The sequence below is a fragment of the Vidua macroura genome, chromosome 6 (genome assembly GCF_024509145.1).
Source record: "Vidua macroura isolate BioBank_ID:100142 chromosome 6, ASM2450914v1, whole genome shotgun sequence".
NCBI lineage: Eukaryota > Metazoa > Chordata > Aves > Passeriformes > Viduidae > Vidua > Vidua macroura.
Genome location: NC_071576.1, coordinates 35,834,987 through 36,942,717, shown reverse-complemented (window position 1 = coordinate 36,942,717; position 1,107,731 = coordinate 35,834,987). Strand labels below are relative to the sequence as shown.

General features: G+C 39.5%; 32 protein-coding genes, 1 long non-coding RNA gene and 1 pseudogene across 76 annotated transcripts; 11 read left to right on the top strand and 23 right to left on the bottom strand.

The window, feature by feature from the left end:
* Positions 1-7,196: 7,196 nt before the first annotated feature.
* Positions 7,197-34,268, bottom strand: EHD4 (EH domain containing 4). The gene is made up of 6 exons (XM_053980551.1): positions 34,033-34,268; positions 26,179-26,355; positions 21,686-21,783; positions 17,134-17,546; positions 14,169-14,333; positions 7,197-11,780 (listed from the first exon to the last, which is right to left on the bottom strand). Exons 1-6 carry the CDS (start codon positions 34,266-34,268, stop codon positions 11,244-11,246), a joined length of 1,626 nt encoding a protein of 541 aa, XP_053836526.1. The 3' UTR covers positions 7,197-11,243.
* Positions 34,269-37,478: 3,210 nt separating this feature from the next.
* LOC128808995 (cytosolic phospholipase A2 epsilon-like) lies at positions 37,479-77,079 on the bottom strand. Its single transcript, XM_053980687.1, has 22 exons — positions 77,026-77,079; positions 71,088-71,189; positions 70,676-70,759; positions 66,239-66,314; positions 55,589-55,725; positions 54,672-54,800; positions 53,971-54,011; positions 53,367-53,409; positions 52,843-52,906; positions 51,719-51,888; positions 51,505-51,594; positions 50,721-50,758; positions 49,555-49,690; positions 47,969-48,105; positions 47,429-47,654; positions 45,641-45,755; positions 45,090-45,227; positions 44,087-44,194; positions 42,887-43,075; positions 41,937-42,103; positions 41,097-41,283; positions 37,479-38,269 (listed from the first exon to the last, which is right to left on the bottom strand). The coding sequence occupies exons 1-22, from the start codon at positions 77,077-77,079 to the stop codon at positions 37,959-37,961; spliced, it is 2,742 nt and encodes a 913-aa protein (XP_053836662.1). The 3' UTR covers positions 37,479-37,958.
* LOC128808378 (uncharacterized) lies at positions 58,806-66,237 on the top strand. Its single transcript, XR_008437451.1, has 3 exons — positions 58,806-59,082; positions 65,281-65,330; positions 65,434-66,237. It is a non-coding gene; the product is annotated as an uncharacterized LOC128808378 (long non-coding RNA).
* Positions 77,080-81,916: 4,837 nt separating the features above from the next.
* On the bottom strand, positions 81,917-134,696 carry LOC128808994 (uncharacterized). The gene is given in 43 exon segments (XM_053980686.1): positions 81,917-82,469; positions 83,042-83,228; positions 83,699-83,865; positions 84,327-84,518; positions 85,055-85,162; positions 86,434-86,571; positions 86,885-86,999; positions 87,694-87,916; positions 88,324-88,460; positions 89,102-89,237; positions 89,888-89,925; positions 90,665-90,745; positions 90,886-91,055; positions 91,250-91,319; positions 91,934-91,976; positions 92,658-92,698; positions 94,173-94,304; positions 94,691-94,827; positions 95,786-95,858; positions 98,500-98,583; positions 99,233-99,368; positions 99,592-99,645; positions 103,021-103,231; positions 104,341-104,527; positions 105,839-106,005; positions 106,731-106,922; positions 108,100-108,207; positions 109,150-109,287; positions 110,354-110,468; positions 110,868-111,090; positions 112,057-112,193; positions 113,066-113,213; positions 115,061-115,098; positions 116,048-116,134; positions 116,251-116,417; positions 116,820-116,877; positions 117,697-117,739; positions 119,068-119,108; positions 120,201-120,332; positions 120,798-120,934; positions 124,158-124,230; positions 132,798-132,887; positions 134,097-134,696. Coding segments are annotated over 43 exon segments (5,763 nt in total). The 3' UTR covers positions 81,917-82,260.
* LOC128808375 (cytosolic phospholipase A2 epsilon-like) lies at positions 92,624-99,282 on the bottom strand. Its single transcript, XM_053979379.1, has 6 exons — positions 99,233-99,282; positions 98,500-98,583; positions 95,786-95,858; positions 94,691-94,827; positions 94,173-94,304; positions 92,624-92,698 (listed from the first exon to the last, which is right to left on the bottom strand). Exons 1-6 carry the CDS (start codon positions 99,257-99,259, stop codon positions 92,654-92,656), a joined length of 498 nt encoding a protein of 165 aa, XP_053835354.1. The 5' UTR covers positions 99,260-99,282; the 3' UTR covers positions 92,624-92,653.
* Positions 134,697-141,674: 6,978 nt separating the features above from the next.
* LOC128808374 (cytosolic phospholipase A2 epsilon-like) lies at positions 141,675-175,575 on the bottom strand (annotated as a pseudogene).
* Positions 175,576-178,105: 2,530 nt separating this feature from the next.
* LOC128808376 (cytosolic phospholipase A2 epsilon-like) lies at positions 178,106-204,394 on the bottom strand. The gene is made up of 20 exons (XM_053979380.1): positions 204,322-204,394; positions 202,318-202,390; positions 194,766-194,902; positions 194,349-194,480; positions 193,950-193,990; positions 193,063-193,105; positions 192,414-192,477; positions 190,888-191,048; positions 190,580-190,672; positions 189,911-189,948; positions 189,087-189,243; positions 188,482-188,618; positions 187,801-188,023; positions 186,536-186,650; positions 185,709-185,846; positions 184,755-184,862; positions 183,469-183,660; positions 182,837-183,003; positions 181,236-181,419; positions 178,106-180,412 (listed from the first exon to the last, which is right to left on the bottom strand). Exons 1-20 carry the CDS (start codon positions 204,346-204,348, stop codon positions 180,177-180,179), a joined length of 2,466 nt encoding a protein of 821 aa, XP_053835355.1. The 5' UTR covers positions 204,349-204,394; the 3' UTR covers positions 178,106-180,176.
* Positions 204,395-207,048: 2,654 nt separating this feature from the next.
* Positions 207,049-240,394, bottom strand: LOC128808614 (cytosolic phospholipase A2 epsilon-like). The gene is made up of 21 exons (XM_053979934.1): positions 240,340-240,394; positions 239,865-239,900; positions 233,825-233,897; positions 230,019-230,155; positions 229,185-229,316; positions 228,362-228,402; positions 222,055-222,097; positions 221,536-221,599; positions 220,066-220,208; positions 219,819-219,908; positions 219,043-219,080; positions 217,309-217,444; positions 215,311-215,447; positions 213,927-214,149; positions 212,894-213,008; positions 211,956-212,093; positions 211,576-211,683; positions 210,576-210,767; positions 209,949-210,118; positions 208,748-208,934; positions 207,049-207,839 (listed from the first exon to the last, which is right to left on the bottom strand). Exons 1-21 carry the CDS (start codon positions 240,364-240,366, stop codon positions 207,631-207,633), a joined length of 2,439 nt encoding a protein of 812 aa, XP_053835909.1. The 5' UTR covers positions 240,367-240,394; the 3' UTR covers positions 207,049-207,630.
* A 6,093-nt stretch (positions 240,395-246,487) lies between these two features.
* Positions 246,488-266,935, bottom strand: LOC128808613 (cytosolic phospholipase A2 epsilon-like). Its single transcript, XM_053979932.1, has 21 exons — positions 266,909-266,935; positions 266,534-266,617; positions 264,547-264,619; positions 263,610-263,746; positions 262,699-262,830; positions 259,717-259,757; positions 259,224-259,266; positions 258,832-258,895; positions 257,397-257,563; positions 257,161-257,253; positions 256,763-256,800; positions 255,515-255,650; positions 253,974-254,110; positions 252,853-253,075; positions 252,099-252,213; positions 250,976-251,113; positions 250,413-250,520; positions 249,795-249,986; positions 249,091-249,257; positions 248,057-248,237; positions 246,488-247,000 (listed from the first exon to the last, which is right to left on the bottom strand). Exons 1-21 carry the CDS (start codon positions 266,933-266,935, stop codon positions 246,762-246,764), a joined length of 2,535 nt encoding a protein of 844 aa, XP_053835907.1. The 3' UTR covers positions 246,488-246,761.
* An 11,338-nt stretch (positions 266,936-278,273) lies between these two features.
* PLA2G4F (phospholipase A2 group IVF) lies at positions 278,274-302,270 on the bottom strand. Its single transcript, XM_053980199.1, is given in 20 exon segments — positions 278,274-279,191; positions 279,841-280,027; positions 281,089-281,255; positions 281,589-281,783; positions 282,689-282,796; positions 283,265-283,402; positions 284,584-284,698; positions 285,237-285,459; positions 286,549-286,685; positions 287,444-287,579; positions 288,505-288,542; positions 288,908-289,021; positions 290,689-290,858; positions 291,148-291,214; positions 292,426-292,468; positions 293,055-293,095; positions 294,514-294,642; positions 295,893-296,029; positions 297,360-297,432; positions 301,781-302,270. Coding segments are annotated over 20 exon segments (2,559 nt in total). The 5' UTR covers positions 301,892-302,270; the 3' UTR covers positions 278,274-278,961.
* A 2,492-nt stretch (positions 302,271-304,762) lies between these two features.
* Positions 304,763-328,997, bottom strand: VPS39 (VPS39 subunit of HOPS complex). The gene is made up of 25 exons (XM_053980814.1): positions 328,899-328,997; positions 327,068-327,133; positions 325,753-325,817; positions 324,945-324,987; positions 323,889-323,983; positions 322,563-322,661; positions 321,767-321,859; positions 320,160-320,343; positions 319,522-319,642; positions 319,053-319,173; positions 318,152-318,281; positions 316,830-316,972; positions 315,829-315,972; positions 315,116-315,257; positions 314,771-314,857; positions 313,161-313,234; positions 312,488-312,586; positions 312,114-312,231; positions 311,511-311,639; positions 310,940-311,042; positions 309,949-309,994; positions 309,448-309,597; positions 309,157-309,291; positions 308,507-308,598; positions 304,763-307,202 (listed from the first exon to the last, which is right to left on the bottom strand). The coding sequence occupies exons 1-25, from the start codon at positions 328,969-328,971 to the stop codon at positions 307,127-307,129; spliced, it is 2,628 nt and encodes an 875-aa protein (XP_053836789.1). The 5' UTR covers positions 328,972-328,997; the 3' UTR covers positions 304,763-307,126.
* A 2,780-nt stretch (positions 328,998-331,777) lies between these two features.
* Positions 331,778-356,347, bottom strand: TMEM87A (transmembrane protein 87A). 2 transcript variants are annotated; one of them, XM_053980450.1, is made up of 20 exons: positions 356,168-356,347; positions 354,624-354,681; positions 350,761-350,858; positions 349,835-349,948; positions 348,158-348,211; positions 348,002-348,058; positions 346,271-346,418; positions 345,501-345,562; positions 343,283-343,466; positions 342,393-342,492; positions 341,564-341,657; positions 341,227-341,298; positions 339,468-339,576; positions 338,311-338,369; positions 337,994-338,097; positions 337,572-337,645; positions 336,360-336,421; positions 335,339-335,394; positions 334,109-334,139; positions 331,778-333,769 (listed from the first exon to the last, which is right to left on the bottom strand). In XM_053980450.1, the coding sequence occupies exons 1-20, from the start codon at positions 356,297-356,299 to the stop codon at positions 333,728-333,730; spliced, it is 1,710 nt and encodes a 569-aa protein (XP_053836425.1). In that variant the 5' UTR covers positions 356,300-356,347; the 3' UTR covers positions 331,778-333,727. The 2 variants fall into 2 exon arrangements, with proteins under 2 accessions (XP_053836425.1, XP_053836426.1); XM_053980451.1 differs by lacking the exon at positions 341,227-341,298 and adding an exon at positions 340,605-340,673.
* A 144-nt stretch (positions 356,348-356,491) lies between these two features.
* On the top strand, positions 356,492-380,565 carry GANC (glucosidase alpha, neutral C). Of its 3 annotated transcripts, none has more exons than XM_053980418.1 (24): positions 356,492-356,572; positions 357,667-357,729; positions 358,920-359,028; positions 359,552-359,679; positions 360,199-360,381; positions 361,201-361,246; positions 362,586-362,652; positions 364,061-364,157; positions 364,693-364,873; positions 365,727-365,880; positions 366,267-366,502; positions 367,473-367,599; positions 368,530-368,609; positions 369,469-369,612; positions 369,857-369,953; positions 370,334-370,435; positions 370,936-371,179; positions 372,884-372,948; positions 373,483-373,559; positions 374,771-374,845; positions 375,253-375,366; positions 375,905-376,017; positions 377,510-377,613; positions 380,249-380,565. In XM_053980418.1, exons 1-24 carry the CDS (start codon positions 356,544-356,546, stop codon positions 380,281-380,283), a joined length of 2,670 nt encoding a protein of 889 aa, XP_053836393.1. In that variant the 5' UTR covers positions 356,492-356,543; the 3' UTR covers positions 380,284-380,565. The 3 variants fall into 3 exon arrangements, 2 of the variants coding, with proteins under 2 accessions (XP_053836393.1, XP_053836392.1); XM_053980417.1 differs by having other exon boundaries at positions 378,502-380,565; XR_008437550.1 differs by lacking the exons at positions 370,936-371,179; positions 374,771-374,845; positions 375,253-375,366; ... (1 more) ...; positions 377,510-377,613; positions 380,249-380,565.
* Positions 380,566-383,226: 2,661 nt separating this feature from the next.
* On the top strand, positions 383,227-410,744 carry CAPN3 (calpain 3). Of its 3 annotated transcripts, none has more exons than XM_053981005.1 (24): positions 383,227-383,517; positions 389,284-389,353; positions 389,841-389,959; positions 390,570-390,703; positions 391,107-391,275; positions 391,842-391,982; positions 394,348-394,431; positions 394,763-394,848; positions 395,516-395,593; positions 396,042-396,202; positions 397,078-397,247; positions 397,871-397,882; positions 399,034-399,242; positions 399,756-399,792; positions 400,802-400,816; positions 402,024-402,125; positions 403,465-403,542; positions 404,223-404,280; positions 404,876-404,940; positions 405,967-406,035; positions 406,594-406,672; positions 408,183-408,299; positions 408,762-408,820; positions 409,442-410,744. In XM_053981005.1, the coding sequence occupies exons 1-24, from the start codon at positions 383,227-383,229 to the stop codon at positions 409,466-409,468; spliced, it is 2,430 nt and encodes an 809-aa protein (XP_053836980.1). In that variant the 3' UTR covers positions 409,469-410,744. The 3 variants fall into 3 exon arrangements, with proteins under 3 accessions (XP_053836980.1, XP_053836979.1, XP_053836981.1); XM_053981004.1 differs by having other exon boundaries at positions 399,756-399,801; XM_053981006.1 differs by lacking the exons at positions 391,842-391,982; positions 400,802-400,816; positions 402,024-402,125 and having other exon boundaries at positions 394,348-394,435; positions 394,767-394,848.
* Positions 410,745-411,480: 736 nt separating this feature from the next.
* On the bottom strand, positions 411,481-452,252 carry ZNF106 (zinc finger protein 106). The gene is made up of 22 exons (XM_053981003.1): positions 452,116-452,252; positions 444,126-444,211; positions 442,752-442,813; positions 439,028-439,225; positions 434,821-436,896; positions 433,336-433,957; positions 432,394-432,463; positions 430,569-430,723; positions 430,408-430,468; positions 429,734-430,075; positions 425,553-426,324; positions 425,125-425,180; positions 424,506-424,651; positions 424,074-424,208; positions 423,036-423,152; positions 422,407-422,598; positions 420,899-420,961; positions 419,231-419,350; positions 418,692-418,763; positions 417,464-417,535; positions 416,674-416,820; positions 411,481-415,681 (listed from the first exon to the last, which is right to left on the bottom strand). Exons 2-22 carry the CDS (start codon positions 444,177-444,179, stop codon positions 415,625-415,627), a joined length of 5,589 nt encoding a protein of 1,862 aa, XP_053836978.1. The 5' UTR covers positions 444,180-444,211; positions 452,116-452,252; the 3' UTR covers positions 411,481-415,624.
* Positions 452,253-453,403: 1,151 nt separating this feature from the next.
* SNAP23 (synaptosome associated protein 23) lies at positions 453,404-473,338 on the top strand. Of its 4 annotated transcripts, XM_053981015.1 has the most exons (9): positions 453,457-453,481; positions 455,087-455,245; positions 461,319-461,424; positions 461,962-462,003; positions 463,287-463,335; positions 463,796-463,913; positions 467,266-467,418; positions 467,965-468,109; positions 470,601-473,338. In XM_053981015.1, exons 3-9 carry the CDS (start codon positions 461,368-461,370, stop codon positions 470,664-470,666), a joined length of 630 nt encoding a protein of 209 aa, XP_053836990.1. In that variant the 5' UTR covers positions 453,457-453,481; positions 455,087-455,245; positions 461,319-461,367; the 3' UTR covers positions 470,667-473,338. The 4 variants fall into 4 exon arrangements, with proteins under 4 accessions (XP_053836987.1, XP_053836990.1, XP_053836989.1 ...); XM_053981012.1 differs by lacking the exon at positions 455,087-455,245 and having other exon boundaries at positions 453,404-453,481; XM_053981014.1 differs by lacking the exon at positions 455,087-455,245 and having other exon boundaries at positions 453,466-453,485.
* Positions 473,339-475,924: 2,586 nt separating this feature from the next.
* On the bottom strand, positions 475,925-481,562 carry LRRC57 (leucine rich repeat containing 57). Of its 4 annotated transcripts, none has more exons than XM_053981007.1 (6): positions 481,482-481,562; positions 480,611-480,782; positions 479,342-479,477; positions 478,056-478,324; positions 477,419-477,604; positions 475,925-476,862 (listed from the first exon to the last, which is right to left on the bottom strand). In XM_053981007.1, exons 2-6 carry the CDS (start codon positions 480,692-480,694, stop codon positions 476,821-476,823), a joined length of 717 nt encoding a protein of 238 aa, XP_053836982.1. In that variant the 5' UTR covers positions 480,695-480,782; positions 481,482-481,562; the 3' UTR covers positions 475,925-476,820. The 4 variants fall into 4 exon arrangements, with proteins under 4 accessions (XP_053836982.1, XP_053836985.1, XP_053836983.1 ...); XM_053981010.1 differs by lacking the exon at positions 481,482-481,562 and adding an exon at positions 481,186-481,354; XM_053981008.1 differs by lacking the exon at positions 481,482-481,562 and adding an exon at positions 480,917-481,033.
* A 55-nt stretch (positions 481,563-481,617) lies between these two features.
* On the top strand, positions 481,618-486,243 carry HAUS2 (HAUS augmin like complex subunit 2). Its single transcript, XM_053981016.1, has 6 exons — positions 481,618-481,905; positions 482,079-482,171; positions 483,819-483,888; positions 484,679-484,811; positions 485,454-485,562; positions 485,700-486,243. The coding sequence occupies exons 1-6, from the start codon at positions 481,618-481,620 to the stop codon at positions 485,847-485,849; spliced, it is 843 nt and encodes a 280-aa protein (XP_053836991.1). The 3' UTR covers positions 485,850-486,243.
* A 2,603-nt stretch (positions 486,244-488,846) lies between these two features.
* STARD9 (StAR related lipid transfer domain containing 9) lies at positions 488,847-586,220 on the top strand. Its single transcript, XM_053980684.1, is given in 37 exon segments — positions 488,847-488,893; positions 489,390-489,451; positions 499,707-499,759; positions 499,851-499,996; positions 501,647-501,716; positions 503,011-503,127; positions 528,924-529,040; positions 531,000-531,032; positions 531,120-531,181; positions 531,636-531,748; positions 536,916-536,985; positions 539,175-539,247; positions 540,117-540,184; positions 541,167-541,264; positions 541,481-541,681; positions 542,082-542,179; positions 543,944-544,021; positions 544,765-544,839; positions 545,345-545,524; positions 549,334-549,385; positions 550,276-550,413; positions 551,227-551,309; positions 552,297-552,400; positions 554,540-554,587; positions 561,622-561,812; positions 564,179-564,659; positions 565,531-576,666; positions 577,416-577,613; positions 578,769-578,952; positions 579,471-579,617; positions 580,239-580,344; positions 580,958-581,100; positions 581,340-581,404; positions 581,493-581,698; positions 582,098-582,177; positions 582,572-582,730; positions 583,786-586,220. Coding segments are annotated over 37 exon segments (15,384 nt in total). The 3' UTR covers positions 583,888-586,220.
* A 1,399-nt stretch (positions 586,221-587,619) lies between these two features.
* On the bottom strand, positions 587,620-619,294 carry CDAN1 (codanin 1). The gene is made up of 28 exons (XM_053979732.1): positions 619,103-619,294; positions 615,818-616,518; positions 614,077-614,283; positions 611,584-611,777; positions 611,053-611,172; positions 610,097-610,175; positions 609,585-609,705; positions 608,475-608,584; positions 607,701-607,790; positions 606,573-606,648; positions 604,380-604,588; positions 603,632-603,746; positions 602,681-602,824; positions 601,914-602,080; positions 601,271-601,352; positions 600,496-600,585; positions 599,391-599,445; positions 598,259-598,392; positions 597,458-597,561; positions 595,864-596,013; positions 595,398-595,461; positions 594,828-594,906; positions 593,682-593,839; positions 592,515-592,622; positions 592,082-592,145; positions 590,947-591,149; positions 590,139-590,246; positions 587,620-589,371 (listed from the first exon to the last, which is right to left on the bottom strand). Exons 1-28 carry the CDS (start codon positions 619,196-619,198, stop codon positions 589,246-589,248), a joined length of 3,954 nt encoding a protein of 1,317 aa, XP_053835707.1. The 5' UTR covers positions 619,199-619,294; the 3' UTR covers positions 587,620-589,245.
* An 8-nt stretch (positions 619,295-619,302) lies between these two features.
* LOC128808531 (uncharacterized) lies at positions 619,303-625,263 on the top strand. Its single transcript, XM_053979734.1, has 2 exons — positions 619,303-619,988; positions 620,780-625,263. Exons 1-2 carry the CDS (start codon positions 619,535-619,537, stop codon positions 621,433-621,435), a joined length of 1,110 nt encoding a protein of 369 aa, XP_053835709.1. The 5' UTR covers positions 619,303-619,534; the 3' UTR covers positions 621,436-625,263.
* A 2,777-nt stretch (positions 625,264-628,040) lies between these two features.
* Positions 628,041-710,278, bottom strand: TTBK2 (tau tubulin kinase 2). 3 transcript variants are annotated; one of them, XM_053979729.1, is made up of 16 exons: positions 710,166-710,278; positions 687,849-688,008; positions 684,621-684,768; positions 679,066-679,139; positions 677,900-678,040; positions 676,480-676,584; positions 662,085-662,150; positions 661,427-661,519; positions 660,345-660,470; positions 657,333-657,490; positions 656,113-656,329; positions 654,501-654,712; positions 652,760-653,360; positions 645,507-645,755; positions 633,700-634,967; positions 628,041-632,717 (listed from the first exon to the last, which is right to left on the bottom strand). In XM_053979729.1, the coding sequence occupies exons 2-16, from the start codon at positions 687,915-687,917 to the stop codon at positions 632,249-632,251; spliced, it is 3,996 nt and encodes a 1,331-aa protein (XP_053835704.1). In that variant the 5' UTR covers positions 687,918-688,008; positions 710,166-710,278; the 3' UTR covers positions 628,041-632,248. The 3 variants fall into 3 exon arrangements, with proteins under 3 accessions (XP_053835704.1, XP_053835705.1, XP_053835706.1); XM_053979730.1 differs by lacking the exon at positions 710,166-710,278 and adding an exon at positions 709,341-709,423; XM_053979731.1 differs by lacking the exon at positions 645,507-645,755.
* Positions 710,279-711,070: 792 nt separating this feature from the next.
* On the top strand, positions 711,071-730,244 carry LOC128809238 (photoreceptor outer segment membrane glycoprotein 2). 2 transcript variants are annotated; one of them, XM_053981061.1, is made up of 4 exons: positions 711,071-711,146; positions 722,773-723,438; positions 727,201-727,447; positions 728,889-730,244. In XM_053981061.1, exons 2-4 carry the CDS (start codon positions 722,858-722,860, stop codon positions 729,153-729,155), a joined length of 1,095 nt encoding a protein of 364 aa, XP_053837036.1. In that variant the 5' UTR covers positions 711,071-711,146; positions 722,773-722,857; the 3' UTR covers positions 729,156-730,244. The 2 variants fall into 2 exon arrangements, with proteins under 2 accessions (XP_053837036.1, XP_053837037.1); XM_053981062.1 differs by lacking the exon at positions 711,071-711,146 and adding an exon at positions 711,386-711,407.
* A 3,552-nt stretch (positions 730,245-733,796) lies between these two features.
* Positions 733,797-791,912, bottom strand: UBR1 (ubiquitin protein ligase E3 component n-recognin 1). 5 transcript variants are annotated; one of them, XM_053979857.1, is made up of 47 exons: positions 791,755-791,912; positions 782,364-782,620; positions 780,222-780,300; positions 778,789-778,899; positions 777,337-777,467; positions 776,210-776,351; positions 775,622-775,684; positions 775,212-775,335; positions 773,614-773,721; positions 773,071-773,159; positions 772,150-772,248; positions 771,328-771,485; positions 770,582-770,681; positions 770,210-770,338; positions 769,818-769,998; positions 768,871-768,932; positions 768,543-768,653; positions 767,486-767,551; positions 767,275-767,376; positions 766,607-766,670; positions 766,082-766,206; positions 765,085-765,137; positions 763,973-764,075; positions 763,388-763,436; positions 761,709-761,863; positions 760,702-760,801; positions 758,900-759,009; positions 758,159-758,248; positions 756,385-756,566; positions 756,063-756,268; positions 753,709-753,802; positions 751,280-751,432; positions 750,756-750,853; positions 750,085-750,178; positions 748,536-748,684; positions 746,170-746,225; positions 745,762-745,858; positions 744,484-744,551; positions 743,498-743,648; positions 742,578-742,665; positions 741,765-741,898; positions 740,468-740,576; positions 738,351-738,407; positions 737,790-737,867; positions 737,061-737,231; positions 736,809-736,910; positions 733,797-736,398 (listed from the first exon to the last, which is right to left on the bottom strand). In XM_053979857.1, exons 1-47 carry the CDS (start codon positions 791,833-791,835, stop codon positions 736,257-736,259), a joined length of 5,271 nt encoding a protein of 1,756 aa, XP_053835832.1. In that variant the 5' UTR covers positions 791,836-791,912; the 3' UTR covers positions 733,797-736,256. The 5 variants fall into 5 exon arrangements, 4 of the variants coding, with proteins under 4 accessions (XP_053835832.1, XP_053835831.1, XP_053835833.1 ...); XM_053979856.1 differs by having other exon boundaries at positions 756,385-756,572; positions 776,210-776,348; XM_053979858.1 differs by having other exon boundaries at positions 776,210-776,348.
* A 3,002-nt stretch (positions 791,913-794,914) lies between these two features.
* Positions 794,915-813,642, top strand: TMEM62 (transmembrane protein 62). 2 transcript variants are annotated; one of them, XM_053980193.1, is made up of 14 exons: positions 794,915-795,010; positions 798,817-798,928; positions 799,817-799,954; positions 801,013-801,058; positions 802,295-802,436; positions 802,635-802,759; positions 802,893-803,015; positions 803,854-804,009; positions 805,500-805,659; positions 807,249-807,362; positions 808,311-808,395; positions 809,913-810,017; positions 810,771-810,889; positions 811,780-813,642. In XM_053980193.1, exons 3-14 carry the CDS (start codon positions 799,915-799,917, stop codon positions 812,104-812,106), a joined length of 1,542 nt encoding a protein of 513 aa, XP_053836168.1. In that variant the 5' UTR covers positions 794,915-795,010; positions 798,817-798,928; positions 799,817-799,914; the 3' UTR covers positions 812,107-813,642. The 2 variants fall into 2 exon arrangements, with proteins under 2 accessions (XP_053836168.1, XP_053836169.1); XM_053980194.1 differs by lacking the exons at positions 794,915-795,010; positions 798,817-798,928; positions 803,854-804,009 and having other exon boundaries at positions 799,830-799,954.
* Positions 813,643-813,770: 128 nt separating this feature from the next.
* PTGR2 (prostaglandin reductase 2) lies at positions 813,771-828,242 on the bottom strand. 6 transcript variants are annotated; one of them, XR_008437526.1, is made up of 10 exons: positions 828,117-828,226; positions 826,800-826,918; positions 825,564-825,755; positions 824,458-824,628; positions 822,954-823,163; positions 822,413-822,534; positions 821,146-821,233; positions 821,025-821,050; positions 820,379-820,418; positions 819,079-819,127 (listed from the first exon to the last, which is right to left on the bottom strand). XR_008437526.1 is itself a non-coding variant. In XM_053980198.1 (9 exons), exons 1-9 carry the CDS (start codon positions 828,151-828,153, stop codon positions 813,897-813,899), a joined length of 1,068 nt encoding a protein of 355 aa, XP_053836173.1. In that variant the 5' UTR covers positions 828,154-828,226; the 3' UTR covers positions 813,771-813,896. The 6 variants fall into 6 exon arrangements, 4 of the variants coding, with proteins under 4 accessions (XP_053836173.1, XP_053836172.1, XP_053836171.1 ...); XM_053980198.1 differs by lacking the exons at positions 819,079-819,127; positions 821,025-821,050 and adding an exon at positions 813,771-813,985; XM_053980197.1 differs by lacking the exon at positions 821,025-821,050 and having other exon boundaries at positions 818,906-819,127; positions 828,117-828,242.
* A 21,167-nt stretch (positions 828,243-849,409) lies between these two features.
* Positions 849,410-903,851, top strand: MIDEAS (mitotic deacetylase associated SANT domain protein). Its single transcript, XM_053979291.1, has 13 exons — positions 849,410-849,473; positions 878,937-880,626; positions 884,667-884,990; positions 885,963-886,308; positions 886,721-886,787; positions 891,606-891,748; positions 892,618-892,721; positions 894,087-894,162; positions 895,327-895,415; positions 896,538-896,687; positions 896,891-897,070; positions 897,450-897,649; positions 898,723-903,851. Exons 2-13 carry the CDS (start codon positions 879,172-879,174, stop codon positions 898,928-898,930), a joined length of 3,342 nt encoding a protein of 1,113 aa, XP_053835266.1. The 5' UTR covers positions 849,410-849,473; positions 878,937-879,171; the 3' UTR covers positions 898,931-903,851.
* A 1,805-nt stretch (positions 903,852-905,656) lies between these two features.
* Positions 905,657-921,127, bottom strand: DNAL1 (dynein axonemal light chain 1). 4 transcript variants are annotated; one of them, XM_053979294.1, is made up of 9 exons: positions 921,056-921,127; positions 918,526-918,564; positions 915,515-915,624; positions 914,804-914,859; positions 913,221-913,276; positions 911,850-911,976; positions 911,298-911,441; positions 909,806-909,902; positions 905,657-908,255 (listed from the first exon to the last, which is right to left on the bottom strand). In XM_053979294.1, the coding sequence occupies exons 1-8, from the start codon at positions 921,056-921,058 to the stop codon at positions 909,823-909,825; spliced, it is 615 nt and encodes a 204-aa protein (XP_053835269.1). In that variant the 5' UTR covers positions 921,059-921,127; the 3' UTR covers positions 905,657-908,255; positions 909,806-909,822. The 4 variants fall into 4 exon arrangements, with proteins under 4 accessions (XP_053835269.1, XP_053835268.1, XP_053835270.1 ...); XM_053979293.1 differs by lacking the exon at positions 905,657-908,255 and having other exon boundaries at positions 909,779-909,902; XM_053979295.1 differs by lacking the exon at positions 905,657-908,255 and having other exon boundaries at positions 909,779-909,902; positions 911,298-911,438.
* Positions 921,128-922,030: 903 nt separating this feature from the next.
* On the bottom strand, positions 922,031-929,230 carry LOC128808334 (peroxisomal succinyl-coenzyme A thioesterase-like). Its single transcript, XM_053979292.1, has 3 exons — positions 928,693-929,230; positions 925,573-925,775; positions 922,031-924,744 (listed from the first exon to the last, which is right to left on the bottom strand). The coding sequence occupies exons 1-3, from the start codon at positions 929,228-929,230 to the stop codon at positions 924,169-924,171; spliced, it is 1,317 nt and encodes a 438-aa protein (XP_053835267.1). The 3' UTR covers positions 922,031-924,168.
* A 192-nt stretch (positions 929,231-929,422) lies between these two features.
* LOC128808662 (acyl-coenzyme A thioesterase 1-like) lies at positions 929,423-935,856 on the bottom strand. Of its 3 annotated transcripts, XM_053980033.1 has the most exons (4): positions 933,849-934,792; positions 933,639-933,763; positions 932,953-933,155; positions 929,423-931,223 (listed from the first exon to the last, which is right to left on the bottom strand). In XM_053980033.1, exons 2-4 carry the CDS (start codon positions 933,652-933,654, stop codon positions 930,618-930,620), a joined length of 825 nt encoding a protein of 274 aa, XP_053836008.1. In that variant the 5' UTR covers positions 933,655-933,763; positions 933,849-934,792; the 3' UTR covers positions 929,423-930,617. The 3 variants fall into 3 exon arrangements, with proteins under 3 accessions (XP_053836008.1, XP_053836006.1, XP_053836007.1); XM_053980031.1 differs by lacking the exons at positions 933,639-933,763; positions 933,849-934,792 and adding an exon at positions 934,819-935,856; XM_053980032.1 differs by having other exon boundaries at positions 933,639-934,792.
* Positions 935,857-937,455: 1,599 nt separating this feature from the next.
* On the bottom strand, positions 937,456-942,124 carry LOC128808664 (acyl-coenzyme A thioesterase 5-like). The gene is made up of 3 exons (XM_053980034.1): positions 941,515-942,124; positions 938,784-938,986; positions 937,456-938,138 (listed from the first exon to the last, which is right to left on the bottom strand). The coding sequence occupies exons 1-3, from the start codon at positions 942,122-942,124 to the stop codon at positions 937,557-937,559; spliced, it is 1,395 nt and encodes a 464-aa protein (XP_053836009.1). The 3' UTR covers positions 937,456-937,556.
* A 4,461-nt stretch (positions 942,125-946,585) lies between these two features.
* Positions 946,586-948,483, bottom strand: RIOX1 (ribosomal oxygenase 1). Its single transcript, XM_053980030.1, has one exon. The coding sequence runs from the start codon at positions 948,353-948,355 to the stop codon at positions 946,628-946,630; it is 1,728 nt and encodes a 575-aa protein (XP_053836005.1). The 5' UTR covers positions 948,356-948,483; the 3' UTR covers positions 946,586-946,627.
* A 7,049-nt stretch (positions 948,484-955,532) lies between these two features.
* Positions 955,533-1,046,169, top strand: NUMB (NUMB endocytic adaptor protein). Of its 15 annotated transcripts, none has more exons than XM_053981353.1 (11): positions 955,533-955,609; positions 1,011,408-1,011,551; positions 1,023,339-1,023,413; positions 1,028,589-1,028,666; positions 1,034,049-1,034,123; positions 1,036,002-1,036,142; positions 1,037,597-1,037,798; positions 1,039,969-1,040,271; positions 1,042,054-1,042,203; positions 1,043,039-1,043,182; positions 1,044,215-1,046,169. In XM_053981353.1, exons 2-11 carry the CDS (start codon positions 1,011,426-1,011,428, stop codon positions 1,044,934-1,044,936), a joined length of 2,016 nt encoding a protein of 671 aa, XP_053837328.1. In that variant the 5' UTR covers positions 955,533-955,609; positions 1,011,408-1,011,425; the 3' UTR covers positions 1,044,937-1,046,169. The 15 variants fall into 15 exon arrangements, with proteins under 15 accessions (XP_053837328.1, XP_053837334.1, XP_053837327.1 ...); XM_053981359.1 differs by lacking the exon at positions 955,533-955,609 and adding an exon at positions 956,288-956,341 and having other exon boundaries at positions 1,039,972-1,040,271; XM_053981352.1 differs by lacking the exon at positions 955,533-955,609 and adding an exon at positions 956,288-956,341.
* PAPLN (papilin, proteoglycan like sulfated glycoprotein) lies at positions 1,045,434-1,107,404 on the bottom strand. Its single transcript, XM_053981350.1, has 28 exons — positions 1,107,356-1,107,404; positions 1,084,728-1,084,790; positions 1,076,314-1,076,429; positions 1,074,897-1,074,957; positions 1,074,528-1,074,630; positions 1,073,524-1,073,654; positions 1,073,079-1,073,202; positions 1,072,275-1,072,355; positions 1,071,142-1,071,314; positions 1,070,464-1,070,587; positions 1,069,207-1,069,333; positions 1,068,469-1,068,534; positions 1,066,112-1,066,319; positions 1,064,193-1,064,369; positions 1,062,765-1,062,921; positions 1,062,036-1,062,122; positions 1,061,127-1,061,415; positions 1,060,883-1,061,000; positions 1,060,066-1,060,195; positions 1,058,223-1,058,862; positions 1,057,319-1,057,456; positions 1,055,813-1,055,937; positions 1,054,902-1,055,040; positions 1,053,355-1,053,492; positions 1,052,539-1,052,666; positions 1,051,856-1,051,964; positions 1,050,392-1,050,567; positions 1,045,434-1,049,870 (listed from the first exon to the last, which is right to left on the bottom strand). Exons 2-28 carry the CDS (start codon positions 1,084,782-1,084,784, stop codon positions 1,049,695-1,049,697), a joined length of 4,098 nt encoding a protein of 1,365 aa, XP_053837325.1. The 5' UTR covers positions 1,084,785-1,084,790; positions 1,107,356-1,107,404; the 3' UTR covers positions 1,045,434-1,049,694.
* Between the last annotated feature and the right edge of the window lie 327 nt (positions 1,107,405-1,107,731).

Here is a 1,107,731-nt window from a genome sequence, read left to right as displayed (position 1 = left end):
ATTAAGAGGTGTGGAAAGCGCAGAAGCAATGATTTGTTACTGCATTTTTGTTATTTCTTTTTGGGGCAGATATTTCTTAACCCTCAGAGCCGGACTTCCTCAGAACAGGGACAGCATTGGAGCCTGGTGGTTCAGCAACCACACAGGGAAGGGTCATGACTGTAGATGAAAGCCTAATGAAAGGAAGAATTTAGCAAAATCTGAAATAGAATTATGGAGAACATTCTCTCAACATTTTCTTATCTTGTGGGCTAGTTCAGCACTGCCTACTTTCTCAATTTGAAGAGCAGATATTCAAAGAATTGCCTTTCCCTGCTGGAGAGGTGATATTAACTCACTCCCATGTAATAACCCATATCATAATGACATTTCTGAGTTTGCCAAATGCTTCTCAGAACATCTGCAGGCTTCTTTTTTTTTTAAGGATTCCTATCCAAACACTGCAGTCACCCTGAATAATGACAGAACTGGTTTCATTTAGGTACAAAGGAAGATTATTTGTTGAGCTACTGTCTCACGTAACAGCTCATCTGTTTCATCAAGTTACAAATGCTCCCTGCATGGGTAGATAGTTACCTAAAGACAAATCTATAATAGATTACCTGCATTTGCAGGATACACAAACAGTGCTAGGAACTAAAACTAGTCATAGTGGTACATTACAAGAAAAGAAAATATCAAAGAACATGAAAAAATGGAGTTACCCAGTTTTGGAGGAAGTCCTTTCTGACATTCAGCAGCTGTTTTTTTCTGAAGAATGACTTCCACTGGATCCACTCCTACATTCACCTCATTGCTTTAATGCAGAGTGACCTTTGCTTTCAGGAACGGAGACCGAGTATTTATGATCTACCTATGAACCTCTCATCTGATCTGAAAGAAATTAACCCATCAGGACACAAGGGGTAAAGGTTGTCACTGGCCTTGTCCAATCCTTACGCTCAAAAATAATATATGAAAGTCACCAAAATTGCTATAAACCAGTTGAAAAGTCATACATAGCTCTGAGGCTCTGGTAAAGAGCATCTTGCGCAATTAAATTGGAGGTTCTGCCCTTCTAAAGAAATTCTTACCTGGAAAATTGAACTTGACAATGGACTCAGGAAGTAAAAGCACAGCAGAGAGTACAAAGATCAGAGCGATAGCCAAGTGGTTAAACTGGGACACAGCAAATTAGAAGGTGAAACTGTGAAGTGTTAGGAATTTGCTCAGCACTGCTTTGAGGACACTTTTGTGCACAGATACCTCTTGCTGGCAGGGCAACTGGAGTCAAGCTGGCAGTGCCAGCTGATTCCAAAGTTTACTATTCATGGGCTTATTAATAACAAAAGGGAAAATAATTCTGGTGACTTATATAGATAGCAGTGAGTCCTTTCTGGCCTTTACAAGGTCACACACGCACAGGTCCCATTTACCTGGCATCATTGCCAGGAATCAGAAAGTTGCTGCTGGGAATCAGTACTAGAAAATGGGCAGGCATCTGAAATCAGAGGCTGTAAGGAAAGATATCAAGCTCAGAGATGAGATAAGGGAATAGCAGTGTTTTCCCTTTTAGCAAGTGTAGTTTAGCTAGCCTCCAAAAGGCACAGGAAGAAACATAAGAAGAAATTAGGAATCCACCCAAACCCAGGATAGATAAAACTTTATCAGTAGATTCTTCTTCTTTATCAGTAGTATTCATATGCACACTAGAGAAATATAATATATAATGTGCACATAAAACATAAAACTGCTAAAAATAAAAAAGTTGAATATTTATATTACAGGTATTTCTCAAAATATTCCTTCTAAATGCCTGGACTTGTGTCCTGGACTAGCCAACTAATACTGTAAGCTGATGGTTTAAATCTGGCACAGGTTGGCTAGGTTGTGTGTATTGAGAAAATGTCCTTGCTCCTGTCAAATAGAAGGCAGAGGACCAGTGGGTGAATTGGTCCTGGATGCAGGTATTTATCCCTATTGCAAGTTAATTATTATCTATATAGTTAAATGTGCAAATTACTGTCTTTGCTTTTTATGATAATACAAGGCAATCAAAGATATGGTATAAAATTTCACTAAGTCCTGAATATCTATCTAAAGTTCAAAGTTAAATGGTGGACACTTATGTGACAGTGATAAATAAAGCCATTTCCTCAGTTATTTTCATCCTAACAAAGTAAGAGGAAGGGCACAACAATATTTGCGTGCAGTTTCCTGGAGGGATCAGGGAAAAATCACCCATCTAGGCTAATTATGGGCCTCTCTTGCTGCCTTTGCAGAGAAGGAAAGCCTTTCCACTGACCTCAGGAAGAAGGGCCCAAAGAGTACCCTTCCCTTGCCTTGTTTCCAGCCTGAAGTGGTTTTCCATGATGGCAGATGTGTTTCTTTGTTTTTTTACAGGAAGGATCCTGATGCCAGATATCCCTCTACAAAATAACCACCAGTAAGATGTGTTAGGATTTCTTACCACCCCTTCTTATCTGCGCACATCTTGTTCTGCTTAAGAGGAAAATGGGAACTATGGAGATCAAACAGATCTCATGCACAAGCAGCCTGTCCCCAGAACTCCACCGTTCCCAGCCCATCCCCTGCTGCTTCTCCCCTCCTGGCAACACCACGTAAATCAAAGAAGGACACGACACTTATTTATACTTGAATTCTTTTTCCTATATGTCATCATTGTCCTCCTCTCATAACATGCATGTGAATTCTCATCTCCTCTCTAAGATGGGAAGAAATGTTTAATTCCCTTGCCATAAGAAATATAGAAGTGGCAGTCACAGGGACACAGATGCTGAGCTTGCTGTTACCACTCCAACCCCTGATCTCAAGCGAGGCCTGATCACCACGAGCTTCCCCAGGGCAGCGCAGGCTGTGCTCTCCAGGCAGCAGCACTGGCTTCCCCTCCTCATTGCCCTTGCCCTCGGGGAATGAGGAGTCTGCCAGAGAGGAACACACATACACAGTTGGGTGCAGACGCCTTCCTGCGCTAAAGCATCCCCACCAAGGCCATTTGTAGCTGACAAAAGTCCTGTAACTTAATGAGCCCCTCATTGTACCAAGCTCCTACAGCCGTGCTCTGTGCTGCTACTGAGCAAAGCCAGCTCCGATTTCAAAGCCGTGTGACCGCACGCATGCCTGCTCTTGCGGGGAGCCCAGTCTATTCACAGGGCTCAGGTGAAAGGTTTGGCACAACCCATCACCCTCTGTTATGTAAGCTGAACATACACACCTTTCTGAAGGTACAAGAAAATCCTGTCTGAGCCCTGCTAAGTTGAGGGTTTCCCAAATATCAAAGAAAATAAGCCTGCTAAATGTAAACACGTGCATGACAGCTCAGTCCTTTATCTCCCACTGTGTTTCCAGCCATGTTACTTCCACAAGTGAGTCCCAGGACATTGGACTCCATGGGGTAGAAACGCAGCCCCCTCCCAGGGCTACAGTCTTGTAGCTCACAGTGTGCCAAGCAAGCAGAGAAATTATCCTGCTGCCTGGGGCCAGCAATCTGGGTCCCACAGGTGGTCCTTTCCCTCTGCCACACTCCCCAGCACTAGCAAACAGCTGATGTTCAGTTTCATCAACGTAGTGTGGACACAGGTGAGCTCAACCATGATCCCAGAATATTTCTTAACCGCCCACTACACATAATCTCAGACCTCATTGAGGCACAGAGGAACTGTACGTTGGATATCGAGAACACTGGAGAGGAGCAGACAGTAAGTTATTGCAAGAAGCTGTTCACTCATTCGGGAATGGAATACTAGAGCTGAAGAAAAGTTGGGAGGAGTTAGTCAAAAGCAGCTGAGGAGAGGCATGGCAACATCCAGTTCAGTCTGCAGAGATTCCCTGCTTTCACAGGCCTCTCAGCTGAACTTCTGTCCCAAAATAGCCATGTATTTCTCTCAGCTTCTTTCCCTGAAGGACTTCAGCACACCACCCCCAGACACCCCCCATGCCCTGCCCCCTACATACCTGCTGTGGCAGCACTGCTGTCACCAGCCACCCTAGGGTGCCACCCACCTGCAGGCAGGGGGGTCCACAGTGGATGAAGCTTCTCTTAAAGCTGGGCTCTGCCTGGGAGGATCTAACCAAGCATCCCAAGATGCTGGGTTGTTATAAACCTCAGCCTCCTCGTGCTCTAGTCTAAACTAGAAGTTGCTTTTCTCTTTGAATAGTTGGCTAGCAGTGACATGACATCAACAGGGAGCAGAACTCAAGCAGAACAGTCGAATTACATCATCCAAAGGAACTGGAGCCCCTCACTGCATTTGAAAAAGAGGACAGCTTAAAGCAAAATCAGATGGATTTATTTTTCCTGGCATGAAAAAGTTCAGTCATCTTTTTGAAACAGAAAATATATGTTTGCTTGTTTAGTCATGAGTTAAAGACATTTTCTCCTTGGAGCTGTTTATATTATCCTGAAATTTCCCTTCTGTTTCAGAACCTCAAATGGTTAACATAAGAGCTTCAAAGGCTTTTTGAGATGAACACATGGGACAAAGGACTTTCAGTCTCTTTCCACTTCATACAAACATAGATAAAAGGCTTCAAGTGACAGAATAGCCTTAATATTTTGAACATGAAACTGAAACTGGGCCTTAGAAATCACCATGTTGGCACTGCCAGATCTAACTAGCCATTTTTATCATTTGATCAGGTATTTCCATTTTTTCATTGCTACTAATGGAGACTGTTGCATGAGAATGAAACTTCTTATTCATAGCTCTATTTTCTGGATTTATTAAAGTACTTAGCTCCATTTGTTGATGAAAGAAAACTGTGGGATTCACATATAGAAGTGGTTCCCAGCACCCTTAGTGACAGAGCACTGCACCTACCCCCAGGGACAGTGCACACCGCGGTGTGCTCTCAGGTTTTGGTCCCTCACTGCCCTGACCAGCAGATTACTGACTACAAACCAGCCCAACCATCCCAGTTTCCTTGTGAAGGTGTCCAGTCATGTGGAATGGTTGAAGGTCATTGGCAAAAACACTGTAAAAAGGTTTAACAAAAGTGTATAAACAGTTAACATTAAAGGTGTGAATTTCAGCAGATGACAGCTAAGCCACGGTAATACAGCATGAATAAAAATGGCAATTACTCTCCATTGTAGGCAAAAATTGCCAAACCCTGAGCTTACTGGTTATACTTACATTCTTTATTTTTTACTTTCAGACTAGACACAAAATAATGCATTTTGAGAGAAAAAACACACAGAATTATCAGAAAAGAGAATCACTAAGTATGAACAGCATGTTTCAGCAGTTCCTTGTTTAAAAATTTGAAAAATGGTGAATATAGAAATCTTACAGTATATCTGAAATACAGCACCTGGTGAGAGATACATACCATTCACGAGCTATTTTCACTACAATGAAATCTTCAGAGCTCCAGACTGAGGTGGAATATGGGTTTCTGAGCTATAAGATTTTGGAAAGATCATGGACAAGCTCCATCTCAGAGAAAAGAAGAGGTGGGAAAGCAAGTTAGATGTGGCATTAGTGAGCTTCCAGTATTCACTGGACCAGAAATTGAATCCATAGTCTATCAGCAGGTACAAATCTGTGCGAGCATGAAGTCCTCCAATGGGAAAAGGGAGAGGAATCTGCCTCAAAACCATGGTTTCCATCCATATTTTCCCCTCAGGTCAGAAAAGCTGCATAGATTCAGGACTTCTGAACATACTGGTGAAAAAAACACCTCATCTTCCTGATTGTGTTTTGATCACAACAGGTGTTTATTTGGTATGGATATTTATTTCCAGCTCATTGCTGTGATCCCTGAGCAACTGAAGGCACTTTTAGCAGATGCATTTGTTCACCTGTCTGAGCAGGGCAGGGCAGCCAACCTTTTCTCCTGTGTTTTCCTAGCCAAGTCAGGCAGGCAAGCCCAGGGGCCAAGCTTTCAAAAGGTCCTCTGCATTCACAGTTAGTACTTGCAGCATGGCAAGATCAGGGAAACCCCGAGCAGTGTCTGCTCCAAAGGTCCTACAAATGCACCAGACATGGGAGCAAATAAGGTTTGGAGAAACTAAGTGGCACCCCAGTACTCTTATGTTTCAAGGTTAGTACTGCCACAGGAGTTAAAACAGAAATGTTTCACAGTTTAAGAGTGCAAAATATTAGAAGCAACAATTACCACAAAACTTACAAACTGGTAGCATGGACACTTGTCTACTTTTCTTATTATCCAAATACGAATTGTGGATTAGAGAGAACAACTGCTGAAGTGTGCTGTAAGTTTTTCAAAGTCTGCAATGTCTTCTATGCAGAGCATGTAAAACAACATTCAATTAAAAATAAAACCCCAAAGAGCAACCCTCCCACCTTCAAACACCACTAAAACCTCCTCTTCTTCAGATTATTTTTTATTTTTATAAGGAGCAGTTCCAGCAAGTCACCGCAGTTCAAGCTCTATGGAGCCTCCAGGAAGCCACGCTGTTTGCATGTGAAACACTTGCTTTTGTGTGACATATGGCACCAACACCGCTACATAGGAACTCCACAGCAGAGGAAACCTGACCACAGCAGGAGCAATGGCTAAACTGTAGCATCCCGATGGCACAGGAAAATGCCCTTTGGAAATGCCTCAAGATGTGGGTGAGAAAGAAGGGGCTGGAGGATTAATTTCAGCACAATGTTACAATGAATGTTTCATTGATGCCATTGGTTATTCTCAAGTAGTAGGCAGCATGGTTTGGAAGATGGCTTTGGATTTTTTGGGACAAACATAACAAAGTGCTAAGCTACTATTCAATCGACTCTTACTTTTCAAGGTTAGTGCCCCCACTGAAGTTAAAAGTACCACCTCTCAGATCAAGTTTCAAACTTTCAATCCACACAGGAAGTTTTAGATTTATGTTCCACACTTGGACTTTAAAGAACTTCCACATTTAGACATTAGGAAGTTCCAAAATTACATTCTGCTATAACATGCTAATTAGAGAGAGGTTCTAGAGGTTTGTGTGAGTTTTTAAAATTCTTTACAGATAAATTTAATTCTGGAACCACGCCTTGGCACAAGCAGTAATTTCAGCAACAAGTTCAAGGGCACAGAAAATAAAGGGCCAGAACCTATTATGGATACATAATCTGAGGTGGGAAAATCAGCAGCTTGCCAAATAGCTACTCTGCCTATGAGCCTTAAGTAGCAGGATTACAAAATATGAGTCACTGGAAGATTATCTTCTAGAAAGAAGCATACAAACCAGAATCTCAGGTAATTCAATATTAGTTTATTAAATCAGCAATTTTTATCACCGCTTTCTAAAAATTATTATAAAGCATATTAAAATATATTACAGTATCTGCAAAGAATTTACTGTGTAATAAAAGTGCAACAATAATGAACTTACAACTTTGTTTGCCTAGTTGGACAAACTGAAGCACACTGCACAGATCAATCCTTTCCTCAAAAGTCAGAGTGCCTTTTAAGTGAAAACAGTGTTTAACAAAAATATTAGAAAAGGTGAGCATGTGAAATAGAAAATTAAGTTCATGATCATTCCTCAGTGCTAAAGTTACACATATCCATCAAACCATACACTTCAAACTCTGCTTGAGATCCAACAATTTAAAGAGCCACTAAAATGAGTGCACATTGTGAAGGGAAGGAAGTGACGGAAAGAAAAAGAGGGTGCATTTCAAGTGCTGGCAATAAACAATATTGAAAGCCAGGGACCACATACCTGCTGCTTTGAGACCAGGTCCCACAAAAATCCACACCACACCCAATTAACAAATGGGACCTCACCCTGACTTAAAAATCTTTGTAAACTCTCAAATTCCAAGCTGTCACAGCTTTTAAGCTGCTCAGTGTCCTGTACTGTGGTTATGAACCGTAGCCCCACATTTTCTGTTCCAATCTACAACAAAAACTGATAGTTTCTGAAGGAATAGAACTAGGGTTGCAAATTAAAACTGTACTGTGGAATAGTTGGAGAAAAGGTAAAAGCAGCAGTTTCTACTTTAGTTTAAGAAAGTAGGCTACATCAGTGGGCACAGATTTCACAGACAGCTTTGGATGTTCTTGCAGAAAATGTTATCAAAATCCTAGGCATAAAATATCCAATCAACTCAACATCTTCACCTTTCTTAAGCAAACATTAGTAACACACTGAACACCAAAGATTACCTCATACTGCTGTTACGAATAACTACATAGAGCATACTATCCTGAGAGAAGGCAATCCTGCTCACTTCTCATGCCTCTAACACAGATTCACTAACTCCACAGAACATTATCCAAACACTTGTGTGTGGCTGGTTTAACTGTACAGGCTTGCAGACAGTCAGCAAGGCAAATGGAGGAGGCCAATGGACCTGTGAGGCCGTAGTGAGAAAAGAACCCCTCCCCTGAGCAACAGCAACCTACTCCATCACTTTAGTTGTGCAAGAAACTGCTGTTTAAAGTTCCCATGAAATGTATTTTATTCCTATCATCTAAGTGTGATGCTAGTTCACTGTACCACATACCTAGAAATAGATTTATGTAGCTGTGGATGCCAACCATGAAACACTTCTATTTCTCCAGACAGCCAGAGAAAATCCACCTCTACTCCTATACATGCTTCATGCATTCATCTTCCAAATTCTACAGGAACACAAAGCAAAATACTACATCTCCATCTAGGCAAAATGGTTTAACTTCTCAAAAGGATGTATTTCAATTTGTCTGCCTTAAGACCAAGCTAGCACATTGTCACAGAGACTGAGGAAAAGGCTGTATTCTCCCTTTTACTACCAGCAAAACTAGAAAAACAGAATAAAACCACTGAAACTACCCTGCTCTTCTCACTGAAGGAGGATATTTCTAATGGCATGGGATCACATGGCTCCAGTATGTCTGGAGCATCACCCCTGGAAGCTACATGTGGTGGGAACTCAAGCAGGAGTCCACTGCTGCAGCCCTGTGCTGCTGGCAAAGCGAGGTAAGGCAGAGTCAGAAAACCAGCAGCTTCTCACATCCTCCCAGCTTTGCCTACACTCCAGTAGTCACAATACACAAGCTTGCATTCTTTCTCCTGGCTTAATGGCTTTCCTGATTAAGCTAGTCACTAGTACTAAGCTGGTGAGTAGTGTATAAAGTGGTACTGACTGCAGACACTACCCACAAACAAACACACGTTACAACTTCTGCAGCCTTTTTCTTCTTCTTAACACCTGCAATGTCTGTAGACTACTTTTTTGTTCAATCAAAAATAAGTTATGTAGAAAATAGTTACTCTGCAGATGTACAGTCACACAGACTCAGCATCAAGTTTCACAGCTCTACTAAAGTGCACAGAGATGCACTAAGGTTAATTTGGCTCCTAATTTAGGTCTAACAGAAATAAAGCTGGTATGCTTGAATGATAGGAAAAATACCTAAAAAAAAAAAAAAATCAAAAAAAAAAAAATCAAGTCCTCAGAACAATTCAACTATGCCAGGACATCCTTGATACAGGCCCAGAAACCTGGCAAGGTAAAGGTGGTGTTCTGCCATTACTTAAAATAGCATCATTGTTTTCCCATGGAAGAGCCCTGACAAAGTTCATGAAAGTTGCACCTCAGAATAGAACAGATGCAGAAAGATGAGAGGTCCAGAAAGATGTGAAACCTGACAACCTACAAATACATGATTTGAAAAAAGAAGCTGAGGCTTTTCTTAGATCATCCACAAAACTGAACATGGAAGTGTGACTAAAACCTTAACTAGGAGACAATATCCAAAGTATTCCCCGCCCCACCCCTACTGCAAGGACTTTAAAGCACTTTTTGGCTTGCTCTGTCTCAGAAGGCATTACTGCTGCCACTTACTGAGACTTAACAAGAAAGTGCTCAAAACTACAGTACTTTGGATATGTAGGGTCTTTCTTATTACAAATGGAATACAAGTCAATTCCTGCTCATACACATAGACCAGAACTGACTGCCGAATTTGATTTTATGAAAGAACTGTCCCTCCTTGAAAGACTCAAGGTCACAGGGCCGAAGACTTGCCTTCTTTTAAGGTACTGATAAAAATCAGTTGTGAGGAGACATTATGTTCAACTTTGATTGTGTGTTGTTGGAAAAGAAATGTTTATTAAGCATCCATTCCTTTCATGGATTGTTTTCAATAAAGGAGTAATATTTGGAGGAATGAGTCTATCATTTCTTACAGTCAATCTAACGGTTCCTGTTAGCCTCCCCATCCTTCAAATCTGCCACCATGAGAATTGAATCGCTCTCTTGTGGTTGTCAGCTCTGTGTTGGCAAGAATTAAAAACTTCTCTTAAATATATTATATATTAAAAAATACAAAGACATAACTGTATAATTAGCTGTAAATAGAAATTAAATACCAATGAAAATATCCTGAGACAATCTGATGTGCTTTAAGGAGGCTGAATTTGAGCAATACACCTTTTCTGAGCAGAGGCTTAATTTCAATGCAAACATGTTTTTTTCAGCTTAAGAAACCATTCTGCTGTCATTTTGAACCATTCAGAAATTCATTGTCTGCAGAGAAGCTAAGCTTAAACTGCAAAAAAAAACTATAAATCCAAGGAAGAAAGGAGATCTCAGTTCTTCTAATGATAATACTAAATATATAGTGCTGTGTAAAACTGAAGAAGCTATTCTTCAGATAAGACACAATGACAGACTGAAAAAAAATTTAGTATTTTGCAGTTCTAGATAGAATCTGAAGTTTTAAAACAAGTTTGCTCATATTCTGAGACTTACAAGACTCTCCTCATCATTCTTCTATCTTTTTCTAACTCCAATTAAACAATAAAAAGAAAGAAAAGGATTTCATTTTATATCAGCCTTTTCTTAGACTATAGAGATGCTTACATTCACTCAGTGGCTTAAGTATATTTTTAGCATCTAAATATTCCTTGCATATGCAGGTGAATTTAACATTTTGAGCTTCAGCGTGCTATTTAGCATAGTTTGGAGACAGGGTTGATAAGTATTTAGGTTTGGCGAAGGTCAGCAACTTTTATGCATGGTCTTTTCTGCTTTATGGTTGTAAAGGCAGCGAGAGATGGACACAGGACTACAAGAACATTTTCACCTTATGACAGAGCTATTATAAGGCACTTGTGATAAGCATGACTGAGTGAAGGTCAGCAGGGACAGTGACATGAATGTTTCCCTGCTGCCATGCTTATAACTTCAGTAGCTTGTGTGAAATGTGCTGTGAGGTTTAAGGATCTAAGCTTAACTTCAAATTTTGGTATTTTCAACACATTTCCTGTGGGAATTTCAAAATCCTCACTCTTCTCCTTGTATTGTTCATTCTGCTGTCTGGAAAATTTTCCTGTGCGATGGTGGCACCAGGTGGGAAGGTAGCGTGCCAGGCAGTTCATATCCATCCAGTTTAATCTTGATGAGATGTTTTGCTAATGCAAACTCTTCATCATCCAACATCCCATCACCATCACAGTCTGCAAGTTTCCAGATCTTCCCCAAGACGCTATTGGGTAGTTTAGAAGTCACCATCTCCTTCTTTGCACTAATCCCAGATATTTTGCCATTGATTGGTGACAGAGTATAGAAAATCTCATCATAAGCAGGTTTATCTTTGGCAACAACCCACTCCTCTTCATCAGCTCCTTCCTTAGCACCTTCCCCATATCCATGGCCAAAAGGTCCTGCCATGGTGCCATCAAATGCTCCACCGTGTACCATCTCTGTGGGCATGTTGCTCTCTTCCTGTCTGATTAGGTTCATCAGGGAGGCAATTTTGTTGGCCAGCATGTTATCCACAGTTTCAATTAGTTTTGGTTTCAAAGAATGAAATTTAGTGAAATCACAATTCTCCAACTGCTCCTGTGAATGACACAGAGATAGTAGTCAAAAACTATTCAAATACATTGAAAAGTTTAAAGAATGGGCTTAAACTTAAAATAATCAAGTAATAATTCAATTAAAATAAGTATCTTTTGAAGCTGTTTCTATAGCTGAAACTCCTCTTGACAGAGAAACAAAACACATGTACCATACAACCAATATATTTGATCAAACACACTAAGACAATTTTGCGACAGTGTATGAGTTTATTTATTAAATTACATGTACAATACAGATTTCAAAGTGCAGTGGATAAAACCACAGCAGTTGATGAATGTTACCCAGCAACCTTCCATTTGATAATTTCTTTCCAAACATCTAAGAAAGTGTGCAAGTAAGTCCTCAGTCCTGCTAGCACTTAGGCAAGTGTTTAGAGTTAAAAATAAAATCAAATGTTTGCAGGACTAATCTGATTTTATAGATTAGACTTCTTGGTTGTGGTTAGGTCAGGAAAAGGTGTCCTTTACCAATAAAGAAAAGCTGAGTTGAGATAACAGCAGCAGTGTTTTATAGCAGTGCTGCCAGAACTCATGAAGTCAGATGCTCCCTGCAGAATTTGTGGCGTTTTCATCCAACACAAGCCCAAGCATGTTTTACACCACAGTATCAGAAAATTAAAAATGCTTTAGGCAATTATTAATTTTTTTCTACAAGCAAAATGCTTGCCAGGAAGAGAAAGTTACAGTGGAAAAGGTTAAAAAAACCCAAACATCACCACCACTTCCCACCTTCCGTAAAATGATGTTAAATTGCTTTAACAAATCCCATCTATCACCTCAAGGAGCTGCTCCTATACATATCAAAATGAACCCAAGAAACCTGGAGCACGGGGTAAAAACAGTCAACCAAAAACTCTATTCAGGTGACATTTACACACAACCACCTGATTTATAGCACCTGATCAGAATAAATGTATGTAGTGCAACAAATCTCAAGAAGCAAAGGTCAACTTGCTATCGGTTTTGGCACAATTTTGTTTTCACACAGTTTTGCTCCTCATTACAGAAGTGACTGATCTCCTGTACATATTTGCTGCCATCTGCTGCTGAGGCTTAACTGACATGTACTGTAAGTTTGAAAGAGCTTCATTCAAATTTTGTTTCAGTATTCAGATCTCTCATTCTCTCACTCTGCATCACGAGCAAAAGCAGCAAGGGAAGAAAGAGTCAACTTTTGCCACAAAATCCCCTTCCAAAGCCCAACTCATGAAACCCTTCCAATAATCCTGCCTGTGAAAACTTAGCTAAAATACATCTTGTGCTTCATCTGTGATTTGCTATCTCATGCCAATAGTTGATTCCCAGGTGAAATACTTTAGTTTATAAAAGAAACTTGTGCCTTCTTATAGATAATCAGCCAATCATCACTCCTGATGATAGCTGTGCAAGTGTACCACATGTACTGTCAGAATGATACATCTGGAAAACATCCTCCATCACACTCATGACTAATCCACAGTCGGAACAAACTGCAGGCTCCTGATCTCTTGTTCTTCAGTTTTCAAGCTGAATTACCCTTTAATTCAAAGGCCATTTAAGAAGCCTATGATCTGAGATACAAAAATTGCCAATTGATGCTTGAAATCACTATTAACACAACATTACCTGTTTTTCCCTGGGATATCTTCTAACTCATCTCAAATCAGAGAACAGAAATAAATAGGCAAGAAAGTGACAGAAAATTGGTTGAAAGACTGCAGAAAGCCCAAAAGAGGAAGAGACAAAAGGTATTTAAAAATAAATTGTGAGCATAAACCAAGAACAACTCTCTCTCTCCTTCATAGAATACAATCTTAACAGGACAGGAAAGACTATTTTCAGAAGCAAGAGATTTTAAGCTGGACTTTTCGAGTAACACATTGCCTTTATTGCTCACTGGGAAACAGTACCAGTAAGAACAGGAACAGAGTAGAGTAAAAATGAACTGATGACTAAAGATATCCTCACCTACACAAATATTTGATACCATCACAAAAATGATAAATATAACCACATTTAGGATTCAAAAGAAGCCCCTTAACCTGTGAGTGTCCACTGCCATTTTATATGCACAAAGCCTTTAGTACTTCCTGCAGGAGAGACCAAGTACTGACAAAAAGGACAGAAAGTCAGATTATTTATTCCTTATTTTCACAGTCTTTGTGTAGTTCTGTATCAGTGAATGCACACTAAAGTTACCATTCTTTTTTGGTCTGTACCACTTCCAAGTCACTCTAATATAATATCAGTCAAATTACTTATTTCAACTCTTCTACTGCCAAACACCCTAAGCTGTAACGCTGACATACTCTGTTCTAACTTTTCCAATTTGGCAATCCTGCTACAAAGTTAAGAGATATTTCAGTGGAATGGTAATCTATCATCTTACCTGCATTTTCTTGACTTCAGGGAAGTCCCCTGCTGAAATATGGTACTCCCTCTGCAGCTGGATGTAGATCTCAGGCAACTTGTTGATCAGTTCTTTCTTCTTATTCTCCTTCCCAAATACAGAGGGCATCTCTTTTTTCAGATAGCTGATGATATAAGCATGAACCTAAAAAGAAGCAAAACTGAAATCAAAACTACTGTTTACTGACACTTCGCAGTAGCGTTCCTCACCTAGGTCATAAAAAGAAACAGAAATATGTTTCCCTAAGGAAAGATATTATCAACTACTGTTTCTGGAATTTTGTGTTTACATGAACAGTTAGCTATCCGTTAGTTATTATTAGCTTTTGCTGCTTTCAGCATTCCTTTGAGAGGCAGAGAGAAAGGAAACACATTTCAAAGAAATACAGATGCACACTTGCTCTTTTAAGGAGAAGCCCGGTACAGCATTCTATGAGTACCAACAGCAAGAGAAAAGGCAAGGCTCCAAACCCCACGTCCTGACACTATACACAGAGCTCCAGCCATACTGGTCCATCTGTATGATTTGTAGCTCGTTTGCCACACCAGCCACTGTGGGCATCAATGGGATAATTCCTCCAGAAATCCAAGTATGCTAAGTGGTAGGGCTATCTATTTGAAGTGATATTGCATTCCTACCTATTTTCTCAGAGAAAAGTGAGTACCTATTACCCATATTTATGCAGCCACCTATGCAGATGACAGAGCAGCCAGTTCCAAGAGGAGCAGCATGCCATGGCTGCCTTGTGAAGCTCTAGGGAGAGAAGTAGCGCCTTTCCAGCTTATAAGGAAAGACATTAATTTAGGGTGTCTTTAAACACATTGATTCTTGCATTGCCATCAAAATATCCATCCTGCCCACCTTCTTTATGCCTTTATTCTGAACCATTCATCGCTTCCCCCTTGCCACTCTCCCACTACTTTTTCCCACCAAAAGGATCTGCTTGGCCACAGAACAAGTGATCAGGCCCAGAACAGAAACAGTGGCTGCACTTCCTAACTGAGGTGAGCTCACCTATCCAGGACATTGATACTCATTTTGCACACAAGAGGGAAGGCACCAGGGCAGAGCCTTCTTTTAGAAGTAATGCTGCCCTAAGCTCTGACCTGGCCAGGACCATGACAGCCAAATGACCTCCACAACAGGATGTCTTTACAGAACTCAGGTCCTAGTTCATTTGAAAAGAACGTAGCTGTCCACAAACCAGAAGTTAGTTATAATTTTCACACCCACAGAAAAAAAGAGTTAAAAATTAGGTATGTCTAGCAAACTGTTGAGCAATAAACAGGTGAAATTTTGAAGACTGGGGAAAGATAAACTACCACTAAAAAGCATCAGTGAAACAAGTGATTGCCTTGGTGTTGTGTAAGTATAATACTTAATACCTACCAAACCATGACAGAATGTGTATTATAGCATTCTACACAGACCTTACACAATCTGCACATTGCAATTGCCCATTCATTTCCTTACTTGCTAAGGAAGAAACAGAAAAAAAATATTTGCTTTTAAAAGAAAAATGATGTAGCCAATTTTTATGTGCACATCTTAAGTTCACTAATTTCACACAACAACACTTCCTTATATCTAAAAAAAGTGTATGCATTTTAATGGCAAATAAATTTACATTTTTGTAGAGGAGAAAAAAACTCCAGCATAAAGAAGCATAAACCCATGAAATTTCCTAAGAGAATAGATATAAGTATTTCTTCAGAATTACTTAATGGATTCAGTAAGGGTATTTTTAAGAGCGTTTCTAAGTAATTGTGAGTAATTTTATGGATCTTATGTCTAAAATAATGTTTCTATCAAACCCAGAAAAGTATGTTTATAATTCATAAGCACTAACAGTTTCACATGTGTATTCTAAGTGGTTTAAGGTCTGCCAGTATGCACATGTGTTTCTTGTAGATAAGAACAGTCCTCATCTTCAAAACGGGATAGTGAGTCACAGGACTTAGGGAAAAAAAAAAGAAAAAAGCTTAATGCCCAAATCTGACAGCATGTTAAGAGTTTGCTTTTGTTTCTATTTACTGTAAATGCTTTAGAAAACATTAAGAAGAGGGTTGCACAGAAATGGGGTAAAAGAAACCCCACACTCAATGCTGTAAAAAGTGGTTTTTGACTGTCAATACTTCAAGAGCAGTTTGGAAGGCAGAAAAATGACACTGGATTACATTGCTGCTTTCCTGCAGATAAACAGTTTATTCCCCTTCTGGGACTGTCTAACATATCCCTAACACCACTCTGTACTGTGTTTACCTTTATCAATTTTTATTTTACATTTCACAGAAATATCTAAAAATTACTCAACTGACACTCCTTCAGTGCCAAAATGATTGTAACAAATGAAAACAAAATGCTGCCAACATTTACAAAACAGATTGGATCTGAGGTTGCTCTGGGATCAGAGCAACTTTTAACACAACATCATTGTGATTTTAAATGGAATTTTCGAAGAAGCAAATTCTACAGGGTGCTCTAAAATTCAGGCCACAAAACCCCTCAAACCAACAGCCCCCCTCATTCCCTCCTCCAATCCCCAAAAATAACCCCACAAAAAATTCCTGAAAGTCTATCTTCATGTTCAGAAATTTAAATAAGCCAACACAGGAAGTGATACACATCCCCAAATAACTATTCATATACTGATGGATTTGCAAGTCCTCTTCATTTTTGATTAGTAGTTTACATTAAAATGAGTTTGAAGGAAAAAGCATTTGGTTTGATAACTGCACAGGAAATTAGAGCTCCTGTCTTCTACCAATAGCTTTCTCCTCAAGTGACTATTTTTTCCCTGAAAAAGTGACAATTCAATCAAAGATTAAAAACTGCGCTAAAAATACACATTTTATAGCAAGAGAAAAATTGGCAAGGTTGAGAAAGGACACACTGACAGCAGCAGAGACTGCTCATTCAATTTTGTTTTCTTTTCTTCTCTTACCTTTGCAAGTCTTGCCCTTTTAATGAGATCATTGAGTTTCCTCACAGCAGCTTTCTGCGGGAGACTCTGGATATCCTTGAAAAGATCCTGTGCCTCGGCTTCAAAGAGTTTTCGATTGTCTGTGTTTCGGAGAGGATGGGCCCAGAAGGAGCCAATGTAGACCCGCAGGACCTCTGGCGTGTCGATCACCTTTCCCAGGGACCACATGAGTGCACCATAGACCCTCATCAGCTGCTGTGTGTCCACTTGGTCAGCCTTATTAAGCACCACTCGGATCTTGTCATCCTGGCCCCGGAATGACTTAATGGCCTCTGAAAACTCATCAGATATATCCAGCTTATGGGCGTCAAAAAGGAGGATGATGCGGTCAACCCTCTCAGCAAACCACTGGAGGACTTGGCAGAAGTCATAGCCTGGAGGAAGAACACACTGTTAGAGTCTTACCATTCAGAAAAGCGAATCTTGGAGAACATAGGGCTGGGGATAGAGAACAAGAGGATAACAGCCTTTACCTGGGGGCAAAAAGGAGATTTATTACTCCAGAGGACAGTATCTGTGGACAGTGAGGTCAGGACAACTGTATCCTGCATTTCCTTGAGCCAGTCTCACTATTATCACCTTTTGTTTTTATCACTGCCCTTTTTTCTGTCTAACACCCACATTTGCCTCTTTCCAGGAGTCTGGCTCCAGCACAGCATCCAAGCTAAACAAGACTGTGGGGCGCTGATCACAATATCTCTTCATCACTGCCAATATTGGTCACTTTGGTAGCACTGCTTATCTGAACTAACAATGGAAAGTGGTTCAAATGCAGCATTTAAAACCATTTTCAAACTCATCTCTCCTTACCTTGTAACGCTTGCTGTTATTTTTACCACAGCAGACTAAAAAGTACAATTTACAAGTAACATGATTACATTGCTGATGGCTCTGAGGACATGACAGGTTACAGAACATGAGCAGTGACCTTCCTGACCACCTGAAACAAGCTTTATCATGTTCTAAAGGAAAGTCTATTCATAGCACCTGTCTAAATGCTTTTACAGGTTCAGCTGGTACCTAATCCACACAACAAACAGTATTCAGGAATTCCTTATTCAGAAGTGACACATCTAATCCCCAGAGTCACCACTGGTGATGCGGCTTTGGGTTTGGCATGGATGTGACTCATCTAGTATGAGTAAGGAACAGCTAAGTATGTACTGGGAACTTTTTGCTTTTTTTTAAAAAAAACAATATCCGTTTTCCCCTGAACTCTTTCCCCATACTCTTTGAAACACTTGCCTTCACACCATTCAATCATGAACGAAGCACCCTCTCCCTTCCTAAAAGGGGTTCCTCCCTACATCCTGCCAGACACACACTTTTCCTTCCAAATCTTGCAGCCCACACAGATATTTCTGTCTGCAAGGGCGTGAACATCACCAGTGATGTCGCAGAAGCAGCACAGGGACGGGCATTGTCTGCCCAGGGGACAATGCTGGCAGACATCTGCACATTCTCCTCCAGCCGCTTACACTGCCCCTGAACTGGCAGGCAGGAAGCTTCCTCCTGCTGCCAACAGGAGTGGGAAAGGTGTGTCTTGAGACATCTTCGAATGTTGCCCTCTGTTGACCCTTCAAGAAATCAGCTCCTTTATCTGTGGCCTGGATGCTTTCCAGAGTTAAAAATGGAGCATGCTGGGAAATAGTGCACTATAATTGTCTTCTAATTTTACATAGGCCCTTTACTGTTTTCCTGCATGTTAAAATGAAAGCTAATATTTGAGTCCTCTCTTGGTCTCAGAAGGCTTCAATTTACTCCTAGTAATATCTGTCAAATTTTAATATTATACAGATGTTACATTCATTCGTAGATATAGTTAAGCAGTAGCTAGTGAGATGGGAAAAAAACATTAACAGCAAAGAGACGAGGTCTTACACTGAGGCCCTGTAATGTTATTCTTCCATCAAACATTTTAAATAAGAAAAGCTGCAGCCTACCAATGCTAGACACAAGCTAAACTTCCAGAAAGCAGAAGCCTCTCTGACAGAGGCACATTCAGGGATAGCAGAAAACACCTTGTACAATCCTGCTTACATTTACACACAATAATTTAGAAAGCCATCAAAGCAACTCAAACTTCAAAACATTCTAAATTAGACTTATAGCATAAATATGTTCAAGTCAGACCAACTCCTTGAGGAAGCAGGTCAGACAAACCTTGCTATGTGCAGCATCACAGAACAAGTCAAGTTTGTGCTTGACTACATGCAAACTGCATAAGCAGCCCAAAAGCCATTTACAGGAAATGTATCTGACTATGCAGTATTTCAGCCAAGGTTGAGTGTAGTAATTTCTGTTCATGATAGTGTGGAATATGTGCATGCAATAAATACAAAGGCACTTTTAGATAACTTTTTTTATGGTGATGTCTAAGTGTATGAAACCTTTATTTAACCTGCCCTCAAAGCCTGGAGACTGAGAGAACAGTGCTCTATAGCCAACTCCCAAAACCTCGTATTTGGTACAACCACACTTTAAGCATGATTAAACCGAACAGCATACAGGAGAACCACACTTAGATAAAAGAACTATGACAAGGGACACATTCAGGACAATCTTTATCACACGTAAAAAAAATAATGAAATGCAATCTAATCAAGTTAAAGCCTGTGAAACAGGTAAGAGTTTGAGGTAATTACTGTACTACGTCAAATTAGGTGGAAGCCTATCATATCAAAGGGCAGGCCAGCTAGGCTATAACAATTGATAAGGCACATACCATCAAGACATGGAGTTTCTGAACAATAAGGGAACAAAAGCCATGTTTTGTTAAATCACAGGAGCAATTCTAGATGGTAGTGAAGAATCACGGTTCTTCAGGCAACACAGGACTACCAGTGAAACATAACCTGGAGTGAAACACAACTCTGTCCTGCACTTGGAAGTCTGAGACTTCCACAGCGTTACCTAATGGTCTTAAATTTGGTTACAACAATTGCTCACTTTTTCAGCAGCATATTAATATAATACTCTAGTTTTCTGCTTATTTCATGTTCCCTTCCATACTATTACAAATAGTGTATTTGAATCAACAGATACTTGAATGCTGCCAAACAGAATTTTCTCTTGATTTAACAAGCAAAGAAGGGGTAAGATGCAGTTTAACTTGAGCATTTAAGATGCTGGTTTTAACTTGAGGAGAAAAAAGAGAGCCGGAATCCACAATGGAAAAGCAGACCACTGCTGATTTTATCAGACTGTGTAAACTGGGATCTAAATATTTTGTGGACATTTTATGAGAAGATTTTTTTCAGGACTAAAAATCATTAGTTATACACTCAATTTTTTTTTTCTGTCTAAAGTAAGCGTGCCAACATGCAGTATTTGTTTTATTTCTGGTTTCACAACATTCAAGTCTTTGCTTGCAGAGATGTAGAGCTCTCATGCTGTTCATCTCTACTATTTCACTAACACATCACATAAAGAAAAGTCCAGCACTCTCCCCATGATGAATGCTTTGCATGACTATGAGTAATAAAGAGGACAAAACATCACTGAACAAAAAAGTCCAGAAGCATCTGGTAGATCAGTTTACTAAGTAAGCTTAATTTAGATTATAGTCCTAAGAAGTTAGTCCCTTATTCTGTCAGTTTATTATGAAGACAAGACTATTGTTGCATAGCTGACATATATTGTGCTTGTACCAGGATTTCCTCGAAAAATCCCAGGTGTGATGAGTTAAATAATTGTTTATTTCCTCTGACAGACACATGAAACACAAGTTTCCATCTCTTAAGCAAAGGCCTGAAAACAGAGGGCAGCATAAGCCACACCCTGCATCACTACCATTTACCATTCCACAGAAAAGGGACAGGCACTCAAATGCAGCTGAAGAATGCAAGGAAGAAAGTTGTTTACATTATTCTGTTCTGTTTAAATACTTTCTCAAGACAGGCTAATGTTTAAAACAGCTTGATAAACAGTGCTCAGGTCTCTGCAGAATTTTCATATTATTAAAAATATTCTCATTTGCTCTTTCTCCTTCTACCATTTGACTGTATTATATTATGGCATGACTGAGCAACCTTAAGAAGCAGCTCTAGCAGTGCCCATAAAAACCCTCCTTATTTATAGCCCCACCCCTGAATTTTTTCAGACATGATCAACCTACAGCTATTTCTGTAAACATTTCTTCATTCATGAACTTCAGTAGTATATATAAGAGTCATTATTACTTCGTGGAAAGCAATTAAAATGATCAAAATAAGACTTTTTCTTGGGAGTGACAAAGCACTAATTAGTTAACAGACCATGCAACTGTAGGCATTTGCAGCCATAGCAGCAGCATAACAGAAATACCAACCCCCACCAGTTTTCAAGAGAAAAAATGCCAAAGCCAATATCCAGCCTTGAAATATGGGTTGTACAGGGCTTGCAGTACAAACGTATGGGACAGACTGCCATACAGTACCACTAAAACAAGCTCCCCAGAGATTAGGATGCTGATTTGTCCAGTAGAGCAGAAACTAATTAGTGAGCTTGGTGCCTATAAAGCTCTGCAACTCACCTCTGCTGATGCGCTGCTTCTCTCCAGAGAGAATGCCAGGGCTGTCAATGATACTGATGCTCTTCAGGACCTCGTTGGGTAGCTGAGAACACATGAACCTGCAGGAAAGGAGGGAAAAAAATATTAACAATAGCTCTAGCTCACATACAGATTGTTTCTTGAGAGCTCCCCATTATATATCTGATTTTAGAAAGACTCAAGTGAGACTGAAAACAGTTTCTGAATCCTGGCAAACTTCTATGTTTCGCAGCCATACATGTTTAAGAAAAATTATGAAGAGAGCTTCTCAAAAAAAAAAAACCCAGGGAAACCTTGTAAAACTATATGTCTAAGTGCTGATAAGACTTCAAATTTTGCAAGAGCTGACAACTTGGGCTGTAAATGCAACATCAAAAAGACTCCATCAAACCCATTTTGCTAGGACCATAATTAGTATACACAAAAGAAAATTCTTCATGTTCTCCAGCTTATGCCCAGAGTCAAAGACTGAAAAGGGGAGCAAGCAGAAAGACATACTGACAATATGTTTATGGTCCAGTCCCTGCCACATCTCCCTCTTTCCAGATTTAGCAGTGTTCGAGTGATCCCTACTCCCTAACCCACCGCTCTCCTCAGCTGGGGCATCAGTGAAAAACACCAGTGTTCCTCCCAGCCAAAACTATCACACTGCCAGAAGCAGGAGTTCAAATTACACACAGTATGCTCTAAACAATAACCTCCTGCCTCTGCAACAGGAGGCAAATTCAATGGTGGTATTACAGAAAAATAAATAATTGACGAGGACTCCGAGAGCTGTGCAGAACACTTGGTGTGTTACTTGCAAGCTAAATGATGCTTCTGTGATAGTTAATGACTGAAGAACTTCACTGCCCTTCATCATAACCTGCCTTAAAGAGATTTGCATAAGAGTTTAATCTTCTTATCAGGGAGCAGCTGAAGATACTAACAAGCATACAGAGCAACCCACCCTCCTCCTGTGAGGCTGCCCCACACAGGGTTAAGCTGCAGCCTCAGGCTCCAAGATGGGGCTGCCCTGCATCAACCTATGGCTTCACAAAGCACACTGCCTCAAAAAACAGGGCACCACAGACAGGAAATTGTAGCTGTGCTGAGGTCAAGCAAGACCTTTAAGGCCTTGGATGATCTGAGTTAGGAAGAGTTCAACCAGTCAAGTATCAGATACAAAATGTAAACTATATCAAAGTCTAGATGGTATTTCATACAATGCAAATTCTTCAAAGGAAATTGAAAAGAAAAGAAGTCCTAACACCTCACTTCACCTTGTTCTGCAAGAGACCTTGTAGCAATGAACCTTTAACAAAAGCACAGTGTGCCTTCTTGGATAAAACAGAACTGGCAGCATCACCTGTACCTCTCCCTGAAACCCAAAAGGGCATAAGGAAACAGCAGCCATCCGAGCCTGATAAAACCTGAAGGTATGTAAACATAATGTAAAATGTATTGTTTGATTTAGTGGGACACCAGGTATAAAAAATACCTCATATCTGAAGCAAACTCTTGCATTAGAAAGTTTTCTACTAGCTTAATAAATATTTTTGAAAGAGCAGAGAGGTACTATTTGGGAAAATTACATTATTTGAACTTGCCAAAACCTAAAGGCAGTGCTATGTCAAAGCAAACACATAACATGGAAGCATAATGGATGTGCATAAGTGACAAAGAAAACACATTTAATCATGTGAACCATTACAAAAATACATACATCACTAGTATGTACAGCATGAAGTAGCTTTCATATACATTTGAAGACTGGATTTTCATGTATATTTTTTCTTATCACTCTCATCCAACCTTAGAAAGCCCAGTATCACTTGGTATCATCAAGATGTTTCTAGACCTATCTTATGGGAAGAAAGGCACTGTTATACCAGCTGAACAATACAGCAGTGTCTTGACTCAGGCACCACCGAACTGGGACAGCTGGAAAAGACCATGCAATAAAATAGAGAATTACAGACCTCAGAAATGCAGACACTGCCATCTTTGCAGCAGTCATTAGCGGCAATGGGAGGAGAAAAGTAAACACATGTGTAAACACATAGGAAATAGAAGCATGAACTCAGAATTAACTGCTTGTTAGCTTTTACAGTATGTCCATAAGATGAAAGATGGGTTAAAAGTCTTGCCTCATACTAATATTTTAGACAACTTAAAACTGTAATGATAATGGTACTTGAATATCTCTTTTCAACACTGAGACTTATTTCTTCATGCAGGTCACTTAAGTGCTGCATCATAAAAAACAGAACTACATACTATCCACCTGAATGGGAGATTTAAAAAAGAAGTGTTACAAAAACAGTTGTACGAAGGAGATGACTGTAATTTCTTATGACACATCAAAATAGACCAGGACCATGCATTTCTTCTCAGCAGCACTAATTTATTTACATGCTTTTCTGGTATAATGCAGTATTCTTCCTTCACCTGCTTCTAAGGGCACACTAGGTACTGTCCCCCTTCGGTTTCCTCCCCAACTTTTCTTACAAGTATACAGGATAAGTAAGAGATTAATAGAAGAACATGTCCCACAAGCAGTGAGATACATGGGGCAATTAGAAGGGGTCATGGAAAAAGACAAAAGCAAGGTAACATCAATAAATGAATGCAGCTAATTACCAAGTACAAGCCTTGATTGCGATACCGTGTTCTTGTTTGCTTCATTTTTTCCATTACCTCAGTCACTGTTTCCTGTTATTTGGATTGTTAAACTTGCATGAAAAGGATACTCAGCTTTATAGTCTAAGTATTCAGAGCCTTAAGTTCCTCCATAAAACAAAACACTAGGATTGGGAAACCATTTAAAAAGTCAAATTGGGGGGGGCGGAGGGTGGGACAGGGTGGGGGGAAGTAGAGAGAAGTCTATTAAGGCAGGTGTGAAAAATGTAATAACAGATAAAAAGAACTGTCAGCATGGCAAATGAGAGAAGGCAAAGTAAAATATGTACTATGATTACAGGTAACCTGGTAGGGACTCAAAGACACTGAGGCCTAAGACAATTTCATCTAAGTGAAGTCATAAAGGGAAAGGAGTTTGTAAGTTTTGAAAAATGCTAGGGAAAGATAAGCACCCAGATCTCTTCTGAATAACTAATGAGTAAGTGTGACTGTTGGGGAAGATAAGGGTGCTCACAACACTTCAATACAACAATATCACAGTCACCAAAAGAATTGGAATAATTTAGTCAGTTACTTTGTAAGTACATCTTTTTAACTAGCCAATAATTTTACTTGCACAACAGTCAGAACCTGACACAACTAGTTAGATGATTTAGGCAAAAAATTACATCACCAGTCATCCAAAAAAAACACATACCATTATTAAATGTTCTTTGCAAATATTTAAATGTTATGCAAAATACTAGTTATATAATTTTTATTATAAGTATATTAATTTTTTGTAGAGAGAGCACAATGGTGAGGAAAGAAAGAAACAGAATAGTGATCTGGAAGACAGAATTTAGCCAATCACCTCAAAATTGTTATTTAAAATGGGACTTGACTACAGTTTCCCACAGCACATATTCTTATCTCTGCAAAGCGATAGCCAAGCCAACTGTAAGCAGCTACAAACTTTCTTCTTTGAATAAGCACAGCAATAGATAAAATTGTACATGATGAACTTTTAACACGCATGCCAATATTTATCAGCCAAACAGGAAAGTTTATTGTTAAAAAGAACCAATTTAGATTAATTGGCTTGCAAAGTGAGGCCTCTATGTCAAGCTACCATCAAACACAGGAAGAAAACAAGGTGATTGCTCAGACAATAAGAACAGTTATTAGTAACTAACTTTCAACTGGAAATATTCAGCATGCTATTTCAGTTTAGTATCCAAATGTTCACAGCCCCTGAACAACTCTTCCCTTTTTACAAATACACAGCAGAAGCTAACATCATCTCTCTGGTCTATGGAACTACCTGAACACCCAGGTAGTTAATATTAAACATTTAACAGCTTGAGTTTTTATTTTATCCATGGGGCACATTAGAATCTTTTCCTTCGTGTATGTCTTTTTACATATCCCAGCAATTCACGATTTTAAATAGCTATACCAAGATATCCAGTGAAATCAGTGGAAAGGAACAAGACAGCACCAAAGGGAAATATTTTTTTTCTTTTTTTTTTAATGGTAGTTTTAAAAAATAGTACTAACCTATTAGTTTTATTGAGAAGAATTTTTGCATAAACTTATCACGAGTTCCACCTGGTGTCATGCCTCACAAACAAGTCACACAGTGGATCATTTCTACAGTTTTCTGTGAACTGGTTTTAACAACAATTTTCTATTCAGATAACTGAATATCTCTAGCGGAATGCCACCCTACCCAGTACTGCCTTTTTCCATTTAATTCACCTGAACTGCCACCACTCCTGCTTGTATTTCAATATTTATTCCAAGCTGTTCAAAACAGAACATGCCACAATTTAAATGTAATCATCAGAAGACAGAACGCAAGATAATCTCACCTGTTCAGGAACGCATTTCCAAAGCGGCCGAGTTTCCGGAATGGCTTCTTAGGATCAACAACTAGGGCATTTCCAGGAACATTTCCTTCTGTTTCTCCATACATTACAGCAATAAAGGAATCTGTGGTAGGCTCTGGACCAATCCTCATGCCTGGAAAGTCTTGCTCAAGCAGGTATCTGGAGGTGGAGAATATAAATGTATTTATACAAAATAGCTATATTTATACTTAAATATTCCAAAAGAATGAATGATTGGGATCCATGACAAAAGCAAATACCTACAATTTGCTTGAAAATTCCCAAGGATATGCATATTCTATAAGAATAATATTACATTTTTCCTGCATTTCATTGTTTCTGTTAACTGGGGAAGGAGGAAGAGAACTGAATTAGTTTTTCACAACATCTAGGTAAAAGGATAAGTAAATCCCTTTACAAAGACAGTGTGGAAAGCACGCCCTCAACTGCAGCACCATTTAAGTGGATGCTTCTACCAAAGACCTGAGTGCTGTAGGTTACACTACAATACATGGCTGCTTTTCTGAGTGTTTCCAAGCCTATACCAGTGCTGCTGGCACAAAAAGGCAGTGGTTTGAAGCTGCATGTGAGCAGATTCAGTTGGCTGACAGATCCAACCCTTTAATCAACTCGGTATGATCTCACTAACTTTAACTCATCCTATCAGAGGCAAAGAGAACCATTATGAGACAATAAAACTTTATCTCTTTGGGAGTGAGGAAATTTTTTTTTCTTTTGACCTGCACATCAAAAATTAATTGTTAACTAAGTCAGATCTGCAGAAATTTAGGCCTAACACTAAAGTACTTCCAAAAGGCACCAAGTCAGGCAGTGCTCTACCACCAGAAACCATCTTGCACCTCCCTCTGAGTAGTCCACTGCCAGAAGACACAGCACATACTCCAAGGGCCTTGACTTTCCAAACAACAGGTCTGAAATTAATTAAGTGGATATTTAAATATTAAAACTTAATGGAATCAGGGCATTTATTTACATAAAAAGACTGTCTGCATCCCTTCATGGATGGCAGGTGCGAAGTAAAAGCAGCCCCAAGTCCTTTGAGCAAACCTCCCTCTAGCACACATTCTATGACAACTGCCATGTTTCTCAGAGACACAGACAACACTGCTTAACTTTAAAGCAAGAGTGTTATTGTCCTCAGTCACAACAGCACCATCTTGGCGCTCAAGACTAAAACAAAATGTTTTCAATGTCACCCTGCCCTTCTTAAAAAAAAACCCCAAAAAACCACCACAATTTTAATCAACTACAGTTTAACTATTTACACAATCAAAACTGGATTTAAATGAGAATTCTTCTTCAGGCACAGGTGGTGGTCCTGCATGCAACAACAGCACTAGTTATGCTTTAGTGCATCTATATTAATGCTGCTCTTTTAATACAGGTTTATTCTGAATTTAATCCAACAGTGCAATGCCTATTCTGCTATAGCTTCCTAAGTCAATACTGATTTGAGAGGACTTGCTGGCTGCTTTTGCTGCAAAAAACATTTTACGTAGTATCTATACTTGCTGAACAATCTCTGTCTTCAAATAAAGTACCCAAGCATTCACAAACTTTATAGATCAGTGGACAGAAGCTGAATTTAAGGAACTAAATATATGTTACATATTTCAAAGACTGTTTTCCACTAGCCTTAGTGAACTGGCTCCAATTAGCTCAACCTATGATCAGGGAGCATGCAAGAGTTATTTACATGAGATTTCCTGTAGCTTTCTGCTTCCAAAAAAAGAAATTTAAAAAATGCCAATACTAAAACTTGTGAGGAAGAAGGAACATAAGAGCAATCATGCCAAACATGCCAATCTGCTTTATCTCCAGAATAAACCGTACCTAATGTACAGTAACAGTGAAATAAAACGGACCCATCTCCAAAAGCAAATGAAACACTCAAACCTCTCTGGCCACACAGGTTTTTAAAATACAGCAGATCCCCCACTGTACAAATTAAATCATGGCATTTTCTAAATGAAGTGAAGACAAAACTCCTTTAATTGCTCACCAGTTGAAGCCCTCATGGAAATCGAGGATTTTCAAGTGATGTGGCAAACAGAGGAACACCTGAAACATGAATGTGTGTTCCCAGCTCTTCACAGAACATCACTGCACACCAGAGTTCTCTAAAACAGGATGCCAAAGCTAACTCACAAGAGCTGCTAAAATTTTCCAGATTGGACTTGTCCATGGCTTTGATTTTGAAAGATCAATTATACTTTTGTCTTCTAAAATAAAGTTTTTAACTTGCCATGATAAAATGTTCTATTTCAAACACTGCTTTTCCTCATTGTCCTTCTTTGAAAAGACAAAGGGTCTCTAAGAGACGTCTAAATAAGCTTTTCTCTTGATACAAATTGTCATTCCCAGGCTTCTGCTGACAGAGGCAGCAACTCATAAGGTGACAGACAACATATACAAGAAGATGCTCCAAGAGCAGGAGTAAAGAACATACATATATTGAATCAAATGCACAGGAATGAAGTCCCACACCCCAGGTCAAGGAAAACTACATGGTGGGATCTAAATGCAGCAAGACACTTCCAGGATAACAGGATAATTGCCATCTATTGTAAGCTCATAAATTACGGCATGGTTACAGAAATTCAGTGGTGACAGTCTTTTAGATGCCTAAAAAAGTAATTTCATGGCCTGTTCATGAATTTGTAGCATGTTTAAAGAGTTACAAGTATAGAGTACCTTTCATGATTTCCAACATCTTTTTGCTGCTCTGCACTTGATAGTGCAAATTCCAATTAGCAGTTTACTGAAATGACTAAACCAGAATAAAGTGCTGCTAAACTGCAATGATACTCCCAAGTTAATGTCATAAAGGCAGCTTTAAAAAACAGGCTTTTATAGCAATAGCAATCCAGGAAGGCAAGACCTCCTTCCAAATACCAAGCCCCACCCAACAGTCACAATGCTCTGCCTGGTACAACTATTAATGGACACAGAAATCACTTTGCAGCACAGGTATTTTCCATTAAAACTGGCTCACAATTGCACATCAAGAATTAGTACAGACTAAAATAAACCTCTTCTTGAGCACTGGCTGTGCTCAAGTGTGATGGGTTTGGCTTGGACAACAACTATTATGTGGCTGTGTTTTAGATATGTGCTGAAAAGTGTTGACAATACAGGAATGTCTTCATTACTGCTGAGCAGCACTTACACTCAAGGCCTTAAGAATGAAGGCTTTTTCTGCTTCTCACCCCACCCTGTGAACAAAGAGTTAAGAGGGGACACAGCTGGGATAGCTGATGTCTTGTACCATATGGCATCGTGCTTAGCATATAAAGACAGGGGAAGAAGGAGACACTTGGAATGATAGCATTTTCTCTTCCCAAGTCTCTGTTATGTATGTTAGAGCCCTGCTTTCCTGGGAATACCTGAACATGTGCCTGCCCATAGAAAGTAGTGAATGAATTCCTTGCATTGCCTTGCTTTTACTGTACCTACTAAACTGTCTTTATCTCAAGCCATGAGTTTTCTCAGTTTTACCATTCTGATTCTCTTCCCCATCCCACTGTGCAGGGTGTGAGTGGCTGTGTGGCACTTGGTTGCAAGCTGGAGCTGTGGGGTGGGCTAAGCCACAACATGCTGTATCACACTTCTCCGTGTGAAAGAACAGTCTTATTTACCCACACAAAAGGTAAGAGTAGTCTCCTGTAAATTGAAAAGCTGCCAATGTTTCTGTACCAAATGCTTCATTAGCACAGGAAAATACCTGGATTTTCAGCATCTGCAACTACATGCTCTTCTCAGGAATTTTCAGCAGAGAAGAAGTTCAAAAAGGTTCACAGGAAGAATCCTTAAAATAGCCAATGCCCCAAAGACAGTCTAGATCAAACAACAGACATCCTGTTGATTCTTCTCTCTTTGTTTTTACCTGGGCTATAACCTTTCAGCTTTGCCAATAAACATTCATCTAGGTTCCTCTGCAAGATGTATAGCCAGACTATGGGGAACTAGTTTACAAAGTTCCCAGAGATAGAAAAGATTAAATCACAGATCATCTGAAGTCCAAATGCATTAGCTAGGCCACACCAATGCACAAAAGCAAGTGAGCTGGACAGAGCAGCGCTGAACACGGATACCCTGTGATGCATTGGCAGATAAACGCATGGCTCTTTTAGAGGGCTGCTCACCTCCATACTACATACTGCACCAAGTAGTCCACTTTTCTTTTTTAACACGGCAAAACTAGCAGATATTTGCTTTTGTGTAAAAATTCTACTCTAAAGGATCCGAAGCTTTCATGTAGAGCCAGTGAAGTTACAGCCTTCACCCAAAGAAATTAAGAGGGACCTTCCTTCCACTTCACCCCCAAAGAAATAGATGCAGCTGCACAAATGATCACACACTACTTGCAGACTCCAGACATTATGCATACAAAAGGGTGCTTTCACAAAAATCAGCTCTGGCTGAGTTAAATAGCAGGAAGTTTACAATTTTTAACCTCTGAGTAATACCTGTGGGCAAAGTAAAAGCACAGGCTGGCAGTCTGAGGAATTTGCTTCTGGTTTGTCTCATGTTGATAAGTTCTTAAAAAAAAAAATCAGTCTCCTACACTTCTAAAACAGAATGAAAGAAACTACCTATTTGCATTGACTATCTCTTTTTCATACAATACAATTCTCCTCTCCTGTCCCCCCTTTCCCCACTTTTTATTTCTAAAACAGGCATGAGAAATTGAGACAATTACAGAAACTGCAAGGCCAAACAGCTTGCATGTAAGATAACAACTGGTTCTCCCCATACTCCCACTTCATTAAACACAACTAACTGGACAAGCATTAACATCTGGACGTATTTGTTTGAATTGTCAGCATTGTCAAATACACGAATAAAACTATCACCACACTACACCTTAGACAGCAAAACTGACTGGTTTCACTGCATTGTTCCAAGTGCCAAAGCGGATAAACAGCACTGAGTGAGAAAACATAAGAGCTGTTAGAAACCTGGAAGTGTTTGTTTCCATATCTTAATCCCCAGGGACATTCAGTCACTGGTACATCAGTGTTTTCCATAAAGACTTAGTGGAAGGAACTGGGTGGATATGGATGTGTCAGAGGTATGAAAATGTGAAGTTCTCACGATAACGTCTCAAAGTAAATCCCAAATGAATATTTGACAGCTAAACAGAATTGTTATGTTCACACCTAAACCCAACAGTAAACACTTAGGTAGACCTAATATGCCCTCCTGACTATGAAGTCAATAAATGTGAACAAAAAGCAGTTATAATTTTTTATGCAGTTTTTAATTATTTAAAATTTAAAATAATGTTTGCTTATTAAAAGGTTTGGAGGAATAAATCCCCTATAGTGCTACTTCATCCTAGAACAAATAAAGGATTATAACAATCTTGAGAGGGTAAGACATTTTTCCATGGGAGATTCAGCCTAACAGAGGCTGAATTTATTTCTGGCTGACCTGGACACTATAATATTTTCCCATGTCTTCTTGTAAGTCTTGCACACAGCATACAAGAACTTCTCTTTTTCTGCCCTTCTTTTTCTCCTCTAAATCGGATTTTGAGTAACAGTCACTGTGACACTATGGTCCAAGTTACTGCCCATATGCAGCAGAGCATTTTTTCCTGCTGATTCAGCCAATTATTATCTATGCTATAGAAAACACTGAGGTAATGAATGTTGGTCATAGTGAGAGCCTTTAGAAGCAATAAGAGATATTCTGCTACAGATTTGGGCTCTGCAGTCAATGCCTGTCTTCCCCAGTACCTTGTACAAGATTAAACTGCTCTGCAAGCTACCTAAAATGGGCACAGCAGAAAGGGGTAAGAGAATAAAAAGAAGGGCATGTCACAGTAGAAGCCACCTCTTGCATCAAGTCAGGTATTTTAGTAAAACACATGAGAAACCATCTTTGAAAACTTCATCTCTGTCAAAATTGTCTAGGCATCTTCACCTGGCACTGACAAATGCTAAAAAAAGCTCACAAGAGCTGTAATAAAGCATAGGTCTTTTCTCATTGAGACTGTACATTAGTATCAATCAACCCTTTTGCTCAGCATTTTATTGTTACAGTGATAACAAGCTACAAAGTAACAGTAACAAAAATACACACAAGGCACTGCAAAGAATACTAATGTTTCTAAGCACAATACTGACTTGTACTTCAGTCAAATATGGGCAGCTATAAAGGACAGAAAAGCTGAACGTCCACAAACCAAGAACCTGTGCTCTCAACCAAGGCAAACTCTTACAGGAGGGCAGACACAGAGTTTTCCATGAATTGCAAGTAACAGAACAATGCTGCTGACAGGCAGCAAGTTCTGGTATGCACACATTTGTGATCATTCTGCCTCCCTCTGTATTACCTGTGCTCTCCCCACCCCTCTTCCATAAGCCAAGTAACAACACTTATCTGGAAATATATACAGACTAACAAAGCAACTGTAATTTTAAAGAAGAAAACTAATGGATATGCCTAGAGAAACGTTGGAAAAATCCAGCTCAACAACCCTTCCCCCTCACACCTTGTGACTGTCTGTGGAGATCCTGAAACTAAGTTTCTTTTCTTTTAATTACAGCCCTTTTTCTATTTTTAAAATATTCCTCTGAGCAGCATCTCTTTCTGTGCTTGCGGGAGTTATGTAATAATCAGTAAAGAAACTATGTTCGACTTCAAGCTTTCAATTAGCTAGTTGTAAAAACTGAAAAGACACATGATTAGTTCTGTAAACATCTGAAAAGCTCTCAGGTGATTAAAGGTAAACATCGATCTTCAGCGGAGAGGGGAGGTAGGTATTTTGCCCTGCAAAAAGAAAACAGTGTTATGGAAGGCTGCCTGTAATCTTTGGAACTTAAAGATAACTATTTGTAAATTTTACAGAAGGACTATAATGAACTTCAGATACAAGCAGGTCAAAACGTGACCACTCAGTGTCTCTTGCAGAGTTGGGCAAAACATTAGACAGATTTGTAAGGGGCATGTGAGAGGAACAAACATATGCAAAATAGTTACAGATTCATAGCATTGTGCTTATCCGAGATACGCTCCAGCTTCCTAAAAATGAGTTACTAAGTAACCTAGAAATAAGGAATATAGGAAAGACAGAAAGTACTACAACATGAACAACACTGTTAAACTGCCTTAGTAGTGATACTGCTTCTTCAACGTAATTGATCAAAATAAACAGACATGGAAGGGAAGACTTTCCAGATACCACGTGGTTTTTGCCCGAAACTCTTGTCACCTTACTCCTCTATGATCACATCTGATTTGTGCATTAAGCTACTTTTGGGAAAGAAAGGGGAGGAGATAAAGTTAAGCGATCCCCATGGCCAGTGTAGTCATACCGTTTTAACACGAAGCCCCTGGTTTTCCTTTGAAATAACTTAGGGATTGAAAGAACTACGAAGAAGGAGACAACGGGGTTACACTTTCTCAGCAGAACATGAAATAGAGAAAATATTCTTGACTAGGAAGCAAGCGGCGAGGTACAGAGCGTGTAACAGGGTCGGGAGCGGCACCACCCTCGACACAGCACGGAGGCTCTCGGTAAGCCCCGCTCGCTGGGGAGCCGCCGGGCGCGGGCAGGCGCCAGCCCCGCCGCCTGTCACCGCCCGGCCTCGGCTCGCACCGCGGGGCAGCGCTGCACCGCACGGGCGGGCTCGCCGCGGGGTGCTCCGCCAGAGCGTGGGAGGGATTTACCGCAGGCAGCACCACCCCGGGCAGGGGGTGAGCCAGCATGACCGAGCGGCCGGCGCGGGCGAGGCGGGGGCGCCGGCCGGCGTTTCCCGGGCGGGCCCGCGGGAGCGGGAGCCGCGCACGCCGGGGGTCACCTACCGGATGAAGGTGGTCTTGCCGGTGCTGTACTGCCCCACCAGCAGCACCATGGGCTTGTTCTCGAAGTCGGCCTCCTCCAGGGCGGGCGAGTGGAACTCATGGAAGCGGTAGTGCTCCTCCAGCGGCAGCAGCTTGCGGAGGTAGAGGTCCCGCAGCCCGCCGGTCACCGTCTGCACCACGTCGGTGCCGCCGCCGCGCTCCCGCCCGCCGCCCTGCTTCCCCAGCCAGCTGAACATCCCGCCGCTGCCGTTCCGCCGCGCTGCCACCGCCACTGCTCCTGCCGCCGCCGCCGCGCCTCCCGCGCACGCAGCCGCCGCCGCGGTCCCGCCCGGCCGCGGCGAGAGGCGGTGCCACGGCGCTGCCGCGCTCCACTCAGCGGCGCGGCCGGGCGGGGCCCGTCTCCCTGCAGTACGCGCCCTTGGAGCTGGGTGGGTTCGGGGTTTTTCTGAAGGGAAAGTTCGTCTGGTTTTTTTTCGAATCCGATTATTTTTCTTTTCTTTTTTTTTTTTTTTTTTTTTTTTTGTTTTGGCCACGAGTCCCCCTCTGGAGGTTAATTGTGCCTGCTGCTCTTCTATGCTAAAATTCAGCCCCTTGCGATGAAATCCGGAAACGCTTTGACAGCTCCGATCTGAACGTAGAATCGCCCAAATGCTTTTCGTGTTTTTCTGATGATGGTTGCTGTCTTTGGATGTAATAGAAATGTGTGACTAAGCGCCGTGGTGTTTAACTACGACATCAGGCAACTGCTTGCTGATACACAGTGAAAAATCTTAGTATAACATGGAAATCTTTCTGTGAGACGTGTGTAGAAGATACAGCTATTAGTTCTAACCTTAGGTCCTGCATTGTGTTAAGCCACCTTGCGCATTGATTTTACAGAAGATTTTAGTGGAGCGTAACACCAGATTCACTACAACCTTGGAAATCAATAAAGTCCTGGAAATCAATAAAACAACTATTTTTTTGACCTCTGACATTAAAGTTTATGCTCAGTAACTAAAAAAAAACAAAAAACAAAAAACAAAAAAACCTTGGGATCTCAGTTAAAAGAAAAGGAGAGGAAATTTTTGCTGAAACTGTGTTTAAACACTGTATTACAAACGTGCCTTTTGTGTGACACGCTTATGGCTCCTTCAGAGCATCCATATAATTTAAATTCCCTTTTGCTGGTCCAGTACATCTACCGTTTCACATTTTTATCTATGTACCTTTCTTCATCCTTATTTCCATATTGAATTTTGCTTTTTCTCTATATGCTCTGGGTCTTTTCTAAATACATCAGCAGGTTTAGATGTGCTCTTTTCATCTCCTTCCTCTCTATGCTGTTCCTCAAAGAACAGATGTTAGACTTTAGCAATGCCCAGTTCTGGGCATTTAACCACTTTGCCTTTTCTTGGTTCCTTGCTTTGCATTTTATTTAGGGCTGTACATATATTTTGCAACTCTCTTGTTGCAATTTCCATGCTGAGTCCAAAGATTTTATACCATTTCACATAGGGTCTTGCTGACTGGTTTCCTCAGTTTTTAAAATCTCCTTTTCATAGTTTGGTTTTGTATTCCTTTAACTGCCATTAATTTTCTCTATGGCTTAATTCATATGTAATTAAGTTATCCTTGTAGTTACTTACACCTTCTCTATTTTACTTCAGTAATTTCTTTTAAATTAGTCTTGTATCACCATATCTTTAGAGGTCTGACTGCTCCTAATTATTAATTATCTGAAAAAATATCTGAGCTGTGGAAAACCTAAGTACTGCAATGTGGCGTGAGATTCCTTTCCCGCTCGTCTGTGGTGCTAAATCCAGTATTTAGTGACTGGAGAAGCTTACATAGCTCACACACCTCACAGGGCAGCTATGATACTGCCTCAGACTGTCCTCTGAGTCTCTAGGAATTCATGACTCAGTGCAGGACTGAGGCAGATGCAGAGCCATTGTATTTTTTCAGCCCCTAAAAATTTTCCAGTGAATGCCTCAATCAGGTTTTTGAATGCATAAAATTTTATCAACAAGACAACTTAATTACATGTGTGCAGAACTACCTCACTTTGTTTAAACCTGCTGTTTGCTAGTTTTATCTGATCCTCCCTAGGTCGTGTGGTAGAAGAGACATGCACAGACTTTATGCACCTCTCTTCTCTGCCTTTCACTCCTCCTGTTCTTTTTCTAGGTTGCAGATTCCTCAGCTATTTGTACCTTGTGTGGAAGCAGTTCCACCTCCTTGATCGGGCTTGACATTTTCCTCTGTATTCTTGTTGAACGTAGAAAACTGAGATACTGAGTAATTATTCCACGCAAGATTTCTGAAATGGGGTAAAGTGCTCATTGTTCTCTATGACCCTTTCATGTCTGCTGGAAAGCAGCAGGAAGGGCAGGGAAGTGTTTGCATTCACACACCTCATTCTGCTTGTCTTCAGACTTCCTGCCTAGATGCTTCCTGCTGTCGGTGAAATAATTTTTGCCCTTCAGACAATAAAGCTCTAACTGTATATGGGAACCTGGGAGTGCTTCCAAATTCCCAGGTCTGGCCGTGCCCTCTGGCTACATCCCATCCCATACTATGGGATCCAGCACTCACCAGCATGACTGCTGTCTTTGCTCTCTCATTTCCATGGGAGATAAACTCTGGGCATACAGTCCAGGAGCTGTATGGGCTCCTGTAGCATGCAGGTAAGTGTTCACTCACCTAAGTGGCAAACAGAGGGGTTACATTGCTGTGCACCACCTAGGAGGAGACCCTCGACCTTGAGAGCAAAGGGATTTGTAAGACTTCCATTTCTGGCCACAATAACAGGATTTCTTGACAAAGAATACTACAGCAGAATTCAGGAGTGGGGAAGCCTGTAGGAAACATGGGCTTGTGGATATTAGATGTCTAATAAATAAAATCATAGCATTGAATTAAAAAAAATAGAAGAAGAATGAATGTACACTTTTTACAGATTCCATCTGTCAAAAACCCAGACTGTTTGCTGGAAAAGAAACATATTAGTCTCACAACCAAAGCATCAGAAAGTTGAAAGTTGATGCTCTGTTAACTTCATTTGCTATACTCTAAAGCAAGTTTAAAAAATCACATTTGCATGAGTGATATTAGGTACACAATTTCAGTTTTGGTTTGTCTGTGTTTCTTGTGTTTTCAATGTAATAGTCTCAAACATTTTAATATTATCAATATTAAAGAACATATTATCAATAGCATTTAAATCCAGCTTGCTAAAACAAATAACATGAGTTGGTTCTTGTATAGATGGGTCTTAGTTGTAATCCTAAACTCAAGGGGTCCCAGAATCTTGAACTAGCTTACATCTAGGTCTGGAGCAGGTACACATTCTTCTTCAGTAATTTTTTCAGCAGCTATGAAATGTCTGCATGTTTTCTTTGTCTTGCTAGTAGAGGAAGAAGCACCTAAAATAAGTGGCTGAAACATGTATTTGATAGGAAAACTATTTGCTGTAACTCCTACTCAGAAGTAGTGGTTTATTATATAAATTTAATATTTATTTACATTCACATAAAGATTTCTTAGTTCACAAATGGCTTCCTTGATTTTTTTTTAGAGACAATGGGTTTTGTTCTCTGCTGCATTTCCGCACCGGCAATCCTCGGTTTCTATAGCACAGGTAGAACACAAACAGTCAGTGTAAACTTCCTCACACTTCCTCGTCCACGCAGTTTGGCCCTGGCCTGGAAGGTCACTTCTGCAAGTACGGTGGAGCAGAGCCTCACCTAGCCACGCTCCTGAGGTTGTCAACGAGGGAAGCAAATGAGTTCATTAAGGAAGAGCTGTTTTTTTGAATTTATTCCCTCCACTGACAGACAGGCTTAACATTTTTGATGACAAATGAAGTGCTATTCTTAGCGTTCATTGGCTTTTCTTCACTTCCTAATAAAATTCCATTTCTTCTTCACCAACAGGCCGATCCTTTATTTCGTATTCCCTGGTGCTGGGCAGTCAGCCAAGTGCTGGGTTCCCTCTCTGGCAGGCACGCGCATGCCACGGCCATCGGGTGGTTTTTGCAGCGCTTGCTCTTTCTTATGCTGCTTTTTCCGCTCCACAGCTGTACGCAAGGCCTGAAGAATCAAATCTTTGTTGTTCTGGACGTTGTAGTAACTTAGATTCACCAGTTTGTCGAAATTTTCTTCTGAATAGCTCAGATTGTTTATGTAATATGGGCCACAGGCATTGTCAACATCAACCTCACCCTCTGCCATCTCTGAGGGACTACGCTTCACACCTAACAGACAAGCAATGGCTTGGTTAATTTGCAAAAAACAATTAGGGTCTGGGTGTTTCTCAGGCATGCACAAATAGTGGATCACAAACCTAAACTAAATCAGTTTTTTGCTCGACTCTGCACCGATGGGACACGGCATAGGAGCAGGCTGAGCTTCTGTCTGTCTGCTAATAGATAGAATAAATAGGTTCTTGGAAGGAAAGAGGTCAGTTAATTTTGTTGGATTCTGAAGATTACTGGATTCCAGTACGTGCCTATGACTGCTAAAGGACAGCTGAAGATCCCACCCATAGGCAGAGACCTGAGTAGGTGGAGACCCACTGCTGTGTGGTATCCTGTAATCTCATGCCATGGATTCACCCCAGCCAGCAGCTAAGCAACACAGCTGCTTGCTCAGTACACCCTGACCACTGGGGTGGGGAGAGAATCAGAAGAGGAAAGGGCGAAAATGTGGGTGGAGATAAAGGCGGTTTCATGGGACAGAAAAGGAAGAGCAACATAATTCTCATTCCAGATCCCAAACAAGCACTATACCAACTGCTAGGAAGAAAATTAACTCTTTCCCAGATCAAACCAGGCTCACATATGTTTTTATGCTTCCTCATCATTTCCACAGACCCTTTGGTTTTCTGACAGCTGGCATGAGGGAAAGAGAGCATTAGCAACCCAGAAATGGTAGGTAATACTGTCAGAGTATCAGAAACATGAGTTTCTGTCAGCATCCAGTGAGACCATCACATTGCCAAGAGGGCATTACTGTAGGAAACAAGCACCCTCCACAGTCACAGATACCTGCACCACCTGAGCCATGGCAGGAGGGTAGACACTGGGAAAAGTCAGCATCTCCCTGACAGGACCTCATGCATTTGGGGAATCTTCTCTACCAACATGTATCTAACATCGATCAAAAGGTTCTGATTTTCCTTGAGGGGCCTCTTGGAGTCCAACAGATGTACTCCTCTCAGCTTTGCAGAGTTACAGTGAACTGGTGCCACTCAACTGAAGCAGTCTAAGTCTCACACAGAGAATTCCCTTTCTACTTGATTATGGAATAGCCTAACAGTGCAGAAGTTAACCAGTCTGAATATGTCAGTTTTACTTGTTTGCTGCCCAGACTCTAAATTCCCCTTCTGAACAAGCTGATGGATGAGCTGCCTGTGGAAAAACTGCCTCTTCATGTGATTGTACTAAAACTTTGCATTTAGATCTGGGCTAGGGCATGGTACTGAAGCCCTATAAATGACGCTGATTTCTGCCTGTCACTAACAATAGGCAGACATCCTTTTCCAGCCTCACAGGACCTTCTGCAGCATCCATCCTGCTGCTATGGAGGTCAGGTCTCAGCTGCAATGTGTCAGTCCTGCCAAAAAATCTGCTTGCACAGAGCCCTTTCATGCCAGCTCAGCTGACTCTTTGCTCGAGGGGGCATGAGGAGGACCCCTTCTTTCTCTTCCTGTTTAGTCTCATCTTGCAGCTACCAGCTGAACTGGTTGGGCAACACAAGCTTGCCTCAAGTGTATGCAATATGTAGATATTGTGCAGGTCTTCAAATTAATTTTCTTCATAACTAGCAACACCCCTTTTTAGACTCACTGATGATATGTGATGATATGTGTTGACATCATCAGATGTACACCTGATAGTAGATAACTGACTTAGGCTAGGCATCCCTTATTTCTGGAAATTATTGAGGGGAAGAAAGCAAGCAAACCCCCTCAACAGAGCAATACAAAAGAGCAGTTCAGTATAGAAGAGCAGTACAGAAGCTAAATCTCAGCTCTCCTTCTACTTCTTTCTTCTTTTTCCCTTTCTTTAATTCTGTCTACAAAAGGCAACTGCAGAAAGCAATCTTTGGGCTATGTCATCAGTGGTGAGAGCAGGAGTAGAATGGTGTGTGTACAAGCATAAATATCCTTAGTCTATTTGAATCCTGTTCAAAACCCCAGTTGTACACCTCAAATGTGCAATGAACTCAATTGACAAAACAAAAGTACCATATTATTTTTTACAACTTACTTAATATAAAAGGGTAAGGATTGATACAGTTGGGACAATAGTTTCTGCATTTGTTTTGGTTTTAAATTGAATGTACCACGTACTAACCTAGAACTTCTGGCTTTCAAGTATACTGTGGGGCTCAGATTGTGAATTCACAATCTGAGTTAGGAATTTTAGCATCTGGAGAAGGAGTAACTGAAGCTTTGGTAGCAAGAGAATATTATGGCATGTGGGACCATGGTACCAGGACTTAGAATTCATCTGTTTAGAAGTGACTGGCAATGTTGCTATTGAAACTCTTTCAATTTCAAAGGGAACAGACACTGTTGGAATGGCTCAGTGTTGTACTTTCATCACTTCACTATGCTTCACTGTTACATTTTCATCACTTTGCTAGTTCATAGTTTTGTTTTTCAAGGTTATCTGCCTAACTGTAAGCCCAGAAATTATTTTAAACAATGAAATCTTTAGACTCCTTGGAGCATTCTCTAACAGGAGAGGATGACAAGTATGAGAGGAAATTACCCCTGCTTATTTCTGCTACTGCAGATAAACAATATATTGTTTTCCTCAATTAACTACAATCTGCTCATGAAAAGCCAAAAAAAAAAAAATCTGAAGAGGAAAATATGTGCCAAAGGCTAATCTCACATGTTTCTCTACTGTCCAGGAAAAATCACATATTTTAAGTTTCTTGATATGGTTCAGATCTAAGCAAAGAGAGTTCGAGTTTGTTATTACAGTGTGATCTGGAAAACAGATATTATCTAGTAAAAAAGAGGAAGAAAGTGGCCACTGGCTGCAATGTCATAGGTAACTGTTAACTTACCAGGTGCTTTGTATTCCCTGAAGGTGTCATTTACTAGAGGGAAAAATATCACAATAGGTGTTTCTGGGCTCTCTTTATCACCAACTATGTAGCATTCCTTCAGATGTGGAGTTTCCTGATCATCTGGCACCTTTGTAGGGAAAGGAATTCCCTGTTTCGCAAAGTATTTAGAGGCATCTTTCAGGGGCTTGTTGCCACAATAGGAAAACAAAACAAAACAAAACATCAGAACATATGGGAAGAACTTTGAATTTGACCAAAATCTAATTTCACTGGGAATATTTGTGGGGCAAGGGATAGGTTCTGACAGATTATGGTACATATCCAATTTAGGTGTTGGTTGTTTATGTGTTTCACATTTGGCTATGAAAAAATTGCCTCTAAACAACCTTTTATTCCTAAAGAATTTGACATTCCTAAATGCAAACTGTTGTTGCATTTATTTGCATTCTACATCAAATCCTTCTATTGTTGCAGTTATATTGTCCTGAAGGTACATGTTCCCTTGTATAGGAATATATTTTCTATTTTCATTGAGAAATATTAGAAAATGTTTAAAGGCAATTAGCTTCATTCATTCTACTTCTGACTGCCTTCAAATCAGCTAAAACCACTTACATGTAAAAAGGGGCAGGTACGGTTTACTAAATTATTACCTGCTGATAACATTTGTACTGTTCCGTAAAGATACGTGACCCCCAGTTAACAGTAAACTGTTAACTTATCAACACTTCCCAGCTATTGGGGAAAACCAAAAGTTTCTATGAGTAGAGGATCAGCCATTCTGGGAACTCAGTGATGAAACAGAGAAGTCAGTGAAGAGCAATGTGCAAGACTCACCCCTGTCTGTGAGCCTGAGCTGTAGTTGAAATGCAAAATGACATCCACTTTCCTTTCTGGCCTCATAAGGGGTGGGTAACTGGTAGCAAAGGCAAACGCAGTATCAATCAGGATGAGGTAGTCTGTTGCTGTTGTCAGGTGGTTGGGCTGGGAGTCCAGCTCACAGTCTAGGAAATAAGCATGTTTTTTCAGAGAAGGCCCAATGCAAGGGAAGGGCTGAGGAAAGTCTATTGTTGACAAAAAAGGCCTTCTACTTTTCTTGGGTCCTAGACCTGCCTACATAGCTGATGACTGCAGTTCAGTAATTTCTCAGTTCCTCATATGGCTTCCTCTTTTCACTCTTTACTCTGCAATTTCTTTGGCTTTCCTCTGACTAAAAAGGATTAACTTGGGGCCCAAGAGAATAGACTTAATTCATCTTGTGTGTGACTCTGATCAGGTTGGTGTGGGGTTTTTTCCTTCTTTTTTTTTTCTTTTCTGTTAATATGAAACAAATTAAAGTGGCACCTTGCTCTCTCAACACAGTAAAAAGACTAAATATGTTGGGTGCCTTGCTCACTATGAGAAGCAGCACAAAGCTACAATTTTACATGGAATATCTAGTGCCAGACTGAACAAAAAAATCCCTACCTGAATGATGGGGAATACTGTTACAAAGATTATATCTCACTTAGAAGGAAAAATGTAACAGGAAACAAAGCTTCCTGCCACATCCCTTGAGCATGGGTGTCTTGGGATTCTTCTCACCTATCAGTTGTGAGACTTTATGAATTTTTTAAAATAACTTATTTTGAAGCCTCTCCTGCTACCTAATTTTAGTTTTCAGTGACAAGCAGCTTCAAATACTGTCAGAACAAAACAAAAAAGCAGCTTGATAACTTTTTAAGGATTGTTTCTTTTTCACGAGGATGGTTTAAACTATAACTCAAAGCAGGGTGTTGTTACCATACCTTTCCACTTGGAAAACTTGCTCTCTAGATAGTTGTTGTTTATCTGGAGGCCTTTCAGGAAGTTATGGATTTCTGAGGCTGCTGGACGTAACATTGCAACATCTCGGAATATTTCTGAAAAGCTGTCAGGAGGACAAACCACTCGAGTATCCAGCTCATTTGGTCTTGTAGGGAATATGGCTTCATCATCTGCTGAAGAAAGAGTAACAGATTATATATGTGGTTCCACTGTTGAAGTCAATCTATGCAGTCATCGTTTGGTTTAATATGTTTGGAAAACTTGGACTTCTTTATCTTTTTACTTACAGGATTTTCACAAATCTCATTGTTTTTTTTAGCTAAGCTTTGAAAAATCCCTTTCTTCTTCTCACTTCACAGTGATAAATGCTTTATTTGTACTGCAAAAGACTCCACCTCACCTACTAGAAATTTCTTTGCTTTGCTATGATTTTATCCATTAAATATCTTGCACTTAACTTTGTCTTCCTTTGCTACTCCATTTTCTCTCTGCCACATTTTCTCTCTCAGACACATAAAAGGCCAAACAATAACAATCTCTCAGCCACACAAACATGATTAATGTTCCTCACTATCAAACACAGAATCCTTGATTTAGCAACCAGAAATTACTCCCTTACAAGTACTAGAAGATAAAATAAGTAAGCCTTTTTGAAATACTTCTCTTCCTTGTCATCTTTTCTTTGTAATGCGTTTGTCTTGTGTATTTGTCCTTGAAATCTGACCCTGCAGATATTTCTTAATTTTGTATCATGTTTTGCAAATCTCATCCTTATGCTAGTTTGGAATTACTTCCATTTTGTAGAATTCAGAGATGCAAGGATGTTGTTTGCTCTCATTTCTCTGATGGCCAACTTCTGAGAGAGGAGCTGGAAGGTTGTGGAATGCTATGTGAGCATCTTCCGTCCATAGGGATATTTTCCTCTAGTTGTACCCTCGTGCTGAGAAAACATCTCATAAGAGGGCCATCGTCTCTTTTATTTTTCTGTGATGGATCCTGTGGGTACTTTTCACTACATCTGAAATAATTGCTATATGTAATACATGGCATGACTTTCCTTCTGGTTTGCATGTGGATAATAGAAATTCCTGAAGAGAATGTTCTAAAAGGGCTTTGAAAAATTCAGTAAGACAGTAGCAGCACAGAGAGGAAAAAAAAGATAAAACAAAAGAATAACCCACCTATGTCACTAATTTTGTCTCGTGTCCATTTGTGCCAGAAGTCTTCTGAATTAACAGATATATACCAAGCATCCATGAGATTCAAGGAAAATACACTGCTCCAGATCCCTGTGGCATAGGATGTATTTGACAGAAAATAAATAGGGTGCAAAGAAATTTGATATAAACCTTTCAAATAACTGTGTCACTGGACACTTCAGGGAACAGGGGCAGAAATGTCCCTGCATCATTCTAGAGAAGGTAGGAAGAAAGTGCCAAGGTGTAGAAAGGGGGTGGTGACCTGAGAGCATTTCTGATCACAGAAGGGAAGACCTTTGTCCTTACCGGAAACTGCAGCCAGGGACAGAGAGATTCTAAGTTGCTTCCTTATGCCTCACCATTATCTGTAGTGAAATCTCCACACAAGCAAAAAGTTTCAGCTTCTCAAAAAAAACCCTGAAACTTCCTTTTTCCTTTATGCAGTTGGTGGAAGTAGAAAGAAAATGAGGCAAGAGATTGCTTTCGCAAAGGGAAGAAAGATTTCCTTACTGCTTTCACTTTTTTATGCAAGAGGGAAAAAAAGATAAATATTAAGACTATTTGCACTCTGAAATGAAAATTTTATCTTAAGAATTAATCAGGGCTAGATGTGGCAGGAACTTTGTAGATAGGTGTGTTTTAGAGACTCAGGCTGCAGAAGAAACTGATGATTTAACTTAGCAGCAATGATGCACAACTTTTGTTGCTGACAAATACATACAAGTATTGTGAAGGTCTCATGTCAGTAAGCATAACTACAGATTAAATCAATAAATCTGTTAAGATTAATAAGATCACAGAGAAAATGAAAAATCATGCAGATTGTGACCTGTTATCAGTTCTGGTATTTTACCATATCTGCTATTTATATCTGTTATTTATCTGCTCCTGGCAGATAAAAACACACTAACTGTTTAATTTCAGAAGAGAGGTTTGTGCAGCAGCAGATTACATTATACTACTTTTTCCCAGAACAACAAATCACCTTCCAAAAAGCAGATTCTGGATTCTGGGACTTTCTTCATCAGGCGACCCATGAAGAACTCGCTGCCAAAATCTTCTGCAGGAATGAAGGCACCATATTTTGGGAATCCTACCTCATAAGGGGTGAATTCCACCCATTCTAAAAGAAAAGGCATAAGAGAGACTAATTACAGAGACTTAATTATTTGAATAAAACATGATATTGGCCAGGTTAAGGCAGACTGGTTTCTAATTAATGCCCTTTGCAAGCAGGCATTTATTCACTGTACATTTCACAGTGGTGAACATGCAGAATAAATTGTCCTCTTACATCTATATGTCTCTAGAAACTTTTTTACAGTTTCTACAGAAGTGCATAATGTCTTCTATTGTCCTGTTTTTGATCCTGGATACTGAATTATACTAAGGTCTTCAAAATATTAACTATTACATTTCTCCTCTGAGGTGGATTAGCCTGTCAGAGTATTTGTGCATTGAACTGATATCCTTATTGAATCCTAAATTGACCCCAATTGGGATTAAATGTTGAATGCAATTCTGGAGTATTGTTACCTCTAAAATCCTGGTCGCTGATTTTATCCTTCACATTGAGAGAGAGGTAGATGGGCAGGGGGTTTTGACCCTGATTTAGTCCCTGCTGCTGGTCTGTGAGCTTATGGCAGTCTTCCTGTTTTGAAGAATGACAGTAGCTGTGGACAATTGGATGACACAAAGAGCCTCCCACTTCATCTAAACCTGGGTTCTGACAATGAAGTGCATATATGACTCCAACTAGGATGCTCCCCAGCTGCTTTGTTCAGAAAGGTGCTGTCAAGCCTATCCCTGCCCCTCCCCTGCCCCAACGCTTCAGCACACAAATAATCCTAAATTCATATGTTGAAAGAATATGGTAAGAAGAAAATGCTGTTACCCACACTTTTTATTTCAGAAGAATGTCTGGGAATGTTTGAAAAGCACTCTTGACAGGAAATATTTCATTATGAAAGAGTAAACCCCTCTCTGACACCTTTTCCTCAGACCAGTGACAGAGACAAGGCTCATGCAGTTAGTGTTCAGCAAGCCTTAGCCCTTCTGCTGCCGAGCTCAGGCAGGGTGGAAAGGGCGGGATGGTTTGGGAGCAGAACCAAGATTTCTGAGTGTGCTTCTACAAGCAGAGCTGCAGGTGCTCCCCCTCAGTAGAGCAGCCCGTGGAAGGATGGCTGTGCCACCAATGCCACCAGGCTTCCCTTGGGCTATTGTTGGTCAGGGGACAGGGCTGTGGGGACACTCACAGCTCCCTGCTGAACACAATCCCAGGGAGTCTCTACCACTGTGCTATGACCAGGCAGTAGAAATGTGGATGTGTGTGGAGTTAATCATATTACAGGGGGAATGTTTTCTCATTCTAAAGTATAAATGGCCTAGTGGGAAAGAAATATTCATGAAGATTAAAATAGAGCCTGAACATGGCTCTTGACAGAAATGTTTGCAGGGTGATGTTTTATTAACAGCTCAGAGATACTGTCTTTGGGCTTATGATTTTCCTTTGCCTTGCCTTATTGTGCAGCTCTTTTAAAAGAACAGCAGGATTTTCATTCAGATATTTACACGTGAATTCACAAAATCACAGAATGATTGGGGCTGGAATGGCCCTTAAAAGTTACTTAGTTCCAATCCTACTGCCGTAGGCAGGGACACCTTCCACAAGACCAGGTTTGTACCCATCCAATCTGGTCTTAAAGATCTCCAGGGACAGGGGGTCCACAACCTCTCTGGGAACCTGTTCCAGTGCCTCACTACCCTCATAGTGAAGAATTCTTCCTAATACCTAATCTAAACCTACCCTCCTTGATCTTAAGGCCATTTCTCCCTTGTTCTACCACTACATGCCCTTGTGAATAGTCCCTCTCCAACCTTCTTGTAAGTCCCTTTTAGATTCTGTGAGGAATAAATTAAAATATGTTCATAGTGTAAGTTTCCTGTTATTTCTTTTCATTCCCATTCTTTCTGTACCAGAGGAGGTACCTTCTGTGAGGTTAAGATCCATATAATACAGCTAACAAACATAATGAATGCCAAGGCACATGCTTTAAGCATCTATATGAAAAACAAAGCAAAAAGCCTATTTTGCATAAGGGTGATCAAACACTGGCATGTCTTGCCCAGAGAATTTGTGGAGTCTTCAACTGTGGAGATATTCAAAGCCCATAGTTCAGGGTAGCTGGCCCTTCCTAATCCTGCTTGGACAAGATGAACTCCAGAGGTCCCTTCCAATCTCAAGTAGTTTTCGATTTACTGTCTTTCCTCACTGCTGTATTCACTAGATATTCAAATCTGAAGAGAAAGGTGCTGTTATTGTACCTTATCATGTAACATGGTTTCAATGATGAGTCCCCATAGATCTGTGAAACACAGCTGATGTCCTTCCTGTTTCCTCTGGTGCAACTCTTCCAAATAGTATTTCAGACGATCAGGGGCAAAACAAGTAACAAACTTATTTTTAAGTACATGCTTTCGGGCATCGTTGAGGGTTTCCTTGAGATCCTTTTGGGACCAGTCAGGATCTTCATACAAGTTTGACATGGTCCTAAAAAAACAAACAAACAAACAAACAAACAAACAAAAACCCACAAGGAAAAGTGTGAGCTCTGAAGCACAGTTTTGGGAAGTTATGGAGGCTTGTGTATTATGTCTTCATTTATATGAAAAAACATCATGTGTTTGATTCTATCCACATATTTAATTAATTGCAAATGTGGTAAAATACCCACTGAAAGAAACAACAACAAAAAAGCCACAGCAGAAAAAGAAAGCCTTTTCTTGATAGTCAAGCTCATATAGCTCAATATCACTCCTTGATGTCAATTATGAAAAATTCCTATGTTCTTATCTTGGTCTTACCATGTTGTTCCAGATAGACCAGTGATATAGGAGACACAGTCCAAGACATTCATTTCCTGCACACTGAGGAGGTGAGCATACAGGGCTGTCAGAGCTCTGGTTCCACCTCCCGTTGTCATGATTGCCACCACAGGTACCTGTTCAATCCCAAAATACACATGTTTATTGACAGATCTGAGAAGGGACAGAGACATCCCTGAGTAGAAGGAGAAATTTACAACACTGCTAAAGTAGTGAAAACATGCCACCAGTCCAATGTGAAGAAAAACCTGAATTAATAATGAGGCATGTAAGGAGTAAGAAATACTTCATATTTTCTTCTGTCAAGCAGCTCTGCAATAGAACATGAAATCCATTATCACATTATTAGTGCTCTGTTTGAAAACCATTACACAGAGCAGCAAAAAATTAAAGTGGTACCTTCTTTCATCTGAATTAGATTATTATCAGACCAGAATAAATCAGTGGTGTCTCACTGTTTCCATGTGAACAATAATAATTTCTCTTTTCCTGAAGTTTGCTGAAATTACTGAACAGTTATTCCACAGGCCATACTAGAAATGTCATGACTGATGGATTTAAGAGCACAGGCAGTTCAGAACCCCTGAAACCAGAAGCTGGTGACACCATTCCTTTTTAAAGCTTTTAGAGGGACAGAGAAACCATGCTCACTCCACCTACCACATATGTATATACAGTACTAGATATGCAAGTGAGCTTGCTTCTGTGATCATACAGAAATCCAAGGACTGGCAGTCTTAGAAACAGAATTAATTCATAAACATGAATTGGCTTCGTTAACAGTAAAGATTGCTCCTGTGCATTGGAGTGAATTAATGTCACGTACAAATCAGAAGAATATAGAGAGATTGTATGTTCTGCAGGGAAGTATGGGCTCTACCTCTGAGGGGACTGGAATGACCCATGGCTTAGTGCTGGCATTGAAAGGCAAAGTCTTGTGTCTGAAAGGTCCAGCTGTGCAAGAAAAGCTGAACTCAGTTTAGGTCAAAACAAGAAAAATTTATCATGTCTGCATTTGAGTTTAGGCTTCACACTCCAGTCATTGGTGCATAATTAAAAAAGAAGAGAAACCTGATTTTCCCCTGCCTTAAAATTTCTGTTATCAATCCTGTTTGCTGAGCAAGAACATGCTGAGCAGATGAAATCAGACTGGCAGCGTGCTATGTTCACACAACAGGAACCTAAATGGTGGCACAAAGGATACACAAAATAAAATCCAGTTTTAACCGTGAGGGAATGAAGTGCTGAATCCACAGTTCAGATCTGGTCAAAAAGAAACTTTGGCCTTGGTTCTGAGGGCACCAAGCCCTTCTCTACATTGTGGGCCAGACTGCTACTGAACACAAGGCTAGATTGCCTAGTTTCAGGGCTACAGGCCTTTTATTCATGTTTATGATGAGTACTCATTTCTTCCCTAGAACAGAGAAAATAAGTCAGCCACTGAGAAAAGAACTCAGCTGTAGCCTGTACATGAAAATACAGGGTTTCCAAACAAATGTGCCCATCAATACTATGTTTTGACACTTATCTGTGCAGAAAGCAGAGAATAATTATGTCTCAGATACCTCATCATCCTGCAAATCCTCCTCCAGGTGGAGAACGTCCTTCAAAGCAGCTGCAACCACCTTCTTCCTCTTGCGAATGAAATCCTGTTCCTGGGCACACAGATCAAACCCCAGGCGTACGTCTAGGTCTTCCTGGCTGGAGCAAGGATCAGGTATTATACATCACATTTGTAGCCTAAGGCAGCATTTAAATTGCTTTACTTCATAAATAGACATGCCTTCACTACCAGGTCTATATAAAGCAAAGGAGGAAGATATTAAATTTTCTGGTTTTTTCTTAGAGAAAAACAGTCCATCTGCCTTTGAAATGAAAAGATTTTATTTTTTTTTCTCCCTGACAAAGATGCCTGGAATTAAATATAGCTACAAATAATAGCCGTTCCTTTTCAGACATAAATCCAGAAGCCTGCAGAGGGCAGTGTTTCAAAGGTGGATTTTAAAAGTGCGAACTTCCACTGATATCTGTGAAACGTTCTACTGAAGTTGTATATTTACATGATCAGATGTTCTTTTGGTACTTATAAGCACTACATTTGTGGTTTGAAAGCTGCTATGAAAATCTTGCATAGGCTTCTAAGGAAGAAGTTTTTAAATGACAGCTGTAAACTGCATTTATATTTCATAGCATATTTACTGAAAATAAACAGCATGATGGAAAAAGCATCTGCTTTTCTGGAAGTTCTCTTCTGTTACAATATGGAACATAATGTAACATATCCATCTTATAAATTTTACTAAGGCCTGAACAATATTCCAAAACACACAGTGTGTTTCCTTGGTTTAGAAATAAGCAATCACTTCACTGAATTTATTTGCACTTATGTCTTTGAGTAGACATCAAAACAATAAATACAAGTACATTTATTATTTCAAATTTGTTTCACATCTTAGAGTACATGTATGTATACCATATACCTATATGTATACCATACACAGTATGAATAGAAAATTGGTGTGTTCTTTATAAGACCTTTTCTTAACTCCCAGTCCCATTATAAAAACTCCATTGCTGCAAATCTTTGCATTCTGTATTGAGTATATTTTATTTTATAGTCTGAAATGAGGATGGACCAGCATTCAGGACAAAGGCAGTAACAAAGGGATTGGAACTTGATTTACAACTATCTAAATCGAAAGAACCAAGGGGAAAACCACAGGTGTCTTACCATTTTTTCACCTTCAGAAGCAAATCAAATTTTCTGTGCTGAAAATTGAAAAGGTAAAATGATGACTATTGATATTTTGTTTAAAATAGTCCCTTTCCCCCACTCAGACTGAGACATAGATCTTTTGGGTCATCATTACACCTACAAAACTCTGAATCTCAACTAACTGAGATCTCTTCTCAATATTTCAATAGTAACCAGAGATGTGCACTGATTTAATAGTAGACTTTAGCACACTGTCATCTGTAGGCCACATGTTATCTCTCTCATAAAACTCAGTGTAGCTTGCCTGGTACTAGTTAGCTACACAAATAAATACCAGAAGAGCTGCTACAGCTCACCTCCCTGGAAGGATCCCCCACTGAAGATGGGTATTGAAACCAGAGCTTCTCACATAACAATGTCAGATACAAGGGGAAGCCCGAGAGGCTGAGCACCCCACGCTTGTAGCTCGGGTTTGCTTCCTGGGGCAGTGTGCCTGGCTGCAGCCTTACCACTCTGTCCTAGTGGCACCCAGTCACCTCCAGCTTGGTTAAGTACATGGACAGTATAAGGACCATGAGCAACAGCTTAGATATTTTTCTTCTTCCTCCTTTTCCCATGGATTTCCCATTTTATTTTGCTCCAAATAATTCACTTCACTATGCATTGCCCTAGGTGGGAGGGAGGTTAGAAAACAACTGTCTCTGTAAAAAGAGAAGTGGCCCTTGGCTTCTGCTTCATGCAAATCAGAAAGAATTTGAAAAAGCTTGCAAAGGTTTCCCCACGGCCAGCAGACACTCACCTCACCAACTACTTCCCGCTCAGAGGGGAGTGACTTCAGAGGGATTGTCAAGGGGACACTTCTCCTTGGTCCACATGACATGCAAGCACACTGAAAAGGAATATGGAGTGCTTTTTGGTTAGAATAGAAATGTTCTCCTCTTGCTCCCTCCTCATACATAAATATCAGGTCACAGAACTGTCTGTGTTGTCTACCATGTTCTGGGGTAACGTACAAAGGTGGGAAGCCTCCTCTTCTTTCTGAGTGCAACATCCAGGGAGGGTTGCTTGTATCTGGCATAGTGGAAGAAAGTGGGATCTGGGAGAGGGGAGTGGGAGTCACAGCCCACTGAAACTGTCTGAGTTTCTTCAAAGGATCCTCTCACTGTAAATGTTAGCTCATTCTCTAAAACAATGAGATAAAATACATACACAAAATTACGTATAATTGTAAAAAAAAGAGAGAGGGGAAAAAAAGAAGCAAAAGGTAGCTTTGAACAAATTCCTTCTCCTCTTCCTTTGTATTCAGAAAACTATCTTCTAAAAGTGATCCAAACCCCAAACATTTCAGGTGATTGTATCATTATAATGTGCTGAGCAAGAAGTCAGATGGGAACGTGACACGGATGGAACTGAATTTTAGATGGCTGCTTTTCTGTTGCAGTTTCATCATGACACAGTGAATACAAACAGGTACTTTGCATGGTAAATCATCCTCACCCCAGGCCAAATAATGAGCTGAAGAAGTTCTCAGTCCCCTAAAATAAAATCTGACTATTATGAGCAGCAGATGACCCTATTTATATGAATAGTTCAGCTAATCCTGCCAGTGTGCATTATGCATGCTCTGAGATTGCCTACCAGATCCAGCCCCTCAGGGGATGTGGGCAGAGGAGCTTCTAGATTCTGAATCTTGACCAGGGTCAGGCAGGAGCCAGCTGCTGAGTGGCTAACCCCTGCAAAAAATGAGGTGTTTCTGTGCACATGCATAAGTTGAAGTGACAGAGATCCTGAGCAAGGTTAATGCTATAATATAATACCTGAGGAATTAAGCTTCTTCAGGGTTTAGCAGTACTGCAGCAGAGGTTTGCAGAATCTCATCTTGGGTTTTAGATACCTTCTGTATAATCATCTGATTCTAGTTGTTTCTAGTCTGGCACAAGTCTCCCCATGAAGTCAGAACCCTGAGCCTATACCTGCTGCAGGACTGGTGGCATTCCCTACTGCAAATTTAGTACAAATTTTGTACAAATCGCCTTAAATGATCAATTAAAGCCTTAGTATTTTGCTGATGCAATGTCCAGGGCTTGTTAGAGACAGTAATATCACCAATATTTATTTTAAGAAGTAATAATCTTACCTGAGAAACGCTTCTTTTGCCTCCTGCTGTCCAAGTGAACTTCCAAACAGGCTTCTTCACGACACTACGGTAGGTGTGATGAGGACAGAGAATTAGGTAACTCATCCAGCCATCTCACCACCAGTGCTGGTAGATGTTGAAAGGATCATTGTAGGAAAGGTTATTGTTTGAATGGGGGGTGCAGCTGTGTTGGACACTTTTGCCAAACACAGTGAATGTGAGAATTACGTTATTTATACATGGGAAGATGGTGTTATGCTAAACACTCTGAAAATTGTCATTTTCAATGGAAGCAGACAAAATAAGGGAAAATTATAATAGTCTGAAGGCTTGCTAAGACCATCCTATTCTCTTTAAAGATAAAGCTCCTAAGAGAAAGTATCACTAAAGAATGAAGACTTGCAATGTTTCCCTCACTGACATTATAGTCAGCTGTAGTAAGGAATGATGTGGGAAAGAACACAAAAAAAAAAAAAAAAAAAAAAAAAAAAAAAAAAAAAAAAAAAAGCAAAACATTATTTTACCACTATTGCCCCATTTGTGATGATGGTTTCAGGAGAACCCTGTCTGGAAAATAAGAACAAATAATATATATTTATAAACAATACATTCTGGATACTGTCCTGAATAGGACACATTATTCTCTCTAAATTTTTTATTACTATTATGTTCTTTGCTCCCTCTCATTATTTCTGTAAGTATACTCCCTTGACACTAGATGCCACATAATGACCCAGCAGAAATTATTAAATTGCTGTAGGGCACCTGGAAAGTCCTTGCAACAGCCTTAGTAGCACAAGCACGACACAAGCTGGTTAGCAACATTCTCCTCAGCCATGACTTTCCCAGAGAACACTGTCCAGTAAAACTGCAGACTTACTGCAGTGGGGTTTGCCAGCCAACTGTGAACTATGTAAGTCAAAAATCTTAAGAGAAAGCCACAGAATTAAAAATTCTCAACTCTTTTCCACATCGTGGCATTTTCCATTTCATATAATGATTTTTTAATGCACATGTTAAGTCTGGAAAAACTTGTCTCTGGCTGTTAAGGTGGTACTGGATCTAGAAAAGGTTTCCCTGCACTAATGCATAACTCCAAGCTACCAATAGTAATGGGGTTTTACTCACATGGTCTCCAACACAAACTCAACTTCCAGCTCCTCCTTCCCCTGAAAATAAAAAATATAGACGCTGTCTCAAGTAGCACATGCAGAGGTTTTCAAAGTGACCTTAATTTTTGCAAGCACCGTGTCCTTTACATTTAATAAGTAAAAATATTCTGTTTTGTACTTGCTATTATCAGCATTAAAGGACAGAGGCAGCTTTTTCTTCCCCAAGGAATTCAATTGTACTTGAAGAACAAAGGGTGTTCAGTGCTTATAAATCTCCCTAACAAACCTATTTCACACTTTCTTCTCTGCCAGCTTCCATGTGCTGAACATGATATGCTAAGGCTTAGTGTTTAGGAAAATATTGTGGAAACAGGCCATTTCCCTGTGCTTGCATTGTTTTGGTTTTTATAGTCTTTGTGAGGATTACATAAAATGTTATTTTCTATCAGATTATTGAAAGTGCAAAGCTTCCCTAAAATTGCATCTACTCTGGGGCTTGCAAATTTGGCTGTGACCTGTGCCAAAGGAAACCAACAGGAATTTGAGAAGGCCATCTACTTTGTCACTAATGTGCAGTTTTCAGGATGCTAATAAATTTTGCTAAATCTTTACCACCAAGCTGCTCCTGGAGGTAAAACCAGAAGAGAGAGTACATCTCTTTAACAGAGGGGAGAGAATAGACATCAAGCTGTACTAAATGTCTCACCAAGTTCTTACCTCTGGGGTTAGTGGGAATGCTGTAAGAACTCTTTCCCCAAGGGGGATTTTAGCTACATCAAAAAGCACAATTGCACGGTCATCATCATGAATGATGTCATCATCAGAAACAGTAATTTCCAGAACATTCTAGGAAAAGAAATGAAAAATATCTAATTCACTAGCATGTATGACATAAAAGAAATATGACATTCTGCAGCTCTTCCAGGCTTAGCGTCTGCTTTACAGAGAGGAAATAGAAAATAATTGATGAAAAAGTGTGAGAAGGAAGAGCAAGAAAGCAAGTATAAAGAACCAGGTCTTAGTCTTATCAATTAAAGCTGAACTGACATCTCTTTTGGGTCAGCTGTTATGCTTTTAAGTAGATCTCATAAAAAATGCAATCTTCTAGGGAGGAATATGGATTACCAAAAGTCCTATATTGCTTCATATCAGCAGGGGCAATAGAGATTAGTTCATATCAATGATCACCCTTCTAGATGCTTGGACATTCTGCTTTCAGCCACCTGTTCACAGGTATTTGAGTCTAGTTCAATTATCAGCAGCAAACTGAGTAAAGATTTTAATCATACTAGAATTTGGCATCATCTCCTGCCATTACTTCATGTCTTTTCAGAAAAAGATGTGGTTTTCTGTTGCAGTGTAATTATATATTTTCATTTCAGTTTCTCTGAATTGTCACTGTCAGGGGTCCCATCAGCCTTCCCCGAGGAGGTCAGACTCTCATTACCCATATGTAAATAACAACAACTATCTGTTAGGAGTAAATTGGATTCCAGCAAAGCCAGAATTGCTTTGCTTCAGCTTGTGTGGGGAATTTTAAGTAAACTCAGAAATCCACTAGAAGATATTTCTACTTTAGGGGTTTTGGGCTAAACTGAGAGACAGTGCGCAGAGAGAGTTTTTGGGTTGTTTACCTTGACTTTTCTCTGTATCCGGAAGTAGAAAGTTTCATTCCACACAGGATTTCTGCAGTTTTTGATGGTTTTGGTGTGGAATATTTCATCTGAAGCTGTTGGTAACCAGAGCCTCACATAGCAATCGGATTGGCTTACTGTAGAAACATAAGCACAAACTATCAGGCAGAGGAGGCACGATACAAGCAGTGGAGACACTGAAGTGTTCTATAGCTTAAACATGGGTGAGAGATGGCCAGTTCTTTCTGATAAACATTGGCCAAACCAGTAAGATAGAAATCAGACAGCTGCATAAAATTAATTTGTTCATCTCAACACTATTTTTTATAAGCAGCATATTCAAACAATTATGCATAATCTTATGCATTCAAAGAAAAAATACAATCCTAGGTAGCAAATAGAACAGTGTGAATATTCAGAAGTCTTGTATTGTTCCATATTAAGAAAATTTGGCAGGCGAAACTGTGACAGAGGCAGCAGAGCATTAACTTCAGACCCTGAGAGGGATTGCACATAAATTGTCTCTGTAGCAACCAAACTTTGTGAGAAATATTAAAAGAATCAGGTTTAAGTCTGATTCAGATAGTAGATGTCTGACATATCTGGTTATTAACTCTTTATGACAGAAAATTAATTACTCCAGTGACCTTGATCCTGGTCTCCCTAGGCGGGGTAGGAAGGGAGAGGCCTTCCAGCAGTTCAATTGCTGCTTCAAGAGCTCAGTAGGAACTGGAGCCATTTCCTGGTGTTTGCTGATGCTTGAAAGACCAGGAATCTAATTCCTACTTCACATCCCTTCCCAGGAAAAGTGAAGTGGCAGAAAGGATTTGCATCTTGTGGATGGAGGGAGTGGAGTGACACTGCACTTGCTCTAAGTTACCATCTCCCATAAATCCTGAAGTGAACACCAAAGAGATTCCCAGACCTTGGACAGGAACTTTTCCAGTGGCAGCTAGAAGGGTTGATCCATCCTGTTCTGTAAACACAGGCTTTTGCCAGAAAAGAGGAGGAGTCTGGTGCCGTGGCAGTGAACAGAGAGAACCACCTCACGGGCAGGGAGAAGAGCACCTACTATCTGTAAGCATGGTGCAGGTCTTGAGTCAGCTCCTCAAGGTTAGAAGTGAGTTCATCCCCATGTTTTTCTTCAGGATACATTGCTTTGGGATATTTTGCCTAAAAATAAGGTGTTGCCTGAAATCCAGAGACCCTGTGCCTGCGACATCCTCAGGGGAGGATGCCTGTCAATTAGGGAGATCCCCATGTAACACTTCACGCTGAATTTTGAAGGAATTTCTTGACACTGCCAGGAATTTTCTCTCTAGAAGGTAGTAGATTGCCTGTCTTTGAAATTATTTCCACTGACAATGTTTCAGAGTCTCAGATTTTAACATAATGGAGGTGACAGGATAATATGTTGACTTTGGCAATTACTAGTACAATATGTAATTTACTAGGAGTGGGATGGCTGTGCTTGCTGATCTTTCTGATAATTGAAAGTCCTGCCCTCACTGTGTTGCCTGACAGCCTGCTGAGCTGTGATGTACTCACCCTGATAGATGGTATCACTGCCTCTGATCTAGAGCCTGTACAATAGCCAAGAACTAAATGTGGCTTCAGGGCATCTGGACCATCCCTCCTCTCATTAATGCACACACAACTGCCAATCTCAAGTGTATCAAAAACATGAATCCAGCATCTCCAAAACTGCCAAAGTGGATGAGGGGGATGCAATTCAGAAATTAACATTTCTGAACTGATTTAAGACATAATTTCTCTCCCTTTTAGTTTCTAGCTATCACAGAGTGCATGAAGGTCACATTTCTGTATTTTTGCTGTACTTGCAAAGGCACATTCTTTTCCTTTCTCTTTCTTCAAGAAAACCAAAATGGTCTTGAAAACCAAAATGCTTTGCCCTTATTTTAAATTTCATTTTTTCATCACACACTGTATAAAATAAGATTTGTGATAGAACTGAGAAAGCTGGCAGTACGAAAGCTCTGAGACAACCATGAATGGACAGCTGCAGGACTTATGAATAACTTTTGTTACTGTTTTATCTGGAATTTACTGATTTTCTGGAGTGTTTTCTTTGGCAAAATATCTTCTACTTTCTAAAATTACTGTTCAGTATGTGTATTGATTTCATAAATATTTATGTAAAATCAGCTATTGAAAATTCCTTGTCAAACTGATGAAGTACAGGATAGATACATGGAAAGTGAGGTGGATTAAAAACTGGTTTAACCAGCAGGATCAGGTGACTGTGGTTGGCAGCACAAAGTACAGTTGGAGGCCAGTCTCTGCTGGTGTACCCCAGAGGCTGATAGTGGAGCCAGGGCTGTTTAACATCTGTATTAACAATGTGAGTGATGAGACAGAGGTCAGCTTCAGCAAGTCTGCAGGTGGAGCAAAACCTGGGGGAGTAGTTGACACCCCAGAAAGCTGCGCTGCCATTCAGAAGGACCTGTGCAGGTGGAAGGACCAGACCAACATGAGCCTCATGAAGTTCACTGAGGGAAATGCAAAGTCCTTTACAGGAGGAGGCAAAACCCCAGCACCAGGATGGGCTGAGGGCTGACCAGCTGCACAGCAGCTCTGCAGAGAGACATCTGCGCATGTTAGTGGACAGCAGGTTGAACATAAGCCAGTGAGTTGTCCTTGTGGCAAGTGAGGCCAACAGCCTCCCGAGCTGCATCAGGAGTGTTGCCAGCAGTTGGAAAGGTGGTCCTTCTTCTCTGTTCAGCACTGACAAGGCCACATCTCTGGGATCCCTGTCGCATCCCGGACTCTGGGTTTAGGTCGGGGTTCTAGTGCATCTTAGCAAATTCTGTGTACCCCCATGTATTCCCCGGGTTTCCCCCCCCGCCCCGCAGTACCCGGTTCCCGAGTTGCCTTACCACGCAGGCCTGCCTCCCATCCCCCCTGTGTCTTCCTGTGGGTCCTTTCCTGCTGTTATCCCTCCCCCGTGGCCGGGGCCGCCCCGGACCCCCGGTGCCGCCCCTGCCGCCTCCCCATTGGCTCCTGCCTTCCACACCACACCCCCATAGCCCCGGGAGTGCCCCGGGCCCCGGCACCGCCCCTGCCGTGTCCCTATTGGCTCCCCGGGCCACGCCACGCCCCAGGACCGCCCCAGTGCCGTCCCCTACTGCGTCCCTATTGGCTTCCCCAGAGCACATGACACCGCCGCTCCACCCCCTATAAAATCCCCCCACAGCCGAGGCCGGGCGGCCATATTGTCCAACACTGGGGTTGAGGCCCCATCAATAAGATGCTCTCAGCTCCTGCCGCGGGGAATTTGGTCCTTCCTTCACCCCCTTTATTGAGGATCCTCGCGCGCAGCGGTAGAAGTAGCCGACCCACCTTCCCGGGGTGTGCGGCGCCTGGGACCAACGGCGGGACCAGGACCGGAGGAGCCGCAGTGCCCCACTGGGCACGGTGGCTGCTCCGGACCTGGGAGAGACACCAGAATGCCGCAGTTCCCCAGTACAAGAGTGGTAAGGATGTGCTGAAGTGATCTGAACAAAGAAGTCCAGAAAGGGAATGGGGGAATGGATCATTTGCTCTGTGGGGAGAAGCTGAGAGAGCTGAGACTCTTCAGCCTGAAGCAGAGAAAGCTTACAGAGTCTTATCAGTTTCTGTAAATACCTGATCAGGGGAGAGGAAAATAAATTAAGTCTGAGTCAGACCCTCCTCCATGGTGCCCAGTGAAAGGTAAAAGGACACAAACCAATATACAGGGAATCCCACTGAAACATAAGTAAGAATTTAATTTTTATCTTGACATTGTAAACACCACCACACACTGTCACAAATTGCCCAGAAAGGTTGTGAAGTCTCTACTCTTGGAGATGTTCAAAACCCAAATGAATATGGCTCTGAACAACCTACTGAAGCCAATCCTGTTTATGGCAGCGGTCTGGACTACACAATCTCCAGAAGTGCCTTCACACCTCAGCCACTTTGTGTGATTCTGCTGTAACAAGGCTAGTGGGTCACAGACAAATAAATTACATAATAGTGTTAGTAACTCCTGTATGTAAAATTTGGCTTTGAAGATGGGGTGAGATGATACCACTAGGACAAAATACATTCTCTTCCTGTGAAGAAAGGGGACTACGCCACACCTGGTTTTGCCACAATTCATCTACAGTCCCTACCAATGTGAAGAGGTTATTGTTTTCCATAGGATTCCTGTGATTTTCTATGTTTTCCTTTAATCTGACAGACAGTATTCCCATGCTGTGGTTCTAACTGAGCTTATGTAGAAGTGACAGTTCACTTGAACTGAGGCTAAACTGTAAGGCAAACAGTGAGATAAATAAAAAATAACAGGATAGTTGAATGTCTGCTGAATACTATGATGATCATGATAACATTCTTTTATGGGAGCTCTTGAAATGACTAATCACCTTACATTGCTCTCTCTTATCCCTGAAAAAAGTGTGCAGGAGAGCTACTGAAAATGTTCCAGTTTATTCATTGCTACCTGAGAACTAATACAAAAAAAATCTATTTACATTTTCTTCATGCTCCAGTTATAATGCAGTTGCTGGGCTTCATTAGCATTTCATGCCATGCCAGGCCCTTACTTCAGTGCAGGTGTTGCAACTTCCCTGATGACATAATGTCACCTTATGTGAATGCTGAGACGTCTGATCTCACAGTCTCTTTGAAAGTCAGCACTGTGACCCTGGTGTCCATTTCCAATTTGTAGCTTCTGATTCAATTTTTATGATGATGAGACTGCTTAAGACAGTCTTAGAGCTAAAGATCAGTTAAAAACACAAGACCAGAAGAAATAGTTCGGAACTGCAGCTACGTGTGCTACTCTGTGAGAGTACAGTCCTGTTAGGTGCACCTGAGATGAACCATCACGTGCTAAAATCACTCATCTCCATCACAGGTAAGGAGAAAATTACAGCACTGAAAAGCAAAGCATATAAGAAAAACTAGTCTCATAGGAACAATGAATGTAAACTACAAAATCCCATCTGTCCTGTTACTGCATTTCGTAACACCAAAACAAAGAATCGTTTTCTTCTAGTGAAATATTCTTCACCTGCACAGACAGGTTCTCCTTGAATCCTAGTTTACTACAGTTCACCCAAGAGGAGGAGGAGAGCTGCTCCCATTTCTCAATTGCTGGACATGATCTTTGGGAACATTCTCTCTCAGCAGCTTAGTACAATACAAACAGTATTAAGGATTTACCTCCTACTGCTATCTGAGAGGGGATTTGGACACAGCTAAGAGCTCTGCCACTATCCTGGTGCAACACTCATTTGTAAGCACAATATTGCTCTCTGTGGCTTACTTGTGGAAATAACAAAAGCTCATTGGTGAACTGTGCTTAATCAGTGATGTCTTTGACCAGGGATGAACAGAGTCCCCATGTGAATGAGCCCTTTACCCAGTCCAGCCATTTAAGTCAAGTGGCAAAGTAGGATTTTCTCCCTGGAGCAGATTCAGTGGGTGCAGTACCTGCTGCAGTCCCAGCTCAAAGTTTCATACCCTGGGTCACCTCTCCCTCCTGTGCCACTGTGCTCCCACTGGCACCCTGCTTTCCTGGGACAGAGCCATTAGTACCACCTGCACTAGCTGTAATCTCTCTAAATTTTTTTGCACTTATTTTCTGTAGCAAAAATAACCCTTAATATCTCTGGAGAATGACTCTGATTTGCAAAGGTTCCAAGTGTACTGTTGCAGAACTGACTCATTTCTTCTGAAGGGATAATATAAAAGCTTCCACAAAATAATTTCATAAGGACATAATTTCTTAGAGGACAAAGTCTCTGAGCTCCTCTTTTATAAATACGCGAGGTCTTTCTTCATTCAAAAGGTGAAAAACCAAAGGATGATCTGAAAACAGAAGGAAGAATTGAGGGAGAGGAGTGATTGTTCTGACATCCCAGCTAAGACTAAGAGGTTTGTTTCCACAGCTAAGAAAGTTTCCACATGTGTCTGTTTTCTACAGTAGAAAATATACCAGAGTGCAGTCACATTTCAGCCCAAGGCTAACTTTCCTACCTCATCTCCGACAGCCTCTTGATCTGGCAAGACTTCTCTCAGTAAAGTTACTGTGTCCCAGAAAAAAAGCACCTGTCAACCTGAAGCTCACTCCAGGTAATTTCTTACTGGGGCACAGAGCTCAAATTCACCTTTGCAGTCCAGGAAGAGCATCGCAAACACTCAGCACCAGTGAGGCTAAATGTGTTAAGCCAGACCTGACACCACCACTCTTCACCTCATCTGTGTTAATGAGCCAGAATGTGCACTCCAGCAGCAAAGGTCATCTCCTGGAACGTGGAATCAGCTGGTACCCATGTAGGCTGCCACAGTTTCAGAGAGCAGTACTGTCACAGAGACCTCTTTACTCAGGTCTTCAGGATTAGGTGAGATCCAGTGGAGTCCAGCAGAGTTTTGCTCTTTCACATGGCACTAAGTAGGGGTGGAGAGATGATGTAACTGCAAGTCTGTTCACCTGTGCTAAGGATCTGGAAGAGGTCTGCTTCCACTTCTGTTGCCTCACGGCAAATCCCCTCGCTTGGTGCCTGGGCTTCAGGCATACCAGATGAAGCAGATCCCCTCACTCATCCTCTGTCTGTGGAGCAGGGGCAGGATGTCAGCTTCAGCCACAGGGTTTAGGGGCTGCCATAAAATGAGTAAGCTCTAATGATGGTGAAAATGGGCCAGGCTGGGAGCTTGGTGCAGCTTTGTGTGGCCACCCAATAACTCATTTGTTTAAGGAGAGCTGCTGGAAGGTGTTGGAGAGCCTGTGCCGCCATGGTCCTCCTCTCCCATCACCCAGCTCCTTTTTCCATTCTTTTGGGAAACACTGGAAGGGGTGTCATTAGCAAGAAAAGAAGATAATACACCATTCCCCTGCCATCTCATCCTGACCACATATTCCTCCCACTCATGGGGAGTTCTGTAGAAGAAGCAACACCATTAACAGTTAGGAAACATGAGCTTTTTTAAAAGCCCTAGCACTGACTTCCAGCTGAGAAAGAGCAAATGGACACACCAATGACCTAAAAAGTCATTATTTTACCAAAGGCTGTATGCACTCTTGGACTGAGGAGGGGAATACCACTGCAAAACAGGCACCAGCCTGCAAGAGACTCAAACCTTAATGGAATTTGTTCTTTTCTAGTCCCCCCACCAGCTTCACAACCAAGCTGCATAGAGCGCTGGAGCCTGGTGATGACACTCAGTGCCTGCAGGGCAGCAGGATGAGTGCAAGTGATCTTATCTGGGTGCCTTTCTCTCTGTTGCCCACGGTGAGATCAGGGAGTGCCAGATATGTTTGAGTCCGACCCATGATTACTAATTGGCATAAAGGTTATTTAGGAGTACAGTGGAAAATAATTAGCGCAGGTTTGTCAAGAGCATTTGCATGGTAAGATAAGACAAGCCAGAAACCAATTATATGTAGCATGAAGCAGATGTTGGAGAGGAACATCACTCAAGTATAGAAGAGACCACAAAAAGGGTGGGATGAGAGCATTGATATGAAAGGGGCCAATTGGCCCATTCAGGAGGAGAGAACTGTTTTCCTTTCGCTTTAATTTTTTATTTGTGTGCCAAACTCTATCAGCATGTGTTGTCTACAGGCAAAGGTGTAACATCAGATTTCAGGATAAACTTGGATTTCATCCCAGGCTTTTGAAACACACATCCCATGGATCTTGAGGTGCATATTTTAAAAAAACAGCCAAAATTAAGTTGGGTGCATGTGACACTGAGGAATATCAGTGGAAATATACAGAAGTGGTGTTCCCTGAAGCCAGGATTTGGCAAGTAAGCCAAAGAAAAATGTAGAAACTCTATGACCAAACGACCTGATATGACTGCACTTGCAACAAACAGAGAAAAATCATGGAATGGAGCACTGCACATGCTGAAAAAGATGCAAAGACAGCATGCAGGTAGAAAGAGCAAGTCAGAAGTGGCTGCTCTTGATTGAAAAGATGGCTTGCTCCTGGATTTGATACAAGGAAACTGAAAATCTAGGGAAATCTGAAAAATGTTATTACAAAAATTGTCAGTCTTCTACAGATATCTCACAGTCAGATGGCATTTGTATTGTCAGGGTCTGCTGGCAAAACCCCAAGAGTGTGAAAGTCCTTTTTTCCCTAGCCTGGCAGCTGAAGAAAAGGTCTGGAATTCGTGAAGCCAAGTTTTCAGGGTTGTTTATTTCTTCTTATCTGTAATAGTTTCTCTCTGACCTGCCAAGGTCCGGCTAGTACAGAAGCCATGGCAGTCCACCCTGAGCTCCAGGCATCTCCCACATTATATACTCAAAATTATGTGTACCATGTTTACAGTTCCCATACCAATACCTAAAATCTATGCTGGACAGTGTGTCCCTATCCTAAACCAATAGAAAAGTGTCACTATCACACTGAGACATGGAGGACAAGAAGACTGAAGAAAAGGCTAGGGCACACCCAGATTCCTCTGTCTTGTACTCCTGAATTACATTCTAAAAAACCCCAAAATTCTACTTTTCCATCCTGTGTCAATTCCCCTATTACACTACTCAAACCCTTTTGGCTTGTAATTCCTCATATAAGGTTGGCAGCCTCTCCCATGGGCTAAAATCAAAGCCACAGGTATTTTTGACTTCTTGCCGAGGTCTCTGAGCCCCCTGCCAGCGTCTCAAGGCATCCAGGGCAGCCAAAGGGATGCTCTGGACTCTGACACTGTATCAGATGCTTTGATGAGTTTTCCAGGGGAAAGATCATATTGCTGAGAAAAGGCTAGGTAAATATCATTTTATTATTCTCATTAGCACACAGTAGCATGTCTAGTTATTTTAGTTTTCTGATACTTCAAATGCATTCAAATGTTAAAATAAAAATGCTAAGCTAAAAGAACATCAATATCAGTGCAAAATCAAGCACTTGAAAGCTACAATATATCTTTTTTGAATTGTTCTTAAGTTTTTAAATTCCAGAGTATCGCACTATTTTTCCTGTGAGACTTCAACTTCTTTGAAAGCAGAGATAGGTTGTTACTTAGTCAACAAAGAGCTATCTGATATTTGTTTATCTTCCTTGTTCAACAGCATCCTGGTCTACAGTGCTTCATTCTATGACATTCTTAAGAAACAGGCTCAAACAGGCTCACAGAGTAGCTGGGGAATTACTGACAGAAAGAAAAGAAAATTTTCTTCTACAGCTGGTCCCCAAGCCTTATTTACTGGCAATTAACAAAAGAATCTGAAAATACTTCCCACTGTCTCTAGGCCTTACCTAACATCTTAAATTAAAGTCTCTCTACAGTAGTAGGAGATCCAAAATGAGCACATCAGCTAAATAGATAAGAGAGAAACAAAATGTGTTGAAGAAGATACTCTATATTTTGTAGACAGGGCAACAGAGTCACAGAATGTTTTGATGTATAAATTTACCTAAGCTTCTTATGCAACAAGTCTGAACAGAGCTAAAAACTGAGCCCACATGTGTTGAGCTTTACTTCAGCAGTGTACATTTGATGCTAAGAGGAATTTTCAAAATGTCTACAACTCATTAAGTGAGACTTCTCAGAAATCTCCCTGTCCTCAGGATGGAGGACAAGGTCACAACTGTAACACTGTTTTCTGAGAATGCAGCATCATTTTACTTTGTGCAATCCTTTTGCATAAGCAGCTGAATCATGGTTCTTATCTGTCTCAATTTTCATTCTAGAACAAAGGTGATACTAAGAGAAATTAAATCAACAGTTCAGAGGAATGAAGGTGAGGTCTTGCACATGCATGCAGTGTTTCATAGCTCTCAAAAGGAATAAAAATTAATTTGACCTTTTCTTCTATGCTATAATATTTCTTCTATTTTCTGCAGCCTAATATTACAGACAATGTGAACAGAACACTTCTCTCCACTTGATTGGAATTTTGACAAGGGTGACATGCATGCTCTTGAAACACCAAAGTGAGTGAAATATGAAGAGATGGTGAGAAATTTTATCTGTAGGATTTTATGGCTTCAGCAACCTTCATCATGATCTCCCAGAAAGGAAAGAAAATGCAAAACAAGAGAAGGAAGAACAGTATGGTAAAGGGATATGCAAAACTGTATTATTAGTGGTGTGCCAAGTTCATGAGACACATGTAGGAATAGCAGGAGAAAATTCTCAAAGAAAAATCTCTGTGAATGTGAACCACAAGAAAAGGCTGTCCAAATAGCACACATTTGCAGAACTCTTTGCATGACAGCTGTAATGTACCATGTACCACAGTCCCCAAAAGATTTCTGTCCAACATCTTTCACTGGGGGGCAAGAGTCAGCTGATGTCATGATGCTCAGGATAACCAAAGAATTAAGAGGGACTGGTGTGTAAGTATTTCAGCTCTATATTCTATGCATTTGTCATGAACACGTTATATCTGTGTTAAAAACGGTGTTAAGGTATTTTCAAGCCCCTGAAACAGCCAACTTGTTAGATAAATAATATGGTAAAAAACCCAATAACCAAATAAACCTCTGAGATTGCAAATAGATAATCTGTGGCATAAATTGCCTTCAGCTGTGATTTCTTAGCTAGTATGACTTTAGTGTTTTGCATTTGTGCAATATCTAGCAGAAGAAGGAGCTAATACAGTAATTTGAGAATGATGTAACATCAATAAAGAAATCTGGTACTTACAAAAATCTGCCTGATGAGCATTTTTCAACTTTATGATTCTTACAGTAAGCAAGGAGTAAGGTGTCATTTCTTCCTGCTGAAAAAAATAACAAAGGAGATGCATCTTAAAGTTTTGAATAAATGTATTGACTGTAATACAACCAAACACTGAAAAGAACCAAGGTTCTGCTAAAGTTGCCTCTTCCAGGTGGCATCACATCAAAAATATAATAGGCAGCAAATTCACTTTCTTCACAAACTTCATTGACTCCTAAAGCCTGTAGCTAGCTAAGCACAAAGAGAAGGTATGGAAAGAGAGGATGAATAGGAAAGTTAAGATGGTGTAAATAAGCTGAAAAAGTTCATTTAGCTAGTAATATTAAATTGTACACACAACCATCAGCAGCTAATATGAAAACAGTGAATTCAGAAATCGGAGATGCTTCAAATTTGGCTTGCTATTGACCAGCAGCCTGTCTTGTGCTGTAGATAGAATCAAGGCCTATAAAAATTCTTCTTTTAATGCAGTGCTTGGATAATTGGAGAGAAGGGGGGTATTTTTATGTTTTCTTGCTTGTTTTTAAAATAATCATTTTCATGAGAGAGGGATGACTAAGGATGAGTGTTAGCACCTTAGGGAATGTCTCAGGACTACACAACACATTGCTTTGGACAAACACTCCGAGTTTGCTTTGTGAGAACAGAGGTTTTCCTTACCAATATGGTTATCTGATGGATAGACATGGAATAGTTTTGACTACAATCCTTAATTTCAAAGAAGGCTATCTCCAATTCCTTGTTGAAGGTGCCAGGCCTGACCATCTGGATCTGTAAAAGTTGTGACAATCACATATGCCTGATTGTTCTCTGAAGATGTAAGATCCTTCTCATCATGTCCCCTAACAGTAGTTAGAGCAAGCAGGATATCAGCAAAAAGAAGGAGAAAACAGACAATGCTTACTATGGCTGCAGCACAGGTGGTTACATTGATTTTCTGACTGTGGGAACAGTTGGGGAATATTTATCAAAACAGCTCAAGTTTATAGAAAGGAAAGAGAGTTGAACCATGATTGTACTAAAGAGACTGAATGCAAAGGGTAAATCAGCACTGGGGATGGCTCCCTCTCTCACTGTTTAGGAACAGAAGCAGAAGAAGGAATTTCAGATTGTATTGAGTAGTCAGCTCTGCAGTTGATGTATGATTATAGTAGTAACAGATCTTGTTAAATAGGAGTAACATAAAATGACTGCAGGATGAGGCTTTGCAGGGGAAAGAAAATGCAAACAGCCCTGAGGTCTGACTGCTGCGTGAAGAGCTTTAATCTGCATACAAATATGTTATCAGCAGATCCTGAATTGGGCATCTCCAACAAAAGGGGAGGCATAAATAGCATATCTATATATAATATGCATTTTAAGAAGTCACCTTGAGTTAGGCTATGAAATAATGAAGAATTTTTTAAGGACTTCTGAGCAAAGTATTAATGAAAACAAAATATTATAGCATTAAAATGAGGCAGATTTAGGAGCAAGGAAGTGCAGTTCTAGTAGCAAGGATCTGTGGAAGTTGTAAAATGGCCAAACTTATTATGATGCCACTTATGTATTTGCAAAAAGATTCAGACAAATAATACTGAAGGCACACTATATAGTGGGTCAAGAAATAGGTGTCAACTTCAGTGACCAGTAGGTAGGTGGTCACTGATATTCAGAGAGAGCTCAAGGAGAAGTTCAGATAATGGCAGAAGACAAATAGATCAGTAATTCTTAGTAAAGTCACAACATGAAGCATCATCAACAAGAAGGGGTGGCCAAAGAAAGAAGCTGTTATGAAAGTTAATGACCAAAATTTGGAAAAGACAATCTGAAGTGAAATAGAGCAGAGCTGGTTGAAGATGATGAAATAATTAGATGTTATCTATTTTCTGAGAGACTTCAATTAAAATAACAGGGAGTAACTCTTGAGTGAAATAAGAGTAAGAACATACAAACATGCTGCTACTGTGACAGAAGTCAAGGACTGATAAAAAGGTCAAAGTATAAGAAATCAGCGAGACAAGACAGTACATCAGATGAAGTGTGTAGAGCATTGGATCATGGGGAATACATCATGATAAAATTTAGCTTAATCTCTCAAATAATTTCTATCTCTATAAGAATGAAAGACATGAAGGTCATCAAAGGAAATTGCACAAAAAATGCAGTAATTTTCAGGCTATGAAGTTGTCACAAAAAATGGCAAAATTGATGTTTTTATAAAACACTGGGTAATTGAAAGGCATGTTAAATAGAAGCCAGTGCCTATTATAACCATCAGGCTTGGCCATGAGCTCAAGCTTATAACCAGGAATTGTATCAGAATGCCTTCAGTGAGCTGACTGGTTAAAATGCTAACACTTTTTGCTGCGAGCAGCACATCCAAAACAACAAATGGGCTAAGTGCCAAAAAAATGCATTATCTTCATCAATATGAATATATAATAATTTGGCTTATGGGTGGGTGTATTCCAAAACTGAAAAATAAATTAATCATTGTTGCTCAAAGTCATATGTAAGGCACAGGATATTTCACGTGGCTATGTTCTAAACAGGGGAGGTAAGATCTCAGCATTATGAGAACACAGGCTGAGCCAGCTCCACACAGTTGTGAATTGTCATTACATTTTCCTGAAAATTTAGCAGAGGAGCATATTTGACTTTGCACTATAGGTAGGGAACAGCTAAATTCCATGCACAGCCCCAGGCATGTTTTCCTAAACCAAATCCAGTAATTATTCAGTTCATCACACAGCTATGCAAAGTCCTCTCAAATTGAAACAAGTGCTTAGGCAAATGTTTGAGCATTTGCATTAGGTTTATACCTGTTCACTTCTCTTAGAAGTCAAGGTCTGCTACAAGAATGTTATCCTTTCTAATAGCTCTCTACTAATGATTATCCTTCCTGCAGAGGATGGCAAGCTATGACTTACAAAAATTGAGGCAATTAACAAAAGCTACCCAGGAAACTCAATACCTGTAAGAGGCAGAAATTGGCCAGTTTAGACAAGTCTGTGCCCTTAGTGCCAGTTTTCTGCCAGGATTTATTACAGAGGAGAGAGACATTCAAAACCAGGAGGTAAATAAAGAGTGTCTGAGAATGCCTTTCTTGTTAAATGCCTGTGCACAGCAAACAGAACTTTCATAAGTTCATTTGGCAGGAAGAAATTACGGCATGAATAATGAATTGAAGCTGTGGAAAGGGTCCCATATCCGCCTATAATACACTGGAGATTATGGCCACAGGATCATTTTTTTGTATTACTTCATGTATTTTCTGAAACATGTGCTAGATTCTAACAGTCTTTATGTAAATGTAACTACGTTAGTGGTAAAGAGGGGTTGGTTGCTTTTAGCCATGGATATTCTAAACCAAAATAGAACTTCAGTATGAATACAGTAAATCATTACAAAACTGCTAAGGAGATTGGGTCATCATTTTCCCCAACAGCTGCTTTTCCTGCTTTAGTACATTCTGTTGCTGAGCTTTAGCATACACATGCACAGAACAAATTAGGAACACCTAAATGCTATGTCAGTTTTGGTTATGCTACTTTGCCCTTTAGAGCAAGTTTCACTCCCCACTGGTAGTTTGTACCTTTTGTACACTAATATCCATCTGTAGGAGCTGCCAGCATGCTGTTAACAAGAGATCAGTTTGATCAATCAGTTTGATAAGGTTGTGACATACACAGGCAAAACAATGTTTGTAGTTTTCTGTTCATTTGGTAGTTTGGTTACACAAAAAAAAAAAAAACAAAAACCAAAAAACAACAACAAAACAACCAAGCATATATAAGCTATAGATGCTTGAATCACACATCATTTAAAATGTCATCAAAGTAAGTTTTTGTTTGGAGCCCCCATGTTTTACTTTGAGACAGCTTGGCACAATGCCAGCAGCAAAAATCATCACTGATAGAGCTGCTATATGTTTGATGCAACTCTGTCTCTGCCAGAGGCCCTGCAAACATGCCCAGAGTTGTTCTTTTGTTGTGAGGAAGTGCACAGGGATCAAAGTGGATATTTGTTCTGAAAACTGGCAGTAATGACCAAACCCCAAAGGTTCACCCACAACCATGCTCTGACTCTCTGACTCTGCCACCATTCTCCATTTGTTCTAGTCAATAGATAGCATTAGAAGAAAGCCAAAGTCAGTCTCATTTTAACAGCAAATCAAGAACATTTTCACTAAGAGATTTCTCTAAGGAATAAAACCATGGAAATAACACATTCTATGTTATTAATATTATGCAGATATTGCATCTAAAGAAAATTTTCTTTCATTAAATATTTGTATTTCTACATAACCACGTGAATCTTTAACAACCAAACTGTGGGGGGGGGGGGTGGAATATCCTACCCTTCTCCTAAAAGTATTGGTTTAGTCCCCCATATTTTTAGTTTGTAGAAATATGGTACCTTAGCATCATCACTTGGGGCCACATAGTGCATCATCCATTTTCTTTCTTCATTTTCCAAGGGTCTTGATTTTCTGCTTGAATGCTGTTGAGGGAAGAAGAACAGGGGATGAAAAGAGAGTAAAGATCAGGTTTTTTTACTTATTTCAAATCCCCACTGTAGCATTCCAATGTGGAACAGGCAATTTGCACCTCCTTATTGTGGCAAATAAAATGAACATACCAGTTCTGTGCTATATGGAAAGATTCTGACTCCAGGTCCTGGTAACTGCAAGTACCCAAGAAAGAAGAATCTTGTTTTCTTGGAAATTTACGTCCTATAGATAACAGGGGACTTAACCTGTTGTAGTTCAGGGGCAAATCTGAATCAAAAGTCTGAAACTCCTGCCAGGGTTGTTCTGTTTTCCACTTACCTGACATAAGGCAGAGGTTGATGCCATCGAGATCGCTGCTACATTAAAAGCAGCTGCTGTGAATGGCACCTTAGTACTGGGCTCCACAGGTGCCAGTGCCTCCTGAAAACAAATTTACAATCTTGACGAAGTCTCAGAAGTTGCTGAACAGGTGTTTTATTGCAATGAGTCAGAGCTCCACCCCTCCAGCTTTCTGAAACAGGGAAATTTCCCACCCACATTATTTGTCCAAAGAGCAGCTGCTGTAAGGTGTGAGCCTTCATATCTGCAGGTCTTGTGGCTGAGCAGAAGGTGCTGAGGGACCAAAATCATTCCCACCTGGGGCTCAAGGAAATGCAGTAGCAGCTGTAACCTGACTGATGATATGATAGAGATGACCTCTGTGAGATAGCCTTACAGTGATATTCTAAGTGAGGATAGCAATAGCCTAATAAACACATCAACATATTTTCTCCATGCAAACACCTGAATTCAATACATGATTACATTCATAATAAAAAATAAATTTAAAAACAGCTATGGAGATGGTTGTTAGAATGAAGATATTTACATAGGAAGATAATAAGAATTCTTTTGAAGGAACATTTTTCCCTGAAAAGTGCTGTTACATCATGATTTCTGTGTACATGCTCGTTTTTCTTGTAGTGTTCTATCTCAAAAGAAATAAAAGAAGTTATGATAAGCAACATTTCTCTGCTCCCTAAACCACATTTTATCATTTTTCCTTTTTAAATGTCTTTCTTATTTCTGGGCTTCACATTTAATACATGCAACTTAACAAATTTAAATGAGATTCAAACGTTTCACCTTGAAAAATCATTAAATGTTTCCACAAGCTACATTATCAATTTCTGATGCAAAAAAGCTCCAGATTTCTTAGCAATTGTATTGAAATTGTCATTTGGCTGGACACTATTAGCAGATTATTGGAATTTAATGGACTGATCCAACAATTTTTTGTTGGAATTTTTTTAATCTAATGAGGATCTGCATGTGTTCAGCACACCTCTAGGAAGCTCAGTGATTACATTTTCCAAGACATTATGCAAGCATTATTAGGCCCACGTACATTTGCATTGAAAGTCCTCCTGAATGATTAAAATTAATGCTTATGAAAGAACTCAAGATTAATAGGATGACAAAGCATCCTGCTTCCTCTTAGAGATTGGCATACGTGTGAAATCACTGCCACTCTGACTGTGGGTATGAGTTTGTACTAGGACCTTGACTAACAGAAACTAGAGACAAACCCAATGACTTCTAGAAGTCTCATTACATACTTTCCTTATGTGAACACAGGAATCAATATGAAAAGTTGTTCTTACAAGAAGAACAAGTTAAGACAATCTGATCATCTTACATGGAGTATTCCATCCTTTCAAAAGTTTGATTTCTTAGGTTTAATTTAATATTTACATTATCTTTTTTTGTTGTTGCTTCTTGAAATAAGCACGTTTATTTTATCATTAAATGAAAGTGCTAAGTTTGCTTTCAACTTCCTTTCTCACCTTCAATGTATTGAAACTTTCTGGAACTGCTTAACTGAAGCCAGAATTAGATAATCTACCACAGTAGGTTAAGGAGAGTCACAAGTCTCTCCCAGTCCTTGGCTGATGCTATACTTAAGGTGAGCACCTGCATTTCTGTAAAAAAAAATTGAATTTTTTTTTCTGTGAGAATGGTGACAAAAAACAATTTAGATAAAAGTAACTATGCACAAAAGCACACACATTTTCTCTTTCTTCTGCTAAAATCTACCCGTGTCCCTGGTTGAAGTTCCTAGAAGAGTTTCAATACCTCAACCAAGGAATGAGAACATTTGTTACAACTTCTTTGTAATTGTGCCACACAAAGGCTGTCAGATCGAGGTAATGTTTCTGAAATGTATGGAAGCTAATGGGTGTGAGATTTTTGCATGAGATCCTGTTTTCATTTACATTGTCATATTGCACCTTTGCTTTTAAGACAAAAGGAAATGAGGTGGGGGAAGAAGCCTTCAGCATCTCTTAGGAAGCTGACTGAGCTGCTTGTTGCCTGACAACTAACTTTTATTTCCTGAGTTAAGCCTTCCCTATATGAAATATCTGTTCTTTAAGCTCAAGTCAGAGGTAGCCAAGGGTACCTTTGACTCAAAGCTGGCACTGGTATTAAATTTCCTAAATTAGTTCAAAGTTCAAATCTGCTTTTTACTATGAAGTGCTATTCCTTTTGAGGCAAACTCATCCTTTTCACAAGATGTGCACTTAGGATACACTTGACCATTAAGTCATCTTAAAGTTAAACTCATAGTAGAAGCTGGTTGTGTTTTCTTTGTATTGAGTGTATGAAAAAAAGAGTGGCAACTGCAAATAATGACTAAACACCTCCACATTGGATTCTTCTGGAGAAGCTAAATGTCCAGACCACACTTGACACCTAACTCTGAATGTCTGAAGATAGCTGAGATGAATCTCACCCTGGGTAATCAGCATGTCTTCTTTAGTCACTTGTTTCCAAAGTTACTGATGGTGAGGGATCATGACATTGAGGAACCTGGTTTTGTTGTTAGCACCTGATTCACCCCGTTGCAATGAGAAGGCGCAAAATACCCCTGGGCAAAGGCTCTATTAGCATAGAAATTAAAAATCCTCTCTGGTATCCATTCAAATAACAAAGAAGAAGTTTTGTGATTACTAAGGTGGCAGAGAATGCAAAATTCAATGTGGCTAATGCCAATACAAACTTCCAGCCATATTCAGGTTAAGGATCACCAAAGGCCCCCCGTGGTGGTGAAGCAGACAGCCTGACTTGGGACTGCTGTCCATAAAGCACAGGCTGTGCAGTGGTAGCTTATGGTCCCTTATTGCATTAAGGGAGCAATATCAAGTTGGGTTTTCTGTGAAACCTCAGGCTGCAATCTGCTGAAGTTCAGCAGCAGCTTTATGAGCATATGAAACAAGTTTGAGACAAATGGGAAATCTAAGAGGGAAAGACTGACAGGAGAGGGCTGCAACAACTCTCTGAAGAAATGCACTCCTGACTTGTAGGGCAGAACCCCAGTGGTCAAATTATACATTTAGTGCAGCTCAAGGAACAGAGAAACTTTGCTGGACCATACCAAGATACTACACTTAAGGCAGTTTTGTGGTCTGTCTGCCAGCTGATGAGTTAGTGATGAGATGCAGTTCACCCAAAGTTGCTCTGCCTTGAAACTATTTTCATTTAAGGTTTTCTTCTGCAATGATTTTTTTTCCCCTGATTAGTCTGATGGTGTCTAAGACACAATAAACACATTCTAAAACTACAACTACAACTGAGTTAGGAATTCAATATTAATGCTTAAAAACATGGCTTGGATCAGATTTAATTATTAAAAGATTTATTAAAGTGACTGCTAAGGACAAATAAAATATCAGACAGATTTTGTGTTTTCTTTCCACTTTTGTCAATCATTCTACATGATTGTTCTCTTCAGACTTTCCCATCCTTTACAGCTTCTCTGCAGCCTACCAACTCTTCATTATGTCTCATCCCTATACCATGGGCTTTTGATATCAGATCCTTCAGCACATGCTCGTCTCAGATTTTTCAGACCACCTTTCTGAACATAGGAGAAAGGGAGCTTCACTGAAATCCCTTCTGGTTTATTCCTGATAACTATCTTTACTAGAAACAGCCATTTTCTATTCAGGGATATAGGTAAATGCAGCTGATGTACATCAGTGCGATGCTTCAGGCATTGAAAGTATTATTACATTGTGGCCCAGCTGAATAAAAGTAAAAATGTTAAAGTCCAAGTCAGAAATCAAGAGATCCTAACAGTCCTCACAAGTGCAATGCTGAATATCGTGCACAAGAATCAGGCTTTAATATGGCAGTTACTGTGAAACTGTGCCTGATCCACATAGCAGCTTCTGGTGACCCATATGGTCTCTATGTGAACAAGATAAATATATATATGTCATAATGAGAAAGGTATACATAAACATATTTATCTGTAATTCAAATATAGATTAATAGAATCTTTTAGGTTGGAAAAGACCTCTAAGACCATTGAGACCAACTGTTAATCTAACATTGCTGAGTCTACCACTAAACCATGAAGGCATTAGGATAGAAAAAGTGAAATGGCTTGAGAAAATTTGAACCATAAGGTAAAAATCAGCAGAAAAAGGAGTGTTTCTATCCACTAGAAATATTAACTTGTTTTTAGAAGGTCTCTGTATGTTCCTTCCCATGACAAATAGGGAGTATAGAATTTGGGTATTCTCAGCTCAGTCAGAGAGAAAGAGAGGGTTTTCTAACCAGGCGAGAGCCTGGGAAGCAGCTGGGAAAGAATGTAAATAATTCTCTAATCTATCTTATTGTTCACATTGTTTATAGATATGTTCTGCCACCATGCGTCATTCACTGCACACCAATGGTGTGAGATGTTTTTACTCTAAGACCAATGAAATTAGTCTTCTCAATGTTCTCTATATATAGAGCGGTGCATTTGAAATAAATCGGAGTTCATTCTCTTTGCCTTCTAACCTGGAGTTCTCTATTCCCGTCCTGCTCAATGGCGACATCAGATATGTTACATATATGCTAATTTTACTCAGACTCAGAAAAAATCTGTATTCAGAAAATGTTTAGAAACTCTCCAAGAAGTACCTAATGTCCTGGACAAATACTGATAGTACCTCATATTTGCAGGGTTATTTGGTCTGTTTATTCTTTCACAGAATATAATCTGACTTCTGATTTGACTCATAGAAGACCTGTGCATATGCATAAATGCAACCTCTTTATTATAGAGCTTATATGTCAATTTCTTAAATTAGTCTTTCTTTGTAAGGCACACCCTGCCTCGTGCATTCTAGATCTTGCCAGCATCACTGCAGTATCCCATCAAACACTAAAAGATGTTGGGACTTCTAAAGCAACTTATCCAGAAATAACTGGCCTCTAAATATTTTCAGCTGTAGTAGGTTAATCATATCTTGTTGTTTTAATAAAACCAGCAAGTGCTGGAGAGCTATGCCTTTGGGTTTACTATCCTTGTCTAACATATGTGACATCATAGGCTAACATCAGCTTTAAATTTCCAGTGTTCATTGCAGTTAGCTCCAAGGGATGAAGTACATTACAAAAAACTAGTTGATGCATAAATCTGTTGGTTAATAGAGTGCATTTCCTGAGTATAGAGAGAAAAATGCCATTTCCCATGAGAACTGTTTGAGAGTCCCAGGCAAGATCAAGGGAACCCCAATGCAGGTGACAGGTTCAACCCTGATTCTGGCAGTTCCTCCAAGCCTTCTCCATTGTTAAGCAGGGTCTCTTTTACCTCCTCAGTGTAAAAGTGGCCACAGCACCTTTCTGAGTGCATTGCCTTTCCAGCCAAGAGATGTATAGCCAGCATGTTTCAGCACACATCACGAGACTGCTTTTCTCAACACAGCAATGCCCCAGGATTTGGTATAATGAAATTCCTGATTTTTCTGTCATTTTCTATGTTACAAAAGATAATAGAATTACAGAATTATGAAACCACAGCTCACATCTGATTCAGATGTCTCCTTTGTGAGAGCCCTGGTGAAAAAACACAAGCTATGGGAAGAGGACATCCTTAAGAAGGCATACCCAGATGAGGAGAGGCTGCCAGCCACTTTAGGCATTTCCCGCCCCATTTGCTGGCTGAAGAGGAAAAGGAAGCACAGGGTTAGGTGATGTACTCACTCCAGCTCATCTTGCAGTGCTGAAATTCCTTGTGCCTCTTCCTTGTATGAGAAAGGCCTGGCTGTTGCAGAAGCTCTCACATCCAGTATCTCCCTGTGTGCTGTTCATTCATTGAGCAATCTGAACTGGTGTGCATGGCAGCCAATCTTGCCCCATATACAGCATGTTGTCACTGGGAAGATGGAATGATAGCCTTTCCAGGGCACCTGGTAGGTCATGTAAGCAGTGCTTAACAAACCCAGGCTCTGTTGGGAGTCAAAGCTGCCCTTTGTTCCATCTGAGCTATCACCATGCCTTATGCCAGCTGCCCGTGGGATGGGGTCTCAGTGATGCTACAATACATGACTCCACATGGGTATTAGCAAAACAGTGCCATTTCTCGGGGACTCCACATGGCTTCAGAATTGTCTATGGAGCCAAGCATGGGAGAATTTGGGACTGGTAAGCAAAAGAGTCTCACCATCATTCCACATGCTCCAGCTGAATAAAATACAAACCTGTGCAGGAATCTAGTGTGGCCACTTACTCACAAAAGGGCTGATCACAAAGATTAAACTATGTCGACAGCTCTGTATGGAACAACTTTAAAGAAACCATTGCAAAACATCTTAAGGAAGTGTTTCAGAAATGCGTAAGGAAAGAAACATTCTCCAGGAGATCGAGATAGGCAACTTTGTAAGTACATCCTATTACATGTGAAATTAAATCACCATTGCAACATTATACTGTGCTAAAACTCACAGACATCAAAGTCAAGTATGACTCCTAGGTCAGGTCAAGAAAGCAGATTAAAGAAGAACAAATTCTTAGTGGCAAATATTGCTGAATATCCCTTGTAATAAGTGTAAGGGAGCCACACGTTACTAAAGCATGTGGAAACCTGTCTAAATAGCTCTTGCATAAACTCTCACGTGTTTGATATTTTGACTCTATGTGATGTAACAACTAAAACCTACTCAGTTAGATCACATTGCACAGATATGACATGAAAGGAAAATGAATTATTTGCTGTATTTCCACAAGTCCAAGAAAATAATAAGCTCATATGTGCAAATAAAAAGGAAATGTTTATGAAGAGAAAGCAAAATGCTATCAAAGGTTTGGATTTATTACTTCATATAAAAAGCAAAATAATTACTAATTATGCAGCTAAATCAGGAATGATAATAAAATACGTGTATTCTGTGTTCAAAAAGAAGACAGTTTACATGTTTCATCAATGAATAATGAAAATGATCACATAGTCATACAACACATAATAAGACAGAACAGATATCTTTCTTACCAATTAGTTTCTAAACATAGTCTAGGACTCTTGACTATCTATGCTTCAGCTATTTTAATTCTTGGTACTGCAGAACTACCAAAAGAATGTGAATATTGTGCCAATTCTAAAAAGTAGCAAGGGGGATGTAGTAATGTGCCAGTAGTTTGTTTATGCTGGCTGTCATTGCCATAATGAACACGATATCTAACTAATTGAAAATCAATTATCATATATTACTGCTCTGGGTTCTCTTGCTATTCCTCAAAATGTGGGATAGTAGTCATGCATGCCAAATGCTCCATCATCTCTGAAGTAGTTGATAGAAATACCTGTGTTAGATGGAGAGTTGGTTTCAAGTTGCATACATTCTGTACATTTATGCTTCATACATTTTGTACAGCATTTGTTAATGTATGCATGTTTATATTATATATAACTTTCAGCATACAAAGCAATTATACACTGAAAACTGCACTCCACCACACAAGGGAGTGTTTTGCCAAAAAAAGATTGTTGATGTGTAATTAGTTGGCCTTAGGACAGTCATTAACTAGTACAATTTACTGTCTGGACAGCAGATGGTTCCACCCAATCAAATTCCATATATATGCATGTGTGCGTGTGTGTGTGTGTGTGTGTGTGTGTATAAAAACACCAGGGGAGATTTGGAGTAAAAATTTATGTCTGAAACACTTTGCATGAAGACAGAAGTAAGAGACCTACCTCCCTTGCATGCGAACTGAATGCCTAGCCATATGGTTCAGTAAAGAGTTTAAAAAACATGTAGTTGTGAAATAAAAGAACAGGGGAAAAGGATAGGAAAGCTGGTGGAAGTTGATATTAATAAAGAGATATAGCTGTCCTTTTCCTTTTCCTTTTCCTTTTCCTTTTCCTTTTCCTTTTCCTTTTCCTTTTTTCTTATTAACTTTGCAAAAGTATTACTTATATTTGGACTATGCACAGAAATTCTTCTTTAATTTCCTTATTTTAGGTCTGTTATAGAGGTGATGCCACTGTGAGACCAAAACACTGTCCTATGCTGTCTTATGGATCTTGCAAGGCAGGTTACTGAAGCTGACTTTAAGTGACCAGAGTGCACCAAGGCTGCAAAGGATGTCAAAGCAATTACAGGATGTCCTCCCAGAAAAGTGCATGGCATAGCAAAATGGCAATGCCAGGTAACAGCATGGAAAAGAGATCTTTCTGGGGTTAGCATTAGCCAGAGGTTCCCTATAAGGTGATGAGCAGTTTTGGTAAACCCTGAGCTGTCTCTGGTAGCCAGTCAGTAAGAAATAGTGTTTTTTAATAGGAAGAAACAGATTTTATTCTATCCTGAAATATCACTTTTTTTTTTTTTAGTCTATTGTGCAAAGATCTTTTAATGCAAAGACTGAAAAGAAAGTATGTATTAGGAAGGTAAAGAATATTTTTTCTAACTGATTTCAGAAGTAGTCATCAGTGATAAATATCACTGAAAAGTTTTCTTTTGAGGAATTTTTAAGAGTTTAGCAGTCTCAAACTCTATTGAACATTTTCATGAGTGCTTTGGAAGTAAACAAGGCACCCTGACTGGCCAGATTTGCAGAAGAACAAAGATTGAGGGAGTAATATTAAGGACAGGGCAATCATAAAGAATGATCTGACCTGCTTGATAGACTGGCCTGGTTAACCATGGTAAAATTTAATGCACTGGAGTGTGAGCTATGATTAAAGAACTGCCGAATGTATATTTCAATTTACTCCCCCATACAAAGGGAAGACTGGAGTGTGGAACAAACTAACTGATCAGCTTATGGAAGACAAACAACTGGTGAGAAGCCTTTAAAGGCAAATGAGGACAACTGGATTCTATATATAGAAACTGGGGACTCATCTATATGTAAGAATATAAGAATTACAAAGCAATGTTAATGTCTCAGTGTGTAGCAGTAGTGGGAAGGTACTGGAGTTTGCATTTGATAAAGGGACAATGAAGAATTGGAGGAAGTGCAAGAGCAGAGAAACAGCTGGATACATCAAATAAAGGGGAGTTTATAATCAGAATTTGAAGGGTTGCATCTACCAGTTTGATGAAAAGAAGGCTGTGATGTAAACTATTTTATAAAATTGATCCTAAAAAAGAAACAGTGGTTATGCAATGGCTTTTAAGGTACTAGGAAAAGATGTAATGTGCTAATGTCTGGGCTCTGGCCAAAATAAATGAGGCTGGAAACAAGATGCATACCCGTTGTTGGAAGATGATCACTGACCAAAACATAGCTCCACAAAATGTGATGACTTCACCATTCCTGATACTTATAATAGAAGAGGGATCATTTTTCTTCAAGATAGACTTTGGTCAGCCACAGATCATCAAGACTGACATTTCAGTAACTGCATGGCAGGTAACAGTCTGACATCTATCAAGTCTAACAAGATGATCTGATGGTACTTCTGGCTTTTATAAGCCATGGAAAAGAAATCAGATTAATAATCTAGTACGATATAAAGCTCATTTGTTATTTTACTTGTTCTTCTACAGCCTAATAGCAATTCACGAGAGTTACACAATAGAATAGCTCTGTACCGTGTTATAAAATGGACTTATAAAAGAAGTGCAAGCAAATTTCCATTTAGCAAGCAAAAGTGGGAAAGCCCAGAAAACTGTCCCTCAACATTCTGCTAAAGGCTTATTATGTACTTGCAAACAAGGATTGCAAAGGTAAAGCATGCAATCAAGCTAGGTATCCCTCCAGGTTTTGGTTTAACATCCCTCTGCCAGACTGATGATGCTGCTTAAAGCTTCAGAGTAACACGACTTAGCCAAGCACACTGTGAATATCTTTATCTACTTGTTTGGAAAGCAGAGATAAAATCCTCCACATTAGCCTTGAAATGCAGCTGGCAGCCAGAGGCCACCCCAGCAGCAACCCACCCTGCTACCAACACTTTGCCAGTGGTGTAAACCCAATACAGGAAGACACACGATACTCCAGAGACAAGTATAAACTGGGAGAGGAGTGGCTGGAGAGCAGCCCTGCAGAACAGGGACCTGGGGGTGCTGGTCAGCAACAGGCTCAGGATGGGCCAGCAGTATGCATGGGCATCCTGGGATGCATCAAGCACAGCATTTCATATTCTAGTCTGTATCTTCTGCATTCCAAAGAATTTTAAATCTTACCACAGGTGGTTTCAGTAGGCGACAAATTGTAGATAGTCTACTGTTATGTACACTGAGAAACGCAACTGCACCTAAGTTTAACCTTTCAATGTAACCTTCTAAAAGCACTACAACAAAAAAACCCCAAAACCCTAAAATCCACAAACCCACAAAAAACCATCCAACCAACCAAAAAACCAACCCAAAACCTGACAAACCAACAAGACATTTACTCTGCAGACTGCAATGAGGTCTCCCCTCAGCTTCCTCTTCTCTAGGCTGAACAGACCAAGTGACCTCAGTCACTCCTCACGCAGCTTCCCCTCAAGGCTTTTCATGGTTTCAATGCCCTTGTTTGGACACTCTCTTACAGCTTAATATCTTTCTTGTCACATTGTAGCGTCCAAAACCACACAGAGGACTATAAGTGAGGCTGCCTCAGTGCAGAGCAGAGTGGGACAATCCCCTCCCTTGCTTGGCTGGTGATGCTGGGTCCGATGTACCCCAGGACAAGCTTGGCCCTCCTGGCTACCAGGGCACTGCTGACTCACATTCAACTTGCCACAGACCCCCAGGTCCCTTTGTCCCTTTCCACCGTGCTATTCTCCCTACTGCATGTGCTTTTCTCTAAGCATGCAGCGTGCCATGATCCCAATCACAAACCTGTCTCAAAGGTTGCTGCTTATCTGAGCATCACCTTGCAAATTCAAAACATAAGCCAAGTTAATAAAATATGCTTTTAATATGGTCTGCCTTGAAGATGTCAGGCTTAAACATTTAAAGCTCTTTCTCAGGGCAACAAGCACCATATTTATTATCATTTTAGCACCTTCTTCTTTGTGGCTGCCCATCCTCTGTACCATACAAAGATGGTTGTAACTGAATTGCAATGATTTCTGCAGTGAAATTCTTCGGAGAAAAAGTTTTTCTTCAGTCTTTTTTGTTCACCTGAGATTACCATTTAGTGGGATTGAACAGGAATGCTTTGAAGCCTGCTGGCTAATTGTAAGAGACCTTCAGACTCTCAGCAGGTCAAGGGACTTAAAAGCACCCTCTCTTGTCTGACATTATTTCTTCATCTGCCTTTTCCGTGCCACTGCTGTGCGCAAGGCCTGTTTAATGAGGTCTTCATTATTGAGGATGTTGTATTCACTCAGCTGAACCAGGCAGTCATACGCCTTCTCAGTGTACTGAAGGGAATATGTTGAATATGGGGAACAGCAGCCGTAGAGATCAACTTTGCCATCTTCCATCTCTGCTTCTGAGCGCTTCTGACCTACAAGGAAGGGATGAGAAATCACTGCTGAGAGAAATCACTCTGGTCATAAACAAGCAAACTCTTAAGAGAGGAAGGAAAAGAGGTGTCTCTCCACAGAGAGAGTTCACAGTGTAAATTACTTGCTTGGCTTTAATTAAAAAAAAAAAAAAACCCCAAATAATTGTTATTAAATTGGCAGCTCAGTCCCTGGCTCAAGTGCATACCAGTGGCTTCACAGGATGAGGGGAGAAAAAAGGGTGATTATTCTTACATGGGTCTGCATTCTAGTTCTTAGCTGTACCTGAAGGTACCTACAGTGTGTATCTATGGATGAACACATTAGCAGATTCATCAAAGTTACCTGGAAGCTAATTACCTGCAAGATAACTAGCTTTGGGATTGAAACATCACAGCCCTGGCACCAAATCTCACAGTTAAAAAAATATCATGGTTAAAAAATTAAACAACAGAAATATTTGATATACTAGAAAGAGTCAACAGTGAAGTTCAAGAGTTGAAGTATTAAATAAATTCCTTTTAATAGGCTGTCCATGATGTAAACCTTCTTTTTAACCTATTTGAATACTTGCCTGGTGCTTTGTATTTTTGAAAGGTATCATTAACTAGTGGGAAAAATAGCAGTACTGGTGCTCCTGGAGTCTCAGCACCATCAAAGAGGTAACACTCCTTCAGCTTTTTCCTGTCTTCTTCACTCAAGTCCACCCTGGGAAAAACGATTCCCTGCTCAGAGCAGTACTTGCAGGTCTGGTCCAAAGCCTGGATCAAGGAACAGAGCAGTACTAAGACTTCAAATAGGATTTTAAGACTCAGGATTTCTTGGAGTCCAGTAATAAAGTAGACACTTTCTAAGTTGCTTGTGCAAACTCTCTTAACCCCTAATCAAAAGCACTGTGACACTGGACAGAAGTTTTTTTGTGTTTTTTTTTTTGTTTTTTTTTTTTTTTGTTTTTTTTTTTTTTTTTGTTTTTTTTTTTTTGTTTTTTTTTTTTTTTGTTTGTTTGTTTTGTTTTGTTTTGTTTTCCTGAGTCTTAGCACAATACAGTCTATCGTACAAGAAAAACAAATGAGACTACGTGCAGCCTATAAAAGATGTATTGCACCTCATCATTAAAAATGCTAAAGGTTAAGATTTTTAGTAGGACCAATATAAAAAGCACCTAAGTGTTAAAAGATTACAGGTATACACATATTGAAGAAGACACAAAGACTGTTTCAATTACTCTCACCTGTATCTGAGATCCTGCACTGTAATTTAAATGCAGGATGACATCCACCTTTCTCTCTGGTTTTAAAAGTGGCATGATGCTTGTATTGATAAAAAATCCAGTATCTACCAGAGACAGGAATTCATCTGATTGTGTCAACTGGTTAGGAAATGTGTCTAACACAGTATCTGAAAGAAAAAAAAAAAAAATCTTTCTGTAAGTGCAATACTATAACACTTGCTGGCCTGTTTTTCCACCCTTACACCATGTCCACAGAGCCTTGACTGGTTACAGTCCTTGGGGAAGGGAGATTTGCCATATCCTTTCTCTTCTCCCTCTCAGCTGCAGTCACATGCAGTTTTGGACCTGCAGTAAGAACATCCATGGAGGGGGTTTACCGTGCCTCCCCACTGGGTGTGTCTTGGAAGGGAGGAAGGACCTGGTGGCCCAGCCTCTGGAGGTGAGGGCCACCAGCAAACCACTGACAGCACTCAGCACCATGCCATGCTACGTCCTGCAGCATGATCAATCATAGACTGATCTAATAGAGATTCTGCCCAAACTTGGCCTCCAACCGCAGTAATATCAAATATAAACAGTTTTGTTCCACTTGTTTATTGTCTCCCCAGGCCCACAGGTCTCCTGTTACCTTTCCACCTGCAGAAGTGCGTGTTCTCCAGGTAGTCGTTGTGCACCTGGAGGCCCTTGAGGAAGTTGTGCTCCTGGGCGATGCAGACGCGGTCGGTGAGGGCGGCGCGCAGGGCGCTGCCGAGGGGCCCGGGCGGCGTGAACAGCCGCGTCCGCAGCTCCTGCGGCCTCACGGGCAGCGCGGGCTCCTCCTCTGCCCGGGGAAAAGCTGTTAAATTCCACCTGCCCAGAGCAGGGTCAGCCCTCAAGAAGTCAAGCTAATTAATAAACTCTGATGCTTTCTCTTTTTTAAAAGACCAACAAGCATAAGTGACCAAACAAAATAGAAAACGAGAAGCTCCTCTCACTAGACAAATACCATTTCCTGACACAGTCTGGGCTTGGATTAAAAACCTCCAAGATACAGTGTCAAACAGCAAGAAAAGTCTACTCCAGACACACACATTTGTTGAACAGATTGAATGCAGGCTTTGGAAAAAGACATGTGTTGAGCTTCTTTGTATTACTGTAGCTCCCACTTGAAGCAGTCAAAATAATTTTGCTTTATTAATAATTTACAGATCAATCTTATTATTTCTGAACATTTTAATCATCTACCAGCATCAGTGTTGACCCCTGATAGATCACAGGACCAGAGATTTTTAAATTATTTATTTGTACTTTGCAGTATGAGACATATAACTCCATTTAACAATAAATACACAGTGAAAAAGAACGATGGCTGTTTACCTATATTGTCAATATGGTCCCGGGTCCACCTATGCCAGAAATCTTCTGATGAATGGGACAAATTCCAGATATATAACACATTGAATGAAAATAAACTACTCCACATGCCTGTAAAAGAAAAGAGCTTTCTAACTCAAACATTCACATATCATGAATCTCAAACTGTTATGATGAGATGAAACTTGTTCAGTTTGTTTTTGCTATTTTGTGTTAAAACATGACAAGTCATTTTTATTTGGCTACTGGTTTTTAGACCTTATTTTTGGTATCCATATTTTGTCTTATAGGTATTTAGGGATGGAAATCTTTTTGAGTTATTATGGAATTTGTATTTTTAGGGGAAAAACCCTCAAGTATCATGAAGCTTGTATAAAAAGAAAAGATTAAATTTTGCAATCCAAGAGATTTTATGTGGAATTACATTGATAAGAGCATAACTACAACATAATCTTACAGTCTCTGCTTTAGTAGGATTCCCATTTGAGAATAAGCCTGTTAACACACCAAGGATTCAGTTTTGACCATGAATTTTTGAGCTTGAAAAGCAATTTCTTTGGTTATCCATTAGGGCGCAAGTTCTCATTGTTTTTTCATTCAGGGAGTGCAAATATGTGAGAATCCAGCACAGACTAAGGCTAAAATTGTACAGTGTCTCCTTCCTGCTCAGTGAAGTGGCCAGTCAAAGAGAAGTTTGCTTGTGAAATCAGTCACAAGCTGACAGCTTGTCTATTTGTCAGGAGAACACATAGCCATATTCTCCTGCAGCCAACAGCAAAAAGGTTTAAAGGATGGCTGTGTTGTTTTCCTCGCAGCCTTGCCCAGGCAGTGTGGAAACCAGAGCCAGTGACATGTGGCCTGCTCCTCTGGAGCAGGAGGGCCTGTCATGCTCAAATGCATGTTCAAATGCTCCCTGATGCAGTGGAAAATCAGCATGAAGGCTCATGTAAAATGTTTATAGGGAGCATACAAAATACTGACTACCTGTGAGACAGGCAATAGGTTCATAAGTTCACCCTTCTGGGGTAGCATGGCCTGAAATCCCTGATTCCCAGGGACTTCAATTTTATTGTTGTACTGAAGCCATACTATATTTTAATTCAAAACTAGGTTTAAAAGTGTAAATAACTATTTGATGGTCCCTTTGAATTTTCTTCTTTACTGTAAACTGAATCCATTATAGTAAATATTAATTCAGCAAAGAGATTTTTATCCTCTCTGGTGAAACTGCCATGTTAGTCCTGCATCAATATTTTATTAGAGTGTATTTATATAGCTCACATTAAAAAAAAACCCAAAGAACCAAAATAAAAAAAAAAACCAAACCTAAATCCCCAAAACAAAACAAGCAGTAAAATAATTTGTTGTTTTTAATATCTTACCTTCCAAGAAGCAGATCCTGGATTCAGGAACCTTCTTCATCAATCGTCCCATGAAGAACTCACTGCCAAAATCCTCACTGCGAACAAAAACTCCATATTTTTGCAATCCCACCTCATATGGGGTGAACTCCACCCATTCTGTAAAAAAGAACCCAGAGAACAATGTTATTATAGCCCTCAAAATAATTTTTGAGTCTAATATTTTGGACCAATAACAATGAGTTATAAGCACGCTACAACTGAAAGCTCATGAACATGGAAAGGTTTTGGAATATTTTTGAGTCTGTTGCATAGACAGTCAAACTTTTACCTGACCACAAGGATATTATATGAATACACATCAGCTGAGATTCTGGTCTTCAAATAAGAGGGGGTTTTTAGGCTGTCTAAAAAGACTGTTCCATGATTTACCACCTTAAAGACAAATGACTCTCAGAAGTCTCACAATTACCTTTGAAATCCAAAGTGCTGTAGTTGTTCTTGACATTGACTGCAGTGTAGATAGGAAGTGGGTTCTGACCATGATCAATGGCCCGTTGCTGATCAGAGAGTCTGTGGTTGTCTTTCTGTGATTCCAGAAATACAGTTACTGAGACAAAAATTAGCATGGCAATATTCTCTGCATCTAAGCTTGCAGGGCAGAAAAATTCCTGCCTCTAATGTATGATGTGTGCTCGGCATATCTTCTGAAATGTTCCATATTTTTCAAAATTCCCATAAGTGTTCTGTTACTGAAATACCTGCAGCCATCCATCCAATCTGATGCCAGATTATTTGATGATGCATTAAGATGAAAATGGAAAGAAATAACAAAGAGCAGAAAGTAATACTTTTGATATAAAACATACTATTGCATTGTGCTGAAGCTTTATGCAAGACCTCGCACCTTTCAAAAGTCTGCAGGTCCTTTTGTTAACACCTCTCATGGGCATGCCTACTGTCTGCAGTTTTGTTATTTCTAAACAAGTAACTTGCAGAATATGAAAAACAATTCTTAAACGGTAATACTGTTTCAAAATGTTAGTCTTGGAGTTTTCTCAGAAAAACATATTCAAAATTTCATAAGCAAGAATGCTGATTTCCACCATGGATGAGTATCTACAAGGCTGGCACCAAATGTTTTGGAAAAGGCTGTGCATTTGCTTGCACAGTCTCGTAACAAACTGCTTTTCTCAGAGCCAACAGAAAAATATCTTCTCCAGAAATAAATGTTCAGAAAATGGTAAGCCACAGTAAATGCTGCTTTATGATATACTGTACCCCATCATGCAAAAAAGATTCCAGGACAAGCCCCCAGAGATCTATAAAAGATGTTTTGCGGCCCTCTCTTTTCCGCTGGCCCAGCTGCTTTTTGTAATACTTCAAATATTCCAAGGAAAATGAATTTATTTTGCATTTTGTCATATGTTTTCGAGCCTCACTGATTTGCTTGTCGAGATCCTTTCGTGACCAGTCAGCATCTCTGTACAAGTTTGACATGGTCCTAGGAAGAGGAAATACATATTGAAGAGGGATAAAAAGCACACCAAAGCTTGAGGTAGGCAATAGCTACATTTAAGGTTTCTGGTTTAAGTTCTAGATTAGTGTTTCCTTTCTTCAATTCCCTATGAAACTGTCATGTTCCCTTTGAAGTCAGTCATTACCCCTGTCAAAACAGCTTGAACAATTTTCCATAAACCATTCTTAGAAAAACACTTGTTTTCCTGTAGTCGCAAATGATGTGATTTTCCCCCATGAAAAGACTTTATTCTGTCAATTTTGGAAGAAGATTGAGAAGTAGGACTGCTGAGAAGTTATTATAGGTAAACTAGTGTACATCAGCCCCAGCCTCCTTCAGCACTTTGGTATCATAAGGGAGTCTCCAGCCAAGGGCTGCCCAGTCCCACTCACCATGTAGTACCAGACAAGCCAGTCAGGTAGGTGGCACAGTCCAAGACATTGAGCTTCTTGAGCCCCCTCAGGCTGCCATACAGTGCAGTCAAGGATCTCATCCCTCCTCCCGTGGTCATGATGGCCACCACCGGGGTCTGTGCAACACAGGGACAGAAAGGGCCAGCGTCACACGGCAGCTGCACCTGACCACAGAGTGATACATAAAGCCTGGCACCACCACGTGTGCCCAGCCACAGACTACTTTCTAAATGATTTCTACTCAAATATAACCTACTATTTATTTTATAAAGGAGAACAGGAATAGAAGCAATGACCAGTTTTGCTTAGATATCTGACACTTGTCACCAATGTGTTCAACAGAGATGTTTGGTATGAAACAAATAGAAATGCATTAATTCGAACCAAAAGAGACAGTAAGAGAGAAAAAGATCAGCTGAAAAAGCAGGAATTAAAAAGAAAACTCACAGTCTGAAGAGAGGAGGGACTATCGACAAGGATAACAATAGTAGAGTAAAAAGTGTGGAAGAAGCCATTCCTATATATGGAATATCTGGTCTGGCTTCCAAGAAAGGTGTAGCAAGAAAAGTGTTAAACTCAGAATAGCAACTGCAAAGGACACAAACAGCAGGGTGAATTTAGAGGCATAGGGTAGTATTGGAGGTATATATAAGTTTTAAGAAAACATTTTAACTATGAAGAAAAAGAGGTTGTATTATACCACTAAGCTCTCACTGCTAGATACTGGTGAGATATTTTAAATGTTTTTCCTACAGACCTCATGGTCCAGCAGATCCTGTTCCAGCTGCAGAACCTTCTTCAGAGCAGGAATAACGTAATTCTTCCTTTTGCAGAGAAAGTCTTGCTCCTGTATGCAGAGGTCAAATCCTAAACGCACATCAAGGTGGTCTGGGCTGAAGCAGAGATCAGGAAAAAAGAATATTCCATTTTATTGTTGGTAGAGAAACTCAGAGTTTCCAATGCAATAAAATGAACCTGATCCACAAAATACTACATTTACAGGAGGTCCCTTTCCTACACTCCCAAGCAAGTATACAATGCTGCATGAAAGAAGGATAGAAAAAAGTACTGATAAATTTCTAAGCAGCTATCAAAATAAAACCTAAGGAAAGACATCCCTGCAGCTAATTTCTGAGATACCTGCTATCTGGATTCTCATATTTTAGTGAACTGAGAGCTATAGGAAAAACTGCTCATCCGTTCTTGAATTAGGGAGAAATTTTTCCTACTTCATTATCAACAATGCCATGTGATTGGCTGTGCTTTAGCCCAGTGTTAAAGAAAAGGTAAAAGACTGTGCTGAGCATAACACTGGGTAGCATAATCGATGTAATATTATTTTTTCTATTCATGTCTCAGTATGGGTTATCAACATGTATTACACTACACTGCATGCAATTGCTTCCAGCTCATGTGAATGCCACATCACCTGGTGACACCACCTACAGTCCTGCTGTGAGTGCCTCCTCCCCAGTAAAGAGCCTAGGGTAAGGTGAGTTCAGCTTAGTAAAAGTTAACCTACAAGAGCGGCCAAGTCTCTTACCAGTCTTCTGCCTTTGCATATAAATCGAATCTTTTATCCTGGAAAGCAAGAATGTGAACAATGTGAGTGCTGACAACCTGCTTCTTCCCTGCAGCCTAAGGAGGAATTTTATCTTGTGCCATCCTAGCAATGTGGGTACAAATCAGGAGCTCTGAATAAGGAGCTTGAATAATCCAGCAGCCTATGCAAATTGACTGTAGTATTTTACTGAAAGGGAAGCTGTTCAATAATTTTTGATGTTGTCTAGTAAATGTAACATCTGAGGATAACTGCTGTTTACAGAGTCATGATAATGTACACCCTACCCATCTCTACTAACAATACCTCTTAGGCAGCCAGCTGGACTATGATTCTATACAGCAGTATTTGTTCCCCCTTTCTGTGGCTTATACCCCACAACAGTCATGATCCTTTCATTCTACATGGATTTTTAAAACCATGAATCTAAAAGTGCTTTTTAAAGCACTGTCAGCATCAGCAGGAGTCTGACACTACCTCAGTCAGTTCAGGTGCCCCGCTGGTGTGTGAGAAGGGGAAGAGCAGAGCTTCAACATTAATGTGAAGTAAGATCAGGATGGAGTAGAAAGATGCCCCACATCTATTCAAACAGAACAAGGCACAACCTGGCCTAATTGCTGGAACACCTGCCACTGTTAGGCTGTGCCATTTTTGTCTGCAGGCTTTCATTGTCAGAAAGTACCATGGTAATCATCAGGGGGATGCAGACTTCCACATCCAGGTTTCTCAGCCTCTCCCACTAAAAAAGCAGGCACTCACCTCTGCTAAGATCATGTTTTTTCCACTTGGAATGGAATGAAGTTCCACATTTGGAAAGCCTGTATCACAAACATGTGAATTCTGAAAAAATACAAAAAACCTGAGGTTTATATTGTAAGGAATGTTACTCTCTGCCCACAATGCAAATTAATGTTACTATTTATGGTGTCTAATATTTTACATGCCATTATTATGTTTTTTAAAGCTGAGTTGTAACATACTGAGGAGGGATGCAGTTTCTTCCCTGGTAGTGTAACATCCAGCATTGGCTGCTTGTATCTGGCATAGTGGAATTTGGCAGGAGAAGAAGAGCTGAAGACCAGATTAGATCCCAGCACAATGTCCTGGGTGCCTTCATAAGAGCCTTGCACTTTAAAGGAGAATTCTTTTTCTAAGAAAATGACACAAAAGCAGACACAGATTAGTTTTCTCATCAAAACTAGTAACAAAAATTCTTACAGAGTCTATCACAAGGCTGTTCTCATGTTTTGGATTTATTGGGGTTTTTTAATTCTTACATTAAGCCAATTGTGCTCATAATATTAGCACATCAGTTAAAAATAGCTGATGGAGAAATAACCTTACTTGATTTCTTCTCTTTTTTCTTCTTTTTCTTCTCAACCACCTGAACTTCTAAGCAGCAGATTTTGCGAGACTGTAAGATGTGAACAGTAAAATACATCATGGCAGGTAATTTTCCAATATGACATTCTGGTTCCTAATCTAAACGGGACACAACCAGGGCAAGGCAGGAGTGCAGTGTGGATGAACAGAGCTTGCAGAAGGGAGACAGTACTTTCAGGATCCCAGAGATGCGAGGATTGTTTTAAACACAATTCATGAGCAAGCAAAGATAATTTTCTCAAAGCAGAGAAAATTTCAGGGATGGGAAGTCCCTGTGTAAAAAGCACAGTCATGAATATGGAAATTTATATGTGCATGGGACAGGACAAACTCTCTCTCTTCAGCAATATGGGAATTTGGGAGGAGTGATGTCTAAGGAAGAATTCACTGCTGCACTGATGTCTCCGACCTAAACCACTTCCATGTGTTTCCTTTGCAACAGTGAAGGAGTGTTGGGCTGGGGCTCCCCATGCTGTTCCAGCCACACTGTCTCCAGAGGTGCCACCCACAAGGATGTGTCATGATGAAGTGGGAAATGGCAATGTGCTGGCTGTCTCAGTCAAGGAGTATGTGGTCCCATGACCGTGAATCAAGTGAAACAAGTGTGGCAACAGGACAAGAAAGATGATGAAATACAACACGTACCACTAGCACTCCATTAGTAATGATGGTTTCAGGAGGGCCTGAACTAGGAAACAGAAAGATAAATGCGTTTACAGTAACAGTATAGCTCGTGAGCCCCACCCTTCTCCTGATTTTCCTCTTGCATATTTTTACCTGCATATTGGATTAGAAAGAAAAGTCCCAGGAGACTTGTTGTACAAGTTTCCTCACTCTACTATGTCAAGGCACAATTGTCATCCTACTGGCTCATCCAGTCCTGGAGCTCAGCAAAATAAATGCCAAAGGTGCTCTGAGGCCAAACCATGTAGCGATTTTATGCTGAGTCTCAAGCTGAGGCCAAGGATGGTTTTGTGGAATCCACTTTTGGAAAAAAAAAAAATCATGCTTTGTTGGATGATGGAGCAATAAAGGCACTGGATCAGAAATCCAGTGCAATATTCCATGTTGTGTTTTGAAGGGAGGTGGACCCTGTTGCTGATCTCAAACACAAGTGTATTACAAGCCAGCAATATTCTGGTCTTAAATAATGTTCACTACATTAGACAATTAAAAGGTTTTAGGGTGTTCTCCCTGTTTGCCTGAAGTTCATGGGAGGTCATCCTGGCATTCACCCATTTGTCGACACAGCTCATAGTAGAGATTCCTTGGGAATGATGCACTCTGAACAATCAGACTAGATTATTACATGCCTCTGAATTGCTGTTTCTTTTTATTCCAGGTAATGTTGCATTTCATGTTTACTCACATATTATCCAAGGCAAATCCCACCTCCAACTCCTCTTGTCTCTGGAAAATTAAGAAAGGAAAATTATTTCGGTACTAGTTTACTGGCAGTTCTCATTCTCACAATCTGGGTATGCATGCACTGTTTGTGACCAGCAGAGCATTTAAAATAGAGGCACACATCACCTCACATCTGTGTGTCTTGAGCCTCAAGATTCTCTACTGATAGGAAGCTTGTGGATGGCTGTCATAGCAGTTTTTAACACAGAAATTGATTGGCTTGACTGCTTCTGCTGGGGCCTATGGGACAGACCTAGGAAGAGATGTTGTCTCATTCTGAGTCTGCCAGCAGAAGGAAAGGGGATCTGCTGAAGGGGAGAGCCTAAGCCTTCTGGTGTCAGGAAGAGAAATGGTGACATGCAAAGCAGTTGTGGATGAGGAAAATGTCTTTGTCTGGCAACAAGTTGAGGGCTTTGGGACAGAGGTAAATCTGACATTAAGGCCTGGTCTGTAAAGTGGTGAAAAAGAGTATAAACCTCAGGGGAAAGAAAGCACAGGCAAGAGAAAAACAAAAGTGGAGACAGAGGGATGATGACCAGCAAAGTGAGACCATACTGTAGGCTACTTAGTTGCTCAAATTACCCACTGAATTAAAGACACCATGAAGTTAATACTATAGGACAAAAAAGTTTACAAAGGCTTGAAGACTATGAGCTCTGACTGGTGTGGCTGTGCACACCAGTCACAAACACAAAAAAAACCAGCTTGGATATGGCACTTGTAACCACTCAAAGTGACCATCTGGGTACAACTAGCCAAAGTTTTAATTTCACCAGAGCTTAGTGAAGTCCACACACTGCTCCTTTGGCATTTTACAAGGAACAAAATTGTCAAATAAGGCATTTAAAGACAAAGAAGTGCAGTGTAGCACTTGGGTGTGTGTAGATAAGGTAATTCCTCAACGGAGTGGCATGTGACAGATGCACCAGAAACTGGAAGGGAACTGGAAAAGGAGAATGATAGACAGAACATACTGGGAGATGGGATATGCAACTTTCAGTCTCCTTGGACATCCAAGATAGGATTATTTTTTGCTGCCAAGCTGGGTGGCATGACTTAGACTTTATTTAAACACCCATGCCACATTCCATAATTAGCAACTAGTCTGGTTTGACATTTAGTTCTGATCACAGAGCTTTTACTTCCTAATTATTAAGCTAAGTCATAGGTTATGACAAAAGCATCAGCTACTGGCATGGACACCCTCCTTGATCCTCGATTGGGACAGGCTCAGCAAAGTGACAATTTTGCCAATACACCTGCAATTGGTGAACCTCTGTGGCCAACACCAGACCCTTCCGTGTGCCTACAGATCCAGGTGTAGGCACGTCAGAATGAAAACCAACTTATTTTTATGTGGCTAGGCAGCTGACACAAAACAAAGAAGAAAGGCAAAATTTTACAAATAATAATTTAGGCAGAAAAGCTAACAAACACATTCTTGGCAAGCTATTTAATTTCTTATTTCAGACCTCACCTGTGAATCACACTTGAAGTGCATGAAGACTTCCTCTCCCAGGGAGAGTTTGGCTATGTCAAAGTACACTGTGAAGAGGTGGTCATCCTGAGTAACCACGTCCTTATCGTAGAGTGCCAGCTCCAGCACATTCTGGGAAAGGAAGAAAAGGACTTTAGGTTTTATTTGAAATAAGAGATCCTGGGAACAACTGTTTTAGTTAGCTGTTGTGAACAGTGGGAGGACAAAAAGAAAAAGAACAGGAAGGGAAGGAGGTGGACAGGAAATCAAGTCCATGTCAGTACCTATGAGGTGGAATGAGAGGAAATCATAGACATTTCAAATGTCGTATTCTACCTATGTCTGAGAGAGACAATTGTCTTTCACAGCATGGAAACCATCATGAAGATATGAGTTATTCTCACATCTTTCTGCATCTTTCCTTGCCTCTTGAGAAAATTGCTTATGTCCCTTTGCAAAAGTATAAAAAGTCTTAGTAGCTCCCTTGGTCAGTTACCAGAAAAGTCCCAGTTCAGTACCTTGACCTGACTCTGGATCCTGAAGTAGAAGGTTTCATTCCAGACTGGATCTTTGCAATTCTTGATGGCTTTAGTCTGAAATTTGTCATTTGAAGCAGTTGGCAGCCACAGGCTCACATAGCAATCAGTTTGGCTCACTGTATTAAAAACACAAACACATTTAAAATGAGGATTTGCTCTAGAGGAAAGAATTAATTGAAGAATATGAAGTTCTGTTTTCAAAGAGAGACACTATGATACAAAATAGTGTATTTGTTCAACATAAACAATACAATTTAGGTAGGAGGAATGGAGAAAAAGGAAGGGTGACATGACTCTTCTCTAAATAAATGTGATTAAAAATATAAAAATACATTAAAGGCAAAGGGTTTTCTCCTTCTTCTATGTCATCAAGCAATAAGTTTAGCCAAGGATAAAAAAAATCCAGGACAAATGCAGCAAGCATTAAGGAAACAAAGTGATATCTTCTCATTTATCCAAACAGAACATAAAGAAAAAGCTTTCTGATTTCTGCATAAGTAAACATACAATCTTCTATTATATTTTGGTTCCAGGCCAGCAGAAGCCAGAGGAGTTACAAAATGTAACAACACCTGATGGGCTTTTATCTGGGAATGCTGGCACACAGAGAATTAGGGTATGGTAGTTTGGATTACTTAGCATTGAGAAAACTTTGAATACAAGCTAAAGTTGAGACAAGTCTTCTCATCTTTCAGTATTTACTCAATTAATGCAACCATTTTGTGTTCTTTGTCACATAAATATACTCCAGAGGAAAACATGGGAGATCTTTCCACATTTTTTTGCTTTCAACAGTTGCAGAGCTTTTACTGCTCCTTTTGGGGACACAGAGAAATGTGTGTGATAGGCACAGCTGTGACCTTATGGAGTTACCTCAGCTCAGAACAAGGGCTGATGCAAAGAAGAGCAACACACTCTATGTTCACTGCTGGAACCAGCACACCAACAACAGAACTGTCTCCATTCATGGAAGAAATCTAGAAAGCACCTTTTCTTGGAGCAGGACTAGCTATTAGCCCACGGAGGTGAGAGGGACCTCCATGAGCTCCTCTGTAGAGCACGACAGATACTTACAGACATCTGCCTGGTGGATATTTCTTGCTCTTATGACTCTTACAGTCAGTAAGTAACACAGGGAGGATTCTATCTGCAGGGAAAAAAACAAACATGCAAAAGACAGGAATGAATGGTAAAGTTAGATAGCATATTTAGAAGACAGAAGTGATCAAGAGAGATAAACTCCCAGCTCAGGAAAAATTTAGTTGAATTTTCTATTTGATTATGAAATTGCCAATACATTTGTTTTCCTGCTAACATCTAAATTGAGTACTAGACTGAAATACTTCTTTTCTTCTGTAGAATGATATGAGGATTATCTTATTAGAGCATTTATTTGTTTCTTAGCTAAAAGCACAAAGTGCGAAGATTCAGTCCCAGCCTGGGACAATATTTATTTTTTAAATTTCCAAGGTAGAAAATTAAGACATGCTTTAGACCTTTTTCAAGTGGTAGAACTATTACCTTCTATCCAGTCATTACATATATTCAGTCTCCTGGGCTATGAGATATGATTTTCTCATATTCCTGCTCTTTTAAATGTACAGTACTCTGCAGAGTTAAGTGCTGACCTCTGATCCCCAAACTGATTTTACGATCTGAGAAAGAGATTGCTGCTTTGCGCTTCCACCATGCTACTTACTATGCATGAGTTTTTAATTTACAGGGATATAGCTGCCCTCTTGAGCTAAGGTCACCTCTGACTTCTTCTTGGGAGAAATTTCTCTCTAGTTTTGAAGTATGTAAACTCTTCACATCTCAAGCTTCTTTGCACTATTTTGCCTAAGAAATGTAAACAGTGTTTCACACCTGATAAGAAAGTCCTGTTTTTTCTTGCGGCTTCCCTCTTTCATATTAGACCATGTTTCTGACCTCATGCATGACTTCTTAGCCTCTCACATTGCTCCTTTGATCTCATATTGATGATATGAGTTCATATCTCCTCTCCCTTTCCCATAAAATAAACAATTCCACATAACTTATTATTTCTACTGTCATGGAGAGGGGAGAAAAGATACAACATACTGGAATATAAATCTGCAAGAAAATTTTGCTCCAAAAGACCTGAAAGGTGCTTAGCACAACTACGGGGCCATGGACAGGTTAAAGACTTTACCTATACTGTAAAATGACTATAAAAGACCATTGCCAGCCCTGAAGTGGCATTAGCAAGACACTGACCTCATTAGACCCACTGAGAAAGAAGCGTGACACAGGCAGTGCAGGAAAGGAGAGCAAGACTATTAGTTGGACTGTCTGAGCAGAACAATTTGTTATGTGCTCTGTTAAAAAGGGGGAAGTGCATCAGTGTTCATGGGCTTAATGGAATACACCATGTGAAGTCTCTCTAAATGTTTAACCTGAATGTATCAATGCAGGCAGCCAGGGCTAATGAATACAATGATGTTGAGATTGGGGGCAGTTAGCAAGTAGTCTAATGAAGAAACAGGTAAAATCAGCCTTCAAGTAACCAAAGTATCCTGCTCTGGGAAAAGACACCAAGAATATTTGTGCTGTGCAGCTGCACACCAGGTCACTGGTGTGCAAATCAAGGGTGTCAAACCACTTCTAAGGGTCCCAAGAGTAGCTGTGGATCATACTACCAAGTTCAGCTGAATTCATGTCTAAAACCTAACTCCTAGAGGCACAGAAATGAGGCAGGTACAGAAAGTGCTCAGTAATTACAGAACCAATAACTGATGCTGCCAGTGACTGGCTTCGGAGAGGGCAATTCCAGGAAGGGCTCAACTCAGTTTCATGGATCAGATCCCTTGGACCCACCTTCATGGCTCCATGGTAATCCCAATGTGTCAAGAAGGCAGTGCAGATTGAATAAAATACTCAGGCATGTGGATGTGCCCTGTCATGCCCAAGGAACCTTGGCTTAGACATCACAGAGCTATAAATAACAAATGACCAAAATCCTGTCAGCTTTGTGAGTTTTGCCTAAAAAATTTGAGGTGTTTGGTGTGTTCTTCTGAAACTGCTGCAACCCCTGAAGTGTAGAGAGTTGTATTGCGGGGTATATTTTCTCATCTTTGGGTTTTCCATTCAGCTAATGAAGAAAAGGTTAGCTATTCCTTAAACTCTGAGCACAACACCTGCCCCTCAGCAACTTTACTCATCACAAAACAGAACAAGGGAGAGTTCTTAATTATTACTAAATGGCCTCAAACTAGAGAGAGCAAAGGTAGAAATCTTTTCTAGCACATCTATACATCTAGTCCTCTCATTTCCTGAAGGAGAGATTTCATGTCTGAAGGCTCCTGGAAATCTATTAGTTTTTACTAGAGGCCAGAAGAGGGGTTAATTCAGTAAAGCAGGTGTTGAAAATCCACTTTAAGATTCTGCCATACTATTATGAGAATAAATGGCATGATTTCCCAGCTCTTGCTATCTACACTGTCAGGAAACTTGTCCTTGTGCTTTAGCAAGATGTATAGAAAAAGCCTATCGAAACCCATCCTTTTAAAGATATTAGTCTTGTTTAAACAGACATTGATCCCCCTGTGCCAAGGACAGGAAGCCACACTAGGAATTTAACATGAAGCAAGACAGAGTGGAATGATCAAAGCAGTAAGTGGGACAGTGTCTCATGGAGGGAACTGAACAGGTTACAGTAGCTAATTACATTGTTTGGCAGATGCTGAACCCTATCTGTTTTCACCCAGCCTCCACCCAGCAGGGAAGTCCCCTTTACAGTTTCCTTTTGAAATTCTCCTTTGTGGTACCTTTGTAAGAGAAGTCCACTGTTTCCCATCAGGATTCAGCTGCATAGTTCTGTCTCCTTGTTGAGAGGTTTGAGTGATCGGCTCCTGGAACAAGAAGGGCCAACGTTATCCCTGAAAAAAACATCATTTCTCTTAAAGGCAATCCACTTTGGGAACTGAGAACTTCAGAGCCACAGGGACAGGGAGCCCATGGTCAGTGCTGGCTGTAGAGCCTTGGCAGGAACTGGGGTTTCCTGCGGTGCCCGGTGCCACTGCTTGGGCTGTGCTTGCCCCACTAAGCCCGAGCAGAGGCGTAGCAGCCAGGTAAGGTCCGCCCTTCATGACACACGGGAGGGGAAGCAGCTCCTGGCCCTGGCTGTTAAAGGAACAGCAAACCTGTCTCACATAAACACACCCTTTTATTAATCTTTCATCTTGAAGTACACCTCTATGTTACTTAATACTTCGTCTAAAGTTGCATGTGTGATGTCTCTCAAATTAATAAAACCCTGAATATTCAAAATGCTCCCTTTGTAAACAAGCTCTTATTCTGCAAGTAGTTTTCTTTTTCTTTCTGTGGTTTACTATAACTTTAAAAGTTTCAATATTGATGTCTTGAAGCCTTGACTTTCTTCATCCTGCATAGAGTCATTATAGTCAATGGCAGGTCAGGAAAGTAGTATCATCTTTGCACTACATGCAGCACAACCACTTCAGATCCCAGATGCCTTGCTTTGCTCTGCACCCTTCTTACCTGAGACAAAATGCCATCCTGGTCCATTGTGGTCGCGTTCACACACACGTCCAGTGTTATCTGTGGCAATGCAATCTCACATCTCCCAGCTTCCACAGACACCAATGGTTCAAATGTCCCAGGTGCAGGTGAGCAACTATTTTATAAACTGACTCAGAGCCCCACCTCTGACTGGTTTCTTAAAACCAGTTACTCCCCTCCCATTTTCTTATGGTAGGAAGCTGAATCCTGTGGTCAAATAAGTCGGAAAAAATACCTTTGCCCATATAGCAGGTGGAAGTATTGTGTTTGAGTCACTTTGCTCTATACTGGCCAATGGCAGGTTTAAAACTAAACATAAGAGAAGGATGACATCTTACCTGAGCACTGAGCTTTCAACTAGCAAGACGTCAAAGCCCACAGAAATATATACTCTGCAATACGATACAGCAAGAGTGCATAAATTGAATTTAGGTTATCTGTGACAGTAAGCAGATACAAAAAAACAGTTAATGAGAAAAAAAAAAGAGAACACTATTGCTCTCAGACTAACCTGGTTATTGCAAAAAATAGTTTAAGGCTTTCTGAACCACATGACCCTACAATCCCAGGTCTAGGCATGCAGAGCAACACACTCATACGGTGGTTTATAGCTACTCAGCCAAGGTCCAGCAGGGCTGGTTCCCTCCTCAAGTCATTGTATTCCTTCCCTTTCCTTTCCTATGGCTTGTTATTATTATTTTTGTGTTTAGATGTAGAGTCCTGAAGCAATGACTTTCCTTAGCTTAGCTCCACACCCATGAATACTTTTGCACCGATTTTCTAGCTCAGACTGACTCTGGCTGCAAACTAGCTGCATTTAAGTGCCTGTGTCTGATCCCATGAAACCTGCCAGCCAGATGCAAAACTCAGCCCTCACCTCACGCTGCCCTCCCCAAAGTCCTTGGCACAACTGTGACACCACTGCTGGGGCAGGACACCTGCCCCTGTCCACACACCTGTGCCATTGAAGCTGGCATGGCTCACAGCTCACTGGAAGAGGATTAGAAAAGGCAGCCAAAGACTGTTGCATCATCAACAGATCACAACAGATCAAACTTTCTGGGGAAAGGGATTCTTTTGGCTTCCCTGCTTCCCCAGTACATCATCTCTGAGCAAAAAGATGCTCATTCCCTGAGCATTCTTGAGCTTACTGGTCAAACATTGCCACCAGCCAGCACAGGTCCCCTTTACACATTCCCATGCAAAATAATATCAACAGTCATCACAGCCCACTTGGTAGAATACATTTTTGCCATAGGGTACAGTATTTTGTGATGCCATGAAAGATTGTTGTGTATACACACGTGGCATGTTTCTTCTGGGTGCCAGCTCAATGCTGTAGCTTGATGAAATGCATTTTTCATTAGGTCACAGAAAATTGACAGCATTAGCATGTCAGTCATGTTTACAGACAGTACTTTACTATAACATCTCCTTGGAGGGCAAAACTATTAACCAGGCTGTTTACCAGGACTGGACCTCTGATGCTTTCAGTCCCACAGTGTCAGTGGCCAAAAAACTCTCATTTTCATGGACACCATTTACAATCCACATCAAAGACAGTATGAGGGAGGTACCATGGTTCACTCCATACTCCTGCAATCTGTCTCTAAAGGAGACATTTCTTTATCCATGATGCTCACAGCAAGTATTTGGTATGCTCTTTGCAGAGATAAAAAGTTTTGTTTTCCAGGAACAAGGAATGTTCACACTGTGAACCTGAAGCATATTAATGACATGCCTGAATATGTGGAGGAAGGCAGAATTTTCATTTTGCAAACAAGCCTTTATTATCTTGTACTGCATACACAAAATTTTTGCATGTAAATAACATTTCTTCAGAATTGGAGGTGGCAAGAGTTTATGACTAAAACTTGTGTTTACTTTTTTCACAACAGGGTTTTCAGGTAAAAATGAAGGCAATTCCCATTATTATATGCAGAGCACATAGCATTATATTTCTGACTATGACTAGTAAAACTACCATATAACATAACAAAAAAAAAAAAAAAAAGTGCATAGTTGTGTTTCAAATGTTAATATTTATACCATCATCTTTAGGCTGGCAATATTAGGCTACAGTTGCACAAAAATGTAAATTTTGTGTGGACATAATAAATGACAAAAATGTTGGAAAAGTCATTGTGAACCAATTTGTAAAGATAATTTGTCATCTCTCCTTGCTAAAATGAAAATCCTCAGAGTGTCATTTTGTAACAAGCCAAACATGTTATGTGGCTGTGAATGAACCCTGTTATTTTCAGGTTGGATTCCCTGGGCTGACGAGGTAGGCAGTCTATTAAAAAAAAGTTATGTTTCAAAACAAAGATGTTTTGTAAAATATTAATATGAAATGTTTCAACTTACCCAAGCATTTTCCCTGGTTTATTTTAGTCCCACATTATAATATGTAGTTGATAGACTTTTTTTCTGACTGAATAGACTCTTTTTTCAAAATTTTCCCAGCTGTCTTTAGGACACAAAACTTATTAATAAAGTGTGTTTTCAGTTTGACTTGCTCCTGTGATACAAAAGTTGTTACAGATCTATAATTTTTACAGCTCACCCTCAGCACAGTTTAGAACAGTTTAAAAAAAGGCACTTTCAATACAAGGCAAAAGAAAGGAAGTTTAAAAATGCAAGCCCACAACAAATGGAATTGGTGTTTTTGTGCTAGATCCCATGCATGGTCTTCGGATTGTTTTAAGATGGTCTCAGTTGTTTCAGACTTCTGACTCACTTCTACTCAGTTTGTACAGGCAGAACTAAACAAATAAGAACAAATAAGAGGTTTTTTTAATAGGCATATGACCTAAACTGTTACATTGAGTAACACAGCAAAGTTTTCATTGTCTACTGGAAGTAAAATATTTTCAAATACTTTCTCTTTTTAATTTAAGAATGGTATTTTATTATGAGAAGTAACTCAACAGGAAAAACAAGATCCAAGGTGTTTTATTTTGAAAGCTTCAAATGGAAGTGTTAAGGTTTTATATATTGTCTCAGTACAAACCAATTAAAACTGACATAAATCAACAGGGAATTTTGATGTGCCCAAATTACACCCTTTGCTTAAAAAAAAAAAATTATGTGAAAAGTCTTACGCCACTTCCTCCTAAGTTGCTCATTCCCATCACATATGATTCATTCACATCCCAAGAGAGCCCAGGATGTGGATGCAAATCATGGGGCTGGTTGTGTGCACACACTTGTCCCTCTTTGCATTTCCAGCCTCTGTGGCTGCTCTTTGGGACACTTGAAATACAGAGTTGACCCAGGGATCCAATACCAGCTTCCAGTTGTGTCCCAGATTCTCTTTTTTATCCAAGGCTGGTTGCACCTTGTGTTCCACAGAGCAGAATTGTGGGAACAGAAGTTTATACTCCCTTCTTACAGCCTGTAGGTGTGTTGGCTGTGTTGTATAACTGTAGCACTGTGGCGACAAAAAATTATTTTCCTTTATGTCATATATTATAATAAGTTAGGCTTAAAATCACACTATTAAAAAAAAATCTAACAAGTATTTTAGGCAAAGAGTGTTCTACAGATGACCTTAATTTATGGAACAAAATGCAAATAAAAATTTCCCACACAACGTCTTTGCTTATATAGACCACTTCTTGGGAATGGAAAAATCCCAGCAAACCACTGCACCAGCTGGGGTGGTTTCTGTAGTGCAGAACAGCCAGTGTTTGAAAAAGCTATGTCCCTTCCGGGTCCTAGAGCATGAAAAACTCCTCTGAGAAGATAAGGGCAGTTGGACAGGCAATCAGCACATTTTCTGCCTTCTCCTTTGCATCGCTGTCTGCAAGGCCTGCATAATCATCTGAGAGTTGTTGAGGATGTTGTACTCGCTGAGATTCAGCAGCTTGCGGTAGTTCTCATCGGTGTATCTGACCGAGAACATGCAGTAGGGGGAACAGGAGCTGGTCAAATCAAGCTGGCCCTCCTCCATCTCTGAGCAACAGCGCTTGACACCTGGAGAGAAAGAGTTGCTGTTGCTGTGACATGATGCTTATCTTAATCAGTGTCAAACTGTCCATAAAGTGTCAAAGAGCAGGACTTTTTTCCTGAAGAAAATTCATAGGGTTTAAATGCAAACAATGCAGATCACATATTGCCACCCTAGTCAAGAGAACATCACAATGTTCTGAAGTGAGGAGGGCATAAGGGAGAAGTGAGGGATGGCACCACAGTGTTCATCTACAGCTTACACAGAAACATCTGTCTCATTAAAGCCATGGATCAGGCAAGGATGTCAGCCTGAAAGGGCACTCCAAAAGCCCCTGTCCATGCACTGCAGCTGGGATTTCTATGAACCTCAGTCGAGGAAGATTAATTGCTAGAAAGATAATAGAATTTAAGTGAGAAAGGAGCAATAGAAACATGTGGAAAACGAGTTCCTGCAATGCTGAATAAAGTCCAGGGCATCTGCCACCAGGATCCATCTCTGCCTTTCTGATTTTTGTGTCACAAAAATTCCACAACAGTAGTATTTTGGGCTTAACCTCCCTGCTACCAAGGAGCAGAGCAAATGCACCCTAGTAAACTGCAGTAAAGAAGAGAAGTACAAAACATATGACCTGGCAGAAAAGGAGTGGAAGGCCCTGAACACAGCACAGTCAGTAAAATGATCCCTGGACTGATCTTAACATTACTGGAGTTGAGCATGAAAGCCAGGTTCTTTCTCCCCCACCACTCATATGTGACACTATGGTTCCTCAAGTGTAGAATTAAAACCTGAACAATAGACAATATATGCAGTGGGAAATAATCTGAGACAGCTATACCTTTCACAGGAAAAAAGCTTTTGCAATTAGGTAGGACTACTTCAAGTAAGAAATGGGAGAGAGGTGAAGGTAGACACCATCCAGAAGACACAGGCTGTGTTGGTTCTCTTAAGGCCACAACGAAGACATGAGTGAATATAATAGCTTTGGCAGGGATAGGGAAAATAAGTTTAATTACCTAAAGTGCTCCCCCATGAACCCAGTGAGCAAAGACAGCCAGCAGCAAAGAAGTCTCTGTCTGAGTCAGGGAAGCAGTGGTGTCTTTTGTTTAATGCTTTGCCACTACTTGCAACTTACCAGGTGCTTTGTACTCTTGGAAGGTATCATTCACGAGGGGAAGAAAAATCACAATCGGACATCCCGGCAAATCTGAATCTTGGAAGATGTAGCACTCCTTCAGATTTTTCTTATCTTCATCAGTCAAAGAAATTGTTGGGAATGGGATTTTCTGCTCTGAGTAGTATTTACATGCCTTATCTAGAGACTGGAGGATCAGAAAAATGGTTAGCACTGGAAATCAACTTCGTTTTCCAAAGGCCCCAAATTGTCATCTACTATTAAGGTTTAGTGACTCAGATCCATAAGGCGAGTCCTGTCTTATCAAGGGTTACTCTATATATAATTACCACACATAGTGACCACATTACTAATCACAAGCTGTAAACACAATTTCAGAATTAAAGAATTCACCCAGCACACTGCTTTCCTTTAAAAAAAATGAAGCAATTTGCAGAAGTTTAGGGTAAAGCATTAGTTTTAGCAAATGAAAGAGCCTGTGTTAATACATTGTATTGAATTAACTAGAGAAGGAAATCCCAGCAAGAAAATATTTAAGGTATCATATGTGCTTGGAAGCCAGGAGATAAGAAAGTTAAGTTTGAATGTGCAATTATATCGCTGCCTGTGCAGTCATTATGGCACAGTGTTAATGGAGATTAATATTTTACTGAGAAAATCTGAAGTATTAGGCTATGCTATATCTTTTCCCTGAAATGTTTAATAAAATATCATGTACTAATATGCACTGTATTGCTTACTTTGCAGCATCTAATAGCAAACACTATCAAGCAGAAAAAGGTTTCTACTAAAGTACTTAAAATTGTAGCAGTCTTTTTTTGTAAGTTTTATCCAGGCAATGAATGAGGCTGAAATAAAACTTAATTGCATCCAACATATAGATTAGCAGTAGCACAGCTGTTCTCACTCTCAAAATGAAATTCTACTTAGGAAGGCCAAAGTGTTTAACACTGAGTTTTCAACTAACCTCAGTTTCTGACATAAAAAGATCCAAACTTCTTTTTTGCCAGCTCTTATAGACAGCTAATTAGCTTTATCTCCACAAAATGGGTTTTCTGCAGGAAGATGCTCATCACTCATATTTTACTCATAGCGTCTTATTTGTCAGCCCAGAGATGATCTGCTGCTAATATTCAATTAACTCTTTTTAAATTCTAACTTAAGTCAGAAGAAATAACTTCCTCATCTTTATGAATATTCCTGTACACAGTCTGGAAGCCTGCTTGATTCAGCATAAACCAGAAGAGGCTCCTCCCATTATTCTGGAAAAGACCATGCTGATGCCCCCTTGAATAATTCAACATGTTCATAAACCATCAAGAAAGAGTCCAGGAATGGCAGGAAGAAACAGGAACAGTATTAATCACTACAGTGAAAAACATGGGGGAATGCAGATGTTATAAAGTGAACAGCTGATAAAACCAGCAGTTCTGGACACTACAGGCTGAGCATTTACAAGTAAAAGAGACACTACACATGGTAACAAGAACATCCTCACCGATGAATGTGATCCAGTAGTATAACTTAGATAGATGATGACATCCACTTCCCTCTGTGGCCTTAAAAGTGGTGCACTGCTGGTATTGATGAAAAATCCAGCATCTATCATGCCCAACTGATCAGGATTTTGCATCAGCTGGTTGGGACGTGAGTCTAACACAGTGTCTAAAAAGAAAATATTTTTTGAATAAGAATAGGTCTGTGGGTATTTTGACTAGAAAAAGAAGTGTAAGGTGCAACTGACCATTCCAGAGGCCTGGCCTTTAATTGTCACACTACTAAATCATCAAACAGGCATGAGAAGGACTGCAAAACACCTAAGTTCCTATTCTGAAACGCCTGTGTTGAGTTTCCAGGCAATATACTGCATTGTCATGGCACACCGATTAGTGCCAATAAGCTATGTCTAATAATTAACCTCAATCTGCCTTGCTTCATTTCAGTCATTGTTTCATCTTCTATCTGTCACTGTTTTGGAGAACAATGTATTTTCAATCCTTTATATGAAAGCCCCATTCCTTTCCAGTTTTCTCTTATAGGCAAAATTTTCTTGGATATTTCAGTTGCATCTGACATTAGAGGTATGATCTTGCCAAATTAAGCTTTCTCCCATGTTCACTCTGCTCTCTGCCACTTTAAATTTGGTTCTGTCAGCTTTAAGTCTACCCTCTCAGTCTGGACTGCAGAGGTCTCAGCTGAAGGAAACGAATACAAATACTAAGTCTTCAATACCTGGCAACACTGAGGTCTTAGTGTCTTCTCTGTATTCAGAAAATAAATGTTCTCTTGGTAGGATTTTTATCCCCTGCCAAATCTGACAGGCTTCTTTCCTAAATTCCCCACCCCAAAACTCCCTGAAAGGATGCCAGTTAAATATTAGTCGCCATCACCTTTCCACCGACAGAAGTGCTCGTTCTCCATGTAGTTGTTATGCAGCTGGTAGCCCTTCAGGAAATTGTGGTGCTGGGCAACGGAGAAGCGGTCGGTCAGTGCTCCCCGAAGGGCGCTGGACAGGGGGCCAGGGGGGGTGTACATGCGAGTCCTCAGCTCGTGGGGTCTTGTGGGCAACACCGGGTCTTCATCTAGAGGAGGGGAGAAAAACGGGTGAACTGCTTGGTGCCTTATGTTCCTTTCTGGCTGCCCTGGTGCAAAGGAGTTCTCAGGAGCTCTTCTGGGATGATTCACTTAACACACAAAAACTCTTCTGAGGGAACGGAATGGCTACTGGACAAAGCTCTGCTGATGGTCTTAAGCTTTGGCCTGAAGACAGTTCATCAGAAGTAATCTTTAGTCATGGAAAAAGGACACCTTAAGGGAATTAAGCAATTCAGAAAATGTTCTGTCAGAACTTAAATATCCTTATAGGAAGGTAACATGAAACAGAAGCAAGCATGGAGAAAATGGGGCTGATGAATATGCTGCTGCTCAGTCAGATGGGCAGCAACAGCAACCACAGTGTCCATTGCAACAGTGACAGCTGCTACCCAATAATCACTCATGGTTACATGAGCACATGCTTAATCAGCAGAGTGAGAGCACCCCAGGAAAACCTGGGGCATACATTCATATTCAGAAACTATGGGTAGTTTAGGGGGTGGGTAGATGGCATATGGGTGAAAAGCAGAAATATGGCACAAGGTGTGGTTTCTAGAAATGACAGTGTGCTTTGCCAGCTGACAGTGAAGCAGGAGAGACTTGGTGGTTTCCACAATTGCACATTGTATTTCTGTATTTTTCAGGACGTCTGTAATAATAGTTACTATCATATCAAGTGATTTAGCAATAAAATCACAGTTTCTGTATTGCTTCAGAAAATACCCTCTGGGCCTCATTTATCTTTGTGTCAGTATGAATACAATGCAGTAATTACTGTACTGAGTAATAAAATAAAAACCCAGGAAACATTGATCAGCCAGTTGATAGGTTTATTCTCCTCATAGGCAGCAAAAAGTACCATATTCTCTGCTGTTGGTTCTTGGTTCTGTATGGCTAAGTGAGAGCTATAATGCTGGAACGCTTCCTGAGAAATGTCTGACCTCTCTAAAACTTCCTCTGAAGGAACCAGTAGGGCTTTAGTAAATGTTGTAATTACAGCAGCTTTTCCCTGATTACACACTTCCTCTTACTCTATTCAGTGTGAGAAGTCACTATCTCTTAGTAAGATCCTATAATGCCAGCTTCAGCAAAGTTGACAAGATGATGCCAAAAGTCACATAGAAAAATAAATGACCATAAATGAAAGGCTCAGTAATTTCTCACCGACTTCATCTATTCTGTCTTGTGTCCATCTCTTCCAGAAGTCCTCTGAACTGTGGGACAGTCCCCATATTTGTAAAAGGTTCACAGAAAATATACTGCTCCACATACCTGTAAAAAGAATTAGAGAACAGAAGGATATATTTTAACAAGAAAATGCCCTTTTCCTTCTATGTTGACCTCCTGGCTTAATTTTTTAATGTACTTAATGCAAATATTTCTAAACTTCCATGCTGTTAAATTCCTCTTAACTCTCTATGTCATTGATTCAGGTCATGCTACTACCAACTTTGTGCCTAACCTACTACCTGGCTCTGCCACATGGTAAAGAGAGCAAAGAATGTGAAACAAGTAAAGGAGAAAAAAAAAACCACACTTGCTCAAGAGTCAAAATAAAGAATTCAGGTAACATATACACCACAAACACATCTTTTCCATCCACATCTTCCTTTCTCCAGCTTGTCTTTTTCTGCACTTACTCTGATCAGTAACTCTTTCAAACACCTTGAATTGTTTCACAAGGGGATGAACTGGTTTTTCAGATGCTTGTTTTTAAGACAAGATCTCACATCACAGCTTGTAAAGGCTCACACATGCAGTGGGCTCCAGCTCCACTGTGCACTCTTTTTTCCATCCAGGATTACCCCTCTCTGCCTCATCACAGGGGCGCTAGTGGCTTTGTTGACAAAACAGAGTGCCACTATATCACCAGTCATTGTAAATTTAAATCTATCACAATTGGACTTAGGTTGGAGTGCATTCAGAGAGGAATCAGAAGAATAACCAAAAAAAAGTGGGAGCTCTTACTTACAATGAAAGAATTAAGGATCTTCATCTATTCCATCTCTAAGATACAGACAACTCATCTACCAAGACAGTGACAAGAAACTGAAAATATATGCACGGTTTTTTACTGTATACTTTTGGATAAACTACCACTCCCATTTCCCAGCAGGCAGTGTTCAGTATGTTAGGACAGAACTATCTACCCACTGGTTAAGAGCATTACACCCCTCCAAAGTGCCTCTGTGCCAGGACAATACTATACATCACCTTGAAGGTAGCAGATGCGGGATTCAGGGAGCTTTTTTAACATGCGGCCCATGAAGAACTCGCTTCCGAAATGCTCCGTGCGAACAAACGCGCCGTACTTCAGCAGTCCCACCTCGTAGGGAGTGAACTCCACCCACTCTGCAATACAGCCACAATGGGACACTTAGAGGGCTCCCAGATAGGTGTAGGGAGAGAGGAAACTTGGGCATACATTAGTCTGAGTTATGTTTAATATGTTGCCTTTGCAAAGCCTCACTCTTAAACGCAGATCTCCAGGGAGGCTTCTGAGCTTGGGCATGGTGGTGATGAGGAGGCAGGAGCAGTTGTGCTGGTCATGGTGGTGCTGCTGGTGGCACAAGTGGCACACTGGGGGCATGGCAAGGCTCCAGGCCCTGCACACCCCGTGTGCACACACCAGTCCAGGGTTTTCCAGCATCTATGTAGTTTTGCTCTGCCCTTCCATATGCCATGTCCAGGTGACCAGTACTTCACCAACACAGTTAATTTATCTTCCCTAAATAATTGTTTATGTACAAAGATGGGTACTCAGCTCCTCAGAAATTATTTTTTCTGTAAGAGACCAATTATACTCTCTCTGTGTGGTACTAATGGAAACAGAACTTGTCCTTGACCTTCTTGGATATCCTCTCCAAGTGAAGTGCACTTGTCTGATATAACTGCAGCACAAGTGAAAACTGGGACAGAAATGTCATGGACTGTAATTTTGTTTTCATTTCAAAAATGGTTCATTTTCTTGCCTCAACAATAAAAAATTTTATTTGAATTTTTCTCTTCCCCTTCTCCTCCTTCTAATCCTCCATAGGAAAGAAACACAAACAAGCAAAACAATGAGAAAAGCAACAGATTCAGATGGGAGCCTTCCCAAACTCTACCATAACTATGCGGCCATTCTTTATACTGAAACAATAACTGGCCATTGAGGAAAAAGTAATTATTGGATAATTCCAATATTTCTCAAAATGGCCTTTCTGGCAGAATTTCTACTACGTATGTTGAGACAGGGAAATGCTGCTCCCCCAAAACCTTGTATTAAAATTGTAAGGTATGGAGGCAATGGTTATTTCTCCAAAAAGCAACTAACACATCAGGATTGTTTTCTCCAAGTGCTACCAAGAAAAGAAGAGTGATGACAGGAATTCAGCTGCCAATTTTAGCCTCAGAAGGTCCGAAAAGACATCCTTACCTTTGAAATCATTGGTGCTGTAACTGTCCCGGACACAGACTGACACATAGATGGGCAATGGATTCTGGCCATCACACAGTGCTTCTTGCTGATCTGAAAGCTTGTGGGGGTCTTTCTAGTTTTGAAGAAAAAGTGTTACATGAGAGGAGATGGAAAGGACACATGGTGAATTCATTGGCCCTGGCATGGGAGGAGCCAGGCAGCTCCACCCCCAGCACGCAGGACACGCCCTGGCAGCTCCACCACACGGAGCACTGCACGTACCCCCACCAACCATCACAGACCAGGCTCCCAGGCTCCAGCCTGGCTTTGTGCATGGATTCACAAAAAGATAAGGAGGGAGACAACTATTTCTGCACACATCTATGATTGGGTGAACCAAAACCACTACAATCTGCTCTTTTGTTACCACAGAGAATTCCCCTCTGCTTCAAGGTACATTTTCTGAAATGATGGACTAGTTTCCCTCTAGGAAAAACACATGGTTCTTTAAGATATGGAATAGACATCATACCCCATCATTTAGTAAGTACTCAATCATGAGACCCCAAAGATCTATAAATGATGTCCTGTATCCCTCTTCTTTCCGCTGGCAAAGCTGTTTGTTGTAGTACTTCATGCGATCCATAGAGAAACAGCCCATCTTGCATTTTGTTGCTTGTTTTTGGGCTTCACCAATATGTGAGTCCAGGTCCTTCTGTGACCAGTAGGCATCTCTGTATAAGTTGGCCATGGTCCTGGAGAAAGACAATACAGACAGCAAAAGTTAAAAGGAGCAAAAAAACCCTGGAAATTTTGTGTTTTCAGAACAGAGATTTGCATTTAGGGATTCCCTTCTGCTCACACATACTCTGGTTTAGCTGTTCCATCCAGCAGAACAAACACTTCCAAGTTTCTATGACTATTTTTAAAAATGGCCCTGAAGAATGAGGTGGGGTTTTTATGTTCTTAACCTTTTTTTTTTTTTTTAAGCAGAACTGGCAGAAGCTTAAGGGATAAAACTGCCAGGGGTGAACATAGATATATTTGTGAATCACAAATTAGGCAGAAAATGATATATTATGAGATAATAAATTTTCTTTGTTTTTCAGAACCTTAAATTCATCATATTAGCTGCTGCCTCTTGCCTTGATTCACTTATTGTTAATCTTATGATATCACTATGCTTTATTTTAACATCAACCTCTATTTTACCAACCTCCTCTGCATGGGACAATCAGACGTTAGGCAGCTGTAGGTCCTGTGAGCAGGGAATAACACTGCCCAGGGAAAGACAAAGCTGGCAGGTTGCAGGGGTCAGTGTGCACTGTCCAGCAGTTTTTTCCAGCTAGAAATCACAGCCAGTATCAGAAGCTAATGGGACCACAATAGCTGGGATTCAGTGGAGAAAGGAAGAGGGATGATGCTATGGGCATCCACAGTTACATCCACAGTAATTACTTACCTAGAAAGCATCTTGATGAGTGAAATTGTCATATGCACATTTAACTGCTGCACATGTGGAGTTGATAAGCACAGTAAAGAACTGCTTATAGAAAAAGTGTGCACCAAATCAAGCTAGTATTTAATGGCCTGTTACTGAGAAACTTGTTGATATGATGTTTGAAGAAAATCTCCTGATCTTGTTTGCTTTTAGAAGCTACTCTCTGCAGCAGTGTGACCCTCAGAAGGCCTGGTCAGGCCTCCTGCTCTAGCTGGCTTACCACGTGGTGCCGGACAGCCCGCTGATGTATGTTATACAGTCCAGGAGATTTAACTTCTTGAGTCCCATGAGGCTGCCATACAACCCTGTCATTGACTTCAGTCCTCCGCCTGTCGTGATGATAGCCACGACTGGGACCTGTTGGGCAGAGGGAGGATGGGACATTCACGCTGACAGCATTCAAATTGCATCCCATACTGCAATGGGGTTTGGTCACCACAGCCAGCCCAGGTCCTGATCTCAGAGCCCAGGTCCCTTTTCAGAAGGAAAGACTCCAAAACCCAGCAACAACTGCTACTGCCACTTATTTCCCTTTGGATAGACATGGGCTCAGAGATTAACCCAAACTTGGATTCTTGCCCATCTCTAGGGCAAATACAGGTACTGATGAACAAGAAGAAACCTTCTGTGGAAGCAGCAATGTATTTTCTATGCATCTCTCACTCCACCTTCTTATATTCTCCACTCCATTCTTCTTATTTCATTACTTCTGTATGAAAACCTGCATGCCAATCCCATGAAGAAATATACTCATTTCATAGCTACCTGTAAACTAGCCTCAGCTGCTATTCTTCAGTATCTTGAGATTATTTTAAAATAAATTACATCTATTTTAAGGAATTTCAAAACCTCAAGAAACAGAAGATATAAAAAGCACTCAAAGATGTTTGTCCTAAACTCTCACAAAGCCGTGAAACTTGAATAAGGGAAAAAAATCTTTGCTGTATAATGTATTCAGTATTTCTGAACCAAAGCAGTGACAGCTCAGCCTGGCAGGAATGAACACCCCTCAACTATGAAAAACTCCAAATTGATAGTAATGAAGGATGGTGACTGCAACTAGTGTTTTCAATAACAAACCTTGGCAGCAGAAGCAAATGTAGTTAAGACACATGGACCAGCTGGTACCTGCACAACAGATAGGTGTGGCCTGTTTTGCTGACCACTCATTTACAGGAGTACATAAAAGCACTAGAGATTCAAGTTCTATCCCCTCAGCACACACGTACTTCTTGATCCTGCAGATCATGTGGTAGGTGAAAAACATTTTTGAGAGCACTTGCTACATATCTCTTCCTTTTCCCCAGGAAAGTCATCTCTTCAGAACATAGGTTAAAGCCAAAGCGCATGTCCAGGTCTTGGTGGCATGAACAATTACTAAGATAAAAACAGACACATATATTAACACACCCATATCAATCTTAGGATGTTGATCAAAGATAATCTACAGCATCCTTCCCTTCAAACAGGATGATGCAACATGACAGGAGAAAGAGAGAATAATTTTACTGTTTTTAAAAGTATGAAACTCATGTCAATTAGTAAGACTAACTAGTGGCTTTATTTCTAATTATTGCTAATTGGGAGAAATAATGTACAGTATTTACAAATAAAAATATTTAAATAAATATTCTACAACTAAAAGATTGACAAGTTTAGAAAATCCATGGAAGTGGTCAAAAGTGAAAGTATTGATTTCCATTTCACAGTTAGTTTCCCATTCAAAATCTGAAATAACACCCAATTTTCACAGGCTGGCATATTCAATGTGAATGAAAATTCTCCTTTTGAGCAACTGGAGTGGGAAAGCATCCCCCTCTAGCGGTGGTTACCGCTGTGGGGGGTGGTCGTGGAACCCAGCTTGCTGGAGAGACCTCGGTGACATCCAGCCCCTGGACGGGCAGAGAAGGGTCCCTGGGCAGGATTCCACCCCTGCTGCTGTGTTGTGTCTACACGTGCACAGGCTGTTTCAGGGCTCAACGCTGAAAGTTCTGTTCCACATCAACCTTCACTCAAAAATTGTAAGGCACATCTTCTCCCAGAGGAAGATTTCACTGGAGGCTATTTTAAAATTGAATAAGTCATTGCTTAAGGCCCCACAATTGTAATTTATTTCCCTGGACATTTTTGCTCTTCTGCTCACTAATCTGCCTCCTGGTTCTTCCTGTCCTGCTCCTACAAGACATCAATAGGCAAGAGATGGTCATGGGCAGATCAGAGCTACATTGCTAAATGCCAGGGGTGTGCTTTTTCTTCCAGTGACAGAACCTCTCTCTTCTACTGGGTCCATAAGTTCTAAGAAACTAGTAAATAAATTTAATTATGAGCTTTCTCCACCACCAAATTTGGATAAAATAAAATTTGGATAAACTATTATAACCTTATTTGTAAATGAATTCACACAATGGGAATTGAGTTAGGAGCAGCTGCAAAAGCCAGTTTCTACTGTAAATCAAGATCTGAACAAACTGTTTCTAAAGTTCTCTGAAAGTAAAATAAATAAGCAGGAAATGTTTTTCCTGTTGTGGAATAACAGTGATTTTCCTGTTATCATTGACCACTTGCTGTTTGAAATGAATGACAGAAAACTCCGTTTGAATTCAAAATTATTCTTTTCCTTTTATTTCTTAGCCAGACATACACAAAAAAATGCCAGTTTGCCCAGTTCTGTGTATTCCATATAGCTATGGATAACCTGAAGTCTCTCCATGTTTACTGATGAGTATTAAGGAGCATGTCTACAGATGTCAAACCACAAGTTAATTTGTTTACCTTAGTTTCTACTCAATATATAGTATAACTGGACTTAACAGAATACAAGGTTCATCCCCACTGAATATTGACAGTAAAGCAAAAAATAATTCTTAATTCCTGATTAAACTAAATATTTACATCTGACTACTCTTTTTTTTGTCATTGTCAGCTAGCTTTGTTCTTTTTGTGAATTTCAGAGACTGACATTGACCAAAGAAAATATTCTGTGGTCAGAAGGAAAGGGATAATGCTGAAATAAACACATGTTTATTTTATTGTTTTATCAACTGATTAAAGCCAAATCTTCCTAAGGCTAATTATGTGTTAAATATTATGCATGTATTTTATGTTTTATTATAAGCACATTCTAGTTTTCAGACTGAGAATGCTTGCTTGTGTCATTTCCATGTGGCTAAAACAATATCAAAATCAGTGAACCAAGTATAAAGGAATAGAAGAAAATCTCTTACCAAGCTTTTGCTGTCACATTCAAGTCAAATCTTTTCTCCTGGAAAACAAGAATGTGTAATTTTTAAATTTTCCATTTTCCCTTTCTCTCTTGGGGTCACAGCTTAATTTATAACCCAGCAAAGTCTGGCAATCACAAACTTAAATGTCTGAGATCTTGGCATATATTTCCAAAAGCATTCACTTATCATTAGTGGAACATCCCTACCTAAATCCTTCCAGGCTGCAGAAACCATTAAGCATCCTGGTATAAGAGGTTTATGAGACTCACACAGTAGGTCCCATTTCCTGTATGACTCATAAGCTTCCTGCAGCATCCTGAATTACCATTTTTTGTGTGTTTTCCATTCTTTAAGCTCTAGTACACAGCACATCTTTGACATCCTGGCCACAGTCTCACAGTGAAGAGACTGCAAAGTCTGCATTTACTTCTGCCCACACTTTATCCTCTCTTAAAAATCATTATTTCAATCTTCATATTAAGTTACAAAATGTGCTTTGTTCTGAGAGGATATCTTAATGGTTCTTTTGAATCAATATTCTCATTATATTATTTAAAATACATACCCTATGACTAATATTTTCAGCCTATTTTAATATATTGTCCTCTTAAATATATGGTTGACTAAGGACAGGTTTATTGATGTTTTCCTATTTTGTGTCTGAGGAGCAACTTTCAATTTGGCCCCAAAGCAAAGCAGGAGTCAAAACAAAGCAGGAGTCAGGGGGAGATGTTCTGAAGGAAGGATGATATTTTATTACATCCTTGTAGGTCTCTGTCTCCACTACTGGCACATAATGGAGATTAATACAGGGACAACCTGCTTCTGTGAAGAAAACATTTGGGGAAACAAAGCTCCTGTTTCCTCAAAGTGTCATAGAAAATCAGAACATTTCTGACACTCTTAGCGGCCATCTGGGACAACCTTATAAGGAATGGTTTCTATTTGAGCAACCCTTTATTACCAACACCTGGAATGGATGCTTACCTCTGCAATGGTCGTCTTCCTTCCCATGGGCAGCGAGTTCAGCATCACGACTGGGGAGCCCGTCTCTGTGCTGTATCTACAGGACCACTGGGAAAACAACATGCTTTAGGACACAACCAGGAACAGGTTTACCCTCTCTCCTTCCTCCCACTTTCTTGAGAGCCACTCAAAATCCCTCCATCACTGAGGCCACTCCAACATACAGGGTGGTAGCGCCTCTTCTTTGGCAGCATGACATCCAGCGTTGGCTCCGCGTACTTGATGTAGTGGAACTCGGTGGGACACGCTGGGCTGACGGCTCCGTTGGGGCCCAGCACGATATCCTGCGTCCCCTCAAAGGAGCCCTTCACAGTGAGGGAAAGTTCTTTCTCTAAAGCAGCAAAACAAAGATCATGACAAATGTTAATATGACTAACCAGAAAAATATACTAGCTTGATTAAAAGCAGGGTTCAGGTGGCATATCTTTGCCCAGGGCAAAGTGCTGGCACTAGAGGGAAAAGAGCAAAGTGGATGCTTTTCTGATAGAAAGGGGACTCTGAATATTCCTGCTGTGATATAGAACTGGGATTTCAACTACATTGTGCATTTAATAGGTCTTATTAAGATATATCTAGATGAGGTCATTGGAGTCTATAATAACCTAATGTGTTTACCTGACATTAACTTCACTGAATACTGTAAGCACTATTTATTTCACTAACACATTATATGGAAGGGGCATCTTCTCATAAGTAAGCATACAATTACTGGTAAACAAAGCAGTAACCTTACTTGATTTTTGCTTCGTCTTCTCTGCCACTTCAACTTCCAAGCAGCAAAGTTCACGACACTGTCAAAGACAGATTGCAGGATTTTGTGAGAAAGATCATCACATCCCATCCCCATTATAGGGAGCTGTGGACCCCTCAGCTTGGAGTCACCTGGAGTTCTGAATTCCCTGGCGTCTCTGGGCTTTTTCCCATTAGCTTCTGACTAAAGAAAAGGAAAAGCTTTGGAGGGAGTTGTAGGGATCACATGTGTGACAATAACTTAAGATTATGCACAGTGAGAGGAATATACAAAGGAAGAAAATCAGGACCATTTTCATGATAGTAGCATAAATACAAAGGATCAAACTAGGAAATAAATAAAGATATGTCACTGAGAGATCAAGAGTCAGTAGTAGAGGAAGGGTTTTCTGAAGAAGCATTGCTTTTAGCATTTTGGGGGTTGTTTTTTTTTTTATGCTGCTCACTCTTCTTCAACATAATGTGTTTTTGACAAGTCAATATTTCATACAGACCTCAACCACAGAGCATGGCTCATCTCCAGGGGAAGGAAGGGGCTGGGTAGATTATAATGTGACTTCTCAGCCTTTTTGTATCGTTGTGTTCTGATAAACAGCAGTACATTTTTTTAAGTACTAATACCAGAGAAAAAATTCTCTGTGTGTGTGTGTGAGTGTAGTGTGGTGTGGTGAACTATAGGAAAAATCGGAAATAGGATAAATGGGATACAGGTAAATAAAATATCCCCTTCTGAATGTATCTAAATAGGAAAGAGGAAAGAAAGAGAAAGAACTGGCCTACTGGCTTCTTTAACCCCCATCCTCCCTTTCCCTTTACATTAAGGAATCACTTATAGAAAATATCTTGGGAAAGACACATACCACCAGCACTCCATTGCTAGCAATCGTTTCATGAGGACCAGGTCTGGGAAAAAATAAAAACATGGATTTTTAAAATTTAAACAAATCCTGCTGATCTTTACCCAGGATGTTACACTTTCTTCCCACTTAAAAAAAAAAACAGTCTGAGGGGACCCCAGCAAGCATGTAACAAGCTCCTTTCCTTGCTTGCATGGATTGAGCTCTGCTCTGAGGAGACTCATCTCTGTACCAAAGCAGAGCAATGTCTAACATGGTTATTTTTTTACAGTGCAATCTCATGATCATCTAAAATGGAATCACCTGTTACACAGTCAAATTCTTCTCACTGTAACATGTGAAATAAATGTATTTCAGCTGATACACCAGCATGTCCTTGTTGGGAAAACAGTTATATGTATTTGCTGGCATGCAAATATTCTGAGTTGCAAGGGATCCATGAGGATCACCAAGTCCAACTCCTGGCCCTGCACAGGAGAACCCCAAGAATCACACCATGTGCCGAGAGCATTGTCCAAATGCTTCCTGAACTCTGGAGAGCCTGTTTCAAAGTGGCACAGGGCAGCCAGTACCAATTACATAGGAGAAAAACCCAAAAGCTTTCCAGATCATTCAGGTGAAGTCAGGAGATGGTGTGGAGTGACTTGACTTCTAGCCTTGGCTCTCCAATAGCATGAGAGCTGTCCTTAGACTAGTCACTTTTTCTGCCATGTCTTAGTTACCTTGTGGCAACACAGAGACAAAAATGATGATTCATGGATGGTAGGCTGATGATGCTGGAGAATGAGCTTTACACCCTTACAAGAGTTCCCATCCCATTGTGATTGTTTTAGGCAGAAAGAAAACTAGGATTCAAAGAATACTGCAAAGGAAAACTGAAGGAATTGGAGATACACTGAAAACCTAACTACTATGTTTCAACACTAAAAATGTGTCCAATACATAACCTGAAATAGGCAAGGAAAAAATGATAGGCAGGAATGCTTGCACACTCAGAAAGCCTTCTGGAATGTCCCCAGGTAGACAAATCATAGAACAGTTTGGGTTGGAAGGAATCTTAAAGGTCATCTAGTTGCAATCCCCTGCCATGGGTAGGGACAACTTCCTTTACACCAGGTTGCTCAAAGCTCCATCCAGCATGACCGTTCCAGGGATGGGGCATCCACACAGTTCTCTGGGTAACTGGTAGTGCTCTCGTTGAGAGCAGCTAAGCTACAGAACAAGCTAATCTGTCAGGTGTTGGGGACTGCAGCAATAATGTAGGAGAAGGCTGGAACTTTTTTACAGAAATACCCAAAGCATGACTTCTAATACTGGTTTTTTGTTTATCATTAACGGTTTTTGCGTTTTTAAAATAATCTCTGTATCACTTACGCGACCTCCAATTTGAATTCAACCTCTAATTCCTCCTGGGCCTGAAAGCAAGAAGAAGATATTAAATGAAGTAGCTACGTAATGCTTTGCCCCTAGTCTAAACCCAAGTTCCTGATAGGCAATATTGAAGTTATTGGTCGCAATGAGTAGCCTGTGATAAATACTTCAGACTGGGTGGTCTGAATCAACATTTCAGCCAGATGATAAATGATTCCTTCCTCATCTCCTTCTGACTTCATAATATCACCAAAACAACCTATACTTCTTAGAGTGAAGCTGCTGCAGAAAAACAATTTGCAACTTCCTTTATTTTCTGAATTCCACCCTTTTCTTCCAACTATTCCTGGCACTGTCCTGCCATGACTTACTGTACTGGCTATTATCTTGGAAATTAAACATACTTTACACCCATTACTTTACCATAATAGACAGAGAACAGTACAAGTGAGTGATTCAGAATTTGTGTTATGCAACCCCAAGTAAGGCAGTGTTGATGTGTACAGGCTGATTGTGAACAATCTAGTTTGGATACCAGAATCTGTCCCTGGTAGCAAGAAGTTGTATGTGAGATATTTTGCTGATCTCATCCTTAGATCTCAAATGGAATCAAGATTATTTTTCCCATTTTATAGATGGGAAACAGAAACAGAGTGAATCGTCATCCATTCATAGTGGGATACACACAGGGGTGGCTTGATCTTTGCTTTTTGGGCTGAAAGTAGACAGAAGCAAAGGGGCAGGGGTTTATGAATTATGGAAATTACTCAGGTTATGAATTACATGGAGAAAAAAATATGCAGATTATGCACCCTGCAACAGCTGTATGGCCTTGGGGTTGCTCAGAGGTAGCTCGCAATTAGATCCCTCTCCTACCTACTGCACTGTTTTAGACCTATGGTCTTTAATAATTTATAAAATATTGCAAAGAAGAGTTCAGACTCTCAAATTCAGATTTTTTTAAACCACATTTTTGTGGTTATAATTTGAATGGGTATTCAATATAAATTGAATGAGTACAATTAATGTACTCATTATTGGGATAAGTAGTCCATGCCAGGTTCAGAAAGACTTTGAAACTGTTCTGTAACTCTCCACTGGTTTCTTAGTTGCTTTAATTGTTTAGTTGCTCTTACATTTGCGCTAGGCTTGAAGTACAGGATCACTGTTCTTTCAAGTGGAAGTTTAGCAGTATCAAAGAGAGCACAGAGGAGATGGTCATCTGGAGTAGCAAAATCTTCATCATACACCGTGAGCTCCAGCACATTCTGGGAAAAGAGGGAGAAGAATTTGTTATAGTTTATCAGGCTGAACATCATTAGCTCCAGGCAACAAGTATTGCTGAGAATGAGCTTGAGAAGAAAAGTTGAGAAATTAAACATCATCCCCCTTTAGAAAAACATACTTGAACTGCATATTAATTCTTGCCGAGTTCATTTTAATTGCTGTGACAAAATACATTGGCTATAGGTATACAACAGCTTGGGTAACTCCCAGATTCTGTATCCATCTTGTAAGAGTCTCTCGTTTCCCTAAAACTTTAAAACTGAGCTCGCTTTCTGGCCCTCCTCTGGCACCATTGAACAGACACAGGAACTCTGTCATCTCTGCTGTTAAATGCTTTGAGCAGTCCTTTATCGTGTGCCACCTCTCAAACAATTCCTGGACACAATTCAGGAGATACATACACAAAATCTTTAGGCTGCTTCAAGCAGACAGCTTTGGCTCCTTACCTTGACCTGACTCTGGATTCTGAAGTAGAAGGTTTCGTTCCACACCGGATTGTCAGAGTTTCTCACAGTTTTAGTGCGTGACCGTTCACACGTCGCAGTCGGCAGCCACAAGGACACATAGCAATCAGCCTGGCTTACTGGGCAGGGGAGAGGCAAAACAATTGCTAACTGGCAAAGGCAGCAGAGCTGCAGGACACTGGAGAGGTTACTGCAGCAACTTGTACCAAAAACAAGACTAAGTTATTTAAAGATAGAAAAGTCTGATGCAGTGTAACTTTTCAAGATTCCCTTCTGAGAGGGAAAAAGCACTGACCACAAGATGACCTAGAAGAGGAGGTGGCTTCTGTTCTTCCTTGCATAATTTACAGACAACAGTGATCTTGTCTATTAAAAAAAAGGTTGAGAATTTTTTCTTCCAGTCAGCCACTTCAGTTTCTCAGCCAACAAGCTTTCCTGTGCTCATGTGTGCATACACACACATACACACACACACACACACACACACACACACACACACACACACACACACATCCTGAGCTGTTGTCTGATAAGAGGGGTTGGGACCCTCCTCCACTTTTTGAGAACAACTGCAAAAGGTCTTCATCTCTGCCTTGCCTGCAGTGATGTTCTTTGAGAGGGTTTGTGAAAGGAGCTGCAGAACTACACCTGCTGTATGAGGTGGCAGCGGCTTCCTCCAGAAGGAGCTCACTGAATTAGACATTGGAATTTAACTAATTGCCACCTACAGGAAGAGAGGGACACAGTCTCTCTCCCAAAAGGCACCAGGAGAAAGTTAGTGAAAGACTTTACACCTCCTTCCTCACAGGTACCTAATTTAAGGTATATCTCAAACAGCTACAGACAAAAATGCCATTTACTGTGTCTCTTCTTGGAGGTTACACAAGGTACTTCGGCACCTTTAAAACCTCTCTGATGCAGTTCTCAACAATAAAATGATCAGCTATTATGTAATGCAAAAGGTAACTAGCTTTGAGAATGGATGTCCTGTGATGAGAGACTTTTCAGAGAGACAAGTGATGGCAGCAGTAAATGGAGAAGATCCTGCAGCAGCAGGTAAGGACTCTGCAGAGCAGAGCAGGGCAGGGCAGAGCAGGGAGCAGGAGCTTGTACACTGACCTGTGGGGAAAAGTAAAATCTTGCCTGTCTGCAACAGGACCTTTTTCTCTACTTCTTTTCTTTCCTTCAGCATCAGATTCTGCCTCATGTCACCCTACAGCTACTGACTGTCTCAAACTGGTTGGAGGCTGCATTTTATGCTGTTGAAAGGGTTCAAGACGCCTTGCTGCTTTTCTGTCCAAGTGAGAGGGAAAAAAACCTGGAACTGATTGCAAAATTATGTATGCGTTGTGATACGTCAATAGGCACCTTAACTATTGGTTTTGAACTTTTTAACTTTATAATGCAGAAACAACAACAAAGTTTAATTCTGTCAACTTTTTTTTCCTAAAAAAAGCTGGGAGAATTCAACATATTCCTACTGAGTAAAAAAAAATTCCTCTGATGGAAAACTTTGCTTGGAAAATATTGAGGAGGCCCTAGCCTTCTGCTGTCCTGCTCTATTTCACATTTCATATCTTAGTTTGGCTTTAAAAATTAGATTCTGACAGCAATTTCACTGTATTTGTCTAGAGTTATATCATCTTCTTTAATTCTACCTTCCCACCACTTTTGTTTCTTAGCCTCCTTGTGAAAAATGACTCCTTATTCACCTTTTTTGCCTCTTTTTGTAGCAAGAGCTTCCATGTCCTCCTCGATAATTTCACTTTCACTCTTAAGGACTGTAGCCTATTCAGTCCCTCTGGATGTTGTTTCAAGTTATTCTGTTTCCTCAAGTGTTTTTATTAATTTATTTTTAATCTGGGAAATTTCATCATGTTTTGATGAATTTTGAAACTGCAAAAATATGTATTTCAATATATTTGGATAATCTAGAAGTAGTGGTACTGATTTTAAAATGCATTAGAAGTGATTTTTTGTAACTACTACATGACTTTGGTTTTATCATTTGAGATCAATGACTGATGGCTGTTTGGCTGGCAAGTATTTTATTCTGCTGATGTGATTCATCATTCCTGTATATCTTAACTGTACTTTGAAATACAAAGCATATCAAGCAATCCTTAATTATACGAGTAGATGCAGCCAAACTAGTCAGCTGTGTATTTAATGCAAAATGTTGCCTCAGTTCTGCTTGCACAATCTCTTTCTACAACCTCATTATTTGCCTTGTTGCCTGACACGCAGAAGATCTGAGATGAGTCCCTGATGAGACCTCTTTGTGTTCTTGCTTCACCACACATGTGCCACAGCCATGGACCAGGAGGGAGGTGCAGAGTGTGCAGCCCAGTGATGTGACCTAGGATACAGCTGTTGTCTCCCTCACTCAGAGCTGTGACACAGGGAAGTCCTCTGATACATCTTCCAGAAAAACATGTGACAACCACAAGGTAAGACAGGAATGGTACTGCATGATACGTCCAGATCTTTGTGTCTCAGATCTTTCCTGACTCTTCATGTGCAAGACATTATACAGCCAATCACTGCTGCTCACAGCAAAACAGGAGAATCAAGAGAATCGTGAGGGTTACATAATTTCCCTTCACTCTCAAACTAATTTCAGCATCCTTTCACAGGTAGTCACATAGCTCCATTTACTCAAACAAAACAAATGGTTAACTTGTCTATTTTGTGTGGAACACCTCTCCACAGTGCGCATGTGGATAGTCCATGTTCTTTTACGAAACGGTGGTGTTTTCCTTTCCAATTTACTCCCTTCCCACCACTTTCCTGCCACGTGACTCACACTCTTGATCAACTGCGAGACTGCTGCAGGAGCCTTAGAAAGGACCAAGCATCCCGCCCTCAGTTAGTATGTTTTTTTAACTGTCCTCAGGGTAATTAATGATGGCATTAGCCTGGTCATAATGATTGTAAAAAGCTTTTTCCTGTTCAATTCCTCTTTGTCAAAACCAAGACTGAGGATGTTGAAAAGGTTTGTTCCTCCCAGCCACATTTCCCAAGGTGCTACAGCCCATCAGCAGAATTACCCCTTGTTTTTGAAAACATGGAATGGAGTCTTTCATCTACCTCTGTCAGAAACTCTCCTTTCTTTGACAGAAAGTACTTATTCCCAAAAACACATTCAAATCTTGGAACCAGTCAGAAAGCACAGGGAGAACAATGAAACAGCAGCAAGCAGCAAGGACTGACCTGGTTTACAACAATTAATTTACATAAACACTGGGTTATTTCAGAAACACTAAGAAAAGGTTGTTACAACATTATAAAAGATATAATTTACCTGTTTCCTGAGTTACCATTAAGAATGGAGATACTTACAGGCATCCACTCTCTGGAGATTTCTCATCCGGATGATCCTTACGGTCAACAGGTAGCAAGGAGAGGATTCTATCTAGAGAGGAACAGTAAAAAGGGGGTCTGAATAAGCCTTTGGTGGGAAAAAATTTCAAATGCGCAAACTAACTGGGTGCCACAAAGCACGAAAACAGTTAGTAAACCTTGGGTCAATTATCTCACTATTTTGCAGAATGAAGCTTCTGCTGTTAAAAATGTCTTAACATTTTATATATTTCACTCTTTGTGCTTTGTTACTCTGAGGTTCCAGATTGCTCATCAGAGCAGAAAAGACTCTGAATTCCAAAAAGGAATAAATCCCCAACAATTTACACAGCCTGTGGGATGCTTGGAAAACCTTTCACTCTGAAATTGCTGAGTCTACAACATAACTACAGTAAGTCTCTGGAACAGATTAAATGCACTGGTGGGCTCCATGATGATGTTGTCAAAATGCCATCAGAGTCAGAGTTAGAGTCAGTCCCCCTAGTAACCACCCATACGGTCCTGTAGGATTGGAAAAAAAATGCTGTGGAGAATATCTGTTGTTGTGGACTCCCATGAGATAAACCCAAAGTATCACTTTTTCAGAGGTGTTTTTCTGCTTCAAAAACATAGATTTATTGCAATTTACAATTGTACAAGAAAAAGAGTAATAGTAATGTAAGCTTTTGTAAATCACAACTATGAGATAAGCCAATGGCTGCAAATTGTTTCCAGAGGATTTAGGATCCAAAGATTTAGGTATGGGTTGCCTTTGGAGAAAAATAAAACATACTACCTTCCTCCAAAAAAAAATTGAAGACTGAAAGTGCTAAACTTCCTTTGTTACCTTTAAATATCTTGGCCTTAATCTTCTATAAAACAAGTCTCTCCAAGTTTTGTGGCAGGGACCTCTTCCTATTTATTATTAGAAGATAAATGTGAATTCCTACTTCTAAGGAACACGATTTCCTGCTGGCTCATTGTATAAACCTGTCTCTGGCTCAGAGCTAACTGCAAAAGGTTATTTTGACCAAGCCAATAAATAAATCAGCATTTCCTGTGGCTGTGACACATGGTTATTTCCTCACACTCCTAGAAACATTTCCACCTGTATAAGTGGTTACAGCAGAGCCCCACAAATAATTCTTTTTGACAATTGCTATTTTTATCAACAGGTTTCCTCTCATTTAGGAGCATTCTTCTATTTCTATAGCACTTCAGAGACTTCCTATAGCCATTATAAACAACCAGACAAAATAGATGTTAAGACAGAAGCTGGAAGAACCTCACTTAAACCATTTTTTTTTTCTCAAGAGAACAGAGCAAAAGGGTCTTATTTACAGATAGAAAGATAATTATGCCTCTTTCATGACAACAAATTACTTTTCCAATATGTGATTAGATTCCTCTATTCTCTCCTCTAACATATCATGTTATATTAAAATCTTTTTACAGAGTTCTTAAAAACCATTGCTGTTTCCACCCCTCTTATATGCATCTCAAGAAATTGATGTCTTTTTTCTTTTTTAGTGTTTCTTGAAATTCAACCTACAAAATCTATTTACCTTCTATTTCAATTGTTCTCAAAAGAGAAAAATCCTTACAGAAGCCGCAAAATTTGCGGACAACTGGTGGAAGGATATGTCCTCATAGCTACCCCGTGCAGAAACACTGGTTCAGATTTTAGAAACAGTATAGCCATGTTAATATAGTTCTACACCCTGTTAATTTACCCTTCCTCTCAGCTGGGTAATTAGCGAAGTGGATCACCACACTCACATATTAGGAATGAGTTTAGGCACCTCAGCATATGCCCTAGAAGGCAGAAACTCATTGTTCCTCAGGTTCTGCATAAACAAGGGGGAAATTGTAGCAGGCATTTATCTCCAAAGATTGTGCAAGGTGCTGCCAGCTCCTGGATCAGCTCCAGCAACACTTCCTCTGACAAGTGGCATTGCTTGAGTGAGAACTAATGAATTCATTGTTTGCAAAGAAATTTGTGATTCTTAGATAGGAGAATTTTTTTTTTCTTTAAGGAATATTAGATGGTTTCTACCATCTGATCATTTTCCTCCAGCTTCCCATGCAATGGCTTTCTAACAACTTAGCCATATTTTCCCTATCTAGCATGGGGAAGTCAATTCTTAGACACACAGGATTCACAAAAGGATTTACTGAAATTTTACTGAAAAAAACAAAAAAAAAACAAAAAAAAAAAAAAAAAAAAAAATCAGTGGCTTAACAGAAGCTACAGAAATCAGGACCTGTTCTTGTACTAGGGGAGAGGCAGATGCCACCAGCCAGTTACCCAAGGAAAAGGCAGGAGCCAGGCATCAGTCATCCTGGCAGCCCTGGCACCTGCCAGTGGTGTAGCAAAGACAATAGAGAGGGTACAACTGACCCGGTGATCAGGCCTTGCCAGTTCTGCTCCCAGGAGGATTTGCTATTTTAATTAATTCCGGTAACATCTTAAACAAAAGAAATGTATTTAAATAGCAGCTGTGACAACTGTAACATTATGTACCAGGGTCTAGTTATAGAGACAATGAAAATAGCAGTCATGCATGTATAAAACAAAAGACAGAGATTCTGTTATTCTGTTTACTTAACACCTATTATGATATCTTTACCAAAAAAAAAAAAAAGCTACTGCTTGGTAATGAGGTTCCATATACAGAGAGGTTTCCACCACAGCAGATTATCAACTTGTTCAGCTTGTCTTCAATTTGGTGTTTCCCAACTTGTGCTCATGTGTGTAGCACAGCTGCATGCAGTACAGCACTCTGAGGTGCCAGTGCATGAGTAGGGTGTACAGTGCTAGTTTCTCTGAAGTCCAGTGATTTACTGCGATTCTCAAATAGCAGCTCCATCTAATGTAAAACAGACCTCATAGTCTCTTCTTCCGATTTTATTGCTCTTCCCATGAAAAAGAGCAACATGGTATGATACTTGGGACCAAGTTACTGCGTTTGTATAAGTAAGGGATTCCTCTGTCATGTGAATGATGCCCACTTTCTCCCAGCTGAGGAGTAAGAATTTGAAAACAGAAATTTCTCTGTCATGAGCACTCTGGTGATGCAGGCTGTCTGCATTCCTGGAACATTTGTGCCTCTGCAGCCCTCTTTAAAGTCATGCTTATATTCAGATGTAGGTATGTGTGGCATGCATCCATCTCAAGAAGCACTGCTGTAAATTACTCCACTAGTTTAGCTGTGTAATACATCCTGTCACAAGTGGCTGTGGAGCTCTAAAATGGCAGGACTCCTTAATGAGGCAAGAGTCCATGAGACCAGAGTCCATGAGACTTCTTTACCTTTTTTTTTTTTTTAAACTTGCTTTTCTCTCAGTAGCTTGCTTTCTTCAGCCTTTAGGCTTCTTTATCAAACAGAGTCTGTCAGCATGGACGACTGCTAGCTACATCTTTCCAGCTTGTGATATCAATAGTATGAACATTCATCCCTTCCCTTGTTGTAGCCTACCCCAGTCACAGAATTCCACAACAACACAGTCAAATGTGTGCTGGGTGAATGCTTTTAAGTTTTTTTTTAGTGTTGGGAGCTTGGTTTAGCATAGATGTTCCATTAGATAGCAGAATACTGTAGTTGCCTTCCCAGAACAAAGATCAGTCACCCAACAACACTGATCCAGAGAAGAGAATTTACTTTTGAACCTTCAGGAGCAGTCAACACATTCTCAGACTTGATTGTTGCTCTTTTTAGATTGGTATTTATTCCAAAGCAGTTATAAACTAACAGAAGAATAACGCAGAGATCCTGAAATTCAGAGTCAGTTTGTGTGTGAAAACTGTATCATCATCAATAAGCAGGCAGCCTCCAACCAGCTGCTGATTTTCTACACGAAATGTGGAATGTGCTCCACCTGGTCTCATGAGTAGATGGTCTTTATCATGCTAGGTGAAAAATTGTGATGAGGAGGCAAAGGAAACTATGTGCAACAGTGTGCTGGTACTATTACCTATTCCAGTGCAACTGCACTGCAATCTATTCCACAAACCATCCTGCAAAGATCAGACAAGATTTAAAAATACCTCTAGCACAATCAATTTATTTTTGTTGAAAAAGTAAATTGGTTGAAAATGGTTGAAAAAGCCATTTCTACACACAAACCTGAAAAAAACAGGTGTCATCTATGGACCCCACGAAAAAAAACTTCCTCTCTATCCACACATTTTTCCTACAATCACCCAGTAATAATTCCTCTATGTGTTCTACTAGCTCAGCAGCCTTTCCTGGCAAATATCAATTCCTTGCCTTGTCTAAGGTATTCCTGCATTCCTGGCCCGGAGAAGCATTCTGCTGAGATGAAATCACTCCCAGGATATTGCAGGGCACTCCTTTCTTCATCTCCAAGTGCTAATTTAACTAGATGGTAGCCAGGGACCAAATCATTCCTTGCTGATGGTGCATCTAGAGCTGGTGGTGCGTGAAAGTCTATCTTGAGCTGTCTGAGAGTCAGGTCTCCTTAAAGAGTGTATGTGAGTTTTTTACAGTTGCAGTCAGGATGCTTCAGGCTGTAAACATCACTCACCAATTCCTGCCCCAGCTTGCTACAGCCATGGGATGCTGTGGGATGTGCCGGGATCCCCCGTGGCAGGCTCCCAGACCTGCTGCTCTTGGCCACCTCTCTGAAGTTCTTCCTCATTCTTGACAACATCAGGCTCCACGATGGAAAAGGTGCTCTAATTGCTTCCTTCCTTCACCTCCTCCAGGCTGGGGAGGACACCTCAGCTGAGGGCTATGGGGCTGTGCGTGGGCATGCTGGTGATGCTGATGATCACTGCTGCCACAGCAGTGCTTTTCACCAGCTGTGTGTTTCGTGGGTTTTATGAGTAACATTTCTTCTTCTGATCAGACCACATTTTCATCAGGAGTAGTAGAAGTCTTGATTGGATACCAATGAATTTAAAATGCCAACACCCAGATGGAAAAGCCCCTCTCAGGCATACAGCCACAGTAACCCTGGTTCCAGCAGGAAAATTTTTTCCACATCCACAGGAGCATGACAGGTCATAAGAATTGCATCCTTCAGATGATTGCTTCCTCATACATATATCCATCATGGTATTCAGAAAACTTTGGAGGAATGAGACTATGTACATTATACTATGCTTGAAAGACATTTCCAAAAACCAAAATTTCAAATACTGATCAACACAAGATGGATACTCTCACTGCACAGTGATCCCATAAATACAGAGATGCATAATTATATTTAATAAATAAAAGCATTATTTATTATTTCTGTTCCTTGTTACATAAATCTGCAGAGATTTTTTATTTGCTTGATAACCCAGGCTAGTTGCACAGCCCTTTCAGTACTGTTAACATTACCTTCATCTTTTAGTGTTTGCAGATGTTTAACAATCAGACTCCTTCAGATTTGAAAAATAGGTCTATTTGAAAACTTCAACTGTTCAACTGCACGTTCAAAATTATTTCCATATGTAAAACCGTATCCAGAGCAGTAGAATAGTCCATCAGTAAAAAAAAAAGCCAGCGCCCTTCTATAGTGCTCTGCCCTCCCTAAGTAGAACATATATGACAGAAAGAAACTAGGCTGAGCATGAACCATCAGAGGGTTGAGACTCTTTACACCTAATTCCAGATAACTGTAAAATTAGTGTTTACATCTAACAGTTGTTGAACATTTCTGGATTCTCATCCTAAGGTAGACATTACCACAGGACATGCATCACACTCTGAAAATCTCTTGTTCTGACTACCAGTTCTCACGGGCATTTATAGGGCATTCTCAGGTACAGATATTTTGTATTTTTGATGTCAAATATGGATTAGACAAACCATATTTCAAAGTTTTGAGCTGATGGGAAGTGGCTCCATTTGATTCTGTGAGGTTCATTTTTGAAGGTGGAGGTGTGCTGGAACGTGTAATTTCAGCAGTCTGTATTTTAGGCAAGCCCATACCAACACTTAGGGTGGCAGAGGAGGCACCTGGGCTCAGACCAGCTTCTGCAGCTGAGCAGAGCTGCTGCTGGAGCCATGCTGCTGCAAGCACTGTGGGGCTGGGGGTGGCTCAGGAGTAGACTCCTGCCTTTCCAGTTGATGCTGAGCCTGGGGCTGGAGCTGCTCCTGACAGCAGGTTCTGGCCCCTGTGGAAGTCGAGGAGCCCATGCCAAGGAGCCTGGTCCCAGCCCTCCTGCCTGCCTCAGCTCCTGTTCACATTTCCAAGCCCAACCTGCACCAGAAGCAGATGTCACAACTTGCTCCTCATCTTGCTCTGCAGTGTGGCAGCTCCCCACTCTTCCCATGATGTCAAGAGCTGCTTCCAACTTCCAAAACCCAGCAGGAACCAGAGCTCCTGCTTTGCACAAGGGTGAGAGCTTAACCCGTCCCTCTTCTGTTTAAGGGCTGCAGCTGTCCCAGCTGCACAACCCTGAAAGAACAAGGAGCCCATGTCTGGCAGGAAAATGAGGTATGACTTGACCTGAGTTATGATGCATCTTAGCCTTATTAAAACATGGCTCATGGTGAATTTAGAACTGTGCATCCAATTGTTCCCCTCCCCTTCCCTCACATGCACTATTATATGACATCTGCTGCAATCTTCAAATATTTTGGTATAAACACTGATGTCTGAACTACCAGAGCTGGCTCTCCCTGTTACTTTAGCATGGGTCTAAGTACCAGCCAAGGCCCAAATTGATTTCTTAATGCAGATAAAAATCAGCACGTTGGTGTAAAGAGACATGCAGTTGCTAGCAAATGCTGTAGTAGGTTTCTCACAGGCAATCCCTCTGAGCAGGCAGAGACCCTCATATTTAAGTTTTCTGGTAGTTTCAGTGATGGAAAATTAATATTTGAGAAAAAATTAGGAGGAGAGAAAAATATATATGCATCCTTTACATGAAAGAATGATTGTTGGTGTAGCCAAATAATGATCATGCAAGTGCATAGGATGGAGTGAGGAATTCTGAACACAGACAAAAACAGTGCCTCTGTAACCACATGCAAAAACAACTCAGTCCATCACCAAAGCATTGGCATGAATTTTGTAATTTTATAATGTAAAAAGTAATCCCTCAGTGTGAGACAGGACCAATATAGTGGTCTAGAAGAAGGTTATGGATATATCAGATGATTCTTTTGGCCTGCTACTGTCACATCTGTCCCCTTGAAATTTCATGACCCTTAATGTCTTTGATCTAAGTCTATATCCTGAGCACTCAATGGAAAAACAAACACATCACTGTGTGGGATTAAGAAATGGAGACAAGAAGATACTTGTCATATGTATAATTATTGTAAGTAATTATAACCCAGGAGCTCAAATCTTTTTTCTTTCTCTCATTGTGCTTTTAAGTTCCTAACCCCTTGTAAGGAACAGGTATTATACCAAAAATTGATCAATAATTTTTTCCACCTGTTTTTACTATCTACAGAAATCTTCATCCTAGACATGCTCCAGAATATTAGTATCTCCCCAGGCTGGAGATAGCAGACATTGTAACCTAAATATTTGCAAGATGAAATGCCACAAAGACCCTAGACTTGCTATATAATATATTCTGTGAAAATACAGTATAATCTTTTAACATCACTATTTTTTTAAGTAGTAATAATCCTAATACTGGGAAAACACGATAGCTAAATTTTGAAGAGTGTATGTGAAAAACCAAAAAATACTGTGAATATGAATAAGAATTTGTTTAAATTTGTGAGCACCCAAATTGCAGCAGAATCACGCAGCTTATCACAAAGCTCACCTGTCTGCCCATTCACTGTATGATTTCAACTTTCAGACAAAGCTCCTTTTCAGCTTCATTTTGCCTGAGTAGAACTTGTCTGCATGGACCATAGTGCAAATTTTCGCAGAATTATCTGCCTCAGAAGCAGGCACTTCATGAAACAAAATTGTTACGTGAATCACTCGAACTTCTCCATTGGCAGATGGGAAATAATGCCCAGACTCACTGCAGACTCAGTAGCAGAATGAGAACTCCCATCAAAACCAGTAATTTCTAGCTGAAAAAAAAATCTTTGACTGACACTCATGCCCAAGAAATAGCCCTAGCACATTCAAGCATCACTCCTTTTACAGAATCCCTCTACCGGTTCTTTCCTGATGGAGCACAGAAGTTGTGAAAGATCAGAGTTCAATAATCCAGGACTCCCTCATAAATTACAAGGATGGAAATTATGTTACGGAAGCCATTGCAGCAGAGCATGTCTCACTGTTACTTTTGGCCCTTTCAGTTACAAAAAGTATTGTGGAACAGAAAGCTCACCAGTAGATTTCTTGTACAAGTAAGTGAGACATTAAAATACTAAATATTCAGTCTGTTCCAAAGAAAATGTAACAGAGGAATAAAACAAGCAATTATGGAAACTGAGCCACTTGGTCTACTTGAAGGTGTCTGCTCATTGCAGGAATTTGGAACAAGATGACCTTTAAAGGTGCCTTTCAACCCAAACCATTCTATGTTCTGTGAAAATTATAAACATAAGAGGAATAAAATTATTTAAGCAATAAATTTAGGGGCATTTCCCTGGTAACACTCAAGCTGTTGCCATCATTCTTTATCTACCTAAGCCTTCTCCCTTTTTGAGAAAAACAAAATCCTTAGCACTCTTTGGTTCTACATTCTCTTGTTCTTAATACCTTGAAATCACCTTGGTCTGGCCCAGTACTGTCGTCTTTCCTTTTTTGCCATTCAGCATCTCCCAAGGAACCGAGGCCTGAGTTTCCACCCTGAAGAAAAGAAGAAAGAAACAATAAATGATAATGTTAAAACAACAGCAGCAGTATTATCAGGATAGATAATTAATTTCTACTTGCAACAATTTATGATGAAACCTTGATTAGAAGGGCTGTTGGTTACACCCAGCTGTGTTATTGCACTCAGATTAATGAACAAACCACATGTTTTGGTGCACACTGGCACAAAAATCCATGTCAGGGGTACCATTTCAATGAAAAAATGAAAGAAGACCATCACAGCTGTAAGATACCTAGAAGGTGTCTCTACCCAGTAAAAAATGTTTGCTTTTTGTTTTGAGTGTGATCTTTTGGCAATCTGCTCTTACCAATATTAAACCTCAGTTTAAAATATCCCAGAATATCTTCTGTGATTTTGAACACAGAATGTGAAACACTGCAGTTGCAAAATTTTAAATCTATTGTTTCAATCTTTTTCAGGAAAGAGAAGTTCCAAAATACTTCTACAATGTAGGGTGCCCCCCTTTGAAGCACTTCATAGAGCACCATTAAAGGACAGTTTCTAAAAAAAAAAATGTTGAAAATATTCCGCTTCTATTTCCAAAGTTCTTCCTGAAGTGATGTACCTTCATCCAGTCAGAGAGCACACAGAACAATGCATAAGGTACTACAGTTAAAATTAAATGCAAATCTTGAAACAAAGCAGAGAATGCAAAGCAAAATGAAAAAAAAATCAGAACCAAAAAGGGAACGTGCAAGTGAAATTCAATTCTCTATTCCTGGTCTCTAGTTATCCCATTTTCAACAACAAAAAAATGGGTTTGACACATTATTATACATGATAAAATCTTGCTATTTATACAGAAATATGAGTTTCTTAATAAAAGTAGTATTTAATCGCAGAAGAAAAAAGGCTGACAATTCAGTCCCCTGAAGAAAGTTTCTCCCCCTGTTCATTTTTTCCCCTTTCTTATCTTTTTCTGTCCCTATACTACTCTGACTTCTCTCATTTTGTCTATGAAAATGAGATCTTTGGCTCCAGTTGATTCAGAAGCAGTTTTTCCACTGACAGCCTTGAAGAGAAAATTTTACCTTAAACTCCTTCAGGCAGAGGAACTGCTGTATAGTCCCATCAGACAGCAAATCTGCACACTAGCTTGAATACAAACACTCACAATGCAGGATTTTGTTTTCTGTCAAATGCAGAGAACATTAAGTGAAACTTTAAAGCTGTTTTCTTACCTCTAGTGCACTTGATGGTATCATGGTCCCCCCTTTATTAATGTAATAGAGTGTTTCTGGCACCTCCACGGGCTGCAGTTCTTGAGACATATTTGCAGGATATACTCCTGGCTCCTCCGTGAGCAGGAATCCTTTAGACATATTTTCAGGATATACTCCTGGCTCCTCCATGGTCAAGAATCCCTTAGACATGTTTTCAGGATATAGTCCTTGCTCCTCCAGGGGCTGGAAGCCTTTAGACATGTTTTCAGGATATACTCCTGGCTCCTCCATGGTCAAGAATCCTTTAGACATGTTTTCAGGATATACTCCTGGCTCCTCCATGGTCAAGAATCCCTTAGACCTGTTTTCAGGATATAGTCCTTGCTCCTCCAGGGACCGGAAGCCTTTAGACATGTTTTCAGGATCTACTCCTGGCACCTCCACAGGCAGCAATTCGAGAGATATATTTTCAGGCTCTACTCCTGGCACCTCCATGGGCAGCGGTTCTAGAGACATATTTTCAGGATTTACTCCTGGCACCTCTGTGGGCAGTGGTTCTAGAGACACGTTTTCAGTATCTGCTTCTGGTACCTCCACCGGCAGCACTTCCCAAGACATGTTTGCAGGATGTACTCCTGTGGGAGTCAATGACTTGTTATTTTATAAAATTACCTGAGGCCCCACCCATCTCATCTCTCTAAGTAAAGGGCTCCCCTCCCACTGCGAAGGCAGTGGAGCACCAAGGATAGACTGCTCCAGGGAAGGACCTTACAGCACAAGCATCCCAGCCAAAAGGAATGTGGTACCTTCCTCTGGCTGGGAGCCTCTCCCAGCCTGCACCTGCTCCACGGGTCCTGCACTGCTGCCGCCCTTTTGTGTGTGAGCGGAGTCCCGGCATGGAGGGTGCTGCCACCGAGGCCTGCTCCTTTAAACCCACTTCTTCCCTGAGCAGGGACGCCTTCCGTGTGGGGGAAACTGGACCCTGAAAAAGGCCTGTGCATCTAAATAGCTGGCAGTGAGATCCCTGCATGCTGGCACAGCCCTGTGCACTTTGGTCCACGTCTCCCCACAGGTGGGGGTACCTGAGCGCAGTGCCTGCAGAGGGGCAGAACCCTGTGCCACAGGGTAACCCCTGGAGGCTCCCCCCGCCTGGCAGATCGCTGCATGGGCATGCAGCTCCCAGCTCCTGGGCTGCTCCCACTCCTTCTTCCAGAGGCCATGGTGTGGGTGCAGGGCCGGGGCTTCATTTAGCCGAGGTGAGCTGTAAGGTGAGGAGGTGATTGACAGGCTGGGAGCAGCAGCACCAGGGTGTGACAGGACAGCAGTGGAGAAGGACACTTGCAGAGGGTAGGAGAGGTCTTGAAGTCAATGCCTATGGCTCCAGGCATTACCCAGGACACCTGCTGCACCCAGCAGTACCTTAAATATAGCAAAAAAGGCACAAGGAAACATGTAATAGCTGTGCAAAGCAGGTAAGAGTCATGCTTTTATACATTTTCCAGAGAAAGGCAGTTGAACTTCTAATGACAACTGTGGGAAACTCATGTCAAGATGAATGGAATACAGTATCCAGTGGTTAAGTTTTATCACTTTTATTTTAGAGATTTGTTCAACTGAAGAACATGAACAAAAGAGCAGATGAACATCTCCAGGCTTACCCAATGGAAATTACCATCTCCAAACACAGAAAAACAAATAAATAACAAACTAGAAGCTCCAGTAACAGTAGGCTGTGTCATAGCATCTGCATTCCCAGCATGAAAAGTAGCTCTGCCCACACTGGAAGTACAAGAGCATCTTTTGGCCTCAGGTCACAGACACTCTGAGCTGCATCCTGGAGAACTCCTTTTGCAGCTTAATTTAGAGAACAACAGTCATTCGGGGGGTTTTTTTGATGTTTGTTGATTTGTTTGTTTGTTTGTTTTGGGGTTTTTGTTGTTCTTGTTTTGGTAATGTTTTGTTTGGTAGTTGTTGCTGTTGTTGTTTTCTTTAAATCTGGTCAGAAACGAAGACCTGGTTGACCTTGGAAAACCTGCCATGGGATACTAAAAATACCAGGATACTTCTCATTAGAGCATAACAACTTTCCCAAGGCTGGTTAGTTCAGAGAACCATTAGCATAACTGATGATAAGTGATAGAAATCCCTCTAAAGTTGGTGAACCTTAAGAAAGCTGAGATTCTCTGTCCTCAAGGAAGCCTGTGGAGAAGAAAGATGGATTCTATGTACAGACTTCCATGTCTGCAGAGTGAATTCCCCATTACAGGCACACTTGGCTATCTATAATGATCTGGACAGCCTTCAGCTAAATCAAGGTACTCTGCTCTCATCTGAGTCACTCCACAGGGAGCAACGTAAAGAAAGAAAACTGCAAGGTTCTCATTAACAACTGAACTAGTGCCATCTCATTTAAAATCTGAATGTACAAAGCTGGATGGTTTTCAACTTGGAGAATGAAAAGCAGAGGCTTCAAGTGGAAATATATCATGCATATTTCAATAATTTAATTACATTGCATATTTCAGTAATTTAAGGATAGATGAAGGAAAATAACCCACCCGTTTCAAAGATCTAAATGTAGTTGCCCTGGCAGCAAATTGCACACTACTCCTTTAGCGTAGTGATATCACAGTTTTATCTGTTTATCACACAATGTGCCAAACCCAGCACAACCTTTTACTTCCTCTACTGCTTAGGTTTCTTATTCATCCTGCAATGCAGTTTGCAGAAGCATCATTCACTTGGCAAAGGTACCTGTATTACATCCGACTGCAGAGACAAGCTGTGGAGAAATGGAACTACATAACAAAATTTTCAACAAGTTCAAATGTAGCTTTGCAATTCCTTTTAATCACAGTCTTGGACTGGACCAAAACCACAGACAGCCAGTGTCCTCCTAAATGCCTTGCAACAATATCTTCTTGCCTGTCCTCAAACAGGCCAGGCAAAATGAGCCTGAGATTATTCTAAGATAGAAGCACAGGACTGGTTGTGTCCGCCTCACCACTCTCAGATATACAAATACTTCTATACAAAAAAATAGCACTGGAGAGCAGAGTCAGATAGGAGTTCTGGCTCAGCTACATGCTCTTCCTGCAGGAGAAGAGTGGTGTCTTAGGCCATCACTTGTGCAGTTGGTGAAGGAAGGAGATTTGGAGCAGGAAAGAAAACTCACAGGAGACAGTGGCATTACTGCTGTTTGCTATCTTACCCCTGCAACAGGTAAAAATTAATCTTCTGGGAAATAAATTTTTAACTAAAAAGTTTAAATATACTAGAATGCATTGTTGTTAAGATCATAACTGAGAAAGTATGGCAGTTTGTATCCATTGTATAGATGCATCAGCATTTGTATGCATCTAGCATATAACTAGAACAAACCTCTGATAGTGAGAGGTATTCCTTTCCCAGTAGAGAGGCTACCATCATTAATGACTTTGTACATCATTGCACTTACAGTTAAATACCTGTATACATCTTTCATGTTACAGTTACTGATGCACTGAATAAAGTCCAAAACTTACCATACCAGTCTTTGAGCTGCCTAATTGAAGTGTAAATTTATACTTTGTTTTATCTCTCTCAGATTTTATGCATGTTACAAATGCACAGTCCTCAGTGGTTACCTGTAAAGTGAGTAAGTCCTTTGTGCTTGGAGTTCTCTTACTTTGGGATGTTTTTCTGTACTTGGAGAAAGTTTCCCAGGACTTCAGTTTTATGAGAGCAGTTCCAAAGTTTTTTGAATCACTGTTAATTCTCCATATTTCTGCAGACTACATGCGAGTTTATCATATCCCCATGAGCTGAAAACCAGCACAAGTGCAATATGACCAGCACAGTTCTTCCTCCCCGTGCCCAAACCCAGCAGTGGGTAACAGGCCATCAACTCCTGCACCAGCAGAGATCATGGACTAGAGACTATGAGTGACTAGAAAAGGTGTTTGTTAAACATTTGTGAAGGATTTTCTGAATTATTTTCTGTATATGGGACCAAAGAATTTAATCTTCAACAAATTCTAGGCTATCATATAATCTGTTAAATGTCAAAACCAATTTATAGTCTCATATTTACAAAGTAGATATTAAGTTAAAAGAAATGCAGCTCAAGGAGGAATTTGGAGCATGAGCTGCTTTTAAGACTGGCTGTCATCCAGCTGAATAGCAGAAATTGCAGAATTGAAGAAACAACTTGCTCAAGATTTAAAAGTACATATTAATATATGTAGAAACTTGCAGATCCTTATTTGATAGTTGTCAGTCTCTAAGGATGCTCCATTTCCTCAGCAGAAGAAGGGAAATAGGAAGGGGGCAAACTAATAAACAGATTATTAGCTGGGAGAGAGAAGACTGCAAAAAGCAGTAGTTGGCAGGAAAAGTTAGACTGCTAGGGGCCAAGGAACCATCTTTTCCCAGTGTTTAAGGGCAGAAAAAAATAAGAGAGAGCTGGGGGCTAGGAAGTACTCGAAGGGTGTGTATCAGGTAAGCCCAGATGGTCAGAACCTCACCAGTAAGATTTAGTGCCATGAAATTTTCTAGATTAGAGATTTTTAGTTGCTTTTCTTTTTAAAGGGCCAGCCTATTGAGACTGCTTTGAAAAAAATTAGAAGAGTGATATACTTTGAGCTCTATTTTAAATGTCTGTGTCCACCAACTTCTAGTTCCTGATTTCCTCTTTCTTTTCCCTGCCATATTTTCTTTACGATTGACTTCTTGGATTGCAAAGTATGTGTTTTCTTTCTTTGTCCATCTCAATACTTCATAGCTAAAATGCCATTTTGCACTTTTTGTCGGTTATTATAATTTGTTTTTTCTTCTGTCCTTTCTCCCTCCTCACATTTTAAGCCATCATAATCTTACTTAATCATTCTTAATCTATCCCCTTTGTCTCATATCTCCTCTGTACTGTAATTGTTTCTCCAGAAGCTTCAGGTTTGAATGATGAGGTTTGGTCATATTTGGAACAAGCATGAATACTACAAGCATTACAGCAGCTGAGATCAGGCTGTAACATCTGGATGAGATGTCCAGCTGCATGGAGAAAAGGAGAGAAATGATAGTGGGTTGGAGAGAGTGCAAAGAAGACCTCAGGATGTGGCATTCACATTCTCTGGACAGAGAGACATAATTCTGTCTCTCAGGAGAAGCACAGAAAGAAGAAGAGAAAACAATCTTTATCTCTACTCCTTTGTTTTCCCCGTGTGGAATTTGGTATGGAGATTGTTTACCTGAAGTGATTGCTTGATTGGATTCTGGTGAAGGTTGTTTGGGTTCAATGACCAATTGGATCCAGCTGTGTCTCGGACTCTCAGCAGAGAAGTCACAAGTTTTTAGTTGATAGGTAAGTAAGAAGTATGTATGTAGAATAGGATAGTATCTCTTTAAATAGAATATTAATGTATTATAGTATCATTTTAATAAAGAAAATCCTTTAGCCTTCTGATCTGGAGCCAGACATCATCATTTCTTCCCATTGGGGGTGCCCTGATTTCCAATACTCAGGACCCAAGGAGGAAAAAACATGAGACGTGACAAGATGTCACATCACAGAATTTTGATATCATGAGCTGGAGGTGTGGGAGGAATGCTGGAGAAGTACTTTATGAAGACTACAGGAGTGCTGGGCTTCAGCAGGAACCCTACAAGGAAGAGATTTTCAGGAGGAATTCAAAGCTACAAAGCTTCAGTGGCATGAATGATGCAGCCATTTTAACTGTTGACCAGCATAGCATGACCAGGGCATGAGGAAATAAGGCCCTGATGGCCTCCTCTACAGTGTTATCACTCTAGTAAGACAGTGGGATATTGCACATACACAGCAGAGCTTTACATGGGAGCAGGTTTTAGCACAGGGTTTCTAAGATGGAAGTCCTGTTCTACCACCCACATTCTCCTATATCTGCTGTGGCAAACACATTTCCCTTCACTCATGTGGTGCAACCTGTAGTCTCACAAATTACTAGTTCACTTCACTCAGAATGTTTGCAATAACCTCTTGTTTGATCACTCCTTGCACTAGAGATCAGCACAAAATCCTGTTGCAAACCATCCCATTAGCTCCTATTTCTTCAGTGGCACTCACCAAGTAGGACTGCCCAAGTTTTCCCTTGCCTTGTGAGAAGTTAAAGAATCCCATTGCTGCTTTCCTTAGGTTCCTGTGGTCTGAGTCACCTCACTGAGCTGCCCAGTTCTTCATGCACCTTTGTGATAATCAGAAGGGTTGGGGCACAGCTGCAATTGCATGCTAATCCCTTCACTTACTATAGATAATGAATAGGTAAGAATGAAAAGACAGACACAGAACAGATTCAAAACATATTAATTACAACTAAGGAGGTCAGCGTGTTAGTGTTTGTAGCTCCTATTACCACATGTACTAAGAGCTGTATCTATTAAAACATTTAGGAAAAATCAAGTAAACTCCTGCTAGTATTAACACCATGATACAGCATAGGCCTAGATTTTTGCAGTGCTTCTCTCCCCTCTAGTTAGTTTTCTTCCTCAAAGGGATAATTCCATGAAGTCACTCCTCTTTCCTGTAAAAAGGGACACTCCCAACCTACAAAACCAAAAAGTGCTTTTACATGCCCACATCTGCAACTGTTCCCTACATTCCTGTAATGCTTCAGTACAGCCCAGAGTCAGAGCATAGGAAACCTACCCTATTAATTGCTGAATCAGAACAAAACAATGCCAGCAGACAAAGCCACACAAAACCTCCCTGCTGGCCTGCAAGGACAGATGACAAGGATCTTCTGCAGGTGTTCTGCTGGGAGGAGAACAAACCCACCCTGGCAGGTGCAGCAGAGAACACCTCAGTGGCACACTGAGAGTAAATGGGGCTTCCCACTGTTAAACCAGCAAACAAGAGAACATCAAGGGAAGCAAAGGGGCATAGTTAAAGGCAGGAATGGGAAGAGAGAAGCAGGGTTCTTGAAATTTGGTGTCATCAAAGACTGGGATGATGGGGGTAGGAAGTCCATTTGCAGCTCTTGAAGTTGCCTGAAACCTCAGCTGTAAGATGGGCAGTTGGGAGAAGTAGCAAACACATGTGTCACACCAAATGGGTTTGTCATAATGATAACCAGGGAAGCCTGGGAGGGAAGTAGAGCTGGGACAGAGGAGAGGCAATGCCAAGAGGGACCAGATGACTCAGCAACAGAGATCACAAAGAGGGGAGCCCTTGATGAGCACCAACAAGTAAACAGCCATTTCAGCACACCAGAGGTTTGAACCCAGGCTGCAAATTGGATGAAGGTGTGAGGGCCTGGAAAAGCAGCTGGGGTAAGGACACAGCACCCCTGAGGGCGCTGAGGTCATCAGAGGTGAGCATGGGTGACTAAAGACAGCAAAAGATAAGAGAAAGACAAGGCATAAAGGAAAGATTGAAGGAAGAGAGATAGATCATGATAACAAGGAAGAGAATTTTTCAGCCTTTTAGAAGTTCATATTTCATTTTGAATTAAAAATTAATTTTCTATTTTTCCTATGATACATTATTCATAGCTCTGTGTTTGCCAATACATGCTACTTCAGCACAGACAAGCTGCTGCATTTTATTTAAATTTTAAGTAATTGAGGGCAACCGATACTGACTGAAGCATTATATCTTTTTATTCTATATTAGTATCTTTGTTGTAATGAAACAGGTTTACATTGTATTTGTCTTATTAAAATTCTTCCTAAAGCAAATAATTGTTTTGGTCTTCATCTCAAAAATAAGCAGTTTCAACAAATTACTTTGTGCTAGTTATAGTAGTTACATATATCCTAACTTGCTTTTAGACAGGCAGGGACTGACAATGTTATATGATTACCCATTAATTACCCATGGATATCAGTGTAAAGCACTTAGCTTGCCTTCTGACCACAAAACCTGTCTCTCAGTTTGTGATGTTTTAATTCTCACAGCATCCCATCTTATAATAACAAGAAACACTATGAAAACTGCTGAAATTAACAGGACACGGATGCTGAGCTGGATCATCTAAATACCATGAAAGTTCAGTGGAAAGTAGAACTGTGAATTGCATAGTTATAACTGCACTGGAAGAGCTGATCCTGACTCACAAAATGGCATGAAAGAGTAGCTTCCAAGAGATTTTCAAAAGCTAAATACTGCTGCTGTAATAAACTTTTAAATTCAAAAGTATAGAAAATGTGTATTTTTCATGTGAAGTCCCAGATTATCTATTATGTTTAGCTTGGCATGTTATTTCTAACAAAAATTCCTTGCTGACATTATAGGAAAATACAGTTTTCATGTTCTTTGAAATTGTCTACATTTATCACGTATATTTCTGTTGCACAAGATTTGGAATAAATTAAGTATCCGTAGCTCATTTGTCTTCATTTCTCATACAATTTCCATTAGTGTAACAAATTTTGAAAGAATTTGTACTGCTGTCCCAGATTCATGCATTTCAAAAACTTTTCAATAAATCCAATGTTTTCTGACCTTCAATTTACTGCATATACACATATATGCATGAAAAAAAGTTCAGCAGCAGTGAAATCCAACATAAATAAAGCACAAGTCTAATCATTATTTTGTTTGATTGGTTGATCTAGGATCACCATGTGGTAGAGAGGAACCACAGCCTGAGACAAGTCTTTACTTTCCAAAGTCTACTATGCTCATTTGAAGACAGCTCTTGATTCTTCTCCAGAGAAGAATTAAAAAAAAAAAAAATTGTGCAGATATCTTTCTGAATCACAGGCGAGTGCTTATTTTTTGTGCTGTCGTTTCTGCTCTATGGCTGAATTCAAAGCCTGAAGGATCAGATGTTGGTTGTTCTGAATGTTGTAGCTGGTCAGCTCTATCAGCTTGTCAAACTCCTCCCCTGTGTAGGTAAAGCTGTTTAAGCAGTAGGGGGAAAAAATGGTGGAAACATCCACGTTGCCCTGAGCCATCTCAGCAGGGCTGCGCTCCACACCTGACAAATAAAGAAACATCATCAGTGGGCTAGAGAGATGGTTCCACCTCCCACTTTCCAGTGGGGCACAACGTTACTCTTCGCTCCCTTGGAATTTGTGTTTCTCTCCCATGGGAGGCACAGCAGGGGAGGGAGGAGACCATGCTACACCATGTCTCCCATTCCACAGCCAAAGAGCTGCCAGGTGGTGGGAGGGCCATCCCATGGCTTACCAGGCTCTTTGTATTTTCTGAAGGAGTCATTCACCAGCGGGAAAAACACCACCGTTGGTGCCTCTGGGGTCTCTGTATCTTCAAAGATGTAGCACTCCTTTAGATTTTTCTTCTCTTCTTCACTCATTTGGATTTTGGGAAATGGGATTCCCTGCTTTTGAAAGTATTTGGAGGCTTCTTCCAAAGGCTGAATTCAGACAGAAAAGAGGAAAATGTTCAAAATTCTGCCACAATCTATCACTTTTCCTAATGCATCCATTGAAAGACCTTCACAAATATTTGGGAACAGGGTTCGCTGTTAATATTTCTTCTGTCCTTATCTCTTACATGAGATATTAAGTACTATTAACAGAACAATTCAACACTCAGCCTCCAACTTGCACTCCTGATTGGTGTTCTACCTTCTCCTTCTCCTCATTAGCCTTTATCTCTACAAGATAGGAAAAAAGTCCATGACTATGGGAAGGGTGGCCTAGCAGCTTAGGATACAGAAAGATGCCTCTTTTGGAGAAGTTCCTGAAACAAGTAGAATGGGCAAGAATCTGAAATAGTACAGTTTTAAAATGCAAAATTACAATTTTTTTTTTGACTTGGCATAAGGTTTTTAAAAGCCTCTGTCTTAGATGCCTTAGGATGGTTCTGAAAAGGGATTTAAGCAAACAGTGATCTGGGAGCAAATATCATCTTAACTGAAATGTTAATTTTGCAGGTGTGTTAGCAATTTTTGAAAGTAGGATTTTGCTTCCTGAGTCTGGTTGACATGTATGAAAATTTTAGTCCTCAAGAATTTCTGTCTTATCCATATTTAGTAACAAGAATTATAGACCAGGTTATCAGATGGTATTTGAAAGAGCATATGTTGTCAAAGGACAATTCTTTTCCACAATTTCAAACAACAACAAAAAAAAATCCAGTTACTGTTCTAAAGATAACTGGACAAATTATTTCTAATTATACTGCATGTGGGTAACTTTATATGAACATCACAACACAACTGTATTGAGTCCATCAGTGGTTGTAACTAGTACCACATAAACACTCCATGTGAGTGAAATCTAGATAGCCAAATGGAGATCACAGGAGCACACAGGTCTAGGGGATAGCATTCAGCTATTAGAGGGTTAATTCAAATAAAATATGTAGAAATCTGGTATTACTCCTGTTTTTAGGGGATTTCCCAGCATCACTTCAAGACCTAAGCATCTGCACAGGGAGCTGTAGACCGAGGATCGTTTTCTCCCAGAATTAGTTTATTCACCATAAATTATTCTGAATCTTTAGGAGTTAAGGAGGGCTAGAAGGCAGCAGTTGTTTATCAAAGAAAAGAGAGCATTTTCCACACCAAAGTCTGTGATCCAGAAGAATAGTTTAAGTGCAGGACAATATCCACTTTCCTCTCTGGCCTCATGAGTGGTGGGTAGCTAATGTCGATGTATCCTGCTGTGTCTGCCAGGCACATGAACTCTGCTGTTTCTGTCAGCTGGTTGGGGAAATGCTCTAGTACAGTATCTAAAAGGAAATATTTGTTATGATTAGTGATTCACTGAAGAAACAGTACATCTGTTGTTTGACTAATAAGGAAAAATTGGGAAAATGCCTCTTGGCTATCCATTACATTTACTTTTTCCAAAAGACCCTGAAACACTACAGATGTTCAGCCTTCACACGTAAAAGAAAAGTTTGTTCAAGGTAAGAAGAGAGTTCTTTGACTTCTCATGTTGCTATTCTTCCACCCCAGATGAACAGTAATTTTCTTTCCCTGGAGTCAAGAAAATTCCTGAAGCTGATTTGACTGTATGAAATTTAAATAGTTATCTAGAATATTCATTTCCAAATGTTCATCATCTGCCTTCACTGATGAAAGCACCAACTATCTAAGAAGGTAAACAATTATATTGAAGGATGTTACCTTTCCATATACAGAAGTTTTTGTTCTGAAGGTATTCATTGTGCAGCTGGAATCCCTTCAGGAAGTTGTAGAACTTTGAAACCATCACCCGCTCTGTCAGGATCCGCCGAATGATGCCCATGATGCCACATTCAGGGGTGACCAAGTAAGTCTCCAACTCATGTCTCCTGTCTGATGGAGAAGGTTCTTCTGAAAGATAGAGGAGATGAACAAATTGTTCCTTTGATACAGTTATTTTCAATACTTAAAATAATAGAAGGCATCTCATATTAGCTAGGGAAAAGAAGATCCTAATAAGACATTGCAACATACAAATAAATCAATGTCAAAATAGGAATAAGAAGAAAGTCAGTCTTCAGTAAAGCCTATTCCATGAGAAACAGAATGGCAACAAACTTGCTAAAACTGGAAAAAGTGATACATTCTTTGATAGAACTCACAGATCAATTCCCTGGGTGGAGATTAGGGTAGGTTCACAATCTGGACCTGTTCCTTTCAAAATTAATAAAAATCAGCTTTGTAAGGAAAAAAAAATGCTGTCAGGAGACTGAGACAACCACAAAAGAACAGAGAAATAGGGTGGTGCTAAATAGTACCTCATGAGATTGGGAAAAGAGGCAATCACTTTCTATCACATGCATTTATTGATTTATTTAGCTTAAGGCTTTGCAACACTTCCATGGAGAAAGTGATAGAAACCCATAAACCAAACTCACTAACTGCCTTTAAACACAGAAAGGAAAACCAAGGCCTCTTAAAAAAAAAAAAAAAAAGTTTATATCAAGATCAAAGAACATTGAAATGGAGTTGCATGCAATTGAAGTCTTCAACAACAATCTATGAAAAGCACCAGCTGCTGAGGCAGACAGAAAACACAGCACAGAGGTGTTTGTTACAACGTGGAGGTTCACCAAAGGGCCCCCAGCAAAGACAATCTGTTTAAAACCTCCAGTAGTTTTATATTTGCATAAATTCAGTATAAGAGAGATTAATGAAAATAATATTGCTATTAATAAATTCAGAGAGGAAACCTAGTTAGATATAGCTGACAACATGAAGCCTCTGGATTTATGAGGCACCAGGTAAAACAGAAACATAACTAACCAGTATCAACAGTGCTGTGTTGGGTACACCTCAGTGAGCGCCTCTGTGTAGGATTCGACGAATGCCAGGCATCCAAGAGGTTGTATGAAAAGACATTGCTCCATAGGCCTGTGCAATGGTAGAGAACAGGGAAACTTCTTCAGAAACATTCTAATAGAAAATACCCCTTAAAAAAAAAATCTCTCAACTTTGCAAGGAGTATTGGAAAGTCTCGAGGTTTCCAAATTATCACCAAAACTATATGAAGTTCTTTTCAGCAATTAGCATTCTTTCATCAAGGAGGAGCCTAAATAGTTTAAAACATTGTGTGAGGCCTTCAGCCACTCTAATTCCTTGCCACATACAAACCAACATTATCCATCCTATAAGCAACTGTCATAAGTGAGCAAAACCATGCCCGTTCCTATAAAATACACGTCTGGTCTACAAAATATGTCATATACAAGTGGATACTCAGTTAAATGTTTGGAAGCTACTTCTGTTCAGTCAAGAATCAAATGGTTAGAGTACAGTCTGGGATAGTCTGCAGAAAAGTCCTCTAAATAAAAGACATCTTTGTCCCTCTAAAATTTCTCTCTGCACAAAGTCTTTTGAGGGAGACCCTTCCCCTTCTATTTGTTATTCTCATTCCCATAGTGCTTCTCCCACTTTTGCCATCCCACATAAAAGAACATCTGAAAGTGTCTTCACAGTGCAGAAATCTCCACAAGTTTCTTGGATTTTAAAAAGTATTTCTTCCTCCACAGCTCTGTCACAGGCCCCAAGAGGAACTCTAGCAGAGAAGGCAGGGCTGTGCTTTGCCTTGAAAATCTCTACCAGTGAAAGCTTTGCAAAAGCCATACATTGTACAGGATGCAATAATTTGAGTTGCACAATAAAATAATTATTCATCCCATACATTATTAGCAGAAATACAATTCCCTTTAAAACATGACTTGTTTCTAGAGTGGGACAGAAATCCAAGAGCCTTCTGTTTTAGAAGAAGTCCTTGTAAAAATAGACTCACTTAGGAAATATTACAAATGCATAATCAAGAAACCAGATTGGGCCTCTCGATCTACACTTAACTGTCAAGCAGAGTTCATTTGCACATAATTACTGGCCAGTTTCTGTCAAGACAGCCTCATCTCAGCAGCTTGAGGAGCTTCTGTCCAACCCTGCTACAAGAAAACAGCTCCTCTGGTTTCTCCTGTCTTGGTGTCTTCCCACTCTGTAACTCTTCAGGTTCCCTTACCCTTGGAGTTACACACTGTTCATGCATTTAATGACTTTCAAACATTGTTGTCTCCTCAGAACTTGTTTATAATTACATGGCAAAGTTGCCCTAACCTCTTGCACTGAATTTTCTTTGTACCTGTATTGGCTGAAGTAAGAACTGTGAAGAGGGATGGTATCTTTTATTAGGCCAACAGAGTAGAAGAGAGTGAACAAGCCCTTATGCACCCCAGCCTTTCTTCTGGAAACATGAGGGTCTTGTATCCCTGTAAGCTCATCCAGTTTTTCCAGCTCTAGCCACTGCTCTTAGAAAAGGTCTTTCCACTCCCTGCAAATGACACCTTGCTTTTGTCTTTAAATTATCACACTGTAACTAATAGCACATTTTAATAGTTACCCAAGAGGGCATTGCATGTGGTATCACTAGATGGCAACATTGCTTTAACTCTCTACCTTGTCCTTTATAAAGACACACACGTGGCTGTGGGATCACCAGGCTCAGGTGCTAAGGCTGAGAACAGAGCTCAGCCCAGGCTGGATGTGTTGGGTGTGCTTGCTACCTGGCCACCTCGGGTATGAGTACACTACCCCACTGCTATTGAGGAACTGCAATGGAGACATAACATGCTCAGAAGAAGGCTCTGTAGTCCCACCTAGCTCTGTGACCTACCTCCTACCTCTAACAGTCAGCAGAGTGCTTAATAGAAGAGTAAAAGAAAAAGGGAAGAATTAAGGGATTTCTCCAGCGTACTCTCCAGCATCTCAAGCTCCTGGATTTAGGATTTCTAGTACTGGAGGCTGCATCTGAACTTCAGAGCCACCAGTGGGATTTCCTATGCATTAATTTCTCCTGCCTTTTTCAGATCTATTCATACTCTTGGATCCTGTGTTTTCTTCTGAGTCTTTTCCCTCAAACAACCCTTTTCTTAACTCATGACATCACAGAAAGCTCTTAGCATAGCTAATAAAGCTGTAAGATTTAGTGCTTGTGTGACTGAGCACAATATTTTCTTTCTTATGCCCAACTATTGTCTCATGTTTAGAATAATATGATTATAGACTCCTCTGCATAATACAGACATTCACAGCTTCTCTGAATACCAAATAAGGAATACCATGTGGTGTTGCTGGTTGTATGGATTTTCACTTTATAAGTTAACCATTTTTTACCTGTGTTCTTGGTGTCCTGTTGTGTCTTGTGCTTATTTACTTGTAAAATATCTGTTTAAGAGTAGATGGACTTGTCTGCAGACAGCTTTACCCCAGAGAACCAATGTACAAAGGGGCATAGTAGAGAGTTCCAGTATTAAGCAAAAATCAAACAAGAATTGCATAAAACCTACAAAACTGTTTTTTCATATATTACTGGGTGCTACCCAATTTACTGAATTAAGAATGATAAATTTCAATGATTTATCATGGTAGCAAAATTACAGAGGATTTAGAATACTATTAAACTTGCAAAAGTATCAGTAGCAGTTGACAAAAGTACTCTAAATTGCTGTATTTTATAATAAACTCATTAACAACATTGCTTTGGCATCTAAGATCATGCCATTCACAGACAAATTTGACTAAGATTTCGGTTTCAAAATACAAATGTTTTTCATGTGGAACTCTGCTGTTGGTTGGTTCAAAATGAACCTAGCCTCTTCAAGCAGCTCTGAAACTTCAGGCATGAGCATCACTATTCAAGACAAGAGCAACAGTGAATAGTTGAAATTTTCTCACAGTACTTTTAGCCCATCTCCATTGTCTAAGGAATTCAGGCAGAGGTGAGAACAACATGGTGTACAATTGGTTTCAGTCCTGCATGATGCAGGGCACTGGTTGTAATATGCAGAGTTTGCATTATATTAAAAATAAAGTACCTATTTATGCAATTCAAATTTTTGCAATAGACCACATCACCTTTCATGAAGCAGATTCGGGACTCAGGAAGCTTCTTCATCAGGCGACCCATGAAGAATTCGCTGCCAAAATCCTCAGCACGAATGAAGGCACCATATTTTAAGAACCCAACTTCATAAGGGGTGAACTCCACCCATTCTGTAGAAACATAAAACAAACTTTTAAATCTTAATCTTATCCCTGCTTCCCTGATGGAAGGGCAATGAAAAGGCAAAAAGGCAGCTGTTGGATAAACCCTATCTGCGGGGTGACCACAGACTGGCCTTCCTCAGAGTAAAGAGTTCAGCTGGTGTCAGCCACTCACTCAGTAATGTTTCGCAGTGCTGTTTATTCAGAACTTTCCAATTACCTTCTCCAGAGAGAACATAAGGGAAGTTTATACCAAGAGGGGTCAGCCTGAGCTACCCCACATGTGGAGGCTTGTCCTTAAACCTTGGCTGTCCTTAAACTCCTTGCCAAGATTTCTCTTGCCCTGCAGAAGATAAGTTCCTCCCATAGCCTAGGCATAATGTCTGGAAATGAAAAAAAAAGTTAAGGAAGAAAAGAAACTGTTTATAAATGCTATGGGTCAGCTGTAGAAGAGGTTGAAGTACTGATAATGCAGATAGTTCAAACACCAAATAAACCCATTTTTGCCATCACCTTTGAACTCTGAAAGGCTGTAATCTTCTTTGATGTTGAGGATCATGTAGATAGGTAGGGGATTTTGACCCTGACTCAATGCCTCTTGTTCATCTGAGAGTTTGTGGTTATTTTTCTGTGAATTGATGAAAGACAAAGAGCAAAATCAAGGGACCTTCTTGGTATAGTTTATGGGCTTCCAAGAGTACAGCAAAATACATAGCTGTTTCCCTCTTAATTTTGCTATTCTCTTGATTCATTTTGTGTCCAGACATTTTTATTACCAAGGAATGATCTAAACATTTACACATCCACATAGGCTTATTTAATTACTGGTGGAGTTGTAGGATGCTTTTTTAAAAAATGGTCATGTACTCTTTTTAGTAAATACATCCACTTCACATGGAAATTTGTTCTCACAGGGAGGAACAGAGGAAAATAAACCAAGAGCAAGACTCTTTAGTTAGGTACTCAGATAGTCATGCTTGTAGAAGGAGACATGGGTTTTCTTTTCTACAGAAGCCCCTTGGGCTGCTAATTATGGGTTAAGAGATACATGAGGACAAAGCTCTCAACAAGTTTGCAGACAACACTAAGCTGGGTGGGAGCTGTTGATCTGCTGGAGGGCAGGAAGGCTCTGCAGGGGGATCTGGACAGGCTAGATCAATGGGCCAAGGCAAATCATATGAGGTGCAACAAGGCCAAGTGCCAGGTCCTGCACTTGGGTCATAACAACCCCATACAGCACTACAGGCTGGGGGAAGGGGCTGTGGAAAGCTGCCCAGCAGAAAAGAACCTGGGGGTGCTGGCTGACAGCAGCTGAACATGAACAGAAGGCCAATGGAATCCTGGCCTGTGTCAGCAGTAGTAGTAGGACCAGGGCAGTGATTGTGCCCCTGTACTCAGCACTGGTGAGGCCACACCTCATGTGCTTTGTGCAGTTTTGGGGCCCTCACTATAAGAAAGACACTGAGGTGCTGGAGCATGTCCATAGAACAACATGGAGCAAAGGCAATGCAGCTGGGAAAGGGTCGTGAGAAAAAGTCTTACAAGGAACAGCTGAAGGAGCTGGTACTGTGTAGCCTGGAGAAAATGAGGCTCAGGGGAGACCTTGTCACTCTTTACAACTTCCTGAAAGGAAGTAATAGATAAGTGGGGATTGATCTCTTCTTCCGAGTAACAAATGATAAGATAGGAGGAAATGAACTTAAGTTGTGCCTGAAGAGGTTTAAATTGAATATTAGGAAAAATTTCTTCACTGAAAGGCTAGTCAGCATTAGAACAGGTTCCCCAAGGAAGTGGTGGAATCACCATCTATGAAAGTGTTTGAAACTTATGTAGATGTGGAACCTGGGGAATTGGGTTAGCAGTGAACGTGATAATGATAGGTTAATGGTTGGACACAGAGGCCTTTCCAACCTTAACAATTCTAAAACCCCTTTGTTAATCAGCAGAAATCATGTGCTGGATAACACTGGCATGCTCTCAGGCATCTGTCCCTGGAGCTTCATTTTCCACACAATAGGATTCAGTAGCTGTTAGAGAAAACATTGGAAAAACACTACCCCATCATCTAATGCTTTTTCCAGCAGAAGCCCCCAAAAATCAACACTAGAGATCTGGTATCCCTCTTGCTTCCGCAGTTTTAGCTCCTTTGCATAGTATTGCAAGCTCTCCAGGGAAAAGCAGCTTAGCTTGCACTTGGTCATATGTCTGCGGACTTCACCAATCGGTGTTGATAGATCCTTGTGTGACCAGTCAGCACTCTGATACAAATGTGACAAAGTCCTGGGGAAAAGAAAGGGAGTGCATTGTCATATGCATAGAAACTTTCACTTTTTAGACTTATATTTAAGGCCCACATCAAATGAACTAGCTGAGTTTCTTTAAAAGCATCTTTTGAGCTTAGTATATTATTGAAAAGATTTTTTGATTTAGAGGAGTTCCCCAATTCACTAGTGAAACTTGAAGACTTGAAAAAAGCCCCTCCTTGCTACTAAGGTTGATGCACAAGGCTGTGATTTGCACCCCAGTGACTCAGTAGGAAAGATCCTAGAGCTGAAAGAAAGCAGCACCTAGGCCATTCACTGGCCTGGGCAATGTGCTTCGAATGCAGCAATAAAAAAATCTCAAGAATGAAACTCATGCTTTTCTTTACAAAAATGAAGAGAATAAATATCTCACAGCAGACTAGAGAGGTGATGAGTGATGTCTTTGTTCAGGATCTCCTTACCACGTTGAACCAGATGACCCAGTGATGTATGAAATAGCATCCAAGAGACCCAGCTTTTGAAGACCCAACAGGTTGCCTAACAGAGATGTCAGTGCCCGCGTGCCACCTCCTGTTGTCATCACTGCTACAACTGGTACCTGTTTAATCATCAACACAGGAGTGGTAAGCAACACTTTGTTTACCAGCATAAGTGATCATAGCTGAGTCAAATGTAGCATGTCAGTACCACAAAAAATTCCAACATTTCACTATTTCCCCAAGCAGGGATGAAAAAAAAAAAGAAAACTCTGCATTTTGCACAGAAAAAAAGTCAAACCAAAACAAAACTAACTGATTTTGAGGATTTGATCAAAATCTATCAATTTTGATTGTAAATTTTTACACGCTGGCTTATCAAAAACCATAGTTTCAAGGCATTTCAATGTTAGACTGCATTTTCCTTAGCAAAACATCTTTTCTTAAGAGGTCTGTTTTGATAAAAAGCAGAGTTCATCCTCTCTGTAAGTCAGGCATAATAGCTAGATTACATTTCCTACAAAGTACCTGGAGTATATAATTGCAGTGAGGAAGCCTAATTGTATGGAAATCTAAATTGTGTTACAGGAAGACAAATTTCTCTAAGAAACCCACTGAGAGAGGAGGAGCCCATTGACATTTTCCACACACATTTCCAGGCAATTGCATCAACGAAATACTCAACAGTTTCCTGATTCAAATCAAACGTTTCAGGTAAAAGCAAAGTATTCTGATTTGCATTTATTTAACTATAAGGAAATATTCATCTGCTGGAAAATCTGAAAATAATAGTTGGAAGTACTTCTCCTAAAAATTCTTATACTTAAGAAATTGCTGGTTTTTTTTGATTGAAACTATTGTGCCAATGAGAAACAGTAGTAATATGATCAATTTGTGAGTGGGGGCATAATTTATAATGTCTAAAACCATGCTGTCATATATTAGCTAATATGCCTTTGGTCTGCCTGTCCTGGAAAAAGGAGAAAACACAGGTGAAAAAAAAATAACCAGCTCTCAAGTTGGTTCTTCATTTCTCAAGTTCCTGATCACAGACCGTGCTCCTTCCCTAAAGCACTAACCATCCCCACGCTAGTGAGGACATTAACAAATACAAACACTACTCAGACAAGCAGATTAGAGAAAAAATGTTGAATGGCTTTGTTCTATTTGAGGAACTACAGCTGAGATGATGAGCACCAGAGGAGAGAGTCTAAAATAAGACATCTTCTCATCAGCCAGTATCATGCATCACCTTAACTGTTAGATTTTCTCCCTCCAAAAATCTGATAAAATAGGAGGTCTTGGTGACTGAATGATCAGCTAAAACAGTCATACTATCCAGATCAATAATGCACAAATGAAAAATAAATAGAGAAAAAATTCTGATTTATGGCATTATGTTTTCTGGGAAAATGTGTATCAAGAAGGTTTGATGCTATCCTGGCTCTTCATCTAAAATAGAAAATGTAGAAAATCATTCCTTAGTGCTTTACATGGTGTAGTGAATGTATCAGGGCTAGTTAAGGAACAATATGCAAAAGGCTAGGAGCATAACCTATTCCTGTTACAGTCCCTGTGATACTCCCCATACCTCATGATCTTGTAGGTCTTGTTCTAAATGTAGTGCTTTTTTCAGAGCAGAAGCCACAAACTTCTTCCTTTTCTGTAGGAAATTTTTCTCCTCTGTACATGGATCAAACTCCAAGCGAACATCTAAGTTTCTGGACCTCAAACAAAGTCCAGGGTTAAACAGGGTGTGCAAAATCACTTAAAATTAATATCTGGATACTTGCTTACAAGTTGCAACTTTTTTATGAGGCTTAGAAAAGCTGCTACTGTGGCCCCACAAAAGCACATCACAGATGGCATAGATAAGGCTGATGAACTGCAAAGCAGCAAAATCTTACAGAAAGAAATATTCTTTATTACTACACTGATTTTCAGGAAGTGTCGGACATAAATACTGCAATCCATATATGGATACTAAAAACAGTGGAATATTTAGGATTTCTTGCCTCAGGACTGCCAGATTTTATAAATACAAATACTCTGTATTTTTCACAAAGAAGGAAATGAAAGCAAACACATATTTTTCTCAATATATAGCTCTACAGATGTTGCAACCAGAAAACATTATTCATCCCATCTAAATTGAACTTCCATATAGCAGCATAACAGGAAAATTCACCTGGCACAGTTAACCACCTTCTGGACATAGGTAATGAACATAGGTGAATAGGTAAAAATAATCATTTACTCAACACTTTCTCCCTTTGTTACAGAAATAGGTAAGAAAGCAAAAAAAAGCATATTTTTTTCACAACCACAAAACCCAAAGACAGAATTTCTTACCAGTCATTTGACTTCACATGTAAATTGACTGTCTCATCCTAGGAAAAAAAACCCAGCACAATATAAACACTGGAGATCATTCTACATTCTTTCTTTACCATCAGCTCTTAAGCCCTTCTCTTTTTCTAAAAGCCACATCGAGCCACAAAGCCATAATAATCAGAAAATCCATCTAAATCTTAAAACTTCTCCAAGTCAACATTATTTTCCTTATATTGTTTTATAGTAAAGATAAGGAGAGCAGTATACAGTAAAAATCAGCTCTGCCAATGTGCTCCATCCTTCCTCATCATTTGCATTTGCTCTGATCTGCATTAGTCTCTGAGGTGGTCACAGAAATCCATTTGTCATGTGTTTGTGATTTTTTTTTTTTTTTTGGTGAACCTTCTGTTAGGTTATATGAAAATGTACAGATCCATGATGTCAGGAATCGTTAGGAAGCTAAGGGCACTAAGAGTTACATATCTAAACCCCTACTTCACACTGATCTAATTAACTCATGCCCATTGATCTTTGGTCTAAAGCTTAACATTTATTGTAAGAAGTTGGTATCAATCACCTTTGCTACTGCCACTTTCTCACTGAATGGAAGTGAATCCAGAGGAATAGTGAGGGATGCATGGCAGTCTTTTTTGTCTTCACCTGAAGTACACTGAAAAATAAATTATAATGTAGAGAAATATTTCATGTATACACCATGTAAAAGCACTGTCTTCCATTTACTTTTTTCAAATGGGGTCCCTGTCCAACAGTTTTCAAGCTGGCATCTAATAGTTCTATGTCTTAGGGGTTACAATGCTGTTTCAGAGCTGAAGTTCATGAAAGATAGCTCTTTATTAAAAATACAAACTCTTTCCATTTGCCTCAGTCAAGTGTAGAAGACCATGAGTTTATTGTGCTTAATCAAGCTAATGGTCACATACCGAGCAGAAATGAGTTTTTTTCTCTGCTAGAGCCATGCACAGCTCTGACAGGCTGTACTTGATGTAATGGAAGTTCAGGGGTTTCAGAGGTTGCCAGAAAGAGCCCAGCGACAGGGTCTGGCTCTTCTCATATGATCCCTTCACTGAAAACAAGAAGTCTTTTTCTGAAATAAAAAAAAAAAAAATCCAAACATTAAAAATATACAGAGAGTTAATGACTATGATTCCAGAAATGGAACATTAAATGGTCTTTCAGAAGCTTATATATAAATCCTTCAACAATGCTTACAAGCTTCCAAACTCTATTTATCCAGCAAGGGAACAGTACAAGAAATAGGAGGAGAAGAAAAGCAAAGAAGCAAATCAAAAACAAACCACAAAAGCTTATAAAGCTGCTGTAGATGTTTTAAAAACTCAGATATACAGGCAAATTGGACAAAACCTAAGTTGAGATAGAAACATGTCTTTTCTTCTACTTCACAGCATTTGTAAGATTCATTCCTTTAATTCAAAGTCCAGTTTTTATAGTTAGTTAGCACAAACTGTTGGATCTGTGAACCTACGTATACACTCCTAACCATCCAGTTCCTGTGCTCTAATTGTAAGAACAAAGCAGGAAAATGACCAGATAAGAAAATGACAAAACAAAACAAACAACACACAGACAAAAAACCAAACAAACAAAACCAAAACAAACTAAACAAACTAAAACAGAACTATTTTTTAAAAAAACAACAAACCAAAAACAAAAAAAAAACAACAACAACAACAACAAAAAAAAAAAAAAACCCCAAAGCAAGCAATCAACCAAGAAAAGTCAGTTAACCATAAAATAAGGGGGTTTTGCTTCTAGTTTGAAGTCTAACCTGAAGGTTCTTTTTTTGTCCATCTGTTGTCCACTAGGACTTCCAAGCAGGAAATTTCACGAGACTGTAGCAGGGATGAAAAATGAGAGGTTAAAGTATATAAAACATGCCATATCTGAGTCACTTCATTGCTATCTGTCTTTGGTCAGCTGAGTCCCTGGGGTCTGGAAAACAGTCCACCCTGTGTTTGTTAGGCTGGTAGGAGAAAATGTGACAGGTTTTGTCACTCTGAAAATGTGACAGGTTTCAACTGAAAGAAAACTTGCTGTGGTGGTTTTGGACAGGACTGGAAAGAGAAGGGAAATAACGGGGGAAATAGGAGTATGCTGAGACCTCCTGAGAATAAACTGATGGGTTGGCCAAATCACAGGGATGTCCTTGCTGCCCTGCTTTGGTGAAGCTGGACAGTCAAGTGCTACCTCCTCTAAGTAATGAGTTACAGGCAGCTGAGAAAGCAAGTTCCATATCATCCTGTGGAAGTGGGGAGAACAGGATGGCTATAAGAGAGTCACAGAAGAAGTTTCCCAAAGAAATGACAGAGCAGCAGTAAGTCAGTGAAAGACTACTTCAGGCTTTGTCAATAGGCTTGATAGCAGCCTGTGGTGGTGAACAGGTCTCTGGGTATCCCAAATGGCTGTGCACATTCTTTCCTAACACATGCCCCTGCAGGGAGCAGCACAACAGGATAGCTACCTGTGTTTAACCCCCATCTCCCCCCCTTCAGCCTTGCTGCAGTGAGGTGTTGGGGCACCTGCCAGATTCACCATTCCTATCACTATGATGAAAACAAAGACAGAGAACAATAGTTTAAAATTACCACTAATACACCATTAGTCACAAGCTTTTCAGGAGGGACTGGACTGAAAGAGAAAAAAAATGCAATCAGAAGAATACATCCTAAATACATCCTTAAATGAACATCAAGGAATAATACCTTTCTTGAAGTTTGTCTTGTCCAGCATGGTCTCAAACATGTCTCTGATTTTTAATTTAGGGACACATCTGAAAGGAGTTTTTCCCTTTTTTAAAAAAATCATAATGGTAAACAATAATTTTAATAAGTATGATGACTGCAATTCTTATTATCCTCCCTCATTCAGCAAGTAATAGGATAAATTAATAATTAGAATGATTCTTGGTGGATAAGGAATATAGAGTTTTAGCCAATATGCAACTAACTTATCAACACCAGCCATTGCTGTCATGCTGAGTATTTTAAACTATATTATACTAAATGCTAGCATATGTTTGACTGCTTGCAAAGGGGCACTTCTGTGGTTCCCCGTGGATGTTACTCACATGCTCTCCAATGTAAACTCAACCTCTAGCATCTCCTGCGTCTGTAAAAAAATAATTTATTATAAGCATCTGAATTAATTTTCTTTCTCATTAGCTATGTCTGTCAATTATTATTCTGGCTCCTGAAAGAGTTCTTCAATCAAATCAAATTTCCCTCCTGCTCCAGGGTATAGTGCAAGGAGCGAAAGCATTTGAGTTAGAGTGATTTTGAAAATGTTCTCCCTCCTTTGTTAACCATCAGTCCTCAGACCAAACTGTCCTTTTCTGTTTGGTGGTGAGGCAGAGTAGAAGGGCTGGCAGTCCTGCAACAGTAACTGTTGGCTTAAAACTGTCCAAAGGCTTGGCTTATTATTGTGTAATGTTATCTGAAGAGGGATGCTGCTGTATAGAAGAGGGCATTCTCAATTCTTCTGATCAAAAGGACTCCTATAACATGGACAACACATTGACGAGTGCCCAGACAAGTTAAGGCAGACTGCCTGCTGAAATCACTGTGGAGCTGAATACCCATATGTACCCTATAAGGAAAGTCAGTGAAATAGCAAATCTATAGAAATATCTAAATTGAATACCCACATCCCATGTTGAAGTCATCATGTAAGTGTTCAGGCACACTGAAACAATGAAATAGTTTGAGCAACTGGCCATCAGCTGGTTTTAGTACCTTAGTATGGATCTTCTGATTATTTTTGGGTATATTCAAAAGAATTATAGGGCAAGGAATCAGTTTTTAAGGGAGTACTGCAGCATCTGTGCCAGATTATGCCCAAACTCACAAGTGCTTGTGCCAGGAAAAAAAATTCTAACAAAGAAACTTTGTGCAATGGTAATAAAATTTTGTATTTCCAACAAAACCTATTTGAACAACAGAGTCAAGAAAGAGGGAAAAAAGGCAACTCTGGTGTCAGAAAAAAAACACCTGCTAAGTGGTTTGATGAGTTAGCAAAAGTCTGCAGGATCATGTCCTTGTCTACTTTGCTGATTAAGGTTTGGAAGGTTCTTCACAGGGTATATGAAGTGCATACCAAGAGGAAACAAACTCTCCTACCTACAATTGCTTTAAAAGAATTTACTTAGGAGATAATATCAAAAAATATATTTTCTTCCTATGACCAAGGCAGTTTTATCTCTCACCTTTGGATTTAGTTGAAATGTCAAGTGAACAGTTTCTCCAAGCTGGATTTTAGCAACATCAAAGAGAACAGTGAAGAGGAGGTCATCTTTAGTGACTGCATTTTCGTCATAGACTTTCATCTCAAGAATATTCTGTGAACAGAGGTACAGAATTAGGATCCTATGTTGAGACCTTACAGAGACACAAAATTATGTGCTCAGCATGTTAAGGAAAACAGAGAAAGCATAGGGAGAAGTGAGAGAGCATGCACAACCTTTGCATCCACACAGAGATGAAGATATCCTGAACCTAACACAGAGTCAGGTTTGTTGTTTAGTTTTCCTGCAGAGTAATTTAAATGACAAAAGCTAGTAGAATCACTGAATATTGAAAACCATGTTTCACCTACAGTTTGGTATGAGGTTACCACTTTTTCCTGAATTGTAGGAAAATAACTAGTTGTCAGGACTTTGTTGCTATTGGCAGAATAAAAATCCTTGGATATAAGCAGCAATTAACATACATTAAGTATGTACCATATAATTACTTCATGGTTGCATCATTTTTTCCTGTAAATTATTAAACAGATCACATGCAGATAATTACCATGGAATCTACAGAAAGAGATATGCTTTTGTTAAAATGCACAAATACCAGTGTATAAATCTCCTCCTCTCCCTCCTCTGTCACCTGCCTGTTTGGATGGACAGGAGAGGGTAACAACCCTTCCTATGCCTGATTGGTAGCTAGATGTGGGCTGCCTCAAAGATGCCTCCCAGAGTGCTGAGCGAGTGAACCTTAACTGCTGTTTTCTCAGTGGGGCAATAATTCAGGCCTCCCTCAATATATTCAGCAGCTCATTTTCATGCAAATTACAGGGAGTGCTTATCTCAGATTCTTACTTATGCATCAGATTTAACTGCAACTTGCTAAGAGGCTTGACGTTTATTAAAGACACGCAGGCTAATGGTCTCACACACAAACACATGGATAAAAGAGAGTGAGAATGTGAACTTGGTTGTCTTAGAAGTTCATAATGTATCTCAGAAAGATCCATACCTAAATGTGATAAGTGATTGACTAGACAAATACACTGAAAGGAAGCCACTCCAGAATTCAAGTATTCAATTTTGACATCTATCATCCTGCAAGAAACCACCAAGGGAAAGATGGCAAATAACCTTGAGTTTGCAATTTACTGTCAGAAGACAGAAATGCTGTTGACCTTCAAGGCCACCCATTTAAAAGTATTGTACTGTGGTCAGCCCTGTCCCTGACACTTCCTAATAGAAACATACTGTCAAGAGGCAGAGACCAGCAGCCACAGCACCTTGGTTTATAGGCCAGCCATAAATAGCCTGTAAAAGTTTATGGAAGGTGATGGAGGTGATGTGCTTAAAAGCAATAGTTTGCAGTTAATAGAAGGCAGGCTTGCACTGAGGAGCAGATCAGTTTTCCTAGCTGTGATACTGCAATAAAATATACTTATCTGGCTTAAATTACTGATTTATTTTCTGAGTGACCAACTGATTTGCAGTCCCAGCTACTCCCAGCTGGCCAGGAGAGGCATGCACAGGGTGCTGGCTGGCCAAGGGAGATCTCTGGCTGTGCTCCTGGGATGCTGTATGGGAAGCAGCCAGGGGTGTCTGGGAAGTTCACTGTTTCTCTCTCTCCTGACAGAGAGTATGAGGCAGCATCACTGGGAGCCAGGTAATGAGCAGAGACAGCCCTTGGCAGGGCTGTGTGCCACTAGCTCTGGGAAGGGTCACCCTCCTGGAGCTCTGGGAATTGTGCCTACAGCACAAGCCTGGGAAGCCCTTTCTAGCCAACTGTTGGTCAGACACTCATCAAAATAGATGCCCGTCAGTAAAGACTGCTGTTCCTGGGAAAAACCAGCACAAATATGCCCAGTCACTTTTCTTCCACAGTGACAGTGCATTATATGGTTTTGCTGAGCTCTGGCCACCATAATTTGGGAAGATGAATACCTCAACAAAACACAAAACAGGAAAGAAGAAAATAACCAGATCAGCAAACTCTGGTCCTGCTCAGAGGGTAATAAGTGCAGGAATTGCAGCATGTACAGAGAAACCTGCAAGAGCCTTAACTGCTGAGCTTTGGTTGTCCCAGATCCCCAGGATACATTTTTTCAGCCTACACTCAAGCCGCAGCCACCACCACCGTGCTGCGGTTGCCACACACTGAAAATTACTCTAGCTAATGTCACATGTCTTGTTTCCTGCTGCAAATTTACAGAAAGTAAACATGAGGTCTTCCCAAACACTACTCCTGAAGAACTAGTTCAAGCAGCTTCCATGGCCAAGGTATTTTTTTAGCTGTTCTGTGTGGTATTGTAGTTTTGAATAACCTTTCAGGAAGAGCAGGTGCTTGTGTGCAGATCAGTGGGTGTTTGTTCCCATGCTGCAATGTTTTCCCTTGCCTTTTACCTCTCTGATAGACCTGCAGGGCTTTCATGAAATTGTGCCTCACTGGCATTTTGAAAGAAGTTGAAATTTTTTTAGGTTTGCAGGGAAAGCACCAGCTGTAGGCTACAGACGGGCAGGCATCTGAAAGCTGAAAGCTACCAAACTGGGCCAGTACCACCTGACTGTGGAAGAAAGCCTGAGAACATGTATCATGGGCAACTTCTGCAGTCAAAGGCAAGAGGGTTTGCTGGAGACCCTGTGGTGTAGGAACACACTGAGCTATTTCAAATGCTCTTTTAGAGGAGTTTATCGATACTTGAGAGAGCCAGGGGACTGGCCTCCTGATTTCCCTCCTTAGAGAGTCCTAATCTGGCACCAGTACTAGGAAATAAACAGTGCATGCTGTAAAGCAGAGATTGATTGCCCATGGTGTGAAGTAAGCTTGGTTTACTTAGCCTACCACTGATCTTTGTGAACTCCTAGACCCTGATGTTGATGCTGTCTTTTGGAGGGAGAAGATAGTGGGACTTGCAAATCTTCTTAAGCTTTAACATATATCATGGTAAAAGTTCATCAAGTTCTCTTTTGCAAATTTCAGCTGTTGCTTTGTGACTTTTTTTATTTCTAGTCATTACAAAGGAATAGTAAACAAGTACAAGCCTGTGATACTTTCACTACCTAATTCATACATATCTTTTACACTATTCAATTTACTCTGAAATTTTTACATTTATTCATGAAAAGCAGTGATTAAAAAAGGAAAAGAAAAAGTGAAAAGTGATAGAACACTATAGGAATGGTTATGAAATATCTTGGTTAATTTTAACATATCAGAAAATTAAATTTAATTTTGCTGCTACATTCTACTCCAAATCTCCTTACCTGTATCCTTGTAGTCCTTCAGACATATTTATTTCTGGTTTTATTTTGCCCTACATATTGATCACACCATGATATCTCTACCCCAAAATAAAAACAAATGCACTCTGCATTTTACCTTTACTTGGCTCTGGATCCTGAAGCAAAATGTTTCATTCCACACTGGATCTTTGCAGTTCTTAATAGTTTTGGTCCGGACAGTCTCCGGGGAAGCAGTGGGCAAGGACAGGCTTATGTAGCAATCAGTTTGGCTAACTGTATTTGAAAATATATGTTGTACAAATATCTTAAAGCATAGCCTTATAGCACTGAATGTATACAGCAAATTGCAAAAAGGACATGTTTCAATAACTTTTCTGACTTTTTATTCAAAACTACTTTTATTCAAAACTACTAAAGCTTTTTATTCAAAACTCTTCGCTACTCTGTTACCTCCTGCAAGTCAGAGCTCAGGTCATGAGTGGAGATTCAAAGAAACCGCTGCAATAAAGACAACTGGTAAGAAAAGAGTACACAGAGCTAGTTTGACCTAACAAACCCGTTATTGGTACATGCCCTGTTGGTTGCAAATCAAGAGAATTCTGTGATGGAGAAGGAAAATGCCTACACATTCTAAGAGAACCTTTTCTCAGCAGTCAAATACTTTTTCAACCACCTTCCCCATCTGGTCTGCTGCCCCCACATATCTGTAATCCAGTCCATGTAATGAGCTGACTATTTCACCCAATATGTGATCACATACCTTCACCATGAAAAACAATATGCAAAAACAGCAGTGCACTTTTATCTTACTGTGATTTAAACCCTGAGCCCTGATAGAGAAGAAAATTCTAATTTCTGAGAAAGAAGGTTGAATTTCTGTCACAGAAGGTTGCACAGTGAGCAACAAGTACGGAATTAAATCTTAGTACACGGCAGTTGCTTTGGTTTTGTTTTGTCTCCAGACCTGTCTGGGTGGGCACAGCTATCACAGAATCATAGAATGCCCTGGGTTGGAAGGGATCTTAAAGACCATCTAGTTCCAACCCCCCTGCTGTGGACAGGGGCACCTCTCACTAGACTAGGCTGCTCTGTGAGCTGGGCACTGCCACATGGCATGGGTGAATTGTCTCCTGTGGGTTGCCAGAGTTCTCAGGTGAGAGGTGAGTTGGGTACTTTGTGTGTAAATCTGATATATGTGGAGTATTTGGTGGTGGTTAGGAATCTCTCTGACACTGCTATGGAGATAATTGATTTTTAGCAGGGAGCAATGCAGGGCATTTGCTCCTAAGAGCATCAATGAGTTGATGCCTCGTGAACCTGTGGTAGCGAACTGAGACCCTGACAATGTAGTGAAGAATGCTGGGGCTCAGCCTCTCTACACTGTCATCCACCCTTTCCAGCCCTCCCATTTTGAGCAAATCTGTTGTCCTTTCTAAGGAATTGACATTTCTTTTGTCTGCTGGGCAACTACAGCTGTCTCCAATGTCTCCAGCCCTAAAAACTTGTTGTGTATTTACAGTATAGCTCAGATTTGGGTATAAAAACAGGCAGTTTGGTACTGTGGGATACATGCTGAGAGGTATGGGTAACCTGCTAGAAAAGGTCTCATGACATTGGTTATTGGCTTGGTTCCAGTCCCAGCTCTGTCACAAACTGCTAAGTCACTCAGGGCAATTGGTTTAATTTAAACTTGCTTCTCCGTCTGCCTTTCCCCACCAATAACTCAGTGATAACTATCCTTTCCACTTTTGTAATCTGCTTGGATGTGACCCAGGAAGAGAGTCTGATCAGTAATTATATTATTCTTTCTCTACCACTCTTTTGGTTCTCCTTCTCCATTGTCTTTAAACTTGTGGGGTAAGCCTTGCTGCAATGAATAGGTATTGCTTAAAGCAATTTGTGCAATCAGGGTATGTATGATTTATCTTTCAAGTCTTCTGATACTGTCTGAACATGAAACATCTTCCAGTTTTTCAGCATGCACTTGATTGTTTTCCCCTTACTGCCCATAGTAGGTAAGAGATTACTTTAACATTGCAATAATGTTTAAAAATATTCCAATACTGCATACAATAAGAGACATCTGCATTTGCAATTTTAAAATGCAGAATATAGGCAATATACCCGTTGATAACAATTTATTGGTAATAAAACTATTTGTTTAGCTGTCTCCCACACACTATTTTCAAAAACTCTTTCATTGATTTTTAACATTTGAAAAAGATCTTTGAGAAAGAGCTTTGCATAGTTAGTGGTACCAGAGGAGAAGGCTGTTTCTTCAGCAACTGCAAGTTATGCACTAACGATGTGTGTGTGTTTTAGAGAATTTGTTCATTTATGGTCTGGGATATCTCTTTGTTGTACACACAAGCTATGACTCCTGGTTTAGAAGAAAGGCATTCGTTATTTTCAGAGTATCAAAGTGCTAAACTTGTGACTTACACTCTTGTATCTGGATAGAGTTGTGGAAGGTTCAGTTCTTCATCCTCTCTGACCTATACTAACCTGAGAGGTTAGTCCAGTCTTTAGCAAGGCTGCTCACCCTTAATAAGAGCAAAAACAGTGTCCCACAATCTGATGATCCCCATTTAGCACCAACTAGGTTAGCAACCACTGAGGTCTCCGTCTCAACGTAGCCCAAGACAAGAATGTAGATAGAGACAAAGGTATTTGACTCTGAAAACAAGCAATTAAAGGCAGGACACTGCACAAAGAATAACAAATTATACCCCAAACTAAAATGTTGCAGAATGCATCTGACAACTTACATAAACAACACAAATTTAAGTACATTTTGGAACAGATCCCAAATATACAATGTTAAACATAAGTGTAGGTGATGAAATTTAGCACTGAGATCCTTTTGCATACACTTTTAGCCCTGGAGAGGAACATGTGGATGCTCACTCAGTGTCTTCCATGTTGTATTCTCTTTCACTCTTTCCCTCTCTCCACCGTAAAATGCTTTAACTCTTACTAGCTATTAAACATACCCAAATTGAAGAGGCTTGACTTAGGCAGCCTGGCATATGAGAAAGAGCTGAAAGACTTGAGTTTGCTAATCAAACAATAACAAAACTTTTGTTAAATAATCAGTTCTGTAATGTCCAAATGATTAACACAAAGAGGATAATGATCTGTTTCTCTTTTGAACAGAGGCAAAAATTAGAAGACTGCTCCAGCTCCTAGAGGATTAGCAGTGGCAAGAGAGATTTTATAAATTTTTTAGGTAACTCACTTCAGACTGTTCTAGTACTTAGACATGTATGAAACAGTGACAGACAAGCTAAATTTCATCCTGCTTCAAGAGATGAGGACCAGCCCAGGTGAACCTATAAGGTGTCACATGGAAATGCTGCCATGTAATTTCCGTGTTTATGCTGGCAGGCAGAAAACAGGATAATCATGTCATGTCAGTTATAGTCCATGGAAAACAGCAAAGCCATTTCCCTGCCAGGGTTGACTATCAGGGAAAGAAGTGATAGGACATCTTTATATGGTACACTAGCCCAAGGGATCAATTACCAGATAGCTGGGTGCTGTCTCCAAAACAACTCCAAACCTTCTTTGACACATGAAATAAGACTCTAAGTTCCTTGGAAGAGTTGCCACCTTTTCATTCTAAAAAGGTTCAGTGTCTGAGGAACAAGGCCTAAATCCATACATAGAGTCTCCAGGTACTATCACAATACAATTGTCAAAATGAAACAACACAAAAAGCAACACAATGTAATGCAGAGAAGCCTATGCACAGCTTAACTACAAATCATGCATTTCCATAGGCTTACCCTTTTTTAGACTTTTTAAAAGCATTGCCACTCTTTCACTGTTTCCACCCTCAGATAATCAGCCAGTAAGACTCAAAATGTTGTATATTTTTGGAAAAGGTGTCAATCAAACAGTCAGATTTTCTTTAGACCATCTTGGGGTGATAATGTGGTACAATCTCAGCTCTATCGCTAGCTAAGATTTTTAAGAAGGTTCTTTCATTCCCTTTTAAAAATAAGCAAGCCAAAACTAAGTCTTGGTCAGACATCAACACTGTTGATGCAGATACAGAGGGTAGTTAGTGCATCTAAAGAAACCACTATGAGAAGAAAATATCATAGAAACAGATTTGGAAACAGGCTGCAAGCAGTACACACAAATGCTTTGGATTTCAAAGAAAACAGGAGTGGGAACAAAATCAATACCAGAAAGAGTTGAATGACCAAATCAACACTCACAAATTTTCTTTCTTCAGAAAGTGATCACAAGAATGTTGTTCACCCAATAAGGAAATAGAAAAAATTTGTTTAAAAAGTTTAGCTAAAACATTTTCCTTAAGCATCATTATTTTGACTCAGAAATGCCCCTGACAAGGCATTCTTGGTCAAGATTGGTCCTAAATAAGTAAGAAAAGATGAGCACCTTTGTCAGGAAAATATTCAGAACTATTGTCAATTTAACTGCAGAATACGCTGCAAACAATAGCACCACAATTTGGGAATGAATCTTACTTTTAACCTTCACTGGCTACTTACTGCAGCACTACTTTATTGTCTCCTGCTGAGAGTACAGTCATAGAAAGTGCCCAAGAGAGGAGCCATAGTCCCATGGGGACATTTTCATATATCTTCTCAGCAGTGCAAACTATCACAGCCATGTCAGATCTAGCCTCTCTACTTTGCACTGCCCTCACACATAATACCAAATCACATCTGGGTTCTTGGTCCTTTTCTACAGTGTCCTCTGTTCAGCAAAAAGGTTGTCCAAAACTCCAGAGGGCATCACTGATGGAGGACCTCTAGCTCTGAGAATCCTGCCTGTGGGAAAGGCTTTCCCTGGCACTATTCCAGGTGTTCAAAGCCTCCACAGCGACCAAGACATACCGCAGGCCTTATTGTGCTTTTATCATACCAATCACCTCAGCAGCGTTCATCCACATCCATTGGTAAGGATACTAAGAGAGACAGATGCATAAAACAAAATGTGTCCCTGCTCAGAGGGCAGAGAAAGAACAAATCCCTAATGACAGATATCAGTCACACTGCATAATTCATAACTGGATGAACTGCAGATGCTGCTGTTTTTGTTGAAACCAGAACAACCAAGACAGGTACTGAGGTGGAAAAATCTATTGGGATTCAATGAACAAAATGTATTTAAATATATATTTTTATAACAAAATATCAAACATGAGAAGTTGTACCTTTGCCCCGAGTCCTGGTTCTGGCCAGAACAGGGTTAATTTTTGCAGTAGCCAAGAGAGGCCATGGCCAGGACCCAGAGGTTATTGCTAGGAGAAGGGAGAAGGGAGTCTCTTCATTAATATTGTTACTGTTACGGCTTCCTTTCTTATCTCATTGCTGTTCCCAGTAAATTGTTCTTATCTCAACCCATAATCTTTACAATTTTTGATTCTAAGTCTCCTCTCCAGCCTACCCAGTGGGAGAAGCAAGTGGCATTTTGTTGAGAGAGTCTTAGTGGGAGCACTAAATTGGGAAGTACCATTTCTAAACCACGACAGCCCATCAAACAAATACCTCAAAAAATCCTGAAGCAATTCCTGTAATGAGTAAATCTTTGTTATCAATCTTCTGTTATTTATGAATTATCAATATATATAATAATTGAATAATAGAACTATCAATATCTGTTATTTATTAATTCTTTGAATGTCTAAATAGCAAATAATAGTACCGTCAACACAGGTTGATTGATATTCAATTTGTGGTTAATGTTTACTGTCAAGCAAAGTATATTTTGATCCTAAACTCAATATACAATTGTGCAACAGTAAGCAGGATATAGAGTAAAATACGGCCCTTATAAAGGATGATCAAAAATTTCAAGGTACAAAAATTTCAAAGAAGATATGGGAGACTATAAGCATGTGAAAAGGCAATGCTCAGCTCATTTTCTTAAATGGTGAGAAGGTGTTACTCAGCTCAGCCCAAGGAAATGTGTAAACAGAAATCCTATTCAGAAATCAAAGAACACACTTCTTCATAATGATCTGTTTTCTGAGTGCAAACTAGAAAGGTACTTCCTGAGCAGAGTCTGCCACTGTCTTTTAACTCTGAAAGCCAAATGGCAGAGGAAGAATGAAGGATCTTGAATCACCACATGGACCTGTGTCCTCTCAAAGCACCATGTGGTTCTACATTGCTGCCATCACCACCTACTCATTCCAGCCTCTCTTCTCCACCCAAGCTTCTCCCTTGTTCATTTCCATTGCCTCCACCCTTTTCAAACCTGTTTTAAAACAGGTTTTGACATTTTAAAATATTATAAAATAATTTGAAAGCTGTTTCAACCACTTGTTAACTAGAAGCCCCCATTAAAGGTGATAATGAAGCCTACTAGGAACACATAGTACCATCACTACAGTCCTTAAAGTTCATACCTGCAATGCCATCTGCACTGGTACAGTATTAGAGAACAGTAGCTGATTTCACCTTTCCTTTTGAGACAGAGATGACCATACCATTTACCTAAGGTTCTTTACTTTCAACAGTCTCTCAGTGAGTAAATCAGTTCAACTTCCTAATGCCTCTATGAGGCTCCTGATGTCCTTGCTGAAGCCCTGGCTTTGGAAATGAGGAGCTATGGTTTCGAGAAACTCTTCTGCTTTAAGACTACACCAAGAATCTAAAGGAAGCCATGAAGAAGCATCACACACAACACCTTTGACCACAAGAACAGCTTTCTGTTCTTGCACACAGAAACACGCAGACGCCAGCATGGCTGCAAGAAGATGTGTGTACACCTACGTACAACCCACTGATACCTAGCAGAAGAGAAGCAATTATTTCCACAGCTGTAAGGAGATGTGCAGAGCAAATAAGGATCTCCTTGATTATAACTAGCATTGTCCTTTTTAGTGGCAGCTTATGCTGCTATCAAGGCACAGAGGAGGCTTTTTGTCTCCACACTATTTTCCATTAATACAGTCCAGTAAAATTGTATATAATACAATATACACTACACTTCATCATGGCCACAAAAGACTTGAAAAAAGGAATTAATCTTCTAGATTAGAGAATACAAAACAGGTAACCTGTGGGAAACTAGGCTTATGCATGTATTTGGTAACAATGAACTGAGGAAGAACATGAGCAGTCTTGGTTTGCATGAGTGGTTGAAACCAAAAAGAAGACTGAATAGAAAGGAACAGAGTTGTTAAGAAATACAGCTATGAAACTGATTCATGTAATATTCACTGACATTATCCATTCATTTGTTACTCCTATTATTAACTGTGGTTATGACTTTATTACAAACATCAGTCAAGACCAGGCCTCCATTTCAACAGGTACCTCAGTAGTTATGCAATTAGCTCTTGAACTTGATCTAATCAGCTTACAATTACAGTAAAAAAAGCCCTGCTCCAGGATATGACATCACAGGGAGGATCTTCTTGTGATTACTGGCTGGTTTTATACCTGTTTCAGTTTCTTAACCAGTTAGGAAATCCCTGTTTACAGGATTTGTTGCAACTTGGCAGTTGTCCACATAATGACTTCTCTGTCCTTGCGCAGATTCTTCTTGCCAAGCATTTGTCTTGGGCTCTTTTAGTCTTCCTCTCCATTAATGCAAAATCAGCTTGTCTGAGGATGCAGTGACATCAGGAACCTAAATGAGGTGCCCCAAAAAGACACTAATCCTCTTTTTAAAAGGACTACATCCCAGGATTGTTCTTAACCATTGCAAACATCAATGACCACGGGATGCAATTTCACCCTAAAGTTGAGTGTGCCATTAGTAGTGGCCAGACCAGGCAGCTGCCTGATGGCACTGCCCACGTTGCCTGAGTGCCCTCTTTGCACAAAGACTGCTGCTACCCTCTCGCACTGGTGCTACAGTCAGAGGTAAAGTAAAAGGAGATATACACAGCATGTTGTGAGCATATCTTCAATCAGTCCTTTCCACACCAGTTTCCTTTGGAGATCATGGCATTGAAAGGGGTTTTGTTATTTTGATGTGTTACACAGGGTTTAGGTGATACAAGGGAAAACATTAGTACTACTACCTTCCAACTTTTAAAGTCAATAGGCAGTGTAGCATTGTGAGCTTGCTATGAAATTACATAGCAACATGCTCAGATTTAATACTATAGCTAAAGAGAAGCCTAAAGAGAAGCCTAAAGCTTTATCTACTGAGAATGCTGATTGAGATTATATTTTCATACTAAAGAAAACAAACATAAAAAGTAGCGGTAGACTATTCCAGGAAAAACATTTTGTAGCCTTAGACTTTTCTAAGTACCAATTAGGATGCGTCACCAATTCTAAAGGCATTTTTTGTCTTCTGAATAGAGTATTTCTGTTAAAATACAGATATGTAGAAAATGTTACATTTATATTTTACTTGTAGCCCATGAAGCAAACAGGTTTCTCTTCCATAGATGCCAATTTGCTGTGTAGAAGATATTTTATCTCCTGGAAGATCAGTGAACCCAGCTACTGAGAAAAGGGCCACATGAAACCTGATTTGCCAGCTGTGCCAGCCCATGGCCTGCTGTGACTGCAGTGGCAGCCTCTGGGATCAGTGAGTGCTGGGTGTGCTCCAGTGGGACTGTACACAACAAGGCAGGTCTAGGCAGCCACGCTGAAAACAAGATCTGCTCTGGGGAATCTGCACAACACCCATCCAGCTCTTGTTATAAGCAGCATATGGGGTGAAATGCAGTGGTACTTGGCTAGCAGACAAGTCTCTCCAGAAAGTAACTATGCCATGGTTAAATGGTGGAAATGCAGAGCCTGGCATAAAGTTGGCTTCTGTGAAATAACTGTGGGACGTGAACAGAAAAACTATGCCCTCTTCCAGTGATCTTGTCTGGTGGACAAGCTTTTGGAAAACAAGAACTTGGAGAGCCCAGGCACCTCAGCTTGTGACTTTTGCTCCTGATGCTTTCAGTGACTCCCCATTTTGCTGGTGCCACAGGCAGGCCCTGTTGGACAGTTGCAAAGAAATTGCATCCTCCAGGCAGATTTTGCAGAAATGCTGGGTGTATTTGTGACAGCCACAAAGCTGTCTCTGTTTTAAAGTCAGAGGCAGAGGTAGTCATATAATTATTAGCATTCTGCAATTCTTGAGATAAATACAAGGGGGCAGTTGTCTTGGGGTAAGAGCTGACATATCTAATATGCAAAAAAGGCCTTTTCACACCAGCCTGAAAAGGACAAGGTTTTCTCATGTAGGCGTTTCTCATGCCCATGCAAAACAAAGAGAAAAAAGAAATGTCTGTAACTATTTAGTTAGCAATATAACCATATAGACCTCCCCAAAGAATAACATCCTGAAACTGGGAATGGTGTTTTCCTGTGAAACTGAAAATGAGTATCTGGGTTCCTGTCCAGAGCAAAGTGAGATGTCAAGTATCAAAATAAGATCCCTTAATGGCCTCCAGAAGCAAATAATTTGAGGTATGACAATTAAATGCAAACACTACTGTTGACTCAGAAGCCAGATCTCTCAGCCACAGACCTCAAGAACCACAGACTTCTTGGAAAAGTGGGGCAGGGAAAAGCATGGTTCAGAGTTTATCATACCCCAAAGCATTTATTATAAGCCAGTTCTGGGGACATGTTCTCAATTCAAATGAGACTCTGGACTGGTCTGGTATCACTATTCTTTTAAATTTTCACTAGGAAAATTTAGCCAAACTCAAACATGCCTAGAAGTTGCAACAGCTATGTCTTCATGATATGTACTACTTAGATTATAGTTACCTGATAACCTTCATAATTAGCGAGCAATTCCTTCTGGTTCATAAGTAAGCCTTATTCCTAACAGACTTTGATGCATATTAGCAGCCTAATCCTTGTTATTACACTTACACCATGTACAAACACAACCTTTTGTCTGATACACAGGGAAAAGGTCAATAGCATGATTATAGGTGATTGCCACAGCTAACCCATAATAAAAAATTAAGTCCTATGTTATATGTCCGTGTGCAAGTTGCTGCGGGTAGCAGGCCCTCTGCACAAAGAGGGCCCATTGGGTGTGCAGTGCCACAGCTGAAGGAAAGCAAAGTGTACTCATGCTTGACAGGCAGTCTTCCAAAATCAGATTCTGATTCCAGCAGAGCACCAATGGCTCTTTGCAGCTGGAATTATTTCTGTGCCATCTTTCAACTCTTGGTCCTCATCTCTGTCTCTCTTAACAACTTTAAATTGTACAGAAATAGTAATTAAAACAAATAAATGTGAGCCACATAAGGAAGTGTACTACACTCTCACACTGGTTTTCTCATTCAATGTAATGCTTTTTAACAGTCTCATTTCTTGTTCTGTGTGTATCACACCATGTGGCATGGCTCCACTAACAAAATTATTTGTTCTGAGACAGCATACATGCACAGGAGAGATAAAAACTCACTGACTCTCTGCTGTAACTTGGTCCTGATTCTCAGAGAGAAAATAAAACGTGGTGCTCTCTTGCACACAATAAAGGCAACTGGAATGGGGAATGGATAAAGCAGCTCCTCTACGACCCTGTCACCTAGCACTGCTTCTTCTGACTCTTTCTAGCAAAGACCTTCTTCCACATCTGGCTTTGGAAGCAAATCTCCAGTGTTACAGCTTCAAACCTGAAGTCAGGTAATCAATCATCTGCTCAAAATGAAGATAAAGGATAAAGACTAATAAAAGGTAAGCAGCTAAGATAAATAGCTATGGATTTCTGGAAGTTCTATTGTACATAAGAATGTAAATATCATAATTTCCAACCATTATAAAATTCTGAGAAAGAAAGAAACATCCCTGATTTTAAAGCCAGAGGCGCATGTTTGGTTATCAGCTCTGCAGGTGGTTCTCTTGATGCTATTGCCTGTCAAGGCAGCTTAAAAATTCCCTTGGGGTGGTAACATGCCAGAAAACTGTTCAGCTGAGATAGAAATGACAGAGAGGGAATTGAAACATCCTTTCACTTTTTTCTAAAGATTTGCTGTTTTCAAGAAAAGGCAATATCCCTGTGCTGGACACAATGGCAGAAATGCAGGAATTTAATAGCAATCTCCATGGAGGCAAATATACTTGCTGTGTTCACTTGGTCTTATTAGATACTCAAAGGTTTATTTTCACTTCCTTTCCATTTTCTTCCTGACTTGTTCTTTCTGAGTCAGATATTTGAGATATTGAGCTTTGTTTCTCCTACCTGAGTAACAGCTGAGATTTTTCTCTCTTCACTTCCACTTTCACCCATTCCAAGTCGCTGGGAACATTTCAATGGTACTTGTTTATATTGAAAAGTCTACTTCGAATACATTTCAGTGCAATTTTGACAGAAAAAGAAGTTGTTTGACAGTAGGATTTATAATGCTCCTTCTACCTTTTATTTTCTTTTAAGCAAAAAGAAATTAAAAAACTGCAACTGAAAATTAACACCTGAATTTGTTCATCAGTCTGGCTCTGAACCTTGTTAGCAGTTAAGGTACTTTACAGTACACCACAGTAGATATTTGCTATTTCCGCTAATAATAGTAACATGCTATAAACCAAAAGGTACTGTTTATATAAAACTGTGTTCAAAGCATAGTTCAAATTCAAATATGCATCAATATTTGAAACCATGGTGTCACTTCATACACAGATACCAGTTACAGTGCCAGTAGCAAGCACATGTTCTCTGCTTTCAGAACTGAACTACTAAAAAGTGCAAAGAAAAACTGTGATACTCACACATATCTGCTTTTCTCAGATTTTTCATTCTTATGATTTTCACAAAGAATGAACAGCAGGGGCATTCATCACTCTGCAGAAAAATGAAAAAGTTTATTACTTGCATTAATGTTAAATTGTTTATGCTTCATAAAACATGCTTTCCCACAAATTCCTGTCGCAATTTTCAAAGCCATGCAGCAAGACTGAAAGATGAACTGCTTGCATTCCTTTGGAAGTTAAAATCACATCTATGTAGAGTTTAAAAAATGGAAAAAAATGAGGGAATATTCTGCTGTGTATATATGTCATTGACAGAAGAAATAATTTTTTGTCTGTTTGGTGAGTGAGGCATCATCAGCACAATGCAGCACAACATGAAAAAAAGCAGATGCCAGAAAACAGCTTTGGAAAAGATGTTAACGAAACTTCCCTACTCAAACCAGATACTAGATATTTGCAGAAGGATCATTAGCTGAGAAGTCAAATGCAGAAGGAAAGGCAAATAACAGACCTGACTCAAAACAGTTATTAATTCTTGCAGATTTTAGTACCTGAAACTTTAGCTATTGCTTCACTGAAAGCATTTCCTAGTTCCTCTCCCATTCTCTGCTTGCAAAATGACTCCACCACATTCCTTAGGGGAGTTATGTCACTCCTCTCCTTTTCTAGTTAGGAATTGATCCAGGTGACAAGTCACAAATTCTCCTATCACTCTTAAATTATGATAAGCTGATCTTGGTCTGATTTTTATGTCTAACTCCAAAAGAGAAGGCATGTTTTAATGTCATCTGTCTGGGTTTAGGTTCTGGGTGGAAAAAGTCTCCCCTTACCCCCCCTATCTCTAAGAAGCCTCTACTTTTTACTCTTGATGCTCTTTCAGTATTTAAGGAAAAGGGGAAGAGCAGAGAGGACAGTCTCTTTCCTTGCTTTCTATGCATACTTTCCACACAAAGACCATTGCCAGGTTCTGTTCAAAAAGATGAATTTGTAGATGGTTAGTATTACTTTGACCAGATTGGTTAGACATTCACATGTGTTATTTCTTAAGCCATGGGGATGCCCCATTTGAGGTCTGCAAGCATCAATGCACATTTATCTCAATACATATCCATGTATATGGAGAGAAGCTCTATCATCTCCATTATACAATCAGGGAAGCAGGGCACAGAATAATCAAATAACCTGTTCATAGCAAACTGAAGATTAATTACAGAACTGAGAAGGAGACAGAGTATGTTCATTCCCTGGAACCCAACAGACAGTTTTAGGGCTTTCCCTGCCACTTATGTTCCATCAAACAAACAAACAAACAAAAAAGACACACCCCCCCCCCAACTTCTGAGAGAGATCAAGATTTTTTTTTTTTTGCATTAGTCATGGACAAATATAAAACTAAGAACATCACTATTAATTACTGTTTTCAGGCAGCGACCCCCCTGTGTGCATCATTACCAGGTGGCTGCTAGCACAGCTATCTGGACACCATATATGTTTATAGTCCCAGCTGGCAGATGCTGCACTGTGAAAGAGCACAGCTTACATAATGCTTGAGTCAAACCACAGATTCATCCCAAATTCAAAGAAAGCTCCTGTGAGGCACTTCAGAATGGTTCCCAGCCTCCATGTGGATCACCCACTGTGGCTGAACTTCACTACCAAGAGTGCCTTCCACAAGGCAACTAACACCAGCAAAGGTATAAGTCATCCTTACATAAATAAGTAAATACATACAAGAAAGTAGGAAAAAAAGTCATCTCCGCACCAGAATTCCAGCCACAAACCCATCCCAGGCCATCTTCAGCTCCTAGAGTTTTCACATCCTTACCTCACGAGCACTCCAGTATGAGCCCATCCTGCTGCCAGCTGCATACAAGAGAGAGATGGATTGTCACTTCACTGTCAGAGGCAACAACTGTGATTCACAAACTACCTCTTCAAAATTTAAGGAGACACCTGCTGAGGAGCAAGTGGTTATCCAAGCCCCACCTTCCTCATTGCATGAAAGGGAAAGTATGAGAAGAAAAGGGGAGGGAGTTTGCTGGGTTTATTTGATAGCTAAATACCAGAGGTGTGTGTTTGGGGAAGGCTGTACACACCAAGGTGCCAAGAGTTACCAGCAATTCAAGATAAGGGGGTGATAACACACATGGATATCTATGTTCTAGAAGCCTCAGCAATTAACAAACCAGAGAAGATAATAGTAGCTACATGTAGGCACACAGCACCTCAATCAGCAAACAAAAGTATTTTAAATTAAATAACTTTAGAAGGCCTTTTCTTAAACCAAATTGCATTTATTTTCATTTTCTTGGAGATAGAGGGGCTGAAGTTGCTTACTGGTAGATGTTTCCTCAATTTAATTTGTATATTTGTTAGTGGGATATAAATTTCCTGCTTTCAGAAGACTTCCACAAACATAAAACTTCAAGGCACACATTGATTCATCTTAAATGTTAACATCTTAATATTTTAAACACAACGCAGTGTCATCCAATTATGATGCAAAAATGACACCAAAGTCTTCAAATTTCTGTCAGAAGATTGTGCAGCAGCAGATCAATAGCCATTGTATGGGTCCAGCTACTAACACGCCCAGACGTCCAATATGAAACCACCTCTTCAGAACTGCAGGAGGTGATACAATATGCTCAGAGCAGCCACAACCTGTCTTCCCCTTCCAACCTCAGGTCAAGAAAATATACAGTAGAGTCATTTCTGGCCTTACAACTTTTCTCTGAATGAAAACTATTTAAGTAAGCCAGCATTTTAGGATTAGGAATCTACCCTCAATAACCTTTCAATTAAAGAGATATGAAAGCTTCTAAAGAAATGTGACCAACAGGTTGAAGGATTCTGCCCCTCTGCTCTGTAGGTGAGACCCCACCTACAGTGCTGTGCCAGCTCTGGAGCCCCAACGCTGGAAAGATATGGACCTGTTGAAGTAAGTCCAGAGGAAGGACATGATGATGATGAGAGGCCAGGAGCACCTGTTAATAGCCAGACTATGGAAAAATATGTTTTCCCCTTAGGTAAACCCTTCCCCTGCCATACTCCCCCCCAAAAAAATCCACAAAAACACACACACACACAAAACAATACAAAAACCAAAAAAGCACACACAAAAAAAAAAAAAAAAAAAAAAAAAAGCCACAACCAAAAAAAAAAAATCCAAAACCCTCAATAAAACACAGCCAAGCAACACTGAGAAGCTGTGGTTGTTTGATCTTGGCTGGACAGCAGGTGCCCACCAAAGTCACTTTATCATGCACACCCCATCTATTTCAGCTGGACAGGGGAGGGAAAACTTAATGAAAGACAAGTGGATTGAGATAAGGGCAGGGAGAGATCACTCACCAATTATTATCAAGTCAAAACAGACTCAGCTTGGGGAAATCAGCCTAATTTATTACAAATCAAATCAGAGTAGGATAATGAGAAATAAAACTTAAATCATAAGACATCTTTTCCCTACCCCTCCCTTCCTGGGCTTTATTTTACTCCTGATTTTTGGTACCTCCTCCACCCCAGCAGCTTCCCTTTCTCCAGTGTGGGGTCTCTTCCACAGAAAACAGTCCTCCATGAACTTGTCCAGCCTGAGACTTTCCCAGAGGCAGCAGTTCATCAGAAACTGCTCCAGTGTGGGTCCTTTCCATTGGGGTGCAGTTCCACAGAAACACACCCCTCCAGCGTGGGTCCCTGCCAGCAAACCTGTTGCAGTGTGGACTCCTTTTCCATGGGCCCACAGGTCCTGCCGGGACCTGCTCCGCCACAGGCTTCCCACGGTGTGACATCCTCCTTCAGGCATCCACTTGCTCCATGTGGGGTCCTCCAGGGATTGCAGGTGAATATCTGCTCCACCATGGGCCAACAAGGGCTGAGAAGGACAGCCTGCCTCACCATGGTCATTGGACAGCCAGTTAAATACTTATTTAACAATTGTTTAGCACAGGCATCAGGGGAATCTCAACTCCAAAGTTAGAGCACCTCTTCTCTCTCCATATCTGCAGGCCTGCTTCTCACATGTTCTCACTCCTCTCTCCCACTGATATTGATGTTGCACAGCGTTTTCTCCCGTTTTTAAATGCATTATCCCGGAGGCAGCACAGCTGCCACCAACGGGCTCGGCCCTGGCCAGAGGTGGGTGAGTCTTGGAGCCAGCTGGCATTGACTCTGCTGGAGACGGGGCAGCTTCTGGCAGCTTCTCACATAGGCCGCCCTTGTAGGCCTCTGCTACCAAAAGCTGCCATGCAGAGCTAACACAGCAGTGTTCAGCTGAGGTAGGGAATGACTGCTGGTGGTGAAACACCAGCCAGCAATTAAACTCCAAATAAGACACCCCCTCTTCCCACTCCCATCTGGCAAGGGAGGGACAAAAGGAGAGATTTATGGGTTGAGATAACAATTTACTGAAAGCAAAACACAGTGGGATAAGAAACACACAGTAACAGCAGAAATATTAATAACAAAACTTTACAAAAAAGAGGTGTTTTACCCAACAAAAAATGTGTTCACTAGCTCAGCTTAGTACAAGGAAGGAAAAGGATGGGCCAATCTCTAGGCCTCTGTCACCTCTCTTACCCAAGGGTTCTCTCTGAAAGAATTTCCTCCGCAGGAAGTGCTGCAGGGCATGGAGCTGGACAGAGCCTGTCCCAGACATTGGCTGTCGAGTGCCTCTGCTTGAAGAAAATCTAATAGTAGTGCCAGAACTGGCACCTCGGACAAAAATAATTGAACATATGCCAGCAAAAAAAAAGTAATTGAAAAATATTGAAAAAATTGAAAAAAGTAATTGAACACCATGCCAGTGGCTGAGAAGCTACCTTTTCTGGTTTCCTTCAGATCATCTGAGATTTTAGGGTGCATCACAGATTCTGAGATGGGACATACAAAAGGTAAAGCAGGCTGTTCAAGACATCTACAGAGAACTATTTCCATTGTCTCAGAAATATGGTTTTTCCAACCAGTATGAGGCTGGTAAAACCAGGAAGGAGCAGGTGCTCACCATCACTGAAAAAGTTCACAGGCAAAATCAAACAGAGTATCTAATCCTGACAAAAATATTTCCAACAAGGAACAACATTTGAGAATTGAAACTGCACCAGAGTTCTTCGGAGCCTGCAGAATTTACAAAGCTGCTGAAATGCCCAGAACTTTGCAGTCATGGGAAGACTTTGACAAATATAATGATATCCTCCCTGGCAGGCATTAAGGAGTCAGTCATTATACCCATTTTGACAGGTCAGGTACCTTAAGTTTGAGTCCATGAGTGGCTGCTCAAATAAAACAATGAGTAGGATTTTAGAATATAAGGCAGAAATTATCTATGTACTTTGTTGGAAAATTTGTGGAAAGAAGATACTCTTGTATAACTCTTGCCTAGTTGTTTAGGCTCTGAGGGACTCCTGTAAGGCTCATCTTGGCTGACCCTTGACAAACTCCTAGATGCCAATATCTGCCCTTCTTTCACAATGCTTCTTTATGTAAAACCAGTAAAAACCAACTTCTTAACCAGCTCCAGATCTAGAAAAAAATACCTCTCTCTCTCTCTCCAGTTACCTCTAAGGAAGAATTCACCAGAAACACTTCTCTCTGCTGGACCTTTCTTAGCCTTAAGTGTGTTTGAGTATGGAATACACTGTGATGCAGTGAACAGAAAATTGGCATCTTATTGCATGTCTCCAGTGTTCAATTACCATACATCCTGCAATCCCCTTCACATGCTCTCTGATTTCATAATAGTTCAGTATACTGTACTGAACAAGTTCCAAATGATGCTAAAGCAAAATTTCATTTCAGGGAGATAACTGCAGAACATATATGTGATCTGGGACAGGACACAGTTGGCTGTGAGAGGAAACAGCAGTAGTCCTTCAAAACAAGTTTTTAAAGTTTGATTTAATTGATAAGAATAGATGATCAAAGACCTAAATGGCCACTGATCCATATCTCTGTTGTCCAACACAAATTTGAAAAATTAAACATCCTTCATAAAATATTTATTTCATGACAATTCATGACCAAAAAGAAGCACCTGGGAAAAAACCTCTTTAAAGGCAGAAAGCCATTTCATTCAGGTTATTAAAACAAAGTAAAATGTTTTAAATTGATGCTGACCACCTTTGGTGTCTGAAGAGGGCTTTATGGTTTTGTTATCTATAGTCCAATGAAATGCCAAAATATTTTGTGTATGAAAAAATATTAACAACTATCCACCAAGAGATTGCAAACAAGGAGAGCTAATGCTATTTCACTATCACACACAGCTGAATCTTCATCTTTTGAACATCACAGTGAGATGGTATTAACAACAGAAAATGCTGAGTTTAATACCACAATTCTGGATAAGATTGAGAAGGTTACTTAGAAAGCTATGGCCCCTGTCAAGAATGGTGAAGTATTTCTCACATGTATGCTGTCTTGGTAAATGCTTAGTAAGGAACAGGGAAATGCTGTTCAAGCAGAGGGCTGTGCCTGTGAGGGCTGGCTCAGGGCTTGTTTCTTCCGTGCCACAGCCATGCGCAAGGCCTGAAGAATCATGTTCTCGTTGTTCATTATGTTGTAATTAGCCAGCTTCAGAAGCTTGTTGAAATCTTCTGCTTTCAGCGAGACCTCCCTGGTTGAGTATGGAGAGGAGAAACTGGAGATATCAACTTTGCCCTGTTCCATTTCAGCAGCGCTACGTAACATGCCTGTCAAGGGAAAAAAAAGGAATGTGTTTGTATAGTCCCACAGAAATACCATACTTTCATCGGTCAATAATAATTTGGAGAGATCATAAATGCAATTACTATGAAGATAAGTGCAGTGCTGTGATCTCTCAGAGATCTACGTCTGAGCAAAGCCCATTGGAATAAAACAAGTGTCATTTCCACTGCAATCAGCACCATCTACTGGCCAGCTCATGGCACATCATCTTGTGCGGTCACCACTGCTCAAGGCTGACCAGGCAGGTTCTTTGGTACAACACAAAAGGAATAAAGGTATTTGGGACAGAAGGAAGTAGAATATCAGTTGGCTTGGAAATCATCTTAAAAGCAAAGTCTCCATCTCAAATACTAATCCAGAAGGACACTTTATGTACGATTACTTTGATATTCCAGCATATTCAACAAGCATATTAAATGGCCTAAATAGAAGGCACAGTGGCCCTTCACAGAACCATTCTACACTGTGATTCTCACCTAGATCTGAGTGTCATAAAACCACACATAATTTGAAAAATATACTTTGTTCTATTCACTAAACTCTTGGAAATTACAAGAGGAGATCAGTTTCCATTCCTCTAATTGAGGAACACATTTCTTCTATTCCCTGAATTGCACCAAGACACAAATAAAAATATGCACAAGACTTCACCAGATTTTGCAAACAGTTTGAATCATCCCATTTTGCAATCTATTCACTAGTTTGAACAAGCAAACAAAGGGAGGCTTTATTGGGTTGAGGGAAAAACACCCAGGGAGTGGGAATGTTTCTTGAGTCAATAAAGTTACCTGGATACTGTTAACTTACCAGGTGCTACATATGTCTGAAAAGTGTCATTCACTAATGGAAAATAAAGCAGCAGAGGAGCTCCTGGGGTGTCTGCACCATCAAACATGTAGCACTCTTTCAGGTTCTTCTCATCATCCATCAGTCCAATGCAGGGAAATGGAATTTCCTGCTCTGCAAAGTATTTGCAAGCCTGCTCCAGGGGCTGGTCAACAGCAGCAGCACAAGGAATAGAAAAGATAGCAAAGGTCAGACTGCTGCCAAAGCCCAGCAGTTCATGCAAAGTCGCACAAAACAGACTGAGAGTCAGACAGCAGAAATAATGCGGACACCTGCAGCCCCAAGGACTGCTTTCCAGTTGCCTGAGGAACCATTTGGAAATAGTCTTCCAGGAAAACACCTAATTTCAAGATGGCAAAGAGAGTATAAACCTGTACTAAGGCACATCTCTAAAATGAGAATATGATGTAGAAACAGAACAGATAAATTCAAATCATATTATAGACCATTAATTAAAGGAGAACTGAGTGAGAAAAATGTGGCTCTAAGCAGAACTAAATTTGCAGTCTAACACAGTAGGATTCCCAGTCCCATTATATGTTTATATAGCAGGATAACTTGTGAGTTGAACTCAGTAAACTTTAGCAGGGTTTTAAGACCAATCTACCCATATCTATAACTTTGAATTTTAGAAATAACATAAGATTTTCAAATAACATGCTCTAGACCTTAAAATACAGCACTAAAAACTTTCATCAGAAAGCCCATTTGTGGTGACCAACTTTGTTAAAATATCTAACAAAAAAGTACCACCTCATTTTGAATTAAGTATGTCCAAAAGATTTCAGACTACAACAAAGATATATAGTTTAAGATATTATCATTTCCACTGCAGTACAAAGACAAGTATTTTTCATGTGTAATTGCATCATTGAAATGTCTTCCACTTGAAAAACTGACAGAGCCTTAACCACTGAACTTTCTGGTTTTTGGTGTGTCCCTCAGGGACAGGTTTAAATTTACAAGTCTGTTTTATATTTTGAAGTTTAAAACTGTCTATTTATTGGTAAATACTGCTTTCAAAATGTATATAACCATCTTAACCAAATTAGATACCTGCAAGAACAGTAAATGCATTTGATACCTCACTTCAAGTCCACTATTTAGGGAGAAAAAATACATTTATTAAAAGATATTAAAAAAGAGATGAAGAAACCCATTACTCACTAGGCTGTTCTTCCTAGAAAATCAACATTAAAATAAAAAAGAAAAAAAATCATACATTTATAAGCAAAATGCAGATTGAGTCACAAAAGTTTTCCAACTATATTTGTGCTGTTAAATATTATATATAAGACTATAATAGACATTGCAGCTAGACTTTCTTAACTTCACTTTGCCTGTCTGTATTTCACCGGTGAAGAACTTAGGGATATTTCAAAAGTAATTTGAGAAAAATACACATATTTTCCTTTCTAGAAATTTCCATTCTTCTTCTAAGGTTTGAAAACAACATGTTACTAAATTCCATTAAGTTCCATGCTTCACAGACACCTGTTTGAAAGTAGTGGAAAGCAAAGCAAAAGCTGTTGTGAAAGAAAATCAGTTTTGAGACTTCTCACCAATGTCTGTGATCCACCTGTGTAATTTAAGTGTATGATGACATCCACTTTCCGCTCTGGTCTCATAAGGGGTGGGTAACTGGTTTCAAAGAAGAAAGCTGCATCCACCAGCTCCAGGTGTTCCGAGTTGCCTCTCAGGTCATTGGGAGAGCTGTCTAGCAAGGTGTCTAAAGAGTGGAAGATTCAGAGCTATTAGCAAACTGCAAAAAGACATCTGTCAAGTTAGAAAGTAAAAGGAAGGCGAGCTTCCCTCCCATCCAGGATTTTCCCTTTGCTTTAGGGTAGGTAGCGTGCAGCAATCCTAAAGCCTCTTCAGCATGTCCACTCACATTTTGTTGTGTTCCTAAACCCATGAACTGCACCTAAACCTACACAGATGTTGCATTATATGCAGAGCCCCACCCTAGCAATTTTTATTCCTGTGAGGACTTTGAGTACCCAAAGACTAAATAATTGAACTTTGTGTTACTGAAAGGTGTGAGAAGTTCCTTCATTCTCCCTCCTCTCAGTGAGCACTAATAGGTAACCACAAAACCCACTCATTTCTCTTCAGGACCTGCAAACATCGTTTGCTAATTCCCAGCCCCTGTGCCTGCCCCAAGGAGATATGTAGGCAGAAGAGCCATCCACACCTTTCCATTTTTTGAAATGCTCATGCTGGATGTACTCGTTGTGCATCTGGAAGCCCCTTAGGAAGTTGTGGTACTTGGAGACAGCAGGGCGATCCGTCAGGATGTCCCGGAGCGTCGTGGAGAGGCCGCTCGTAGGAGTGAAAACGCACGTAGCCATCTCATACGGCTTCTCAGGCAGGTCTGGTTGTTCCTCTGGAGATACACAGCATAAATGGCATATTAAGCAGAGGCAAGACACAAAGAGGAGCAAAGGTCAACGGGTCTTCTGTAATCATGTGTTCACAGCTCAGCATTGCATTGTTTTCCTTATGATCTGCTGTGAGTTCCAGTTAATTTCGTGACAAAAGTATAAACTTGTGCTTTCTAAACTCTGGTTGGTTACACGTGATGAAAAGAACATTTTTCTCATAAAACAGTATGATTTTGGTACACACTGAAGTAATTCACTTTTCCAAGCAAACAACAAACGTAGAAAATAATTTTATTAATACATTTTAAGGAATTACTGCTTTTAGATTCCATGTAGGTTAAATATTACATTTAAAGCTTATTTTGAAAAGCATAGAAAAATTTCAGCATTTTACTTTCAAACTAAATATTTTTACTTTTAAAAAGCTAGATTGTTCTATTTGGTTCAGTTGTGGACACCTGAATTCAACAAAACTTGCAAATTATTTATATAAACTCTAACATAAGACTTTGGGGTTTTTTAATGAAAATACAGTCCACAGAAAAGTGGCCCACGTCTGTTTACTGGCTTTGCTTGAATTTTGCCATGAAGGTGCTCATGAGTATTTCCAAGGAATGGTCTTTCAGTATGGAGCTACTTCTCTAAGCTGGTGTAGGAGCTCCAACACATTGACCTTGTTTGACATCTACTAAGTCTTTCAATTTAGTCAGATTTTGAGGGAGGGATGTGCTGTGCAAGGCAAGGACATATTGAAACAAACAATCAAGCTTCTTTCTGGCTAACAAATAGATGACATGAGGCTTTGACACAAGTATTTCTTTTCCAGCTTTTTAAAGACAACAGTTCAGGGACCACCATATGTGTCCATCCCTATCTCCTTTATATCAAGGCCTGTCTGATGGTGCCTTTCCTTCTTGTCATAGTCTCACTATTTAAGCAAAGCACTGACTATTCAATAAAATCAAATAACTTCATTTTTCTGGTATGTCCCATACCCAAAGACTGAGAGAAATAAGACAACAGAAAAGCTCAAAAATGGGAAATGTGAGTGCAGTTACCCTATAAGAGGGGTCTGGAGGAAGGTATTTTCGGTTACCTATTTCAGTCACTTTGTCTTGGGTCCACCTGTGCCAGAAGTCTTCTGAATTGTCAGCTGCATGCCAGGCATCCAAGAGATTTTTGGAGAAAATACTGCTCCACATTCCTAGAAAGTGGGAGAGATAATAAGCAATGCAGATGTAAACACAAGTTCTTTTAAAACTGCCTTCTGCTCCTTTCCCAGCTCTTCTCTAACTTGTTCAAATTTCTATCCAATTTTTGCATAAGCTCAGACATGTATTTTAGTGGTAGACTCCAAAGGCAAACCTATCTAGGCAAATTTATTTCAGAAAAAAAATGTCAAGTCTTTTCCCTCTCATCATGTTTTACCTGGAACTTTTTTTTTTTTTAATTTTGTAGTCAGTTTTCATGTTTCTATTTTCATTTCCTTTTTCCTCTGTTAAAGAAATATTTTCAGCCAGCTCCTTCTCTGATTCTCCTCTTTCTCACTCCACTGATTTCTTTTCAACATTTTCTTTGGCTTCCAAAGAGTATCATAGATTTCCAACTTGAAAAGTTTTTGCAAGCTACAGGAAATGATGATGCCTCAAAAGCACTCACAAAGTTACATGAAAACTTATTTGCCATTTCAGTTTATTTTTATCTTAGACCAAATGATAAAACCACCTTTGCTGGAAAGGGCAATTGAATGAGTCTCAGGAAACATAGAATCATAGAATATCCTGAGTTTGAAGAGATATGCAAGGATCATCAAGCTCAACTCCTGGTCCTGCCCAGGCCAACCCCAAGAATCACACCCTGTGCCTGAGAACATTGTCCAAACTCTTTTTGAGCTCAGGCAGGCTTGGTGCTGTGACAACTTCCCTGGGGAGCCTGTCAGCGACTCACTCTGTGCCTCTGCTGCCTCATGCTAACAGGTTTCTGGGCATGAATTCCTGAATCCTTAATGTTTCTATTAAAGTCTTGTCACTCCTCCAGGTTGGTGAGTTACCTTGCATAAAGCAGATTCGTGACTCAGGGAGTTTCTTCATCAGGCGACCCATGAAGAACTCACTGCCAAAATCCTCTGCACGAATGAAGGTGCCATATTTCAGGAAGCCCACCTCGTACGGCGTGAACTCCACCCATTCTGCCAACACATGCACCAAGGTTAGCTCCACTATAGAAAATAGCCCAGTTGTCAGGTTTGGAATAAGCCTCTCAGACATTGGCTCTCACAAGAAAACTGGCTTAGCATTTGTCCTGAGCAAACCCTGCCAACAGCCACTGCTGAACCAGCTATCACACTGTCCCCAGGTTTGTGAAAGAACTATGTCAGGGCTGGAGAAAATTCAAATTCTTCTTTTTATTTAGTGAGTACAAAGTTTTCTCATGGAAGGTAGACTAGAACTCACATTGACTTCTATTGCCTTTAGCCAGCTATGAGAAACAGAGTAACAGAATAGTTTGGATGGGAAGGGACTTTAAAGATCATATAGTTCCCATCATGGACCAGAACATATACGCAGCAAACTTAAAGCTCTAGTGAATCACTTTCATGAAGAATTCATATCATTTCTGAGACTATGTCATAGAATTATGTTGTGTTATTAGTCTGAAGTTAATACCTGAAAATACACAATCACATACCAAGAGATCTTACGAAATACTGAATTCTTGATGTGTATCATGTGCCTGCTCAGTTACTTTTTATATTTCTGAACACTGCTTCTCTGGGCTCGGAGTGAGTATTTAAAACAATTCATCATTGTTTACTGTATCCCCACATTGTATCTCCCTGGGTGAAAATATAGCTCTTTTTCACAACTGAAACATTACCTCTGAAATCTTTGGTGGCAACTTTGTCCTTGACATTAAGGGCAAGGTAGATGGGCAGTGGGTTCTGACCTTGGTTCACCGCCTGACGTTGATCAGAAAGTCTGTGGTGGCTTTTCTGGATTTGAAAAAAAGAAAAAACAAAGAGTTAGCTTACATCAGTTTATAAAGACTAAGACATCATTTTCCTGAATTTGCTCCTAAATTTACTTCCATGTGCTTGAATAACAGAGGACAAGAAAGCGGGAACAATTTCTGTTAAGCTAAGTGGCCATGTTCAGCTTTCAGTATACAATGACAGCAGTGAATCACTTCACATTCTGTTCTAGCTTTGTATGGTTAAATGTAAGTTAGAATATGCAGCATCTGTGGGTAATTCAGCTGTTATCATATCATCTGTTAATGATAAGAGTTCTTCAAGGCAGCATGTTAATGACCCTTCTAATCAAGATTTCTTTTTTTAAATACTATATCGAAAGTTAAAATCCGCAGAGGAAAAGTTCTTGAGCTATACAATACTAACAACTTATACATGAAATGGAGGTTTTGAGTATACTTCAGCCAAATTAAATTCTAACAAATTTTGCTATGTAGAACTGAGGAAACACTGTGTGAAATATGATATGAAATTAGAGTATTTAATTTTATCTGTTTCATCTAGACAAAAATAAGCCATGTTTACAGAATTTGGAAATAAAATAGCTTTTTTTTCCAGCTATCATCTGTCTGGAGAAAGTTCAGAAAGCTTTTCCTTGTGTTATTACAATAAAATTAGAAACTGAACATCCTGAGAGATCAAATTCAAAGTAGCTGAAGGGCACCCACTGCAGCTAATATATCTCATCAGCTCTGGATCTATATACTTCCTTATCACTAAGTCACAAACTGCTGGACATAATGGGTACATCTGCAGTACATTCAAGTTAAGAGTGCAGCTTGTGCAAATATTGCAGCAGAGGAGAGATAAAAGCATAGGGCCATAAAAAACACCTAAGAACCTTAACAATTTCTTGTACAGCTGTAGTATTAATCAGCATTCTGCTTACTTTAGAGCTAGTCTGAGTATTTCTGGCACATTCAATCACACTTCAGGCTCCAATGTAGACATACTACTGTCTCTAATTTATTAATGTAAATAAGTGGTGTTCTGCCTATGCACCAAGTACAGTGTTACTGACCAGGTGTCTCTTCCTAGGGCTCTAGTTTCTTGCAATGGTTGTAAATATTAAGTCAAGAACTTTATGAGAAGAAAGATGTATAGACATTACCCCATCATTTAACATGGCTTCAATCATGAGCCCCCACAGATCAATAAAAGATGTTTTATGTCCTGCTTGGGTCCTTTGGCTCAGCTCTCTGTAATAATTCCTCAGACTTTTCAAGCAAAAAGCCCCCATCTTGCACTTGGCTGCTTGCTTCCGTGCTTCAATAATTACTTCCCCAAGATCCTTACGTGACCAATCAGCATCTTCATATAGCTTTGTCATTGTCCTGCAGACAGGAAACATGATGGAATGCAAGAAGAAATTAACAAGATGCTTTTGAAACTCAGAGAATACACCCTGTAGAATTTTGGATGCATATCATTTTATCTTTTAGTTACTCTTTGAGTTTACTTTGAGCAGAAATGAAAGTCTAAAGGCAACCAGGCAAAAATCATTTAATCTGAGGTGCAACACAACAGCTGTCAATGCTGTTTCTGTCAAACAGTTAATAACAACAAAAGAACATTTTCCATAGGATTAAGGATGTTTACACTTCCAATAAAGTCTCCTCTTTTGGTTAGGGATAGGTCATGATGCACAATAATTCTTTCATAGATGACTCATAGCACAAAGATGGAAGCAATAACTCCATTAATCACCTTTACCCTTTCTGAATCCGAGACAGAACATAGGCTTTTCTTAATATAGCAAGATCCAAACAAGAGTATCAAAATGACTCCTCACCATGTTGTGCCTGATGAACCACTGATGTATGAAACACAATCCAGAACACGCAACTTTTGGAGACCCAAAATGCTGCCATACATGGCAGTGAGTGCTCTTATGCCACACCCTGCTGTGGTCACAGCCACTATAGGCACCTGTTTGACACAAAAAAAAGAGCAGAAAGCATAGATAAAAGAGTGGCATTAAAGCAAAAATAACGTCAAAAGATTACAGAAATGCAAAAGCAGCATCCAGACACTAGTAAGATAAAACACATAAATTAAGAGATAAAGAAACATTTCTCTATACTGTATATCCCAGTGGAACAGACTAGGTCCTGGCACTTCAGAGAGGATTTTCAAGAAACACAGACCAAACTATTGGTTTGAAATGCCTTCAAATAATTCACTTGTAAGCTTAGTGGAAACACAGATTTTGCTCATCTAAACAGACAGTTGAACTCTCCAGCTGAGATCACACTGGTGGCAAAGTGCACTGGAGGATGAGCTGATGTTAATGATCCTCACTCCTTATCCTGATGGAGGTAAAAAAATCATCCCTCATCTCCAGGCTTGAGGGAAAGGAGAGAGAAAAATCCCCCAAAAGTGCCCTTAACTAGGTACCTCATGCTCCTGCAGATCTTCCTCCAGATGAAGAACATCCTTTAGTGCAGCAGCGACTACCTTCTTTCGATTTTGCAGGAAATTCTGTTCATCTGTGCAGAGGTCAAACCCCAGGCGGGCATCAAGGTTTCTTGGTCTGAAACACAGACCCTGAGTCCTGAGACCAGGGCACAGGTATTGTTATATTATTAGTCACTGTGGACAACTCTAGCTGTGCTTGTGTGTGTTAACAGAGAGTTTGTGGACAGTATCATGTAATAAATGGGAGAAAACAACACCACGGACAGGCCTCTGCTAATTGCTGTAGCTGAAAATGCGAATGCAAATAGGAAGGCAGAGCAAATCATGACACACTGCCATTATGGAATCTACTACAGACTTCTGGTTTTATTTGCTCATATAATTAATTTTTCAGTAGTGCTACCATGCATCCTGTAACTAGATAACCACTGTCAACAGGCGCTGCAGCTGTGAGATTAGAGAAACAGCTACCATGCCTTGAAGCTATTTTGTTTGTATAATTCAGAAATGTGATTTCTTTGTGGAGCTGCTTTCTTCATCTCTGTTCATAATAGTGCACACAAATCAAGACCTGTTGCTGAGATGCACTAGCAGCTTGGAAATTTGGAGGACAGGGGACCTATGATTTAATTTGCCATCAATTAAAAAAGAGAACCTTACAAATAAAAGCCTACAACCCATAATGAACTCACATATCTGCTCCCATCTGAGCCTGCATCGACCCCTGCTGATTTCAAATGAGCTTTGTGTAGGAACAGATGCCTCCCAGTTACAGAATCAGGTCTTGCTGGAGACTCACTTACCATTCATTTGCCTTTGTGTACAAGTCAATTGTCCTATCCTGAAAATCACAATACAAACAGTGTAAGCATGCTCAGGTTGTTATTCCTGCACCTCCCTCCCCAATTCCATCTACGGCCTGAGTTTCACTATCTTTGAATTCAGCAATGTGGCTGGATAATCTGGGCAGCAATGGTCTGGACTGTGAGAGACCTTCACAAGTTCCAGCTTAGTCTGGGTTGAATAAAAGTAAGACATTCACCCAAACTAGGTGGGCTTAGGGCCCCTCAGCTTCTCATAGTTTAACATTCATTGTTTGGGAAGGTTGTTGAAAGATGGGCATCTGAACCATATGGATGATCTCTACTTTATCTTCTACTTCAGGTATTCACTTTGCAAATATAAGTCCTAATTGACATACTGTTAGGGTGCACACTATGTTGATGAACATACATATTAGATATGTCCTGAGGAAGCTAGTTTAAAGTCAGAACAGGGTTTCACAGGGCATGCCTGGATCCACTGTAAAACAAAAGAAAAAGTAACTATTGCATAGTTGCAGAGCAACTCTCATTCACATCTTACACCACAGCATGCTTCGTATTTGACAGGAACTGAATCACTGAACTCGAAGACTCCACTGCATAGAATGCCTGTTGGGCTATTTTCTGTTAAGAAAGACTTGTTCTCACCTCTCCTATTGCTATTTTCTCTTGTATAGGAAGCGAGTTCAGAGGTATAGTCACAGATTCGTTCATATTCCTTTCATTTTGACTTGATATAGACTGGAAAAAGAGGTAAGATAAAAAATAAACAAGTTACCAATTCTAAAAAAAAAAAAATAAAAGAGAGAAAAAAGGTAAAAGCAGTCTCCTCTGTCTCACATACATGCACTAACCAATCTCCCCTGTCTCACATACACGCACACACAGATCTGCACACACACTCGGGTCTTAGAGGTCCCCAGTGAAAGAGGTACGTGTTAGTGGTGCTCACATACCCTGCTGAGCCGTCTGCGCCGCGGCAGAGCCACAGTGAGCGATGACTGGTTGTACTTGATGTAGTGGAACCTGGCCGGGGACGTCGGGCACAGGCAGGAGCTCAGTGTGTGCATCTGGGTTCCTTCATATGACCCGTCCACAGTTAGTGCAAACTTCCTCTCTGAAGCAAAGGTGTTCAAACTTAAGCTCTTCAAAAAATGTGGATAATTTGTTTACACAGTAATGTAATATATGTTTTCCTAAAGTAACAACATCAATTTGATATCCAAATTATAGCAATAATAAATAGACTGACTTATCTGAGGGTTTCCGTTTTAGAGATGGTGTACAGAACGTGTCATATAGTGACTGTTGCTATAGCACCACTCCACTTAGATATATACATGATAGCAGAGACTGCGGCTCTGTTCATTAGCTACTGATTCACAGCCAATAATGGTTTGGGGGGACACTCTCTTCTGAAAGTCTGAAATGTGCAAAATACCTTATTATTACACCAGAATAATGTTTGAGGTGTTACATACTGTCTTATTGCTGAGATACTTCGAAAATTTTGGACTTTTGGGAGAAACACTTTTTGGTATCAGACCACAGTTCTCTTTGGTATCAGTTAAATCTCAGTCCCTCTATCATGTTTCTCTTTCCTTCAACCTGTAATATTTCTTTTGAAATATTTCTAGCACTTAAAAAATAATGTCTGGTGGTTTTTTCCTTTCATGCAAAAAGCATCTGATATGTCTGTTGAAGTAATAAAAAATGGCCTTTATGTAGAAAGATATCAACCCACAAGGTTCAAGGTGAAATATATTCTGTAAAGCTACACACTCCAAAGTATAGTCAGCCTTCAAAAGAATTATCTCACTTAAACATTCTCAGTCACATCTGGCAAACTTTTTCTCTGAGCTCGACTGGATCATCCAGTTGCTTAAGCAGTGTGCTGGATTGGGGTCATCATGAGATGTCAGAAGAAGGTACTTTAAAAATTGCGTAGGAGGCACACAGTTCCACAAGTATGGGCTTGACATGGCAGTGATATGCTGCTTTAAGTGTGCAGCAAATGTCTTTGTTAATATACTGTGTCTTGTGTTTCACCCAATGGCATGTCTTATATGGTTGTACCTAAAGAAATTCTATGAACTTAGGTGGTAAAAGAGGCCCAATTCTCATTCCGCCCATTACTTTGTCCCAGAATCCAGAGACAACAGGAGTTAGCTTCAAGTTTAGGACCCAAAAAACCTCAATTCTTTGCATAACTGCTTTGGAAAGTTGTAAATATCTGGCAAGACATCACTACAGAGGAAAATATTTTGTGGGGAAATCAGACCATGTGCTCATGTCACCAAATTCAGGAATAATCTGTATATTTTTGATCAACTACAACCACCTCCACAGGCCACTGGCATCAGTGAGATTTTGTCTTGCATCCTAAATAATTTTAAAACCAGCATGCTCAATTGTAAAACACTGAGTACTTCTGCCATTAAGTGGCAAACTGATTTGCTCCCTACGTCAGTGAAAGGCTCACCCATAGTGTCGTTCCTCAGTCTCCCGTCGTTCACCTGCACGTCCAAACAGGAAACCTCACGAGACTGTAAGAGACAACCAGGGCAAAAGACAAGGGCATTCACTGTCAACAGAGCATGACCCCATCCAGTCCACTGGACACATGCCCACAGGGCCTTGGGGTATATGCCTCAGGGGAGAGGTGGTGCCAGCCTCTAACCCCACGACCAGGTCTAGGAAGATGGGATTGGACTTCCCCATGGGAAATAACAGAATGCATAGTGATGAGGAAAGAGAAGGGATCTGCTCGCTCTGCCTGAAGGAGTGGCCCGGCAAGGGCCTGGGGGAGGATCAGCCACAGGAGAAGGCTCTCCAAACAGGGTGCCCAGCTCTCCCCAGGAGAGGGAGGGATGTCATACCCCTGAGCCCAGCTCACTTAAGGCAGAGGTGAGCGCTGGCAGCAGGTCGGTGTCTTCACCACTTTAACCTCTCCCAGCGCTAGTCACTAGCTGGGACCATGTGAGAAATCCATTGCCAACACCAGCTTTAGGCTGTGTATGTTGGTCTTGGCCAATGCCTCCATGCCACCACAATGGCCTGGTACCTTTAACACCAGCTTTGCAACAAGCATTCCTATACAGAAGGGAAAAGGATTATGAAATAAAAATTACCACTAGAACTCCATTAGTAATAATGTTTTCTGGAGGATCTGGACTGAAAGACAAAATGGAAAACAATCAATTCAAAACCAGCACATTCTTACTTTTCTCTTTTTCTGACTCTTCTTTAAGCATTATTTCATTATCTTTTAAAGATAAAGTGCATCTTTGGACAGGCAGCATAGATAAACAGAATCAGAAATTCCACATGCATATTCAATCCAGTTTGCCTCTCACAGGTTAGAGTCTGAATTTTGCAACATTTGTGGACATCCAAACAGTGAGGAATTCCTCACTGTATTAGAGAGGATCATTTCTGACACACTGAAGACAATTTACACAGGGATAGCATAATCACACTGTTGGCCAAAATTGCTCAGTTCAAACCTGTAGAATCAAAGCTAAAAAGCTGCTGAATTCATCCAACATGCCATAAAAAAAGAGGGGGGGAAATTGCCATTTGCCTTAAAAATCAGCAGCACTAGGACTGATCTACATGCTTATTTTCTCCATTAACTCTACAGTCAGCAAAGAAACACAGAAAAAAACCTTATTATGACAGAGCAAACATCTGAGATCCCACAGTAAAGAACAAGAGGGGAAACTTAAAACTTCCTCCTATGTAGAATCTGCCTTTCAGCTTGATGAACAGCTGCCATCAGGGATATCTCTGTGCTCCCACTAGCACCTGTGATTGCTTCTATGTGCGTCTGGATGCCCAATGTAGATGCATGCATACCATGCACCATCATGCATTTTTTCTACATTAAACACTTTACCAAAGTTACCTTCTGTTTTATTCAGATGTTGGCAGTGTTAGGGGACTGCAAGTGTGAACTGATTTGCAGCAGTACCCTTGTGTTTCCATCTTATCCCTCCAGCTATTTCATCTTACACACCTGCTCTCCATTGTGAATTCAACCTCCAGTTCCTCTTTTCCCTGCAAAAGAAAATTAAGGCAGTCACCACAGCTTGGTCTCCTATGGAGAGAGATACCCTACAGGAATCTATGCCCTTCAGGGATCTCTATAAACCAGTGTCCACCTTTTGTTGCTTCACATGCCACAGACCTAATTTTCTTCATGTTATATCCGTTATACTTCTAGTATCATCTGCTCCTAGCATCTTCTCTACTAATTTAGCAGACTACTAGTGTAGGCCTTGCAGGACAAGTGGAATCCATACTGCAGGGCCTCTTGGTGGCTGCTTCCCCCTGCTCCCTCTTGGCATGCTCTCCACACAAGCATATTCTCACCTGACCACACCCTCTTTCCTTTGTCCTTGAATTTTATCCATACCTGTGGATTCAGCTGGAAACTTAGCTGAATGTTTTCTCCAAGCTGGATTTTGGAGACATCAAAGAAAACAGTGAGGAGATGGTCATCTTCAGTTACTTTGTCCTCATCACAAACTTTAAGCTCCAGAATGTTCTGGGGAAAAAGAAAATATGAAAGGTTTAACAAATGTAACATGCTACAGATATTTCACTTTAGCAGAAGAACCTTGGGAAAGAATGAAAAAATGGAAATATTGCAGTTACTCTCTGTGTACTCTATTGACTATGCAGGCAGATACAGTCTTATCCAACCATCAAAATCTAAATAAGTACAGTAAAAGAGTCACAAAGGATCTCGGAAGGACCTGCAGAGATGAAGGACTATATAGTATGCTTGATATCTGGTAAGAATAGCTGTTGGAGGTATCTGCAGTCTTACCTTAACCTGGCTCTGAATCGTGAAGTGGAAGGTCTCGTTCCATGTCGGGTTCTTGCTGTTCTGGACAGTCTTGGTGCGGAAATGCTGCACTGAAGCTGTTGGCAGGCTCAGGCTCACGTAGCAATCAGACTGACTTACTGTTGAAGACAGGGAAAGCAGGAAAGCAATGGTCCAATGCAACAATCTAGTCCCCTGTAAGGTGGGCATTTTTAAGCTCTGTACATAAAGCAATACACAGAATTCTGGCCTGGCACTAGCTAAGGTACCATCAAGCTGCTGCTAGAAAACCATCTTGCTTTACTGTTGTAAAAGCCTGTCAGTGTGTTCTTCTTGAGAACTACTTTTTTACAAGTCCTGGGAAAAAAAAAAACAAAAACATTCAAAATACTCAGTTGTGTTGCTGAAGAGCCATCCATACACATAGCAGCACATACACACAGTGGCCTCACAGGGCTGCCCACCATCAACATTAGCAGCTGTGACAGGGGCTGCACATGGACAGAGCCCAGCTCCTACACGCTGGACTTCCACAGGTAAGCATGAACATGCTTTTATATGTCTAGAGTAGGTCTAGCTGTAAGTTCTGTCTTGTCTACGTTCTGAGCATCCTTTCTTTCCTCTTTCTTTCTTTTCCTCAGAGGCTCTGGCTGTGGAGGAGGCAAGAGCTAGTTGCATTCAAGGTTCCCATGAAGCCAAATTTCTGTCACAGAAGGCACATCTTCTACCAAGGCACCTGATTTCAGTCTGCTTTCTTCCCTTATGAAAGTTACAAAAGGAAATACTCAGCAACAGAGTTTTTCAAGAAAATATAAAGAAAAAAATCCAAGAAAATAAGATTAATCACCAGTGGAGATTAAATTATTGAATTTAATCTTCTGTGAAGAAGATTATAAGAAAAGCATTGAAATGCTGAACAGTTTGATGGATGACACTTGCTTTGAGAAGCAGCTGTACTGGGGCAGAGTTTTCAGCAATAAAGCTGTATAAAAACAGGTATTGCTTAATGTCACTATTTTCACCTGCGTCTCTGTGCCTCAGCCAGAGTGGCAAAGGTATTTGCAACACTTCATGTACAGGTGGAAGCTTGTCTGTTCTTCCCAGCATGGCACTGTCTGGTCATTCCCAGCATGTTCTTCCCAGCTGACATTGCTTCTTTGTACAAAATTGCATTGCTCTGCTGTTTCCATTCGAGGCATGTACAGGTTGTAAAATTCACCTATTTGTTTTAATGTTTCCAGATGTAGGGAAGGCAGCTTTAGTGTTTTTTTTCCTTTCTCAGCTGAAGTGGCCAGTTGTAAAATGTGACTTCCCACCTGAACTCCATGTAGGAGCTTTTAGCAGGAAGGAGTGGTTAGCAGCAGTTTGCAGGGCTTGCATCATCAACATGCACTTTCATTCTGAGGTCAGAATAATCTACTGGCAAATATATTTGTCATCATTATTAGGAAATAAAAAAGCAAGTATGAATCATTAGATTAATGATCTTGTGGACCCACGCTCAAAGTCAGGGATGGTCACCCTACAGAACATGATCTCTTAGTTAGGAACGACAACCTATACAAGTGCCAAAGATAGCATGGGGAGCATTGCCATAAATGCCAATCCCATTAGTAGAATTGTATTTCCTCTTTTTGTGATGCCATGTACTCAAGCATTCCTGCCATCACACAGCAGACACACCTTCATCTGAACAGCATCTGAATAGGCCTAAGTCTTTTCACACTTAGTTTTACTGGCAGACTTGATTTTGTGAAACACAAAATAATTGACTTGACCTGTTATTGACTCCCCACGTGCAACTCAAGAATTAACAAAATCGGCCTTTTTTTGCCCTTGATTTCTCTGAGGCTTAAGTAATCTTTTCTGTGTAACTCTGAATGAAAGATTTCTTTGACTGAAGAGTGACTGATGTAATAGTTTTCATATATATTAAGATTTATGATTTCTAAAAAAACACATTAAAACACATAGAAATCAGCTGAGCTTCTAACAATTCTAATAGCTCCCAAAATTCTGTGTGCATAAGGAAATGTCCCTACAAAAATATTTTTTCGTTTTTGGGAAGCCCAGACTGATATTAGCACAGATTGCTATTGGCTCTTGTCACCACTAGGAGAAGGATCAGAAGGATCCAAATGGGTAAGTCTATGGGTGAACCAGTTTATTTCATTGACATGTTCCAATTAGTAACACATGCTCTGACTTGATCTGTTGCAAAGAACGCAGTAGTATTTTGAAACTCCATCGATTATTTTTTGTCTGGAAGTGGTCACTGTCTGCTACTGCACTGTATCATCCACCTTTGAGAAATAACTACCTGTCAGACAGCAGAGCCCTGACTTCTCATTTAGATCTCTGACTTTCTCTGGGAGACTTCTGACAGCCACTAGACAAGTGTGCTTCTCTTTTCCAATCTGCAAAATGTGTTTGGTGATGCCCTTTGCACTTCAGAATTGTCCTCTGTAACCTAATTACCTCTTGTTTGTAAATTATTTTCCAGATGTTAAGAGGGAGGCATTTACAACACCCAGGAACCTTTTTTACACATCTTGGATACCTCAGGCTGGTGTTCTGCCTGACCACCTCCAGGTATAAGCAGGTGCGTGAGAAATGGCACTCCACAGCCTATCCTGTGCCCTGCCTGGTGGGTCTCACTGCAATGTCCCTCTGCCTTTGCATGCACACACACAAGGCTGGCACTGCCAGCCACGTGTGAGCAAACCCCCACCACACTATGTCAGCCTAACCAGTGCCCAACTACAGCAATTAGGCTGTCACAGGATACACACAGCACAGCATCACACCAGTCACCTCTTGGGTCCCTCCCCTCCACCATGACATGTTAACAGCTCTCAAACATGCTTGGGATGGCAGCCATGGTATTCCTGTGGGGCAATATCCGGCCAAAGGCAGGTGTGGCAGCAGGTATTTATGAAAGCACAGTCTCCTCGTCCAGTTATTACACTAAGTGTCTAATTATCTTCCAGGATAATAGCAGGCAGGACTGGATCTTAATTGTGCTTTACAATTAGGAAGCATTACAGCAACATGACCCATGCTAAAAAACACCATAGCTGCAGCCACATGCTGCATCCCGAACAGCAGGGCACCCACACATCTGGCTCGAGCTGAAATCTCACCTGCTTCATAGAGAGCTCAAATTTAAGCAGGGCTCAACCAAACGTCTTCATTTTAATTCCATCTCATTTTTTTGATGTTAACAGCTGCAAGCTTCAGCCCACCTGTGATCTGGGCAGAAGCCTCAAACATCTTTCTCCTCATGGACTGCCTTTAGTTCCTCACTGTTTCTGGGAGGTAGATTTTTTTCATGATACTTATGGTATAGTTTTTTCTGATTGTGCTGAAAGGACCTGAACTAAGAATGTGGTCTCAATCTGGCTGAGGGACAAGTCAGCATCGCTGTCTTCTAGAGGGCAAAATACTAGATAATTTATGTCATTGAAACTTTTAGTACTATCTTTTAAATAAGAACGTGGGCTACTTCTGTGGCCTTCCAGAAGGCAATTTACAGGTGGACTATCAGAATTCATTCTGTCCAAGGAGATCAGTTCCTGTCCCCAGGGAGCATTCAGTATTCATCTTCTAATAGGTAAACTTCAAGAAAAAGCTTTCACACTTTCTCCTACCCTCCCCTTAACTCTGGGTGGAGCACCCTACAAGTATCCCTAAAACTGTATTTATGTAATCTCATTTACATCCCTCCTTTGTTGAGATGTTGCTAAACAACCTTCCTTGTTTGTCTTTATCAGTCCACATCCTCTGATTTTATAATCATATTTCATGCAGCACCTAGAACAATAGGCTGCTGGTGTGTAGTTGCAACTGCTTAAATGGTGAAGTAATAAATAACAATGAAATAATAACAACAGTGCAAGAACAGAACACCAGAGGAAGTCTGCATGTTCCTGCAATAAGTATTGTGGTGGAACACAGTTCCTCAAACAATAATGCATTTTACTGACTATATTTTTTTCCTGGATCTCAAGGGACTTTCACATGAATTGATATGTGATATCACATGATTTATATGTGGCAGAATTGCTACTGCAATTCTGTAAAAAAAGTTTTCTTGAAAATATAAAACATACTTAATCATTTTATAAAATATAGTACCCAAATTTGTCTTATATAAAAAAATCTAAAACTTGAAGTTTCCAAATTTAAAAAAACATAGTTTAAAAAAATCTGTAAAAGCTTGAAAATTGTAATTTTCTTACTAAGAAAATTATGAAGAATATTTTTAACTCTATAGTGGTCAAGGTCCATTTAGCCAAGGGCCCACATTCAATGTTCACTGAGGGGGCTTGGGCATTTCCAGGAAGCAGAGAATGATGGCTTAAAATTGCTGAACTTAGTATCCCCGTGAAGGAGCCTACTTTCACATTGTTTAACCTTTAACACTCTGCTTCCTTGCTTTTCTATTTGTTTTCCACTTAATGATTTCTCTGCAGCATCTTGGTTTTTAGTCCCTTTGTCCACTTTTTTGTGAAAGACTTTTGGTCTTATCAAGGATGGATATCATGCCTCACATTTATAAATGGGTGTCTAAAGAGAGTATAAGAGGGAAAACATCATTTAATGCTCTCGCAGCCCTCACAATTTAAGATACAGAGACTTCCTGAGCCTACTTTAACTGGATTTTTTTTTTTTTCTATGAACTTTTCCAGATTCTGCCTGCAACCTGCATAAACTTTGGCATTCGTGATCTCCTGCCATGGGGAACTCCCAAGCTGTAAAAGTCATGTCCTTCTGTTTGTCCCAGGGCTATGGTGGTTGCCCAAGGTGAGCAGTTGATCTTGAAATTTGCAAAATCTCAGGAGACAAAGCTGTGTATTTAAGGGTGGGTTGGATTGATGCACATCCAAGCCTTACCACATGAGGGAATCAGGATGCTTGTGGAGGACACACCCAAATCTGGGAACTGGCAAGCTATCACGGGTCCAGGAATATCAAGAGGCCCAATGGGCCTGATAAGCTTGTGGGTGTGCTCAGTGAGAAAGGGGAATGTGAAGAACACAAACAAGGCACTAAATTCACATGTGTTATTAATGATATCAGATATGCATTAATACACAAGTGGAAATTTGTGTTATAAATTACACACTGAGGAATCAGTGGGAAGGAGTGCACTAAAAAGATTCAGGGTTTAAAAAGCAGAACAAAACTTTAAATTGTCTTATTTAAAAATACTCCCTTATGCACTGAACTCCTATTAAAGGTCTTTTACTATCTATTCCATAAGAGATGTTCGTGAGGTTTTGAGATTCTCTTGTTATGGATCAATTTTCCCTTCTCTATTACCTGGAAAACAGAGCAGATAGACCAATAATAGAGTTAACCTGCAGCACCAGGTTGGGAGATGTTTTAAGCACTAGATGAGTATTAAACAAAGTGATCTGAAAACTCTACAGAAACCTAGTGCAACGTTAGGCACAATTAGCAAGAGATAGAAGAAGCCAATTTAAAATGTCAAAAATCAGTAAGGTGAATCAAAAATAGGTGACACTTACAATCTTGTTCTATCTATAAAATTTTGCAAGAAAGAGCAAGTAACAAAAACAGGGCTGAGAAAAGGAAGAATGAGAAAAAAAATCAGTGTTAGGAAAATGGTCCAATACAGAAGTCTGCTGGTGATGGAGGACATGTGCCTCTGAGTTTGTAAGCCTATGTCAAGCTAATCTCTAGAAAGCTGTAAAGATGACTGAATCAACTCTACAATACTCCCCTGGTTTTACACAAACCAGCAAAATTTTCTTTGCATTTTTTTTTATCTCAAGACTCCCATTTTGCTGCTTCTCAGTGGAAGTCCTATAAAGTTATGGACATTCAATTCGCACTAGCTTTACATTGTCAGAAAAGCTAAGCAGAAGCTAAATTAATTCATTTAAACTTTTGAACTATAGGTTTAATTATATGATAAAGAGCCTGTCATTAAACTCTGTGACTTCTGTGAGTCTGACTGCATAGAAAAATATGTCCTCAAACAGTTTAAAAGCAAATCTTTCTGATAAATACAGCTGAAAATTTTCACACAGTAAAATCAAATGTTACTGGAAATAAGCAGTTGTCAGTCAAAAGTAGATTCAACATTTAAATATATGAGCAAGGCAGTTCACCCTGACTGGTATGATTTTCTTTTCCTACACAATGAACATCCACAGCAAATAAAGCATTCACCTTTTGCAAGTGCCTGTCCTGGGCTTTTTGTGCAAATTTTTTTCCCCTTCAAAATCACCTCTGTCACACAAACTGCTCCTTTAGAAAGCTCTATGGGGTGGTGAGACATTGCTTGGACTGGGAAGCAGAAAAGGCTGAGCATTTCACTCCCTGTCTCATGCCCTAGTATTGAATAGGACAGCATCAAAACATAATAAACCCCATCCAGAAAAAAAAAACATCCTAAAGATTAAAATGAAAAGCATTGATCTAGATGAGAAAAACGATGAGAGGAATTTTGATAAACTCATTGTTATGCAGATGTTTTGATAGAACCTAATTATCTAGGGAGATATCTAAGGGTTGCAATTTTTCCACACCTCTTTTTTCAGCTCAGTGTGAATGTTTGTACATTCAAATGGGTTTTAGCTGTAGGAAGGGATTTCTCTCCAGACTATAACTGAGTTTCAAATATGCTTTCCATGCTGTACAAGTAGTCTAGTGAGAAGGTTCGTATGGATTCTTCTTCCCCATACTTTCATCAACAACAAAGCATCTTACTGCTCTTCACTAAAAATCAGAGTGAAAAACTCTTCTTCACATACCTTTGGTCTCCAGACTCTTGCAGAACTTGAAGCAACTAATGTTAGAAAGGTACAAAAATATCTTGTCCTGTATCTTTTTAAGTGAACAACTTCAGCTTGGCCCTGCTCATATAGAAACTTTCTGCATTCAGACCTTTCTATGTGTATAAATGAACAGAAGCAAGACAATCAGCCCTCTTCTCAGATAGGAGGAGGTGGTTTTCATTTGAGACATTTTTTTCTAATGTTTTGCAGTTCAGATATTTATGGACCATTAATAAATATTTGCATATCTGTGATTCCTGGACAGTTTGTAAAAGGATTTAAGAATAGAAAAAGCTATCTGTGAGCCATACCTATTGCTGAATGAAATTTGATAATCTGTAAGAGATGGCAAGTGTGCAGTCCTGAGCTCACATCAAATATTCTTTACGAGGCCCAGGGTTACACAGGGTGGACATTACTGTAAGAAGGAACCATGGAAAGAAAGTTCTTATTGCAATGTTTCCTGTGAATAAAAGAACATTCATTTGCAGATTCAGATCTGAAATATTTTATGCAATCTGTGCAAACATGTTCTGCATTACAACTGGTGGCTACACTTCAGTGTTATATGGACAAAGATAAAGGAAAAACAATGTCTTCTAACTGTGTTACCTCATCTTCAGCATGCCAGGATCACACATCTTCTATCTCTCTCCTTTTAAATATAGTCTGTAGTGTTTGTGACACTTGATGAGAGTAGTTTTACAAGCATGAGGATGCTCCAGAGGTATAGCAAAGATACTCACGCAAGTCTGCTTTCCTGGCATTTTTCATCTGTATGATTTTTACGGTGAGCAAGTTGCATGGAGACGGTTCTGTCTGTTGAACAGCACACAAAATGCATGGGATGAGAATGCAAAAAGGAAGAACAGAAGTATAGTCAGAGATAGAATTGAATTAGTGTTTCAGTTCCAAACAACAAAAACATTTCTGAACTGAGGTTCCTTATTGCGCATTGACTTCTTCCCAAAAGGTTTGTAGCCAGGTGTGACCACAGAGCAGACCTCTGACAGACCTCTGACTCTGAGCAGTCCTCCGTTTTCCATTCTGAGGACACTTGTGGTAAACCTTCAGGTATCTGACTCTTACAACCCAATCTCATAGAAAGGTGTGATAAAGAACCTTGCTGTGTTATTAATACAGCTGACACACATCTTGGTCTGAGAAAATTCACAGGATGTCATATATATCCATTATATTTCACAACAAATAGCAAACAATCTAGCAGGGCAGGAATTAGTAATGATATCAGGGTGTAATGATGCTGCTCATCAGCTGCTTTATAGCTATATAATTACATTCTTATGTCTGATATAGAGCAGTGCTGGCTTTTAAAAAAACGAGGACCTGGAAAGGGCCTTCCAGAGACCTATCCCGAACTTCTCAGGAGGAGTGAGTGAAAGGCACAACTCTGTAGTTAATTACCTCTCTTTGAATAATTCAGCTCACTCAATCTTCCTTTAAGCAAAGCTCTGAGGAATGTATCAAAGGAAATATTTGCAGCTTCCTAGTACTTAAAGGGGGCTTATAAACAAGAGGGAGAGTGACTTTTTACACAGCTACTTATAGGATGACAAGGAATGGTTTTAAACTAAAAAAACAAGATATTTAAATCAGATATTAGAAAGAAATTCTCAAAGGGTGCTGAGGCACTGGAACACGCTGCCCAGAGGAGTTGTGGGTGCCCATCCCTGGAAGTGGTTCAAGGCCAGGTTGGATGGGGCCTTGAGCAACCTGGGATAGTGGGTGATATCCCTGCCTCTAGGGATGGGGTTGGAGCTGGATGATTTTTAAGATTCCTTCCAACCCAAGCCTTTTTATGATTTTGGGAAACCATCTAAACCTAAAAGTGGTTACCAAAAGTCATTTAACAAACTTGTGAGGAAACAGCTTTGATTTAGTCATCCTCTCACCTTAAGCAAGGATCAGAAAAATGTGATAATTAATATGTAGGGGCTGAAATTGAGGTACTTTTTTCTCTAGATAATTGTCCTTCTTAAAGGAATAAATGGAGGAAAAATTGCACACTTTATGCTTTAAATTACAAAAAAAAAAAAAAAAAAAAAAAAAACTAAACCAATCCAACAAACAAAAAAAAAAAATCCAAAAACCCCAACCAAATAGCAACAAAACCCCATAAAAAATCCCACCAACAATAGAAACTCCAACCCCAAAAAACTTCCAACAAAACCACACCAAAAACCAAGAGAAAAGAGCATAACTGAGTAGTGATGCAACAAACACATGTAAGAGACATTTCATGCACACTACCTACAGAGCAGGGAGTATCACTGCAACAAATACATAGATCAGTATATAACAATACATTACCATTCATTCCCTTATGCCCCAAAACTTCCACCATTTTTATGAGTGCTATCTTTAACATCTCACATAATATTAGTTTTCTTACTTTCCCTATGCATTCATTGACATTAGTGATAACTCCTTATTTTTCCTCAGTGTGTTGTTTTGCCTATCCCATTTGGGTGGAAGCAAAAAGGTATCTTCTCTTATTAACTAGGAATTTTCAAAATAGTAAATTATTACATCAATAAAGTTTTTACATTCTGGAAGGCCAAAACACGAAGTAGTCACAAAACTCAGTCAGAAAGAAACCCTGTTTTGCTCAGGACAATTCTCAGAGCTGAAGATACAAGAGGTGAACCATCCCCAACTACAGCAGGTCCCCTCTGCCCCCAGAGCAGCGCGCTCAGCTCATTGCAGAGCCTCCTCTTGCCTTTTCTCACCTGGCTCTTGCTGTAGAACAGCCCCATCACGGTCCTTTCCCCGTCTGAGCCAGGTGTGAAACGTGCGAGTGGATGTGTCCGGAGGAGTCTCAGGCAGGCAGCTCCGTGTGCTTTAAGCGGCCAGGAGCCGGCAGGCAGGTGTGTGAGCGCCTGACTCAGAGAAGCCTCACCCCGCCGCCACCACCTGAGCAATCCCAGCTCCTCCTCCTCTTCCTCCTCCTCTCTGCCCGGGAGCTGAGCGCAGGCTGCACACCTGCACCGAAGCACCTGGCTCCGGCACTGCAGAAGGATGGTCTCTGCACTTAGACGGAGATGAAGACTGAAAAGTGATTTGCCCTTCACGGTTATAGGCACTGAACAAATGTTTTACACTTTTAAGCATCCTCATCACTTTTTGAGGAGGCCACAATGCTCTTGCCCACAGGTGAGCGGTCAGCCTGCAGTCCCTTGTGGGGAAGTGACTGGCAGCAGCCAGTCTGTCCAGGACTTCTTTGGCCAAGGGCATCCAAACAGACCAATGTGCATACAAAAGCCTTTTTGTAGCTTTTATTGCTTTTAGGGAGTCTGTGTTCTTTGCTTAAAGATATGTCTGAAAAAGCTTTCATCATATCCATCTCACCTTCCATTTTGCTCTGTTCAGGCAGTAAATTGTCTTTCAGCCAAGCAGATATTGCAGTGACAAATATTGCATGAAACAATTCCCAAATCACCTGTGGGACCTGTGAGAGTTTCCCTTGTAAAGAAAAAGCTTTAAAAGCTCACTTACTTTCTCAAAAATTTTGTTACTTTGTGCATCTGAATTAAGATGCTTCAGTGAGCGACCTCTAAGAAGATATATTTGGGAGGATTAAATAAATGTTGAAATCAATGTTAATTACTCCTCACATTCTCACATACCCTTTATGTCGCCACATTTGTAAGACTTCATTGCACAGGACACTACACAGCATGTGAGCTGGTCCCTGCCTCATTGAGGGAGTAAACAAAATTAGTACACAAGAAGTAAAAAAATGGGAGTTTGGGTTTTGATTTTGTCTTTTTAAAATCATCCTTGCTATTATAAAAATTAACAGATCAATCAATTTCAAAAAAATCTCATTTCACTTTGCAATGAATTGAGAATCCATTGATAAAGGTAACTCCAATTACATGATATAATTTAATTTCCTAAAATATTTGGCACTTTAAGACATTCTGACCTAAGAACTAGATCCAACAAAGGTCAGCCAGACAAATTTTGAACACATTAAGGATGGGTAACTAACAGATCACAGAAGCAGCAGTAAAAGGGAGGTAACCCATAAAGAAAATATTCCTAGAGAGATGGCAGTTACAAGCCTGCATGTTTTTATCAGTCATCTTGAATATCTTGACATTAAAAATTATATATATATAATTTATATATTTTAATATAAAATATATATTATATATATATTATATATATATATATAACAATCACTATTGGTACTCTGTTTCAAAAAGACAATATTGAAACACTGGGGAAACTGAAGAGCTTCAGAGTAATAGGAACTCTCAGAGAGGGAAAGGCAGGTTTTGTGTCAACCAGCAGGACACAAAGAAAAGCACTGTTAATCAGTCTCAGGCTGCATATTGCACCTACCTGGCTTTTTTCCATCCTATTGTTGAGCAAGATTCCCCTGTAAAACAGACTGAAACATCCTCCATCCTACTTTGTTTCATTTCCAGCAAAAATGTCTAGGAAACCATGACAGTAAACACAAAGATACCTCTAGAAAGGACCCAGAAGCATCCCAAAAACTAGCTATTCTAGTGTATGGAAGCAGAACCACAACTACAGCTGCCTCACACATGGAGGGACAATAATCTAGATTTAAACATACAATATTGTACCTGAAAGCAGGGTTACACCATGCTCTTTCAAGTTTCAGGTATATGAACCAAATGAACATGCTCATAAGTGAAAAAAATTTGCCCTCTCCTTCTCCTCTTCCACCCAAAGTGCTCTTAGATGCCCCATCAGCTGGTTTTTTTTTTAGAAATAAATCAAATAATCCTTTTCTACCATCCATTACCTAGAACTTCATACCATTAAAAAAAAAAAAAATGTAATTTCTGGTGATAGTCAAGACTATCCTGATCTCAATACTAACTTTGCCCTGGTGACTGTCTGAATTTCCTCGCAACAGTGGAAGTCTTTTATTAACAAAAGGAAGATAGTCAAAAACATTTTCTGAGCTCCTGTGACTAATCTCTACATGAATCACAGCTCCACAGTACAAGGCTGATGTTGGGAAAGACTGAGCTTGTGATCTGCCTATTAGAGAGTTGTGAGAGGAGTCTTTGGCAACTACTGTCCCCCAGAAGACCTCTAGGATTTTTTATAATGAGAAACCAGTATCTCAGAACAATCCCTGCAAAGACCATTTTCCTCTAAGTGTTGAACAGGTGTGAAAGGTATGTCTGGAAAAGATTCCAAAAGGGTCTCTCGCATTGCCTATTCTGCACAAAGAGCTAGTAGCCACTTCCCATCTTATGAAACACGGGCAGAAATCACAAGGTCATCCTTCAGGAACAGTAAAGGCAGGTAAAGATGAGTGAGACAGGACACTCAGCAGAAACTCCAAGAGAAAAGTAAAGGAAAGTTGGGTGATACGTCTACTGTTTAGGCTGAATATAAGTGGTTCTGGGAGCAGCAGCTCAGAGAGCACATGTTTGATCTGAAACAAAGATAATCTAATTCAGGGATAATTTTTTATTGATGGTGAAAACTGTATAAATTTTAACAACACTGATACTAACTTCAGAAACTTATTTTCAAAGACTTGTGAAGACAGTTAAATAAAAATCTCATAGTGGACAGACAATCAAATCAGAGATGACAACCTTCAATAATTAAATAAGTAAGACCAGCACAATGAATTAGTTATTTACCAAAGAAATTCCAGTTCAAGGGATTGTTGTTCTGCCACACAGAAAACACACCATTTAAATACTATTTTGATACAAATTTTAATGTGCCACATAATTCATTATTATCTTCCACAACATTATAATAATTTATATTGAATATATAACAATTAGTAAAGTAACTTGGTAACAAAACTAAAAACAAATGTACTGCTTTGAAGTTTGTTTTGGATTAAACCACTGGTAAATTCCAATCTGTTTGTCTGAAGAGCCACGTAAATAGAGTGGAGTCCAGAATGTCCTTAGGATGATGTGATTTCCACTGCAAGTATCACGGATAAGAATCAAACATCTTGACCTCACCAAACCATAGACAACCCAAGAAACACCACATGAAAGACTGAAGATAGTGTGTGGTGGCTAATAATTCCGCTGCTTCCTCCGTGCCACTGCCAAGCGCAAGGCCTGAATAATCAACTTCTCATTGTTCAGGACGTTGTAATCTGTCAGTTTCACCAGTTTGTCAAAATTCTCTTCACTGAAACAGACTTCTCGTGTTGTAAATGGGGAGAGGATGCTGGAGACATCAACTTTGCCTTCAGCCATCTCTTCAGGACTCCTTTCCACACCTAAGGGGACAAACCACAGGGAGATGTACCAATAAGGTTTTATTGCAATATGTGGCTCCTATCTGTGTTTACATAATTATAGGCAGAAAAGGGAGACTTGGAAGGAAAGATATAATTTGCCAGAGGCAAGTAAAAATACTGTGCTCGTAGCACTGTATTCTTCAGCATCTGGATCAAGCCTCTGTCCAAATATGATTTTACACCATTTGATATTTACATCACTCAAACAGCTTGAAGTTAGAAGAACATTAGCAGCAGCAATGCTAGACCACTGCTGGGAAAACACAGTCTTTTTTACCCAACTAGAAAAGCACAAGCAAAAAGGAAACCAGATACTCTTATACTAGACAAAATAATAGCCACCTCACTGAAAGTTCAGAAGAAATAATTGCACTCAGACAGAGGACATAATTAAATTAAAACCAAAGATCTCTCTCCACTCAAGGCTCAGTCTGGGAGATTGCTTTTAAATATGTGAAAAAATCTTGAATGAATGGGCTTCACACAAAAACCAGCAGAAGGTTTTTTCTCATCTTTGTTTGCAAGCAGCAGTGCATGACAAGTCCATGTCTGTAGAGCAAAACATCTTGTGTTGAGAACCTACCCTTCAAGGTGTAGAAGTATCAGAATTTTTGCTTTCACACTAACTAGTAGTGTGAAATAAACACTAACTAGTTGTTCTTGTGAAATAACTGCCTGTGCTTTAAGAATCTCAAGTGCTTTAAGAAAGTCTCTGGAGTTCATATAGTTCAGATGTACTGACACAGAGGAGTCTTTTTTTCAGTGATGAGACCCATGCTGGCATTGGAAAGGTCAGAGACGACAGTGACAAACACATTAGATATGAAATGGAAAGAATTCACTAGGAAAACAACTTTTTATTAAAATTGCTATCACAGATGACTCACCAGGAGCTTTATATTTCTTGAAGGTGTCATTTACTAGGGGAAAGAAAAGCACTGTTGGAGCTTGTGGACTGTCAGCCTCTTCAAACACATAGCACTCCTTCAAGTTTTCCCTGTCTTCCTCACTTATCTCAATTTTGGGAAATGGAATTTCTTGCTCTGAGAAGTACTTCGCAATCTGATCCAGAGGCTGGATGAAAGAAAAAAAAATATATATATAAAATTATTATAAACAATCAAAACTGGTACAGAGACCTGGATATTTTAAACTGTAGCAGCTAACAGGAATATTCTAAGGTTTGAATATCCCTCTGGCAAAATATTAAATTTCAGATGGAAACAATCATAACCACACCAGACATTGCAGCTTATCTTATTTTCCACATTGCTTTAGGCAAAACAAGAAAACAGTCACTTTCTCTGAACTTGAAAATGAATCCAAAACCCAGAGGTCTGATTTTATGGTTCCATTGAAAGAAGTTGAGAAGGGGAAGGCAAAGAAACTACAAGAATGGAGAAGAAACACATCAGTCCAGATTACTCTGCATCATTGTCTTGACTTCTTTATTATTTACCACTTTCCCCATCTTTCTGTCCTCTGCATAATTGGTGTTCCTTGATAATGACTCCCTATTAATAAATACACTTACCAACATATCTTGTGACCTCATAAAAAAACTTTAACAGCTATATTTACTATAAACCTTTGTTTATTTTTGTATTATTATTATATATGCAACACTATTATATTATTTCAAATTATGAATCAATCTGGCATTAGCCACTACATTTCCATAGGAGTGGTATGAGATATAAAGGCCAAGACAGGTTTTCTCATTTAGTCTGTTAAAGTGTTTTCAGGACTTTCCATTGCCTTTGTAATTTGTTCAGTACAAGGATAACCAAAATCAGTAGCAGAGTTTCAGACCACTCCATCAGTTTATAATATAATCCACCCGTTTTTAAAAACTACTGGATCCACTGCAGTGAAGACCTTGATGATTTTGAAATGCCTATATCCATTATCATCTTCTAATATCCTTCTTAGTTACAGAGAAATAAATTGCCTAATGATCTAAATAATAAATTAGATAATAATCTAATTCACATTCCAGTACTGAAAAGTTAGGTGTTTTACCTGACAATTGGTAGAGACCAAAAGACCATGAAGGAAAAAGATCTCAGATACCATGGCTTTTCTTACCAGTGTTTGGGACCCTCCGCTGTAATTCAAATGGAGGATGACATCGACCTCCCTCTTTGATCTCAAAAGTGGTGGGTAGCTGGTATTAATGAAAAAGCCAGTATCAACGAGGGAGAGCTCATTGTCTGCTGTTTCCATCAGTTTATTTGGAAAGGAGTCTATCACTGTGTCTGAAACATAATTATTTATCGTTACTACAAATAAAACACAAGAACTGATTTCTCCTCTGAAGGAAGGTGAGGAATAAAGAATCAAGAATTTTGCCCTCACTCTAGCTGTATTTATTTACAGGAGTAAGTGACATACTACTGCTTTTTCCTTCCCCCTTCCTGGGCACCACAGGCTGCTTTAGCCCTAGAGGGGAGATCTCTCCTGCTACCTTAGGCTGGGCTCACTTTATCCACAGGAACATAATCCCCAGACAACCAGATAAAATTTCACTCTTCAACACCCCCCACCAAAACTGAAATACTGTTTAAATCTGGCTTTCATGTTTTCCATTTGTAAAAGAAGAAGTGGCATTTCAGAAGTCAGTCTCAGCTCCTCCTCTTTGTTGGAAATCCTAAGCGAATTCGAAAACCTAAACCTTCTTAGAATATTACTGAAAAGCATGCTGGTTTACTGTGCCTTTCCAGGTAGAAAATCCTTCACTCTCCAGGTATTTGTTATGCAGCTGGAAGCCTCTGATAAAATTGGGATACTGTGCAATGGTTGGACGTCCTGTTAAGACATCTCGCAGAGTGGAGGAGAAGACACTTGAGGGAGTGAATAGACACGTGTCTACTTCATAGGGATTCACAGACAGAAAGGGCTCTTCTGCTGCAAGATGGAAAGAAGAAATTTTAAGTTTAGGATAATTTTCTGAAATGACCAATATTTTAAAAAATTGAGTGACTAATAACAACAGGTATCATCATCATCCCCCACTCCAAAGTTAATCAAACATAGTTATAAGCCCTTAAGGTCTATGCCACCAAATAAAATTCATCATTAGACAGTGAATTAAATGACCAGCTGACAGGCAGTAAGGCTGACAGGCAGTAAGGACCACCTTCCACTCTAAGCTTCCTCAAATGATGTCCACCTCTACTCTAGCATGTGGTGGAGGGGAGAGAGCAGTCCCAAAATATATGGGAGACCTGTCAATAGGACACCTTCAGAATGCATGTCGGTGTCACCCAGTGTCAAGTAAGTTAGGAGACCAGTCACTACAGGTTCCCTGTGCAATTAACAGCAAGAGCAAGCTTTCCCCATGGGTAGTTCAGTGGCGAAATCAGCCCTCTGCAAGATCTGTTTTCTCTACCCATGTTATTACTGGCCAAGGAGGACCATATCCTAATTTAGCAATTGTAAGATGTGTTTTTGATACGATATTATTTTTATATTTCTGATGGAGGCTGGTTTTGTGTCTGTATGACCTTCAGGAAAAAGTGCAGCTTTTACAAAGCTTTTTCAAAGAAGCGCAATTTAGTTTTAAATCAGGCAGAAAAAAATTCTTAGTTGACATCTTTGCTTCTCTTTCCTCATCTTTTACTCTCTGACTTTGACAGCATTTCTTTATGTATTAGACATCTTCACAGAACATAAGCAATACATACCAGGGGTGCAAAAAAATTTAAAATCTCACCTATATCTTTTACTCTGTCTCTGGTCCATCTGCACCAGAAATCTTCTGAATCAGCAGCCAAATTCCAGACATACATTGCATCTATGGAAAATATACTGCTCCACATGCCTATAACGTGAAAGAGGAATAGAAGCTGATTGATGGAGTGGCCTCGGAAGAATCTTAATTGATACATACCTTCAGTTCTTCCCATTGGATACTTCCTTTCCGTCTGTACAGATGCCTTTGTGGGCATACTTTGTGAGTACATCCTTGCTAATGTAAAGTCACACCTGCTCAACCTGTCTGCCGGTGTCTTCCCAGTGGTACCCACCACAGACCATGTTCTCACCCATATCAGCTGTCTCTCCAGTAGACCATCTTTCCCCAAGGCAAGTCACCTTGCATATAGCAGATCCGAGTCTCTGAGAGCTTCTTCACCATCCTTCCCATAAAGAATTGACTTCCAAAGTGTTCTGCGCGAATAGATGCTCCGTATTTCAGCAGACCAACTTCATAAGGAGTGAACTCCAGCCACTCTATGGCAACAGCAGCCAGACCGTGAAAAAGCAACATGTTAGACAATGTGTTAGATGATACTAAACAGAGGAGTTCCAGGAAGCAAACGCAATGAGAAAGACACTGGCTAGTTCAGAGCATGCCATTCACCAGCCATGGCTGTATCTGTATTGCCAGCAGTACTGATGCCATGATGTCCTTCCACACTGTGGCAGGGCAGCTCTAGGCTGTGATACAGCAACCTCCAGCAAAAAAGCCCTGGTCTGAATGAAACCACAGGCATTCCCTTAATAGAGGTAATCTTACCCCAAACTATGTGTTGCTCATGCATAACTTGTTTCCTTTAGGGTTCTAGTGACAGAGAGCTTAGCATTCACTTGGTGCCATGTACTTAGCTGTACATGTTAAACAAATACTGTGACAATTAATAGTAGAGGAAATAGTGATTTTCCTGACATTGGACCCAAAAATCCAAAGTTTTTTCTTTAATTGTTCAAAATAAGACCACATGGAACCATCTAGAATTTGTTTCATTCATTTTTGTGACAGGATAAACTGTGTGACTTTGACATCTTCTGTGGTATAACTATGTTTCCACTTTTAGGAAAATAAAGAATTCAAATTCTAAACATGAAACACATTTGGATTTTTTTTTAAGTTTTGGTCACTATTATCTGAAAATTTAATTACTTATTTGGGGTTTTATTTGCAATTGGCATGAAAAGACTATAGTATTAATAAATCTGTTTATATCCATATCATCTTAGTTTAGAACATTTAAATTATACATTTATTAAGAAATCTAAACCATAACCATTACCTCTGAATGCCTGGGCACTATAGTTGGACTTGAGGTTGATGGCCACATAGATGGGCAGTGGATTCTGGCCATTATCCACTGCCTGACGCTGGTCTGAGAGTCTATGCTCGTCTTTCTGGTTTTGATTAAAAAGGGTTAATGGAATGAGGTGAAAAACAACTTGCACTTCAAATAATATAACATGAATTATCAGCCCTAGCCAGCCTTATTCAAGTTCTCCTTTCCATTCCCAGGTAACTGGATTGTTCTGAAATATCTGCCATGGGATATTCCAAATTTGTCAAGTATCCCATAAGAAGCAGCTACACCCTATATGAGTTCTCAGATTTTGCGATATGCAGAGAAGTTGATTGTAGATTCAGCCAGGAAAAAAAAAAATACAGTTCCAGGGAAAATCACGCAGCTAAGTGAAAGGTAAAATTCTTTCCTTGGCTGGGTCTTAGCAAAGAATTGATCATATTTTAAGGTATTTTACAAATATATGCATATTCAAGAATATATTCTATTGCACATGACATTTTAAGACTTCATTGTACAAACTTAAACCAGAAGGAAACTGTTTAAGATACACTATTTTTAAATTAATAAAATTTCTTAAAACTTGGTATCATATTTAGAAAATGGTCTTTCTCACTATGTGAACCATATGCAGTCTATACCTGGGTCACTTTATGAATGCATATCTTCATTTATGCTAGAGAAGCAAATTATTTCAAATTTTCAAGTGCCTCTTCTAGTCAGACTATTTTATGTCCAAAATTATTTACTTACAATTCAAAATATTTTTTTCAGGGTACTTCTTTTTTTAAGGAGAAAGAACACCTTTAACTGTTATGACATGGCTCCTTCACTTCAAGGTCAGCCTCTCTTTACATCTAGAGCAGTGTTTTAATAATGGATCTAAATATATAATATATAATCAACTGCTAAACTAATTATTTGCATCAGTATTAGTGAATGGCATCCAGGATTTATTTTCTTCTCCAATGCAGCTATATAAGCTCAGCAGTTATGTGGAAAAAAGGAGCAATACCTTATCGTGTAGCATGGATTCAATGACAAGACCCCAAAGGTCTATGAAAGAAGTGTTATGTCCTTCTTTAGTCCTCTCCATCAGGTCATTGTAATAGTACTTCAGACAATCCAAAGAAAAACAGCAGATCTTGGATTTGGTTACTTGCTTGCGAGCTTCCTTGATTGCATCCTCTAGATATTTTTGTGACCAATTAGCATCTTCATATAAGTTGGCCATGGTCCTGAAGAAATGTTAGTAGAAAATAATGAAAGAGGTGTAATGCTGTGGTTTGCTTTCAGAAAACCGATGTGCAACATGTTTCTTAATTCTTATGGGGTTCACACTTAAAATACTATAATTTCAGGAGCAAACAAAACCTCCAAGCTTTCCTGGTTTGGATGTATTAATAGGGGTTCAAAAATTATCTTGAAATTCAAGGGAGAAAAGAAACCAAGACCCAAGGCTATTAAATTCAAAGGTTCCACAAGTATTCATCAAATCTGTTTCCTGGAGGGTGGGGAGTATTCCAGGGAGCAGTCACTACTACTCTGCTCTAGTTCTGCATCTGTTCCCATATATCTGCCAATGGCTTGTGCCAGCAAGAAAACTGGGCAGTTTTGGGCATGTCCTCATATGACCATTCTTACTTGTCCCCTTAAAATCATAACACAGACAGGTACATTCAGATCTCCACATACATACAGAGACGTTAAAAGAAAGTTTAGACTTACATTGAAGTTTGGACTTACATAAAGTGACACACAACTCAGTGAAAAAAAATTCTCCACTTCCAAACAGGTGTAGAGGAGTGGGGGTACCTAGAACCTACTTGATTAAATACTTCAGTTATTTTAAGTATGACATCATCTGCTCTATGCCCACTGGGAGAAGAGAGCACATCACAACAAGCCACCATATCTGCAGTCTCTCCAAGGTCAGTAACTTGATATCATTTGTTGGCCTTTTGTGACAATATTAATTCCTCTAGCACCTAATACATCTTTTACCAGAGGGAGATGCACTGTAAATCCAAAATGGAAGTGAGAATAACCAGCAAATGGCAGGCATAAATTCTTCTTCCCATCTTCAATTTCCAGTCTAAAGACAAATTCATTGTATTTAGTCTAAGGTATAACTGATAAAATATGAAAAGGGAATAGAGCATTTAGATGAAGATATGAGGCATAAACTGAGTCAGTGTGGTGACAAAAGCAGTTGATGAGTGTGGTGGTTGATCTCTTACTCAGTATGTTTTGTTTCTTTGCTCCAGGTGGACAGAGAGTAGCTTGTGGGGAGAATGGAAATTCTTTTGCTTTGCTAAGTGCCATATAAGCTAATAGTATTGTACAGAGTCAACAGTATTGAGCAGAGAACACAAAAAGCTTGTTTGGGTCATTCTCACCATGTGGTACCCGATAAACCCCCGATGTAGGAAATGCAGTCTAAGAGGTTGAGTTTCTGGAGGCCCAGCAGGCTGCCGTACATCGCTGTGAGTGATCTCGTTCCTCCCCCGGTTGTCGTAATGGCCACCACTGGCACCTGGTCAACACATCAAGGTAGAAGGAGCAAAAGCTGTGCATAAATTAGACACAAACAGCCCTTACTGTGGAAATCAGATAACAGGTCGAAGGCATTGATACAAGCAGGGATGCTACTTGGCATGAAAAGGATGTGATTGCTGCTGAAGGCTTTTTCGCCACCGCCTGACTGCTGTGAGAAGGAAGGCTCTCAGATGGGGTGGGAAGGTGTTTACTTAACATACAACTGGAAATGAACCTCATCACCCTGGAATTTTTTTTTCAAAGTGTATTATTAGAAGCTGTCAGAGAAAATACAGGATTTTCCACACTGGAGCAAGTTAGGGATCCATGATTCTGCCTCTAACAATGACCAGTGTCACACAGGAATGCACAGCACCCTGCAATCAGCCAGACCACACAATAACCAAAGCCTTCCTGGCCCCAGGCCATTAATTACTTTATGTCCTGAAGCACAGTCATTGATAGGGTTTCCCCCTCCATGATCCAAGTGTAATTGAAGAGACAGACTATTCTTCTCCTTATCTTTTCCTGATCTAGTACACCCTTTGCTTTCGTTAGCATCCAGAGTGTGGATGCTTACACACCCCATGGAAAATATCTATTTATACCTTTCAAGTATTAGCTTCTAATTTCTTAAAGGAATCTGTGTTCCAAAGTCAATGAATAGAACATGAAGGAAATAATTCTCCTGCTCTATGAAAAAAACAAAAGCTCAGAAAAATGAGACAACAGATGTTCTTCAACCTGTAAACTCTTTAAGATCTTAAATCTAGGAAATTTTATAAAATAATAATGAGAAAAATCTCATAATCTTAACTAAAGTCAGAATAAACTCCAAAAATTATATTCTGGGGTTTATATTTTCTAACCTATGTTTTTAAAAGTTAAAACTCTAATGATTTTTTTTCAGTTCAAATATAAGTCAGTTAATAAGGTAGAGGGGATATTTTCCCATATTTCTGAAATTAAATCCATGAATAGGAGAGCCACAGTAATTAGATCTTTCAGAAAACAGTTTTCTATGTGTGAGGAAATTCTCAGACAGCTTGTAAAAAAAAATGGTTAAAAATGTTTTTTTCAACTTTGTTGAAAACTTTGTTTCCTGTATTATTCTCTGTTCTGAAATCCAAACTAATATTTTTGAATCATATTTTCCACAGCACTCTATTTTTAACTGTCAGCTAAAGAGTGTTCTTGCTGTTGGTATATTTGTACTTTTCTGAGTGTCAGCAACCCAGTTATGCATCAGCGGTTGCAAAGCTTATGACTCAATTACAGAGGCAGGAACAGGGTCAAGAGTGATACAGCTAAACTTACAATCAGATATTTCTTCTACAACTCAGTGATGCTGTAAGATCCACTCTTCTTTACCAGATTGATGGTTTTATTCTACTCCTTATTTTTCCCAACAATACAGCTATTATGCTGCAGAAACCACTCCAAGAATTTTTATTCAGACATCCGTGTGTAAACTTTTGTTTCTCCCTCTCAAAACCCTTTACACACATGCCATGGCTACCACCTTATCTCTGTGTTAAGGCCCTCTGTTTTGCAGGCAGCATCCCCCAGCTGTTCCATGTCTGCCCACTATAAATTTTCCTCCTGAGACCCATGAACAATACCCAGAATAAACAGGAATGTACTGTTTGAGGAGCAGTTGAAAAGTTTTTGGATCCATAAAGACATTATCCTGCCTCCTCCACTCCGCTACATAACAGACCACACCTTGTCTTGCTCATGCCTGGCCCTAGATGACCAAACCTGGCCCACATCAACAGGACTAATTAAGCTGGGATTTTATTTGTTGTTGTAATTTGTTCCCCCGAGAGCAGTTGCTATCAGGGACTGTATTGGCTTGCCTCATGCTCTTTCAGATCCTCTTCCAAATTAAGAATCTTTTTCAGAGCAGCAGCAACATATTTCTTCCTTTTCCGCAGGAAGTTCTGCTCCTCCATGCACAGGCTAAACCCCAAGCGCACATCCAGGTCTCCTGAGCTGGAACAGACAATGGGATAAATGGATGCACGCATCATTTATAGCTGATTTCAAGATCTGTAGGGCACGTAATTAAAAAAAAAAAAAATCTGTAAAGCAAGTTATTTCCAAGTCTGCGTATTGATAAACAAAAGAAGAAAAACAAACCAACCAAAAAAAAAAAATTCTACTGCCAGCAAGAAATAGCAGTGTGGATGAAGAGAAGTTTCCAAGGTACTTTAGATCTCTTGTGAACATGGACAAAAAGACAAGACACCCAAGTCAGGGAAAGATCACCAAAAGGACTAATTTTAAAAGTATTTTTTTCTATACCCATTCCTGTTTATCTATGACATCCTGGAAAATTCAAGTGATGACATTATCACCTGTTCTCAGGTTTTGACAATCCACTAACAGCATTTAAAGTGAGGGTTCTAATGAGTTATGTGATGAAGATTGAACTGCAGAGCAAGCATCACCCCCTGCTCAACCTCGGGAATTCCAGCCTTTCACCTGTGTCCTGAACATATTCCTAGATAAGTACTCACAAGCTTCATCCTGCAATATACAAGAATAGCCATCACTTTTTTTTTTCACATGTGCGGACACATGGAATTTTGTCCCTTGAGTAATGTGAAGCACAAGCAAAAGAAAATTCAGGAAAAAAGGTGTAAACCCAATCAAATTGCAGCTAATGTTATGTGCCTACAGTAACATAAATACACTTATTACTGAGAATAACACTAAATATTGACCAAACCTTCTGGGTCACATCACCCTCTGGTGGCTGCAAACTCTGTCCTGAAAATAATTTTTACCAATATTTCACAATATTAATGTTTCAAGGATTAATGCTACTAACCTCTTTTCTCCAACAAATTTGATTTATCACACAGTGTAATTTTGAAAACAGAATAAGGTCAAATTATTTACCTTACAAAAACAAACAACTCCTTTAGCAGTAGATTAACATTTTTCTTGCTTTCTGTCTATATTTGTGTCTGTTAAATTTAGAGGTCAATATATTTTGTTATGGGAGTTTTCTCGTGCTGTGAAAATCCACCCTGCTTTCCTTCTGTAAATCATCTCATAGTGGGGGTGCTGTGAACCACAGGCAGTTTTCAGCTCTACCATAAAATGTCACTGTCTTCAAATTTACCTATCACTGGTGCAATTCTGTCCCTGCAAGTGGGTTGGCAGAGGTGCAGCTCGTCAGGTCTCAGCTCCCATTCTGCTCAGTGAAGCAGAAGGGGCAGAAGGCAGGCTAAAGTTAAAGGCTTGGCAAAGTTAAAGACTGATAGAGGTTATACCAGTGCTTGTGCAGATCTGACAATTCGCATAAATGGGGAATAAAATAATATGTGAATAGTGCAGTTCTATTCATGTGTGAGAACAACAGGCATAAAGCCAACTAATTTACTTTGAATGAAGGCTCACAGACTCCTGCTGAACTGCACAGTGCTGTAAGTGCAGCAGACTTGCACTTACCTCAGGCACCACGTGAGCACAGCACACAGCACTCACGCAGTACGTGCTCATCTCTGCTCCTATCACAGAAAAAGCCTACATAACCAGTTTACAGTAGTCCTGGGTGACAGGACAAAAAGAGGCTATCTTACCATTTTCTCGCTGTCAAGCACAAGTGAAATGAATTATCCTGGAAAATGAGAAAGGTAAAGGTAATTACTACCAAATTTTAAAACATTTCTCTCCTTCAAGTTCAGGCGACACTCAGACTAAGGGAGCTGGTCCTCAAATAATAAATCATTTGGCTAAGAACATTATTTTTATACAAATAACCAAAGCCTCCCTGCCCTGGAATCAAATTTTCTCTTCTCTAATAAGCCCATGTGTTTGGGACAGGTAGTGTGCCACAAGCTTGCATGCTGACTCCACTTCCTAGTTTGCACATTTAGGAGGGACAACAAGAATAAGAAAAGTTACCTTATTAATTTTTTTTTTAATACACACAAAAGCACCCCCAATATCAATATTTAGATAAACTAAAATCTGAATTAAGCCCATAATCTGGATTGGTCTTTTTTCAGTTCTTAGCCAGTATCACCCCAATATATTAAAAAAAAAAAAAAAAAAAAAAAAAAAAAAAAAAAAGTGGTTTTGCATGGATGTGCATTTTACAGTAATTTCTTGTTCCTTGAAACCATTTAATTCTAACTGTAGGATGCAGGTTTGCAATTACTGTTGTATTATTAAAATAATGGTTAACCTATTCTTCCTTAAAGTTGAATATGGCAACCTTAATTTTTTTTAACATTTCTAATGAATAGCTGCACAATTTTATACAGTGATTTTGTTTACATGGTAAGTTTATTTCTAGCAGGACAATATTAAGTACATTTTAAAATACATATTTCAAAAGGTTCACAGCACTCACCTCTTCTAGTATTACTTCTTTCTGCAAAGGGAGTGAATTCAGGGGGAAAGAAAGGACCCCAGATTTCTCTGTTCCATTTCCACCAGCCAGCTGAAAAAATGTAAAAAAGCAATTGGGTATGAATACATGAAAGGTTTATCATCTCTAGAACTTCTCCACTCAGAAGGCTAGTTCAATATACTGGTTCTATTAATTTCTCATTCTAATTTCATTTGAGTTAATAAAAATAGACAGAAGGAGAACTTACCTCTTCTGGTAATATGACATCCAGCCTTGTCTGGTCATTTATGATGCAGTGAAATATGATTATATGAAGGCTGGGGCCAGAGTCCAGCAAAATCTTCTGACTTCCTTCATGTGATCCTTTCACTGTAAATGTAAGCTCTGGGTCTAAACAGAGAGGCAAGGAACAAGCAGAATTTTAGCTATTGCAAGCAATCACACATAACTAATTAAAAAACCCAACCTTCACTTTTTGTTGAATTTTTCTTACACTACAATCATTAAGTAGACTTCAGGTGGCAAAAATAGGGTGAAAACTGATCTAAATATCTTGGTGAATCTATATAAATAATCAATGTACAGAATTCACAGATTTTTAAAATACTATAGCTTGCTATTTGTCAGATGCTTTCTATTAATAAATTAAACCAAGATTTGGATTTAGAGGAGTGTCAGCTTAAAGGCATTTTGGATTATTCATGTTGCATAAAAGTCATTTATTTGATGTCAGTCTGTTCTGGTTCACAGTATACATTTTGTAATATTAAGACTAACAAATAATTCTATAAACCCAAAATTCAATCAGACTACTTTGCATGTGCCCCCACACCACCAAAACTGAAACAACCTGCAGGTTGTGTTTCTTGTACAGAAAAGCCTTTATGTTTACAGAGAGATCATATGCTGTTCTCCTGCAAGATCACAGCCAAGAGACATGTAATTTTAGGTCAACCTTTCCTCCCCACGTTACATCTCAGTCTGAAACTTCCTGTAATGCAATTCAGTCATTGCTACCATTTTCTTCATAGAAGTCAATTTTCCATTCACAACTGAACTCAGAACAGTCATGAGTCTTTGAGATTTGCCCCAGGAGCAGCATTACACAAGCTACTCTTCATTTAAATAAACGTAAAAACTAGTGAAGAATCCTGCTGTATTTGTTAGAGCTATATTTTATAGACAAAGCACTGTTTTGGTGATTCGATGGTAGCAGAGGGCTCCCCTGCAATTTGAGAAGACCCCTTTGATACAACTTTGCATTTAAACTTAGGTTTATTATTTTTATTAAGGAACCTAAAAAAAGTCTCCTTCAGAACCCTAAATATGCACAAACTTTGTACATACTCAAACCCAAATCAAACACATGGGATAAGATTTCTACATATTAGTTATAACATAATTTTAAAAGATTCCACTTAGAAAAAATTGTTTTGAACAAACAATAAACAAAGAGAATGAACCTCATTTTTCCAAGTTTCTCAGTCTAGTATATGTGGCTCTATTTTTGCATCGGTTTAAGGTTTGCCTCATAACTAAGCTCTTGACAAACTTGAATTTTGACAGATATAATCTTTTTGCAAGGTGGGGCATGGCAAAACTAAGTATTATATGACACAGAGCAATGTGCACAACAGATTATTAATTTTTTTCAACATCTGTTACAATGACTGAATCACAACACAAGAACAATAGGCTAATGAAGCAATAACCTCACTTGTGGATTGCTGCTTCAGCTTCCCTGTATCCACTCTAACCTCCAAACAGGAAACCTCACGTGCCTGCAGCAAGAGAGGATGAATGATGATTGAGAGAAGTGTAAACGTCATTGCAAGTGATTCATTCTGTTCCCAACCAACCCCTCTGGTTGATCAATGAGCAAGACAATCATTATCTATTACTATGACTTCAGATAACACGAGGGCAATAGTGATATGGTATTTCTTTCCAAAACTGAAATGCAGAGGAACAACTCATGAGCTGCTTGAACTTGGAGAGACAATTAAGCAAAGAAGATGAGCCCTATTCAAAATAATGACTGTATTAACATATGGGACTATTTTTATGAGCATTGTAACACTTTCTTAATTAACTCCTGATAGTTCTGAGCCTGTCATTTATAGAAGAAAGTAGGTGGCAGTACTGGGTTTGGGACACAGCTCAAAGTTTCCAGAGTTAGAAACATGAACACTTGTTATTCAGACACAAGAAAAATCATAGTAAATATGTACTTTACCACTAGTACTCCATTTGTAATAATGCCATCAGGAAAGTCCAGACTGGGAAAAAAAAAAAAAAAAAACAAAAAGGAAGATAATGTCATGGGTGGGAAAACTCAAATACTTAAGTCTATGGTTAACACATTAGTTCTCTACATGACCTTTGACATTTCTGATTTTAACATTCTCACTCAAAAATAATTTAAAGCTTAGGATTAGATGATGAGGTGAGTTGCAGTTTTTTCCATCCACTCATGATAAAATATGAAGCTGGATTTATACTCCTGTGGTCTTACACATTTGCTTCAGTAAACCATGCAATAATACTGGTATGAGACATATTGATTTTGAGGACAGCTGCAGCTGTTAAATCTATCTTGATTCTTTTGAGCATTACAGAGTTTTACCCAGGTTTTTGTACTTCAAAAACTAATACAACTGCCTAGCTTTCCACATCTATAAAAAAATTACCCTAATGGCAGGAAAAATTGTACTTACCTCTATGAAGTGACTGCAAATCACACATGAGATTGTAATAGGTCACTGTATGTATAGATGTGTTTCTACATCTAGGGGCAGGGTGAATTCATATACTGCAGCCAACAATTTCTACATTCTAAAATATTTTTCCATCAGAAAAATCAGGCAGTGTCTCATTAAGGATATCTCATATTTTACCATATCATTAAATTACAGATTTAAATTCATATAATGTCTCAAGAACTGAGATTACTCCAAAGTGAATACATATATGTATGTAACTTGTCAAGGACTGAGCACTGACTCCCCAACCTGCTGCAGAGAATATGAGCTGTTTATTCAGACTTTGCAAGCCATGGATTACACATTTTGAGGTCTCATCTAGTTCTGTACTTGATGCATATATTTTATCTCAGCTGAAACTAAACAATTCAATTCCTTAAAAATTAGATGAATGACATTGTTTTTATCAACTTAGAATTAAAATTTACCACAACAATTAGATTTCAGTATAAACACACATGATAGCATTTACTCAGAATTGCAAAGCTCATAAACAGTTTGAAGTTTTATTTCCAAGTCAGTATTTCCTTTAAGAGAAAAATATGAATGGGCTAAATACAGTGCAGAAAGAACATTAAGAACATTCTGGAAAAACTTTCCGTTATAAGAAAACATCAACAACAAAACTCAAGCAAACACCTCTGGTCAAAACCCCCCAGTTATAAACTTTAAAATTCTGTAATTTCTTTTGTATTTCTAAAGAGTTCAAAGAACATTGGTAAGAAATTGGTAAAAATGTACTCAGTGTTTCTATTTGCATACAGGTAAATGTGTGCAAGCACCACTGCAGTTTTGCTTTAGACACAAATTTTTGTACTTAACTACTATTTTGTAGTCAGATAGTTGTAACATTACATGACATGTGGTGTCATCGTCCTCAAATAACTCATTAAAACATCAAGTAAAGCAAGAAACAGCATGATAGATATTCAAAGACTTCAGCCAGCATTCCCTGGTGAAATGAAAGTGCAAAGACAGGTAAAGATATCCGTTCATGGAGGTAAACATCCAGTAAAGTGTAGTATTATTTGAGTAGCTGGTATCAGCAAAGTGTAAAGTTAGGTTCAAAGTTTGGAGGCCCAAGGCAAACCCTGATCTTCAAACAGGGTGGGACAACCTGCATTATTGTACAGAACAGAGCAGAGCTTGGAAGACCCCTAGGAAGAACCAGGACACCTCAGTCATGAAGGACCAATGGCTGAGATGTCTCTATTGGGCTGTCACCTCTGCTGCCACCACTGTAAGGACGCCCAGATGCTGTCACTTGTTAGTTACTCCCCACACTGCTCTTTTAACTTTTATATCCCAAATTTCAAGGCTTCTACTAGCCACAGCATAAGACAGACACTTTATTTTTTCTGTTTTTTTTTTTTTTTTTTTTTAACCTGATGCCCACACCTTTGTTTTAAGAAGAGCAAGGGCACTCATCTGTCTCTGAATCTTAGGAAATCAGCTGTGGCTAGAAACATAGCTGAGGTGGGTACAGAAGAGCTCAGGTTGGCAGGGATCTTTGAATATTTTGCCTACCTTAAGAGCACTGAATAAATTCCATTAGTTGGGATTAGCTGGTAATTTCTCTGAAAACCAACCTGCTATTAGACAGCTCTCATCACACAGAGTTATGCTCCTGTTCTCTTCTCCATCACAGTTTGTGATTTGTGGGCTTTTTTTATTGCAGACCTCAGATTCATTAGGAGAATTGGGAGTATATTATGGCCTGTAGCAGGGAAAGACAAAAAACAGAGGCTCTGGGCATCCTTCTTCACGAAAAGTCTGTTGCAGGAATGCCTAAGGCCATAGTGGACTCTATAAATCCAGGGATCATTTCCCAACACCTGGTATACATCAAGCTTCTGACTTCTCATTTTTGGATTATGACTGACTTATAATGGAATGGGTAATTTTGAACAGGAACTTGCAGTCACACAGATTCTTATATTGCAGTCCTCATTTAGAACAGGCTACTATGCTCCATTGAAAAATCCAGAGAATCTGGATTTTTGATACCTATCTAAAAAACTTGAACCCTTTCAAGTCAGATCCAGCTTTTCCTTCCTTTAGTAGCTTCTATAATAATGCAGGCTACTTTTCTGAGCTGACAGCCTAGGAGAAGCATGGGGAATGGTACTGTTTCAGTAAGAAAGCTGTATTCACCTCAAAGGTTCTTTCTTAACATAAAACTTTTGCCTTCAGTGCTCCTCCACACATAAATACAAACAGTACATTTGGTCCCCAACTAATGGAGACTCGGCCTGAGGGTATCTCAGCAGTGCCCAAGCCAAATGGCTTGCATGATCTGCTGGTTCCCCCTTCACATGAGAAGGAATTCTCAAAATAACACAGCAGAACTACAGAAAGGAAAAAAAAAGACTTTTATTTTCTAAAAATTCTGCTTTTGCCATATTTCAATAATATTTAACTTTTATACAGCTTTTTGTACACCTATTTACATTTATTTGTGTTAATTTGGCTTTGTTTTAAACATAGTCTTTCACATTTGAAAAAAAAAAAGGGAGAGGGAATGGAGATGAAAGGTTGTGTAAGAGTGGTCCTTCATTCTTCAAAGAGTTGTTAGAGATGCACTTCCTCAGCTTGAGACATCTGAAAGATAAAAGATGCCGAAATGATCAGCAGATACAGCGAATACCCTGGGGCTTTTAGACCTTTCCTTGTAAACTCAAATCACCTTGCAGTTCACCAGAAGCCTCTTTGTGGCCCCTCAGTGTCAGGCGTGGCCTTCAGTAGAAGTCGGAGGGGAGGGGGATGTTGAGCGAGCGCAGCCACCTGCTCCAGCGGGACCCCGTCCCTGTAGCAACGCGGATGGGCTCGTTCTGATGCTGCACCCTGCCAGTGGAGACACGGGAGAAAGCCCAGGTTACCACTGATAATCACCAGAGAACAGCACAAAAAGCACTACAGCACATGAACCAGCAACCTGTGTACAACAGTCTTACCTTTTCTGTCACTGCTGCCCAAGGGCGGCAGCTCTCACGCCAGCTGGGCTCGTGTAATGGGCCCAGAAAACATTGGGCAGGCATTTGCAATCCCTTGGCTTGGTTGCTGGTGAAAAGGCACTTGGAGGAAGGAGTATGCCTTCCTCTCTGTGTTGTTAGGATCAAACATCTGGCCCTCAGTGCCTGCCACTCTGCAGCAGAGAGGTGAGCATTTGCTGGTACTGCAGCAGTGGCGTAAGGGTGAGGCAAAACTAGAGAGGGTGTTCATCTTCCTGTTGTGGAAACCCACTAACAAAATGAAGCTTTTCTTCCATTTTAAATAAAATATAACAGGAGTGGATGCAGGAACAAATTATCATACAGCCCTCTAATGTAACATGAGGTAATTTTTATAATGTTCTTTTTTGGTAAAAGTAACACAAAACACAACCTTTGCAGTGAGGTTATAGGCAAACAAAAATAGGAGCAGCACAGCCACTATCATAGGTGCAACCCAGGAAACATTCTTGGCCTGGGGTTACACTTCATGTGTGGTATTATTCATCTGAAATGCTGTAAAGAAAGAGCAAGCTAATGTAATAAACCTTGCAATTAGAAAAATCTAGAATGAATGAAGATGGGGAAGAAATTAAAAACTGTGGATAAAGAGCATCAGGAAAAATTGATGGTGGGAATAGTTATTAATTTCAAAAAGAAATTGCCATATTACCTCCCCCAAAAGTACATTCTCATTGTTCCCATCGCAATACAGGATTTCTAGAAACTATCCCACATGCTTAGCTGTACTCCATGTTATCAGAGGGCTCTTTCCCACTGAAAATTATCTCTAATCTCTGTCAACACTTCTCCCATCCAGCACTGACAAAAAAATCTTGGCAAAACCTGTTGAGCTTGTTCAACACAGAAGAGGTTGGTTTGAGTCCATAGCTTTCTGGTGACCCATCTCAACTACTTCATTTCAGTTGTTCAGACCTTTCCAGCGCTCTCTAGTTTATCTATGCAATCCATTGTCTCCAATTTTAGTGGACAAATCCCTTCATTAATTACTCCTGACATCACGCATTCCAAAGTGAAGGGAAAAAAACACCCTCTCAGTAGCCTACCAGGACCACTTATTTAATCAATCCAGATGTGCTTAGACCTTTATAACAGACTCAGCTGATGGGCAGAACAGCATTGACCACCACACAAATGCAAGAAATGTGAATAAGGATAGTAGGGGAAAGGTCTATCTGCCTTCTGGCATGAAGCCCATTTTCTCAGTCCTACTGTGAGCTCACAGGGACATCCCCTCACTTATAATGCAGCACCTTCTTGCCTTTGCATGTGGAGCTCTTCACGCCACAACTCTTACATTGGTCACTCAGGAATCACACAATGAATGAAAAATAGTAGATCAGATGCCTTCTTGCTGAAGCAACTGAGCCATGACTATCATGCTTTTTAAAACCTCTCCCTTGAGACTACAGAGGATCATTTTTAGTGGTACACTTCCAACCATCATCTTCCAATCGGTAGAATTCCTACTCAGGCATCACTTGTAAAAATTGTCCCATTTCTGACTTTATTGAATACAACTCCAGGAAAAGGCAATCAGCTGCAAGGTCAGACAGAAGAGTTTGCCACAGAGCAAACACATACTCCAAGACAAGTCCCAGCCTCTGCTTCCATACATAAACCCACTTGAGCACAACATCCAAGCCAGACAACCTACTTGGACCTCCCCCATTAAAGACAGGATTATCAAGAGTGTGATTCTCTGTACCAACTCTATAACCCATCCTGTAATTTGCAAAAGAAGGAGGATCCTAGACAGGATATTTGCGATGCCTACTGGAGCTTCCCTATTGCCATTACTGATGTTGTGACACTCCTGTGATGTGACAGGCACTGTTTGTCTTGATATTGCTGGGCCTTTTGCCAGTTCTGGTGCACAGTAAACAACAAACAATCCACCCTCGTGCATCTCCATGAGTTGTAAAGAGAGATTTTGAGACTCTTTTCAGCTCTGATAGCACTTTTGTGTGTGAACACTATGATCTTTCCTTCGCCGTTCTCAACACTGAGCTACTGTCCTTTCACCAGCACGTTATTATTTCCCCTGCTGTCAGGAATTCAAAGTATCCACCCAAGTATTATCCTGCTAGGCCTCCTGAAGTGTCCCAAATGGCTTGAGGAGATTCCAGCAGTACCATCTAAGAGCAGTACCTTCTCTAAGTACATCCTCTAAATAGTGAAACTCTACCAATGTCTTTCAAGCCTACCAAGTGAAGCTACTGCTGCCCCTCCAGCTTTCCTGGTTCCTCAGTCCTCAGACTCCCACAGTGGTCTTTGGACCTTACTTTATGCAGAATATTTGGTTGCTTTCTCTACCCCAGCTCCCCATGTGTAGCCAGGTGAATTGAACAGATCAGCTTATGCAAGTACATGTTATAATGTTGTGGATTTGAAAAACCAGATTCCCCAACAAGGGGGTAATTAGGGCATTTAGGCTTGGCACTCCTAAGGGTCAAAACTTCTTGAATATTGTCATTGTCCTCATACTTCCTTGTATATCTCATTGACTCAATGAGAAAAAAGAAAACAGGAAGAAGTTGCTGCCCAAGAGGCAGAATTCAAACAGGGAAAAAAAAAAAATCACATTTCAGATATTTTAAATCTAAAAGTATGTATTCAAAAATTCCATTTTACTGTACTTGAATGAAAACATCTAGCTGCTGCTTTTAGAGACTGCAGGTTTAAGAAGCATGATCACATATGAACCAGATTTTCAAACTATTTTTATACTGAATATAACACTTTATTAATAATTTTGGATTCTACTCACGTGTTCTGCAATGTGAACTCCACCTCCAGCTCCTCACGTGCCTGAAGAGAGGAGATTAAAAAAAAAGAAAGACTGATTACTTGTTTTTCTCAACAGCTTTCATCATACCAGTTACATACAATTTTTTAAATATGCACTTAGAACAGAATTTAGGAAAATTCCCAGAATATAAGAAAACTGTAGTTTTGACTGAAGATACTGAATTTTTAGATATTGAAAAAGCAGTTGCTAAAATTAATTTTTTGAATAAATGCTTTATAAGCACACAAAGGGTGATAAATTACTGGAATGGTCTGCCCGGGGAGGTGGTGGAGTCACCATCCCTGGATGTGTTTAAAAAAAGACTGGATATGGCACTTGGTGCCACGGTTTTGTTGAGGTGTCAGGGAAAAGGTTGGACTCAATGATCTTGAAAGTCTCTTCCAACCTTGTGATTCTGTGATCTTCATGCTTAAGAACTGCTGTTCTGCTGAAACAGCCATTTGTTCAGATTTTAATTCCCAACACAAAAAGAATTAGCCTCTTTAATACCATTACAGTTAAAAGGAGCTGAAAATTCAGAATGAATTTCAAGAGCCAACAAACATCCCAGAAATATTGAGATTGAAGACTGGATAACTAGTTGTTGCAGGTTCCAGCCTATATTTTCAGCACAGATATTTTTTCTAAACAAAAGCTAGCAAGAAGCACTCATTGAAGTCTTTCTTAGAATTGCAGCAAAATATAGTTTAAATAGATGTTTCCTAAAATGAAACACTGTAAAAGGATCTGTTGAGATGGAAGGAGAGAATTTACTTTTGTTCTCACCAATTCCATTGCTCACCTGTGGATTCAGCTGAAACTTCACGCGGACAGTACGTCCCACAGTGAGTTTATCTATGTCAAAGAGAACTGTGCAGAGTTCATCATCCCTGGTGACCGTGTCTTCATCACAGACCTTCAGCTCCAGCACGTTCTGCACAAAGAGGTTAAGAACATAATGGAGTTACTACTACATCTAAGAGCTCCATAAGGCAGGAAAATCTCTAGACTATGTTTTCTTTCCTTGCTCTTCCAGTTTTATGGGAAGGAGAAAAAAGAAGAAAGGGAAAGAGAAAAAGGAGAGAGACTTGGGTTTATTAGATGTCAGATTACTGATAACTCTTCATACAAAAAAGAAGCAAGCTTGTTTCATTTCCTCAGGCAGACAAGACAAACAGGTCATGCAGAACATTCCTGAGTTGTGATAAATAATTGCATTAAATGTTTCTACAGTTATTTTATGGTCTTTGTTTCTAAGTATTTAAAACAGTCACAGGTACACAAAGATGGCTTATAGGATTTTCACAATAACTAGAGCTGAGTGATTTTGCTATTTGTGTGACCTTTTTCTTGGGTTTTGCTTGTTTATGTCAAGATTGGAGATAGAATAGTAAGGCTGTATTCTGAACAGCACTTCCTTCTTATTGCAGTATAGTAAATGTTTAAGTTACAAATAAGGGGAATAGAACAACACAAAGGAGAATGTAAGCAACAGGGTTTTGTTTTTTTTTCCTGAGGAATCTTTAACATCTTCTGTGTTTGGAACTAGCTATGCATGTATTGGTTTACTGCAGTTCTGTATAATCTAATGACTAACTGCAGACACCAAATGGTGAAAAGAACTGATGTCAGTTACCTTGACACGGCGGTCAATCTTGTAGCAGAAAGCTTCATTCCAAACAGGGTTTTTGCTGTTCCTGATGGTCCTGGTCCGAACCTTCTCCGCTGAGGCAGTAGGCAGCCACAGTGTCACATAGCAATCTGAAAGGGTGACTGTACAAGGAGAAGATGAGCACAGTTAAAATGTATCCAGAGAAAAAATTCCTGCACAGTGCCTAATAAGACAAAGATAGCACAGTTGGGGCTTTCTTGCTAAAATATACAGGATTAGGTGTAAATAATACGATGAAGCACTAACAGGAGAACAGATATCCTCACATATTTGCAATGCCATTTCCACCTTTTCACTCTTAGTCAGACATGCTGCTTTTTTTTTTTTAAATGTTACTTTATGCTTGAAATTGCACTATCCTCCATAGACAGTACATGTTGCATTTAGTTTTATCTTCATGATTATCCAAATGGCTGGCACAGGCAACACACCTCACAACTTTCAATCTGGGCAATAGAGAGACTTGGTTTCTATAATTTCTTCCCCAGATTTTGTACCTTAGCTTAATGAAAGCCTTTATTAACATGCTAGTTTAACTGAAGGACAGATTTTTTTGATGAAAGGTGCTCTCCCATCAAAACTGAAAATTTTGATTTCTTTATCACAAATCAGAATGTGCCTATTACTTATTCATTCATATATTTGACAAAGTTTTTAGAAGTCATGTGCTTCTCAGCGTTCTATCAAGAAACAAAATCCATTTCATCACCGTAATTAAATTACTCTGTGTTCAATTCCTTCCTACTACTCTGCCTGCAGACTGGAAAGATGCTGCTACCACAAGTGTCTGGGGAGGGAAGCCATAAGTCCAATGAAGAAATCAGCTTCTTCTATATTCTGAGTCCTCAAACTGGACTGGAGGGAGAACTCCAGGGAGTGAGACTCAACAGAAGCATGATACAGGTGCAGATGGCCTTTCTCTCACACCTGTAATGCAATCTCCCTATTTCACATCAGTAATGCTCAACCAGTCACCTGGTTCTTACAGAAGCCTTGTGAGTCAGAGGAGGCCAAATAATTCAGCTCATAGTCAATCCCTGCATCATGCGCAAAACGTGTAACAGTGTTATTACATTCTATTAAGAGCAATTACTTCATGTATTTCCTCTTTATCTTTCCATAACAATCACAGATTTAGGTTTTCCTACGAGCCAAGCCATGCCTTTATTGTGTTGTTAACCATGCTATCACAATCAGCAAAACCTGGATTGTGACTGTGGGAAGGAAAGCATTTCCAGAAAGAGACCTAAGCCACACCTGATCAGAAGGCTGCGACTGATCAGATGTTCAGCAGAGGCACAAATGTGAGCAGATGAAAATGCAAATGGTTAATGATGATTAAATGCTACAGTTTCCATTTTCAAAGAGGATGAGACACTCTGATTACTTCACAGTAGCAATATAAGGATTATGCAAATAAGTACACTGAGAAAACTTGAATTTCTTGGAACCGTTCAAGACCATCCCCCACCCCGGACAGAGCTTTGATCAACCTGATCTAGTGGAATGTGTCCCTGCTCATGGCAGGGGGGTGGTTTAAGGTCCCTTCCAAACCAAACCATTCTATGATGCTATGCTTTGCCCAAGATCCCATAATGCAGTCAATGTCAGGGTCCAAAACATAGTCTAGATTTTCAGACCTCTACTCAAATCTATTAAAATTATCTTGTTCTGAAACATCAGTAGGGAGGAATACTTTTAAAGTATTTTTATTTTTCACTAGTAAAGTAAACAGGAACATGGCAGTCAATGAACAAGAAGAAATGTTCACTTCAACAAATGAAGCACAAACACTCCAATCATGAGAAAATATACGTAAGAGAAATAAACAGTCATAGGGATCGCCAAGATTTAACCAGTAAAATTGGAAAGCTAAAGTGAAGGAAATAAATGCTAACTCAGAATTGCAACAAGCATCATAGTTTTACTATTAGACACAGGTAGAAAATGGACATTTTCCCAAGTTGAAAATACTCAGGTTTCAAGGAAAACTAGCTGAAATGTTTGCCTTATTGATGTGTCAGAAAAAGTAAACACTGCCTGAAATAGCCTTCCCACTGCAGACAAAGAAATGGACAAGTTTTTTTTCCCAATAATATAGTTTCTTCAGACAATAAATTTTCTGTTAAGAAATACTCTTGTTGAAAAGCTTACAAATCTCTCTGCCAGATACACTTTAAACAAATGCTTGGGATGCCCAAGTTTTGAATTTAGGGCATCTCAAGGGGATCAAGATATGATATTCATCTGCTTCTTGAGACCAGAACACCAAGTAAGAAAGCCATACGGTATGGCAGACATACCAACAGGTTTAGCCAAAAAAGAACCTGATGATTCACTGTGATAAGGAGTGACTGTGAGCAAGTTGCTCTGAGAAGGACAGCCACAAGGAAATGAAACACAAGCAGGCAGTACAGATGTACAGGAATACAGAAATGCACACTCAGTTGTTCATGTGGGCTTGTAGATGCAATTGCAGTGGTGGCCTAGTCAGATCACATATTTGGTTGGTGCAAAACACCATTTAGGCACTTTAAAATTTGGATTTTGATAAATAAAAAGTTGTGCATACAACTATAAGCTCATGGAATGTGTGCTTCTATACATAAAAATAGAACTTTAAGAAACCCCTAACTTTACACCTTATAAAGTGTTCTCACTTTGTCTAATGAACCAAAGGAAAAAGAGAAATAAGCAGTAATACATGTAATGTAATACAGTAGTATTACATTGTGGAAGATGCTTAAGTAACCCAGAACACTACATATAAGTGCAGCAGAGATTTCTTCCCTGATCGTGATCAGTCATTCAAAAATACTGCTGTTAAGCACAACTTCCATGTGATCTAACCACATCCCTCCTGCCAGAAACCACCAAATCCAACCTCTGGTAAGTTTTCCCTCTACTCTTTACCCATCACACAAGTTAAAATCTATATCAAAATACAGATTACTTAACAAAATTACAAATTACTTAACTAAAATTTATGCTCGGCACATTGCTATGTTCAGCAAGATTTAGGGAAACAGAGTGTGGACTTTTTCTCTTTGTTTTATATCTTTCAGATTTATTCACGTGGTCTTTAGACTTGAACTTTCTTATTTTCTTTGTCTTTATTTCACCTTTTTCTTTTGAATTCTCTATTCTAGATATCCTTTTTTCAGTTCCCTTCACTATTCCTCACTTAAACTCCTGTCTAGTGCTCATAGTATTACTATGTTAATTTTTTTCCGACTTTTAAATGGTTCCATTCTGTAGGTTAAATAAATTCCAAGACACACTGGATTTTATCATCACTTCCTGGATATGTACAAATTCTGCAGAAGTAATAGAATGTTTTTGCTTGTAAATATTTTCTTTTCATAGGCTTTCCTGCTACTGCTGATTTTACATCTGCATTGCCAGTTCTCTCCTTTCTTCCATCCAGGAATTCTGTAGGAAATACTCAGGTTTCTTACTTAAAAACACAAGGATTTTCATTGTTTCCAGAGCAGATCTCAGATCTACAGTTAAGTCTGATGTCAGAAGGGTAGGAAATATATCTCACACAATAAGATATGCAAAAAGAAAAAACCATAAAATGCATCACTTTGCTTGAGTCAGCCCCTTTAAAACAAGAAAGCAGTGCTTCAGTATTATGATAAAAATGATCCTTTCAAACTTACAGCAATACATGTTTTTATTCCTACACAGTTTGAGAACAATAACATTGTCCAAATATTTTCTTTAAAACGTTATAAGAACCATCCAACAATAGTAGAAGTACTCACGCAAATCTGCCTTCCGGGCATTCCTCACTCTTAGTATTTTTACAGTGAGCAAGTTGAAGGGAGATACTGGTGCCTGCACAAAAATTCAGAAAAGAAAAAAAGGGAAAAAAAGATGACATTATTATTCTAGCCTGTAGTCACAGACTACTGTAACCCTGAAATTATAAGGATGTAGATAGAACAAGGTTTTCAAGGTTGAGACAATGCAATTCATCAAACCAAGCGGAGCAGTGAAAGATCTGTACAGACTTTTGGCACAGAACTCTCTTCAGGCCTGAAATAGAAGTAATATATTTCAAAATCACTTAATGATAGGTGCCAAGAGTTTGATTTGATAAAGATCATGTCTTCCTATCATTGCTTCCTTATTATCACAATAAAGACCCCTAGAGCACACTCGTGGGTGTCCTCACCTCTCACACACCACTGCCTGCAGTGGAACAGATTGTCTCTGGGACACCAAATACTGTCACAGAAGCTGTGAAAGTAGAACTGTCTACCATGCACCAGCACAAGCCCCCACACCAGCACAAACTTCTGCACATAGCCAAAAATAGAAATGCAGCTGACAATGATGAGATACTTCTCTTGAAGACCCTGGTAAACCTCTCATCTTCAGCTCTGACCCCCAGCAGAAAGCTACAAAAATCATCCCAGAGTTGATCTTGGGAATTAACTCACGACCCCACTAGATATCAGAAACCTTGAGCTCAGAGATATTAAGTCTATAATAACTCATAACCTTCATGGCTCATACTAATGAATCTTCATATTCCTCAGGCTATAAATTAACCCTTTCCCCATTTCACCTTTGAGATTGCTGCTTAACTTCTTACTCTCTCTCACATAATAATATCTCCTCTTTCATATATACCATCTTTCATTTTAAAACCAATTTATGTACAGATACCATTGCTCTCAACACTTGCTCAAATTGGTATTTAGCTTTCCACTTACTGATTCTGTTTTAGAACAGAAACAGGTTTTAACGTGCCCAAAAATTTATCTAGTCTTTCTATCTGTAGCAGTTGGTGAGAACAAGACACTAATACAGCCTGGGGAACAAGATGCTGGAAAGCAGTGCCACAGGAAAGGTATGTGGGGGTCCTGCTCTGTGGCAAGCTGGATGTGAGTCAGCAGTGCCCTGGCAGCCAGGAAGGCCAAAGGGGGCATCAGGCACAGCATGGCCAGCCAGGCAAGGGAGGGGATTGTCCCGCTCTGCTCTGCACTGGGGTGCGCTCACATCAAGTGCTGGGGGCACTTTTAGTTTTATGCACATATTGTGGCATATTTAGCCACAATACAAGAAAGACATGAAACTATTAGAGAGTGTCCAAAGGAGAGCAACAAAGATGGTGAAGGAACTTGAGGAGAAGCCATATGAGTGGCTGAGATCACTTGGTCTGTTCAGCCTGGTGGAGACCAAGGGGAGAGCTCATCGCAGTCTGCGACACCCTCACGAGGGGAAAAGGAGGGGCAGGCCCTGATCTCTTCTCTGTGGTAACCAGTGACAGAACCCATGGGAATGGAATGAAGTTGGGTCAGGGGAGGTTTAGGTTGCATTTTAGGAAAAGGTTCTTCCTCCAGAGGGTTATTGGGCACTGGAACAGGCTCCCCAGGGAAGTGGTCACAGCACCAGCCTGACAGAGTTCAAGAAGAGTCTGGACAATGCTCTCAGGCACACGGTGTGATTCCTGGGGATGGTGCAGGTCCAGGACTCAATGGAATTTGTGGATCCCTTCGTACTCAGAATATCCTGTGATTCTACTTCTACCCACAAGCCCTCTCTCTCTTATTTTCATAGATATATTATAACCTCACAAAGTTAATACAGTGTCCTAACACAAACACATGGGCTTTTTATTGCTTAATGCAGGCATCAGAAGAGCCTGTATTAATCATAAAGCAGCAAAAGCAAAAATTATACACTGAAGTTAACTAATAAAATGTACCTTGCTATTATTTCCTTCATACGGGCTATAAATTTTGCCAAATTATGTCTTTTCAGCAGTATCACAGGACTTACCCTGAAGTGCTTCACAATGCTTTGCCAAGCAACTGGGACCGTAACCTGACACTGGACAATAAGCCAGTATAATGAAGGAGGTCCTAATCCTCACCAATGAAAACCTCAGCACCTCTGAAAAGTCAGCAGAGAACACGAACTGTCTCCAAGAAATAACCTGAGTAATCCCTAGATTATCATCTTGCACTTCCCTTTGAGCTGACAGGGGGCCTGATGATGCAGAGCTGAGGGGCAGTGAGACAGCAGCAGGAGGGTCAGAGCAGTCACCAACCTGAGCACATTTGTTCTACCTTATCTGACCTGTCCAGTCTCTATGTCTAGGCAGGTTTACGGAGCACAGTTTGCAAACCCTGGCACTGTCAGGTGTGGGACATCTCAGCTGTCGCAAAGACTGTATCACACCTCTATCTGCTCCATTGGTCCAAACACGTCCACAAAGGATAACTTGGATAGACTTGAAATTAAAAAGTTCTTTGGGGGAAAAAACGAACAAACAAACAAACAAAAAGGATTACTGTCTGCAGTCAGAAGCAACCAAAAGATATCAGGCCCAGACTATACAGCTGAAGTGCTACAACTACTTTTCTATATGAATAAAATACTAATGGGTAAAAGAGAGAAGCCCTCCTAGACACAGGGACCAGCAGCCAGGGCTTGTCTATCCCTGACATCTACTGGCATGATGTTTACATTTATGTTTGGTCCCTTCTTTGGGGACTAAACATAAATGTTTTCCCCTACTTTGGTTTCCCATCCAATAAATTGTAACATGTGGAGCATGTCTCTTATCCAGAAAGAAGGAGGCTTGCATTCCTTGATTACAGAAAATGGACTTGGGCAGAAGTTCCCCATTCCGTAGAAATTCTATTAATTTCTGGGCTTAACACCATTTTAAAGGATGACCCTTGGCTCAGCTCATGGAAGACCAGCACCAAGACCTTTACTTGGTGAATCTCAAGTGGATAGTGATATCTCCCTGCAGCCAAGTGCCACGTGGAGATAGGAACTATGAAAGTTGTTCCCAGCTGCCCATGTTACCTGGATGTACCATTTATGCAATTCTCTGCTCAGCTCTTACAATTCCATTTTGGTGTGTCTTACTCTCCAAACTTATGGAAATGATCCTCAGTGCTTCACTTTGGGTTGTGGAGTGCATTCCCGTACTAGAGTCCTGGAAGTCCAGCCTTATAACTCCTAACTTTTAGGTGCCTGAATGCATTACCAAGTCTAGCTGTCAGCCACTTACTCAAAGTCACACAGAAAAACTTGTCCTAAACTGGATAATCTCCTAGCAATTGGCAAAGACTTCCACATCCTTGCCTTTTATGTGATGATGACCATATCACAGGCTGGGTAAGTTCCTAGGCCAGTTATTACACACACTGCAACTTTCGGCTTCTATATTTATTTCATCTGAAACATGAATCTTACCTCATAAACCGGAAACACAAGCCAGGCATTTTAATGATCGCTTTTGAAATTACTTAAATATATGAGGTTGCAAATGCAAGACTTGGTCACACTGTCCTACGTCAGATAAAAATTCAATTAAGTCCTGTGGCACACTTGTGCAATCCTCACATATCTAGTCTGAGGGAAGTCAATAGGAGTGTTCACATACATGAGTGCTCATCCATATGAATGAATTATATAACTGGTCTCTAAAATTGCTCCATTTTAGTAAAGTTCCAAGCTTAAAAGTCTTTCACAGAATTTTTTTCTTAAGGAGAAAAGAGTGAAACTCGTACAATATTCCCAAGTTATGTCAAGAGAAAAGGCAGTTATCAAAGCCCATATGTATTTGGGGGAAAGCACTCTTCCCTTAACTTTCTCATCAAAGAGGAATAGAAATCTCATCACTACTTTAAAAACTCTGAAAAGCAACAAAGAAATCACTCACCCTATCAGAAAGAGTAGCAGGGCCTTAAAACACAGCTCACTGCCTTGCTTCTGACCTGGGTCAGGTATGTGGCACCTTTTAACTTCAAAGAAGTTTGAAGGCAGGCAGGATTTCACCTCAGGCAAAGTCAAATGCATAAGAAACACTTTTCCTTGTACTGCTATTTTGTATTTATTTCACTCATTTTAAAATACCCCATAGCTGGGTCTTACCAAGTCAGTAGAAGTTACCAAGTTTGTTTCAGAATAAAAACAAATGGAGCAGCATTGAGTCAATGGCTGCTTCTTTCCAAGAGCTATGCAAAACGTCTGTGGCTTCAGAGACTGCAATTTTCATGTGGGTTTTTTTTTTTCCTCTTCCTGTTTGCAGCTCCACAGCTGGACATGAGTTAGAATGGATCCAAATCTGAGAAACCAGGTCAAGTATTCCCACAGTTCAACATGCTTTTTTTTTTCCTCAAGACCACACCAGTCCTTATCAGTAATTTATGTGATCTGAAAAGTGTTACTCTTTTGACTGTCAGCATGAGGGCACTAACAAATTTTTCTCACCAGCTGTTTTACATTTTGAATTTATATAGCTGCTCAAATTGAAATCCCACACATCCTATCAGTTGCCCTGAAACTCACTCTGGCAATGAAAACTCATTTCCTCAACTGAACCACTGAGTAACAAAAAGCAACTCAGGCAACTAGGCTTATGTAGTTATCATAAATACCAACTTTCATGGGGAAAAAAAGGAATAAAGTTCAAATCCTTCCTGAATTTTACCTCAATGAACCTTGGAGATTCAAGGCAGAAAGAAGGGGCTCTGGGTCCTGCTGTAAATTGTAGGTACTGTATTCAGGTCAGTTCTGTCACCCTAAATACCTTGAAGATAAAAGTAACGATCTAAAGCCATGCAATTGTACATTGCACCTACAAACAATGTAAAAAGCACTACGGATTAAAATCCCAGACTGATCTTCTAAACACAGGCTAGAACTCAAAATAAGAATGTTTATGATTCTAGCATACCTCTTAGGGCTGCAAGGCTATATACAGAGACCTAAACATCATTTTAGAAGCCAGTTTTTGAAGGTATTCTGCAAAGTCTTTACCACAGCATTTCACTGAACAGAGAAAATAAGTGACTCTCAGGCACAAAAGGCATCAGATACTATCATTAACAGCAAACCTCCACAAGGCAAACAGAATTTACCACCATTTAAAAGACTGTCTATATCACTCTGATTTCCTTATGTGGATGCAAAGGTGGGACCCCCCACATCACTGAATGAGGGGCAAAAGCCCATCTTGCAGAGAGATCCCCAGAGAGTTGCAACTGATACTGGCAGCCCCAAACCCACTGCAAGTGCCAGAGGACAGCCTCATCCTGCTGCCAGTGCTGTTGCCCCCATTCACTGGCTCATAGAAGCTGATCTGATATGTTTCCTTTATGCTAATACCTCTTAACATAAATGTCTGCTAATTGCCCAGCCATTCTTAATTTGTCTGTGCAAAGAATTCATCCCCAATTCAGCCTTTACAAAACACCTTTTGCTTTTTTTTTTGCCTTCACAGAAGTTTGGGATCCTACTCCTACTAGGCTGATAAGATCAAGCTTGTCATGACGCTGAACATGCCACATTTATTCCACCGTTTTACCTGTAAATGCTGTTCTGCACAGAGAATTGCAATCTCGAGGACAGATCATTACACTGCAAAGAAAGGCTACGAGGAATACCAGAGCACTGGGAACAACTGGAAGACCTACATAAAAGTTTTTCTTATAAAGGAATAAATTATAAGAAAATGGGAATATTTCATCCAGAGAAATCAAAACACAAAAGAAGGGACTAATTTAGAAATTGATATAGTTGAAGTACAAACCAGCCCAGATAAAGTGCAATACATAAGCATCAGACACCAACAGTGGCCAGACTATTTAAAGCTTATGGAAAGCCACGGCAATATTCCATCTACATAGCTGAAGTCACAGCTCAGCTTTTCAACACTCAGTAAACTTTGCAACACAGTTTTCCCCCGAGCCATTGAATTCCTAGAATTTTTTCTGATGATCTACATTCAGCACTGGACAGCATTTAATGAAGGGCCAGCTAATTGCTACCTACCGTTCTCACCGCTGGTGCTGAGGTGCTCGTAAAAGTCTAGGAAAAACAACACAAGGCAAAGTTAAGAAAACTAAACTACATGTTAAATGCTTACTTTAGGCTGACATGTCAAAACTTCTCACATTCAAGGACACCTTTAGAGCTATGCCTTTTAACTACATCATTAGGTGCTTTACTGACCACCATCACAACTCTCTTCCAGCTTCTTATTTCCTTTTTTTTTTGTTTACAGGGAAGCACAAAAAGCAATGTTGCTAGCCCTAAAATCTGGCTTGAAAACACAAGTGTGCCATGAGGTCCTGCAAAAGCCTAGACTAGGAAACCCATCCTTGCAACAAGACCTGAGGAACAGCAAACTCGATTTCCCTTTATTGCCCATACAACACAAACCACTCGTTCTCCTCGGTGATCAACTTCACTGGAACACCAGACAATTTTACCCACTTTACACTTGCTATCACCTTGTTTTGCTTACCTCACTTGTACTTAAATTTGATCCCATTGCAGCCCCAGGTGCATATAAGTCCAGTGTTAAAAGTTACTGAGTCGTATGGCTGGCAGGAACTCCTCATGCAGGTTAGGGGTGGAGGAATAGGGATTTTATGACGAGGCTCACCTGCCCCACCCCCTGATTATTCCCAGTCATTAGGCAGTCCCCTCCCTGCTTCTTGCAGCCTATTAGAGCACCTCAACTGAGTCAGCAGAATAAAGAGCAATTCCTTTTCTACCCACTGTGATGTTCGGGGAGGATGCTGAAGCTCCTTTCTGCCCAGGTATTGCTCTCTTGAAATACTACTGGTAATGAAAAGTTTTGCATTTATGCAACAGCTCTAACCCCCAAGCAAAGTGCTTCTGATTAATTAAATCACAGCTCTGGGAGTCTCTCTACACTGCCACCATCATGCTGCAAGGTAGTAGAGACGTCAGCAGCTTCTTTCCAAACCATAAACTCAAATACCTGTAGCAGTCTTCCCATAGCAGCACAGTTCAGGCAGGTAAGTCCTGCAGTTCAGCAAGGTGACTCAATTGCGATGCCACAACTGAACAACTGCAGCACCCATGCTCCCCCAAAGCTACTTTGAGCACCTCTGTGCTACATTTAACAACCTCAACACATGCTAAGTATTCTTTACCTGGATATTTATTGTATATATAGAAAAAAAAGTTAATCCATGTTCAAAAATTTTGCAGTTTGATGTTAAATCAAACAAGAGGGAAGGAAGGAGCTATTAGCAGCAGGTGAAACTTGGGAGTGGAAGGGTGAGGCAGGAGAGAGAGTTGTGCTCTCCTGCGTGGGCCCGGAGAGCACAGCAGTTCACCCTTCCTTGGAGCTTACTTCAAAGGGATCTGTGTGTGCTGGCTCTCACAGTGAGCCCAGCAGACACACTGTGAGAAACTCCAGGGCACAAAACCCTCCCTGACTGCTCTACACCCCGGTGTACAGTGACTCACTGCCTTGTAAAGTGTATCAGAGTAGCCCTAAACTAGCATGCATGTGCAGGCTGGTAGATTTTGGAGCATGCAAGAGCAGACTCTGGCCTCTCTGACTGATGATAGGAGGCAGCAAGTACTCAGTCTTGCATCATGAAATTGAAGTGATTATTTTAAATCAATTTTACTTGTATTGGTGTTTAATTAACTTGATGCAGGCAAAGAAAGCAACCTTGTAAACTGCAGTGGATGCCACCTAAGTGCACTCCCCTGTGCCATCTAGGCTGGTATCAAAATAGTTCTGCACAGAGGAAGAAAGGAGGTGCTGTCCAAGGAACATCACTGGAGTAAAATCCTCTTTTCAGATACAAGTTGCTTCCTTCTATGTCGATGTCTGTGTCATAAACACATGTGATACCTCTTCAGAAGATCTTATTCAAAATAAGAATAAGAGGTACTCTGGTGGTTTCCATCTGGAGTATTTAATGGCTAGCTGCTTGCTCCATAGGCACACTTTACACTGTCTTCTCAGAATCAAAGGAAAATGGCTCAAATGTGAATCTACAGCATCTGAAATGCTCCTTAAAGGAATGACCAAAAAGTACTTCCAATGAACATGTGCATCTCTACTCCAAAGACAAAATATCTCCTGTAACTTCTGTCTTTATATCTGTGTTAAATCCTTAGGAAAAAATTCAGATGGAGCAGTCAAAACTGAGAATCACTTACTTGCCCTCTCAGACAACAAGTTCTTTCCAGCTTCTGAAAGAATATTCCCTGGAAATATTCCAGTATTAAAATTTAAAGAATCCATTTTCATTAAAACATCTGCAAAACTCCTTCTATCAAAGGAAAGAGGGTAGACTATCCAGCTCACCTTGCCCAAGTTGTACCAGCAGGTATATATACCTATACACATTTATTTCATCCCAGCTGTTTCACAGCCAATACAAGACTCCCTGACACTACATTCTCTTACCCACATTATTTTTAAGATCCATACATGAGACAGCACTTCACAATTTATTAAATTATTCCAGAGTTAGTGCATCTTACCCACTAAATGGTTCCCTGATGTTCAGACTGTTTTCTTCATCTCAAAACAATGTCATCATTGTCATTCCCAAAACATGTTCCTAAATAATTCTCCCTCTCCTGCTCATGACCACCATCAGGTTTTTGGCTGGCATTTTCTTCCTTAACCATTACCTGTCCACATCACACAAGAAGGCTTTTATCTTTTAAAGACCTGGCATCTTTATGGCAGGCAAGAATAATGATCTCAACATTTTCTCATTCACACAGTGAATACCTGGTAGAACTAAGTACTGAATGCTCACACACCTGTGACCGTAAGTCCTTGTCAGCACTGAGAAAACTTGATGGCTTATTTCCTGGTGTCTACTACACCACCTGCTTAAAATAAAAAATCATGAATTTGCAATTTGTCCCACTGGACTTTTCGAAGTAGAAATGTGTACCTAGGATTATAATTTCAAAAAGATTACAATTTCCAAGGTCAAATAACATGTCGGGTTTTTTTCATTTTTCATTAGTTCTTCCACAATTCAAGGACAATTTCAAAGACAACCATAAAGCATGCATTAAGCAAATCCATGTCTGAATTTACCCAGTCTAAAGAGCCATATATTGCCTCTTTTTAGCAATCACATTTCCACATTAATAATTTTAAATTGCCAGAGATCATCATATACGTATTACTTACACTCTTACTTGGATTTTTGAAGATTAGAGAGACTGTCTAACTGATGACAGAACACTCCACAGTCTCTTTAAAGCTCTGAGCAGTAACAAGGAGAGTAAAAAGGAAGATGTAATTTTCCTCTGCTATCATGCACTTTCAAGTGCACATTTACATGCACATGATTTTGCACCTATGTATTAAGACAAGCAGGAGAAAAGATATCATTCTGATCTAAACTGGCCAGCTGCAAACACTAGTTTCCCCAACATGACATTCAGATAATTGTATATCTGACTGCAATAGGTTGCAGGGAGGAATAACAGCTGCTTTCAATACTCCACAATTACCTTATGTACCACTTTGTCACCTTCTGATAGTCGAGGACTACAGAAATATATGACTAATGGGGGACTCCATTTTACTGCAATAGAAGAGTATCCTTGTACCATCCTTGGGATGACAATGGGAGCAGTCATCATTTACACACCCTGAACATAACAAGAAGGGTAAACATTCAAATCACATGCTAGAGGTGTTAAAAAATGATAGCCAGATGTCACATTGGAAAATAATTAATCAGTATTAAAAAATTAAGCAATTTAACAAACATACTGTCAGATCTGTAGCCGAGGATTTTCCCTGGGTATTGTCTTTCACTTTATTTTCCTTCTTTTTGTATGTTTCCACAAGCTACAAAATCTACAAAGACCTCATCCTGCCAGTCAAAGAAGAGCAGGCAGCTCAAGTCCAACTCTAGTTACACAAAGGACTTGAACTCAATAACCTCCACAGACAAGGTGTACCAGGGATGACAAGTGTCACTTTCCTATCCCAAGGTGTCAGATTTCAGACTCTGAAAAACTTAACTTTGACTTGGTAATTTTTGGCCTGACACTAATTTTAAGGAACTCTTTGGTATAAAAAAACCAAACAGAAACACCCAAAACCAAACAAAAATATTCCCCCATGTAGATATATATATAGAACATTCACATTAATATGATTAATATGTTAGCATTGTATTTTCGTGTTTCTATGTACCACGCATTCAAAACTCTACAATATTCTTTCAGTCATTGGTGAGAGAGATCACACTAGGTGGAGGGGTGGGGGATTACATTTTTGCTTGAGACACTATTCTGATTATGACATATACGAAGGAGGGCTTGTGCTTTCAAAAGACTATTACGAAACTGCATTAAAACAACTCCACATGCCCTTGATATCTTTTGCAGAGATAAAATCTCGCTCCTCCTACTCACTCACATGAAGTAATTGGGCTGCTTTACCATTCAAAAATCATCACTAAAGTGTTCACCCAGCTGTTAATATATGCAACCCTGCCTTCAGATTTGTTGCAACAGAATTTCAAATGCAATCCTCATCTCAAAAACCAGTAGCTCAAAACCTTTATCTCTGTCCCTCCCTGTGCTCTGCAGATGTGAGCATCCAACAGCACCTCTCTTTACCTTTGCAAGAGCACTCAGAGGTTGCCTGACCTTTCCAGGTTCATTCAACACTTCAGGCACTCTTCAAGTAGCTATTTCACTGCCCTAACCCCAACAGACCACAGGTGTGAGGAATACCAGCACCAGCTTGTGTCGGCTAATTACCCAATAATTAGGCAAAACACATAGCCCAGGACCTTTACAGGGAAATCTAGAGCCAATTTCAATCTGAACCAATTCTCAGAATATCAGGAAGTCACCTCATAATACCAGCTAATTAAGGGGGTAACTTCATCTGCAGTCAGCCTAAGAAATGTTTGAGCCCTAATAGAGACTGTAAAGATTCACAGCTAATTGTTTCCAGGATCATGACATTACATTCAGCAGAGCTTGTGTGACAGGTCACAAACAGGTGTTTACAAAAAAAAAAAAAAAAAATTGCTGCTGACCTACCTGGGTCTTAAATAGAACAATTGCATCAATGCTGAATCATTTTGAAAAATCCAGCTGATATGTCACTGAGCCTAAGCCTCAGCACCATCCTTAAAAAATACTGCCAGTAATAATGAATGTGTCTCCTTTGTTATTTTTTGATTAATAGCTGGCAAGCCATTCAAATAAATATCTTTTCTCCTGTCCTTTCATGCTGCCTTTCACTGTCACATCAGAGGCAAGATTTTGAAGTATCGCTGCAATGTGAACATCCTCAATGGTCTTCAATAGAAGACCTTTCCTTCCCCAAACAAGAAACAAAATTAGTCAGTTTTGGAGAAAATTCACAAGCCATCAAGGCAAGACCATTAAGCTTGGCTCTCCCAGCTAAAACATCAGTCTTATGCAGTGTTAGATGCTTGGAACCAGATCCCACCACAAACACCAGCATCTGAATGACTTGAGTCAAAACACTGAGCTGGTAAACTAGACCATTTAGGCAACCTAAGATTTTTCAGTGGCTTGCTAAATAGGCCCAGACTTCTGAAAACTGACTATCTTTCCTCAGTTCATTCTAAGCCATCCTATTTTTCCAGATCAGCTGCCAAAAGCACACATCATCACCACACCTTGGGTGAGTAAAGCTGAAGGTCCAGAGCCAAGTGTTGCAACCACAAAAAACCAGTGGGTGGAATACACCAGGCACACACACACTGAACTGCTTATATTCATTCTTCCTGGAGCTCTAGTAATGAAACTTGAAAATCTTTAAAATACTGAAGAGATACTTTGCAAAAGAAAATAATCACATTTTAAAACCTCCATTCCATTATTCTTTAAAAATAAATTCATGAGCATAACTGAGCTGTCAAAATGACATCTCCTTTTCTTCTATACTCACAGAAAACTATTGCAGTCTTACAAGTGACACATAACATCAAATTATGCTAACCAAGGGCAAGGAAAGAAGGTGAAAAGCTGGCTTTCTGCATAAGAGGGCTAGTGAAACAGAAAGATCAGTATCTAAGGAAAAGGAAAGTTGTTGGACTTGACCACTTTAGATTTATGAAAAAGAGACACAAAGGTTACTGCCAACAGTTTCCTCTTATGAAGGGAGACTTACTGGTTTGATTCATATTGCAGCAAAGCGTTGCAGAGACTGCTGGTGTTATCTGCTGTTAAATGAACTGATGCACAGAAAAGGACTGTCTTAGAGGTAACAACATATAATGTTATCTCCTGAGTTATCATTCCAGTCACCTGCACCCTTGAAAGCAGAGTTTCCTTCCATTTTTCATTTTCCACAGTTGAAGTGACAGCTTTTCTTTCATCTTTCCTCAAAGGTTATTCACAAAGCTCATTGTTCACTCAATATTTGATTTCTCGGTATCAAAAGCAAGAGTAACTTTTTTCCCAGAACAACTCACTAGCTGAGCTGAGTCCATAGAAGTTAATAAAACCCCCAAACTTCAATGATTTCAACTACAAAATTCTTATTTTTAATAAGATTATGCATGGCTACTTAATATTTGAACAGTAGCTATTACTCTGCATGTATATTTTTGCATACAACAATCAGAAAATAAGATCTAAGAAAGACCAGTTAACTACACTTTTTTAAGAAATCATTTTTCTAAGACAAGTACAAGAATCTCATGAACACTATTCTGTCTGTTATTTGGATGGCAGTGGGAATAAAACTGTAGCAGCAGCTACACGCCGGCCATCTCATTGTTGGAGAAGTCAAAGCAAAGGAGTTGGTATCACAAATTCTGTTGCCATCACAAAGAGCTGTGAGCTTGCAGCTGGTGAATATTTATTAGTCCAGTACCAAAACATTTGTGTATCTCCTTCTGATTTTTTTTTTCTCCTAAATACACTTTAAGAGTGTTTACTTGAATTAGGTGGTGAATAGTTTTTAAGTTGCTTCTTTCGTTGCACTGCAGTTCGCAAAGCCTGGAGAATTAGGTGTTTGTTATTCAGGATGTTGTAGCTGCACAGGTTAAGCAGCTTGTTGAAATTCTCTTCAGTGTACGTAAGCAGGCCGGTGCCATAGGGAGCAGCACAGCTGGACACGTCCACTCTTCCCTGCTCCATCTCTGCAGGACTGCGCTCCACATCTGAAACCAGAACCAAGCACAGCAAAGGTATTGAGGTGGAAAACTGCTACCAGGCAGTGCAAACTACACAGTAACAGACAATAAAATCCACGAGTTTGCTGCTTGGCTACAGTCCAGACTTGACCAGCAGAAAAGCTTTTCTATGCAAAATGTTTACCTCTCTAAACTAAGGTTTTGCATCAGAATATTTAATTTTTTTGAGATTTCGAATTTTGTATGCTCAGCTTTTCAGCTGAGTTCTGAGATGACAGCTCTTTATCTACCAGCTAGTAGTAAATTACACCAGAGGGCTCCTGGATTGGGAATCCTCCCTCTCAGGTGGCTGAGATTTTAAGCACATGCAGCAGAACAAGTAAGATAATGAATGGCACATGGTCTTTTTCAATAAGCTGGTTCATGGATTTTTCTTCATTTTTTGAGTAAAGTTTACTGGATCATAGAAAATTAGCAATAAAAAAAATTGGAGTTGATGCATGTAAAATATTTGTAAACTGAAACTGAATTTTCTGAGTAGTTTTTTTTTTTTTTCTAGTAAAACAAACATTCCTTCTATTGCTGAACTGAAGGAAACAATCTGGCAAAAATTACAGCTATAAAAGCAGTTTGTTACCTTGGCAAAGCCTTTGCCTCACTACATGTTTTCAGCCTTTTAAATTCTCTTTTTTTTTTGATGTAAAAAAAGTAATAAGTGAATTCTAGCTTTCTTAACCAAGTAAACATTATATCTCTTCATGAGACTCTTAGGTGACAGCATAAGCTACTAGTGGATATAACTTACTAGCTGTGTCCTCTTCTTTATTATCAAAGTTACATGACCTATTTCAAGTGCCAGAGGGGGCTCCCCTCAAGGTACAGCTTCTCATCCTTTTATTTTTAAACTTCTTCATTCCAATCCCTGATTAGCTGGCCAATACTATATGCATCACACCTGGACTGAGAATATAATAACTTAGCCAACTCAGAAGCTTGCCAGTGTCTTGTTTTGGAAGAGGAACAAGTTTAATGGATCCAGTTGGTTGAGACAATCTCAAAAAATGATTACTGCTGTCAACTTACTCGGTGCCTTGTATTTTTGGAAGGTATCACACACCAATGGAAAATAGGCCAAGACTGGTGCCTCTAAACTGTCCTCAAACACATAGCACTCCTTCAGGTGTTCCCGGTCTTCCTGGCTCAGCTCTGTGCTGGGGAATGGGATCCCATGCTCCAAACAGTACTCTGAGAACAGGTCCAGTGGCTGGCTCAACAGAGAGGAGAGATGCAACACAAAGAGAGTTTGAAGTAAGACCACCAAACCCCCGTAAAATTTTGCTGCAATATACAATTTGGGATTGATTCATATGTTTATAAATAATGCTAACTATGCACTGCAACAAACATACCATCCTAATTTTAATATATCCTGGGTAACCAAGAAATTCAGTTGATTTGCTAACACTATATTTTTAAAGCAGGCTTACTGTTTACTGAAATTTATGTTACATTTAGGTCAATTTTTGTGATTTAGTGAGCACAGTAGAGGATTCGGATAAGGAAACTTTGATTACATGTGGCTTCTTAGATCACAGGTTCTTAAATATTTGCATTCAGTGCATCTAACTGTATGTCTTCATGTCGTCTTACAAATAAATTACATTCATTTCAATCATATAAGCCCCTCAAGGTTTCTTCAAATGTAGGAAAAAAAAACCCTGACTAAAACTCATGCCGACACCAAGAGTCAAACATAAAAACAAAACTTTTCATTCAAAAAATATCCAAATTATGTATTGTGTATTAATTACATCGTAAAAGTTATTTAACTATTGAGGAACTTGTTACCAGGATGACAGACACACAGAATAGATCATCTTCTGTATGTTGTGTTCATATGCCTGTTCCAGAAGGACACTGAAAACAGCCCTGATAAAGGCAGTGACATGGTCACAGCTGTGAATAGTACCATTTATATGATCACTTAATTTAATAAAAAATAGACCATTTTGTGGAAGGAAAGGAAAAAAAAAAAAAAAAAAAAGAGAGAGAATGCTGTGGTGGCAATTCAGCTGCCGGAGTCATACAGGTAAAGAATCACTGCTTCAAAACATCACCAGAGTCTGTGATCCTCCACTGTAATTTAAGTGGATAATGACATCCACTTTTCTCTCTGGCCTCAGAATGGGTGGGCAGCTGGTGTTGATGAAGAAAGCTGTATCTATCAGCTTGAGGTAGTCACTCATATCATTCAGCTGGCTGGGAGAAGAATCCAGCACTGTGTCTGAAAGGCCAAAACTTTTATTATTATTATTATTTACTGCAGGGTCAAGTGTCTTTTTTTTCCAAATTAGCATAACAGAGAAGAAAGAAAATACACTTGACATATATTCAACTTTGACACAAAGCCCACAGTTAAGTATTTGTCTCTGACACAATTTTAGTATTTAGAGCTCAACTCTGAGATCAGCAAGAGGGAGGAGTTGTGAGACTCAGCTTCATCCAAAGTGATATATTACTATTCTTTCTCAATATGTGTAAATTTGTGGCTATTTAACTTCCTTGGAAGCTTCAAGTCACTGTTGGATGGCTTTTCCTAGGAAGATGAGAATTCAAGCAAACCTGCTGTGCTTCCTCCAAGACAGGAATAAGATCAGGAGTAAATAATCTAGAGCTTGGCAAAACCCACTCCACAAACACGTTAATCAAATAAGATTAATCAAAATTTGCTTTTATGATAAAATTTATCAAATATTTGTCCTCAGCAAATATCAGCCCTCAAATCTCCTTCAAAGATACTACTAAAACAATTTCCAATTACCTTTCCACATGCAAAAGCTCTCATTCTCCAAATACTTGTTATGTAGCTGCAAGCCCTTGAGGAAATTATGGTAAGTTGAAACCACTGGTCGCCCAGTCATCATTTCTCGAAGAGTTTTGGAAAGGTAGCCTTTGGGAATGGATAACCAGGTTGTCTGTTCATGAGGCTTCTTGGGCAGAGCAGGATGATTCTCTGCAGGAAGAACAAGAGGTCAGGGTGTTTCTCTGGTGATAATAACAACCAAACCACCCTGGCTCCCAGCCCCATCTGGGACTGAGTGCACACCTGGACATGCAGAGTGTTCTGGGCAGTGAGTTTCAGTGTCACACCATCATCTTGTTCTTCCCTGTCTGGCCTCTCCCTCCCCAAAGGGCTCTGGTAACCCTCTCGTGACTAACAAAGCTCCCCAGGGATGTTACACATGAGCAGCATAATGTTTTTTCCTGTTTTACAGCACAATTGTTGGTCTCCTGCTTTTCCTTCATTCTCAAGGGCTTGGTGTCCCAGAAGCCAGAAATAGGACACAGAAACAAGCCCCTTACCAAATGTCAGGTTTCACATTCCAGAGAGGTGTGAAGAAAATGTGGATGCAAGAGAAAAGTCATCTGAAGAACTAACCAATGTCATGCTCAGTGTCTCGAGTCCATCTGTGCCAGAAGTGTTCTGAATGACCCGAGAGGTAGACAGCATCCATAAAACTCTGGGAAAATATATTGCTCCATGTGCCTTGAAGTTAAAAAAAAAAAAAGAAGTGCCATACTTAATATTAGTTTGAATATTTAGAGCACAGCTATGGCAACACACCTGAATCCACCCTCTGTTCTAGTTATGAAATATTATGAATTTTCCTGTAAATATCAAATGCCACGCCATTCCACACAATGTCTGGCTTACAACCAGGCCATTTTCAAAACTTGGCTGTCTATAAAAGTCAGGCTGTGAGTTTAAATACTTCAGATGATCAGTTTGTGTGTGTGTATGCATGTGTTCTGTTTAGGTCATTCAGCAAGACATTCAGCAAATTAGTCACATTTGTCTCAGAAATTGGTTTCTTCTTTTGTCTGGTTCATTTGAGATTGAAATTGCATCAGATATATTCTCTGGTGTACTCATACTGCAACTTGCAGACCACTTCTGTGTAGCCAGCTCTTAAGGTGATGTTTCTTGAGATAGTAAATTACCTTCCAAGAAGCAGATATGGGATTCTGGGATCTTCTTCATCCGACGACCCATGAAGAACTCACTACCAAAATCCTCTGAACGAACAAAGGCCCCATACTTCAGGAGACCCACCTCGTAAGGTGTGAACTCCACCCACTCTGTAAATAAGGCATCAAACTGGATTTATTGCAGCCACCTGAACACATGTAAAAATCAGCTTAGAGAATCAGAAGCTGGAAGAACAAGGCCTATACCTTCACCATGGTGGTGACAGACAGTTCAAACCACCATGTTTTGAAACAAACAGGTGCCCTTCAACATACATGAATGCAAAAGCTAAATTCATCTCCTCTGCCAAAATCCATTCAGCTTGAGATTCAGGTCCATTTCTGCACTAAGAAGCAAGACCTGGGGCTGAAAGTCCACTGATTGCTAAGGCCCTGTACACAATGTGGCATTTTGAGTTCCTCTGAGTCAGCAATGACGACGGCTACCATTCATTCTAAAGACTCTCATAATCACTGCCTTGAGGATAAAAAACTCTGACCATACCCCCTCTCCACATGGAAACCTTGGCTGGGTGCACTGGGACTGCAACTGGGCCTAGGAGCAGATGACCAGGTTCAGTTGCAGGACCTCCTGCTTCATTTGTGCTGGAAACACCATGGGAATAGTGATCAAGATCACTGATCAGAGCACAGAGCCCTGCCTCTCCTCAGAGCCTTCTCTGGCTGCTGGGAGCTGAGTACTGCTCTCACCCCTTTCTACTTTCTCCTTTTCTTCCCTTCCTTGCCCTCCTCCCCACTCCTCACAGCTCTCTTGGAGTAGTGCTGCCTCAGCAGAAGACCCAGCTGCTGAAAAGGGCTGTGGGGGGTAGGTGGGGATGAGAGGGGTGACTCTCAAGGCTGCCAGCAAAAGGCATCTCCATCCCCCCACTGAGCAATGTCTACAGCACAGGTATCTCCCTTTCATAGTTTTAGGATGCACGTTTTTCATCCAAATCAGAAACCAGGTATGAATACAGGGGAAAAGAAATTATGTAAAAGATTTATTGGCTTGGACTTACAGGAAAATGTTTTGGCATTCAATCAGCCTTAAAAGGAAACTCTTCAGAGTTATAAGAGGGTGTATGATAATCTATACCTTTAAAATCCAAAGTGCTAAAGTCATCCTTGACATTGAGGGATAGGTATATGGGGAGTGGATTCTGCCCCTGATTGACTGCTAGTTGTTGATCCGAGAGTTTGTGAGTACTTTCCTGTTTACAAAGAGCAAAAGTCATTGTAAAAAGATGAACATGATGCATGAACTTACTACAGTATCTAAGCATGACCTATCAATGAAGTATCTGCTAAACCTCCGCAGGTTTTGTTCTGTGTACTTTAGCTGTTTGGCCAGACAAGTGTGTTCATGTGTTATCTGCCATGAGCTTTCACCAAGGCATTGTGCTTATGGGAGTTTTGGCAAGGGGGACAGGGCAAAAATGTCAGAGAAACATGACTGTACAGTCACTGGGATATGACTTGCTTTAAGGAAAGAAAGATATTTAGTCAACCTGGACCCATTTCCTTCAATACAGCTTATGGGCATACATTGCTATGCCTGAACTTAGCTCTGTCAGAGCCTTCTCTCCTCTGTGTGCTTCTAGAATGATCACCTGACCCAAAACCCAAACTTAAAGATGGAAAAGCAGTTTCTTTAACTTCTTGAATTTTTGCATGCTCAGACATCTCTTCTAGATGCTCACACTTCAGGATTACTTTGTTACTTTTATTCTAAACAGCCAAATAAGTCCTTCAGGTGTTTTCAGAGCCTTTTCTCTAACTGAATCCACAACTTTAGACATGGGAAGTTGGAAATCCTGTGAATTAAGAGGGAGAGAAAGAATATAAAATACCTGATGATGTAGCATACAATCAATAAAGAGTCCCCATAAGTCTGTAAAGGACACCTTGTGCCCCTCTTGCTTTCTCTCACAAAGCTCATTTTCATAGTATTTCATATGATCCAAAGAGAAACAGTGCAGCTTGCTCTTGGTCACGTGTTTCCTGATATCACCAACTGGCCCTCTGAGATCCTTTTGTGACCAATTTGCATCTTCATATAACTTTGACATGGTCCTGGATAAAAGAAAGGTACTGTGGTTAATCACAGGGCACATGACAATTCACTAGCCTATATCACATGTAAGTGTTTTGTTTGAGGCTACCCGAGGTTCTTGCTCTCCAAATTTTACTTGGAAGAGCATGAGGCAGAATTTAGACCATGTAATGATATTTTTTCCTGCACAAATACATTTTAAATCATCCTAGCATGTTTGTATTTCAGAATCAAAAGAATAATAAAGCAACAGTGATAACTTAACCCAAGCTTTTGCTAGAATTACCCTTTGATTGTCCAAGCCACCTCTTCTATCTGAGGCCAGTTCCCTCATGTGGGTCAAATCCTGTGTGAAAGGCATAAGGGCAGGCTTGAGCTGCCAGAACCCAGGGCTCAAGCAGATTCCAGTCATCCCCTCTCATCCCCAACCCACTTGTTCTAATTCTGTCTCACGTACTTTTAGAGCAGCCCTTCAGAGGCAAAATGTTTTAAATCCCTCAACCCCTCCTAGTTTGTGCAAAGCAGTCACCATTGAGTGCATGAATGACACTCTGCTTCTCAGTGCTGTTCTTTAAAAGTCGAGTTTTTGGAGATGTGTAAGAGTTGAGCCAGAAAAATATTACAAAAGGACTTTTGAAGTGTTGCCTGCAACAAGATAACAAGATAAAGGCAAACCATCCCAGCTCGTGCTCTTTTCTTTTGGTTTCTGTAAACACTTCAGTGCAGTTACTGAAATACTGTCATTCTCATTAGATCTGTTTCTTGTAGGAGGACAGCACTGAGTGGTCCCATGAAACAAGTCCAAAAGGAAGCCAAGGGCCCACATCCAGCTGAGTAAATTCATCAGTAAGGCAAAATTGTTCACCAGGGTATCACTTTGCTAAGACAAACATGAAGTACAAGCCCAGCTCTCCTTACCATGTTGTGGCAGATAAACCACTGATGTATGACACACAGTCCAAAACACCCAGCTCCTGGAGAGCCAGAAGGCTGCCAAACATTGCTGTCATGGACCGCACTCCCCCTGCTGCAGTCACCACTGCCACCACTGGCACCTGCTCAACACACAGAGAGAGGCACAAAGTCACTCATCACCAGAAGAAATACAGGAACGATGGTCATGCAGAAAAAAAGTAACAGCAACACCTGGTTCAGGTAGGTTTTGATTAATTCACCCTCTTCAGGGCAGTGCCTAGATGTGTGTTTGAGCTGTGTAAACTTTGGTGGAATTTAGTGTATACTGAAAGCATTTTCCAGATCAGTCATGCTTTGGAAAGTCAGGAGCTGTAAATACAGTTCTTGTGTGGGGAAATACATTTTCAGATTTTCTCAACCTATTTAATTTTTTCTCAGCTCTTCCCCTCAAAACACCTTTTAAAGCTCTGAGTATAACTAATGTCAGAAGAGCAGCACAAAACCTGCCTGCATAATTTTTTCTTCCTCTAAATGTATATAAAACATTTGCTATTCTCCAGGGAGATAGTGCCCAGCTTTATTGATTTATTTTAACACCCTTTTTCCAACCCAGGTTACCTCTACCTTCTCTGATATCAGTGCTATATGTAATTTGGTTTTACTTTCTTCAGGAATACATCAATCCTGTTAGCCTTCCCCCCTTTTCTGTTGTATCAGTAAAAACTGATACAACAGATATTCAGCTTTAGGACCATATGTTGCCATTACCTTTAATCTTGTCTTCACTATATTTCACCATCTACTTGTGGGTTTGGGGTTTTTTTTTTAATTAATTTGGCTCAACCTCCCTTTTATTCTCAATTAATAATAACAAGTCCTATTCTACCCGTTCCTTAAGTTCATGAGCACTTTGACTTGGTTGAGAAATGCTGTCCTGCACACATCATAAAGGGTTGGGTGTGCTGGGAGCTGAACAGAGCAGTGGAGGAAATACCCCACAGGGACATTGTCCCAGACTCTTGCCCCAAGCACCACAGCCCCATAACAGATCATTGTCTTCCAGCAACAGAGCAGCAACCTCTGAGTTCAGGGATCCCCAGGAGAGGAGCAAGCAAGAGGTAACACCAAAAAACACACAAGACAGATGCTACTCTACCAGTGTGCTATGGGAGAGTTGCAGCCTTCCCTGTGAACCTTGTGGCAGCAGAGAAGGGGTGCCAAAGAGGAGAAATGGTCTCAGTTTAAGCAATCAAATTTCACCAGGCTTGGTTGTACACACCAGCATGTCAGCAAATACAGGCTTTGGCTGCCCCTGAGGGAGGACAGAGGTTGGCAGAATAAAGGAGCCATAACCAGCCTCCTGACAGTGCCTCCTTCATCCTCTGTGCCAAAAACTTGCATATGGTCTCAGGTGCAAGTGACAATCTGGCCTATACTATTTATATAGCGGAAGATCTGTATGGGTAGTCATGCAAGTACACCACATCCACTTCTCTCAAAGTGGGTCATACTGATTCAAGTTCCCAAGATGCTGTCCCACATACCTCATCCTCCTGCAGGTCTTCATCTAGATGAAGAACATTTTTCAGAGCAGCAGCAACCACCTTCTTCCTTTTACGGATGAAATCCTGCTCCTCCGTGCACAGACCAAACCCCAATCGCAAATCTAAATCCTTGCAACTAGAACATAGGAACAGCACAAGGGATTACCTGTAGCCATTTCAGCTGGAGACATTCAGCAAAACCAACAACAATAAACCAGTTTAAAGAAATTATACTTCCATGTACATGAAAGTTCCCCTGTGTAAATGAAAGCAGTTATATGCATATCCTATATCTTATATTTGTGCCTTCCTGTGGAGATTTTAGACCAGAATTATGTCCTGAACAATTTCACACAATCACAAGGAAGTTAAATGAATAAAATCAAGTTGTTTCACATTGAACTCTAGTACTTGGACACCTCTTCACATTCTCCTGCTATGCATGTGCTTGGCCTCCCAAGCACAAAGGGGGCCTAAGTAGTTATTTAAACTTAACACACTTTAGTTAAAAGAGCCCTAATACCAAGTTAGCTTTATCTCTACAAAGAATTTGTGCTCTATTTGAGTCAGAAGATTTCTCTTAAATTTATCCCTTCTGTACATTATCATAAATAACATGTATATGATTCATTCTATAACCTATATTTTCACAGGTTTCCAGTTTCAGAGGTTTTTTTCAGGGAAAAAAAAAACACAAAAACATTTCTGTCTCTTCTCTAATTATTCAATAAAACCCTCTGATTTATCATTCACCTGCAACTAAGGCTTGCAATGGAGCTAACTTATCAACAGGGGGTAATGTTACCCTTCAGAAAATCTCAGCAAGCCAGTCAATAAATAAATTACTGTCCATGTGTTTCATTGAAAAATTACCTATAGAGGTCTTGTAAATGCATAAAGGTGTTAGACACATTAGAAATATGGTACACATAAATATGCATATATTATAGATAAAGGTTACAAGGCAGAAGGATGTTTAGGTATCAAAATTACAAAGCATCAACATTAGGAAAAACATTGTGATGGTTTATACCCCATAACTAGCTACCACCTATCCTATTCTGAATTCTTACCAAGCAATTTAAAAGCTTTAAAGCATTTTATTAGCCATTCCCCATATTTTAGTCAGCTTTATTTCCTGTTTTGAAATTAGCTACTTTAAGATGTAGCTTCCTTTCATCTAACAATGAAATTATGAAAGGAGAGGAGATGGCTTAAGTAATCATTCAAAAGCAACAAAAGATTTACCTATTTTCCTCATTCACAGACACCTCATAAGATTCCCCCTGAAAATCAATAATGAAATCAATCAACAAATTTTAAATAGAATTAAAATTTTGTAAAAGCAGGTTTTACAGTATTAGCAATTTTTCAGATGTATAGTCTATTGACAAAATTTTTGGTCTCCTCTCAGGCATTCAGCACACAATACTCATCCTGCTTTTTAACTACTTTTAAAGCAGCCAGAAATTCTAAATATCCTATTTTCCCCCCCAAATCATACTTATATTTCTAAGTGTATGCAGAGCTAAGCATACAAATAACTCACTGATGCATTTTTAGTAACAAAATTATTACATGACCAGATATCACATATATACAGTTTACCTTGTTGAAAGAATTCCAAATATCCAAGGGATACTCACTCTCATCACTGTCACTTTCTTTCCCAAGTCCAGAGAATGGAGAGGCACAGCCAGGGGACTACTTACATCCATTTCCCTCCTACCCGAGCCAGGCTGATTTAAAGAGGGGGGAAAAATGTTATAAGGAGAATATTATTTATAGACCCTAAACACAGAAATACCAGATAAGGGTTAACTCATGGTTCTTCTCCCAAAATTTAGGTTAGGTGTTATCACCATCCAGAAGCAAAACCTACACAACAGAGAAAATGCTCCTTTGGCAGAGTCATGAGCAGTCTGGGTTGACTGTGCTTGATGTAGTGGAACCTGGTGGTTTCACTTCTCCCTGGTCTGGAGTGAGGACCTATGGAAATATCCTGGGTTTCTTCATAGGATCCTTTCATTGTGAAGGTGAAATCTCTCCCTAAGAACAAGAAGCAAACCACAGGGAGATGTTAACTGTGCCTAGACCTGAAATTAGCAAATAAAAGTGCCCCAAGTGACATTTCGGTCTTAGTGCTGCAGGCTTAACTAAGGTTAATTTGGACCACAACGTTTTCCTTCCCCTGTGACCAGTGTGCAGCTCGTGGCCCTTTGAGTTCCTCTGGACTGCAGGGGCTCAGAACTGACCAGCTCTCAAGTTTGCAATACTCAGAGAGCTGATCTCAAAAGCTGACAGCAGAGTCAGGGCTGACATCCCTGGTTCCTCGAGGCCCAACCCTTCATCCACTGAGAAAAGCAAGGGCATCTGTTCTGAGTATTTCACCAACCTTGAGGGGAATTTTTAGCAGGCACCTTTGTACATAATTCTTTGTGTGAAAGCATGTGTGAATTGATTTGAATGCCCCACAGCAGGTGTAGTATGAATGTTACCATCCTACATTCACAATTATTTATTGTTCTGCTTATTGTAAATACCATTGAATTGCTTTGTAAATGCTAAATTATGGGATGATTAAGTGCTGCTGAATCCTTTAGACAAACAATCAAGTCTGAGGCTAAGTTTGGCAAGAGGGCCCACTATGAAACTCACAACTCAGTGTAAGGATCTTTACTCCTGGCACCCTTTCCTTTTCCCTCTCTATCCTTTTGCATACCCGGTCTCTGCACAAATAATTCTAGATTTATTCTAATCTGATTTTTCTTTGCATGTTTCATGCATGTAGTAATAGAGAGAACCTTGCCATCAAACTTTGTCAAACTTTTATAAATTTATATTAAACCTACACTTGCTGATACCTTTGCCAGTGATTAAGTGACCTAAACCATTTGTGACAGCCTGCCAAGTGACAGAGAGTGTGTGTTACACTTGTGGATGCCTCTAGCAGCATTCACATCTCCTGAGCTTTCACTGAAGTCTTTCTCCTCCTGAGAATTGTATCTGCCTTCTTTTACTTTCTGTTTTCACCAGAAAACAGAGGTAAAGGTATTTCAGTTCCATCACACTGCAGTTGTGTTCCATCACACATCAACAGCTGTTTCCAAATCCCCCAGCCAGCTCCACAGTTTCTCTTAAGCTACACAGTCATGTCTTCTGAGGAATCTCACTATTAGCAAGTGGGTAATTCAGGAAATACTCAAGCAACCCTGATGCACACAGAGATTAAAACAAACCAAATATTTATCTAGATTCAGCTGTGTTTCCCATTGCACAAAAAAGCAGCGACAAACAATTTAAATCAGCAACCTCACTTTTGTAAGGATTCTTCATTTTTGTTTCGTTCACATGCACTTCTAAACAGGAAACTTCACGAGACTGGAAGAGAGAAGCAATAAAACCACTGGTCACAGAAACAGTTCAGGATTCTCACTGAGGTTCTAGGGGTCCTGTAGAAACAAAGTGCTTGGCCATGATGGTCTATGGATGTGAAGAATTTGTAGAAACTGTGTATCTTGTATATATCTTGCAAGCAGTACTGTGGTTAAGGAAGCCAAAATAACTGGGGATCTGTCATTACACTTAAATACCATTCAGTCCCCAACAGCTAACACAAGAAATTTTCCTTCCTATCTTCCAACCACATCCTTCAGTTCTGCCCCACCATAAGATTAGCATACCAAAAAAAAAAAAAAAACAAAATTACCACTAGTACACCATTAGTAATGATCTTCTCAGATACACCTGGTCTGAAAAGCAAAACAAAAAAGGTTTCTTTAAAAATGTGTATTTAAGCAATAAACTTTCAAAAGCACATAGTTCTCTGAGCTCAGTTTTTCTAGCTGGCATCAGCATTTCTATCCTTCCTGTCTATCTTGCAGCCTCTGCCAGATCACATCTCATACCTTCCTATAAGGATGCTCCTTCCTTCTTATCTCTGCTGATGAGTATAATCTCTCCTTAGGCTGAATCACAAAATAAACATCCATTCTCAACTATAAATATTAAGTGAGACTCACTCAAATTCAATACAGAAAAGCAACAACGGGGAAGATGATGAGATGAGGTGTCTGAACACAGGTTCTTGGAGCCACTTCCCCAATGCTGCATTACCACTCTCTCTAAAATGCAGTTTTCTGATGACAAACTCTACAGCATTTAGGTTTTACTTACATGTTTTCCAGTAGAAATTTACTTACATGTTATCCAGTAGAAATTCCACTTCTAGTTCTTCCTGATTCTGAAAATAGGATTTTTTTAAAAATGTATGAATGAAGAAATATTTTCCTTTGATACAACTCTGATAATTTATTTATAACTCTCTCTCTATTCCCACACCCTCTACATCATAATATGAATGGATTTCCGTGACCACACTGACATCATCTCTCCACTGCTCTACTGTTTACAAACCAGCTGTACCATCAAGAGAAAGAAAATATTAAGTATCATTGAATAGGGAGCAAGGGTCCTATTATTAATTCATTAGTAGGATAAGACATGGTCAATCAATGCTGAGGAAGGGAAGAATAGAAGGTGAATGATGTAGGAAAACAATTAAGAATGAATGGACTTAGTACAGTGAATAGATAGGGAGTATGCCTTGGTTAAAACAAAAGAATTTGCAGAGTAAAGTCATTAAACATTAAAAAAGGGTGGGAGAAGGGACCAACTTAGAAAATAAAAACTGTCAAGGTGAAGGGAAGAAGAGAGAAGACTGAAGCTGTGAAGGGGAATCAGGGAAAGAGCTGAGGAGAGACAAATCAAGAGGAAAAGAGACAGGAAAAGTGTAAGAACGAAGCAGCAACAGAGTAACACACCAACAGTATAAAAGAGACTGAATAACTTTATTACTTCAGCCACTTGCTGCTCTATGGGATACAGCCAATCCAGGAAATACCACACTAAAAAAAAGTATATCAAAGAGATCTTCTGGATCACCCACAGGGAGGAAAATGCTAGCTAACGGTGATATAAATCTCTTTCTGACAAGTGACAGTAGCATTTTTTAATTCATACTCACAATAGCTAACATTTACTGACAAATATCCCTTCTGTCCAGTTGCACATTATATTTTAACATTGTGAATTGACTGTGAAAAACATGCCAAATCTGACAATGCAGCTGCCATGGGAAAATCATCTTTACTGTAAAAGTGAAGAACAATTTTGTATTAACTAGTTCACATCAGTAAATGAGACATCTCTGATGGTTTCTCTGATAGCTGCATCTGTGGCATGTAATGCAGAAGCAAGTAGCTATGCTTGCTAATTTCTCTCAAAGTCTCTATTTCATGAGAATTACAGTGGTTGTAATGTTGTAATAGAAAGTTGGGGCACAGATTTTAGGAAGTAGTCACCTTCCACAGAATATCAAATATTTAATTGTGCCCAGGCTGTACAATCCAAACTAACTGATGGTCTGTTACAACTTTGTCCAAAGAACATCAGAAACAAGGTTAAGAAGAACCTGGCTCATAGCATCTGCCTAATTGTGCTAGCCTTATGTTCCCGTCCTTCTTATGCTGTTTTACACTTGCAAAAGTTATATTTCTATGAAGTCCCACTCACACATTTGTGGGTGAAAAGTCCAGAGCATAGCAATGGAAATACTTGTTAGGCCACAGAGAGCAAGAGGCATAGCAAAGCAACCCTGCTGCTCTGACATTACCCATCTGACCTCCTCAGCCCTCCTTCTGAGATACCTTGGTAGATGAAAGAAATCATTATGGGCAGAGGTGGCACTACAGCCTCTTATTAAGATTGCCCAGCCTGTTGCATTACTAAGTCACTTTGAAGAAAATAAAATAACCCTAAGTCTTCTAAAAACCCAAAGATAGACCATAATCTGTGATGCCTCATGGGTGCCTGATTCATCACAAACTGAAGAAGGGCAGCTTGACCAGGATGTCCCTGAGACAGCTCACCTGGTCTGACCCCCACCACTTCCACCTTGCTAATGGGCAAAGACAGCTTTGCACATGCCTCAGAGCAAATTCAGGGCTTGAATCACACCTGGCATTATCTCAGTGACATGAGGGCTTTTCTGAGGAAGGCTGTAGCCAGCTGGAACAGGTTTAGTAAGCAGTCCTCAGTAAGGACTGGTCTACTAAAAGAGTAGTTAATAAACACTCTCCAAAGCAATAGTAATACAAAAAACAGGAAAGAGTGCTTTCCAAAGAGCCTGACTGACACAGTGGCTTAGAAATAAATGGAGCACACCAGTTCCTGGGAACCATAAACTGAAGCCCTTGGCAGAAGTATAAAAGAGCCTTGAAGTTGTTACTACACCCTCCAAACAGAGAAGGTGTTACATTGCGCAGAAGGTAATCTGAGTATATATTCCACTCTCTTTGAAGAAAACTCTTGATAACCAGGGCGACAAGTGTGATTTCTCCACCTCTCCTCTCAGCAACTTCATCCACTCAGTGTTTCATAAGATACTCTTTATCTCCCCTTTAATACAACCAAACACAATATTTTTTGAGACTCATGCAGCAAATACAACTCTTAGGTCATACACTCACTTAGAAGGAAAAATAAAATACTGATTATATTCTCATTCATCAAGAGATGAATTCTTCTGTGCTGGCTCAGCCCCTCTAAAATAAATTTGTAGTAAAGGAGCATATGCAGACTTGCTGAGATCTTTTTTCTTAAAGCTGTTTTGTAGACGAGGAAAAAAACCCCAAAGATATTATTACAAGAATTAAATGCTCCATTTAGCAAGCACATTATCTGAAAGAAATGGCCAAAATCCCTGGTGAAGCTGAGAGGACATAGTCCTAGTGAGCTACTGGCCAAAGGGTAAGGGCAACTGCCTGGAAAGGGGGACAGGTTTGTTCCCCCCCAGCTCTACCAATCTCCCACAACAGAAATGAGACCTCCTAACCATCAGCTTCTTCATTTTTTGATTCTTTTTCTCACAGACTTTTCAAAATGCAGTTTTGAAATATTAAAAAAAATTAATAAAAAATAGGAATACAAAAAGTATTTTGCATCTTATTCCAGTCACAACAGGAGATGTTTGCGACCCCTCTTCTAAACACAAGCATTCAACTTTTTCTAGTAACATCCTTTTTAACAATGTCTTTGTGTGTGAGAACCAATTTAATGTTCAATAGAGGTAGCAACTTGAGACAACATTCTAATCAAGAGTATTATTTTCTCTAGCCACTCACTTCTGGATTCAACTCAAAACTCAGGCGAACTTTTTCTCCAGGTTGGATTTTAGCCACATCAAAGCGAACAGTCATAAGATGGTCATCTGGTGTAAAAGTGTCCTCATCACAGACTCTCAGCTCCAAGATGTTCTGAGGAAAGAGGCAGAGAAGGATGTAAATGACATATTCTGGGACTACTGAGCCCAAAAGGAAGGTCCAACAAGAGCTAGCATTCAGCCCTCACATCCATGTGGAGAGACTCCTGTGACAGCACAGAGCTCAGCTCACAGCCCATGTGGCTCAGACAGCAGAGTCAGGGATTAATCCTAGAGGAGGTAAATCATCAGATTTGACAACCAAAAAGAGCTCCAAAAGAAGAGGAAACATAAGTGACATATATGATGGTAACATGCACCAGACAGAGCAGAGGTTACACACATTATTCCTCAGATCGTTTGTGGATTCAAAATCGCTGCCCTGACAAATCTTGGCATCTTGTCAGAAAGTAATAATAAAGGGGAAACTCTGAACCCTTTGAAATAAAAGTTAAAGCACAGTACCAAACACTCAACAGGATTTGATCCCTTGGCAGTTCCTCAGGGCTCAGGTTACCATGAGAAGATGCAGTACTAGTAAACTATGAGAAACTGATCCAGTTTGGACTTCGTATCGCTTTCACTCTGACTGCTCCCCTATTTCTGCTATCACTATAAACACTTTAACAGTTTTTCTACAACAGTTCTGGGACACAAAGAAGCATCAAACGTTATTCCAGATATTCCACAACCTTCTGTGCTTAAACTACTTCTTTCAGTCAGGTTAACTGGGTCCAAGATCCATTTGAGTCTCAAGCCTTTCAAAAACAGTCTACCCACAGCAGGTGAAGATGCCCCCTTCAGAAAGCACCTGCTCACTGTCACAGATCCCACCTTTACTTCACTCTGTATCATGAAGTGGAAAGTTTCATTCCAGACAGGGCTTCTGCAGTTGTGTACAGTTCTTGTCTGGGCTTCCTGACATGAAGCTGTTGGCAGCCACAGCTTGACATAGCAATCAGTTTGGCTCCCTGTGTTAACAACAAGTTGCACAATTAGTACAACAGTACTTTGTTATTATTTGATTTGCTCAGTCAGGGAAAGAAAAGATTAACCTCTGAGAAGTCCTAGATATTTCATTAGACTCCAAGGAAAATATTCTGGGTTTAGAGTTATTTAACTTTTCTATTTAGATTTAAATCAGTTTCAAAAAAGTCAGTTTTAAACCACTAATTCTATATGATAACAAGAGCAAAAGTATTTTATTTCAACAGTGCTGATCTAAGTACTCTGGCTCTTGTGATATTATAACTCCTATTTTCAAATATTTGCCCTTTTCCAAAAATTCTCATATACATTTATTGAAATTGCACTTCTTAAAATTAAATGGAAATTTTAGTTTGGGGGATTTTCATCTATTTGTAATGGACAGGTCATCCACACCAACAGAACAGTGAAGACACAAACACAGCAACATCCAAGCAACTACTGATTTTTCCTGTATCTTTCACAAAGGTGTTCCTTTCAAAAGGGAATTGGGCAACCTGGAAAAAGGGACACTGAAGAGTTAGGAGAAAGGGAAATATCACAGAACAGCTGATAAAGGGAAGGACAACTTCTTCAACACAGCATTTCTAGTCTATTTCCTTTCTGGTTTTAAGTGTTTCCTAAACTATTTTGAATTTAAATGAAAATAAAAATAAATACAACTTCTTCACCCAACCCCCCCTGAAATATTATTGTAACCTAAGCAACAGGTGTAAAAGAGCATTAAAATCAGGTGACAGTAGTTTTCTTGCGAAGCTATAAATGTGCCACCAGTGATACTTACACAGATCTGCTTTGCGGAGATTTCTCATGCCTATAATTTTTACAGAAAGCCAGCACAACTGAGACACTTCTGGCTGCAGAACAATGAGAAAAATACCTTAATTATTAGCAGTTAACTCAGATATAAATAACTCATCCTTTAACACCACAAAGGCCATTCTGTCATTATAATGCAGAGAATTTAATTTTAACTATTTGAGATATTTTCTGAGAATAAATGCTTTCTTGTGATTTGACATTGAGTAAAGATAACCTGTCATTCATAGCTAGGGTCTACATTAATCAAGATGAAACCTCATTAATGCAACAAGCAGAACTGTGTTTTTAAAGCAACAAGCACGAGGGGGTTTTTAAAGAACCAGAACTGAACAAAGCAGGAATCACTAAAGCTCTAAACAATGTATGAAAATGGAAAACTGAGAACACAAAGTGAAATTGGCAGTCTATTAGATTATATAATTAAACACAAATAAACAACAAAAAGCTATAATTATATGCAACTGCACTTACACAAAAAAAAAAAAAAAGAAAGAAAAGAGAAAGGCACAAAAGCACAAGCAGGCAATTCAGAATGTCTTGGCTTAATCACAACAAACCTAGACTGACCTGATTGATCTACCAAGGAGAAGCCCTGAGGCATAGCAATATTGACAACCTGTAGTGTAGGGTTCTACAGGGGAATATCTTGAAGGCTCCACAACTTTCTCTGTTTTTTCTGTTCTCCCTCCACTCCCTGTCACAGCTACACACAACCCTACACTTGGTCACTGGAAAAACAAGACAGTGTTGAAGAACGTCAAGAGCAAAATACTACATGCAGAAGCAACAGCTCCATTTATTAAATTAAAAGCAGCACTAAAATCTCCAAAGAATCATGATTTCTGAGAAACTGCCTGCTTAGGACCTCCTTGTGTACATCTTCTTTTGATACACCCTGTCCTGACAAGCAGACTAAACATCTAGAAAGCAATAAGCCACCAAGCCAAATGTTATTTACAGCCTACTGGAACAATTCTCAACTCAACATTTTTCTCTCAGAAAGTGTCATTTGAACAAAACCAGAAGGTCTGAAAGAAGCCCATCAACCTCAGCATAATTTTTGGCAGTAGTTTTTCTGGGGATGAAGGATGAAAGAAGTACATGATCCAAATTGCTGAAAGCTCAACATTTCATCCCAAATACAGAGGATTAATTTTTCATCCTCAGCTTTAGCACTGTCCATATCCATGAGTTTGAAGAAAATTTATTCACGAGATGGCTTAATTACTAAGCAACTACACTGACACAAACCAAATTATTATTCCATAGTGCTAGCAGTTAGTGAATTCACTGCTCTCCCAGATTTAAGAAAGAGTTAGCTTCATACTTTTGTACTGAATACAGCTAGGGAACAGATTGAGAAAACTCAGGGGTAGAAAAATGTATCGTACTATTTTCATTTTTCAAGTTATTAAATATATTTTCAACTAACCATTAGTCAAAAAACAGAATAATTTGTAATATATCCAGTATGTACCATATCCAGTACTTTCCAAAACTAATTAATCTTCATAAAAATCAGTGTTCAGAAAAGTGTCAGACATCAGAGTAAGCCATTTTATTTGCTGATCTGCCTCAATGAAGTAAAGGAAAAACAATTTAAGGACTAAGTCTTGGGTGTTAGGAGGTATGACTATCATCATATAATCATACCACAGTAAACCAAGACTAAAATCCAGCTCTCCCAGTTCCTTGCCTAGCATTTAAACCACAAGTTCATCATCTTCCCAACCCCTAAGTCACAGTGAATGCTTTGCACTCTAGACAGCACACTCACAGAAGAAGCAAATATTCCCTTAACTACCTGTTAATAAATGTCACCTCTTACAAAAACAGTTAAGCCTGGGGAGAGACTGGAAAGGCTGACAGAAGAACTGCATGTATCACAGCCATCCTTTATGCCCTGCAGCTCTCTCCTTGCAATCCAGAAGCTGCCTTCCATACAGTACCTCATTTTCAGCACTGCATGGTCTGTCATGATTCCTCCTCCTGATTCCAATCTTCCTGTGTGGATTTGCACGGATGAACCGATCCTGGAGACAAAGAGCCAAGAGAGGGGCCAGTGATGAAACCCAGCAGTCAGTAATTTTCAGTTTCTACTAAGATTCACTACGGAAGGAGACCCTAGCATTTCTCCCATTTCTCCTCTTCATGTTGGGATATATCCATCTCACCAGGACCATCTACCTGCTGCTTTTACTAATATATCTGCCTACTATAGACACATTTGACATTTAAGGATCAAAATTCCCCAAGCATTTGCTTTTGATGAATCTCAACCAAGACAGCCAGATTCTTCTGCCCCACCGCTGATTTTCTCTTACCAAAGGTGAATAGGCTGACGATCCCATCAGTATCTTTGTTTCATAAAAGGCACTACTATAAGGCTCCAGTCTGTGTGTCTCCCAGCTGGTAGGTGCTCCTGGACCACAGCTGTGGCCAGGAAGAAGGGTTGTATAGATTGACTCATGGCTCCACCTCCCACTGATTTCAAAAGCACAAATGATGCATTTGGTCTGTCCACACGAAGACTCGCCCTTTTTTTTTTTTTTTTTTCTTTTTTTTCCTTTTTTTTTTTTGAACACCACAGTGATTTAGGGAAAAAAGGAGATAGGTCAAGCCTTTTATCACAGGGTAATGCCGGAGTCATTGTCTACCACCATAAGGTCTGAATAACTGCACACAGAGGATCTCCTGGGGCAGTTCCAGCCTCCACCAGCTTCTCCAGTCAGATGCACAAGAGCAAGGATTTTCACCAAGTTCACTACAAATTACAGTCATGAAGTGGAGGCTGGATCTCACAGGCACTGGCAAATAATTAAAGAAAACACCCTGCAGCTTTTCTTCTCTTCTTTTATTTGGTTGCATAGAGGATGTTAAGGGGTCAGCAGAACCAGCAGGAGCTTTTGATATTGAAACGTTTTTTAGCTAAAGTGCTACTTTCAATTAAATGATGTTAGAATCCCGTAAGCTCGAACAAAAATAACTACACACCATTTTTTTTTTTGAAAGTCTTTAAAAATCCCTGTTAAAATTGTCAAGTCTGATCTCTTTTTAATTTTATAGTAATTTCCCATTATTTTTCTGTAACAGCACTCAACATGTAAAACCAAACGGACCTATTATTATTATGGAAATACAAAAATAGCACAGAAGCCAGCTATTGCACTAAACATTATTAAAATCACTAAAAATAGATGTTATTCAACATCTTTTGATGCAGTTGAAATAAACTTTTTAAAGCCCTTTATTTTTTAGAATTCTCAAACTTCTAAGTCAGAATGAAAACCCTTTTTAAAAGCTGCAGGACTTCTTAGGAAAAAATAAAAATCTGATTTTTCAACCATTTCTAATGAAAGTATTTGAGTATTTAAACTGTCTTATAAAGAGCTACCTTAGATGAGACCTATCTTAGATAAAGTTTCAAATTATTATTATAGTTAGTCTTGCCTTTCAATAGATTCCAGCATTCAATGCATGAATGTTTCTGCTTTAGGCTGTACTGACCATTAGCAAAAAAAGCCAGATGACTTCCCACCTAAAGTTTTTTGTTGGGTTGTTTTCTTTTATTGTGGAACAGGTATTACAATAGAGAATTATTTCACTTTTTTATATAATAACACTTTTGAAGTAATGCTCCAAATTGAAACAAGGGATTCAGCTCACAGGGTCACAAGAGGCTGAACCCAACAGCCATTCCATGACTGAACTTAGGCTCTGAAGTATTTTTGTGTCTCAGTTTGATGACCGTGGATTCTCCTCACTCTTGAGGGACAAAAGTTAACCATCCACTTAGATAACATTCCATGCTCCCCAATTAACTTCCACCCTTTCCAGAAGGTCCACATTTGGGCCTTTTGTGGATTTTGTAAATCAAATTAAGCCATATTAACTACTGAAGCTGCTATGTCATTACACTGCCCTTGCTTACTCTACACATAATAAAAGAACCCAACTAAACAACTCTCCCACCCAGAAGCAGATCTAGCCAGTAATAATAGAAAATTACTTGATAACTTGACACTGTGCATCACAAACCATGGTACAGGTGAGTCACAGTCAGGAAGCCACAGGCCAGAAGACAAGGTGGTATTTCACCAATACCATCACAACAACAGCAGCCCACAGAAGTGGTGATATGAGATCTGGAGTCACACAGGCCCTTGGACTGGGCCACATAACTTGTAACAGGGTGCAGAGGAGCAGAGAGCTTGCAGCAGAACCAGCACAGGCTTTGCAGCCTCTTGAGAGGCAGCTGCAAGAGCTGGAGATGTCCATTTGCCACCAAGATCCCAGACCAGTTTTGACACAGGCTCAGAATCATTTTTCTCTCACAGAAAATAGAGACTGATAATAATTTCTCTGAATTCTCTCAGGGTTTCTACAGATATTTGACATCAAATATCTAATATTTAATACAAAGCAAAGGGGAAAATAGCCTTCAGAGTCTGGCTCACAAGCCTCCCAAGACCAGTAGCATGTGTGAGAAAGGTCTCATGGTAAAGAGACCGAGACCTCTTGATCTGAGCTCTGATACACCAATGCAGACACAGGGTCCAACCTCATTTCTAAAAATACTCGTGCTTTGTTCTTCATAACCTGCTAAAGCAAAGCTGTTGGGCACCACCTCTAGATATCAGACTTCATTTACATGACCCAAATAAGCCATCCCAAAACTTAATAATAATCCTTTTTGACCTAGAGTCTGACAAAATCAGAAGTGACAACAAATGAAATTGTTAAGAAATTAAATCTTCGTACACTTTTCATTATAAAGCATTTGGATAAAATTAAGAACAGGGGCATTAAATTACATTTCCTGCTTTGATAATACAGAAAATTCCACAGGAAACATCTTTCTTGTAAGACGATAACAAACTGACGTTCTATTGTCTGCTGCACAGGAGTTGCACAATTGTACATATCCTGTTAAAGTTTTGTTCTAATACATTATTCAGTATGACTATAAAAAAACATTCACCTTCACTTTGCAAATTTAGGCCTTATTTACAAAGCAATTGCATCAATTTTCTCAGGTTATTCCGTAAGCACATCAACACAATCTGAGGTCAGTTGACACAAGTGACAAGAGCAGCAAACAAACAACCTGCTTTGTGTTACTGCTCAGGAGACAACTCCCAGGCACTGAATTACTCAAAGGCACCTTCCCCTCAAATGATGCTACTGGGGTGACCCCAATCACCACCGAAGGAATAACTAGTCACAGCACCCAGAATACACTTTCATCTTCAGCTCAGACCAGAAGATATCACCTCTTTATCACTCACTCATAGGAGACAAAGTGGTCCCATATTAGAGGCTCTAAAGCTGGATCTACACCACCAGTCAAGCATGTGATTGTGTGCATGGGTTAACAGCCTCCAGGCAATGCAATTTATCATGCTACTAAAGCAAAAGAAGAAAAGACCTCAAGACATTTCCAGTGCTTTTTCTTTAGTGGCACTCACTGTTACTACTCTTTTTTAATTACAGCTGTGGGCTTTTCCTGCAAAGATATGGGAACATAGAGGTGAGTAAGAGTGTAAGTTTGTAATTGCAGCTGAGTCACCGTCCCTAGTTAATGAAAAGAAACAGACTAGAAGATTCTCTAGTAGCACCCAAGGGGTGAACTGCTCTTTGGAAGGGGCCAGCTCTCTCCAGTGACTATGGTTATCATCCTACACCACTCTGGCATATTTGAGATATTTACCTACAGTTAGAAGCATTATTCCTTCACCTAGTTTTTTTTTGTTTTGTTTTTGAAAGCACTTGTTCACAGTGCAGCAAAGTAAAGCAGCTAGTATGTCTATGGAGTGGATAAAAATGCCCATTAAGAATGTTCTAACCATTCACATACTTTATCTGGACTCATATATGCATGATTGGCAGTGTGCCCTGGTGGCCAAAGAATTCCAAAGGCTTCTTGGCTTGTATGAGAAACAGTGTGGCCAGCAGGACCAGGGCAGTTATTGTCTCCTTGTACTGGCGCTGCCAAACCTTGAGGTTTGGGCCCCTCACTAGAAAAAAGACATTAGGTTTCTGGAGCAGGTCCAGAGAAGGGCAACAGAGGTAGTGAAGGGTCTGGAGCACAAGTCAGATGAAGAGCAGCTGAGGGAGCTGGGGTTGTTTAGCCTGGAGAAAAGGAGGCTCAGGGAAGTCCTTGTCACCCTCTGCAACTGCCTAAGAGGAGGTTGTAGCAAGGTGGGCATTGGACTCTTCACCCAAGTAACACACAACAGAACAAGAGGAAATGCCTTCAAGTTGCTCCAGGGCAGGTTTAGATTAGATATTAGGAAAAATCTTCACTGAAAGGGTCGTCAAGCACTGGAACAGGCTGCCAGGGAAGTGGTTGAGTCACCATCCCTGGAGGTATTTAAGACGTGTAGATGTGACTCTTAAGGAACACGGTTTAGTGGTGGATTTGGACACATTATGCTAACAGTTGGACTACATGATCTTAAATGTTTTTTCCAGCCCAAATTGTTCTATGATTCTACAGGGTCTTCAGACAGCTTGCAAGAGAGACTGAATCTCACAGCAGCACTCAGGTAGGGCTGATGCTTCAACTTCAATATGGCTGGTCATGGTCTCAAGCAGAGGGAATTAGGACTTGGAACATTTCAACCTTCTGCTTTAGGTCAGAATTGAGAAAATCAGAATCTTTCACTCAGGAAGATTCATGTTTTACAGTACTGATTTCAGTGTTTGGTATATTTCTTCCATTCAAAAGCCATGCAAAAAGCCTGGAGTACCTGGCCTGTTAGTCTGAGTATTGTACTTATAAGAAGAAGCTTGTCAAAATAACCCTTACAGTGCACTATATTCATTTCCTTAGACAAAGAGCAGCTGTCAGTGAGAAGGATCACTCCTTCAGAACTGTGCTCTGCTCCTACAAAAGGGAGAAGGAAACATTCCTGTTAGCAAACTTTCAGATGTCCAAGTGGTTGCATAACTGGCGTCAGGCTTGACAGCACCTCTGCTTGTGACTGTTACAGTGCAGTGCAGTGTTACAGGCAGTGCTTTATAAAATTAATGCTTAGTGGGAAGATATTTTAAAAGCAATAACCTCACAAGTTTTGCTCAAGGAGTCATCAAAAGAACAAGATTCTCATGCTTATCTCCTTCAGGAGTAGTGGGTGATAGTTGATGAAATATATAGCATCAGTAAGGCAGAGTTGTCTTTTGGTGTTATCACTTGGTCAGGGAGCAAGTCCAGTTGCCAGCCAGGAAAGCAGACACTCACTAGCAGAGTATTCAGAAGGTTGGTTTGTCCTTACCTTCTTTGTGCAAGGAAATTGAGAGATCTCAGCCCTCCAGATACAGGGAGCCATGAACATCTGCCTCCATTACTATCCCTTTACCTCACCCTAGAATAATTCCTTAGAGTAAAAAAGAGGCTTTGACCAATTTAAATTCTACCACAGTGGAATAGGTGCCACAAAAGTGGGACTTAATGAAAAAAAATCAGATATTCAGATAAATTTCAGTTGTTCTAAAATTCCACCTTACAAAAAAACAAAAGCCACAAAGAATTTCCAAAATAACAGAGTTTTTCCCATGATTCTACTAAACAATAAGTGTTTAAAATATTCATAAGTTCCTATGGGATCATCACAGATAATGACATTTTACCTTTCTGATGTAATTTATAGTGATGCATTAAACTAATGAACTCATCCAATTACAAAAGTGTGCTTTCCTTCTTTGCTAAAGGATCACCACACTTTAGCCCCAGATCAACCAGAGCTGACTTAATGAAGTCACAGTGTAACATCTCATTAATTTTACTTTTCTCGTAAATAATTCTTGGGAGGTGCAAACCTCTACCTCTTTGATGCCCAAATACCTCAGCTTTACAGAAGTGAAGGAAACGACAGACTATGTTTGTCAGAGGAGAAGCATCTGGATCAGATGTTCTGGACAAGCAGGCATGTCAGACCTCCAAACAGAAAGCGACGTTGCCAGGGTGGGGTGGAGGTGAAGATCAGGTGCAGGTACCCAGAACTCTCCATGACAGAGTGGCACTGCCCCCTGAGGGCTGATTGCAGGAAGAGAAGGAGCAGGCAGAAACAAGGATTTCCATGGGCCTCAGAGATCCTACTGAATTTCCTAAATAATTAATGAAGCAATTTCATAGGGCCAAAAAAAAATTGATAATCAATGGATCTACCACAAGTATTTCAGAATGGTGCAAAGACCATGGTGGTCTCCTCAGATCTGTGTCACTATCAGTGAGAGGGGCACTAATAAAAATCTCAATTGTCTATGCAGCTGTTTTTACAGACTTCTAAGGATATTTCTTTGATAAGTAAGTCAAATTCTGCTGGGATTAGCTACAGGTTAAAAAATATTATAGTAGGATACACATGCATAGGGAATAAAGTCTCCTAAATCTTGATGCCTTATTAAAAAAAAAAAGCCATAAAAAAAAGAAAGGAAGAAAAATTACAGTTCCTTTGAAATTTATTTATTAAAAATATTTAATAAATATTTTTATTATTTTTTAAAAATAATCATAACTGCTTTCCTAAAGAAAAAAGAGTTCGCAAAATAAGGCTTTTCGGAATACTGACACAATTATACCTCTACAACAGTTAATTTCAATTAGCAGCCAATACCTGATTCTCTGACAGGTAAGAGAAGTAGGGGATTTTGCCCCCAGTGCCTGACCAAATTACAAATACTCCATGAGACTCAAATAGAAATCAGCAAAAAGAGAGAAAAGTCAACATAGCTGCAAATTGAATGGAGCTGACTTCCATGTCCTGATGCATACTGTGAACTCTACAACAACCTCCACATGTAACCCCAAGTATCATAAAATCATAGAATGGCTTGGTTCAACCAGAATACATGTTTTTCTGACTTTTCTCACCCTCATTTCTTCCTAACATATTGCTTTACCACTGTTGACACATTATAAAGTAACTTCTGGTGTAATACTATCCTTAAAACATCATATACATCATTATGCAGATTCCAGTAATGGTTCCACAGTAAAGCCCAAGGTGAAATTTGCATATAAAACTTGCTTAAACTTGCCATGTTTCACAACAGACTAATGAATGCAGCTGTCCAGATGCCATTTTCCAGCACACCTCATTACAAAACAGGGGCTAACTTCTGCAAGCAAAGCATTCACAAAGCACTTGAAAAATACAGTCCCATCCACTCTGATCCCTATCAAGCTTCTCAGTTCCAGCTCTGCTTTTCAACTGCCATAATTTTCTAAAAGGAAAAAGGCAAACACACACAAAGAAATCCCAACAAAAGTGCAAAAACAAAACCCAAACAAAGAACACAAACACACCCTTAAGAAAAAAAAAAAAAAAAACAACAAAGTGAGTTGGGAAATAATCTTAACAGCAGGGAACGTCCATTGCTCTGCCACATTGGTGGCTGGCACTGTGGTGGAATGCTAAAGGAAAAAATATTCCCACATCCTACATTTAAATCATGGATGTGCCTGCAGTGAGTCTTCTAATTCTGACTAGGGCAAGACACTGCTATGGTTGTGCAGTGGTCACACTACACTTTAGATTTAGACCTGCATAGCTGCTTTCCCATAAGAACCTTCAGCAGAAGAGATGGAAAAGAATGCATTGCAAAGGTACAGAGCCTGGTTAACTTCACAGAAGTACCACAAAACCTTTAATTTCTACTTGTTACAAAGCAGAAGGAAATGCTTGTGATGGTCAAATTGGGCAAGGACAGTAACCATAATTAGACTTTTATAAAGATATTTTTCCCACATTGGAGTTATGTAATGATTTGTTTGCTTTATAGCTGACGGTCTCATGTAAAATTTAATTACCTTTATGATACTGTGGGATTTTTTTTAAGAGAAAATAATTTGAATTTTTGTCCATAATTTTCTGAGCAGCATTTTTTTACCACACCTAGCTAATCAAGCTTTACAGCTCTTTGTGTTTACCCCTAAGGTAAACTCAGCCTGATATTTACATCAACACCCTTGGGTAGAAAGCACATAAGACATGAATCATAGTCTCTGTGGAATTCTCAACAGATGTTCTGGTTTGTGTGACATTATACAACTTTTAGCTGACCTGTGCTGGTCAGCAATGCAATAACTAGTTCAGAAAACAAACAAAAAACAACCACAACCTAAAAATCCACCACCTGCATGTGCTGTTAAGCTTCACTGAAACCATGGATAAAAAAGTGCAATAGTCAAAAACATTGGCATGATTACAAACCCACAAAATTACAGAAGATGGGGTACATGAAGAATAATTAATAATTCATGGTTTATCTATATAATTTATATAATGTATATATTTATATAGTAATGATAATAATTTACAAAGCCTATAGTTTGTAACAGAACATGTTCCCACAGGTCTTCCTTATTACTAACCCCAATTCTAACTGATGTATTTTGCCCTGAAATTGAAAAGTTCATCTGTCAGATACATTTGGAGGAAATAAGCTTGTACCAAATACCATTTTACAGCAAGCCTGCTAAATACAGCAGTCTATTCTAGCTCAAGGTCTTGTCTTACGATATTTTATGATTATGAATGCAGCACGTGATGCCTTGTTGAGAAGTGTCATTGCAGTGTCATGTAAGAGGGCGCTACGCCCTTTAAAGGACTTGAAAAAGCACCCAGGTGTGTGTGTCAGTGCACAGACTGTACTTCACTCCTGCAGTAGGATTTTTTCTAGGGAGAAAACAATAGAGGCTCCCATTGCTTATATGGAGCCTAGGGAGATAGCAGCATTTCCCCTCCTACCAGTCACTGAGCCCTGATCACAAAGATGTGAAACAAGAGAACACTTCTTAAAAACACTGGCATACCTTTGTATAAATCATTTGTTCTATCAATTCATCAGCTTCTACTTTACATGTCCACCAATGTTAGCCTAACCATTCTCAATATTTTTATAGATTTCACAAAACTCTAAAACATTCTTTTTATGTTCAGCCTCAGTTTATTCCTTAATATATTTGTTCTCACACCACCAGTGTCCTTCTAGCTTTATCTCCCTTCTCTAAGTTGCTTTCGTGTAGAACAAACAGGTCCGTTCTCAATTGTTGATGTGACAAATAAATTAACCTACAGTCATCCAGTGTGCTCTCAAGTGGCAGGTTTTCCCTTTTCCATACATACTCCTTCATCCACGCCTCTGCTGTGAGTTAATTTTCCTCAAATATGGGTGACATGCCAACATAAAACTGCTCTACATAAAACCCTATCAGAAGAGTATTTCCCTTTTTCCACTGGAAATGTTTCAACCTCCAACACCTCTAGATCTCATTACCTTTTTCAAATCCAAGTCATATCAATATCACATTCTGATTAAACACTGCTTCCTGTATTTGTTTTTCTTCCTTTTAAGGTGTTTAAAGTGCCTCAACCGGCAACTGAACTAATCACAAACATGTGATTAAAAGTCTAGCCTGGTGTGATATTTGCCACATCAAAAGCAACAGAGTTAGCAATACTTCTGTCCCAGATTAAGATTTTTAGGTATGGCTCCAGATAAATTTGTCATCTACTGGAGTTGATAGACTCCAAAGATTTCACACTGAACTATAAAAAAGTAAAGTTCAATATAATAGCATTGTTTGCCTATGAACAAATTTCGAGATATTGGAGAAGTGGAAAAATTAATTCAACCATTCTATTCCAAAGTACAGCACCCTTAAGAAAACACCACAACCTTTTGTTCTGTGCTCCTGCATTTTCCCAGGCAGTGCTTTTTCTAGGACACTGAGACGTTTACTAAGACTTCTACTCTACAGAACTGGCTTAAACACACTCAGCAGCAGGCCACCAGTGCTTTGCCCTCTCTGCTACGCCATCACGAGATTCTGCTCCCTCCTTTGCCCCGGATATCCTGTTTATCTGCTGCTGCCCTGAGCAGCCTAACAAAGAAGCAGACCTTTTACCTTCACAGCATTATGGTTCTTGCTTTAAGTTAATTCCTCTTAGAATCACTGCAGATACAATAAGACGAGTTAGGGAAGTGACTGGAGATGCTGTCAGAAAATCTACTGCCACACAGAAGTTTGTCTTTGACACTGCAAGAGCAGACAAAAAAGCAGGATTCAAAAATACACAGCAGGAATTATTATAAAAATCTTGCAAAGTTTTTCTTTAAAAAAAATAAAAACTAATTGTTTCTTTATACAACAGCATCAACAAGTGAACTTACAAAATCCTATGTGCTAAGCACTTAGCTGAAAAGAAGATTCAGCTAGAGATTATCAGCTACATAGAACATGATCATCATCTGCAGAGGAAAAGAAACCCATATTATTGTGAATGCAAAATGATCCTTGTTTGTGGCAATCTAGCAACAAAAGGAAGACTACTTTATCCGCAATATCTGTTGATGTGAGTAGATGGTCATGTAGAAGGAGGCAGTGTGCTCTTTTTCCAGGGCAATCATAGATGATCAGATCAGAGGCTGAAGTACCTAGTTAATTCACTTAGTCCAAATTAAAACCAAGAAGTTTTTAGAAACTCTTTTTTAAATTATTCTGCTGTAGGGACAATTAAAGCAAGGTGATTGTGATTGTCAGTTGAATTCACCAGCATAACTTCCAATTCTTACTAAGATAGCAAAAAACACAGTTCTGGACCTTGAAAACTTTGTCACTTTCATTCTCTCAGTTGAAATGGGTTTTCCGCTTTTTAAAGATTCTTTAGGAAGTAACTGATATTATCTTGCTCACCCTCCCCTTGATTAGGTGGTTTGTAGTAAACAGTAAATACAAGTTTTTCTTTCTTGGCTCAGCCCCTGATTTTTCACCTGCAAGCTATCAACCTAGCTGTCTCTGACCAGTGTGCTTAAGAAAACTGTGAAGAGTATGTGAGCAAAACTAATATTTATTAAAAGAGAAACACATTAAAAATGTATTAAGAATCATACCCATCTATAAGCCCTTAGATAATTTCATAAGGCAAACCTCCTCTCCTCAGTTTTAAATACAGAATCGGTACATTCAGCTCAATGTAAAAGCTATAAAAGTAACAGGGCTCGTTTGCCACTGTTCTGCATTACATATTTTCCAACTGCATAATTCAGTACTTTTCTCTGGACTGTATGCAAAGTGAGGTGAATCCCATCCCACAGCACAGCAGCATCTTACATTATTTTATTAATTCACATTCATAAGGTGTGCCTGCCTTGACTATTGATGTTTCTAAAATAAATAGACGCAAAAATTCCTTCAACAAAGGTGTGGGTGAATTACAAGCTGAAGAGTAAGGAAAAAATATCTAATTCAAACCCTTCCTTCCTCTTACACAGAAAGAGAAAGCTGAGACTTATTGTCGCCCTGATTATCAAGAGTTTTCTAAAGCCTTCTGAGTTTACATTCTTGTAGAGAACTTTCCCACACAACTTTCTGTAAACAACCTATTGTTTTGCATTCTTTCATAGAGGTGGAGAAATTTGATGTACAGGTAGTTTGCCCAGTGTCGTTGGAGAGGTGGCACGTTCACCCTCCAATCCACTGGCACCTTTTGAGAACTATAAAAGATTGGAGTCAGAGAAAATAAATTAGTTTCTTCATCGTGACCAAAGCTGTGGTGCGTCGTTTTTCCTTGTGTCATCTGGTGACGACTTATGGCATTTTCATCATAGTTTCATCATCTCATGATGATCAAGCTATAGGAAGTAGTAACAAAATCCCACAATGAGTTTTTATTGTTAAATATAAAAACCATTTATTTCCCTGTTAACCAAGCAAATTCTTTACCAAAATAAGATACTCCATATAGAATTTCTGGGAGACTAAAAGCCATTAAAATCCTTGAGAAGGGTAGGAAGGAAATTGAAACCATGAATGGCAAAATGGGAAGCAGGTAATGACTGTTTAGTCTTGAAAGCACATGGGCATCAGCCAGTAACAAGGGGAAAGCAAAAGGAGCCATTTCCTCTCTCAGTGAGTCATTTTTAATTGTGGAGTTCTTCTTAAGATGATGTAAATTGTAAAAGTTCCTGAGGGGAGGTTCTAAAGCAAGTACAGAAAGAATCTGTTTCCTCAAACACCAACACACCTTTGACAAAAAGAGGTGCATCACTCAGTAGAGTATGGAAGATCATTCTCCAGATGCTTGAATTGTTTGGACAGACTTCTCAAATCATCTGGAATCAGCCACTGTGATTTGAGATACTGAGCTAGGTAATTCCTTACTCTTCCCCACACAAGGAAGCAACATCCATGTTACTGTACATCCCTTGAGTTTTCATCAGAGCACATAACCTGGAATGAGTTTTCAGTGCCAGGTGTACTACTCCCTCCCCAGGAAGGGAGTTTCCAGCTGTTCACTATCAGTTCTGTCTTGAACCTCGTGGCTTTTGTACACTGCAGCCTCTCTGTATCCTCAGCCTTGGAAACTGCTCATGTATTTGACTTATTGATGACTTTCTTCAACTTCCTCCTTTGCAGAGCCAAGTTTAGGGTTTTGAGGAGAGTGTCCTTGTTGTTCAGAACATTGTAGCGATTCACTTCCACTAACCTGCTGAAATCATGTGGCTCAAAGGTGAAGTTTAGTGTACGGTAAGGGGAATCTTTTGACTCAATAATAAAGTCACCAAAGGATTTCTCCTCTTCTGACTCACGTTCAACTCCTGCCGCAAGAAAGAAAGAAAAAAAAAAAAAATCACAAAAACCCCTCTGCTGTGGTAGAATCATTTTAGTTGAATTCTGCTAGGAGGATATCAGAGATAATTCTGTAGAAACTTAACTTTTGTCCCAAAGCTCCTCCTCAGAGATATCAGCTCATTCCAAAATATTTGAAAACTGAAGGGGCAAAGTATTCCCTTTCTATTTCCACTTGGCTCCAAAATACAGTACTAAAATACATTTTCATTGTGATAAATTGTTAAGTTCATCTTTGATTATTATGCTCAAAATAAGAATATAAAGCTCAATTCTCCCTGGAAGTGCTGTTCAGCACTAAAATGAAAGACAAACCTCAAGTTCAATTGGCCCTAGGAGTACCTTGCCCCTTAAATTTAAATACCAGTCTTAAAAGATGAACAAAGTTGTTTACTGCAAACGTTTTTGTGGGGGGAGGGGTGCTGTGAGCCTCTTCTCTCATCCTGCCCTTCAAAAAATTAGTAGAAACTTAGATTCTGCCTTAAATGTAAATAACAATTTAAGAGTACAGAGTAATATTACAAAGAATGAAAAGAGGAACAATGACCTGACTGAATTTTCCCCATCAGCACACCCAAAGAATTGTTAGAAGAGTGCTTTAAGACGCAGCTTCCTTACCCGGAGCTTTGTATTTCTGGAAGGTGTCATTCACCAGTGGGAAATGGAGTACAATTGGAGCCTTTGGATTATTATCATCCACGAACATGTAACACTCTTTTGGCTTCTTTTCATCTTCTTCACTAAATTTGATTTTTGGAAAAGGAATTTCATGCTCCTCACAGTATTTCTGAGTCAGCTCTAAAACCTGTTATCAGAGGAAAAAGATAATTGCAATAGAACACCACCAACACATCTAAAATCATCTAACTATAATCCTCAAAGGGAAAGAGGCTTTCATTAAAAAAAAAAAAAAAAAGAAAAGAAAAGAAGTGACAGAAACTCAGCTTCAAATCCGCAGAAACAATTTCTCTAGCTGGTAATATAGAAGAACGAAGAGCAGAACTGCAACAAATATCAACAGATTGCAGCTGAAACTTTTTATGCTTTCCTAGTCTAAATCTATTCACCTTGACTTTTCTGCACTTAATAATGAACACTTGTATGTACAGAAAATAATTTGTTTGCATGAAGAAAATCACCAATAGGCACTCTTTCTTTAGAAGCACATATCTAAGTAACAGTGATCTTATGGGCCAAACAAATAGTCTTATTTTATTTAATCTGTTTAGGCTTCTGAAAACTTTTGAATCTTCTTACAATTGTCAACTTTCTATTTTCTCATGACCTTCACAGCAAAAAGCATAGCAAAATAATGTCTGAAATGTCTTTTCATAGAAAGACAAGCCAAGAGAGGTGAGGCTGTTCAGCCTGGAGAAGAGAAGGCACTGGGGAGACATTACAACACCTTCCAGTACTAAAGGAGGCTCACAGGAGGTGGAGAGTGACTTTTCACAAAGGCATGTAATGATAGGACAAGGGGGAAAAAGCCCTAATTTGAAGGAGGGTAGGTTTAGATTAGATATTAGGAAGAAATCCTTCACTGTGAAGGTGGTGAGACACTGGCACAGGTTGCCCAGAGAAGCTGTGGACTCCGCATCCCTGGAAGTGTTCAAGGTCAGGGTGCATAGGACTTTAAGCAAGCTTGTCTAGTGGAAGGTGTCCCTGCCCATGGCAGGAGGGTTGAAATGAGATGATCCTTAGTGTGCCTTCCAACCCAAACCATTCTATGATTCCATGAAAGACATAGGGATTTGTTTTCATTCATTGGTCCATTAGTTTTTGTATTCAGCTTCAACTGATCTGCTGACACTGAGTATGATTCTGTGCTTTTATGTTCATGTAATAATGCTCAGCTATATGTCTCACCTCAAATGGAGCTTCCCAGGAAAAATTGAATGACAAGATAACATCCACATCCCTCTCTGGCTGAAGTACCAAAGGAAAGGGGGAGTTGATGGAAAAGCCACCATCCACTAAATACAAGCTCTCTGCCATGGGAGTCAGCTGGTTGGGAAATGCATCCAGGTGAGTATCTGTAAGACACTCCAAGAAACACAAGTAACTATATTGATTCATTACACATGTATTGGCAGAAGAAATCAACAAAGCTCATGCTAGTGTAATAAGAAGAAAAAAGACATTCCATCATGCACTTTCATCTGAGACAGACCTATAAAGTCTGATGAGGCAGCTTGCCTTATATGACAGAACAAATACAGTGGATCAAAATTTTTGCTATGGTGTAAGAAGGGATATATTCCCTGTCTTCAGCACAACAAAGTCAAGCTCACTTATTTTCCGTGACATTGGGATATTATATAGTGTGTTAATATTTTGTGATAGTCAGATACACATTACTCTTTTACCTCTCCAAGTCACAAATTTCTTGATGTTAACATAATCTTTATGAAGATACAATCCCTTCATGAAGTTGAAGGTTTCTCCACATGTGACCCGGGACTTGAAGAAATCCTGAAAAATTTGTAACATCAGGCCCCCAGGTATAACCAAGCGAGTCTTCAGCTGTGCTGGGTCTCGGAAATGGAATCTTCAGCAGTCATCTGCAGAAGTCACAGAAGTCTTCTCATCTGCAGAACACACACAAAATGCCAGCTCCAACATTTCAATCAGCGCTTTCTCTAAAATATTTAACCAGTTTTCCTAAGTCTGAATTTGTCCTCTAATAAGGGTATTGTAATAAAATTTAAATGAGATGCATATTCCAAAAGTAGGTGATTTACAAGCCCCGTTTAACGGGAAAAGCATTGCTCGTAAAGTATTGCCCATATTAATTTCAAACCCACACAAAGAAACCCTTGCTAACAAGTGACAATCACTTCTGTCACATAAAATAGCAGTCAACCACACACAGTAGCATTTATAACTACACAAAACAAAAAGGGTGGGGTGTGCTGGGAGAACCAGGGCTGGAAAGGCAGAGGAAAAAAAAATCTCTTCTTCCACTATTTACTATAAGGCCATAACTATGCACATGAACAAGTCCCAGCCTCTAAAACAGTTTTCACTGTTAGGAACAAATGGACATCAGTGAATAAACATACAACCAGCTTATCCAACACTACAAAAAGCAGACCATGGGGGAAACTAAAAGCCTTTTTTTCCATCTCCTGCATAGCAATCCAGCTTCTATTCTTCCTCTTCTCAGGATTATGATTCCTGCACTTTAATATGGGTTTAAGATAGCTCCTAGAACTAGCCCAGATTTACAGTCAAAGTCAGATACAAATTCTTTTTAAAAGAAGAGGAAGTGTACTAAAGAAACAATTTCTCTTCACTATAGGAGCGATCAAAGGGAATAACACACAATAAAAGAGATCTGTCCCAATCCACCCTTCGTGCTAATCGTGAAAACTACACACAACACAATTTTGCATCATATTATTTGTGATCACTACAAAATCAGCAGTCTTTTGAAAAATCCAACTATTTTTATGTATGTTCTTACCTACAACTTTGATAACATCTTTGAAAGAATCTAGAAAGTTCAGTCCTATACCAACCACCTTCAGGCAGATATCGTCCAAGCTTGCAGCAAAGGCACTGCCCCACATTCCTGCAGGAGAAATGCAGAAGAATTTAACACTCAAAAGGTTTTTCACGGAACCAAAAGGCCTATAATTCACCTGACATTTTTCATGGGAGAGGGCTGCCACTTGATCCCTACTGTTCTAACAGTGTGAGTTAAAACCTTGGTGTTAATCATGTGACAAATTATGATGTTACAATATAATGCAGAAAATTTTCCAAGAGACAAGCGTGGAAAAGACAGTAAGAGAACAGGAAGACTGACAGTAGACATTTTTGACAGGCAGCTATAATAGAGTCATCTTGCAGACTCAGGACATCAGACTGTAACACTATGAACCAGCTATGAACCTAAAGCTCTGGAGAAAAATTGACATGTTTCACTTCTTCAAGTCCTTTGGAAGGGAAGAAAGGCTTCCGTTCATAAGTCCCTAGAGCAGTAAAGTTCCTTTCCATCTCCTTATATGATAATTTGATCATTACCATAAGATCATACCTTGTAGAAAACAAATCCTCTGCTCTGGATGTTTCTGGACAAGCCGTCCCATGAAGAACTCGCTGTCAAAATTCTCTGTTCTAACAAAAGCTCCATATTTGCGAAATCCAACTTCATAGGGAGTGAACTCACACCATTCTAAGAACAACACAACAGGATATTTACTCATCTCAGAGTACACATGAGTGAAAATATTTATCTGATATCTGCCCACACAGAGGAGACAGGAGGGACTCTCCCCTCACTTTTCACAATCACTACGGATTTCTCTGCCCCTCTTCTCTAGCTTCTATGTACATATGATTAACAAAAACTCTTGTGAAGGCTTTCATTCCATCTTGCTCCATATTGACTTTGTTACTACGGAAATAACCTGCCTATTTTACTTTTAATTTAAACCATTTTGATGGCTCCCTTTTCCATCCAAAATGGAAGCCACATTATTTTTCTCAGCTTTTCGCTGCACTACGAACCACCTCCCAGGAACTACTACAGTACTGGCTTGAAAACCTGATCGACACACTGCGTCAGACTTCATTGTTTGCTTATCAAAGCGCCCCCTCATGCTTGAAAGATTTCCACAAAGAGTTGAAAAAGAAGGGTCATCCAGTCCAACTCCTGCACAGGTGAACCTGCCAAAACACAGCAGGCATCTGCAAGCATTATCCAAATCCTTCTTGAGCTCTGGCAGGTTGGATCAAATTGAATTCACTGTCATACGCACACACTCCTCAGAATAAAACAAACAAGTCCCCTCATGGTACACAGATGGATACAAGCTTTTGTGTTTGTGTTCCTGTCTCACTCATCCATCTCCACTTGTTGCATCATATTTAAAGTTTCAATGAAGGATTACTCTTCATATTTTTACTGTAAGAACTCAGGCCACTAAAACATACAATTTTGATGATGCATATAAAAGGTGGCCAATCCATCATTTTACATGAATCCTACACAAATTTTTTATCTGAGACTAAAAAAGAAAGTGGTTTCCTTATCACCAAGGCCTCTAATTCTTTTATTCAGATAGAGACACATGTGTTACAGGAATCTTCTCAGCTCCTGAAAATTTCAGGCAGTTTCTAGCAAAACTTGTGCAGTGGCCAACAGTTCTGAATCTCATTTCTCCACTTGAGCTATGATGAAGACCTTTGCTATCAATATGATAGCATATTTTTGTCAATCAGTTTCCTATTGCCTCTTACCAACTGCTGCTTGAGCCATATTTCCTGTTATCAGCTGCTCACTCCCCGAGCAACTGGAGAGATGAAATAAATTTATGGACTTTAGCAAACAAAAATGATTTTCCATGTTCATACCTGCAAAGTCACCACTGCTCATATTGGGTCTCACATTGACAGCTGCATAGATAGGATAAGGGTTCTGGGCCCATTTCACTGCGTCTTGCTGATCAGACAGCTTTGATGGATCTTCCTGGTGACAAGCAAGGAAGGAGGAGCCCACTTAAGTCAAGTAAATTCTGTACCCACAGGTTGATAGTTGGTAGCTGTTGCTTTGCATTTCTGATTAACATTACTAATTCAAAGTCCCTTTTCCTCTCCACTGTCCAGGTATATGGCTAGATTTGTCCAAAATATTTCTGCAGCTGCGTATTTAGAATGTCTAAGGTTAATAATAAACTAACTATCCTTCTGCTTTTCAATCTCAATTACATAGAAAATACTGCAAAATAACTCCATTCTGCAGAATCAACATCATTGTCAGGCTTAACCCACCCAGTACAAAAGCTATTCTTTTCCTAACAGTCATTCCAAACAAACACAGCATTTTTCAGTAACACTGATCCATATGAATTAAAAAATCTTTACTAAAGAAGATACTCTGTTTATTCCACAGCACTGCCTATACAAAGGTGGAGAGCAATTGGTTTCTTAACTCTAAACACATGGGTCAGTAGAGTTCCCACTAGAAAGACAAACAGCAGTACACATCCAAACATGAATTCTTTTACCTCTTGTTGTAGGAAATATTCTACAATAAGGCCCCACAGATCTGTAAAGGAAGCCTTCCGTCCAGTGATCTCCATTGCATTCAGCTCCTGGAAATAGTATTTTAGTCGTTCTGGGGAAAATGCCCCTGCTTTGCTGCTGGACACAGTGTCCTGAGCTCTTCTGATTGCATCTTTAAGGTCTTTCTGTGACCAGTCAGGGTCTCGATACAGTGTTGATAAACACCTGAAAATGCTTTTATTAATGTCATCAGTAATAAAGACCTTTGTGTAAACAATATTTTTAGCTAGTTATAATTAGTGTTGCAGCACTTGAGAAGTCTAGCTAAAAGAATGAAGAATCCATAAATAAAAGATCTCTGAACTCTAAATTGTGCTGAAAACCCTGACACCTATAGGACATCTTTGCTCTGATGGCTAATCTGTCTTCCAAAGATGTTCCAAGCATCCTATGCTAGCACCCATCAACCAGCCCATAAACATACATTAACTCCAGAACAAAACAACCATGATATGCTGGCTGATGGCAAGGGTGCAGTGTGCAGCAATAGAGGCCTTGGCCTTTACCAGAAGACCGGTCTGATCAAAGGAGAAGCTAGTCTGGACCATTGACGATCTGTACAAACAGATGCCTACATTTGTTTGGAAGTGTCTCTGAATCAAAAGGGGCAGGAGAAGTAGGAGCAGAGGAGTTAACTTTCAACACACACAAGTAAATCCTTGGAAGGAAGGATTACGCTGTCAGGTTGCACAACTCCTCTATGAAATAATTTTACAAAAACAAGGGATGACTTCATCACAAACTCCAAGAACTGAGCTACTGAAACATTTTAGCCATGTCTAATATTTCAGCACATTGCTCCAGTCCACCAAAGGGCAAGACAGTGCTATGCCTCTCTTCAGCCTCTATGCCATTTTGGAAGGTGATGACGTAGTGGCCTGCATGGACATGTTTCCAGTTACTTGCACCACCTCAGTTATCTTCTTGGCAAGAGTAGGGGAATGAGGAAGGTCTTTAAATCAGTGCTCTGAGTTACTACGCAACAGTTTTATTCATATAAAACATTCTAATATTCAACTGTCAGACTTGCACAAGAAGCAGATTCATCATTTTAGCCAGTAGCTGCATGGGTTGGACATGATACTGGATCTCTTAGATTGTTCAGGATCCCCAACAGAACTCACATGTGAAAACTGGTAAAATACTTGATTTGCTGTCTGCCTACAGATGGCACAAATGTAATTTTGGCCTTATTTTGCATGAACACTATCATTGCACCTCTAAGTTTCTGAATAAAAGCTGCATGTAGCTTACCAAGTGGAGCCAGAAATGCCACAGAGGTATATTGCAACATCCAGAAGGCCCAGCTGCTGCAGCCCAGCAAGGCTGCCATAGAACGACGTCAGTGCTCTCATCCCACCTCCAGAGCCCAGCACTGCCACAACTGGAACCTGCAGACAGCAAACTCAGGAATCACAACCACAGGCTTTTGATGGCCAAAAAATTACAGAACTAACCCCATTTCAGTCTCATTTGAACATCAAATAGAATATAAAACATAGCGATATAAACTCTAATAGAGACATAAAATAGAGATATAAACCTTTATTTCTATCTACATTACAAATAATTTTGGGTTTGATTTCAAGCTGAACTTCTTTTTCTATTTTGTAATTGAAATACATTGCTTACTATAAAGCACAGCACGGTCGTCTTAGGGACAGTCACTTACTGAAATTGTTATGTATATTATCATACATTTACTTTCATACAATACATGTGTAAGAGACAATTAATCTTGTAACAGCAGCCAAATACCACTGAGCAAGGTATCGGGATATGTAGATGTAAGTTTTCTCAAATAAGCAATTAAGAATCTATTCCTGTGGTGTGAGTTTCATTTTAAACATTCTGAAACACAATTTCTCATCACAATTCCAAGCCCAAAGCCCAAGATATGAGTTCCAGTAGAGTACATACATTCTGAAATTTCAACATATGTGTTCCAAAACACACACACACCCCTCAAAATTTAAGAAATATAAAAACATTTAGACTTCAGAACTGAAATGTATCAGAGATCTGTCTCACACCATAGTGAATGCAAACCATGTCTCTTGTTGGTTACAAGCAAGGATTCCTACATTGTCTAATTATCAACCAAGCCTAAAGGATTTTACCAATCTCACCACAGGACTGTGTTCAATACCTCATCTTTTGGAGGGGATTCTTTTAAGTCAAGAGTCTTCCTCAATGCCTCAGAAACTACTTTCTTCCTTTTGTCCAAAAATTCTCTCTCTTCTTTACAGAGCTCAAAACCCAGACGTATATCAAGATCCCAAGTGCTGAAATAGAAGTTAAGAAAAAAAACCCTTGAAATTCTGGGGGATTTGTAATCGGTATGGAAATGTAATTTTTGTGAACACACAATCTAGGTGCAGATCTGAACTGGATCAGGTGAAATTTTAGTCTGTACATCAGCTATTTTGTACAACAGCTTTTGGAATTAAAAATTAAATTCTCCATATTGTATTTCTTCTTTAATGTTTAAATTCAATGGTTCTGTCAAACAGTACTCAGATTAAGCTTCAGGAATTTCACAAAGGAAGAAAATGTTCTTTGTAGGTGAAGATTGTAAGAGGAGGAATTGACATCACTGTATCAACATGAACACGAAATGAGAGGAAGAGGGATTTTAAAACAGAAGATTCTGAACTTAAGAGGAAGGAGGAGGCAACTGAATACCAATGACCTTGTTATAAGGTTGTAAAACAGGAGCAGGATCTTCAGTTGATGACTGGACACCAAATGACTCTATCAACTTACAAGCCAACTTCTTGGTTTTCTGGTTTTTTCCCTTTTTACTCCTTTCTTGCAATCTCCATGTATTTTATAGTTCAAGCTCTTCACACACATATGTCCTTCCCTATCTCTCAGTACATCACTGCACATACTCTGGGATACCTGTGCCTGACAAAGCTACATAGTATGTATATCAACAGCTATTATACACTTAAGTATTAGGAACACAAAATTTTTACATATGTCAACAGGATTGACACCAGTCCAATAGACAATATCTGCAAAGTAAAGAGTCACAGGCTTCAGAAAATTATCAAAAAAAAAAATAATCAAATATGTTTTTCTTTAATCTATTCCAAGAGATCAGTGGAGTGACCAGAGCTCCCCAGAACACCGAGGAGAGTCACTCAGTTCCTTTACTATGAGGGTAAAGGCCCTTCCTGATTTTCAAGTGGGGTTCCCACTCACCTCTCTTCAGTTTTCAAACTCATATCCAAACTTTTTCCCTGTGAAAAGAGAGAACACATTTTGAAGTTGACAGCAATTACACAGGTGGAACTTCAAAATAGAAGTTATGAATTATTTCTTCTACAAGTGTCTTGCTTTTTCCCTCCTTTGATACTTTTCTTTTATACCCTAAAAAGACTTTTCTCTTCAGAAAGTGATGAACTTTATACTTCATTTTGCAAGACTCAACCATGAAAATACATTAGGAAGAATTGCACTGAGTAATCTCATTGCTTCATTCTAGAGATCCAAGAAAACAGCACTCCTGAGAATCACATGTTGCCTAACTTTCCAAACACCTAGAGGCAATGGAGGAAAAGTTTATCTCATGCACATTAAAGCAAGAGCAAAATATTGGTATTACCTCTCCCAAAGAAATGATTTTATCAACTTTTTCTCCAATAGGAAGGGAATTAACTGGCACGGTCCCCAGTCCCAGAACTGTAGTATGCTTTTCAATATCAGGGTTCACACCATCCTAATTTTAAAAAAAAAAATCTTATTTGAGATTCATAGAAAAAAAGTTTAAAAAAAATATGACTTTCATACGTTGAAACAGCAAACAATTCTTAATATCACTATAGCTAAATATTTACCAAATGTCCAAGGCTTTTCAAGGGCATTCTGCTTTCTGCTTGGCAGGTCTTTGCAGGGGTATTTCTTTCACTCAGATAGTTTCTTTGTTGTTGTTTGGTTTAGTTTTAGGGGTATTTTGTTTATTGTTATTATTTTTTTTAATATACCTGTCTACCACAATTAAAAAATCTTCAAGTACAAAATTTTCCCCACAAATAGTTTTGTTCTGGCATGTGTCAGAAAACTCACTAACAAACTTGCATTCCATCTTCCAAGCAAGATTTGGAAAAGATAACAAAAAAGGCAGCAGCATTACACATACATCAAAAATACCACAAAATAAGAAATAAGGCAGTATGTAATTTTAAAAAACTTTAAAAGCAGAGCAAATTAAAGCCTGCCAGGAAATATTTGGGTTTTCTGCCATGTAGCAAATGGCAAGATCTCTTAATACATAGCTGTGTGCAGATTCCTAAATGCAAAGAGGCAGATTAAAAACCCCTCAGATCAGAGGGTCACACAAGCCTACAGAGCCTCCAGGTGGGCTGGAGCCCACACACCAACCACAGGGCTCAGCCCCCAGGAGGAGACCACACCTCAGAGAAAACTAGGCTGTCACCCTGCTCACACCAAGAACTGAAGTCAGGCCAGGAACCACCCACAGAGTTCACAGGCATCTTCTGACCAATAACTGCTGTCCTGAGACCAATGTCCCTCTAAGCTCACTGTCCTCTTCCTAACAGGTGCAAATAACATGCATTTAGGCACAGGGCAAGCAACACTACAACATTCCTGGCACTCTCCCATATCTGATAAGAGAGAAGAGGTCAGACTGAAGACTTTTGTGGTCTATGCCACTTGTTTAAAGAGTATGTTCTGCTAGCTACCAGAGTTGTTTAGCAGAGGTTTACCACCTGGGACAATCTCCATAGTTGACCTCTGCAGTGGTTTTGCTTGCCTGGCTCGGAGTTCTTTTGACCACTCAAGCCCAGGTCTCTCTCTTCAGCTCATGTTTGCTGTCTAATAAACCCCAGGCAAAGCTGTTCTTCCATATCCTTCCTTGTGTCCTCTTCTCCACAGCTGCCTCTACAGTAGTAAAGATCACCATTTGCAATCATGCTACCCAATTGCTTGTTGGGATAAAAAAAATCATAGAATAAAGAGTTTCCTTGCTCTCATTTCTGGAGAATGAATATTCAGTCAACACATGGGTACCTGGAAAAACTGCAAAGTAAAAGACACACAAAAGCTAAATAAACCTCTGCAATTGATCTACAAGTTTCTAATAGAAAAAAGTTCCTATAGAGTATCTCAAAAGATGAAAGTAAAGATGTCTACATGTCGCAAGCATGGGCAGAGTAACATTTTCTTAATCCCCGAGTTTGAACAGATGTTAAATCTTTGGGGAGCGTAGACTCTTAAGGTAATTTCACCTCCTTACACAATGTCAAAGATCCAATGCACAATCTGACATTAAAAAAAGAAAAAAAGAAGAAAGTCAGCATGTAAAAAACTATAGAGAAAAACTTGTCTCTCTGTAAGCTTTGTGGAATCAGCATGGATGCCTACCTGCAGGACAGATATGGTTTGCTGCAACTCCACTTGCAGTTCTGGACACATTTCTTTATCCACGTGAAAGACAAATGAGGTTCCATAATCCTTCTCATTGTCTGGTGTCCAAGGAATAGACAACTGCTTTTGATATGCACCTGGGACAGACACCTTGACCTCACAGCATCCTGTGCATTAGAAAAAGAAGTTTAGACCACAGGGGCCATTTGTTGAAAATCAAGTACGTATTAAGTGTAGCTGAGGCCATGAAAACACAAGCAAAAACTCTATTGTGTGGTACCCATTAGAAAATACCCAATCTTATTAAATATTGAAAATAAAAGCAAAATTTACTTTAAAAGTCAATTTTGTAGTCAGTAAAGTCTCTGTCTGTATAGACAGAGAATCAAGTCTCCCCTCTCTCTCAAGGAACACGTTGAAGAGTAGTCCTGACTTAAACTCTCTGGGCAGCCCTACCTTGCTGTTTCTCTTTTGCATTTTCCTCTTTGTTGACAGTGCCTTGCAGACACAAGCAAGGACGAACCTGTGAAAAAAGAAACCAGCTCTGGTGACACAATTTTTAGTTCACTTATTTGTTGAAGTTTAATTCATCTACTAAATTAGCTGTGGGTTTACAGCTGCAAACTGTCAAAAAAAAATTAGGCATTGTTTTGTTATTTTAAATAAAGACCAAATTTTGTTTCAGTAGGACAGAATTATTAGCTTTTGTTTCAAAATAAAAACCATCCTTTCTATTCCAAGAGCTGGGTTGTTGTTTTTTTTTGTTTTGTTTTTTTTTTTTTTACAACCAGTACTTCACAGTTATAAGTTATGAACACCTGGGGTTTTTCTGGGTTTTTTACCTTTTTTTAAATGCATGTACGAGTACCTATTCAGAACCTGTTCAGATCCAAGCAAGCACTTCATCAATTTCTGTCCCAGCTTGTCTATGTCCTCATGAAATTTAGTCTCTCACACCATTCAGCCATCAGCTTACCCTCTAAGACAGTAGATGAGGGATTGATTTTGACACAATTGCCCTAAGAAACTAGCCCACTGCTTGAATTAAGACTGACTTGTGAAGGGAAATTGGAACACAAAAGTTTCCTTCCTATGAAATAGTTTTCAGAACTGTGCTGTTAAATGCCACCAATTTTTCAAGGGGGAAAAAGTTAAAACTCTACATTTCAACCATAACCCTCCTCTCCTTACAAAAAAACATTACTCCAGTCCCTTTTTTGTCAAGGGAGCAAAGAGGCAGTAACACTTATTTTTAATGTATAGCACACTGATTTTCTTAGCTTGATTAACCCAAAAAAAAACAGGGAGTGATCCCCTACTTAATAATGGCATTGACAAATGCTTAGAAATAATATGTTTTAACAAGAAGAGGGACTCTTCCTGGACAGCATCTAGTCTAGAAAACACAGTACAATCTTCAAGACTCACTTGCCTGCTAAAGACATTTTTTACATATTTTATGGCAACCTTACAGGGAAAAAACAAAAAAACAAACAAACACCTCAAAACAAAAAACTGCAGCTTTCTGTAAGTCAGCATCAAGTTTAAAAATTGAGGAAGCTTTTTAAATTAACAAATTGAAAAAGAGAGAGGCAGATCTTGGAGAGAATAGGAGCTATTTGGAAGTAAGACTGTAATACTCAAATCCTTCTCCTCTTTCTATTAAAAGCCTCTCTTCAGGAGTAAGTCACAACACACGTGATTCTGTTGTGATTCATGATTCCACGTACTCACCACAAGGACTCCGTTGGTCAATACTTCTGGAGGGGCATCTGAGCTGTGAAAGCAAGAGGTTTACTGCAAATGACAACTGGTTTTAATTTTGCTTCATCCTACTTTACAAACTAATTGGCTGAATAAGCAGTGGGATGAAAAGATCCTCAGTGTGGGAGATCCAGGGAAACAGCAGGTATATTTCCCTTCACAAAATAATGGGGGCTTGGAAAAAATGGAAAAAAAAAATTGTCTGCAAATATAAGCACACACTATAGGATCTCCCCATCTCATTTATTTTGATAACCTAGAGAAAAGCTGAACTTAGGTAGACAACTAGATACATAAAGTATATATTTGTGTATTTTGCAAGGTTAACTGAAAAATTTCCACTCCCAAATAACTAAGCCAGAAATGTCCACTTACATCCCATGAAGTCCAGCAAAATTTTATTTCTTTTTTACCCCAAAAATTTTGGTGACTGGAGTATAAAGAATAATTTTAGTCAGGTATTAGTGAATCAACTCAATCACCACAGAGAACTATAAAGTATTATCCTTTTTATGAGCACGACTATCTCCACACAAAAAAAGCAACTGACAACATATATGCAGAACACAAGTGCAATCAGCTCTTCAGGTAAGACTCACCATTTCTCCAAGAAGAACTCTACATCCAGCTCTTCATTAGCCTTTGAAAATAAAAATTGGATATTGGTGACCCTTGATCCTGACTTAAGAGACATTTCCCAAGAGATTAAGCTTTTCTCCTGTTACATAGTGACAGTAACTTCCTGTTAAAATAACTTGAGTTTGTTCCTTTTATAAAAGCTCCAGTTAAATTTTGAAATGGTTAAATGTAGCCTTTAGCCTTCAAATACTCCTCTTCTGCTGGACATGTCCTACATGACCAGACACATCTACATTTGAAGACACAAGTGCACAGAGAGTCATCTCTCAGACCCATTACTCTGCTGATGAGAGAAAAAAAACACCTCCTCTGGCTCAAGAACCACTGCAACATCATCTCTGCAAACAGCTTCTACATGAGGCTTTGGGCTTCTTCCCATTTCTTATTTCAGCAGCTTGCATTCTTAGCTTCTTGCTGTCTTTGTCCTCTACAGACTTTGTTCCAGCCAAAGTCTTTTCTCCTCCCATAGCATACAGGAAATATTTGATACCAGACCTAACACAGTTTTTTAAAGTAACAAACTAGAAGCTGTTTTGGGTCATTTTCTTTGCTGAAGTTGAAATTTCCAGTCTCTTAATTACAGATCAAGATGGCTTAAGCATTCAGCAAATGGCTAGAGCTAGTGGGAGCAGTGGTATTACAAAGCCTCTTTCCATGATCACAAATGATTTGGAGTGCCTGTGGCACTGCCCAACACCTCCCTGTGAACTGCACACCAGTTAGTCTGCTTCTGACCACACCAACAGCACTGAAGCCCAATTTCTCAAGAAAACACATCATTAGCGCACTTTTAATCCAGACCTATTGTAGCAATGTGTTTGTGGCATTACAAAATAGATCAGCCTGGTGATGTGGCTTTTACCCACATAAAACAGGCTGTCTTCTAAGTCCATGAACAGGCGAACAGGGCTTGAGAGCAGCTGATCACCAATATCATCTGCATGAAGCAGAGGTTAAATGTACTGAACATAATCCATGGAAAATAAGTATCTCTTAGGCTTTTGACTTATTAGATATAGAGGTAGCCTTTGCAGCAATAAACTTGGTTTTTTGCAAATAGATGATGATAAACTAAATAAGACAGTCCCTACAACGATTACTGACTACAAATGCCTTTCATTTTAAAATCAGTTTATGTTCCTCTAAGTCTCATGAGAAATTAATTCTGTTTAAAGATGTTTTAACATTCCTGAAAGACAGCAGTAATCCCAAATTTTATTTTGCTGGAGCATCCCAAAGAATGTGGAAAGCACACAAATAAAGTTACTAGAGAACTTGCAAACATCTCAGTTGACAGTAAAGCCATATGTGCTGTCACCACCAGTTGATTCATTTTTCCCTTCTGGCTTCTCCCACACAGACAATCAGCCAGCAGGCACTGCCAGGCATGTGAGGGATGAGCTGCAGCCAGGGTCTCACCTCGGGCTCCAGCCTGAAGGTGTGCAGCAGGGGCTCCCCCGGCCTCACGCCCCCCACGTCAAAGACCACAGAGGTGAGCTCATCACTGACAAGGACATCCTTGTCATAGAGGGTCAGCTCCAGAATGTTCTAAAAGCAGAAAGAAACAAACAGCCTAAGATGAAGGGGCAGAAACACTGACAAACCTGGGTAGCTGCATACAATGGACACTTTGTGCATTAATCAATACCCTTCCCCAGTCCTAAGGAAAAATCAGTATTTTCAACAGTTAACAGCATAGCTAAGCAAAAAATTCTCCTAGTTGACACAATTTAGCTAAAGCATTTTCTCATCTTCCCACCTAGAGGAAGGCCCCAGCTGAACTCATGTGGCAGACTCTCCACCAGCTCCAGGCACAGATTTGCCCAAGGAAGCAATAGCAATTTCCACTCTTTCATGATGATTTAGTTCAGGATGTTATAGAGACCAATCACTTCCTGTTCAGCACTGTCTCAGAGATGGTAAATTCAAGAGAAACTGAAATAGATACAGTGAGGACATATGACACCCAAATAATAGTCTTGCAGCAGCTACTTCCCAAGGAGACAAGACTGAACTTAGAATTTTGCTGGCAGTCTCCAGCAGTAACCAGGCTGAGGTCTCAGGAGCCTGGAGGGAAAGAAAAAGATCCCACACTCTAAAGTTTAGCTTTCAATTTTCTTACCAGTCAAGTCAATTACCGTTCCACATTTGTCACCAACCATTGTGGAAAGGTACTCCAATGAGGGGGATGGCTTCTTGTTAATAGACACCTTATTCCAAAGCCTGGGATGTTATTCAAAGCAATTGTGCCCCACTAAAACTGATCTTTTAAAGTACAGTTTCCTTCCCCCTACCATTAGTGTCTGCTTTCAGACTGAATGCTGACAATCTGAAGACTTTGTTAAATACTGTATTAGGTCCCACACAGAGAGTAGATGAAGTCTCTACCCAACAGTTTGAATTTGGTTTTCTCAATCGTCAGAATGATGGCAAAACTTGACTGAATGAACTATGTGGCAGTGAGTAGAAATTTAGTTCCTGTGAAAGAAGCAGCAAACATCAAATAGAAACTTGCTTATCAAGGAATTTCCTTGAATTCCACCAGGTAGTGCCATAACTTCCCTTTCCTGAGATGTACCACAAGGATGTTTATGGAAAGTTCTATCTGCAACTTTCTTGACAGAGCAGTTAACCACAGCAGTTTTGGTACAGCTTTTTGTACCACTGAAGACAACTGACACCTTACAAGCAACACAAGTTTTGAGGGTAATAAAGAACCCTTGGTTTGGAATGAAGTCTCAAAAGCAAGCCAGTACAAAAATACAAGTAATCTAACCTGCTCCACACAGTGTCCTTACCTTGACAGCACTATGGATTCGATACCAGAAAGTTTCATTCCATTCTGGGTTCTCAGAGTTGTCAACAACCTGAGTTCGGGAGACACTGGGAGATGCAGTGGGCAGCTTGAGTTCCACATAGCAGTCTGCCTTGGATACTGCAGCAGAGAGTGAGAGACAGGCACCAGAAAAGCTTTATTCAAACATACTCTTTCCCATGAGCTTCTCATTTTCTAGATCTCACTGCATCATAGAAAAGTGCAAATTTAAGGCTGGACTTCTAAAGCAAAAGCCTTTAATGAAGTAAATGTCTTTAAACAGAAGAAAATAGAATTTTAGGTGCCTATATTTCTTTTTTCTGGTTCATCAAAATCATAAAGCTCTTAATAAAAAAGGCTAGTATTTAAAATGAGGAAGATCAACTTTAAAAAAAAAAGATTACTGCTGATACCAGGCCTATTGCTTCTTCTCCTACCCCTGGGCACCATTTATAGAGCCTAAGCCTTCTAAAGTCCAAGGAGACAATATCCACTACTGCTGTACCCTTGTTTAGTCAGGCCAGGAGCTGGGTTGTTTGTTTCCATTCCCTGAAAACAAATTATTGTCTCAGAGCCCTTCTTTCTTCCATTTAGGGCCCCTTCAACAATGCAGGTACGGAGACCATTCTTCACTCCAGCTGAAGAGATAGGCCACAGAAAAGAACTCTTCACAACATGATTCTAGCTCTCAGCCTCTCAGGAGGCTTTCCTGTTCCCTGAACAGCTATTTGACATTCCAAGTAGTTCAATGCTGGATGCCAGATATAAACTTAAGGCAGACTATCTTACTTGATTCAATCTGAAGTAATTTAATATAAATGAGTTTTAAAGATCCAAATGCCCCAAACAGTCCTGAGACCTTTACACAGGTGTGTAAATGGGAGGGAATATACGCCATGCTCTAAAAACCAGGAACAGAGAAAAAGCAGTTTATCTTGGAAGCAGTAAACCACCTACTTCCTTTAAAGTCTGCAATGACAAACTAATAGCAGGTACATGATATAAAGAACTACTACAACTGAGAAAATAAACATTTGAAAGCTAGAATTAAAGATTTCTGCTTCCAGTTTCAGGAAGACTGTTCAGTTGGAGCAAGGGTGAAACTTGCCATACCCAGAAGGCTGAATCCAGAGAAAGGAATACAGAATGGGCCACAGTAGAACAGATAAAGGAGCAGGGAAGCAAAACATTACTAGGACTGACTTGATCTTGTTCTGCGAAGTAAGAGCAGCTGAAGCTGCTTAATCTGCAGACTGGCCTCACATAAGGCTTTTGAAATATAGATAATATACTTTATACTATATGTATAATGCTTTACATTAAAAGCTTTTGTTGAGACATAAAGGCAATGCAATGTGTAGATAAGAGGCTCCCTTAACAATGCTCTCTGTGCTGGAGGTATGCACCAAGGAACCAACATGTTTTCATATTGCCTTGAGTAAATACTTACACACGTCCGTACCCTTGATGTTTCTGGCTCGGAGGACTTTTACTGTTAGGCTGTAGTAAGGATGCTTTTCCCACTGAAAAAAGAGAAACAAGCTCAGCATTTAGCTCAGTTGCAATGCCTGTCCTGTAACCACACTAGTATTAGACCAGAGAAATGGATCCGAAATAGCCAGCCCAAAATCAGCTATTAATGAATCCGTTTGGGAACACACACAGCACTTTCAGTGTCCTGGAGGACCACTAAAAGAGCCTAGAAGGAAATTCAATTGCCTTTTGGCAATGCAAGAGCAATGTCTTAGTCTAACTCCTCATGGACTTCAGAAAGTCCCTTATTTAGGGATTCCTCTAATTATAGATCAGTTTTTAATTGCTTTGTTAGTACATTCTTGCTGAGTCTGGTGCTAAAGCTGCTCAAACACATTCACGACAGCTAGTTCAAGAGTAGTGGCCACGGGCACATGAATGCTTGAGTAAAAGCAGACATGGCAAGAATCTTAAGACGGGGGTCTGAAGTCATAAAAGGCACACGCTGTTTACAACGAGAAAAAAAACCCAAAATACTTGCCAAAACACTCCATGGCAGCTTGAGTTAGAAAAGACAAAACTTAAATTCATTTTCATTCTGGACTGTTAACTGGTATCAGCATTCTAAACATGCATGTCACTTAATCAGCACAGATAAAAACGTAATCCTTACTCTTGAAAGCTTCTGGGAGACTATTTTTGGAAAGTAATATTAGTATCTAAATGCCAAGATGTGAAGTGGGAAAAAAATAGTCAGACTAGATCCTAGAATATCATGAAGGAGAAGTGAGGGGAGGGCGGGGCACAAGAGAGAACAGCTTGAGGTGATTCAGTACAGAGACTGCACAGAAGTAATTGTGTAAGGCTCAGGAACAGAATGGGATATTGCCTCATTTTCATCAGTTATGACACAATCCTGGCCAGCTAAGAACTTTTCCTATTCTTAAGCCGTATTTTCAAAATGCTTTTCACAAATGGTCATTACTTCACCTTAACAATTTTCAACATGGTTGCTTGAGACCATAGTTTAATTTTAGATATGCTAAGTATTCACTTAAAATTAAATTCAACAAGATCTTCACTTGCAACAAAATACTGCAGATTGACAAATAAGGACTGGAAGAGGTTGCCCAGAGAAGCTGTGAATGCCCATTCCTGTCCTGGAAGCGTCCAAGGCCAGGCAGGAGCTTTGAGAAACCTTGTCTAGTGGAAAGTGCCCCTGCCCATGACGGGGGGTTGGAACAAGATGACCTTTAAGGTCCCTTCCAACTCAAATCCTTCTTCAATCCTATGATTCTTGAAATATTACATAAAAATGTAGGGCCTACATATTGCTGAGTGGGATCTCACAGAAACCAGTGAATCCTGAACTGTTAAACTCTTCTTGAATGTTCCTTATCTGATAAATGGAATTACGCTATGTTTGTTAAGCAGTCACATTCTTTGTGAGTCTTCCTTATGTTTCATCTTTGGGGGATACTTGCCAGCTTTTCCAAAACAGGGTTTGAACAACACAATAAAACCAAGGCATACACAATATACTGAATATTTTTGTATTAAGCAAGCACCATCCATCCTGATCAACAAGCAAAGAGCAAAAACTAAGATTTCTCACATGCAGGTACTAAATTAAATTTGTGCAAATAAACTTCAGTTATACTGTTACTAATCTTAAAGACACGTATTTGCAGAAATTATATGTTTAAGCTATTCATTTCTTTATTTGTTTCTGTGAACAAGACATGCCTTCACAGCAAATTTCACCATGACTTCCACCCTTCAGATGCTAGTTTCTTTCATCTTTAAACCTTTCCTAATCACCTTCCTTTTATTCAGTCTCTGACACTAGTTTCTCAGGCAAAGGCTGACCACCTTTCTACTTCATCAAGTTGGGGAATAGATTACAGATAGAAATTCAAGATTGTGTATGTTATTCTCACCAACTTCCTAAAGTTCCTGCAACTCTTTTGTTTGTTGAGACATGAAGCTACATAATCACACCCCCATGGCTGTGAAAGCAATCTTCATTCACATAGCATGGCTGTTGCCTGGAAATCAGACACTATCAGGGCAAGCACAGAGCACCATGAAGATAGCCTATCCTTCTTTTACTGCATACCATCTGTCAAAAATGTACTTACATGCTCAAAAGAAAGTCCTTTCCAAAGGTCTCTAACACCTTCAATTTGCAGCCAGTCATTACACAGCTGAAGATACATTTTCCACATCCAGATCATAACTTAAGGGCATACAACTCAACTGAAATGTCACTGTGCTCTCCAGCCTCTGTGATCAGTTATGCCAGAAGCTCCTCACATGCCTTTTTTACTTATCTTTTAGCAAAGGCACAGCAAGGTCATAGCATGCTGCCAGGTGATCTTGCAGAGTAATGAAGCATGGGAGTATCAGATATGCCCTATCTGAATGATCAGGGAAAAGGCAGGCAATAAATCCACATGGCAAATGGGCAACAAATACTGATGACAGTTCTGCCTGCAGCACTCTGCATGGCAGCATACCAAAGCACGTGACTGACAAAAGCAGCTAACTGCTGCTTTGCATTTTAATGATTTTTCAGAATCACTGCTTTTCCAGGGCTCAGGAGTGCAAAGCAAGTGAAGCAAAAAAAGAAAAGCCCCCTTTAAATCCTAAATCCTAAAATGAGGGTACAAGGCTGAATTTTCACATACTTAACTTTGCAAACAACTGTCTGTATCTTTCATCTAAACTGAAGATGCTGATGCAGCTGGAAGCGACTGTAGAACAAGTCATCCCAGCTATAGCCCCCAATAATCTTTACTTTCATATAGTCCAGGATACCTGTCTTTATAGAGTAGGAAGTAAGTGCTGGGATCCATCCCCACAGGTCTCAGTGCATGCAAAGGACTCACCAGAAGCCTGCCAGACTCATTACAGAAGTGCTGTCATAGAAGTTGTGTTTCCATTTGCTAAGGCATATTTTGTGTTCACAGCTATTGGGAAAATTAGGTAGCTCAAAGAAATGTTCAGTTTACCAATGGAGCAGTTTCTCCCCATCTTGCTCCTGCTCCCAAAGAAACACTGCTGCACATCATTCCCTTCCTTGTAGCCTAGGTGTCACAAGTTTGCTTTTAAACCCCAAAGTAAATCCCTGCCTTTCCTGGGCACCCCTTGCACTGTCCCTCTGCCCTCAGGAGACTCACAGACACAGCCCTAAGAACCACGGTGTTCTGGCAGGCAGGATTTATAGTTAGCCAGGACATGAGCAGTGCCAGCAGCTCAGTAACACAAGAGCAGTGGGTGAACACCGGGTTCACTCTCAGTTCATTGCTGTTTGCCTTTAGAAGTGAATTTAAGGCTAAACTCTGGAAAATTAAAGCAGTCTGATCATCTTAAATTTACCTACAAAGCCAAAAGGGTGATCTGCTGCCCCACACCTTGCTCAATTGCTATCAATTAGTCAATACTAAAATCTCTCCCTACAGCCAATAAAATTTTGTTCAGTAATGTTTTGATTTTTTGGTGGTTTTTTTATTATTTTTTTATTTATTTAAATAGTGAGCACCTGAGGGAAAATATATTCAGTGATTTATAAGTTAATGAAGGCTAACGTGGGCCTCTTCTAACATGATCTACTAAGTACTAAATAATAATATTAAAAAGTCAACAAGTTTATTTCTGTCACACAGCAACCAGAAGTGAAGAAAGCTGTACAAGCAGCAAATTATCTTGTGACAATTTATGGTCACCTCAATTTTAAGTTGTATATTGAGGGGCTGGCATGATAGGATACAACAAGGGTGATCAGCTTATAGATCAAATCTCCACTCAAAATCTCCTTCATAATCATTTAGCTTAATTCAAAATTGAAGTTATTAGCCTGACCATCTTATACAATGAAATTATTTCACTCCAGTTAAAGGACAAACACCTCAAAACCACTTTATCTGTCGTGGTTGCACTGCATTATGAACAGCAGCTAAAGCCATCATTAGTCTTTGTCTACTTGAGATCATTAATCCCTGTAGGATAAGATAGAAAGCAGAACAGAAGGCAACTGTAGTCAAGGTTACTTTGCAAGAAAACACATAAGCATGGTTTCATCTCCACTGATGAGAAGTGCAGTATTCTGGACTCTCCCCCCCAAAAAAGTTCTTGACATCAGCTCAATTCTGCTCCCCAAAACCTAAGGAAACACAGATCTGCTCTGGATTTCCTCAGGCAGACCCTAAATTTAATAAAAGCCTGAAATCTCCATTAACACGAGCATTAAGAGAAAAGTGTGGATAACAATAAACTTTTTAATTCCTGAGGAAGTGTAGGACAGGTTTTCCACACATGCAGCAACACGTGGAAGTCACTCCTGAGCACATCAGCTAAGGAATGCCATCTCCGAGCCAGCACCAGGATTTCTCTTACCCGCCAGTGATAGAACCCAGTGTCTCTCCTCTCCTTCCTTTGGAAAAGCACTGCTGCCAGAAAAGGCAGCACTCTGGGTGGAAATGGGCCCCGCAGCACCTCCTGGAACATGGGGAAAATGTCCTGCTGCCTCGGCAGAAAATCTGACAGGGAAACCCAGAGAGCAAGGCAAGCTCCTGGACGCCTGGCTGCGAAGAAGTGCTGTTTGCCACGGGCTCATCTGAAGTTTTGCGCAGGACTGGGCTGTGCTCCAGCTGGGAGAAGCAGAGGTGTGGCCCACACTTGCCAAACAAGCCGGCTCAAAACCTTGCTGGCAGGTTTTTCCAATATTGCTTCAAGATAAGGGCAGCAAAGCAGCACCAAACAGGGAAGCCCTGGGCAGGAGCAGCCACAACTTTGTGATCCAGCTGCGACATCTAAATCCCCAATCCAGATTTTCTTTGAGAGTTCCAGCAACCTGATGTACAACTATGGCCTTTTCAAATCCTTTTCAGAGCTTCAGCACAACCTACCAGCATTTTTAAATAGAAAAAATTTCTCATCTTACAAGCCGGGAATAAAGCAAAATTTGTCACTGACTGTAGCTGTTCAGAGCAGTTTCAGGGAGGCCGGAGCAGAGACACCACAGTTTGGTCTGCCATAATATACCTCAGAGAATATCAATTCCCCACCACATCTCCCCTCTCCGAGCAGCCTGCAAAAGTCTCCCCTTTTTCCTCATTTCCATGTAGTACAGTCTTAATTCTTCCACCAAAGGTTCTCAAAAAACTTTACAAGAGACAGGAGAGATTTTTTTTTTTAAGAGTATCACACCTTAAAAAATAATTAAGTAGTGAAGGAAACAGCTTACTAAAAGCAATTAGCTTATTAGCAGCTGGCAACAGTTGTCTTGCTGGAGCATTTTATCAAAGAGCTGAAATTTATAAACTGGAACTGCAGACCAAGTACCAAACTTTAGTGTTACAACAATTAAAGTGGTAGAAAATGTATGAAAGCCAGTAATGCAGCATGTCATTAGCTCCATGCAAACATGAGAATGTGACACATTCTCAGCAAGGTCCCATTCATTAATCATTTCCTGTCATTAGTGTCAGTCACCAGGCTAGAATTTAAGAAAATTAATAAAAGCATAAGCCCTGACATTTCAAACACAAACAAGTCAGCACCAGGTGGTGAATCCACAGAAGGAAGAGTCAACACACAGGCAAAAAGCAAACATAATGCCATTGTGAAACAGCCAGCAGCTGCCCTAACTCCTCCTGTCCTACTAAATGGCACAGCAGACACTGGGCTGAAAAAGCTATTTCTTTGCTTTTCTACTCACCAGTGCACTGACAGTGAAGGACTGAAGCACCACTCCTAGGATGAAAGGCTGAGAGAGCTGAGGCTGTTCAGACTGGATAAGAGAAGGCTCCAGGGATACCTCATAGCAGCCTTCCAGTATTTAAAGTGGGCTTTTGAAGAGGGAGAGTGACTTTTTACACTACCAGATAGTGATAGGACAAGGGGGAATGGTTTTAAAGAGGGCAGACTTAAATTAGATATTAGGAAAAAATTCTTTACTTCAAGGATGATGAGGCATTGGAACAGGATACCTAGAGCAGTTGTGAATGCCTCATCCCTAGAAGTGTTCAATGCCAGGCTGGGGGCCTGGGAGGTTGAATCTAGGATATCTTTAGGCTTCCTCTCAACCCAAACCATTCTATGCTTATCATACTAGGTTTTATTCATCTTCAAAACAATTGTAGAACCGTAAGTGTCCTTTTTTCCCCTTACATTTAATCTAACACACTTTGACTATAAATTACAGGAAAATTAAGGTGACTTCACAGTACAGTAGCATGGAGAAATCACACTTATTCTAGTTTATTACAGGCAGTGGATAAACCCTCTACTTTGTCTTGAGTGCCCAGTTGCACATACATTCAGCTTACCTGCCTTCTGATGCTCTACTCTTCCAATGAAATCTCACTCAGCACAGGGATCTCATGTTTACAGAATTTTTCTCAAATCTCTCAAGAAAAATGGAAAGCTCTTTAGAATATATGCGTAAGAATTGTTTCATAGTCAACAACAGATCACCCATTAGCAGTGTCTGTGTGCAGTTTTAGCCATCCACAGACACTGTTGTCAGCAAACTTAATATCCAAAGAGAAACTACTTGATTTTGTTATTTCCCATCAAACTAAGAAAACAAGCAAGCACAATGGCATCAAAAGATGAGGCAAAGAAGGCCTCCCACCTCGTAATTTTACTTCTGCCTGGATTAACATGCCCACAGGGGTAGAGGTAGATGTATACCTGCATTGCAGTCTTGGGGTTTTTTGTCAGAAAGCATTAAATTGCATAATCACAAACTATATTATATATTATTTTAAATGTGTGTACATATCACAAGGGACCCCTTTTTGTCCCATTAGCAACACTAAGAGATGAGATGAAGTATATAATTAGAAGAGATGAAAATTTGAAAGGATGCAAGCAAGGATAGGATTTGTGTTTGTTGTTTTAGTTTTCTCCAGAAACACCAATATACTTGGTTGTTCAATTTATTCATCAATGACTTGGATGAAGGAGCAGATGCCTCCTCAGCAAGTTCAATGATGACGCAAAGCTGGGAGGAGTGGCTGATACCCCAGAGGGCTGTGCAGCCCTTGAGAAGGACCTCAACACGCTGGAGAGGTGGGCAGGGAAGAACTGTCTGAAATCCAGCCGTGGGTCCTCCCAACCTGACCCATCCTGTGCTTCTGTGAACATGGAGACAGGAGACTTCCTCTGTGCTGGTGCTTCCCATGGCTATAGAATGAGAAAACTGAGGCTCTATATTCTACTTCCAACACCAGACTACTCTATGACCTACAGCCCAAGCAAGTGCAAACCTGTGAATCTAAACATTTCCTGATTTGGTCACCCAGCGCTCCACATCCCTCCCCAGCACAAAATAGCCTATCACCACTAAAAAAAAAAAAAAATTGTCAGTAATTCTAATGTTCTCTAGTAAGTACATATTTAATGGTATAATGGTGTAAGACTTGCAAAAACATTATTTCAAAGAGGTAATACAAAAGTGGTTTTAGTAGGATTTTGAGAACATACATAAACATGTATAAACTTGTAGATTTCAAAACCTACATTGAGAATGGCCACATTGGATTTACACATACTAAAGCAAGGGGAATACTGAGATACTGCATTGGGTCTGACTTCCAGGAGAAAGTGAGGTCTAATATACAAATAAAAAATAAAATCTACATCAGCCCAGAGAAGTTTAACTGCACAATGACTGAAACACACACTGGTTCACAATATTTATTACAACCTATTGCTTTAGACAAACCTGCTGTATGGTTAAGTAAACCCAAAGCACATTGTATGAACCAGCAAAAAAAAAGAGTACAGCACAAACCACATAAAAGGTATGCAGTGGAGATGAACAGAGGCATAACTTTAGTTGTAAGTAAGAGCACAATGAAGATCCTGGTAACAGATAATAAAGTCAAATAAAAATTATACTACCAGCACTAAACGTAAGATAAGTAAAAATCAGAGTAGCATTGTTATATCTGTATACAAAGAATGCAGGGTCTTTTCAAATACCCTCTCTTCATTCGCTATGACCTGTAAACACAACTCTCCCAAACCATCTTCCCTCCGTACCTGAACTAGTATATAAAGATCTATACAGAATGTGCAAATCTAGTGTAAGTATTTTTAGGCTCTCTTCTTCAAACAGAAGAAATACAAGTTTAAGAACATTAACACCACAGATTCCCTCTATCCAGCCTCTGCAGAAAGTATTCAGTAGCAATACTGCCCAAGACATCCAAGCAAAACACTGGACTAAGAAATCCAGAAGAATGCACGAACAATAAATACAAACACATATGAACAAGGGAGAAACAGTTATCAAGGGAAACTATTAACATTGGCAAATGAAAGTGAATTAGGACTCTTTTCAGCCTACAGCAGATCTGTTCCTAAAAAACACTCACATGATTTAAGTAAACCTATGATGTTAACTGAGGTTCAACTACACTTTAGGCAGACAAGATTTATTCATCAGCTTGTTCTTTAAGATGTGATTATCTGGTAGTTACATGTCATGGTCCACACCACTTAATAATGACATATTTGTAAGTATTGCTAGACCAGGATGCTGGGAGTCAAACAGCCACTCTGTAGGGTTATTTGCTACTGCTTGCCTTTTCATTACCACTCCACAGATTCTTTCTGCAACAAACATTTTGTCCCTCATACCAATCTGCTACTGATTAATGTTTCTGAAAAAATAAGTTAGACAAAAATATTACAGTCCAGAGTATGGTACCATTTAGTTCTTGTGTTAACAATTCTGGACCAACAGTAATTTAAGAACAGTACCAGCCTGAACAGAATGCAGTTCTAGAGCATTTAAAATACACAGATGTTGAAACAGTCTGGCTTTTACTTCAGTGTTAAAGTGAACCAGAGACTAAAGAATTTATATACAAATGTCTCAAGCATAGTCCAGAAGCTCAAGCAGTAACTAGAGTTCACTCCTTCCAGAAATTGCTTTACAGGGTGTTCTTTGCTTTTTCCTTCGAGTGCAGATGTGAACTTCTTCAAACAGTCTCTGAGCTTCCACTCACACTAAGAGTGAACACAGTCAGTGCAAACAACACACAAGTTAATTCAATTTATAGCTCTCAAACTAAAACAAAAAGGAAAAAAAGGCTTCTTAGTGGTATCTATCATTTGTCTGAATATCTCCTGTGAAACAACTTACCAGAAGGTCAGGCAAAACCACTGAATATAAATAGAGAGTCCTTTGGCCAGCACTTAAACCATTTCTGTTGCTGAGATAAAAGTTACACTTCCTAAGTCTAGAAACAGACACAGCAGCCTCCTCTATGACAAACACCTGGTGATCTCCATGCAATGCTGATATGGCTGCAAAGACTTTCAGGGAATTTTCTTTTTTTTAATAAATACTTACATACAAGGCCAAATCACAACATTGCCACCCTAGGAAAGTACATTTTATTGTAAAACTTGATTTGTGGTGAACGTCCAAAAGTTGTCTAACGGTTCATTTGCAAGGCTGGAGTGTGTTACAAAACTCGCTACAAAAATCAGTTTCTATTCTTCATCTGAGGACTGAGAGGTTCAGTGTAGTTGTCAGCATTGTAACAACATGGTTAAAGTCATTTTCTAGTAAATCAATATTGCTGGGTAGGTACAGTCAAATGATTTCTACCCAGTGTAAGAGAACCTAGCAACAAGCCTCAAAAATCTCAGACACATCAACTTCTTTAGTCATCAGTACTGAATTTCGTATGAGTGCTGGGAATATTGACCGTGACAAGGTCAGGTGTCCAGCGTGTTGACTTCTTTGGAGCAGAAATAATGCACAACTATTGCATTAGGGTATCGAGCAAATGCACTGTAAAGAGAACAAAACACAAACATCAGCTGCCGAGACAAACAGTTCTCAATATTCGAACAAGAGCATCCAAGGTGGGCAGAATCAGAGAGAGACACATGATAGTGACACTTTTTTAAACTATAGCCTGAACATATTAAAGAGAAAACAGAAAATATAATTCTATGGATATTCTAAGAGGTTTGCTTAGAGGTTTTTAAAATCTATTTTCATTTCATTTTAAAATCTATTTTAAAATCTATTTTCATTTCTGCAGGCACACTCTACTTAGAAGTCACAAGTTAAAGACTGGGGGACATGCTTGCCCTTCAAAATCTTGCTAAACTTAACAGCACTAGAAAAATTCTATACAACCAAAACAATATTGCATATGCAAATTCCAATTCTGATGCTACATGCTGCATGTTAAGAGCAAAAAATTTAAGATGCGTAGCAATATTTAGACTGATGTTTATCAAAATGTTTTGGGTAAAGAACCTTTCCCTATCACTGTCAATGCTACGGATATCTCAGAAGGGCTCCCATCAAGGAGAAAATAATGACTGAGTCATGTAGCATTTCCCTCCAGTTGAAAGAAAAAAAAAAAAAAAAAGTGCAAATAAAATTTGCATTCTATATTAACCCAAATTTAGCTACTAGGAATGAGAGAAGAAAAATTCACAGATTCATAGAATATTCTGAGTTGGAAGGGACCCACAAGGATAAGAGTCCAACTCTTAAGTAAATGGCCAGTACAGTGATTGAACTCACAACCCTGGTATTATCAGCACCATGCCCTAAGCAACTGAGCTCCTCTCAGGGTCACTGGCATCCAAATCATCAAGCAAATTAGTTCTACTTTTAAACATCCTATTGCATGTAAGCTACAAAACATAATCAGTCAGGGAGCCATAAAGCCATCAGATATAGAAAACTACACATGCATCTCAGCTTAAAATCCTTTATATCATCCTCCTCAATTCTAGTTAAGAAGTAGGTTCTTAGAAAGGCAGTGTTCTTACAAAGTTTTCAAAATTCAGTTTCATGCCTTCTAGAGTTATGAAGTAAGAACTCTTGGGAGTTTCTGAAAGGGTTTTATACTCCTTTGTTAAAAGGAGGATTAAACTCTTGCAGCAAATTCACTGACCAAAGCTTTAAAGTATTCCTAACCATCCAGCTAATTAATGTGAACTGTATTTCAAACACCCTTCAAACAGCTCCCTCATACTGCTGTTCTCTCTGGCTATACATACATTCAGTTTTCCAGCATTTTTAGTTTAAGTGTACCAGATTAATATTTGATTCAGTTTACCCAGCTCTCTCACCTGTTACCTATCTTCTTTTTACAAACAGTGCACACCTTCTCCTCTGTAATTATGCACTTTACTTGCTGATGCAAGATCCGCTCCTCCTGGACCTAAAGATGGAGAAAAAACCCAAGTTTCTCAAAAAGCAATGCCATACCTAGGTCTGATGAAACTGCAAACCATCACAACGTTTAACTGTCAGTGGCTGTACCTACATTATCAAGCTGTGCAGCACAGAAGAAGCTGCTCTGTGGAGCAGAGCAGGTGGTACTGAACATCCAAAACCCACACTGTATGAATCACAGGGTTTTGCTTTCACCTTGGTCCACAGCCTAAGGCATTCAACCACTAAAGGCGTGTTAAGGTGAACAATTGAACTGCTTCCCCTGGTTCACTTCATTTGAAAGAAATCCAGTCCAAGCTGTTTGAGATGATTCTGCAGTGCACACCACAGCACAGTGAGCAAAGATAAACAACTCATCCAAACTAAAATGAATGTACACACCATCTCCTGCAAAAAGGATGTTCAAGCTACATGGTTCCCATTTAATTTCAGGTGCATTGCAGCACCATCTAGAGGACACCCATCCCTATAAGAAACACTAAATTGCAATATTGAATGTATTGTAAAACATTATTTCAATAAGTAACAGGTGGTGGATGCTTACCCTCAGAAACTCTGCATGGAGAAGGTTCTTGAGCACTTGATTAAATCTTTTCTTCTGAGCATTTTCTTCAAGTACTTTCTCTAAGAAGATGCGAATCTCACTAATCTGTGTATTTGCTGGGAGTAGGTTTATTGCCTGGAACAAAGTTAGAAAAAGTTAAAAAGGAATAGAGACTAAAATAGAATAGAAATTGACACACTTAGATTGACACATTCAATTCACTTGCCTACTCCAGTCCTTCTGGAGTCTCCTGCCAACAGCACAGACTGAGTACTTACAGGTCTGACTTACCTTAGTGGTATCCAGTTTGCTGTGGTGCAGTTCCAAAACCTGCAGAGCAGCCTGCAGATTGGCTTGAGGCTCCAGCACCTCCATCTTGATGGGTCCCAGGCAATGAACACTGGGTGGGGAGAGATACATCCGCAGCAGGGACAGATACACCTGTAGCACACACAAGGGAAGTTCTAAAACTGCTGCATGTACCCACAGCTGACAGTGCTGATAAAACCCAGCAATGGTACTAAGTTATACCCATGCCCTCCAAAATTCTGCACTGCTCATTTAAACAGCTCTTAATGTAGACTCAAATCCCATTGGTTTACATTGGATACAGTAACATTCTCAACAAAAGACACCCACAATCACCTAGGAATTCCTAAATTCCAATAGATTATACATAGGTTCCCGTATACTAGACAAACCCTGAGAAAGTCTATACAGAGCAAGAATTTTCAAGTCTTGAACAAGGTATGAATAGTGTTCTACTTCCTTACTGAACCAAAAGCTACTTACATCTTTATTGCCATCTTTGTTTCTGTCATAATGTTTATGGCAGTAGCTAGAAGAATCAACAGAGAAGAATTAAGACAAATACAGAAACAGTTACAGGACACAAAGAATCAGTTTACAGAAATTAACATTTAATTACTACTGAAGTCATCCAAGTTAAGTGACTGTACATCTAATTCAGATCAATTCATCAAACTGCACAGCAGGATTACACCATTTATTCTGCATCACAATGCCAAGAGAAGCAAAGTTTTGTGCAAGTCTCCAACTTCCAATCAACTTAAAAAGTCTTAACACAGAAGCCAAATTGAATTTAGCTGTGTAAGAAAAAGGGGGGAAAAAGATATCCCCAGTCATATCAACACATCACAGTGTAAAAACCTATGTGTATGTATATCTAATTAGTGTATCTGAATCACTAAAATAAGCTGTTCATTAGTGTACACTGCATAGCAGGGATGAATCCCTTCTAAGAAGCATTTGCTGAAAATAGCTTTTAAAGCAACTATGTTGAATAGGTCCCAGTGTTCAGATACACCTGCCAGTGCTGCGTAATTCTATTTTTACCTGAGTACTTCTGATTCACTCAGGAGGTTCCCTGGCACAAATCATATAGAAAGATGCTGTATCTTCACTAACGAGGATTCTTTTTAATGTGGGCTAGTGAAAATCTCTCCAAACAGAAAGAAAGCAAAACAAGACCCAAGATCACAGACTAAGGAGAGGTCATTGATGATGGTCATACTGCTCTGAAGCACAACAACAGAAGAGCATGAAAAGGCAAACCTCAAGGGGACAGCAGCAGTGTCTGTAATAAACAGACACCCAGAAGAGCTTCAAGGTCAATAAAATGTGAAAACACAGAAGATCCTGAAGACTTACAATGTTCATGCTCCACATATAGCAACATTTCACTACACATCCTATCCACACAGCAGTCAGCAAAATAAGTCTTGCAAAAATGCGAAAAAATATAAAATAAAGAAATCCTTACTTTTCAGCCATGTTGGTGTCCTTCAAAATATGAACATAAATAAAGAGAGCTTGCTCATGTTTCCCCATTCGACCCAAGAGCAGAGCACGTTCTTCTAGGAGACCTAGAGATAGCATGAAGGATTAAAACAACAGCCACACAGAGAATGACAAAATTAATGACCAGACTAATAGAAGGAAGTATTAATCTGTGCTCAGGCTACACTACAAGTTACACTGACACTGTAAGTCTACATTTCACACTAGTCTCAGAAACCTTTTATGAATTCTTAAGTCACCTTAAGAAACAATAACCTTCAGCTCTGTTGAGCAATTCAGGCTCATCACAAAGTTAGGCTAAATAGCTGGGAGATGCCACAAGGTCTTAGGTCAACAGTTACAGGAATACTGCAGAAACTGGTAAACCCAATTGTGCCAGCAAAAACAGAGTTAGTATACACACCAGTGGCCTACAACTACAGATAAAGCCATCTTCTCTATTTCCAGCTACCATGATTCTATGATAAGTGAGGAAGTTTTGCTGTACAATGCAATAAGCTAGGGTTTAGTTAACCTATAGAAACAGAACTCACCATCAAAGGGGAAGTCACTAATAAGTCGACTAGGCTCATACCAGCTAGACTTCTCCAGAAAAAGAAGCAGCTTTTTCCGGTAATCCCCCAGGTCTCCTCCTTCCTCCCCAGCAGGCACTGGAGCTCTATCTATATGAAAGAAAACATCATTAGCTTAATTATTACAACTGTCTCACTACACTAGTCTGTACTAGAAGATAAACAAATCATTATGAAGAGGAACTAAATGGTGATAGAACTGTTTCATGGGTTGGGGCTGTCATGTGCCTGCCAAACTAACTTCAGCTCCTAAAAACACATCACATGGCTGGTTAAAGCAATGCTCAAGTTATTCAAAACCCTTCCCTACCCTTAACATGCAGGAGTCAGGGAGCAGTAGCTGCCATTTGACTTAATTATGAACAAAGTGTTGCTTGGTCCCTTGAAAGATTTCTTGAGAGGCAATAAACTAGACTGTCCTACAAACCCACAAGTTTCCAGTTCCCTCCATCACTTAGGTATCTTATGCGGGATCTTAACAGGGAAGGATTACAACATGGAATACGAAGGCTCCCCTGTGCTCTCCCATACCCCAGTCCTCCTATCAGAAATGGCTAGACATACCTGCAGGGAAAGAACTGAGATATTCTTTCATTAAGCCCTGCACTTTCTCACAGTACAGCTGGATCAGACAGTTGTGGAAGTCTGCACCAGTTTCTTCCCAGACATGAATGATGTGTTCCTGTAAATACATGTTAAGGGTCAGCTGTAGACAATTCCACTGGGAAGTAATTCTTTATAAGGAGCAGTTCCATGCTTGCCTTTACCAAGCTTGACTTCAGGATTTAGTGTATTTTAATTACGTTTTCTTTGCACAACTTACAGCACTGCTAACATTCTGTGAGACAGATCAGGCTCCAACTCCTGGAGAACTAAGATCTTACAGGTAACATTTTGTACTTGAAGGTAAAATGCACTAGTAAAGATTGAGTTCTTACCAGGTAAGGAATAGTCAAGCTTTTAAAATTTTCTATCAAGAAACTGAGCACTTTGTCTCGTGGCAAAGCTTCCACTTCAGGGAGGTCTTCTGTAAATATCTGTTAAATAAAATTTTATTCGGATTGGTGATTTTCCTTTTTTAAGTGCCACAGCATATTTTTCTCTGAGGCACTAAAGCCCAGCATATAATCGTGTGTCCAAAGAGTAAGCACATGAAGTATAATAAAAAAAAATCTGAGCAGCTTATTCAGGCACTGGGAAGTTATTTCACCTCTGAAAAGACTAATAAACATCCCCACTTCTGCCCTTGTGAACATTCTTCTCTTACAAAGCTCAACACATCCCAAATACAGGGAGTCAACTTTATAGGCAAATCAACACTTGACATTTAAATACTCAATTAGGCTCTTGTGCAAAAGTGTGGCATCAATAACATGAAATGTTCTATCAAAGGTTCCTAGCTATTTATTATAAAGTCTTCCAAGAATGGAAAAGCATAAGAAAAAGTGTAAGATTGACCTGCTTTATCTACTGTTAACATGAGTACTGAACCCAGAAAATACAAATTATATATTTAATTTGGTTTAGCATTAATGAGCTTCTTACAATGAGTTATCCCAATTCCATATACTGCACTAAGAATGTCAACAACATTCTTTCAACCACACTAACCTTCAGTCCATCTTCAGGAAAATCTCTCAGCACCCAGACAGAGTAGGAAAATACCAAGTGCAAGTTCTCTGTGCCTGGAATACAAAAAGCAGCAGTGCTCAATGTTAAAATCCTAAATATTTATCTATTCACAACACAAGCAGATGCTTTCAGAGCCAGCAAACCTTAATTTACTTGAGGAATCCAGTTGTTGCTCAAGTCAAGAAAATCACTCATTCCAAAGCTACAATTTCATTGCTTCACAAACATGATTTTAAACAGAAACAAAAATTAACTCAAATACTAAGTGTCACCAAATGCAAAGAATTCAGCCCAAAACCAAGACTGCCTTAATCACATTCCAAAAGTCTTCCCTTTCAACTTGCTTTAATTAGGGTAGAGAGGCAGTGACTTTTTCACTTGTGTAACTTCCTTCAGTCGATTTCCAACCTGTCAGTCCAATGACTTCTACAGCAAATGGTCAAAGGGTTTATAACAAGTAGTAAAGCATCTCAGTACTGAAGTAACTGGCATAGAAACTACAGGACAGGTAACAGCTTCTCAGCTTTTAGCAAAATGTAGGACTTGCCCCTTTAAAAGAATACTATAGTTTGGACACTTTGGTTCACAATACTAATAAAACATGTTAGGAAAACATGACTTTCCCCTCACCCTCCTGCTCAGAATCATTGAGGCATTCACTGCCCTAACAACATAACACAACTATACAGGAAACAGAAACTTAAAGCAACCCTATAAAAAGGCAGTAATTGTTTGCTTTTCTGCATCCCAAAATATTTAAAACAAGCAGCATCTTCATATTAGCAGAACTTAAAAAATAAATACTAAAAGGAAACCACCACACTGCACCACAAAACAGAACAATTGGCTCCCTCAGCATATAACAAAACATTCATCTGCATGGGGACTCCCACAGGCCACAAGCAGGGAATTTCTACACTTCCTCAGCAACAAATCCTTAATTTAAACATGAGCTATAATAGGAAAAGGTTCTGCATAATACTATTTTAAAAGATGAAAGAATAATGCAACATAGAAAACTATCTCCCACCCCAGTAAATATATAATTCTCCTGCACACTATAAAGAATATTGTTGATGGCAAATCACACAATTAATATTTGCTTTGATGCAATAAACCAGTGCTTACCCTATTGACACAAGGCAAGTATTAAGTATTACCCATCAGTAATACATACCTGATGACTTAAAACACCAGACTACAAGCCTGGAGGAATTTGTAATTACTTGAGAACTACCTAAGAATATTGCATTAAATGCCCAGAAATTGATAGAAAAGAATAGACTAAAGTAGACTTTCTACTTCACTCTTCATCACTGGAAGAAAATTCAAATTACTATGACCCATTTTCTCCCAGTGGATATTTTAATCAGAAATAAGCAATGTTTTCCAATAAGATATTTAAATTTCAATGAAACTTGAATGCCTTGAGCTAATACTTGAAGGTTGCATTATGCAAGAAACCAAACAAGATAACAAGGATACCCTTTCAGCTTGATAGCCTCCAGAAAGCTGCCAAACAGCAGAATAACCACTAAGCCAAACAAGAATAAAAACCTCACAGAAATACTGCTCTTCTTCATACTCACCCAAATGCTGCAAATATTGCACTGTCCTCTCATGGCCCTTCAAAGGCGAGTTGGCTTTCTTTGACTGATCCACCAGTACCTGTAACGCTTTCAAAAGAAAAGAATTCCTTTGTAAATGCTAGTTCCAACGTGAACCCCAAGAAAGTGCATTTTCCCTGCTATGCTACTGAAGACAAAACAAAGTTTTGTTTTGAAAATACAGACCAAATTGTAACAGGAACAAAGATTTAATCACAAGACAGCAATTAAACAACCTCTTCAGAATACTGCCTGCCCACTGAAGTCAAAACACAATACAAAGAACAAATGCTTCTACTCCTTCTCCTCTCCCAACCTCATCATTACCTTTCTCATGGAGACCTTTTTTCTCATACAGTATTATCAGCTCACTATACTTGTGTGCCTTCTTTAGTACATGCTCACTCTCCTCAATATGGCAGTGATTGTTCTCCAGACGTAGCAGCGGTGCCACCAGTGCTACATTTGTCTGCAAGCAAAAAGGGAGCACTTAAACTTCACTGGAAGTGCACCTTCTAAGTGTACAGTACAAAACACAAGCTGGACGTGGGGGCAGGGGAAGAAGGAAGCCTCACAGCATAAGAAAGATAAGAAATGACAGTTTAATATCTTACAGTAAGGTCCATGTTAATTTTCATAATTTTGAGGACAAGAAGAAAACAACACATCAAAGCTACTCCTCTTCAACAACAGAGGTCAGGCTTTGAAAAACATCAAAACACCCAAGACCATACTTTCCTGTGTTTAATAATATATGGCAATAAAAGCATTCATTAGACCTTCAAAATACACAGCCACAGACACTTTCTTTTGACAGAGGCAGCGACCAGGAACAGACACATCTGCCTCATTCCCTGAAACTGCTTCCTGACCAGTGAGGAAACAGGTAACACTCAGATTTTACACATTATTTTTAGATCAAAGACAGACAGTTGTGTGAGCATTTCTGAAGTAGCTCCTTATCCTCCTTCTTAAATGTTTCAGTCTGAAATTCCAACAGAGCTTGCATGGCAAAGCCTTTAGGTCAGACAGAAACTCACGTGCAGGTAACACTTTAATAGGGTGGTATCAATGATTTGTAGCAGCTTCTTTTTGGATTTGATGGTGGGTGTTCCTTCCATGAGGGGTGAGGTACTGGACTGATGATCAGAATCATTTAGCTTCTTCACTAGCTGACTCCTTTTCTGCAGGACATCAAATGAAATTTTAGCAGGAAAAGGTCATGGATTTCTACATCTCACTTCAGCATATATAACCCACCAACTACAAAGACTAAGTTAAACCAATTTAATTACATGTTTTAATCAACCGTTTCCCAAAAAATTTTATTGTCACTAACTACTCAACACAAATTTTACAACCATATTCAGGTGTAAATATTTGTTTTGCACATTTATAGTTTTGCAAAATGTCCAGAGTCTTGAGAAAATTGTCAGAAGGAAATTCTGTTAACCTGAACAGACATTTTAGAGAAGTCAGGAAACATTTGGAAAACAATTTAGATTTCACACTACTAGGCATAAAACCAGTCCTCCTTCAGGCACAAGCTTCCTTTTACTCTACTAAGAATGGCAACCAAACAATTCAGGTTTCAGTTACAACAAAATAAAGAGGGCAGGAACTTACAAGGCCCATTAATTCCCATTCCACCTTTTACTGCATGCCTTCAACCTACCTCCTGGACAGAGTGCCCTTAATAATAATCATTGAACAAAAAAAAAAAAAAAAAAAAAAAAGAAGTGCTCAAGTTCTCTTCAGAAGGATTCTAGAAATAAAATACTGGATTTGTAGTCAGATCCACTTCATGAGGAAATTTTGTCCAATCACACGTGATGTTTTCCACGTATCTGTGGGGTATCTCATGTGTTCCACTTCCCCTGCTCACTCAGGAGCTGCTGCCTTATTTTCCAGCCATGAAGACAGCCCATTGAGGCTAGCAGGACAGAGCTGCACTAGGTGTACTGCTTCCAGCACATCAAAGTTAACAAAGCATGCTAGAACTGAATAAGCCTGCTCTAAAATCAGGTAGAGAAGCACTCACTTGAGTTAGGTAGTCTATCAGAGCTAAATGTGCCTTCTCCAGCTCTGCCCCAGAGAGCCCTGGCAGGGGGTTGGGATACTGTAGCTGTTTCCTGTAATCTGTGGGCAGGAGGTCAGGATACAGACCCATCACATGAGTGGGATCTATGCAAAAAATAACTGGTATTAGTAACCATTCATATTTTTGCAAACTTAGAGCAAGCTTATCTTTCTAACAGAGCAGTCTGCAGTCTACTTGTACATCCACAAAGTTCTAGAGCCTAAATAAAATTTGCTCATTACAGAAAAGAAGCCAAAACAACACCAAAGAAGCAAGAGCAAAACGTGTTTTAGAGTCCAAGCACAGGAACTTCCAAGCTGTGCACTTGGCACACTTGGAGAACAAGCCATAATTACAACCTTACTGCTCTTTTTGCAGATTCCTAGCATTAACCTCTCTGACAGTAAGACAGGATTTCTAGGAACAAGCAATTTTTAAGAGAAGATTTACTGCACTTTTGAAACAAGAACTAAATAGTACCATCTGTAACTAACACACACCCATTTTCACAGAGTTTAAACAAATTCAAAATTACTATCCACTAATTCAAGCTCAAAATACCTTGAGCTCTCAGCCCTTGTCTTTCACTGTAGTTTTCCAAAGTAAATATTAAGTGTCATGAAAATAAGCTATAGGCTTAAATGCACATGAGAATTCTGTCACCAGTAAAAAGAATCTCAGTCTTAAGCACTATTCTACAGTACAGTTCAGTCTTCAAGCATTCTTCCAATAGCCCTAGCATGACCTAGTATCAGAGACTACTGTTACTTCCAGAAGCACAGGAAAGCTTATTGTTTTCAGTATCTTGGCTAAACCAAGGGTTAAGAGTCCTCATCTGAGTCCAATGATTTTGCAAATCTACAGACGTTCCTTATTTTTCATTCCAAGCTACAAGTAGGCTTTTAGCAGCTGCTGAAACATTCAGCTTCAAAGGGTCTGTGCACACGCTGTGCATGCTTTAAATATCCTAGAATACAAGATATTCTGTAAAAAGGACAAACTCCAGATTTAACTTCATTTACTAAGTGTAGTTTATTAAGTATTTAGTTGTACTTAATTGTGTAGTTAATTAAGTAATTAAGTAATTAATCACCAGCTCCACCAAAAAATAACTAAATAGCTGCCCAGGCTATTTGCTGTTCACAGGGGACTGATCTGCACAAGGTAGCACTGTTTTGAACTAAAGCAAAACAGAAAACAAACAAAAAACCCCATAAAATAGCCAGTGAGCTTGACTTCACTCCTCCTAACTTAAGTGATTCAATGCCAACCCAAGCATTTACCTGTACCAAGCTTGGCAAAAACTTGCATGGACTCATCAAAACGCTTCTGGCAGAAAAGGTTGAAGGCAAAGAGGTTCTTTATGTGGTGAATTTGCTGTCGCTTCTCACTATCTGAATCATCTTTCATTTCCTGCATACAAATTAACAAACATTAAAAACTCTCGTGCCTCCTATAGGAGAGAGAAACACCCTAGAGAATTAACAGGAGCATTATCCTGTTGAGAAAGTAGGAAGAAAAAAGATAATATCTCAAAGTGAACACTGCTGGTGCCTGTCTATGCTTTTTGTGTCACTGAGATAACCTGCAAGGTCATAAAGCTACCTCTGGTTACCTCTATACCTGCTCCATCACAGCAGATGTCTCTTCACTCAATTGCCTTTTCAATTTTTTTTTTTTCAAGTCATCAATTCAAAATGCAATTAAGGGGAGTTTCCAGAAACCAAAAAATCCTAACATGGTAAGAGCAGTATAATTAAATACACTGCATCAGCATCTCTAACAAATTACTGTTTCAGGAGTAATACTTCCCAAAAAAAGGTCGCATGACAAAACTCAGAACTCCAAAATACACTGCTTACAAGCTGCCTGAAGACTCTGAAGCCCAAATGATTTCAAATTCTAAAAGAAGGTAACCAGTTAAACAGCTAAGAGAGCTAATCTTTCATATACAAGATTATTTCTCAAAATCTACACCACAATAGATCAATATGGAATAAAGGCAGCACAAAACTAAAACTTCAGTTAAAAAAGTCTAGAGTTTACCAGTTTGTGCAAAGTGGACAGCTGGGAGGTTATACTGACTGGTTAGTGGACTCACTACAGTTAAGCAGATGGCAAACATGCCTTTGTACACTTTTGCACAATTGCATCCACTGCAAACTCAAGTTTTTGAGTACTTACTGCCAACTGCAAAGCCAACTCAAACTGTTTGTCCTGCAGAAGCTGCTGGATCTGTGTGGCTATGGACACCGGAATGAGCCTCCAAACAAAGTGATTACTTGCCACATAGATAATGTTTGTGCTGTAAACAAGACAAAAAATGTCAATTATTATGTTTCAGTGCTCAGAAAGCAGCAATACCCCATCTTAAAGGAATCCAAATCCAATAATACAAACATGGATCAATCCAAGAGCAACTGGAGCATTATTGCAAAGCAGAAAGAAGACTATCTCCAGTGTCATGAATTCTTAGAGACCCTCAACTCTATCCTTTCCTCCTCAAGGTAGGGCCTCCACCAATCTCCATAAAAACCCAACAGACTGCTTCAGTGCTACATCTTAAGGTGAGAATTAGAAAAGCTGCTCTTCTCCCAGTTTTCCAGCATGCTACATGCAGCCTGACAACAGTGACAGTGAGTTACATCAATACCCTCCAGAGGTGATGAAGCGTGGCCTCTGCAGCTCGATGCTCTGCACCAGCAGCCGGGGTTCAAAAGTGCGGATCTCCACGTACCTCGGCAGAACAGCAATGATGTAGGGAGGCTGGTGCTCTGTTCATGAAACAAGCGAAACATTTAAGTTGATTGTTCTCAAGCATTCCTTAAAACAAGCTGTGACTTAAGGCTTCTCTTCAATTGTTCATCCCCCTGAAATGTGCCCCTTTTACATATTCAAGACAAAACTCAGCGCCTGACACTGACAGCAATTTGCTAACAGACTTCTACCAAGCCTTTTGCTCATCCTTCACCATAAGGAAATTCTGAGGCACCCAGACCTAGAGTGCTTTAACACACTACCTTCCAATTCAGACCTTGTCCCTGTATAAAAAATATGGAATACACCTATTTTATGAGGACAGAGGCCCACAGACCACAAGCAAAGAAGGCTAAGAAGCAAATACAAACACGCAAAACCTTCTCCAGAGTAGCACTTAGAATACTGTAGAAACTGTCACACTCCAAATCCAGCTGGTTTCAAAATGCTGTGAACATAATGATTTTATCACATACACAAGAGTAAAGAAGTAAATTTAAACAAAACAAAAAAAACCAAACTGCTAGTTCTCACCCATGGCTATAGGAATATCTGTCCAGTTCAAGGCACATTTCTGAGTACAGACCCCTTCTTCATTAAGCACAACTGTTAGATCATCTTGGCCAACTGCAACTTTTCCATCTGCTACAGGAGCTACCAATGGTTCCAGCTGCTTCCCTGTGGGAAACAGTTCTTTGATGGATCCTTTTCCATCCACCTAGGATAATAAAGAACATTTTTTAAAAAGTGTTTTGCACAATAATCTTTTCTTCCAAGCTACGTAAGACTAAAGCAAAAACCCCTAGAGGGATTTTGCAGCCCAGGCTAATCACTAACAGGACAAGTGCAAATTTAAAGAGTTTCTGCATATCATAATTCATCCTGCTTATACATCAGTCTGAAATAAAAAATTATTACTTTTATGTCTGAGATGATCATAGTAGCTGAGCACATCATTCACACCAGTTTATCAAATGTATTATAGCACAGCAGCATAATCAGCTAAAGCGTCCAAACCCTTCATTTAGGCCAAAACTTTTAACATTGTTTTATTCTGGCATGAGTGAGTACTGCCACATAAAAAAACCAACTAACTAAAAGCCTAAAAACCTGCCTAGCCATCTTCCCCTGCCCTAACCACCATTATTTTGGCCATATGCTATAGTGGGAACTGAACTCACACAAAAAATTCATGAGCTGCTGTAACAACCAAAACAGAGAATCCTTCTTCAATTTCAGCCACACATTTCTGCTGCTTCCCTTGCATTACAACTCAAGCATTTGATAAATCAACAGCTAGGCACCAGAAAACACTACCATAAAAACATGAGTACTTTCCTGCCTATTTAGTCAAGGACAGGTCAGTCAAGCACCAAAGCCAACCCACAGTAAACACTTGGGACAGTTGGTCTCCACCCTGGTTGCTTGAGCAGCTGCACAGCTACTCCTATCACTAGAATAGCAGGAATCAACAGCTAGGAGAGCATTGCAGAAAGGCACCCCTTATTTTGTGAGCAGCATCAGTTTCAATTGATTGTAAAAATTATGTGTGGTTTTCCTTTTGACTACATGTGTGGTGCACCCCATCTTCATCTTCTTTTCCTATTATATCTGCAGAAGCCAATTGTAAAGGCAGAAAAAAGAATAAACTATAGCTGCAAATGAAGTCTACGTGGAAACTGTAATATTAAATTACCAGTAAGTTCAGAGGCTTTCAAACAATTACAGTTCGGCTAGAGAATGAAAAATGAAAGAATGGGTAAGCTTCACTGTATGTCAGATGAGTTATTCTTGGTCTCTTTGTCCTTTTAGAGCTAATCTCATTTCTTAATGCATTAAATAAAATGCAAACTGAGCTTAACACAGACTGGTGCCAAAACAAAATGTATCTTCTCCAATTCCTTTTTTCTGCAAGAGCTGCAAACACTGGTCTAAACAGTGACAAACAGAAGATCACTTCCTGACAAATATCCATTTAAAAGGACAGGCTTAAACTGCCCTTTCCAAAGCCACAAATAGCAGAAGTACCAGATGCTGTACTTCATAAATCTGTTAGCTAAATTCCTGAGCACAGGAGCAGCCTCCATAGTCTCTGCTGTCACCCAAATCTTTTAAAACACTATTACACAGCCCCATCTCACCCGGATCAAGTAATAGTCCCTCTTGAAGCCTACACAGATGGAGTTTTCACACCAGGCCATGGACTTGGGTACATCAGGTACACTGAAGTCTCCCTGAGGAAAACAGGTTAAACTGGTTGTTATGAATGAAAAGCAAAAGTCAAATCTGGCAACAGAGTATAACAGGTTGCTCCCTTGTCAACACCATATTCCCCACCACCTGTGCCCAGCATCTACTGCTCAAGGAACGGCAGTATTCAGCAAAAAGGCTAGACTCATGTACAGTAATGAGGTGTGCCCTGAGCTAGCTGAGAATTTTCTAGTAGAAAATTTTCTAGTAGAGCATTGTAGCTGAAAAAGCCTCTACCCATCTCAATTAGGTTTTTTTCTCATTCCAGTACTCACAACTGCAGCTCTCTACACTTGTCAGAAACTATCTTCTCAATTAGTGACATGCTTGAAAAACTTAAGAGTAGAAGTGCACCCACTTCCATAATGTTTTTGCAAGGTATGCATGCTCATGCATTTCACTGACTTAAAAGTCAAGTACTTAAAAGTGTACTACAACCAGAACATTAAAATACAGGACAAAGCCCTTACTTTAACTTATGAAACTGTACTAAATGCCATTAACTGTGATTTCAAACATGTACTTTCACTTCTCTCTGCTGTTCCATTGTTAAATCTCTGCAGAACCAACCATCAATGTTGTGAAAGTCAGCAGTGCCCCTAAGTAACAGGGACTGCATGGCAAGCAGTGAAGAGTAATGACCCTTCCCTGATGAGACACCCTGGCTACAGAAAGAACACAACTCACCTGGAGTTCATGGAACTCTCTGTCCTTCCAGAAATAAAGCTGGAGCTTCTTACGCACTGCCACACACATCCTCAGCACCTCTTCCCCTGTATCTGATTGCTGTGAAAACAGACAGACCTAACTCAAAGGCACTCACAGAGAACCAAGTAGCGTAAGACAAGGCCAAAAGAAGCCTCTGCTAGAAGCAAAGCAGCCCACTGAAGAGCAGTGTTCATCCATCTTTGTTCATCCATGCCAGAAGAGCACTCCCTAAAAAAGGAAGCATAGGAGGGAGAGGAAGGAGGCGGGGGAGGTAGCAGGATACTTAAAAACTAACTTTGACAGGGATTGTGACATCAAGGAAATCCAAAAAAACTAAGAGAGCACAAAAGGCATACACACACAAAAATAGAAGATAAGTAGAGAGCTATCAGTCCAATCCTGAAACTGGGATAAACAGCTGGAACTCTATGCAGTATAGGAGAGGTGAGGAAATGGAACAACACAAAGAATGTGTTATACTAACAGATAAAACTATTAATAATCTAATACTCTAACCTGTTGGAAAATTTTCTTGACAAGAAATACTAGGAAAGCTAAGTGCCTGGACACACAAGCAACAAGCCACTTTGCCATGACCAGATGTAAAGGTGCCTTGAAAGACATTAGTTTTCATGTCTAGAAAACACCAAGTACTTCCTTGAAAATATTTAACACTAAGCTCCCATGGGGCAAAAAGAAAAAATTATGAAGAGCACTAAACCATCTCTTCTGATTATGAAAAAGGTGTCTGAACAATATGGGCAGGCTGATAGAAATTACTCACTTAATGAACCAGAGCATCTGAACAGAGGACTGCTACACCTTACAGAACCATTTTAGGGCTTGAATCTACCGCTACTACTCTAGGACTCCTTGGGCCAATAAAGAGAAACAAAAATGTAAAAAAAAACAGTGATAGAACTGCTTGCAGAAGGAAACCACAATGAGCTAGTACACTGGCAATGCAAGGAAAGGAAATGGCTTTTATATTAAGGGGACCTTTCAAAAAAAGAATAGTCAAAGTTAGTATAGAACAAAAATGCTTTGAAGTCTTGTATCAAAAGTTCTCTATCAAAAGCTGCAATCATAACAGGAACAGGAAAATACCTTGTAAAGCAGAGGAAGAAAAATAATTTTAAAATGTTGCCTTAAACAAATGCAGTAGGTATTAATTTTAAAAAGTACTAGTACCCAATAAATTTTTATCTAATACAAAATAACAAACCTACTCCATACAGCAATATGAAAAAGGAATCCTTACTACAAACAGTAAGGACATTTGTGCAGCTGTATTCCTTCCCTTACCTGGAGATCACAAGTGAAGAGAGATGCACCTTTTGCCTTTGAAATTGTGGTGATTTGTTGAAATGTCAACAGGTCATGGACGTAAATGTTATTTTCTGTTTTAAACAAAATTCCAATTATTATTTAATATTTAATACATGTAGAGTCACTGCTAATTCAAACAAGTTACTGTATTTTATGTTTATATAAAAAAGAATTTGTGAAACTAAGAGCTGCAAGAAAGGAAAAGAAGCATTTTCCCAAAAGTTGAAAAATGCTAAGGCACATACAAGTACAATAAATGCAGAAAAGAAGACTAACACCAGCACTGGTAAAACTACAGGAAGGTACTGCTAACCAAGCAGGGGAAGGCAGAGTGGAAGGGACAGCAAGCAGGCCAGAACACAGCAAGCTCAAGATGGAAGACTGCATGAACAAAGATAAGTGGCTCCTGAAATTAGTGGAAAATGAACAGCTGAAAATGTAGGGTCCTGTTTTTGTATGCACGAGGATGCAAGCAGCAGAAATAATACTGGAGCTGGAAGGGTTGGGACTTGGAGATCATAAAGAAACAAGTAGTAAGCAAAAAAAGACATTAGAAGATCCTAACTTAAAGAAAGCCAGAGCCAAGCAAACTTAAATCTTCCACAAGACACTAAAAGATCACATCTGCCTAAAGTGAATTTGGTGCAAGACATCAATGGTAAGTTTGCTACATCAAGCAGATTGAGTCAGAAGTTTTAGTGCCTATCACACAGTGCACACACATACACATGCATGCACATATGGGTACGTACAGGGGGCAACACAAACTATATTTTCCACAGCCACTTCAGAGCATGCATGTACTTCATTCCTAATCACAAATCAGCATTAATGCTTTGTTCTCCCAGCTGGCAAAGCTGCTTCTCAATCTATGCTGCTCAATGCTTCCTCTGCAAAATGCAAAGCTAAGCTCTACACAATGACTTCTCAACAACCAGACTACTATGTTGGCGTGCGGGAACGGTGCCACATTCAGACAAATAACTGCATCTAGAAGAACTCATTAAATATAAAACACTTTTCTTCACTTACCTAATAGACTGACCAAAATTTTAAATTGAGAAACAACATGGATCTGAAAAGGAGAATGCTGTTAGTGACTCCATTAATAAACTAAAACTCTCAATAAGGTTTGATTATAGACAGTCTAAGAAAATCCCAAAATAATGAGAACAGCAAGGCAGTTTTCCATGCACAACCTTCCTTCCGCTATTTCAACTCTTTTCAGTTACTGTGAAAAAGGTCTTCAGTGTAACTTTTCACAAGCTGGCACATAGCATTTGCAACCTAAGCTGGTATAAAAAGCTTTGGTATGTTACTAGTGCAAAAATACTTCTAAAGCATACACAGAGTGTTGATTCCTGAAAGAGAATGCAAAATCTTTAAGGTGTTTTCCCTGGAATCAATATAATCATTGAGCACAAATTCTCAAAAAAAAAAAATGGTAGCAAGACTGGCAGCTACTTTATTTCTACATTTCCAGTATGTGGAATTACATTCATATTCCTATAGGATATCATGTGAGAGTCAAATAACACATTACAGTCTGTTGATGCATTACCATCATTTTTACAGATATTCTCAGTCAGAACAACTATTGTTAACAAAAGCCAAAAATAAACCTGCAAGTTCCAATTCTTTGGTTTCTGCTTTAGCAATCAAACCAAGTTTATTCTGTTATGGGAAGAGTGGTGAAAAACATCTTGCTGTTACACCTCTAAGAAAATCTTTAGCTTTGGGAAATGTTTTTGTTAAGCACAGCAGAGATTGCAGATGAACATTTGATATTTCATTTATTGGCCGAAAACTGTCCCCACATCAAGAAGATGGTATTTCCTACCTGTTGAATCTTCTTTGAGAAGTTCTTGTTGGATTTCTCTAGCGTCACTTCAAACCTGTTGCAACCTATCAGAAAGATAGACAAGGATATGTAAACTGAAGTTGCTCGTGACTGTGTGTACCTTACACTAAGTAAATTACAAATAATTATGAAAGCGAACTTGGCCACTTAACATTGGAAGAATGACACTTAAACGTATCTGTGCTAACTTTTACATCACAGCTAAATGCATCAGAGCATCTTCTACACAGTCAGGTGAAAATGTAAATTACACTTCTTGTACCCAGCTGAGGCCCTCAACAGTAGTTACATTTCTGCCTTGCCCAAGTTTTACATTACAAGCATTATATTTAAGTAATTTGAAACCCAGAGATACGAAGATACCCATAAAGATTTTATCCACAGTACTCAAATATCAGTAACTTAAATTGCTAGGGTGCACATCACTGCAAAATAGACAAGGAATAAACACTACACCACAAGGGTTTAAAAGGAGTTTTAGGGAGAAAGACTTACAGACACTTTCTGATGACATAACCTCTCCTGGCATTGATGCAAAAAAGGGGGAGAAATTTACCATGTGAGATAAGACACTAGCAACTCAAGACTAGCATGTTCCAATTGGACAGACAACCTACAAGTTTCAGAAAAATCAAGCTGAATTCAATCTAGAATCCAAGCAGCTACAAATTCATATCTTTCCAAGAGCTGATGAACTTGGAAACTTACATTTGGTGCTTACTTTCCTGTGCCATGCTACAAAATACTACTGCGTTCAAAAACATCAGTTTCTACATAATAGCAGGTAACGTGAAATACAAACATCTTTAGAGAAAATCGATTTTAACTAAACCAAAAATAGAATAGTTCTATTTGTGGCATTCCTAGAACAGACTATGAGCACTTAGGACTGTTAAAGAGGCAGGGAAAGAGTAAATACCTGACAAAACTAGTTAGTATTTAGCCCTCTTCCCCACCCATGATGCTCATGGACTCACTGAATGTATTTGCTGACTCACTAATCCAGTCTGTCATTAAAAGATAACACACATCAAAACTCTGGCTACTTGCACATGGCACTGCTTTTACACGTATTTGTACACTGGATTCACTAAAATTACAGTCACTTACTGTAAATTTAAACAAAGAGAAACCTGAAATAAAACCTACTTTACATACATGAAATTCTATATATTAAAAAAATCAGCAATTAATCACACCTGTGTTAAAGTGTGCAGGAAATGTCCAGCTCTAAAAGTGCAGGAAACAAAAATAACTATCAACTTTTTTTGTGCCATTCTTAAAATCAACTTACCTACATCTTTCTTGATCCTGTAAAGCAGAAGATGCCCTTGTTTCGTACCAACAAGGAGCCATTCCTCTACAAAGACAGGAGAAAAAGAGTCTAATTAGTTCAACAAATACTGCCCTTCACAGCTGTGCTGGTTTTTCCTGGGGTAGAGTTAATTTTCTTCAAAGTGCCTATTATGGGGCTATGTTACATTTATCAGAACACTTGGAAACTTGCTTCAAACACCAAAAAGGACTTTCTGTAGTGACTACACAGGTCTCCTATCACCTCTCCAGTGGGAGTGCACAGAAGTAGCTTTAACTCTCAGGAGAGGATAGCCAAAGAGCAGGCAGTAAAACAGAATAAACAGCCTGGCCATCACATTCCACTAGCTCATACAGAAATAAAGAAGCAAACCATTGCATCTTGTGTGCCATCAAAAGAGGCAATAAACTATTCTTCAGACATTATTATCTCTCAGAGAGGAACTGTGCTACATAAAGGGAAGTACTGTCAGAAAGAAAAACAACGAGTTTACATGGGTTTGATTGTTAGTTTTGTAAGTCAGATTTTTAAAATGTCTCTCTGAAATAGTCAGCTATGTTTGGAAGGAGAGTGGCAGCTTTGCTTACGTAACATTTGGATTGGTTGGACAACCAGGAATCATTCAAGATTTATAAAAGACGGCCTTTATATACAAATTCTATGGCACAGTTTCAGACTCGTCCTCTTTACAGCATTTACACCACACAAAATGCATAAAATATTTAGAGGCTCATGAAATATGACTGAATTTCTTCCTCATTGAATATCATACAGGAAAGCAGCAGACATGAATATCTCCTTCTACATCTAGTACTTCCTCATCACAAAAGGAATTTGCATTTTAATAAAATCTTATTTCCTGCAAGACCTTTCTTCTACTACTTGGTAGAAACATTGTAGAGACAGAGTTACACATCTTCTTTATAAAACCATAGTGCTGTAAGTCTGTATATTTAGGCTTTTTTTTCCCTAGTTTAGTAAAATAAACGCTTTCAAAGAGAGAAAAAGATAAAACCTGCAATGCAGGAATAAACTACCTTTACATCCTCTCCAGCACATCACTCTACCATAAACAATCCATGTATAACAGGAGTATTATCATTCAGGATATAGTTCTTAAAACAATTCATCTGGGTCACAATTCCATAGGGTGTGGAGCTTTTAGAATTGCTGATTTTGCATGATGGTAGTACATCCGATGGCACCTGGTCACAGCTTTGAAAAGCCTTATCAAGCTTAATCATTAGGACAGCTGGTGCAGTCACCTGACCAAAATCTTGAATCTCAAGTATGTCCAAAAATATAACCCACAATTATATATCATTAACACGTGCAAACGTATTCGAAATCTAAGACTTCAACACACCACCAGGCCTCCAAATTAACTTTAAGTCACAACATCGGGAATGCTTTTTTAGCAAGAAAGTAGGCGGTCCAGGGTTGCAGGCACGGGACTCCCGGCAGCCTCCCCCGCAGCCGGGCTGCGGCCGGGCGGGCAGGGCAGGGCAGGGCAGGGCAGGGCAGGGCAGCGCGGCCCGCGACCGCCGGCGCTCCCGGGAGCGGAGCTCGGCACCGCCGGGACCCGGGGAGAGGCTCCCGCGCCCCGGCACGCCCGGCTCGGCCCCGGGGGGCGGCAGGGCTGCGGCCACTCAGGGTGCCGCCGGCCGGGCCGGGGGGCGCTGCCACCCCCGGCCCGCCGCAGGGCAGGGCAGGGCAGGGCAGGGCAGGGCAGGGCGCGGCAGCCGCACGAACGCTGCCCGGGCCGGAGGGGCGGAGCGGCTCGGGCTGCGGCGCGGCCCCTCCGGCTCACCCCAGGCCGCCAGGCAGTCGATCTGCAGCGGCAGCTTCTCCAGGATCGGCACATGCTCGAAGGCGTCGTGCATGGCGGCGGCTCCTCCGGCTCCGGCTGCCGCCGGGGCCAGGCACAGGCGGCACCGGCGGGCTCGGCCCCGACGGAAGCGCCCCCGCGCCCACGGTCCCGCCCCTTCCGGCAGCGCCCGCGCCCGCCCGGCGCCGCTTCCGCACCGCGCCAAGCTCCGCCCGCACCCAGCTCCGCCCCGCCTGCCCCGGCACCGCCCCGCATGTCCTGACACCGCCCCGCCTGTCCCGGCACCGCCCCGCCTGTCCCGGCACCGCCCCGCATGTCCTGACACCGCCCCGCCTGCCCCCGCACCGCCCCCATTGTCCCGACACCGCCCCGCCTGTCCCGGCACCGCCCCGCCTGCCCCGGCACCGCCCCCATTGTCCCGGCACCGCCCCCATTGTCCCGACACCGCCCCGCCCGCCACGCTCAGCCCGCCCCGATTGTTCTTCCGGCGCCCCGCGGACTCCTCAAGGGTGCTGGCACTGTCCGGGGGCGTTCCACCAGGAACGGCGCCCTGTCCCAGCCCCAAAAACGGGGCTCCGCGCCGGCATCAAACAGCCCGTCCCGGGGACTCGGCGCGAACGGGAAACGCGGTTCGGCGCGCCACCGAGGGGACTCTGACATAGCCCTTGTGCATCTTCATACAGCCCGAAAAGGGGACAGGCTGTAGGAAACACTCGTCTTCCCAAAACGTCGCTACAGGAAGTGTCCGGTTGCCATTGGCTACCATAAACCAGAGAAAGTAGCAAAGTCACCCGGGATGCAACGGCAAAAATTGACCTGCATAACCTGCGGCAACCAGAGGAGAACAGCGAAGCAAGTATCTTGCAAGTACATGTCTAATTTTTGAGGTCATAAGTTTTGCTTTAATGAATTTATCCAGTGAAGTTGGCCAGTGAATTTCAGTCTTCAGGAGGAAATCTTTCTTGTTATTTTGCCCCTTCCAGAATCGGCCATGGTTGCATTTATGTTTGTCATGGAGAGATGCAATGTTCACAATCACTGACCTAGAAAGTAAACTAACTAAACCAAACTCAAAAAGCACATCTTTACCAACAGAGACCACTTTTAGAAAACAGGGACTGAGGATGCTCTGTGCTGGCAGATCAAAGCACAGGAATGGGAGAACAAGCATGGCATTCTTGCATCAAACTTCTCTCCTGCTCAGGAATGAACATTTTGTGCTAAAGCACAAAACTGTGCTAAGTCAGATCCCTCCTCACAGATAGCAAAACTGCAAATTTCCAAAGGTGTTATGGCTCAGGCATATAGCTGTCTTTTTAACCAAGGAAAAGGGTTTTTAACAAAAGGAAAAGGGACATGTCACCAATTAGTGAAACAAAATGTTTCAGTAACACTGGGTAATAATGACTTCACATGTTTGTAGTCCAGAGAGCAAAAGATTTGTGAAGCGTTACCCTCTTCAGACTTCACGATGTAGCATACAACATAAAATGCCATATAAAGTGAACATGAGGATAAATAAAGCCCACAAACTCACACCCCTACATCTGCAGAATGAGATAAACATAACCTTCCCTAGGTCTTATGATCCTGACTCAGTCTGTGCCTATCAAGCCTCTTGCATTTCTTTACCAGGGCATGTGATCTCTTACTCAGTCCCTCCTTCAGAGTTCCTAGCAGGGACATCTTGTCACCCTAACAAAAAGCTGGTCATCATCTTCTTCACCATTTTTCCAGATTTGTGCATGGTATGCAGATATATCCTACAATTCCAACAACTATTTCTCACAAATAAACAAACAAATCCATACAGAACTAATCAGGAAAAAGAACCCTAAAATACTCCTGTCAGACATTTTCTTATTACAAATAACTTCTTGAAGAACTCTTGCAGATCTCAGACCTAAGATCTTTTCTCCCTCCACCTCACCTAAAAAAGCCTTTAGAACAGTTTGCATGGTTTGTTTTTGAAAGAAGGGGTACAAATTTGAATTATCTTTGAATGACTACATAATTAAAGGTAACAACCTGCAGGATTTCTGGTGTCAAGTATTCTAGCAAGGTAGCTCACTGAAGCTTTCCCAAGTTTTTCCAAGTCAGGGAGCCAACATGTCTTTAAGAGCAAGATCAGGTTTCCGAAGAGGCAAAGATCCCCAAGGACAGCCAACATACCTGACCAAACATGATACTGAGGGAGAGGCCACGTGGCTGCAGCCTGCAAACACACCCTTTGCTCCTCAGCCACATCTCATCCACTGCCATTTCTCCTGCAGTGACAGTGCCATAGCCCACACACTGCTGTGGGAGCTGGGCTCTCACACAGCTGCTCACAAAGACTGCAGTCAAGTCCCAGCACAGGCCTGCTGTAGGCTAAGAAGCAGATGCTACTTTCCAACAACACAGACACTCTGCTAAACAAGTGAAAAACCAAAAATTGCTAACTAAGGGGTCAACAAGTTCTCTGTGGAATTCAGGACAACTTTAAATACTGCTGGAAGTGAGTAAAAGAATGGAAGGGTAGAATAGAAGGCTGCAAGGACTGCCTAAGACCCCTGTAGTCAGAGGCTGAAAGCATCATATTGGTAGTGATTATCTTAGCATTTAAATTAATAATTATTATTAATTCCCTATTAATACAATTAGGGAAACTGGTTGGTTTACTTTTTTTCAGAAATTCATGATTTGCCCTAGCTCCATTAGCTTTTCAAATGAACAGACTTAATTTGCAATCTTAAAAAGAACTGTTGGGAATTACTGCATTATATATACCATGGACTAAAGAGTTAAAATCAGGCAGCTTTGTGAAGGTGGTAACACTTCATATGAGAGAAGAGCGAGTAAGAAACTGGAAAGACACAATGTGAGCCTTTCTACTCTTTGCCTAGCCTTTATTAAATAGTACATACAAACTTTTGTGCTTCCCGTAGAGAACATTTTTATCTATTTGTTTCAAAAAACCCAAACAACCCAAACCAATAGGATTTCTTTAAAAATGAAAACAAAACAAAAAAAAAAAATTAAATAGCAAGCTTTGGGTAGCTTTATTTCACAAAAATTTCCTCTCTTCAAAAGGACATGGAGGTAATATTTTTTTAATCTTTATCAGTTAAGCATAGCAAATTAGAAGTGTTTTTTACTTAAAGATTCTATCTGTGGCCTGAAGAGATGGCAGAAGAGCTCTAGCAACTCTTGCAGAACGAGTGAGGTGCTGTACCAACACCCTTTTTTCTCTGCCCATTTGCCCTTCCCACAACACAGCTAGCAGAAGATGCTATGTCCTTGTGCCTCAGCTACTGTACTGTAAAGTGCCATGGTTTTCAGCTTGAATTGCTGATAAAGAGGAGCTACAGCTAAGCTACCAGACCTTACAGTGGAATGAATGAAGTACAGGAACATGTTCACTTCTGCTGACATAGCTATGAGAAGAAGCAAAAAAGCTGATGCTCTACATCGTTCCAGCAGCAGCCACATCTGCTTCCTAGATATCCAGCTGCTGCTTGCCTCCTAATCATCAGTTTTAAATGTTTTGAACCCAAATTAGAGCTTTCGTCATACAGTCCACAACAGGTTTCCATAAGGAAGTTATTGCAACTTCAGCTGCTACAGCCAAGCAAAAACCGGAACATTGTCCAAAAGCTCTTCTTCATTGCAAAAGGAGAAATAAAATGCAATTATATACAACAGAAACCTGCAACTTTGACTGAAACACAGTGATCTCAGAGTATCTCTTGGCCACAGGGACCAGCTGGGACAGGAAAGCCCAACATCAAATCACTTACATAGGAAGCAATTCTAAACAGACACTGGGAACAGAACTATCCCAGTGCTGTGGACTCCCCATAAATCCTCTTTCAAGTAAGGCAGGCAGTGCTCACCCCCTAGAAAGCAATGCCATCTTCTTGTAGAGGAGTGCCAGCTTCTTGGTGGGAGATGTTACACATAAAGGGAGAAGAGTACTGCTGAAACATCCAGATAATATCTGCTTAACGTGTAGTCAAGCACTTGTGGAGCACTTGTGGAGTGGTTCTGGTGATGTTTACTTTTGTTGTTTTATTTGTTGGGGTATTTTTTAAAATTTTTATCATGCAACACATGAAAGGTAGGGGCAAATCATTTTTCCAGGCATCCACCACATTGCCGGCAATGAGATGTGCCACAACAGCGAGTGTTAGCTCTAGGCAGCTGTTACCTACGGGTCAATGGCATTTAAAATAGAAAATCTTTCATACACAGTGTTATGAATAAAATTGCACTTGATTTTGTTAAAAACTCGTATCACTGTAACTTTTCCAAATATTTCCTTTCTGGCATCTTCATTTTCTTCATCAACAGGAGCTTCTCTCTGAAACTCTTTCATGCATGTTGAACACATGACATTCAACAGCAGCTGTTATCTACCAGAAAATGGGTCTGTTGTTTCTTCAGTGCTTATTTATATCTGTCCCCACCCTCCCCCCAAAAAGGTACAGGCAGTTCACCTCTAAGTGTCAATTGTAACATCAAAATATAAACTCCTCAAGCAGACATTAGGAATTTTAGTTTCACAGATTAAATATTTGAAAAGTTACAGAAGGTGCTGGAATAGTACACATGTCAATTGCTTAAAAATCCAAACTTGCAGCAACTTTAAATTCAATTTTCCAAAAGGTTTATAATGTTCTTGTGAACTTCTTCCACATCAAGACACCCTCCATGACATTAAAGCATCAAACTTTCAAGGCTGAGATCAAGAGACAAATCAGCAGGATGCACTTGCTCCACCAAGCAACTTTAAGAGGTGTCTCCACTTCCAAGAACAAAAAGCTACTCCTTCATTCCATTTTGGACCTTTCAAAGTGGGTAATCATTCTTTCCTAGAAAATAAAATACCCAATCTTGTAACTTTCACCAGTAGATTTACATTATTCAGAACATGCACATTCACAACAAACAACACTCATGCATTTTAAGTCAGAAGTCCAACTTACATAGCAGATACACCACTTATATTAGAACACATTTGTACTTTAAGAAGTTGTGTTGTGGTTGTTCCCACTATCTTTCCCCTCTTGTAGTATTTTACTGTTGTGCTGACATGAGCAGAGTCCAGTTCTGATAAGTCAAGACCCTATCAACTGACTCATGACTCCCCTGGCATGTCACTCCCCTGGCATGTCAGAAGACTAATTTGAACTGAAGATTTCTTTACTGACCTCATCTGAATCCAGAAGAGCTGGAAGAGCACTGCAGTGGAGGGAAAAAGAAGTTAAAATAATTAGAGCACATACTAAGAGCATACTGACAACCATTTTCAACCTTATGTTTTTAGGACACAGAAAAGAAACACTGAAGACAGACCTTTCAATTTAACAGAAATTAGAGAAAGACACACAAAAAAAAGGAAGAGCCCAAGGAGCATCCTCAATGACAATCACAGTTTTAAAATTCTTTTTTATTATGCTTCTCATTACCAAGTGAACAATTTTTATGTTGCCATGAAAGAAGCTGCTTCGCTCATACAGGAACACTGCTGAACTGCACTGAAGACATTTATAATATGGGACTACATTGTAAAAACATGTCCCAGAAGTCAAACAAGTTCCACTGGTACTTCAGCCTTTCCAGCTACAACAGATCTCCCATTTATTGGGATCTTGGTTCTTCACAACCCTGATAACACTCTCAGAAACAGAAAAACTGCAGCAGATTACCTCCAAGTGCCCTCCCCTAGTTTATACCAGTCTAGTCCTTTTTTCTTCCTAAGGAATCCTATCAGTCTTCAAAAAATAAGTACTAGAACTGGGAAAACCAAACTCAATTGAGAAAATACACTTTTCTTCCTCTTAAAAATTCACCTTATTTCTTTTCTTTACCTAAGTTCAAGCAAAGTTTTGTACTTCAGTCAAGATCCTGTGCCAAAATTACCTGTTCAAATTTGTGAACACACTTACCTATGAACTTTGGTTTTGTTATGAAAAATGTAGACATAGGCACTGACACTTCTAGCATGTAAAAGTTATTAAAAGCAGAAGAAATATAGACAGTGTACATAGCTGACTATATTACCACAAGCACAAAAATGACATCACGTGTTCCAGATAAAGATGAAAACTGGGTTACATTATTCCGTGGTTTACATTCAGCAAGATACTCAAAGGTCTTCTCAGAGCACTAGAAAGGGGTTTGTTTGTTCTTTGTTTTCTGCATTTATGTATATTGTTTTAACTTTAGCAAAATGCAGACCAGTCTATGGTTTTATATTCCAAGAGACAGTTCCTTAAGTCAGCCTGTGTGCAACCCCAGCACACTGCATACGAAGGATCAGAGGCCAGTGCCAGGCTGAACCCAACCTCTGCCCATGGAAGTGCAGACAAATGATAAGGCATTCTAATATATTGCTGTGGGAGGGAACCTGCCTTTACTGTGACTATAGAAATACTCACACATCTGTCACGGATGAAGGAACGTTCTCCTCTACCCACTTCAGGTCATCCTCTTGCTACAAGTACAGAAATTAAACAGAAAATAAAAGTCAGTTTTCCCACAATGTTGCCATATGCAAGCCTTTTTCTTCTCAACCTACTTGACAAAAAAAAAGTATTTATAATGTCAGTTAAAAAATTAAAAACACACAAAAAAAAAACTCATTCAGTTTGATTTCTGGATTAGTGAAAACACATTTCAAGGGAAAAAAATAGGAAATAAAAACCCACCCACTTGCTGTGAATTCTGTAACAGTCCTCACCACCACCCCCTTGCAAAATAGAAAAGTTTGATTTTCATGTTATCTATCCTCAGGTAAGTAGTATACAGCTGCAACCAATCCTTGAGAAAAACAATGCTAATGACAAAAATATTATTGCTATTATAATGAATTCCTACAGGTACTTTCCACTTTTAAATTTATGCACGAATTCTATGAAAAGATTCCAAGACATTTTTCAGGACTCCTAGATGAATGTGAAACCATCTTGCTTATAAGCCACACAGAAAAAAAAGCATGTTCTCCTGAAGTATTTAGGTAGGTACATAAAAATATACACATCACCCCATTCATGTAATGAATCCCAAATCTCAAAACCAGAGGGCAATTTATTTAAAATATGGCTCAGCCTCCCTCTCAGACTGACAAACTTGTTAAAATAATTATCAGAATATCATGATCATTATCAGAATATTGTATTATACAGTTCTATCTACACTGAATTGCAGAGACATTTCTGAGAACAGACTGAATTCTTAACTTCCCATTGTATTTACAGGAAATCTCATGAGAAATCCACATTTACTTTCTTTTCAGCAGTACTGTGTTAACTTATGATACTTTGGCTCACTCACACTCCAAGGCAAACCAGAAAGCTCCCATTTATTGCCTCAAAAGCTGGCATATTTGTGTGCTCCTAATGGCAGTAAACAAAGAAAAGATGCATCTTATATTCTTCGAAGTACAGAGGTGATACTCACAACTTTGTTTGCTTTTACATTCCCATTTGGTTCTTGCTTTGTACTTCTCATTTTCATTCCCTCTGAAGCCAAAAGAAGAAAAAAGATTGGGGTAACTGAATTGTAATTGTTCACAGACTGTACGGGAAAGTGTTGAGTGTTCATTCAGGATATTTAATCCGAGTCAAAGAAACAGAGTTTGACAAGCTAATGATTTAGACTGCTTCCCCTTTGAAAGGTTTGCAGTATTTTTTCCTGACAGGTGGAATATGCAGTTTTTCCTAAATTTTACAATTTTACCTAGGAAATACAAATTTCTAGTCCTTTTTTTTAAGCCAGACATCAGAAGCATAGAACTCAGACACAGTTCCCAGAGAGGCTGTGCAATCTCCATCTGAGAAGATACTCAAAAGCCGTCTGGACATGGTCCAGGGCAATGTGTTCTGGGTGACCCTGCTTGAGAAGGGGGCTTGGACAGAATGACCTCCAGAGGCACCTTCCAACCTCAACCATTCTGAGACACAGGCAACTCCTGAAGTTTATTTTACCTACTGACTGCTCACCAGCCACTTGGTTGCTTAAAAGCTGAGAAGCAACGTGGCCTGGTAGGCAGCCAGACAGTGCTGGTTTGCCAAATGCACCTAATGGATTACACACTTCTCAGCTCCTAAACAAGCCAAACAGCACTGATATATCCCAGCATAGATGATTTGTGGACAGACAGCAGTAGGTATGTAGCCCTACCTTCTACACAGCTTATAAAGAGAGGTGTTACAATAGCCAATTTCATGAATAAACATATTCACTCCTACATTTACACTGGACATCCCTATGCTAAGCCCTAATGTAGAAAATAAAGACAATTTCAGAGTTCAGAGAACAGATAATAAATGAAAATTTAAAATGGGATTTTAAAAGAGAACTGCATACTATACCACTGCCTAGCAACAATATCCAATTGACCCTTGTCATCACTACTGGATTAAAACCTAAGACATGACATATTTAATCAAACAAAGTCCACTGGACATGGCAAAGCAACCACAGCAGTAGCAGTGTTTTCAGTGACAACAGAAAACCCCGGAATTAAACAGGCGATGTAAATACTGAACATAAAGACAGTGTTTCCTCTAGAACTCCTCATATCCATGGTAATTTCTGCCAGAGAGCAAGAATCCTTTCTCCATAGAACTGTCTTCAACACTGAAATTGAGTGGAAAATTTTTCTCTTACCAAAGCTTTCCTTTAACATTGGCTCTTTCTGCTCATCATCATCCTCCTCTTCCGACAGTGGTGAGAAAGCAAACCTATAGAAGTGAAAGAATGAAAGCTACCTTGGTATTCTATCTCTTGTCTCCCAAGAGATCCATTACCCTAACACATACATGGCTTGATTATGCTGTGAATCTCACTGATTATGTTTAGTATCAGTCTTAAAAACAATGTTTAAGTTACTTCTTTTTAAATAAGCTGAGCACAAGGCACAGACTGGATTTTATGTATGTAACTTCTCTAGGTTTACCTTCCCCTACAAACACTGCTTAGTATTCTTATTGATTGGTGTACAGCAACTAAAAATCACCCACCAGTACTCTTTGAATAAACAAGCATTCCTACAACCCAGCATTTTTAGAAAGAGGTAAGAAAAGCTGAACCTTTGGTTGTTAGCAGATGGTCTCCACAGAATCATGATGACAAAAAGGATCATTGAAAACAATAAACGCCAGATGGCATCATCCACCCATAGCTCTTGCCAGTCCTGTCAAGAAAACGAGCACAAATGAAAGATGTTGTGAAGCAAGAAACTTCATGTCCTCATCTCTTTCCAAGGCTGAACTACAGGCATCTGTCAAAGAGGCTCATTACCCATAACTCTGATAATTTTAGCCTGTGGTGCTTTGTGGCAATCTCACTGCCAAATATAAAATTATCAAGAGGCAGCAATTGTAGAAAACATTTAATATAAACTCACCGACTGACAGTCCACCAGCCTGAACTTCATGGTTGTCCAGATGATGAATACAATCGATGCTGCAATATTCAAACAAACAAGCTGCTTATTACTAAAAAATATGCCAATTCAAATACCCAACTAACAGGCCCGTGTTTCCCAAACAAAGATCAAAGACCTGAATACTGAAGTCCTGAAATTCAATTTAACTGTTTTGGAAAACAAGAGATGGATCTATTGCACTGACCTTAGACAGAAATTTAGGCATAGACCAGTATGTTTTACTCATGTTTCTTTACAGACACAAGGCATAAATCAAATATAGAGTATTTAGCCAACTTCTAATTATTATTCATTATTCTTGTATCACTTTTATCTAGCATTCAAACCATGGTTTCATTATCACTTGACAAGTGAAGCTGACCCTGAAGTAACTGAACAATCTGATCTGCTTGAATGCCTTAAGCATTCAGACCCCGACCAACAACAGTTCCAACACTCAAAGCATGCTCTTACCACAGTTTTAGAAGAGACTGCCCTCCACTAAAGTATTTTAAGATGACTAAGAACCAGGTACTGAAAGGAATTTCATCAGAAGCAATTTTCAAAAGGAATATACTTTTTTGTTTAAGTAAAAAAACAGTCTTTAGAGGTTTTCTGTTCATTGTATTGATAGCAGAGAACCTGGAAGCACCAACAAATTTATTCTTTAAATTCAGTTCATCACATATAAATGGAAAAAGAAATTCAATCTGTATTATTGAATAGAGAATAGAGAGGGCATTATGTTACAAACCTAAGAATCACTCTGATCTTCAGACATCTTAAAAACCCCACAGCATACAGTGATACCGTGATTTTGGCAAGAAGTATCTCTGTGAAGTTAACAGCATAAGATAATAATAAACTTTGGCCTCTGGCAGCTTGAAGTGGGACAAAAGTGCTCTGTCAGAGGAGTTGCATGGAACTATTGATCTTGTTAACATCAGGACTAATAATCCACTGTCTGAAATATCGACATAACAGTTGGCAAAGACCCACTTTTAGAAATGGGTCAAGTGTTAGAAATACCAAGAATTTTGATTGTACTTACAGAAAGGTTACCAAACTTAAAATTTGCAAATCAAATCCTGTATGGAAATGAAAAGTGGTTTTAACTGGAAAAATTTTCTGCTTACCTGCTACTGCTAAGATGAGTGTGTTGGTGAAGTGCCGATACAAAGAGAGTTTCACAACATTCCTTCGAAGTTTTAGCAGCTTCATTGTTTGAGTTAAGCTGATGAATATGTATGAAAAGTCAAGGAAAAGTCTCTGAACAGACAAGCTAGTCACAAACTTAGGAGGACACAGACCTTATTATGATCAACAGCTCTCTCAATCACACACTTAACCCTCAAAAAAATTAGACCATTCTCAGTAGAAGACTCATCCTATGACAAAGGTACCAGAGAGCAAAATCTGTCCTTTTCACATTATTTAGTAATCTATACCTACAACTCTTGTCACGCAAAGATAGTATCCAAAACTCTGTTTTGGACTATGGCCCATTCCCTCAAGAAAGAGTTGGCTGTGTTTTTGATAAATGAAAAGTAAAATCTGACTAGAAATTAGTTAAAATCTATTTAATGCATATGGGTGCCTTCGCATTTTCTTTTGTTTTATTTCCAAGGTGACAAAACAAGTGGTTAGGAGAGACATCATGATACGGGAGAACTGTGATTGTCACAGCTGGGCAGCCAGGTATTCACATTTTAAACAGTTTTTGTGATTGACTTTAGCTAAGAATTCTTTACAGGGATTTTGCTATACACAAGTTCAGCATTTGAAGTCACACAAGATTATGGTTGCTTAAAATGAATATGTCAAGACACCAAAAAATAAACACTGCCTCATTCTGTCACTTACTTCAAGACTAGTTCAAGTTTTACAGAGACTTTTAGGTTTGATGTTGCTAAGCAACCTTCTCCCCAAAACATAAATTGATTCATTCTTTCAAAGGCTACTACTCTGGTGCCATGACATGCTACACTAGAACAAAATACTTTCATACTCAACAATGAGAGACTGATAACAGACAGACTATATTTTGGAGCAGCTTTACACAGGCACATCCAGTTCAGCAAAAACTAGGTAAGCAGTAGGCAGCAGAGGTTTAACTGAACACTCAATTACAGAGCTTCTAGAACCTTTACCAGAAGTACAAAAAAATACACACTTAGATCTTATTTTTAAAAAAAGTTCAGCCAAGAAAAGACTCAAAAAAAAACCAAATTCAAAAGAAAACACAACCCATCAAGTAAAACAGTGAAGGATATCCACCAGCACAGGGCAGTATCTAGGAAAGCCAGGGGAATAAAAGCCAAGGAGGCAAGATCATTCTGGGCCTGGAGACAAAGAGAGAGCCAATAAGAACAAACCGAAAAGAAAAAGTAGAGAAGTAAGAAGGGTCAGGCTGTTTTATGAGAAACCACCAATACACCACCACAACACTTCCAAGTTTTGCTACAGAAACAGAGGGCTTGAACCAAGAGTTTAGTCCAATGTACAGAGAGGAACTGACAATACCACACTGTCAGTTCTCCACCAGCAAGGAAAGAAGCAGTTTTCCAGATTAAGTCAATCTAGCATTGTTAAAAGGAATCTCTGCTGAGGCAACTGCTGTGATTAATTGCTCTGGCCACTTCCATTACAGAAAATTAGCAACCAGCCTGTTAGAGATGTAGTAATTAAATCTTTTACACTATCCATGGATCAACTGAAAGCTCCACTGGCAACTATGAGTTTGACTAAAAAGGCAAAACTTGCCTTTGCGTGTACATCATAAACTTATCAAAGTCCTAACAGAAACAAGCAAAACACCTTTTATTCCTTTAAAGTACAAGACAGAAACAATGAGCTATGAACAACTCTTTAGAACAGCAGCTTTTAAAAGGATATCCACAAAATAATACAGGCATCAATCATGGACAGGGCCAAGTTTGCTATCAGAGCCACAGTGTCATAGAAAAACTGGAAAAGTACCAAATATACGACAGGTTAAACACTTTATCCCTGAAACAGAATAACAGAAATCTACATCCCAAGATGCACTTAACAAATCCAGTAGCATCACCACTCACACACACACTTTGCCAGGCACAGCCTCCAAAACTGGAGCAGTGGAAATTTGGTTTGGTTGTTGTTGGGGAGGGGGAGGGAAAGTAGTTGTTCACACAAGTACATACAGCCAACACTGTCTGTGGCATATGGGAAAATTCAAGCAGTTATAACTGACCCCTGTGACTCTAAGAACACCTTCCATGCCAGAAAATAACAGATAAAGGGCTCCAGCCATAACTACTTTGTGAAGAGTCACTCCAAGGCGAGGTCTGTAGGAAACAAAGTGAAATTCAGATTAAGTGGAAACCAAAAAGTAAAGTAATGTCAACTTGAATCTACACATAAGATATGAAGCATATGAATAAAAGGTCCTTGTAACAAGCCCCATCTAGATCCAGAAATATTATTATGGTGCCTGAAACTTATTATTCATTATGTCTTAGGTATGATGCGACTAAGGGAGAGACTGGCAACTGTCCTGTTTCTTAATTAACCTGTTTAGCTTTTTATGACCATTTCACTAAGTCTCATCCCACTTCTTCACCAGTCCCCCCAGCAAACCCACACTTGCCAAAAATTCCAGCTGCCACCTAGCATGTGTATTTTTACCATTGAATACAGCTGTGGACAGACAAATGAGCCACAATCTTACTGAAGCAGATCCCCTCCCCTATCAGTGATTCTTGACCTACCTCAATTATATAAGCTTCCCCTCACGCAGAAGGCAGGCCCATAAATTTCCCATTCCAGTTGGTGGAGCATCTCAACAATCACTCAGAAACCCACCCAACAGTAGCACATGGAAGTAGATGAAAGAAGCGTAATCACAGTATGGAACTGTCTCTGTTTACTATAGAAGAAGTCTAGATCTTCGGAGCACTTAAATAAAGCACTTACCTTTAAACAAGCAAAGTACAGGGAGATGAATACTGCCCTAAATTCTTAAAAACCAATAGTGAAAACCCTTTAAAGAGAACACAAAAAACCCGTAACAGATTACTCACTTGACTATCCCATATCCCAGGCTGACTATGATGACCAGAGTTCGAGCCAACGAGCGCTTCACAGCAGAAAGAAGTTCTGCCAGTATTACTGCTCCTTGAACTATCAAGAGCAGAGAGGAGGAAGCTAGGTCATTAAAATGTAATTTCTGTTTTATTAACTACTGCATGCAATTATAGTATGAGTGCAGACATAAAAGTAGGCTATTGAAGTGCATAATCTTTTTATTATCTACATCAGGAATCAGCTTTCAGAAAAGATAGGTCACAGCATTAAAAAAAAAGCTACAGAAAAATTTTACATCCAGCCTGGATACTCTTCCAAACAAGTCAACTAAAAAAACTTTCTGCACCATGGGTATGGCCAATTAGCAAAGTCATAATGACATTTTACTTGCAGAGTTTCATTTGTATGCATCCAGCCTGAAAACTCAAAACCAGAATAAAAGAGTTGTAGGTAAGGGGAATCTCTTAAAATGGATTATGAGACTATGGGTTGAATACTAAGAGTTATCTACAATGCTGTCATGTTGAACAAGGAGTTTCAAAGTATCTTTCCAAGGCCATTACCAATTGTGAGAAATTATTACAAGCTACACTGAGCAAGTCCTATTTTGAACTTAAAACCAGCACTGCAGCACAGAATGTAGCATTCTATATACCTAAGACACTACTCTCAGGAGTCAGAGAAAGCAACAGCATTTTAGCTTTAGAAAAACACAGAGCACGATGTTTACAACATGTAAAAGTACAGGAACTCTTGTTCCCTGCTCTTTGTTTTGAAACAATCTTCAAGTAATCATATAGTTAACATGTATCTGTCACCCCAATTTAGCATAAGCAATTAGTGCTATGCCCCTTCAATTTTCCTACACAACACAGTTGCCACCTACCGGATTCACCCGTGTAGCGGATGTTCTGGAACTCGGCATAGAAAACTGCTTTCTCAAGCATTCCCAGGAAGATAACAGCCCCAATCCAGAACTGGATCCTCAGGAGATCCCGCCAGTAACAGGCTGACCACGCAAGCCACAGAACCCCGAAGAACACGTACACAATACACATCACCATGAAAAACTATTGCACAAAAAGAACAAAGACATAGAAACTTCAGACCCAGAAAAATAATTTCCTTGTTTCCATTCCACAGCTGTAAGACAACTCTATTTTCTCCCCTAGTATAGCAACTTTGGAAGTTTTTAAATAGACAAGCATTTTTTCATTTGTCTTCTCTGGACTCCTTAACAGTGAGAGTCTAATTTCTCAGTACCAACAAAGGAAATGACAGCAATTGAATTCCTGCACAATTTCTCCCTTGAACAGTCTGCCAATTTATTCACAGGCAATTTTTTCTAAGGATACATGCTACTAGATCCCAAAAAGGTATCTCAATCACACGCTTAACCCTCAAAAAAATAGACCATTCTCAGTAGAAGACTCATCCTATGACAAAGGTACCAGAGAGCAAAATCTGTCCTTTTCACATTATTCTTTTGCTTGAAAAAGAATTTAAGCAAACCATCAAGTACTAGAAACTCTATTTGTTCTCATGCATTGTTCTATTAATAACTTCATCATACATTTACAGTACTCTGCAAATAAACTCACAGACCAGCTTTAGACACCATTCCACAGAACAGAGATAAGCAACTAATACTTGTATGCCCTGTGTTCAAATAATTTGACAACTTTTCTCAAAAGTTAATTTCCAGCAAACTCAGCTTTTGACCAAGTTTTAAGTCAGCAAAAAACCTGCAGCTGACAAAGAAATCCAGATATTCATTTAAATATTAATATTTTGTGATTTTTGTTTGGTTCATTGTTACTTGTCTAAGAGGAATTTCTCATGGTATGTCTCATACAGCAAATAAACTTGACAATGTTACCCAATGCTGAATTTTCTAATCATACCAAAAAGCAAGGCAAAATTTTCAAAACGACACTAAGATTAAGAAGAGGAATTAGGAGAGAGTAAGACATTAAGTGAACAGAAGGAAGTAGTTAGCCAAAGCATAGGACAGTGCTTAATAATCAAGCAGTGTTCTCTTTCAGAAGGAAGATTTTTTTTAAAAACCAAGCAAACAATTTCTTAGCTGCACAATCCATCAAAACTTTCACAAACTGAAAACACCTTCTTTAGGAGAGTAGCTTGCTGATCCTTACACATTTTCACACCTGACCAAACCACGCAGTTCAAATCCTAAGAACCTAGGTGAGATAGCTCACATGCAGATGCTCCACTGAGAAAATATTTAGAGATACAGATTCTTTTCTGGTCCTGTCACGTGGGATATTTGCACTGATGAATTACATTTCAATAGAGCTGCTGGAGGCTTTTTGGCTCTCCAGGAAGTAAAATGTGTGTTTCAGAAATGCTGCCATGCTCCACTATTGACAGGCTGCTCTTGCCAAGAGAATCAAGCTAGAGACCTTACTTGTTATTGATCTCCACCTAAAGTCTGTCTTCACTACATAAACATTTTAAGTTCCTTTATTGTTTAGCCTTCTCAACAGAAGAAACTAGAAGCCAAGTCAATAACTCCTTTGAATAAAAAGGGGATTAGCTCTTTGTAGCTTAATTATACTTTCATTGCTAGGCAGTATTAAAGACCTCCTCATGGGATGTAAGACAGCTGGTGGAGGAAGCAAAAGAACAAAGAAAGCGGTGACAAATGAAAGGGTAGCTGCAAACAAAAGCACAGAATAGCAGATTTTCTAAGACATGAGGTAAGGAGAATAAACAACCCCAGTAAAACTTGTCAATTTAGAGATAATAATACTGATAACTTCAGGAACTACAAATTAACAACCATTAATTCAAACAATCCAGAAAAGGACAACATTGGCAGCACATGCAAGGAACTGAAATCTGTGTCTGTTTTCCCTACTCTGTACTCAGTACAACCCCCCCCCCCAAAAAAAAACCCCAAAAAAAAAAAAATCCACCAACCAAACAAAAATAGCCCATCAAACCAAAAAACACCCTTGGCTAAGTAACTTTTGCTCCTGAGACACTGGCTTTTTGTTTCCTGAAGTATGACAGCAGAGTATTTAATTGACATTCAAATCAACTGACAATTTTATTGATCAAAGAAAAGCTGGTTTACTTACAATCATCAGAGGGTAGTCTGCAAGTGAAAGATACTCATACGGCCCCTTCAGTTCTACTGTCACTGTCAAAAGACAATCCAATTACAAAATAGAACAAGAAGCAAAATGAGGAAGCCAGGACTTAACTGACTTTCAGTTAAGTGTAAAGAAATTTCACATCTTCTCATGGCCTTTAAATCTAACTTGCACTTTAATAAAGAAAGCTAAGACTTACTTATAACATACTCAGCCAAAAGAATGCTGTTTAAAATTACACACTCCATTACCAAGTAACCCATGGAAGTACTTAAAAGTAATTTTTCCTGGAGATTCACGTACCACAGGAAAAATTCAAAAAGACATGTAAGTTCACTTTTTAAGGGTATTTTTAAACTTCTCTGAAGTTTGAATAAGTTATCAATGCACTGTTAAATATAATATCAATGTGATAATTATGATCTTTGTACTCTAAGTTTTGACTTATTAGTATAGATGACAGTATTGGTCTGCACATTTCTGAAACAAAACACCAAGCCTCAAAATTGAAATGCTTGGGATTGACACTTCTTGATTTCTATCAGTAAACTGACAGAACAGTCTTAGGATCTTCAAGACAGAAGCAATCACCTCTTTTCTTAAATGAGCTGTAGTAATATTCTACCTACATGAAGTGAAAGACAGTGTCTTATGAAATTGAACCATATAGTATAAGAGTAGTTTAGAATACTTATAGTGGGAATACATAAAAATGGTGCTGTATTTTCAGTTTACTGCATAAAGAGTTATCTTACTTGTGAAGAGCTTGTTCTGATATGAGGAAGGTGTTGTTCTCTCAGTTCTTTTAAGTCTGTCACCAGAATCCTTTTCAGTTGCAAGTGCAATTTGCACAATAAATATATATGGCCCATCTCGCCAAGTTTTCATAACAGCATTCATTGCCTGAAAATAAAACATCTCCACATAAACAGTGCACAGTCAAGACGACAAGGAAAAGACAGAAGTAAACTAGCAATATATGGGTGGTAGCTTCATGTAAATATAAATTTCATCTCTTCCAAGACCTAAAACTTGTTAATAAATATCTGATATGTAAAATTTAAAGGTACTTAATAGACATAACTCTTAAAATTTAGTTGTTTGATTTGAGAAGAATCCTCAAAGACCTGGGAGGTGATCAGGATTTTTTTTGCCAATTTAACACTGGCTTATTGCAGAAGTACTCAAAGGTACTGCAAAAGCTACAAATAATTCAAGAAAGCATCACACTTTTTTCACTACAGAAGCTTTAGGACCACCACAGAGATTCCTGCTGAAGTCAATTGCTTGGGAACTGCAGAGCTACAGAACTCATCCCCCTGGTGAAAGCTGACTTTTACAGCATAATATAGAAGTAACTGAGCAGTAAAAGATTTCCATAGTAGCCATTTCCTATGGACACTACTACTACAGTCCCTGCAACATCTCTCATACCTGCAACGCCCAAATCCTGCCAGTGAAATAAGAGAGGAACCTTGTCCAGATAAATATTTGCATCATACAACAAATCAGAGATATCTTTGAGTTCCGCACACAAAACTGTTAATTCCACAACTGAAGAAGCTCTAGACCTCTCAGAAACTGAAGTATTTACTAAGAGCTTTAAAGTTAAAACTTAGACCATCTACATGTATGCCACTGCCATACTGCAGAACTACAACAGATTTTTCTTTATAATGGCCTCTCCAAGAGAAATTCAGTATTAAGAGCATGCATTTCTTTTAAGAAACTTCTTGACTACAAGACACAAAGCAAATAGAATGTTATATAAATTTTTTAAAAAAGAGTTTATGCTAATATTAACTAAACATAAAACTTAGAAACACAGTAAACTTGAAAGAAAATGGATAAATTTTATATAGACAAATTTTGCCGTTAAAATACCATCTTTTCTTGCTGCATTGATTCTTTACTTCACAATTGCATACATCTACTTATGTTTTAGCTTTATAATAAATGGCCCCTTATGTACAAAAGGAGTAAAACACATTTTCTTTCTCTGCATCCAGGAATTTGAACTTCAATTTGAAGTTATTTTGAAAGTTGTTCCTAGTTAAGGAACATAATATATAATAAAAATACTAAAGGACTGGAAAGTCAAAAGTAATCAGTCAACTTTTTAAGTACAACATCTCAAAAAACTGACTGAAGACAAAACCAAACGTATTCTGTAAGAATTAGTCATCATTTAAAGAAGATAATTTCAATTACTATTTTAAATTACAATAGAAAAATTAATTCATTTTTTAATTTATACCACTGGTTTGAATGGTATCAGTTCTATATTTCACTTACAGAAGAAGCACTTACTGTTTTCTGTTTCTCCAGTACTACATAGTTTCAAGCTAAAAAATTCCAGGTGTCAAAAAGCCACAGAATATGCTACCATCAAGTTCTTACATAAAGAAATATAAATGTTAAAAAAGCAAACCAAACCAAAGTAAGACTGCTGAATTACAAGCCATGCTTAAATTCAGTATACATACAGTTTTATCTGTCACCATCGTGTGATTTCCTGCAATCTCCTTCTTATCTTTTAAGCCCTTAGGGGGACAAAAAAACACAGAAAAATCAGTAAGTAAATATGCCAAAACTACCTTTTCCATGGCTGCACTCACTCATTAGAAGGAAAGGAAAATTACCTCTTGTTTCTCTGGTGAGAGAGGCTCTGGACGAGCAAATTCTTTATAGAAAATCTGCAAGATATAAGAAAGGTAAAGAACTGGTAGACACTTTATAGGCACTTCACACATTAACATGACATTACCAGAACAGCTTCCAATAAACTTAATTATTCTTTGAACAGCTGTATTGGAGAGCTTTAATTTTTCTAAATTAAACAATTGTCCATTTATGCAAGAAGTCTTGAATACTTAATGTTTTGTAATTTTAGACTTACTTTTCCTCCCCTCAAATAAGAGGTATCTATTTTTAGAAACCAGACATGATAGTAGTGAAGTTTATTTTGGTTTTGAAATATTAATCAGCTGGGTAGTCCCATTACAAGATAGACTCACCACAAACAGATATAGGGTTTTGAGATTTCTGCCTTAATCTATGCAAAAGTAAGTCCCTAGATGAGCGAGTGCCTATTAGAGATCAAAATTTTTCCAACTCTCCTGAACTACAGTGACTCGAAATCTAGTGAAGCTGCTATACCACAAGGATAAAGCTGAACCATTTAGAGAAGAAATTGCTGTGAAACTTCAGAAATTAGTATCTGACAAGAATATATTGTTAAGAATTCCAAAGACTTTCCAGAGGCATTGAATGAAAACTTACGTAAAGACTTTTAAAACCTTTAAGACTTTCACAAGTATGTTTAATTAGGATGCCCAAGTCCACATTACACAGGTAAACCCACAAGATCTCTTCTACAAAACCAAGTAAAAGCAAAACTGACACTTATCATATTATTAAACATAAAAAGCATGCATCACAGGTTTTTTTTTCTTTTTGAAAACCTTTCAAGCCATCTTCACACATCAAAGGATTTAGAGATATGCAAGCAGATTATTAAAAGTCATATTTAGGCATTAGTCTTTTTTCTTAATTAAAAAACCCAAACAAAAATACCAAAAAAAGCAACCCACAACACTAGGTTCAATAGTTATGAGACACTTCCCAGTATTTTCTATCCATAATCTTTTGTCTACATGAGGAATGGCTGAACACACGCAACACTCCATAATTTGCCTTCAATTCTTAAGTATACCATTAAATAAAGACAGCAAATTATATTGGTATTCTCATCAGCCTGCTGATATACAGCTGGTGTAGAGCTGATGTCTGCACATTACTTCCCTATGCTAATTCTGCATTGTCTTCTTGCTTTTACTTGATTTTTTTCAAACATATTCTAGCACTCCTATTCCATGAGTGCTTAAGTAATTAATTTTTCAACAATCATTTTCATTATTCTAAATAAACATTATTTGAGTAATAAATGCCAGTCCTTTATTGATTCAAGTTTAGGGGGATTTTTACTCTGCTGCCCCTTCTAATCAACTAGCAGTAGCCTCCTGTAAATTAAACAAATTCAGAATACAAAACCACAAACTAAAAGCAGCATTGAACTGTACATCACTTTTACAGTGATTTGTTTGGGATTTTTTCACTACCGTGAGCAAAATGTTGAACAGCAAGCCAGAAGTGAAGGAAAAGTAAGAAATCATCATCACAGTTGATAATAAACAGATAAAAAGAAGTACCTCCCAACCTAGAGTGGTACTTCCATCGGATGCCCATAGATCTCACAGGAATTACCACTTTCTCCATATGTTGTGTAAGACAGCAAACTCTGAGGTTTCTACTCATACCTGAGGCCTGAAGAGCTCAGAGCAGTTTCGAAAGAGGGAAGCAGTGGCATAGTATCCAGACCAACCCGGATGCTCTTCAGCTGTAGTCCCAAAATAGTTATCTGCTTGTTCATCCTGCCAAACAGAGTAGAACTTGGGTTAGCATCAAGTATTTAAAATGGTTTATCTCAGTAGACAGTTGCAAGACCTGGAAAGCTCCATAGTTTCACTCTGCACACACTCTTGAATCAAATTTAGTAGAATAAAGGCATCAAAACCACACATGACTATAAAAATGATGGTATACAGGCTTTGAGTAAGAATTAAAAAGTAGAGATGAAGCAGAAAATATAAACTTCAGTCTACACAAAAAAACTCTGCATCATTATTTTAAAGAGTGAAGACTCAGTCCTGTATTAGATAAGTAGCTACAACTGTCATAATTAATAATTTAAGTAAACATGGAAAAATATTAACTACAGAAAGCACAACTATGTTCTACCACATTTGATAGAAACATTATACATTTTGTACAAATTGATAATGCTTGCAATGTGCATCTATAACAAAGAGAATTTAGACTTAACATGTAAATATTCTATCAACATGTACATTTTTCTATTCACTGTCATTAAGCATTCCTGCCAATATTTTCAAATACCATAAACTCACTCATTTTAGAGTCAATGTATTCACTTAAATTCCTGGGTTTAAAACAATTTTGATAAACACTTCCACCTGACCCAAAACCCAAAAAAAGCCAGCAGTTGCAGCAAGCTGTGGATCATTTCAATTCTATTCCAGAAATTTGTTACCTTCCAATGGAAGAATGTATCTTTCAGGCCCAAATCACAACATGGATGCAAAGGAGACATCTCTAATCTCCTCCTTCCAAGATCTGCTTACCTCTAAAAATCATAACCTATGTTTTTCCACAGAATTCTTACCCCAAAGTTGAAGACTTCATTGTAGCAATCAGAGTATCTTAAGTACCAAGTAACATTGAAATTCTGGGAGGGTTCACAAGCTTTTTCATCTCCTTCAACTAAGAAAACAAATAAACAACAACAAAAAAAAAAATCAAACATAAGATATGTAAGACACCATATGCCTTCCAGGTTTCCAGGTTTTTCCTCCCATTCTCCGCAAAACCAACATAATTAAATTTTAAACATGAAACTGAAATCAAAACAATAGAAAAATATTTTCCTCAAGTAATTCATTGCTGTTCAGTGAAAGAAAGAAGCATGTGAAGAGAATTCCATTATAACATTATACAATTCTATTCAAGAGCTGAAGATCATTTGGAAACTTTTTGTTCTGAAGACAATCAAGGATGTTTCAGCAACTGCAAATACCAAATGAGGAGAACAGCAGTGACTCCAATACACAAAAAGGGCCTCCCTTTCAGAGATAGGGGCACATGAAACAGGCAGAGAAAGCTAGGAACAGGATAATACTAAGCCACTTCCACATATTATTTAAATATATCAATGCCACCACCAAGGAAATGAAGGTAAGATTGTGCCTGTCAACATCCAGTCTCCCAAAAGACAAACAAGGTATGTATGCACACAGTCAACTTTAGCAGCTGTTTCTCTAAGCTTGTACCTCACATCTTGGAGTCCCTTTTGCAGGACACTTTGGCCATTGGGAAAACATGCCTTTCACATGTCCAAAACACCTTCTTGTGACGTGAGGACAACCTACAAGCAGCATGGTGTTAGGTGGGCTTTGTGCACCATTAGCCCATGCTGACAAAGCTGCAATGCTCCCTAAAACAGCAATAAGACAACTTTCCTCTTTGATTTACTTCAGTAACAACAGGCATGAAAAGTGAAACACGAGACTTTCTCCCTAGTCTAGAAAGGTTGTGTGGGTTTTTGTGTTTCAAAACTCATTCTTAAACAAAAGTCTGAGGAAGAGAATTTGACATTAAGAAGGCAAGATCAACCCTTAACTAAAACGAGCAGTGACTATTCAGAGTCTTACAAGAGCCATTTAGATTATTACATTTGTGTTTCCCCAGTCAGCAAATGGCAAAACTCTTGAGTTAACAGAATACTTGCAGTGGCTAAGAAGTTCCTACAACTTTACAGACAACATTCATATCAGAGGATGCATCCACAACTTTCTTACATGTTCACTTCTAAGGAATGTTTCCATACTGACCACTGCAGGTAGAAAAAGCAATTAGAAGGAAAACCCTGCCACAGGGGTATTAGTTGACTAATCCCACTTTACACCTCGTGAGTACCAAAATACATAGAGCTAAGAACTCAACAACTGAGTTTCTAACACCAAAAAATTAAGCAAAATCACTGAAAAAAAAGGTGTTTCCTTATGACACCTCCTGGTAAGCATGAAAACAAGGCATACATGTTCCACTGCCCTAGATGTTGTAGAGAGCACAACAAAGAAACTAAATGGCAGCACAAGGACTGCAGTGATGTGGGCAGATGGCAAATTCTTTGATGACACAGGCTCTTCTGATAAAACTGATCAAAGGAGTAGTATCTCAAAAAAAGTGCTAGCAAAAAATAAGATTCAAAATACCTTTTAAATACCTTTTTCTCTGTGAAAAATAAATAGGTAACTACATATTCAGTGGTAGCACCCATAAAGGTAAAACAGGTCCCAAGAACAATCTGCCGTATATCTGCAAACATCAAAATTACAGAAACTTTGAAACAAAAGTATTTCAAAAGTCATAAAAAGTATCCCTGGCATTTACTGAATTCAGCAGTATGGAAATCTAAGTTCCTCAGCCTTCAAGCAAAAGCCAGTAATATTCAACTTGAATGCAGTCTTTGTACTCAATTACAGAGAGCAGGACTTCTATCACGATCCTATACAAGAAACTAAATGCCTTCTAGAACAGCACTTCAAAAAAGTAGATAAAAATAAATTCATTATTGACAACACTACATGCCAGCAGCAATCTTCCCAGCCAGAAGCAGAAAGCATCAGACACCAATGTGCCATACAGATTAAAAAAAAAAAAAAAAAACAAACAAAAAAAAAAAAATCAAGAAGAGGGGGGAAAAAAGGAGATAAGGAGATGCAGGTGCTCAGGAAAACCATGAACAACCCATGAGTAATCGTGTTTGGCAAGAATGGTCATTTTGTCCCCACAAAAATCACACAGAAGATATAAGAGGCAGCAGACAGGAAACAAAAAGAGAGCAGTTTCCACACAGGCATGGGCAGAAATGAAAAATCACAAAGTTGAAACTTCCCAGCATCAGATGCAGTTTAAGCTTTGTCTAGGCTGAGAAAATGAGTAAGTTCCTAGCCTTTTTTCCTTCCTCTTTCAGTGATTCATTTTCCAAATTCATGTAAATCTTTTAATCACACCGGTATGTAAATTAGGTGTCTTCACTAAAGAATTTTAAGGCTTAATGCCTGTTTAAAGGTTGACAGTACAGTGTAATTCAATTCCACATCATGAGGCAGGGGATTGAATTCTTACTGACAGATCTGCCCAACAACAATTAAATTTTTTCCCAGGCCTTAGTTCTTTCTCTCAGTTATTTCAGCACAAGTAGATTTACCACACACTTCACTTCAGAGACCTGTATCTTAGATGCCATGTCACTACAAGTACACTATTTCTATTAGACAAGAAAGCCTAAAACCTACCAAAACACCAAAATGCCCTTTCAACCCCCCTCCTCTTCCCAAGCAGCAGACTTCTAATTTTGATCCTGCAGCTGCACACTTGCAATTGTCTCACTGCAAGATGCGAACCTGAGTGTCTCAGCTACATTTGTCAAATGGGAAAGCCCTAACACTGAAGTGATGGACCTTCTCTAATAACCATTTAAATTGTACCTTCCTGTTTCAGACTCATGTGGGATCAAGAGAGGCATTTCAACAAACTCTCCTTGAAACTGTGTCTCAAGAAGGGTATGTATTGGAAATTAAACCTGAAAAACCACAAGGTAAGTACAGACACCTGACAGAGACTAAAAAGCTTTCCCTCATGGTAAAAACTAGTGCAAACAACCACTTAAAGTGTTCAAATTGCACGGCAAAGATTTCACTCCTTTCTAAATAACCTAGTCACTTCTATAACATGTTATTGCCATCTAGATGCTGTCCTCATGTTCACATGTAAGAGGGTATTTCACAGAAACTTTCCTTGGAACAGTAACCTACATAACCCATGGACCTGGACAGGTCAGCAAAAAGCAATACACAGAAGAAATGGGAAGGCTGCCAACATGTTTGCTTGACAGAACAACCTCAATGATCCCACTCACACACTGAGATCAGGAGAAAACACCTCTCAGGAGAGCTCTGCTGGAGAGCTCTGCTGCAGAATGTTGCAGGGTGCAACATTTCCTTACAACACACAGAAGCACTCAGCAAAAAAGGAACAAGGCTTCAAAAAACATTGCCTTCTGTATTCCCATCAGTACACAAACAGCCCCTATCCAGCTGGCACCAGATCTCCCAGACAGGGGAATTTAACAAATCTTATATAGGAAAAGCACACCTCACAGCAGTGCAGCACACCCACTACCTGAAACAAAGTGGTGCTCCCATTGCCCATCTTGCCCTCTCCACATACAGCATGAATAGAGCCATTCACTTCTGCTACAATCTAAGCAGATCACAACTGGGAAGCTCCACAGCTGTGAACAGACTCAACCATATCAGAGCTGTGGTTTTTGTGCAGTGTCAGATTAGCTGTCACTGCAGCCAGTGAAGTTAAACACTTCACAGTGTTTTGAGTTCCAAATGTTAAAAATAGGTGGGGCATCAAAAAGCAGAGAGAGCAGGTTAATCCCTTGTAATCACTTACATCTCAGGAAAATGGTGGTGTTGCTGAAGAGAATCTTCCCAAAGCTAAACTTCTTCCCCTGCAAAGGCACAAAAAAGGAAGAGGTATTAGTGGGTTTGATGCTTTATCAGCCCAAAAATCACAAGACAAACAAGTTAGAAATGATAAAAAGCAGCTACCACTAATTGACAGTCCTCCAGGTACACTTATGGTGGAGTGCACATGTGATGTAGGGCTTCAACACTTTTCTAAGTTTAGCAAATTAGCATAATTAACAAGAATTCCCAATAAGAAGTACAGTTAATGAAGTAAATCCCCTCTTGGTTCAACCCCCTACTGAAGCCTCCCCCTTGCTTCTAGCCCCACGTTGTTTATGTCTAAATACATGGGAGAGTGAAATGTCCTCAGTTCACTGAAGAAGCCAGATTATAGTAGGATTCCAGGAATGTGTTTGTCTAACCTAACAGGGTAGTAGAAGTACTGAAGTTAGCTAATAAATTATATAAGTATACAGTAATAGTCTACAGAGCTATTAATAGATGAAAAAGACATAAAATGCAAAAATCTTTTGGCATCAGGCTTAACGTCACTGAGCTTAAGTAAACATAATCTTCCATTCTGAGTTTTAAGTCAATACAGTAATGAAAGCAAATGTCAAATCTGGAGGCAGTCTTACTGGACTTTCCAGTCATGCTTCACCACCCTCCAACATACTCTTAAAGATGGTTTAAGAGGCTTGGGGTTTTTTGATCTGCAAGCGGAATCAACTTCACGTTGACATCTGTTGAAATGATTGCCATTTTCTTGATGATGAGATGGTCTGGACCATCCAACACACAAAAAAAAATTCTGTTCTAAGAACCAACAGGAGAGTTCACTATGATCCTTCAGTTTCGTTCCTGAGGCTCAAAAGCCTCATATGAAGTGCATATTATTCTCACTGCCTGATAAAGTCCGACCGAATTTGAGGCAGAACAGCTTTCGTCCACGCAAATTCAAGCAAGCAGAGTTTATCAGAAATGCCACAATCCCTTCACCTGCCCTAAGGCCCACACCTCTCTCGCTCCAGCGCTGCAGCGGCCCAGCTTTCCCGAGGCCAGGCCACGGCGCTGCCCGACGGTGCGGGCCGCCAGCCCGGCCGCACGGGGCGCGGGGCGGCCTCCCCCGCACAGGACCCACCGAGGCCGGGCACCAGCCGGGGAAGACCCTCCCTCCTTCCCTCCCTTCCCACGGGCCTCACAGGGGCGGCTCTCCCTCCGCCGCCCATCGGACTACTTCCCGCACAAGCCTTCTCTCCCCTGCCGCCACCGCCGACCCGCCAGAGAGGGCTCAATCCCGGCAGCAAGGCAAGAGGCAGCCACGGCCCCGAGCCCCCGCACCAGCTCTGGGTCAGGCTCCACAGAGGCGCGGCCCGGGCAGGGACGCCCCCGACCGCAGCCGTCCCGCCCGAGGAGGACGCGCGGAGCAGCCACGGCCTCCCGCCCGCACACGTTCGCTCCGACCGTCGCCACACCGGCCGGCCCGGCGGCTCCGGGCCCGGGCCCGGCCCCGCTCCCCGCACTCACCAGGAGCACCGGCAGCCGCCATTTGGAGCGCTGCCCGGCGCCCACCGTGCCCGCCAGCAGCAGCACCGCCAGCAGCCGCAGCAGGACGGCCCCGGGTCGCCGCCGTCCCCCGGAACGCGGCGCCGCCACCATCCCGCCGTACGGAGGCCGCCGCCGCGCTGTGGCCGCGCCTCTTCCGCTCCCCGCGAAGGGACGCGGCCGTCGTGGGCCGGCCGAGAGCGGCGCTAGGCGGAGCCGCTCCCGGCTCGGCCCGGGCTGTCACCGCCCCCGAGTGTCACTCGCCGGCCCGGTCGCGCTTGGGTCCGCGGCGTTTCCCGGCTGGCGCGGCGGGTCGCCACCTCTTGTCTCCGCGGGGGTCGCTCGGGGCAGCTCCGCCATGGAGGCGGGGACGCCGGCGGGAGTCAGGTAACGCAGTCTGGGAGGCGCTCCTCGGCCGGCCCTCTCCTCGCTCCCGCTGCTGCCGAGGAGGCTCCTCCGGTTTCCGTGAGGAGCGGCAGGGTGCGGACGCGGCCCCGTGCAGCGGGTCGGGGCTGGGGGGCGGGCGTGCGGGGCCGTGCCGTGCTGTCCTCGCCGCTTCCCTCGCCGCCCTGCCTGGGCACAGCCTTCCCGCGGCGGAGCGGATCCACAGCGCCGGGGGTAGTGCGGGCTGCACCGGGTTCAGTGCGCCAACAGAGGCACACGAACTTGGAGCAAAACCCGAAAGGACATACGTGTCTTCAAGCAATAATGGGAAGGGCTGTGTGATCTAAAATATACGGTCACTGTGAGAGCTCAAATAATTATCCAGGACTTGTAATTGTGACTGAGCCTCTGTGGGTGCTGTCTGCATTTCCTATGTATGTAATTAATAAGTATTCTATAAGCATCAGTGCTTTATCTGCTAGCACTAATACCTTATTCCCTTCCATCTATATCTGAACCCAGCACGATCTGGGAAGTATTTTGATGATAGACACTACTGGCAGCCCATTTTCTTTCAGGCAAATAAAAAAATTACTGTTATCTAATGAATCTAAAAGTTACATCAAGCCTAATGATAACACAGAGCTTTCAGCAGGACCATCGGAAGCCTCCCTCCTTTGTCGGTCCCACTGAAGATTGAAGAAAAGGGTGCAGGATTTCTTCGTTTCTGCCAGTCCTCCCCATTTCTCCATTCTTATTACTGGAAAATAATAATTAACTGTAATGACTGCAGAGGGAGGTCTGGCTTCAAAATGCAAACCCGTAAGAATTCAAATATATTTCTGTTACTCATAGATTCAATAATTTCTCAAAATTTCAGGGTTTAAAAGGAAATGGTTCAGCATGAAACTAAATGTATGAGAAACTCTTCCCATATCTAAACACAGTAGTTCAAGGTCCATCGCATTTTATGTCGGACCAGAGTTTTCTGCACTGTCTTTAATTCTGACTGCTCTTAAAAAGGACCCCCATCATCTGATCATTTAGCAGGTGTGTGATGGACACATCTAAACACTTCCTTTTTCTGCTCTTTCTAGTGTCCAAGATGAGGCTGTGGACAAAAGCAACTTTAAGAAATGCAACCAGATTGCTTTTTACAGGTATGGAGAATTGTAGTGTAGTTACACATTGACTTTTAATCACAGCAAGTCTGCTATTTCAGGATTTATCTTTCAAAGGTGAGCATTCCACTTACCTATCAGCAAGCAATAATCAGTGGACTTTAAAACGTGTAGTTGTACACCCAGAATGTCTTCCGTTAAAGTTCAAAAGGATCAGTCCTCTCATCTGACAAAGCCCCAGTAATATTTTAATTTAAGTGCATTCAGATGCAGGTTGTTCTCTTGACATGGATGTTTCTTGACTATCTGCAGTTCAAAGCAGCAGAACGCTCAAGAGAAATCATTAGTCTCTGACAATAGTGTGTGTGATTACAGTCCTGTTGAGCAAGTACCTTGGCCAGAATTCAGAGTCAAATCTAAATTCTAGCTCACTAGTCCCTTAAAGCTAACCTTATGCTAAGTAAAATTTCTCATCCCATTTCTAACTGTGCTGTCGACCTTTTTCTTTCCTCCATTGTGTTCTTTCCTGTGCTGACTGAAAGAAATGATTGCCTATTGGTACACAAATTAGTCACTGACATATTTGGTTTATTAATGAAGAAGTTTGTCTTTAAGGTAGCCTCCAATACACTTATCTTCAAATAGTTCATAAAACCTGGGCTTGGCATGGAGAATTCTACAAACAGTTGAAAGAGCCTTTATTTCAGGATTTCTGACCTAAAAACATTATCAGGGCCAAAAGCTGTTGTCAAAATTCTGTAGTCATCAAACTTCTTAAGAAACAATTTGCTTGGCGCATATTTGGAAGTTACAAATTACAAACACACACTGTTTCATCACCCCAAGATGTAGAAGGTGTTCCTTGGGGAGTTAGAGGGATATATGACAGAAAATGAAAAACAGACTATTCAACTGAAATTTCAGGGATAAATGAAAGAACAAGAATGTAATTGTACAGCTAAGAACTGGACACTTGAGACTATTATTGTTAAAAAAAAAATACAGAATTCAGGCGAACCCCTGAACCCCTCTAACATCTCATTCATAAGCATTTAGGTATGCTCAGAACTATATTCCTTCTTTTTCCTCTTGACTTAAAGTGCTAATAATTGTATTTGAAAAAGTTCAATAAAAATTATTAAGTAAACCTTTTAAACAATATTATGTCCCTCTGTATGATATAAGCTACAAGAGCTGTGGAGACCAAAAATAATTTTCTGTCTTGACAGGCGTCAGAAGCTTCTACATCCTGGAAAATCCTTGTATCGAGTGTTGTTGGATTCAGTCACATTAAGTGATGAGAATGTCAAATTCCTAATCATTCATGAGGAGAATAAGGTGAGATACCACATAGCATAAGAGGGTGCTTACAGAAAGAGCAGTGAATATTGTCAACACGACTAATAATATTTGCAGGTTTTGAGATTCTTCAGTGATAGATATTTGAGAGATAATGCAAACTATCAGGCTAAATATGTCCTTACTAATCAGCATTTAACTTTAAAAAAAATGGCTTTATGAAAAAAAAGAGTTATGAATAGAACATTTTTTTCTGAAAAATATTTTAAATTCAGAGTTTTCTCCACTATTTCAAAATAATAAGTTATTTTTCTGTAATGCTAGATATCAGATGCTTGAAGATAAAGAGGTCACTTTTAAAAGGCATTGCTTCTTCAAGGGGTGAAGTAGAGTTAGCTGGTGTAAATTTATATGGGGTGATGATTTTTACTCTCAACAATGCTAAAGAACAATAAATAAGAAAGCAGACATGTTTCATTTTTTTCCAGACAGTAAGTGTTTAGTGATGCTGTGTTAAAAATAAGTATTTTTTATCCTTACGAGTTTCTGGGTTTGCTCACAGGTTCTTCTGCAAGTAGAAATTTTTGAAATAGAAGGCAATATTTTCAGGCTTAAAATCGATGAGGCGTCTCCTCTCAGAGCAAGATACAAAGTTCCTGATGTTCTTATAAAGGAACCTACCACCCAGAGGTAAGTGATGGGTGATTTAAGTGATGATGATTTAGCACCTCAATATCTTTTACATCTTCCTCCGTTATATTACAGTACAGTTGTCCCTCTACAATATAAAGTTGTTACAGGAAGAGAAAACAAAAATGCATATGGTTTATATACTTTCAAAAAATTATATGAAATTCTTAGGAGAATGTATTATCATAGACATAAGAAACCTGAGCCTGTTTGACCAAATCAGAAAATAGCCTACTTGTTACAATGCAAAGCTTTTACCTAAGGCATTGCCTATTAATGTGAAAGGAATGCCAGCTCTGGATAGTTTTCAGGGGAGCTCTGTAGCCACTTTTTGCACTATGCAGTGAACCCTGAGCACAGCATGTGTTTCTGGCCTTCTTTGGCTCAACATTAGCCTTGAGGTTTTGTAATGTATGCAGATAATTCTTAGCCCATCTTTTGTAGCAATTGTTATTGAGTTACAGTGGATTTCATGTGCTGCTGATTGATATAAAGCTGTTGTTGCTTTTCATTTGCCAGACTGTTCATATCCCACAAGGAGGCAGGTGTTTTGGTACTGTCAAGTGTTAATGAGGACTACAAACTTCGAGTCACAGAAAACCCCTTCCAAGTTGAGCTGCAGTCCAAGGGTGAGACTGTTATGAGTGTGAATTCCAATGGTTTGTTGTATTTTGAGCACCTACAACCACCTCCCAGTGACAGGTACAGCATTTGTCTATCACATCATTGTATATACTGGTTGTACTGTAGCTGAAAATAAACTATGGAATTGCAATTTCTGAAAGCTCTTATGCACTGAAACATGACTTCTTTTTTACTTCATAAGTACAGTAAATACAAGGGGAAGTTTTAACAAACAAATTCTTGATCAATTAGCTGCAGACTGCTTTAATCCCTTGCAGTAGCCATGTGCAAAATGCTAACCTCATTTAATGGCCAATTCTGCAAAACACTAAAGCATCCTGGTGCCCCTTGTCTTTCTTGGGAATGAGTGATGGTAGTATGATGAGGTTATTAGTTTCATATTTTTTCTCACTAAATTTACTCTTTAAGTAAAGTGTTATTCACTAGAAGTCAAGTTTTGTTGAAATTACAATGTGCCATCTAGTTGCAAGATGTCATAGGTTAATCACACTACAAAGTGCTGGAAGGATGAGAAACCTCAGTGCAGGACATGTCATGATTAGAAAACGGGCATAGCAAGCACCTCTCTTGGAGCATCATTTTAAACACTGAAATTAACAGAGAGCCCTTAGTGGAATGATAAAAAAGTGAGGATCTTCTGGGCAGGTAAAATGCTGATGCAGATAGAAATAAACATGAAAAGCCAAGAAGACAACCTAACTCAAGTATTGAGTGAAGGTTATTTTAAGGTATTGAATATCAAAATTATTTCCAAGTTTGCACCAAAAGTCTTACATAATGTTTAAAGCAATGCATGGTGCTATTGTAGGTTTCTGTTTGAAATCCTTGCTTATGTTAACAATAAAGTGATTATTTCTATGTATTTGTTTCCATTAGAGAACATACAGCACAAAATGAGGAGGCAGCAAGTGATTCATCTAAGGTAACCCATGCTTACTGCAATTCAAGCAGGAATATTTTGAAAAGAAAATTAAATTACATGTTCATTTTGCTCTTTAGTATGTTTACAAATACAGTCTAACCACTTTCAAAAAGGACCTGGTATAACGTTGTGAGATATTTTACAATTTCACAGTTCAAGGAAGGTTTATGTGTTTTACCATGTCTGTAGAAGGCATCAGTCAGGTAGATTTAGCACAAAAACTTTTTTTTTTTCTATTGCTTTTTTATTACTAGTTTATTTTTCTTTGGTTCTCTTATTTGATCTGGATTAGATGTGTAAAAGGGAGCTTTGTGGTGATATTTGTCATTTTCAAATTCCCTGTTCATTGCAAAAACAAGACCCTTTTTGTAACAGTCAAAAATATGACTTTACATACATTCAGGCTTAATACAGAAATAAAATTCTCTCTTAAAATAGACCAGGTCCTGGCAGTGCATAGAGGCACATAGCAGTTTTCCCAGGAGGCTGAGCTGTGTCTGGCATGTAATTTTAGCCCCCTGCAGAGCAGCTGGCTGCTTACTCTGCTATCCTGTTATAAATGGCAGGAGCTACACTGCCTTCAGCATATTTATGTTTGAGCTCTGATTTCTGCCAGGGAAAGCACACAGCTGCAAGAGGCCACGTCCACTTATTGTGGGATGAATGTAGAAAAGAAAACTAGGGAGAGCACTGCAAGAAGTGTAAATTCTATGACTATGAATTACAGGACACAAGGAGGTTAAAAGTATCAGTTACACACACTCCAGAGTGTCTGAAGAGCTTTTTCTGTTGTCTGACCTCTACTATTTGGGGGACTGAGTTGGTTTCTGTTTGTATGTTTTTTTTCTGTTTGGTTCTACCCACGCATTTCATAAATTTAGTCAAGAAGAAACACATTTTTTACAGTGAGAACAATCACTCACTGGAACATTCCTAGGGATGTGGCACAGTCCCATCATGGGAGGTTTTCAAGATTTGTTTGATGGGCTGCTAGATAATCTCATCAAGGCTCCCTTTACCATTAAAGGTTGGACCAGGTGGTCTTTTGAGGTCCCTTTCAAACTGGGCTATTCTATCATTCTGTGATTATATCCAAGATCTCAGATATTACTTTTATGCTGTAGCAGACTGCTTGTGTACAACATATGCACATCAGTTCTTCAGTGTAAATTCCTGGAGCTGAATCTGATTTGTGTTTTTGATTTATTTATATTAGCCATATGTGGCCAAAAAAAAATCAGTATAAATCTCATGTGAATAAACATATTTTTCTTAAATCTTAAAATTAGATGATGTGCGCAGTTTCATTTGCTAGGCTTAGCTATTTCTATTTGTACAGGAAAAACAAGAAGACCTAGGTCTCTGGCAAGAGAAATTTGGCAGTTTCTTGGACATCAAAGCTCATGGTAAGTCTCAGTCTAGTTCTGAAAACAGCTTTACTGTTTTGTATATACCCATGTTCATTCATATTTCTGTCTGCTTTCTGTTTAGCTGCTTCATGTTTATCAATGTCCCACATGCTCCTCCTTTTCAGTTGCCTTAACTTTGTTTTAAATCAGTAATCAGCGATGGGGAACAATTTGACAAAAACTCTGCAAATGTTCATTTGATCTCTATTTAAGAGGGAACACATTAAATGTGACCCATTTCATCAACTCACTGTATGCCATTTCTGACACAGCATTAAGACTATCTGCATTGTCTGACTTTACATATATATATTGTATATAATACATTATTTCCTTTTTCTTTTCTTTTTTTCTTAGTATTAGTACATAGCATTGACTTCACCTGTAGTTTATTCTCATGACATATCAAAAATCATGTTATCTAAGCATTAATAATTGTCACAAAGACACTTTTTTGAAGGGTGGACTAAGAAAGGGAATACTGAGCGATGTTAAGTGATAAAGACAAAGGTTATACACACATGAGAGCAGCAGCTCAAATACAATTTAAATTATAAATTACCAAAATATATGATGATCTGCTGTCCATCCCATTGTATTCTATATTAATTAAGTTGGTTAGCTTTGTCCATTTCCATTATCATGCAGACTTTTATAGCAACCAGCACTACCCAGCAGCTGCAGTAGGAAGAGGGAAGTCTGAAAGCAATTTCTTTTGGTGGCAGAAACTTCCTCAGTTCACAGTCAAGACACAGAGGGCAGGAAGCTGCTGCCCTTGTTCATGCTATTTCTCATGTCTTAGGCCAGCATTTTGTTTTTGCATTTTCTCTACCGGAAGAATAAAGTATGGTCAGATTCTGATCCTGAAGGCGCTGCTTGTCAGTGTGCAGGATCTCTGGCTGCCTGCCAAAAGATGCTCTGGATTCAGTAGTGTGACAGGATGATATCACTGGTAGGGACTCTTGTGCATGCTACTCCCCTGGCTGAGGCTGAAGAGAAGACAGGTGGGAAACAGACAATTCAGATCCTGAAGTCCACTGTGCTACAAAGTTTGGCTTTTAGATACTGGGATAAAAACAGGAGATAATTTTAAGTGGTTTCACTACTGAATAAAGAAGTGACCCATGATTACATGGATTTGGGGTTTTTTTTCTGTTAAAGTGATTCATTTCATCTTGCTAAGAAGTTCAAAATCAAAATAAATACAATAAAATCTGTTTCAAACATTACCTCTATAGAACAGAAATAATAATGGAAGTGAAGTTGAAAGGAAGCATGAAAGACTTAATTATTGAAACATTAAAACCTATTTTCTTTTGATTTATCTAGTTAGGTTGCTCTGCTTTATTCCTTTCAGATAAGCCTAAGAACTCTGCATTCTCATAATTTAATATTATTTCCACAGGTCCTACTTCTGTAGGCATGGACTTCTCTTTACATGGATATGACCATGTTTATGGAATACCACAACGCACAGAAACACTTCTTCTCAAAAACACCAGGTAAAGGTGTCAAGGCATCAGATTGCTAGTGAATGCAGTGTCTTTTTTGTTTTGTTTTGTAAGAAAGAGCTGTAACATTGTATTAATAATTTACTGCAGACAAGAGCTTGAGATACGTGTATCATGTAGTGTATATTTTAGTTTACTATTTTAGTTAGTTGAATTGTAGCCCCTACCCATGTGGAGTAAGGCATTCTGCTTTCCCGAGTGTGCAATTTCATGAATGGCCCTTTCTGTTCTCTCCCAATTTTCCATGCAGTTTTTTTTCTGACTTTCAGGATTGGTCATGTTTCAGCAGAACTCATAAAAGAGCAATTCTGTGGGAGAATTCAGAAATAATATTTTAGGATTTAAACCAAACACACAGTAGTCTCACTGGCAGCAAAAATTTTGTTTGCTTCAGATAGTGAGGACCAAAGCAAAGAAGCAGTAATCTAGGCAGGCCATCTTCAGGTTTAGTGAAACAGCAACAGAGTTAAAACTAGCCTAGTGCAAGATGCTTGCGTGTAACAAACACATCTGTTTGTTTTCCTAGAGATGGTGATGCCTACCGGCTTTATAATTTGGATATTTTCGGCCACAAGATACATGACAAAATAGGTATTTATGGTTCAGTACCCCTTCTCTTAGCACACAAGCCTAACAGAACTTCAGGGATCTTCTGGCTGAACTCTTCAGAAACACTGGTGGATATTAGTACAAAGGCAGTAGCTGAGGTGAGAGTTATTCACTTTCCTCAGAATTAAATTACAAAAGAAAACACTTCAGGACAGGGCCAACAGGAATATAACACTATTGGAGATTTATCTTTTGCTCATTAATGAAGAATTATCAGTCCCTTCCTCCCGTCCTCCCTATTGCTAAATTTGTTGTATTAAACTAAAAGAGCAAAGAGATTACTCCTTTCAAGAGCCAAGTTACAGATCTTGTATCTTAACAGGTCTACAGGAGGAGACAAAGACAAAATACATAGAAAAAATTTACACAGATGGATGTAGAAGGCAGAAAAATGGTGGACAAAAATCTTGATATTCACTTGGATTTGATAAATTTTTATGAGTGTTTAAATTCTTGGAATTGCCACAGATTTCTGCTTAGCAGGCTCATTCTTCTGTGGAATGTAATTGACCTTGAAGAAACATAAAATGTTCAGGAAAGGAACTCAGTCTTGAAACACGAACATATGAATTCTGTTAAAATTGAAACAATGACAAGCAAATCTTGCTTTTCCAGCACTGCATTATGTGGTAAATTTTGGGTTTTTTTTTTACTTATGATATAGATCCTACTCAAAGATCCTACCAAAAATTCATGGTCCTTAGTTACGGAAATGCTTTAATATTTTGCCGCTCGTTACCCATTTTTTCTCATTAACTATTACTCTACTTTGTGTAAGTGGTATGCAAGGTAAAGGATTTGTGAAGGATATATAAGAAACATTCAGTGTGTATTCCTAATACCTGCCAGGTATGTGTTAATTAATTTTGTGTGTTTCTCTATTTGCTCCTTCATTGAATAAAAGTTTGATAGAGAGAGAGAGATTCAGGTTTACCTTGTTTTCCTTCTAAGCACACTCCATCCAGATCTGCTGCAGAGACTGCTAAGCAGAGAGCAGTGCCTCTGACTGATGTACGCTGGATGTCAGAAAGTGGAATCATTGATGTTTTCCTGCTGATGGGACCCACTGCATTTGATATCTTCAAGCAGTTTGCACAACTGACAGGTACTAACTCACATAAATTGGAGTCAGAATGGCACACTTACCCAGGAGATTGTCTGAGGAACATGCTGTACCCAAGAGTGGGTCAATATTTACCTAGCCCATTGTGTGCAGGAGGCCAGTTGTTCCCAAACTGCAGTGTGTAGATCAAAGGCTCATGCTTTGTGAAGACAGGCCTCTGTCCTTGTTTTCCCTAGCGTTCACAGCTGGTCAAACTTGACTCTAATTGAAAAGCCAGCATAATCACTGCTATCTGAAACTGCACCCCTTGAGGAAGAGGCGAAACACAGTGGGCTAGAACTGCCAGTCACTATCAAGACATGCCAACTTATAATGTGAAAAGACTGAATTTATTGACAGTTTTATCTTTATTCATATACTCTTTCTAGGCACTCAAGCCTTGCCCCCACTTTTTTCTCTGGGCTACCATCAGTGCAGGTGGAATTATGAGGATGAACAAGATGTCAAGGAAGTGGATGCTGGCTTTGATGCACATGACATTCCTTATGATGTCATATGGCTGGATATAGAGCACACAGATGGCAAGAGGTATTTTACTTGGGACAAAAAGAAATTCCAGAACCCCAGAAAGATGCAAGAACATCTCAGGAAGAAAAAACGCAAGGTAAATAATATTGCGGGAAGAAAGAAAAGATTTCTCTGTAGTGTGAATTTACCCATCTAGCTTTAAGCATGGTACTTCAGATACTGGAAACAGGTGAACTACAACAGAATAAATTACACTGTGCTGCCATCTGGTGATGCTTCCAGCATGCAAGCTATCTTGTTTAATTCAGTTCCTCATGCCATTTAATTATTTAGTAGTTTGTTCTGTATCCTGACAATCCGGCTCAATTTGACCCATGTGAAACTCCATCTTAAAGAAGCAGCTCAGTGCTGTCATTGATGAACACAGCAGAAAACTTTTCTTCTTAACATGAGCTTTCACCATTGATAGTTTCTGTGGTTGCTTCAGCTTTTCTTTGTGTTTCTGTATTTCTGTTTTTACAGCTAAAATATTTTCCTTGGAATTATTGAGTTGTAGAATTGCTTAATGCTTGATCTTTGTCAAAAGTAAATGAACAGGGGATTGTTAAAATAGCATTCAAGTTCTATAATTTCTCAGTTGGAGCTATAGTACTTTCTCAGTTCTGCAGCAAAGCAGCAGAATGTAACTGCAAAACACAATACTTGTTGCTGTTGTATGCTACATAAACTAAAATGCATTTAAATGTCTTAAGGCATATGATTTTAAGCAGGCACATGAACACAGAAGTCAGATATTTTCCCATTCACAGATTACAGCAGTGAATTAAACATATTTTTAGGGGTTGGGGTACTTGCTTTTATCTCAGTCAATGGTTTTTGTAATTTATTTCAGAAGGGTGAGTTCATGCACTCCTTGTAAATTCAGGTCCTGTACATGTCTAACACAGTACATAAAAAACCTGACATCTGCTTTTTAAAACTAGGGACACAGCTCTCTTCTTTACCTGAGAGTAAGTCATTCTCTGCCTTTTATCAAAAGTGAACTCTTACTGTTTTATTAAGCACAGCTGACGTTAATTATGTGTTTTATTTTCTTACCCTGGCAGCTTGTGGTCATTGTAGATCCTCATATTAAGGTTGATCCCTCATATACCCTGTATGCGCAGGCAAAAGAAAAGGGTTATTTTGTGAAAGACAGAAATGGGCAAGATTTTGAGGGCATCTGTTGGCCAGGTAAAAACCACTTTGTGTCTTTATATTTTAAGCTGTTTATTTAAAAAAAATTGCAGAATAGTTTAATTGGGATGCATGGAAGCAGAATTGAATCCTTATAGTCCCTGTATTTGTTTTAAATATTAATAATTATAATAAGACTAATAAATTAAGATTATTTATAAAAATGGGGGGGGTGGTATAATCATGTCCTGATTGCCTCAGATGTATAGATTACCTCTATCTATTGGATCTGCAGATAGTCCCAGTGCCTAGAACTAAGAGTTGGATTTATTGATGAGAGCAGCCATTCCTCTTCCTAGCTTGTCTTGGACACAGAAATGCAGCCTGGTCCATTGCAGTGAGCACAGCTTATGTAGTCTGCATGAAATTTAGTGGGCCCTGATCCAGAAGACTTTGATTCAAGACTAATACAGTGATTTGATGTATTTTGTTTCATGAGAAGATCTCATTGCAGGGAGGCAAAGGAGGTTGTCTCCCTTCTTTACAGACAGGAAGCCCACAGTCCTGGCAAAGGAATGATTATGGGAAAAATTGAGGCCATATTACAACTTCTAGCAGCATGGTAGGATGTAGTTATTCAGCTTCTCAGTGACACTTTTCTGTTTGAGCTCAGAATACCAGTGATGTTGTCTTTCCCTGACTACTTGTTCACATGTGAATGTATTTCAAACTGCTAGCAGACATCCTTAAATGGTGCTGAGCTTCGGACCTCCTGAATCTAAGTATGTTGACCTTCACAACATGGCAATGGGTGTACTGAATTCCAAGTCAGCCTGGAATTTGCTCTTGAGCTTTAATTTCAGGAAAAAAAAAACAACTACATTATTGCTGCCTATGGAAACCATTGTAGTTTTCAGCCACTGTATATAGGTGCAAAGACAATGTTCTTAAAATCAGATAAATAATTGGGATCTCCCACATCCACAGGTTCCTCTTGTTACCTGGATTTTACCAATCCTGAAGTGCGAAAATGGTATGCAGATCAATTTGCCTTCAAAACATACAAGGTTTGTATTTATTTGCTCTGATCTACATATCCCAGAAAGCTTGAAAAGGGAGAAGAGAGAAGATACTGTCTAAGCAGTATTGTTGGCCATTGTAGCTCTGTTATTGTGTAGAGGAAAATACCTTGATAAGCTGAAGTACCACAGAAAGATTTTGTTCATGGACTTAATCTACACTGAGACAGTTGGAACCCATATGCCACCAGTGAACACAGCAGTAAAAGGGACAAACTGCAGGCATTTTAAGAACCCATAATCTAAAACAGCTGCTGCTATTCCAGCCTTTACTACCATGATAGCACACAAGGAGTGATATGGGAGTGCACTCTCCCAGCTTAGTCACTTCATCCTGACCTTCCTGCTTAGTGCTGAAAGTGTCTGGGTAACCATTGCTGTATACCTCCCGTTCCCCTCACCCTGCTTCAGAGTTCTGGTTTGCAGTAGAGTTGTTGAAATCACTTCCCTAGTAGACTTACATAGTAGATATTTCCCATGCTGCTTCTCCTCTCCAGCTTTCACCTCCGTCCTTCTCTGATTTTTCCTTATGGCTGTTTTATACTTCTCTTTCCCCTGCCTCTTTTCCCTCACCAGAAAGCAGGAATAGCAAGTGCCTACTGAGTTTTCTAAGAATTGCAAAGATCAAGTGGGCTTGCAGGCTGCTACCCTGACTAGAAGGGCCTCTAAGAGGGATGAGATGAATGACTGGGGGCTTTCAAGTGACCTGAGAAGTGTAATTACCAAGTCTTGCTTTTGTGCTGCTGTGTCTACTCATACCCCAGACTAGTCTGACACCCACTTGAGATAAACACTCTAAGTCACAGGATTGACTCTGTCAAGACCTAATTGAAGCCCTGTTTCACAGGCATCCACTAATATCCTCTTTGTATGGAATGATATGAATGAGCCTTCAGTCTTCAAGGGGGCAGAACTGACAATGCAGAAAGATGCTGTGCACTACAACAACTGGGAGCATCGGGAAGTACACAACCTCTATGGATTCTACCAGGTAGAGCAGAAAATGTGATATCATCTGTGCCTTAGTACCATAATAATGTAAATTACGTTGGCTATGACTATTGAATCTTTTTGTTAATGTATATTCTAATAAGAACATGTTATTTATTAATAGGTATTATTTCTGGGTACAGAATTGTCTTCGTTTTTCTGCCTTAGAAGGGCTAAAAAGACAGTGTAGAAAGTACCCTAATTAAAGTGTTTGTCTTCCTGACTTTTCTATTCATGATTTTCAGCAAATGGCAACTGCAGAAGGGCTCATCAGGCGATCTTCAGGAAAAGAGAGACCATTTGTCCTCACACGATCTTTCTTTGCTGGATCACAGAAGTATGGTTAGTAAGGATTAGCTGGATGCCTTCCTTGCTGCTTTGTTCTATTAAGTTTGATGGATAGTAGTCTAGAGAGGACAGAAACTGTTGTAGAAATACTGATGTGGTTAGCTCATAAGAATGCAAGTGATTAAAAAAATCAGGAGAGGCTGGCAAGGTGTGTATGAGTCAAAGGTAGAACAGCAACCTGTGTCCTGTGACAGACCAATACCTGTTTTTATTGCCTATTTCAGGATCACACATGTATAAAGAAAAAGAAAGGTGCAATATACAGGAATTCCAAAGTAGTTTGTGATTATTCTTGCCTTCTTTCCTTAACTGCAAGCATAAACTGAGATATACATTCAATCTTCCTGCGTAATCCTGAAACCGGGTATTTCCAGGGGCAGTGTGGACTGGAGACAACACAGCAGAGTGGAGTTACTTGAAAATATCCATTCCAATGCTTCTTACCATCAACATGGCAGGGATTTCATTCTGTGGAGGTAATGTGTTTCTCACTGTGCATAAATGGTGCCACCAAGCTTGTATTCCCAAGGTAGACTTCAACAGAGACGGATGGTGGAAAGCTCAACAGCCCTCTGCATTTCCAGGTGGTTTCACAGATTAGTCTGGTTTCAGAAGCCAGAAACCTGGCTCTCATTATCATGTCTCCACTAACTTTTGTGCAGTGTTTGTGTTCCATCTGGAGCAGCAGTCCTCAGGTAATTTTCTGTTCACAGTCCTGTGTTCTGTGACAGTCCTCTGTCCCTGGGAAAGTCACTCACTTAGCCTTCAAAACCTCTCTTGAGATTTTTTCAAAGCATAACTTTTTGCACTCGTTTTTTACTCTTATTTGGACAAGTAGCTGCCCAACAGCTGAACAGAACAATGAACAAACTGTGAAATGCATTTATACACTTGGAATGTTTGTTAGAGGAGAGCTTCGCATTTTTCAGAGCAATCTCCAAAACTGTGTATTTTTATTTGTCTGCGCAATGTCTAGCTGATGTGGGAGGGTTTATTGGAGATCCAGAACCAGAGTTACTTGTTCGCTGGTATCAGGCGGGAGCCTACCAGCCCTTCTTCAGAGGTCACTCTAACACGGAGAGCAAACGGCGCGAACCGTGGCTCTTTGGGGAGAAGAACACCCAGATCATCAGGAGAGCCATTAGAGAGCGCTACGTCCTCCTGCCCTACTTATACACTCTGTTCTATCGGGCACACACGGCGGCTGAACCGGTCATGAGGTAAGAGCATGAGCCAGGATGCCTAGAGGGTACCTGCAGGAGCTTACTTGGAGAAGGGAGGTTAAATTACCACCTCTTAATTTTATAGTTACTTATTTGAATATTGAAAGGGAGAAAAACAGACAGAAGTTCTAATACTGAATTCTCTTTTCATGCATTCTGCAAGCTTTGTTAGGGCTCTCGGAGGAAAATTATGTTCTGAGTTTTTTCCCAAACAACACTTGGAACACACTAATTCAATAAACACATTCCAGTCTTTGAACCTTTTAGAGTAGTCTGGGCTTCAAACTTTTCATCATGATAAAGACCATCACATAGTAGTCCAACCAGTACATAAAACAGTGCTTAATGGACTGTGAACTTGTTGAACTCAAAATGTAAATGCCTATTTGCCTCTCCTGAAAATATTTGTTACTGCTTAACTGTTATTGTTATAAAATCTTATTTCATATTAATAGTTTTATCATTTCTTTCTGAAGTATTGCTTATAATGTTTCTTTTAGTAGAGAATTTAATAATCTAGAACATAAATGAAATTATAAAATAAATTATTTGTTCTGTTGCTCTCTAACCTCTTAAAAATGTACCTCTGTGGAACTGAATGCAGCATTTCTTTCGGGAAGAGATTAATGCAATTAATCTCCCTGGTATAGATTATAATCTGTGTGTTTGCAGTTGCCCTAGAACTGTTCTTTTGCTCACATTTACCTTTATATTTTGTTATGCAGATACATCTCATAAGTTTTAAAAACATAGGTCTTTTTGACAAGGGTTGAGTGGTTTGAGTTTTGAAGATAATTTGCATTACAGACATAATAGTGTATCTGTCTGCACATATGTAGGTGTAAATGCACCTGTTTTATGCACTGACATAGACAGTGGGTTTCTGTATTTCTTGAAATGAAGCTTCTGTTGGCATGTGAAGTGCCCACAGTATTAAATCACACTTCCATTGTGTTAAGTTTGCTGCAGTAAGTACAGAATTAGAGAGGAATTGTATTTTTCTCACTGAGACAAGCAGAATGGAAAGTCTCATTTCTAGCACATGAGCAGCAGGACTGCAGTGAACAAGTGGATGCTTGTGAATGAGCAGGTGAGCCAGGCTTTTGTGTAAAGAAACCCAGACCCTGTTTCTTAACAAGTTATTGTTGTCCTAATCTCTCAAACTTTAAATATAAAACTCCTGTTCCATAACCAGATGGTTATTACACTACCCTTTTTTGAGAAAGACTGAAAATGAGCTTCTGGTGCAGGTTTTTCAGGTGTGGCCAGGGCGAGACTTTCTATAAAAGCAGCAGGGAGTTGTTGAGAACAGGAAGGACTGTGCTGCAGGGACTAGCTCATCAGGGGCCAGCACTGCTGGTAGACTGGGACACAAAGGCTCATTCATCTCTCCTTTGATAGAAGGAAGGTAGATGTAGTGCGAGGTTGTAAGGAAGAAGGTAAGAGGGAAGAAATCAATGCCACAGATGTAAAGATAGTATGCTGAAGTGTATTAACCATGCTGTACTGGGGACTCTCAGCAGGGGCAAAAGGGCACTTTGAGTCACTACACAAAAGAGAACCTTGCCCTGTCTTCAGTTCTTGATAACTGTGCCTTGTAAAGAGAGGAAGAATATGGAGCCTGAAAGTGCCAGAAAGACTTGAACAGGTTGATTGGAGAAGAAAAATGTAACTGAATTCCACTATCTTTCTTTTCTACAGGTCTCTCTGGATAGAGTTTCCAGGGAAAATGGAAACTTTTGATGTGGAAAATGAGTACATGCTGGGTAAGCAGGTGTCTTATTCCCTGCAATTTGAGTTAAATATTTTTGAGGTGTTGCATGACAAAAAGAAAACATAAAAACACTACCCAAAACTTAAAAAAAAATATAATTGAATATAGAACTTGAGCCCTCTTTAAGGGACCTACTTTTAACAGCGCTTTGAAAACAGAGGACATAGGAGATGCAGAAAGTTCAGTTGTATCTCACTAGTCACTTTGAAAAAACATGATTGGTTTTTACCTGAAACATCAAGTTCAGTGGAGCAGCTAAGATCACAGTCTGCTTCAAAAATGGCAGTAGTAAACAACTACCACCCAATCATGATTGGTTTCTACTGTGGTATGGCTGGCTGAAGTCAGTCAGCCATCAGCCCACTACACAAGCCTTTTTCTTCAGTAGGAAGTGAACCTAAGCATATGACATGCCCCAGCAAGCTCCCGAAATGGCTGTGGGAGGTTGACAACCCCAGAGCACACAGGTCCTGCTCTGGGGAGATGCAGCCTTGAGGACCATAGCTGTGTTTATGTTTTTCTCCAGGAAATGCTTTGTTGGTGCATCCAGTCACAGAGAAAGAGGCCAAGACAGTGACAGTTCTGTTTCCAGGGTCAGAGGAGGTAAGGATGTATATGAATTGCTCAACTGTTCAGCTCAAAGAAGTATTTTATGCAGAAACCTTCCAGCTCCCCACCTAATAACAGCTGAGCACTACTGCTGTGGCAAGTCTTGGCTGGCCATGCTGTGCCACTCTGAGCCCTTCCTTCCATCTTGATGCCTTGCTTGCTTGGCTCACAGTTAATTTGCTTTCTTGCTTTTCCACGAGCTGCTACACAAATTTCACGTCACCTACACTTTAAATCTCCCTTCAAAGCTTGCTCATCAATCACCATGAAACAGCTTCCCTACATTGTCAATTTCCTTTTCACATGTATTTTTCTTTGGGTTTAAACTTCTCATTTTTTGTAGAGAAAAAGGGAACTTTGAAGAAAGGTCAAAAGGAAATCAGAGGGAAACTGTGGGGAGGGAAATTCTAACAAGACAAGCCTCAGTAGCCCAGGACATGTATAGCAAACACTGACTCATACAGAGAGCAGTTCCTCTCTGAACAAAAGGTATTTATCCACAGGATGGCACAGTGGTTCACACCGACAAAGAACATTTGGCTACAACAGCAGTGAAGTGGAGGAAGGGAAATTATTCGGGGAAAATAGTTGCTAAGGGAAAGCCTGAGACTCCAGAGAGTAAGCAGCAGAAGGGAGAGTATGAGACCATGCAGAGCCTTGTGACTCCACTAATGCACCTGAGAACATTTAGAATTCTTCTCAGTTTAAGGAGAAGAATGGACTAGGCTCTCCAGACAAGTTAAGGAAAATACTTTTGTCAAGATCTCTGTGGCAATTGAGTGCTTGTTACACTTAAACTACTTAAACCTGCTGCCAAGTGCGGTGCACAGGAGATTCAGATGCAGCTCTCTTTTGTCACCTGTTAATAGCAAATTTGTTGTTAATTTTCACTTCAATATAAATATGCTTTTTCAAGAACTATATTAAAAAAAAAAAAAAGTCTTTCATTATTTTGCACTTCCAGATGCTTTATGACATACAAGACATTATGCAAACTGTAGAAAAGGTCAGATTATTTTTGTGCATCAGAAATTACAATTTATTCTTTCCTTCCAGAAGGTCATTTAATTTAAAAAGTAAATGCTTTTTCTTGCCTATCAAATAGGTTGTTAGGAATACTGTTAAGTTAAGGAGGGTAACTGCATCTACAGAGGGAACAGATTTTGGCATATGTGTCATGCTCATTCTTATTTCATTTTTTCTAGATTTGGTATGATTTCAGAAAATTTAAGCGAATGGAAGATGCAGGCACAGTGAAGATCCCAGTTACACTGGAGAATGTATGTTTTTGTTTTAAAATGCTACTTTCATGGAGCAGAAAAAAACCCCAAGCTTTTGTTTTGTCAATATTCAGAATCAGAAAAGTGACAGTTCAATCTCCTTGTCAAAGTGTAATCTAAAATAGCTTTTGTATAAAAGTCCCATCTCCTTTGTTGTTAGATTAAACACTCCTGTGCCCTGGTGGTAAAGTGAGGGTTACAAGGGTTAGTTTTCCAAGCAAAATTATTTTGCTTATATACGTATAGAAGGTTACTACTATTCCCATTGTTAGTTGAATTATTTCCTTTATATATTTGTGGTAAAAGTTCATTTATAAGTTGAGCAAACTTCTGTTATCTCTGATCCTCGTTAAAATTACATTGTCGGAGTGCGGGAACCTTTCTGCCCTAGCTTTGTGTTTTTGCAGATTCCTGTGTTCCAGCGGGGGGGCACTGTGATACCTCTGAAGACCACAGCTGGAAAATCCACTGAATGGATGATAGATATTTCTTATGAACTCCACGTGGCCTTAGACACAGAGGTACTCTGGGATAGTGTTCCCTTTTTACAAAGATGTCTTCTACTCCATCTGACCTTTGCAGGCCCTTGCTGCCTGTTTGATCAGCACAATGGCATCTACATTTGAGTGCCCAATAGCTCTTCTCCACTTGTGCTGTTTGAGGGGACTCAAACCTCTCCTCCACTGTCCCCTCTAAGCATGACTGTCTGAGCACAGCAGAGGCAGAACATTTTTCTGACCTTTTTCAGCCCTTGTCTAGTCCCTTGGAGGAAGGAGCAGAGAATGAGCAGGTCACAAACTTCCTTTTGGACACAGAGAGGGAATTTCCTACAACTGTCTTTGCTAATAAAGAGATGACACATGGCACCTGCATCAATTCACAAAAATCAGGATGTCCAGCACTCTCAGAGCTGGATTGCCTGAGCCTTCCAGGGATACAAGCTGCTAAAGAAAAATAAACACACACCTTCGATATGAAGTATAACGTATAGTGGGACAGTTTCATTATTCAACACTAGAAGCTGCTGTTAATTTGTGCTCTATCTGGTGTGTTTCACAGGCCTGTGCCATAGGCGAGCTCTACGTAGATGATGGGCATTCATTTCAATATCTCCACAAGAAGCAGTTCCTGTATCGGAAATTCACTTTCCACAAGAACATTCTCTCTTCCAGGTAACAGCAATTATGGACAAAAGCCACCAACACACTGTCACTGGAAGTGCCTGTTCCAGTTCATGAGGCCTTCTTACAAATGTAGCAGTATTAGTCTCATATGCTTAGTGAAGTCCGAGAGTGTGCACAATCTGTCATAAAACTGCAGAAGTAAACAGTGTTCTACATAAGTCTGAAGGCAGTAACACATGAAATGCTGAGTTGTCTCATATTGTTTCAGTATAGTCAAACTCAAGATTCTGCAGATTGACACAAATATGAAGTCAGTCATTAGAAAGAGTACAGCGTATCTGAGAGATGAAAAAGATAAATCGGGAGATTTGCAAGTAGGCAACACCTGGAGTGTTTATATTTTCTAAGATTTGCTCTCTAACATAATCTTTGCTGAGAGGGTGGTCAGTCACTGGAACAAGTTCCCCAGGGAAGTGGTCAAGGCATCAAGCCTTTCCTAGTTCAAAGCACATCTGGACGATGATCTGAGCCACATGGTTTAGGTTTAGGTAGTCCTGCAAGGAGCAGGGAGTTGGGCTTGATTCTTACGTGCCCCTTCCAACCTGAGATATTCGGTGCTTCTGTCTGGGAAGCAAAACCACACCATTGCAGTCTCCCAAAGTAATCGACAAATTCACCATATATATTAGCATGAAGAAAATCACTTGAAGGAAGGAACAAGGGAATAGCACCTGTAAAGGCTCAGTGACAAAACCTAAAAGCCAAAGAGATGCCAAATATGTCACTAGAACACTTCTACTATTGAGGTATATTGCACAGAGGGCTGTGTAGTGCATAAATGGTGATTCTACAGGCATTTTTTGTCCTTGAAGCTTCAAAAATATGCAGGAGTTGGTCCTAAAGCTACAAAATTTAACACAGAGCAAAACTAGTTTAACTTGTATAATGTGGTTAAAAGTATACTTCAAATGTCTTTATCTGGAATATAAAACCTGAAAAGCTTAAAAATTCAGGATGGGAAAAAAAAATGTTGCTAAATTGCTAGCAAATCTAGAAGTTGGAAACAAAGTAATTTTGAGATTAATAACATTCTGTTCATTAAAAAAGTTACATTTTGATTTGAGGTTTTTAGAGCTTTTTAATAAAAATTGAATTAGTTACAAAATGAAACATGATTTTGTCTCAGATTGGAATATTTTACATGAAAAAAATGTTAATATTAGCTATACATTTATATTTAGGAGTTTTAACTACTGTTTTGTGAAAATCCAGAACTTTTCTGGTTCTCAAAGTCATGCTTTTTGCCATAAAAAACTCAATTCTCAAACTGTTTTTATTCTGGCTGTGAAATCCAATATGCAGTGAAAAAATCAGCTGACAGTGGGAAAAAGTTTTGCTTGTTTTTAAGAGAAAGATAAATAGAGAGAAGGAAACTAGTATAGGGAGCTTTCAGGATGAGACTGAAGTAATAATTTGTGTGATACTGAACTTATACTGATGGAAAGAAATTTATGTATATGAAATAATTTTCTTTTTTCAGCTGCATAGATGAAAGCGGGCAATACCACACTACGTGTGTAGTTGAACGGGTGATAATTCTGGGATTTGGAAAGCAACCCACTTTTGTGACAGCCAGTGCCAAGGGTAATGAATTTGCTTCCATTTTACTACAATTTTTTCAAATTCTGTTGCTCTGCTGCCATTCACCAGAGGTGTCAAACTGACAGGTCTGCAAAGGAAGTGTGTTACAGCATAGGAAGCCTCTTTGTTTAGTTTTCTTTGCTACTTTTTTATATCAAGGACAGAATTTAGTGAAAGGAACCAGCAGGTATTCACCACTAATACTACATGCAGAACTGAAGAACACTGACCTTGAAAGATGATAAATACATCAGTAAATGTGGTTTGGAATGAACACATTCAGACAACGTTGTCCTGCACAGAACATGAGCAGAGATGGCGCTTCAAATGAAGGCCCATTTGCTCAGGTCTGTCAACATGCCTAATCTAAAACAGGAAACTTGCAGGCAAATCCAGATTTACTCTTCTGTTTCCATGCTCATCCAAAAGCTGTAGAGTTCCTGACCATATAGACATCTCTAGAAGTTGCGAGGTATCCCACAGGGATAGGCAGTAGCATCTACAGAAAGGTCTTACAATTTCTGGTTGCTTTCCAAGCATGTCCCTTCACTTTGAGAGTCATGGGGAAATGGACTTTCTGCCTCCACCTGTCAAGGGTGCTTGGAGGAACACCTCTGCAGAAACCAGGGTGATTTTTTTCAGAAAAATTCTTGAGTAGTTCCATAGTTCGATGTACCATAGTTTGAAAGATCAGAAAAAAAGAAATAGTTACTTTCTTATTGCACTGCATTCTTATATGTGTGCTGGGAAGATTTGACTTCTATTTGTTTTTTAATCAATCCTTTCCAACAGTGGTAGGGACAGTCAGAACTGAAAACTGTAGAGAGTCACGTGTAGCTGTGTTTCAGAAGAATTCTTAAATTAAATAGAAAACTCTCTTGTCCTGTTCAGATGGTAAAAAAAAAGAAGTGGTTTTCACATACGATACGAAGACCTCTGCACTGACACTGGAAAACTTAGCCCTGAGTGTTGATGCTGACTGGGAGATCTGTATCAGCTGAAAGAAGACTCAACTTCTTTGGAGAAACTGTCCATTGAGAGGCTGAGGAGAAATAAACTGGGAGGACTTCAGATATTCACTTGAATCCAATTAAATCAACAAATTCCACCAACACACCCAAACTAACATTTCTTACAATTTTTCTTTTAAAGCGCTAATTTGGACTTGGATCAATTTTCTGTTCAGCAAAAGTAATAGCACTGGGATTGTATCTTTGGGGAAAATAAGCTAAATACTATTTGCATTAGGCTAGCTTCAGTTAGGCATTAAGCTTCAGTTCTGCCTTCACTTGCAATAAAAAATGACTTGATGGGGTGGGATTGTGGCTTGTTGGCACAGGCCTTAATGTAAGTATTTTAAAATCACACTATTCAGAGGCTGGAGCACATGAGGAGATCTGGGCCAGTTCAACAAGCAGCATCAGCAGATATGACAGATACAGAAGTTATCACCAGAGTTCTGCCTGCCAGCTGCCTTCTGAAAACAAACACAGAAGGAGCCACCCAGTGTGATCACAGACACTTCTGCTTCCCAGTCCTTATGGCAATACAAAATTAGCTGGTCTGCACAGGAAAGTAAACAGCAGGCTGGCCAAACAGCTCAGGCACTGGAGGTGAGGGTTGGGTAGCTTGTGCCAGTCAGTTGGGCAATAGTAGAAGACAGTAATGTGGCAGTGCAGAAGGCAGCTTTGAAACAGCCAGCTTTGAAACTTGGATTTCAAAAAGGCACAGGTCCTCCACTGGCATAGGATAGCAACTATACTCACACAAAAACATTTTCCATGTTACTGCTCCCCTCCATCTGCAGGTACTACTTTAAAAAAGTTTTCTGTTAGGAAAGAATTGGAATTGATGGTTGAACGTCATTGATTAAAGCCAGCCCAGTGAAGGAGCTGTGCTTTCCCACATCTTCCAAGTCCTGCCAAGTTTTGGCTTCCTTTAGAAAAGTTTTAGTCATGTCACTTTTTAGTATCTGGCTGAGATTTGAGCTAGGCATTTATGAAGCAGAATTTAATTTTAATGGGATTAATTCTGCATTCAGGCATCCCACTTTGTGTTACAGCTCAGCCTAATGTTCCCATGCCTACTTTTCCCACTATGTCTGCAAACGGAACTGGTGTGTTTTGATGCTTGCTTTGCTTGCAAAACAGAGATATCCTAAGTCCCACATCCATTACATCCTGCCTATTCCCTCCCTTTTCCATCTTAGGTATCTCTTTTCACAGGCTGCCATTGCTCCACAGGGTTTGTTTACCCTTTCCATTTGCCAAACTTGTCAGCTATAGTATTTAGAAACCAGTTCTGCTTTGAGTCAAACCTGAGCATGCCATCAGTTGGGTTTCTGGTTTTTCTGGATTTCTAGTTCATTTCATTCCTTTTAGTAAGATAAGGAAGTATTTTCTAAAAACATCAGTAAATTAACTCGTAGGAAACAGAGAAAGATGGTCACCATTTTTTGCCAGCTAAAGGTAGCATGACATTACTAATCCCCCTGTCATTCCCACCTGCTGCTGTTTGTCCTCTGCAGGGCAGATTTCTGAGAACAGCAAGCATGAGAGCAAACTGTGAGTGCTCTTGACTACTCAAGTGTAGTTTGTTCCCCAACAGACCCTTAGTTTCCTTCTTTTTTATTCTGCAGAGCTATTTGTCAGCACCTTCCAGGAGACAGTGTGAGCCTCCACTCCAGGAACAGGCAGCATAAATACCGTTGTGCTTAATGCAAATGTGTTAATCCAGGTAGAACAGCAGCAAACAGAACTTTTGCATCTGTGAAAAGAGACACAGACCCTATTTTTCTATCAACTTCTAAGCTTTGATTGATGATTTCTTACTATCCTTAAGCATAGCAGTGCTTCTGACAAGATACAGTTATTGTCTTGGGTAACTTAATAAAATATTTTAACTACTATTTCTCAAATTGGAAAGTGAAATAAAGTAATAATGAAGCAAGTTTCATGCCTTTTTCCTTCTGACCTTCTTTCTGCTGTTAAGAATCACTAATGAGTATTCTTCCAAGGGTACCTGGTTAATGTGAATGACTTGCCTTTATTCTCTGGCCCTCAGTAAGATATCTCCACCATAGTAAGTACTCATGGGTCAGATTTTCAGTGGTACAAAGTTCCTAACATCCATGGATCTCAGTAGCAATTAGTTGCTGAAAATCTTAGCAGTTTGGTCTTTTGATCTGATAAATTTCAAAGAATATTATTTACATTGTTGTTTGTAGTAACTCACATATTTTTTCACATATTTATGCCATAAATGAAGAAATAAATTTTTGGTATATCTTTAAAAAAAAAAAAATTTTTTTGTTCAATTAGTGAAAACAGCTGGAGAGAAAACTCTATACAAATTTAACAGCAATATTAACATTTTAGATTAATTCACTACAGATTAGTTCATTGTTACTGTTGAACAGGTCAGCTCTTTGGGTACTTCTGCTTGCAGTAAGTTCCATCACATACAGGATTTAGTTCCTGAGAATTTGTTTTGTAATTTGTATTAAACAACACATCCATTCTCCTCTATAGAAAATTGTATTTATTTAAAGACACCATTTGTCTTTTACTACAGGCTCCTGTAAAAAATACCAAAACCCAACTTAACAAACCCATGTCTCCAGTAAGAAATAAGAAAAGGAGAAATTGTGTTTTAAACAGGTGTAACTCCTGAACATGCCTGAAGAGCAACATTAGTGTAGAAGTGAGAAGTGCATGTCCACCTGCCATTCCATATGCAGGCACTGGCTGATGTGTTAGCTCTGGCACTTGCTGACCATCCCAATTGAAAAAAAAACAAACCCACTGCTAATCATTCACATGATTCTCCCCAGCAGCCCACAAAGAGTTTCTCAAATGTCATACCCCTACAATTCTTCCAGAAAGAGAGCTCTGTATGTAAGAGATGCACTGGGCAGGAAGGGAGAATAGGAAAGAAAAAACATATGCACAGGCTGCAAAATGAGCACTTTGCTGAGCTGTGCAGTGAAAGGCTTTTGCGTCTCACTGTTCGTGTATCCTGCAGAGTGACGTGGCTCTGCCAAGCTGTCCTGCAATGTAGTGTCAAGTATGAGACCTACAATCCTAGCATCTAAATGTAAGGAGGAAGTCATCAATTCTGCATCTGAAGAACCCACCCTAAAGCAATTGCATTTCTATTTTCACAAATGCTTGAATCTGTCTTTTTCAATTGCCCTGTTGGTGCAAGAAGACTTACATTCATGATAAAAAGAAAAGGATTTAGGCCACCTAAATAGCCTAAAAGACTGATGATTAATATTTCTAGAGGTTATTCAAGCCGGCCAACTATATATTACCTTCTTTAAAAGTTTCTCCAGGGGTGTTTTCTATAATAAGCTGTAGAGTTTGTCCACTGTAGTGTTGATTTTAAATGTGTAAACTGAGCAAATGGCTGAGGAAAAAAAAAAATCAGTGCTTTGGAAAGTGCCATAGCCCTAGGCCAGAAGGTCAGCAATGTGTATGTGAGCCAGAAATGAGTATCATTAGGCAAAAATAAAACTGATGTCAACCTGTGATTGAAGACTTCCCAATAAAGAAAAAATCAAGGTATTATGGTGCTTTTCTTGATGTATAAATATTGTCACCTTTTAAAGAACTGGGTTACAGAGAAAAGTAATATGTGTTTAGATTTTTGCTCACAGAGGCTGTGAATTTGTCCCTTATCCCACTGTTGTGTGAAAAAAATATATGTGCAGAGTCAGATGTTTCCTTTAACTTTGGTATATCCTAACACACAGAGAATAGCCCAGTTTCCACACTAGGCTCTATAAACTTTTCAACCCCTACACAAAAAGTTGTTTTTTTCATGGCAGGTAGCTGTTACAAGGTCAATATTAGTGTTGCCAAGCTGCTCTCCAGAGGAGCCAAACCTAGCTGGCAGGTGACCTGACCTCAGTAGCATCAAATAGCTCCTTTTTCACCATTAGAAGTGTCTTCTGATCATCTTCTCTAGTAATAAAAAAAATGTCTATATCTTTTCTGCCACAAAGGGTAGAAACAAGTCAAGTACAACAGTTCTTTCAGTAGTGTCAGGACCATTGCCTGGCAGTACTTTGTACATAAAGTTCCCAAGCCAGCAGGAGAGTTTAGCTTCCAGTTTCACAGTTCCCTCTACTTAAGGAAAAGATGAACTGCTTGCACCAGGAGTCAGCCCACACACAGAGCCCGTCCCAGGAGCATGCCTGGCCTCTGCACAAGCTACACAGAAGACTGACACCATGTCACTAATGGCCCCTTCTCATTTTCCCTCTCTCTTTGCCTGTAGTTATTTTTAGATTTCACAGTTAAAGCTTGTCCCTTCTGGACGCTTACACGCACAGGACAGCACACACACATGCTGTAGATACAACTCAGATACAGGAGCAAGCCAACTGATCATCTTGTCCCACATCAAGCAACAAATTTCAATTTCTGATGGCAAAATACTGTCCTTTAAGAGGATGCAAAACCACATGGAATTTTCTGGCTTACAAATTTGACTAGAAGGCTTTCAACGGACAGAAAAAACAGTTTGCACGGCAACTTCCTCTATTCTGAAATTTCCTTCTAGCTTGCAAAATCCTGCTGTCTTTCAGCATTTGCTATCAGCCTGATTCCCATGCCGACCGCCATAAATGCAGCGGTGGCTCAGCAAACGGCTGCTGGGTCAGTCCCTAGCACCGCTGTTGGCACTACGGAGGGGGCAGGAGGGGGCACAGGGGGCATTTATTCTGCCATTATAAGTCGCAATCAGCCCATTATTCACGTAAAGGAGAAGACCTATGAAGAGCTTCACAAGAAGTGCCTGGAGAAAAACATTCTCTATGAAGATCCTGATTTCCCACCAAATGAGTCGTCCCTTTTCTACAGCCAGAAAAGCCCCGTCAAGTTCGAATGGAAAAGACCACGTGTAAGTAATGTTTGCTGATTGTCTTTTTCTGTAAATTGATGTGTAGACCCTGAGCTTACTTTTCTGCAGAAATTGTGTGTTGGAGAGGCAGGTGGAATAAACTAGAAATATATTTCCTTAGAGCTTTCCTGGGAGATAATTAGCTAGGGCTGTGAAAGCTTAGGCAATGTGTATAAAATGACTAAAATATAATAAAATAGAATGAAACAACAATAATAAAAGAGATGGAATTAAATATTTAGAAAGAGATACAGGGAACTGAATTTTCTTCTTGCATGGTTCACCTGGGATTTTCTTGTCTGAAAGTACCAAAGAAAATCTCTCCTTCTGCAACAAGTTACTGGATTTGCTGAGGCTTAATTTTTTTAACACTACCTTGTTTTACTTAAACCTTTATTTTGGTATTCTGCCATTTTTCTCATGTGTGAAAGAAAATAAAAGGACGGGTTATGGTCTGAAACATGCTCTTAGTTCCCTGCGTTGCTTATGCAACTTAACATGAATGTGGGTATTCTAATCACTATGAAGACCCACTCTTGGCTACTAATCCCATTCATTTTCCTATTTTGTGGGTATTCCCCAGTCAGCCCTCCTCTTCTTTTTCATCGTTTTTTTCCCCGTCTCTCTCACTGGCAGAGGACTAACACCTCAGTTCCCAGTTGATTCTCCCTCCTACTTCAGGAGGAGTTTCACTTTTTCCCTGTCATCTCTACTGGGCAGCTGCTCCCCTGCAGCAAGGCAGCCTTTAGGACAGTGCCTTGGCCCCTGCTATCCCCTGTCTGACAGTGGGGGTTGGTCTGAGGAGCCTCCACAGCTCCTTCTCTTTGGCAGTTTTTGGCCACCTCTTTTATATTTGCCATACTTCCCCTCAAATCTGTGCTTCAGGGGCAAAGTCAGTGATAGATAAAACTGACCACAGGAGTATAACTGAACAGCAAAAGACCACGAGCTCTTGTGGGTGGTCTTACAGACATGGAAGAAGGCCACGTGCTTCTGTCACAACAACTTGAGCAAGGTGGAGGGATCAAAATGAGTCCCCCATCTGCTGTGCCCTGTGCACTTGTGCCCTGTCACTCCATCATCACCATGGCTGCATCAGCCTCTAGAAAAGTGTGTGAATGGCTTAAATGCAGCCCCAAGTGAGTCATGTAAAGGGATGGGATTTCCCCTCTTTCTGCAGAGGGAAGAAGTACAGCAGTACAGTGGATGAGTGCCAGTATCCTGCAGCAGACAGACTGCTAGTGTCATATTAGAAAGCATCAAAACAAAAGAAATGCACAATGTAACCTCAGACTTGTCTTATATAACTGTGCAGGCACAGATCAAGCCTCTTCTATTGAAAGGTTCAGACCAGGGTCTTAATTCCAAAGACATTTCTTTAAGTCACTCATGAATACCTAATTTTGGACTTATTATTCATGTAGTAGCCACAGGCTGGGGACCATGTAAGACTTAAAATACAATGTAAACTTAAAACCCAAAGCTATCTGGGTTTTTTTGACACAAGCCAAGACTTTATAAAGTCAAATGAATATGAAGAAGTAATACTGGGCTAAAGAGTATTTTGCTAAGAGGTTAAAGCAATCATTGGAGCACCACATATACTCAATTGCACAGGCCATGTTTTGTAACAGTCTGTAAAAATATGGACAACCTCTGTTCTTGTTAAATTGCAATGGTTTTTCCCCCGCCTCAAAGAAACAAAATACTTTAGCTTATAAAGTATACTCTTATAAAGTGGTAATTTTAATCACTTTCAAATTCAGGTCAATAGTTGAAGAAAACTTGATAATGTAGTCTAAAAGAAAAAAAAAATATCTCACAGTTCAGAATTCCTGAGAGAATATCCTAATGTGACCAGTCTAGATCCTTTCCCTGTGGCATTTTATGTGCCACATACCTCCAGACACAGCAAATAAACAAGTGATCAATGTGCTCTATGATCCCACTTAAAACAGAGGGCTGGGAAATACACAACCTATTCCTGACTCTCTAGCTTCCTGAGTTACCTTAGTCATGTCACCTCATCAATTTGTATCAAAGCCCCTCTACCCAGAGGTCAGGTTCTCCCCTGCCACCTCCCAAAATGCGTGTCCTCTGCTGCTGCGAGGGCAGCAAATGCATGAGGACTGGCCTTGTCCCTTACCCACAGAAGGACAGGTGCTGTGCAGGGCAGCTGGCAGCCCGGGCATGGGGGCAGCAAAAAGGTATTTGTAATTCTACCCAGCTAGTGACTGCCCTGCCATGACATGAATGCACAGAGAAGATCTCCTAATACTCAATTCAGACAAAAGCAAAGAGAGAGCCCTGAATGTTCCCCTGAGTAAAGTTCGCAGGATCCATTTCTCCTGTATTTCTGTTCAGAATATGCAGGACCATGGTTTAGATACATAGACGGAAAATTAAATCCCCCTTAGTTAATGCAAAATATTAAATTATTCACTAACCTACCGCAGGTAAGAGAAGCCCAAAGAGCTGTTTACACCTACAACAGGTTATATCCAGCTCATTGACTGGTTGTGCCTCTGACAACTATGCTGCTGGTGGGAATTTCTCACAGCTGAGAGCAAGGATGAGGCCACTGATCTTTGAGAGCTGAGAAAAAGTCTGTGTTATAACATAACACAGAATATTGAGAGGTCCTGCTGCAGTCCTGTTTGGATCTAATGACACCAGGGAAGGCTGGGATAGGAAAGCTCTACTGTGACATTGTGCTTTCAAATGCAATCATTCTCCTTGCTCACAGCCAAGTCACAACATAACCACCACATTCAGTGACTTCCCCATGGTGATCCTCTCCATAGCTAGAAAATCACTAGGAGGAGCTTTCTTTTAATAATGAATACAAACAAAACCAAGTCAACAAACTACTGGATTTTGCTTGAAATGATTTTGCTTGGAATTCAAATTAATCAGTCAGATCATCTACTGCACACATGTGAAGCCGTTTGAATTTAGTAATCACAAAATGTGTGCCTGTACAGGTTGTACCACAAAGCAAAGATGGAAGTTAGTGCCACCAAGATAGAACTTTCAGATGAAGATAATCTAACTCAGAGGCTCTAAAACCAGCTTGGTGTCTGACATTGAGCTGTGCCTTGAAGTGTGCAGCACAGCCATTTAAAAGCATGGTCTAGACCACAAGAGACCAAGAGACAATGAGGCTACAAATTGTCTTAGACAGGCGGAAAAAGATCCTTCCTCTGTTTGATAGGATCAGTTTAGGGAATTTACTTAGAATGCCATAGTTTATTAACAGCAGTTTTTAAAGGAATGAATGCCTTTTGCTGCAGCAGTATAAACTGACTGGCAGATTTCTTCCTGATACAGAAGAAAAGCTATGAAAATATAACAAAGGTCAAATGCCATTTTTAGTTGCATGCTGCCTTTGCATTTTCCAGTGCTCCCTTCCAACTGACTCGTAAGTAATCTCTTCCCAGAATGCAACATGCACCACTACTGGGTTTTTCCTGGGATTCTTTGTTTTCCTTGCTGTAACTGACTCTTTGTAATGAAATTACAGTCTGAACTGGATCAACCCAGTGCAACACAAAGCTCCTTTGGATAGTACCAAGGCAGTCTTGAGGCACTCAGATCAGAGGAGGCTCTTTTCATCTAAAAGATGAATCATTGCCTCAAGGAAGTGCAGCCTCTTGGGATTCTCTGTGATAACTTGACCAAGGAGATGAAGAACAATCCCTTGCTCAGCCAGGAAGACTGGAAGGACAAACCTGCCACCTGCATCTTGGACACCAAGTCGTCTCACTCTGCTGACTGAGTACTTCAGCCTTGGAAGACCTTGATACCTTTCTCTGCAACTTCAGCTGTACTCAGCAAACTAGTGCAGCTGGAGATGAACTAAGAAAATACAAATTAAAATCATATCCACAGTGTGCTATACACACCTGGGCCCCATAAAGAAATGCAAGAAAAGCATTTCTGTCATAGCTAAATCAGACCATATGACAATTGCAATTCTCTCCTTTGCATTCCTTTACCAAGCATCCTACAAAACAAATGACCCCAAGATGCAATAAATGGTTCTGAGTAACACATTGCTGTACATTTAATATTTGGAAACAACTAGGTTGCACCTGACTACTTTCAACTAAAATACAGCATGCTGGATTTCAAAACTAGTTACAATAAGAGCAAGATTGAGCCAAAATACAATAATAGACTTAGGAAAAACACAAAGCAAAAACCTGGCATCTCAGACTAGTTTTCAGCAGAGCACCACAGCAATGTGAGGAAGAATATTTTCAAAAAGACAAGTGACTGGAGAAAAGCATGAAGGCATCTCAAACATCTGCTTTGACAGAACTGGACCCCAACAGCTGACCAAGGCCCAAAATAACAGGACAATCCCACCATTCCTTCCCTCGAGGAAAGTAAAGTGCCTGCAGGGCTTGGTGGTAGGGAGGGTGGGGAAGTTGGAAGTTGGTCTCTCTGTCTGGCTATATGCTTATCCAAACACTTACATCAAAGCAACTCTTCTGATAAATGTGAAGGAGAAAAAAAGCAGATTTTAGCCAAGTGAAACTACCAGACCTGAAACATGATTCTGGGAAAATCCAGGGCCACCCTGATGATATTAATAAAAAGCTTTAGACTATAGAGGTAGCATCAGCTGCCCTTGTGTGCTGCCACACAAGTAATTGTCAATTGTTTGTTCTGTCTCCTTCCCACTCTAGTCCCAACATCTTTCAACATACTGGGCTCTTGGACTATACTTTTTGTTTTCTTCCCAATTTGCAGCTGCTCAGGAGAGTGCTCCTCAGGTTGCAATAGCTTTCTTTCCTTACCCTCATAAGAGATGAGTCCAGAAGTTGTGTGTTCTTATACTTCTCCATACCAAGTATTTGAGTATGACAGATGGGATAAAGCAGGGACATTTTTCACTATGTAGGACAGGTTATAGTCACTACTTTTCTTGGTTTTCCTGTACACTACAGCCTTTGTCCATTATAGAAATAGGCTATGTAAGCCTGCAATTGTCCCACCTCACTTGCTGCATTTTGCTTTCCCTCCCTGCAGAAATGTCTTAATTATTTATGCCTGTACAGCATCTTGTACACATTCTGTTCTATTATAAATACAGACAAACCCAATATATTGTGCAATGGGCAGGATGAAAGGAGACCTTCCTGACCTCAGAGACAGATTATATCTGTATACATTTTTGAATGCAGCATTGTCAATATTGCAACATGAGAAAAAAAAAATCTCTTAACCAGCAACTGATTATTTCTGGTAATTAAACATCTGATCATTTAATTTTAAGAAGGAGTAATGCCAGCGTTCATTCCCAGTGAAATGCATTCTTCAACCCTTTTAATGCCCCAACATGCCAGTTACTGCAAATTGGACATAAGATCATTTTAAAATAATTTAGTCTGGTCCCCTGATGGTTTTTTCATCTACTTCCTCTCCTGTCTCCTCCAATGTTCTTTTCATTACTGTACAGAGAAAAATATTTTCCCCAATTCCTCTCCTTTCAGTGTGTTTTCACATTACAGTACAGAGGGAGCACTCCAGGCTCAATATTAGACCCTGTAGATGCATGGGGAAAACTCTGACGGAAGTCTGGAACATCCAGATTCCAAAACATTTTCATAGTGAAACTCTGCAGATGAAAACTGTGAGAGAGGTTTTGATACCACAAGCTATTCTATAGGAAAATGTTCTAAAACTGACTTTACTTCTGTGCTAAACAGGCATCATCATGCACACTTTTCCTGCTCATCATCTGTTTCTGTTTTGCAGGAAATCTGTGAGAATCCACGGTTTATTATTGGTGGAGCCAATAGAACAGATATCTGCCAAGGAGAATTAGGTATGAAATTCTTACTTTAACTCTGCGCTTACTTCAACTCTGGTGCATGGAGCCTGCACCATGCTTTAGCTCTCACTTAGTTTTCTTTTGTTTCCAAGGTGATATCTGAAATCCTCTGTCTCAGTGATTCCTTTGCTCTGTAGCAAATTGTTGACATCTGCTTAGTAGAAATCTAGGCAAGAACTTTTAGTGAAAGAGTTACATGACAAAGGGAATTCTTAATGCAGGTAACAGTGCTCATCAGATTTTAGGCTTTTTCTAAAGTAGAGGGAATGTCATCTGTTTAGCCTGTGTGTGTACCCGGCCATGAACGATGCCCATGAGCATTTCTAGAGCACAAATAGATAAAGTGCTAAAGTACTGCAGAACACATGGAGAATCATGCTCTACTGAGAATAAACATGACACTTTCCAGTATCTAAGGTTTTCCCTTGGATTCTAGTTGCTCTCTCCCTTCATTTTGTCTGCTGCATCTGCTCATTTACAGGTAACTGCTGGTTTCTGGCTGCCATTGCTTGCCTGACACTGAATAAAAAACTACTCTGTAGAGTCATACCTCATGACCAGTCCTTTATACAAAACTATGCTGGCATCTTTCACTTCCAGGTGAGTCGCTCCGTCTAGTGGTGAGCATATGCATTTACCCAAGGCTCAGCTCTTGGCATGCATTTCCCTCTTTCCCTACCCTTTGGAAGCATGAGTGACAGCAAGGAGGAAAAGGAATTAAATTGCCTCACCCCAAACTCTTCCATCAGGGCAGTCACAGAAGGGCCAGCCAATAAAAGCAATTAGGGAGCATTAACCCAGCAAGGAAGCATTTGCAGATTGCAGTGTGCTGGCTGTAAGGAGTAACAACAGGTGCCTGGTCCTGCCTCACTGCTCAGATGCAGCACTACAGCCAGCACAGACACGCGGGCATTTGGCAAGAGCAGCTGCTTTTAGGCTCACAAAGAGCTGGTCTGTCAAAACAAGTTCTCAAAGAACTTCTTATTCGGAAAAGACTGATGGCTTTCCACATTTCCTTTGGTTCTCTTAAGGAACTTTTTTCCCAGGGGAATTCAGTACTGCTGCCTCCCTCACAGTAGCCATCAGTTTTGGCCACATTACGAAGTAGTATATTTCAACATTTCTCCTCTCTCAGCCTGACTTTTCAGCCAGGCTTCCTCTCCATGCACCAAGTCAATCCGGTTGTTGTTTTCTGTTTGCCTTTGAGCAGTTCTGGCGCTATGGAAACTGGGTGGATGTCGTCATCGATGACTGCTTACCCACCTACAACAACCAGCTGGTCTTTACCAAGTCCTCCCAGCGCAACGAGTTCTGGAGCGCCCTCCTCGAAAAAGCCTATGCAAAGTAAAGCGAACCGCGGTGCTGTGCCTGGCTCCTCAGCAAGGCTCTGCCTGGGGCGGTGCTTACACCACTGCATACAGCATTTAGAAGCACACAGAGAACATACCTGAATAGACCAATGCCTTTCCCCATGCCTTGGAGTTGGGATGGGTTAAAGTGCATTTCCTAGGAAGTTTTGCTATTAATTCAGAAATCTACATTTGATTTTCAGCTTATCTTTCTTTTTTTTCTATGTGTGAAGGTGGCATGTTTTAGAACTTTTAGCTGGTGAGTCACCAGACAGATGGGTTGTGGGTTTTTAGTATGTGTTTACATAGCTGTAGTAATACACACACAAGATGGATATAAATATATAGATAGGTATCTATACCTGTGTAAAAGAAACTTTTTCATTTTTCTTTTCAAGACTCCATGGGTCATATGAAGCTTTGAAGGGAGGCAACACCACTGAAGCCATGGAGGACTTCACTGGAGGAGTCACAGAGTTCTACGAGATAAAGGATGCCCCTAAAGATATCTATAAAATCATGAAACATGCCATTGACAGAGGATCCCTTATGGCCAGTTCCATTGATGTGAGTCCATATGAACTTAGCAGATAAGAAATGATGGAGGAGAGGGACCTCTTCATTCATTACCAAATATATATCACCTTTGGAACTGCTTGGCTTAGGCCGCATAGAAAACATCCATTTCTAGGAGATGGAGTAATCCCCCCTAGAGACCAGCAAACAGTGAGTACCAAAAGGGAAATAAACAGAAGTAGAACATGGACGTGGAAAGAATAGGCGCAATCGCAAAAGCAGTACCCCTTCCCCCTCAAGACCCTAACCCAGTGAAATAGGTTAGCATGAGGATGCTGCAACTCTGTTAAATCTTCATGTCAAACTTATTAAGTGTGCAAATTAATATTTTATTGTCCACATGGCTTCAGACTGTCTTCACTTATTGTGGTAAATTTAAAAGTTAAAAAAATTAATACTTTATGGAGTACCATATTTCAGTAAAGGCGGGAGAACAAACAGTGCTATTGACCACTGTAGATAAGTATGGACATAATGAGGGAAAAAGATAAGTAATCTGGGCTATTTTTTACCACTCATCTTCCTCCATGACACTTTTCTCCCATTCTCTGTGCCAGGATGACCTAGGCTTTTCATATGGATCAGCTCCTCGGAGCAACATTGGGGAACTGATTGCTCGCATGGTGAAGAATCAAGAAAACGCACAGATGACTCAGTCCACTGTAGACTACCAGGGGATGGAGGAGAGGCCAGCCTGGGTATGTCTCCTAAGCAGTTAATTCAGAATGCTTTTATTTACAAACAGTTGGAGAAAAATACCACCTATACTTTTAAATCCTTATTTGGTTTCACAGAATAACACTAATGAAATGTTCTTATGGATGCTTTTTCACATGCATGTGCGTGTGTTAAAAGACTTCAGTGCTTTCCAACACAGTGACTGATACTAGAGGGCTTCACTGATACTGAGGTATTAAAGAGCTGTTGGCTTGTGACACAGGCTTATAATTTGCTGAACAAGAAATTTATTAGTGGATTTTATCAAGTCTCTTGCTTGAATAGGATGGAGAGAAGAAAAAAAATAAAATGCTAGAATAGAACAAGATCATTTAGTGTGCATGCAATGACAAAGAAAGAAAAAGCAAGCTCTGCATAGTTCTTGCTCCAGGCAAAAAAGCTCTTAGTGAACTTATTTTGAGACAGAGTGCTCTACCCATTAATAGAGGAGAGTGTGCTCTAGGGACATTCTTTTTTTTATTATTGCAAACAAAGTCCTCATTAAAAATTCCTAACAAGGAAAAAGAAAAACATGCAGTTTTACATGTGTGATGAAATACAAAGTAACTCCGCTATATCCACATAAGTATCTAGCAAGCTAGAGGGATGTTAAAACCCTCTAAGAAAAAATCCCATACTGGACAACTTAGAAGCTTTCAAATCTGTAGAGGGACACGTTGCTGCCTTCTCTGTGTCAGGCAGCTGTCATACCTTGCCCTTTAAGGAGCTGCATTTCCATGACAATGAAATTACATCTCTTGTTTTACAGGGGTGTAGGGAAGGGTGGGAGAAAAACAAAACAAAACAAAACAGAAGAATCCTCCACAATTACATCACTCAAAACTTTTGATTGTGCAAACTTTCTTCTGCATTTGCAGCTGAAATAGCAGATTTTTTTCTCTGCTGACATCCATTAAAAGACTGAAATGGTGTCATTCTTTGGGAAAGACCAGTATGACTATTTTGTTTTGCAAGCATGGCTGCCCAAACCACCCATGTCTAGGGGGAGAATTTCCTTTTCAGTGACTGTCTTCTAAAAGAAGATTGCAAAACTCTTTCTATACTTGTTGCTCCAGCAGCTGTTGTGCTGCTGGTTATTGCATATTCCTGAACCATCACCAGGAAAAAAATCAGGACTCTTGATGGAAAGAGGCAGATGAAACACTTCCAAAACCTGGACTTTAAGTAATTGTCCAGGTCACCAGAAGTTAATGTTCTTAAACAGAAAGAAGAGAAAGGGGTTCTGACAAGTAATGATGGCAACAACATGAGAAGAAGTGAAGAAAAAAGGAAATAGGTATGAGGTTATAGTATGAAAACAGAATCAAGGGAAAAGAAACCAAATAGATGCTGAAGTGAAATAATGGAAAACAATTGCAACATCCAGGAAATATTTGGATGAGATCCTCCCTGTGCAAGCTGAGAACATTTCTGTGTGACCTTACTAATTCTTCCCCAGGATCCAGTCCCGCCTTTTTTGTGCCATTAGATGTGTCAAGAAGGGGTGGCAGAGCTACTGACAGGACCTTGCAGGCATCTCTCTGCAACAGACACAAAGAAGGAGGGGAAGTTTTGCTCGTGGTCCATGTGCATGTGGCAGGGTCTGTTCCTCTCACTGATACTGGACTCTCTCTCATACAAGTACAGCAGGCTGTGTGCATCTGGCATCTTGCTCCCAATTCCACATCTCACAGATAAACAAGTAAAAATACATCAGACACACTAAAAGCAGATGACTAAGACAGCAAATGTATTTACACCTGAGCAACAGTTAAGCCTTTCCTGAAAGTTAGATGCAGTAAGATACTGTAAGTTAGCAGCAACAGTGTATTATAGGGTGTTTAAATGTCACTGTGATAAGATAGCAGCCACGTGGAAAGATGAAAGTATTCCAGGTGTTGATTTGCTCTGATTTTTAACCAGTTTATGTGTAGTAACCTATACAAGCTATACAAGAACATACCATCCTAGAAAAGGCTGAACAGTCCTTCTAATACAAAAAGCGAATTATTTGATTAAGCATGCTATATCCTGCCATGTTGCAAGTGCAAAAAGCAATAGCCTACAAAAAAAAGGGAAAAAGATACCAGAAAATGTCCTTTCCAATTGATATTATCAACTTTTTCCATTTTTATTTCATACTTCGCTCCTTTCTAACCATCAGTGTGAATTCTATGGGCACTTAGCTTGACCACTTTGACAAACACAAAAAGGACAACAAGGCAAAAAATCCTGTCAGCTGAACGGTGTCACCCTCCCTGTAAAAGCCCTGGGTGGCAGCACCTGCCCTGGAGCAGGCAGCTGAGCACTGTGTGAGTCCCACGGGTGTTTCTCTCTGTCTAACAGACCATAGTGCCGAGGCAGTACGAGACACGGATGTCCTGCGGGCTCGTCAAGGGCCACGCCTACTCCGTGACGGCGGTGGAAGAGGTACGTGCACTGCTCCCCTCCAGCTGCACGCAGCTGCAGCCGCCGCTGGCCTGGCCCCACGCATGGCAGCAAAGCCATGAGAGGCATGAAAAGCGAAACAAATTATGAGCTGAGGAAACAAAATTATATTCAAATAAGTTAAAATCTTGTGGACAAAGAAACCTATCCAAGTTTTGGCTCTCTGGGGAATGCCTTCACACAGCCACCCCAAGAAGATCAGGCTGGGATGTGGCCCAGAAAAGCACCATCACTGAAGGGTGTAGTGACAGGCGGAACATTTCCTTTTGAACCTACTCTCAGTCTATTCTTGTTGCATTCTTTTTTCAATTAGACAGTATTTAAAGGGGAAAAAATACGTCTGGTAAGGCTGAGAAACCCCTGGGGCCAGGTGGAATGGAATGGAGCCTGGAGTGACAAGTGAGTAAAACAGAGCTTCACATGATTTGAAAAAGAAGTTGCAGTTTTATTTGCCTTTATGCAGCTTTTGCATAATCCTAATATTCAGTCATGAGTTATCTGAATTGTCTTTGTTGTAATTTTGAAGTTGATTGAGTGCTTAGCTGAAGCTGTAAAAAAGAAAAGAATACCTAATAAGATGTTGAGAAGCTTTAATTAATGGAAATTAAGACAGAGCCCAGTCTAATGATGCATTAAATCTGACTGTACTGTCCATTTTCAAAACAAGATGTGACAGTAGAAAAAGCTTTTAAGTTATGAAAGAGCTGAATGAAGCAAGATGCCAGTGTTTTCCTCAAAGGAATTTCAATAGGTATGCCAGCAATGATAATCTGCAAACACCTTTTTCTTCAAGCTAAGTAAAATTAACACAGTTCAGTAGATGTTTGAGAGCTGCTAAGAGGAAATCAAAGAGGAAGGCAGAGAGAAGTAGGGCAATCGCTCCTTTTATTTGGGCATGTGGAGAAAAGGATTGCATTGACAACAAATAGTTGCAAGACTTACAAAGGAAAAATTATGTGGAAGTAGCAAGACGATGCTTGATTTTTCACTCTATGAGGCTAAAGTGTAGAAACTTTAATGAAACCTGTTTTGCAAATCCTAAGCTAACTTGTTTACTCCTTTGAAGGTCAGAAGAGTGGGACTCTGTTAATGAAGCAGAGAAAATCCGCCTGCAGCACAAGGTCGTGGAGGATGGGGAGTTCTGGTGAGAGCATCAGTTTCTCTAGGAAATAGGAAATCATAGCAAAAATGAATGCCATTGAACTACTACAAATCTGCTAAAACCATTGCAGAGATCTCTGCTCCCCTTGATATTCACAATAAGCCCTGCTCTATGATCCTCTCATTCTCTTGCCAGAAATTATTCAATGCCATCAGCAGAGTCTTTCTAATTATGCTGCACTTCCACAAGCTCTCCATCACCCTTGCTACTTACCATCCTCTCAGCTCAGTTTCCCTGGGTTTGGAGCTGTACCTGTGGTAACTCACCAACCAGCAGACCAAAAGCATTTGGAAATTGTGGCATTCCCACTGCAAACTTGTCCCAGTACTGACAGTGCTGTTGGTCACCATCCTCAACCTCCCCAGAGTCTTTCAGACAACTGCCAACCATGTAAAAGCATTTGGGTTCAATTTCCCCTCAATTCCTCCAGGATATCATTTCAAGATTTCATGAGGCACTTCACAAAGCTTGAGATCTGTAACCTCACACCTGATACTCTGGAAGTGGATAAATTCCAGACCTGGACCGTGTCAGTCAATGAAGGACGCTGGGTGAGAGGCTGCTCAGCTGGAGGTTGCCGCAATTATCCAGGTGAGCAAAGGGTCTTGAGAGATATGGCCTCTTTGATGGGGACTGTTGTTGTTGAGGCAGGACGGGAACAAAAGAACTCCAGTTCAGAAGGCAAGAAGAAAAACTCTACTTCATTTCAAATGCACTGCTCTATTTATAGAGAACATCACACAGACTAATTTCATTGGTCTTAAAGTAAAAGCATCTCACACCATTGGTGCACAGTGAATGACGCACGGTGGCAGAACATATCTATAAACAATTGTGAACAAGAGAGATAGTGAATTATTTACATTCTTTTCCAACTCTCTCTCAGGCCCAGCCTGGCAGAAATGTCTCTTTTTCTCTCTGACTGAACTGAGAATGCCCATAGGCGACTAGGTTAGATCCCAAAGGCTAAGTTGTACCACAGCCTGGTTAGTGCTCAGCCATAGGAAAAGCCTTGCTTCCTCAGTGGACAAGGCATGCAATTGGTAGCTGGAAATCTTCTGTCACTATATTGTAACAGAACATCGTAAGCCCAAAAGGCAGCCCTGGCAAAGATAAATCATTGTTCAAGTACGTCAACTACTTCAGGTACCCCAACTAAAAGGGATACATTTCACCCTAACAGTTAGATTTCACTTGGGAAATGCAGTTTTGTGGATTAGCGATAGGTTTAGGGACTTTGGAATTTTATCAGATGATAGTTCTCCGTATATCCTCTTTTGCTATGCAGTTGTTAGAATTAAGTAACAGCTGTAATATGTAAAAAACCCCATGTATGTCTTAGCCCAATTTTAACCTTTCCCTCAGGAGCCATAGGCAGGGAACTTAAAAGCTCTCTTTGATCATAAGCATCATTAGAAGACTGAAGCTTTACATGTTTTCTTTGGGTTGCTGGTGGGATTTTGCAGATACATTTTGGACCAATCCCCAGTATCGCCTGAAGCTCCTGGAGGAAGATGATGATCCTGAGGATGAAGAGGTTATCTGCAGCTTCCTTGTCGCACTGATGCAGAAAAACAGGAGGAAAGAGCGCAAGCTGGGAGCCAACCTGTACACCATTGGCTTTGCCATCTATGAGGTAACAGCTCTAGATTTTGCTCTTTGCACTGTGGTCACAAATCCTGACAGTGTGCATTTACCAAGAGAGTCACTGAATCATTCAAGCTGATTACATCAATTGCAATTTTTGCTTTGCAAGGAAGTCAGAAAATCTGAAGAGAGGAAGGAAATTCAAGTCTTTCTAACTGCTCATACCATAGTAATGTCAGGGTTTACCCATCTATTAAGTAAGACACCTTTTAGGCTTTTATACTAACCTAATGCCAGATTTTAGCATATTCTTTCCCGTATTTTCTTCAATCTTCCCTTTTGTCCTTTCTGAAACTAAGCATTTCATTGGCAGAAGAGTGTGAAAAAGAAAACAGACTTCCAAGACTAGCAATTAACCTCTGTCCCTGCTATTGACTTGATGAAAAAGTCAATTTACTCAGTCCCTTGCACAAACATATTTGGTTCAGATTTTAGCTGATTTCATGTAGAAGCCAAGAAACTTAGAAAGGAAGAGGGAAAGTGCTTATCTGACTAAGGGCATTTTAATTACTGCGTCCCCAGAACTCTAGTTGAATACCCTTCTGTATGACCTATAAACATGTGGTCTCCCCTTGCAGCTCTGACTGTTTCTTCTCTCTGTTTCTCCCTAAGGTGCCCAAAGAGGTATGCGCAGAACGGAGCCAGATTGACATCTTGGTGTATACCCACAGCTAGTGTTACTGTAGTGCCTGTCAGTAAGTCAGCAGGAGACTGTCCAGTCAAGTTTGTTTTCAGGGATGTAACAGCAGTAGAACTGCTAACCCTTTTGCTTTGAGTGTTCATTAGTAACATTTTGTGAGTAATTTTTAGTTCCTTCTCACTCGCACCCCATTTTCACTTGGACCTTTTCATCAGTGCTTCTTTTCTCTTCTGTGGTGACCTGGCCATCACTTGCACAGTTGGTCAGAGATCCAGGAAGCAGTGCCTCTGAGGGCTTAGCCTTTGCACTCCATGCAGAACCACTCTAAGCTGCTTGCTTTCCTCCTAAAAGTAACACAAATGGCCTACATTCTGCAGTCACAGATTTTTCTCTGTAGTCTTAGAATTTGTTTAGAAAATTAATGGTATTTGCAGACATTGAAGAAAGCTTATTAAAAATACAGAGATTACATTTTCTCTGAGCCTCACAGTAGCTGAATCATTGGCATCACAAATTTTGCTAACAAGCTCACCTGAAGGCTGTTACTTGGAAAGCATGAGGATGAGTTGTCTTTGCCAACTATCTTACAGATGGTTATTTCTGCAAAAAAACAGTCTGCAAGTATGTTTAGCCCACAATCCTTGGCTTAGTTTTCATATTTGAACTAATGCAATGTTTGATTCTCACATTTGTTTAGCAGATACAGAACTCAGGTCTTGTCTAGACAAGGACATGTGTGCGCTGAAAGCACCTTCACTTTACCACTCTGCATGTAGGAGTTTGATCACACCATTCCCTGCCATGCACCCTCCACGGAAAGTGGCTGAGCTTTGATTATACACAACTCGGCATCTAGCAAAAGAGTCAGATACAAATGCCTACACAGCAGAAGTCAGCCACACAATCTGCAGGTGGGCCCTGGAGCAGCCCTCAGAAACCAACTAGACTCAGTCAGAGGCAACTTAAAGGTGACAGACCCTGTACCTGCCACCAGCTACCACCACTCCTCAGCCCCCTGCTTGCCAAGCTGCTGCTTCCTGTGTTTTCTGTCCCAGTCATGCACTGCCCACATGGCAACTCACCTGGGCAATGGGCAAGACCTCCTTGAAGACAAATGGACTCATTTGTTCTGCAGATGCATGGTACTAAGCACCACTTGCAGAAGGATTTTTTCCTCTACAATGCCTCCAAAGCTAGAAGTAAGACCTACATAAACATGCGAGAAATCTCTGAGCGCTTCCGGCTACCTCCCAGCGAGTACGTCATCATCCCATCGACATATGACCCCCACCAGGAGGGAGAATTCATCCTCAGGGTCTTCTCAGAGAAAAGAAGTCTTTCAGAGTAAGTTGCAGAGCTATTTATCTGGCCATATAGGTGGAGTGACCTCACTAGTCTGCTAAAGTTGTGTTACCAGTTTGCTACACCCTGCTTTTTATTTTCTTAACCTCATTTGAAACTCCAAGCTGCAAACTCATTTCCACAAGCTTACTTTATAGATTAACAAGAACCTGCTTTGAATTGTCTTTGGAGAAGCTTACTGCTTGAAGGATATCTTTTGCAAACAAACCATTAGGCATTTACTAAGGCCAAAGAACTTCTGTTTTACTTCCAGTTCACTGTTATAAAGGCTCTTTACAAGAGTAAGCCAGGTGGCAGCTGTCCTGGAAATGCTACTTGGGATGTTCAGCTCAAACTAGGAAAAAGCTACTCCTAGAGCCTGCAGCTGTAAGGCTGGAATACAGCCCACACCACTGGCTGCTTGGAACGTTTGAGTGGCTGCTTAAAAACCACCTAAAGAAACAAAGCAACTTTGGGAGCAGTCACTGATTTATTTGTTTTCTGCTTTCTACTTAGGGAGGTTGAAAACATGATTGAGGCAGAACATCCATTGGTAAGTACTGTCCTGGTCCTCTTTTGTGTATAGGGGTAGAGAGAAGAGGAACATGATACCTAGGGAAACCTACAGCAGGAAATCATTTGCAGCTACATGACAGCACCTTCATCACAAATTCTCATCTTTTTTCTCATTAAGATACTTCTGGTGACACTCGCTTTATACATACTGCTTTCTGAACCTGATTCAGACCAAAATGCTTTTGCAGATTTGAAATCTGGTCCTGGCATAAAAATGCTGGATGCTAAGCATTGTCTTTGCCTTCATCAATGGAGATTATCCATTTACCAAGGGTGGCCTAGCTCTGTTCCCTGAGATACTTTCTTTGTGAAATTGGCATCTCATCTAATAAAGAAAAAACTACCTTATTTTGAAGTACCTGCTTTCTGAAAAGGGATCCTAATAGCACTCTGATTCAAAATAGCATCCATGACAAATTCTAACTCTTCCCCCTGGAGTTTTACACATCTTTGTGGGAATATACTAGAGCTAACAATACAATAAGTCTTGAAAAAAAATCAGAGGAAGTGCTGTTGCACAGAATTGAGCTCCATCAAACCTTACTACAAAAGTTCCCCTTTTATTTGCTGTCATAGTGAAAAATAACTGTCCAGATATGAGGGAATTGAATTGTCACTTCAGATATCATTGGTCTATGGGCATAGAAGTTCAATCTCCACTGCACCAGGAGGCTGGGAAAAAGAAAAGAAATACTCAGAGCTAAAGAAATTTTATTCACGCAGAGAAAGGCCCAGATGAGATGAGACACAGTTTTGCTATGGTTTCTGCAATGTGTTTCCTTCAGTATGCCATTTCTTGGTGGGTGCATGTTCCCTAATTTTTAGTGATTTGAAAGCCATAAAAATATAGGAAATGGGAAAATTTGTATGAGTATAGGAACTGAAAAAATAAACATGAGAAAGGGAAAAATTAAAAAAAAAGAAAAAGTTTGCCATCAGCTCTGCATACTCTGATCAACACTTTTTAATTTTGTCTCTTCACACAGAAGAAAAAGGGCAAGGTAGGTACCTCTGCAATGTGCTAAGTGCCAGCAAGACAAAGAGCATGTGCAATGCATGAGCAGGGACAGAGTTCCTTGGTATTATAATTTTCTTTATGTCTGGAAACTGACCTAGTTAATGAAGGGCACTGGCTACGAGGCCATTTGCATGCACCAAAGATTTTGTCTTCCTACATTAGATTCTGATGAAATAGCATTATCATCATAGCTTCATTAGCATCAACCTCTCACTCAAAGGGGTGGTGAAAGGGTAACAAACTACTCAGCTTTATCAGCTCAATCCTCTGGGTTGCTCAAACTGTTCTTCCTCCCTGCCCCTCCACAGGCAACCTGACACCCCTTGCTAGTGAAAAGCACGCCTTTTCCAAACATGTGCCCTCACACTTGCTTTCCCTCGGCTGGTGCAGCAGCCACTCCCTTTTGCTGAATTTTCTGCTCACCAAAGTCCAGGATTCTATTTTTGATTTGACAAAACACGTTTTGGACCTTGAAAATGTAATCAGATATTTTAGTCCCAAGACAGGCTGATTGTAATTAATACTCTAGAGTAATACAGTCACATCATGTAGCAGTTTTTTCCTTGTTTTAAATGCACCAAACCAGAACAATTGCACGTCTGCATACAGCTGAGTGCTTCAAGAATCAGTGCAGAGAAGGAACATATGCTTCACATAACTAACAAGCCCCTACACAAATAACTCCTTTTCTGTGTACAATTCACATTTCTTTTGTTTTCAGTGCTACTATCCTTGAGGGACAAGCTCATCAGTTTAAGTGATGAAAATCTGGGAGGCTTATTTTGCTTAAAAACAGGGGAAGAATCCCCCCCCCCCCCAAAAAAAAAAAAAAAAAAAAAAAACTAAAACCAAAACAAAACCATACAAAGAAACCCCAAACAAAAACAACAAACCAAACAAGTTCAATTAATGTCTTTCTGACAAGGAAAGCTAGAACCCAGAAATTGCACTATTTTGCAAAAAGAATTGGCAGCTTTTTTAGCATGAGGAAACCAGTAACTGCAGAAAAATTTCCAGCTTTTTATTTAATCCTTTCTTTTCTTTCATTCCAAGAAATGGTTTCTCTCATCATACTTCCAAGAGCAGGAGTTGTTGCTGCATGTACTTTCCACAGAATGCTTGTAACCAAATATTTTCCTTTCCACTATTTCTCCTGTAATTTCCACTTCTCTTTTGCTCTCTTCTTCTAGCCTATCATCTTCGTTTCTGACAGAGCAAACAGTAATAAGGAGCTGACAGCAGATGAAAATGCTGGCAAAGACGGTGAAAAACCCCAAGCAGATGAGAAAAAGGTTTCTGCAGCAAGAGGCAGAGGGGGAAATAGGGCTTGGTCTGGCTAGCATGAAAGAGTGGCTGAGGAGAGCACAGGAATGGGGCAAAGAGGTGTCCTGAGATACTAAACAGCTTCTCATCAAATCTTAACATGACTCGCATCTGGTTTATGTAAATGTAATGAGCATGAGCACAGAGAGACTGTCCCTAATTTAACAACTCTGCAGGAGGAGTTAGGTGCTTGAAAACATATCCTGGTTGTTCTCTCATACAAGAATCCCAGTTGTGAGAGATTCCTTCCCCACATTCAGCTCAGCCCCGCTTGGCCCCCTGAGGCAGTACCACTTTACAGAGGGCACATGCACAAATGGCACCCAAGGGGCTGCAGAAGCTCCTGGCAATGGCCACAGCCTCTCTTGTTACAAATACACACCTCTATCCTAGACCTTTTTGGCCAGAGGATAAAGGACAAATAAACCCAGGAGCTCCAGCACCCCCTCTCTTCTCCCTCAATATCAGAGAGGAGGAAAACAGAGGAGCAAATTCAGAGTTTCTTCCTGCAGGTGGGTGAGACACAACACATCTAACAGCCAGATCCCACATCCAGGCTTGTGGCATCTGGGGGCATGGCTGGAGCAACTGCTCAGGGAGGGTGCTGTTCTGCTGCATGACTGCTAGAGCATGCAGGTGGTGAAGTGAGCACCAATCTAAACTTTCCTCTGTATTTAGACAAAGGAAAACAAGAAATAAGCCAAGAAATTCACTTTTTAACCTATAACTTTAATTTTCCTTTTCAGTATCAGCTTCAGAATTCAGGGTTGCACTTTCCATGTGTTTGAGAAAGCTTCACGTTCCTCATTTTCCTCTGTCTCATATGCTATTTGTCTTCAGCAGGGGCCCCCAATATCATAGAGTTCTCACATGGTCATTAATTGCCTACAGGGCAGTTGTGAGGCAGATACTGTGTCCCTGCTCGTGGCAGGGGGCCTTGAACAAGGTAATCTTTAAGGTCCCTTTCAGCCAAAATCATTCTTTGATTCTATGATAAGCCTCTTCTGCTCCAAACTTCTCATTTGCAATATTTTGGGACAAAAAATTAGAAGATAACTAACAGTGGAAGTAATTATTTAGGCTCCTTCAAATAGAAAAAAGAACAATGGGATTAAGTTAAACACTTGGCAGTTTTAAGGAAGAGAATTAACAAAAACATAGGGAAAGGTGTGGGAGGACAACCCATTCCTCCAAAGGCCTCCAGATTCACTAAGATGATCCCTCACACAAGGGTGAGTGAGTCATCCAGGCCCTTTCTCTTTTCCACTGGGATCAGGATGTATCTCTTTTTTGCTTGTCTCTTTTCAGCGTTCTTCAACAAAAGCTCATGAGGAGAGTGAAGAGCAAAAACAGTTCAGGAATATTTTCCGACAGATTGCAGGGGATGTGAGTATACAACTGATCCCCGTCTCTGCCCTCAAAGCAGCCTGGCCACAACAGCTCCTAAATCAACTACTCCATGGATTCAAAACATTGAATATTAAATTTTCCTTTGATTTTTCTCCCACTGAATTCTCTTGGTGATTTTGAGATAAGTAAAATCAAATAAAAACTCCATTAAGTATACAGCTATCCTCATATGTATGTATAAGCTATTTTCACTGTATCTGAGGGAGTCTTACTTAAATTCAGCCTTTTTCTCCTGTCTCGCCTACAAGATGCTGCTTTGCACAGCAAGTATAAATAAGTTAGAAATGCAGTGCCCTCTGCTTAACAATGGAAGGTAAAGAAAAAAAACAGATCAAAGAACTGCATAAATCAAGTGGCTGCATATGGGATACAGGAATTTTCTGATTTTGCTATTTGACTTACACACTGGCTTGAAATTGTAGTCATTCTACCAGCTGTAGTTTAATGAGCATTGTATGGTAACTTCAGGTCTACCTTGTACTGCAGCCTCAGGAGAGAGTTGAACTAATGTTCACACGAAGTAGAATGCCCTTTGGTTTGAAACATGTATATGTCTTATTGAAAAGTGACCAAAGACTTTTAACATATTCATCCATAAAAATTGTTTTTCATAAAGAATGCTGTAACCAATGATATTCTCACCACATTTCCATCAGGACATGGAGATCAATGCTGAGGAACTTAGGAATGTTCTCAATAATGTCGTAAAAAAACGTGAGTTTGAGCATGTTTTTTACTAACCCTGGGCAAAGAAATCTGTGACAGAGCATAACTCCCCACCCCGAGTTTCTAAAAATTATTGATGTTTTCAAATGCAAAAATTTCCTAGTTACATTTCTATGGACAATGCATCTGAGACTTTCACAAGCTGAACTTTTCACAGAGATGATCTCTACAGGTTGTTAGTACTGATAATCTAGAAATGAGCAGATGCATTCATTGGAATTACTACTGGGACCATAATGCAATTCTCACAGTCTGCAAATGCCCTTCAAAAATTTTCTAGTGGAGAGGCAAACTTTTCTCCCTGTTTAGCAAACTTTAACCTACAGATCCTGGACTTGCTTAGTAACCTAGAAGTTAGTTCAGGGCTTTTCAGAGTTTTTTACTGTATATAACAAGTCAAGAAAAGTAATGTCTAATTCACAGGTAATAACATTACTGAGAGTCTTTTCAGATTTCTCTACTACTCATTTCTTACTGGACGAAGGAAGTAGGTTTGGCTTTTACTTTGATTACAGTTACACCTGAGAGGAAAATCACTTGCTGATTTACATGATTTGAATTCACCTCGGATCATTTGTTTCAGATAAGGACCTAAGATCAGAAGGGTTTGAATTGGAATCCTGCCGCAGCATGATTGCTTTAATGGATGTATCCTTTCCTGGTGAAAAGGGAGTGTTTGAAACCACTCGAGTTCACTATTCCTCACCACCACACACACGCACACCTTAGTAAGCCAGGGAAACAAAACAGCAAATTGTAGTCTGTAGTCAGATAAAAACAGCACTCCTGGTGTGGCACATCTTAATTCCAGTCATCTCAACGTTAGCATAATTGGCAGAGAAAAATATCCCCAAAAAGAAAGCTACAGAATAAATCAGTCAGTATGACACTCTTCTTCAGGTATCAGAGACTGGCCACATTATATACTAAAGCATGATTTTTTCATTATTATATTTAAAACAAACTGAACATAACTATAGTTCTTGCCAATAAACTTACTATATTTATCTCTTTAAGTTTATAATGTATCACATATTCTACTGTATGCTCAGCTTGGAATGCAGGCAGAACTTGTCTGGAACAAGTGCAATAAAACACACTATAAGATGCCACATGGTTACCTATACCACAATCACCCTAGGCATTCCAGTTTGAGAGAACACAATTTTGAGAGAATGTAAGTGCATTCAAATATAACCAGAACAAAAGTGTAACTACAACCCACAGCCATAATGGTTGGAGCCTAACCATTGAAAAGAGCTTTAGTCAACATTTTGCTTATTTAATTCATTTTAAGCAAGGCAGAAAGAGCTTCACTCCAGAGTAAAGCTCAGTTAAAAAAGCACTGGGTGAGCTTCACATTTGGAGGTTCAGAAGAACCCACTAAAACATCCAACTCATGCATTTTTAGAATTATATTAATAGTTCTAGAGGCAAAGCTGTGTCCTGTACCAGAAGTTATCTTCTACACAAATAGTACTTCACACTCCTGAAGCATGCTATGCACAATAATCAAAGTGTTTACAAACATTTTACTGCACAGCTGAGTCAACACTTTATGCTGAGGAGATCTCCAACCCAGTTTTACATTCATCCCTTCACCAGTAGTTGCAGACTTAATTAATTTTATCCTAACAGTATTGTGGGCTTTTTACCTGAATGTTTGCATCACAGACAGATGGCTCAGGGAAGATAAACTTTGATGAATTTCGACATCTCTGGGACAAGATTAAAAGCTGGCAGGTATTGCTGGTATCTTCATAGCTCTTCACAGCTTCTGCAGTGCAAGTGTTCTACAGGAAAACTAGAACTCATGACATATGCTCCATCAAAAAGAAAGGCTAAAAAATAATAGTGAATTAGCTTCAAAAATGAAGTCTCTCCTCATCCTACCTCACAGCCTAAGCAAATAGCCTGAATATCTCATGTACAGCCTTCCCCATGAGAGTAGCACAGAGGCATACAAATTAAAGGAGGAGAATGATGGGAACTAGAATCAGGCCTCAATAATAACTTAATTAGGGCAATCAAGAGGGAGGATTACCAGCATAAACTCAACTCAAACAAGGAGAGTCTCAAGGGGAGAGCTTTTTTGCTTCCCAGAAATTGGATCTAAATTATTTTACTTGGCAACTGAGAGGAACTCTGTGTTAACAACCCAGAGTGCCCAGCAGTGGCAATATAAGGCATGTGGCAAAGCCTTCAAGTGCCTGAGGTACGCACCCCATGTCCACTCAGTGAGTGCATTCAAGAGCAGTACAAGTTTTTATTACTGTTGTCTGTGTTTTTTTCATTTTCCAGAAAATTTTCAAGCGTTATGACACGGATCATTCAGGAACCATTAACAGCTACGAGATGCGCAACGCAGTCAATGATGCAGGTACTGTCTGTCCCCTGTGCAGCGTCCACAGCTGAAGAAATTGGTTTGTTTTGGTGCATCACAGGGTGACATCACTGAACACAGTGCTGCCTTTTAAGGATAGATCCTAGAGAAATTATAAAATATTTTTTCCCCTGGCAGAGCTTCTCAAATATCCAAACGGCAAGTTTTGTATGTCTTGCCAGCCAAATAGATCTCCAGCTCCTCTTTAGTGCAGCAAGTGATGCTTTGCTGTCTTAAGGATGTCCTGCTATGTCTCAGGGTCCTGCTATACAGGGAGACCAGGGAGTGCTGAAGACATTTAAGCTCTAGATTTTATACATTTGTGTAAGTAACAAACAAAGAACAGTGGAAAACCTTCAACCTAAGTGTACAGGCACTGAAACTGGGATGGAGCAGGTCTAGGTCCAAGTGTGCATCGCAGGTAATTGGGTGGACATTTCTTGAGTCATGTTAATGTTTCTTCAGTACTGAGCCACTGTGGGTTCAGTCTCTTCTAGCTGCACAATGAGAAGAAAGTATTTTTGCAAAACTTGCAGTTAATGAAAATCATTCTAATAAGAGAGACTTTGGACTTCTCCTGCTTGTCTCAGACACACCAGTATGCTTCTTCCCCTGGGGAGCAGGCCTCCCCCCACAAATGTCTTTACCAGATCTCTAAGGGAGCAAGACAACCTTTTTGATCAGAAAATCTGTAGTATCACTATAAACCTAGATGGGATGATTTCAGTCACACTTTGTTTTCAGTAGTATTTTGGCACACCAAGGAACAGAAACAAATGTCTACCTTGTACTTTACAAAACCTCAGTGATGCTGGAATCCTTTGCTAAAGACAAAACTACACCTGGATTTGGACTCCTGCTGTGGTAATTTTTATTTTCTGGGTTTCTGTTCTCACTGGGGAAGTTGTCACTGTAAAAAGAGAAAATATTTAAATACCTCCTGCCCGGACTTTAGAACTGAGAACATTTCAGAGCCTTACATCACATAAGCTGTGCATGACCTTGCATTTAGCCAACAAACAGCGGTCCCAAACCGTGACAGTCCCCTTCAAGGCACAGCACAGGCTGCAGCATTCAGTGCCAAGGTTTGGTCCCACCACACCAGAGTTGCCTCCTTGTCTATTTTCTGACCACTATTTAGTTGTGTTTATAGCAACTTCCTGCCACACATCTGTCCCTCAGTTTTAGCTGATTTGCTCTCAGCAGGCCCAGTTGAGCCACCAGGCCTTCTGGGGCTGCAGCTCTCCTCTTCACTCTTACAGCCTGAGGTAACTCACGTGCTAAGGGCCCTCTCAAATCATAACTTCAAAGCATTGCTCCTGGTTTAGGAAGGCAGCTGGACACAGTGAAGCTCCTTATAGCTTTACTTCATTTTGTTTAGCCGTTGCAGCAGGACGCTCCAGCCTGAGGCTCAGCTGGGCCAGGGGAGCGCCTGTGGCCCAACCCCTCACGGAGCAGCGCTTTCCCCGCCCGAGGCCCAGCTGTGCCCGATTTTGCTTCCCTGCAGGGTTTCGGCTGAACAACCAGCTCTACGACATCATCACCATGCGCTACGCCGACAAGAACATGAACATCGATTTTGACAGCTTCATCTGCTGCTTCGTGCGCCTGGACGCCATGTTCCGTGAGTGGCTGCCCCGGTCCTATGGCCCGACCCCCCTCCTGCCCCCAAACACAGCTGTGGATCCATGGAACGGACTGGGTTGAAAAGGACCTCAAGGATGACCTGGTTCCAACCCCCCTGCTGTGGGCAGGGACACCTTGCCCTGGACCAGATTGCTCAGAGCCCCATCACACTCACAGCAAAGTTTGTTCACAGCACTACTGCCCCTATATAGGGTGTTAATTATTAAAGATGTGTGCTTAGGGAATCTAAGATGACAAGCTGTCTCATACAAACACAGAAGAAACCACTGTTTCTCCTTGAATTAACTAAGGAAAAATGCAGCAGAAAGTGACTCCACGAGTGAAGACCTGTGCATGTTGGCATTTCACAAGGGGAGCACCATTTGATTTCCTGTCTGGAATCATCTTTACTCACACAGTAATCTAATCTACTCCCTGTATTTTTGTTTCATTACTTTAGGGGCATTCCATGCCTTTGACAAAGATGGAGACGGCATCATTAAGCTCAATGTCCTGGAGGTAAACTGCTTTATGAGAGTATGTCTAACACAACGTCACAATACTAAATTTTAATTGTATTAATCATTGTACATGTTTGCAAGGGAGAACTCTATGAATAGAGTTCATCTGAAGTTGTCACCCAATTGGTAAGAAACCCCAAAACCTCCTAAAATTTTGCTACCAATTTTACACAGAAAACATCCATGATCTGCCAGCAACAGCTGCTCTGTAAGACTCCAGTTGGTGCTTAAGGGCACGGCTGCAGCCTCTTCGTATCATCTTTAAAGTCCATAAAAAAACTTTTGAGATTATTTTTTTTTATTAGGCAATTTAGATCAAACACAGTGATATGGTATTAAATGATAATGAGGCTTAGCATAGTTCTTTACCTTTTAAAAATCTTGTTAAGAAGAATTCGGAAGTTTCAACTTCATGTCCTCTCTTAGGGAGACCATTAAAAACACCCTTCACTTTTTGCAAGGGAAGGTGAAATAGGAGCAAGAGACTCAAGAAAATTCCCCACTACCACTCTGCGCTAAGTGACAGCAAGCAGCTGCCTTCCAGCTAGGGATGGTAGCGTCTTCATACAATTTGTGGGAGGACACCAACAACTCATTCATCCTTTAACTCTTCTTTCAGTGGCTGCAGCTCACGCTGTACGCGTAACACCGGAGCCAGCGGCCACCTCCATAAAGAACACACTGAAGATTCCAAGGAGCTAGCACCATTCATCCCAAGCGCAAACAGGAGCAATTCCTAATTATGTCACTCACTCCCCAAGATGAACAGCACATGGGAAGAAGCACTTGGAAAAAGAGACAACCATACTCTAGTGGACAGCACAGTACACATATTCCGTAACTACTTTTATAGCATCCTGACATTTTTCCTTTGGGCAACAAGGATTAATTTATTGATGACTGAATTAAGCTTTCTCCGCTTTGTGAAGACATGGAGAATACAAAATTGTTCTGCTTGTGCTGACAATTGGAAAGGTCTTCCCTCAAGTCAGGTGAAACTGGGACTGTATCAATCTGTGAAAGTCAGAGGTGTTTACTGCCACCTTGTAATTGGTCATTAACTCTTTGTACTGCTCTTGGTATTATCCTTTCATCTCTTTGTAATGTTTACTAAATATTTCACATGAGATTATATTAATTACATTAATATTATGCAACCCAATGACTCAGTTACAGATTTGGCTGTGCAGGTTGCATCTCTGCTACGTAGAAATGGGAGAGTAGGGCATGACAGACTGCAATACCAGAGTACAGCTTGATCTAATGCCTCAGCAGAAGAACCAGAACAGAGCAATTGGCTCTCATTTTTAGTACCCGTCCTAATTACAAATGTGGACATTTTAAGTGTTTTTCATTGTAACTGCATTCCTCATAATATTGAGAAACTTACTTGCCATTTGAGGCAGACAACCTCTTATACATACAAATTTATATATCTACACACATACATTTCCCCCACCCCAGGTCCTATTTCCTAACACTAGCATGCATTTCTTTATTGCAAGGGGTGACCTATAGCAGAATCTATGTCAGCATGGCCACTTTGGGAATATTATTCCAATGGGCAAGTACAATTAGTTTAATGGAAGCAAAAATAAAATCAACTGGATTTTGGCCTAGACTTTTTGGTCTTATTCTGAAAGAACAGATGAAGATGAACACTCTTCCATCATTCTCCTGAATATACAGCAGCTTTTGGAGTTTATGGCAAGTGTGAAATTAGCTTAATATCTCAAATATTTGCCACTTTACTCTTTGAATACATTAAAAAAAAAAAAAAAAAAACAAACATTTGAGAGGTTCCCTTGCTACCAGCTTAAAGGACGACAGGTTTTCACAAGTACAATATAAAAAATGGAAAGGCAAACAAAACATGCAAGGAAGACCAGATTTTGTCAGGAGAACCATTTTCTAGTGGCAAAAAGTAGCAAAGCAATCCACTAATGTAAAGTAAAATTTCAAAAATTAATTGTAGCATCCACTGAAAGTTATTCCAGTGAGTAGTACATTTAACTGAAAGGTCACTATAAAACAGAGAACCTTTTGACTATAAAGGTCTTAGTGTTGTCTTGCACTGTAACTTACTCTGAAAGAGGATGAAAATCCTATAATTTATCTTAAGAGACGTTATTCTCCTTCTTAATTCAACTGTTTTTTTAACCCAAATAAATTTTAGGATGACTGGAACACTTGGAGCCCTGGCTTCCAGCCATGCCTTACCTCCACAAAGCTATTATTTTCCATACAAGTATGGCAGAGATGCTCTTAGTTGGGATGTTCAGAGACAAAACAAAATCTATCAGTCAAAAGATCAAAATCAGGATTTTTAATTGGCAGCTCAAAACTGTCCTTACAATTCTGGTGAGATAACTACCAACAAGTTCTAGAGAACTTCCCTTGCAACGGGCCATGAAGCAAGACAGGCAGCACATCAGCTTGGAGGCATCACTTGGGTGGACAGTGTCATTTCTTTGCCAAATGACTAGGTCTGAGGTTTCCTGCACGCCTGTAACATTCCTGCCAGTGCTGGAGCTTCAAAGTGGCCTGCCTGATTTTATCCAGCACTCACAGAACAGGAAAAAATCCAGAATAAAGTCAAGTTTTACCAAATCCTGCAAAAATCATTCTATTTAAAACAAAGGAGAAACAGACAAACCATAACAATATAAAGAACTTTATTTTTTTAAATTTCTTCTTTTGCCATGTAAAGTCTCATTATTACACTCACAGCTTTGTACCAAAGTGAGAGAAGAAAACAATGATCAGTCTGTGCACATGTTCTACACAGCTTAAACTACTAAATATTCAATCAAGTTGTTTTATTCCACTTCCATTCTTTCAAAAGACTGTTTAACATTACAGCAAAATGAAATCTGAGAAGCTGGCAGGCACATGTAACAGAATATATACCTACACAGTTTGCTTCTTGAGGATTAATTCTTTTACAAACAGTAGCTGAAACCATTTCCTTATCCTTCCTCACATATTCTGCAACTCTGGACATCTTAGACTGCTTGAATTATAGTACCATACAAACCTGAAAACCAAGATTCACCTGTACCTGTGTTTTAATTCAGCTTAAGGGAAAAGTATTTTTCCAACAAAACTTTTCACCTGCCATTTATTGCAGGTTTGCAGTTATCATTTACCTTGATCCAGCTGATTGTACTGTTTGAAAATGTGCATTAAGAACTGCACTACTTCAAACACTCCACACAGCCAAGTTCCTGCTATTTTGCAGAAGCCAACTTATGTGCTGGTAATATGTTTAAAGTCTGTAATTCACATGTAAGTGACACAATGTAAGCAGAAGCCTGGATATTTAATGCATCTTTGTACCAAGAGATGCAGTTTTCCCTCCATCCCCTTCCACATATAGAAGCAGCAGCGGCATTAGGCCAGAGTGTTTTGCACTGCCAGATAGCTGTTATTTTTCTCTGAAATTTGAAGGAGAAAGGAGAAACTAATCTAGACCAATCTCAAAAGGCCCCTAAAGGGCTGCCATAGGTAATTAGCCATAGAGCAAGTCCAGAACTTCTTTTTAAACACTTGACTAATAAAAAAATCCACAGCTAACCACAAAATAAATCCTCACTCTACTCACTCTTCCACCCACAACTTTTTACTTGCATAAAAAAACAAACCAAAACCAAAAATAAATAGTCTTGAAACTGGCTTCAGATGTGCAGTACTGCTTTTCATGCAGATATTACTGTGTTAAATGTCATAAACAGCCCACCTTTCCTAAGTTACTATATTCTTCAACTAGAAGTATATCAGGAGTCAAAACCCTAAGTTGCAAGACGGGAGAGGATCGTTAATGAATACCAAGTCATTAATGAATACCAACAAACAAGCATTAGTTTGGCATCTCTCTTCTGCAATTGCCTCCAGAAGAAGTAGAACTGGCCATTGCCAGTTGTGAAATCAGCACCAAATTTCAGCTGAACAAAGAGGAAACCTCTCCACAGAACTCCAGAGAAGCTGGGGGATTTCCACAGCTGCATAGCTTTATAGCAATTCCTTTAAAGATATTCTCATGACAAAACAGTACAGCATTTTCCTCTGAATCCCTGAGGATTAAAAATAATTGTTTCTGATTTATGAAGCAAATTTTTCACTCACGCAGCTCTACTATTTTCCCACCTCTTACCCATTTTAGGATTCTTACAATGTATCTGAAATGACCAACAAAGTAGTAAAAGACACCACTGCTAAGGCTGGACTTCAGAAGCCCAGACTTCTCAGGAGGATTGTTTTCAAGACAGTTAAGGAAATATCATGGACCACACGAAAAGAAAGACTGCTTCCACCAACTAGAAAATATAAACCCAACAAGCAAATGGGAATGCAAATAAAGTGTAATAACTCTGTTTGTTGCAACATCTAGTGAAAAAGATCTCTATATGTTCCTGAAAACAGCTGAAAGAATGTAAAGATCACAAGGGAGAAGTAACAAAATCTAGTCTCGCACACATTTTTCAGAATGCCACTATTGCCCCACAGGCTTGTCCTCTGGACACACCTCCACACCTTCACTTGCAGCACAGTCCATGAAGGACAGCTTAGGACACCCAGTCTGTTTATGCCACACTTACATGCTCCCTCATTGTGGTTCAAAAACCTCCCAGAAGAACTCCTGAACATCAACACCTTTGGAAATGCTTTAAGTGTTATGCAGTCTTCTACTTCTAGGTCATGAAAAAACCCAAACAAATGCTCTCAGACTTCAGAGCATTACACTGTCCCTCATAAAACATCTACACCACTTCCCCACACTTGATTCTCTATTGAATTGCTTCATCCACAGCCCACAGAAAGAAAGATTAAAAAGCCCAACACCAAAACCACAAACACACATCCCCAAAAACCAAAACAACAAGACCCTCAGAACAACCTGAGGTCTGAGCCACATATTGGGGCATTTTGCTATCCACAAACAGCTTAATATAAAGTAAACAAACAAAATCAATCACCACAAAAGCACTAGAATATCATAAATTCTCATGTCTTTGAAGTAAGATGCTACTGCATCTCATTCATATTTTACTCCTGTCTCATAAAAAATATTCATCAATGTCAGAGCAATTCTGCTTGTCTGCTAAGATAATACAAAACCAGTGTTCTTCAGAGAAGGCCCTGAAGTTCCTTGATTTGAGGCAGTGGAACATCCATGGGATCTCCTGAATAATTCACTTTCTTTGCCTAAAAAGGCTTCTTTACATTCAAAGAATGAAGCTATAAAACTTACTTGGTCTATGGTTGACAAGTCTGAAAGTGTTTGTGAAAAAGACACCCACTAAAAGTCCACTCAGGTTTTTTTGAAAAGCACTGGATTTGTGTATAAGCAGCTCAGTTTGCTGTCTTCACCTTCACTTACAGCTTAGGAAAATCTCTGCTTATTTTATCCTGAGCAGCAAGTTAGGCAAAAGTGAACACAAAGCTCCTTGCTAGATTAGTCTCATTGTCAAGAGGGTTCTTTGCTAAATTAGTGTCATTAAGGGAGAGAGGATGTCAAGTGCCAGAAGGGCATTTGCATTTCACTGAACTTCACAAGGTGAAGCCATCCCGCTCAACGGGACACTTGCAGGGGAGCCCTGACAAGTTGAAACAGTCTTCCCTTCTGCACTGGCCTCTCCGTGGTACTTTCTGTGCATTAGGAGAAATAAGACTTTTACACGTGATATGCATTTCATATCCTCAGCTTCTGCTTGAGAACTTTAGACTTTAAAATCCTGCTCCATTCTTTCCAGTTGAGTTTTTGTGAACTTCATATAGCCCAAGCCAATTAAGCCAGTTCACAACAGAAACAAAACACTACCAAAGTGGATGCACTCAGACACACAGTGCCTTTGCATTTCTCTTGGTTTGCTATGCCATGAGGGTATGGGACTGCAAAGCTCAGTCACTAAGATTACATAAAATCAGCAATCCAATTACGGTGTTTTATCAAGCCAGCAGTGGTGGCTACACTGCTCTTTAACGAAAAGAAAAACAAATACCACTTACTTCTTTCCCATACATTAAGACCTATAATGAAAAAGACTAAGATTGCAAAGCCTGTGAGCACAGCCACTGTTCTGGCTGTTTTGCTGCTACTGGCATCTCTTTCAAGAAATAACCACTTTCCTCAAAATAAACAAAATACCTCAAGAGGTATTGTATCTATTACTGTGCCAGTAATAGCAATTTTTACACAAGGAATAAAAAATAAGTTACAATTAACATTAAAAAAATTAGTTTATTCCGGTCTCCATAAAATAACTTTTCTTTTTATGAAGAAAGTAAAAACGTACACTGGATATTCAGGTCACATTGTTAGAATTTGTGATATTCTGGTTTGCAGAATTTTATTAAAATCAGCTATAAAACTGGCTACAACAAAACCAGACATGTCTTAGACACATAACAGGATTCAAGCTGAGTTTGCAAACAGCAGCACCTATTGTAATCTAAGTTTTCAACACCCCTTTGGACTTCCCAAAGACTATGCTTCTTAAAAAAAAATAAAACCACCTGAAAAAAGACAAACAACAAAGAAACAAGGCAGACAAGAGGAAGGAATATTCTTGTCCACCAATGAATTAAAAACTTGCAGGAACTTGGGTTAAGTCTTAATTACCAGCCTTATTTCTGCAGACTGCAACACAACCTGCAGTCTCTGTAGCAATGCATTTCAGCCCCACTCAGTCTTTGCATTCCAAGTGGGAAAAGAAAGAGGAAAGACTGGAGTAAGAAACTGATGTTATTTGGAATAATCCTGACATACAAAATTACTTCCCAATGTGGGAGGTGAAAAGCTTCATGAGTCAATCCTGCTGTCATCCTCAGCATGTCTTTCAATGTGTCCAACAGCATCCTAGAAAAGAACCAGAGAAGTCAATTAAAAAAAAAAATCATGATCATCACAAAAAAACTCCACAAAAAACTGCAAAATATTCGAGAAGCATCAGTGAAAGTGACATTCTAGATAACATACATTTGTTTGGCTTAAAGCTTCTAAAAAGCTAAGTATTACCATTGTCAAGCTATTAAATCACATATATAAAGTGTTCCACATACCATAGCATTAAAGGCAAATAAAAACCACTTTCCTTTTTGATTACAAGAGCAAATTAAATAAAAACATCATATCCAAAGCCAGCACTTAAAGAGAAATAAAGGATTCTGCTTTTCGTTAATTCTTGAGAAAGCTTTCATCCTTCCCATATGTTGGAAGGCTTTCAAAGGAAGGCAGTTTATATCGCCAAGGACTAAAATGTAGATTTTACCAATCAGTCTGTAGGTAACTGCCCTCCTTACACCCACCCCCCAGTCTTTTCTACATCACTTCATCCAATTTTTATGCCTTCTGCATTGTTCCCCCTTCTGTGCTGACTTTTACCTATAAGTTTATGCACTACTTATTTAAAGATTGGTTTTGCTAACAATTTCATGTGAAAAATAAACAACAATGAAAGAGATAGGAATGGATAAAAATGAAAAGGATAAAAACCTGTTTTCAAGGCAGATGTTTGTTCATCTTATAAAGACATTTCTCCTTCAAAAACTTCCTAATATCTTGAGTAGAATTTCTTTCATATTTTAAGAATTCTACCATTTCTATGTAATATTTTAGGGTCAAACTGTTTTAAATTGACCATATGTCAAATTACCATAGTTGCACTGTTCATCTGCCACAGGCTGAACTGAACCCTGTTAGCCTTGGATGACTGCAACCACATGCAGTTAAGCCTGCCAAAGCTAGAAAAATTTAACCCTTTTTAAGAGAAACAGGATCAAGTCCCACCATTGTGGTGATAGAAAGTACTTTATTTTACCAAATACAACAATGTTATTTCAACCACATACCTGCTTGGAACCTTTCCTGGAAGTAAAGAAAGCATCACAGTTCTTCCAACGACATTTCAGGGTCTGAAAATTTGGATTTGTGTGGTCAGTTAGCAGGTGTTGTTTCAGATGGTCCACAACTCCAAAGATCAGTGAACATCCATGCCACTGGGAGAAAAAACAACACACCAGAATAAGCCAGGGAAATACATTTTTTGCTAATGCTTTTCTTCCTGCAATTTCACAATGTTCTTCCAAGACTGTAGGCATGCCTGCCAGCTCCTGTAAGTTTTTTATCTTATTGCATTTCCATTTTCAGTGGTCTCTATTCCTCTAATTACAGCTTTACAGAAATTTTCCTGCCTTTAGCCAAGCCTAGACCATCACCAGAAATGGCAGGAGGAAGAGAGGAATTAACCCTTTAAGAGGTTTAAGCTTACCTGTGACAAAGTCATTTGGAATTTAATTAAACTTATTTAGCACAGTAAATCAGCTTTTCTATGTCACTCAGACAAAGTTTTTGGTATTAAACAGTTACACATCTAAAAACTGCCAGAAAGAACAGTAATTTACACTAAAAACTTGCCCCAAAGCACATACACACACACATATATATACACATACACAGAGAGCAAAGTCAATAAAAAATGAAACTAGTGACATATATCTAAGTGATATATACTTTAAAAGTACATACACATTTAAAAAACAAAAAAAGAATAATTAAAAGTATAAGGCCAAGCTACCCAAGACTAAGTGACTAGAGGCTAGAAAATTCAATAACAAAGGCTAAAAACAATTTGCTTGTTACCCAGCATCGATAATTTTGCATCAGATTAAGCCTCACAGCTCTGACACTGCCATCATAGCATCCAGTGTAGATCTGTAAAATAAACATTTATGGATAAACTAGCTGGAAATAAAAGAAAAAAAAAAAGTAAAATTTTGAAGGAGACTTCAGTGTTGGTAAAAAACAATGAAATACCAGCATGCAAGGCTTCTATATTTAAAAAATAGGTATAACCAAATCCTTTCAATATTTGCATTCATAGTTCACAAAAACCTACACATGAATAAGAAATGCTTCCATAACCTCTATTGTTGATAATGTCGTGTGTGTAACAGTTCAGAAAAGTTTAAATTATGGTGCTATCCACTAAAGTTCAAAAATATGTTAGGTGTAAATGTCAAGTTGAATGTATTTCCAAGACTTACCCAGTTATCAAAAAAGGATGGAGATGAAGTGTGTGAAAGAACATCAGAATTTCAGAAAGACTGATGCAAATCCTTTCACTCTTCACTAAACTTCTCTTCTGAACCCTTCTTTGATTTGAGAATGCCCACAACAGACCACTGCTGGGGCACAGTTCAAGCCTCAGGCTAGACTCATATGAGATGTGATGCTTGGGCAGAATGTATTCCAATTAGGCAGAAATCTGTTCCTTTGGATTTAACTTTTCTGCTATTACAGATCACTAGTATACTTTTCATTTTATAGTCTCAAAGAAACTTTGCAAACAAATTCCTAGACATGCAGACAAATAAGTGCTTCTAAAGTCTATTTTAAGAAATATTTATCCAGAAGTGCTTCTGAAATTTATCTTGCAGGGCAGATGCATGAAGAAACCTGTACATCTGAATCAATTGCACACCTTTGTTTATGTTCTGTCAAAGGTTGCTAGAGGTTTGGCTGTGGGTGAAGTTTTTCTCCAGCATCTGAGAGATTCCCCTGAGTAAAAGTCAAACAGGATTGACATTTGAAAAAGCAGAAGTATTTTACTATTTCTAGTGTCTTCACTGTAATCATAACTGCACAAAGAACTATTGTTAAGACTGCATTAAGCTGTACAGTGATTTTTCCCCAGACAATAGTATTACATAAATATAAAGCTGTTATAGCCACTTGATTCTTTGACTGAGAACAACTTGGAAATGCAAACAGCAGGCTGATTTCTTTATCTGAAGAAATTAAACTGCCTTGTATGCGCCTGTGGCAATTACAACTTTCTCTTTAAGAACAGTGAAAAGAAGGGAGATACCATGCTCTTATGGATGGTCATACACATGATCATATCTGTGTGGCCTCCATAGACTTGCAAGCGGTCGTGTGACTTGAAAGAAACAGAAACAGACATTTAATAGCATGACATTTTTTAAGAGCCATTTTTCACAGACATGTAAATGATAATACTTCCAAGAGCAGTTTCCTTGGTAGCAACTAAACTGCTATGGTGGATTCCAAACTTTATAGCCACCTTGAAAGCTCACTTCTGCTTACATTGCTTCTGGGAGTCTTTTTGTCCAACTAAGCACTTGTTCTTTCAGCAGACAAAGCTAACATTTTCCCACTTTTCTGAGCTGTCATTGTCTTGGAATAACCCAGGTTCTAAAAAATGTTTTAAGTTATATTCTTTAAAACCCATGTATTTTGACTGGTGAGACAACTATATATACTGAGTGACAGGAAAAAGAGAGATGGGCTAGAGACCAGAAAATACAAAGATGACTTCTATCTGACTTCAAATCATTAATTAACCCATATTAGATAAATGTCATTAGTAACCACCTATTTTCTTACCTGCAGTTCATAAACACGAACAAATTTATCCAGACATGCTGTCACCATGACTTTGCCAAGAATGTTCACAACCGTTACTGCATGGTTATGGCCCTTGTAGATCCGTACCAGCTCTCCAGTCTGCATCAAGAAAAAGCAAAGGTAAAAAGGTGTTTGGTTTGGTTTTTCTTAACTAGAAGTACAAAATGGTTTTTACCTAACCGCTATGTATAGGGTAGCTAGTTTCAATGCTCACTACTCAAAAATGGAAACACCCTTTATTAGAATTCTATTCCCTGTGAAGGCACTTATAGATTATGATCAAATACTACTTATCCTTTTGTTTGCCCATCCTAACTCAGAGCCATTCCAGTACAATAGAAATGCATGGGTCTGTGTAAAGTTCTCTTTCTCCTCTTCTGCTTCTGAACATGAGCCACCAGTGTGCCCAGGTGGCCAAAAAGCCAATGGTATCCTGGCCTGTACCAGGAATAACGTGGCCAGCAGGACCAGGGAAGTGATTCTTCCCCTGTACTCAGCACTGGTGAGGCCACATCTCGAGTGCAGTGTGCAGTTTTGGACCCCTCAGTTCAGGAAGGACATTGAGGTGCTGGAGTGAGTCTAAAGAAGGGAAAGAAGCTGGTGAAGGGTCTGGAGCACAAGTGTAATGAGAAGCAGCTGAAGGAGCTGGGGCTGTTTAACCTGGAGAGGAAGAGGCTCAGGGGGACTTTATCACTCCCTACAAGTCCCTGAAAGGACCGTGTGCCAGAGAGGGGTCAGCTCCTTTTCCCATGCAACCAGCAACAGGACAAGAGGAAATGGCCTCAAGCTGCACCAGGGAGGTTGGACACTAGGAAAAAACTCTTCATGAAAAGGGTGATTAAATTTTTGAACAGGCTGCCCTGGGAGGTGTTGGAGTCATTGTCCCTGGAAGCATTTAGGGAAAGACTGGATGCTGACAATGCCACGATATAGCTCATATGGTGGTGTTTGGTCACAGGCTGTTTTCTATGATCTCAGAGGTCTTTTCCAACCTGATTGATTCTGTTTCCATCATTAGTTATGTATTCCCACCTATCCCAAAACTAGTACCATACTATTAGTATTAGCAGTATTTATGTAACCACAAGGATCAGTTCAGGTAAATAAACAGAAATACATTCTTTTTATGTCAACTAAAATGTCCCTCTGATAAGTTTCTTAATCTAATTTATTGCATAGCTACATGAATCCTTCTGCTAGGACTACGGGAAGATAGTGTAAAAGAGGGAGAGAATGGTAAGCTAGAGACAAAGCATTCATGATGCTTTTGAACCATCTAGCTTGGAACACAATGTTCCTCAAGTTCTTCTAGTAATAAACTTTTTCCCTACCAGAACATCTTATACTGCTTTTCTTTGAACCCTTTCCATATTATCTGCATGTTTGTAGTTATATTTGCAAAAGCAAGATGGCCAGACAAAAAGGCATTGCATATCATGTGACAAGAGTCAGCAGGTTTATGTAGCCTCTTTATGCCTCCAGAGTTACCTGTAGTGCACAGTCACATTCACAAAATCATGAGACTTCCTTTTCTGGAAGCAATCTGCCCCACCAGTCAGTCAAATATTGTGGAAATACTGACGTTATAGCATAGGAATTCGATGCCTTAGTAGCAAAAGTCATTGCATTATTCTATATGAGACTTACGTGAATGTTGTGGGCATGGACAGACTGATCACTGGAGCCACTGAATACCAGATCATTCACAACCTTACAAAAAAAAAAAGTTTTATATTTTGTAACAGATATGGAAATGGGCAAGCAAAATATTAAGATACTGTTCAGTTTAAAATTATACTGTAATATTTCCTAAACTTGAGAGCCTTAAAATCAATCAGGAGTATGAAGAAAAAAGCAGGCACTGAGCTCTTCACATAAGAGCTAGAAGATGTACTACACTGATTTTTGACATTTCACAACTGACATAGAAGCTGTTAACTTGCAGCCCAACAGGCTAACTCATCCTACCTATGGATTATTCTCACAGACAGCACAGCAGAAAATCTGGGACCAAGCAAACTGAATGCAGAATGCTGCTCTGCACGTGCACAGTAAAGCCCAATGTTTCCTGGAAATTTTGGATGTGCTGCATACTTATATGCTGCTCATGTAAGAAAAATAATGCTCCTAAACCCTAACAAGTGACAAGACAAGAGGAAACAGCCTCAAGTTGCACCAGGGGAAGTTTAGAATGGGTATTAGGAAAAGTTTCTTCACTGTAAGGATGATCAGGCATTGGAACAGGCTGCCCAAGGAAGTGATGGAATCACTATTCCTGAAGTGTTCAAAACACAGACACAGATGTGGCAGCTGGGGACATGAGATATGGCAGGCAAACAGAGATAATTTCCTGTGGTAGTCTGTTATTTTACAGTTTGTTCTTCTGTAGTACGTTTTAATATTCCTTGTTATAAGTTTGTAGTGGTTCGTTCTCTGTACCCCATTTGGTTTCCCTAATGGGGCAGTCCTAAGTTGTTTACCAGAGTTATCCCCCCCAAAAATGTATGTCAATCCACATGTCAATCCATCTGTATACCTCCCTTGTTCCCTTGTCTTACCCCTGTCTATCAAAGATAGCACACTCCTTTGGTTCTGGAGTGTTCCCTGTCTTTCATCCCTTCCTCAAAGCAGAATTGGGTTGTAGGGTTTGCTCCCTCCCCGTGTTGGCTTCTACTGGGGAGCCCTTACCCTGCACCCCTCCCCTAATGCCTTCCTATTGCTCGAAGGTTGTGTCCTCCCCGTGTTCCCCCTATCCTCTAAAAGTAGCCCCTTCAGGTTCAGATTTGTCACTTGCTCTGCCCCCATTCGAGATTAAATATTTGGAGGCTCAGACAAGTGTCCTTCCCTTATTCCTCTGCCTCGGTTTCCTCGTGCCCTGTGCCTCTGCTGCACTATCCACGCCGCAGCAATCACCGCCACCCGCGACAGTCTTGGCAGAGACTCAGGGGCAGCTGCTCGCACATCTGCCCTGCGGCCACAAGCAGGACAGCGAGCCGGCGAGCCTCCATCCTGTGGCCACTGAGAGTCAGATGCAATTTCCCTACCAAATTGCTCAGTTTTTATAATTTAAAGCAGAGAAATCCTCCATTTCCTATCACAATCTGCTCATCATTTTAAGCATTCTTTGTCCAAAATGTATTTTCAGAGACACCTACCTTCATGCAGAGAATAGTCTTGCTGTGACCTTCCAGGGTTCTGAGAAGCAGCCCGTTCCGCGCGTCTCGTACGCTGATGGTGCAGTCATAGGAGCCCACTACCAACAACTTGCGTGCTCCTTCCTGAGCTGTGGCTAAACAGCTCACTGCTCTAGGGCCATGGCATTCAAAGGTATCAACCTGTTTATTATTCTGGTGGGGGAAGAAAGAAATGGAAAGAATTAAAATTTTGGTATGAAACTGACTAGACCATTGAGTCCTTTTTGTGTTGTGCTTGTTACGGCATCTGATTTCAGTTTAGTAACACACAAAATAGCAGTGGTAAAAATTGCATCTTAAAAATTAAGTTTCCAAATCAAAGAAAAAACTTCTTATGTTATGTAGACGAGGAGGAACCTTAAGGAAAAATGTAACAATAATGTTACAAAAATGTAAACAAAGAGACAGGCAGATAGGACAGCTTCATGCATGGACAAAATAAACCGAAAGGGGCCAACAGTGACCATTTATACCAAAATGTGTTCATTTACAAATACATTTACTACTGTAGATAAAGAATGGAAAGAAACACAGAGGAAAGAAACAGCATCACAACAGGCTTTCAGGTGCTGGTATTTAAACAAACTAACCTTTATGCTGAAAGTAACCACTGTGCCATTTGCAAGACCTGCATAAAGGATCCGCCATCTACTGTGTAAACAGAGCACTCGATCTTCCAACTTAAACTGTTCCATGCACTCTTTGGTCTAGCAATGGAAAGAAGTACTTAAAGATTTTCATTAACTGAAAACAATTCAAGAAAAAAAACTGAAATGAATGATGATTTTCACTTTTTAAACCAACAAAACTGGAGAAAAACATCTGACAGTCTGGTGTCATAACAGCAGTTGATCCTCATTTTAATCAGGACCATCTCTAAGGCTTGACTGTAGTTCAGCAACCAGTTATAACCCTAAACACTTTTTTCTAGTCACAACCTTTAATTGATTCTGTGTATAGAAATTTAGACTACTGACTAGATATAGATATAGATAGATAGATATAGATAGATATAGATATACATATAAATATATATATATATATATATATATATACACACACATATGAAAACTGTTATGTGGTGGAGGATTCCCCAGTAAGTTCCCCACAGGGAAAGAGTTTAAAACCTTCCTGAAGCAGATACTTGCTTTCTAATCCTTCAAGAAACAGGTTGGGCAAGTCTTTTTATCATTTAGTCTCAAATATCCAGCTTCAGGAAGCCTCGGTCTGCTCTTTCACATACCCTCAGCATAACAGATAGCTGTTCACTCTATGTCTGCTCTAAAGACAGAGCAGAGAGCAGTGCCTTCCATAAGCAATGAAGTTAAAAATAGAGGAAGAAAAGTGAGATTCATGGCCAAATAGCTATCCTGCACTTTGGTGTTCCCAACATTTGGGATTATGCCATGCTGTACTGGCAAAAACTCAGTACTGACAAGCTAGTCAAAAGATTAGGGTAGTAAATCAGTTAATGGTTTGATGTTTTGTTTGTGAGGTTTTGTTTCTCCTGCTCTACTCTAAAGAGGTATGAACTGGTGTTCGTGTCCAGATCATATGGGTTTAAAAGGCTTTTAAAATTTATATTTATAAAGAAAGGCTTGCATAAAATCAACACAGAGTTTGAGTACCTTGATATTGTAACAGTTGATAGTGTGGTCACTTGAGCCAGTGTAGAGTGCAGCATTCTTCCCATTTGTCTGAGTGACCAGAAGGCAGTTCACTTTTGAAGTATGTCCTTCAAAGATGGCCACACACTTCCTGCTCTAAGAAGGAAAGCATTGAGTCTGTCAGCATAAATACCTCTTGGAATATGCACCTAACAGAACAGGGCAGGACTGCTAAAAATAAAAACAATCAGGATACAGGTGGTAATCTATCTCCCCTTGTCTCTCTCATAGAGAGAAGGGGTTGGATTGGTGGAGAAGAGAGGTTTGAAGAATAGTATAAAATAAATTAGGGGCTTTAAAAAGCAGCTGCTTCCTTTACTACACAGTAAGGCATTACAAAAGAAAACCTTGTGATTGCAATTAATGTAACATCACTCCCACAACCTTACTTACAACAAGATTGTAGGCACAAACTGTTTTGTCTGCTGAGCAGGTATACAACAAATTCCCAAAAATCTGAATAGCATTCACTGCAGCCAAGTGTCCCTCAAAGGTTCCCTCAGTAGGTTCTTCATCCTCACCTGGCTCCGAAGACACTTCTGTAGCACAGAGACATATGGGAACACAGTCAAGAAAACACACTGCTGTGTTGTACTGCCAACCAGCAGAACTATTACATGGGTTCAGCACCTTTAAGTCAAATTTCATTGTGGATTCCAGCAGGACTGTGAATGTGACAGAGGGCAATATAAAGTGCTAAAAAGACCTTCATATGACTAAGTTCAGAACTATCTTTCAAATTAAAAAGAGATTGTATTATTGTCTAGAGCTCTACAGAGACTGTGGAACAATAGTGTTCATGTGGGAGGGGAAGGAGGAGGTGGAGGAGTCAAGACACAAAGCATTCAGTGTAAGATGATGTGAGTGTATGTCACTTCCCACTTTAGTTTTGAGTGCAAGCTTTTATCTTCAGGGCAAAATTGTCTTATGGAAGCAGGCTGATCAAGACTTAACTCAAAGTCCTGCAAGATACTACATACAAAGCATCAAAAGGAAAGCTTAAAAGATATACCTGAGGAGTTCTTTGATCCTCTTAGGAATGATATGGAAGTCTGTGTCTCAGCCACACTGTAAGACAAAAATAAACAGTAGCAAAATTGGACTTTGCATGTTCATTTTCAGACAAAATACCTGGGTAAGTAATACTCCAAAACACAAGCCTCTGCACTTAGTAGAAAATATGCTGTGACAGTTAAGCTCAAAACCAAACTGGGCAGCCCTGTTCTTGTATTAAGTGAAATTAGTAGGTAACAAGACACATTCACTTGTTGACCAAAAAAGCCAAGTCAGTTTTTATTTTCCCTTTTATTTCACTCCTGAAGTCACTAATGTAAGACTTTGTGAATAGGAAAAAAAAAAAAAAAGAAAAAAAGAAAGACCTCTTATGAATATTGTGTAATATTAATAGTTTTACTTTTCAGAGGTCTACAATAATCTCACCTTTTTTTCCCATCATTCCTACAATTTGTGTCAATCTCACTGGTGGAGCTCACTTCATCATACCCAGAACAAGATGCCTCTAGGACTGCTCGATCCACAGAGTTACACAAATCCCTCTTTGATGGACTGTCTGGTTTCTCATCTCCTGAGGCTGATGAACCAACATCAACCACCTCACACTGAGGTGCTGAAACTTCCACTAGTTCCAGAGAAGCATCACTGTCATTCTCATCTCTGTTTCTTTCTGCTTGAGCAGTAACTCCACCCTCCTCTCTTGGAGGAGTAACTTTTTCTCCTTTAGGAACCTTTCCACCCTTGACCTTCCGGACAGGCTTGAAGTCAATCATATCCTGCTCTGTATCGCTGTTGTCTGGCACATGGGCTGCCCTCAGAGTTTTCTTCTTCCTTAACCTTCTCCTCCTTCTATTCCCTTTCTCTGCTGGGACTGCAGCCATTGTCAAGTGTTGCTCAGACGGTTCTGCTGACAATTTGGGAGTTTTATCCACTGGCATTTCTAGAAGGACCGAATGCTTTGAAAGAGAAGTGCTACATTGATCCAGTAAAAATCTTTCAGCAGCTGTATCATTTGCTTCTTTCTTGCTGAAAACAGACACTGAATGAGGAGAAGAGTTCTCAGGAAGTCTAGACTGTCCCTTGTCTGCAGCAGGCTCATGGACATCTTGATCAGTGTGTTGGAAACAAGCCGCCAGCCCTGCCAGGGATATGGTTGCAGTGATAACTGGATACACTGAAGTTTTCTGGTTGGTCTCTTCTAAAGAAAACAGCCTTGTGTTACATTCAATCTGTACACCAGTAACTATTTATGCAAAGTGTCCCCCCCTGTATTTTCTGTTTACATTTAATTGTGCATGTGAAGTACATATTCCTACCTGTTGAAAACTATGTGCATGTGTAGATCTGCTATTCAGTCAGCAATTCAGCCTTTAAAAAAACATAACTGGGGAATAAAATGTTTATCCATGTACATAGAAATAAAGGAATGGGGAACATCATTCAAGCTGATGGCTGGCTATATCCTTTTAAAGTTCTGACAATCTTTGGTGAATCCTACATTGTTGACTTAAGATGCCACCACCCCTCTCTGTGTGCTCCCATACCTGCTGTCATGATTTCTGTAGAAATTATATTAATCAATGTATGCCAAGTACGACTCATCTGTTCAGTGACAGTTTGAAAATCTTGTGCTTAACCCATCTGAACTATTACACCTAATATATACAGTTTTTTCTACCAAGTTACTTGGACCTAATTCAAGGCAGACAGTTATGCACAACCCACTCTGCAGCACTGTACCTTTATCCTGGGAATAGCAGCACTGTAAGCCATGAGGGTAGGCTTTATTTAGTTACTTTCGTTTACTTAGCTCATCTGTGGTGGACTATGTAATGGGGTCAACACAATCTCCCTATTATTTAATTGTGACTGAATTAATATGAACAAAATGATCCAACCTCTCAGCTGAGACAGACTAAGGGCAGAATCTCACAGCTGTTTCCCACACCCTAAAATGCCCCAGTTATACTTGCAATAACTACAATCCAGAACAGGATGTTTCAAGTTCACTGCATTTCTGGGGTGGGATCATGCAATGCAAATGGGAAGTTGGCAGTATCTGAAATACTTCCCTCTTCCAGCCTCTCAGAACTCAGCAAATTAAACCTACACTAATGCTTGGCCAAAAGCACATTACACATCACAGGACAAATCTGATGCTTTGGAATTACGCATTCAACTAGAAACAGCTAAAATGAGAACATCTCTGACCCACAACTTCCTCAGATGGGGAATTCCAAGATGAAACTAGAACTTGCTGACAGCATAGGATATGTTGCATTTAAAGTAAATCAATGGAGAGAAGTTTTTCCTTGGACATGTAACTGCCATGCACAACTGCAAAACCTGATAGAAAAACCTCTGTACAGAAAAGAATGAATAATTAGATGAAGTTTGAATGAGTTACTGTGTTGAATTATACTGGGAAGAAGGCATACAAAACCTTAAATTCTGAATACATCTCTAATATCATCTGCCACTCATTTCCCACTGGAAAGGGGAAGGAAGTAACTTGGTCACTTTATAACAGGAAAATAATATCAGCCAGCCACTTAAACTGAAATTTCTAAATCCAAAAGTTATTAATTCTCAGCACTTGGAGTGCTGAGGGTTTTAGAAAAAGAAGTAGGAAACCACCATGGCAATGAAAGCAAACAGAATCACTCAGTACCACAGGTGGGACACACTGCTGGCATTTAGGGAAAAACAAACTCAATCAGCTCCCTCAAAGCAAGGCTGAGCTAACCTCAATAGGAAGCTGACAAGCTAAACATTCAACCCCAAAAAGTAAACAGTCTGCCCCAGAGTCAATTCCTCTTCCTCAAGTTACAGAATTTACCTGAAGGCAAATGCTTATTTCCTCCCAAATTACTAAATTTATCTGAAGGCAAACTGATTTTAAATGTAGCACATATAGAAGTACATCAATACCAAAACTATGGTAACTTGACAAATGAACATAAAAAGAATATTCTTGCTTTTAATACACCAAAATTCAGTTTGTAGGAAATGGAAAAATATTGTGATTAAGAGCTTTCTGAAGTAATTAGTTAAGTAACAAATGTAGCTATACACTGAAGGTTCATCTTCATAAGAAAAAAATAAAAAACCTCTTAATCTTCTCTGTTGTGAGGTTTCAAGATTCTGCAAGCAAGACACTTCATGCCACTGCAGCTAGTGGTCACTAAATCTTTCCTTAGAGTTGGAAAACTGAAAATAAAAATAACACTGATACAAATAAAAATAAAAATTTCACTGATGTTTAAGCATAACTGTATAGCATATGCCAACAAAAACAGGAAAGCAAAGGTAGTGGCTTCCTAAAAGTTGAGTCTTAAGAATGCAAACAAACAAAAAAAGCAGATTCTTCCCCTGCCTCAAGTTTACTTTAGTGAATACTCCCAGAGCATCATATTCCTTGTCAAATCCTCCAAAAAGAGATGAAGCAAAACTCAGAATACTACATTAATGTATTTTAACAGAATGGAATACAGGAAATGCAATCGTGACTAAAAAAACCCACCACTTATATGCAATGTTACAGCTGAAGCAAACTAAAAAAAAATTTAAAAACCAAATTATTTTAATTAAAGAGGTGTAAACTTCAATTCAGCCAACATTCATCTTGTGCTTGAGAAAAAAAAAAATGCTTAGAAAGGTAAGCATGACTTATTCCATAGTATTTTGTACTTCAGTTGGAGGGGAAAAAAATTATGTTGGCTATCTTTAATAAAGATCAATTTTACAAATGTTTTTCTCAAATTACCTAAGTTAAAGGTCTAGGTGACATTGTTATGGCAGATAACTGTCATTAGAGTCACCCTGCTTGACTTCACAGGCTCTTAAGTATGGGATGAGCTTCTAATCTTCAGTTTTTACCTTCAGTCACAGTAGCAAACTGCAGAGGAAACTACCGATAGCATCTAAGCCTTTGACCACAGTACACAAGTTTTATGGGGTTTAAATTGTCTAAATAAAGAGTTGGCTATTTCAGCTGTAGTCATCTCACTTTGCTGAGGCAAGAGCTCTCCCATTAGATGTTCAATTAATTCAGCAGTTTCTCCTCCAGATAAAAGTAAACCCCTATCTTCATTGCTAGCCCTCCCATGCCCCTTATATGAGTGAACAGTGCCTAACAGCCCATTAGTAGAAGATGGATTGTTACTTCTAATATTACAAATTATACTCTTTGTGCTTATCTAGCAGAGCTCAAGAAGAACACAAAAAAAATCTTGATGTAGGTGTTCATAATTTTTTAAAAAATGTTTTCAGGCACATCTTTTTCCTTTGTAGGCAGACTTTTTGCTACCAGTGCTCATTAAATGATGCAGAGTAGAAGACAAAAATTATAGAGGAGATTCTCAGGTTAGTTGGGTTGTGCCAGTTTTGGGTTTGTTTAGTTAACTAAATTATTCTAAGAGGATGTAACCTTCAAATTCATGTTTGTTCTATTTTCAAAGTAAACCTAGAAAGTCCTTCACAAGTTAATGAGAGTTCACCCCTGCCTGACAGACTGCAGGCTGAGGCACAATTTACATTCTTTTTGGGAAAAAAATAATTTCCTTATTTTCTTTAAGCTAATTATCTTAAAGCGAAACTACAATTACCATCATTCTGTTCCACCTCTTCTGTTTGTGGAGGACATGGAGAGCTCTGGAGTACAGAATTCACATTTAGTTCTGGGCCTTTTGGAGACATAGGTTCTCGCTTAACTTGTACTGAAGAGTCAGGAGTATGGGAAGGTGTACTGCCAGAAGACTGGAATGGTGATGGCACGGTTACAGGAACAGAAGCTCCTCGAGGAGGTACAGAGGAAGACAAAGTGTCCAACAGGGGCAGGAGGGAGCCTGAAGGAATTGAGTCAGCTGCCATCGGAGATTTGCTGTTTCGTCTCTCAGTTAGGGCACTACAGGAAAGTTGATCTGAGAGTTCAGAAGGTTCATATGCCTCTAATGGCAAAAGAAGAGATACATTAAAGAAACAAACAAATAAATAAATAACAGAACAAAAATATTTATATTTTACAATAAAATTTAGTGGTGCCAGGAGCTCATTTCTTGTGGACACAGTCAAGTAAGAGAAAACTTTGGAAAAAAGACACTAGAGGGAACTATCAAAACTGACAGTTCACACTTGATGATAAAGGCCTCATTTTGAAAATCTACAATTTTATTGTAACTTAAATGAGCAGATTCAAGTTAAACACAGTTTTTAAAAGATTCTGAGTTCAAAGAATATGAGAATAAACATTCCACTGTTGTAGCGCTATGGTATCCTGTACCTTGTAGCCCCTGCAAGATCTGGATTCTCTGACTTCTCAGTGTACTCATTTCCATAGTTATCTGCAAAACAGTTGTGGCTTATATCAGTCCCACTGATTTAACAGGCAGCTCTTCATGCTGCTAACTTCTGGTTCAGACAGTTTTCAAAGCCCACTGTTACCTGTTGCTTTAACACAAGGAACCGTTGAACCTCAACATAGGCAGCCTGCAGGGCAGCCCTCGCCTGCAAGAGGCTGCTGTCCACATTCTGCAGGGACTTGCTTAACTCTTCCTCCCTCAGAGAAATAGCCAACAACTGGTCTACCTGAGAACGTTCTGAAAAAGAAACAAAATGCAGAGTCTAATTGCACTGAACATTAAGATTACCTTACTTTAAGGTACATTAAATACATTAAGATACCTTACTTATGATATCACAACAAATAGTACCACCTCAGAATGGAAAAAATCCCATAAATTAGGTCAAGCATTCAAGCATTGATAATTATACAAGCTAAAAAGGAGTATTTATGGACAGGACTAGCCACATCTACATGGATGAAGGGCAAAGTCAAGTATTCTTCTTTAAGGAATCTCAGCCTTGACTCTAGCAATTAATTCTATCATGGCTTTGCCAGCACTGATTTAGTTAAATAAATGAAGTAATTCTCTTTCACAAAGATCTTTTCTTGAAGTACATGTATACAAGAAGTACAAATATACACCTGCCATTAATGTAATCAAAAAGGCAAAGGCAAATTTAAGCTAAACAAGGTTTAAATTATCCAGTGAATGCAAAAGCCAAGGAAAAGTTGTTTTGGAGAAAAGGAACCCAATGATTAAAAAAAGTTTACTACTCAAGATGATTTGGGGCCATGAGACTGACATTTGCCATCTCTTGGGAAAGAGTCTCTGGCCACTGTACTCAGTAAAAGATCCTCCTATACCTCCTATAGACTTCTGGCGTTACAGAGATTGTCCAAACAAATTTCCATTTGGGCACTGCTTAATTGCGTTCTGGTTATAGTCTCCTTTAGCAAATTTAATACAATAACAATCATGTTAAAACAAAGTAATGGGGAAGAGATTTTACTAAGTAGAATGTGTTATTAGTCTCTATGACAGACACTAGTCATTGAAGAAAGAGGCTGACAAAATCCCCTACCTTTTCAAGTAGTGAAATATTCATTGCCACAGAAGAGTCATATTATTGCCCTACATTACAAACAACTCTTAATATAAATAAATAATGAAAAAAAGATAAATGGTACATTTGAAAGCCATCTTCAGAGCCCAAAGCTCCTAGCAATGGTTTAGTTAACAAAGAAAATATTCTGCCTGATGGTTTAGTTAACAAAGAAAATATTCTGCCTGAAACACAATGGTTGGATGATGCATTTTGAGACATGGTGATGAGGATGTTTTAGGCATGTTTGAGAAAGATCTGTCTAATGCCAGAACAAGAGTTTTCTTTCGTCAGGAGCATGAAGGAAAAAGGCATTCCACACTCATTTCCACTAAGGACATTAAAAAAGTAGAAAGTATTGCCAGAGATGTCAAAAACAGAACAGAAACCAAATTAAGCAGAGTACAATTTTTCTGGTGAGACCACCCAGAATTAGAAAGGGAAAGCTGCATGGCAAATTAGAAGGAAGTTAACTGGGGACTTCTCCCTTAAGAACTTCCATCCAAAGAGGATGGAACAAACCTCACTACCCTGTAGAGGGGGAAAACAAAGGTCCCATCTGTACAATCAGGAATATGAACTGCAGGCAGAAAGGATGCACATACCCTTCTCTCAGAAATAACTTATGACAAATTAAAATAAAGGTCTTCAGAGAAGAATGTATTGCAGATTTATGAGCAGTCCACATTACAAACTTCAGTAAAAGCCCAAGAAGCAGCATAGTAACACGAAGGAACTACTACTTCAGCCAAGTCAAAATTCTACTGGGTGTTTATAGCCTCTACACTACATGCACACATGTATGATGTGCATCACTCACCTTTTTTACTTTTGATTTTTCTTCTTTTATTCTTTCTTTCTAGACTAGGGATTTCAGGAGAAGATCCCTCCTGCAAGTAAAATCATCCATTAAAAAGTAACAAGAATAATTTTGCCTCAAGAAGCCGAACATCCATCATCTTTTCAATCATTATTGTAGGCACAGAGAAGAATCCATAATTTGCTTGCACATTCTTGTACAACTCATCATTCGCTCTGCTCTTAAAAGAGGGAGGACAGCAGTGCCATGTTTTCATCTCAACTAAGAAATATTAAATAAGCCAACAGCCACCTTCTTCCTCAGATGTTTAAGATTGCACTTGAATCAGAGTTTCTGCTCTACAGTTTTAGTTGAAAGTGTAAAGGATTAAACAATGAGGAATTAGAATTATTGCTTTCTGCAAAACTATTTTGTGAAATTGATCAACAAGATTTTTTGAACCTTTGGATAAGTCTAAAACCAGACTATGAAACAAATTCAGATTTAAGAATATCATTTTAGGCATGTAATTTTTAAAAAATATTTTTATTTCCTTGCTTAACCATAAACTCAGAAACATCTAAGGAAAACAAATTTCTACTACAGGCTAGCTTCCATTTAAATTGTGTTGTGAAACACCAAGATTCTTGCCACAAAACCTAGTACTTCCACAGAAATATTTTAACAGCTCTTGTTCATCAACATAGTATGCCAGGTACCAAATCAAATAAAGAGTATTTGTCATTCCTACTAATTAAAAAAAAAACTAGCAAAAGTCCTGCATTATGAAAGCAGAAATTTAAAGTAAATTAAGTGAAACAAAAAATTAACTTGATGCTATAAATGTACAAGACTATCAGATGGGGAAAGTCCTCCCTGCACAGATCATTCCAAAGCTGAATCACCACTGACAGGGAAAGAACCTTTTCAGCACATCAAAGTTGGACAGAATTGCACACTTACTCCAGTTGCTCTTCGCTTCTTGCCAATTCCTTGGCTGTCATTCTGTTCAGTACCAGATGTGCAGCTACTGTCTGTAGCTGCATCTATGTTATTAGACACTGCAAAAAGTGAAGCACTATTTGAAGATGGACTATTTTCTTCTGAGATCTCTAATACATTTTCTTTTTCAAGAAGAGGTGTTCTCTTCTCTGGGCTCTCCTGGTCTTGTTCTGTGCAGCCTGCAATCTCAGAGGTGGCTTGTAGGCTGTGACTTCTTCTGCTAGCCTCAGTTCTTTCAGACATAAAAGGTGACAAAGCAAGAGGTGGTCTCCCCTCTTTCTGATCAGCCTCAATGTCAGTGCTTGCCTCATATCCAGATGTTATATGATGTGGGTGGCTGGCTGCAATTACTTGTCTTTGCCCACTTTCTTTAATTTTGGCTTGTTCGCTGAGAAAGCTATAAGCAGAAGGATTTCTGTCTGCTATGACACTGCTTTCAGAAAAGCTACGTTTTCTGGCTGAGCCAGACACTAAGGAAATCCCCTCCCACTGGAATCCTTCTAGAGCAGTCGGATCAGATTCTTCACTGAGTTCTAGACCCTCTTGCTCATTTTGAACAAGAGGCACCATTTCTATGCCAAACCTTTAACAAGATAAAAAGAAAAATAAATAAACAAGTTACAAGCCTGCTACACATAGAGAAAAGCCTCCCCCTTCCCCAAATGTACATTACTACTTTAAGCAGTAGGTTTAATCCCATTACATTGGTATTCTGTGCTTTCTATCTCACCTGGCAATGGAACATCTCCTGTGTATCACATAACCAGACTTAGTGGCTAAGAACTGGCAGCATGATTTTCAAGTCAGAAATCATGTTATTATAAATTATTCCCAAGCAAGGTTGGAATAATAAAATGTGACATTTTTTCCAGACACTTCAAATTCTTCAGGTTTAAAGCAAGTTTTAAAAATGCAGTATTGTATAATTGCTTCCTTAAATACAAAAGCAAACTGTGTATCAGAATAAAATATTAACAAATGAAGAGTGAGCATTTACACTGCTTGCAGCACTGCAAGCATTTCTTGTAGTCCTTAAAAAATGAGGAAATAGGCAACTGTCATAGCATTGTTCCCATCCTGATTGCATTTTTACATTCTTCCATTACTAGAACTTCAAAAGAAACTACATTGTTACCATCCACATTCAATATTAAATCAACATTATGAACTGATCAGAATATTTTCTGAGCAGATTAATTTTACTTATCTATGGACAGACATTCGTTCATAGTATCAATCAATAAAATCTCTGCATTATTTTCAAAAAAATTGCATAATTTTCAAAAACTCTGCAAAATATCATGGCATAGCAAGCTTAATTAATTAATTAATATTAATTATTATTATTATTATAGGATTTTGGAGTTCATTTCAGATATGGGAAAAAACAACCCTCCTCCCTTCAGCATGCCCTGAGAGGCATGGTTAGATCGGAAAGGTACCAACCTTGGTAAACCTTTGCCAAGTTCCTGTTTCTTCTTGGTTACCTGCTGGATGACCTGATCCCAGTTAACATTTCGCCGGGAAGCACTAAGAATCTGCCTGAGGGTAGGTTTAAGCCCCGACTCCTTCTCCGTCTCACTTCTCCGAAGGCAATTCACATTCCGAATGCGACGTGCGTTATTGAGATTGGGCTCTGGGAGATGTGTCCCGACTTTGCTCTTCAGACTGATATGCCGTGTCAAGTCTCTTTGCAGAGAAGCAGGCAGGCCAAGTTTGCTTAAATCTGGAAGAAGGAGGCCTACTGACTGGCTTCCTCCTTTTTGAAGCTCATTATCGGAAGGATTTTCAAAACCTTCCATTTCAAATTGATCACGTGATTTGACACACTCTTCATTCCCTTCTCTGTCCTGGGAGGTTTTCAAGCCCACATGCAAACGGTCCTGACTGCTTGATGAAGAAACTCTGGATTCTATCTGAAATGTATAATCTTTTAGCTCAGCAGAAGCAATACTTGAAGCAGATGGCTTTTTATTATCTTCCTTTTCAGAAGTGGTATTTTTACCTTCAGGAATATCACAGGGTAAAGAAGAATCCAACTTTTCAACTTTTGCTTCTAACTTCTCACTTCCCATTAAATCATCACCACTCATATCTAATGAATCTAGTCTGGACTCCTTTGGCACTGCTTTCCCAGTTTCTTCCCTATTCTGGTCACTTGTATCTTTGCAAGAGCTTAAAGGAGCATTTTGCAAGGAATAGTTGGACTGAATACCTTTGGGATTTTGTTCTGCTTCAGTTAAGTTATTAATAGGCTCTCCAAGATTGCTACCCAGCACATCTTTGTTGTCTTGTAAGTTACCAACACAAGCACTGTGCAGCTTTGATGAATAAGAGGAGAAACTGTTTGTTTCCAAGTTCACTGCATTCAAATGATTCTGCTCTTCACCACTAGTTGAGGATAACAGAAGCCTGACATTTTTTAAGAGACTGTTTGTGTCTTGCTTTATCAAGGATAACTTCATATCTGTGATATTCAGAAGAGGGGATTTCAGTGACGGCATCCTATTACTTCTGCCATCATCTTTGTCAGGCTTTTCACCACTGGAAGAGTCTTTCATAACCTTGCAAGAATCCAGGTGATCTGAGGTTCCATTAGAAGGGGAAGACGCTTCATGGTTTTTAAGTTTTGAAAGGCTAACATTGGCTTCACAAGTTTTTCCTTTCATTGGTGAATCAGTAAGAGGTGTAAATACAGAACCCATTTTATCAGAAGTTTTCGAAACATTATCTTCAGACCATGGTTGCTGCTCTGCAGTTTTCTGGGATGGGTAGGGAGTCCAGCGATATGTTTTATCTCTGGAAGGACTAACACTTTTTCCACTGGCTCTTGAATTTTTGCTTTCTGGTTGTTTCAATGTACTAAAATCCAATGCCCCCTCAGCAGCAAGCTCATCACTAGTAAAATCCAGACGGTCACCCCTGTTTTTTCTATTTCTATATGGCAGAACATTGCCTTTCTCTGGCCGCTGCCATGCACACCGTTCCTGACTGTATATACTTGGCTCTGATGAATATGAATCTCCTGAGCTTCCGAAATTCCAGCCATTTGCACCATGAGTACTTGGTTTCCAGTTTCCTCCATAACTCTTGGAATTCCAGCTAGAAAAATGACCCGTTTCTTCTGAGTGCCAAGTAGAATTTCTTTCCCTGGCACCATGATGCCAATTTGATGCTCCTCCTCTCCGCCCACTTAGATGCCAAACATTTCCAGAATAGCCACAGTTATGTCGATTTGAATGGTTTCCCGAAACATTCTGGTGCCACCCAGAGCGCCCCCTTGCACCACCTGAATGTCTGTTTATATTAAGGTTCCTCTGAGAGTGTGAAAATTTGCTTTGTCTAGGACTAACATAATCATCCTTTTCCCATTTCCAGTCCCTTTGTGATGCATTATGATGATGCCACGACGACTGATCATAAGCTTCTCTTTCTTTGTAAGCAGCTCTTTCTTCTCGCCTTCTCTGTGATCTCCTATCATCACATTCTAATTCTTGGTTTGCACAACTTGGTTCAGTTTGCCTACAAAAGAATTGAGAAAAGCCTAAATTCTGATGCTATTCTACTAAAATCCAACAGTCCACAAGCTTCATGAATTTTATTTGCACTGGGAAGAAAATATTTTTTAAAATTATTTATTATAAGAAGAAACAGATACTTTTTTCGCAGCTTTGCTTTTTAAGCTTCAGTAATATTTGACTTTCAAAACTGAACCTTTACTTAAACGTGATAATTTCAAAATTTCTCTCACAAGAATAAATTATTTAATTCAATAGACTGATTCTCAAATACTTTTCTCTAACTTGAAAGATAATATTCCTTTATATTTACTATTGGACTAATAATAAACTAATAAAATTAAAGCTACTTTATGTTATAGAATCTTTGTAATTTGATCTATCTTAATAGACAGAAAACTCAATAGTGAGATAATTATTTTTTCTGCTGGTGTAACTAGAGTGAACTGATAGAAAACAGAGGAAACTTAGGCTGAAAACCCCATTATTATCCTTACTGGAGGGAACAATTGACATGACTGCTCCATTTATAAAGGTTAAGTTAAAACACAGATGTAAAACATGCACAGAAGATGCACCTCAGATACGAAAGTAATTTGTCTTCTTTTAATCAAGAAACTGGAACAGTCCACAGCATGCAGTCCTGAGTCTGTACCAGCCTCCCAGCAGCACTGCTGACTGCCCTTTGGATAGCACTTGTGCTTGGCAACTTATCACAAACACGTGGCAAACTATCACATGTACATTTAAAGATAAATGCTCCTTTAACAGCTACAGCTATTCCAGGGTCAGCAGTCTAAACATTCTAAATACTTATCCTACCAAATGAGGAGTTTTCATTAAAAGTATTTTCCGGGAACTGGTCACAAAAATACATCCATTATAGATCCCTGAACAAGAAAGACAGTAAACTTTCACACTACTACTCAAAAACAATTGATTTGAGTAAACTGAACATTTATATTGTATCACCCTTTATGCTTTTGATACATTCCAGTTCTGCTAAAAGTTTCACTAATAACTACTCTCTACTGGAAAACAGTCTACTGTGCAAAATAATCTGAGCTCTAAGACAAGAATTCAAAAAAAATATCTAAATGATACAGTAATTTCTAAGAGCTGACTCAACTAGATTATGATCTAATGGAAATAATTTTGCTGAATTAGTAACTTAATCCTTGTACCTTCTGGTTTTCCCCCTCTCCAAACCAGAACCCAGCAGACAGAGATTTTCTACAGTTCTAGTTGCCTCAGAACAACACTGCACTGACAGTATTACTCCTTTTCCATAAAACAGAAAGTGACATTATTGCTACCTACATTAACCAGTATGAAAATATTACCATTGCACAGTGCAGGGACACACTAGTATGACAGAATGATGCCAAAACCTAACTCTCCAAATATTTCAACATCTGGAATCACTGATTCAAATTTCTAGCCACAGAACGCAAGAGCTTCTTTTAAAAATTATATGCCACTTTAGTACCATCACCATGCCATAAATCGATTCAAATAATATATTCCCAACTGGAACATCACACAAGTAAGGCATATGTGCAGACTTTCATGTAAAATAAAAAATACTTATTACTTTCTGCAGCCTTCTATTTCACAGCGAGCCACTGGAACTACGTTTAGCTAATGGTAAGCAGCAAGATACAACAGGTAAGAAATTTCATTCAAGGACTAGGGGATTTCAGTGTGACATTTACAGAATAATCCAATTCATTTTATAAAAAAACATGCTCAGCAGCAGTTTCTTAAATGCCAGGTTCCTACAGACAACCTCCACCATAAACAATATTAGCACTACTGTCCATTTATTAAGCCTTCAGTTAAAAAGGTATCAAATATTAAAATAAAAACATTAGGGTTCTCAAAACACACGACTGTTTTTACCCATAATGGAGAATTATTGTATTTCCGTACTAGTAGTAGAGGAACAGGACAAGACATTCAGCAGAGTCACGTTTACAGGTTGAAACTATGATATCCACACAGGTCTCTTAGATTGCTCTCACAACTACACTAGCTACAGGCAGTTTACATTTTGTGAGCACCTAAACCTTAGGAGTACATCCTCATTGTATTAAAAGCAATTCTATGATCCAAGTGGAGAAAGGAAAACTCACCGGTTCCGTTCCTTCTTTTGCTTGATTAGTTGAATGAGTTCTTTGTCAAGGTCTTCTTCTTCTGCCTTTTCTTTCTCTTCCTCTCTTCTGTCATGGGCATTAACGTTGTCTTTGTGCAGCTGACTGGAGATGTGCTTGGCATATGCTGACAAACCCACCAGCGTCACCCTGCACACCCGGCATTCATGGCTGCTATCCCTAGGAAGAGAGGCAGAGGGTGGACTTTCAACTCTGCCAACTGGCATGGCAGGTAGCTCTGGTCTTACTTTGTTTCCTCTGAATGTGTCTGAGTTCAAGGCAACTAGGCTTTGCTCAGTATATTTATTTGAATTCTCTGGATTTTTCTTCCAAGGTTTTGTTTTTTGATGGTCAGTTTTTACAAGATTTTTTTCCAACAATCAAGAGGTAAAAGACTTGGTAATAAAGCTACATTAAGTGGGAGGAGGAATTCTTCTTGAATTGTTGTACTCAAAATCTATTCAGAGGAAACATAGTGAGCGAGGAGGCAGAATGAAAGGCTTCCAGAGCTAGCAGGAGCTCTGGAGTCCATCCATGCTGCCAGCTGCACTGGGGAAGCCTGGTGACAGCTTCTACATTTAATCCTCGCCTTGAGCCTTCCCCCCAGTGAAATTTAGAAAAGGGAGGAGGCAGTACATGGATACAGCCAATCCTGATACAACATAACCTAAACTGGGACAGCTGAGACTGCTGCCTGGAATCCAAAGACTCCACAGCACAGTGAGTGATGGGAGGGTGTCTTCAGTTCACTGTACTTTATTTGGTTCAAGTGTGCATGAGGTCTGCTTTCTACTTTAGAGGACTTATCTCAAAAAATATAGAAATAATTTCAGCTAGAGAAAGTTAACAGCTGTACCAGACAAATGGCTTTACTCATATTACTGAATTAAGGCTACAAGACTTTATTTTTTTTTCTTTTTAATAAATTCAGATTTCTAAAACCACAACATTTGTTCTTCTGACAAAGCCTTCCAACAATTCAGTGTTAAAGAAGTACATTATTAACTTCCTAAACAAGGAAAATATGTTCACCGGATTAAAAAAAAAAAGCAGAAAAAAATTAATTAGAGTATAGTCCACTGCAAATAACTCAGCAGGACCAAGACAGGATTCACTGACTGCCTCCACAGTGCTTCTTTCAATTCTGCCAGTTAATTCATAAAAGTAGACTGTATATCCCCATGGAGCACTTGACACAAAGGTCTTAGAACAGAAGCATTACAATACAACACACAGTTCATGACTAGTGTCAAGAAAATGGGATCCATAAAGGAAAAAGACAAAAATTCATCCTTGTCTTTTTAGTGAACAGTTAAAAAAAATGAGAGAAAGATCAAAAGATGTTCATCCACTCAAGGTATTAAGGCAACATTCTCATCAGAGTGGTTATTCAAGTGTCAGCAGCTATGTTTTATTTATCCTGGATATCAGCGGTTTTTCCTGCTAACATAGTTGAGATATTTAATCAATGCAGTCATTCAGACACACCTAGAGACGGCTTTATTTTAAACAGCTTAAGTATTAAAAATCAGAATTTTTATGTTTAATTATTCTGTATGTTGCAGCCTAATTGATTTCAGATTAAATATTAAGATAAATTTCATTTATGGTTTCAGTAGCTTCCAAATTTAGCCTGTATTTTCGAGAACTAAGTGTACTTAATTTCATACACTTCACACTTGCTAATAAATATTCAAAGCCCATATCCTATATATTGTACTTAGGGCTCTATTATTAATGCAATAAAGGTAACCAAAACAGCATATTTTACAAATGTTGTTGGAAGAATCCTCTTCACACTCATAAACAGCACAGCTGTGCATAGCTAATAACTTATTTTTAACTTGGGTCATCACACAAGGCAAACTGTAAATAGAAAGTTGGCTTTTCACTGAAAAAGATGTTCTTTTTACATAATGTTCCACTTCACTCCTAAGGACTCTCAATGAGAAGCACACCCCAGTGGGTCTAATGTGGTAGTAATTAGGTTTTAAAGAACAATCTACATCCTTTATAAGACCCATGTTTCAATTATTTCATAAAACTTTTACCATCCTCATTTATAGACTGACTAACTAAATGCAAAGTTTTATTTATTTTGGACAAATCCAGTGAGGTAACAGCTCGACTGAGGATAAAGAACTTGTTTCTATCACTTCTCACTTGCTTGAGTAATTTGAGTTACTAATTACAAAGCTGTGGTTCTTGTACCAACTGACAGTCTGAAAAGACAAGACTTCTTTGACCTGCTGTTAATCTATACGAGCCTAAAGTAAAAGACAACACTTTTTTTTCTTTATGAACAACTAAGCAGTATTTTGATATTCCACACACTTTAATGGTATTATCATCTGTTATACAATTCAGCCACACTCATGAGGCTGTTGCTTGTGCTTCACATTTTCTTCTTGAAGTACATGGTTGTAAAAGACTCCTAAGAAACTTCTAATTAAATTTAAATGGGAGGAAGAAGGGGCACAAGAGAGAGAACAAGGCTGCTGCTGCACAGTGAAAAATTAAGTTCATTATTTTGAGAACAAGCATCTTCCGTGCATTCTTCTGAAAGAGTAATACAGATAGTTACATTAGTTATAAAAAAGTGTAATGATGATGAAAGAATTTTAACTTAACATCAGACCTATGGAAATGGAAAATTAAAAATTGTCCAATCATTTGCAAGCCACTGCAGATACAATATATAACTTCTAGAAATTAGTGTTACAGAGCCATAACTAAATTAAAAAAAAAAAAAACTCCAGAAATAAGATGTCAAAATAAGTGAAATTTCAGAATCATTGTCAGAAGAAGACAGTCCAGAACAGAAGTGCTCCACAAGTTAGCTGACCAGAAGCCAAAAGTCATTTTCTAGTGCAGAGAGCATTCTGGTTTTTTTCCCTAGGTATAAGATAGATGCCCCACACCCCAAAGAGCGGAAAGAGGATGACATTTAGTCCTTTAAAAGGTGTTTAAAACAGATTTGTCATTTGTTAAAGTTTCTGCTGCAAGATGATTAAAAAATAATTTGTAGATCAAATATTCAAGTATTTGACAGTATCTGATCTCTGTGGCTACCTCAAAATGAATACACCAGAAATCACTTTAAAGTGTACTCTGGCTGCAACCTAATTCCCTATTATTAGGATCATATTTGAATATCCCTTAACTCCTCCCTTCTACTTTCCAAATGTTTCAAATAAAACAAGGAAACCTTAAAGGAAACACCATCCAGCATGGTTAGGTCTCCTAATCAAGCAATTGGACCATAGTGGTCAATGACAATCACTCAAGCAGATACCATTCTCACAGTGCTTTAAAAGAGCAACAAATGTTTTTATATCTCTGAAAACTTACAAAAACCCCAAAAAATTTAAAAAGAAAAATACCACTGTTCCTAATTCTGACAAAGGCAGAAAACTAGTGCTTGCAAAACAAAAACCCACAAACATGAAACTGCCAAGAATGAAGTAACTTTATTTCACTGCAGTCAAAGCAATGCAGGTGAGCTTTCTTCCACATTGTTTGCCTCCTGAGTTTCTGACATCACGAAAACATGTTCATTGCCAGCTGTACAATAAGGCATGCTACTAAAGTGAAGCATAAAAATAAACTGTGCAATTCAGCTTGCATGGGAAATAGGTCAGGAGTCCTTCCAGAAAGTGACATACAAAATGGCACAGGAAGGAATGATGCAAGATTGTTCTCATACCTTCCCTTCAGGTTTTCCAGTTCTCTGTGGTGAAGCATGCTTCTCATGTGTTCTTCCATCTCCTTCAACATGTGGAAAAAAAATAATAGGTCAAAACAAAACAAAACTGTGTATCATGTCTAAAAAGCTCATTTTTGTGAATTCTCCTGCCTTGCACAAGGGTGTACTCTACTCCTGCAGGGCTGTAGCAGTTACCATTCCTGTTTCTGTGACAATGAAAGCACAAGCAGGCACACCTGCAGGAAGTTATACTACCTTTCCCAAGAATAACACACGTGAGTCATTAAAACTCAACACAATGGAAGCAGAATTTCAGGAGAAAGTCATAAAACAGTCTATGTAGCAAAGTTTATTAGACTGATTTTTGACAAATCACTGTTGAAAATAATTTTAATTAATAGTCTCATTAATACCACTCTTCAGAATCACAGTACTTAAAACAGTTTCCCTGTGTAATCTGAGCAGTTTCTCTGCATTTGTATTATAAAACAGCTGTAAATGCATCATCATATACTATTTTACTTGGCTAGACACTTCAGAAACTGAGATGTACATATCAGTTTGTTGTTTACAACAGCCCTGATTCACGAACTGCAGTATTGTTATAATTATTTACTATTGAAAAGGAGCTGCCAGAAGAGAGAGAACATTCATCACTCAGCAAAAGGAAGCAGTCCAGATGATTTAACTTTCCTTTGATGTTTGACCTAAAGTGTTCAGAAATCTTCAAAGACCAGATACTAATCACTATGCTCTTTAGCCCTTGAAATCCTATCTGCAAAGGGAAAGGAACATCTTCCACCTTGAAGAGCTGTGTGAATTAAAATGCTGGCACATTTGCCATATCTCCACATGCCCTGTGGCTAAACAACACATGAAGGTCCATTATGAAACTCTCCGTTTCAATGCAGACTTTGCATAAATACACAGCACACCAAACTGACACATTAATGACGGACACCAAACTGACACATTAATGAAAACACATGCTGTGTTACACAATTCCATTTTGTTCTTCTATATGGAAACACAGACCTTCCAAAAGGAATCTATAAAATTGTGTATTACAGTACTCTTCCCATATCACAATTTACAGCCAAATTAAGTGACTGCTTTTCACTTTAGTATCTTTATAAAATAATATAAAAAACCTCAAAGACTTCACTATTTTTAACATTCAGAATCAAGCATGCTGCACAGCTCACTTCAAGAAAGATACTCCAAAGCACATACAAATATATTCTTTGATTCGAGATAGGGCAATATATTCCTGGTAAAGGGAAATTGTACTTTGTACAATTTTAAAATGAAAGCATTTCTCATTCATAGTTCATACTAATATCTACTGATACACGTCAAACATTAACTATTTACCTTTTTTGAGTTGTACACAATGTGACATAGTGCACATTTTCGTTGCTGAACCATGCTTATTACTCTGGAAATATCTCATCCCATACCTGCAAACAAAAACAATTTAAAAATAACTAACATTCAGTATTACTTGTTTCATTAATCTATTTTACTAAATAAAGTAAGCAAAGTTACTGTTCATGAAAACTAGCTGAGCTTAAGAGAAAACATGCTTCTCATGCATAGTCGATACTCTTCAAAAAAAGACAAAGTAGTTTTGAACAGCCATCCAAAACATCTAGAATAAAAAGTAGCTTTCCCTTTCTTTCATTTTGTTCCTTGTCATCCAAGACATGGTACTCATTCAACAGAGATCTGTAGGAATCCTCTCAGCTACTCAAATCAGATTAACAAAACACTTTTCAACTAGGATGATGACAGGGAGATAAGGAATTGGGAAAACCAAGCAAGACAAACTCAGATCTTTATTTTAGTACACAGGGCTGCTCAAGGAAGATATTTAAGGCCCTAGGAAAATGAAACAGAGGCCATTTATGATATCAAAGACCACTAGTCTTCAAGTTCCGTGGATCTATTTACTCACCATAAAATAAAAACTGAATTGATTTAAATTCAGTATTTTTCTCATTAGCCTTGGCAAGAACTACACATATCCATGTACTTAAATACTCAATTTAGACAGCATTTTAACACTAATCTACTGAAGACTTGCATATATGCAAGCAAAACAAACAAAAGCAGCAGCAGGTGAAATAAAATGTCATATGTATTTTATCCTAATGTTTAACTCATAAGGAGTGCAATGAAATTAGAGCCTAGGTTATAATGCAAAACCAGATATGTCTGTTTAACTAACAGGGTACAATCTTTACACTTTTCTTTCTCTTAAAACACACTAAAATGCATAATGATTGAGCATTATTGTTATTTTTTATTGATTTGGCAGAGGCAGTTCCTCACTCTAAATTGGAAACAAATGTATTTTTCTAATATTCATCATTTTTGTATCCGCACAGAAAAATACAAATCCTTTCAAGTTTTGCTATCTTACATTAGGCAACTTCAGAGCTAACTTAGCTAATAGCATCAAACTTAACCTGCAAGAACCTTCTTCAAGAACTCTTCTCCACTACTGATGCTACAATGTTAACTCAAGTTATTCAACATCAACCTTCTTTATCATCAGCATCAAAATCTCCAAATCTGGTACTGACTAGAAGCTGTGAGCAAAGGGCAGGAATAGGATTTTTACCAAACCCACATTACCTAGAGTTAAAACAGCTCTGATATTCAGTTGTTCTGTCCAACTGTAAAAAAAATCAGGAAGTAAAACCACAACCCTTTAAGTCCAAAACGTAGTTCTTTGACAAGTAACTCTTTCCCTAAAGATCTGCATGTCCATTTACACATAAGGTACCAGCATCTGTCATGGCTAAAGGGAATGAAACTGAGAGCTGCAATAGCACTTTCACATTAGACAACAGAGAAAGAGTTTTCTCCCTAAAAAAAATCCACATCATCATACTAAAACAAACACATTTAAAACACAACAGGAGATTCAGTCATGTCATGTTCCCTAATCACCATTCTTGATCTCCCTGAGATACCTGATAGTGTTTAAATATGCAGTTTTTAGCTTCATCACATGGGCACCTGATACATATGAACCATCAGTAGCAGCTGTTTATTTTGACACATAAGCCCCAACAAAGGTATAAGATTATCCAAAACTTTGCCAGCCTGCATATAAATTTATATGGTATCAGTAATGTCCATGCAAAAGCACCTACCTTCATGGAAGGTCAGCATATAGAAACACTATCTTTTGGAACAAGTTCATTTGAAAGCATTTATAAAGATCATAACTTGTTTTTAAACATATTTAAACTGAGACAGCAGTTAAGGAAAGTTTAAGCTAATACGAGTAGAGACAGAAAATAAGATATTGCAGACTCCTGATTCTCTAGTGAGTTATTAGGTGAGTATAGTAGCACATCATCAATATTCTGTTTATACACAGATCTGTGCAGCTGCAACAGATCTAAAGGGATTATTAATGATCATACACAAGTGACAAGTGTTTAGATGCCTATCCAACATAGTACAGCTGGTTTAATGCAATTAATATGGAAGTACTCATGGAAAGCGAGGCTGCTAATCCTTGCACCAATTTCAGACACTTCCTTTTGCATTAAAATTTTCTGTACACCCCCAACATTCTTCACTGGCACTACTTTGTAGTTCAGCGGAGTAATATCCTACATGTGCTCAAAATCTCATTCAAGATTACCCAAGTATTTAGAGAATTCGTTCTGCACTGGGCTGAAAGCAGCATGGGACTTAAATCAGGAAAAGCAGGCCAGTTAGCACGGAACATTAAAACGCTTCCACCAGCAGAGCTACCATTACACCTGTTTTGGCTAATTAAAACATATAGTAACTATACACGATTACAGGAAGAGTTTTCGGCAAACTGCCCAATCAGCTGGGCATTACTTATGACAGAGTACTAAAAATACTAATAGAATTCAAATGCTATTGGATGTCACTATGAAAAGGGAAACTTTCAACTCTACAGAGAGAAGCCCTCAGTGACTTGGACTCAGAAATGAAGAGATTCAGTAGATGTTACAGGGACTGGGAGAACATAGACACACATTCTATTTCCAGATCACCTCTTGACTTACTGGCTTACACAGATATAAACCACTTCCCATCACCCTTAGCTTTCTCCCAAATGCTACTAAAACTATAAACACTGTGGATCACTTTAATTAAGTACTTCAATGTTACTGTAAAATAACTTCTACAAAGTATTTTGAATAACATGATAAATCAAAAGTATTTCCTCAGTCACTATGCAAAATCAGCAAGAATCAGACATCTTTTGAGCCATGTAGTCACTGCTATTCATCTCATCATATACTGGTCTCCTTAATCTCAAAACTTCCATTCTTCATGAAGAAACTTCAGAAACAGAGCTCTCTCTAGATAAATGCAGGCACATTTGAATTCTTAAAAAAACTCTACATACTTTAAACTTGAACAACCTTCAAGCTTTTATCAGCTTTAACACCTTGTGCTTTTGAAATCATCAACTTGCTGTATAACACAGAAAATTACTTTTTATGGGACTTGAGTAGGAAGATGAGCTAGTCTAAAAAATTAGCAAACTGAAAGCAAAGATAAGGTTTTGCCAAAAAGACCCCACCATCATATAAAAAGAAGAACACATGTTAAGAGCAGAATGTAAAGCCTTTGAAACAAATATTACAACAACTTTCTATTTTGAGAGAATGTAACTGTTCAATGGGTCATTTTTCATTTGTTTGTTTTAAAGGGAAGGGATGCGTTTTACAACTAGGGGATATAAACACAACTTGCCCATAGTCTGCACCTGTACAGAGTTTAGAAACACCACAGAGCTTTAATTAAATTAAGAAAGACTGCTACAGAGATTTTGGAGAATCCTTCTCACAAATAAAAATAATCTACAAAGAAAATTAGGCATTAGACTACTTCCTGCTACAACAGCCATTTGTCCACAGTTATTCAACCTTAACAGATAACATACATTAAAAATGTACATCAAGATTAAATCTGCTACAGATTAGTGGCTGAACACTCTGACTATATAAAGCCACAAGTGCCATGGAGTGGGGTGCGCAGCCTGGCATTCCAGCTGCCTAGAAATCCTCAGAAGGCTTCAAAGAGATCAGCAGCACTGGCCGGTCTAAAGGCCTGCCTAAATGCTGCATGTCCCTACAGAGAGCAGTGGAAACTCAACACTTGAGAACAGGAGGCTACAAATTCACCGTGCAGAATGTTCTGCAGCAACATGCTCAGCTCCTTGCAGAGATGTCATTCCTAGTGCCTCAGTGACTTCTCTCCTGCAGCAACCAATTGCACACACATCAGCTGAACTGTAAAATAGTAATAGTAATAATACAGAGCCCTGTGCTCTAATTTCATCACCTCCAGCAGAATTTACATGGAATAAAGCACCATCGTTCATAGATTATCTTCCCTTCCACGATTCATTGCCCCTCAAGCATATGAATTTACCATGCGTCCCCGCTAGACCATAACTTCTACCAATTACCTTAACCCTCCTTCTGGGCACATGTGTGAGGCACTAACTTTCCTTCTGAGATGCTGATCTGTGCAACCTAACCCAGGCAACAAACAAAAACTTAAGGACTTACTAAAGTTAAGTCATGACTAACAGCATGATGCTCCCCTAGCATACTGTCAGGCACTGTACAAACTACTTTGTAGTTGGTTTCTTATTTTCACAGGGCAAAGGAGAAAACTATATTACACTCCAGAAGTTAAAATACTTGTACCAGAAGTAAAGCTTTTAAAGTAAATTTCTCCGTGCTTTCCAAGATTTAATTGTATCCATGTGACAATCTAAGGGTAGTCTAGACCCCTGAGCACTGAAGCAGCACCACTACACAGTAAATGTTATAATTGGGCAGACAAGTGCTCAACTGTTTTGACATCAAACCAGGAAAGAAGTCACAGATCAAAGTTCTTTAAGCTCCTGTTAAAAGCAATAAAATTTACTTCACTACCTGGCTTAGAAAACATCTAGCAGAAACTGAGTGCTATCTCATAAGTATGGCTAGGATTTTTACAACATACAGGGAAAGTCCGCAGGAGATAAGGGCACCACAGAGAAATATCTTAAACAGACTAACACAGGCACAGAACACGTGGCAGGAACACAGAGTTTTCACTGATTTCTGTTTTTATTTCATGTAAGTTTCAGAACAGGCACAGACCAGAAGAACATATACACTTTAAGCCATAACCAAATTATACATAAGCAATGCTAATAGTTTTCTAATATACAAAGTAAGTTTTCCTTGCTGTAAATCAAGTTGATCATTTCTCTCTAGTGAAACTAAATGCCTTCTTTCTATCTTTCTCATGAGAGCTTTTCACACACCAGAAGATTCAGGAATATATTCTGTCCAAGCTGGAATGAAGAACTGTAGAGCATTATTGCTGTATGCTATCACTTAGAACACCTAAAATCCACATACCTGGAAAGCTTCTGTTTTCTCCCATACTCCCTATTTGTTTAAGGTATATGCAAGTTTTGTTTTCTTCAGATGTTCTCCTCAAACATCACATTTCCTGAACTTATTAAAATAGCTATTCCCCTTTCCAAACTGCCCAAAGCACTTTAAAAGGATTGTTCAAAACCAGATGTAGTACTTCAGCTAACACCCCTATAAGCACCCTTAGGAGAAGGGAGTTGTCTGTGTATCCCTACTACTACTACAGCCTCAAACACAATTCATAATGACTGAGACAAAGTCTTACTAAGAAGCAACATAGTGATCCACAAGATGTGGGAAAAACAACCCAATTAAATTTTAGGTTTAAATATTAAAGTCTAATAATTTAAATATTACTGTGACTTACAAAATAATTCACATCAGCTTATTCTGGTAACCTTGACGCACTTTATAAAGGGTCTTCACTTTACAGAACCTTGTAAGAATGACAGAAATACCCAACACTTAATTTTACACTTATTTCTGTAACTTTAAGTTGTATCATTCTTTTCCCCTTCCTAGGCTATTTAAGCCCATCATATCCTTCCCAGGTATTCACATGATGTCTCTTTCACTCATAATAAGTTAAGAACAAGGATCAAAAGCCACATCAAAACAGACTACTCTATATATCCTATCTACTGCAGTTCCACAGAAACAGGTACCTAGCCTTGTCAAAATAACTCAGACTCCCCAAGAAAGATCTGGATAGACACAAGACAGCAAGCAGGGAGAGCATTCAGTAAGTAATTGGGCGTCTTCTATTTATAGTGTCATTAGAGAGTATGAAGAATCACTGGAGGGTGATTTGAAGCACTCAAACCAAGGTACTCAAGTCACTCTTCAGTATAAACAGCTTTCATGCCAAGAAAATTCAAGTTAAGGATCTCAAATATTAAGATAGTAGTCATTAATGACCAGGTAATAGAAATACAGGGCTCTGCCTACATTATTAAATCTCTGTAATGTAGTTTGTCCCAGGGCTGAACACCAGCAGCTCTACCAGAATAGGATCAAAATGTAAAATAGTCTGGGACTTGATGAAAGAAACTAAAAACCCTTACATTATAAGTATAAAACACAACTTTATAAAAACAAAGAAGTTACTTGTAAGGCATAGTATCCTCTTGCTTTGCTAGGATCAGCTTGAGTCAGATAACACCTCAAATCTTATGACACCATCTGGTGGCAGAGTTCATAGAGGAGGATTACCAGATGTTAAAAAAAAACTTTAACATTTTAAATCTGATTCTGAACAAATTTAAATTTTATTCTGGATATCTTACTAACTTTTTTCTTTACAAGACAAGGTAGAAAGAAAATTGATAGAAAAATATTTCATTTTACCTGGATACTACAAGTTGTATCTCTGTACACAATTTAGGTACGCATTTAGAGGATAGTGACTGCTGTTAATCTGCACTGGATTCACAGTCCTGCAGGAATTAAGATGTCTTTAGCTGACATCTCTTCACATATGTGACATTTTTGAACATAGGGAATAGAAGCTACCTGAAGTTTGCTCACAGTGACCAAATGGACTTAGGTAACATGCAAACATAATTTGGGTAAAACCGATGTCTTGTTCCAAACTGAAAATGCCAGAGTATAGCACCTATTTAGCTAACTTTACATACAAAAATCAGTCATTAGTGGAACACACAAAGTAGTGCAAGTGCAGCTGCCTTTTACTGCCAGTTCAGCTGAAGTCAAGCAAGGACTTTAAAAAAAAACCAAAACACAACTCAGTTCTTTTTAACAGGAGCTACTTCAGGATAGGAATCTATTTTCCAAGGTAAAAAGTTAAAGAGACACATTGCATTGGCCCTTAGAGCCTGCAGTAGTAATCCCAAATACTACAATGCTAATGGGAATAAGCTTCTAAATGTCAGCAAAGCTATTAATCAAATTTTTGGAAGGTTTAAGTGTTTGGGGATTTTTTTAGGCCAGGATCTGTCAGTTCAGCAAAACAGCCAATATGTTAAATGCAGTAATTCAATTTTAACTGAAAGAAGTAGCAAATAACTGAAGAACAGCAATAAGCAACAGAGATATTGAACATGCAAGCCTGGAAACTCATGTTGAAAACAAAGTCCATAAATTCTCAATTCTCTTCTCTCTCAGGACACACCACCTCAGAACCTATCTGTTCTTTAAAGCTGTACTTCATCAGGTGTAGAAGGGAAGGTGAAAAGGAAAGGTTTTTATTTGCATGAGAAGATTATTGCCAAACCTCCATCAACAAAGTATACTGAAGCATGAACTTTATAACCATCAATGAAGTATACTGAAGCATGAACTTTAATCATTTATGCCATTTATATCCAATGTTTCATAAACTTTTACAAATTGACATTCATATGCACCCCTGAGTAGTTCTTAATATAAGTTTGGATTTAAACTACCCTGTGTGCAATGATGAATGATTACTTTCAAACACCTCATATTTAATCATACTATTATGACTTGTTTCACGCTGTCAGTCCCACTCCTTTTAAGTTACCAGATATTTATCACTAAACTCATACATGCTTTCGCTACAACACATTTTTAGATATTTGCTTATGAGGAAGGCAGCTGAGCAACTCTGTAGTCAGTCACACTTCATCCCCAGAAACACTTCTGGCAAGTATAAAGAGGCAGCAGGGCAGCTACACACCTGGGACAGAGTCCTTCGCCCTAACGAAGCTGTTCTACAGCAGGGCATCAAAGCATTAGGGAATGCTCACAAGGCAAAGCGAAGCGCATGCCCGCCCCAAGGCGAGATGCCCGCTGCCGCAGCCCCTCCCGGCCGGGCTCGCCCTGCTGCCCTCCACAGGTCGCCCACTCCGCCAGAGCCGGAGCAACCCACATCGCCCCCGGCCGCCACCGCTGCCACAGCTCTCCCCAAGCCCTCTGCTCCGTACAGCCCCCGTACTCACGGATCGCACCCCTCTCCAGGGCAGCAGCCCGGCAGCCCATTCCTCTGTGGGACCGAGGAGGCCCGGCCACCACCGCCCTGGGACCGGCTGCCCGCACGGCGCCCGCACCGGGCCCAGCCCGCAAGACCGCGCGCGGTTTGGCGGGGGCACAGCGCAGCCCACCAATAGGCCGGCGGGAAGGCGGCCGCGCGGCACGCTGGGGGGCACGCCTGCGTGCCCGCGGAGCCTGCCGGGAAATGCAGTCCTGGCGCCCGTGGACAGCCGACAGGCGAACCAACTTAATGGCGAGGGCACCAGCACCGGCCAGCTGGGGGCATTTACCAACAGATAATGATAATAGAGGTTATTGTTGTGTGTAAATACAGCGCTTTAAACACGCATAGCGCTACGTGTTACCGCTCTACAAATCAGACGCTGCAGACGGCGGGTACCTCAGCAGCGAGACGCTGTGGACATCACGCTGGCCAGGGCGGCTGCGCCTGGGAAATCTGCTCCAGGGGCGATTTTTAGGGCAGGAGAAGGGCGCGGGCTGTGCACTGTGCAGTAAGCCTTACTCCACTGGGACCTTTCACGAGGCCAAAGTCCACAGGGACTTGGAGCATCCCCAGATGCTGAGAGAGACGAGGAAAACCAAGACCCACCTCTGAGATCCCAGCAGCAGTTTCACTGGAAGAGAGGACTTTAGGAGGCACGTTAGCTGATGCAGGCCCTAATGCTGTGAAAGCTACCGGCTGTGCTTACAGCCCTACAGCAGATGCGGGATCTGACAGCAGCCTCAGAGAAGAACTTACCCACGCCTGAGAAGGAATATACCTCAGGAAAGGCTGCGCGGTTCAGCTGCAAAGGATGATTGCGGTGATTACGAACAGCAGCTTTCCCTTTCTGCCCTCCTTCTCTCCACTGGTGACAGAAGGGGGCTGACACTCATCGTCCTAGTAGTAACTGGAGAAAAACCCCACCGATACAAATAGGGCCACTTCTGTACTGCACTGTTTGCTGCCGCAGCTCCGGTCGGCAGGGCCGGACCGCGGGCCACCACACGGGCAGCGCACACCCGGCACTGACACCCCGCACGCCCCACACTTCAAGGGGGAGGGAAGTAGGCGCAGCAGCCCCCGCGTGGCGGCACACTGGGTGTGCACAGGCCGGCGTTCCCGCCCTCTGCCGTGCGAGGGCGCCGGGGGCGGCTCCTCCTTCCCGCCGCCACACTGGGAGTCGTGGATGAGCGGGGCGGGGCGGCGCCGCTTCCGGGGCCGGCGGTGACGCGCGGGGGCCGGCGCTCGGCAGCGGGGACGGGCGGGACATGGGAGCTTAAAGGGGTGGCCCGGCCCGGCGTGAGGGAGCGGCGGCGGCTGTGGCGGTGCCGGTAGGTGTGTGACGGGTGGGTTTTGGCAGCTTGCAGTGCCCCGGGTAAGGCGGCAGGCTGTCAGTTCCGGTCCGTGTCCTCCTCCGTGCCGCGTCGCGCCCTGCGCGGGGCGGGCTGTGGCTGCCCGGGGCCTCTGTGGGGCGAGGCGGGCCTGGCCCTGTGCGGTTGCCGTCCTGTATCGGCTGTGCGGGGGAAGGGGTTGGCCGGGAATCCGGGCCCAGGTCCTCCGAGCCCCCGCCTCAGCCGTGTGCTGCGCCCGCCCCCCGTGTGCGGGGAGGCCTCGTGGGCTCGCCCCTACAGGCGGTGGCAATGCCGTGTCCAGGTGGTTTTTGTTTGCTTGGTGGGAGCCCGTGAATTGCGCTGTTAATAGCGTCCAGGAGAAAACGCACCTCTTGTTGCTTCTTATTTAGTTTATGTATTGTGTCTGCTGCCTTTACAGACTAATCTGTAAAATGCTGTAATGTTAATGTAGTAAACAATAAGAATCGAAATGTTTCTTGTGCTTCTTTCACTTGTACGTCTCGATGCCCTTGGTCCTTCTGGGAAGATACTAATGAGTCAGCTTTATTTTTCGCTTTTTTTCCCTTTTTTCTCTTTCTGTTTCACTTAATGTGAAGTCAGCACATGACTTGACACTCTATGTAAACGACCTAAAGGAACTTTGGAAATTTATTATGCAACTTCTCTAACTATTTGCCTAACTTTTTTTTTTTGTTCCCTTAGAAAGGGTACTAGATGCTCAGTGTTTAGAACTAAGGGTGTTGTTTTATTTCCCCTTCATAAACAAACATGATTCTGTGCTGTAGAGGGAACAGCTATGTAGGAAGGTGTTTAGGGACAAAGGAAAAGCCACTTGTGTTATCAATTGCTTGCTTGATTGATCTAATTGAGCACTTAATTGCTTACTGGCCGTCTAGTAGCTAGTCTATATGCCTGCCCTCCTCTGCTCTGCAGTTTTTGAAGTAGGTTATTATATAGTAGTTTGTGTCTTTAGGAGAAATGGAATCTCTTACTGTCATTAAGTGAATACTGTGAATTTGTATTGACCAGTTTCTGATTTGGAGGAGGTTTCATGAGGCTTTTTCAGGGGCAAAAATGAGTTGTTGAGGTGAGTGTAGAACTGAACACACTGCACAGAGGAGGTGGCATTGGTAGTGCCTATTCTTTGTGCTATCACCTCTGTGCAGTGTGTTCAGGAAGCTGATAAGGGAAAGCAGGAAGCATGCAGAGTACTGTCTTGGTCGTGGGCCCTGGCCTCTTCCTCCAGGGCCACAGATGCTTTATTCATTTATCTTGTAGACATAATCATCTGGAGGCATACATTCTGGTGCTGATACCTTGTGCCATCCTGCATTAGCTGGACTGAATTTCAGTCAACTAGCAAGTAGGATAGCTGTTTGTGTTAAGGAAGGGTTTTAAAAAAAACAAGTTTTCTGTATTAGTGATATGAAGAATTTGGGAGAATAAAAAACCTCCATCACTAAACACAAAGCTGTCTAATATACTGTCTAATTTTGATCTTTGTAAGCATGCACAGGAAATTAATACTTAACATTCACATATCTAAGAATATTGTTTCATTATCTTTTCCATCTTTTGGGGAAGGCAACAGCTCCCTTTACAAGAGAAGGAACCGAGAGCATCCACAATCACCTGAGGCTGCACCAATTTACTGACAGCTAAAAATACAGCTCATGAGATATTGACTTCCAGTCAGTTGCTGCAACAGCTGGGTTGTATCACCAGCTAGTTCCTATCTTTGTGGTAAGAAGGCATAGAATGTATTTCTCAATCATACTTGTAGATGCACTGGATAGGCTATTTCCTTCTTCCCCCCAGTTTACAAGTCATCAGTGAAGGAGGAAGAGAAGTTTGTGATATTGATTAGAAGCATAACTTCACAGGAAAAGGGATATGTGCAAACAGAGGACCTTCAGATGGTGAATAAAGAAGTAATTTATGGTCTGTAGCAAATGTAATGGATATAGCCATTTCTGAATTGCATTCAAAATTCTGAAAGGCATTCAGTCTGTCAGAGGTACAAAACTACTGCTTGTCATCCAGAGATGCAGAACAAAAATCTTATTCAGGGTGGGTTTGTGAAAGTGCCAGCAATCAAAACAATACGATCTGGTGCAAGTAGACCTGTCTGACTTTAGGAAACTTGTCACTTTTGTTAGCCTCTCCCTGTCCAGATGTGGATAGTGTAACTGGAGTTGAACAAGAACTTTATCAGGCCTTGTGACACCCTGCAGTTAATTTAAATTTATAAAGATCAGTAAGGGTTTTGAGTACTTTGAACAGCACAGCCTTAATATGCTGTGACTGTCATAAAGCAAGGAATTAGGTTTTCTTTTTTCCTAGAGAAAATAAGCATTAGAATTGCTTCTCAGCTAAGTGCTGAAGAAAAGCATATTTAGGTCATGTAACTTGCCTACTATAGCCTTCATTACCATGGAAGTGCCTTATATATATATATATATAAATGTGCCTTTATATATATAAGTCCCAGAAGATTACTGGCATTGAAAAAAACCTTGAAAATGCTGTGCAAAGTCACTGTTGTAATGACTTTTTAAACTTGTTTGCATTGGAAGCTGAGTGTGTTGGTATAAATAGCTGGATTACAGTTGGCAAGTAATTCTGAATGAAAATGAAAACACTTGCAAGAAAAAACCCTTAGGGGTGCAGTGGAGTATTTTAGGCCAATGAGAGAGACAACAAAAAAAAAAAAAAAGAGTTCATGTTAATTTTTTACAGTGTGCTCTGGGAAGGTAGGTGGCAGAGATGATTATGTTGTTGCTGGCTGCATACAGCAATGCTTTAATCTTGAGGGTCTTTCCATTCAAATGTTTTTTTACCTCCCCACCAGAGTTTTTAATGTGCCTATTGTCAGGAAACCAGCCAGTGAACTGCTGTTGCATGAAGTGATACTTCCATAGCTTTCTGATCACAAGCTGGTATTTAAACTTGGGGACATGGTCAGTCAGGTCACCATGGGTGTTCCTAAAGCTGAATTTGCTCTTCTCACACTATGAAAGTTCTGCCTTGGCAGATGTTAGCTTCCAGTTCAGTAGCTGGGGTTGGGACAGAACTCAGTGCTTGGGACTGATCCACCACAAGTGTGGCAGTGTGAGCAATGCTTTTCCCAAGCCAAAATTTGCACTGTAGGCTCACAGGATCACCTTCCTGCTAATAGAGACCTAGCCATAGCTCCCATCAGTCTGTCACCTTCCAGCTTTTTCAAGTTAGACAAAGAACCCACTAAAATGCTTCCGCTGCTCTGTGAGTGTTGATTAACAAAATCGAGATCTCTAAGCCAGTGATGCTTTGAATGAATCATGATAAAATCACCCCAAAAATGCTCGTTATGTTCCTCATTATTTTGCAATAACCTTTGCTTTGTCTTTTCAGTCCTTTCCAACCTAACAACATCACATAGGAGAGTTAATAGAAAGGTTTTCAGGGTTTTTGGAGCCATGACTAAATGGATAGTAAGTGGAAACAAGGCTGTGCAGACATAAGTTTGTTTCCTCTAGTCCAGGAGACAGAAGTAATTTAAGCTTAATCCATCCTCAACTGGTTTGGGTAGCAGTGTCATAGTTATGATATGTATTATGGTGATGAACTTACAGGATGGCTTAGCCCAACAGGAGTAGTCTTGTGAAGAGATCTAAAGCTTTAGGTTGGAATTGGAATTTCAAAGAACTCTTTCTATTTTGCACAATCTCCCAAATAAAGCATGGCAGTAAAAATCAGTAAAAATTTGCTGGCTGTGTGTTTATTTCCTTGCTGCTTTGGTTTCTCAATGAATCTTTTTATAAGGTCATAGTTAAGGTAATGAATGTGTTGTAATCTGTTTCCTAGTAGAAAAGTTTAATGAGCCCGGTTACCTCAAGAAAATACATTTTTGTAGCAAGCTTAGTTTTGCATACTCTGCAGGTATCAGGCCTTCCTATGAAAGGGGCAGAAGGGGAGTTGAACTGAAATGTGTTTAACTGAGCAAATACTGCAGAAAACTGATAAAAGAAAGTAAACAAAGCTGACATCACATCCTTCCTTAAAGGAGTACTGCTTTGTCTTAAGGTACCTTAGATTCTTGTTTAAAGCTTGCCCATCTGGAAAGAAAATTAAAAATAGCAGAATATTGTTATAATTATGAAATACCTTTGTAGGCTGCTGTATTTTTCTTTTTTTTTTTTACTTTGGTTATTTTGTGGCTAGGATTTTTTAAATGGTAGGAGAGGGAAAGTGAAGAAAATAGACATTGAGCATCAATGTTAAAATAAATGCTTGCCTTAGCAAATATTATTGTAACAAATATTATCATAGCCATATCAAGCTTTTTCTCTCTGTATATTTTGTCTTTATTGAGTAATCTTAGTGCCTTATAAGTAATTTGTCATATGCCATTAACATTGAAGCGAGATACCTCAAAGAATCTAGTTTCTAGGATCTTCATGATTCTTAGGCAGAAAGACGGGTAAACGAGTATCCTTTCGGTATGCATGTATACTGTGTTCTGTTGGAACAGCTGAGTTGCTTCAATACAAATGGCCTCATCTGGACTGTTAAAATTTCTTTTGAGGTATCTTGCATGAAAGGCACCTGCTATCTTCAGCTATTCCACTTAGGCCTGCAACTATTGTGTGTGTATTTACATCTTCAGAAACAGCCTATTTTGGAAATGTTTTGTTTGTTTTAAATTAGTGTTGTGTACTTTATTTAATGTTTTTAAACTGCTTTCTGGTGGGAAATTTTTAGTCCCTACAGAATGTGTTTTTCTCTTCTGCCTTAAGACACTAATTGCCACTGCAGAGCTACTGTATAGGTTGTGTCTGTGCTTACAAAAGCAATGCTGCAAACTAAGGGGAATAGAACTATGGGTTTTTTGAGTCTAATGCATTTGGCTTGGATATTCAACTTTAAACAGATGTTATAATCACTGATTTGAAGAGCATGCTTTCTTATGCCTGCCTTAATAAGGAAATCTTGATATGTCTTGTTTTACATACTCTAATGGCAATGTCTGAAAAGTGAAGGTGCATAAGCTTGCCAGAAAGTCTAGAGAAAGAAAGAAAAAAGTGCTCTGTCACTTTTCAGTGACATAAGACCTCAAGAAATTATCAGAAAAATTCAGCAAATAGCTGAACCCTTTATCTATGATAAAAGGTTGTCAGAACACTTCTCTTAACCAGGTGTTCTGAATGGTTTTGCTCACACAGGTAATTTATCCCTGCAATTATATGAGCCATCACTTTAAATTATGATTTCATCTCACAAGAGGCAAAGCACTACAGGTGTCCAAATATAAGCATCAGAAGATAAGCAAGTGCATAACTCAGCTTTGAAGAATCCTGGAAGTAACCTTTTTTCCCCACTGTCTTGGAAGGCTTTTTCCTCCACATCTTGAAGCTGTATTTCTTTATTGTTAGGTCAAGTTATAAACAGTTTCAAGACCAAATACTATTAATTTAGGGCAAAAGTGAGTGGAATGCTGTGCATTTCTATCGAACTTCTTGCTGGCTGGCACTGGAGCTTCTCAGGAAGATGTGAGCAAGCTAGGGGAACGCAAAGCCTGTCTGTCAGCTGTTGGAACTGGTTTGCTGATGACACAAAGCTGGGAGGAGTGGCTGATACCCCAGAGGGCTGTGCAGCCCTTGAGAAGGACCTCAACAGGCTAGAGAGGTGGGCAGGGAAGAACTGTCTGAAATCCAGCCAGGGCAAATTCAGGGTCCTGCACCTGGGAAGAATAACCCCAGGCACCAGCACAGGCTGGGGGCTGACCTGCTGGAGAGCAGCTCTGCCAGGAGGGATCTGGGGGTTCTGGTGGGCAACAACTGAGCCAGCAGTGCCCTTGTGGCCAAGAGGGGCAGTGGGAACCTGGAGTTCACCAGGAAGAGCATTGCCAGCAGGGCCAGGGAGGTGATCCTGCCCCTCTGCTCAGCCCTGGTGAGGGCATATCTGGAGTGCTGTGTCCAGTTCTGGGCTCCTCAGTACAAGAGAGACATGGAGCTCCTGGAGTGGGGCCAGCAAAGGGCTACAAAGATAATTAAAAGACTGGAGCATCTCTCTTACGAGGAAAGGCTGAGGAGGCTGGGCCTGCTCAGCCTTGAGAAGAGACAACTGAGAGGGGACCTCATCAGTGTCTACCAATGTCTCAAAAGAGGGTGTCAGAGGATGGAGCCAGGCTCTGTGCAGTGATGTCGAGCAACAGGACAAGAGGCAAAGGGCAGAAACTGATGCACAGGAACTTCCACCTGAAAAAGCTTCTTTACTGTGCAAGTGACTGAGCACCAGAACAGGTTGCCCAGAGATGTTGCTTAATCTAATTCAGTGAAAATAGGTACTTTCCTCCCTGTCCCAGGTTTACTGGTCCTTAGGTGTGCAAATCAGCTTGAAGGGCATTCCCAAATTCAAAGCTGGGACTGTCTCAGATAAACCTTATGAAAGGAGCTTGAGTCTGTGAATGAAAAGATAATTCACTGATTATACACTGAAATTGGACTACTGAAAACAGTTATTTAGAGGCCTTGTGTGATATCATTTTTTTGAATGATATCAAAAACTAACTTGCATTGACATCTGCTTTAGAGAAATCTCCTAGAGCCATAGTCTTGGGCCATGCTAGGTGCTGAAGAAGAAACCTGCTGAAATAGTCTTTAAATCTCGAACTTCAGCTGTAAGGGATTTAGGTGTCTTGATTTCAGTTCACCATCAGAGTTATGCACACTTCCTGTGAAGAGCTGTGGGGTAACAGCTGGACAAATCTGCATAAATTTACCCTCCTAGGAGCAATTACTTATGTTATATATTCTAAAACACTGATCTTGTAAAGGAAAATGAGTCAAGTCAAGCAGGATGTTTGGAATTATATCTGTGAGTAACATGAACTTAATTGCAAGCTACTCATGTGAAAGATCAAGGATTAGATGAAAATTAAGGGGAAAAAATTTGGAAGGAAAAATATCCTTATTTCTCAGCTTATGTGCTATTTTATTATATTTTTGTATAGCCTATGAGTTCTGTTTTCCCATTGCTGGGAGTGCTGGCTTTATTACCATTCCTCCAACAAAAATGCAGACTCTTAGCCCTGAAAAACCTGTCTCTGATAGGAATACATTTATTGATGGGATTGCTAATTCATCTTGTATTTTAGGCAAAATATATATCTTCTGGTTTTAGCAAAAGGTACATCATGGTGTTTTGGGACTTCAGTTACGACCCTGTGCTTATTATGGGAAAGGTAGATTAGAAAATGTTTGCTACAGTTGCTGACATACCAGTTAAAACCTTTGTGGATCCTTTTGCATTTGAGGAATTCAGCATACAATAACAACCATTTCTAGAGTGTTACTTGGGGTCATTTGAGGTGGTGTTTTGTCTGTGAAAATGTTTCCCCTTTTTCTGGCTATTGAAATTCTGCAATGGAAAGAACACTTAAACTTTATACTAATAACTTAAATGTCTTAATTTATTTCTATTTATTTATTACTGGGCAAACTAATGTGTTTTTCCAGCATGGAGAAGTTTATTATTTTAAGACCTTATTTCCTGGTTTTACCTAACTAACCATAGAATTTTTTCAAAAATGTTTAGGAAGCCAAATCTTGGGAAGAAAACTGCTTCATATACTGATTGTTCCTATAAGTCTTTTAGCACCTCAGTTAGGTCATATCAGATGAATAATTATTTTAGTGTCTTCTAGTCCTAATGAGATGTTTTACTATGCAGAATGAAATGTATAGGCTCTTATTCTTTGAATTGTCTTCTACTTTCAACTCAAAATACTGATGAAAGGGTAATTCTGATGCTTACTTGGTATCTGTTATTACAGGGGGAAGGTTCTCTTTAACGTGATTACTTACAAGTAGTATTTCCTCATCATGGATGAGCTATCACCTGAAGAAATTCAGCTGAGGGCCAACCAGGTCACTGATGAGGTAAATATTATAGGAAGACATCTGGGATTACAGTATTTGTCTGACAAGATTAGAATACTTTTTAAAAACAAAGACAGGATAATGATTCTGCAAGGTTATAGCTGAAGTTTTAAATTTTCACTTTAGTTGGTGAATACTGGAGTGAAGACTACTCCTAAAAAATAAGAATTAATTTTAAAGTCACTTAACTGAGTACTGATCACTCAGTCCTGATTACTGGTATGATAGAATTTGGTTACCTACAGCATTGTTAATCATATTGATACTTCTTGTCTTTCTTATTTGACTAAAACTCATTTGAATATGTTATCTTTGATAAGACTTTCCAATGGGATAAGAAAAATAAAAGCAAGGACTAAAAACCAAGAAAAACTAATGTGCTGCCACTATGAGCATGTTGTGGCATGTATTAAATATAACGAGGTGATGAACCTTTTGTATAGTATTGCCTTACTACAATGAACTGGCAGAGAAGACTTTCAGACACTGATGTATATATAAGTAATTAATGCACTCATTTTAAAATTCTCTTTCTAGTCTTTGGAAAGCACAAGGAGGATTCTTGGCTTGGCCATTGAGGTAAGAAAAAGTTTTTGAATTCTTTGGGTTTATTAAGTATAAAAAGTAGCATTAAGTATAAAAAGTATAAAGACTGTAATTTTAAACAGTTTTTTGTCTTTCACAAGACACACACACTTCATCATTAGAAGTTGCTGCTTTAATTCTGTAGTAGCATTAGAATGACATAACCTTCATGATTTTCACATTCTGTCAGATTACAGAAGAATCAATATCCTTTTTGCCTGTTTTAAGCAAAAGGATCTGATCTCCAAATGCTACAGATTAGTTGTAAAAAGTCTTCTGATGGTCAGTTGTGTCTTTGGCTGCTGCAAAATTTGCATTCATGACATCTTTCATCTGTATTTCAGCTCACTTGTCCATGAACATTGTGGAAATGTTTTGCTGCTGAGGACAGTAGGGCTCAGCTGGATGGGGTAGTAGAGTATGACTGCTCTTGGTTCAAACAAGTAATTCTGCATACATCTTCTTACAATCTGTTCATCAGTTTTAACTGATAAGAAAACTCTTAACACCCTTTTCCATGATTTGAATCAAATCTGTATTTTGGGTTTATCAAAGTGAAGCTGTGTGAGGAATCTACTCCTCTGCACAGTTCTGGCTTGCTGAAGATGCTGCTGTTATCAGTGAGGAATTTGAATCACTGTGGCCTGATGAATGCTTCACACACAAGTGTTAAGTACATGTCATGAGCCAACATAATTTCTCTTGGTGTCATAGTTTGCTGATTGATTCTATGCTGCCAGTTTACAGTAAAGCATGGATGCAACTTGCGTGCTAGATTCAAGACTGAGCCAGCAAAGAGCTCTGCTGTAGTATATTCCTCACTGCTAAATTCTTAGAAATTATTTTGCAGGCTTTGTTTTGCTTGCTTTCATTCTGGCTCCTAGGACCAAAGGCCTTGTAAAGCCCTTTTGAAGGATGTAGGGATGAATGAACCAAATGCTAGTTCTCAAAATGAAGCACAGCTAGGTTTACTTTCTAGCTAGACATTGTCACAGTTCAATCTGAGTATTACAAAAGTTTTATCATCTTGTTATAATGTAAGAAAAACCTAACAAAAATGCCGTAAAAACTACCCTAATTGAGATAGTGTAACAGGTAAGGTGCTTATCAGCCTAACTTGGCTTGTAATTTGAGACTTCTAATAGCTTTACTACAGAAGTTATTTCAAGTATAGTGTTTTATTATCAACTTGGTTGGATTATCAAAGTTACTGTGCAGACCTTCTGATTTTGCACTGCAGTCTCATTTTATATCTGCGGCTAAATTTCTTTCTGCAGTCCCAGGATGTTGGCATCAAAACTATTACTATGCTGGATGAGCAAGGAGGTAAGTTCTTCCCTAACACTAAAAAACAGTATTAGAATGTAATGAGTGTAAGAAAAGAACAATCATAGAAGAGTTGTTGCTGAAATTAAAGGCTTATTTGAAAGAGTAGTATTTAAAAGAGGTTTTAAAGTAGTTGAGAGGTAATAATAGTTACAATGTAATACAGCTCTGCTACAGAAGCTGGCTTTTTTCCACTACGGCATGAATGTAACTAGCTGCATTTATTCAAAAAGTAGTAACAGAAATGCTGCAGTACAGATGGGGAAGATATTTGCAAAATAGTAACTAAAATCTCTCATTGAATGTCTTTCTTAAAAAAAAAAAATCCTAGAAGGCAGGAAAGAAAAAAGTCAATCTTCATATAAAGATAGAACTGAAACTTGTTCCTGCTATAAAGAAATGTTAACTTTCCCCACCTCCCCCAATCCATATTTAGTCAGGTTACTTGTTTCTCTTCTAGAACAACTAAATCGTATAGAAGAAGGTATGGACCAGATAAATAAGGATATGAGAGAAGCTGAGAAGACACTGACAGAGCTCAACAAATGTTGTGGGCTCTGTGTCTGTCCTTGTAACAGGTCAGTTATATTGGTACTTGGGTCTGGAGTCTAGAATATTCCCAATATCTACTGTATGAGGAAATATTAACTAATAAAAGAGCTAATTAAAAAACGCTGAATCTCTACCAAGGTTGATTGCTTTGGTTTGCAGACCTGCATCCTTTTAAAATTGTATGAGAGTAACTGAAGCTTACTTGTATCTAACCATACATTGTGCCCCTTTTACTGTAAATGTAGCATCCTGCACAGTTGTGTCCTAATCTCTTTAAGGCTTCTATTTAGTATCGGACTATCAATGTCCATGCAGATGAGACCAAACTGGACTACAAATAGCTATATGTGTCTGTGTGTTAGAAATTTGATTCCAAAAATCATTTCTTCACAACAATACTTTTGTACTATTTAAAAGCAAGACAACTTATTCATGCTTTAGGGAAGGTGAGAATAGGAGAACAGAGCAGACACTGGTGTTAAAGCTTTAATCTTTTCACTAGTAACTACATAAATTCTTGCAGACCTGCTTCACAGTACCTTTATAACATCAGTGTTAAGGCTGCCATATCTAAGACAGTTGAGTAATCTAATCTTTAGTATGGCACTTGATTTGTACTTTTAAACAAGTAAACAGCCTGAACAATGTCAGAATTATTTTTGATTGTGTCCTAGCTTTAGCTTTAAGCAGTAAATTACCAAATTGTTTGTGTTAATTGCATGTGATCATAGCTCTTCCAAATGAAGGAAGCATAAATTGAGCATGGTGACTGAAGTGAATAGTGTGTGCATTTGTTGGTTTTTGCTCTTTAGCATGAGCAAAATCATTCAATGGAGAAGTAGCAGAAGTTTAGGTGAAAATTCCTTGGAGTAGCTGAGTCTACTTAACCAACAGAATAGTACTTTAAGAGTCATTTAGGATAGATATGAATGTGACTTCTAAGGCTGAAAGTCTTAGTGCTTTAGTCCCTGAAAATGCAGATGTCCTGACTTCTGGATAGGTGTGCTTACTGTTCTATATTAGTTGGCTCAAGCTGGTAGACTTTGAGCATTTTGACACACTCAGTCTTTGTTTTCTGTAGTTGATAGTCTTATTTCATTGAAGCTAAGCAGCTTATTGACACTGAGCAACCTCAGAATCTGTGAACTCTTGTGGCACTCCAAGTACACAGATAATAAGGACAGAAACAGTTGTGTACCAAACTGGACAGTAATATACAGAAAAAAATGGGCAAGTAGAGGGCAGCAAAGAAAGAGTGAGTGTCTTTCATATATCTACTGGTACACCAACCCTTTTTTCAATGTCAGATTTATTTGTCAGCCAGTTACCTCCACAGCTTTTCATATTTTTCATAAAAGCATAAAGCTAAATAAGCTAAATCAGAACACTTGCTGAGTTATTGGGGGTTTTGTAAAATTTCTCCTAGGTTTAATTTATTTATAAAAGCTTTGTGAAAGCAAAAAATATTGGCAGTTCTGTTATACAATCTATGTACTATTAACAATTTACCTTTTTGTTGATCTTTACTACTTTCTTTTCCATTCTCTCCTAACACTGGTGCTTGCTTTCTAAAAATGAAGACTAGGATAAGAAGCTGTATTGACTTAAACTGGTGAAAGTGGATTTTAGGACAAGGTCAGTGTTAGTAGTGCAGATGCATATTTAACCAGCTGTCTGAAGTGATGTTTGTTGCATTTGTGCTTGCATGTGCATGATGTCTGTCTGCATGTGGTTCTCCTTGTGATTGTGATGTTTTGTAATACTGACATGAATAGAAAACGTCCATTACTACAGAGTATTATTAGCTGTGGAAATGGTGAGCAGCTGCTTGAGCCATTGCTGGTTTGACAGGTTGTGTAAATTGCCTTAGTTTTGCAGAAATGAAACTTGAGAAATGTGAATGTATAGTAATTTGAAAAACAGCTCTTAAAAGCAGCTGGTGAGAACTTTTCTTCTTAACTGTGTATATTTTGAACAATAATTCTTTCTGGCTGTCTACTTGACAGGTGCAACTAGTCTTCAGGCCACTTCTTTTTTGTTAATAAAGTCCTCACAGTTGCCTCTGGCACCTAAGACTTTGATCCTCCAGAAGCAAATCATACAAAGATCTCTTCTGGTTATGGCTTTAGTATAAATGAGATTAAAATATAATGCTCAATCTAGTTGCAGTAAATGTAGAGATCTTTAGGCCTGTGTGTGTACAAGGAGCTAGAATTGACTAGTTTAGGTTTCTTCAGGGTATTTTGGGTGCAATATTTCCATTATTAATGGATAAATTATTCTATTTTTCCCCTCAATATATTCATTCTAGATTATGTCTCATAGGTCAGATCCTACAAGAAGTAATATCCCATCTTGAATACATAAACACCAATAGAATGAAGGGGAATATTTGTTCATTACAGCTAATTTCACAACTCTTCAAACATGTAACATCCAGGTTACTGAAAGGCACCATATTTCTAGAAATTGACTGCCTGTCATTGCAAAGTTAGATGTATTGAGACACTACAGATTTCCCTTCAGAGGTGTCTAAAGAAGCAGAAAAATGGCAGTGTCTGGATTATCTAGTTTAAACCTGAAAATGCCACAAAGCAATGTGAATGTGAGAATATTCTCAAAATAAGTTTGTCATGATTCATGAGAACAGACCTCAATTTAGATAAGTTTATTTTGTTAGGTTTTCTTTCCCTCATGCTTTTGTAGTTCTGTGATTCTTGAGATTGCTTTGTGTCAGTATGCTTTCTTTATTTTTTTTTTCTCCTATGAATTACATGGAAAAAGTATAATGGTAAGTGGTTTATTGATTTAATGGAGTTAATACAATTAAGTTGCAGAATGAAAGAGCTACTTAAACATGATTACTGTTTGTTCATAATCAAAGTTAACATGAGAAACATTAACTTCTGTTGCCAAGTATTTTTTTTTAATATTTGATTAAAAAAATAGTAGCAATTAACGGTTTTCTTGTTTGTTTGAGGGAGTTTTTGCATTCATCCTCATTTCTTCCTGGAAGGTAACTAATCTTGTCTCTAGAATAATTCCTGTTATAAGTGCAAGTCTATTTTATGACAGGGTAAGCTTTCCTGTGACTGTCATAAGCTTCTGTCCTCTGATAAAGTATTGCTTTAAGCAAATTACTGTTCTTTTGTTAAAGCTTAAGACTAAAGTAATTACTATCCTTAGAGTAACTCAGTTGTGTTTGTACTATCAAGATACAAGAACTTGTATTATATAGACAAAGTTTTAGCTGTACAAAATGTAATCTCTTTAGGGCACAAGACAAATGGTTCTGAAAATTCTGGATTAATACTGAATTTCAGTCAGGAAGCCATATTTCTGATGTAGTGGTTCAGATTTTTTATTTTTATGGTGTAGGGCAAAGAACTTTGAGGCCAGCAAAGCATACAGAGCAACCTGGGGAGATGGAACAGAGAACTCAGCAGATCATGTGATATCCATGCAACCAAGAAGTATAAATCAGCAGCAGCCTCAGACTTCTGGAAGACCAAGTGGTGGATATATTACAAGGTTTACTAGTTCATATTCCTCAATCTCAAATGCACAAATCCTGTTACTAGTTATCCGCTTATTTCAGATGCATTTTAGGTCAAGTTGCTAAATAGAAAATTTTACTTTTGTTTGGAGGAATTGTTGTGTCTTAGAGAGAATAGAAACACCTTCAGTATTGTAGTGCTCATCCTACACTTTTTTTTTAGTGTAGCGGTGGTATGGTCAGTCTGTTTCTGGATGTGAGAATTATAAGGCTTAGTATTCAGTTACTGAGGGGACTTAAAAATATCAAGGTCTATTACTGTCATAAAGTATATTCGAGAGAAGCTCACATCTTAAACTTCAGGTAACTATTTTAATTTTTAAGGCTATTTTTGTAGCAGTGGCTAGCTTAGCACTCTTTTTTTGGTGAATGCTTGCTTGAAATACAGGGAGTTTTAAAAAGGGGAAAAACATACCTTAGTTTGAATGCATAGTGCAACAGTCAAGTTCTACTATAGTAAATCTATGCTAGATAAAAGCAAGTTCTTGATTCTTGAAACATGGTCTTAATTATTTGAACAGGATAACCAATGATGCCAGAGAAGATGAAATGGATGAAAATCTTGCTCAAGTTGGAAACATTCTTGGGAATTTGAAAAACATGGCTTTGGATATGGGCAATGAGATTGATGCCCAGAATAAGCAAATAGACCGGATAAATATAAAGGTAAATGTCAAAGGTGTTCTCTGCTCTCAATTCAAAGGTTGTAACTCAGAGGTTATTAGGAATGTGCTCACTGTATTTGCAGCAAATATGTAGTAAGGTTATGCCATCCTCTAGGTTGCAGTGATTGAACGAGAGATACACCTTGATACATATAGGGTATATAGCTTAAAATTCAAATGCTTGAGTGCCAGGAAACCTAAATATACAACACAGATTACTACTTACTCTGAAAATTAATAAACTTCATGGGATCAAAAGTACAAACATTCACTGGAGTTATACCTGGGGGATTGTGGATTGCAGGAAATTTTTTTCTTGTGGTAGGGAATAGGTATTTTTAACAATAGCAAAGGTTTTCTGGAATTCCTAGAAAGTCACTATAATGAATGTAAAGTAAAACACAAGTTAGTCATTGCCCTAATTCTTGTGGACAAATTAATATTGGACCTGGGGAGACTTTGGAATAATGGAGTTTGTAGGTGCACGGGAAATGGTCTGCACATTAAGTTAGTTATTGTAACTTCCTTTTTTATATAGAATTTTATTACTTAAGTGTTATTTTCTCCAAACAGATTAACCAAATATAAATATGTTTTGGAGAGGTTTCTTTCAAAGGGCAGCTTAATGAGAATGCTAAGTCTATTTTAGAAATGTCCATATTCTGAAATGAGTAGAAGTTATTTTAAGGCATCCTGGTTGAGGAAAGGAAAAAAAAAAAACCTTTAATGAATAGCATATATTAAAGATTTCAAAAGTAGAAGTGAATATTGATTACTGTGTAATTATAGTATTAAGACAAAATGGGATTTTAAAAATTTCACTGCAATGTTGCAGTAGGGTTAAAAGCAAGAGGAACAGAATTCCTCTGGTTTGACAAAAATGCTGGTTGCACCTGTGTCAGCAGCTCAATTTTGTCTAGTAATTTAGTATTGATAAGGCAAATCAACATGATTATATGGAGGATAACTTAACTGTTCCCTGAAACTGCACATCTGATTACCATGTTAAAAAAGTCAGACAGTTTGAAGTACACTAGAAAATTTCTTGGAGTTTAAAATGAGGTGTGAAATTCTTATAACTTATAAAACAGACTGAAAACTGCCTGGTCAAATAAACTGCAAGTGGGAATTACTGTTTTTAGTTATAGTGTTTCCAGTAAATTCAAGCATCTCTTTTGGCCTGATGCTTTTTTGGTATAGCAATTTGAATAAATCTCGCTGATCAAGTCTTGCTAATTATTAAAATACAGTGTATACAAGTTAGAATTGCTTTGCAGACCAGAATAATAATGAAAGTTCAATTCTTGGCTTTGAGACTGGCAACTTGTCTCAGGATATTTAAATTAATCCTTCTATGCTGATAACTTCTTAAATGTAGTGAACAGTATGGAAACCAAACCAAATGTTGTCTGTAAATCTCCAAACAATATCATGTAAAGAAACAAAGAGCAGTACGAAGCTTAACTTCAGAATATAATTGATTCTTCTATTTTTTTAAGAATTCTGACTCACCTGGGAAACAGACTTGACTGGGTGACTTTTGGTATTATTATGCAAGACTCCTAGTCTGAAGAAACCCATAATGAAACTTACATTACTGGATTTTTCTTAGAAGAAGATCTAGTAACAAGATTAGTGTTTCCAAAGTGTTGCTAACAGATTAGAGTCTCCCTTTTCTATAGTAGGCTTTTGTCCCTCCCCTCCCCTTGACCTGAAAGGCAGGAAGGAGGGAATGGGAGGTTAGGACTTGAACTGCAAGTGTGCTTTGCCCAGCCCATTTCAAGACATGGGTGTGAAATGGCTAATACTTGGCACAGGTTGAGGTGAGGGCAGAGGCTGGTTTTGTGCATATGACACTTCCTGCACATTGCCCACAGCACACTGCATAACTGGGGAATTACTTACTAACTCCTTATCATACCTTTCAGTAAAACTATATTTTGACATTTGTTCAACGTAGATACTGTGACCTGACTTTTGATGCTTTAAACAATAATAAAATCTAAAGCTTGTTTTTAAATACCATATTGTTAAAGCACTAGTACATTGGAGGGGATGCGAATGAAAACTATGGATTTGCGTTAAGCAAAATAAATCTTACTTCATGCCCATAGGCCTAGTTTTGACTATTACTTCTAGTTCAGAGCAATCTTGTTGCTCTGTAGAGGTTCGTAAGATGTCTAAACACTGTGAGAGAATTTTTATTCCCTTGTTTTGTTAACATGCTTTCTGACCAGCTAAGGCAAGCTGCTGTGTTTTGAAAGTCAGATAAAGAGTAAAAAAATTTTTTCTTGTTTTTTTTTTGCCAATATTGACAGCATATGCTGTCTAGGGGGAAAAAATTACTTCCAGCATACAGCATCCATGCATCCATGCTCCCCTTCTCTCTACCACAATGATGATACCTTGTGATTCAGATGTTCATGTCAGTTTGAATTTTTAAATTGTTTTGCATCCAGTCTGCAAATAACCTGTGAATTTCTCTCTTTCAGGCCGATACAAACAGGGAACGCATTGAGCAAGCAAACATCAGAGCCAAGAAACTAATTGAAAATTAAAGCCTGCTGTCATTTTTCAATGACAGCCTCTCCAGCTGCAAGCCACCATATTCATGGATCTGTGAAACTTCTATTCTGAAATAAGAGGGGCTGGGACAAATGAAGCAGTACCCCTTCTGTAGGGATTAGTTTTCTTTCATTGCTTCATGTAAACATGGCCTTGACTCCAAGAAAGCAGCCAACTTCCTTCTACTCATCTGCCTTCACTTCCTTTAAACTGCTCAGGGCTAAAAGTGTTAGGGCTTTGAGAATCTTCTTGCATGTTTGATTCCTCTTCCCACGTTTTTTTTGTTTTGGTTTTTTTTTCTTTCCCCTGCACTGGAGATTCAGTCCTTAATTTAAGTTGAACAAGCAGGGTAAGCTGAATTCACAGTTGTGGAAAGTTGGAGAGGGCACTTTGCACTGTTTGAAATACCTCATAAGTTGAGTGTCTTCACTAAAATAGGGACTAGGTGAACGTTGTCTGATTTGTATCTCTAGCATCTAACCATAGTTTTACAATCCAATCCACATGATTGGTTTGGAGTTGAATTTGTGGATCACAGAATTGAAGAGGCCCATTACTTACAGCTTGTGGGTTGAGGGCTTTAAAACACTTCCTAACCACATGAACTTTAAGGTAATGGTAGCCAGAGGGATATACATGTTTCCATTTCTTTATTGTAAATTGACATCAGTTTGGAGGCCATGACTAATCATGCTGCATTGTTCTGATAGTATTTGTTGTGTGTATATACACATCTGATCTAAGCCCCGTGCACCCAAGAAGATAAAACTGTCTCCCTAAGGTATTTATTTGATGGAAAATTTTACACCCCTCATCTAAAAGCTAACTTTAAAGTGTTTGAATGAGGCATCTGAACTGGAAGAAACAGAGTAGAAAAGCATGCAGTTTGCTTGCATCCCATATCTTATTCTTTTTTGGCCAGTTTTCACTGGAGTTCAGATTATACCTTTCTCCAGTGCAAAATAATGGTTGAGATCTGGTGCAGAGTTTGCTCTCAACAGTGACTTTGGGGGTGCTTCTAAAACCTACCAAAACCAGAGAAGCTTATTGTGAAACTTCTTTGTCACAAGTCTGGAGGAAGCAGTAGCTATTTATGAACTGTATGCTAGTGCAAAATAAACTAGTTCTAAATAGATTCCTGACTGGTTTATTATTGCAGACTTTGGGACTGGCAATTGGAAATATTATATATCCAAGTTGCTTGCAAATAAAATGTTCTTACTCTGTTGCAGAATAGAGGAGTTTCTTACCAGGTGAAGTAAACCACTCTCCTGTGAAGAAAACCAGTTTGGTTTTACTGTAATATAAAAAGATTTTCTTGAAATCTTGATAATAATTAAATTCTAAGTGACTTAGATTATTTTAACTCCACCCAGCAATATATTATGCCTGTTTTAAAGTTGAAAATGATGCTTTGGACTGACCTGTGATACTCAGTGTTGGATGGCAAAAATCTTCAAACCAAATTGATTGGACGAATAATTAAAAGTAATAGCATTATGGGGTGCTTTTTTGAAGGACAGTCCACAAATGCCCTGTAGCCACTAATATTGAATCCCAGAGTCGGAGATGACACTAATCTGACAAAATGCGGGACGGTGTTTAAGTGTTCTATTTTCTTTTTAGTAGAAACACAGTCAGTGTTACCAGTATATTTTAAGTTGGCTCCCAGGATAGCTTGATAGTTAAAGAAAAAAGAACCAAAACCAACAACCACACGCACAAAACCCCACAACAACCCACCAAACAAAAGAACCCCAAACAACTGACCAAAGAATGTGGCAGCTGCATGTAAAAATAGGCCAGTGGCAGTTTGCCTTATGTGAATAAGGTAAAGTCATTTTTAGGGGATTAGATACTTGAGTAGTGTGGATTGGCTTCTCTCTAGCTTCCGGTAATTGTTGGCATGCTAATGAATTTCAAAAGCTCACTAGCTGCCCAACCCATTTATCTATCAGTAGATGAAGATAATGTGCTTAAAAATGCCAGTAGCAAAGAAGTACTTTTAAGAACATTGCATAGTAAACTTTGAACAGCCACCTGCACAGGGACTTTGTATGCCCTTTTTCCCTTCTTAAAAACTTCAGATTAACTTAAGGAATATTTGCTGCTAGTTGTGAAAGCAAAAGTATATGTTATTTAATTATGATTGTCTCCTGAACAGAAGATTGAAGTGGTTACCTTATTCTGCTTACACTGCAAGCCTGCTCTGTAGCATTTGGACATTCCAAACATTGGAATGTTCTTCTCCCTTGCTGTTGCAAGTTCTTGTCCTTGACTTGCCTAATCTCTAACAATAAATGAGCATGCTGGCTGATAAAATGCTGTGATTGGTATATCAAAACTGTAATATTGCAGTGAATACCACACAAAATAATTTCTGAGACTCTTGAGTATTATCTGAGTATCAATACTATTTTCTGATGCAGCAAGAGCCAAATCTGTGAAGGAGTTGGTGCCTTTATGTTAGTCGAAAACAGTTTGCTTCTTGGATGTCTTACTGTTGTCTATAGAACAAATGCTTAATTTCCATATCTATGGTATGAAATTGACACTTGTACATCTTTGTATGTCTAAATGCTATTAAGAATGAAGGTTTACAGTTTCTGCTTTTGATTGTTAAACTATATATTGTGCACAAAAAATACATACTTTTATAACTGAATGTGTTTTAAAACTATTTTATCTAGAAATGTCTTTGTTTAGTTTCCTGTCCTTGAAAAACTTGGCAGAACTAGTTGCTACTATGCAATTAGGAAGTTCCTCATCTATTTTTATTTCACAGAAATCCCAGTGTTAAAAAAAGAATAGGTGTGGTTGGGAGAGGAATATTGTGATCTTTAACACTCTGGTTTTGATCCCTGCATAATGCAGACTATGAACTGTGTCCACCTCTTCTTTGGAAGACCATGACATAAATGGCAGGATGATAAAGGAACAAAGTAAAATAACTTAAAACTTTCTAGTTAATATTGGTAGCAGATGCCTAGCAAATAATTAGTCCAGCAGATTAAATGATTTAACCTACTGCAAATGCAATTTTACTTGTGAGGCAATTAAAATTTTATTTTCTCTCCTGCCACAGCCTCAGATTCCCAAAACACTCTTAAGGGGGAAGGAGGTATGGGAGGAAATAGAGACTTTTGTTGACTTGCAACAGTTCTGAGCTGCAAGAGAGACTAGCATACCTGGGAATTGCTTGAAAGAAGTACTTCTAATATCCTATCTAGTACCTACTAGTAACTAGGAACAGCCTGCTTACATCACTATTATGAGGAGGCAGCACATGTCCTATGGGTATCACATTGGTTTTTTTCCTGCAATTTCAATTCTTCTGTTTCTCTTTTTTTTTTTTTTTTTCCTTTCTTTCCCAATTTTAGGTATTTCAAAGGGAATAATTTTGGCAAGTTTTGGTCTATTTCCCTACACCTAATTTCATCTCAGTACAATTGTTTGTAGTCACTCCATTTCAAATTTTCTGGATTTTTCAATTTCAGTTTTGATTGACCGTATCTCCTTTCTGGAATGTTTGTTCAACTCTGTCCTCTGATTTCATTCCCTTTCCACACTTTAAAGACAATAATTGGTAAATTCAAGCTAGTCTATTCCTTGATAAAAGGCAGCTTTTTAGCAGAGCAGTAACTGTACTATGAACTGCAGCATGCACTGCTTGTACAGCTACTTGCAGAACTTGCCTCTCTGAAGGCTGTATGGTGAAACAACTCACTGTTCACACCATACAATGACCTGCAGTTGCTAATTCACCTTTGCTGCGCTTGAAGCAATGCAGTGTCTAAATGCTGGTGGAACAGATGGACAAAATGTGTGTCTTACTGCAATGGAAAATTAGAGAGCAGGGGATGTAGGTCTGAAAAAAAATACACAAATTCTTTATATTGTTAACTAGGGTAATGTTCTACCTCAGTAATTTCAAAATGAAAAAGCTGCAAGTGTAATTGTGCATGAAAAAAAAATTGGTTTATAGCTTCATTTGTTGCAGGGTGGGGGTGATGAGAAGGGAAAACAGGAAGTCCTAATATAAAACTACTAATAGGCTAGAGTCCTGAAATGCCTAGAACAGCATTCTACTATGTGAGTATCTATTCTGCTGTGAGTTAAAACAGGCAAGGCATCAGCCAGCTATTTTTTCCTTGCAACAGAAATAAATCTTCCTCTGTTCTGGAACAAGATTAGTTAATTAGGACTAACTCAGTGCTTTCTCCATTTTGCTCTAAAAAAGCTTTGATAGCTGTCATAACTCCAAGGTAGCAAAGGAGACTAACAATGAGCAATTGAAATGTTTCCAAATGTACTAGTGATCACAAAAAAAGAAATGTTGATTTACTGAAATTCTTCCCACAATTGTAAGATTTTTTTTATAACAATGCTAACTCCATAATTTTCAACAGTTCTATCACATCTTCTTACACATTGTTGTTGAATAGAAAAGAACCCTGATAAATACATGTTAAATGAGAGAAGGAGCATCTCTGAGCACAGATATTTTCAGTTAAAAATTGTAAAACTAAAATGTCACTGCAGCACAGTATTTCCAGATGTGTACATATTGACGATATTCACCTTCTTTGGTGAATGCAAAAAGGGAATCTGCTAATTTGTTCTGTTGATGTCTCATGCACAGCAAAGCTCTAGGAAAAAAAAGCTAGATTTAGGTATCAAGTAGAAGGAGCTAAAATTTAGAACAAGTGTGGAGGCTTTATTCACTACTCAATCTGCGTGTACTAATCTGTGGAATCTATTAGTATGAAGTTAAATAGATTTCTAAATATACAGGGCCTTGCATCATGGTAAGACATAAGTGTTCTTAAAGCACGTCCCTGGTTATGCCTTGCAAAACAAGGTAGTCCCATAAACATGGTCAGCTATCAGATACTTCTGTCAAGAAGCTTCTAGGTTTTTTAATTAAATAATAGCTGGAATGGGGAGTCTCAAGTACAACTGGTTCCCTGTTAAATAATGAATTGCATCCATCCTTTGAAAAAGGAGCTGATGTCCCCTAAAACACTCTTCTTCTAGGTATTACTATGTAAGAATTGAAATAAAATGGCAACAGGGTCAGGGAAATAAATACCTCTCTGAGCATCTCTTAAAAGAACCACTTACTGCTAATCATAATTATGGGTGTAATGTTGAAGAGTAGCTGTTACCAACTGACAGACTCAGGTAGCTAAGTGAGGGCTTTCAGTGACATCTTAGTACTACTAAATAAAATGACAACAGTTACACCAAATAAATTTGAACTGATTTTTTGAAAATAATTTACTAAAATATACAAGTACATTTTCCTTTTCAGTATAAGTTACATAATTGCATACATTTTTAGTTCTTTCTAGGTGCTTTTGGTAATAAGGCAGCAGCAGTGGGCTGACGACTAAAACCTTCAGCATTGCTCTGTACACAGGGAGTCAGTGCAAGAATATATTTTCTAGCAATATACATTTTTCCTGAATACACTGAAGATGAACCTAATTTTTATTTGATACAGCTCAAGCAAAAGTGGACTGTAGTGCAATTCTTGCTTATTGGAAAAGAAAACCTGTAAAGTAAAATATAAACTAAGGATGCTCAAACCACAATTTCTTTACTGGAAGCTGTTAATAAAACATTTAATTTAACCACAACTATTTGTGCTTCATTAAGGAAAAAAACAACTTAGACAGGTTATAAACTAAAACCTTATTTGTAAAAGTTCTCTGCAGAACAGTGCTTACTGCAAGACCTACAGTGCTTTGGTGGTAGAACTTCCATGTGCTATCATGGAAAAATGTTTCCAGAAGAAATAATCCTCTTACAAATCAACAGCCAGCTTCCTGACAAAAGGGAACTGGCAACTTTGAAATGCTTGTTCCCTTTCTCTGTGAAAGAACAAGCCCTGACAAAGGAGAACATGTTCTGTGTTAAAAGCTATTGTGGCACAAAAATCAAAACTGGCCCCTGGGCAGGTTCATCAGTTCAATACCTATATTCTCTAGTTCAAGTTTATTCAATGTGGTCTTAACAGGCTGTTTCAGACTACTAGAAGATGAGTACTCTGATCATTTCCTTCATCAGTCTTGGTTCAAGTCAGTGAAGCAGATGCTTCTAGTCTAAGTCTTCTTACTAGTAATATAAGGGTCAGAACAGTGATCATGCAAACTTCTTCTTTGTAGCTGTAAATCGTTCCATGTACTACAAAGAAAACAAAAAAAAATCTATTATTTTTTCAGAAATTAATAGAGGATTCATTACTACTAAAAGCAGCTGAGCTTCTGCTCTCAGACTCAAAAACATTCTGTATCTAAAGCACATTTTTATATGCCAGGCATAGCTATTAGAGCTTTAATTTCAAACAAAGATACCCCTAAAACCTTTCTGGCCTTTGCTGCAATTCAGATTAATAGTCAGATCTCCAGTGTTAAGGATGAACTAATATTAAATACTTAACGAATGCTGTATCATTCAAAGCATCCCTTATTTTTGTTGCATCAAAGTGAAAACACGCTTGTCATAATTAGCTACCCTTCAAAAGATGCTGATGAAAGATGCTGAATCCTACAAGGAAGTTATCTTTGAAGAACTCCTGGAGATATTTTCAGAGGTTAGTTATGAATCCAGTAGCAATAACACCACCAACAGACTATTTGATGCTTTTATTCACCAGCATAAATGCTTAGTATTCTGACTAAGGACTTCACCAGGAGTTTCTTAAATAAAGACAAGAAACAAAACACAAAACAAAACAAACCTTATCATAACCTTCCAGTTCTCTGAGTTTCTTGATTTCAAAGAGGTTGCCTTCTACTGCAAGCAGTGAGATCTGGGAATCACTGAGGATACTCTGAGGCAGCATGCTGAGTTCTAGACAATTTTCTTCTAGACGCAAGACTTTGAGGCGTGGACAGTGGGAGATCTGCACTGAGATCTGGGAAATCTGTGGAAATGAAAAGAGAAATAGGATTAAAATGGTAGTGATCAATGATTATTAAGTGATCTGTTTCCAACTTACACAGAACACCTACCATATTGTAAATATAAACTACATTAATAGGAAGTACTTAAAAGCAATGCATAAGTAACAAATTATCAAAAATCAAACTAACTTTTTTTTATTTCACGATGACAAGCAACCTACACATCTCTTTATCACGTTCCTACTCAAGAACTGTTCAAACAATTTTCTGCATGACTAAATTCAGGATTTTTTTGTTCACCAAATCAGGAAGTTGGATGTATTGGTACAGAAAATCTAGTTATGATTCCTCATTTGCATTGTGTCCAGGAGATGTCTTTTAACTATAATGTTTTGATGGTCTCATCTTATGTTCCTAAGGCTGTATACTAAGTCCTAAATCTACATTCCCACAACATGTCAGTTACCAGACCTGATTCTGATTCAAATTGAGTTCGATAGCCTGCAGCTCTCCCACAGTGTCAGGGACATTTTGGATCTGGTTTTTTGAAAGATCTACCACATCCAAATGGCGAAGACCAGAGAGTTGTGTAGGCACAGTCCGAAGCTGGTTTCCAGAAAGGCTCAGGGTTTTGAGAGCTGAAAGTTGTCCAAATGCAGCCGGTAGCTGCCTCAAGTGATTGCCATTCAAGTGTAGTGTTTCCAGTTTTTTCAGTTTACACAACTCCTCAGGTAAAGCAGCTAGAGAAAAATGACAGAAAAACGTATGAGCTAAAAAGCAGTAAACATTCATATTCATTTAATTAAAATAAGCTTCTGCAGAGAGAACAGTGCTATATTAAGTAATTTCTCACTACTGAATTCCTCCCCAATTTCCAGTGAAGACACAGATCCCTGCACAGAAACTTAAGCCCACAGACAACACGTGCTTTTTAACCATCATCCATAAATGTATTAAAATAATCTGCAGACAAGGCAGACCTTCAAATCACAGTCTGAAATCATTGTTCAGAAGATTTTGACCTGTCAGTAGTCCTTACTAACCTTCTGCCAGCATGTTCTATGACACTTGAAATACCACAAAATTCACAGCTTCACCCTTGCCCTTTAAAGGTATTACTCAACTTATAGAAGTAAGTTAGGAGATAATTCATGCTGTGTCATACCAGCACAAAAACATCACCAGGTAAGATCTGCTGGCATCCATTTGTCCCTCTTTACACCTACATATGTGTATAACCTCTAACACTCCTGAGCTGCACTATAGAGTCAATCAGGTTTGCAAATTATCTTTGTTTTTTCAAAAAGGCAGATAATACATAATGCACAAAACCCCTAGTTTCTTCATTGTGGTTTTTCCAAAATGATGGATGCTTGTTTAACAGAAACAGTAACAACAGCTGAATGGCCAGCAACACTATCTACATGTCATCTTCATTACCTGTTCTCTAGGCAAGTACTAAACCATCTGGCACTGTTAAACACTCATGTCAGGTTAAGTGACAGCACAAAACCTCTATAGGTTTAAGTACTTATGTGTCATTGTAAAATTGATAATACACTAAGTGGCAACAACTAGTTTTGTAGAACTTATGATTTAGAGGTTTTTATCCTGTACATGAATTCCAAAGATTTCAGTTTAGGTGACTAAACTCCCCATTTACATCTTGTGAGAGTTAAATAATTAAATTTAGTTTTTGATAGAGAAAATTAGTTATTATTTTAAAAATCAGTGGAGATATTAATTAGCAGGCATACTCAGTTTGTTGTTGTTTAGAGCAAGGCTCTTCAAAAAGGAAAATTTTCCAATGAGAGGTGGCAAGAGCTCTATTTTGTTGTTCGACAAATCTATTGTCCTTAAGTTGCTTGTTAGCTTCTGGAGATCTTCAGGAAACTATTGGGGGGAAAAAGATACAGCATTTAAAAAGTTGATACAAATTTGAATGTTCCAAGTTGTACAGTTAACATTTTAATTGTCTCACTGTTACATACTGTCATATGTATCACAATGCCCAATCACCACAGTGTGATTAGCAAATTTATTTAACACATATTTTTAAAAATATTTTTTTCATCTGGGGAGGGGAAAAGGGTTATAAAGAAAACAGAAAGAAGTAGTAGTTTTTCATCCAAATAAATAAAATTTAAAATATTACATTTTCATCCTCTTACCTGCTCCTCTTAGACATGCCTGTCATTTTAAATACTCTATAGCCAGTTAATAACTCTGTATTTTAGCAGAGTATGATGTGAAAATTTTTCTCCTGCTTTCCTTTTTAAATAATTATGTATACCATTTTCATTATTCTTATTTACATGCTGTACCACTTTGGTACTGAGTCTTGGCACTCAGGTGAATAAAATGAAAATCTGACAACCACCATCAAGGAGTCCTGGTGAATAAGCCAGTGGTTTTGATCCTCCTTTGGCTTGACAGAGAAAAAGTGAAGAGAGGAGGTGGGACAGTGGAAGAAGGTATGTTAGAAAAGGCTTGGAAAGTTACTGTAATAAGGAGTTATTTTTGGCTCCAGGACATTCTGGGTTTTTTTTCTGCAGTTGAGTCTAAGTTAAGATAATTTCCAATATAATAAACTTTCAGGATGCTTGCTGCCAGCCCAATGAACAGCCTGTACAGACTAATCATATGGTTACAACTAAATACAGCATAAGTGTCACCTAAATGTGACAAATTGTGGAGGATCTTTCTAAGTTACAATATAGTTATAAAATTTGTATTTTCCCCCTCAAGTTTAAAGCCATTTCCTAAAAGCACAACATCATAACTGGTATTTCTTGAACATATTTGCACTGTAAAGCATAGGCTCATACAAGTGCCCTGACAGATAAATCTTCAATCAGAAGACAAGGCAAGCAAAAATGGGAAAAAAAAAACAACTTGAAATATTTTTCATGACCGCTTATAAGAAATACATGTATGCAAGTGCATTACAACAACAACTGGGAATTTCTCTCCAAAAGTATCAGTCATACACACAAACAGCCATGTTTCCCCTCCCAGTACATTACCTCAGTAAGTCCCTTTCCTGTTAGCTGAAACACACCAGTTTTCTGTGCTGTCTCCAGGTGGGCTTTTAGTGCACTATTTCCCATCGTAACAGTTCTCTGTCAAGCACACGGAGTTCAAGTGATGGTGTCAGCCAGTTTTTACTCTGTGCTAGAGAACTGCAATCCAAAGTCTCTGCGATAAAGCAAATTAAAAAGTCATTTTATGTGCACTGTCCCCAACACTACAAGCACTCTGACACAATGAACCATTTCACTGCTGTGTTTTCATCTCCCTCATAACTAAAACCTAGAAGTCTAAAGGTTTACCTAGGTTTACCTAAATTAAGACGTCTTCCTTACTGAAACTATGCAACAAGCACAGTTAAAACTAAGTGAGAAAACTGCACATTTCTGTATTTTCCCTCTTTCGAGGCCCCGCAGCGTAAGGAGATTCTCCACAGAGACCAGCTGTGATTTCTGTGGCATCTACCAGCGCTGGCCTGCCGACACTGTTTTATTTGGGTTTTTTGAGACCTTTACTCTATTTAGAGAACGGACTCCTCTGCCGTGCCTATTAGCGAACAAACGACACCCACCTCCGTAACCCCAGCGGGGTTTAATCCCAGGGCGCACGGGTCACAGGCCCGGGATTAATGCCGGGTTCGCAGCCGGGCGGTGGGGAATGAAGCCTGGGGGACAGCACGTAAGCAGCCGCGACAGGAGATGCTCTCCCCGCCGCCGCGGGCCCCCTGGCAAGGGGCGAGGCCAGCCCTGACCCGCAGCAGGCCGCGGTCCCCCCGCCCCAACCCCGCCCTGCTGCTCCGGCCCCGACCCCCACAGCGCCGGGGGCCGCCGGGCCCGGCCCGGCCCGGCCCGGCCCGGCACAACCAACCTGTCCCGGCGCCGCCGGCAGACGCTCCGCGGCGGAGCCCCTCCCGTCCCCCGCGCTCCGCCCTTGCAGAACCGCCGCTCCCGCAGCGCCCGCCCGGAACCGGACGCGTGTCAGCGCCGTTCCTGCCACGCCCGCCATGGCGGCCCCCAGGCGCTCCCTGTCCCTGCGGAACACCGGGATCCCGCCCGTGGCGGCGGCCAGGACCAGCCCCATGCCCGGGCTCCGCGGGGCGGGCAAGGCCGAGCTCGACTCCGATTCCGAGCTGGATGGCGATGCCGAGGTGGATCTGGAGTGCAGCTCGTGCCTCAGCGGGGAGAGCGATGAGGAGCAGGGCGGCGGCGCGCCCTGGCCCTGGCAGCCCGGGGAGCGCTCGGCGGTGGCCGCGCTGCTGGAGCGGTGCGTGGCGGCGGGCGCCGTGAGCCAGGTACCGCCCGGGACTGCGGGACAGCGCCGCGGAGTAGCGTTGTTCTCGTGAATTGGGCCGAACTGCGGAGCGCGGGAGAGCAACAACTTTAAACTACTACAAGCCATTATGGAGCATTTGCCCGGTACGTTCATGCTGCTGATTGCATTTTTCCTGTTGTCTTACTTTCGAAGGAGACCTTGGATTTAACTTGCAGAAGAGCGCCATGCTTTGCAAAATTCTCAGAGATGGAAGAAATGGTAAACATGGAAGCCGAAATCAATGAGGTACAGCCTTTACTATTGTCAGTGTACACTCAACACTTCAATACCTGGAGGTAATACAGGGCCCCGATGAAATAGCAGAGTGCCACGTGCCGTGTTGTTTCATGTTTTGAGGAGTTTGTTGACAGTTCAGCTGTTTTAACAGTCGGCATTTTTTCCCCAGTGGACTGGGTTGTCATAAAGAAAACAAAACTGTGAAACAAAATTTTAAGGTGTAAATAGAAGGATTCAGTAGGCTGCACCTTTGACTAAAGTGTTACCTGAAATTTTTTTCAAGAAACTGAACAATAAAGAAGAATTTGTAGTTGACTTCAGTACACAAAAACGTGTTTCTATAGGCAATTTTGTTGGTTAGCCGGCAGTAACCTCAGACATTTTGTACTGCTTTAATCAGCTGTTGCCTTGTATTCTGTAATGTTGGTTTAGACACTACACAGACTATGAAACTGCTTTGTAAGAGATGTAAGTAGGAGAGACATGGGTTTGAAAAGTAGACTATTCAGTGATTAAGGAATTGGCAGGAGAAGAGCACCAGACATAGCAGAAGGATGGGATGCCATCCACAGGGACTGAGCAAGCTTGAGAAGTAGGCTCACAAGAACCTCATGAGGCTCAACAAAACTAAGTGTGGGGTCCTGCACATGGGTCAGGGCAATCCCAGACATGAGTACAGGCTGGGAGATGAACTCATTGGGAGCAGCACTGTGGAGAAGTACTTGGGGTTTCTTGTGGATGAAAAGCTGGACCTGACCCAGCAATATGCAGTCACAGCCCAGAAAGCCAACCACATCCTGGGCTGCATCAAAAGCAGTGTGGCCAACAGGGCCAGGGAGAGGATTCTTCTCTTCTGCCCTTGTGAGACCCCACCTGGAGTGCTGTGTCCAGGTCTGGGATCCTCAGGACAGGAAAGAAGTGAACCTGTTGGAGCAGTTCAGAGGAGAGCCATGAAGATGATCCAAGGACTGGAACACCCCTCCTACAAAAACAGACTCAGAGAGCAGGGATTGTTCAGCAGCCGTCTGGTACTTAAAGGGGGCTTAAGAAAAGAGGGAGAGTGATTTTTTCCACAAGCAGAAAATGCTAGGACAAGGGGGAATGGGTTTAAACTAAAATAAAAGAGATTAGATTAGATTCAATTTTAGGAAAAATTCTTTACTACGAGGGTGGTGGGACACTGGGACAGGTTGCCTAGAGAAGCTGTGAATGCCCCATCCCTGAAAGTGTTCAGAGCCAGGTTAGAGGGCTCTGAGCAACTTGGTCTAGTGGGTGATAACCCTGCCCATTGGCAGGGGCTTGGAACTAGATGATTTTTAGGGCCCTTTCAACCCAAACCATTCTATCATAAGTTCTGTGGTTTAGGAATGAATTGCAGGATCTGTCTTTTCCAGCACAAATCTCCAAATTATTTAGATTGGTCTTTTTAAGCAGTCTTTGGTCTTATTGACCAAAAAAGCCCCACCTAGTAGTAGAAGTTCTCCAGAGAGCAGGGCAATATGTTCTTGTGCTAAATGCTCGCCCTCTTTCACACACATGCTCTCCCTGTGCTGTCACTTTCTCCGTTTTTACTTCCTCCTCTACCCCAGGAGAGTCAGCAGTGTCTGGATAAGCATGTTAAAAATGCATTTTCATTTGATGTTATTGCTGTTGTAGATAAAACTGAAAACTGAAATGATGCAGTTGGAGAATGAGACAGCAGACATTACTCACCATTTTTACTTAGGTAAGTGCAGTTGTACCATAGAAACACCAAGAGTCTTAAATTAGCAGCAGATTAATGTTTCATCTGAGTACATGACACTTCTAGAAGTTATTGCAGCAGTTATCCCTGAATAACTTGTTAGAGGTGGTAGGTGTTTTATTAACACCTAAAGCATGTTTCCATATTATTTAAGCTTGCACTCTCTGCTGTCTCATAGAAGGTCCATGTGTAACTCATTCTCCAAAACTGTGTAGGAGGTGTGGTCAGCTCCCCAGGGTCAGTGCATCATCAGTTCTGAGATCATCAGTAACCATTGACCTGCATGTGCTACTCTGCTTCTTTGCCAGAAACTCAGTGTATTTCTGTTGCATCTCTATTCCCCGAGACTTACTACATTTTTAATTTAACAACTGGGGAGTATGTGCATAGATTTCTTTATTTTTGCACACTCTGTATGATTTTGTGTGTGCTTAAAAATATTCTAGCTTGCTACTGTTGTGCTAGACCAGTGAAATCTGCTGTGATACTTCAGTGCTATGGTATAGTTGATTTCATCTCACAGAGATGAAATTTACTTAAAACTATAGATAATGTAAACCAATCATATCTATCTCTAAAAAGTAGGTGTTGTGACTTGGAGTGCATGCTGATACTAAATCATGTATGCTCCAACAAAAGCCATTCTGATTAATGTCGCTTCAAAATAAACTGTCCACTGCAATAGGTCAGTATTTTCCTCTCTGTCTTCAGGAGGAATTTTGCTCTTGTTTTAGCAGGACAATAGGTTCAACTTTGCAATTTTATTTTATAGGGAAAAAGTGCGAGATTTTGCAAGATATGAACAGACACCTGGAAACCATACTGAAAGAGAAGAGGGATCTCAGAAAGAGGATGATCAAACACAGATGTCAAGAGAGCCTGCCTATTGAGGCTACCTATCACAAGTAGGTGCACAGAAAATAATTTTTCGTGTTTGCAGGAGACCAAATTAATTAGAACTAACAGACAGTAAAAATCTTATGTTTTCAATAATTTTCCACTGATAAAAATAGACATTAAAAATGGTAGCAAAACCTCAGCTAAAAACTGGTAGTTTACCCATTGATAAATTCATAGAAAGGTAGTGATACATATTATATGAATATTTACTTCGGTTATTGGTCTCGTCTTTAGAAGTCTACAGAACAAGTTGTGATGTATTGTTTTAAACAAATGTGGTACATGCTAGATTTGTTATGCTTCTCCCAAGCAGGAGTTGTTACTTTAGCACTGGGTGTCTTCATTCCACTGTTGCTTGCTTGGAACGAAACGTGACTGATTCCCAGACATGCATAGTGCATGTTTTAAAAGTATAGTCCTTCTTCTTACAGTCTAAAAATCTAGCCCAGATACTGAAGGAGTTCACTTCTCTAATTCCTGCCCTAAGAGTCATACAAGAAGTGTAATTGCAGAAAAATTAATTAGATGTTTAGGAACTTGCATAAAGCTGTAAAAGGGGACTAAGAAAAGCAGGGCAATGAAAAAGAACTTATAAGTATTAAATTCTTGTTGTTTAGCACAACTTTTGAGCTCATTTTTGGTTACAGGTGTGTAGTACAGTTGTTGACTGAGGCTGTAACTTTCATTGAGAAGCTTGAAAGCCATTTGCAGTCTGTGAGAAGCATCCCTCAGATACCACATATGATGAACAATATGGTGAGTTGTAAAAGAATTGAGCCAGCTGTCTTCTCCAGCATGAAAAATGCAGTGCTGTTTGGTTGTTTAGGTTATTTCTATATCCTGACAGACTGACAGGATGTATAGAGACTAAATCCAACCTTTTTCTGTTTCAGGATACTACTTTGTCAAAAACAGAGGTGCTCATGATAGAATTGGAGGAGCTGACAGAGCAAATACTGAAATGGGAAGAACTGCAAAAGGAAGTGTATTCTAACAATGTATGCAATACCGCTGACTTGGATTTTGGCTTATCCTTAACCTAACAAATCCTTTTCCTCAATTAGAATGACTACTCAAAGAACTACATTCCTAGGGTCTTCTGTGAAAACTGCAATATTGGTCTCTTTTAATCCAACAGAGACTTCGTAGGTAGTTATAGTCCTGTTATTAAGTAACAGTTCTCCAACTATTTACTAAAAAAAAAGGGCAATGAAGGGAAGCTCATAGGAAGACCAGGTACTGAGAAACCTGTTAAAGAGTTCCTGTCTGAAATAGTTAAATAGGAGTCCCTTGGAGCCTGTATCCTCAATGGAAAATTGTATCAATTTTTCTTTTGCATTTGCTATAGTATCTTTATTCATTTTTGTAAGCATCTTGATAAAACACTGTATTTTGTATGTTGCCATAAAACTTTAATAAAAGCACTAGATTTCAAAAGCTCAGTTTCTTGCTTTTGATTTTATTATAAAATCCAGTAATTAAAATTACAGAGCAAAGTCTTTGGTCCAAGCTTATGCTTCTATAAGAGTTCCAGTCAAGAAATTTAATTAGTTTTAAATTACATTTTATTATGACTGATGTGGTCTTGTGGGAAAGCAGGAAATGGACTTGCTAATATATGGCAGGTCTACTGATTTGCAAACCATGCTTCAATGGTAGTGATAAATATATTCTTCAGATCCTCTTTTTTTCTGTTGCTGGCCTGATTTTCAGTGTCCCACTTAGAATAAAACTCTTGTTACATGAGTAAGATTGACAGTTTATCAAAACCATTGATTGTCCCAGTTTGTAACCCTCATGAAGAGATGGGCTGGTAGAATGTCACTGGCAGGACATCTATAATCCAGGATAGTTGGTTGTCTTTGAAGGTTGCCCAGTTTTGTATTCAGGATGCTGAGCAGACTGAAGTGGTGCAGATGTATGCCTTTCTACCATTGTATCATTTGTTATGTGAACATCCAGCTGTTGATTTCTGTTGCTGAAAGAGCATTTTTCTTTCTCAAAGTAACCACTGGGTGGCTCAGTACCACAAAGTTCACAAGTTTATCTGATTATTGCATATAAACTTAAAGCTCTATTATAACTTACTTGTATTTGGTCTATTTTATATTTGTACTTCTGTGAGAATCTCATTTTAATCTTTGTAACCATTCTGCAGAGTGTGAATGCAAGACATCCAATTTAACAATTCTCTAGCATACTGTGTAAGCTATAGCTGATGTTCCTCTGCTGCTGCTGAGAAAAGTTAAGATCATAGAAACATTTTTAATTAGGTTATGCAGAATGTCACTAGGTATAATCTAAGAATATAAACTGGTGTTCGAGTCCCACAAGCATTAATGGGGTCTTTGTGTAAACACTTACTATACATCATTACAGGATTTGAGTCCTAAGTCATATGTCACTGCTCTTTCAGATGTGGAAATGAAGGTCTTCCACACAACTGCAGAGAACCTGACATTTTTAGTGAAAATGCTTTGCACATTCTGTGACATGGGAGAAAACAGAATAATAGGTGATCACAGGTTGGACTCGATGAGCTGAGTATTTTCTAACCTAATTGATTCTGAGATTTTTGTGCATCAACGTCCTCTGCATCTATTCTAGGCTTAGCCTATCACTCTCTATCTCTTATAGTGATGATTTAGATCAGGCACATTAAAGCTATTGTAATTTAATCATTTTAGAGCACAATGAAAACATTCTAGTCAGTTTGTTCATTGTAACTCTGAAATACATGGTTTTGCCATATCCCAAAGAGTTGAGCATATTTTCTTTTACTGTATCTACTTTTGAAGACTTGACTGTGGAGTTGGTAGAGTTTAGCTAATTGCCATTTGCCAGTGATGTGTCAATTCTTCAGTGTGATTCAAAGGGATAAATCTATAGAAGCATACAATGATTCACAGTTTGTAGGTATTCATTTTAGCATCTCTGTGGTGAATGGAGTATTGGGTCCCAAGGATGGATCTCATTCTTCACTTTGGAAAACTTCTGAAATGTGGTACCTTCTTCATTTAGATAGAACATTTCTGGAGTTTAAGGCAAACTGTCTCATGAAAAGAACTATACTTAAAAGTACAAAAAGCAGTTAAAAATAAATTTAAACAGAAGTTCTTTAAATATAAAAACAACATAGGACTCTAAAACTCTCATATATGATATTCAGATATAGCTCAGTTTATCATATTTTGAAATGCGAAACCAGAAGTCTATTTAAAATTTTGCATTGGCAAATTGAATTGTGAAAATCAAACAGGACTTGCCTGTTGAGCCTGGCATCTTCTTTATGCCAATGCTACTTGCTCTTGCATCTTCCTGTAACATCAGTAGCTGACAGAGACAGTATTCTAAAAGAAATTTTTAACAAACTTTCTGTGATTTTTGTGTTACTCTAAGTACAAAACTTCAATCAATACAACAACTAGGTATTGATTTCAATTAAAGTTCTTTGGAAGTTTCAAAATTTTCTTTTAGATCCTAAGTACGACCCGCATGAAGATTGGATTTTCCAAAGGACTCTAAAACACTTGAGACCTTTCCTTTTGCACTAATAACGAAGGGATAGTTGCCTTCCCCAAATTCTTGTCAAATTAATGTGGAAGGCTTACAGTGCTCGTCCCTAGTGATGCTTTAAGGACATCACCCTTAATCGGGCTGGCATTGAACTCTTGGGTAAAGCCCGCGCTGGTTTGCTGCTGCAAAAGACAATTTGAGGAGGAGCGCGGAATCACCGTCTCTTTCTCCGGGGGTGCCGCTCTCCCGGGCAGACCCGTCTCTGGCGGAAAAGCGCGGTTTGGATGCTGGAGAGGCTGCGCACGGCTGCCCTGGGCAGGCTTTCCCCGAAACGCCTGCTCTCTGCCCGGGGAAGTTTCCGTGCATTCCCTCCGGGGGCTGCCTGGGCCGGGCTCTCTCCTGCCCTGCCCTCCCCTGCGGGGCGGGACGGGACGGGCGGCTCCGCTCCTCCCGCTCCTCCCCGTCCCGGCCGGGATGCGGGGCCGGGGCGCGGGCGGCCGCAGCTGCTGGGCGTGAGCCGAGCCATGGCCAACGTCAAGGTCGCCGTGCGGGTCCGGCCTCTGAGCAAAAGGTGCGGGGGGACGCGGAGGGGCACGGGAGGTTCTGGGGGCCGCGGCAGCGGAGGGTGATCGGGAGCTGCGGGTCCTGTCCGCCGGGGAGGGATCGCCGCCCTGGAGCGGCTTAGCCGCGGCTGAGGGTGTGACGGCAGGAGGGGCGGCAGCCTCTCGCCGCCTCGCTAAATAGCTCGGAAAGTTTGCTTAGAAAAGTCACCCAGTGGAGCTGTTAGGCTGACTTCCCTCTTCCTGAGCTCCCCGAAACAGGACAATTGTCATACAGTGTCCAGGAGTCTTCCCTTCCCCTTCTGTTGTTGCTGTTTTTTCCAGCGGGAGGCAGAGCCGGATATTCCCATTGTCGTTCAGCTCCGCTCCCTCCCCGGCTTGCTTGGCTCCAATGGAAATCCCAAAAGCTACGTGTTACAGCTGGAAGACAACTCCCACAAACAAGAAGATGCCGTAGCACAATGCTCTGGTGTTATTTGTATATAATACGTGCTTAAAATTTTGCAGGCTTTGGAAATTCGGAGTGGAAAAGAAAGAGAAAAAGCAAGCAGCCCCAATGTCAGTGGCTGGTAATTTACTCCTCCTGTTAAAGAAATGCTATAGCACTCCAAACAGGAATGGTTTGAAAAGTGGTACAAGCTCTGAGGGCCAGTCTTTGATTTGATGCTGCCTTTTTTTTTGGCACGAGTCCCTCACGTTGTCTTCTGAGTGCACGGAGTTTTGTGATAAATAACTCTTTCATGCAGTAGAGAAAATGATTCTTGAAGAGTTGCTCAGCCAGAAAACTAGCCTAGTCCTTTAGCCAGCAGTACACTAGCATATTTTGGAGTCTTTTGTTCTTATTTGGCTATGGATTTTTATTTTATTTTCAAAAAAAGACACCAGAGAGTTTTGAATAAAATTAAAAATCCCACTCAAAATGAGTATTAATAGAAAAGGGAAATGTGCAAACTAATTTACAGATTTTCAACACCTGTAGAAACAGGAGCCTTCAAGTCAAAGCTATCTGATTTTAAAAATACTCTGTCCATAATTTTGTTTCAAATCATACTTGGGTTATGTAGCTCTGATTTGTTGTACAGTGGTCAATGGAACAGATTTTAACAGATACTAGCCTATTTTAAGAAGAGCTGCAGCATTGAAGTAAGCTAAGTTTAACCTTTTATTGCTTGGTGTTGCTTTAGTCATGGATATATTACTTGATTTTTACCATTATCTTCCTTTTCACTAGATCCTGCTTGGTGAGGAATATTGCACCACATCTGTCTTAAGGTTTTTCTGGGGTGGGTTGCTTTAAATAGTGAATATGGCATTATAGCAATAAACAGCACCTGTAACTGTCAGATAAGGTGTGGTAAACAGGAAAGCCTTTGGTGTAGTCAGTGTGAGCCAGTTGTTTGGTGAATGTAGTTTGGAGAGGAGGGTATGATCAGAGAGGTGGGCAGCTTCCTGCACATGGGAGGAATTAATCTGAGGCTGAAACAGAAATGTTTGTATGAAGGTGAGAGTGGAAACTCAGGGGCTAATGGAGAGAGAAACTGTAAAGTAATTCCATCTACTCAACTCATGATGGTGTAACAGATGGGATGGGAAGGGAGGCAGAGACCAGTCTCATGGTGTTTGACCCCAAAAGCAATAGGCCAGTGGTTCCTTCTACTGTGCTGCCTCAGCTGAAGTCAGCAAAAGCATTTTAAGATGGATTTTTATATTTTATAAATGGGAAGAGGATGTGGTTGTATATTCTCTGTGAAGGCTCTGACGTAAGAACTTGCTTTCTAGCCTTGAACAAAATTGTTCAAATGTAATGACTTAGCGGCAAATACCAAATATATGAAGGCTTCAAGTAACCTTGATAGACATGGGAAAAAATTCTCAGTGGGCTTAAAGGCCTGTTCTCTTCCAGCTTCTTACTGTTTCCATACTATCCTCACACAAACCCCTTGCCATCTCTATATACACACTCTGCAATTGCCTTAACAGGGTACTCATATTGCCACAGCTTCTATGATCTTTTAGGTGTTTTAAAAAGGGACACTTCCTGCAGCAAAACAATTCAGTTCAACTGGATTAAAGTATTGTAATTTGTACACTCTCAGTTCTAGCCAAAAATACTAAACCTGGCTTTTAAGAGTACCAGAAATTGGAAAGCTGCAGGCAAACTCATGGGTCAGTTGGTTGTTTCTAGACTACCATGCAAACTTCCTCATTGCTGCCCTTCATTTAATTTACAATGGAGATGAACATTGGTTTTGCATCTGAAAAATAACTGAAAATTCAGATGTTAAAAAAATGTTAATGCAGGAGCTGTCAAACTTTTTGTTATTTAGCACAAGGCAAAGAGCAGTCTTTTTGTTCTGCACCTGTATGGCACCCATCACAGTGCATTCTTTGACCAACAACTCCTATGGCCAAATAATCCATCATAGATACAAAGCAAGCATAGTTACACAAAATGCGGTTTTTCCATTGCCTGAAGTTTAAACAGCCTGTAGCCAGTGTTCTTCATAATGCTATCAGTCATTCTGTAATAGATTAAATGATTTTTTTATCACCAAAATATAGTATTGGGTGTAAATTCAGTCAAATATTTTCCCCGGAGTAGCATTTTAAACTCTTTATTACACATTTACTATTCTACATACTAAAAAAAATTTGTTTCTTTATGGTTACATGGATACTTGCTCTGTGTAAATATGTTTCCCCATTAGAATGAAATATGGAAGCCTGAATGGGTACATTAAATTGTCTATAGCCATAGGTAATAATCAGGTATTAAACAGGAGCTGGGAACTGATGAAATCCTTTTATGGTTTATTTCCGGACATCTTAATGCTTGGTCTATTGGATGTCAGACTTTTGTAAGGAAAGTGTAATGTTATTTTTGGCTGTCAGTCAGAAGCTGTTGATGGAAACACTTTGAATGCTAGCATGTAACTATGTGAAAGAGGAATGCTCTTCCTCTTTCTTTTTTGATTCTTCTGTGGAGGATGCCAACACTGCACTCTGCACTCTGGTGCTATGATAGGAAACCTTACCCTCCAGACTTAGAAATTGTGTGACTGGCTGAGAAAGTATTCAAGTATTTCAGCACTGTGTCCAGGGCTCTCTTTGTGCTTGGGTAGCTCACTTAATGCTGTGTTGGGTGTTTGTATGTTACAGAAACCCCTGCAGTGTTGGACATGTCCTTTTACTTTTTTTAATGCAGGCCAGCAGAAACAAATGCTAGTTTTTATGTTCTACTAGGTTCAAACATGTTTGTCCCTTTGCTGTGATAACCCATCACAATTCTAGTACCTACTTGGGGCTGCTGATTGCTCTTATTGAGAATCTCAGCCCTGTGTTATATAGGAAGAGAGAGAGGGCTGTTTGTGCATGGAACCCCTCTGGGAGGGGAGTGACCAACATGGTCAGGGCAGTATGGTCTTGGGACCAGGATGGAGCAGAGCTGCCTTGTGCCTTTCCCTCCCTGATCCACTACATCTTGTGGCCTCCATCCAGCTGGTTTCAGCTCATTTGTATGTAACCAGGGTTCAGTCCTTTATCACAGTGTATTTGAGAACTGCTGCATAGGTCAGAGATAGGAAAGAAGAACTTTAAAAAAAAACAGTGTTCTATACCACAAGGAAGAGCCTCATTCATTCCTATAGGATTCTTTTCTTAGCATGCACCCATGACTAGAAGACATTGCATTTCTTCATGAATTGTGGATTGAGACCTGGGTAAAATCATTCACAGCAAATTTGTTTGGTTCATTTGTGAAGTTATAGTGTTGTTAGTTAAAAACTTGACACTGGGACATCCAAGTTGCCTTCTGAGGCTTTTTGAAACTTTAAAGTACTTTGCTTCAGGGATAGTACCCTGAAGTTTGGGAGTTACTTGTGCAGGACCGAGCAAAACATAACATATATTCTGCTGTTGAAAATATCATCTCCGCTTTTCACCTGCTTCTCTGGCCCAGGAAAGGAGAGAGTTCTTATTTGAGAGTCTTTCCTGGTGTCTTTACTGACTCACAAATGAACTTTTCCATCCTCTATGACCCTCACAGGCATGTCACCTGAAAGAGTTGCTAAACAGATTAATCAATCCAAAAGCTGTCCTTTGCCTTTTTTTCTGCTTTGCATTGTTTCTGAGCTGTAACCTGAAGCCTCCTGGCCAGTTATGTATTCCCCAGTCCCCTCAGGAGTTCTTGACCTTGTCCTCCACACTCTGGCAAATGAAAGCATCAAAGAAATGTTTGGGCAGTCCCAGGTGGCAAAGCTGAACCACACTTCCAGCAGTGCAGGTGTTTACTATCACAGTCTGAGCTGCTACAGTTGTTTCCCTCATTACTGCTGCTCTGCATGACATATTCCTCTAATTGCCTTCCTGGAATGCAGCAGTTGATGAGGCTTGAAGGTAGGATGGGAAGGAGGAGTTAAGTTTGAGGCCCTAAGAGCTCAGGTGAGCAAGCCCATACCTGGGAGGGAATTTTAGGGAAGGTTTCTCACTCAGAATTTCCAGAAAATGGCTTGGGGTGGGAGGCTGACCTAAGCAGTATGCTGACCATAGCTTCACTGAATAGTAGAGAAAGGAGCTCAATTGATGGGTGCATCGTGATGTATTTTAAATTCATTTCTATTTAAAAGGAAAGCTATGTGGAAAAATGAAATTACTTCCAGATCATTTTAGAAATGATACAAAGTAAATCATTATTAGTTTTTACTTTGTCAATTAGTCTGCTGTGCCCTATCTCCTTTGTTCTGTATAATCACATTGCAGTAAACAAATGAAAGATTATTTTGCAAGGATGAGTTATTGCTGTTTTATAGACTGTGCTATCAGCTGTTCTACATGTTCATGTGTAACCACAAGAACTTAGATACAGCAATGTGGTTTACTGCTGACAAGAGTGATAACTTCTTGTAAATTTTGTAGAAAACATTCCTTGAATCCTATGCATAATAGATGTTAAATGCTTTATCAAAATAAAATTAAAGCAACAGCAGATTGGAGCTTGTTGTTCTCCTTCTTGTATATTTTAATATATATAGTCCTTGTGACTTTGATGCTGTTGTCCTCTCACACATAGAGAAATAGCAGATTTTATCTACTTTTATGGCCTGTGGTAATTAAGTGTTGTTCCTCTGTCCCCTTCTGTAAAACATGGGTCTTGGGATTGGTATGTGGGAGAGAGATGTCTCAGGCCTCCAAGTCTTTTGCTGCTTGAAAATCTCTATGAACTGCATTGTTTATGCATTGCTCATGATTTCAAGCTTCTTTTCCACAGAAGGGCTGGGATTTTTAAAAGAAAAGTTGAGATTTTAATTTTGGTTTTATAAAGAAAGTCCCTCTCCAAACAAATGTATCTTAACATTTGTATATCCTGTTAAGGTTATACTGACATATTTTCCTCCCTCTGTTAAATTAGTTATTTTCTTAGTCTATTATTTAAATTTTCATGTAAGCTATCATTGAGGTGGCTGCCCTTTTCTCTTAGCATCTGTACTTGGCATTAGCAGGTGGTTTCCATAAGCCACATCTGTTACTTTATAAAGGGTATGGCATCAGCAGCTTTCCCCAGATCTATTTTTCTTGAAGTTGCATGAACCAGGTTTCAGAGTTTGATAAAGGGCAGACTTTCTAGCTTCCTAAAAGAGCAGAACTCTGCATGACCCTGAGATGAGACCAGCTGGTCAGAGCATGGTACTGATAACACTGGGGTTATAGGCTTGAACCCTATATGGGCCATTCACATAATAGTGGTTTCAAGGAATGAAAACTGACTTCTGTATCCTCATTCTGGTTTGCATAGAAAACATGGCATTTGTGCAAGATTCCTTTGATGCAAAAGTTTGAATTACACTATGTCATTGCTCAGTAAACAGCTGTGAAATCAAGGGTGGATGAAAACTGCACTGACTGGACTGTAGCTTTGTTTTAAATCCTCTTTATTTCATGCTTTTCTAAGTGTTGATTGATGAAAAACAAGTGTTGACAGATGAAAAAGACCTTTTCCTCTCCTCTTCCCTCCTCCTGTCCATGTCTTTACATGAAAAGAAAACATCACTATTCCACAATTCAAAGCACTCCTGTATCAGCAGGAGTATTTCTGACTTGGATTTATCAAGGAAAATGCCTCATGTTTATATCTGCACCAAATGTTCATATTTTTATTGCTATATAGTATTTGCACAAGAGAATGAGGGAAACCACACAAGAATAACAGTAATCACTAGGACTGGTGATTTTTGACTTTCAGATTTGTTAGGCATTATGAGAGCCAATGAAAGCTCCATGCAGCTGGGGGGAGCCTCGAAAAATTACTTGAGCAGCCTGTCTCATATAGCAGCGTGCTGTCTTGCTGAACTCTGTGTACTTGGCTTCAGTAGAGAGTTTAGAATTATTTATAAACATCTGTTCTGAATTTGGTAAGAGGATTGCTGACCAGCTGTGCACTCCCATTTGCAAGACACAGTGAAACAGTTTTGACTTTAAAGAGAAATATCCAAAATGGTATTGGGTAATGAGAATAATGAGAAACACTGAAAATGAGTCTTAGATAAATGTACTTGATTGTTGATACTTTATTTTTACATATAAAAAAATCCTACATTGGCCAAAGTGAGGATGTTCATACTATTAGCACCTTGACTTCGATGGGTTACAGCAGCGGGTATAAGGATAAATATTAGGCTCATCAGTAGAGCGCAGAAGCTGTAATGGCTGAAAGCTTTGACATTCTCTACCATTTCTGATTAGCAGCATGGACTCTTAGTGCTCTTCTCATTGCAGCCTGGGTCTCTTGACAGGTATATCCTCAACCCATTTTCCTGTGATAGTGTTCTCTGAAGACTAGCAAAGATGAGAATAAGCCCTGCATAGTTTCTTTGTTGGCCAAGGTTAGTCAGTCACTCAAGAAGAGCAAAGATGGCAGCTTCTCCAAATCCTTCTGCCAAGGCTGCCAATAAACAAGAGTCAGAGGCACTGTATGACATAGTGTTAATGGAAAGAAAAGATAAATCTGACTAACTGAAGTTTCCCCCATAAAATCTTTAGACTTCATGTCCAAGGGAATAGTTGGGCTAGACTTTCTTCAAGATTATACATAAACTGCAGGCATGGTGCTTGCATAGGTTTGCCATTAGATGGCCCAAAGTGTCCCCAGGTACAAGTAATAAATGTCTGCCTTACTTGTAGGCTGTCATAGGTGTGGGTCACGTCCTGGGAAGTGACAGTCCAAGAGACAGCAGGAGTAAGTGCTGGTATACATCCTGCCACAGAAGGCTACTTTTTATTCTGGAAGAGCCTCTGCAAGAGGGGAGGGATTGATATTCTTGACACACTACTTTTGAGGGACTATGTTTGAGATTGAGGGACAGATTGAGATTGGGTTTGGAGTTAGAGTGGTGGGAACTGGCAGGAAAGCATTAAGCATTATTGCAATGATTACATTGCAGGGTTGTTTTTGAAGCTTCTTTAAAAAGCCATTTAAGACTTTTCTTGTACTTGATTTGTATGTATTGGCTTTGGTATGTTTGATTACTTTGGTGAGTACTTTGCTGGCCTGTATTTGTAGAAGCTGTTTTGTTGCATGATGTGTCTGCTGCTAATGACTACAGTATTTTTGCTTTATCACATGTACATGTTCTTAAAACAAACAGGCAACTTTAAAAGTCAGCTTCCTTTGTTCCAAGTGCCTGTTATTTGAGAGGGTGGAGAAGTGTGGCAAATTTTAGAATGTATAAAAAAAACAACTTCCCCCTTTCTTTCCACCCACTGCTTCCTCCAGCTCTGCATACCTCCTTGCACTTCTGTGCTCTGTGTCTGAACTCATCTCACTGAGATTCAGCAAGCTGTGGAAGTGTCCCTCTCCGGGGTCTTGATCCTCCCATGATTCTTTCCCACCCACTCATTCTTACAGTGTCTTTGTCCCTGGGGAGTGTTGCATTAGCTTTACATCCTGTCTGCAAAAATGATTTTTCATAGCAACAGCAAATTATATGAGATATAGCCCTTTGGGCTGCCCATATTTTCTGGACTGTTGTAGCAGCTTTGTTTCTGACAGGTCTCCCTTGTAGCTCCCCATTACAGCCCTGTCACTCCAGTCACTCCAGTGACTTTAAGTCACTGTTCTATTGCTGGGTCTGCATTTCTCTAAAGCTTTCTGTGACTGAGAAGATGCAGGTCTTTCCTGGTACAAGCACCATCAAGTGGTGTTTCTACAGCTTTATCTTTCTACAGGTGATTTGTTTTCATGGAAAATAATTTAGGAGAGGCATTTCCCAAACAGCATGCATTTTTCTAGAAGTGGGGGAGAGGAGAGGATGGGGAAAATAAGTGTTGGGACCACAGTGACTTCTGAGCAGCAGAAGTCAAGCATGTTACTAAGAGAGGTGTAGTTTGAATTTGATTTTATTAGTACAAAAAATACAGTTTTCATACCTGTGGAGCAGAGCATCTATTCCTAAGGATGATGGGTTGCTTTATCATTCAAATGCAAGCTGTTGCACTTGTGTGTAAGACTGTAGTGACGAACACAGGTTTTGCTGAGAGAGCTTTTTTAGTGTTTGCAATTTGGAGTTAAGGTCAAAATATCTAGAACAGCTGTGAGTCTGTTTTTCCTCCTGGGCTTTAGATAGGACACTATGTTTTCTTTCCCCAGGTTCTTTGTTTTGTACCTAAATGAAGCATGATATAAATATGTGTTTACAGGGAGTTCAAATGCATAGTCTGTAGAGCTGGCAGCTACAGGTTGCTTGCTTTGTGCTCCCTGGTCTCTGGCTGTAAGCTGCAGCAGAAGGGAAGGGTCTCTGTTCCCACCACCACGTGTTCCTGCCTTGTGTCTTGCTTTGGCTCAGCAGCTGTGTGACTGCTGGGCTTAGTGCTCTAGAAGGGCTTGAGAGTCCTGTGACACTTTGATTATTTATTTTGGTGTGGGGGAATGTTTTCCTGATCACAGCTGATCTAAGTCATTGCATGGGTGAGTGATTGCTAGAAAGTAGAAACACATGTGGGAGGCTGGAGCAGCAAAGAGAAATCGCATCTTTCAGCAACAGTCTGGAGTTAAGATAAAAGTCTGGGTGCTGTGAATATGCACCCAGTTGGGGTGAGTTCTGTCCCTGTTTTCTGGTGGCTTTCTTGTTCTGTGAGACTCAAACAAAGGTACTTGATTGCTGCATTAAACTTTAGGGGTGCATAGTGTGAGATCTTTGATGCCCTCTGGTAAAAGGTGGCAATTTCATTTTGTGTTGTTTGTATTTTCCTGGGTTTATGTTTATTTTAATATAAGTAGATATGTAAATATGAGTATTAAGTTTTTTATATCCAGATTTTTTTTTGTATCTCAAAGATTTTATATTTGGAATTTCTTCTTTATCTTTAATCTTTAGTAATGACTATAGCCTGTGAGAGATCAGTCTGTAAGAAATCACAAAGTCACTTTTTCATGGGGTTATGTGTAACACGTGTGGACTGAGGGCAGTGAGTTTCATGTAATTATTATAGCTTGGGTTGAGACCACTGTTTGTTGCTGAGGTTGCCTTACTTCTGCAACTAGAATACCCTGGCATTTAAAAGGATTTAAAGCTTTTCCAGATTTCACCCATTTGAGCACAAATGCTCTATTCATGAATGCCTGTTTCAGACTAGGTTGCTTAAAATTATTTTTAAGCTTCACCCAGAGCTGTTCAGCTGCTGCAGGAGATAAGGTTATGGGGAAATTATGTTCTGAAACATATAAAAGCTACTTAGGGGGACCTTTTATTTGAATTTCCCAAATTATTTTAAAATTTGAAATCCGATGTGATTCCCATCTCAATCTACCCATTTCTGCCCAAGTTCTAAATCATTAAAACTCTTTAACATGCTCAATGAAGACTTGTAATAGCATAGCAGGTAAACATTTTAAGGGATCTGCTTTCTCTCAGCTTGAATTCTCTAGTGTTGAAAATCACGTTTGCATCATCCCCTTAAGTAAAAAAACCCACCTCATTGTTTGAGCATTGCTTTAATAAGTTGAGCTCAGTGTTGTGCAAGTCACAATTGAAGCCCAGGAATGGGACCTGAGAACAAGGTCTTCTCTCTGGTTTATTCTCAGTAATCTGTTTGCTGACCTCAGCACGTGTCCAGGCAGAAGCACTGGTTTACTTGGGGAGTGTACACATAAACTTGGGTTAGACACTGGAAGAACTGACAAGAAGAGCAGGATTACGTATCTTTGGAGCAGAGACATCAGCCTATGACTAGCTACAATGCAGCAGGAGAAGGGACACAAGACATGCAGAGCAGTTGAAGACTGCCCTGGCCAGGATGGACATGATGCCAATGAGAACACATAGCAGATACCTGCAGGGGCTGATGTGTGTGCACAGGAGGAGAAGCATAGGAACACAGTGAACTATTCAGGCTGGTAAGAATGGAGCATTAAGGACTAAAAACTAAGGATGCTCCTGGTATTGGGAAGCAGGATAAGGCCAATATCATACTTGGGCAGTGAAGGAAAGAGTATGTGTAACCAAAGCAAGCTCTCTCCTAAAAAAATCCCCCTGGTTTTCTCTGTCTGCTGCTACTCTTAAAATATTGTGAAATTCTGTCAAAATGTCCCATTGCCTCTTAAATCAGACCTGCTGTACAGGGTAATTGTCAGCTTTGTCTCTTAGCTGACCTGGCAGAGATTTGTACATGGATATCGAAGTCCCCTAAGTAACTTACATTGGAAAGCATTTGCTTGTCAAAACATCTATGAAGTTTCACGTGTCCAGGTTAAATGCATCAGTTGCACATTCCTAGCTTAGGTACTCACAGCCTGTATCCTTAGACACTGTTCTTTGTTCCTTTGTTCTTTAGGGAGCCTTATGAGACCTCTGTTCTGTGCTCAGCTGTACGTAGTGCAGCATTTGGTACCCAACTGTACATAATATGCTTCCCCTTCTCTTGGGATCTGACTTGGAGCTCTGGTGACTGATGTATTGAACAGCTGAACATTCACAGCTTAACCAAAATCTCTGGGAGCTGTCCTTGTATTTTCTGTGTGAAGAGTCATGTGTAAATATGTACTACAGGAAGTACCAAGTTCAGTCTGTCTCAAGGAGGGTACCTCAGAAATCAGTGATGTGAAGCAAGATCCTTACTTTAAGGTAAAGGATTATTTCTGTCTGCAAAATGGGAACAGCTATGTTCAGAAATGTGCTTAAGACCTCTTTATGCTTGGTAAGCTCAAATGTCACAGTGATGGTCTTCATGGAAGCCTTAAGTGTCCTAAGGCGTTGTTTTGAATCTTGTTTTGCAACAGAAAGCATGGGGTAAAAACTGGGAAGTGGAGAGACCCAAAGGCAGGGGATGATGTGCTTTTGGCCACCTGGAAGTCAGAGCCCTCAGTGAAGGCAGATTGTAATTGGTGGGGGGACTAAATACTTCTGCACACATAGAAAGGAATCTGTTAAAGGTCTAGGGCCAGGAATGAGCAGTTGTCAGCTGGGTTTGAATTTTTTAACTCTTGTTTCATCTGATCTCATTTTTAACTGACCTCATGATACTGATCCAGCTGATTATCAGGAGATAAATATACATCTAACCCCAAATGACAGCGTGTCTTCACCTTAATTTAATAAAATTTGACAAAACTGCACTAAGGACAAAATTGTTTTTATTTCTAAACCAATTTCTTACAGCTTTACAAAGATATTAGGCTGCATCAAAACTTTATCAGAAAGTTGCATCTTAAAAGATTTGTCAGTATCAGACCACAAAGCAAAATATAGAGGAAATATAAAGCATCTTTGTCTTGCTCTTAGCTTCTCAGTACCAAAGGTGGAGAAATAGGACACTGACCTCTTCTTCCTCTGTTCTATCCTACAATGTATTAAAAAATCCATTATAATTATTGAGAGGGATAAATAAGAACATTGTTATGTTCAGGTAGCTATCCTGCTGTCAGCCCAGAAATAAAATTAATTTGGTTTGAGTTGGTTTTTTGTTTGTTTTTGCTTTGCTTTTATTTTGGGATTTTTGCTTGTTTGTTTGTTGGGATTTTTTTTTAATTATTTTTTGGGGTGGGTTTTTTTCGTGGGTTTTTTGTGGTTTTGTTGTTTTTTTCCCTTTTTTTTTTTTTTTTTTTTTCTTTTTCCACATACTATTCTCATTCTTTTCTAACAGACTCATTTTGGATGTGGAAGTTGTCTGTAGTAGTCAGTCATAGCTGATTCCAATGACAGATTTAGACAGTAAATATGAATGCATGGTCCTTTGCACTTGAGAAACAATCTTGTCCGTTTGCATTTCACAACAGTTTTTTTGATTTTATTGTTTGTTTGGCACTTTTTTCCCCCTAAAGGGTACTTTTTGAGGACTACAACAAACACTTTGGATTAAGTGGGAAAAATCTGACAACTCTTGTGGCTCACAAGTCTGTGACATGGATCCCTACCCCACAAAGCACAGCCAGTCTACCAATACTCCACTCTATTTCTTGTAAAAGCAACACCTCTTAAACAGAAATAAATTACCAACAATGTATTTAGGAAAAACACTTCAAAGATCTTTAATCACCACAGTCATGGGATTTTTTTTAGCCCCTTGCTTTTGACATACTTAAATGCAGATCTGCAAATGCTATTTTATGACACAGAGTCTTATCTGTGTATATTTGATATCTGAAGTTTTTGTTCTATAGCTCTGATTTGCAGCTTGCTAAAGTAAACATAAATTTCTGAAGTTTAGAAATTTGACATGCACCTTTCTGTTTCTTTATATTTTAAATTAATTTTTAAAATGTGTTCTGTTTCCAGAGAGAGAGCAGAAGGAGGAAGAGTGATCGTAGAAGTTGATGACAAAGTGGCAAAAGTCAGAAATATAAAGGTATGCTTTTTGTTGTCTCCTCTTTCCCATATAAGAAACCTGATATTCTGATGATTTTCTCTGTTTGATTGGCTATTGGATCATTCTAATAGAAATATTAAGGGAGAGGTTTAAACTGGCACAGCCCTAGAATTATTGCAGTGAAAGTGTGGGAAAGGATTGTTTTCATTTGGGGTTAGTTTATGTATTTTGGCAGGGGGAGGGGTGGAAATTGAGAAGGGACATAACAGGTAGTTGTCTTGTCTTGTCTGTATGTTATATTTATCAAAGCTTCTGCAATCCTGTTGCATGCCATCCTTCAAAGCTGCTGGTAAATTGTTTAGGATTTTTGCATATCTTGCTGTTACTAACATCTGGATAATTTCTTTCCCTGTATCTCTCCTCCTTTCATATTTCCCCTCAGAGTGCAACTGATTTGTATGGAATAGAGTAAATTGTGGAAAGCTACAATTCAGGCCTTGGTAGAAGACCAAGAGCTATAAGAATAAACTGAGTGTAGCCATCATCTTCCTTGAGAGCTCTGGAGCCTGCATGTTTTTTTCTGCTTAAGTTAGTGTGAATGTTGAGGCTATAACAAAGGTACCAATTAGATCAAAATTACATGTATATGGTGTTAATTTTGTATCATGTTTTGACTTATTACTCTCCTCCTTTGAGTGTTTATAAGCTTATCTGTTTTATAATCAATCACTTGGGCAAGATTATATGGAAAGATTTATACAATTCCTTGAATTTCAATAATTGCTGACTGTTGTGGTGGAAAGGCTTCACTGTCATTGTTAGTAGCCCATAAAGGTTAAGTTTGGATTGTGCAGTCCCAGTGACAGAAGCATTAGCTTGCAACTGTGACAAAGCAAAGGGGAAACTGGGGAAGAAACCTGCATATTTAACTATGCAGTGGGAAAATAGTTTTCTTATCACCTGGGGCCTCATTTCTGTCATGTGGTTCTCTGTGAAACAGAAGAACTTCAGAGAAATATCAAAAGGTTTATAAAGCTTTCCTGCCAATACATAGAATTTATGAAGATTAGCTGAATTATGTCTATTGTATGTGTCTTGGGGAACCTTAGCTGTAGTAAATGAACCCTTCAGTAAAAATGCTCTAGCAGGTTTGTCATGGGTGTCTCCACCTCACTCTAAGCACCAAAGAAAATTGAATAAAGAGGTTTAACTCTTTGCCATTCCTTTTCCATAAGACGGATCCTAGATAAACTTCCCATTAACTTGGAAAATGCTTTTTTTGGGTCAGCTTCAGAGTGACTTGGTCTTTCTGTCTTTTTCCTTTTATTGACAGGTTGACAGTAGATTTGATAGCAGCTGGGACTCAAGAGAAAAAACTGTGGCCTTCAGCTTTGATTACTGCTACTGGTCAGTTGATCCTGAAGATCCAAAGTATGCATCTCAGGAAGTGGTGAGTGATGCTTCATGTCCATATTCCCATCCCATTTTGTCCTTCATAACCACATCTTCAGGAAGATATTGAGATGTAGAATACATAAGATGTCCTTTTCTATTCTGCCCCTATCTTTTTCTTATTTTGTTTGTAATACCACAGCACTCAGTCCTTCTGTCTGAAACAGGCACAGTAGGAATGCAATACCCTTGTTTGTCAACCAATGCACACTTTCCTTTGATATGTTACATTTGGCAGTGATCCTTAATGGTGATGATCTGAGGACTTTAGCTTAGAAACAAGAAATTTTTCAGGAGTAGGTGTCATGATCTAGACGGAGAAAGCTCTGAAAGAACATAGGAGTGTTGAGGTGATTCTTTTAAGAGGCTCAACATTGAAGTAATCACATTTTTAATGGTTGAAAATTTTACTTACACCTTATTGTTCAGAGATATTTTCTTTGGTAAAGCATCAGAAGTCTTTTGTAACTAGTGGAGACTCCTTCTGTCTTCAGAACCAGAATTTATGTCCTAGGCTCCTGCCTTCCTTAGCAGACACCTGTCTTTCCAAACCAAGACAAATTTGTTGATTAAAAAAGAAGATTGAAGGATTTGGTATTAAAATATTATGTTATTGCAACTCTATTAATAAACAAGGAATTATTGATTCTACAAATAAATACAGTGCACAGCAAAGCTATCGAAATATTTCATTATATAAGTGTATGTGTTTTGGCATTGAAATCAGGTTTTACTGCTGTTCTGTCTTCCAAATTATACAAATTTAATTTCTCTCTCTTGTCAGTACAACTGTTCCTAAATTTTGATCTGTATAATTATGTTGTTTTTCACAGAAATTATCATTTAAGACTGAGTTAGTCCTGTAAAATTTGTATTTCTGGTAGTGATGAGCACAGGACTGTTTTTACTTTTGGGAGTCAATATTTGAAAAACTGTCACATTTGGAAATTACCATAACTGTAGGTGAAATTCTTGACTGTGCTTTTTTTCCTTCCTGGTACAGTAGTTTGGAAGATGCGTTGTGAGCTTAGGAAGTGTCATTAGGGTTTAAAAAAGAAAATGGTCTTTCTGAAGTACTTGGCACTAGATAAACTTCTATTTTAGGGATTACAAAAACCAAATCTTTAAATGTTGATTTGTTTGGGTTCCCCCCAGTCCCACTTATATCTTCTTGTTAGTTCTGATTTTGTGTTTGTTGTGAGTTTGTCACATAATACAAGTAGAAGCTTGCTTCTTAAAACTGTTGACAATATAGTTGGCTTTCTAGCTGGAATGGTTTAGCAGATGAAATGCTGATAAATCCTGCCTGCCAAGTTAGTTTTAGGTCTATTCTGTGAGAGAAATTATCAGAACTGCCAAATGGAAAATACAAATATTGACTTCAAATGTAAATTTTTGTTTTTGTTGTTCTTAAATACAAGTGTGACTGAAGAAGAATGTAAAATGTAATATAAAAAGTGATTTTCCTTGCTGGGGTTGAGTAGTTGTTTCAGATGCTGTGGAGACCTCTGTATTATCTTGTAATACAGTTTTATCTGACAAAAACTGTGAGGGGGAAACATGAACTCCTGGGCCATAGAAAATTGAGAAATGGGCAGTAGTTCCTTTACTTGTGCCTGATGCTGACTGAAAGGACATCCAGGTCTGCTCTGTGGAACTGCTGGGTTACTGAGCCTTGGACAGATGTCTTGCATGAGATAAGGAAAGTCAGAAGATGGACTGGTGTTTTGAAAGGCCTGGAGCCATGAGGGAATTTCTTGGGCTTTTCTCCTGTCTTTGTGATTGTAGAACCAGTAAAATGTACTTGAAGTGTCCTTGAGAAGAGGCTTCTGGAATACTGCAATCTTGCCATGCTTTTGGGCATTTTTCTGCCCTCTTACACTGCATGAACGAATTTATTGTACTGATGCCACGTTTGGAATCATTGCTTCAGTGCTGAGCTGACAACAGCGATGTTATCAGCAGCCAAAGGAGGTTCAGTACCACTGTCATCCTGTAAAAGCTTTCTTTCATGAGCTGACCTTGGATTACTTTTTCCTTGAAGATGTCCTGCCAACTGTTATCATATGTGATTGGTGTCTTGGTTGAGGATGAAAAGTAGACAAAAGTATCTGTCTTGAGATTAGTTTTTGTAGAATGCTGTCTTTTAGGAAACTACTTCCCCACCCCCCACCCCCCCCCCAGTAGATGGATGTATAAAAATCAAGTCCTAACAATTTCTTCAGTTAAGGATGCTGTGACAGTGTAACAATAGTGGGAGGGCTGCAAATCCTAGTGTTTTAAGCAGGATTTTAAAGATACAACTCTCCTTCTCTGAATACTTCTTACAGTTTCTTCCAAATGTTAACATTGTATACTTCAGGTTCCTGTCTCTTGCATTTCAAAGATGTGTACACACAGTAAGTTTTATGCCCTATATACTTTGATCAAAGGCATTTGTAAGAGGCTTAAGCCACACATGTTTAAGTACTTTCAAATGTTTGGAAGATGAGTTTGGATTTCTTGTTCTGTTAATAAAGACCATTCTTTTTCTGCCTGTACCTGTACTTGATTTGCATTTTCGAAAAGGGAACTACATGTTTCCCATCTTGTATGTTTTTCCCAATACATTTGTGTTAGTATTAAAAAAAAAAAAAAAAAAAAAAAAAGTAGGGAAAGTATTTTTATTTTAATTTGGGAAAAGCAGACCTTGCACTACAATAAACTGAGGAGGAATTGGACCAATATGGTAAAATCTGTAATGGTCATGTGACAGATTATATGCCTTTACTTTCATTTTTTAATAGCAGTGAAACCAGAAGTGCTTTTCCCTGAAAAAAGCTGGACAAAAAAGTCAAAAACATAAATTATTTTTAAGTGTTATTATATCCATTTTTTTTAAAGGCTGAATTTAAAAAGTAATTCTTGTATCATGATATATATATATATATATATATGAGCTTCCTTGACTAGCATTACAGAAATAATGTAAGCCACTTTCTGTCTCTAAAAAGATGAAAGTTTGCTAAATTAAAAACAAAGCTGATTTTGACTACTGGAAGAACAACCCATCACTGCTGGTGTCTGGGAAACAGGCTTCTTAACAGATGGAACCTGTTGGATAGTGTTTGGTTTTGGAAGATGGCTTCAGGAACCCATGGATAGTCTACTCTTATTTATGGTTATTCTCTCATTTGAAACATTTGAGGAACTAGATATGAGCCAGAGTTCTGGTTTCTTTATTTCTCTCCTGTGGTGAAGTTATATAGTTTTTCTAATGATCATCCTGTAACTTATAATCTCCATTTAGTAGTTCAGTATAAGTGGCCTGAAATCTTAGACTTCCTTTAGAAGTTGCATAAATTCTTCACAAAATAGAAGATTTTTGAATAGGTCAACTATACAAGCATTATTTCATTTTCCAAATAAGCTGAATTTTACAATGTGACCTGTGTTTTTTAGGTAGCCACACTTGGGAGATCCTTGGGCCTGTTGCCTTTGTTTTCTCATTGGGAATTTGAATACTTTGTGTTGATACTGAGCTGAGGTTTTCATCCTCTTTCACAGATGAGCAAATCTGCCTTCTTATTTGAAAGACAATTTTTTTTCCTAAGTGGATTTTTTGATGTATAAACAGAGTAGAGAAATCAAGAAACACCATAAGGGCAGTCTTATTGGCTAAATCAACCAGACCTATCAGCCACCAAAGGAAGAGGGAAAGGAAACAGATCTGCTAAATCCTTCTAAACAGGGAGAGATGAACCAGGCACCAGGGTTTCAGCCCAGAGAGAAAGGAAGGAAGATTAAGAAATTATGTGGGACCAGAATCCATATTTATTTGTTACCAGAATAGGTAACAAACAAATATGGATTAAGGAAATGGATGGAATATTTGATGTGCTAAGTATGAAGTGAGAAACAAAAGGAAATTATAAAATATTATAGGCATTTAAGAGAAAAAGGTCGCGCATGGTTTTCTGATCTTAACTCTGCAATTTGTTACGTGCATTTTCAATGTCTGTAAAAGAGTGAATGGTTTTCCAAAACATTGCTGTCCAGATACAGTTATAGTCCTAAAAAACAGCCCACAGAAATACCAAATTCAAAAGAGAAAACAAAACAAACAACAACAACAAAAAATCAAGAAAACAAACAAAATCACAAAAACAACAAAACACCCAAACCCACAAAAGTGTGTTATACTTGAGGTGATGCTCCTTTTCCTGCAATTTTTGAGACAAAGTGCAGATTTCCTCTGTCACAGGTTGATGCAGAATTGGTTGAGTCTCAGAGAGGGAAAATGCTGATTGTCTGCACCTGTGCTTTACCACTTCCAAACTATGAAGTAGTTTTGTTGTGTCTCCCCATATCCTTGTACTAAGGTTTTTTTGGGAAGTGATTTTGATTTGGTACAAAATCTTCTTTAGTAAAGGGGGGAATTTTGTGTGATTATTACTTCCTTCCCACTCCCTTCCTCCCCAAATATCTTCAGGAACCTGTGTGTAGTTCAGGATTGTTTTCCAAAGACCATCTTGGAAATCCATCACTCTTTGGCCATTATATAATTATGGGGCTAGCCTTTCCTAGAGATTCATGACATATTTTCATTTTGCAGCGAAAATGCTGTGTGATGATGTTATTTTAATGTTTTTTGGGGTTATAATTTTTATTCTTACAGGTAGACTCAGGCTTGCTGATTCTTTTTGCTGGTTGAATGTGATAGTTATTAAAGAAGTGCTGTAAGACATTTACAGTTGTCTCAGAAACAAACCTCTAAGTTTAAACTTACTCAAATTTTTGTCTGGCATTCAATCTTTTGAGCTTCCCTTGCAAAACCTAAAATAGCTCTTAGTGAGTGTTTCTCCAAATCTGTTTTAGCTCCACTAAACAGAGGAGAATGTTAAAAAATGTTGCAACAATTACATAAGAGCTCATTTAAATCCTACTGATGAAAACATATATTTCAGCTTGAGGAGAAAAAAAAAAGTTTCAGCAAGCACAGTTAGGCAAAATCATAAGGGTATTTTGCAGAAGAGTAAGAAACACAGGAACACATGCAAGCATTAAGTATTCTTGTAGCTTCAGTCCTCAGCTCCCCTGCAGCCACGCTTCCCATCCGGGTATTGTGCTCACTCAGTACCCGGGGTGGGCAGCCTGACCCACAGGATGTGCCAGCAGGTATTTACACACAGAGCTGCCACAGACAGCTGATGTGGGCAATCTGTTCCTTTTGATAACAGCAGTATGTTCCATGACTAATAGGCTTTGAACAGCAGATATAATGAAATCCAGAAAAGGTTACGTTCCCAACCAGCACTGATTTCAGTGGGATCCAAAACTCCGAATGGGTTTTCTTGAAATGCTTTCTGTAGCTTAGTTTTTCATACCTTAGTGTAATAGTTTAATGGAGATTATAGTGTTAATAAGGGAAATAATAATTTAGACTTTAGAATTTTTTCCTCAGGCTTCCTTAAGAATTAAATGAATTATATTCATATCAGTCAAAGAACTTTACACTTCTGGGCTTGACCTGATAAGTGTGTTATTTTGGTTTGACACAAAATATTGGGGTTATGCTGGTGTGAATATTCCTTCAGTGTCTCTCTGAATATTATCATTCTCAGTAATACTGTGACTCTCAATGGCCGTTCTAACATATATGCATAAAAGCCCTTGACCAAAAAGGCTGTGGCCAAACAATATGTCTAAGAAACATAAGAGTGCACAGAGCACTTTCATGTTAAATGAAAGTGATTACATACTCTTGCATATTTTTCCCTGAAAGAATACATTGTCTTTTTTGAAGAGAACTATCTGCCTATCAAAGAAAAAAAAAGTATTCTTTTCAAGATTTTGTTATGGATTTCCCTGTATGTAGGGGTTGCTTTGTGATGTGTCACATGTGAGGAAGTATTACCTTAATAAATCAGGATGGTGTTACAGTAAGAAAGCAGTAAGAGGATAAAAACAAATCTTATTGCAAATCTAGTAACTGCTTGTAATTTCTTGGCCTTCTTACCCTACACCTTCGTATTCTTCAGCACTGGTTTACTAATGTAAGTGAAAGAATAACTATGATCCGGTTTTTGGTGCACTTCCACTGTGCATTTGAGCCACTGAGGATTTTACAAGATTGTTCAAAAGCAAGACATGTTCAGTTAAAGGTTGTTTATTTCTAAACTTTATATAGCCAAGTAACACAGGCTCTCTTTGCCTGTCTGTCCATTCCACATGCGTAGCCAGGAAGAGATCCTTTCTCTTCAAACACATGATCTAATTATGTCTGTCTTTGTTTATAAATACATTCATTGGAAAAAATATTCTTTGCTCTGAAGGCAGAAATGGGGATTACTGATGGCTCATGTGATAGAACAGCCCTGTGAAGAGTTTTATTTCATTTCTTATTTGTTTAAAAAGTATCCTAAGTTCTTTCCATCATGTCTGGCTTTGCAGCATAGCTGGGTTTTATACTATTTCCAGCTACAAAAAGTAGTTGGGGAAAGGGGCTGACAGGCTTTTTTTTAGTTGCTTGGCGGAGCATAACTGAAAAGTGAATAAAGAAACAGATGTTTAGGATGCAAAGTTTCCAATATAGCACTAGGGTTTTTGGTTTTTTTCCCCCAAGGGATTTGTTTACTTGTTTTACATGTTTAACTGCAAAAGCTTAGAAAAGTTACACAACAGCATTGTTTGGAAGGAAAATATTGCAACATACTTTCCAACTCTTCATCAAAATAAGTCACTGTATTCCTTTCTTTTTTTTTTCTAAAATGCAAGCAAAGTCATGTGCTGAAAAACTTTACCTGGAAGACCATTCCTCTCTAAGCTGAGTTTGTGACACTTCCGTGCCTCTGTGCATTCCCTGCAAGTTTTAAATTGTCTTTGTCAATTATCAGGACAAAATCAAAATCTGTCATCTGTCACATGAGCTTAATTATAAAAAATATAATACAATGAACTTCTAATTTAAATATCTTGAAAAATTATTCAGGTTTTTTTCTCTCTGTCCTCTCCCCCTCCTTGTAAAAGAAGGGAGAAAGAGACGGCAGCAGCAGCTGTGGGTGTAAATGGCATTTTCGCACGAAATATTTGAAAAGCAGTAAGCATTCCATCCGCAAGATTTTTTTTTCCTTCAATCCAGAGTGAAACAGAAGTGAAAAGGAGAGTGTGCTATAAGAAAAAGGCTTTTTGTGCAATAATTGGGTCAGTATATAGCAGATTATGATGGAGGCAGGGAAGCCACCATGAGTGCATGTTATAGATCTTCTGCCAGCAGCACAGCTGCTGTGTTCAGTTTGTGATCAAATAAGGTCATTCTTTCTGACTATACCAAGACTTCTTTGCTGAAAACTTCTCTGGGCATTATTGTGAATAATTGCAAACTTCAAAGCAGGCTTTGTTGAAAGACAAAAAGAATCAAGTTGATTTTCAATTTATTGAGGCATTGAATTAATTGCTAGAAATAGTTATATAGCTGTACATACTCATAGGCCACTGTAGCCTGATGCAGATACATTTCAAATATGAAGCTGAAACAGGAGTACACAGGAAAGGATTAAGCTGAGGGAAATCAGTAAACTGTTTAACAAACAATGAAATTAGACATTTTCTGACTGTTCCATCTGCTAATGCTCATGCTCACTGATTGTTTCCCTGCTAGGCACTGACCATTGCTTACTAGATACACAGAGCACATTCTTTACATTAGGCACTCAGTATAACTCACTAAATAATAATGAAAGGATCTGTAAGTACCTTCAGCAACTTAAAAGTAAAAAATAGTCAAGTTTTTTGGGTTGTGAGGTGTTGTACATGTTTGCAGTGAGCCTGCACATTCGCCGTCTGAATTACTTTTACAAATCTTGTGATTCTTGCGTGTATTACAAGTAAAACCAAGAACTTGTATAATGATCTGCAAACTTTCTGAAGTCACCTGCAAAATACACTTATTTGGATAGATGATTTTTTTCTTTTTAAATTAACTGTGGTTAAGATGTGAGATACAGATGTTTTTAAGAAAAAAAATCTTCTATATAGTTAAGCTGTATGTGGATGTTGATTGTTCTTTCTTACTTGCAGATGGACATTCACAGTTTAAATTCCTCTATGTAATCACACCATAGTTTTTCCTCCATGTTCATAAAATAGTGGCTTTTCCCCCCTTCTTTTAATCTAAGGACTATTCTAAACTCTTTCTGTTTTGCAAGCAGGTTCCCTTGTTCATCTGTAAGAATTTTCACAGCGTGACACTCACAGAAGGGAAGGTCATATTCGTGGTACTTCCAAAGTTGCAGATTGATCCAAGATTAGTCTTTAACTTGGGGTGTTTTTTCTCCAATCTTATCAGTGCTATATGAATAACTTTGGTTAAACTTGTCTTTTGGGAGCTGAAATTACTGGAAAATTAGGCAGAACTTCAGCTAAGTCTCTAAGATCATGTAGGTCTGTAAGTTCTGAAATCACTGGATAGAAGGATGTTGATAGACTTTCCTGGGAGACTGGTCCTCCAGCTTTGGAGATTTTATTCTCTGGGTGGCGAGATTTTATTTTCTTTTAGTGGGCAGCTTCCTTCTGAAAGGTTTTGTTGGGCAGGACTGTGCTAGCATTGAATAGTGAGATATGTTTATTGCAACAGCTGTGATCGAGTTCCACACAGCTTATTTGTTTATCTCTGAAAATGAGCCATGTTTCTGACATGTTGGAGGCATGAGATTGGACTTGCATGCATAAGTAGCTGAAGTCTGATAAACAATATGCATGTGTCCAGTTTCGCTGTTTATTGAAGTGTCTGGTATGATCAGCAGTTGTTCCTTTATATTATAGCAAAAAGCAGCCCTTCCCTTTTTTGTAAATTTGTGCTCACTTCATTTATCTTCAATAGTAGCTGGCTTTTAGATTTTTCTGTTAACTAAGATGCTATGCCTCAGGGAGATGTGTGTGTGTGGCCTTGAACACAAACTGAATGAATTTTGGTTGTATCTGAGCACCTGCATGTTGACGCCCTATTCAGCTTCATTTTTAATCAACAAAAAAGCCTGCCCTTGAGAACTTGTACGTGAAAAGCAAAATTAACATCTCCATTCAGTTGTGGCTTTTCTGACAAAGTAGTTTCTGATGGCAGTTCCTTTATATTGTGTAAGAGAGACTGAAGATGAATAAAATTAATTCAGCCTAGCAACATTTACATGTAGTCTCAGCACATCAAAATCAAAGTTCTGAGTGTCAGTTTAGGTTTCCTTACCCTCAGATGCACACACCAGCATGGGGAAGTTCTCACTCTCTATAACTTCAGTGTTACAATGTTAGGACATTCTCATCTGAAGGAGGGGAGCTGATGTTCTGTATTTTAGATTCACAAATGTATTTTGAGGAATGTCTTACCAAACTACATCACTGCCACATGAATTAGTTGATTGATAAGTTTTGGAGTGGACCATTTGAATCAGTCTTTGCTGGATGGGTCTCATTCCTGAGATGCTGAATGGCAACAGATACTTTCCTCAATTGATTGGGATTTTCTTATGTGTGCCTGTAAGGATTGATTGCTTTCAAAATTACTCCTAATAATGTTAAAATAGATCTCATCTTCTCTTCTACTGTTATTGCAAGTGTTTTCCATTTTCAGCCATCCCTTTCCTGCACACACATATGTGCTTAAGTGTGTGTACATGGATTGTGTCATCAATAGTGCTTTTATGGTATTGTTGGTGGGTTTTCTTATGAAGAGCCAAGTCTCTCTAAAGAGTACTCACCTCATCCCACCCTATGTGACAGACCTACAAATAAAACACCAGGTCTGAAAAATTAATCTAACAAAGTGTGAGGATCCAGACCAGAATTAATTAAAGTTGTCTAATTTTTTATATTTATGGATTTTTATTTTATTAGGATTTCATAGAAAAAGGTGGGTAAGGAAAGCCTTCTCTAGTTAGCATTGGAAAACTGGAAAGAGAAAATGGTAGGGAATTTTTTATTCAATGCAAAGTAGGCATACTTTCAGGGAAGTTTATATTTGTCAGTTTCACATGTAATTTTGGAGAACTGTCCACATCTCTGCATTTTGTTTCATTTGGAATATGACTAAGTGGGAGAGCCCAAATTACTGGTGCAAGACTGCTTTACGCTTTTTGGTAGCTCAAATTTTATTAATCCATAAATGTTCTGCAAGTTTTGTCTAGATTTTGATTTTAGTAAAAGATCTCTCATATAACATTTAAACTGGGCTTCAGTATTGCATCATCCATGAAAAAGCCAATTGCTTTGCAGAGAAACAGAACAAAGGGAGACATGTTTTATCTTGTGTTGGATTTTGCTGACTGTGTCTTTATGATAGCAGAAAGTGAATTCGAGCAACTGCTTGTAGATTTAGAAATAAAGAAACTTTTTACTGTTGTTGTTGAAAGGTTCATGGGTAATATGTGTTGTAATGCTCAGTGTGAAAAAATGAGATTTCCTGATGGATTTTAGAAGTCAAAAACCTCTAAGCAATGATTCATAGTCTTTTGAAGTGCATCCTATTGGGACAGTCTATGACCAGGACAGTAAAGACCACAATAATCACTTTGCCACACAACCGATGGTAACCTGAGTCCTTGAAAGAATGATCAAAAAGCTTGCTTGCATCATGTCCCTGAGAGCTGTGGTGTCTCCCTGTCTCCCTTTTGGGGCAGGAGAGGTGCATCTATGAGAGCTCCATCTGCAGAATAGGAAAGGGCTCCTTTAGCTGTGGGCATTGTGGTGCACATGCTGGGGCTTGCTTCACTTGGGCTTTGGAGCTGTACCTGCCTGTCACGCACCATCTGCAGGACCTCCCTGTGCAGGGCAACGCTGTTGGTGAAGGTGGATGACTGAGGTTACCCTACATCATGCATGCCATGCATGAAGTCATCATGCTGCTTTAGTAAGTGCTCTAAAGCCATTTTTTTCCTCAGTCTCTCTTATTTTGATGCTCTTATTTGCATCCTGTTTCTTAATGACTGGAAGTAATGGCCAGTGTAGTTCATGACTGACAAATATTTATTTCTTATTGAGGCATGTTGTAATCTGTTTCCTAACAGAACACAAGTTCTGCTTTGAAATGTATGACTCTCTGGAGTTAGTCTCCTTTTCATTACTTAAGCAAGGTCTGAAACCTACTTACTTTTGTCTTTTTTATGATTTTTCTTCTTTTTTTTTAAATTATTTTTTATTAGAAGGAAGAGCATTTCTCATAGCTGTTTTGAAGCAGGAGAAAAGATTGAATTGTGTTAAAGATTTAGAGAGAGAGTTGATAGGAATTTATCATTGAAGCAATGGTGGTTTTTTGAATTCAAATTCCAATCAAGTGAAAGGGTTTGGTGGAGCCAGTTATAATTTTAAAGCCAAAATTAATCTCATTTCTCTAATGATTGTGAAATGCTCTAGTCCACAACTTGAGGCTGTTATTTGTTCTTTTTCGATTGTTTGGGGTTTTTTTGACAGCTAACCCTGCTATATCTCTTTGTTATTTTTAATGTGTCTTATAGCTCTAAACAGCTCTAAACCAAGAAATTGAAACTGAATTTCCAATTCATATTCAGAAAATTAGCAACTGTTTTGATTTTTATGAGTGGAAAATAAGATAATTTAAAACCTGGGCTCAGGTAGCTTTTATATTTTTAACTTAAATTCAGCAGAAACTCAAAAGAATTGTCAATGTCTTGAAGATACATTTAGTCTGAAAACATAAAGATTTTGGGGGATTGCAGAAACTTGCTTTCAGCTATTCATGTTTTCCTTTACATCATTTCTGCGTGTCTGACTGTGCTCAGTACACCACAATGCTTTTATTGTCTCGCTTCCTACTGTGTGTCATTTGCATAAATTTGTTGCTTATTACAATATATGGAATGTAATCTTTTTCTGTTCCATTTATTATGAATGCAAGAGGCTTTCTGCAACTGAATTTCATTGGCATGTTGAGTTGAAAGAGGAAGCAAAAGAGACTCAAAGTTCATCCTGATTAGAAGGTCATCTTTTGCCCCTCATTTTATCAGCTAAGGGTTGATTTTATTTCTTTTTCCTTATAGCAAACTGAAGCTGTATCTGTACAGGCCCCACTTGAGGCCAGGGAATATTCCATGAGCACTGCTTGGTCATCCATAGTGCTAAACTATTAGAGTGGGTGCTGGTGCTGTTTGACCTGGGTAGCTGGTACTTCTTGCAATGATTTGTAGGCACAGCCCAGGAACTGGCAGAGACCAGGATCATTCCTGTCTGGCAGTTTTCATGTGGCCACTCTGCCTTGGAGGCTGAGAGTTCTTGATAGTCTGAACATGGGCTGTTCTGTGCCATATGGGCTGGGCATATTTTTAAATTGCTGCTGATGGGAGCTGACTGAAGAGTTGTGGGTTGATACAGTTGGGAAAGAATCTCAGAGTCTGACTTTCTTGCAGTCAGACTCTGGTTAACAGATTAATTTCTAAAAATGAGGAAAAGGACTTGGGGAAAGAAATTATTTGATAACAGAAATAGAGGAAACAATCTTACACATAGAATAATATTATAAAACTATTAAAAATCTTTAACTTTTAAAAATTCTTTTCAAGTCAGGCTTTGATTTTTTCAAAGTTATTGAAGGACTAATAAAAAAATAAATGTTAGAAGTGAAATGTTTTAAATTGTACAGTGTGCTGTGCTACTTTGACCAGTTTGAGCAGCTTTGATCAAAGCAGGCAGCCATTTTTAAAGAATTTGCAGATCCTGTGGCCTTCTTTTGCTGTGAGAGCAGAGTATAGAGATCTTGAATGTAAGAAACACCCAATGCTTCTGCTGAAGTCATTACACTGAAAAGAGAGAGTCTGCACCAAAATCCCAGGGAGATGGATGGTCATCTTAAACAGCACAACTGTTTGGAAATCACTAACTAACTTTAACATGGGGTCATTATATTCAATAGTCTTCTGAAGCAGTAACAATATTCTCTAGTATCTGAATTTCTAGCTGAATGTGACTGTTCTCTATCTAAAAGAGAAAGTAGTGTAAGTAGAAATATAGATTAATAGGTTGGCATATTTGAGAACATCCTGAGGCTTTATGTGAATCTGTTTTTTTCTGAATCAGTTTATTGTAATAAGACACTTGTATTAAAAAAGAGCTGAGACATGTATTTAAAATTTATCGATTTAGCAAATGTTCAAAACACTAAATGTATGTTGGGATAGAACCGACAACTAAGTTGCAACCATAAGTGACAAAATTTATACCTTATTATAGGCTATTGTACCAATAAGCTGAAAAGAATATGTAGAAGCAACCTCCAGCTAGTTAAATCCTGCAAATGCATTAATGTCCTGCATTTCATTCCTTTGTAAATATGTTTTCTGAATATCTAGCTATCTGCCTCTGCTCATTGCTTGTTCATTTCTTGCCCATTTTAATATGCTGCATAGCATAAACTCTTAATTTGTAAAGGAATAATATTCAATGCATCTTCAAGAGCTTTCAATGATGATGAAATTTCTTCATTCTCTCTCACTTTTCTGTATCACAACTTTTCATGTGTTTTATTAGTTAGGGGAAAAAATTCTGGTTTTCTTATACAATCAGATATGTTCCTCTGAATATTTTAAAAGTTTGGGTTATTTTTTTTTTTTTTACCCAGAAAACATAATATCTGAGAGGATAACTCCAGTGTTTTCTTCACAGGCAGTGCCTTGCCATGATACTATGAATTTTTTTTCTTTTTGACAGTTTGCCAAAGGGTCTTTGTTCATCTTGGTAATACCAATGATCTGGTTATTACTAGGCTTGTAATGACACACAAGTATGTGACCTTAATTGGGACATGGAGATTCCCTGGTTCTGATGCCTGGGGGGGGTTTACTGATTTTTTAGAAGATCTGCATCTTTTAAATTTTGAAAATACATGGTGTTATCTTTTGCTCTGTGGGAGTATTGGGATAGTTGGTTTCTTCTGTATTTTACATATACTTTTTAGAAGTTTTACAGGTGGTGTGAACCATCTTGCTTTTTGCCTTATGATAGTTAAACAAAGTATAGTATGAACTATTGAACCATCTTCATAGAATGCCTTGCCCAGTTTTGAGGCTGGTGTGGTATGAAGTGAGCAGGGAAGAGAATGACAGTATAAAGCACTGGTTCTGTCCAGCCTGAGTAATTTCTGTCACTAGGAGAGTTGAAATAAAAGAAACTGATACTCTGCACTTTTTTAAATGTAACATTTCTAGTTAGGTGAGCCGTGGCTCTTCAAGGGAGCTTTGGCTGTTAATACGCAGTCCTCGTAAATTGGAAGTGAATAGAGCTCCAATGACCTTGCAAAAGAGCAAGAAATAACAATTTACTGAACCACTAGCCTGTCAAACTTCATTCTTAATATATTGTTGAGAATAGGATGCCAAAACCTCTCTCTATGAACCCATTAGTCACCTTAAATTACCTCCCATTGTTTGGATTCTCCTGGAAACTGCTAAAACTCATACAAATTTAGAAACCACTTTCTTTCCATAGTATTTTATACAGCTCCATATAATTTTTTATTTCTTTTTAAAGTTGTGGGACATACCATGGAAAACATTCTCTTTTTTTTTGCACTATAAGAAACCAAATATAAGTATTTAATATTGCAAGACTATTTGAAGAGCTGAATCACAGTCAAGAAACTTGCTTCTGGGAATTTGACTGGTGATTCTTGATCTTCTCAATATACATTGATGTCATATCTGAATTCATAAAAGTGTGTAGATTTTTCCTTCACATACTTTTTGTGGACATCAGCTGCACTTTTAGTTCAGACCTGTCAGGTAGGTGTTTCAAGAGACAGGCATAAAATTAGTCCCACTGCTGTAAAGGAGTTTACTCAGTGGAAATGTCACTGTTCCCTGCTTATTGCGGAATGGGTGGAGAAGAGGAGCTTTAAAAGTCCAAGCTATTCTACAGAATTACTAGGGTTGGAAAAGACCTCTTAAGATGATTAAGTCCAACTTTTAATGTAGCACCACCTTGTTCATCACTAGGCCATGTCCCCAGTTGCCACATCCACAAATCTTTTGAACACTTCCAGGGATGGTGACTCCACAGCTTCCCTGGGCAACCTTTTCAGTGAAGGAAATTTTCCTGATATCCAATCCAAACTTTCCCTGACACATCTTGAGGCTGTTCTTCTCATCCTGTCAGTTGTTACCTAGGAGAAGAGGTTCACCCACACCTCACCACAACCTCCTTTCATGTAGTTGTTCAGATCGACAAGATTTCCCGAGCCTCCTTTTTTCCAGGCTAAACAGCTTCAGCTTCCTCACCCACTGATCATAAGACACATACTCCAGACCTTTCACCAGCTCCACTGCCCTTCTCTGGACCCACTCCAGCACCTCAATGTCCATATTGTAGCGAGGGGCCCAAAACTGGGCGCAGGGTTTGAGGCGTGGCCTCACCAGTGCAAAGTACAGGGGAACAATCTGCCCTGGTCCTGCTGGCCACAGTATTGCTGACACACGCCAGGATGCCTTTGGTCTTCTTGGGCCCATACTGGCTTGTGTTCAGCCAGTGTCAGTCAGCACCCTCAGGTCCTTTTCTGCTGGGCAGCTTTCCAGCCACTCTTCCCAAGCTTGTAGTGCTTGGGTGGGTTGTATAGGATCTGGCACTTTGTTGAACCTCCTACAACTGACCTGGTCCATCGATGCAGCCTGTCCAGATCCCTCTGCAGAGCCTTCCTGCCCTCCAGCAGATCAACACTCCCACCCAAATTAGCCTCATCTGTGAACTGTCTGAAGGTGCACTCAGTCCCCTCGTGCAGGTCGTTGAAGATATCAAGCAGGGCTGGCCCCAGCACTGAGCCCTGGAAAACGCCACTGGTGACCGGCTGCCAGCTGTATGTGACTCCATTGACCGCCGCTCTCTGGGCCTGGCCATCCTGCCACTTTTCTACCCAATTTATGCTGCACCCATAAGCCCTGCAAATATTCTAAAAACTGCCACAGAAATAAAAATCTCTCTGATGTTTAAAACAGATAAATCCTCCTAGTTTCAGGCAACAGACTTAGGACTATTTTTTTCTTCGTGTGAAATAAACTAGGGGCAGCTGCAGTGAGTTATAATAAGCGTCCTTTAAACTTTCTCATCTCCCCAGTTATGGAGGCGTAATTTCTTTTAAACAAGAAACTGTTGCAGTAAAGTGCCAATGCTTCTGGTTTGTGCAGTAACAGCATAAACATATTTTTAATAGATGACGAGCATTGCTTTATTAACAAAATATACTGCTACAACTTGTTTAATATCTCAATTTATAAACAGAATATATGTATATAATGTAGTGTAGAATCAGCTTACAGGTTGGTTCCAACAGTCTCATCATTGCGATTGTAAAAAACTGAAATCTGAGGTACAGTTAAGAACAAGCACCAGTGAGTTCCATGAACACTTGCAAGGTTCCCCCAAGATAAAATAATGCCAAATGCAGAAAATTTAGTTCTAGAAGCCTGATGGGAAGTATATTGGGTTTGAATACCATTGAAATGCAGCCATTACTGATAGTTTTACAAACAGAATATACCTTGTAGAATTTCTGCTGGCATTTAAAAACAATTATTGATAAAAATAACTATTTTCAATGTCTTGTCATCTCTTTTGTTTAATTTTTACTTTCTTTTGGTCTCTTGTATGAAGGTGAAAAAATGAGCTGATTGCTAGGAAAGTATATTTTATAGGCTTAAGAATTTTTTGCCAGTGTTGTAATTTTAAGAGCTGGTGATCTAATAGCAAAAATATCAAATTGAGCTAGATGACATATGAAAAGAGAATACCTATTTCCAGCCAAAGGGAAAAAAAGCAAAAATCTGTCTTGATAGTGTCATTGTGCTGTTGTCTGAGTATTTCAAACACTTACTAGCCCCTACTGAATTACTGAAAAATTTAAATTACTACTTTTTCCTTCTACCTCCTGGGAATAAAGTCAAGGAAGAATTGTTTTTCCATCTCCATCCTCAGTCTTCTCACAAAATTAAGGACCAGTTATTTTCAGAGACACAGATGAGAATGGGTATTTATCTCTGCTATCTTGTACAAAAAAAATGGTAATTTTATGTTGTTTTTCTTTACTTTCCTTTCACATGGAATCACAGACATCTGCTAATGACCTGGGATCTTAGCCAAGAGCTAGAGGCAGTGGGAGAAAATGCAGGATATTTATAACTTCATTATAATCCATCATTTCTTCCTTGCTCTCTTCATTGCAAGAGAGATATCATTCAGTATAGAAAAACCCACTTAACTCTTTCAGTACTTATTTTGCTCATTTTAAGAGTATCAGTAAAATTAACTGCTCTGCCTTTTTTTAATTCCTATCTCTTTTCAGTAGTCATTCAGGCACAGATAACAATGGTATCACAGCATTTAAAGTGACAACTTACATTATATTTCTGGCATGAAGTAATATCTGGGGCAGGGGAATGAGATGTCTAAAACATCTGGCCATGGAGTAAAACAGTGTGACTGTAGAGAATATTGTGTTGCTTCTTCCAGCTGTGACATTAGCCTTTGTTAGACCTTTTGAAAAGCTGAAGATTTTAGCTTCCCCTATGGTTCCATTATTGAATGGTCTGGCCCAGAATTCATTCAGGAAAAATTTTCCTTCCTGGGGTATTTCTGGCACTGGTCTAAGTGACAATGTTACTGTTCTGTTGTTGAAGATGCACAGCGCAGAAATTAAATCTGTACCTCTAACATCCAACCCAGCACTCAAACCTGTAGTTCCAGGTTCCTGGGACAGACAAATGAAACCACTTCGTTTCTCATCTGCTCATTAAGTGGTTTGTAGACAGTGTTGCAAGTTGTGTGTAGCTAGGCATTCACTTCCAGTCTTCTTCCTTTCCCTAAGGATGCTTAGTGAAGTTTTTAATCTAGTTTTAAAGACCCCAAAACCACAAAATGCTGTGTGTGAATCTTAAAGTATTCATTAGTAAAGCCAAAAATTGTCAGATGTTTTTCAGTGTAGAAAGCTTTATTATGACAGATATAGTTGGACTGGGCTAAATCAATATTGATGTAGTGTCAAATGCTGTAGAGTTTGGATTATGTAGCTATTACATAAAAATTGCTCTTCTATAAATCAATGATAACACAATAGGAAACCCTGTCGGAAAGGAAAAGAGATGAGAGGTATGTGCTTTTGTACAGGCAGATGAAAATACACAAGCCGGTGTTTTCAGCAGAATACCAGAGATTTTATAAAAAAGAAAAGAATAAAAGAAGTAGAGAGTAGAGTTGTGTCCTTGGTGATGAAGCAGTTTAGAACTTTTAAAAGTTCAAGTTCTATCAGAACATTTCTAAATTAGACTGATGTGGTAAGCACAGACCTTTTCCTTTTTTCAAAATGCAAGATTTTTTAAAATTAGTAAATAAGGTGTATTTTCATGAATATATAATCCAGCAATAAAATGCCAGGAATGTAAAGCGACTACTCAGCTTAATTAGAATCCAATATTTTCCCTCCTGTTCTCCACAGGAGAACAATAGATTTGTCACATATTATCTGTGACTTTCTCTAGTATTTTTATTGTATGGTTTCTCCTAAATACCTTAATCAAGCTTGAACTTTCATGCTGTTAAATTTAGTGTGTGTCCATACATTACCACACAGAGCAGACAGTTTTTCCACTGGAAAAAAATTACACCTGATAAGAAGAACAAAGAAATCATTGTTGTCTCTCACAGGGAGAGTTAAAGCACAAAGAGATTTAAAGACACACTGGAAGTCTGTTGGCAGAGCCAAGAACAGAACTGTCTCTTAAGTTCTGCTGCAAATGCCTGTGCCAGGGGCCAAGCTGCTTGAGCTGGAGAGAAGCCGTCTCTTTCACAGCCCTGTTTCCGGTTGGACTGGGAAAAAGAAACTGAAAAGGCAGGATAGAGAGAAGGAAAAGAAATAATCCTGGTTGTGAAGCTGTGGCCTCTTGTTAAGAGAGAAAAAACGTTCCCAAACTAACCAACCGATGCCTTCCCCCCTTCCGCTTTATCCATTCAAACCAAGGAGTAATGTTGCTGAAGTAATCCAAATGTCACAGTGGAGGGTTCTGTGCATCTGATCAGCATAATGTGCTTCCCTTTGCTTGTGCTTTCTCTGGCCATGTACAGAAAGCCCTTCGGCTGACATTTGTGTAATATTTGTTAAGACAAAACACGTGCAGAAAAAGCCTTGTGTTATTGCAACAACCTCCTAGATTTGTTTTTACATATTTCTTCCTTGCATTCTCTTTCTGCTTTCTTATTTAAATTAATCTTGAGGGGTTTGTAAAGATTGTGGGATGAAGGCTTTCATTATTTTGGCAAGAATTGCTTATTCTATTTAATGTAATATTTTTTTAACCTTAAATCTGAGTCTTGGAAGCTACATTCGAGATGTAGCAACAATTGAATTAAACGAGATTTAGGTGTAACCCAAACAGCAACAGCTTGAGGTGGGCAAGGCTCTGGAAGGAAAACACACCAACTATGAGATGCAGCATATCTGTAATTCATAGTGGAGACTGTGGCAAACAGATACTGCAGGACTGAGCCTCTTAGACTTCATGCAGTTACTCAAACTGCCCTGACCTATTGGCTGAGTGTGATTTTGTTGGTATAGTAAATAACAGCACCTCTTTAACACTTAATTCATTCTGTAGCTGTGTCTGCTGCAGTTGCATTGATGCTCTGAAGCTTTCTATGTACTGATGAGGAAGTTTTCCCATATCTCGCTTGCATGGCAAATCTTTAATGGAAATCTGGCTGTCGAGTTTTTCAACCTTTATAAAGTCACTTGGTTCTGTGGTCAAAAGCAGCTTTTGGCTGTGTGTCTTGCTTCAGTTGAGTCTTTTCCACTTTTATAAAACTGAGGTATTTTAAAGGCTATTTTAAAATTGTGCTGTGCAAGAAGATAATTGTCTTTTGATTTTGGTCCTAGTTATTAGCTGTGGGAATTTATTTTAGTATTCTAACTTTTAGCCTAATGTTTTTCAGTTAAACTCCTTTTGGTGAATTGTCAATGATGATGCTTGTGAACTATGCCTGTAATACATAGCAATTTTATTTTGCCTTTACCAAATAAACTCTCTTGAAGTTTCTGAGATTTCCAAGTTTGATATAATGTCCTAATGTTACTATTACACATTGACCATTTCTGGCAAATAAGAAAATAGATGCTGTCCAAATAAGACTTGATAAACTATTCTATTAACTTGCTGCTCGTAAAAGTTGTAGCTTCCTCCTTCTGCTTTCCCCTCCCTTTTCCTCTGCTTCAGTCAAAGCTGGTCCTTGCTTGTTCGTTGTTCTCAAAGCAAAATGCAAGTCTTATTTTCCAGAAATTACTTAGGGGAAAAAAGCCTTGAGTGCCAGAAAATGCTTATTTATCAATACTGATCCCTTATACTTGCAAACTTAGCATTACATGTCGTACCTGGAAGTTTACTGGATTTTTTTTTCATGTGACTCTGAGACTTGGCTTTAGTGACTTGGAAAAACATTCAATTTCCCAAATTATTAAATCCCAAAGCATAACAGTCAATTTACTGTCATTTTAATTTTTTTTTTCTTTTTTTTTTTTTCTTCTTCTTGCAATCCAGGTTCTGATTGGATTAGGAAAGGAACGTTTTATGGTCAGGAAATTTATTCTGCCAAAACTTCATTTCTGATAGAATGACCCTATTATCTTCAAAATTAAAGCATCTACTAGTCTAAGAGGGATGCTATCAGAGAATGAAGAGAGCCCCCTCCACTTACAATGTAAAATATGTATTTGTTGTGATCAGCTGTGCTAGATGTGTATCTATTCAATGCATACTAATTCAAAGTCAAAGGTACTGATATTAACTGAGCCTCATTTTACAAAGTCAGTAGCATTAGTTTGAATCTCATGCATTAGAGAACAGTTTAATTATCTCCAACCTTTTGGAGGAACAAAAGAAAAACTGCCAGTCAATACACTTGTGTCTGTCTTGGTGTGTGTCACAGAGAGGTTGTAGATTCAAGGGATTATCCACAGGCCATTGGTTTGGTAATAACTAAGGAGTCAAAGAATATAAAAGAAAAAAAGTCTTTATAATATACACAGGCAGTTGGGAGAAATAGAATATGCTTAAACTTTTTTTCAAAGATAAATAAGCCTTTTTAAAAAGAAGAATTTGAAAACAAAAGTCTTCACACTTTTAATATCAGAGCAAAAATTTCAATTTTTAAACTAAAGTCCCAAATCATTACTGTTAATAAATGAAATCTGAAAATTCTTTCATTTTTGGTGAGTAACTGGATATGCTCCATGCCATATTTTACTTCTTAGCAATAGAACAAAATATATTAGAAAAAAAAAATCAGAAAAATATATTAGAAAAAATATATCAGAAAAAAATATAGTCATCTGTCTGCTAATGCATACTTATACACAGACATGCAGGTCTAATGTGATAAAATGTGATATAATCTCAGGCTAATAAATAAGGTATTTTTCAGCGTCTTGAAAATTCATTATTTAAGAAAGATGTAAAAAGCCCACTATAAATTCTGGCTTTTAAGCTAGCAAAGGAGAGCAGAGAGAAGATTTCTGATTCTGCTGTTAAAAAAGGAAAGAATCAGAACAGACTATTGCTCTTATAAATCTCCTAGTAGTGAAAAAGGTTGTTATGCTTATTACTCACAAATCTAATTGCAAAACATGTTTCCAATTTCTAAAGAGGAAGAGTTTTACTACTTTAGTATTGTGAAACTCAATTTATAAAGGTTCATGCAAAGGGGAAAAGAAACGTCTTCTGGCACATGGTCATCACTGTTCCCTAGGACAGGTGCTATCCTTCTTTGAAATCTCCTAGATTCCTCCAATTTTTTTATATTTTTGGTAAGACAAGGTGCATTTCCAATTGATATTCCTCATATAACATTTTAAAAATGGACTTTGTGGAAAGGTTCAAATTCTCAAGCATTCTTGAAGAAGTAACCCAAAACCATATCTCAGTTTGTTCTACCAAATTTTATTTTGTTTTGAATTGACTAATAAATCCTGATGTTCTTGTCAGGGATGAACTTAATACTAACTGCAGGATTTTTGGTGTGGATTTAGTTTGTGGTCCATGCTGACTTAAGTTTATGCTTCATAATTTTTCCAAAAGAGTTTCAGAGGTTGTTTGCAGAGTGGCACATTCATTTAACCTCTAATACATTTCTATTTCAAAAGAAATAAACAGTCTTTCTAGTCTTCAGTTTTAAATAGTATTAACTCAATGGTGATAATTCAACAGTTGTCTTAATGCCTTTTCATAACTTTTTCAGAAAGGTATGGTTTTTTTCCCACTGTTAGGATTGTTGACAAGTGATACACTGTAGAATATTTCACAGATCACCATGGGATATGGACCACATACAGCTGGACAAGTGCAGGGAACAGACATGGCAAAGCCAGTTAGGGCTTTGTTGAAAGGCTCATTCTTGTGTGGAACAAAGTGAACAGTGCCAGTCACGCAGAGCAGCCATGCAGGGAAGACAGAGTTGTCTCAGCCAAATGGTGTGTTCTCTGCAGGAAACCATATCCAACTCGTGTTCCTTGAAAATCCTCATCTTCCTGAAGTTTCATTTCAAATGTGAGACTTGGAAGGCTCCCAGAAGAATCTTCTTTTCCCTGCCATCCCCACCTCATGATCAGCAAAATCTGTGATTCAATCTATTGTATCATGAAATATGTTAGTACATATGCCCAGAATGATTAATTAGAGGATTTTTTGTATAATCTACAGCTGTTATTGCTGATGGGTATTTGGACTAATGCCTCTGATATTAGAAAAGGCTTTGATTTCAATTACTCTCTGTCCTTTTATACAAGTAATAAATTCATTGCTGTGCTTCACTTCTCCATTTTTTTCTGCAGTACACCAAAACAAAGAGGCTTTTCTGACTAAATTGAGGTTTTATTCAATTAAATTAATTGTAATTTATCCTCACAGAAGGAGAGTAATTTACTAGAAAGAATGAAAATAAAACAGTACAAATCAGCCTTTAATAGAAGTTCAGCAAATAATTTTTTTGAAATTCTGATGCGTCACCATCCTAGGGTTATGTCGCTGTTTTCAGAGTATCCAGTTTTGCTTGTATTATATGTCTTCTCTCAAGGCCTAATTAAGAAGGGTCTGTCTTGAAACATATTTGAATTAAAGCATCTGAGTAACCATGTGTGTTTAATACAGAGCAAATGTAACAGCTTTAACCAAGACTGTGGAGTTAGGGGCTTTTCTTTCAGAGCATCCAAGGTACTCTTGGAGAGAGGGCATGCCCCATAATTTGCACAGTTGGCTTAAATTGCTATGGATGCTCTAGAATCGCAAAGGGGGTGTTATGAACACTAGTGAGAACATCCCACAATCTTCTACTAACTGATAGCATTATTCCTACTTTATCTATAGGAAAATTAACCATGAAAATGTTAAATGAGTTGCACAGTGTCATACAAAAGTTTCAACAACAGAGCAAGTAAAGTGCTGTTGTTCTAAAATACCAACTTCAATGTCCAGATGACATTGATTAGTGTTGCTATCCTGAATGCTTGCCACCTGTGAAGATTTCATTTTATAATACTTAGCTCAGTTGCTAACTCTCAAAGAGCCATTGTGAACCTTCAGAAAGCAGGACAGCACTTAATGAGGAAACTATCCAAGAATCAAGATACTTCTCTAGGCTGCATTTATCCCTGTTGTGAGAGGTTCTACCATGTGAAGTGTGGGTTTCTAAATTGATATGGAGTCCAGCTGCTCAATAGCCATGCAAAATTCCTGAATTATACCATGTTGATACTCTGAAATGGGCACAGTATTGCCTTGCTCCCCTTACTTCCAGATAATTCATCCTGTAACTTCTTAGTCCTTTATACTACTTGACTCTGGTCCTCTGTCAATCTTCAGAACTAGTTCTTGCCATCTTGACCTTAGATCAAATTCCTTCCTCCTGCCCCTTATATTCACATTTCCAGCTACTGATTTCATTGAGGTGCTCACACAGGAGGAACTTTCTCCTTTGAACTTAAGTGTCCTGGCTTAGAGATGTCCTGCAAGTTTTACATGCTAACCAGGTAGGGAAGAGAGCCTAGCGGTGTTCCTACTGAGGGAAAGTTCAGTGTTCACTGGAGAATTCACATGAGAATAACTTTCCCTGGACCCTGAGCCCTTTTAATCTTTTTGCAGGGCTTCTACTTGCCTCATAGCCCAATTTGCTGCTCACAGACAAATGTGTGTGTGCTCGGAAGCACCTACTGCCCTGAATCCCTTGACCATCAGCTTGGACTCTACTCCTAATTAATATTCCTTGCCTCAATACTCCTCACCTTAAACAATCCTTGGTGAGTTTTACACAGTCCTGCAGACTCCACTCAAATATCCCAAATTCTCCTGCTTCTTTTTTTTCCTCCAGATTGTTGGTTGTGAAGTCCAGGTTGGTCCTCCCCAAAGCTCTGCTTCATTCTCTTAATGGCCTCCAGTAGTGACTGGAGAGTTTGTCTCTATATATTTTTTTTTATCCCTTGTCTCTTACATTTGTATCCCTGTGTTTTGTTCATGGCTTTCTCTGTATGTTTTGAATGGAGAAATTTCTTGAGCTGATAATCCTAGTGAAGTGGATGCTCTGAGATGCCACATACCTTTACAAATACAAACAGGGGTAGTCAAATTTTGCCAAATAGGAATGTTATTGATTCTTCAGCTGGAAATTAGCATCTTGTCCTAGTTTGAGTTGAATTATGATCTGAAAACTAAAGTCTCAGGAAAGGATTTGCAATCTGCTTTCTAGGTAGTTTAGGTAAAGAGGTGATATCTATGGGGGTTTTTTCTATTGATTTTTGGATCAGTTTTAGTACATTTATCTGTCCATTAGAGAAGCAAATAGAAAAGTGGATGAGATTTCACAGCACTGAAACACTGAATTCCTATATATTTACTAACCAGCTTTCTATGTGAACAGCAAAACCATTAATGTTTGTAACATCTCTTCTACAAGGCCATAATGTGCAGAGGGGTTGGCAGCCTGCCTGCTGGAACCTTTTGATCCACAATGCACTTCCTGGCAAACCTTACTGGGGAAAAAAAAAAAAAAAAAAAAAAAAAAAAAAAAAAAAAAAAAAAAAAGAGAGAGAGAGAGAGAGCAAGGTAAAAGGAAAGTAGGAGGGCTAATTGGTCAGATCTTCCTGTATGGGTAGATTGCCAGTGTTGGCCCAACTTTAGCAGCAGTCCTACTTTAGTAAGACCAGTGCAAGCTCTGGAAGTCCTGAGAGGCTGACAAGGATTTGGTGGTAACAGATCTTGGCTCTGTAATACAATGAGCAGAAAAAGACACATCACTGTGTGTTTGGTGGGAAGAGAAGATAAAACATGTAGCCTCTGGTGGTGTCACTTACTGACCGGATGAGTCAGATAGAAATATTGCTTGAGTGAAATCTGCATGCAGGTTAGACTTTGCTTTGCTTCTGATCTGTAATTTTGATGCTGAGTTTATGTAATTGCATCAAAGAGCCTCGATCATGCCTTTCAGTTGCATTTATGATGGGATCTGTAAACACTCAGGGTAGGAGAGATCCTCAAGAATTCACATAGTCTGAATATAAAATAAGACATAGCAGACAGGGAAGCACTTAAACACTGCTGCTCCTTGTCAGCATTATGCTTGGCATACCGGTATCTTAAGGAAGATCTAACAAGTGGATGCTGAGCACTCAACATTGAGTCTGATAAAATAGAAATGTTCCCATGGAGTTATTAAAGGAGCAAGGTCTGCAAGTAATGAAGAGTGTTTGCAGGGAGACGTATTGTTCATGCACTGTTTTATTTCTCTTGGTCTTTTCAGGTGTTCCAGGACCTTGGCACTTCTGTGTTGTCTGGTGCATTTAGAGGATACAACATCTGCCTCTTGGCATATGGACAGACAGGTTCAGGAAAAACTTACACAATGATGGGTACACCTGTGAGTTACACCATTCATTTTAAACTTAGGGTTGAGGGCAGGATGTCTAGCAGAAACATTGCTTTATTTTTAAATGGTGGTTGTGGTGCTTTGTTGAGCAGAATGCTTATACATGTTTTATTTGGTTTTAAATGTATAATATGTGAGCCTTTACATTTAGGTAATAAATAGAGTATCAGGTAAAAATATTAGAAAGTGTGGTCTAGTTTAAATATTTATTATTAGATAAACTTCTTATTACATATCAATCTTATCACAGAATTAGAGGACAAAAAAAAAAAAAAAAAAAAAAAGAATCCTGGAGTAGTTCTGGATTTTCAGAACTGTAGCCCAAGATAATACAGAGTATTCATTCCTGTATGATATTTTGGCAATCTGGCCTATGCTGAGATTAAGTTACTTTCACAAATAAAACTGGATACAATTCACAGTAATGGTTTTGTAACAGGCTTGATTATTACTTGGAATATTGGCCTGTGGAAAGTAATACTTCACTTCCGGTTTTGACATGCATTTGAATGGAATTTACAGAAGCTGTTACATTCTGAGATTGTCTACCAGGCATCACCTAATCATTTAATCTTGCTACTCAGATTGATGGATTCAGTTGATGATTTCCTGTGTTTTGCTGCAAGAGAACGCAATTTGATTTTTATCCATGAATATTCTTAGCTGTTGATGAAACATACTGCTGAAAAGAAAAAAAAAAAAATTAATAGCTTGCATAAGGAGACGGGTGTTTTCTACATCCATGGGATTCAATTTTTAAGGTGAAATAAGGACAAAATGTGTTTAAACCCCAAAGATAAGAGGCCTGTTCTAGCATAGCTTGTTCTTTTGATGACAGTTTGGATTTTTAAATTTTTATTTTCTCAATAGACATCAACAATAGGATTTAGTTACATTATTACCAGATTCTCTATTGATTCTATGTGAAATCAAGTTTAATGGCATAAAAGCCTGAAGAATTGTTGAAATTTGGGTTAATAGGTGGCAAACTAGGATACTTGTATTACCCTATTTTGAAAATATCTTAGAAATTCAGAATGGCCACAACTTGAAATTTTCATTATTTTCAAGGAAATTTCTGGATGTTGTGTTTCTAAGGCATTTCTTGTTTAAAAAAAAAATTTCTTTCTCCAGTGCAATACTGCTTTGGGCTGATCTTTAAGAACATGTATTCACTGTGAAACAGTGTTCCAGTGTTTGGTATAAACAGAACTTTTTTCCATGGTGGTCCACTTGGTGAACCTGGATTTTCTTCTTTTAACACAGTTTCAAGTGTGCCTTCTGAAAAAAGCCTTTCTTGCCATTCAGCAAGCAGAATCCACCTAAGCCCTGGTGTCTTTCCCCGGGTGTATTGGCACTGCTAAAGTGCGAGCAATCGTATCATAAGGAGAGTTCATCACACAAAATCATGCTGTTACTTCAGTGCTGTGTAGGCTGTTTGGGCAAAATTTAAATCACCTAGTCTGAGTATTGTTAGCAGCCCCATATCCTGTTCTCTCTGAGACACAAAATTTATAAATATAGAATATAAAGCTGTTCCAAGGCTCCTCAGTGATGCCATAGCATGAAGAAATAAAACTAGAATAAGAAAAACCAAAAAATATTCATGAGCAATCAAGCTAGTTTCACTGTTGGCCTGGCTTCATCTAGTCTGCAACACCTCTGACATAGACATGTCCAATATCATTACATCAAACAGCTTTTGGATTTAACCCAAGCCTCTAAACTTCTCATCAATGCTGTGTATATTGCTCTAAAATTACTTTTGGTATAAATAGAGATGCTGTTCTGCAGTACACTGCATGGCTGTTTATGTTGTAATCCACCATACAGTCATTACTGCACTATGATTCTGTACTTTTCTTAAAACTTGGCTTTTGTTTAAAAATAGATTCTGCATGAGTGGTAGAAAACATATTATTTAATTTTTTTTCTGTTTATTATTTGAAGGCATCCATTGGGCTGACACCTCGTATATGTGAGGTATTTTTTTTTCTTCACTTGAATTTGTTTAAGCAGTTAGATTTTCTTAATGTATTTTAAATTTACATAAACTTCTCGTTTGTGAAGGGCCTCTTTTCTAGGAAGGATGATTATTCAGACCAGATGGCATCATGCAGGGTAAAGGTCAGGTAAGTTGTTACTATTTTGGACAACAACATGAAAGCTTTAACAACACACTCCTGTGACTGAACAAAGTAAAGACTAGTTTGTTTTGTTTCTGTTTTCTTAGAAGATAGTAGTTTTGGAACAAGGGGGAAAAGACAGAGGAATGATGAGAAAGTATTGGGTTTAGTTTTCCATCTAAGTATAGTTCTTTGGATGCTGTCTGCTCACTTTTGTATAAACAGCTGAAATAGGAATGCAGTGAAAATTTACTTGCTTTGTTTAACTCCTAAATTGAGCCATAATCCTATATTCCTGTCTTATTCATCTTTCCCTTGGACCTTATAAAGCATTGTGTTTGGAAATCTGGGGATTTGAGCCCACTAGTGCAAAAAGAGTCAGTTACATAGTCTAAATATACAGTTACTCCTCTTATTTTGTTTTTAGTTGAGTGAATTTAACTTTTTTTTTTCTTTTCAGTTTTCTTGAAATCTATAATGAGCGTGTCCGAGACTTGTTAAAACAATCAGACCGGAAGAAACCTTACACACTTCGAGTTCGAGAGCACCCTGAAACAGGACCATATGTCCAAGGTGAGAGTGGGCTTCTCAATTAGCAGCAGAACTGCAGGTGGACGCATGCCAGGCGTGTATGCATCTTTGCATGTGTTCCTGCAATGATCAGAATTGCTTCTGCCCTTCCAGGGTTACTTTTCTCAAATGTTTTTCTTGTGTGATCACCTGTAGTACACTGAAAGCTTTGAAAGCTTTGCTTTTGTTATCCTACTGGCTGGATATCCTGCACTGTCTGCCTTTCTAGCCATATTATTTTTCTTCTTTTCATTTTAAAGAAATATTAACTTAATCAAGATTAACCAACATTAGCTCTAAATGGGTTCTCCAGACCAGCCTAAGCTCCCTTCATACCTGTTTCATACCTTGGCAGCAGGATATACATTAAAAAACAAAAAAAGTAGATAAATTTAACTGTCTGATGTTGCAGGACAGGAAGTGAGAAACAATGAAAATCTCACCCAAGTGAAAACCTAATAAGCTTGATTTTCAGTTGTCAGCTTTTTCAGTTGTCTTTCTTACTTTAGTTCTTACCTTCTCTCTCACTGTTTTTTCTACTTCCATTTTATTTTCAGTTTTCATTGGTGCTTTCACCTCAAGGTCTCATAAAGTTTTAAATTGCAGTTTGGCTTTTGGCATTTCATGAATTGATTCACTCCTGGTGTAAAGTTTGCCAGCTACGTTGCTGTGTGTCTGATCAATAGCTCACAAAAATCACATCTCAAAAATCAGTGCACCAGTGTAAAATCATACAAAGTAGATTTACAGTGGAGATCAGAAGGAAGAGTATTTTCCAAATTGGGGGTTTGTTTAGAAAGTAAATGCATACATTTCCTTCTCTTCTTGCCTTATATCCAGTGGACAGAATTCCAGAGTAGCCTCTGGTATCACTGCCTCTGCAACTGCTTGGTAGTGAGCAGTAATACCTAGGAAGTATGCACTTAGTACACAAAATGAGTATCACACTGAATGTTATGGATCCTGTCACATCAGAGCAAATACTGATTTGTCCTGGCTTCTAAATAGAGTCCTTGTCTCTGTTACGTTTTTCTTGCTCTCCCTGGTTGATTTTTCTCCCTGTTTTTCTTTATTACGGCATTACACATCATGTAATTATCCTTCCTCCAGAGATTAATGGAAGATGTGACAACAGATTGACTTGACTGTGTGATTGAATGGAGCCTGATTGAATGGATTCCTTGCACACCTGCTGTATTGGTCATAGCACATCTAGCAACCCATGGTTGTCACCAATTCCTCTTAAAATTTGAAATCAGCACTTGCGAAGTGTTGAACTTTCAGGGTCCTGTACACAAAGGACTATCAGACATTCTGGTTGTTTTAGCTGTGCTTTCCCAGCACATCAGCATTCTGTTTTAAGGAGACTTGGAAAATAATAGATTAATTGATGATCTCATTAGTATGGCAAACATAATTCTTTGAAAAGTAGATTTCATTTGGCTTTTATTGAGGGCTTTCCAAGGTTCTCTTTCTACCTGCTTGTTATTGGAGAACTTCATTGTTGATGGAGTTCAAAGACTAATTATTTTCTTTTAGCAGCTGCTAATTCACCACACAAGAAAGGGTCTTTAAACTGCTTCCTTCCTTGGCAATTTCCATCTATTTTCTTAGGCCTTATATCTCCAGTGATTCCTTGGCTGCATAAAATGGACTTTCAATTATCTAAAAGAAAATAAAGTTATAACTTCTGCCAATGGGCTGGCTTGCCTTTTGTCACTGTTTTGTCTTCATCTGGAACCTTCCAGACCAATTCTGTCACTTCTTTTTCAATTCTATTGTGATTTTTTTGTTGTTGTTTTTGTGGGGTTCGTTGGGGGGGTTGGTTGGTTGGTTGTTTCTATTGTGCTTTTTTTATTTACCAATTTTGAATAAGGATTTTATTCTTGGACACAACTGAAACTTTTGACTGGAACAATTTTATGCTAGAGTTCTGAAATATGCCAATAAAGTTCCCAGTTGATTAGATTTTGTAAACTAAGAGAAGAGATAATGGCAAAAAATTAGCCTAAGCAATATTTGCTGCTTTTGACTACAGTTGTAAATTTATTTTAGATTATTCATTCCCTCTGTATATTATGACAGCCTTAAAAAATAATTATGTTAATGCCTATAAGATAAAATTTATTTTCAATGGTAACTGTGATTCATGTTTTTTTTAAAAAGAATGATCACGTGCATGAGAAATGAAATAATTTCTCTGCTGAAGACACCATGGGGTGCAATTGGATGCTTTTGTGAGACCATGTGAACTGAAGTAATTTCAGGCTGATGAGTCAGTGGCTTAGGGCAACAGATGAAAGTTGTTTTATTTTAGACATACGTATACAAATATATATTAATACATTTGTCTATGCAGTTTATGCAATTGAGAGCTGTGACAGTTTGCTTTACTTGAGACAGCCCTAGTGTCTGTTGAGGAGAGGGACTAATAAGGTGTGATGGAACTGCATTCATTAGCTCACATCAAAAATAAGCAGCAGTGATTTAAATGCAAGTTTCAAGTATAGGCAGCTTGATTTAATAAGACCAAATTCAAGAAAGCCTCTTGTGAAGAGATTCACAACACTGGTACAAAAAACCTTTCTCAACTGCACTAATGTATTGCTGCAATCAAAAATTGCTGAGCTCTGTAATGAGGGTTTTCTATGTGCTGAAGTAGTCTTTGGAAATTTTATATGTAGTCTCTCTGTCCAGGATCAGAGTGCAAGAATAATATTTACAATAGCTAGACAGCTAAGATCAAAATTATCAGCAAGTTTACCAGGAGAGCATGGTTTGAGCTTTACTTCCAGGCAATTTACTGCATGGGAGAAATTAAATTGGTGAACATCAGCAAAGCTCAGAAATTTTCCATTGTTTTCCATAGATCAAGCAAGTTAAGGACTAGCATCTGTATTTGCATTGTATTTCTTGCAAGCAATCAGCAATTTTAAGGTTTACTGACTCTTATGAGGAGCTTCTCAGTGTACATTAGTTTTAGTTGTGTGTTTGGTGTCAATGACATCCAGAGTATGGTTAGCTGTGGATGAAGAATAGAGAGAGGGGGAAATCAGAAAACTTAATCCCTTTAAGGACACTTAGATGCCCTGGGCAATGCATTTTCCATTTGCAAGTCCAGTCAGAAAGTCCCAGCTCTGAACACTAAGTATTTCAAGTGTTTTCCAACCCACTGTTTTTTCACGTAAAGGCTGAGAGATTGTAGCCTTTAAAATGCTGAAAGTGTTTCAGTGCTTTGGATTGGAATAGTTTCAAACTTCTCCCTCACAGATGGTTGCACTGTTAAGGAATCGACCTCTCTTAAATCAGGAAATGATGCAATCTACTTTATTACTCTGAGACAGATTTCTGGGGGAGATCCTTTCTTACTCCAAGGCAGATTTCTAGACAAGCAAGTGGTTTTGATCTTTCTATGGGACTTGAAAATAACCTTTCTTTTTCTGGCAACCAACAGAACACTTCAATATTTCTTTTCAAGCAACATTTAAAATATTTGATTAACCTTATTAAAAAGCTAATTGTTTTAAACTCTCTGCTAGATTCACAATTCCAGTGCTTAGGGAAATGTAGGCAGGTAAGAATTTTTTCCATGCCTCCTTTTTATAATGGTATTTTTATTCAGTTAAATAAGACCCTGAAAAGGGGTCTGGGAAAACAATGTATGATAGTTTCCATATTCTGAGCTTTGAAGATCCCAGTGCGGCTGGAAAAATAATGGGCCTCTTTCTCAAATGGAAAATGTGATGACTTCTGGAATTAATGTGTTGTAAAGAGACACTAGAGAGCAGAAGAAATACTTTTGTTTGAAAATCATCCTATACTTTTTATGTGTGCAAATGTTCCTGCACCCACACTGCAGTTAGGGTTGTTTTTTTTTTTTCAAGTGTGGGTGATCCAAAAATCTTTTTTTTTCTTTATATGTATCAGTTATTAAAGGAATAAAGTTAAATGCCTTCTTTGCCTTAGATTTTACTTTCATTTAGAGTTAAGCAAGCTGTTATCATGAAAGGATAGACTCTAACAATATCAAAAGTACCTATTTCAGTCTGGTTGAATTTCATATTAATCTCGACTTACATTCTAACAGTAGAAAAATTATTTGATCCAAATAAATCAATATTTTTTTCAGTACTTTCCCTTCACCCACACTTTTGTGGTCTGTAGTAAAACAAACCTAAATCAGTGGAGGGGGAGGAAGTTGCCCTGGATTCCAGCTGTGAGATAACACGTTCTGCACAGGCATGTTTTGCTAGCTGTGGTATGACAAAGACTGGCTTCACAACTCAGGTGTCTTTTAAGGAGTCACTGCGGTACAAATGCTAAATAATCCTTGATGGTGAGGCATATTAAACTAGATTTGTGGGAAATACAAGCCCGTTGAGGATGATTTTGCGCGTGTGCTGGAATTCGCGTTGTGCCAGGAGCTGGCAGTGCCTCAGCACAGCAGCACACCGCCCTCCACTGGGCCCCTCCTGGGCATGGCCACCCCTCCAGCACAGCAGGCTCTGAATGTGGGATTCCTTTCTTTTCTTTAGGGGGTTCCCCCTCCTTAAAAACAGAATCAGATTTTAAGAACAGACAAGTAAAAACCAACCAAAAACAAACTGAAAGGAGAAGACAAGAAAAGGCCAGATGATTCATATCATCATTCAGAGGATCCTTCAAAAAGCCCTGTGAGGTGAAAAGTGCATGAAGATTCCCAAGTGCAGGCTAAAGTCTATTTAACTAAGTGGTGAATATTCAGAAGGGTTGGTTCCTAGTTCAGTTGCATGAGCAGAAACATCACCCAGAGGCAATGGCCAAAATCTTTTTATAGGATCTGTACCCAAATATAAGTGGTGGCATAGCTGAAAATTTATTATGGACTTATACTGTTTTTTAAATACCATTGTTGTGCAGATGGAAAAGTTCTGATCTTTGAAGGTATGAGGCATTTTTTCATACTAATGTCACTGCATCAGAAGGATGAACTAGAATTTTTTACATAATTTTTTAAAAAATTTAATAGTTGTGTTTTTTAATAAAAATTACTCTAGTTGAGAGACTACTTGTATAATAGACTGTCATCTCAGCAGAACATTTTTATTCTCCTGATGAGTAAATTGTTGGATAAGCTGAATCAAACTTCCTGAGAAAGCTAAGTAGTTAACTCTTCTTGAATCTTTGGCAGGTTTGACTCAGCATTTAGTTACAGACTACAAGCAAGTTGTAAAACTTCTAGAAGAAGGAATAGCTAAAAGGTATTTTACATGACAAACCAACTCCATCTATATTTAACTCTTCTTTCACTGTGTGTTGATTTCACTGATGTTTATTTTACTGACTGGGTTGGCAGTGCTTTGTGATGACAGGATGTCATATCTGGTGATCCTGCATATGAGACACACATGAGACATTACCTATCACCATATTGTCCAGAGCAAGAGCTACAAGCACTCGTGAAGTTCTTTCCTCAACACTGATCCTGTGCTGACTTACCTACAAAATTCCACCATCTGTCAGTGATAAAAAATGCAAGCCAAGAAAACATTTTGCTGTAAACATACATCTGTTTTTCCCCTTCACTTGCTCATGATACTTTAAACTGGATAGCTTTCAACTCACTTTGTGATATAATTCAGTGATTTTAAACCGCTGAAAATATAATATAGACTTATTTATTTTCTAGAAGTACTGTGTTTACAATTATTTGGTTTTATTTCTATAAGTTCCTAGTCCAAATTGTGTTTGCTGTCAGTGAACTGTGGGGTTTGGAACACTGGTGAAGCCAATGATTTTGGCTCTTGTTAGTTGAGATACTTCTTGACAAGAAACCTTGAATATCTTTACGGGTGCCATTGCAGTAATGGAAAATGATTTGAAAGAATCGTCCAAATCCTAATCACAGTTCCAAAATTGATATTAAGTCTTATCATAAGAGTAGTCAAGGTTTTAAAATAACTGTGATAATGTTATTTTAAAACTAAGCTACATTATAACAAAAAACCCCATAGAATATACATCAGGATTAAGTTTTGCTGTTTCTGCTTGTAGCAATTAATAGATGCAGCTTTATGGTAAAAAAAGGCTATTTCAGTACAACAAAATTCCAGGTGATTACATGGTTTACATGGGTTGTGAGTAATTGAGATGTGAACTTTCTCTATAACTACCTTGTGTGTTGTTGGAGGTGAGGAGTGCTAAATCTTCCTCCTCCAAGTCTTGGAGCACTATCTTTTTCTCTTTTACCTTATAACCTTTGGTGCTGTGCCTTTACACTCTCTGCCCACTGTGGGGCTGTTTTCTGTCTTCTGCCCTTTACCTAATTTTTTGTCTTCCTCCTCCAGCATCTGGAGACTAGTTCATGTTCTCCTGCTACCTCAGCTTTGGCTCGCTTATAATCACGATGTGCTCAGCTGCCTGTAGCTTTTGGCAGTGGCCACTCACAGGAGTGGAGGAGGCGCAGGAAGCAGAGAACAACTGGGAGGAGAGTCCTGGCTTTGCCCTCGTGCCCTGGGCACTCAGCAACGTACACACAGCTGCAGTTCTCTGCAGTGCTCTCTGCAGTGCTCTGACAGCTGGGCTGGTAACAAAAGCATGGTGCCACAGTCCTTTTCTGCACTACTAAAATTACCTACCGTTGTTGAGGACAGGCTGGCAAAACTGATGATAAAGGCTGCACATATAGCTGATACTCAAGGCAAGCTCAAAGGAGAAAAACCTGTGTCCTTGCTTTTGCCCTGGACAAAATGCTACTGTCTTTGGGTTTTTCTAATTAAAACAACAATAAAGAAAGTAGAATTTCCAAAAGTTTGCATTACAGAGGCAGTGAGAGAGTTCTACTGCTCCTTCTGTGAGCAGTTCCTGCTTGCCAGAGTGCGCTGGGTCAGAGCTCGAGAGCCGTCTGTCCGTGTCAGAGAGTCAGGCAAGTGCCACACAGGGAATTACAGTACTCATTTAGCACTCACATGGGTGGACTGCTCAGTCTCACTGGCCTCCTCTGGCAGTGTAAAAGAGTTGTACCAGGGTAAAGGAACCCCAGAAGTTGTGTATGAAGGTTTTTGAACCCTCTGGAAATGCCAAGGGATAAAAATGGAGACAAATGGAGATATGCTGGGCTTGTGCACTCTGTATTGAGGATGAGCTGTTTGATGCTGTTGCTGGCTGTACTTCTCTGCTCTGTTCTCTGCTTATGTTACACCTTATACCTGTGCTGTAAGGCTGCTTTAAAATATCTCCTCAGAGTGCTGCTGGTGGAAAAAAAAACACCTCTAATTCATCCTCAGTTTCTCCCTTTTCATGTTCTCTGCCAAATGCTCAGGAATCAGATCCAAGAATGCAGCCTGCCATATTCTCCAAGTTTCACTTATCTGCTGTGTTTGTTGATTTTGATTTCCCTGAATACAGGGAAGTAACCCTTTGTAATTTAATGGTTTGTTCTTCTTTCTAGAATCACAGCAGCTACACATATTCACAATGCCAGCAGCAGATCCCATGCTATCTTCACCATACACTACACTCAGGTTAGCTAAAAATAATCCAACTTCCTCTTCACTTTCAAAAGCGTTGTTCACTGTACTGTGCATTGTTTACTTGTCACTGTTTTGTGTTGTTTGTAGTAATGGTGGAAGGAAATAATTTCCTTTGGATCACACTGCAGATGTGTTGAGTGTTTATTGAAGCATTCTGTTCCTTTGTGCAAGCTTATAGTCAGAAGTGATGCCAAAACCTCACTTTTAAAATAAATGTTTTCAGTTTCAGTAAGCCCTTTGAAATGCAATAACCCCTCAGATGCTGTGAAAATTACATGTGAATATGTTTGAGGTTATGTTTTATCACACTTGTTTAAGATTCTTAATTGAAGTACAGCATTAGTTTATACCAAAATTTTGTATCTATCCAGTTTTTAAGATGTACTCATCTGTTTGGCATCCAGTACTCTCCCTGAGACAATGCAGCCTTTCTCTGGAGGAATTACATCCTTCCCTGGCAGGGAAGTCGTCCAGTGATCCAATAGACCTTTTCTATCTCACACTTCTAACATCCTGTAATCACAGAACATTTGGGGATATTTTTCCTTAGTTTCACAAAAGACCTTTGGAATACATTAGTGGAAAATAACTCTGCAAGGTCTACAAGAAAGCCTTTCACAGTCTCTAGTCAGTAAAGGTTTTTTTGAGAGGAAATTGGCATAAGAGGGTAGTTTCTCTGTGGGGTGAGAAAGCTGTTGATTTAGTGGTTTGAACATAGTCTGAGGATCAAGGTCACAAACAAAGGCAGTGAGACAGTCATATGAACAACTCAGCTTCAAACAAAAGAGCACATCAATTTTATTTTCATTAATTAATTAAGGGGAATAATCTTCCTTATTGATTTTTTTTTTTTCCTTCAGGCTATATTAGAGAACAATCTTCCGTCTGAAATTGCAAGCAAGATCAACTTAGTGGACCTTGCAGGCAGGTAATAATATACCAAAGGGCAGAGAGGTAATTTTCTCTGGAGATGCTGGCAGTACTGCCTTAAAAGATGAAGTTTAATATTTTAAAATTTCATTGAACTAACAGAAAGCTTGACTTTCTTATAATGTAACAGGGAATATTAATATTAATATTGTCTTTGTCAATAGTTCTTCTGTACTGAGTATTGGTTTTCATTGGGGAAGGGAATTCCTGGGTTCTCAGAACCAATGCTGTGTTGTTGAATACATTTAAGGTAATTCAATTCAGCTTCATATTCTTATTAAGTGGCTTTTCTGGTAGGTGTTGTTGGAATTACTTAATCTGTCCTTGAAAAGAGAGGGGCAAAAAGGAATGTGTTCCTCATGGCTGCCTAACATGGGCAGGAGAAAATAGTTATTTATATTATTTATAATAGAAATATATCTCACTGTCTATGTTGTTCATATTCCAAAAGTTCCTAAGTCTCTTTGTTGTGCATTTCAGTGAGGTACATGTGGTTGTGTTGGATGTGACAGAAAACAGAAAGATGGAAGTTGTGCTGAAGAATTATAGAACAGTTATAGAAAATGATTTTATTTTATCAAGAACATAAATTACCATGTGTGTATGGTCAGAGAAAGTGGCATTGAGGGAATATGCAGACTTTTGCACTGAGCCAGGCTACCCTTGTGGAGATGTGAAATGTATGTTGTTTTTTTTAAATTCAGAACCACTATGATTGAGTTGCCCAGTTCACAATTGAGTTTATGTTTTGTTAGGTCTTTTAACTGTATCTTGCACCAACTGCTCACGGTTGTTTGGGTGTTTTGAAATAGAGGGAAATACGAAATATTTGAAGAATATGGGTTGTTTAATTGCAAAGCTCATAATTTCTGTTTTATTGTATTGCTTGAAAATACATAATGTTTTCATATTGACTGTATGTTAATAATTAAGCATTTTTGTTTATTTTGCATTGTCTTTTTCACGCTTGCTTGCTGCAGTGAAAGAGCTGATCCCAGTTACTGTAAAGATAGAATTACCGAAGGTGCCAATATTAACAAGTCATTAGTTACACTTGGAATTGTCATATCCACTTTAGGTAAGCACATTAGTTCTTTATATTGAAGGGTAGTGATAAAAGCAGATGACTCACTCACTGTGTGTTGAGTGTAAATGTTATTTGCATTTACATCAAAAAGCTCAACAGAACAGCTGTGTGGTGTCTTCATAAATGGTAATGACATCTAAGAAAATTAAGTAGCCATGACAAAAAAAAAGAACTCCTTTCCTGAGCTCTGTGGTACTTCTCCCTCAGCACAAAATTCTCAGATGTTCAGCAGCTGCCAGAGCATTAACACCCTCACAAGTGAAGGGGAGAGCAGCCATGTGGACAGCCCTCCCTCCGGCGGCAGCAGCGGGACCAGGCGGCCGGCTTACATCCCGTACCGTGACTCCATCCTCACCTGGCTGCTGAAGGACAGTCTGGGGGGCAACTCCAAGACCATCATGATTGCCAGTGAGTTTGGTTTCTATTCATGGTTTAACATTTTGCACTGCATTGTGCCTTTAATACACACCTCTACTGCAGTGAGAAGACAGCTATAACACTTAGAATCTGTCCTTGTGAAGATTTTCATAAATACTTCATAGAATACTCAAGGAAATGAAAATGCATGCTGATTGTGCATGAAATTATGTTTAAGAGTCTTACCAAGGTGATAGCTTCGATTTTAGGTGATTCATTCAGTTATAAATACAGTCTGGAGAAGACATTCTCTGTGAGCTTAATGAAATAACCCTAGGGTCATTTTTTATCTTTTAAAGAAGCAAGACTAAAAAAAAAAAAAACCTTTTTGAAAAATTATGGGTTAAACTGAATGCTTTTTAAAATTGTGTAATTTGTTTTCTGTCTGTAGCTATCTCACCTGCCAGCTCCAGCTACAACGAGACCATGAGTACCTTGAGATATGCTGCAAATGCCAAAAATATTATTAACAAGCCCAGAGTAAATGAGGTGAGGCCTTGAGTTGTGTCTAAGGTAGCCTATGCAGTCACAATTTGTCTTCTTCTCAGTACACAAAATAATGAAACCCTTAAATATATGGGAATAATTTTGGCCACAGAACCCAAGCTTCATTCATTGCCTGTTCTAGGAATGAGCTCTGACTTTATGACAGGTTCATTTGTTTGATTATGTAGAGTTTCTTCACAGGCTGCACAAATTTAAAGATGGCAGAGTATTAAGGAGAGAGTCAGGTGCTGCATTGGAGGCCTGAATTCTATTGCTGCCCCTGCTATCCCATTCTTAGTCAATCCTAGATGTTCAGATGCTTAAGGCACATTTTCAGTGTGCGCTTTTTTCTCATTTTCCACCCTTATGCTCAGTCCACATTTATCAAATGTGAAAAATGTAAACTCTCTCAAAAACAGAGTGTTAAAACAGTTTGGAGGTTTTAGATGCTATAGTCATGAGAACCAGCAATAAAAATAATTCATGGGGAAGTGCATAATTTTTGCTGTCTTTACAGCAAAATTTAAGCAGCACATACTGATTCAGATCTACAGCCACATATGCTAGAAATATAAAACTCTAGAATTGCTGTTCTGTAACTGATCATTCTTGACCTGGAATTCTGCATGAGGCTCCCTTTCCACATGATTGCATAACTTAAGGACTGAATCGCAGCGCATTCATTTAAGTAATATACAGTGAATTTAGGTTTCAAAAAAAGTCTTTATTCCAGCCATTTCCTAATATTTAATCCATTGACTTTACAGCTTTAGTAGTATTCTTTTGTGATTTGGCATGAGCGCATCAAGATTTTATTTTGTACACGAAAGGATAGAATCTTAGGGTTGTACTTCACTATTTGCTTTCCTAACAATACTCTGTTAAATTTGGGTAGAAGCAAATCCTTCTAATCCTAGGTTTCTCAAATTTAATTTGCTTTTTAATTACCAGTGCCTAGAAGTTGTTTTCAGACATCAATAGTAGCAGCAATTGTGTGCTTGGTTTTGCCAGCAGCAGTTCTCAGCTCTGTGACAGGCTAAAGTCACATAAACACTCGTGGGTAAGCCACTTGTCACACACAGCCTCTCACAGCCTCGCAACTTGCGTACCCATCACTCTCTTGCACAGCCCATGCTAGACCCTCGACCCCAGCCCTTCAGTCTTCTTCCCCTCACTGCAAATTGACCTGGCAGCTCAGAGAAAGCTGATTCTTGACCCAAGAGTTTGTCTGAAATGTCTGTAAAAGCTGTTTTCCAGAAACTGCCAGTGCAGAAACGCTTACTCTGAAAGTGAGATAAATGCCTCACACCAAGCAGAGAGGAAATTCCTTATGTATCAGCTTTATGTGTGTATTTTCATGTATGTATGTAAAGGCTTTTAATACCATCCTGGATGACTCTCTGGCTTCATCTCCTCTAATCGGATTTTGTATGCCGGCATTAAGTAACAGCATCTTTCTGATGTCATGGAACTATTTTGAAGGTAAATCATTAGAAGTAGTGATGTAACCATCTGGTCATGATGGGAACAAATGCTATGGTAGGTCTTTGTTCAGAAGAGAGATGGAAAAAAGTTTATGGTAAAACAGAACCTATCAAAGATGAGAGCCACCTGTCCCTAGGCAGTACATCTCAAGGGCCTGGCAGAGTGAAGCAAGGAGTACTGCTGTGAGTTTGCCTATTCTCCTCTCTTCCTGGCTGTTGGAATATCTCCAGGTTGATTTCTTAAGCTAGAGTTTTTCCAACAGTCTGTATCTCAATGTTTCAGGATGCAAATGTGAAACTGATCAGAGAACTGAGAGAAGAAATTGATAGGTTGAAAACTATGCTGATGAGCTTTGAACTGGTATGTATCAACATTTTCCTACTGGAGCTTTTGTGTTACTTTAGGTAGTTTACTTTCATCTCACCTGTTTATCTTGCCATGTTTATTGTAACTGGAGAGAAATGAAACTGTTCTCTGGGCGATTTTGTAATTATTATAAGGTTAATTGCTTTTCTGTCATTTCTCCTCTTTCTGTCATTGTACTGATGAACCTGAAGTATAAGTAGTCATGTAATGATTCAAAAGGATTTCCTTGCCTGTCTTTCATAGAATTGGATGGTTTACCTGTCCAGAAAAACCATGAAATAGAAATATTTTCATTTTAAAGGTGTTGAAGTTTCAAGAGATTAATTGATGTTTCACATTTCCTGCATGCTCTCTCCCTGCAAAGGAGTTTTGAACATCCGTGAGCCTTCACAATACAGCTGATATCCCTGGTGTTTTTTTTCTCTTGGAATAATAATAGTGTCTTGGTTTTCCAAGCTATGGAGAGAATGTTTTGCTGAGAGTGACAGAAAGTACACTTCAGGATGTATTTACACATAACTATCTCTCAGTTATTGCTTTTTCACTGGTTCTTTATGCCAAAAGATTGCATGCAATAGCTAGAGAGATGTAGGCTAGATGCTAGAAGGCAGCACGTGTATTTTCTCTTTCCTTCTCTTGATTTCACCTCCTTGAAATACTGGAGAGTGAAAGAACATGCCTGCCAGCTGTGAATAAGAAAACTAACATGTAGATCTTGGTGGCTGTTTTTTGTACAGAGAAATTCCAGTCCCTCTTGGAGTGATGACAGGGATGGCAATCTGACTGAGCTGGTCCTTCAGAATGAAATGAAGGTGTGTATGATTTACTTGATGCTGAAACTATCTCCTGCTCCACTAGGCCAGGGGGATAGCATTGCTGTAGTTGTGAAACTACAGTGAAAACTCTTTTGTCTTAATCCTTTCCTTTTTGCTCTGCAGACGCAGGAAACTGCCATCCTTAATTCATGCTGAGAGTGCTCTACCAGTTTGTGACAAAAGTCTCATGTCCTTAATGGGACACAGTCCATTGTGCATCACTAAGCCTGCACAATCTACTGCTTGTTTGAAAGCTGTCTCAATATATCAGAGCAATTCATTATACACAGTCTCTCCCTTCTAACATAAACTCCAATTTATTCAAATGAAAATATTCTACACTTACCAAAATTATTGAGAAGATTTGATTACTGCTAACCTGAAAAGGTTTTTGTAGACTTTAAGTTTTGCCCAAAGACAGTTAAAATAATTTGTTAGCATGATCAAAAAGAAAAATTATCCTGCTTAGTAAGTGAAACAGTTCTCTCTCCTATTCTTTAAGATTGAGCAATTGACCAAAGACTGGACAAGTAAGTGGACAGACAAGAAAGCCATCATGGAAGAATACAGTGTGGACATCAACAAAGAAAAAGCTGGAGTAACAATAGATTCTAATTTACCTCATCTAATGGCCGTGGATGATGATATCCTCAGCACAGGAGTGGTGCTATACCATCTCAGGGTGAGATATGGCCACCTGTCTAATTTTACCCTTTAATTTCAAAATATTTGTTTGGAAATGGAGAGTGCTGAGGGTGACATTACAACAACAGCTATCAAAATATGAAGGTTGCAGATCATAAGATATAATGAGGGGGAAAAGCAGAAAGTAATTGGAAACGGAGAAGAATTCATATATGAGTATCATTTGATCCCTTATGAATGCATGTGCAAAGTATTTTATATTGTATTACAAGCAAAGCAAAATATTTAAATTAGTCCACAAAGTATGAGGGCAGTTATGTGTTCGTATATGTAGAAACATAAAGGATGGTGGATGGTGCCTAAAGTATTCCAGACAACTGTCCAAATTTTATTATGCATTTGTATACTTAAGATTGGAATATTTGTACATGTATAGATAAAAGTAAGGTTTAAGAAACAAAACTCACTTTGGCAACAACTTCTATACATTGCTTTTTAACCCTGTGAGAGATCTGCCATATAGATACCAGGTATGCAGCATGAAGGTTAATTACTTGTGATACTGCTTGAGTGCCTATTTTTGAAGATCATGTAGAACTCCTGGCCTCACAGACATTGTTTTGTTGTGTAGCTGCTAATTTCAGGCAAAGCTTTCACTAAGAAACGTTTATAGCATTGTATGTATATTACTGCACATTATGGCATATGATGTGCATGGCTGGGTCAGATAGTTTTAGGGGTTTTTTGGTTTTTGATATGGCAAGTGCTAGGCCAGACTTCAACATTTTTAATATTGTTTAAATGAATGGAAATTACTGAAATATTGATGCTGCTTAATGTGAAAGGCATGTTGGATAGGCACTTCTACAGGGATGCACTCATTGCTGAAATATATGTTAAATGCAGTTAAAAATCATGTATCTGTCTCCTAATAAAAATCATCATCTAGATTTTTGTGGTAATTAACAGTTTAAGGACACAGGATTTTTTATTCCTCTTAAAAATGGCAAGAAATAGTTAAAACAGAAATCTGGCTGTTCTTCTATCATGTTGAAAGAGAAACTTAACTAATTTTTCTCATGCCAGCACAAAGAAATTGTGCTAGGTAATTATTAGGGACCAAGTATTTATGTCAGTGCTGATCAACATACAACTTCAACTACTCAACCCTACATTAACAATAAATATTTCTTGAAAGCAACTGCTACTACTTAAATGTTTTTCTGTTATGTGCCATTGGGGAAAGAGCAAATACTTTCCCATACTAATTTTGACAACACCTAATTTAAATATATTCATTTTAATGCCATAATATGGTTTGAAGGGTCACCTTCTGAAGTCATTCATGACTCTGTCACACTAACATCTTTGTCCCTTCTTTCTTTGCTTCTAGATGCTGCCTTTTCTTTTCTTTGTGCTTTACATCTTTTAGTCTCTGGTGTCTGTTACCTTCATCTGAACAGCAAGAAGGTAAAACATTAGTGGTTCCTTACAAATTAAGGCTTCACCATATAACAGCTCTTTACATTGTACTTTTAGAGAGAGGTCACAGCAGCAGTTTCCAGATCATGCAAAATAAATATTATGTTACCCTTTTACTCCCCTGATATTTCATAGTATTAATTGCACTAACTGATGCTGTGCCCATGCTTCATTTCTGTCTTTCATTAATAAAAGATGTATGTTTTCCTGTGATTTAGCTGGCCTTTTTTGCATAGCCTAAAAATATGCTATTTGTTTATTGTTTCAGTGAAAGTTATACTTCATAACCTTTTTTGAAAGTTGGAGTACTTCCAGAAGTGAAGGGGCAAAGCAATCTTACTCTTTATGGTTCTGTAATGTCCCTTAGGAATTCTACCCCTAGTCATGAGAAACAGCCAGAAGAGGTAACAGTGTAAAAACACTTCAAGGTGTGTGAAGATGTGCTGTGGTGTGCTCAGGTCAGGTTATGCAGCCCTTGCATCTGAAACATCTTTCTCTTTTTTCAGGTGGAATACTCAATATTAAATCAGGATAGACTAAAAATATGACAATTATTAGCTCAATAACAACATTTAAAAATGAAATCAGCATGGTCTTGGGATATGGTTATTTTTATTTTGTTTTCTCAAGTTGAGGTGGTTTGCTTGTATCATATCTGTACCTTTGGTCTCACCTGCAATTTTTAGTTGGATTTAAACTTACCCAGAATCACTTCACTGACTGGATGCTGTTGTGAATTTCCTGAGCCAATACTGCTGTAACACACTTTTCTTAATTAAATTGTATTACCAGAGAGTTAGTTCAGCAACTTGGAAAAAGTTTATTTTGGAATTACAGTAACTATACAATTCTTTGCCAAAGATATTGATAATTGATAGTGAAGAAGATAATTGATAAAGAGAACTTTGAGGACTTTTTACTTCTCTCTGTATAAAATGCATGTTGCTAATTCACTTGATTGAGTGACATGAGTCAAAGGCCACATGGACCAAAGTTTTCCAGAAGTTACAGCCAACCCAGGTGGATATCTTGCAGTTGAACATTAACTTGCTGAGCATGTAACTTGTTAATTGCTTCAAAGCGGAGGCACAGCCCAGCCTTCAGCCTCTGCAGCAAATGAAGTCTCTGCAGGGCTCCTGCCTGGGGGATCTATTGGTTGGTTCAGACAGCTGAGCTCTGTGAGGAGCTTTGTGATAACCATTCCCTTTCTGCCCAGTGCACAAACCCACTGGGATTTACCCATAATTACCCAGAACTGGGGCGCCTTGAGGTAGTGCACAGCTTCTGTTTTCCCAGTCTTCAGGCTTCCAATTACTACTTTGTGCTTGATCTTTAAATCTAGGCTTTACAATACACTTGGAGGGGAGAGTATATTTAATTTGTTCTAATTTGAATACAAAATCACATTGTTTACTGTCCATAATTAATTTTAATAAAACTGAAAGACTTGCCACAAAAGTAATTTTAGAGTGCATTTACCAATCACTTTACCATAACCAATTACAGTGTCTCTTTAGAACTGGGAAATTATCTTGTTGTTTTTTTTTTTCCTAAGGAAAAACATAGAATTGGTAATGGAAAGTAATAGACAGATAGTACATTAATTTAATTAATTGCCTCTTTTGGCAGGTTTTTTTCTTGTGTTATTGTTTAAACAACTCTTTTTAATTGGTATTTGTAGGCAACCATAAAACTACTGTCTCACTTCCATCACTGACCCATAATATAATTCAAATCTTCTTGTTTCTAGGCAGCTCTCTTTTTTTTTGAAGTTACTGAATCTTCAGGTTTGGGAATTTGCCCATATACCATAAGCACCAGGAAGACTTCATAGATGTCATTTAAGTTTCAGAAAAAAGTTCTTCTTTAGTAGTTAAATTGAAGAGTTCATAATATATGACAAAGGGCCCTTACAAATTAGGAATTCTGTTACTTCTAAATTAGAAAAGCCTGGTAAATTGAATCATCATTTTGCAGCTTCTTTCTTTCTGCATGGATATTTATTAAAGTCATTATCTCATTTCTGCAAACACCAACTCTCACAGTAAAAGTGCAAAGCATCAGGATGCATGTTCATATTCAAAATATTGGTCTCAAGCACAGTCCAAACATCATCCACTGAGGGTTACTTTATCTACTGGAGTCACAGAAGCTGACATAGCTGCAGGATGAAGAGTAATTGCAATGCTAAGGGGGACAGTGGGCTGAAATATTACGAGTTCACAGCATTTACTTCAAACAATTCAGAGACAATTTATTTCAAGTGTTTGCTAAAATGATGCACCAAAGCTTTTTTAAGTAGTATACACAGTTGTTTTTTTTTTTTTTGTAACCAACTTTTAAATTAGTTCTTTTTTGTTTCAGGAAGGAACAACCAAAATTGGAAGAAGTGACTCAGACCAAGATCAAGACATTGGTAAGAGAATGATATTACAACTTAATTTGTCATATACTCAGGTCAAACCAAGAGGTTTACATTTGTCATGTGTAACAGCTAGGTAGAGTTTCTTTTTGTCAGCTTTCTTTATTGAAGAAGTTAAGTAGAAGAGACTCATTATTGTTTGCTAAAATATGTGAGGATTTTTTGTTTAAGAGGCTAAAAAGTCACTGGATTTGACCAAACTGTGATCTCTTCAAAATTTTCTTCCTACTTGTAAAATGCTACACTAGAGTTTAAAATTATCTACATCTTACATCCAAATTATCAGATGTTCTGTCCTAAACTTGGGGCACGAGTGATCACGAGACATTGAAAATGCTTTTCAACTATACTTGTACAGAATATTTTAGATATAAAGTCCAAATTATTTAGAATATGTCTTACTCAATTTAATTTCTGCTTTTAATTTTAGTAGTCAATCTCAGGAGCTAGATACTATGATAGAGAACTGAAACTTTCTACTAAAATTGGAAAATTTGCAGGATCTCAGCTTTCGTTAAGTTCTGCTAAGCTTGGTTTTGTCTGCCAAAAGATTAGTAAATTATAAGCAATAAATGCCATAATGGCATTAATAAAATTCAACACAACAGAAGAATTTGCACATCAGCTCACAAATCAGAAAGTGATATGTAGTTTTCCAGAACCAGAAATACAGAAACAATGTCACTATTTTCAATAGTGAGTTTCAATAGTAAGTTCTTTCTGTGATTAAGTATTTATTAGCAGTATTTAATCTCTGTGTTTTGCACATATGTTTCTCTGGGGTATGAAGTACGCATAGCGTCAAACAGTCTGTGGTGGTCCTTTCTGAGGACAGCAGGGCAAACCCAAGCCCTTCAGCAGGTGAGGTAATCTCTGTGTTGCAGTTTTGCAGGGGCAGTGGATTGAAAGGAATCACTGTTTGATAGACAACCACTGCGGGATTGTGACCCTGCGGCCGGTCCCAGGCGCGCGCTGCTCTGTCAACGGATGTGAAGTGTCTGGGTCGTGTCGTCTGTCACAAGGCACGATTTGTGTTTTCTGGGAATGAACACTGCAGTATGGTCACCTCATCAATGCAGTTTAGATCTAGAATTTATGGAACTTGAGCAGGTCAAAGAAAGACATCTCTCAGTCTGCTGCCAGCTCCACAAGGTTTGATCCGTGGCTAAATAAATTAGGTACTCCACGGAAGTAAAATTAAAACCTCGGTGACAATATTCTGCCTCATTTTGGCAACAGTAGTATGTAGGTTTTTGAAAAGGGAAGACATGTAGTCACAGACTTTATTGTGGAAAATAGTGGGACTGACTCTAAGTCAGCTGGTCACTGAAAGGGTTTTTTGGCAATTATATAATATGGTTGAAACAACCTTCAGGTTTTTCACAATGTATTTAGCTGGAAGCTGGTAGCCCCTAAGTCATAGGCTATAATGATTGAATTCAGATTAAATGGATCAGGTTTCCATACTTTCAGGTTCCTTAAAGTAACAGTCTGGTTTCTGGGAATTTGCAGTGATCTAGAGGTTTAAAGATATAGTGTAAAAACAAGTTTTCAGCAGTGGGTTGGTTATGGTTTTGGCATGAGGTCATGCTGGCTTTTAATATGAACGGGGAATTTACAGTTATGTTTACTCTGCAGAGATCTCCAAGATTAGTTTGCTTGGGTGCTGTCGTTACAGATCAATAATTCTGCCATTCCATAGTGACAAATTTTTAAAATAGTTCTATCTTCTGTGATTTACAGAAAGCAATTGGTCAGATTTTTTTTAACCTACTATTCTATAGTAGTTTGATGAATTATGACTCTGTAAATGTCTAATTATTTTGTTTTCACAGGGGCCCTTGTTGTCCTTGGCAAATCTCATAAGTTTAGATTCAATCACCCAGCAGAAGCTGCTATCTTGAGACTAAGAAGATCAGTAAGTTCTGAAACTGTTTTTCTCTTTTTTTTTTCTCTTTTGTTTTCTCTTTTTTCTCTTCTTAAAAGCTGGCCTGATAAAGATAATATTTCATCTCATCATCAAATTCACTTGCTTCATTTCCTCCATCTAATGGTCTGTAATGACACTAAACCTCTTGTGGGAGGACACTAGCACTTCCTTCAGATGTGCTTAGCAAAAGATGATGCAGATCTCTTGAATAATTTAGTGTTTCCTATTTCTAGTCGTGACTACAGTAGGATTGAAACAAAAAGGTAGAATGCTGCAGTGAAAAGACCAGTTAAGAATCTTTCCACATTTGATAATTTTCTGAGTTATCTTCCTTCTTTGTCATTTCACTGTCTTGAATGAAGTATACTAGAAGAAATGGAAAATTTATGGGATTAAGTACTTAAGTGTTGTTGACTCTGAAAGCAGTTCTATCAGGAATAGACAAAACATTTCTTGGTATGTTAAACTCAGGAACTAATTACTGTAAGATATTATTTGGTTGGCTTGTTCAGTAATGTTTAAGAAATGAGGTAATTCTTAAAATGACTGACAAATGTAACTAAAAACCTAACTTTAAAAATACAAGTTTTCTCATTTAGGAATTAACCATATTTTCAACTGCTATTGGCAAGAGTCTACCTTTTAAAATGGATTTTCATGTATTAATGTTTTCTACTTTCCACTCCTACATCCTTTTGTACTCACTTCGAGAAAAGGGGCTTAACTTCTGTTTGTTTTCATTCTTAATTTTTTGATTAATGAACCATGCAGTACATTCAACTAGAGCTGCAAAAGAGATGTACTCAGTAACAAAAATGTTGCAATTTTGCTAAGTGTCAGATTATAAAGTCACATGGGAGGTACTATGCAGCCTTGTGCACAATAGTTACAATGACAGTATTAATGATAACTTGGAAGTTCCTGGGTTGCTGTGATTTTTTAAAATTCCTGTCCTATGTGGTGTGCTTTCTGTAGATTAATGAAACCCCACCCACTATGAGTTATGGAGCTTTGGACTGGCTCAATTTGGATGGAAGTTGCATCAATTCTCCACATTATATCCTTTCTTCTCTCTACAAGTAAGTTTAAAACTAAGAAAAAAGCAACTGAACAAACAATTTCTCTTTGGGATGATGTCTGAAATAAGGGACTTGGTATATAGAGTAAGTCCCATCATGTTTTTAAGTAGTCAAATAAAAATATCAGAGAAAATACATTGGCCAGCCGACTAATATAGAGCATTAAGATACACAAGCAACAAACCTGCAAAATCATTTATTGATGCTCAATTAAGAAAGTACCTCAGATGAGACTGTCAGCCTTAATTCAATTCACTTGGACATCTGTTTTACAGCTAATTTATAATTTTTACAATATTATTGCTTCAATGCACAGAATGGCCTCTTCAGGATATGATTTAGCCAAGGCAGTTATTACCAACTGACTTTCGCTGCTAATTTGTTGAGAAAATCAGAATGTTTGTTCATAAATTCCCTTTAGTTCAAGTCCTCATTGAGCCCTTCATCTCAGAAAGCCAATGTAATTTCTTGCTTTTTTTTTTTTTTTTTTTACTGAGCAGTAAATAAGGCATATACTGCTTTCAAAGTGTTGAAGAGCTGCTCATACTCAGTGTTTAGTGTATGCTTTTATAGCAGAGACTTTATGAAATGGAAAGGATTGGTGTGATGAAGACAGTGATTAATATCTATCAGGAAAATGAATTATGCTTTCTGTTTCAGTTCATAACATTGAAAATAAAATATTACTGAATTAAATAGAACTGGGCTCTTTTTCTTTTTTAATTCCTCTCAACCTGGCACATTAATTAACCTGTTAAAAGCAAGAAACAGCCATCTTCTCATTCATATCTGCTGGTGGTTCTGCTTCTTGCTAGAGTGCTTTTGGTGTGGTAAAATACTGGGAATCTTTTATCTCTTTCTAGAGGAAGTATTTAAGCTCATTTTTATGAGCATAAAATGTTATCTCTGTTTTAAATATTCTTCATGCTTCTAATCAAGTGGCTTGCTTTCCACCTTAGATAGTGTGGTTTGATATGTTCTCTTTAAGGTATCCAATCTCTGCATTTGCTTATCATTTGCTGCAGTGATACCTGCCTATACGAAATATTACTTCATTTTGTTTATTTACTAAAGAACGTTTGACACATAATTGCTATTCTTTTCTTAGGAAAAATTAGAAATGATTTTAAAAATAAGTGTTTGTCTAATGACTTTCAAATGTACACACCAAGGTCCTCTTTATGTTGTTAAAAACATTAGTTGTGGAGCTCTTGTCACTAGTTTTTTTGATGAATCTAGAAAAAAACTGAAGAAATCCAGAAGCATTATGAGCAGTTTATCACAAATTTGTACTTGGTTTTCCCTTTTTAAGCTGACAAAACTGCAGAACATTTCTGATTGATTTTTTTTTTCCAGACCATGCTCAGATAGAAGACTTGTATGTGTTGAGCAATTTTTAATCACTTGGACAGGATGTTACAAGCGTATTACCCTCATGCTTACCTAGAGGATTTCAGACGGCTACTTCAGTAAAAATGAAAATTTATGCTCTTGCATTTGCTTGGGTTTTATAATGTCCATCTCTTGCAGGAATGATCTGTAAACTACATCTTATAATAGCTGGTTTTCACCTTAAGTAATCCAGTGGTCCTACTATCCTTTTGAATAATTATTTGGCATAGGTAAACTGAACTGATCCACTCAGCCGTGCTTTGCAGTAACCTGTGAGCCTGTATTTCTGTACAGACAAGAAGTTTTGCTCATGGAGGGGGTTATGCTTGAGACATCTAGCCTAAGATTGATATTATAAGAATAAAATTATATGTGTGGTGTCTCATGAAAAAAAAGTCAATGTCAAGTACTAAAACGTGTGTGTGAGATACTTCACAAACCATAATACAGGACTAAGTGGACTACAGGGAGTGTTTATTTGATCACCAGTAGAAAAGTCCACTCTAATGCAGGGTCTTGTCTCTGTCAGAAAGAGATACTTGGAGGAAAATAGAAGACCAAGTAAAGCTCTGTGTGTGTCTTGTTCTCTGTCCCCCTCTCCCTTGGAAGTTCCTGGTGCTCTCCCAGCTGCTAGAAATCAGCATTTTCCTGTACTGAAAATTACAGTAACATCGTGTGCAATAGGCTGCAGTGAATTTTTCTTGCCTTTTTTCCCAAATATTTGATTTCCTGTTTTTATTTTTGCAGTCAAAAATGTAGAAACTGTGAAGAAAACAAATGTTCTCTTGAACCAAGGTAAGATTATTGATGTGTCTAAATCATGCTGAAATTTTTGACACCTTTAGGTTTGCCTTTCTCCTGTGCTACACTGATTTCCTCCAGAAGAGATGGAAGCTAACACTTTAAGCTTTAATTCAAACTAGTTTATCATATTGGAATAAGAACCTGTACATAAAGCTGAGTTACAGGCAAGGCTCTGCAACCATGTTCTTTCTTCATATGAGATCTTGTGCAAATAGTTTGCATTTTTGTTGCATGTGTAGCGTGCATTTAAAAGCCATAACTAGAGTGAGGCTTACTCTGAAGCTGCCACCAATTTCCAGCATATAAGAGCCCTAAATGTATTAGATTTTGTGCCAATAGTAGGTACTGGGAATACTCATTAGTATTTTGGAAATTGCTTGGATAAATTGGGTTCTCTTGTGGTAAGAATAAAATTGCTTTAGGGAAAAATAAAAAAAAAAAAAAAATCCCAGCATAGAATGTGGTCCATTCGTGCAAAGAAGCACAGCAGCTGCAAACAGAAATAATTTAGAAATTGTTGAGTTTCCATGGGTTTAAGTACCTTTTTCATCAGGACCTGATGGTACTTTACTTTCTTCTGGGTTTTTTAGTTCAGACGATGTCAATATATATATTATAGTAACAATTATTAATGGTAGGAGTCTTATCTCTCATGCTGTCAGTATGATGACATTTTTCTCACCTGCCTTTTATGGGCTGAATTACCAGTTCAACCTTTAAATGTACATTAAAATATTTTGAGAAATGAGAGGGAAAACTATTTTCTATCACTGCACACAAATATTAAAACTTCAGGCATTGTGAGTCATTATACTCTCATTTGGTTGCTTGCTCATAGACCCTACTCACAAGAGTCCCAGCACTGCCAATTTCTGATGTCTGCTGTCAGCCAGCAAACACACAGAAGGCTTGTGAATGGCATCAGTCATCATATTACAGCATCACCACAAACAAGTAGATAATAAAAGTCTTTCTCCTGCCATTGCCTTAATACCATACTGCATACAAATAAAAATTCTGATTTTATTGTCTTGCTGGATTAAGAAAAAAAACCCACAGGAGTTTTTCCATTAGCGTTCAGTGGTATAGCAGTACATTGAATTATTTAGCTGCTTGGAACATGCTTGAACTCCCTTTCCTTGAAAATACCAACATTGTTAAATGGGGGGGCGGGTGGAATTCAATACAGTATAACCAACATATTTATTATTCTAATGTGGTATAGTTAACTTGTCCAACTAATATCTGCAAAATACTCTGAGTTCTCATTAACAGCTTTCATTTGAGTATTTCAAAATGCTCTACCAAAAAACAGAACAAAAAGGTTAAAGAAAATTTTTGCATCTCTTAAAAGATACCTCAAATATTCTGTTTCACAGAGAAATGCACTGTGTCAGTTACAGCAACTCTACAATTTACAGTAGAATTGTGTATAGTGGATTAGCAGGACAACTAATTCTATTTATAACTGACATTGTGAAGGGAAAACCTGTGTTAGCTGAACTGGAATTTAAAAAGGCAGCATTGGCCTTTATTGGAGAATGTTGCTGTGTCTTGTGCCTGTGACTCTTGGCCAAAAAGAGGTCTGGTTTAGAGATGTATTTAAAGGGGTGCCTTAAATAAATCATTGCTTTACTGTTATTTTGGGGGCCTTGTCAAAGAAAAAGAGGTTTTGCATTTTTTAGCCTTTACATAAGGCTAAGAAAACCACACGTGAAACAGAACAGTGTGCTTTTTCTCTGAGCGAACCAGTTAATCAGAAATCTAAATGATACTTCACTTGATGGCAACTTCTGTGAAGGGAATTACTATGTGTGTATGTTTCCAAAGAGCCCTTATTTCTAGAGGTTTCTGACTCTGCTGGCCATTTTGACTGATTTCTGGCTCCCACCTCCTGCCCACCACTCCCCAGCTTTTGGGTTGAATTCTGTGAGTGGCATTCCTTCGGGACGCTGAAGGAGGTGACAATACAAGGTCTTTGTATCCCCTCCGTAGCTTTTCCCTTTGCTTTAGGGAAGAGGAGGGAGAGGTTTGGGCCCCTGTGCCAGGCAGCAGCAGATGTAGATCCTGTGCAGCTGCGTGGTGCCTCCTCCTGCTGCTGCTGCTGCTCTGAGCCCCTGCGGGAAGGGCCCCGGATTGGACGCGGCAAGAGGGGGAGGATAGAGCTGGAGAAGGTGGGAGCAGTTGTGTAGATGTGTATTAGTGGATAGGCTTGTAACTCTAACTTGTGACTGCTCTCAGTGTGGGGTTTGCAAGGGCACAAAATGCCTTGCCAACATCTTTTTTTCAGCTTTATTTTTAACTCTTTTTCCCTTGGGAAAAATAATTTGTAAAAGACAGATAGAACTTGAACAATAGGCAGTCAAAAAGATGGGGATGCTAACTTGACTGATGTTTTCTTTGAGAAAACTGGCAAATTTCAGCTTTTACCACAAGTAATTATTTTTCACTGTAGTTTCTCTATCTGAGCCTTAGGATTTTGTTGCAGCAGGTATTCAGAGCTATTGCTGCCATAGTTACTGGAAGCTGCATTATGCTGTAGCAGCCGCCAGCCTCTGCATCAGCAGCAGAAGTGTTTGGGGAAGAGGGGAGGAGAATTAGGAGCACAATAGGATCCCAGAGAGCTGACAACAAAACCGGCTGGAAAAAAATGTGGATTTACAGATGGTTCGTTTAGCATGCACCGTGCAAACTTTGGAGAGAAAAATGAGATGGAAAAACAATCCAGCAGAATCGGTATCATATTAATGTTTTCTCAGTAATTTGTGATTATCTTTAGTTTAGGGTTGGTATCTTTTTGTTGTCATCTTACTTGCAGCTTTTAATGGTTTGCTTGGAGGAGGGGGTAACTGTTGACACTTCTTGCTGCATTTGATACACCCAGAAATCTGCATGCTTTTATGAAATTCTCTGCAGAATTGCTTTTTTTTATATGCTTTATGCTAGAGTATGCTGGTCCTGTGGAACCAAGATTCCATGTGTGTCTTGTTACCTACAGAAATGAAGCTGTTTCTTTTATGTTTGTCCTGAGGTTATTTTATTTCCTCCTAGAACTGTACTGAGTCCAGATTGCTTGTGTGGAAAAGCAGGAATATGAGCAATAGCATGCTGTGATTTTTTGCTGTATCTCATAGCATTCCAGTGTTTCATGTCTAAATTTAACAGTACATCTGATTTAAGATGTTTTAGGTGAAAAAATTACTGATCTCTCCTACTTATTACAAAATTTGGCTAAATTCCTATGTTAACTGGATTGATACTTGGTTGTAGTTAAGTCATTCAAACATATATTACACAAACTGATTGTTCCTTGAATTGCTTATTAGGTGAATTAACTATGAAGTGTGTGTGAAGCTGTTATTTTCTTTCTGGGCCATTGTCATGTCCTTTTTTAGTTTAGTTTATCATGTTATTTTCACAAACCAGCAGAAGTGTGCTGACATGACATAGCATGTTCAAAAGTAGAAAGGGAGCATTCTGACTTCATGTTCTTGGTTTCAGCAGTTTCTGTGGGAGACAGATCTGTATCCCAAACTGGCCAGTAATTCTACTCTCACAGCCAGTATTTCACAGCCAGAGGGAAAACATCCTCTTGCATTTGTGTATTATGTAAGTGGCTCTGCATGGATTGTCATTATATTTTTGTTCCACTTCAGAAAACTGTCCGTAAGAAGCAGCTTCATAAAAAGCTGTTTAATGTTCAGTTTCTGTATTCAGACCTGGCTTTACTGCTCTGCCTGATTTTTGTTTTATACTACTAGAAATTAGGAAATGAAGCAGAGACACGGAAATAAGGGCAGAACTGCAAGTTGTATATATACCTGGAACAAGAGTATTTTGTTACAGAGGGAGTATTTTGTTAACCTTACAGAGGGAGAATTGTACCAGCTAGCTACATCACCTGAACAAAAGCAGAAAGAACACTGCAGCGATTGCTGTGCTGTGTTAGCTTTTCCAAGGTTTAAAGTGGTGTATGGCTCTTCCTCTGGTCTCTGCCTTTCTGGGGTGTAGTCATAATATGGAGTTGTGATTAATACCATCAGTTTGGCCTGCCTCGTGTTATGCTCTGTGTGCAAACACACACAGCTGTTGGAAAGGATCTCACAATTTCGTGTTAGTTCAGCAAAAAGCCATTGCTACACACGTGAGGGAATATGCTAGTGCTGCTGAGAACAAACAGCACTGTGCCACGTGCATTGTTTGTATTGCCTATTCTCTGTTGCTTTATAATGTGGGGTGGGGTGTGGTTTCAGCAAGGTTGGAAAGTATAGGAAAAGCTTGTGACCCTCTCACAGCTGTAAACAGATGTTACCTAACCACCCCTGTGGGCATTGTTAGGTCTTTGGATTGAAATGCAGCACGGAGTTGTTCTTGTTAAATCTTGTTCTTGTTAAATTGTTAAATCTTCTGGGTTTCAGTTTGTAAGCAGTTTGAAATCTAATAAGTCAATTTTATGGGATGATTGGCTGACAGCTAAAAGTCATGGTTAGGAAGAATGAGAGATATTTTATCAGAAGAATTTTATCTAGTTTTAGTAAACAGCTGCAGAACAAGAATTCTTTCACTACTATTTTAGTATCATGCTTCTTTTCAGCCTGCTGGCAATGATTTACTCCATTTCCTCAGTTTCATGCAGAATGATGCTAACAATGATAAATCAATGGAAATCAGCTTTTCTGATATTTGACTTTCTGATATTTGATAATGCTAATGGATCCCCATCACTTCTCTTGGATGAATATCATTTACTTCTTTCACACGTGTCTCAGACTAAGCAACTTGCCCAAGGTCATGTGAGACCAGTGAACAATTTAGATTAATATTTTTCAACTTTCATACCACCACAGGAACCAGAGCTTTCATATGTCTGTTAGTAGAACAGGTTAAAGACTACCTTGTCACCAGATGCTGCAGAGAGGCCGTTAGGTTTGGTGCATAGGCATCCAGAGGCTCTCCTCGTCCTGAAGACCTTGCAGGCCAAGGGTGTGAAAGCACAGAGGTCATGTAACTGCTCCAAAATCAGAAGTGTTTTGTCCCACATCAGTACTTTAACCTCCAGATTATACAGCTGCTCCATTAGAAAATATGGAAGGCAACCTCAAAGCTGCATTTAGGGCAAGCCTTCCTGAGAGTTACCATTGAAACCATGGGAGCTTTTCCTAACAAGATACTTCAGGTTCAATACTGTGTTTGGAACGTGGTTCTTCTTTAGTGAACCAGTCTTTCTTTAACCTCTGAGTTTGTCCCTCTGTGGCTGGTGGTGTTACAAATACCTGAACAGCTGGAGGTTTGTAATCGCCATAGGAGCATTTCAGTGCTGCAGGGAAGTGTCAATTCAAACCTACTTCAGCTGAATGAGAAATGAGGCATCCCACTTCTACTTCCTGGAGATCAATTAAAGTTTATCTGAGAGGGAAAAAATTACAAATCACAGGGTACTGGCATCTTTGGAGACAAGCCAAGGACAAAGAGATCTTGGACCTGCATATTCTTACCATTTGTTTGTGTAGGTGACAAATGGACGCAAACCACTTAGCAGATGGCAGCAGCAAAGTTTGTGCTGTGTTTGCACCATGGCAGACAACTGAACAGAAGATATTCTCTTTCAGTTACGCTCAGCATTACATTTACATAAACATTAAAAAAAACCAGAATTCCGTTTTTCTTGTGTGAGCAAGATTCATAGTAATACTGTAAATTATTGAAAATCTTAAAGCTTTTCTGTACTGAGACCTTCCTACTACTTCTTATGAAGTGCAATGCATGTACCATGTAAAGGTACTCCAGGAGATTTGTAGATTTTTGCTGCTCAATTATTTCATCTGTTCTTTCTACTAAACTATCACACAAAATCAAGTTTTTACTGTAGAAATGGTTGCTTTGAACACATGCTTACAGTTCTAAATTGAGATGTTAAATTATTCCTGTGTAGCAAAGGTCAAACACTCTTTTCATACAGATGACATTGTATTGGTAGTGATTTTACAAACTACATGATATTTCCAAAGATTTCATTTGAAATTATATTTTTGGAGATTTTTTGACCTTCAGGGACTCTAATTTAGAGTTCTGGCATCTTTTATTGCTTTAGAAGTATTATAAATACATTATTTACTTTCTTATTAAAATGTAATAAAAACATTTTTTCCAAGACTCAAAAGTTTAATTTTCTGAGGTTATATATACTAATGCAGTGTTTAGCAATCAAAGATCGTATATCACATTTAGATATGATCTAACTTTAATGTTGATAATTTCTTGATGGTAGCATGTGGAAAAGCAGAATATATATTCCTTTCAGAGGGCTAAGGTATCTTGAATATTATAATGCATTATGGTAAGAAGAGATACTATTTTGATTGTTGTTCTGTGTGTGTAAAATTTTGGCACACAGTCAGAAACCAAACATCTTGGAGAAGATTGTAAAGCAGTTTTTCACAGGCTAGTCACTTTTCTGATCCCAATTCTGCTCCAAATATAGAAGCAGTAACCTGATATAGTTCTTGCATCCAACAGAGATTTGGGTGATCAAGGTCTTTCGTTGGCACTGCCAGAGACTGTTGGTGTAATCCTGACAATGCCTGTAAATATTTCTAAGTTGGAGTTTTTGATCTGAAAATAAAGAATGTTGGTCATTTCTGTAAAGCACTTCAAAGTACTTAGATGACAAGTATCTTATATAGTGGTAATAAAATTTTATCATTTAAAAAACAATCCCCTCCCCAGTTTCATTTATGGAAGAGTACAGCAAAATGAAAAGTGACAATATTTTTAAAAATTCTTTTTGCTATTATCTTTCTGGCAATTGAATTACTTGCTTCACTACTAGAGCTTTCATGTTTTCTGGCATTTATGACACTTACAGACTTGCAGCCTGCTGTGACATGCATATACACAGCTATGAGTTTCTGTCAAAATGCACCCTTATTGAACTAACATTGTCCGTCTTTCTTTAGTAAGATGACTGGTTTCATTACAAAGAATATTTGCTTCTGGTTTAAATTCACTGTCAACATTTCTAACAGCAGAGAAATAGATGCTGTGCATGAAGAGTACAAGCAGAAACTGAGAGACCAGGAAGCTTTCCACAGAAAACAAATTCAACAACAGCAGCTCTATGTTGAGGATTTAAAGCAGCAGATTCTGAGAGGACAGATCAAAGCAGAGCGGGAACTGGAAAATGACCAAGCACTCATCAACCAGCAAATCCAAGAAAGTGGGTACCCCTCTTCCCCTGCTTCAACTCCCTTCCATTACTGCATACTTTCATCCTTTTTTCATTTTTGTGCTAGTGATGCTTTTTTTTTTTATGAGTGGAACTTCTGTTATGGCTAATTACTGGATTTCTCCTACAACTGCCTTTCCCTTGAGAACAGTTACTGAGCCTTGATTAACAGAGCTATAGGGCCTCCTTTGCAGTGCTCCAGCAGCACTGTTTAATTAGCACTGCAGGTCATTAGCACTGCTGGGAGGGACAGCACCAGCTACTCCCCTGTGGCTCTGAGCCTCCTCTCCCAGGCTGATCCCAATCCTGCCTCCCTACAGCTGTGGTTCTGGTGTTCTCTAGTGTGTCTTCTGATGAATTATTTGATCTAGGTTTCTTGATAAGCAAAGGGTGCCTATACAAAGGTGTCATTCCCACCTGGCAAAATCTGCTGTTTGATCCTGGAAGAAGAAAACTTCCATGAATTTTTGGGAAGGTCTCAGACCAAAACTTATGCAGTCAGCTATCCTTTAATTATGCCAGCCACAACGAAGAGATTAAAAGGAAATTGTTTTGATGGGATATAGCAGAAGAATATATAGGTAGTACAGAAAATCCAGAGAGTTTCCTCAAAACATCTTTATTTTGTTGCTCTGCAGACTTGTTCTCTGCTTCCCTCTAGTTCTGCTGTTTTCACTGTGTTCATGCAAAGCTTAGCCAGGCAGGTAGTTTTTGCCAGCCAAATACAATTCTTTACTTGGCAACCCACCAAAGTTCTTCGCCTTTTCTGTGCCCTCTATGGCTCAGCTCCTGACAGAGGCAAGGTTTTGAGCAGAGATTAATTAGCATCTTAAACTTGCAGCTCTCTTGCAGGGAAACTGGTCTGCCAAATATTCTGCTTGCTAAAATCACACTAAAGAGAACACATCTGGAAACAAAGTTAAGGTTTTTGTATGTGAAAACGAAAAATGTTATTAAGAAAAAATAACTAAAATAATGATAAAAATGCTTCCCTTTTATCCATAGAGTAACCATAGAGTTGGAATTCCTACCTCTGTGCATGTGCTCTATGCAGAGCTGCTAATATAAGCAGGACAGGAGACTCATTGTGGTGGGGATCACTAATGAAGAGTGTTTAACGAGATCAGTATTCATCAAGCAAGTGATACCTACAATGTCTCTGCACTAATGATTTCTTGCACTAGGGAAACCTTCAGAGCCCCAAATTCCTCTCTGGCAGCTCAGGTGTGCAGAGCTGCAGGAAGCCCTCATCCATCACATCAATAAATACCTCTTAATTCCTACATTCCTGAATAAGCAATGAAACATTGCTTATTTAGTAAAGGACTGCACATTGAAACTAAGTTCAGCCAAAAAAAAAAAAAATGCTGCTAGTAAGACAGCAGTGCTTTGGGAAACTTTGGTTCTTTGAGAAATGCTCCACTTGTAAAGGAACCTGGCCTGAGGTTTTACATTGCCTGTTCAGCAATGGATTTTTTTGTTTGTTTGCTTTGAGAGCTGAATATGTATGTTTTTATAGCAGCATAAAAAATCTGCTTCATTAAGAGAACAGGTTCAAGCCATCAGATACAACCTGGTCATGTTGATCTCAATAATCTCTTGTTTTGTTACAGTTCATCATAGCTCAGATTGAAGCTGGTGTGCTCTGAAAAACCAATAAGCACATCCATCCCATGCATGGAATAAAAGTATTCTTGCATCCAGGGTTTAAAATAAATCACCATGGTTCTGTTCTCTACTGCATCCTCACTGACTGCAAAGATCAGGCTCTGAATATTTAGTGTGTAAGCAGAGATAACATATTTTGTTATCAAATTAGGTTAGTCACTTGGTGTGTGAACATATTTGGCATTTATGAACTGCAGGGGTCATTAACGGAAGCAGAGAATCTAATTCTTTTTGTGGAGTAGAATGGTAATTCTGTGAAAAATACACATTGACTGGTGGTGTGAGCTTGTGTTTTTTGAACTGTTTGTCATAATAGCTAAAGGTTGCGTTTGCTTCACCTGCATCTTTGCCATGACAGTATTTGTTTTATTTTGTGCACATTTAACCGATTGATATTCAAGGTCCCTTCCAGCCCAAGCCATTTAATGATTCTTTAATTTTATGATTACATGCTTATATTCTGCAGTTGCTACCTGAGTCCTTAACCCAATGAAGAGGCTTTTAGTTATCAATGAAGTAGAGCAACAGTACATTTTTCTTTAAATAGTTTGTCACGTCTCTACCCTACATGCATAGAAATTCTGTTCTCAAATGATCTCTAGAGGCTGATTAAATTAAGAACCAAGATAGCAACAAATAATGTTTTTCCTATGATTTTTACTTTCTTTCAATCACTGTTTTGTTTACAGACCAGCAGTGGCTTATAAATGAGAATAAACGTCTGGCTGCTCTTCAGCAAGAGCAGAGGGAGTTTGCAGTGCAAACAGAGCCTACGCTGTGTGCAGAGGCTGAGGTGCAGAGCACCACTGGGCTGGAAACCTGCCTTTCCCTGCTACAGCAGAACAAGAAGAGACTGGTGCAGCTGGAGCTCTTGCAAAGGTACTCCTTAAAAAAGGCCGAAAGAAACATAAGGCGGAAGAAGGTCAAGTTCCGGCTGGAAAGGATAGTCAAGAAGCAGAAGCTGTTGGAAGCCAAGCAAAACCTGGAGCAGCTGGAAGCTAGCTGCTGGCTCAGTGAAGAGTGTGTGAAGCAATCCCAAGCCCTAAGTGATAATATTACTGTGCGGTCCTCTTTGGATCGCCACTCGCAAGAGAGACGGAAATTGTTGGGTTCGAGTTCCTTGCAGCACAGGCGTTTGTTCTGTGACTCGTACCTGCCCCAGGTACCCAGGTAAGTTAACATCTGCCAAATCCTCGGCACTTTCAAAAGTAACATAAATCCAAGGTATTTTCAGGCCACCTATCCTTCCAATGCCTTCTAATGTATTGAAAATATCCCCAAATCTGCAATGTCAGTCAGCCCATTATATTGTACATCAAGCTGGAAACGTTTGTCCTTTTCCTTTGGGTTTGTTCAGTACTTTCCCTATTTATTTGTTTGACATGGTCTTTCTCACTTTTTTACATTTCTCTCTCAAGCCTTTCTGCACTTTTTACCTCTTTGAGAAGGCTTTTTAGAAGTAGCTTAGCTTTTGTTGTTGCCTTGTTCAGACTGTTGGTAAATACTAATTTCTGCACAATTTAATCTTGATTATCATCAAACTCTTCTTCAGAATATTGGTATCTTTGGGGTGATTATGGAAAGGACTTTTATACTGGTCAGCCTTTCTTAAGCTAAATAAACATCTCCATGCAATGCTAAAATGTTGGGATGCTACAGTGTCTATCACAGCATGGTCCTTAGCTATTTCAACAGCAAGAAATAGCTAAACTCTGCTAAGTGGATTTCTGTGACTTAGAACTATCTTTTATTTTTAATTAACATTTACAGCTACTTGAGCCTACAGAGATTCAATATGTAGCTATACCTCATAGCATTGAGCTATTTATTTGTGTGCAGGGCATCTTTCCAGATAGCAAGGGAATTTTATAATTAGCCACAGAATTTTATTTTTTTATTCCCTGCTAGAATTGGATTTTGAGAGGCATTAAGATTGTTGCTTTATAAATTATTATTCTTTTTTTGCAAGACGTTACTGTGGTGAAAGTTAACTACATTATTCAAGCAAGGATTTGACTTTATTTCTTGTTTTCTTCCACAGCTGTTTTTCGAAGAGAGAGTCAGTCTCCAAGTTATCTACCTCACCAAATATTGATCAATACTGTAAAGGTAGTACAACAGAGAGGTTGTCACCTGTAGAATACCTTTACAGAAGTGGTAAAGACAGTTCTGGGAGTGATGACCCTAATGATGAAAAGGAGATCTCCTTTTCAGTCCAGAGGCAGCTAACTGAAAAACAAAAAACATCTTCAATTGAAAATAAAAAAGGAGAAGAGAAATACTCTAATGATTCAGCTATCATGGCTTATAGCATTAAAAATTATAAAAAAATTGAAAAGTTGGATGACAGCCCAGGGCAAGCTGGATCTCAAAACCAGACCTCTAAAGGTTCCTCTCCTGGTCTTTTTAAGGAGAAAGGTGAGCCTAAAACCTTTATTACAGGGAGAAGAATGACAAAATCAAAGGTGCTAGGAGATTTAAGTCAGCCTGCCAGCAGCAATGTAGCACAAACTAGAGCTCAGGTATCCAATAAAAAGATTAGAATGGATATCAATGGAAAAGGCCACAGGCCTTCTCCAGAAAACTTTACTAAACAAATGAAGAAAACAGTGTATGGAAACCAACCATCAGTGGATCTAAACCAAACAGTCAAGAACTGGAGGAAAGAGGCCAACTCAGCCTTGCCAAGTCATGAGAAATCATCAGCAGAAGAGAAAGAATTTCTGATGACAGCGACATCAGTAGGAAATCTCACGAAGATGAACTCACAGACACCACTCTCTTACGTTGAAAAAAGGTGGCACAGTGCTGAGATGCTAAGTGCTGGAATGCCCAAGACAGCCACAGATATGCTGGAGAACTGGCAAGAGGATGATGAAAATGAGATTTCTGATACTGACAGTTCCTATTCTGTAGATTCGCTCTCCTGTGCTTATGCAAAAGCTTTCCCAGAGAAACTGAAACGGGAAGATTTTGACAGAAATAAATGTCTTGCCAACCCAGAAGATTCTGAGAGTGATGACAGTCAAATGTCACAAGACTCTCTGATAGAAAAGGAAAATAAAGCCAAAAAGCAAAATACAAGCCAATTTCACAAGTTAAAGGCCCCTCATGAGCCAGCTAAGCTTTACAAAAGCAGAACCGAGAACCATATTTCATCTTTGGTGAAATCATATGCATCTCGTAGAAGACTGGGAAAGGCTGAAAGAAGCTTTTCTCTGGATAGCTTAGCTGATGGAGAAGAGATGCCAGCAGAAGATCTGGTTGAAGAATCCAAATCTGACTCATCTGATGAAATGCCAGCAGAGATTTTCTGGAAGTTACAAACTCCTAAATCACCATCTATACAGATTGAGGAAGACCATGAATCCAAGACCTGTGGCAGACATACAGAAGGGACAAATTATGATCTGAAGCTGAGCAGTTCCTTTTATTTGAACTCCAAGCCACAGACTGCTTGCAAGCAGTTGCTGAAGGGAACAGAAATCTCCTTTGTAGAACAAGAAAGGTCACCTGAAAAAAGACTGTGTTATGCAAGTGGAAATCCTTTGCTTACCAATGGTGCCTGGTCTTCCTGTGACTCAAAGGTTGACATCAGCAGCCCCAGAATAACAGCATCTTCTTCCCATGAAAACTTGGAATTTCAAGATGCTCGTCCGTGCTCTTCAAGCAAACCAGAACTTTGGCTAAAGAAAGATGATCTAAAGCAGTCAGCTGCTGAGGTGTCTTTTGTTTCTGGCTCTAAGCAGATTCACAGCATTACTCACAGTCCACATCACGTAATCCAAATAAACCCAGTTTTCTCCTCTGACACATTGGAAGTACCTTTACCTGAAACAACAACTGCAAGCAGGACTTCTGAGAGCAGATCATTAAATAAAATTTTTAAGGGATGGACAAACTCTAATGAAAATTCTTCCTTGGAATCTCCAAATGTAAAGTCCTCATTTGCTAGCTCAGTAGGATCAAGTTCGTCTTTTGTTCCTATTTCAGCAGAGCATGATTATTATGAACAGTCAAGGTCACACCATCCTGAACAAGAACAACTGGGTGAATTCTCTACTTACAGGTCTGATACCAAATGTGCACAAACATTCAACTGTATGGAAAGCACCTCCAGTGCAGACTGCTTGTCACTGGTATCTAAGAAAGAGAACTCTGTCACGACAACTCATCCAGAGTTGCCAAAAGATCACACTCTGAAAAAGCCACCTTTTATCTCTGTGTTGCCTGTGCAAATTGTGGAGCAAAGGAATGGCTGTGTAGATGCAGATTTAGAAGATGACTTATTCCAAACTTTTTCAAAAGATGAGTTTGACAATGACTACAATAATTTGATAATAAAATCAAGTGTGACAGATTCAGGCAGTGGAAATGCATCTGTCAGCGAACCTGCTGCTGAGTGTTCTATGGGACTTGCTCATAATATGACCTTAACACAGACATCTGCAGTAAAACACATCCAATTTGGAAACTGTGGGCAGATTTTTCCAGTACAAAAAATACCAACATGTTGTGATGAAGGTTTCTTCCTCAGTGACTTAACAAACAAGAGCTGCCCTCCGGTGAGCAGTTACAAGCTTCAGATGCTGGCTGGGCAAGGAGCAGAGTCAGCTGATAGAGAAGAACCCGCCAGGTCTGGGGAGAGTAACCTGGAAACAATGCAAGAAACAGATCATGAGCAAATACTTGCAGAAGTAACAGCAGAGACAGATTTTTCCTCACAAAAGACAACATATCAGTGTCACCCTCTAGTTGTTGCTGCCAGTGCAAGCTATGACCAGTCTGCAACACCAATAGAGATGTCTCAGAAAGAGAGAATCTGTATGGAAATAAGCACAGATAGTTTGGCAGACATTGTGCCAGAAGTGCCTTTGCTCAGAGATCATGAAGAATACATATCAAAGGGTGAAGATCTGTCTTCACTAAATCATTATGAATTCAAACACAAACCTGATTCAAAGGATTATTCCCCTGAATGTGCTCTAGCAGACAGTCGGGCGAGTTGTTTATCCCAGCAAATTTCAGAAAATTCTACATTATGCACTGATAACATAAGAGAAGAAAACAGTGAAAGCAAAGAACACAATGTATTGAATTCTCAGGCTGTAGTTCAGAAAGAATTTTCATCCAAATATGAAAACCTAGCCGTAAATGAAGTAAATTATTTCCTACTGAATGTAAATGGGAAAAACACCAAGTCCTTTCCTGCTGCAATTTGTGAGAATACAAATGATTTTCTCCCAGAATCTAATTCAAGCCTATTTTACAAAGTTTCAACAAAAGCTAATTTTTTTCAAAGTGCATGTGAGACCGAAAATTATGATAAACTATTGGAGCATGTCACAATAGTGAAAGGAGATTGTGATGCTACATCTAATCTTACTGTGGAAGTCAGTGTCACAAAAAGTTGTTCTGATGTACATTCTGGCTGCCTCTGCCCAACATGCTCTTCAAAATCAACAGGACAGAAAAACACTACACACAAGACAACTGACACTTCTGCAGAATTTGATGCCTCTGTTCTCTTGGAAACAGAAACACAGAACAAATCTTTACTTGAATCTAGAGAAGAGGAAGAAGCATTTTTCGAAAGTGATTGCCCAGTGGACTTTCATGCTGAATATGATGCAAATTCAGAGTTGGGAAGGGTATCTGAATGTAACACAAATGCATCAGCTGCCATTTCTCAAGAGGAGAGTTCATATAGAAATAAAGAATCCATGACTCCTTATCAGAATGCAGGGACAGCCACAGATAAGGAAATAACAAAATCAATCAATAATGCAAGCAACTTAGAAAAAAGTGCATTGGAAATTAAATCCAGACACACTGAAAGTTTACCTGACAGAATAGTAGCCAAAGTCCAAAGTGTAACTGAAGACAGTAAAAAGGATTTTAAAGACATTGGTCTAACTCAGAATCCAAAGAAACCTACTGATACCGCAGCTGGTGAAGTTCACTGTGAGTTCAATACAAACCTGTGCCTAACACATGAAGAACTGCACAAAGATGAACTGCAGGAAGCTGGCACAGGAGCAGAACATACTCAGGAACCAAAAGCACTTGTGCATTCTGGCAGCCAACTTGAAACAAGCAGCTTTTGCCAAAAAGAAATAAGTGAGAAAATAGAAATAGGTATTTATTCAACAGAGCTTTCTGTTGCTCCCAAAACCACTTCTTCAGCTGTGTGTTCCCACACAACAGATATTATTCAGAATACTTTGGGATTCCTTGATACTCGCAAAGGGCTTTTACAGATGAATGGAACATCAGAGAATGTAGCTGAAACAGTATCAATCCCAAGGAAGCAAGAAAATATTCCAGCAAAACTTGAAAATGAAGGACAAATAAATTCTAACAATATAATTGAGCATTGTGTATCAGACTGTTTGCCCCAGGAAGACAAGGTTAATGAATGTGAAGTGACTGGGAATGAAGAACAAATTATCATGACAAACACTGAGGAGCTGGTTATTATGAAGCAAGAAGATATATGCACAGATGAAAATGTTTATTTCAATGAACAGTCTCCAGCTCTGTATCAAATGTATTGTGACAGAGGGGACAAAGAAGAAATTTTAGATCAATTTAAGATCCCTGAAAGGTACCTGATGGCTTCTGAAGTAGAACCAAATATACTGTTAGAGGATGATTCAAGATACCATGACCCTACTGAAATGAGTGAGGATGGTGACTCAGTGGACACTGCTACAGAGATAGGAAATATAGTTGATGCATGTGAATATTCAGTTGAAGATACTGCTGATATTGACCAATACAAAACTGAACAAAAATTTACCAGTCTCGACAGACATACGTGTATGACTTGCTCTGTACAATCTCCTGAGCATTGCACTTCAGAAAACTTGAATGTAGGTATTGTTAGAAAAAGTTTTGACATTTGTGAATTGGATCAAGTAGGCTCCAGAGCTGAGGAAGAGACAGCACAATTGATGAAGTTAGTAGAAATTACCAAAGCAGACAAACAAAAGCAGATATGTGTAGAAAGCACGGAGGAGATAGAACTGATCTTTTTACAAAACCCGGATGAACTCTTCCCTGAAAACAAAGGCAGCTACCAAATGACAGGTGATAACAGCAGATTAAATGAAATATCAAGAGAAAGCCAGTGTGTGTCTACCAGCTTTTCTGGAAATAATGAAGACATTAGCAAGCAACAAAATCCACCAGCATCACAGAAATGTACAGAAAAAACCCAAGAACTTCAAGATTCCCCATGCCAGTCTGTAAATCAGCCTTTATATCTTGGAGGAAGTGATGATTCCCATCTTGTTCAAGATGTTCCCACTGCACTGAGAGGATGTACAAAACCATCTGACAGCAGTCTTGGAACTGGACCTGTTCTGCCTTACTACAAAACATTAATGGAGAGTGAGATCGGTGTTGGTACATCTGTTACAGCCAAGAAAATGGGAGAAGACAAACATCTTCCAGGTAAAATATCAAGTGAGAGTGTAGCTCTTCTGCAAACCAGGACCATGCAGCAGAGGCAGGAGGAAGAATCCTTTGTATTTAAAAATGGACCTGATTATGCCATATCTGCACAACCTGCCACTGAGAACTGCTCTTTCACTCCCTACAGTGCAGGTGGTCTTGAGTCTGGAGCTGTTGTACTTCAGCAAAGGGCCAAAGGAAGCTCATTTTTCTTGGAAAAATTAGATTCTTCTGAAGATATAGTACAGGATATTAATAATGTTTATGAAGAACACAGTATGGATTTAATGGTTAATGAATTATTAAAAGACTGTCTTAATTCCATAGAAGATACAGGTCAAGATGTAAAGGATACCATTGTGCCTGATTCACTAGTGTTGGATACTTCAAACCTGCTGTCTTCCTCAGAGAAAGAAGTGATGGAAGATACAGGGGTGGGAAAAACCCATTCTTTACTAGAAAGCACTACCCAAAAAATATTTCAGAATATTAATACGACTCAGAAAGTACCTCACTTGGGGGGTTCATCACTGCATGATGAGAAGACATTTTTAAGTGCAAGCTATCCTACAGCAAACAGTAAATGTGAAAATGCCGAGTTTCCTGGTGTAGCTGGATATCAGCATGAGCCCACAGAAAACCAGGAACATGAAGCTTCTGAAGAGTGCTGTGTAGAGCAATCAGGCAACGCTGCTCCTGAGAAGGCCCCCTCTCTTTCAGAAGGCCTGAAGAAATCTCCGAAGGAAAATCCACATTATAGTAAAGACTTTCTAAATTATAATAGGAACTTGGGCACTTCTGAATATTCTCCTGGTCTTCTGAATTGTCCAGCTTCATCTGCAGATAGTTTAATTGTCAGCAGTGGAGACAAAGGTAAAAATGATACTGTTCTCTCTGAAGAAACAAAGTACTTTGAAAGTGAATCAACAGATTTGAGTGTATCTGTAACTTTTCCTGGTGTTTCTCAAAAAGGAGACGAAAAGGAAAATAATTCTGCAGTTGCAGAGACCACATATGGTCAGAGTAATAAACTCCCTGAAAAAGTTGTGGGAACAGAGCAAAAGGAGAAAATTGTTCAAGGTTATTTCCAGAATTGTGGTGACATAAAAGAAGATAAAATTCATGAGTTCTCAGAACACTGCAGTAACACTAATAGTGTGACTGTACCAGAATCGGGTCTGCTCACTTTCCAGAGCCAAGGACAGACTGGCTGTAATGAATCAAAGTCCCTTCCATCACACTCTGCAGAGGACACTTCACCTAAGACACCATTTCAAAGCTCCAAGAACTTCAGTGCTTTTAGCACATCTTTACTTGGGAACTCAAAATCTCTAGTATTTAGTCAGCTTGAGGACTCACTTCAGGACAGTTGTTCGACTGAGAAAGTGTCCTGCAATTCTGCAGATGTGTACTCTGTAAAAGAAGGAGATTTTCTCCAATCATTAGCAAGAGTCAATTACCCAGCCTTAACAGCATTTTCAGAATTTCCTTCAACTGCAGATATAGGCCATGGTGAAACTAGCACATGTGATACTTCACATTCAAATATATTGAAACAGCCTCCGTTTGCTGTTTTGCAAATACAAGACACTCAGTCTGATAAAGCTGTGGTATTCGATGAGCCAATATATGCTTCAGGAAGTATTTTACTTTCTCTTGCAAAAGAAAACAGGCATTTTCCAGTCTCAGACATAGACTCTACTTCATATAAAAATTCTGCTGTAGATGGGGAACCTGCATATGGAAATAATAATAAAAAACCTGACAGTGATACAGAAATTGATCAGCATCATTGGAATGAAGTTCCACCACAAGAAGCTTGCAACAAACACATAGAGAAAATACCAAATGATAGTTCTCTTTTACTACCACCATTACCAATTTGGGATGGTAATTGCCCTAGAAGGGCAGTTCTTATTAAAGAGGGACAAATGAGAAATACACTTAACAGAAGTAAGGAAGAACTGCATGCAAATATTGAGGCTGAACATTTTGCAGTAAAGACAGAACAGAGAAAAACGTTAAGTAGAGAACCTGCTGAAAAGCAAACTAATCTATCCTCAAATTCTCCAAATGAATTAACAGGCTCAGAAGTTACAATGTTGGAAAATCTGTATCCAAGAGATGTTCAAGTGGATCCTGAATACACCTGCAATTCATTTGGTCAAGCATATCCCACATACAGAAGCCCTGATCCCAGGCAACCATATCACACTGTCTTGGGTTTTGAAAGAAACCCTGCAGATCTGCAGGATCAGTATGTGCCTGCAGGTGCACGGATAGAACAGGGGCCAGATAGAACAAATACAGATGGTGGAAAAGAGATTTTACTTTGCAAAAATAATATATGTTCGAGCATTGATAGTGCTGATGCCGAGGCAAACACTTGTTCAACAATGGGAGACACTACAATGAGGAATAATACCCTGAAATCGGAAAGACTCAATTTTTCTGTAAAAACTAATGAAACAACCTCCATAAAGTTTTTGCCAGAAAACCATGATTTAACTCTTCAAGAATCCAAATTGGTGCAATTCAGGAGCAAAAAATCATATTCTACCACACGGAGTACAAAGGGCTGTAAACAAAGTGAAATGAGACCTTATTTACGAAGTCACAGAGTATCAGCTCCAGCTATTGCTGTTTTCTCTGATACAGAATATACTTTGGAAGCTTCATCTAAGGCAGATCCTTTGTTATATTCTGCATCTAAATCACTGCAAGATTTGAATATGAGTGTAGAGCCTCCATCACCAACTGAAGATGATCTTTGTGAAATTGAAAGATTTTCAAAGAAAGAATTGAAAAACTTTCTACAAGTTAAATCTAAACCCAGATTTCAGCAAAAAATTGCACAAACTAAGAAACTTGCAAACTGCAATTCCAAAAACTTACAAAATTTAGCAGCAAGAAGCCAAAGTAGCCAGTCTTTGAAAGACTGTGCTAGTCAATCTCCATCATCCTTACTGCCCACAGCTTGCAGTTCTGTGTGTGCAGAAGCAAATGTCCATTCAAAGAGCAATTCTGTAGCTCAGTGTAGTGAAGGGGAAGGAGAAGAAGCTGGATACCAGCCAGAAACTGATTCATTTTTGCAAGATAATAAAGATGCGATGCATTTTAGATCAAGTGATATCAACCCATACATTCACCCATGGCAACCAGATGGAGCCTGCAAGATTGGCTGGAAACAGTATGCTTTTGGAAGTGCAAGTGATGTCTCTTGCAATCAAATTCCTTTGAATAGGGAAAATTGTAAAGTTATGAGATGTTCCAGTGTAGACAATGGATTGAACTCTCAAAATTCTCCTTTTCGTTCTCATCTAAGTTCATATGCTACAGCAAAAGTTTTGTCAAGCACTTTGAGTAGCATTGAAGGTCTTCAAGAATGGGACAGTGTCAGACAAGAATTTCAATCAGCATACTCGAGTGACACTACCAAACAGTACAGCAACATATCCAGTGAAACATTGGAGACTAACTCAGAAAACAACACTGCTGAACTTGAGAATCCTTCCACACAACCTGGTAACTCTTCAATACAGGTTGATGAAATTGTACTATTGTATCCTTCAGAGTCTGAAAAACCTTCCAAAAAACCACCAGGGATTACATGTGAGCAAGGAACACAAACAGCAACTACAGGAAGGTATAAAAGGCAGAGAAGACATCAGAGAAGCTATACAGATATTTCTGCAAAAAAGGAGGAAACAAACAGAGATTTATTTCATCAACCTTCTTCTTGGACAAGCATGCAAAACCTGTCCATGCATCTTTCACAGCTTCTTCAGAACACTTCTGAGCTGCTGGGAAACCTTTCCCAACAGACTATTATAGACAGTGAGCAGAATGCCAAAATCAACCAAAAAAGAACTGAAGGTGCTGTAAAGGCTATTAAGTCAGATAGCTGTACCCAGACTACAGCAGATGTAGGCACTCAGACTGAGATTTTGGAAAAACCTCAAAGCAAACATGAAGAAAAACTGCTAGAGGCAAAAATGGAAAAAGAATTGAGGGCAGCTCAGGCAGTAAATGTTGATTGGAAAGAAATTGGTGCAGATACAGTGGGAGAGATTGCCAAAAGGAAAGAGGAAACACCCACTCTTGAAGAAAGAACACATGAACAAACAGGGATGAAAAACTTGGGCAATTCTGATTTCCATGACAGTCTTGACAGCATTTTGGAAGACTCCTTTATGCATCTGCCTTGTTTACCCAAAACTTCCACCCCTATCTTACATTTTCAAAAAACATCACTAAATGCACAGCAGAATGTTGCTTTTGCTAGTACCAGAGTTTCACCTCTCACACCATCTTTGCCAAGTTCAGGGCAAGATGGTTCTTCATGCACTGTAGTTAGCAGCCCTACTAATAGTACCTCTCAATCTCCAACGTTTTACACTCAGGATAAAAGAAGTGTCAATGAAACAGAGACTCCAGCTGAAAGAAAATTTTGGTACAAAAATACCCTACTGGTCGATAGGGCCTCTTCCCCTATTCTTACTCTTAGCGCTAGTCCCAGCAGCCAGACTGCTCTTAGCAAGTCTGTCTGCCCTACTAAGGAACCTCTTGGATATTCCAGTGTTGCTTCAAGTCCCCTTCACACCAAGAGAAAGCTGAGGGCAGGTCCACAGTTCAGCATGCAACATTATGTGGACAATTTTTCACAGACAGAAACAGACAGTGAATCAAGCACCTCTAGAGAACACAAAAGCATAAGAAAGAAATCTGGCACTTTCTCAGATAAGAAAGCAGCCAAAGAACTTTTAGGACAGGATGGTTCAAAAGACTTGGAACAACAGCATAGAGTCAGGGTTGACACCCACACTACCATTTGTGCGGAGCAGCTGTATCACTCCAGCAGTATGTTGGAGGTGTCAGGCCACAGTGAAGTTGTAACAGGTGATGTCAGAGACCAGGGTTCAGTGGCACATTCCCTTCATTGTATGTATGTTACAAGGGGTGGAAGAGGTTCTTCAGGTGGAATCAGGCACGAAAAGTACTCTGGGAATTCTGATACTGCTTTGATTCATAACTACTCTTCTCCAAATGCTGACTCACTTTTTAATCAAAAAATTAATGCCACTTGTTCAAGTAAGATAAATGCTGCCACATCCTCAGAACCTCTGGTAGAAGCATCTTCTGTACAATTTCATGATTTCTTCTGGAAGAATGAGGACAGCTGCCCTCCCCTCTTCTCTGATGTGAGCGACGTGCAGACTTCCTTCCGAGATGACAGTACAGATTCTGTCACTGGAAGCGAGTGTGACACTGAAATCCCTCTCAGCAAGAGCTCTACTTTTGCAAAGCCATACAGGCCTCGGAGCTACAGTCTCCGTGACTTACCCATACACAATAAATTCAGCAACTGGTGTGGTGTTAAGAGCAGCCCTCCTCCTTTGTTACTCGGCTTGAGCGGCAGCGTGGCCGACTTAAGAGGTCAGGCGGAAAAGAAGCCTAGAAGCACACGATCAACAGAAGTGGAAGGGAATCACCAGTCTTGTGACAGCAGGAGCAGAGAGATCAAGAGACTTCAGAGAGAGCGTGCCCAGATCATGTCTAGCATTCACCTGGATCTGCATCAGCATCCCCTCACAGTGGAACTGACTGAAGCAAAGCTCAATTATGGCATTGGGGAAACAGATGCCCTGCTGAGGGTCCTTCAGAGAGGAGCTGCAGATGAGCCAGGGACAATTCCAGTGAAGCAGCAACTTTATGAAAGGTAAATTACTTTATGTAGTATTGTTTTAAGTATTTTTAATACACTTCATGCAGCTTAAATAGCATTTAGTAATGAGCACATAATCATTTAGTCACACTGAGTGAAGTATATGTGAAGAGATACACTATCAGGCTTATTTTAAAAACTGTTAAGCAATGCATTTAGGAACCCCAAAATTTTGGGGTTACTCCAAGAAAACAGGGAAAAGTATTTGGTATAATTCAAATCTAGTCTTACCTCACTCTTAAAATTTCTAGCAGCCATGAGAGTTATCATGGTGTACCTGGTGATATGGGAATATATTTAATTGATTTATTGCAATGTAAAAATAATTGATACATCCTATTTATGGAAATATCCCATTCATGCTTCTGTGAATAAATGCTGCTGTATGAATAAACCCAAAAAATTTTAAACCCCCCCATAAATATGCAAAATAAATTAAAAAAAAAAAGATACTTGATCCTGGTGACTGTGTTGCAACAAAAATTTTGAAGCAGCTACATTAGTCTTCATCCTCAATTTGCCTCTCAGCCATTACCAGCAGTAATCACAAACCTCTTCTACATTTCCTGCTGTCAGAAAAGCAGTGGCATTTTAGAATTTCTACATCATCTCCCAGCATCTAGACAAAGACTCCTATAAAATTTTTACATTAAAAGTCTACCTAATATTTAAGTGCTTTAAAAAATCAGAAAATGTATCTCTGCAGGGTGCATTTTGTCACTCTAATCACGTTTCCCTAACAGACACATGAAAACTATTGAAGCTCTGAGGAAGGAAAGAGTAAAAAGGCTACAAAGGTACCAAAGAAGCCGAAGCCTGAGCCCCCAAAAGCATTTGAGTCTGTCCCAGACTCTGGATACAAGTCAGAGGGATCTAGACCTGCCCAGCAGACGCCGAGAATATCTGCAACAGCTGAGAAGAGATGTGGTGGAAAACACCAGGTAGGGCCTTGGAAACCTCTCTTCAGGCCTGATGCTCATTAACAGTGCTCACAACGGGTGCACATTAATGGTTCTTGCTGGCATCTGAGACTTCAGGGGCAGAATTCTTCTCAGTGGGGGTGCATTTACCTTTGGGATAGAAAATGCTTTCAGGAAAAACACATGCCTGATTTTAGAAAACATTCATTAAAATCTTGGGTCTAGTTTTATTTCAGTATATAACAAGTGTCTAATTTATTATATGTGTGTAATGGATGGAGATAGCCAAGTATTCTCTCTGGACTGATTAGAGACCAGTCTTGCTGTGATTTAGGAATGGTATTCTCCAATTTAGTACTTCTGCTAAAATCAGTGCTGCTTCCCCTTCCCCTCCAACTGGAGGTACAAAAGGTAAAGATCATGGGTTGAGATAAGAACAATTTGCTGAAACACCAATGAGATAAGAAAAAGAACAGTAACAGCAACAGCATTAATAACAAAAGATGTAAGAAAAGAAATTATTCAAACTGAAAGTCCCTGACGATAGACAATATGGGATGGCTCCCTCTGCCACATCTCAGCTGGAAGGAACCCCTTCTGCCCAGAAGGATGCCTTTCCCCCACCACCAATGCCCCCACCACCAGCAATGATGTGAGGTGGTACAGAATAACCTTTGTGTCCTGGCCAAGCCCCCTCCCAGCAAAATTAACCCTGTCCTGACTGGAACCACTCCTTCACTAACTTAAAAGCCACAGAGTTCAGTTTCATTTTAAATATCAGAAAAGGTCTGCAACAGTTCACTATTTAGAATTTCAGTTTCTCATTCCCACCATATTCCCTAAATGCTTTGCTTCCTTTGTGGTCAGGAGACAGTTATTTTCCCAACACAATAATCTTGTATGTGATATGCCAAAGTCATAACCTTATATCATATGGAGACCTGATTTAGAAACCACTGTAGTAATCTCAGTAGTAAACTGGACTTGCAATCTGAGTAATTTTCCAGTGCTTATGTCTACTTAGCCTTTAGTGAACAAAGAAAAGCTTTTTGGAGGCTGATGTGGTGGGATTTAATTGCTTTTCTGGCAGGTTTTCCTGTTCTAAATTGAAATACAATTTTCTCATGGTATTTCAAGTAATTATGTGTGCTTCCCCTTACTTGTCCATCCTTACAGAGCTCAAGAACCAAAAAGGAGAAGTGTTCAGCACCCTTCAGACATTGAACTGTTGCTCCGAGACTATCAGAGGGCACGAGAGGAAACCAAAACTGAAATTGCAAGAGCTAGGGACAAACTTAGGGAGAGAGCAGAGCAAGAAAAAAGGCGGATACGGGAACAAATATTTTTTCAGTTACAGAAGGTGAGCATTATATTGAAAGTACACATAGTCTTGAAGTTCTCAGGGTTTTCTTTGTATGTAATTTTTACTTGGTCTTCTAGCATTGAGTAGCTGCATTGGTAAAATAAATTCTTCAGTCTTTAACAGCTGTATTTGGACCAGCAAGTTAAGTCAGGGGCTTGAGAAGTAGACAAAGAGCAACAAATGGGACTGAAAAGACATCTTTTTATAAAACTACTTCCTCTTAAAAGCATCCTAGCATTATATGAACTCTTATATGTCTGAACTCTTATATGTGAAGAAAACAGCAAAAGCTGCATTTTCCCAGACTGCCAAGTTTTACAAATCATTCACTCTATGGTTTATATGAGCCTAGGCTTTCAAACAAACTTGCTTATTTAATGCTTTCTGTATGGCAAGTTTGTGTCAAAACTTCTTGGAAGAAACTGGATTTCTTTAGATTCCTCTTTCAACTTTCAGTGCTGTGGTTTATTTGTTTCTTTGTTTGTTTGTTTGCAATACTGTGATTCCTATTACAGGAAGAAGCAAGACTGAAGACTCTTGCAAGTACAAGCACTTTATGTACAGACTCCAGCCTCAGCCTGTCCTCTGGCCCAACATCTGGTTACAACAGCAGTAATACTGCCACATACACTGCAAGTAACTTCAGCAGCCAGGAAGGGCAGGTGAGAAGCCACTGCTGTGTGAGACTGATGCCCTCTGGTGCTTCAAGCACAGAGGCAGAGTGTTGGAACAGAGATGATTTGAATTCTGTCACAGCTATGAAGCAGGACAAGTTTGCATTACCAGTACATAGGAGGGTGACATGGGGTGAGGGAGCATTTTGTAATGTAATTGCAAAGGACAGTGACACTTATTTTTCAGGGAGTTTTTTTGTAATTCATGGATGAAAAATCAGATAGTTACTGCTGCCTATGTAACTGTCAGAGATCTGTCAAATGTTTTAGAAACAGCAGATCTTTTCTTGTGATAAATCTGATAGCATCTGATATTCTGAGTGACTCCCTCCATGGTACATGCATTGACTTGACTTGTGTGAAAATGTACTTTCCTGAAGTCACTTTTGCAGTATGCACCCATGCTACTTCCTTACACTTACTTTGCTAAATTTTCCAAGTTAAAGTATCATTTCATAGTATGAGAAAGGCAAAGGGGTTACCTCATGATAAAGAGAAGCTTACAGCCTTGTAAGGCAGATTTGCTACCACTATTCCACTGCCTATGTAACACAATTTATTTTTCCCACTTCAAATGAACACTCCCATGTCTGCACTTTCTTAAATCAGGTTTCTTCTGGAAATACTTTGGTTTCAAGAGATACACGAGGTCGCTCGGCTGTTAGAAATAGTCAGCTTTATACATTAGAGCAATTGCATAAGGATTCAACTTTTGGTAAGTAAAACATACATTTGCTACTTTTGAGTTGCATTCCAGAGCCTAATGAGATTTGTCATTTATGCAAATCAAAATCTAATTTGAATCTGGATATTGCAAGGACATCCCTACCTTTACATGACTTCAGAAAAATACCACCAACCAGTAGCAAGAGCTTGCTTAGAATTTCTTTAAATATTAAATGGTGATTTGCTTCCTCTGAAGTTGGTCTTTTGATGTGGTAACATCAAAGTACAGCTTTTTGAGATAATATGAGGCTAATATTTTGAATGAAGGGAGGAAGCAAGGAGTGTGTGGCCGAAATCTGCAATGAGTATAGAATTGTAAAAGCAAATTCTTATTTTGAGCCTCAAGAGTTAAGCTGTCTATTTTTCCTTATTTTATTTTCCTACATGTGGCAATAACTGTTAAAACTTCAGTACTGCAAGATATAACTGCAGTGTAATTACCAACACACAGAATGTCTAGGCAAGGGATTTTATCACTGCTTCATTAGGATCACATGGACTGGGGGCTTCAGTGGAGAGTTTAAGTCCCTACAATTTAAGAACAGTGGTGGGGTTACATTTTAATTTTTTTATTCCCTCTCTGGCTTTTTTATTTCCTGCAGAAGCCAGCAGAATTCAGCCACCTCTTCCTTCAAGTGGCACCAGCTGTAGGTTCACTCATGGATTAACTATTTCTGTCAACTCCTCTTCAACAAAAGGATACCAAGATTTATCCAAACACATCTTGGCTAATGCTACCACTGAGGTAAGTAAAAACAGAGTTTTCACTTATTCCTTCTGGAAGCTGTAGCAAAAATGGATGAGACAAGTCTTGTTCTACATCACAAACAGTTACCTATTTGTCAGGTACAGATACACACACTGAACAATTTTGAAGGATGGGTAAAAGGGAGCCAGGCTGCAGCCATGGGGTGCAGAAGAGAGTGTGGGGTGTTAGCTGGAACGTTTGAGTGAAGCTGGTGTCATTTGTCATTGTTTTCTAAGGTAATGGCAGCATGTTCTCACAACCTGAGGAACCTCTACACATGCCAAGCAGCAGCTGGGTGGAAGTAAGTTGATGGCAGGTCGGTGTAAGGGGAGGCCTTTCTCTGTACTTGGCCCTCTTGTGGGCAAATACCTTTTGTTTGCCTTTGACAGATATCAGTGTACAGAAAAAGAGGTGCAGGTGTACTACAAAGTCTTCCCTTCAGCAACAAGGCATGGATTTCTGGGAGCAGGAGTGATAGAAAGACCTCTTCCCTATGTGTGGGGACTGGTGAGAGATCCTGGCAAAAGGCACCTCTATGACAGCTCTATCAATACAGCTCGAATACACAAGAAGGTAACCAGCCACATTCACCTGGGTGAGTATCCTCACACAGACAGCAGATGACAATCACCAGCACCATCTGGATGTAGGCAGCCAGGAAGAAAGTTAAAGACATCTTTTTCCATTTCTTCAGGTGTAAATAAACAATTTCGGTATTTAATATGGGAGCTTCAGCTTTGCAAGAGTTTTCCAATGCTGATATGAAACACATCTTGCTGTGACGTGCAGCTAGAGACAGTGGTTGGAAAGCAAAGATAAACCTGAAGTGGCTTGAAAAAACATTTTAAATATATATTACAGCATATGAACTAGAGTTCTGCTCCCAGGCAGCAAGTCAAAATAAAATATGTATCTCCATGTAAGGGGTGGGGAAAATTGTGACAAGTTGAAGTTGTCAAAGTCTAATTCCCCTTCCTTATTTTTTTTTCCCCAGTATATTTAGTGACTGATACCTCCCTATGTTACCTAAAGCAGCCCCGGGATTTCTGCTGCATTACTGTAGAAGCCAAAGAGGTAAAGTGAACATTCTGTCTGCAGCACAGAGGAGTTGTTCAGATATCCTGGTTCAAGGATAAAGGAGAGAAAGAGGTCAATCTTCATATCTGCAGAAGTGCCAGTGTAGCAGAAAGGAAAGCCATGCCAGTATCACACAAGTGAATTACTTGTAAGACCCTCTTGTGAACGACAATTCCCAACCAAGGCCCATCAGACAGTAACACAAGTGTCACACAGTATATTCTGGTTGCAAACACACAGGATTTTGACAAAAACATATTTAAGAGAAGAGACTAGTAATTTTTTGTGTGAAGTAAGCAATGTGAGAAATATGCCTCATGGCAAACAAAGAAAACATTGCTATATTCATAAATTTTTTCAAATTGTCATCTTTACACCTTGTCATGTGCAGGAGAACTTGTCTGTCCTGGCTATTCAGTCTGTCTATGATGCATCCATGCCTCAGCCTTGTAAAGAAGCAGTGAGAGGGGAGATTTTGCCAAGTGCTTGGATACTGGAACCTGACATAGTGAATGGAAGAGAGATCACCAGAGTTATTTACATGGCACAGGTAAGGATTTTTCTTTATGTCCAACTGTGAATACAAAAAGCTCTTACACAGCAGAAGAGCTGGTAAGCCACAAAAAATACAATCCTTATGCTATGCTCCATGAAGTGACCACAGAGTCACCTCTTTCACACTTCTCAATGCAGACTCTTACTAGGATTGTGTTTAAAAACATGTTCCCAAGCTTTTACAGCATTCAAGGCTGTTTCCTTGGATATCAAGTTCTTCTGTAAAGATTTATTAGCAATTTTAGGATATGTTGTGCTCATGTGGGGAGACAATATGGGGAGTCTTGTTTGCATTTTCACCTTGCTGTGGACACAAGAAGTTCACTTGGATTATACTATTTTCAAAATCCCTGAAAATACTTGGTGCATTTTTCTAACCAAAGTCATTAATTCTTCACACTTAGTAGATACAAAAGAGAAGTCAAGATTAGGATTCCAGTTAAGAATAAGAAAATCTAATATTATCATCCATTTTTAGACTAATTTGAAAAGTAGGCTCACTTTGAGACAGGGGTACTAAGTATTTAAAGATGTCCAGAAGAGCATGTTTTAATGTGTAAAATTTATTTAAATGCTTATGTAGCGATAAATGCCATTAGTCCTTTAAACTCGCCTATTTAAAACTTAGGATACATTTTTAAAAATATCATTAATTAGCACATGCATTTTACAATGCATAGGTGAGATGTATATATGCATTTAAAAGTTTTATATGCATTTTATGCATATATGCATATGCATTGTCCTTTGGTGTATGCATATACATTTTCAGTAACACTGTGTGTCTCAAGCTAGTAAACTTTAATCCAAGTTCGAACTCAAAATGTGGATCATACCTGATAGAAGCAACATCAAATAGCAAAGTTTTGAAAGTCTGTGGAGCATTGGGAAGAGAAAGATACAAACCACACAGTAATGATGGCATTTGGCTGTTAAGTACTTTTGTGCCCAACGCATACTCCTTACATCAGAGCTATTCCAGATTGAAGAAGTGTTCTGTTTAAAGCAGGTACAAACTCCACCATGCAGCCTTTCCTCTAATCCCTGCAGGTGGACCTTGCTGCCCCGGCCATCCCCGCCAGGCTCCTGAGCTCCATGGCAAAGCAGCAGCCCCTGGTGATTGCTCAGCTGGCTCACCTGCTCAATGCTTAGTGCTGCAGCACCACCGGACACTGAAAAGCCCCTGACAGCTCAGAGGGTCACACAGGTGTTGGAAAGTGCCATGGAAAATACTGTCTCCTGAAGCAGCCACCATCAAGCCTCACTTCAGGAGCCTGGCTGCTACTGCTGGACTATATGGAAGTGCAGTTGGAGAACAGGATCATTTGTTTTAGCCAACACTGCTCATAAGAAACGCAGCAAGTTTAGTGGGGAACCTCTCCTCCTAGAAACAGCAGTGGAAAACTTCCATGCACAAGAAGAAAGGTATTCTGCTCTATAAAGAGCAGAGGAAGAGACCTTGCTTTACAATAGCCAGAATCATAGAGCATATTACTTAGCTCCTGTTTCCAAGCAACTTCAGAGATAACTTCTTTCTGTAGGTAAGTTTAGGCTGGAAGCAGTATCTGTATGGCTTGAGACCTTTCACAAGCTCTTGAGCAGAGCTGCAAGGCCACTTTCTAATGATGAGATAAGTACCAAATTCAGAATTCCTGACTGTGTAGATAAATCATTTATCTTAGCTGGCTGCCCGTTCCCTTCCCCTTGAAGAGGGAAGTCAAAGCAGTGCAATATTCACTAGTCATCCTACACCCTGGATAGGTTTTTTTCATGTATTTGCTGACTGCTTGCAGCCAGTGTAAGGTGTTTCAGATTGCCACTACACTATGCAGCATCAGTGGACACCACCATACCTCAGGACACAGTTTTACTGTACTGCAGAATCAGGTGCTTTGAAATAAAGAAACCAAACTGTTCTACACAGTGACACTATCACGGATAGGTTAGTACTCAGTAATCAGCTTGTTCCTAGAATTTAAGTCCTGCAAGTAAGAGTAGCTCCAATATTTTTTCATAATCAGCCCTTCTACCCTTGCACCCAAATGGATTAGGAGCTGAAAATATAGCCTGGTCATAGTCTTACCACATTTCTTTGTTCATAAAGTGACCAGCTGTCTCACTGCAGCAAATACAGACTCTTCCCATTCAGTTACCTCATGGGACTTCTGTAGCACTTAGTTCAACAATCCTGCTGTCAGGCTTTACACATTTGTTCAACACAATCCCTAGCTGGTTCATATGTTCATAAATTTAAACAAAATTACAACCACCTCAAGTATCCAAATAACTTCATTTAATTCTTCAGCACAACAGTACAGAATCACTTTAGATATATCTAAGCAATAAAAGCTGCTATGTTATGCTTTCATTAGCTCAAAAAAAGCCCACATTGTTCAAGAAGATCTTGCACTTTGAATTTGTCAAGTGGGAAATGTGTACTTAAGCATCCACTCTACTGCAGCCAGTGCCTGCTGCTTTAACACAGTTGCTTTCAATACAAGGTCAGTTTTCCCAGCATATGGTGAAGTTAGCTGCACTTCCCAACTTTGAGTCAAGAGCCAAGATCTACTTTTACTCTATTTTTGCACAGGTGCAGTTTTGGGTCTCAGCTTCTATGTTACTTCCAGTTACTAATATAGTGAGTTTTAAATGAAAAGACAATAGCTGTTTTAAATTGATACGTAAGAAAATAGCAGTTTTGATACATACCCATCCAAGGCTTCCTCCTCTAACTAGATCAGGGAGGGTAACAAAACCTTTCACTTACAAATTTGCTTTGTTTCATCTTTAGATAGTCATGGCTACAATCTTAACACCAATATATTAGTGTTCTTTTTTTTTGGTGAGGTGCAGCCTTTTGCTAAAAGCCTGAGTCACAGCATGGTTCACTTTGAGCATCACATGTCTTACACAGCCCCTCAAGGAAGAATGGGTAACCTGTCAGTTTTCTGCAACTGAGCAAAATGACAAATTTCTAGATTTGTAAAATGTCAACGCCCTCTCCTCAGTGGAAACCCAGAAGGAAGAGCAGACAAGGCAGCACAGTAAAGCCCCAGGAAAAATGAGCAGAACCAGCAGCACAGGATATTGGCTCTGTGCCCAGTGCTGCTTCTGTAGCTTTCCAGAGGAGGTAGGGGAGGTCCTTATACAACCCACTACAGATTTGCTCAGTGCTTTGCTTTTTTTCCCTTTTATTTTGGACATGGCACTAGTGATAAAGCAGTTTTTGTAGGAAAAACATCTCGGGGGACTCCTGTTGATCAATGATGCCAGTGCCTATGAAGGATAGTGTCTTATTGTACAGTGCATCAGATGTTTATTTTTATATATACTTAATTTTTTTTCTACGTTTACAAATTAAGTTATTTATATATGCTTGGTTTGAAGTGTTTTTATATGCTATAAAAGCTAAGTTTTATTTTTATCAGTATTGAATTAATGTAACTTTTTTTTAATACAGTCTTCAAATGATACTAAAAAGCCTATTTATATGAATGTTTTCTTTTGCAAATACAACATTTTTTGGTACTTGCTAATGTATGGCATTGGTTTGTTTGGAAGGAAGAAAAAAAGGCCCAGCAGATATCAAATTTGTTTATCTACAACAGGCAAAAACCAACTTCCTGTAAGTTATTGCTGAGCAGCAGATGATCAATTATATTGTACCACCTAGGGTTGCATCTCTGCTCCTGAATCAAGGTTGCTATTTTCATATCCACAATAAATGGTATTTTCTACACAAGAAAATGTGCCCCACCTTATTTTGCTCCAGCTAAGATACCCATCTATGAAACTATGCTGGATAGAAAACCAACACAAAGGCAAGTTTGTGATAACAGACGTAGGTCTCCTACTTACCTGCTGAGGAATGAGCATGGAACATGAACTTTTGGCACAAGAATCAAGAAGCCAATCACTGCTTAAATTGGGGTTCTGTGACAGTGCTTTCTCCAAGCAAAGGGGGTTTTGTTTGGTTATTTAAAAAAAAAAAGTTGGGTGTAGCTTCTTCCCAAGTCCTGTTACACAATGCCCCAGACCAGCACATTCAGAAGGAAGCTAATATAACACCACTTTTCCTAATGCTCTTTGGAGACCTGTGAGTTTGCAATAGGAAAGACTGGCAGAAGAAAGGCCACACCTGCAGAGCTGGCTTTCACTGAGCTCCTGCTCTCCTGCCTGCAGCACCTGTGGCACCAGCAGCAGTGCCCAGGGACTCATGCTGAGAGAAAGCCACTGGCCCAGGGGGCTGCAGGCTCATGTCCTCAGGCGTAGTCGCACAGCCAGGTGTCCACAGGCAGAAAACCTGTGCTCCACAAGTGCCCCTGTGCCTTGGATACAGAGTAGGGTGTCTGCTTTTACAGAGCAAACGTAACTGGGGCTGTGGGATGCCCAAGAACCAGTGTCACTGCATTAAGTTTTAAAAACACAGAAACAGAGGTGTTTCTTACCTGCTGGGTCCCACTGCAGAAGTGTCTCCTGTCCCACAGGGCACAACTGCGTTCTCTGGTTGCTGGAAACTGCTCCTGGGGCTTGGTCACATTTAAATAAAAACTTCAAAATGTGTACTAGAGAGGGATAATTCCAGTTACCGAGTTCAAAAAAATGGCTGTGGCCATGATATCTATACAAACAGTTTCATGATACCCAAATAAAATCCATGCCAGAACCAGGAGCATCTTTTTTTAACTCCTATGTATTCCAGCTTCTTCCCCTTTCACCACCCTGCCCTCCCTTACATAACAAAGTAGATTTCTATTTCAGCAGAAGCTCGACAGGCCAGGCAGGGGGTCTGTGCTGCACTTTCTCTGCCCCATGCTTCGTACCCGTTTTGTTCTTCAGCCTAATACCAAGAGGTTCTGCACTGACAGCTTGAACACAAGACACGACATTTAATAATGTTTATTATGACAACAATTTCAAATGAGATCTGCAGCAAAACATCACGTAATACTCAGCCTCAGGGAGCAGGTATGGCATGATATGGTGTACTTGCTCTTCAATTTGTATTGAATTGTTCAATTTGTATTTGTCTTGCAGCATGCCTACTTTTAGGGACTCTTTCATTCACATCAGAAAGCCCCTACAAAGAGGAATGCAGGTGGAACCTGACAAATCTTTCGATATAGTGCTTAGTAAACAAGACAAGAAAAATTACAATATAGGTCAGACACTAATGTGCCTCTATGATTTCTCTTTCTGCATCACATATTTTAACAGAAACCACAGTTCTACCTAATGAGTCCTGTATGTAGTTTTGCTTAAATCACTAACTCCAAGATGTTACCTTTTCTCACCTTGTAAAGGGAAGAGGTTAGTTAATTAGCAAGCTGAACAGTCCTGGGCTTCACCTTGTCCAGAGGCCATTCTTAAGTAACACAGAACTTGCTTTCTGGAAAAACCTACACTAATAGGACATTCCTAGACAAAAGGAAATAATGTCCTCACTGCTTTGGGGAAGGGATATCTTTAGAATATCCTAAAGATATTCTGCTACTTACCAGCAGTCTCTGCTCCAAACATCAGTTGAAGGAAATACTTGGGGAGAAGGGAGTGAACAGGAGGTCACACTCTTGGTGACAATCTGTCTGTAAGGGCAGAAAATGCCCACTGTCCTCCAAGAAACGAGCCCCTTTCAAAACCCACTCTCCAGGGAACATCACAGTGCTTCTTCACTACTTTTTCTGCTCTTCCAGGCTGTAGTTCTCTTGCTGCAGCACTTCCTGACTGATAAAACCCAAACTCAAGGCAAGAAAAATTATAAAAAACCAGTGAATAGCAGCCAGATGCCATTTATGTTCACAACTATAAAAGTGTCTTAAAAATACTGTCTTCAGTAAAAAATATAAACAGATATTTTATTCCTTATTTCTATTAAAAACCCTGGGAATTGCAAGTTCTGTTTCCAACAAGAGACGGAAAAACACTTAAGCATCTACATCCTTTAGGAATAATGCCATCAATGATCTAGTGGATTTATTTAATGTGGTTTAACTTTTTAAATCAGTCTTAAAAATTTAAAATCAAACCTTCAACACTGAGATTACAATGAAAAATAAATATAGGCACATCTCTGTGTCATATAGGTTCACCTCTTCCTTCCCCTGACTGTAGAGGCTTTGTTAAAAGACAACATGAGAAGTCACACTGAGTTAAGAGAAACCAAGAAACCATCTCTCTGATCACAAAGTAACTTGAGTTGATTCCTGGGTTTAGTCACAGCCTGTTGCTGCACAAATACAAAAAGTGTCTCTGAGTCCAAAGAACAGCTGCTCTGAGATACAATCAAGGTGCTTAAAAGACTTTTGACTCGGAGATTCATTTGCCGATGTAAATCCTTCAGCAGAGTCACCACGGCAAAATGCCCATAACAGAAAGCCCAGTGCAGGTTTTGCACAAAGTGACCTCTTAGCTTCAGTATGCTCCCAGCAAAGAGCTCCCAATCCTTTCAGAAACACTGAAAATTCCATTTGCATCTTCATTAGTAATTTTTGTCCACAGAGTCCACGTCTGCTAACTTTGTGTGGTCACAGTAGCTAGAGATTGTCTGGTCAGCTCACAAGGGTTAGTCCTGGGCTCCTCTATCTGATGTTCTGATACAAATACATGGGACAGCCTTTTCAGGTCTTTTACAAAATCCTGCAACAAACAGACACAAACCAGAGAACCCTTAGTAATGGAAACAAGAGAGGCTGCCTTAATTTTTCCATAAAGAACTTTACAAGGTTAAACATATTGATGGTTTTCCAGTGCAAAAACCTAGAGGAACTACAGAATTGACTGCAATGATGAATGCCTGCAGACATGCTCAGTCTCCCCTCTGATCCCCACACCCTTCTCAGACAAGATTGCTACCACAATTTAAATGGTTAAAACAGCTCCAAAATGCAAGTGCTCACCAGCCTTGGAATACTGTCCATTTTAGCAAGGCATTTGGGTGGATTCCTACATTTTAATTGTGGCCAGAATAGTGAGACTCCTCTAGAACATTCCAAATGCTCTCACACTCTGGTGGTAGGAGGCACAGGGATATAAGTGGAAGACTGGTCAGTTAAGACACTTCCCAACACATCATTCTCAGCTGGAAGGCAGCAAGCACTCAGGCTAGAACTCAGGCTAGAACTGAAAACTGGTAACTGAGCCAGCTGGTCTCCAAACTGGTTTACAATTTTCTTGGAAATGTTTCCACTGCATGGACAATGTTGGATTCACACAAGTACAGCTTTCAGCCAAACACTAGCAAAAGAAACAAACTTGTTGGAAACCAGTCCTTCCTTTGCATTAAGCAGGAACAACAGATGGGAAGATTATGGGCCTTATCTATATTAAATAGAAACACAAGGATTTTCTGTTTATATAGCCTGACTTTTTTTTCACTTATTGTTCATGCATATCTAATTACTTACTGAGGGCCAAGGGAGCTCTTCAAGGATATGCAGGCAACTCTGGATTTCACTAGTTCTCATTAGTTCATGTTCTATAAGACCATGAAGCAGGAAAAGGAACAAATCCCACTGCACAAGAGAAGGAAATATCAACAACTTAAAAAGAAGTGGATTGTGTGCTTGTTTCTTTATCTATATATAATTCATACTTTTCTTTTTGGATCAGAACATGGCAAAAAAGAGCAAGCACATCTGCATGTGACAATGAAGGCAAGAGCAACATCCAAAATGAGTGCACACAATTCCTTTAGTTCATACACTGATTATCTTCTACCATAAAGGTAGGTATATGGTATTCTACCATAAATTCTCAGTTTATAAACACAGCAAGAATTTAGTTCCTGCCTGATCAAAAACAGCATGAAAAATTATTTCTTTAATTCCTGAAATAAGCTGGGTTTAGCCTGCAATTAAATAGGGTGATTTTCAGCTTTTGTTGGGGTGCTTGTAACACCAACATGCATGCAGAAATGCAAGCTGATAAAAGACACAAGAGTGCAACTGATGAGAGTCACAGTCCTTGCAATATCCCAGGCGAAATTTTCATTGGCTCCTAACCAAAACTGTGCCTTCCCAAGAGACCCCCAGGCAGGTACCAACCCCTGACATCTGTACACATCCCTCTCTTTCACTGCCCCGCAGAAACAAGGCCAGCCAGCAGTGGCCAAACCCCGCTGGCCTGAGTCACACGAGCCACCAGTGAGCACTGCAGGCTGGCAGAATTCCTACACGAGTGCCAGCCTTCTCCACACATCGCAGTGAGCTTTACCTCTCGCTGCTCGGCTTCTGCGAGATAACCCATGTTCTTCTTGCTGAAGAGCAGCTGCACAGGCACAGATGTCCCAAAGTCCTCCTTCCAGATGGAGAACAGCAGCTTTAGGAGGCCACAGGTGGGATTGTTCTTTCCACGCAGCCTCTCAGGGCTCTTCTCTGGGGATTTGATCCCAAGACTCAGAGGAACACGATCTGAAACTAAGAGAAAGATGAAAAATGAACTCCTATAGCTGCATTATTTCCTTTTATAGTCATCATCTGGGTTCAGCAGCACACTTAGGGAGCACAACCAATGAACCTAAGAGGACTGGAGTTTGGAAATATACAAACTTATGAGCTTTGAAACTATACAGACAGTATGACATAGGAAAAGATTTCTATTCCTCAAAGAACACCAACTGGTTGGAATATAGCCCCAAGTCTTGAAAGTCAGCCTAATATTTAGTCAAAGAGAACCTAGGTGTTACTGCAAAGGAGAGAAGAGTAGCAGTTAAACATTTAAGTCTATAGACAGACTGAACAGTTGTCCATAGTTTAGACAAATTATGGAAATTTAGAAAGACAAATTATGTATAAAATTTTTAAAGTTGGTTCTAAATCCACAAAATTAGAAGGCTGCCCATGAAGAACACACCTGCATTGAGATCACAAGCTCCTGCTCAGAGAAAAACTGTATTTACACATCAGAGCAAGAGAAAAAAACAGATTGAAAATGTTCACAGGAGTCATAATACACAGAAAACAAGTTACTTCCATTCTTTCCCTTAAAAAGCCATAAAAACATAATTTAATGGAAAAGGCCCTTACTTTTAGGGAAAAAAGCCCAAACTCAATCACAAATTTTCAGAGGCAGAAATACTGGAAAACATATCCCATATTTAACTGAAAGTGTCAATAAATAAAAAACAACAGATGTGAAACAGATCAGAGGCTGGTTAGTCACTGTACAATTCTCTTTCGCAGAACATAAGAGGGAGTAAGAGCAACCACCCAATTTGGCAGAAAAAAATCTGCAGGCTTAGTGACACCAAAGAGAATTAAATATCCATGAGCGCTAAATACTTACATCTCTGACCTCAAGGAGAACTGTAGTAACAGATTTAAGTCTTAAATAGCTTATCATAACTCACCCAGCAAAGATGCCAACTCAACCGTGCACTTGGCCAGCTGCTGTTCTGATGTGGGACATATGAACTGGGAAACACAAAAAAAGTTATATTTTTTTCCCCATACAGCAGACTAGACAAAACAGGGATTCCCAAGGGATAAAAAATATCCAAGAAGAGCAGGCAATTTCCAGCAAGAAGCACAGAGCTGTAATGAGGAGACCACTAAAGACTGAAGGAGAAAATGTCATATATGAAAAGGGGATTCACAAAGGCAAACTGAAGTAACAAGCAGATCTACACAGTAAAAAAATGCAGTGCAACATTGCCATATTTGAGCTCAAATAAAAACGCCTCAACTGAACTCAACTGTGAAGCAAGGCAAATTAAAAAGTTTACAGGTATCAAGTCCAAAGTGATTCAAAGGGGGTTTTTGTTGCTTTTTTACATCTTTTACCTTTCTGCATCGAAGTGTCTGACTCAACCTTCCCAGCAAGCACTCCAGCCACATGTAGTCAACCACTTCACCCTCTTCCCGTGGGCCCACAGCAACACAGAGCACATCCTTGATGAGAAAGACAGCAGTAACACACACATTAGTATACTGCTTTTCCACAAACAGATCCTTGGACCTGTGACAGAGCAGTTCATAAATAGTTCTTGGGTCCTCATTAAAACCAGAACCTAAGTTAATATATATACATTTCGTAAGACAGATTAAAGCTGATTTTTCACAACCTTACCAAAATCTCATTTTCTAGCACAGTTCTCACTAATGTTATGAAGTAATATTCAATGATGGCAACAAATTCATATTTCTTAAAAGTACTAGTACTGAGAGCTCTAGATGAATTTGACAGCACAGCAAGTAGTTCAGGGTAGAAGTGCTACAGAAATCCAGAGCCCTCTTATATTGTCAGGGAAGCTTCAGTGCCAACCCAGAGGTTTCCTCATACAACTTACCCTCCTTTTTTTATTTTAGCACAAGCAAGAAAGCATTAAAGGATCTGAACTCATTTTCACACAGCTGCTGGGAAACCAATGACAGTGATAACCAGCATTACTTATCTGTCAAGCAGACAAGCAGCTGCAAAAAACATAGGCAGAATACATAACCGTAAAAGGTGAGGTGTTCAGAATTCTTTTCCTTATGGGGTACATAGGTTAAATGATTGCAAAATTGCACACAATACCATGGTGTCCACACTGTGGTTTCCATCCTACTCATATCAAAAAGGCCACACTGCCACGCTACCAGAAATCCTGTATTTGAGATAGCACTCCTAACAGGGAACTCTGATCTAGACACAGCAAAAAGGGGTTGGAAAAAACCTGAGAACTTTCCATCATGCTTCCTAAGCACTCCTCATAGTCACCTCCTCATACCCAGAACATTTTCTTAAAAAAAACCCAAACAAACCTCCACAAAACAACAACAACAAAAAAACAAAAAAAAAAAAAAAAAAAAAAAAAAAAAAAAAAAAAAAAAAAAAACCACAAAAAAAAAAACAAAACAAAAAAAAAACCAACCCCAAAAAAAAAAAAAACCACAAAAAAAAAACCAAACCACAAAAACACCAACATGAAAAACAGAAAGGCAAGCCAGGAAGTGAATACTGTGTACCTTAATCTCATTGATGATCTGGGAGGGAAATGGAGCACAGTGCTGACAGCCTGGAGGACAGTCCCTTCTCAACTCAAGAGCATCCTCACCTGGCAAGGGAAATCCTGGGACTTTCAGCATTCTGTTGAAGGTTGCCTTCACTTCCCTTTTGATGAGAGCTATAGAACAGAGAACAAATCCTGTCTGCTTCAGTTTTTATCTCCACTGAAGCAGAGAATCATTTCCAAACACTCTTAGACCCTCATTCCAAGGGCCACAGTGAATAAGGAAAAAAGACAGTTTACATTTTCAACCCCTTCTCTCTGACATCCCACTATATTTAATGTGCAGAGACAAATGTGGAGAGGGTGTGCTAACCCACAGCTGTAGAAGGCAGCCACCCATCACTGCCAGGTACTGCTGGCAACTCATCTCACTTCCCATAAAAATATTTCCATGGGTTTAACAAACACAGTAGCTAAGCCAGAAGGCAATGCCAAAGTAGAAAGCTGATTCAGTGTGATCATTCCAGTTCAACCACTGTGCCCATAAAAACCATATGTCTTCTACCAAAATATATTTTGATCAGCATCCAAAACACTAAACTCCTGTGGCTGCAAATGGTACTTGGGCATTCCTCCCCAGGCTTTTGGCACAACCTCTTGAAAAAATGGGTTTTCAAAGACTCTGAAGAGTTGCCAGTGCAGTATTACAGAATAAAAGGACTACATTGCCTTCAGCCTACAGAAAACACACCCAGTCCAAGAAGTGTTTGTTTTACAAACACTTAGACTTTAGATTTCAGAAGCACTCTATACATGTGAACCATAAGGTGGCTTGAGAGAGCAGTTGTCTGTATACACTGGAAGTGCTAAGACAACTTCAGCTTAGATGACATTTTCAGAAGCATTTACTCTCACCATCCTACAAGACTCCATAACTAAAAATCACTACCATGGGCCAAGCCCAAAACATCCCCCAAAAAGGTTCTTAGAGCTGGAAATAATTTCTATTCTTTCTAAGCAAGGAGGAACAGAGTAACTGCATACTTTCCACTAAAAGAAAAACAAGTAGGACCAAGTTTGTAATACTGTCTATCCCTTGATCTCAGAAAAAGAGAGTACAATGCACAGGTTAGAAGCTCCAGTTCAAGGTAAAAACACTCACCTGCAATGTTGGCAGAGAGCCAGCCACAGGCTCTCTCGGTAGCCAGTTCCACTGCAATGTTTTCTGCACTACTTAAAACCTGTACAGGGAGGATAAAAAATGATAGGAGATTTACTATCAGCCACAGCGCTGCAGTCAGTGAAAATTCAGAAGGAAGTCTAGAGGAAAAAGCTTAATTTTGGCATGCAACAATTAAACTGACACCACTACATCTATGGAAACAGCTAGTTTGAGCAATACAATTGACCCATCTTGATTTTGCAAAAACCTCATCAACTCTTGTGGAAGTTGATGCTAGAAAAATGCATTATCTTTGCAAGATAAATGCAATTTCTATAACATTCTAGCCTCATTAGTCAGCTATGAGCTGGAATATCACTTTGCCCAGAATATGCAAGGCAGCCCAGTAGAAGTGACTCTTCTTAGCTATCTCTCAGTCCTCCCAATGAGGGCATCAATAGATTTTCTTTACCTGAGCTATTAAGGGATACATGAAGCAGCAATGGAAAAATGGTCATGGATCCAGACTTAAAGTCAAGGCTTTTAATAAGTTTTAGGGAAAATACATACTGCTGCAGATGTCTCTTCTGGCAACAACACCCTTACTGCCTCAGGACCTTTTTTTTTGCAAAATCTACAAGAAAAGGAAGAAATTGTGCCACAGGATTAGTCTAGGTTCTTGGACAACACTCAGAGGTTCATTCTGTAGCAATGCAATAAATCAGACTAAAAGAACAAGACAAGGAAAGGGTAATTACAAGCAACTAAGCTGCAATATCAATTTTCCAAAGAGGGGAAATACAATAGCTGCAGTGGATGTCTGTTCAGAGCAAAGGGACACATAGCACCTTTATTCCTTCCTACAAATGCAGTATTAACTGGCTGGAGCACAGCAGACACTCACCATAAGAAGAGCAGAGGGCATGGTTTATAATTACCAGAACCTGAGCATGACAGGCCAAGCTAAATTAGGCTTATAGATTCTGCAGTAAGAAGAGATAGGAAGGCACATGTTTAAATAACTTTTCCTCCTTACTCTCTGCCTTTGATGAGTGCCTGGGCCCCTTCCTCATACAGATGAGTGCACACCTCTTCAAGCAGTTTGTCATGATTAACATCCTCCTCCTTCACTTTATCTTGCAACATGGCTTCAGCCCTTTGAACTAGCTCTGCTACCAGTGTTGCCCTGCAACAAAACAAAGAACAATCAGGCAGATTGAAATCAATACAAGAAAGAGTGCACACCAAGTGTACCCAGCTCTTCTCCCCAGTGTAGGGAGATACCCATCTCAAATGCAATAGTCACTCTGCTAAAAACAAATCAATCATGCTGCATTTAGTACTGTATCATCTCTTTGTTCTGTATGTGTGGAAGACAACAGCAATGAAGACACCAAAATAGCACTAAGACTCAAGAGTCAAAAGCCTTTAGGTTTTACTAAAAACTTATTTGGTCTCCTTTCTGGCAGTAATACCCTTGGATGCTCAACTGATAGTGCTCAGAAGTTCAAAGATGTCAGCAGCAGCCCACTACAACCACCATTCCTTGTGTCTGATAACATTTAATGTCTTCAGCAAACTAGACAACAGAACAGTGCAAACTGAGCAAGCTCATGAGCTGGAGGGCAGGGCTGCCACACAGGAGGGCTGTGAAAAGAGGGAGAAATGAGCTGACTGAGCACCTGTACAGGCTGGGATCTACTGGCTACAGAGCAGCTCTGCAGAAAGGACCTGGGGGTCCCAGAAAAAGGTAAGGGAGTTAGGAGTGTCCAAAGAAAGCCAACCTTATACTGGGCTGACAATAGCAATAATGCAGCCCGCAAGTCAAGGGAAGTTACTGCTTCCCTCATCACTGTGAGGCTGCATGTGGAGTAGTGTGTCCAGCTTTGGGATCTCAGGACAAGAAAGCCATTGACAATTTGAGTAACTGCAGGAGAAAAGAAAAAAAAATATTAAAATAGCTGGGATGCTGGAGCACATACCTACAAGGGGGAGTCAGTTTCACCTAGCCTGGAAACAAGAAAAACTGAAGGGAGAAGGAAATTTACAGAGAAGACAGAACAAGACTTCCAGGAAGAGCACTGCTAAAGATTGACAGGAATATCCACAAGCTGGAACAATGGATAGATACTCTGACAGGATATACGGAAACATTTTTCACAAAGCCTGGGAAAATTAAGCATTGGAACATGGTAGAAAGAGGTTGGGTGAATCCTCATCCTTAAGAGATGGAAACTTTTCCAAATGGAAAAGGTGCCAATAAACCCAACCTAACTTGAAAGCTGGGCCTGGTCTGAATAGAAATGACCTCCAGAGGTCATTTCTGATAGGAGATTTTCTTGTCATTAGCAAGAATGTTCTGAACAGGCTATGAAGTCTCAGTGCTGCACTGCATTCACATACAAAGTGTCCCACAGATGTATCCCACTCCTCTCTACATTCCTTCACAAATTCCCCTCTACAATGGCAGATGCTGCTGCGCAGTCTTACACAGCCTTGGTGTTCTGCTACACAACACGCCCCCAAGGAAGCTTCTTTCCCCAGTACACACAAGTTTAAAGGATCAACTCTTTGTCTAATTATAATGTAAAGTTACTTCTTAAGTCACAGAACAGGTGATCAGCACTTACTTGATGTGCTTCACACAGTTGGATCCCACCCTCTCTGCCACAAATTCCACTGTTCTCCGTAGGGAAGGAGGCTGGTTGTGAAAGAAGGCCTGTTCCAAATCTACCTGTTCAAGAGAAAGCACTACAATTGATTAGAGCACTCCACCCAGATCCTCCTCTCACCAACACAGGAATGGACAGAATACCATCTGGAGATCTACTAAAAGACAATTTGCCTCCACTAAAACTTTCTGCTACTCTAGCATTCATCATCCCAGTTTTACTCCCTATTCTCTTCTACCCACTTAACACAAAGCTTATTGTCAGGGTTTCTGAAGCTACAAAAGACCTGTAAAGGGGAATGGGAGATTTCTGACAGTGTCTGCTAGTAGTGAGCCACCATACAGGGCTTGTTTTGGGACGAACATGCCCTCTTAACTACAGGCTGGTAATCCTGTAGACAGGCTCCTGTGCATGTCTTTCTTTCAATGGAAAGCATGGCTACAATCTAACCAAAACAAAGCATGATAAACATACCAACATTTTATGTTAAAGAAGAGGGAAACAGATAAATAAGACTAGTTGTTCCAACTACAAGAATGTTTACTGAGGTTATCCGGGTTTCAGCACCCACACCATATCCCAGCCACATGACTGTAACAGAAAAACAGGGAGTAAAGATACCTGACTGTTAAACACCATGTTCCCCTGCTGTCTAGGTCCATTCTTTCCCTGGCATTAAGAGACCACTGTATAACCCTGCACTCACACAGGCAAATTTCTCCTGCCCCTTTCCCCCTTGTGACTCCCTGATTTCATTACCTGCAGTTTCCGCTGCGTGACAGAAGCCTTGGGTGCTAAGGACTCTGCAGCTGTGGGAGTGATTTTCCTCATAAAACCACCATTCTTTCCTCCACTACCAGCCACAAAAGAGGCAAGTAGTTTACGCAGTTCACCTGTACAGGAAAACATGCAAAAGCAATCATCAACCTCATAAGCAAGGAGAAAAACTAATATCAAAACTCAAGAAAGAGACTTTGACTTTTTCACTCCTGTTCCCAGGGGAGATTCTCTCAGCTTCTACAAAAGCAGAAGCTTCAGTGAAGCAGAGGGGGCATCCCACACATATAACTGGCAGAGCACAGCAAGGCTCTGAAGAGGAAGCTTTTGAAAAGCCCCCCTAGCAGATGGGACTTGCTCAGAAGGATGAAGGAGCAGTTATTTTTGTGCATTCTTTTTTAGCGTGGAAAGCAAGAACCGTAAAATCTACAAGGACAACAAGGCAAGCAGTTACACAAAATTCCAAGAGTCACGAGCAAATCCTGGAGGAAAAGCTGGACAACCTATTCATCCCTAGAAGCTTTTGTGATGCAGGTTTAACATACAGTTTTCCTACTAAGTCTCAGGAAGAAGAGCACCATCTCCCCATCTGGGACTCTACTGTCTACAGAGAAGAATCTTACCATTCATAGACAGATCCCATGAAAAAGCTATCTCAAACAACAACCTGACAAAACACCAGGGCACAAAAGGATTCTTCCCCTCTGCCTGGCAGCAGAAATATGCTCAAGGATCAAGACGTTCCTTGCAGCACAAACACCTCTTCCTATACCTAGGATAGAAAAGTTGTGCTGTTATAATGCTTCCTCACAGCTTGTGAGGGGTGGCTTCCCCTGTCCCTCTGGATTCAAGCTCTGTGGATCAACTATCCTGAATAGGTAGCCTCCCTCCCCCAGCTTCACCAGATACTATCCACAGCTGCAGAAGCTTCTGCAATACAGCTTCTTATCAAGGCTCTTGCATACACAACTGAGACCTTAAGTTGTGAAGAGGAGTAAGAAAGGTGATCCAAGGACTCACAGTACCAAATAACAAATATAAACAACTGACTAAATAAAAGTAAATACATACTAATATATTTTATGTATATAGCAAAAATAAGTAAAATACTCACCAAGATAGGGACAGCAGGTATAAAGTAACTGCTGATCCACCAAGGGTACAAAGTCCTGGTGAGAAAATGAAGGAAATGCTGAAAGGATACAGCTCAAAATAAACAGTCTTCAAGTCAGAAATCCCTTACATGCAGTCACAGGCAGGTTTCAGGGCTACCTTTCCATGACAGCAATAACTGGGTTCCAAATACACAGTAAAATGATGAACTTTGCAGCCCAAGTGTTCAGTCCCTGTAACACAGAATGAGCTGCTCTTCATTTTATTAGTGTAGCTCAGCCGTTGCCCCTGATCACTATCAAAGCCCAGCTGAAAGCTGCATTAAAGAAGGGAACTGGGACTGTTGCCACAGCTTCTACTCATAAGGGAGAAACCTTTCCATGGAGGAAAATAAATGAGGCACATCTGCTATGCATTACACCTCCACAAGTGCCTTCATTCAGACTCACTGGAACACCACACCAGGGAGAAATGTCACCTCAGTATTAACACAGCACATCCTGGCCACGGGAGGAACAGGAATTTCACATCCCATCCACCAAGGAAAACCATAGCATCCATACCACTTTTCCATGGAATACTATATATCCCCTTGCATGTCTAGGAATTATCTGAAACATTATACATGCCATACCCTCAACCTCCTTTCCTGCTTGCTCATACCATTTTCAGTTCAGTCACCCTTCATCATGACACTGGAAAACAGGTGATCTCACAAACAGCAACCTTGCTCTTACAGTCCCATCTTTCTATTTCTGTTCACCATTACTTTTGCTTATTTCTGGGAAGAGCTACAGTTCTATCAGCTCACCTTGTAGAAAAACAGCATCTGATCCTCCAGCATAACTTGGCACCTGTTCTGCAAATTATTGCAGCAAGGTGAGATGGCTCCTGCCTGACAGAAAACCCAGAGCTATAACACAGAGTTCACAACCCATAATATGGATGCAACTGAGGCACTTGGACAAACTGGGCATCGCATCCATTGGCCTCCATATGCTCAGTGCAGCTGCCCTGAAGCCAAGTTCCTGATAAAATCTTACAACTCCTGAGGTAGGTCCATCTTCCCTCACTGATTCAGAAGACATGGTGCTGCACTAACTTACCAAAGCCTGAGCAGATGTCACAGTATCCATCACAAATCTCTCCTGCCTGTCGTCAGCAGTAAAAAACAACTCTTCAGGGACTGATGGAACCTGAAACAGAAAACCCAGCAGCTGCAACCCAAAATGCAGTCAGTAACTTCCACCAATTCTGATAACAGGACAGCAAAATCTCACCACCCTTCCACCAACAAAAGATAACCCCTAGCACTAAGGATCCTCTTGCCCTGAGGAGAACTTTCCATACAATTAAAGACTTATTTTGATCACAGTAACAAAAGCCACCTTCCTTACCCTCCCCATACAGCATCTTCCACATTTCCAACAGGTTCCTGCTAAGTAATTACCTTGCTTCCAACTGGAGGCGCAAAAGAATTTTAAAAGTTCATCATACACCATCCCTCTATCTAATGAATTCCTAAGTAATTCAAGGCTGACAGCTAGCACACCATCTTTGTGACAAGAGCTTCCAGCTGTAACAGGAATCAGCTGTCAATTTTCTTGCAAGGCTGCAGATTAGTAAATACAGAATGTGTTTCAGATTCAATTACAATTCCTATTGGGAAAAAAAAATTGTTGCTTCACACAATTCCACTAAAGGAAAATAATTCTCCACTAAAATACAATTATTCTTTAAACCCCACACCAGTGTAAAAAACCCATGATAAAACAACAAACTCTATTGAATTGTTTTAATTTATTTCAATACTATTTCGTATTGAGTTCTGTGCTCTGCTTTTTGTTCAGAGAAGAGTTACATGCACAGAGGAGACTCTACCTGAAAAAGCCAACCCAGAACTGCAAGGATCAGCAGCTTGTTCAGGAAACTCATCTCCTTGTCTTCAGAAAGGACCATTAACCTGCCATGCAGCAGAAGCAGCAAGAGAGAGTGTCAGTTTTCAAGCAGCTCAATTTTCATTAAGGAAAATGTTCCCAAACCATTCACTTACCAATTACACTATCTATATACTACGAACAATTTCCTTGCATGTCAACCTAAAGAGAGAGTAAGCTCTACTTTTTATGTATGCACCTGCATAACATGCTGTCTTAAGTTTATACTAAACAAGCCATTCTCTAGAATGGGCTTCGAATTTTCCTCACATATATAGAAAAGAAAACTAGAAAATTATTTAGCCATTGGAAACCTTGTAGGTTTAAGGTCAAAATTCAAGCTGCAGCTTGAAGGTCAATCACAGCTGCAGATGTAGAGTGATCAAGTGGGCTTTAAAGATTTTGTTTACTTAATAAAAAACACATATCTGAATCAAATATTAATCCCCAAGGTTAGGCTGTGTCCTCTTTGCAGCTTTACATAAGATAAAAAGTATGCATGATTTGCACCACAAAAAAAAAAAATTAAAAAACAATCAAACATTCACTGAAAAATCCTTTACAGATATAGTTTCCCAAGCTCTTACCTGTATACCTGCAGCAAGAGACCAAACACTTTCCTGTAATAATCAAGGAAAGGAGCAATATGATCCACAAAGGAAAGGTACTCCACAATCCAAGGAATAGTGAGGATAGAACGTTGATCCCGGATAGATTGCCTCAGAAGCTTTAATATATCCAGTACCGGCAGGGTCTTAAAGGAGAAGAGAAGTTAAACCAGCAGCTTGAAGTTATCTTTTTGTACTAATAGAATTTTTTTTTATCTATAGATTGACTTTTCTTTCTAGGATTTCATCTTCTGTACTGGTGACATCTGACTAATGAAAACACTTCTTTGTACATGACCAAACTATGACTGCAACCAAAGGTCCCACTGGGACTTTCAAAAGCAAGGTTAAAAGCCTGACTATGTACAAAGTGGAGTCAAGGTCTATTGCTTCCATTCAGTGACACACTCCTGGGAGATGGGTGCAAAACTAACACAACCAGTCCTGGTAGCTGGATTTTACACTATAAATCCTAGTTGTCTTAGCTAGGTGAAAGTTTTGGTATGACAGACCCAGATTAGCAGAAATAACAGAAGACTGAGTACCTTACCATTGCTCCCTCTTTTCAAGGTTACACAAATTGTTTTTTTCTTTGTTCCCAACCCCAGAATATGCAGCAGGGACACAGGGCCATACAACATCATCCCAGGAACCACCGGCTCACTTTGAAAGTGCATAACTACCCACAATCCCCCTTGGGCTAGAAAAAGTGCCTGTCCAGCAAAAGGCAGTGCTGGGTTTCTTACTTGGTTTCTCAGCGCCAACGCAGAATCTTGCAAGTCTCTGGTTGGCTGCTCCGCAGTGCGATAGGGCAGGAAAACAAGGAACCCCAGGAACTTGGCAAGGAGTCGGAGACTCAACAGGGCCATGGTGAAACGCTTCTTTTCATCCTAAAATGAAGAAAAGTGAGCTGAAGCAATGCTAGCCTACACTGGCAAAGCAAATGTCTATACTAAACTTCCACTCCCTTCATGTAAAAGGGCCACGTAGCTTCATCACTGCTTTTAATAAAGGTAAGTTTCCAAAATACATATTTATCAAGTATTTTAAATTGCTTCTGTCTCCATTGCTTCACTTCTTCACAAGAAGGAATTATTCAAGAGCTTTCTAAAACATACAGCTGCTCAATCATATCTTTGTGTTAAGAACTTTGGAGTCAATGAGAGGCAGAACTGATCTCACATTGCCTCCTTTAGAGCACTACCACTCTGCAAGTCTCCATCAACCTTTGGGCTGCTACTTTGGTAATAGACTATAAGCCGTGACACCTCTGATATGCAGACTTGAGTGAAGAAACTCCTGTACACCTATCAACAGGGATGACTACAAATTCAATGTAACTAAGATCTTTCTATGTGGAAAAGTAATAAGGAACTTATTGCAATGGGGTGCCACAACTGGACGTGGTTATTTCATTGATCTAACACAAGTTATAACAACCTAAAGAGGAGGCTTTCGCAACTACTGTGCTCTCATGACAGTTCTATGAAGCACCCTGAAGCATGCAAGTTAAGTGGCAAGGAATTCAGACAAATAAACAAATTGCAGAGTTATGACAAAACCAAATTAATAAGCTCTTGTCCTGTAAAAACTGTGGTGGAAGCTCAAAGCAACTCACAATCAAGCCAGTAATTGTTTGACTACTGGAACAGCTGAGAGAAATTCCTGACAGATGTGTTTGCATGAAGCAAGCCTACCTGTTCCTCCATATCTGCTTCCCCATCACTGTGCTCGTGCTCCACCAGAGTAAGACCATTCAGTTCAAGTATCTTCAGGCACAGACTATCCATCAGGTGCTGATTGAACTGGTAACTTCAGCAAAAGATCATGATGAGTCAGACTGGGCTGAAAACAGCAGTAAAACCTCAACTAACACACTGCAGAATTTTAAGCTTGTCTCATGAGTTGTAACAAGCATCAGCAGATATACAACATAACACACTGACAGACAAGAAAGCAAGAGAGAAGACTTAGGACTGGCTGACCACCTTCATTTCCATTCTTCTTTTGTACTTTTTCAGAGATGCTATGTAACAAGTCTCGGCATAAGGATAATAAAATTGATCTGCCAAATGAGGAATCTATAAAATAACTGAATTTAAGATTAAAATCTCACATAAATTACAATTTCCCCGTGCTGTGAATTGTGAAAAACTTATTAAACAAAACCATGAACCTGGCTTCGTCCTGTACACCTTGGCTTCATGAACTATCACACAAGAAGCATTTGTCCAGTCCAGTGTCCTTGCTAGGTAGCACTGCATGCCTTGGCACTGGAAAATGCTGACAGCTCCAAAAAAATATTATGGGTTTATAGAAGAAAAATCATTACCATATAATCTAGTAGTCCCAAACTTTCTGGATAACTGCCTGCCGCAAAAGAAACATACTGGTGCTTCCATTGCCCACTCATTTCAGAGGGAATAGCAAGCCCAGGCAGCTCACCTTCCAGCACTGAGGATGAAGTCCCTGAAGAACTGTTGGCACCCTGGGAATGAAGGAGGTGGACAAGGCCCTCTGATGCTCTGAGGAACAACAAATCTTTCCTGCAGCCTCTTCAGACGGCTCAGATTGTCAGACCCCAGCATATTGAGGACATCCTGGTCTGGGGTGTCTCCCCAGCTTGCACCACCACCAATAGGACCTTTGCACATCTTTAGGAGACAGAAAGAGTAGCAAGGTGGAATATTTGTAACAAGGCATCATTTCACTTAATCTCTCACCCAGCACATTATCCCTTCCTCACAAGACTGTTTTTGGAGCAATCCACGCATAGTCTTTCCTGGTGCCCAGGAATGTACAGAACAACTCTTCCCCATGCCAAAACATGCCACCCACCTTGGCCATACACAGCATAGAGGTCTTGTGAGATGGAATTCCAATCCTACACATCTAACTAGGGCATATCTAGCAGGCTACATGTGGATGTGTGGAGAGAATACCTATCACTCTCATGATCTTCATGAACCACTCAGTAGGATCTTTAGCTCAGTCTCCAAGGCCCACAATGCTGCACTACATATTCCCAGAGCAGGTTTTCCTGAATTTCCACAGAGTTAAATAAAATTTAAAAATTGATGTCCCACTGCCTCAAACACATAGATACAACTCAAGGCTCAAAGAATTACAGAACTGAAGAACTGTTAAGAAGGGGCCTCTTGGATCATCTAATGCAACCCTTTTGTTCAGTCAGGGTCAGCCTCCTCACCTGGCAGTGAACACTACTGAGAAAAATTTCACTCCCTTCTTCTTCATTCCTTCCCAGCAGGTATTTATAACAGTGCTAAGACAACCTGGAGCCTTCTCTTCTCCATGCTGAATACTCCCAGGTCTCAGCATTTTTTCTCATACAAAAAATGGTTGGTGCCTTAATCATTTGCATAGCCTTGAGCTGGACTTCTCTAGTAAATCTGTATCTTTCTTTCCTGGTGCTGGTGAGTCCAAGACTGGACACAGCACTCCAGACATAACCTAGCAAATACCCAGCAACAGGAAAAGTTGACTGCATATCCCTACATCTAAGTCATGATAGTTTTAATGAGAGACATAGTAATAAAAAGAAGCAACATTTAAGAATGCCTATCAAGTGAGCAACTACTGGGTCCATTTATTCCAAACAGACCATCCTCACCTCCCCAAGGGTACATCTTGCTACACTTCTCTACCTTTAAATTATCAGGCCTTGACACAAGTCCTCAGTATCCATTCTTTTCTGCAAGAGTATCATAATACACACAAGATCCTGAAAATCACTTTCCAGACAGACACATTGGAGCCACTAAGACACCAGTTTAGATCAGTTTAGCTCTTTGAAATCCTGCAGTCTTCATTAAGAAGGCACAGATACAAAGGAGAAATACAACACCTATGACTAATTAAATCCTATTGATGCAACAAAGTTAATCTTACCTCTTTGCTACAATTTCCATGAACACACCAATACAATCAGATGGGCCATTGATGCAAACTCAGACTTGACACTAGAGGAATTTACAACATTCCAACAGCTTGCAACTTCCTGGCAATGTGTGTGAGCTAACACTCAAGCTGAGGTTCTGTGGCTGTTCTGCTCTCCAAAAGGAGCCCACCAATAAGCCACACATCTACAGAGAATACAGTGAATCTTCTTCTTCATTTATTTACTTACAATGAAGTCAGATGATGCTTGAAATTGGCCAAACCCCAACCCCCAAATTACAACAGCAATACTGTACCAAAACCAGCCTGTTGAGTGTTACACAGAAGAACCAGAGTTTTTTTTGCACTCATGCTGCTATCAAACATAACTGGGAACCTCTGCACTTGAAAAATGTCAAAATACATCCCTAAAATTTCCAGAAACTGTAACTGTACTAAAATTAGAATGTCGAAACAAATAGGCATGAAGAATAAATGCTTACATCTCATAATGTTCTCAGTGTGCCTCATTCCTGATTTAAAGAGACTTCATTGGTAATTTATCACTGATTTTTTCTGAAGAAGGAAAGAAATTCCCATCCTGAAAACTTGACTCTCCTCAAAAAAGTTTCAATAGGAAAATCTCAAAGAAGCTTACAAGACATGGCTTGTTTTCTCAGGCCAAGGAAAGATCAAATCCGCTTTGATGTAAACGTTCATTAAACAACCCAAGATATTTACCTGGATAAGCTGTTTCTGAAAGAGCCTGGCAAAATGGCTGTGGTTGCAGGTTGCAGATAGGTGAGCCATCATGGCCCTGTGAAGGAAATCATGATCAAATTCTGACTGGAATTTTGTGGTACAAAAAACAGTGTTCTAACCTCAAACTATACCAAAAGCATAAAAGACCTACTTTTAAGAAAGCAATATCCAAAGGCCATTGAAAAAAAGCAATACTTTTATAACCCAGTTTCCCAAGCACTGAGCCCCACATGCTGCTGACATGGAAACAAAAATTTTCCCTGAGCACCTGCAGAGCAAAGACAGTTCTAGAGATAAAAATAATTTCTTCCTTTCCTTCAATAATGTTGTTATTTACAAAAAAGAATAAACTCATTCAGTTCCCACTCTCCCCTGCCCAGAACAGTAAGTTGAGAGTTCACACATATGGAAGTAAGGAAACAGCAACAGTGTTACTTCTGATGCCCCAAAATTTCTCAGTTTAAGCCTCAGCCTTGTTTTGCTCTTGTGATGAAATGCCACCTACATACATGTTACTTAAGTAGGCTGGTGGTTGAGACTAACACAGAAACCCACAAGGCAACTGCTTTCAATGCTATAATAGTTTCTTTATATACTGCATTTTGATAAAGCAATAAATGAATAAAACAGTCTGCTTTCCACAGAAAGAGACACAGTTGTCTTGTTTTCAGAGCCAATGCACTAGACCTCCTGAAATAATTAGAAGAGTGAACAGCTTCTGAACGTCTAACACTTCTCCTCACTTAAGAGAAGCCAGACATGGAAAACATCACATGCACACACAAGTGTATACAATAACGATGTTCAGACAACAATACACTGGTTTTGAGAGTAGCTCTTTCTGTGATTATGAAAGGGAAAAATCAACATCAGGACTGATCAAATTAGGCCCCTGCCACTTATGGTTTGCTTCCTTAAGGTAACGGTTGAAACTTTTAAATCCAGAAGCAAGTGTACATGGGCAGCCTCTTCCAAGCAGCACACAACACCCTACAGAGTAGTGCAGAAGACCAGGGAGGACATGGAACTAAGGATGCCAGATGTAGCATGATTCACCAGCAATTCAGCTACATTAAAGAGCTAGCTGAAGTTGCTTAAGACTCCTACCTGATCTTGTTGCCCAGAATTCTTTCAAAGTCCCAGCCAGTTTTCTCATTGTTATCCTCCCATTCACGCAGAAGTTCATAAAATATATCCCTGCAAATCAAGATATTTAAGGGAATGAATTCCCACTCTTCAAAATTTAAACAGCCGAGCATTAATTGCTCCAAAGCTTCCCAGCAAGAATCTACCTCAGATTAAGTAACTCCAGCCTCCAAGCATTCAGATACCTTTGAAAAACTCATAAATGTTAGCAGTACTTCAGTGAGTTTCCATTTTCCATGTCTTTGACAGCAAGTGCTTAAGCTTGTTATGCCCAATCTATGATGGAATGACCCAAACAGCCATTACCAGACAGACATAGTGAAGACTGAGAGGCAGGAAAGAATAAGCCACATGAAGTAATACCTATGAGAAAAAGAAAAGGACCGAGACAACTTGTCATTCTGCCCTCACCCTGTTGCTGCAAGCATGGAGGGAGACAGCGGGAAGAATAAAAGCATACCAGATATATATGCAGAAGTAATCCAGTAGGGTGACACACAGTACTGGCATTATCAGAAGTCTCAATAACTCCTGAAGCTGTTCTTCTCTAAAGACATTAACCATTTAGTTCCTGCAGTCAATACGGACAAAGACTTTTTTTCATTTAATTAGAGCAAAAATTTCAAGATTTTTTTCTACAGCATGTAGCATAAGTGAGACATTCTTAATATCTTTTAGTCATAATCATGCAAAGGTTATACCCTTGAGCATCCAGGAACAGTAGAAGAAACTTACCTTTGTTTCTTAAATATGTGAAATGCTCTGTCACTGGGAAAGTTAGAGCGATTATCAGTTTCTGGCTGAAAAGAAACAGACTGTACAGAGCATGGCAGCAGGAGAGACACCTGTTAAAAATATAAAGGCAGCCATTAAGCTAATGGAAGTCTCTAAACAATCTGAGACCAAGAAAAAAGCAGGGAAAAGGCATGGTGAGGAAAGAAGTATCACTAGCTGAGTTGTTCAGACATGCTACTTCCCAGCTGCTAACTACTAGCCAACACCAACAGTTTTACAACCTACATTAGGCTACAGACACAGAATCACTCAGCATTGAGAGAGAAAGTATCTGGTCCCCTTAAATCTCTGCTGGCCAGATTGCAACCAGTATTGATACAGTGTGGAAAGAGCCACAAACAGTTGAAGTATACCTTCAATATAGGGCTTGAGAAAATTCAGGATCCTGGCTGGCAATTTCTGTTACCTTACTCTTTCTCTTTACTGTTCAAGTAACAAGACCTTTATATACAACTTTAACGCTCAGCTACTGGTAAGTCCCAATCTCAGTACCCTGTCCTTGCTTTGCCAAGAGTAATTTCCATTTTTAAAAGATGGATGAAATGAGATACAAAATACATTTCTACCATCCAATTCCTACCAATCAAAGTGGTTCCCTAACCCAGTTGATCACACGAGGGAACCATTTTCCCAGTCTGGATTGTCTCCTGTGAAATGTTGTTTGCTTAAAAAGAGTCCATATCTATGAAAGAAATCCAAATCTTTGAAACTACCTTCTGATATTGCACCTAACTAATCACTCTCCTGGGATCCATGTTTATTAGGTGAGAATTTCAAAAGCAAAACTTGACCCTATCAAAGTCTCTAGTTGAGGTCAAGGCCTGGAGCACAATGTAAGGCTAGCCAGCAGTGATTCACAACTGACAATCACTGGACCCAGCAACTCACTCACCCACTGACAAGAAAAAAAAGTAGCTTTTAGGCAGTTTCTAAAGACAACACAAGAAGATGAAAGAGGAGGAATGAGATTTAACATCAAAGCCATTGCAAATAAAAGAACAACAACACAAAGGCTTGAAGCAATGTCACTTGGGGTCTGCCAATTTTTACCTTAGCTGTGCTGCTTTCATAAGCCTGCCTGAGCCTCTTGTGCAAGGTGGGAGAAAAAGATGCAATCCGCTCATTTTCAGCCAAAAGCTTCAGCATCCCCTTTTCTAAATGGGAAATAATTCTGCCAAGATAATGGGGATAAAGCTCAGAGAGGCAGACAGACATAAACAATACTTGAGCAATTCTAAAGAAATGCTTATGTTGACGTTTTATGATGCTGCCAAGTAAAGTGTTCTAAACTACATGTACCCAGCAGGAAATCCTACTGGTATCTGTATTTGTTATCATTCTCATCTAAAAACTTTCCCGTTCTTGCACAATTACAACAAAGCTCAGTAGACACATCAGTGCAAGGAAACCCACAGACATCCAAATCCAGGTCAATTTGTATGTTTTGAAGAAAAATTAACAACTCTGTGCCTGTAACTGGTACAGTTCTACAACCCAAGCACACTTGCTTAATCCCACACACAACTGCAGACACAAGCAGATGAAAAAAGAATTCAACTCACTCATATTGATAATCCAAGACTCGAACAGCAAAATAAACACAATTGTGCACACTTTCAAAATGCTGTGTCCCTGATAAATCTAAAGGGAAAAAAGAAACATGAGACAACAATAGCTTTTACCATTTATGAACTAAAGGACCAACAATTAGCTTTTAAGGAAAGTAGGAAATGACATATCCAAAAATAATTTTCCAGACTCCTATTCAATTTTCAGAAGTTCCCATTCCCTATCCTTCCTATACTAAAGGCAATTGAATTGTTTAATCCTGTATGGAAAAGAAAAGACTCTTTCTCAATGTTCTGAACAACAGTAAGCACATACAGGACAAGAAAAGTAGAACAACTACTAACAATCATAAAATGGTGTTCCCATAGCTGAAGGTTTCATGTTCCTAATCTCAGCCCTAAGAATCAAAGAGTAGCAAAACAAAGGTCAATCAAACTGAGGCATGTGGGGTGGAGGAGGGTGTGGTGGGTCTCATCCTAAAGCCGCTATTTTGGTTGTACTATCCATATTAAAGTGCTAATTGTATCAAGCTTAAGGCTGAATTTGCCAAAAAAACAAATGCAACAATATGGCTGGATCCTGTGCACTCAGATCCAAACCTGAAGCTTAATAAACACATAGCAGGTCAACAGCACATTTGAGTTGCAGGATCAGTGGAGAAGCAACTCAAGCACACCTGTCTTTACCTCTAAAAGACAGTGTTAGGAAGTAGCTACAGCAACTCTTGCACAATAGCAGAAAACTAGATTCAAACAGTAACTAGCAACCCCACTCCATCATACTGTGGAAGCACTTCCCATACAGGCATGACTTTTGTCAGCATCTCAGATGAGTCCCACACTGGTAATGAGGCATTTTTATGTAATTTAATAATAACTGTCCAAGCTACTCTACAACATTTTCTCATTCTACGGAAGCAAGATTCTTTCCCTTCATTATTACTGCTTACCTCTATTTCTTTCACTGATTTCAGGGTCACTATCCCCATCTTCTGCAGTAGAAGTGCCTTTAGATGTCAACAGTTGCAGAACGAAAAACAGTTCCAGAAAAATATTTGGTACCAGGTTTTCTGGGAGAGAGTAATTGAGATGTTAAAGGTGGATTACTCAATACTGTCCTGCTTTAATACACAAAGGCAAAAGGATAGATTCCTATTCTGTGGTAATCAGCAAAGAATTCTCTCCCCACAACATGATACTGTGATACAGTGTAGATCAGCATGTGCAAGGTGTGTTAGAGAATAGCCTGGTTTCAGATGGGACATACAACTTCAGTCTACTGCAGTTCAGAGTACTGCATCAAGCTCACCTCCTTCCCTAAACTTTTACCAAGTATTAATTTATTTTAATAACTGTATTGGCTTACTTTATTTTTCCAGATGTCATTTGTTTGTACACTATAACTATCCCACAGCTTCCACAACACACAGACAAGTTAAAAGCTCAAAGAAAGGTCAGTCTCACATCTTCTGTGTCTTCACCTGCTATACACGATGAATAGAGCTGTGCCAGACACTCCAACTGTTTCTTGCAGGAAACCTTAGCAGGATTTGCACAGGTCACCCAATGGCTTTCAGCAGGAAGGCTGGCACTGCGAGTGTAGCTAGGCTTAGTTGGAGTACAAGGATCAAAAGATATCCCTGCAGGAGAAGACGCCTGGTGCAGCAATTTGCATCTGAAATTCAAGAGCAGCGACATAACCATGTGACTGAGGATGATCTACAGCAGCCATGCAACCAGAAGAGGTCTTTCTCTTCCAGTGTAGCATGAAGGAAATCCTGCAATAACTAAACCATGCCATTTACACTGTCTAAAGCAGCTTTTAGCATGATAGCAATTTATGGAGAATAGATCTTGGGGTTAGCAAGCAAAAGACTAAAGAATCCCATTCAAATTCCAACTCTGTTAAAACAGTGTAGCACTTTGACCAAATTAACCAACTAACATATGTTATTGCTGCTCTCATCTGAACTGGTACTTGTTAAAGACAGGGAATCTGTTAGAGATCAGGTCCTAAAAATCATCTTTGCATGTACAGTTTCTGACAGCTAGACATTTAAAAACATCTATGACAATAAGGTTCACACCCATCCCTTTGGTATAGATGTAAAGTAATGACATTCTGAGAAGACCCAATACCACTTAAGTGGAAAGGCAATGCAACAACTAATGAAATCCCATACTGGCAAGTTAAACAATAGAAGGAACAAACTACTTTGACTGCTGGATTCTAAATCAGCAATGATTACTCAGTTAAATACACAGACATTGTACAGAACTATATCTGGAGAGGTCATCCAAAATGTAACACCAGAGTGGCATACATAAGACACATGAGAAACAGGACACAAGGCTGTAACAGCAATATCAAATGATTGTCAAAGATTCCAATGGAACATTTACACTTGGAACATCACACTACCTCTTGCCACACTGTCTCAAAAGTGAAAGATTTAAGTCACTTTAAGGACTCTGGGAAGTCAGAAACATCTTTACCTGCAGCAAAGAACCTTTTCTATTGGCTTATTTCTGGCAGAACTGCTGTGATGAAGAACAACTGGTCCCAAAATGGAAGTAGAAAGATTACCAACAGCTTCTTTGCAATGAACATAATCAACCAACTGAAGAAAATTATTGAGTAAGAGATAGAACTGAAGAAAATTATTCATTAAGTACTTACAAGGGATGAGCCCACCATTAAGTACTTTGTGACTTTACCCAAGGCAAGGTTCCAATAACACAGTGAGACTGAGCTTCACTTCAGCCCAAGTGCTCATCTACCTCAGGATGAAATTCACCTTTTGCCCTTGCTCAAAGGGACCCAGCTGGCTGAAGGCTGCCTTATTTCTGTACTTCACCACAACTGAGGACACAGCAGCAACTCCCAGCTTTCAAGTATGATGGGTCAGATGAGAATATCACTCCATGGGCAAGATCCAACCAACCACATACTGCTATTTCACTGAATTACACTGAATTTCACTGAATATTCACATTATTGGGACATTTCAGATAGAATTCAGACTGGAATAGGTGCTAGACTTAAGTGCAGAGTGGCAGGTTTGAATCCTGAGCAGTTCTGCTGCAGGTTCAGTACAAGCAGTAGCTCATTAGACTCTACTCAATGTGTCTCAGCCAGTTCTGGTCCCACTGAAGTGAACGGCAAAACTTAACAGGAAAAGAATTACACCTCTGTGTCCTGAGGAGTTTCCCCAAGAACAAAACCTACAAAGAACAGCAACAGTTCTGTCAGCAATTATAAACAATAGTGCAAACTGCTGCACTTTATTTTTTCCTGAGTATCAATAGATACTTCATAGACTAACAGTGATACCATTTTACAAGCACTAACCAAACAGCAGAGAAAAAATTAGAAGCTAGAATTCACCTCATCTGACAGCAATTTTCAACAGATAAGTGCAGTAGTAATCTTTAAAACAGAATCTCAAGTGCCCATATTCTCTTTTCTCTGACTGCTAGCTACTGTTAGTCTACCTACCTTGCAAGACGATTAACACTTTCCACACATTTGCATCACTAACTCATTTTCTCCAAACCAATGTGTCTTGGTGCAATCTTCAAACACAGTCTAATTACACCCAATTGCTTTGCCTGTGCAATCTAAGAAAAGATGCACAGGAGATAGACACACGTTCATTTCCATGAAGAGAAAAATCTCATAAAAGCAGTGAGGAATGACTACACTTTTGAAGTGAGAGTCATTGTTCCAAAGTCAGCACACCTCTAAAATGACAAACATGAGCTAGGTGCATTAATATCCTAGTCTGATAACACAGATACACTTGGCTTTAGGCAAATTATAGTTTAAGGTCACCAATATCTGGTTTGGATATTCTTCAGTATTTTCACTTTGTCCTGGCCATGCCCCCTGCCGGCTACTGAAAAATTAACCATGTCCTGGCTGGAACCAGGACACAAGGGCATTAAGAATAAGCCCCCTGCTCAGACTGTACCGTTCTTTCTTCAGCATCTCCCTCTCCTCTTGAAGGCTGTTGCTTATCACAGATGAAAGGTTTCCTTCCTGGACAGCAGTAAAGGCCTCAAGGCTTGAGGCTGGAGACCGGCTGACAGGCGTAGAAGTGAAACAGGTCTTTGGTTTCGAGAGGGGCCGCTCAGCACTCACAGGAGTTGGGTTTATTCGCCTGGAAGGTTTGCTTTTGCTGAAAAGAAGAGAAGCAATTCCACTGAAATCAAGCTAAACAACAACAAAAAATTTTGGTCTCAAGACAGATGTGCAATCAACTCTTCCAGAGGAATCTAATGCTAAAACAAAATGGATGTTGAGTTGGGATATTGAATTTCTAAACTGTACCTGTAGTTATCCATTTTATTCTATCACTGAAAAAAAAAGTCACAAAGCTATACACTGCAACAAACAACCTGCTGAACCTGCAGCAAAAATAATTATCAAATAGTAAGCCACCTAACAGGTACCACAGGGCCACACAACCCTTCCAAAGATCTCTAATTTGCAGGACAGGATATGCCCCACTCTAGTAAGAAACTGCTGGTGAATTCATTTCTAACATGATCAGGAAGAAAAAAAAAAACCAAAATCAATCAAGTTGCCAAAGTTACATTAGGCCATTTAAGTTCAGGGAAACCCATCCTTCCTGCATAAAATACTTGGATTTGTCCTTCAGGAAGAAGCTCGGTAAAGTAGCAAAAAACACTAAAAAAATGGAAATGGATACAGAAACATAAAGCATCACAGAAATGCTGATTGCTACATATTAACTGCTAAGGTGTTCTCAAAATCGCTGTAACATTGATTCCCAAAGACTCGTGATCTCTCTCCTCCTGCTTTTTCCTAGCTGAGCATTAATGCAATTGAGGAAGAGAGACTTGCTCTCTGTGCTGGAAACACACCTTATCTCCCTTGGCCAAAGCATCGTCTAGAGCATGACCCAGATCCTGCTTTTGGATTTGCTGTACAGACTCACACATTTTATAATTTTTGGCTGGAATTTTGCATGTCCAACTAGAAAGTCCCACTTTCAGAGACCAGTGACTGATATACGGAGCAAACAGGCTGACATAAAGGCTTTATATTTGGTAATGAGGATTTTAAAGAATGCAAAGACAAAGATTAAAGGACTGAGGCAACCACAACACAAACAGCTGCCCCAAATCTTAGCTGTAGTCACCAAGGAGACCAGGGCTTGCTGCAGACCAAGAACACAGCCTGCTATTTTGTCCACAATTACACAGCACAAACGAAGCTGCACACTAACATCTGCTACCAGAAGCCACAGAAGATCAATCCAAAAGCTTTTTTGCTAGAATCAGTAAAGCTGAAGAGCCTTCCAGGACAGCTCTTCCTTACCAACTGATATTCTGTTAAATGAGAAACACGAAGAACCAAGATAATGCTGACTCGTTAGAACACGCAAGGACAAAGATGTGCTCAGCTTTGTATCAGCTGGGCTGTGCACTGGCAAGCTGCAGGCAGCATCACAAGCGAGAGGCAAAAGAGGTGTCTTGGTGAGTCCACGGAGAGGAAACCTGACTCCCTGTCAAGGCAATATTCCCCTCCCTACACAGTGACCAGAATAAAGCAGTTCTGACCATGTTTCCCAGAAGCTAGGTATTGTGTATTACAGCCTCTTCTGCATCTGGACACCCAGAACAGCTGGTCAAGGAGCTGCAACCCACAGCAATCCCAGTGACACAGCGAGGCAGACTCGCTCTTACTTTGTCCAGCCAGAGGCAGCACCCATGGGCGGAAACTCCTCCAAGTTGTTAAGGTTCAGCTGGCTGGGCGGGGATCTGGCAGGAACAAGAGGCACTTCACTCCGCTTCCTTCTCCCTCCACTCCACGATCCACTGTCACTCTTTCCATCCTCCTCTTCAGCAAGGGAACGCCCCAGATCACGAGCTACCTGCCGGCCAGAGGCACCAACCGAGCTGCTGCCTTTCCTGCGGCCTCGTCTCACGGGCAGGGCTTCAGGCGTGGCCGTGAGGAAGCTCCCCAGGCTGGCCTTCTGAGAGGAACGCTTCTCGCCGTGGTGGAGCACAGGGCTGTGCCCAAAGCTCGGGCTGCTGCTGGAGACCACGCTGGGGAAATCACCGTAAGGGCTAGACAGGTTTGACCCAGAAAAGGAAGAGGAACCACTGGATGCTGCGGCAGGAGAAAAGCTGGTATCTGTGGTGCAGGTGGTCACTGAAGTCCTTTGAGAAAAGAGCTGCACTCGGCTGCTGGTTGCATGGCCTGTCCTCCTTTCTGATGCTGTCCTTTGGCTCCCATGGGCCTTGGAATTAGGAGTTTTAGCAGGAGTAGGGGGTCCATTAGTCAGGATCTGGCTGGTCTGCTCCCTTAAAAAATTTAGCAGAAAAGGCACAAAATCTTTCTGAAGCAAGCTAAGAGATACCAGTTTGTCATGGATGTGGTTCTCCTACGAGAGAAGTAGACAAAAAATTAATATAAAGATGCTACCTGAGTCTTTCTGTCCAAGTACCCAGACACATTTAAGTAGTAACTATGGGATTTCAATACACAATAAAAACCAACATGACTTGTCAAAGTAGGTCGCTGAAATTCAAGCAACCATAGTGCTGGTCACAGACCTGAAAATCAGCCTTCACACAAGCCATTTTGGCTCAAATTTTCAGATGGAGTAATTCACTTTGGTCTCTGACTGGAAAATAGTGGAACTGTTCCATGGAAACATCAGTAATACTCACTGAAGCTATGGCCAGGGAGGACTTGGAGCAACTGACACCCCTAAGTTCAACATTTTGAAAACATCAATACTGAAAACATCTAATTCTAACAGAAAAATCTACAATCTGCAAGGTCTCAGTGTCCTATTTTTGTGTGAATGCCACCTGCTCCCACAGAGGGGTGCTATAACAACAACGGAAGAAGCACTTGGAGTTCTGCAGCGCCAAATACAAGACCAAAGCTCCTCTTCCATGTCAAAGAAAAAATTTTGCTCGAGACCTCATGGAGGTCTAAACAGAGACTTTTCAACTTTAAGGTGCATGAAGTTTATACTTGAGAAACTTAAACAGAAACCCCACCACTGACTCAACACATTTGAAATCTAAACAGGTGGTGGTGATCTTATAAGGGCAAACCTAGACAAAAACAACTTCATGCTACATGCGCAGTTTGAAGTTTTGTACCCTGTGTAAAATTCTTTTGTTCCTAACACTGCACCAAGTTTCTGTTTCCTCTCAATGGGATTCAGCAACATTTGCAACAACAGAAGAGGTTCTCAAAGGCAGCAACTCTTTCCTTACTAATACTGAAAGCACTGCATACATACTCCAGTAAAGTTATATTCACAACCCTAACTAGATGAAAAGTCAAGAAAGCAAACACTGTTTCTGAAGATGGTTTCTGCATTAAAGAAAGAAGCAAAAGCATGCCTGTAACTGGACTCGCACAGTCTTCAACACCTATACTAAAATTCATATTTGAGAGCGTGAGACCAATTCAGTTCCTTGGAGAAGTGTGAAATTCTGACACAGCCTGGATAAGCCAAGCAGCCAACAATCAGTGAAAAAGCACAGGTCACAATACAACCCCCATGAGGTGTCAGAAGACCATCTCCAGCCCAAAACTGCCATAAGAGCTAGAGCAAGACATAGCCTAGCATTCCTTCCCCTGGAATTAGCATAGGAGCACAAAGATGATTACAGTCTATGCTATGCATTAGGTTGGGTAGTTTCTCCAACTTTTCAGGGCACAACCTATTTTCACTCATCTTTCTCTTTCCAAGTTAACTGAGGTTTGGTTCCTCCACAACTGGTAACAACCTGTCAACAGCTGCCAGCTGCAAACCTCCCACTTGCTTTCTCATGCTGAAGCAACTGCACTGCTCCCAACAGCAAAAGGCAGCAAGAAATTCCCTTGCAAGGGCAAACTTTTTGACCTCCACACCCCTCACCCACACAGTGCTAGCTGAGCTGCCAGGATCTCAAACTTCATAATGTCCACAGGTCTGCTTCTGCAAGTCACAGCTGAAGAAATACCACACAACATAAAAGTGCTGGTCCATTCTTCCCACACGTTTAGGATGACAGCAATACCCAACTAACTCACGGGGGTGACACTACTGAGTTTTGATTTTAATACTAGGCAACACTATGTGAGGGGCTCAGGTAGAAGATGCTTTAAATGCCAATTGTTTCTCTGTGTTATTCTTCATGTGAAACTTAAGCATTCCTAGTGTATCTACAGTTAAAAATGTTTTTATTTCCAAAGGAACCCAAATCGTTCGTTACAAAACTCAGCCAACAAGCAGCCTCTCCCAGCCCGCAAAGATCCTCCTCAAGGTCCAGGCGGGACGAGCGTCCAGCCGGGAGGCGCGCTGGCGCCTGCACAAAGCCATCACCGGGCGCTGACAGCCTCGTCCTTCTTTCACCGCTACTTTCCTCTACAAAGATGCGGGAAGCGTCACCTCGGGTGTCACCGCGTTCCCTCACGACACCAGCTGTGCTGCGCTGCTCACCCCTCGTCCCGCTGGGCTCTGCGCTGGCACACGGCAGCCCGGGCTCCCGGCGCTTCGCCCCGGGCTCCCGGCGCTTCCCGCGCCCGCGGGGCCTCCCCGCTCCCGCCCCGGAGCCGCGCGGCGCCACCGCCCGCCAGAGACCGCCCGGCGCCGGCGGCGCTGAGCTCCGGCGGGCTCAGCCCCGCGCATTCCAGCGGCTTTCGCACGCCCGCCGGGCAGCTCCCGGCGCAGCTCCCCGCCGGCGGCCTCGTCTTCCCGCTGCCGTGCCCGGAGCCCGCCCGCGCCGGGGGCGGTGCCGCCGCCGGCTCGACAGAAGCTCGGCCGCGGCTGCAGAACGGCACCTGACGGGGCCCCGGGTTGACCCGCGCGGGCTTCGCCCCCCCACAGCAGCGCGGGGCGGACAAACTTTCCCGCACGGCCCCGGCCCGCGGCAGCGGAGGGCGCTGGGGGAGCGGCGCGGCTGCGGGCCCGGCCCTGCCAGAGCCGGGGCGCTGCGGGCGGACGACCTAGCGCGCGTTACCTCAGCCGGGCGGTGGCCGGGACCGTGCCGGAGCCACCGCACCACGGCGCTGACCGGCACCTCTTCCTGCAGCAGCAGCTCCAAAACCGCCGCCATTCCCGGCCCCGCTCCCGCCGAGCACGCGCACAACCCGCGCCGGGGGCGGGCCCGGCGTGTCCCCCCTTCCCGCGGGGGCGGCGCCGAGCGGGGATTCCCGCCGGGGAGGCGGGCGGGGGCCGCGCCCCCTCCCCATGTCAACACGCGGGGCACGGGGCGCCTGCGCCGGTCCGTGCGCGTCTTTTCCTCTCATGCGCGGTATTTCCTTCCCCAGCAAGGCTCGGGGCCCGGCCTAGCGGCGGCGGCACCCGCGGGCCGGGGCGCAGGGAAGGGCAGCGGCGTCCCCCCATCCCCGCGGCTCCTCGCCCGTCCGCCCGCCGACACCCGCGGCGGAGGATGGCCGAGGACTCGCCCAAACGGCGCAAGGCGAACTTCAACGAGGCGGAGACGGAGGTGCTGATCGAGCAGGTGCTGAAGCACGAGCAGCTGCTGTTCGCGGCGGGACCCGGCCGCGCCTCCGCGGGCCAGAAGCGGAAGGTGTGGGAGCTGATCCGGCACAAGGTGAACCCGGTGGCCGCCTGCCCCCGCGACGTGGAGGACCTGAAGAAGCGCTGGCGGGACCTGAAGCGCCGCGACCGCAGCAAGCTGTGCCGCCTCTCGCAGGGCTGCGGGCCGCCGGCGCCCCCCGCCCTCGGCCTCCTCCTGGCCCCCGAGGAGCTGCCGCCCGCCGCCGCGCCGCCCGCCCGCCGCCAGCGCCGCCCCTACGGCTCCCTGCTGCCCGCCGAGGCCGTGCCCATCGTGGGCGGCATCGACACGCTGGAGCTGCCCGGCGCCGTCGTGGGGGACATGGGTGAGTGCGGGAGCGACCCCCGCGGCGCCGCCCCGGCGTCCCCCAGCGCAGCCGCGGGAGCCCCGGTCTGCGGAGGAGCGGCGCTGCCCGCCCGCTGCGTGCGCGCAGGGACCGCGGGGACCGGCGCCGCAGAAAGCGCTGGTTCGCATCCTTGGAAAGGCAAAATGTACACGCACGCACAGAGAACTGTGAGGCTTCGTGCTCTAGGTCATAGAAGTGCCTAAGGACAGCACCAAGAGTAAAAACAGCGTCTCGTAGCAGATGCTGCCCATCCACGAGGCGTTAGACCCGGCCACCGATCTTCACTATTGCCGTAATTCTTGCAAATGCAAAAAGCCATGGCAGCACGCAGGTCCAGCCAGTACAAAGTGCTGCGAGCACATAACTTCGTACGTGCCAGCGATATTGTCCTAGCACGCTGGAATACCAAGGGATTCTTGCAATCCAGTGTTTCAGCAATACTCTTACTGTTTACTGCGTGCACGATAGAGCATGAAATGAGTGTGCAATGAACTTTGGGATCCTAAAGCTTGGCTTCTGTGGTGGTAAGGGAGCTGTAGTATGCAGATACATGGTTAACTGCTGAATGCGTATTTATGGTTTTCTTACCACCTATTGAGGTAATTTGTATTCTAAAACCATCAAAGATAACGTAATGTGAGTTTGAGAGTCTTGTTTCAAGGACCGATGTTTGTGCTTAGTGGATGAGAAAATACATCACCACTGAGGTTATGAAGTTTCTCATGGGCTTTACTTTGCTTTTCTTCCCTCCCCCTCCCCACCTCTTCTAGGGTTTAATGGCAGTCCTGGCCCATCTCATCAATCCAGTCTTGAGCAGATGAACCTCAAAGAAGAAATAGTAGTGAAGGTGGTGGAGCCAGAAGAAAGCTCTGAGGACATGGTAGTGGTTCCACCTAGTCAAGAAGAGCTGCCTTTTCTGGGCACGTCAGGCGGTGGTTCCTCTGGGAAAGTAAAAGCCAAAACAAAAGGCAGGTGCCAGGCAGACCAAAATGAAATGACTGAAGAGGACCTACTGCAGATTCAGCAGACCCAAATACAGGTGATCCAGTCTGGCTTTGACAGTGTCAACCACAATCTTCGGCTGCTGCAGCAAGGCATGCAAGATCTGAATAACAGCATCAGCATCATGGCACATACGCTTGTTGCTATCAAGAACGTCTATGTGAAAAACAACACTGGCCCAACCACACATGCCACTGCCTCTACTCAGACCACAGCTGGGTACCTGAGCCCAGGATCCCCCCAGCTCTCCCCTGCTAAGGACAGAGCTAGAGCACAGGCTGGAAGCAGCAGCAGAAGCAGCAGCTGCAGCTCCAGCTCCATGTCACAAGAGCCAGGTCCTTCCGAGTTTCCTAGGCCCCCCCTGAGAACCATTAAGAAAGAACATCCAAACGGCTGCTACTACTTCTGCTTTGCAGATGTGTAAAAACTTGAATATATGTAAAATGACTGTGTTGTTGGGTGTTGATGTATGTTCTGCTCCAGGCTGTGACTTCAAAGGAGCGAAGTGGACTTGCCTCCCGTGTTTTTCCCAGTGGGAAACATTTTGCTGTAGGTGGCATTAAACACTAATTGCCAGTCTCCAGTTAACTCTGTTGCAGTTGGCTAATAAATTTCTTCTCTTTTCTTTATCCCCTCATTCTCTTAAAAAAGCAAACATTTATTTTGAGTAAGACTTTTGTCTGTATCATCCTTTGTTTAATGCCACCTTGTGAAAAATAAAAGGCATGAGAGTGAGGTAAAAAAGTAACATGGTTACTACCACCAGGAGCTATCTCACTGAAGTTACTTGGTTCTTGGATTAAACAAGCCTCAGAAGTAGCTGGCTTTTTAAGTACTTCCCTTTTCCAATAGTTATGTTGGGGATGTTTGCTTGGTTGCTGTTGTTGAGTTTTTTTAAGTCTGAGCTGTGCAAGGCATCACAGGAGGAGTTTGAGATACTTGCTTATTCTAGGAATGGTTTAGCACTGAGGTATTCATGAGTGTCCTCCTCAGAAGTCATACAGCTTTGTTCCACTTGGCTGTTGTTCATTCCCAGCTTGTCAAATGCACCTTCTCTTCAGAGACATTGTGTTTTACTACACTAGCAGGGTAGTCTCTTCTTTTGTCACATGGTTAAAATAGAGAAATGCAGAAAAATGAGGAATGGATGAGTGATGCCTGTTTCTGACATATAGGTTATATGTAGGCTGTATCTTCATCTGCTTTTGTAAGCCTTATGGCATCAATACCACAGTATTTGAAATACAGAGAACAAAAAGTTTTATATTGTTTTACATGAAATGGAAGTCAGATTTGCTGTTAAATTACAGGAGGCAGGGACTCACTTAATTCCAGACAAATGCTCCTGCATAGTTTGGAAAGCTTTCATTATCATTTCTTTTCTCGTAACTATATAGCTAAGGAAGAAGAAAGATGAGGAAGAGTTGGAGCAAAATGTAACCTGGTGTCAACTCTGAAACAAGCAATAATCATTTTATCTTCATGCCAAAAAGGAAAATCGCCATTTTACATTTAGATAGGGAAAACTATTGTCACTGGCACAATTTTGTGTTTCAGACTTATGTATTATAGTCACTCTACTTTGCACAATTCAAAAGTAGCAGAGGTGCAATATTCTTATATCTGGTGTCTGTACCGGAGGTCAAACAAACACTCGCACCTGAAATTTTGTCCAATGGCTTGAACATTCATACAGGTGCTCTTCTTAAGCATTTATCACCAACATTTAAAAAGGTTCTACAGATAAATTTGGCCTATTGCAATGACTAGCTGCTTCAAGTGTCAGTTGGCACAAGCATTCCTGCTGCAGGAATTTAGCAAATACAAATAACATAGAGAATCACAATTAAATTGCCCCTCTCCTAGAACCATAAGAATATGTAATCATAGCATAAGGTATGCCACTTTTACAGTCAGCTTTGACTGAACACCGCCGTATGAAAATGTACTTCATTTCCACCCTTACACCATTTTGGTGTACTGAATTAACTCATCTGCACTTCAAAAACCAGCCACTGCTGCCTACTAAAATGTGAAAACAGGGTAATCAGTTGTTAGCAAGTGTTTCCCTTCAGAATCACAGATGGAGAAAATATGCAAATATCTCACAAAAATAAAATGTATGCATGTACAGCACAATGTTAATTGGGATTAATGCTTTAGAAGATTAATGCTAAAGAAGAGAAAGTTCTTTTTTCCAGGTTTACCTTATTAAAAGAAGTTGCAGGTATTAAGAAATTGCTGAGTTTAAGAATGACAAAGAATTAATCCTTCTAAATCAGATTTTTGTCTGTGTTGTTAAAAGCTTTCCAGATTAACCTGTTGGAAGCATTATTTCTCCCCCATCAATACAGATGGGCTCTCTTGAGCAAGAGTTTTCTGTATTTTGTTTTCATGGACACAGAAGCGAATTCATGCTATCATGACATTCCAGGTAGATTAGCAAATGCACTCTACCTGGTCCTTCTGGGCAGCAGTTTGGGCTTGTCCAGGTTGCAACTGGCAGTTCTTACCTGTCTTTCTTTTGATGTTTCAGTTCTTTTTGCAACTGTTAATTCTTGAATTTCACATACTACAGCATTTCTTGGGAGAGGTGACTTGTGTTTGCTTTCTCATATTCCAGTACTGACTTACGTGAGAGGCAGCTACAGTGCGAGTAGAGAAGTGCAGCAGAAGGGGCAGATTGGCTGTCCTGTATGAATGAAGACAAGCCAGGCAATGCTAAAAGACACTGTGGTGGTCGGGCAACAAGCAGACCTCAACATCAATGTACAACAGCATGTTTGTTCTGATCTTGCATCTTTCCCTGTTTCAGTTGTACTGCTAAAATATACTGGAGGTAGATCAAAATCACTCTTCCACTTCTGACACATTCTAGATTTACATATTTTAAATACAGAAGGAAACTGAGCTACCTCTCATCACTACAGAGTGGGCAAAATTGTTATTTTCATCTTAATTAATACAGTTGATTACTATTTCTTTACACACCCTTTCTGTGATCAAATGATGGTTGTGTTGGGAGCACTGAAATCACATGCCCCATCCAGAAGCAATGCCATTAAGTTTCTGGCTGCTCTTAACAGAAGGTGAAACATAGTTTTCTTGGACTGTTACTGAGTAAATGAATTCCCAATTTGTTTCCTGTGAAGCTATCCAGGCTATTTGTAAAAATGACAAGAGCTAATGACCTGGTCGTGAAGCTTAATGAAAATACTGCCAATGATTTGAACAAAGGCAGAGCTGACTTAAATTTGCCTGAATGCATGGCAAAACAGTGGTAATACTGAGAAAGAGACCCAGGGAATTTTCTCCAATTCTTTTGGACTTCCCTAAAAAACTTGTCCCACTGTGCAGACTATTTTCTGGTAGCATAGGACTAAGACATTCAGGCACACAAACTACAAATATAAATTGTGATGATTTTACACTCTACTTATGCTTAGTATTACTAGAAAGAGAAATAAATGGGTCTTGGAAGAAACTAGAGCAACCGGTAGCTTAACACTGCATTTTCCCCATAGCACTCAGATTCATTAACAACTTCCATTCATTCATTTCTCTGCTATCTGCTGCTTAAGTTTATTGCACAGAGGGAGACAAGTCTCCTCAAGAGACTGTAAAAGCTTAGTGACTACATCCAGACAGCTGATTATCTCCAAAAGAGGTCAATTATAGTGACCTCTGACTAAATAAAAACCCACAAATTTGAAGGGAAAAATGCCTTCAGCGGCTTTTTTTTGGGACCACCATATTGTTACTTAAATTGACCTGATCTGGCTGTGCCAATCATTTATTGTTTAGATGAACACAGACAGAAGGGATAAGAACAAATGGAAAGTCAGGTTTCTGAGGAGGCCCATTTGGATTTTTCTGTAGTTAATAGCATACAACACATGAATCTACTAAATCAGTTAAACTTCCATTGATCCAATCATTTCAATTTGCAATATGAACATCTAATTCATGTTGCAGTAGTACCAACACACACTTCCTTTTTACTTTCTTGAAACAGAGGAAAAAAAATCACTGCCAAAGCACTTTATGCATTTAAATTACAGGGTTACAATAGTAAAAAACACTGAAAAATATTTCAGCTAAAGCTTTATAAGTTAATGAATCATTATACAAACACAATCAAGAATTGAAGTTTTGCATGCTGAATGAATATTTTATTTAGAACCAGTTTATAAAAATAAAATACAAAATAATTTGAAAACAAAACTTAAAACATTGTACAAAGCCTTGATATGGTACAAATGAGAAAATAAATAATTACAACTTTATGTACAAATGACCATTACAAGGGCATTAACTCTTTATGCTCTTGGGTGCCTGAGCAAACTTAAATGAAAAGAATGGCTTACAGGATTTCCAAGGAGGGGAAGAGAATTGCAATTACCGAGTAAGAGAATTTGAAGGACTCAACATTTGTCTTCCTCAATGGTAAAAAACAATCTCAGAACTACTTTCCACTTAACTTAATCATGCTGCAGACGTTACTATCAAGTACTTGATTTCTTATGGGGTTGACAACATTGTATTTTTACTTAATACACAGATTTAATTCTTGGTCGGCCACTTCAAAAAGTCAGTACTAGTCTGAAGGCATTGCTGGTGATTTCTTTAATTTACTAGTTTGGATATTCATAGGAAAGCATTTTAAAATTGGCATCTATTAGCACAAGCACTGCAACTTGAGTCTGGGCTGGCTCTATAGAAGAGAAACTTAAAAGCTGGGCAAGAGTTTCCAGTCTTGCTTTCTAGCCAATGAAAGTAAAGACGATGCAGAGAAGGCTGCTTGACAACAAATCCAGATCTCCAGTCAGAGGAAAAAGATGTGAAATTGTCCAAAAAAATCCTACTTCACTTTGCATCAAACATTTATGACCTTGCTTGCCATGCAGCAGATACGGGTTTAAAAGGATTTGAAGCCAGGCAGACCAAATTAATTACATTGCATCTTTTGGAGCAAGCTGTTCTGCTGTTACCATAGGCCCTTTACATAAAAGGTCAAAGATCAAGTGATCTCAAAACAAACATCAAATTAATTCCAGCTGAATTCCCACAGAATTGTGGGATGATGGGGGCCTCACATGAGCAGCCCACTTGTGGTGTTGTTTTAAAAGAAACCACATTGTACTCTTAGCCAAAGCTGGCCCTCAACAGCAATCCTGACAGAAAAGGAGAGATCCAGAGGCATGTCATGTCATAATAATAACAACAATAAAAAATAAGCATTTTCCAATTTAAAATACAGTAATGGCAAATTTGATATTTATAGTGTGATTTTATCTTTTCAGTCCCTAAGCAGGGGAAAGAGCCTTAACAAAATAGGACCCTATACTGATTTTAATGAAGTTGCACCTGCACAAGAACAGCAAGAACTTCCACGGGTCCAAGCTCTTCATGTAGAGGAGAAACAGGAGCATAGCATTTGGGTTTGTCATTATTATTGTTGAGAGAGAATGTGTTATCATCAATGAAGAGCAAAATCAGCCTACCTGTTCAAACCTGATTGGCAAGAGTCATTGCAAAGTTAATATATCAGTCTTTGAAACAATGGACTCCAGTACATTTTTCTTTAAAAAACTCAACCAAACAAAAACCCCTCCTTTAAGATATATATTCAAATGCCTGATTATTTAAACCATATGAAAATGAATGATAAAAACCTTTTGGCATTTGACAATATTGTAAGATAATTCCTGACAATTATTATGTAATCCAAGCTGATTTATGTAATTTCTCTTTCACTAATATTATGTGTAGGGAAGACTGGCTTCAAGCAGACAGGTGAGGTATTCTTATGTGAGGTGCAAGTTTATGCAATTTGATTAGCTAAGAAATATATGACCTATGCATGTAGTCAAAACATGGAACCTCACTTCCTTTTACCAGCATTCCTGGTAACCAAAAATGGTACTAATTACAACCAAAGACATTTGAGCCAAAAGCAAAACAGCAAACAAACCCCATCAGTTCACTGCCTACTTGATTAGCTAAAAGAATTTGAATAAAAATATTATGCCCTGTTCTATAAATTTCAGAAAGAGGAATCATGGAATCATCAAGGTTGGAAAACACCTCCGAGATCCAAGTTCAACTGCTAACCTAGCACTGCCATGTTCACCATCCAACAAGCACCCAAAGCTTTCACCAGCTGAACAGAGGAATCAAAAATAAAAATCAAGGCCTTTATCCAGCCAACAGTTCTCTGACCATTCCTAAAAGTGGAAAACCACACAGAGAATGCACCACAGGAATCTTGGTGCTAACCTAAGCAGACCCTGACTCACTGAGAATGACAAGACAGACATGGCTCTTGTCACCTCACAGCATCAGTCCTGCATGAAAAAATCCACATATTATAGGCCTGTCATGAGAAAGAGTTTGACATTGAGTTCTCTTTTATTCTCCTATTCCTTTTCAGAAGACTACTCTCTCATTTAAGATATATATAAAAATTGGAGGCACATATAATTCATTTTCCATTAGACCTTTTTAAGAAATTGGAATAATCACATTGTTCTTACCAGAATTTATGCCTCCAAGTGTTCCATAAAAATGTTAAATTCATTACAGAAAAATTCTGTTTACAGGAAAAAGACTGTACTGTAAATCTGGCATTATCTACATTCTCATCAAAGAGAAAAAGAAAAAAAAAATAGAAGCATTACAGTCAATGATTGCATAAATATTACTGCAATAAGAAGGACTTACAGGAGTTTTGCCCAAGTAGGACTATAGGATGAGGCCTTGTAATGTGAAAAAGACACAGAATCAGAATTAGGGCATAGGGACATTGCAGTAGATGAAAAGGAGACCAGAGTCAATCAAAGTAAAACAGGCCTTGGCTCACTCTGGAAAATGAATTCCAGTGAACAGGATGGAATAGCTGAGACTTTTACTATCTATATGTATATACACACATGTGTATGTATGTATATATATATTTCTATATAATATACAGTATCTATATAAGTGTATATGTAGATACACTTAAGTACAAATGTGTATTTTTTATAGATATATATATATATATATATAAAATCAAAATTGTGTGTTTTCCCAGCAATAGTTATTACCATAATACTACAAATTGTAGATTATAGAGCTCCAGCAAGTCTTTTTCAGATGAAAAATATTTCAAGCTATTTTTAAATATATAGGACCAAATCCTTTCTTATACATCAAGACTTTAGTGAGGTATGCAAGAAAGCTTGATCTCAAACATGCAGACTTCAAGTTAAGAATATGTCCAGATTTCCCAAGACAGGATGCGGCTGGTGGCTGTAATGAATGCCTTGTGTCACTCTGCAGGGCTTTGCCTCCTGTATAATTATATATAAGCAGCAGTTAAGACCTCATCTTGCTCCTGCCTTTGAGCAGTGAAATTTTCTACGCTTATTGATCCTGCTCAAGCCGTAGATAGGTGCTTAGCATCATACAACTTGCCAACATTGCTCTACTGTATCACATTTTCTGTTATTCTAGCAGGGTTTTACCTAAGTAGTAATTGGCATTTGTAATTAATAAAGAGGTTAATTAATATTGATTTTTGAGATTGTAACTTAGATTGATTTTACCATGCAATATTGTAGCACAAAACTCTGTGTGAAATGTTTGGTGATTTCAAGTTCTATTTTAGTTTAAAGGCTTCATGCCTCAGTTTCTCTAAAAAACGCTCTAAAGTGCTGGCCACAACACAAAATACACCATAAAGAGGAAATGAGCATGCAGCATCTACACCTGCTACATGTCATGGCTCCATTGTACTGCCCTCCAAAGAAATCGAGGCTTGAAGAAGACAAAGCAACAGCTCCTTGAATTTTATTATTTCCCAGCTAATATTCCTACATAAACTGCTGTGTTCTATGCAGAGTAACAGCAGACATTTTGTACACTGGAGAAAAATCTTCCCCGTCCCTGAAAATGTGTTGCAGATAACCTGCCAAAACTATTCACACACATTCTGCACAAGGGTCACACACATGTACATTGGTGGTTTTCTGCAGAGCCATTTCCACATTCAAATACTGAGGCTTACAGAGTCCTTAATTATTACATAGGCCCTCTAAAAATATTAAGCTAATATTTATGTATGAGTTGATCAGCTGTCCATTACTTAATAACATTAATTGATTGCTATGTTAGACTACAGTAAGCATTTCTGTAAACTTTTGGGAGAAGGGTATCAGGCAACAAAAAACTCAAGGAGAGCAGGTAGCTCAAGCTAAGTTATTCACAATTGCTCCTCTAGTCACATCTTCATGATTTTCTCCTTAGATCCTGTTGAATCTATAGCAAAAAAGCAACTGAGGGTATACAGTCCTTCTACCTTTTCCATCACCAAAAGAAGCCTGTGTCATCAATCACAACTGATTTCTCTTTTTCTTTTTGGCATAGTTTACTATTTTTACATTGTCAAGTAGTTCAAGTACAAGTGAATTTCTACAGCATTGGTTTATTTTACATAGTCATGTCTAACAATGGACAAGCCTGTACTTTGAAGACAATAAAAGAGGTGTTATATGCTTTCTCACCTGTAAAGCAGTTACTGTTTCTGGATCCTGTTACACTAGAGAGAAAATATAAACACCTCAACTTCAGCATTTTCAGGCAATGATGCATAAAGTTAGTACTTATGAAAACTGACAATGTAACGTAGGAATAAACTTACATGATGATAATGAATGCTTTTCAGAAATAAGGAAAAATAATCATGGGCTGCCACACCACCTTAACAAATAATTCCAGCAAGTGCCCAGGACAAAAACATCACAATGTGACCAAATTATTTTTATGGTATACCGTAAAGAAACATGTAGAAAACAGGAAGCAAAAGATGGAATTTGTTGTTGTCACATTCAGCCGTTAGGTATTCATAGACAGTCACTGTTCCTATATGACAAGTATTCACAATTAAGAACTCACATCATGAAATAAAAATGAGTAAGACCTATTTGTAATAAAAAATAAAAATACCTTTTGAGTCTTTGTTCTTGTTCCATATGCAAATGTGCACATGAAATTAGAAATTAAAAAAAAAAACCAAGCTGCAACACAAAACATTGGCTGGTTGAGAAACCAGCAGTCCTTCAATTTTGTACCAAGGTATAAAGGCTATTAGACTTTGTGCATTCCGGATTTTTTTGGCAGGGGTGCGGGTGAGAATAGAAGAGGTAAGTATACAGGAACTAACAGAAAGGGAACTGTATTATTTGTGGTCCATAAATTACAAATGAAAAATGAGAAAGAATGAGTTTATATAAGCATATACATATATGTATATATAAATATTTATATTTTATAATTTACTATGAGGACATGCAATTATTGGTATAGCACCTATTATACAATATAATACAAAGGAATAGGACTTTGCAATGGTACAGTTTCTTCAGAAAAAGCAGGTATACCCTACCTATTGCATTCATCTGTAGTGCTTGAAACCTGAATGAAATTAAGGTTCCACACTGTGCTACATTACATATGGGAAACAACATACATACCAAGAAAAGAAAAAAATCAACATAGTCTGACAAAGCAAGTGAAATTCAGTGCAGCTCTAGGGCAGCTTTAATGCAGCATTAGAATGTGTTAGCTCAGAGACAAAATATTCCCTTTTAAATCCAAAGGTATTGATTTGGCAGAGGTTAAATAAAAAAACACAGATGCTGGCTGGAGAGGCATATGACTACAGCAAGCAGATCAGTAATTGACAAGTCTCCTATGCATCCAGAGTCTCCACAACAGGAATCATTACAGAGAAGAGCTGGCTGCATCTTTCTCAGGCTTGTGTTCTTGTCTGTCCCTATTCTGACCTGCAATGCTTTTCTGAATATAGCAAAAGGTGCCGTACCTTTAATTCCCTACAGGGTTGCTGCAGAGCACAAGATGTTACTAAGTAACTACCTAATAAAGTTGGAGGAATTAAACACCATGGACTTTACTGGGAGTCCACAAAGCTTGGCTATCAAAAACACATATGGCAAACTGAATTACAAGAATCCAATATATAAATATCTCAGATTTCTTTCCATATATTTTGCTTTGATGATTAATATTCATACTCAGCTTTTGTAAGGATGTTAAGTATATTTCTGTCACCCCTAACCTATCAAGTTCATAAAGTAGACAATTTCCTCATCTCTGTTTCATCTCTCATGATTTTAGAAAACAAATGACCAAAAACCCAAAACTAGATTGGTAATCATCTCTGCATTGTAAGATCTGTCGTTTAAGTGATCCATAACTAATGGAAAAACAAAAGTCAGCAATAACAAAGGTTCTTTGTTTAGTTGAATTGAGGGGGTAAAGAAAGGTTCTTATTTTCTAACTTATATTGCATTTTACTGTAAATCTGTAACATCCAGCGAAGGGCATACATCTACTCCTTTCTCTTATTTCCTAGGAAGGAATGCTTTTCCAAATCCTACCAAATGTGGTTTGAAGAACCCTCCTACGACTCCCAGAAAACTGTATGATATAGAACTGAGAACTGGCTTCTTGGATCCTAATTACGGCTAAACAAATTTCTAAATAGTACTGGTACAAAAAAATCTTGTCAAATATTAATTTTTTAAATTTCATCAGTGCCAAGGAGGGGTAAGGTATATGATATTTAGGTAAGAAATCTGTGCCACGATAGGGGACAAAATAAGCACCCAGTGACTCAGAGGTGAGTGCATCTCAAAATGGAAGAAATTTATAAGGTAGAAATATCATCTTCTAAAGTGTGTGCTTTTTAAAACTGCAAAGAAATGCTTGAACAGTACTTATCTCCCGAGTAGTGACGTCATTTTGGGAATAACTGTTTCAGGCTTTCTTACATACTCCTTGAGTATGCAAAGCCTTAAATAATTAGGCCAAATCTTCTAACTAGGGAAACTAAACACATTGAGATTAATACCATTTTAAAACACTCACCTTCAAGATACTCTTTCACTCTAAATACATTGCACCTCTTTGACTACCCAGCCATTCTTACCCTAGCCTCTACTTCCCATCTTGTGGATCTGCTTGCTGCCTTCTCTAAGGCAAAGCCTGGCCACTTATTTACACAGAATGTTTTCTCATGAATAGTTTACAATGGCTACTTTCTTTAAAATGTGCAGATTCAACACCTTTTTTTAAATATACCTTTTTTGGATTATTTTTTTTAAATACACAGTACACAGACACAACATGCATCAGATTTAGGAGGAGACTTTATACCTGTCAAGACCCAGTTCCTATCTGCTAAGCTTAGTAGTTGATTTGCTCTTTCCTGTGGAAGTCTTAGTGTTTGGGGAATGGTGGAAAGAACTGCCAGATCCTTTCAGACCATTCTTGCTTGTTTTGTTGCAGCAGTGCTCTTGTTGGCAGGACCTCCTAGAAGATGAAGAGCCTGAATGGCTAGGAGGTGATTTACTCCTCCCAAAATGTGGGGATGAACTCCTCTGATCGTGATGGGATCTCCCAGCCCGGGACGGAGAAGAACTGGCAGTACGGGGTAAAGAAGAGCTCCTAGGGGAGGCACTGGGACTGCGGCGGGGGATGACAGGGCTCTTGGGTGGTGTTTTTGGACTATGAGGAGATCCCGGACTCTTACACTGGGTAGAACTCCTTGGTCTTTGAGATCCATTCTGCAGGATTTGAGCCAGACGAGAGATAAGATCTGAGTCCGAGCTGCTACTGCCTAGGACTCTGTATCTGCGCAACCTTAAGAAGAAACAAAGAAAGATTATTTCTATTTCCACCTATTCACTAAAATTCAAATAGAAACTCTGTATCACTAGAAACTAAGGAGGAGCTTGCATTGCTGAACAGATATATGGAACTCAACTTTCCTATTAAGTAGAAGTGTTTGGATCTAGGCTTTGGCTTCTGTGTTGTTCAGATCAACACAGTATTTATATTTACATAAACTCACTCACATAAGCAGCCTCAGTGTTTACAGGATAACGGGAATTTCCTGGTGGTGTTGGAAGAAGTGCACTGAAGAGCAGTGCTTATTGCCATTTCAGAGGGGTACATCCATTCCTGCACACCATCAGTGCACTCCCATACACAATTTTAAGGAATGACAAGACTCACTACAACTTCCTTCAAAGGATTTTACACTACCCTATCAAAATTATCTTTATCTTGGGAATGTAGACACTGAAAAAACTACATTGTGGTTGTCTGCATATAGACATGGCAAATGGGAGGTCTTCTAAAATTCACTCTGCCCTCCTTTAATTAGTTGGTTTACTTAGACATGATCTGAGCATAGCTAATTGACTCAATGGTGATGGCTGGAGTCTCCAAATATTTACAATGTCTGCATTAAGAACAGATTAATTTTCAAGGGGGCTGAATACAACAGCTTCTTAAAATTTCTATGGGTTTGTAAATAACCAGCAGTTCTGGAAAAGTGACCCCACTTCAACAAAATGTGTAGATTGTCAAGTTTCAAAACATTGAATACACTTCTATTGATGTATTAGTTTTAACACTGAACCAGGCTCATTCTTGTGTAACAGCTTCTCCTCATTCATTCTCCAACAATGTAAGGTTTCTCAGAGAATTGAAGCCCAGCATTTTTTAAAAAATTAGTTAGAGGGTGGAACTTCTACAGCATTACATCCTGCACAGTAACTGCAGTTTAGCTCAAATCCATTTTCAACCTGAAAATCTATTTCTATTTTCTCTACATTACCTAGCTTCTACCCCAGGTCTAATAGGCGGTTTTCCTGGTGGTGGCCGAGGAAAGAACTGAGCTGAACTTGAACTGGTGACTTGATCAGTGGTTGCCCAAGACACTGGTCTTGGAATCTTGCTTTTTCTGGACTGAGGGCTGCTTGGAGATAAAGAGCTATCTTCATTCTGCTTGCTGAAATGAGAATCCAGTGTCAATCTAGAAAATGAAGCTAAGACATCATCCTCAGAAAACGGTACTGGAGCAGCAGCCATTTTTTCCTCCAGTGACTTATCAGAGGCACTTGAGAGGTCACCAAGGAAAGATTTGAACTGTCTCTTTTCCATAAGTAATTTGACCAAGTCTGTCTGATGGGCCTTTTTTAGAAGAAGCTTTTCCTTTGCGGAAACAGAAGAGGAATCTGACATTGAGTCTATCTCTTGTGCTAAAACTGGGATTCGACTCTGCCTGAATACAAAAGAAGATTTAACTGAGTCCTTCTTAGATCGATAAGAATTCTCATTTTCTGAAATGCAGTGGAATAACTCTCCATTTCTGGGAGCATTTTTCTCTTTTTTATTCTCCTGCTGCAAAATAGTAGTAAGGGCCACTTGGTGGCATTTCAGGTCTTGGCTATGGACTTCCTCCTTATCAGAATGAAAACCATTTTCCTGAACAGTTGCTATTTTATTTGCCTGTCTATTAACATGTGCGTTATTAAGTCTTGAGGGAGACAATTCTGATGTTTTAGGTGCTATTGACTTCAGAACCTCATCTTGATTTGGCACCAAAGAGACAGGCTTTGACTTTGATTCTTGAGCTGCTTCAGTATTTGTTAGAGGTTCTTCCTCTGCAGATTTTGAGTTTCCTGGCAACGAAGAATTCTGTTCTTTGCTTAGCATTTCAATGGCATCCTCAGAAACCACTGGAAGCCCTTCTTCCTCAGCCTCCTCCACAGGAATATTTCCAAATTCTTTCTCTTCCTGTATCCCATTGTGTTCAGGTAGGTCCTTTTGGTCACAGTCCAGGACACTGACAGATTCTTTGACAAGTCCTCCCCTGTCAAGCACCTCTTGGCTAATATTAAGTTCCAAATCTGGTCTGCTGGCACTAGCTGGAAGTGCATCTTCTGTCCCAACCAAACCTGGCAAACTTTCCTTTGGAGAGGAAAGTTCCACGGTGTGTTCTACAGACTGACCATCCTGCTCTCTTCTCTCCAGCTGGTGGCCATAGTGAAAGCTCTCTGAAGCAGACTGTGTGGATGCCACTGAAGGTCTGGGTATTGTTATCTGCATTGGAAAATTAAAGAAAAAGGTGAGAAACTCAGGAATGTTATACAAGTAACATCTTTTAAGTAGCAGCTTTGGTTCCACATCTTCAAGATACATTATATGATTCCTATGAATCACAATGTTCAAATAATACCCTAACTTCATAACGTACATGTAGATAAGTAGAAAAAAAATTGTCTATCATCCCAAGACAGAAATACATAATAGGAAAAAAACCCACAATGTCAGTGAAAAATGTTACAGTTAGCAAGTAACCCCCCTGGAAATGAATCCAACTTAACAGACAGATTTTTTTACTTTAGTTTGAATACTCTTAGAATATAAATGTAAAATCTTTAACAAGTACACAACAATATTTTTAGACAAATGCAGAAGACAAAGAACACAGTGACATTTAGATTCAGAAATTCCATTCTCTTAATATAGTTTATCTGGAAAAATAACTTTTCTGAGTATCTAATATTAGTTAATACTTTTCCTACTGAAGCTTATGCCCCATTTTAACTAAGTAACCTGGTTAGGATATCTCCTTACCTAAGGTGATTAAGACATTCAAAAAGTAAATACTTACATATCTAAATCCCCTAACAGGTCTGATCCAATAGATACATGTAAAGCACTTCTAAAACCTGGATAAATCAATAAGTCAGATTCCCTCTGAGAAACAATTGGTTACGATGAGTGCTGTCTTTGGCACAGCTTAAATGTTAGAGTACATGTCCAGGAAATGGGAAACCTGCATTCATATCTCTCCCTACTTGAAGGGCATAAACCCACTTCCTGTAGTTCCCTTCAAAAAGGGAAAAAACCCAAATGGAGTTGTTTATCACCTTCCCAATTGAAGACAGCCAATGATACAGACACAAATGCAAGAATGGTGAGGTGAGAGGGTGAGAGAGCACATACACAAGAGAGAGCACATGAACAAGTTTTGTCTCTGGAGACATGGAGGAATGCACTCTCACATGAAGAGCTTATATATCTCACATTCTGGCTTATATATATTTGATGGAGTAAGTTGGTGTAAATAGTAAAAAAAAAATTAAAAATCAAGGGATACTATTACATGTTTTTCTACATGGACAGAGAGTTCAACTCTGTGTTTCTTTTTATTCTGTAGCCTCATTAATCTGACACAATCTTTACTCAACAGAAAGTGGAAGCTGGAGTCTGAGTTTGGTTAAAACACTTCCTTGATTCACTACTGGTAGAAGAGACAACTAGTGGAGTGTTGATAGGATTCTGCTATGTTATAATACAGATTTTACTTGATTTTGTTAGAGAAGTTATACACAGTGCTGAGCTGAGCTTACTAGGCTTGTGCAAGAGCTAGTACATTGGTACTACTTACAGTAGAAACCAAACCAAACCAAAAAAACCCCACACAGAGATCTGCAGTAAGAGTCTACTTTTTGTCTCCTTTATAATTTCTTTTCAAGTTTGGACCAATACAGTCTTCCATGTTTGCTGAATTAAAATGGTTCATTGAAGAAAAATCTGAGGTTACTTAGTTTGGGCAAAACAGTCCTCATCTCCTCTTACTCTCAGTCCAGGTTTTTTCATCTGAAAGAAATGCTATTTCCCTTTTGAGTTAGTGAAGTGTTTCTTAGTGCAAAAGATTTCTTCTGAGAGAATCCAAGAACATCAGTTCAGCTACAGAAGGAACAGAGGAAATAAAATTCTCTTTAAAAGTACCTTTTCATAATTAGATCATTTAGTGCCTAAATCTTGAGTGTTAAAAAACAGTTTAGAGAGAACTCCTTAGAGGAAAATGGATAAAACTGGAGGGGAAAAAAAACAAAACAAAACAAAACAAAACAAAACAAAAACCAAAACCAAAACAAAACAAAAAAAAAAAAAACAAACCAAAAAAAAAAAAAAAAAAAAAAAACAACCAAGAAAAAAAGTCTATGAAACAGGGAAGCTGTCCCATCAGTTTTCATACATATGTAGGAAATTGCCCTAAGATAGCACTGCTCGAGGTAGCCTACATTGAAGGACTTGCTTTCATATGACAGAGGAACTTATTTTGGCCTGTCAGACAAAAATCATCAGCTTGCTTAAAAATTCTGATCTACAATCTGGGTAAAAGTGGGTTCAGGAAATTTTAATGCAATATTATCCTTGGAAGAGGAGGTTCAAATTTTGGAGAGATCAGTTGGGCATTTGATGTCCACTGAGCTCTGTCTTAAGCTTGTTTCAATACCTTGCTCTCCAGGGCTGCAGATGCATCTCAAAAGTAAGGATGTGTAAATATTTCCTTTTTCAAACTTTTCACTTGATGAGCTGATCTAGTTGCCAATCCAAATCATTCAGGATTAAAACACCAGCGTTATCATCCACATACCTGAAGGATGACTTCCCTCAGAATAGAGGGTGTCCTCTGACACCCTGAATGATCAGGGTGTCCTCTCAACTTACAGAGATGAGACAACCTTAGGCATTTGCTTTCTGAAGGGTATTTATCTATTTGATATATTTCCAGAAGAACTGCAATTGCAATTAAATCCTCCTTTGCTCAAATGCATTTACATTAAAACTCTTTTCCTTGTGACACCTCTCTCATATGTCAATTCTTTGCTAGAAGTAAGCAGCTCTGATATGAAGTTAATTTACATTTTTCAATAGACTTCATATCCTTTGCCACATCTGGAGAGAGAATTTTCTAGTCTTTCCGGCACATCTTGGCCATACAGATTTAACCCTTACATTGAAGAAAGAGGAGACTAGGCTTATTGAACCACCTACAATCAAATAGGCAGGAGCTATTTGTGAAAAAGAAACACTGAACAAATGGAGAAAAGAAAAGGATACTAGATGACTAAGTATCAATAAAGATCTGGTACTACTGAATAATTCATACCTTCAGAAAAGGCTTTTTGAACACAGATATCACTTTCTTGATTTTTATTCACTAACAAACAAAAACTTGTTTTCTCACATGGTCAATAAACCTCTTATTAGTCTTCTCAAAGTACAAGAACTAGATTATACCCCTGTTGGACTTGACACTTCATCTATATGTCCAATAAATTTAAATGGGTAGTCATAAATGATCTTCATATATTTATTTCTTGTGCCACTAAATACACATCTTATGAGATTTTTATGGTTAATTATATCATTTATGTAAAACACTGAACCTAAGGAACAAGGATTACAATTAATCTAAGAAATAAAATATGAGGAATACAACTTAAAATCCTACCTTTCAGCTCACTATGATAATTGGTTTATAACACTGATTATTGCAATCCCCATACTTCAACAGGAGTTATGTGATACAACAGATGACTAAAAATGGCTGAGACAATATATGGAACAATGAATTCAAGGTTCTCCTTTCACTCCAAAATATTTGAATGAAATTACTGCCACCATAGTCTTGAATCTTTTGGCCTTCCCTAAATAATTTCTTCATTCCCTTCTGTTTCCTCAAATTCACACTTGAACCAAGATGAGAAATTATCCTGCATTTCTTCAGAAAATTTTATAAGACAGTGTCAAGATGTCAAGAAGGAAAAAGACCAAAACAACAACATAAATATCTCTCAGATATCCTTTACAGCATCTGATAAACTTTCCTCCTTTTAAACCTTTGACAGGCTGCAATAGTAAGTGATATGCGTGCATGAATGCCTCTGTGTACGTATATAGCTAATTGTAGAGGAACAAAATACTGAGTTTAGGTCTGCAAAGTTGCTAAATCTGAAAGACATAAAGGTGTGAATATGGATTACTGTACAATATCAGCAATAGCTTCTTCATTCCACTCATGATGTCTGATACTTCTGCATGTCAAGGGCTGTCAGGACTTCGGGCCTCTTAGACACAAGGTGTGCAGATCTGTTTCCTGCTAATCCTTTCAGTATTTGTAATTTTTCCTATTAATATATCATCATTGTATTACTGGACATTCTGAAGACACTTCACCTAATCAGTTTACTCTTCAGAACATCTTTCCTACCTTAGTAAACCTTGAAGCTTTTGTATCCAGGAGAATAAACCCCCCTCATCTTTTCTCTTTTCCATGCTTCTTTTTCACCTATGGTTAGCTCTATAGGCAGTAGGAACAAAACCAATGTTAGCACAAGTCTGCAACTGCAACTCTGATTCGCAAGACCAAAAAATCTCCCTAAATCTTTCCAGTTCACCAGCTTCCTCTTACTTCATGAGCTTTTCTTTACTTATATCACTTACTTTCTATTTCCTTGCACAATATTATGCCTCTGCAAAGAAATTTGAACTGCAGGTTGTAAGAAAGAGCCAAGGGTATACTATGCACTGTCCTGTAATTTACTGCCAGTGCCATTCTCACACAAATAAACCACTGCTACGCTTCACATCTCGGGAGACAGCTCACAGCTTCTTGTTCAGAACAGACCCACCTCCCAAAAATCCTCCCTACCTACTACTATCACTCCTACTGACTTTCTGGAGTGTAATCCTTTGTACCCCTTACATTCCATTCCCAGATTAAGCTCACAGCAGGGAAGTTAAAGATAATTAATTGTATGTTTACTAAAGTACATTGGCTGTTTCTACAAATAGACTAATAGGGGGATAAACAGGAGAAACATATGGCTGTAATTCAGTGTTATGGAACATTAGACTAGACGTTATTGTAAATTTTGATACTGAAACCTTATCAATAGCCCCATATATATAGTACTGCAAGCATTGCAGGCATTTGTAGGAACTGCTGGGGCTCAGGACACCATCATTTTTTTAGTAAAAACTCACATGTGGCAGGCCCTAATCCTAGACTAAAGAGAAGTAACATATGAAGATTTTTTATATCTATCTGAAAAGAGGCATATGTTGCTCTCCACAGCTCTTCAGATATATTATTTCTTCTATCAGGTTAATTTTGGCATTCATTTATGTGGAGGTTGCAAGAAATGGGAAGAGGATGGAATAAGATGCAGAGCTATAAATGGTCAACTGTGTTTCCAAATTCTCTAATGTGATAGGGAGAGCTTTTGAGGATAAAGAATATAGAGATCTGTGTGTATAGTCTTTCTCTAAGGCTTATTAGCCATGGCTTAACTTTTGAATTCTTTAAACATCTTCCCTTTTCAGTTATTCCTACACAACTTACCAAACAAAATTAGATTTTTTTTTTGTTCTGATATAAAACTATATCCTCAAATATCCAATAGGACAAATACTGATTGCTCTAAAAATAATATCTTTGATTCCTTTTAGAGAATGACTGTGACTGCTAATAAATGGCTAATTAATTTGGTAACATGACTAAAACAAGTACTCAATTTGAAACTACTGCTATATAATGCATAAACCAATTGAAGAACATTCTTGAAATTTACTGCTGAGATGGAAAGCAGAAGCACTTACAGACTACTACTTCATAACACTCACATAATACTCCTGTGATACTGCTATTAAAATGGTCAGTATTATAGTATTTTTCTTGACTTCCAAAGAACTGGTTCTTTTCAAAGAAAACATTGATTTGCCTCAATGCACAGTTCAGAGGTGTGAATTTTTTTCCCTGTAATTACAGTTGCATTAGAATCATATATGATTTTAATAATAGAAGACAAATATTTTAAGAAATAAATACGTCAAAATTAAAGATTATCTTCTGGATGATACTGTAGACTTATCTACAGGCACAATGTTAATTATATTAATTAGATCAATTATGACTTAATTACAGGAGAAATAATCATTAGTCATTGTGTTCTGAACTGTAACCATCTATTTATTTCAACATTATTATAGTATGAAGTGTTGTCATGGAAACAATTGTTGACCCCAGAGTTAATCAGCTCTCCATGGAAAATCCCGCAGACCACTTAGCTTTCCTGAAACATCTTTACTTATTTTATGCTAATGAAATTATGATGTTAGAAAACTGTAATAAAACATACATGTTTTCTATAGGATTGGCATTTTAAAAGAATAATTTTTTTAAAAATTGGTAACTTCAAGGACAGACAACAATAACTGCAAGTTGTGATTACAAATTTTGGGAATCATAAAAACACTGCTGATGCCAGAAACCACAGACATGTAAAACAATTATCACTTTTTGTATGTTTGGGTTTTTTTGACTCAGTATATGCAGATGCTATTACCATGGCTAAGTCCAGACCTTCATGACTTTTCTGCTGCTTCTAGTAGAGAAACCTGCAGAAGCAGAAAAGTCAAAATGGTTCTGTCACTACAAATGGAAATGTTCTCTACGGCAACACACTACTCAAGAAAAATTACGTCATTCATGCTGACTGCTCATCCTCAACTCTTAATTACTTAATTTACAACTTGAAAACTTTCCATTGGAAGAATTTAACATGCTGTACTATTTAGTTCTTCTTTACTCCAAAGGCAGATGAGAAAAAAGTATGCCTGAAGAATTTCCTTCAGACAAAAGACTTCTCTGAAAAGGTAGCATTTAGATTTCTATGTATCAAGCAATTTCCTCTGACACTTGGATAAAAGTAACAAATAAGAATTTTTACTTGTTTGCAATAGAAAAGTGTATAAAAGAAAATTTTTCTAGAAACATCATTATCAATACAAAATCTAGTTGCTTAAAAGAATGTAAGTCAGAGTAAAATTTATTGAAAAATTAAGTTATTAACAATTACCCTGTCATGAGCAAAATGGAACAACATCTGCACATTTTCCCTACTTCAAATCAAATCTACCTTGTATGAAACAGTTCTTATAGCTACAAGCTGGGCTAACTCCTTGAACCTCTGCCTTGATTAAAACAGGGAAGAACCTAACTTAAACCTCATGTTGACTCCATATAGTTTCCAACAGGATAGGTAACCAGAGGCATAACAATTCTGTAAAATCTGAAATTAGAGCCTTTTTTCTACAGACAAACTATGGTTTTAACCATGGTAGCAGTAAAAGCACAGACTCACCAAACAGAAGAAACCTTTTCCCTCTTTTCTTTCAAGAACACATCTATTTTTGATAATTTGCCATCTTTAAAATGAAGTTCGGAAGAGGATTTTAGACTAATGTATCCCTTCATGATATTTTAAATTCTAAACCAGAGTGTTAACTAGCTGAGTTTTATAGCAATCCTACCATACATGACAAGTCAATACCACTGACAAATTTGAAAAGAACACTTTGGGGTTTTGTTTGTTTATTTGTGGTCTAAAAGGGATTGTTAAATGTGAAAAACAATGTAAATGTTCATTCTCTTGCTATTGCAAACTAGCGAACATACTAAATTAGTTAATGAAAAAGAACAAAATTTACAACAATTATGTGCACTCCTAGCTCATAAACCTGAAGCAGATTAAAAAAAAAATACAAGAGATATGCATTCTTTCTCTAAATAACCCCTGAACATGTCAAGAGGTCTTACCTTATTCTTCCATATGTCCCTGAATTCCAGTGAGATGCTTAAAAATTAAGGTATCTTTTTCAGCTCAGATCAGTATATTATTTCTCATCTTGCATATGAATATTAAAGTGATGGCTTGCATTTCCATAGCTTCTTGTGCGGGAAGATTTCAGAACATTTTGTAACTAATTATGTAAGTATATAATTACAAAATATTTTTTAAATATTCCAGAAAGGTAGAAATTTGAGAATTTTAAGACAGAAGAGAAAATATAAGTGCCCAACAATTCCAATTGCTTAACCTGAGAGACACGGATTAGCCTTCCCTAACATATTGAATAACTATAAAATAATTAAATTTAAATTAGCCTCCCTGCACATACCTGATTAAGCATACTGAAAAAAGAAAATACACCTGAATGACAGACAAAACTGGAATCCACCTTTTTTAAGGGCTGTATCATATTGAGCAGCCAGTTTAGAATTATTCTAGATTGCTGCCATGGCTAGAAGAGGTGTTCTCTATCTTATTGGAGAATTAGAGCTGAGAAACCAGAGATAAAAATCTGCAGTCACTGATTTTGATTGTTTCTTTGGACACAGCTGCACATTTAGCACTACAACTACTTAAGCAGTATCTTCTCACACAGCCCTGGCCAGTAGTTGCTGCACTTACATCACCTTTACCATTGACCTCACACAACACCCAATACAGCTCTCTAAATGAACAGAGAACTCATCTGGTTGGAAAATTTGCAGAAAGGAAGAAAAATGTTAGGTTTCAAGAGGATCTGCTGTACAGTTTGACCATGCTGTAGATGAGAAGGACACTAATAGCACTCCAGATACACTTTTCAAACCCAAGCACAAAGAATTCATCTGGTTTTTTTTTGAGAACTGTAATGCTGCCACATTCTTTTCTTTATGCTGCAAGTTGAATAACTAAGGAGAGCTGAAGGAAAACACTCCAATTCTCTTTCATAATTTATGTATGGCAAGACAAGAGACCTCTATGGAGCAAATATAGACCAACCTACATCTTATAGCCCCTCTGAACTAGTAAGCAGAGAATATACAGAGATTTCATGACGTCCTCTATCTGATACCAAAGTACAGGCAGATAGGTTAGAGCTCCTGAGCCCTCATTCATCAAAAATCTGGAAAGAAAGTTGCTTTGCTTGATTCCAAAACAAATGTATCATTTCTTATTTTTTAATACATGAAAATAAATTCAACAGTACAGATCCCTGACCTCTGTAATTCATTAGTTATGAATGATGAACCAAATTGCAGACAGAAGGAAAGATGTGAAAATATATTCAGTACGAAATATTGACACAGATTAACATGAATGACAATAAAATTCTTTTAAATATTTAAAATATGTCAAAAAGATAAAGGACTTGCAAAAGTTTTTGAATTCTTCAGTGAGCCATAAAGTATATGAGGCTTTCATTGTTGGAATGAACTAAACAATCACATGCTTGTAGTTTCCATAGGAAATGACAAACTGGTAATTCTTAACACAGTTATGACTTTCAAATCACAGCTCAAAAAGCAACACAGCAGTCAAGCACTTACCAGGTAAAAGGAAAGAAGAGGCTTAATGTTCACTCCACCAAGTAGCAGCACCTGACACAATGCCAGGTCTTCTTCACATGACAAAGTACATCACTTTGCAGTGCTTATTAATATTGCAGCTGTATTTATTTTTTGGGTACTAAGGAAGCCAGAGAAGACCCTCTGTGCCAGCTTGCTTTTTCTGAGCATTGTGCACATTTTACTAAGTTTGCTAATTACACCTGCAATAGATTCTGATTGAAAAACTTAAATCATAGCCATAGAAACAAAAAAAAAAAAAAAACACCAAAAAACCAAACACCAAAAACAAAACAAACAAACAAAAAAAAACCCCACAAAAACAAAAACCCAAACAAAAAAACCCCCACCAACCAGACATTAAGGTCATCTTGCATCCTACGATATAAACCAATGCTGAAAAATACTGAAGCTCAACTCCTAATGAGTTAATTTCTCCTAGGTCCCTTTCCATACTCAATATGTCAGCCATCATGAAGTTGTGGCATTTTGGTACCCCATCAACTTCACAATCACGAACATTGAGGAGCTACTGTTTGTTTTTATACATTGAGCACAGAATTTTTTTTTTTATATTCAGCTAAAAAAACAGTCAGGAGTTTGCCTTTTATCACACACCAATGATCCTACAGAATTTTGAAACTAAGCTTAATGAATTACTTTTAATATCAATACTCCTGTTCATTCTTCACTGAGAAAAACTGTAATATAGAACTTTTATACTGAAAAATACATTGGAAATGAAAGGCAACACAAAATATAATCCAAATGAAATATAAATGGATGATGATATGTTAGTCTTATGCATTAATGCTATGTCATACTGCTTTACCCAACAATGCAAACTCACACTACTTAGCAGATCTCAATGTTTTTGTGACCAATACAAAAATTACACTTAACTTCAATTATGATTGCAAGCTTTCGTCTTTCATATTGAAATGAAACTGGAAATACAAAACTATAAAAAGTCCCCTTTCTTTAGTGACATTTCTCATTACCTGTGACCCCTGATAATTGCCATCTTAATTTTATATACTGTAAGTAGGGGAAAAATTTATTATTTGCTAATTTCCAAAGAAACAATCTGACTATTTCTAGGTCCCTTTTTGTCACGTTAAAATCATTTAAGACAGTCCAAATTTTATTAAATCTTTCCAATTTGAAATTCAGCTGATACTGTGATTATAGGAATCCATTATTCTTAGTTTGAAATTAAGCAAAAAAAAAAAAAAAATTCGAGATTTTATAATCCTATATTTTTTCAAGAGAAAAATCTCTGAGGAAGTGAATCTGTCTTCCAGAACACCCAAAGATGCTTTGTGCTACAAATCTTAACTGGAATAATAGCTTCTTAAATATTCCCCTCTTCTAAGTTTGGGAGACAATATGTCTTCCTCACAGAGTATTCCCAACTCTATTCCGTAAAAGATCCGTTCTTACTCCCCAACTTGATCTTTCAAAACATTTTTAGGATGCTGTGTATAGCAGTATGACTAGCATATGCCTAGCACCAGACTGTGCAGAGCAACTGAAAACTGTTAAACTTTACAGATGACTGCTACAATGCAGTCACGTCTATGAAGACAAGACTTATTCACCTGCTCAAGTTGTGCTTTTGAGATGCAAATGACAGGGGGGAACTTGCTGCCACAGGGAATGACAGGAAGCTGCCTACGAGCAGTTGAGCGGGAGGAAGAGGAGTGGCTCTCAGCTGGCTGACTCCTTGGTAAAGCAGCCTCCCTCAGAGGGTCCGAGTGGATGGATAGATAGGCTATAGGGCTCATGGTGCGGAGGATGGGACTTGAAATTCTTGGAGTGGAGATATGCAGCATATGACATGAGTTGAGCTGTGAGAACAACATGGCGGGGAAAAAAATAAGGTTGAATATATTTTAATAATTCTTGTTTATGTTTCGCCTGTATGCATTCCCTCAAAAACCATATTCACAACTCCCTAAGAGGTTGAAAGTTCATAATTTAAGAGGTGTCTTAAGTCTAATCTTCACATTTTCCATCATCCATTTTCAAAAGTACAGTATCAAAATCAAGAGTAATCATAATTTCTCTAGCCAGCCTCTTCATTCACTCAATCTTAGAGTCATAGAATCATTTAGGTTGGAATATAAAATTTGATTCTTTAAGTCCAACCATTGCCAACTATTATAACTGGTCAGTAACAATCTAGGGCAAATGTAATAAACTAACAGAGTGTGTTTCAAGGACATTGTGTACATCAGTTGATAGCTGGCTAGTTGATCACTGACTGATCCTTTCAAACACAGCACATCTGCACAACATCCAACCTATGTTTCTGAGATTATACTACATTTATAGCATATACACCCACTGGAGGCTTTACAGCTGTGCCAATAACAGCATACATTAAGAACTGCACCTGACAGGATTAATCACTAAGGTTAACACTAAACAATTCTGATAAAATTTCCCAAATATGGGACAAAACTAGGAAGATACACTGGCCTGGAGAATCAAGGAACAATTGCTTCATCTTGAACTACATTAATTAAAGCATTTAGATAAGAGGTAAGAAAAAGGAAGAGGAACTATAAAGTCTTCCAAACTATCAGTTTTAGACAAAGTACATTTTTAATTGCTCATTGGTGATTCTAATAAACCTATAGATTTGATATACAAAACTAAAATCAACTGTTTTTTTGCAAGACCTTTTCCAGTACTGAATAAATATCTGATGGTGACACACTTAAATACCTGTAAATGAGATTGCTATACATAGTTTGCAATTCTTTGTTCCAATTACGGTTAGAGAAAACCATGAAGAGTAGAGATAAGGAAATTTTCTGCAAGCTTCATGCTTCATGAAGGTGACTTTTTGTTTTCTACAGTATTTGCAATTCTAACATATATCCTTTGGAAAGCAAGAACATCTAGCAAGCATTCCTGTTTCTAAGGAAAAAGTATATTTTAATTATGTCAATACTAAAGCTTCAGTTCCCACAATGCATAGCTGACTTGCAACTAAAAAAAAAAATATTTCCAGTGTCTCATGAAAGCAGCAAATGAGGATAGAAGGTACATGAAAATTAAATTACTTACAACTTAGAAATAAATAAAAATTTAAGAGCAAGCTTTTGATAAAACATAACTTTGATATACAAAATTTCCATTTCAGCAATATTTCTAAATAACAAAAATAAATAGATTCACACAGTAAACCCTCTTCTATAACATACACACACACACACACACACACATATATATATATATCTACACAAATTTGTGTTGTCAGCCAAGTGGGACCAAAGCAAACTATTGTTTAATTTAATGAAAATGAAGATGGAAAGAGCTGTTACATGTCTAATTACTTCAAATCCATTATTTCTTATTTACTGAAATATCTACTTGATAAATATATGTTGCAAGGATTTGTGCAAGCACTGTATGGAGTTCTTTGCAATTCAATACAAACACAGAAAATTAATGAGGCTCTGGGTCCACAACACAGAAAGTCCAGCTCTAGCCCTTTAGTACCAGATGTAGGAAAAGAAAACCACAGCCTTATGATGCAAAGTGCTGCTCCAGTATAAATTCACTATTAGTGTAGATCAGCTCAAATTCTTTTGACAAATTAGCTTCATACCAGTAGATACTACAGCAAATCCCACACTGTCCGTCCTGCAGCCAAAGCCAACATAAAGGTATTATTAAATCATAAAGTCAGCACATACACCCTTAGCATGCTCTGAGTATTCAACTGATATGTGATCATGTGCCCACAACTAAGCCAGATCAAACTGGTCTTTGCTGGTAGCACAAAGAATCTGTATTGCAACTAAAAAACCAAGACTGATAACATGAAAAATACTTCTCTTACCTGCAGGCCTTTTTTTCATAATAGATAGCACAATTTGCTGTAATTTTTTATGCCTGAGACTTTCTCATCCCCCAGCCAATAACTTACACATTTTTCTCTCTTATTTTTTGAGTTCAAGTTTCCTGTCTTAACTGGTGCAACTTTACACTTTTAATAGAATGCTGATGCTGTGTATAACAGGTGAGAAGTGATATTATCAACAATTACAGGAAGTCCGCAAACACAAACAATTTCAGGAAGAATATTTATCTACAAATGGAAGGACTGTAGACCAGAAATTTCTTTCCTTCAGGAGAAAATAAAATTACGGGTGCGTGTACGAAATATCCATGCTATTACTTACTGAGAGCAGTAAAGCTCTGAAAGAAATGAAGAACAAAGAAGAGTCAAAGTAAAAAGGAATTTTTTTTAAAATTTTTTTTTTAATTTTTAAATTTTTTTTAAAAATACTTGACTTATGATAGAAAAACTATTTTATTCATTCACCACTGAAATAATTGCTTGCATATTTAACAAACCTACCAAAATAAGCCCAAAAGCAAAACTGTACTTTCCTCTAAGTAACAGTGAAGCAGATCAGTAGAAATCCATATGGGAAGTATATTCATAAGCATGATGATCAGGAATGATGGCATGTCCTAGAGTTTCAAGCTGTTTGAAATGAGTGAACTATTTCAGTAATTATATTAAGCTTCTATACGACTATAATTTCAAAATCTATTTTTAACCCCTTTTAGTAACACACATTTGATTTATAGTCTTAAAATTATCATTCTTGGATCTAAGTCTGCCCTTAGTAACTGGTGCAGTATATTTAAGTCAGCAGAAAAGTAAAGTATGACCTTTGGCTATTATTTTTATTGCCAGGAAGGTGCTACCTAGAAAAAATACTAAAAAACAAGAACATCTGATGCACAACCAAGGATCACATTGAAAAAACAGTTTCAGGGTAAGTACTCTGAGGAAGAAAGAAATGACTCTACCAAGCAGCTCCCTGAGGTCACCAGGACCTTCAAACAGAGAGAATGACAGGAAGAAGAGGCATACACACACACTTGCTCCCAGTGAAGGGACAAGAACACTCACCTATAAGAACCGGGTTCTAGTACACTTCACAGGGAATATTTAAGTATCTTTTATAAAGTGGAATACACCAATGAAGGCCAAAAAGAAAATTCACTCTGAAATAGCCTCTTAGGCTTTGTGTGGCTTTCAAGGGCTAATGAAGTAGATGGAAGACTATCCCAAGTTGCCATCACAGTTGGAGTAGACACACTATATAGCACACTCTGTCCCCAGCTACTAAACTGGCTAAGTAATTTCTAATTTCTTTATTCCCAGGTCAGTTATATTTTCTAATGTACATCATTCACCTCTGAAACACCAAATTCCTTCCTGCCATTCATCTTGCACGTACAACACTACTTGCCCTTTCAGCATAACATAAACTATATTAATTTTCCCCTTTTTTGAAGTAATGACAAATGCTACTTATCTCCCTGCAAAACCAGAGTAAAATATAATTTCACTTGAGTTTCTACTTCAGCTAGTATTTCTTCCAATGCATTTTATAATAATTGACTTTGCTTGCTACCATTTCTGCTCCCATGTTCTGAAGCTTCTTCCTTTTCAAAGATAATGTCCATTTTTTGCACTGTAGTACATGTAGTGCATGTAGAAAAAAAAATCAGGGAGGCCAAAGCTCAATTTGAACTTAACTTGGCAACTTCTGTTGAAAACAATAAAAAAAGTTTTTACAAATATATCAATGATAAAAGGAAGGGTATAACCAACCTTGGTTCGCTATTGGATGAGGCAGGCAACTTAGTAACTAAAGATGAGGAAAAAGCGGAAATGCTTAATGCCTTCTTTGCCTCAGTCTTTATTGGTAGGACAGCTTATCCTCAAGACAACTGTCCTCAGGGGTTGGTAGGTGGTGCCAGGGAGCAGAATGGTCCTCTTGTTATCCAAGAGGAGGCAGTCAGAGAACTGCTGGGACACTTGGATATTTATAAATCAATGGGACCAGATGGGATCCACCCTAGGGTGATGAGGGAGCTGGCAGATGAGCTTGCGAAGCCGCTCTCCATCATTTATCAGGAGTCGTGGCTCACTGGTGAGGTACCAGGCAATTGGAAACTGGCCAATGTGACACCCGATTACAAAAAAGGTAGGAAGGAGGATCCTGGTAATTACAGACCAGTTAGCCTGACCTCAGTACCAGGTAAGATAATGGAACAGTTCATACTGAGTGCTATCACACAGCACTTACAAGATGGCCAGGGTATCAGACCCAGTCAACATGGGTTTACAAAGGGTAGGTCATGTCTGACCAACCTGGTCTCCTTCTGTGACCAGGTAACTCGTCTGGTAGATGCAGGAAAGGCTGTGGATGTTGTCTATTTAGACTTCAGCAAGGCCTTTGATACTGTCTCACATAGCATACTCCTAGATAAGCTGGCAGCCCACGGCTTGGATAGGAGCACTCTTCGCTGGGTTAGGAACTGGCTGGATGGCCGGGCCCAGAGAGTGATGGCGAATGGTGCAGCATCCAGCTGGCGACCAGTCACCAGTGGTGTCCCTCAGGGGTCTGTACTGGGACCAGTTCTATTTAATATTTTTATAGATGACATGGATAAGGGCATTGAGTCCATTAATAAATTTGCAGATGACACTAAGCTGGGAGCTTGTGTTGATCCATTGGACGGAAGGAGGGCTCTGCAGAGAGACTTAGATCGGTTGGATGGATGGGCAGAGTCCAACAGCATGAAGTTTAATAAGTCTAAGTGTCGAGTTCTACATTTTGGCCACAAAAATCCCCTACAGCGTTACAGGCTGGGGACAGTGTGGCTGGACAGTGTTCAGGCGGAAAGGGACCTGGGGGTGCTGGTCGACAGCCGGTTGGATATGAGCCAGCAATGTGCCTTGGTGGCCAAGAAGGCCAATGGCATCCTGGTCTGCATTAGGAATTGTGTGACCAGCAGGAGCAGGGAGGTCATTCTTCCCCTGTACTCGGCGCTGGCGAGACCACATCTTGAGTACTGTGTCCAGTTCTGGGCCCCTCAGTTTAGGAAGGACATTGAGATACTTGAGCGTGTCCAGAGGAGGGCAACGAGGCTGGTGAGGGGCTTGGAACACAAGCCCTATGAGGAACGTTTGAAGGAGCTGGGGTTGTTTAGCCTGGAGAAGAGGAGACTTAGAGGTGACCTTATTGCTCTCTACAACTTCCTGAAGGGAGGCTGTAGACAGGTGGGGGTCGGTCTCTTCCACCTGGCAGCAACTGACAGAATAAGGGGACACAGTCTCAATCTACGTCAGGGAAGGTACAGGTTAGATATTAGGAAAAAAAATTTTCACTGAAAGAATAATAAAGCACTGGAATAGTCTTCCCAGGGAGGTGGTGGTGGAGTCACCATCTCTGGATGTGTTTAAAAAAAGACTGGACATGGCACTTGGTGCTATAGTCTAGTTGAGGTGTTAAGGCATAGGTTGGACTCAATGATCTTAGAGGTCTCTTCCAACCTCATTATTCTGTGATTCTGTGATTATATTTGTACCACCTCTACTTTTAGTTTAAAGTAAAACAGCTATTTCCCCCACATTTGTATAAAGTGTACAGTTGTATAGTGCATTTGCATAGAAAATTACAAGCTGTTTTAAATGGCTTTTGAAATAAAGACACTTGATAATTAGTATTTTTACAGGACCAAGTGCTGCTTTTTCTTGTTTGTTTTGCTAAAACTGACCTTAAAATATAAAAACCAAACAACTTAAAATTTTAAAATAATTTTTCACCTTTAAAGGTTTCTAACCATCAAAAATTCTTTCATGCAACTAATATTTCAAACTAAATCTCAAAAATCTGTTGTTTAACACAGTTCTGTATTTTCTATTATATAAAACATATGAAAGATATGATCTTGCCTTTACATGAGAACCTAGGCATAATTGAAATTTTACTGTGCTGCTATAGTTAATTACATTGAGTAGTTCATTTACACTGTAAAGGATATTCCACACCTGATAATAAATGACTAGTTGGTGACAAGTTTCTTTTTCTAATGAGCTGGCAGTAACTTTCACAAAAAGTGGTGATACAAGAAAAAAAATATAGCCAGTTTTCTTGGCTCAACGGAACTTGAAAGAATTGACCTTTAGATCATAGATGCCACAATATCTACTTTAAAAGGGGGAGAAATAAAACTATGAGGTGATTCCGAATCACTTAACCATTAATATCACTTACACTTTAAGTAAAGGCAAAGAAGTCCCTTGTTTAGAAACAGTGACAGGAGAAAAAAGTAAATGTTCAAAAACTGTGCAACAGAGAATTCTTCAGAAAAGACAGAAAAAGAAAAACAAGGATATGCAACGAAAGCAAAGCAAACTGTCTTAGTGAAAAATACAGGGGTAAAGTAGGAGTTGCAGAAGTATTTTAGAAGTGAAAAGCATCAACACTTTATAAAAGGCAACGAGTTGTTTGTATAGGTACCATTATAAATTTCTGAAGTAACAGGAAGAAACAAAGTGAATTCCAGAAGCAAACACTGCAGGAATTATAGTGAGAGGTGAGAGCAAGTAACTGTTTCTTTAATTTCAGCCACTTATATTTTTCCTGGAACATATGAAACACCGTAGCACAGTATTTTACATATTCAACTGTAATTTTATGTTTATGTATGGCAAATATAATAAATATGTGTTCACATGTGTGTGTCTCACTGATTAGGAGCTGCACAAGGAGCTTCTTTAGATAAACAGATATGTAGATAGATAACTCTTTGTTAAAGGTGGGCAGTTTTGTGGATCATACCTGCAGAACAATTAGCACTTCCAAGGGTGACTGTAAACAGCTGTGTAACAGAATATGGAAGATCAGTCTTCAAGAATCAAGTCCCATACCTGCTGAAACTAGGAATTTCTGCTACACTGCTGTATTTTAGTCACCACCTTTACCATTTCCTCTTACAATTCTGAATGAAACAGAGGTTTTCTTACCGGAGTGAGTGCTCCTTCTGCTTGAGCTTCCATAGGACTTGTAGGGGTGGCTGCAAGAAGCTGTCCTGCAGCTCCAGACAGAAGTTCCAATTTATCTGTAAGCTGTTCAGATGCAGCAGGATGACATTCCATGTCTAGAACAAACTCCACCCCTGAAGTTTGGTTCTTGGCATGGACATTGTTTCCTGCCCAACCGCCCTCTCTGGACTGCTCTTCTGGAAGGGGCTCCTCTAGAACTTGTAGTACCTCTGGCTCTTCATCTGAGGGACTTCCAGTCATTTTGTGCCCTAAAGCCTCATTTGTCCTGAAGTCCTTCAAGTCCTGTTCCTTATCTATTATCACCCATTCCTTAGAATCAACCTCCTGCCTGCAGGAGCTTAGGTTAACAGCTACAAATCCATTGCTCATAACACCATCAGCATGGTCAGGAGAATTAGCTGACACAGGCTTTGAAGCATCTGGAAGATACTCTTCGTCATAGTGCCAAACATGGTCCGTGCGGGCAGTCACAGGAGCAGGAACAGATGTTTTCTGAGAAAGAGGAGGAACAGCAGCAACAGGAGTCTCTGCCACTTTCAAGTCTTTCTGCTTCTTCTCCAAACTTAGAGAAAAGAAGTTAATATCTGAATTAGTTAAGAATTAATTAAATAATGCAAGTTATATTTAAGTGTTCTCAGAAGAAGAAAATTAGATTTATATAAAAATTTGTTGTCATATTCTAGAACAGCCTGCAATGGTTCAAAGATCCACAATTTGAGACAAATAAGTATGATGTCAAGTAAAAATGGGTGGATGGTCTTAGAAATATACACATCTTTAATTTCAGTTGTAATGTATCAGATTGTATTGTAAATATAATTACCAGAAGGGAGAATTGTGAGAGAAAAAAACTCAATAGTGAGGTTACCACAGATGTCCACTGTACTTAATTTGTTACAAAGCAGAAACTCAAAGAGGAACAGAAGAAACAGATGTCTCCCACAGCAGTGATTATACATTTTCAAGAAGAATGTTATTTATTGCTTTGATTGATTCCTTACTTATGCTTTGCAGAATTTGCTTCATCAACCAAATTCAAATTCCTAGCTCCCCTATGAATCACCCCAGCTCTCTTCTACTGTCCCCACTCAGCCTCTGCCTTTCAGTCAAATTTCACTGTCCCTCTCCCCTTATTCTTTCTAGACACAGGCAAACTGAATCAATTTCCATAGATCTTTCTCTTCTCTACCTTCAAACTCCAATTCACTGTCTTCCACCAAGATTTTTTTATATTGGTGCAACACCTTTGGGCATAACTAAGTCTGCTGCATGCAGGTGGATTTCTAACTTCTTCACTCCACTTCCTGTAAACTTCCATTCTCATGTTATATAGCCTAATCTCAAGTTGCCTCTATTGAGCACCTGATGTCAACCTTCTCATTCAGGATGACTTGTACTGACTGTCAAGAGTATGCCACTGAAGAAAGTTAATAAATACTAGGGTTACAACCACTAGGTCTTGGATTACTAAAGTCCCAGGTATGGAAGTCCAGTTCAACTGTATTCTAGCAGTAATCATTTTCTAAAGTAGCTGCCAAGCAGTGAAATCAATTAATTGAGCAATATTATTAAAAATACTTTGCTGTAACTTGCATAAGCATACTCAACAGCTCCATTCCTGCTCTTCACACAGCATAGATAACAGTATCCCAATCACACACCCTTAAAAGATCCTAGCAAAATGAAAACACAGTTTCTTTACCAGGTCTCAAGAAACTTATCAGTGTCGGGCTTAGACTCCAACGTCATACGCTTCTCCAGTTCAAAGCTGTGAATGGAACGTAACTTTCGCACCAGTGGAACATCTCTGTCTAACTGGGTGGTCTCTGAGCGAACTCGAATTGGAGAACCAAGACTTGGGGCATTTAGCATTCCATTCCCTGGTCCGTGGCTGTTTTCTTCCTCTGTGGCAGCCTGTGCAAAATGTAAAGTAAAAAATTAACTTACTAGGAGTGGCAGAACAAGACAAAGACAAGGTACTACATGGTAAAGACCCTCCAAGTTTTCAGAATGTGAAAAGCCAATTTGTATTTGGAATGATCCTTAACTTCATGCCATAGTTAAGGTAGTTTAGATATGCTCTTCAGCACACACCTACAGCAGACAAAATACTGGCAATATACTGGTTCTGGGTAAGTCTGAGAACAGAAGTATCAAAGACCCAGTAATACAGATACATTTACTCTGACACTTCACACCCATCTCTGAAATTTTCTTTAATAATAGTCTGAAACCTTGCATTTGGTAGCATCTTTGGTCTGCTTTACAGTCAAGTGCTCTTATTAAAGAGAAGTTAGGTTCCAGGCTGTCTTTTTGATTCCCTAGAGTATATAACACTGTTATACACTAAATCTACTAAATACTTCTGTGACTTTATGTTTTAACTAACTGCATTCTACCTTAATAATGACTGAACATGATTTAGAATAATAACTGAATATGATTTAGAGCTGGGAAATCATGATCATCCTTAGTTTCTACAAGTGTAACAGAAAGTGCCTTTGAATTAGAAAAATCTCCTTTCTCTCTGTTTGGTAAAAATAAACAAACAAACAAATAAGCACATTTGAAAACAGGCACCATGCCTTGGTCTTTCACACAATACATTTTTTTTTTCCTAGCAAATAATGAGTAACAGCTTCAAAACTAGACAGCCCTCCTAGATAAAGAACATTTTAGTACCAGATCTGTTTTCATGTTAGAAACACTGTTATATCAAGAAAGAGGCAACAACTGTCCAACTACGAAATACTGTGACTGTGAATACGGAAGACAGGAACCAATTCTCAGAGACCACTTTTGAAAATAAAGCAGTATTCTCTTCTAAAGACCAGCCAATGAACCTCTGAATCAGTACAAAGGTATTATATCTTATGGAGACAAAACCAAGTGAATTAAATGGATACTGCCATCACACTGATGATTTGTCAACTGGAGAACATTAAAATCTTCTTTTGCACATTCAGTATCTAGCTTCTACACGTGCAAGATGCAGGAAAATTGCTTTGATTTCACTCAGTGAGCAAGAATGAAAATCATGTCTGAAGAAAATAAATATGAGTAAACTACAAAGAGTCTCAAATTATCAGCAAGCTATTAATCATAAAGACCTGATAAAGTGACACAAGGCCCAAAAGCCTGTCTGCTTTTTTCAGTATATAAAATGTGTTATCTCTATCATAAATCATTTTCTTAGATCATTCTGGCTAATCAGTATCAGTACAACTGCCTTATTAATTATAGCTTATGCGCACTACAAGAACATGAAGCTGTTCAAAGATGGTCTTCACAATGCAGATTTGAAAGTACCTTACCTTACAGATCCCCAGTTTTATTTTGTTTCTGTTTGCATCCATTTCTTCCCAAACATCTTTTTCCTGAGGACGCTGATGTCCAGGGGATCCAGGTAATTTCTCTGGTGATACACCAACAGGAATAACATTCTCTCCATCACTGAGCTGTTCATCAGGGAATACTTCATCTGTATTTTCCCGCAGCAAATCTCCTGGGATAGGAGTGGCATTGGCAATTCTATAAAAGTAGTTTAAAAATAAAATCAGAAAAGTAAAAATTGTTATACTCTCATTTCATACTTCTCAATTTACAGAATTGAGTAATTACAGTAATTTCATAGTTTTCAAGTTACAGAAATTATTTTCTATTTTAAAAGAAAGAAACAAACAAAAACTCACAAAGAAAATCACATTTCTGCAGAAAAATAAATCTTGGAAATTATTTAATATAACATCTCCAGCTTCCCGGCTTTCACAATTTAATTAATTTAGGTACATAACAAAATATGTAAATTTTAAAAACCCTATCACATAAAAGCTGTTTTTTGAATGTTTTTGAAGCCACTTCTGAGAAAATTTGCTAGAGATTATGTCCAGGCTCAACTTCTCTCCTGATTTTTCTCTATGTATTCTTCTATCCAAAAAAATTAATGACACCCATAAACACTTCTTACATTCATCCATAAACACCTCTCATATTCTTCAGTCCCCTGAGATGAGTAGGGGTATTATTAAACATCACATCTTGTCAAATTTACTTCATTACAGAATGTCTCATATAACATATTAAATATTATTTCAAACACAACTAAAATCTACTTCCAAATTTCTTATAAAGATCCAGTCATTTTTCAAACTTATAAAGGAAATTGCAGCTAGAATTTTATTACAAGCTTACAGAAAACAATGGGTTTATTTCCAGGCAGTTAAATTTCCAGGCTCTTAAACTCAGGACACATTATTTAGTTTCACAAAATACGATTTAGCAAAGGATGGATGAGCAAATTTACATGCAATTTCCTGGAGTACTATTTTTATTGCTGTAATTTTAGGACTGCAGTGCCGATTTTTCAGGACAGTATAAACTGGAACCCTAAAAACGGAAATACTTCAAATGCTCCCAAACCTCCCTTCCTCTGTGCATTCAAAATCCTGCAGAAAAAACCTAAATTATCGAGATAATTTCCCTTTGGTAGGAAGCCCCCCTGTGGCTGCCATCGAAGAGACCACACCGTGCATACCCAATTGCAGCCGGCGTAAGGCGAGTGTGCAACTGAGGGGTGGTTGAAGTTGTGGTTGTTGTCAGAGAGCCATCAGTTCCACTCTTCTCCCAGTCAAAAGGGTCGCTTTCAACAACCCCAAACGTTTTCATGCTGTTGTCAAACACAGACATAAGAAGCTAAAAATAAAGAAAAAAGATAATAAACTTCATTTTTGTCTAAGAGACCAAACAATTAATAAATATCCTCCTGTAATACTGAAAACAACATTTTAAAAAGTTTTTTATATGAAACACCTCTCATTTTTCAAGATTTTGAGGCCAAGATATATAAAATTCCATTTTATTAAAACAGAAAAAAAATCCACCCACATCTGTGTTTTTATAAGGCATGAGGCAAAGACACACCACAGACTTTTGTAAAAGACAAATACACACAGAGAACCATAACTACATTGCTGCAGAACACCATACAATGACTCTCTAGCAGAGGAAGAGAAAATAATACATTTGGTAACACTATGAAACCAAGGAAATGAATGAGATGTAGGAAAGGATACTGATCTGCTAATTCATACATTTCTGTAATAAGAAATGTACATCATTTACTTCATATAAAGCTGAGATTTATACTATGTAAATGTCTAAGTATTCAATCCTCATTTTATGCTATGAAAAAGTCATTAGAAAATTTGTGTCCATGACAGAGAAAAAAATGGCATCACCTTCCTCTCTCTGTGAAATAAGCTTTGTCTCATTCTAGTCGCTGATGGTAAGGTTGTGTTCATGTCATTCTCTTACTCTGTAACATTCCTAATTTTTTTTTTCCCCTAGAAGCTAAAAATCTGGGGTTTTTTCCAATCCAGGATGCTGAAAATTTTTCCACACTCTCCTTTGGCATACCCTTTGGTAACTTAAAATAGATGGGAAGTTTGGATCATTTCTCTTGTATAGAGTGGTCTCACCCATGTAATTTTTTACTCTCAAGAACCTTCTGTGTGCCACCTGTCCCAGTCATTTCTGTAAGCCTACTGAAGAGCACAAAGCCATAGTTCACTCTGTCACTCTGTACTGTGTTTAATTCTTCTCTTCCTCTAAACATTAAGCAGTGTCTCTGAAGTAATTTTTAAGGTCATTCTCCTTTAAATCTTTTCAGCAATTTCTGCTATAAGGCAAATACAAACTCAAATGCTCAATGATATCAGGAGGCTGAGGCAATGTATGCACAAACACCTGAAAAAAATAAACATCTGATATTGCCAAATCAAACATGGCTTCTTGGCCTAGGTGATGAACTTTTTAGACTGCAAACTCTTCAAAGCAGGGATATACATACATTCTTGTTTAGTGCCCACCCATAAATACAAAGAAAATAATAGGTAGGAATAACACCACTGCCAACACAAGTTAAGAGAGACCAGAGTTTAAAAGAGCATTCCCACTGCTCTAAATAAACCACCCTGCTCTGGTCTAAAGCACATGAGCAAGCCTGTGTTGTAAGGCTCAGGCTGCAGCCACACAACTGCAAATGTTCCATGAGTAGCCACAGGACTGTAAATTACTGGGCTTTCTCTATCATGGAAAAACTCTGTCCTGGTATTGTGTTAATTGCTGAGTGAATGTGCTGTGTTAGACACAAATAGACCACAGAAAAGGATTTGCAAAAATGTGACTGTCTATATGCTGCAATGTAAAATGTATTTACCAGTCTATAATCAAGGTTTTCCTATGCAACATCAAAATTTCTGCAATAGTACTTTTTACCTTAGGAAAAAGAAATCTGATACATCTTTATAACCAGGCATACAAAACATTGAAAACTTTTTCCTCACTTAATTGCAAACTATAGGACAAATTTCATGGAAATTTACAATGGAGATGAGGAAAAGAGAAATCAAAGTATTTATTTTTCAGGAATACTGAACATTTTTTGTATTTGTAATAAGTTTTTTTAACATTCAAATTTGTTCACAAAAATTGATTTATTTGCTTTGCAAATGTGCAGAATCATATACCAGTATATTTAGAGAAATCCACTTATAACAGGAAATCAATTATTCCTTGAGATTTTCAGCTCTTATTTCAATTCTTATATATCTTGATTTCTTTGTTAATGTTACCAAGCAAAGTAGAGGAGTTGCTCTTATTGAAGTCACAATTCCAGAATTAGCCAGATTTATTTATTCAATTGAAGCAATTACACTTGAACACCAACAGAAACTCATTCCTTCTGATCTCGCTGATTTAGGGAGTTGAACAAAGGCACAGAGGCAGACAGGTCCTGCAAGTGGGAAGCAGGAATGCATGTTTCTGGGAGCCAGAAGGAAGGCACACAGGGACAGCTTGCCAGTTTGATCAGTACAACTCCTCAGAAGTGTGAGGCTGAAAAAACTCAAGTCTCTCCCTCCCTGCTTTTCCTGAGCACTCCTCCGCTACTTCCCACAAACTGGGAAAAAGTTCTGCATTGATTTATTGTTTAATCCTAGGTCAACAGTGAGTGAGTTAAGACACGTTCTACAGCATATCCTCTCGGGACATACGACCTTACCACTGAGCAGAGGCTGTCCATTTCAGCAGGCAATGCTCACTTAAACAAAGGAAAATGACTGGTCTTCTGTACACAATACCTCAGTTTTGAAAACACACGAGTGTGTGTTGTGCTCTAGCGGTAGGTGCTGAATTCCAGACTCTGGAAAACTGCCAGAATGACAATCCCTGAGAGGATTAATTTACGGAGCACGTACTAGAAGCTGTGATAGTAGGATAGCTCCCAGTCCTAACAGAATACTGACTGAAAAACAGGTGTCAATTGTTTTTAGAAACTTAACAGCCTTACACTTCCCAAATGGAAAAAAATAACATGTTTGAACCACAGAGTTTCTGTGGCACTAAATGGTCATTAAATTAACTTTGTGGTGGCACAAACCCTAATAACTACCAAGATTACACAACGAAATCAAAGTAAATTGAAGATGAAACAGAATAAAACTCTCTTCTTTATAAAACAGAAAGACAAAATAGTACAAGTGTTTACCTGGTAATCAGGCTTTGTGAAATAATCCAAATTAGAAATGTGATCCAGAAAGATGTTGAATTCTTGGGGAAGATGTTTCAACATTAGTCTGTGTTCATACCTTTCTTTAATGGAGCCCACTTGCTCCTAGGAGTAAGTAACACAACAAACATTGGCACATCTTCATTCTCTTTTACAACACACATTCTCTGTTACAACCATTCAATACACTATTAGCCACTACATTTCACTAAGTGGTAGTGAGAAAGGCCATTCTACACCAGATAGTAAGACAGGAGATTCTGGTTTTGGCCTCAGTACACTTGCAAAATAATGTACAAACTTCAAATTCAATATGAAAAGCCATTTACTACTGTGTTTGTGTTGCTTGTGTTTGAATACTGACTGATATGAAGAACTGTCACTAAACGCTCCAACCCTTTTGAATAGTATGTTTTAAAGATTTAAAAATCTTTTTGCATCATGTCAAGTTCGGTCACTTTTTGGTCTACATTCAGTCATGTAAGATGCATAAATCAAAACCAGAAAGGAGATGCCACCTATACACCACACTGTCATCTATCAATATATAAACCACATCAGAAAGCAATCTGGTTTTAGTATGATGTCAAAAGAAGTTGCAAGAAGTAATAACAGGCTGATTATATATTGTTTCTTTGCATACTTCACCTATGACATATGACTAAAGGCATTACTGCATATTGCCCAATCCACTTTTGTTCTCCAGCAAATAAGAAATACCTATTTCACAAATAATCAAAACAGATCAGACATTTTAAGTGTGTGATAGCTGAAATAAAGTACTCAAGTGATAACAGGAATAATGAAGTAAGTGCCAAATATACACTTCTGCCCTTTACAATAATTTCAGTCTAGAAGTAAAACCTCCTTTCTTCCTAGAACACTTAGTAAAATTTAATTGCTTTTTATACCATGACACTACTCACAAGAACTAACACTAGAAAACACTGTAAAATGTAACGTCAAAATTAATTAATGATTCTAAGAGGACTCTATCACAGCATTTCCCTGGAATCCAGAAGTAAACCTCCTTCGTGCTCTGGTTTCACCTCTAGCTTTACCTTATCTTTTATTTTTCTCCAAGGAAGCTGCCCAACCACAAATTCCACCAACATGTAGAAGAGAGACCAGAGGTCATCATGCCGGCCCATTTCCTGTAAAAGGAAATATTATTCCAAAGCATATTACAAATACCTAACAAATGGGAAGATAAGTTCTTTACTGCTTGAAACTTAAGTTATTATATAAAATTTAATATAATCTATGCTACAGAACAAGTTAATTAAATCCAGTGGCTATTTTAAGGAGAAATATACAAGTAAATTTCCACAGAAGACAGAGAGAAATACAATAAAAGTTGAAGTGTGTTAAAGTAACATTGCAAATCTCTGTTCATTCAGATTTCTTTAGAGTATGATGTTAAGACAACATACTGGGCATTATGTACCTCATAAAACTCAGAAGCTTCACTTTTTTAACTTATTAACTTGCAATACAATTGATCACCAAAGATAAGTATTAGAATCTGTGTTATTTGTACAAGAACTTTTTTATCCTCAACTACTGTAAATTACATTATCCTTTCACAAAATACATATCTAATAATTTCTACATAATAAATGCACAGATAAGAATACAAAAAAAGGAAATTAACAGTAACTGTGTTACTGACTGCTCCCAGCTGCACGAGATAGTTTGGATCCAGATTGTGATACTCACTCTGTTTCTATGAGCGTTGATGGATGCGTATCGTACCGTTCCTCGAAAACCAGCAACGGCTCGTGGCTGTCAAAGAACAGGAAAGAGACTCATTGTCAGAAATAAACCCTCTGACTACTGAACTTGGCAGCTACAAAGTGAGTACAGAGCGACAACATATCTTGTTTGAGATTTTATTTCAGTTTACTGTGCTTCTACAAGTTCTCAGTAGACATTCAATGGGCACTAACTGGCTGACCAATAAATAGCAAAGGCTGCACCAGAGACACCAATTTAAAATATTTCTTTCTTTTGCAGTTTCTGAAAACCACCATTTCTTCCCTGATACTCTAGATATCTTGTGATTGTAAGTCAATTGATGTTTCATAATCAGAGAATGTATTTTCCCATCCTTCTTTTATTCAAATAAAAGTATTACAGAAAGAATTATATAATTGATGACAGTCATAATTAGTAGATATTTAATTTTTTTTTAACTCAAACTGTGATATTATTACTTTGCCTAAGAGAGATATCCAATCCATGCTACTCCCTTAACTAATCATTATATATAGACAAAACCACCAGGACTATTAAATTTGCTTTCTTTTATGCAGTCTTATCTTCCCAACAAATAGTTCTTTTTGTTTCCTCTAACAATGAACATAAGAAGCTTGAATTATCTACCTCACCTCTGACTTGTACTTAGAGAGGTACTGGTGATCTGTATGCTCTCCCAAGACTCATGACAATTCTTAGGATTTTTTAAAACATTTGCACAATATATGGAAAAGTCTGGTTTGATATACATACAAAGATAATCACAATATATAATTGATATCTTAAGATAAAACACTTCCATCTCTCTCTACCTATATAAATATATATACACATATACACACATATATATGTGTGTAATTTTTTCTTATCCACCAACAGATGCTATACAGAGGTATAATTTAAATAAATCAGGAGCTGCCATTACTGTCAATAAATCTAATGACTGAATCCAGCAGGATTATGCAACAACATATTTAAAAAAGGATTCAACAGCCTGTAAAATCAGTCTGCTAGAATAGCACAATGAGAGCTGAACTAGTGTTAGGTAAGGCAGAGAATATTTTCTAGGCTGTTCTTAACATGAAGAGGAACTCAGATGATATTCCATAGATTTTAGACTTTGCACATCATCATATAGTTTAAATGGTTCTCAGAACACATTTCATGTTCTAAGCAGGACAGACTCAACTGTCTGCCTTATCTTTAATTTTATATCACAATCCATACTGAACATTACCCCTGAAACATAACACTGTAGTTGCAGAAATTTCACAGAACCATGTAATTAGAAAAATAATAGCTCAAAATGCTTTAGAACTGCTAAATTTTAGGAGAAGAATTGTTTTTAAAAAGCACTTAAATCTCCTTAGTAGTTCTGCAGGTTGGTGGTAAATCATCCAACTAAGAGTAATATAGGATCACTGCCAAGACAATGAAAATACAGATAAATTTCAAAAAATATGTAGTTTAATGAATAGTATTTTCTCAGGAGGGCACTGAGAGCTTAACTTTAAAACAGTTGCAAATACAAATTCCATAAATCTCAAGAGCATACAGTTTCAGAAGATAAAACCTAATGTTTGCTCTTTTGCCTCTGGCATGAATGTTAAAAAGGAAGGACTATATTCCGTTTTACTTAGTTAAATATTTCTGTTCTTCTGAGAATAATGGCAAATATGAAACCTAGGATGAAATGCCACTTTCATTTCTAGCATCACAACTGAAACTTCTACTTGATAACTAAAACAGAAATGCTTTGGTTGCTAGACAAAGCAAGAGAAAAAGACTAAGGAGCGTCGTATAACTGAATTATCCCATTCAGTTTACAAAAACTAAAAATCTGACCTATTCCACTTCTGTCCTGGGGAAGAAATGTCCTTATGAGGAAATTCATTGTGTACCAATTCAAATGCTTTTGAATGTTAAAGTCACAGCCATCCTTATCTGCCCTAACATGATTTCAATTATCTGAGAATCACCTTGATGGGAAGGAAAAAAAAAAAAAAAAAAGGAAGAAAAAAAAGAAAGAAGAATGAATATTGTTTCTATCTATGAGCTTATCACTAAGTAAATTCTGAATTCTTTATTCCAGCAAGGACATCTAAAGCCTTTCACTGTCTTTTGCCTTAAAGTATAGTTTCTATAATTGGAAGTAAAAGCATATGTCACTCTGTTGTATTCCAAGATGCAATAAAATACCTTTTAGCAATGCAGCTGGTCACTATTCAATAGCAGTATAACAATGCCACACAATAATAATAAAATAATTCTACCATGTCTCTCTTGACATGAATGATGCTCTGTAGGTCAAATCAAGTTTTCCCAATTCAGAAAAGAACTTACAAACTTCTGAGCATTTGCATAACTTCTGAAACTGTTTCAGAACTTTTCATGCATCTCACAACATCTCATGTTGTGAAGAAAAAATCCTAAATCCAAAGAAAAAGCCAAAGAAAAATCCTAAATCCTTCAAATTTAAGTTTAAAAAAATAATTTTGAAGATACATGCAGATGAATTAAGTAGATCCAGAGACTACAATGAATTTTTCTACTTTTAAAGGTACTTTTTAAATGTAACATCAGGGTTTTTTGGAGGTGTCGCTGCCCTGCCTTGGCAATGTCTCAGATAATCTGCATGCAGGAAATTGGCAGTTCCTAGCAAAGTGAACTATTTCCACCAAGCACACAGCTTTCAGACTCCTGCGAGACACTATGCTTACAAACCCAAGAATGTTGCTTTTGTGGAGTGGCTGTGGAAGAGGCAAATCACTCTCCTTAGCACAGTTCAGTGTCTCTAGATAAATGCTCTGGGTTTATTGTTCTGGGCAACATTGGAAAGGTTACACAGAGCAAAAAATTAACTTATTACTTTAGTCACAGAAACTACAAAATCAACATGAAAAAATAAATCAATACTGGTCATTTACATTATGTCTGAGACACACCATGGTTCTCCCAATCAATCAGGCCATGTCTGAGTATTCCCAAGTGTCTAGATTTTGCACTGAGAAGCCAGCAGTGCTGCCTCTAGAGTAGGGTTCAAAAGCCATAGGGGATGGGTAGAGAAGCAGCCACCTATGTTACCCCTATTTTCCTTTGCTAAAGGTAGAATTCTCCTTTTTTATCTGTTCCCTCAAAAAAGATAATTTCTTAGTTCAAATTCCACCAGAAATCTATTTCCATGATTGGAACTACACACAGTCTCAATTCTCTGAAACCTTTTTTTCATAGCTTCAACAATTCATATTCCAATCCTCCCCTTTTTGATCATATAGACTTTGCAGTCTGATGTAATGCCTAGCACATGTTAGCACCAGTTTAAAACAAGTGAAAATTTCAGGGATCACTTGAGTAAGGAAAGATCAAGCAGTTGAAATGCAATTGCCATTACAATATATTATAGATCTCAATTGATTTTCACTGCATATAAGCTCTTCAAACCCATACTTTCAGTTCTATCTTAAATTCCACATCAAACACTAATAACTGAGTACTCACACACAGAACTTTTCATCAACCCATCTCCCACAAGCTGTTGTTATGACACATTACTTGGCCTCAGATACACCTAAACAAATGTGAGTTCCAGAAACTGACTGCAGCTGTCTGATCCTATGCTACCTAGTTGCAGCAGAAGCTGAGTAACAAGGTAAGTTAACAACTAACAATACAATTGAATTTCACTATTGTGAGTTCTAATAGACATGTGACAAATGAAAATTTATCTCCTACTGCATGTGCTATAAAGAGCAACACCATCTCTAAGACAGCAGTATTTGATACACAAAACATCTCCTAAGCTACTCAGTTTTCAGTCTGGAGTACTCAGCCAACGTGATGTATGAGCTAAAGACTACAGTCGTTCCAATGCTGATTTATGAGCAGGCAGAAAGTCTGGTGGGCTGAAGAGGGTAACAACCTACTATTGTCTGTCACAAACCTAAACTTACTGCAGTGAAAAATCACACTGGATAAGTCTGCCACATGTATGTTTGCTTTGCTCCCTGCAATCATTCTTCTTTCTCTTATTCCAGGAGCTGAAGCAGAGATTACTTTAAAAAGAAGACTACTTATATAAACCAGCTATGCTCTGGCAAATAATTTCCCCACAGAGCAGAATATTATTTTATTTATCTCTGTAAATAAAAATTTTACAGTTGTTCTGCACTTAGCAGACCGAAGAATGGAGACCTTATTTTTTTTATGTTTTGTACTTATTCTTTAGGTTTTGTACATATCTAATTTACTATTTATAATGATAATACCATATATTGAAGAGTTGCATAAATCCAGAAGTAGAGTGTTTCAGTAGTAGGCTTATTTCAGCTATGGATGGAAAGCAAAAAGTGTCAAGGAAGCTAATGTACATGCATGTACCTTCTTTCCAATTCTCTTCCCTACCCCACAGGGGCAGGAATAGGGCGGGGGAAATGAGCAAGAGGCTCTGTGGTATTTGGTTGCCAGCTGAGGTTAAACCACCACAATAAAATAACACATTTTCTTCCTTTTAAATGATTCAAAGTATTTTTTCATAACTCAGCAGAGAATTTAGCCCATAGTTCAGAAAGAACTGGAAACCAGAGTTTCTGGTTTGATTTTCATTTGCTTCTGTTTTCACCAGAAAACAAATTTTACTGGACCAAACATCTGTCTTTCCACCACAACAGCTTTTCATTTCAAACAAATAGGACAGCTCCCAAAGACTTTTAGATCCTGCAAATTTAATGAAGATTGGTGATTAAAGACAGAATCCAAATTAGTACACTGACACAAAGACAGATAGTTAAAACTCAGTTAAAATGGCTCACATCCATCTTAAGAGACACCAATCAGCTGGTCAATCAGCATTTGTTTTAGATGGCATGTAAATACAAGCCTAGTTCCCACAGTGCAACTAGGTACTGATCAGAAAGGTAAGCTGCAGAATGAAGCTGAAAATAATAAGAAATTTGGAGGGCATAACAGAAGCAGTACACAAAACAACATAAAAACTAAGTTTCACCATTCATAGAATAATTTCTTTCAAAAATAAGATCAAATATCACTAGAAAAATTATTTTCTTTTTTTTTTATAAGGCTGATATAGCCCATTCCCCTGAGCATCTATTAGCTCTACAGAAAAAAAAAGGAACTGCTGAGTCAGTTCTGAATCAGAATATAGGACAGCTATAAGCACCTTTCAGAATGTCTCATTTAAATTTCTAAGTTAAATTGTTTAATGATTGTTTGGATAGGATACCAGTGTTCTGCACACAATAGGAAAGGAGGAAAAAAACAATATACCCTAACAAAGTATTCTATCATAATCATTTTTCATAGTTATTAATCAAACTGTTTCTTCAGGCAGGATATCATGTATTTGGTTCTATTTTTCACCCCAAACCCACAAACTCCAGGTCATAAAGAATCTTCCTCTCAAATATAACCACACACGATTTTCTTAATTTTTGGTTTAATTATTTAATTCCAAGATGATTCCACTGAGGTGTTACAAAACAATCCAAAACAATGTCACACTGCATGAAATTCATATATCCATTCTATTTTTGTCACCAAGTCAATTGATAGTGGTCTTCTTTTCATCTTTTGCATTAATTCATCACCTGCCTTTTTCACCTTGTACTGCCACACACAAGACACCAGCTGTCTGTCTCTGTAACACTGCTTTCCTTCATTACTTTGTCAGTAATACAACCAAACTTGTAGGGACTATGTTCAGTGGATGCTGAAGATGCTACATATATACACTATAAGCTTGTGCCCTTAATAATCTCCCTCTATGTCCTTGAAGGAGGTTTTAGTAGACAAGAATTAATGTTACACTGGTAGGTGTAACACTGCTGTATCATTACACAGCTGCACAGGTCACTGGTAGGTGTTATTACAGCTATGCATTACTTTAAAAACCTTTGAAACCCAATAGTCTAACAGTTATTTTAATCTTTCTATTGAAAATAATGTCTCCACCAACCTCATCAAACTAACTCCTATCTCTTCCCTATAAAATCATTACTAATTCAGAAATGGAACTTCAAGTGACTGTCATAATTCTTCCAACTCATGCATACTGCTTATAAACCAACATTACTCAAATAAATTCAAAGATGTACACATTAAATTTTAAAAGCATTTGTTTGCTTATGATTTCTTTCAGCCTTTCTGCTGATTTATAGAAAGTTCAATACAAATGTACTACGTATTTTCTATGTTTTACAATCCCAGCTGTTACATCTTCACATGAAGTGCTGAAGAGAAGCAGAGAGGCTGTTAAGAAGGCTGGTCTCAAAATACATAGTTAAGATACCTGTCCTATGTATGCAGAAAGTTGGTAACAATGAAAAATTGGACATAGTTTTGCTTTGCTAAGAAGAAATTTTTTCTCACAGGGTGGTGAAGCACTGGAACTGGTTGTCCAGAGAGGCTACAGATGCCCCATCACTGGAAGTGTCCAAGCCCAGGTTGGATATGCCTTGAGCAACCTGGTCTAGGCAAGGGAGTGGGAGCAGGTGATCTTTAAGGTTCCTTTCAACCCAAACCATTGCACAATTCTATGTGTTCAGTGCTTCTTCTCATTACTTTATGCCTTTGTTAGACAAACAATGAAGAAACTAAAAAAAAAAATATTTTAGGATTGTCCATTTACAGACATTTGATCCAAATTTCAGCACACACAGGTCTTTGCTTTGTATGCATTGCTGCTTAGGTGTCCAATACATCATACATAGCTTATTATACATATTATATATATATATATATATATATTATACACATATTATAATTGTATATATATTATACATATTATACATTGCATACACACATGCAATTGCTGAGGAGGAAAAGTAACTTTTTGTCACTGTTTTGTTCCAAACAATTATGTTGCAAGCTAATGGTGTATTCACTTTAAGAGCCAACTTAGAAAAAATCGCCTTTGAAGTACATCAATGTGTAAAAGCCTCAGCAGACTATTACACAGAAACTTATTAACACATGTTCTTCAAAAAGCTCTGCGGAAAATGAAAAATATTTCAGGAGGAAAAATAAATACTCTGTTCCTTGTTTAGGTGTATACATGTAATCCTCAGCTAATCATATCCCTCTGTAATGTACCATTCAGCACTGAGAGAGGCCATTACTGAGAAGAGATAACATAAGGGAAATGCCAGCGACAAAATGCTTCTCAACAGGATGGAAGAGTGACTGAACAGTGCATTTAACAAAATGACATGCACCATTACCCTGCAGCACAGGGCCTTCAACAGTTTTAGTCAGGTATGGAAGAGATGTCTGTTTAGAACAGTGAACATATTTGAGCCAGTTATTTATTATACTCATGATACGGTGCCCTAAGATATCAAGCAGCTCCCTGGAACTTTCCTGTACTATTTAATTATTTTCCATGAAATCCACTGCCATTTAATACTGTACTCATACACAAGCCCCAGTTGTCCTTGGACTTTGCTTTGACCTGTGTCACTCAAAACAGAGGTGTGTCAAGGAACTGCTGAAGAAACAGTATCTTAGTGCTCTTTAACTGAAACCAGAACCAGATCAATTTCACCATTTTCTGCAGATGACTGAGGTGCTGCCAGTCATTTAAATTTAATGGGTGGTCTCACTTTATTCCAAATTTTATTCTGAATGTCACGTTCAGTAATTATTCTTGAACAACTTCCAGTGTACAGATTCTTATTTATAATAAATTCACACAGCCAAGGGATTATTCAGTAGTTACCAGCACAAATTCTAAATCATGAAGAGCACTGGGGCAAACAAAAAAACCTGCACCGGTTTTAGTCAACACTATCTGTGATCCACTTCTGAGTCTTATTTCTTAAAGTTGTATCAATGTTTCCTATAATAGCATTTACTTGAAAAGGAGATTGAGAACTTTAAGCAGTCCACGGGTCCAAACGGCCTTTAAAGAAGACAAAAGACTTGCAGTGATCATTTTGTTTACAAGCTTCACCATCTCTCCTTTAGTTTTGAAACTATCCCTCTCCTTTTCCTCATCATAAAAAGCATTTAATGGATATGGCTTCCATTAAATGTTTCAGCACCGTAAAAACAATGTTCTCTTCCAAATACAGAAATTAACAACCTGCAATTCTTCTTTCAAGATGACAGGAGGTAAGGCAGAATAACATGGACGTATTCTCTAGACTTCCTCAGCAATCTAGATAATCCAGAATCTTACTAGAAGAAACACCCATGCAATTGAAATGCATAACCATTCCCAAATTTTCACAATTTAAAAACCAAATTAAAATTCCAGTACATAAAAAATTTATACCTTCTGTTCCTGTATGTAATTCAAGTACAATAGATTTCCAAAGCTTTCAAAATGTATATAATACTCTGCTTTTTTATCTACCAATATATTTTGGTGAAGTATTCTGTGCAGGATTGTTTTGCGTTAATTGTTTCTTGGGGGGATGTTCCATCATTTTATTGGTTCTTTTTTTGGTTTTGTGTTTGTTTGTTTTTTTGAAGTATTCAGCTTCTTATACTACATTTCTAGGACACCATCTGTACCTTAAAGTGAAACTTGAAGATAAAACCTCATTTGCTGGAAAATCCTCAGAACCTGAGGGCACTGATGAAAGGCAAGCAGCACTTAGCTGATTTGTACAGAAACACCTGATATGGAATAATATGTGCATTGTTTGATGTGGACAGATTTGTAACTGCTTCCCTAGACAATAAAAAAATCTAGACATTTGCATTCACAGCATTTTTCTAAGGGTCAGACTGTACAGCAGCTGGTGTATCTCCTGCTTGAGCAAAAGTCAAAGACAATTTTTGTTACTGACAGGTCACCAGTAAAGAGCATGTGTAGTGCCTCAGAAAATTTTGGTGGATACTCTGTCACCTTTGGATTTGAACATTTCTGTTAATGTTCAGAGGAAGTAAATACTGTAAAATAATTTAAATCTACTTAATGTTAAAATAATTTAATTTTGATTTTTTTACTTGTTTTCAAATAAATATAGGAAAATTTAGACACTTGAAATTAAGGTCATGCTAAAATATCCTATGACCATGAGAACTCTGATGAAGCTTTTAATTTTATTTAAATAACCACTGAAGAATGACCTAAAATGTAGTCACTGGGAAGAGCAGGAGAAAGGTGGGGAGATAGGGGGATGCAGTCATAGGGTACCTCTCCCCTTGACCTGAAAAGTCTTATTTATCAAAAATACTACAGTTTCACAAACAAAATATTCTCCTCTGAATACATTTCAACCCACTAGTCACGATACTCTCAATAAAGGAATCCCACATTCCAAACTAAATACCAAATTGGGCAAAACGGAATTTTCTCCTTCAATTATCTTTGCTAAGTCCAAATCATCAGATTCAGGGGACTGGCTGTTAATCTGAACAATTCTTTAGGCTGCCAGTCAGTAAGACCTGTATACTGAGTAGAAAACCACTGATGTTTTAGATGAAAAGGTTTTATCTAAATGCCATCTTCTTATGGATAGGGTTTTAATTCTGTTACTCCCTAGCCTTTTCACCTCAGCTTGCATATATGTTAAACTATCTTCTTTGTAAAACAAATAAAATTCAGTTATTTATAATTTGCAATCCACATAAATAGAAGACCACAAAACTCAGGTGTGTGATAATACATGGTGGTTGAATTTATGGATTTTTAAAGAACTATGACCTAAAATTCTTTTTTAAAGGTTAATCTTTTTAACAGCAAAGACTAATGGCTTATTCTTTTATTTTATTTTGCTTTCTTTGTATTAAATTTAATAGTACCTCAGAAAACAGTTGTGGTTAAGGTTCCCTTTAAAACAGGAGTGATGACAACTGCCTAAGAGCTGGCTGCAGTACTGATGATGCTAAGAATGCAAATGTCCTTCGCATTTTGTCCCTCAAGGTTTTCTATTTCTGTACCACAGCTGACACCCTCACTTTCCATTTTCAGCATGTAAACAGAGACATGGAAATTGATGGCTGTATAAAGTTAGGTTTACATGCAAAAAGAATCATTTATACTTTGTCTCCATTAAAAAACAAAAATACACTAGTACTTACTCTAGCTATCTCTAAGACAATAGCAAACAAAATGTTAGGTACTACACCCTCAAAAAGCAATAAACAGCAGACTATGGATCTCATACTAAATTTGCATCCTGCTAAATGTATTTGCTTGATGATTAGAGTATCCCTACAATTAAATTCTAATTACCCTGCTTTTCAGTAATCAATTCTTATCTACACCATTAATTCATTTATTGGTTTCCTCTCTCCAACAATTTATTTGCTTGTCTGTGCTTCATCCTTCCTTCTTTTAACAGCCTACATCATCCCCAGCAGTTTTTGTTCCTCCCACACTCAATTTTCTCTTCTGATCTTTCCTATCCCCAGAGAAGGCTCCTCCCACCAGTTAGTAGTTCCTTATCAACCTCTACTCTATAATTCTACATGTATCCCAAATACCTACATCCTAGTATTGTCCCCACCATGTAGAATTTAGTATCAGAAGCCATTACCTTTCATTCATCTTTCACAAACATACAAAATGCAATAAATGTTCATTTCTGATTTTTAAGTTTTATCCAGGTAATAGCATCAGATCATACAACGTAATAAACTGCAACTCTTCACTACTGTCTTCAACATGTTTATACATTTTACAAATAACTTATTACTGAATACAACAGTCAGCTCCTCACAATCAAAGTCATTCAGACAGCTGGAAGACAGAGCAACTTTGGTAAAATGAATCTATGTTAAAATTAGCAGTTAAAAATGTTTTATTTTACAGTAGTAATTCTGAGAGAGAGTTATCTGTAGCATGAAAAAGTGTGCAAAGCCCTGTTTTTGCTTATGCTTTACGCTTTACGTTTTTCTTTCCATTTTGAAGACTCACATAGACCACTGTATTAAAATGATACTTCAAGAAGAAAACTGCAACTATAACAAATTAATTTTAAGGCTAATATCTGGAACAAGTGGGAAACAGTCTCTGCTAACTGAATAACCTAAGAGAATGTAAAACCCCTGGATCCTTCAGACAAGCAATAAAGGCATTTCCTTTTGACAGTATGCTCAGACACTGGGGCAGACTGATAAAGCTTGAACACATTTTCATTACATAAAATTGTCTCTCAAAATACTCCTTCCTGTAATTTCCTGAAATGATCTTTTACCCCTCTTTATTAGGAGGGACAATATTTTCCTGTAAGGAAAAAGCTAAATTTGAAATTACAGTCCCAATAATGATTACGGAATACCAAAAAGGACTAGTCCTTTTCTAACAGTTATTGTATTACATTTATAACCAATTTTATCCATTTTCACCAACTTTACAATAGATTACTACCTACACAGTGGATGTGTAAAAATAAGCTTAGAGCATTGAATTCCCTTTGTGGGGAAGAGGAGGAAAGAGAAAAAGGACAGCTACGATATCCTGGAGATGTATTATTTCACTTTTATCTGAAAAAGAGTTCTGATATTGCTGGATGAGGAAATTCTGCAGTTCTAGAGAGAGGCTATAAAAGGCTATTTCAGCTATTTCAGCTGCAGTGTGTGAAAAGATTCTATTAGAAAACAAAAAAGGCAATGACAGAAGTACCAGGGAAATCAGGAAGAATAAAGAAGAAATTTGATACTAGGTTTTACAAACACAAAACATGTTTCTATGTTTACAGCAATTTATGCGCACTTTTAAAAGCTCATTGAGCTCCTCCACTCTTTAACTCCATGCCATTCTTGGTATTGAAAGCTTGGGTCAGATGGAATGGATAACCCAAACAACACATCATTGTCTAGGCCCCCAGGTTAATCTGTGAAGAAAACCTAACTGATGATTCCCAAGAGATATCTGTTACCCTTCTGAATTGTGTCCCTCAGTTACATAAAAATCAGTGCATCCTGCAGCAGTAGTTCACATGAAGACTGTTGTTGCTTAATGACTTCAAAAGCTTAAGCCTTTCATGAAGAAGGGACTCTGATGGATAATGAAATGTGAGAATAAAGGTGGCATTAACACTTACAGAAGCAGTTACTTAGATGCTGTCTTATTCTTGATGGATAAATTACAATATATGTCCCTGACTTTTTTTTTTCCTTTCAAAATCAGTTTTACTGTCATCTGGCTGCTGCAAGCCAAAGGTGATTGTAGATAACCTAATCCAAGGGTGCAAAATTATGCTAATGAAAATCCCATGGAGAAAAGAAAACAGTGAAATGGGCTCACAATGCTGGCCCTTCAGTTCTTTATACAGATAGTCAATATGCAACACTCCAAAATGCAATGAAAAACACAGTAAGCACTATGAATGTTGAAAATCTTTTTTTCTTTAACTATTTCTTTCTGAAAAGCTTTTTATATTAAATCTGCATTTTTCAAAACAGTATTTAGAAGCAGGTACAGCTGAATGGACTCCCTAGCAGAATGGTTTTAACGTTGCTAAATCACCATGGAGTCTGACATTAAGATGGGTAGTACAAAGATGAACAACATCTCTGAAAACAACACTGAGATGTCCTAGAAAATGACAGGCAGCTCTGGGGGATCCTTCAGTACAGAAAAATGGCATGGAATTAGTTTGGATCATCTTCAAGAAAGAATTTCTTGTTCTAAGTTCTCTGCCTTGACCATTCTTTCAGATAAGTCTAAGGAGACTCCATAACTCTTTAGGAAGAGAATAAACTGACAACAAGAAATCTTCCCTCCAAACCTGTCTATAACAAACAACTAACAACAGCCTCTTGTGGCTTAACCCCAGTCAGCAACCAAGGCCCACCCAGCCACCCACCCACTCCCCAACAGCAAGATGAGGTAAAAGCCAGAAACCTCCTGGTTTGAGATAAAGACAATTAAACAGAGAAAGCAAAACTAGGGTTATAAAAAGCTAATAGTCAACAAGCCATCCTTAACTAAGGAACATGTTTTTATGAAGAGAGTATTATGCTTTTGGAGAACATGCTTTTACATTGTCCTGCATTATGTGCAGTATCTGCAGAAGGAAGCTAATGAAGCCTAGAAGGACAGCCTTAAGGAGAAGCACACAGCACATTTAGTGAAAATATGAATAAATACTATTACTAAGAAGGCCAACAGTTTGGCTGCTTGCTATCCAAGAACCATTTCTAATTAACTAACCATTTGCATAAAAACAAAACCACAATCTTTTTCATTACCATCACTGCACTCTACAAATATTGATTACAATGTCAAAAACTTCTAAACTATTTCAATTTAAGAACTACTTCAGTTACATTGTAGGGCACTGCAATGAAAAACAAAAGGTGAGAGGTAGATATACAGAACACAACAAGAACACTGAGAAATGAAAAAAATAAATAAATTACTTAAAATGTTTATCTCACCTTTCCAACAGCAGCAGGCACTCTGTTGGTCTCCCCTGCTCTTTGCTTTCATTGCAGTGTCCAGCATTACAGCTGAAGGAATAGAGTACAGCAGAACCCCACTAATTTACCTTATTAATTCACATACCTCAATCTGCACACAAAAATCTGCCACTTTCCAACTTCTTAGGCAAATTAAGAGTGAAAATCCTGAAATCGAAATGGCTTCTACCACTCAGTTTGCATCATATTTACAAATACGCTACACAACATTGACTACTACATTATTTAGTATTCCCATCAAAATGTAAACTAAACTAACTCAATAAAGAAAATGTTTATTTTAAACATGATCATGTACAATGGCAGTGTCTTGCTCATTTTCAAACTTTGAAATAAACAAAACTAACTGCCCACCTGTGAATTAGGGAGGCTCTACTTGCCTAAAATTGTAATTTCTTCATTCATATGCTTTTACCTACAATCTTCTTCAGATTGCATTGCATTGGCAATACAACAACTACACTTATTTATGTCCTCTTATATTATATAATTAATGTCCTATCACTGTTTTAGTTATTGAGACCTTCTCTTTCAGATTATATGTATCCAGTTTAGTGTCTGATTTTACATGGTTCTCCTCAGTTTTTTTGTTGTTGTTGGGTTTTGGGTTTTTTTTAAATGCAATATAAAACGGCAAGCGAAATTCAGCTCTGGTATATTTTTCTGATATTTAACGAAGACCTATTCATCACTTGATTTTCCAAACCAAATGACAAATTATCCCAAAATATCGTAGATGTACACCTCTGTCTCAAGCCAAAAACCAGAAGCCTGACTCATTCCCTACTGCCAATCTTTAAGCATAATTAATAAATCACATGGCATTTCTGATCTGGGATGGTGTTTGTCAAGTTTACAACAGTTACCAGTTCAATGCAACTCCCACACTTCCCCAGAAGAAAAGACAGCATAGTACCACATTCAAGAATTCGGGTTTCAATCGTAAAAAAAAAAATCTTACTGGTCTGACATCTCCACACGAGTTGGTAAATTGCCGTGCTAAGCCAAAATCCAGCATAAAACACTTCCTACAGGTGCTTGGAAAACGTCCCATTGCGAAGTTTGACTAGGAAGAAAAAGAAATACAGACAAATTATAGATGAATACACACAGATGTCAATATGTTCACATATAAATGCAATAACACAACCAGAAAATTCATATTATATTTCTCTATCCTTCCTTCCATGTTTTCACTTCTACTGAATACCCAATAAATCGGAAGGAAACATTGTTAAGAGAAACAGGCATCCAACTTAGCATATCTGAGCAGTGGCCTATATTGTCCAAAGAGATTGTCATCTCACTTGATCATGTAGAATATATTAATTTTTAGCAAGAATTTTCCAATCATGTCACCTACTCACAGAATTTCAGCATTGCCTAACTGGTCACAAGGAAAACAACCAAGGATTTCAAGATTTGAGTTCAGCACAAAGCACAGTTACCTCCAGCTAATTTTTTCTCACCAATTTCACTTGACATTCACTGTCTCTATGTCCTTTTCCTATTAAATAGAGGTTTAAATGGGGATGGGTCAGGAAGAATACAAGTTTTATAAAAAGTTGCCAGGAAGAAGTGATGCAAATGAAATTTCCCTAATGTACAGAAACTTGGTGGAAGTTTTATGTAAGCATCATTCAGCTTTTAAGAAACTTAGCAATATATGTCAGATATAACAAACCATATTTACATCTGCTGAAAACACAAATATTTGCTTATTTTTTTCTCATTTACAAATTCTGACACTTGAGAGTTCTAATGCTATATGTCATACAGATCAATATTAAAAATAGGCAATTGAATGTCAGAAATAAATTCAAATAAATAGTAAGAACAAAAGCATGATACTATCAGGAAGGCAGACTCCTCACTCTAACCTATTAACAATAGATCTAATAAGAATTTCACAATAAAAAAATAGTTTTCTCATACAGTCTGTCATTTTCTTGTTTGTTGAAAATATATTAAAAACATACAAATTGCTATTGAAGGACTTATAAATACACTGTAAAGTTAGTATCTATTCTTTTAGATTTATTATATGACAATTGCCATTAGTGAAGCACATTATGTCATATCTCATGGCAAATACTCTTGGTTACAAGATGCTAAAGATAAGGGCTGGAAGTTTTAACTACAGCAAATTGCAAGGAGGCCTAAACTAGAAACAAAGACTGAAAAATACCAAAGTTACTCTTGTTGCAATCCAGCATTAATTAATAGAAAAAAAAATCTGCTCTATCTTATGATTAAACATTCAATTGTCCATCCCTTCTCATTTTTGCATTTCAGCATCTAGTATAGAAGCTATTCTTACTTATGTAGCCATCTAATGACCACATCTTACTTGCCTGCTTTGATTTAATGGGCAGACTTACTGGTTTTATGTCCCTGTGCAGGAATCCCACAGAATGAATACTTTCAATTGATTCCAAAATCTGCTTCCCAAGCCGCAGGGTGGTACTAATGGTGAATGTCCCTCGAGATTGGCTACGACGAAGGTCTGCCAAGTTCCGACCCTGATAAAATTAAAAGGACATTTTCATTAAAAAATACTAATACCAAGATTCTCAAATACTGTAAAGGCTTCCTACTTCTTCTTTAGTTGTTCATGATTAACCATTAAATACTCTCAATACCTATTTTCACACTCAAGGGTAACACATCTCACCTAAATGTATTGACTGTATGTCCACAAGTATCTCCAACACTAAATTCAGAATTTGTTTTTGAAAATACCAACTTAGTACCTTTCTATTCCTAAAAACATGGAACAAACTAATCGTTATTAGAAGACCAGTACAAACACTATTACTTAAAATTGTATTTTTGTCACACCCAAAATAAGGCCACTGAGAAAATGCTCATGAAGACTTCTTCACATTCACTTCTTTAAGGAAAAGTACGTAATTTAATTACACGTTATATCAAACAGATGAAAAATATATTATGTAGGAAATGCAACCCCATGACATCACAGAACTGTGCTTCTTCTAAAATAACAGACAAACAACAGTAGGAACTAGAACACACTTTTTTCAGTATTCATATTCACCAGGATGGCAAAGGACATTAATCCCATAACTCTAAGTGCTAAGCACCTATTTTATCCCTTTTTAAATGAACAAGTCTTTTAGTAAAATGAAGTGTTTTCTTTTACTTACATAGGATAATTTTTCACTTTTATTAAAAAAGCCAACAAAATGCAGAGACTAATATAATACATTTTAGACTATTGTCAAGTGAAGACTTAAAAGGAATGTAAAATATCTCAGAAGACATCACAGTTCACTCTTCCAACAGTCAGGTCTTTCTCAGGATGCAAGCTTTCTCTTTTTTGAGAGAATTATGGAAAGGATATAAAAGAAAAAAATATAAGGATATGCTCAATTTACATTCATTTACTACAATGCAATTATGATCTTTGGCGGGTTTTTTTTGTTCGCTTGTTTAGCATGCTCTAAAATCTTACTGGTATTTTCATATACACTTGGCTAACAAACCTAACCACACAAGCAAACATTGAGCGCTTTGATACACTAACCTGCAACTGCATGACCACATAGTTAAATCTGTCATTCCGTCCACATCCTATGAATCTACAGACATGATCTTTTCCTAAGAGAAGAAGAAGCAAATTAGCCAATAATAATGAAATTTTGTTGTTTATTCCTGTAAATACCTAGGAAATTACTGAAAAATATGTAAAATAATAAATTAAGCCCCATGTAGTTCAGCAGCAATAAAACTAAAGTTAGTTCTACCTGCAATTAAAGAGAAGCTTTCTCCCATAACCACAGCTCTCACTCTTCCATAAGAAAACATGCATGATAATATGCCTAAATGTCCACAAATTTGAGGCATTTCAGATTGGAAAAGGTAATTTCTTACAAAGCTAATGGTTTGTAATAGACAATATTTCTAGCCAATATTCTTCTTTTCTATAAGCTGCGGATGCCGTGATGAAAGAAAACAGTAGTATTACTTGTGAGTTATGTTTTATACTAAAAAACTGTAGAGAATGTAATTCAACTAATCCAATTTATTAATATCTTTCTCTAGAACACAATCCTTGCTGTTTAGCAAAGATAAATTCAGCTCAGGTATACTGAAACAGAAAAAAAAAAAATCAGATTTTTGTTTAAGCTCATTTTCTTTAAAGCCTTCTCCTGTCCTAGAAGCAAACTGTGGAGAAGACAGGTCAGAAATAATCTCCTTACTATCCTGCAGTTGTAAATCAAAGCAGAATATTCCCCAGGTAAATACAGAGAAAAAGGCAAGCCAAAGGCTGCAGCTGGAAACAGAATGGGAGAACCTCTTGTCATTTTGGTACTAGTGTTCATTGACTTGGAGAAAAGCTGAGACCCCTTATGATCCCGTCTGCCCCATTCTATGACAGAACAGGGAACTGCAGGGTTAAAGCTCCTCAGGCCATTTACCTTTCTTTCTCACACCAATGGAAGCTACAGCCAACAGAAAGCTGATGATCTCAAGTGGTTGCTACAGATGTGTAAAATTTGTCACCTAATATTTATATCATGAATTTCTTTACCCTTAGGATTGCAAGAATGTCATCATCCCAAACCACGCCACTCATTACTGTTTTCAAAACACCATAATGTCTAGCTACAGATCTGAGGAGACCTTTTGCAGCTGCTGCACTTGTAGCTCCATCAAAGCTCTAAAACTTGACTCTACAGCTTCCAAATATTTTCAATTCACTTCACAGAAAAATGGCTGCCTGTTTCTTGCTTCCTCAGGAAGCTGCCTGCCACATCCAATTAAAACAGGAAGGTAGGCCCTTTTAAACAAAGAAAATCTTACAGGATTCAGCAAAATAATTTATTTTAAAAGAAATCTCTACATTTTCAAAATACATAAGTGCTAAACTTTAAGCATCACTTTTTCCTCCACTTTTTCCTTCCCTCCATTTGTTCAAGTAAGACAGGCAATGTTACAGACAGTATAATTTTATTAAGAAAAAGGATTAATAGCAAATTTATCAAGATGAAATTTTGTATATTCATTGCTGCAGTTTCCATTAATGAAGTCTCATCTCAAATATTTATGATTAATTTTAAAGCCACTTGTGGGTATTCTGAAGGAACATCTTCAGAGAAACATATATTAGTTAGATTTTATCTGACAAATTCAGTAAATGTCTAAAATTCAGTTTAGTCAGAGAAATCCCATTTTGACTGGTGCACCAACTCAGCTGGTGTGGTAAATTCCCTAGAAACTTTTTTATAAAACTGGGGAAAGAGGAAGGACAGAACTAGAGCCTGAATACCTTATTCAAACAGAATGATCCTCCACCACTCTAGTGGGGCTATACACACCTACTACAGCCTTTTCCTCAGCAGGAAAACAATATTTTCTTACACCTGTGAGCTACACTGTTGAGCTGCAGGGCAAGAAGATGATGTTAATAGGCTGCAGGGAACAACTCTGCCCTTGAAAAATCTCCTAGGGAGGGTGCTAAGCCTTTGTGCCATTCCCCAGGCTGCTGCAGTGTAGCACTACAGCAGTTTACAGCCTACACCAGACACAGCCCATCACTAAATTACGCTCCAGAGCTGTAAATGAGTGAGGGAGAAGTCTGTAAGGTTGTGTGAGACAGAAACCAACTGAGTGAGTCTCACTCTCACTGAGTGAGATGTGATAAATCTGTCTTCTCCCATCTGACTGTGGGAACAGATGGCCTAACAACATGGTTAAACAAAACAACCATCTGTTGCAGCAGATTTCTTTCTTTTAAAAAAAGCAAAAGTAAGGAACTTAAAGAGTTAAACAATATTCTGCAACAATAATTAGGAGACAGCAGGGAGAAAAAAATTAAGATGCAATTGATGACTAAGCTGTAATAAATGGCCGTATCAGTGAGCCTAGTCCTCCTTCATAATTAAGAGAGAAGTCATACAATTACTCACATATTCCAGCATGTTTTGCTAGCTCAAAAAGAACTTCTTTGAAGTTTTTCATTAGTCACTGCACCATATACAAAGTTACTACCTTTATATACTTCATTATACCACATAGTTATTACTCATTTTACACCCACAATAATGACCACACAGTTTTAATTTCAAAAGTTTCTGAAAGTAAAGAATGGTAAGAAATAGTGCATCCCTACACTTCTGCCAACAGTTATTCTCATCAGTTTCACAGTTTCTGTGAAATAAGGTTCTAATAATATACATACAATCAAAAGCAGGTTTATAACACTGAGAATGTGCCTAGGCCTAGTAGAGACTAGAAGAACACACCTGCTCTTCTAAAAGCCTGTTTCTTTGTAATATTCCACAAACTGTGCAATATCTTTTACAAATCAGATCCACGCATCAAGAAAATCTTTACCAACACTGCAAGCTCATTGTCTCTCATTACTAAGAGAGGAAACTTTTCAAATATTTGAAATAAAAAGGATTTTCATGACAATTCTTTTCCTTCTTCTCTATGCCCAACGTAACTACAACACCTTGCAAGAACAGAACCTAAGCCCTTTGGGAAAAGGAGAGTAATTATATATATACACATACATACATACACACACACCAAAAAGGGATAGAAAAACAAGATAAAAGTTGGTCTCAGAGGGCGGATGATAATACAAAGTTGTTACAAAAATATCCTAAAATAACTGTTTACAATATCACCTGGTCTGAATCTGCATGAAAAGAAAGTAATTGTCAAAAATAAGACTAATTTCTAAATAATAAAAAAGCATTTAAGAATAATAATTAAAAATCTTTAAGAAGCAATTATAAAGTTGCTTTCTATTCCCCATTCTCTCCACTTTTCTTCATTTACCCTATGCTTCAAATTTTTAGCTCTTCCATAATCAAATTTATTTACCTTTATGAAGGTAAAGAAATTAATGCAAATGGCTCCTAGGAGCAAAGATTTCCTGTAAAATATAAAATGCTCTCTACAATAACCTTATTTAATCCAAGTATGGATAAAAAAAGCTGCATGTAAAACTAAAGTACTGTATCTGTGCAAATTCTAAATCACAATATATGCAAAAGGTTCACTTGACCCATCTCTTCACAGTCTTTGCTTCACTGATCACCTACAACATTCCCTGTCTAAAACCAGAGGAGTAACAGTATTAAGTGTAAACTTCCACAACAGCGACTAGAGGTGACCTCTAGTTTTACTATCACCACCAACTTTTTTTTGGTGCAAGACAGCAACAAGATATCAAATGTAAGGAATAATACATTTAGATTGTTTTCTCACAGAAAGATTGTCAAAAGTGTTATTTCTAAAGATCTTGTATCAAATCTGGTTTTCAGTTATACAAAAGTTTCTATTTATTATTTGCTCAGAGAAATAATACTGAGAAAATAAGTAACAGAAATATTAATTTGGATTATATATTTTGTGGATTATTTGTCTCAATCAATATTTTGTTCATATGTTTCATTGTTCTGTTCTTTTTATTAGACGTTTCCCATGATTCAATAGAACCAAAGACTCTTCTGCAGGAAGACTTGGGCTGCTTGGAATTATAGTTTCCTAACTATTCCTCTGAGAGTGTAACTTCTGTAAGGCCCTATGGCAAATTTTCACACATAAATATTTTATTATTTCATCAATTTTTTTCCACAAGTATTTCAAAATATAAAGAAGTTTTGACTAAGAAAAAAATCCCCTTTTTAATATCTTAACTGAAAATCCACCATAGTATAATTTACAGTAGAAAGTTAAAATGCACTCCAGTTGCACAGTGCTATATAAGGTCATGTTTTCATAAATACATTGGCATTGTAGCGCTACCAAATTCCAGTGTTTTCTTTCACCTCTATTAATTTACTTATCATTTAGTTGTTTCACCTATACCACTTTAAAGACTCTGGGTTTTGTAAAATAGAATCAAGCTCATGTGTGCAGAAAAAAAACCCACCAACTCTTGGAAAAATTAATTCTGAATGTTTAAAAACTCCAGGAGTAACAAAGTATTTTTTCTTCAAAACTCACTGTCTTTAGGATAATTTCTTTCAAGAACGCTGACAAATGTTTTCCAAATTTACAATTGGCAATACTGAAATTTACTATTCATCTCTGGACTAGAAACTTTAAAATTCAAAGAAAATCTCCCTGCTCAGCTATTTAATACTAGATGTTTTAGTGAAATCCTTGAAACAGACAAAAGCGTAGGAACAGTTTGTTACCATCATAACATGTGACATGCTTGCCCTCTTAAATCTATAGAGGCTGTCAATTCCTGCTGCAGTGTGACCTTTACAGCACATTAGGCAGCACCATATGTCATGCAGACGTTGTTTTATTCAAAGTAAGAGTTTGGAAAAATTGGCCTGCTGACAGGAATGCATGTATTATTCAAAATCTTCCAGATTAAAAAAAATAATTTTTAAAGAAAAAGTCACTGTTTAAACTTTCTTTCTGTAATCTTGTGTTGTAAAAAGCAATGAAGAGAAGCCACTACATATTTCTCTGTATTGATAGCTTCATTAAAGTATCTAAAGGTACAGAAAGTGTGACTATTCAAACTCTGGTTCAAGGAATTGAAGCCTGGAAGTATTTCAGGATTTTACATGCCAGTAGTTTTCTAATACAAGTTACAGTACTTTAAAGTTGGGGCTTTTGCTCGTGGGGATTTTTTAAGTATGTTTCCTATTTCAATATCAGGATTCTCAGTAATACCTGCAAAGCAAAGAAAACAAATATTCTTAACACATATGCTATGTGAAGGACCCTCAAATACTCAATGCTACTTAGTACAGAAAAAAAAATCTTAGAAGAAAAATAAAAACAAGAATAACAACAAAGTCTAGAGCAAAAGACAAAGAGAAGATATGGATTCAGAATAAAGTCAATCTGAACCGAGATTTTTGCTGCAATTGAATTATTTTTGTTGTTATTTTTATTTTCATATCATCCCATTTCAAACAAAAGCTTCACTGTAGCAAAACTTTCAGAATCTGAAAGAGCTTCTATTCCACTTCTAATAATCATTTACCAAGAACATGCAGAATATAGGAAATATTTACTAAAAATATTACTATAATCACAATTATTTTTTAAAGAAGACACTGACATACTACTTCTCACATATCCACGGTGCAGCCCTACCTTGCAGCTTCTTCAACACAGCTACTTCCATTTTCAGCACTTGCTTTGGCTGCTGAGCTGATTCGACCTTCAGTGCAACATTTTCCCGAGTAAGCAAGTCCAGTGCATCGTAAATTTCTCCAAATCCTCCACCTCCTATTTTCCTCAACTATATTGGGGAAAAAGAAAGAACAAAAACATATTTTAAAGAGGGGAGAAGAAAGGAAATAAAACAGCAATACTTCTTTGTTTTGCCTGTCATACTGCAAATACTGTTGTATTACAGATAGATTTTAAAATAATAATTATATCCTTCAGTACATAAAAGAGCTACTGAATAATTGACCAAGGTATGGCTAACCACAGTTTGGAAGAGAAAACATCTGATTCCCATCTGCACTATTGTATATAGCATAATAGAAGAGTGCAGTAGTATTCCCAGCATGAATCTGGGCAGAGGCAGCATGCTGAATAAAGTCTTTCCTCAAATAGTCACACACATCCCAGAGATCTTCAAATACAAATGCACAGTGACATTTTTAAAATATGCCATCTTTTTCTCTTTTCAGAAATATGCACACTGAATAATAATAGTAAAAAGTTATGCAAGATTTTGGACTTCCTGAAAAGAGATAGTATTTTCTATTATATGGAGTGACTTAACACACAGCAGCTAAGCTAAATCATAAATTATTAAAAATGGCTAAGATTATCTTTGAATATACATCTCAAATGTTACTCACATTCACTTACAATTCACCAATATCACTCTTATTAACAGACAGACTCAAGAAACTTGCAGCAGTGAAAGTTTCATCTGTGCAAAAAGAGGTAAAAAGAATGCTCATGGCATACTAATTAGTTTGCACTACATTCAGAGCAAATATTAAAAGGTGTTTTTTTTTTCACTCTGCTTTAAGTGGTCACAGGGAACAGACACTTTGGTTTTCAATATCAAAAATGTCAATGTTGTTTCACAGAATGCCTCCCCTGGCTAACATTCTAAAGCTGCTAAAAGAGAAAAGGAGACAAAAAAGAATTTACCCTAAGACTAACATGGTTTTCTAAATGTCATCTGAAAACATACAGTTGCTACCATTATATGACTACACTGTATAAAATTTCATCTAAACTGCTCTAGAGAGCAGCAATATGCTGACCTATCTTCAGATTCTGAAAAGTAATCTAATGTCTCCTAATCAACACCATCAGACATTCGACTGAGCAGGAAATACATTTTTTAAAATAGCCTAGGCTCTATGAATGAAGAAGAAGATAACAGATAACACATGAATTTTAAGCATAGTACAAGCACACCAGTGAGAATGCATGGTGAAAAAGGTGGGAGGAAAAGGAAAGAGGTGACACAGCCATCTTCACCCTCTTACAAATGTAGTCACGTTTATCATCTAACTCCGTTTACCAGCTTTGAGAAATGGTGAGTCCACAAAAGACTGCCTTTGAAAGCATTGTTTCTCTGCATATGTGCTTAAAAGAAATTTAAAACAAACAAAACCACCACAGAAACAAAATAAACAGATCAATTTATACCCTCGGCTAAAGTACACCAGAATCATTAACATGCACCCAATAATTACACCACTCATTAGTTCCAGGCACAAATTAACCTCTCTTTGATTGTAGAAAAAAATACTTTCCATGTCCTTTGTCACTGAGTCACACACATTCAACAATGAGTCCTTATTTTCCTTGGGTATTTTCTTGCCAACATGCCTATAGAAGCTTTTCTTGTTGCTTTTCACATCCTTCACCAGTCACAACTGCCAGCTGAGCTCTGGCTTTCCCATATATTCATCACACAGGGGCAACATTTCCACAGTAATCTTGGGCAGCCCATCCCTGTTCCCACCTTCTGTTCACTTGCATTTTGCTTTCCAGTTCACACAGGTGGTGACCACTCAACCACACTGGTCTTCTGTCACATCTGCTCAACATCTTTTACGTTGATGAGGACCACATTGCCCTTATTTACACCTGCATTACAATTTCCCACTTTGTTCATTACTTTCAGCCTTCTCTTTTTGCATTCAGCATCTCACACCCCAAACTCTTTCTCTCCATTCTCTGTTCGACTTCTGTGCCTTTATATGTTTCCAGGCTAAAGCATACAATTTCCAACAAGTTTTATCTCAGTACCTTTGCTTACACTACTACACTGTTGAATGGCATTCTTATACATATGTAAAATCAATTATCACTACAAGCAAGTCTCTCCAAGTCGGGATTGTAATAAATGTTTCAAAGGCAAAAAAGAGACATGAGGAAAGGCATCAACAAAGGATAAAAGCAAATGCTAACAGACACCACTATTAGAAGAAGGGGGTTGTCGCTGGGGAAAAATATTTTATAATGTTTTTTTATGCTTACTTTTCAAAATATAATCACCCTAAATAATGTCTAGGTTAAAATTAAATTTAATGTCTAGGTTAAAATTAAATTTAAAACATTCATGTCCAAAAATTTTAGATAAGGTTTTCACAACTGCAATGAACAAGGTCAGAATCCATTGACAGCCTACTACACACACACAGATACTCTAAACGTTCTGTTGTGAACTGGCCTTTTTTTTTCCTTATTTTTTTATTCTAAGTAAAAAACCCAAAGTGATCAGAGGAATGGAGAAGGAACTACAAGAACTCAGCCTGTTTCTCCCAGCAAAAATAGCTTCAACTGGATACTATTTCCCTCAAGATGCAAATCAAGGATATGAACAGCAAAAGAGAAGAGAGCTATTTATGGCAAAACCAATGCTGGCACACAGTCAAATGAATACAAATCACCTGAGAATAAATCTATGCCATAAAATCCAACAAACAAAAGGAAGAACAGCAAGGTCCTGAAAGATCTTCCTATAAGGAGTAACATATCTCACAAGTCTACTAGTTTCAAGGGAGGGCATCTGATGATCTCCAAAACACTGATATAATCACTGGCTCATTGGGTTCAATATACTGACAGTACTCTTCCAGTTGTTCTTGGATCAGGCACTACATTGGGATTTAAGCGCTCTCCTTATCAGGAAAAAAAAAAAAAACACTTTACATTCTCATAACTTTTCTTTAAATTAGGGTAAGAGAAACAAGTAGTTTTAAAGCTCATTCACAATTTAATGTAAGTATTAAGCAAAATATATCTCACAAGAATTTTCAAATTAATTTCAAAGCACAGACCACTTCTTTCTAAAAACATGTCTCAAAGAAGATAGAGAATTGCAGAAGGCATACTCACCACCTTCCATCTTTCTTTGACCAGTATTCCCACACTGAGGATGTCAGGCTGATCCCCTCCTCCACTCATTGCAACCTCCTGAGGTGATGGAGCTGCTATGCAAAGTTTGCGTCAGTAGAAACCATCCAGATCCCAGGAATGGCTTCCATTTAACCAGTCACTGCAGAAACAGAGCAGAACTCAGTGATTAACAGAATAACAAGAAATACAGCAAAAGTTGTGTTTCTCACTCAACACCTTAACTAGTTTTTGTACCCCACAGTGACTAACGTTGAAATTTTAGTCAAACAGTTTCCAGTACAGAAAAAAATTCAAGGACAGCCTTCCTTAATTTTCCAACTTGCTCTCTGCCAAATCTCCAATACCAATCTCAATATAGAACTAATGAACTTAAACATTTTCAGACGTATATTCCACAAGCAGTTTCAAATTGCTGCAAGGTATAATTACATTTAAACTTAATTTTAATAATTCCTTTTAAAATTAGTAATTAATTAAATAATCTAATTAATAATTTATTAAATAATTGTTTAATTAATTTATGGTACTATATAACATTAAAATAATATTAACCAAAAATTACTGTGTTAAAAATAGATACTTAAATTTCAGTTGCCATGCATACAGACTACTTCACATTTTACAATGTGCTTCACATAGCTAGGATTATTTCTGATTAAATACATCTAAAGTATAATTATCTTGGGCTATAAACAGCTGTCTTTGGTAAGGAAAAAACCCTGTCTTTGGTAATTTTGACAGTTTAATTTTTTTAATTTTCTGGTTTTAGCAATCATTGCTGAATTGGATTATAGATAGCATTATAAAAAATTGTACTTTGGAGATTAGCATATCCGTAATGGCTCCCATCAGCAACTACTACAACCAATTAAAAGCTTATTTCAATTCTTTGAGCTCTTCTAGAACTGTGCTTATTGTTTCACTGGTGTAATTAAACAAATGTAACTCTTTGCATAAGCCTTCTTATGCAAAGAGACAATACTCTTTGCAAAAAGTATATTTGCTTTAGGTTATTTCTCTGGCTTTCAAAATAGCATAACTGCAAGTGAACAATGCTTCTCTCCCTGAATCAACAAACAAATGATAAGCAAAATTGGTAAAAACATTCTGATTTAAATCAGCAGTATGGCCTACCACGTGGCTAACTGCCAGTCTTTACTGGGACTAAATCATGCTTTTTAAGTAAACACTCCGCTGCTTCAACAACCTGGCTTTTTAAGACACACATTTGTTTGACACAACAGTAACTGTAGGTTTTTTCCATGTTCTTTGCTATTTGTTTTTCGTATTATATTTACGCCTTTTTGCTTCAATTGGACATTACGACAGTTGAACCAACTCCAGATAAAACAGACCCCTCTGGAGAAACATAAATCTGGATTAGCTGAGGATCCAAATTTACATCCAATGAGAGTGGATTACGTGCCTGTAAAGGAGTGTTCATTCAGAATGCACAGCCTAAATTGGTTTAATTCAAACGAATTAAGGGAAACCAAATTAAGATTGTGTATTGTGAGTAACAGCATCCATCCTGCAATTTAATCAATTCAAATTCTACCAGTGATAGTTAATTCTCCCCTGCAGATAAGGTCAAAATTCTAAAAAGAACTAGAGCCATTTATGTGAACCCCTTAACATTACTAACCATGGATCACACTCACTGTACTTTCTAACAGAATTATCATAACAGAGTCAGGAACAAAGACGAAACAAAAACCCACTAATGAAGGGGAAAAGGTATATTTCCAAAATTACATGCTTAAAGCACATACAGTGGCTTTTCCCCTTTTCCCCATTTTAACTCAAATGTTTGCTTCTCTTTCCACCACCTGCCATCAAAACATGGGTTGGTCTTGACAAATGAATTGTTCACTTCTATACTGGAACTTCAAAAGGGTTTATATCTTCCTGATATTTGCTTAAAACAAATAATGGTGAAATGATTCATCTCACCAGAGCAAAATCTAAAATCACAAGTAAAATTTTTGCTGAAGCTTTCAAACATGAGCAAAATTCATCACCTGTAGGAAAAATAGATGCTTTATTAAATCAAAGATATGACAGTTCAGAGTTTTTTGTTAATTCTGCTATCAGCCTTGAGTTGATTCCTGATTTGATACTTAACTTTTTCTTTTTTTAATACATTTAAATTTACAATTTATAGTCACAGCTCTGACAAGTATTTCTGAAAGCTATTAATTTGTGGATTCTTGAGCAGACTAACAGAACATCCGCAACTGGCCCAGAATGCAAAGGTCCAACATATACATTCAAAGAAAAACCCTGTATTTTAAGAATTGTTGTACAAGTCTATTACTGTGTGTCATATCTGCATGGCCAGGGTAACAAAATCTTAATTTATACACAATTCCTCAATCCTATTCTAATACACTAATTCCTTGTTAAATCCTAGATCATTACAAAGCAACCATATCTATTCTGTATCATCAAAACCAGGTACTCAAAGCAATAAAGCACCAGGACCCATTGAACAGTCATGTATGGGAGGAAAAAGTTCTCTCATGAGCCTCTGAAGACAAAGTACTAAGCTTCTCCTGAAGCTTAATAATCAACTGCAAGCATTACAAACATGCTGAAGTCAAATTGAAGAATCTTCATTTTTTCCAAGACTTCAAGTAAAACAGAAGGATTCAGTGACAAATTTCAAGGCCAGAAGGCTTGAAATTGGTCCAAACCTTTATCTGATTGGACTACTTCATAACTTCAAACCCTTTCAGTGAATTAGCACACACTAATATGTAAGACTCCAAACATTCTTCACTGCTAATATGTTCCAGTATGTTTCTTTCCTCACAATAAACATAACTTGCTTTGTTTCAAGATTTAATACATTTAATTTTAACGTTTTACCACACAATTTGGTTATAGTTTTGGTAACCAAATTCCATTTCCAGTAATTTCACTTCATTTAAACATCTAAACATACTTTTTTTAACTTCCTGTAAATTAATACATTTAGCTTTAAGCCTTCCTTCACAGCCAGGGTCTTTTGTATGGTCCTCCTTCAAAACCCCTCTCCTTGCTCCACATTTTTCTTGTGGTATGAACAGCAACATTGAGTTAGACATCCACACTGAATTAGACCCTATAATACCAATTCCTAATACGGAGAAAAGTGTTTTTCTTATTACTTCTTTGTGATAGAAGTCTTATTTCCCTAATTTAAGTCTGAAAATGCTTTATACTTTTGCTAAACCACAACACTATCAGATGCTTATACACCTCCATCCTTACACTCAGGCATTGCTACAAGAATATGGTTTTTAAAGACCTTATTTACAATCTGATCTAGGCAGTTTCATTGTTCTGATGTGTTCTCTAATGGTCTTAACACTGGTATAATCTGCAAATGTGTTAATTATCTGTTAATTATTGATGTACTACAGTTTATAAATATCTTTATATTCCTTACCGAATAACAGATAATGTGTATTCTAGTAGGTGCAATTTATACAGAAGAAAAGGACATTACTAGAGATGACTACATTTAAAGGCCTTTTGGATAGATATAAATTATGCATTCTTTGGAGGTGGTTCTCAGGTCAAGATTGAAACTGAAATTTCTCTGAATTTGGAAGGATTTGAATTCAGGCTGTTTGGTCCATTCCAAATGTCACAGATGGATTAAAGACTCATAAAAGTAAATACAGTTGCATTTGTATTACTGAAATACATTGTTTTCAGCATAGCTCTTTAACAGGATACAATGCTGTTAACAATTTAAGAAAGCTCCAGCATGTTCTGTATTCTGTTGAAGCAGATGAATAATTAATGACACACAGTTAAGGTGCAAGCTTTCCCTTACTCATTCAGCAAATGAATCCTTTAGCAGTGCAGTTTTTTAGGTGGCAGTAAGGCCATTTCCAGCACAACAAACACCTCTTTACAATTCTCCTAAAAAAGTAACAGCCACTCTAATTGCAATATATCTCATAAAATTTTGTATTCACTAACTCATCAGTTTTCTTACCAGATCAGTTTGTCACTTCAGAGGAACTTTACAAGATAACACAACTACAATGAAAGACAATTAGCCCTCTGTCAAATTTATTTCCAGGTGAGAGGTCATGGAGTAACTAGGGCAATTCAATGAGGATAGATTGTTCCATAACATAAGCCTCTGCTGGAAACTGATTGCAGTATAAAACAAGAACAGGTAAAGGAGCATTAGAGCTAATATCCAGAACACTGTACAGACATCCATTATTTAAAACCCTTCTATCCACTTTCACTGATTTTAACTACACATTAGCCCTGCAAAAGATGATTTTACCCCATCCAAGTACACTAAGAGATTATATGGTATTTGAAAATCACAGTGCAAAATATCCAGGAAAAAAAGCAATTCTTTAATGTAATTTGTGTGCATGTATAGCCTAAATTGAAGCCAACCTCTGCTTACCAGCCTGTATAGATGTTTAAATTCAGACCTAAGGTTGAGAAAGCACAGACAAATTTGGTTAAATGGATGTATTGTAAGTTCCAGGACAAAGCAAGGGAGCACAGAAGATTACTTCTGTTCCATATAAAGGAATACACGCCCTGTTGCCTCTGCTATGGAATAGTATCAACCTTTTGCTATTAGGAATGCTCTGAGCATACTAGGAGCTCTACCTGCCTGCCTTCAGCTCGTTCAAAAAACTAGTAAATTAACTAGAATCTACCTAAGATGGTTTCCATTTCCGTATTTTCTATTTTTAAGCAAAACTTAAGGAACAAAGAACATTTTAAAAGGCTAACATAAAGAGAAAATCAAGGCAGGAAATGTTCAAAGGTCCTAATTTCACCACATTTACAGTAAAATTCACTGTCTTAGAAAGGCTAAGAACATGTTCAAATTGTTAATTCTAGGGATAGAAATTATTTAAATTCGTCTATTTGACCATCCAAACTAGAAAGCCATCCTACAATTAAACCTGAATATTTTCTAAATACATTCATTAAAAGCTGGTGTTTTGAAAATGATCATTCACTGCATCAATGAGAAAACTGAATTTAAAACCTTGACTTAGATTTACAACTGTACTGGTTGTGAAGAAAATCTTTTTAAAAATTCAGAACTGATGTCATCTTACATTTTCCTTTCTCAAGCGCTTGGGTGCCAAAAATACTCATCACCATTTGCAGATTCCAGGTGTGAAAAGCTCCCAACTGCCTTGTGTGCTACTGCCAAAGAGTCTGTATTTCCTTCTGGCAACTTCTGCAGTTGTTATTACAAGGTGGTGATATTTTCTCAGTTGGAATATAGAGTTAAAAATATAACATTTAGTTTCAAGTTTTATTTTAAAAAGATATAAATTTCAAGCAACCACACTATTTTCAGTTTGCAAGAGAATTCAGTACCAAGATACTATGGAAACTCAAGGCAAAGTTTATCAAAGGAATGTATTACCTTTCACTAAACCAACTAATTCATGTAACAAAAACATACACATTTTAGGCACACAAAACCCTCCTCAAGTCAGAAACAATATTTACAACTGGAAAATTAATAAATTGGACTTAAAAGAATTTGCATTGAAGTAAACTTCAGTATTTCTTGATCAGACCAACTGAAATAAAGGGTGCTCTACATCTTGCCATAGAGAAAGGAAAGCATCTGCATGCACGTGACAGGGAGAGATTATATGGTTGTGGCACCTATCAGAGAAACAGAATGTAATTTATTACCTATAGAAAACCAGAAAAATTCGGTCAGGGGAGAATTAGAATGAGTTATATATCAAAAACTTTATCTAATCCATGACATTTTTACCATGGTATTTTTCAGATGTGTGAGTTAATTTCCTAATTTGATTGGTCCCACTAGAGCACAAAGGCTTATGTCAGAAAAAGAGAAAGAACAGAAGTTAGCTGTAGAAAACAGGGAAAGGCTGGACAACTGTGTTGCTTTCAACTGAAACCAGTTGTTGAACGTCAACCTGAGGTGCAGAGCCTTTAATACTGTTGTGGAAAACTAACCCTTGGGGAAGTGAAATTCATTCTCAATTTTTTTCCCACATCTCCGAATATGTTCCAAATCAAAAACAGGATTGTGAAACTTTATTAATTACTCAAAAATTGATTTTAGAACCCTAAAACTGTCACTTGTTTCAAAAAGAAAAGCTGTATTTCTGTGTCATAGATTCACTAAGACTGTTGGGGTATTGACAACAAACCTAAACAGAACTAGAATCATGGATTTTTGCTATAAAAATTTGTTTTACTTCTCAAGTCTTCTTCAAAGAAACTTGAAAGTGGAAAGTCAGTTCTGCAATTACCTTAATTATACAAGGTTTTAAAATAATAATTTTTTAAGATCCTAGGAAAATTTTCATCGTAGCAAAGTGGCAGTGAAGTGTAGTTTTGAACAAAGACAGCTTGAAGTCAAACAATTAAGATATTTTGAACAGTGGCACAATATTATAATATCAAATTAATTACAGTCTGGATTTATCAGCAAAATTAAAATCTTTGCTTCCAGTTTTTTGAAATGTTGGAATAGCAAGTCATTCTCTTATGATAAACTCAGAATATTAATAATTCACCATTTATATTCCAAGGAATAACATAAATTGATCTTTTAAGATGCTCCAAAACTATTGACCTTTTGACTAGTAGTATCTATTATTTCATAAATCCATTTTCTCAGAATGGAAAAATATAAATGCCCAGCACATGCATACAACACACAACTAGAGGAGACAAGAAGGCAAGCAATGCACTGCTCTGAAGAACTTCTTTCAAAGCCTATGAAACTTTTCAGAGTAGATACATAACAATTTACAGAGGAGAAGAGCTGCTGCTAAGAACTGTGTGAGAATGATGCAAGGGAATATACACAGCTAAATGCTTCATCCAAACAACTAAAGTTCAGGGCAAACTCTAATTATAAATGGGAATAACACTTAACTTTTTTGAAAATACAAGAAAATTGGCAGAGAAACTTTGACGAGATGTTCAGATAGACAGCATGTGAATAGCAAAATGTCGTCTGCACTGACAGCACTCAAGTGATCAAGAGGGCTGCCAGTGGCACAGAAGCAGCTCAGCTGGCAGCCACATGACTGCTCTCAAAGCATTGTGCTCAGCCTGCAGCACCAGCCATGAAGTGACCTGGACTCACTAACAAAACCTGAGCACTCTCTTGATATATCAGTGTATAAAGCACATCACAAAGACATGGTGAGTGAAGCCTGACTGCTTGCTAAGCAGAACAGGAAAAAGAACAGAGGAGAAGATCTTTTTTCAGTCTGTAATGTCTGATCTCTTAGCATCCTTATCTTCAGGGCACGTAACTAAATCTGCTGCAGTATTGTGATAAAGAGAGGACACTAGCTGTGGCTAGATAGGTATGCCATCTCCTTAAATACAGCTCTTAAATAAAGCTCTTCTTTTCCCCAATGTGTGAAATGAGGACAGCAACTACTACACCAAAGCAGGATGATTCCAAAAGAGCATAACTGATAGGAAGGTGGAACATGAGGGAGTCCACATTGTACAGGACATCTACCAAACTCTGATAGGCCTCCTCAGTGAGGGGAAGGTACACCCATCCTGCCACACAGCACAGCAATCCCTGAAAGAGTTAAGGAGGAAAGACAAACCATCACATTACAGTACCATCACATTTATGCAGTAACACCTCAGTTGTTCAAGGAGCATTGTACTTTTCAGCAGCAGATCAAGAATACTAAAAAAGTCGGGCACAAAGAGAAAATTAAAAACCACAGTGACATTCTTGCCAAGACCAATTCAACACTTCTGTCAACACCCCTAGCACCAGAGGGTAGGACACAGCCACATAAGTGGGTCCTTATGCACTGCCAAATGACAGGAGAGGTGGGAAATGGCTTGGTGCCTGGCTCTGGTGAATGAAGGTGGCAGTAAGGCAGGTGAATAAACATATGATATATTGCCAGCAGAGCAGCACAAGTTACTACTTTATCTTCAGTTTGGCATGGCTGTAGAGAGAGGTTCTGTACAGTGCCAGGAAGTCTCTCTTGTTCACAGAATATTCCACAATGATCACATGGCAACATCAAATCTACAAGTACAATACACAACAACAAAGGAGATAGGTATATCTCATCTAAGACTGCGTATCCAGTTTGTCCCTAAAAAATATTGGTGCTGGAAACTACAAAGGTAAAGGAGCTCCAGTCAACAATGTGGCTTGGTATGCACTTGTTTTATAGCTGCAGTTGAAGGTGGCTCCAAGCAGCAGTGATTGAAACTTGAGCTCCTAATCCAAGGTCCTTCAAGGTTTGAAATGGAAGGCAGGTATTAAAGAACCAAAATGGAACTTTGGCAAAGGTATTTGAAGTTGGAACAAATCCAAAAATATCAACTTAATTTGCAGCAGAAAAAAAAATTAGGTTAGACAGGAGAAAAGCAGATAGCACGGACAGCTAATCAGAAGAGGATACAGGCTGCATCAGATTAAAGATGCACCTAGTCCAATCTTCTGTCCCTGACTATTGCCAGCAGCTGATGTCTAGGGAAAAATACGAAGACACAGAAAGCTTATGATCACCCTTGCCAGAATATTTTCTGGGGATATAGCAAGCTGGGACACAAAACACAGAGTGCCAAGGATGGTATTTAAGACTTTTTTTGTCTCCAAGTTCATCAGAACTTTTCTAAGCCATGAAAACTTTACTACCCGTAACACTCGTAAAGAAAATTGTAACCTAATTCCATGCTGTGGGAAGCACATCTTTGTTTCCAGTTTGTCTTTTGCTGGTCACATTTGAGGTTCATTAACCCTTGTACAGGAAGGCAGTGTATAGTTGCTCCCCGTTCGCCTTTCAGTCCTACACAGGGAATATACCCCACCATATGCCTCCTCATTTACATCTTCAACTATTTGGTCTTTCACTGATTTTGATCACCACCTGTGTGCTTTTTCCAGTTCTATTATATCCCCTCTGAGATGTGGAGACCAACATTGATAGTAAGCACTAACCTGTTATTTTCACAGAACCTGCAAGACCACATTCAAAAGAATGAAGTTCACCACTGAACATTTTTTAATTATTTATCCTATGTGAACTGCTTTATGATAATTTTCATTCATCATTACCTCAGAGTAGCAAGGTCTTTCTCCAATTCTTCTGTCTTCATATCAGATAATTTTAATACTCTTGTATCACCAGACTATGTAATTTGAGTATTTGCATCTTGTCTAGATCATCTGTAAATATACAGTACAGCACAGGGAGCTACCCTTTTTAGGCTGATGAGTTATCATTTATTAAGATCAATATTTTCACTCAGGCTCCATTAAAAAATATTTTTGCACAAAGTGTTCACATATAGAAAACCTGACTCATCATCTTCCATCTGGATCATTAACAGCTCTGCTTTCAAATTTGGAATGGATTCCTTGGGTAGCTAAACACAACGCTCCCTCAAAAGAAGGAGACAGACTGGATGGGGCCTTGAACAACCTGGCAACTATGGCAGGGGTTGGATCTAGACGATCTTTAAAGTCCCAATCCAAACTATTAAAGGGAAAATTAAGATGAACTGCTGGGTGACTTGGTTCTGTGTGTGTACATATAAAATTATGTCTATCAGGAAAATAATAACTGTTATTATTAAACACATGAACATATGCTAACTGTTCATTAAACACATGAGAAACTATTATCAATCAAGAATAAGATCTTGTTATTATGATATAAGGAATAAGAAATATTGTAAGTAAATATTCAGTAAGAGAAGAACCAATGCTAAATAGCATTTGACTGCTAAATAGCAGTCAAAAAAAAATCTAATCTTAGGAATTCAGACAAAGCAGATGACAATATGAAGATCATGTATATATCCATGTTTCATCTAATATCTTGACTATAACTAATATCTTAACTAATATCTTGAGTATTGTGTACAATTCTAGCCCTTCCTATCTCAAACAAGATAATCAGGGAAATCAGGGATACAGACTAGCTTCCACATGAAGTAATGACTTACAATTTTTTTCAAGGAATGATGGGAAGTAGAGAGGAGTACTTGACAGAGGTCTACAAAATCATTAGGGACATACAGAGTTTGGCTAGGAATCAGCTATTTATGATGTCATTTAATAAAGCAACAAAAAAAAACATCAAAATACGTCAGCAGGAGCCAGACTCAGAGCAAACTAATCTGTGCGACTTCTTGTGGAAGGATACTGTGAACATTAAAGTTTACAATGGTTCAAGTGAACAACAGTCAACTACATGAAAAAATACTGTGCATTACTGAAAATACATATTAAGTATATTTAGTGCAAGAAGTCCCTTACTAAAAAAATGGAAAAGAACTAGAGGGAAGTATAATTTATGTTATCTGTGATTTTGTACTTTTCCTTAGGCATCCACATATGACTACTGTTGAATACAGGTCTTTACTCTACTCCAGAATTTTACATTCATACATTATGTTTGGGAAGATGGAGAGAGGGCAGAGAAATTATGCTCCCTGTAACAACATAAATTCAAATTATTTGAACTAATAAGATGCAAGTCAAAATATTGTGCATAATTTTCTGTCAGTTACTTGAAAGAAGCTACCACCCTTAAACTTTTGAATAGTCAGCTGTTGTGGGAATGGCATCACAAAGCAAAACCATTCAACTCAAGTAAACTCTTCTTTTCTGGCACTTATGTGAAGTTATCTTGAAAAGAAAATATTATAAACACTCAGGAACTCCAAATACCATTTGTTCTATCGCTTCAACTTCTATTTTACACATTCTCCCTTCCACTTTGTGTTGGATTTAGTGCTGTCTCAGTGTTTCCATACGGATTTTCTTCCCTCTACCTAACTTCAGAAAATATTTGGAATGCCTCTAATCTTTATACTCAAATTTGACAGTTTGAATGCAGAGAACCAATATATTAATACACATTTCCTAACCTCAAGACTATTTCCATCTTAATAAAGTTGGTGCAAGACACCCAGGGTCAGAATTTTGACAATGAAAATTCACAAAATACATTTTAATTCACTGATAGTCAGATACAGCAATGTTACAGTTTGAATAGAAAGAAAACTTTAATGTAAAAACTGGTTGTTACTTCTGGCAGCTGCAAAATATATGACAGCAATTTTTATATAGGTGACAGGACAAAAATTTTAGACTGCTAAATGTCTGAGCTTCAAGAGAAACAAATGTATAAAAACCCTCAACAAATGTGATTTTTGTATCTACTTTGTTACTTCAATGAACCCTCAATACTTTGTCTAATTTACAAAAAAAAATTAAATCTCTTATGAGTAGTCATAAACAATTGCTGTAAAATAACTGGAAAGACTTGTGACTCTCTTTCCACAAATAAGTTACCATGTAAAACTGATGAAAAAAAGAACAAGAATTTCCATAATTTTGTTGCTACTTGATACAATATTCATATCTCTTAACATTCTTTTCATTTTTTAAATGGTTTTGGTTGGATATTCCTCAATATAATTTCCTAAGGAATCTCTGAATTTTAACTAAATTCTAATATTTTCTACCTTTCCTATAGAAAACACATTACAGGCAAATGCTGACTACATCCAATACCATGAAAGATTGCTTTGTTTTGGATTAAGGCATTTTTTCCCTCATTTCATTCAGCACATTTATACCTATTTATGATAAGGTGCTACTTGCATACAGGAAAGAATTGTACAAAGATTTCTACATTGTTTGCTAGAGAAGTGATCACACACTTTTAGTGACATAGAACTTCCTTCCCCAAGGAGATGAGGCTTTTACCACATCATTAAATATTTAAAACCATACAAGACCCTACAGCATGCAGAAAAAAACAGGGGAAAAGTATGCTTTTTAATCCATTTGTTAGTCACTGTCAGTTGTCAAGGCTGACAAAAGGACAATCTGTTCCTGGAAATTTTGTTGAGCTGGTAGCTGGTGATAGGAACAAGAGAAGAGATTCAAGTTTCAGGTGCATTTTCAGAAGTTTCTATTAAAGTGTTGATGGCTGCAGTATTGAATTGCAAAAAGTGTTTTTAATTTGCTTCCATCCAATAGATTTGTTTCAGTCTGGCAGCTAGTAAATAAGATTTCAATAACCACTAACAGTTATTCAGTAATAATTTTAAAGCTGAAAATTAAAAAAAAAAGTATAAGAGAGGCTTACATTTACTTCTAAGAGAAAAAAGCACTCATGGATAGAGCAATAGTCATATTCTCAAACTATTAGAATAGTTCAATCAACTAGCTAGAGATTTCTTTTTTGTGTGCGTGCAAACTAAAATTGCCGTGCATATGGTGATGCATAAGAAATGAAGCAAGTTTATGAAAATATGCCAAGGATTTAAAAAAACACAATTCATAGAAATTACTTCCCATCACCATGTTTAGATGACATACAATTCACACACACGAAGCCTAAATAAACAAATCCTCTGGTTTTGCCTTTAATACATCTACAGCTGCCTCCTTCCGGTTCCCTTACGTTTCACTCTGCTCTAGCCTTTTGACCTCACACTACACAGAATAGCAGCCATGTCAAGAAATCCCAGCTCTTGCCTGAGAGCCATGCGAGCAGCACAGCAGAAGGGCATCCAAACCTCTCACCAGAAAGGTGAAAAGGAAAAGGAATTAGGAAAAGGAATTAAATGGGAAAAGGGGAGAGAAGGAGGAAGGTGCTACATGTTCAAATACCTTCACGCTTCTCTTACGTTTCTTGTTTCTACTGCCTCATAATTGCTAAGGTGGCCATCAAAGAACTTCTCTGTTCAAGATGCTCAGGTATAACTGCATCAAAGCAAAAATTAGTTCAGGGTAGCAGTATTATAAATAATACTATGTTTCTGATACGCTAACATACTTTTTTATAAAGAATATGACACAACACACTTTTTAATACATATATATATATACATTACATGTATATGTGTTTTTATGATATACACATATATGCATACACATTTACATATCTATTCCATGTACACTACACATTTTTTTACAGAAATGCAGAACTTTGTATCAATGAGAATTCATGTCTTCAACCATAACTACTTTAAAAAATGGCAGCAAATTTGGCAATGTAGCTACATATAGATTCAAATGAATATGGCCTAACACTTACCAAATGGGTATGATATTTTTTAAAGTGAATTACTACAGTAATGGGAGAGGGGTATGTTTAATAACAGTAATTTAAACCAGTGCTATCACTGATCATCTTTACAATATCAAAAAAAATTTTTTTAAAAAAGTGGTGTGGACAGAAAGACAGGACACGGGACGTTGTGCGTCATGGAGAAAGAAAAAATTAAACTAATATTTCCAATAAGCTGGAAGTTGTTTATAGATGTTATGTGTTACTTTCCAGATTCATCTTTGGAGGCTGTTTTATAGGATTCTCTTGAGGTGCTTTGTGAAAGTTGTTAAGCTACAGGTAGAATAATGTTTTTTGCCTTTTATACACTTTTATACACAAAATTCATCGTAATGTACAGTGAATGCCAATGCACTTACAGAAGTTCCTTACTTGTGGGTGGTATAGGTGCATTTGGCATCATTTGGACAGCAAAGAATCTGGTCTCAATGATGAATTTAGCATGACTGGAGATATGAGAAAGCCAGCAGCTGTGGCTCAGGGAAAACTTTCATAGTACAGTATTTTCCTGACATAAGCAGCAAAGGCATACAGGTTATCTGTGCAAGTCCCAGGATACAGTGATAGGAGAAAACGAGACGCTGCTGTCAGCGGCAGCCCCCTTTGGGTACCGAAGCAGTTCAGCGCTTGCCGGCCGCCTGCGCGGCTCTGGGAAGCAGGGGCAGCCCTGTGCTGGCCGGGCGGCTCAGCACCTTGGCCAGCTCCAGCCCGGCAGCAAGCGGGGCCAGGCCGGCACGGCAACCTGAGCCCCGCCGCTGCGCCTTCCAGGGCACCACAAATATTAGTGAGATGCTACCAGGTCAGACAGGTTGAGAAGGACGCATTTGAATAACTTGTATCTTAATAGGAATTTTTAAGGATATCTCTGATTTAAAGGTTCCTGAAACACAGAACACTCCAAAAGATAACTGACGTTAAAGTTTGGAAAGGATAAATGAAACTACTTTGGTAACTATGGGCCATCAGCTCGACATCAATTCCAGACAATTAATAATTCACTAATAAAGGATTCACAAATAAAGAATTAAAGGAAGACACTATAGCTACGGCCATTCAATTAAGTTCCCCTTCCTATCAAACTAACTTTTACGATGGCATTGCAAGTTTGGCCTATAAGAATAATAGTTATTATGGAACTTCTACTTCTGTAAGACATCTAAGTTTATATCACACAGTACAGTCTCTTTCTGCCAGAAAATCAATAGATCATACACTAAATAATAGGTCCCAAAATATAACTATAAGTAAACTGAACAAATATCTCTCTAATTGCTCCGATAGGAATCAATTTCTTAATACTGAAACATTTTTTACTCAGGAAAAAACTATGAAGTTTGTAGTTGATACTGAGATCAGAAAGTGATAAGGGACAAACGGTATCAACAGGTTACACAGACAACAATCAAACTACACGCGTGCCAACTTAGATAAAAGAAGACATTATCCATCAAGGACCAAAGAATAAATGGAAACATAAACTAACACGATACAGTAATCAGTTACTTCTGATATATACATTTGCTGCAGTACTAAAGTTATGACAAGTATGGATGAATAGGCAAATAAATACTAAGAGAGATCATAATACCTCTCTATCCTCATTGTAGGATTGCTGCTACAATATTATATCCCGTTCTGTGTCCAAAATTATGAAGTTCAGTTCCTTCAGATTATCTAATAGAAATTATTTTAGTCAAAGAAATTACAAAATATCTTCATTCTGACACACAAATCATACAAGTAAAAGGTCAAATCTTTAGATTCCTTAAATGCATACGAATATCTCCAAGATCTTTAGTTTTCATTAAAAAAGATACTCTACTAATAGAATCCTTCATTAACTCTTTCAGTGGATCCCTCATTATTGACAATTCTTAAAAGACACCACAGTGATTTTCTACACTATATGCTACTACTGCTAGCACACATAACTCAGGGAAGTCCTAGGGAAGCTGATTTTACGCATAAAGTTAGCCTCAATAATCACAACAATTCCCTTGGTCTTCACACAGTCAGGTTGAGTTAAGTGATGAGGCTTTTGTCTTTGAAAGTTAATTATACAAGCATATTTCATTATGAAAATACAATTATTCTAGGCATATTTAGTTTGCTGGGACTGTCTTAAGTTCAGAAAAAAACATTCCAGGGATCAGCTGAAAAAATAAAACATGGCAGAACAATGAGGCATGAAAATCAGTAAGTTTATGTATTATAAACATGGGGGTCAGGAGACTCAAAAATTATAAGAATTTCCTACACATCAGAAGAGTGAACAGTGCACAATCAGATTTGAACTATCTTCCAAACAAATGTACAGTTATTCCTACAAACAAAAGAGCAAAGTTTCTCAGAAACCTTTACACGCTTTCAGTTTATCCCTTAAATAATAGAAAGCATTGCATAAGAGTGTTACATGTTTTAGGAAATATTGGCTGTATGTAAATAAAGACATTAAATTCCAAATCTCTCCAAATGAAAGACCGGGCTACAAAAATAATCCTGATTGTATTGTTGACTTATAACCCGCCATATTTGTACATTTCAAATGTTTGAACACTTGATCTTTACAAATAATTTGTCTAAAACTAGAAATTTTACTTCAGATTGACTGAGAGGAGATTTAATTTGGTATGGATACAGATATGGAAACAGTTACACATGACACCATTACAGCAAAGTGTAATAACTCTACATTGATAGCAGTATTCTCTAAATTATTGAATTTACATAAAAGAAATACAATTCTATCAACACAAGTTGTAAGAATTTTCCTTTTTTTTTTAAATACCAACAGTCATTACATTTGCTTGGAGCATACTAAGTTTTAAACTGTGGTGAGAGACTTCTGAATTTTGAAATCATTATTTAAACAACAACTAATTTCTACTCTATAAGAGCATAATGTGGATACACAATCATATGGCAAGCAGGGTTATGGGACTTCTAATGAGAAACAGGAAATACTCAATGATATGGGTGAAATCTGTACACAGTCTGATTTTTTTTTTTAGTAATACCAGAAGCTAGAATAGAAATAATACAGTTAAGAGTAGTAATAACTACATTCAAGACCAAGATTCAGCTTTTATGTGTTTCAGAGCAAGGAATATACAAGCACTTTACAACATGTCTACACCAAATAAGAGCAACATCTACTGCATGGCTACTCATATGTCAGCCACAGTCCTGATTTAGACCATAAATCAATTTTGTCCAAACCTTTACTCCAGGAAAAAGAAATATTTCAGTGAGCCATTACATGTTGATGCAGGGCCTCACAATAGAATTGAAGTATTAACTGCCAGTTCCAACAAGCCAGACAAAGTACAGCTGCTCCCTGATTACGAGGGGAAAATTGACTGATCAAGGAAAGATACATACAGAAGCACTACCACTTGACTGAGGTATCCTGGGCTCAGAATTAATGAAATATATCAGAACAAAAGGAAGAAATGTCCAGCCTGAAATTAGCATCCTGCCCAAATTTCCTTCAAATTAACAGAGAAGTGCACCATCACCTCAAAGCAGCCTTTCACATAAAATGTTTCTCTTGTGTCCTCCCTGAACTGACAATAGGCAGGGAAACCTGTCAGCTGAGCATGCAGGCTACAGTAAACGAAAGGATCTGGTTATGACTACCTCAGTTATGCATTCAGGGTGAAGTTGCACATAACAGCATGACCTAGCAAGAGTTACAAACAGACATCAGCCAAAAAACAATACAAACAACTCCATTTTTACAATCATTCTCTGCCAAGTTAGTGAGTTGACTCAGTGTAGCTCAGAGATCCATGGGCACTAGAAAAGGCTCAGGCAGAGAACATAATTTTCCATTTAAAAGCAGTAGCCAACTGTTAGACTGGTTTAACAATAATGTGCATTTTCATCTGCAGGAGCTAACATGTGAAAAATATTCTTATATCTATGTACATCCATAAATAAATAACAAGTATCACCAGACAGTCAATTACGGAGCTTCTTTCCCGCACACATCTCCTTTACTGTGGGAGGGGGTAAACCCTTTACTAGGGTTTGCTCCTCAGCTTCAGCATCACTTTCTTAGTTCTTGGCTGGTCAAGACAAGACCCGACTGGCTTAGCTAGCACATTGCTCCCACAAGACCAGTCAATCCTTTCTTCATATTAATCTATCCTGTGATTCTTCCAAGATTTTTCTCTAATCAGATTAATTATTCAACAGGCTTCCTCACTGGATACACTGTCTTGCTCAAAACTGCAAAACTGTAATTTCACCCAAAACCATCATGATTATCACAATAATCTCTAGATCTTAATGAAAAAGCACAAAACATCACACAGAAAAAGAACAGTGATCCAATGTCAATTCCTCTTCTTTAACTCTCAGAGTGCAGTATGACAGTTTGTTCTAGGCTGACTTGACTCAGGGAATTATACTTTGATTTTATTTATAGACTACTGCAGATGGAAAATCAAAGCACCACATATGAACAGGGCATTCAATTCAATCAAATTCAAGGAATAGCACAGTCATTCTTCTTCTGATACATTTTCTATCAGTTAATAATGCCCATTCTAGATCGATTAAGCTCAAGAGGCTGATAAATTAAAGACAAGACAATAATTATTTCAAGGCAACATATAACTCAAGAATAAAAATACATTCTAAAAAGTCACCAGTTTGATGCTGAAAAGTATATTCTATTTACAGATCACTGCCTCTTTTTTTTTAATTCTTCAACACTGCAAAGCTAGAGTCATACTTCATATGCTCGAAGTCACACTGCTTGCCACGAGTGGCATTTGAAGCATTACTCTGGCAACAAGTAAACTTGACAGCTACAAGACACATCCTGCTGATACACCACGTAACCAAGCAATCTAATTCTTACTATGTTGAACAACATTATATCAAATAAGTGTTGTTAAAACCCTCACAAAACTAGTACTATGAGACAGAGCATGACAGAAGCAACAAATACTGTCTAAGAATTATCTGGGAAGTGACAGAGCGCAGAACGAACCCCCTCTTAGCATCAATAAGCAGTTGTTGACTGAAGGCAATTCCCAACTACTAAAAAGACACAAGTTCTGAAAGCCAAGATCTCTCCTAACTGCAGATAAGTCTTGTGGAACAAATTTTGTATAACTTCAGCTGGGAGAGAACGGTATCAAAAACATAATAAAATTATTTCTATATAAACAGACCAGGATGACACAAAACCTGATTTTTTACGTTTCTCTGAATGTGAGCTCCACATTAGTAACCTGTCCCTGCAACAAGTAATAAGTCCTTTTGCAACACCCAGACAGAAAAATATGGCTACATATTAAAGAGACTTGACATCCTCTACAAGCTCTCAAAGCAAGTTCAGCATATTTTACTCTTCCTTTATACATCAGATAGCTTTGTACTGGAAAGAAAATAACTCTCCTCATCAGTACCATCAATGACCTGGCAAACTCAATCCATGAAAGAGGCCTTCAACTCTTCCAACTACTACTTGCACTGAAATGCAAGGCTAAGCTACATACACACATTTCTCCAAAAGGAAGAATTAGTGAATGGACTTCCTCATCAGTGCAGTTCTTAATAATTGATTAATCTCTTCAGATAAAAAGCAACAGCATGAAATAACATTTGAGTGATGCAATTCTGTGATGAAAAGTTCTCAAACACACAGGACAAAAAACACAGAAAAACATGCCTGAACATAACAATAAAAATATTTTAATTTTTTTAACAAAATAGTTTTGTTAAAAACACTCAAGACTTCTTCAGTTTCTCAATCTGCCCTCCTTTCCTCATCCCTCTCAAATTCTCCCTTTCCTCATCCCTCTCAAATATCTTTCCGTTCTCCCTAAAAACCTTCTCAAGCTTTCCAGGATTCATTTCCATTAATTGAAAAATAATTTTGAAAAAAAAAAAACTGCTCAAAAGTTATGATTTGTACAACATCTCAAAAATGGGAAAAGAATTCTCAACCAGATCAAGAGGTAAAGTGTCAGAAGGCCAGACTTTTTTGCTTGAATTTTCCACTAGTTAGGTTGCAAGACTAGTGACTTATAAGCTCATACAGAGAATGATAAGACTATAAATTTAAATGATTAAGAATGGCATCTCAATTTCACAAGCAGCTTAAAAAAATCCAAGTTACTAGATCCTGTCAAAAGCACACTACTAAGCACCTGGCAGTGAAGCAAGGAGAGGGGAGTATTCTGACTCTAAAATTTCAATAAATAAATAAAATTGTAAAGGATAAGAAAAGACTAGATGATATTTTAAAGAAGGTATTATGAAAGAACATACAAGATATAGTTAATAAAATCCACATTAGATAGTACCCAATATTTCTCACGGAAAGAGTGAAGCCAACTTCCCTCTTTTATTCTGCCACTGCATGACAGAGAATACAGTACAAGCATTAGAGCACTCTACTTGTGCATGGAAAGCAGAAAAATTAAACTGCTCTATTTAGTTGTATCCAACTGAAATAGTTTTTATCTCCCACTCAATTAATTCCCACTCAAGTACCCTAGATACTATACTCTTAAACAGAAAAAAAAGCCAAGTAAAAGATTTGAAAAAGTTTCTTTCACCCTAATCCTGAACAAGAAGTCAAGTTCATAACAGGAAAATTGTAAACACACATGAGCTGTACCTTTTGAATTCCTTAAGATGAACCTTATATTTTGGCAATTTTGCATGTTTTAATTCTTGCCCACCAATACTTTAACAATTAGCTCTTCAGACTGATCTGCTAGATCCTTTGCACAACTCACTGCTCTGAGAAATGAGCCAAAGGAAGCTCAGGTTTCTTGAGGTGAGAGTGTTTTCACAGAACAAGGGAGGAAGGACAGTGGCTGGTCCATGCACCACAACGCATCTCTGGGAGATCACGACAAATCCTGGGGTCTCGTACTGAAAAGGCAGCTGTTCCTCCTCCCCTCCAGCCTAACACAAAGGCTTTGTGTAGTGCTTCCCCAGAGAAAAAGAAACAGACAAGGCAAGACACAGGAATACACAGAAACTGTCAATCTCCTTTCTAAAGTACCAATTCATTCCCACTAAATAAACAAGCTCTTACTAAAACAGAAAACACAGTAGTATATTAATATACCATATACTGCAACTTCACACACTAAACAAATGCTTAACCTTCTGTACACAAATATCTAGCACTGGCAGAAACTGATCATTTAGAAGCCAGTTTTGAACAAGGAAAACCCCACTCATCTCTCATCTGTCATACTCAAAAATCTTCTTGATATTATCAGCCATACTGAGAAAAGCTTCTCTGGAATTTGTGCTGTTAGAAGTATCAGAGCCTGCAGTATGCAGCAGCAGTACAGTGACTACACTAAACATAAGCAACGTCACGATATTCCAGTCACTCAATTTGTTCTTCTCATTCTAATCTCATCCTTCCCAAACAGGAAGTTTTAAAAGACGCTGCGCTTCAAGTAAATAACGGTACATCGGGAATATATTCGAGAATAACAAAGTAAGTTTTACGGATAATTTGTTCCATCTTCACATTTTTTACACTGTATCTTGATGCACTGTTTTCAAAGTAACTTTTGACAAATGACTACTCATACTACTGCAGTCAAACTTTCCTGTATATAATTTCATTGACGGGCCAAACAATACTTCTGGTTTAACAAGTTAAGAAAGTTCTACTACTTTGTTAAACATAATTCACCTCGTAAAGCAAATAAATCATCATCAAGAAAGCATTCAGGACAATATTAACACAGAAGAAAAATGCTGGGTATCTTTGTATCATGAATTCATACAATTAAGACTTCAAAAAACATTACCAAAATCAAATAAGAGCAGCAAAATAAGTCTTAACCTTTTTTTTCCTCAGCTAAAATGAACTAACATCCCTACAAGCATAGCTAGCATATGTTTAACAAAGGCATGGCATTAACTATGCAGAATGCATTTTAAAAATATACTAATTTTTTCCAGAGCCACAACACAGAAACTAACCACACACTTTAAGGCTAACAAGATACTTAAATAAATAGAGTATGATTTATTTTAAGGTTCTCAACATTCCTGCAATATAGTTTACTAATTCAGAACATTTAAGCTGAGATTACACTGGTTCTACACATAGAGTATAACTAAGAAAGCCACTACAGGCTATTTTATAACTCATTTTCTATAGCCCTTTCCAGCTTAATTACAAATACAGCAGAAGGTTCTCAAAATGCTGTGGTATACTCCAGGGTCATTCCTTTGTGTCCATCTGCCTCCGCCCCCACGATAATACATCAATATTATCATTATTTGCACTCCCACCCCCACTTACACTAGCAGTTGTTTCCAACTGCTCTGGCTCACAGCAGAGGGTACAAACCTCGTAGCAAGCTTTGTCCTCTCATTGCTTTTGCTCTAGAGTGACAACAGAAGCCTAAGGATGCCGCTGCACTCCAGAGATCATCTGTAGACTTGGGAACCAGGCGCTTTCCCACTTCCTCTTTGTGAAGCTAAAAGTACGTGCAATAACGTATTTTTAACGCCGTTCCACACGCAGTTCGTGTTGCCCTGAGCGCCGTGGTGCGCGCACCCGCGGCCTAGCCAGGCATATCTGTATGCACGGATCGATGCAAGCGCCGCTAATGGCTCCAGCACTTAGAGCGCCAGGCGACAGACAGCCCGCTTCCCATCCAGCCGTGCCCACACAGCAGCCGTCACACGCATGCCACAACCCAGAGCTGGAAATATAGACGCAGCTATTTTAAAACAGGGATCTTTCGCCGTCAGAACACGTAAATTTCTGTACCATTTGCCTTCTTGCAGCAAGTGGGAGGGACAAAAAAAAGAAAAAAAAAATCTCGTGCCTATAAATCTGAGTTCTCCGTAGAGGCCGGGGCAGCGGTGACTGCTGCTGGAGCCCACCAGACCTGCCGACCTTAACTCCACGGCGGGGATCGCCCCGTCCTGCCCCACTGGAATAAGCCCTTCCCGGGGCGGGCCGTGCCCCGCGGAGCTCCCGCGCCCGGCAAACTCCCTCTCCCGCGGGGACAGAAACCGCGACGCGGCTCCCACGCAGCAGCCGCTGGGGCCGGGCCGGCAGCCGCCGGAGCCCGCGGGCCGCGCCCCGCCGAGGCGGCCGGAGCGCCCGCGGGGACGGGGCGCGGGTTAACGGCGGCGGCCGCGGCGCAGCACCGCGAATCCTCACCTGGAACGGGGCCGAGGCGGCGGCTCCTCGGGGCGGCGCGGCGAGTCCCGGCGGCGCCCCCGGCCCCACAGGGGATGGTGTGCGCGGCGCGGGGCGGGGGCTACAGCGGCGCCCCCCGGCCCAGCCTCCGCCCCATGGCGTGCGGCGCGGTCTCTATGGCGACTGCAGAGCCGGGCCGGCCCGCGGGGAGGGGTAACGGCAGCGCGCAGGCGGAGGGCGCTCAGCGGGTCACGGGGCGGCTCGCAGCGCTCTCCATGGGGGTTGAGCCCCTCGCCGCGGCCGCCGCCATCCCTGCGGCAGTGCCGGCCGGAGCCCGGCCGCGCTCGCCCGCGCCGCCGCCCCCGCGCTCGCCCTTCCTCGGCCGCGGCGCCACCGAGCCCGCTGTCCCCGGGGCACCGCCCACATCCCATTTCCGGAGCCGTGATTGGGCAGCTGCCGCGATTCCTCACGGGCGATTGGCTCCCAGCGCGGTCGATCAGGGCGCCTGGGGCGGGCGCACCTGGACGCGGCGCTGTGCAGTGCGGGGTTGGCTGAGCCGCCGAGCGCCGGTCCAGCCGCGGCCGCCTCCGCGCAGCCACAGGGCCGAGCTGCGGGATGAGCACCGGAGTTCCCGTTCCCGATGAGCTTCCGAGGGGCAGCGCCCGTGCGGGGGTCGGCGCTGGCCCTGGGCGCTCGCCGCCGCAAGGCCGCTGCCGGCGGGAAGCTGAGTTCTCGTTGCGGTGCCGCCTCCGCCTCGGCAGCCGGGGCTCGGCCGCGCTGTCCGCACCTGGGCGGGCTGCCCGGGGCCTGATGGGCGCAGGCCGCTGCCCGGCCGCGGGTGGGGCGAGAGGGATGAGGAAGGAGAGGCCGGGGCGGGGCAGGCGGGTGACCGCGCATCGCCGCGAGGAGCTCTGTCCCCTTCGGGGGCACAGCAGGGCTGTCACCCTTGGGCTCCGCACAGTGACAGTAGGAAACGGTGGATGTGATGTGTCCCGTGCCTAGGTGAATACGGCCTTCGAAGGGAAGGCTTCCCGCTCTCACAGGTGACTCCTCACTGCAGGCAAGACCCTCGAGATTCGTGAGGCCACGGAGCGGGCACTCCCCTGTGGGTGCCATCATCGCACACCAGCCCACAGGACGCGTTTGTAGGCCACAGTGCCAGCCCAGAGGCTGGATCCGCCTGGCAGACCAGCACCTACGACAGGCCTGTGCTGCAGGAAGGAGGAGGTACAGATTTGCTGTGCTCATAGCAGCTTGTATGAAGTGAGTAAACACACCGTAGTGTTTCTCTCATGTGAAGTTTCTTTAAGCGGGGAAAAAAAATAAAAGGTGCCTTTATTTCCCTATTGCCAGCTGAATAAGAAGATAGTGTGAATAATTTAAGCCCATTCTTCATTCATCACAAGGAGATCATAGTTAAAGAGTAAGATTAGGAAAAGTATCTCCTCTACTATATGAAAACGAAGATTTTTAGCTCTGGTAGTTTACAAGTGAGTTACCCAGAAGTGGGAGCTGTGAACCAAACCTAGCAATGAACCCAGACAGTTGCGAGTTTCTCAGTGTCAAGTTTCAGGAAGATGCTTCTTCATTAACAAAGGGAATTGCCTCAACCAGTGGGCCACCAGTCATAGTGGTGTGGAAAAACACTGGTGATGAGCATACATTTCGCTGTATGTAGTGAATGCATATGTGTATTATGTGTCCTAACAATTGAAGCAGATAATAAGAAAGCTGATGGAGTGAAGAAATGTTCATTTTGTGAATGGAAGTGAACCAATGTTGATGGCAATAGGTGGAGAGAGTTGCTTTTTTTATACGCAATAGTGCATATTTTCCTGGGTTACAAAAGGAGTTAGGGGTTTTGCTTACCTTTAAAAGGCACTTACAATTTCTCAGATGGAAAATATTCAACTGGAACTTCATATTCCTTCAAACTTGTCTTAAAGGCATTGCAAAGGTGACAGTTATCCTAGCATAAGCAGCTCTTCTTATGCACCAAACAAATAATTTTTTTCACATTCACTCTAAAGTAGGCAGTGTTTTTCCTCCCAGATCATAACTGAGGGTAGGTAAATAACCTAACCACCTCTTAATTTAAGTAATTAGTTTTGCCAACAAAACTTGCAGCATGCTAGATGTAATGAGGAGCTCATGAGTATGAATCCATTGTGAAGAGTACTTTATTGTTCCCCAAATAATTGACAGGTTGCCTGAGGTGTACAATTCTTCGGGAGAATTTTCTGATTCAATTAAAGAGAATGGAAAGGCCTTAAGAAACTTGTTTATCTGGTTTGTCTGTTTACCTGTTCATCATTTCAGATCCAGGGGGCATAGTTTCTCTCATCACTTTGGAACTTCACAAGTTAATTCATTATCTAATACAATTGCCATGCACATAATCATGGGATTCCGATGTACATGGGAATCATGTACACCAGGTATACACGTCTTTTTGCACACTGAAAGCTTTAAAAGACCAAATAGCCTTTCCTTCATCGTTACTTGAAGTACACTGAGCTGTAAGTTTCCAAATTGCCACATGCTCTTCATAAGCAGACAAAACTTAGATGGTTCGAATAAAAGTCAAGCAGAGAAAAAAATAAACTAAAACTGAGTCTTTTCAAAAGGAAAATCTGTTTCCACTTATGCAAAGGAAGTCCTTAAAGAAAAGATCTAATCTTTTTTAACTCCCTGCTCCAGAAATACACCAAGAAGTCCTTCAAGGCTTTCTGTTCTACTATTTTAGCTTCAGAGATGCTGGTAAGTATTACAGATACCAGCGTTTCCTCTGTCAGTGCAGACTTGCAGAATATCTTTACTACACACCAAAAAAAAAAAAAAAACCAAACCCAAAAAACCACCAGCACATTAAAATCTCTATGTAAATAACAATATGAAATTGAGCTACTCTAGTTTCTTTTTTCTTTCTCTTTTTTTTTTTTTTTTTGATAGTACATGTAGTTACGCTGAGATGCATTGTGTTGATTTCCCTTGGAAAAAGTTACCTGAGCCAAAACTTGTCCTATGCCCTTTGTTCAGCTCTTACATTGTTAGTTCTAGTTGGCTATCTTGATTTAAAAATGTCTCTTTTTGCAGCTGTTAGTCAGCAGCTCTGAACCACAGCAAATGGGCACCTTGGAGTATCCCAAGTAGTACAAAATAAATCAGGAAAGCAAACTGTCCTGGTTTCAGATGGGATAGAGTTAATTTTCTTTATAGTAACTGGCACAGTGCTGGATTTAGTATGAGAATAATGTTGGCAACAGGCTGATGCTTTAGTTGGGTTTGAGTTGTTCTTACTCTAAATCAAGGACTTTTCGACTTCCTGTGCTCTGCCAGTGAGGAGGTGCACAAGAATGGAGGGGATCACGGCCAGGACAGCTGACGCGAACTGTCCAAAGGGGTATTTCACACCACAGAACATCATGCCCAGTATATTAATGGGGAAGGAATTGGCCATGAAGTGTCAATGGCTGCTGGGAGACAGGCTGGGCATTAGTCAGTGGGTGGTGAACAATTGTATTGTGCATCTCTTGTTTCTATTGGATTTTATTTCTCTCTCCATTACAATTAGTAGTAGTAGTGTCTAATTGCTAATATCTTTTATATTTTGTTTCAATTATTAAATTGTTTGTATCTCAGCCCATGAGGTTTGCCTTTTCTATCCACTTTTTTCCTCACTGAGGCAGGGGTGGGGGAGTGAACAAGCAGCTGCTGGACTTAGTTGCTACCTGGGGTTAAACCACAACACAGTGTGTTGTCTTAATTCAATCCTGAATGTCTCACTTGGCTGTAGACTGCAAGAAGAAAAGTACTGCATACCAAAACTCTTAAGTTAGAGAGCAGGAGGATTAATTACAGAAATTACTCCAAATCCCAAAAGGCTTGCCAGACCAAACTTTATTATGACCACATAATGGCTATGAAAAGATGTGAACAAAAAAATTTAATTGTGCTGGTATGTGCATGGCAATGAATATGATTTCTTAACAAGTTTGACTGTATGAAAAATAATCCCCAGTCATGTTAAGAGATTCTTACATATTAATATGGATATTTTATATTTAATAATTATAAATATTATGCATAATTATTTAAGATTAAATGTAGTAAATGTTAAATCATGTAATGAGGCAATAAATAGAATTGGTCTGAATTAAAAAACATATAGAAACAAGCCAGTAAACACCAAAGTGAAAGCAAACTATTTCTGGGCACAGCTAGACATAGCTTTAGCTTTTATTATTTTTTAATTTACAAAAAGACATAGCTTTAGCTTTTATTATTTTTCAATTTAAAAAAGAACAGAGATGAGAAAATAGTCACATATCTAATGGGGTACCCACTTCTAATATCTTTTTTGTTTGAAGAAATAGATCAGAATTTCCAGGAATGTCTATAGATGGAACACAACTTTCTAATGCTTCCAACTTCTGGTTCCCTAGGCTTTGTAAGATATAGCAATGGAAAAATAAGTTTGCTTTCTTGGAAATCATCTTTTTTGTGTAGTAAGGGAGATGTGAGAATTTTCATCAATAGTTTTTGTGTGAAAGGAATGCTCTAATTTTTCTTCAAGGAATCTTTAAATATTTAAATCTGCACCTATGCACCAACATATTCATATGTCTGTGATGGAGAAGGGTGACATGATTAACAATGTGCAAGAACTTCTGAACTCTACTGTTATTTTTTTCAAATCAACATGTATGGCAGTAGATGACTCATCCTGCAAAGTCCAGACTCATTGGTTTCAAACACTTCCATTGGAACTTCCTTGCCTGAACTTTGGGGTCTTGGCAATACTTATTTTTTTTTGTATGAGTCAGAAGTTCTGAATAATGTTTCTGCTTAGTTGACTACAGAAGACAAGCTCCACAAAAATTTTTGGAGAGTCAGATGTCAGGAAAAAGAAGAGAGAGGGAAAAAAAAAAAAATAAAAGGAGGATATGGATAGAAGGATGACCAGAACTTAAAGAAGGAAAATTCACAGGTTTGGTTAGTCAGTAAGTTAACATACACCAACTCCTAGAATTGAAAAATTGTTGAAAATTTTAACTAAAATTAATATATAAATGGAGGCAGAAACAATGCTTTCACTGAAGAGTAGAAAGGTAAAAACATTTCATAAGCTCACATTTCTGGCAAAAGTCAAGGATCAAAGGAAGTATCAGCCAAAGATGAGAAAGCTCTTACAAAGTTTTGTAGAGGTTTAAACAGGTATCTAGTTAATAGCAAAAGACAAATCACAGACCTTGAGACATTTAGTTCAGCCCCTTTTCCAACTGTCCCTACAACACTCCTGGCCAGTGGGCATCAACCTGTTGTAAAAGTACTTTGTTGATGGAAATCAAGGAGTTTCTTATGAGCTGTTTTGCTATTCTCACTAAAATAATTATTTCACCCATTATTCTTCTCATATCCTATCATCAAAGGAATTTTTTCCTTTCCTCTGTGCAACTACCTATAAAATTATTTGAACACTATTTTCATCTCTCACCACCAGTCTACACTAAGGCACCTGAGTTTCCTTCAGTCTTTTTCCACAAATTGTGATTTCTCAACACAGTGTCAATAAGCATGAAGTCACCACTCACGTGACAGAGGGACCTTGGAAAAACTCTTAAGAGCCCTGTGTCTGGGTTCTGGCTTCTGTCTATTTGACAGCTTCAGGAACTCCAGCAAGTATCTTTTTCTTTCTTTTTTTTCCCCTTGGTAACTGTCTTTTCTTTCCAAAAGAATCTCAAATTCCCTACAATATGACCTGAGTAATATTGTTCAGTTCAAATGATGTCTGGAGTGTGAAAAATAGCATCAACATCAGGTTTATGTAAGTTTAGGTAAGCTGAGAATAGGTACTGATTAATTTAGGAGGCCTTCTGAGGAGAAATATGACAGTGTATATCTGCCTACTTTGCTAGGAGAAGAAGGGTCAGTTGGTAGTATAGTGCACCAAAGTGTTGATGCTATGAGATACGGAATTTTAAAAGGAAAATTTTACATCATTATGTAAAGAGAATTCTGCTGCCAGGCCTCATATTATGTGTATAATTCCATTCTGCAAAAAGCTTCCTGATACCTGGCTTGTGAGGATAAGATCCATAGTGAATAAGGTACAAAAGTGAAAAGCAAAGATTGCTGCATGGTCTCATTATGATTAAGTTGTAAAAACGGATTCTAGTCTTCAGAAAGAAGTTACAGTCAAGATGGAAGTTTTAGGTTACCAGGCAATATAAAATACATGTTAACTTCCAGCTGTACTGTAGACTGCTGGTCTGATTTTAAGGTGAATACACTATTTCTGTGCCTTAGTTTTCCATTTGTAATGACTCATTGTGAGTCACGAGTGGATGACTCAGAGATTGTGGACAGTACAGCTCCTATGGATTGAAATCAGAGCCGGCCTGAAAGGTACTGATATGGATTTTCCTGCAATGCACAGGACCCTGAATGACAAGCCATACACATGCAGTGCAGTTCATGCAAGTCTGCTATGATTTCCTTTTCTGCCTGAGACTGATTTTCAGCATCCATATTGTTAAAACCTTTACACATCTGAAAATGTACACATCTGAAAATGTAGTACTTCTGATTTGTTTCACCTGTGGTACAACTGTAGTACAGTGTAGAGCTGTTGTAAAAAAATATAACTGACTTCGTTTTCAGTAAGCTTTGTGTCATTTTAATGTACCAACTGGGTTCTTTTAAATTATTGACTATTGCCATTACCTCTTGCCTTTAAATTTTGACATTACCTCTGCCAACTCTGCAATTCCATAAGAATTTCAGATGTTGTGACTTAACTTAGGTATCTTTATCTACTACAACAACCATAATAATCTAAATACCACTATACTTCCTTCCTAAAAGTTCAAAAATGTAATTGAGAAATTAATGTTCTTCAAAGACTCAATTACTTCTATTTGTTTAAAAACTTAATTCTCTAAGTGTCTACCATGTGGTTCACAATTTTATAAAAGCCAAAAAGAGCAAATTGTTGTTCGTGTCCTCTCCCCATTATCACATATCAGTGAGAATCTCTTCCTGAATATGGACTTGCCCCAGCTCAGAAAGGTTGTATAGCTCTTGCTTCCATCAGACTCACCAAGTGCCTCCAGTTTTAGTCCAGTACTCCAAAATCTCATATCATTAGTTATCACTTACATTAAATACAAGGTGAAATGAAAAGCCATCCAAATATAAAAATAAAATATGAATTTTTGGAAACTAGATGTAAAATTAAATGTTGCATCATCCCAACTAGTTATTTCATTACACTGATTCATAACACATCCTTGCCTGGGGACTTATATATGAATGATACTAAATAGGTAAGTAATTGGGCAAACATTTGTTAAATTTACCTGTTTGGATACTAAGCCATAGCACAGCAATCTCCCCTGTTAGCAGGAAAGTGTGTGATCTCTTTCTGTACCACTGGGTGATAGAGGCAATCCCCCATGTACAATCACTCAAACACAAGTTACAAAATGCTATTCTGTGGTCATGATATCTGGGCGTCCCAAAGGTCTACAAGAAAGTGCATCATGCTTAATTATAAACTGCTATGACACAGAACTAATATCTGAATTATTCAACTTTTGATACATTTGCAGCTGAAACCATTTCCAAATATGAGATGGAACAAAAAATACAGGTAGCACTGGTCTCTAACTGCATTACAACTGGATTGAAGTAATTTCTTACAATGGGGCATTCTTGAGCTTCCATTAGCTGTGTGAATGACCTCTAATCTCTAATACAAACTGGAAAAAAAAAAAGCCTCTTGCTCTGTATTGTTGAAAAAGCCTTCATACAGCAGCACTGCCATCTCCTGCTCGCTTGTCTCCATGCACGCCAGTACGAGGTTTGTGTTGCAAAGCAGCCACAGGGAAGGTGCAGTTTTCTGCTGCTAGGTAACTGAGGCAGTAACATTTTCTAACACTCAGGGATAACACACTCGTAGTTCTGCAGATGGGTAGAATTTTCACAAGTGAACTTGTTTTTTTTTAGCATAGAAAAGTACTACAGCCATTTGTCCAGAATTTCTGATATATCACATCCCAGCCGAACACTAGCTCAAAATGTGTACATTTGTGTACTTGTGCTGTGCCCAAGGAATACATTATACCTGTTGAATATGCCTCTGTGGAGTTGATCTGTACACAAACCAACACATTTGAACAGATCTAAAATATTCCCTGTAGTCTACATGGGTTCTGCAAGTCCAAAGCATGATGAATGACTCGTGCACAGGATTAATTCAATGCAATTGGGGTGTATTTGATTATATGCAAGCATTTGTGTGGTTCATATGCATTAGGTCCAACAGGTCCTAGATGTATCACATATGCTCTGAATCATTAGGACACAGGCAAGATAGAGCCAGTGTACTGCCAGAACACAGAGTTAGAATCACAGTCATGTCAAGGTACTGGCTTCTTGCTTATCATAAGCCAGGAGGGGACAGCTTATGCTTCTGAGAATATTTCTACACATTTACAATGCCTGGTGCAGGGTCTCTTGCAGTCAGTCATGTGCCCACTGAACTCTCTCTGCTGTGCTAAGGTGTTACAGATATGGGCCCTATAGATCAAACCTGGTCCTGCTTAGGGATTCAGTGCTGGTACTGACACCACCTCTAACTTGACCAAGCACTGCTGCAGACTCAGCTTGTTGCCACCACTGTTGCCAGTTCAAGCCAGCCACGTCTGTCCCACAAATTGCTATGTGCTGGGCTCAGAAAAGCCAGAGGACATGATACTTTTGCTTCCAGCTTGGAATAGAGCTAGATAAGAGACCAGGACAGAGGTTTCTACTGGATTGTTCTTGAACCTGGGAAGCTTCCCAAACCAGAACCTACCATGAATCATACAGGATGATCCAATTGCTCTTGGTTACTTGAATTATTTTCTAGGACAATCACTTTCAATACACAGAGAACAGAAAATTGCATCCAAAGCAACAAAATATGGAATGATGGGTAAGGAACATAACAGTGCATATAAATGATAGTTGCCTAAGATAGATTTTCCCTTCCCACAGAATCACAAACTTTCATTATTCTTATTCTTCCCTCCTTTGGAGGCATATTTATTGTTAAAAATAAGTTAAGAACTACTGAAGACATTAGCAGGAACTGAAAAACAGTTCTGTTTCTTACTAGCCCAAATGTCCAGCAGGGTAAAAAGTCCTATAAACCATTTTGTTGGTGAGATCTCAGTTCACACTCAGTTAATTGGCCTGTTTTGCAGGATTTAATCTGGTGGCATAAGAATCTTGAAATAAATCTCTTAGCTACGATTAGAGATGAAGGAGAGATTAGCACAGGCAGGAGAGTTGAAGTGGTTTTCTCCATTGGTGAGTCAGTGTGAAGACAGAGCAACTACAGAGACATCAGGAAATCAGTATTTCAGCCATCCTCAGGATGTCCAATTCAGGTATTTTCTCCCTTGTATTCAGCAAGTTACCAGTTTCAGGATCCTGTTCAGTCCTCTGAAGCAGGTTAGTGGTTTGTCACAAATGGCAATGTATGTTTAGTTAAAATAGCAGATTTTAGCAAAATCAGTAAGATAAAATGTGGCTTGTTTATGACAAAATTGCAAAATTTCTTGGAACAATTTTTATCTAATAAGTAAATATAAAAAATAGCTGTGCTATGTCTTGTTCATTATAGTTGATAGCAAAGGAACAGCTAGGTGACATCTTGGAAGCAAATTGTATGGTGGTGGAAGCTGTCTTTAAAGTTAGATAAATTTCAATTAGACAAAGAAAGCTTGAGAACAGTATTGATAGTATGGGAGAGATTTCCACACTTATTTGTCTTTTATTGAAAGAAGTATTTCTCCCTTTATAGAATAAAATCCAGTTTGCTATCCCATAGCTGGGGAAAGTATGTCTGTGTGTATATGATTCATAACTCTAGAGTGGCTCAAGTGCAAATGTTTCTAAAAACTATGACAACTATGACAGAGGCATTAGTACCACTGAAATGCTGGGAGCATTTGTGGCTTTACAGTAACCCACTGCCAACCGTGACTTGGAGAAGAACAGAAATAGGTTGCAGAGCAAGACTGACAATTTTAGCTCATAATTGCAGTTCAGTTCTTTCAGCTGGAAAAACTTTCTTCATGGTGCTCAAAAAATTATACTACGCAGCTGTGCATGTGTTGCAGTAGATCTTACACTAATAAATGTATTCAATACTTTATTAAACAGTTAGGGAAAGAATAATATTATGATGCATTTATAGAATTCTTTATGATGTGAAGAAGAGTCTTCTTATTAGAAATGAATTCAGTAAACTGTTAGCATAGGTGAAAATCTTAACATAAGTATCAATGTAGAAGGCTAGGAACAAGGAACAGAATAGATAACTTGCTCTTCTGTCCCAGACTCAATGCACTCAAGATTTCATGACAAGCACAGTATCTCCCAAAGATCAATCCCAAGCATATCAGTGATAGCCAGGGTCAGTCAAGAAGTGGTCTTTGAACTACAACCAGTCATTCCATCCCTTTTCTCTGGCACTAGGACTCCATGAAATCACAGACCTTATGCTGCTGCTGTGGGTAGCACTGTAAGATAAATGTCAATATTCCATGAAATCTGATCCTATAGCAAAACTAAAAATTCACAAAGGAAGCATGAGAATTTCTGGAGACAAGGAATTACAGGAGAATTTTTCTTGCATGGAAGTTTTTACTTTTTTTAAAATTCAGGCTTCTGAAAATTGGGGATGGAATAGCTACATGAGATTGAATGTATCTCTGCTTATGGAACTCAACTTCAAGTTTCTCTACGGCTAGAATATGACCAAGTCTTAAATCTACATCTTCCAAAATCAACAATGCCTCTGAAGAAGATTAAATTTGAGTAGAACTATTTATAACTTTTGTCCAAATGTTAAAAATAAATATGTTTAGCAAGTAGGGTGTTTTCAGTGACACTGTAACTAAATGTGTGCTGAACAATTTTGAGGCATTGTTCAAATAGGTACATGTGTTTCACAGAAACAAACAGTGAGTGATGCATTCATGTGTGCTGGCCATTGAACGTGAACTGTGTATCAGCAATCAGTAAATTTCACAACAGATTCTTGCTGTTGTGAGCTCTGAGGCCTGAGTATCAGGGGTAAATTAATCTATTAGCAGCCATCATTTACAGTTATTTAAGGTCAAATCACAAACTGCTTAACTGGTGAAGCAATCAAAGGTACTGTCTCCAGGCTTAGCAGGCTTATTCAGGCTGTCAGCTGAATTCAGAGGGAGGCTTAATTCTGTACCACCAGAGCATGATACCTTCAAATGAGGTCTGAACAATACTGGAAAAGAATGGTGTAAAGCAAGTGTTGTAATTTTATAAATGACTATTCTCTGGACATCTCTGTAAGATGTCTATAATTTATATGATTATCACAATATGATTACAATCAATATTCAGCTGTAACTGATAACCTCAACAATCATTACAATTAGGACCCTGTTTTTAAATTCAGAAAGCCGCTGGCCTCAACACCTTTGGAAATAGACTGGTAAAGAAAAATACTGTGCATTTTGCACACTATTCTCTATATTGTTCAAAAGATACACAGAGCTGAATAGCTTTGAGAGGAATTAGTTTTCTCTGTAAATGCAGGAGTAAATAAATGCAACTTGAATTAATTAGATCTCACAGGCCTTAAAATCTTAGTGTATGAAGATATTTAACCATATCCTAATATGAATCACACAACCTATTCCTTGCCTGTACAAACAGAACTGATTCCTTCCGACGTAAACACATGAAGACGCTGGGATTCCATTACCTTTTTAAACTGCACGCTGCAACAATCTGCTTAGCCAATGCTAAGCTTCACTGCAGCTGGGGATCCTTTACCGGGTCAGTGTAGCCCTACTTCTGTCCAGCTTGTCTGTTCCCAGGTGTTTTTCAACAGGTGTATTCGCTGTTTTAGCTGATACAAGTTTTACTCAGTAATAGCATCCACTAACTTCAAAAATATTATAGTTTATACATCTCTATTTCCCCAGATTTACAGCATTACACTTTACTGTTTAGAAATGCCATTGTATTAGTGGAATTAAATGACTATATAATTATATAATGTAAAGTTTTACAGTATAAAATCACTCTAATGAGAGTTGCCAAATCAGGAACAAGACAAGTAAGTTTTCTGGAGAGGAAAGAAAAAAAGGCAGGTGTATATATGTTTGTTTATTTAACTTTTGAACACAAACCTGACCATAACAGAGGAAAATAATAAATACCTATAATTGTTAAAAAAAATACAGGCAACAAGTAGAAGGGAAAGACACTGGGAGTCTTCTGAGGGGAAAGACAGCAGACCAGTTCACTTTTAGATATCGGGTCTGCACAGAAAATTGGTCTTGACAAAAATTCATAGGAATCCAGAGTGTCTGTTTATACTATTCACTTATTTTTAATTGCTCTAGTTGGTCCTCAGAATTTATGTTTTTTAAGTGATTCACATTGTTATGAAATTTAAGCAATAAATTTCACTGGGGCACTCCCTTGGCAGGACTCAGAGTGCGTGAGGCTGTACAGGAAGTTCTTTTGTAGGCTCTATAAATACCTGGTCAAACAGACAGTAATCTCTCTCCCTCTTCTTCAGATTTCTGCACGCCTTGGATCCATGCTCCTAATCAGCTTATGAGCTTCCCTTGACCTACGCTTCTTTTCCTAATGCGTGTCTGACTATGGCTGTCCTCAAAGTCAAATTCACCAAAACCAAGCGGGACAAATTGGCTCAGATCTTATGGATCCTCAACTGGGTTTCTGTAGTGAGTGGGATCATTCTCTTCAGTCTTGGCCTCTTTCTGAAAATAGAGATCAAGAAGCGCAATGAAGTGATGGCAAAAGGGGACATTAACTCTGTCCCCAACATGCTGATCTCTGTAGGGGTCATAGCATGTATCATCAACTTTCTGGGTGGCAAAATCTGCTATGACTGCTCAGATGCAAACAAGTTCTCTCGATGGAAACTAGTAATGCTGCCATACATCGTATGTACCTTCTGTTTTACCTTCTGCATCCTGGTGGGTGCTCTCATGTGCTATACCATGAGGAATGAGCTGGAAGAGTCTCTCTATCTGGGACTGAGGGATGCCATTAAGTTCTATAAAGACACAGACATACCTGGGCGATGTTTCTTAAAGAAAACAGTGGATATGTTACAAATTGGATTCCGTTGCTGTGGAAACAATGGCTTTAGAGACTGGTTTGAAATTCAGTGGGTATCTCCTCGATATCTGAATATGGCTTCCAAGGAGGTTCTGGAGTAAGTATTTATCAGTCATAACAAAAAATTCTAGGAGAAAAACTCTTTTGAGACTGGAAAGCCCTTTTTTTCTGGACCGTTGTACCTTAATTTAAAAAATGTAGAATAACCATGTTGCTCATAAAATATGCTAAATACATGCACGATCAAAAGTAGCCTTTTGCTAAATCTTTAGGGATGCTAAGCAAAGCAAAGATGTATCTCCTTTTTCAGTGTGGTGAATGAGCTACCTCAAAATTTTAATTTCATTTACAGTGAGCTGATAACAGTAAGAAAAAAAGGATTGTACTATCAGTACATTGCACAGTCAATTCTAAGCACTGAAAGACCCCTCTTCTTCAAGGTATTAGATTTTGCAATCCCAAGTTCAAATCTGTATGTTCACATGTGAGAAACTGCCAAACACCACATACAAAAAAGCAGAAATTCCTCATTTCTTTCTGGTGGTGGTGCTACACATGATGTAGCAACTGTGAAATTATATGCTCAAAAAGAGTGGTAATACTTACAGAGAACGTAAAAATTAAAAACTACCAAAAGTAGACAATCCAGTCTGTAATAATTCTTCTAAAGCTGAAAAAGGTCTTCACTGACAAGAGAGTAGTAGCTTTGTATTCCCAGGAAAGACAAATGGAAAGAGCTTGACTGGCATTTGTCAAATGCTGCATTTTGTTGAACTCAAAAATTAGTGACAATAAAGCCAGAGAAAGGGAGGCCAAAGGTCTTAATTTTACAGAATTTGCAATTTGAAACTGCCACCATAGCAAAGTGTATATAGAGAGCTGCAAATATACCATAGGGCAGGACCTAGGAGAGTACAAACGAGGGCATCAGCATACAGAAGACACTTGTCTGTGGAAATAAAGCAATACAAGCATTCTCAAGAGAGATGTTAGAAAGTGTCACAGAGAACAGACTGACCAGAGCTGTTTCAAGTCTTGGGTCTATGCTGAAAAGTGACAAGACAATATGATCCCCAGGAATTTAACAGCAGCTTAGTGTGAGGTTAAAAGTAAAACAGACTTCCTTTTATTTCTGTGAGAGAGGCAGAAACAATAATGTTTTACCCAGGGTCTTAATTAAGCTGTGTTTTCTTCTGCAGGCTCACCTGTGCTCTGCCATTGTTTTGAGAATGCACTGTCAATTAGCTTTTGCCCCATTTAGGCAGAAGGTGACAGTGAAATGTGGGTGAGGAAAGTAATTTCTTAATTTCTTTTACTGTGGATAGATTGCTTAATTTTATCTTGATTGGCAGAATCCAAGCTGATGCTGTATAACAAAATTATACCATGGCTTCAAAAAATCTGGTAGGGAAACATTTGATATGAAATCATTGGAAGTAAAGCCCAGCTGGTAATGTTCTGAAAGGATGGAGAAGGAATCAAATCTTTCTTGGTTTCAACTTGTACTCTGTGTCAGTTAGTAGTCTGTAGATCAAGAGGCAAAGCAGGTGAGACCTGACATACTGTGAACTCACATGTAACCTTTGCAAAACTCAACTTTTCACCTTCCTGCAAAACCCTCTTCTACAGCTCTACTGCCAACAACACAATTTGACAAGGCATGGAAACAGTCAGTAGGAATGGTAGGAACATGATGTTACAGCAGTACAATGCTACCATTGCTTTGGTTGGGTAAAAATCATCTTTGCTCAAAAGCAAATTTTTCCTTTACAATACCATAACAACTTTGAATTGCAGCAGCAAATAGCAGTGAATGTCTTGCTCCACCAACTCTTTTAGTAAGGTCTTCCCTTCTAACAGTACCAATATACTGTTAAGTACCAAAATACAAAAGAAATAATTTTTAAATTTGCCACTAGCAGAGGAAACACAGTGGCAGAATGATATAACCCAAGTCTGGAAACTGCTACTGTTGGCAGTAGAAAGAGGATTCCTCTTTATAACATGCCTGGAACAAAACAAAGTATTTAAATTGATGCTTGGAATCAAAAGAAAAGCTTAAGACCCAGTTTATTGTACTTCAACCATCCTAATGCTGTACTATATTGGGGTCATTAAATATATATAATACCCTGAAACATAGAGAGCATTTTGCCATCCCAGGTAAGGTCTTCCCTTTCACAATATGCCAATCTTCCTCTCCTCTGTGAGCTTTCTTTTCTCCCCCCACATTGGAGCCCTCTGGTTTCCTTCCCTTCCAGTGTTTGGTTTTGCCTATGCCCACAACATGGCTCACACACTTCAGTCCACTTTCAGTGGATTCTTTGGACTCTTTTGCATTGATTCCATCACCAGATGGCCACAAAATGAAAAGCTAGACTTGAAAATGGAGAAAAATTCATGCCTATCCCATTCCTAAGTGGGAAATGGCAGGTGAATTTCCTGGTTTACCTGGAAAGATCTTTGAGGAAAATGTTTTTGAGAGAATTTTAAGTTAAAAAAAAAAAAAATTACAACCCAAATTAAAAAGAGAGGAAGAAAACAACAAGAAACAAAAAAGGAGGTTGTATTTAGTAGGCTCACAGCAATAAAATAAAGCAATTTTTCTGCCATCACAGAACTGACACAAATACTGAGCTTCCTAGCAGCTGATGTTTCATTTGAAGGTTACATTTATTAATTTGATGGTCCCAAATTCCAGATGAAGACTGGACCACAGTGTTTCTGCTCCTTCTGTTTACCTGATGAGTTTCTTGTAATTATTTCCTTCCCTCTCATTTAGATCAGCTGTAGTGGAACAGAAAAATATTATTTGCAAACATTAATAAATGAGTACATTTTGGAAAATATTAGAAAATTTACTATTGGCAAATAGTGAAAGCTGTATATCTGTGTGAAATTTATCTTTCATGTATTCTGGCTCCCTTACAAAGGGGGGGCCTGGACTTGATAAACCAGGGCATGGTTCTCACCCATGGGGATGTCTCAGGAAATCAGCCTTTTCCACCAAGCATGAAAATAGATACACGCTTAGAGGCTGCTTCCTCAAGGTGTGAGAGTGTCTCTCAGCATCTTAGATACTGTCCAGTTTCTGGAAAATCTCTTTCTCTGAAGAAAACAGATGCCAAGGATTCATTTATCTTCCAGAAAATCTTGGTTAGTTTGAGACTGTGTTCTCTTCCCATCTTATGGGTTTTTTTCCTATTCCTCTTTCACCACTTGTATCCCTCCTGATCTTATGGAGGAGGGAAAGGACTATTTTTAGCAATGAATACATTTCTTAAAGTTACAGAAAGTGGACTTAGAAGAAGTAGAAAATCCCTTGTGAATTAGTCTTAAAACATGTGCTGGACCAGCCCTTGCAATGGGTACAATGGCAAAAGGCCAGTAGATGATTTCCAGTGGTTCCAGTGGCATACAAAGTTGTTCTTGTATTAGGATCTCTCTCATGGAATGATTATGTTGAAAAATCAATCCAGAAGTAGTGAAACATAGGATTTCCAGGGATATAACTTCTATTAGAATTCCACCAAGACAAACAAGTCCAAAATTTGTCCTTAGTATTCAGCACAAAGATACTAAAAAGGAAACATCTCCCTGAACACTGAACTCATGTCTGTGGCACAGATGAAGAACCACATGAGGTTCTGTGCTATACCACACTTAAATACAGCAAATCCAATATTCAGTGTTCCTGCAGTAAACAACTTTTCCTGTTTAAAGTATATCCTCATTTTCCTTTTGTTATGTTGGAGAGGCCTACATTGCAGCAGAGTTGTGTTACTCCCTTTCCTAAAATCACAGGCACTGCCTCCTGCTGACACCAGGTTTGTAATGCCCAGACTTTGTCCTGTTGCAGCCGTCTGAAGAGCAACATTGATGGGAAGTTCTTGGTGGATGGAGTTCCCTTCAGCTGCTGCAACCCTAGCTCCCCACGGCCCTGCATCCAGTACCAGCTGACAAACAACAGTGCTCACTACAACTACGATTTCCTCACAGAGGAGCTCAATATCTGGATGAAGGGGTGCAGAGAGGCTCTGCTGGATTACTACACCGGTATCATGAGATACATTGGCATCGCAGCATTGCTTATTTGGTTGTTTGAGGTAAGTCTCACAAAAATGGTCTCTATCAGATTAATCAGTCTTCTGTCTCTCCAGGATGGAAAACGATGACAGTGCAACACATAAGAAGTGCTTCAGCATTCAGTATAAGGTCCACAAGCACTTCAGGAATGTTGTAGGATTTCTTTTAGTAAAGACAACCTTTCTGAAGTCCACAGAGCAGAAGGAAATCATGTTGAGGATGAGAACTATCAGAAACCATGTATATCATTTACAGAGCTTTTTCAACAGAACATAGCATATTCCCTTCCCTGATGCATTGATGGGATCAGATACAGGATGACACATGCAGTGACACAACTGCAATGAAATTTGATGAGAAGGTCTGAATGTTGTTTTAAGTCAGTTTTAAGAAATATATAAAATATGAGTAGGTCTTTGGCTCAATGCATTAGTTTTGTTTATAATTAGAATTGAGTGTTTTATTAATATCTCAAAGCCTCCTTTTTATATTACATAGTTTCACCATACAGACAGTACTTGCAGTCATGGCATATCATCCTTTTTGAAGTAGACTGGGCTACTGGTTATGCAATCAAAATAAGCACATCACAGGCAAGCTACACACCTGCAAATCTGCAGTGTCCCTGCTGACATCTGTAAAGAAGAGTTCTCTGGATGTTGTCATCTGCAAGTAAAGGACTCTCCAATGGCACAGGCTCCAATACAGTTTTCTTACCATTTTAGTATGTTTTATTTTTCTATTGCTCTATTTATTACATAAATATTAACACTGTAATTTAAGTAGTTCACAACAGTCCTCAGGCAGTTCTAGGAGGGGCTGTGGTGCCAGAAATAACCTGAAGCATGTGAAAAGCTGTGAGGCAGCTCTCTGTGTTAATTGAAATATTGACAAGCTGATCTTGATGCCAACACAACAATGAAAGTGGGGCTTTTTCCTAAGCTTAGACTTGAGCCTCTGCTATAGGCCATCCTTCTTAATTTTCACGCCTTGGCAATGTTTGACACATATGGCTTACACAGGAATGATTAAACCACCTTGGAAGAAATATTGATTTAATCAATGTCAGTGGAAAAAAATCCACTGAAATTAACATACTACAATTTTTTCTTTCACAGTGACTGATAGTTCCATTAATTGATCATCCATTCTACATCAATTAGTTGCAGTCTCTGAAGCTACAAGGTTCACGAGTAATTCTAGGTATAAATTCTAGGTATTTATATACTAATAACATGCAAGGGGGATTGTTACCTGAAGAATGAAGGGAGACTCAATCCATCTCCCCCTGCTATCTTTCTTTAAAAATGTAATTAACTGGAAAAGTGGTTAGACATATTGCTAGGATAAACAGTCTGTCTGCTTTACACAGTTATAAGGCCTGTAAAACACAATGAAAACTGAGAGTGATAGAACTGAGGCTGCAATTTCAACTGTTTAACCATTAACTGTTTCTTACAGCTCTCTGTACTGATTGGTGTCCGGTACCTACAAACAGCCATGAAGAATGTCCTTCTGCTAGGAGATCTGGAGGGTGAATCAGATGGTTGGTTACTAGAAAATAGTTTTGTGGAAACTGCCAAATACAACATCAACATCATTAAGAATCTCGGCAAAGCCAACCAGATCTCCACTGTCTCAGGCATGAATGACCCCAATATTAACGTTCAAAACACAGACTGTGACAAAACTAATATTACAACAAAATCTATCCCTGCAACTAGGTAGGCAAATCTCCCAAGAAATTACATCACAAGTGTAGCTTTGCTCTATTACAGTCACCAGATTTTATCTGGTGGGGGAAAAAAAAGTAGAAAAATTAGTAAAACAATTGAACAAACCACTGACTGGTGACAGCTCCAAAAATGCTGATACTTCTTTGGATGGACGTGATTTTACTTGTAAAATCCCTGATTCTCAACGCTGCAAGAAATTTATGTAATGTCCTCCACTTTCTCTCCTTTACTTACAGACTTCTATTGTGGTCTGAATGTATCAGAATAATCATTATGCACAAGCAAGTATTTCAGACAGGGTGGGTCTACATGTACTAACAAAGACTAGTTGAATAGGTAGCAAAGAAGTTTGTCATTACACCTATAAAAATCCCAAGAGCAATGAAATCCCAAAAGAAATTATTAGACTGGATAAAAAGATTATTTATAAAAAAGGTAACAAAAACCAAAATGAAGATTCTGCTGGTGCAAGCTAGGAAAGGAGAAATTTTAACAAAAATATATGTATATTACAGCCTACAAGAATCTGCCATGTACGTAAAATTCAGGTGAATAAAATAAAAGTTATCACAAAAGTATTTCATTTGTTTTTCCCAAAATGTCTGAAGTACCTTTTCCTCCCTGCAATAGTTTAGAGAAAGCTAGTTGTCCCACTTCTCTGAAAGTCAAAGGGTACAGCTAAAAGGAGTTTTCTGCTTAAGAAAACTAACTGCCAGCTTGTGCAGGGATATTTAAACTTCCAACTAGCATGTGATGGCACAAGTTTAAAAACAAGTAGATACTTCCTATGAAACAAATACTGATGATCCTTGAAAGCTCCTTGTTTCAAAAGTACTTACCACACTGATCCAGGGGTGGGAAGGTAAGAGGTTATTTGTAATCAGTAAAGGCAGACAGACTGACAGCTTGCACATCACACCCCTGCTACAGTGCTCAGGAGCTTTGTCAATGCATGGAGTGAAAACCTTCAATGCCCAAAACACCTGTAGTTACAGGATGCCCTGTGACTGTAACTGATCATTAATAGTCAACAGGAAAAAAGTACCAATAAAAAACAGAGGTGGAAAGACCAAATGAAATATTTTACTTGTTACTGCTGTGAGTGCATTCTTTGGATAATCAAGTAAAAGAAGTTTTATCACTGAAATATTTTAAATAGAACCATTCCTGCTTTTGAAACTGTGCAAAATAACAGTAAAAATGTCTTTATCTAAATACTGTTGTATCCCATGACATGAGAAAAAGCAAAAATTATACTATAAGGATATATTGTAAATAAATTGTGCAATGTAATGATCTGTAGTATAATTCCAGCGGGCTATGTGCATGACCATAATTTCAACTGGAATTCCTTCACTGCCTAACATGCTAGACCTACACGTAAGTATGTTAAAACCCCTTCAAAGAACTAGATTTGTAAGCTGAGACTTCCTTTTACAAGAACTGTTAATTCTTCCCTTTGCACTACACTTACGTGTATGCCTACTTCTTGTCTTCATTGCAATCACTTTGCCCAGTGAGGCATTAAAACTTAACTGGTGTGTAATTCCTTCAAGCCATTTCTGAGAGCCAGAAGTACTTACCAGCAGCTCTATAATTAGCTGATACAGGCTGGAAAAGAATGAATGCAGAAAGTTGTAGCTCCTTGAGAGATCAAGGAGAAAGACACTCATGTATTGCAAACTAATCAGATGTCACATATGTTTTTCTTTAAATGCAGTGTATTTTTTTTTCAGGTAAGTATGCCAAGTGTCACCTGTGTCAGTCAATATCAGTCACTTCCTCAACACAATTTTATTCTATTTTTGGTAAAACAGTCCTAGACCTCAATAACTAAAGCTTGCAGAATTATAAGAACTGTGAGCTTACTCTTTTGACAGCTTTCTAGTTAGTTCATGGGTTTGTCAAGAATCTGCTCTGAAAAAACAGATTTGGAAGGAAGAGTGAGCTGATGATCCAACCTCAGCATCTCTGTCAAGACAAAAAAAGTCCAGCAGCAGCTGTAAGACATTACCACAAAGAGCAGAGGTGTAAGTACCCAGCTATAAAATTTTCTCTGGCCCCCACACAGCTCATTTACTTGCATATGAAGAAAACACATATTACCATAAAAGACTAATCAGCATTTAGCACATTAACCTTTGTCTCTCAGCCAACTGCCCCAAACTGCAGCAATAGAATGTGATTGGTTTTCAAATTAGCTTACTTTCAGCATGCATCTCACAGGCAACAGTCCTTCTCTGACCTATTACCAGTAATTACTTAGTCATTAGACTGTAAATTTCTATCCTGTCTAGGCATTCAGATTCTCCACTGATACAGATACATTACAAAATTATAATCGCTCATTTCACAGTATCAGGATAAAATTTACTTTTGTTAATAAATGCTTTCTTCTTTCCTTTGTATTTATTGATTTCCTCAGAACATGTAAGTGCTACACCCTACATATCCAGCTTCCTTTACAGCACCTGTCATGATAGTTTGGGTTTCCTGCAGTATTTAATTCCAGAGGCACTGGATCAAGGAAACAAACTCAGGCAGCAGCAGAGACTCCATCTTTAATTCTCCGTAATTCATAAAGACAGAGATGGCATTAGTGAGCCAAGCCTTTAAGCCAGGGCATCTGCTCAGATACAGAAATAAATACGATTCGGGGGACACTTCTTATCCTATTTGTTACTAATGCCTAATCCAGCCAAAATTTATAACAATACAGAAAATTCCAGAGTAAGAAACTCACCTATGCATAAAACTGCCTTCTTTATCAAGTTTTTAATTTAAAAAATAAAATAAACACTGTAACGTTGAGTTTCTGGTGAAGGCACTATGAGAGTTTCTTTAGAAATTGCATGTACAATGCTCTTCCTTTAAAGCTGGCTCATTGCCACTGAAAACAATTGCTCTGTGTTGATCACAGAGAAAAAATAGTAAGAAATATAAACATGCAGCACATTTAGGATTTTGTTAAAATGAACATAGTTCAAGCAGGAACTGGTACCTTGGGATGAGTATCTCAATTCTTGTACCCAAAGAGACCGATATTAAATTTTAGGCACAATTAAGGAGGAGATGTAAGGTTCTGCAGTCTTCTGAAAAAAGCTAACCACACATCTTCACAAGGACTTCAAATGATCATGAAATCCGTAGTCCCCACTTTGTGCTTCACAACTTTTTGCTGCAGCTCATTCACTCAAGCATAAAGCCTAGAAACCTAAAATTAAGTCTGGTGGACTGTAAGTTGTTTTACAACCTGTACTTATACAGCACAAACTGTATTCCATTTTGGACACTGATCTCATGAACAGCAGTAAGAAAAGTCAAGTCCCATTGTAATGTCTCATGTTTAACTCTGTACCTGGTCTCTTACTCACTGTTACACAAAATCATGTATATATCACCTCTTGGGATTTCAGCTTGCTCTCCTTCAATGCAAATTTCCTTTACATAACTTCACTTTCATGAATGATTTTGACTGTACTGAATGCAACTGCAGACAAATGTAGCTAGGATTAGAAATAACTAGATTTGAGATACATGTAAGGAAGTGGATTTTCATTATTAGCCATTTTTTCCTGTATTAACCTTCCAATTTAGCCTAATCTGCAAAATACTGGTAAAACAAAGAGATTGCGCCACAGAAATGAAACTGCTTCTATTTTTGATAAAATATCTTTGAACACCTTGTCAAGTAATAGGTTAGAAGAATCTAAGTAACAACTTAGATGTTGTATTATGAATCTGAGTAGATTATATTGGAGATTACTCAAGGTTGTTGTCTAGAAAATAAGTGGATTTCAACCATAATGCAGAGCATATAATAGTGAAAATATTCCTCTATATAACTTTGTACATTGAGATTTTTATTACACAAGAAATAGTGCTATGGCTTCTTTTCTTTTTTCCCTTAATTAACAGGATTCTTGTTCTAATTTTCTTCAGAACATTTTTGTTAGTAGACTTCAATCTATCTACCTCTACCTTTTACCTTTTCAGAAATTCAGTTCTTAAAAACCATTTACTAAGAATAAGCATAAAGAGCAACATCATTAACACCCAAACATCATTAACATCCAAAGCTTCAACAAAGCAGTGAAGACATTATGACAACCAGCAGCTTGTAACACAAAGAGCAAGAAGTACTGGCCATATCTATGTAAAAGATGTCTTGACTGTTTGCTTAGGTCTATAATAAACCACATTTTTTGAAGTATGTATCACACAGCACATGAGACCAACACCATGAAGTTTCTCTTTCTAGAGGTTAAGTATCTGCCAAACAGTACAGCCAGTTCTTCAAGAAGATACAAAACCAGAAGCACTCAACTAGATCAGTTTCAGGGCATATAAATATTAAATTCTGTACTTTAGACTTCTTTTAGAAATTTATGTAGACACTGCAGGAATTTGCATCTGTAAAATACTAGGATAAGTTTCAAGTGCAGTGTATCTTTACATAAGAAAAGGTATGCTACCATTCCTTACAGCATGACCAAGATATAGCCAACATGAAAAACTGATAGCTTACCAGCCATTTGCCAGCTCTTCTCCTTTCCCACACTGACAGACACCAATATAACACTCTTGCAAAATGAACTGTGAAGTGCCAAAGTGCCTTCAAATAAAAACTGAATTATCTACGAGAAGTTACTTTATTTCGTTTCTTTTAAATATACATATACAAGATATTTTATTCCAAAAGCACAAGAACACTATACAAGTTCCAAATTTACATTTTTGCAATTTAAGATACCAGTATGTGCATTATCAAATAACTTCTGTCAGCTTGGATGGAACAGAAATAAGTGGCATAAGCATCTTGCAGTCACTAAATACAGATTATACTCACAGTGAACAAAACTGCATAGTAATTTATGAAATGAAAGATGACCACACTAGTCAGTGAATTATAGGGGAGCCCATTTGCTAAATTAGTATGTGCAAACATTCAGAAAGAGTCAACTTTCCTCTCCCACTTCTTTAGTTACAAAGAGATTTCCAGAGCTTTAAAGGAACTCACCTGCCCTTACCAGCTCTTGTCCTTGTATACTACAGTTCAGACAGAAAACAAAGTGATCTCACTGCATATTGGATAATGGAAATTTTGTATCAGTGAAGTGCAAGATAAATGAAAGTTTTTGATAACTGAATATGTAAATATCAGAGGGAAACAGTAAGAGAATACAGGTTTGGTATCAATGAGGCATTTGCCAGTCTTAATTCAGTATTTTTGTTTGTAAGCAGTGTTTTGATGATATAAAAATCATCAGTGCATGCAAGTTTTCATGACAACTGTTCTAAACTTAGTATGTGTTTCAAAAGACTAACAGAATTAATGTTTGTCTTCTAAGAGTTTAATATTCAGGTTTAAAATCTGACAATCAAAGTAAGGAGAATGGTCTTAATTTCAAGAAAGAATACCTGGAAAATATACCAAAGCCAACTTTTTATATCACTGGGGAAGGATTACAGCAGAAGTTTTTAAAAAGTATTTGAAACCACAACAATGTTTGAGATCACTGGTATTCCATCTTTAGATTACTTATGGTGCTGTTCAGTGCACTCATACATACATACTCAAAAACATTTTAAAAAACCCCAGAAGAATGGTATTTAAATCTAAATGATTAACTGTGATTCTACTATCTCTCATGTAATTGTCAGAAAAGAAAACAAAACAAAAAAGAAATCATACAAAAACACTCAAGACATTAATCTGAAAACCTCCCCTTGAAAGCCTGATTAAAATGGCACAAAAGAATCCAAATAGCAAAGGAGCAGGGAAATGGAGGAGAGTGAAAACTTCAAACTTTCTCAGGAGATGCCACTTCCATGTGAAAGAGTTTTTACCGATCACATGACAAATTCCCTCATGTATATTATGGCTGAAATTCAGAAAAAAGAACAAACATTTAGAACTGAAGCATAATCACGTATCACTGAGAGAGAGTTCAATCACAATGTGGTATTAACTACTGAAGGGCAAAGAGACAGACTTAGCCACCTTTTCTTCCCTTTTCTGCTCTACCTGGCATTGAACCACTGAACACACCTCAAAAAACACACCATTTCATTTATGCAGACTCCAAAACGTGCTCCAAACAACAGTGACAGAGGATGATGAGTGGAAAATCCCTCATATATGGGCAAACTTATTTCTGATTCTAAAACTTGCTGGTTTTGGGTCTTGATTTAAGTCCAGTGATAGCTTTGAAGGCTGTTTACTTCACTGAGGTCTGGCTCTTGTACAGCTTACAGAGCTACACTACAACTACATACCTGCAGTATTTTCATTTTTGATTCTTGGGGAAGGTCTCAGAAGACAAACTGTAAAAGAAATAAAACTAACCACAACCTAGGCAAATGGTGAAGCCCTAGACCACTTATGATATACATTAATGGAGGATAAATTCATTAGGTAAAGTGCAGTGCTGGCAATGCAAAAAGCACAGACTTAATTTTTTGATGCAACAAGCAGGATGGTAATTCCCCCATGCACTTTCTATTCCACACTTCTCATTTAAAGAATTTATCAATGGAAACTCTTCATTAAATCCCAAGGTATATCTGAATGCAAGCTTTTTCTGTAAAACTTATTTTTTATTGTACCTGTTGCTGCAGGTGACTAAAGACCTGGCACCAATTCCACTCCAATATGACCTCGATCTATTTAAAGCTTCACTAAGCTTGGGAAAAGAACCCAGGAAGAAAGTAAAGGAGGCTTTTCCTTGGCAACACCATTTAGATATGTTCTCAAGGCATGGAAGAGACAAATGCGGTGTGTGCTCTGAAAATAAGCATTTGTGAACTGTCCTCATGAAAACACATAAAACAATTCAAACTTCTGAAAAAAATGGAAATATTTCTGGTTCAGTAATAATTACAGAATGTGATTTTCCTTTCTTTTGGAAAGAAAAAAGGAGGAAAATATATGAGTTTCTGTTTCAATGCATCAGTGACGCATCCAACCTAGAGAATCCATCAATTAATTGTCTGAACTACAGAAACCACTTGAGTAGATTTTTTACTTCCACCCTACTTTCCTTTTTCAAAGCACTGCCATAGATCAGAGTTTTCACTAAAATCAAGAGACTCAGAGCAGTTGCCAGTTGAATCCGAAGAAGATCTGATTTGTTTCTTGGCTCCTGGCAATCTCCTCTATGATGCAGTGCTGCTGCCACAGCAGATGGAGCTTCCGGTAACGCTCCTGACATAAGTGCAGGGGATTGCCTCTTCTTCAGAGAGGAAAAGAGAATAACCAGTTAGCATATCAGAATAGCAACTGATAACCTGTCCAATTAATGGGCTAACATGAACTCTAGACTAATTAAATACTAATTAAATTCCAAACAAGTCTATTGGAAATGTAAAAATATCTCTACATGTGACAAGCAATGACTGCCATTTCTATGATGACACTTCAGAAATAGCAGTTCTCACACGTTTGTGATAAAATGCATACAAAGCATTCTTGAGAAAAATCAAGAAAGTTTAACATGCCTGACTGGAAACTGCCATCAGTTCCCCAGGCCAAGACACACATTACATACAGTGCTGTACACACTAGCCAGAAGAATGTGTTGTCCAATGAGTATAAGAAGAAAAGAGATAAAAAAAAGAGGTAGGAAGTCAAGCACTGACTTACTTTAGACCTGGATCTGTTTCTCCATATTCATCCAAGTAGGGTGCAGGATATAAGCAGCCCCTGGTTTTACCTTCAATGAGGACAACTTTGCATTCCCTGATTCTTAAAGAAAAGAACAGCTACATTTAAAATACAACTCCAAGCAGGCTCTTCCCTATCTGGTGAGTTATAATTTATGTCAAAGTAATGTTTCTTTATCTCAGACAAAAACAATCAAATGTTTTGACAATGTTATGAATTCTGGCTACTTACTTGAGAAACATGCAGACTCCAGCTCCACACTGAAGAGCATGAGAAGTACAGGCTCCCAGCTCCTCCCCATTCACCAGCTCCTGACAGCAAGTATTCTGGGAACACAACATTGCCCCACAGAATAAACACAATACTGGGTGTTTTTGTTCATCGTCAGAAGACCGTGGGCATCTGAAAGAAGTGTAACCAGCATGTCACAGTAGAAATCAAAACTTTAGAAGAAATGTTAACTAAGGCTAATGTTCATTAAGAAAACCCCAAAAAGACTTATCCAACCAATTAAAAACCCCAAATCACAATCAAACAAAAACCTAAGACATATTATATCACAATCACATAACATATCTGCCTCCTTATGTCGTATTTTCACACTGCTTGAAATGATTTATCTGCTAGATATCTGCTTTGAGTAGGAGGTTGAACAAGATGATCAACAGAAGTCCCTTATGACCTCAATTATCCTATGATTCACTCTTCTTGGCATAAAACAGTGCCATCACCTGGGCTTGTTGCGTCCAGTGCAAACACAAGTTACTTCATTTAGCAAGCTGTTGTGCTTCACATTTAAAATGAACAGGTGCTAGTATTGGCCAGTATAACCATAACAATGCCTTCACTACAAAATAATTTCTGTATTCATTCAATACCAGTTACAGTAACTGCAAGAATATAAAATTCACTAGAAGTGACAAAACACCTAAGAAAACAACTAAATATGCCACATCTTACCTAAACTGAGAGGCTTGATTCAGAAGGCAACTGTAGTCTTCAGGAAGCTCTATTAAATGATTTCTTTTCCTAGGATACCTGGTTAAGTGGAATAAAAGTATTATGAGAAAAATAAAGATCAAAGTAAACAATGGAATAAATAACCACAAATCCCTGCTAAGCTTTTGGTCATTTCTGCAGAAGTTCACAATTCTAGAGCAATTCTTCAGTCCTGGAATCCCAAATGAGACGCTCCACATGGGAGCTTCAACATTTCTATATTCCAGCAAAGGTGTTGAACTTAAATCTCACACATCACCTACATGTATGAAGACATTTCCTATTTCAGTTAGCTTTTGTTCTTTCCTAGAGCAGGACAGATTACTAGTCTAACAATATTGTACAATCTCAATAAAAAGTCACTGTATGAGGAATAATAAAAGGGACATTTAAAGACAAAGTACTTATGGCAGTAGAGCAGAAGGAATAAAACATGACGTCTCTGACTTGCCCACAATAAGCATTCCATTCTTTCCAGTGTTTTAAGTCAAACCCAGAAGAAAACAACAACAATAAGCTTACCTTATTGCGATGCTTTTCCCTTTCAAACAACTTAACACCACTGGATCAGCACACCACCTATTTCAAACAAACATTTGCAGATGACAAAATTTGTTAAGAATACACATTTAGGTTCATTAAATGAAATTAGTGATAAGCAAGCAAAACACTAATAAAAAGCATTGATAGTTCTACCCAAAACTTTACAAGGAAAAACAGGGGTGTTGTTTTATAGTTTTCTTCAGGAGAATGCTTTGCTTACAGGAGAAAAAAACCTATGTGAAAAAACACTTAAAAATATCATCATGCACATAAAACCACAAGATTTACACAGAGTTTAAAAATGCAAGCAGTCTTCAGACATACTCAGTTTCTCAACGTGGGCTACAATATACAGGACCCTTTGAAATACATGCACTAAAAGATACAGCATAAATAAATATTGTGCATTCTAACAGAAGAACATTTGCTGCTTTTATTAAATAACCATCACCTAATGGCTATTTTACAATGGTTTATTACATGATTGCTTAGAATGGCCAAACGTGTCTATCAAAACCATGGCAGGTATTGGCCAGTTACTGAAGAGAGGAACTGGTATGTTTTAAGATGTCTTTTAAGTTATTTCTACCAAAAAAAGAAAAAAAAAAAAGGAGAAGGGAGAAAGAACTGCAGCAGATGGTCAATCTAGTATGCTTCATTTAACACATTTCTCAACAATCATCAAATTCAGTCTTCTGAAATAAGATTCTGTGAAAAAACATATGGGAACCTGCATGATGATTTGGCAACTGTTACTATTATGTTAAATAAGCAGCCTCCTACTTGAAACCTCTTTTTCTGTAGCACTGTAACTATTTGTTAATCCTCCTTCTAGTGATCTTTCCCAATGTTCATAAGCACCATCTTCTGTGCTCTCTTAGAAAAAACTTTTATGTCTTTAAGCAAATATGTAAGAATAAGTAAGACAAACTTATTTAATAGTTTACTTGTAAAAACTAATCTATTAATTTATAAGTAATAATATATACTACAAATAGAATTGACCATAATAAAACTGTTTTGGATATCAACAGTTCAAAATGTCCCCTAAACTGAAGAAATCTAGACAACAATGATTAAAACAACTAGAGGTTAAAAAGCCCCACCAAACAACAATGCAGTAAAAGCTAATGTGAGTCAGAGAATTCTGCCGAGAACCAGGAATAATCATTATTGCCACTAGGTGCACAAAGGGTCACGTTAAATACACGTTCTCCAACACAATATAGCTGGTTTAATCTTAATTGGGGATGGGGGATGGTGTGTCTGTTTATTTAATTTGAGGTTTTGAATGCAGAATTTAACCAATTCTTTCTTTACTGCTAAAGAAAGAATGTTTTCTTTACTACTACTTTCACAAACTGAAAGAGGAAAAATTTAGGTGAGAAATCAGGAAGAAATTCTTTCCTTTGAGGATGGTAAGATACTGGAACAGGCTGCCCAGAGAAGTTGTGGATGCCCCAACACTGGAAGTGTTCAAGGCCAGGTTGAATAAGGCTTGGAGCAGCCTGGTTTAGTGGAAGGTGTCCCTGCCTATGGCAGGGGGGTTGGATCCAGATGATCTTTAAGGTCCCTTCCAACCCTCTAACATTCTATGATTCCATGACTGCAGATGGCAATGTACATAATGCTCAAATTGTACCTTTTAACCATTAAGCCAATTTCAACATCCACCAGTCTATTTTGAAATGCTGAGAAGAAATAATACAAAGCCTCACCCTGCCAGCTACATGATTTTCCACATTCTCATTTTACAGCTTGTGTAATCAGCACTTTTGCTGTAGACAGATTAAAAACAGAAAAATGAACACTGAGTGGCATATCAAACAAGCAACAGTTTAAAATAACTTCTGTCTGAATGGTTTCATATAGGTCTGCAAGCACCAGTCCCTTAAACTATAATTATTTAATATTGGAATTATCATGAAAGAGTGCTTTATGTTTCTGAAGTGCTTTAAGAGATTCAGTGTACCTGTACAAAATGTTTAGAACTTCAGTATGAATTTGAGCTCAGTCATTCATTAACAGTTTTGATCTAGAATTCCCACAGGGCCACCACAACAGAAGAATATGGCCTGTCCAGTCTCAGTTAGTACCTTTGAAGCAGTGGATTTACTGTATCCCAATACTCATGGAAGAGCAGGAACAAATTTGTAGGTAGGGAGAGGTAACTACAAAGTGCCTTGAATTGCCCTTCTTCAGAAACTGCAAAAGAAAACACGAATGAGTGTTTAAGTGTTTCAGCACTGCTGAATTCACTCAAAACTAGACATCTCCTGATCCCTTTTCCACTGAATAGTCTGGATCCTATAGCTTCATCATAGCTCCTACATAGTACAACTGGGTCAACTTAATCAGAGCTATAATAATTTAGATTAGCTGAGGATCTGTTTAAATAAATTTCATATATATTATTATGCTTAAGTTACATAACAATTTCTTGCTTAAATTACTGCATAATATGTAACACAAGTGCAGTAGATTTCTGTACTTGCATTTTAGTTTTTCACCATCCTTACGACAGTCCTCAGTGATACTAAATTTTGCTGTAATCGAGTTAGTGCTAACATACCATAAAACTGGGCTAATTTTATGGTTTGCTGGGAGGTCATTTATTGTCTCTGCTACAGAAAATTACGTTGCTGGTTCACCAGAAAAACTCCTCCCTATAGAATCAAAGATCCAGACCCCTGGTAAGGATAACAGCATATCCCAGTGTGCAGAGATTTTGACTTCTATATTCTAATAAAATTCAAATTTAGTTCACAGTTTATATAAATCAATTTTGTATTTTTGTTGTTATACATTATACGTGTTATATTTTGTCTCAGTTATTAATAAAAATTATTACCCTTCTTTCTAAATAGTTGATGATTCTGTTTTTCATTGCACTTTCGCACATAAAATATTTTCTGGGGGGCTAGTATCAGTAATGCATTAGGATCCTTCAAGGAAGAGGCTTGAGTTTTATCATGTGCTTTGTACCTATTTGGCTTTGTTTTCCTCAATCCCTGTATCTTTAGCATTTACCAACATTAGCACTACACAAAAACACTGGGCTTTTAAAACATATTTCAGGCAATTTCTCAGGAGATGCAACCTAAATTCCTGAAATTATCCTTAAACTGCTGAATCTTTATCAACAAGTACTTACTATCAATACATTACTGACAGTTCCCAGATATGCATATACTCAGGAGTACCCTGAAGTAATGCTCTTCTATGCAGGTTAGGACAACTCAGCTTCATGTGCCTGTCCCTTCCTTTATGAATTAGTAATTCCTTTACTTTCCATGTCATACTTTCATGCATTGACTATTGTTAAATTATTGTGAACATTTAAAAAAATCTTTAAAGACAAAGAAGGTCATACATTTGTTTTCTCATATTTACCTTGTAGTAGCTCCTCAGGTGGAGAAACTCCCAACAAATAATGAAAAAATAAAGCAGCACAACGAAGGTACGGCATGATGCCTTTTTTAACACAATCCCACACAAGCCAGCCTGGAATATCCTGATTAAAGCAACTGTAAAACACAAATGAGAAAAAGCTGCAGTAGTTCATAGTGCAAACCATTCTAGCACGATCATATTTTAGCTAGCATTGGTAGAATGGTAGCTGTGTAGAAGCAACCCTCATGTACCCCAAATTCTGTGAAACACAGCCACCAGCACTTAACTTCCAACTTCCCCTTTTCACAAGGAATGAGTACTGAGTTTATGAACCACACTTGTATTAAATCTTCAAATTAGACAGCTGTACCTGTCAGGAAAGTCTGAAAAATGGGCACTGACATTCAAATAACCAACAATTTTCAGCTTTACACTTATCCCCCTTTTGTAGTAGGACCATTTTCTTCTTTCTGGATTCCATTTATAACAGAAAGAGATCTAAACCAAAATAATCAAAGCAAAGAAAAAATAAATACTGCAGTTGGACATATTTCTCTCCATGATGGATACAGGTATTTTTTCATCCTCAGGCTAATAATTCATTCTGCATCCACAAAAAGTAGCCACTTTAACTAAAAGCATTTCTTTCACCAGTTTCAGTGTTCAGGAGCATGGCAAGAAAGCACAAGGCAGTGTGCCAACTCCCCATACAAAAGGAGAGATTTTTTTCCTATCTTCTGTGTTGTCCTAGTCAGTCCTGTGGACTGCTGTCTTTCCAAGAAAAAGTAACACTACAATTGAACTGTTACTTACCCACTGGTGTACTGGCAAACCTCTCTACAGAAAGACTGTGCAGATCGTGCCTCCTCACTATTGTCAGATGAGTGAGCAGTAGGGGATTCTGTACACAAAAAGGAGAATCCACTGTAAATACACTAATTTTACAAATACTAAACCCTTTTTTTTTTTATTATTCAATTGCATTACAGAATTAATTCCACTTTAATTTTCTTAATTTTTTTCTATTTGCTGTTTTCTGTCTTAAAAATGTTCTCCTAAGACTGAATGCTGTAAGGAAGAATCTGGATTACTCCCTCATTGCTTATCCTCAGTAAAGAACTTAACCTCAGTGAAGAACTGCTGCCGTCCCTTGAACTTTTAAAGTTGTCATACATAGCTTAAGCTACAGAATTTTTTTTAAATGTCTAGATTTTTTTAAAAATTCCTATCAAGAAAAAACAAAGTACTAGCTAGCAAGTCTACAGACAATTTTTAACTAAGTTATGGAATAGAGAGAAAAATTTAATTCTCTCCTATCTGTATTTCAGATCTGGGTATTTACAAAGTTGAAGGGTAAAGAAAATTTTATTTCCCAAATCCATATGGATTATCATTGTGCAGCTCAGTGATGCTGGCAGAAATTTGATTCTCCTACAAGGAGTGAAGAAGGGAAAGTTACCCCTCTGAAATGACTGACTGACTGGAGCAAGTACTGGTATATCAATAACTATTTTGTTTTCTTAGCCTAAGCACACAGAAGTGATATAATAAAATGCTCTGAACTTGACATAATGCTATTTCATTTTTACCAGAAAACAGTTATTATTACCTAGGCCTAAGTATCACTTATTATGAGGATGTTTATACCTGGAAGATAGTAATGGTATCAATCCATTATTTTTGAGAAACTGTACAAAAAATGCCAGAAAAATACAACACAAATACACATCTACCTGTTGCTGAAGAGATGATGATTTGCATTATGTGTGCCAGTGTTGTCAGATGGAAGAGGTAGAGGTGGTTATAGGCTGAACTAATTGATGAAGGTTGCAAGTCTACAGCATCTTCCCAGTACAAAGATGGAAAGGATAACACAGCTCCCACCTACAGTGAGAAGGAATAGGCAAATATTAAAGTGCCAAAAATTTGGTAATAGATACAAGGGTAGCAATTAGACTCTCACTATATGTTTGTATTTTATTTCTGTAGTCTGAGTATGTTAATCTATCTTGGCAGTTCTAATTCAAAGTGTAGCAAAAACTCATGGAAAGTATTAACCATTTGAGCACTAGGGCACATATGAAACTCAGACACAGATGAATGGTAAATGTCAGTTTTGAGATATACCATGCCCACCTAAAAAGCTTTATTTCTGTTCTTTGACACAAGACAAAGCACATTGGAAAAACGTGGGAAGTAAGACCAAGCACTAGATAGAAGGACAGCCAGGGCAAGACAGATTTTATTTGGTGAGTTTGGTTTTGTTGGCTGTTTTATGCTTGCTTTGGATTTTTTTAAATGGCAGTAAAATCTATAGTACAGACTCGTATTAAGAACAGAAAGAAGAGGCTAAGAAAAATACAGAAGGTAATGAGAGTCAATGTGAAGGAATCAGAGTATGAGACACTGATTGAGACAAAGGGAAAGTGAGGGAAAGAAACTGAGTGCATTTCTTAAGTTTATTTTTTTATGCTTAATAACAATGGAAGTGGCAAAAAATTGAGATTTCAAGAATGAAATTTAATAAGAAAGACAGCAAAGATTTGAAAGTTAGCAGAACAAAAAGTAAACACAGCAGTCATAAGTAATCATTTGACTGTTGCTCATGTTATAATCATTCGAGTTATGTAAGTGAACACATACTATTTACAGAGTACAGTACACAAAATTTATGCTCAGAAGGAAGTATTAATATGAAGAATAAAATGAACCTCCTTACCAAAATGTGGAACATATCTACTTCTAAGAGTGATGGAGTGTCCTCCCCTTTAAAGTTTGGTAGGAGAACTACAAAATAAAGATATCAGTCAAACATTTAGCACGTATTTTCCTCTTCTGGATTGAACTGTAGTACCAGAATCTGATTTTAGAGCCTCCATAATTTCTGTGTTTTCATCAAACAAAGGTCTAGATCTCTAAAGTAAGGATCTATTTAATCAACTGCTTACCACTGATTTGATTGTGCATGTTTAGCTATTTCCACATGCCCCAACAGTTGACAATTTTAATTAATATATCTTCAAAATTCTGAGACATAAATCTTTATTTCTCCAGCTCTAATAAATCACACACAGTGTTAAGGGTGAAGGTCCTTAGGCACCGCAACACTAGATGCCTCACAACGTTGCCCAATACAAAAGCCTAAGAACCACACCTAAGAGTCTTCTCTAATATAAAGCAAATCAAAGAGTGGGATTCACAAAGGCCACCATACTAACCCAATCAATAAGAAGCATGGGGGAAGCTATATGCCTCAAACTAGCCCTCCCTGGGACTGAAATATCTTAAGCTAGGCTTCAAGGAGCCTTTCGAAAGTACTGAAAAGTCACAGAATTATAGAATGGTTTGCATTGAAAGGGAGCTTAAAAACCCTCCAGTTCCATCTCCCCTGTCAAAGGCAGGAATGTGACTCACTACATCAGGCTGCTCAGGGCTCCCTGCCATCTGACCTTTAACACTTCCAGGGGTGGGGCAACCACTTCTTATAGCAGCCTATTTCAGTGCCTGACCACCCCCACAGTACAGAACTTCTGTCTAATAGTTAATCTAAACCTAGTTTTTTCTGTTTAAAACTATTCCACTTTGTCCTGCCCCTAGCTACCTCTCTAAAAAGTCCCTTTTCCTCCTTTTTATAAGCCTTCATAAGATAGTGGAAGGCTGCAATGAAGCCTCCCCAGAGCCTTCTCATCTCCATGCACAGAAGATGAGGTCTCACAATTAAGAAATACCTATTTTGTGGCTTTATTCACCTGTTTAGAAGAGAATTTGAGTAATTCTGAACACTGCCAGAAACAGCTGGTACCCATCTGTTCCAGACTTGAGTATCTGTAGGTCTGGGTAATCTGGGGTGATTCTACACCCCATGATTTCAGGCAACTGAAGTGAGCATTGTTGTCAAGTACTCCAACCCCTGCTTCTGTGCTGTGTTACCCTGTGTGCCACCTTGGAATAGAAACTTCCACAACACAAAAGGTAGTAAAGAAAAGGAATACAGTACCTCCTAGAAGACGAATCAGATGTTTCTGAATCAGGAGCTGTGGGGATGTTGTTCTCTGAGCAGCTGCAAACTGCACTAATGCTTTAAGGCCACTGTGCTAGAGCGCAAGAGAAAAGGGTTGAATGGGAAAAAAGGCTAAATATAATAGTGATATAGAACTGTAAAAACATATCTACTTCTACATAAATGTAAAAGACATTTATAAATTAAATTCACATGAACATCCATATATAAGCAGACATATTATTCTTTCAAAGTGCTCTTTTTGCTATGAATCCAAACATTGAGAGATATCCCTTAACAGAGAATGATCTTGATGTTAGCAGCTTCGACAGGTTTACAGATGCATGATATATTATAAATAAACTTTTTTGTTTAAAACATATTCCATATCTTACTCATCCATACCTGTCTATTTTGTAGGGATCCAAATAAAGGCTTGCCCTCTGTTTCCAAGAGGTTTTCTTAAAATTAAACACAGAAAAAATTAAGTTGTTTTTTCTACACAACCTAATATTAATTTATTCTTATTATATACACTCCTTATTAAAGTTCAACCTCATTGTTATAACAGAATTCTCTTGAAAAAAAAAAATGTCTTAAATGGCACTGATAATTTCCAAGATAAATTATTGCAGTAAGCTATTTTAGAATTTTCAGTTTTCAGACCTTGTAAACTAAGGATTTAAAGGAATGCTGCTTCACATGAATGATGATAAAATATTCATTCTATGGATTCAGATTTATTTTCAGTTATCCTTATGCAATGCTCAAAACCAAGTTACATTTACAGAGATGCTATGCAGCCATCTTACACTCATATTTATCATAGAATGTTAAGGGGCTGAAATGGGCCCTAAAGACCACCTATTTCCCACTCCCCTGCCATGGGCAGGGACACTCTCACTAGACCGCGTTGCTTAAGGCCTCATCCAACCTGGCCTTGAACAGGGTTGGGGCAGCCACAACTTGACTTGGCAAGCTGGCAAAATTTGCACTACTGCATTTGACTGCAGTTTAACAGAAATACTTCAAAAACAAAACTCCCAAGTTGGAATACAGTTCATCTTTCCTCCCTGAATGCTTTGGTTCTGAAGGAATAATAAGGAAACAATAAGCTGATTAAAAAAAAAGTAATCAAATTAACTCAATTGAGTAAAAAGGTATCAGTTCAATTGATTTTGTACTTCAGTCACTTTCCAGAGATGAAACAGTACACCTGGAATTTTTAAAATTTTATTTAATTGGGAGATTTTGGTTTGGAGGCTTTTTGTTGTGGGGTTTTGGTTTTGGCAGGTTTTGAGTCTCTTTCTTTTTTCAGGAGTCTGGCTTTGATACCAATTCACATCCCTTGGGTCAATGATGTTTTGAACCTCCTCTAGAGGTTCCTCTAAAGTTCCTTGTCTAGGTAGCTTGGCTATATGTCCATTAAATGGTTTCAATAAGGCACTATAACTAGACTCCAGACCAGTATACTGAAGCTATTCAGGCAGTTTTGCTTTACAATTTCACAGAAGTCTGCTCTATTTGCAAATAAAAATGATTCCAAGGAAGTGGTGTGGCCAAGTCAAACTGTCACAGTGGTCCCTCTGGCTTTATACTCTTCTCCTCAAGAGTACCTGAATTTTCTTCTACTAACACAAGCCTTCAATACCACACCTGTGATAAGTTATTGCATTTATCCACTTGCTGGCTAACTGCTCCTTGACAGTCACCAATATATTTTTTCATATATCAAACAAAACCAATCTGCACAGCATTAAGTCAGTAATATTAATAAAGTGGGTGACCTCCTGTATTTTCTCAACCCATCTGAAAATATGGAATCCATCACTAAAGATGTAATCAGTTCTGTGACTATTTCTGCCTTATCAGAATATTCCCAATCCACCTAAAAACTTTCTGGACTCCTGGTACTCCACTAGAGATACAAGGTAGACTGAACTTGTACTTCAACATCTTCATCAAGAAATACTTGGTATAGCTGTCAAATTACATGTATGGACGTGTACAATTAAGTTCTCAATCCCTTCGTCATGCATTTTAGACCTAGATCTTGCCGTTTTCCCTGCCTGGAAGCATCTACACATTTATCCACAGCTTCATGTTCATTACACAAATTAATTGTGTATGTAGTACAGAAATGAAATGAGATAAATAGGTACATTGTCCCAAACAATGAAATCATTTTTCTGGTATTTTTTTTGCCTTCAGAGATTCATGGCAGAGAATGTTTGGTTGGTTTTTTTGGTGGGTTTTTTGTTTGTTTCTTTTTCTACCAGGTACCTACTTAGCAGTTTCAGAATACAAGACACTTTCTCCTACAAATCCCATGAAAATTCTTTAAGAGTACAGACAAGACCAAATAATGAGACAGAGAGTACTATTTCACAGCTATTAGATATTTAGCATAGGAGATGCCTGCAGGTCAATGATCTTTGGCAACCTGAAAATATTAATTGAACATGCTTAATGTTACAATTAGTAATGTGGAACATGATCACCAAATGCTGTCTCAAATTAAACTCATTGTTGGCATTCCATACCGTATTTCATGAGCTACTATCTAAGAAAAACATCCTATTATTTCTATTGGTTTATAGATAATAATTCTGTTATTATATATGCAATTACATATAATTTAATTTGCTATACTATTACATATGGCTTGTACTTATGTAGAACTATTATTTGTACAATCACATTGTATGAAATTAAACAATCAAGGAACATTTTCAATTAATGAGAAGGAATAAACTGAAATTATGCTTTACCTATACACTGGATGGTAAAAGCACATGTGCTCCAGGTCATCATAGGAATCCGGGAATCAGCTTCATTCGGAGCAACTTTGAGCCCAACTCTGTAAATGGTGGTGGCAAAGAGAATAAGCATCTCCTTGATACTGCTTGAGTACTTGGCTCTGCAAAACCAAGATGAGAAAATTTCAGTCTCAATTATTAATAGTGTTAATTACTTACTGGTTAATCAATCACTAACAAAGTCTAAGTCCAAGCCTGGTCAGTTATTTATGAAAGAAATATTGAAAACAAAGACCCTTTGCCTGGACAGAGATGAAAAAAATCCCTAGTTTTCAGTAGTAAACAAGTACCTTGATGAAAAAGGCTTTACAAATTGAGAGATTAAGAACTGCCAGGCTGGAAGATATTATTTCTGTATATTACATTATAATTCACATTAGAAAAATGCAAACATTCTAAAGTAAAATACAGTGAAAATAAACATTGTAAGAAACAGTAATTTTAAGTCCTGAAGTGAAAATAATAAGGTGCTAAAAATGGAAGACATTTCAAGTGTGTTTTTAAACACATTTTTTAGCACTTAAACTCTTTTCAAATTACATCAAATTAGTTTATGTAAATGTAGTTGTAGGTAAAAAAGTGTTTAGCACTTTTAATGGCTTGTGGGTTTTTTTTCCAAGTCATACGTAGAACTTTCTAACAGAAATATATGACGTTCATATTAATTCTCCGTATCTTTATGGATAAAACAATTGTACCACAAAATCTGGGGTTTAGCCAGGTTCACACTTAAACAACACTGTTTAACTTTAAACTACAGAATCTTTCCCATGAAGATCAGTCATCAAGAAAAAATTTGATTCAGCTTTCTGACAACAGAACATTTTAAATTTTTTTTTTTACAAATAAAAGATACACGTGGGTATTTTGCATAACTTTGATGTCAGTCTGATGTAGCAGACTTACAGCATGATCTAAAAAGAGATAAGGGACAGCTAAGCTCATTTGAGAAGTATCTACCCATTCCTTCTGTTTTAGTGGGCAAATGCTTTTTCCCACTGGAATTGAATATGCTTAGTGTTACAATTAGTAATGTGGAACATGATCACTAATTGCTGTCTCAAACTCAGTGTTGGCATTGAGTTTAATTTAGAAGAGAATAGAAACAGACAACCGCCCTATTCCTCAAAGTGATCCACATTCATTATCGTGTCCAAAACCACCTGAAATCTATGCACAAAACAGACACATAGCAGAAAAATTAGGCAGACCAACAATAAATAACATGCCTAGAGGCACAGCAAGTAACCCAAATCACTGGAATTGTAGATTAGAAGATTCCAGACTTCTAGTTTTGTACCAAGAACATAAGAAGTACCAGACAGTCCACCTAGCTCCTCACAGATTCAATATTCAGTGAATGCTTACGGAAAAGAATAAGTAAGCCCCTATAGTTAGGCCAAACAAATCATGTCTTTCCTTCAGTACACATTCTGAAGTATACCGGGGATATTGAAAGGAAAATTAATATAGTGCAGAGAACACTGCTAGTAACACTTACGAGGACTGAACTCCAAAACTAAGGATGGAATGGAATTCCAAAGCTGAGTTCCCCGTTCCCTTATTAGTGAAAGGTGGAAGACTTTGTTTCTCTCCTAACAGGAAAAAAAATACATCCGCATTAAAAAGCAAAGAAGCTGTTACAGTTTTTAAAGCAGTTGCAAAAAAGGGAGTAGTCTTTTTATTTTAAATTGATTTGAAAATAATTGCAAACACACCTCATCAGCCAGACTATATTCCATGATTCCTCCTTTAAGCAATACTTGCCTCTATTCCCAAAACAGTAGACCCTGTGCCTCCTGTTTTCTAAATACTCATACCTACTTTCATTTTGTCCTTTGTAATTTAGTTGTTCTCTTTTTTTACTACCTCAAAGTCCATACAAAAGTTTATTAACCATGAGCATTAGTCTGTTGGCATCCTCTCCAAGTGCACCTAATTTTTTTTCTACAGGAAAGATGGACATAATTTAACAAAAGCCAGAAAATTGGTGAGGGCACTGAAATCAAGATATCAACTCAGAAAGGGCAATAACTTTTATCCCCAGCTTTATTTGATGCTGTCTTGATTGAGAGCAAAATGTTTTTTTTATTTGAAGTTTTCAGCTATTACTAGTTAAAACACGCACTGACATCTATCCCACAGAAGAGCTTAAAAATTAAGGTAACAAACCTTTAGTATTTTTCAAGCTGTAGCCTGATATCCTGACTGTGACAATCTCCAGCCACCTAGCTAAAGACAGGATTTGAGCTACTGCCTCTGCATCCTCACTGAAAAGAAAAATAGAAAGCAGGTTTTACTTTAACACTCAAAAACCACCTTAATTTAAACAGCAGAGTACAAAATTAGGTCCTAACACATTAAACTCAGTATTTGCTCAGTTTTACTGGCTTCAGAAATTTTGAGCAAACAGTACAAAATGGAGTATAATGCTAAATACTAGGTCTAGGTACTTTCTCATTTGATTTCTGCTCCAAAGAATAGGCAACCCAAAAATGTTTTATAAAGAATAAAATATTTACTGCCAAAAGAAGTATATTTGGCTAAACAATCAATAAGGAAATATGCAGTACTTTATACAGATGAGTTTTTTTTCGAAAATTTGAAAAATTTGAAAAGCTGACCAGTCCCAAGGTAATATTTCCTTTTTTTTTTTTTTTTTTCTTAATTAGAGATTAACCAATCTGGTGTTTCACCTGTTTATTTTTTGAGCCTGCAATGGAACGATAGGAATCACAGTATTGCACAGAGATTTGCAAAGGGGACAAAGATATTCTCCATTCTCCAAGTCAAATATCTGTTCAACATGCAGACGTTGTCGGAAGTTCAGCTGCATTGCTTCAAAGTACCTACAACATTAAAAAGGAAATTAGAAAGTGGAATGGTTCAAATGCAACATGAACACAAAGGTCCAAAGCGTAATTATACAGCAAACACTTATCCAAGCCAACAAACAGGTCTTCTCCTTTGATTTGTAACTCTTGTACATGCTTGGATGGGAAAATAATAAAACCTTTGAGCACACAGATGAATGCATGGTGTATCACTAATGGGAATATGATGACAAGTTTCCCTTGTTTATATTATCCGTATAAATTTCATTAATATTTTGCAGACAAGCAGTCCTTACATTTTTCTTACTCTTCCCTCTTATCTTCAACATAATGAAACACTATCTAATAACTCTCATATGCAACTCACTGTAATAAATTTGAAACAGGTATTGAACATATGGTAATTTAATTCTAGGAAACACTACTGGTAGCATTTAATGAATGATTAATCAGCTATTCATTGCAATTACTGAGCCTCATGACTAGACAGTGGAACAGTAGCCTTCTTTTAACAGGAAGAGAGAATAATATATATTAGAATATCACATTTCAACTATTTTAAACAGAAAAGGAAATAAGAAACAACTATGATCTTTTTACAGGTTTCATTATTGTTCTGTCCCCTCAGTGGATGCAAGTAAGCTTTCAAATGTCATTATTATCTCATTGGTATTTATGGGAACAAAAAGATCAGACATTTAAATCTTCTCCTCTGGATACAAATTCAGCCCTAATGTTCAGACCAAGTACATAGGATCTTAGAGAGAAATATGAAATTATCTAACTTCCACACCAAGGTAGTAACTAGATTTTTTTCTTTAAACCATATCTTAAATAAAATAAAATTCAATTTATATGAAAAGAGAAAGCATATGTGCAGGGGCATCTGCAGAAGTTCAAATGAATACAGAATATTTAGGGAAGTATTTTGTTAACAAAAACCAATACATGGATTTTCACCACATTCACACAACTATGTTTTTGCAAGCAACTCCTCCTCCTCATACATGGCAACAAGGATATTCCACTCATTTCAACTTGTTCTGTTTTAGAGGATTTCCAGCACTTGTAGGCTGCACATAAAAATAGTTTGGAGGAATATTAGTAAGTTAGAATGTCTGTTATGTAATAAATAAAAGACTACACTCAAACCTTCTGTACCATACTGTATGTGAAGAGCCTGTTTTTCATTTTAATCCCATTAACCCATATAGCAAGTCATCTTTTCTTAAAAAGAGCAAAGGAACTGAGCTCCAATATTGCACTACTTAGATCTATGCAGATGTAGATGGATCTGCAGATGTATTATACTTAAGGAACATACTTCTGTTTCATTTTAAGTGTGTGCACCTATTTATTCTGTACTGATGTTTTATTGTAAAGAACAGCATTATACACACATCTAGAAAAGTAAAAAGTGAATGGTAAACACCAGAGGTTTAGTAAGATTTTTTTAAAGTGAAACAGCGCAAGTACAAACAACAAACCTCAAGAGATTGTTTATAACATATGTCATATGTATAAAGAGACAATTACTAGGGTAGCTTGTAATTGCATGACCCACCTCTTATCTGTTGATAATACTTCAGTGGGATTATTTATATTATTATCTCACACTGCTTATATAGTTTAGACTTGCCAGAACTATGTGGAGTGAAATGTAGGATGATTGTATTCTACAAGCAAGGAATCCTGGTCTTTTAATGTCCAGGTTGCATTCAAATCTAAAACACTTGGTCTGAATTGTGGGTCCCCCAAACAACAGAAATCAAATAAACTCTACAGCAACTGCATCAATTCTTCACCCTTACTTTTCATTAGGAGTTTCTTCACTGATATGGGAGGAGTCACAAACAAATACTGGTAGATTTAACCACACACATTCCTTATATTCTATTCTAGATGCTAGAATCTCTTCTAAACACTCACTGGAATAGATCAGTTTCACCCTTTAAGTATTGACCTGGTGACAGATTTTCAGAGTATCATTCCTAAAGTAAACCTACTCAATATGGTTTCTTATTCTTGACCAATTTTACTCCATTGTTTATATTCGCATAAATTAGTAAGTCCTTAGAAATTATTCTCTGGGTCATAGAAGGCCCTAAAACTTTTGATGATGATTATCAAAACATCTCTTGTTCCATATTTCATTTTCAGATGAGTACAAATAGTTTTGATCCCTTAATTAAATATCCACTTCCTGTACTTTGTTTTCAGTGTACTCTTAAGGTGATTTGGAAAATAGATTAATTAAAAACCATTAAAAGGCAGCAAAGACACATCCTTACTTCTGCCAGCAGGCTGCATGCATTACATGACCACAGCTCCCTGTGTGGGTCCCACAAGGTAAGTCAGGGTGCATGAAGAGAGGATCTAGTCCATCTAGAAACACACAGCAGAAAAATTATGAACAGTAACGTAACTTCCTGTCAGTATGAACAGAAATTAACAATATACACAGAACATGAACCTTCAGATCTTATTTTCCTACGGTTTGCAGAGTCACATTAAAGCTTCACTTGGCTAACCTTTCCAGACCAATCATGCAGCAGAGCAATGACAAGGAGTACCCATTTAAACTACTGAAGGTTTTCCATGTAAAGAAAAAATGGCAAAATTCAAATGGGTTAGAAAGAAAAAAGGGTGCTTCTGTACTGGAACAGATCTGTTGGATTCACTGTCACTGAAGCTTTTAATGTTTTTCTTACTTTATTTTTAAATGAAAATGAAACTATTAAGGGCATGTAGGATGAGTAATTTCTCCATCTAATCCCATGTATTTTCAAAACACACAAAAAACACTGCTGAATAACAAAAATCAAGTCTGTCTTTTACTAATCTTGCACAATTCTAAACAACAGAAACATTATGAGAATATACTGATGTCTTTGTGTTGTATATGCACCCAAAGTGGAATCCCACTTTAAAGATATCTAAATAATAGTGAAAAACAACAGTCCTCCATGCCTCATCTGGGGGACTGTTCATGATTTTGAACAAATACATTTGAATCTAACAAAATGAAAGAAAAAAACCCAAATTGCACTGAAAATAGTTCTGTTTGACAGCAGCTGAAGCTGCCCTAAGTTAAATGGAGACTGAAATACAAAAGTAAACCTTGGCATAAGACTGAATTGCCATTATCTGCACTTCTGCTGGAGGAATAAGCATTTTTACATTTATTTAGTTCTTGGAAGAGAAAAACTTCTTACAGGGTTCCTTGTAACTGATGAGCAGCAGAGGACGATGCAATAGGGTATAACAACTATAAACAATGCCCAAAAACAGCTTCAGAAAAAGGAACTCCATTCCCTTCTTCTTTCAATTATTTCAATAAGCAAACATATCACTACAGAAGATTTACAAGTGTATCTGACTACAAGAGCATAGGACTTAATCTGTACTTCAGAGTACCACAGAAAAATGAAATGTCATTAGTATATGACCTAGATAAAAATTCTATACAACTGGCTCAAAATTGCCATTGCAAACCAGTAGTTTGCTGATAAAGAGAAATGGATCAAGCAGGATTCTGCAGGAGATTCTCCTAGGCCTACGACAATTCAGTACTTCTTAATGATCCAGAGGAGAAACATGAAACATCTTATTAGTGAAACAACTTGGAAAAGGTTTGTAAACATGATAAACAATAGGGTAATACCATGGAAAAATATGAAAAAAAAAAAAAGATCTTACCGCTGGTAACAATCAAGAGTTTACTTCTAAATTAAAGCAGGAATAATGAACTGCACAAACATAATTTAAAGCTATTTTCTACATAGAAATGTCAATACAAAAAATAGGACATAGCATCCATTTTGCACTATAAGCTGACCATAAATCACAAAAAACCACCCCCACATCTGAAAATAAGAAGGAATTTACACTACAAGTTGTGACAGTAATATTTCTTGAAATATTACTAACTTCCTTTTTCAAAAAGAGAACAAAAATGTCAGTGAGTACTTAGGTTCTCCCATATCCTTGTATTTATTTTCTTCTTTCCCTTAAGTAACAGACCAAATTTTCCATCACGTTTAGTCAGCTGCTGCTGGGCTTTGTGTTCCCTGCTACCAATATGCTATTACAGAAATGTAACTCTTGTGATGGTGTAACTTTCTTGTATTCAATTTTTTGTTCACTCATCAGATGATATCATATGATCTTTGCTTAGATTTTTATCATTCTTTATATTGTTGTTTCTATTATTTATATATATATAAGGGGAAAAATACCCAAACCAAAACAAACACCCCAATCCTTTTCAGGCTGGCATATTGGCCTCTGATAGCGTTCATTTATTTCCTCCACATTGGGAAAATCTGCACCTGTATTGAACAAACAGGAACTGTGAACAGTCTTAGCTTTTCTCCAAACTAGCAACTTCCATTAACTCTACATGTTTTATTAAGTCTTGTGAGAGCAAAGCATTTTCTGATTTCCCTCAACAACAAACCTGAATCTTCATATACTTCTTATTTAAGTTTCAAACGGATTTTAAAGCAATTGAAAAGTTTGCACCCGTTTTTCTTACGTACAGTAAGCCATTTAGCAACCTGACCAAACAAAAGAGTTTAGTTGGTTGAAAGAGTTTGAGCTCCAGGTACAGAACTGCTTGTAGTCTAAAAGAAAAATCACATACCTCCTGAGAGTTCAAGAATTCTGCTCCTATTCTGAGTTAAGGCAGTTGACTTCTGCACACAGGCAGATAATACCATGGCAGCACTTTCCAACTTTACTTCCTGCTCCTCCTGACAAAGAATACAGGTCAAAACTTCTTTCTCAGTGACAGATGGACCTCGTTTGGGACCCAAAGCAATTCTGGAGTAATCAATTGCTGAAGAGGTGCTGTAAGACCAGAAGTGACACAGATATAAAATAACCAGCTGGATTTCCTAAATCAACTGATTTCTTCATGACATCTAACAAGGTCACAGACTACAAGTATGTCTGTTTTCTCTTACCTTTCTTCTTCCATAATAGCATCATCTTTCCCCTGGGCCTCCAGTGTGTTTTCATACAGGAGCTTGTGGGTTTCAATGAAATTCCTCTGCAAGGCAGACATCTGGGCCATTATCTTCTGACGGTGCAACCTCGCTGCTTCCGCCTTTCTCTTCCGCTCAGCTTTCTCTTTATCCTGAGTGCTCTGTGTCTTACAGTAAGAGAATAAAGAAATCACAGGCAACTAAGAACATCAAAAAATGAGAAGACTCTTTCCCAATTATAGGCATTCTAACCACTGACATCAAATGCCTTAACTGACAACATTTTAATGAGGGGAAAAAAGTTAACTGCTATCTGAAATAGAAATAAATAGAACTCAAATCTTTACATGTTGATGGTTCATTAACTAAGACTGGACTTTTGTGGTCTACAAAAGGTCACTACTACAATCCCTAGCCCAAAGATAAGACCAACAATCCCTGAGTAATTTCATTTAGGTACTTGTTTGTTCTTAAGAAATTTTAGTGAGTTGTACATCAAAATTTTCTCCAGAGTTCTGTTATTCTCCCCATAAGTAAAACCCTACTGAGTATTCAGTATCTCCCTTACAGAAATTGAAGGAAATTTTATCTTGAACTGCCTATCCATAACACAACAAATGTGTCAGCATTTTATGCATCTTTGTATTGTATTTTCATTATTCTCTGATACACTGGAAAGCTATTGTTCTTCCAACATTTACTCTTGTATCATATTTTCAAAAACCATAAACAAAGTATTTCTATGCTTTAGAAATGCAGAATTCAAAAAACACAGGTAGACTTTATTAAAACATATAGAACCTAACTCTTCCCACCCAATTAGTTAAGGGACAAATACAACATTATACACAAGGTTTCCATTCACAGTACCATCACTTTTCTAGGAAATCAAACAAATTGCTCCACAAATAGAACTGAATTTCTTATGGACTTCTGTGTTTTGTTTGATACCTTACCAAATCTCATATGACACCTACCTCAAAAAAGAAACACAGCATATGCTGTGTGGTAAGTTTAGAACTAGGCATGCAACGACCAGCCAAGAGATTGCTTGGCAGCAAGCTGAGGCCAAACAAAACGTGTAAGAGCAAACTGGTCTGTCTTCACTTATTGGCTAAGGGTAATCAGATTCTTCTTTTCTGTTCAAATGCCAGTTGAAAACACAACCACTTCTTAGGACTGAAGTCATCTTTGAAATGTCCATTTCATTGTGTCATTTGACCACTAGATTCAGAAGTTATTTTGAGGAAAGGGCAAAGAGACTGACAGAATAATTAATTAAGGTTCATGCAGGGGGGCTCATGTATGAGGGCTCATGCCCTCATACAATCAGGGCAAAGGACATTAACCTCTTGATAGATAACAAATTACAAGACATCATCTAAAGTGGATTTGTATTTCTAATTCTTGTATACAATGACAGTATAACAGAAGGTGGTCAATTCACAAAGACAAGAAATGGAAAGATGAACACAAATTGCTTCCTTCAGCCCCCCCAGTTGCTTCACTTAACTCAGAAGTACAACCAAAACTCACAATAACTGCTAATAATTCCATGAAACATGTTTAGTACAAATTTCACTTACTAAAAATATTATTCCTGGAAACTAAATCCTAGTTGTAGATAACATACCAGAAATCAGTTTTGAAAAATCATCATTTTAAGCAACAATAAATTTAGACACGTTACTGAAAATAGCTATTCAAAACATTAAATACAAGGTTCCTACTGAAGCTTTATTTTTATCATTACCTCATCACCTTTTGCAGCTTCTGAGCCTGATGTAGCTCCTACTGTTGCCAAACTAGACTTTTCTCTCAATCTCTTCACCATGTCAAACATCTAAAACCAGAGACTTAGATGTTAAAAATAAAACATAACTTGGCTCTTATAACAATATAGATTAATACATTTCCAATGTTACAATATGTAAGCACTGCAACAGGCTGCCCAGAGAATTTGTGGATGCTGGAAGTGTTCAAGTCCAGGTTGGATAAGGCTGTAGGCAATCTGGTCTGTTGGAAGGTGTCCCAACTCATGGCAGGGGCTTTGAGCTGCATCATTTTTAAGGTCCCTTCCAAATCGATCCATTCTATGATAGACAAGATTAAAACTCTTGGTATTTCATTTCACTTTATTTTCAGATTTTCAAATGGATTAAACCACTCAAAACTCCTAAATAACAGAAATACCAAGACTCTATGTGCACTCCCAGAACACTGCTTTAGTCATTATTTGCTGTTACTTTGCAACAGATATATGAGGAATATGTGTGAAAACGTCATGACTGGAATGAGCTACCCATGCAAAAATTGATCCAATACTTCCAAGTACAAGTAGCAAGTAGAATGCTGCAACAGATTAACCTTCTCAAGAAATCACTGCAGCTGTGAATGGATTATATGTAGGAATTGTATGTAGGAATCATAACATCTTTCATATCAGCTTTCTACACTACTGAAATCAGATCATACTTATCCCTCCTTCGTGTACCTGCAGTATCCAACTGACTGTGTCCTTCTGTGCCTCTAGCTGGGGAACTCTCTTCAATTTCTCCAGAAGCATTAACACATTCACAGCATTCAAGGCTGAGCTTCCCATTCCTTTGCAAAGTGAAAAATAGAAAAGGGCCTTCAGGGAAAAAAAAAACCTCTAACACTTTAATGTACTTACAACCATGGACATGCCTTAAAATATTGCTAATTATGTAATACACATACATGAACAGAAACTGTAGTTACATTTCTGGTATAGTTTCATCTGTTTATTTCAGTTATACATATATAATTTGTAAGTATGTAAGTATAATTTATCCCCTTGTAGATCAATCATTTCTGCTTTAGAAAATCTTTGCTTAATGTCTCCTTAAAAAAGAATCCCCTTTCACTTCAGAGGGAAGCAGTAAAGCTCTTTAGAGCTTACCTATGATTGCTAACAGCTTAGTGTGTACATGTTTACTTCTAATCACAAAAGCTATTGTAAGTACAGTAATTATTTCCTTCCTCACAACTTGGTGAGAGTCCACAGTATTCTAGGCTCTTCTCTAACACAAGAATGCTTTAAAATGGAGACCATTCTCTTCAATTATATTTCTTTTACAGCACTTACCATACAGAATCAATTTTACATTTTTAGTAGCGAGAAATATATTGCAAAAAGAACTGTCTTTTAATGAATTGTGTCTTGGTAAGAGCTTTGTTACAAAAATACTGATTATTTTTGCATCCCTTTCATGTAAATGGGGCTTTGATTTTTCTGGTACTGCAAAACTAAAGCTAGCAAAGCATTCTCTAGCATCTCATTTATAATTATTAGTTTTATTGTATTCCTGTAGTTGACATGAAGCTTCTTAAATGGAAACACTTTCAGTGTGATGATACTTCTCAACAATAAGTAAAAATTTAAAAAGAAAGTGCATTCGGAGTGCTTTTCAAACACAACATTTTTTAAAAACTAAATAAAGGGATTTCAGTAGTTTTACATATTCATTCTCATAGATGGTATTTGAAAGATACATAGATATGATGTTTAGGAACATGGTTTAGTGGTGCACTTGGCAATGCTGACTTAACATTTGGACTTAATGATCTTAGAGAGGTCTTTTCCAATACAAACAATTCTTTGATTCTACTTCACAATTCTTATCTCTGCTGCATCTCACAAGTGACAGTTATGTTTCATTTGACAATGGAATTTTTAAATTTATTTTTACACAGTGAAGCAGAAACTCTAGAGAAGATGGAAAATTATTTAGAAAATGCAGATTTCAACTCCCACCCAGTAGTCTTGAATGTAATATTTAGAAATGCTAAATAGAGCTTTCTTGTAAAAGAAAAGGATACATTCCACAGCCACTAAGTTCTGTTTCTATTTGCATTACCATAGTAAAAGACTGACTTGCAAGTAAATCAGTAATTGTACAGCTCAAGAGAACCAAAGATGGACACAGTTCACTTAAATCCAGTGCCATTTTTCAAAGAGTTCTTAGTTTCCATTTCAATGTTCTTCTTGTGAAGGAAAAACCATTTTCAGTTATGTAACACAAGAACTACTTTTCATTTCTTTCCCAGGAAGAGAAGCACATATCCTCTTCAACCTGCCTGGCAGCTGGGAACAGAGGAAGCTAGTCCAAATCTGGTTTCTTAATTATTAAAAAAAAAATTAATTACCGGGTTTTAATTATCCAGCATAAAATAAAACCTGACTAAATCGCTGAATTTCTTCTAGTTTATTTGAGTCCTTACAAAATCAATTTAGTCTAGTTTACTCTGTGCTTTAAAGAAAATGAAACATACGTGTTGCTTTGTGATAAAAATCAAAGGTTACTTCTTCTTCTGGAGACTTCTGTAACTGCTGCTTCTCTTCTAGTAACCCTAAAGAAAGGAGATGAAGCACCTGAAAAAAGAGAAAAATAGTAAGTCTCATTCAATGTTTAAGATATGGAAAACTGCATGTAAAATTAGGATGTTTAATACAGTTCTGTATTATATGATGATTATATTAATGATAAAACACATGAAAATACAGAGATCATACATGGAAGGTGAAATAAGAAAAAGCACAATGTAAATTTACTGCTTATTAGTTGCACTAAAATTCATCAGCTTGCACGTTCTTTTATATTAGTAATATGTGAAATCTTCTCCTTCTGTTGAAACAAAATCTATACTTGGCTAATTCCATACTCCATAGATTAGCAGGATTGGCAAGGCAATTAAACAATCTATACACTCTAACAAAACCAATTCATTCAAACAGTCTATAATTTCAGCTCCTAATTCTATAAATATTAAAATGACAACCCTACCAAAACAAACAAACAAAAAAATGCCTCCAAAGAGCATTTCAATAATGTTCTAAAAGACTCAAGCCACTGCAGTAAAATTAAATGTTTAAATACTTACAAAAATTATATTATTTCATGACTGAGGCCCCAAAGACATTTATGTATTTGGAGACTCTGCAGCTCAAAAAATTAAGGAATTCCAATTATCAAATGGTTACTCAATTGTGAAGTTTCAAGAAAAATATGAGGTGGGAGAATTACATATTGAAACAGCTTCAGTAACGAGGCAACACAGGGAGGAAAGTAAAATAGAAAACTTTAATACTGTTATGTATCATGTTTCTATTTTACAGCAGAGATAAATAATTAATAATAAAAATCTTTTCTTTGCTAGTAAGATTTATAAAAACAGGTTTGGGGACAAAATCATTCCAAGTTAATGTTTACATATTTTGGTCTTATCATAAGCAGTCAGCACAGGAATGACCATCAGAAGATGCCCAAGTCTAACCATACCATTTGGATCATTGCCTCAGTCCACAAATGGGTTTCCAGTTCCACTGCCCTCTGCAGAAGGGTGCGCAGGATGTGCATCATAACATCACAGTTCAGAATCCTCACCACGTTGCTGAATGCAGGACTGAAGTCTGGAGGAGGAGGTGGTGGCAATGCTAGGAAACAGATGTGCAAACAAATCAGTGAACTGACATCCCACCCAGAGGTAGAGAGCAGAAACATATTAATTTCAGTTAAAGAAGAACTGGACCTTTAAATGAGTAAAACCATGCTCAAACAATTGTGTGCCTAAGTCAACGTTCATCACTGGCAAAACTAAGTACTTTTAGTAAGTTCTTATATAAAATACATGCAAGCTAAGTTAAACAATCAAGTACAAGTATTAGTTACATCTGTAAATGCAAATTTTTAACACTCTGAACTGCCTTCTTTTTGTCTCACTATTAAATATACAGTTTCTGCTCTGCATCAGATAAAAGGTTTGCAAGTAGTTAAACAAAACGGAGGAGTGGAGCTTCCAGACTGTGGTGTCCCACACTACAGTGTCACATGTGCGGAGCTCTAAATTTTTTCTGCTACTGGCATTCCAGTCGTTTCTGGTTATGTTCATTTGCTGAGTTAATACTGGAACTCTGATGAGGAATCTCGGCATCTACTAACAGCACCTCATTTAACACCACAGCCTTTCCCTACCAGGAACCACTGACTTCAGTCTTCTTTAGGTACCTGGATGCCCATTTTCAGATTGCCTCACTTCAGAGGACCTCTGTGAATGCAGTGCTTCTGAAACCACCATTCTTTAGACAATTTAGGCCGAATGAAGTTACTGACAAAGACAACACAGCTACGCAGGAAGTACCCACAACACTAAATGTAGCCTCAGGGGAACACAAATCAGTGTCAACAGGTATCTTTGTATTTTGGAACTCTACTGTCCAATTACATGAGTCTCTGACAATTACATCTAAATAACCAGATTTTTTTTAATTTCCACAAAATAATTCCCTTGATAACATTTTAAGCTGCCAGAGTGAAAGAGGAAGGGGCAAAGCTGAGTTTATTAAATTGTTCATTGTACTTATTTGTTCAGTTTACCAAGTCTTCCTCAAATCAACTCAATTAAATGCTTGTGACTTGAACGGGTAAAAGTAAACTCAAAAGGGAAATAACATTTGTGTTACATCAGAAACACGGGGGTTCATTGTTTTATGTATTCATAGCTCATAAAAAATTTGTGCTAAAACTTAAGTCTTATTTTTGTATTACAGAATGGATATGAGCACACGTTCCTGTGGCAACCTTCTCTACATGCCACTATTATGTCTCAATAGTGTGCTAAAGAAACTGCTCACAAAAAACACTACAACTTTTGCCTATTAGTTACTCCACCATAAAATCTGAGTTCATGGGTTTGTCAATAGGTACTGCGCCATGTTTATTTCCCTAAACGTAAATTAAACTAAAAATTCCAGAATTCCTGTCTGTGATAAAAGAAAAAAGACAAAAGAAATACCAGGTGCTAATTAATGACAATTACTACAAATCACAACAAATTTAATATGAACTCACCTATCCATTATGAAGTCACAAGACATCTCTCAAAACTTAATATATATGTACACAACTACATATACTACCAAATTAGGACATTTGTTGAATCATCAATTTTAGAATTTTACCTTCATCCCTGTTTTCTTGTTTTCTTCTTTTCTTTTGTGTATGCTCAGCCTACAGAAAAAGGAGTATTGTTGTATCAGCACCTCTTCAGAAGTAATGAGATTATAATGAGATTAATGAAATTATGAGAAACCCTACACTAGAAATATGGTGAGAGACGTAATAAATGCCTGGTTGTGAACTAGAATTTTGTCTAAAACATGTTTAACAACATTTTACATTTTGCATTTAAATTTGTAGCAAAGATAAATAATTGGACATATTTGCTTCCTCAGTAAGAGTTACAAAAGCGAAGTTCAGGGTTTCCCAGTGCAAAGACAATTCTTATCACATTTTGTTCTCAGCATAAAGAGTTAACAGAGTACATACACAAGTTGCCAAAAAAGAAACACTAATGCAAACCATACCATGTGAATTTGTATTGAAAATTTTAACTTCATGGAATGTTTAGTTTTGAAGGTAGCTGCAGACACTCTATTGAACCACTTTCTTTAGATTGCATTAAAATTAAAATCAGCAAAATTCTTTAAACATTGGTAAGTATGGGGTTTTTTTAACCTTTGAGAGTGAATCTTACATTTGCTTACCTTGCTGTGCTGGGTCTTAGTGTAGTGATAAAAGAACATATTGAATTCTTTCAAACATTCATCTTTCAGTTCATAAACTCCATGACCAGAGACACCCGGTTTCCTTACACAGAAATATTTCATGATATACAGATTAATAATATACATTCAGCACATCTTTGAATGCAAACAAACACAATTTGTTTCCTAAAAGAGCAGGAATTGTAATGGTTACTCACTAACTTATTAAAAGCACAGAGTGAGTACAGTTATGAGTCTTAAATTTTCAATACAGGATTTACATGAGTAAATCCAGCAGAAAAATATTTTTAATTTATACCATCTAGAGCACACCATACAGCCTCTGAAAATTCTTTTTAACTGTATGGCTTAGAATTTCAGATATTGGATGTTTCTGCATAAAATTCAATCCTTTCTTTAACCAAAGTATAAAACAAGTAATACTTGCTGCTTTCCAGCCAGTGAGATTTTTTGAATTGTTCATATAATTCCCAAAGTAAGATTCCTAGGTACACCTACAGTTGCTCTTAATTAAACATGAACAACCAAGCCACATGAAATTTAAAATAAGGTATACTAAAATAAGACATTTTTCTCACAAAAATAGCAGACATTTGAACTGTTTTTTTTCAACTACAATCTATCGTTCTATATTTGCATACACCCATATATATATTTTTATATATGCTTGTATATTTTTATATATAATTAATTTCCAGAATAAAGGGAAAGTTCCAGAAAATTAGCAACAAAGTATCACTTACAACAGTTACTAGATAGTGATTGTCAAAGGTATGATGACTTCTTAACTTTCCTAACCATCTTAGAAAAAAAATGAACTACTGAAGATTCTCCCACTAGGACTTGAGGTTACAGAACTCCCGAGACTCCTCAAACTGAATTTGAGGAAGGAGGGTGACAAAGGGAAAGAAACAGCTGTAGTGTAGGATATTCTGCACACTGTTCTTTCCTAAGCACATTTGCAAATATATTTATTTCAAGATAGCAAAATATTAGCTAAACAGAGACTGTTGTTCATATTGTTTAACCCAAACACATCTAAAATTTTATTTCACATTCAAGCTATTTATAAAACAATATTAAGAACTTACTTGAATGTAGCCACTTTATCAATTACATTCTCCAAGCCAGTTTCATTGTTCTCCTGGTAAAAAAATTAGTTTGGGATAAACACATAATGATTCAAATATCTTCAGTATTACACTATGTGTAACAAAAATAGACAAACAAATTTAGATTATTCCCTAATTCATTAACTATTATCTTTTGCCCACTGTTTATCAAAAAGTAGATATTCATAATTGGCAAATTCCAAGGAAGTATCAAAGATACATAATACTTTCACTTAATAATATAGAATTTCATTAATAACAGAGCTGATCTCTAGAAACAGGTCAATGCTTACCCAATCTAGAAACAGGTCAATGCTTACCCAACCTTAACGAAGGGGAAAAAAGAGGCTTTGATATTTTAAACAGTGAATATGGATACTATGATAATATTTAAGGCTATTTCATTTACAACAAAAATTTAAGGGTTTTTGCATTGATTGCTGGCTCTGAACACTTGCAGAGACTATAAAATCTAATCCACATCCCTCACCTTTGCTTCAATCTTCAACAACTGTAATGGAATGGCAAGGAAGTATTTTTTTTCAAATAGACGTGTACAACACTTGACTTCAAATGGATGTGCACAGGTTTAAGTCATCAAAATTACAGGCTTACATTTATCAGTGGTACACAGGCCAGAATGGAATCAAGCTCCATCATCCTACAGGGCCAAACCAGACAGTTTCACAACTTTTCTTTTTGAACCTAGGAGAACTACAGCTGAATATTCTAAAAAAATTCACCTCTTAATCAAAAAGCATAATTCCCATACAAGTCTTTTCAGATCAGCCCATACTTGAATCTGTGACATTCACCTTTACATCAGTAAGGTGTGTCATGCCATTTTGTAATTCTCAAACCAACATTTAAGCTTTATATTAGAAATGCTTCCATATAAAGCTAAGAAAGCTAAAGAAGAAAGACATGAAACAAGAAATAGTAAATAAAAGAAAAAAGTAAATAAATCAGGACTCACATTTTCAGGCAAGGACTTGGTAATTGCACTGTGAGCCATTGGTTCAATACATAACAGATGGATGATTTCTCTCATTATTACATCTTCTTTTGTCACATTACTGATTCCAGGCACATATCTTTCTCCTGTCAGAATGAACCAAAACAAGAAGAATGGCAGATATGACAGGCAGAAAGTGAAATTGAATTTTGCACTATGATAATGGTATTGCTGGGATGTTTCATTGCATAAGTTTGCGTTTGTCAGAAGCCTGTCCCCAGTATCTGAGTAAAAATTATTCTTAGCCTAGCTTCCTAGCAAAATGGGTCGAGATGGACATGTCAATTATGAAGTTACCTAACAGTTTTTTTCCACTGTCCAACTCTTATTGTTTCCAGCTCACAAATACTTGTGTTACTGAATCATCTATTTACAAGAGGCACTCTTCAGTATCCTCTCTATACTGTTATGCTTAAGACAACCATCAAGCCTGCTCTGTCAAAGTAATATTCCATTAGTACAACAACAGAGAGAAATGAAACTTACCCACAACATAGATGAGAATCTGCAGCATCTCTTCTATTAAAACATTATATTGCTTAATCAAATCCTGTAAGAATGAGAGGAATCAGGTTAAAAAAACAAAAACAAAAGTGCAGAAAATTTCATCCACCAAATGACCCTGAGCTCAGCCTTCGTATCTACTACATTGCTGAAGCATTGTACTCTAGGACGAAATTTTCATTCTAAAAAGCTGGGAAAAGTGCCTGCTCTGGTAAAGGAGATATACAGCAACTGAAGTGCAAGACCCACATGCAAGAAATGAAACAGCTAAAAAAAGTATCCCAGATGAAGGGTTATATCAAAGTTCAGGCCACAAGAAGTAGCATAACAACCCAAGAAACTTCCAACCAAAATAAAAGCACGTAACATGGCTTAAGAGACATAGAAACACTATAGTAAAGTCATTTACATGGATTTTGGTAGATGCCCTATAAAAGAAAGGTCCAAAAGAGGCAAAACATGCTTACTAATTTTGAGGAAGCCTCTACAAATTCCAAATACAAAATATTTACCTAACCATAAAGCTCCTGTGTTTACTGACTTCTAGTGTGGTCTTAAAAATGCAGTTATCAACAGTAGCTAGTTTTTCTTATTGATGTTTCATATACTCAAAGCAGACAAATTAACCAGCAGAAAAATTTGCTACTTACCTGATCTTTGGTGGGTTTGATCTTTTTGAAAGCATCAGCAAGCTCATATCTCTGCAGTATCAGCAGGAGAAACTGGTTTGGATCCATAAGAGATGCACCTATCTATCAAAAAACTCGAATTAATATGAACATTACTTGCTATTTCAAAATCATGCAAATTAAACTGAATTTTTAAAAAATTACAACTATGCAGTGACTCAGAACATTGTACCTGGAGCATGATGATGTCTTTATCATACATCTCTTCTCTGCATTTAACATCTTGATAATAGAATACCTAAGAAATAGGAAAACAAAACAGAGATATAAAGTAATGTACTACCAAATGTACATCAGTTAAACTCAGAGGCTTTTCAAACTGCACCATACCTTTATCGGTAAAGGAAAGTCCATATTTCTTTCAAAATAAATATGTACTTTAATGGAAGTGAAAAATGTTTTTTCACCTATCCAGAAAAAGTCTATTCCATACTTCACACCCCCTTCCAAGAGGACGTAACTCCTATGGCTGCTACTGAATTAAGTCAAAATATCTCCTCCTCCTACCCCGGTTCTCAGAAAGATAATTCTGCAAGGGTTTACCAAGCTTTACTTTGATTTCATCAAAGGGTCCTGTGCAAGGTTAGCAGAGAATTTCTGCCATCAAAGGAAACAAAAAAAACAAAACAAAACAAAACAAAAAGAACAAAAAAAAAAAACCACCCCACCCAAAACAATCAAACAACAAAACCTAAACCACCCCAAAGTGAAGCCAAAGGAGGTAAATGCAAGGGTAGACCCTTCCCTTTACCTTTACTCTTGCAACAGAAGTCACAAGAATTAGAAAATGTTTGTATGTCAAGCTATAGGGTTCTCAAAAGCTTAGTCTGAGACTAAAATAGTTTCACTTCTGTATATAATAATTTCCTTACACCATGAGGAACTAACATTTTATGCTATAAGCAAGAGTACTAACAAGTACTTTTGCAGTGATTATGAGATCTGAAATTAGCTTACAAATAGACATCAGCAACATGGATACTATTTCACAGAGTAGGAAAAAGAGTAATAACGGAGATGAAAATACTCATCTAAGACAGGGAGGTAAGCCATTGCTGAAGATCGAAATAAAACCATGTAACCTAAATTTCCACCTAGAAACTTTTCTATTTACTGTAGGAGTGACCCCATGACCCTTCTCTGCACTGGATGGACCCCTGGCAGCATTATTGAGCAACCCTTGCAAACACTAACAGGATCAGCTCAGCAGTGAACACTGCAGGGAGTACCTGGCTTATCAGGGAAAGCCCATTCCTTCTCCACATCTCTGCAGCAACCTGCGCAACCAGGACAAGACATCGCAAAGGATATTCTACTAGCAGCTCCACTTGAAATTCTTCCTAGAATTTAAAAAAGGAAAAACAAACAAAAAAAAACCACCTCAGAATAAATCTGCCAGTGATTTTAGAAGTGTAAGTCCTAATGAACAAAGATATATTGACAGCTGAAAAATAACTTGTATGTGTGCCAGGAAGGTTAGAGAATATAGCTTGAGGCTTTTTTCTTTCCAGAGTATAAACCACAAAAACATTTGGGGAAAAAAAAAAAGTATCTTACAGGAGAAACAAACTCATGCAATCTTGAGATGGCTCCAGTCTTGCTTAATCGTACATGAAGACCTACAAAACCAAGGAAGAAAAATCAGAAGATAAATCTAAATCAGTGAAGGTTCTCCAACTTCTTCTAAATGTTAGCCTAAATTATCTACAGTTCAGAGAATTACAGAAAAAAAAAGCCCAAGTTTGTTTAGGAAAGACTTCATACTTTCCTTTTTTTAAGAGATGATCTATTACATTATCACAACAGTTCTTACTAGTCTTACAATCCATTATTTTATGAATAAATTTACACTAAATGAATGAATAAACACCATCCAAATTAAGATGCTAGATAATAAATAATTTTTTTATTTCACATTTAAATCATACATCAGTAGTCAATGAATTTCAAAACTACAAGGCTTAACAGATGGTATCTTGGTATCAAATGATGTGATAAAAAATCTACAGCTTAATAATAGCATATGATTTAATTTGTATTCTATAGAAAATAGTAATTGTATTCTGGCTGGAAGCCTGTCCTGGCATTGTGCAGAATATGTCTTTCAGGAGGAGCATTTTAACCATGCTAAGATACATAAGGCTGTAAACTAAATCCAGATACAGTAATCATGGACATTCATTTAAATAAAGGAGACAGAAACAGAACCAGAAACACTTCAGGGAAAACTAAGGACCTCATTAAAAAAGGAAAATTTTTCCTTCTTTACTGACTTTGCTCTCTATCAATGTAAAAGACATCCTCCAACCTCCATGGTAATGTTGTTTAAAGAAAAACTTTCCCTTAGTGGGACATATGGGGAACACGTCTTCCTGACCATGAGAATGTCAGAATGTCAGAGAGCACCTCATCTGTGAAGCACTTAATCTAAATGTTTTCTGAAGGAAAGAAATAGAGATGGATGACAAGCATGGTTTAAACAGCAATCAACACACATCACTTACCAGCAAGAGTCCTAGACAATGGCAAATGTATGCTGACAGGATCTGCAGACACTCTGTAAGGTCTGCTCTCCAGGGTATGGCCACATAAGTGAAATACTGTCTTCTCCCGAGAGCGGCCATTTGTGCTGCACCTCATCACAGCTCTATGACATTCTCTGTAGGACCTGAGCAGCAGCTCTTCCTGGAATTTAAAATACATGTAGCATAAAAAAAATCATACAGTCCTTCCTTTCTCTTGGTGACACCCAGATTAATTCTTTCAGACCAACTGTTTCTGTGGGAAACTACATTGAACAATTGTGAGCTTTTGTAAAAAGCTGCTATTTCAAAAGCTGTCAGGAAGATTCATGAAAGGCATGCATGCAAGAATCACAGAAAATTTATATGCTTACATCACAGGCACACCACTCCTGGAACATTAAAAGAATGTTCTTGAGCTGCATCTGAATGGCAATAGCTGCTTCCCAGTCAGGGTCCACCTCAATGTGCTGACCAATCTGTCTTTTTATCTCCTCCATTCCCTGAAATGGAAATCCCACAAAATACTCTGTCTAAATCACAGGCTTAACACAACAGAAAATTCCACAGGCAAAAGGTAAAACACATGTAACTAAATCTGATGAGTATTACTTGTATAAACAGGGACTGTAGAATTGAACACTGTAATTGCATGTTTACATCCATTATAATATTAGGGGGAAAAAGAGGAGCCGTAATCTCTTTACAACAGAATATTAGAGAGAAACTATTTAAGTGTATTGTACCTGCATGCAAGTTAGAATCCTTAGGAAAGAAACAAATCCTTCTAAAAAACGCTCCCTCAGACGGTCTGTCCATACTGTAGGTTTGCTGACTAAGATATACCTGTCCCCAAAAAAAAAAATATTATCATACTTTGCTCAGACTTCTCTTATGCTTGTATTTCAAGAGTTCTTGAAATACAATTGTTTTCAATTGTTTTAATACCATCAATTACATAATCAAATTTCATCACCCTCCCCATCTTTAAATACTCAGAAAATTTCCTCAAATACTAGAACTACTAATACCTTGGTGCGACTCCATCATTGGAAATTAACAGGGTTTTTTTTAATTCCAAGGTATTTGGGGTATAATAAATGAAGTCATAAACATTACTCAGCTTATTAGAGCAATTTGGTACCAGTAAAATTAGAAAACCCTATGCAAATAATGATTACACAGCTTTCCCAGAACAACAGCAAATGGGAGACAATTTCCCATACTGTCTTACAGTAGATACGTTTTATTTATTAATGTAAATATTATATGCAATTAGATAATTGAAAATCAAAAAATGTATTTATAGAATGTAATTTTGTTATTTTAAAAATTTAAGTTTCCACTGAAAAATAAAACATTAAGATATCATGCATGTTTTTTGAGGGGTTTGGGTTTGATTTTAAAGCAGTTTTATCATCAGACTCTGAACTGAAACACCTCATACTACCAATATTTTAAAGCCGCTCTAGTGTCTTAGCCTTACACTTACCTGAGGTCATATATTACTGAATACACCCGGTTCAGTTTGTCCTGGCTATAGCCTTGGAAGTTGAACTTGTCATTTTTGTCTAGGTACTCTGGAAGCACTTCTAGGAGTGTCTCTGTAATGGTGGTGATTACATTTTGCTCTTCAATAAGATGTCGGGCCTGCAAGAACAAAGTGGAATTTTTTTCTTCCTGTTTTTGTTAATTGTCTTCATCAAAATATGTTTCCTTTGAATTCAATCTTTCTGATTAAAAAACCTTTTTTGCATTTGCAAGGAGCCCAAGATAAAAAAAACTTTCACAGTATTTACTGCATAGGAACACAACTGCTAACAACCTCGTATGTTTGTTCTGACAGCATCCATATAATGGATATGCTGATTTTTTTCTAGAAAGATCATGTAGAAAAGAATTTTTACAGTAGTACTTCAGCCAAGAAACATATAACCTTTAAAATTTATAGATATACTTCCTCCCCATATCTCACCCCCACAAGAAGACAGTTAACCATTTTTTATCCCCTTGCCCTGTTTTTAAAGTCACATAGACAGGTAAATGTGAGCAGTAAATAAATACACAAAGTTAATGCAGAATACAATGTGCCAGGAACTTACACTTATTTGCATTCCCTCTTATGTTCTGTAATTAATTTTTCCATCAACTCAAGCTCCTGCTTTCATATTGGCGTTCACAAATCTCAAAATCATTCATATTCAACTCAGCAATGCATAAAGACTCCCTGCCAAATACAACAATCTGCAAAGGTGGCACTGCAAGCCATTCTCAAACTTATTTTACACCTCCAGCAGAGCCAGGCTGAACATACCAGGGTAGGTACAGTGAACATCTGAACTGAGAGTGCTGTCACAGAGAGAACTCTGTCATGATCATCATTGATGTATTCCTTTTGCAATGCCTTGTAATACTAGAAAAAGAGAGTATTGGGGACATGAAACAAATGTTAATAAAAACGTTTACTTTTTTTATTCACAAGAATTACATCTCAGTGTGTCTCTCCCACCTAATAGAAGCGGTTCCAACAAAAACAGCACAATATCCTCAATGCACCAAAGCATCGATATGGCCCCCACTGCCTTAATACTGAAGATAAGCACAAATTTAACTGATTTGTCGGATTGGAACCAGAATTATTTTCTCCTACAAACAATCTTACCCTGAAAAAATATTAAGTATCTGAAAAAAATTAAATATCTGAAGAAAAAAAAATAAAGACATTAATTTCTTAAAAAACAAGTCTTCCTCCTACAGTGAACTGCATGGATAGTTGTTCAACAACTGTCTGTAAAAGACATGTACAATGGGTAATGCCAAGTCTTTATTTGCTTTGTTTCAGTCCATAGAAGATCAAAAAGTATCAATCATGTTTATCAGAATTAAAAAGTCTCACCCTAAAACAAAAAGCACTTTGTCTTATGTTTTGTATATTTCTTAATTATTGTATCAAATTTTCAAAAAGAAAGGCCAATTTCAGTTGCAGTTCATCTGGCACTTCAAAAGACACAAGGAAGAATAACAATATGGTATACAAACAAGCATATACCTACATGAGTCTAAGGAACAAACCGGTGATATGGGAATTAATTAACTGCACTCCAATAAAGGCAGAGCCAGTTATTGAAGTTCTGCTTGTATAAAATTCACTATTTATATTGAAACACTTTTCAGTTTGGGGGGGAAATTTCATAATGCTAGTACAAATTCAAAGCATAAAAATGAAACCATTTACCTTCACAAATTCAACAGCAAAAAGTTTTTTGTATTCCATTTCCATGAAAAAACTACTGAAGATAAGTTCATGAAGAACCTTCCTCGCCCCTGCGAAGAGCCAATACAATGCATGTCACTTTGTTGTACTAAGATGCAGCTTTTTGTGGGGAAAAACGGAATTGATTACTAAACTAGAATTAGAAATCATTAAAAGCCTTTAAATGGTTATGAAGTATAAGAACAAAGTTACTAATGATTTTTGGGTTTTGACGTTTATTGGTACGTATTTAAAACATCAAGTAATCAAGTCACTCAGTGTCAAGTTGCATTCTGTAAAAAGATTTTTCAAGATACATAAAGTAGGACAAATTGAGGTGGCAAATATATATCCCAAATATATATTATATATTAGCTCACCTGTAAAAATTAAGACTGTATAAAAACTGTAATAAAAAAACCATGAAGAACTGTAATTCTACACACATAGCACTTACATTTATCTATATGTTGCACACATGAAAAATTAACTTGACAGATCTTTAGTTTATATGGATAAACAAACCTTTATGAAGCCTTGCATCCCATAGCATCAACTTGCTTATAAAGCAGGGCTTTTCAGATCCAGCTTCTTCCTTGAGACATATTTGACAAAAGACTTGGCGAAAGTCACCTGTAGGGATGAAACTACTCATTTGTACAAGAATGTTTCAATAATTAAATTATATGACACGAGAAAATTATAATTACCTAATTCTATTACTTAAAAGAAGAAAAAAAGAAGGCACTTAAATAAGAATTACTTTTAACTTTTTTTCTCAATTAATATACTTCCACATACCCTTTGCCTCACTAATTTCTTCCTATTATCCTTGCCTACCTAATTTAATAAACCCTGTGATGCAGAGGAGTATTTTAAAATGAAAATAATTTAGACAGCTTTGCAAAGCAGATCCACAAGAAGCCTTTACTATGCCAGCACAGAAATGCTCAGGGCTAGGCAAGTTTCTTCTGGTCGCTGCCACAGGCCTTGAAAGTCAGTCTTTTGTAGAATTTCAGAAATACTTTTGTATTTTCTTGCACCTATCAAGGCTCCAGCTGAGCACAGAACATCAGGCTCATAAAGCCTCTGTGTATATAATCCAGAAGGACAGGAATATTTGACCTCAATCTTTGTACTTAGAGTCTCCTGAAACATAGAGTTTCAAGTCAACATATCTGTTAACTTGCCTGGATAAAAATCAAACTTTCACTAGAAACTTTGAAATAATCCATACTCAAAAAACTTGTACCAACTGAAAGAACTGTCTGAGGAATTCAGAACAGCAAGAAAATACTGTTGGCAAAATAAATACAAAAGAACAGAACACTAAAACTTGTAAAACACAGTAAAGAATAACAAAAAAGTACAGTTCTGATCTATGTATTTCAAGTAAGTATTTAGAAAAATTGAGAAGAAATTCACTTTATTAAAGCTTACAAAGGAGCTAAAGCAGACCACCAGATTTACCTATCAAGAAGGAGGATAAGGAGTGAGTAGAGCTTAATTTGTACTGTGTGGAGAAATTTTATAATGGCTTTAGTGTGGCAAGACATAAGTATGAAAAAACCAGTAACAAATCAAAAGTACATTGATTCAGAAGTCTTTAAAACCATAAGCATCATCAAACACCAGCACAATGCTTGAAAGCTTCAAATAGACTTTCCACTACTGGAAATTTTTATAAATTAAGATTTTAATGTGCTTGTTTTATTGACACTTTCTAATGAATCACAACTATCAAATCTGAAGCAAAAATTGATGTAAGCAGAGGATGTATGTTTCCACTGACAGAGATGCTCTGTGGCTTTCCACCAGCACTGAGGAGGGAAGCTTTTAAGTAAAGGAATCATACACTGAGTGTATGTGATGCTAAAAGTGAGAATAATAAAACTTTGAGATAGTGCTCCATCAGGGAAACAAACACATTTATTTGAACAAGAAGGAACAGAAAAGTACTGCTTCTCATAACCTTGCTAAGGGATATCATCACCCATGCCACTGCACTATTAATTTTCTAATTAGAACAAAGTATTTTAATTAAGGGAATATCATATGTAACACTGCTTAATTCATTCAAATACTGGCATGGCATCATTGTAACAAAACCCAGTAATGCTTACTTGAATAGCTCATGAGTTTGTTCAGCCAAGAACCAAGGCGCAAGGCAAACTTCTGGTGTGCCATAACATCAGCGTGCAGAACCTCCACGTGAAGAGGTCGTTGAGAAACATTTTCAGAATGCCTCTAGGAGTCAGGTAAATATTAGTACATATAAAATAAAACAATATTTATTTCATTACTTATTTTCATTACCCAAGCAAAACAAAGAAAACAGTTTAATAATTTATTTCTGAAGATACCTGTCTCAAATGTGGTGGTGTAAATTCAATTCCAAAAACTTCACAGGCAAGTTATAAAACCATGGAAGTACTAAGCTAAAGACTGTATGGCAGTCAAATAAATGCTCAGGGTTAATACTAATTAGGTTGGTATGGGGTGTTTTTTTAACAAAATTACTTTAGGAAGTTACCTTAATTTCTTCTTTTGCTTCCTGACAAGAGGCATAATGTCCTGCCTTAACAGCTCTACGACCCTGTTTAAGAAAATATTGAGCATGAGACCAATATAAAGCAAACGTAAAACATCACAAGTCTAATCCTTGCTATGTTTTTAATACACAATATAAAAAACAGGGCCAAACATCACTCACCATGCTATTAAACACCAAGAAGCAAATAAAAATTAACATAATTGTCTGTAGGAAAAATGTTAACCAAATTAACAACACAACGACCAAGTAAAGTCCAGCTATCTTACTATTAAATAAGGAAAATTCATGTACACATTAAAACAGATGAAAGATTTCTGCAGAATAATTTCAATACAAACCATATTAACTTTCCTCCTGGCACAAAGTACATGAAATAGCAGAGTATAACCAGAGATATGTGCTTCCTAAACAAGTTATCCACATCAGAAAAATAAGCGTTGACTAAGAGTTGCTCAGCCATGTGCCTTTCTTTCCTCAAGCTCCAGCAACCAGAACCAAAGATTCTATAACTGGAGGAGTAACTCTTAATGATTAGGTGACCCTCTCCAATCACCCAAAGGCACTAACCTCTTTATCTATGGCAGTCGTATGCAACTGGGCTTCACCAAGTTCACAGCCCAGTGCCCTTTGCAGGCTGTAGATGACATGATCATAAGAGTGGTGCTCATCATTGAAAAGGACACAGTAGTAGCTGTCTACCTTCTCTCTGCTGGGAAAAAGGTAACATAACATACAAATAAAAGTAAAATTGTAAATAGTGTCCTACCGAATACAGCTTAATTGATAGCTTGAGAAGAATGCCAAATACAATAAAAAGAAATGTATTCAAGTAAATCAAGCATATTCTTCATGCTAATGACACCTCCCCACAATCTATGCCAGAAAAAGCTATAGAAATTATGTTTCAAGTACAAAAGAGAAACTTAGAAGTAATTTGATATTCCCTTATAACTTCCTTTCTCTAATGTTTTATGAACCCATTTGTTTTTAAATGTGGTACACAGCCTTTTTCCATTTTCACAGAATCATGGAATGGTTTGAGTTGGATGGGACCTTCGAAGTTCATCTAGCCCAGCAATGAGCAGGGACATCTTCAACTAGATCAGGTTGCTCAGAGCCCCATCCAACATGACCTTGAATGTTTCCAGGGATGGTGCATCCACCAACCCTCTGGTTGGTGTTTCCACTGTTTCACTGCCCTCATTGCAAAAAAATTCCTTCTTGTATTTATTCTAAATCTACCATCCTTGAGTTTTAAACCATTAGCCCTTGTCCTCTTGCAACAGACCTTGCTAAAAGGTTTGTCCACATCTTTCTCTCAAGCACTGTGAAAAGCATCCTTGAAAATCTGCCAGCTCAGTTCTGCTCCCCTGCCCCTTAACACCCCATCAGTGTCTCCCAAGACAGTCAATGGTACCTGGTGGGTCCCTCCACTCCTGACATTTCCTCCCCTGGGCACTAAGACCTGCCATTTCACTGTAGATCAGGCTGGCTCAGGAGCACTTCCCTTCAGTGACTGATGGAGGACAGTCACACACTACTTTTCCCATGAAGCATCAAAAGCTTTTCTCTACATAATTCTACATCAAATATGCACTGTGCTGTTTACAGGGATTTCAGCACTAATGTCTGCATGATATGAGACTATTTCAGGTTGCTAATGAATTGAAAAGAAAGTCGGAAATACTCCCTACCTAATGGTGAGCTCCACAGGCAGTTCCTTCTCTTCCTCCCAGATAAGCATATCTACAATGTATTTTATCACAGAGGGAAACACTCTCCTAGAATGCTCCATAATTTCTTCATTCAACTGACATTCAGAATTCTGTAAAACATGAGATAATATTAATATGGAAAATAACCTAAAAAAATTAAAAGGAGGTTGGTAGAGTACCTCATTAATATAACAGGAAATTCTAATACATATAGCGTAAATTACATATACACACTTGTACTATAATCAGGAAATCATCTTTTTCACAATTTTCAAGCAAATTAACCTCACCTAATTTCTTCTTTTCAGTTATTTCATCCCAAGGGCTCTCAGTAGTATTCCAACAGTTTCATATACTTTTCTTTACACATCCATGTTTTATCTAGGCCTAGACTATGAAGGTCTCATCAAATGTGTTAGCTTCACTTTTTTTTTAAACTTGCATTCAAAATAGCTGTTTAACAGCTTTCTGCATTCCCATAGATATCAAAAGTTTGCAGTGCAGATCAAGTAACAAGCTCCAGCTGGTATATAAATTACTCCTTATTGCAGCTTCAACCATTTTTATCCTGAAATCCATTAACTTTCTTCAAAAAGAAGGATGAAAAAGTGAAGGAAAACTTTGTCTCATTTTTCTGTAAGGCCAGTACTTTTTATTCCTTTTCCACTTGACTTTTTGACCAGACTATAAATAACAGTATGTTTGCTACAAAACCATCAGGGATTTGGGAGTCTGCTTGCAATGACAAATGCTGAGGTTTTTCATCCTGATTATCTCTGAATGAAGGACTCTGAAAAAACCCAAATTTTACCTGAAGCGGCTGATTTGCCCACATTCTATTTAAGAATTCCTTGTAAGATGGCATATTTTTTGTTAATATGCTCCTTTATGAGGTACAATAACCATGAGATATTCTAGCATAAAAGGTCAGTTTCAAGGCACAGAAATTTTTTTTTAGTCATAGTGACAGATCACACACCAGACATAACTGACAAATGCAGTTGTTCAGTAATGCAGTCATGTAGAAAACAGAAAATATTAAAATCAAACTTCTAAACGTGCTAACCTCTGGGAAACCAATTATTTGTAAATAAGAACTAATATATTTAGCAAAGAAAAGAACAAGAAATTGCAATTTTAATTCCTCAGTTATTATTTACAGATTAATTCCAAATGAAAGACTCAAGCACACAAGTCAGGTAGATGAAACTGTCTCCAAACAAAAAGCAAAAAAACCCAAAGGATGTCTAATATATATGTTTGATCCCAAACACCTTGACCAAGGAAATCCTGATTCAACTTAACTGAACCTGTTACATGAGTTAAACAATACATATACAGGAATAAGCACTTTTTAAAATAAGAAGGTAACATCTACCTTCTTATTTTACCTTTAAATATTTTTTATTTCACTTTAAGCAATATTCTTACTTCTTTTGGAGAACTTGATGTTCCAGTCTCATGTTTAGTACACAGCGGTCCAGCCTTCCATGCCTCTGTATCCCCACAGTCACAAAATCCACCTCCAGTGGAGCTATGCATCTGGAAGAACCATGTATTTCAGTCATTAAATATGCCCATAAAAGGGAAGAGGAAAATAGAATTGTGAATTATTTAACACAAATATAAACACCTACTTAAAAACAGAAGAGTCACTGCATAACCAATGGACTTACTGCAACTTTTTTTAGATAAATGGAAACTTACCAGAGGAGAAAGGGGGTAAAAGATAAACTTTTTGAGCAGAAAATAAAGAAGGAAATAGAGTTGCTGCTACAGAAAGGTATGCAAGTCGTAAATAAATTTAACTTGAAAGTAAGTGAAAAAGCCTATGACTGGTGAGTGTTTCATAAATGGCAAAATATTTCTGGGTTTATTCACAAAATAATAGCAAACCTTTCTAATGCCTTCTTTAAAATTACTTCACCAAGTTAGAAAATAATATTAAAAAAAGTGCATATTAAAAAGACATTTAGTAGTTCTTCTACTTCTAACCAAAGAAAAGATGACATGATCAGCATCTAAATACATTTTTGTAACTTTAACTTTACATTGCACTTTCAGAAGAGTACAAATTCTGAGCCTCCATTTTGGCAAAAAATTCAGACAAAATTCAGGCAAAAACAATTATGCTTAGCTTCCTCCAAATCCCCAATCTTGTAATAATTCTAAAAAAAATCTCTGACCCAATAAAAACACATTTGAAAATCTGTTATTTACCTGAAATATTTTAAAATAACCTGATCTAATTAGATGTGCTTTGAGCAGGAGGCTGGACTAGGTGACCTCCTTAGATCCCTTCCAAAATAAATTATTCTGTGAGTCTATATAAAGAGCACATCCTGTATTCTTTAGATGAAAATGCTACAAATCTGCTCCCATATGACTACCTATTTCCATAGCTGATGTTCTGCCTGGAGAATTTACTGAAAAACAGGGAAATGACAACAGCTTCTCAGCCCAAATGTGGTTCCAAAGTGTTCTGTAATCATTACTGTCTGTTTTCCCTGGGTTTTCACCTTACTTATATCCCAACAGAGCCGACTAGGACTGAGGACACAACTGCCATTTACAGTCACAGCTCTTTGCTCTGATCTACACTTGCATGAAATTGCCAAAGAGAATAACACTTCATGCATTAATAAATTCCTTTCTCTTTTGTTTCTTCAGTTAGCAAGTAGCTGTTCTTAGAAGAAGCTTTACATAGCTAGAAACACAAGAGAGAGAGATTAGGTAACTCATAAATCCCAGAATTTATTTTTTCAATAATAAAATTACTAATGGCTTATATGCAGTTTATTATAGCCTCAAAAGAACTTCTCTAAAGCTACAAGTACCATTTGTTAAAATAAGATTTTTCCTACCTTGTACCGGTGGTTCTTGTGAATGCTATTCTGGAAGCAGTCGATACAGAGCACACAAGTCGGATCAACTGCACAGTCTCTGCAACAAAAACGGTAAGTGGAAAACTTTCTAAAACAAACACTTGAAATTTTCATGCACAAAAGAATATGTTGCTCTGAAAAAAAAGAAAAATTGAGATTAACAACAGATTCAAATTATAAAAACATTGACTTTCATCATCTTTCTGTGACATGGAGCAACCAGTCTTGTTAAATCTGAACCATGTAGTCAAATCTGTTATGTCAAATTCTGTCAAAAACATGCTCAATTTCCACTTTCAAAACTTGCTTAGCAAAACTTTTTCTGGTTTTGCTAAGAATAAGCAGCTAGGAAAACCAGTGAGGACTCTGAATTAACCTTTATTATTGTTTCCAACATCAGTCAGTAGTCAGTTTGCTCATTAAATTTTTGCTACACGTCTACTAGGTTATGTTTCTAATTTTTAAAACAGAAGTTAAAATCTGAAAATAATTTCTTACTAAATAAGCTAGGAATATATACTTTGAAATGTAACTTGTAAAGTTTCACTCATGCATTTAAATACTTGAAAATAGGGAATTACACTCATGGACAATCTAATTCCATTTTATTCTATGTTTCACATACATACTTTTATACATTGCCTTTTTCCTTAAAACACAGCCACTTTTTTCTTTAAATGCTGTTTTATTCTATGCAAAATGTAGATGACAGGTGCTAAATGACAACATATCAAAATTTTTACTCTATACCATTGTTCTACATTTAGTTCAAACTTCTTGTACAACTAAAATACCATGGTAATTCTGATTACAGAATGAATTACCTTCAGATTATAATAATCATTAATTTTATTTAATACCTCAGTAACACTCACTTATTACCATAAATCTACTGAAAGATGAATCAAAGAAAAAAGAAGGCAGAAGTGCCTGCTGGATTTGAAATGCAAGTCATTCAGATTTCAGAACTGCAGAGTATCTTTTATTTTTAGCATTTTAGAAGCTTAAAGCAAACAGATACCAAGACTGCAATTCAAAAAAAAAAAAAGAAAGAGACTAACTCAGACATTTAGCTTTGTCTTTTTGCCTGCTACCATACATGAATTCTGGAGAGGCAGGAAGAGAATTATTCTTGTTCTAGCAGCACTAAACAGCCTTGTCCTGCTTTTTCCTTCATACGGTTGTCCCACTCACTATACACTGTCTAGTACACACAGCAGGACTTCTTCAAAGACCATTCTCCTTTCATACACAACACCACCTGTTTTCTGGAAAAGGCTGAAGAGTATGTGATTGATTAAAACTTTACAGTGAAACTAATAAACAAAGTTTATAGAGAGCTTTTATTTTGACACTTCCTAAACTCTAAGGGATGGAATTTTTACTGATAGTGCTTTTCATCCTTTATAATATTCTCTTAGTATTTCTAATTAAATTTTCTAAGCTTTTAAAATAAACTGAGAATTAGAATAAACTATGGCAATAACATCATATTAATGCTAATCAATTGCTAGAACTGCTGCAATCTTTACATTCACCATAAAAACTGCTAGCTTTTTAATATTACTATATTTTATTCATGATACTCATTAATGTATTCGTATTAATAGGAATTAATACAATTAATTCTATCAAATCAATGAGATGTCACCTTTAATATACTGCAGGATGAGAAAAAAAGGTGAAAAATGACCATTGGTCCCACAGCTATTGCCAAAGCAAAGGACTGATGATGCTCAGAAATGCTGGATTCTGTTTCAGACTTTGAAAGGGTGAGTACTGTATCCCTCATTTCAGGTAAAGACTCCATATTCATACCCTATAATCCAACACTTTTAACCAATAGCTTTCAGTACTTTTTCAGTACCATTTCCTTCCCCATTTCTCTGCTGAGCCTTCTTTTCATATGCAATTCTCCTCACTCTAAAGTGGTTTGAAGTGGGAAACAAATGCCATTTGCATTAACAATTATCATTGTTAATTTGCCATTAACAAATCAGTTAAGCAAAGAAGTACCATGACACAAGCAATGACCAGTTAGCAGCACAACTGATTTTATTCAAGCACTTTCCTGCATTATTTCAGATGGGAACACTGATGACAACACACCATCATCCTTACCTGCAAGAGTATGTTGTCTCCCCTCCTTTGAACACCTTTCCACACAGCTGGGAGGTTCCACTCTGCTGTAGTTTCTCCAGGAATATATCTGGGTCCTCCCCAAACAAATAACATTCCAGGGGGTATAATATTGCTGCCTGGACCATTTCTTCTTGTTTCTCCACCAAGGGGTCCATTTCAGCCGAGTAAATATTTGGCACATGTTTTGCCAAGCACTGTAAAAATGTAGCCTGGAAGTCGAATCTTTCATCACACCACTGCAACAAAAAGTACACCCATGGGTAAACAAACAAATAAGTAAATAACAAGAAAAATAGGATCACATACTTCTACTGTGAGTTCAGAATTCTTTCCTACATCAGAAGTCAGTTCTTTGAGCAATAAAATCCAAGAAACCATGGATTTCCAATGATTTCTCTGCTATTTTCCACCACAGTAACCTCCGTTCCTTTTAAGTCTTCTACTAAAATACTCTAAGGCAAGAGCTGGCAAGTGCTATGTTACTGTAGAGAAACCCATGCACACTAATTAATTTTCAACTACACTCTTCCCCATGGGCCAACCAATACATTAAGTCTGATGTCTGTTCAGCTGCTGACAAGTGGAAAGAATTGCCACAGCTGGGAAAAGTTTGGGATTCATTCCTTTGCCTGCTGATAGTCAAAAAACATGTACCAACTTAATGGTCTTCTGAAAGCCTTGTTGAACTGGTCATCAGAGATCAATAGCTGCTGAGGAAGAAAGAAGCCCAAATGACCATACAAGCTTACTGTCATTGGGAAACCAGGCTAAAATGCAATTTCTTTTTTGTAAGACAATTAATGAAAGTGTTTTGTGTTTTGACTTGAGGTTCTTAGTCCATAACCTCACTTCCAACTTCTTTAGTTCTCCAAACAGATCTCTTCAATTGTCCTATTTCTGTCTTTCAAGTCAGAATATTCTTTCTTTCATATTATTCCCATGATTTAGAAATAACTTTTGGTTTTTCCCATTGCAAATCAAATAAGGCTCTTAAAGACAACATCCTTTCAAACACAACCTTGGTTAAAATCCAAATATCATAGAATATCCTAAGTTGGAAGGGACTCACAAGGATCATTAAGTCCAAAACAGGACAGGCCCAAGAACCACACCACATGCCTAAGAGCATTGTCCAAATGCTTCTTGAACTCTGGCAAGACTGGAGCCACAACCACTTCTCCAAGAAGCCTGTTCCAGTGCCCAACACCCTTTGGGGAAAAACCTTTTCCTAATACCCAACTCAAATCTCTCCTGATGCAATCCTACGCTGTTCCCTCAGGTCGTGTCACTGGTCACCACAGAGAAGACATCAGTGTCTGCCCTTCCTCCTCCCCACACAAGGAAGTTGCAGACTGCAATGAGGTCTCCCCTCAGTCTCCTCCAGGCTGAACAGACCAAGTGACCCCAGCTGCCCTTCATACAGCTTCCCCTTCTAGGCCGTTTGCCATCCTTGCTGCCCTCCAATAGGCTTGTATCTTCTTATACTGTGGTGCCCAAAACTGCACAAATGATTCAAGATGAGTGCAATAAAAAAAAAAAAATGCATATGTAATTTCATAAATCGCTCTAAAGGGAATATTCTCCAGGCCAGCAAGTAGGGAATGAGCAAAGCAACCACCAAAGGGCTCAGACTGAAAGAAGGGTCAAAGAAGTAGGCTATTTAACTTTTTATGTGAAAACCAAAAAATCCTCAATCCATTATTTTTTTAACCATTAATCTTCCTCAGCATTACCCTTAGGTAGCCCATTACTTCATTAATCATGGTGAAAATGCATGGCAGAAGCTGATGGAAAAGTTAAGCCATGGATAATGTGGTCAAGCAGAATAGCAGATTCGCCCACAATCATATTAGAATATTCTTATTTTATAAGTACAGCAGCTTGATCAGTCTAATCAGATTCCCTGAATCACAGTGCATTCAAACCTATCCATTATTATCTGAAAATGAAGACCCATCCATGAATTGAAAGGAACCAGTTATTTTAATTCCAATGTTAACAAATAAAACTGTTTTTTTCCAGAATTTCACCTGAGCAGTAAGCACCACTGAAATTATTGTATTGGTCATAAAAGCTGTAGCATACACACATATGCAATATATCTGCAATCTGTATGCATATACATACATGCACTCAAATATATAGGTATGTGTTTATTTTCACATATTCAGATCTGAGGAACAAAAAGATAATGAAATAAATAAAATGGTTGTCTTTTTATTTTAATTAACTTATTCAAATTTTTCAACTACCTAGCAAAGTGATGCTTACCCAGGGCATAAAGACACTAAATTGTAAAAAATAACTAGAAATTAAATCCAAACTTATCAGATACTTGCATATTAACACTAAAAAAACAAAAGTATCACACACAGCTGATGGCTCTGAGAAAGATATTCAATTGTAAGCGATAGCTGATCATGTGTTTATAATTTTATGCGTCTGATTTAAGATGAGTGGAAGTGAATTATTCTTATCATAATTAAATTTCATAATTTAGTGTTTCTGCTTAACCATGTTTCCTCCTGTAACTTGTTTTTATGTTACCTATACTGCATCATGCCTTCACCAAATTCGCCTCCCAGTTTGGTCGCTGTATTTTTTAAATGCGGAAGGGTGGGATGTGGCCCCATGGCACGCTCTGTTCGCAGAGCACAAGAGAATCCCACTCTGTCCCTTTCTATCTTAATGACCCAGGTTCCCAAGAGATGGTGCAAGTTTGTTGCTCTAGAGCATGTCATAGCTTCAAGAAACACAGGGCTAAGCTTCGCTGAAAATCTGCCAGAAGTGTAAAATGGGTTCTCACACAGTCAAACTCACAAGCATTTCAAGCATTCTTGTACAAAGCTTTTAATTCTATTTGAATGTTGTTCCAAGAAGAGAGGACAGGAAGTAGGAAAGAAGCAAGAGAACTTTCTCAAGCAGGCTGTCTGCCTTCTGGTAAGAACACTAAAATATATGCTCACCCTATACATCACCCAGGAAATACCCATTATACTCATAAGAGAAACAAGAACATCATTTTTCTTATCATTGCAGAGGTTTATTACATACACTAATTCAGTAGGTGTTGCTTCCATTATTATTTTTGATCTACCTTCTAAGCACAGTTCTCTTGGAACTCTGAAGTCTAACAGCTTGCACAAGGCAATATTATAAAAAGCAGCTATACTTTAACTACACTGATGGACAAGCTGATCTTTTAGTGCAAACGTGATTGCCTAAATTTCAAGACTATTTTTAGATCTATACATTAATCTAATCAGTGAAAAGGAATATTAATATTTATGAACATTAAACAACAAATTATGAAGGAACAAACTACCAGTAGCATGAACTAAATCCTGTACCTGGTCCAGCATTCCATTTAAAAGGAATAGTAAAATACTTTGTTATGCATAGCAAAAATCTGTCAGGCATGAGACAATACCAGCTGCCTGTCAAAGCAGCTAGAAAAAGCAGGCTTTTAAAAGTAAATATTTAAAATGCTGGGGGCATACTGATTTCAAGCAGGTGCCATTCAACATAAATACCAAATGCAAAAGGCAGCTTTAAGGCACAGAACACTTGTACAACTTCAACAGAGATTAGAAGGACAGCATCTCAGAAAACTTTTTATTTTGATATTGTCTAACTAACTGAAGAAACATACGACATTTTAAAAGGATAAATATGCACAAGTTCTTTGATAAGTAGGCAGAATACTTAAAATTTCTTTGAAAAGGAAAGTTCAATGGATTCTTGAACTAACATTTTCATATAAGGGTTCTGCTTTCAAAATTTTGGCTCCATTTTTCCTTCTTACTATCTTGGTTTAAAATTACCAGTTTTGTAATGCACTGAAAAGAAGATCCAACTAGAGTACAGAACACCTAGGCATTACGTTTAGTAAAAACAACAGGAAGATAAGGCAATCTATTTCAGCCTCAAACATATATATTCCACAAAGAAGAGGCTTCAAAAATAAACACTAGAAATTAACATACTTCTTCTTCCCTGCCTTAAATGAAACTTTTTTTTTTTAGGAGTATAAATCCTATCTCTGGAAGGGCACAGTTCAGGGAGTTAAAACAGAAACTTACTTTATTTGTTTTGTCACATTTGTAACAGGAATTATGTTGTTTCACATTCTCCAACAAAGCACAACCAATGCTTTAGTAGAGAATCTAAGCTGTGAAAATTACTGTTTAGAACTCAAATACAAAATTTTCTGATGCATCTGTCAGCTCCTTTATATAACATGGCTAAAAAAAATCAAACCATACTACCAAACTTTAGTATCCAGTCTGCTCTAGATCTCAGTAATTACACTAAAAGAAGGAAGTTAAGTTTGAAAAGTTTTTTTTTTTCCCTTGGCACAACATGGGTAACATACAAGACTGTCTGACATCATCCTAACAAAACATCAACTTTGACCTGAACACATAAAAGAACTTTTTGATCTCTTCAGTCATTTAACTTTGGCCCCTGAGCCAAAGCAGGGTGCCAATTCATGTCAAAAGATGCTTTAATGATGCAGGTGTTTGCCCACTTGGAATGAGACTCAAAACCAGCACAGACTACTGAGGTTTTGTCTAGAGCACAACCTGCCTCGATTCCAGCAGTCACCAATGACTACCAGCTGAGCTGAACCAGAGCAAATCGGTGACCACCAGAGAAGGACAAGTAACCACCAGCACCACCTGTTACTGTTTCAGCTGCTGGACAGCTAAAACTACTGTCTTCTTCAGGGTAAACAACACACAAACCCAAGCTGCTCAACCTCTTGGAAACTGCAGGTCACTTTTGAACCACAGGCACCTCCAAAACCACAAGAGCACAGCTGCAGCTCATGGGAGTAAGCACCTGAAAGCAATCTGCTGCCCAAGGAGACAACTGGCGTCAAATCATGGCCTGTAGCTCCCTCCACCATGTGGGAGGTACCTCTATCATACTTCCCTACCAAGTGGACACTCCAGCCTAAATATGCTGCAAAATTAGTAGGATACTACTACTGAGGAGGTTCAACAGGCAAAATGGTCAAGAATTCTGGAACTAATTTTCAGGTCTTTGAGGCGTGCAATCTAATCACCTTTTCATGTTCCAAATTTTTTGGTGAAACCTGCATTTGGTAGATAGCAACATACAATTAACACTAGAGGAAGCAGACATTTAGTACCACACAGTAAACCAAAACAATGTGCAAAATACTTATTTTGGGGGAAAAATTATTCTCCCTATATAAATAGCAAAATCATCATTGCAGAGTTACTTATAATATTCTGTGAGACTTTGAAATTGAATTTTAAGTTCTCACTATCAATTTGACAGATCATTTTTATTTTGTTTCTAGAGAAACAAAGGAAATGTTTTTATTCTTTCTTTGATCCTTAACATCCATGTTGTGGTCTCCTACATTTGAAGGAACACAACATCCATGAAGTGCCTTAGCAAGCACCAGGCTGCACTTCAAAACACACAACTACAGTGAATATTTACAAAGAAATAATTCATTAATAGAAGGATGGGGGGTGCAGGGGGTGGAAAACAACACCACTGTTTTTTTTTTTTTTAATTCTCTGTGTGTTCACACTTACCTAATTTTCCAATTTTCATCGCCACTGTACACAGTCTAATTCTGCAGTGAAGGAATGTTTAGAAAAATTCAGGTGATTCTATCCATACTTAGCACTCACTCAACATCCCTCAAACACTTTCCCTTATACACGAATCTGTTTATCCCTAACTTCTCTACTGCTGTGACATCTAGGAGACAGTTACATGCTATCAGGAACATCCACTGCCTTCTCCTGGAGCTACATACCTCTCACAACTGCAGTACTGTAATAGGACTAGAGCAACCATATGTTGTGCACTTTATGTAGACTCAAGCAAAGGTAACAGACACCTTTACAATCAGTTCACCCCTGCACCAACAAAAGCCACAAAAATTACCAATAAATACAAGTAAACATAAAAGCTGACAGGGAAGAAAAATCCACAGATGCTGTAACAATGTGAAAGCACTTCAGTAAATATATAGGGAGGCAAACAGGACCTGGGCCATGCTCCAGTGACCTGTTGCAACTTCCACAGCTCCATTTCTTGGACACTGAACAAGTGTACAGTTAACACTGTTCTGCCAATATGCTGCACTGTTCTAAATACAGCAGTTTGACCATCTGCATTTCAGGGCTTAGTTACACTAAAGGATATGATGGCTTACCTAAAATGAAATTTTTAAAAAATTTAGCTTAACAAAGTAAAATTATATGGACGTGTCATCTGGTCTAAACAGGTCAATTCAGTTTAGAAGACACTGCAACTCCAAATAAGAGGCCTGACTCAGATTTCACTAATTTCAACAAATAACCTGCACATTAATATGAATATCCCCTCCATATGACTACTTGATTACACATCTAAGGTAGCAGGACTTCTCATATACATCTTCTCAACTATGTAACAGCAGTGAATGACACAAAAGATCTGAAATACCTTAAAATGCACAAGAGCCCGTAGTGTACTTTACATAATGAAACTGAAATTTAAAGGAAATATCCTAATAATATAAGCTTTTCTCTTCCTGTACACCACTACACCACGTATATCTCTCCTTTTGTTAGGAGTTCTGACTAATGGCAAAAGAAAGAACTTTTTTTTTAAAAATCGCTTTTCTTCACAAATATTACTGAGAAGGTACACATACATGAAAATTTGAAGATTCAGTGTAAATTTTAAATCCTTGAAATAGCTTAATATCAAAGCCCTGCTCCAGGTAGCAGACACAAAAGCAGGCAGGAGTCAAACCGGAATTTGTTTAGAATACAAATGGACAACCAACCAAGGGCTGGATCCAGCCTGCAAAGCAGGCTTTTGTCAGGCCACTGGCAATGCCTGCTAGCCAACTACTGGACAAGCCAAGTCCAGCCCATCAGCCAGCCAAGTAAACTGTGGATGCTGGTGGGAAAGGAAAGAAAGTAAAGTCGAGTTTAGTAGACAGGGTTTACTACTTAGTCAGCATTAAATTCAGCCCACTCTCTTCCAGGACAGCTCAGGAAGCAATACAGCCACTATGAAGAAGCAGAAGCACAGACAGGACCTGACTTCCAAGTTAAGTGTTTTCAACCACAGTCATCCAACCTGAAGCGCTGCAGATAAATGCAGAGAAGACACCACTGACTTGGGCTGGGTGCAGAAGAGTTTATTACCTGAGTCATCACCATCCATTCCAGAATCAGGCTGGCTCCTGCAGAATCATTCAGGTAACCTCCACCATGCACCCAGCACTCTGGGAAGGTTTCAGCCAGATGTGGTGCTGCACTGCAGCCAATGGCACCCAAAGCCAGAGACGAACAGAGGAGCAAGAGTCTGTCTGACTGCTCAGACACTGAGACAGCTCTGACAAGATCAGTGAGGCCAAAGCTCACCCTATTTAACCAGTTCTTTCCACTCCGCACAACTCTCCAATTCTAGCACCACAGTAACTTTCAGAACAGCTCTGCACAGTGAAAGCACAAGTCAGGCAGGATATATTAGTTCTATCTACTTAGTACCATCTTCAAGACAGCAACAAATTGAGTGTACTGCTTCCAGATTACAGCTGTCTCTAGTATTACTACAGGCAGGTTTGCTGTCTAACATCACAAATGCTGTCAGACACAACCTAAGTACATATCCCAAGCTCTTCTTCTCCCTTTTTATAACATACCCTCCCTCAGCCCCTACTCCCTGTCAAAATCCCTGCAGTTTGCTTGGATATATGGCAGGCAACATGGTCTGGATGGCCAACTACCTTCCTTGGAATAATGATAATTCTGGTCCAGACACTTTCAATTGGCTGAAATCACACAAAAATTAAGACAACTTAGTGGAGCAGCATCAACCCTAAGCAGTTGAGGATCTCTTCAACAGCTCTCTCTTAGTTTTTCACAATACCATTATTAACAGTTTCATGGATTGCTTGGGCTAACTCAGCCTCTTAAGTCCCCAATTAATGAAAGGCTGATTGCATTGCTTTGCTGCTGATTGCCACTATTACCCTCAGCACCACTGGCTTTATGCACAGCTCACAAGCTTAAGAAATCGCCTGTCTTGGGCTGCAATTTTTGACATTATGCAATCAAACCACATTTTTTCTAGTTTAAAATCAGGTTGTTCCTGATTAAAAAAAAATCCACACATAGTACTGTTTCAGTTACAGAAATATAACTTAAGAATTAAGTCCATGACTAAAGGGCCATTTCTAATGATTTGCAGATACTTAAAATTCTGAGAAGGGTACAAGGAATAATGTTTGTTGGCTTAATGCTGCCACATGAAAGACAAGTTCCATGAGTAAACATCTTTCTATTTTTATTAGTGGTGTGTAGCATCATGTAAAAAGTAGCTATTCTACAGGCTTGCCAGCACCCAACTTTTAAACACCAGCAGTCAAGTTTCAAAACTATACTATGTGTGCAGACTGTTACAGGAAATAGAACATAAAATGTAAAGTGCCTCATACACATCCATCTGCCTTCCTTTCTTAACTTGTCAGCTTTTGGGTTTTAAACTCCTCTAGATAAAGTGTTTCAAACATAGTAATCCACTGTACAAGTTTGCGGAGGAAACCACATAAGGCACTTACGTGCTACCACTAGACAAAGTCAACAACAAATTGTGTTCAATAACAAAATATTAAATCCATAGACAATTATTTTGCACGAAAAAAGAAACAATACTTCTGTTCAACAAACAACTGTTTCCTATGTTCTTTCTAAATTATACTATTTGCTGCTCCACACACTCTGTAGAACAATAATTTGTTACTCTGCCTTTTCTGTTCCACAGTAGAGCCACTTTTAATTAAGAAAGTCCTTTAATTAAGGACTATGGTTAAAATGCACATATACAGTACAACGTTTAAAGGACCGCTCCGAAGCTTTCCAAAGTTTGATCTCATTCAATTCCGTCATTAAGCATCAACTGAAAACCCGGGACAGCGGCTGACAGATGCTGTGGGGAACCGAGACAAACCGCGGGTCCGTGACAGCGGCTCGCCGGGCCCGGCGCAGGGCTGGCTCTCCGCTCCCGGGGCAGAGGCGGCGAGCTCCGGAGCCGCGGCCAGCGCAGGCCGCCGGGAGCGGGTGCGCGGCCGCCGCCGGCACGGGGGCACCGGGCCGCCCGCTCCGGCCCCAACGCCCGGGCCGCGCCCCGGCTGGGGCCACAGCCTCCCGCTGGCCGCGGCGTGTGCAGAGCGGCGCGTCCCGGCCCTCCACGGCGCCACTCCGCAGCCGCGGAGAGCCAGCCTTGCTCGGCCGAGGGGCGGGGAGGCAGCGCGGGCAGGGCACGGGCTGCCCCCGAGGGCGGGCAAAGGAAACCGCGGCGCGGCGCCGGTCTGCAGCCTCACCATAGCTCGCTCCGGGGCCTGCGCGGGGGCCCGGCCGCCCGCCGCTCCCGCCGCGGGACCTCTGTCGGCTCCGTCCGCCATTTTGAGAACGAGGGACGCGGCCGGCGGCGCCGTCACGGCCCGGAAGGAGCCGCCGCCGTCACCGGGCGCTGCGCCCGCAGCCCAGGGCCCGCCCCGCGCGCAGCCGCCGCCGCGCGGGGCCTCGGCAGCGCCTCCTGCGGGAGGCCGCAGCAAAGCCCGGCCCGGGGGCTCGCGGATCGGCCGGCACGGGGAGCTCGTGCTGACCGCGTGTGCTGAGCTACGTGAATGGAGTCCCTCTGCAGGCACCTGAACTGTACCCTCTGGGTGCTCACTTCGCGCCCTGCTGTACGGAGTCACGGAGTCAGGTTGGAAAAGACCTCTGAGATCATCGAGTCCAAGCTAGGACGGAACACCACCTTTTCCTCCAGCCCATGGCACTGGGTGTCACGTCCAGTCTTTCCTTAAGCATCTCCAGGGACACTGACTCCACCTCTCTGGGCAGCCCGTTCCAAAGTTTAATCACCCTTTCGGTGAAGAAGTTCCTCCTGATGTCTAATCTAAACCTCCCGTGGTGCAGGGGTCTGTCTCCCCTCATCCTATTGCTAGCAAGATAATAACACAAATAATTTCATCTACACAGGTGCAAAGTCACACCACTTCCGTGTGGCTCCCACATGGGCTAAGCAAAGGGAAAATTTTACTAACTTGGTGTAGGAGGCAACAGTAGCTCTAGGCAAATGCCTAAAGACCAAAAGATCTCCAAGGTCAAAAATTTTCCTCCGCACCTCCTTCCAACAGCATATCATAACTGTTCTGGGTGCTTAGCAGATTTGGCAAATTAGGGCATTTAGGATCTTGATTGATATGTGACAAACACGGCCTATGCATTGCTGGAAGTTTTCCAGATTGTTGCAGTCCAGTTGTACAATTCCCTGTGTTTGCACCTTCCTAAGGCTGAGGAAATAGGCAAATAGCCATAGCATTGGATCTTGGGGTCCATTTCAAATGCCTGATACCTTGGATACTGGGAAGACTGCCTCTTCCCACTGTAGTCTTCCTGTTTCAAGCCTCCAAGCAGCTTTTCCACTTTCTTCAGTTATCAGTATGGATGGGATAAAGTTTACAGGTGATCTTTTCAGGTATATCCAATGATTTTTTGTACTGCACTCAGCCACAGGTACTCTCAAAGTTCTACTCTATGTTCAAAACATCTGAATGTAGTTCCTCTGCCATAGCTACCAGTCATCTTCATATTAAGTCCTGCAGACATTTTTACATTACTGAAATCTGTCACTTAAAATCACCTTCACTGAGACAGGTTTAGGTATGAGGTGTAAAAAATACAAAGTGAATTTTGCCATGAGACAATTAACAATCTCATCTCGTTCTGTCTGTCCGTCTTGCTGATCTGTACCCAGTCCTTTCCAATAGCACAGCTGCCCGCTAACCAGAAGTGTTGTTTGCACAACAACCAAGTTTGGACTGTAATTACTGGAGTCCTCCACCTGTTTTGGCATCAACACTAGCAATTGTATACTCCAGCTTCCAATGTAGTCGAGCAAGAGAAGCAAGGCAGAATTCCAGGACAGCAACAAATCCAGTCAAGCAGCAGGAGGGCTGCCTGCAGCCCCCTGTGCTGCAAGGCAAGCAGCTAGCCTGGCTACCTCTTTTAGCTAGCTATCAGTAGGGGTTTGCTTTACTGCGGGACTTCTAGAAGTTATGCTAATGTAAATCAACTGCTTTAATTGAACAGGACTTTCTGTTAGACTTATTTTAAAAAAATATTATTAAAAAAAAATTGGAAACCCACATGCGCTGAGAGACAGCAAAGAAAGTGTCAGCAAACCTCTTAAAAAAACAAGTTGGCACCATTGCCCAGGCAGAAATGGCACAAAACACCAGGATCTCCATGGATACTACAGTAATAGAGGAAAGAAGAGGAACGAAACAGGAATTCAGATCAATTTTAATACAGACAAAATGCTTGACAGCCTTGCTAGAGCTAAAATAAAATGGTAGAGCTTCAGGAAAAAAGTGAGCAAACCCTAGTTCTCCAGATTACTCCTGAAGATTACCAGGATTGCTGATTGATGTTTATTTAGAAACATTTCTTCAGGGTGTTTTTTCTGGGGGGAAGAGTAGACAAGCAAGATGAAAGGCAGCTGAAAAAAACCAAAGCAAACATACATGAAGTCCTGCAAAAAAGTAACTAATTTATGAAGGACATCTAAAAAGTTGTGTCTTATATTAATGCAGTCTAATTGATGTGAAAAATGTTTTTTCTTGATCAACCAATGCTAATTATTATCAATGCTAAAAATTAAATATTTGTCTTATGACAAATTATATAAGAAAATATAGTTACAATTAAACAATATTGAATTAGAAATTTCTAATACCTGAAGTTGTTTGAGAATATTATGTTAAATAATAAAGTGTGATGTGACTTGACAGAAGCTTTTTCACCTAAACTCATACTTAAGATGGGAAGAAAAAAATCTCAACAAAAATGGGCAGCAGTTAGTAAACTGAGTTGGTAGCAAAGAATAATTTAGCAATTATGAAACTGTGCAGTTGCTATAGCAAAGTTTAAAATGGTGTGTGTACATATATATATTAAAATGTCCAAAATACCATAAAAAGACTTCTGTCAGGAGCAAAATAGGTCAACTGCCTAGATTTTTCGAGCAGGTAGAATTATAATACCGTCACGAGAAAAAGCGAAAGTTTACATGCTGTATTTGCAAGGAAGCAGGATGAGACACAGATCTCTTCGTACGCCTGGGTTTCCTTCTGCTTTAACCTAGGCATTTCCAGGCACCCCTGCGGCTGGAGAGGAAAGCGGGAACACTCAGGGCGCGGGGAGTGTGGGGAGAGCCGAGATCCCCCGGCCTCGCCGGACAGAACCTCCAGCACAGGGGGAGCGCCCACCCCCGGCCCCGCTGGCATCGGTCCTCCGAGCCAGCGCGGCCGAGCGCGGGCCGGCCCGGCCGCGGGGGAGGTGGACGCGGAAGTGCCGGGGCCGGCGGCGCAGGGCTCGCCCGGGGCGGGCGCGGTGGCGGCGCGGCGCAGGATGCTGGGGCTGGCGGCGGGGCTGTTGGCGGCGGCCGCCGTGGCGCTGCTGCTGGACTGGTACGGGCCGCCGGGGGCGCCGCCGGCCCCGGGGCAGCGCCGCCGCTGGGCCCCGCAGCCCGCGCCCGGGGCGGCCGCCGCCAGCCTGCTCTGGGTCGTGCAGGTGAGCGGGGCCGGGCGGGCGAGGGGCGGCCGAGCCGCGGGCACGGCGGGCAGGGCGGAGGCGCGCAGTCAAGGCCAGGTTACAGGTGTTTGGCCAGGCTGCCCGAAAGGTCGCGTTGAGGAATATGTTCAGTGCCGGCAGCTCGATGTGCAGCTGCACGCCGAGCTCTGGGGGGCGGGAGCCCGAGGCGAAAGGCCGAGACCTGTGAAATCCTTTACACAGCGAAGAGCACAGGGCACGGGGACCTGTGACCCGGCCGGGGGATCGGACTCAGAGGCGGCAGGAGCCCATGACCCACAGACTTGCTTGCTCTCTGACTGTGAGGGTATAAAAGCACGGGGATTCCTTTCTTTGGGGCACCTTCTCAGAGGTACCCAAGTCGAACTGTTATTTTGTTAATTACTACACCAAGATTAAATAATTTTAATGACCCCGAAGTCTGAGCTATGGGAAACCTGGAGCTGAGCTGGTGAGGAAACCTGGTCTGACTGTGAGTGTGGGGGTGTAGCTGTGAAGGGGCCTCGTCGGTCCCAGATGGTGTGAGTGTGACTGCCAGAGTGGCTCCTGGATGGTTGCACAGAGAAGTTTCTTTATCAGACAAGATGTGTGTAGTGGAAGCGGGTAATTAAAAATCACCTAATTATTACACTACCCTATATATTGCATCAGTACCTGATGCGGTATTATCTAATATCCTGGGGAGAAATGCAGGCTCTGCCTGTCCCTTTCCCCATCCAAAACCTCAGAAAAGTTGTGTGGCTGAGAAAATAGCTTTACTGATTTATAGCAGTAGAAGGTACTGTGCCAGTATTCAGAAGGTTAAATGTACACAGCTTTGTTTCCAGGTTAAACATAAAATCCAAGTTGACCTGGCATAGTCATGGAAGCAAATTGTCACGTCTTAGGGTTTCTGTGGCCTCTTCTGTGACTCTTCTCCCCAGAGCATTCCCAAAGCACTTAATGTAGAACTAGCCACAAAAGTGTTTACATATTTGTAGTTAATCTATGGCTGAGATGTTGCAGGGATTGCTTTGCATTTCCTTCTAACAAATAGCTGCTCTTAGTGTTTTGTTTTCATTCTCAATCTCAAGAACACTTTGCCTGACTTTAGTAGCTGCAGGCAGTGCTCTTAGTGGATGAGCTGGCATATATAAGTCCTTTGGTTCTCTCTAATTGGTGGTGTAATTTTTTTTCATTAATTTTTCCTTAAGTGACTTAAGGCTTATTTTTACTACAGAGTAAGAGTAAGCATATCAAGAGATATGCTTGAAATAATGTAAGGAAAGCCCCTATCGTGAGCTGCTGTCTTGTGAAGAGTCAGATACAGTAGGATATAGCTGCTGCAGAGCTATACTGACAAGCAGTGCACAGGCCCGTGTTTCTCTTGCTGTGTTCTCTCTGGTTGTGTCACTTCAAGTGGAGCTCTCCCAAGGACAGGTCATAGCACAGCTAATTTGAGACTTGGCTTTGCTTTCAAGTGGTTATGTTCTCTTTCAGATGTGCCCTTTAACAGCTGCTTTATCATTGACCTAACTTGGAAACTAATCAAGCACCAAATCCAGCCTTGTGCTTGATGATGTTATGGGAAAGAGGCCTCAGGCTCCCTGGTGATTCCATAGGTCTAGCCTAGGTCACTGAATAGAGCTCAAGATGGTCAGTTCTGCCCCCAGCAGTTCCTGCCTTGTTTTTCTTCCCATACACAGGACTATCTCTTCTTAAATGGAACTAAACCACAGTCTTTCTACTTTAATCTTTTATTAATGGCTCATCCATTTATTGTAGCAGAATTTCTCTTACCCACTGCCAAACAGACACTCTAGTTCAGCATTTGACAAGCATATAATTATTTCTCCTGTTTCTGTCAGCTGAAAGCATTCTACTGTTGCTCTAGACCTTGTAATTCTCCCTCCTTAATTCCTGCCTCTCCTGAACCACATCTTTGCTAGATAAGGAATGTTGATGGTGATTTCTCCTCACCCCTAAATCTCTTCCAGCCCATTTTAATGAAAGTAACTGCCTATGATGCAATGAGAGGCCAAGTATCCACATCAATCAGAGGGAGGGGAGCAGCAAATGGGCTTTCACCTACATTTTGGAAAGTAAATAGGAGCATTACAAGCTTTTCATCTTGCCCACTGTCTTTCTTCTTATTGGGATATCATCTGAAATTAATTAAAAAAAAAAATTTAAAAAAGGGGCGGGTGAAGAAGCTCCACTTCTGAGATCTTCATATGTCATGGCTGTTAGTGATGAGAGAAACTTAGTCCCAGCTCTCAGAAGTCCCAGGACACTGTAACTCTTAGAAATTACAAGTTCAACCTTTTTTTAAATCTTAAACTCATGGGGAAGAAAAGTGGGAAGGTCATTGTAGGAAATTAGGCTTCCGAAACACTCTCTGTTGTAAGGTTGGAAATTTACATTTGCTGTAGTTACTGGTAGAGCAGGAGTAAAGTTTTTTGTAAGACTTTTTTCTCGAGAATAAAAACTGTAGAAGTTTTGATTTTCTCTGTTTGATTGCTGAGATAAATTATTTGCAAATCCACAGGCTGAAAAGAAGCAAAACAAGTTATATCCTTTTCAATGATTAAATGAGGTTTGATGTATCGAGGTAGTTTTGCTGTGCTCTTTGCCTCACACTAGTTTTACTGCGTCAATGAAAGTGAAGATAAAGTTGTATCTAAAAGTGTTTGCCTTTTTTAGCATGCAATTCTGATCTAGGCAAAAATTCCATATCATTCTGAATGGGGAGTTTTCCTAAGCAGAATTAAAAAACTGTATTCAGGTAATATTTTCTTTGTATACAGATGACTGAATAAGTAGAAGTAAATAATTTTTCTCCAATATATTTTATCTGGATTTTTCAAAAACTACAAGCTCTACAAGAACAGGTTTATTAAACTGAATGCAAAAGTTAATGTTTTCCTTTCCAAGTGATATTGTCAGATGAGCATTTGCTTACTGCTTTTTGAGCATCAAATACCATTTGTTCAAACTAAGGAGGACAATTAATTAATTGATTGACTGAAGTAGAATGGAAAGTGGAATTGAAACAATTCACACAATGGTTTGTTTTGTTTTGTTTTGTTTTTTGTATAATACTGAAAAGCCACAATGCAAAAAAATAGAAAAATCTTATATTTCTTATTCTCCTCAAACGGCTCTTCTGATGTGAGGGTTTTGCCTGATTCAGAAATGAACAGCATCTTTTACAGTTACATACAAGTCATATCATAATTTCTTAGGCAATCTTTGCCTTCTTGAAGGCACATGGAATAGGATCTAAACACACTTGTTTGATCCAATAAAATGCTTGGATAGAATGTTAAAAATCCTTCCACTCAGCTACTGGAAATGTCACACCAGGTATAAAACAAATTTTCAGTACATTTCAAGTTCTAGGTAGCTTTAACCTATTGCTTTGCAGATCTACTTTGTATTCTTACTTGCAGCAAAACCAGTGTATTGCACAGAAATTCTCAGAATTTGAAAGGCAACAGGCCACTTGCAAACATCACAATTTACTGTAGATACCTAAGTATTTCCTCATATTTTTGTATTCTCTTAGATTTAAGGAAATTTTCTTGAATTGAATGTGATTTTAGGGGTCAGAGTTGCAATATCATTTGTTTGTTCTGCTTTCCTTCTCCCCTAGTCACATACTTCTGTTTCTCCCAGTATCCCTTAAACTGACATGAATCACTGTGACTGCTCTTATGTTGCATTCTTATGTATACTTGGCTTTGCAGAGCAACCTGGGTAGCAATAACCCTCTGCTTGGGGCAGTGTTTCACTCTTCTTTTTTGCAGGTGTCAGATATTCATATCAGCAAATTTCGGGATCCCAAACGAGCTCCTGAATTCGAAAAATTCTGTTCTGAAACAATTGATGTAATTCAGCCAGCACTTGTTCTAGCAACAGGTAAGCAATTGAAAAGTGTGAATTTCCTGTTGAGTGTACTGTCAAAGGAACAGCAAATAGGCAAAGTTCTAGGATCTCAAGAGAAAACTTTAAATATTCAGGTATCTTAAGCAATGGAAATGGAATTGCAGCTGAAGGGAGACTGCCAGAAGCTGAAAAGAATAACCTCTCAACAAGGGAATTACTATTTTCTTTAGCATTCAGTTTCTTCAGTGAGTTTAGTATGTTCTATATGTAACAGACACAATCACACAAGATAGCTATTGTTTTCCCAACAGGTGTTGCTGCATCTTAGCCCTTGCTAGCAGCCACCTTCTGTCTTGTCCTGGTCATGATTCTACATTCTTTGTGTTTGAAATTACAGAAGTGAGCAATGTCTGTGGTTAGCCACTAGGATACAGTTCCTCTCTCAGAACAATCCCTGCTCATTTGTATGAAATTCACCTGTAAATTAATGTAAGATTTTATTGTTGGTTTCCATTTGAACATATCATACCAAGAGAGGTGAAATAAACCTTGCCACTTCACTTGACAGCTTGCTATTGAAATAGATTAAGTTTTGACAAGAAAATCTAAAAGACTGAGCCATTACTGTGTGCAAGGCTTTAGAATCCTAATGCTAGACCTGGAGTTTTGTTTCTGCAGAGAATTACTTATCTAATTAGTGAAAGTGCTGCAGTGATGTGGTCAATAGATGTCTGATGAGGCTGCTGCATGGCATTAGAAGGCATTTACCTTGCCCTTGTGGAGCAGATACAGAAACATGCAGATTGCACCCAGGCCTGCAGCTACTTAAACTTGGAGGCAGGGATGGCATGCTTGTCTAGTTACAGTATTTGTATAAGCTGTGTAGGCCTCTAGTTATATCTCACCTTTGTACACTCTCAGGTGATCTGACAGATGCTAAGACAAGAGATAAACTGGGATCTGAGCAGGTAGAAGATGAGTGGAAAACTTACCAGTCAATCCTGAAGAGATCAAGGGTCATGGAAAAAACCAAGTGGATAGACATCAAAGGGAATCATGGTAAGAAGAAAATGAAACATTTCTGTTTTTCCTGTGATTGCACATTACAGAATATAGAGGTAAAGTCTTAGTACTCACTAGTGTGATTCAAGAATCAGGAGAAGGGCTTGCCATCCACATGTCTACTGAGACATGTGGATGTCTCAGTAGAGTGTCTACTGACACTTTGTTTACAAGCTCTTACTGGAGTGAGTTTTAGTACCAGAGAAGTAAGAGTCTTTTACCTGGCAAGTGGTAGAACATGACTTCAGATGTTAGTTTCCATGTCATTATTTTATATACCACATTATTTAATGGAGAGCAAACTGTAATCTTACCATACTGAAGAAATGGTTTCAATTTATTTTTCATGGACTTCCCCCTCACAGGTTTAAGTTTAAAAGATGTCACATGTCCAGAAGCTAAAGGAAATTTGGTTTCTTTTGAATAGAAGGGAGTCATGGGTGTTTAGATCCATCAGCTGTTTGCTGTACTGTAAGCATTCAAACAAGCTGATAATCATGTAGGCTGTATAAATGGGCTGTACAGGAAGCTGCACTGCGGGGAAGAAAGTGCATGCTTTGTCATATATACTCATTTTCCTATTAGGTTTCTGTTACCAGCATTAATGGAGAAGTGGAACTGTTGCAGTGCAGACCTCCCCAAGCTGATGTCTGTTCTACACACGCTATTCTCTGATGCTATGACTACTTTATTTTCCATGAATGAGTTAAGTCTTACTTACAGAGCATGCACCCAGCCCAAAAAAGCTTTTGAAAAGCTCTGTGGTCAAAATGGAGACAGGTTTAGTTTTTGGCTGCTAAATAACAATTCATATTCCCACAATGCCTTTATCTTTGAATTGAAACTTGAATGAGAAAACCATTCCCATTTAACTGCTTTGAGGATATAATGTCTCCTCTGCACAGTTAGTTTGCTTGTCAATCATGCATTTTTTAAAAAGTAGCACTTCAGCATGTGCTGAGAATGCTTTATCTCAACATTACCTAGTTAGATACAGGGGCCAATGATCAATTTGATCTGAAAGTTTCCTTATTTCCTTTTTTACTCCTTTACAGATTCATTCAACATTCCAAGCCTGGATAGTGTTCAGAATTATTACAGGTACTTTTATTTACCATACAGATGCAGGTATATTCAAGGTCAAATTAACTAAACAATATTCTGTTTTCAGTTACCACGGATGTGCTTTTTCACTGAATTTCCTGTAACCCAGGATCATATCTACTATTCCCTCTGTCTTTTGCATTGCCAGTTAGTAGAGCAGAATTGATTGAGAAAATAGAGAATTCTTTGTGCAGATTTCTTATCTCTTATCCTTCTGTGTTTTGTAATTGAGTATGTTAAATCTGTCTGTCTAGAAAATTTTCAGTCACACTCTAGGAGAGAGAAGATGGAAGAGTGAAATGGAGTTGTTTTTTCAATATATAAAAATCTAAATAATATTTTAAAATATTAAAATTCTAAAAATTGCTTGCAGAAATAAAAATAGAAGCTAGGAAAAACAGTTATTCAACACCACATTCTGGTTTTCATTATGCATTAAAATTAAAGAGGGCAGTGAGGTATATAGAAATACAATATTTTTACACAAAAACATAGGTTCCTATTATATGTTCACAGCATTAGCAGAGGATTAATCAACTGTTACACATACTCAAAGTGGGATTAAAGGAAGAAATTGTATTGAAGTTGTATTGTATTGAATTGTATTGTCATGGTGTTCACAGAGATAATGTTAGCTTAAAAATATTGTGAAAAGGTTTTTATAGCATTAGAAGTATGGAAAACTTGTTTTTAATATATTGGCTTGTATTCTATTCAGGTCAAACTTTCTGGTAATTTTATTGTTCTGATTGGTGGAGAAACAGGGACATGAACTGATTTTTGGATGGCTGTATTCAAATTATACTCATCATCTGGACTCAGGAATGTTTTGGCTTCCACAAATCATGCATGGAATAAAACAAAATTAAAACAAGTAAAAAAACTCAAATGCGCACAAAATGCCCATCCCAAAACCCCCAAAGAATTAAAAAAAAAAAAATACAACCTAAACTTAATGAATTTTAGTAATTCTCGTATTAACTCACAATCATTTTAGTTACAGAATTTAATCCTTAATAGAGCAATTTAGGTGGTACTGTTAGTTGAAATGTCATGTCTTTGCCAGTGGAAGATATGTATAATTCCCATCTAGCACAAAGTATCAAAAGCACTTCAATTTTGTAGCTCAGAAATAGTAAAATTACCTGTTGTCAGTGGAAGGAAAGAAAGCAATGTATGTTTGTCATGGCTACAAGCTCTCCTAACAGGACTATTTCCATCTTATTTTGTTAGGAAATACTCTGCCTGGCGTAAAGATGGTTCTTTCCATTACATCCACACTACCTCTTTTGGGAACTATTCATTCATCTGCGTGGACGCCACACTCAGCCCAGGCCCTAAGAGACCCTATAATTTTTTTGGGATTTTAAATATGGTATTGTATAAGTCTTTGCATTCCATTTTGCTGACTGTTTTATTTCTGTAGTGGTTTGTTTGGAGGTTTGGGGTTTTTTTAATATAAAAAAATTGTTTGAAAGATTTGTGTTCATCTATGAGAGTGTTTACATTTTTAAGTTATAATGCATGTGAGACATTTATTTAGCAAAATGGATTTGTCACCTGCCTGTTTCAGAATCAAATGGCAGAGCTGTCTTTGATGGCAACAGAAAGTCTACACAGCAACCATACTATCTGGTTTGGCCACTACCCCACCTCAACAATCATCTCCCCATCCCCTGGAATACGAACACTAATGAGGTAAGATCTTCTTATCCTGTATGTTTTCAGCATGAAGTACATTTCTTGCCTGTCTTCACATGCTCATCTTTCACTTTTCAGATTTTCTGCAGTGGTATTTCCTTCCCACCCAAATAATCACAATTCTTATTAGTTCTGCCACAGCCTATTTATGTGGACATCTCCATACAATGGGTGGGCTGATGCCAGTCTTGCACAGTCAACACCGTGGTGGCACTCTGGAACTTGAATTGGGAGACTGGATGGATAACAGGAGGTAAGAAAAGCCCATATGAGCAAATAATTTTATGAAACCTACCTTACTGTACTGTGATTCCCTTTCATGGTGTGTGGTGAATTTGAAAGAAGCATGAGATCAGCCTGACTGGTTATTACTATTAGTGCTTTTGACAAAAAGTATGTTTGGGATTTTTCCCCATATCAACAGTGTGCTAATAAATTAAATATTTTTTAATTAATTCTTGATGTTTAAAAACTAAAAAGGGGACATCTAAATGTGTATCCAGATAGTGTTTAATATTCAAATGTAGATAAATAAATTGTAATAAAATTCAGCATCACTACTTCAAAATACACATGCTCTGCAGTAGCTGTTAGAATTCTTGACACAGAAATAGTCCACCTGAGAAATGTTACCTTACTTGCATATCAAAAAGTGTCTGATGCTACGTGTAGTGTATAGTAATACATAAGCTTTTATTCTGCAGTAATCCAAAGAAGGATACTGGTATGAATATAGGGGAAGAGCACGCTGGGACCCTTGTCCTGAGTTAGAGTACCTACACAGACACTGTGGAAATGTACATTATATTTGAGTTCTTTAATGTAATGTTCATCTATCTGATTCATGTGCAAAAATCCATAGATCTTCACACTTGGAACTTTTGGTACTGCTTCTATGATTTATAATAAAATTAACCTCATCAGAGGTAAGCAACTGTATAGTTAATACAGCAGAGTTGGAAAATGTAAGATCAACTACAGAAGAGAATAAATGGAAAATAAAGCCAGGTTCTTTAGGAACTTGAGAAGCATGGAAATCAGCTGTTCACACAGCAGTTTGTATTAACAAATTTTTTTTCCTTTAATTATAGATACAGGATCCTCGCGTTTGATCATGACCTCCTCAGCTTTGCAGATCTTAACTTTGAAGAGTGGCCTGTAGTTCTCATCACCAATCCCAAATCCTTCCTTTACAGCAGTTCTACTCATGAACCACTAGTCAAAATTCTTTATTCTACTCATATCAGGTAGCCTGTAATGTCTTGATTTCACAATATTTAATTATATTTACAGGTATATACACACAACCTTTTTTTTTAAATGTTTGTCTGCTGTTTTCAGAATTCACTTTTCTCTGTAAGATTGTTCCAGAGAGCTTGCTTTGTATCATATCTGGGATAAAAAGATTATGTAGTAGTAATTTGTGTTTGTTTTATTTATGCAGTTATTTCCCCTGAGGTCAAACGAACTTTATGTAACCAAAGCTGATCAATTAAGATGTAATTAAAATAGATTCATATGTAATCAATATGCATAGATTAATATGTAATCTGTGTTATTTATCTCACATGTTCACATCAACTCTGCTAATTTCAGGATTTTGTCTGTGTATTTTTCTAAATGATTTCTCTGTTCACTTCAGACTTCTTAGCGCTTTGTCTTTTCAATTCTACATCCTTTATATACTAAAACATGAGACGCCTCTGCCAATTTTCATATTCATTTTAAATCTCTCTCCATCTTTCCATTTTTACCTTATCTACTTTAGTTTTACATTTATATTTCAAGAGTTTTAGGCCCTTTCCAGCATTTTATATTTGCTGTAAGACTAATCTGCTTGAAATACTGCATACATAGGGTTACAATAAAAAGCAGTTTGTCATACTTTTCAGTTAGGGAGCAGTATCCTACTAGGTGTCCTAATTACCTTCCAGATTCTTATTCAGAACCTTATCTGAACATTCTTATGATTATATATAATATATGAACTGGTAGAATTGTTCACCATAACTGTATGAAATGCCTTCATTTGACTAAAACATGCTCTGGAATGCCATTCACATTACTAGAAATGAAAGGAATTGCATGTGCAGTATTTTGAGTCTGTATTAGTATCACTGTTTCTATGAATATAAGCACTACTGCCAAGTGACAATACATTTCTTGGTATTTGAGATCTGTAATATCAGTCTTGCATTCCAGTCCATTTGTCTTAAGTGCAGTTACAAACTCTGAGAGGTTATATTCTGACTAGCAAAAAAGACAAAAAGGAAAAAAAAAAAAAAAAAAAAGGAAAAAACCCCACTCCCAACAATAAAGGACTTTAGAGAGAGGGAGCCTGGCAATTTTTATGAAGCCATCTACAAGTATTTGCTTATGTGTCTATGTGTGCTAGAGGATGCATCCCACTTGTGTTAGCAAACATTCCGGAGCAAGAGTTCTAAAATTATTTCTGCCGGGGCCTTAAAACTTCTGCCACCTTTTTGTCTGTTCCACAGCCAGTTTTCTATCCTGTTCTTTTGTGTAGTGTCAGACAGAACTACTTTCTTTTTAACAGTAGGAAAGACCTACTATGTTACCATTAGCCTACAGATATTTCACTGTTATAATTTCTAAATCTTTTGAACTCTTTACTACAAGGCAGCTTAACCTTTAGGGACTTTTTCTTAAGGAAGTAATGACATATCTGCAAGTCCAGTAACAAATCTGTTTCTTTTTCTCTTTATTTATTCCTTAGAATTCTGGCATTCTCTCCTTCTGTAATTATCTCTGTCAAAGTCTACATAGATGGAGTTCACATGGGGAATGCACATCAGGTGTCTGGCCCTCTCTATGTGCTGAAGTGGAGCCCACAAAACTACAGTGAAGGGTTCCATCACATAGATGTGACTGTCCAGGTAAGGTACCTGTTGGCATTCTTTGTATTAATTTTTTTTTTCTTGTCATGGCTTCTCTATCACCCTCCTGCCTCACATAACTAGGAATAAAGTAACAGACTTACTTTCATTTTTGTCTGATTACGAAACCCAAAGGATTTAATAAAGAAATAAACATTGACTGCTAACACCAAAATATTCATAAAGCTGCTGGGATAAGGAAAGAAATATTATTTTTCATAAGAAGTATAATAAGACATGACAGAAGTGCAAACTTGAATTGAAATTGGCCAGAGATGTCAAAAATTACAATAAGGGGTTCTAAAGGTATATAAACAACAAGCAGAAACAAAATACTGGCCAGGTGTTAAACAGCAGAGGTGAATTAGTCACCAACAGCTCTGAAAAGGCAAGAGGTTCTCAACACTTTCTTCACCTCTGTCTTTACCAGCAGTGTTGGGCCCCAGGCCTTGGGAACAAGGATCAAGCTTGATGCAAACAGAGACCCACTGTCAATGAAAGAAGAGTTGGAGTAAGACTTGGCACAGGAGCTTGATCCTCCAGATCAATGGGTCCTGACAGTTTGCACTCCAGAGTATTAAGAGACTTGGCTGACATCTTTGTGAGGCCACTCTCCATAGTCTTGGAGAAGATGTGGAGATCAGGGGGCATCCCAAAAGACTGGCAGAAGGCTCATGACTCTCCTGTATACAAGAAGGGCTTAAGGGAGGATCCGGGAAATTATAGCCCCTCAGTCTTATTTCAGTCTCTGGGAAAATTAGGAAACAAATCCTTGTGGGGGCTTTCTCAGGTCAGATGAAGCACATGACTGGGAAGAGCCAACACAGATTAACCAAGGGCAAATTGTGGGCCAAGAAGAACATCATGAAGTTCATAAAAGAAAAGTGTCAGAACTTGCACCCAGGAAAACAATCCAGGAGTGCAGCACAGGCTGTGATCTGCCTGGTTGGGGAGCAGCTCTTTGAAAAGGGACCTCAGGGTCCTGGTGGACCACAAGCTCAGAGTGAATGAGCAGTGTGCTGGTGCTGCAGAGAAAATGTACTGCATGCTGGGATACATCCACAAGGGCATCACCAGCCAAGACAAGTCACTATCCTGCTCTACTGAGTGTTTGCCAGGCCACAGCTGGAACACTGTGCTCAACACTGCGCTGTGTTGAATAAATAACAATAAACAATAAACAAGTGTTTGTTTATCTATATGGGTTTATGGCAATACACCAGAAATTAAGCACAACAAAATTTGAAAATATTTTAATATAGGCTATTACCTAGAATTGAACTTCTAGAAAACAATTGGGGGGGGGGGGGCAGTAAACAGTCACAGTCTTCCATAAGTTACTGAATCTCTGACAGGCTCTTCTTCATATGTAGTACTTTCAGATTATGATTTTATAATTACCAATTTACTTGAAACTGCAGGATTGACTGTAAGTAATCCTTTGTAGGTAGAATTTAATACAGAAGTATGCCAGAGAAGCATATATCAATTGTATCTTTCTGGAAAAGCTGCAATGATAATTACGAACTTTAACTAGACAGTTTTTTGTACCACTGCTATGTAATTGCTCTCATTTTATGTCAATCTAGGATGCTTCAGGAAGAATTGGCACACAGGGCCATTTATTTGGTATGGAAGAAAACCTCTCTCTTAGATTTGACTTTTGGTCATCTGTTATTCTTCTCACTGACCACTATGTTCTAGTAAGTACTTTCAGCAAAACAGCTGTTACTCCATGTTGGCTTCCCAAGCTGCAGTAGGCATTTTCTTAATTCCTGAAGGAATTTCTAGACTTGAATGCAGTTTACTTTTTCCAAATATGACTCTTTTGGAATTGCAAAACATTTAAAGTTTCTCAAGTTGCACACTTCAACTACAAATGTGCAACAATGGTTTATACAAACAGTTGATGTCCTGGATTTAGTCCCAATTATCCATTTTTGGGCATAAGTATACACATTTTGTGCAAGCAAGAAATTGAAAAAGAGCTACTGGAGATAGTAGAAAAAGGAAACATTAAACCAAAGAGAATTCACTGTGAACTGTTGAAATATGTTTTCTGGAAAGAATGCTGCAAGTATTCTCACTGTCAGCTGCTGGCATTATAACTAGCTCCAGTGAAGTGGAGGGCAAAATCCCCATCGACTTTAGTCATATATGTTACAGCTCAGTACATGCAAAGAAAGATGTAATGTCTTAGTAGTCTAGGTGCACTTCTAAAACTACATAAGAAAGTCCACATGACTGTAGTTCTTATCATAATTGGCTCAAAGTTATTATCTTTGTTTTGTTAATCAGTCACGCATTCTACACTATGTCTTGAACTGCATTTCTCCTCAGATCAGTGCTCAGACAATGTTTTGCCTTGGAAGTGTAACTACACTTTTTCAATGGATGTGTTTACAAACCCTGTTTTTTAAAGATTTGGCTCTATTGCTTTCAGACATTGAGCAGAATTCAAGTCAGTACAATACAAATCCTAGAACTTAGAAAATCTTTAAGTTTCCTTTTTACTCTTCAGTTCAATGACACCAACAAGCTTTGAATGTGTTTCAGATAGAATCTTTGTACCATTTTATCAGTGTCCATAAGTCATGCTCCAAGGCTGCAATTATTCCAGGCCTGGTTTATAGTCAAAATTGTCTTTTCAGGCTCGAGTGCTCTTTGGACTGACTGTGTTGATTCAGATTACCTTGCTTGTTGTTTTCCGACACCTCCAAAAGCCAGCACTCAAAGGTATCAACTAATGTTTACCTGTGGTTTTTAGTAGATCTGTTTTCCCCTAAACGTTTTACTGTTGACCTGTGTGCTAACAATATGTAAGTAACTGTGCTGTTAATCGCCATATGCATTTTACATCTGCTGCTGTGGGATTTGATTGGTTTCTCAGAAGCTGCTGTTTCGCTTTTAAGGGAAGCTGGAAAAACTCCAATATATCAAATAAAGTAAACTAGAAACTTGAGCAGGTATCTTTGTCTAAACAAAAATTAAGTTGATTGAAGTCCAAAGTTTCATTTTAATTTTCTCACTGAAGAATCCAATACATAGGGAAAGGAATGTTTTGTTTTGTATTTTCTATATGTGTGCTTGTTTCACTACAGTTGTCACAGAATTCTCTCTTGCCTGAGTGGAGAAACAGATTTCCTTTTGCAAAGACAGTATTTGTTAACTTTTGCAAAGAACATGAAGAGGATTGGGTCTTTCTCAAAATAATATTAAGGCCATTTCTGTCATAACTTGATACTTTGTGATACATCTGGTAAATGAAAATTATTACTATTAAGCTCATGGTGTTTATCCTTTAAACAATCATTTGAACCACACCCTACTAATGAGATTTTTCTGGAAGCCACCTCCCTTCCTATTCATGTCAGTGTTTGTCCCTTCCTTTATACTCCTAATTGTGTAGCATCCTGAAGTAACTACAGCAACTGCTTACATAGAAGAGAATCAGATTTTCAGTTGCCTTTATGGAACTCAGCAGCTAAATATTAAAAAAACTGACTCTGTGATCAGCTAGGTCCATGTGGACTATGACAAATATTTTGACAACTTAGTGAACAAATTTGTTAGAGCTGTTGATTTCCAAAGGTGAAGCTTGCCCTCTGGGGGTTAATTCTTTGTGAGAAGGCCACATAATAGGTGTAAGTCTACAAGCTAACTTTTTAGGAAGGCTCTCTTGATCTGTGAATTGTCTGCTTCAGTTAGAGAGCTACTACTTCTTTTTTCTGCTAACACCACACACTTGTCAGAATAATGTCATTTTAATGCCTAGCCTTAATTTTGAGTTGCTCTCAGATCTCACTAAAGTAGATTTAATGAAAGGAAATCCAACTAATCTAGTCCATGCTGACCCACCTTTCTGGGTTTGCAGAGTTACTGTTTTGATTCTTTTAATTTAATACATACTTTCTCCATGTTTTTCATTCTAGCTAACTTCATTTTCTGGGTATAGAATGGTCGTTCAGTATTATTTACATACAGTAAGTGTATTCCTTTAGATTGCAGGTTCCTCTGCTGTTTTTAATATAGACGGTTATATTTATTGGTTCTTTACTTTCAGTTATCATCGTAATAGTAATGCATTCTTCTGTAGACATACCAAATATTATTTTTATATTCCTTATTTAAAAGAATGAGTAAATAATGCACAGATTTGTTTCAGAAAGACCAATATTATACATACATATATATCTGGGGAGGTGTTGCAAACTGAATTAAGTGTATTTTTCTTAAATGTTGTCTCTGTTTAGGAAAGCCGGGATTACTTACTCTGACTTCATATTCTCTTCATGTCTTCAGTAAAACAAACACCTTCTATTACTCAATTCTGGTTCTGAATTTATACACCATTCTGGGTAAGTAGCCTAGAGTACTGGAGGACATAAATTGGTATTTTGAAATTGCACATTAGATCCTGATGAAAAATAAGAATTCTAACATCTTGGAGAATGGGGAAAATCTACTTAAGTTACAAAATCTATGTGGAACTTCAAAAGTTAATGTCCAAAGAGACTAAAGGTGTATTTGTAAGAGCCTAACTTAGAAGCCCTGAATTAATGAAACACTTAGCTTGTTAAATTACTCTGAAAGTGAAGTGAGTATTTTTAAATTCAGTTTGTCTTTCACTTATTTTTTGATTGTTCGCATCAGAGTTAACAGTCTGAGCTTGTTCTTTGGTAACATCTTACTGAAATAGCTATTTTCTTGTTAGTCAGTGTAGTATGCATAACACAGAGCAGCCGGCCTATTTTAATTTCTAGGCTAAGCCAGGCTGGGATTGTTTGTGACCACATTTTTCATATATCTTACTGTAATTCTGGGAAAAAAATACCCTTTTCACCTCTCTCATAAGGAAGATATTATATGTGGTGTTGAAAATTGTCACAGAGATGAAACTAATTCAAAAGTATTTTCATTGCATGTCACAACCCCCTGTCATACTGTGGTATTTTCACACCAGACTGCTGTTCTGCTGAATATGAAAACATGAGGCTGATTACTCTGGACAAGCAATAGGGAAGTCTCAGGGTACAAAGGGTTGTGTGGGAAAGGGCTGTGTCTGTGTTGTGTTTCCTGATGATGATGATGATTGGTTTCCTCTCTTGCAGGACCATGGTTTATAGGTGAACTGATAGATGGCCAGATGGGGGCCTGTTTTTCCTTTGGGGTGTTTGTCGGTGGTTCCTTCTTACAGGGCAGTATGACATTTGTGGTTGGGATTTTACAGGTGAGTATTTATAAAATAAAGGCTAAAAACCAGCTTTTTTTTTCTCAGGGGCTTTTTTCCATTTTTTAATAGTTTTATAAAGAAAGGATTCTTGGAAGTAGAGAGATTAGTGACCATGGCTGACTACAAGTGGTCTTTCTTACCTTTCTGCAGATTTAAAGAAAGGAAGGAGGTTGTGCATTATTTCCACAAACTTATCTTTTTCTCTAAAAAAATGATGTTGCTTTGGACTCCCTGGATATCTGGATTAGAGGCTGTCTCTTTACAGATTTCTAAATTTTCTATTAATTTTCTAGTTTTGCCTTTGGCTAACATACAGTGAGTAAGCAAAAAAACTGAGTGGCCAGGGCAGCCCTTGCAGCCTTAATAACCCTTCAGATCAGTAGGTGTCACCCTAAGCACACATTGCGTCCAGTTTTCCCAAGAGTGGTTTCCCTATTAATCTGAAAAACAAGGTGTCATTCCTTGGCATTTAAGATAGAGGACCAAACCAGCATTGCCTCCTCCTTTATGGTGTCTCCCTTGTACCAGTGTGACTCCACAGTGGGCTGGGTCAGAGTTAAGCTGACATACAGACTATCTGGTTTTGCCATGCTAATTTTTGGTAAGTCTGTCTCCCTGTGTCAGTTCCAAGAAATGTCAGATGTGTGTTAGTGCCTCTTACTGCAAGGGAATGGGCAGGAATGCTTGGCCTGGGACTCAGGCACAGGCAGTAGCAGCTTTATCAGCTGCAGAGTTGTGGAGGTGCATCCTGAGATTCCATCTCTGGGAACTGTACTCAGCCCTTAGAATGGGACAGCTTTATCTGTGCATGTTTTTAAGCCTTCATAGATGTTACCCAGAACCCTTGGCTGTCTCATTGTCTTATTTTATTTTGCTCTTCCTTTCAGATGATGTTTTTCAACGTGCCATTGATGGCCTATCTGTGCTGGTGCCTGCTGCTGCGATGCCAGGGCCACAGCTTCCATTCCCACATCCGTCACGTCCGACGCCTCGTGGCTGTGCTTGTTCACCTGGCAATGGCCCTGCTCCTGGCCTGGCAGGTCTATTCCTGCTATTTCCTGCAGCGAACATACGGCACCTTGGCGTTCTTCCTCTCCCCAATGAGAACATGGCTGGTGGTACTGACCGCAGCTCTCATTTATAAAACCTGGACACTGAAATCATCAGAGCTCAGAACTTATATAATAGAGATAAAAAACTATCAAAGCTCCTGAAGTACAATATAAGTACTCCAAGTTCTGTCTTAAAAACTGTCAAGGTACAACCTTATCATTTTGTGATGCTGGAATTCCATACACCCCACCATTAGGTGGTAAGACCCAAAGCTGCACCTGCACTGCTACAGAACTGTATTAAATAGTAAATGTACAATATGTTATACACATTTTCCTTGTATTATACAACATACTGTATAAAATACATTATATAATACAGTTTTGCATTATACATCAATACAGTAAACTGTGGAATAATCTCATCAATGGGTTTTTTTAGTGATACAGAGATAGATATGTCCATATGGCTCACAAATGGAAATGTTTGTCTATTACTACTGTGAATAGAAAAATACTTTTAACTAATTATTGATTTTTTTTTATAATGCTGCAAAATATGAGCATAGGACTTGATGAGCTTCTGGATTTGTGCTTAATTTGATTTTTATTTCAGGGTTGGCATGTGTTTTTACAAGACTAGACCAGATGTCTTTATGAAGTAATGGTGATTGCAAAGGCGCTGTAGTGGTCCTCACAGTCAGAGTCCTTTGCCCATACATGTTTTCAGTTCATAATGCTGTATACAAGCACATTATAGGCTGTAAGGTGTGTGTATGTATTTGTGTTCATGTTTACCTGAGCTGTGGCCTATAGCTCTTGCCCTGGGAGTGCTGGTTAATTAACAGGCTCACTTTCTGGAAGGAAGGAGTTTCATTTTCCACTGCTGAGGCTGCCAGTCCTCTCACCCATGACTGGTGAAAGAACAGTGAATTATCAGCAGTGCTGGGGTTCTCAGCTTCAAAGCAAAAATGGAGACAATGTCCTCAGGATGGGAGAGGCTGAAGGAATCCTACAGTTTGGTGCCTATAAAGTCTGTAATTTTTGTTTTTCTGGGTCTCAGCCAAATGCATCAAAGAGTGACCTAAGAAAACAAATTTATTTGTTTTCATTTTTTAATAAGTCCAAAAATGATTGAACAGTTAGTTACATTCATGAAGAATGTAATGATCGAGAGCCAGGAAAGCTGAGGTGCCTTGATCTGTAAAGAACACTGCATTGCTTCACAAACGACCTGCTGTGAGTGGAACACTTAAAATACTTTAGGTAATTTTACAGTAACTTATTTATGGCTTCTCAAGAAAAAAAGAGGGCTAATTTATTTATGGTCCCTTTGGAAAAAAACAGAAGTGACTGTAGTAGAACACAGGAAAATAAATTGGAAGAAAATATTGACTACAACACGGACTTTTGTTATTTCTAACAGGTGACAGTTTTCCTATTCCTTAATTTCTGTTCTTCAATGATATAGGAAAATAGTAATGTAATGCTAATAATGTAATTTCTTCAATGTAACAGGGAAAAGAGAGAAAGAGCACCCATTTACATGAGTTAAATACACTGTTAAGAGAATAAAGAATGTAATTTGTTGCTACAAGTTTGTTTTGCAAAGCTGTTAAAAAATCAGAGACAGGACACAAAATTTATTTGTGAGATACAATACTGAAAAATTGATAATAAAATGACATTTCACAATTATTTTTATGTAATTAGAGAGAACAAGAAGTGGCAATAATATACTTCATATCTTTTGACTTGTTCCCATTGTTAAATATAATGTTACCCAATACTTTTACCCTGAGGTTGGCCTCTCCAACAGTCTGCACTGCACACCACTTGAACCCACTGACTGATTAAGCCCCCACACTGAGCATTCATGCATGGCTTGTGTGAAGGCTGAATTTTTTTTTTTTTTTTTAAGAAGAAAGAGAAACAAAAGTGCACTTACCAATCTAGAAAATTCTGGGGGTCCAGAAAAGCTGACACAGAACGCCCTTTGGCTTCATCAAACACCTCTCTGGGGCATTGCAGCACCCCAGCACTGGAGAAGATTCAGTGGGGTCCCTGATCAAGGGGTCAGTGCACGCTGGAGACCTGTCCCATCTGATGCGCTGCTGCTGGGACAGCAGGACAATCCGGCTCTGTGGCTGCGTCATCAAAACTCCTGTTGTCCCAGCTATGGGGTCTCTCACCAGCTGTGCAAGAAGCTGATGGACACAGAGTTGAGAGGTGCATTCCCTGTGTGTGCAGAGCAGGTGCTGGGCACTGGATCCACAGAGCCAGCACACCTGCAGTGCCAGTACCTGCTTTTATATATCCCAAGCCCTGGAAAAACAGCATTCCCCCCGGCAGTCATTGGCTATACGTTTTGTTGCCTTCTTTTAAAGGCACACTACTCTTTTATTTTAACACCCATGCTCTAGGGGAAAGTGGCTGATGGGATTATATTTTACTATGTTAATGACTAAAGATTAGCACGAAAGTCAAGCAAACTTCTTCTTTGGCCTTATCAGGCAGTTGTTCCTGTCTCCTTGTGTTATGGTCCAACCACGACACTTTGTCTACTGGATTTACAGAGCCATCCTCCTCTGCTTTGCACTAATTTTGCAGATTTTTGGAGTCATCTTTTTCTCACTTCTCCTCGCTAGAGCCTTGCTTCTTGGTTCCTGCTGGCTATCTTGCAGACAAGAGGGTCTGTTGCACGTACAGCACTCTTATCATCTCTCTACCTGAACCAGATTACAGAGTACAGTAGCAAAACTGAATTTTACTACTTTTTCTCTTACTACTTTGAATCTATACTTCTGGTTGCAAAATTCTGTATTAGTGTGGCTAAAACATTAGGTCTCATTTCTGCTTCCTTCCGTGCTTTTCCTAAAGGGTTCTGAGTTGTCTCACAAAGTATTTTCTCAGTTTGAAACTTACTCCAGCTGCTGCTACCATTTCTAGTTGTGGGATAATGCCATCTGCCTGTGATCTTCTTTTCTCCCCTGGTAATCTATTTATGGATTATATAAACATTTCCTACTGTGAAGAGAAGCCAGTAAAGAGAAGGATAGTATAGCAAAAGAGAAGGGCAATGTTAGTAACAGGACTAAATAATCCTGTGCTTTCTTCTTCCACAATCAATGCATAAAAATATTGAATGAAGAGATTAAGCTATTTGAAAGGCATCTGCCTCAGGTCTCTCCACTTTTGTAACAACAGCTACAATAAACTGCAGTAAGAAACATTTATGTCTGGGCTGGAAAGGTCTTTCCATAGTGTTGATGACATATTGCATGAAATCCTGACATTTAACTGTACAGTTTAGCACTAAACATTAATAGGTGCTCTTATGAAAAACAGCATGTTTTTCTCATTGTCAATGAAGAAGCCAAAAACGAGGACAAGAAACAAGATGAACTAAAAAAAAAAAAAAACCAAAACCAACCCAACCCCCCCAAAAAAACCCCAAAAAAACAAAAACAAAAAAAAAACAAAAAAAAAAAAAAAAAAACAAAAACAAAAAAAAAACAAACAAAACAAAACAAAAAACCAAAAAAAAAAACCAAAAAAAACCAAAAAAAAAAAAAAAAACCAAAAACAAAAACAGCCCAAACAACCCAAACAAAGAAAACCAGGAAAGGGATGAAAATGGAAGGGAAGAAAGCAGAAGGGAAGAAAATTAAATATAGGGCAGACAACAGCAATACTTCAAGGTACAAAGGGAAATGGAATGGAAATGGGAATGCACAAGAGTAATAAATACAAAGCAGAAGATTGTCTTAACCAAAAATAAAAAAAAGTGTCTCTGCCCAATACTGTTTACATTTTATTACCCTTTACAAATGCTTATTTATAAAGATTGTAGCTGAACTTCCTTACTGTGGTCATGATGTCACATAAAAACAGAAATGCATTAAAGTTTACAAAAAGCCCCTAGCAGCTTTAAGTCAGTTTTGAAACCATAACAATGGGGGCTGGAGTAATAAAGCAGTGAAGAGTCCTTAGAATATAGAATGCTATGTGAAAAGGCTCCAGAAACAAAATACTATAAATCCTTATTTAGTTAACAACTAATTTTTCAGAGTCTCAAGCAGAAACCGTAATAGAATATAAGGTTAAATAGTAACTTGATAACTGATAGAAGGAAAATGTAACTTAGAATTACCTTTGATTACTGTAATACTCAGAGACATCTTCACCCCCGAGGAAAATTTGTCTGTGTAAATGATAATATAATGAACTGGACCCAGATTTGCACATGTGCATTAGGAATTTTATCATAGGCATCAGTAATTAAGCATTAGTGACTATTTGTCAGTGTTTGTATGACTCCTCCCTTGACACCTTTTTGAAGAAAAGACTGTACTTGTTTCCTAGAAATTGTGCCAGTGCTCTGTGAGTTACAGGAGCTGCTGTTCTGTGTACATGGAAAAATTGGTGGATTATGCCAGAAAGTCAAGATAACCTAAAGAGATCAGTAGAGGAACAAAGAAACAAGGATGCCAGCCAACAGGTTCTAAGGGACCCATCTTAAATCAAGAAGGTAAACAAGACGGTGAACTGCTTTGGCTCAGAATTGTGTCCTTAGAGAAAAAGTAATTCTGGAAGTGTGAGATCATGACCATGGACTCAGGAAACCCACTGACTCAAAACATGAGCAGTTATGCACACACAGACCTAGTTAGCAAATATGATGCCAGTCAATTATGAGTAAAAATGAATATGTATTAGATAGAGAGGCAAATGCATGCGTTTCAAGCTGGTTTTGTGGAATTACTACCCAGCACCCATCTTGGTGCAAACATGAAATAAACCAAATATCTTGGCTCTGGGCTAGATACCAGCTTTACACTGCAGGTACTGAACCCTGTTTGAGGAACACCACCAGCTGCGTTGATGGAGATAAGAAACAGATGTATGGGTCTGGTTTTGGGAAAAGGAGAACAGCTTGACCTAAAAAACATAGAATGCAATAAAGGGAAACTTTGTCTTATTTAAGACAATGAGATAAAAGGGAAGAGACTGATTATGATGCTGATATCTCAAGAGACAAAAATAATTAACCATTTGCCCAGAAAGTTACAGGAAATCAGGAGGGGGTTATGAAACATGGTCTTGCCTTATTGTTGTAAAATGTGAAATATGTAAAAATTGTCTTAAGAAAGGATGATATTTAATATTCATATATTTTCAAGCTTAATTAACAGGGAAGAAGATACAATCCACAAAGCAGGTAGCAGCTAACAAGCAAGCTCTAAGCGATGCCCAGATATTAAAGACAAAGTACTTGTTGGCCTCCTTAAAGTTTAGGGCTTGGCATTGATCTCAGGCATAGTGGGAGGTTAGCAAAGCTTGGAAAGAATGTACTACTGACAGAGGACACAAAGAATGCAGAGTTTATAGGCCACAAGGACATCTGGAAGAACTCCCAAGATATGGAAGAAACTAATAAATTCAACTCAGTAACTGTGCTGAAATTGGCTCTGACTGGATAAAGGTAATTCTGACATGGGGAGATCACGACCACCAACTCAAGAAACTCACCAACCCAAAAGAAGTGAAAGACTGGGCATGTGGACTAATTACCCTCCCCTAAATAACCTCCAAAGCATACTGGATTTTTCTTACCAGTTATTTGTCACCCTTTGTTAAATGACACCTCTCACAGTACAAAATATATGATAGCTGAAGAGCCACACTATTACAAATATTAAGAAATTAGGACAAGATGAAAAAAATCAGTAGTTTTTGTAACTGATGGCACTTAATTTAAAGAATCTTCTCATTTTGCCTTTTTATTCTTAAGAGGTGACATGAACCAGGATTCACAAGTAAAGGAATACTTCTGTGAGAATAGTAAACACTGGGGTTATCAGGGTGAGGTTTACTTTGACTGTCCCTATCTTTTTGTCTTAAAGCCATTTTGCCTAATGCTGCTAGAGCGGGTATTGCCCTCCACAGCTTACCTAACTACTGGAATGCTACTGCAATCAAGTCGCCTTTATTATGGTAAGGACTCAGTATCTCAGCATGACCTCACTCTGAATCACCCCTCACATCACAGCTCTTAATAGACTGCTGACTTGTGTGGATTACTAAGCAATTCCTATAAAAATAATAGTGCTGGGAATATTATAATTCTATCATATTTTGTTCCAGTTGTGAAAAATAACTGTCTAGAGGACAATTACTCATGGAAAGTGTGTCAACTCATGGTGCCAAAGATGAGCTCACTCTGGAGCAGCTCTTCAGCAAATATTGTGATATTTACTTCCTCGAGATTTGAATCAAACTCTGCAGTTTTTTTGTTGTTAATCAGTACCTATAGCTAGGCAGTTACGATTAGGCAATTGCATGGTGAAACCTGTAGGCATGGCTAATCCTTTGCTTTAAGGAAAAGGGAACACAATCCCAAAATAAATGGGCTGTCTGGGTGAGAGCCCTTTGAGTGAAGTCAGCAGGACTGAGCAGTAACTGGGGGAAAGTAATCCTGGCAGGGGTGATCAAAACCGCTGACCCCCTGACCACCAAGTTAAAACAGATCCCCAAATGGAATGGGGGGAAGAAGTGCACATGTGGAATAATTAGCATGAAAAGCAAGAGATATAACTGGCAAATAAGGATCTGAGTATTAATTAATGAAAAAGCTTTATCAATTGTAACCAATGAATGCTGATGGCTTTGTTTGCTAAAATGTGCAAATAGTGTAAAGTTTTGATGGTGATGAGCCTGATTTTTGTGGGTTGCCCCCTAATTTCCTGATTTATTCCAGAATACAATAAGGAAATAGTAATTCCTCGCCTTGGTGTGTGAAATGATGTCACACACCAACCAGGTGATGAGCCTGTGCTTGGGACAACACAGGATGTTCTTTTAAACCACACCCATTAAATATCTGCAAGTGTAGGTGGCAACTGTCAAAATCATGTCAAGAACGTATTACTCATTTCGAGTATAAATGATTGCATTGCTATTTCCAGTTCAATTTAATTTATTAGCATCCCAAAATCTCTGCTTCCAGTACATACAGAGCAACTTAATGGTTTGTTTAAGAAATGGAAATTAGTATAGGTAAAAACTTGCCCACTGTTAGAGACAGAATGCCATTATTTGTCTTGAACCAATGACTTTTACTCCGAAACTGAGACGATCTGTTTTCCAATATTGCCTCCATTCATCATGGACTGGAAAGCAGCTTCAACAGAAATAATGAAATAAGTTAATGCCAAGCAAAACAAGCCAAGTAGCTTCTAAAAAAGAAACCAAAAATGGTAGAAGCAAATGTATTAAGCAGCTCTCCAAGAAGGAGAGATACCACTTTGGACCTAATCATATTTATCCTTAATGATGTCATAAATTAAGGAGGGGATTAAAAAAAAAAAAAAGCTAGCCTGTAATAAACTGCTAAGAGCAGCTTTGTGTAATAATTTAAAAAATTATCTGTAAGCAACTGTTTGACCCTATACAAATTAAAGACTACATTTACTGCTTTTGTGATATATCACACAAACAGGAAAGAGACAGGGCATGATTGGACAACCACAAATGCTGTGGGTGACACGAACATTTGTGAAAGAAAAGGTTTATAAATATTGTACAGTAGTGGGAGAAGCTGGTACAAAAGAATATATCTTTGAGTAAACAAAGTATGTAAGTATGATATATGACTGATATATTTGACCCAGTTTACTTCAAAATACATATGTATACCAGTAAGGAGGAATTAGCAATTACTAGAATAAATTGAAATCTATGAGATTTAGTTATCACTTAATTCTACTAGTTTTCAAACTTGTGGGACTAATGGCTAAATGGACTAAATCATACTCTTTCCTCTTTCTTGAAAGGGAAGCGTTTTTACAACTCATCACATGGCTCATGTCACCAGACCCCCTTCATTTTTGTATTTCCTTTGTTACAGATACTGTGAACAGACTACAGAACATTTTGTTCTATTAAAAGAAATTAATTTTTACCTTCTTTAGTAAGATGCTTTGCCCTTTGTTCTGTATACTTTTCATTTTTTTTTGTTAGCAAATCCAATAACAACCTCTGTTAGATATTGTGTTTTTAAAGTATAAGTTCAAGGATTTAAAAAAAGCATATCCTTACACACAATTTCAAAGAAAGGGGCAGCACTTTAAACCTCTAAGATCAGGATGTCTATCACCAGCTGCTAAGGTAGCAGTCTAAGAATAAATTCCCCTCAGGACTAAAATAACAACAACAAAAAAAATCTAAATTTATATTCAATGATCTTTTAAATATACAATAATTCTCCTACAGAACATTTTAATAATTAGTGAACAAATTATTATAACATAACAATGTTTTTGATAAAATACAAAAATAAAAATTGGCAAATGAAACAAAGGAGATAGTTAACCTCTAATGTCATTGTATATAATCAGGTCATTATTCTTCAAAAATGATGTAAATATCTTACCACCGATGTTTGCTAAGCCTTCTACCACAGTCTCTCTGACCTGTCAATGCAAACAAGTCCTTTCAGTTTTCCTCAAACAAGAGAGCATTTCACATTTCTTAGAAACATGCTAAGAAACTGCATAGAAACCACCAAAATCTAAAGACTTTTCTCACTACAGTGAACAGGGCTCTGTTTGGACCAGATTCTTTCATCAAGAGAGGCGTGAATATTTTCTGATAAATTTGCAGGTGGGTTAATTCTTCAATGAGATCCCCGCCCCTACCAAAATTTAATGTCTTGGTATTTTCCCAGGAAGATTACTGATCACTTGAAGAAACAGAAACTAATTCAGACAGACTTCACAGGGAAGGCACAGTTAAGCCTGTACTCATTAGAAAGTAATAAATGGTGATTATAAAGCTTAAAGTAAAATTTCCAACAAGATCCTCAAAAGCATTCAGGACACTTAACTCACTGGGTATTTGAAAGTACATATTTTTGAAAGTCTGAATCTTTAAGTAAAAAAGCACTTGCACCCTATGCTGAAATAAAGAATACAGACATGAGCAGCATGTAATCAGATGTCAGTCCTGCTACAGTCAGACCATTCTCAGCAAATACCTTTGAAAACAGCGCTACCTAATAAGCTTTCAATTATACTTACACATGTTTTAAAAGGTCTGTTCAATCCTGAGGCACAGTAAGAGAGCCAGAGAAAAAGATATTAGTCCTCTTGTAATAGGAGATAGTATCGAAGGCCATAGATTGAACCTAGAAGTTCTCACCTTCAGTTTACCTTCTTGGATCCACTGGCAGAGTTGTAATACACTAGCTTCTTGTTTGTCCATGTAGTTCAACACCAAGAATCTTTCTCTGTGAAAGAAGAGAATGAGCTTTGGTTTAAGAAGCTTAGGTCAATGTACTTGAAAATCTTTTAAAATCTTTTCAGAAAACAGCCTTGTTGAAACTAAAGGGTTATGAGCACAAATTATAAAGAAATGTAGCTCAGGGCCCTGCCAGTTTGTTGGGACAACTTCCTGCAGTGGGAGCTTGACAGTAAATTTTCTTCAAGTATCAGAGAGAAGAGCAATAAAAATCGAGGAGTAAAGTAGTATCACCAGAATAAGTAAACATCCATAAAATGTGAGCAAATTCCTATTATTTTTTACTTTTTTTTTTTTCAGTGGTAGGGAGAATAATTAGTGAACCTGCAACCAGATGGTGAGAACAACTTAACTTTCAAGTTCCCCACAATTCTGCATATCCTGCTGTCACAGCTTTCCATAGCAATTGAGAAAATGATAATTACTTGTAGGGACATACTGACTAAATTTTCCACTGCATTCTACTATGCATGGTGTATTTTACTAATTTTATCCATTTTTGAAAGGGCAGACAGCAGTAACAGGGACAAGGAAAGATTTTAATTAGAAGAGAGAAATTGATTTGCACAGAAATTAAGTCTCCCAAATGTCCCACAATGCAAAGACTGAAAAATCTAAGACTCTGCTCCTAATCTCTGCCTTAGCTCCATCTGAATCCTAAGAGGAAATTCAGTAATTCCCAGAGTCAGAAAATAATGAAAATGTTTTACCCATGTATATCTGTCACACCTACAGTTCCATTATCTAATAAACCCCCAAATACTAAAAATGCAGTTTCAATAAAATCACTGCATCTGCTGCATCCTTATGTCTGAACAACATTTTGAGAGAAGGTACTTTGCAGAACATCTGAGAACAGAACTATGGCAACACCTTTCCTTGTACTAAAGAATTGTCAGGCATTAAAGGACTAAATCAAGCAACCTCAAACAAAATGTAACAACTCACATCTATGATTCTATATAAAAACAACCTTTCCCATTTTTATGCTGACAAAGACAAATGTAAGGGAAAGGACCTACTGATATCATGATTGTATTTTCCTTTTTAGGCATGGCAACATTCTGTTCTAATTACAAGTGGCTACTGCAGATTACAGACTACCTTCCAAACACCATATGAACAATCTACCTGGAACCTGGTCACAAGTTCTGGAGGAGAAATTTACCTTGTGATATTCCTTTCTTTCTGTATTTTTTCTATGTCAGGAGGCAGTGGAGGGGGATAAGGCACGTCTTTGTTATACTGAGAAATCTGTCCACACAGGATGATATGGCTGTTCTGATTCATCTGTTTAGGACAGCATAAAGTGAGAAAAATGGCATTCCTCAGTCTTGGAAACTAAATTTTTCAGATGCAATAGATGCTATTGCAAAATTTTCACTAGCCACATTTCCTATATAAGAGTGGGAGAATTGCATGCAGTTCCATTCAATCTATGACAACATTAAAATAGGTAAAAATGCAAGGCAATAGTGGGAAAATAACTGCTATACAGCCTAATGTAATTTTAAAAGGCACTAAATAGAAGGAATATAGGAAATTATTATTTTAATGTGGGCCCCCAGAATTAGCACCTGAAGTTGATCACTGAAGTGGAAAGCCTGCTGTGCTGTATTACAGGTTGGACTCCAGTATAAATTAATTGAAAGCTGGGCATGCAGACATTGGAGAATGACTAGAATAAACCTGACAGCTGGAATCATCACCTGACTTATAACTGTATCACTGATGTCTCCACCAACATTGTCAAAGTAAACATCCACACCACCTGGGCAGAGTTCACGTAGCTGTTTTGCCACATCCCCCTTCTTGTAATTGATAGCAGCATCAAACCCCATTTCTTGGACCAAAATGGAGCACTTTTCATCTGTGCCAGCAATCCCCACCACTCTAGAACAGCCCTCCAGACGGCCAATCTGCAGGCACACAGTTAAAAAAACAAACAAACAAACCAACCAAAAACCCCAAACAATAAAGACAAATTAGATCATTCATCTGCATAAAAGTACCAGTGGAAGAAAGGGGGTCTTAAGGGGTGTTACAGTTATTCCCATCCCACTAAACCCCAGGCAGCAAATGCTCCCATCTCATGTGACACAACTGCCTCCTCATTCCCTCCTCTCAACTACACATGGGGCAGGTAGAATCAAAATTTGCCATCTTTTCAAACCCACTGACTGCAGAAGACTGTGTTTGTGGAATCACCAATGACTGCAAGTACTGGACAACCAAATATAGTAGAAAACTATCATCTGCCAAGTACCATAACATAACTAATAAAAGGGAAAAAAATTAGACAATAATTGATTTAAATACAATCTTCATAGATTTGCTCATGCATTCTTTCTTCATAGCTTCTCTTTATTAGTAGGCCTAAAGTTTGCTTAATATCAATTTTGTTTGTGTATATATATACATATCTAGAGAGATATTTGTAGATATGCACATACACTCTCCAAACAGGTTCTGCAAAGCAGAGGAGGATAAAAGGACTGTAAATCTCAAAACACAAAGGATGTCATGGAACACAGCACAAAGGGTTTACCACATTAATAATTTCTAACAGAGAAAAAAAATGAAAGTCTCCAGTCAATTCAGTGTTGAGATGGCAGGCTACCATATAAATGTATAATAAATACATGTATATATACACCATCTATTTTATTTGTATTAGCAACAAGTAATTGTTGCTGTTGAGGCAGGGACGGGAATGAAGAGACTCCATCTTCAGAAGGCAAAGAATGAGTGTTTATTCAAAAGTACGTCTCTCTTTTATAGAGAACATTGTGAACATTAATTCCATTGATCTTAAATTAAAAACATTTCACCTGATTGGCACACTTGGACTTAGGTCAGCGTGGCAGAACATAGCTATAAACAATATGAACGGAAAACAAGATAATAGATTGTTTACATTCCTCCCGGACTTTTTCCCAGGCTTAGCCTGGCAGAAATCTTTCTCTTTTTCTCTCTGACTGAACTGAGAATATCCACAAGTAATCACCACCATCTGTGTTCTCCTCCTATTTCATGAAACTTGAGTTTCATATGTCAAGTCTTTCACAGTGAGAGTGTGTGCCAAATCTGTGAAACTGGCCGTTCCCACAGGAACGCTCACGTTTACAAAGATTTTATCTGTATATTTAATAACCAGCATGTTTCAGAAGACAAAACTTGCTAACAGAGTAAGTTTGTATGCCCTAAGCCTACCTGGCCGGCCAAAGAGCCGCAGGCACCAGCTGCTCCGCTCACCACCATGGTCTGATTTGCACCTGCGGCCACGTGTCCCTTCTCCCTGATTCCCAACAGGGCCGTCAGCCCCGTGATGCCAGCTGCACCCAGAAAGTAGGAAAGGCGTCCATTTACAAGCTGTGGTACCAGCTACAGAACAGAAAGTAGGTAGGAGGTCATTTGTTTCTAAAGTGAGGTTTTGCTTTTTGATTGCCTGAGGCTAGAAAACTAATTCAGGATATTTACCAGGCAAGGTAAAACTGGTAGGGATGAGCTATCTCTAGCTCTATTCTAACAAGTCTGTACAAAAATGTTATGTCTCTGTGGTTTTAGAAAAAGATTTTAGACTAAGTAACTCACAAAAACTTAAATTATGGAAGTGTTAAAAAGCAGTTGGGAGATAAGAAGTTTCCAACAATGGTGAACTATCCCTATGCTAGCATAAAAAGATAAAAATGCACCATTTTATCAAATATGGTGTTTGCAGATCAGTGACAGAGTCTTAAAGGAAGGAGTTTATTGGAAAGTATAAATTCTCAAACTACAGTTACAAGTAACTATCTGTTACAAGAGAACAATCAACACAATATCCCTAACATATTGAAACCTTTCCACTTTCAACTTAATATTGAATACCTTTCCTTATGTGAATGTAAAACCTCAGGTAAAAGCTTTTACTAACATAAGTCAGAAAAATAAATTAAATATACCTAAAGCCTTTCATGTCTTACAGTTACACTCTTATGAACAAGAAGTTCTATTAGAATTAAAATAATTAATTTCTATTAATTTATTAATTTTTATTATGAAGCAGCTTCAGGGAATTTTTTTTTTAAACAACAATTAAAATAATACTGGCCTGTCTATTAACCAGCAAAATTGTTACGAAAGAAAAGAAATTTATATAAATCTTGGCATCTATGAGTTGATATGCCTTTTGAGAATTGATTGCTTCAATAAGTATGTTTCTTGCATTAAAAAAATAGTGTCATTAGCAGCTATTTAGGGAAAAAAGAGGTTTGGGACGGGAAAAAAATGGTTTAGGAAAAAAAACAGTCACAGCCCTGGCTTTGCATTTCTATTACCTTTTGTAGCGAGTCTCCATCAAGAATTGCTGATGTCTGCCAGGGCCAAGTGAAGGAAGTTACAAAGTCTCCTTTAGCGAGGTTATGGTGCTTGCTCTCCTCCACTACCCCGATGCCCCCACCGTCAGCAACTTCAGACAGCTGCCAGGGCCGCAGGTAATCCGAGCCCGTGTCCTCGTTCATCCGGCAGCGCTGAAAGACAAGGCTTTAATGAAAGGCTCTGATGGAACACAACTTGTTTATCAGTTCAAGTTGGGCGGGGGATGAAGATGGGTTCCGAACTTCAAACACAAAGGGCTACTTAAAAATCTCTCAATAAGCCCCAAGCATTCATAATCTTTTCTTAGATACCTCTTTCCCTTTGTTTGCTCAGTACAAATGGAGGATGGACCATCCTGATCTCCTCCAGCAGTATTACCAAAACCAACACATTCTACAGACTAAAAGTTGCAGAAAAGTTGGCTCAAAGGCACCAGCACAACTGACAACGACTGGCTTGGGTCTGTTGAGAACCCTACAAATGCCATTCCTCAACTGAAGGAATCCTAGAAATGCAAGATTGAAAAAGAATGTCCATGAGTCATTTAGTCTATGCCTGTGCACTGAAGAGCAGTCAAATATACGTAGACCATCCCTGACAGAGATCTGTTTAATGAAACATCTTGAAATGGGACATATTTTCTTTGCAGTTTCCCATGTAGCTACAGCCAGTATTTCAGGATTCTTAAACTTTTCCTTAATTCTCAAGCTAAATGTACTTTCTTGAAATCTAGACTGTTTTTTTTCTTCTATTACCATCTATGGAGGGAATACATGATCAGAATTCTCTTTATAGCAAACTTTTACAGACTGTATCTCTCTGGTTCTTCTATCTTCACTTCCATTTCAACCCACAATTCTCTACACCACATGATTACTGTAATTTTGCATGACTGGAAAAAAAAAGAATATAAAAAAGGCCAAGTTCAGAAAAAGCTGATACGAACAAATCTGTAATGGCATACTAGGGCTTACAGTCTCTTCATGGTCCAATAAAAATTCCTGTATTCCAAGCATATTAATGCCAAATTCCTTCCCAATGTAACTCCATCAGAATTAATACAATTAGTATGTTACACTAGATATATATTTGTTCTATAATTCGTAACTTTGGTGTTAAACATCATGACAGGTACTTAAAGAGTTGAAGATATTTAAAAAATCAAATTCTGGCTTATCTCTAAGCCCATCACCTACCATGTAGGGGTCCACTGAGAGATAGAGAGTTTTAACAAGCACGTGTCCTGCTTGGACTGTATCTGCTATTGTACTTTGCTCCAGTCGGAAGTTTTCAGCCACTGGCACTCCATTCTTACCTAGAGTTATATTAGAATTAAACAAATAAATTAATCAATATAGAACTTCCTTTAATCAACAGGGGAAGGCCTTTTTTTAAGGCAGTCCTTTTTAGAATAAATTAGGTTATATATTTACTCAGGTGTAAAACTACAACCAACTACTCTCACCTTTCTGCCTCTTCTGACTCAAGTGAATCTGAGGGAATACAGACTGCAGCCACTGCACGTGCACATTCTGCAAGGGCATCCCTTCACAGAAACTTCCTTACATTAAAACTTCCCAGAAACATCCAGAAAACTGTGGCAAGAACCCCAGAATGGGAGGCTTCATCCTCAGGTTGGTACCACACGCAGCAGATCAATCAGACAACTGGAACCACCAGTTCTGACACAGCCAGATAGCCTTGCCTATTTTAGGTCAGAGTGAGTGCACAGCTAGAGCAGGCTCCTGCTGCACGATTTGAAAGACTTAATTGCAGGTCACACAATAGCTCTTAATGCTTAAAACTATTTTACCATTAAGCAGCATACAATACTCCCTCCAAAACTTTAGTGTCTTCTACACTAAATTTATGAACTCACTCCTCAAAATACTGTGCTGATCCATAACAAGGCAAATGTGTAAGCACTTTGTATAAACAAAACCTCAATAGTGTAAACTTAAAAAACAAACACTTTGAAACATGAGAGAAACAAAAGATTGAATATTTACTACAAGGAAACAACAATTAACAAAATATTTTAGACATCTTTTACAATGCAAAAAGAATAAATGTGAGAAGTAAAATGTCACGTGCCCTAATCTTTCTTCACTTTCAGCCCCTACACTTAGAGTTTTCTCATATATTACATGTTAACTCTTTTTTCTCACCCATTTTAGAAATGTGCATATACAGACTAAATAAATGCAGTTTGAATATGTTATATATTTAATATAAATCAATCTATATTAGTACAACTTACATTTATTAATAAACACAGACAAATTTATTACAAATATATTTATTTATATTAATGGAAATGGATAACTTTATATATATATATTTATATATATAATATAAATAAATGCACTTTAAATAAACTTTATTGCTGCATACAATATTAAGATATATAAACGTCAATATCTCAAGTTAATGTCTGTTTCTACTCTCATCATTTTTGAGCATTAGGCAATTAGAACAAACACATTGCTTTTTTAGTGGAGAGAAATACATACCAGGCCGTGAATTCAGCACTACTCTTTGTATAATCATCTCTGCTTTTGCAGTAATTTCACACTGGATTTCTATAAAAGAAAGTGTTGTTTGAAGGCTTGAAACATATTTAAAAAAAAAAAAAAAAAAAAGAATATGAGGCAAAATACTCAGTAATTTGGAAACTGGGGATGAAATACAGACCTCCCCAACTTCAGCATCCACGCCCAAGGAAGATGCAAAGAATCATATAAATCAACTAAACAAACATGTGAATAAGGAGTTTCCCTGTTTATCTTATTAAAGCCCTGATTTATACAATGTCACAGTAGCACCTACTGGAAAGAAGGAAAACTGTAATGCACCATGCTCCTTGTAGGCCCATCACCAGCCCCCACCAGGCAGAGGGAGAGGTGTCTGATTAGCTCTCCTGTGCTGACTGAGAACACCCTGTTCCCACCTAACAGACACAGAGGCAGCTTTGCACACAAAGTCAGGTGCCACTCGATAAAAGGCAGGCAGGTACACCAGAATAGCAGTCTGCAGGTACCTGATAAAAAGATATTGTTGTGTAAGATGTTTTGTAAGAAAATGCAATTCTTTCTATTAGCGGTGCCCAGAGATGAGAAAGAATGAGTTCATCACTCAATCTGTTCTACAGAAAAATTTCCCCCTGAATTTCAACAGTTTAAAAGAGGATTGCAAATCTGTGATTTTGCACCTGTGACACCCAAAGTTATTAAGAGGAAATTACCCTGATTTAACAGGAAAAAAAAAAAAACAAACATGATCTCATATGCTTTCATATCTAATACAAAATAAAAATGTGACTACTATTTTCAGCCAATAGAGCTATAAATAACCAAGCTCCATACAAACAAAGGGCATTAAAGGAATGAAACATGATAGCTTACATCTTTGTCATAATGTTTCTTTTGCTGACAAGAACAGCAAATTGGAGCAAATCTAAAAGATGAGCCTAGTAAGAGTACATCATCACCACTTATCACACCTTTATTCTTTGAACATTGCAAAATACAGAACCTTCTGCTGTACTGCTACAGTGCTCACATAACAGCACTCAAAAACCATCAAGAACTATAGTCTGGAATGCTGAAAAACAATAAAAAAGTTATTAGGAGAAAATGTGCACATCCCTGGCCATCCCTCCGCTCTAAAACACACAGCTGACTCAAAACACAAGTATCTTGTTAAAGAAACAGACCAAGCTTTAACATTTTATTGTGTTTGCACTTGGGAAAAGTTAATAAGAAGTGAATTTCTTTCCAGTGTTTCAATACCTCAGGATGCTACAAGGAATGAATCTCAAATGTGTCTTTACAGCATCACAGAATGCTGAAAAACAAGTGACCTGCAGAGTTCTTTGAACAAAACAGTGTAGAACAACAGTCTACAACAAAAGGAAAAAACAACACGCTTTCTTGAAATTACTACTTACTGTTTATAAACAAAAATGAGCACTGAAAATTAAGGACTTAACAATTAAAAAGTTAAATAAAAATCCATCTTTATACCCACACAGCTGATACAATCTCTAGAACATAAATAATGTAAAACCCTAACAGGAAGAATGGCCTAAGAGAAACTTTGGCAGATGTTAGGTTCAGCACTGTACTCAGCTATGGTCTTCCTGTGTGATCACAGGCACATCACTCTGGATTTGTTTTACAAAATATTTTTCAGAACAAAACTCAAAATTCTTCTTAATAACACCTGCCCAACAAAATTGCATTCAAAGAGTACAACTGTTTTCCTCAGAGGAATTGATTTAGCATCTGAGAATTTCTGCTAATACAACGAGTATGTTAGAAACTGTCAGCTGTGCCTGGTGCAGTTTAAAAGTACAAGCCTACTCTAGTAAACGATTTGAACACATTTGCAACTATGCTGAAGTTTATAACCACTAATCAAACTGCTCTGTGCAGAAATAATGAGTTAAGAATGCAGGGAATATAAACCAACAGCATCTGACATGAAATCTGGGCACATCACTCCTCAATATACACTATCCATACCCATGGATATGGCTGAGGTTTGAGCCTCTGTTTATAAACCACACAGAGCAGGCAGAATTGCCGTACAGCTCATGCCTTACAGAGCAGTCCACTGCCAAAACTGCTGACTCCATTTTTGTTAGCCTGAAACTAAATATGTGTATTATACAAACACAAAACCCTGATCTGAACAAGAGAAGATGAAGATAATTTTTGTTGTGACTAACATACTCCTGAATTATCTGCTTTCTGTGATTATACAGAGGAAAAAAAAAAAGTTATATTAAAAAAATGAAGATATTAACATACTAAAAGGAAGACAAAGCAATACAGAGCAGCATAGAAAGATGTGAGTAGAAAAATTATCCAATGTAAGTTCAGACTACTTCTTTGAATTCCTGACATTTTGAAGGAAAAAAACACTGTTTATTTCCCAGTTTGTTTTCACAGCTTTTGTTTGAGGAGCCTGTGTACCGATTCAATTTGAAGATCTTCCAAATACTGTGAGTGGGTGGACAAAAAGTGAAACTGGCAACTGAATTGTCAGTAATTCTGTGACAGCTGCCACAGCAAATACAACACTGCAGATGGATATTTACTTCTAAATAGGACTGCACCTACAGTGGAAGTAGCAATACCATTACAGAAGCAAATGGTCACAGTAACACAATAAGAATAAAACTTTCCTCACATTACAAACAACACAGAAGTGACTAAAGAAAATAAGTAGAGGCATCATCTTTTAGCACTGTGAGGAAAGCTTTTGGAAAAAGAGAACCGAGTTTCTTTAAAAAGTGAAATAAAGGGGATTTGTATAATATACACAATTCTTTTCAATACATGTATAGTGCCACTGTGCAGGATGTTTTTGACTATTTTTTAAAAAGACAACACAATTATAATTTTTTAGCTTTTCCAAACAAAACCAATCTAAGTTGGTTTTACTCTTAAATCAAATAGAGTAAAAATCCCAAGTTTTAACATCATCATGCTATGCCAATCACCTGATCCACCCTATGAATACATCAGGAGCATTAAGCAGCACAAGGCAGCATCTTCAGGGCAGTCTCAAGTATGTTTTAGCCCAGTTTTACTCTTATCTCTGTCTCCCCTTGCCTTTCTCTCCCCACTGTTTCAGAGACACGTGACAACTCCTTTTAAAAAGTTAAATTAATTCCTCAGTGCTGAAATGCTCCAGTTTGTTTGCCCTGGGCTTGGTTCCCAGAACTTCCTGTTTCTGAGATTGCCCATAAAGCAGAATTTTCAGTTGCCTATACCGTTGCCAAAACAAGTCACCTGCTTCCAAGTCATTAAAGCCCATGCCAGATGCAGTCTAGTTAAAAAGCAAAAGGAAGAACAGGTAGTCCTGTATCAGGCCCAGGCAGCAAGGAAGAAGAAGGCAGGCAATCTAAACAGAGAAAAAGATTTGGATGTTCTCTGAAACTGTGATGTCAAAATGGCTGGAGCAAGGATCCTCAAAGGAAACTCAAGGAAAGAAATTTCAAGAATGACTGTGAATGAGGAACATGCAGGAAGGAAAGATGGGAAGAACTGGGACTAGGAATCAGTAAGAACAGAGAAACGTGACAAGAATAGCAATTTAATGGCCAGTAAAGCAGAGAAGAGTGAAACAGAATGGGGAGAGAGAACTGAAGAAACTGGGAACAATGAATGAGACAATCAAGCAAACTGAGGTGGGAATGACTGGTGAAAAAACAAGAAGAGACAACTGTAACCAGCAAGGTGAGGTAAATGGAAATAGAAGAGCAAACATAATGGATTAAGCACCAAAGTTTCCACCAGCTCCACTAAGCAGCTCTACGTTTGATGAATGTTAATTAATGGCAAGCCAGAATCAATACTGACTGTCATGAATGGAGCAAAACACATGCCATAAAAAGCTAAGTACTTTCATGAACTGAACCAATAAATTTAGATTTCCTGATGTTCCATGTTCTCTGATGAGAAGTCTCTCCCACTGTGTTTTCTTCATGTGGATTTTCTGACACACTGTAAGTGTTGAGGGCAGGCTCTAATCTTTCCTCCAAGAAAGAAGCAGATAAAAAAGAAAGACAATAGTAGTAGGATCTTGATCCAGCCATCCCTTTTTTATACCCCCAAGAAGCCTTTTTATCAGCTTTTTATCAGATTTCACTGACCTACAAATCAAAAGTTCCAGTAAATATACACACTAACATCTACATACAATAGGACTGTATAAACTTTACTTTTTTCAGATTTAAGCGTCAAAAAAAAAAAAAGTAAAAGCTTTTAGGTACCACATCTTGAACTTTTTTTTTTTCCCCCTCACTAAGTAGTTGCACTGTATTAGAGTTGCTGAAAACTGTTTAAAATACCGTATCTGTACATGGTCTATATACATAAGGCCTATTTCTTCTTGGCAGAATTTCACATAAGGAATGCAGATTGCTCCCAGGATGGCAGGAGCATCACCCGATGGGTTTTTTGAGAAGCCTATAATGCAATTTGCAGGCTCCCACATGAGAGCCGGCTCAGAGAGCCTAGTGACTATCCAGGTTCCCAGGTATGCCCGAAGACCAAGTTAGAAAGCAAAGACCAAGTTAGAAAGCAGTGCTGCCAAAGGTGGAAGAGCCCCTGGAGAGAGCCTTGCAGACGAGTCACTACCAGATTCGGAAGCCGCAGGTAGAGCAGCCCAGGAGAGAACCCGAGAGAGACAGCGCAGGGGGCTCAGTCCGACAGGCTGGTCCAGGGCTGTGGTGGGCTTCGCTCCTCTCCTCAGGAATGCCTCCACAACCCCGGGATGCGCTTTGATCAGGGGGCTCAGTAAAGCTCGATTCCAGCTCTCGTTCCAGGGATCGGGCAATGCCAGCAGCCTCTTCTAACCTCTTCCGCACCTGTGCCCCCGCCTGCCCTGCAGCGAGGAGATGCTAATCCCTGAGGATACGACTCCTGGGAAGGCGAGTAAGAGCACTACCAAGCACCCGCCCCCCAGGCCGAACTGCGGCTCGCCCCCGGCACCGCTGGGTCCCCTCCGAGCCCGCAGCTCCCGCTCACCTTGAGCCGACCCGAGCGCCCCACAGACCGCCCGGCCCGGCCCGGCCCGGCTCCGCGCGCACGCGCGCCGACCTTAAACAGGGAAACGCTGAGGCGGCCCGACCTTAAAGCGGCGATGGCCCGAGCCCGCTTGTGGCGCTGAGGGGCTGTGGCGGGATGTCCCCTGAATCGCAGAATCACACAGAATCATTAAGGCTGGAAAAGGCCTCCCAGAGCATCGAGACCAGCCTTTCACTGAACACCCTGTCTACTAGACAGGACACTAAGTGCCATTTACGGTTTACTGAATGCCTCCAGGGAATGCAAGTTCACCCTTTCCCCAGGCAGCCAGACTCCAGTTAATGCTTAATAAACCATTCAGTGAAGAAATTCCTCATAATGTCCAACCTGAACCTCTTCTGGCATAGCTTGAGGCCATCTCCTCTTGTCCTGTTGCTGGCTGCCTGGGAAAAGAGACCAATCCTCACATGGCTACAGTCTCCTTCCAGGTAATTGTAGAGAGCAACAAGGTTCTCCCTCCCACATCCCCTGCCTAGTCTGCTTTTCCTCAGGATTAACTCCCCCAGCTCCCTCAGCCACTCATCACACCTCTGCTCCAGACCCTCCACCACCTCCATTGTCGTCCTCTGGATCTGCTCCAGCACCTCAATGTCTTTTTTGTTGTGACGGGCCCAAAACTGGGCACAGGACTCAAGGTGTGGTATTGCCAGTGCTGAGTGCAGGGGGACAATCACTACCCTGGTCCTGCTGGCCACACTGATACAGGCCAGGATCCTCCCTGGCCACCTGGGCACACACTGGCTGATGTTCCTTCCGCTGCCAAGCAGCATCCCCAGGTCCTTTTCCTCCAGGCAGCTTTCCAGTCATTCTTCCCCAGACCTGTAGTGCTGCATGGAGTTGCTGTAATCCAAGTGCAGGATTCAGCACTTGGCTTTATCAAACTGAGGTACTGGAGAAGGCATTTACAGTTTATGGGGGCATGGTTTCTTTGTGTAACACTGGGACGTGTTTGCTCCTCGCATGTTCCAGTGGATGAGATTTTGTTCATTGCTGTGATAGGGCAATGCTGTTTTATAGCTATTCCTAAAATTTCACTGAAGTTGCTGTTGTGTGCAATATAATGTATTTACTATATATGTGCTATTTCTGTGCTTGAATACAGATGAAGATGTTTTTTTCCTTAAAAAACATGTTGTAGCAAGATCCAGAGCTTTCCTGGGATGAGGCTCAGGTCCTGGTACTGCCTGACATGATTACTCTGTGTATTTGCCCTATATTGTAGTGATTCACTGTGCTATAAGGACAGACAGGTCTGTGAAGTGGCCACTGAGTTGGTGGGAATTACTGTGGAGCCTGAAGTGACTACTTCAGCATGGAAAAACTCTTCCAGACTGATGATTCTGATGACTTTGTACTCTGCCTCTCACATAAAGGCAGTCAAAACCTTTCTGTTGTAGCTTGACCCATAGCACTGTAATATAGGTTTAAGTGAATTATTTATATTTGTTCCACCATAATATAGAAAACTTTGCATTTCACATTAGTTGAAATAACATCATTGGAATTGGAATAGTCTAAAGGGGGAAAAATTAAGTATATTAATAAGGGGATTTATACTTCCATACAGTTTTTTCCCCAACTTGTGTTGTCTGACCTCATTACAGGTGCACTGATTGCAGGTGTAATGCACTGAAAGCAAGTATCAGGGTTGAAATCATCTTCAGAGTTTCAAATGGGCACATCTTGTGAGTAGGAGGCCTGCGTTCAAAAGAATGAGCACTGACTTGCCTCCTACTTGTGCAAGAAAAGAGCAGCACAATTACAAAAATAATTCTTCTAGAACACAATGTCACAGGTCGCTACATGAGCAAATAGGAAAATATTATGAAATGTATTGCTGGAGAACTTCCTGTTCATTTAGAAGTTGTGTATCTCAATGACTAGTAATAATTGAAAGTGGGAAAAGACAAAAATATGTTGTATATTGGCACATGTACATATATTTTTACACCTGTATTATATATTATAATGGCAATACAACTTCTGGTGTTTGATTAAAAAAAAACCCAAGACCCTTAATGCTACACATAAAATAGTATTTCAAAATCCCTGTACAACCCATTTTCTCTTGCCTGGCACAGGGTGGCTGTGTTTCTTCTACAAACAAGGTTATCCTGGCGATTGGTTGCAGCAATCATCCGTAGTTTGCTGTTTAACCTTTATGGTCATGTACACACACACACATATCCCTCCTTGTCTCTTTTGTTAAGTACTTGTTAAGTGAAGCTATTGTAAAATAAACTTAGGTGTGAATTTAAAGTGCTAAAGCTATTCTGCACTGACTTGGCTTGTGGATACTTTTTCTACTCTAAAAATGCTTTTTTGGGGTTTTGATTCACCTCAGACTCAACTAAGCTGCACAAAGTCACCCCACGTGTGAAATAAAACTGTCTATGCAAGCTGGCCATTGTGGAATAGTTGTTACAGAAGAGATATTAACAGCTGCTACCACTTATAATCAAGTCTAAATGAACACTGATGTGATAATTTTAAAGTCAGTCAGAGATGGGGCAGAGATGAAATGGAGGATGTGTTTGAGCTGGAAGATGGTTGTGGTCATAGACAACAAATCACTGCTGCCTACCCAAATAGGGAATGTCATTCAGGGGAGCCTTACATCACTGAACAGATCCTCAAGGTATCCTCTGACCAACTTCAGGCAAATTTGAGAAAGCAAAAACATTTCTTAACCACATGGTGAAATAAAAATATTCCCATTTGATCGTTTTAGAGCAAAGAGGAGGGGAAAAGAGGCTCGTGGATAAAAAGTCATTGGCTCCCAAAATCATGTGTAACTTGGACAAAGTGTAAAAGCAAAACAGCTGTCTTGCTAAGAGCGGTTAAAATCATATTGCCATCAATTTCAGTGAAGCCAAAACAAATAGTTAAAATAGAACTCAAAAATCAAAGTCTGGAGGCTTTCTTCTTTTTCCCTCTCCTTTAAGATTAACTGACTGTGTCTAACTGACTCCAAACCACCTGCTTGTTCATGTTTACCTGCTCTTAATATAGAAGCAACAAACTTACATATACTGCCTACACTGTGAGGCTTAGATGTTTTTAAACTACAAAGTAATCTAAATTCCAGGATTTGCTGCGCTCATGGGTCATATTTATGAGTGTATGCCATAATAATTCTCCTTTTACACATTGTCACGTTCATGGGTAGCTCATTCTTGGCAGATATGTGCCTTTTCTTTATTATTTTAAAATAATAATAAGTAGTCTTTAAATCTCTGTAGATGAATAATGCAGATGTTGCTTATGTAACTGAAGTGCAGGTGTGTTTTGGCTGTAAAAATTCCCTGGAGTGTGCATGAGCTCAGAGTGACAGCAGATTCTTTAGTCCGTGTGTGTAGGGAGCAAAGTGGTCTATGAGACCTCTCAAGAAACATCCTTCATGGAATCTGTGAATAGAAATGTTCAGCACAGTTTAAATATTTATTTTTGATGTAGTATGTCTCTTATATGATAGGAAAGTAAGATGTCATTTTCTGCTGTGGGGAAGCATTTTTCTAAGGGTACAGAAAGTAAGGGAAACATTTTTAACCTATTCTTCAGAGAAGTGAGGTATCTTGAGAAAAGGTGTGTTTCTCCACTGATAAAGAGGCCTTGTGGAAGAACTTGGTTGAACCCCGTGTTCTTGAGTAACAAACCCAGTTCACTTATCCTACAAATTCTAAAACACCACTTCAGGCTGCAATAAGAAAAATTATTGCAAAGCAATCTCTGGTAGATTTGATGTTTCCGGTTTTCTAAACTATTATTTTACTAGACTTCAATTAAGTTTCTTGCCCTTGTTGCTGAGCCAGGAGACCAGACAATGAGAAACCTCCCCTGTTCACTCGATGCAATGTCAGCCAACAGCATGAAGTGCTATTGAGTGTAACTTGAACTAATCCACGTACATTTGCATGAAATAGCTTAGGAGTTTCCAGATGATTTGTTCTGGCAGCAAAGTTGTGGATGCAGTAACTTCAGGAGAGGACAGTAACACCTTAGGTCATTACATCCATTGGCAGTGACTCTGAATCAGCCTAAGTGATGCAATATAGGAATAGAAAAATCTTAGCTTGAGACAGCTGCTGAGGTTGAACTGAGCTATTCAGCTGACTTCATGCCAGAGTGACATTCTGTGCTGTGGAGCCAGTTTAAAGGTGATTCGTGACCAGCTCAACTCCCTGTTGGCTGAAGGAGACAGCTGGGGAGAGGAAATTATCATCCGATTCTAGTTATGCCATCCACTTCTGAGCTGATTCTGCTTTTGCAATTTTTATTCATGCAGGTCCTCTTTTGTACAAAGAAACAAACTCCACAATGTATCACTTATGGACTGAGCATTAGCTTGAGGCAGGGATGTTTGTGGGAAAGTTTTGCAGATGACACTAAGATGTCATATGAGACTAATGCCTTCTGATGCTAATTGCTGCCTAATCACAAAGTGGGCTTCATCTGTACAGGTAAGTATACAGATAAGTAACAATTGCTACTTTTAATAGTAACTTAGTTTTCTGATGTTTCATGCTTGGAAATGTCTCAACCCATCTTTCTTTGTCATAATTTCAAAACCTTCATCTGGGTTCTGATAGGCCAAAGGGCATAGGTAGGATTTGGATTTGCTCTGTCATTATCAATTTTTGTGATGGTAAGGAAGTTTTGCTCTCAAACATACTTTGCTAGCCTAAACTACTGATTTTGATATAGGTTTACACAGAAGACTACCTGTAGGACACATCTGGAAGAACCACATTAATTTTAAGGTAAAAAAACTTTTGTAAATAAAGAAAAATACCATGTGACAATAACACACCTTGAGATGTGATTTCTGTAAAGAAAGTACAGGCTCAAAAGTATTTCTCATCAATGTTGGGACTGATCTTTAACCATTTGGTATTTTAGAAAACCTTCTAATACCATAAAAAGTGAGTACAATATGTTATCAATTTAATCTGGTAACGATTATTACTATTTGGTCATCATAAACTTTTATTAATGATTTAGTTCCTTATCCGTCTGTGCCTTTTCTTCATCCTTAATGGAAGAAACAAAATACTGAAGTGCTTGCTGCAGAGAATGATCTTCCTGTTGGCTTTATTTTGATAGTGACATTTTCTTAAATCTATTTTGGTGTAACTACTTATTTAATTTTTGTAAATGACCCAAGCATTATGTAGATGAAAATGATCTTGTTGCTGTGCAGTATCATGTCAGAATCACATCTTTCATATTTTACTGCAGCACACTTGGGGAAATTAAAAGCTTCTATTTTAGAACCACACTGATAGATAAGCATCCTACATCTGTGTGGGAGGTTTCTTTCTTTATTGCCTTGTGTGTCATTTCCATTTAATGATATCTCCCAGTTACATATAAAAAAAAAAGGTTCTACAAGTACTCTTTCTGAAATCTGCAACCAGTGAATATTAATATAAGTATGGTTTTTCTGTCATACTCTAAGATGTCTGTTTCACAACAAAAAGACCTTGAATTTTCACAATGTAGTATAAAAAACATCACCACTGAAAAATTAAAAATAAAATGTTGTTGTATATGCTTTGTAGTGCAAAATTGTAATTCAAAACAGGAAAGAGCAAAGGGTTTTAAAATGAAGAATACTGATAACCTTGAAAGTATTCCTTCTTACTGCTGGCTTTTCCAGTTTGTTTAAAATGTACTTCCAAATTTGGAAAAAAGTTATTAAATGCAAGCTAAACCATCCTGAAAAATGTGGCGAAGGAAGAAATGTGATTGCAAAAGCTCAAATGACTCATTCAGAACACAAAATGATCCTTGTACAATCAAACTCGAACTGTGCTAAGTTTCTTTAGTTTCAAATTGCTGACAGCAAATGGTCAAGACAAGTGCTTCTGTCTGAATCAAGGACAGAAAACATATGAACACCATTTGTTGAAAATGCTACTGATTGCTGCATCAGACCAAGAGGCAGCAATGGGTGGCAGTCTGGGCTGCATAGTGGAATCCTAATATTGACAGATCACTTCATAGTATTTGTATTCTTTTTCATAACTGAAATTCAAATTAATTGGAAAACTGCTCTCTGTTTTTAATTAATGCACCCTAATGCTAGAGGAACTAATGCTAATGGCTTATAGAAGCACAAAAATAAATGTGTCTTCTAGAATCAGAAAAAAATTGATCATATGAGGGATGTGTATAGAGTTGTGGGAAGTAATACATAGTATATGTAGTGTAGCTTCCTTGTGAGACTCCTTGGTATGCTAATCCTTGATCAAATAGAATTGAAAAGTCCACGTAGTGGATTTCAACCTAACTGCGGAAAACCATGTTTGGGATGTAGATAAAGATGAAAGCTGATGAAAGGAGAATAAATGTAGGTGTAACAAGGAGGAAAATTAATGAGGAGGAAGGAACACTTCTGAAGGAACTTCTCTTGCACCAGCATCATGTTTCTGCAGTGCTATTTGTGAAAAGCAAGTAGTGGCTTGTCAAAGAGGACTGTGTAGATTTGCAAAGTCTCAAGATAACCAAAGGCATGTTTTTGGAGATTTGTGTAGGGCTTGTTTCAGAGCTTCTAGATACTAGTAGAAAGCTTCTCATCCGTTCAGTATGTGAACATTCTGGAAATTTACAGCACTTGGTTGTTATCAATCAATTATTAATGACTATGATATCAGTAAATCAGCTGTTGTATTCTGCTGGCCTGGGAATGAGCACTTGCAGAGACATTCAGCTGTTTCCTCTCAGGAAGAGAAGAGGGATCAGTAAGCACAACTGGCCTGGACAGAATTAATGGTGCCAGCTACTGTATTCTAGGAGACTGTATTTGGCCTTATTGTCATGGATGATAAAGAGTTTTATTGAACATGTGAAACTTAGACAACAACACTTCTCACTTTGCTAAACAGCTGCAGAACAACTGTGAGGGTTGTCTTTTAGAGAGTGATCAACAACTGGTAACTGGAAGGGCTTAGGCAGCTTGGCAAAACTGGCTTGGGATTATAACTGCACTCTGTGTTACCCAGAATAGCTGGTAGGCAGTAAAGAGGCTTTCTGCCATTCCTGAATGACAGTCTCTCAAGGCATTTTGGGGATATTATTTCTACATCTACTGAGGAAATGAGAGCTTGTTTGGATGCCTTTCTTTCTGTTTTTTGTGCAGCTTTCTGTGGTGTGCCATGCAAGATAGTACTAACAGTACAACCTCTAGATCACTTAATGGATACTGGCTTTGCAAGCACTGCAAGTCACATTAATTTGAAATATAATCATGAATGCAAATTGACAGGAATAAATAGGCTATTTCTTAGTTCTGACAAAAATGTTGAGTATTTTAATTATAGCAATACATGACTAGTTGGAGATACCAGGTCTACAAATCAAGGAGCTTGTGATAGGTGAACTTGTCCAAGTGAACTTGTGAAATTATTTCTACAAATAGACTTTTTTCACTGTTTCAAGCACTACAATTTGGAGGCTGAAATGACCTGACAGAATTTTGTTTAGATGTCAGAGAAATGGAGTCTGGATGCCGTTCTCTGGAACAAACTGGGAGAATTGTAGCTGAGGGTCTGCTGGCGATATTTGAGCGACAGCTGATAAATCTAAGACTGAAGTGCATGCAGTAGGAAAGAGCTGTATTTTTTAATAACAATACTCTCCAAAAGTATGTTCCTGTTTAACTCCATTACCTAATTTTTTATGTCAATATCGATTTCTGTGCGTGCTTCCCGCACAGCAAAGCTCCACTCTGCAATTAGAAAATCATCTTTTAAAATGAATTGTGACAGTGTTTTGTTGTTATGAAGTTCTCTTTGTTGTCTTCAGTGTTGCTTTGAACTTCTGATGTCTTCTGCTCCTCAGCCAATATACATCTTTCAAGAGCTTCCACTAATCTTTCACCGAAAGGAAAAATACCCCAAACATCCAACTGTTGTAGTTGCCTGAAATGAAGAGCACTAACATTTGTTTTCTTATTGGTACAGATGCTAAAAATGGTGATCCTATAACTTGGTAATTTTTCTTACTATTCATAGTTTCAAGAAAAGAGGAGGTTTGGGGGTTGTCTGTGTGGTTGGTGTTTGGTGTATTTTTTTGGAAAGGGTTGTTTTGGTTTTTTTCTTAGTTGGGCAGTTTTTTTCCTCCTGCAGTTTTTGGATGCAAATTTGCTGAACCACTTCCCATTCTTGAGAAACTCTAGAAGTTTTCTCCATCTTTTCTATGATGCACATTGATACATAAAGCCCAATGTCATGATTCTATGGTGATTGTTACTGCACAGTGGATTTGCTATTCCCTGCCTTGAGCACAGTGGATTACTGCTGTTTCTTGTTAGTAACATAACAAAGACAACATATTCAGAACACTTCCTGTGGGGCAGAGATTCTGCTGAGAAAAAGGCAGTGATTGCTTTTTTTATTGCTTGAGACAGTAGTGATATTGGAGGACGCCTCTCATACGTATGAGGAAAGAGTAAAGAAATTAACAAGTACCTATAAACAGACACTATGGTCAATCCAGCAGAGACAGAATACTTGAGCTTGGTATTTGAATACTTTCTCCATGGTTGCATTCATGGATCATGTGTATTCCTGGCTCTTCTGCGGTACATCTTGGTTACATTAGCCTCCTCCAGATAATATCCTTTGCTTTCTCAGTCCACTGTGGCTTCAAGGAGCTGGAGATAACTCTGCAGGAGTGGGAGTGGGGGGAGATGAGGGAGGAGCATGCATTTGCAAGGGAGGAAAGATCCTCCTCATTGTGTAGGAGGGGAGGGTTTTGAGAGTACTTGCAAAATATCTGAGATGCATGGATAAAAAACTTCATTACTTCCTGTTGGGATTGCTGCATTTCCTTCAGGCTGGCAGTCCTGTGGCAGCCATGAAGATACGTGTTCCTGTTGGCTAACAGAAAACATAAATAATGCTCAAATGCTAAGTGCACCATATACATAATATAATCACATCTGTATTTGGGAAGCATTCCTGCCTTGGAATACCACATTCTAGGTAGGGCTGTTGCCATGAAATTGTGGTTTATGCCCCATGTAGAAATGGAAAAAAATTTTTGTAGATTGTACTATGAGTACAAGCCTTTTAAGGTTCCCATTGACAAAAAAAAAAAAAACAAAACAAAAAAAAAACCACAACAACAACAACAAAAAAAAAAAAAAAAAAACCACAAAAAAAACCAACCGTGTAAATTTTGTATTAAAAAGGATAAGGAGAGGAAAAAATGAACAAACTCCATAATGAGATTTGTACTAGTAAACATAAAGAGAGTAACTGAATTAATTTGCCTTATAATGGAATATGCAATGTACTTTATGCACAAAATAAAGAATATTCAGAGATCACAGAGATAAACAGACCAACTGGTTGGGATAGGTCACAACTTGGTATTGGAAGGAATCATGGAGGACTGCCAAAATACTACTGGATTCCAGGTATGGAAATCAGAATGATGCAACTTGCTTGTGAATCTGTGAAGAATAAAAACTGCACAGCAATTCACCAAAAACACTACAGTGTAATGGTGATGACGGGAGAAGCTGCAGCCTGGCTTGCACCAATGCAAAGTGCCAGCACAGGCAAGCACGGAGTGACAGAAAAGAAGGATTAAGGAGTAGAGGGACAGATAAGGTCATCAAGGTGCGCAATTATATGCTTGCAGATTATCCTCTGTATTTGGTACCTGCCTGTCACATATGTCTTATTTATACGTGTTGGTGTCTCCCACTGTGCTTTATGTTCCCTTGCTATTCTGTAATTTACTTATGTGATGGAATAGGGATGAATCCTCATGAGAGAGTACCATGGGCTCCCAATGGAACATGGTGTTAGCAAATGCTCACTTTCTGATTTCCCTGATGCCCCTAGATTTATGCAGCATATGTTTCAATTTAATTGCAATGGTTCTAAGTCCTTGTCACTAAAACCTGTTTGGGCTGAAAGTTCCTTGAATGACTGTAAGTGTCAAATGATTTGAAATGGGCTTTGAGATTGCTGCTTGTAATACATGAGCTACTGAAGCTCAGAAGAATTTCCTAGTTGATGTTCACTATAAGAGATGACTATAAGGATGCTCTTCTATATATGCACATACATACATAGATAGATATCTTGCATAAGACAGATAAATAATACACAACACAAATATTACAGAATCCTGCAAAGATTCCAGAATCCTGCAAATACACAATGCACCATTAGTTGTTACCAGTTACCTGAGTCAGTGGGGCAGATCTTATTTTTGTATTATTAAATAGCCTATTGATCAAATTAAATACCTTCTGCATGGTTCAATAAGAAACTGGTCTACTCAGAGTATTAAAGAAACAACCTAGATTATTCTCTGTAATACTAATTCCTAGTAAATAACATCAATGTTATACAAAGAGAGAAAAAATATCACAGCATATTGTTTCAAATTCCAGTCTTTATTTCTGTTATTACACTAAATTCAACGAAGCCGTGAATATTACTTTGCGCTACATGTTGTCAGTATGTCTTTTCTTGCTCATTTGTTGTTGTTAGGACTCTGAGTTCCTCTAAGGGGTTTCTCTGCCTAGGCTTGAAGCCTAAAGAAAGCACAGCTGATTATCTTGGGGAAGGAGAGACGGAAGAAGAATTAGTGGAAGTTACCTACCAAAATAAACCTCATGGGGAGCTTCTGCCACATTTTCTTGGGAGCTGCTTTAAGCTGAGGCTCTTGCATATGGCTGTGCTTGAGCTACATTACAGCTGCACTGCAGTCATTCCTGTCCCCAGCACTTGATCTTGGCCCCAAACTGTGAACTTTTCTACCCCCTTAACTTCAGCCCAACTTCATCCCATGAAGTGATTATAGCATTAAAAATAAGTATTAGGATTTAAAAATTACATATGCCTACCAGTTCTTGATATTTCTTGCCTACAATGTTTTTCAGGAGTATTTCCACTGAAGTATTCTTGATCTTATTGAGAGCTACTAGACCATGGACTTTTCCCAAGGTAGTAGCATTATTATTTATGTTGTCTAAATTATGATGATAAATAGTTAAATAGAGCTAAAGAATTTATGGTGCTTTACATTTTTCATTATTTACATTTTTATTTTCATCAGTTCCTTTTCTAATTTTACTCTCACACAGTATGTAAGAAAATATAATCAATAAATATTTAAGAAAAAATCAGAAGCAATTTACAGGCAGGTTTAAAAAAAAACTTTTTTGTTGCTGTTGTTTTTTTTTTTTAATATCATCCTCCTTAAGGTAATTTGAACCTAATTTTCAGAAAGACTTGTGTCACTATCCAGTCAACTGAGCAGCAAGAAGAAATTGGTATCCTATTATTGTATGTGTAGATTGGTGACACTTTGGTGATGGGGCATGTTGGAGTTTAGTACAATCTGCATACTGAGCTCCTAAAATGCAGGATAAGTATAGTGTGACAGAAGGGTTTACATGTGGACTTGAGCATTGGGAGCTAACCAAAGTTCAGCTATTCAACATCCATGTGGCCTTCAGCTCACCACATACCTTGTTCAAATACTGTATTTTTCTGTATTTTAGTGAACAATGTTACCACAGACTGTTGTTTGTAAAACAAACAAACAAATAATGTGGCATTCTGGGAAAAGTGATAGTAAATGCAGAAAGACTAAAAAGTCTTTTTAAAGCTAGCAAAATTAGGAAGAAAGAGTCAACAGTCCTGGTTTTCAGAATGCCACATAATTTGTTACTTCATAGATTCCCGCACTGTCTTTCCAACCACAGCATCTGAGCTTCTTTCAGTAGTGTTTAAGCAATGTGAAAAACTTTGTTTCACATGTGGTTTCTTCTCTAAACTGCAGTGTCCCTACCTTTCCCTCATGTAACAAGGTTTCCTCCTGGTTCTCAGGGAGCCAGGTCATGACACGCTGAGCGTGCATACATATGTATTTACACATGCATGCTCTATAAATACATGTATTTTCGCCCCAGGTTGATCAAAGAATCTGAATCTTGCTCAGATCTCTAGCTTGAGTGAAGTGTTTTAAACTCAGATAAGAAGAGTAAAATATAAGTACAAAGGGTTTTTTTTTTTTCCTTTTTGATCACTCTTTTAAATAGGCCAAACCCCCTCTTTCCAAACATTATACCTGTCTATATCAAGTTTCCCGAGAGAAGTTGTGCCTGAGCATAATATTTCAAACATAGTAACTTGAGTGCTTAATTCTGACAAAGATGGGAGACAGACATTGGTATTGGAGAAACTAAAATTTCTCTGGAGTATAAAGCAATTGGTCTTGTATAAAAACCATTTTTATGAATGTTTTCTCCTGTAATAGTGCTGGGAAATGGTGACTATGAAGGAATGGGGTTTTTTTTGTAATTAGGCTGATGGTTCTCTAAATTCACAACCTGAAAACTAAAGCCCAACAAATCTGAAACAGATACAATCACTTGTATTTCCTATAAGACATTTTTGAACTATTTAACTGTCATTTACTTAATTCTCCTCTTATGTGAGTTAAAAGGATTTGTTTCTTGAATCATAGTATCAGTCAAGTTGGAGGAGATTCTGGGACGTCACTAGTTCAGTCTCCTGCTCAAAGCAAGATCAACAGTGAAATCAGATGGTGTTGATCACTGTTTCACTATCCTCACTAGCTGGTTGAAATGACCTCTGTTTCCATCAGCCTCTCCTTGCTGAGGACATCTCTTCCGGCCTCTGACCATCTTGACTTTCTACTGGCTCCAGTTTATTAACATCTTTTCTATATTGGGATGCCCAAAACTGCACAAAGTATCCCAGACACAGGCTACCAAATGATGAGTAAAGAGAAATAGTAATTTCCCTTGACCTAGCTCAGATTTTCTTTATAGAGACCAGGATGGTGTGAACCTTCATTGCTGCCTGGTATTTATCCCACTGTCCACCAGGACCCCCAAATCTTATTCAGTGGCACTGAGTGTCCTGCCAGTCCCAGCCTGTGCACTGGCAAGTCAGTCTGGGCAAAGTGCAGGGCTTTGTGTTAGTCTGTGTTAACTTCACGTGGTTCCTGTCAGTCTATTCTCTGGCTTGTCTAGAAGCAGCCCTGCCTCTGAGCATTGAATATATTTATGGGATAAACACTGCAGCTATTAATTACTAGTTTATGCTGACATTAATATTTTTAAATAAAAATCACATCCTATTGAAATTTTAGAGGAAATTTCAGTGTGATTATGAGGTGGAAGCTTTAGGCTTATTAGAATCTGAAACTCCTATTAAAAAGGGTGTAAAATTTTTTTATTAGCTATAGTGGTTAAGACCTTCATTTTATACCTAATTTCAGGGAGAAGTAATGCTCCATAATGTCTCCCATCATACTGGAGCACAAGTTCAGCTCCTGAGAATTACAAAGAGGACGGGACCTCGGCTCTACTCTGACACGGTGAAAAGAGTGCCACCTACTGAGCCTGTGGCTCGGTTTTGCAAACTTAAGTATGCAAAGCATAGTCTTTAATCCAAATTCTGACTCAGTGCAATCCAGTATATTAATGATATGGGTCGATGTTGTTACACTACAAGATGTGTCTGTACAAGCCAAAGAAAACGAAGATTTTATATGCTGATAGCTAGGAGATCTTCCAATCTCCTTCAGTAACAGGGAATGCGTGTGTATTAAGTTTTGTCACGGTAAAGCTGATAGAAGTGCAGCCATCATGTAGTCTCAGCATATGCTGAGAAAAGGAGAAAGAAAAACTTTTAAAACGCATAGCAAAAGCTGTTACTGAAAAGAAGAAAATTATGATGGCTGGTTCTGGAGAAGATGTAAGGACCATGTAATGTGACAAATGGAGGAACAATTGGAGAGTGTATAAATGTAAAATCCTTACAAAATACTTCATAGAACTTTTATTGCTTGGTAAGGTAAACACTAACATACAGCTCTATAAACATCATGATGTCTTTGAAGTATTTCTTCTATTTTAGATCCATAAAATAGTTGGTGTACCTACCTGCTTGCTTGTTTTTGTTCTCATCCCATTTGGTATGTTTAGGAAATACAGTCATCCTTTCCTATAGATTTTGCATCTTACAGTGTGTTTCAGCTTTGTCCTTGTGGTTACTATGTTGTCTTTGGCTCAGCATTCCTATCTACCTGGTACATTATTTAGGAGGGAAATATCAAACCCAACAAGTTAAAATATCTCCTAGAGCAGGGTAGAAAGCACACTCCCTGCTCTGTGCAATGTTAGCTTCTGTAGCTGGATGATGACGTTTCTGCCATTGTCTGCTGCTTTTATGTGATTAAGTATTGTGAAACACAAATGCTGCTCATCATTTTACTCCCAGCCTCCAAACAGGTGAAGTACAACATGCATTTGTTCTGTCTGGAACAAAGAGATGCACTTTGCTGTTAGAACATGATTTAAAATCACAGAAGACTGGTGGGGTTCAGGTTTATTTTTGGTTGGGTTTGTTCTTCCCCCAATGAAAGCTGACGTAAGTAACTTCAATCTCAATATCTGATGTGCTTCATGGGAGGCACCGATTGCCTAACATAACAGAGAGGAAATAACTCCAGTTTATTGAATCTCTCTTTTCAATCTTTATTAGGGCAAATTTAATTAATGAGTTGTATGCCTTTGACTACAGCTAGTTATTATATGTTCAATAATTTATGTTTGCTTTACATATTAGGTAATTTGTGAACATCTGGGAATATTCTTTCTGTATTGATTTAAATAGCTATTGACCTATTGTTCCTGTCTATCATGAGTTTGGAAGAGCAAATGTATTAATGGTGCTATAGCAGAGTTTTCCTTGAAGGTCCTATTGAGACAGTGTTGCATCAAATGATACCTCTGGTTGTGAAAGAAAAAAACCTTTACCAGTAGTACCTGTGGCTACTGTTTTGCGCTTCACCACCATGTGTCTCACTGTTATCCTCTGCACCATGACAGGAAAAGATTGGGTGTGGTAATTAGACTGCTGACCTGGGACTCATTAGAGTAACCTGGTTATGCATCTGTAGTCATAGGCAAGTCACTTCTCTGGGCTCCTGTTTCTACACATCTTGAGCTTCCCTGGTAAAAAGTTCTGCAAGGAGCTATTGTGAAAGAAACATGAACTACAGTGAGCAGTGCAAAAATTACATCTATATTTCACTCTATAAGGCAATACATGCTGGAAGGGAAACTACTCTGCTGGTCTGGAAAAAAACCCAAAGTCCAGCAATACTGCTGTGTGCACTGAATGATCTGAGCCTGGATGCAAGTAAACACGTGGCAACGTGCACATTGGAGAAAAACGTTTGGCACTTTCACGTTGCTCGACATTTCACTGAATGTGAGTCTAATCTGAGAATGCTGTCTAAAGGTTATTTTATCATCTAAAAGTTTCATTGATTGTTAACAAACTCGAGTAGCAGAGCCGTCTACAGAGGGAGCAATGACAAAGCAGCTTCTTTATTTCCTGCCTTAGTAGGATAGAGTAGCCTACATTTGTCAGCACACTGTGTTTTTTATTCTCAGACCAAGGCAGCAGAGGAAGCCATATTCCAGAAAAGGAGCTGGACATTTTTAGAAACCTCAGAAGTATGAGTTATTGTGAAAGTAAATTTCAGGTGTTGGTAAAACAGCCAACAATATAGACATGACCTGAGGATTTGCATTAGACTAACATACTTTCTCCCTTCCCTTTTTTTTTTTTCACTTTTTTCTTCTGAAAAAGTGAGAAAAGGGACTGAAAGGTGGAAACAGAAAAACATGTTTTCCTTTGGTACGGGTTTCCTTAAAAACCAAAAGCTCTTTGTTTCTTTTTCTTTAGAGAGAAAGGACACGAAGCCTTATCTTGCTGAAGAGCCTGGCTGTGAACTCGGGGCATCAAAGCGGCGCTTTCCGCCGGGTATTGGACACGGCAGTATTTTGCAGAACTTGGCTTTCAAATCAATGCTGCAAACTCTCTGCCCGACCCTCACTCGTCGAGGATTTCCTCTCCTTCGTTGCCAACAGCAGCGACAGCCAAGCACAGAAGGTCAAGCCGAGATCTGTGGAAAAGGGCAGGGGGCCCAGGCCCGTGCCGGGATGAGGCGCTGAGGACCGGCGGGAAGCTGCGCCGCGGAGGGAGGAGGAGGAAGGCGGGAGGAGGAGTTGAGGAGCCCGGGCCCGGGAACCTCCCCGCTTACTGCACTAGGAAGTGACGCTTTCGCTGAGTCCCGGAGAGAAAGAAACAAAGTTTGTTTTTTTTTTTTTTTTCCTCCTCCTTCTTCCCTCCCGCCCCCCTCTGCAAACAGCCGCTCCACGTTCCCCCGCGGCGCCCGCGGCGCCTGGCTGCGCAGGTGAGCCAGCACGTTCTCTTTCTTCCTTCTCCTGTTTTCCGCGCGGTTATTATTAATTTTTTTTTAATTTGCACGATTTGCTTCCGTTTTCCTGCCATTTTGGAGAGGGGGTGTCTTTCCTGGGGCTTTGCTTTTGTGGGTGGTGGTGCGTGCTTTGTTTGTGGGTGCTGGGTGCAGGATGAGGAGCAGAAGTACCTGTGGAGGTGACGAGGGCGGCTGGCTCCGCGCCCGGGCCGCGCAGCCCCACGGGGCCGGGGCAGCGGCACTCCCGGCCCGCCTGCTGCGGGGGCCCAGGCTCGGCTGCTGAGCCATCGCCTCTTGCCCTACCCTGAGTTGTTACGAGCGCTCCAGAGGGGTTTCCTCTCGGCTGCCAGGCTGCTGCACCGTTTTCAGGATGTGTCTGTGTCCGGGTGAGCTGCCTGCGGATGGACTTTTGGGGGGTCGGTTTGGGGCGGGGGGAGGTTCTCTTTGCTCGCGGCGCGGCGGAGCCGGGGCAGCTCGGCGTGTGCGGGGCCCTGGGTGCTGCGCGGGAGCCGCCGAGTCCCGGCAGCCGCTGAGCGCGCATCGTGGCGAGGGTCGGATCGCTCTGCTGGGGTTTACGCAGTGGAGGGGGGTGGGGAGGAATTTGTTAGATAATTTTTGAAAATCCCGTGCTCTCAAGTGTACAGATCTTTTCTGGCAGCAACTGCAAAAGACCGATTCGTTGCAGTTTAGCAGTAAAAGCTGACAATACACCTACGCGCGTATGTGAGAGTCTTATATAATACTTACGGTTTTTTTTTAACAGGCGTAAGCAGGATTTATTTTTGGTTTGTAAAGTCTTGTGTGATTGCAGCTTGCAGAATTAGCGAAATATTCTATTTGCTCAACAGAAATTTACTTTACATTCTTTTAGAAACATCTAATTTTTTAATAATAACTTGATTTCATTCCGACTACGTGTTTTGAGCTTAGTGTGAAGGCCGTCTGTACTGGAGCAAGCAGTTCAGGGAGGGGAAGAGAGAAAAAGAAATGTCCTAATGCAGAGACTATTAGGTTGTTTAGAGGGCGAGACTGCAGTTCCAAGCAGCAACAGCAGCAGCTTTATGACTGTGTGTAATTACAGAGTGATTGCATAGGACAGCATTGTTGGAACGAATACGTATACACAGGCTATTGTGCAAGATTTCTGTACCGAACAAAACCTAGTTTTGCATTGCAAATGCTAAAAAGAGAATGTGTTCTGCAGTCAACTGCCACGTTCCACTTAGACTGACTTCTTCATAGACTTAGAAGAGGAAGATAGGAGAAGTGGAGGGAGGCTGATCGTAGAAATCAGAGATCTGAAATACTCAGCAGTAACGCCACTAGTAGTTTCTGAAATCACAGCAGACTGAAATTGAAAGCTCATTGAATCTGTGGGTTCATGTTTCTAAAGTGATTATATACAAGGTGAAATCTAAGCAGGTTTGCTACAGTCCTGCACATTTAGTGTAATTCTTGCTCTGGTCTAATTTTTTGTGTGCTGGTGTGGGAAAAAGACCTATGTTAAAATAAGCAACTGCAGTTTAGCTAGCTAGCTAGCTTGTAAATGGAGAGAAGAGCACTGGGGAGAGTTTCTGTGTCAGGCCACAAAACTTAGAGCCTGAAAGAACTAGCAGATCAGATATTTGCTCAGAGCATGCTTTTTCAACTTTAATTCAAAAGTTGCATCTGGTTCAGTGATCTTGTAGGCAGTGTTGGCTGAGGGATAGTATGAGACGCTAAGAAAGTGTGCCACTGACACTGTATTAGCAAGGCTTTTAACTAAGACTTTAAAGAACATCATAATTATACTAAAATTCTTGTGGGTACAACTTAAGGTCCCTAAGATTTATTTTTTCAGAAATGCTGGTCACCTGTTATTTTTATCAGCTGAGTTTTGAGAGTACTTGGAATGAATGACTTATCAGATCTGAAAGATTTCGGATCTGGTGCTCAAGAGACTGGCCTTTCTAACATTAGAGACAATTTTCTAGAAGTGTTATCTTCAGCTGTTATAGCTGATGTCTTAATAAATGCCGCAAAGGCTTGTAAAGTATTTTGAGCACTGCAATGAAAAGTACTATAAAAATGGAAAGCTGCTTTAAAATTTCTTGGTGTTCCACTAAAACAGATTTTAGCTGAAGGCATAGATCATATTATTGGTATTCCTCAGGTTGTCAAGAAAATACTTCATGTAAAATATATGTGGCTTTGTTAATGAAGAATGAAGGGATCTGCTGACAGTGTTTTTTGTGTTTTGTTTTTTTTTTTTTTTTTTTTTTTTGGTCATTTGACAAACAATCTTACTGATCCCTCTGTAAATTTATTGGAGCATTTTGCTTTAATAGAACATATGAAACAAATATGTTAATACATGCATTACTGTGATGTTCTACTTGTAGATTTTTCTTGAAGTTGTACATCATGTCTTGACTAACTTGACAATCTATGTTATACTGGATGTTTTAATGTCAGAATTACCTCTGGAGTAGTTCTTAAAGATTTCTTGAATCATTTGTGTTAGTGTTACAATATAGTCATTCCTTATGCTAAGTCTTTTGGTTTTCACAACCTATGTGGTAGGAGAGAGTTTTTGGCCAGGATTCTTTGGACTTACATACAAAGGAGTAGGTAACTTGCACGTCCTTGAGTTGTCCTGTGGTTCTCAGTGGAATTAGTCATAGATATATATACATTTGTGTGCATGCTTGCAAAACAGAGGTGTAGCTGTGCTAGCCTTTAACCCATCCAGGTGCATGTGAGTAGTGGTGATATGAAATGATGAGGGCTGTAGCACAATGCAAGCTTTTCAAAAACCTGCATAAATGCTCCAAATGTTAGTTTACATTTTTGCATTTTCACTCTTATGGTCACCTGTCAGTGGTGGCTGCAGAACCACAGGAGATATTTTCAAGCCCGTCATCCCTTTCATGATACTCTTATGTCAAGCTGCTAATCAAGCCCTTAAGTTGACCCTGATTTGAGGACATGCAGCCTTTCTTTGGAGATGACCACCTTGGTGGTGTGTGTGTGGAGGTGTGCCCAGACATGTAAGGAGACAAGAGGGACTGCCATGAATCAGAGTGGAAATCTATCTAGCCTGTGGCCCCGTTTGCAAAGGTGTATATATTTTCTATATGCTTAGCAGTTCTTGAAGGACTTCTACTCAAGAAACTTACAAAGTTTTCTGTTGATCTTAGGTAAACGTTTAGCAAACACTTTTTTTAACCTACTGATCAGATTGTGCAATAAGAATGTTGATAAGAGCTGATTTTTTTTTGTTTCACTTTTTCTAAACACTCCCCCCATAATAAAAAATAAAACACCCAAAGTACCAAAACACTGGGGGGTTTTGTTTGTTTGTTTGTTTTTGTGTGTGTGGGGGGGGTTTTTGTTTTGGTTTTTGGTTTTTTGGGTTTTTTTTGTCTGGAGCGTTGCGTAAAATCTTAGTACTGGTTAGAGTAAATTACAGTTTATGCTAAAAAGAAATATAGTAAATATGAATATTGTCTCCAGTGCAATTAGTTACATTCTAAGAGACATGAAGTGAGAAGTAAACCACTTTTTGTGAAATGGGGAGGTGAGGAAGGCAGGAGCTCTGGCGGTGAGGTTTTGCAATACATGTCCAAAAAGCTGCAGGTTCTGGCACAAGCAAACCAAGGCTCATGAGTCACATCCAAAGGGAAGACTTGTCACTGAGCAATTTGTAAATAGGAGGGATGAACTGCTAATTCAAGGAAATATCCTGAGGACCTTCCCTAATAATTGCAAGTGTGGCAGAGAGCTTTATATCAGACTGGAGTTGCTTGTACTTTGAATCACAAGTTCTCCTGGTGTGATTTGAGCCTTCAAACTAAGAAATCCTCGTTATGCGTTACACAAGTGCCTAAAAATGAGGTGGCTGGTCAAGTAATAATGTAAGTTTTTGTAGCTGCGTAGCAGCCACTTGCATTCTGTGTGGAAGCTCCGGCAGCTGGCAGCGCACAAATGGCATGTGCCTGCAGCAGGAGGCTGCTCAAGGAGCACTTCACAACTTCACTTTGCACAGCTCCTGTTTCTGAGCGGTCTCCAACTGTAGCCCTTAGTGCTCTGCTGATCGACTCCAGTGACTGAAAAAGTTATGAGGGAAGGCTCTACTCTGCACACTAGCAAAAAATGTGAATGCATGCATTTTGAATGCAGACCGGGTATTTAGGAGCAACCATTCAAATGTGGATGCAAAGATAATCTTGGTAATTAATTCTTTGCTTTTCAGGCTCTTTTGATGCTTTTTATTGTATATTGTGCAACTGACAGCCACCAGATAACAAGGCTTAATTTAATATAATTCATTAATCTGTATATAATATGATGTACAGATATTTTCTGAAATGCACATACCCCAATATTAATGTTCTTTCTATGTACAAGTAAATTACATGAATGCCCCTTGTTGAATTGATGGCTGGTGTTAATCAAGAAGTTGAGAACTGGGAAAAGCTAGATTGGGAGGGTGTGGCAAAGTGTTCAGTGTGTTTTAATTTTTTATTTGTTCTTAAATACATTTTGAAGGGCTTACAGCAAAGCATAGAATAATATTTTCCTTTTTACCCTTAATTAGTGACAATTAATGTTTAATTTCTTTATAGTTTGACTTTAGCATTGATAAGGATTGAAACAAGTTAAATGCTGTTAGTACCTGAAATAGTAAACTGAGAAACAGTTCTGATATCTTTTTTACTAAATACATTACTGATACATTACATGTACAGAGCTGGGATGTAAAGAGACAGAAGAGGAATCAAGTCAGTGTCATGCTTTGTTTTTTCTTTGCTGCCTGTTATCTTCTCACATTGGTTCTCAGTTGCTTGGCTTTCCCCATCATAGGACAGATTACAGTACAACAATATATATTGGTATATCCTCCTATCCTCCTGTCACTTATTTTAGGAAGACACATTAAATGTTTATGTATATTTATATGTACACGCACTTTGTTATATACACTCACGTATCTCATTTTATAACTCAGTTCCTCAGAGAACAGGAGTTGTAAGGGCTTGTAACTAGTAGGACTTTTTGAAATACTGGTTTGGTTTTGCAGCCTGGCTGTGGTACTGAGTTGTATGGTGGATTCCCAGCTATCAGAGTGGCTGCTTCCCTTCAGCATGGACAAACCAGAAGCTGTTGTTCTGTGGAGCTGCATGTTGTGGGGCAGTCAGCCTGCTGAAATGCTTGTCACCTTGTCTGCGCTGTGCATCGTAATGAGGTCCAAAGTTGAAAGAAGTCCCAGAAGTCTGAATAATCTCCAATACCCTTGTTATGGTGTAGTTCATAGGTAAAAGTGCATTTTTGTTTGGATCCCAGGTTTCATGAGGATGTTGCAAGATTTCAAACTTGACTTAATCATGTATGCTTAGGTGCGGCCTTACCTGCTATGCCTGTGTACACCTGGGTTTCCTTGAGCATTTCCTTTTCAACTCCTGCATATGTCACCTGGTAATTTGTCAAGAATTGCATTATTGTTTACAGTTTTATAATATCCTTAACAATGATCTTGGGAGTTTAAACTGTCTTGATTTTGGGCTTTTATTTCTCTCTACATAATGTATTTTTTCATGCACTTCCTGAAAGGAGAATTTGCTGTGTTTGTGGAAAATTACTGCACTTGGGTAGAGAAGAATTTAACAAAATATTTTCCTATTTAAATTTGATTTTATACCATCTGAGAACAAAATCCCAGCACTGCCAAATTCCTGGTGGGAGGAGAGAGAGCCACAGCTGTAAGACATTCTGACTGCTTTAGGAGATTCCAATGATGACAACTTAGGATCCCAAATAATCACATATGTGAAACTGGCAGAGAAATCTGACTGCCCCTATGATTTTGTTTGATTTCATGACTTTGAAAATTCTGAGTTGAATTATTCTCTTTGAATCTTTTTTTTAATAAACTCTAGATGTTATCCTGCACGAGACATGCTATATATTTGGGACAATTATAGTATCCATTTAATTAATAATACAAATTTATTTGGATTTTTAAATGGAAAGCTATAGTATTTTCAAATCTTTATAAAATATAAGTATATATGAGTAAATAATGTGGACTTTCCAAACAATATTTGTTTAAATGAACATGTTTTAAGGGTTGTTGAGATGCCTCTGGAGAAAAAAAGGAATATATTAAAAACAAAAGCTAGACTTCTGTCATACTAGTGAAGCATTACTGTACCCTTAGGCATTCTGGTTATTAGGGGCTTAAGCTGTCCTCCTTGACTAACTAGAAAGCCTTTGCACATAAAGGGTGTGATTGTAAGTAAACAACTTAATATCAAATGCAAAATATTGCATTTGATTATCGGCCTCACTTTCTTCTGATATAATTTCAGCATTGAAGTGGTCTTTCGTTATCGTGATTTTCTAAATACATTTAAGACGTAAAAGGATATTTAAGACATTTCTTTCCCTTTGAAGTATGGGAACTGCTTTCCTTTTGAAGTATGGGACTCCTCCTTGGTTTAGTCCTTTTTCTTTGACAAAAGCGAAATATTTCAGGTATGTTACGAGTTATTTTGCTATTGCAGCTTTCTTTCTGCAGCAAATGTACTGTAAATATTTCTGTAGAAAAATTTGATCTGTGTTAAAAAGACCTTTTATTCCCTAAGAAGATACAAAAAGAATGCGAGGCTCCTTATAAACAATGTATTTTAATTTTGAATTTGAGATGTAAAGAATAAACACTTGAAGGATTGAAGAATTAAAAACCTGAGAAGTATGGTATAGCTGTTAATACACTCAGGGTTTGCACTTGTTAACAGTGAATAAGGGGCTGCCCTGCAAGAAGCTTTATTGATGTCAATGATGATATTTTTCTATTAAAAGATGAACAAAGCTATCTGGGCTTTTTTAAAATTTGCAATATAAATAAACCTAGTTACCTTACCTTTAGAGAGGAAATTAAAATTCAGAGCGCTTTGTTAGCAAAAGAAATGCAGATTTGAAGCCTCAATTTGTAAAGTTTTTCTCTGCACCTGGAAGAGCTCTTTAATAATAATAATAATTACTACTGATAAAAATTGCACACTGGAAAATTCAGTTTCCTTATTCAGGTAATCTCTCCTGGCATTTTAAAATGAACTAGCCTACCTGTGCCCACATGTATGCCATGGGGCAGATCTTGTTTGTTTGAGTCTGAGAGTGGCATAAACAGGTATTTGCTGAATTCTTAAGCACAGGAGACAGATGAAGCTGGGGTGGACTGGTCATAAAGCAAATGCATTTCTAATACAGAGGCAATAGAGCAAGGCTTGAGACCCTTCATTGGCCACCTGCTTGCACTGCTGCTTTTTAGCCACTTTATGGATTTCTTTGCTAGGCACCTCTGTCAGAGGTATCATTAGGCAAGTACGAGAGCAAGGGCAGTGGCCCAAATACTTGTCAACACCTGCAATTGCTTGACCACATATACATGGCTATTTAGTTAAAGGGACAGTGTGTTTGATACTTGGAATTGATGTTAAAACATCCATGTCGGCAAGATGATGCTGCTTCTGTGCTGACTAAAGTGATGTTGAAATGGCTTTTACTTTTTTCTTAAGAGAAGTGTTTCTTTTTCCCCAGTGGTGATAAATCAATAGTCTGTTCCAATCCTGATCAGCAGTATTCTATTGTTATAGTACTATCAAGTTCCTATTGATATTTGTGGAAGAATGACAAAGACAACTCACAAAACTACATTCTCATGCTCACACAAAATAAAAAAGTGCCAATATAGGAAGATACTTAGATTTAGAAATTCTTAATACTTCCTTCATGAGAGATATTTGTATTTAAACTATATTTGGAATTTTGATCTCAAAGTGTAAATGCTTACTTCAGCCTGTATACTACCATAATAGCACACTCCAAAGACCATGTGACAAAAAGCAAACAAGAAAACTCAGTGGTTCACATGTTACTCAGCTGAAAAGCAGAGATGGCATTAATGTTTGCAGCAACCCTTTGGTGTCAAATACAGAAAGATAATTTCTTATGAAACAAAAAAAAAAAAAAAAAACCAGTTTTCTATATTCTCTTGAGTTTGAGATCTGCTGAAGAGGGATTTTGAGTATAATTCAAACCTGCATAAGATGTTTTTCTTCTGCTCTTCTGTCAAGGTTTAGGAATGGTACTCCCTAGTCTAGTGCCCCCACTCTCCAAACCACACACTGGTTCTCTCTCTTTTCCCCTCCTCTCCCACTTTGATGGGCTGAAGAGGAGAATTGGAGGCACAAAAGGCAAAGATCATGGGTTGAGCTTAGAACAGTTTACTGGAAACAGCAATGAGATAAGAAAAGGAGCAGTAACAGCAGCAAAATAGCTGATGGCTCCCTCTGCCACATTTTCTTACCAGAAGGAAATTACAATTTCAGCAGTCACCTTTTTCCTAGAAGAATGTCCCTTTCCTCCATCCCAGAAATGACATGAGATGGTGTAGAGTAACCTCCATGACCTAGCTATGGCCCTCATGTCTGCTACAAAAAATAATCCTGTGCTGGCTGGAACCAGGACAACTTCACATGACGAGCATTAATAAAAAAGACTGCATCTGGTCTCAGGCTGCATAGATAAGTCTACAGTTTTACTTTAATTTTCTGAGGCTGCGGGGACTGCTGGGCTCCTGGACGGTTTGGATGGGTGGTGATGAGGGATCTCTGAAGCCAGGTCTTTAGAACATATGGTTTATTGTAAAGGGTGAAGGGCCTTGCTTGGAGTTGCCGGCCGCAACTCGTGGCAGGCCCAGGGAGAGTGGGGAAAGAGAGAGAGAGGGAGAGAGAGAGAGAGGGTGCCAGGTGTGTGTCCCAAAAGGAAGGTCCAAGAGAGCGTCCGGTGCCTCGGCCACACCTTATCAGGGGGCTTCAAGGTGGGCTGGGACGGGACTTGGGCCAATGGGGTTGCAGATACCTGATACTTCAGGGGAGGGTTACAGGTGTGGGATGAACCATACATTGGGGGGTGATACAGAACATTCCATTTGACCTTTTAGATCATCAGAAAGGGAGATTGCTTTCAGCTTGGCTATATGATTGTTTTCGAGATGCTCAGTGATTAAGGTTTGGTATTTCAAACCTTGTTTTCATCTCAATATCTGTATTCTCTGATTCTTTTGCCAGGCCATCATATTTATAGGGCTTTGCTATTTCATCTTCCCCAGCATGAGGCAGTATGGTTTTACTGAGGGTTTTTACCACTTCAGTTTGAATAATATACTACAAAGTGCAGGATACACCTAGTCGTCTGGAAAGCTAATTAATCTATAGGTGTCCCTTTTGTCAAAAGCAATTTGAGGATCTCATTTGCTAGTGACGATTGCAGTGATGTGATAAGGCCTGTACCAGCACTTCTTACGGAGATCTGTTTCAGGAATACAGCCTGGAAATTGAACCTAGGGGAACTTTCTAACATATTAATTGGGTTAAAATATTTAAGAAGTCACATCCATACTCTTCCCAAGAAGGCAGTGACTTTGCATAGCCTTTTAAAATCTGAAGTAAAGTCTTGCTCTTAATCTCTTTTAGTAGCCTGAAGTGCTTTTATTGTTCTTTCTATGGTGTCCCACCCTTAAAGGGAAATGATGATTTATGATTTCATTGAGCCTTTTATTCATACTTAGACACAACAAGGTGCTTATATGGAAACTAAAATGGGCAGCAATAAGGAACAGGTACCCTGAGCTTAGAACAAGTCATGCTCTTTGCCCTCATGCAGAAGAGCATTAGGTATTCCAGTTGTGGAATTTCCTGTATCTAATACACGAGTCTACATCTACAAGCTGTTAGACAGCTATAGGATAAGTAGAACTAAAGGCAGGCAGACCTGAAAGAGAAGACAACAAAATGCAATTCAGGAAGCCTTTGTTTTCTGGTGCCATGGGACATAAAACAACAGAATGTTTCCAGTCTTTTCCTTTTCTTGCAAGCTCACTGTTGACAAGTACTTTAAGTCATCTGTGCCATGTTATCATCCTCGTTTAAAGGCGAGGTAATGGTCTTCAACCGAGAGGCTACAAAACCATACTCTGACCTAACACTCAGTGGCATAATGGGAGTAGAAATGGAGATTCTGCCCCACACAGAGTTGATGGATGGGCCCTCCTGATAGGGGAAGGTGCGGTATGTGAGTCTGAATTTGCATCTTTAAGGCTGGGTGAGTGTTTCGTTACCAGGCTTTGTAGAGGAGTCCAGACCCTCTCACACCTCCTCGAGAAGCAGCTGGCATCGCTGTTCAGAAATGGTTTTTGGCACCCTTTGTTTACCTCCAGCAGATAGAGGCACTTAAGCCTTGGGTGAAATAGCAATTTTTCATTGAATTGCAGACACATGTTTGCCTATATGCATCTGCTATGGGCCCTCTTGACTGTTTTTTTCCTGGACATTGTGATTAAAAGCCTGAATTTTAGTTCTCTGCTTAATCCTATCATGTTTCTTCTAGAAATCTAAGATGTGGAATGGAGGCTTCTGGATTGCACTCCAGAAATGGCATGCATAGAAATGAGTGCTTCAATTTCTGTGTGGAGCAGATTGAGTAGTTTCCCTAGCCAGGTTACTTACTTGGCTTTCAATCATGTCAGTGAACAAAATTATTATCTCCCTGGTTCTGTGCACTTAGGTGATTTCAGTCTGCCTCTTATGCAGAGTTATTTCATACTTTTCTGTTTCTCAGTTGGGTAGTTTTGGTAGTGTCACTGAAAAGGTCAAAGATGGAAGAAAAGAAAATGGTGGATCAACATTCTCCCTTGAAGCATGGGTTCAGGGCATTTTTTACATCTCTCAGCTGCTCTGTTGTGGGTTTTTTTATTGTGAAGATGAATAGAAGTTCTCTATTTTGCTACATGCTATAAAGCATTTTAAAAAGACAGTTCTTTCTGAGTGACTTGATTTATGAGAGTACAGTATGGAGGTGGAAAAATATTCTTTGTTCAGTGACAGCTCTAGCAGAGTAACTGTAAGTGACAGAATTTGCTTGGGAAAGTGCTCTAGGTTAAGTGTAGGATGCCTGGCTGTTTACAAGTAACCATTTAAGCCATACAGTTTGGATCTGTGGAGGCAATGTGAAAATCTATTGACATCTTTAGTTACTCAACTGGTTTATTTTTGGGAGCTCATGAATTGGCAGGACATACTGACCCTGTCTGGAGGGGAAAAGCATAATGACTTTGAATGCAGGAGACTTTGTGAATATTTTGTCAAGTTATTTGCTACTATTTTTTTTTTGCAGCAACTGTCATGGAGGTTTTAACCCTTTGCTTTCCTCCCTGAACATTTTTGCATATTGTTGATATATTTTAATGAAAATCTACTAGTCTGTCAAGACAAAATGGCTTAATGCATCCTACAACAGATTTGAAGAGTATGAAATTTTCTTGCATGAAAAAAGGGGGAAAATATTTGATTTTAGATAGCTTCTTTGTAACCCTTTGTAACCCTTTGTAATACTAAACCTTCACTTGGAACAGCTATAGGTTGGATTCAGGATTGGTCGTGGACACAAAAGGCTACAGTGTAGGAAGGGCAGGGCAGTCTTGCACACAGGTAATATTGGATTGTAAGGAAGTAAGGAGTTGAGAGAAGTTGTATTTATGTTCAAAAACACAGCTGTATTTTTTGTGAAACTGATACTACTTTTGCTCTATGTGACTAGAGAGGACCAGCAGACAAAATCAAAAACTGACAGTAACAACTGCAAAGTGAACACTTTGCCCTTCCTATTATAGGGTTTCTGCTTGTGACTAATTTACACAAAACTGTTACCCACTGTGTATAAGAAAGTGAAAACAGGAAGGCTTTCTTGTAGTGTTCTCTTTGTAGCTACTACTTATGGTCCTGATTTGGAGAGCTGATGCAAGGTTGCATGGAGTAAATAGGGAGTTTGTCATGGAAGAAGGTGGTTTTCTTTTGGCTTTCAATAGTCAGTATTCTGACACCATCAGAAATTCTCATCTGCGTTGTCTGTTTAGTTGAAAATTAAACTGTCAGTTTAGTTGAAAACAATTTTGTTGCTGGAAATAAGTAACTTCAAACATTTTGCTTGATGAAACTTGCAGTCATCCTACTGAAAAGTTGAAGTTGTGTTTGTAACTTTTAATTATTCCATATCCCTTTATTCATTCACACAATTAACTTGTAGTCTCACACCAGCATTGCAAGATTTCTTCCAAATGTTGAATTGTGAAAGAGATGAGTTACCAATCACTTTGAAGGGAAAGAACCACTGATTTGACTTTTCTGTGTTACACAAGCAAAATGTAAAAGAAACCCAACAGATTAAGAAATAAAATAAAGCACATGTTAACACTTGGCAAGCTGACTGGACTCACTGAGACCATTTTGCTTGAAAGGTGTCTCCTTCACCATCTTTTTTTTTTTAATAAGTAGAAGTGATGGTGGGTTTTTTGTGTGTGTTTGGGTGTTTTGTTTGTTTTCTTTTGGTGGTTTGGTGGTTTTGGTTTTTGGGTGGGTTTTTTTGTTTGTTTGTTTGTTTTTTCTTTTGTTTTGTTTTTTTTTTCTTTTGTTTTGTATTGTTTAATTTTGTGTAATATGAAAAGGAAGAACTGGAAAACTCATGTTTCTAGAATGATGTCAGCTTATCTGTTCAGCAGCAGCCCAGTCCCTTACTATTATTAAATACAATTGCTGGAAAAATTGGCCTTGAGGCAGGAATGTTAATTTATTTTTGATGGATTTTTTTTTTTTTTTCTGAAGTGTGTATTGGACATTAGTTTCAAAGAGTTTTTTTTTTTTTTCCCCTCAGTCTTATCACTGCTACTTTTCACCTTAGTTTAATAAATTTGTGACTTTGTTATAAAGTTATATAACTAATCATTTTGGGACTTTCCTTCCAGTGCAAAAGTTGAAAATGAAGCTGTGTATATTCATAGCCTGTAGAAAAGCCAAATAAAGCAGCATAAGCAACAGAAGAGGCTGTTTATTTAAAAAAAAAAAAAAAAAATCTCATTCAAGACCTACATGAATGACTGTATTCCAGAATGCCTTTCTGGGCAGGACTCTGCTCGTGCTGCAAACACCTAGGCCTGGCCTGCCTCTGCAGGGTGTTCAGTGACTGGGGGCCCTCACTTGATGGCGGGGGGGCCTGGCTGTCCCAGCAGGCGCGGGTCGGGCCGTGCCAGGCTGCCTGCGGGGGCAGCTGCCGGGTGCCTGTGACTTGCAGGGACGGTGAGCTCTGCTGCGGGGGGGGGGGAACACAAACCCTTTGAGAGATAATGTTTCTTCAGGCTATCACTCGGGCTCTTGCTCAGCAGCTGAGGCATTTCATTGGGAAATGCAACATCAGAAAAGCATGCTTTTAGACTCCAAGTGGCTTTAGAACAGCTGTACTGGAGCAGCTAAATAAATATAAGCCTCTATAAGAGGAAATAACTTTTCTAACAGATATATGCACAGATGGATTGTAATCATACTGAGCCCAGTGTTTGCCTGAGCAAGAGAGGAAACCTTTTAATAGCGATCTATAAATGGAAATTTGTGCTTATACTAGTTTCTTCTTGCAGTGATTGGAGAACACTACTCCTGCCTAGTGGGAATGAGATAAGCATCTCCGTGAGTTGGAAAAACTAGATGAGCTAGGGACACACCAGCCATGAGCTAAAACAGCAATGTACATTAAAATTTATTGGTGCCCAGATGCCTACAGAAGTGTCTGGGAGCAGTTCTTTTCCAGCAGTGTGAGTGGACCTGGGTAACACAGAACTGGGGTACTCAGTATGCTTGGAAAGAGCTGGGGAGTATAGCACTCCTGTCAGGGGAAACCCAGTGTTTTGCTACCTCCAAAATGCAGAAAAATAAGATACAAAAACAAATTTCAAATTTGGAACATACTTAGTACTTACAGATGCACATCCTAAAATATTTTATAATAATAAAGCAAAGCACTGAGCTGAAATCATATGCAGACAGCACTTACGGAAATTGCTGCTTCAGGAAGGAATTATGATTGTAAAATAGTGGATCCGGCAAAAGTTCATCCCAGGTTTGGGGTTTCTTTTTAATTAATGGGTGAGGGAGTTCTTTAATAAATACTTTAATGAAGTACTGTCCATCCCTTAATTTTCACATTTTAAAATATTTAATGAAGAGGGAGTGGTTACTGGTGGGATTTTGCTTCAAAACAGCAGCTTCAAACTGAAAGCAATTGGTAGATTTAAACACCAACCTGTCCGTCTTAAAATAAATTGATGGCATCTCCTGACAGACTTGGTGCCAGTAATCCAGAGGAGTCTTTGGGGCCATGTGATGAAGTTGCATGCCTTAAAGAGTAAAACATGACTTTAAGTTAGTGCATACATTTGTAATTGTATGCCTGTATTTTTTTACTGGGAAAAAAAAGAAAAGGGGGTTCTTAAATTTTAGTGTGGGATGGAAGAGATGGTCAGTGATTGCTTTTAAACACTGAGGTTTTCCAGAATGCTTGGGAAGGACATGGTGCTGCTTTAGTGGTGCACGTTCGCTGAGGTCTGTGCAGCCGCAGATCTCTGGCAAGGGCTTGCTGTGCTGCACAGGCCAGTTTTCCACAAGCCTCAGCAAAGCTGGTCACCGTGGATTATTCTTTCCACATGTCGATTTTGTTCATGAAGCTACTTTAGGGAATTGAAGCCAAAAATCAGGAGTTGGAAGGTTAATTGTTTTCCTTGCCTTTTGTGTATATGTGTGTGCTATTTACTTGGAGGGAGAGGGAAGAGAGTGTTTACCATTTACAAGTGTACATCTCCCTTCATTCCTTCCCAGGATGATGATGGAAAATATTCCTAGGCTAGTTTAGTTTAACAGCTAAGTCACTCTCAGTAGTACTGTTGTAAGTACACAGGTTATTAGCAAGAAACACACAGGGCTTGGATTTTGTTGCTGAAGAATTAGTTCTCCACAAGGAACAGGAAAAATGTGTCCATATTCAGCTGAGGAAATTTTTACTGATGCAGCTAGGCAAGCAAAGTATACGTATTGCTATGGTCTTTATTTTAAATCAGTTTTTCAAAGACCACCAGAAGTGTCATTTTATGTACTTAAGGCATAAAAAGCTAAAAAACTCAGAATGTGGAAGGCAATTTCCCTTTTTAATATTGGAGCTGCAGATATACTTACTTTAGAAGTTGACTAGAGAGCTAGTGAAATGATACTGGGAGCTGAGGAACTGACAGATGGGGTTTTTCCAGCTGCTGCTTTTAAAAACTTGAACTTCTAAATCCAATGTCTACTGAATGTCTACATTATAAATACAATGTCTACTAAGGGGAGCTTAGTGTATGAAATTTTTCAAATTATTTTTAACAATTTGCAATATTTGAAACTATAAGCGGTTTTCCCAGTGATATTGAGAAAATTGGCACACAACATTCTTTCCATATATAAGAAAAAAGTGCTAATTCCTCTTTACCATGCAAATATCTGTGCATAAATTATATATATATATATATATATATATATATATATACAAGCAAAATGTTTTAGAAAACCTTTTATTTCTTCAAGGAAGGGAGCTAAGAACTATAACAAAAAATTATAAACTACTTCTTTTTATTTGATGTAGCTTTTTATATATCCACATCTTATCTTATTATTACCAGGTAAGGTATAAGTAAAAAAATTACACGAAAGAAATTACCAGTTACAAAAAGATACCTTAAAAAAAAAGGTGGTGACACACTAAGAAGTTATTTATTGTGGCTTAATTGGATGAGTGGTTCATGTCTTTTGGAACAGTGTGAATTACCATGATCTCTTTGTGGAACTAAGTATGTTTAACTGGAAGGCATCACATTCTAGAAAATGGACAAAATCTACTGGAAATGTAGGAGCAAGAGAAAAGGCATCTGGAGGGACCAATACACTTGTGGTTTGAGGATATTTTCTCCTTTCTGCTAGTTTTTTTTTGTCACCTCACCCTTTTCTCACTTGTTAGCTTCTTGTGTGTTGCAACACAAATGGAAACCGAATGGAAACCGACTATCATGCTTGACCTCAATTGAAAGCGTGAATTCTTCGGCCCTAGGCCCCTGAAAGTGCTGCTCGGCGGAATAATCCCTGTCTCTACACTGGTGCTACTGTGAAGCTTTATGCCAACACCAGGGTCACAAGTCTTGCAGAAAGTGAGCTGAAGACAGCTGAAGTGTGTGGAAACCTTGCTTAAGCAGAGCCACTGAGTTTAGAAACGTCTGCAGTAATAGAAACTTAATCTGCTACCTGCAGGAACTATGTATGTGTAAAAGCCATTCTTTTATCTAACTTTTTTTTTCCTTATGGCCTGATGTGCAGATAGCAATGTCTGTGAATTTCCTTCTGCTTTTTCGTTCATTTTTGTGGCTCTGACACTACTTTTGTGACTCCGATTTGTCAGGTGTTGTCTGCAAGGGAAACTTTTGTGCAATGTTCAAGATTTTCAGTAAGACAGAGAGAGAACAAAGCCACAAATACAAGTGGTGCAAGACTTAGGAAGAGCATTGACTTAACTATTTAACCTACTGTAATAGGTGAATGTCATCAGTTATGTGCAAATTAGTACTTGTCCTTTCTTTTTAATCAGCCTTCTTCATGCGTAGCTCTCAAGGCTTACTTCTGTTGCTCTTTTTTGTTTGTTTGTTTTTCCTCCCTGTAAATAGCTAAAAGATATGTAAAAAGTGTATCTTTTTATGTAAAGGGAAAAATGACACTGCCAGTTTCATCCATACTGTTTGCCTTTTAAAAACTCTGGGCCCTATTTTTTTTTTCTGTGAAACCTGGCTTTATTATTTACAACCAAATGTGTGATGGTTCTGACCATCCCTTCCCCCTCTCACCCCTTCAATGACAGAAATCTGACATTTGCTGCTGCAGGTCAAAACATGTAGCCAGGGACCATGGTGCTCCCTGACATCTGGGGCCCTCAGAAGGGGCAGTGGGAGCAGTGGCAGAGCCCTTTCCACAGTCTGTTGAAAGAATCCTTGTTCCTGTAGTCCAGCTGCTGTGATGTGTGCTGTCCTCCTGCTGAAAATCAGTACAGGTTGCTCTTAACTTGTCCAGGTAAAACAGAACATTCAGTCAGAGGGTTCAAGGAGTGGAAGATGTGGAAGCTTGTCCCTGCACGAGTCAGCTCTGAACACATGTAATAATAATAAATTTATTAAATTTTAATAAATACCTATCTTATTCCTTTAACACTGTCTAGCCTCTGTTTAGGTAGCCTCTCAAGGCATCACGTGCAGTTCAAATGCATCCGTTCCTTGTGGGCCTGAAAGCTGTTTCTTATTTGTGGCATCTCAGATGTTGCAGTTGTGGGAAAAGAACAAAAATTCTTTTCCCTTGGAGTGGTGGTTGGGAATGTGGTTGCAAAGATGGGAGGAATATACATGTCATGGTAGTTGCTGAAAGCACTCTTACAGGGTTTTAGAGCCCCCTTTTTTAATTCTCTAATTCCAATTTATGCTTTTATGCTTATGGTGCTCATAAGTGATGCAAATAGATGAAAGCTTGTATCAGTGTTAATCAACTAATAGGTATAAATAAATACCTTCCCTTCTTTGTTCGTATGATTTTGTAATTGCATGCAGGGAAGGAATTGGGTGAGATTCTTCGGCATTATCTAATGCCTAGGCAAAATTAGTAACAATGTCATGATTGCACCTGAATAGGTCTGCCTAGTATCCTGAATTTCTCTGCATCCCCTGGACACCATCACAGCCAAGGCTAGCGTATGTGCACATAAGTCTTACAGATGACAACTCCAGTAAAAGCTAGCATGATATTTTTAGATCCACAATAAACCTGCATTGACTGCTGTATGCGTATCTTGAGTTTATTAATATGCATGGCATACGGTCTCGTGGGCGGGCTGAAATAGGAAGAAATGTTTTGGAGAGGTTTCATGTGCACTTTAGCCAACCTTAGGATGGGATTTCAAACTGAGTAAGAGACTAAATATGATTGAAAGGATAGGCACTAACCTGAGACTCAGGTTATCTCGTCTGTCCTAGTCCTCTTCGGGTAAGTAATGTTAAAATCTCCCTCTCCCAGATTTAGCTGTCTTCAATAAAAGTATAATAAAAAGTGAATAATAGTAATTCAGTTCCTTAAAGAGACATTGCCAGAGTAAGTGTGTAAAGAGTATACTCTTTATGCATTCTTTAGTGCTCTTATACTGTGATTCTGAGGCCATGCAACCATGTAAAATAGAAATTGCTGTAATTCGGTTTCTGTACTACAGTGCAGGGAATGAAGCCATGGACAAAAAGAGCAGTACACCTGCCTAGTGTTGTCATTTTCTTTAAAAAAAAAAGGAAGTCTAAGACCCCAACCAACACGCAAGTGGAAGAGCCCTTCCCCTTAGGCTGCAGTTCCAGGCAGAGCTTGAGGAGAGTGCAAAGGCATTATAGAACACTGCATCTGTGGAGTATCAGAGATCTCTGCTATGACACTGACATGTATATTTTAATGTTAGAGCCTTTAATGTCTGTAAGTGAAATTTCATGTGCTTTAGACGACTTTGTGACTTTTATATACATTGCCTTAAAATTTACCTCTGGCTGGGGGCAGTTCTGCAGCGTACATAAAAAGTAGTATTCTATAGTAGTTTCTGAATTCGGTATAACTGTTCAAAATGAAGATGTTTTACCTGACATTTTGCAAATGCAGTCTGTAGACAAAACTGAGAGAAAGGAAATACAGAAGAATAACCTCATCTTGGTTGCCTTTTTGCTTTTTAGTGCAAAACAGGCCGCTTTGTCTCTGTGTACCTGTTAGAAATACAAATGTTGCAAGTGACGCATGTTGTGAAGATGAATGAATTGGTGTTGATATATTGCTTTGACTGTTGCCGAGTATTACGTAAATGGTAAGTATTCCAATAATGTGAAGTTTGTTCATGCACAAGTTCCTTCAGCTACTTTCCCCAGGAAAAATCTGTCTGTGGTATAATAACTGGTAGAATATTTTTCTGCCTTGGTGGATTCATAGATCTTTTCCAAATGGGGAAGAACTGTGTAACAAATGTCAGCCTGCTGAAGAGAGATTGGATGTTCGTTCTTATTGTTTGGAGGTGTGTTGAAAATAGTAATGTCATCAGATGCTGTGGGACAGAAGTTGGACTACTTGAAGTAACCTACTTGAAATAAGAGAGTACTATCTAGCTGGTGTGAAAAAATGCTTTAGAATCCATTATCACAAAATCAGAATGGTTTGCTTTGGAAGGGACCTTAAAGATCATCTCATTCCACACCCCCTGGCAAGGGCTGGCATACTTTGCCCTAGACCAGGTTGCTCAGAGCCCCATCCAAAGTGGCTTAGAACTAGATGACAAGATGCATTATGGATTGTAAAGGAGCATCAGTCTCGGAGTTTCTTTGGTGTGAGACAATCAGGTTAATGGAATCCATGTAACTGAAGATACAATTATTTCGTTAGCCCTTCATTCCAAAGTGAAAACCATATAATGTAAGGGAATTTATTTTTTCCTTCATGCTTAGTGATTTCTTTTGTAGATGGTCAAGTGTTTAGTGCAGATGATCTTATCAGCTTTTCTAGTAAGTTTCTGATCTTCCAGTTATTTATATCCTGGGTTTTTTTTCGCAATTTGCAAGGACTTATTGTTCCTGTTAATAGCAATTACATAGCCTGTATCTTTAGCAAATACAGCTGTTCAAAGTGTAATGTGGGATTATTGAATCAAAATGTTATGACTTCAATTAAAATATATTTATATTCCAGGACTTGCAGAGTAAACTGTGCAAGTGCAGGATACTTCTGATCTGCTTAAAACTCATAGAATTCGATCTACAGGTGGATTAATGTGTAAACTTTAGTTTTTCTCTTAGTATTGAACTTAATCATAGTGACCTCAACTTTGTTTTACTAACAACTGAGTCTTTTGCACAGTTTAAAATAGCTTTGTAAGGGTTCTTAATAGAGAACACTTTTCCTCATGCTGTTATTGAATGACTTCTTTACTTGTTGGGCTGAATCTTTAGGAAATTTCTGACTTTGCTCTGAGTCCGTATGTCGTTGATGTCACTCATGCCCCATAGTGGAAGCGCTTTATAATGCTAGTAAGGATACAAATAAGCCACTACAGAAATGGAAGCACTTTGTATTTGATCCAGTATTGATGCCAGCCATCTGCTCTTTCCTTCCTCCACTGAAATCCCTGTGGCTAAAAAGAGGAGATTGGGCAGGTATCTGTCACGTAAGTGGCAGGGAGCTCTGAATCCGGAGATTCAGAGAGTGCTGGAGAACGCTTTGATTTTTTAATTAAAGGTTAAGAAATCAGAGTGCTCTTTTAGCCCCTGGAGTCTTAAAACCTTACTGTTTTCCACAGTGTGATGATCCTGCTTGCCCACATCTTTCAGTGTTCCTATTCCCGGTACTAGTGTGCATTTGTTTAGCTGCATTGTTGTAATGCCTGACAGCCCCAGTCATGGCCGAGAGCTTACTGTACCTTATAACAGACCAGCACAGTAAAGAGACCCTTTTATAGTCAACAGTGATTGCAGGAATTCTTAAAAGACATAATTTTAGAAATTTGAACTGAAGCCCTGTCCATGCTGTAAAAGACTGACTGCGCTCAGTCAATACTGTCATCTGTTTACTGCAAGTGTGTGGATGTGGGCAAACCAAGGTCAGCACTGCTTCAGCTTAGATAACTGCTGATAAACAGATATTTCTGGGTCAAGTGAGATAGAGGCCGGCATGTGACAAAAGAGCAACTATGTTATTGTGTGACTTTTTTCCTTCACTTTTTGTTTTACTCCCTCTTCTTTGTTTATCACTACCCTGATTGTATCGTGTCTGAAAATAGACTTCTAAGCTCTCTGTGGAAAACTCTCTGTTTAGGCAGTTAGTGGCTATTGATAAAGATAATACAACTTTTATGATCTCAAAATACTCCATTATTATGGTTTCAAGTATTATTCTCATTTTATGAAACAATTTGAAGTGGCTTGCTTGAGGTGCATGTCTGTATCAGAATTGGAAGCTGATCCCAGATCCCAGGGGTTCTGCCTGTACATGTAGTCTCAGCTATTGTCCAGCCAGACTTGGGTGAGTGATGATGCCTCCTTGACGGTCTTAAGAATGTCTCTGCCAAGGGCTAAGGCTGAGGTATTGAGTACCTTTATATTTCTCATGAAGAAATCTCTGGGAATAGAAAGTATCACTGTCTCTATGAACTTTCACCATTCTCTTCCCTTATTTGTAGTCCATTACCTCTTGCAAAGCCTCAAAGGAATCTGTAAAACACTCAGACTTTGTTGTTCTGTACAGTGGACATCTGTGGAAGCCTGGTTTTGTGTTGGAATGCTGAAGGGGTTGAGATGGGAGCAGCTGAACCTGTAGCAATCTTTCCCGTTGCAGCTCAGTGCATTCAGTTGTGTTTTCTTCTCAGAGCTAAAGTGCAGATGGATTTGGTCGGTCTCTGGGGTGTCCATGCAATTCTGCAGCTTGTATGTTTGTGGCAGGAGGGGCATTTGTAGTGAAGGATGTGCTGTGGTCCTTTCAGGTATGAGAAGGCGAGGGCAGGGAAAAGCTTTTGGCCTGCTTTTTGCCATTCTGACTTTGGAGCCTGCTATGATTCCTGCATGTTAGTCTCTGTTGCTAGCAACTGCCTTCCCAGACAGCTCCAAACAAAAAAGCTTAAAATAACTGTCTAAGGGCTTACAGTTAGAACTGTTAACCCATTTCCAGTGGGAAAGAATTATGTTCCTGTAACTTTACAAAGCCTGAAAGCAGCATTTTGTACTCTATAATTACTGTGCTCATTCTGCTCTCTAAGACTGCCCAAGCCTCTTCAGATTGGGGTTTATCATGATGACAGATTATAATAACAATTATTCTTAACTCCAGTAAGTTTATAAACATTAACCAATATAAGAAATGGACCATGTACGTATTTTATTAAAGGATAAGCCTGGTCTGTGTTGCAAAGGCATTTATAAAGATGGGCTTTCCTGTGTATGTGTTTACAGGAGTCTGGATTGTGGAGCTGCCTCTCTCGTAGTGCAAGACAAAAGACTGGTGCAAAGTCTGGTGCAAATAATAAATAATTTGTTTTCATGTGATGAGGTTTGCATGAAATTTCGATTATTTTGGAAACAGCACTCAAAGTTTTGGTTGAAAATAAGTGAAGATCTTACATATCCTTTCAATAGCTGGTAGAAACAACATGGTCAGTTTGTTTAAAAAAATCTGGTTGTAGCTTTTTTTCCCTTTTGTTGTTTGTTTAATTATCTGCTAAGTTTTAAAATTTTAGTCTATCTTTTTAGTAGTTTTTCTACCTCATCCATGCTGATTTTCTTCTGGTGGAGCTCTTTGTGTAAGCCAGGTTTTGTCTGGCTTGTTATAAGGATAAGACTAATCAGCACTTGATGGGCATTTTCTTTGTAGCAACTTTTTGTCTCTTCCTCATCCATTAGAACAAAATTACGTGGAAAATCCTGGTTGTGTTTTGAAAAGGAAACTTCCAATACTTGTAGCCAGGTTTACAGCTTGAATTGAGGAAGACATCCCCCAAAAATAGGTTATTTTTTAAGTGTTCATCAAGAGTATATGACTTTCCCCTCATAGAACTGTTACCTGAACACTTCCCTTTGAGGTGTATCTGAGGTACTTCAGACCCTGTAATTCAAAACACCAAAATCCTTCTCTGTAACATCCTCCATACTAGGATGGATCTGTGCATTTAGATTGAGTATGGAAAAATTGTGGTGATGTGGATAAATAAAATCATATCCATGGATGTAAAAAGTAGGTCCAAATAGAATCAGAGTGCATGCTTTGGTGAATTTGAAGACCATTGGAACAGAAAGGTACCTAATTAAATAATGTTTAAAGGGTTGCATTTTCACTGTTTCACATTTATTACCTCCTTTACCATAAAGCAAAATCTTTTCTTGAAGTAGGATTTATATTTCTCCTTGGATTGATTACTTTGTGAAGTGTAGTTCATGTATTTCCATTTGGGTATGTATATTATCCCCGGACAATATGGTAGTTCTAGATTTTGTGTTATTTTGCTTGCTGTGGGTAATTAACCTCTGGTGGTGCTGAATGTCAGGAATGGTTTTGATTGGAGCAGTAGTTTGTGGTATCTGGTGGTCCAGTACAAGTGACCTGATTTTGCTGGCCGTCACAGCATGACCACTTTCTCACATGTTTCACCTCACAGGGCTGATGGGTTTCACTTTTGAGTCTCTGGTTATTACAGTGGTTTAATAAAGCTTTATTAATTCCCATGCTCTGAAAATGGGAAAATGAAAGTGGCAGCAAAGTAATTTTAAGCATGTCCTCAGGGCAGAGGCGCCCCTGTAGTCAGTCATAGCTTCAGTCTTTCTCTGCAATAGAAGTGGGCCAATCACACGAAAATTTGGGTAGGTCATAAATGTCTGCTATGCATACTACTTATTTAGGTATGTGTTTGCTAGCCCCAGGCAGGAACCTTCAGGAATCGGTGGAAGTTGCCAAACTTCCTGGATGCTGTGTTTTCCCTTTTGTTGTCTGTCTGTGAAGCAGCTTTCCTTTCATCTCTTTGTCTTTAATACGGGACTGCTGTAGGATTCCTTTTTTTGCTATGCAGTGTTATAGTCTTCTACAATACGTAAGCCTTCCCCATTTCATAGGCTTTTTTGACTCTAGGACTTTGATCTGATAAGTTCCCTGGATTAGTTTCATACTTGGAGGTGTTAGGGGAGATTGATACCTAATTACATTCTTTTGTAGTGGGCTTCTTTTAAACTGCAGACTGCTCAGTTGGTTGGCTTTGCTTGTTGCTTTGGGTTTCAGCTGTTGCACTTCTGTAGTGCCACACTCCCGGAAAGCACACCTTTTGCTATAGAGACAGTCATTCTGGATGTCTGGAAAATGCCATATAATTTGTGATAAAGTGGCAGAAACATAAAATCATCATCTTTGTATTTATGTGTTTGGCTTTCTTACACAATATTGTGTTTTGTAGTTGCTTTGAGTTTTCCCCTGCCTTCTTCAGACCATAGATTGCTGTGCTTAACTGTATAGAATTTACAAACAAGGTTTATTTTCTGTGCTGTTATCCTTCCTGTTCAAGGTGTCTGAAGGTGGTGAGTGGGAGGTTGAAAACAATCTGCAGGAATTTTGATGTAGCTGTCTAGAAGAAAATGTAACAAAGTGAGTGTGCAGGAGAGGCTTTGGAAGGAGGGATTGAAGCTGTTTCCATATACAGCAGGGTAAACATAGGCTATATGCAATAAGCTTTGCAAATCTTTTACAAACACAAAAACTGACCCATGTTTTCAGCCTTTTCTCTGTTCTTACTCAAGACTATTGCAAATGGTGCTAGTGGTTTCACAGAGGCAGATTTCTGCTAGCTGGAACAAGTTTGTGATGACTTATAGCTCTCCAGTCATTTTCAAAAATGCAAACCACAAAAGCCAAAAACAAAATCTACCCTATTGAGCCTCCTCTGACCTCCTATTGCACTGAAGGAATTTAAACGTTTTTGTATTTCTGCACATGTGTGAATAGCACACCCAGCTTCCATCTTTCACAGGTAGATTTAATTAAACCCATGTTTTCTTTCAGGTTTGAAGGGGAACTGGTAGCTATTATATTATATTGCTTAATTTTTGACCTTGCTTCTTGTGTGATATTAGAAGTGAGTTGTTTCCTCTGTTTATGTGTTTCATAAATGTGAGATTTTACCATAATAATGAGTAAATTGGAGAAGGAAGGTTCTATTGCTCTGTCTCAGAAGGACACAGGGTAATTTGCTGCATTTGTCTTAAATGTAAGATTGTTCTTGGAATCTGTCCCATCATCCTGGTTGAAAGTGATTGAGCTGCTTACTGGGGAGAACCATAATTTCAGTTGCTGGCAGCAGGAGGATTTAGTGAGAAATGATTGTCATCACCCTAATCTGATAGATTTCCTGTAAGGAACAGTGACAGCATTGTTACAGTTAAGGCTGAGAATGTACATTAGCTAGAACAGAGGAACACTTTATTTTACATGAATAAAACTGTAAAAGAGAGGAATTTAAAAGCTAAGATGGTGAAATAAAAGATGGTCTACAACTGCAACTACAACTTGTTAGTATTCTCAGCATCCTTTATTTTGCTGAAGTTTGAGGAGAAATCAGTCTTTCCTGAGTCATTTCTGCAGCATTCTGTCAGAGAGAAATGTTTGCAAATGATCTCAAAGGAGAATGAGGAATGTGCACAATTTAAACTTTCTTATCATGCCAGATATAGCTGATGTAGCAAATGAACTAAACAAAGCACAGGACAGCACAGCCCTCAAAAAGCGAGCCAAAGAGAGAAGTTCAAGATTACTGCAGTGTGTGAGGTCATGAACTTGATATGTGAAACTCTACAAATATACATATGCTTAGTTAAAAGAATATTTATAGAAATGGAATAATGGTGGATAGTTACCAGTTATACAGGCAGCAGTTGCCAGTTATACAGGGAACAAATTTTGAAGAGAGATAGAGATATTTTACATTAAATGGTTATCATTGAGTGTTTTTTATTTGTTCCCTAAATAAAATAATCTTTAGTTAAGGTTTTATATCAGGCTCTCCAGGATAATAATAAACTCTGACAAGATAGTTGCACTGTGTAGGGATGTCTTAATAATTCTGCTTTGAATTGGGTAAAATCTGATGGGTGGTCTGGCTGGTAACAGCCTAGTGAGTGGCTCTGAGTGTCTGCACCCTGCACCCTTCCAATATCTGTTTTGAAAGGACTTCATCATTTCAGAACAGAATCCTGGATGCAGGAAGAGACTGCTCCATAGTTCTGTTGTATACTTGAGGAAGTCCTTCAGCATTTTTTACATAAATTAACTCATATGGTGTTTTATATGTGTTCATGATTTTGTTTCATGCATTAGTGCAGATACGCTAGAGAAGGTTTTAGCTAAAAATGCTAAGCCTAACTTTTCTCAATAAGGTACCATTAATTACTTTCCTTAGTATTTTTCCTTCTGGAAAATACTGCATATGTGCCCATTGGATATGTATACCTAATTCGTCATTCTTTTTAGGTGTGGAAGAGAAAGCCTTGCAATATGAAAAATCCCTTAGAAATATGAAAATATTTACAGTATTAAAGGAGGTGATATACAATTTGTATTCATCTGGAGAAAGTTCAGGAGAAGTTCTTGAATGTCAGAAGCTCCTGGAAGTGAAAATAACTGATGATGTTGCATGCCAAATCTTAGAGTTATTAAAACAAAATATACTGATGCTAGGTTCTGCTTTTTCTCTGTGCAATGTAAAAGCAATGCTAAGTATCATAACACCTCTGTATATTTGGAGGCAAGACACAGTATCTTCTGGGAATTACAGTATTGGAACTGGCTCTGTGCTTTATTCAAAGGTAAGGAATGGTCCAGGGCGTACTGCTCCAAAGCACTCTAAGCCTGGAAGCGTGTTGCCATTTTCCTGTGCTACTGCAGGCTGACTCTTGTGCTGAAATTCAAGTAAAACAAAACAAAGCAAAGCAGAAAAACCCCAAAGCTGGTAATTGGCTGGGATGATGATTGTGTGAGCTCATTCCCCCAACCTCAGGAGGAAAGCCTGTTTAGTCAGCCAACAGTGCTCATGCAGTGAAGCTGCCAAGCATGAGCTTTCCTGAAGCATAGTCATGCTGCAACTTGAACATTTATCACTGCAGTTAAAACTATGAACTGTTATTATTAGGATGACATAGAAGGTACTTTCCTGTAGATTTTCTATATGGAAAGAACTTCTAAAATGTGAATTTTGTGATACTTTCTTTTACCATTAAATACCAGATGCACCAAATCCTCCTTTATCTTGGTGATCTCTTAGGATGTAGTTATTTTTGCATGTAACTGGGAGAACTGGGATGTTCAGTAAGAATATTTTTTTTCAAAGTACCTTAAATCTCTTTTCTCCCTGGTCACATCCTTTTCACTATCCTGGGTTTTGTGCTGAATAACAACTTCAATTGTACATATTCCTTTTCCTCATTTAGGTTATCTCTGAATGTACTCCTTTTTATACTTTACATCTTAATAGTTTGTTAGATCTCTTTCCCAGATTGCTGCAGTTCTAAACTGGTCTAAGTTAGACCTTGTGATGCTGGTGTCTTCTTACCTACTAATAGAAGAAGCAGAATCAAAGTCCACACAAGTGTAGGTTTGGAAAGTTGTGCTAATGCAATGCTTTTTTACTAATGTGAGAGTCCTCTTCCTAAAGGTCTTCTGGGTACTTTTCTGTGTGGTGACTGCAAATCCCAGCCACGACTATTAAGAATAGCATCAGCTGGGCTCTTTCTTACTTTCTTTCTTTGGTTGAAAACGAGGACCCTTCATGTTGAAAGTTGAATGACGTCTTTTTGAAAATTATTGTTGTATTTTTCTTCACAGTGTAAAAAGTCTACAGCAGAATTTCAGGCAGCTATCAGGTTAAAACTTGATCTAATGGTAATGTCTACTAACTTTTAATATACAGAAAACCTTCCATTCTCTTTAACAGAATGCTGTGACTGATCGTTACAAAAGCATCAGTAGAAGGAAAATGTTGCCTAGTTTGGAGAGAAAAATAGCTTGTGATGATTTCACAAAGTAAGACTGTCAGGAATCACTCTTAGTAGTATTACCTCAGGTGTTGAAGTTTAGCTGTCATCTCTGATACATTTGCAGTACTGCAGAAAGCAAGGAGAGAGGATGGATAGCATTAAGGCTTCTGAGAGGCATATAGCAGCTTATCCACCTCTACATTTTGCTACCAGGGATTTAGTTCCTGCTGTAAGATGTTTTTTCCTCTCCTAGTGAAACTTTCAAGTAGGAAAAACTTAGTTTATGAAATTTTTGTTTGTGTACTAGTTGCAGTTTAGAGAGAATTTTCCATCTCACGTGTCCATAATTTCTCCTATTTTTGTCCTGTTGTGATAGTCTTGGGAAATGAGCTGAGACGTTGTGCTTAGAGGAGGGAGGAATGCCCTGGCTCTGTGCTGCGGGGTGGCAGAGGTCCATGGTTTGTAGCCAAAGGCAAAGGGGAGGCAGTGTGAGGGAACAACTATGTAACAGCCTGAGGAAGTGAGTCACTTCACTCTGAAACACAGTCCCATGGTTCCAGTCGCACTGAAGCCAAGCTTGGCCTCTGAGGTGGAAGTTGCGTAAGTTAATTAAAACTCTTTGTCCTTTCCTCCTCGTCGTGTTCCCAACCCCACCTCAGTATTAAAACCTGCACTGTACCCATATCCATCTGAGGAAGCTCAGGTTACAGGACTTCAGTGTGCTATATCATTTTGGTTTATTATTTTTCATTTTAGAAAGCGGGATAAATAGATTGCAGGCTTCATTGGAGGGGATGTGTGTGTTAGCCTTACCTGCTCCACTAAAGAGAAACTTGATTATATAACAGAAGGGATGTAATAAGAATAGGGTTTTAACTATTTGCTGTAATTTTCCTGGAATATATTGGCAGTGGGATTTAAAGTGGAATAGAACGCACACTGAAAAGGGTAGGAATAGAGACTTACACTAGAATGTTAGTAGTGGTAATCTGATAATATAATTGAATTTAAAACGAAACATCTAGAACGGTTTTAGGTGTCCAAATAGAAATACTAGTGTTCACAACACTAGTGTTCACACATTAGACCTTAATCCTGCAAGCTAGCCTCTTAGAGTTTGTGGGTAGCTTTTCTTCGTGGAAGAAGAGAATAGGAGGGTAGAATTGTTGTACAGTGCCTGTTCTGGAAAGGCTTTCTCCTATTATGTTTGTAGCTTTACACTAACAGATATTTGCTGATGTCTGTGAACAGCTGTTATAACAGCAGCTGCCTGAACTACCTTTCAGTGAGTGTGATCTGAGCGGAAGCAGTTTCTTTCAGCTGTTGAAGAAAACTTCTGAGAGAGCAACAGGTTGAGCAGGCCCTGGCCCTAGGGCTTGGATGCTGGGTGGGCAGTTCTTGACTGGAAATCATTGGTGGTGTATGTGTGACTGATGGACTGTTGCCTGACCCTTTTCTTTCAGAATACTGAATTGAGCGTCTTGCTCATTTTTGGCTGCAGTCTTCATGTACACATGTGTCTTTTAAAGGTCTTTGGGAAGCGTGGCCTTTTGGCAAGCCATGAGGGTTGTTTTGTGGTTTTGAGTTGAGATTAAAACCAGATTATTCTGGCTACAGGAAGATGTGGAAGTCATTGGCCAGATCAGAGGTAGTAAAGAGTAAGAGTAAGAGTAAGAGTAAAACTTTCAGTATGAACTTAAATGATTAGTCAGAATTCTATGTGCAACAGGGAGTTGCATCATGCAAGTACAGTGTGATACCTATTTTGTAAAACTTCGTTGTTTTGTTTTGCATTTTTCTAGCAGGTCACATCTGTTGTTTCTTCCAGCTATTATCCTGGTCTTCATTTCCATGGGAAATGGGACAGACATTGTTGCTTATCACATGAGCATTCATAGGCCAATTATGCCTGCTGATGATTCATTGCAATTGCTTCTCTATTTCAGGACCTGTAACTAAGTGGACCATACTGACCTCTGAACCACGAAGTATAAGAGTGAAAAGAAGTGAGAGAAGCACACAAAGAAAAAGGAAGTGAATGTACTTTCATCTGCACTTCTTTCCTGCCATTTATTACTGAAGCTGAATGGAAAAGAAAGACTGCTGTGCTTTTCCTCCCCCAACCTCAGGGATGGGTGGATTATAAATACTGTGTGTGCGGCTGGGAGAATAGACTGAACCATGAATCTTCAGGCTCAGCAAAAGTCTTCAAGCAAACGGACTGGGAAACGAGTTGCCTATTTTAATGAGCAGGACATAGCTGTGCCATCAAAAGAACCACAGCAGCAGCTTAAGGAAGGACAGTACTATGGTCATGGAGGGAATATACCAGTCTCCCAAACTATGGAGATTTCTCATCCAGGAGGATTAACAAGCACACCCAACAACGTTGCTTTGATGAACTCTGTTTATAATCAAGATAGAGGAGAATCAGTGATGATGCCCCAGTCAGTAACAGCTGTCAAATGGCAGAATTCACTAATGGGAAACCGGTTGCCAGAGAGGGGTGACAGCCACTGGCAATCTCCACCTTCAGTGTGGAACCACAGTATGGTTTTTGGGGGCAACCCAAAAGGACCCCACTCCAATGCTGGTGCCCCAGGCTTCTATGGCCACCCAGAAGCCCTTAAAAGAAATCAAGAGAAAGGAGTGTTTGTGTCACAGCTGGATTTATATGGAGATGCTGTCCAGCAGATGATGTCCCAGAAGGCTCAGCTGGAACAGCAAGCCCTGGTTAGACAACAAGCTCAAATGAATTCCTTTCATCAAATGCAGAAACAGCAGCAGCAGAATCAAACTCTGCCATTGCAGCCTTTCCAACTTGCATTTGGTCACCAAGGCCAAAAGCAAGGTCTTCCTGAGCTATTACATGTCTTTCAAGAAGCCCCAACTTCTTCCAGTCCAGCATTTACTACGCAACAAAAACAGCAAGCTCTTCCCCAGCTACAGCTCTTTGAAAATTTCTATCCTCAGCAGCAGCAGCAACAGGCTGCCACACAAGCCTTCGGTCTGCAGCAAACAACTTCTATAGCACAGCCTCATGTGGCAGCTGCAGCACCTCATCATCACATGATGCCACACCAGTTTCAGCAAGCAGAGAGGAACCAGGAGCTATTCAAGGCATTAACAGAGCAGAACCAACAGACTGTTCTACCTCAGACGCAGATTCCCTTTCCAAGAAGGTCACGGAGACTCTCCAAAGAAGGTGGCCTGCTGACATCTGCAGGAGAAGTGTTGACTTCTAAGCAGGCAGAAGAACAACCTAGCAATTTATTTCTGCATCACTGGCAAACACATCAGCAAGAGGTCCCGTTACAGCAAACACCTGAGTCACTGGCCCACAGTAAAAGTAGCTATTTGCACCCCAAAAGATTGGATCTGGGGCAGAAGGATGTCCTGGTGAATAGTGAGCAGTGCCAGATGGAAACAGACAGGCAAGCTGCAGCCCAAAATGGTAGAGATGAGGAGAAGCAGGTAGCAGCACCTGAAGAAAACACTCAGAGAACTAATGATTTTCAGAGTGTCAGAGGTGGTGTAATCCAGAGTACCCGACGGAGGCGACGTGTTTCTCAAGAAGCCAATTTGCTGACTTTGGCCCAAAAAGCTGTTGAGCTGGCTTCTCTTCAGAATGTAAAGGTAAGGTATAGACCCTAACCAATATAACATGTTTTAAACTACAAAACAGGGCTGAAAGGAAAGGATGTTATGTACACATGCAGGATAGGATGGTATCTTGAAGTGTGCAACAAGGGCAGCTCTGGTGTGGAGGCATGTAAGTTCAGCTGCTGTAGTTTATAGATGCGGGAGAACAGAGATGCAGTGTAGTGAAACGACTAAGGGACAATTTTATTTCACTAACACCAAACGTTATTTTAGCCCACGACATGAAAATATGGATGTTTTCAGCTTAGGTCTCAATGAGATCAGGAATTTTGAGAGGCAAGTATAAGCAGCTTACTTGTTGTCTTTTTACCGATTTAACGTTCTCTTTCTTTTCTGTTTAAAGACTTAGGCTTACCTGCCAGTTTTTTGGTTTCAGCAGTTGAAGTGTTTCTAAAATGCGCTATCTAAAAACTACATAATGCAATTTACATGTTCAATATTTCTCAAATATTAAAAGTCGAAGAAAGCTTCACTTACATGAAGGACCTATACCAGGCGTGACAAAGGCCTGTCTCATGCAGCATCCCATTTCTAAGAATGACCTGAGAGCTGTAGAATGACCTGTCTGCCCATAGACCTCCTGTAGGACTTAATGGGAGGAAATTTAGAGCTGGCTGATGTGGTAACCTTTTGATATCACATCAGTCTAAACTGAACAGTATATGTTCCATATGGCAAGATGACAGAGTTCAAAATTAACTAGCCTATTGGGAGACAAGTGATGGGATTTTTGGAGGGATTGTTTTTGAATGTTTTCTTAGAGTTAGGGTTTGCCTAATCTTTTATTGAGTGCTTCTTAGGAGCCACACTTTTCCTTGGAAGTTTTGTTGCCAAAGGCTGACGAAATATACGTTACATGAGCTACTTTTACCTACACTTTTGATATCTGAGTTGCTATCCAGTCAGACAACAAAGAGAAGGGCATTTTATTGCCTGTTTTGTTCTCATCATCCTTTTTATCCTCATCTGTCTGTCACTGTTTTTCCCATCTCTTCCTTAGAGGAATGTGCTGTTTGAGTGAAAGAACTAAACTAATAAACAATGAGCTGAATATCCATAGCCTACTCCATCTCTCGGACAGCAGAAAGGTTGATGTTTGGTTGATGCTGTCTTCAATCCTTTTTGCTCTAACTCCAGTTGAACCAGCAGATTTGATAAAGAACTGGTAGTACATAGTAGCATGGTGTATTTGCTCATACTGTGCCAGCCATTGTATGGTTATATTGCAGAAGGCCTGCAATTCACATTGCACTTGGATCACTAACAGAGTGTCAACAAAAAGCAAATAGAGCATTTAGGAAAAGGCCCTGGGAGATGAAGCTAGAAATTGGCCATTTGAAGGCACGTGTGCTTGCAGTCTGATTCATAATGTAAAGACCAGAGAAGTGTTTTGACAGATGCTCTTTTGTACTTTGCAGTTATGCAAGCATAATGGCACTAGCAGAAGAACTCTTTATGTTTAGATCTCTTCAGGTTTTCAGAAGGAGGTTTTGAAAGATGATAAAATTCTTACCAGAGGTCTGATGGATTTTACATCTTTAAGAGGCTGGATATTGTGTGAGGGAGAAAAAGAAAATATGTTTGCTAAATGAGAGCGGGCTACTTCTCATATGAGTGTCTTTCTGTTAAAAACAACCTAGAAGCCTTCTCTGCATAGACTGTGTAGAAGGCCATAGAGCTAAATTATTGATTGAAGAAGATAACATTCATAATTTGAACCAGTTTTTTGAACATCCCAGTCTAGGTATGTGTACCTTACCCAAAAATAATATTCTGGACAGCAATATCAGTCTACATGCATGATGCTTTGCACCAGAGCTGCCTGTGGCTGCCTTTTTTTTTTTCAGGTGATGCAAGCTTGTTGCTGCCTACAAGCTGCAGTAAATTCTCAAATCCTACTTTAATTGTTTCAGTGTGACTTGTTGCCTTCTAAAAGTACAGAAAAATTTTCTCAAATCTGAATGGTTGTCTGAAAGGGTGTCTGAATTTAAATATTCCTTTATGGAAGGAAGACAAATTTTGGTTACCTAGCTGCTTTCCCCTCGCACGGGGCAGCTACAAACAAAAGGGGAAAAAAAGTTTTGTTTGCAGAATTGTAGTTGTGGACTCACTTCTTTCATGGACAAGCTTTGGTTCGACTGCAGACAGAAGCTGCCTCTCCTTGATGCAGATGATGCAGAATGCTAGCAGAAAGGACTATGTAGGCAGGTGTTTTTAAAAGGCTGGTGTGGTTTCTAATCAGATCACAGATGTGGCCTGAACAGTTCTTTAAGCTGTTGCAGTTGGGTTTTTCTGTGAATTCTAAGTTTTTTAGAAACAGCTTGAGGGATAGACAGGATCAATGCAGGAATGTCTGATAGGTTTCTGTGGATTTCCTGGAGAACTCGAGATGACTAGTTCATATCTCAGTATTTATGCAAGAGTCTAAATGAAAGTGCCACATGTTGCACTTATTGAAGTTATCCAGCAGCCCTCCTGCCCCAAATTCTGCAACAGGGATGCTGAGGTAGCCGAAAATCCCCTAGCAGGTCCCATCCTTTCTGCTTACCTCTGAGAATAATCAAACAGCTGAGAAACTATTTAGGGATCTGAAGCAAAAGGCTTAATTCCAAAATTAGTCATACCTCTTAGTAAACATTAGGTATGCGTGAACTTTTAAGATCAGAAAAGCAGTGGTGTGGTCCAGAACATTTTTAAGGATGTCTCAACTATTTATATTAAGTCCCTACTGGTGCCTTTTCTCTATCTGTGCTACTGTTCAGATCTTCTCTTCTTCTTTTGTCTTGTCGGGGTCATCTCTCCCATCTCTGAGGAGGAGTCCTTTGTTGTTTGCCCCCAAGTTTTGAAAATAAAAGGAGCATAGTTAATAATAAAACCACAGGAAAGTGACACTTTTGGGTGACTATTGCACTTTTGAGCTGCCATAATTTCCTCCTTGTAGTCAGCAAATTAGTTCAGGTCTCTTGACCTACAGATGTCTGTGTAGCACCCAGGAAGTACCTGAGGTTTTTAGGTTGGTCAGAATTGGTGCTTGTTCACACATTCACATTGTCATTACATGTTGCTGCACCCAGAAAGTGGTGTAGGGAAGCTACAAAAATTTACAGGAACCCCTTTCTGTCTAGAGTCAGTGGACTCCAGTGATGTCTGTCAGCATGATGAACATGATGAATGCCCTCCAAACCCAAAACTGGTGATTTTATGGGAAAGTACAGGAGCCTGTCACCAGCCTGAAGTGAAGACAGGTCCTCAGACCTCATTAATTTCTCCTGAGGCTTATTCTGGGATAATGGATGCCACTTGTAACTTTACAATTGTGTGTTCCATCACTGTGTGGTAGGGGTGTACATCTGCAGTCTCTGTGAAGAAGCAGTCAGACTTGTAAACTGCAGAGTCAATTATGGAGTAAACCTTTCTGTGCAACTTAGCCCAACTCTAATAAAAGGTCTTGAAAGGAGGCAGTCCTGGATCTTCTTGATATAGTGGATTTTATGTGCTCAATCTTGTTATCTGGCTTATTTTGAAGGCTTAATGTTTTCCAGAGTCAGAAAAAAAATGAAGCAAAAAACTAACTCTGGGTTTGGGTTTTTTTGTGTGTGAGAGATTTAATTAAGATATTATCATGGTTCAGTCTTCCCTGGAGCAGAAATCCAATATTTGAAATTTATAACCTGCAGCTTTTGATCATTACTAAAACTAAAGAGCTGTTGTCGAAAGTTATAAAGCAGGACACAAATTCATATAGAAAATAAAATGTTAAAACACAGGTAGTGAAACAATTCTTAAGAATGACCTATATAAGTGTTCTAGCACTTGAGACTACAGGCAATCCTCAAGTTATTCTATGGAATTTTAGTAACACTGTGAAGTATTCTTTTTCCTCCAGTAATGCTTCCAAATCCAATTCAGCTTGCAAATTGCTTTGAGAAACTTGATATACACTGAAAGTGAGATGATATCTCATTTATTACATAAGTAATACAGAACTTTTAGGAATCTATTTTTCTTCTCAGGAGCTGGATAATTCAGAGGAGAAGAAGAGTGTGCTAGTAACTGCTCCAGGACCTACTGCAGCTTCAAAAAGTGTTGTGGAATTCGCCAGTTCTTCACCAGCTCCCAAAAAAGCCCGGGAGGATAACAGCCTTGTGCCTCTTATCATTCCTGTGTCTGTGCCAGTGAGAAAAATTGACTTGCAGAGCCTTGAAAAGGAAAAGTCTGAGGATGGAAAGCTTCAGAGAGGCCAAGCAAACGATCGAGCTCCATGTGAACGGAAGCCTTCTGTGATAGTCACTCGGAGGCGATCTAATCGTAATACTAACATGGAGACCTCGAGTCAGGTATGGATGGACTAAGAAACCAAAGATGAGCCACTTCTGTTAGATTTAATCACACATTTTTTAGCCCTGAACTTTTCTATTAAAGTAGTTTGAACTCAAGGCTTGAACTTGGAATGTATGTAGTCTGGGGATTTTATTGTAATGTTGCCATATATTTGGGCATTGCTGGCTTTTCATGACCTACAGCTAATGCTAGTAAAGCCAGGCAGCACCTCACTAAATTCACTGAACAGTGAATAAAGCCACATGGAGAGTAAGACTAGAATAATAGTCTGTCTGTGTCAAGAGTTCTTTCTTCATACATACATAAATACCAATAAATTCTAAGTAGTGCACATATCTCTCAATGTGAATAGAATCCAAAGTGAAGATTTATTCTTATGCAATTGAAACCTTTTACTGAGTTCTGAAGATCAGTACTTGATTGTTCCCCTGCAGCATGGTAGTGATGAGTGGGTGGGCCGATATTTTTATTTTCCCTCTCTTCTATCCAGAAGTACAACACCATGTTCAGATACCAGAGAAATGGCAGGCATCTGGAAGGTTTCTCTGCATTTAAATGCTTGCCCATCTAATAAAATGCTGTTATATTGTCTTCTGTTCTCTTAGCACTATTTGGTGTCACTGTATATCTTTATCAGGGTTCTGGTGTATCTTCACCAGGGTTCTGCTGATCTTTTTTGTTCTCTTTTAAAGCTGCCATGAAGGCTGGACCAGATGTACATGAAGTTCTTGTAAAATATAACTTCATAATCACATGAGCTAGAGCTGCTACCTAATAGTTCCTGTGTCCAGTTCATTCCATTCCCTGCGTTCTTCCTCTCACTTTCCCCTTCTGCTAATTTTGAGACATCCTCCAGCTGTCCTATCCAGATTTTAAGCTGCCATGAAAAAATGTTATCATCTCACTGAAGCTTTTCAAACAACCTGAGCTTTTAAATTAAATTAACAATATATTTTTTTTTCTAATAGCATGAAGATGCTGTTCCAAAGGATGAAGCAGAGGGCTTTGCCCGAAAACCAAAGCAGCGGCCAAGACCCGAGCCACTCTTCATACCCCCAAAAGCCGGCACCTTTATTGCACCACCTGTTTATTCCAACATTACTCCATATCAGAGCCACTTACGGTCACCTGTCCGTCTGGCAGACCATCCTTCAGATAGGAACTTTGAGCTACCTCCTTACACTCCCCCCCCAATCCTTAGTCCAGTGAGAGAAGGATCTGGGCTGTATTTTAACGCTATCCTCTCTTCAAGCGGTCATTCGGTTGCACCTCCAATGACTCCCAAAAGTGGTCACAGAACTCTGCTTAGATCAAGTAAGTTTCATTTTAACCTTCCTTTCTTGTGTAATTTATGATTAGGAACTGTGGAGCATTAGGAGGAACATCATGCCCTTAGGAGGTGTGATTGTGTGAAACTGGAGCTTCTTCCTGATTGTTTGGGAGGAAATGCAGTGTTGCTCCATCTGGGCAGGGGGTGTTAAGATGGGTTCACAAGCAACCTGCAACACCCCCTGCTGGCGTTCTTGGGAATGAAAAGTCAGTTCCTCTCGCAGATTGTAAGGATCTTGAACTGAGGGGAGGAAGGCAGGTTCCTGGTCATCTGAAATGCCTTTATTTAGCCTGGGGGTACCTTTTTTGGGAGATGGACAGCTGTGATTAGATTTGCAAGCTGTGTGAAAAATAAATTTCAGATGTGAAGCTGAGCAGTTCTTCCTTCTCCTTGCAGATAGTTCTGAAGTTACCCCTCCGATTCTTACAGTAGTGGGGGAAGCCACCCCAGTCAGCATCGAACCGTAAGTAGCCAGTAGATTCAGTCTCTCAGCAAAAGTGCTTCCTTGCTTCCTCCAAAGCTTCAAGCTGCTCCCTGTGTGACCGATGTATCTCTTAGAAGCATTAAAACTATTCTTACTGGTGGTTCAAAATATAAGTTGTCTTGATTAAAAATTACACCATATGATAAATAGTGTTTGTTTGGGCAAATGTAATTCTGGTGACACTAACTGCTATTGATGCTCACCTGTCTCTGGGCTGAATTACTGTTAGTTACCTAAAGGGGAATCAGTCCTGTGTGGTTGTATATGAGCACTTCTTTGTATGCTGTGTGCTCGTTTTAGGCTGGGAAGATGATGCTCCTTTAGAAGAAGGATAGAATGTCCTTGGAAAACTGGGGTTAGCTCTCACATGGACTGGCCCAATTGCAGGTGTGTTGTAGCTGCAGCACAGCTGTGAACACCTGGCTTTCCCCTGGGCAAGCTCGGCCTGAAAACACTATGGCCAGTGGCATATGGGTTGTGCCCTGAGCTAATCAGCCTTGTTGGTTTTAGCTGGCTGTGTGCTGGGAAACCTGTGGACACAGCAGCAGTAGGGAACACAGTCTGGAGATGCTGAAGCTGGAATTGTGAGCTTAGGCTTGGTGCCAGTCCTGCTAAACCTGAGCAGAGCTGCAAATATCTCTGCACAGCCTTTGCCAATGCTCTGGGAGTGTTACCAGTTCAAGCTCAGTACTGCGGAACTATAGCAAGGTAGTGTAGTTCCAGTTAATTACTATACCTAATTAATTAACTCCTGCAAAATCTAATCATGGAGATGCATGGCATGGAAGCACCCATATGGCATAAAAACACCCACATGGCTCTGCATCTGACTGTGCAGTCAGGAATCTCTGCTCTAACTCTGCAGCTTATCCCGTAACATTTGAGATATTTAACTCAAACTTTCTGCAGGTAAATACAACACTTCTTTTGCTTTTATCCAAAATGGTTTGTATTTTAAAAATGGACTGGAGCTTTTGCTGACAATTTTTTTTTCTTGCCCTTTTCCCATTCTGCCGTCTTGTTTGAAGATCAGTTCTCTGCACTTGTCACAGCAGACTGTCCTGAGCAAATGTTGCAATTGTGAATGACTGTAGATTTTTCTTGTAACCTTTGCAAACCTCCTCTAGACCAAGCCCATTCATTGCAATAAGCACATTTATTGTTGTATAAATTTATTCTGGAAGTTTCCTAATTAATCTTTTACCTGTTGGTTCATTTCACATTAATCCAGGGGAATTTCTTCAACAGATATTTTTTGTGTCCCTCTCAGGTCTCAATCTTTGACATCTCTATGGTGCAGTTGTCTTTCTTCTGCCTGGTGGCTTAAATTGCTGAAGTTAATGACATAAAGTTGGTTGTGATTTTAGTTGTGTGTGAAAATTTTCAAATTTGTTGCTAGTAATTTCAAACCATGATGTCTTAGTAGTGCAAGTTTCCTTTTTCCAAAAGGGGGTTATGTGCAGAGTTGTCTTACTGTCATCTTAAGTCTTACTGAACAGAAGCTTATGCAGGTAGATTGCTTTTAACTTTTAATGACAACAAATTATTAACCTGGTGTCATTCTGTGCTTGGCAGCCCTGTTGTGGTCAGTTATGTAGACATATCTTCCTTAAAGAAAATATGGCAGGAAGCACTTTTTTTAGAAGAAAAAAATGTTTAATTGGCTTTGTAGTCTTGTCAGAAGTTGACTCTAACTTGTGATTACCCAATCTAGTGGTCTTAATTGCTTGTGCTTTGCCAAACCTTCTGTTAATGCTTCTCAAAACGTTATTTAATTGCAGTGATTTGAAATAGGAAATGTGATAATGAAGCTTAATTCTTTGTGAAATGGTACAATAGGCATCTGTTGTCACAGATCCTTGTGTCCTACTGGTTTTATAGTTCGATTGCACCAAAGTCTTGGGGTTGCTGCTGAAATAGGCAGCCTTAAATATACCGGTGGTGCATCAATGTGAACTGCCTTCCCAATTCATAGCCTCAATTCTGGATGTTGTCACACTCGGATCCCATGGCATCCCAGCAGCACCATTGGTGCTTACAGGCAAGAGCTCTTGATGTATTGAAATCTAGACTTCATCAGTAAAGGAACAGAAGAAAAATACAACTTGGATGGATCTCTGGAGATCATCTGGTTCGAGCCCCTGCTCAGAGCAGGCCAAACTTAGGTTATCCAGATCAACTCTTGCAGTAGAATTCCGGTTTTATTTGGGCATTGCAGGTACGAGGTGTAATTCAGTTTTTTCTAGCCCACAGATGTCATATTCTGAGTTCAGTGTCAAAATGGAAAGCAACTTTCAAGAAGGCCCAAATTCTTTCCCTCCAGATTTTCCAGTCTCTTTCTTTCTCAGAAGTGAGGTCAGAGGAGTCTGTGTCCTGAGATGTGAAATCTCCCAAATTTCTCAGTGCAGTTTTTACTGCAAAACCACCTTTTTATCTGTTTCCAGGTGACAGCAAAGTGTCAGTTTCAAGCATTCATCCCTTCTAGGGCAGATGATAATCTTTTCCTCCTGTGTGAAACTGCATGCCATAACAGTAAGCAAGACTAATCACAATGAGTAGAAAACTTCACATGAACATTACTCTGCAGTCCATCTCAGTATGCTCTGAAAGGAGGGCTGGTTTACCAGGGTGGTTGTTTGGCTTTGCTTTTTTAGCAAGGTCTTCTCAGTCTTGCATGAAATGTCTTGCTTTTCAATTTTAGTCTGGATTGTGCTTTACTGTCCAAGATGAATAGGACAAGTGAAGGAAAAATAGAAAATTATACAGTATTATAAACAGACTTTAATACCTGTAAAATACTTAAAATCAAATTTTAATGTTTTCTTGGGGTTCTTTGTTCTTCTTTGTTCTCTGTTCTTGCATGTTGCACTTCAGTGTGCATTTGAAATGAAATTACTTTTGAGAACCAGATCCTGATACAGTTATAATGAGGGGCATCAGAGATGCGACCTTTTCATGCAACATTGCTTTAGTTCATCCCTGCCCATGGCTATGATTTGAAATGTGTAATGTCCCTGTTGCTTTACCTTCAACAGGTATTGGAAATAGTGTTTTTGGGGAAAAAGACAGATAGTACATGGCAGCCTGCCTAAAACTTCCCTGGTTACATCTGTCATGCTTGATGTCATCTTGCCATCACCTACTGAGAGGAAGTTAGCATCAGTCTTTGCATCTAGCAGATTCTGGAGGAAGGAATCCAAGAAGTAATCCCACCCCACTTGTGTGGAGCTACTTCTGAATGGGTGATGAAGTTGGAACAAGTGTGTAGTTAACTTCTGCATCATTTTGTTTACACATGAACTGTTCCCCTTAAGGACATCTGGATCTGCTGTAGATTAAAAAAAAAAAAAAAAAAAAAAAGTTTTCAGAATATCTTTTTATGTGTGTTAGAAGTCAGTCTTTTTTTTGAACATGGGCTTTTCCAACACATGACATCTTATGATGCAAGTATTTCATAATAATACCAAAATGAGTAATTGGGTGTAAAAGGGAATTAAGGTACTTAGGTACTTACTTCTTCTCCTTCTATACCCATTTCCCCCTGTTTGATAACACAGTGTCTTAGGATTTCAAAACACCATATTGAAACACTTACTAGTATCTCTCTATTTTTGTACAGGTTATATGTTGTTTCAAGGCTTCCTCATACCTTTTCCAAACTGCTTTTCATAATAGACACATGTGTGTCATTTCAGAGGATGAGAAAAGTCTGGAGGTTGGCATTTCTCAGAAGTTTTTGTTATTATTCCTTATTGCACTAGATCATGCTTTTTCTCTGGTAATTGTGCTAGGTGTGGAGCACCAAGCCAAGACTTGAGAATTATAGCAAACCTTGCCTTGGGTGCAGGCAGTTTTACTTTTTCTAGTGAAGCAGCTCCAGAATTTTATCATCTTCTGGGCACTGCCTAATCTGCTCTCTCCAAAAAAGAGCTTCTTTCTCTATACTTTACTATGTCAAGAGCTATCAGTGTGGTTGACTAACATCTGAATGAGGAACACTTTTGCATTGAGTACATAGTAGAATTGTCTTTCATTGAGGCTTCTTACCCACCTCTGTGCACAAAATCATGTTTGCTAATAAAGAGTAGAATCTCTGTGGATGGTCACTTGAATTAAAGCAAATGTAGTGCTCTGTGGGTTGCATGTAGTGAAAAATCTGTCTGCTAATTCAGATGTAAAAGTATGAGATTGCTGCTGAAAGGCTAGGATTTGGGTTTGGTACAAAATGAGTGATACAGGTTTCATTGTTTTATATTTTGGTTTCAGTTGTTATAAAGAGTACCTAGAAGACACCAGCTTGTGTCAAGGTCATAAAGGACCAAATTTTGATCCTGCTTTGAATGAGAAGTTGGACCAGATGGCAGTGTTTAGGTTGAAAAGGACTTTTGGAGACTGGTTCAGTTGTTAACTGACAAAACGTTAATTCTACAACAGGCTCACCTATGTTATGCCTGAGGAACCAGCTTGCCATAAGAGGACCCTGTATGAGAGCCTTTAAAAAAGTGATGGTTATTGGAAGCTAATAACTGTTCTTTGAGCAGCTATTAGGGGATGCTAATTTAAATACAGTTTCAACCTATGCTAATAAAAAAAATGGAAACTGGTAATAGATGTAAAACCTCTCAACTTCTGAGTTATTTATGTAACCTACAACACTGTTGGTGTTATATGCAAGAGACTGCATTTGTATATGCATTTGTTTCTTCATTTGGTTCTTCATTAATGTTTCTAGCAGAGATGGAGACTTCCTGGGTATTGTAAAGATGGCCTGACTGTAACATTTTTCCTTCTCTGCAGGCGAATAAATGTAGGAACTCGCTTTCAAGCAGAAATCCCATCACTCCAAGACAGATCTCTAGCAGAAGCTGATGAACATAAAGCAGAGCTGGTGTGGCAGCCATGGGGTGACTTGGAAACCAACAAAGTCACCCAAGAGAATGGTAAGAAGGTGGAAGGCTATTAAAGAGGGCAGAGTGGTTGTAGGGGTAACCACATATCTACTGTAGGCATAATTAAAAATCTTGTAGAGCTACCATTCAAGTGGCATGTTTGAGTGGTCTTGAAAACAGTTTTAGGAGCTAAGCTCGTTTATTAGATTGCATGTGTGGGGCAAGGGGAGGCTGGTAGGATTGGTTCTTTTGTGAAAAAAAAAAAAAAAGAACCATGAAAAAACTGGGACTGTTGCTTCTGTCAGGCCAAGAGCAGCCTTTTGCTCAGTGAAGCTTCCTTGGTTTTGTTAACATTTGAAAACCACACACACTCAACTCCTGTATTTTTGAGGGTTGTTCTAGATGTAATAGTATTTTTTTAAAAAATCAAGTCGTAGACTGAAGTCAGGATAAGGAAGCAGGAGTTGTGGTGGCTAGTAGCAGACCTGGGGAGCTGACTGCTTCTGTTACACATGTGGATTGTGGCCTGTATAGATCCTGAAGGGAAGAGGAAGTGGGCAAGCTTGGAAGAAATATTTTTGAATGAGAGAGAAAAAAGGGTTTTGTGAGATGGAAATTCACAATATAAGGGTGGATTCAAGAAATGTCTGAGGTGAAGAGAGGTAGGAAGACATCAGAGCAGGGAGGAGATTTGCAAGAAATTCCATGTGTAAATAGTGCTGCTTGACCTTGTAATCTGATGAGTTCTGGGGTCCAAATTTGACCCAGATAAATTTGCAAGGACATTCAGCTTCTCTGAGTTTTACTTTCTGTTATGTCTATTTCTCCTTCAAAAGAGGTAATTAACCATGCTGGTCCTGTAGGAAACTTCATTTTAATCTTCTTTTCTGATTTTTTTTTTGGTACCCCCACGAAAATAGTGGAAAACCTGCTAGCTGCTGCCTGTTCAAGCATTTTTCCTGGGGCTGGAACCAACCAGGAGCTGGCATTGCATTTCTTACATGAAGAAAAGGGAAGCATTCTGGTGAGTCTGCCCAGCTGTTCACCTCAATGTGGTCAAAGATGTTAAGGAAGGTCAGGTAACCTCTCATTCCTGAGAAGAGAGCCTTGCAAATTCCTTTCAATGCATCTGGTTCCCATTGTTTGGTGCCCCTTGTATGTCCCTAAAGTGGGTTCTGACCGATGCACAGTGCCATGTGCACTTACTATCTTTTATATTTCCAACTTGGACATGTTTGGCTTTTTAACAAACACACTGACAGTCTATCAGGGCAAGTGAGCCAAGACTGCTAAATGAGTCTCAGATGTTGTCTTCCTGGAAAGGTTACTATGTAGAAAGGAAAAATAAGAGGCTAGAGCTGAAAGCTGAGTCAGAGGGCAGTCTCTTGCACCTCTTTGTTTTGGTAGATCCATTTGACTTCTCTCTCTGTGTCTGTTGAATAGCTGTGCTGCTAATTTTGTATCAGTATTGTAAGACATGATACACCTTCATTATTGCCCTTTGATACCCCTGGGAGGTAATATCCAAGAGCAGAGAAGAGCAAACAGCAAAGATTTGTCATATTTTTATAGTTCTATGACTGATTTAACCTGGCATAAATCAGCCCTGTGTTCAGGAGTATCCCACACTTATGCCTAGCTGCTTGTTTCCCATCCCCTGGCACTGACACTTGTGAGACTGCATGAACTTGCATGGGAGAAGAGATCAAACAGAAAGTAGTTTTTGTGTGTGTATGTGTTTTTTGTGTGTGTATGTGTTAGGTTTCTGGCAGCCCACTGTTGTGAATGTTGCTGTTGGCATTAGGGAGGAGCAGGACTGCCTCTGACAACAGGAACTCATTGTTCAGGTGGTTTAAAATGCCAGTGGAAGCACAATTCCATTGTCTCCTTCCTACAAAATTTGAAAGCTTTTCTGGGTTAAATAAAAACTAAAAAGCAGCTTGAGAGGTGGGAGTTCTGAGTGTGTAATCTTTCAGTCACATGGCTGCTGTTTTGTTTTGAAATAATGCTTAGTCAAGGGAGATCAGATTACAATTACCAGGATGTATAAGACAGGTATCATTCAGGATGTTTTTGGATGTGTGTGTAATAGTCCTTTGGTTAATGAGAGGAAACTGATGCAAGATCTCTATCTATGGAATTAGCTCTCTCTCAGTACCCTGCTGGTTGTGTCAATTCACAGATGTGAAGAGGTGCCAAGAATGTACCACTTGCCTGTGGTACCTAAGATTAGTCAAGAATGTGATTTTTAAAGTTGTCCCAAGTTGTAAACTGTGCTCTGTTTCTTTTCTATTAGCTTGCCCCAGAAAAGAGGGGATTAACAATTGCCTGATCTTTGTTTTTAATACCCCGAACATTAAATTAATTATTTTACTTGTGTTTATCCAAGGGAGCTCTGACCAAACTGCTGCTGAAGAAGCCAGTGCGACCACCTACCCACCCTCTGGCAGATTATCACTACACAGGTTTGTTAACCAGAACAACTCTGTGCTGCCTGCTTATCATACAGGAATTTTTCAATAATTTTCTCATTTTTGGGGTACTCTGTTACATTACAAGAAGATTAAAAGAGTAGTCCTCTCTTGTAACTCAAATGATGGCTTGCCAGAAATTTTGCTGATGCAAATTATGACAGTTGAAATGTAAGAAACACTGCATCCTTCTGAACATGTGCATGTGTATTGGGATAGGTATGAGTTCTGATTTTCTCTGCGGGGAAAAGGGAAGGTAATCCCTTGCACTAAGCCACAGAGAATGTAGAAAGATAGCTAGTATGTACAAGAAAGGCTGTGGTAAGCTTAGAATCATAGCCTCTCTGGCATGAGTTTCCAGGGTGGAGTTAAGCAGGAGTTTTATGGGGAATAGTTTTCAAGCTTGCTGAAGAAGCCTCAGCCAGCTATGGACATCTGTTAGTGTTTCTGCAAAATTTAAATGCCATAAGATTCTTTTGTAATCTTCCACCTAATTAGAAAATAGTCAGCTGTGTGACTTCAGTGATCTGGAGTGAACCAGGTCACCTGAAAGATCTGATGTAAAGTGGTAGAGAGATGTCTAATAGCTGGTGCCACAAAGCATAGAAAATACATTTCTTCATTATTACTCATTTCTACTGTAGTTGTTGGCAAATATTACTTGAATAATATTTATAAGGAAGGAGGGGATTTGAAAATGTGTTTATTATTAGAGGCAAGAAATATTTGAGGAATACCAGAGATGTAGTAAATCTTCAAGTACAGATAGCTGCTGAAAGAGAAGATCCTGTTCTTCTGCCCCATCATTACCTTACTATAAAATCTTATGACTGGGTCACCACGAAGTGTGTCACTTCACCTTGCTTGGGCAACATCTTAGTTCATCTAATTGAGTGGTTTTTGCAAGCTGAGCTGAGTTAACCTGTGGTGATGACCATTAGATCTAGCACAAAGGAAGTGTTGAGAGGAGAGGTGAGGTGGAGCAGTAAGGGAGGAGTTAACAGCACTCTGCAGTTTTACTGTAGTAGGCTCGAAGAGAGACTGCACCCTCACATGTGTGTATAGGTCTTATTTAAGGCAAACACAAAGAAAAGGTATGTAGAAGAGTAAACATTTGAAATTGTATGGGCTTCCATTACAACTTACTTTTACCTACAGGATCAGACAAGTGGAAGGTTGCTGAAAAAAAGCTATTCAACAAAGGCATTGCAATCTACAAGAAAGACTTTTTCTTGGTCCAAAAGCTTGTAAGTTACTTTTGTTTGTTTGTTTTTCATAACATATTTTTATATGTTTGTTGAACATTTTATACAGGAAGTTCAGTCTTGATTTTTCTGAAACCTCAGTTTTAAGCATTAGGTCCTGCACTCAAAAGATTTCAGAGAAATGTCAGCATCCAGCACAGCATGAAATCTCACCAGAAAGCTAGAGCAATAATATTTGTTTTGCTTAACCCTGGTATTTAAACTGCATTACTTCCATTAGTCCATGCTGCAGATATCTCCTCTCCAGAGCACATTTATAGAGCACTGGCAGTGTTTAACTTAAATGGCTTGCTGATAAAACTAAAAAGAAACACATCAGCCACTGATGGAGAGGACCAAAGAAGGATATGAGAAGGATGCTTCCTTTAGATCTCTCTTTCCACTGTTGTGACAATGATAGTAAAAAATGATCACTCCCATGTTTTGATGAGGTATGACATGTCAGCAAGGGGGAAATCACTGAAGGAGAGTGTGAAACCAGGAGCTGCAAACATATTTACTGAATAAATTCCCCAAAGGCATTTAAATTGCAAAAGCTCAGAAGCTAAGAATATATTCCAAATATTTCAGAAAAATCACTGATGCAGAATTTGTAGATGGTCACAAGTCCACGGTGATAATTGTCTAGCACCATATGCCTACAAAATGCACGTGGCCAAAACAAGAAGGGGCTGCAAACCTTCACTTCCATTTTTGGATTGGTATTCTACTCTGGTCTTCTCTGAAGTGCTGCTGTACCATAAAGCTCCTCCATAAAACTGAGAGGCTGCTGTCAGGCCTGATAGCTCAGCTGGAACATTTCAGAGGCTAAGAGGTGCATTAAGCTTACAAAGTCCCAGGTTCTGTCACCTTTACATTAACCAGCTTTTCTTCGGAAAGTTTGTCCTCTAGTTCTCAGTGAATAACAATGGCAGTAGGGGATAAGCTGTCGGATGAGGCAGACAGGCAAATATGACACAGAAAAGGAGGCTTCAACAGCAGCTGTGGTGGAATGGAAACTACTAAGGAAAGAAAATACAAAGTGTGTTTATTGCACCCTTAGTAATTATTTATAAGTCTTTTTAAAATCATGTAATCCATTGGACTTTCATGGTTTTTAAACAGATAAAAACCAAAACAGTGGCTCAGTGTGTGGAATTCTACTACACATACAAGAAACAGGTGAAAATTGGTCGGAATGGGACCTTAATCTTTGGGGACATTGATGGTGCTAGCGAGAGATCTATGAAAGATGAAGCTGAAGTTGACATCAAGGTAAGTAATTTCCTAAATTTCTCTCACCTCTTTTGGGCTGTGGTTTGAAGTCTTGTGTGTTGTCTCATTTACTGGTCAAATCAAAATCACAAACAATCTGGCTTCTCCACAGAAGTCCAGACTCACAAATTTGTGTCCTGTGTCACATAATGTCATTTATCTACAGAGATCAAAATTAACAGATCCTTTATCTTCTGGTGAAGAGTTCCCATAGGTTTGCACGTGTTCTTCCTCTCAGAAGGGACATCTTCAGTGAGGAACAGGGGCATGTGGAAGAGGAGGAGGAAGAGGAGGAAGAAGAAGAGGCAGAGGAAGGGTTGGATAACAGAAAGAGGAGTGCCGATGCTCTGAAAGATGAACAAACACTACACGATGGTGTAACAGTAAGTGCTGCATTGTGCATGTTGTGCTTTCTATGCCACCTTCACTCTGCAAATGGTTTAGAAAACAGTTCCAGATGCAAAAAGTTTCCATGTCTTACTTTTTCTGGAGCAAGAGATTGGGCTGAGGTAGACCAGAATGTTCCTATCAATCAGACTGTGTGCTGTGATGGGAGAACTGAGATGTGTAAGGTGGAAATGTATTCTTTGTGGCTGGTGGACACAGAGGGCCATGATGAGAGATGTCCTTAAAATAGCCTGAAGATTTTATCATTAAATAAAACCTTTGTCTGGAATGAGTGAAGCACAGGAGCTCAGTCACTGTCTTCCTTCTGATGGTGGGTTTAAGTGTCACTTTGCCTCAACTCTTCTCTTTGCAAAGGCCAGCGACACCAACATGAGGAGTCACGAGGCAACTGTCACGGGCAGAATTGGGAGGAAGCCAAGGGAGACAACAGTGAAGCCTCGAAAGCCTATTACTGCTCCAGTGCAGAGGAAGAAGAGGAAACAGAAGATAAAACCAGATGCTACCAGTAAAACACAAAACGCAGAGAACACATTTCCATGTAAAAAATGTGGCAGGTAAGACCAACTCTGCTTCCAGCAATAGTCACAGAATCACAGTAGGGCATCTCCTGTGGAAGCTTTTTCTCAAATGAGCTTTCTGTCTTTCTATATAGGCCATAGACATTAGCAAAAGTTCTAAAGAATTACTGCCCCACTGATTCTTCCAAATTAATGGCATGAGATACCACCTACATTTCAAGTGTGTACAGTAGTTGGTGTTAAGCTGCACTTTCAAGCAGCTGCTGTGTTGGCCCTCTGTAATGCTTACATTTTTGTAACAAGTTTCTATGTATTTGCTAGATCACATATAAAGAACATGGTATAGACTTAAGAACAGTAGTGTAGAAACACAAGATACTACCATTGTTATAGCAGTAGCTGTTAGGACAGTAGTTCATCTGGTTACATTTGCTGTCTTTGGTGGATGTCAAATGTATTTGTATTTCCTCACACAGTTTTAGTAGTTTTTGTGGGTTTGTTGCCAACAGAATCAAAATGTCAGGAAAATTCTGTTCCCTACATAAGTTGCTTACTCTTAAAACAACAGGACAAGCAGACAAGGCTTCTTAATGATGTCTGAACTTCACTTGTGGCATTTCATGCAAAATCCAAATAGTTAGTGGTGGAGGGTGGAGGAACAGATCACAGATATGTAGAGTCATAAGGAAAGAGCTCAGATATTTTGAGCTCTGTGGACAAGGCTCAGGAGTGGCATTGGGCCATCATTTGCCCCCATGCTTATTGTATTGTTGCAGCACAGGGGTATGCCTGAAAACCAGGGCTGTGTTGTGTTAAGCAGCACGTGCATAATTCAGGTACCAGCACTGCCCCTCTGAGTTCAGAGCTGAATGAGAAATGGCCACAGTAAGAGATGAAGTGAGAGGTTTGAGGGTGCTCAGGATCCCTGCTAGCATTATGCTGGCACATGCTGAGTGGTGTTTGCCGTAGGTGCTCTATCGCAGTGCCAGCGGGAGTTCTGGAGCTGAAGCTCACAAACTTGAGGCCAGAGCAGCAGAAGCTCTTCCAGAGAAGTGTTGAAGGAGGCCACAGGAGAGGCCAATGCTAATGTCCATGTGTGCCTTCCTTAGGGTGTTCTACAAGGTGAAGAGCCGCAGCGCTCACATGAAGAGCCACGCGGAACAGGAGAAGAAGGCGGCAGCGCTGAAGCAGCAAGAGAAGGAGGCGGCAGCGGCGGCGGCAGCCCGCAGCCGGGCCCAGCAGGAAGAGAGCAGTGACAGTGGGAGCAGCAGCAGCGGGAGCAGCAGTGCCAGCTCGGATGAAGATGGAGAAATATAGCAGCAGACCAGAAGTGGAGGGAGTAGCAAGGCTGGACCCAACCTCCCTCTCGGTGGTCTCACTTTTTTTTGCTTGCACTTTTCTTACCTGAACCATCAGGTTTTGGTTTCAGTGCTGTCATTTCCTCATGCCACATGTTCCACTTCACCTTGCCAGTACTGACCAAGCCAGAATGGTGGATAACAAGATTTGATTCAACTTGGATTTTTTTTTTTTTTTTTTTTTTAAGACTAATAAGATTCCTATTCTATTTATAATGATATCCGAGGTACATAATAAAACAATGTCACTGCAGTGGAAGTAAGTTCTCTCAGGTCAGTCAGACCTTTCTTTTTGTTCTTTTGTCAGGAATCGTGGTAGTAGGATTCTTGTATATAAAGGTTTCCAGACTGGAGCAAGAAAATGAAGCTCTACTCTGAGCTAGGCTTATCCAGTTACTGTTACACTGGTGATTTCTAGTTGTTTCCTTTCTCAGCAAGTTCTTCTTCCTTTTATGCTTTCCTGCCTGCCTTTCTGAGCAGTTATTCAGGCAGACAACAAGTTTTGTGGAAAGATTGTGTGCACTTTTGACCTCTGTTTCACAAAAATGAAAAGTAGGATGAGCAAAACACTCTTCCTCCTTTTGAGAGGAAGTTTTATTTTTCAAATGGAAGCCTGAGGTCAGTTATGGCATTAAGAACATAGCAATGGATATAAAAATATCCTATGGGATAAGAGTAGCCACAGGCCTTGCAGGTTGTCTCATCTTGGAAAACAAAATAGTCAGCCTTTGATTAACTTAAAGGAGTCTGGGCTTCACAAGTGCAATTTGAAATTAAAATTGATGGGTTTGAATTTACATAAATGGGAGCAAATTTGTTTAGTGAAAATGAACCCAGATCTTCTTGTCTGCTAGATTGTGTACAGCTCAGAAGTGGGAGGAATGGAGTCTCATCTCCAGCAGTGATCCCTCTGTAAATGCTTTTACCTCTCAATATCCTCTTCTGTCTTGTAGCAACCCTCATTTATTCCTTGAAATTGCCATCATCAAGCTTTTATGGCAGGGCCCTAATTTTCCCAGACAGTTGCTGTCAAGACAGTGTGTACAGAAGCTTCTCATCTATTTGCACACCAGTGGCTGGGCAGTGCTGCCTGCTGGATTGTCCTGCTATGAGCTGTGCTCTTTGCTGAAAGGCTGACTCTTCCTTCAGAAGTGACACAAGCTAGTGTCCCAAAAAGTCTAGCCACCAAAAGCTGCTGGTGAAAGAGAGTTAAGAAGTGGCCCAGGTGACAGATGTTAAATTCGGACAGGATTGTTCCGTACATCTTTATAGCCCACATTTATCATTATTTTGTAAGGATACAGAGAATCACTTGTGCTTCATGGCCAGCTGGTGCCATCCTGTAGCCTGGCTACCCAGCTTCCTCCTTCCATCCAGTGCTTAGGAGCAGCACTGGTCCCCAGCTTCTCGGGTGCTGGCACTGTGTCAGACCAGACTGTACTGAAGGAGCTGATCACTCCTGCCTTCCCCAGCAGGGATCCAAGAAATGTTGTTGTACGTGAACTATTGAGTGTGCCTGACTGGCAGATTCTTTTTTATTTAAATCTTGACCCTTCCAGCTGCTAGATAAATTCCTGGTTAACTATAGAAAGAGGCTGTGACTCCAGCATGTCATCTGTCAGTCTTCTTGCCCTGTAGTTTTATGCAACCATGATGGCTTCACTCTTTTGTTTGGGAGGCAGTGTATTGTACAATGTTTGCTTTGACATATCTATGCCTTTGCATAGAATCTTTTTTCTGAGTAGCAGAAACAGTTACTACTCACAAAATCAGGAGGAACATCATTAAGGACTGCACTCTTTGCAAAGTTGAGACTTTCACCTGTAAATGTTCTGTTTTCTGTCAAGATTGTATTTTTCATTCCTATCAAAACGGGAGCTCCTTTCAGCATTTGGATGACTGTTCCATGTTCCTACATGGAATGGATCTTGTTGACTAACCAGGAAGCTCATGGCACATAGTGAACTGTTAAAATAATTCAAAAACTGCAAAGAACTAAAAGCTGCTTCTTTAAAAAGAAGCTTAAGCAAATCAGTCTTCCTCTTAAGGATTTCAGTGTTGATTTTTATCATTTGTCTTTTATAAATTGGGGAAAATGCTTGTCTGCCATTATCTTAGAGCCCTTGGAGAGAACAGAAGCTTTAACATACTGTCAGGAGAAACAGTAGGTGAAGCAACTGCAAGTATTATTACAGTCTTCCAAAGGCCAGATCTTTCACTGATTTTCCCTTTTTTAGCAAACTGATATAATTTTTCCTCTTGTCAAGGACAAGCTGTTGAGGTGCTGGTTAGAACAAATCAGAGATTTTCTTTACTTGCATAAAAGTGTTGTGTATATTATGTGCTGATTCCAGTACTGGTTGTTTCTCTCCCACCCTGCTGCAGTTTAAGTAGAATGGAACAGGAAACCTGGACACAGTCTCTCGCTGGAAGGAAATCAGAAAAGGGCTTTTCTGAGGATAACCTCTATAACAGCTGTGGGTTAGCAGGGCTGACCACAATCAGGTAAATGTGCTAAGTGGCATCAAGTTGGAGTGTTTCTGAGCATACTTCCAAATTGCTAGTAGCCACCAGAAGACTTCTTTTCTGGCATGGTAGTAAGTAAACCAACTCCTCCAAGTGTCATCTTAAAAGACAAACAAGCAAACCAAGCCTTCTATTCACTGGCTTACAGAAGGAGTTTGGAATTGATCCTGCATTTGAATTAGAGCTTGCCTAGTAGCAAAAGTTGGCAGAGAATTGTTTTTTAAAAAAAGAACAAAACCAAAACCCAAACAACCAACCCCCAATTTCTGTGGACAAAGCATTTAAATGGAGTTTGTCTAATCTGGAATTAATCTGGAATGAGTTATGATCCTACTCTTTGTGGGGGGAAAAATAACTTGAGTGGCTCTTTACTGCAGCACAATGTTAATTTAAGTTTGTGTTATTCTAGTTAAGATTTTTAAAAAACCCATCCCAAACAAACAAAACTCTTCTCAATATTCTGTTGATATGTCTGTTTTGAAACTCCATGCTCATTATTTCCCATTGTTTAAGGGCCTATTGACTGATCCCCATTTAGTGTAAGGGTTTGCTGCTAATTTAGAAAACAGGCAGAAGAAAGTCATTAATTTGAACAAGATGTCTCTTCACTTTGAAGAACAAATGGGAAGAAATACAATATTTATAGAATGTAATTCTTTAAATGTGTACTAATAGATTTGCCTTTTACAGTGCAAGATCAGGCTTCAGGTGGTCATATATCCCATAGTCAGATGGCTGTATTTCAAATCATTACCTACTTGAGTCTTGATGCCAGCACTGGGCATCACAGAGATGCAGTGACAGGTCATGTTTGCCCTGATCACGTACTTCTGCCTGTGCTTCTGCCTGCCCTTTACAGATAGATTCAGTCTTTCAGGTTTGTGATCTGCATGGGATAGCATCTGAGTTTTGTAAGACTATGTGTGTATGTAATTACTACATAGATGCATGCACTTGTGATGCATATCTGATATAGCTGCAGGTGTTTTGCAGTCCAGCTGCAAGAACCACTCTGCATTTTAATTTATTTGATGTTTGTTCTTTTACTGATACAGGTGATGGTATCAGAGAGAACTTTAGCTCTGTAAGTTGAAGGCCTACAGAATTTCACTCAGCTGTGCAGGACCATGGCATTTTGCTGGCTAGAAACAGGTAGGGATGTAGCTGCTTAAAGGCAGGGCAAAGATATAAATTCAAAAGCTTAAAAGTAACTCATCTGTTAAACCCATTGTAGATAAAGTCCAATTTAACTAAAAATACACTGATTTATCAAACTGAGGCTTTTGGTCATTTTTATCATTGCAACAAGCTTAGATTAAAATCAACACTTTTCAGAAAAAGTGTTTCTTAAATCACAAATGTGAGCTTTCTCACTCTCTGCAGTTACACCCTTCTTAATTCTCTTTCAGGCAGTGGACTAGAAGGTTCCTACAGATACATACTGTATTTCAAAGAAATGGGAATAGGAAGGACTATAGCCATAGGAGTCTTGCTTTCATACAATGGCACATTTAGTCCAGTACTTACCAGAAACCTTATTCTAATACATATTTTCCCACACAAACCTTCTCCCTTTATCTTCTGATGTATGTCTGGAAGTTTATAAAGCTTTAAAGAGGCAGAGAAGTGAGTCTACAAATCATGTTTGATTTCTGGGAGGGGTGAGTTTCTAGGTAAATTTGTCACTTGGGTTCAGCTGCTTTACTTTCCCTCCTTCTCTCCTGTGTCATATATTAGGAAGACACAAACTTTAAATCCCAAGCTGTCTAAGGATCTTTCTTTCCAAGACTAAGATTCCACTGACAGCTGAACCTGAAAAAACCCTTAACTTCTCCAGATTAGAAGACAACATATATTTTTATAGAAACGTAATTGTGTATTTTAAAAAAGTTTACTGTAGCTTCTCCACATGTATTTTTTTCCCTTGTAGTTCAGATTTGATATAAACTTTTTTTGTGTTCATTCTTTTTATGTTCTGTTTTTAAATTTGTAGTCAAAGCTTTGGTGTACTGTACAGGAGCAGTCAGCCTTTGTAATTACTGTATAAATGCTTTATAATAAAGTATATTACTTTTATTTTAACAAGTGAGCAGACACTTCCTTTTGTATGTCTGCTGCCTAGGGCACCTTTTAAAAGACTGTTACATGTTTAAAATGTACATATATAAATATATTTACCTGTTGCTGTACAGTTGTGATAGACTGGACTGAATTTATTTTTTGTGTGCTTTTTTATAAAATATTAATACACTAAAGGAAATCTTGCAGATGTGATTGTAATGTACTATGTAACTTATTTACTTAATATCCTCTATATATCTAAAAAACCTTTTATTAAATGAGGTTAAAAAATAGTCTCTTAGCTGAGTTTCTTGATAGTATGAGGGAGTGACTGGGGGCTTGTGCAGGCTATGACGCACAGGAGGCTGTCCCAAGTCCTTCTGTCCCGAGTCCTTCTGGTTGGTCTGCTCTCTCTTCGTACTCACCTGTGTTTCCCACAGCAGCCCCAGAGGCTGTTTCTCACCTTCCCCCAAGATACAAGCTTGCAATGTGTGTTTTGTCTTGAATCCAAGAAAGTAACTGGCACCTGTGACTGTAGGAGACCAGGGAAATCTGCAGCTCCACTGCTTTACAGAAGTGTTGATGGGATGTGTGTCCCCCTCCAAGCCAAGCACCCTTGCAGAAAGACAGAAACAACTTTGACAGTGTGCTAGGAATTCCTGGGGAATAGTTCTAGGTCTGCTGTGCTGTAAATAAGGCTGGTGGGATTCTGACACTACCTGAAACAACTACAAAGACCATGGGCAAGGCAAAGACATCATGGAGTAACTTAGTACCTGATGGCCCTGCATCAGATGTGAATTCTGCAATGGCTTCAGTTGTAGATCATACTGTATCACACTTTCAGTGACAAAGTTTTAAAAAACTTTTACTAAATACTGTCTTAAAGGCACTTATTTGTTACTTGAATCTGAGGGGGGGGGGGGGGGGATTTAACAGGTTTTGTTACACAGCATGAATTTTGTTTCTTCTGGCAGCAGCTGGATCTCTTGCTGTGGATTTTAAATACACTTCCATCTATCCTCAAAACATCTTCCTTCTGTTTTGGTATTTTGCCTTTTAGTTAACTAGGCTACACAGGTGTTCTCACACCTGTAGGCATGATGTCTTCAAAAGCTACAAATGCTACATAAAGCAGATGGCAGAAATGTGTAAGTGCCTGACTGGTCTCCTGTGAGATTGCACTTAGGATCTAAGGCACCACACCTGTTAATTTATGCTGACCATTTCAATATTTTTGGCAAAGCTGGCAGGAGAAAGACTCAGCCCAAAACAGGAAAACACTAATTTTTTCAGCTCAGTGTAGAAGTCCTTGCTTTAGTTTAGTCCTGTCCCTGTGGCAGTTGATCAGCAATAGCGTTTGGAGAAAAAAGTATTTTGCTTGGTGTGTGAAGAGACAGGGAACACTGAAGCCTTCATTTGAGATAACAGACCAGGACTTTTAAGGCTTTAAGTCAAGCATTTGCCTCCCTGTCAAAGCCAGCTGACAAAAGTGTTGAAGTTTAGTACTTTGCTCTAAATCTAAGGCTGTGCAAACAAACCTTGGACAATCAAAACCCCCACACATTTGGAGCAATTTGGGTTCTATCTTTTTTAAACTGCTGGATCTAAGCCCAAGCTTAGAAGTTATTTCAGCTACTGAAAGAAACCTTATAAAGCATTTTAGTGACTAGTAAGCTTTGAGTTAGTGTACTGTGAGGAATTCTGCAGTAACTCCCTATATGTTTTCTAAATAGCATTACAACCATCACTGTAGGATGCTGCTTTTGTCATTATTGAGACCAACTGCTGTGGACTGTGGGGTAGGAAGAATTTTCTTTATATAGAGTTTTGAAATTACATTTCAGTGACGTGGTCTACTGAAGGCTGAAGTTTCTATTAGAGAAGTCTGAATCAGTTAGCCTTCCCCCGTCTGGGCTTAATGGAACTGATTGTATATTACTATTAATAGAATTTAAATTAAAAGTGAATTAGTAATTTTGTACTGAAGAAATCAGCCATTTCTCTAACTTACCTGGATATTTTTCCACATATAGCAGTAGTAGACTTTTCTCTTAGGATCTAAGACAACCTAGGACAAATTCTGACAACCAATGTCTTAAAAGATTGAAAAATATTTATGTATCAGATGACAACAATCACAATATATCAGCATTTTTAAAGCCTTAAGTTATTTTCTATTCTAAAATATAGAGGCAATAGGGAACAGCATTTACATGCTATCATATTCTAAATATATTGCTTCCTGAGCAGCCAGGAAGGTTTCATGAGAATGAAATTTAGTTTCCAAATACTCTTCACAAGCTGAACTATTTCATTACACATGAGCCAAAGACATTTGTATAAAATAAGGTTATATTATTTTTGAACAAGTTTCACAGAGTAACATTTATAAACATAGGCCTAAATAATTTAAACACAGCAAATTTAACAGCTTTTCATGCTACAAAATTACTGTATACAAAAGATTGCCAAAGGGGATGTTAAAAGTGCTCTCTTGCTTGGAAGTTTTTCTAGATGAGGCTACTTCTAGTGTAACCTGAGTCATCAACCAGAACCTGGTTCTCAGGTCTTTTCTGTCATTTTTCCATCAGTTCTCAATAATCACTGCATACATCAATCAGCTCTTTGAAGACAGGTGAGTGTGCCAACAAGCAAGCAAAAAACCTAGCTAGTTTCTACTAATTTAATTTTAGGATATTTCTCTAAGGAATAAAGTGGATGCTGGTCCTCTGTAACTTCACTGGGAAAAGCAGAATTCCACATGGCTTGCACATTTTATATGGGTGCTCCTTTCATTCATGAATAATAGTGTGCTTACTGCTTCACTGGGTGTGGTATGATAGGGAACAGCAGAGTGCACAAGTGAAAGCCAGGCCTTCTAAGCATCTCACTCTAATGTCCCTGTTGGGGGCACAGGCCAAGGTGTCACTGTCACCTTATACATAGCATCATGTAGCACCACAATATGCAAACCAGCTGTTTTAATTCTACCACCTCTCTATGACTTCCATCACATCCAGTGCCTAATTTTAAAGTGCAAATTTAAAAATTTAGGGAAACTTTGGAGGAGAAAAAGTTTGGGGAGGTTGTTTGGTTCTTGAGAGTAATCATGACTCATTAGACAAAGCAAGGTAAAGAGAAGCTACCAGCTTTGAGACAAAGCATCTCCTGACAAACAAAAGCCACAGTCAATTATTTTCTTACTGTATTGTTTCAATGAGTTTTTATCAGAAGGGTTTTAAATTATATTCTAAGACTGGATGCTCCCTTTCTTCAATAATGATTTTTTCCCCTTTTTTGTTGGTATTTATAATGCAGCCCCCAAAGCAAAGAGCTAGAGAATTTGTGCCATTTCATCTGTGGAAAGCACCAATGCCAGTGGGCCACACAATCCACCCAGCTCTACCACCACCTACAATAGTTTTGGACTGATTCCTGTAGGTGTAGCCTCTACTGATCACTTACAAGAACCAGGAACTGCTCATATCCCTCACAACTTGTCAATGGATCTGTGTTTCACTTCAATCATTACAACATAGTCAGAACACTAAGCGTCTATTCTGCTCTCAGAATGCCCCAATATAGCCAAAGTGTAGAGTATTTGCTGTATCTAACATAACCTTCAGAAATGTACAGACTTAGGCCATATTTAAAGAATCAACCAGCAGAATTACTTGGTGTTGGACTGTGCTCGTCACTCCCTTTTCCTCCTGTCACAATCATGTGTGGAGCTAACCCAGCCATACACACCACTTGCAGCTGTGTTGGGAGAGACCAGGTCCACAGCTTCAACCACTTTTCTTTGTGGCCAAACACTAGGAGAAGAGCACCATGTGGTCAATATCTCCAAACACAGAGATGAATCTGGCATTTCTGCTTGTTGGGAACATTCAGAAGGCAAGTTTTGAGTCAGTTAGGCTCTGGCTCACATGAGCCACACTTTGACTACAGTGGTCAAGGGCACAGTCAGCAGATGGGGCCAGCAGGGCCTATGCATGCCACGGGCTCTGTACTGCCCAAGCACACCCACCTTGCCAAGAGTGGTTGACTGCAAGTGAACAGAATGGCTTGGCTTCAAAAGACGTGTGAAATGACTGCTGACTGTAGACACTCCTCCATGATGCTTTTTGGTCAATGCTGCCTTTACTCATGATAAAGCTAGGAGAATACTTCTGAAGAAATAACAAACAAAATGAAGTTGTCTAAACCCAGCGAACTAGCTAACTAAGAAAGTAGTTTCTAGTAAAGAGAACAGCTGCCTGGAAATAGTTTGTGCTGAGTGAAGAATGTCCAGAGTTTTTGCCATTGTGCTCTTGACCTTACTTTTAGTAATGGATCAAAATCAAACTCAAACCTCTTCAGCAAATGCCAACTTAAATCAGAATGCTTTAGAATTCCTCCAATAATCACAGATTAAGTAGCAATACATTGAAACGAAACTGTGATTGTCTTGTAATCATTTACTTCACAGTGTTCACTTAGAAACTGAGTAGAGAGAATAGCCTACTACAATTATACCTGGAGCTTGAGATCTGTACCACTGTTGCCTGGACCAATTCTACCATTTCATCTCTGAACTTGGCTTCCAAGATTTCAACTCCTGCCACACCTTCACGAACAAAATAACGAAGAGTGGCATTCTGACCCCGTCCCTTCTATGCCTGGGCTGGAACCAGCAGATATATTTGTTGTCACTTCAATTTAAAAACAAAGATGGTACCACAAATGAGAAGAAAAGCTTGTTAAAAAAACAAAAAAGAACTGCAGAAAAATCTACTCAGGTGATTCCATCTACTCTTCAAAGAGAAGAAGAAAAACTGCACTATTGGCATCCCACAGTGCAATCAGGTATGTCTTCATCGTTGTTTAATGCTTTTCACTAGAAATAGCCACAGAAGGGGGCTTCATTAAAACTGGTTACCCTGCAATATAGCACATTCAGTACCTCTTCAATACTTTTTTTACCAATGCCTCCTCTCCTCTCCTCTCCTCTCCTCTCCTCTCCTCTCCTCTCCTCTCCTCTCCTCTCCTCTCCTCTCCTCTCCTCTCCTCTCCTCTCCTCTCCTCTCCTCTCCTCTCCTCTCCTCTCCTCTCCTCTCCTCTCCTCTCCTCTCCTCTCCTCTCCTCTCCTCTCCTCTCCTCTCCTCTCCTCTCCTCTCCTCTCCTCTCCTCTCCTCTCCTCTCCTCTCCTCTCCTCTCCTCTCCTCTCCTCTCCTCTCCTCTCCTCTCCTCTCCTCTCCTCTCCTCTCCTCTCCTCTCCTCTCCTCTCCTCTCCTCTCCTTACATATACTTTCTCTCACTACTTATATCTGTGCTTTCACAAAAAATTAGTATCCCCAAAATCAAAATTTTCTATCCTCGAGCCCAGGTTTTCCGTTTGCTGTTCTCTGTTACTATCAGCCTCCTTAGTTACAGGAAGATTCCAGAGCTGAGAAGGATTATGTCCACCAGTGACCCAATCCAAAGCCAGAAACCAGCTGTAGGCTAATAGGCCACATATTCCAATATAATATAATGTCTTAGTAAGAGACAAAACCCAAAGTTAGCAGGTATTTTAGTCTTACAGAAACCATGCAATGAATTCCCACTGCCTCTTAAAAATAAATAAATATATAAGTTATACATGGCCTTCTAAGCAATGCAGTTGAGTTCCAATGTGAGAAGCCCATTTCAAGACTTAAGGCCAGGAACAAGCACTCATCAGACCAATACCTTTTTTGTGCAACCAATACCCTTTGTCTGCAACTACTGGGCCTGTTTGGCATAACACTTCATGGAATGAAAAGGCAAACTCACATAATAAAAATATTGAGAAAGTCCCATGACAAAATTAAATACAACAAAGTTTGTCAGGTGTCTCAAAACCACAACATTTTTCTTCTGGCCTCAGAGTTTCCAATTCAATATTAGCCATCAGCACCAAATAAGCTAAAACGGTTCTTTTATAACCCAAGAGTGAACAACAAGCACCACTAATCAGGAATTAAAAATAGCTATGTATTAATTTAAACAAAGATCTCTTGCTAGCCAAACAGCAGGTAAATTCAGCTCCACTAGTCTCTACAGAAGGTGTCACAAGCTTGACGAAACCAGTGTGAGCAATTTTTGGTAGCTAACTCTTTGGGTGAGAGACTGTGGAGATAAGCTGGTCTTTTAAAAACTGCCCAAAGATTTTCTTCAAAACAAATACTTTTATAAAAGTTTATGTGCAAAGCTATCTGGAGTTACTTCAATAATTTAATACCCAAAAAGAAAGTGTCATCAGTTTCCTCCTTCTGCTCCTTCTGCTCCTTCCGCTCCTTCCGCTCCTTCTTCCTCTTCTCCTTTAACAACTAAGGTACCTAGGAGAAAAAAATAGGAAAAGAAGAAGAGGAAGATGTAGTTAATTATGATCTACCTGAAATTATGATCTTATCTGAATTATGAATTATCTGTCCTGTTGGAAAGAGTCAAGAGTTGCATTTCCTGCCTGTTTCTAACCAACATGAACTTCTGCATACCTCAACTGGCCTTAACTAGAAAAGCCTTCAACTTATGACCTCCTCTCTTGGATGGTTTTCCAACTTCTTGGGTAACAGGGAACAAAAAGGTACTAAATTATGTTCTGCAAAGATCAGCCTCACTTGGTCTCTGGGAGATGCATCAAGTCAGTTTAACTGCTAACATCCAATCAGCACATCACCCTTCTCTTGTGGGGCCCCTACTTTGTGCTGCCTTTTCCCGACATATGTACCCAAGTTTTAGTGTGGTTAGTAAGTCTAACCTTATACTACCAAGGGCACTTTTTGCCCACAGATATGTGCCCTATTCCTTTTTTTTTTGTTCTACATTCAAAACTTTTCCTATTACAACAGCAAATGGACCACTGCAGGCCATCATTCCTAGCAGTGCAATTCTCTCATCAGGCTTCCACTTTCTAAAATTTTTTTTACTGCAGTTGATCTGGTTTTAGATAGAGTCTGGTAATAGACTTCCCATCCACCACTCCCTGTAGTGAAGCTGCCTCCTCTTGTTGGCATGCTTCCACTCTTCCTTTCCCTGCTGTTATTCTGACTCTATGTTAGTGTTACCACTCCTGCTCTCCCCTTCATTGCTTTAGTAAACAGGGGATAATAGTGAACAGCTAACATCTCCATTTACAGGAATTAACATATTTTAAAATAGATTTCAAAATATTCTAATTTTTAGTAACTAAATGGTTTAATATGTTTTCATACCAGTGTCTTAAATAGGAGAGGACAGCTCACAAATTGAGGCTTATTGCAGTAATGGAGGGGGATATTCAGGCATTTAGGAAATTTGCATGCAGTTTTGAAAATTTGCCCTTGCATCAAAAGCAAACCAGAGCATATCCCTGTCTATCTCCATTCTCTCATGTCACCTCTTTTGTTGGGAAAACTGTAATTCAACTTGGCAGATGAAAGTCTTGTTAACTTATTTAATGCTAAATCTTTCCACTCCCTATTAGGTATTTGATAAAACTACTTGGGTAGCTACAGAATAATGCCCAACTGCAGGTTGCAAGACCACTTGGATTTAGCACTCCAAGATCCATCAAACACTGTGGCCAGGATCTCAGTAACTATTTCCTCTTCAGAGAATAACTCTGAAAAGGAGGGAGGAATATTAATTTCATGGGCACACAAATGAATCTCTGAAGTTATGTCTCATTTCCCCGTGGTTGTCTTTATATTAAGCTTTTAACTCATCCCAATTGCCTCATGCCCCAAACTCACCATCCAGCTTTTTCAGCTTCGGTACCCGTTTGGTTGCTTCTTCAATCCAACTGCTCTGATCAGCAGCAAATTTCTCTTGTAGTGGATTGCCTACAAACACCAGCTCCTCTAGTACTGGCAGCTCTGCCAGTCTCACAAACTCTGCTGCAACCACAAAGGTGAAAACACCAACCAGATTGTGGAACATGGAAAGTACAGCTGCACCACACATTCCTTTCACACTCAGTGCAAACATAAAGAGCATGGGATACAACAGGAGAGGGACTGCTTGGGCTCTAACTGGTGTCAGGTTAAAGAACAGTGATGTGCTTTAAGAGAGTTTGTAAAAAGATGATTCAAAGCATGAACTTAATTGGACTTAGAAGTTAAATTCAATATTCTAACTATTTTTATTCTCTTGCATGAGTAGGTGTTTAGGGATTTTGCACATCTGCAGGCTTGTCAGTTACAATCAAAGCTCCATGAGATACAGCACTATTTTTCACTTGGTGACTTAACTCATGCATTCACCACACTACAGAAGTCTCTACAGAGAAGAGATGCTTGGCTTACCCCAGTCTTTCACCAAATTATTTGACATATAAAGAACTTTCAGTTTCTTCATTACACGGATACCCCTCAGTTTCTCAATTAAATTGTATGAGATCCACAGCTCCTCTAAAGTTTCAGCAACTGCCTCCTGGAAAATGACAGGACTACTCAGATCAGCAGAAGGACATCTTCCTTATTATTAATACTCTTTCTTCACCTTCTACAGGTAAAGAATCACCTTCTCCCATGTGAGAAAATACTAAGGTATATTGGTCCTCATTTCCTTTTAAGCAGGTCCCTAATTATTAGGCATGGCAAATGCTCATGGGAATTAAAAGGCAAAGTTATATATGAAAATATATGTAATATATGTAAGGAGGACAGAAATTGCTATATTAGAATGAAACAAGATGTAGCTGGCTGCAGTAATTCTTAAGGCATAGGGGCAGAGGAGACAAATCTGCCTACTTGCACACTGCAAGCATGTGTGAAGAGAATGCAATTCAACAACTGCTTTGGAAGGGATGTTATACAGTGTGAGAGCATTATTCATTCTGGTATATTCTGGTATGTTTGTATCTGCTGGCCAGAAATCACATTCCTAATTCTCTCAAAACAGAGGGTTTTTTAAACCAGTCATTACACACTAGCTCTGCCTTTCACACTTAAGAGATGGCATTTCTGAAGGTGAGAACAGCTTTGAGGCTGAGAGAAAGCCTTATCTCTTGAGAAAGAAAATAATTTATATATTCATTTTAAAAATACTGATTGAAAAAAGTATTATTCTGGCCTGAATTCAAATGTAACAAAATTTATCAAATTTTTTCCTCAACTAATTTTCCCCTACTAGGTAGACTCAGTCCTGCCACCATCAACTCTAAAGCTATACTGTTCCAAGTGCCAGTTAACATAAAAGGGACTGACTCTGAGGAAGTCTGTTTTTACAGAACTGCCAATATTTGTATTAAAGAAGCACAGCCTAAATATCTTCAGGTAGAAAATTCTGCAAGCAAAAAGTCTGCAGGAATTATATTCATGTACAGCCAGCAGAATTTAAATGGCTTTACAGATAGACAGCAATTTTCAAATAGAAGTTCTGATTATCTTTATTAAAGACAAGAAAATCTCTCTTTCTAAAATTTTTCAGTGTAGTAAATTAAGGTAGAAAACTTTCCAAATATTAAGAGAATTTGAACCAAAAAAGTGAACAACTATCTGAAAATTCAGAAGCAATATGTAAGAGGGTGAACAGATGATAGCAAAAGGAGAATATAAAAGGTTAGTGCCTAACCTTTTATTCACTTAATTGTATTGACTTTGGCAAAGACTTGTATGAACACAGGGAAATTACCCCATTTTGTTAGTGAAGTATTGATACTAAAAAGCACATACCAATCCATTCAAGTTCTTTATGTTATTTCTTCCCAAAGACAGAATCCTCAAGTTTTCTGAAATTAAAAAAAAAAAAAAAAAAAAAATCTTTTTAATAAACAGGGTTTCTTTAAAATAAGAAGATGCTGTAAGTCAGGTAAAATGCCATATTCTGCTTACAAACTGCACTCTGAACAGGCTGCCTTAAGAAAGAACAACCTAACAGAAACAAAACCTCCTGACCTAAACAGATCAGCAGGAACTGATGCAGAGGAAAGCTCAGAAATACATTCATGAATACAAAGCTGCTCATGTGTAGGTTACCTAGTTGAAATTCAGTTTTGATAAAAACTGAATAAAAATTATTTCACCTTGCACCTGAACTCTAACTGCTGACTTGCTTCTTTTGGTCTTACATAATTCATATCCCTTCTTCTCCAGGCAAAAGTTGTTCTGATCTTATTTTAAGGCAGCAGATTCGGTTTCTATATTAGAGGCAGCATATAAAGCTGCCTTACAGATGCCTGATGAGAGACATTCAGCTTAGTTCTAGTTTGTTTGGCTTTAGCATCAAATACTTGGTATAGACTGGATGTTTTGAATCTACATTAATACAAATATTTAGGATGCTTTAAAGGTGTTTAAGGTTTTATCCCACTAAAAAATTTTGTTGGTTTCACTACTATGTATAACTGCTTAATTATTTTTTCTCATGATAGTTACTCAACTGAAGTATTACAGAACAGTTATTTGGAAAGACTACTGGAATATTTTTCCCTGACTAGTATTTCCAAGTCTTTTGAAGTCTGAGCTTATTATGCAAAGAAATAAGTTCATCAAGCTCTTTGGCAGATCTCTTGGTGTGCTGTTGGAAAGGATGAGATTCCAGGATCCTTATCTATACAGCTGGCATTTTAATAAGAACAGAAAAGCCTGGAAGCTCAACTTCAAAACTTGCAGCTCTTTGTCAGCCTCATGCCACAGTCAAAGTCTTCAGGACAGACCATTAAGACTTCTGTTCCAAAGTCAGTAACCCAAGAGTTTCAAAGACATTTGTCCAAGAAAGAGAAGCTCTACTTCTAGACAGGTGGCATATCCATATATAAAGTATGAACAAAATGAAACCAAGTATATCCAATCCTCTGCAAAGTGGAATGACATTTTTTCCATCCAGGTCTACAACACTCCAACCTCATTGCAACCAATAATGCATTTGCAGAGTTGTTGAATGGCAGACTGTCTCCATCAGGAGCATGGAAAATGGTCATGACATCACTTTAGAACTGATTAGGTGTTGAATAGCACAGCAAGGCCCACGGGGAGGTACTGAAGTGCTTAGTGAATGGAATTTTTTGATTGTTGCACTGTGAGACAACTGTCAAGGCTAGTGCAGGGATACCTGCTGCAATACACCATGGCTGCTCAGTGTGCATTCTCCAGTAAGACTGGCCATTTTAAAGGTCACTTGTAATGTTCTATGAGGAGGGAATAAAAAAGGATAATAACAGGTATAAATAAAGCTGGACACATGTAACAAATGATGGCATATCTCCTAACCAGGCAACTAGAAAACAAACACAATGGACAGCTGGCTTGTCACTTACTTAGGTTGTTCAAGTTGGCAATTCTATCAATGCAGTTTGTAGACAGTGATAGTTTCCTTTAAAAGAAAGAATAATCAATTCACAGTATATAAGGGATCACTACATTGGAAGAGTTCCATGTCCCAACACCACTGCATTAGAAATAATTATATGTTCTTGTCTCATTAGATGGTAAACTAACTGGATGTGTAACAGACTCAAAATATCCTCATACCAATAAGATTTCTTCAACTTTATTTAGCTTCTGGGAAAGTACCATGAGTTACTTACATAAAATACTGAATTACCTTTTGATGCCTCACCTTATCAAATGCTTGGATATTTATTTCTGAAATTACTCTAATCTCTTTCTGAAAGTCTGCTCAAATTGCCTCTTTTTTTCCATGAATTTTGGAGTGGATCATAAACGCGCCATTTAGCTGATAGACTCCAAACACAAATATGTAATTATATACTGATAAACAGTATATAATCTTCTGGGGACAAATATTAATACAGAATCTACCCTAACACCTTCTGAGTTAAGTTAGAGGGGTCTTTGAATTAAAAAGGGCAATTGTGTGCAGAAAGAGAAGCTTGGTTAATAAAAAAAGAAGAGAAAGTTGCTGCTTTGAAGGCCACACTTAAACACATATTTGCAGTGGACAGTAGAAAAACTGAAATGAAGAGAGGAGAATATTTTGTTTCCAACATGTTTTTAATTGAACTTACTCGCAGTTAACAAGTGCAGAGAGAGCGCCATCCATCTTTTCCACAGGAGGAACCTGCCCGTACAGTTTCACTTCCTTTGCCTCTGAAGCCTTCTGGCCACTTTTCTCTTCCTAAAGAAGAGAGAAGGTGAGGAAGAGACTCACTGCTACATTCAATTACCAAAAACTACTACACTAAAAGAATTACTCTAAAAGTGAATACAATAGGAGGAATTCCAATATACTACTGGAAAGTATTTTGAGTACCGTTATCAAGATTCCTGCTAGTGTAGCATAAAAAGGGTAAAGCTAGCTTATTTTCAAGATATCAAAATAACATACATTACATATGCTGGTTTTTAAAAGTTTAACACTTCAGCAATTCAATAAAGGAGTCATCTGCCATAAAAAATGGAAAATAGATGGAAGGCTAAAATTCTGGATTAAGGTATTTCCATGGAGACTAATATACTGAAACCTCAGCTAGGGCCAGCCTAGAGCAGAAGCAGATTTAAAAGTTCTGACAGAAAAGTCTCCTTCTCACTTCACCCAGAAATCTCAGAACATGTGCCCAGCTCATAGCACAAACTGAACACAGGGGAGTATGTTTTGGGGGAGAACTTCAACACATTCACAGCATTAGGAATAAAAAAAAAAAAAAAAAAATCTAATTAGCCATTAAGAAAGAGTGGGGGAGATGTCACACTTTAGAGAATATAGCAAAAGACAGATTTCCTGTTTACAAACTAAGTTGATAATTCAGAGACTTGGAAAACTTTGGCATTTAGGTTTATTAAAAATATGGTCAATTAAAGCTTTTAAAATTCTGAAGTGATGTTAATTATTGACTAAACACTTGGAACAAGTATCTGTTTAGAGAGTAGGAGCAGTTTTGACAGCTGCCTCCCTGACAGCACAAAGGGAGCATTTTGTCAGTTCACTTAGTGTTCAGTGCAAGGACTGGAGGTCCATTAACAATGGAAAAATCTTGGCGCTTTCAAAACAAGGAGTTCTGTTTCCTCCTCCATTTCATGCATCTACTGAAAAGAGAGATAGCTGAGTGTGCCCCAGTTGATATGGCTACTTTGTAATTAAATTAATCATATCCCATAAGTCTTTTAGTAACCCACAGAAGAACATCAGGTTTTGATAACATTATTTTTCCTCTTATGCACCCAAAATACTTCAGAAAACTTAATTTAATTTTTTAAAAATCATGTTGTCTTGTACACTTATTTATATTCCAGTTTCTGTCCAAATTCAGTGTGACAGTATTTTTAGTCAAAATTAGTGATTTAGCAAATAAGCACATCAGATGTTTTGCTGGAATATGGTGATACATGTTCAAATAAAGTAACTATATCAATGTGAAACGTCCATTTTCTTTTCTACCAACAGTACTGTATCTGTTTGTATTTACACTCACTTTGTAATCTATGAGCTTATACCAACAAATAAAAATACATTTTTCCTTAAAAACATGGAAGGGAGAGAGCTTCCAACACAGACTGGGCCAGCAGTGAGCACCTTCAGGAAGAAAATTCATCCAGATTGCCAAGTACTTCTGGAAGCAGCTGCACAGCCACAATATCCCACAGAGAAAATATAGGTAGAACAGACATGTTTTTATAAGAACAGGTTACATGTTTGCCAAGTTGAAGCTGCTTTGATTTCAAGTTGCTTTGATTTAACTAATGTCACCCTGACTGTAGGGCAGAGGTAAACCCTTATGCCAAAGGGAAGAAAAACATTCAGAATGCAACACAACACCAAATACACTGTACAAGTCACATGGACCCAGATGAGGAAGAGTAAAAGGAAGATTTAGACCCACCTCTAATAACTTAAAGAGAAAAACAAATTCAGCACTTTATGCCTAACGTTAATGGAAACTCACTGACACAGGCTGATTCTATCTAAGAGACATGTGACAGAGGAGCAAATGAAAAATAAATCAGTTAATAGGAAACATGGAGCTGAAGTTCTGCAAGGCAGAAAGAGTGAGGGAGGAAAAGCAAACTTTTTTTATACACAGTTCATACCTCTACTAATGCTAATGTCTGCAAGTTGTTGCATTCTAGATCTTACTAGGAGAGCAGCAGTGAAGTTTGTGGGATATACCAACATAACTGGAAAACCCCTGAAATACTCAAGATACTAAACAATGATAAAAGTAAAAATGGAAGTAATCTTCAGTTACAGGCTAGTACCTTGAGCTTCTGGCATTCAAGTGTACCTACCCACACTATCATATCCAGATCTTCCCGAGGCCAAAGCATTTATAAATCCTTGCTCTAGCAGCTGGCCAGAATTAGCAGGAAAGCTAATGTATGTACACCCAACAGCACATCTGTGACTTCATCTAAAATTCAGTGACTGGGGAACGATTCTCACTGGTTTTCCTGTTTACTATCTCACTGGTTTTTCAGTGAACCTGACCCTTGAGCATCCTACATCATCATTTCACATTACATCAACATCCTTGCCAACACACAGCTTTCTGGAAGACCAGGTCAGCAACAACCAGACAAATGAGCTTCTGTATTAACAGAATACTTTAATAAAAAAAAAAAAACAAAAAAACAAGAACCTCATTCTGAGTTAAGCTTTGCACAGTATGAGGGACCGTATGTCAAAAGACATGTAGAAGATTCACTGAATTCAGTACAGTGAGAATTTCATGCTTGTTTATTCTGTGGGAAAGACTGCATTTGGGTAAAGTGAACAGAGCATAATTAAAACATAATACATCCCCAACTTTGAAACTCTTTGTGGCTTCAGGCCAATGCATATCCAGCAGAACAAGGCAGGAGGGCAAAACAGACTAATCTTTACCAGTGGTATCAATTTAACAGGAACATACAGAAAGTCCAACGGAATGTACTACACAACAACAACAGTAATCATCATTTTACTTTGTGAAACTTCTTAAAGCAGATATTTCAAGCAAACATATTTCTCACAATGTTTTAAAAACAAAATTAGCTGAATACAGTCAAACCTCACACTGCTAGACACTGTTCTAGTACTTACCCATCTGGCTAGAGCTTCTTTGATGGTCGTAGCTTTTGCCTAAAAGTGAAACAAACTTAAGTGAATGAATATTCATTGCATTTGTAAGTGGCTTGTTCACTGCAAATCTGTTTCCTCTTCCTTCCCTCTCCCTATCCTGCTTGTTTGCCTCCCTTTCTTCACTTTCCTATATTACCTTAGGTCAGCCAAGTGAAAGAAGTTGAAACCCCCCAGTGTCCTGTAATTTTGTTTTCTAGGGTACTTTGCTGCATTTTCAGAAGCAAACAATGGGCTTAATGTCAGGACATGATCTTCCTGATCTTACTCTCTGCCCCATGGCACACTGCTTATTAGCTTATATGGTGAAATTCAATTTAAAGGCATAAGAAGTTACTTCATTGAAAATTGCGGTCTAACGCTCTTAAGCCCTCACACTTTATATTGTGCATTATCAGCTTCCTGCCTGAAAGCAAGTCTGTGACCAGAAAATGACACAGCCTCCTAAAGTTCACTGAAGAAAATGAGGTACATCTTGCCAAAACTCAAGAGCAATCTGGATTATATATATTTGGGGTTTCTTTCCAATTGTTTTGCATTGAGTTACACCATGCAATGTGAAAACATGTATTATTCGGTTTGGAAAAACCTGAGAGATGCTTTTTAAGGACTGACCACTGACCAACTCTCTGTTGTCACTAACTCTTACTTTTCCACCTCACATCAGAGTCTTAATGAAACCACATAAAGATATCCCAAACAGTAGTATATAAACAACATGTTTAATGCTTCTCTAAACATTAAACATATTCCAAGATGTCTTTGGGATTAAAAAGGTTTCAGAGATCAATCTTTTACAAACAGTGATCAACAGCCTTCTTGCTACAAATACAGGAAGACTAGTTTTGGCATCGCTGTTGCTCTTAAGGGTAGCAGGGCGTGGATAAAAGCAGCCTTTCAGGTTATCAGATATATAACCCCCCCACATTGTAGAAGTTAAAAACAACAAACTAACTTCCCCCAAAAATCTTACAGGCAGCCACCTCAGCCACAGAGCTTTAGTGTTGGGTACTTCACCCTGGACTACAGGAAACTCTGGTCCCAGCAATAAAAGGCAACAGCTGAGGCAGCTTTATATAAGAAAAGGCCACAGCCACCGAACACCCAGCAACAGTCTAAGAGCCAGCAACACCAGGAAGTCTGAGCATGCACCTCAAACGTCAACATGCACCTCCATTTAGACATCCTCAGATGTTCCAGCTGTTTCTGCCCACTGACAGGCATTCATTTCAATCTGGTCTATACCAAGTGATAGCTAGCTCTAAGTCTCATTGGAGATGACCTGCAAACTTGAGCCCCAGCAGCAGCTCCCCAGTGTCTGCCAGAGATGAACATCTGCATGACCTCCTCTGGTTCAGAAGATCATATCCCTAAGTTCCCACTACAACAGGCTCATTCAAGTCAATTAACAGTTACCAGTGTGCAGGCAAAAACAGCTGGCTTACAGTTAATTGGGGTTTTTTGGGCAGAAATTTAATTGCCTTTTTCATAATTATAGCAGCCAATCACCACAGCATTTGGCTACATGATCTCAGTCACTCATGTTGAAGACAGAAATGCATTTATAAGATCGGTGGCTGCTGCTGTTTGAAAGTCATGCCCAAAACCAGTTTGGACTTTAAAGCTACTGTGAGCACAAGGAGAAGCTTCTTGCCTGACCTCTGTAGACTTATCTCTGCTGATTGGATGAAAACATGGACATCAGCACAGCAGGTTATCTGGTGAGCACATATCAGGGACTTAATTTTCTTTGAGGTGCACTTGAAATTTCTGTAGGTAAATCAGAGTATCTTCTGCCATGAGAGGTTACTTAAGGGAAACTTCCTCCAAGAAGCTTATCTGCAGGGTTCTTCTACCTGCTTATTAAATAATTTTCTACAGGTATTTAGTCTAAAGAAAATAATAATACTTTATTTTAAAATATTCAAAATGCCAAGTGACGAGAGGTCACCCCGAAGAGTCACCATCAACATGGCAGGAACAAGAAACTGAATCTCTGTAGAAGAAAAATAATCACACCTGTACTAGTAATAGTTGTAACAAGAGATGTATTTCTGCCCCCAAAACATAGAGGTTGGACACATGGTATGTACAGAATTTAGACCCCCAGAAAAAGCAAAACAGCGACACTTCACCTTTATTTGCAGACATTTATTTGTATTTTAAACAGATGAAATCGGAATTGCACAGCAACAGACACCAAACTGATCGGTGCGATTACCGATACTGCCGCCTTAAAACCACGTACTAACGGAGGTTTGTGAGTTTGTGACTCCCCTCTTTCCTCGCTTACCGCCCAAATCCCCCTTTCCCAAGGCACAGCAGCAGGCCACCGGCCCCCGCCTCAGCCGCCGCCCCGAGCCCCGCGCTGCCTCCCGGACGGCTCTCGCCGAGCCCGGGCCGCTCCGCGCCGCCCCTCGCCGCCACGGCCGGCCCGGGGGCCGCTCCGAGCCCTGCCGCCGAGCCCCGGCGCCGCCCCGGCCGCAGGACTCACCATGGTGCCGTGGATACCGCGAACGCTCCGGTTGCTACGGGCGCGGGGAACGCCCCGCCCGGAACTCGCGTAGCGGCGGCGGCCCGCGGCGCCTTGTGGGACTGGCGGTGCGGGCCGCGGCCTTGTCGGAGCCCGGCGCGGGGCGCACGGCGCAGCCGGCGAGCTCCAGGGGCAGCTGCGAGGGCCCCCGGCTGTGGCCACTGCAGCTCATCCAACCCCCGAGCACTCGTCTTAATGGAATGTGATGGGCGTTTGGCCTGGCAAAAAATTACTGTGGCGGGTTCCGGGCTCCTCAGTACGAGAGGAGCTACTGGAGAGGAGCCAGTGAGAGCCACAAAGATGATGAGGGGTCTGGAGCCTCTCTCTTGTGAGGAGAGACTGCGGGACCTTGGCCTGTCTCGTCTATAGAAGAGGAGAGCTCACCAATAGATACAAATATCTCAAAGGTGGGTGCCAAGAGGATGGTGCCAGGCTCTTTTCAGGGGTGCCCAGTGACAGGACAAGGAGAAATGGCCTTAAGCTGAAACACGAGAAGTTCCACCTCAACGTGAAGAAGAACCTCTTTACATTGAGGGCAGCAGAGCACTGGAATAGGCTGCCCAAGGAGGCCATGGAGTCTCCCTTTGGAGACAGTCCAAATCCATCTGGAGACATTCCTGTGTAACTTGCTCCAGGTGACCCTGCCTAAGCAGGAGAATTGGACTAGGTGATCTCCAGAGGTCTCTTCAAACCCTAACAATTTTGTGAATGTAAACCCATATAAATAACGTGGCTGTAAGGCCATAATCAGGCACTCAGTTTAATATACACTGCAGGAAATAGTTACACATTCTGCAGAGTGCCTGCAATGCCTCTTGGGTCCCCAGGTAGCATTGTAAATATACAAAATGCTAGTGCAAAAGTTTTCTAGTTTTCAACAGGTCCTTCTATTAATTATTTTGTCTAGGAAACTCTGACTCATTGACAAAAAGGCTCTTTGCAGTAAAATTACATTGTTTTTAATTTTTCCTCCTTTTAAAACAAAGTATCATTCACTTTTCCAAACAAATACGTAACATCAAATTCTTACACATGGTTGCTTTTTAATAAAGAAAGTGTTTTACTTCTCTTTCAAATTGCATGTATCTGACAAAATCTAAAACTAAATTATTTTAAAAACTTGTGCTTTAGAAATTAAGTCTGCAAACTCTTAATCTACATGTTTTTTTTGTTTGTTTGTTTTTTTTTTTTTATTTCCAACTTAGCATTTACTTCCTGAACCTCCAGATTGCAATCTTGCATAGCAATGCATATGCTGAGGTAGGACTGCAGTGTGGAGCACAGGTATTGGCACTGGGAGAGTGTCAGAACAGGGATAGGAGAGGTGCTGCTCTTGCACAATTAATAACAGCTCCAGCTACTGAAGAGACATGGGATGAAGCAGGAACCTTCACACAACAGACAACCCTTTCTCCTACAGTTGCCACTTGAAATGAGTTTGGAAAAAAAGGCAGTCTGACAATTACAGGTGACACCAAGGAGCACATTGCAGCAGGCTCTGGTCCTGGACTTCTGAGGCTGCTTATGTTAGCAGAGGTTCAGGCACCAGATATGACTTGGCAAAAGCCTATTCAGCTGGTGAGGGAGTTTAGAGACCACGCATGAAGAGATCTTTTGTGGAGTTTGCAGGATGGAGCTTTTCTTGTAAAGAATGGATGGATAAATTGTTCAGTTGGCATTGATTGTGTGTGAAAAACATGTGACTTCAATAAAGTGATAAGGATTAATAAGAGTTGCAGAAAGCTATTGAGACTGAGCAGCAGCATAATGACAGTTAACTGGAGAGAGATCCCTGAGAGCAAAGCAAAACTGAATACCTGAATAATGAAAGTTTTGTATCTTCCTGGGCAGCTCTCAAACTGGTCTGACAAAATGACTTTGGAAGGAGAAATGTTGTTAATAGAGACCCTCCTTAAACAGGCCTTCCTCATTGGCACTATTTCAGCAAGACCCTCTTGAGAGATCAACTCATTTGGGAAGAAGTTGTTTCTTTCTACCTGAATGGTGAGGGGAAAAAAGGCACTAGCCAAAAATGAATTTGAATTAAAAAAAAAAAAATCTCAGGTAGTCATGGAAAAGCTATCCTAAATTTGGCTTTGGGTGCTTTTTTGGAGGGCACTGTTAGTTTGGTATGATTCTGAGTTAATCGCCACTATAAGGTGACAGCTTTTTACAGTCAGTTTAAATCTACAGGCTAGGTTTTCTGTCTCCCAACTCTGCTTCCTCCCTAAGAACAGTTGTCAGCATCTGTTGACATCACTACTAAAGAGTTCCACAAGTAATTAATCCCTAACTTAATGGCTGTATTTAGGCATGCTCTAACCTATCCAACAGAATCTTAATACCCTGAGTGTCAAATGGCAATCCAAGACATTACAGAAACAGACAGGTACATCCCAAATACAAGACAGTGCTAGTACTGCCATTCTTCTTGGAAGACTAGGGAAAGTACTCTTCATTTTCCCATTCAGCACACAGTTCTTTCTGGAAAGAAACAGACTGTCACCAGAAGACCACAGTAAGTACATGAACCTCATTTCAAGTAGGTATCTCCAGCTTTGTGTAAATGGAAAACATTTCTGAAGTATATATGGCTGTAAATAGGAGAATTCTGGGGTAAGGTAGCTTAGGACTCAGAGTCATTCATGATTTGGATGTCTATGTTTATCATCTGTCATTGCCGAGGTGTGATCCTGTCTGGCACTGTTGAGGGTGCAGGCTGCCTGTTAACATTCTGTGAGGAGTAAATACTGCAAGCAAGGAAGTACCTACTACTCTCTTCAGGTACTTGTTTCTTCATATCATGACCACTTTGAGCTGTCAAATTTGTACTATAGTGCAGCCTGCTTGTTGTTTCACATCTCCTCTGTTTACCTAATTAAATTAACTTAGGCTGCTCCAAATAAATCTCTTTCTTTTTAGATTTTTACTTGTAACTAACTAGTCATCTGGTTATTTCCATATTTCAAGGCTTGTCTCAGTCAATCCCTTCAATTCACCAGTCATCACCAGTCATTTTGGTGGCTCAAGTTCAGTCCTTGCAGATCTGCAACAGCTTGCATGTGTTTAAGTGTTCATCCCAAATGCAAGTGCAGAAATTCCTGAATCTTTCCCCAGGAGTGTTCCTGTGCATGGGCATGTGCTTTGCTCTCTCCACCTCCCAGAACAGGCACTCCCAAAACACGATCCATAGCTACCTGACAAAATGGAGTAGAAGGAGGATCAATTCGGTGACCTGCTCCTGGGTAACTCAGGAGTTCAAAGTTCTCTTTCCCATGCTGGCGGAGACGCCTGGTTGCCAGCTCAGCATATAAGGAGCTCTTCCACATCCGATCATCTTCCCCTACCACTAAGAGAAAGTGACCTTCTGCTTTTTCAATGGGGATCACGCTAGGAGAATTAGCAGGATTCGCTGGGTCATCCAGAGCTTCAAAAATGTCAAATACACCAGAGTCAGAGACACTGACTTTCTTCATATCAAAACGCAGCCCGGGCAGAGTCATCTGACCATAATGGAGGTCTGCAACTGTATTTGAACTACAGCCAGAGATTGAGACAGCAGCCACTACTTCTGGCAGGAAGGTGATCATGGAGAGTGCTAATTCTGCCCCTTTCCCAGTCCCAATCACTCCAACTCCTGGTCCTTTCACCTTCAGATAAGATAGGGGGTGGAGAAGAGAGGAAGAAAGGAATAAAGGAAGCATACATTATAATGGGGTTAGCCATTAATTGACTTTGGAGTTGTTTTATTTAAAAAAAAGGTTAAGTTAATTATTGATGTAACCTGTTGGGAAGTGACAGTCTGGACCCACGCTCCTCCTTCTGTTTACGGTCTTATTTTTCAGAGACACCAGGAGAGATTAAACCCCAGAAAAAATGCAGTCAGGCACAAGGCATACCATCACTCAGTCCTTACCTGGTCCCTACTCCATATGTTAATGCAAATTTTTTCTCATTTTCCTAAAACAGGTAACAGGAAATTCAAGTCTCAGAAAAATAACCTCACAAATGACATTTGAAGGATTAGATAAGTAGCATTTGTCTTGTCTTTTTCTAGCCTGGAAAGTAAAACTGAAAGCAACATCCCACATTATCAAATTCATTCTTTCAACTACTATTGAGCAGTGTCATATCATCCTCTCTTAAAACTAATTGCTTTCATGTAAGAAAAAAACCCAAACAAGCCAAACATTTTTATCACCACTGGTCCTGTTTGGAGGATACTCCAGCATTCACTATCCTACTGATCAGCAGTCTTCTAGCTCCAGCATGAATTTAACAGATACTTTGTGATGGAAGAAAGTCACTCTCCCCAGTCATATGCATAGGCTGCTATTGGACCTAAGCTTGCCCAGCAAAAACTGATAGTCAAATATTAAAAAAAAAATTTAAAAAAAAAAAAAAAAATCACAACCACCACCACTTAGGCATAACTGCTAAATCCTCCCTAGTCCCAAGAGATTTCTCACTGCACTCACCTTTGGGTGACGCTGTAGGAACCTTGCTGCCTCCTCAAAGTACTCAAGTTTTAATTCTTTTAAGACCCTAGGAAGATCTTCAAAGTCAAAATATGGCAGAGAAAGAGCAGCAAAACCATGGGTAGCCAGGAGACTGGATCTAAATTCAATCAAGCCTCCTTCATCCCCATACATGTCAATCACTCCTGGAAAGGGACCATCCCCTATATTAAAGAGAAGAGTTACAGAGGAAAAGTTATCAAACAGGACACAAAAAACTATCTGGTGAAGAGTGAACAACAAAATACAGAATGCTTAAGACATTTGCTATTAATAGCCATATAAGACATTAGCTATTAATAGTCATTATTTTTCCATTTGCACAGCAGAGATTTAAGAGAACCAGTGCTGTATCCCACTCCAGCTATATCAAACTAAGAATAGGTCCAAGTCCTCACATTCCTGTAAAAATATATGAAGTTACAGGTTTTGCTTTTTAATACAAAAAAAAAACCAAAAAACAAACAACAACCAAACAAACAAACAAAAAACCCAAAGCAAACAAACAAACCCAACAAAAAATAACAACAATCATTCTAAATGTATTTTTCCATGGTCTTAACCTCCTGCCCTCAGACCAGTCATACACCAAGTCAGCTATTTTCCCACAAAGTCGCTTCTTAATTAGCAAAGTGCAAGCTCATGAGTAATGAGGCAAGAGTACTGAGCCCTTGAAGTAAATTCTACAGAACTTATGTAAACTCTGGAATAAACTGCATTGAGCAAAGCCCAACAAAGATAACCCATTGTTAAAATCAACTGGACTTACTAGCTCTCTCTCAACATGAGCACTGTAAGCCGTGGCAGGAGAACTGCTCCTGCAGAAGTGACGAGACAGAAGGCCGAACTGAGAGCTGTGTGGGTGCGGTTGTGTGTGCAGGACTGATGTACAGATATATGTGCACATACATGTGTACAATCTGTCCCACCAAACTAAAGAAATAATCAGAACCACAATTTTCAACAGCCGTGCTTTTGCAGTCAAGGTCATGTTGTAAAACGTTTGTATGCCAAGCCAGGAGATCTTAGGTTAGAGTCTAAAGATGCTACTTAATGGAGCTTTAAAGACCCCAAGCAAGCAAATTTTTTTTTCTTTTTTTTTTTTCCCCTGGCCACCAGATGTCACGTCTGATGTGCCCTGATCCAGCTCACTACAACCATCTCAGCACAAAGAGGACACACTTGTTGCAAGACTGTGTTAACTCTCTGAAACTACCTCTATGTGCTGAAGGAAAGGTTTCTGGCATTTCAACACACTTGAGAAAAGGAAGTTTTGTATAAGACATGCTAAATGGTGGAAACCTCCCAAAATAAAGCATTAAGAAGTCAGAAAGGGACTGAAACATGCTTTTGGGTTCTTACTCGTTCAGTTCTGATATTTTTTTCATTGAAGTTTGATATTCTACTTGAGAGAAAATAAGTTGGGATAAATTTATTATAATGCTATGATCAGCAGTAACATTTAGTTAGCAGCAGCCAGCCTATATGGCAAGAAAATACATATTTAATCATCACTCCTACCTGGAAAGCTTTCTAGCAAGAGCATGTAATCAGAACATAGTCACAGATGAATGTGTTTCTCTCTCATGAAGACACCCTTTAACTTGCACAAGGATCCTGGACTGCTTCTCTGAGTACCTACACAGGCCCAAGTATATCGTTCCTGCAGAGCTCACTAAAAAGCAGGATAAAATGGTCTAGACAACTTTACCAACATTTAAGAACAAACAAACCTCCACATCCGTAACTCTTATTCCTGAATTGAGAAATCGCTTTCATATTAAAATTACATCATAAGGCCACTCATGTCCTCTCAGTTTTAATAAGACTGGTTCACATTTAAGATTCCTATCTTAAAAATATTAACTTTTTTTTGTCCCTGGAGCAAAGAAGGGTATGGTCATAATGCTGTAACTGGATCCTCCATCATGATGGATGGCAATATCATTTAAGCAATGATTCCAGACATTTCATCACTATTACAATGCCAGACTTTCTAAAGGGGAAAATGCAGTTTCATCTTGCATATGTCTGGGTTCCCACTGAGCTCAGCAGAAATCAAACTCATCCTCTAAGGCAGGACAGATCAAAACAATGTCTCGGAGATGGAAAATCTAGCATGCTGACTAAACATCTGAAATTCAAAGTTCAATCTCTGTTGTTTTTTTCCTCAGTGGACTTTGGATCCATATCTAAATGGATAAAATTCATTGGTTTGGAATGAAAATACTTAGTAACTGTAGTGGTACTTACAGGAGTAGCTGAACAAAGTAGTTTTAAATTAGAGGTAATGTGGAGGGCAGTTCCAGTACCCACAACACTCAGGGAACTATAAGAAGTTTAACTCATAGCTCAAGTGTACAAACACAATCACTGGTGTAAGGTTTAATTTTCCATCACCACTCACAGACCATCAGAATATCACACCTCATAAAGCACAACTATCTCATAAGCATAACAGGCAGAACTTGCTCATAAATCCATTTTGGTTTTATACCACAAAAGCAACCCAACTACTAACTGTAGTCACTCTGTAGAAACAGAGGTGAGATACATGTATTTTTTAGAATTTCATCTGCTGCTCTGCTTCCTGGCTTGTGTTTCAAAGGGAAGAAAAATACCTTTTTAATTCAGTCCTACTTAGGGTAAAATCCTTGGGACATTCAGCACAGGCTCACAGAATGAAGCGCATCAGCTTTTCTGGATGTTAGATTCTGGTACTCCAGAGCAAACATCAAACCTACTGAAAAACCACGGCACAGCAACGAAATAAACTCTACAACCCCTGTTCTCCCTTGGCTCCGGCCCGTCCCGCAAGAGCCGCCTCCCCGTGCCCGCCCTGCTCGGTGCCGCCGAGAAGGACCAGGCGGGGCGGCCGCGCACAAGCCGGGCCCTGCCGCGACAAGCACTCGGGATATCTTCTTAAGAGTTCAGGGCCACCTGTGTGCAGGGCAGCGTTCCGCTGTTAGGGAATGCAGATTCCCCGGGTGACAGCCTCTGCAAGGGTTTATTTTACGGGACTTTCCTTGCTCTGGTCAGGGAAGGCGGGGGGTCCCGCCGGCCTCGGGACGAGGCACTCACCCGGCGGCAGGAAAAGGGAGCCCCTTACGACTCCTTCCTTCAGCCGGATCCTCCGCACGCCGGGGGCCGTGAACAACCTCTGCACCTCGGCCTTGGCTACCACGGGCCCGGGCATGGAGCCGGGCGGGCTGTGGCCCTCGTGGACCAACATCTCCACCTTCATCGGGGCGCCGGTGTTGCGGGGAACCAGCCGCTGGTACGGCTTCTCCATGCCGGCGGGGGCCAGGCTCCAAAAGAGCCCCATGGGCTCCACGCCGGTGTAGTCCCCGCCGTGGGAGGCGTCCGTGCCCAGGTGCAGCTCCCCGCGGCTGTCCGCCCGGTAATGCGCGCACGACTGGAAGAGGCAGCCGCGGTCATCGGCCGCCACGGCCCGCAGGGTCACCGGCTGCCCCGGGCTCAGCCCCGCCACCCGCGTCTCCACCCGCTCGTCCGCCGGGCCGGCGGTGGGGGACACGGCCAGGCTAGCAGCCCGCCGGGCCGGCGGGGTGCGCAGCAGGGCCCGTGCCGGGGCGGCGGCGGCGGCCAGCGCTCTCCACATGGCGGCGGCAGTGGCGGGTGCGCGGTGTGGCCGCGCCGCCCGCAATATCGGTACCGCGGCCGCCGCCCCTTCCAGGCGTCCCCAATAGAGAGCAGAGCCCCTCCCCGCCCCCCAGCCCCGGAAAGCAGCCAGCGGCGGGCCGCTCCCGCCTCCCCCAAACCATCCAACCGACTGGAGCAGCGAGCCGTGGGCAGCGGTTAAAGTTTCCCTTTAATCCATTACAGTACGGTGGATACAAAACGCTGAAACAGGCCTGACGCACAGGCAACAGCAGAGGTCGGGCTGCAAGCACTGGCGGGTACTACGTGTTCGGACACACAGTGCAAATGCGCCGGCAACTCCCAGCGTCTTCTCCTTCAACCCCACGCTTGGGTGCACAAAGTTGCTGACGATCCCGGCGGGGCCGAGCGGTCACCCCGCTGCGCAGAGAGCAGCGGGCGTGCAGCCGGAGCCCCGCTCCACCACAGCGGGCCGGCCGCCTCCGGCCCCTTCCAGGCCGCCTCACGGAGCAGCCGGGCTGCTCTCAGCAGCGCTTAGGAGCAGGCAGCTGAGACGGCATTTGGGGAATGTACAGGCAGGGAGCTCCGACTGTGGATCTCCACAGCGATACCCAGCCGTGCTGAGGAGACACCTGGGAGCGACTCCAGGATGACACCTAACAGGACCTGTTATGTTGCTTCTTCACGCTTATGAACTTCCACAGACTGTTTAAATGTCTCATTTCTACTGCATGCTCTCAGAACATCACATCAAGCTATGGGCTGTTTGTTGCCTACAAATGTGAAGTTTTACCTGAGGGTGCTGGCACAGTAGTACTGCTTTTGGTAAGTGAAATATTAGATATTTTTAAGGCAGTGGCACAGTAGTACTGCTTTTGGTAAGTGAAATATTAGATATTTTTAAGGCAGATGCATTTTAGTGGTTTGAGAGAAGAGCAAGGAGCAACAAAGGAGGGAGAAGTGCACAGGGAGAACAGAAAGATTACTGGAGGCAGATTACTGCTTCCAGAAAAACTGGAATACTGGAACTAGAACACAAAGCTGGGCAATGGCATACATCTCCTCTGAGAAGGCCAAGGCATGTTTTCATCCTGGTTCTCAGCTTGGATGAGTTACCTACCACTTTAATTCACACTCAAAGCACACAAACTTACCACCATTTGTTTTCCACAGCTCATAACCATGTACTACATAAAATAGGAGGCCAAGGCCTTTAGCCAAGATTAGAGGAGGGTGTAAAAAGGAAGCTGCTGTCTTGCTTTCACCCACCATCATCCTCCAAGAAACCTAATAGCTTATTCTCTGATAGTCCTTGTTCTCATTCTGAGCCATTTAACAAAACATTTAACAAAACCAGCATCTTCATCTGTAAAGTAACCTAATTCATATCAGAGCTTACTGGATGTTCCAGACAGCTTGCCTGTGAGGTGTTTATGAAAGAAAGCTTGGATCTGCTGCCAAGCATCTATCTGTGCCTCACAGTGTGCCTTGGGCTCCCCTCCCCACATCACAGGCTTGCCAAATAGCAGGTGCATTGAGGCTGCACACATCGGGAAAAAGGGAGGTTCAATGTAGTGTCCTGCTCCAGGATAACAGACTATCTCAGGCTTTTCTTTCCCATGAGCTTGCAAGCGTTTGCTCCCCTCAACTGCAAAGAATTCACTTTTCCAGTTGTGATCATCCTGGCCAACAATGAACAAGAAGCAACACTCAGCCTTCTCCAAAGGGATAAAGCTTTGCTGGTCAGGCCCTTCTAGAGGGCTGTTCAATGCATCAATAATATCAGCAATCCCGGACTTGCCAACCTTGATGCGTTTTGGATTGATACCAAGGGGTGGAATGATGATGTCCTTGTAGTGGAGCACCGCACCCACATTTGCCACCGAGCCGTTGATAAGGGCAGTGGCTGTGATGCCCTTTAGGAAGGAGGCCATGGAGACACACAGGTCACCTCCCTTTGAGTGTCCAAGCAAACCAATTCCTGGACCTTTAACCTGGAGGTGAAAGAAGAGAAACCACAAGCAATGAACCATGGCATGCCACTTCTTTAATACGTTGCCATGTTTGCAGCTGTGTCTGTCCCAGATTTGGACCCCACCTACAGACATCTGAGGTCCTGTGTGCAGGGCCCATGTCTGAGGGATCCTAGGCACTGTTCTGTGCTTGATTTATGATGCTATGCCCTACTGAGACTGTGGCATCATCTTAACAAAGCTACAAGGTTCAGTGCCGAAACAGAGAGTACAGCTGTGCTTGCAAACGTGCAGTCCCAGATTATAATGCAGTTGAGAGAAGAAGAGGGAAGGAACAGGGAAGACCTCCTCTGCAGTTGCTTTCTTTCAGTGCAAAATGCTCAAAGTCAGCAATGACTGTGATATTGTCATCACTTTTGTTAATGTATTTCTTATAGTCAAGGTTCCCCTATTAAGAAGCTGGTGTGGGGTAGCAGGCTCCACATGAGCTGCTCTCCCGCTTCTCTAGAATGTTTGGTATCTAACTCACAGGAAGTAGTCTGAGGTAGCTTACTCATTAAAATTTATCTTAAATATATAACCTATTAAAACCATTTTTCTAGGAGAATTGTACAGTCCCCTGGAGTCAATCTAGACTAGGTTACCTTCATTTTCTTTTACACAAGGCAAATAAACTAGAATAGGAAAGTTAAATGACCTTACTGGGTGCTGAAATCCTGTAAGGATACTGGGAGAAGGTTAGCTAATAACCACAACTCTTCAATATCCAAAGACTCTCAGGGGCAAGTAGGCTCTGAGACAGCATCAGAATCTAACACCTTCTGTGTCTTATCACTAGTCTAACAGGCTTCAAACCCACTGACTTTGAAATATGGGAAGGGGGAAATTAGAAAATATGGCTGAAACTTTGCAGCACATTAAAAACACGTGAAGGTGTTAATGGGAGGCAATGGTACTGTACTGGTCTCAAGGGGAAAAATGCAGGGGGAAGCAATTTTCAGATTTTTTTGGGCAGAGAGGTGGCATGAGCAGTTAAGGTTAAGGTGACTAAAAAGCAGTCAAGACCTTTAACAACTACTCATCTTTCTGAGATTGAGGAAGGTATTTATTTTCATTTTCTAGAGAAACAATTGGTTTGTGCAATTCTAGCTATTTTCACTCACAGCTACTTATAAGGAGATGCAGAATTGAACAGGGTTCTTTTTCAAGAGGTGCTGAGTTAGAAGGATCCCTAAGTGCACAACTAGCTACTAAAACCCACACTTATGAAATACCAACATTTGGAGTGATTTTAACAGCTTATAAAATACACAGCATCAAATGTGTATTGGTGGACTTCCTTGAGTTTCCTTGGTTTCCCTGAGACCTGGATCACAGAAGGCTATCATGTACTCCACAACTGAAAAGGACATTTAGTTCTGAAGGATGTTCTACAGAGCATACATTTAAAATCCCCACTGCAAGTCCAGTAAGCCTCCATGAAACTAGCACCCTAGTTATGACACTGGGTTGAATGGAGTAGAAATTACCAGTATGTGACCAATGTGTCACTGTTTCACTTGGCCAGTTCAAAAGGAAGAGTTGGAATAGTCTCCCAGAGAGCCATTGTAATGGGAGTTAAAGATATAAAACAATAACAGCCAACTCAACAGAGATGCTATTTTGAGTTCAGCAGCTCTGCCCCATCTATAGTCTGACAGGACCTAACTAATGAGAGTTCACTGTAGTGAGAGTCAATGAACAAACCAACCTGGGTGTGTTGTAACATATAGTTTACAGCTTCTTCAAAATATTCCAGGTGGAATTCCTTCATCCCTTTGGGGAGATCTTCATAGCTGTAGAAAGCCAGAGCCAGCACAGCAAAGCCGTGGTTGGCCAGCAGGCATGCCCTGTATTCAGGGAGTCCTCCTCCAGTTCCATACAAGTCAATAATTCCTGGAAAGGGGCCACTTCCTGAGAGAGACCACATAACAGAACACATTAACCCACAATTTTTAATTTATATTCCAAAGCCATAGGCCTGGAAATGTGTATTAAAAAAATACAGCAGCAGAATGGTATTGAGGGTCCTAAATTACTGTGACAGTTTTAATGAAATGGCTACATTGCTTCAAGATTAAACAAACTAGCACAAATTAGCAGGTCTGCTAATTTTAGATAACATGTTTTAGATAGCATCAGGAAACAGGCAGCTGGAAAAGAAGGGATCTTTTGGCAGTCATAATTAGTACTCTGTATCATGTAAATTCACTGCAAATGTATTAAGCTCTGCTTCAAAAATACCCAGCAGGCTTCTCCTTAGTGCATTTCTCAGATGGCTGATCCAAAAAAATCTCATCTTCTGATGGTTCCAGCTTCTCAATTTTAGTGTAAATGCACCTCAGTCATTTATTCTGGGATTAAGAGAAGAAAGTATGTGAAACCAGCCTTGCTTACCTGGTAAGGGAAGCATTAAGTTAGGTTCATCATGGGACAGGGACTGAAGTCCAGAGCTGAGAGGGATTGCTGCAAAGTACTAACCAAATATGGAAAGGAGGAGGCCAAGAGGGAGACTTCCATTCCTGCTCAGGAGAGAGGGTGAGGCTTCCCTCAGGTGTCTGCAGACTAACATCAAATGTGTGTAACAAGCAAGAACTAGAAATTCACCTCCAGCCTCAAGGAAACAGATGAAGTCAGAGCAGTCAGTGGCCAGGGCACTGGCTGGCACAGCACATACGATTGTAGCACTGTCATGAAAGAGTTATCTGGGACAGACAGGAAAGAAAGGGAGAGGGGAAAGCACGTGATACACAGAAGAGCTCCTTGGGGTTCCAGAGACATGCTTGGTGAAAACCTATGTATCACGAGGGGAAGGAAAGGTGGGATGTGGTGGGGTGTGGCTACTACAGAACCAAGGGAGTGCAAGAGATGAGGTTTCCTACAGAAAACTAGCAGAAATCTCAACAGCTGATGGAAGGACAACACAGCATTAGTCTGGCAATCTGAAAACCTCACAGGCCCTTTTCATTATTCTCTGACAAAAATACTGCCAGGGCAAGTCTCTCCAATGTTTTCTTTGACCTGCTCACAAGCAGGGAAGAACTGGGGACAAATGTGGCAGCAAAAGGCAACTTGGGCTACAGCAATTAGGACATTACAAACTTCAGGATGTGTGGAAAAGCTGGAAAGGGATGCCGCAGACTTAAACTCCACAGTTTAGGAGAGCATCTTCCACTTACTCAAAAGAATTACCACCCGATTTTCCTAAAAAACAGACAGATGGAAAGATGCCTTGAAAACTGGCTAACTCCACCTCCCATGGCATTTGGGAACAAAACATGTACTGAGATCAATGCCTTTATGTCCAATAGAAGTCAGTTAAACAGACACACGAGCTTCACCACGAGGCTGCTCCGTGTGAGGAGCACGGCCAGCAGATCCAAGCTGGTCGAGCTGATCAGGCCACGCCTTGAGAAATGTCCAGTCCCTACTGGCGAGACGCAGCTCCCCCTTATCCTCTGCCTGGTACGGGGCGCTAGGGGAGCCTAGAGGCGGTCTGGCTCCGGGCCTGCGACTGCGGGGACCAAAAGCAGAGGCAGCAACGCATGGGAAGGAGCCCGGCATGGCCGGTACTCACCAGTGGGCAGGAAAAGCGTTGCCCGGATCCTCCCTTCTCGCACCGGGACTCTCTGCACCCCGTCCCGCAGGAACGCCCGCTCGTGCTGCGCCCGGGCCAGAAGCCGCCCCGGGCGCTCCCCGTGGCCCTCAAACACCTCCAGCTGCAGGAGGAAGGGGTTCTGCACATCCCGCTTTACCAGCCGCCAGAAAGGCTTCTGGGGCTGCAGAGCCCAGAGCAGCCCCATGGGCTCCAGGCCGGAGAAGCTGCCTCCCGGCAGCGCAGGACAGCGGGCGAGGTCCAGCTCCCCGTCGTCGCCCGCCTGGTAGAGGGCACTGGCCTGGAAGAGCTCTCCGGTCTCGTCCCGCAAGGACGTCCGCAGAGTGACCTGCTGCCGCGGGCCGAGGCCCTGCACGGCGATGGCCAGCGGCTCATCGAAGAGGCTGCGGGCGGCGGGCGACAGGCGGATGGAGGGGGCCATGGAGGAGAGTCCCTGGGCGGGAGCTGTCCCGGGGCTCCACGCGGGGCTGCGGCCCCGTGGGGCTGCAGGCGCGGGGCCGGGCCAGGGCAGCTGCCTCTGCCAGGCGCGGGAGCTGGCCCGGCACAGGGAGCGGGCACTGACCTGCCCCATGGCTCCGGATCGCTCCCGCCCCTGGGGGCGGATGCTGGGGCAGATCCCCGCGGAACCGGGGCCGGGCTCGGGCCTGGAGTGCCGCTGGCACGCCCCGGCGGGGAGGAGCGGGGCGGCAGCTCCCTTGTCCCGCCCGCCTGCTTCCCTCCTGCGTGCCTGCCGATTTCCGTGCCTCCCTACTTCCCTGCATGCTTGCCTGCTCTCCTGTCTTCCCCCCGCTGCCTTCCCCGGCTGTAGGAGGCTTCATCCAAAGGCTGCCGAGTCCTTGAAACCCGTCTGGGCGTCGGCGAGCTCCTCGGTGTTCCGAGCTCTCCCGGGCCAGGCGGTGGCTGCGGGCAGGAGACGTGGGGAGAAGACGAGCCACCGAGCAGAATCGCAGTCGGAATTCACTGGACAGGGAAGGGCTGGTGTGGGACAGACCGTACAGAGATGGGACAGCCGAGCCGTGCCATGCCACTCAGCAAAGAGACCACAGCGAGGGCCAGCTCCAGCCGAGGTGGGGAGAAGCCACACCAACACTAGCTCGCCATTGCTTCTTGTCTCCTTGCCGGCTCTGCTTCTCTGTTCGTTACCCCAAGGCACGGGAAAGGTGGGTTATGTGTCCACCAGGCTCTGTCCGACCTAGGCAGCTGCACAGCCAGGTTTATTAGGAAGGATGATCAGGGTGGTCAGGGATGCAGGAGCAATAAGGGAGGAGCACTTTCACAGACTATTTAGGTAGGTCAGGAAACATGTGGCTCTTCTAGTAATGGATTGTGTAAGGATTTAAAAAACAGCGTCATTCAGTCCATCTTAGGCAGAGATGGATCTTCTGATCCAAAAGGAACTGCAGAGGGAGAGCTGTTTCCTGAAGCTCCCACTCTTCCTGGGAGATGCAGGCAGGGATGCCTCAGTCTCTGAGCTCCGTGTCTGTCTTAGAGGTGTGGAAGGAGTGGAAACATCTAAGGGAATCTTGAGCATCGCCCTAATTGGAAATATTAAGTGGTCAGTGATATCGGGCAATCTTTCATTCACCATGGAAATTACCTCTCCAAACAGGTGAGGTGTTCTGTCATCTAGCATTTGGGTATGTTGTCTGGTGTCCAGCCCTGAATGTGTGGCAACTACTCCTATTGTTGAGAACAACGTTCTGTGGCTTACTCTACTGGATTTGATGACAGGCTTGACCATATGCGGGAACAGATGCTAAGGGAAAGGGTCCTGGAGGCTTCAGCAAAATTCCTTCTGCTCCATGCTTGGTGACACGAGAGCTGTGGAAGAGAGTGAAGGTAAGGGGGCTATGTGTCCGTCTTCTATGGTCTCCTGTTCCCACCTGGGCAACCTTTGATCCCAAGTTGCTGCAAGCTTTCTTAAGCCTTCACCCTGGGATGAGAAAGTAGTCAAGTTGCAAACCCTCCTTCTAACCAAAGCACAGCAAAAGACTCTCTTTATTACAATTCTCATCCCAGTAACAAAGATTAAAGTGTTCCACATCATGTAGGAGAAGATCAAAATGGCTGTAAATTCAAGAGAAAGTTTTTTGCATGATATCTTGGGGCCAGAAGTATCCACAAACCAGAGCACTTCCTTCGGAAGGGAAGATGGAAAGAAGGCACAAAAGGCAAACAACCTTTCCCAAGGCTTAACCAGAGACAGCCCAGCATCCTGGCCATAGCGGCCATTCTTACACATTTCCAGCAGCACAGAAGTCAGAGACGTTTCCATTGCAATGACATAGTCACCAGAAGAGCAGTGAAATCCCTGCTCCAAAACTGTCATTAGAGACAATTAGTATGACCTGAGGATAGCATATGCATGTAGAGACCACAGTGACATGGAAAGCACTGTCAAGTATTAGAGGAATAGAAACCACTCAAAAAACGTAACTGTGCATTTTGCACATGACCTGTTTTATCAAAGACTAATGCAAAAACCACCATTCCTTTTCTTGACACTTGAGCAAAAAGGTTGAGAGGGGAACAGAAAAGGCAAACCCATTTATTTTCTTTGTTATGGATGTGCAAAGGTATGGAAGATATTGTAGTTGTACTGGTACAGCTGTGACAAGGTTTGACCTGATAACTGTAGTAGAATTTATCAGATCTGGTTGTTCAAAATTGTGTGTTGCTTGCACATTATTTGTTGCACATTAGTTAGCAATTAAATACTTTCTGAAAAATGCCTGGATCTGTGACCAAGCATGAACCTGAGCTTTAGAATAAGCCCTGAGCTCCCCACCCAGGACTGCTCGCTTGTGAAAAACGGGGTGGCTTCCTATGTGGTACAAAGGGAAACAGGGTGGGTCTATGCAGTGCCCTGTTCCAGGGTAGGAGAGAATCTGAAAATTTTCCTTCCCTTGAGCCTGCAGAAGCTTGCAGACTTCAGTAGCATAATACTCACTTTTGACAACACGGTCATCTTGGCCTACCATGAATAGAAATTGTGCTTCAGCTTTCTCTAGTGGGATCCGGCTTTGGTTGCCAGGGGCTTGAAAAGGATCATCAATGACATCAGAATAATCAAGAAATTTGGAATTAGTGGCCTTGGCTTTGTGTTCATATACGGTCACAGTGGGGATGGTTTTATCCTTGTAAGAGAAAGGAATACATGTAGCAGCAACAGGGGCATTGAGGGAAGCAACAGCCATGATGTTCTTCAGGAAGGCAGCCATGGCAAGGGACACTTCACCTCCTTTGGAGAAACCGAGCAGGCCAACCCCTGGACCCTTCACCTGGGAGATAGGAGGAAATGCTCATCAGTGCTGAGCTGAAAAGCACAACAGCTGATTCATGGAGGGCAAGATTGTCTAATGCTGAGAGTTTCCAAAACCACATGAAGAAAGTTATAGCAATGAATCCTTTTCCTTCTGGAAATGACAGGCACACCCTCCCACACCCCCTATGATTCCTCCTCACACTGTACTTCAAACCACTCACAATCAGAATGTTTCCTGGTACGCCAAAATCAGCCAGGAGTGGGGGACATGATTTCATCCATCTGGGGACAGCTTGTAGGTCACATCTATGAATTATTAGTCTTAGACCCTGGCAGATGCTCTTTACTTTTCACTCTTGAGACTGTAGGAGGACATTTGGTGGCAACTCATGAAGGCTTTCTCCTGCACACACTTCCCACCTGGTTACATCTGATCTGTCTCTTGTGATATTTCTCTGTCTCTCTGTCTCTCTCTCCACCCCTCTTCCAGTGCATATATACTTGCCCCTTCTCTTTCCAAGAACTCGGAGACCCAAAATCTTTGCAAAGGCCAGCCCTGCCAGGTGACTATTTCTGCAGCTTCCTCCAAAGATGACTTGGGCAAAGTGAGAGGACTTTACAGGATTGGTTCCTGGAACCCAGAGGTTACGGGTGTTCCTACCTGTGGGTGCTGCAGCATATAGTTCACTGCCTCTTCAAAATATTCCAGGTGGAGTTCCTTTGGTTCCTGGGGCAGATCTTCAAACTGATAATAAGCCAGGGCGAGTGTGGCAAAGCCATGATTGGCCAGCAGACTTGCTCTGGGCTCAAAAAGACCTCCTCCAAGTCCATGTATATCAATGATCCCTGGAAAGGTGTCTTCTCCTGGAGCAAACAAGACAAAGATTAGAATTGCCTGAAATTACTCTTTTCAGTGGTTTTCCGGTTTGGAATGCATAAAATGAGGTACCAAACAGGAACTGCAGAAAAGCATCTTTTGGGGAAAAGACACTATCAGTCAGCTGTGCAGTGTCAGCACCTGAAAAAATTCTAGAGTGTGTTGCAGAGGAAAAAAAGTGCATAAACAGAACCTCTTAGGTAAGGTGCAAACCTTTATTTGTTTTAGGAATCAGCAGTACTGTGCATTGTGCTTAGGGCCAACAGGTGGAGAGTCTTTGGTAAAAGAATCTTGTTCCAAATTCTCTTCCTGTAAGCAGCCCTGTAAAAACAAGTGCTTCATCTACCACTATAAGAATCCTCAAGGTATCATGGTTTGATAGATGCAATGCAAACTAGAAACTGTAAGATTTTTTGTTTGTATTGTGGCTTTTTAATATTTGGGATCCCTTGAAAAGCTGTAAGTCACCCAAACCATTACTTTTTTCCTTTTGCCAGTCATGTCTGGCAGCATCAGTATCAAATTCTGCACAGGATGCCGCAGGTATCTCAGTGGATGATCAGCAGATCTCTGTTTGGATCTTTCTTGGTCCAGGATGCTCTTTCCTCATCCTGGGAGAATCCTGAACCTGTCCAGCCAGTGCAGGGAAAGAGAATGCTTTGCATGTTGCATTCCTTCAGCCTGATTGGTTTTGGGACTGCAATCTGCAAGAAAGCCCCACAAGCCACAGGCCAGAGAAGGTGACCCTGGACCTGTTGGGGAGTGGAGAAGACCTAGCTCACACCTACTTCTGGCTTCAGGACAGCCACAGGCCTGAGTGGGCTCATGCCTCCCACCCTTTGGGGATGCCCTTCTACCACAGTCTCACAGCCTGCACCACAGTGGCCCATGCATCCGCAGGTAAGGCTGCAGGTGGAAGATGGGAATGTGCTGCAGGGTGTCAGAGGTGAGGAGAGAGCGAGCACAGCATCTGTTCACTCTCTGCCTTGGATCAAGGAGAGCCCTGCTGTCAAAAGTGCTGCTTTGTCTGTTTGCATGGAGACAACAGCACATCTACTGGCTCTTCACAGGCTGTGAGCACTCAGAGCAGTGGCTGTGCGGCCAGGGGCGAGGAGTGCAGTTGTCTGTGGCCCATGGCTCAGCTGAGTGTGGCAGGCTTCTGTGGACTTGCACTGAACAAGCCCAGAGGAGGTGGTACAGCTGAACAAGGCCGTGGGGGTGCTCAAGGGAGGTGCGACAGTATTGTAGCAAAAGCCCTTTGAGCTCTCGGCCTCTACATAGCCTTATGCCATTTGCTGAGGAGTATCCAACTACTGAACCTGAATGTGAGATGTGTGGTGTAGAGAGCAGGCTCAGGAACTGAAAATCATGATGGGGTATCTCAGTGCAGGACAATTTGAGTGTGGTGAAATCATGGTTGTGAAACACATCTCCAAATAGAACTAAGAGAAATACTGACTACAGACTGAGTTTACAGTCCTGCTAAGTTGAAGCTTGTTTGTGGTGGCAGTAGGATGGGGATAAATGCTTTTTATCCTCTGCCTAGGAAACAACTCAAAGTGCCTACGAAACAATTCAAAGTGCCAGGCAATGTGTGGCAAGGGTCATGTTTTAAAACACAGGCAAAAGGTGGAGGTCAGGGGACTTGGAGGATGTGCACTAGCATTTGACTTACTGAAAGTGCCTCAGCTCAGGGGAAGTAGGACATTTTGGATATAAAGTGTATGCAGGTGGCTTCTTCTCTGTCCTAGTCAGCAGGTGGGGGTGGAGGTAAGGCAGGGGAGGGAGTCTTGGTTTTGTTGTGGGTGGATGCTAAGTCTGTGAAATCAGCCTTCCCATACCTTGGACTCTGTCAGGAAAGCCTTGGTATAGCTGCCCAGAAGATGCTGGAGACAAGTGTTGTCTTGAGCAATCCTTACATCTCCGAAAGATGCTCTGCACCTTTTCCGGAGCAATTAGATAATTGTCTTTTCTTGCTGGAAAGATTTATTCCCTGTAAATGTTCCTGAGCCCCTCGTCTTCCCTCTTTTACAAACTGGTGATGCTCACCCCAATATGGTGGGCCATGGTCACCAAATAGTTACTATAGTTAGTTGCTTTTGGGGGAGGAGAGAGAACTGCAACCCCTCCCAGTGAGTAAGAATGCCAATGACTGTCATAGAGCCCTTCCCCACCACTGTATTCTGCAGCTTCTTGTCTAGCACCTCTCCTGGCACAGTCACATTCACTTGCTGTGAATTTCTTCATGGTTGTTTTTTTGTTTTCTTTTTTTTTTGTAACGTCAAGCCCCGGGTAAGAATGGTTATTCCTCTCCCTTCTGCAGCCGTGTCCTGGCACATGCATGGGCAGATGAATTGGGAAGGATGGTCAGGCTGGTCATTGGCATGGGAGAGGGAGGGAAGGATGGGGGAAAGGACATGGGCCTTTAATAGACTCCTTCACAGAGGTCATGGAACAACCTTCACGAACAAAACACCGGTTTAGAGAAAGCAGGATGGCTGCAGTTGGTACTCACCAGTGGGCAGGAAAAGCGTTGCCCGGATCCTCCCTTCTCGCACCGGGACTCTCTGCACCCCGTCCCGCAGGAACGCCCGCTCGTGCTGCGCCCGGGCCAGAAGCCGCCCCGGGCGCTCCCCGTGGCCCTCAAACACCTCCAGCTGCAGGAGGAAGGGGCTCTGCACATCCCGCTTTACCAGCCGCCAGAAAGGCTTCTGGGGCTGCAGAGCCCAGAGCAGCCCCATGGGCTCCAGGCCGGAGAAGCTGCCTCCCGGCAGCGCAGGACAGCGGGCGAGGTCCAGCTCCCCGTCGTCGCCCGCCTGGTAGAGGGCACTGGCCTGGAAGAGCTCTCCGGTCTCGTCCCGCAAGGACGTCCGCAGAGTGACCTGCTGCCGCGGGCCGAGGCCCTGCACGGCGATGGCCAGCGGCTCATCGAAGAGGCTGCGGGCGGCGGGCGACAGGCGGATGGAGGGGGCCATGGAGGAGAGTCCCTGGGCGGGAGCTGTCCCGGGGCTCCACGCGGGGCTGCGGCCCCGTGGGGCTGCAGGCGCGGGGCCGGGCCAGGGCAGCTGCCTCTGCCAGGCGCGGGAGCTGGCCCGGCACAGGGAGCGGGTACTGACCTGCCCCATGGCTCCAGAGCTGTTGAGTACACTGTGAGTTGTGTCTGCATTCAAGCTGAGGCTTCTTTTATAAATGCGGTTTCCCACACTCAGGCGGGGGTGGGGGGAATTTAAGCAGGAATGGCGTGGATCTACACGTACTGGGAGATGCCAGATTTGCCTGGAGCCACTGCTGCATCCCTGCCAGCACCCATGGCAGGGTGGGATCATCACAGCTGATCCCCTGACACTGATGGAGCATCTCAGCTCAAAGAAGAGTAAGCTCCAGGGACACCTTATTGCCATCTTTCAGTACCTGAAGGAGGCCTGTAAAATGGGGACAAATTTGTTAGTAGGGCTATGGCTTTAAACTAAAAGACAGTTTATACAGATTAGACATAAGGTAGAAGTTTTTTACAATGAGGGTAGTAAAACACTGTCCCAGGTTGCCCAGAGAGGCAATGGATGTCCCATGCCTGGAAGCATCCAAGACCATGTTGGACAGGACTCTCAGCAATCTGATCTAGTTGAAGATGTCCCTGCTTATTGCAGGGGGGTGGTTGGACTATATGACATTTAAGGTCCCTTTCAACCTGAACTATTCTATGATACTAAGATCTCCAAAAGGCAGCTGCTCTCTCCAGACACTTGTTGCATACTGTGCTTATCTGCTGTGGTCAAAGTTCTTTACAGCAGGCCTGCTGGACTGGACACAGACACAACTGCATCCCTCCTTCCTGGGTTTCTCCTGCAGGCTCTGTTTTTTTCCCTCAAACAGCCAAGCTGCAGGCCTGGGAACATCTCAGGCAGAGACAGCCCCACTAGCCAGCACCGCTCTCCCGGAATCTCCTGGGTCATGCGGTCTGGCACCTTTTGTGTGATGACAGCACCTGGCATTGCCATGAGCTATTCCGAGACTTTGTTCCTCCCTCCCTCCTGCTCTGTCACATTCTCTTCTAGCCCATGCTCAAAGAGCTTTACCCATGCTAGGGCAGGCCCAGAGATGTCAGACAGTGCTGCTGGTAACATCTGTTATGAAACATGCTGGGCAGGGAAGGGCTACAATGGGGACATCAGGTGCTGAAAATGTGACAGGGCTGAAAGGCAGCTGCTGGCTCCATGTGTACCAAGCTGGCCTGGAGGACACCTGCAAAATGGAGAAACCCAGGACAGCTGGTTCAGCTGGCACAGGGTGATGGTGTTCACAAAGGAGGTGGCAGCCCTCCGGGTCTGACAGAAATGGTGCTCCCTGGCCCCTGGTTTTGTCCTCACAAAGCAGTTGGGGGTGCGGGTGGCAGTTCATTGTATACAGATATTTTGGAGTGAGTGTGACTTCTCTGCTTTGGGGCATTGAGGGAAGCAACAGCCATGATGTTCTTCAGGAAGGCAGCCATGGCAAGGGACACTTCACCTCCTTTGGAGAAACCGAGCAGGCCAACCCCTGGACCCTTCACCTGGGAGATAGGAGGAAATGCTCATCAGTGCTGAGCTGAAAAGCACAACAGCTGATTCATGGAGGGCAAAATTGTCTAATGCTGAGAGTTTCCAAAACCACATGAAGAAAGTCATAGCAATAAATCAATCCTTTTCCTTCTGAACAAATGTCAGGCACCTCCTACACAAAAATTTTTTCTTTTCCATGCAAAACATTCCCTTATGATAGCCAAGAGAGAACAAGCACAATGACACTTTTGAGCTCTGGTTGCAAGAGAAAAGTAAGATTATTTAGAGCTAAAGTGGGAATGTTTTGGTAGTGGGAGACTGTAAGAAGAGATCGGGATTCCCCTTTATTGGACAGGGACAGTTTCAGCCAGCTCAGAGATGGATCTGATGCTGCTCAAAGATGAGGGGGAGGTGTTTTTAATTTTCTTTTTATATCTCTCTGTCTACTCTGTTATTTATTGGCAATGAATTAAATTAATCTTCTCTAAGTTAAGTCTGTTTTGCCCAAGATGTTGGGCAAAATATTGATGAATTACTCCCTGTCCTTATCTTGACCTGTAAGGTTTTTATTCTCAGTTTCTCCACCTCTCTTGTTGCTAAAGAGGATTGAAAGAGTGGCTTGGCAGATATCCAACAACCAGCCAAGGTCAACCCCCCACTGCTGGCTACCAGTAAAGGCTTTTTTCTTTATATTTTCTATTCTATGGCTTCACATGTGGGCATGTGGTGACAATTCATGAAAGCTGCTTCAAAAAATGCAGGTGTCTCCTCTCAGTCACTCTGAGATGGTAGTATCTGAATAGTACCCATGCTCTGGCCTTCCAGCACATATCTGTTTGATCCTTCCCCTTTCCTAGGTGAGCATTCTGGCATTGGTGGATATGTTCCCTGTACCTTCAGTTGTGTTTCTGCACTGCTTGGAAGCCCATGAAGGAACCCTCAGCATGGTCCTTGCCTTACAGCATGCAGAACGTTCCCCTCCAGTAGCCACAGTGTAGCCTCTGGAGGACACAACACTGCCCCATGCCTTTGGTGCCTGTGCTGTGCTGCCTGTACAACGGGGCCTTCAGGCCTGTGCTGCCCTGCACAGAACCCAAGCCCTACAAGAAACTCAGCCAGCTCTTCCTTACAGAGTAGACCACAGGCAGCTCCCACTCAGGACCTGAGGTAACACAGTTTATGTGGCTCTGCCCTTACTGAACAGCGCAGAAAGACATTCCCTTGCAAACACTGTTTCTGTTTGACTGTAGATATGCTAAATAGAGCTGTTACCTTATACAAGAATCTTACAATACCTTAAAAGACTGAAAGCGGACAATCTCTGCTCTGAACCACATCTCCATGACATGGGAAAATGCTTCTTTGTTTGGCATTTTTAGATACCTTACAAAATATAAATGCTTTTCCTACTGGGATCAAAATGGATCACCACCTCCTAGTTAAAAAAAATTAGTATACTCTGCAGGTCTCAGCAAGAAATACCTTTCTGCAGAAAGAACAATAAAGAAAAGAGAAACTCTGTGCCTGGCTAGCCATGCATAAATAAATCTGTAAGGAGTACCTGTAAGGTTTCTAGCCCAGGTAGTTTCCAGAGTCCAGTGAAAAGAAAAGCTAAGGAGACTTTATGCTGTCTTTGGGTGGCATTAAAGTGCTCAAAAGAGACATGGGGGTGCTTGCAGCCATCACAGAAAGGGCTGCATGAGCTCCTGGTGCAGCTCTGCAGCACAGCCCCAAGCAGCGAAGCTGCAGTGCTGGTGCCTGTGGTTGCACGTATAGCACACAGAGCAGCCCAGGAAAGGCACCACTGAGACATGAGATATTTACCAGGGACATAAATGGTGGGGTAAGGGTGGCTGACCCTCTGGTGAGGATGAATAGACAGGGGGGTCAGAGGATGAGATTGGCAACAACATTTCTGTCCAGCCACTAGTGTTTCACAGAGCAAAGATGCCCCAAGGTCACCTCAGTATGATCTTGTGCAATTTTACACAGCTCAACTTTCAAGATTTAGCAAAAGCATACAGGCAAAAGAGGGAGGAAAGGCTGGCAGTGTTGCAAGTATGGGATCTTGGAGGATATAGTGTACACCTAAATCCCTAACAGTTAAGAGTGTATGGGTGCCATCTTGCAAAACCTGGATAACACAACAGCTCAGAGGAGCACAGGGTAATGCACCCTCTCACTGTGGATATATCTTCAGGAGGCTTTAAGACAGAATGTATCTCACCTGCTGACTGCTATGATAAAATAGCATTGTGGAAAATGTTTCAGGTTTGCCAGTATTTATGGGAACTGACCACACAGCCAGGCATGTATTCATGTAACTTAATAGGTCCTAAAATGAAACGTTTTTCACTCAGCACAAAAAAACCCCAAACATATTGGAGGGTACTCCACTTGCCTTGAAAGAACCAATAATTTCATTGATAAGGGATGCTGTGGGGAAACCACTGGGGGAAGATATTTTATCTCTATTATTTGACTGAAAAGGAAGCAAGCAAGCCTGAAGCATTTCAAATTATGTTTGCTTGAGAAAATCTTACTGCATCATTCAGTAAGGGCAGGGCCACATAGGTGGGTGTAATTGCTCAAACCGAGTGGGAGCTGCCTGCAGGCCCCACTTTTAGGAAGAATAAATGTGTGACCAAGGGCGTGAAGGCCACACCATATATGCAGAATAGCCCAGCAAAGGCACACAGAATGGTGACCATCACCAAATATGCCTATGAACAGTATTTCCTGCATGCAGCTGAGCAGGCTGCTTTAAAATACTGTGAAAACATGATGATGATTTACAAGGCTACAAGAAAGTTCACAACTTTTCTGAAGTTACCTAGGGTGTAGTAACATGGCTGGTGAAAAGAAGATAACCAATTCTCTTCTATAGGCACTCAGCCCTGCAGAATTGTTCCTAGAGCAAATACTTATTTTAATCAGAACATTTGATTTCTCTACCCATGACATAGACCTTCTATCCCCAGATGAGATGCAGAGACCTGAACTGCTGATTCATATCTAGCAGACAGAAGGCAAGACCAAGACAGAACATTTTCTAAACAAGTGTACTTTTATTTTGTGAAAAAATAAGAGTTAGACTTTTGCCAGAGGTTTCTTTGTAGTCAGAATACCTTTCTCAAACAGAAGTGTAGCTAGAGAAATCTTTTCCTCCAAGGTTTCACATGGAAGATTAGCCACACTTACATGATTTGGATAGGAAGACAGGAGAAATTCAATACTGTCTGTATATTCAGGATCTAGCTCAAGGAACTTGGGTTCTTCCTTATGATACACTCTTGAGTTTTCTGTAGTGTAGTACAGCATCACACCTGCTTCTTCATTACACAGTCTAACGATGCCATGACAGAGCAGGCGTACTTCGGTGTCTTTTGTTATCAGAATATCAACACTGCAGGGGCCTCCATCTTGCCACCGGGCCGGGAAGCCATAGATACTCTGCGCCTTTTCACTTTCAGTAAGCACTGGAGGAAGACAGTCATGAAGAAACGACTTGGCTCTCTGATCCACGGCAGCATCGATGGGTGCATAGTCAACAAGTTTCTTTATCAGGCTCTGCACCTTCTCCACAAAGGCTGTTCGCCGAGCATCGACTGTGTCTGAGTTAGAAACCCCCATATACCGCAGGTAGTCCATGGGAAGCCCCCGTCGGTACTCCACGTCTTCCTCCAGGGCCATCTGCAGGGCAGCTGGGAGGAGCTTCTCCAGAAAGTCCCCCCAGGAATTCCTCTGGTAGGAAGACACAGTGATGTGGAGTGAATGTGCATCAGGGAGACAATCACCCTGGTGGATAAAGCCACGGGGGAAGTACAGCAGGTCCCCGGCTTCCAGCACAGTCTCCAGCACAGGCTCACCGAGTTCAGGCTGCGTGAGGTTTGCGCTGGAGAACTGGGGCAGCACCTCAGCATCTGTTCGGGGCCTGTAGACACGCCAGTGCTTCTTCCCCTCCAGCTGCAGCACGAAGGCCTCGATGTCATCATAGTGGGGGGCAAAGCCCTGCGTACCCGGGGGCGTGAGGTATGTGTTCGCCCCTGCCATGCTGCCGAACTGCTCCTGCAGGATGGAGAGGAAGTGCCAGACGGTGGGGGAGAAGGCCTGCGGGCACAGGAGGCGCAGGGAGCAGCCGTTCTGGTAGAAGTCCCACACGACAGCGGGCAGGGCTCTGCCGGAGGGGTTGTGCGTCTCCCGCACTCCCTCGGCATAGCTGGTCACATCCAGGTGGGTGCCGAAGTGAACCTCTCCTTCTCGCAGGGCGGCGTCGAAGTCGGCCGTGGAGAAGAGCCCCGCGTAGTAGCCGGGGTCACCCCGCCGCACCAGCAGCGGCGCCCGCTCCCAGTGCCGCCCCAAGAACTCCGCCGGCGCCACCGGGGCCAGCAGCCAGCGGAAGAGCTCGGCCGCCCGCTGCCGGCTGTCCTCCAGCCGCGCCAGCTGCCGCAGCAGCCCCGACACACCGCCGCCGTCCTCCCCCGCCGGCCGCGGACCGCCCGGCATCGCCTTGGGGCCGCCCCGCGGTTTCGTGTCAGGCCCGGCGGCCGTCGCCTCGGGCCGAGGATCCGCGGGGGCCTCCACGGGGGCCTCCACGGGGAGCTCCACGCGGCTCGCGGCTGGCGGCGGCGCCTCCGGCTCCGAGCCGCCGCCTCCAGCCCGGCCGCGCCTCAGGCGGGCCTTGGCCCGCTTGCGACCCGCGGGCAGCGGGGCCCCGCGGCGGCGCCGCTCCATCCGTCCGGCCCCCGCTACCCGGCGGTACACGGCGAGCGCGGAGAGACGCCCCAGCTCACGCTGCTCCGCTGCCATGGCCGCCATGGCTGCCCCGCCCCGCCCCGCGCCGTCGCTTCCGCCGGGAGCGCCGGATGGAGCCCGCGCGTCTGCCGCCGGAAGGATGTGGGTGCAGTGTGCGCCAGAGTGTCTTGTCTTTTGTCATCACCGCCGCTTAAAATATGCTGGGTGTATTTGCTTCCCCTGCCCCGCGGAAGAAAAAGAGAGGCGATTCCTCTTGGTACGATGCTGGTCTGTTCTTTGTCTGGGAAGCTTCGTTCTGGAAGTACGCTCTAAGCACGCTCAGAAAGTGGTGTTTGTTTTTGTGGTGTTTTTTTTTTTTTTTTTTTTTTTTTTTTTTTTTTCCCTGAAGGCGTACCGTAAGGATATGCTTTTAGACAGCCTGGAATTACTTTGCAACCTAATGAATCTAGATGAGGTAACACTTATTTCATAAGGTCGTGTTGCACAAGGAATAGAAACCCAAATTGAATGGAACCAATTCTTGTGTGCCATCCCCCCTCCCCTTTTCCCGTGCTTCTGATGGTGATGGCAGCTGAAAGGCTGTCGTCTCAAAAGAATAAAAGAATCCCCAAAACCCAAAAGACTGCTATGTTACGTCGTGTTTGGTTTTTTGTTTGTTTGTGGTGTGGTGGTTTTGGGTGGGTTTTTTGTTTTATTTATTTTTTTTTTTTTTTTTTTTTTCCAAATCCACTCACTGTCTAATAACCTGGGCAGACCTTTGTTTCCTCCCCATTTCTCGGAGGCTTCCCAGAAGGCCAACGTTAGTGCTGCTGGGCAGCCTGAGGGCTGCTCTGTGCTTCCAGAGGCTGCAGCTTCAGCGTAGGAAGCTTTGCTAGGGGGGTAGAACAAGACTCTGCTTGAGGCAAAGGTGAAAAACTGCAGGGGTTTATATTGACAGATGATGTTTCTGACCAAGAACAAGCTTCAGCTGAAGAAATTCACTATGCAGTACTTTTGTGAGAAGAATCTTTGATGAACTGCAGTAATTCATGGGAATGAATTTTGCATGAGAATTTCATCTCCAGAGGCTGCTGTGAGTCTAAAGCATTTAACTGCAGCAATTACCCAAGTGTGCCCAGGAACCCTCTGGTTCACAGGGTGTTATTAACCTCTCACAGATACGAATATCAGCTGCACACAGTATGTTAAACAGCTAACACTCACAAGGCACGTGCAGATTTGCTGTGTGGGCTACTTAGTGTCAGGCATAAGATATAAAGCTGAAAAGAGAATTTTCACCTTTTGACAGGTTTCAACCCAGACCTACACTTCAATTTTTCCACAATTCAGGAGCAGAAATTAGTTAGGCCTAATGAGGATAAGTTCAGCTGTCAAGTCTCAATTCTAGAATAGATGCAGATATCTCAAAGGTTTAAGGTCATTTAAATTGCCTTAAAAACAAAACAAATCAGTCTCAGAGAACGCCAATATGCTCTAAAGCAATGAAGGCCTTTTTTGTATATGTGCAAGAACAACTATTTTAATTTTGGAGGTATTTTTCTGACGGAGTTCTTCGGGTATAGCCTTCGCAGCCAAAGCTGCGTGAAGAGCAACGGCAGTAGAAGACCGTCCTGTTTTTGCCACGATGGTTTAGTTAATGGAGACGGATTTTAGGCGTGCACGGGCAGCACTTCAGCCTCCGATTTCACGCCTGGACCATTTCCGGCTTTGCCAGCAGGTGGCAGAGGCCGACCAGCGCTCTGCATCCCTGCTCTGGGAAGCGGCCCGGGGAACACCGCATCTGCCCGGCAAGGTGACCCGCGGGGTGGGGCTTGCAGCGAGAGGGGAACGCGAGCAGCCTGTGCGTGCATGTGTAGACTGGAAGAGAAGGGAAGGGCGAGCTCTAGTTCAATCCACTCTTTGTTTCCCCAAGGTTAAGCCCTGCTTACTAGAATAATCTTATCAGCTGAAACCATTTCAACAGAACTGGACCCTTAACAAAATTGAGATGCAAGTGCTTGAAATATGGTAGAAGTTAGGCCATTGTAGGCTTTAATTATATGTAAGCGTGGCTAAACAGGCTTGGGAGGGGGGAGACCTTTGAAAAACCTGGGCATCTGGATTGTTATTTGTGTTACTGCTTAATTTACTGGAGTGCAACTGATCCTTCTGAGAAGAAGCTGGGCACTGTGCACAGAGCCTGACCTGAGTTACACCAGGATATCTGTAATGACAGCAGCAAAGCTGTTTTGGATGTTTACCAGTACAGGGGGTTCAAAGTCTCATTTGAGGGCCCTGATCTTCATAGGGATATCACTTTCTACTGCCGAGAGACAGTTGATTGACACTGGATTTTTTATGATGTATAACAGAGTCTCTGAGCGAAGGACACAGTGGACAATAATAGTGGTTAAATCTCTATAACAAGAAAACATTTCTTGTGACAATTTAGTCTTTCTAATAATAAATACTTTCGAGAATAAAGAATGTTGCTATTTTTCTGTGCGACACAAGAAAGGGTTTTGACCTAGGGCAAAAAGAAAGTTTTGGGCTTCAGTATCACAGAGTATTCAGATGGTTGTTTACGAGTAGCCACAAGGTTTACATGCTCTTTGCATTCATTGTCCAATATTTCACGGGAATTTGTCTAAAGAAATACGTGTAATGTACAGCTCTTTAAATAAACAACAGGAAAGTAATACAGATCTCTGAATGATTAGGTCATCCCTAGCTGCTGCTTACACAGACAGAGTAGCAACTGGAGGCTCAATTAAATTTCTTAATTAGAATTTAGCACAAAATTACTTGGATTTTATGAACATATAACCTGCATTGCCAAGAGCCACACGTGTTTTATTTAACAGGACATATAAATGTGGTAAGTACAACCTATTAGAGAGTCACAAGTGACTTCAAAAGAAGTAAGTAAATGGCACCTTAAAGAGATGTAGGGTTCATTTGATATTTTAACCTTATGCCATTCAAATAATTGAAATCTCAGTTTTAAAGAGGAGTTTGGGTAAGGCCTGTCCCTGCAAAGCTGAGCAGTCTTCACTAATGAGTGGAAAGGGCAAAATTCTTTGCAGATTCCTGTGTATTAGATACTCAGTTGTTCACCATCATGCAGACTTTCTCTGTGCTCCCAGCAAACCATTAATGTAAACCAGTCACTATTAGAAAGTTAAGCCCAGCTTAATCTTTCTTCTCATTATTACTTTGCTGGTGACCTTCCTTTTGCACCATCAGTTTTGTTCTCATGCCAAAACTAATACCTAGTAAGGATAAAGAACATTTCAAGCCTTCACTAACAGATTTGCTTAGCTGACAATCTGTCTCATAGCTACATCCACTATGTCATCACTGGAAGGACACTCGGCTGGATTGTGAAGCCTGCTGCTCGTTGTGAAAGCTATAAAGTTCACTGCCAGATAACAAGACTGAAAACTAATTCAGGAACTGTTTCTCAAGAGCTATCCTCTGGCCTCTCTCATCAGAGTGAATGCACTCACTCACTGAAGCATCTTTTGGCAGCAGCTTTGGCTTCCCTCCAGCTGTTTCTCTCTTTTCGAGGATTTTCTTATTCAGTGACTGGTTGTGGTCTTTAATCCTGGTTATCTTTCACAAGGAGCCCTGCTGAGAAAAGAAACCTTCCCTGCCATGGGACAGCCAAATTAAAGCACATTTGTAAAAATCATAATTAGAAGGTCCTGTCCTCCCTGTGAAATTATCTTTTTGGAGGGATTTGGAAGTACAGACATTTTCTTTTGTACCATGTGACACTAAAGCAAATACATTGGAATTAAAGCTGAATTAAACTAATGTAATTAAGTAGAACCCTTGACTGAGTTTACTGACCCCCCTGACTGGGCATGTGTACTTTCAAATTTTGAAATAATTTTATGAGCGGTTTTGTGCTTTTATTAGATGCCATCTAGCATTTGGTAGCATTGAGCAGATACCATCTGCAGTGACTCCATAGGCAGTGATTAAATACAAAGCTCCAGACTTCAAGGCTCCAGCAGAAGGAGAGAAAGAAATGGCCATGAGGAGAAAATCCCCATCCTAAAATGAAGGCAAAGAGAACCTGAATGAAATACTTCTCTTGTGGGATTAATCGCATCTAAAGTATCAAGGTAGAAAGTACAGTCAAACTCTTGCTGCATAAATCTTGTGCTAGAGAATATCCTTTTGATATGCCCAGACCATGGCTCTTGACAAGCTGTTTGGCTGATGCTTTTCCATGGAAGACAGGTTTTAAAGGATTCTTGCTCCTCATATCCTTTCTGTACTAATGATGGCAACTGCATAGCTTTGCTCATTAAATACATTTATGCCCACTATTTCAAGATTAACATATCACTGTGCCAGCATAGGGTAACCCTATTCAACATTTGCTTCTCCTGTAAGCTTCTCCTAGTCAGAAGCCTTGCAAAAAGACTTTACCTTTTGTTTCCTATATTGAAGTTTTTCTGAAGTACTCTGAAATTGCTTGCTCACCTCAGATGCAGCACTACCAAGATGAAAATACTATGCAAACAGAATGCCTTGGTTTAGCAACCATATTGGTTCAGGTCTGCTCAGAGCATGACAGGAGAAAGCCCCTGTAGTAATTGCTAATTTGCTTCTCATAGTAGATATGTATTGCTACTAGCCAATATGGCACCTTAGAGAAATATTTTTGAACATTTCCAGTGCTCATCCAGACACACAAGCTCCTATTGTTTTATATATACTGCCGAAAAGATGGAATTCCTCTTTGTGAGCATAAAAATGCATATATGGTAGTATTTATACTGGTATGGCTTGTTCCTAGAAGGGATAACATTATGGAGTGATTAGAGAAGGGAGATTTAATCACTGACATTATTTTAGATAACCAATAGGGTAGAATGATGTTAAGCCTCCGGGTATCTGCAGTGGGGATAAAGGAGTTTGCATTGTCATGAATGTGTGTGTAATATATTCCCAGGTCCTTAGGGAATAGCATACTCTCCTGCTATCCCACTGAGTCCAGGAAGGATCTTGGCTAGAAAGGCACAGCTGACAGGAGTCAGTGGGCATGACAGGGACAGTCAAGTCCATTAATCCTGTGTATTACACAGGGAGCCTTGTTCCCAGTCTTAAAGAAAAGGTGATAAGGGGCAAATTGGGTTTGGTTTCTGGTGAATGCTATGAAGTATCTTATGTTCCTTTGTTATCCATGAAGATCAAATCATTTGAAGCATTGCTTCCAGTGTCAGACCTTGGAAAAGTACTTTCTCCCCCTGCCATGGAAATGCTGTGGGAAGACAACACACTCAACCCAGAAGGTGCCTTGGACCCGCAGCGCAGCACTGTGAATGTGCAGCTTGCTATGCTGGATGCTCAGCATGTCCAGCTAAGTGACCTCTAGGGTCATCTTCCTTTCCTTTCCCACCACAGCCCCCTTTCCCCTCAGCCACCAACAACCATACTGGGAGCTCAAGTTATTAGCTGAGCAGAGAAGCAGTAATGGCAACAAATGAATTTAGCTATCTAATAAATATTTGTAAAAGCTATAAATAGCTGAAGCATAAATGTATGCTTCAATTTTATTTACAATAGCATGTCCTGGCCTTTTCCTTTATACTTTTCATTTGGAAGCAGAGCTTCTCAATAATATGGGAGTTGTTCATTTGGAATTAAATTTTCATAAGAAATAAAGAGCACCATGCTTTACAAAAATTTCTGTCAGAAATCCAAAGACTGTGAATAAGATGAAGTGTTACACCGAAGGTACTGGGAATGCAGCATTTTAAGAGCTATGTTAAGTCAGGAATGTTTTCATAAAATCAGAAGAAAACTTAGGACTGGTAGAAATGTCTTATCCTCCAGCAATTTTTGAATATTTGAGAGGGAAGGCAGCTCTCTACCTTGATTTTGCTTTCCTTGGAAAGCAAAGGGATATGCAAAAAGATGTAAGGAGAATCCCTGCATCTTCTCAGTTTAATTGATGAACTTGGGGGTCAGAGCATCAGTCTGAAACTGAGTCAGTGTCATACTCATACTTCTGCCTGAGCACTTCCTGTATAAACTTGGTAAATTATTTTTGCACATGATGCTCTGAAATTCCCAGTGATTTCAGTTGCTTTGTTTTCTTGATGTTTGCCAGCCAACATTGTGGCCCGTGTTCTTTGTTGTTCTGTTTCTTTGCTTGATTCAGAAGCAAAGAGGAATAAGGGGGATGGTGTATGCAGGGAGAATATAATAATGAAGAGAAACATCATGTAATCTTTGAATTTCGATTTTTTTTTTTTTCCCAGCTGAATGCACCGGGAATCGTTCTGGCTTGCATTTTGGATGAAGCAGCTGCTTGAAAGTCTGGTGAGAGGAGGCAGCTGTTGGAAATACGCATTCTGGTTAACGCGTTCAGGCCAAGCCCCGTATGTGCAGTCGCAAGGGTGCTGCTCCCAGAGGATTCCCCTGGGTAACTTCCCTTTGAAGCGCAGCCTCCCTGCTGAATTCAGCACCTGCTACTGTCTCCACTTCGAAAATGGAGGCATGCTAGTGTTTCTGGGGTCGAAAGAAGGATATCCTGAGAATACAGTGGTTTTCGGTCTCAGTCGTGGATGTTAAAGGAGCCTGCTCGCGATTTTCGTGCTAGCCTGGCCTCTGCCTGATGTAGGGCACCACGGTTTCTGGAGAGCTGGCATTAGCAGCACGTCTCACTGCAGCCCCCCGGGAAGGTGTCAGTCACCACATGTGGTTTATCGGGGGGTAACCGAGGTGGCAATGGGGCTGCGGGAACCCTCCTCCTGGTGCCACCACCGCCGCAGCCGTGAGGAGGTAAGAACCACAGCTGAACCGAACCGCAGACGGGCGGTGGAAGGCGCATCGCCCCCTGGCGCATCAGCGGGTGCCCCGGGGCCGGGGGCGCCCCGAGGTCCGGGCGATCCCCGGGTCCGGCCCGGCAGCGACCGCCGCCTTCCCGCCGCGCCGCGCAGCCGAGCCCCGCGCGGGGCGGGCGCGGCGCCGCAGTGGCACCTCGGGCAGCCAATCCTGGCACGCTGTGCCCACCGCGTCAGCCAATCGGAGCCGACAGCCAGAGATTGGGGGCGCCAAAGCCCCGGCGTGAATAAACCACCCGGGACCTGTGGGGCGGGGATGGGCGGGGCCCAGGCTTTGACGGGCGGCTCCTCACACCAATCCAAAGGCCGGACTTCGGGGCGCGTGGCCAATGGGCCGCTGGGGTAGGCGTGGCTGGCGGTGGGGGCGGGAGCGGCGGCCGGGGGGCGGGGGCGGAGCGGCGGCGGCGGCGGCGCTGCTCGGTGGCGACGGGCGGCGGAGGAGGCGCCGGAGGGAGGTGGCTGCGGGTAGCAGGTGAGCACGGCCGGGCCGCGATGCGGGGAAGGGCCTTCGCCGCGGCGGCCGGAGCCGCAGGCGGGCGCGACGGGGTCGTGCCAAACCCCGCGGGGCGCGGGTGGGTCCGGCGGCGGGGGGGGACGCCGGAGGCGGGGGAAGCTTGAGGGGCCGGAGGGGATGAGGGGGGGCAGGGGTACTCCGGGAGAGTGCGTGCGGAGGCGGGGGGCGATGTGGGGGCACCCTCCGGTCCCCGCCCCGGCGGGGGGCGGTGGGGTGGGGCGCGATCCCCGCCGTGCGGTGGAGCGGGGGCCCGGCGCAGGTGGAGCCTGCGGGGGGCGGCCGTGGCACCGAAGGGCCCTGCGGGGAGCACCGAGCCGCCGGCCCGAGGAAGCGACCCTCGGGGCGGCGCCGCTTCGTGGGATTCTCCCGGGGCTGCCTCCTGTGCCTGCGGTCTCTCCTAGGCCTTGAATCCCGGCCAGGTTTCCGTCAGAGGGTCCCTCCGGCGCGGCCGCTCCCGGGCGCTTTGTATCGCTTGCCGCCCCTGCGTGGCCGTGGGAACGAGTGGGGGCTCCGGGAAGTAGGGGCTTTCCCGAAACTCGCTGCCTCGTCTCAGATGGGGCTGGGGCGCTGTGAAGTTCGAGAGGCGTCGGGACGAGGCTTTTGGGCGATGGTGCTGACGACCCAGTCTGGCAGCGGGAGTTGTAGGGGAAAGGGCCCCCGTGAACAGCGGGGCTCGTCTCTTTTCACCCGGTTCGTGGCTTGGCCGGTGCCTCAGTGCGTGTGCGGCAGCTCGCCAGGCTGCACAAAGGAACAGCCGGCCGGGTTCGGCCCGTCCTGCGGGTGCAGGAGGGATGGATGAGCAACAGCGTGCGGGGCGGGGGCTGCGGTGGGCCCGGGGAGCATCGCCCCGCTCCGTGCTCGGTCGTTCACGAAGGGTTAAAATGTAGCTCCCTTTCGGAGTGCCCTTAACTCCTTTTATTGCGCTCATGGAGATGAGCAGTATTCGAGAATGAAATGATGTATCCTCACAGCAGAGTTAATGTCTTGCAGCAGCTCTGATCTACAACTCCTTGGGTCCAGTAGATTTATATAACCTGCTCATTAATGGTTTATGAAATGATAAGGGAGCTTTTCTGTGTGCTGCTGTGTTTTCTGTGTTGTCAATATTTCCTAATTCAGCTGGCTGAAGCAGGAGAAGCTTATAGTTGTCAACAATGTATATTTCTACCATTTAAGGGATTTTGTTTTGTTTTGCTGTCGTTTAGTATTTTTGATTATTCTGCATATCGAGATAGGCTCCTGAATGAGAAGAGTGAATAAAATGGAAGGCAGAGTCATTCTCTTTGGCTACAGTAATACTCTAGGTATGACTTGTAACAAAAAATGTGAATATTTAAATGGATTTCTGACTCAGTTCTATTTGACTTATTGATCTATGGTTACTGCTAAAATGGTCTTAATGATTATGCAGAAGTTAATAGTTACCATAGAGAAAGAGATTGTTTTTCTGTTCATCAGTGAGTCTTTTCCATTTCTTCATCTCTTGGCAATTGTCTGTGGAAGTGCTGTTTTTTTCCCCTTAGCAAAAGTCTTACAGAAGAAATCAGGATGTGAACAAAGTCCAAAACAATGAATTTCAGATGTGTTCATCCTTGCCTGTGATTCTAGGAGTCTTGGTACCCTGTGTTATCCTACAGTAAAAGCTTTTTAATCTGTAATTGCATATAGTGTTGGTTTTAAGCTGCAGTGAAAATTCAGATTTACAGAACTCTAAACCTAACACAGAAAATATTTTTTTCCTGAAGTATACATGTGAAATGCAATTCAAATGAACCATTTAAATCCTTACTAGCAGAAAATTTATTTTTCATTCTTGGAATTACTTTCCTGCATTTATTATTTAGCTTAAATGTGTGGAAACTGAAGGCGCATGTAAACTAGTCAGAGCAGACAAGTTTGTTTATCTTCTCACCTAGTGTTGTGAAACCTTCTGAGTTTTTGTTAGTAGTTTGACAGCATTATGCATTTGGGAAGAAAAAAACCTAAACCAACAACCCACACTGGGCTCTTAAAACTTGCCAGACTTCTAAGTCTTACATTTTGTAGTTTGATAGAGCTGCTTGGTGTCGGAATGATCTGTAAGTAATTTTCTTTCCTACCATAATGGGTGTGATGGATTAAAAACTTTCTGAAATGGTACTGAAAGTCTTTGCAAAAGTGCTTCCTTCCTCAGGAATAGAAGCTATTGGGAAAAACATACTGTAGTAGATTTTTTTATTGTGTGTTTGTGAGAGCCTATTACAGCACTGTGAAGTATGTCTTGAATTCTGCCTATATCTAGTTTTATTCCACTAGTAATATTGATGGAACTGCATAGCATTGGAAAAACATCTCTCTAATGCTATAGAAATTTAATCTTTTGTACTCTGGAAAAGATGATTTACAGAAACTGTCAAGTAAGAGACTGGCAGCCAAAGCTGGTCTAATTGGTGACTTTGGAGTTGTATCCTACTTACTGCACTCATCTACTTGTTTGACACTCGGCTGACTTTGTTCTTTCTTTAGGAGAGGGGTCAAAGTTTACTTATATTTTTATTTGTTTTGCCAGCTTATCAAGCAAGCTTGGTTTAAACTAATGTGAAATCTTGTCCTTAATCTTGTTTTTGGAGTTTGCTTTGATTAGTGAACATATATTAAAATCACAAATTTCTTGTTAAGTCTCAATTGATCTCAAAATATTAATAAGTGAAATTGGAGCATATTGCCTTTCTTTTCCTGCAGAATACCAAGCATAAATTCAATCAAGCTAAGACTTAACATGTCCTCTACAGTCATATTATTGAATTACCACCAGAGCAGCTTTGATTTTTCTGCCGATGCTTTCACCAAAAGGATCTGTTTTCCCCTGTTAGTCTTTCTTTGCTGATCCAGCTGAAAATGGCTGTACAGAAAAATGTTAAGCTTCAGTTGGATCAACTGCCTGAACTGACTTAATGGCTATACAAATGTTATTGCTTGCATAGGAGGAGGAGGCTGTGACCACTCTTTGCTGAAGCAGCTCAATTTTAGTTTTGCCTGATAGTTCTGCCTTGTCAATAGACTTGACAGCTTAAACTGAAGCTCTGGTGGCCGTGTCTCCTTCTTGACTGTGCATCTTCAGCTGCTGGCAAGGAGACCTTTGTGGCTGTGAGTTAAGTGAAGTCAAGGAGTTAATCAGGTGGTTAATTGCTTTTTTTTGTTTTGTTGAATTTTGGCTAGACCATGTATCTAAACAGGCTGATCATCCAGGTTAGGGAGTGTAAGTGGGACTTAGGTTGAAGTGGGGTTGGAGATGGGGCTCTGATTGAAATTTCTTTGAGTTTTTCTGGAACCATACATTTCCATCAGCGTGACCTGGGTTAACAAGGACCTATGGCAAAGTGTTTCAAGCTGGCTTGGCAGGTAAAAATCACAATAAATTGGAGAGCGTTCTTCCATTTCTCTCAGCTGGCATGTTGATGTGGGTGGTAACAGTAATGAGCAGAGGATGCAGAACTAGCGATGTGCTCAGCGCAGTAACCTCAGACTGACACAGCTGTGTCTGGAAGGGGATTTGTTCTCATCCTAAGGGTGGGATCCATCAAATGCTCATTTTGAACTCATGTTCTTTATGGTGTATAGTTAAAACAGATGTTGCATCAGAAAGAACAAAATTTTAATAATAAGCAAGATCAGTCAGACTCTTCTGTTCTGCTGTGCAGGATGTGGTTTTTGTTGTTGTTTTGTGGGTTTTGTTTTTTTTTTTTTTCCTTGTTTCTTTTTTATTTTCCTTCATTTTTATTGAGCAAGACTTGCAACTGGCAGATACTAGTTTGGATGTATAAATGGCATCATGTCATATGTAGCTGCAGTTAGACATTCATCCAGACTCCTTTGAAGCGTGTAGTTAGGTGATAGCTCTGAAAATGTGAATTGCTTTGTTTGGCATTTGTCTTACATAGTAATTCTTTGTGGAGTCCTGGTGTTCTGTAGTAGTAATTACCAGATGTGATGACTTTAAGATGTTTCTGTACGGTAACTTTTGTTTCTGCAGAGTTGTGACTGTAAGTGTGTCAGGACAAATTTATTAGTGTGTGAGAAATTGCTTAAAGGGAATACATATGCCAAAATGTAAAGGTGCTCTTGAGGAAAATATAAAGCCATTAATTTCAGAGTCTGGGGATCTGAAACAAGCTCTTGGCTTCTTTGAGTACTGGGTCTGTAGGATTTTTGAGATTTTGCTGGTAGGCTTTGATACTGAAGCCAGAGCCAAAGTTGTTACCTTTCTAAGTGAAACTGTGGTTTCAAGTACAGTGTATTAAGACTTGGACCAAACAGTTTGGAATCTTTTTCTGATTACCTTTCCTTTTCTAAGAAACAACAGACTGGAACTTCCTGGTGAAGTGAATTATAAGCAGTACTGTAGGTATACCTAGAGAGTTTATTCTTCAGAACTGCTTTCTGTAGGTGTGTGCTTGGTCATTGGCCTGGGCTTGTTCACTGATCTAAGAGCTGCAAGTGTTACTGAGACTAAGAAAAAACATGTACTTGGCCAGAACCACTCTTACTGCGTGCTAGCTCTTCTAAGTTTGGATGTGACCACTCTTAATCAGTTTATTTTTCTGGGGCAAAAACTCCAAGCATCAATGATCTCTGTTTTCTTCTTTTTATGTTGTTTCAGCAATTCAAGTCTCTGTTGAGGCTCTACTCTCAGTTGTGGACTGATTTTAGACTGTTAAAGAAGCTTGTTTCTGTAATCCACCAGGACTGGAGATACCTTGGCATTTCCAATGCTGTGCAGCTTGCTGATGGGCACCACTGAGCATATGAGAGCCAAACTCTCCTCGTTATTCAGTGTGCCTTGTAGTGCTGAGTGGCTCATAAATGCTTGGATCTTTAGTTAGCTGATATCTTTGTGTGTTGCCTTAAGATTTTGAGTGAGGATAGTCTTTTTTCAAAGGCATTAATTCATCAACTGCTGTAGTAAAAATCTGTGGAGACATGTGAAGGAATTTGTTCCCCATATGGAGGAATGACACAAATAGAAACTTGGTTCACAATTAATATAGGCTGGGTCTAGCTTTTGTTTAGTAACTAATGATAAAAGTGTTGGATTTATATTTTCCCACAGTATAAGGGAAAAGCCTGTTCCTGCTTTCCAAATGTGTTTAACAGCAAACTTCTAATTTTGTTCTTGGATGTTTTTTTCTGAAACTCAGTAGAACAAGACTAGTTCACATGAAGCAAGGAGCTGAGTACCATAGTCTCATGAAATTAATTGCTGTTTTTTTTTTTTTTTTCTCTCTAATATTTGTTTCTTACTCAAATTAATAATCTAAATTCTGTGGGGAAAAAAAGCAGTAGGTACTTTTTGTTACAAAAAGACAGTTGTTATTATTTTGATTTGTACAGGTGTCTGGCTGTAACTGTAGGACTATAGAGCTCTATAGGTTGTGCTTTGAGGGTTGTGGCTTCCTCATGTCTCAGCTGTGGATCAGATGAATTTTCCAGCATTTTCCTGTGTTTTACTACTACTATGCCTTTAGCATATACTTTTTTTTTAAGGCTGGCCAGAGTCTGCTCAACACGGTATTTCTGCTGACTGTTTTTGATTTCAAAGACTGAGATGCGACACTGTTTCCAAAAAGCCTGTGAAGATTAATCTGGTCTAAAAAGTCTGAGAAAGAATTTACCCATCATTAGTGTAGTACTAGTCAAGGTTTAGTGTTTTGGGCTGGGCTGGGGTTCCTGTGCAGTTTCTTCCTTGTAGTTCTGATCAGTGCAGAGTCTGTATTTATGTTGAGTCATCACATTTCAGGTTGAAATGTACATCACTGATGCATCAAATTCCCTAACCCAGTCTGAAAACCTGAGTATGAGAGTTAGATTGTCTAGTTTAAGGTCTTACATAAATCAGACTTCATAGGATTGAGTGGCTGTGGTATTGGTTTTGCTTTTTGTATTTTAGCACATACCTACTGATAGAGTGGCTTTTTGGGGGGTTTCTTTCCCTTCCCCACTGCTATTCATTCATAGCAGTGTTTTGCTATGAGTGAATATAATAACTCGGTTGGGGAAAAGAAAAAGTTTTACACAAAATGGCTTGCCTTCTCCTGTTGCAAACTTTCTCTCACTTGCAGGTATTTGGTTGATTTGATAGTGTATTGCTCTCTTTCCTCTCCTGCATTTCAGGCAAAAAAAAAAAAAAAAAAAGAGAAAAAACAAAATATGTATTCCGAGGTGAGAAACTTTTTTGGAATGTGATGCGTCCTGGAATTTTCTGAGATGCTGGATCATGACTTATCTCCAGTTGTGCCTGATGACAGCTAAACTTCTTGCACTTCTGAATTGCTGTTCAGTGTCCCAGGACTGCCCGACTGTATATTCATTTCTTGAATTGAATAAATGATTTCCTTTTTCCAGGTTTGTTTTCAGCAGGATCAGTCCCTGTTTTCACTTCTGCAAGCACCCTGGAGGTTGGGTCAGAGAGGACAAACAGAGGGGGTGTGCTCTTGCTAAAAGGAAGTGACATGGATCCGGTGCCGGATAATGTAACCATGATGTAGTACCTTTTGGAAATGGTTCTGCTCACCTGCCTCCCTCACCCTCCAAAGATCCCACCTGAGATGAAGATTATGCTCTTCCCTGGAGTTTCTTCTAGGTGCATAAGTGATGTCTGTGGCACAAGTAGTGATGGCTCTGTCCTTTTTCAGTAGAGAAGTGTCTGTAGGTCCAATTACCTGAGCTGTAAGCTGCTGATCGTTTTGTTACGGAGATGGGAGCACATTTCATATCCATCAGTGACAGGACATCTCCAGGTACTGTCACATTGGTTTGTTGTCTGCTTCTAGCAGATACCAAGATTTTGTTTAAACCAACTGGGTCCTACTCATTGCCTTGGTTCTTTCTTGCACCTCACATAGTGCATCACAGTCTAGCAGCCTGAATTAGTTCTGTCTTTTCCATAATGGCCCTAGAAGTTGGGGTTTCTGCAAGTAAAGGCCGTGCAGCCATCTGAGCACAAGTAAAGAGGGGTAACTAAATTGATGTCTTTATTTTTCATGGCGTTAGATCAAGTGAGAAATGGAACTGGCTGGTGTGGGCAGAGTGTAGGCAAATGCTAAAATGATTAATGTGGTGATCAAGAAGACACTGTTTATCTTGCTAATGTTAATGTTATCTTAGGGAAAAGAAGAGTAGTGAAGAGTAGTCCCAAAATCTTCCTTCCTTTGGATTTTCTACAAAGAATAGGACTACTTCTCTTACAGAGGACTGGTTTTTTTTGTTCCCCTTCACACATTGTCTCTGGCTCCAGAGACATTTAGAAATAAACAAACATGCTTGCTTAAATCTTATGTGGCTTTTACACTGGAAATGATTGCTTATTGTTCAGCTCACTGTTTCAGTGTTTAGTCTAGGTAAATGCTGCATGAGCTTCTTGTCCTCTTTCAGAGACAGTCTTTCAGCTTTCTAATACTCATCATTGCTCTGAGACACATCACGTGTTTAAAAACTGATCAGTTGCAGCTGAAATAGCTGCTATCATGAAATACCTAATGATGTGTTGACTCATGTGTGAGAGATGACACTGCATCCGGTCTAGTTCTGTACGGAGATACCAGATCAATCTGCTGTGAGTTGTCCCAGTTTCTTCAGTGGAAAGGGACTGGCATCTGCCAGTCTTGCATTATATCACTCTCAAAGCATGAGGACGGCTGTTCTTTGGTAGGTGTAAAATGTCTATAGCTGTCATATTTTGAAATTTACGTTAGACTTAATTTCATCTTCCATCCAGGACTTGATTTCAGATACACTTTGGGGCATAGATAATTCACGCAGTTCATGACCAAAAATTGTGGGTTTATACTGCGCTTTACTTGGTTTTCTATGTGGTGTAGTATTTATAAGGCATGTATGGCTGTCAGGGCTCTAAACAATACTGGCTTAAAGCTGTAGGCCTAATTTTTGGGGTAATCTCATTTCATAAAGTTGGGGATGGTACTGGTGTGAAATATGCTGGGAATTGCTTCTCTGCACAGCTGTTTACATGAAACTGTGAACAGCCTTCCTACTCAGGACTTAATAGCCCTTGAGACCTAAGCAATGAGTGTGTTGAATTCTGGTAATTCTTAGCTCTTGCTTCTTTTAGGCACCTCATTGTTATTGAAGACAGTGATTAGTTTAGGGATGTAGCAAGGATGGTCTTGGGGATTTTTTTTTAGTTTTTTTTCCCCCAGAAGCACCACATTCGGTGGTGCTTTCATCTTTTAAAAACAAACACAGTTTGTCTGATGTGTTAGGTGTCAGTAACGAGTACGTATTTAGCTTCAATATGCTGTTTACCAGGTAATGTTTCCCTAGTAATCCTGGTATGCAGTGTATAGAGACCAGTCTCATTTACGTGTAGGTGTTAAAGCAAGCTGCATTACTGTATTAAATTAGCTATGACATAATTCTGTGTTTGCTTTGGGGACTTCATTATCTGCTGTTTTAAATTTGGAACTGGGTTACAGAAGTTCCTGGGTTTTAGTCTTAATTCTTTCATGTAATTTAGAAGTTGTTTTTATTTTTCTGAAGATAGGAAATTGTGTCCCCCATGTCCTCCCCACAGGCCTTTAGTCCTAATAACATTTATAAAGAACTTAACCAAGAGAACTGTCATTAATACATATTATTTCTGACATATATATTATAATTTCCTATAGGAGTTGAGATCATTTAAGTTCACATGCATGGAAGATGTGTTGGGTGATTACTGTTTGTATTGTAACATATTTTGTTACTCTGTGTTGTCCAGAGCAAAATTAGGGAGGTTCTTCACATCCACTTAAGATTTTTATGTCTCACCTGTTTGGGTATAGAAATATTACTTGGCTTTCATCTGAAAGGTGATCAGAATAGTTTAACATGCTTAAAATTCACCTTTACTCTGTAGTAAGTCTAGATCACTGTATAGTGGTCTTAAAGGAAGGAGCAGAACATTTCTTCTAACTGAGAACATCTTCTAATGGAACATCTGAATATCAGAAATTCAGGTCATCAGAAAGGGGAAGAGGCAGGGCAGTAGCAGATTGTGTGATTTTGTGAAATCAGTGAAGTAAATCCAATGTGAAGGACTTGGTCAAAATAGAATTTTTGTGGTACACAGGAAATAAAGGATATTGAAGAAAATTGCAAATTCGTTGCTAATTACAGGAAATAAAGGATATTGAAGAACATTGCAAATTCGTTGTTAATTTTGCAAATTAACATGGTTCATGGTGCAGCAGCACAGATTTGTTGAGAAGGAGGGTGGTTCATGGATCCTCTGCTGTTTTCTTTTCCTTTTTACTTTTTTTTTTTAAATTTATTTTTCAATTCTCCTTAATCTCTTTCCATAGGAGCTTCAAGGTAAAAGATGCAGGTTCTAGTAGTGAAAGGCAGACTTGTGAGATCTGGCTTAATTTTTATTTTGTTCTACAGATGTGTTCAGTGATTGGTTATTTGTGGTTAAATCCAGAAGACTTACATTTTTCCATGTTAACATTTAGGTTCTTGCCATGCCAAACTCCAAGTGATGAATCATGTTTTAGTTCTCCTGTGTATGGAAGAATCTCATGGAAATGAAAGGGTATTTACTGCTTAGTGTAGAAAATAAGACACAGAGTCTAGAGTCAAGTCCTCTTACTTTCTAGCTTATAACCCTTGGGATTTATAGTTGTATGCCTCCTTGGAAGTTTAAAACCTTTCTGTGGTTAATGGGTTATTCTTTCTAACACATGTGCCTCTAGACAGGGTTATGACATTCAGAGAAGCAGACAAGGGGATGAGCTGTTAGCTCAGACGTGTTTCCCAAGCCAGTCTGTTCACTAACAAGTGGTTTTGATCCTGGCATTGACACTAGTGGGGATGTCTAAGGGAGACCCAGGATATCTCATGAATTCCTACCCTGACTGCTGCCGCTGGAAGAACTGTTCTCACTGTCCACTGTGTACTTCTGCTGTGCCTTTTGTATTTGACTTTCTCATATACCATAACCATTCAACGAAGCCAGCACAAGGTATTTTCTGCTGCTGTGGTGAGCTGGATTGGCTCCAAGAGGTCTGGCAAATGCTGTCTAAGGAAGAATGGGAACTAGGGGGAGCACTGGGCGGGTGGGTTGGCATAGCCACCTCCTGCAAACTTCTTTTAAATGTGAGTGAGTCATAATTAAAGTTCTCCAGTGGAGGGGATAGAGAAAATAATTTACAGATAGCTTGATCTAGCTCAGTTTCCATCTGGAAGTAGGATGCTGATGATTTTTGAGCAAAGGAAGTTGTTTGTGTTTTTTGAGAGGGCAAGTTGCACAAAATAGTAAAGAAAAAAGGAGCTACCCTTGAAAAAGTACAGTGTTTCAACTTTTTTTTTGAGGGAGAAGTGTTTCATAGCATCACTTTGAAGGTGTTCCTTATTCCAAAAAAAAAGAAATAAAAGGATGCACTGGACTAGAGAATTGGGCCGAGGGCAAGCACAGCCTTCTAGCCCAGTTGTGAGGGCCCCTTCTCAAGGAAGTGAGAATGGTGGAATTAGTGGTGACTGACTTGGGGACTTTTTTCTCCCCTCTTTAGTGTATGGACGTTGTATGTGTTTTTGCTTTAAATGAAGGCTGCTTGGTCAAGTGGCAATAAGTTAGTGTTATGTGGATAGGGGTGAACTGCACAGCCCTGATTAGAGGGAACAAGTGCTGGGCTTGCATGTGAACAGGTCCATTAGAGAATTTCACTTACAAAGAACCTTGAGCAATGGCAAAGTTTAGGCTGTGAGAGGAAGGAGGTTATTACTTGTGATCCCTTAATGTGTTTTCATTTTACCCCCTTGCTGACTGTTCTTTCTGCCTCTCGGGGAAGGAAGAAGCAGCTTTTGTCTATGTAGTCTACCTACAAAACCTTGTTTTTTTCAGGAGCCACCTCTTACAGAGAGCTCTGAGCATTGGTTTTTTGACACTGATGCTGTAATGGAAATAAGCATTTATATGTTAGTTTCCAAAATGTCTTCATTTAATCAGCTCTTGCTTTCAGAAAGGCTGCATTGTATTTCTTCCCTTGAAACCCTGAGGCACCAGGGAGCGCAGGTGCAGCCAGTTGCCTCAACTGTTTAGTACAATCTGTAGAATTCCATCTTCCACTTGTTAAAGATGTAGAACCATCATTTCACTGTATCTTACATGTTACAGGCAGTAGCTGTGACATGGTCACTCTGTTACTCTAAGTGCAGCATCAAGTCAGTACCTTTAAACATTAACTTACTTTCTTAGCAAAAGGCTGTAGCAGTACCAGGTACCCACATCTGGACTGGGAACATTGTAGCTGATTATCAGGTTGTTAGTTCCCAAAGTCTGCCAAGAATACAGAGTTTTTAGGAAAAAAAATAAAAATAGCCTTTCTAAAGGAAACCTAAAGTATAAGTGAGTTTAATTAAGTTGGAAAATTCATCAGCGTTGATCCGTTTTTTAGGGAGGTAAACACCTTGTATTTATGGAAGAGCTAAAGAATTTTAGCCATGAACGAAATGCTCCATGATTCTAGACTCAGGAAACTTTATTTGGGTAGGAGGAAATGTTTTAATTTCAGTCTGCTCCAGCCAACCTTTCTGTAATACTCCATGATGTTAAATGCCAAGTAATGACTGTTTTTAGAAGTTATTTTGAAGTAAACTTGCATGTTCCATATAAGCTGGGAGAAGAAACTGAATATTAAGTACACTTTGATCTGCTTTTGTGATAAAGATGCCTGCTGTGTTTATTCAGCTATACTTTGGTACTTTATACTTACCATTTCTATGGAATTTTCTGACTCTGTTAGTCTAAATTCTCCTGTTTCTCTGAAGAATGGTGATTGAACTTTTCTGTGTGCAGGTCTGACTTTAAAAAGGCAATAAAATAGCAAGGTCTGAAACACGTTGCTTCCTGCTTTTAGTTCTGTGATGTGGACATCTGATCTAGAAAAATCTTAATAGGATTATGTGTGGTTTGATTTTATTAAAATTAATTTTGCTCCAAACTTCCCAACGTAACTGTTGTCAGTCCAGTTTTATTGTGGATGCTGAACTGTGTGTGCTAGTATAAAGCCTGGATGCTTTTGCCATTTAAACACTGTAATCTATTCCTGCTCTTTGTTTTAAAAGCCTCTAATTTTGATACTATTTGTAATTTACTAATGGGATGTTAGTTGTGCATAAACTGTAGTAGGAATGGTCAATTGTGAAAAATGAGTGTGCACTTTTCTCCCTACCCCCTTCATTCTGGTGTGCAACACTAAATTGACAACTTACTTGCTGGGGCACAGCTGTGATTTGACTCTTTTTGCCAAATGAAGTTGTCAGGTCTCCTGTGTGTTAATGTTCTAAAGCTGATCCAATAAGCTCTGTGTGTGTGTTGGACAACTCTTATTTTTATGTCTAAAGAAATGAGGGGTTATTTGTATTACAATGTCTTCAAAATGGGTGTTCTGTACTTTGGGAGAACCTTTACCAGTTATTCTAGTAATTAATAAATATGTACGGACAGGCATTCAGATTTTTAAAATCAGAGGCTTATCTGTGCTAAGCAAAACAAAATCAGGTATTTGGTCCTTGTTCTGCTGGGGCCTAAGATCAAAATTCCTGCTGAATTTGGCAAGCAACTCTTGCATTGTTTTCTGAACATGTTATTTTTTATGATTTTTTTATTTTAACTTCCTTGGTGCCTTCATCTCTGTGAAATAGCTTGTACATGGGCACTAGTGTGCTGCTGACAGGTGTCAGAGTGGCCTGGGTGAAATGAAGTGTGAGACTTGTACTTAGGTGTGGAGATAGTCCTACAGATACAACTAAAGAAGAGAGCTGCAGAGAAGTCTGAGCCTGAGGAAACCTATAAAAAGTGGATGCCTTTGAGCAGTATTTAATGCAAAGAAGATGTTAGTGTAATGAAGGTGATTGATAATCCAAGTTATTAGCTGACATCTTCCCTCCTGAAATGATTACTTATGTAACTAATTTGATTTTCTTAAATTATATAGTGAGAATAAATTGTCTTTGAGTTACCTTCAGTCTAGCTAGTTTTGTGGTTTAATTCTGACTAGCCATTATTTAAGGTTCTGACTTTGCAATTGTTTCAATGCAGCTTCCCTAAGAAGAAGCTTTACACTATAAATATGAACAGGTTTGCTTCAAAGTGAAGAGTTGAACAGAAATTGAAGTGGGAAAAAGGCTGAGAGTTCAAAGTGAGAATCCATATTAGTGGAAACACTTGTGTGAGGCTTTTGGAGAGCAGCTTTTGTTTGATTCTGAACTAGTCTGGATGAAGTCCACCTTTTTATAATTGATATTTAAAGGGTTTTTTCCTACTTATTTCATAAAACTTGATCAGGAATAAAATTAATTTTCTTCTTGTCAAACCTGGTTTTCCATTATTCTTCAAGTGGGAAAGCTTAAAACTTGTAGAAAACTTGAAAGGACAGATCTTAGCCTGGAAAGGCACATTTTCATACTGAGAAGATGAAACAACAATTCCTGCTTCTTTCTGTATGTGGCCTGCTTGCTCAAAGCAGGCAGAACCTAAGAGGAAGCTTTTACCTGAGTATGGTTTCCAGTTCTTGTGCCTTTAGATCAGCACCATTCTTCTAAATGCTGAGAGTGTTTTCAGGAGGCCTTTGCTGCCCTTTGCTGCTGTAGCTCAAGGATCAGGTTCTGGTTTCAGAGTGATTGCTAACCTACAGGCTGACTAAATTGTGCAAGGGAAGATCTTTCTTCAGAAGTACTGGAGAAGTCAGTGCACAGTTATTTTCCGTTGAGGTGGCTTGTTTTATTAGTATGGAGATAATGGTGTCTGCACCTAAGAATTACTCAGGCTGCTTAAAAACTCTTGCTGTTCAAAGGTAGGTTCTGCCTCGTGGCTCTTAGGTCCCACGCTACGTTAACAAAAGCAGCGATCCTGGGTGAGGCAGGTGTAGAACAAGTCTTTTCTTCCTCCCACGGTCTTATTTTAAGTTTGATCTTTTTTTTTTTGTTTTTTTGCCTTCATTTTCAGGGGTTAAAAAATACAGTAGTTCCTGAAGACAAAAAGGGTGTGTTCAAAATATACTTCAAGGAGAGAAAAATAAATATAAGAAATTAAGTAGTTAGGGGTTTTAAGTACATGGTGAGGACTATCTATTTAAATAAAGGTGATTTGCAAAGCTTCTGTGTCTTTTGTTGTTTTGTTTTGTTTTTTTAATGGATTCCAGAGCCACAACATCTACTATGATTTTTTAAAAATCAATTCTGGATGCAAAAGTGAGGGAAGGATCTCACAGTTATGATGAGTCACAAGTTTAATTTCATTTTGCAATTAGTTCAGTCATGTCAACTGAAGCTTTTCACGCTTACAAATTCAGTACTGTTCATTATTAATATAACAATTAGAATTTGTGTTAAAACAGCTAAACACACAGAAATCCTCTGTCATTGGCTTTATTGAGAGTGAAGATATATCCACTGAAGCAGACAACATAATTCTTAAATGCTGGCTAAGATGGAAATGGGTAATGTTCTTCAACTAACAAGATTTAAAATATGGAGACTTGTCTGTAGGAATCCCTCCTCTAAAGGCAGTTTCATCCTAGTAGCTAAGAGAGAATCTTGGGTCAGTTGGTAGCAGTAGAAATGGAAAAATGGCCATTTCCAGTTTGTCCCCTGAGCCTCAACTCTACTGGGATGATGGCAGTGTGAACCACAAGTGCCTATTGACCATTCCTAGAGGGTATTTGGTGTTTCTATTCTGACTGTAGGAGGCTGAAAGCAAGCTGATGCTACCCAAAAAGAGTGTTAGAAGCACTAAGAAAGGGTTAGCCTTTTAGCAACTGGTAACATCAGCTATTAAGAAAAGGGCTTGCTTTTTGGGTAAGATGATTTTTAAAGTCATTGTTTTAGAACTGCTACCAAACAAACATGAAGTCTTCATTTTTAGAGCAGCTTTGTATTAGTCTTCTGCCTTATTCTTAGTACAGCTTTCAATCACAAAATAAAACTTAAAAATAATAGCTATATAGTGAAAAGAATATGTATGTCTGGAGACTGGGTAATGTGCTGATATTGAAGCAGTTGGGTATTTGGTATCCTTGTATCTGGCACTCTCGAAAAAAGAAATTCTGCAAACAGTAAATTTATCAGTAGAATTTGAGTCTAAAACGTGCAGACTTGGAAAGTAGGTTTTCCTTTTGGAGTAACTGGTGGTGAAGGCAGTTTGTCCTTTGCAGAAAGGTAATCTGTACAAGTAGCCAAGACACACTGGACAAGAAAGGTGGGGAAAGTGGTTATATTTATTCATGATCGCTTCTACTGTGCTGTCACACTTGAAGGCAGTTGAGGTGTTCAGGACAGAAGAGGCTGAATTTTCATGTTTCCTTCACTTTGTTAAACTGGGTGTTCTTAAAAATGTATATTCCGTTGAAGTAGGACTAAGATAAGGTCTAGTAATTGTTAACAATTAAAAGTGCCAAGTTCCAGTCACATACAAGTGTTCTCTTACATCTGCATTAAAGAAATCTTGTCTGTTTTCTTCTTTAGTTGTTTGAATGAAGGCAGACATCAATTTCTTTGAAACTCTCAGTATAATGGATCACGTGTTTGAAAGATTTGCTTTAATAACTGGGGGAGAATGTTGCCAAAATCCAAAGGGAATTGTGAAATGCAGTTTAGTAATCAGTGCAATGTGTTTTAAATATAGTCCCTGAAGTCTGCCTAGAAGAAAAACTACAGTATTAAGGAAAACTGTTGGTGTTAATAAAATCACAAACTAGAAAAGCAAAGACAGACTTAATTTAGCATTTACCATTTGATTCCCAAAAATGTGTGTAGCTGTACTGAAACAATTGCTTTCATTGGCAAGATTGCAGTTTACCTTCTCTCAATGGGTTGTGTTACCTACCTTAATTATACTTGACCATGAAGTTCCAAGTGAAAGAGATTTTGTCAACACTAAAAAATTGTAAAATTACAAAAAAAAAAATTCTATCAATGATGATGTTGGTGCAGATGGAGTAAAAAGCTGAGCTTGCAGGCTGTAGGTTGTACTTTCTGAAAAGATCAGCTACAAGTTGCTGTTAGCTCAGTCCTGCTAGGTTGAACCATTAGTGGCTGCCATACTTTGAAGCACTTCCCAAAGTGGTTCCAGTGCTGGGGAGTTGGTGTGGGGCTGGTGCTGCACCTGGGCTGGCTACGAGGAAGAGGTAGGGTGAGAGGTAGCTCTGTAGATGCTTGGCTTTGGGTTGTGGACTTGGGATGACTCTACTTGGGTGGGTCCCAGGCTTTGTTACAGCGGACAGTATGTACACTATAGCTCAGCTTGTCTTTATCTTGGGTAATGAGAGTTTGTCTCTGTATTGATTGTCTGCAAACAGTGGGGCTGTACAAAATTGGGTCCTGAGTTTAGACTTGTCCACTATTAGACAGTGTAGCTGCTGTAACTTTTTTCCTGTCTCTGGAGGAAAAGAAAACCAACCCTGACTTTGCCTTGTGGTATCTCTTCTTCATCCTAATAGAGTTAAAAGAGTAATATTTCTTTATCAGCAGGACACAGCTTTCATTCCCATAGCTCTATAAAGCTCAGTGGTGTGGAATATGTTTTAGTACATCTCTAAATTGATCTGTTCCAAGTATACTCTGAGTAAAAAAAAAAAAAAGGGACAAAAATCCAAAACAGCAGCAAAGATAATGCTTAGACTTCTAGCAAAGAGTGTCTTAGCCTACGGTTTGAGTCACAGGCAGAGTTCTGTTTAAATTAGTGTAGGATCTGGAATACTATTCTGTTAAAATATTGTCTGAGACCCTTCTTTATAGTTTTGTTATTCAGCTTAGAGTACAGATACTGAGCTAGCTAAGTTTGGCTTTTGCTTGTGCCAAGCATACCCCAAGGGTTGGCCTTTATGAAATTCCTTGTCCAGATAGTAAAGTACAGAGTTCCCTCTTTGTGTGATGTAAGGACTCTGATACCCTGTTGAGTACATGGGCTTATGTAGGCAGTCCAGCCAAGTGTGTTTGGGTAGATGATATTAATGAACTTGGCCCATAGTAGTACTGAAATTTTTGTCTAACTCTTTATTTTCTCTAAGCACTTCTTAAAAAGTATTCTTCTCTTTAGATAATGCATGTTAGCTTATATAAAAGCATACCATGGTGAGCTCACTGAGCTTAGAGGCATTAGGGACTGCTATCTCTCTCTTGGCCTGTCTCTCCATGTGCTCACCACCCCAGCAGCTCCCTTTTTTTATGAGAGAGAAAGGTGTCAGCTGTAAAATGCAACCAGTCTTGTCTCTGGCATGCAGATATCCACTCTCCCCATGTTTAATTTCCTGGTGTTGAGGTAAGGCTTACATTGAGGATCTCTTTTCTTATTTTGCTTGTTTTTTTTCCTTTGATGCACCATTTTGAACTACACCAGTGTTGGCTATGGTAAATCTTCTACTAGGTCAAATTATGTTATAGTTAGAAATGAGATGCAATACAATTTCACCTAAAGTAGCAAGTCCTTGTTTTATTTGAACTATAGCTTATGCTGTAAATCACTCTACATTTTTTTTAAACTTCAAATGTTGGATTCTCCTCATATACCTTGGCAAATTATTCCAGTGTCTAAGAATAAGCCACAAATGTTCATCTAATATCAAATGCTGGGTACTTGATCTAGCAGGAAAAAACCAAAAGATGAAAAGAAGTTTGAAGTCTTTGTCATTTAGATTATGACCTAGTTGTTGCTTTATTTTCTATTTCAGAAGTCAGTTAAGCAAATATAAGAACTTGGTTTTCATGTACGTGTGGGAGTGGGACGAGCTTCTCTTAAAATGTGGGCACCTGAACTGTAGGTACCAGTTGGGGTTGAAGGAGACCTGTCAATGGGCTTTCCCAGCCTGTGTGTTACAAGGTAATTTATTCTGTCTCTTGCAGCATCAAATACTCACCTTCTTACCAGCATAACTAGAATTCACAGTAGTCTCTAGTCTAGTTTGTAATTTTTTTTGTGTATACATGATCTTATATTTGACTTGTCATAATCCATATTGAAATAATTTTGCTGTTGAAAGGAATTTGTCACCATAACTAGTTCTTTATTGCTACCTCTGAATTTGTCAGTTTCTGATACTGCTAGAGTATGCTTTAGAATATTCTTCTTTGCAGACATAAGTGCAATACAAGAAGTATTAAGCGTAACACTAATCTCTGCTGGACACAAATAGAAAATAGAAGCATCTTCTTCTTTACCTTGTGGACTTCTATTTACCTGTTAATCCAATTAATTGATCACATGGGTAGGTCAGCATTTAACCCAATTGAAATTAAGATTATGCAGCTAAATTTTATGGGGTTTATACGCCTTTATTTAACTCCCTTGAAACCATGGTACTAGAGGTTAGTTTGTGGTTATGGTGGTTCTTGGGACAGAAGCTCATGACAGAAATAGTGATATTGCACTTCATTCTTTATTTGACAGATAATTGTATTACCGACGTCTGGAGACATCTGACTAGAGAGAAAAGAAAGATTTTATTACTGTATTATTATATGATCTGATTAATTTTCAAATTAGTAATGTAAGAAACCATGGGTTACAAATGAGTTTAGCAGCCCTTCCATTACTTGCTGAGTAGTTAGTATGGACACTGCAAGAGCTTCCAAGATGTGAAGCAAACATTAGAATGTGCCGACTGTTCCTTCTAAAAGTATTTTATTTTCTGAACGTAAAAGTTCTTACAATATAAAAAGCAGCATATGAAAACAAATATTTCTGCAGTGTGGTTATGACTGAATTGCACAAGCCAAAACCTGTCCTTTCCTCTTTACCAGGTAAGAACTAGTTTAGATGCACTCCAAATAGTGCATAGAATATGCTTCAAATCAGTCTATTCGAAGTTGTTTAGATGAACTCTCAAAGTAGCTCTCAGGAAGATGGAGTTTAATATTGTATTATGCTCATTTTTCTGAAGAAGTTGAAAAAGCTACTGTACTTCAGTGGGGTTTTTTTGGTGCAAAATTATGTCAAAACTTCTGGAAATAAAGCCAGAAAAAGCAATCCGGAGTCTTTAAAATAGTATTCTGTGCAATACATTTGAAAGCAGTTTCTGAAAAAATGTTGGAAACCTCAGATGCCAACCTTCAATTTAAAGGGATAGCAAAATGGGTCATTCTTAAAGCATAAAAAAAAATCTATAGTGTATTTTTTGTCCAGGAATAGGAAAAGGATTGACTCTGGATATGAAATGCTGAGCTTTATTGCGTTTGCATTAGGCAGAATTATTAACATTGTATTGTAGAGGCTGTGGCACATTTTTGGCAAGCTGATACATTCCTCCCTTTCTCTGTTGCTTCCTCCCACTCAAGAGCTTTTGTCTTTTCTATCTGCTTTTTGAAGAGAGAAATGTGGTATGCATAAAGACCTCTGAAACCGTAACTCAAGTTTGGATTTGGTGTAAAGCTAAACTGTTACCATAAATTCAGATTACAGAAAAACACAAAGCTAAAACCCTTTGTTTTCTTACTTAATTAAAGCCAAATACAGTTAAACTGTAGTATAAGGCAGTAGGGATTAGCAGCCTGACTTTTGTCACTAATACCTGGCAGAGCTGAGAAGTGACTATTGTGTGAGGTAATTGTGCCTTCTCCATGTGTGTTTGTGTATCATCTTTTCTCCTTTGAGAGGAGGCTGTTATGAAAGATTACAATGAGCTAAATATAAGGAAAACACGACACTTGTCATCACAAGAAGTGTATGATAGTATGATGCCAACTGCTGTCATGTTCTGTTTTTAGCAAGTATGAACTTGGTCTGTGGTATTACTGAGAAATCTTGGTCTCTACTGGATGAATTTGGGGAAGAGCAGTGCAACCCCTAATTTTTTTGTTAGAATGGTAAGAACTTTTCATCATCCAACATATTGAATGTCCCATGAACTGTGTGTGAAAATAGCTACTTGCCATGAGTGGATACCTTGGAGGATTCTTTTAAGCGTGCTGTATGCAAAACCCCATTAGCAAGGTTCAGAGGTGTCTCCATATGCTGCACACACACAAGAATTTTTATGAACAGCCTTGGAATGCTACATGTGTGGTTGTTTCTAAAACAAACAGATAGTAACTCTTCCCCTCTGTCTCTGTTTATATATAGACATAGATGAATTAAAAAGCTTGATTCATCTGCAAACGGCTTATTTTATTTATTTAATTTATTGAAATAAAAAGTCTATAAAAAGTAGTATCTTTAAATGGATAGTGAAGTAGTTTAGGACTAATATTTATATAAGTATTTTTTATAAAACTAGTAATACTTAATTCTAAAGACATTTCACTGTGATGTTTTACATCTAAGGCTGAAGAATTATGTTCTTATGATGAGAAAGGTGGCAGGGGAGAGAGGGCTGAAGCAGACTCTTCATAGTCAAGGATATCTAAAAATAGAGCATAAATACTAACACTAATTTTCCTTTTTAGGTCTTCTTCAAGTTTTTTATGCAATAATATATTAGGCTTACATGGAAAGGTTTTGGTAGCAGGAAGAGCTCAGGTGTGGCTTGTGAGAAGCTCCCCTCATGTCTGACGCAGCCAGTGCCAGATGGCTCCAAGGTGGAGATGCTGCTGGCCAAGGCTGAGCCTGTGCAGTAGTGGGATAACAGATTTAAGAAGGGGAAAAAATGTTTCTGTGAGGGAACAGTGGCAGACAGACAGGAGTGAGCATATGAGAGAAGCAGCTGTGCAGTCACTAAGGTCAGTGAAGGAGGGCCAGGAGAGGCCTCAGGTGATGGAGCAGAGATTCCCCAGCAGCCCATGGGTGAAGACTGGTGAGCCAGGCTGGGTCCCTGTAGTCTGTGGAGGTCCAAGGTGAAGCAGACATCACTTGGAATCCCTGGAGACCCCCATGCCAAAGCAGGTGGGTGCCCAAAGGAGACTGTAACCCTATGGGAAGTCTGTGCCTAGAGGGTGCTCCTGGCAGGACCTGTGGACCATTGGGAGAGAAGCCCAGGCTGAAGCATGTCTGCTGCCAGGACATGTGACCCCACAGGGGACCCCTGCTGGAGCAGTCTGTTCCTAAAGGACTGTACCCTGTGGATGGGACTCATGCTGGAGCAGTGGGTTCATTAATTGCAGCCCATGGGGCGACTCATGTTGGAGAAGTTCATGGAGGATAATCTTCCATGGGAGAGACCCAATCCTGAAATGGGGAGAAAGTTGTTTCTCATTGTCCTACTCTGATTTGATTGGTTATAAATTAAATTATAAACAAACTCAACTTGCAAGTCAAGATTGTTTTGCCCATGACAGTAATTGGTGACTGATGATCCTGTCCTTACCTTGACCCAAGAACCTTTCACTGTATTTTCTCTGCCCTGTCCAGTTGATGAGTGGGAGTGATGGGAATGTCTTTGGTGGACACCTGGTGTCCACCACAAAATTATAACTATTAAATGAAATTTCAGAAATATGTAAATAAATATCTTGTCTAGGAGATTGTCATGGAAGTTCAGAGATGCTTAAGAACTTGGGGTTCTGTATGACTGGTGCAGTGTTGCATCTTGACAGCTCTTGTTCCCAAAAGTGTTGTGGGGTCAAAAGTTTTCAAATATTCAGCTGTCACACAAACCTTTCATCTGTTAAGTACTAATCTGTAGTGATACCCTGGCATTATGGCTTTTTTAGCTCATACATCATCTCAGTATATGCTGCCTGACCACTGTTGCCATTTTCTGGCCTTTGCATATTTGTAATGAAACTGTAGGACCACTTTGTACAGTCACAGAGTTTTCCTCAAGAATAGACTAAAGAGCATGTTCATTTTGGTAAAGTTGAATTAGGGAAACATGAGTTGGGTGAGTAATACCATTCTTTTGTCCATGTGGGCAAACCAGTTTTTCTCGTTCAGTGGTAACCAGCATAATGTAAAATATGTGTATTTGGGTCATAGTTTCTTTGTTTCATTTCTAAGCTAGTATTTTGGGAGGATTGTTTTAAATTTTCCTGTTCTGCTTATATTGATCTTGAAATTTCAGATTCTGAAACCATAATGAAACCAGCAATTTGGGAAACCAGCTTTGGGAAAGCTAGCACAAAATTTCATCGTTCAGCACCTGACGGCCTTTTATTTTGGTTTTTCCTTTATGAAAGTTAAGTTCTGGTTGTTTTCTCAGGAGATGTGTACAGATGTCACAGGATGCTTAGGTGCAGGTTAATGCAGACAGGTGACCTGGTGCAGACTTGAATTGTAATATTTAGTAGCATGGTCCTAGTCATATCAATATTTCTGAAAACTGAATGTCCATAAGCAGATTCCTTCAGAAATTTGGCCTAGCAGTGCTCACTGTTAGTCTTGCTACTTAGTGCTCAGGAAGGGTTTAATGAGCTTGTTGCTGGCTTTCGTGCTGAAGACTGAGTTGTGATAGATATAGCCCTGGAGAGAAACTCCTTATTAAGCGTATGCTTCTTCTCCTTATATATAAGGAAAGGAAATTGTATCTATACAGTAGAATAAGAAACGATTGCCATTTTGTTCAATTTTGAGCATACTGGAATTAAAAACCAGTAGCAGGAAAAGCAGTCTTCATACTAAAGATACTCAATGGATTTTTCCCTTTTTTTTTTTTTTTCTTCTCTCCCAGACTCACATAGCATAAACAGATATATATTGTACAACAAATTTTTTTTTCAGTTGAAGATTGTTAGCAGTGGCCATTGAATAGGGTGAGAGCCGATAAAAAACACAGAAATCCTCTTTATGAAAATGAAGTAATATTCTTAAATGATCCACAGTATTGAAATTATAATTTATAATAGTTAATCGAAGTTTCTCAGTTTTGTAAAGTAAATTCCATTTCTTTAGAAGTCCGAGCAGTAAAGGACCATTGTCTCATCCACTCTAAAGTGGAATTCTCTGATAAGCTGTGTCTGACCTGTCGATCACTAATAAGATTTTTGCTTTGCTGAAGCTTTTTTTTGCATGTTTTGCTAAAAACTCAAATACTGTGACTCTAACAGACCTGTATATCTGTTAATTAGTAAATGCCATCAGTTTCTGGGCAAAAAAAAAAATATTTAAAATATTTTAATAAAATTGCTTCTTGTCAGTTGATCACACTTTTTCCTTGGTGTGTGCAGAAATAACTTGTAGAGATGCAAGCAGTCTCTTCTTTCCATGCTCAGATGCCTCTTTAGATGTATGAAATGCTGAGTGGTGTGACCCATTGTGCTGTTTCAAAACCGGCTTTCAAATGCTCGGTCAGAATTGTGTCAATAGGGACATGGCTCTGAGTGTCCTGGCCTTTAGGGATGCTTGAGATGTTACAGGTCTCATGTTAGTTGATTTTCAATTAATGTATCAAGAAGAGATGTAATTTTGCTTTTTGAATGGATAGATGTTAATAGAACTAGAGTAGTAACTGGAAAATCAGTAAAATTTAAATAAATAGCACTACTTTTCATAGTATCTTGGCTTTCTTCTTTACTTCTAAACATTTGTTTTGGTACCTGTTCCAGTGAGTTTTAAACCTGATGGGTTAAACCCCCTCTCACCAATGCCCACTGGGACACTGAGCCATTGACCACTACTCTCTGGATGCAACCAGCAGCTCAGTGTCCCAAGGACATTGGTGACAAATGGTGTCCCTCAGGTGTCTGTGCTATTTAATGTCTTCATTAATGATGTAGTTAAAGGGATCAAATTTGCTGATGACACGCTCTGCTCTGCTTAGACCCCAGCCACAGTACTGCATCCAGCTCTGGGGTTCCCAGCATGGGAAGGACACAGACCTCTTGGAGTGAGTCCAGAGGAGGGCCATGAAGACAATTAGAGGGCTAGAGCACCTCTCCTGTAAGGAAAGGCTGAAAGAATTGGAATTGTTCAGCCAGGAGAAGACTCTGGGTGGACCTTATTGCAGCCTTCGGTACTCCAAGGGGCTATTAGAAAGACCAATATTTTAGCAAAGTCTGTTGCAACAGGTCTGTTGGAAAGGGGTAATGACTTTAAGCTGAAGGAGTCTATTTAGATTAGACATATGTAAGAAATGTTTTACAGTGAGGGTGGTGAAACACTGGAACAGATTGCCCAGAGAGGTGGTAGATGCCCCATCCCTGAAAGTGTTCAAGGTCAGGTTGGGTGGGGCTTTGAACAAACTGATCTAGTTGAAGATATCTCTGCTCATTGCAGGGGGGTATTGGACCAAATGACCTTTAAAAGCTCTCTTCCAACCCAAACTGTTCTATGATTCTGTGAAAATGGTATTTTTTTGTGCAAGTGTGATGGGTTTCCAGTAGTAAAAGCACTTGCTCAGGCAGGTCTTTGTATTCACTATCACACTTAGACAGAAAAAAACCCTTTCTGACTGTTTTCTGGAGGTATCACACCCAACCTTTCTTCATCTGCCATTCTACTGTTGATCAGGTTGTGAAAAAGAAGTAGATGAAAGAGCTGCATGCTGGGTGTTTGAGTTTTAGTGTGGGCTGGGGTCAAACATAAATAGCTGTATTTTTAGAGGAAAGAGGGAGAACTGTGCTGAAGTGATTATACTTGTAAATGCACTGGAGTTTTACCTAGAGCACTAAGCTGAAATGAGTACTTGTTTTGGAATAGATTTAATTAAGATTTTGTTCAAAGACTTTTTAAAAAACCTGTTAAATCAGTTAGAGAGCCACCAATTTAGAGGGAACTGATTAAGGACATGCTGTTGGTTTCCTCAGCTTTTCTTTGTTGGTGTTTTACAGATGTTCAGACTCCTTGTGCCGTTAAGAATTGCCTCATCACACAGTGGTAGAGTGGCTGGAATGCCTCTAGCTGGATATGCTAAAGCATATCTGGACTTCTGCAAAACTGGATTTTGTTTATCCCTCTTAGTTGCTAACCTAGCCTTAGTTAGGTTTGAAATAATTTATTATTTTAAAACACTGAAGTTTGGGAATACATTATTTTATAAGTGTAAAGATCTCATTTTTGTATTGACGCGTGTCAGACTATTAATATCAGGTAGTCTTTACTTCTCTACAGTTTTTACTGCTGCTGTTTGTTTTGGACACTTTGTTTAAACCAGCCTATTGCCCTAAAGTACAATTCCAATTCACAGAACTGCTTTTATCACTCTTTGCATGTGAGTGCAGCATCCGCTATCCTGTGGCATAAAGCTGGCTTTGGTATTTGCTTGGGAGCTCAGTCATTTACCATGTAGAGTTGGAGATCTTTGATGCATACTGTCCAGAACTAGTGAGTTGTTTAAATTGTTGGTTATAACATTTTGCCTCTTCACACGTGTATGATGTTGCCTTGCCCTAGAAATGCAGGCCGTAAGGTATGAGTTAATACATAAGATGAAAGAGCTGTATAATGTAAAATACAGGATATATAACCACTGGGATGCATCATTTAGATTTCCTGAAAGTAACAATTCACTTTCATCACAGTTATAAACAGAGAGATTGTGTTACTGTTGAGAAGACAGCTGTGTCGCTGCCTAATGACGCTCATTCCAGTGCATATCACATCTGTCAGGCTCTGTTTTTGACTGCAGGAGCAAGCTTAGTCATCATTAGCATGATACTTGTGTCATAAGGTTAAACAGAGTAGAGAGAGGCAATTTGGAGTTGATTATGGTTTCCTTGTTTTGTGTGTACTGTATTACAATGGTTAAGTTAGAATAGGCCCAGTATGAAGTTTTTCAAGAAGTGCCTTTTCCCTTACTCTACCTTTTTTTGAATCTGAACTTCACTGCACCTCCTGCTTGTTGTGTGCATGAGGAATGGAAGAAGTGTGACTGGGACTGGCTTTGGACCTCAGTTTTCAGGTAGCTAATCAGGGACATGAAGGGCAACAGGAATGACTTCTGCAAGTACATGACCAGCCACAGGGAGATGAAGGAGAGCATGGAAAAAGCTGAAGTACTAGATGTCTTTTTTACCTTGGTCTTTATTGTAGGATTTGTCCTCTGGAGCCCCAGGCCTTAGAGACTAGTGGGAAAGTCTGGACCAATGAAGATTTAGCCTCAGTAGAGAAGGACCAAGTAAGGGAACGTTTTAAAAAGTTCGCCACAAGAAAGTCCATGGGAACTGATAGAATGCACCTATGAGTGGTTAGAGAGCTGATACCATAGCAAAACCACTCTGAATTGTTTTTGAAAGATTGAGATAATACAAGACTCTTTTTGAGGACTGGAAGAATGCAGGTGTTGCTTTTGCCTCCAAGAAGGGCAGGAGGGTGTAGGTATTTGCAGACTGCTCAGCCTCACCTAGACCCCTAGGAAGATGATGGAGCAAATTCTCTTGAGAAGCCATTTCCAAACGTAAGAAGGACATGAAGATGATTAGCAGTAGTTATTGTAGCTTTAAGAAGGGGAAATTGTGCTTGACCAACCTGGCAGCCCTCTGTGACAAAATGACTGGGGTTGGTGGAGGAGAAAAGAGAAGTTTGTACTGTTGGACTTTAACAGTACTTCTGTCATTGTCTCCCTTAACACCGTCACCATCTGGTCTAGCTAAGTAGACAGGGAAAGGGATTGCAAATTGGCTGAAATGCTGGGCTCACAGGGGTGTGAGTGGTGCCACAAAGTCCAGCTGCAGGCCAGTTAGCAGTGGTGTGGCCTAGGGGTTGATAGTAGGGCCTGGGCTGTTTATTTTCATTAATACCTGAGTGATGGGACACTGTGCACCCTCAGCAAGTTCACAGATGATGTAAAATTGGGAGGAGTGGATGACACAATAGATACCTGTGCTGCTGTTCAGAGGGACCTTGACAGGCTAAAGACATGGGCTAACAGGAATCTTACATTTATAAAGATTCAGCAAACAAATCTGCTGGAAGGGTGTCTGCATTCCAGCATCATCATCCCTGTACTTCACTGCTTACACTGTTGCCAGCTGCTGGCAGACAGCTGGTGCTCTGCCTTGAGCAGCATACTGCCATTTATGTGTGGTGCTTAGACTAAAATATGCAAAAACTGTTGGAGAGAACTATCAAAGTCCTAGAGAAGACTGTGATAACAAAATGAAAACTTTTATTTTAAGGATAGTTGAAGTATTGATAAGGTGATTTTCACAGCTCTGAACGATTATTTAAATGCTGCTTGATGTCAGAGTTCAGTGAGGCAAGGAATGTGAAAGCGGTTTTAGTAACAGCTTATATAGTGCTTTGCCCCTTGAAAATTTGCACGGTTCCTGCTGTTTAGCCCTGTGTTGCTGAACTCAGTCTGTACAGTCATCCCTGCTGCCACAAGTTGCATGTGATTTGTAAGTTATTTCTTCGTGAAAGTGCAAGATCTTGTCCATCTGTCCTTAAGTCTTCAAAATGAATATTGTCCCTTCACACTACTGTTGCTGAAGCACCTCTCTTTCAAGTTTTTGTTCACAGTTCTCATCTTTTGAAATAGATTTGCTGTAGTTAACAATTGCAAAGAAGTGGGTTATGAAGAGGCAAAACCTTTGAGGATGAAGATTAGGAACAGACTCTTAAGTTGTCTGTGTTTACAGGTGACCAGAATAGCTTTAATAGAAATGTTGGTGTTAAGCATCTTGTGTGATGCTATATAAAGCATTTGATACAAGAAATTGGAATCCACCAGAAGGACTTGACGAAGATGACCTGTGTCGATTGTCAGGGCCAAACTTGCACAGTAAGTAGGTGTGTAAATTCTGAAAGGTTTTTATAAACCTTGTAAAGTGAAACTCTAATGTGACTGCAGTTGTTTGAAAGGAGTAAAAAGCAACAGCTTTGTAGGATCAGTGCTGAGTGTGATCTTAGAAGCATAATAGTTCACAAACTTCAGGAGGAGAACTTGGAATCACTTGTATGCTACGAATTATGCTCTTCCCTGCTAAACAGCCCAGTGTATCAATTTCTGTTGCCTAAGGTTTGAGCTGCAGTGTGTCTTTATTGCGGTCTGACATCCTTCCATAGTTCTGTTCCTTCATGAATGGTTATGTATGAGTGGAAAAGCCATCACAAGTTCCTAAATATTGGGCAGTCTCTGGAATGGCGATACTTTTCAATGTTGTTTAGCCACAGCGCAAAACCAAACCAAGCCCCAAACTTTGATTAATGTGATCATGCAAAGAATAAGTGCCAAAGAATTGGTGCCACTGATACTTGATGTAGATATTCGACTATACACACAACACCTTTGCAAGCTTCTGTGGTTAACTTCTTACTTATGTTGGCTTAGTAGATGTGTCAGAGGAAAGAATGGATTTTTTAGTGCATCAGTGATAGATGACCATATGTATTAATTTCTGTAATGAAGTTGCACAGGTATCATGAGTTTGTGTGAGAAGCCAGAATGCAGTCTGTTTGGCTGGAGGTGAAAAAAAAAATAATCTCTCCTAGTGTTCTGAATCTAGAAATAATGTTCCAGATACTTTATGGGTTCCAAGGTACTGTGTTAGATCAAAAAGGCATTCTCAAGCTTATTTATAAATCAAGCCTCTGAAGACTTACATTTGCTGCAGTATTTTCAGCTAACAAATATACCTAAGAGTCTATGCATCATCATACTGTAATCAACTGCAATCAGTTTGGCAATTGCTTAGATAACCCTTGTTGGAAGGAATATATCAATAGAAAGGGGTTCCTGTTTTAATCCTAATAACGCAAGCTGGAATGTGTGTTGTCTGCTGGATTGTTATTTGAAGTGGATGCCAGAAATTCTTATGATAAAATCAATGATAATCATGATGCCAGTTTAAGGAGGCACCAGCTCTGCCCCAGAAGTTCACAGGAAACAAAATCTGAAAAATGTGATCCAAGATGTGACTGTATCTTGGTGCTGGAATACTTCTCATGCCAAATATGAGTACCCAAATTCTAAAAGCTTTTCTGTATGTGTGACCTTAGTTTTATTTCTTGTCTGTGAATTTGATCTTATAATTTTGAGATGCTCTTGGCAGGGAATTGGGAAGAAAAATATTTATACAGTTGCAGCTGTGTGATTCTTCCTCATGTATATACTGATTCCAGATGTCTAGATCCAAGCAGGAATTAAATGGAGTTGATTTTCTTTTTAAAAGAGATGATAGTCACGTCCCTGATGTGTACAGTACCATGACTGCAGTGTAGTTTGTTGAAGATCTTAAAGTGACAGTAAGTGTTTAAACAGAGTTGGTTTCTCATTTTAAATAGAGGTAATCATGGCACAGTGAATATGGGAACCACACCATTACAGGAAGGTAAGCAATCCAGGACTTCATGAAAATGTTTTGATAGACTTTGCTCAATCTGAAATTGGACTTCAAAAACTAACTTTTGCACTTCAAGGTTACTCAGTACAATTGAAGCTGAACAGTAAAAATACAGTGAAAACAAAACAATTCTGTAACAGCTCTTTGAAGAAGGGATATATTTTCCCTGTGAGTTTGTACAAAGCTCAAGTAGAAGCTGATAATGTAGTGACCCTTTCTAAAATATATATATTAATGAATCTTTTCCTTGTACTAACATATTTTTTATTATTTGAAATGGCATTTGTGAATTTAGCAATACTTCTAGTTCCTGAGAAATGGAGATCTCAGTCTTAGTTTACTTTATAGAAAATGGTGTGTATACACTGGACAGAATGCATAGAGCCTATAAATCATAACATCTGGTTTATTCAGTCTGGACTGAGTGATTTGCTTTGTCACTGTTTTTAAAAGCACAGTATGAAAGTGAGCTTCACTGTTTGGACTAATAATATGAAAGCTCAAATTTGATTCTGTGACTTGGCTTTGTGTTTTGCTGTGTGTTGCTTGCACAATTCTCTTTGTTATTTGATAAAATTACATTCTCAAAAAAAAAATCTTAGCTGTTAACAAATGAGGTAATGCATTTTATCTAAGGTATGAAAAGCTTGAGCTGGAAAAAATACTAAGTGTTTGAGATCTCACCTGCTAGATTTATTTTCTTACACATCTCAGTTTCAAGTGCAAGTATCTAGAGATGCAAACGAATTGCTGACACTTAGTGATTGAACTAAATATGAGAGCAGGCTTGTCCATTTCACTCCAGTAAACACTGTTAGGGTTTATAACACTAACTTGAATTAAACTTTTGTATGGTTTTTGGTAGACATTTTACTATAAAAAGGTTGAAATAATGTTGCTTATTTGCTTAATGCTCTCCCACTTGCATAAACCTCAAGAAAAATGCAGATATCGCTGTTCATCTTGGGAGAAGAAGTAGCTAAATATAAAGGTATGATAATAAAAACACAGCAAAACCACATTTAAAGTAGTCATTTGAATAATCTGAGCCAGTTTTTTAAAAAAAAAAATTGTACTTGAGAAAATAAGACTTTTCAACCAGTAAAAAGCAGTAATTTGACTTAGGAGAGAAATAGGTACAATATTACCAGTTTATTTAGGAGCCTTGCCGTTTATTATTGACCTAAACAGCTTGTTCTGTAAGGACTTGCTGCCAGTTTAAGAAATATTGAAAAAGAACCTGATTAAAATACTTGTTCACCTTGTTCCTTATGTCGTGGGCATCTCGTCACAGGTTTGGGAATGCAGTCCTAAAAAAGGAAACAGAAGAAAACCCCAAAGCAGTAGACATCCCATTTTTTTTCCTAAATAGATGCATGTACTTTACTTAGTGAACAGACTTGGACTGTGTTCACATAAATTCAAAATATCTATACTGGAGGAAATAGTGAATAATTAATACCAGTTTTGTTCTGCTAAACCAGTTTCAGGAAACATGTAACTTCAAGAGAATGGATGTAACAATGAAAACTTTCACACAAAACTACCACTCAGGGAGCTTCACAAATACATTGTTCCTAGTTCCCTGCAGCTGCTGAGTGGATATGTTCACCAGGATTTCTTGCGTGGACAAAACTTGGTTAGAAAAGCCTCTGTATTTTTTGTCAAGAATTTTTTTGAAAGCCAAAATAAGTAACCAGCAAAAGTGTATTTATTATCCTAATCTCCAAATTTGCACGCTTCTTACTGCTTTCCTGACAGGATGTTTTGGTGGACAGTGTGTCCCTCCCTTAAGGTCAAGACAGGATAGGGAGTAGATCTTCACCCTTTGGCGCTGGAGCCATTTTAAACAATGATGCACCTTTGATATGTGACTGTCTGCAGAGAAGAGGGGTATTAGCTACAGCACTTCCTCATATTGTTGTGTACTCAGAAGCACGTCACTAGGAAAGTCTCAAATCTTTACAAAGTCCACATTATAAACTGAACTGTGTGCAAAGCAGTAATTTATGAAAACTCAGTTTCTTGAGGACCTTTGTACTGATTAGTTTAAAACTCTGGCCTTGCTTTTTAGATATAGTTTAGTGGGCTGTTTTATTCCATGTGACACAGCTATTTTAAATAACAAGATAAATGTTCAGGGAGTTTTTTAGTAGTGTTTCGGTTTGTTCATTTTTTCCCCCCAAATCACGACTCTTAATTTACATCCTTCACATCTATATATACTGACTTTAGACACCTTTATATAGTAGAATTAGAGGGCTGAGTTGGTCAGGAAATTTTTTTTTTTTAAATTTTTTTAATTTTTAAAGCAGCTTCCTGCTGGAAGTTTTCTTGGGAACCTTTTTCTGTGTGCAACTCATTTATGTCCTTACAGTGCTGTGAGTTGGTGCTGAGTGCTGCTTCTGGATTACTTGTGGTATTGCTCCTCATTATGTAAGCTTCCCACTTTGAGAAAAATATCACTAGTTTAATTTCAGTGGCACATATTTAACATGTTGAGAACTACTCGACACGAGGAGCGCAAGAGGTATCATGCCAGCTAACGCCAGTGGGGCTTATTTGCTCACTTGCCTGCACACTGAATTCTGAACCAGCAGTTTAATGTGTTTTCCCAGGTGTAGCACTCTGCTTATGGGGGTGTTGGTCCAAAAAATATTCTCCAAGAAAGCTCAGTTCCATTTTACATGTTGACATATAACATGCTTTCAGATGAGTGCAAAGGAGCAGTCTTTGTAAATTAAAATTAAATTATAAAGGGGACTCTGTATGTGTGTGTGCTCTGTGTTGTGGTGGTGGTGGCTTTTCCCCACAAAGATCTGAATGTAAGTCTGATATCTGATTACAGCTCAAAGAGCTGCCAGAAGATCTACTGTAGTGGTTTGATAAGTGGTTAGCTCTTCTGGGAGGAGGGTTGGGAATGAATATCAATTTTCATAAGAGGTTTGATTTTTCATGTTCAGAGAAAAAAAAAAAAAAAGCTGCTTTATTCAGGCAGTAGACTCTACTCACCAGAATGATTGTTCAAACAAAATCATTCTTGATACACAAGCTGTAGATTTGCTTCAAGGTAGCAGTTTTAAGTACAAATATCAATATATTTGATGGGATTTTAGGATTTAATTAGGAAGTATTTGACTTGCAGAGAATCACATGCCAACTTAAGCTACGTATGTAGAATTCTAATAGAAGAATAGTAGTGTAATTAATATCAACTAGCAATTTCATCAGGGATGAAATTATTTTGTAATTCTAAGTAAATTAGAAATAGTTTTGGTGCACTTATGGCAGTTGTAAAGCAAATCTTTTGCCTTAAAAGGGGAAAAAAAAGAAGATGGAAAAAGGATAGGAAAGGAAATCATGGCAGTCTCTTTGGGTTAGATTTAATATTCACAACATAGTGATGTGTTGACTGCTGTGATGAAAACTTTCTATTAGTACCTTCAGGGAGATGGGGAAGAGGGGATTAGAGCTGTGACTTTCCTACTGAGAGCCTTTAATTTTGGTTTCTACAGAAATGAAGAGGACAATTGTCCACTCCTGTGCCCTTCTGAATATAAATGTGATGTTGTCTTTCACTTACCATGGGTTCTTTTTCTTTCTTTGTTTGTTTTTAGCTAAGAAGTGCTTTTCTCTGCTGTTTTTAATGGAACAGAAAATGGAGTTGAAAAGGCGTGGCTTCTCCTTTAGGCTGGAGTTTGCGCCGAGGCTCTTTGGTCTGTTTCTGTTCTTTGTGTGGGTTGCTGAGGACTGGAATTGGTCGGGGCAGCAGGACAGTGCACCTGGGAAGCTGAGAGGGAAGGGCACAGCAGAGGTGTGCAACACCAGTGTCCTCACTGTATAAAGTGTGCACAGTACTGGTGCAAGCTCTTCTCTAACCCACCATCCCATAGTTGTGGTTTAGATCAGTTTAATTCTGGTAACATCTTAATGTATGAATGAAGGGAGTGAGATAATTGTGGAAGAGCTCAGTGTTATCTTTTGAAACTGTACAAGTGAGCTGGAAATCTGGCCCTAACTCACATTTTGTTATTAATATTAGGACTTGGTTTTGTACTTTGGTTACTTGAAGACTGGTGGAAAGGGTTTTTCTTCCACTCACTTTTGCCTATATGATATTTATCTGTGAGTGAAGATGTTCAAACCATGATACTTTGGTGTATGTTTAGATAGTGATTGATGTTGGGGGTGGCTATTTCCTGACACTTAATGATGGTTTAGAAGAGTTAGTCATAATTGGCCAGGAAATACCAACTCCAGATTAGATCGAGTTCAATTATCTAAAAGATATTTCAGTGTCCATCTGAGTGTGGTACATTGCCAGAGACATTGTGTTCATAATAGCATCTTGTTTTAGTGTTTAATTATAGAATTAATGACTGTATGTTGGTTGTGTGTGCTATAAATATGTCATCTTGAAGTCACTACCTCTGCTGCCCCAAGTTTTGGGAAGTGGTCAGTCAGTGTTGACTAAAAGTCGACTAAAATTTTGTAACTGCAAGAATTTTGGATTCTCAAATGAAAGAATACTTAGTACCTCTCCTTCCCTGCCCTTGGCTACCACAGTTGTCATCTATGTACATTTTGCAGTATATTTCAGATTGGGATTCAGACTGCATCTTTTCAGATTAATCAAGTTCCCTTCTACTTTCTAAATGGGAGTGATGGTTCTCTGCTTTTAGTTCCGTGTACATGCATTAGTCTGTACTTGGCGTGATAGAAAGAAGTAAATTTGTTTAAGAAAAATGGACAAAAATGACAGAAGTTAACATATACAACTACCAAACAACCATGGTATGTATAACCAAATTGGAGGGGGGGGGGGGTGTGTGAGCGTGTGTGTGTTGTATTTTCTGACGTTAAAAAAAAAAAAAAAAAGGTATTTCTGGGTATTTGTAGACCACCTTTCCAGAGATACTTATTCTGGATATTTGCTCTAGTCTTTACTGACGAGGTAAACCATGCAGACTGAATATATTAGGGGAGTTCAAGAAGGGTAAAAACCACCAATGACTTCTGTAATTCAAGGCTGAAGGGAGAAATTCTGGAGATGTCTTCCTGGCTGCCTCTCTCTCTCTTCTGCCATTTGGCTTCTTTCCTTCTCAGGACAGGTGAATTTTTCCAACTCTAATCTTGTAAAAAACATATATTGGGACTTAGCTGTTTAATTGTAGGCTTCTATGCTTCCATTAAGTATTAAGCTCCTTTGGAATAGACTGAAATTTCCTGCTGTCTAGGCTTGTAACTGTCTTATTAGTACACCTTGGGATCCTGTCTGCACAGTTATTTTTATAGGTGTGTGCTGAAGAGTAAAGTAGCTCTGCCAGTCACAAAGACAAATTTGAATGAGTGAAAGCAGGATTCAGGACTAACACTAAATTCAGTTTCTGGAACTAAACATACTATACACTGTACATACCCAAATGTTTCACTCTGGACCTTACCCTGCTCCTTCTCAGATGTTTTTTACAAGCTTTCTTATGTTATCAGTTAGCACAGCTGGAGCTGGTAAAACCTTGCGTAAGCCTTGAAGATGCAGAGGAAATGAGGCATCTCCAGTGGCCCACTGATGCAATTGCTCAGGCTTTGCAGAAAAGGCAGGGTGTTGCTTGAAGGTTTCACTGAAGTTGCTGTACCCAAGTGGAGGACTGTTGGTGCCTCCTAAAACTTGCTGGTTTTCATCCTCTGTCACAGAAGGATGGACTTCATGAGCACATTAACTGCAGGGATTAAAAAAAAGGGGGTTCAGTTGATTATATTTTTAATTTTATTTGGTTGTGCCAGTTGCTGCTCTGGTGGAATGTAATAAGTGACAGCCACAGTAAACTGTGCTAGCTTCTGTAGCAGGGTATAGCTATTGCTTCTGATTGAGTTGTCCTAAGGTATTATGACTGTAGTAGTTTGTTAGAAAATGTTTGTTTGTTTTGGAGTCTCAGAACTGATGCAGGCACTACCAGAACCTGTGCCAAACAAGGCAGCTGAAGGTGGCTTTGGTTTGTGTACGCTGCAGTGTTTCCCAGATCCAAGTTAGGTACCCTGGCTATAGCCTTTGAGGCCGTGTGCAGTTGGTTTATGTTTCCTAAGGTGTTTCAGTGTACCTGACCCACGAGGAAGGCTTTCCAGGCCCTTCCCGCTGCATGTCATATCTGGATGCCTAATGTGAGGGGGCGTGGGTGGTGAAGAGAATTTGCAGGGAGTGTCTCAGGGCAGCCTGTCCAGCAAAGCCTGTGTCTCAGCTACATTCTTGCAGAACTTTACCTTTTCATGCTCTGAATTCTGGGGAACTGTATCAACTGTATTTGTCTGTAGTGTAACTGACCAAGTCTGTATGGATAGTAATCTGTGGAGTCCTTAGAACAATAGATTTTTTTTTTTTTTCCCAAATGGTAAGTAAAATGCTATGGAAACCAACAACTTAATACTATAGGTAAAAATCAATGTCCTGTAGTTTTCAAATCCTGGGGAGACTGGACTCAAATTATTGAAGGAGGTATTTGTTAGCACTTGTTTGAAATCAACAGTGTACTCTGTGAGTTCTCCTTTCTTTGACTGGTTATGTAATCTGTTTATTCCCTGAACTAAGCTTGTAAATTTCTCCATCATTTCTTAAAAACTGAATACTGCATCTTTTTGTCTTAAGATTTTGTGAGCTTTAGCTTTTGGAAGATTCTATGAAAGATTATAAATAAATTGTGTCATATCCTCAGGACATTTATTCCTTTTTAAAATGTGTATCCTAACATAAGTGAGAACATTGTGTAGAAGTGCTTTTTGTGTTCTCGGAACTCATCTCAACCTAGACCTTTAAATTCAGTGAGATCTTTAAAAAGTCCCTCTAATTGTTTGCATAGGGAGAATCTTTAACTACTTAAAGTAGATTCTGAAAAGGTTACTAGTTACTGATATGTTGAAAGTTTGAACCTTTGAAATGTAATATAGTGTAAATAAACACTGGGTGTTCTTACAGTGTATTTAGTAGATAAATGTTTCTCTAGTTTGACGACTTGAGTCTTGCTTGGATTTGGTTTTAAACATCATACTCATAAAACTGATGTTATCAATATGCAGACTTCTACTCAAAATCTATTTCTTCTGTGATGCCAGTCAATAATTAGTCACTATAAAAGCTAGATAAGATGTCACTTAGCAATAGCTATGCCAGTGATGCCTTTTTATTCATGTTTTAGTTGTTATTTCCTTAATTTTTTTCTTCTCAGACCTAGGATATAATGCTTAGTCAGTAATACTGACACACATTGCCTGCTCCTATAATCTCTGGGTAGCTATAGCTACAAAAAGCACATTGGTTTTTTTCTTTCCCATTCCCAAAATAATTTTATAAAGGAGAATTAGTCAGAGGTCTAGGTTCTGATTTTGTACCAGAGTGAGCATAAATTAACTTCACACAATGGTCGTCAACCTGGGATACTTAGGTTTTACAGAGGTGTTCAGTCATCCCTCTTGCTTGTGTGTTGCAAGTCCCTTGGGCCCCTTCTGGAGTCTCCCTTCAAACACAATGGGAGCTCTGCTGAGAGCTTCACGTGTTGTAGCTGTTTTAATTTTACTGACATAGTCGTTTTTATGTGTAACATAATACTATTATCCAGCAGGAAATACAGTCTCCTACTGTGAATCTCAAGATGATCAAATATTTTAGGAATGCTTTCCAACCTTCTTTCCAGTATCAGGGAAATAAGTATGTCAAATACTTATCAAATGCCTCTCTACCCCTTCAGGAAAAAATGTTTACAAGTTTGCTTTAGGTGTCTTCACTCTTGTGAAATGTAAGACAATTTTTAAACTTCTATTCAGATATTCATTTTTTTGTAAGTCCAGGGTGGGTTGTAGAAGAGGAATGTAGCAGTAACAAAATTTTAAAAATCCTTTTTATTAGAAAAGACACTCACCTATAGAGAATATTTTGAAAAGTAAAAATGTTCTTAGTAGAAAAACATCCTCCCCTCCCCTTCAAACAAAGAAACAACAAAAAAAGTGAGTAAGACAAACTGCAAAAACTGGAGGAGATCACATGTATGTTCAGCTAGGAATACGATCTTAAGCTTGGGCAACCTTTAGGTATGTTCTGTGGTCAGTCACATCTTTTCGTATTTTTGCCTTACTAGTTAATCTGGTTTTTCACACAAATTTTACTTGTTCTACGTAGAAAACATAAATTCAATGACAGGATTGTATGCATTGGTGTGTAATATAGAAAGTGGATTTTTCTGTAGCCCAAACTTCTGATTTCTTTCCCAGCCTTATTTCTTGGTTGCTCTGTTTCTGTGAGAGTTCAGAATATGCAGACTATATGCCTTAAAGTAGGCCATTTACTGAATCTCCTCTTCTTCCTTAATTTTGTGTTGCTGGAACTTTGCTCAGTGTGTAATTGGTATTCGGGTCTCCCACATATGGCTCCAATCTCCTCCTGTATCACCAGCCCTGGATATTTATAGCAAGCCCGCCTCAGTGCCTTATTCCAGCGGCGAGAAACTGACTCAGAGCACATTGTGATTCCTCCTGCACCCATGTCTGTGACCAACTGTGGAGTTCTGGCATGCATTGCATTCCTGGGTGTGGTTGGAGGACAATCCAAGATAACCTCAGTTATCTTGGCTTTGTTACAGCAGCCTGTTGCATTTTACAAGTTCATGTTAGAGACTATGAAAAGCATTCAGTTCCAGACTCTGAAGTTAGTCTGTCACCTTCATCTTTGGTTCTTCTTTTTTGTAAGAATTCAGGGAGAGAGAAGTTCTGTGACAATAAAAAAGGCCTGTGTAGATCACTAACTTGATATTTCAACATATTGGGAATAAAAATTTATGTAATTGTGATTGCTTGTCAGCTTTGGGGTTTAGAATCCAGGGCACACTGAATTTCATCCCGTTCTTTCTGCTGTAGTTTTCAGGGTTCAGGATATTTCATCTTGTACCACTATAAGTCTACTTCCAGTCAGAATGACTGTAACGTTTAATCTTAAGAAACTTCTAAAATTCAAGTTGGTTGACCAAGAAAGGACTCAGCCTTGAGTTAAACTTGGAAATAGAAGGACCAAGTACAGGAAAGAAGGTGAACATGGAAAAGCCCACTGTAGCTGTCAGACATGATGCTTGAACTACAACCCTTTTTGGTGATAAGGAACTTCCAATAGGCAATGTGAATATGAGTGTCCTGGAAACTGTTGTCACTAAATGGTGTCGTCATCGCCCAGACTCAAGACTTGGAAGGGCTGAGGAAGTTCTGTCAGTTTGTGTAGTCAGACACTGTGTACTTTGTAAAGATGTTTTTATACAATCCCTGTGTAAACAGTACTGGTGGTCAACTTCAGAGGGTGTATTTCACAATAGAGAGAGGTGCAAAAGGAGAACGTGATTTTTGCCCCTTCCTTTACATTTTCTTACAGACAGTGAGGGAACAACATAAGAATTCTAAATTCATTAATACTTAATTTATCCTTAATTAGAAAGGAGTGGCTTAAGTAGGCTGCCCTTGAAAATAGTTATTACATTTCCAAATTGATAGATTTCATTGAAGAAGCCTTCTTTATGTAAAATACTGAGTGTAAATAACTGAAGAACATATTATTGCATTGATGATTGATCTTTTTGGGTGATAGTTGTGAGTTCATCAACTTTGCCTCACCACTGCAAAATATCAATTTGGTGTTACTCTTAAATCTGGTTAGTGTGAAATTTGAGAAAAAGTGGTTTGTGGCTTGCAACAGCACTTTTTGAGGCATGTGATTCAAATGACCATAGACACTTGCATAATTTTACTGTCATGAGACTAAGTTGGTCAGAGAAACATATGTAATAGCTACTTGGTTGTTTCCGCTCCTACTTTATAGAAGTTCTGTGATGTAGGAATCCAACTTCTTAAGTCTCAGTGCTGGCAAAGCTGTGTATTTATGCTTGTAGCAAGGCTTTATATAAAAGCTTTCAGCATCTCTTACCTGCAGTGGTTAGACTGCTATAATGTTGAAAAAAATCTCTTATAGAGAGATGAATTTTGTAGTTCTTGTCTGAGAACTCTTTCCTTTTCCAGAAAGTAATACCACAGAAGGAGACCACTGCCTTTAGATGTGCTCTTTGGTGCAGTGTGTGCAGCTTCAGAGAGCTGCACGAAAGATGCTGTAGTGTAGATGATCTCAGGAGGTGGAGTTTGAGCTGGGAAGATGCAGTGCAAACCATAAGCAGAATAGAAGGGTGACTCTGTAATATAGATAGTTGCAGTGCACCTGATGGACAATCAGCCTTTGGAATGAAATCTGACCTTTGAGAATTAATGTGAGGTACGAGCAAGTGCTTGATAATGTGAGTAGAGAGGCCTTAGCCATTCTTCTGTAGACAGCCTTTGGTTTCCTCTAGTTTTGTTCATGTATTTTTGCAAGACACCAATTGTCATTAGTTAACCAGGTGTGAAGATTGCTAAAGCTGCCAGAGGAGTGGTGCAGTTTGAGCGGACTTTCTAAGTTCTACCATGTGCACTGATGTTTTCTGCCCAAGTGAAATGTGTACCTTTGCTAATCTCAAAGTGACATTAGGTGATGCTTGGTCTTCCAGGGGCTGTGGTCAAGACTGACTCTTCCAGAACTTGCCAGCAAGAAGGGAGTATCCCAAGATTCTGAGTTGAAAAGAACCCACAAGGATCCTCAAGACCAGCTCTTAAGTGAATGGCCCATATGGGAATTGAGCCCACACACTTGGCATTATTAGTACTACATTCCAACCAACCGAGCTCATCTCAGTGGCACAGTATGCCAACTTCTTAGGAGATCTGATTTTCCTAGAGTAGAATAAGCTCACTTTCTACCTCAGTTCAGTACCTATGTCACCAAGTCACTATTTGCGTTCCTTGTTTGTAACTTCTATTCCTGTGAATTAAGGAATGTATAATTGATTCCTTGTGAAGGAAGGAGATGTTGTCTCCCACCTAATTTTAAAGGCATTCTAAATGGTGTTACCTGTATTGCCAGTGTCCTATATGCTGCCTATTGTATAAGAGAAAACTGCACATTCTGTAAGATTAACTTTAAAGTTTTGTGGACTTAGAAAGGGAGGGCAGGGCATACTGTTAAAAATGGTGATATATGAATGGAGTAGTAGTGCTACAGTCACCTGCCAGAATAATGGAGGTGCTGTTCAAATCAGTGGACTCTGTGACTAGTTGCTGGTGAAGATAACATAGTTGTGACTTTTATGGTTATGTGAATCTGGCAGCACAATATCCAGTGTCCTTTTCACTTGAGTCTCTATTGTGACTGCCTTGATGTTACGTGCCAGCTGTTCCATTGCAGGCATTTTTAGACTGCCTTCCTCTTCATCCCGTCTTCTTGTTGCCCAGCTCAGTTGCCACCCCAGGAAGCAGCTGTCTTTTATGAAAGTAGGGTGATGTTCTCCATACCAAGATGGCAACGCAAGGCACATGATTTCATCTCTCCTCCCGGGCAGTAGCAGCAGCACAATTTCCTACTTGCCCCAACTGTAGAGCTCCTACTGCTTTTATGTCAAACTCACTCATACCAGGAGTGAGATTTGTTGTTTGCCACTGTCCGCATCCATCAGCAGGCAATGCAGAATATGGCAATGGTAGAATCTGAATTATTCAGGGGAAATTCATGTGAGGGATGCCTTGGTTACCTTCTGCCACTTGCTCTGTACTGTGTCGGATTTTTGAGGAGTGACTTGTAGAAGTGCACTGTGCTGCAGATGTGGAAAGGCTGCCTTTGGGTGCAGGATTTCAGGGTCATCAGGTGATATTTCTTTGCTGAGCTTGAAGGTTCATTGATTGCTCTGATGGACTTGAGAATGAAGACAAATTTTCCTCATTATTTCCTGTTTGACTTTTCTTGTTCTTTTGCCCAGCATTTTAAAGTTGGGAAGATGACAGGTATTGTATGATTCAAGAGGCTATTGCAGCCGGGTGGTTTTCCAGCATGTGTTATTTATGAGCAGTGCACTTTCTGGGACTCTCTGCCACCAAGCTCTGTGTGTTGCAGCAGATCATTGTAGCTGTTTTACTGTGAACAACACTTGAATTTAAAAGGTGAGAGACATCTGTGGGTTTCACAGTTCTAGCCTAGCTGAGGTCATTCAGTCAGACTGGTGTGTTTGTGAGGACTTTTTGGCATCACTGGTGCTGCTGAATTGCCACGGTTGCTGGCAGCCCTGCCTGTAGTCCTGTACTGACTTGTGGGCAGCCTGATCTTCCTCTGGGACAACAGGACCTGCCATGCAGCTGTGGAATGCATGTCACCTTCTGAAGGAGACAGAATTGTGATCCCACATATGATAGGCAGCATTCTACTTTGCTTAAGATCATGATGGAGCTGAGGAACGTTAATTTCTATACCAGGAACAAAACTACACACCTCTCTAGTTTGGGGTGATGTTAATATTGAACTTTTTTTCCTGGGTTTGAACAACTGTAACAAGATGGTCAAAAGCTCAATTTGTTTGAATAATGCTCATCCGAATAATATTTGAATAATGAACATGGTCTTTTTGTCCATGTCTCAGCTGACAGCTTATTTTAAAGAGAATTAATGGGTGCAATATGCAATATTTCTGTAGTTCTTATCAGCCCTAGCTTACAGAATGTTTTACTGATGGCTTGAGATGTTTCTGACTTAATTCAGCATGTATTGCTTGTAATTATATCTTCATTTGAAGCTTTTGAAATAAAACCACCTTTTCATGATCTTTTCATGCTCGTAATATTAAATTGACCAGTTATTTCCACATTGGGGCTAAAATAAACATATATTTTTTATTAAATATTTTTATTTCATAAAAATTAAAAAATAGTTTAAAATCAGTTAGGTGGGAGAACTGTTAATGAAGAATAGTGAGACAGGTTTGTGAATATTTATAGGATTTTGGTATTCATGGAAGAGGGTGATAGTCTTAGCTCCTTGTATAGGTAAACTGGGACCCTGAGAGGCAGCACTGGCATTTTGAGATGCATATCTTAACTTTGTCTTTTAATGTATGATTGGTTAACTTTTAAAGTGATTGGTTTAACTTCATCTTCACTAAGTGTTCTGTGTCTTACTGCACTGAGAGTATGGGAATAATTTTGATCTTAATTTCCAGATTCTACAGACAATTTCAGTGGAGGTTTTTCATTATTACATGAAGGTTATTTAAAACTGTTTGTGTTAGAATGTGTGTTGTGGCCTTTTCTTAATAATAATTTTGAGATGTGAGTATAGCTTGTGAAGAAAGCACACATGAAAAGGCTCGCTCTTGGCTTTTAATGCATGTTTGTTTTTTGTAGCAGAAATTCTGTGCTGATCTTGAAAAAGATAAAATCTGTATGCTAACAGAATTAATATGGGGAAGAGAAAGCTAATAGAAAAAAACTGAATTAAGATCCCAATATTTTATCACCAGGAAGGTGGTACAGTAAGTCTGAATCCATTATATTCTAGTCCATTATATTCTAAGACTTGACCTTCTGAATTACCATAGATTTAGTTTTGACTAGCAGGTAAAATGCTGATGTGAGTTCTTGCAGTTTCTTTGGTAGGTAAAGCAGTTTTACAAGTTTGGAGCAGTCTGTCTCAGGTAGCAACATGAAATTCACATATATACTTTCCCCACTCCCCCCCACCAGTGTTATATTAGATGAACTGATTTAAATATTGTTTACAGGCTGGAATTAAAATCCTGTTGTGGTCTTGGAAAGACCAAATATTTTGACTAGATAGAGAAATTAACATATCGCTTCCATTTCTTAATTAAAGCTTTCATTAAAAAAAAAACAACTTCATTATCATGAAGGAATTTTTAAAAATTAATTTGATTTTAGGTGAAAAGGGTAGAAACCATCTCTTTGGATGTATACAGAGTTACTTACTTAGATAAATACATTTTCATTGTTAGGTATACTTAAAGTGAACTTTCTTTTCACTGAGTTTAATGGAAGTAAAAAAAAAAGAGCCAATCTGGAGAGGAACCCCAGGATTTATTGATGTCTGAAGCTTTATGTGATAATTCTCGCTGAGAATGTAGTTGTGGGTTCATAATATATCATTGCTGGTCAAAAATAATGTGTTACTAATTTTAATGACCATCATGAAATCTGGTAACTTCTAGGGAAGGAAATGTCGGAGAGATTATTATCAGTATTTAAGAAAACAGTGCCTGTGAGATTTTGTAGCAATAGCAGCTGAATTCCTATCTACAGCCTCCATAAAGACCAACATTACTGTCCTTACAAGCAGAAGGCTTTAAATGCCAAGTGATAGGAAGAGGGAGTGGGGGAGAGAAGTATGCGTCTAAGAGCAGACATGAAAAACTTTACTTGGACTTCTTCCATAAAACCTCAAACCTTAAATGCAGACTGATCAATGTATCCTTTTATCACTTAATTCCATAGAGTTCACTCCTTCCCTTCTCTCCCCTCTTACCCCAAATTAAAATATGCAAACATTGAAATTAGTAAGATGAAAGGTTGCCATAAGTCTGAGAGGCTTCAGGTTGTTGCCACGAATGAAGAAAAATCCATCCTTGACTGGAGTTGTGGCAAATTGGTATAATGGCATAATAATTCCAGATTGTGGGGTTGTTCTTTAAAATAAACACTTGAAATTATCTAAAACAACATTGTGTTGTGAAGTACAGGGAGATAATGACATAAGTTCCCACATGAAATCTTTTATTGCCCATATTGGACTTGACCGTACTACTTTTTCATCTCCCCTTTATTTCAGCCCATAGATTGCTTTTTTTTTTAATTAAATATCCATGGAGTCATGGTTGTAGCTTCAAGAGGGAGGGATTTTTAAGAAAAGTACTATAGGAGAATCTGAGGGGGGGAAAGAAAAGTAAGTCACCAAGTGAACATATTCTTGCTGCTGTCATATGAACATTGTTCTGGTAGCTGATTCTACTACGCTTGGGTTTAGGGAATTATTTTTTCTCAGCATTACGTACATCAGGATTTTATGAAGGTAAATGCTTATAAAAGGTATTTCTTCAGTTATGTTGCTATATATAATTTTCAAAATCACTAAAGTCATGCTTAGGTCTTAAGGCTTTGCAGTAAACACACATGGGAAACATTAGGCACGAAGTGAGGTTTTTACGTGCTGTGTCATCATAAGGAATGCTAGTTGTCTATATACAAAATGGTACCAGAAAGCTGGAATTGTGTTGGAATTCTCTGTTTAGACACCTTTCACAGGGAGTATGGTGACAGATTCCTTAAATGTTTCATGGGTTATGTGGTTGATGAAGCACGTGGCTCGTATTAGACTCTAGAGAGGATGCAAAATATTTTTAAAGGTATTTAACTGGTGAGGGAGTTCAGAAAGCATTGCATTCTGTGTGCTTAAAAGTATTTATAGCTTGTGTCTGACTTTGTTAAGCTAGCTTCTGATTTGTTACATTTGTGTAAAGCAAATGGATTTGGGAAGATTCTGTTAGTTCCTTGTAATGTTTTGTAAAGAGTTATTATGAGAAAAGTGTTACGGAACAACTCAAAACTTGCACTGGACAGGTGTACAAATGTATACATTAATTCCTACTATAATAAATAAGATTCATGTAAAGAAAAAATTATGTTCTTAGAAGTCAACCACAGTTGCAATGCTGGACACCAGAGTGAGTTCTTAAAAACATTCTGCCTATCTTTTACACGGAAGGGAACTTTTTCTGTTGTTAGGCTTAATGAGGGATGATCAAATGATTTTCTGATATTCTGACAGCCGGAAAAAATTACTGTATCTTTTCTCTGGGCTCATTTTTATCATTTAAACCTGCCACTTTTTCACAAAAGCTCGGTGCAGTGCTTCACAATTTCACTTTGAATTCTAGATTAATATTAAAAATGCCTTTTGTGTCACTTGCCCTCCTCCTTCTTTGCATTGGCTGCAGTCAAAAGTGTGGTTGATTTAGCGTGAACAAGCTGAAGAAAACCCACAGATAAGAGGGCCTTAATTATATTTAGCTGTGGAGGATGGGAGCCATTGAAGTGTCTTGAGCTGCCATGTAACAGCTGCCAGGCAGTGACTGACTGGAGTGCTTGGCCCAGCACAGTAATGGTGTAACAAGGAGTCATCTGTCATCCTGTGAATGACACACTTCGTGGCAGTTTAAGCTAATTTTCATTTCGTAATTGAGATTGACTAAGTGCACCCATGGCTTGTTGCCACGATAATTCAAATTTTGTGAGCTATCTGGAATATACAGATTCATTTCATTTCAGTGTCTTGAACTATAAAAACTTCTGCTTCTGTGTGTGTTTGGGAAAGGGAGATCCTTTACCCTGTAGTGAGGCAGCTCTCGTGGTGCTGCAGCAGTTGGGTGTGAGCAGCTCTGCTGTGGTGCTGTGACAGCTGCAACACGGAGGTGTGGCCAGCTGGACTGGCCCTGAAGGGACACCAGCTTGGGAGCTGGGCTGCTTCACAACAAAGGCTCCATAGCACAGTGATTCTCTCTGATACAGTCAGTGTTCTGGGAAGAACAGAAGATTTAGACATGAAGCAAGACTTCCCAGCTGGTCACATTAGACTGGGTGATTTCCTAAACGGATGGCTGCACCACCACTATAGGTTCCAATAACTTTTGGAAGTTTCGTTCAAATAATTCATCTGGGTGGTCTGGGGATTTGTTTTTTTAAATTCCTTTCTATTTTTAGTTTTTTAACTTTCCCAGACCTAGGAATTGTCCTGCTTGATTTTGCATCATGAAGAGAAGTACTGTTTTATTAAAACCTGGACTGCTGGAGGATTCTATTGCTTTTTCACAGTTCCTACAATGTAAGAATTGGAAAAGCATAATTCCCTTTTTATTTTCTAGCATTATGACATTGTAATTGTTGGAGCTTTCCCCACTGGAAAATTGGTTTTCTGAGGTGAAGACCTTTGATGTATCTAATCTGTCCTTGAACTAAAGGTATTGAGTACTCCTTGTTATCCTCCTCATCCTTGCTTCTTTTCTGCACCTTCCAGTTTCATTTCAGGGAGGGTATATTAACTACAACAACTACATGGTATTGAAGCTGAGTGCACTCTGGTCTTATGCTGCGGCATTCTGCTTGCTTTGCTCTGCTCCTTTCATAATGATTCTTTCATAATAATTTAATAATAATTATTTTTAAAATATAAATAATTTCATAATAACATCATAATAATTCTTACTACTGTTTGCTTATTTGACAACTAAATTTTTAGAGGACTAAACATGAGTTATGACCTTTCCTAGACAGTAGTAATGGCTGAATTTATATTCATTGCTTTTAATAATTACAGTGGCTTTTTTACCCTTCTTCCATATGCTTTTCTCTGCTGTTTTTATTACACAATAATTTCTTCTTTGTGAGATGATATTGTATTTCTAAAATCAGTTTAATTTACTCTGGAACATTTTGCATCACCTGCAAACAGCTGTTGAACTATTTTCTTTTGAGAACATTCATGAATGAATGAAACATTGCTGGTTGTGGTGGAGGAGAGCTCTCTATACCTCCCTGTTTTGTATCTGAGCACGCCACAACTCGTGGATTTACCTAGTTTCTCTGTACCTGAATCCTACTTGCTGGCAGACTCAGCAGCACTACTGTTCATTCCCACTGAAGGTTTCTCATAAAGCTGATACAAATCCATGGTTTGTTGTTCCGAATGTTTCCATTATGTGTGCCAGGTGGGCTGCTGGGCTGGACCATGCTGTGGGCTGGTGGAGCAGTGTTGCAGGATCAGTTGGCCAAAATGCAGTTGTTTTCATTTTTGTGAAACATTGTATATGAACCAAGGATAAAGCTTCACTATAAATATTTTTTAATATCTTGGTAAAATATATCCTCCTAGTAAACTGGTTTAGAGTGCAGTTGGTTCCTGCGATGCGTGCTCTGGATCTGTAGCTCATTTTGTCTGCTCTCTCTGCTCTTACCTAAGAGCTGGAGCCAAAAATAAACAAAATGTGTGTTCGTATGTTTCTGGACTCTCAGTAAGTAAGGAGTGATCAGGTCAACAGCACAAAGTATTATTGACTGATTTATATTCGACCCTGTTACTAAGCAGCAGATGTTTGGCCTTGTTTAGTCAACATTGATTATTTGCTTAAAAAATAGTCATAGGTACTATGGAAGTAAGTCCATTGTAAAAACCTAAGATTTATGATTGATCTACCAGTAAAAGATGCTTATTTTATTTATAAAAGAGTATTTTTAAAATTTTGAATATGCATTTATTTTCATGGGATTTGACATACATAACTTCAAGCTTCAGTTTGAGGAATTGGGTGATTAAAGAACATACCTTTTGGCTGTTTCAGCTCTTTTTGTACTTTCTTTTATATCTAATTTCATTTTGAAGTTCAGCATGTATTTGTAAAGATACCTTTTAAACTGAGATGTTCATGTTTGAAAACTGTTGAGTTGTCTGATATTTAGCTGCCCTAAATGTAAATTATTCACTTGGAAATGACGTGGCTTGGTTGGTTAAAATTATTCACATGTGTGCGGATGAGCTGCAAAGCAGAATTACTTGAACTGCTTTCCTCAAGGCACATAGCTCGTGTTTCTTTACTAAGCTTCTGCTTATTTTCGGTTATTATAGATGATACCATTCAACTCACTTTGTATCACATCAAGTGTTTAGGAGGCCTGCTTTCCACCAGTGACTGACAGTTTGCAGGGTATTTTTGGAATGAGCCTACAAAACAAGGGGATTACTGCCTTATATCTCTGCTCTTAAACCTCTTAGCATATTGTTTAGGACCATAGTCAGAGTTTGCAGTTGCTGTGGTGTCTGATGAATTTGGACATTTGTTTTATAACAGTTATTGATGGAGAAAATGAGGCTTGCTTTCTTTTATTTGCTGAATTTCACAGGTTTATGAGAGGCAAATGATTTATCTTACATTTGGTAGAAGGGGCATTGCATATCCTTAGGAATAACTTCTGCCTTGCAATGATCAAACTTGTATTTTTGTGACAGTTTAAGAGTCTGAATGTTTACTTTGGTGATAATTCTATTACATAGCGTTGTGGAATACTGACTCCTGTTTTAATTTCTGCAGTCTGAGGGGAATGTTTGAAAAGTGTATTTTACAAAATCCTAAGATTTAGGACAGGGGCCTCTGGTAGCTGAATGTTTTAGCCACATAATTGTTAACAGTGTGTTGGAGTACAGTTCATTATTTCATTTCCTGATATTTCATAAGCTGTTTGCAATTTTTGTTTGTCTGGCTTTTGCCAGTAAAATGTTGCTGTCATAAGATTGTTTTTTCCCCTTCTTCCACCCTCATCTGTGGTGCAGATAGAATTGTCAAGTGCTCTGGAAAGAGTTGTGGAGTGCTCACATGATACCTTAGTTCAGGTATAAGACAGCAAGAAATCTGATGGATTTGAGGATGTCTTGTACTTCACATCATATGATAACAATGCATCACAATTTCAAAGAATGCTGTCAGAGACATTACTATCACAGCTCTGATCTCTTTGGTCTTACATAAAGAGTTTAAGGTTGCCATTTCTGCTGCATTTTCAAAGTATGATCTAAATAGTACTTTCACTGCTGAAAGGTGAGTTTTCTACAGCTTCAGTAGACTTTTAGTTATGTATCCAATAATTTATCTTCAGCAAGGAAAATCCCCTTAATTTGAACTCTAAATAACAATAGCAATGACAAAATGTGTTTGCTGACTGAACAAATGAAGAAATGCTTCACCTTTGTGCATATTTTGATAGAATGCTTACTTGTAGTATTGTACTATGAGGCGTTCATTGGGTAATGAAAGGGTGAATGTGTTGGAAAGCCGTGTGGTGAATAATGTGGTTAGTCAGCCTGTATTGCGAAACAGGGCTGTTAACGTTTTAGTGAGCATGCTCATACGGTTACTTGCCTTCATTTGCTTCAGTGTGACAGTGCTGGATTTAATTAGATTTTATGGGGTCTAAACTTACAAAAAGGCTCAAAGTTCTACATTGAGAATCTGACACATGGGGTGACCTTTTCTTCCTTAGAAGATAAGGGTACTCTGTGTGCTTGTGCTGGTGAATAATTGCAGAGAAGCTGTTGCAGGGCAATTGCAGCAAGTTTTGGCTAACCTTTACAGTAGGCTTGGTGAGATAGGACATTACATGTTTTTGTACTGTGTAAGTGGGAGAGGAGGGAGAGCGTTTGCTTAGCAGCAATGCTTAATAAGGATTTTTCAGAGAAGTAAAACTCTATCCTAGCAGCTTCATAATAGACAGGGACAGACTATTTACCTTGGCAGCGCTCAACTTGCTTTCCTAGCTTGCCTCTTTTTTATAAATGAAATGTTCTTGCATTGTCATCTTAAATTTAGGGACTCAAATTGTACATTAGAAAGCAAAAGAGATCTAAATGTTTTGAACTGCTTCTACTTGTGTTTGTATTGCAGGTAAGCCTGCCAAACCCAAACCTCATCCCAAGAGAATGACTTGAAACAAGCATATTTCCTCACTGATGTCCTCATGTCCTGGTCATAGCCAAGATATACAACAATGTTGAAGTGGCAGCAGTGAATTGTATTTTATTGGAAAAAGCTATGTGAAATACTCTTCTGGAATATGGAAGTGTGGGCTGTTCACATTTCCTGGTGCATTTCATAGTGTGATTGAGGTTTTCATAATGCTCAAAAGATAGCTATTAAATGTTAGTCTGTGGACAAGTGTGACCAGGTTGTACTTGCACAGGAACTCAGAGCCACTGAGCTTTCTAAGGGTACAGACCTTCACAGCCATGTGAGGAATGTCTCTGGAGTGTTCTCCTAGTAAGAAGGTTAGATAAACACATTTTTTGAAACAAGATTAATATTATTTGCATTTCCTCTTAGATGTGAACTATCAGGTAGCTTTGGTAGGAAGAATGCATCCTGATTCAGAAAGCTTTGATGTCAAGAAATGTGAGAAAAACATATTAGAGATGGATGAGGTTTTTGCTCTGGGTTTCAGACTCTTTTTGGCTTGGCCCTTCAGCAGTATTAGGTGCATTTCACTGGGGAAGAGCACATAAGGGAGTAGATGGTTGTGCAGCTGCTTAGCCCTCACCTATGTGTGGCCAGCAAGCAATGCTGGTGTGAATGAGATGTTTTTTTTTTTTTTTTTTTTTTTTTTTTTTTTTTTTTTTCATTTAAATGACTTAACCTGATAGTATCAAGTTAACTGAATTTATTTATATGGAGGCTTGTAAATTTTAGAATGATCCCTGTAATACATTGTTCTTGAAACTGTATTTCCTTGCTGTTTGAAGTGCATGCTTCTAGGAATTTTGTTCATGTGTCAATACTACTCCTGGTGGTTCGTGCTTGTAGGAGGACTTTGTACTACAAATCAGGAGGATGGCACCCGGAGTGGGTGGGTGTGTGTGGGGCGGGGTGTGTTCCCTCCTGCCCCGGGTACTCTGCATTTGTTGCAGGCTGCAGAGAGTACTTTGCCCTTGTTTGACCCACGACTTCCTTTTTTTCCTAAATAGGAAACAGTAAATAGGAAACAGTATTAAATTCTGAAAGAAAATGGATAGTAATCCCACACCTGCTGAATGGTTTTAAAAAATTGAAGACTTAATACCCATTTTTATCCTTTTTCATTGCAAATAGAAAAGATAATAGATAATTGAATGCAGATTAAATAACCTTTATGAAGGCTAGAGTTCATAAGAAAGATAAAAATGTTTGTGCTGTTTCTTTGTCCTGAGTGTTGAAACTGTAAGTGGTTGCTTAGTGTGAAATATGTAGTACACTCTAGCTTACAATCTAACCAGCTGAATTTGTGCATGCAGTTCAGGTACCCAGATACCCATATTGTCCTTCTGCCCTGCAGATTCTCTAGTTTGGGTTGCCCAGTAGCAGCAACTGCTCTGCAGGAAACAGCTATCCACAGTGTAAATGAACTGCTTATCTAAAGGTATGGTTACATGGGTAAACTCTTGCACAGCTAAGCTCCAAATTTGCATCATCAGCAGCCTCCTCCTGATCTAACTTTAGTTAATATGAAAGCTTACCCATTTCCCACTGAAGGGTAAATTGCTGGCTTGTGCTCACTGAAGGGTAAAAGTGAACACAATTGTACAGCAGAGCAGCTAACAAGACATGAATTAACATGCTGGTTTATCTTGCAGTAATTTGTTCTGCAGCCATAACTTGATGGTGCACAAGGCAGTGAAGCCAAGTGCTTCAACATGCACTTTTATCCATGACAGTGTTGTTTCTGTCTCTGTGGTTTCTGACAACTCTGCCCTTAGCTGTCAGTGCACTGATAGAGGTGTAAACAGTAGTTTTTCTGTTGGTCAGAAGAATAATGATGCTTCAGCTCTCCTTAAATTGCCTTTGGAGCTCTGTTTCCAAAATACATAAATCTGCATAAAAATAAATAGCAACATAAATTTAAAAACTTTGTCTTTTTGATACCTTTTGTAGGTAGGTGCTTTGGGAAATGGTCTAATGTCTAGTCTCATGTTGAAATCTTTTGAATTACAAAAGTAGTGGAGATTGTTGTGTGGGTAGTTTTGTTTTGCTTTGTTGGAGTTTGTTTTGCCTTTTTTTTTTTCCTCCAGTGGGAATGACCATTGAGATACTCAGCTGTCTGCAGTAAGATAACCTTGAAACATACCAGGACCCAATGTGGCTGTTTCCTTATTCCTCCAGAAGGCTCAGGGCTTTCAGCCTTTGTTGGCAGTTTGTCCCTCATGTAATGTTATGTTTTGTGATTTAATTAGATTTTGAGTTCCCTATCTTGACTTTTCACTAGGTTTTCTGAGTTCCAGACAAAATTAGTAAAAATTTCAGCACTTAATTGGAGCTATTCAAGTGCTTCTCTCCTGAATCCTCAAATATGCAGCCTGCGTGAATTGTTCTATTTAACACTTTCCCATCAGGTGACAGCTCTAGTTATGTTGTCCTGACATGCATGTTACCAGCAAATTAGGTATTTATACTGTTTTGCAACCTATTCATAAGTCTGATATTTCAGAAAACCAAAGTGTGGCCATTGGAGAGAGCTTCCTGGTTGCCTGACAAGAAATTAATTTTGCTGTTTGTCAGCATTTCTATTAGATAGAATAAGCTATTTTTAAACTGTTTGTTGCCAACATGACCTCAAAATTAGAGTATGTAGGAAAATGGATTTAGTTTTTGGTGAAAAGGAAATACTTTGGGCAAAATGCCACTTCAGTTTCTCATACAAAATGTAGTTGAGGAACTCTTATTCTTACCCTCCCCTGGGGATTGAGATTCCTGGTCAGAATAAATGTCTGATAAGGCGCCAGTCTCTTGGGCACCAGTAATGCCCGGGAGGGAGAAGTCCAACAGAATGCTCACATAAGCAAATGTTATGATAAGGCAATTAGACTGCGGTTTTTCACAAGTGGTACAGTGGTTGTGTGCTGTCCTCAGTCCTTGCTTTGCTATTCACTGAAGTTTTTGAGATTCAGAGTTACCTTGAGATTTTCAAAACTGACAGGAGCTTTACTGCATCTAATTGTGTCTACTTAAGAGTCTGTTGCCCCTTTTGGCAGAGTGGAGTATCTGTCCGTTTGTCCCTCACTGGAGTGTAAGGTCCAGTAATCAGTGTGTAATCAGTGGCTGTAATCAGTGTGCTGACCAGATTTCTGCACTTCACACCGAAGCAGCTGGAGCAGTGGTTTTGCTCTGCCACTGCCAGTCTGCAGTGGGGACAAAAGTGTGTGTCTGTCCTTATGAGCTGAGATGCCATGCAGAGATTTGCTGCAGTATGTTTCACCTGCCCGAGGTGATTGAATGGACTCCACTGAAATTCTGATTCCTTCAGATGGATGCAGAGAGTCCTCTGTCTGCAGTTTGTAAAACAAAATAAATAACTAATACTGCTGTAATGCCTCTCTAAGCCTTGATGGAGAATAGAAGCTTTGCAGCTTCTCTTAAAACTTTGAGAATTGCCTTTGCACATTCAGAGATTTTTAAATGGCTTATAGCTTGTAAAATAAACAATGTTTATAGAAGGGTGTTATGGTGTAACCCCAGATGGCAACTAAACCCCATCCAGCCACTTGCTCCCTCCTCCCCGTGGGTTGGGCAAGAGAATCAGAAGAGCAAAAGTGAAAACTTCATGGGTTGAGATAAAGATAGGTAAAACAAAAGCCACACAGACAAGCAAAGCAAGTAATTAATGTAATGCTTCCCATGGGCAGGCAGGTGTTTGGCCATCCCCAGCAGAGCAGGGCTCTATCACATATGGCAGTTACTTGGGAGGACATTGTCACTCTGAATGTACCCCTTTCCTTCTGTCCTTCCTTCTGTCTTTCCTTCCCTCCCCCAGTTTTACATGCTGAGTGTGGTGCCATATGCTGTGGGACATGCCTGTGGTCAGCTGGGCTCAGTTCTCCCAGCTGTGTCCCTTCACAATTTTTTGTGCCCTGCAGCCAGCTCAATGGTAGGGTGGAGTGAGAAGCAGAAAAGACCTTGATTTAATGTAAACACTCCTTAGTAACAACTAAACCGATGTGTTATCAACATTTTTCTCAGCCAAAATCCAAAACACACTACCAGCTACTGGTAAGTAGGAAGAAAATTAACTCTGTCCCAGCTGAAAGCAGAACAGAGCTGCTTCAGCTGCTTCAGAGTGGTAAGAAATGCACATGTTTATTTTGCACATATGTTCTAACCTCTAAATCCACTCAAATTCAAGAAAATATTTTATGTTCCTAGTTATGACAAGCATTTTGTAGCTATGAAGGAATGAAGTTAACACTTCTTTATAACTAAATAATTGATTGAGAATCCTTCAGCAACTTCCCATCCCTGACTTACACTGCTTATTAGACCTCCTGGTTGTTCTAGGTACCTACTAGGGACAGTTGCCTGTAGTCTTCAGCATACATCCCAACCCTTCACTTAATTTGCGTTTGGATTTGGGTTGCTTGGAGTGTCACACCTTGTTGCTTTCAAATGCTCATCAAGCAACTTTGAGCACAGTGTTTGCTGTAGAAGTGGTCTTTGGTGTGGCTCTTTTCTAGTGTAGAAATACTTCAGGAATTATCCCCTGTGCTGTAAAGACCCAGAATGCTGCAAGACCCAGGAATAATGGAATTCAAATGCCACTGAACTTGTGCATGTGACTATTGTGCTTATTTGTGCATAAACAATTAACCACACTTAAATTACCCAGTCCTAGTGATATACTGGTATTTTCTTTATCTGTGGGTATATCTTTGAATTATTACTTATCATACAATATTTCTTTTAATAGGTGATGGAAAGATGGAAGATTCTAGAGAAATTAGCCAGTATCATGCTATGAAGATATAGTGGGAACTGACTTCTTTAATTATCTGCTGCTTGAGGAAGAAAGTAACAGTTGCTGAAGGAAGTTTCACAGAGTCATTAACAAAATGCACACCTTTTTGTTATTTGGCATAGCTAAAAGGCACCATGAGATACAAAACAATTTCGTATTTGTACTTAGTGATGGGCAATGATTTTCTATAATGCTTTTAATTTCTGACTTTTGTTCAGCTTTGAAATAGTTGCATTTTGACTTTAAACTTCTTAAATGTCAGATACCACAAACAGGAGTACGTTGATTTTTCTCACCTATGTCATATAGTTTTAACTGGAAGATACGAGTTCCTTTCAAGGTTTAAAATGGTGTTCCACTGCTTTTAAAGCAGCTTTTGTTCAAAGGCCAGCCATTGATACCTGCAAATATCTATATTCTGTAGTTTATTCAGTTTAATGGGAAATAAGCATATGTAATCCAATTAGATTTTGCTGCCTTGCATTCTTCAGCATCTTTTTTTTCAATCAAAATGATATGTCATCATTGTGAGAAGGCTTCTTTTTCAGGAACCAAATCTCAAGAAGCCTTTCAGTATGTCTTCAGTATTCCCCACTTTGTATCCCATATGATTTTACTTCTTTAGGTGAATATAGTGTCTTTTTATGAGTAGTAATTTCTTTGGTAGCTTCTTGGCTAACTGTAGTTCTGTAGTTTGAATTTAGTAAAGGTGAACAAGTCTAAAATATAAATTGGATTGTATATAGAAATTGATACATAAAGGTGTAGTGTATACGAAGTTTTGAATTCTAGGCTTCAGAAGTATATTTGCAGCAATGTCTTCCCCTTTTGAAGAAGTGTATTTCTCATTTAACTACAAGAATTCTACCAGTAGAGTAAGCAAGGGCTGGACTGTTCCCCTCAGTAAAAGTGTGAACCTATCTCTTATACTTGATGAACAGCACAAGCACCTGATTTTAGGAGCAGTTTTAGAGCTATGAGTCCTTGCCTTGCATGAGTGCCTTGGAAGCTTTTGCTGTTGGTGTCCTGCTTGGTTGCTTTAGGTAGGTGTTTAAATTTGGGGAGGCAGGATTTCATGTGCATCACTCTTCAGAGCTTCTCTGTCAGCTATTTTAGATAACCGTATGCTCCCAGTAACAGTTATTTCTGGGTGTAATGCTTCAGTTGCTGTGGAAAGATGTTAAACAAGTAATGTGGATTTGTGTTTTCCATTTTGAAGTGAATACCCATCTTCTCTGAATCTGTGTCCAAAATATTTTCCTCTCACAGGCCCTTCCATTCATCTTTGCAAAAGCTCAGGTTTTCCACAGCGTCATTTGTCATGATAGTGGTTGACCCAAAGTGGCTAAATGTGTGTTTGGTGCCTATTGGCAGTATTCTTTTTTTCTTCTTCTAGGGCGTGAAAGTCTGAGAAATGAACAAATTACGGCAAAGCTTTAGGAGAAAGAAAGATGTCTACGTCCCAGAGGCCAGCAGGCCTCATCAGTGGCAGACTGATGAAGAAGGTGTTCGTACTGGCAAGTGTAGCTTTCCTGTAAAGGTAAGAGTTACTGCCTTTCTTTTGGATATCCATGAAGGACTCTCGCCATGAATTGTTATTTGGGTTTTTTTGGCAAGCATAAACCAGAGACATGCTTCATTACACACTGACCTATTTTACAGTTGGCTCTCATTGCAGAGGATGTGGCTTTTTTCTTAAAACCAGATGGCTCATGTAACAAATGCCTTGGAAAACCAGTCTGAGATATCCTACCATTATTATCTAGTTGAAATAAATAATGTAGCTTGATAGAGGAGTAATACAATATTTGTCTTCATTTCTCTGGAAAATCAGAAATGATAGACCTCTTGGATTGCATGAAAAGGTACTCAATTCTCTCTGTTAAAAGTGTAGTTATGGTTACAGTTTGACTTGTAAGATAAGTGGTGGTCTGTGCTTGGAAAGCAATCCTTCCTCCCTGTCAATAATTGAAAATATTTTCAAGTAACACCTGGGATTTCAACCAGTGCATGAGGTTAGAAGCACTTGCTGACTTCAGAGAATGCCTCTGTGCTAGGATCTTGTGTGTGTATATTACAGATTATTAATGCATATGAAACTGAAATTACCTTTTAAAATTCTGATAACTCATTCCAGATTATCAGACTATTATAAATAGGTGATTTCTTTTTTTGTGTCCAATTCTCCTTCCTCTTTATTTAAGAAACAATAATTTAATACTTTAGAATAATATTTAATATTAGTACTTAATAAATACCAGAATAAAAATAGATAGAAAATTTAGGGTGGCTTGTTGCATGCGCTCCCCTTTCTTCCTCAAGGTACACTAATAGTAGATCTACAATAGGTTGGAAGGAGGTGATGCTTGAGGAAAGCTAATGGGTTAAATATCAATGTACAAGGAACACAGCCTATGGTTCTGACACCTATGGGCCTTCCATTAGTTTTTCTCTGTATTGTGCTTAAAGTGATTTTGTCTAGTAGTTAAACATGTGATGTTGCTAGGTGGAATTCTTTAAACTGACTCTTGCATGTTTTTGTGAAGTTGTGGATTGGTAGGTATGTGGTAAGTATGAGATAACTTTCACACGAGGTTAATGCCCTGCTTTACCCTACTAGAGTTGCTTTTGTGCTTTTACATAGATTCAAGTGTATACAACATTTCAAGTTCATGGCTGCTTGCATATTTTTGTCTTGAGTTATTTTTCTGCTAAGAGGAAGGAACTGTAATTCAGTACTGAGCAGAGATGGTGTTTTGCCAAAGCTTTGAAAGTAATTGCTCTGGGAAAGCTCAAACTTAGATTAAGGTTTAACACTGTCTAGGAGAGAACAGAGCTGTAAGTTTGAGGATGGTGATTTTTTCATAACTTAGGCATTACACAGGTTGAAAAGCAGAGTGCTCAATTTCTTGGCATTTAGTTTTATTCAGACTTTTTCAATCCTTTACTGAACACAAAGGGTGTGAACCACTCCACACTGTTAAAAGACTGACTTTTTTAAACTCTCAGTCAGGACTTGCACTTCTAATGACAAGTGCTTCCTGTATTTAAATGAAGCATTCATCTATTCTGGGCACATGTACCCAAAGTCAAGAAAGGTTTTGGCCTATTCTGTGCTGAAAAGGCGCAGAAATGGATGAGTCTCTGCATCCTGCCATCAAAATGGGACTTATGTGCACTCATTAGTCTGCTTTTAATTGAAAATCACTGAATTAATTTAATTTGTTCTTTGGAAAAAAATGCTTTTAAGGTAAATGTAAGGGACATTTCTTGATTTGGTCGGAATGGTAGAGTATTAATATCCAAAGAACTTGCAATTAGGTGAAAACTTAAATTCAGAATAATTTAGTATTAAGAGGCATTTTATCTTACTTGATTAGAATTTATTGTCCAATATAGTGTGCCTTGATATGGACAAAGTGGAAATTTTTATAAGGCTTGAGATGCAGAGTGGGTGTTAACTGGTGTTGAATAGATAGAGACAGGAAGTGTGCCATTGTGAGGGAACAAGATAAACCAGATGTAGAGTCATCGCTTTAGTGGGTGGTACTGTATTTTGCTCACAGAAAGAATAGAACTTTGTGCTATTGAAGGAGAGTATCCTGTTATGCCTGTCTTGGGTATTTTTTGGGAATTCATACATTCCAGGAAAAGTATGCAGTCTCCTGTGTCCTTAAATATCTGATGGGGGTGACTTTTCTTCCTGGTGCTCCTCAGTGGAGTGAGATATTTTGGGATGAATTGTTAATGAATAGGAATGCATTCAAATATGAAAGATGGTGAATATACCTGAGTTTTCTTTAAGTTTGCAGTGGGAATTCCAAAGTGGTCTGTTGTCTGTAGTGTAGCTGCTCAACCACACTTGAATATGATGGGGGAGCTGGGGAGGGAGTGCACAGGATTAGCCTGTTCTTACTTGTTATGATCTGCTTTGCCTGCTCTCTAAAAATCGTCTGTAATTCTTTGGAGTTCAAAGCATAACTGAGTAGCAAGACCAGAATCTGGTCTTGCTTTCAGGGATGATGAAGACTTCATCTGTACTCAGTGAAGACCTGAGAATTCTAAATAAATGTTGCTGCAACTGTCTGTAGGATTTTCTGTTTGAAAGTAAAATATATGAGACTAGTGTGGTAGCAGCCAAGTTGTGGACTTTGTTACTTCTAATGCTTACTATTTTATATAGGTAAAATGCTAATATACTTTTTTTTTTTTTTTTGAGATAGAGACAGGAGACTAGTGCAAACACGTAAGGGAACATTTGTTCTTGGTTTCTCTTGTTAAAAAAAGGATCTCTTAAATTGGTTTGGTTTTTAACTTCTTGCCTTTGGGCATTTATATTTTGCCCAGAGCTTGGGTGTTTGTAGAGTGCTACCACAGATTTATCCTTTTTTAGACGTTACAGAGCATGTGGAAGCACTTTGAAAGTCGTGTTGCAAATAGGATTTCATCCTGCCTTCAGGCTTCACTCTGTTAGTGTTGGGCAGGGACTCCAGTAGCTGCTTATTCATTGTGCTTGGAGGATGCTGTACTGCAAATAGATTTAATATTACTAAAAGGTTTTCTATGCTGGCATGTTTCTTGAAGCTCTTCCTGCGCTATGTCCACAGCTGATCCTTATTGTTAGAGTCATTAAGTGTTCTGTTGGATTTTGAGCAAATCTGATATATATATATGGATTGTCTTCCCTTTGGGAGAGAAGATGCTCTGTGGAAAGTACTGGCAAAATTCCTGTTGTGTTGCTTTAAAATTCAGGGAAGTAGATTTGGTCCACAGTTGGTTCTCTCCAGTGCTGTGCTCATAAATTTGGAGGTGGTGATAATCATGAATGAATACTGTTCCTTTTAGTCAATCGCATTCCTTTTTGTTAACAGTCTGTGTTTTTCTGCTAATTGGTGGGGCTGTGTTGCAGGTAGCCAGGTATTGATCATATTTTCTCAGTCATCTTAGTGTATCTAGATGTAATTACAGATAGTTCTTCTCTGTGTTGGAAATCTAACCACACCTGAGGTGGTTACCTGACACTCAAAGATAGGGCTGTGCAATGGCCGCTGACTTTCCTGTAGTGCTCTTCTGTGTAAACTGCTTTGAATCCGCTAAAGTTAGATTGAAACAAGAGCCAGGGAGTGACAGTCCTGTCTGTCTGCAAAGGCATGAAAAGGATGATAAACTTGTGTTTAGAAAAGTGACTTGCAGACTTTTGCAATTCCATTGGGAACTCGAATGGTGTTGCTCTCCTAGCTTTGGTGGTGTGGAGGCATAATACCTTGCAGCTTTTATAGGTTTTCAACAAGAGTTGCCCCATTATTAAATGTGGCACTGGTACATCTGTTGCAGTCTGTGCAGAAGTCTGTTTTCAGAGACAAATTCTTTTCCACCGTCCTAACAAATTGAAAGGTAAATACTGTGGTTCAGTAGTGAATCCTTCCTCTGAGAGGAAAAACAGTACCAGATACATGCAGTATATAGGGGTGTTGGATGAAGAGATGGTATTTAAAACTATTTAGAAGTTGAATATTCTAACAGACATTACAGCTGTGCTTATCAGCGCTAGAATTTATTTATACACAATTTTATACATTAGAATTGCAACAAATGAAGTTCATTGACGTACACATTTTCAAACTTGCTTTCTTGCTCCAGACACTACCTCACTGAAAACATGCAGCTGTTCTGTGGTATAATGACTGAAATATTTGACACTAGGGCTTGTTTTGTGTGAAAAGCCTTTCCGAGTGTCCCTCTGGGTAAGTGGTTTTCATTCATACAAATGCCTTTGGAGTAACTGGCCTCTGAAATGTATATCAGAAAAATTAGGTCATTTCCTTCTACCTAAGAGAACTAAACAAACAAAACATTTGCAAATTCTTGGTGGTTCTGACCAAAAGGATATTAACAGAATATTAGCAGCTGATTACTACCTGGTGTTCCAGAAGATGCAACAGTTGTGTGTAACTTGGATAATTTAGTTCTGTCAATTCCATGTTCTTGGTGGTCAGTCTCTTTTGACATTAAGGCATCTGAGGTTACTGTTGTATATCACCTGCAGGTTTACTTGCATTTTTTAATTCGACTAAAGATGTGGGTGAAAAAGCTGGTGTGGAAGAGTAACAAACCACATTTCTATCTCTGGCATCTAGGGTTTACTGCTGAGTACCTGGTATCATTTGAGTTAGCCTTTCCACTGAATTTGATTTCTGTGTTAGGGTTGACAAATAACAACTGTATGGATACTGTTGTACTTTCGTATATAAAATAATTGACTTTTCAGAACAAGTACTCTTGAACTGTTTCCTGTCTAACCCTTGCTTTGATAGGAGATGTTTGGAAGACACTGTATTGCTTTGTGTTCAAGAAGAGGCAAAAGGAAAGGGAACAGCTGGCATAAGCCCTGTAGAGTATTCTCACTGGGACCTGTGAATGTCAGTTCTCATCCCTGGGGTCCCTGTGTTTAGGTTGTTGAGCCATACGTGGCGCTGCTGAAACCGCCACCAATAGGAGCTAAGCCATTTCAGTCACATTGCTTTGTGTTCTCACACCACTCCTGGATGCCCAGCTGTCCTGTTTAGTTTTAGAATTTGTGTATGGAACTTTATTGCTCCATATCAAATTTATAAATCTCATATTAAAAATAACTTCTTATACTTAATAAGTTAATAAATGCTTGCATTCTGTTTCTCCGGGTTAGAAAGACTGGTACAAGCCCAGGTGACTGTGGCTTTTGTTTTATGTCTTAAATGTACTTCTAGTTTGAATAATAGCTGTGAAAGAATTTACCAGTGTGATGCTGAAGTGCCTTTAAGTTAAGCATGTGATATTTTTCACTGTGAAAGCCTGAGGTACTTGAATAGTCTTTGGAAACTATGTTAAGTATTTTTAAGAAGTTAATATGACAAATCTGCTGATTTCTGAAATGTTGTGCAGCCTTACACATTAAACACTAGAAATCTTTACCTCTGAAGGCATGAACTGATGATAAGCAGTAATCATTCCTATTGAATGCTAACCTTCAGCAAGCAGTGGTACATTTAAAAAATCCTGCAGCATTTAACATCACAGGAAAAAGGCTGGCAGTCAGATAATTAGAAAAGATGGTGATTATAATGGAAAGTGTGAAGCTTACCTCCAATATATTCCTATGCATTTTTGTCATGGCTAAAACGAATGTAAGGCGATCCCTAATTTTTAAACTTTTTACCCTAGTGTCCAACCCTTAGTTTTGTTTGAATGGCCTTGCAAACAAGAAGTTTTAAATGAAGCTTCTTGCTGAGTTCTAAAAACCCTGCTGTCTTTGGCAAAGGTGAAACTCTTAAATAATTTTATAAACTTCACATTGTTTTAAAGATATGACAATTAAAATGGTTTGGATCGCCTTGCAGAAATATTTATTTTAAATGTAATTTAGGTGTTGGAAATCAAACAGTTCTCATTGGGTTATACTTTTTAATTCTGTTTTTTAAATGAGGAGATCCCCAGTGTTGTACATGGAAACTGAATTTTTTGCAGGAGTTGAAGAAAAGGTACACCTGTATGTACCTGTGCAGTGTGTGTATAAAACTTCATGCTATCAACACTTGGTTTTCCTTTATATTTTATCTTCCTTTTTTAAAGGAAACTTTTAAATTTATTAAGTAGTGCTGAATTCCTGGAAAAATAGGAATTGCACATCAGGGCATACAGTTGAAAACCAAAGTCTGACAGTACATATGTGAATCTGTGATGGGACTAGGAGAAATAGTGTGTTTAGCTGCATCAAGGGAAATTTAGGATATGTATTAGCAACAACAACTCGGCAAAGTAACGTCCCTTTCTACAGTGAGACATGTAAAGTACAGGGTAGAAGGTCTAGTCTTTTGATCTTCAGTTACAGAAATGTCATAATACTTGAAGGCTGACTTCTCTGATGTAGATGTGGAAGTAGATCCTGCCCTGAAGCAAGTGCTGTCCTACATAACCTTCTGAGTTCCCTCTCTGCCTCATTTTAGGGATTTATAAGAAAATGAAGACTATAGCATTTGTATATCCTGTATTGAGCTTCTTTATTGCATCTTCAATATTCCTGACTCATGATGTTTTTTCTGTTGGCAATGATAAAGGTTGTGTGAGAGCCAGTACGTGAAATGCTCAGTGTGGCTCTTAGGTGGGTGTGATGTAAAAAATAGGGAGAACTACTGGTATAGGTACCGCTTTAGATTCTTTTGATCCTCATTATTCAGAGACATTTAGCAGTCATAGGCTGCTACGGTTCCTGTTTTGAGGAATTTAACAGGTTGGTGAGACATTTAGATTTCTGGTGATGTGTGTAGCATCCTAACTAACCTATAGCTTGGACTAAGCAAAATTAAATTTTGTTGATGCTTAATCATAGAGTTTCTGTTGTCTGTGCTTCTACAGCTTTGTCTGAGCAAACATTTGTTTCAAACTAATAAATTTAGAAAGCAGGAACATGGGTGTGAGAGGAGAGAAATAAAACATTGAACATTGCAATGTAAATCTTAGAAGTCAGTGGAAAAGTAGCTCAGCTTTAAGACATATCCAGGATTTCTGGATTTAAGCTTATGTCTACTTGCAAGACAGCATTTCAGTCTGAACCTTTGGTGCTCAGGCTTTAATTCTTGAGCAATGACAATTCTGGAAGCATATCTGCACATGCAGATGTCAAGTAGACAGTCTTACTGTTGCAAATAATACACCAGAACTTCCATACAGGAAGAAAGAGGAATGTCGTTGCCTCTAGGAAAAATACCAAGAAGTGCTGATGTGCTCCTCTTTATGGCAGCTCGTTTCCCAGCACAGGACACCTTGGCCAAGACTTCAAGTAAGCTCATTTCCTGTGTCCATCTACTTTCAAATGTAATCCAAAGAACCTAATCTGTTACTGCAAATAAAACAGTGCATGTTGCATATCTGCTGATACAGAGGGAACTTCAATTATTTGTGTAGCTGAGTCTGTTTCAAAGAGAGATTGTAAAAGCATATTTTTAAGCAGAGTTGAACAAACACAACTGGCTTGAATGAGTTTCCAGGTTGAAGGAGCTCTGGTGAAGGATCTTTTTGCCAGCTGTTATTGTTGAACTTTGAAATTTTGTAAACTGAGTCAACCAAGTATTTGAGAGAGAAATGAAAACAAAGAAGATCAGGGCAGTATTGCTTGTACTAGGACACAGATGGTGTTTCATTTCTGATCTGATACATCAGCCCTTGAAGTTTTAGTAGGAGCAATTTCAGTAGCATGTATTTGTGAGAAGACAGTAGGAAAACTTCACCAGAAACACTTGATATGGTAACTTGAGTGGTTGGTTTTTAGATGAAGCTGGAAGAAGTTTAAAAATGTTGAAAAATAATAAATTTTCTGAAGCACTTTTCAGATTCTGAGGATGCTTTTCTGTGTGCCAGTTAAACTTGTTCTTGTGTCGATTGGTTTATGTTTGGTTTAAGATTGGTATCAAACACCACCTTCAGTGAAAGAGAACATAAAAATCAGTGATGAAGAGGGAAAGGTTTTTTGGTTTAATTTGCTGTACCATAATCTCATCTTCTTTTTGCTAAAAATGTTAATACAAGCAGTGCTTCTATTGAATGATGTTTGCCTTAAGGACTTTTCTCCAACAGCCCCTGAAAGTATTTTATTTGGATTAGAGCTTTTATGTTGTGTTACTCTATATGTGGACTTGGCCCACATGGACTTTAGCTTTCTGTAAAAGCACTGGTGGTTAATTTCTGGTATGACGATTAAATCTCTTACAGAACATCTTATGTCTGAGAATTGCTGATGTCATGACTATCATTCACTGGTTGCTATGGAAATTAAGTAGGAGTGCATTCAATATTAATACTGCATTCCTGCTATGTGCATTTTCCTGATGGAAAAGTACTCACTTTCTCCAGGAATTCTAGCTGCAGCAGTCCCTGTGACAAGAAATGCTCTTTGCAAATATGTCAGAGGTACTCCTTTCCTTACTGTTCTGGAGTGCATTTGTGATAATGTGCTGTCATGGATTTGCATGAGATTTTACTTATATAGGACTGTGGCTGTCCAGGCACTTCAACAGTATGTTTCTTCTCCTTTAGTTTGAAAGGGAAGTTCCTTTCAAAGGTCCTGAAAGATTGCATATAGAAGTGTGGGATTTGTGTATCTGCTTTAAAGTGGTTTCCCTGTAATCCTTTTCCAGCAATGTAACAACAGAGTTTAACAATAGTTTATTTTTCTGAAGTCCTGAATTCTGGTGTTTAACCTTCCTTTCTGACTCATAACTAGTAGCTGTATTTCTTTTATTAAATTTTGAAATGTCACTCCTAAAATGCTGTTGCACTAGTTAGTTGAGCCAATATTTCAAATTTAAGGCTAAGTTGAGATAGATTTACAATTTAGCACTTCTGATTAAAATATAAACACTAGAAGAGGTTTCAGTTTTGACAATTTCTTGCCAGTCTTCTTGAGGAAATATTTTTGTCCTTGGTTACAATCCATTAAAAGCCAGATAAATATTGTAGCACTGGTTAAATACAGGAGCTGTGTATATCTACTCTGACTGATGAAAGAAGCTTGTCGACTTGGAAAGGGACCTGCTGCTTAAGGGGCATTTGGCTATGAAAAGAAGAGGACCACAGCATTCTGGTTATAGAATTGAAATTCATTTTTACAAGAAAGAAAAGTATATTGGCATGTATAAGCAATTAACACACTACCACTCCATCCCAAAAAATTAGAAACCAAAGCAAGAATAATTGTGAAATTGCTGTAAGATGTTCAACACCAGTGCTAATGATGAGCTTTTGGCTTCTGCAGAACTGGCTTCTGCAATGGCAAGAACAAGTTTTTTTTTCTTTGTATGAAGAGCTAGAAGTGTAACATGTAAATGCAAACAAAGTGCCTTTTGTCCTCTATATCATAAAGAAGTATTGTGTGACAGTGTAATTTATTTTAAAATTCAGAACTGATTGATGCTCAGTGAGGTCTGTGGATTGTACCCCTTTGGTGTGGATAGATGCACTTGATATGTGTAATAATGTCTCCATTCACAGGAGTGGAAGCAGTATGAAAACTGCAGCTAAACTTGCTGTCTCCAGCAGCAGTGGCATGACTGATTGCTGAAAGTTGGAACATGGGACTTGAATAGAGGTTTGGCAACACAGGGGAGAATGGTTGTCTGTTTTGCAGTGTGACATGAGGCAATATTTACCCTGGTCCATTTCTCCCTTTTCCAAGCAAGAGGCAGGTTGCCAAATACAGGGGTTGAATGGTTTTGAGTCTTCAGTTGGAAACATTCTGGCTACACTGAAGTGAATGAGATGTGCAGATAGGTCAGGAAATTTGGAAGTTGCCCTCTGGATGGATGATACAAATGGTCATGCAAACTAGATGGTTTATTCCTTACACATATTTTTTTTTCTGTCCAGTACAAACCTCAGCCTTGTTCCTGTCTATATCACTGTCTTCTTAAAGAGAAGTTACTAAACCCAAAACTTTCTCATGACAAATGTACAACAGAATTTCTGCATCTGGAACTTTTCCCAGAGAAGTCGTGGCACAACCAAGTAGTTGATGATGTACATATGTACTTCCAGACACACAGTAATTGCATCTTTAGTTGTTACTGTTTGTGTATTTTTAGGATTAAAATGTTCTGCTTCGTGCTCTGGAGAAATGAAGATCTTGCGCAAGTGTTCAGCAAGCTCAACTGAGGGAGTACAGTTGCTGTTTTGGCAGCTCCAGCATTCAATTATAAGGCTTCAGCCTCACAGAGCTCATTTTGAAAAAGCTCTAAAGAGTCAGATCTTTTATTTACATTCTAATTTCAGTGCAATTTATTTTTCAAGCTGTTCTCCAGCTGTGAGGGCTGATTTAAATGAAATTCTTACCAAATTGTTCAATCCACATTTAACTCTGTTTAAAAAAATGCCACATAGTGAGATTTAATACTAAAGCTCTCTGTCACTTAAGATATTGTAAATCTTTCAGCAGTTTAATGATATATAGAGCTTTCTCTTCTGGAGCATCTTGCGTTGCAAGAAAAAACTCAACTTTCCAATTTCTATTAAATCTTTGAAACAATCTTGATTTTTTTTCCATATAGTTGAATCTCTCAATCTGAGGGTGCTTCAGTATGGTACTGTGAGTTGTTTTTTTTGTCCAAGTCTAGTAGAAAGAAAATCTAGGATTTTCAAATAACTCACGACAGAATAGTTTGTTATCGAGTGCAACATTTTAATAGGTTATTAAACTTGTGTTTACTACTGCAAACATTGATTCTTGTGTCATATTTTAAAACCACTTATTCACTCTCTATCTAGCCTAGAATCGAAATGCTGAATTGCATTCAACTCTTAGAATGGCAAGTAACCGGGGAAAGTTTCTTTCACCTATAGCTCTTACTACAAAACTTCAGCAAAGTTTTGGTAGTTTCTCTGATTTTCTTCAAGGATTCAGTACTTTGAATAAGGATATGAACTTTTCTGAGAGAACACTTCCTTTCACTATAAAAAGAAAAAAAAAAACTGTGACTGGAAAAGACAGGGAAATTGGGAAAATTAAAGCTAAAAGTTTGAGTGTAAAATGATCCATGGTATCCTGAACACTACACTCTTGACATATATTTCTTGCAACTGGTTTCTCTATAGACTAATATTATTCTGGGTTATAAATTTAAAAGCTTTGAAGCTTGACATTTCTATTCACTGCTGTGTTGCTAGGGGATTTTTAAGTAGTGCTTGGTAAGATGAATCTGTGGAAAACAGATTTTTTTTTTTTAACCCCTCTTTGTAAGAATGATTAATGTCTCAGTATCCACATAACAGCCTGTTGTTGTAATGAAGAGAAATAATTTTGGTTTACAGTTTTAACAAAGGGGTGGCCAAATTTCTCATATTTGGACATCACCATGCAAAAATATTTGGTCATCTTACTGTGTAGTGTAATTTGGTTTTCAATACTAAATATATTTATCATTATTCAAAAATTATTTATTCACCACCATCTCTATATTGATGTAAGGTTTTCATGCTATGCTAGTAAAAAAAATGACTAAAGCTCATGATGAATAAGCAGGAAAGCACAGTTTTCAATACTTTCAATTATTTTCCCCTGAGTAAGGAAAGTCTGTCTTTTCCTCCAAATTTCTAGTTCTATTATGCTTTTCTGCTGATGCTGGTGCCCCCATAGATATACACAATCAAATCCCCAAATGCAGGTTTTAAAGAAAGCTGGCAAAGTTTTGGTAATGACTATTGCATCAGCTGCACTGAGATGAATTCAGAGCTTGGATTCATCAAAACCCCGGGAGTTTAAGGAGCTGCTATTAACCTTTTCTCCCCATACTCTTTCCTGCAGTACCTGGGACACGTTGAAGTGGATGAATCCAGAGGAATGCATATCTGTGAAGATGCTGTGAAGAGGCTGAAATCTGTATGTATATTTGTTTAATGAAAACCTTGGCTTTGGGGCTGTAAGCGTTACTGGAAAAGGTCTGTTCGGAGCAGCGCTCCAGCCAAAGACTGAACTTTTGACCCATGTTAGGAGAACAGTTGGCCAGTTTGAGAGCACTGTTGCTCTTGGGGGGACGTGCTAATCTGATGATGAGAGGGAGAGTTACAACTGTTCTTTCTACTTGCAGAAACTATTTGCAAAACAAATGTGTAAAAATTCTCTGTGACCTTTCAGGCTAAGTTGGTACCCACATGGGACTTCAACCATTGTTTTTTAACAGCTTTTCCCTCTCTCTCTTTTCTTCTCCCCCTCTCTCTCTTTCCCTCTGTTGCCTGCCACTTTAATAGTGACTTAATTCACCATTATTATACAAAATATTACTTGTTTTAGGATGCTTTTTTTTCTAATGCACTGCAGCATTGTAGTTGTGCATGAAATAATCTGGCTTGCATCTGCTCAAAGTGGCCTGAAGGCTGCCTAATTCTGACATGTCATGAAATGGGCTGCTCTTAGTTTGGCTTCTGTGAACGTTTGCTCCTGTAAATGGCACTCGTTCAAAGCTCTTTGTATTTCTGTGGCTCATTTGAGGAGGTCTTGTCATCTCTTTCCTGCAGTAATAATACCACAATATCCTGTGGAAATAGCAAACTCCAGAAAGGCAGTGATCAGTCTGTCAAGGAACTGAGGCTTTAATATCATTGAAAAGAACAGGAAAAAGGACATGAAAAAATGGAATTTTTAATAGAGATAGAGAACTGCAATCCTTGTCATCACTTCTCTTACATGTTTTATGTACATACATTCTTCAGTATGCATTCAGTGGAAGAAACCCTTGTATCCTTGCAGCTCAGCAAAATCCATCAAACAAGTCCATCAAACTGTTCTACTGCACTTCTGCTGGTTTAAAATAAGTGCCACTGGACATCCCTTTCCTCACCAAGTCTGAGAGCTCAAATGGTTTCCATCTAAACCTGTTTTTCCCTTCTTCCTAGCACACAGCAGAGGATTATGGGTTATCTTTTCTGCCTTCTGTTGTGCTGCAAAGTTTGTGAATTGGTTTAATGCTCTGATTGAAATCATGTCTTTTCATTCTTTTCTTTCTCAGCTAATGTATAGTAACCTGTTAAAGCCGCATCCCATCTGTTCCCATTCAGTCTGCAGTGATTAGTGATTGATTTTTATTAAAAAGGGCCACACAAAATATAAATGAGTTTCTTTGTTGTGTGGATTTAGTTTACGTACCTAAAAGTGCACTACTGACCGCATAATCAATTGCATCCGTTTTTGTCTCTGATTTTTTTCTGGTTTTCTCAGAATACTTTCTGTTAGCACACCAAATAGCACTGCAGTATCTACTTTGTGCAACTTGTTTCATTTTCTTCCCTGGGGAGCTATGCTGTGAAGTAGCTGTTCTCTAGTTTATAAAAATCTTACAAGTCCATGAGCCAGCTAAGTGTAGCTAAGCTTATAATTAATGAGACATAGTAAAAGCATAGCACCCAGTTTCTTCTGGAGTCTGGGTTTCTAGGGTTGTGATTTTTGATCACATGAATTACTGATTCAAACATCAGACTTGGATATCTCACCTTTACAGTTAGACAGCATTTTCTGAAAGTACATAGTTCGATTTCCTTAATCCATGTTATGTCATTATTCCAAATTGTGGATGGCATGAATTTACCCATTCTCTTAAATTTACATTTTTCTTCAGATAGTTTTGATTTCTTCTGCTGTTTGGTGTCTATGTGTACACCAAATACAAGTGTGCATCTCTTAAAATTGCTATTTGTCTCCTTTGTCAGTGTTGGAAGTTGAGCAGTGGAGGTGAAATTCTCTTTGTGCCCCAAGAGGAAGATTCAGATTACTGAAATTACTTTGTGTGCTTTAGTTGCTAGACTCTATCAGATGCAAGGTCCATTTGGAGCTGCTTACTGCGATTCAAGCCCTGTCCCTCAGGGCGGGCTTGCTTAAAACCCAGTATGTGGATTTTAAACCAGAGGCATTTCTTTAGGACATCACCATTACTGGAAGCTCTGTTCTGTACAAGATGCTCTTAATTTAGCAGAAGCCAAACACTGGGTGATATCTCAGCATGTGAGGAATGTGATGAGAAAACAATTCATTCTCCTTGCTTTCATATTACTTAGTTATTTTGATGGGCTTTCTCTTGGTTTTGAAAAAATTACAAGTTTGAGCTGCAGTGCTCAAACTGAAAGACTAGCTTAAGGGAAATTGGACTTCACTTTTAATGTGGTTAAATGACATTGAAGTGTATGTGGGCTATTTTAAACTTTATTCTCTGCATGGTTTTATAAATCCAGACAACAAAAATTACAATTGTTGAAATATTTGTATCCTGTAGCTTCCAAAAATTAAGTTTTGTCTGTTTTTTCTTATTCTAATAGATACATTTTCTCCTCTTAATTCTTGCTGTACAGGAGTTGGCAATTCATTTGGGGAACTGAAGACTGTTCTTTTATAGGACTGACTACTGGGTTTTAAAAGATTTTATGGGATTTGCTGAGAAGAATATAGAACAGTGTTAATCTTGACTTTAGGAATAGTTTAATTACTGCTTTGCTTTTTGAAAGGAAAGATGCAAACACATATCTCTGTCTCTTTATTGTGGGAAATAACCTTTCAGGGATTTTTTTATTACTTGCTCCTGTAATGGGTATAATTGCTTTTGAGCGCTGCATCTTGCAGAATTTGCAAGCAAGTGATGGTGAGCATTTTATTCAGACGTTGCTTAATTGACAGCTGAGTACAAGAAGCCAAGTTTAGCTCAAGAATCCCTCATCCACACTGTACTCTGTTACAGTTTTATAGTTCTGAAACTGCACACCAACAATACTGTAATTTTCTGTCTGATGAAATGGCATCACAGTCTCATTAACAGATCAAAGCCCCTCATATTTAGCTATTCGTTTATTATTAACGTGGGTTTATATTATCAACAGAACTTGCATTTTTCCTTAGTGGAGTATTACCAATGTAGTTTATATTATTCCCTTAGTAGAGATATATTGCTGGCTTTGTATGCATTTAATATCTGATAAGATTCCTGTAGATGGACATGAAGCTCTAAATAGTTTCTTCAGAAACATTTCACTGAGTTTAAAATATTTAGTGCCAACTGGAAAGTAACTTTATGGGTCTTATTAAGTGTATTTGATTCAGGTGTGGGAACATCATATAAAGACAAAAGTGTACTCTCTCATGTCATATTTTGATTTTAAATCAGCTTTAGCTTGTAGTATTGGTTTCTAACTTGCTACTTTTTGTTTTAAATTATGCATTTGTTTTAATATATGTTCTTATTTTAGCAGGTAAAGAGACATAGTATTTTTTTAAAATGCACTAGTTATCTCTAAACTACATTAACTTAGTGTTGTTTAAAATCCATTTTGCATGATGCCTTTTCCATTAACCTTGCCTAGTTTATTTTAAAAAATAATCTTGTTTAACAAGCTTTTTTCTGAGAGCAAAATTAACCATCACCTAAAAATGAGGTAGCTTCTGGTGAATCTCTTTAGCTTTTGCTGTCTTTAAAAAGCTGTTATTCAGTGTAATGCAATAGTCATCGCTCAACTTGGCAGCAGCATCCAACCCCTTCTCATTATGTATACTACATTGTGATTAATCCATTAGTTCCCCTCCTAGTGTTCAGTATATCCTGTCCAAATACATAACTGTTCCTGCCTCCAAAAGTGCTTAAGCTTTTCAGCTGACTGAGCTTGGAGATGTTCTTTATACAGTGTCTGAGTTGATGTAAATATGTTACAGATGCTTGGTAAAGCCTTCTGTGGAAGAACATGGGGCAGACAGGGACACACTAGCAGGGCCAGGAAATCCAAAGCTGAGATGGACACTCCCTCCTTAACTTGGTGTTTTCTTGGCTTTTGTTGCCTTGCATCAGAACCATAGCTTTGATTTAAATATAACCTTGTTTATCAATCAGTTCTTCAGACACTGCTTCAGGACATTTGTGGCAATACTTTAATATAGTAGTATCAGTGATGAACAGGTTGGAATTGCACAGTGTAAATATGAGATCAGGGGCTGTCACAGAGACACTCCCTGTCTCTTCTGCAATTCTCCACCTCCTCCTCATTTCTGCTATACCAGAGCTTTCTTATAAGTGAAGTAATTTGGAAAGACAGCAGGAACAGCTCTGTGCTTCACGTCGGCTTCCCTCACCCGCGGAGCAGCATGTGGCTGTGCTCACAGAGCACCAGGCCTGGTGAAGTGTCCTCTCATGTAGTTTACTTTCCACAGTCTGGTAACAAAATAAAGCTAGTAAACTAAACTGCATGCAAATATGCTTAAAATTGTGTGCTGGCTTTTTCTTAATGTGGATTGGGCAATCTGTATAATTGCTTTCCTGAAGAAATTTAGGAAATTGTAGTTCAGCCTTTGGTATCTTTGCACTTGCCTAACTGTCTCTGCCTGCCTGAGCTGATTTTAAAGGCTGCTCAACCTATCAATTCAGAGTTGTAGAATGAATAACTAGTACTTGTATAAATGTTGCATAAAGCCTTGGAAGGCTTTAGAGAAGGAGAAAGAGGTCTCATTTTTATTAGAATTTTACCACAAGGTTACGATGAAATTCCTTGCTCTTCAGAGAAGACTGCATAAGATGTGAATCATGAGAGTAGCACGTTAGCCAGAGCAACAAACAAATGGAATAAAATGCAGCAGTACTTACCCCTGCTTCATATAAGCCATACATGCTTCTCCAACATACAGAACAGTAGTTCTGGGGAGGAGTGATCAATACAGAGAAAATTGGACTGCAATTCTGGAGTTAGAACTTTGCATTTCACAAGAGCCTGTGCAGTATTTTACTTGTTTAACCACTGTGTCTGCTGCCAAGTTTGGTTTATAACCTAACCAAAAGGGACTAAACAAGAGAGAGTGAAAATAAAGTAACCACTTTGCATGAAATTGGGGCTGAGGTTTTCTTCTTTCCACCAATTTCAGGGCAGTAGCTTGTTAGAATTGTGTGTGTGCCCTTTGATCTGCATTTTCATAGGATAATTTTCACATTTGCCTGTCGCACCTTCTCATGGATAACTCTAAAAACCCCTTCCTTTCCCTCCAAACCCTATTCTTGTGTGTGCTTGTTGGTTTGAAAACCCTGGGACATTTTAGCTACCTACAGTAATAGCGCTCGACTTGTCCCCCCTGTTCCTCCAGGAAAGGAAGTTCTTCAAAGGCTTCTTTGGAAAAGTAAGTTTAATGCCTTGTTTGTGCTTGCACTATAAGGAGTTACATCCCTGGTATAGCACTGCCATAAAATTAGGGTGTTGAGAGTGCCTTAATCCATTTCAGAATATTTGCTTCTAAAACAGGCTTGGAAATATTTTGATCAAAGAATGTGGTTTCAAAAGTAACCCGAAACAGAAACTTAAATACCTGTGGACTGGATCAGAAATCCAGTGTGATTTGGTGTTCCTGAAAAAAATAAAATTTTCTTTTTTAACCCTTAAACTTGTGCCAACCTACATCACCTGGGCAAATACCTACAGAACAGTTGAGGTCTGTGCTGTGTAAGTGCTTCATGCCCAGCTGTCTGGCAGCATGAGTTGATCCCCAAATGTTAGCACTGGGAGAAAGCAGTGTGCCATCTCTTAAACCTTCCTTTTTTGAGCACAGTCCCAATTCAAACGCATATGAAGATGAGATCAGGCATTTACCTACTATGCTTTCCTAATTTCAACTCAATCTCCGGTTTCTATCGTTGCTCTTGTTTTCACAAGGACAGTGTCTTAGATAAGAAGGGAAGCAACCCTGTCCTTATTCAGAATGTGCTGCACTGGTGCCTGGGTGGTTTTGTTCCCGCTGCCTGCATTTCTGCAAGGCAGAAAGATCACGCTCCCTTTTACCTCTCATCTGTTTCCTACCTCTGTGTTTAAAATTCCTATAAAACCTTTTAATCCAGCTTTCATATGGAGTTAATCTAAGATAATGGCTTCTGAAGTATCTTGTAAAATGAAACTTTGCTTAAATAGAAACTAACAGGTTTGTAATGTTCATAAATGCTGAAATCTTTTGAAGCAGATTATTCTCTAGTCATGAATTGGTTTGGGCTTTACTTGGGGAGTAAGTAAGGATTTTTCAGCTGATCCTTTTTCACCATTCACTCAGATAGTGATAGGTGTCACACAGGAACATCTGTTTCTCCAGTTCTGGTTTCTTCCTATGATCTAGGAGAGCGCACATCTAAAGTGTAGTGGTGGTGGTGAGGGACTAAAATATAGAAGATGGCAGATCTATCAGATTAATGAGAACAGTCTTGAGTGCAAATCTAATCCTAGAGCTGGAATCTAGAAGGACTGAACCCAAAGTGCTAAACTGGAAACAAACAGAAAGCCCTCACCTCCACCTGATTAAATATGTTAGTTTTCTCTCTGCTTGTTGCTGCTAACTTACATTAGCTACATAAGAAAGCAAAGATGTAAAAGGAAAGGTATTTGCATAGCACTTAGGTAAAAATCTTTCTTTGACTTTCTAAATTATTAAATATGCCATCTTCCCTGTTACATCTTGGTTGATATTTAATGAAGACTGGTACTTCACCACAGCATTTTAGATTTCCGTTCTCCTATATTATAATATTTTAACAAAGAAAGACCTATTTCTACTTCAGCCTGTGAATTTCATTAATTAGCACTGAAACCACTTAAATCTATAGTGTTTAGATATCCCCACAGTAGCAGTGTGGCAGTACCTTTATTACAGCTTCAGCCTACAACAGGAGCCCACATCTAGGGAAATCTGCAGAAAAAGGGACAGCTGTTCTCTTATTAATAATTGAGAAATACTAATAACTCTAATATCTCTTGGCTGTCTCATCTATAATTTCTCCCCAAATGCCTTGCATTTGGATTAATATAATATTCCAAACTGCCAAGCTATTTAAAACACACGAGCAGTTTTCAGAAAGTCAGTCTAGGCATGTCTGCCACTTTCCCTGTCCATCTTTTTCTCCTTGTAAAAGGTAAATACGATGGATTTGCTTCTGGAAATGTTCAAGTGGTTAGTATTGAAAATGCTTTTTTTAAACTTTAAATAAAAATGAGATGTCTGTTGATAGCTCCAGGACAGGCTTCTGTGGTTATCAAATAAGCTGCCTTTTAAGGCAGCTCCTTTTAAAACTAAAACTTTTCTGTTGTAATGAGGACTAGTAGTACAGATTTGGTGACCTTTGTCATGCTTTGCCTCCACGCAGTGTGTCTCATCACACAATGTTTTATACAGACTCTCAAATGAAAATTTTTCTTTATATATACCTTAGGCTCCAGGTATATCTTAGAGCCATGTCCAAGTCGCAGGATAGGATAAAATATTATAGGCAGAAAAACTACAAACAAAGTTAAGGTATTTTAAAAATGCGTTATTGGGCAATTTCTGTTCTGGCATCCTTAATACTTTGTTTTCCACCTTACAATAGAGCAGGGTATCAAAGCAGCTACTTTTTGCTTGGTTGATGCCCATCTCTAGGGCACGGCCAGTTTGTCAGTGGGGTTTCTCTTGTGCCTGGCCTGCCATGGACCTGCCTTGTCCTCCAGCCTCGTTGTGTGCCAGAATAAGTGCCCACCTGCCCTCCTGGAGACGTCTCTGGGCTCTGAAATGAGTCCAGATAATGAATCTCGTGCTGGAGCAGATTACTGACCTCCCAGAAGGGCTGAGGAGTGAGGTTTCTGTTGGTGCTGACTCAGCACTGACAAATCAGGCTCCTGGGAGTCAATGCCACATGTGGCTCTCCTCAGGCAGTGCTGTCATCTAAAAGCTCTAGAATATGTAGACAAGCTACAGATCTGGATGTCTAGAGGAGTCCCTTGGTAGGAACATTTCAGAGCATCCTCTTCCAGTGGATATTGGCCACTTGCTTTAAGTAGTTCTGTCTAGAGTTGCCTGTACCTCCCAGCATTTGTTACACAAGCTGCTGTGTTGGAGTTCACTTCCCATGCAGTACCTTCAGCTGGTCTGATCTTTGTGCAGGATGTGCCAATAGTGCCAATGCTCCTATCTACTCTGTAATCACAGTTTACTTGCCAATATCCCACCCAGAATGGAATAGTACTTTGATCTGTATGTCCAATAGGAACTGAATTGGAGGAGTGTGTTCCTTTATACATCACTGGTAAGCAAAGATAAGCTGAGAATTCAGAAAATGTAAAAATCATTCATTGTCCAGCAGTAGTAGCAGTGGGTTTGGGGTATAGGCTGTAAGGATAAGCCTTTTCAAACCACTGCATCCACCATAAATAGAGAAGAAGGAATTGGGAGATAAAAGTGAGTTTTCTTTTTCTCTTAGTGTAGCAAACTCTTTGGTTATCTTGCATATGGAACCTAATGTTTCAGTGGGAAAAGAGGGCCTAGGAAGCTCTTCAGCCTTCTCATTTTATTTTGAGAAACATGAAGTTCATGTGTTAACTATTTCTAAATCCTCATTTGGTAAAATAGCAAGTGAGGAGTAGCTCTGCTGAAGATCAGCATTGCTTTATGAAGTACCCAGCTCACTTAAACTTGGCTTTAATACAAACTCCGGGAACTGTCCACAGTTTCTGTAGGGACAAGGTTTTTATTGTTTGCTGGGGAAAGATGTGTATCTCTTAATCTAATGATGGCAGTCTAAACAAAACAGTTACCTGCAGGCATTATCTTTTCTTCATTGTTTGTATTTGCTTGAAATAAAGATTTTTAAGACTTATGGCTTATAAACAACTGATACTCTTTTAAAAACATTTCAAGGAGACAGACCATTTATTTTGGAATTAATAGGGACTTTCAGGCTGTGGAAGCTAGCTGAGCATTGAAAATACAGGCTATATTTTGTGGGTATTGATACTGCCTTTTAAAACAAAATATTAGAAGTTACTTTTATATGCTGCAGTATTTTCTAACACCTATGATGGTAAATTTAAGTGTATCCTCTGTTGTGAATTGCACTCTTTCCATTAAGCATTCCAGAATCTAAATTAAACATTCTCTGGGGTATCCAACAAGCTGGATGGTCATTTAGAAACTTGCTTCTGCAAGCACTTCTCTGTAGCTTGCTTTCATGCTGTGCTTATTTTCTCTCTTTTTTTCTTTAAATGCTCTTCTGTGCAAGTCAGTGCCATTCTGTGTTCTTACCAAGCTTTTTGAAAATGCTCAGGATGTCATTGCTGCTTCTGAAATTGGTACAGATAGTTCCTCCCCAAAAAAACAAACAAAACTTCTGCCAGCACCTTTTTGTTCACACTTGCTGCTTTCTCTGAGAATGAAACCAATGTGATATAATTGGGGAGTTTTCACTCCAAGACATTTCATTCTTACAGTGTTAAAATTGGTATTGCAGACTTGGAACATGCAGTAGCTTATGCCAGAATGTATTCTTATTCCATTACTTGCTGTAAGAATATAAAGTATACACATCTGCAATAAACTATTAAAAAAATTATAAAATACTTGCAATTCTAGTTTGAAGCCACTAGCTGAAACCCCTTCATCTTCCCTCCCCCACCCCCTTGTTGCTTTCTTCACTCCCTGCAGTGGTTTCTGGTGGGTGCCATTAGCAGCCACAAACTGTGTAAACCCAGTGCTTCAAAACACATGAAGATAATATTTTAATAACTGGTTAAAGTAGGGGGATTGTGAATTAAAATGACATACTAAAAGAAACTGCATGAGTTTGCTAGTAGTAGTTCTCTGTAACAACCAGTAAAATTACATTGACCTATTTTCTTTTCAATGAATTAGCTTCAGAAGAATATTGTGTTTGTACTGTTTTCTGTAACTTTCCATTGAAAAATAAGCAGTCTGGAAAGAATTTGTACTTTAAATGGCTCCTGAAGCCTTCCTGTGTTTCCCACTTTTACTTAGCCTCAGCTTGCAGCAGCTGAAAGTTCCCACAGTCAGGTTTTGGATAGAAGCCAGACCACTCTCAGCTGCACCCGCCTGCCACACACCACTGCTTTTTCCAGATACACACCAAAGAGTTAAGAAATCCTATTTTTATACCTCTTTCCCAAGATAAGACATTTAGGTCTTAATAAATTAGTGAAACATATTTGGGTGATTGATTTTAGCATTAAGCTTATGAGCTTAATAAGCTACACAGTAACTGATGATTTTGGGGTGCTTTTAACACTGGTTTAAGGTGATGCCATCATTCTGCCATGGGACTATTGGGGCAGAGGGTAGGGCTGGTGGAAATATCAGGTAAGAATTTTCCTATATTTAAACTTGTGCTGAAGAAGCTACCTGTGGTGTAACTCCTTATGAATGAGTGTCTTCTGACTCTAGTGGAATTCTTCACCCACTTGGTCAGTCTTGAATTCTTTACTGTCAGTGGATGTACACCTTTCTGCCTCACCTGTCCTGTGCCCTCTCCCCATCCCCACGACGTGCTGTTTCTGAAATACTGGCTTTGGCTTGGTTCTCTTAATGTTTTGCAACTTGGATTGAGCTTTGGGCACCCTACTGACCATGGACTTCATCTACACTCAATGTTATAGTTCTTGGAGAGGGGAAGCGGGAGGCAATTGGCTGTTGGCATAAAACTGTTTTGTTTTGTTTTGTTTTCTTTCCTTTTTTTTTTTTTTTTTTTTCTTTTCTTGAAAGTCTGGGAAGAAGGCCGTCAAAGCAGTCCTGTGGGTTTCAGCGGATGGACTCAGAGTTGTAGATGAGAAAACAAAGGTTAGATTTCCCTGGGCAAAAGTTTTAAATCTCTCTATAACAATGTATGTGCTATTTCCTTAAATAGACAGCAATCTTTGTTTCTGCAAATATTGGTATTTGAAAGGTAGACTGAAGTGTGTAGTTTAGTTTAATAATTTCTTGTTTTGTAAGCATATGTACACCTCCTAATTTTTTTTCCCAGTTAATTCCACACTGCTCTCAAGACACATTTTGTAAAATGTGGCAGGTGTAGCACAAGCTTAGAATATTTTTTGTTGCATTTACTGCAATAAGCACTCGTTTTCCTGATATGTTCTGTTGGCAGTGAACTTGAAGAGTCCCTGGACTTCGTTCTGCACCACTGCAAAATTTTGCAATAGTAATGCATAGGCAAATTCTCATATATACAATTAATCAATGTAATTTTCAGTGCATCCAAATCCTAGAATGGATCTGAATGAACAAGAGCTTCCAAAAATGAAATGAAGAGAGTAAATTAAATAGCGAGATTGTAGCTTCAGACTCAAACTAAATAGTAACTGCATATATCAAATTTAATAATCTTTAATATCAAAGATATTGGTCTGAAGTGGAAAACTAATATATTTGTGGCATGATTCTAGATTGTTTTAAATTTTTATTGTGAAATGACAGTTTTTATTATGAATTAGCACTTGGTGTACCACCAGGGCAGATGTGTCCAAGTAAGAGCAAATGATTCTTGGTTTTATGTAGGTGTAGGTAATTAGAAATAAGAGCTTTAATCTTACAAGTGCACTAGAATTTTAAAAGATGGCATGGCTATGAGAACAGTTTTAACTCTTGTCAATCTGAAATAGTTTATGTTCATATCAATTGTCACTTACTTTTGTCAGCCTAAAAGATGATTTCTCCAAGCCAACACTGACAGACAGAGGTAATTCATATCCCTCTGGAGTGCAGCTGCCTGTCAAATATCTGCTTGTGGTTAGACTTCTCCAGGGCTGCTGCAGTGGTATGGCTCTTCAGAGCTAAAGTTGCTGCCTCTCAAGAATTCACTTTCTAATACAAACATACTGATGTGAATGAATTCAGTCTACTGATTGCCTCATGTAAGAGTAATAATACATGTGTTATTTTTAGAAATGTTGCTGCATATATGTAATATTTTCAAATTGATTTTTAATAAGTTGTGCAGAGTCTGGAGGTAATTAAAAGTATAGGATTTAAAAATAAAATAAACTGTTGCCTCCTGGTGGTTGAATACATCAGCAGAGGTGCCAAGTACTAGTTACCAACCAAATGAAATAATTTGGAAAAAAATATTAAAAACTAATTTTTAATGAGTGTGGCATAATCTTTAACTGTGCTATCTCCTTTTTAGAAATGCTTCTCCCATCTGTGGGATTAAATAGGGAGCATTTGGTGCCTCTGGTGTTTTTCTCTTGCATCCCTGCATAGTTGACTGGGAGATGAGTTTCGCTTTGTGTAGCAGCTGCAAGACCTTTTTACTCTTGCAGACCTCTCCCCCAAGTTTCAGTGTTGTGTTTTAACCACAGTGAAGACTTTCTGGTTGCAAGACTTTGGAGCTGCTGTAAAAATAAAATACCGTGTGCCTCCATAGTCTAGAGGAGAGCTCATAGGAATCCACTGGATCCCTAAATTCTTAAGCGGTGCCTTAGCACACCTCTCCCAAAGATGGGTGGTGAAGAATGTCATCTCTTCTTTTTTTTTGTGCTGGGAACAGATTTTGAATGATGACTGATGACAAATAATTACAGACACACCAGGCTTATCCCCTTTTTTTAGTATAACTCATTTTGGTGCAGTTACACCTGACAGTGACTTGAGTTCAAGTGTTTGGCCATATTTCCTCACATTTCTTTTATTGTGGGGGGGGGGATTTTTTCCCTCTAGGATCTTATAGTTGATCAGACAATAGAGAAGGTTTCTTTCTGCGCACCAGACAGGAACTTTGACCGGGCGTTCTCATACATCTGCCGAGATGGCACAACGAGACGCTGGATCTGCCACTGCTTTATGGCTGTGAAGGACACGGTAAGTTGAATATGGTGCGTGGCCAGCTCTCCCAGCTCTTAGCTAGAAGGGCAGAAAATTTGAGTGCATGGAATAGTGCAGTATGTTTTGACTCCGGCTGAGATATTATTTAGTCCTTGTAAATTATTTTAATTCTAATTCCCTGTATCTGAAATATTTGCCATCCCTCTGCCATGCCAACTTATGGAGAGAAATGCTGCTCAACTTGTGTGTAAAAGGAGTGCAGTCAGCCTCAGATAATCTCCAGCAGAAGGGAACTACTCTTCTAAGAATAGACAGAAAATTTTCTCATTTGAAAATGTTTACAGTCAAAAACTGAAACAGCAATGACAGTTTTTTCCAGGATAAAATCATAGTGAGTAAATACAGACTTGTTGTGAATGCAGTGTCTTGTACGTGAGTGTTATCTTGAATGAAAAGTCATCTGAATGTTAAGAGATGGAGCTAAACTGAATTAAATTAGCATTCTATTTGTTTCTGAGTGACAACAATATTTTGAGTAGGTTTAAAATCAGTTTCTTGCTGTGTAGACTTAGGTAAGTTATTTAACTCCCTGATCTGACCTTTTCTTCTCTCTGCTGTTTGTTGAATCTTGCCTATATTGTAGAAAGTGCTTAAAGCCTCATGCAAATTCACTGCGTGAACTCCCCAGAGCTGCATGTTCAGAGTTCAATGGTACTGGATAATTTATAATTTTTCTTTAAACAATGAAGTCAGAAATTCCCAGTAAAACTTACATTAGAGCTGGAATATTTATGTTTTCATCTGTGAATAACAGGTCAATTCACTTACTGATGATGATAGATGAGTTCAGCTACTGGTAGCAGTAGTGGCTCTGATTTGACTGTAGCAGCTGTATCAGCTGGGTTGCTGGACTTCCTCAGACTTGACTTTCCTTTTTACAGTTATTGGATAGTGGATTCTTTTGACCTGGTGAATAATGGAAGTGTTTTTCATTAGGCACTCCTAAATCTAACTTGTGCATTTGGGTCAGGACCAAGAGGTGTGAGTAATCACCACTGTATTTTTAACTTTCACAGGTGCACACAAGAGTAGTGTCTCCCTGAGCTCTCTGTAAACTTTCTCCAAGACTATGCTTACCTGTGCTTTAGGCCTTACACCTTAAGACAGCTTCATGAGAGTTTCTGTGTGCACAGATGTATCTAGAGGGAAGGGATCAGTGCAGGCACGTTATTGCACTGGCATCTTAGTAGCAGTTGGAACTCAGCAGATCATCCAACAATTCATTCCTGGGCGGCCTTCTTGAACATGGCTTGTGCATTAGTAGCTGGGCGTCTTTATGTACCAGGTTTAAGGCTGAAATACAATTAAAATCGTTTTCTTTAATGCCTTCATTAGATTGGTCTTGTAAAGGCAGGTTTTCAGTTTGTGATGCTTGAAGCACATGTATGTTTCTGTTCAGTCACTGTGTGATGCAATGCTGTCTTGTACAGGGGGAAAGGTTGAGTCACGCCGTGGGCTGTGCATTTGCAGCGTGCCTGGAGCGAAAGCAGAAGCGAGAGAAGGAGTGTGGAGTGACTGCCACCTTTGATGCCAGCAGAACCACATTCACTAGAGAGGGGTCATTCAGGGTCACTACAGCTACTGAACAAGCAGAGAGAGAGGAAATTATGAGACAGATGCCGGATGCTAAAGGTAAGGGATGCAATTTAAACGATCATCTGCAGTGAGCAGAACCAGCACTGAGGCCTATGTGAGGATTGAAGCTTAGCAATGTCCTTAGAGCATTCTCTCTCTTGAACCTTACTATGTTCTAATCATATTCCCAGACCTTTGTCAGTTCACAAGATGAAAAATGCTCCCAAATTCACTCAGTATTTTCCCATGTCTTCTAGAAAAGGTGCAAGTGGCTTCATATGTGAATGCTGCTTCTGCTTTTTTTTGTCAGGCTGCTTTATGGCAGAGAACACAGTAGGTACCATACTAAAAGTCCTTATTGGAAAATTGTTAAAAAAATACAACAAGCTTGCCAGACACAAAGTAATCGTATATGTAGTCTAATGCTTGTGGTAAATGAACTGAAAATGACATGCATTTTTCTTAGAAAAGAAAATATTTTTATCTTGATTTTTAAGGCAGGTTACAGAGTGTATGTATACAGCTGTACTGCATGGGGGAAGAACAGATCAATCACAGAGTGCTTTCCAAAAAAATCCAGAATAACCACTCCCTCCCCATAAAATACACAGGTGTTGGACTATTAATTACATTCAAAATTAGTGACTAACTGATTTGAGAGGAGATAAAGTGTTCTGAAATTAGGTGAAAGTAGAACTTCTTACTCAAGTTTTATTACAAGGCCTGTAGTTCTACAGCTAACAAAAAACAAAGTATTATAAATAGTGTTTATCACCTGCTTCACAGTAAAGTCAGACTTTTATTTCAGAGGATTTCACAGCAGGTTTTATACTGCCCCTTGATCTTAAAACTTTAATCTTCATTTTCATCATCCATCTGTTTGTTTCCATACGTTAGTTTCAGAATGTGCTAAATGAAGCTTAAACACAAGGCCTTTGTTACTTGAGGGCATGAGTCAAAGTCTTGACTCAATGAAGGTGTGTGAAATCCTTTCCAAGAAAGACTGATTAGAAAAGTTTCACTTGAATGAGCAGCTGCAACTCATGGGTACTGAAGCTTACAAGACAACATAATTAGTTCCTCCTACCATTCCAGCTCCTCAGAAATCTCTAGTCTGACTCCTCTCTTTACCAGACTTTTAGTTATTCTGCTGATGTGTCAAAAAAAAAAGTCATTGCTTTTTCTAAAATATTTGGAAAACAGCATAGATAAAATGAGAGTTCATACCAGGATAGTCTTTTACTTTTGTCTGTGTTGATGGAGCTGTGTTTGTTGCCCCCAAAGCCAATTCATTTATGAGTGAAAAAGAGTTTTCCTAGAGGTAGAAAAATCTCCACATTGCAATTCTAATCATAAGTGTCATAATTTAAACAAATCTTAATCCTACATTTCTGCCATTAGGCCTGTCTGACAGGAGCATTGTGGTGCTATGCAAAGCCCTGCAAAATGAAGCAGCTGACTTTACGTTGGAGGAGCTTCCACTGCAACTAACTCATGATTGAGTAGTAACATTGCAGCTAAATTCAGTACAGAAGTGACGCAGGAACTCCTCGCAAATGTGTCTGGTGTTAGCAAGGCCTGTCAGCTCAGAGGCTGAATCTGCCTTGCAGCACATTCCCCTCTACCTGTAATGTATTTCCTGCAGGAGCTGGGAGCTGCAGCCCAGCCTCTTAAGTGCTGCTGCTACCTTTGGCCTGCTAGAGCTTGTGCAGTGTGTTTGGCTGCTGCTGCTGATTCTGCAGGGCTGGGAGGGTGGTTTTTAAAAGAAGGTCCTGGAGCTGCATTCTGTTCCCTGCTGCTGCTAAGTTGTGCTGCCCTAAGTCACTTAATACAGTTGGTAGTAATATTTTTGTCCATGGTTCTGTGTGAGGCAAAGTAAAGGTCTCAAATACACAATACCTTTTTCAGTCTTAGCCATAAATAAATTACAAGTATTTCTTGAGCTGGGATCTCAGGAGCAGCTAGAAAGAATACAGATGTAAGGCCATCTTTTCTAGGGAGTGGCTTGCCTTAGAAAGCTGTGGGGCTTGGGTATGTGTCAGGTGATGTGGTGAAGACAATGGAGGTATACAGAAATTGTGTTTCTGCTGTGCTATTAGAAACTAATTTGCAAGAGTACTAGTTATGCAAATTCCTGCAATTTCTCTTTTCAAAACAAATGGGAGTACAGGTAGGCAGCTGAACAGTACTTCACTTTACTCTTCTAACCTCACCCTGTTTCCTCCAGCAGTTGAAACAGAAGTGAAAACAGTAGCACCAGGTGCTGCACCAAACAATACTGCTCCCTCTTCTGGCTCACCAACCTCTCCTACTGCTGAAGTTGCTGCCTCTCTGGATAAAGAAATGAGCAACCCCCACGCTATCCCACGGCGGCACGCCCCCATAGAACAGCTTGCCAGGCAAGGGTCTTTCAGGGGCTTCCCCGCCCTCAGCCAGAAGATGTCTCCTTTTAAACGCCAGTTGTCTTTGCGAATAAATGAGCTGCCTTCAACAGTGCAAAGGAAGACTGATTTCCCCATGAAAAACTCAGGTAAAACCAAATGGTTCCAGTGAAACATTGCCTTAAATAGTATCTTTCTTTCTTTTCTGTGGCTTCAAGTAACTCCTTATGTTGCAGTAAATCCTTCTTCTGCCTCATGTTGATCATTTATCATGAACAAACATCACCATGACCGAAAATTTCTGCTTTGGGAATAGGCAAGAATTTCAAATGTGGGGTTCACATGCAGAAAACAGTCTTAATTGCTATCTGAAGTACTGGAGCACAGCTTGAAGTGTTCCAGGAATGGGTGTTGGTGAATTAGTAGATTTTGGCTCTTCCCTCTGAGTCACTGAACCAGTTCTTCCACTTACTGTCAGGGCATCCTGAGACACAAATCCCTTCAAGGCCTTAACCACTTGTCTTGGGATCATGTGATGCTCTTCTCTAGTCTGTCCTTCTGCCTGTCTGAATTCTTTTTGAGAGCAATGAAATTGCTTTTCACGTTGTATTAAGAGAACCTACCTGTTTAGGTGGTACAGCTGGCTGTATCAGTATTACGTGGTACAGTTTTCACATGATGCTGGTGGGGTTTTCTAAAAGTCATCCCAACATAAACTCTCGGGGTGCTCATTACCTTGCATAATGTCCTTGAGTTCCCTTAGCTAGGTGTTACCCTTCAGGCCAGCTGCACTCTCACTTGGCAACAGAGTTGGTTTTAGGGTTCTAAGCTTTGAAGTAAAAATTAGTGTGGCAAAGGCAAACCCAACAAAAATACTTAGTCTGACTTCTTTCATAATCCTTCTTTAGTGACCTGTGCTTTAAGACCAGCACTGAGCCAATCAGTTTTACAGTAATAGTGCACTGCGCAGTAGTGATAGTCACTGAGCACACCACAATCTCAATTTTTCATGATTCAGAACATTTCTGATGCATGTTCCCATATATGCCGCTGCCAGTGCTGCTTACTGTCCCACTGCATGCACTGTATTGGAATATCCCTCAAAGAATCAATTTTTGGGCATGCCTCCCCCTGAATTTTAGATCTGGTGCATGTTGTGTGCAGACATTTTATGTTTCTTACACTATTTTGTGCTTGATTATGCCTGCTCATGTCAGTTCTGTGCAATGACGGGACTGATGATTGGTACTTTTGGAAAACACTGCCATTAGTAATAATGAGAACATCTGGTAAGCTGGCAGCTTTATTCCAGATGTTACATTATCCACATGGTACTGATGCTTCGTTTAAAACTGAGCATCCATTTTATCTGAGCATTCAGCTTTTGCTTTTATGATTCTAGCACAGGAACTGGGGATTTCAGCTAGCACCAACCTGGGACAATCAACACTAACTCTAGACTGAACTGCCACTGTGCATTGCTGTCAGTACATTTAAAGTTCATCTGGTTACTGTACAAATATGTTGTTGGAACACTTAAATCTATCATAAGTATTTTCATTTCACAGAATGCCAAATCTTAAGAGCCAAACCCTTGAGAAGTTTAGCACTTTAATACTGAAAGATTTAGATCTCTACTTAAACTGTAGAAAACCCTTTTTATTTCCTGATACAAGCATCCTTTAAATCTGGAACAGTGATCTCCTTGCCCTCTTGACTTAAGCACAAAATACATTAATGTGGTGTTTTATTTCAGGCCAGATCTTCAACACTAAAGTAAAAAAAAAAAAAAAAAAAGCTGTCATGCAAATCAGTAGCAAGAACATGTAGGACATAAGGGAACTAATTATATTTCAGTTTCACATTGGTAGTTGTAAATTGTTTCTGTATCCTTTAAACTTCCAATTTAATGAATTCTGTTTACATTTTAGTCCCAGAGGTAGAAGGGGAAACAGACAGCATTAGTGCCCTGTGCTCTCAGATCACCAGTGCTTTCAGCACACCATCAGAAGATCCTTTCTCTTCGGCCCCCATGACAAAACCAGTGACAGTAGTTGCACCACAGTCTCCTGCCTTTCAAGGTTTGTGATTTCTTTGGGTGCTGGATGAGGCTTGAATGCACATAATGTTGCTTTCTAGTAACACATGGTCTTAATTTCTTGTGCAAGTTGTGCAAGTCCTGTTACCAGTATTTTGGGTGAATGCATCCTGCTTTATTCATCTTGTATGTTTAATTTTTTGTGGTTTTGTTTTTAACAATAAGTTCATGTACCTACCACACGATAGATACCTCTAAAAGGGACTGGCTTTGAGGTAATGGCTATTTTATCATTCTGCCTCCTGAACTGCATAGGAGTGTGTCATAGGAACCAAATCTCACAAGGGAAGGGATTTTGTGCCACCACAATTACTGTTTTTCACACAAATTCTTAGATAAGGTGTGGAAAAATGCCAGCTGTAGAACTCATAGCAGCCATTGGTATTCATTTCACTGCTATGCTTTTATAGAAGTTGTGTGAAAAAAGAACTCCATATTAAATGTAGTTATTGTTACTTTGTATCTACAAAGCGTTCTTTTTAATCTAAAATTAACTGTACAATTACTACTGGTGAGCCATATCTCTTCCTTAAAGAAACAACAAATGTAACTTCAGTCAGTCATCAGAACTCAAGGCCTCCTAACAGACATCAAAATCCACCATCCCATGATTCTCTTAACAAGTGTTGGCTTGGTGAAATGAAATTTACTACCTTTATTGACTGTCAGTCCAGTTTGGCTAATTACACAAACTCCTGTCATGTGGAAGTGTCTAAAAGTGTTGTATGTTGATAGGTATGACCTGGCCCACTAATACTCCAGTCATGCGCATGCCTTGCATGAATTAATCGCACTGATGTTGTCTGCTCCCATTTTAGTTAATGGCACTGCCTCTGCCTTCTGTGTGCTTGCTGCTAAACCATCCCAAGCTGCTGTAGTGTCCACAGCTATGCCAGTTCGTGAAACCAATCCTTGGGCTCATGCTCCTGCTGCTAATACTGGAGCTGCAGCCGTGGTCGCTGGTAAGACTGGAAGTAGATCCGGTGCATTGCTATAAGAACTTGGATCAAAAGCATAATTGAGCCCCTGAGACAATTGTCAGTGCCACTTAATGGCAAGTGGAAGGAACAGGAACAAAAGCCAGAAGTAGTAGCGTTTTGCATGAGTGGATGGAGGGAAGCGATGAACTTGCTGGTGCTAGGTCTGTAACCTGGACTGATTCTTATTTTGGCAGCATTTTATAAAATCAGTGCTTAAGAAGGAAGTAATGAAGTTGTATGCAAGTTTGTGTGTATAAAAGGGAAAGAATCTATGTGTACCCAAAATAATTTTTGTGTGTTCTTTTCAGTAACGTACATAAGGATTGTATGTACGTATGTACATAATGTACATAGGGATTAAGTTGGTTGCTTAAAGGCTTAGAGGTTAATTTCTTCTGTTTAGTAAGTTTAGTCTGTCCCTCCAGGCCTTGTCTGCACTGTGTAAGGTGAAATGGTCACCCATGTGGGCACATGTGCTAGAAGGCTGCAATCTGAGTTACTTCATTTCATGGTGTAAGTGCCACTCCATGAGAGAAACTTCGCTAGTGAAACAGTAGGTTCTGCTAGTCCTTGTAAGAGCACCAGACTTTGTCTTTAGAACAGTTTCTTAGACCTTTGTGCTCCAAGTCCACCAGTCCTGAGTTGTGCATTCAGAAACTGATACTCTCCAGTTAGGGGGATTAGTGATTATGGACTAGATCATTGCCACCAAGTTATGAGTGCAGGCCAGCAGCTTTCCTGTGTACCCTAAAGTCTTAGATGTCTGCTATGAAGAAGAAACCCCATAAATCTGCACTTTAGTGAAGAAGCTCTTACCTACGTCATCTTGACAAATGTCTTCCTAGAACAGAACAGTACAGTGGATGCATAAAGATGCACATCCAATGGTGGGAGCATCTTTCAGTCATGTCAGGAGGAGGCCTGTATGTTCTTGTGTACACTCTCCAGTCTTTCTAACCAATAAAAGGATGAGGAGTGGAAATATTAGTGACTTGCCCATGCTTTTCTTCCCAGGCACCGAATGGAGCAGCACCTCCTCAGGTGCAGCCTCACCAAGTCTCTTCCAAGGAAATCACAGACGTACTCCCTCAGAGGCAGACCGCTGGTTGGAAGAAGTCTCAAAGACTGTCAGAGCCCAACAGCAGCCAACCTCAGCCCCAGCCCCACAGCCACTGCTCCAGCCTCCTCCAGCCGCTCCAGCCTCCCAGTCAGCACCAGCCTTCCCAGTCAGCACCTTCATTGCGCCTCAGCCTGTGCCGGTGGGCGTGGTACCACCCATGCAGCCAGCATTTATTCCTGCTCAGCCCTATGCTGTAGCAAATGGGATGACCTATGCAGCCCCAAGTGTCCCTGTGGTTGGGATCACGCCTTCCCAGATGGTGGCCAACGTCTTTGGTACTGCCAGCCACACTCCAGCAGCCCACCCGCATCAGTCCCCCAGCCTGGTGAAGCAGCAGTCTGCCCCTCAGTACGACAGCAGCAGCAGCAGCGCCACTGCCAGTCCCTTCTTCCACCCGCCCGCGCAGCACAACGGCTCCGCCGCCTTCAACGGCGTGGAGGGCGGCAAATGGGCTGCCGAGGACAAGCATTCGCAGCCCCCCGCGCCCGCCCCGCAGGTCGACCCCTTTGAGGCGCAGTGGGCAGCTCTGGAGGGCAAGGCAAAGCAGCGCACCAACCCCTCCCCCACCAACCCCTTCTCCAGTGACCTACAGAAGACATTCGAGATCGAACTTTAAGCGGTCCTGTGGGGGGCAGATAAATTGTACATTAGGCTAGAGGGATAAAGGGAGCAGAGGGGACTGTTTCTGATCAGTTTGCTTTGATAATCCCAACGGTCCCTTCAAACAAAAATGGCTTAGAAAGAGGGAGCAATTATGGGGAGGATGGAAACACACAGAGAATTTAATGTGCAGTTCTTAAAAGGAATCCTGGAGCCACCCCGGTCTGCATTCCCTCCTCTCTTGGAAAGCTGGAAGTCAAATGGAGCGAAAAAAGGCACCCAGTCCCAAAGCCTGTTCTGCAGAAACATCAATCATCTCACAGAAAGGAAGGCAGATGTTTGTACCTGTGTCCTCCTGATGCCCTGCAAGCCCTGGATGTTCCCCCTCAGGGAAAAATTGGGTAGGGTGGTGGGTGGATATGGGTGAGATGTTATCACCTTAGCAAAAGCTAGGTTCGTGGAAAAAGTTGAGCTTCCATTTTGAGTAACAAAGTGAATATTATATGTAAAGAATAAAGTAAAGCCAAAATCTTTATTTTTATGCATTTAGAATATTTTAAATAGTTGGATATTAAAAGCTGTATGAGTTGTAAGTAATCTTGCCAAAGGTTAAAAAACAAGGGGGTTGGATGTAAGAAATTGTACATAAGATTGATTTATCGCTGATTCTTATAGTAAGTAATATTGGGGGGGGTGGAAAAAGGGGCTCTAGCTTGTTCTTGTATCTGTTCATTGTAAGTAGCATATTGCAACAACAATCACAACCAATAAGTCATTATATCGTAGTTTTAAATAAAGAAAATTAAAGAACAGTATTGTCATGGTTTGAAAACCATGGGGAGAATTTACTGGTTTTTATTGGAATCAGTCTACATATTCTATATAGTATGGATTTTTTTTCCTTTCATATATTGCTGCAGTTTCTTTGTCTTAATCTATCGGTTCTAACACTACTGTGACAACTTACTGTCATCATATCTACATCCTAGGGCTGCCTGGGAAACCATTTTATGTTTGTCTGTCAATAGTTCTTAGAGTTTTTTAACTTTGGTTTTATTTTTTCCCACTGATTCGTGAAACCTTGTGGTTAAGGCTGCAACCGGTCCAGGTTCTGCCTCTGGTGACTTGTGAAAACCATCTCATTTTAACTTTACTTTTAAACTTTGGCCTTACAAGCAAATGTAAGTTATATATATTTGTACTGATGATTTATAATCTGCTTTAACAGAAATAAATGTTGGTGGTAGAAGCACTGTCTGTGAGGGACTTATTTCCCACCCTAATTCAGTTTCAGCATCTGCCCTTCTGGGTATCTTCTGTCGTGTAAGATGGATGTGGATGAGCACCGCTTGCCGACCTAGCGGCTTAAGAATAATATCTTAACACCTCTCATTTTCTACAACCTGTTAGGTTGCATTGAACTTTAAAACTGAATTTCAAAATAGCCTTGTGATGCATAAACACTTAAAGCTCTAAAATAGAGGCCTTTACTGAAAGCATCAGATTCTGGGTTTGCAAGGTTTGTATTTTCTATCACTGAATATTTACAAAGAGACAATTCAATAACATTCAGTAATGGCAAAAAGGAAAAGTCTTTCTTTCCCCTATTGTTAAAAAGAGCCATATGTCCTTCCAGCGAGTTGATATCTAACCTGTTACTGTGACTTACCACATTCTTACGGGCACCACGTTAGTTTAGACACAAGGAAAAAAGTCAGACTCCCTAAGCTGAAGGGGAAGAAACACTCCCTTTGTCAGCCCTCAGATTTGAGCTTGCCAGCAATTTCTATTTCTAGGCAAGTACAGTGAGTCTTATAGTGACAGTCTAGAAAACTACAACTTGTGACATTACAGATAATCTTACCTGTGTTCAGTATGGTATGAATAGTAATGCAAACACTCCCTATCGGATTTGAGTTGGTGTCAATGCTTTTTTCAGCTTTCAAAAACCAAACAAGTATTTACAGACATTTATAGTAGGAAAGAAAGCAGTTAGTTATGTATCTTTCACAGTAAGGCCCCCAAGATCAGGCTGAAAACAGCCCAGTATAGCTACACCCTTCTCCTGCCCTGGACATAAGCACTTCCTACAACCCATTGTTTAGGGAAGAAAATGAACGTCTTGATTCTCACATAAAAAAAGTAAACCTTGAGTAGGTGGTTAAGTGGTACTACAGAGAGGGAGAAGCTGATCTTGTCAGAATAAATGCAAAGATCCTTTAATTAACTTGATGGCATGGATTTACAGCAGGGAGCTGCATGCCTGTCAAACCCACCCTTACTGCCATGGTTGTGCAGCTGAAAGGAGGTCACTGTAAACGCTCCACTAGCCAGAGCACTTCCAGTGTTAAAGTCCTGCCCATCATCAGGTAGGGGGCTGTTACAGCCCCCAGGAATCCGGAGAAAGCACTTCCTGGCCCCATCTTACATAACCACAGAGTTTAAATGACAGCTGACTACAGAGAATATTTAAATATTCTAAAAATAGAGCCTCTGACATCTTAGGAAGGGATTTTACAGAACTGGCTACTTACTCTGGGACAAAAGGGTCTGACACATCCACAATCCATTTCCAACCATGCTCCTGAGCAGAGCCTGACTACCCCTTGATGCCACACATGGAACAGAGAGGGCTTCAAAATGATTGGAATTTACAGAGTCTCTGATTAGTCCCTGGTCTCTGGCAAAAATCATATCATATACTAAAATGGTAAAATATCCCATACAGACACACAGAGAAAAAGGTGCTGGCCTGAGATGTTAAATGGAAAAACATGTACAAACACAACTGGATATTTTCAGGACCATCTCATTGTTCTTAAATATCCAATTATTTCAAACCTTATACTGTAATGCCTGCCCTGCAGTCCAGTAGAGGAAATTTCCCCTAATCAAATTAAAGGGTCTTAAATGCAAAATAAGTATTTTTGTCTTTCCTAGCAAACAGAATCTATCAGACTACAGAAGGACCCAGCCCCAAGTAGCTGTGACTGTCACCTGTCTCTCCTGTACTGGATTGCTTGTAGACTTTTCTGTTTGTTCACATCCTAGAGCAGTGTGTCCAGTCTTGAACCATACCTGTGCTGATGAGAGTGCAGCCATTGGGTCAGTGATTCTTATCTTTAGGTCCATGTGAACTGATTTACTGTGTTTAGAGTACAAACCAGTTCTAGGCTGCCAACCCTGGCAATTTACACCTGAGTTTTGCTGCTGACCTGATGGGTCCTGAGTCAGGAGTGAAGGAGAGGAGAGTGGTGTGAGCACAGTGCTGATTTAGCTGCATTTCTTAAAAAAACTTAAAGTAACACAAGTAGAAGACAAAAGTAAAAAGAACCCAATCCTCCATTCCCCCAACCAAAACATCAATATCTACACACCAGTTTATACCTACATCTATGCAAATAATACATGGGTAATATTGCTAATAATTACGATCAACCCATCCAAGTCTAGAATGAGGAAGAAGGGGACTGTCAAGGCTGATGCTAGGGTAGAACAGTAGTGTGGAGGCTGTAAAAAAATCCTTTTGCTCAGAAGTAATTCCGTTTTGAGATACTGAAGATACCCAAGGCCTTTCCTGGTTTAACATGATATAATATAATCTCACCTCCCCACCCCTTATGCCTGAGATTTTCAGAGCCCCAGATGCACACTTGTTGCCACTCCATTTTGGTCTTGAAATAAAGGATGCTTTTCAGCTACAGCTGCTCTGCATCTGGAAGTCCTAACTTGTTAGCCTGTAGCAGCAGGCATCAGCCCAGGCCACATGCAGAGCCAGGCTTTTCTGGCTTTAACTGAGACTAGAGCAGATCCTTGGGAGGTTTGTTCTGGCAAGTGAAATGCCCCTACACATGTATTTCTGTGTGTTTATTATTAGCCCCTGCCCAAACTCAGCATGCCAGAACTGCACAGTTCTGGCTCAGGGGAAAAAGATTAACTGCTGAGCCTTCCTAGAATGCTGTTTAAACTGCAGCATCTCAGAACAGGTAAGAGTGTTGGTATATTCACCTAAATTACCCCTAGTGTTCAGGAAGGGCTCAAAGTAGTTTTTTATTTGTCTTAAGCTTTATGTGAAGCCTTGCTTCTGCATTTCACTCCAAAGCTGATTGCAGTCAAGTAGAAACCAAACTGACCCTACTAGAAATTTGTCTAAGGTCTGCTGGAATAAAACAGCTACAGTATCATGACATTACAACTGCATCCTGAGAGCCAGTAATCTCCTAGGACCTGAATGCTAATTCTATATGCATCAAGCTGTTTCTCATGGCCAGAGTCCTTTACATTTAGATGGAAAGTGCTCCCCAGGAGCACTTGTTCAGCAATGCTCATTGGAGGAACAAATGTTCATGGCTCATTAGTGCTTCAGTTGAAATGGTTCAGGCCCATCTTCAAACACTTCAGAGATTATGTATTTAAGAGCACTACTCTCTTGCTTGTATGAAGAATTGGTCTCTCCCTCTTTCATGCTGGTCATCTGCCTTCTCTAGTCACATCATCCTCACATCCCTACTATCATCTTATTTCTGTGAATGACAGCAGCTACTTTTAAGAGATGGATTAGGTACAGCAAGGCATACAGGGGAAAAGGAGTTTACAGTAAACCTGAGGGTGATGGGTCTTCCACCTTTGAGCATTTACACTCACTACACGCTGTTCAATTCACCCTCTTGGGCTTTCCAGCAGGGCAGAGTTCCTAGAACTGTCCCATGCAGTAAAAGAACAGAGTTGAGACCTCCAGTCTTGTCATTGGTCACCGTGGCTGTGGTGGTGGCTGTCATCCGCGGGGGTGCGGGGGGCTGCCCTGGGGGCGGTGGCGAGCGCAGCTGGCGCAGCAGAAGCTGGAATAGTACTCGTTACCACAGAGCTGGGCCTGCAGGATCAGGTCACAGTTGGCAAGGTGGGGCTGGTCCACACACTCTCTGCTCGGGTCCACAATGTGACTCACAGTAGCTGTAGCCAAGCAAAGGGGGAATCAGCTGTAAATTTTTCCTCAGATTGCTATTCCCTCCCAAAAGACACAGCACGTTCCTGCTTCCTCCACCCCACCAGTTCTAAATTTAGTCCAACATCAAGAAGGAGACAACGAGTTTCAAGATGAAACAGACACCTCTGGTGAGATACAGGAGGAAAATGCAGTTTCCAGGGAGAGGAGAGACTATCTACCCTCTATGTAAAGATGGCTGGATGGTGTCCAAAGTCCAACTACAAATCATGCGACCATTTGGTCAAGCAATTATGGCATTTTGACCTCAGGAAGTTAATTAGGCTCCCAATGCCCTGGTCTGGGGGTGTTTCCAGCATCCTGCTTTTCTGTCCATGGAAAGCAGGGCTCCTGAGGCAGCATGACCCAGAGGCTCCTGCTGCTCCCCAAAGCCCAAGGCTGGTGCTGGACTGGCACACACAATGGGTGCGATAGCGGCCAGGGGCCGGGCACTGTGCTGGGAGAAGCAGGAAGGCTGGGCTGTACTCACTGCTAGGCTGGCTCCTCAGCACCTTCACCTCCGAGCTGGCACTGACTGAGCTGCTGCTGCTGTAGGCGCTGCATGTGTAGGATCCCTCGTCAGCCTCTTGGACATTGCTTATAGTCAGGCTTCCATCCTGGGACAGGTGGATGTGGTGGCCATCCCCCCGCATGGGGACTCCATTCCTGTGGTGAAAAACAAAATATTTCACTATTGCCACCCGGGGTGGTAAAGGAGCACCCTGTGCTCTTTGGAAAATTATGTTCTGTGAAACTGGTGAATTTTTACAAGTTCAGCAGGAAGGAAGAAATCTTTTGCACAACCTGGCCCTGCAGTTGGGTGGTAACATGAGCCTGAGCGAGTCTGCATCCGTTGCCCAGTGTCTGCGTGGGAGGTAGCTGTGTCTGTGTGCTCTGTGCAAAGACATTGCCCGTTCTGCTAGCACACATTCTTGAGGTTTGAGGAGCTAAGAGAAAATCCAATGTGCCTTTCCCTCTCTCCAGGTTGTGGTCTGGCAGTACTTGTTTGGCTGGCATTGATAGCAGCACATATTGCTTGACGAGTATATAGGGTAGTGAACAATGCGTCCTCTTTCCTCTCCCTTTAAAAGTTTGTTTAAAAAAAACAGCAAGATTGTGTCTGTTCAGTCCCTCCTGGAATAATCTGTGCCCAGCTGGAAAACTGCCTGAATTGTGAACTCCTAGTTACCAACAAAATGAAATTTGTTTCACTGAAAAGGGTTTCATTCCAACTCTGAAACATGCATCATTTTGTTAGCTCAAATACCAAACTTATGCAAAGAAGAAAAGCTCTGTGTGTGAGATGGCCCACTTCAGTCCTAACTCTTGGAATTTCAACATTTACCCATCCTTCTCTCTGGATAGTTTGTAAGAAGGCTCCAAAGCATAACTGATTATTTTCAAACCGGAAAAACAACCCTCACTAAACACTTGCACAAATTCAGAGTTTCCTGGTAAACTATCAAGATAAGAGGACATAGTTTTCACTTTAAAATGCTTCTAAATCTCCTTTGCTCCCATTGACAGTAAATGGAGAGAACTGCTGCAACAGGAAGCTGGGAGAAGAGGTCTAAAATGTCTCACAATTAAGCAGAGAGGGTTTTTTAAAAAGCAACTAAAACTTTTCCTCTGATTACTCATTTTAATTCTTGTTATTTTCATGTCACTAGTTTTCCAGCACAGAGCCCTTCTGAACTCCAGGAAATCTTAGTTTAATGTCTGATTTTCTCCTTATTTGGCTGGAACATGAACTTGACCCCCACACCTCACAGGGATCTTGCCCAGGATTTTTGGGTAACATCCAAGTTGTTTTAAGAAAGGGTAGGTGATACTAGTTGGGTTGATAACTGTGGTCTCTGCCATACCTTGCAGGCACCCTGCATTAGTATTTGGAGGGTAAATTATGAGGTTTGGGAAGAGAAGGAAAGGGAAGTTCCATCTCATTTTTGCTCACCTTGACCACCTTATATTCACATTGTTGCCAGTCACTGTACAATGAAGCTGAGCAGTCCCTCCCTCGGGTACCATGATGCTTGGCAGAAGACCAGTGATCCTCAGCTCTCCTGGACCAGAAGGGAAATCATCACTAGCAGGGAGACAATGCCACACTCCCCCTGGGAGTAGGAGCATTCACTCATGGGAAAAGTCCAACACATCCCATAATGAGCTACAAGCCCCTGGGCCTTGAAACAGCATGTTTGAGGCTGTGCCATTGCTGTTCTGGGGAATGTGGATTTCCTAGGACTTTGGCCCAAGAAAGGACAAGTAACAGAGGTCTCAAAGAACTTTTTCCTCCAGCTGGACACATGCATGTCACATGCACAGAAGAACCATCTCCTTAGTTTCTCTTGCTTTTATATTCATCCCACACCAATGTCCCAGAAACAAGACCCTGAGAGTCACTGTGCTGTCAATCCCCTTTTCCCAGCTGCTTGGAGCACCACGATACACTGGACACGTGCAGATGATCACTGGGTAAAAAAATTCATTCTTCCCTTGTCCTCAGGATGCCTGTTAAACTCTAGGTGTGAAGCAAAGCGGCACAGCCAGCAACGGAACTCACGCTGGCCCTGCACAGCCTTCCCTGTTCCCCACTCCTGTGCACTCGAGCCGTGCGTGCTTCCACCCACCCAGTACCTAGAGGTCGGAGCAGGACCTGGCGCTGGTCGCGGTCACGTCCATTGGAGGCAATGCAGGTGAAGAAGCCAATGTCTTCAGAGCTGACCCGGCTGATCACCAGGGCCCCGTCCGACTGCTGCCTGTGCCTGGGGAACAAAGCCAGCATGTCCCTCAGCCTGTGCTTGGGGAACAAAGCCAGCATGTCCCTCAGCCTGTGCTTGGGTCAGGATGGGACTCCAGCCAGCAGAGATGAAGCTAAGCCTCGTGCACAACTTTGTAGAACCACTGAGCAAAGGTTTAGCAGCTCAAATGCTGCAGGGGTTGTAATGCAACCTTTAGTCCTCAAATCCCAGCACTGATGCTATAAGACTCTGGAAAAACTTGCTGCTAGAGCAGATTTCTGGGAGCAGAGAGAGGGGAGAGCAGCACCAGTAGCTGTGGAAAGTCACTGCAGGTGCCCTGATCTCTCTCTGCTGTGAACCTCTGCCCTTGCTCACTGACCAGCTGGTTTTTGGCAAATTTGCTAGCCATGTGTTCTTTTTCTGCTAATCTTGTAGCTGAATAAATTTGAGCCCTGGCTCACTTGTAGACCCTGTGTCACAGCTGCTCCCTCAAGGGTTCAACATTCAAACTTCCGTCTGGGAGGGAGGGAGGGAGGACAGGGCAGGTCAGCAGTACGGCCTGGCCCTGATGGAGGAAGCTGGACAGCATAAAGCCAGACAGACCCTTGCTGCATGGCCAACAGCTCTGTTCTTTCAGAAAGGAGACAGGGAAGGAAAAGCTAGGAGGAGGGCTCTTCTCATGAACGATTCATGAAGCTGCCTGGGGGCTCACCTGGGAGAGGAGAGGGGTTGCCCATCTTTCTGCCACTCAATGGTGAGAGCTGGTGATGCTTCCACTGTGCAGGGCAGTCTGACTCTCTCCCCAACATTGGCATCCACTACTGTGGGCTCGCTCTTATCCATTTTCAACCTGCAAAGTTTACAAGCACAGCAAAAGATGTAGAAACTTTCTTGCTCAGCATTTGACCTTCAGCACGAGGCTTTATCAATCACAGGCCCTATTTTTTACCTCCAATGGCAAAGGGAGTTCTCTGTACTCTTATGAGAGCTCTGATGCTTGCCATTACCAACATTCTCTCCCAACATTCAGAAAAGAGCAGCCTCTATAAAATCCTGCTCCAGTTCAGCACAGCTTGGTGCTGCACTCCTGTCACCCAGCTTAATTTACAGACAGCAACCCTTATAACAACCCTCTGGATAACAGCTGAGGAAGCATTAACAATGTAAACACATGGCAAACAGCACTAAGTCCTAAAGAGTGCACCGAGCAAGCTTCCCCTTGGGTGCTTATCTGGCACACAGAAATGAGCCTTTTTAGGGTGTGAAGAGCCTGTTGCAATCCCCTGACTGCACAAGGTCCAGGAGCTGGTCATCCACTACATGCAGCAGAAAGTTTGAGGTCATGTCCTCACAACACTCATCTCATATTCTTTGCTCTCTTAAAAGTACAGCTAAACACTGTCTTAGAAGGGAACTAAACCATGATGTTCCCACAGTTAAATAAAATGTCATCTACCCTACCCCCATTCTATGACCTGAATTCTTGATCTCAAAAAATAAAACCAAAGAGCCTTAATTCAGTGTTCTTAATTCAATGAATCGCTTATTACTGCTTTTAGGCAGAAGCAGCTAAGGAGATTGCTGCAGAGTTCAGCAAATTGCCTGGGTTTTAGGCTGTAAACTCAAAAAAAGAGAGAGATCAGATCATGGCCCTGTTTAATCTGGAATCCCAACATGCTTCATTTAAGGCAAAAATAATTTGTCCCCCTTCATTTCTGTGGGGCCTAGAAGCAATTAAAAAACACACAAGAAGCAACAAAAAATACCACTAGGTGAGGAGACAGTTTTGGGTCAAACTGGTTTGTTCACAAAACATTTTAAATTAATTAGTGGAGGCTGAAGGAGCTGAAGTTTTTTTCAATATACATATGTCTATTTTGTGCTAGTTAAGCAGCTCCTATTTGCTTTGTTTTTTTTTCAGAACAGGTTTCTCTTTCTGCCTGCACTAACATGAACAGCTAAGGATGCTGCCTCAAGAGTTCTTTTGTTTGAGCCCAGCTCCTTTGCTGCCAGCTTCCCTGTGCATCTTTGCCCAGAGTATGCTTCTTTCAAGAGATCCCTTGGGAGGAGAGAAGACAGCTTGTGACTGGGATCTTCTCCTGTTCCCAGCCTCAGCAGTTCAGTCATGTATCCCTCCCAACTGTGCCCTGGAACAGCTGACCCAGGACCTTTCCAGTCTTTGGCTTTTCTACATGAAGAGATGCCATATGGTTCATCAGCTGGGCGCAGTGGACAAACTGTTGCTGTAGGTGAACCTACCTGTACGTGAGCTGCTGACGCACAGAGGAGCCGGCTGCCTGCACAAGCTGCCTGCCTCTGGATAACCCTCGGCGCTGCTGGTTTGCCTCCTGAAGGACCCGACCTCTCTCACCCTCTGCCAGAACACTGCTCTGGTACTCTATTCAAAACAAAAGGCCATATATGAATAAAAGGACACTTCTAACTGTGACCTCTTGCGTAGGGTTTCTGTGAGCTTGGGAGAGCTTGCTGAACTGGAGCCAAAGAGCCCTTCAGCCATCTGCTTTTTGGCTGACTAGTGCAGTAAAACTGCGCTGTCTACTAATGAGAGTCAAAGACCTGCAGGCAAGCAATTTTAGACTCCTTTTTCTCCTCTGTCAGTGAATTTGTTGCAACATCCCTTAGGCCACAGTGCCTTCTGCCCCATGTGCCATTGCTGTGACAAAGCACACTTCAGAGATTGAAGGCTACAGGGTGCCTTTTTGGCCCAGCTTTTGAGACTAGTCTTTAATTTTTTTGGTTTTGTTTCTGAAATAAGGCACATTTTTCAGAACAGGGAATTATTTGTTACCCAGCAGGGTTGCCCTGTTTGGGCAAAGCACAAAACAGAAATGAACCAGCAGTTATGTTTTGGATCAGGAGGCAGCTGATGGCTCTCAGGGAGGAAGACATGCTTGCTGTGATAGAAACGGGGTGAGTTACAGGCAAGCCACAACTCCACTTACGGGATGGCACTGCAGGGGAGAAAGTATTTTAGGGCTAAGACTTTATCATGAGGTAATACCAAAAGAAGCCCTGCTGCCTCCATACTCCCTCTTGGCAGCAGAGGAAGTTTCCTCATATAGCTGGCTTTATTGAGCCATTGATGGTCAGTAACCAATAATGAGGAGCCCCGAGTTACCTCTCTGGTCCTGGGCAGAAGATAAATTCACCTGTGATCTGCAGCTGAATCTGTCGTCTCTCCGTCCTCCCGTCAGAAGTGAGGCACGTGTAGGTGCCAGCGTCCTCGGGCTGGACGTGGCTGATCACCAGGGAGCTGTCGGACTGGTAGGTGTGCCTGCAACACGTGCGGGAGCGCTGCCTGCCCTGGCCACCCACAGCGACCCGCCAGGGCACAGCGGCCAGCCCAGGCTGATGTTACGCAAACCACCCCCATGTAGTGCCTTCCCTGGCTCAGAAAAAACCAAAACCCTGCTGACCACAGACGGGTCACAGGCAGGGGCAATAACTGCAGCAGAAAGGAGGTCAGGAACAGAGAGGAAAACTGAGATGGAAAACAGGGAACTGCTTTCAGTAACCCTCTCCCATAAAGAGGCAAACTGCCCTTCCAGAGGGGAGCTTGAGTTCCAGCAGTCAACTACAAACAGAAAAGCATAACTGGGCTTTTCTTAACTGTGATTTTCAAAACACAAAAAGACTGACTGGCTCCAGACAGACTTACTGGAAACAGACTTCCCAGGAAAAACAGGTTTAAAAGTAGTTAAAAAAAAAAAAAAGTGCCAGAGATTTTCAGCCAGAGGAACTCTGGATTATTAGGCTGCAAGTTTCACCCCCAAGTACTGGGCTTCATGCTGCCCCAAGATAAACCCAAAAGAAGCAATATTTTTCTGTATCACTACCCACTAGCTTCCACTAGTGCCTTCCACCAGTGTTATGAGACAGCACTTGCTCTGCCCCATAACTCTAGCCTACATCTCATTACTGGTGTAGACTGTACCTGTTTCTGCTATGCACAGAGCAGGTGGATAGTAGCTGAATATGGGGGCTTCTTTATATCTCTTTTTTAAAAAAAGTGTGCTGGTTGTGGCTGGTATGGTGTTAATTTTCTTCACAGTAGCTGGTATGTGGCTGTGTTTTGGATTTGTGCTAAAAACAGTGTTGATGTTTTCACCACTGCTGAGAAGTGTTTACTGCAAGTCATTTGCACCCCACCCGCCAGTGGGCTGCGGGTGCACAAGAAGCTGGGAGGGGACACAGCTGGGACAGCTGACCCTGACAGACCACGGGGATATTCCATACCATATGGCATCATGCTCAGCATGTAAAGCTGGGGAAAGGGGGGGGGGGGGGGGGGGGCGGAGTTCGGAGTGATGGCATTTGTCTTCCCAAGTCACTGTTATGTGCGATGGGGCCCTGCTCTTCTGGAGTCAGCTGGACACCTGCCTGCCCGTGGGAAGTGATGAATGAATCCCTTGTTTTGCTTTGCTTGTGCCCATGGCTTTTGTTTTATCTTTTAAACTGTCTTTATCTCAGTCCATGGGTTTTCTCAGTTTTACCCTTCTGATTCTGTCTCCCATCCCACCAGGGGTGAGTGAGCAGCTCTGTGGGGCTGAGTTGCCAGCTGGGGTGAAACCATGACAGTCCTTTTTGGCCTGCATATTTGGCACTCTGCCCAGCAAGGAGCCCATCTGCTCTACAATGAAGGGATCTGAGCTCACCTGTCAGAGAAGACTGGTCGGCTGTTCTTCACCCACTCCACTCTGGAGAGTGGGGACACGCCTGTCTTGCAGACCAGCTGAATGTTTTGTCCCACAACTGCTGTCACAAGAGAGGGCTTGGCTTCCTCCAGGATTGTTCTGAAAGAGAAAGTGATTCCATTGGCACTTCTGCTGCCCTCCTCACCTGTGTCCTCTCATGTGATTCTCGATGAGTTACAACCACAAGGCAAAGCAGGACCAGCTGCCCATTCAGCTTTGAGCAGATGCACTGGGCAATGTGGGGAGCCCTCTCCTATACAGCAAAGACTGCTCTGGAGAGACTGAATGCTACAGTATCTCCTGGAAGAAAGCCCTGTAACCCCTCTCTTCTGAAAGGACAAGGTACAGCTCACCAGACAGACAGATCCAGTGCAGACATGTTTAGATCTAGCTCTACACACTCCTGATTTTCAGGGTAACACTGTCTGGATCTTGGCCCAAAGTCTGCATCTTAAAAGTCTTCCCTAGAACAACCCACTGCTGCTCCATGCAGTGCTGAGATAAAGGCTCTGAAGTCAGAGTGTCAGCTAAATTTGTTGGTCAGAACAAGAAAAACACCTATGGAGTCTCATTTACAGTGTAAGAAGGCCTCCCAGACAGAGATCCCAGGATTCTGTAGTCTTTTCACACTTTTCAGTACTGTTAGAGATCAGGGAGTGTGTGAGGAAAGAGAAGGCAGATAATGCCAGGGCCTGAATAACAGTAACTTGATTTACCAAGGGGCCACATGTGTAGCTAATCCATCACATGGTATTCCCAGTTAGTTAGTCCCAGCTCGGGCAACATTGTCACTCCAGAGAAAGCTGCACTGATGCTTCACAATGAGCTGGCAGAACAGGGGGGAGGGGTGGGTGGAAATCATCACCTGTGCAGAGCTTGTGCTGGGAACAAGTCTGCAGACTCCTGGTGCCCAAATCCCTCTGTCACAGAAACACCTGCTCCAAAAGCTTCATGCCACTGCTTGCCTTCCCGGGGCAGCACCTGCTGGCCACTGCTGCTCTGCCTGTCCAGCCTAGGCATGGCTGTTTCCCAGGAGTGCAGCTGGCCCAGGCTGTCCAGTCTGCTTCGCTGGGTGTCCCAGCGCTGGCTCTCCAGCACATCAGTCCTTGGCAAGGCCTCTGGCAGCACGTCCCTCCTCCAGCTGTGGCTGTCTTGTTTGGGGAGGGAAGCCCCATAGGTTCTTTCTTCTTGGATGTGACTTGCAGTCTCTCTTGTGGGTGATTGCTGCTGACCCTGAGCACGTCCTGTGTGAGAACTGGAGCCAGTCTGCTGGTGTTGCAGGGCTTCTGTGCCAGGAGAGGGCTGGAGCTCCAGATGACTTACTTCCACAGAGCTGTGGCACACTCTCATGCACTCCTCCTCCGAGGCAAAGCTGTTTTTGTTGCCGTGACAGCCGCCATACCAAAACCGGTTGCATTTGCCAACAACTCCCACAAAGTACCAGCGAGTGGTCCAGTTGGTGCAGGGGCCGTGGGCACTGGGCAGCAGGCACATGACAGGGTATGCTACCAAAAAGAGTGGAACAGAGGGAGATGTGAGGGTCACAAAGCACAAAGGTCCAGGGGCTTCAAGTCGCCTACCTAGATGATTTATCTGATGGCCCAGTGGGCAAAGGGCAGGTGGGAAAGTAGGACACTTGGGTGTCCTACCCAGCTGTGCTTTGAAACTGAGAAACTGCTCACATGTTTATTTTTGCCTCAGTTTTTCCTCTGATGGAAGAACCATCCTCAGAGACATTTCTGAATCTAGATACTAGATTGTTTGGAGAATTCTGCAACTGCAAAGCAGTCTCTGGGGCTTCCTCTCCTGCAAGGGACACATGGCTGCCATTTGCACAAAATAAGTGGCTTAGACCCAGCTGTGAAGAAGACTCGTGCATTACAGAATACCCCTGCACACTGATATAAAGAGGAGCACGACCCAAAGTATCTACAAACCCGGAGCCACGGGTATCACAGCCACATGCTGACAAATACTGGGTGCAGGGCTCTGGCTGTGAGGTGCTTTGTCAAGCTGTGGCTCAGCTGAGAGGATCCAGAGAGTTTTCCCCTTCCCCAAGGCTGCACCACAGGGACAGCTACCAAGCAATCTCTGTGCTGCAGCAGGAGGGCAAGGCCCTGCAGCAGCAATGTGCCTGCAGAGGGTACAGCTGGGCACTAAAGGAGCAGAGATGCTTTTGCCCAGCAGCCCTCATGTCCTCATAGCACAGCAGGCACTGGATTGAACTTTGCTGGCTAAGGGCATCCACGCAGCCCTGAGTGACCTCTCCTTCCCCATGTAGTTCTCATTCCTCCCCTGTCCACAGGCTGTCTGAAAACTGAGCACTGTCCTGATTCCTCAGGAGATCCCTACTCCTTAACCTGAGTAATTGGTTTGGAGCACTCCAGGCTGCATTTGTCCCTGTGTCTTCTCAGGGACAAACAATTCCTGAGTAGTCCTACAGACTGACAGAGATCACACAAACACACTTCTGTCCAACTATCAGCAGAGGACAACAAGAATTTTTGCAGCAGCTGGCAGAGCTGAATCCTCAGGATGCTTTTCTACACTCCCTCCAAGCTTCTGCTGCCCCAACCACCAGGTAGAAATCCTCTTCAGAGAGATTATTTACTACATTTCAGAGAGAGCAGAGCCTCTACACAGGAAACTTCTATATGCTACTGGACTCTTTTTGTGTTTCTAAACCAATAAGCCAAAACATCACTTACGGTAGTTGGGCCTATTGAGACATCCTTCCCCTCGAGGACCTCTGGCTGAGGCGACATTGTCAAAGCAGCAGCCATACACGGAGCCACGGCACTCGCCTGAGGGGTGCTGCTGGGACAAGGCTTGGCTTGCCTTGGAGACAGGAATGGAAAGCCAAGAGTTATCTCACACATGAGGACAGCAGCACATGCAAGGCACCATGTGCAAGCTGTCAGCTGCACACAGGGAGCTGTTAGAGGCACCACTGTTTGCTTGTTTGCCTCCTAGAGGCTTTTGTCCTGGGAAGGGGTGGGAAACTTGGCAGTCAGCCGTGGAGCTGGGGCTTGCACTGCAAGGGACACCTAAGCAGCCCAGCAGCAGGCTAGTTCTTATTGCTGCCACCACCAAGCAGCCCAGCCTATGGGAGGGATCACCTCCCCACCTTGAATTAATCTGCACAGTTGACAAACAAAAGAAGAATTAATAGAAGACATGCTTTTCCCTTTTTTTTTCCCTAGAAACTGGATAGCAATTTTCTGACCAACAGAAATTTGATTACTCAGGATTATTCAATCAGGTCTACATAGGATGGCCTTCTTCTTCTCAGACATCTCCCCACCACTTGCTCTGTACCCTGCTTGTAGAGGATTGCAGGTGGATGCTCCAGACTGAACAGGAGGAGCAAGGTGGGCCAAAGGGCTTGACATGCCTCGAGTATTGGTTCCTCAGCATTACTGGCAGAGATGAAGCCCAATAGAATCCAAAATGTGAGTCAGCAGGGTCAAATCTGAATCTTCGTATCTGATCAACTCCTAAAATGCAAAGAGCAAATGTACTTACTGCTGGAGTGGTCACAGTGGGATGATTTTGTCTCGTTCGAATGTCATGGTAATATTGTGGGCATCCAATGTTGTTTGGACCCTGGGCAGCCGATACTCCATCGGGGCAGCAGCCATACCTACAGACAGAAGGGCTGCAGTAACACCTGACCTGCTTGGTCAACAGGCATGGGCTGCAAGATTTGGGAAGGGCATTGCCAGGAAAGGCAACGCCTCCCTGCTCAGGCCTATCTACTTCCAGCTACCTGTTTTGGTGGCAGGTGCTGAAAGGGCAGCCTCTCCCCAGAGGGCCTGACGCCAGAGTGCGCCCATCTGGACAGCAGCCATGTGGGCTCTGGTGGCAGTCCTGGGAGCCAGTCCCTGCAGGGGGATCCTGAGAGAAGCTGAGCCGATGGGAACCTGGGGAGCGGGACTGGGGCTCCCAGTGGACAGCAAACAAGTTGATGCTGTGGTCTTTGGTGGATGGAATGTGCTGATTCCCTGAGGCACTATGGATCATGGTGTTCCCAGGGAGCATCCTTCCATCATCAGAATCTGGGGAGAGAACTCAAGGCATGCATTTCAAGGTATGAAATAAAGGATGCTTTTCAGCCACAGCTACTCTGCATCTGGAAGTCCTAACTTGTTAGCCTGTAGCAGCAGGCATCAGCTGCATGAAAATCTGGTCAGCTTTCCTCCTATCTGCTCTCTTGCACCTGCCCAAGGCTACCTGGCAGGATTTTCTGCATCACATCTAGGGTGTCTTCTGGCCCACTCTTCCTGATCTGGCTGAGGTACTTTGCTCATTGCCTTGACCATTCTTCCTGCTGTCCCATGAGAAACCACATTGCTGTGGTCCTTTCACATCATCCTTTCTTGTTCCTATGATCTGCTTTGCGCATAATTTCTTCCAGCCAGCACTGAAGTCATGCTGACAGAACCTGGGATCCATATCCTGTACAGAGTCTTCTGCTTGGATAGATTCAAATACTGCTCACTGTTGGTGTAAAAGAATCTACATTTTGTCCCTGGCTCCTTGAGTTTCTAGGAGCCCATGAAAAAAAAAAAAAAAAAAAAAAGAGAGAAACAGAGAAAAGAATGACCCCTCTCCCTGTCACAGCCCATTCCAAGTACCCCATAATCAAACCCCAAATAAAAAAAAAAAAATTCCAAACCTGGGGCAGGGCTGTTTGGGTTGTAACGCGTCAGCAGGGACTGGCGAGTGACATTGTATCCCATAGTGTCCTGCATACTGGGGACCTCTGCAAAGAGACACAGACACAAAATGGGTGCAGTTAGTCCAACACTGTGCTCTAATAATTGCAAATACATCCAGCAGTCAGCAGGAGACAAAAGTTGATGAAAATGTTTCTGTTCCTCTTGTGTAATAGCTGCTGAGCAGCAATTGGATTCGATTGGATTGTCAGGACAAGCGACCTACAACGGGCAAGCAGACAAAAGTCAGCGTTGCAGCTCTGACATAGAGAATAGACACAGACAAGAAGCAAAATGTTCTGAAAAGTTGTGAATCCTTTAGAGCCAGTCCACAGAGGGATGAGTGTAGGCTACATTTTTTTGCTACTGAGCCTGCCCAAGTTACCATCCTCCTGGACTGGGAGTCCTGAGATCAGTCTGCAGCACACACTGGATGAGCCATTATAGAATACTGGATTCAAAATGGACACACACCAACACACAGTGTTGTTCCCAAGCCTGTTGCATACATCTCAAACAGCACAGGTACTGGGACTCTGAAGATGCTTTGTGCACATAACCTTGGCAAAATCACAGGATGGAGACAGGCAGGCAAAAAGCTGAGAACATAAGCTGGTGCAGAGCTGGGAATTTCTGCTCCTAAGCAAAAGCATGTTGGGAAAAGCTGGGTGTGCAGCAATACCACTCACGCTGTGGCAGGTAGCAGGGCTGTGTGTTGCAGCTACCCAGGGTGGCTGGTTTCTGTGGCTGGATGGCTTTGCATGTCTCAGGACTGTAGAATTTGGAGTCGCCGTCAGCACAGATGACCTGGCGTGTCCGGATGCCTGAATCGCAGCTCTTGGAACACTTGGGCACAGAGACAAGGCACTGAGCAGGCAGCAAAGGCTGAATGCAGAAACCCCACAGATCAGAAGTGGGGAACAGCTGCATGATTAGCTGCAGGCTGAACACAGCTCCTCCACCAAGAAAAAGCAAATGATATTTCAGCTGGAATCATCTGAACAATTAGAAAACCATACTTTAAACCATTTTACCAGATGTTCCACCCAGCCCTGAAGCATTAGGCTCTGTGCCACACTCAGCCTGTAACATCCAGATGAGCTGCTGTTACCCACAGCGGTGTGTGAGGGAACTGGAGAGAATCACTTCAGCCTGAAGGCATAAAGGCACCTCAATTCTCTGGGGATCTACCAGCTGTGGGTGGGTCAGTTTGCATTCAAGAACAACAAATTACAACTAGGAAGCAAATTAGCGGCTTTCTTGTAAGCAGCGAATTGGAGTTTGCCTCATTGGAGGGACCAGCTGGTCAGAGGAGTGGATAGCATGAGGTGTCTGTGCAACCCACACGGCTCATGGCAAGCTCTATAAACATTAGGAGAGTATTTCACTCTAATTCAGAGAGATGGATAGGAGACCTTCTGATATCAGAAAGTCAGGAGAAAGATCAGATTAAGATGTGAAACTTCTTTATCTGTACCTAAAACTTGGCCCATATCTCATGAAGAATCATATGTAACATGTTTTAGCTCAAAACAAGCTGGTCTGCCTAGCACAGAAATTAAAAATGTGTTTGGAAGTCACCTGATGCATTGGATCTATCCATATCTGTACCCTCTGATACTTTTCCCAGGTTGAAGACAGTCTGGCTTCCACCACAAAGACAGGATTAATCCATCTGAAGCACAGTTTATCTGAATCATTACAAAAATGTACTTTAAAGCATATCACCAAGTGCAATGACCAGTTCTGAAGCCTAGAGCTCTGAGCCAAACTTGGGCTGAGAGCTGTTCTGCTGATCACAGCAATGAAGCAAAGAATTGAGAACAAGCAGCAAGAGTGGATTGTTTCAGCTTATTGGCTGCATTTTGCCACTGTCACTGAAACGATAATCTCCCCTCAGAAGGACTTATTTTTGTAGCAGCTGCACACAAAGCAGGCATCAGATTAACTGGAGCATTACTAGTGCCAGTTACAACAGAACTGTGAGCGAAGGGGCTGGTAATGAAACAGCCCTTGCTCCCAGCCTCAGTCAATGTGCAGACTGCCTGGATCAAAGCTTATTTGTGAGGAGCACAGCAATACAAGTAATTCTGGAGCCATGACAGCGAGGTGCTCACCAGACCCCAGTCTCCAACGTGCCAGCCGATTTCCTGGATGCAATTCTCCTTAAGGCAGGGCTGGGTGGCCGATGGCTTTGGCTCCATTAGACAAGAGAAGTCCTGAGCCTGAGAGCCCTGCTGCGTCCTGCAGGTGACAGTCCGGGTCTGCACTCCTTCCCCACAGCTGGCTGAGCACTGCAGAAAGGAGCTCAACAATTACAAAGAAGCACCTGGTTTCCTCTTGCAGTTCCAGGCTAGACTCCCTATCACTAGAGAAGAGCACCATTTTGAGACTGCCTGAAAGAACCAGCTATCATTAAAGTAATTTTCTGGGGTGGGAGTTAGCAGAGTAGCTGTTTATGCTGTAGAGGAGACAATAAGGCATGGAAACATGGGATAGGGTCTGGGAGATCTGGAGCTCACTGGATGATTTTGGCCTATTCATACACTTACTCTTGATTTCTCCCCAAAGGAGATGTGGAAGATGAATTTAGAAAAATATCAGATGAATTTAGAAAAATATCAGAAAAATGCCAGACACTGCAAAATACACTGAGAACAAAACATGGTAGAAAATATCTGGAAACTTGTTATTTACATCTGATTAAAACCAATGCAAGGTGAAGAATTTTAGGGAAGGTAAAAGGTTAAGTTCTTATGTTGCTCATGTCTTTTGCTTGAAGACCTTGTGCTCTATTTTTAACAGCATGGAGCTGTGACAACTTCTATACCAGTAACTAGTTTGTGACATTTCCAATGCCCTCCTAAATTCACAGTGGTCTTTCCTGGAATCCAACCTACTTCTACATGAATTACCAAGGTGTCTTACAGAGAGCATTAACTTGGGGACAGTCTGAATCATTTCAGATGAGCTTCCTAGCTGAGTTTCAGCCATTCATTTAGCAGAGTAACCTTTTAACTCAGAGTACACAAAACACAGTTGCTTCTGAGAACACTGGAATGAATTATTCAGGCATCAATTTGTAAGAATATGATCCTTGGTGCCTTCCTCAAACAGCACTCTTACTCCACAACCTCAAAATCACACCTCACATCTCACAAGGTGGGGGAAAGAGGGGGTGGAAGGACTTTCCAGTCTAGGTGATCATGCCTCAAAGTTGCATTTTGTGCTGTTGCACAACTCAGACAGGCTAAGTGCAACCACAAGATTGCAAATCAAATGTTGCAAGCATCTGTGTACTTCTTCTAACAGAGGAAAATTCACTTGTACTTTAGGGGCTGAGTAGACATTCTTTTTACTTTCGAAGCCCTTGGAATGTCAGATGCCTTCTAAAAGCTGTCTGGCTGAACTGAGTGCACACAGCTTGAGCTGTTTCCACTCCTGCAGATATAAATGCACACAAGCATCAAAAATGCACCACATGGCTGTGTTTGGAGAAGCCCTGTGCAGACACACAGCAAACAGCAGGTCACTAGTGTTTCAAGAGTATTGCTGTCCTGGCTGGTGATGTGAGGCAGCAAAATACATGGAAATAACCTGCACAGGCAGAAGCCATGAGCTCCTGTTTCACAGAGGAGGGTGTGCTACAGCCCATCCTCAGCTGATGGACAGAAGCTCTCTTTCTGGTGCTCTGCCTTCACCAGGCTTGGCTGGTGAAGAAACCAAGTCAGTGCCACGTGTGGGAGGGGTCTGATAAAAACACAGCAGTGGAGAAAGGATTGGCAGACCAGAGAAGAGAGAATGTGCAATGAGAAAAGCAGAGATGCAGGGACATGCACAGTTTTGAGGAACAGGGATGTTCATAGGAGGACATCGGAGGGCTGCAGGGAGAAGTTCTGCTCCTCTGCACGCCACCTATCCAGGGACACACGCTTTTTGTAGTCCCAGAAGAGGAGCCTGGCTCTTTCTCCCTAAGCTTTGGCAGATCCTTCTGCAGGAGGTACCAGGAAGCTGTTACCTGCCCAGGGGCACTGACCTCAGACCAGGGCCCTGTGCTCCAGGTGGCACACTGCCGGACGTTGCAGGGCTGGCTGCGGCGCGGCTGCTGGGCGAAGGCCATGCACTCGGCATCATCCACCACCCCCTGCGGGCTCTGGCCGTCAAACGCCACGCAGTACACGGAGCGGGTCTGGGTGCCCCTGCCACAGGTGGCTGAGCAGGATCCCCACTCTCCCGTTTTCCAGCTGCAGGTCACAGAATCAAGTGCAACAACAACAAAAAAAAAAAAAAAAAAAAAAAAAAAAGAAAAAAAAAAAAAAAAAAGAAAAAAAAGAAAAAGTAAGCCCAGCCAAACTGCCCGGAGGCACAGAGGAGTCAGTGCCACATCCCTGTAGAAATCAAACAGGGATGGATGTCCCTTTGCAGAATAGAATCAGAAGAGAGTTCCCATTTGACCAAGTGTGCCCAGCTTAATTTGCAATGCAGAGCATTAGTCCTACTCCAGAGACATATCTCCAGCTACAAAACACTTGTTTCTCTGGAAATGCAGAGCTCTCCCAGAAGGGGAAGATCTCTCTCCATGGCTTTTGGTCTCCTCATGTCTGCAAAAATGTCATGCCTGGAATAGAACATCAAAAAAAAAAAAAAAAAAAAAAAAAAAAAAAAAAAAAAAAAAAAAAAAGGAAAGATAAAGCTCAAAGAAAACAATCCAGATCAGCCAAAAGAACCACAACAGCCTAAACCACACATTACACTCCAGACGTTATCAGAAACAGTAAAACCAAGCCAAGTCCTCACTCTGCCCATAAACCATGCCAGACACTCTCAGAAGTGCTTAACTTTTCACTGATGGCCAGTAGAAAGGTGGTTTAACCCTCCCATCAGTCAAATTCTCTAACTGCAGCACACATACAAAAAGCCCACAAAAATGTAAATAGATTTTTTCCTGTCTTTGGTTGCTGAAGCTGCTGCAGAAATGATACACCCTTGCTAACAAGGGGAATGTGTCCACAAAACAATCTGTCTAGATACTAAAATCTCTGCCCATGGCCACCCCAGCTTCTCAGAGCTAGCTGGGTAGCTCGAACCACACCTTGCATGGCCTGGCTTCACAGACAATGTGATGTTTCATCCCCAAATCCCAAATACACTACAGCCTGCAGTGTAGTCCAAAGGCACTGGTTGTGAAGGGGGAACATCCTGGTGATCTGCTTGCCATCTGCTATGTCCCCTTGCAGCCAGGTAAGGCCCAGCCAGGGAATGAAAGCAGTTCATGTTTTCTCCCCCAGAATTCCAGCTACTTCCCTAGCCTGGCTCTTGCCACCCCTTAACCAAGTTTCAGCCAGCCAATTCACATTCACATCCTAACAGGATTCCACAGTAAACTCTGCCATGGCCAGCTCCTAAAAACACCCTTCTTTATTGCTAAAGATGCACATGTCAACCCAAAACTGAATGGCCTTCACTATAAAATCTTTTCTTTGGAAAGGGAACAAATACATTCAATAGAAGCCATTTACAATCGTGTGGTTGCAGGGCTTATAACAAATTATTCATCAAGTTTTTTCAAAAGCTCCAATGGGAATAACTTCCCCCCACTACTGTATTCTGCCTCCTGTAAAGCCAATGTACGGTTGAGATGTATCAACCACAGCTTCCTTCAATTGCAGATCAAGACTTCTCTGACCCTTGTTTCATTTCCTTTGTAAGACAAGGTCGACCATAAGGCTGGGGCCCTCATCACAGGGCAAAAATTGCCAGTCCTAAGCTATTAGCATCTTGCTGGGGGACAACTGTTTTTCTTTTGATACTTTTAAGTTCTCATATCTCAGTGTACATTATTGTATCTCTCACATCCTTGTACTCATGGCATCTTACATGCTCTTTTCTGCCTGCTGTAGGGCTCATGCCAAAAAAGAATAGCTTTTAAGAAACTCTAAGTCTTTCTCTATGCCATGCTGGCGAATGTTACAATTGCCCAAATGATCATGCTCTCTTTTCCTTTATGTTCTTTTCTTTATCTTGATAAGTAAGTTAAAAAAACAAAAACAAAACCAAAACAAAACAAAAAACCCAACAAAACTTCCAGAACTTCTTTACCCTGATTCCAGAGAAAACATAAGAATAGGCAGCCAGAAGCTATGAAGAAATCATCCCTTTCTCAGTTCCCTAAGAATCAAGTTACCAGAGGCATGTGCAGCCACCTAAGCAAAGCTACCAGCCAGCACCCTCCACCACCATTTTCACTGGCAAGCATCAAAAGCAAAGCAACACCCATTTCTACCACCAGTGCCAAAGAGGAAAGCCCCCACGGATTTCAGTGAACAACTAGGTGGAGAGCAGAAGAGAGCAGATGCCTTCCTATGCTTTCTGTAACTTCCTTCTGCTTGTTACCTCTTCATCTGAGGGCTTCGTGCGCCACTGTGACTCCAGGCTTGCGGCAGGTAGATGTAAGAAGTCCTTTATATACAGAACAAAGGTTTTAAAGAACTTAAACCAAGTAGCTACAGGCTAACATGTATTCAGAAATGCTCCCAGGTGCCCTCTCACGCACACGAGTGCTCTCAGAGGCCTCCACTGGTACACAGATACACAGCTAATGCTCATGTTACAGCTCTCGATGTCCAGTAAGAGCCAAGTGAAGCCAGATGTAAGGAACAAGGTGGAAATGGTTGGGTGAAGGGGTTTGAAAATGCTGGAGAATGAAAAGACTCCAGGATTCATCCCTTTCTAAGGGAACAGACACTGGGAATGCAGAAATTACAAAAATGACACCAGCTCAGACCTTCTACTCTGTAGGCTCCAGCCCAAGAGAAGAAAAACCAGAGAATTTGCTTCATATCTCCTACATGGGCTAGACAACTGTCTTCCACAGTGCTGTTTTGGAAGGCAAATTTAATTGGTCTATAAAATGAACACAGGACGTATTAAGCCCTTTCCTTATGCACACAGAAATGCTCATCATTCATCACTGTGTTATCATCCCAATCTTTTGTCTTTGGCTTTCTCTTAGAAGTGAAGCACTTCCTTGGAGAGAACCATGCTGGAGGGCAGAAGTGAGAGGGTCACTTTTTTCTTGGTTCCAAAAGCACCTCAGGAAGAAGGACCCCAGAAGAAGGAAAGAAATCGTACCGTTTTGTCTGGGGACAAGGCTGATGACCACATGTCCGGTTGTTGTCTGGTTGTGGTTTATTCCTGCACATATAGTCTGGATAAATTTCATTGTCTATGGTACAAAACACCAAGCGGGATTGGAAACCTAGGGGACAAGCAAGAGAGCATCTGATCAACACAAGCTACCCAGGACTAGGTTAGCAACACACTGGGGTTGGAAAGACAAGTTTCTGAAGTCGTGTAGAATCCACACCTGTCACAGCCATTCTGGAAGAGACAGGTGCAGGTCTCTGTCTCTCCCTATATGGACAAATGATGCCTTCCCAGAATACAGGAGTCTGCTGGAAAAGCAAGGGAGACAGTACAGTTCTGTGTAGCTGAGGGGAATTTTCCTATTATGGATCGAGACTCACAAGGGGAGTGCTGTACCCCTAAGTTGCTCATGAAGGAGCCCTGCAAGATGTGTGCAGTGCACAGCAGAACTGGGGGTCTCCTGTTAGACTCAAAAGGTCAGTCTTGTGAGGACTGGATATGGGAGTAAAACTTGCAACTCTTCATGCTTCCTACAGGTTATGAGTGCCCAGCCAAAGACAATTTTACACCTACAGTCACAATATGGCAAAAGCTGCCAAAATGGCCATTAGGATGGAAGCCCAGAAGAGGCTGATAAGAACTCTATATACTCTATAACCCTCAGCTGGTGAGGGTTTTTTTGTTTGATTGATTGAAGTTTTTGGGTTTGTTTTTCTTTTGAGCTTAAAATCCATGAGCATAATGTTGCTCATGGAGGAATCTGTAAACTGAATATGATGGGACACCCTAGGAGAGCTGACAGCCCTTTTGGAGAGGGGGAATCTTCCAGGCTGTGGCAGAGGAGAATGATGTGATTCACTAATGTAGATCATTACATTAGTGAATGGCCTATATTCACTGTAGGGCCTCTGGAGAGGACCTCTCAAGTGGTTGAAAAGACTATGAAGACCTGAAGCAAACCAAAATAAAGGCTATCTATGAAAATCCTTAACAGGTCCTAGTAATAAGTCTGAGGACTAGGGAATGGAATATAAGAAGAAGGCATGGGCCACAATTGTGTTGTGACTCCATGCACGACCTTCCCTTGACAAAACCTTAGCAACACTCTGTGGATCCTTGTGCTGCTTTCCAGCAGGAGACTACTGGGAAGCTGCTGCAGAGGGCAGCACACTGTCACACTGCCTGCATGGTGTGGATATAAACCCCACACCAGCCACCAGGGATCAAGTCCTCTCCCCTTACCTCCTCCACATTCGGAGCTGCACTCGCTCCAGGAACTGTAGCTCCAGCTGTAACCCGAGGCCTGTCCTTGCAGGGGCAGGTAATACTCATACTGTACCCCCGTGTTTGGCTCCTGGCTGATGAGCTGTAAAAGCATGGGAGGAAATCAGTGAAATTACACTTTTCCATTTCACAGCATTTCCCCACCACATCTGAGGGTTCCAGCTGACTTGCACCTCTCCCATTCAACAAGCACTAATTCCCTGCACTGGATTTTCTCCTTGCCTTCCATCATATTCTGGAGAGTATTATTTTTCAGAGAAGGATGCGTTCATCCCTCTTGGCTTCAGAAGATCCAGCTGCTCCTGTCACAGCAAATACATTTCCTGCCTTACAGCACAGCATAACAAGAAGTGTCCCGGAGACTGTCCCTGCCCCAACACTATTTGGTGCTGACTCTTGCCTCCCTTAAAGTCAGTGTCCAAAGGAATAGGCAGGAAACCAACACTGAACTTTGCACTGCCTATTTCTGGGCAATAGAACCAGAGCAGCAATAAGTGCTATTTCTGCAGTCTAGCTTGAAGGCCCACAGCCTTGTAAGATTCCTGGGGTCCCCATCATGTCTCCAGTTTTTCCTAGCGTACTCCCACTGTGCAAAGCAAGAGCAGAGTGTCAGTGGGGGAAGGCACAGCCTCTCACCTCAATGACGAGGGGTTCTGTGGTGGGACCCCGGGCATGGAGGAGCTCTGGGGCCACATCACTCTCCGAGCCACGGTCATAGTGCAGCACCGTGCTGGCCACCTGCAGCGCCCGGCTGAAGTCAATCGTCCAGTGCCCGTTCAGGTAATACTCCCCTCGCACGTTCTTGACAGCTGGACAAACCCACATGCCAGAGAAAGGATCATAAGAACTCCACAAGGTTGCTCCTATTTCCACTCAATACTGTGTCACAAGCAAATGAGAGTGACCACCATCCTCCATCAATGTTGTCCTCCCCGTATGGCTTTTTTAGCAGAAGCTGCTCCACTTTCAAACATTGGCTCTTGCCAGTTTTGCTGCAGATCAAGCAATTTTTTGCTGCACAGCCAAATGCCTCCAGCATATTCCTGCCTTGCCTCTGCATTCCTCACTGTTAAACTGGAGCACAGCCAATGTCAGCCTCTGTCCTTCTTACCATTAAGATGTGGGATTCACACTCCACTGACTTTACACCACTATCTGATTCATCAGATACTCTATTCAGAAAGCAAGATGTGTGCTGAATCCAGTTTTCTACTAAGGAAAACATCACCAGACTGATTTGTCCTAAGCACTCAGTGATGGAACACTCAGAAAGCAGAAGAGTATTTGCTTTCTCCACTGGAATTTCCTCAGCCCTGTCCAGAAAGCTAGGCAAGGCCTTTTCTCCCTCCGCAGAATGACCAGAATTTGAGGCTATACAAATGCCCCAAAGAAATCAATGGAGAAAAGAAGCCCACCCCAAACTTCTAGATGGCAGGAGTAGGTAGGGTTTGCATTCACCAAACAGAACTCTAGCCAAATTTGGCTAGATCAGCTAGATTCCTTGTAAGTTACAAGCAGGAAGTCTCAATGTGGTTTGTGTATTTTTATTCCACACCCAACACCAAGATATCCACAGGACAGAAAATGAAGTAAATGTGAAGCCCAGAGTTGTGCATCATTCATGTTTCAAGGATACTCAGTATCCTGATATTCAGTTTTTCACTCTGCCATATCAAGCCCTCAAGGTAAACCCATATCTTAAAACCAGATTTTAACATAATGGCTGGAATCCAAATGAACTGATACACAGATTCTGACATCAATCATACCTAGGAAGTTCCTGCTGGGCTTAACCTCCTTAATTTGGATGCTTGTGGCTCCCACAGGGATAATAAAGATTTGATTGTAACCTGAAAAAAAAGGGGGATTATTCAATATCTGACTGTGGGTGCCATACAGCCACTCCTCTGTGCCAAAGATGCTCATGGCTTAATTTGTGCCTGAACAACTAGATGAGCTTTTTGATGGTGACATGAAGCATTTCCATTATCACTTTAACTGCATGATGAATAACCTCACCCTACACTATCCACAGATCAGTCTATGTGTAAAAAATTCCAATGATACCTCAGAAAAGTTCGTTTGCTACATTTTGAAATCTTTGGAATTTCAGCAAGAATCATATTGGAGTTCAACATAGAGAGATGCGACCACAAGTGTGGTTGACATCTTGAAATTTTTCAAAATTGGCCAAATGCAGAAGATGCAGTCCCATTTCTAGCCCTGCACATGTCCTGGTGGGGCTATCAAAACACTGGACAGCCTCACGAAGATGGTGTGTGGTGATGTTATTATGGTGCACTTACAGCACCTGATGGAGAGGGAGTGGGGAAAGACATCAACATCATGGCAAGTACTCCAGTATGGACACAGATTAACGAAGTGATTCCCGGATAAGGCCAAGAGTACCTTTTCTGATGCTAAGGCCACACACTGTACAGATATTTCAAGTGAATATCCAAGCATGCCTATAACAATCATGCGAGCAGGTGTCCCCCCAGCCCTTGTAGCAGTTGATTTTTGGTTTAACTCTCTCCTTCTCACCTGCCCAAACTACCTAGGATCATCTGTACCTTTGGGGAGGCTGGCCACATCAAAAGTGCCCTTCACACCATAGCAGGTGTTGCCATCTCCTCCACACTGCAGGCACTTGTCCTCCTTCTTGACAGATTCCAGCATATTATCACAGCCAACAGCCTGTCAGAGCACAGGAGCATTAATAGGAATAAACTGTGATGAGAGAGGGGAAAAAAAAAGCCAAATGCTGGACAGATCTATTGAGAAAGCCTGGATCTAGGGAGTCCAGAAAGTCAGGATAGGGCAGAGAAAACGACAAAACTGTTATCTACTATTTCACAGCTAGAGCCAGATAAATGCTATCCAGATGCTCCTCTGCACCTTGAAACTGAGTGATTCACCTTTTCTGATGCTATGATGAAAGGTCAAGTAGAACAAAGGGAGACAACAGAAAGACTGACAGACCCAATGATGAATGAAGGAAGTACCAAGATGACTAACCTGACAAACTCCCTCTACACAGATATCTCGCTTGCCAGGTTCACAGGTAGTCCCATCTACCACTGCTTCCTTGTGCCTGTAGTAGAAGTTTTCTCCCTTTGGAATACAGTTTAACTCACACTTATTAGGTGCTGGCAGGAGAGAAAAAAGAAACATTATATAATAGCTTGATACTGCACCAGGAGCCTAGTTCTAGATCACAGGAGCAGAAACAGAGGGGTCTACTGATACTAAGTGGCAGATATTGAATGGATTTCTGGGTCACAAACTGCTGGAGGCTGGAAAAATACCCTAGTAAAATCTCACTGTACACAAATATTTCCTCAGGGGACGTTGGTCTAAGTGGATATTTGGTTATTCCTTAGTAGGATTGCTCTTATACTCCCTTGGAGTACACGGCTTTCTAGAACAAGAACAAGTGCTGATACAGAAGTGTTATTTTAACAAGCAACAAAAACCCCTTTAAAATCCATTTTAAAATCCCTCATAATTTGTTAACCAACTGTGAATGATACCATATCAAAGCTCAGAGTAAGGACCCCTGGTTCCCACACCTGCCTTCTGAGCTGGTTCCTCAAGAAAGCACGGGCTGATTAAAGAGATATATTTTCTGAAGCATTCATTAATTACATGCATTTGCTTCTCTTGTGTCTTACTAATATTCTTTTGATAATATTGGAAAATACAGCAGAACTTCTGCTCCTCTAATACTTTGGAACCTCACTGCAACCAGTTTCAAATTTCCTTGAGCAATGTTCCTGAAGGAATGGCTGTTACAAGAGACAAGTACATATTGCTGCAACACTCTCTCTTGGCCCATACATCCAGGACAGCAATTTTCATTTCCTGCTGGCAAAAAGATTTTTTTTCCATGCCAACTCCTGTCCCCCACTCCATCTAAGGAAGTACCCTGCAAGGATACTACAGTAAAAAAAATTACAGTCACTTCAAAACATATTGTTGATAGGTAGTGATGAAGTGTAACCCCACATGTTTATCATTACCTCCATAATATGGAAGCCACTTATATTTCTTGCCTTGGAATTCTGTCCCATCAAACTCTGCACACTGCTCTGCCCGGAAATCCCGGGAGCCTTCCGGACAGTTCTGTTTGGAAGAGAAAATGTTTGTACTGGAGTATTATAAAAATGGAGGAAAAGAAAGTGTACAATAAAAATGTGGGGTTTATTCCTCCCCTTTAAAATGGGGCATAATTTCAATATACTTTTGAATGGATACTGTCAATGAACTGCATCCACTAGTGACATCAGAGAAACAGGAACTAATAATCACATTTTATTTCTGAACAAGAATTATGTTTGTCTGGGGAAAAGGAGCAACAGGCAACAAAAATGAAAACCAGAGCACTATACCTGAACATTACATGACCGATAGCTTCGTGTTGATCCAACACAACTGGAAGGACCTTCTGTCCTGGAAGACAGAAAAAATACATGGAGCTCTCTGAAGAATAGATATGCAAAAAGTTATCTCATGGCAGACGTTACAAATCACCTTCACACCAAGCATATGCCCCTCACAGAGTTCCCTGAAACAGCAAAATAACTAAAATGCACTTCTTCACCACTAAAACAAGCTGGCATTTTCTAGTGGCATTTTATGCTATGGTTTGTATTCTGGCATGAATAAGACACACACCACGAACAGCTGCAGTGCAGCTCTTCAGGGTCATGTTTCAACTAAATAATGGAAGCTAGGATTTTAGTCCGTTGTCCACCAGCAAAGGGTCGAGGTGTCCATACAAGAAAGAGAAACATGTTGTGAGCAGCACGAGGATAGTGGCCAATTCAGAATATTTTTGTGCATCATTTATCTTGATTTTTTTTGTGCACAATAGGTCCCTTATTAGGAAGGAGGAAATATGCCCATGGAAAATGTGCAATACCCTTACTCCAATCAAATGACCCCAGCTGAGAATTATGGAGAGTAACAAATATGGAGGAAATTGATCTAAAAAGCCAATCAATGCTTAACACCTCAGTGCTCCTAAAATGGAGAGACAGGCCTTCAGGGATTCTGGCAGGTATAAACCATAATGGGCAGCCTTCAAAAGAGACCTTTCTTTATTCTCTGTGGGAAGCAGCAACTTCATAACTCTGGCTTCTTCTATTACAAAACCTCCTCTAATTTCTCTAAACAGAAAGAGGCTGGTTTTTTCATTATATGGAGAGTCTGGCTTTTTTTCCCTCCTTTGCTTTGTTTTCATCCACAACAGGACCTCTACAGTCCATCATTCCCAACAGGTGCAGAACCAGTCATCATCTTCATTAGGATGCAGCTAACCCAGCTGCAAATGAGGTGGCACAGCACTAACACTGTTTGAGCCAAATTCACTCTTCCTTTCTTCTAAGGCAATTTACCATCCTGGGAATCATAAACCTGAGGAAACCTCAGTGTTGTCAGGAGCTCTCAGGAGAGAAAACAACTGCTCTGGCCTGTTCTCCATCTCCCTCAGGGCTTGCCACACTAGACTTGATTGAACAGCTGCTACCATGCCAATCCCCTGATTGCACAGCCTCAGATCTCACAGAGAAACTGCTGTGCTCTATCAAAGGAGCCAAAGCAAGCATGTGTTGAAGAGGGCACTACTCAAAACAGCTGTGACAAGACTGAAACTGAGGTTCATCTCAAAGTGGATTCATTCCCCTGGGATCAAACGTTAAGTATTTTTTTTTTCTGGACATATATTGGAACAAAACTGCAGGAGCTCAGTAACAGTACAACACATTTAAAGAAAACAAAGAAAAAAAAAAAGAGGTTAGCCCTCACCTTTGGGAATAGCAGTGCCGTTGCCGAAAACTGACTCCACCACCACAGCTCCGACTGCACTTGCTCCATTCACCCCAGCTCCCCCAGACATCAGCCTGCCTTTTCATCCGGCGGCCCTAGAAATAAAAAACCCCACAGACATAGCAAAAAGACACAGCAACACAGGAAAAAAAAATAAAAAGAAAATGAAGCAGAGATCTCTGTGTTCCCTTGTAAAAAAAGGCTGTCTTGCTGTGCTGTATTCCTAACATGAAAAGTAGCACACAGTACTACATCAGAAAGATCAGGTCTCTAGTATCTAGGAGTATTAGCTTGCTGAAGCCATATAGCACATCCAGCTTCATAATCTCTCTTAACTGCTACTGTTTGGCTATTCATAGAATTTCAGCACTTTTGAATAACAATCTAATAGAAGATAACATCTTCGTCGCAGCAAGGGCAAATCATTACTTCAGGGACTCTGAGCCCTGTCACTCCACACCAGATCAATGGAACCACTTAAACCCAAATCCTTGGCTCTAAGTCCAATACTTAAGAGAAGTAAAGGAAGCAGAAAGAAATGCCCCAGAACACACATTTTACTGCAACAGAATTCCATATATGGACCTTTATTCCCCTTACCCAACTGTGTCCAATGACATTGTCAAGGTCTGGGCCATCATTAGCAAAACCCTTATTAATTTTGTATTTAGAAAGTCAAATATTGACATTAAGAGAAATAACCATGATAATATAGACAAAAATTTACATGTGTGATGGAACCAACCAAAATACATTGTCTTGCAAATATATGAAATATCATATTTTCAGAAAAAAAAGGCCTTCTGCAGCTGATGGGATCCACATACAGCAGGATGTGTGGTTAGTGGGAAGAATGGCAATATCTTAAGGAAAAAGTAATATTTGCAAGATGCAGTAGGATTGATTCTGCTTGAAAAAAGAAGGTAAGTGCAGGGTTACCTGAGTGACACTGTAAAAACAGGGTTTGCTGGGCAGCTGCAAACTGTAGGGCAGTTTATGTATACAATTGTACCACTGAGAAGGTAGTACAGGCCATTTGGGCACTGAGACATTTGCTGTAGTGAAGAGTGGGCAGGCAGAGAAAAAAATGGTAAAAAATTATTGTGATGTGATCTAACTCGTCTCCACACAAAAACATCCAAACCTCTGCTAGAAATACGAGCTAGTCTAATAAATCATCCAGTGAATCCAGTTCAGGCAAGATGCATGGGTTAATCCTCCCTTATCAGTTAGACAGGTTTTATAGTTTTCCACACACACTCTCTTGCCATACTGTATGTCCAAGTTACAGTCTTGTTTCTTTACTTCACCTTTATTCCCTGCTGCTGGCAGAGCAAGAGTCAGAAATATTAGCCATTCATATCTATGCATTTACTACCAAATTACCCCCAACTATCTAGCTGCAGAGTCACCCCAAATTATTACCTGTATTTCTCTAATGTGAAACACCTTCTTCCTAGCTCAGCTACTTACTTTTCTTCACAAAGTCTTTTCTAATACCTCTGGTTCAGATTAACTCTGTTTCTCTTTGCCCTGCTCATTCAGTGGCACTGCCCAGGTTTACAGCCATTTCTACATGCCTCCTCTTGGCCAAGTCAACATCTCCCTGATCCTGTGCCAAACCGTTCTCCCACTCTTTGACTCCAGATATTCAGTTCACTGTTTGTCTCCTGCATTCTCATTTGCCTTTCTGGGCATAATCCCAACAATAGTGTTTTAGCTTTCAGCAAGGTTTTTTTTTCAGCAATCTTATTTTCCCGAATTTTTCTTTCAGACACCTAATTCCTCCCCCTGTAATCCCTCCCCCCTTACCCTCAAAAGAATAAAATACACTACCACTCTTTCTCAGCAGTCTTATTCCTCTGTATCAACTGACTGATTTAGGTGCAGTATTAGCTCACTGTGGAAACAAGGGACCTTTCAGTCAGCATAAGGGAGAAGGAAACATGTAGATAAAAATCCAAAGGAAGAGCATTTGAAAGTCAGATTACTGGAAGGCAATTAGGATAGAAAGCCCTTCCTTGACACACACACACCACCCTGATAAATATTCCAATATCCCTCCTACAGAACTAGCATTATTTATTCCTTCTATAGAGAGTAGAATCTGCAGGGACTCTTTGTTGTAAGGCTTATGCATCCACAGAGTGCAGGAACAATCATTTTTCTCAGTAGCACTCCATTTATGTACACCCCAAAAGGAGCATTAGACAAAAGAATCCTCCCTAAGCTGTACAGTGTCAGAGAAAGATTTTAATAGGGGCCCAACTCCCATATTTGGAAATCTGTGTACGGTCCTCATTACTTCAGTAACTGCACATGTGTAGGCAGACAAAGATAAAGCTGCATGTTTATAATAAATATATTATTGCATAACTTGGTAACAGGACATTTTCAGATGCTGTCAGACAGTTTCTGTTCCAAAAGCCTCTTTCTGCTCGCTTCAGACTCTGGAATGCCTTTATCTCATGTCAGCCAGGACAACTAAATTCCATTCCCTCATGGATTTCAGAACGAAAAATCTACAATCTTCATCACTGTTACAAATTCATTCGGTTCCGTTCTTCCCTTGCTTCAGCCTGACATTCATGCAAGAATGTAGATTCTTTATCTGCATAAAGTATATATTTTAATATTTCAGGAGAAGAGAGAAAATGCATACAACCATCTTTCTTGACTTCTAAAAAGTCCCCAAAGAGCAGTCAGTTAACGCCCAACTGCTCTGTCCAGTTTTATCACCAGTTGAGACACCAGCAATGCATCCTTTCTGGGAATGTTGATATTGCCTATGACCCTGGCACTGTGGGCTCTCAGGGCCCATTTGCATACAGGCTGCTGTGGTATACAAGTTTAAAAGGCCAGGGATTTCATTTTTATGAACACTGCATTGCTTTCATCAGTTCCTAGACAGAGGAACTGCTGATGTAGTTGCAGCATCTGCTGTTACCAGGCCAACTGCATCTGATATCATCAGCAAGTAAAGAGCTATGCCTCTGAGTCATTAGACCTCCAGACCTCATCTGCAAAGACAGTTCCAGTATGCGTCACAGGCAAACAAAAGAATTCTGGAAAAGTGTCCCAGATAGCTTATTATATACCATGTAATGTTTATTTTAATATATGACACATGCACTGGAAGAGAAGCTATGAATGGGACAGAGCTGGCACTATGCAGGAGCACTTCAAAGGGGGCCCTTGAAAGACTTTCCAGTCAGTTTGATGAGATGGATAGGAAACTATGCATGGGAAGAGTACTGTGCTTCCCAGACAAACACATTGCAGGCATGCAGTGATCCACAAAGTTAATATCACCAACTGTGGAGAAGTAATTCAGTGGGAACAATTTCCTAGTGCCTTGCTGCAGCTCAAATACTAGCAAGCTATCAAAGAAAACGACAATTTACTATACAGTCCCAAGTGATCAATGAAGTTCTGCAGTCACACATCCCAACAACCTACATCCCAGGTAAGTTCTTACCCCTTGCTCCTTGGGCACCTTTCAGGACTCAGAGATAGTCACCCTGAATTATTTTGTGGGGTTTTTTTGGTGCTGCTTTTCCAGACTGACAAGCAGCAACAAAATATCCTGTTGCACCACTCCAACAGCCGCTGCTCAAAGCACATGGTTACGGATAACCACTCTATGACCAAGAGGTTTTGGACAAGGCCACTGCTTGCTTTTAGCCCAGAAGGTTGCATAGCTTTGACCTATTGAGGTGCGACTGAAGCATCATTTTGGACACTGAAACGTTGTTACTGTGACTTCTGGGGCTGTTTCACATGCTTACTAAGTTCCACTGGAACTGGATACAAATCTCAGCGCAGACAGGGAGAACGTGGCAAGAAATAGAGGCTGACAACAAGGCTTTGTTCAGCTGTTACCCACTGAAAACAAATATTGCTCACAATGTTAAAACAAGTAATGTGGTGTTACAGTTATATAGTGTTTCCATGGCTTAAAACTACAGTCAAAATCAGACTCTCTCTCTTTAACCTTTCTTAGTATTTTTGAAATAACACTGCATCATTTTATTTGATAAATATCTACTTTCTGGTGTTTATAGTTTCTGAAATATGGTTAATGTTGATTTTGACACACCTTGAACTGTAGCATCATTTAGGAAACATGTAGGAGAGAAGGGTGAAAACCAACTACTTTACAAAAGAAAACTATCACCACTATCACATCTGTAATGGTTTCATTGCCAAAGTCTCAGCAAGTAAGAAGTCTCCAGTAAAAAAATGCAACTTTGATAACATTGAATAATAAGTGCTTAGGGAGAAGTTAATTGCTCAGAGAAAAGTTTATAATGGAAATGGAAAAGGAAAGAAAAGTGTCAAGGTGTGCCAAAGGTTGGCTGCTCCTTGTGGGCCAGTAGTGGGAGGCTCTCCCAGGACAACACAGCAAGCCAGGGAGCAGCACAAGCCAGCGAGCAGCCCCAGCCCTGGGAATTGGGCACCTCCACCTGAAACCAGGCTGGGAATTGGGACTGCAGGTGGGCCTGACTCATCAGGGTCCATGGCTGGCCAGGCAGAGTTGTGCAGATCCTCAATGGGGCAGGAGCCAGCAGTCCCAGGAGTCTACAAGGGTGTCCTGGGCAGCGGGCTGGGTGTGGAGAGTCCAGTTAGGGCCTGTAAAGCCTAGTAGTGCCCTCAGGGCCCTAACAAAAACAACCCACATGGACTGTGTCCTTAGACCATGTGTTCTTTGGGATATGAATGATTTCCTTCTCCTTTCTATATCCAGAAGAATTACCCAGTACTACAATGATAACCACCAATAATATATTTTCATATAGCTAAGCTCTGCATGACATGTGGTATCCAACCCTCAAACTTAATTGAAAGGGACCTGAAAACATTCAGTATATATTACATGTTTATAATTTAGATATCTGCTGTTAAGCTAATATGCATTTTCAAGATGGCTTCATCTGCAACCAGCTAGGATATTAGCCAAAAATGCTACCAAAAAGGAGCTAATGAACCAAATCACATCAGCAAAGCATTTTTTATAATTCTGTCTTAACCATTGATCTTGGCTCAGACACAGCAGGCTCGCAGAGAGCTTTGAAGGTGAACAATGCCAAGTACCATTTCTATGAATAATGAATAAGCAATCAAGGAATTGTATTTGAGTAAAACTAGAAAAACAAGAATGAAAGTGAACAAGATGGTGACAGCAGGAAGCAAAATACAAAGTGGTGCAGAAGAAGTGAGTATCTTATTAAGACAAGTTGCTTTACGAAGATGAGGAAAAAAACCCAGGCTTTGTTAGCTTTAATGACTTGTGGTTTACACTCACTGTGTGCGTCTCCTTTCATTCCACTCTCACCCTAGCCATGGCTCGTTAGCATATCCCCTCTAACAAATCCAGTAAAATCCAGCAGTTCCCTGATACATTCATTTTCTCAAAACACTTCAGATTCTCCCTATATCACTGAACCAACTCCCTCATGGTTCCCACCTCTTTTCCATGTTCCCTTTTCAACTCTTCAACACACCTCACTGTGCTGCCTCTCTCTGGGCTGTCCCACCCTACAGCTAGCTCCTTCCACACCCACTGATTTTCTGTCAGCTGGGGAGGACATGGTGCACGCCTGGTGCTCTGCACAGCCAGGGGCGTGCTGCCCCACGGCACTGTGCCCTGTTGCTGGGCAGCAGGCAGAGCAGGTACCATTCTGCTTTTCAGAAATGGAAAGGCTTCCAGGAACTCTGGGTGGCCTGGAGATGAGGAGGGAATTTAAAGAACTCTGAAAAGATAGAGCCATTGCAGAGAAGTCAAATTAATTCTTGGAATCCTTGTGGAGGAAATAGAGCACATTCAGAAAACTCTACAAAGAGGATGATTGTGAGTAAACTTTATGACCCCAAACTTATTTGGAAAAGTGGACAAAACACACAGTATGAAGTCACTAGGAGTTGTTTATCCAAGGGGCCTAACAGGAACTCAAGGTTGAAATGGATAAACTGTTACATACTAGCAGACAACCCTCTCAGCTAAATCCACTTCAACATGTGATTATTGGAAAGTGGAAAATCTGACACCAGTTTACAAAATGATCCCAGGGGAACCCATGGAACTGTACATTTACAGAGCGTAAAACTGACGTCAGCTGATAAATTAATAGAAGTTATAACAAAGAACAGAGCTAGCAGGCACCTGCATAAATACAGGATGTTTGGGAAAAAGTCAACAAGACTTTTAAAGGCAAATTCTTCTTCTTCTAAGAAGATTGCAATTCTTAGAAGATTCTAAATTCTTTTAAGAATATTGCAGTTCTTCAATTAACAAAAACGATAACAAAGGTAACCTGCTAGATACACTCAGATTTGTAAAAAACTTCCCAAAAAATCCTTCACGTAAAGCTTTAAAGGAAATTAAGCAGTCAGAAGGACAACTCTTCAATGGATGATGAGCAAGTGGCCCAAAGGCAAAAGCAGGAGTAAAATCTCCATCCACTGCAAGACCTGACATTAGCAGCAGAATTCCATAAGGAACTAGAATGCCTCAACACATTTATTAGTTATGCCAAAGCCACAGAAGTAATGAAAGCAGATGATAAGGGTAATACAGGGTAATAAAGGACAACAGAAAATCAGAGACATACTGCAAAGAAATATGGGAAAACATAGTATTAGCAATTTATCACTAAAATGACAGTGGAGATTTAATGTAGGCAACTTAAGTGACACACAGGGGAAATACGAATCCTATCCCAAAATGCTATTATTTATTAATTATGAATTAATATTAATAAAAGATTACATGATAGTTGATATTTAGCTCTCAAGAGCAGGATCTTGGTATTATGGCTTTAAGGAGGCATTGACCAAATTCAGGAAAGAGAGACAGAGACATCTCAAGCTCAAAGGGTTCATATACTGGAAGTGTATTGGAGAAATTATATTTGCCTATCTTTAATGGTTTTTTCTAGACACATGCTCATGACATAACTGTAGACAGGTTATAGGGCAAAACAAACTGGTTCTACCTGGTAAAATTATTCTTGTGCATGTTTTCTCCCTTTTTCTCCATAGGAATAACAGTAAAATCTCCTTTTTCTCTGTCCTCACAGTAATTTTTACTGTTTCTGTATGACCTTAACTTTGATGTCCTTGTGCACCTTCTGCCCTTTGTTAAGGCCGGTTAAGCCATCTAAGAGTTTATTCAATAGATTAGCACTTTAAACAATAAAAATGTTAAGTTATTCAGAATAAATTAAAAAGCAGCATTTCAACCTAGAAATGCAGATCCATATAAAGAATGTATTACTTGGACAGATCCAGTATGTCAGGGAAACTGACATACTGAACTTCAGCAGTGGCCAAGCAAAACTTCTCCTTTCATTCAGCATGGCTTCAAGAGGAATTATTGATTGCATGGAGGGGGTAGAGTCTAATGCTACAGAGAAATGTCAGCCTTCACAGTCTCAGGGTATTTCAGTTATATCCCTTCCAAAAAAAAAAAAAAAAAAAAAAAAAAAAAAAAAAAAAAAAAAAAAAAAAAAAATCACCAGAATCTCCAAATTAGAGATAGGCAGGTGAACAGATGAACTGAAGAAAATACCTTCCATTTCTGGTTCTTTTAACATATAGTATGATTTTTTTATTAGATGTGAGACAGCAAGCAATCATTTAAGTATATTTCCACCTGTAAGAGAAAATAAGACAACCAACAAACTCTGCTTGATTTCTGGTCTCTCATCCCTGATCTTCAAAGGTGGCCTAGAAAACAAAACACTTACTCCAAGTGATAATTGCCTCTTTTTTCCCCCACTCTCTTTTCCTTTACACCTAACAAACATGTAATGTCTTCCTTTGCTAACACTTCCACTCTTCTCTGCAGGTCATCTTTTACCTGAGATGACCAACTCACTAATAAAGTTTAACTTCAAGTTAGGGAAACTGTTCTCAAGCTGCATTAACTTCAGAGAGATCCTGCTTCTCGCTCAAAAAGGAACAGGAATCCCAGTTCGTAATTGCTGCATTCTTTCTCTGATAATATCACATTGGCTTAACATAAAGTAACCTCTCCCAGCAAAGCTAAACCACATGGCTAATACTTCTAAGACCAAGGAAAAGAGAAAAATAAGCTAACCAAAAATCCATTTTCTTTATTTCAAGTGATAAGTCTCTCTAGCTTTGAAGCAGGAGACAGCAATTACTGCTTTGCAGATAACATCCCTAGGACCAAAGGCACTACCAGAATTCTAGTATTTAATTGCCATGTTAGACTTTTCATAAGATGTGCCACAATAGGCCTGATGACTTGAACCTATTAGCTCTTTCAGAAATACTTTCTACAAAGCACTTGAGTTACAGATGTTGACAGTTCTTAACAAAAGTATCTTTCATTTCTTATAACAGTGCTCAGAAGAGCATTTACTTACTGAAAATGCAGAGGGTGATGTCGTTGTTAGCATGAGCAGAAGGAACAGTTTCTTCATCTCTGCCTGTGGGAACAGAAAAATTACTCATCGAGATTGCTTGCTTCTTTGCTGTTTGTTTGGTGGAAAAGCTACAATACCATGAAGTAAAAATGGAGATGGAAGTAAAATCAAGGGGAGAGAAGAGAAGCAGTTTTACCACTAAACTCCCTGGATAGATGAAGGCATCTGCAAAGACTGAAATTACCCTGCACAGAAAGCCAGGATATAATTACTGAGAGTGCTTATTTCCCTGAACTTTCCTCTGGTATTATGAGAACACCATCCGCAGGCACAGTGGAAGGTGCATGCTGTTGCATGTCTGCCCTCCCACCCCTTTATGTATACACCTGATAAAATACTTGAGGATTGCAGCGACTTCAACCAACCCAAGGTAAAAAATTCCACAGTTAACATTTCTGTACCTACATTCATCTTGTGTCATTGTGCTTGTTTAAAATCCAACAATTCATCATGGACAGCTATAGCTAGATTCCACCATGAGCAGTTATATGAGCTCTGCAGAGCTAGAAAGGAGATCAGGTCATGTAGGCTGGTAGGCAGCATAAAACAGTTCCTGAATTTGGGGCATTATTCACATTTGGGACCATAATACTTTGCTGGTACTTTCCCTGTTGCTACTTAACCCTTCCTCTTTTGAGTTGCAGCGACAACAACCACCACCCACCAGAGCTCACAGCTGTGACAGGGACACTTCAGCCACTACAATCTGACTCTTTCTCATCACTGTTTTCTCATGATCTTGTGACCAGTTAAGCCCAGGGGAAAAAAAAAAAAAAAAGACAGACTAGATATTCCTAGCACAGTTTTATCTAGTTTGGGCTTCCTTCTAACTTGGAAAAGGAAAGGTAAAAGGAAAAATTTTCCTTTCACAGTACACAAAAGCATCAAGGAAGAAATGTTTATTTAATCAATCCTAGTAACAATATCTGTTTTAATATTAAAACTTCGTATATAGCGGCTTTAGCCTGGCCTATTAAATTCAGATAAAATACAGAATGTGTATCACTATTAACAATTATAACATTGATATAAAATCATTGTTGCATGAGGATATGACATCAGAACCAAGAAATACCCCAAATGAAATTTAGTTGATCTGGTATTTGAATATTTCAGGTTACTTTATGATGGGCAACCATTTTTCTTATAGTCTTAGGCCTCAATGAACAGATTTTATTACAACTCTCCAAGTCCGTATATACTATGGATTTTAACACTCCCAGCATTCACCATGCTGAGAATAAAAAGCTTGTTCCTAAATACTTTCAGATGTAAAAGCTACTAAAAAAAATCAGTTGTGCCAGTCTGTGTGCAAAATAGTAATGAGCAGGGAAAATGGAATTGGGAAAACAAGCACTGATAAACTTCTCTCCCTAAATACTGAGTGCCAGTCGTACAATTCATAAGAAAATGAAGATATAGGAGCTTTTTATATGAAAAGGCTATCATTAATTTTGGTTTAGTAATTCTTAGGAAACTGAGGGAAGACTGTGTATCCTCCATCACCCACAGGTGCTACTACAACTCTTTCTATTCAAATCAAGGAAGAAACAACCTGAGGCTACCCTCCAGAAGAGGTCAAGAATGCTCTCTGTGCTGTGGAGGCCAATGACCAGAGCAGGCTGGATCTCTGTCACAACCTTACCAAGCATCCTATCCTTTCTCAGGGGAAGCACAGGTAAGAAGAGACCCTTTTGCTACATGGTCTGTATACCCAAGCAGCAAAGTTCTCCTGAATGACCTTATAATGGCCCACAGCACTAGGAAAAAGCACTCTGAAAGCAGCATCTTCCTTGAATGGTGTTGCCATCAGAGGTAAATATTTGAGATCAGCTCCTATTCCTACTACGAAGAGGGAAAAAAAAAAAAATCATCTTTTCCCTTTTCATCTCTCATATGTGAGAAAGCACTCCTCTCTCACATATTCCATTTTCAGCCACCTCTCAGGTCCACAGATATGGCCTTGAAAATCAAATCCTTGTTCTGCTGCTAATGAACTGTCTGTTCAGCTCTTTCTACCAAGAGGCAGACAGGGAGCAGGGACCAAACCACATGAGGCTCCTGGAGAAGAGGCTAGAGGAGCAGGTCACCAGGGCTAGCAGTGCTCCCATTCTCCAGGTAGTTAGTATCTTGGATGTTTTTAGCCAGGCAGCAGAAAAAGATTCTCTGAGGAGACAAGGAGAGTCAGAACCCAATGTATGGGGCAACCCTGTGCACCAAAGCAGCGAGAGGTTACAGCTCTGGTGCTTGTTTGTACCTTTGTGCCATTGCACTTGCATGGAAATTGCTATCATAAGTCCCAAATTTAGCATTAAAATGTTTAGACCATCCAGACCGATTAAACTGGTCAAGAGATTCCAGGAAGGATCAGCAGAAGGAAGAACAGGACCGTCTGTATCCTGTGAAATTCCCGACTGGAAAACAAATCCTGCATTTGATTACTGAGTGTCAACAAACTTGTTATTTTAAAAGCTTCCTCAGATGTAGGATTCAGCATTGATTCCTTTCACCTTAGTTTCAACCCCAACAGATGGGATTGAAGAATCTGACTGAAACCTTAAAAAAAGGGTCAAGTTCTGTTTCTGGATTTAATGGCACTTTAACTCATTGTAGGACCTGGGGTACAGCAGCATATGTTTATTCTGCTTGCTCGCCATTCTTCTCACTGCAGGCTGGGTATGCGGGGGAAGGAATGAAAAGCACAGTGTTTTGCAGTTCTTTCACTTGTAGCAACAGCAGCTGCTGCTCCCTAAGCCTCCTGCCCTTCTCTAGTTTTCTTCAACCCTCCCCAGCTCCCTTTTCCCACTGTGTGCTAGAACAGCATCTCCACCCCTCCTCCACCCAGAAACAGCAGCAGAGCCTGAGGGGAAATGGTGACTTTATGCTCAAGCTATGGAACAGCTGCTGGAAAGCTCATAAGGAGGAATTCCTGCCACAGTGCTAAAATATGAAGTTATCTCAGGGAGAGAGTTTATGAGTTCACAACAAGAAAGGAACAACCAGAATCTTTAACCAGAAATAGAGGTGTGCCTAGCTGAAACCTCTGCCCATACACCAGAAGAGATTCAAATTGTCTAGGCAGTCACATCTGGCATTAACTGCTCGGGTGAGATGAATAAAGGCTTGAACTGAGGAGTGGTTCCAGCCATCTGTGAGCTTGGTCAAAAAGAATCCGCTTCAGAGTTGAGCTCTGGGCTGTTTTCTATAGGAGATGCTGACCAAAGCTTCTCCAAACACTGGAGAAATTAAAACTGGGATTTAACTTTAACAGCTCAGGAACCTTCGATTCCAGAACAGGAGGGTCAGAGGACCACAGAGGAGATAGCTGGAATTTCCTAACTGAACAGAACACAAGAACTCCACTACCACTGGAAACTGGGATAAGCACCCTTATTTGAGGACTTAATACTGAACCCATTTAGGAAAGAAGCTTCTGCCTTTACAAACAGAAGTTCTAGAAAAGACAGATGGGCAGACTTGGAGACTTTTCTATAGTGAAGCCAGCAGTGAGCTGCTGTAAAAATGTTTTATTTAGTTTGAAACTCTTATCCAGGGCCAGGCAGGCTTAGCAAGATCTAAGCAAGTCAAATCTTCATGAAGACCAGGAATATGTTTTAGAATCAAGGACATTTTTAATGACTCCTATATTTACTTTACGTGTGTAAATCCTGTCTTCCAATGCACAAATAAAATTGCTTACTTAAACTTGGCCACTTTTTCAAACAACCTCTTAACATCCATATTCTTAGGGAAACAAGACCTACATTGCCTGTATATATATGAAAAAATAACTTTGAATCAATTGTCTAATTTCAGGGTCTCAAAAGCAATAAAGTTACATTTTGAGGGAAAAGATACTGGACCAGGATGAAGAGATGTGTTGAACTTTTAATCCATTTAGATGATGACTTCTTCTTTTCAACAGGAAGGAAATCCAAACTTAAAAGTAATGTTATTAATAACTTATCCTGTATAAGCAAGAACTTAAGCTGTTTAGGCACTACAGAATCAGATCACAAAGCCAGAATAAAACAAGTTTCATGAGCTCCATTGCTCACAGATTTATCAGGTTTTCTCTATTATTTTTGAAAATAATTGGACAGCCAGTGTTATTCTCTGTTTAGCACACAAGACAGATCAGCCTTCTTTGGCATGTGAACCACATTTCTAAATCATCTTTAGCCAAAGAGACATATCACATTTGTGGGTCAGGGATTATTCTAGGAGTGGTTACGAGCCTACCCTCTCGGCCCCCCGAGTCACCAGGCCAGCCCAGATATATGGGGCCTTGAGGGAAGGCACATCAGGAGATGGGCACAGCTACAAAAGAGGCTCCAATTCCCGATGTGGTTCTCCAAGCTTGTTTAATGCATGAGATGGAGGGGGAAAGAGCGAACAGGAAGTGTCATGGCCTTATCTAGGCTCTGGACAGGGAGGGCTTTCTGGCTCTCCGCCAACCCCAGGGGAGCAGGAAGGAAGGGACCCTGTTTATCTGATTCCAGTCACAGGGGTCTCCAAAAGGGAGGAATGTATAGCCCGAGTGCACTGTAACAGAGTGGTTCATAGGCAGAAGGCAAAAAGACCCCTTCAGGATTCCTGCTTGTGTAATCAAGATGAGATTTAGCTGGACATGCAGGTAAGTGGCAAAGCCACCCAGCATTACTGACTTTGGCAGGTCCTTACAAGTAATTTCATCACCTTTTTGGGAATTTGAATTACCCAGTATGGATTTATCATTTCCTTTGAAGTAACCCTGACACAGAAGCTGCCTTTGCATGCACAGCTTCTGAAATAGTGGTTGGCCACCTGGCAATAAATATTTACCTGCTGCAATATCAACAGAAATGGCATATTGTAAAGTTTAGCACATCCAGCACTAAAACAGATGTTGCCACAGGGATCCCACTAGTCACAGGTTTTCAGAAATTCCTTCCCTTTCCTCCACTCAGTCCCCTTTAACACATCAGATCTCACTTTGATGTTATATTTTTAGAAATTCGGTTGAAGGAGGTGGGAAGCCAGAATGGGCAACATATCATCATCCTGTTATTCACTGACAGAAATTTTTTGAGTCATTGACTGAGAGCAAAGTCTTTGAGCTTTTAGATTCACTACATTTTCTAAAGACATTATGATTTTTGCTTTGCTCTAAGAACCACCCAGCATATCTTTGTTCCAACGTGCTTTTGTTTGCCTTGACAACTGAGAAGCACCTTTTAAGTTTTTGCCGGAAGAATTAAAAAGGAAAAATATACACACAGAGAAAGAAGCTAAGATGAAGGTGGGGAGACAAAGGGGTTCCATGGAACAGGGATCAAGGATAGGGAAAAACTTCCCTTTGCTTAGGGTGTGAGCTGAGTGAGGAGAGCACAAGGACCACATCACACAGCCTAGAGGAACCAGGAAATAAATCACCACTTTAGGCAGATAATATCACATTCAAGATACTTCTTAATATGCCTGTTTTCTTCCCCAAACACAGAAAATCATCCTGGTTTTGGACAAATTTTCAAAGAAAATCATGGGTCTTATGTCCTTTGGGTTGGGGCAGATAAGCCAAATAATGTCTGTGTACCTGTTAAAACAGAAATATGATGAATTTCCTTTGTCTTGACCATGCCATGAACCACATCCATGAAGAGCTGCTTGTATACAAAGCAAAGGGTAAATGTTTATAAATGAGTGCAAACACAGGACTGGCTTAAAGGGCTTAATGGGAAAGGGGAGAAAACAAAGAAAACACAAGTTGTCTGAGTAGACGTTTTATGGCGGTGTTTTTACCATTGGTATCCAGATTTAATAATTCATTCTAATACATGTTAGAAGTTGAAGAATCCTCATCAAGCAAGTAATCCCACTGAGATATACTTTCAGCCACGTTACGCACATCATGGAAGACAAACTTTCAGCTAGAATATCTTTAAAATTCACTTTGTCAAATAAAAAAAAAGTTAGAAACGCTTACTAACAAGCACAACAGCAGAGCACCAGCTGGCTGGAGAACTGAGTAGTGGTAACACAGAAGCATCTTCGAGCCTGCTCTATCAATGATTTTCAACTCAGCCTTCAGGCTGATTCCTAATGTGAATCTGCACCAGGCCATCACTTCATGTGGCTGACAAAGACTAACAATATTTTTTACAGAGGACTTCTACAGTAAAGGAAAGTTTAGCAGGGGAAGCCACAGCAGCCTCTGAATACTGAAAACACACAAAACAGTAGCTGAAAAATCATTAGGCTCAAGAGCAAGTTCGGCACACAGAGATTCTAGTAAGGCCTCACACCATACCCTATCAGTGGGTGGGGAAGATGCAGACCTGCCTCGTTCTGGCTCTCCAAAATCCACAATGATGTATCTCAGGCTTAGGTCAGTGAAGCACCATCTTCCAAGCAAATGTAATCACTATGCCAGCCCTTTGCAGGAGCTAATACAGTATTTCATGAGGGCAATTTTCTGTCTACCTATTAATATCAGCTCAGATTCAATTTTATGCAACTAGCCTCCCACTATTAGGTTTGCAGCAAGAGATTTATTATAAGGAGTAAAGATAGGATTCTGCCTTCTATTTTGGTAGTCTCACTGTGCTTAGCTGTTAATTAAATCTGGGAGCATGTAGGGATAACGACAAGCACACAGACTGATTTAGACACTGCTAAAAGAAGCCACACACTGCCTATGGAAAATACATGACAAGGATATAATACTCCAAACACTAGCATAATTGAAGAGGAATGGCTAACAATCTTTTACATTTACTACTGTCCTGTCACAGCTTAAGCTTCATTTCTGTGAGTTATTTAGCCTGACCTGAAATATCACCTGACACTGAGCACTGGTGCTGTTTATAAATAATAGAATGGATTGGGTTGGAAGGAACCTTAAAGATCATTTAGTTCAACCTCCCTGCCATGGCCAGGGACACCTCCACTACACCAGGTTGTTCAAAGCCCCATCTGACCTGGCCTTGAACACTTCCAAGGATGGGGCATTCCCAGTTTTCCTGGCCAACCTGTTTAGTGCCTTACCACTTTATGAATGAAGAATTTCCTCCTAATATCTAGTCTAAATCTCCCCTCTTTTAGTTTAGAGCCATTATCCCTTGAGCTATCAGTACCTGCCAACATAAAAAGTGACTCACCATCTTTTTTTTAAGTCCCCTTTAAATACCAGAAGGCAGCAATAAGGTCTCTCTGGAGCCTTCTCTTCTCCAGGCTGAACAATGCCAGCTCTCTCAGCCTTTCTTCATGGAAGAGGTGCTCCAGCCCTTTGAGCATCTTGTGACCTCCTATGGACCCACTCCAGCAGCTCCATGTCTTTGTTATGGTGAGGATCCCAGACCTGGACACATTATTCCAGGTGGGGTCTCACAAGGGCAGCAGAGGAGAATCCCCTCCCTTCCCCTGCTGGCCATGCTGCTCTGGATGCAGCCCAGGATGTGGTTGGTTTTCTGGGCTGTGAGCAAATACTGACAGCTCATGTCCAGCCTTTCATCCAGGAGAACTGCCAAGTTCTTCATATAGGATCACATCAAAAGCTTTACAGAATTCTAGGTAGCTGACATCAGTCAGTCTCCCCTTGTCAGTCGCTGCAGTCACTCCACCACAGAAGGACACCAGGTAGGGCAGGCAGGATTTGCTCTTAAGTGAAGCCATGCTGGCCTGTCTTGCATCACCTCCTTGTTTTGCATGCCTCCACACTGCTTCCAGGAGGATCTGCTCCACAATCTTCCCAGGCAGAGGGGAGACTCACAAGTGTTTAGTTCCATGGGCCTTCCTTTATCCTCTTTTTAAAAATAGGAAAAATGTTTCCCTTTTTCCAGTCACTGGGGAGTTTGCCTGACTGCCATGACTTTTCAAATATCTGGAGAGTGGCTTGACAACCACATCAGTCAGTTCCCTTAGGCCACTCAGACTTGTGCCTATGCAGTTTCCACAGGTGGTCTCAAACATGCTCTTCACTTACAGTGGGAGGGACTTCACTCCCCAAACCCCACCTGAACATGTTACCCAGCTGACACTAATCTCTTACAATTCAAATTTTTGAGAATTCTTTGGAAAAATAAAGGATTTTCATGCTAAAAGATTGCTTCAAATTTATTTAATTTCATTCCATCCTAAATATAAACACAGCAATTTCTGCGCTGTGCAATGGATTAAAAAATAAAAAATAAAAAAGGAGCGTTATTTCAAGAGGAGGTTTTAAAACCATGTAAATTTTTCTCTGCCTCTCTTTGCAAGATTCACATCTCTGTTCACTGAGAGGATGTTAGCACTACATTCAACAGTATGCTTGTAGTATATATGCACAGGGAACACCTGTAAAACTTTTAAATAAATTTGCTGGGGGACTAATAACAGACAGGGAAACATGAGACTATTTACCCTGAACCTCATGTGGGTCTTGATTGCTGCTGCCTCTACATTGTTTCTGGAAGCTAAGATCGTATTTTTCATTTAAAACTAACTCATATATATATATATATATAAACATGTCAAACACACCACACTTTTCTTTTATGGGTACATCTCTTCCCTAAGGAATTGCCCCTGCAGACAGTGATGCAGACACACCTTCAGTGGTATGAGGCAGAAATTCCCCCAGAGAAATCTGTGAGCTTGCTTATATTATTGTGCAAAAGAAAGATGAGTAACATGAGGTGAACTAAAAGAAACAAAAATGGAACAAAATCACAACATAAACCAGAACTTTAGATTAACAAACTTAGGAGGGAGAATATGTGCTATTGGAATTAGGCCTGCTGTCTCTGAGAATACCGGCCCTAGCATCTTTCATCTGTCACTAAAAATTAAGTTCATAAAAAATGATCTTAGGAGAGGGTGTGATCACACTGCAGTGCCTGGAGAGCTCTCAAAGAAAGCACATGCTCGACAGTGTGATCACAGCGAAATGACAATGGTGTGATCTAAAAATAAATTGGTTCTTTGCTCTGAAGCAGGTTTCTCCCACAGATGCCCAAAACAGAGCCTCCAATTACTGCTTTAAGGGCTAGGCAGAGAAATAAGCAATCTGTGGATGGCACTTGTTTTCTACACACCACATCTGCACCTCAGGAAAGTAAGCTTGTTACTGTGTGAGAAAGCATAAACAAATTATTTGATCATAGGCTATGCATATGAGTAGACACCCACTCAAGTACTTTTATACTAAAGTCCCTTCCCAAACATCTAGCAACCCTTATTATTCATTGTCCAAGACAAGACTGGACCACAACAAATCGCAGTTCAGATCCCGGAGTGCTTAAAATGAGCCTGTGAAGCTGTATCCAGCAGAGCATCATTTTGAGAGAAATAAGTCCTTTTGACAAGTCGATCATACAGTGGGCATAACTGCAAATGACTGTCCTGAATCCAAGCAGTCATCCATCACTGTCTGGGCTCAGTAGCTGTGCCAGGTACACTGCGGGGCTTGCAGCACTTCTGCATCGTCCTTCCCACAGACCTAAGAGCAAAGCAACCTATTTCCTCTGGTGCTCACTGAGCATCAATATGCCGCTGGGAAAACATTTCCTCTTCATTCAGCTGATGATCAGCCTGTAATGCTAATTGCGAGGACTACTGTAATTGCATCCTGTGTATTCTAGGTGCTGTTCTCATACAAAACAGAGCTCCCATCCTCGTACAAAAAAAGCTGTTTGTTTGCTGTGTATTATAAGTCACTAGGTACATACATGAACAAACAAAATGGTTAACATCTTATTAACATAAGATCCCCACTGAACAAACAGAAAGCCTTCTGGTAGCCTAAGCTCTACATGTCCTGAGGCATAGAACAGTATTTTGCTTTATTTACTCTATATTCAGAAGAAAGGGTTCACAATCAAGATCAGGGGTGGGTTTGTTTGTTTGTTTGTTTTTCTCTCAGGTTTTCTATTTTAACAGAACAAAAAGAATAAACTTTGCACCTTTGACTCAAAAAGTGCTACCAAGAAAACCGGTTACAACAATGTAGCTGCTTTCCTGTTTTCTCAACCCTTTTAGCAAGTTTGGACATGGCCATTCACCTAGACTCCAAAAGAATCTTGGTGCCTAATTTGAGAAGCAATTAATCCCTAAAGCAGCCAGATTAGGTGAGATCTACCTGCATTCTTCTTTACCAAGCTGGTAAGCAGCTGGATCAGAGAAAACCCATCCCAAAGCCAAAGGGAAGTGATCTGCATCAGAAGTTACTGCACTTACTGAACAGCAACATTTGAGATCATCTAGTCACTAAGTTCTTTACACAGTGGTGGCTACTTTCCCTTAAAATTGAGACAATTTTGGTTTTTGCCTAATGTTCTTTTTAACATAAATACATATAGAGACCAGCAAACAAAGCTCTACATCCTTGCTTGAAAATCACCTCAAATCACTCATCACATGTCTTCTATCAAATGCTGCATTCAGAGTGGATTGTTTACTAGCAAACACATTTGGAATAGGCAAATGCTACAAAGAAACTATCCCAACCCCAGCATTTCTGTGATGCCATCAAACATTTAAACTAATGGAGAAAAATATTTCAAAGCCAAACACCTTTAAGGTATCAGGACACTTCACAGTGCATAAGAACTTGAAAACTGACCCAAAATAGAAGTCTCAATTATCTCACACTGGACAGAAAAAAAAGCACACCACTTCCAGAGATAGCAAATTTGCTCTGATTTAATTTTTTTTCCTTTTACCAATTAATTCACTGACATGAACAAATATTAGTTTAAGTTAGTGCCATACCAAAGACACTTGGTGACTTTATCCACCCTTGCTCCTCATCACAAACACCTCCCTTTGCTCCCTGTAAGAGTAGAGCATCTGCCCTGGAAGCCCAGAATGAGGCTGTCCAATACACACATGGCTCTGTAGCACATTGGCTCATCCTCACACTGCACCTCGGAAAGAATGGCTTTTCATGGCTGCTCTATCTGCAGAGACTGGGAATGCTCTGGCATTAAAGTGTGTGATACATCTCTGGGAAGCCAGGATAAAAAGATGTAAGCTGCAGGCCAGTGTACAATGGAGCAGTTGAAAGGCCTCATAAGTACAATGTAGAAAGAGTAAATGTGCGTTTGTGTAGACACTTTCCAAAGTAACAAACAAAGGTGTTTACAAACTCATTTTAAGGTCTCTACAGGCAGACCTAAAGAAACACACCATCTCTCTAAGCTCCTGTACTAATACTAGCTATTCCTAGTCCTGGGGACTCCATTCTAAGCTAACATTAGCTTCATCAAAGCTTTGAAACTCAGTTTCAAATCACCTGCTCCTCTACTTGCACCTGACCACCCACCCACAAGGAACGCCTGGTACACCAGGCAAACTTACTGCCCTCCCACATTGCTTCCAGACCATTTCCTCCTCCGTGCCAGGACAGGTCCCTGGATCCCTGGAGCTGCCACCTTGGCCTGCCTCACACCTCAGACTCCCTCAGGGACGGGACACCCGGTCCCGAGAAGCTCCCCTTTCACAGACAAGTCTGGTGGCTCCGACGGCATCGCTTGACCGAGCCTCCCTCCCGGCTCCTCTCACGCAGCCGAAAGCAGCACCGGAGTGATGCGGAGCCACACCCTGCCCTCAGCACCTGCTGGCCCGCGAGCAGGAGCGGAGCTCTCCGGGGGTGATAGCCACGGGCTACAAGAGTCGTAGCGCCCAGACGAGCCAGAACTCCGTTTCTGCCGTCAATAGCCCTGCTGCGTTTGCCTCGCAGCCAAGGGAGCGTGTGTGTGACCCCAGCGGGCTCGCCCCGCGTCCCGTCACACCGGCACTTCCCGGGCACCTCCCTGCTCCCCCAGCCGCAACATCAGGAACAGCACCTGCGGACACGGGAAGTCCCACCGGGATTAACTGCAGGCCAACCGTACGCGTGTTCACCAAGCGCATGGAGCATCTTCTTCCCTCCCTTCTGAGAAATAAAATTTTGCAGTCATGAGGACTCTGGTCTCTCCTCTCCCCTGTACTCTTTAAACTGAAAGGAAAGAAAAAAACGGTGGGAAATGAAGAATAGTTTAAAGAGCACGAAGAGTGCTGAAAAGACTAACAGAGAGTCGATATCCAAGTAGAGGGATCAGGAGACAGCCCAGAACACAAAGTCAACTCCTACCTTCTGCATGTGGCTGTGACAGGTGAGCACAAAAGTTGGAGACACACTGCACTCAAGCTCCAGAGCCTACTTACCAATCTTTCTTGTTGAAACAGTGGCACTTCAGTGCTCTTCTCCCCTGCTTCTGTTTGGTTACTAATCCTTACTGCACAGGAAAAGCAGAGTTGTGTTTCATTTAACCCCTTCAGCCTCTCAGTTTCTTCTCAAGAGTTTTCACTTTTGCTTTGGGAAGCCAGCACCGTAAGCATACACACAGGCACACCTGCCTTGGAATTGTTTCTAGCTTCTGTAGTCTGTTTGTGAGCACACACATGAGCTCCAAACTGTGCCTAAAGTTGTTGCAGGGGTGGAGCCCTTTGTAACTAGTTTTATTTTATCTGTCGGCATCGTATCAAAAGAGAGACAGTTATCCACAGATCCCTTCAGTATTCATTTTCAGTAAGTTCTTAACTCTGAAAAAAAAAAACAAACTTCACATTTACTTTAAAACTACAGCCTGAATCACAGTTCATAAATAAACTTTTGACAAAAGAAACTTCAAACTTAAATACAATTCACAGTTAGATTTGGGTCTAGGCAAAGTTAAGCAGACCCTAAAAATCTGAAAATAGCAGTAATTTGGATACAGACCTGAATTTAACCAAAGACAATGGCAGCACAGGTTTCTCTATTTTTTTCCTCTAACAAATGCCATGCAATTCAGAAACCCCCTGAAAACTCCCTTGAAGGAACAATTTAACAACATAAAAACTGTTAAAGGAAAAGGAATCTAGTTGGATGCATTACAAGGAAAAACTTGTGGTTTTAATCATGTGGATACTAGAGAAAACATTGCATAACAACTTATGTGTTGTTTTATTTTGCAAACAGATAAATCTGCCTCCCATTGATTTTGTCCTCTGCATAGTATAAAACAAATAAATAATGAAATACAGAGACCACAGATCTAGAAAAATAGATTCTGGTCAGCAATTTTAACAGCTATTAGCATTTCAACCCTATTTAATATGATGACCGAGGTTTCCTAGATTATGAGAATAGCTTTAAAGTTTTAATTTGGGTTGGTCTTTTATGTTTTGCCTTCCAGTATTAGAGTCCTTTTTCATAAGTAGTTGATTTGTAACTGTAAGAGAGAGAGCCTTGCTTTCCAAAGGAAAGATGAAGCTTCTATTTTCAGGTAACTCCACATGTTGGATCTTCTATGGAAGACATCAAGATGTGTAATGAAATCTCCAGAACTGGTATCACCACTGTCCTCTTGGCCATGCTGCTGCTTTAGATAACCAAAATGGACAATATCCTTGCCAACTGTTGACAAGCCTAGATGTGCACAGCTCCAAATGGAAGTTTCTAGCAGACTCGTAAATGCATCAGACATAGAAGCATTTTTTTCCCAAGGATACGTCTCTCTTCTCCCTGCTGTTCAATCCCTGTCTAGCAGCTAGCCATGAAAGGTACACAGTGCTCAAATCCTACCATTACTCATCCCACAGGAGACAGAGTTCAAATAAAAGTCACATCTTTTCCACAAGCAAAAGCAATCCTGTACTTTCCTGTCAAAGCTAACCCTGCCACAATAAACAAGGATAAGCCCTAACAGGAAACCCAACACAAAATGGCAACACCACCAAGCAGCAGGGGAGCCACAAGATATTGAAAGACACAATACACCCCAGAAGAGCATCTAATGGTGGTGCAGGTGCATGGCTACTTATGTTTTCCTTGTCAGGAGAAACAAAAATTTAACATTGTTAATGCCTATTTAACAATATAGAAATTATTGTCCTGCCTCCTTAGATTCAAATCTTCTCTTAAGAAAAATAAATTTGGGCTGTGGGCCAAGCTGTGATCCCTCCTTTTGCATCACAAAGTGGTTACATGAGCATGTGCTTTTTATTTTTCCACCTGTACTCTCAATTAGCCACTGGCTAATGCCATCCTGCTAGGTGTCACCTTATATCCTAACCCTTAATGATATTTGGTCAAACCAATACCTGAAGCCCTGACCTTCTGTGAATAAACTTAACTTTCATATCAGTTTAAAGCTTTTAGCCCATTGGCAAGAAAAAGCTGGAAATCCAATCCCAAAGGTTCAAAAACTAGAAGGCAAAACCCCCCACAGCTTCAGATGAATTTATAAATACCCAATCATTAAAATGCCTCTCATAGTGGGATCCTCAATTAATGTTTCTTTTTTACATACTTAAGAACTTAATAATGTTCTTGTAGTTTTTGTGTTCTTGTTGATAAGCTACAAGGCAGAGACAGGGGAAATGTGACTGCTCATGTTGGAATCTAGCCAGGATACATCCAAAAAAACAGCTGTGCCTACTGCACTAAAGCAGTGTAAACACATCTGGATTAATTTTAACCCCATACAGACTTAATAGATGAGCTCCTGAGATGCTGAAATAAAAAAAAGAACTGAGCAGACTTTTACCACAACTAAGCAACATGAGACATCAATTACATTTATTTTATTAAAAAAAAAAAAAAAATAAGAATAATCTGCTCATACTTCCTGGTTCCTGCAGTGATGTGACAAAATCAGAAGCTGTTAGTGTAGGATTTGAGCTTGAGGCCAGTGCTTACCTAGAAAAAGGCAATGCAAATATGAAGTAAACCTTTGCCCTGTGGTTTCACAGAAAGTTTTGCATAGGTACCATTCCTCTGGGAATGGTACCTATTCACCCTTTAGTGAAAACAAGATAATACACTTCTCCAAGACCATTCTCATCTCTTGGTAGGACACTGCCAGGTCACTATGGAATGAACAAAGCAGGACCACAGGCATTTGCCTCTTGCCACTAGGTCTATCCAGTGGCTAGCTGGGCATCTGGGTGTCCCAGATGAGGTCAAGAAGAAACAGTTGAGATGAATGCCTAGTGAATGGATACTGCTGAACACGATATCCCTTCTAGCCTGATCACTGCAGTGCTTTTGGCAAGAAGCAACCTCTACAGGAGTTGTGGCATTGGGATTTCAACAGTTACATGGCCAGAGGTCAGCAGTAAGACTTCTGCTTTCTCTTTTGTTATACTATTCATGATAAACTACCAGGATTCCTTATTGCTAGAGGCTGTTTCCAAAGACTGTTGAAAGATCTGCATGCTTTACTGGACAGGGCTCCAGTCTAACTAGTTATGGCTAACACTTACAGCACTGCAGCGCTTAGCTGGTCACCAGATACCCACCACGGTGCTCTGTCACTCCTCATCCTCAACATGACAGAGAGAGAAAAACTGGTGGAAAAACTTGTCAAACATGATAAATACAGGAGGATTACTCACTGGTTGCTGTCATGGGCAAAAGAAACTTGACTTCTGAGAAATTAATTACTGAGAAATAAAACCAAAATATCCTGCTTCTTCCCCAGGGGGTACTTAACACCTAACTCTTCTACCTCCTGTCCTCTCCTGCTGAGCAGCAACCACAAAATTCAGGCAAGACTCACAAAGCCTCCAGAAGAGAAGCTTGGGCACTCATGCAAGGAAGAGAAGAATCTGTGTTCAGTTTGGTTTCACAATTTGAACCTCCCAGGAGACTACTGTGATCAGGAAACCATGGCATAGTCATTACAAACTGGTGTTCTTGTTGGCTAATTTTGCCATTTAGCCAAAGAGCAAGGATCTGGGGTGTTGTGATTATGGCTGGGTCATGTTCTTAAAAAAATGGGATGGATACCATACTTTGCTTTCAGAATAATGCTCTTAGATAAGAGCAATGGCCTTATGAAGAGAAATGGACAGCCATTGCATTTAGCCTACTACTTGCATTTTACCCAGAGGATATGCTCAAATATTTCCAAGCACAGAATAATACTGAACAGTAATCTTACATCCAAGGCAAGTGTGTTGATGGCTGAATGAGAAGATAAAGAAATAAGGGTCTCTGGGATGTCAAATCGAGTCCACTGCTACTGGGGACATATGGCATGTCTCTCTTTCCATCAGCTGCACAAGGGTCTGTAGGCTTCAGCTTATTCTGAAAACAGTAAGACTTTTGACACACTGATTTTTTAACTTATAATTTTTTAAAGAAATCATAGTAAAGTAAGTTTTGATTCAACCTGATCTGAGCTTTTTTCAAATTTGAATAGTGCACCAATAACTGCATTCTTCCCAGACTCTCACTCACCTTTGCAAGATAGGCATGTCATTTAGTCCTCTGAATGACAGCTTCTCAGTATACAGAATGAATCCTGTCAACCCTTCAGGAAAAGCAGCTCAATTCCATGTTCAGGAGACATTACAAAGTCCTTAGAGGAAGGCCGGAAAGTGTATTACACACCAATGGGCCCTGCTGTACAAGTTAACTGCACCAAAGCCCATCATCCTCTTGCAGTATCTCTTGTACTGGTTTATCTCTGCTGTAGGGGCCTGGAAACACATGGACTCTTTCACCTGCTGTGGGCTGCTGCAGAGGAGCTGACCTGTACTTTTGTATAGATACAGCTGCAAACAGAGCTGATTTTATTGTGGTTTGCCAGCATACAGCCACTGAAGTCAGCAATGAAAGAGAACAAAGACGTATCAGCTTCATTCCTACCTAGTCTCCCTTCTTGGACACTTTCATATAATGCAGCTCAGAACTGTGGAAACCAAAGCAGACATCAGTATTTTGCTATAATCTGCTCCAGGAACAGAGCCACTCATAGGCACTTGGTCTAGCAGGATTCTCTTAGTCCCTTCTTGACAACTGAGCCAATTCCTGTGCTGTGCTCTCCAAGAGAGCCTTCAAATAAATTTACTCTTCATATTCAAAGAATTAGATACCTCTCTTCATCCATTTCCAAGATAAGTGAAATGGCAAGCCTGTCACTTCATATTTATTTTGATTCTCAACCAAATCAGGTGAAACTTTTATTCAGGCCACCTTTCTAAACAAGCTGATAGCACTACACCAAGTTTCAGCTTGGCCGTTTAAAGACCGTTTAAAGAAGAAAAGCAGCATGTAATGATAATGTCAGTGTTCAAAAAGCAAAAACCAACTTCAAAGTGCTGTGACTAATTCCATGCAAACTTTGTTGTGAAAGGCACTCCAGTACACTGCACCTCAGGATACAAGTGAAGGCACCATTCCATTGCTAAGACTATACTTGGATACACAAAGATTTGCCTGTAAAAATCAGAGGAACTACATGCAATGGAATGAACATTGTTTTTAAACCAGCCTAACTACTCCTGAGTTTAAGTCATGTACAGCAAAACCAGGACACAACTGAGTCTGTTGGAAGGGAAGTGGTGTTAATTTTTTTCTAGCATTGAATAGCACATCTAGTTTTTCTGATGCCCCACCCCAAATCTTAGGATATTTACAGGAAATAATTCTAACAGCTTTCCTTATAAGCAGACACTTTGAATCCTGCTAATTATTAAGAAACTGATCATAAGGGCATTGTGATCCCATTTTCTTTTTCTGTATCATGGATTTATTGTGTAGGGCAAACTTGGCAGCCACACAGAGAATCTCATTTAGAGAGATTAACCTGTGAACACTGAGAGATCTGGAGGGTCTGTGTCCACTGCTTGATGCACAGGATTTAAACAAGAATAATTATATCCAGCAAGCATAAACACACACACTCAAAAAGTAATATATACATGTATGAAATGAGGCAATGCCTTATCCAGAACAGACACTCCCTCAGCTGTTTGTTTTCCTTTTATTTTGGTTTTACATTTTAATGATATATAAAAAGTAGAAGAAACCACAGCTGGTAAGCAGATTTGAGCTAGAGAACTGATTTCAAGGGAAAACATTTTTAGTTCTTATACAAACAAATGTAGTGATTAATGTCGATTTCTTGTGCTCCCTAAGCTGTTGCTAGTGATCAAGGAGCAAAGGGTCAAGGCTGGCCATTTGTATTCAGATAACATTTGAAAACATAAAGGGCAGTCTCCAAACTCCCAAATGTTTTCTGGATAATCCAATCTGCTCCACCCAAAATATAAAAAAATGAAAGTCTACATCACACATATTTAACAAAACATGTTATCACATGAAACAAAACCAGAAGAACCTGTTCCCCATGGATGCCACACAAACATCAGCCCTTTGCTCAGAAGGTCTTGCCCAGAGCTCATTCAAAATCTGAATTTCCAAAGGCTTTGGACTTGGCATAGACTGATGTGGCAGAGAGGAGGGCAAAGAAGGAACAGTAACCAGCTAATTCTAGGCCTGATCTCAGTATTTTGTAATGATTGACAAAACTACAGTTACTTTCACCATGGCTGGACTGAGTCCTAAGAGAAAGTCTTGCTGAACTATTCTGCCCTGCCCAAACCTGTAGGAAAACCAAAACAGGCAGGTTTCCCTTCCCTCCGAGCTGACTCCCTTTCCCCCCACAGAGTGTACCTGGGCTCCTGGTGCCTCACACCCTGAGGCCCTCAGCAATGGAAACAGCTTCTCTGCTTCTCACAAGCATCAGCCCTTGCTGGGAATAGGGAGCTTGCCAGGCAGAGATAACAATATAGCAAAGCTTTGGAGGGAAAAAAGAAGCTGGCTACATCAAAGCCAACATGAAGAAAGATCGTCCTGGAACTATTCCAGCTATTCTCCATTTAAACATTCAGGCTTTTTCTCTCAGCACTCTTTCCACACTCCCCCCAGAGATCTCATGCTATTCACTGTGGAGTCTAAAGTCACCTGCTTTTAGCTGGGCTTGGCACTGCCTACCACAAATGCTGCATAGGAGATACAGAAGCAGAGAAAAAAGTTGAAAGCAAAACCTCTGACAAGCAATTCTCACCCCCACGCCCACATGCATTTATCCCTCGTAATTCCCAGTCCATTTATACACATTACTTCCGCTAAAGAAAAGTAAATCCAGTGCCAAAACATAGCCCTTTGGTTAAAAAAGTGTTATATTCAGCAGAGGTTTTAACTCTAGCATACTAAACACAGAGTCATTAGGATTTAACACCATTGAAATGGAAATGGAGACAGAAACCTTTCCAGTTCTTATACTCCACTTTGGAATTGGAAGAGTACAACACCAACTGTAATTGCATTAACAGATCTTCTGGAACAACATGCCCTTGATAGAAAGTACTTGGAAGCATGAGGCACACATAAGCTCTTGCTGATGTCTTCCAGCATCAGGCAGCAAGGAAGCTGATACCCTACTAAGGACAGCATTACAGCCTTGCTGCCCAGCAGAGAAAAGTCAGCAACAAAACGGAGCAACAGGGGCTGTCAAAACGATGATCCTTCTCTCCATCTCAGCAGACTCTCGTGGTACAGCTCTCTCAAGTGGCTCAAGGCAGTGACAGTTCTTTTCCCAGGCTCTGTCCTTGTGCAACCCCTACAGGGCATGAGAAGGTGCCCAGAACCTTGGCAGCTGTTTCCATATGCCTATGGCTCAGATCTCTGACAAGGGATTCTGGAATGAGATTTCTCTCCCAGCATAATGAAGTCTTTAGTCATTAACAAAGAAGCCTTCTGGGGTAGAATTCCAGCTGCGCCTGAGATCTTGCCTCCATAGAGATGACTTTTTTCCAGCACACAGGTTTAGTCTGAGGAGAAAGGGAAAGGGTTGCTTTTACCAATCCAGGGATTTTCAGTTGCAGCAGTTGAAGGTTTCTGTTTACTCTTAGATCAGGGTAAGAAATCTCTTGCTTCTCCTTCCTGCCACTTCACAGCTGCCGGTTGAGCTTCTGTGCTTGCCGCTCCTTTGCCTCAAAGGCAAACTTTGTGTCCTGCAGCTGGGCAATGGCCTCCTTGGCCTCCTTCAGGTCCTGACAGATGAGCTCGTACTTCTCTGTCAGCTCTCTGTTCTCTCGGCGCAGCTCCTGTACCACCTGGTTCACCTCCTCCGTCTGCTTGGTGCAGTGGATCTTCAGCTGCTCTACCTCAGAGAGCATGATCTCCATGTTCTTGACCAGTGACTCCAGTTTCTCTTTGGACATGGTGTCAGGATCAGTTCTATTGAGTCTGCCCAACCCAAACCCAAAAGGGACAAAGAAAGCCACTCTGTGCAACATGCACCAGGACGTCTGGCAATTACAGTCTTGTGGTCTCTTTTTATACTCCCTGCTGCTCATCCTCCTCCTCCTCCCTTCCCTTTCCTCCCCCAAAGTGTCTCTAATCTTCTTTGCTTGGTTAATCTACTTATTTTTATTGCGTTGTAGAAATCGACTGAAGGGCTGACAGCCCTGCAGTAACATATGTGCTGTGCAGCAAAAGCCAGAGCAATAATGAGACTCTGTGCAGCCTGTCCACAGAAAAACAGCTTTCATCTGGAGAATTCTCTTAGGAACTCCTTGCAGTACCCATTAAAGTACAAAGAAACCTCTTCAAGCCAGATGCCTACTGCAGTCCTGTGCACCCAGACCCAAGAGCACAGCCTGACTTTCATCTTACATATACTAAGCAAGCTTAGTATATGTACATATGTACATATGTATGCTTACATATGTAAGCAAGCTTACAGCAATACAAATCATGTATAGGCAAAGAGAACTAACCTCAGTTTCTCCTCCTCTCTCTTAATCTTATGTTTGAGCAAGATGGAAGGAATGAAATATAAAATTCGTGTGTTTTTTTTCCCAGGAGGAGATCTATCCAACAACAAATGCTGCAGCAGCCTCATCTTCTCTTGAAAGCAGTCACAATGGTTATCTCAATCAGTGGCAACCACAGTTGCTGGGCCATGTACCACATGAAGGTGGCTTGTGTTCTTTTAGGGACATGCAGGCTAGAAATTTTAAACCCTGCTACCCCTTCCCTCCCTTCAGCTCCATCAGCAACACTGGCCCCAGAATTCACACAAAAATTTACTCCTGTACACACTTGCTACCCACAACAGGGTGGCAAATGGCTACAGAGCACTACTGAACTTGTGAGAATCACAACTGAGACATGCCAAGCTCAACACCCCGATTACTCAGGTCATCATACAGCAGGGTGATCCCAGCAGCCACAAGGGATTAAGTGAGTCTGGCCGACTTTCTGAAGTTTGACCCAGACTTTCTTATGTATCCAGTTAATTAATGCACTCACCTAGACAATAAGTATCATTAATTAGCCAAGTATCTGATGTAACAATATCACCCTTGAGAAATTAATTTGTCTGAGGTGATATCATATGTGGCACCCCAGGAAAGAACCCATGCTATTTAGCATTGATTGTGTGGCCAGGGGGAACAGACCATGGCAGAGACAAGAATGAAGGTTTTCTCTTGGGGAACTTGCAAACTAAGGACAGAAAAGTATGTCGCTCTCCTTCGTCCCCACATGAGGAATATTTCCTTCAGGCTGAATCTGCACCTTTTCAGAAGCCTTCAAATTGTTCTACATACCCAGAGAAAGGCAGAATCTCATTTGCCATACAGCACAAAGACGTGGATCTGTGCTCACTGCATTCACCTCACAGAATCACATTCCAGTGCACAGTATTGCATAATGGCCTTTACTCTTGCATGCTGTTTTGCAATTCCAGGTCCCCTTAAAAGGAGCCTGTAGTACCATCACATACATTCAATACCAGATTGAGAGAGGATACACGTGTTCATGTGCAGAGCTCCCCCAAATACATTTTTTCTTCACTTTTCTCCAAAAAACGTTGCTTTTTTCAGCTACGAAGAGTTTCAGAAGCTTCATCCCACAACTCATTGCCCCTTTTTCCCTGCTCAGCTCAGAGAAATAAAGCTCTTTCTTCCAGGAAGTTTTACATCTCCTCCAGCACTGGATGAAAACACTGCTGGATGTTGGCCAAGATCTGACAGTGTTCAAAGGCCTGGGACTTCTCACAGCTGGAGGTTAAAGAGTTGCTCACAAAGCCAGCCATCCTACTGCCTCTCACACAAGTGCACAAGCAGACCCCTCTCATCCTGGCAGATGGAGCACTTTGCACCACACTTTGAAATGAGCAGAGTGACATCCTTCAGATGAAAAGAGAGTGGGAGAATCTAAACATAATTAGAATATGTCCTAAAGTCCTTGAAGAAACATTTGCACTGGCTGTCAGCCCAGATCCCACGTGATGCACATGGTACTGGAATAGGCTGGAACATGCTGCAGCATTACAAAACAGCAGGTCTTCATTAGTGAGGAATCTTCCCTGTCTCCACAACTGTACATGCTGCACCCAAACAGTTTAAATCAAGCAGAATTACAATGATGCACAAAGGGAGTGCCACAGAGGCCATCTACTTGGTTATCAGTAATTGATACATCATCTCTCACTGTCTTACTCTCAAAATTCTTTAAGTTGCCTTGGATACAGACAGAATCTTGGCAACAGAAAAGGGGTAAGAGACACTACTGAAATAACAATATAAAATGAAAACAAGGAGTAGCATGAGATGATTTTCTACAAAAATATGGGTATTGTTACTATGCTTTGTTTGATTTAAAATATTTGATGAAGTAACAAGTAGGAATTAAAAGCTCATGAAAATTGCAGTGAGAGAATGATGCAAAAATCACTAGACCTACTGCAACAAGACTAACTTGAACTGTAGCTTCTTACCTTTAGTCACTGCTGGACTCCACTGTTGCAGATAAACTGGAGAAAAAGGCAAACACCAATAGTGAATCCAGCTGGGGAAAAATGCAGAACAGCATACCTGAGAAAAACAATTAAAACCACAAGAATTCAGAGCACATGGACACACAGCAAACAGCAGTCTTAGGGCTGTTGACAGAAAGACAGAAATTAGTGACAATATAGCAGGGGAAAATAATAAAGCACTGCTAGATTGTATTTCATAGAAGCAGTGCACTGTAAGGGAATGAGGTAGGACCAGCTTTTCCCTCCACCCTGCTGGAGGGAAATGTAATGTTTTGTTCTGGACATTTGTCATAAAGGGACCAAGAAAGAGTTTGAAACTTAGACAAGTGTTTAG

Coding starts and splice junctions, on each gene's coding strand:
- EHD4 (XM_053980551.1), bottom strand. CDS start 34,268: ATGTTCAGCTGGCTGGGGAAGCAGGGCGGCGGGCGGGAGCGCGGCGGC. Junction 26,356..34,032: donor GGCAAGACCACCTTCATCCG/GTAGGTGACCCC, acceptor CTCCACCTCCAG/ATACCTGCTTGAGCAAGACT. Junction 11,781..14,168: donor CTGAAGTCAAGAAAATGCAG/GTAAGATGATAG, acceptor TGTCATTCACAG/GAGCAGTTGGAGAATTGTGA.
- LOC128808995 (XM_053980687.1), bottom strand. CDS start 77,079: ATGGTGATAGCTCAGATGGAACAAAGGGCAGCTTTGACTCCCAACAGA. Junction 45,756..47,428: donor AAACCATGTTACATGATAAG/GTACAATAACAG, acceptor TCTTCAAAACAG/GAAGACTGCCATAAGCTCAC. Junction 43,076..44,086: donor AGACAAAATTAGTGACATAG/GTGGGTTATTCT, acceptor TTTCTTCAGCAG/ATGATGAAGCCATATTCCCT.
- LOC128808375 (XM_053979379.1), bottom strand. CDS start 99,259: ATGGACCAGGATGGCATTTTGTCTCAG. Junction 95,859..98,499: donor AGTGGACTTCTCTTACAAAG/GTACCACAAAGG, acceptor TTTTCCCTGCAG/ATAGAATCCTCCCTGTGTTA. Junction 94,828..95,785: donor TATCCACCAGGCAGATGTCT/GTAAGTATCTGT, acceptor TTTTTAATACAG/TGAGCCAAACTGATTGCTAT.
- LOC128808376 (XM_053979380.1), bottom strand. CDS start 204,348: ATGGGGCTGTTCTACAGCAAGAGCCAG. Junction 202,391..204,321: donor TGTTCTACAGCAAGAGCCAG/GTGAGAAAAGGC, acceptor GCTGTTCAACAG/ACAGAACCGTCTCCATGCAA. Junction 194,903..202,317: donor TGCCAGGAAAGCAGACTTGC/GTGAGTATCTTT, acceptor TGTCTTCAACAG/TAAGTCAGTCTGATTGCTAC.
- LOC128808614 (XM_053979934.1), bottom strand. CDS start 240,366: ATGGGATCAAATTTAAGTACAAGTGAG. Junction 239,901..240,339: donor CAAATTTAAGTACAAGTGAG/GTAAGCAAAACA, acceptor TGTTTTTCCTAG/ACTTTTACGAGCACCTCAGC. Junction 228,403..229,184: donor AGTTTCAGCTGAATCCACAG/GTGAGCAATGGA, acceptor TCCTCTCTTCAG/GCACGTGAGGAGCTGGAGGT.
- LOC128808613 (XM_053979932.1), bottom strand. CDS start 266,935: ATGGGATCGTCAGCCTATTCACCTTTG. Junction 263,747..264,546: donor TCTCCGCAAAGCAGATCTGT/GTAAGTATCACT, acceptor TTGTTAACACAG/GGAGCCAAACTGATTGCTAT. Junction 249,987..250,412: donor AGACACTGAGCATGACATTG/GTTAGTTCTTCA, acceptor TTCTTCCTGCAG/AGAATCATCCTGCTCTGCCC.
- VPS39 (XM_053980814.1), bottom strand. CDS start 328,971: ATGCACGACGCCTTCGAGCATGTGCCGATCCTGGAGAAGCTGCCGCTG. Junction 324,988..325,752: donor TCTCAAAGAAGATTCAACAG/GTAGGAAATACC, acceptor TCTCCTTTTCAG/ATCCATGTTGTTTCTCAATT. Junction 321,860..322,562: donor GAGAGTTCCATGAACTCCAG/GTGAGTTGTGTT, acceptor TGTTTTCCTCAG/GGAGACTTCAGTGTACCTGA.
- TMEM87A (XM_053980450.1), bottom strand. CDS start 356,299: ATGGTGGCGGCGCCGCGTTCCGGGGGACGGCGGCGACCCGGGGCCGTC. Junction 354,682..356,167: donor GGCGGCTGCCGGTGCTCCTG/GTGAGTGCGGGG, acceptor GTGCCTTTGCAG/GGGAAGAAGTTTAGCTTTGG. Junction 348,059..348,157: donor TCTCACCAGAGAAACAAGAG/GTAATTTTCCTT, acceptor TGTCCCCCTAAG/GGCTTAAAAGATAAGAAGGA.
- GANC (XM_053980417.1), top strand. CDS start 356,544: ATGGAGGCGGGGACGCCGGCGGGAGTCAG. Junction 364,158..364,692: donor CTTCTTCTCAAAAACACCAG/GTAAAGGTGTCA, acceptor TTGTTTTCCTAG/AGATGGTGATGCCTACCGGC. Junction 366,503..367,472: donor TCAGGAAGAAAAAACGCAAG/GTAAATAATATT, acceptor TTACCCTGGCAG/CTTGTGGTCATTGTAGATCC.
- CAPN3 (XM_053981004.1), top strand. CDS start 383,227: ATGCCGACCGCCATAAATGCAGCGGTGGCTCAGCAAACGGCTGCTGGG. Junction 394,432..394,762: donor CCGTGACGGCGGTGGAAGAG/GTACGTGCACTG, acceptor TTTTTCAATTAG/ACAGTATTTAAAGGGGAAAA. Junction 403,543..404,222: donor TCCGACAGATTGCAGGGGAT/GTGAGTATACAA, acceptor CATTTCCATCAG/GACATGGAGATCAATGCTGA.
- ZNF106 (XM_053981003.1), bottom strand. CDS start 444,179: ATGGTTCAGCAACGAAAATGTGCACTATGTCACATTGTGTACAACTCA. Junction 432,464..433,335: donor AGAAGCGAAGAGCAACTGGA/GTAAGTGTGCAA, acceptor TTTTACTTGCAG/GAGGGATCTTCTCCTGAAAT. Junction 426,325..429,733: donor AGAGGTGGAACAGAATGATG/GTAATTGTAGTT, acceptor TGTTTTCTTTAG/AAGAGACCAACCAGAAAACT.
- SNAP23 (XM_053981012.1), top strand. CDS start 461,368: ATGGATGAGCTATCACCTGAAGAAATTCAGCTGAGGGCCAACCAGGTC. Junction 461,425..461,961: donor CCAACCAGGTCACTGATGAG/GTAAATATTATA, acceptor TTCTCTTTCTAG/TCTTTGGAAAGCACAAGGAG. Junction 462,004..463,286: donor TTCTTGGCTTGGCCATTGAG/GTAAGAAAAAGT, acceptor TTCTTTCTGCAG/TCCCAGGATGTTGGCATCAA.
- LRRC57 (XM_053981007.1), bottom strand. CDS start 480,694: ATGGGAAATAGTGCACTAAAAGCCCACCTGGAGACAGCACAGAAAACT. Junction 478,325..479,341: donor TCTAAACAACAACAAACTGA/GTATGCCTGCTA, acceptor ATTTTTCTCTAG/CTGCTTTACCTGAGGAGTTG. Junction 476,863..477,418: donor AACTGGAAGGTTATGATAAG/GTTTGTTTTGTT, acceptor TTTTCTTTGTAG/TACATGGAACGATTTACAGC.
- HAUS2 (XM_053981016.1), top strand. CDS start 481,618: ATGGCGGCCCCCAGGCGCTCCCTGTCCCTGCGGAACACCGGGATCCCG. Junction 483,889..484,678: donor TACTCACCATTTTTACTTAG/GTAAGTGCAGTT, acceptor TTTATTTTATAG/GGAAAAAGTGCGAGATTTTG. Junction 485,563..485,699: donor CACATATGATGAACAATATG/GTGAGTTGTAAA, acceptor TTTCTGTTTCAG/GATACTACTTTGTCAAAAAC.
- CDAN1 (XM_053979732.1), bottom strand. CDS start 619,198: ATGGCGGCGGTTTTGGAGCTGCTGCTGCAGGAAGAGGTGCCGGTCAGC. Junction 593,840..594,827: donor GCTCTCTGCCAACATTGCAG/GTGAGTGTTTTT, acceptor TCTGTTCTATAG/CTCTCATCAAAAGGGAAGTG. Junction 591,150..592,081: donor TGAGTTGGCATCTTTGCTGG/GTGAGTTATGAT, acceptor TCTTTCTCTTAG/TTTCAGATCGTGTTCCTCTG.
- LOC128808531 (XM_053979734.1), top strand. CDS start 619,535: ATGGCCGAGGACTCGCCCAAACGGCGCAAGGCGAACTTCAACGAGGCG. Junction 619,989..620,779: donor CGCCGTCGTGGGGGACATGG/GTGAGTGCGGGA, acceptor CACCTCTTCTAG/GGTTTAATGGCAGTCCTGGC.
- TTBK2 (XM_053979729.1), bottom strand. CDS start 687,917: ATGAGTGGAGGAGGGGATCAGCCTGACATCCTCAGTGTGGGAATACTG. Junction 661,520..662,084: donor TCAACGCTCATAGAAACAGA/GTGAGTATCACA, acceptor TTCCTTTTACAG/GAAATGGGCCGGCATGATGA. Junction 656,330..657,332: donor CTTACGCCGGCTGCAATTGG/GTATGCACGGTG, acceptor CTACTTTTATAG/AATTGCCAATGCCACTCCTA.
- LOC128809238 (XM_053981061.1), top strand. CDS start 722,858: ATGGCTGTCCTCAAAGTCAAATTCACCAAAACCAAGCGGGACAAATTG. Junction 723,439..727,200: donor GCTTCCAAGGAGGTTCTGGA/GTAAGTATTTAT, acceptor GTCCTGTTGCAG/CCGTCTGAAGAGCAACATTG. Junction 727,448..728,888: donor TGCTTATTTGGTTGTTTGAG/GTAAGTCTCACA, acceptor TGTTTCTTACAG/CTCTCTGTACTGATTGGTGT.
- UBR1 (XM_053979854.1), bottom strand. CDS start 791,835: ATGGCGGACGGAGCCGACAGAGGTCCCGCGGCGGGAGCGGCGGGCGGC. Junction 772,249..773,070: donor TTGCTGTTGAATTTGTGAAG/GTAAATGGTTTC, acceptor CTCTTTTTCTAG/TATTACAAGGCATTGCAAAA. Junction 768,933..769,817: donor ATTGTCTAGGACTCTTGCTG/GTAAGTGATGTG, acceptor TTGGTTTTGTAG/GTCTTCATGTACGATTAAGC.
- TMEM62 (XM_053980193.1), top strand. CDS start 799,915: ATGGAAAAAACCAAGTGGATAGACATCAAAGGGAATCATG. Junction 799,955..801,012: donor AGACATCAAAGGGAATCATG/GTAAGAAGAAAA, acceptor ACTCCTTTACAG/ATTCATTCAACATTCCAAGC. Junction 805,660..807,248: donor ACATAGATGTGACTGTCCAG/GTAAGGTACCTG, acceptor ATGTCAATCTAG/GATGCTTCAGGAAGAATTGG.
- PTGR2 (XM_053980198.1), bottom strand. CDS start 828,153: ATGATTATACAAAGAGTAGTGCTGAATTCACGGCCTG. Junction 822,535..822,953: donor GTGATACAGTTATAAGTCAG/GTGATGATTCCA, acceptor TGTCCTAAACAG/ATGAATCAGAACAGCCATAT. Junction 821,234..822,412: donor AAAGAAAGGAATATCACAAG/GTAAATTTCTCC, acceptor CTTCTTTCACAG/AGAAAGATTCTTGGTGTTGA.
- MIDEAS (XM_053979291.1), top strand. CDS start 879,172: ATGAATCTTCAGGCTCAGCAAAAGTCTTCAAGCAAACGGACTGGGAAA. Junction 892,722..894,086: donor AAGAAAAGGGAAGCATTCTG/GTGAGTCTGCCC, acceptor TGTTTATCCAAG/GGAGCTCTGACCAAACTGCT. Junction 894,163..895,326: donor GGCAGATTATCACTACACAG/GTTTGTTAACCA, acceptor TTTTACCTACAG/GATCAGACAAGTGGAAGGTT.
- DNAL1 (XM_053979294.1), bottom strand. Junction 915,625..918,525: donor AAGAAGCTCTAGCCAGATGG/GTAAGTACTAGA, acceptor TCTCTTCTTTAG/GAAGAGAAAAGTGGCCAGAA. Junction 914,860..915,514: donor TCTGCACTTGTTAACTGCGA/GTAAGTTCAATT, acceptor TTTCTTTTAAAG/GAAACTATCACTGTCTACAA.
- LOC128808334 (XM_053979292.1), bottom strand. CDS start 929,230: ATGTGGAGAGCGCTGGCCGCCGCCGCCGCCCCGGCACGGGCCCTGCTG. Junction 925,776..928,692: donor CTCCCTTTTCCTGCCGCCGG/GTGAGTGCCTCG, acceptor TCTTTAATATAG/GGGATGGTCCCTTTCCAGGA. Junction 924,745..925,572: donor TCCTACAGCGTCACCCAAAG/GTGAGTGCAGTG, acceptor TCTTATCTGAAG/GTGAAAGGACCAGGAGTTGG.
- LOC128808662 (XM_053980031.1), bottom strand. CDS start 935,428: ATGGGGCAGGTCAGTGCCCGCTCCCTGTGCCGGGCCAGCTCCCGCGCC. Junction 933,156..934,818: donor AACGCTTTTCCTGCCCACTG/GTGAGTACCGGC, acceptor GGTCTCTCTCAG/GAAGTGGCCCCTTTCCAGGA. Junction 931,224..932,952: donor ATATGTTACAACACACCCAG/GTTGGTTTGTTC, acceptor TTTCACCTCCAG/GTTAAAGGTCCAGGAATTGG.
- LOC128808664 (XM_053980034.1), bottom strand. CDS start 942,124: ATGGGGCAGGTCAGTACCCGCTCCCTGTGCCGGGCCAGCTCCCGCGCC. Junction 938,987..941,514: donor AACGCTTTTCCTGCCCACTG/GTGAGTACCAAC, acceptor TGTTTGCTCCAG/GAGAAGACACCTTTCCAGGG. Junction 938,139..938,783: donor ATATGCTGCAGCACCCACAG/GTAGGAACACCC, acceptor CCTATCTCCCAG/GTGAAGGGTCCAGGGGTTGG.
- RIOX1 (XM_053980030.1), bottom strand. CDS start 948,355: ATGGCGGCCATGGCAGCGGAGCAGCGTGAGCTGGGGCGTCTCTCCGCG.
- NUMB (XM_053981353.1), top strand. CDS start 1,011,426: ATGAACAAATTACGGCAAAGCTTTAGGAGAAAGAAAGATGTCTACGTC. Junction 1,023,414..1,028,588: donor CTGTGAAGAGGCTGAAATCT/GTATGTATATTT, acceptor GGGACATTTTAG/CTACCTACAGTAATAGCGCT. Junction 1,040,272..1,042,053: donor TTTCCCCATGAAAAACTCAG/GTAAAACCAAAT, acceptor TTTACATTTTAG/TCCCAGAGGTAGAAGGGGAA.
- PAPLN (XM_053981350.1), bottom strand. CDS start 1,084,784: ATGAAGAAACTGTTCCTTCTGCTCATGCTAACAACGACATCACCCTCT. Junction 1,062,922..1,064,192: donor ACGTTGGAGACTGGGGTCTG/GTGAGCACCTCG, acceptor TCTGTGCCCAAG/TGTTCCAAGAGCTGCGATTC. Junction 1,057,457..1,058,222: donor CCAGCACAAGCTCTGCACAG/GTGATGATTTCC, acceptor TTTCTCTTTCAG/AACAATCCTGGAGGAAGCCA.